Genomic DNA, 1,153,433 nt, shown 5'->3' on the forward strand with positions numbered 1-1,153,433 from the left:
AACGGAAACAGATCAACCTTAAACTTGGTACCAAATTGTCAGCTAATGGACTGAATATGTCACTTTTGGCATTCTACCATTTTATATGGCTGAAAACTGACTATAATAATCTTACTGGAATTATTTCTAGTGAAAGCTGGGATATGGAGGCAGTCCTTAGAATTTACATAAAGCCTAAAGATAATATGCAGAAGGGCTTGTTTAAATAAACTGCCCAAATCCAGGGCTTTACTTGGCAGTTTAATACTTCAGCAAACGTTTACTGAGGGTCCAGCTTGTGCTACCCAATATGTTAGTCAATGGGAATATAAAATTGGAAAAGACACATTTTGGTTGTCCAAGCCCTTACTGTCTTGTGGAGAAGGCAGATAAATAAACATATCCTATTGAACAGCATGGTAAGTTACATGATATGGGTAAGCTAGGAGTGCCCTGGAAGATAGGAAAAGCCTTCATTCCCCTCCATACTTGAGCTGAATCGGGAAGGATAAAGGAATACAAATTAGCAACTGAAAAGTGGAAGGAGAGGAGTGCATTTCAAAAGTGGGAAAGAGTTTCAGCATGAAGATACGAAGTGAATAGGCTGAGAATATCTTAATCCTCCTGAAGAGAGATGTTGCAAGATGTGAGGATGAAGAGTTTTTCAAGGACCGTTCATGATCCCTTCCAAGCCAATACCCAGTTTGTCACTGTGGACACATCTCACTCTTCAACCCCAAGAGACAGGTCTTTCTAGGAGAGTCATTTTCTTCTTGAGCCTGCTTCCCGATTTGCTAATCTAGCTGTACTCTGAGTTCCCTTTCAAAAATGTACAAAGATTATTTTAGTACTTTGGTTCCCAAGAACCACAATCTATGCATTTCTATTTATATCCACGCTTTTTAATCCAATGAAAGTATGGTAAAAGGGAGTAAAGAAAAGGCTGAAAATTAGCCTTGAGTTACTCTTCTGAATTTGGGCAGTTTATCCTTCAATTACTAAAACTCACTGAACCTGTTTCATTTTCAAGTATTTTCAAGTCATTCTTAGCATTTGTTCAAAGTAGTACTCAGTAAAAGTTGATGTTTTCACTGTGGCATGTTGGTAACATGATTTACAACCAACTCTCAAAGGGAAAAAAATCAAAAATAAGCCTTGATTTGTAATGTTTTCCATAATTATGGCATAATATTCCAACTATGACCAGCTGAACCCTGACCTCTATATTGATATCACTGAGTTCAAAGTTGATAAAAGATTTGGTGAATAAAAAAATGAATTTGCAAATAATTTTGAGTTAATGAATAAATTCACAGGCTTACCAAGAATAAAATTAACTCATAAACAAATAAAAAATGTAATTTGATTTTTCTTCTGCTAAAAATTTCATGCACCACATAAATTGTTGGATGGCAAGTTACCATTTTGCAATAAAAAAAGGTGTAAATCTTAGAAGACAAGCACAATTTGATGTTCTGTGACTATGTAGATATAGGTATCAATATACTTATTGTTGTCATCCTAATAACCATAGAAACTTCAATTCATTTGTTATATTTATACATCAATTTTATCAATGCAAAACTGGAAAATATTATCTAACACTCAGATAATGTGGAGTATTCAGCAATCTTTAAATATGGAGCACTCTAGAATCATTAAAAAGATTGGAGTTCTGGCTACCATTATATGAATAATATTATTGAACATTGGCATGTTGGCTATGATTTATCTGCTATCCAAAATATGGGGCTTAACTTTTTACAAACTTTTTTTTTGTGATATTTTATTGATACTTTAAATCCATTTGTTTTCTGTCAGATAACAACTTCACCAATAAAACATGCCAATTGTTATACATACTTTTGAATTCACAAATAAAATAATTATAATTAATTATAAACTAAACAAGATGTTTTGTTAATATTACATAATTTGTTGAAAGGCTAATCTATGGCATAGAGGAAATGGTTTACAATTTTAGAAGAGTTTACAATTTTAGAAGGAGGATCTAAATATACAATACTAACAACTAAGACTTTGATCAATAACATTTCTAAACAGCCAGTTTTGCCCAGTGGAAATATGATGTAACCCATAGATGTATTTTAAATATTTTAGCAGCCAATTTTTTTAAAATTAAAAAAGACTAGGGGAAATTAATTTTCATAATATGTTATACAATAAAGTATACCCCAAATATTATCATTTTAACATGCAATTAATGTAAACATTTAAAAATATTTACATTTTTTCTACTCAAAATTTAAAACCTGATGGGTATTTTACACTTACAGCATATTCCAATTTGATGCAAATTTGCTTTAAAAAATAATCTTTATTTAGATGTCCTGAAATTTATAGTTGAAAAGACTCACATACCCAAGCTTTTCCAATCATACTTAAAACTTTTCCCATAATAAATTTAAACACGAAATTTTCTTTTTTTATTTGCATATACACTAACAAACCTGGTTCATATTTTTTAGAAAACCTGATTTGTCTTTGAAGTTGTCTCATATTTAAAAATTCCAATAATTCTGGATCTTTGATCTAATATAGCTGGAGCACTCTACACATAAAATTATTTTTTTCTAGTTGAAGTTATTCTTTAACATATATAAAAAATTGAAAATATCTTTGCAAGGATATTAATTATTTAGTCTGCAAAATAACAACATTTCTTTGTATATTTAGAAGCCCTTTCACACAAAGCATACCAGTATGTTAATTGGATTGTCTCTTGTATGACACATGTAAGGTTAACTATTTTCAAGTTTTCAGAATTTGAATCCATTAATCTTTGATGTTATTAGGATGGTTTTATATTCTATGGAAATTTGATGGCTTTATTGAAGATGTTTCAATTTCATAAAATATCTTTTTTAGTTTTTTATCATAATTTTCTCAAAAAAATTATAACTAAAATAATTTTTTTCTTTTACCATATCTTCACCTAAAAATGCGGTGGATTTTTGTGCAACAACTCAGCCATGTTTTAGCTGGCCAAAGTTACAAGCTGATAACCTATAGTTTTAAATCATCAATATTTTTTGTTGCTCACTTTATTCTGATTTTAGACAACTAGTTTGTTAATAGTTTTTGAACGTTGGGAGAAAATCCTTCACCAAATTTTTATCTATTGCCAAAAATGTCTTTTAATATTTTCCCTTTTGTCAAATTTAACCTATTTGTTTCACACAACACACAGATCTTCTATTTTGCTCTACTGCACCAGGTTATAATTGTCTTTAATCCTGAAATGTGCAAAGTTTTCTTTCTCTCTCTCAACTTTTCTGGTAACAGTTCTAGCTTTTACATCTTCATTTGATCTTTGCATCAGAATCACTAGTTTGTTTAAAACAAAATAGCTTCCTGCACCAATTAATTATACAAGCTGAATCTATGTGTTTCCTAAGTATAGTACTAGAAATGATATATGTCCTAAACATGCTACAATGCACCAAAAATGTTTATGCAATGCAAGTTTAAAATGAGATACAGTCCAGGAAAACAATAAAATTATGTTTAACAGAGAAATTTTTTTTACAATATACTAGTTATGGTTTTCAGGAAAGATAAGATCAATGGATATATATATATATATATATATATATATATATATAAAATGTGTATAGAAGGTGTATATATATCCTATTTATAGGAGCTATATATATCTCTCTCTCTTATGTATAGTAGCTATATATATTTCATATATATAGGAGCCATATATTTATAATATATAATATATATGAGAGGAGATTTATTAGGGAGATTGGCTCATGAATTTATAGAGGCTTGGAAGTCCCATGACAGTCTGCAAACTGGAGACCCTAGATACTGGTAGTTGGCTCAGTTCAAGTCCAGAGAACCAGGGAAGCTGATGTAACTGTCTCAGTCTGAGGCCAAAGACCTGACAACCCAGGTGCCTGCTGGTGTGTGTCCTGGAATGCATAGGCTGAGCAGTTTAAGCAAATAGATCAACACATTCACCTTTGTGTTTTTCACCTCTGTTTCTTTTTTTTCTCTGCAGATCACCAGCAAATTCGACGGAACCTGTACACCTTTAGGATTTATCTTCCCAACTAGTCCTCTCCAGACTCACTTGCTCATCCCCTCTGCAAACACTATCACAGAGACACACCCAAAAATAGTGCTTTCTCAGTTTTCCAGGTATTTCTTAATTCAGCCAAGTTGACACATAAAATTAATAATCACACATTGCCTTAGTATGAAAACTTAATCAAAATAAAAAATTCAGTTGTTCCTCAGATGCACCAGTCTCATTTCAAGTCCTCAACAGCAACATCAGCTAGTGATCACTGTATTGGACAGTACAGATCCTAGAACAAACCACCCTATAGGACAGCACAGGTTTTAGAACAAACCACAAAATAGACATAGTAACATGGTATTCTAAGTTTATAAAATTTTAAACCAAGAATCTTCTTGGGTTGTTTGAACGCTATTTCACTTAAGGCATGGTAAAAACAATAGAGCTTGCAATGTATGTGCCCTAGATTCAAAGACAGACATCCTCCTCCAATGGGACGAGGATGCTCACAGTCCTTTTGCTAAAGGTATTAAAAGAATAATCATTCTAAAAAGTGTGACAGTCAAATGCGGGCAGTATCCTTTTCGAGTACCTCCTATGACAGTTCTAACTTAGGTCTACAAATATTTTCCAGGATTTATAATAAAATGATCCATTAAAATCAATACAGCACTGATTAAAATATCCTATTTATCATTTCAATTAGGTACATACATATCTATACATATGTCCCTTTTTAGGATATCTAAATACTCAATAATTAGTATACAGATTCAGTTTTTATATTTTTATTTATTATTAAAAACATTTTGTTGACAAGTGCTCACTTGAAGTAACAGCAAGTACTTCAAATAAGTATTTCGTAATTTAGGTCTTGCATATCCTGTCAAATATACCTGCAAGAAATGGTGCCCTCTTAATTCAGATCTTTGCACGCTTATAACAACAACCTTCCATTTACTAACTCTAAGTATTAGGTGTATTTGCTTCAGTCATAGTCATAACACTTTCCAAAATAGAAAAGAGGGGCTATGCTTCTTTAAAAGATAAAGAAATGAAGGACAAATGGTGAGACCAATGTGTGAACGTATGTTCTTATTTCTATGTTAGTGCTTAATCTCTGGACCACACTGTCCTTTGGGGGAAACAGCCACTGTGACTGCACACAACAAAACCTAGATCATAAAGCTTTGCAGAAAGAATCCCCACCTTTTACCCTTCATGCCTTTATAAATCCTTCAAGCCATGTTATTATAGTAAATATTTAAAAAAATTCTAATGTGTCACTGATTTGCAACTACTCTTCCCAAGTGACCTAAGGCTGTTCTGCCAATGTAGTTTACTGTGCCATAAATTGGATCATCACAATTTTACTCACATCAGATCCCAGTGGGACCAAAAACTGCAAGAAGATTGTCAAATATTTCAATTTGTCATTCTGTCACCCAAGATCCCTTTTCCCTCAGGCCCCAAATAGCTGTGTGCAATGGGATAAAATGGGTCTCAAAGAAGATAAAGTGGTAAACAGGAATCTTGATACACATCAAAACACTCTGCCACATGTAACAAAATGTTATTACCCTGAAGCAGACAAACTTATAAAAAGAGAAATATGTAATACCAAAGAGTGAAAAATAGCCTTTTATATTATGACAACATCTCTTATCTGGAAATATCCCAAGGTGCTTTTTCAAATGCGCTGTTTGAATTACTTTGCTATATTAAAATACAGGGACATATTGATTGATTTCTCAGTAGCAGAAGAATATATTTGTTTTAGAACATGTAAATTTTTTTTAAAAAATTCTTCTCCTTTAAGGTCTTCTCACCCTTTCTGTCAAGCTCTATATCCTGTCTTCCCATTCCTCCTGTATAATTGCTTCCTCTTGAAATGACTGCTTGTACGAAGTTTATGTGAGTTATTGATTACATATTGCTATCAATGTACCATCTGTTTTAAGGTCTTTTTTAATAAAGAGCAGAAACAATCTTATGTCTCAGAATGGATGGATTATTTTAAAGACATAGGAAGTGATGTAGAAGACAGGCATGTTGCTTGAAGGAGTGAAGAAGCCATGCTCGAGATGGAGTTCATGCAAGCAGGAGGTGGAGGAAAGACTCATCAAGGGGCAAGTGTGCAAGTGTCCTACAAAAGACATGAATCACCCATTTTCCCTCAGCCATTATCAGTCACTCCAGCAGATGTATATTTGTCTCTACCCTTCATTGAGTTTGTCTCCTGGTAAATTTGATTACCATCACCACCTCACATCATCTGCTTCAACTGTAGCTGAAAGTTTCTTTCCACTTCCGAAATTCATGAGAAAGAAGATATGCTTGTCCCAGCTCACCCTTTTTTTTTTTTTTTTTTTAACACAAGGCGGCCTTTTAAAATCTTGTTCATGTCTTTAGTTTCTCCGTCCTAACCATTTCCATCTATTCTCCACATACCCATAGAATGCAACTTCTATATCACAAATTTGGTCTTGTGACTTCTCTAATGAAAAATTTTCAGTGCTTTCCTCAGTGTGTTTGTGATGAATGCACTGGATGTGGCACACTGGTGCCTAGTGATGTGGTACACTAGTGCCCAGTGATGTGGTCTGATTACTACTCCAGCCCCATGCTGACCACTCACGCCTCACATCTTACTCATCAGTTGCATGCTCTACTTCATAGTCTCTGCTTTCCCTTGATTCTGGGCCTTTATGCCTGCTGCTTCCTCTAACTAAAATGCCTGACCTGCTCTTTGTACCTGAATAAGTCATACTAACTCTTGAATGTTCTTTTGATGATTTTCTTCATTGTAGTTATCATATTCTATGTTAAATGCTCATTACACTAGCCCATTTTTTCTCCTAGCCCTGCAAAATGCACTCCTTGAGTGCAGGGTTTCTATCCATCTACAACAATGCCTACCATGTGCTTGGCAAATGATAGACACCAAAAAGTGGTTGTTGAAGAAATGAAAACAAATGCATGTGCTTAAGTCTGTCTACCTAGTCTCTATTAAATCTAAACAAACTCATTGCAGAGAAACAAAATGCTGATTTATTGCTTAAGTGAAAAAATATTTACGCTTTTATCTGCATCCTAGAGTTGCTAGAAGAGTTGACTTAAATTTTTACAACAAACCTTTATTCTCATTTCTTCTATCAACATTTATTTCCTTCCTTTAATGATTGATGCATTGTACTACTTGCTATTAAAAAAAAAAGAGTTGAAAATTGCAGTTTCTTTCTTCAGACTCCAAAGGCCAGTGGGAGAGACATAATGAAAAACAACAATAAAGTGATCAACTACAATGTAGAAATATATAATGTACCAGTTATGACAGTTTAGTTAATGCTGTAGCAACAGAGCACTGAAAAAATCTCTCAGTGGCTTCTGCGCTACCTGTCTATTGCAGGTCAGTTATTATCCTGGTCTGTATCATCTTCACTTGGGTACACAAACTGATGGAATAGCCACTATCTGCATTGTCCTCCATCTCATGGTATAAGAAAAGGATCATGGAGTATTATGTTTATTCTGACTCTATAAGTTCTCGCCAAGTCTGCCTTCATGTAATTAGGCAAAGCAAGTCACAGTTTCAATTTAGTCAAGCAGGCTGGGCATGCACCATCTTCCCACAAGGATAAGCACCCCAAGGAGAAGCATCGAATATGGGTGACCTGAATCCTATCTTGACGTGTACTGAGTCTTGAAAAATGAGTTGGAATTATATAGATGGAGAAGAAAGAGCGCTATTCCTGACAAAATGCCAAAACACAAAGGCAAATGACAGCAGGACATATTATTCTGGCTAACCGAAGTATACAATGTATGGACACACATACGCCTGGGTAGATTGGAGGGGCCATGCTAAGGGTTTGGAAGTGACTGAAAATCATTAAATGAGAGGGTAATCCGGTGCACATTTTAGTAAAAATAGCTGCAGCCATTTGAAGAAGATGTTAATGGAAGTGGGAGTTAGGAGAATCTGGAAAGAATAGTGATCTGTTATAAGACAATTACAGCAACCCTGGTAAAAAAGTGTTAAGGGATGGAGATACTGTGTGAACAGAAGAGAAGAGGGCAACAAGAAAGGTCCTGTTTTCTTATGCAGCTTCAATTTTACTTGGTGCCTTATGAGTAGGTTCAAGTAATTTACCTTTGATATAATGACAAGTTTCCTATTTCAGAACATAGGAGAAGTTATTCAATTGAGATAAACTAAAGCTTTGGAAAAAAGGTCACTGTAACTTTTGTTTTTATAGCAAATTACTCTGGCTCACATGTCTGTCATATATTATCATTCTTAATTGCCCTACGCAATCATTGGATCATTTTAATCTATAATGAAACATAAGAGGCTGTAGTCTTGAAAAATAATGAGTAGAGAGATGGCCAAAATTATCTTGAAATTCTTTTCCCTAGATCTTGGATAGTAAGGTTACAGAAATAACATCTCCATTCATATGTTTAAGAGTTTTATCTAAAACAAAACGAGAAGCTACCCTAGGAAACTCTAACAAAACTTTATTGGCACCTAAATCACAAAGAGTTTGGAATTGTTTTAAGGGTTGCCATTTCTATTCTCAATCTTGTTTTGATATTCCAGGTTTCATACCTTTAGCATATCTAGGTGCTTTGATTTTTCAAAGGAAATTTAAAAATTAGAGTGGCTGTGAATAGCATTCACAGCTTCCGGGGATAATAGTTAAGAGAGTTTTAAGTACATAAATAGCTACTTTAATTGCTATATTTTAATTCAGAATCCAGAAATCTTGAATATGGCCAATGTATTAGATGTCTTTGTAAATTTTGGTAAATTAACTAATAATATACAACAGGTTTTCTTCTTCAAACCCTATAAACTAAAAACTGCCCATGCAAAATCTCTTTTAAGACATTTTCTATATCCTCTTGTATATTAGTGTGCTTTATAAAATCTCTGGATAAATTAGCATCAGGGACCAGTGTCATAAAATAATCTCTTTTTGAAGGAATAGTATCATCATCTATTCAAAAAGGTGTACAATTTTAGCTAGTTTGAAAATCTTTTGATAAATATTTTTATAGCATAACTGATATAACTAAAGTAGAGAAGTAAAAACACATATTATTTTTGTAATGTTATTAAAGCAAGTATTTGAAATATACTTTCAATTTTTAAAATGTTCTGGTTAGCCTGCTCCTTGCAAAAAGCTAAGAGTAGCTTGGTTTGGCTAATATTGCTTATCACCAAAGTGTAAAGATAGGGAGAGTAGTATGAAATGAACAAGCGAACCTGAAGGTCAAAGGAAGCAAAAAGATGAATAAAGCCAATCAGAACGAGAGTCTGATTGAGGCATTGAACTAGGAGGAATGATGAGTCAGCATGGTAAAAAATAAAGAGGCAGAGGGGCAGTCATGAGAAATCACAGGGGAAAACCTATCTTCCATGTGACGAGCATCTTTTATGCGGTGAAAATTTGACACTTTAAAATGTGAAAAGGAGATATGGTTTTTTTAAAAAAGCACTTGCTGTTCTTCTGTAGAAGCATTCAAAAAGTAATAGTTTCATTTACACAATAACTATTAAAAGAGCTAGCCAACTACAGTAAAGTGGAAAATCTAGAGTTGTTCATATTCAGTTTCTCGACCAATCTAAAATTACAAAATTAGGAACATTGCAGGACATTTCAAAACCATTATATAAAATTTAGAATCTATTGAAGAGTACAAAATAGTACAAGAAATAAAAGAAAACTCATTTAAAATTTCACCACTACAAATGCACATGTAATTGTTCAATATGGTAAGTGAAATATAATGGTTCTCTCTTACAGATACAAATAAATAATATATATATATATACACACACACAGTATACATATGTATATCCATATATAAACATACTATTTTATCTATGATAAACATTCTTGTGTATATATACATGTATTTATGTGTATATATGTGTGTGTGTGTATATAATTGTATAACTATGTGTATTAGTCCATTTCTGTATTGCTATAAAGAAATACTTGAGTCTAGGCGTGGTGGCTCATGCCTGTAATCCCAGCACTTTGGGAGGCCGAGGCGGGCATATCACGAGGTCAGGAGATCAAGACCATCCTGGCTAACACAGTGAAACCCCGTCTCAACTAATAATACAAAAGAATTAGCCAGGCGTGGTAGTAGGTGCCTGTAGTCCCAGCTCCTCAGGATGCTGAGGCAGGAGAATGGCTTGAACCCGGGAGGTGGAGCTTGCAGTGAGCTGAGATCGCGCACCACTGCACTCCAGCCTGGGTGACACAGAAAGACTCCATCTCAAAAAAAAAAAAAAAAAAAAAGAAAGAAAGAAATACCTGAGACTATATAAGGTGTAAGGAAGGGGTCCAGTTTCAATTTTCTGCATATAGCTAGCCAATTTTCCAAGCTCCATTGATTAAATAGGGAATCCTCTCCCCATTGCTTTTTTTGGTCAAGTTTGTAGAAGATCGGATGGTTGTAGACATGTGCCTTATTTCTGAGGTCTATATTCTGTTCCATTGGTCTATGTGTCTGTTTTGGTACCAGTACCATGCTGTTTTGGTTTCTGTAGTCTTGTAATATAGTTTGAAGTTGGGTAACATGATGCCTCCAACTTTGTTCTTTTTGCTGGGATTGTCTTGGCTATATGGGCTCTTTTTTGGTTCCATATGTGTTTTAAGGTAATTTTTTCTAATTTTGTGAAGAATGTCAATGGTAGTTTGATGGGAATAACATTGAATCTATAAATTACTTTGGGCAGTATGGCCATTTTTACGATATTGATTCTCCCTATCCACAAGCATGGAATATTTTTCCATTTGTTTGTGTCCTCTCTAATTTCCTTGAGCAATGGTTTGTAGTTCTTGAAGAGGTCCTTCACATCCCTTGTTAGCTGCATCCCTAGGTATTTTATTCCCTTTGCAGCAATTGTGAATGGAAGTTTGATTTGGCTCTCTGCTTGTCTATTGTTTTACAGGATGCCAAAATTAACTCAAGATGTGTTAAAGACTTAAATGTAAAACTCCAAACTATGAAAACCCTAGAAGAAAATCTAGGCAATACTATTCAGGACACAAGCATGGGAAAAGAATTCATGATAAAAACATCAGAAGCAATTGCAACAAAAGCAACAATTGACAAATGAGATCTAATTAAAGAACTTCTCTACAGCAAAAGAAATTATCATCAGAGTGAACAGATAACCTGCAGAATGGAGAAAATTTTTGCAATCTATCCATCTGACAAAGGTCTAATATCCAGAATCTCCAAGGAACTTAAACAAATTTACAGAAAAAAACAAACAACCCTACCAAAAATTGGGCAAAGGACATGAACAGACACTTCTCAAAAGAAGACATTTGTGCAGCCAACAAACATATGAAGAAAGCTTAACACAACTGACCATTAGAGAAATTAAAATCAAAATCATGATGAGATACCATCTCACAACAGTCAGAATGGTGATTATTAAAAATTCAAGAAACAACAGATGCTGGTGAGGCTGTGGAGAAATAGGAGTGCTTTTACACTGTTGGTGGGAATGTAAGTTAGTTCAACCATTGTGGAAGACAGTGTGGTAATTCCTCAAAGACCTAGAACCAGACATACCATTTGATCCAGTGATCCCATTACTGGGCATATACTCAAAGAAATATAAATTATTCTATTATAAAGACACACGCATACGTATGTTCATTGCAGCACTACTCACAATAGTAAAGATGTGGAATCAATCCAAATGCCCATCAGTGATAGACTGGATAAAGAAAATGTGGTACATATACACAATGAAATACTATGCAGCCATAAAAAGGTACAAGATTATGTCTTTGCAGGGACTTGGATGAAGCTGGAAGCCATTATCCTCAGCAAACTAACACGGGAACAGAAAACCCAACACTGCATGTTCTCATTTATAAGCGGGTGCTGAACTATGAGAATACGTGGACACAGGGAGGGGAACAACACATATTGGGGCCTGTTTGGTGGGTGGAGGGAGGGAGCACATCAGAATAAATAGCTAATGCATGTGGGGCTTAATACCTAAGTGATGGATTGATAGGTGCAGCAAACCACCATGGCACACGTTTAACTATGTAACAAAACTGCACATCCTGCACATGTATCCTGGAACTTAAAACAAAATAATATATATATACATGTATATATATATATATATGTATATATATATATATATGTGTGTGTATATATATATATATATATATATATATATATATGCACCTGACACTGGGCAATTTATAAGAAAAAAGGTTTAATTGGCTTACAGTTCTGCAGGCTGTACAGGAAGCTTAGTGGCTTCTGCTTTTCTAGACGCCTCAGGAAACTTACAATCATGGTGGCAGGCAAAGGGGGAGCAGGTACATCACATGGCAAAAGCAGGAGCAAGAGAGGGGTGAGAGGTGCCACACGTATTTAAATGGCTAGATCTCACATGAATGCACTCGCTCTCATGAGGACAGCATTAGCACCACGGGATTGGTGCTAAGCCATTCATGAGAAATCCAACCCCCTGATCCAGACAAGCACTTCCCACCAGGTACTGCTTTAAACACTGGGAATTACATTTCAACATGAAGTTTGGGCTAGGACACACATCCAAACTAAATCAATATCCATGTGTATATATTTGTATAGATCTTGTTTTATGTGTGAATAATTATATATATAGTCTATAAGTAGAAAATTTAAATGTATTCGTTTTATGTGTATATATAAATCATTTAAAAAATAATAATTATATATATAGTCTCTAAGTAGAAAATTTAAATGTATTCGTTTTATGTGTATATATAAATCATTTAAAAAATCTATATGAATATGTTATATGGTCTTTATATGTATAAAAATAGTACTCTTTACATATACAGATATATATTCATTTTATTTACTATATTGTGAACAATTATACAAGTCATCAAGTATTTTCCTCAAGTCTCCAGTTTATTGGTTGCATGATATTCCTTCTTTCGTTTGTTTGCTTGATGTGCACCAACACTAATTTACCATTTTCCTGGCATTAGGACATTCCACTTGTTTTTGGTTGTCTGTATTACAAATAGTACAATGTTGCTTATATTGTAAATAAATCTTCACAAACATTTACATGATTTTATTGATATGTATTTAAGACTTTAGATGAAGTTTACCATATTATCCTCAATTTTTTATCCCATCTTTACAGTATAGGAACATTACTATACCTGAGTCTATTGTTATCAGAGGGATGTGTATATGTATTTTGTTTTAGAAATGTAATCATTAGAATCTATTATTTATGTAATTAAGGGATATTTCTTAATTAGAATATTAGCCCTATGTGTATTTCATTGCTGCAACTCTTGGTCAAATGCGTTGGGTTTAAAAAAGGTTTACAGTATTTTGTTTCATATAAAATTAAAACAGTTGTATTATTTTAATATTTTAATATAATAATATCTACCTATCTTTATTTTAGAGTCTCTGATTTTTGAAATGTTATTAGAAGGTCTTATTTTATGTGAAGATCCTATGAGTAGTCACTTATATTTTTCCTTTAGAACTTTTATGAGTTCGTTTTAAAAATTAAGCATTAATTTTTATATTTAATAATCAAACATTTATTAATTTATTTTTTGTACTTGTGACTTAAGGTGTGAATTATATATTTTTTCCAGGAGACTTACTAATTATACTACTTGACTTATGAATTGTTGCTGTATTAATTTTATAAATCATATATATGTATGATATGTAAATAGATATAGATACATCTCTCTATATATTTAGGGACTGACTCTTGCACTCTGACAGGCTGGAGTGCAGTGGTGCAATTATAGCTCACTGCAACTTCAAAATCTCAAAATCTTGTGCTCAATCAACCCTCCTGCCTCAGCTTCCCAAAGTGCTGGGATTACATGTGTGAGCCGCTGTGTCTAACAAATACATTTTATTTTTATTTTTATGTCTTCTGGATCTTTCTAAAAATTTTGTATTGAAAGAATTACAGTATTTTCATGAGGGTAGCTTTATAGGGACATTTACTATATAATAGAGCATGTCCAAATATTTACTATTTTTTAAAAATAACATTGATTATACTCATCACTCCCAAGACACTTACTTGCAAGTGATAGGAATTCATCTTTCATTCACTTATATTAAAGAAATTAAGTTTTAATAATTTCTTTAATTATTAATAGAGCTTAAAAAGTTCTAATAGAACCTTTATTTGCTTGATTAGCTGAAATACGAATTAAAAGATGGCCCACTGTGAACGAGCTGGAAATGCCTGATCTCCCTTGGTTTAATGTAGAGGAGGGGATGCAAAGGCTTAGGGAAATTGGGATGGTAGAGTGGATTAGTCACTTTAGACCTACTTATCCCAGCTGGGAGAGTCCAGAAGATATACCCTTGACCAGTACTTTGTGAAATAGATTTGTGAGGGCAGCACCTGCATCCTTGAAGAGTTCTGTGATTGCTCTTCTCTGTATGCCAGATCTTACAGTAGGAACTGCAGTCACCCAACTACAAAATTTAAATGCAATGGGATCCCGAGGTGGCAGGGGCCAAGTGGTGGCACTCAACAATCAAAAGTAAGGTGGGTGTAGCTACCCTAATGAACAGCAGAGGCAAAGAGGCAATCAGAATAGTGTGACTCATGTAGAGCTCTGGCACTGGCTAATGAATCACAGAATTTCTAGAAGTGAAGATGTTAGGAAGCCTACATCATTCTTAATTTATGTAAGCAGAAGGCCTCCAGCTCTAGTGGACAAAAGACTAATTTAAATTATAAAAACTGAGAATCCCTGGGCGCAGAGGCTCACATCTGTAATCCCAGCAGTTTTGGAGGCCGAGGCCAGCAGATCACCTGAGGTCAGCAGTTCGAGACCAGCCTGCCCAACATGGTGAAATCCTGTCTCTACTAAAAATACAAAAAATTAGCCAGGTGTGGTGGTGGGCACCTGTAATCCCAGCTACTCGGGAGGTTGAGGCAGGAGAATCGCTTGAATCCGGGAGGCGGAGGTTGCGGTGAGCTGAGATCGCACCACTGCACTCCAGCCTGGGCAACAAGAATAAAACTCCATCTCAAAACAACAACAACAACAACAACAACAACAACACAGAGAATCATGACCCTTCAATCAGTTTTCAGATTTTAACCAGTTTACAGACACAGAACCCTTTGAATGAAGAGGAGACCAGTTCCCCTTGAGGAAGCCTCCACTATACTACCAACAATATATGCTGTTAATCTTTCTCCTATCTTTACCCAAGGAGACCTCTGGCCTTTTACCAGGGTAACTGTGCATTGAGGAAAGGGAAATGATCAGACATTTTGAGGACTCTTTAATAAATTTGCCTCTATCTATACATCAATCCTATTAGTTGTGTCCCTCTAGAGAACCCTAACACAACATTCTTACCATGCCTGATTTTTTGAGAGTTTTAATCATGAGTGGTGTTGAATTTTGTCAAATGGTTTTTCTGCATCTATTGGGACCATGTTTTGTTTTGTTTTTCTTTTTTTTTTTTTTCCCTTCTTTCTGTTAATATAGCGAAGCATATGTACTGATTTGCATGTGTTGAATCAACCTTGCATTCCTGGGATATATCCCAAAACATCATGATGATTAAACTTTTTAATATACTGTTGAATATGATTTTCTAGTATTATGTTGATATTTGCATCTATATTCATCAGTGATATTGGTCAGTAGTTTTCTTATAGTGTTCTTGTCTGATTTTGGTGTCAAGGTGATACTGGCCTCATAAGTTTGGAAGTATTTCCACTTCTTCAATTTTTGAAGGAACTTGAAATGGATTGATATTAGTTCTTTTATAAGTTTTTTGTAGAATTCATCTGTGAAACCCTAAGCTTTTCTTTGATGTAAGATTTTAAATTACTAATTCAACTTGCTTACTCATTATTGGTCTGTTCAGATTTCCAATTTATTCTTTGTTCACTCTAGGTAAGTTATATGTTTTTAGAAATTTATCTATTTCTTTTAAGTTGTCCATTTTTTCCACAGTGTCTGTTATAATCGTTAGTATTTGTGTATTATCAGTTGTAACATCTCATTTTTCATATTTTATTTTATTTGAATTTTTTTTTCTCTTTTTTTCTTAGTCTCGCTAAGGGTTTGACAATTGTGCTTAGCTTTTCAAAAAAACAATTCTAATTTCTGTTGATCTTTTCTATTGTTTTTCTAGTCTTTATTTCCACATTTTCTGCTCTGTTATTTGTTATTTTCCTCATTCTATTAATTTTGGGCTCATTTTTAAAGTTCCTTGAGGTGTAGTCTAAAGTTGTCCACTTATTTGAGGTTGTTCTTCTTTTTTGGTGTATTTATTGCTATGAACTATCCACTTAGAACTGTTTTTGATGAATTCTGTTTTGGCAGTTTGTATTTTCATTTGTCTTCAGACATTTTCTCCTTTAATTTCTTCTTTGACCCAATAGTTGTTAAATATTAAGCATATCACTTAATTTTTACTTATTTGTTAGTTTCCCATAATTTATTCACTTATTAGTTTCTAGTTTCATATAGTCTTAGAAAAGATACGTGAAATATATGATTTCAATCTTCTTAAAATTGTTAAGACTTGTTTTGTGGTCTAAATATTCTTGAGAATGTTTTATATGTACTTGAGGAAAGTGTGTTTATATGTACTTGAGGAAAATCTGTTTTCTGTTGTTAGTACAATGTTTGGTACGCCTGTGTAGGTCCATTTGATCTAAAGTGTGTTTCAAGTTCAATATTTCCTTATTGGTTTTCTGTCTGGATGACCTGTTCTGTATTGAAAATGAGGTATTGAAATCCCCAATTATAATTGTGTTCCAGTCAGTCTATGTCTCCCTTCAGATCTTTTAATGTTTGCTTTATATATTTATAAATATATAAAGATGCTATGATGTTGGGGTGTGTGTGTGTGTATATATATGTGTGTGTGTATATATGTGTGTGTATATATACACACATATATATATTTACAATTATTATGTCCTCTTGATGGATTGACTTCTTTGTCACCATATAATGACCTTTATTTTGCATTTTTGCCCTAAAGTTTATTTTATTTGAAAGAAGCAGAGCTACATTTGCTCTCTTTTTGTATCCATTTGCATAAAATATATTTTTTCCAACCCTTCACTTTCAGTCTATCACTATCCTCTAAGGTTAAGTGAGTCTTTTGTAGGCAGAATATACTTGGGTCTGTGTGTGTTTGTGTCATGGGAGTCTGTGTGAAGAGACCAGCAACAGGCTTTGTGTGAGCAAGAAGGCTGTTTATTTCACTTGGGTGAAAGTGGGCTGAGTCTGAAAAGAGAGTGAGCAAAGTGAGATGGGGTGGGGCAGTTTTATAGGATTTGAGTAGGTAGTGGAAAAGTACAGTTAAAGGTGGTTATCTCTTGCAGGCAGGGGTCACAAGGTGCAGGGTGGGAAGATCATGAGACTCATTGTCCAGGTGGGGAATGTCACAAGGTCGATTGATTAGTTAGAGTGGGGCAGGAACAAATCAGAATGGTGGAATGTCATCTTTTGTGGTTCTTCAGTTGCTCCAGGCCATCTGGATGTATACATGCAGGTCACAGGGGTTATGATGGCTTAGCTTGGGCTCAGAGGCCTGACATTTCTGTCTTCTTATATTAATAAGAAAAACAAAACAAAATAGTGGTGAAGTGTTGGGGCGCCGAAAATTTTTGGGAGTGGTATAGAGAGATAATGGGTGATGTTTCTCAGGGCTGCTTTGAGCAGGATTAGGGGCGGCGTGGGAACATAGAGTGGGAGAGATTAAACTGAAGGAAAATTTTGTGGTAAGGGGTGATATTGTGGGGTTGTTAGAAGGAGCAGTTTTGCCTGACAAAGGTCTCTTCTTCCTCCGTGGCTCCTCCACCTACATGTGTCTGCGTATGAATTGGACAGGCACATGAACACTAGTTTTCCTTACTCCCAAAAATCTGTTTGCAAATAGGACCAAACAGCTTTCTGTTCCCCTCATGACACCAATACTTCATCACTATTTTGTCTTATTTTTCTTATTAATATAAGATGACAGGAATAGGCCTCAACTTACTCGCTGCTGAAAAAGGAGGACTGTATATATTTTTAAATGAAGAGTGTTGTTTTTACCTAAGTCAATCTTGCCTGGTATATGACAACATAAAAAACTCAACGATAGAGCCCAAAAACTTGCCAACCAGGCAAATAATTATGCTAAACCTCCCTGGGCACTTTCTAATTGGATTTCCCGGCTCCTCCCAATTCTTAGTCCTCTACTACCTGTTTTTCTCCTTCTCTTATTTGGACCTTGTGCCTTCCATTTAGTTTCTCAATTCATACAAAACCGCATCCAGGCCATCACCAATCATTCTATATGACAAATACTCCTTCTAACAGCCCCACCATATCACCCCTTACCACAAAACCTTCCTTCTGTTTAATCTCTCCCACTGTAGGTTCCCACGCCGCCCCTAATCCCGCTCGAAGCAGCCCTGAGAAACATTGCCCATTATCTCTCTATACCACCTCCAAAAATTTTCAACGCCCCAACACTCCACCACTATTTTTTGTTTTTCTTATTAATATAAAAAGACAGGAATGTCAGGTCTCTGAGCCCAAGCTAAGCCATCATAACCCCTGTGACCTGCATGTATACATCCAGATGGCCTGGAGCAACTGAAGAACCACAAAAGATGGCATTCCACCATTGTGATTTGTTCCTGCCCCACTCTAACTAATCATTTGACCTTGTGACATTCCCCACCTGGACAATGAGTCTCATGATCTTCCCACCCTGCACCTTGTGACCCCTGCCCCTGCCCAAAAGAGATAACCACCTTTAACTGTACTTTTCCACTACCTACCCAAATCCTATAAAACTGCCCCACCCCTATCTCCCTTTGCTGACTCCTTTTTGGGACTCAGTACGCCTGCACCCAGGTGATTAAAAAGCTTTATTGCGCACACAAAGCCTGTTTGGTGGTCTCTTCATAAGGATGCATGTGACAGTTTGTATGAGTTTGTATATATGTTCATTTTGGCCATTCTATGTTTTTTGACAGAAGAATTTATTCCATTTACATTTAAAGTAATTACTGATAGGTAAGGAACTTACTGATGCTATTTTTAATTGTTTTCTGACAGTTTTATAAATTTTTGGTTCCTTTCCTCCTCTCTTGTTTTCTTTCTTTGTGATTTGACGGCTCCTAGTGGTATGCTTTAAATATTTTCTTTTTATCTTTTGTGTATCTATTATAGGCTTTCATTGTGTGGTTGCCTTAAGACTTATATAAAATATTTTATATTACAGTAGACTATTTTAAGTTGATAATTTTAATTGCATATACAAACTGTACACTTTTACTCCTCCTCCTCCCACATTTTGTGGTTTTGATGTCACATTTTACATCTTTTTGTAATTTACATCTCTTAACAAGTTATTGTAGCTTTAATTGTTTTTAATAGTTTTTCCTTTAACTCTTATTCTAGAAATATAACTGATTTACCTACTTCTTTTATAGTATTAGAATGTTCTGGATTTGACAATGTACTTGCTTTACCAGTGAGTCTTATACTTTTATATGTTTTCATGTTACAACTAATGTCCTCTTCCTTCAACCTGAAAAGCAACCTTTAACATTTTGTGTAGGGCTGGCCTAGTGGTGGTAAACTGTCTCAGCTTTTGTTTGTCTAAGAAAGTCTTTATTACCCATTTATTATTGAAACACAAGAATGCTTGGTATGATACTTCTGATTTTTTTTTTTTTAATTTCAGGATGTTGAATTTACTATTCTACTACCTTTTGGCCTTCAAGGTTTCTGCTGAAAAATCCTTTGATAGTCTTATGGACATTCCGTTATATGTGATAATTCATTTTCTCCTGGCTGCTTTCAACTTAGTCTAATTTTTAGTAATTTGATTATAGTATATCTTTGTGTGGATCTTTTTGGTTCATTTTATTGGTGTATTTGGGGTTCTTGTAGCTGGCTTTCTGTTTCCTTACCCAGGCTTGGAAACTTTCTGCCATTATTTCTCTGTATAATGTGTTTGTTTTTTTTGTCCTCTTATCTCTCTTTTCCCTCTGGCATGCCAATAATGCGTAAGTTGTTTTATTGGATGGTGTCTCAAAAGTCTCTTAAGCTGCCTTCATTCCTTTTTTTTTTCTTGCTCGTCACACTGGATGATTTCCAGTTACCTGTTTCAAGTTCACTGACACTTTATTCCCTCAGTCTAGTTGGCTGTTGCTCTATTGGACTTTAAGATCAGTTATATTCCTCAGTATGATTTCTCTTTGCTACTTTTTTATACTTTCTATCTTTGCTGAAGTTCTCTATTTGTTTCTGCATTGCTCTCTTGACCTTGATAGACATTTTAATGATCATTATTTTGAATTTTCTCTCAGGTGAATCACATATGTCCACTTCACTTGGGTCAGTTTCTAAAGATTTATCTTGTCCTTTGCTCAGAACATATTCCCCTATTGTTTAATTTTCCTTGATTTTCTGTGTTCGTTTCTACATATTGAATGTAGCAACTACCTCTCCTAGACTTTTCAGTTTGGGCTCACGTAGGAGAAGAATATCACCAATCCATCTGGTCAAAGATTTTAAGTTGCCCCTCTAATCTTTTTGCTTGCTCAGACTCCTGTCTCTGTTTTAGGTGGCCCCCTCCAACTTAGGATATACCATGTTCTATCAGTATCTCAGATCAGAAAAGTAGGATCTAGCTTCTTTAGATGTAGGTGATAAGGTTGGAGTCTTGGCTGTGTTCTAGTTCCTTCTATCTTCACAGTGGAGCTGAGTACGGATGTCTATCTTCAGTTCCCTGTGCACTAAGCCAGAGAGAGGGTCTGTGGCAAATGTCTGTACTCACTTTCATGCTGCACCTTTTGATCCTGGGGAGATACTGTCCAGAATACAGTCTGTTGTATATCAAACTCTTTGGTCTAGAGCCACTCAAAAATGCAAAACCCCATTGACTCCCAGAGCTTATTCATTAAGAGGACAGTCCCTTGAGTGGAAACTATAGAAGCTGTGGCACTCAGTGTACTGCCAAACACCTTCCAGGAAAAATGGTAGGTGTGAATTTATCACTGTGGTGGGCTGAAAGGACATGCCAAGCTTGGTTCCTGCTGTTATAGGGTTATTGTTTGCCAAATTACCTCTCTGATACAAGTTAGTTAGCATCCAGGCCATCAAATAGCCACTGGAATTTTGTGCTATAAGTCCCTTTCAGACTTTTCTGCACTGTTCCAAGGGGATGTAGCAACTAATAACGCTTATCTGACTGTTTAAAACCATGTCTTTGTTCTGTAATTTGGGGAAACTCACATATGCCTATTATCTTCTGTTCCCAGAGTTAGGAGGTTTAGCATGAAGTCCTTCAGAAGGTAGTTGTAAAAGTTGTGATACTCAATTCATGTCATAAATGTTTTCCAGGGAAAAACAAGAAGATGGATTTTTAAAGCCCAATTTTTGAACTGCTCCTAGGGCACAAAGGCTCTTAGAGTGCTTACATGCCTGTGTAAAACTCACTTTTTTCTGTGGCCTATATAGACATGCATACACTTTGTCCCCTCTGCTCCCAGAGCTAAGAGGCGTAGGATACAGTCCCTCAAATGGAAGCTTTAAAAGTTGGGGTGCTAGATGTATGAACTAACTCCTTCCAGGAGGGAGATTAATAAATCTTAGAATTCTTACTGGGGCAAGCAATGGGAGCAAGTTGGAGAAGTGTCAGTCTGCCTCTCAGGCTGCCAACTGGGCTAATATTTATCTACTCCTTTAAATCCCTGATACAAGACAGTTAGCAGCCAGGCCACCAAGTAGACACTACAAGAGCATATCATAAGCCTGATGTGGGGAGAGACAGAAGTCTGCATATTTTAAGCCACTTTTTGGTACTGGTCCCAGGAAGTAAAGCCCCTGGAAGCCCTCGAGCTCCTATATTAAATTATCACCTTCTTTCCCGCAGTCTAGAAAGACCCTTGCTCCTATCGTTGTTAATTAAGAGCCATATCATGGGGAACCTTAGAGTTAGGGCACTGCATATGAAGTCCAAACTCTCCTCTCCACAGGGAGAAGCCTGATAGTGGAGATTCCTTTCTTGATTGTATAGTGCCTGAGTATGTCTAAGCTTTTCCTACCCCTTTGATGTGAATGTTTTCTCAGTTGCTTGGTGCATAGGCATTTCTCAACTGGTCTGACTTTCTCTCAGAGGAAAAGGATCTATGAATAGATGTTTCTTTGGTGCATCCATACGTGGAGGAATTCAGGAACTTCCTATTTCTACCATGTTGCTGATGTCACTCTAGGCAAGCACTATCTGAGGTTTTCTTGAGATTAAATTGCCATTACGAAGTTTTGCAAGGTCGCAGAAATGATACTGTGCCTTTTTTTTTTGTAGTGCATATCAGGAGATATAGATTACAGATATGTCTTATTTCTAAGAATATTAGCTGTGATTTCATTGTTAACATGGTGTCTGCTCTGTTTATCCAATATAAAGTTACTTTATTTTTCCTATGCAATTAAAATAAGTACCTTGTGAGAGATATTCTGTGTACATATCCTTGCTTTTGTTCACTTAAAAATTGTATCCTAAAAATTACTTCATTTAACTTCAAAGAGGTCTTCCTCATTTATTTTTTCAAACCCTTGAAGTACTTCATTATGTGGATATGTTGTAGGTTAATTCCATCAATCTCCTATATATGAACATTTATATTATTTCCAATATTTTGCAATTACAGAGAATGAGTGCATATGAACTTTTGGATTTTTAAATGGTATCTTCAGGGAAGATTCTTAGAAGTGGGATTGTTGGTTAAACAGTAAGTAGATGTGTAGGTATTTGTTAGGATTGCAAAATTTACTGCCAAAAGTTGTACCACTTTGCAGTCCCACCAGCAATGTGTTGAAGTGCATGTTTTTTCACAGCCTCAATAATAGAATGTGTTTCTTTTTATAGAATTTTATATCAGGGTAGGCAATTCAAAGCCATTTTGAATCCATAAAGGCAAGAGTCAAAAAGAGGGTTCAAGAGGGCCCAGGGTCCAGGGATGTGCTGTCACATATGAAGGTTTGTATAGAAAGGCAGGAAAACACAGTTAATAAGTTAATAGGAATTAGCTGCAATCATGTCTTAAACATATTTTGAATGCTAAAATTTTATGGGAATAGACAGCCCTGTTTTTTTCTATACAGTTCATCTCTTTAAAACAAATGGAATCTGTAATCCACCATTAACCCCAGGCAAGAAAAATTTCCTGTGTTATGGAGCCATTTCTTCTTTTTGGAGAATCTCTTACTTCCCATCCACATAGATGAATTGGTCACTCTTTGGTTCTGTAATGATGATTTCACAAATTTGATGGTACCCAAACAGGGCCAATCAGGGTTAATTCTACAGTTTCTTAGATTTTTCTAGAAAAATAATGCTCTCTCTTACTACACTGGCTTAAGCTAACAGTAGGTTAACAAGAAAATACCAAGAACTGCTACAAGGCAACTTTTGTTAGCTGAAAGTAAACACAAAGCAAAGCAGAACAGGTAAAGGGGAAAGACAGTGTGTTTTAAAAGAGGGTAAATATTTAGATTAAGCTGAGACTATAGGCTGGCACACCCTGGACCTCCACTGATAAAATGCAATGTTCTCTATTTTTATTCATAGTAGTTTGAATTTGGTTTCTTTTATTTGTAGTCCAAATAATCAAATTAATAGGTTATTCTCTCAGAAATTATCTCAGCATTAGGATGACTCTTTAGTCATGTTAGAATTATAATATTTCCTTGAAATAAATAGTTCTTCTTAGGTTCAATTTCTGTTCATTAGGTTTCAAAGTATAAGACAATGTCCCTAAAACAGATGAACAGATTCTTATCTTTGAGCTGTGTAATGAATGGAAAGTATCATAGCTGTCAAGGGATGCTGAAGCATCCACGTGGGACTGGCAATTGATTTTTCCAGTGAAACAGCACTGAGACATATTTGAGTTTATCAAAGCATTTCAGAGTAGACCTCTTTAGGGTTTAGTGTGATCCACAGAGTAAATACTATCAACTATCACATTTGTCAAATCTCTACTGATGGAATTGATCATTAATACTCTTTAGTTTTTTCAAAACACACTTGCATTTTAACGAATTCTGTTTTCTGTAATACTTTTCTAACTCTCCAAACCTGAACCATTCTTACACAGCTCTCCATTAAAGTATTTCCAGAACTCAGCAACTATCAGACTTAACTTTTCGTAACTGGTTCAATTGCCAGCCCCTCTTCCCCATCTCAAGCTCTAGCTCACTGTCATCCTACTCTGCATTATGGTGTCCCTTTAGCATTACAAGCTGTTTGCTTTCTGCCTAATAATTTCATTTCTTAACAAGTGCTCAGCATCAGCTATATCTAGTGGTGGTGTTTATTGCTGTGATTTAAAAAAGAGTAAGCCATTCTCCTCATGTCTGTGAGATTGATATGCAAATTATAGCTACATTCCAACATTCCATGAGAGTGGGGTGAGTTCCATGAGTAAGGGGTGAAAGGTGTTATAACTCATGGTGAAAATACAGTGAAGGAGCAGACTAACTGTCTAAAAAGGGGTAGTAGTTCATGGGAAAGGCTTCATGGCTAACATGAGACTTGAGCGGAGTTTAATTTTTTATTTGCTTGAAAATTTTTTGCTTTCTTGCCATATCTAGTGTCAGGCCTCTGAGCCCAAGCCAGGCCATTGCATCCCCTGTGACTTGCATGTATAAGCCCAGATGGCCTGAAGTAACTGAAGAATCACAAAAGAAGTGAATATGCCCTGCCCCACCTTAACTGATGACATTCCACCACAAAAGAAGTGTAAATGGCTGGTCCTTGCCTTAAGTGATGACATTACCTTGTGAAAGTCCTTTTCCTGGCTCATCCTGGCTCAAAAAGCACCCCCACTGAGCACCTTGCGACCCCTACTCCTGCCTGCCAGAGAACAAACCCCCTTTGACTGCAATTTTCCTTTACCTGCCCAAATCCTATAAAATGGTCCCACCCTTATCTCCCTTTGCTGACTCTCTTTTTGGACTCAGCCTGCCTGCACTCAGGTGAAATAAACAGCCATGTTGCTCACACAAAGCCTGTTTGGTGGTCTCTTCACACGGACGCGCATGAAATTTGGTGCCGTGACTCGGATCGGGGGACATCCCTTGGGAGATCAATCCCCCGTCCTCCTGTTCTTTGCTCCGTGAGAAAGATCCACCTACGACCTCAGGTCCTCAGACCGACCAGCCCAAGAAACATCTCACCAATTTCAAATCCGGTAAGCGGCCTCTTTTTACTCTCTTCTGCAACCTCCCTCACTATCCCTCAACCTCTTTCTCCTTTCAATCTTGGCACCACACTTCAATCTCTCCCTTCTCTTAATTTCAATTCCTTTCATTTTCTGAGACAAAGGAGACACATTTTATCCGTGGACCCAAAACTCTGGCGCCGGTCATGGACGGGAAGGCAGACTTCCCTTGGTGTTTAATCATTGCAGGGACACCTCTCTGATTATTCACCCACATTTCAAAGGTGTCAGACCACGCAGGGACGCCTGCCTTGGTCCTTCACCCTTAGCGGCAAGTCCTGCTTTTCTGGGTTAGGGGCAAGTACCTCAACCCCTTCTCTCCTTGTCTCTACCCCTTCTCCCCTTTTCTGGGAGAGGGGCAAGTACCCATCAACCCCTTCTCCTTCACCCTTAGCGGCAAGTCCCACTTTTCTATGGGGCAAGAACCCCCAATCCCTTATTTCTGCACCCCAACCTCTTATCTCTGTGCCCCAATCCCTTATTTCTGTGCCCCAACCTTGTATCTCTGCACCCCAATCCCTTATTTCCACACCCCAACACCTTATATCCCTGTGCCCCATCCCTTATTTCTGTGCCCCAACCTCTTATCTCTATGCCCATTCCCTTATTTCCGTGCCCTGACCCCTTTTTTCCATGCCCCGACCCCTTATTTCTGTGCCCCATCCCTTATTTCCATGCCCCGACCTCTTATCTCTGCGCCTCAACCCCTTTTCCCACTTTTCTGGAAGGTAAGAACCCCCAAACCCCTTCCCTCCATTTCTCTACTCTCTCTTTTCTCTAGGCTTGCTTCCTTCACAATGGGCAACCTTCCACCCTCCATTCCTCCTTCTACTCCCTTGGCCTGTGTTCTCAAAAACTTAAAACTTCTTCAACTCACACCTGACCTAAAACCTAAATGCCTTATTTTCTTCTGCAATGCCGCTTGACCCCAATACAAACTTGACAGTAGTTCCAAATAGCCAGAAAATGGCACTTTGAATTTTTCCATCCTGCAAGATCTCAATAATTCTTGTCGTAAAATAGGCAAACGGTCTGAGCTGCCTGACATCCAGGCATTCTTTTACACATCAGTCGCTTCCTAGTCTCTGTGCCCAGTGCAATTCGTCCCAAATCTTCCTTCTTTCTCTCCCGCCTGTCCCCTCAGTACCAACCCCAAACGTCGCTGAGTCTTTCTAATCTTCCTTTTCTACAGACCCATCTGACCTCTTCCTTCCTCCCCAGGCTGCTCCTTGCCAGGCTGAGCTAGGTCCCAATTCTTCCTCAGCCTCCGCTCCTCCACCCTGTAATCTTTTTATCACCTCCGCTCCTCACACCTGGTCCGGCTTACAGTTTCGTTCCGTGACTAGCACTCCCCCTCCTGCCCAGCAATTTACTCTTAAAAAGGTGGCTGGAGCTAAAGGCATAGTCAAGGTTAATGCTCCTTTTTCTTTATCCCAAATCAGATAGCGTTTAGACTCTTTTTCATCAAATATAATAATCCAGCCCAGTTCATGGCTCGTTTGGCAGCAACCCTGAGACACTTTACAGCCCTAGACCCTAAAATGTCAAAAGGCTGTCTTATTCTCAAAATACATTTTATTACCCAATCTGCTCCTGACATTAAATAAAACTCCAAAAATTAAATTCCGGCCCTCAAACACCACAACAGGATTTAATTAACCTCGCCTTCAAGGTGTACAATAATAGAAAAAAGTTGCAATTCCTTGCCTCCACTGTGAGACAAACCCCAGCCACATCTCCAGCACACAAGAACTTCCAAACACCTGAACCACAGTGGCCAGGTGTTCCTCCAGAACCTCCTCCCACAGGATCTTGCTACACATGCTGGAAATCTGGCCACTGGGCCAAGGAATGCCCACAGCCTGGGATTCCTCCTAAGCCGCGTCCCATCTGTGTGGGACCCCAGTGAAAATCGGACTGTTCAACTCACCTGGCAGCCACTCCCACAGCCCCTGGAACTCTGGCCCAAGGCTCTCTGACTGACTCCTTCGCAGATCTTCTCGGCTTAGCGGCTGAAGACTGACACTGCCCGATCGCCTCGGAAGCCCCCTAGACCATTACGGACGCCGAGCTTCGGGTAACTCTCACAGTGGAAGATAAGCCCATCCCCTTCTTAATCAATATGGAGGCTACCCACTCCACATTACCTTCTTTTCAAGGGCCCGTTTCCCTTGCCTCCATAACTGTTGTGGGTATTGACGGCCAGGCTTCTAAACCTCTTAAAACTCCCCAACTCTGGTGCCAATTTAGACAATACTCTTTTAAGCACTCCTTTTTAGTTATCCCCACCTGCCCAGTTCCGTTATTAGGCTGAGACACTTTAACTAAATTATCTGCTTCCCTGACTATTCCTGGACTACAGCTACATCTCATTGCCGCCCTTCTTCCCAATCCAAAGCCACCTTTGCGTCCTCCTGTTGTATGCCCCCCCCACCTTAACCCACAAGTATAAGATACCTCTACTCCCTCCTTGGTGACCAATCATGCACCCCTTACCATCTCATTAAAACCTAATCACCCTTACCCCACTCAACGCCAATATCCCATCCCGCAGCACGCTTTAAAAAGATTAAAGCCTGTTATCACTCGCCTGCTACAGCATGGCCTTTTAAAGCCTATAAACTCTCCTTACAATTCCCCCATTTTACCTGTCCTAGAACCAGACAAGCCTTACAGGTTAGTTCAGGATCTGCACCTTATCAACCAAATTGTTTTGCCTATCCACCCCGTGGTGCCAAACCCATGTACTCTCCTATCCTCAATACCTGCCTCTACAACCCATTATTCTGTTCTAGATCTCAAACATGCTTTCTTTACTATTCCTTTGCACCCTTAATCCCAGCCTCTCTTCGCTTTCACTTGGACTGACCCTGACACCCATCAAGCTCAGCAAATTACCTAGGCTATACTGCCGCAAAGCTTCACAGACAGCCCCCATTACTTCAATCAAGCCCAAATTTCTTCCTCATCTGTTACCTATCTCAGCATAATTGTCATAGAAACACATGTGCTCTCCCTGCCAATCGTGTACGACTGATCTCTCAAACCCCCACACCTTCTACAAAACAACAACTCCTTTCCTTCCTAGGCATGGTTAGCATGGTCAGAATTCTTACACAAGAGCCAGGACCACACCCTGTAGCCTTTCTGTCCAAACAACTTGACCTTACTGTTTTAGCCCAGCCCTCATGTCTGCGTGCAGAGGCTGCCGCTGCTTTAATAGTTTTAGAGGCCCTCAAAATCACAAACTATGCTCAACTCACCCTCTACAGCTCTCAGTTTCCAAAATCTATTTTCTTCCTCATACCTGATGCATATACTTTCTGCTTCCCGGCTCCTTCAGCTGTACTCACTCTTTGTTGAGTCTCCCACAATTATCATTGTTCCTGGCCCGGACTTCAATCCGGCCTCCCACATTATTCCTGATACCACACCTGACCCCCATGACTGTATCTCTCTGAACCACCTGACATTCACCCCATTTCCCCATATTTCCTTCTTTCCTGTTCCTCACCCTGATCACGCTTGATTTATTGATGGCAGTTCCACCAGGCCTAATCGCCACACACCAGCAAAGGCAGGCTATGCTATAGTACAAGCCACTAGCCCGCCTCTCAGAACCTCTCATTTCCTTTCCATCGTGGAAATCTATCCTCAAGGAAATAACTTCTCAGAGTTCCATCTGCTATTCTACTACTCCTCAGGGATTATTCAGGGCCCCTCCCTTCCCTACACATCAAGCTCGAGGATTTGCCCCACCCAGGACTGGAAAATTAGCTTTACTCAACATGCCCTGAGTCAGAAAACTAAAATACCTCTTAGTCTAGGTAGATACTTTCACTGGATAGGTAGAGGCCTTTCCCACAGGGTCTGAGAAGGCCACTGCAGTCATTTCTTCCCTTCTGTCAGACATAATTCCTCAGTTTAGCCTTCCCACCTCTATACGGTCTGATAACGGACGAGCCTTTATTAGTCAAATCAGCCAAGCAGTTTTTCAGGCTCTTAGTATTCAGTGAAACCTTTATATACCTTATGGTCCTCCGTCTTCAAGAAAAGTAGAATGGACTAAAGGTCTTTTAAAAACACACCTCACCAAGCTCAGCCGCCAACTTAAAAAGGACTGGACAATACTTTTACCACTTTCCCTTCTCAGAATTCAGGCTTGTCCTCGGAATGCTACAGGGTACAGCCCATTTAAGCTCCTGTATAGACGCTCCTTTTTATTGGGCCCCAGTCTCATTCCAGACACCAGACCAACCTAGACTGGCCCCCAAAAAACTTGTCATCCCTACTATCTTCTGTCTAATCATATTCCTATTCACCATTCTCAACTACTCATACATGCCCTGCTTTTATTTACACTGCCAGTTTACACTGTTTTTCCAAGCCATCACAGCTGATATCTCCTGGTGCTATCCCCAAACTGCCACTGTTAACTCTTGAAGTAAATAAATAATCTTTGCTGGCAGGACTATGCTGAATCTCCTTAGGCACTCTCTAATCAGATGTCCTGAGTCGTCCCAATTCTTAGACATTTTATACCTGTTTTTCTCCTTCTGTTATTCCATTTAGTTTCTCAATTCATCCAAAACCGTATCCAGGCCATCACCAATCATTCTATACGACAAATGTTTCTTCTAACGTCCCCACTATATCACCCCTTACCACAAGACCTCCCTTCAGCTTAATCTCTCCCACTCTAGGTTCCCACGCCGCCCCTAATCCCGCTTGAAGCAGCCCTGAGAAACATCGCCCATTCTCTCTCCATACCACCCCCCAAAAATTTTCGCCGCCCCAACACTTCAGCACTATTTTGTTTTATTTTTCTTATTAATATAAGAAGGCAGGAATGTCAGGCATCTGAGCCCAAGCCAGGCCATCGCATCCCCTGTGACTTGCACATATAAGCCCAGATGGCCTGAAGTAACTGAAGAATCACAAAAGAAGTGAATGTGCCCTGCCCCACCTTAACTGATGACATTCCACCACAAAAGAAGTGTAAATGGCCGGTCCTTGCCTTAAGTGATGACATTACCTTGTGAAAGTCCTTTTCCTGGCTCATCCTGGCTCAAAAAGCACCCCCACTGAGCACCTTGCGACCCCTACTCCTGCCCGCCATAGAACAAACCCCCTTTGACTGTAATTTTCCTTTACCTGCCCAAATCCTATAAAATGGCCCCACCCTTATCTCCCTTTGCTGACTCTCTTTTCGGACTCAGCCTGCCTGCACCCAGATGAAATAAACAGCCATGTTGCTCACACAAAGCCCGTTTGGTGGTCTCTTCACATGGACGCGCATGAAATCTAGGGCTTCCATTTTTTTTGGTAAGAAAATGGATTAAATATTATTTTTTCATAAATTTGCCAAATGCTTTTCTCTATGAAATTACGTATCAAGATCACTTTTGCTTTGTAGTTAAGTATATTGAGGACTTCAGTTAAACACTTGCTTTTATAAAATTATTATTATTATTATTATTAGGAATAGGGTCTTACTCTGTATATCAGGCTGGAATGCAGTGGCATGATCATAGCTCACTGCAGCCTCCAAATCCTGAGTTCAAGCAATCCTCCCACCACAGCCTCCCGAGTAGTTGGGACTATAGGAACATGATATCATGCCCAGCTAATTAAAAAGAATTTTTTTTTTTTTTGTAGAAACAAGGTCTCAGTACGTTGCTCAAGTTGTGTTTTTATAAAACAATTAAAGAAGTCAGACAATTCACATTGTTATACTAGAACTATTGTTATGTAGGTTTGGTGGATTATTTACTAATAGTTTTACTATTGGTATTACTATTACTATTGGTAATTATAGGCTTTATATAAGAATATAAAATAATCAGCCGGGTACAGTGGCTCATGCCTGTAATCCCAGCACTTTGGGAGGCCGAGGCGGGTGGATCACGAGGTCAAAAGATCGAGACCATCCTGGCTAACAAGGTGAAATGCCGTCTCTACTAAAAAATACAAAAAAATTAGCCAGGCATGGTGGTGGGCACCTATAGTCCCAGCTACTCGGGAGGCTGAGGTAGGAGAATGGCATGAACCCAGGAGGCAGAGCTTGCAGTGAGCCAAGATTGCCCAACTGCACTCCAGCCTGGGTGACAGAGCGGGACTCTGTCTCAAAAAAATAAAAAATAAAAAATAAATAAATAAGAAGAATATAAAATAATCACTCGGTATTTTACTTTAACACCCAATCACTTATTTCCTCATTAATTTTATGAAGGAGTTAACTTAGAACTCAATTATATTACAGCATATGCTTTTATGATTAAGCAGGTGGTAATGCTTGGACTTCATGCTCAGTCTGTCAAAAAGAAACTTTCTCCTACAATGAGAAATTAATGTACTTTTAAGGCAACAGCAATTTGTTTATGGCCTTTTCATGCAAGGAAGACATCATTATAGGCTCCATCAATACCAGCACAACTTTGATAGAACCTTCAGCATAATTAGTTTTGAACATATTGAAATTGATAAACAACTTTCCAAGTGTAATTATATTCTATATATTTGCTCATTACATGTGTTGTGGAGGGAAGAATAAAAACTTCAATACGTTTCAAAGTAAGTTCTCTGATTATATAAAAATAAATGTTTGGGTATTTTCTTTCTCTTTATTGTATACGGGCATAGGAAACCATGTGTGTGTGTGTGTGTGTGCACGCGCGCACATGTGCTTTGGAAACTGACTCATAATTTCTAACACTTTGCAAGAAGACAGAAGTAGAAAAGAGAGGTAACAAATATAAATGAGAGGTAACAACCTTCAGCCATTTCTGAGATAGCTAGAACTTGAAGGAAAATAATGAATCAACATGTTTAACAGAAGTTTGAGGGAGTATGGCATAGCATAATCCATTATTTTGCAGCCAGTTGTAAATATCCAAGTGGAAACATTAACAACGTATACCACCATGAAACAAGATGATATTTAGTCATCCTTTTTATTTTTTTGATGAAAAGAAACACAGATGAATTGTTGGAGTGATAGAAACTTTTAAATCAAGGCCTCACCTGGTCGGCAAATCTGATGAACTATTCACTAGCCAACATGCTGCTATATGGAATTGGCAAGATAAAGGAGGGGATCAATTAAAAATAAGTTTTCACAACTTTATTTGAACTGCGTATGTCAAGTGCCATATAACTACTATCAGGATAAAACGGTGTGCTTCACATGAACCATGCTAAAGAAAGACAATTTTCTTCTTCCATTAGAGGGTGGCTAGGGCAATACTTTTGACTAAAGGTGAAAAAGAAAAAAAAAAAGGCCTACGAACATAGTTATTCAATCAAAGAACTTTGAGTTTATTTAATTTGGTAGCCATTGAATACTGCACAGGAGTTTCTGCTAAGTCTAGAGAGCATGACATTTTGGACCCAGGCCACAATTATACTAGCCATTTGTTGTTCACCTCTGGCTCTAGGGACTCAGCTATTTTCTTTTTCTCTTAAAGGGATATCACTATTCATTGAATTCCTTGCAATGCCTCTCCCCATGAAGACCTTTTGGTTAATAGCCTGCATTTTTCACAAACAGTTCCATTTATAATGGCCATTTGCTACGATATGTATGCTATTGGGGTATAGAAATTACAAAGGTCATGAAAATCCAATAGAGGTTCCCCAGATTAATTATATGTATTAATATTATCCTCTTCTCATTTGGGCACTGACAAGTGTAAAATTGACTGATGTGTTTTCTCTTCTTTAATGTGTCATTTTTATTTTCAGAAGTCAGTATTGGAGACACAAAAGACTGCATGGAGCATTACACATCCAGGTGTAGCCGCATCCATAATAATGCATGCATGAGCAATGCCCTAGGAATGCCCTTTGAAAATGATTAATAGAGATGCTATAGTTTAACTAGGTACTACAGAAAGAGCATGCAATATCTATTACATAAATTTAATTTTCATTTTGGGCTTTATTATTTGTCACTTTTTTCCTTGAGCATGAAGGATTGAAATAGACTGTGATATTTATAAATGTTTAACAGATCTTCCTTATAGCATATCCTAGACCGTGTTTTAAATGAACAGCTCTTGGAATGAAGCCCCATCAAAATCCAGGGCTAAAATCAATCTGCCTGAGGTACTACATGAACAGAGTACAGTTGTTTTGGTGAGGCATGACAATATCTTTCCTGGCATTAGAGAGGCTCGGGTTGCAGCCACCCTGGGAAGAATACAACTGAGCTGCTATATCAACTGTGTTTTCACCTTGCAAGATTCTGGATCAGATTCTGGCACAACTGTTCCTAAAATCACACTAGAGGATATGATATCCAGCTGAAACTAGTCATAAAGTCACTTCCTATTAGAGATCATTATAAAGACAACTAGAAACTATTGGCAGTAGTTTGGTACACACTGAACATTCTTCAGAGATATTTGTCAAAGTTTTCTGTATATCCTATGATTTGCAGTTCTTTTTCTTTTTAAAAAAAATATTTTATTTTAATTTCCAGGATACATATGCAGGACGTGCAGGTTTGCTACTCAGGGAAATGTGTGCCATGGTGGTTTCCTGCATCTATCAACCCATCACCTAGGTATGAAGCCCCACATGCATTAGCTATTTATCCTGATGCTCTCCCTCTCACTGCCCTTCCCTGACATGCCACAGTATGTGTTGTTCGCCTCTTTGTGTCTATGTGTTCTCACTGTTCGGCTCCCACTTAAAAGTGAGAACATGTGACGTTTGATTTTTTTGTTCCTGTGTTCATTTGCTGAGGATAATTGCTTTGCACCTTAACCTTGTCCCTGAAAAGGACATGATCTCATTCCTTTTTATGGCCGCATAGTATGCCATGGTGTATATTTACCACATTTTCGTTATCTAGTCTATCACTGATGCGTGTTTTGATTGATTCCATGTCTTTATTATTGGGAATAGTGCTGCAATGAACATATATGTGCATATGTCTTTATAATAGAATAATTTATATTTCTTTGGATATATGCTCAGTAATAGGATTGCTGGGTCAAATGGTATGTCTGGTTCTAGGTCTTTGAGGAATTGCCACACTGTCTTCCACAATGGTAGAACTAACTTACATTCCCACCAATAGTGTAAAAGTGTTCCTATTTCTCTGCAACCTCACCAACATCTGTTGTTTCTTAACTTCTTAATAATCATCATTCTGACTGGCATGAGATGGAATCTCATTGAGGTCTTGATTTGCATTTCTCTAGTGATCAGTGATGTTGAACTGTTTTTTCATGTTTGTTGGTTCAGAATTTCCTTAAATTGATAAGCAACATCAGCAAAGTCTTAGGATACAAAATCAATGTGCAGAAATCAAAAACATTCCTATACTCCAACAATAGACAAGCAGAGAGCCAAATCATGAATGAACTCCTATTCACAATTGCTACAAAGAGAATAAAGTACCCATAAATACAGCTAAAAAGGGAAATGAAGTTCTCCTTTTAGAGAACTACAAACCACTGCTCAAAGAAATCAGAGAGAACACAAACAAATGAAAAAACAGTCCATGCTCATAGATAGGAAGAATCAATATTGTGAAAATGGCCATACCATCCAAAGTAATTTATAGATTCAATGCTATTGCCATTAAATTACCATTGACATTCTTTACAGAATTAGAAAAACCACTTTAAAATTCACATGGAACCCAAAAGGAGCCCATACAGCCACGACAATCCTAAGCAAAAAGAACAAAGCTGGAGGCATGATGATGCCCGACTTCAAACTATACTGCAATTTCCCCCCTATCCAAAAAAAAAAAAAAGGTATTAGGCCTGACACGGTGGCTCACGCCTGTAATCTCAGCACTTTGGGAGGCCAAGGCGGGCAGATCACGAGGTCAGGAGATCGAGATCATCCTGGCGAAACTGGTGTAATCCTGTCTCTACTAAAAATAAGAAAATTAGCTGGGCGTGGTGACGCGTGCCTGTAATCCCAGCTACTCCGGAGGCTGGGGCAGGAGACTCGCTTGAACCTGGGGAGGTGGAGTTGCAGTGAGCTGAGATTGAGCCACTGCACTCTAGCCTGGCGACAGAGTGAGACTCGGTCTCAAAAAAGAAAAAAAAGGCGGGGCGGCGGGGGATTAAAACACAAATAAGAGTTTGCCACTAGCAAAAAAGGAAGAGATAGGTCTTGTAAAGCCATGTTGAAATTGGATGCTGGGTGAACGGCTAGGTTTCCTTACCAGCCAAGTGTCTTAGTCAGTTTGTGCTGCTATAAAGGGTGAGGGTGAGTAATTTATAAAGGAAAGAGGTTTATCTGGCTCACATTCTGCAGGCTGTACAAGAAACATGGTGCCAGCATCTCCTGGTGAGAAAGTCAGATTGCTTCTACTCATGGTGGAGAGGGAAGGAAAGAAGTGCGGGCAGAAATCACACGGCAGGGAAGAAACAAGAGAGAGGGAAGGAGGTGCCAGACTTTTTTCAACAACCACTTCTTGTCGCTCCTACAAGAATCTCACCAAGTCATTGATGAGGGATCCACCCCATGACCCAAACACCCCCAAGCATCCCCCACCACCAACACTGGAGATCAAATTTCAACATGAGACTTGACAGAGCCAAACAGACCATGTTTAAAGCATAGCACCAAGAAAGCAGTTTATTCTCACTTGCCTAGAGTAGGAGTGATTCAAGTTAAAAATGCATTTGTGGCCCTGGAACACTTCAAGTGTATTAAATGCCAAGTGTATGTGGTAATTAACGTAAAATATAATGTAATGTAACTTACTTATACTTATTAATTGACTTCTGTTTCTCCTCACTATAAATTGTCAGCATGCAGTTTTACTTCAAATAATAATCCTTCTAAGTATACCCAATAAAAAATAATACCCAGATGACTCACATGAAAACAAAAATTTATTCAAATTACCTCAAATTTTAGAAAATAAACTAAGATTGACATAGTCACCCATTGCTCTTGTAATTATGAGGTTGACACCAAATACACATTAATCAATCAAATAAAGAGTCTCAATAGTCCGAGATTCACGTGACCAACTGAACCAACCTTGTACAAAATCATTCATTTTTTTTCTTTTGCCAAACGTAACATATACACAATCTATTTTGCTATCGTTTAATTTTATAAGAAGAAAGTAAGGTCCAAATTAGAGGCTTCTTTTGGTTAATTTTTCCACAAACATGTCTTACAGTAAAGGGCATTTTCCCTTTATCTTTTAGCTATATTTCTCCAGATGATCAAATTAGTTGTGAAAAAGTATTGGTTGTTTGGAGTGAAAATGATGAGCACCGGAAACACATTATCCTAAAAGAGAGAAATGTTTAATATTTACATTTCATAGCAAGAAATATTGTACCTGGCTAAAATAAACTGAGAAGTAGTTTACCAATAATGGTCTATTGTCATACTAATATTTACTTATATGATAAAATAAGAGTTCTTAAATTTTTTACAAATGTGACATGATTTGTCACATATTTATTTATACTCCTTAGAACTATTTGAGAATGTGAAATTGTTTTGTCCATACTTCTAATAGTTCCACATCTATTTTTTCATCCCCCCAAAATAATAAATTGTTTTTAAATTACAAGAATGCTTTTTAAAAAAAATTATGTTTTTTCTTTTAAATCTAGTAAGTTCTAAATTACACTTTAATGCAACCTCTGGTAAGCTCTAAAACAGATTTATAGTCTGTAATTATTGTCTTTATTTCCACTCCAGTACTTCTACATCTTACCCCCATGGGGCTAAAAAGAATATTGAAACTTAGCACTATTTAACATACCAATTAAAAAGACACATTAAAAATTATAATTATGGCCAGGCACGGTGGCTCACGCCTGTAATCCCAGCACTTTGGGAGGCCGAGGCAGTGGATCATTTGAGGTTAGGAGTTCAAGACCAGCCTGGCCAACACGGTGAAACCCCGTCTCTACTAAACATACAAAAAATTAGCCAGGAGTGGTGACAGGCGCCTGTAATCCCAGCTACTGGGGAGGCTGAAGCAGGAGAATCACTTGAACCCGGGAGGTGGAGGTTGCAGTGAGCCGATATGGCACCACTGCACTCCAGCCTGGGCAACAAGACTGAAACTCCGCCTCAAAAAAAAAAAAAAAAAAAAAAAAAAAGAATTACAGTGAAATTACATTAAGAATTTTCTGTAAATAACCACTCTTTTGGATAAGACATTGTGGATAATCGATGTTTTGAAAAGGTTAGCCTTTAAATAGGAATTACATTTTAAGAGAGAACATTTATGAGAGCTCAAGAGCAAGTTGATATTGGACTGCATTGAGCTGATGATGTTTCTTAAGTTTGTGCTTTAGTTTCTACATTGATATCGCTGGTGACCTTTAGAGATCACCTTATTTCTCTGGACTAGCTATTTCCTAACAGAGAAAACGGGAATAACAATTTCTATATTCCCATCTTAAAAATATGATAGATCTAAAATAGTGGCTGGTTTCTTGATTTTACTTTTCTTCATTTCCCTCTTCTTAATAATAACTATTATTCAGTGCTGACTACGTGGCTAGGCATTGTTTTAAGTGCTTTCATAAGTATTAAAATTTGTAATCCTCTGCCACATGTGCTAAGGTGAGAATTAATCTCATACCTATTTCACTGATGAGAAAACTAAGCCATGGAGATGTCAAGTAACTTGCCTAAAGTCATGCAGTCCATGAATGCCAGAGCCAGGATTCAGACCTGGTAGACCGTACTGTCCGTGGCTTTTACCACTATACTTACTGTCTTTTTATTTTTTTATTGCAGCTAAATTTTTTGAGCTAGGTCTATTACTAGAATTTCCACTGAAGCACTATTATAGCCTTATGAATTAAATCCTAACACGACTATTACTTTACAAATGAAGAAAACCAGTTACAGCAAAGTTCATTATTTGCCCAATGTCGCAAAGCACTATCAGATTGAGCTCAGAGATTTGACTCCAGCAGTTGCATTTCCTGTACTGCTATACAAATACATTTCATTACACAGCAGAATTAACTTGTTTATGCTCTACTTCACTTTACAACAATTTGAGATGGCTTCAAAACATGTTACATGTTGTTTAAGAAGAAGACATTAGTTTTGGACAGTTGTTGCAAATTTAAATGTGGAAGTAGCATGACATGGTTAAATAACCAGTGGAACTGAGAGACACGGGTAAAGATACAGCACTGTCACTGTTCCATCCCAACTGCCTATAAACTGATGGCTGTGACACCTGCCCTGTCAAGAACCATACATGTGACTTCAACTCACAGTCAGTTGGCCAGAACTAGTTACATGGCCTCAATTTGACTGTGAGGAAAAAAGGAAGATATCACATGTGTCCAGAAAGAAGAGAAGAACCAGGAATGATGAGTATTAGTGATTTCTAGGATACTTTATCTCTAATATAAGAAAAAATAACAACCAAATCTTAGCCGATTGCATGAATTTAATGTATATGACATTTCATGTGTGGTACATATATTAAGTTGACATAAACCCTAGTTCATGTTTCTCTTGAAATGTACCTATTCTAAAATGAATAATTACTTAGGGAAGCCAACTAGTTAAGATACTTAGGTTTGAAGTTTATTTTTTCACTTCTTCATATGACTTTTTCTATGCCTCATAAGCTTCTATAAGTAACAAAAATAATTACATTTATTTGGTATTTACTATGTTCCGGACACCATGTATTAACTCATTTCATCCTCACACTGACTGTATGATGTGAGCACGATTTATTATGTCTATTTAGTATATGAGAGTACTATCGACTGGATCATTTGTTTGAATTAATGTGAATAAAGCTGTAAAAAGAGAAGATAATTCTGACAGCTCATCTTGAAAACTTCAGTAATACCGCTGTTGTTAACCTATTTTAAAAATCTAAAAAAAAGTTAGCATTTAGTGGATATTTACTACAGGATAAACACAGTGCTCCTGCTTTAAATTTGTGTTGCATGTAACCTGCACATAAATTCTCCAGGATAAATACGTTAAGCTACATTTGACAGATGAAAAATATAAGGCATATGGACTCCAAACCTAGGAATATATGTATTTGTATACTTAAGAATGAATGGGATATTTGATCATTAAAATATATTAAAATTGTATTCCCCAAGGATATCTTCGAAAGAGTTGAATATGGATGTGATGGTGTTTATTGGTTGTTGCAATTTTTAAAAATTTTTCCACCTACAATGGCTTACTTTGCCATTTTAAATCATGTTGAACCATAAATTCATTTATCTTAATTTTACTTGCTGAGCTTTTAACCGAGACACAGAAATTAGGTAAAGATATTAAGTAGAACAATGACAGCAGATATTCATACACAATTGAGGAGAGAAAATAATTACTATTCAAAAGGGCTATTCTGATTTGTCTTGCCCCAGGAGGGATGACATATATATTGTATACAACGAAAGCTTAAGATGTTCTCTTTGAAGTGTTCATTGACTTAGTCATTAATAAAAGTTTCATGAAGCCAAGTTATAATTCATGAAGTACTTTTAAAACACAGAATTAAACAGTTGATACCATTTTCTATAAAAATGTGTACTAGAAAGAATGAAAATGTCACCTTTCATTATGTTAACCTTAATATCAGCTATTAGGTTTAAAATAATGTCAAATAGAATAAGCTACAAGGAGCTCATATGATCATTTATTTATACCTTCATGCCACTTTAAATATTCTAGATTTTTAAATTTTCTTACTTCACCTGAGCAATGTATGATATGGTCTAGTACTTTTTATTCATCATGAACAAAAGAGAAATAAATGTGAATCAATGTACTGAATATTTCAAATTTAAAGAAAACACTGGACTAATCGTGTGTGCACACATGTGTTTGTGTGTGCATATGTGCACACTTGTGTCAGGCAGAACAAGCACATTACTTATGATGGCTGTATTCGGTGTGGCTCATTCTCCACCTTCCCCCCAGCTATTAGGAATCTCTAAAAATAGACTGTGTATGGAGCCCTTAATAATCTATTGCATATAGCCAACACCAATGCTTCATTAATTTTATATAAAACAAATCATCAAAGTGTTTGTTACAAAATGTGTATTTATTCATGCAATTCTGTAAATATGCTCTAAATAAACTGTCACTAGCCTATAAGGATCAATGCTTATGACTTACTTTTCACATCATTAGTTTCATGTAAAATAAAAATACTGTAAAAATGTATACAGAGAATAAAGTACTCTTAGCAGCTGTTTTATTAATTAGAAAATTTTTGCTAATAATTTTGATATTTTGGTTTGATAGATTTTTTCTATTAAATGATTGGCAGAAATACAGAGTTTGAATTATTGATCATTTTGATCAATATTAAAATGTTTCATGTTTATTTTAAACTTAGGTTTTTTTCCCCAATAGTATTAGGCAGAATTACCATCCCCTATATGTACAAAAATAAAGCATCATTAATTTCCATACTAGATTTTGGCATAAAAGGAACACTTGCTATTTTATTTGTATATTTCTTCTACTCATTTTCTCTAATGTTTCAATTTTCAATTTGCTGTGATTCCGAATGTCTTGTAGTTTTTGAGTTGCATGTGTGCTTTCTAAATAACACAGATGAGAAAAATAAGACACTATTATAGACTGTATTGTATGACTTTATACCTATGAATCAGATTTCAATTTAAGAAAGAACAAACTGTTGAGATACTTGGATTCTTTTTAATTAAAATATTAAGATTTTGGGTTTCTATCAAGGACTCTCGTTGGGGGTTCAACATACCTCGTTTTTTATTCAAATTAAATCTAGTAAATATCTTTCTTTGATTTATTCCAATGGAGATTATAACTATATTGCATTATGGGCTAGGAATAATGTATTGCTTGTCTTTACACTTCATAATTATTTTGTTCATTAATGAATAGTGTCTAGAATACTGTTTGATTTACAGTAGCTGTCCAATATTTATATTTTGGGGGATAAATGTATAGGTATAATTGTATTGTGTCAAAATATTTAAAATGAATTAAACGATCATGAAAAGACCTAATATACATTACAAGTAGAATTTTTATACACACACACACACACACACAAATATATATATTGTATACAAATAATTTACATAAAGTTTTATAGTGTAATCTATTTTTATTTTCTATTTGCTATTGATTTAATTGCTTTCTTGGGAGTCTCAGAGACACTTCTTTAAAAAAAGCCTAACTTCAACATTACTATATTTGTTACTTTAAATTCATTTGCTAAACCTCTGTATAGAATTTGTTTTTGTCTCTTCCCAACCAGTTATATTTATATACATTTGTTAAATAGACAAGGCTGACTACTCTTCAAAATGCTGTTGCTATAGAAATTTAGCCAAATATGTTAAGTATGACACCATAAAAATGGGTTTTAAAATACAGCCTTGACAAAAATATGATCCATTTTACAATATTATGACAAATGAAACAAAATAAACCACCACCAACAAAATTTTTTTTAACGTACATTGACAAATAATATTCAAGATTCCAAGAGCGCTAATTTTGAAATTCTAAATTTCAGGGACCTCCCCTAGCTAGTTTGTGATGCATTCATTTTAAAAATCAAGGACTCGATTGAGAAGGCTTCATGCTACTATGTGTACTCTGGAAAGACCATTGAGGAACAGTTCAATTTGGTTACAAGATTCTTTATTTTGTAAACTATACATAAACAGTAAAAAAGAAAATGCATTATACTTTATTACGTAAAGTCAACATTAAATTTTGTATTGAGTGTGTATAAATTAAATGGAAATAATTAATCAATTTTGCTTTCAATGAATTGTATACTGGGAAACCAGTTTACCCACTGTTGAAATTAAAGATACCAATACGTAACATTCAACAGGTTTTTCCATTTTTATTATGGGCACAAAACCATTGGTATGATATAGTTAAAAGTGATGGTGTGCCAAAATGTCTACACAATTAATTAACATGCTAACTTAAATACAGCGGTTAAAGTAATTTTTGCTACAGTTAAATCTTAAATGCTACTCTACACAATAATCATAAACAAGTCCACATGGCAATTATGTAACAATAGAAAAAAAGAAACAAACGTATCCCATTTTCTTCATTCCAGCAGCAATACCTTTACTGATATTAATCTGTTAATTAGGTGTGCTTATATATTGCGTAATATACTATATTGGTATGCATGCTAAAATCTTTCTATCTCTATTTTTGCAAGGCACCATACAATAAGTTCTCTAAGTTTCCACACTACTAACAAAAATAACATAATTCTAAGATTAAATGCAAACTTTTACCTAAAATGGGAAATAAAATGAAAATTAAGAATTTAAAATTTGACCTTGGGGCAAATGACAAACTTTGTAAAAATATGGTTTAAATGAATCTTTCCCTTTGTCTTCCTAATTTAAATTCTGCTCCCTAAGTTGCTGGTCAGAAAGATAAAGAAATCTAGAAAGGCAAACAAATCATGTTATTAAAGAATCTTTTAAAAAATCTGCATGAGACTGCCATCCAAATTAAAATACACATTGGGGAGAACAACTAAATTTTTAACTTTCAGAATCCATGGTTTTCCATACTTGCCATTTTGTAAAATGTCCTATTAGATCCAGAATAATTTCATAGGTAAAAACACCACTATTAATGTAAACACAATTGAGGACTCTACAATTGTCACTTTGTTTTTCTTGCCATGTGGTATCTCTCTGTTATCCTGACTCAACTAGGTCTAGCAAGATGCTACTTTGGAAATGCAATTAAAGCATGCATATTTTTCCTAAATCCTTAAGACCCAGGTCATTAAAAATTTATTTATTTTAAATTTCACTTAGAATTATCTTTCAGAAAATTAACATGTACGATCCCAAGCACTAGCTGTCATTTTGCTTATGGAAGATTTACAAAGTTTGTTCTCGTGAAAAACTTATTATAGTAGCACTTCAAAACTTTATTTTGTCTGACTAGACTGCATATGTATTTTCTTTTTGTGTAAGGAATATAAAAACTCAAAGCAAATGATTCTTATTTAAACATAAAGTTCTATAACTTTAGCTGCAATTTTTCAAATAATTATACAAAATATATGTGAGGTTTAGAATCATTTTGTTATTGGGGAAGAAGATAATTTTAAATAGGCTATCATTTTTGTAAATATTAGAAATGTAGAATTTATTGATTTCAACTGTCATCAATCAAATGTATACATCATGGTCATCACCACCATCATCATCATCCCCTTCATCTTCATCATCATCTTCAATTTCATCTTCATCATTCATAATATCGTCTTCATCATCCTCATCATCAGTCCATTCATGAAAATCGCCACTAGCAAAATCTCCGGAGATCTCAAAATCTATAGCTTAAAACAAGTGAAAGTAAACATAACCTTTATTTGACTGAATACTGTCAATTTCTGCAAGATAAAATCCTTATAAAAATTAAGAATATTTTTTAGAAAGTAATTTGTTTTCTATCTTATTTATCAAAGATAATGAAAGATCCATTTTCTGGAAAATTATCACATGTTAAAAATCTATCATTTGTTAAAATGTATGTGCTAAAAGCAGAATCATTATTGAGGTATGTTATGCAAGATTTCCAGTCCAGTAATATTGATCTCATCCCAGTTGTTATAGAAATTCATGTCAGACTGTGCATTTTGCAAAGAATTCAAAATTTCTTCTACAAGTGTGGCAGAAAAATTGCCCTACCAAAGATATTCATTTCCTAATCTCCAGAATCTATAATGTTACCTTAACATGAAAAAGTGACTTTGCAAATATGGTTAAGTAAAGGAATTTGAATTGGAGAGATTATCCTGAATTACCCAGGTGGATCCAAATTGTCACTTAGGTTCTTAAAATAAAAAAAAAAATGTTTTCCAGATAGAGTGGGAAGGAGCTATGACTACAGAAGAATGATCAGAGATGCAGTGTTGTCGGCTTAAGTTTAGAGGAAAGAGTCCATGAACCAAGGGATGAGAGCTACCTCTAAGAGGTGAAAAGGGCAAGGAAACAGATTTTCCTCTAAAGCTTCCAGAGAGGAGCACCATCCTGCTGACATCTGGATGTTGAGCTTAGTGAGACCTGTGTTGATCTTCTGAGGCACAGAAATGTAGGATAAATGTGTGTTGTTTAAGCCACTGAGTGGGAATTTGTTACTAAAGCAACAGAAAACTAATATTTTACAAAATATTTTAAAAATAACTATTAACACTTATGGAGGCAATAATGCACATACATCTTAGCACTCACTGTGTATTGACTTTTCAACTCCTCAAATGCTAGCGTGGATTTATTTTATACTCTTTCTAATATTTTATTCTTATAATTATTTGGTATCTAATTATAACAAATCCTATTGATGTAATTCAAGGTTTATAAATTGGTTGATCTCACAAGACAACACACTAAAATTCCCATCTTAACTGAAGAAAATATTTAGTTCTCCAACTTCATCTACTGTGTTAGTTATAAAATGTAAAGAAAACTCAGATGTCCACGTTCCAAAAGCAATGTTCTTGTTCACTTAAGGAACTCATCTCCATATAACTTTTATTTACAACATAAAAAAGTTATGTATCCATCATTGTCATCAATGACAACAGAATTAATTTATAATGCAACTACTTTACAGCACACATTACAAAGATGTGTTCCCTATATGTAAAATTTATGTAAGGCAGCTATTGAATCCTCTTTCTTCCTACTTAAATCTAACTGCATTGGCCAGGTCAGCAAACCGAAACTAAGCTGTTAAAAATGTTATGAACAAATGGATTCAGAGCAGGAATTTAAAGTTTAAATGAGATTACTTTTATTGTTTATCTTTTTTTAATAGTCTTAGTTTATTAGTCTAAAATTTGCTTGAAGAATACATCTAAATATTTTCTAAAATGCAAGATTAAAAAGTATTTTATTCTCATTTTTGATCATTTATATTAATTGAAACACAAAGAATTAATTCCTGGTGTGTGTGTGTGTGTGCGCGTGTGTGTGTCTACAATGAGGTGGCTTTTGTCATGAAAACTGTCTATAATACCAAGAAAATTGACACTTGCATTCTAGAAAAATGTTTTATGAAGTACAAATGGTACCACAATGGAAACTTTAAAATGCATGTATGTTATGCTCAACTAAGCGTTACATTCTATTTTAAATATATACATAAAAAATGCATGTTCCTAAAAAAGAATTAGAATATTAGCTATAATTCCCTTTAAACAGTCAAACTACATTTTCCTCACTCAAGCACAAGGAAACATGCTCATATAGCTGTAATTTATGGACTTTTACTTTAAAAAGGTTTGTATTTCTTTGGCTGGTGAACCCACATATTCCCTAAGTTACCATCTCCAGAGGTATACAGACAAAAGGGTGTCATCTGAAGACACGATAAATAGAGTTTATTGACTTGCAGTAGGATGAATGAGAAAGGTCTGCTTTAGCTGAGAGGAAAAGAAGTACCTCAACAACTTTCTGAATTTGAAGTAGGAAAGGAACTCAGCTTTTAATTAATCTCTCTAGAAAATCTAAATTATGCAATGACCACTTATTATCTATCCAAGTTTTTAACATGCTAGGAGTAAGTTTTTTTTGTCACTCCCTCCACCCTAGATATTCTACAGTCTTTGCATAGAGTAAGTCCTCATTAAATGCTTGAACAAATGAATGAGGCTCTAAAGCACTTAATTCTGTGCTTAGAAAATTATGAAATAAGTAACCCTTCTCCTTACCACAATCTGCAACACCATTTATTCTGGATCCCATGACTTCATTTCCATATCTGTCAACACACCAGCACTGTCCAACACTGCCATGACATTGTGTTGGCTTGTAGTAACCATCTTCATCACACAGGGGGATATACTGTCCTGTTGAAACAACACACAGGCATACAAACACACACATGTAGTTTATGAATAAGCTGTGCTCCTTTCTGAGAAGCACCCATTATGCATTAATGCATTAAAGACTTACACATATGGAGTGTCCACTGTATTCCAGGATAGATACCAGTGATGCCTTAGAAGAAATCAGGGAAGTCTTTTGTGTCATGGAGCTGGCCATTGCCACAATGAACTGCTTATAGTTCATGGATTCATTTCCTTTGTAAAGCAAAGTACTATCTTACTAGTTCTCACTGTGCAAAGGGTAGTGTTTCAGAGGCACAATACAGAATTAAAATCTGATTAGTGCCATGCTTATATTAAATCACCCAGACCACTTAGCATGGCAGAAGACCTGCCACCATCTGCCTTCATCGCTGCCAACTTTCTACTTTCATTTCCCCAAATGTTCATTCCTATATTCCAAGTTCTTTCCAAATCAAGCTATGTGTTTTTCCCAAATTCAATGCTGTTTTGTCTCTTTACACATTATGTCGACTAGAGTCTCTCTCCTCTCTCTTCCACTTTAAGATTTGACATAAATGTGACCCACAATTTAAAGTCTTCCTCAAAATGAAAGATTCCTGATTACTTCTTCCATTCTCTGTGTGTGTGTGTTTGTGTGTGTGTGTGTGTTGACTGTCCTTGCATACTTTCACCACTACATTGTGATATCATCTATGGTTAGAAATATTTAGGTTCTCTTCATTTTTATTGTTGTGTGAACAACATCTCAAGCCCATGGTCGAGAGGGAACACAGTCTATTGGGAATAGTAGAACAGATAGATAAATATTTTTTATTTATTTATTTATTTATTTATTTAATTTTACTCTATGGTTTTTTTTTCTTTTTTTATTATTATTATACTTGAAGTTTTAGGGTACACGTGCACAATGTGCAGGTTAGTTACATATGTATACATGTGCCATGCTGCTGTGCTGCACCCATTAACTCGTCACTTAGCATTAGGTATATCTCCTAATGCTATCCCTCCCCCCTCCCCCCACCCCACAACAGTCCCCAGAGTGTGATGTTCCCCTTCCTGTGTCCATGTGTTCTCATTGTTCAATTCCCACCTATGAGTGAGAACATGCGGTGTTTGGTTTTTTGTCCTTGCGATAGTTTACTGAGAATGATGATTTCCAATTTCATCCATGTCGCTATAAAGGACATGAACTCATCATTTTTTATGGCTGCATAGTATTCCATGGTGTATATGTGCCACATTTTCTTAATCCAGTCTATCATTGTTGGACATTTGGGTTGGTTCCAAGTCTTTGCTATTGTAAATAGTGCCACAATAAATATACGTGTGCATGTGTCTTCATAGCAGCATGATTTATAGTCCTTTGGGTATATACCCAGTAATGGGATGGCTGGGTCAAATGGTATTTCTAGTTCTAGATCCCTGAGGAATTGCCACACTGACTTCCACAATGGTTGAACTAGTTTACAGTCCCAGCAACAGTGTAAATGTGTTCCTATTTCTCCACATCCTCTCCAGCACCTGTTGTTTCCTGACTTTTTAATGATTCCCATTCTAACCGGTGTGAGATGGTATCTCATTGTGGTTTTGGTTTGCATTTCTCTGATGGCCAGTGATGGTGAGCATTTATTTATTTATTTATTTATTTTTTGAGACAGAGTCTCACTCCATCACTCAGGCTGGAGTGCAGTGGGGCGATCTCGGCTCACTACAACCTCTGCCTCCCAGGTTCAAGTGATTCTCCTACCTCAGCCTCCTGAGTGGCTGAGATTACAGGCATGCACCACCACACCAAGGTAATTTTTGTGTTTTTAGTACAGATGGGGTTTCACCATGTTGTCAAGACTGATCTCAAACTCCTGACTTCAAGTCATCCATCCACCTCAACCTCCCAGAATGCTGGGATTACAGGCATGAGCCGTCATCCCCGACTAGAGACTTCTTTTTATATCTATAAAATCTAACATACTCTATGGCACAATGCTCATGATAAACCCTTAATTAGTAATTTAAAAGTGAAGTCGTGTTTTTTAATAAGTACTCCAACACCAGAATATAAGTTCCAGGAGATAAGAATATTTTCTTTTATTTTCTGACTTTTTTTTTTTCTGTGACCAGAAGCATAATAGTTATTTGGTGAAATTTAAAAAATAAATAAATAAATGGATAAAAGACAAAACTTAGTCTTGTAACCATATAACATCATAACTTCACTATCTCAAAAAGTTTGAAAATTGTTATACGTAGATTAACTTAGTTTAAAAAACTATAATTTATTCAAAATAGCTGAACTGCTAATCTTTCAATTAGATAGACAGAATATCATTAACTTCAGAACGCTTTCTATGGATTAAAGGCCAGAAAAAATAAGGAAAAAATTCACTGTTGTCACATCTACAGCTTTTACAACTACCATTTGAATTTGACATAAACATGTTATGATGTATAGTTAGTGTGACCATAATTGATACTTTATGCCAGTAAAGTTGGTTGATGTCTGAAGTTTTAGCATAATTCTTAAGAATATTCTCTTTTCCTTTCAAAGACTGAATCTCCAAATCAGGACATGGGGCATCATACTCCTATATAACAAGTGATCAATTTCAGACGCGTACTAATACCCCACCCAAATTAGAAGAAATGCTTAAAGACTTTAGTGTTCTCTATAATAATTTTCATTTATATTATGAAAGAATAATGAAGGTAACTCTTCCCAAATGGGAACTAAGTATTTTTTTATACCTTCAAATAATAAAAACCTGTATTCTAATAGATTTTTGCTACTAATAGAATTTAAGTAGAAAATATTTTTAAGTTGAATTTCAATGGCTTTCTTTATGGTACATGGCTAAACTTTGATTTGCCAAGACAAATCTATATAAGAACTTATTATTATTATTATTATTATTATTATTATTATTATCATTATTATTTCTGAGATGGAGTCTCGCTCTGTTACCCAGGCTGGTGTACGGTGGTGCCATCTCGGCTCACTGCAACATCTTCCTCCCCGGTTCAAGCAATTCTCCTGCTTCAGGCGCCAGAGTAGCTGTGATTACAGGCACACACCACCACGCCAGGCTAATTTTTGTATTTTCAGTAGAGGTGGGGTTTTGCCATATTGGCCAGGGTGGTCTCGAACTCCTGACCTCAGGTGATCTGCCTACCTTGGCCTCCTAAAGTGTTGGGATTACAGGCGTGAGCCACTGTACCCAGCCAGAATGTATTATTTTCATTTGTGAGCTGTGGTATCTCCTGCATCTTGTAACAGGGTCAAAAGAAACATGACACATTGTAGCATTTATCATCAGTAATTTTCACACCTAAAAATGTTTTATTACAAAACATTAAACTTTTAATTTTGTACAATGGGCACTGAAACAAAGATTTGCAAGTAATGTGAAAAATCCTCTTATTTAAATGTAATATATTGTAATTACAAAGATAGTAAGTCAAAATATAAAACAGATTAATCAGATCCAGAGACATTAGAGTTATGTGCCATTAAATACACGAGTGTGTTAATATCCGTGAAAAGAAATATTGCATGTGTGCTGTCATGCTTTGAATTCTAAAATAGAAAAAGAACAGTGGCAAAACTGGTGACAACCAAATAAAGTCTGAAGCTTACTTAATAGGATTATAGCAATGCTAATTTCTTAGATATTTACAAATGTTTCATCGTTATTTGGCACATGCAAGACGTTATATTTAGTGGAAGCTGGGTGAAGAATGTTTGGAAACTATGTACCTTTGTCACTGTTTTTATAAATTTAAAACTATTCCAAAAATAGTTTATTTAAAAATTGTAAGTTTATAAGAATAAACCACTCATATGTAACAGTTTAATAATCTGTTTATATCCAAACATTCAAATATTTCAAGGCTTTGAATAAAATCTGAAATATCTATCTACTTATACATTTACTTATTAAAAGAAGGGTAGTAAAAAACACTAATGAAAAATACCAACAAGTCTATTCAAATTTCCCTGAGGTACTCAGAGCACTTTTCACCCAATTTATAAAACTACATGCTTTAAATAGCACATATACATATATATATATTTGCCATCAATTCTTAAATCTTCACCATATAATTTGAACTGAATTTTCTGCTGATGTTTTAACTTTAGCATTGCTTAAATCTTTCTTTTTACTTAATAACTTTCAAAATGAACATTATATTAGGGTAATAAAACAGACATAATATCTTTCAATAGGTAAGGTAATAAAAGTAAGTTTAATGGCTTTCAAAAAGTTCATAAATTTTGTTGCTGAAATTTAGTGCAGTCTATCTTTGTTGGATTAATATTGATTTTATGTTGCTGTTTCCCTGGGGTTATTTATGTAAGCAATAAAGCCTTCAGAAGAATGATCTATTACTCACCTAGGAGCTTCTTTACCCCTTGCCGCTTCTGAATATTGCTGAGCTCAGTCTGGCAAGGTGGGTCTGCAATGACATTAAAAATGTTACTTCAAGGATTCTAGTTAAACAAAGAAAGTGTAATTTCTATGTTATCAAACTTCACTTAGTCTTTTTGTGCCTTTGGAAGACATGTATTACATATTAATTGGTTTACTTATAAAGATACATTCATATAGGTACATACATGTGTCTATCTATCATCTATCTATCTATCTATCTATCTATCTATCTATCTATCTATCTAATATCTATCTATAGAGACAGAGAGAGCACTCATACTACTTTCCTAATTGTCAATATATCACCTTGGTTTTCCTCAGAATTCCTGGATTGGATTTTTTAAAAGTATAAAAGATACTTATATGATGAAAAATACTTCTTATCATTTACTTTTAAAAGGTCAATCAAGTCAGAAATGTAAATTCAACTAATTGACTGCTGCTGAAGCAATTAACTGATTATGTTTTCCCCTCATTTAAAAGTTTCTGTGATATAGACAAGTAACTTTGTGTTACAAAAGTAATCTAGGAAAAAGTTAATGCTTCTTTCCAGTTATGTTAAAGACCTTATTATAAATTTTAATATTGTATAATGTTAAGAGATATTAGTCTTTTTAGTTTCAGCCATATATGCAATTTAGGAACAGGATATAATATAAAATTATTTCTGATAAGCTGTTATTTTAAAAATAAGCTGAAAACATTTAAACCGATCTGGAAATAGTCTTTGCCTATTTTCAAACTCAACCACTTGAAGGAGGACGTTCGTAGAGAAATGTAAAATTCTAAATAGTCACAATATAGTTTGCCTTATATTATTACTCTTATATTTACTGTTGCCCTTCATATCTGTGAGTTCTGCATTTATAGATTCAACCAACCGCTAATTGAAAATTTTCAAAAAATAAAAATCTAGAGATGATTTAAAGTATATAAGAGGATGTGCGTACGTTATATGTCAATATTTTGCCATTTTATAGAAGGCATTTGAGTGACTTGATTTTGGTGTTCACAAGTGGTCCTGAGATCGATCCCCCTCGGATACTAAGAGATAACTGTATATAATTATATACACATATAATATGTAATATATACAGTCTTATCTGAAAGCAGTTTAGTGCATTTTATATTCATATTCTAAAAGCTTGCTGTTAATGCTTGCTATATAAAAGTGGCATTAGAAAATAGTAAAACTGCAAAATAATATACTATATCTTATTGTCCCATGGTACAACTTTTTAGGAAAAAGGCAAAGTATATTAATTTAAATGTTTTTAAAATTTTATAATACATTGAATTCAAAATATTCAATTATGAAATTTTACGTAACAAAGTGGAATAAAGAATGAGATAGGTGCTTAACATATACATTGTAGTTTAATATGTGAACTTAATCTTGCAGAATCTAAAAAAAAATTCATCTTATAGAATCTAAAATGTAAAGAAAGAGAATCATTCCAAGATGGCCAAACAGGAACAGCTCCAGTCTATAGCTCCTAGTGTGAGCGACGCAGAAGACGGGTGATTTCTGCATTTCCAACTGAGGTACTGGGTTCATCTCATTGGGACTGGTCAGAAAATGGGTGCAGCCCACAGAGTATGAGCCGAAGCAGGGCGGGACATCGCCTCACCTGGGAAGTGCAATGGGTTGGGGAATTCCCTTTCCCAGCCAAGGGAAGCCGTGATAGACGGTACCTGGAAAATTGGGACACTCCTGCCCTGATATTGCACTTTTACAACGGTCTTAGCAGATGGCACACCAGGAGACTATATCCTGCGCCTGGTTTGGTGGGTCCCACGCCCATGGAGCTTTGCTCACTGCTAGCACAGCAGTCGGAGATCCAACTGTGAGGCATCAGCGAGACTGGGGGAGGGGGGTCCACCTTTGCTAAGGCTTGACTAGGTAAACAAAGCAGCCAGGAAGCTCGATCTGGGTGGAGCCCACAGCAGCTCAAGGAGGCCTCCCTGCCTCTGTAGACTCCACCTCTGAGGGCAGGGCATAGCTGAACAAAAGGCAACAGAAACTTCTGCAGACTTAAACGTCCCTGTCTGACAGCTTTGAAGAGAGCAGTGGTTCTCCCACCCCGGAGTTTGAGATCTGAGAACAAACAGACTGCCTCCTCAAGTGGGTCCCTGACCCCCGAGTAGCCTAACTGGGAGATACCTCCCAATAGGGGCTGACTGACACCTCATACAGCCGAGTGCCCCTCTGAGATGAAGCTTCCAGAGGAAGGATCAGGCAGCAACATTTGCTGTTCTGCAATATTTACTGTTCTGCAGTCTCCACTGGTGATACCCAGGCAAACAGGGTCTGGAGTGGACCTCCAGAAAACTCCAACAAACCTGCCTCTGAGGGTCCTGACTGTTGGAAGGAAAAGCAACAATCAGAAAGGAATAGCAGTAACATCGACAAAAAGGACATCCACACCAAGACCGCATCTGTAGGTCACCATCATCAAAGACCAAAGGTAGATAAAACCAGAAAGATGGGAAGAAACCAGAGCAGAAAAGCTGAAAATTCTAAAAACCAGAGCGCCTATTCTCCTCCAAAGGAACGCAGCTCCTCACCAGCAACAGAACAAAGCTGGATGGAGAATGACTTTGACGAGTTGACAGAAGTAGGCTTCAGAAGATCAATAATAAGAAACTTTTCCAAGATAAGGGAGGATGTTCGAACCCATTGCAAGGCAGCTAAAAACTTTGAAAAAAGATTAGACAAATGGCTAACAGGAATAAACAGCATAGGGAAGACCTTAAGTGACCTGATGGAGCTGAAAACCATGGCATGAGAACTACGTGATGCGTGCATAAGCTTTAGTAGCCGATTCGATCAAGTGGAAGAAAGGGTATCAGTGATTGAAGATCAAATGAATGAAATGAAGCGAGAAGACAAGTTTAGAGAAAAAAAAAGTAAAAATAAACGAACAAAGCCTCCAAGAAATATGGGACTATGTGAAGAGACCAAATCTACATTTGATTGGTGTACGTGAAAGTGATGGGGAGAATGGAACCAAGTTGGAAAACACTCTGCACGATATTAACCAGGAGAACTTCCCCAACCTAGCAAGGTAGGCCAACATTCAAATTCAGGATATACAGAGAACACCACAAAGACATTCCTCAAGAAGAGCAACCCCAAGACACATAATTTTCATATGCACCAAGGTGGAAATGAAGGAAAAAATGTTAAGGGCAGCCAGAGAGAAAGGTCGGGTTACCCACAAAGGGAAGCCCATCAGACTAACAGCGGATCTCTCAGCAGAAACTCTATGAGCCAGAAGAGAGTGGGGGCCAATATTCAACATTCTTAAAGAAAAGTATTTTCAACCCAGTATTTCATATCCAGCCAAACTAAATTTCATAAGTGAAGGAGAAATAAAATCCTTTACAGACAAGCAAATGCTGAGGGATTTTCTCACCACCAGGCCTGCCTTATAAGAGCTCCTGAAGAAAGCACTAAACATGGAAAGGAACAACCAGTAACAGCCACTGCAAAAACATGCCAAATTGTAAAGACCATTGACACTAGGAAGAAACTGCATAAACTAATAGGCAAAATAAGCAGCTAACATCATAACGATAGGATCAAATTCACACATAACAATATTAACCTTAAATGTAAATGGGCTAAATGCCCCAGTTAAAAGACACAGACTGGCAAGTTGGATAAAGAGTCAAGACCCATCAGTGTGCTGTATTCAGGAGACCCATCTCATGTGCAGAGACACACATAGGCTCAAAATAAAGGGATGGAGGAAGATCTACTAAACAAATGTAAAACAAAAAAAGCAGGGTTGCAATCCTAGTCTCTGATAAAACAGACTTTAAACCAACAAAGATCAAAAGACAAAAAGAAGGCCATTACATAATGGTAAAGGCATGAATTCAACAAGAAGAGCTAACTATCCTAAATATATATGAACTCAATACAGGAGCACCCAGATTCATAAAGCAAGTCCTTAGAGACCTACAAAGAGACTTAGACTCCCACACAATAATAATGGGAGACTTTAACACCCTACTGTCAACATTAGACAGATCAATGACACAGAAAGTTAACAAAGATATCCAGGCCTTGAACTCAGCTCTGCACCAAGCAGACTTAATAGACATCTACAGAACTCTTCACCCCAAATCAACAGAATATACATTCTTCTCAGAAGCACATCACACTTATTCCAAAATTCACCACTTAGTTGGAAGTAAAGCACTCCTCAGCCAGCAAATGTAAAAGAACAGAGATCATAACAAACTGTCTCTCAGACCACAGTGCAATCAAATTAGAACTCAGGATTAAGAAACTCACTCAAAACCACTCAACTACATGGAAACTGAACAACCTGCTCCTTACTGGGTACATAACGAAATGAAGGCAGAAATAAAGATGTTCTTTGAAACCAATGAGAACAAAGACAGAACATACCAGAATCTCTGGGACACATTTAAAGCAGTGTGGAGAGGGAAATTTATAGCACTAAATGCCCACAAGAGAAAGCAGGAAAGATCTAAAATTGACACCCTAACATCACAATTAAAAGAACTAGAGAGGCAAGAGCAAACACATTCAAAAGCTAGCAGAAGGCAAGAAATAACTAAGATCAGAGAAGAACTGAAGGAGATAAAGACACAAAATCCCTTCAAAAAATCAATGAATCCAGGAGCTGGTTTTTTGAAAGGATCAACAAAATTGATAGACTGATAGCAAGATTAATAAAGAAGAAAAGAGAGAAGAATCAAATAGATGCAATAAAAAATGATAAAGGAGATATCACCACCGATCCCACAGAAATACAAACTACCATCAGAGAATACTGTAAACACCTTTACACAAATAAACTAGAAAATCTAGAAGAAATGCATAAATTCCTGGACACATACACCCTCCCAAGACTAAACCAGGAAGAAGTTGAATCCCTGAATAGACCAATAACAGACTCTGAAATTGAGGCAATAATTAAGAGCCTACCAACCAAAAAAAGTCCAGGACCAGATGGATTCACAGCCAAATTCTACCAGATGTACAAGGAGGAGCTGGTACCATTCCTTCTGAAACTATTCCAATCAATAGAAAAAAAGTGAATCCTCCCTAACTCATTTTATGAGGTCAACATCATCCTGATACCAAAGCCTGGCAGAGACACAGCAAACAAAGAGAATTTCAGGCCAACATCGCTGATGAACATTGATGCAAAAATCCTCAGTAAAATACTGGCAAACCGAATCCAGCAGCACATCAAAGAGCTTATCCACCATGATCAAGTTGGCTTCATCCCTGGGATGCAAGTCTGGTTCAACCTATGCAAATCAATAAACGTAATCCATCACAAAAAGAGAACCAATGACAAAAACCATATGATTATCTCAATAGTTGCAGAAAAGGCCTTTGACAAAATTCAACAGCCCTTCATGCTAAAAACTCTCAATAAACTAGCTATTGATGGGACATATCTCAAAATAATAAGAGCTATTTATGACAAACCCACAGCCAATATCATACTGAATGGCCAAAAACTGGAAGCATTCCCTTTGAAAACTGGCACAAGACAGGGATGCCTTCTCTCACTACTCCTATTCAATATATTGTTGGAAGTGCTGGCCAGGGCAATCAGGCAGGAGAAGGAAATAAAGGATATTCAATTAGGAAAAGAGGAAGTCAAATTGTCCCTGTTTGCAGATGACATGATTGTATATTTAGAAAACCCCACTGTCTCAGCCCAAAATCCCCTTAAGCTGATAAGCAACTTCAGCAAAGTCTCAGGATACAAAATCAATGTGCAAAAATCACAAGCATTCTTATACACCAATAACAGAAAAACAGAGAGCCAAATCATGAGTGAACTCCCATTCATAATTGCTTCAAAGAGAATAAAATACCTAGGAATCCAACTTATAGGAAATGTGAAGGACCTCTTCAAGGAGAACTACAAACCACTGCTCAATGAAATAAAAAAAGATACAAACAACTGGAAGTACATTCCATGCTCATGGATAGGAAGAATCAATACCATGAAAATGGCCTTACTGCCCAAGGTAATTTATAGATTCAATGCCATCCCCTTCAAGCTACCAATGACTTTCTTCATAGAATTGGAAAAAACTACTTTAAAGTTCATATGGAATCAAAAAAGAGCCTGCATTGCCAAGACAATCCTAAGCCAAAAGAACAAAGCTGGAGGCATCATGCTACCTGACTTCAAACTATACTACAAGGCTATGGTAACCAAAACAGCATGGTACTGGTACCAAAACAGAGATATAGACCAGTGGAACAGAACAGAGCCCTCAGAAATAATACCACACATCTACAACCATCTGATCTTTGACAAACCTGACAAAAACAAGAAATGGGGAAAGGATTCCCTTTTTAATAAATGGTGCTGGGAAAACTGGCTAGCCATATGTACAAAGCTGAAACTGGATGCCTTCCTTACATCATATACAAAAGTTAACTCAAGATGGATTAAAGACTTAAATGTTAGACCTAAAGCCATAAAAACCCTAGAAGAAAACCTAGGCAATACCATTCAGGACATAGGCATGGGCAAAGACTTCATGTCTAAAACACCAAAAGCAATGGCAACAAAAGCCAAAATAGACAAATGGGATCTAATTAAACTTAAGATCTTCTTCACAGCAAAAGAAACTTCCTTCAGAGTGAACAGGCAACCTACAGAATGGGAGAAAATTTTTGCAATCTATTCATCTGACAAAGGGCTAACATCCAGAATCCACAAAGAACTTGAACAAATTTATAAGAAAAAAATCAAACAACCCCATCAAAAAGTGGGTAAAGGATATGAACAGACATTTTTCAAACGAAGTCATTTATGCCACCAACAGACACAGAAAAAATGCTCATCATCACTGGCCATCAGGGAAATGCATATCAAAACCACAATGAGATACCATCTCACACCAGTTAGAATGGTGATCATTAAAAAGTCAGGAAACAACAGGTGCTGGAGAGGATGTGGAGAAATGGGAATACTTTTACACTGTTGGTGGGACTGTAGACTAGTTCAACCATTGTGGAAGGCAGTGTGGTGATTCCTCAAAGACATAGAACTAGAAATACCATTTGACCCAGCCATCCCATTACTGGGTATATACCCAAAGGATTATAAATCATGCTACTATAAAGACACATGTGCACGTATGTTTATTGCAGCACTGCTCACAATAGCAAAGACTTGGAACCAACCCAAATGTCCATCAATGATAGAATGGTTTAAGAAAATGTGGCACATATACATCTTGGAATACTATGCAGCCATAAAAAAAGATGAGTTCATGTCCTTTGTAGGGACATGGATGAAGCTGGAAACTATCATTCTGAGCAAACTATCACAAGGACAGAAAACCAAACACCACATGTTCTCACTCATAGGTGGGAATTGAACAATGAGAACACTTGGACACAGGGTTGGGAACTTCACACACAAGGGCCTATGGTGCGGTGGGGGGAGCGGGGAGGGATAGCATTAGGAGAAATACCTATTGTAAATGACGAGTTTATGGGTGCAGCACACCAACATGGCACATGTATACATATGTAACAAACCTGCACGTTGTGCACATGTACCCTAGAACTTAAAGTATGATAAAAAATAAAAAAAAATAAAAATAAAATAATAAAATGTAAAGAAAACCTGTTTTAAAATCTTGTATAATTAGTATATTGTTCTATTTCATTTTGAAATTGATCCAATTGATCCCTTTGTTATTCCTGATAATCTTCTGAGTCTCTTATATTAAAGAATTAGGAATCATATTGTATAGTTTTTTATACAGACATTTAAAATTTTATAGCTCTCCAAATATGACATTTAAGAACTAAGAGGAAAGAGTCCAGCTGAAGTTTCAATATTATATTGAAAACAGTTCTTCTAGTTGCAATTGGCTAGTTATTGTAAAGCAGAAATAGGATTTCTAATGTCTACTTGAACACCCTCGTGCATTTGAGTCTATACCTGAAAATGCACGTACATTTGATCGGAATTTTGATTAGTAACCTCAGAGAATATGTCTGCCTACCAGCGTTACAAGCTCTGTGTAAAAGAACATTTTAGAATTTCAAGAAAATCATGACTGATTGGATTGTTCAAGTATATATAATATTTGATTTTAAACTATTTTCTTATTATTTATTAGCCAGCTCTGTAAGTCTAGCCTTTAGGTATTCTTAGAGCACTTAACTGAGACTTCATCTATCATTTAAACTCACTTGCAAATAACTGATCTAGATAAAAGAATAGTAACCTAACTAATTGCATTAAAGTTTGGACAGAATCAGACTATTAGGTCTACACAGGGTAAGGACTAATAGGTCAGCTTAGGGTAGAGACATGGATTCATCTCATAAGATGAATTCCCCCAATGTGTTTGCTACCAACGAGTGTTTTAAGTTTATGCTAAATTCTTATCTTATGTGCTTAAAAACTGTATGAGAATCACAAATTAATAAAATATAAAATTTAATCAGAATTTTTTATTAACTGTTCTAAACCAGTAGGGAAGAATGAAAAAAAAATAGAAGTTAAATTTCCAGATGTTGTTTGTTTTGAATATAAAATTGTTGATTGTTCTGCATTCTGAATTTAAAAACCCAAACCCCTACATTGGAGTCATTATATTAGGAATTGGTAATTTTCAATACAACAGTAACAATGCACTTTTATTTACCCATGAAATTTTGAACTAAAGAAAATGTAATTGGGATAAATAAATTTAAAATACGTATATGTTTCCAACAGTTACTACAATACAAAGTATGTTTTCTATACTTGAAAGAAGTCATTTCTAAGAAATACTTGTTTTTAGCTGTCAAATATATATGGATAATATAGAGTCAAAACTGAAAAGAAAGTGGGCATTATGGAGGTTTGTGAATGAATCTCTAAGTTGGCAGCATATGGCTGCACAGGCTGTGTACTGCACAACTCCAACAGGGTACCATCTACCTGAATTGCACTATCAATGGTGCCCTGAAGTTTTACAACAAGGCAGCCCTCTAGCAGTTTTTTAAGTAAGCCACTGCCCTTAATCACTTTTCTTCTCCATACGTTATTGGTCACGTAGCCTCTCATAGAATGGTTATACTTTTAAAACTTTATTAGATTCATTTCATTCATAGAAATTACAAATATTCACAATTCCAAATCCTCCATATTTATTTGATTTAATAGGAAAATCATATCTTTTAAAAAGAATGAATTAATCCCCCATGCACTACACTTTGACATCTCTTCCTGTTTATTAAATGTATACATAACCTCCAATAATGTCATTAATTTTCATTTCATTCCTGAGAAAAAACCCTGCATAAACTAGTTATTGGAAAAGGACTTGTTGATGTTATTCGTACTGAATAAGACTATCCAATAAGTTGCACTGATGATTCTATGGCATTTTATATATAATTACTTTGTTATTTCTGAAAGTAGAATTACAAATATTTGAAGACAGAAATCAAGGAGTTTCATTTCAAATACCAGTTTATTCATGTACTCATTTCATAATGTGAAGTTATTGAATATGAATAAACTTCAGTCCTTAGCCATAAAATGGGAATATTTATACTTTCACAGGGCTATTTCAGTAATAATTTTATGTACACAAAAGACTAGGTGGAGCTGAATAAATGTTAGTTTTCTTTATCATTCCTTTATCTTACACAACAGCGTTTTCAATAGAATAGCAACTAATAAATGATTAACTTTTTAGAGTAAGTAAAAGTAGACATACTTTTATGAAAGCACATTCTTAACACGTAAGGTAGCTAAAATCCCAAATTGATATTCCTCCTACTCACTTTTTCAGGATTACTTAGAATAAAGAATTCTACAAATTACAACCATGTTCATTTTGTATTGCTTAATTGTCATGATTTTAGAAAATTAGCCATAGAAACAAATTTGTTTCTCAATTAAAATTATAACATTTTTTTCCCTTGGAAAACTACAAATATTTCACTTGCTTGAAATTGTACATTCCTTTTGTTGTTGTTGTTGTTGAGGTAGGGTCTCACTCTGGTACTCTGTTGCCCAGGCTGGAGTGTAGAGGTGCCATCTCAGCTCACTGCAACCTCCAACCTCCTTCTCCTGCCTCAGATCCCCAAGTAGCTAGGACTACAGGCATGTACCACCAATCCTGGCTAATTTTTGTGTTTTTTGTAGAGACAGGATCTCACCACATTGCCCACACTGCTCGGACTCCTGAGCTTAAGCAATCCACCCTCCTTGGCCTCCCAAAGTGCCAGGATTACAGGCATGAGCAACTGTGCCCAGCTGAAATTTACAAACTCATTTATTAAACTTTCAAAATTAACTTTAATTTTATAATGTGAAAGTTACTTTTTAGAAAAACATCATTATTTTCCAGTTGTTTTTCCACACTATGCAACTGTAGTCTTCATGGCAGTTTTAAGTAAGCCTAGATTAAATAACCTCTCATTCCATCCTATTTTTGAGAGCGAGAGCTCTATATATAGCAGCTATATATAGAGTAGCTATATGTGTGTATATATATATATATATATATACACACACACACACACACACACACACACACACACACACACATATATTTATAGCTACAGTAAACAAGAATTTCAGGAAAATATTCTTTTATAAGCTGGAATATTTGAAAAAATCAGCATATAAATTAATGGTGATTTTTTAATAAAATTACTTATTGAACTAAAAGAATACATAAAAACAAAGTTGTATCGTATCACTAGCATGCCTTCTCAGTTACCCTGAGAACTTTTGTAACTTCTAGCAATTAAAGTAATGAAATGTTGGCTAAGAGTTTAGCCAAACCCTTCTAAGCATTAGAGAAATTGTATAAGCTCTTTTACTAGCTTAGGTACCATTTATTAAACTATTTCTGCTATGCATTAAATGACCTCAGAGAGTAAATCTTCATATGGCTATATAAAAATTAACACTTTGGGAGAATGCTACAATTTAAATGAAACATAGATAACATAAAATTTTTCTATGGGGACCTTTAATCAATCCTGCAAATATTGCTACAAAACCTAAGAATATTCTAAGATAAAGAATTTATCGATTTCTGTAGACAAAGCATTCTGAGTTATTCAGAATATTTTAAATGTTTGTGTATAGACACCAAAAAATATGCTACCATAACACCAAAAAATAAAAATAAAAAATTAAAATAACGTTTGTCATCATAAGAAAAGAGTACATGACTACGTGTATTTTTCTGGCAGTTTAGCTGGATTTACTACTTTTTATTATTTAAATTATTTAAATGCACACTTGTCATTAATACTAGGATGTAAGTTTTTAGGAGTATTTAACTTGAAAGCACATATGTAATGTAGCCAACAATGTGTGTTTGTGTGTGTAATAAATATTTTAATACAGTAAATGTATTTTTTAAACTTTGTTTAGAGTGGTTTATTAATAGTTAAGTTACTGTACTCAACTAAAGCTTCTGTTGACTCACCACTAATCAATTTATGCATATTCATTTCATCCCTAATTACTGAACTATTACTAAATGTGGAAAAGTTATTGAGATAATAAACTACCCCATATAATGTGCTGGTTTTCCTTATCGAAGACTGGTAATCATTGATATTGTAAAGTATCTTGTTCTTTCTCTTAGTTCTCAAGAATTTAAAAAAGCATTGACAACAGCAGGCTTTACCACATTAATTCCCAGGGTATTTTCCTAAATTAACATCAACATTACACTTACCATTGTTTCTTTAGTTTCTCAAAACTTTATCATAATGTGAGTTTCTTGTTTTTTCCCCTATTCATATTTAATATAAATTATCATTCAATTGATTCCATAAGCCTGATTCCAATTTTACATTATGTTTACATTTCCTAATACAGAAAGATGCATGAAGAACTGGTGCCATTCCAACTTTTCACTTACCTCACCTCCTCCTTAGTATTAAGACACTTTTTCTGCTAGTGAATTTTATAAAAGGTAAGCTATTTTGAAAAGTTTGAAAGACTAAATCATTTTAAAATCACATGAGTAAAAATAACTTTATGGTGAATGCTCTGGTTCATTCAACTCATTTAATAAGATCACAAAATAGAACATTAAAACTCCACCGTATAGTGATAAAAAATCCATTTATTTTACATTGTGGGCAAAGCAGATAGCAAATTAATTTTAATGATTACTTTCAGTATCTAAGTTCTTAATATTTCTGTGTGCTTCTTGGTGGCTCATAATGGAAACTATAATGTAGTGGCATTAATACAAAATATTAATTACTATTTTTCATCTTATTTAGCATGTGTTGTATCTCTGGCAGAGTTATTTGTTCAACATGCTTCTTATTTGCTCTTTTATTCAACACTTGAATTACAAAAACATACACAAAATGAATGAGCATAGTGTACTGTTTTATTTTCTTAAAAAATAAGTAAAATTTGACATGCAGGTCAACTATTTGCGTCTGTAAGGGTCTCATCTTTTACCTTGCTGTCTCTGGAAGCAGTAGCACCACTCATTATTAGATATTAAACTGTCCTTGTATGTGTCACAAGAATTGAAGAATGCCTTGGTACACTGTTCATTCTTATCAAGGTAAATGCTTCTGAGCTCTGACTGGTCCAATAGCAGGTCATAGTTTGTATCAAGTCTGTTAAACATCCAGCCAAGTGAGTCCTTGCAAATTGGCAAGATGCTGGTATCGAATCCTAAAGGCAAAAAAAAGAAAATGATTAGTTAAATATGAAAGACACCATTAGCAGAAAGCAAAATAAGTCAACATAGCAGGTAGCTAGTGTAGGACATCTAATGAATAGTTAGAGAAGTAGAGCATTAAATTCATCATGAGTAGTTTGTTTCAAATTGAAGTGGATATAGTAGTATCTACATTTCAGGATAGTTGTGAGAATTAATTAACCAGAAAGCATTTGGTACTAATTAGTCATTCATTCAATGGCAGTTACTATTATAATTATATATTATTTATATTACTTTACTGATCAAGCTTCTTTGAATAAATAGTATATCATGATAAATGTCTCATTAGATATATGTAAATACTATTTTAAAACATCCTATGAACAAAAAATAAAATTTATATTTATTCACAGCACTGAAAATATGATCTTAAAAGCAGACTTTACACAAAATAAGTAATAACTTTAATAATTCCCTATATCTTGGTAGGATTATGGTGACTGTGCTATTTCACATAAACCTGTTGACCAGAGAAAGAATAATCATCATGTAATTTACACAGCCACTTGGTCTCCTGCTTACCTCAAGGAAATTTTACAAATGCAAATGTGTTATTATGAGAGGCCAGATGGTGCACTGGATAGAGCAGGTATAGAGAGATGACGGAACTGGGTTTGTATTCAAGCTACACACTACTCCACATGGGTTACCCCTGGTAAGCTGCAGACCTCACGAACCTCAGTTTCCTAAATAGCATCAGATGCAATGTCAGTGTTTTGAACTATTTTAAAAATTTGCTTTCAACAATTCTTATTTTGAGGGATTCAGTGAGCTCTCATATGTATGTTGCTTATCTAGTTGTTGTTTAATTTTCTCTTTTCTACTCATTACAAGTGAAAGTAAACTAATAACTCAGTTATTTGCATGGAAAAGAGGATGTATTGGAGACATGGGGACTTATGAAAACAGTATCAAAAAGATGTAATCTTCAACAACAGGGTTTGAAGAGTAGTTTAAACATTTCTAAGTGCAATTCTCTCAGATTTTGTAGCTAATTTTATGTTCTAGTAATACAAAATCTATTTTGATAGTTTTTTTTCTTGTTATACTTTGAATTATAAAAATAATAGAAATAAAAATGTAGACACTTAGGATTAAAAATTAAATAAGAGATTTGGGACAGGAACAGCTCCGGTCTACAGCTCCCAGCGTGAGCGACGCAGAAGACGGTGATTTCTGCATTTCCATCTGAGGTACCGGGTTCATCTCACTAGGGAGTGCCAGACAGTGGGCGCAGGCCAGTGTGTGTGCGCACCGTGCGCGAGCCGAAGCAGGGCGAGGCATTGCCTCACCTGGGAAGCGCAAGGGGTCAGGGAGTTCCCTTTCCGAGTCAAAGAAAGGGGTGACGGTCGCACCTGGAAAATCAGGTCACTCCCACCCGAATATTGCGCTTTTCAGACCGGCTTAAGAAACGGCGCACCACGAGACTATATCCCACACCTGGCTCGGAGGGTCCTACGCCCACGGAATCTCGCTGATTGCTAGCACAGCAGTCTGAGATCAAACTGCAAGGCGGCAACGAGGCTGGGGGAGGGGCGCCCGCCATTGCCCAGGCTTGCTTAGGTAAACAAAGCAGCCGGGAAGCTCGAACTGGGTGGAGCCCACCACAGCTCAAGGAGGCCTGCCTGCCTCTGTAGGCTCCACCTCTGGGGGCAGGGCACAGACAAACAAAAAGACAGCAGTAACCTCTGCAGACTTAAGTGTCCCTGTCTGACAGCTTTGAAGAGAGCAGTAGTTCTCCCAGCACGCAGATGGAGATCTGAGAACGGGCAGACAGACTGCCTCCTCAAGTGGGTCCCTGACTCCTGACCCCCGAGCAGCCTAACTGGGAGGCACCCCCCAGCAGGGGCACACTGACACCTCACACGGCAGGGTATTCCAACAGACCTGCAGCTGAGGGTCCTGTCTGTTAGAAGGAAAACTAACAACCAGAAAGGACATCTACACCGAAAACCCATCTGTACATCACCATCATCAAAGACCAAAAGTAGATAAAACCACAAAGATGGGGAAAAAACAGAACAGAAAAACTGGAAACTCTAAAACGCAGAGCGCCTCTCCTCCTCCAAAGGAATGCAGTTCCTCACCAGCAACAGAACAAAGCTGGATGGAGAATGATTTTGACGAGCTGAGAGAAGAAGGCTTCAGACGATCAAATTACTCTGAGCTACGGGAGGACATTCAAACCAAAGGCAAAGAAGTTGAAAACTTTGAAAAAAATTTAGAAGAATGTATAACTAGAATAACCAATACAGAGAAGTGCTTAAAGGAGCTGATGGAGCTGAAAACCAAGGCTCGAGAACTACGTGAAGAATGCAGAAGCCTCAGGAGCCGATGCGATCAACTGGAAGAAAGGGTATCAGCAATGGAAGATGAAATGAATGAAATGAAGCGAGAAGGGAAGTTTAGAGAAAAAAGAATAAAAAGAAATGAGCAAAGCCTCCAAGAAATATGGGACTATGTGAAAAGACCAAATCTACGTCTGATTGGTGTACCTGAAAGTGATGTGGAGAATGGAACCAAGTTGGAAAACACTCTGCAGGATATTATCCAGGAGAACTTCCCCAATCTAGCAAGGCAGGCCAACGTTCAGATTCAGGAAATACAGAGAACGCCACAAAGATACTCCTCGAGAAGAGCAACTCCAAGACACATAATTGTCAGATTCACCAAAGTTGAAATGAAGGAAAAAATGTTAAGGGCAGCCAGAGAGAAAGGTCGGGTTACCCTCAAAGGAAAGCCCATCAGACTAACAGCGGATCTCTCGGCAGAAACCCTACAAGCCAGAAGAGAGTGGGGGCCAATATTCAACATTCTTAAAGAAAAGAATTTTCAACCCAGAATTTCATATCCAGCCAAACTAAGCTTCATAAGTGAAGGAGAAATAAAATACTTTATAGACAAGCAAATGCTGAGAGATTTTGTCACCACCAGGCCTGCCCTAAAAGAGCTCCTGAAGGAAGCGCTAAACATGGAAAGGAACAACCGGTACCAGCCGCTGCAAAATCATGCCAAAATGTAAAGACCATCGAGACTAGGAAGAAACTGCATCAACTAATGAGCAAAATCACCAGCTAACATCATAATGACAGGATCAAATTCACACATAACAATATTAACTTTAAATATAAATGGACTAAATTCTGCAATTAAAAGACACAGACTGGCAAGTTGGATAAAGAGTCAAGACCCATCAGTGTGCTGTATTCAGGAAACCCATCTCACGTGCAGAGACACACATAGGCTCAAAATAAAAGGATGGAGGAAGATCTACCAAGCCAATGGAAAACAAAAAAAGGCAGGGGTTGCAATCCTAGTCTCTGATAAAACAGACTTTAAACCAACAAAGATCAAAAGAGACAAAGAAGGCCATTACATAATGGTAAAGGGATCAATTCAACAAGAGGAGCTAACTATCCTAAATATTTATGCACCCAATACAGGAGCACCCAGATTCATAAAGCAAGTCCTCAGTGACCTACAAAGAGACTTAGACTCCCACACATTAATAATGGGAGACTTTAACACCCCACTGTCAACATTAGACAGATCAACGAGACAGAAAGTCAACAAGGATACCCAGGAATTGAACTCAGCTCTGCACCAAGCAGACCTAATAGACATCTACAGAACTCTCCACCCCAAATCAACAGAATATACATTTTTTTCAGCACCACACCACACCTATTCCAAAATTGACCACATAGTTGGAAGTAAAGCTCTCCTCAGCAAATGTAAAAGAACAGAAATTATAACAAACTATCTCTCAGACCACAGTGCAATCAAACTAGAACTCAGGATTAAGAATCTCACTCAAAGCCGCTCAACTACATGGAAACTGAACAACCTGCTCCTGAATGACTACTGGGTACATAACGAAATGAACGCAGAAATAAAGATGTTCTTTGAAACCAACAAGAACAAAGACACCACATACCAGAATCTCTGGGACGCATTCAAAGCAGTGTGTAGAGGGAAATTTATAGCACTAAATGCCTACAAGAGAAAGCAGGAAAGATCCAAAATTGACACCCTAACATCACAATTAAAAGAACTAGAAAAGCAAGAGCAAACACATTCAAAAGCTAGCAGAAGGCAAGAAATAACTAAAATCAGAGCAGAACTGAAGGAAATAGAGACACAAAAAACCCTTCAAAAAATCAATGAATCCAGGAGCTGGTTTTTTGAAAGGATCAACAAAATTGATAGACCGCTAGCAAGACTAATAAAGAAAAAAAGAGAGAAGAATCAAATAGACACAATAAAAAATGATAAAGGGGATATCACCACCGATCCCACAGAAATACAAACTACCATCAGAGAATACTACAAACACCTCTACGCAAATAAACTAGAAAATCTAGAAGAAATGGATACATTCCTCGACACATACACTCTCCCAAGACTAAACCAGGAAGAAGTTGAATCTCTGAATAGACCAATAACAGGCTCTGAAATTGTGGCAATAATCAATAGTTTACCAACCAAAAAGAGTCCAGGACCAGATGGATTCACAGCCGAATTCTACCAGAGGTACATGGAGGAACTGGTACCATTCCTTCTGAAACTATTCCAATCAATAGAAAAAGAGGGAATCCTCCCTAACTCATTTTATGAGGCCAGCATCATTCTGATACCAAAGCCGGGCAGAGACACAACCAAAAAAGAGAATTTTAGACCAATATCCTTGATGAACATTGATGCAAAAATCCTCAATAAAATACTGGCAAACCGAATCCAGCAGCACATCAAAAAGCTTATCCACCATGATCAAGTGGGCTTCATCCCTGGGATGCAAGGCTGGTTCAATATACGCAAATCAATAAATGTAATCCAGCATATAAACAGAGCCAAAGACAAAAACCACATGATTATCTCAATAGATGCAGAAAAAGCCTTTGACAAAATTCAACAACCCTTCATGCTAAAAACTCTCAATAAATTAGGTATTGATGGGACGTATTTCAAAATAATAAGAGCTATCTATGACAAACCCACAGCCAATATCATACTGAATGGGCAAAAACTGGAAGCATTCCCTTTGAAAACCGGCACAAGACAGGGATGCCCTCTCTCACCGCTCCTATTCAACATAGTGTTGGAAGTTCTGGCCAGGGCAATCAGGCAGGAGAAGGAAATAAAGGGTATTCAATTAGGAAAAGAGGAAGTCAAATTGTCCCTGTTTGCAGACGACATGATTGTATATCTAGAAAACCCCATCGTCTCAGCCCAAAATCTCCTTAAGCTGATAAGCAACTTCAGCAAAGTCTCAGGATACAAAATCAATGTACAAAAATCACAAGCATTCTTATACACCAACAACAGACAAACAGAGAGCCAAATCATGGGTGAACTCCCATTCACAATTGCTTCAAAGAGAATAAAATACCTAGGAATCCAACTTACAAGGGATGTGAAGGACCTCTTCAAGGAGAACTACAAACCACTGCTCAAGGAAATAAAAGAGGAGACAAACAAATGGAAGAACATTCCATGCTCATGGGTAGGAAGAATCAATATCGTGAAAATGGCCATACTGCCCAAGGTAATTTACAGATTCAATGCCATCCCCATCAAGCTACCAATGACTTTCTTCACAGAATTGGAAAAAACTACTTTAAAGTTCATATGGAACCAAAAAAGAGCCCGCATTGCCAAGTCAATCCTAAGCCAAAAGAACAAAGCTGGAGGCATCACACTACCTGACTTCAAACTATACTACAAGGCTACAGTAACCAAAACAGCATGGTACTGGTACCAAAACAGAGATATAGATCAATGGAACAGAACAGAGCCCTCAGAAATAATGCCGCATATCTACAACTATCTGATCTTTGACAAACCTGAGAAAAACAAGCAATGGGGAAAGGATTCCCTATTTAATAAATGGTGCTGGGAAAACTGGCTAGCCATATGTAGAAAGCTGAAACTGGATCCCTTCCTTACACCTTATACAAAAATCAATTCAAGATGGATTAAAGATTTAAACGTTAAACCTAAAACCATAAAAACCCTAGAAGAAAACCTAGGCATTACCATTCAGGACATAGGCATGGGCAAGGACTTCATGTCCAAAACACCAAAAGCAATGCAACAAAAGACAAAATTGACAAATGGGATCTAATTAAACTAAAGAGCTTCTGCACAGCAAAAGAAACTACCATCAGAGTGAACAGGCAACCTACATCATGGGAGAAAATTTTCGCAACCTACTCATCTGACAAAGGGCTAATATCCAGAATCTACAATGAACTCAAACAAATTTACAAGAAAAAAACAAACAACCCCATCAAAAAGTGGGCGAAGGACATGAACAGACACTTCTCAAAAGAAGACATTTATGCAGCCAAAAAACACATGAAGAAATGCTCATCATCACTGGCCATCAGAGAAATGCAAATCAAAACCACTATGAGATATCATCTCACACCAGTTAGAATGGCAATCATTAAAAAGTCAGGAAACAACAGGTGCTGGAGAGGATGCGGAGAAATAGGAACACTTTTACACTGTTGGTGGGACTGTAAACTAGTTCAACCATTGTGGAAGTCAGTGTGGCGATTCCTCAGGGATCTAGAACTAGAAATACCATTTGACCCAGACATCCCATTACTGGGTATATACCCAAATGAGTATAAATCATGCTGCTATAAAGACACATGCACACGTATGTTTATTGCGGCACTATTCACAATAGCAAAGACTTGGACCCAACCCAAATGTCCAACAATGATAGACTGGATTAAGAAAATGTGGCACATATACACCATGGAATACTATGCAGCCATAAAAAATGATGAGTTCATATCCTTTGTAGGGACATGGATGAAATTGGAAACCATCATTCTCAGTAAACTATCGCAAGAACAAAAAACCAAACACCGCATATTCTCACTCATAGGTGGGAATTGAACAATGAGATCACATGGACACAGGAAGGGGAATATCACACTCTGGGGACTGTGGTGGGGTCGGGGGAGGGGGGAGGGATAGCATTGGGAGATATACCTAATGCTAGATGACACATTAGTGGGTGCAGCGCACCAGCATGGCACATGTATACATATGTAACTAACCTGCACAATGTGCACATGTACCCTAAAACTTAGAGTATAATAAAAAAAAAAAAAAAAAAAAAAAAAAAGAGATTTGGGGGCTTGAAAAATTTACAATTTCACAAACTTTTGGGAATTTGTTAATTTTCAGAAGATATTTAATGCTCATATCTGTGAATCACCATATTAGAAAATGGTAATACAAAGGTAAAAGAGGTATTTCTGGCATTTTCATAAAAGTATTAAAGAATTTCAGTGTTTTTGTTGTTGTTTAAATTCTCTTGTAAAATTGTTTATAGAATCAAAACAGAGTTATCTCACTCAAACAAACAGTAAACATGAATTCCTTATTTCCTATTTTCTGTGCAAGTGCTCACCTTGGTTCTGGAAATGTAAGGTTAAAAATGTAGATTAGGTCCCTATTACCTTGAAGCAAATTTTTAAAATAGTATATTTTGAGATACTGATTTAAACTATTCTAATTACCAGAAGTTGCCAAATGCCCAGGGATTACATGAATAAAGCAATGTTGGTGTGAGATTTCTGGTGTGCCCTTGATCCAAAGTATAAAAGGGTCTGCATAGAGAAACGGCCATATCATTCCAAAATGAATATCTGTTATCTACCTTATGGCTGGCAGGAAAAGAACACTGGGGAAAGAGAGTTGGGTACAGCCCAACAGATGAAAGACAAAAACTTCTCTGGGATTCAACCAATTCTGAAAGCTCAGACTCAGTTTGGAGGATGCAGAAGTAGATGAGATATGTACTACAGGGTTCTGTAAGTTGAAGGAACTGCCCAGAGAAACTGAGCAGAATACCAGGAGCTAGGAATTCACCAATTAGGGTTTTCTGTCTGGAGACTATATGCAACATTCTAACTAGAATGTCTAGAGATGAAACATACAATAAATGAAATGAAATATATGCTGGATGGTATTAAAAGCACATTGGACACTTCAGAAGAAAAAAAATCCTTGAAACTGAAGACATATGAAAGACCTTATCCAAAATAAAGCACATAGGAGAAAGAATATGAAAAAGAAAAACCAACCATGAGCCTTATTGAACTGTGGGACTATGTCACTTGCCTTAACATATCAGCAATTGAGGTCTCAGAAGAATACTCGAAGTGTGGGGTTCAGAAAATTATATGAAGAAATAATTACTTACATCTTTTTGAATTTGATAACAATTACAAATGCAGATACACAAAGTACAATTAACATCAAGTAGCAGAAAGAAAGAAAACCAAACTAAAGCATACCATAAACAAATTGGTGAAAGCCAGCATCAAAAAGAAAAAAAAAAACTTTAAAAGTAGCCAGACAAATACTGAAACAGGAGAAATTCTGCACAGAGGAACAGAGATGAGAATGGCAGCAAGCTTCTCCTCAGAGGCTATGAAGCCCAGAAGACAATGGAAAATTTCTAAAGTACTCAAACAAAGAAAAAGCCATACCTAGCAAGATTATCTTTCAAAAATTAAGCTAAAAGAAAGACCTTCTAAAAACAATGTAAAGCTGAAAGATTTCAAGAGTTACAACTCTTGAAATATAATAATGTAATAATGACAGAGAATGTAATAATACCATGACAGAGAATGTAATAATACCAGATGGAAATCTGGATCTACATATAGAAATGAAGAGGGCCAGAAATGCTACATATGTAGGTAAACATAGAAAACTTTTTTCCTTTCATTTTAAGCACTTTAAAAGCTAATGAATTGTTTAGAGCAAAAACCATAACAAAGTACTGTGGAGTGTACAACATAGGTAGAATTAAATGTATGAAACTAATAGCACAAAATGTGTGTGCTGGGGTAGGGAGGGTAGTGTACTCTGGTAAGTTTCTTACAGCATATGTAAAGTGTTAACAATATTATTTGAAGGTACATTGTGATAAGTTAATGATATATACTATAAACCCTAGAGCAAACACCAAAAAGTAAAATATAGTTAATTAACTATGTTAGTTTGGTATTGCTGCTGTAATAGATGACCACGAAATTTAATATCTTAAGTAACATCAATTCATTATTTCATAATTCTGTAAGCTGAAAGTCCAACAGAGATCTCAAAACACTAAAATCAAGGTATCTGCAGTTCCTTTCTTGGGGCCATAGCAAAGAATCTGTTTCTTTTTTCAGCGGGGTTGCTGGCAAGATTTAGTTATTTGAAGTTATAGTATTGGGGCCTTTGATGGTTTGGGGCCCTTGATGGCTACCAGTGGAGGACAATTTCCACCTAGCCACCATCCATACTTCTAGGCTTGTGGTCACTTTCCTCATCTTCAAAGCCATTTCTTCCACTTCCTTTTCCATCTCATTTCTTTTTCAATACAGGGGAGAAAAGATATCCACTTTTTTTTTATACTTTAAGTTCTAGGGTACATGTGCACAACGTGCAGGTTTGTTACATATGTATACATGTACCATGTTGGTGTGCGGCACCCATTAACTCGTCATTTACATTGGGTATATCTCCTAATGCTTTCCCTCCCCCCTCTCCCCACCCCACAACAGGCCCTGGTGTGTGATGCTCCCCTTCCTGTGTCCAAGTGTTCTCATCGTTCAATTCCCACCTATGAGTGAGAACATGCGGTGTTTGGTTTTTTGTTCTTGCGATAGTTTGCTGAGAATGATGGTTTCCACCTTCATCCATGTCCCTATAAAGGACATGAACTCATCCTTTTTTATGGCTGCCTAGTATTCCACGGTGTATATGTGCCACATTTTCTTAATCCAGTCTATATTGATGGACATTTGGGTTGGTTCCAAGTCTTTGCTATTGTGAATAGTGCTGCAATAAACATACATGTGCATGTGCCTTTATAGCAGCATGATTTATAATCCTTTGGGTATATACCCCTTAATGGGATGGCTGGGTCAAATGGTATTTCTAGTTCTATGTCTTTGAGGAATCACCACACTGTCTTCCACAATGGTTGAACTAGTTTACAGTCCCAGCAACAGTGTAAATGTGTTCCTATTTCTCCACATCCTCTCCAGCACCTGTTGTTTCCTGACTTTTTAATGATCACCATTCTAACTGGTGTGAGATGGTATCTCATTGTGGTTTTGATTTGCATTTCTCTGATGACCAGTGATGATGAGCATTTTTTCATGTGTCTGTTGGCTGCATAAATGTCTTCTTTTGAGAAGTGTCTGTTCATATCCTTTACCCACTTTTCGATGGGTTCTTTGTTTTTTTCTTGTAAATTTGTTTGAGTTCTTTGTAGATTCTGGATATTAGCCCTTTGTCAGATGAGTAGATTGCAGAAATTTTCTCCCATTCTGTAGGTTGCCTGTTCACTCTGAAGGTAGTTTCTTTTGCTGTGAAGCTCTTTAGTTTAATTAGATCCCATTTGTCTATTCTGGCTTTTGTTGCCATTGCTTTTGGTGTTTTAGACATGAAGTCCTTGCCCATGCCTATGTCCTGAATGGTATTGCCTAGGTTTTCTTCTAGGGTTTTTATCGTTTTAGGTCTAACATTTAAGTCTTTAATCCATCTTGAATTAATTTTTGTATAAGACATAAGGAAGGGATCCAGTTTCAGCTTTGTACATATGGCTAGCCAGTTTTCCCAGCACCATTTATTAAAAAGGGAATCCTTTCCCCATTTCTTGTTTTTGTCAGGTTTGTCAAAGATCAGATGGTTGTAGATGTGTGGTATTATTTCTGAGGGCTCTGTTCTGTTCCATTGGTCTATATCTCTGTTTTGGTACCAGTACCATGCTGTTTTGGTTACTGTAGCCTTGTAGTATAGTATGAAGTCAGGTAGCGTGATGCCTCCAGCTTTGTTCTTTTGGCTTAGGATTGTTTTGGCAATGTGGGCTCTTTTTTGGTTCCGTATGAACTTTAAAGTAGTTTTTTCCAATTCTGTGAAGAAAGTCATTGGTAGCTTGATGGGGATGGTATTGAATCTATAAATTACCTTGGGCAGTATGCCCATTTTTATGATATTGATTCTTCCTATCCATGAGCATGGAATGTTCTTCCATTTGTTTGTATCCTCTTTTATTTTGTTGAGCAGTGGTTTGCTGTTCTCCTTGAAGAGGTCCTTCACATCCCTTTTAAGTTGGATTCCTAGGTATTTTATTCTCTTTGAAGCAATTATGAATGGGAGTTCACTCATGATTTGGCTCTCTGTTTGCCTGTTATTGGTGTATAAGAATACTTGTGGTTTTTGCACATTGATTTTGTATCCTGAGACTTTGCTGAAGTTGCTTATCAGCTTAAGGGGATTTTGGGCTGAGATGATAGGGTTTTCTAAATATACAATCATGTCATCTGCAAACAGGGACAATTTGACTTCCTATTTTCCTAATTGAATACCCTTTATTTCTTCCTCCTGCCTGATTGCCCTGGCCTGAAATTCCAACACTATGTTGAATAGGAGTGGTGAGAGAGAGCATCCCTGTCTTGTGCCAGTTTTCAAAGGGAATGCTTCCAGTTTATGTCCATTCAGTATGATATTGGCTGTTGGTTTGTCATAAATAGATCTTAATATTTTGAGATACATCCCATCAATACCTAATTTATTGAGAGTTTTTAGCATGAAGGGCTGTCGAATTTTGTCAAAGGCCTTTGCTGCCTCTATTGAGATAATCATGTGGTTTTTGTCTTTGGTTCTGTTTATATGCTGGATTACATTTAATGATTTGCGTACGTTGAACCAGTCTTGCATCCCAGGGATGAAGCCAACTTGATCGTGGTGGATAAGCTTTTTGATGTGCTGCTGGATTCGGTTTGCCAGTATCTTATTGAGGATTTTTGCATCAATGTTCATCAGCGATATTGGTCTAAAATTCTCTTTTTTTGCTGTGTCTCTGCCAGGCTTTGGTATCACAATGATGCTGAACTCATAAAATGAGTTAGGGAGGATATCCTCTTTTTCTATTGATTGGAATAGTTTCAGAAGGAATGGTACCATCTCCTCCTTGTACCTCTGGTAGAATTTGGCTGTGAATCCATCTGGTCCTGGACTTTTTTTGGTTGGTACGCTCTTAATTATTGCCTCAATTTCGGAACCTGTTATTGGTCTATTCAGGGATTCAACTTCTTCCTTGTTTAGTCTTGGGAGAGTGTATTTGTCGAGGAATTTATCCATTTCTTCTAGATTTTCTAGTTTATTTGTGTAGAGGTGTTTATAGTATTCTTTGATGGTAGTTTGTATTTCTGTGGGATCGGTGGTGATATCCCCTTTATCATTGTTTATTGCATCTATTTGATTCTTCTCTCTTTTCTTCTTTATTACTCTGGCTAGCAGTCTATCAATTTTGTTGATCTTTTCAAAAAACCAGCTTCTGGATTCATTGATTTTTTGAAGGGTTTTTTGTGTCTCTATTTCCTTCAGTTCTGCTCTGATCTTAGTTATTTCTTGCCTTCTGCTAGCTTTTGAATGTGTTTGCTCTTGCCTCTCTAGTTCTTTTAATTGTGATGTTAGGGTGTCAATTTTAGCTCTTTCCTGCTTTCTCTTGTGGGCATTTAGTGCTATAAATTTCCCTCTCCACACTGCTTTAAATGTGTCCCAGAGATTCTGGTATGTTTTGTCTTTGTTCTCACTGGTTTCAAAGAACATCTTTATTTCTGCCTTCATTTCATTATGTACCCAGTAGTCATTCAGGAGCAGGTTGTTCAGTTTCCATGTAGTTGAGTGGTTTTGAGTGAGTTTCTTAATCCTGAGTTCTAATTTGATTGCACTGTGGTCTGAGAGACACTTTGTTATAATTTCTGTTCTTTTACATTTGCTGAGGAGTGCTTTCCTTCCAACTAAGTGGTGAATTTTGGAATAAGTGCCATGTGGTGCTGAGAAGAATGTATATTCTGTTGATTTGGGGTGAAGAGTTCCGTAGATGTCTATTAGGTCGGCTTGGTGCAGAGTTGAGTTCAATTCCTGGATATCCTTGTTAACTTTCTATGTCGTTGATCTGTCTAATGTTGACAGTAGGGTGTTAAAGTCTTCCATTATTATTGTGTGGGAGTCTAAGTCTCTTTGTAGATCTCTAAGTATTTGCTTTACGAATCTGGATGCTCCCATATTGGGTGCATACATATTTAAGATAGTTAGCTCTTTTTGTTGAATTGATGCCTTTACCATTATGTAATGGCCTTCTTTTTGTCTTTTGATCTTTGTTGGTTTAAAGTCTGTTTTATCAGAGACTAGGATTGCAAACCCTGCTTTTTTTGTTTTACATTTGTCTGGTAGATCTTCCTCCATCCCTTTATTTTGAGCCTATGTGTGTCTCTGCATGTGAGATGGGTCTCCTGAATACAGCACACTGATGGGTCTTGACTCTTTATCCAATTTGCCAGTCTGTGTCTTTTAATTCGAGCATTTAGCCCATTTACTTTTAAGATTAATATTGTTATGTGTGAAATTGATCCTGTCATTATGATGTTAGCTGTTTATTTTGCTCGTTAGTTGATGCAGTTTCTTCCTAGCCTCGATGGTCTTTACAATTTGTCATGTTTTTGCAGTGGCTGGTACCGATTGTTCCTTCCATGTTTAGTGCTTCCTTCAGGAGCTCTTGTAGGGCAGGCCTGGTGGTGAGAAAATCCCTCAGCATTTGCTTGTCTGTAAAGGATTTTATTTCTCCTTCACTTATGAAGCTAGTTTGGCTGGATATGAAATTCTGGGTTGAAAATTCTTTCCTTTAAGAATGTTGAATATTGGCCCCCACTCTCTTCTGCCTTTTAGAGCTTCTGTCAAGAGATCTGCTGTTAGTCTGATGGGTTTCCCTTTGTGGGAAACCTGACCTTTCTCTCTGGCTGCCCTTAACATTTTTTCCTTCATTTAAACTTTGATGAATCTGATAATTACGTATCTTGGAGTTGCTCTTCTTGAGGAGTATCTTTGTGGCGTTCTCTGTATTTCATGAATTTGAATGTTGGCCTGCCTTGCTAGGTTGGGGAAATTCTCCTGCATAATATCCTGCAGAGTGTTTTCCAACTTGGTTCCATTCTCCCCATCACTTTCAGGTACACCAGTCAGATGTAAATTTGGTGTTTTCACATAGTCCCATATTTGTTGGAAGCTTTGTTCATTTCTTTTTACCCTTTTTTCTCCAAGCTTCTCTTCTCACTTCATTTCATTCATTTGATCTTCCATCACTGATACTCTTTCTTCCAGTTGATCAAATCAGCTACTGAAGCTTGTGCATTCATCATGTAGTTCTCTTGCCATGGTTTTCAGCTCTATCAGGTGATTTAAGGACTTCTCTACAGTGGTTATTCTAGTTAGCCATTTGTCTAATGTTTTTTCAAGGTTTTTAGCTTCTTTTTGTTGGGTTCAAACTTCCTCCTTTAGCTCGGAGAAGTTTGAGTGTCTGAAGCCTTCTTCTCTCAACTCGTCAAAGTTATTCGCTGTCCAGCTGTCTTCTGTTGCTGGGGAGGAGCTGCGTTCCTTTGGAGGGGGAGAGGTGCTCTGATTTTTAGTATTTTCAGCTTTTCTGCTCTGTTTTTTCCCCATCTTTGTGGTTTTATCTACCTTTGGTCTTTGATGATGGTGACGTACAGATGGGGTTTTGGTGTGGATGTCCTTTCTGTTTGTTAGTTTTCTTTCTAACAGTCAGAACCCTCAGCTGCAGGTATGTTGGAGTTTGCTGGAGGTCCACTCCAGACCCTGTTTGCCTGGGTATCAGCAGCAGAGGCTGCAGAACAGTGAATATTGCTGAACAGCAAATGTTCCTGCCTGATCGTTCCTCTGGAAGCTTCGTCTCAGAGGGGTACCTGGCCATGTGAGGTGTCAGTCTGCCCCTACTTGGGGGGTGCCTCCCAGTTAGGCTACTCGGGGGTCAGGGACCCACTTGAGGAGGCAGTCTGTCCGTTCTCAGATCTCAAACTCTGTGCTGGGAGAAGCACTACTCTCTTCAAAGCTGTCAGACAGGGACATTTAAGTCTGCAGGGGTTTCTGCTGCCTTTTGTTCAGCTATGCCCTGCCCCCAGAGGTGGAGTCTACAGAGGCAGGCAGGCCTCCTTGAGCAGCAGTGGGCTCTACCCAGATGGAGCTTCCTGGCAGCTTTGTTTACCTACTCAAGCCTCAGCAATGGCAGGCGCCCCTCCCCCAGCCTTGCTGCTGTCTTGCAGTTCGATGTCAGACAGCTGTGCTAGTAACGAGTGAGGCTTCATGTGCATGGTACCCTCCGAGCCATGCACGGGATATAATCTCCTGGTGTGCCGTTCGCTAAGACCGTTGAAAAAGCACAGTATTAGGGTGAGAGTGACTCGATTTTCCAGGTGCCATCTATCACCCTTCCCTCTTCTAGGAAAGGGAATTCCCTGACCCCTTGAGCTTCCCTGGTGAGGTGATGCCTCACCCTGCTTCAGCTCACACTGGTGGGCTGCACCCACTGTCCTGCCCCCACTGTCCGATAAGCCCCAGTGAGATGAACCGGGTACCTCAGTTGGAAATGCAGAAATCACCCATCTTCTGTGTCGCTCACACTGGGAGCTACAGACTGGAGCTGTTCCTATTCGACCATCTTGGAACCAAGCCCAAGATGTCCTCTTTTAAGAATGTATGTGATTAGATAGGGCCTATCCAGATAATCCAGGATAATCTCCTTATTTAAAGGTCAGGTGATTCATAACTTTAATTCCATCTGCAATCTTAGTTCCATTTGCCATGTAATATATCAGGTCCTGAGATTAGAATGTGAACATCTTTGAGAAGTCATTATTTGCCTCCCATCTAAACCAGTTGTGGAGCTGAAATGTGAATCGTGAAAAAATATAAAACTGATATGTCTAATTGAAAATAAGGCAAGATAAGAGAAAAAGAAAATAACAGCAATAAAATAAAATAATACCAAGATGGAAGTTTTAAACACAACCGTATTGACAATCATTAAATTAATATGGTCTAACCCTTAGATAAAAAGGTAGAGATTGTCAGACCAGACAAAAATGTCAAACTCAATGCTATGCTGTCTCTAAGAGACCCGTTTTAGATATAAAGATACAGACTGGTTAAGAGTAAAATAATGGAACATTTAATCATAAAAGCTGGAGTGGCTATGTTTACGTAAGACAAATTAGACACCAGAAATTGAGTTAAAAATCTAATTTTCATTGTGGTGACATGAATGAGATTTCAGGTTAGAACTTCAGTTTCCTTTTTATGTCTATCGATCTTGTTTATAAATATTTATCATATAATACTATATATACAATGCTATATATATTATACATAGTGATTGTATGATAGATTATATAAATATAATATTATATTATATTTGTATTGTATTATATAGTGATGAAATGATAGCACTATTCAAGAGCTCTCAAAGTCACCCAATAGTAGCTATTGTTTAAAAAGTTCAGAATAAGAAAATTTTTCACCAAATTTATTTCATTTTATATTTGTAGCCTCAAAAGAATCATATTTGAAGGGTATATATATAATTTACAATACTGTAATCATTTAATATCTAACATTCTTCTCAGCATTTGTTGCTTCATCATCCTGATGACTCTTGTAACACACTTTTGTTTATTGAGATATTTAAAATATAACAAAAATATAAGCTTTCTCTATCTTTGAATTTCAAGGTAAATAGATTATCTTGAAGAATCCCCACATTGTCTAGATGTGCACATTAAGGCCTAGGTATATTAAAAACAAACAAAGCAAGGTAGTGGTAGAACACAGTTCAATGACCTGAATCTAAGTTAGGTAGTTTGACATCCTCAGTCCAAACCATTATTATTACATTTCATCAAATTGTTTTTTTAGCAAGCATGCACACCTGTATGAATTTCATTTATTTTTAGTATAAAAGATAAACTCTTAGTTCTAATGTGCCTAAATGTCATTAAATACCTGTTGCACATCATATGTTTAGAAACATTCTTTTATATTGATATATGAATTGTGGAATAAGCTTTCCTCAAATAGAGTGAGAAAAATTATTGGAAGTTTAAATATACTTTTGTTTCACACTATATTGACAAAAACAGTACTTAATAATGTATTTAAACTGTCAAGGTTGTTTACATGGTACATCATAAAATTATTTATATTAGCTGTTTTAAATTCTTCCTCCCATAGCCACTGTTATTTCCAGTAATATTTTCAGGACTTATATTTCACCTAATTATAGACCATGTTTTTATAGTTCTTAGCATGCTTGGTAAAATTGCAATGAAGAATATTCAGTCAAAACTGCCTCTAAATAAATTCCATAAAACCGAAGATTTTGAAGAAAATCACGGAAAATCAGTATATTTATGGATTATTATAAATAATCTCATTTTATTTTATAGTCAGTCTTAAAACCACATGAAGATAATGCTATATAAGGAAAGTTAAACATAAACAGTAATGATTTATTATTGATCCTTACTTTTTTCACATTTAAGATTTTAGAACTAGTGAACCAAATACTACAAATAATGCAGTAGTATGTCAAATGAACAAAAAGTACATAAAATATATGTTTAAAGTATGCAATGCTATCTGCTGTATTTCCAAAAATGCCACATTCCATATTCATTTTTTCTATTATGTTATTCTGAATGTATCTATATTGTGTCTGAATTGCAATGTGACCTCCTAAGTATATCAATGAAAACTTTTCTTTCCCTAAAAGACTCTGTGTCCAATTTCCAGGAGCATACAATTCACATAATTATAATAATGGTGAAGAAATTGCATATGAAATATTATCTAATAGCCATCTAATACAATCAAATCTGCTATTCTATCAAATTAGAAGAAAGAGAGGAAAAAAGTAAGGGAAAATTTAAATTTATAAAATTGAAATATGATATTATTGGGAAATTGATACAACAGAATATTCACAAGCAGTTTTTAGGAGTCTGAATATTACTTGAAATGAACTTTTAAATAATTCAGAAACAGTAAACTGCAGAGCTGTGCAAAAACTACTTTTAGATTGAATTCAGATTCCTAGATATGACTCTAAGTGTAGTCATCTTGAGGTTTCTTTCCTTTTTGTTTGTTTGCTTTTGAGACAGGGTCTTACTCTGTCACCCAGGCTGGATGCAGTGGTGTAATCATGGCTCATTGCAGCCTCAACCTCCTGAGCTCAAGTGATCTTCCCACCTCAGCTTCCTAAGGATAAGACAATAGGCACAAGCCACCATGCCTGGCTAATTTTTTATTTTTGTGTTTTGTAGAGACAGAGTCACTGTGTTGCCCATGCTGGTCTCGAACTACTGGCCTCAAGCAATTTGCCTGCTTTGTCCTGCCAAAGTGCTGGGACTACAGTCATGAGCCAGCATGCCTAGCTTCATCTTAAGGTTTCTGGCATTCCTTGACTTCATTAAAGTTACTTCTCAGATCATTGTTTCTATAAGGGTCTCCTCTATTCATTATGATTATTTTCACAAACTTTTGTAATAATTTTTCTAAATGGAACTGACCAGGTCTAAATCTTATAAGAAATATCATACCGGAAAATAAAGGAAAATCTTTTTAAGCAAAACCTTTGTAAGTTATCTATGTTGCAAAAGTCAAGTAATTATCATAAAGATGTTCAATATTTAAGCTAAAATTTTAATTGTTATGAGACTGTAATGAAGGTGTGAAAAAACTGATGCTTTATTTTGCAGTGTAATAAAAGTAACTGTTTCTTTTAACTTAGATGTTTGACAATCAATAATAGGATTCTAGAGTTTAAAGCTAGATCGCATTGTGTTGAAAAATTTATACCAGAGATTGTATAAGAAGATAATACTTAACTCTTAAGACATTTTACAACATTCTATTATCTTATGTATTCATTTTTTCAGTCTTCTTCTTATGTTCTTTTACTACTTAGCTCTTAAATATTGGTATTCTCAGTGTTCACTTCTCAGCTGATTTTTTTCTAGTCTACATCAGCTCTTTATGGGTGCTGATTCAATTATACTGTTTTAGCTAACATTCCATTAGCTCACAATCTTTATCTCTAATCCACCTACCTCATTTGAACTTCACATTACATGTATATAAGCATAGGCACACATACACATTTTATATTAACTAGTATATTGATCACACCATGCACATATATGCATATATTGAACAAATGGGGCTTATAGGATATAATCTAAAACCACTCTTTTTTTCTCTTATACTCTGTAAATGTGTGATTTTTGGTAAAGGTTTTCTCCTATCTCTGGAAGAAAACTCAGGAGGTCCCATAATTTGTTCATCTCAGCTTTCAGTAACAAAAAGTTGTATTGTCCTTGTAAGGTACAAATATAAGATAATTGGCATTGCAAAATGTCTAATGTTATATAATAATCACAATTCCAAATCTGATTCTTTCTTTCTGTAGCTGGATATTTTGCTGGTGCAAAGTCAGGTAAGGAGAAAATGATGTTTCCTTAATCCTTCTCTATTTTTACTTCTAACTCTCCTCCTCCATCTTTTTTATGACCACCTCCAGTTTTTACGTGGATGAATGAACGATACGTAAGAGTGGACAGGGAGTTTCTTACCAAATTGATAACTGTCTTAGGAAGACTTTGTGCTGTATGGGCCTATCAGGTTTTAAAGGCTTCATCTATTTTCATACCCCTAGATACCTTTTTGGGTCTTTCAGGGGTCTGTGGAGTAAACATACAAGCATATGTCTTGTCATATGTGATATTTTTCTCTGGCTACCACCTCTTTGTCCCTGGATATCTGTGATCCATGTTTCCACTGGAGTTTACTCTGTATTCCCAACAGCCATCTCGGGCAGAATGTACATTTGTTCTCACCTGTGGCATTCAAATCTGATCCACAGTAAATATTCTTGTATTTCTTGCCCAGACCTTTAATTTCAAAGCAGCAGCAACTTTCCTTTGACAACAAATAAGTAAGCAGATCACAGCTGCCTCTGACGACTTTTAGATTTTTCTGGTGAAATTCAGGCCACAGTCTGCTTGTCTGGGAACACATATAAAGCTGTCTGAGTGGTTCTGTTGAAATCCCTCTCACAATTTGAAGTGTAAGCACCCTCATCCCTCCTTATAGGAATGGTGGAATCATAGCATAGCTCTTTCCAAAGAAACCTTCTTCACAAATTCTGTTGCCACCTTTGCTGTCTTTACTCTTTTAGATTTTCCTTTTGGATATGTTAACAGTTTAAGTGCAACTTGCTTACATTTGCAAATACCTTCATATCATAGCAGTACCTAGACTACTGTGTGGCTGAATAACAAGGAGTCAGAAACCTTGGGAGGGACATCTTTAGAATTCTTCCTACCACAATGTCTCTAAAGAGAGATTATTTGAGCAGAAATATAAAGGAAGTGAAATTATGACTATCTGGGGGAGTGAGGGAAGGGCATTCCAGGTAGAAGGAAGAGGAAGAGTAACGGATCTATGGTCAGAGCATGATTAATGTCACTGCAGAAAAAAAATGAACCAACGTGACTGGAGTAGAGTGGATGAGGAGAAAGTGGCAGGTGACGGGGTCAGAGCATGAGTGGTCTGCTCACTCACATATGTCACAGTAAAAACTTGCCTTTTACCTAGAGATCACCCATTTTCATCTCTGCTTCTTTTTTCTCAAGGATGGCTTCCAGGTGTTTGATCTGATCCGCTGAAATAATGGACTTGACATTTACTGAGTTGAGAAAGACAGCAGAAGAGTGGGTTTGTGTGGGGTATCTGGCTTTGGGTATGTTAAGTTTGAAATGCCTGTTGAACTTTCAAGAGAAGATTGGAACACAAAGTTAAATGTAAGATTCTGGGCATCAAAGCTAGAAGTATAAATTTGAAGATCATCTGTATATGGCTGATTTTCTAAATGGGATACTGAACAAAATCTTAAAGGTAATGATTACAGCTAGAAGAAAAAGTATCAAGTCTTTGGGACTACCAACATTTAGATATCAAACAGGTGAGAAGAAATCAGGAAGGTAGACTTAGAGGGTGGCCCATGAAGTGAAAAAGGTCTATTCACTGTTGGAATCCTGAATGGCTGTGGCAATGCTTGGCAAATAGTATGAATTTAAGAATATTTTGTAAAGACTGATTAAATGAATTAAGTGCTAAGTATATGCCAAACACTGTAAAGAGTGGGGCACACGCATGAAGAATACTAAATATGGAACAGATATAAATGTGCATTCAAACAACAACAAACCCAAAGTGACAAGTGGTACAGCAGGTGCTCTAGAACAGAGAAAAAAGAAAATAGTGCAAAGTGCCCCAAATGCTCAATAAAGGATACAACACATGAGGTAAAATTTGAAAATCTAAGAAGAGTTAAACCAGTAATAGTACTTTGTGATGGAGAGAAATTTGACAGAGGGACAGAAGGAGAGGAGGAAGCAGATAAAAAACATTTTTCTGGGCTGGGCACGGTGGCTCATGACTGTAATCCCAGCACTTTGGGAGGCTAAGGCAGGTGGACCAGGAGGTCAGGAGATCGAGACTATCCTGGCCAACATGATGAAACTCCCTCTCTGCTAAAAATACAAAAATTAGCTAAGTGTGGTGGTGGGTGCCTGTAGTCCCAGCTACTCAGGAGGCTGAGGCAGGAGAATCGCTTCAACCCGGGAAGTGGATGTTGCAGTGAGCCGAGATTGCACCACTGCACTCCAGTCTGGTGACAGAGTGAGACTCCATCTCAAAACAAAAGAAAACAAAAAAACAACAAACAAACAAACAAAAAACAACAAAAACATTTTCTGCTGGGTTTCAAAGGACATTTTAAAATATGAATTGGAAGAAAATATTCAATTAACTCCTCATCTTCTTAGATAACATTGACAACTTTGGATGCTAAAAACTAAGTGAGATTACAGGTAGAGAATACAACCCAAACAGTACAAATTTATCATTATTAGCTGGCAGGTACAGCTTAACAAAGGGATCTAGGAAGGAAAATACTTAACAACACTCACTCAAGGACTAAGTTAAGGAAAAAGACCAATATCCTACGTGTCCTGATGAAAATAATGTTAGAGAAGAGAGCATTCTTTAATTGTAAAAAGAAAGAAATATAACCACCTAAACATCTGCTGGATGCAGATGCCATGACTTATGGAATACATTAACATAAAGAAATCTTCACTTAAGGGCATAGAAAATTATCAAGGAAATAAACAATAAGTAAATAATTGCATTAAAAGTAATGATTTAAAATAATTCCTTTAGGCAGAAATGCAAAGACTGAAGGACATTGAGAAAACATTTTTAACTGTGAAAAATGTGAATATTACAAACATGTTTGTAATTATTAAATGCCAGGATTCTAAAACTCAGATACATTTTGTAAATTTTGAATAGTTAGCACACAGGCCAATAATAAATGTAAGCAAACAAAACACAGGAAGAATTAAATGAACAAAAATCTTTCTCTAGAGAGTTGATAGAGGTTTTTAATATAATTCAAATTGTTTTAAATGCATATATTGATCTATCTCAATCTAAGTTATTTTTTATTTACATGAAAAGAAACAAAAACATTGAGAAACAGTATAATAAAAGCAAAATAATTGTTATTAATATTTTGTAAACATTCCCAAGTTAGGTAAAATGCAATAGGAAAACATTCTTTGTGCGAGCATGTAATGTGCCAGCATGTACATGTATACCAGAGGCAGTTATTGCAACCTAGCTGAGTCACGTACTTGATATTGGTTTGCTATTACTTAGATTCTGAGAGATTGACTGGGAGATTACATGATTAGTGAAAGAGTATAGGTTTCAAGCCCAGTGTGGTGGCTCAGGCCATTAATCCCAGCGCTTTGTGAGGCAAGGTGGCAGGATCACCCCATGTCTCTATGAAAAACAAGAAACTAAGCCAGTTGTGGTGGTATGCACCTACAGTCACAGCTACTACTGAGAAGGTTGAGGCAGGAGGATCACTTGAGCCCAGGAGTTTGGGCCTGCAATGAGCTATGATTGCACCACTGCACCCTAGCCCAGGTCACAAAGTGAGGCCTTGTCTCAAAAAAGGTATATAAATACCTAAAAGTTACATTTCTTAGACCAAAAAACCTGGGGTTAAATCCTAGCTCTACCATTTACTGTGTGACTTTGGGTTTTCCCTCTCAACCATTTCAACTAGAAAGTGAAGTAAATAATGACTATTTTGCATTGTAAGGATTACATGAAATAAGGCAAATACTTATGCTTAATTGCTGAACCCTATGGTATCAGTACTATTAATAGATTACAAATTCCAGGTCCAGACCACAGTGTGCTTATTAATACTGAAAATGCTTTTGCTTGTCCTGCTTCCTCAACCTCCCACACTCACCAATCTTTGTAATCCCTTGGAAAGCACCAGAGGCCTACAAGACATGTCATATTTTGTAAGAATTGTCAAGCAATGTCTCTTCTCTTCAAAGATATTTCAAAAAATTCTGAAAAGCAGAAGCTATCAAACATAAATATTTACAATAAAAAATTCAACATTTCCTGATTATTTATGTTATTGTAGTAAATGAGGTTATTTACTTCTACAATGTAGACACATAAGCAGTACATTTCCCAATCTTATGAACTAGTAGGCCTGTATTATCAATTTTACTTGCTTAGTCCTCAAGTAAATCAATAGCATAGCTGCGAGGAACATAAATCGAAGTAAAATCATTCAAATGAAAGCAAAATCTGGGTAAATGTGCATTTCAAAACCTATTCTGAATGACTGAATTGTCCTCACTAATGACAGTTTAATATTTTTAAAGTACTGTAATACTGTCAGATTTGGCGAGGGGAAGGGGTAAACAGCAGGTATTGAGAAGAAAAGCACCATTCTGGTCCACACAGGATTCAATACACACTACTAGGCCTTGATTATTCAAGGACAGGTAAGACAAAATTCCTCTCTTCAAACTGTCATTTTAAAAATTATTTTAGGTTCCACTTTCAGTAATTGTTGAATATGGTCTTATAGAACCAGCACTGCTGCAGATAAATAATTGAATTCTAGACTTTTTTTTTTTCTAAAGCAGGAAGGGTATGAAGAGTTAATAGAGTAGGCAGATTCTTGTAGTCTGCGTGTTGAGGAAGGAGGTTATGTGTAGTGAATTTCCAATTTTTGCTGTTTTTTAAGTTGGGGGTAGGCAGAGTTTTCATGGTGCAAGGTAGCAATAACACTGGTAGAAAAAAATGCAGACTTTTTAGCCTGGAGAATCAGAAAGTTGTGTATAGCCACTGAGGAAAGCCGAAGAAATCCGAGAAGAAAATGAGATAAATTATCACCAAAAACCACCTACCCAAAACTCGGATGATCTATCAGCCACATATGTATTCCACAGGCTTCAATCACCTCTGCTAAGACTAGAACACTGAATTGAGATTGAAGCTGGCACCCAAGAAAGTGAGTTTCCATTTTGAGACCAACAAAGTTAATCATCTGTTAAATCAATCAAGCAACACTCTCTGGGGAAAAATAATGCAATGCAGCATCACACAATTCCATATTCATAAGGTCTGGAACACCATCCTGAATTTTGAGACATGTTAAAAATCAGAAATATGGAACTCATTCTCAAAAAAAAAGTAAAGATAATCAATTAAGAATAAATTTGAGGTGATCCAGTTGTTGGGATTAGCGGATATCATTTTAAAGCAACTAAGATTGTTAAATTCAATAAGGTAAAAGAAAACATGCTTGTAATAATTGCAACAATAGAAACTAACAGTAGAGAAATATAAATTATAAGAATGAACTAAATGGAATGTAAGAATGACAGTAACAAAAAAAACCTTTTAAATTAAAACTAAATTCACAAAGGAAAAGGTAAGTAAACATGAATATAGATCAATCAAAATTATCTAATTTGAAAAAAAAGAAAAAGATTGAGAAAAAACTAAATAGAACCTCAGGGAACTGTTAGGTAATATCAAGTGCTATGACATATACATTTGAAGTTCCAGAAGAGAGAAGAGAGATAATTGTGTAAGAAAATATTTGAAGAAATAATGGCAGAAAATTTGCTTAAATGCTTACATTTACAAATTAAAGATATGCAGGACTTTCCAAGCAGAATGACACAAAGGTCATTCCTAATCATAGTCAAACTTTCAAGACCTAAAGATTAAGGCCAATTTTGAAAGCAGCAGGAAGAATATGACACATAGAGGTAAACAATAATTCAATTTGTCTGGCATCTCGTCAGAAATTTTAGAGACCAAAAATGAGTTGAATAACATCATTAAGTGAAGAAAAAAATAATTGAAAACTTTCAACCCAATAATCTCCATTCATGAAAATATTACTTAGGATTAAAGGCAAGGACTCACTGGTTTCACCTAGAATGTGAGAAGTTAAAAAGAGTATTGTTCACAAATAAACAATAAGAAAAGTCTGAGTAATTAGCAAACCACAATTTTCTTGAATCCATAAGTGAGTTTATGTCCTAGAGCAATACAGTAACCCAGAATCTAAAAAAAGACATGTGCCTCCAAGAAAGGATGGAATGTGAACACTGGCTTACTTGAGACAGATACCAAATACCATGTAAGCTAATAAGAAAAATTCAATTTATATTTTCAGTGAATTGCTAAAGGCTGAGTGTAGGCTAAAATGACAGTAAATAAACTCTGGAAACCATAAAAAAAAGAAGAATTCATAAACATTGACAGACATGACTCCAGGATCTCAGTGTGTGCTCTCAAAGAAGACTTAGGGCAAGATAAGGGACCCAAGAAACCACCTGAGAAGCAGAAGCTGCTGTGGGAAAGGTATGAACTCCCATCCACATCCATCTTCCCTACATACCTTATGGAAGAAAACCTTAAATTCCTAGGGGTAAGCCCAATATCCTGTCACTCTCTAGATATAGGTGAGGATCCCTTGCACCAAAGGAAAAGAGTTAAAAACACAGCTGTACCTGGGAAAGGATCAGGAGAATATCCTGAGTATAGACCATTAAAGAACCTCTTCCACTAAGGGGGCAATAGGATTTCTGAGAAAGTCCTACCTTTGAGATTCAGATACATAGTACCTTCCTAAAGCTGTAGCTTAACAAAAATATGAAGGAATGCTCTCACTACCAGAGCAGCAAATGTTGCTTAAGAAGTGCCAACCTTCTATCAATGGTGGAGGGGTACAATCAAGAAGGGGGACCCTCTCTGAGGCTCAGTTGCAAAGGAAAAATCAAGAAACAAGTGGAGAAAAAGGCTGTGGCAAGCCAGTCTCACGCTAAGCACAAGGCAACCCTATAGTTACTTTAAGCCTGAGATGCACTGAGGATAACAAGAAAAAAACCAAAGCCAAAATTTTTAATTATCAGAATAGACTGGCTCAACTGCCGTACTAAAAGCCATGCAAAAGAAGAGGCATCACTAATTCCAGGCACAAATGTTATTTACATCCATCTCTACTGTTCTACACAATATATCCAGTTTTAACCAAAAAGATAGAGACATGTATAAAAGGAAGAAGAAAATAAACCAACAATAAACACGGCCAAGAGACAAAGCACTTGATAGAACCAGATTAGAAATAACAGATTTAGACATAATCAGAGAAATACTTTAAAATTACAATGATTAATAAGTTAAAGGCTGTAGTATAAATGGCGAACACTTGCATTAAAACTAGAGATGGAAACTATAGGAAAGAAACAAATACAATTGTTTGGGAGGAGGAGGCAGAGGATGATAAGGAGAAAGAGAAGAAAATAAAACAGAGGAGGAGGAGGAGGAAGAGAGAAGACAAAGGAGGAAGAAGAAGAAGGTGAAAAGGAGTAGGAGGAAAACAGAACTTAATAGAGCTGTGGTTATTATCAAACAATCTAAGAGAGAAGTAATTAAAATGTCAGAAGAAGAAGAAAGAGAAAAATGGGGTCGAAGAATATTTCAATGATTAATTTAGAATTCTCCAAAATTAATGAAAGACATCAAACCACAGAGATAAGAATCTTAGAGAACACTAAACAGAATAAACACCAACCAATCAAACAAACAGATATACAAACAAAATCTAGATGCACCATCGTCAAACTGTTTAAAGAGTGATGAGGAGAAACATCTCTAAAATAGTTACATATTTCATCAGAGTAGTAAAGAAAATAGCAGATTTGTCAGCTGAAACCCACAAGCCAGAAACAGCGGCATGACAGGGGTAACATGCTGAAACAAAACAAAACAAAACACAAAGCTCTCAACCCAGTATACTTTACCCAGTGAAAATATATTTTAAAAAAGAAAAATGAATATTTTTTAAGTTTTCTGGATATATAATATCTTTACACATTTATGGGATATGTGATATTTGGATACAAATATACAACAAATAATGACCAAATCAGGGTAATTGGAGTATCTGTCATCTCAAACATTTATCACTTGTTTGTTTTGGGAACATTCCAAGTCCTCTTCTCTAGTTATTTTGAAACATATGAAACACACAATAAATTAGAGTTTACTATAGTTCCTCCACTGTACTATCAAACATGAGATCTTATTACTTTTTACTTGTTTTTGTACCCATTAACCAACATACATCACATAATGATAAAGAGTTCAACAAGAAGATACAGTAACCCTAAATGTATAATGTATCTTAAAAGAGTCTTCAGAATACCTGAGAAAAAATCTAATAGAACTGAACAGAGAAATAGACAATTACATCTGAAAACATCAACGCTGTTCTAAAAGTACTCACTAAAGTAAGTAGATAGAAAAAGAGTAAGGGTATAGATCTGAAAATCATTGTCAACAAACTTGGCATAATTTATATTGACAGAATAGTCCAACAAATAATAACAGAATACATGTTCCTTTTATGTGCAGATGGGACATATTCTGGGCCATAAAACAGACCTCAACAAATTTAAAGAACTAAAGTCATTCAAAGTCTGATACTAAAACTAACCAGAATTACAGTAGAAATCAATAACAGAAAGAAATATGAAAAAATAGGTAGCATTTAAAAAGAAAATGCAAGCATAAGAATAAACATAAATTAACTGTAAATATATTATTTTTAATTCAATAAGGGTACATAATTTATTGCCAGAATCTGAGCTCACATTAATAAATTGTAAATAGGTTTAAAGATTTAAGTGCAAAAAATATATACATTAGGAGAATATACAAATCAGTATTTTTGTGAGAAAGACTTTCTTAAAGAACATGAACTAAGAGATATTCTAAAGTCAAAATAGAAAGGATGTAGTGAGAAAATATTTGCAACACAATGAAGTGTTAAAAGGTTAAAATAAACAGTAATAATAAGCAAGCTGGCACATACTGTGCATAGTATGAGCTTATATTTGCTAAAAATAGGTCTGTTTCTGTAAGTACATATCTTTGTATGAAAATGAAGTAGATTTGGTGGGGCATGGTGGCTCACTCCTGTAGTCCCAGAACTTTGGGAGGCCGAGGTGAGTGCATCACTTGAGGTAAGGATTTCAAGACCAGTCTGGCCAACATGGCAAAACCCTGTCTCTACTGAAAATACAAAATTTAGCCAGGCATGGTGGCACATGCCTGTAATCCCAGCTACTTGGGAGGGTGAGGCAGGAGAATTGCTTGAACCTGGGAGGTGGTGGTTGCAGTGAGCTGAGATCATGCCACTGCACTCCAGCATGGGCAACAGAACGAGAGTCTGTCTAAAAAAAAAGAAAGCAGTATTGGAAAACCATATAACTCAGGCTGCTAACATTTTCTACCTCATGAAAAAAGGGAATGAATGGAGTTGGTGAAAAGATATTCTCTTAATATACCTCCACGTGTTATTTTTAAAAAATAAGCATGCATTACTTGCACAATCAAAATACAAAATATAAAAATAAAGAAAATGGAAAATATACAATGTTATATGGATTCTTCCTTGCTGTGATATGTTGAAAATCACTTAACACTCATTAATGTCTCAAAGGAATCATCATAAAATTAATGGCTTTTGTATTGGCTAGCATATGGTTCAAGGACTGCAGTCCTTGATGTTTTCTCATTAAACAACCCCAAATAATTTTTTTAAGTTATTTTACTTGTTTTTATGTATACTTTTTCTATTGGTTTTAACTATCACTTCTTGATGCTTTTAAGACACCTATTTTGCAAACATTCAAGGATTTTATGTATTACTCAACTGGCATTGGAGTAAAGTTTAACAGGAATAATGTTTATAATTGACTATAATTGACTAAATATATGTGGTAACATAAAATTTTCTGTTTTGTTTTATTTTTCTGCAGATTTCTTAACCTCTTCATTGTTTTTTTTTGGGGGGAGGTGTTGTTTCATTTTGAATAGGTTCCGATAGTTCAGATGACTGGCTAAAATTGCTTAACACCCTACATGGCTTTATTTTGAAATTAAATATTTACATTATTGAAAACAGAATGTAATAAAGTTGACAACATTTCATTCACCCAGTGAGAAATGTTAAAAAATAGCCAATGCTGATAGCAATTGCCATTGTTTGGAATAATACAGTTCCTAAAGAAAGAATAAAGGATAACCAAAAGTTTGGTTCCTAGCAGATCCAATGCAGTAATTTCTCAGGACACGATAATGTAACAAAATAATTTTACTGCAGTACATCAATCACTTAGTACTTTTATTTTATAGCAATACTTTTAAACTACATGTGATTACGTTAATTTAGCTATATATGAATCGTATAATTTCAGCAAAATTAAAATATACAAATCTTAAGACAATACCTTAGTAATACTTAAGCATATAATTAAATTTTATTATAAGGAGTTAAGAGTCCACAGAATAAAAGAGAATAAAATGCCAGATGTCTCAATAATTAGAACCAAAATAAGCAATGATATGGATCTCTCATTTTATTACTTGAAATAAGAAAATTTATCTAATCTTCTCAAATATTTTGTTTCCAAAAGATGAAGTCTCCTGCTATACCTAGAAGACTCCTAATTGCATTAAAATGTGGCATTGTTTTAAACCATCTGATTCCACATTCAGTCTTTCTCTTAATGTGAAGACAGCATGACATAAAGTGAGCAGTATCTTGGTAAGAAATTAGAATGTATTCATTTACCCTGAAGGTTTACATAATTCTATCATTTTCTCCGACTGAGGAGAACATTTGGCTTGTAGGAAAGCAGATATAAGACATTATCTTAATCTTAGTCAGACTCTGCTAATCTGGGGATTTTGCATATGATGCTAATGTCCTGATGCTCTCCAAATTGTTAAAGGGAAAATTAGTACAATGTCACTTTCAAGAATTATGTATTCTTGATTGCAGCCATATTTTTAAAAGCCTGGGTATAGTATTTCTGCTATGCAATTTTTGGAGATTTAAATAATAAAATAAAATCAAGGTATCTTGATAATAGTAAGCACAACATATTCTTATTGAATAAAACATCACCAAGCATTTTCATGCTAATGATAATAGGATGAGAGGCTAAATAGTTGCATTTCCTTCAACTTCTTATCGTAAAACATATTTTAAGATTTTTACCATCTTAGTTACTTTTCTATGATCATTCCTTTGTTTTTCAGTGATAGCTCTAAAGTAAATCCAAACAAAATATATTCAAGAAGCCTGATTTTATAAAATAAAAATTAGGTGTCGATTGTTAAAAAATAATGACAGACTGTATAAACTCCATTTTTTAAAGCTATGACATTTTTGACCATTTTGTCAACTCAAATCATTTAGCTATGAAATATTTACACTGTCCAAGATTCAAGTAAAATACAATTCTTGAGTAATGACTGTGGAATTCTTTATGCAAATGCTATAATACAATTTGGTTGATTAAAATCTCAGATTACTATCATAATGTGTTTAAGAGTTAAGTATAATTACTAAAATAGCTACTAAAAAGACTATATATTTCATTATATTTTAAATGTTAACTAATGCAAAATATATAGCAATGTTGATTTGATGGTATGTGAAGCTAGAAAATCCCCCTTTCTTTGTAGAACTATATTCCACTTTCAAGGTTCATTGACTTTTTTGAAAAAGCAAAATATCTTTCCATTTAAATTTCATTAAGCTTTTACCCTTTTAATCCAATTCTGCTATCATCAGAATCTTGCCCTTTTGGAAACTATGTTATGTAGCAAATATAAGCAAGCAGCTACAGGCTAATTTATCACTCTTCTGAAGTTAGGACATTGTCCAGGTAACAATTTGTGATTAGACTTTTTGGTTTGTTCGTTCAACAAATTGTTATTGAGTCCCTACCATATGCCAAGGCCTTTTCTAGTGCCTGCAGGTTCTACAGTGGAAAACTATTGACCTTAGAGTGCTTATATTTTATTTGGAACAGAGAGAAAATAAGCTGGTAAACATTCATATATCAGGTAGCAATATTTACTAGAAAGAATAATGAAGCAACATAAAGAGGAGGTGAATGCTCTGGGGTGCTGTTGCTATTTTAGATGGGGTGGAAGGGAAGGCACCTAGTGAGGAATGTTTGGGCAACGAGCTGGATGAAGTGAGGGAGTGAGCCATACAGATACCTGGGGGAAGAGTGTTCTAGGACAAGTAAAAGACAAATATGAAGGATGTGCCTTTACTATGAAGAATTATATTAATCAAAAATTCTACAACACTTTCTGGAAGTCACAGAGAAGTCAGCAGGCAATGGTTAGTCCCTAAGAGTAATCTGTACTCACAGTTTTTAGCAGTCTGGCTTATGATTAGGAAACAAATGAAGTTAGAGAGTATGCTACCCTTCTGCACTCAGCGTAAGGATCACTAGCTGCCATGCAGTTAGGATATAAATACTAAGAATGAGATTATGATCCTGGATCATGAGATTAGGAAAAAGAGAAAAAAATATCATGGCTTAATTTGTATTCTTACCTATTATAACACAACTGGGAAATTAAACACAAATAAAAGGTATGTGATACTCAGGGACAGAAAATAGGTTAAAGTCTAAAGACTAACTTAAATATAACAAGTAGTCAATTCTTAGATGACTTATGTCAGGTTGACCTCTAAAAACTATTGTTTTGTAGTTCCAAAATTGGTAATTTCATAAGGTTCAACTTAATATTTGTAATCATGCTCAACAATGTTTGGCAAAGCATTGGCCCTTGTCGTGGCCACTATTTCCAGCCAACTTTACTGGATTGTACCTATGGCCTTTATTGCCCTATATTTGGGGTTGGAAAAATCACGTATCTAAGACTTTGCAGGGAAACGGAGTGCTGAATTTTTAAGATTATTTAAGGAGATAAAGTATTGACAAAGAAGACACATGTTAGCATCCTTTCTGCTTTCTCCTCCTATGTGCCAAGCAGCTCAGCACCAGCTCAGATGCACCTCTTGAAGTCATTCATTAACTTTCCACTTGTATGCTAGTCTTTAAAGTTAGACCAAACAGATGTAAATATTGAGAATTAGTTTTTAAGAAACTATATATTCTATTCACACGTATTCTAATATTATAGAAAACAAGCTCTATGGTATTTCTAGATAGTAAAAATGACCATTTTAATGAACATTACGTTAATAATTTAAATGTAATTGGAGATAAAGATTCATCAAAAGACAAAGATCTAAGTCAAAGGTAATATTGTACACATTAAACAATAGATATTAGCATTTAAACATTCTTTGTACAACCAGAAAAACGTGTGATTTGGCTCTCTCTTGCATGTTTGCACATAATATCACTATTTTGACACTAAATATAAATAAGCACAAAATACTTTGTAACTAATAACTAATAAAAATAGAGATTGCTGTTAGAAGAAACAGGTGATTTGGTTAATTTTCTGATTTTAATTACTATTCAAGAATATATAGTTCTATTCACTAAGCATCAATAACAAATAATTTTAAAATTAAGTAAAATCATAAAATAAACAACATTTAATAAAAAACACAAACAAGCGTTTTTATACATTATTATGCAGGCCTACTGTGACGTTTTCTATATGAAAATGGAATGATTAGGCATAGGGTTACTAAGAATAACTCTGTTTTAAAAATTCAATTCACATAATTTTAAAAAGACTGGCGAAAATGACTGGTTTTATATTATTTAATAAAACATAGTGATGATTCTAGTGTTATCAGCATTAAATATAACATAGCTTACATTATTATTCTATTTGGATATATTTTTCCTAAATATATATAGGTATACTGATGCAATTGTTAGCATTATATCTACTAAGTGTTTGAGATTATAAAAAACATAAATTTGGCCAGGAGCAGTGGCTCATACCTGTAATCCCAGCACTTGGGGAGGCTGAGGTGGGCGGATCACCTGAGGTCAGGAGTTTGAGACTGGCCTGGCCAACATGGTGAAACCCCGTCTTCACTAAAAATACAAAAGGTTAGCTGGTGTGGTGGCACACACCAGTAATCCCAGCTATTTGTGAAGCTGAGGCAGGATAATTGCTTGAACCCAGGAGGCGGAGGTTGCAGTGAGCTGAGATGGCACCACTGCAGTCCAGCTTGGGCAACAGAGTGAGACTCCATTTAAAAAACAAACAAACAAACAAACAAAAAAACCCAGAAATCATAAATTTATTTTTAACCAAATTAAATCATGTAGATGACAAGCTTTATTTCAACAGTAATTATGTTTTTCAATAAAGCCAACTTAAAAAAATCTCCAAGAACTTTTGGCAATTTAAAATGTTAGAGGTATGTTAGATTAAGTTAGTTAATAGGTATTCCTCAATCACTATCTAATCTAACATCTACAACATTTTTAAAAAGATAAAACACAAAAGCATGCTTTGTAATTTATATACTTTTTATCTCTTATTTTTATAGTTTAGAGAAGCTGTATATACTTTGCTCTGTTAATAAACATGTTCATTCTTGCCACATTAAAATGATATACTATAAAGAAGTATATGAATATTAAAAATGTATAAAATTTATATTCATAATATCTGCTTATTTACTACAAAATGCTGACAAACCTTACAATTATCCACCTCATAATTATAGCTATAAAGTGAAAATTATTATAACAAAAAATTATAAATGATTTTCTTAGGAAAAATCATGACATAAGGCAACTTTGTAAACAAGATATACAAGACGTTTTTTTAAAAAACTATAGTGCTATCTTAATAGAAAATGACTAATCATCCTAAAAATGTGTAAAAAATGAATAAAATGTAAAAATTATAAAAGATTCATGAAAAACATTTTTTCATCATCAATGCTGGCTAATTTTTAAAAGATTTCTTATAAGATTTTTAACAATAGTATCAAATATAATACTGATGCAAACCCAAAATTTGATTTTTCTCTCTTTATTAAAATGACACAATGTTATTGGATTTTTTGTCTGCTATAAATAAGAGATTGTAAAATACATTTTTATTTGGCTTCAGTATAAAATGCCTGAAGACATTCTATATCTTATCAGAATATTTTTCTCTGCCTTATGTTGACTTAACCACATCCTTAATTATTAAAAATACAAAAACTTGCCGGGTGCGGTGGCTCACCCCTGTAATCCCACCACTTTGGGAAGCCAAGGCGGGCAGATCACCTGAGGTCAGGAGTTCAAAACCAGCCTGACCAACATGGAGAAACCCCGTCTCTACTAAAAATACAAAATAACCCGGGCGTGGTGATGCATGCCTGTAATCCCAGCTACTCGAGAGGTTAAGGTAGGAGAATCACCTGAACACTGGAGGGAGAGGTTGCAATGAGCCGAGATCACGCCATTGCACTCTAGCCTGGGCAACAAGAGCGAAACGCTGTCTCAAAAAAAGAAAAAAACCAAAACCAAAACCAAAAACAAAAACACCCCAACATTTGCTCACTGTCATATTAAAAAATCAAAACCAAACTATGGATTTTCACAAGAAAGACACTTAAATGAATATAATAAAGAAAAGCTGATCAAAGTTTTTAACAAAGATATTAAACAAATGTGATAAAATGGAATGTAGGGGTGATAACATTAATATCAGATAAGTTGAAAACTGTGCTTTTTAGTTCCCCCTATTTTTTAATGTTCAAATTCACTACTAATAAATAAAATACAAATTTAATTAACAATGAAATATAATGGCATATTCATCAGAATGGAAAAGTTAAAATGAATGGTAATATTTTTTGCTATTAGGGATGCAGGGAAAAGTTAACTCTCATGTCTTGCTGGTAAAAATGCAAAATGCCGTAAGCTTTTTACAAAGCAGTCTGGCAATATCTATTATCTTATGTAATTTAAAATGCATGCACATTTTGACTCATTGCTTCCACTGCTTGTAATCTTTCTCACAGAAATAAAAGCATAAAAATTGACTACAGTAATAACTGTCATGATGAAAATAATGAATATTATCAATAATCATTCCTAGGGCACTAATTGAGTGACTAAACTATGGTATGGGTACACAATGTAGTATATTGATTGCTTCTTTGCTTCATTCATTCATTAACTCCTTTCAGTTTTATTTAGTGAATAGTATATGTCAATCTCTATCCTAGGTTCTGGAAATACAGTGGTGAATAAAGACCTCTTACTACATTGAGTTTAAGTACTCTGGTTGGGAGAGAGACAGAGACATTTAAATAAACAAGTAGATTATCACTATATTAGATCTGATAAATGCTCTGAAGGGAAAATAAAAATAGGAGATGGGAGTCTGATATAGGAGGTCTGGTTCACAAATTAAATAAGATAGACCCAAAGAAGAATTCACCCATAGGGTGCACAGATCTGAGGAGCTGAGGGAGCCGAGGGACCCAGCCATTTCTTGTCTGTGGATTTGTCATGCCTATTCTAATGGATAACTTCCCTTTGGAAATTTTTTTCTAGCTGGTCTCTGACTCCTTCAAGCAGTATACATAATCCTGTGGCCCACTTTTTCCGATCCTGTCCAAAGATATTCAACTCTAAAGAAGTTTCTTATAATTAATCTACTACCTTTAGAGAGTCTCATGGAATTTATTGACACATGGAATTTATTGACAGAAAAAGCTAGAAAGGAAAATATTTGTGAATGTGTACAATTACCCAGGCACCTTGCTGAGTGTTGCAAATGTTCTTCATTATCTATCTCCATATCTGGAAGTGCGCATCAGTCTGAACTCAAGCTTAGGTTAAAGGAGAAATTTTAGCGCAAGCAATAAAAATGTTCATCTATGAATATTGGGAGTGGATATGAATTTTAAAAACAGGTGTGAACATGAATCTTTAAAAAATCAATATGTAAGGGTATGGAAGAAACCTTCTCCCCACTCCAGACATCTTTTCTTCATAAATACAGAGGCAAATATACTGAATCATTATTTCTATTAGGCAAGTTAAAGCTCAAAGGCATCAAAATATTTACATTTGCCAAAAAATTAACCAATAAATCCAGAGATAAGCCTGAGGAACTCTTCTATAGGAAATGAAAAATACTACAATTTCTTCATGAAATTCATAAAAAGAAATATATGGATTAGTCATTACGCATTCAAAGACAATTACTAATCTAAAAGTAATGGCTTAATTGCACTTCTGCATTAAATCATTTCACTATGTAAATTAGATTCATAACTAAAATAGATTGAAATTGTAGAAAATTCCTTAATGTGAAAAAAATAAATAAGGCATTTTAGGAATCTACAGAGGATTATCTTACTACACCATTTTGTTAGAAACTGCACTTTGAGGGTAGCAGGTGAGAGTGGATGGATCACATCAGGATAGGCGATGAATGTCACACATCTGGTTCTTCTTTGTCAGCCAAGAGATGTGGCTTGTAATTGCTACTCCTTCCCCTTTTCTTGTGTTTTGGAGCACATGCTTCAATCTTTGAAAGATTCAGCCCGTGTTTCGATATCCTTTTACATGCATTACATGATAAACACATTTTTATACAAATGAAAATAATATAAAATGAAAAGTTTATAAAATTATTCATAACAAGTACCCTATTTCAATTTGTATTTCTTATTTCCAAGGAATTAAAAAAACTTTTAGAGAATTATACTGATAATTAAAAAAAATTGTAAGAGGTATATGGCTCTTTTTTTTCCTTCTGTGTTTTACTTATTTAATTTGCAGATATCCTCTCTTGTCTACTGATCCATTTCACACAGGGTCAAAATAGAGACACCAGCAAAGTAATCTTGGAAAGGCTACCATACGGGGGAGTTCTGTTGTATTCTTTAAAAATCTAAGTACTCCAATTTTTTACCTTTACTTTCTATGTTGTTCTACTCTTTACCACCTTAATAAAACACTGAAGAATATTCCCATTGTTTCTAGTCTACTGAAAGCTAAACACCCTCTGAGGAGACATTCCCTTTTCCTCCAATAAGAGTTGTCCTAAATGCCTTATTTCCTTGCAAAATAATACAGGTGTGCTTGGAAGTAATAACGTTCTGATTTTTATTCAGTATATATGCAGTGAATAAATACTGAAATATGTGTTTTGTTCTAAGTGGTTCATTGGAAATAAAACTTCATAACAGATACAGTAGCAATGATCAAATTTAGAAATCTTACTGCTTCTCTCAGGCCTCAGCAATGTTTTTGTCTTCTTGTTTTGACTTCCACTTTCATGAAGGGCCTTGAACCAGTCCCGCAATCTGTTTGCCACTTCCCTGAACTCCAGGTCACTGCATGCTAAAAACAGAGAAACAACACAAGTCTTGAATAATATCTTAGTATAATGTTAGTGCTATTTCTCTCATTAGTCCAATAAACTGAAAGGTAAGAACGACTAAAAGAAAAAGGTGTGACTGCATTTCAGCTTTTTCAAAGTTAAATATATGCCTTAAAATAAGATGTAATATGACAAAAACATTTTACTTAATAAAGAAGTATTATTAGTGGAATTCTACTTGTGCTCTTCATTAGAATATGACACTTGGAGGATTTGTATTGATAACATCACAAAAATTGAGTCATAATATTTATGTCATAAATACTTTTTTATGCTGGGGTGATAGGTTATCAGAGAAAATAAAGGGTTGAAAATCCAAAATGATCATTATACATTTATTGTTGGCCATACCTCTTGTAAGATGTCACAATTTATAATTATTTATTCATATACTCAGTATATGTAGGAATGCACTATTATAAATATATACTGTTCCTATTTGATTTAATGCTATATATTTGTTAAGCACAGAAAAGAAACAGCTATATAACTTGTGATTAGGAAAAAACTATAAAATATTTAAGAAAGTACTATAATGTTTCTATTGGAAAAAAGATTGTACTGGCAAACTTTAACATTTGGAACTAAAGTAACTTCCTCTTTGTTTTTTAAAGATATCATTATTTATCAACAATTATATTCTTTAAAAATAGTTTATGCAATAAGCAATTAGCAGAATATGTGTGTGTGACTGGCTTAAAATATAGCATTCAAATTTAGTAATTTACTGCAAAAATATTTTGAAAATATATTTTGAAAGCCACTAATTTACATTGTTTAGAGGACGTTGTTACTGCAGACCAATCCCTTGTGCATGCTGTAAATGTGCAATTTCCTCAACTAACAAGTAATTCATGCTAATACTCATTTGTCCATTTGATTAAAAATTATGCAATTATAGTATGTTTTATTACATTTAATATATACCATATACATTATATTATATGTATCATAAATAACATAATGTAATGTAATTGGATGTAATACCATCCCAGACCATTTCCTAGCTCTAAAGTAGGGGTATCCAATATTTTGGCTTCCCTGGGCCACACTGGAAGAAGAATTGTCTTAGGCAACAAATAAAATACACTAACAGTAATGATAGCTGATGAGCTGAAAAAAACAAAATGCAAAAACATCTCATAATGTTTTAAGAAAGTTTACAAATTTGTGTTGGGTCGCATTCAAAGCTGTCCTGGGCCACATGTGGCCTGTGGGCCATGAGTTGGACAAGCTTGCTCTAAAGGAAATAAACTCCTAAATTAAAAGGAATCCCCCAGTACCTGGTATGGTGGGATGACCAAATTAGCCAATCATTGTGACATTTTAGAACACTGGAGACAAAATGAAGATCTCATAAACTTCCATGGGGGAAGGTAACTAAAATTGTTACATACAAAGAATAAGGAATCAGAAATGCCTTCCAATATTTAAATAACACTGAAAGGCAGCATAGCAACATAAAAATTATTTCATATTTCTAAGAGAAATCAGGTGGGAAAGTAAGGTAAAGAAATTTTTACATATACAGGATCTGAAAAACTAACCATCCATACAATCTTTCCCCAGGATGCTAGTACAATATGTGATACACCAGAGATTAAATCAACAAGAGGATGTCTGGGTCACAAGAACTAATGGAAGAGAGAGGTGAAGGGCATTTATAGGAAGCTGGTGAAGGATAATTACAGAGTGTGTGCTCTGTGCCCAGTGCAGAGCAAGATGGCAGTAAGATTGAGATTTCTTGGCCAGGGACAGAGCAATGTACAGAATTCATTGCCATCCTTTCATCCAGGGAAAACAATAAGCTACAGTGAAAATCAAAGAAACCATCACTTTTACTGATAAGGTCCACCATGGCTGAGGCTGAGGTGATAAGGCAAAAAAAAAAAAAAAAAAAAAAAATAGCACACTCTTGATATGAATGCTTACACTGTAGCCTGCTGTCTCTGTTTAAGCCATCTTGACATGGGTCTTCTGCTCCCCTTAAAGGGATAGGCACAAGAAAACAAAAACCTACTTGAAAAGGAGGAATTCTACATATGCATACATACTTGTGTAAGCGTCACATATCTCTAGAAGGATTTATATAAAGAAGTAACTACCAAGGGAACTGGATTAATGGAAGAAAGTGGTGTGAGAGAGTTTTATTTTTACCATTCATCTCTTTCTCCTTTTGAATTATGTACTATATAGCTGTATTAATGTTCAAAAGTCAACAAAAAATTTTTAAAATTAAAAAAACAATTACAAATGCATCTAACCCTTGACCCAGCAATTGTTTCTTTTTCTTTTTTTTTTCTTTCTTTCTTTCTTTTTTTTTTTTTTTTGAGACAGAGTTTCGCTCTTGTTGCCCATGCTGGGATGCAGAGGCACAGTCTCGGCTCACTGCAACCTCTGCCTTTCGGGTTCAAGAGATTCTCCTGCCTCAGTCTCCTGAGTAGCTGGGATTACAAGCCCCCGCCACCAGGCCCAGCTAATTTTTGTATTTTTAGTAGAGACGGGGTTTCACCATGTTAGCCAGGCTTGTCTCGAACTCCTGACCTCAGGTGATCCACCCACCTCGGCCTCCCAAAGTGCTGGAATTAAAGGCGTGAGTCACCGCGCCGGCCCGTTTCTTAAAAATGTATCGTGCAGGTATACTACATGTATACAAACACATTCATTTAAATTGCGCTATGTTGTGTATTCAGCACTTGTTTAATAGCAAGTTTGTTAACAGCATAGCACTCCATCATGTACACTATGGAGGTGAGATCTAAGAGAAGACAATGAACATTTATTGATCATATTCATCAACTCAAACACTGGAGTATCAGCTTCTTTTATAACACCATCAGCTAGTGAATTCATGTTACCTTGTCCAAATCATAGGTATTTGGTAGCACATCTGGTACTCCTAATTTAAAACAATTTCTATTATTTCAAATTAACATCTTTTCCTACCAAAAAACCGTATATCAGTAATATATCTACACAGAAATACTGTATAGTCGCATCCCAGATTCTTAGCATTTATTATTCAGAAAGGTTCATGTGTAATGAGAATTGATGGAGAGATTTCAGGAACATTTCAGTAACTTCCATAAGCCCAGGACATCTTAGCTTTGGAGTATTATTAAAAATAATACTTTACGTATAAAACTTTTGAAAACATTTTAAATAATTTTTCAATTTAATTTTCATTTGACAATAATTAACCGATTTACTTTAAAATTGGCAATAATTTATCTGAAACCATTGGCCAAAACAGGGATTCTTGCCAAATTAGAAAGTTTAAACCATACACTTTCTGAAATTAATTAAATTTGATAAATATAAAATTTAAATATTAATAAAGTTGATATATTTTATAACTAATAAATGAAGTATTTATTAATAGTAATTATCATTTTCATGTTGTATTTGAGAGTCAATAAATATTTTTTTCAGGTGTCAAACTTTTACATAATTTCTTACATTTTAATAGGCACAAAACTCTCTGCCTATTACAAAAATCTCTTAAAATGTCCCCTCATTCCCACACACTGTACTAACTGAATGTTTATGCTCCCCCAGATTCATATGTTATAACATCTAATCCACAGTCTTATGGTATTAGAAGATAGGGACTCTGGGAGGTGATTAGGCCATGAGGGCAAAGGCTTCACGATTGGCATTAGTGCTCTTTTAAAATGGAATCCACTCAGATCCTTCTCCCCTTCCACCATGTCAGAACATAGCAAGAGGAAGGCCATCTATGAACCGGGACCTGGGCTTTGATCAGATACCGAATTTGCTGGTGCTGCCCTGATCTTGCACTTCCAGTCTCCAGAATTGTGAGAAATAATTTCTGTTGTTTATAAGCCTGTGGCATTCTGTTATTCTTAGTAGACTAAATTGACTAAGACACACTATAACATACTTAAATGTAGTTATCAAGAACATGAATTTATTAAAGAATGAATATACTCATATCTGGCAATATGAGTTGTTAATTATGATTATGTTATACAATAAGGAAGCTCAGATGAAAATACAGAGGTCCAAGCAGAGGGGATGCTCTGGGAAGTTTCAAATCAGAGGCAGAGTCCGCATTTTATTGTGCATTATCTTTCAGAAAATTTTTAAGTTTTGTTCCAATAGTATATTTAACAAGCTGTCTCGTATCTCTACTAGGCTTGATTCATAAAGTTTTTTAAAGCACTTCTAAGGTCACCATTCATTTTTGCTTAATGTTAAAAAATAATACTTTATGTCACAGATGATGAAATGAAGTGGTATAGGTATTGGTGATTTAAACAAATTCAGTAAATTTAGTTCACAAAATACCAGGCATAATTTATTATTTTTTCCCTTATCAATTTTTGGTAAAGAGATTTTTCTAAGTCTGATCTATGAGGTGAAGAAATGCAACACATCATTCCTTACTCTTCATAAATAAAAAATATTTGCTACCACCACCTTCCAACAATGTAATGTTTAGGAATTTTGATGGTCTTCCTGATGGGATTGATTTGTATATAAGTGTAGTACAGTTAAAATCTGGCAGAATACAATTACTCTAAGGCAAAAAGGCTTAAGTTGGCTCCAATGTGATTATTTTCTTTCAAGATATGTCCATTACACAAAGAAAAGTCCAAAGTACATGTCTCTCAGTGTCAACTCCAATCCTCCCATTACCTAGGGCCACGATGTCCTAGAGACATGAAAATGACAATATAAGACAAAGTGCTCTGATGGCACAATGTTTATTTCAGATTGAAGAGGAGTAAGGAGGATTTATTACTTGTTGGACTCTTAATTATTCAAGTACAGATAATCATATATTCTTGAATTAACTCTATTTTTATACCTCACTGGGACAGGTACAAAAGGGAATTAATAAATATTTATAATTTAAGTGGCATGGATTTCCACCTTTCTTTTTTTTTTTTTTTTTTTTTGAGAAGGAGTCTCACTCTGTCCTCCAGGCTGGAGTGCAATGTTTCTAAGTGGCTTTTTTTTTTTTTTTAAACAAAGCTTTGATATTTGCTTTATTTGATCTTTTTTATTCAATACATGTTCAGATAAACCTGGCTACAAATATGTAAACAACAAGAAGAAATTACATAATCTCAAAGAACTCTTTTGGCTTTTTATTTATTTTTTGGTGACTTTTAGTTTATGATATCCTTCCAAGAATCTCTATTTCCTTTTCCTAGGCTGTAATCTTCCATAATGATGGTTTCCTTCTTTCATTTGAAAGGCCAATTATGAATCATCTAGTTGTTAGAAATTTTAAACTCTACTTTACTTTACATGAGTGATGGAAACATTTTAACATTTTTTATAACAGTATTAAAAACTTATTTTTTTTCTGAGTACACAGTAAGAGATGCCAATTTTGTAAATGCAGATTCTAATGTATATTAACAATAATAAAAATAAACCAGTATATTTAACACTATAATCAATAAGTAGCTACTATAAAATATTTATTGTGTATATCTGCTATGCATATTTTACATAGCTTGAATAATGTTAGATAAACAATATTTACTTTTACACCTTTTCGTTATGTTATAAAATGATAATTTTTTAGGTCATTAAAATATCTGAAAACAAAATACAGTCAAATGCTGCATAACAATGTTTCGGGCAACAAAGAACATCATATACAATGTTGCTCCCATAAGATTACAATGGAGCTGAAACATTCCTATTGTCTAATAATGTCAACACATCACTCATGTTTGTAGTGATGTTGTTGTAAACAAATATACTGTGCTGCAGTGGTAAGAAAGTCTGATATATATAATTATGTACAGTATATAATACCTGATCATTATAATAAACAACTATGCTAGTGATTTATGTATTTATTATACTCTACTTTTTATCAGTACTTTAGAGTGTAATCCTACTTACTAAGCAAAAAGTTTCCATTAAGACAGTATGCTGTGTTAAGCCCACAGAAGCCTCACACATCTCGTGTTTACTGCAGCCCTTGATTGTGTAACCTCAGTTGATTTACTCTCTTGTTTTGTTCATCACGGCCCCTAACAATGCAAAAGCCACTGCTAATTCTGCCAGTAAGAGGCCCGTTAGAGTGATTGTCATGGAGACTAAATGAAAAGTGATTAAGAACTATGAAGGTGGAAAACCAGTGATGGTTATTGCTCCCCAGGCAGGCATATTCCATTCCACCATAGCTATGATCAACAACAAGAACAAAGTGACAGAAGCTGTTAGAGAATCTGCTTCTTGGAGGCAACAAGACTAAGAAAAATTCAAGAATGGCCTATATCAGATACGGAGAAACTTCTTATGATCTGGATTAAAGAGCAGACACAGAAACACATCCCTCTTGGCACCATGATAATTATAACCAAAGCAAAATTTGTTTGCAATATTCTAAGAAAAGACAGTACCCAACTACAATGTGGAATTTACTGCTAGCTCTGGGTGGTTTAAACAATTCATGAATAGTTATTCATTATATAATGTAAAAGTGAGTGGTGAGTATGCAAGTACTGATGTGACAGCAGCAGCTGAGGAATTTTGGGAACTTCCAAAAATCAGATTGTGTAATTCCACAATCAGATAAGCTGATTGTGCAGAAAAAAAATACTTGCATGAGCAAATCTTCAATATGGATGAAAACTCCCTATTCTGGAAACAAATGCCTGAAAGAACTTTCATCCCTAAGAACGCCAATTTAATGCCAAGATTTTTTAAGGATGGGATAACAGTCTTGTTTGGGGGCAATGTTGCAGGCTACAAATTGAAACCCTTTGTGATCTGGCACAGTGAGAATTCCAGGGCTTTCAAGCCTATTATCAATAAACACACACTGCCTGTGTACTGCAGGAGCAATAGTTTATGGATGACCCAGCTCCTCTTCCAAGATGCCCGTCTGATTTGCTACGTGAGCAAAATGGAGAAGTACTGTTTGAAGAATAGCATACCTGTCAAGATTTGGCTTATTGTTGATAATGCTCCTGCACAGCCTCCTTTTATTGGTGACTTTCATCCCAATATCAAAGTGAGGATTTTTTCTTCCAAACATCACCTTTTTCATCCAACCAATGGATCAAGGAGTAACAGCAGCTTTGAAGGCCGAATACCTGAGGACATTTGCCCAGGCTATTGCTACAACCGAGGAAGACATTCGGAAGATACTGAGGCTACTCTGGAAGGATTATGCCATCTGTGACTGTATCCTGGACTTTGCTTGGGCATAGGGTGATGTTGCGAAGGAGTGTATAAATGGCATCAGGAAGAAGATACTTAAAAGGTTCATCCATGATTTCAAACAATTTTCCAAGAATAGAAGGTTGCAAAGACCAACAAGCCTGTAGTTGAGATGGCAAACAACTTTAATCTGCGTGTAGATGAGGATGACACTGAGGAGCTCCTAGAAGTCATTCCTGAGAAATTGACTAATGGGACTTGTTGGAACTGAAGCAGGAACACATAGCTAAAGAGGCAAAATAAAAGCGAACTGAGAAGAAAAAAGAAGAGGAACCCCCCGACAAGAAAGTTCACAGTGAAAGATTTAGCAGAAAGCTTTGCAGACCTCAACAAGTTCCTTAAAAAGTATGAAAATGGCCGGGCACGGTGGCTCACGCCTGTAATCCCAGCACTTTGGGAGGTCGAGGTGAGTGGATCACAAGGTCAGGAGATTGAGACCATCCTGGCTAACACGGTGAAACCCTGTCTCTACTAAACATACAAAAAAATTAGCCGGGCGTGGTGGCGGGTGCCTGTAGTCCCAGCTGCTCAGGAGGCTGAGGCAGGAGAATGGCGTGAACCCGGGAGGCGGAGCTTGCAGTGAGCCGAGATTGTGCCACTGCACTCCAGCCTGGGCGACAGAGAGAGACTCCATCTCAGAAAAAAAAAAAAAAAAAAAAAAATGAAAACATGGACCTCATGATTGTAAGGTCTTTATTAATAAAGAGGAATATTCATGGTGCATTATCTGATTACAAGCGAATTTATGATTTAAAAAAAGAAATAAACCAAGCAAACCAATATAGACATATTTCTGAAAAGAGTGACACCTCCTCAAGAAAAGCCTTGGTCAGATCCTTCAGGAGGTACTCCAGAAGAATACCAGAAGGTATTTCAGAAGGAGGCATTGTTATCGTAGGAGAAGACAGCTCTATGCCTGTCAATGCCCCTGAAGAGCTTCCAGTGGGACAAGATGTGGAGGTGGAAGACAGTGATATTGATGATCCTGACCCTATGTAGGCCTAGGCGAATGTGTGTGTTTGTGTCAGGTTTATCAAAAAAATGTTTAAAAAGTAAAAAATAAAAAATAGAAAAATATTTATAGTACAAAGATATAACAAAAGTGAAATTTGTGTACAGTGTACAATGTGCTTGCATGTTAAAGGAAATATACAGTATCAAAAAGTTAAAAAAATTAAAAGTTTATAAAGTAAAAAAGTTACAGTAGCCAAGGTTAATTTTGATTAGTGAAAGAAAATATTTTTAAATATTTAGTATAGCCCAAATATACAGTGTCTCTAGAGTCTACAGTAGTGTCTTAGGCCTTCACATTCACTCACCACTCACTCAGTGACACCCAGAGCAACTTCCCATCATGCATGCTTCATTCATGGTAAACGTCCTATATACATGTATCATTTTTAATCTTTTATACCATATTTTGACTGTACCTTTTCTATGTTAAGATATGTTCAGCTTTACGAATACTTACCATTGTGTTACAATTGCCTACAATATTTAGTACATTACCATGATGTACAGATTTGTGGCCTGGGAGCAACAGGCTATACCATATAACCTAGGTGTATAGTAAGCTACATCATGTAGATTGATTTAACTATGCTCTATGATGCTCCCACAATAACAAATGATAAAATATATTATTGATCATACTCATCAACTCAAACATGGGGGTATCAGCTTCTTTTATAACACCATCAGCTAGTGAATCATGTTACTTTGTCCAAATCATAGGTATTCGGTAGCACATCTGGTACTCCTAATTCAAAACAATTTCTATTGTTTTAAGTTACCATCTTTCCCTACCAAAAAAAGGGGAATATATTCCTGTCATCAAACAACACATGACCGTATATGGTAGATACAAAAATTCCATTATATGAATATATCATAACATGTTAAAAATTTCCACAATAAATATTGTGTCAAGAATATAGTTCCTAGTTTATGGGCTTATTAAAAAGACCTAGGATTAACTTTTATTCAACAAATTATTACTGTATCTTATTACTGTGTTTCCTTTGAAAAACCTTAAAAATTCAGTTACTGGATCAAATAATATAAATATTTAAAGACTCTCAATACATATAGACAACTCGTTTCTGTAATATACAAAATTTAAATTCCAGAAAATATTTCAAATATATTTAAAATGTGCATTGTTTTATTTATAATTTATTTATGAATAATTGAATTGTTGAGAAATGAAGTAGTATAGGTATGTAGCAATTGAAACAACTCAATGAAGGTTAGAAAAAGTTCTCCAATATAAAGTAGCATAAATGGCAGGAATTACATATTAATCTAGGACAATCTCACTAAAAATAAATGTAGAATGTGTAATCTACAGAATAGCAGACACTGCACAATGAAAGAAAGCCAGAAACAGAGAGATTCCTGAATTCCTCCCAGGAATATGTTCATGAAGCTTTAAAGTAAATGTCAGCTTCTACATTCTGTTCAATTGTGAGATATGTTTTCGACACAGAGCCAAGTCAGAAAGTTTTTCCCAAAAAATTAAAAAATATATCCATCACTGTCTTGAGGTAGACAATACATGTACAAAACACCGAGAACACATAAATTAGAGAAAAAATAAATTAGAGAATAAGCAAACATTTTCTGCCTAATAAGTAAATGATGCTGAATGCTTGCAGGTATATTTGAGTTTCTGTCTGTAAAGATCAATGAATAAAGACTTTGTGAGAAAATAAACAAGCAGAGGCTCAAGACATTAGGAAAAGATTGAAGGGACAAGAATAGCATGAATGAAGGGAAAAGGATCAGCATGTCTTTGGCCTGATGAACAGCAATTCTTTTGATCAGCTGTAATAACAGCCGTTTTGGCTGAGTGGCTTATAAAAAGAAATATATTTCTCAGAGTTTGCATACTGTGCCAAGGTGCTGGCAGATTTAGCAGGTTCAGTGTCTGGTGAAGGCCCCCTTCCTAGACGGCATTTTTTTATTGTTATGTTTTCACATGGCAGAAAGGCTAACAAGCTCCCTTGGGCCTCCTTTATAAGGGTACTAATCAAATTCACATGGGCTCAGCCTTTATGACCTAATCACCTCCCACAGGTCCCACCTCCTGGTACCATCGGCTTGGGGATTAGGATTTGAACGTAAGAATTTGAAGGGGTCACAAATGTTCAGCCCTAGCACTATTCTGGAAGGTTAGCCTGGTAAATGAAGAGGAACTGAAAATCTAAAGCAGGATATATATGTAAAATAAATATGTTCACACATATACACACACATACATATGTGTGTGTGTGTACAACTTACAACTAATTGCCTGATTTTAGAGTAAAATGCACATAAGCCTCATTCCAGGGCAGATTTGAGCAATTCTAAACGCTCTTTCTTAAAAAGTTCCGTTTAAAAATTCCTCCAGGAATTGTCATAGAGGGACAGATTTGGAGTAGAGTCTGCGGTAGTGGTGTTTCTGTTGCACAAAAGTGTAAAATCAGATAACTTGGTCTCCAATTGCTCTCTGACAAATAAAGCACACACACATGAGCACACATGCACATATATCTTCAAAAATTATTCCTTACCAAGGATTATTTCAGTCTGAGTGTGCTCTATATTAAAGCCACACTAAAATTTTTAAGTGATAAATTCTGAAAGTAAAAGCATGAGTCCTCAGCATTGCTATAAATCACGCAGTTTTATTAAAACATGAGGTACAATTTCTATAGCCATTAAAGAATATTGATGTTCACAAGTATTTCTGAAACTTTGATTCATAAATAATTTGCCTTTTGAGGACCAGCCTAAGGATGGAGTTGTTCTGTACTGAAGGCATTTTGTTCAGACATTAGAGAGTACAAGTTGAATAGATGAGTCTCCGAGCAGGCATTTGGGCAGTAGTAATACATGATTCATTATGTTCTGACAGCTGGTGGCATTTGGGGTTATAAAAAGGTCTCTCAAAAAGCAGGAGCAACTAGGGACAAGACCAAGTGAAAAAGTGGTATTCCGGGCAAACGTCTTAAAGATGACAAACTTTGTTGGAATATGTAATGTCCTGCAAAACATAGATAAATCAATGTATGTCCTGAGGATAGTGAGAGAACGAATATTAGCTTGTGCCAACACACTTTTTAATCTAAAACATTTGAATCAATATATTTGTGGCTTCAAATATCTGCTGATCTTTTCTACTAATGGAACATGACACTAAAACTTAAATTTATCTATGACATTTAATAATGCAACCAAAATGCTATTAAAATTTTATGCCTAGGGTTATTACTAATTTGTATTTCTGGAAAGAGCAGTGAGATGTTCTTATCTAATTAATCTGAATGTATACATGATTGTTCCTACTGTTTTATTAAATGCAAATTAACTGTAGAGTTGGTCAGAGAAAGAGGCCTTCTCTAACTTTAATAGCTACCCTATATTCTCAAAGAAACCACAGAACCATGCAGTAATAAATAAAACTGAAAGAAAGAAGGGTTCACTAGCAGCTTCTATGGGATGAAGGGGGTTCGAAGACTTTTTTTATTGGCAAAGGGGTGAATGCAGCATTGCACTGTGACCTTTTGCTTGGTTTGGCCCAATCCATGCTTAGGAGTAGTAGTAAGGTTTCTTAGTAAGTATAAGCTTTGTAAGACGTCAGAATTCTGGGGCTGCCATAACAAAGTACCACAGGCTGGGTGAAAGATAAATAACACAAATGTATCTTCTTACAGTCCTGGAGGGTACAGTCCAAGACCAAGGTGTCAGCAGGTTTTCTTTGTCCTGTGGTGTCTGGCTTGCAGAAGACAATCTTCTCCTCTTTGCAGGTCATGAATCAGATTGGATTAGGACCCACCCATGTGACCTCATATTACCTTATTTACCTCCTAAAGGTCCTATCACCAAATACAGTCACATTCTGAGGTAGAAGAGGTTAGGGATTCAACATATGATGCAATTCAGGCCATAACAGTAGACAAGCCCTGAGCTGGAGGCACATTATCACAATGTCACAGGATGTAATTGTTACCATCTAAAACTTGCATTGTGAACATTAAGAAGCTCTTCTTCTCAAATACATGTTTTTAGATATATTTTAAATCTTCATATACATTTAGAAATCTTTGTATGTGCTTCTTGTGGAATCTTAAATATTACATTTCCTTGACAATAATCACTCATACTTGCCTATTGCATAAAGTGATGGGAAAACCAAATGTACATGTTTCCTTTGTCCCCAAGTGCAATTGATGATGCTATGTCTAGAAACAATGCCTTTGTCTCTAGCCACCCTGAGAAAAATACACTGATTAGGCAGCCAACTCTACTACAGCATTTCCCAAGACATCCTTAAGAATTACTATTCTGTGGAGTGCTGTATGTTGTTTCATGAGGAAATGTTCCAAAGTCAAGTAAGTTTAAAAAATGCCAGAGCTGAAAATATGTTAATTTATTTAGATATTTAAGATGCTTTCAACCAATATGCATCTCCAAGATTGAGATAATATCTAGTATCACCAACACTTTCTTTTTTCATTACAACAGAACAATATTTTCTTCTGGGCAATAATATTCTATGGATATGTGTGTGTAATATATGCCCTTTATATAAATGATACTTCACAAAAGGGAAATTGAACTACACCTATTATATATTTTCATGAATACCTAATTTTCACAATAGAAGTACACTGATAATAAACAGATCTCTAAAATTATTGGATGGATGGCTGAATAAAACAATGGAAAATACAATGTTACTCTTTTTAAAAGAAACTTTCCTTGAGATTCTTCTTTTGTAGGTCTGGCAAATTGTAAATATCCAGAAAATATGTTTTATAATACATATAAAACAAACATTGCATTCTAGTGGGTTTTCTTTCCTACTTGATGGTAATTTAATGGTCACATATACCTACAATGTGTAAAAATAATAGTCTGATACGATTTGATAGATTAGGTAAAGTCATGCAGATCCATTCAGATTATTATTTTATCTGATAGACTGGCAGATTAATCTTTAATGGCAAAAGACAGACAGTAGAGGTTGCAGAAGGTTAGACAGTAATCAAAAAATGCATATTTAATCAGATGAATTCCATTCAGGAACCTGCCAAGAACTGCTTTTACTTCTGCATAATATTGATAGAAGGCATGCCTGCTATTACAATCAATTCTAGTAGCCATTAAGAAAATTACTGTGGGGTAAAAAATGAAGTCATAAGCTCAAAGGTTGGTACACTTGGCAATCATCTGACATAATAAAAACTGACTGGCTTTGCAAGAGCAAAATATGTAAGTCTGAAACAAGCAGACAAATTTTCAAGTTCATAAAATACCATAAGTACACGTGTCAGAAAATTGTTTACAATAAATACTATTTAAATAGTTTAGCCAGTTTTCTTCCACATAGTAAAAGGTCTAATCTAAAACTGCATTCAAGTGTAGTTGCTGTTTGCGGGAAAGCACAAGAAAACATTAATGAGTTTATACTCCATACACTGGATTCAAAGGTAATTAAGAGTTGTAGAAAAGTAATGTTATTTAAAAGCAATGTTGAAAAAAATGCTTAAATTATGTGATATTGTTAAAACAAGAATATTTTTCTTAATTGCCACCTCATTGCTATTTAAATTTCATGTATATAAACAATATACAAACATTTAGATGTATGTCACTTTTTAATTTGAATCCACAGATTAGAAAATGTTATTTATTAGTGTCTCAAATACTTCACATGGCTCAAGTCTTTGGCAAGGCCTCAATAATAAATTATGGAAGCTTTTTGATTACAATCAATACATAATGCTACATTTTTTATATCTTCTATTTTACAGTTTACCATAAGTGAATAATTTTGTTTTAACAAGGTCATCTCCCTGGAGATTGTTTATTTCTTTCTCAGGCAATTAACCTACAATTGATGCTTCTATTTTGCATGTTAATGAACTAAGTTATTTCTCCAACATTTTCAGTGTTATGGCAACATATAATATAGGTATTTGAGAAAGCTATTTTCAAGGCTTCTCATGAAAATATTATTTTTTATAAAATGAAATGTATTTTTAAGAAATCTTAAACACTATTTGTCCTACATATATATCAAATATGTGAATGTATTATGTAAAGCAGGTGACAACATTTTAGTAAAATTTGGAAAAACACAATTGTTTCTTTGGATTATTAGTGTTTCATACTATTAATGCATTGTCTTAAAGTATACATCCCTATAATTATGGTTCAAATATTTACAACACTAACTCAAGGAAGTTTTAGTAGTATAGTAGTCCCCCAAGTTTATTCATGCGAGATGTATTTCAAGACCCTTAGTAGATACTTGAAACCTAGGATAGTACTAAGCCTATATATACTGTGTTTTTGTATACATACCTACCTATAATAAACTTTAATTTATAAATTAGGCACAGTAAGAGATTAACAACAATAACTAATATAAAAATAAAATTATTATAATATACTCTAATAAAAGTTGTTTGAATTTGATCTTTATCTCTCGAAATATTGTATCGTATTATAACTACTCATCTATTTTAGGACTGTAACTGAAACTGCAGATAAAGGGGGAATACTTTATAGTTATATCAGATAAAAGATAAATGAGAATTCAGCCAAGCACTGTATGCTAGACCAAGAATGTATACTTTGTTGCTGAGTTTTGCAAGTAATAAGCAATCTGTAGTGAGGTGATGCAGCTGGCTTGGAGAACAGAAGCTGGACATAAAATGTTCAAAGGGTTGTATGGCTAGCTTTGGGACTGAGTGACTATGCATAAAGCCTAAAAAAAAAAAAAAAGAACAGGGTCAGTGGATTCTCAAGGTACGATGGATCATGTTATCTCATCTTCGTCACTTAAGGAGTTTCTTACATGTTTAAGTGCAGAGTGACTGATTAGCAAAGTCATGCGTGGAGCACTGAGAGCTTCACCATGCTGTTGCTATGCATGTTGTGTTGTTGTTTGTCCTGTGTTCTTTAATAAAGCAAAGCAAATGTTTATTAGTTAAAACCTGACCTGTCTCATTATTTTATTCAATGATGTGAAGTCAAGACCACTGCTGCCAGTTGAGCAGAGTGAAGGAGGCACTCAACAATACCTTTTTGATTAAACTCGTTTCTGCCAGTTGCTTTTGCCAATGCTGAAGTTTGAATAGGACACATACTATAAAAAAGAAACCAAAATTTAACGATCATCTGTTTCAACTCTTCTATTTATCAGGTAAGAAGAAAAAATTCTTACTATTTGTATTCCTTCCTAGATTATATATACTTTCCAATTCTTGATCTCAGATGGCATTTGAGTTACATAATATTTTCTCTGCTCCTAAATTTTCTTTCCATAGAAGTTCACAGTTTTCTTGAGATTTTTCTTCTCTATACTAGTTTTGATAGCATGTCAATGACATAATAACTACTTCTAATTAGGGACCATTTTATCTTTCTATGTTCTCTATTAAAAGGCTGCAAAACTTTAAATCACATTTCCAGAATCCCTGCAGCATATTTCCAGAGTAGATTTTACCTTAACAGGGACTCAAGCTATATTTGAAACACAGAAAAAGCACAGTCATAGCATTTTTATTCCTCTAGTAGGAGCAAGTAGAACTATGAGCATTGTTAGATGTGAAATTTTGCAGCTGCCCCTTTGTTTTTGTTTCTTTGTTTGTGTGATTGTTTGTTTGCTTGTTTTTTTCAAAAAGGTCACTGACCTCTAGTTGATTTAGTAGCTGATTTTGGTATCTACCATCTCTCTCCTTGCTATAGACTAAATTATTTCTCTCCCAAACACATATGTTGAAGCCCTAACTGCCAATGTGACTGTATCTGCAAATAGGGTCTCTGGGAGGTAATTAAAGTTAAATGAGGACATATAGGTGGGGCCCTAATGTGATAGGACTGTGGGTTCACACAAAGAAGAAATTCTCTCTCTCTCTCTCTCTCTCTCTGCCATGTGAGGGCACAGCAAGAAGGCTGCCATCTGCAAACCAGGAAAGGAGCCCTCACCCAAACTCCCTCATGCTGCCTTGCACTCTGATCTCAGACTTCAGCCTCTAGAACAATGAGAAAAGACACTTCTGTTGTTTGTCATCCAGCCTATGGTATTTTATTATGGCAGCCTGAGCTAACTAATATACTTCCTGAAAGCTAGTAAAAATCTGATTCTACTACTTGCCACCCTTGACTTTTGTTTCTCCAACATTTTCAGTGTTATGGCAACATATAATATTACCTTGAAATACCTAGAGTGATTCCTGCATTTCTAAGTCTTGTCTATAAAGTCCTCATCTACAAACAGAGGCAAAATTGGATGGGTTCTCATGGATTAGGAATATTTCTGTTTGATGGTGTGAAAACCTCATTATTTCTCAAATGAAGTCATTTTCCTCCCACTTGAAATCAGAATCAGTACTACGAAGACTGATTTCAATGATCTTTTAAACAAAGATCTTTTATTAGGAAATAGATATAAATTTGCTTCTTACACATCTTTGGAGTATAAAAACCAGAGTTACAAAAAAACATGATAATTAAAGTACAGTTAGATCAAATATTACATGGTTTGTAGACTCTGTCATACTTCTCTCATTAATAATGAGTTTAAACAGTAAAAAATAAATAAGTGGATATTAGAAAACTAATGTGCTCAATATATATATATTTGTTATTTATTCCATCCTCCTGCTTGCCTTCCATCCTTCATTCTTTCCTATTTTCCTTCCTTTTTTGATCCCCCTACTATTCTTATAAAGTGTCAGTGTGGACAGTTGGTCAGGAAATTCAGAAATCTCTTGTTAAACAGATTATATACTGTAGGGCCACTTCCTTTTATGGCTTAAGCCATACTATTCCAATGAATATTCCTTTTCAATTATTATTCCAAATATTTAGGTCATTCTCCTCTGTTCAGTGATTAACATCATCCTATGGCTAATGAATAAATGAAGATAATTTTAAGTATTAACAAACAATTCTGATACATATTTATGTTCATTCCATGAACTCTGACCCTAAATGAAGAGATGTTGAAATAGAATAATACTTTGAGTCAGACAGTCAATGTTTGAACTCTGGGTTCAATTTAGACAAATTATTCTTTCAGGTTTTGTTTTTGCTTCATCAATACGATAAAGCTAATGACATTTACTTTGCTATGTTGATATAATAATCAACTGACATAATATGAGATAAAGAGATAAGCAGCCCCTGATAGCTGGAGATGATTGGGCACCAATTGTGAAGCTTTGGTGTTCCTAAGTTGTTCTGGCTTCCCAGCTAAGCCATAGTGCTTCTCAGAACATCAACATCAGACAAGCCCACTCCGTGACCATGATGGAGCAAGACAAAAATTAAGTCTACTCTGTAATCATGTATGAGCACAGACAAAAACAAAAATTTCTTCGTACCATGAAATTAATCAAATATGTCTCTCCAACACCTTTCCTGACTAATATGAATAACAACCACAAATTTATCGATTACAGTTTTAGGTTTACTTCATTCCTACCCGCTTCTCCATAAAAATTATTAAGCAACCCAAACATCCAGTTATCTTCTCCTCTGCCAATATCCAATCCAGAGTCAAGCCCCACTTTGTTGAACCCTTCCCCAAATCATTTAGCACAAATCCAAATGTGTCTTGTCCTTTATTGCAGTAAGCCAATCAACCTCCCTTTGTTCAACATCATGTGTGTCCCTGATAGTCTTCAACTAGAGGAAACTGACATGTGCATAAGCCAATAAAATATAATAACATGCATAAAGCAAATAAAATATAATAACATATCACTAACATTAGTTTTATTTAATTTCCCTTTACATACCACCTAACTCGGTTAGATAAAATGTTGAATGCTAGACATTACAGAGTGTGTCCTTGTACTTTCTCAAAAACAATATTTTCAATATTTCTTTAACAGAAATATTTGCTATATGTTTTTATAGATATTTATTTTCAGATTAAGGAATTTCAATTTAATTACTAATTCCTTGAGCTTTTCATCATCAATGGGTATTGAAATTTATTAAATAATTTCAAGCATGTGATTCACAATGCATTTTTTCAGTGTTATAAACAAAACTGATTTTTTAATATTAAAACTTCCTTCAAATCCTGGAATTCATCCAGCTTTGTGGTGATGTATCATACTTTCTTAAAAATATATTCCTAGATTATCATTTTTTATTGTTAGTTTAGGGTTTTTATAACTATGGTTATGGATGAGAAGGACCTATTAATTTCCTTTATATTTTGTTACCAAATAACATTGAGCATATAAAATAAACTGGAGTGTGCCACTTTATCTTCTGTTATTGAAAGATCTGTAAACAAAATTAGTGTTTGAAAAAAATCTGGGCCTAGGTTTTTATTTGTAGAAAGCTGTAAATTTGTAACTCTACTTCTACAAATAGGATTGAATTATTTAAATTTTACATTTCTTCTTTGTTAATTTAAGTAAGATTTTTCTTCAGTATTTATCTAGTTCAACTTCATATTCAAATGTATTGACCAAAAGTTTAAAATTTTATTATATTTTTGTTTCTAATGACCCTTGTATTATCCTCTTCTCTATAAACGATTATTCATTTGTGCATTTCTTCTATTTCGCATTCCCATTATCAATTGTTTTACCTAACTTTTGTCTTTTGTAATCCTCTGAATTGTATTTTTATTTTACATTTTTATTCATTTGTCCTTTTGTCTTTATTCTTTTCTTTGTTTCTTGGGTTTAATTTGTTATTTTCTTTTAACTTCTTAAGATAGATTATTTGCTCACTGATACTCTACTCTTCTTTTTTTTTTACATCTAAAGTTTGCAGTCTAAAGATTTCTTTCTAAGCACTGTCTTAGCTTTATCCCATAAGTTATGATAACCTAGTATTTTTATTATCCTATAGTTTCATGTTTTTTTTCACTCCATTGTGATTTCTTCTTTGATCTGTACATTATTTGGTAGTATATTTCTTAATGTGTAATGATGTGGGGGATTTTAGTATCATCTTTGATATTGATTTCTAGTTTGATTGCATCATGATTAGAGACCATGGAATGATTCACATATGAGAGTGGCAAAGTTACTTGTACAGAATGCTCCTCAGAGATCAGTTAAGATAAGAGATTGGTGATTGCTAAATTTAGTAATATGGAGTGTAGTCCTAACCTTGAAGCAGTGATCCCAGGAAAATAATGGAAGAGAATTGCTATTATTTGCAATACAGTATACTTATTCATAGTGATAAAATTACCTCATTTAATTTTCAAAGCTATACTTTGTTATATCTCAATCAAATTTTAGTTTTGAAAGAAGCTTTTAGTATTTTTTTATTACTACTTGGAAACAGTATTTTAGGAAAATGTTTTCATTTTATTATTTAGATTGAGACTGCCTAGATTGGCTAATAAGGATGTTTCTTAATTTTTTCAAATTGTACAAAGATAGTAAGCCATAGTCAACTCTCAGAATTAAAGATCTGTGTTTTGCTCATTTTGTTGCATACTTTAACAAATATTTAATCGGAACATTAAAGAATCTAGAAATGTTCACTTTCAAATACTGATTAGTGTTTCCAGTCAGTATTTTCCTGTATTAATCATTTTTCTATGCAATATCTTTGATTTAACAAATTCATTGATAATTTAACTCCTGTTCTTAATGAGCTTAGGACCTCACCCAAATCATAGTAATGCACAAAATTAATCAAGTATTTATTCCATAATGATGATTTTCTATGACCCAATATATGAGATTACCATTTAATATTTGACTTACTTTCAGCTAGGTCTTCAATATTCTAACAAATGCTGTTTAATTTAAATTTAAACTATAATCGGGCTTATATGAAAAGTAAAGTTAACATAAGAATTAAAGTTAACATAAAGTAAGAAAACGCAGGCAAAATTAACACAAAGTAACTGTTCATTCACATAAAAATAAAGTGGTACATGTGATTCCTCTTAAGGGAAGTATGCAGGTGATAGAGATTCACTTAAGATAAATTTTCATACTCAGATAACAAATTCATCATAAATATTTCACTCTAAATGCAGAAAAAGATTCCAAATGAATGATATTGGATAACTTTTTAGAAATAGTGCTTCTATTTCCATTGCATTTATATTTGTATTAGTTCAACTAAAATATTTAAAATATGTCAACAGTATGATATTGGAATGAACTTTTCTACTTTGGGATATACTTCCATCAGATCATAATTCTTCACTGGGACGAATTAAATTTATTATTTAAAAGTCTTAAAGGCTATATATTTTCAAAGTTCACACATACACACATATACTCACACATGTATACATACAGAGTAACAATACATTATGATTTCTTTCAAGTTCATTGGTCACATGCTATCATCAAAGGTATGGCTTTTGGGGGGTTGGTGGGAGTTTACTCTAAAATCAATAAATATTTGCACTTTTATTTCCTCTCTCTTTAATGTAGCATAATGAATTTTCCATTCCAATGATTCCATTTCATTGCATAATTAACACAAATACTATAGTTATCATATCAGGGAAACACAGCTGCTTATTCTCACTGTTTCAGATTAATGTTCCATACACACATTCTGTCCATGATTAATGTAACATAAACCTTAAAATGATTTAAATTAAAATATATTTTCATAAAGTAAATCCGATCTCATTGTCTCTCCACAATTGAGAAGACCACTAATGGCCTGTAGGACAAAGGCTAAATAACTGCACAATCGAATAAGCAATAAATATCCAGGGAAGGTTTAGAAAGGGTCTGCAGCGTATTCTCACATAACACATCACAGTCACACCCCGAGATTCAAATCTGAAGTTAGAAATGAAAACTCAAGGATTAGGCAGGCTCTGAGGAATGTACCTGAAGTGACATCCATGCATCACTTACCTCAACTTGAAGAACAGCAACTCTAAAATTATTACATAGCAACTAGAAGTTTATTATCAAATATTTATTTGCTCAAATAATAATTCATTTCAGTGAGGAATTATTATCAGAAAAAGAAATATCCAAAAATATAATTGGGAAAAATCAGAGTAATAATTACATATTTTTATAACATAACATATGCTGCATATACAATATAATATTGTAAAATATAATTAGATATCAATTAAATTTGAGGTAAAAAAGAAAATATATATTTTATATTGCATATAGAGGAGTCTTCAGTAAGTTTATGGAAATTGCATATTATGAAAAAAACTGCATGGATTTCAAAATTCTTTTGTACCAAAATAAACTCATATTCTCAGACAGAGAAGGTATGAAAAAAAGTAAAACATAAAATACAAATAAATAAACTGATACTAATTTGTTATAACATGTCTGAATAGAATCTAATTTGAGGCACTAAGGAGGATAAGGCATTGGTTTGCAAAGAGTCCCTATCAGAGCAACTTGAATTCTGCTAAAATTGAAGCACAAAAAAACATCAAATTGATGGTAAAACTTGAGTAAAAGAATAGTGAAATTACTGATGCCTTACAAAAAGTTTACAGGAACAATATCCCCCACCTTAAAATCAGCAACTTACAAATTGATAACTTTCTGCTTTAGCAGAAAAGAACCCTGAAAATCTTCACTAGAGAGTCCTTCTTCACTATGAAAATGCTCCTGCTCATTCTTCTCATCAAACAACGGCAATTTTGTGAAAGTTTCAGTGAGAAATCGTTAGGCATCCAGCTTAGAGTCGAATTTGGCTCTTTCTGACTTCTTTTTGTTTCCTAATCTTAAAAAATCCTTAAAAGACACCTGTGATGATTAATGTTAGGTGTCAATTGGATTGGATTGAAGGATGCCTAGATGGCTGATAGGTAAAGTATTGTTTTTAGGTGTGTCCATGAGGGTGTTGCCAGAGGAGTTTGACATTTGAATCAGTAGACTGGGAGAGGAAGACCCACCCTCATTAGGTGGGTGGGAATCATCCTATAGGCTGCCAGCTCTGCTAGAACAAAGCAGGTAGGAAAAGGTGGGATAAGCTGGCTTGCTGATTCTTCTGGCTCTCAGCTTTCTCCCTTGCTGGATGTTTCCTTCTATTCCTCCTGACCTTGGACATCAGACTCCAGGTTCTTTGACCTTTGGAATCTTGGACTTACACCAGTGGTTTGTTGGGGGCTCTCAGGCCTTTGGCCACAGACTGAAGGCTGCACTGTTGGCTTCCCTATTTTTGAGGATTTGGGTGGACTGAGCCACTACTGGCTTCTTTCTTCCCCAGCTTGCAGGTGGCCTATGCTGGGACTTCGCCTTGTGATTGTGTGAGCCAATTCTCCCCAATAAACTCCCTTTCATATATATGTATATCCTATTAGTTCTGTCCCTCTAGAGAACACTGACTAATACAGCACCCACTTTTCTCTAGTTAAAAATGTAAAAAGACTGCATGGTAAATTCCCAGAGCCCCCTCAGTTATTTAGGGATGGACTCAATGATGGCTGATATCATTGCTACAAATGTGTCTTGAACCTGATGGAGCTTATGTTGGAAAACAAAATCCATATTTTTTACTTTTATCTTTTGATTCCATTTTTCCATGAACTTTTTGAAGTTCCCTTGTGTATGCATATTCATTTCTTAAAATGACTGTTAGAATGAGTATGGAAAGGCTTAATTTTAAAACTTCATGATAATTTTTTTCTTTTTCAAAACTAAGATCTAACTGATGTACAGGGAAACCCTTTCTGTATTTGGGAATTTTCCCCACATTATCAGACTGATGATACTGTGCCCATCAACTAATTAGTAAAAAAAAGACCTATGACCACAAAACTGTATAATTACAAAAAGTGAATAAAAAAATTATAATGGTATTAAATGTAGCTTAAATACTGACCATACTGACCTTATTAGTAGTGGAAAACTATACATTTATTTGATGTGATTATAAAATTCTGAATAAATTATGTCTTTCATAAAACACCTACATACATTGAATATGATCTATTAAAAAGATGTGCATATTTTTAGGATTTAACACATGTAGGGCAAGCAAGGTGGCTCACACCTGTAATACCAGAACTTCAGGAGGCCAAGGTGGGAAGATCACTTGAGGCCAGGAGTGAGCAACATAGCAAGACTCTCTCTCTACCAAAAATAACAAAAATTATCTGGGCTTGGTGGTGGGCACCTATAAGCCCAGCAACCTGGGAGGCTGAGGCAGATTACTTGAGCCCAGGAATTCCGGGTTACATGAGCTATGATGGTGCCACTGCACTCCAACCTCGGCTACAGAGCAAGACCTTCTCTCTTAAATAATAAATAAATAATAAAAAAGTGTTACCTCTACTAATAGGTTTTTATTAATCAACCCTAAGAGGCATTATCACTGTTTTAAAGATGAGGAAACTGAGACTTAGATTATGTACATAGTTAACTCAAATCTATACAGCTAGCTAAATTGCATAAAAATGTAACAAATCCTGTTATTAAAGGCTTTGCAACTCACATTGTTCTTGCTACTATGCTACTGCATTCTTATAGTTACAGAGGTTAAAAATATAACAACGTAATCTGGTAGGAACTATTTAATAATTCCTCTATTAAGATAAAGTAATTATCTAGAAAATGAATGTAAATAATTTCTGGTTTAATTGCAGTTCGTTTTGTCCTTTTCTGTCTTCTTTGGAAATGAAAGTAATTCATTTCAAATTCATTTAATGTCATTTTTATATAAAGAGCCCCTGTTTTGCTAAAAATTAAGTTATGCTTCAAAATTTTTTAGCTTTAAAAATGAATAGGCTTTGTTCACAGATTCTATTTCAACTGTGTATATGTATGTAATTTTTAGTATGTGCTGTCCTTCTAGGCTGTCTCAACCTTCTTTATATATCCTAGGTAATTGGTGCTAAATACTGCATTATTCATTCTGCTAATTCATGCCAAAATTGATTCTTATGTATGTGTACATTTTGGCCCTGAGGATTTTTAATTAATTTCATTGCCATCAAGTAGCATTTTTATAAAGCATTTTGTGTGTTTTGTAAGGATGCAATTTTGCAGTCTGCCAAATTTGTTTTGTTTTTTTTCCTTCAAGGACAAGCTTCCTCTGGAGACACATAATATCACTGTGTTGATTGGAGAGGATATTATATACAAGTCAAACACTTTATGTTAAGATGAATGCATAACTAATTTTAAATCACAGAAATTCTATGCAGTCTGACAAAATATTGAAAAGGCACATAATCTTTATTCTCTTCCAGAGCCCAAACCTAGAGAAACCACAGAAGTAAGAAACAAATATGGATAAAAACATTAAGGAAAACACTATTAAAAATCTCCTAGAAGACAGAAGGCCTCTGTGGTATGGTGTTAAGCAGAAAAACTTAGCCCAGAGGTCGAGGGCCCAGTGCAATGGGAGGGGTTTGATGCCCTTTTATCTTAACTTTGTACTGGGTGCACCATTTTATATTCTTTCCACTTTGTGTTAGAAGAATAGTGTCAAGAACATGATGAGTCTGAATGCTTACCCTACTTACACAGTAGCCTGACATCGTTTTATGAATATTGGCAGAAGGCCCAGACTCAAGGCAAGAAACCAAGGTCAGTTTATTACCCACAGCGACAGGAGCAGTCAGAGGATAATCATTTTCTTGCTGTTTCCCGAAGGTCTGATTCACAGGGCAATGTGATAAGGGCCAGATGACACAACAAGGACAGGTGATACCTGCCTGTATAGTGTGTTGCACTACAGGAAAGGAAACTTGAGCTTAGGAAACTGTATCTTTTGTAATGGGCTGTAGACAAACCTTCCCTTTTCACTGGGTGAGAAACATTACCTCTTATGTTCCAGGACATAAGCAAACCTTTTTACTCTCAAGGGAGACACTTTCATCTTCTTCTAAGGCTGTTCACCATGTAGACATCCTTGAAAAGGCATTTCAGAATGAGGGTAGACAGTGCCTTTGCTCATAATATGGGCTTAAATGTGAGGGACCCGTAGAGTATTGTATCCCAACTGATAGTAGCAGAAGTTCAGGGTCACAGAGTAATATCAAGTGAAACAAGAATCAAAATTGGGTGAAAAGTAGATTTTGTTTCATGCAAACACAATATCCACTGCTGCGTGTCCCCTGGTCAACACTTCCTCATCCTGAGTCCAGAGACATTAAATAAAGAGAAAGAGGAGCTCTAAGAAAGAATCCAATTTAAGGAATGTAAAAAGAAAAACAGGCAATTAAAATCTAAAGAAAACAAAGGTAACAACATTTATATCAAACAAAATATAATACAAGAAGAAAAATAGCTTCAAGGGCAGAGAGAGATATAATACAGATTTCAGGAGGAGGAGTGGATTAAGAAACTGTGACAGTGACTGACAGATACACACATAGTTATACAGCCCTAAAACACAAAATAAGGGCATTGAGTTAATGCATGTAATGTGTCTGGTCTTGTTCTTAACTCTTTAAAATTACCAACTTTTAAAAATAATATCAGTAACCGTATGACTTAGGTTACTATTATAATGTTCATTTTTTTAAATTAAAAAAGATTCAAAGAGTTAAATAATATGTCCAAGATTACACACTTATCACTTTTGTCAGATAACTGTTTTGAAAACAAAATAGCTAATGCTCTCACAGATGAGTGAAAATATGTCATATTTATCTTTCTGTTCCTCATCTAAGTCACTTAACATAATATTCCCCCGGCTCATTCCTGTTGCTGTGAATGACAGGATTTCATCCTTTTTTGTGGCTAAATGGTATTCCATTGTGTGTGTGTGTGTGTATTATTATGTGCCAACTAACTAAAATCAAAGAGGATCCTTTTAAATCTCTCAATATAGTGCCTATAATTATAAAGGTGTTCAATAAATGTTAGCTTTTTTATGTGATTCAAAACTCTTGTTTAGTATAATACACCAATACCTTAACTAGCATTATAGTAAAAACATTTTGATGAGTACTTATACAGTAATCTTTTAAAAAGTAGTTTCAATTTTTCTTCCCTTGGCATGATTAAGTGTAACTTACTTTCGATTTATGTAATTTTATTTGGATCACAAATTACTAGCTATACTTGCTTTCTATACAATATAAACTTAAAACATCATATCTAGTAATTTTCTCTTTTTCTCTCTCTCATTACCAATTAAAATAGGCACATACTTCACTTATCACAACTAATGGTAAAAGCTGTTGTTGAAAATTGCACCTAAGACTTGTACTTCTTTCAAAACTTCTTCTGTTAAAGTATAACTTTATATCCATACTAAACTTTATTTTAAAACATTCCAGCTTAGTTTAAGTCTTATTGCAACTACAGATAAGACTCTTAAAATGCTTTTCAATCAACAGGACTTAAAACAGAACCTTGCGAATTTTCTATTTTTATAACTGAAAGTGACTAATAAGTGAAAAATTAATAGGAACACAAGATATTTTTAAAGTCTCTAGACTTTTTAATAATTTGAGACATAAAAGTCTATTCCCACACATTGTATACTTGTGAAATTACCACTGATTTTTAGCAAATCATATAAATACTCTCCTGGTAATATTTGGACAAACAATAAAGCAAATCCAAATCCTTGCTTACCCTTGTCATTATTTTTAAATTGCACATATTAAGGAAAGAAGATCACATGATGATCTCAATAGATTCAGAAAAATCATGCAACATATCTAATACCCATTCATTCATTCTCAAGAAAAATGCTCAAAAAACTAGGAATGAGAGGGAGCTTCCTCAATCTGACAAAGGGCATCTACAAAAAATTACCTGCAACTAACATCATAATTGAAGGCATAAGGCTGAATCTTTCCCTCTAACATAAAGAACAATCCAAGATATCTGTTCTTACTACTTACAGTCAACATAGTGATGGGGCTTTCAGTCAGAGAAAGGAGGCAAAGGAAATAAACGTAAGGTATCAGGATTTAAAAAGGAGAAAGTAAAACAGTCCTCATTTACAGACAACATGATCTGTATAGAAAGTCCTAAGGAATACACATAAACATACATACAATTAATAGAACTAATAAAGGAGTTCAGTAAGGTCACAGGATACAGAACCAATATACACAAATATAATTATATATTCCTAACAATGGACAATCCAAAAAGTAATCAAGAACACAATTCCATTCACAAAAGTATCAAAATGAATGAAATAAAAATAAATTTAACATGTACACACTGAAACTACAAAAGTTGCTGTAAGAAATTAAAGATTAAATAAATTGAGAGATACCACATTCATGAATTGGAAGACTCTTTTTTTTTTTGGAGACAAGGTCTTACTGTGTCACTCAGGCTGAAGTGGCACCCTTGAACTCCTGGGTTCAAGCAATCCTCCTGCATGAGCTTTCCAAGTAGATGGGACTACAGGCATGCACCACCATGCCCAGATTAATATTTATAATTTTTCGTAGAGACAGAGTCTAGCTATATTGCCTAGGGTCATCTTGAACTCCTGGCCTCAAGTGACCTTCCTGCCTCACCCACCCCCAAATGCTGAGATTACAGGCATTAGCCACTGTGCCCAGCCTGGACAATGAATTTTTAAGATGATGATTCTCTTCAAATTCATGTACAGATGGAAGGCAATGCCTATCAAATTCTCAGGAGAGTCTTTTTCGGAAACAAGCAAGTTGACTAATTAAAACAGTGAACAGCATACTGACTATAGTTAATAACTATATATTTTGACAGTTATTTATAAAAACACATTTTATATGTTCTCATCACAAAAAAGTGATGACACAATGTATATGTTAGTATGTTTGATTTAGTCATTCCATGTACATATATCAAAACATTGTACTTCATAAATAGATAAAACTATTATTCATCAACTAAAAATAAAGTAAAAATAAACAAAGCAATGTAGTACTGGTATAGTACAACAGTAGAGGTTTATACAGATATACATTTAGATTAATGGAAGAAAATTGACAGTCTTGATATAAATCCTTACATTTAGGGTCATACAGCTGTTAAGATTTATGGTCAATTGATTTTTTTTTTACAAAGATGCCAACTCTCATACCAAACATTAACTTAAAGCGAGTGTATCCCCAACTTTAAGAGTTAAAACCTAGCACTTTGGGAGGCCGAGGTTGAGTGAATCACTTGAGCCCAAGAATTTAAGACCAGCCTGGGCAACATGGCAAAACCCCATCTCTACAAAAATGTAAAAATTAGCCAGGTGTGTTGGTGTGTACCTGTGGTTCCAGGTACTTGGGAGGCTGAGATGGGAGGATCGCTGGAGCCTGTGAGGTGGAGGCTGCAAGGAGTAGAGATCATGCCACTCTGTCTGAGTGACAGAGTAAGACCCGTCTCAAAATTTTTAAAAAAATAATTAAAACTATAAAGTGCTTCAGAAAAAAAGAAGTAAATCATTGTGACCTTTGGTTAGATGATGACGTCTTAGCTACAAAACCAAAAACACTATCGATAAATGAAAAATTGACATACCTCATAAAAACTAAAAATGTCTGCACATCAAAGTCATTATCAAGAATGTGAAAAGGTAGGTCACAGCTTGAGAGAAAGAGAAGATGTTTTCAAATGATATATCTGATAATGAACTGCCAGAAAACATAAAGAAATATTATAATTCAATAAGGAGACTTAAAATAATCCAGTTGAAATAGAAAAATCAAATTAAAAATATAAAACATTTGAATAAATATTTTATTAAAGAAGATATGCAAATTTCTGATAAGCACATGGAAAGATGCTCAACATCATTAGTCACTAGGAAAATGCAAATAAGAAATAAAGTGAAATACCACTTCACAGCTACAATTTGTTACGGAGCATACAAAGTGTTGTCACAACTGGAACTCTCATACACTGCTGGTGAAAATGTAAAATGGTGAAGACATTTTGAAAAACGGTTTGGTTTGGTAGTACCTCAAAAATTTAACTGTAAACTTGCTGTATGACTCAACAATCCCACTGTTAGAGAAATGAAAACATATGGTAACACAAGGACTTGCATGGAAATGTTCATAGCAGTATTATTGACAACAACCAAAAAGTGGAACCTATCCAATTTTCATTTCCTGGTAAATGGATAAACAAAATGTAGTATATCCATGCAATGAAATACTATGCAGCAATAAAAAGGAACAAAGTACTGAAACCTGCTACAACATAGATGAACCTCAAAAAAAGTGACACTAAGAAGAATCCAGACACCAGAGATCAGAAAGGAAAATTTATAGAGCCAGAAAGTAGATTAGTGGTTGCCAGGAGATGGAGATGGGAATTAACAATGTCTACAAATAAGCATGAGGTTTCTTTGGGGATAATGTAAATTTTCTAAAATTAGATGGTAGTAAAGTTTGCACACATTTGTAAATTTACTAAAATTAACTGTATATGTGAAACGAGTGAACTTTATGGTATATCAATTATCTAAATATAACTGTTAAAATTGCATGTGTTATTGTTTATAGGATAGATCAATTAACTATCAAATATGTGAAAAAAATATACAAATGATCGAGTAGGTATTTAAGTAGAATAGCATTTTTAAAATGCTTTCTGAAATAGAATATTCTGGAAATATTTCTGTCTTTTTTTAAACGTAATTTGATCCTAACAATAAAAATAATATTGAGGTTTGATTTTGAATTATATAATCACACTAATCATATCAGTGCTTATCTCACAATGAAGCTGCCATATTTCCCTAGTGAGAGTCTACATAGCACAGTCATGAATGGTATTTGCTCTGAAGCTTAATGCTCTGCCTTCTTATCCTTGTTTTCCCGCTGACCAACGAAATGAACTCAAACAAATTGCTTAATCTCACTGTCTCTTAATTTTCTCTCTGAAAATGTGGATCAGTATTTGTCACACAGAGTCATTATGGGAATTATAGGAGCTATCCCATGAAAACCTCTTTGAACACTCTTTGGCCATCAGAAGCCCTCGATAAATTCTGGCTATTATTTTTAAATGTCTCTGAGATTTTTCAGCCCTAAGGATGCATAGATTCACCCATAGAAGCAGTTTCATAATTTCTTTGAGAAATTTTTTGGCACTCATAGGATGTCTGATCTCTCATGCGGAGAACTGGCAGCTAAGCTGATTGTTTCTTGGATCGAATAACAGTCATTTTCAAAGGCACTATTGCACTCCGTACACTCCAAGCTGTCTTTTTCAAACAGGATTGAAATCCTGATAACAATTGGTTCCTAAAATCTTTTATTCTTGTAATTTATCATCTTTTTTTCCCCTTAAGTACATATGTCTTCTGTTCAGTCCATCTAGAAAAATGTGAGTAAGTTCTGGGCCTTTAACTCTAGAAAGTTAATATGAAAGTACAGATGTTAAGGATTTGAATTTATCTTGTTTATTAAGCAGCTTTCATTTGGTTTAATATCTTCTTTTAAAAAGTGAGAGAAGCTCACATTTTTTCTTTTGCTGTTTATGGTACAAAAACAGAAAACATTAAACTAGCAAAAAATAAGTTTATCTTGGCTAACAAGTAACCAAAAATACATACTTAGGAAGCCATATGCATATGTGACTGGAGTTGATATTCAGGAATTCAACTCATTCCTTCCCAAGAGTTCACATTATGATGAACACTCACATTCTTCTTTGGACTTTCCGAAAAGGTTTCTTATTTTGTAACACATTTAAAACCTTCATTGTGAAAATATAAACATTTCATTTTTTCAAAAACAATCTTGGGTTTTCACCAACGGAATGTGAGTCAAAGTGATAAACACTTTCAAGCTGAGACAACTGAAAACAGCTTTCCCTTTTCTCTACTATTTTCCTTTATCTTCTGACCAAATCCAGAGGACTTGATACAGGACTCTGAAGCAGAGACACTAGATAAAAAAAATTCCTGGGTGCCTGAGTCACAACATGAAAAGTTGACTGATGTATATTTTATTGGACTGCTATGTGAGAAAGAGGTAAACTTTCATTGTGTGAAGTTGCTGAGATTTAGGTATTGTCTTATTGCAATACTTAGCTTATGCTGACTGACATAAGTCATTTTATAATTTCTGTGAAAATTCTGACTCACTCTTTACCAAAACAACAACAACAATAAACACGATTTAAGGGTCAGGGAACACTGGCAGCAGCACTGTGATCCTGCAGCAAGTCACTAGAGAGAAGAATGAATTCTCACCAATATTAAAATATGAATATCCATTATTTCCTTTGTGAATATGCATTGCATCTACATCCCTGGTTTCATTTGGCCCCAACTCAATGGTGTTATGAGATAGGTGTTATATAAATGAGCCAAAGATAACTTCTATTTTTTTGCCTCTAAGTTATTGATTTCTTGATGGCAGGCTGAGACTCATTACCTCCAAAGCCCACTGGCACCACACTCAAATTTATAAACATCCCATTATTTTAGAAAATAGCCTAAGCAAGCAAGTTTTTGCCTTTAGTACCTTCCTGGTTTGCATAATCTATCAAACCTCACCCAACAGCTGTTATCGGTTAATGAGACAGGGCTTTGCAGTATTAAGTCCCTAAGCTGCTGCTTCCAGGGAGTTCTCTGACCCAGTGTCCCTTGCCCTGCTCCTGAGTGACATCACCAAGACGGGTCAGTCCCATTCCAGTGCGCCTCTACATTGATTTCCCTTCTAGATAGTGACCCCTGGGAGCCATAGCCTCTCAACTGTCTCATGCTGTGATGGATTTCTCATCTTATGCAACCTGTTCAATTGCTACCCAATAAAGCTTGTTTGTTACTAACTCTAGTGACCACATCTTTTTCCTTGATCAGCCTCAAATCCCTCGAAGTATTCTACAATACATCCAATAGATTATCCCACTTATAACTAAAAAAGTAGAGCCTTTGGAACATTGAGTTACTGAAGCCAACATTGATTGCTGCCATCCCAAAGTTGTTTCCCTTTTATTCCACTCTTACAGAGCCTAGATCTTATTCCAGAGTATTTCTTCTCTCTCTAGTATGATAATATCTGACTGATCTAAGTTAATTTGCTACTGACACATTTCTGAATGAGCATGTGATCCAGTTCTGGCCAAAGACGCAGAACACTAAGTCTGCTGGGAGCGTCTGTGAAAGGTTTCTTTGGTTAACACACAAAAAATGAAATAAAGACATGAGGAAGAATCAGCCCTATACTTTTATTGATCATTGCTGTTTCTTCCCATGATTCCTGAACTAGCAGGGGCCAGTATTTTGTTACATGTTAGCTTGAGAAGAAGACTAAAGATACAAGAATAGAAAAATAGAAAGAATCTTCACTTTTGATGACAGTGTTAACTAAATTTATCAATCCCAGGTCACCTATCACTATACATACTATGAGAGATCATCAATCCCATTATTTTTACGTAATTGACTGGAGTTCTCATATCCTTGCAGGGAAAATTACACTAATTGATACACTTTACTACAGTTGTATTGCCAGTGGGGAAAAAAGCAATTTAAACCTACTCTATGAAGATGAATACATGAAATTAGCAATATTAGTCTCCCGTAAGAATGGAATCACATTTAATTAGATGGAACTGTGGAATAATAATTTGGCCTTGAAATATTTCATTTATTCAGACATTATGTTATTCATGATAGTTTTATACTCATAAGAAATCTAAAGATTTCAAATATATATGACCCATGGAAATAAAAAGTCACTATTATGTGACAAATAAGGTACCTAAGAAAATAATCCACTTGATGAAGGTCTACGTCTCAAGTAACATTAGATTTGATCTTGCCCTAATTTTACCGTAGGTTCCAGTGTTTTTCTTTTATATTTTCTGACCTGAGAAGTAAAACTATTAAGATTCTCTTATTGTTACGTTAATTTACTACAATAATATCCTGTTATTGTATAGTTAAGTTATTTTACTGCAAATCTTATCTATACTCATCTGAAATATAACAGATGTCAAAAAACACCTTTCACAACTTAAAGGGAACAATTTTACACCGCTGGTAGGAATGTAAACTAGTACAACCACTGTGGAAAACAGTACAGAGATTCCTTAAAGAACTAAAAGTAAAACTACCAGTCAATCTAGCAATCCCACTACTGGGTATCTACCCATAGGAAAAGAAATCATTACATGAAAAAGACACCTGCACATTCATGTTTATAGCGGCACAATTCACAATTGCAAAAACATGGAACCAGTGTAAATGCCCTTCAACCAAAGTGGTATATTCAGGATGGAATATACCATAAAAAAAGTGGTATATTCAGGATGGAATATGATTCAGCCATAAAACAACAGCCTTGGCAACAACTGGATGGAGCTGGAAGCCATTATTCTAAGTGAAGTAATTCAGGAAAGGAAAATCAAATATTGTATGTTCTCACTTATAAGTGGGAGCTAAGCTATAAGGATGCAAAGGCATAAGAACAATAGAACGGACTTTGAGGACTCAGGGGGAAGGTTGGAAGGGAGGAGTGAGGAATAAAAGACTGCATATTGGGTACAGTGTACACTGCTTGGGTGACAGGTGCACCAAAATCTCAGAAATCACCACTAAATAACTTATCCATGTAACCAAAACCACCTGTTCCCCAAAAACTATTAAATTTTTTAAGAAAGACAGTAATATAGTAGAGTTGTAAGATCCAAGAGCCAAGATGTGGGTAAGGATTAGATAAGCAAAGACTGTTCATATTTCAAATAAACAAAAGCAGAACAGAGATTGTAAACATTTTTTAAAAATAACTTGCAAAAAAAGATATATTTTTCTATAGCCTACAAAGCAGACATCAATACCGAGCTGTATTTTGTACTGTGTGTTATCGTATGTCATCAATTCTAAGATGCACTTTGTTTTTCTCACTTAAGTGTTTTACAATTTGGCAATTGAAGGTGCTTTAAAAGTAAAATAAGCAACTTCTTAGCGGCATATAAAATAATGGTGCATCATCTGTTCATCTCTGAGTCAATAGAATATGATAATTTAATAGACTGTCAAATCAAAATTTATTTATTCATTCACTCATTCATTCAAATAACAAGAAAGAGCAATCATTTCAAAAAGAGAATGGCCAAACTAGTTGTTCTGACTCCACATCATGTGGTGTGGCTAACATTTTTGTGGAGAACTCTCCAAATGGATATTAAGGATAATTTCCAAGCCATGAACTTAATAGGCCAAAGAGCACGTATAATTTTACAGTCAATAAATAAAATTTTTTTTTCAATTTACATTCTAACCTTGGATTATGTGGGAATGCCCACATCCCATATTTCTGGGAGCACAGTACCTTAATATGAGTATGATTTTTGTCTTTGTGGCATTCCTTTCTTGTTCTTTTCTTTAAATCTATGTCACTCACCCCTTTGTAGTCATCTTGTGTTTTAGGTGAAGTTAGGTCTGATCCACCTCTAGCCCTCGAAGAGGGCAAATGGCCTGGACAGAGAATCAGATTGTCCAGTCTTACTTGCCTTCAGAGATCAGATAAGGAATGAGACTAAGACAAAACTGAAATAATTAGAGACCTTCTTAAAAATTTTGCTGGGCCCATTAAAAAAATAAAAACATGACTTTATTTCATTTTGCTTTGTTTGTTTATTAGTAATCTAAAGTTTAAAGGAAGTACAGACTCTGTCAGTGGTCCCTATATTCAATCAAACTTTATCTTTCCAATAGTGTTTTTCATTTTGCTTTTACTTTGCCAATATTTTCTGGAGCGTATAGCCTGAAAATTAGAATTAACTTACCTTTTGATAAAGAACCAATAGTGTCAAACTATATGAACTAATTCTAAGTGAAGTTTTCCTTGAATACTCAATCTTTGACAAGGGATTTAATTACTATATATCTCCTTCCTAAGAACCACCTCCTGCCTTTTGGAAAGGAGATAAGAAGAGGTAATTAAGAGATTTGCTGTTTACCTGAGATATGGATGTGTACAGCAGCTGGGAACACTGCCTGGCATGAGATAAGCAGCCAACGAATGGCAGTCATTACAATTGTTCATTGAGTTGAATAAAATGTAATAACATTTATTCAACACTTACTGTGCTATGGATTTGAATTCTCTAGTAGCAAGTTTTATTTTGTTTACAGCAACACAGAGCTGCCCTCAGTTACCACTAGGCTTTCCCATGGGAAAAATAAATGGCTCAGGTCAGTATTCAGAGAAAAGTACAGCAAAAACAACTATAACAGCATCATTTTAAGTGAGAAAAATATATTAGGACTGTACATTCTGGCCGGCTTGACTTGGCTGTTACTTGCTCTGATTAGCAGTAAATCTGCAGAGTTTGCTGAAACCAAGTGTGTTCCCCATACATTACAGCATTTTGCACCTGACACCCACTTCAAATCTGGGAGTGAGAATAATGGTCCTTATACATACCTTACTCATCAAGGGAAAAAAAAAAAAACTGTATGACTGAATGTAAATCATTCTAAGACCACATTATGAGGACATATGCTAAATATGCCTCATATATTACAGAGCATCTCTCTTTTTAATGAAAAACTTTTAGCAGCCCATAAATATGATTTAAATTTCTCCAAATCATTGAATCTGAATTGTTATTTAAAAGAAAATACATCAGAAAAATACTTAAGCAGCACAGCATTCAATGGTTTAATCATTTCCCCTTATTTCTTTTTTTATAATTACAAGCTTAATTAGTTTTAGTATAATATCTTCAGCTTTTCAAAATTTGTTGGTTGATATGTCCAATAGATTTCTTGTTACATATATTTTAAATACCATAGAACTAGACTGAATATTAATTCCTTATAAATGGAAAAATATAGAAAACAACTAGTCACAGTTTATACATTTAGTGCCATGATACATTATTTCTTCTACAATTTCATACTTAAATAATAAATTTTTATAACCTAAATTTTTCAAAATTTCCTTTGTATTCAATTAGAAAATTAGATTATTTTCCAAATGTAATTTAGCTTGCATTTACACATTTTTGTTTGACTATTTTCAGGGAAGAAAAATATTTATTATCAGCAATACATAGGAATTAGATAATATTGTGTAACTTATCATATTATGTGGGGAACAATTTTTCCCACTTTTTACTTTATACCCAGAGTTGTCTCACAGTTTCATATTACTTATCTCCCAAGGCACACACACTATTATTATATTATCATAGAGTTTAACCATATTTCTAAGATAAAAAGCTTCCTCCTTGACATTGTGGTGGTAGGAAAATGATTGTTTTGCATTGTGAAAATGCAGAATAAGCAGTTACCTGGGTCAATTCTTTGTTCATTTTAACACATTAAGAACAAAAATGTCTACAGAATATAGGATATCACATACACAGTGACTGTGGATATACAAATGTTACATTTCAATGAAGTAAGTATTTCTTTTGACCATGGATCTTTATTTCACTCAAGCTTTTCCAAAAAGGCTTGAATCCCCCAAGAGAAATGTATCTTGCTTTTAATAGAGAGGAATGTGCTGAGATGTAATATTTCTACTGAAAAGAACGATGATGCATCTACTGTTTCCCTATTAAAAATAATTTTATCTGAAATATTGAAAATCTTCTGTGTTTGCTTATGAGGATTTTAATTAGCCAATTTAAATGATATACATAACTGATAGTGGGTCTACCTGGTTTTTGCAAGTGGTTTCCACAAATCTTTACAGAAATGATGTAACCTCACCACATACACAGATTCAAGCACAAACACAGACATAGATTAGATTAGATACTGTTGATATAGATTATAAAGTATACATAACATATCAGATTAACATGGCTCGACACATCCAAAATGGTAGTAATTTTGTTTAACTGGAGATTACACTATGTAAAAGTTAGCAGATAAAGACTACCTTTGTAAAGAATGACAGCATTCATAACTAGCCAGGTGGCAGAAAATATTTCTACTCACTAACATGGTATTTTCTTTTGTAAATAGGGCTGAATATTTTATACATTTAGGGCAAAAAGACTATTAGAACTATTTTTCTGTTTTTTCCAACTTTCCAACTTGGAATTTTTTATTTGATTTACCACTTTTTTAATCAAGTAGAGCATGATTGCATTTTACTATTTAGTTATTTGCTAAAAATACTAAAACAATTCTAAAAGCACAAGCATTTTGGAAAGATCTTTTAACTTACTAATCGTCTCAATACAGAAATACTTTCTATGCAAATTTTTATTGAGGAAGTTTCCTGCTTGGTAGGACAGTCCATATTATTGATGCAAATTTAAATTGCTTAAACAAACAGGACTTATTGACTGTATCATCTACGTCTCAGATAGATAATATTGTCTTAGATAATATTGTGTAGCTTATCATAACACGTGGGCAAGATTTTTTCCCACTTACTGTTTTACACCAGGAGTTGTCTAATAGTATCTTATTACTTATCTCCCAAGGCACACAGATTATTATTATCATAAGATAAAAACAGATAAGATTCTAAGGAAAAAGCTTCCTCCTTGACACTGTGGTGGAATTGACTGTATCATCTATGTCTCTTGAAAATTTGTATTTGTGAGAATTTTAAGAATCTCATTTCTCTTTTATCTGGCAAGTATTTGAATTTTTAAATGCTCACCTTTCTGAACCAGCAATGTTTCACTGTCTTCAGACTAAATACCTTAATTTCTTATACCACTCTTCATTTTACGTAAGATATCTCTCAATCACCACCCTTTCTACTCTATGGTTTGCGTATCCTAATCTAGACACTCCCATTAAACAAGGTTGCCTTAATAACCTAATAGTAACTGTTGTCTCTTAATTTGCATATTGGAAACTATTATAAGTAAATTTGTTTTTTACATGAATTGCTTTCAAATCAGATCATTTATTTTGTCATTTCAGAAATGATTTTTAGGACTCTGAATATAAGTCTAAATAAATGTTTCTCTTCATTTAAAACTTGTTACTTTAAACATATTTCATAACTTATTTTAACAATTCTGAATCTCACTGTATCATTCATTAAAGGAACCATTCTTCTTCAGCTTGTATCATATTAAGATTCGACAAGTGCAGGGCGCAGTGTTTACTCCTGAAATCCTAGCACTTTGGGAGGCTGAGGCAAGAGGATCTCTTGAGGCCAGGAGTTCAACACCAGCCTGGCCAAAATGGCAAAAACCTTGTCTACCGAAAATACAAAAATTAGTGGCATATGCCTGTAATCCTAGATACTTGAAAGACTGAGGCATGAGAATTGCTTGAACCCTGGAGGTAGAGGTTGCAGTGAGCCAAGATCGTGTCACTGCACTCCAGCCTGGGCACAGAGTAAGACTTTGTCTCCCTCCCCGCCCCGCTCGAAAAAAAGATCCGACAATCATATCTTCTCGGTATTTTCCTATGTTTTTGGGAAAGTGTGATCAACAAGGTAGGACCAAGGACAGACTAACATCTAAAAAAAGCTAGAGAACTTCCTCAAGGAAGAAACTATTTAATTCTTTTGTAATTTCTTCATTGGTTTGTAAAAATGTCATTAAAAATTATCTCTAATCTTGAAATGAGGTGATGTGAGCCCTCCAGCACTTTTTTTTTCAAAATTATTTTGCCTGTTCTGTTTTGCTTTTTCATATATATTTTAGAATCAATTTTTCAACTTCTACCAAAAACATACAAACTAGCAAAATATCAAAAACAAATCTGTAGGAATTTTAATTTGTTATCGTGTAGAATCTACTGAAAAATTGGGGGAGAAATGGCATGTTAGCCATGTTGAGTCTTCAGATTTATTAACATGGTATATATATCTGAATTTGTTAAGTCATTTTTGATTTTGCTTATTAATGTTTGTAGCTTTCATTTAACATAGTAAGTTGTGTCAACACAAAGAGTTAACCTCATAAGGGGAGCTGGCATGTATTTCTTTATCTTTTATTGTCTAGCAAATTTGGGGTAGAAACTGGTATCATTTTTTGTTTTTTCTTAAATGTCTGTTAGAACCTGCCAGTGAAGATATCTGGGTCTGGAGTTTTCTTTGTGGGACAGTTTTTAATTACAAATTAAATTTTATTAAACTATATAGGATAAAAAAGATATACGGCTATTCAAGATATGAATTTCTTCTTGAGTAAGCATTAGTTATCTATGCTTTTTAAATTATTTGTCTATTTCATTTAACATATCAAATTCATTGAAATTAGTTGTTCACAACATACTCTCATTATCCTATTAAATAACATCTATGGTTATAATGGTAATATGTGTCTTCTCTTTTATTTTCTTGACCAATCTGAGTAGTCTTGTCTATTATATGGACCTATTTTTTTTTTTTTCGAAAACATCTTTCGGTATCATCAATGTTCTCCATTTTTGTTTTTTTTTTTTTAAATTTCATTTATTTCTGCTCTTCTCTTTAATATTCCCTACCCTCTGCTTGCTTTATATTTAATTTCCTCTTCTTTCTCTCAGTTCTTAAGGGAAAAGCTTTGACTGCTCGCGTGTCTTCTTTTGAGACTCATCTGTTCATGCTTTTTGTCTTCTTTTTAATGGGGTTACTTGTTTTTTGCTTGTCAAGTTCCTTATAAATTCTGAGTACTAGACCTTTGTCAGATATATAGTTTGCAAATGTTTTCTCCCATTCTGTAGGCTGTCTGATTAATCTGTTGATAGTGTCTTTTGCTGTGCAGAAGCTCTTTAGTTTAATTAGGTACCCTTTTTCAATTTTTGTTTTTGTTGTAATTGCTTTGGAGAACTTAGTCATCAATTACGTCCCAAGGCCAATGTCCAGAATGATGTTTCCCATGCTTTCTTTTAGGATTCTTAGTTTGAGGCCTTACATTTAAATCTTTAATTGATCTTGAGTTAATTTTTGTATATGGTGAAAGGTAGGAGTCCAGTTTCTTTCTTCTGAATATGGCTAGCCAGCAATGAAATGCCCAAGATCAGAGAAATGCAAAGCAAAACAATAATGAGGCACCATCCCACACCAATCAGAATGGCTATTATTAAAAAATCAAAAAAAAAACAACAGATGATGGTGAGGCTGAGGAGAAAAGAGAACATGTATACTTTGTTGGTGGGAATATAAATTAGTTCAGCTACTGTGGAAATCAGTTTGGAAATTTTCCAAAGAACTTAAAAGAGAACTAACATTCAACCCAGTAACCCCATTAGTGGTATATATTCAAAAGAAAATAAATTGTTCTACCAAAAAGACACACGTATATTCAATGCAGTACTATTCACAATAGCCAAGACATGGAATGAACCTAGAGATCCATCAATAGTGGATTAAAGAAAATGTGGTACTTACACATCATGGAATACTATGCAGTCATGAAAAAGAACAAAGTAATTTCCTTGCAGCAGCGTAGATGCAGCTAGGGGCTATTATCCTAAGCAAATTAATGCAGGAACAGAAAACCAAATAGTGCATATTCTCACTTATAAGTGGGAGGTAAATACTGGGTAAGCATGGACATAAAGATGGCAACAATAAATTCTGGGTCCTACTAGAGTGGGGTGGGAAGAAGGTGGACGAGGATTGAAAAACTAACTATTAGGTACTATACTCACTACCTGGGTGTCAGGATTGATTGTACCAAATACCTCAGCATCATGCAATATACTCATGTAATAAACCTGCACATGTACCCCTGAATCTAAAATTAAAGTTGATATCATTTTTAAAAAAGCAAACAAATATTATATACGTGTGTGTGTGTCTTTTTAATTTCACTTGTGACTACCACTTTAATCCATGGCTTATTTAGAAGTTTAATTTCCAAATATTTAATAATTTTTAGTTCAATTATATTTTTGTCAGATAATATACATCACATGATTTCAATTCTGTTGATGTTTGTTTAATGATCCAGATATGGGTTACTAGGTGACTATCATGTGTGCACTTAAAAAGAGTGTGTATTTTGCTCTTTGGGGTGATATGTTCAATAAATGTCAGTTATGTCAAGCTGGTTGATAGTATTATTCAGGTCTTCTATAAACTTATTGATTTTCTCAATTTTTGTAGTATTGGTTACTAAGAGGCAAATGTTGCAGTTTCCAGCTCTAATAGTGGGTATGTGTATTTCCTTTTGGTTCCTATCGGTTTTTGGTTCGTGTGCATTAAAATTATGTTGTTAGGTGCAAACACATTTGGCATTACATTTACACTTATAGTAATATTAATATGGTTGGATTTAAAGCTACCATGTGCTAGTTACATACTGCTCATTACATTCTATTTGCCCCACATATTCCCCATTCTTTTTTGCCTCTTTTTCTGCCTTTTGAATTAACTGAATTTTTATGATATCCTTTTTTCTCCACTAATGGCTTATTAGTTAAATCTCTTAGTCTTGCCTGGTGCACCTAGAACCTGTGGTGTGTCCTTTTTAGCATTCTTGCTTCTCCTCCCAGTGGTAGCCAAACTCTGTCTTCTATCTGTGGTTGCGTTTGGGCACATGTCATGTCACCTGCCCCCTCTTGGAGGAAAAGTGGTTCTTCTGCTCAAGAGCGGTTTGTTCCTCTGCTCAAGAGTGGTCTTGTCTTTCCTCATGTAGAGAGATTTTGCTTCTACTTCAGCTTTTGAAGGAAACTGGCTAAGACGGTTTCCAATATCTTACTCAGAGCAAAAACGTTTTCCTTCTACTCCTCCCCAAGAATCAAGAGTTTTTTTCCTGCTTTGGGGAGGAGGGGTGAGAGAAATGTGTTCCCCCAGAGACTTAACACTATTGCACACTTCTCTGGTCTTTTGCCCTGTCTCAGATATTTCTCTTGAGCACCAATGAAAGTCCACGGAAAATAACCTAGAATTGATTGCAAACTCTCTTTGTTTCTGTGGCTCCCAAGCATCTCAAACCAACTCATCTTGCTGTAATTGGGCTTTGCTAACTCACCTAAATCCCCAGCTTCTGATCGCTCATAGGTAGCCACCTTTTTCTCACACGCTTTGCCAAATCTGAAACAGCCCTGTGGCCTATCTTCATTGGAGAGTTCTTGCTTCTCTTTGAAATTCAGTTTATTTGATGGCTTTGCCACCACTGCTCTCTGATGAGCTCAAGAAGATTAAAAATTTTTAGAGTACCAGGCTTTTTCTCTATGGTCAGGTGAGAAAATTCAATTGGGAACCATTGTTCTTCTAGCGCTTTCTACTGCCAAGGAGAAGCCCAAGTCTGCTTTCTCATGTGAGTCTAATAGGACATTTTCTTTGGTATCTTTTATTCAAGTGTGTTTCACAAAATATCTGAACTGCTAAATAGTTTTGGAAATTAGATGAGAAAAAACAAACAAATTGAACAAAAATATTAGTCTAGAAAATGAATCCCGTTTCCCAAAATATATATGACCACAGAATTCTATATTTTGCTTGAGAAGTTTTTTTGAGTTAGGGATTCTAAGTAATGTTTTTCTCTCTCTCTTTCTCCCCCATCTTTTTTATCTCTCTTTTAATTAGAAAAATTTGACTATGTTTTGATCAATCTGTACTTCCACTGTACTCTGATTTCTCAATAATAGTTATATAAACAAATCTTTATTTTTTGTTTTACTATCCCAACACTTTCCTAGGTAAATTTGGATGGTTTTTACTCTTCCTGAACTAGATCTATGAAGATTTACCATTAATATGTAAAAATCTGAATTTGCAAAGTATAAACCGATTACCAATAAAAATATTTTTCTGTTATTCTACTGTGATATTTATATAAGTACTGTTAATAGTAACGATGTCTTACATTTATCTATAAAATTGTTACTCATCACAGAATAGTAAAGGTTTCTGAACTAATTGGCTATACTGACTTATACCTTAGAGTGTAAAGAACTATTATCATTGCTGAGATTATTTCTTCCTACAATTTAAACATCTATTAAATATTATAATGTTCAAAAAACTTTTGTCTATTTACAGAATTCATAAAGCCAAGAATGATTCTAGTGTCAACAATGACATCAGCATTTTGTTAGAAATATTCAAAAACAATATTTAAGTAGAAGACACCAAAGGAAACAAAACAAATCCTTTATTTTTTTAAACATCTGAAGTTATTTTTTGTGTTGTATCTTAAACTATTCAAAAAAAGGCTGAAAGGGAATAGCTAATGTGAAACTAGGCCTTCATTTTTCATACATCTGTATGAAACCTTCACTATTCCTCTTCTGTCAAACTATTTCTTAACTAATTTGTTAGTTATCTTGTATGTTGTTCTGTATTTTAGCTTCAGTGGGCTATACGTTTGTGGGTTCTAAACGTTGTTTATCCTTTGTAGACACTTTTTCTTCATCACCAGAGGAATTTCATGAGACAATATAAATATTCGTTCAAAAAATTCTGTTTTGGCCGGGCATGGTGGCTCACGCCAGCACTTTGGGAAGCCGAGGTGGGCGGATCACCTGAGATCGGGAGTTCGAGACCAGCCTGACCAACATGGAGAAACCCTGTCTCCACTAAAAATAAAAAAATTAGCATTAGCCAGATGTGGTGGTGCATGCCTGTAATTCCAGCTACTCAGGAGGCTGAGGCAGGAGAATCGCTTGAACCTGGGAAGTGGAGGTTGCAGTGAGCCAAGATCATGCCATTGCACCCCAGCCTGGGCAACAAGAGCAAAACTCTTGTCTCACACACACACACACAAAAAATTCTGTTTTACTATTGAAACCTTTGAGATGCCTTTAAAAAAGTGTATTGTTATGTTAACAATATGAATCTTAGCGGAGTACAATTTTATTATAACTTTTATCCTGGTCTTTCTGCTCTCAAGTTGTCTGTGTCTAATAAATAGATGAAGTGAGGACCCACTATATCCTGGGTACTTTAGCTAATTATAGTACCCCTTCTCAGTCTTTTGAGTTATTTTCTGAAAGCTTAAAGAACAAAACAGTGCAAGAATAATATAACAAAGATTCATGTATTAAATTCTCAACACGATTTTATCATTTTTTTCAGCTTTCTAAGAATTATTTTTAAAATAGCATATTACTAATATTTTGGTTGCCCATTCTTTTCATTTTCTTTAATGGCATAAATAAACAACTACAATGAACTTATATTAAAACTGCCACAAGGCATCGTTGTTTGTAGGGGTTGAGAGGAAATTTTGTTGTTGCTTTATTTTAGTTGAATCTACTGACATATTTTTTCTTATGTGACTTGAGATTTTTTGCCCTGTGAATTTACCTCAGTGAAGATTGTTTTTTGTGGCAGTTCCATTTCCTAGGTGGTAAAAATGGCCCCTATGGAGTGGTTTTTGTTTTTGCCTCATCTAGTGCCCTATGGATTTCTGTTGAACCTGGCACTCCATTCCTGAAAAGACTCTTTCCATCAAACCTTTAGTAACTCTCCTTTGAGTACTTTCTGACCAGGTTCGACCTTAGCCTGAGAAAGAATTCTGCTAAATCAATTTAGTGAAAATTCCCCGATCTTGGTATCTGACTACCATCTGTATCTTATTACCTCGGCCTACTTTCAGAGATAATTCTGATGAGTCAAACAAAAATTTCCCTTACTCCTGATGTTTTATCTTAGTAATTTTCCATTCATTAACTGGACCTTGCTACTTGGCTATCAATTCCCACTTGTCCATACTGTATTTGGAATTGAGTTCAATCTCGCTCCCATTGCAAGACCTCATTGCCATGGTTCCTATACCTGTTGCAATGGCACCTCTTGAATAAAGACTGCCTCACCATCTTTAATAAGTGCCCAGAGAGGACTTTCTCCTTCCTTATTACATCTATAAAAAGTTGGCAGGAGTTTTGTTCATTCTTCTTTAAAGATTGGGAAGTCTTTAAGATTCTTGGCTGATTTTAGGTGTGTAAGTTTTGGTTTTTTTCTTTCTGAGTAGTGTGAAGTTAGACACACCAGCTTTAGCCATTAAACCTTAATAGTTCAATGCCCCTGTGAATAATTTCAGAATAAGCCCACCAATACCTTCTGGACTTGAGCTCTATTTTATTTTAAGGTAGAGATGGTGTTTCACCATGTTCCCCAGGCTACTCTCAAACTCCTGGACTCCAGTGATCCTCTTGCCTCAGTCTCCCAAAATACTGGGATTAAAGGCATGAGCCACCACACCTGGCCTGTATAGCTTTTTACTGCTTGCTCTAGCCATTACATTATATATACAAAGCATCAATAGATTGCACTGATATTATCATTTCACTAGTTGTAAAGAACTATAGAAATTGTACTTCCCATTACATCACTTTACCTTCCCTTATGTGAGATATAACGTCGTAAATATTTCTTTATCCTGTGGACATTTAGAATCACGTTAGACAGTTATAATGTTTGCTTCTATCCTCAAACATAATTTAGAACACTCAATAGGAAAAGGAAAGTCAATTTTATTGACTTTTACTTTTTTGTACCATGTCCTTTCTTCCTTTCTGATGTTTCAATATTGTTTCCTTTAGCATTTTCTTTCTTTTTTCCAGACTTTCCTATAGTTATTCTTTTATGGAAGCTGTGGTTGCTACAAATTTTCTTAGGTTTCCTTCATCTGAAAATGTTTTGATGTTCCCTTAATTCTTGAAAGATATTTTCACTTGACAAAGGATTCTGGGTTGACAGTTCTTTTCTTTCATCTCATGATATATATCGTGTTGCTTTCTTCTTGCCCTCATCGTTTCTAATGTTATGTCCATTGCCAAACAAATTGTTTTTCCTTTATAGATAAATGTTGTTTTCCTCTCATTGTTTCCCAGATTCTTTCTTCATCTTTAGTTTTGCAGAAGTTTGACTTTGATTTGTCTTGGTGTGGATTTCTTTAGCTTTATCTTGTTTGGGGTTTGCTCAGCTTCTTGAATTAGTTTATGTCATTTGTCAAATGTGCCATTTTCCACTGTTATTTTCTCAAAAACTTTTTCAGCTCCACTTGGTTTTCCTTTTCTGTCAAAGACTCAAATGACATAAATGTTAGGTCTTTTGTGGTAGTCTCACAGATGCCTAAGGATCTGGGTGTTTTTGTTGTTTTTTGTTTTGGTTTATTTACTCTGTGTTGCTTAGATTGTATAATTTTATTACTCTATCTTTAAGTTCACTGATTATTTTTTCCTTTGTCTCCTACACTATGCTACTGAGTCAATCCATTGAGTTTTTTATTTTGGTTTTTATATTTTTTAATTCCAGAATTTCCGTTGGTTATTTTTTTACATTTTCCATTTCTTTGCTGAGACTTTCTATTGCTTTGCTGGGACTTTAGAAAAACTATTTGTTTCAAGTATGTTCATACTTGGTTACTGAAATATCTTTATCATTGCTACATTAAAATCCTTGTCATAGACCGGGTGTGGTGGCTCACGCCTATAACCCCAGAACTTTTGGGAGGCCGTGAGCGGATCACAAAGTCAGGAGATCGAGACTATCCTGGCTAATACAGTGAAACCCCACCTCTAATAATAATAATAATAATAAATTCAAAAAATTAGCTGGGCGTGGTGGCAGACACCTGTAATCCAGCTACCTGGGAGGCTGAGGCAGGAGAATCGCTTGAATCCGGGAGGCGGAGGTTGCAGTGAGCCGAGATTGTGCCACTGCACTCTAGCCTAGGCAACAAAGCAAGACTCCATCTTAAAAAAAAAAATCTTTGTCATATAGTTCTAACATATCTATCTTATGAGGATTAGTGTCTGTGGTTACATTTTTCATTCAGTCTGTTGTCTTCCTGGTTGTTGGAATGATGAGCAGCTTCCTACTGAAACCTAGACATTTGGGGTACTAATTTGTAAGACTCTGGATCTGATTCATAGTTCTATTTTAGTTGGCTTTTTCTGACACTGCTCTGGCAGAAGTCAGAGGGCCACCATCTCATTACTGCCAGGTGGTGTCAGAAGCCTGCTTCACTGTTTCATCACTGTTGACCCTGAGGAGTTGTGCCTCCTGGTTATGGATGAGTGAGAGGGGAGTTCTTATTCCTTAGTAGGCCACCACTCATATGGAATGTCTCATTGTTGTTGCTAAAATTACCTCCACTGACAACAGGAAGAAGGGGTCTCATTACCACTGGGTGGTAGTGAAAGTCTTGACTTTCCACTAGACTTCCTCTTATACCACTCTGTTTGGTAGTTAGATAGACATTAGCACAGGGTAAGAGAAGAGGGCAAAAAAGGCTGTCACTAAGGCAGACCATGGCCAGCCCACTTAAGGAGAGTCCCAGAACTGCCCTAACTCCACACTAATGGATGAAGTTCCTGGTAAAGTCTGTGGCCAGCACATCACGGAGAACGAAAAACTAGGGAAAATCTCTTAAAATGGCACAGGTCAAGTAACATAGAACTGTGTCCTCAAGTTCACCCTAAGCTCATTTACCATCATTATAATCAATTTACATGTGGTTTTACCTCCTGCCTGTGGGCTTTTCTTAACAAATTATGGGTATGAATGTGCACAGTTTAATTTTAGCTATATAACCATAAACTGCCAATCAAATGCCATCATCCTGTCACTCAGACACAGCCCAAACCACAACTCTTCCCCAGAAAACCCCCATAAAAGTCCCCTGGGTTTTGTAAAGAGGGGCTAATTTCACTTCGGGGAAATCTGTCCACTCTCCCTCTGAGGGTGTATTACTGTGCTTCAATAAACTTTGCTTTGAGCTTGCGTTTTAGTGTTTGCAATTCTTTGCTAACTATCACAAGAACTGAGATTGGTGGCCCAGAGCTTCAGCTCCATTGACCTCCTCAGTTAAAGGGTCTATCCCAATGCAGAATTCCCAGTAATATCTTCAGTAGGAAAAAGTAGTGGTACCTCATTATCTCCAGCGGAAGTGAAATCTAAGTTCTCCGTATGATTTGTATTGACACTTGAGTGTAGGGAGACTCATTTCCACCTAGTGGAGAGGAAAATTCCAGCTCCCTACACAGCATTTTTTCATAGTACTTTGGGACATAGTTGAGGTGCTTCACAATCACTTGAAAATGCTGAAAGTACAGGTTCCCCATTCAGCCTTCTCTGATTTGGGTGAATATCGTCTACATTATTTTTAAAATCTTATTTAGATGCAAGAGAGCAATTATTGTCTAAAGGTTTCTCTCTTCCTAGCTTTACCTGTCCTTGCCCTTTGGCTACAAAGAGAAAAGGGTTTAGTTGGACTTTTCTGTTTGTTTATCTGTGCTCATCATATCTGATGTTTCTGGGCTTTCTAGTTTTTGGGTTTTCTAGTTTGTCAGCTCCAAGTCTTGTTTATACAATGCAAATAAAATAAAATAAAATAAACCAGGGAACTCACCTATTCCTTGGTTCCTGAGGTCCCTAGCTAGTTGTCCACCTTCTCCCTACATTTCAGACTCATGATTTTCAGACACATAATTTTCAAATTTCTAGTTGCACTTAAGAGAAGGAATAGGAAAAGCTATGTCTAATTCATCTTCCCAGAAGCAAAAGTTTTTTTTTTTTTTTTTTTTTTTTTTAGATGCAGTCTCGCTCTGTCGCCCAGGCTGGAGTGCAGTGGCGCAATCTCGGGTCACTGCAAGGTCCGCCTCCCGGGTTCATGCCATTCTCCTACCTCAGCCTCCCGAGTAGCTGGTACTATAGGTGCCCGCCACCACGCCCGGCTAATTTTTTGTATTTTTCGTAGCGACGGGGTTTCACCGTGTTAGCCAGGATAGTCTCGATCTCCTGACCTCATGATCCGCCAGCCTCAGCCTCCCAAAGAGCTAGGATTACAGGCGTAAGCCCCCACGCCCGGCCCGCAGAAGTTTTTTTTTACTAATTTTAGAGTGATTCTTTGAGAGGAAAGAAGCAAGCCTAAGTGTTGTGGGTCTGAAGTTTACCTCTTCAATTATTGGAGACCGACATAAACACGCTAGAAACGTGGGTGCAAAAACGCTTTAAGGAGCTGTGGCAATTTAACTGAAGGTCAGTTATCAATTCCTAATTTCTTCAATCATTTCCATTTCTGTCTGTGGAGTTCCAGATGTTAGCCATACCAGTAGGATGTCACAGAATAAGAATAATAAGTGTAGATGCAAGCAAAAGAAAAACAATTTCACATAGACTTATAGAATTACAAATTGTCATTTTACAATAATTTTTAAAAAAATTTCTTAAAGTAAGAAAAAAAGATTATTTTACATTATGCACTGGCTTCTATTGTTAAAAAATAAGGAATCATTCTCTGCTTCTTCCAAATTTAAACCTATTTAGTTTTCTTGTACTTTCTAGCTCTTATTTTTGTGTCTGTCACTTTTCACTAGTTCTTATAAATATGGCCTTCCTTAATTTGCTTTCATTTCTTACTATGGAAAATTATAAAAATGTCCATAAATGCCCTTTTGCATACATGTTATTGCAAAGTAATATTACAAATCTTCCCCTGTGCCTGTGGAAGGCAGAATTCTAAGAACTTCTCCAACACTCCTACCTCCTGCTCTGTACAGCCTATATGATGCCTTCTTGAGTACGAGCAACATCAGTGACTATGATGAAATATTTCTCCCATTGTGTCTAAAATCGTTGGGTTCTTGGTTGCACTGACTTCAAGAATGAAGCCGTGGACCCTTGCGATGAGTGTTACAGTTTTTAAAGATGGTGTGTCTGTAGTTTGTTCCTTCTGATGTTCGGACATGTTTGGAGTTTCTTCCTTCTGGTGGGTCTGTGGTCTCGCTGGCTTCAGGAGTGAAGCTGCAGACCTTCTCAGTCAGTGTTAAGGCTCTTAAGGCGTTGCGTCGGGAATTGTTCATTCCTCCGGGTGGGTTTGTGGTCTCCCTGGCCTTAGGAGTGAAGCTGCAGACCTTTGCAGTGAGTGTTATAGCTCATAGAGGCAGTGCGGACCCAAAGAGTGAGCAGCAGCAAGATTTATTGCAAAGAACAAAAGAACAAAGCTTCCACGGTGAGGAAGAGGACTTCAGCACGTTGCTTTTGCTGGCTCTGGCAGCCTGCTTTTATTCCTTATCTGGCCCCACCCATATCCTGCTGATTGGTCCATTTTACAGAGAGCTGATTGGTCCATTTTACAGAGAGCTGATTGGTCCCTTTTGACAGGGTGCTGATTGGTGCATTTACAATCCCTAAGCTAGACACAGAGTGCTGATTGGTGCATTTACTATCCTCTAGCTAGACATAAAAGTTCTCCAAGTCTTCACCAGATTAACTAGACACAGAGCACTGATTGGTGCATTTACAAACCTTGAGCTAGACACAAGGTGCTGATTGGTGTGTTTACAAACCTTGAGCTAGACACAGAGTGCTGATTGGTGTATTTACAATCCTTAACTAGACATAAAGGTTTTCCAAGTCCCCACCAGAGTAGCTAGTTACAGAGTGCTGATTGGCACATCCACCAACCCTGAGCTAAACACAGAGTGCTGATTGGTGCATATACAATCCTGTGGCTAGACATAAAAGTTCTTCAAGTCCCCACCTGACTCAGGAGCCCAGCTGGCTTCGCCTGGTGGATCCTGTGCCAGAGCCGTGGGCGGAGCTGCCTGCCAGTCCCGCACTGCCGGCCTGCACTCCTCAGCCTTTGGGCAGTAGATGGAACCGGGTGCTGTGTAGCAGGGGATGGTGCCCATCGAGGGGGTTTGGGCTGCGGGGGACCCCACAGTCAGGCATGGCAGGCTGCAGATCCTGAGCCCTGCCCCGCGGGGAGGCAGCTGAGGCCCGGCGAGAATTCGAGCGTGTCCCCAGTGGGCCGGCGCTGCTGGGGGGCCTGGCGCACCCTCCGCAGCTGCTGGCCTGGGTGCTAAGCCCCTCACTGCCTAGGACCTGCCAGCCGCTCTGAGTGCGGGGCCCGCCAAGCCCGTGCCCACCCAGAACAAGCACTGGCCCGCGAGTTCCTCTCCCTCCACACCCCCCCGCAAACAGAGGGAGCCAGCTCCAGCCTTGGCCAGCCCAGAGGGTGGCTCCCACAGGGCAGAGGTGGGCTGAAGGGCTTCTCAAGCTTGGCCAGAGCGGACGCCGAGGCAGAGGAGGCGCTGAGAGCGAGCGACGGCCACCAGCACATTGTCCCCTCTCACCATGATTAGATTATGTTATCTGGCAAAGGTGAAGGGATCTTGCAGATGCAATTAAGTCTCTAATCAGCTGACTGTGAGTTAATCAAAAAGGACATCAGTACGTTTGGACCTCACCTAATAGTGAGTCATTTAAAAATGGTGTAGAATTAAGGGACAAGATACAGCAGCAAAAATTATCTTACTCGTCTTGAAAAAATAAGCCACCATGAATCTTGTAGTTTCAAGGAAATAAATTCTGCCAACCATCTGGGAGCTTGAAAGACAGCCCTGAGACTCCCACACGACCCTAGCCCTGGCCCATGCTTGATTGCAGCCTTGTGAGTACTCAAGCAAAGGATCCAGTTGGCTCTGAATCTACAGAAACTGTGATGTACTAAATGCAAGTTGTTTGAAGCCACTAAGTCGTAATTTGTTATGCAATAAGAAAATAATACATGTCTCTCTCTCTAGTTTGGCAATGTAACTTCCTTTGTCAATGGGATGTTGCCAAAGGTGACATGAACAGAGGCTTGAAAGCATCCTAAATAATGGGGCTTGAAACTCTGAGATCATCATGTAGAAAAGGCTGAGCTAGTTTCCTAGGTGATGAGAAACATGGCCTAGCTATCCTCATCATCCCAGATTACGTTGCGCTAATGACCAGGTATGTGAATGTGTCCATTTTAGACAATTCAGCCCCAGCCCAGCAACCAGCTAAGCATAAACGCAATGTGGGCCAACAGAGTGCGGCTGAGCCAGCCCAGACTGAAAGTGGTTCTAAGCCACTACAATTTGGGAAGTTACTTAGAAAAGCCCACTGATGTCTTGTGTTTCTTTGGGTCAAAAACAAATAAACAAAAGGTACCAGAATGGCTACCTGAGTTCAAATTCTACCACTGTCATTTACTAGTTACTCGACTTATATTAACCACTTTTCCCCCACCTTTAAATAGGGTATGATATGCCTACCTTAGAGTATTTTTGTAGTGACTACAGGAAATTGATGTAATACATGTCTTAGCACATACTTTATGTCATAGTCTATTCTATGAATCAACCTGGCTAGGCCATGGTATCCAGATGTTTGATAAAACATAATTCTAGATGGTTCTGTGAAGGCATTTTTTTAGATGCAATTAACAATTAAATCAGTAAACTCTGAGTAAAGAAATTACCCTTCATAGTGGGGTTGAGCCTCGTCCAATCAGCTGAAGACCATACAAGCAAAAGGTTGACTTCTTGCCAGCAGACCACCTTGGACTCAAACTGCAACACTTTTCTGGATGTCTTGCCTGCCAGTGTCTGTCTGTCTGTCTATCTGTCTCTTTCTTGATATATGTATAGATAAAGATAGATAGATGTAGATATAGATATACATATCTATACAGATATACATCTCTATACATATCTATATCTACATCTATATCTATATCTATCTATGTATCTATCTATCTACCTGCCTACCTACCTAGATCCTATTTGTTGTCTCTCTGGAGAACCCTGGCTAATACAGTGTATATACAATGAGTAACTATCATCATTTTTCCTGACTATAGTTGCTCAAAATATGCTGAAATAGCTCTCTGCTTAGTGATATCTGGTTCTAATCTTACCTGTCCGTGGTTTTTTCTTTGTTGATATTTGGATTGCTGAGGCAGAATACAAATGCATGTGCTGTTATCAAAGGTAAAAGATTTGTTAATAGGTGTAACCTAGTATGACAATTCACAAACATGATTGAATTTGCTATAATCTAAAATAATTATGTTAAACAATATAAAATTTTCTACTGTAACCCACATTATTCAGTAATATTGTACATTAAATAATTTATGAATCTTTGTGATATCACAGATAAGGATAAATTAGCTACAAGAAATCATATTTTATAATTCTAAAATGTTGAAATCATATAATAATTAGCAATTTATGACTGAACCATTTGCAAAAAGAACAATTGGTAAACCAAAATAAATTTTTCATTTTAATACATGTTTATTAATGTAAAAAAGTGACACTGGGCATATGAAATTTTAGCAGAAAAACCGTATGCCCTATACAACTACACTTCCTTGTACAAAAAAACTACAAATCTAATTGTGGCTTTAAATTATGTTAAATATTTCACTTTGTGCTATAACTTATAATCTTATATTTTTTCTCATATTTCAGAAAAAAAATACTTCCTGAGTACTGTTTAAGTGATTGAAGGAATTTTGAAGTAGTTTCTATTTTGTAAACAATGTCTCTAGGAGAACAAACAAACCAACTTTACCAGAGGGTAGAAAACAGGGTTGGGAGCTCAGTTTGCAAATGGCCAGAACATCTCTTTTGTAATTACCAAGCAATAGTTCAACAACTTCAAACACGTAATCTAAAAAGCCCTCTTCTGAATTTTTCCCACCAAGTTATTAACTAGGTGATTTTTAAAGCAATGGGACAAAAAATTACTTTAAGATGCAATAAAATTAGCTGTATAATGGTATGCAGTCACATGTCACTTAATTATGGGAATAGGTTATGAGAAATGCATCCTGAGGTGACTTGGTCCTTTCGTGAACATCACAGAATGCACTTACCTAAGCCTAGAGAGTATACCCTGTATGGTAAAAGCTATTGCTGCTAGGCTACGAACTTGCACAGCAAGTTTGTACTCCTGTACTGAATAGTGTAGGCAATTAAAACACAATGGTAACTATTTGTGCATCTAAACAAGTCTAAACATAAAAAAGGTAATGCTTTGAGCTAAGACTAAATGAGGGCTATAACCTCACTAGGAAATAAGAATATTTCAGCTCCATTATAATCTATGAGACCATCTTTATATATGCCATCCATCCTTGACTGAAACGTTGTTATGTGGTACCTGACTTCTTTTTGGTCTGCCAGGGATTATGGCTAAGAAGGAAAATTAGAGAAATGCTATTAATATACTAAAGGTGTAAGAATATAGCAAAAAAATGTTTAGTATGTTTCTATCATTTGCCTTTTAAGTGACAGATTCATATTTGTTCATTATGTAAAAAATACATGATATAAATGTAAGTAATATTATCATATATAATTTTAGATATTGTAGATTAATAGATTATCCTTTTTATTAATTTGGACTAATACTGTAGTCCAAACATCCTAACAGTGAATAGGAATAAATATGGTTGAAAAAATATTTGTGATTCATCCTAAGTGACAAAAAAGATGTCTAATGTTTAATATTTGAGGCACAAACCAAAACATCATTGGTCATACATTTTTGTCAGACAGTTGGTAAAATACTTTAAAGCCTGTTTTTATTTTTGGACATTAGCTCACTTTAATTCACATACCTGAAATTGGTATACTGTAATACCCTAAGTAAATAATAAGAGCTTAATACTGTAGTGTTATGTTTTATTTATATTTTAATGATTTGGGTGTAATTTCTTAGGTCTCTGGTAATTTGCAAGGCAATTTAAAAATTTTCAATAGCCTAACAGAATATTGTAGTCTTTAATGACATATTTAAGAAATGAACCAGAAGATTTAAAAAGAAAATTGATTCCTGATTTTCCAAGAAATGTACACAAAACAGTATCAACCCAGGTAAATGTTCCAAAAATGTGGTTAAATTATAAAGTACATTAAACCAAATCTATCTCACAGGAAGAAAGCCTGTGCTTAATTTTGTCAAAAAGTTGCCTTTTGACAAAAGTAAAATGCTACCCTGTGAGTAAGCAAAATAATCCCACTAGCCATCAAGAGATCTATTAAAAAGAAAAGTGAAAGAAGAAAACAAAAATCAAGCATTCATTTACATCAAAATGGAAGACTGATATGTCATCCTGTACTGCAAAAGTCTGGTCATATGATGGAGGAAATAAGACAGATGTAAGTTTCTTTTTCAAGCTAAGTGCTTTTCATTTACCAGTTGGCAGGCCATTTGGGAGGAGCTAAGCAACTTTGGAGATTCCTTTTATTTTATTATTCAGTCAGATATGTAGTATAGGGAGACTTGTTAAACATTTACTGAATTTCTGCCTTCAGGCCAATTATTTATATAAATTAAAGGTTTCTGAGGAATGCAACATATCAAGATGTTATATTTTCTAATATCATAAGGCACCTGAATACACTAAACTTGCAATTCTGAGGGAAAAAGCATTGATGCTCTGTTCAGGAATATGCAGATATTTATACCTGGACACAGTGTTGTGATGGTATGAGCAGCACTGGAGATTATGCTCATAACACATTAGTAAGCTACCTTCATGCTGTCCTAGAATTTGGAGAAAGTAGAGCATTTTTGGGTAAAATTAAGCCACAATTCAAAAGGAAAATCCTAGTTTATATATATATATATATATATATATATATATATAAGAATCATGTTTACTTTTTTTTACAGCTTGCAATGACAATTTTCAGGATTATTTTAATAATCCAACACCAGCCATCTCTGTATAGGTCAGCTTTAAAAAGACTGATTAGGCAGAAATTGCTCTATATACAATGAAATAAAACAGAAAAACAAAAGGAACATCACTAAAGTTTTGATAATTCAGATGTCAAGCACGTAATAATTCAAAGACTTCTAGTTATGCAGCCAAACTGGCAGAAGATTTGTATCATCTGCATTCTGTGAACATTTCATGAACCTACTAAAATCAAAGCTAGAAACCATCTGGCTTGTAACCCAAAATCAAATCACAATCAAGTTTCCTACAAATTACACACAATAGTTCTTAAAATTCAGAATGTTGGATGGTGGTGTTCTCATGGAAACTTCTAAAAAATTATAACAAGCCAAACTTCAGTTTTGAAGCAGTACATTATAGCTACCATAATAATTTCAGTATTTACTTGCATTAAAGTTTATAAATGCTCATATTGCAAGTTACTTACAAACTGATGGAGTACAGTAGAGCTTTGATCAATTAACTCTTCAAATGACTACAGCATAGATGTACTTTTGTTGACTAGAAAAGGGAGTCAGAAACTTTGAATTTGAGGAAAAGGGGAAAAAATACTAAAACATTTGCCTGCCGTTTACCTCTGTCAGGGTTTCCAGCATCCTTGGGGCCAATCAGTTGGCTCTAAGGCAGACAGAATTCTTTTTGCTAGAGTGATGTTTTGAAATGCTCTGAGATATAAAACACAATGTAGAGAAATGGTCAATAAGTGTCTTTTGCTGGATGTACTAGGAAAGCATTCCCTTTTGAAATCCTTGGTGAGCTGCCAGGTGCTTTGAGTGTTCCAGGTTGGATACCTCATGAAGTAAGTACTTGCCTTCAAAAACAGATGAACAAAAGTGACCCAACATTTGAACTCTTGTGTATGTACTAACAGAATATATTATATCTACATTTGCTACTCTTTGGTTCAGAGCTTAAATGTGAGGCGCTTGTGCAGGTGATCACTGATAAGATTCTGGGAGCCAACAAGCCGGCCAGTGTTTGAGGAGGGCATGTGCATAGTTCCTGGTGTAATTTCTCCCTGTATGCTACTGTTTTCCTCCTTTTTGTTACTCCCTTAGTTCCAAGTGCAATGTTGTACCCTTTCTGTACTATCACATGGATAATTTTGTTTACTACTTTATTCTAACAGGTGATGTAAACTATGTCGTTGATTGCTGTTCAATATTTACCAACACCATGGGCATCATTAGACTTCATTTTATTCAGAAACTCAAGAAATCGTGTAAGTAAAGAAGCCAACATTTTACCAACTTGTTGTTTTTTAATTTCACATGAATATATTCAGAGAATTTAGAAATACATGAATATCTAAAACACAGGCCTTGTCATTGAGACTATGGGTTGTTGAAATGAGGCATATAGTCTTTCAAGTAGGTTAGAAAAATAGTATATACAATCAATTTAAAGGGCTGATAACTAGCTGGTATCTTGATCAGTGAATTTTTTGTATTCATTCCTGTTTCTATACACATAATTTATGTGTGTGCATTTATATTTCTGTCAGTCTGTATATTACATATAAAGGAGATGGTAATTCATTTAGTAAAAATAAAAAGAAATTCAAATCTGTTCATTCTGTACTATAGTGGATTGTCTTATTTGGTTGATGCAAAAGTAATTGTGTGGTTTTTTTTTGTCATTAAAAGTAATGTAAGTAACTTGGAGTCTGCACCCCACAGGAGAGACCACTAATAATAGGCACAATTAGAGAAAAATCATTTAATACTTGTTTGGCCAGGGAAGGTTTCATAAGAGAACAAGAAATTTAAAGGCATCTATATTCATTTACTATTATAAAACATCTATTTTAATTGTGTTGAAATACACATAACATAAAATTTACCAGCATCATCATTTTTTATGCACACATTTCTGTAGAATTAAGTACATTCACATTGTTGTATAATTACAACAATGTAATTTTCGTCATGCAAAACTGCAACTCTGTACTCATTAAATAGCAACTCTCCATTCACCCTTACTTCCCCAGTTCCTGTCAACTACCATTCTACTTTCTGTCTCAATGAATTTGTGTTAGCTACCTCATGTAAGTGGAATCATAGTACCTATCTTTCTGGGACTGGCATTAGCATAATGCCCTGAGGTTCATCCATATTGTAGCATGTGCCAGAATTCTCTAACTTTTTAAAGGACTAATAATATTTCATTTATGTATATATCACATTTTGTTTATTCACTTATCTCTCAATGGACACCTGGATTGCTTCCCACCTTTTAAATAATGGAAAGAATGCTACTATGAACACAGATCTACACATTTTTCTTTGAGACTCTGCTTTCATTTTTGCAGGGGTATATCCCAGAAGTGGAATTGCTGGATCATATGGTAATTCTATTGTTAATTATTTTAGGAACTGCCATATTGTTTTCCATAGCAATTGCATCATTTTACATTCCCATCAACTGTACACAAGGGTACCAATTTCTCTGCATCTTTATCAACACTTATTATTTTCTGTTTTTTGACAGTAGGCAGTAGACATATGAATGTGTCTAAGGTGGTGTATCTCAATGTGGGTCATTTGCTATGTTTTAATAAAAAAATTTGAATGGAATAAAAGATGTCTAGAGTTAAAGTGCTATGCAATAAATTTGTGATATAATAGGGTTCTGGATTTGGAAGGACTCTGAATGTGATGCTAAGAAATTTGAATTTCGGGAGGAGCCAAGGTGGCCGAATAGGAACAGCTCCCATCTACAGCTCCCAGCGTGAGCAACGCAGAAGACAGGTGATTTCTGCATTTCCATCTGAGGTACCGGGTTCATCTCACTAGGGAGTGCCAGACAGCGGGGGCAGGTCACTGGGTGCGTGCACCGTGCGCGAGCCAAAGCAGGGCGAGGCATTGCCTCACTCGGGAAGCGCAAGGGGTCAGGGAGTTCCCTTTCGTAGTCAAAGAAAGGGGTGACAGACGGCACCTGGAAAATCGGGTCACTCCCGCCCGAATACTGCGCTTTTCCGACGGGCTTAAAAAACGGTGCAACAGGAGATTATATCCCGCACCTGGCTCGGAGGGTCCTACACCCACAGAGTCTCACTGATTGCTAGCACAGCAGTCTGAGATCAAACTGCAAGGTGGCAGCGAGGCTGGGGGAGGGGTGCCCACCATTGCCCAGGCTTGCTTAGGTAAACAAAGCAGCCAGGAAGCTCGAACTGGGTGGAGCCCACAACAGCTTAAGGAGGCCTGCCTGCCTCTGTAGGCTCCACCTCTGGGGGCAGGGCACAGACAAACGAAAAGACAGCAGTAACCTCTGCAGACTTAAATGTCCCTGTCTGACAGCTTTGAAGAGAGCAGTGGTTCTCCCAGCACGCAGCTGGAGATCTGAGAACTGGCAGACTGCCTCCTCAAGTGGGTCCCTAACCCCTGACCCCCGAGCAGCCTAACTGGGAGGCACTCCCTAGCAGGGGCAGACTGACACCTCACACGGCCGGGTACTCCAACAGACCTGCAGCTGAGGGTCCTGTCTGTTAGAAGGAAAACTAACAAACAGAAAGGATATCCACACCAAAAACCCATCTGTACATCACCATCATCAAAGACCAAAAGTAGATAAAACCACAAAGATGGGGAAAAGATAGAGCAGAAAAACTGGAAACTCTAAAAAGCAGAGCGCCTCTCCTCCTGCAAAGGAACGCAGTTCCTCACCAGCAACGGAACAAAGCTGGACGGAGAATGACTTTGACGAGCTGAGAGAAGAAGGCTTCAGATGATCAAATTACTCCGAGCTACAGGAGGAAATTCAAACCAAAGGCAAAGAAGTTGAAAACTTTGAAAAAAATTTAGAAGAATGTATAACTAGAATAACCAATACAGAGAAGTGCTTAAAGGAGCTGATGGAGTCAGGAAACAACAGGTGCTGGAGAGGATGTGGAGAAATAGGAACACTTTTACACTGTTGGTGGGACTGTAAACTAGTTCAACCATTGTGGAAGTCAGTGTGGCGATTCCTCAGGGATCTAGAACTAGAAATACCATTTGACCCAGCCATCCCATTACTGGGTATGTACCCAAAAGACTATAAATCATGCTGCTATAAAGACACATGCACACGTATGTTTATTGCGGCATTATTCACAATAGCAAAGACTTGGAACCAACCCAAATGTCCAACAATGATAGATTGGATTAAGAAAATGTGGCACATATACACCATGGAATACTATGCAGCCATAAAAAATGATGAGTTCATGTCCTTTGTAGGGACATGGATGAAATTGGAAATCATCATTCTCAGTAAACTATCGCAAGAACAAAAAACCAAACACCGCATATTCTCACTCATAGGTGGGAATTGAACAATGAGAACACATGGACACAGGAAGGGGAACATCACACTCTGGGAACTGTTGTGGGTTGTGGGGAGGGGGGAGCGATAGCATTGGGAGATATGCCTAATGCTAGATGACGAGTTAGTGGGTGCAGCACACCAGCATGGCACATGTATACATATGTAACTAACCTGCACATTGTGCACATGTACCCTAAAACTTAAAGTATAAAAATAATAATAATAATAATTAAAAAAAAGAAATTTGAATTTCTTCTCCTGGCAAAGGGGATTCCAGAGAAACCTTGAAAACTGAGGTGCTGCCATGATAGGATAGGAGGTCAGACAGGACCCATTAAACCCCCTCCATCCCTAACCACCATTAGGCTTTCTTCACTAAGAGTTAAACAGAAACGAACCCTTTGGAAAGACCTGTACCACTCCTGACACTGCCCTGCTCTACTGTGGTTTCCATAAAACAACCAACTAGCATTCTTTTCTGATAAGAGACCACCAACCATAGAGGGATTCTGTCCAGTCACAAATCCCCATCTTGTTCTTTCCTTCCTCAAAGTGTTTGTTTCTAGCTTCTGACCAGAGGCTATGCTTCCCAGGCTGTCAGTATGGCACCCTGCATGCAACAAACCTTAATGAGAAATAAACCTCCCCTTTCCAAATCTAGGAACTTCATTCTTTAGATGACAGAAGTTAGCAGAGGTTTTAAAGGAAAGAGGTATATACAGGATATGGAAACATTGTGTGGGATTGAATAAAGTAGAAGAAAGTCTCAAAACATATTATTAAAATGGTAACTGTTACATTTTATTGCTGGTATTAAAATATTAACATAACCATGAGAAAAGAAGTATATGAACTGCCTGTAAAAGTCTGAATTAGTGAGACCACCTTTGGACTAGATGTAAGCAGCTTTCAGTTTTAACCTCAGTTTCTAGGCTGGTTATTTTCTTCTTACTTTTATGATGTGATTTTTTTTCTTTTATAAAATAAAGACCTAATATCAACTCCAAAATTACAAATTCTCAAAGGAAAAAATCTAAAATTTGATGTCACATTTAAAATTGTATCCATTTAGATATTGAAATAGGTTGCTAGTATTTCTGAAAATTAAGACATATTTTTAAATTTATTCAACACAAAAAACAGTAATAGAAGAAGAACTAAAACTGGTAATAGGTGAAATTCAAAGTCAAATGTAAGATAGGTGAATAGTTATTTTATTGTAAGAATAAGTATGAAGACTTTTTTCTAAATGGTTTACATCAATTTTATAACATAAAAATGGAAATATTAAGCAGCGTAAAATTTTTCCTACATGCTGATCTCCTCTTATTTTTATAAATTATTTTCATAGAGGACCATATTTTCTTTTGAAACTGAAACAACTATTCAAGGTCACAATAACACCTTTTAATTTGGTGTTCACAAAGGCATTAAAACTCTCTCTCAATTTTTCACTCAGAAGTTTTCAAAGCATTTTACAGGATGGGTAATGAACTAAATAACAGTTGTATGGTGGGCTGGGCACAGTGACTCACTCCTGTAATCCCAGCACTCAGAGAGGCAGAGGTAGGTGGATCACTTGAGGCCAGGAGTTCCAGACCAGCCTGGCCAACATGGCAAAAAGCCATCTCTACTAAAAATACTAAACTAGCTGGGCATGGTGGCACGTGCCTGTAATCTCAGCTACTTGAGAGGCTGAGGCATGAGAATAGCTTGAACCCAGAAGGCGGAGGTTGCAGTGAGCTGAGATCACATCACTGCACTCCACCCTGGGCGACAGAGGAAGACTCTCTCTCAAAAAAAAAAAGAAAAAAAGATGGTCTCCAAAGTCGGCCATAGACAGAATCAATAACAAAATTAGCCAAAAACAAAGCACCATTTTCTACAAAATGTAAATCAGCCTTTTAAAACAATGTTAGTTTGAGCAATATGAAATTTCTGATATTCTATGATTTTTACCTACAAAAAGGCAACTTCACATAGCTCAACTCAATATATTTTGCATTTCTTAGTAGCATTCTAACCATTATAGATATATTGAACTTATACGTAAATAAACTCTCCCTCCCAAAGCAAAGAAGAGTACTGTCCTACATCAGCAAACCTTAGAATGTTAGAATTTCATTGCATTGGTGTTCATGTTTTGTGCAGATTCTTGATGTGAGAGGAGGATTCTGATATTCATTTTGTTTTCCAACAGTACTTTAACATGGTAATCTGTACACAATAAACTCTGAATAAATATGTGATTTGATTTTAAATACAAACATATTCTATTTTCAATTGTCCAAATCCTGATTTAACTAACAGATTATGTTTGGTACTGTTTGTTCAGCTTTGTTCACTGAACAGAATAATTAAGAAATACACAAATAGCTACAATAAATTGGATTCTTTGTTAAAAAACTTTGTAAAAATGTACAGCCTCATCATCAGCTATAATTCATCTCAAGATTTCTGTCAATCATATTATAGACTGTCCATAATATTTAAAATAATGTATGCTATTTTTATATAACTTAAGAATTTAATTACTGAAAAATATGTTATCAAAATTATACTGTTGACTCAATTAAGTAGGAAGGGGATTTTTGGAGGTGGAGAGAGGCTGGAGAGTTTCAGATACAGCAAAACTGTTTTCCAGTTGGAATTCTAATAGCCAAGAGGTAATTAATAAGTTAATGAGCTGTTGACAAAACTCACACACACACAAAAATACATACAATCCCTGAGCAGCTTCTAAGGGGTGAGTGCATTTTTTCTGTTGATCAAGTGCTAGGAAAGTTCTTTCTACTGTTATCACCAGGAGTATTACGTTGGGACTCAGAAACCAATACTCCAAACCGTAATGCATTGACATGCTGAACTGAAGAATCCTCAAAGTCTCTAACTGTATCCCGCCCCACTGCCTGTCTCAAAGAAGTTGATGTTCCTTTATCTGCCTAAGATCCACAACCATCCCTGCGAACAATTGTTTTCCTTTTCCTTTAAAACCAGAATGTAACCACACCAGAACAGACTTATACACTGTCAAAGAGAACAGTGAAATTTGCTGTCAGTGAATTTTCAGCAAATCTTCAGAGGGCCAAGAGAAAAGTTTCCCCCTGACCCCCCAACAATCAGCTCAGCACTTCTCACACAAATTTTTATGATCTTGACATTTCATTGAGAAATGCAACATAAATTTTTAAAACATACAGACAAAAAATAAAAAAAAATGCAGCTTAAGTTCACAGCAACCTGTGATATACAAACCAAAGAGAGCAGAGAGAAATAGCCACCTACAGAGACAAAGCGACTCTATTTTTTTCCCTAAAAGCAGCTGATCTTTATTGGTAACACAGGGTTAGCACCAGCTCCTGATTGCTCTGAAATTTTAACCAACATTTTTCCATGTAGTACAAACTGTTTCTTATTAAATTGGGTCAGCTACTCTTTATACACAGGAAAAAATATTTTCGCTGTAAAATAAATGCCTTTATTCAATATTTTGTATGCACAGGAAAAAAGAAAAAAAACAAAAAATGTGGTTCTTACTGTCTTTTCACTACTACCACTCTTATTTAACCTTACTTAATTCCTTTAACTTGTAGTTTATGCATCATGTGCCAGGAAAATCTTACATCAGAATCACTCAGAGGGTAATTAAAACACAAATTTCTGGACCCCTGTTTCTTGAGTTTCTGATTCATTAGGTGTGGGGAGGGGCCTGGAAATTTGTATTTCTAATTCTACCAAGTTTCTAACACTTTCTCAGGTGATGCTGATCCTGATTATCTGGGGAACACATTTTGACACTCTTATGGGGTAGGAGTTACAAGGGCAAGGAAGACAAATCATCTTTTCTCATCAAGTTTACATTCTAGTGGAAGACTATTGAAAAGGTTAAATGGATTAATGTAGGGGAGATTATGTTAAGTGACAGGTACAGAAAGACAAATATGGCAGGTACAGCAAGATAAGTATGGCAGACAGAAAGAAAGACAAATATGGCATGATCTCATTTATATGTGGAGTCTAAAAAAGCTGAACTCACAGAAGTAAAGAATGAAATGGTGGTTACCAGAGACTGAGGGGAGGAGGAGGAGGAGGAGGAGGAGGAAGTGGAGTGGGTAGAAATAGGGGAGAAGTTGGCCAATGGGCACAAAGTTTCCATTAGATAGGAGAAATAGTGCTGATGTTCTATTGCACAGCATGGTGACTGTAGTTAATAATAATGTTTTGTATATTTCAAAATAGCTGAGGGAATTTTGAATGGTCTTACCACAAAGAAATGATAAAATATTGAGGCTATGCTAATTAGCCCAATTTGATCATTCTGTAATGAATACATTGTACATCATATTTTACCCCATAAATATATGTAATTGTTATTTGTCATTTAAAAATCATAAAAATATATACAGTCGGCCAGGCACGGTGGCTCACAGCTGTAATCCCAGTACTTTGGGAGACCGAGGTGGGTGGATCACGAGGTCAGGAGATCAAGACAATCCTGGCCAACATGGTGAAACCCTGTCTTTACTAAAACTACAAAAATTAGCAGGGTGTGGTGACATGTGCCTGTAGACCCAGCTACTCAGGGGGCTGAGGCAGGAGAATTGCTTGAACCCGGGAGGCGGAGGTTGCATTGAGCCGAGATCTTGCCACTGCACTCCAGCCTAGGTGACAGAGCAAGGCACTTCTCAAAAAAATTATCTATCTATCTATCTATCTATCTATCTAGATATCTAGATATCTAGATATCTCTCTATATATAGATAGATATGCAATCGACTGGAAAAAAAGAGTGTCTTGCCCATTAGTAGGTCAATAAAAATTGACTGAATTGAAATCATATGTACACTAAAGCAGTATTTTTCTTTGGCAGTTTGATTTTCTAATTCTACAAAGCCATGCCTGGATTCCTACATCTGCTGCACTAACCAAATACAAGGCATCATATCATCTGAAGTCACATCTAGGCAGGATTCAAGGGTAAAATGAGTTACTCAGAGACACTGACTTCTTGTTCTGACTCTACAATGGGTAAATGATATCATATTTACATATGGAAGATAGTTTGTCTTTTAAAGTTTTAAGAATTTTAAGTGGTAGTTTCTCTCTGTTTATCCAGCTCACTCATGCAGATAGCATGGTCTTCACTCAACGGTCAACAAGAGCTGCACTGAGCTCCTCAGGGAATGTGGCCACCATATCACCGCCCAAGGCTCAGACCCCACCTCTGGCAGGAAGCTGAGCTGCATTCACACTGGTGGGTGTAGAGGCCTGTACCAAATGGGGGACACAGTTGGGCACAAGGGGGATTCTGCTGGACAGAGACCTTCAGAAATCTGCATGAGCCAGCTGGAAAGTCTTGTTGCTCCAGCTTCGGTATTTCATTTATCTAAAGTGAACTAGGCTTTCTTTTCATCCATTATGGAGGTCCCAGTGTGTCTTGGACCCAAACTTGTTCAACAAATAACTGAAGATAGGAATTTCAGAGTCATCTTCTTTCCTGCAACTGAGGTAAAACTTGGAAGAAAATTTAAAAGTTGAATTTAAATTTTCTATTATAAGTGGTTTGAATATACTAAGAAAAAAACTTTTCTGAAGATATTTCACAGATAAAATTTATGTCTTTCCAGCTCCAAATATAAAGTCATTCAAGTAACTCATTCATATGCTGAGAAAGTAGTATAGGAATTGTCTGCCAGACAGGCTAACCACAGTCCTTCAGGGATTTGTTTGTACATGGTTAGGCTTTTAGCCCTTTTGCCTTGCCAAAAAGCAGTGATCTATATTATCCTATTTTCTTATAATTGTATTCTCCTTTTCTATGTATCTTGGGGATAACATTACAATGGAATAAATTCTCCTCAACCTATAGTCCAAAAGTAAAACTAACCCTGGCCAATTCTTTTAGCCAACATTTTGAATTCTAACATTAACAAAGCTGGCTTTGTAATATAATTATGTAGAACATGGACAATATATGGTTATGTGTATTCCTGTAGTACCTAGCACAGCACTTGGGTATGAGCGATACTTGATAGATTTATTTTAATAGAATGTGATTTCTTCCATTATACTCACTGACCATTTCAGACCCAATTTAATACCACATAGATAAGAGTTAGTATCTGGCAGCATCAGGTATAAATAATTCTACTGAGAATTTGGAAGGCTCCCTATTTTCCCAAACTCCTTGTGAAATCTTATTGCTGTGAATTTCATAGGGTTCTTTGCTCTGTCTACATTCTCCATGCTTCTATCTCAATATGCAATCTTTGGTCTATGTCAAATGGTGACTCTTCTATTAAGCCCATTCTGATTTCTTCTAAACTTCAACACAATTTTGTCTCCATATTTTTATGGTACTTATTTGCCTTTACCTCATAGTATAGCATGTAAGTACAGAGTAAATAGGCTAAGACTTCTTGGGCTACAATAAATCTAGAGTTTTCCTAAACTGCATCTGCCACAGTGTCTTAACTTTCAGTAACAGATTTTTGATAAATATCAAGTAGAGGTAACTTTAAACTCCCTGCAAATATGTTGTATTTAATATCAAGCATAAAAATGTGATCATACATGTGGAATGGAGATCATTTACTAAAATTGAAAATAAAATAATTCAGAAAAATTATAAGAAGACAGAGGAGGACTATCAGCTGAGGTACTACACGAGCAAAAATGTAACAATATTTTTAAAATGAAACAAATACAAGCACATTATTTTCTTCCTGCTCACTGTTGGGCTCTTTTCATTGTGAGCAGAAATAAATTTATACACACAGACACACTCACACAATTTGCTATATGTATATACACAGTCACAAGTCACATAACATTTCAGTCAACAGCTGGCTGCATATTCAATGGTGGTCCCCTAAAATTATAGTGGAGCTGAAAAATTTGTATCCCCTGGTAATGTAATAGAGGTTGTCACATTATAGCACAATGCTTTACCTTTTTTATCTCTAGATATGTTTAAAAGCATAAATACTTACCATTGTGTTACAATTGTCTACAGTATTCAGTGCAGTTACCATGCTGTACAAGTTTGTAGCCTAGGAGCAATAGGCTATACCATATAGCCTAGATGTGCAGCAGGCTATGCCATCTAGGTTTATGTAAGTGCACTCCATGTTGTTTGCACAATGAAGAAATCACGTCCTGACCCATTTCTCAAAATATAGTTCTGTTATTAAGTATTATAAAAATATACATAAACATAGACATGTAGAAGGCCTAGACTGATATACAAATATAAAAAATAAACACTGATATTATTTCTAATAGAGGTTTATGTCTTAACCACATCTATTCTGTGGGAGCAATTCTATTAAGTCAACTTGAGTTTAAAATTGCACAAATGTATTTACTCTTCTTTAATCATCAATTACAAAGAAAACAAACTGGTCTTGGATATTTCAGCTAATATTTGACACACAATAGATACAACATATGATAAACAGTGACTATTTTTAGTGCCAGAGCATTTTTATATTTGTAATCACACACATATGCCAGTATATGAGCTTTCTTAGAAAATTCACGTGTCTTATAATCGACTGGAATAAAATTATTATTATGAATCAGATAATTCACTCAACGGGCCTTGGGAAAATAGACAAACTATAATTTTTCTTTGTAAAGAAAGATCAGAAGGGGAATGTTTTAAGGATAATTAGCATCCAGGGGGTTCCTTGTACTAAATAGGACACATCTTCAGAAATAGGGCACCACATTTGAAAATAACACTTTCCAAAGACATTCTAGGAAAATCCTACACAGTCAACAACAGCAGAAGTATCCTATATTTTATAAGTAATCTGTGAAGAGAGTTTACAAATGTATCGGTGACAAGAGCAAATATTTACCAGTATCTATCAAGAAGACCATAACCTATTTAGGTTAACCACAGTGACTAGAATTTATCTTGCCACTGGAATGTAAGAGAACGTAAGATAATCTAATACAACTGCAAGTCACTCAACTATGCAGGAATGAGTGACAGACTTTCTGTGTTCTTATGAATCAGGCGTAGCTGGTATCATATCACCTAGAGTGTTGTAAGTCAAATAAAAGAAATCTATTGACAGTGAATTTTTAGGGCTCTCTAGGGAAGATTATGCATGGAATGATCACATTAGCATTGATGCCTATTTAGCCAGGATGGTGTTGTTTGCATTAGAATCTTTTGTTTGATAAGTATCATATTGCTGATCACCTCTTACCTGGGGTAGAGACATTTTAAGTATAATTATTCAGGAAAATTTTTTATTACTGAAAAATTTAGCAGCAATAGAATTTTTTACACCACTGTGAGAAAACATGAGGGACACAGCTTTAAAACAAATTTTAAAAAGGAAGCGAGAAAGAGGAGAGAGAGCTAGAGAGACTTTAAATAGTTAATGAGACTATTATAAATGTTTAAGTGCTGCAAATAGAAATACTGAGATGCATACTTAAATTGTGTAAAATCAATGATAAAGGAGTGCAAGCAAAATCAATGATCAAGGAGTGCAAATGATGTTTGATATATCATACACACATTCAATAAAGAATCAGGAAGATAGAAGAGGCCCAGCATACATACACTTCTCAACACCACTTATTACTAAGGGTTAATAAGTAGATGATGGGAAGAGACTGGAGGTGTTTCAGAACCTCCCACTACATTCCTCACTCAGAACACAGGAAAACACACGTGTACATGCACACACAAATTCATATATATATATATGTATATATATATATGCATAAAATATAACTCCATGTTTAATTGCTTTGTAAACCTCATAGAATACTTGTTATAATGTGGGTTTGGTGATTCTCAGTCTTTACTGGGAACACTATAACGTCTGGAATAAAATTATTATTTTGGGTACCACTGCACATAAATATTTTAATGGGAAGAGCCTTAACTGTCAATTATTGGTTTTTGTTTCCTAGGCAAGTAGCTGCAGTAATTAGTTCTCCCGACTCAGAATGATAAACAATTAGGATCATCCAAAAGCCATGACTCTGATTCAATCTCCACTAGGAGAATGTCTACATATAGGCCTTTCCATATGATAAGTGCAGTAAGCAACACATTTAATTAGTTTGATTTCAAGCCACAGAATATGATCATGTAAAGGTAAATGATAAAATTAAAAACCTGGATAAGAGCCTGTCCTGAAGGCAACTGTGCAAAAGAATAAGAGTCTTTCTCTCACGTAGTTTAGGTTAAGTAGCAACCAGTCAATCTCTCTCTCTCTCTTTTTTTCTCTCTCTCCTGCCTTTCTGTATTTCTCAAAGTCTCTTACTAGCAATACTAAAAACATGTGTGCTTAGATATACTTGGATAAAAGCAAATCCCAATTTATTGAATTCCACTTCAAAATTCTAGGTCAGCACTTCTTAAAAATGGCAAAATAACCCATTTCAGTAGATGTTTAAATATAATGCCAAGAGTGCCTTGAGCAATACGTTTGTTGAAGATTAAAGTGAAATAAATTTCCTTTGTAGTGTGCAGGATCCCGATTGCCCTTCCTGTGCTATTTATGTGTGGCTCTCTCCAGCCAGGTGCTCCAATAGGCAGCACTTCCCTGAAGAACTGACCTCTGAACTCATGCTGGTCATCCACAACATACTGGGGTTCCTAAGAGCCTGATTAGACATTTCCTTTTCTGATTGGACATTTTAACTGCAATCTGTGTTGCAATGAAAACTTCAGGAAAGTCCCTACAAAGTAGAGTTTTTTGGCAGCAGCTGCAAATTTTTTCAACATTTGTCTGGTGTGGGATTCCTCTTCACACTCTTCCTTTTGCTTTTCTATATTATAATAATTTGCTTTTACATCTGTGGATCCATTAGCTCCACTTTAGCAATCCCCAGATAGTATTTTATTCCCTTTTGCCCTTCTAGAAATTTACAGTGTATCCTAGCAAATCTGAATGATGGCATTTTGTTCAATAGATATTTTGCTTAATCAAATTAAGTTTTTCCTTGGCACTTTTAGTTGGCTGTATTTTTTAGCACAGCAATTTAAATGATGCTTAAGTGTGTATAAATTCAGGAGTTCATGCAGCAAGTAGGTTCAGATTGGATCAAAAGACAGAAATAGAAGCCTAGAAAATAAGTGCAGTAATTAAATTTAGAAAAAGCAGGTGGGAAGTAGGCTTCCTACTCGATGAACTTGATATGGCTTTTGTGCCTTGGGATGTTTGAAGGTAACCAAGTTAGGAGTCTTGGAAAGAAAAAAAAATAAAAAATAGGAAGCCAGTAAAACTATGAAAAAGACTTGAATGTAGCAAATTGAATAAAAAGTAACAAAGAGGGAATGCACCTGTCAAATTCATGGGCTCATACACAAGTGACATGACATTGAGAGAGTATAAGAAAAATAACCAATTTTGGTTAAGAGTTAGTATTGCTACTAACTTTTTTATCTTACATTACAAAATAATCTAAACTTTAAACATTTTAAGTGTTCTCTTTTACAAATATTTGTCATGTTTGTTAAATACATAAATATTGGGAAAATGACTTAATCTTCCTGAGTAGCCATTAAAAAGTCAATAAAATGCTTTGTTAATACTACACAAATCATTTTATTTGATGATGCTGATTTTTCCCCTTTTCTAGCAGATAAGTCAAGTAAAAATGAAGATTGAACTAAATCCTTATCATTATTTTTCTTTCAAGAGCTTTCAACAAGCATTTACTATTTATCACATAACTTTTATGTTTACTCATTGGTTTTATTTGTATTATCATTTACAATTTGTGGTCACAAATATTATAATTTTTATATACTTAAAATTATTCCTTCAAATTCAGGAAATACAGAGAATACCACTAAGATAATCCTCAAGAAGAACAACCTGTAGACACATAATCGTCAGATTCTCCAAGTTTGAAATGAAGGAAAAAATGTTAAGGGCAGCCAGAGAGAAAGGTCAGATTACCTACAAAGTGAAGCCCATCAGACTAACAGTGGATCTCTCTGCCGAAACCCTACAAGCCAAAAGAGAGTGGGGGTCAATATTCAACATTCTTAAAGAAAACAATTTTCAACCCAGAATTTCATATCCAGCCAAACTAAGCTTCATAAGCAAAGGAGAAATAAAATCCTTTACAGACAAGCAAATGCTGAGGGATTTTGTACCACCAGGCCTGCCTTACAAGAGCTCCTGAATATGGAAAGGAGCTCTTTCCATATTCACATCCACTAAACATGGAAAGGAAAAACCACTACCAGCCACTGCAAAAACACACCAAAATACAAAGACCAATGACATTATAAAGAAATTGCATCAACGAATGTGCAAAATAACCAGATGGCATCATGATGATAGGATCAAATTCATACATAACAATATTAACCTTAAATGTAAATGGGCCAAATGCCCCAATTAAAAGATAGAGACTGGCAAATTGGATAAAGAGTCAAGACCCATCAGTGGGCTGTATTCAGGAGACTCATCTCACATTCAAAGACACACATAGACTTAAAAATAAAGTGATGGAGGAATATTTACCAAGCAAATGGAAAGCAAAAAAAAAGCAGGGGTTGCAATCCTAGTCTCTGATAAAACAGACTTTAAACCAACAAAGATCAAAAAAGACAAAGGCAGAACATAATGGTAAAGGGATCAATGCAACAAGAAGAGCTAACTATCCTAAATATATATGCATCCAATACAGGAGCACTCAGATTCATAAAGCAAGTTCTTAGAGACCTGCAAAGAGACTTAGACTCCTACACAATAATAGTGAGAGACTTTAAGACCTGACTGTCAATATTAGACAAATCAATGAGGCAGAAAATTAAGTAGGATATTCAGGATTTGAACTCAGCTCTGGACCAAGCAGAACTAATAGATATCTACAGAACTCTCCACCCCAAATCAACAGAATATACATTCTTCTCAGCACCACACAGCACATATTCTAAAATTGACCACACAATTGGAAGTAAAACACTTCTCAGCAAATGCAAAAGAATGGAAATTGTAACCGTCTCTCAGACCACAGTGCAATCAAATTAGAACTCAAGATTAAGAAATTCACTCAAAACCACACAACTACATGGAAATTGAACAACCTGCTCTTGAATGACTGCTGGGTAAATAACAAAATTAAGGCAGAAATAATGAAGTTATTTGAAACCAATGAGAACAAAGAGACAACGTACCAGAATCTCTAGGACACAGCTAAAGCAGTGTTAAGAGGGAAATTTATAGCATTAAATGCCCATATCAGAAGGCTGGAAAGATCTGAAATTGACACACTGGACATCACGGTTAAAAGAACTAGAGAAGCAAAAGCAAACAATTTCAAAAGCTAGCAGAAGACAAGAAATAGCTAAGATCAGGGAAGAACTGAAGGAGATAGAGACACGAAAAACCTTTCAAAACATCCATGAATCTAGAAGCCTGTTTTTGTAAAAGATTAACAAAATACATAGACCATTAGCAAGAATAATAAAGAAGAAAAGAGAGAAGAATCAAATAGACACAATAAAAATGATAAAGGGGAGATCACCACTGATCCCACAGAAATACAAACTACCATCAGAGAATGCTATAAACACCTCTACACAAATAAACGAGAAAATCTAGAAGAAATGAATAAATTCCTGCACACATACAACCTCCCAAGACTAAACCAGGAAGAAGTCAAATCCCTGAATAGACCAATAACAAGTTCTGAAATTGAGGCAGTAATTAATAGCCTACCAACAAAAAAAAAGCTCAGGACCAGATGGATTCACAGCCAAATTCTACCAGAGGTACAAAGAGGATCTGGTACCATTCCTTCTGAAATTCTTCCAAATGAAAGAAAAAGAGGGAGCCCTCCCTAACTTATTTTATGAGGCCAGCATCACCCTGATACCAAAACCTGGCAGACACATAACAAAAAAAGAAAATTCCAGGCCAATATCCCTGATGAATATTGACGCAAAAATCCCTAATAAAACACTGGCAAGCCAAACCCAGCAGCACATCAAAAAGCTTATCCACCACAACCAAGTCGGCTTCATCCCTAGGATGCAAGGCTGGTTCAACATACAAATCAATAAAAGTAATCTATCACATAAACAGAACCAATGACAAAAACCACATGATTATCTCAATAGATGCAGAAAAGGCCTTCGATAAAATTCAACATTCTTTCATGCTAAAAACTCTCAATAAACCAGGTATTGATGGAACATATTTCAAAATAATAAGAGCTATTTATGACAAACCTATAGCCAATATCAAATTGAATGGGCAATAGCTGGAAGAATTCCCTTTGAAACCGGCACAAGACAAAGATGCCCTCTCTCACCACTCCTATTCAACATAGTATTGGAAACTCTGGCCAGGGCAATGAGGCAAGAGAAAGAAATAAAGTTTTTCAAATATAAAGAGAGGAAGTCAAAGTGTCTCTGTTTGCAGATGACATGATTGTATATTTAGAAAACCCTACCATCTCAGGCCAAAAACTCCTTAAACTGATAAGCAACTTCAGCAAAGTCTCAGGATAGAAAACCAATGTGCAAAAATCACAAGCATTCCTATACACCAATAACAGACAAACAGAGAGCCAAATCATGAGTGAACTCCCATTCACAATTGCTACAAAGGGAATAAAATACCTAGGAATACAACTTACAAGGGACATAAAGGACCTCTTCAAGGAGAACTACAAACCACAGCTCAAGGAAATAAGAGAGGACACAAACAAATGGAAAAACATTCCATGCTCATGGATAGGAAGAATCAATATCATGAAAATGGCCATATTGCCCAAAGTGATTTACAGATTCAATGCTATCCCCATCATGCTACCATTGGCTTTCTTCACAGAATTAGAAAAAACTACTTTAAATTTCATATGGAACTAAAGAAGACCCCTTGTAGCCAAGACAGTCCTAAACAAAAGAACAAAGCTGGAGGCATCATTGCTACCTGACTTCACAGAATACTGCAAGGCTATGGTAACCAAAACAGCATGGTACTGGTACCAAGACAGATATATAGACCAATGCAACAGAACAGGGGCCTCAGAAATAACACCACACATCTACAACCATCTGATCTTCAATAAACCCTACAAAAACAAGCAATGGGGAAAGGATTCCCTATTTAATAAATGGTGCTGGGAAAACTGGCTAGCCATATGCAGAAAACAGAAACTGGACCTCTTCCTCACACCTTATACAAAAATTATCTCAAGATGGATTAAAGACTTAAGTGTAAAACCTAAAACCATAAAAACCCTAGAAGAAAACCTAGGCAATACCATTCAGGACATAGAAATGGGCAAAGACTTCATGACTAAAACCCCAAAAGCAATTGCAGCAAAAGCCAAAATTGACAAATGGGATCTAATTAAACTAAAGAGCTTCTGCACAGCAAAAGAAACTATCATCAGAGTGAACAGGCAAACTTCAGAATGGGAGAAAATGTTTTCAATCTATCTATCTGACAAATGTCTAATATCCAGAGTCTACAAGGAACTTAAACAAATTTACAAGAAAAAAGAAAATGACTCAATCAAAAAGTGGGCAAAGGATATGAACAGACACTTCTCAAAAGAGAAGTAAGATGGAGTATAGTATTAACTTATGATCAAACTAGGAGTCTGGTTGACAACTTTTATGAAAATTGAGTATTTCAAAAGGATATACTCCGGAAAGTATTATATTTCCAATCAGAAATGAGCTAATGAAATACCTGCAAATATAAATAGGTTTCTCTATTGAAAATCATTTTTAATCTTCATGAATGCATTATTACCTCATCAACTCCATATTGCATGTCCGTGTTATTTCTAGGTTGAAATACTTCAAGATAAATATAGTTAAAAACATGATCCTTAAAACAAATTATTTATCGTACACAAAACTGAGCTTCTGAATAAATATAATCATGAATACTTCAGTTCTAACTAAATTAGACCATGACTCTGGAGCTACTAAGAGCAAACAAATTGAACCTTCCTCTCTGCAAGCTTAACCTAAGTTAGAAGCCCCATATAAGAAGAGTAAAGAAGACATCTGATGAAGGCATCATTTTAATGCACAGTTTGCAGAATTGAGAGTGAAGTGATTTAGTGAGATTCTGTGGAATAACACAGTCTACAGTCTTATTTCAAATTACTGTTTCCTCTGACATTCTGGATGAATATCACAATAATAATAACTATAAAGATAATAATGATAATAATTTCTCGGATAAAGTGATGGAAGTTATTTTTATATTTTCCATCCATAAAGTTTTAATATGCATGAGAAAGAGATAGAGAAGAGTGTTCCATACTCGTGAGAAAAAGAAAATGTTATTTAAAATTATAGGATATAATGGACAGGTTTCAGTACAAATGAAGTCTGAGTTTAAGCTACTATGATTATCATAAAACAGTCACTATTATTATTTAATAAGTAATCACATGTTGAGATGAATGGTTTATAAGCATAATACACTAGAAATGAATTCCCTAATTTTGGAAAAGTTATTTGGCTAAATTTTAAATGATTATTGACTAATGAATTATATTAAATAAGTAAAAATAATTAATTACAGGTAAATTATTTAATGGTTTTAAAGATTAGGCAAATGTGTAGTATATGCTCATATAAAGGTAATATAAAATAATTATATTTAGGCATAGTTACAAAACATTAATAGTAGGCATATAAATTAGGCCATAAAAGTATTATGATGTTTTTAATCTTAAGTACCAGATACTAATTTGTGAAAGGAAAAACTGAAATTGAGAAACACATTATGTTGAAGTAAAAATATTCTTGACTGCCAACATATATATGTTCCAGAAAAAAAGTTTGTTTTAAATTTAATTTAAATTTAATTACTTTTATATGTATATAGTATATGTATATGGTACATCTACCATTTGATTTGTTGGATTAAGAAATAAATGGCATTATTTTAAAAATAAGTTTTGAGAATTTAAACTTCTTTATTTCCATTTCAGTTGTAATTTTAAGGAAATAAATTAGCTAACTGCAAACCACTATATAATTTTGAGTTTTTGTTGTTTCTTGCTACTCTAGTTACACATTCTGGAAGCAAAATTTAAAAATTACCCAGGTGCCATGGCTCACACATGTAATCGCAACAATTTGGGAGGCTGAGATGGTGAGATGGGAGGATCACATGAGACCGGGAGTTTGAAACCAGCCTGTGCAACATAGCAAGACCTTATCTCTACAAAAAAAAAGAAAAGAAAAGAAAAAAAAAAACCTAGGCATGGGGGCACAGGCCTGCAACTGTAGCTAATCAGGAGGCTGGGGTGGGAGGATTGCGTAGGCCCAGGAATAGAGGCTATGGTGAGGTATGGTTTATGATTGTGCCAGTGAACTCCACCCTGGGCAACACAGTATGACCCTGTCTCTAAAAAATTAAATCTTACAATGAGTATAAATCTTACACTGAGTGTCACCTGAACTAATTTGGAAGTATGAAGTTGAATTTTCTTAAAACCTATGTCCAGGTAATCTCAGGAGGATGACCATAGTATTCAAGTATAGATCATAAAATAAATCCAGGAAAACTCACATTTCTCTGAGAAACAGTAATCTAGCTTATGCATACTTTTATCTATTTAAACATAAGAAGAAAAGGACAACATTGTTGAAAAAGTCAAACTATATCAATATAATTTTCTTCACTTAATCCCGCGAAAATAAAACAATGGCTACATGCTATGTGTACATTTCTCAAACTACTTGGAATCAGGGCCTATTTAAATTAAACGGAATGGTCTCTGGCCAAAATTTACAAAATTTCTCTATTATCTTTTTTTTCTATGCTATGATGTACTAGCATGATTTTATGTTTAGACATTAGTGGCTTCAACGAAATTTATAGTTTTGATAATCAAGCCTAATTTTTGGAAATAAAGTTTTAAAGAACTGTATGCTAAGAAAATCAATTAAAACCAAATGTTTAGTTAGATGGGAGAACTGTTGGTGTTTTCATTAATTATTCAGAAAATTACAAAGCTGCTCCCAGGCTAATGGAGCAGAGCTCTCCATTTGACTCAACTGAGCAACCACAGACAAATGCCTGGGAGGACTCTCTGGTGCCTGATCTTGCAGGATCAGCAGGAATAGCTAAAAGGACAGTGCTGCTAATTTCACAAAATGTAAATTGCTGATATGTTGGTCTTTTCAGTTCAAGCAATCAGAGTTAAACACATGCCAAATTATATAGTCAAAAGTCTTAAAGCAGTAGGCATAAGGCCATCTAAGTAAACCAGGGAAATTAAGATCCTTGGCTCTCCCTTTTCTCTCTCAGAGCTCCAAACTAAACCCTCAAGGAGCACAGCTTTTTGGCATATTTGTGCTCTTGGTTTCCAGAAAATCTGGGTGAGAAGATAACAATACTATAACATCTACAATATTTATATGAAAGAAATGGCACCATGTCTAGTAAAAACAGTTTACACTGAGTCACAGTGCCATCTTTGTATTCAAAAGGCAACTGATAGCATTATACACCAGTACATTATGTAATTATAACCAATAGAATTCTGTGTGTGTGTGTGTGTGTGTGTGTGTGTGTGTGTGTGTGTTTGAGATTTACAGTTTTACCTCCAACATGTAAGGAGCTTCAAAGTCATTCCCATACTTATACTAAGAAAACCTGAAGAAACTGGAAAACACTGACTCTTTTGGCACCCTTCAGATAACTGATATTATAGGGCAAATCATCACACGAAATCTGGAGAGTCGGGCAATTTCATAGAGATACAGCACCTCGGATTTTTTACTTAAAGCATAAGTTGATGAATGCCATAAACAAGTAGAAACACTTAAACAGTAATTTTTATTAATTGCTGGAGGCTGAGTGTGATCCAGCTTGAAACTGAGAAGCTCCTGGGGCTACAATCAAAGGCTCACATTTTACAGTTTGTCCTCTAGGAACCCTACGATGTCCTCATGGGGAGGATCTGAGAAAGTTCTCCACATGACCCTGGAAGAAGGAAAGGAAGTGTGGCTATCATGAAATCTTCTTAGACTATTCTCACTAATGAATCCCTGGTCTTTAGGAGAAGGACTTCACCAGAGGGCAATGCTGGTCCAGTATCCCATTTCAGGGATGGGAATTCTGCTCTACTCCCATAAAAGAGGGACAGCTGAGATCAGCTTAGTTGGAACCAAAGCTATCAAAGTAATAAGTTGATAGTGGCACTATTATAGTTGAAGACTTCAACATTTATCAGTAACTGATAAAGCACAAAAAAATTAGTAAGTGTATCGGGGACCTAAAAAGTGCCACCAATCTTGTCAGTCTAATGGATATTTACAGAATACTCCATCCCAAACCCAAATTCTTCTAAAATGTGCATGGAACGTTCACCAAGACAGAATACATTCTGGGCCATAAAACACACAATAAAAATGTAATATAATAAAAACGATATTAAGTATATTCTTAGAACACAAAAGAATAAAACTAGAAATCAATAAGAGAGATAGTTGAAAAAGCCCTAAATATTTTATAATTAAACAAAATAATTCTAAGTAACCCACAAGTCAAGATGAAGTCTGAAGAAAAACTAAAAATTACTTAGAGCTAAATGAAAATACAACTCATAAAAATTTTTGAAACATAAAGAAGTGTTTAGAGGGAAATTTATTGCATTGAATAGATATGTTAGAAAAGAAGATAACCTAAGTTTCCTGATATAGTTTGACTGTGTCCCCACTCAAATCTCATCTTGAATTATAATCCCCATAATTCCCACATGTCGAGGGAGGGATGTGGTGGGAGGTGATTGGATCATGGGGATGGTACCCCCATGCTCTTCTCATGATAGTGAGTAAGTTCTCACAAGATCTGATGGTTTTATAAGCATCTGGCATTACCCCTGCTCACACTTGTCTCTCCTGCCACCATGTAAAGAAGGTCCTTGCTTCCCCTTTGCCTTCCATCATGATTGTAAGTTTCCTGAGGCCTCCCCAGCCATGTGGAATCGTGAGTCAATTGAACCTCTTTCTTGTATAAATTACCCAGTCTGAGGCATTTCTTTATAGCAGTGTGAGAATGGACTAATACAATTCCACCTCAAGAGACTAGAGAAAGAAGAAAAAATTAAATATAAACAAGTAAAAGGAAGAAAATGATAATAAAAAAACAGAAGTCAATGTAACTAAAACAATAAATCAATAAATAAAATCAATGAAACCAAAAGGTGATTCTTTGAAAAGATCAATAAAATTGAGAAGCATAGAGATGAATTAACCAAGAAATAAAAAGAGGGCAAAATTAGCAATATTGGGACAGACCAAAGGGTCGTCACTACTGCTTTCATAGACATTAAAAGGATAACAAGATAGTATTATGAACAGCTATATGCTCATAAATTTGATAATTTTAGTAAAACAAACCATGTCCTTGGCAGACTCAAACCACCAAAACTCTTTTAAGGAGCAATACATAATCTGAATAACCGTATATCTATTGTAAAAATTGAACACTTGGTTAAAACGTTGCAAACAAAGAAAAGATCTGCCAAGGTACTTCAGTGGTGAATTCTATGGAACATTTAGAAAAAAACAATTACAAATTCTGCACAAAATCTTCCAGAAATTTGAAGAGAAAGAAACACTACAAATAATATAAGACAGTCTTTGCCCTAATACTAATGCCAGATAAAGACATTACAAGAAAATTACAAACTAAAATATCTTATGATATTTTAGCAAAAAAATATTTAAAAATATTAATAAATTATTTTATATATAAAACAATATAAAAAGAGTAAGCAGTATTCCAAGAAGTAAGCCTGGTTCAGCATTAATAAATCAATGCAATGTAACATATTAGAATACCAAATAAGAAAAAAAAATTGAGCATACCAATTGAGGCAGAAAAGTAATTTAACAAAGTTTAATACCCACTCTTGACAAAACAAGGTATAAAGAAAAACTTTCTCTATCTAATAAAGGGCACACACACACACAAACACACAAACATACACACACACACACACACACATATATATATATAATCTTAAGTATTTTAATTATGACAAACTGAAAAATTTTCCCCTAAGGTTCAGAACAAGAAAAATATCCTCTCATCACTCATATTAAACAGTACAGTAAAAGTCCTAGTAGTGTAATAAGACAAGAATGAGTAATAGAATATGTAACAGAAGGTAGAAAGTATACATATAGGATATAGAGAAATAAAATTATCTTTATTCACTAACAACATTACTGGCTACATAGAAAATGCTAAAGAATCTACAAAAGTCTCCTGAAATTAATAAGCTAATTTAGCATCGTTGCAGGATATAAAGTGAGCCTCCTAAACACTAGCAATGACAAACTGAAACTCAAGACGGAAAAACAAAAACAAACTATACATATGGGTATACACATAAACTTATGTCCATACAAAAACCTGTACATGGATGTTTATAAGAGTTTTACTCACGGTTGCCAAAACTTGGAAGAAACCAAGATATCCTTCAGTATGTAAATGGATAAATACAGTGGGGCATTCAGACAAAGCAGTATTCTCCAACACCAAATAGAAATGAGCTATCAAGCCATGAAAGGACATCAAAGAAACTTAAATAAACATCACTAAGTGAAAGGAGCCAATATGAAAGGCTGCATAGTGTATGATTCTAACTATATGAATGTCTTAGTTATTTTTTTGTTGCTGTAACAGAATACCTGAGATTGGACAGTTTATTTAAACAAAGAGCTTTATTTGGCTCATGATTCTGGTGGTTGGCAAGTTCAAAATTGGGCATCTGTATCTGGTGAGGGTCTTATGCTGCTTCAATTCCTGGTGGAATGCAGAAGGGAAGGTGGCATGTGTAAAGCGATCACCTGGTGAAAAAGGAAGCAAGAAAGAGGAACAGGGGAAGGCAGAGTCTTTTTAACAACCTTCTTTCTCAAGAACTCATCCATCATGGAGAGAGGGAGAGCTCATTCACGCCTTTCGGAGGGCATTAGTCTCCATGAGGGATCTGCTGCTATGACCCATATACTTTCCACTAGCCCTCACCTCCCAACACCACCAGACTGGGAATCAAATTTCAACATGAGTTTTGGTGGGGACAAACCAAACCAAAGCAATGACATTCTGGAAAAGAAGAGTGATGAAGAAGTTAAAAAAAAAAAAAAACATCAGTGGTTTCCAGGGCTTGGAGAAGAGAGGGATGAAAAGGTAGAGCACAAAGTATTTTTATGGCAATGAACTACTTTGTATAATACCACAATGACTGATACTTGTCATTATAAATTTCTCCAAGCCCATAATATGTACAATAACAAGAGTGAACCTGAATGTAAACTATGAACTTTGGGTGATAATGATATATCAATAGCTTCATCAATTGCAGCAAATGATGCAATTGCAGTATGATGGAGGATGTTGATAATGGAAGAGGCTATACATGTGTGGATGTATGGGTTATATGTTAAATCGCTGTACCTTCTGCTCTATATTGTTGTGAACATAAACTGCGGCACAAATAAAGCCTATTTTAATGAAAATGAAAGTTTTCATTTCAAATACTTATAGGAGATATATATTGGACTTTGAGAATCATAGTGTAGATAAATTCTGATGTCCTTTCTTTAAGATTCCCTGTTACTACTAAATTAGTTTGATTCCTGACCAATAAATTCATAAACTCAACTCATTTAATTTGAACAATTATTTTCTCTACACTAGGCACTGTAGATGCTAAGAACATAGGTTGGTAGTTGGGGAAGGGTATAGAACTCAATAGAAACAAAAGGGACAGATTCTAAAGGAAAAAGAGGAAGGCAAATTGGCATCAAAGATCTCAAAAGCATGTGGGTATTCACTCAGAAGAAGGAATGGATTTGATAATAATATTGTTAAGAACAATTTCCCAAGTGTCTCTCGTGTGTACATGCACCTTGTAGTAGCTTTTGTCCCAGACTGTCATTTTGAAGATGCATGTATAGCAAATGATCTTGGGAGATTGAAGTAGTGTCGCCATGCAGGGGAGAGAACAAAATCTGTTGCTTTCCAGAATGGTAAAGATAATGTCTTTCTCTGGGGTAGAGGTTGTACAAGTTTGCTACTATCCTCTTTATAAGGATGGGGGTTACCTAAGCTTGGCGTTCCTCAGCTAATACTCAACCCCACCATGTATACAGCATTCTCCTGAGCTGAATCCCACCTGTGAGCTTGTGACCAAGGAGAATGAACGCAAGCAAGAAGTTCTTGTGAACAACAATCAGAGTCCTATATCTCTGATTTCAAAGTCTCCTGTATGCTGCCAGCATCTGTGAGATTGTGGCAGGCAGGCTTGTTAGCTTCCAAGTAGGGAAAAAGCATCAGACCCTTGAAAAATATAGGTCTTTGATAAGTAGAATTGATTATTTATATAACGTGCTAAGGACATCGTATCTGTGTATTCAATTTGATCTTCACAAATACTCAGTGGATTTTACTTTACCTACATTGTAGAAGAGGAAACTGAATTAGCATGTAATTGCTAATCTCCTCAATGTCAAACTTCAGGTCAGTGGCAGTATCACCATGTAAGCACACACATGTGTGGCCCCTACAACTGTGAGTTTAAATACAGGAATCAAGTGACTCCCTGGACACTTGGGTTTTAAATAGAAGACTTTATGATAATCAAAAGTTTTGGAAAAGTAGATTGTAGAATTGTATTTGGTACATGACGTATATGCAAAATGACAGAAATTAGGGCAGATGCAAATTTAATATCTTATTGGAAAAAGTAATCCCTAAAGTAGTAGAATTTTAATAGTAACTCTTTTGCCTGACCTAGTTAAGTAATTATGTCAATACCTTCTATTTATATAAATAGACTAGAATATCAGAAAGTTGTTCTAGTCTGCCCATATTGTAAGACATTTTTGTCTTAAACAAATAACTGTGCACCTTAGTTTGTGCTATGCTTACATATGGCTAAAATCTTTAAGAAAATTATCTCATAGAGGAGTGAGTGATCTACAAGTTTTTTAAAGGACATATAGATATATTTGTCATATTTACAATATGTAAATCACTAATGCCATATAAATATTTATGATAGGTTGGTTATTACTTTTGATAATCAGTATCACTTTTCTGCAACACTTTTGCATATTTAAAAAATAAGAAGCTGAAACTATGTATTATTAAAATATTTACTTCTAGAAAAAGTTAATAGTTCAAAAATCCCAAGTTAGTTTATATAGCCTCAGATTTTCTAGTAGGTGTGATATTTTTGTCTATATTATTAATTTTAATGGTGAAATACTTAATCATGATATTCCTTTCAGTTATTCATACATCATTTTCTATAATGTAAATAATATTATTGCTGTCTACAATATTAGAAGCTAGAAGACAAATGATCAAAGCGTTCACATACTGAGGAAATATGCTATTTTATCCGGTATTAAATTCTATTTACCATACTATTTAACAATTCTATGTTCAAAATAAAGAGTTGTCTGATATTGAAGCTCCTAAAAAGTTTACCATACCCACACCCTCTTTAAGAAAATATTAAGGCATATAGCTGTAGTGAAGAAAACCAAAGGAGACAATATAAGAAAATGGAAAATATTAAATTAGAGTAATTATGGACATAAACTAGGAGCGGAAATTACAAGTGTTACAGATGAGAATTTGTGCAGGTTTAGGACCAGACAGGACTGGACTGGATCAGAATGTAGAAAGGTCTAGAATAGACAAAGTGCCAAGTGAAGAGCAAGCGGTTTCTAGGCAGCAGAAAGCTGTGATGTTACCACATTTTCAGAAATTTGGTCAGTAATTGAAACAACTCTGAAAGAATGTAGACAGTTTACTACTCATGGCACAGCAGGTAGCAAAAGCTTCTTCTTGTTCACATGAATTCCCATTGCCCCCTCAAGTCACACAGAAGCAACAGGAGCCCAGTGGAAGGCGGAGCACACAGATCTGTGGCACAGCTGAGGAGCACGGGGCTCAGGAAAAGCACAACCTATATGGGATTGGGAGCAAACTTAACTCGCTGTTGCCTTGGAAGAAGGCATTATCTTTACTACCGCGAGAATTAAACAAATCTCCTCAGAGAAGTGAGGGGCTTTGTTATAGCCTAATTCAATAACTCCACCCACTCACTTGAAGGGAAACATTATTCCAAGAATGTTTGCTTGGGAAGGTAGTTCAAGACTTGTGGGAACACTGTGAAGAACTGCTTTCCTACATACCGCTGCGAATGTGACTGGTGTTTTCTTACAATTTGAGACTAAAGAATTTTGAAAATATGGCAATGGAATTTTTTCTTTCCTCTTGATGAAAAAGAAAGCTATTTAGAAGCTCCGTGGAAGAGAGTTAAGAAACTGAAGAAACAAAAACTTATGGCCTGGGGAAAACAATCAGCATAAAATAAATACACATAAAAGTAAAAGCAGAAAAATATCAAATATCATGTTAACTAAAATTTGGCATGATTTTAAGCAAACGATAATGTTGAATAGATGATCCATCAGGTCTTGGCATTCTAGTTTTATTGGCACAAGGATGTACAGCATTTTATAGTGGTGATGAACATGTATATAGAGCATAATATACTATATTATAGCAAAAATTATTTACAAACGATATTAATAGTATCTTTTGATTTTTAACATTTAGTATCAAACTCCAGACTAATCATGGAAGACTTGTTTTAGTTAAATATTTAAGTGTAAAAAACATAAAATATATGTAGGTGAAGGAAGTCGAGATGAATGAGCAGAACTTGTTGCAAAATTAAGGGTGCTGGTGACACTTTTCTGAACTTGATGAAACAAGAAAAAAGTTTACATTTATTGAAAGGTTAAAAATTATCAGTGAGATAACTTTAATAATAATTTATTTTCACTATGGGAAGTTTGGGGTAGAGAAATAAGATAAATATTTATTTTTCAAAATAGTAAATATTGTCTCTAATTGATACATTATCAGTGAAGGGATACACACATCAAAGTTACAATAGAAACAACCAAAAGAATGAAATACCATAGTGGTTAAAGTGGCTACCTCTAATCAATAAAACAGGATTTAAAGGGTTTGTGCAAGAACAGTTGATCTCATTATATTTTGATTTGTACTAGTTAGTATTTTACCATGTACACAAATTATTTTGTGTCAAAATATTCTCCTATAGAAACCAAAATTCTGAACCTTTCAGAGCCATTTTAGACTTACTGATTGTGATTCAAAAAGTAGATTTCTCTGCAGCTATTTTCTCTGGTATCATTGAACATTCCTTGATTATTCTTGCTTTGGGTAAATTCTGTTATTAGAGTTGAGATATTTCTTTTATGGTGTTAAAACTGCCAAATTTTAAGTAAAGAGTTCCATTACAGAAAATAAAAGCAATTAGAGCTCTCACGTTCAGAAAACATAAGCTAAATACAAATAAATATAAACGTATTATTAGGCAAATGTAACAGTATTTAAATCAAGTGCTATTAAATACTAGATCTTTGGTAGGGATAGAAGAAAAAAGAATGAAAATCTCAAAAGAACAGTAAGCAGGAGGTAAAATGTTTCCACAATCCATTTCAGAGTACACTATAATGTAAAAGTTCTCATTAACAGGTCATTTTTGTTCAGAGATAAACCATACTTTCATTCTTAGAGATGATTTGGGAAAAATATATTAAAATTCTTGAACTGATTTTTTTGTTTGTAGTAACAACTTCATTACAAGTGATTTTACATTTAACTGATGTTACTAATTATGTAAAAATAGTAGAAACAGTAATAATTTTGCCAATAAGTAGAAATTTGGTATAAATATACTTTACAAGAAATGCACAGAAAAGATTAATTAGTAATACATTAAGTAAATCATCTATTGCTACCATAGCTATCATCCTGCATCACCTTGGAAATATGAAAAATGCTACCAGGAAAGATATAAACAAAATGGCCGGGCGCGGTGGCTCATGCCTGTAATCTCAGCACTTTGGGAGGCCGAGGCAGGTGGATCACCTGAGGTCAGGAGTCGAGACCAGCCTGGCCAACATGGTGAAACCCCATCTCTACTAAAAAAAATACAAAAATTATCTGGGCGAATTGGCACATGCCTGTAATCCCAGCTATTCAGGAGGCTGAGGCAGGAGAATTGCTTGAACCCGGGTGGCGAAGGTTGCAGTGGGCCGAGATCACGCCACTGCAATCCACCCTGGGCTACAGAGCAAGACTCCATCTCAAAAAATAATTGAAACAAAGTTATAAACAACACTTCTAAGGAGAGAAAAATAAATGATGCATGTTTACTTGTTGGCATCTCAGAATGTTTATTATGTAATATTTCATGAAAATTTGGCTCCCAAATATATACACTATAAGAAGTTGGCCAAAATCATAGGCAACATAGGCCAATAAATTTTTAAAATTTTTAAAATGTATATTTTATATGTATATTTTATATGTATATTTTAAATGTATAAAATGTATATTTTAAATGTATAAAAAATCTTTAAAATGTATATTTAACTCATAGCTTGTAGTAAGTTCATTTTAAAAATACAATGTCAATTCTTTATATATCTCTGCTTGGTAAAAATAATACAAATACTCTAAGTTATTTCACACATATCACCAAAATTATATACTGTTATTGAAGGAGCACATGACCTGTGACCATAACAGAAAGAGAGACTCCAAAGGGCTGGTAAGACACTGTAATTAGGAGGCAGCAATCATCGCTTCAAAACCTTGCTTTGGTGCTTATTAGTTGTGTGACTTTAGACTGGTTACTTAACTTATCCGTGGCTCAGGTTAATCATTTGTAAAGTGAAGCAAGGATACAAATAGCATCCACATCCTAGGGCTTTGTGAGGACTAGATGAAATAAGACATTTAAATAATACATGCAGCTAAAGGAGTGTCCAGCATATACTAATAAGGGCAAAATGATATTAATCTAGCCCTTTTACTTTAAAATGGCTATGGATTTATGTTTAACAAATTTAAGAATCTTAACCAAAATTTAGAAAAGTGACAAACCTGGGGTAAAATCAGCCTGTTAATTAAAAAAAATATATATGCAGAGTGTAGATGGAGAAGGCAGAAAGACTATCTGGCAACTATTTTAAATTAAGGAAATGTCTCTTCACTTTGGAACTTCAGTTTCCTCATGTTCCCAGCTGGTTTACCAATAAGAGTTATAGCCAGGCATGATCATGATGGCTCATGCCTGTAATCCCAGCGCTTTGGGAGCCTGAGGTAAGAGGATCACTTGAGGCCAGGATTTAGAAACCAGCCTGAGCAACATACTGAGATCCTGTCTCTACAAAAATAAAAATAAAAATAAATTAGCCAGGCATGGTGGCGTGCACTTATAGTTCTAGCTACTCAGGAGGCTGAGGTGGGAGGATCACTTGAGACCAGGACTTTGAGACCAACCTGGGAAACATAGCAAGACTTTGTCTCTAAAAAAAAGTGTAAGATTTAAAAAATATGTACATATTTTGAGAACTAAATGAAATGACAAAGGCAAATTACCTTGCATATAGTAGATGCCAGATAAATGTTATTTTCACCACTTTCCCTCATATTTTACATTTGTACTGTGTTCTTTGAACTCCACTGAAACAAATTATATGTTGGGAATGGGGGATGGAAGACCAGTGGGAGAAGAAACATTTATTGAATACTGATATGGTTTGGATCTGTGTCCCAGCTCATATCTCTTGTTGGATTTTAATCTCCAATGTTGGAGGTGAGATCTGGCGGGAGGTGATTGGATCATGGGGGCAGTTTTCCCCTGGGTACTGTCCCGAGTTCTCATAAGATCTGGTTGTTTAAAAGTGTGTACCATCTCCCTCTTCTCTCTCTGCCTCCTGTTCTGGCCATGTAAGACATGCCTGCTTCCCCTTTGCCTTCTACCATGATTGTAAATTTCCTGAGGCCTCCTGAGCTGCAGAAGCCCTGATGCTTCCTGTACAGCCTGCAGAACCGTGAGCCAATTAAACCTCTTTTCTTTATAAATTACCAATCTCAGGTATTTATTTATGGAAGTGCAAGAACAGACTAATACAGATACCTACTATATATGCCAAGTAATTTGTTCACTTTATTTTATTGAACTCCTGGTAGACTGAGGTTGCTTTTTCTATAGTTACTACTGATATTCTAATAGCTGAAGTCTGTGGTCATTTCTCAGGTGTCATATTACTGAACATTCCTTCTGTAGTCAAGAGTCAAGCTCTTTATCTCTTTCAAGTCAGAATTATTCCTCAGCTTCTGGTACACTGTTCTCTCCTGTTTCTCCTTAAGTCCTCCACAGATTCTTCTTCCTTTTCTGACCCATGCATGTATAGTCTTTTCCAGAACTGAGCCACTGCTTTTCTCACTTTCTGTCCCTCAGTGGATTTTGTTCACTCTCATGATTTGATGTATTACCTGTAAATTCTCCAGCGTTTACTTTAGAAGAACCCAGACTACTTCTCTTAGATGTGTAAAGGCAAATGTGTCTATACTTGGTTTGGCCATTGACACCTTAAAAACACTGTGTCCAATATTGAACTTAACAACTTTCCCATGTCGTTTGATTCTCTAACAATTTTTCCATCTCGGTTTTATCACCATAATCTTCTCAGGAGTTATCATTAATTCTCCTCTCCTTTCCTAAAGTCAATCGACAAGGCATAACCATTTAGCTTCCTAAACATTTCTTGAATCTATCATCTGCTTCCTATCTCTAATATTTTAATCACAATCATTTCAAGCCTCAATTCTTACCAACTTCCTAACTGCTCATGCTCCTCCATTCTTGAACCATCCGGTTTAACCTTTATATATCCCTCATTAAGTATTTAAAAATCCATATATAACATTCCTCATAAATGTTGAATTCACTGAAAATCTTTGTGGACTGGTATGTTCAATAATTTGCTAAATATATTACATCTTTGTTATATTATTCCCTATCTATTCATAGACCTTTGTAATATGATTTCTAAATAATCTAATACTGAAAAGAAGTAAAAACTCAGAAAACCATACAAACTTTCAACATATACTTTTAAATTAGTTGTTATATAGAATAAAATGTAATACAATTTTACTTTTGTAATGTTTTTGAAATTAAAAAATTCACAGGCATAGTTTACATTAACATGTAAATAGAAACATCAGTCACATAATTGCATTTTTTTTCCTTTTCTTATTTAGTCACTTGCAAAATGTCTAAAGTTTGTTATTTGCAAATAACAGAAAATGATATATCCATAACAGAAATGATTTATTCCTACGATAAATTAATGTAGTAAATTGATTAATAGTAATTAACCAAGTGATTTCAAAGTATAATTACAAAATAAAAAAGCATAGAATTGTACATACAGTGTCTTTACTTCAACTAACTTACTTGTATCAAATATATTTTACAGAAAAAGAATTCATTTTTATTTATTACTTTTAATTCAATATGGCTTCATGATTTATTTTCGCTCCACAAAACATAGATAATATTTGTACTATATCTAAAATTGACAGTCTTTGAGAATTTTTTCCTATTTCTGAAATATCAAATCAACAATTTCTTTATGAGGCTCTGTAAATACTGCCTTAACTTTGCTTTCCTTTCTTATCTTGAGGCTTAAAATTATCATGAGATCCTGAAATCCTCCTAGACTTTTTTAAGCTGCTAAGTTACATAAAGAAACTATAAGCTCAAATATCATTTTAAGAGACTGTTCAGAATGTGTGATGCTAAACTTCAAATATTTCATTAATCTTCCATGCACAAAAGGATTTCACAGAAGATCTAAATACAAATCAATTGACCTTATTTATATATTTGGAAAGCTAATACGTCCTATACTAGAAGTGGAATAGCAAACATCTCCTTATTATCGTACATTATATTTAATATTGGTACAAGTAAATGCTGTTGAATATGTGGTAGATCATATTTTTTAAGATACGTACTGGGTGGAAAGGGGGATGACAGCCATGTGCATTATAGAAATAATATTTGATTTTGCACTATTATTTGTGTGCATATAATTATTATTTGTCTCCTTCCTTGTAATAAGCTTGAATGGCATGTGGTTTCTACATTAGAATTAACATGTGTAAAGCACACTTAAGCTAAGGTCAGCATGATATAAGTTAAAGTGTAGAGATAGTCTGAAAAACAGTATCACTCCCTCCAGGGTAATTTTATGTGCTTTTTCAAGAAATGTATTCATCTTAACATACAGATCTCAGGAAAAGAGTTCACAAATATCAACCTCTTAATATATCTCAACATATCCATTTTAAACCAAGAAATGCTCAGTTTCTGATTTCATCTTCTGGCCAAACCACACTGTACCATGGTGCTGTCTGGGCTTGCATCAATTGTGATTTGTCGGGACCCAGTTCAAACCTGTTAAATATTTTGACTATGACCACTGCTTTTAGGTGAGTGCTTATACTGCATTTTGTAAATAGTTGTCTTAAAAGAACATGCCATATTATGTATTGGAAAGGAGTTAAAGAAGGAATAAGTTTAAACGTCCTTTAGTGCTACAAGAATTAATACAGAGCTATTTTTCACTTTTATATCTGATAACATACAACTACATAAGCTCAAAATTCAAAATTTCTAAGTAAAATTAGTAGGGAAGTTAAAATTTAGTCCAACATCAGTTTCACAGATAATGTAAAATATTTGTGTAAAATATGAAATTCATTATTTAACACAAAAATAGTCTTCAGAGAAGACATTGAAAACTCCTCTTTCAGGTTATGTTCTGTTTTCAGACACATTAATTTAATCCAAGAATGTATTTCAAATAATCCAAATGAGTAAAACTTAATTTTTATTATAAATAATTATGCAACACTTGCCAATAAACTGACTTAATTTTATTTTTCCATGGCTCCAATTAAACAAAATTACAGAAGAACTTACCATTTATGAATACACTATATTAGTTACGGAGAAGCATGCATGTTGCAAGAGTATATTAATACACTGATGTTAATCTGTTTCTCATTGAAAATCCATTCCATAATTCAGAGGATATAAAAAAATTCCATCATACAAAATTAAACGTTAAAACTAAATTATTTGTCACTTGGAAAATGGCATACATTAATTCTTAATCAATAATACTTTTTCCTTAAATCAGTTAACTTATAATCATAGCACAATAATGAAATAAACTTTGTTTCTTGATAGGGTTCCATAGCACTCAGAGTACTGAAATGAATAATGGAAAAAATGACTGTGTCAGATTATAGAATAACTCAGTCCCATACCTTGTCATACTGTAAATAAAAATTATCAGGCTTTGCAGTTTAATATGGAAAGGAAGCTAATGATTACAAACCTATACTCATTGTCCCCACATCCATTTACAAATAATACAATCAGTCTCAGATGAGATATCTTTTGTTAAATAAACAGCTATCTTTTTGTTTATGTTGTGGTTGTTGAATGATCTCTGACCTCATACCAAAATTTCATGGGTACCAATGATCTCTGAAGTGAGAAGGACTCATTACAAATCTGTCTCAAACTTGTGTCTGGTGTGGGTCCCAATAAAGAATAAAAGCAAGCACAAGATTTTTGTACTTTATTGCTGGACCCATTGTACTTAGAAATGCGTAGCTCACATCAAGGGCCAAGGTTTGAAACAAATGTCTTTTAGTAACTCGTGACAACAGCATATGAATCATTAAAACTGCTTTCTTTTAACAGTGCCTAATTTGCATTTTAATACACACATTCTGATAGAAATTGTCAAAAATCAAGTACTAAAGAATTTAAGAAAATTTAAATAATGTCACAAAATTATAACCGCTAAAACATAAAGGAATGGGAGTACAGGCATTAACAAATGTGTCCACATGGTAGTTCACTATTATCTTTCCTGATGACCTAGATCACCTAGAAAAGCTGTTTTTAATTACAAAATATTATAATGTACATTTAGACTAGTAATTGTATCAAGAAGCAGTATATAACTACATACATGGCTACATATCCCTCTCTCTGTGTCTGGAAATATATGTTGCAATGGCTAGTAGCTATGAAAGAATGTGAAAGACTTGTCAAAGAAAATGACCTATACAGGAGATCGAGATCAACCTGGCTAACACAGTGAAACCCCGTCTCTACTAAAAATACAAAAAATTAACCGGGCGTGGTGGCTGGCACCTGTTGTCCCAGCTACTCGGGAGGCTGAGGCAGGAGGATGGCGTGAACCCGGGAGGTGGAGCTTGCAGTGAGCCAAGATAGCGCCACTGCAGTTGGCCTGGATGAAAGAGCGAGACTCCATCTCAACAACAACAACAAAAAAAAAAATGAAAAAAAAAATGACCGATAATAACTTTCAGGCTAAAGGATTGTACTGATGAGTTGTTTCAAGCTCTCAATGTACAAATATTTTGCAAAATATGCAAATACATACTATTAAGTATAGAAAAAATTAAATCTCTTCAATTTTTACCACCCAATATGATGTTAAAAGCACCAGAAATAAAATTACAAATGGCATTTAATATGTGAAAAAGTTATGTAATTTACTAGGATTCAGCAGCATTTTACAGGTATAATCTTTTGAAATGAAATAGAAATGCAAAGTTGGTTAAATTTGAGGAAATACATCCATAAATCCTAATGATTTATATATTTTATATTTTACAGTTGAAGAAATGAGACTCATAAACTTAAGTATATAGCTAAGAACCACACAGCAGTGAAGGACTGGAATTCTAAAATTTATACCCTTAATGAATAAGTTAGGCTCTCCACAGGATAACAATGCACAAACCAGAAAGAAATTCCATAAACTGGTTAAACACACACACACACACACACACACACACACTTAGTATTAAAGTCTAGTATGTAGGATAACAGAGTTATATGAATAAGGCAAAACGAGAAATATGATGTTACATGATTCTCAGCTCCCAATAAAAGAAACCTCTAGTATTTTTAAAAATGCAGATGAGGATTAGTAGGAATTACAAACCACAGGTCCAGAAAAATAAGCTAGTCCTTTTGGTTAGCATTCTATAAATCACCCAGATTACTAAATTCAGAATAATCTTAGAGGGATTCTTTTTCCTTGTCCATCATATGCAATTGGATTTAAAGCCTTGTGAATTTCATCTCAGCAATATTACCCCAATTCAATTTTTCCTGTTATTTCTTCATCTAGTATCCTTGCTGGGACTTGGTTGCCTTATTTCTAAAATAACCACCCACCCCAACTTCAAACAAACAAACAAAAAAATTGTCTCAGTAACATAATAAATTTCTCTAAGATTTACTAGAAACTGTTAACTCTTTTCAAGTAAAACTTAGAAAAACAGTTTTGGAAATGTTAACTCTTTGCTCAAGAACATAAACATTTTCATATGTTTGACTCAGATAAATTAATTCCAAAGCTTCATGTCTGGCAATGACCGATTTGCACTGTATCCTCCTTGAAAGTACTCTGTATCCTAGAAGCAAGGGATGGCTTTCTTGAAGGTGCCCAAGGCCTTTAGGATTCCACGTTCCTTTTCTACTTCCTCCTTTTTTACCCAGCTTCACCTGTTACTTTTTAAAATAGGTTATTTTCCTTCTCTATTCAGGCTTCACTGAAACTCAACAATTCAAACTACAAGGTGCATAAAGAGTATGTGTTTAAATGCATGTTGGGGTTAAAATATTCAAAATGATATAATTTGAAATGAATTAAATTTTAAGAGGTTAGATATATAAAACCATAAAACTCATAATCATAAGAAAAGTAGTTTGAACTTTGGAATACCCAGATTTGAAACAAACAGAAAATGTTAATTAAAATGATCTTTTGACTCTAACCAGTGAAATGAGTAAACCAATGGAGCACTTTAGATGTGTCATATGTCTAAAGTTTACTGTGCTTATGTACCATTGTTGTGTAGACAATTTAAGATTTGTCTAGGGTAGAAAAATCCTACTTAAAAATAAATGCTTTCTACAATATTTTTCAATGTTCTTTTTCAATGAACTTTTGTTTTGCAAGTCCTTTCTAATTCTTAGGATTGCATTTTATACACATACATAAAATCTGTAGAAAATGGTCTATTCATAGACCATGCTCACAACTATGAATCTCACATTTTCCTGGCCATAAAAATATTAGAGGCCTCTAAAAATCAGCTGAAATGTCAATATCCTTTGAATGAATTTGATCTACTTTACAAATAATACTTTTTTATTTGCAATTGAACAGTACGTTAACAAAAAAAGATGGAAGAAAAGGAGGGAATCCATTAAAGGGACTGCAAAACACTGGCCTGTGTAATACTAAATTTATGAGTTAGAAAATGAGAAAACTGTATAGCTAAGTTACTAACTGAAGGGTGTATGCTTATCTACTTATGTAAAGTCAGAATCTAGGGTTTAAAACATGGAATTTATCTGTTTTTATTTATTTAAAATACTTGAATGTATGTATTTGGACCAATTTATGCACATTTCTTAATAAGTACATTAGAGAAATAGAGAAAAACTTTATTTATTCATACTTTATGAAGAAAATCTATATTTATTAGTTTTAATGCATTTCAAGTAGATTTAAAGATTCTGATCTTAACATAGGAAAACATACTATGGTGCTAATTTGACCTTAAATATAGGAAGTCAGAAAGATTTAAGAAATATCTCATTGTTGGTAGTTTATTCCTCACTTTTTCTAGAACAGAGAAGATATTAAATAGAATTTCCTGCACTGCACAGTCTACCTAAGGCATGCTTCTAATGTAAATGACAGTTGAAAGATTAGAAATGATACTAAACTCAGTTTTATATTTCCCCTGTCTCTCAGCCTTTGGCACTGTGTAGAAATGACACTCAAAATTGACTGTACTGCTTTTCCACAGCAGGTAGCAAAATCCTGTACTTGCGTTGCCCTGACAATTTGTCAGAGGAGGATTAGTTTAAATTCTTCTTGCCTCTCTTTCTACGCACAATTGAACACAAATGATCTTTATCCCTTGATGATATGACTTTTAAAAGTTTCTTTCTTGATATATTAATATACACACTATACAGAAAATTTGACAATATGAAAAATAATTATTGTTTATTCACAAGAGATCCTCTTCTCAGATGTGCTACCTTCCATCTTTAATGCACATAGAGTTCCTTTTGCAGCTTGTGATTGGTTATCATAAATTAATACTACATCAGCAATACCTTTTCATTCAAAACAAAGTTTAAAAGCGGGAAATCTCATTGAAGTAAAGTCTTTTTCAAAGTCTGTGATACATTAGAGATATACACTTACTATGACCACATCTCAAATGTTGTTCTTAATAGCCTTCAGTGAAAAAACTGGCTCATGGATAGTGAACCTGGTAGGATTTGTTTCCCACCTGAAGTGATTTCCAAAGATAAATGTGGTCAGTTTTGTCTTCAATTTAATTGTGAAAATGTACTCCATCAGAAGTGGGAATGAGGAAGGCACAAACATCAAAGAATTTCAGTTAAAAGGAAACCACAAGTAGCTTTTTGATTATCTGGGGGCTAATTAGTATATTCAAGGTGGTACTGAAAGTCCTTATTTGGGCTGTGTTGAAGAGAGTGGATTGGAGGAGATGAGGGCTGAGGACTACAGAAGGAACCACACTGGGTAGTTAAACTTAGACTGGGGCATGTCAGCAAGGATGAGGCTTAAAGAACAGGGCTCCTGGGCAACATATATGTTGCAGTTTATACTGCTCGGGTGATGGGTGGGCCAGGATCTTACAAATCACCACTAAAGAACTTACTCATGCAGCCAAATACCACCTGTGCCCCAATAACTTATGGAAAAAAAAAAAAAAAGAAGAGAGCTCCTGAAAGGCAGCGTGGCATCTCTCTTCTACCAACTGGTGTCATTCTTCACAGGATCTAATGATTGAGCACTAATTTACCATTAATTTTCAAATCGGCTAATTTATTTTTGAATAATAAAAATAGTCTCTCTTAAAGGTAATGCTATAACATTTAGTTTTATTTTGTTTTTTCATCTTAAATATTTCTTAAAGAGTTAATACCAATATAAGTGGCATAACTGAAGTTTGGAAGTTATATCTGTAATAAAATATTTATGTGGTACTTTAATATGGAATAACAAGTATATCATGCTCAATGAAATACATAAGTTTATATTAAAGAAATTTCATACTCAATACGTTTTTCCTATTTGCATATCCATTCTTCACATTTTTTAGGAAAAAGGGCAAAAATTACTTATCCACACTAATAAGGGCATCCAATAATAATTATTAGATTAGAAGAGTTCAATAGTAATAAATTATATAACTGTTGATGACAGTGCTCTAATGCTGTAAAATATTTTTTGACTTAAGCATCTATTCTCCACACTTCCTTCTTTATCTAGAGGTGCTGAGGGCTGGAGCTAGCAGCCATGGAGACTTTTTAAAAAGGCATAAACAATATTTCAAATATAATAATGATACCATGTAAACTATAATAAATAATCTTAAGTCAAGTTATATATTATAGTACATATCTAGTTGAATGCATTTTATTTTTATTAGATAGTAAACCAATAAAAACAATGAATTAAAGACTTCATCTGGTCAAAAAAAAGTTTAACTTATAAAATTATTACACAGGAAATTATGAAACACCAGCTGTATACATGGGGTAGACATCTTTATTTAAAATGGTTAGTATTAATTGACTGAGCAGTTGCAGATCTGATCAAACCACTTAATTACTTACTACTTTATCAATAATCAGTTTTCTGCTCTAAAAGAAAAAAATGATATAAAACACATGTTTTAGACACAACTGTTTATAGAATGCATTGGTTTAGATTTCTTATATATGATGAGCACATAGGAAAGAAGTATCTAGTTATTACTATCAAAATAAATAGAAATCTAAAGAAAATCATTTCTTGCTATAATAGTTGAGGCTAACAGGAAAATATCTTCAATAAAAATATAAATGATATTGGGTATTTGTATAAAAACAAACTTCATTGTGTATTTAATGACAACATCTATTGCAAAACATTTTAGTAGAGAGTGATGAATGTAAAATTATAAATATATTTTTGTCACTTACCTCTCTTAACATTTCTGCTTGTACTGGTGGGCTTATCTGAAGGACATGGGCAATGTCCTTCACATTTGACTGAGATCTGTTTTCCTAAGACACATGCCTGATATTCTAGTTTGCACTGTATAAAAAGAGAAAAAAAAAGTAATTCAAATGCTTTAGTTATATCAGTAAAACTCAAGAAATTTTTAGAAAGAAAGGTAATTTTTGATGCATATAATTTGGAGATTTTTCCACCAGGTAATACGTCTCCAATACTAAAGTGCAATATTACACACTTATGTAGAGTATTACTACTTCGTAAAAGAGGCAGAAATGCAGTTGCTTTGGGTATCATTTTGGTGAACAGTCACTGAGAAATATAATAGGTTTAAAAGTCATTCTTAGTTTGTCAGATCTATTATATGACATGAGTAGAACATTTTAGAATCAAATGGAGAGACGCATGACATAGAGTTTGACAGTACATCTCTTGAGCTTCTCAAATATAATCTCGGTTTTTGGTTACTTAAGTAAGCATGTCTTCTCTTACTTATTGGACTCTAAGTTTTGGCTACAGAGACTCTATGCATCAGTCTTTAGCCAGTGACTTGCACAGCATCAAATGGCCCATCTTGTATCCCCCAGGCAAAGAATTGTAAAATATATATATGTAAATTGATGTGTTCATTAAATAGTTCTATAGTTACTTGTGATTTTCCACAAACATAGCACCATAGCTCAAACACACATTCATACACATAGAGAACAAACATATATATTTACATACAAAATAAACCAAATATTTATGTAGCCTTTATATAATATACTCTGTATGTATATATATTTCACATATATTTTTGGTGTGATGATGTGCTTAGTGTCTCTCTAATCCTCGTGTGCAAATGGTTTTTAGACTGAACTTCCCATAGGTCTTACATTGGAATAAATGTGCATTTGTAATAAGATATTGTCACATATCTTACGTTTCTACAAGCCCCAGAGTTTATTTCACTTGTTTTACAAAAAACAGTATAGCATGCCTCTCTTCGGTGCTTGTATGACCACAGGATTGAAAGCACTTAAGATGGTGATGACAGTGCATTTCTGATTCCACCACACAGGTAATGGAAAAAGATAAATAAGTGGTCTAGAAGAGAGGAATGCCTGAATCTAAATCTTCTGAGTACCATCTCCTAAAAGTAACATTTAGGGCTAGTTGCTCAAATGCTCTCAGCCTCAATTTTCCCATTAAAAAATCTGGGATAATGATACCTAATTTCCAGAGTTTTAAGAACCAAACAGCCAGTTTTTCCCCACGCAGTAGCTATCATGAACCAGGCTCTCGGTAAATGCTAGTAAAAGCTGAATACTCTTAAACAATCAAAAATACTATGACACATGATATTTTCATTTGTTGGCTAACTTCTTAGTTTAGTTTTACTTATATCTGGCTTGATTTTCTTTGTAAACATTACTCCTGGTAGAATTTTAAGCCTAAGTATTTTTCATTTATTTCTAGAATAATATTTTATAACTGTATATTTGACATGATTAAAAATTATACTCCCAGTTATGTGGTCAATTTTAGAAAAAGTGTGATGTGTTGCTAAGAATTTATATTCTGTTGATTTGGGGTGGAGAGTTCTACAGATGTCTATTAGGTCCGCTTGGTCCAGAGCTGAGTTCAAGTCCTGAATATCCTTGTTAATTTTCTGTCTCGTTGATCTGTCTAAGATTGACAATGAGGTGTTAAAGTCTCCCATTATTATTGTGTGGGAGTCTAAGTCTCTTTGCAGGTCTCTAAGAACTTGTTTTATGAATCGGGGTACTCCTGTATTGGGTACTCATATATTTAGGATAGTAGCTCTTCTTGTTGCATTGATCCCTTTACCACCATGTAATGCCCTTCTTTGTCATTTTTGATCTTTGTTGATTTAAAGTCTGTTTTATCAGAGATTAGGATTGCAACCCCTTCTTTTTTTGCTCTCCATTTGCTTGGTAAATCTTCCTCCATCCATCCCTTTATTTTGAGCCTATGTGTGCTCCATCTTTTAAGAGTCAATAATTATCTTCCTACTCTAAAAGAAATAGATCTTGCTAATTCTGAAGTAATATGACTTCTTTGGTGGCTACTGCCATAATTTACTCAGAGAAAATGATTTTAAAATTAAATAGGGTAGACTTTCTGGCTCCAATCGACAAATGCACCAGTGACTAATTTAATTCAGCTTTAGCTGATATCAAGAAGCACCGAATGCACCCAATAGCTAATCAGATTACTCATGTCTCTACAATATTTTTATTTTTTCTTGTCAAGTGACTCCTTAATGGACAGTTGAAATTCTTAACGAGCCCTGCAACAAATGATTAAAAATTATTAAGGACTTTGAACATGTTTATAGTAGCATATTCATCCTTTCAAGAGAACACTTTCAATGGTATTGTTATTTTTCATTATTCAATGCTTCAAAAATTGAAAAAAAAGATTTTGTCAGTAAAATCACAGTGCATTTTTAAATGTAATTTAAAAGTCCAAAATCTATTCGAAGGTAGACATAAATAGTTAAGCAATTATGAATGTTTTAATGAAAGCCAAATGAATTATAACTTCAAATTTAATATTCTGCACTGTATCTTCTGTTAACTTAATATTTCAGAACCCTGAACTTTCTCATATAATAATTCTGATTCATGACATAATTTAAGGAAAGTTCAGGAGCAACTGTGAGTGGTATAGGAGCAGACAAAGCCAAAAGTCAATATTAATTATAGCTAATATTACATTTTACCATTTGAATATATGTTTATCTCCCTTCATAGATGTGTTATACCACACTCATTTATGCTTTAAATGTAGTTTATTTAGTAGTGATTTTTAAAATATAAACAACATAAAAGCCTGGCTAATACTTGAATGAACAACAAACATACAACAACTATTAGTTTATTAATAACAGGAATCATATTTTCTGCCCAAAAGTTGATGATTCATTTTTTATATCATTAGGCACTAGGAGAATAACTTACAAGAGAATTACATAATCTTTATAAAAATTTGGTTAATTCTTCATCAAAATATGTTTCAGCTTGTAGCTTTCTTTGGCATAATTACAATTTAAAATTTCAAAGCTGTCTTTATGATTTTCATGAAATGATAAAATTATAGCTTTGCAAAAGTTACTTTATATGTGAAATGATTTCAGAATGATTCTACTCAACACCTTTTTTTCTATGCATTTCTATAAAGAATAACAGAATCAGATGTATAGCAAATATGCCCTTTGTATATAATCATATGATTTTAGCTACTTTTTATCAGAAAGCTACTTAGTTTTATTTACTTATGAATTAAAATTGGAAAAAAATTCCATGGAGAATTTTACTCAAAGAATATTAGGACATTAAAAAATGCTACTTTAAAATATTTTTTAGCTATACCCACTGATTGCATTTCTAATTAATAATGTTCAATTTACTTAATTACCACGAAGCTGAAATATTTATAAAGGTATATGTGAACTAAAATATCACATAAAGGGCATGCTCATTAGTCTATAATTACCAAAAAATGCAAATAATGTAGAGAAAGACATGATTAATGCTTTCCTGATTATCTAAGACCCCGAGTATTGAGATCACTTAAGTTACGAGTTCTTGTGAAAAGCAAGCCTGCAGAATGATTTTGACACTAGTCACGGAAAGTTATTTTACAGTCATTTGTTTAATAAGAGGATTGAAGAAAATATGATCATATTATTGGAAAAAAATGCGGCATATGAAAAAGAGCCCAACCTTCAGGGTCAGCAAACACTGCGACAGGCTGTTGTTACCAGCTTTCAAACTGATGAAATCATCATGGCCCTGCTACATGGCTTAAAGCAGAGGTTTTCAGCTGGGGATAATTTCACTCCCCCCTCAAATGTCAAAATTGACATTTGAGACAATTTTGTTTGTCACAACTGGAGGCAGAAGGGAGAGTGATTGTTTGGGCATCTACTAGTTAGAAGCCAGGAATGCTGCTAAACATCTTACAATGCAAAGGACAACCCCCCTGCCAGAACAAAGATTTATCTGGCCCCAAATGTCAACAGTGCCTAGACTGAGAAGCCTTGATTAGGCATTAGTCTACTGTAAGGCAATGAAAGGGTTAATTCAATTCTCAAGATCCCTTCCATATTTCCCTTAGGAATTTTTTCTTGGGCATTCACTAAAGTAATCCATATAAAATAACAATTCTACAAACCAACTGTCAATAACAATTCTACAAACCAACTTAATTATCTAGAGAAACCAGAAAATACAAATCAGCTAAAGCGAGAAAAGATACAGTTGACAATAGCCTACTTTCACTGAGGCACTACTATATGTCAAACACTGTGTTAAGCAGTTTAGATGTATTATTCTTTTGATCATAAAAACAAGACATATTTTTACAATAAATTTTTCAAGTGAAGTTTAGAGAGCTTATGCAACTGATAAAAAAATATAGGGCTGAAATGGGATTCAAGCACTATTTTATAGTTCTAATGTAGAACAAGTATGTAATCAGCAATAGAAATAGCAGCAATGTTATTTTCTTATGGTAGCAATACAAATTTTCATTCAAGTGAAAAACAAATCAGAAAATATGGAATGTCATGAGTCACTTTTTTATTCCCCATTTTAATCTATCTTGGACTGACTAATGTATTATATTTTTAATGCTCTAAATAGCCAATATCAAAGACATGCTTTGAACTCTCATAAACAGCATTCCTCATATTCAGCTGTAGCTAACCCTTTCCCAAGAAAACACCGTTCACTAAAGTTCTTCTGATCCCTATTGAATGGTGTTCTCCATTCAAACATAACCACAGGAGGAAATGAGGACTCCAGCCTTAAATCCATTTGTTCATTCAATCAGGATATATCATTTGCACAAAATGTCTTAATTGCAGCATACATACACACACAGGAAGTTAAACATAGTAACAACATTAAAAACCCTCTGCACCACAGTGGACACTACACCATTTTTCTCTTTGTGGAACACTCTACATTTCATCACGGAATAACACCCTGCTTCATTGGAGGAGCATTTCCTTTTCTCACCAGAAACTTGACTTCGAAAAACTTCTTTTTATATCACAAAATGTTATATTAATAATATATCATACTGGCCCCACCACAGGGAAAAAAAATCTTGTGCCATAGGGCAGGTGAGAGTCATGTTCCTGCTTTCTTAATTCAGTCAGAGGGAAGAGAGGCAAGCCCTTTGCAAGGGTAACACTAGAGATGTGAGCATAGGTGCTCCTAGGCAAACTGAAAATGAGAAATGGACCCACAGAGTCCTGAGAATATTAAAGTTCTTAATTCAAGCAGTCTCTAAGGCTCACAGATATACAAGTTAATTTTTCATTTTACCTTATACTTCAAACTTTAGGCATTCAAAATGGCATCTAGAAACTGGCAATTGTAAAGAACTAGTTGAATTTAAGCTAACTAAGCTGAGATGAGGAAGTAAGGACACGACAACCCAGGTTAGTAAGTGTGCAATCCTTGTCATGTAGTCACGAACAAGTTAAAATACTGCTCCAGTTGGTAACCAGATTAACTGACCAAGGAGAACTTCCGGGAAAAAAAGTAACAAAACCATACCTAACCCTTACCTTACTAAACCCATTCTCTCAGATGTACTATATCCTCTGGACCAGTATATCTCTAATTTTCCAAACAGGAATTATTAATACGAATATTTTATTTTTCTCCCAAAACTAAACACACCTCAAAATACTCTGCAAAAATTTCTCATTTGACACAAAGCTCACAATAGCCTGCAGTGGAATATCAGAAAATGCCAAAAAGAAAACAACTGGACACATGGATGATCCTAAACTTCAAAATGTAATAAATTTTAAAAATGGAAAGATCAAAAGGCTAGTAGGTTTATCTTATAATAATTTCATTTTATTTGTTTAATTAAACTTTGTCATTCAAATCAAAATTCTTGTTTGAATTATTCCAGATTAATGTTGCTTTCAATTAAAATAGCTTCAAGTAAAATAAAACCTATAAAAATAGGTTGTTTAATTATTGGTATGATACATATGATTAATAAAATCATTTTTACTTACTCTTAACTTACATTTTTTATTATTTACCTTAGTATATAATACGAGATTTGCCAAATAACAACTAAGAGGATTTTTCAAAGAGATACAAGTGTTGTTAAAAATAATAAAAAATAAGATGAGAATAGAAGGTCATGAGTATAGCATTTCAGAAGAAATTAACTATACAGATATAAATGAGAGTCAATTTTTTAAAAGAATGGGAGTAAGCAAGAAGGGATGCATTGTAAAAAAAGAATGCAAGTAGCGGAAAGATTCAGGGCAGAAGGTTAAGTTTAGCTAACAAAGAAAAGACTTTGAATACTTCAAAGTAGTAGATGATTTCAATGGTTACCCAAACATAAAAATACTGAAGTGTGATAGCTTGTACATACATTTCAATGTCTATGTGGTTTACATAACTAAATTGTTACATTAACTGCTTTAAAATATATAAAATGTGAAGAAATTCCTTGTTTATTATGCTTAAGAAATACCAAGGGCTTATTTTAAAATATGTACTATTTTTATAACCAAGATACATGTGAAATGATCAATGGTCACCAAACTGTTTTATGCACTGGTAGCAACAGTATATTTTGGGATTTCTAAATGAGAAAGATGGGCAAGAGCTGGTGAATTTAGCTTTGGCACAATTATACAAACACATAAAACATAGTGTTTCCTCTGTGTAAAGTCTCCCCTTGAGTAAATCTGAGGGATTAACCTAAAAAGCCATGATTTCCTGAGCCCTAAAATGCCCTCTGTTGACTCACTTCAAGAAAATGTGTACATCTGACACCAGGGCCCAGATCACACATTTGGGAAGAAGTCCTGGCAATGGTGGCATAGCGAAGAGGAAGGAACTGTTAATCAGAGCAGTTAGAACATTATTAAGAGTAAGTTTCTATAGGAAAGTGAGTATAAAAAGGAAGAAACATGAGGATAAAGTGAAACAGAGAGTGGGTTATCAATCTCAGGGGAGAACCCTACACACTTCTGTCTATTGCTTCTTAATATGGGAGTCACCAAGGGAAATTTTCACAAGGCAGCCCTGGAAGAAACAATGCTTTACTCACATCAAGAAGAGACAGAGCAAGATCGGCTTCAGTGTGTTTGTGCCCTGCCCCCACCCATGGCTAATGGACCCTCCAGCAGCTGACACAAGGCAACTGATGTGCACCTGTTTCCTGCTGCAGTAGAAGGACCCATCCTCTCTTACATGTAATCTGAAATCCAGAAAGCTTTGGGCCTGCCTGGGGGCCACCGAGGTGCATGCTTAAGCAGAACAAAGGAACACTCATTACATTTGAAACAGGAAGAGATACTCCCACACAAGGTGCTAAGCCAAGCACAGGCTGTGTGGCCTCCCTATCTCTCGGTAAGGATGTGTTCCAGGCTCATGGCCCATCTTTATGTGGATGAGTGGGGGTCAGAAGACTGCACATGAGACTGCCTTCCTCAATGCCAATCCAATGTGTCAACATTCTTTGCCGATTGCCTTTTTCCATGTTTGTAAATACTTTCTCCATGAATGAGAAACTTACATTTAGTTATATGTTCAACCAATTTTCTTAAATGTGCAATAGAATCAGTCTTACATTCTTGCTGCCTTCCTCTGTAGTATAAAAATTCTAGGAACTTTTCCAACTACATGGCCCATGTTCTTAAATACAGGTGGGTTTACCATCAGGACTATATTAGAGAGCTCAACCCTTCCCCCCTTCACCAACTGGGGGGCCCCTCTGATTTACTTTGAGCCAGGGAGGGCAGGGGAAAAGATTAACTTTTTTTTCCCCCATAGCTCCATCAATTACTAAGAGTACTAAAATCTCACTATGTGCCGTTGAGATATGACAGTTTGTCCTGGTAAAAATTGCTTTATATATCTCGAGACTATTTTATTATATACTTCCATGATTGGAACTATTGTATCAGATTTTCCAGGAGAATTAACATATTAATCATTATGTAGTAATTCTCTCCGCCATTTTCTATGGCTTTTATGTGAAAATCTAGTTTGTCTAATATTAATAGAATTGCCCTATTATTGTGTAGTGTTGGGGGACAAGTACCCGATGTATTGCTGTGCCTTGTGGGAGCAGAGACACTGGCAGCCTTTTGTTCTGTATTATCTATTCAATTTTGTTTGTTTAGGAAATATAGTTGCAAGACAGAGGTAGTGTCTCCTTCTAGAAGAGAGAGGAGGGTTTTTTTCCTGTCCAGTAAAAAAAGATAATATCTCTGCATGAGCAAAGGTTGGGTGGGATTGTTTGCAGTCTTTTAGAAAATATTGGGATTTCCTTAGCTGCAACACAAAATCAATGTGTGAAGAACATCAAACTATGCCACTGTGCATTACCCCTGCGGGACTTGTGAGCAAAGGAGAACTGACACGAACATCAAAGATTATGCTGCCCGTGCACTAAGTACAATATTCTTTGTCTCTGGCCCAGGGTATCATGTCTTCTGCCAACCTCCAAGAAATTGCAGCATCTTGCAAATGGGATAAAATTTTCAGACCCTTCACAGTTCTAGTGGTTTTTGGCAACGATGATGAGATGCTGGCTGAGAAGTGGCTTTCTGTAAGTGAAAGAACACAAGTCTCACAGACCATATTAGAAGACCTAGTAGTGAATTATATCACCCAAATCATGAACAAGGGTAGTGAAAGGCTCAACCATATTCTCTGTTATTAAAAGTTTCAAGCCTAGTCTGGGTGTCATGGCTTATGCCTGTAATCCCAGCATTTTGGGAACCCAAGGCAGGAGGAGCACTTTGAGGCCAGGAGTTTGAGACCAGTTTGGGAAACATAGTGAGATCCCATCTCTACACAAAAATAAAAATAAAAAAAAAAGTGGCTGGGCTGGTACTGTGCACCTGTAGTCCCAGCTACTCAGGAAGCTGAGGCAGGAGGATCACTGAGCCCCGGAATTCCAGGCTGCAGTGGCCTGTGATTGTATCACTGCATTCTAGCTGTGTGACAGAGAAAGACCCTCTCCCTAAAAAAGAAAAAAAAATATTTTTCATGTCTGGACAGTAGGTTTGGCTCAAACTGTTCCAATGGTGCTTTGGTTGGTTATTGCTCACTAACCTCTGGGCAGGGGGAGGAAGGGTTGTTATCTTGACAATGGGCTCAAGGTTTCTCTCTCTCCAAGTGAGACAGAAGGCCCAGTACACTCATTCACCTATACTGAAGAACTTTGCGATAGGGGGTGATACAAGCTTTTAAGACTGTGTTGGATGCAGGCACCCAACCCAAGTCACTGTTATGTCTGGTTCTGTTGGAGAAGGTGGCACTGGATTCAACTGATAATATCTGGGCAGGGTTTACACTATAAAAGGTAATAAGGAAGGTAAGCCAACGTGACCTTTCCTGTGAGGCTTTTGGGGCCAATTCAATGCATGCTATTCTTACTTCCACATCTGAATTCACATTAGGTAGTGATGTGCTATATACTTGTACTTTTTTATCTGGTAAATGGTAGAAGAGATTCTCCCTTACCATGAGTGAGCCAAGATTCATGTGTAAAGAAGTTTTCTTGTGGGAGATGGAAACCTCTTATCGTTTGCCAAAAATAGGTGTGTGTAACTTCATACAATGGTTAATTTCATGTGTAAATCTGAATGGGCTAAGGGATACCATATAGATGGTCAAACATTATTTCTGGGCATGACTATGAGGATGTTTCCAGAAGGGATGAGCATTTGAATTGGTGGACTGAGTACAGAAGACCCTCTCACCAATGTGGGTGGGCATCATCCTATTGGTTGAGGGTCTGGATAGAATAAAAAAGGCCTAGGCAGTGCAAATTGCCTCTCTCTGCTTGAGACATCTATCTTCTGCCCTCTGACATCAGCACTCATTCCACTCAGGGTTTTGGACTCACATCTGGGACTTAACCATCTGGCCCTTGACTCTCACACCTTGGGCCACGGACTGAATTATATCATCATCTTTCCTGACTTTCCTGCTTGTGGACAACAGATCTTGGTACTTGTTAGCCTCCATTACCACGTGACTCAATTCCTATAATAAATCTCCTCATATCTATCTATCTATCTATCTATCTATCTATCTATCTATCTATCTATCTATCTATCTATGTACCCTATGGGTTGTAATTCTCTGGATAACTTTAACAAACCTTAAATGCCTAAAGCTTTTCCTATGCAGATGATACCCTGTTGTTTGGCAAGTCCAAAGCCTCTATCTCCATGACTCTGACTACAGTATTATTACACCTCTGTCAGAAGAGATGGCTGATAAACTCTAACAAAGTTTGGCATCTGTTCAGTGTATTTCTTTCTTTCTTTTTTTTTTTTTTTTGAGACAGAGTCTTGCTCTGCCACCCAGGCTAGAGTGCAGTGGCATGATCTCAGCTTACTGCAACCTCTGCCTCCCAGGTTAAAGCGATTCTCCTGCCTCAGCCTCCCTCAGCCTCCTGAATAGCTGGGATTACAGGCACACGCCACCATGCCCGTCTAATTTTTGTATTTTTAGTACAGATGGGGTTTCACCATATTGGCCAGGCTAGTCTCGAACTCCTAACCTCATGACCCGCCTGCCTCAGCCTCCCAAGATGCTGGGATTACAGGCATGAGCCACTGTGCCCAGCCCCTGTTTACTATATTTCTTAGAGCTATGCAGGTGGATTTACAATGCTTATCTCTCTAACAGTGAAGAAAAACTGCTATCTCTTTGATTCTTACCACCAAAATGTAGGCCCAAAATCTTATTGCATTCTTTGGGTATTGGAGAGAGTATATTCCCCACTTAGGCATTCTCCTTGGTCCTTTACAACTCAACTAAACCAACAGACTGATTTGGAAGCCACTCAGCAAGTTGTGTCACATCTCCTACCTGTGGGACTCCACAACCCTCATGAGCACCTTGAGCTACAAACCTCTATTGAGACTTTTTCTGGTAATGCTGCCACTGTTCCAGTTTTACCAGCTGTCTCTGACAGCATCACTGTACCGTTTAAAACTAATCTGTGTCATATGTTTAGCTCTTTGGGCTATTTGCACTCTGACAACAGTGCACTTTTTATCACCTAATCTACTCAGTAATGTGTTGGCCGGCAAGGTAGTTAAGCACTTTTCATGCTCCCGACCACCCACAAGAATCTGATATTGTTGGGCATTGGGATTGGCTCTTAAAAAATAAACTCAAAAAGATTTATGTCTCTGCCTCCCTCACCTCCACATGGTTCACATATCTTAGTAAGGCAATTTGGTCCCTGAATTTTGCTGTCCCCAGAAAAGGAGCATACCCTCTCAGCTGGCTCTTAGGTAGCGAATAAGATGCAAGGAGGCTATATATACCTATTTTAAACATTGAGAATTTCTCTTTACTTTCCCTGCCAGCAACTGCAGGCTGCCCTGGTCGCTATGCCCTCCAGTTGGCAGCCTGTCCAAAGGAGGCCTTAGGGATTCAAACTCAATTGTGGATCACGCTGCTCTTTGAATCCACTGATAGTAGTATATGCAGGCCATAGTCGAAAACATAATGGGTCTCTCTTTATAAAACTTCCCTTGTCCCTCCTAATATACTCTTATGGATAAAATGTTCTTGTGTAAAGTTTAGGAGTTGATGGAAAGAAAGAAAAATTTTAGTGATCGTAATGGGACCCACTAATCTTGTGGTAATAGAAGGGGAACAACAACAGGTATTCCTGGAGAGGGAACACCTTCAACTCTGAAATAAATAGAGGGGCAAGATACATTCATGAGCTTTTGTTTTTCCATGCCACCCTGACATCTTTCCTCCCCAAGGAAATGTCCTTGTATGTCTCTCAAAGTGTTGCAAGTGTCTTAAAGTTAACTGCGTGCTGTGTCTGACTTCCCCAGACATTCCTTTTTTCCATTTCACTTAACCTTACCAGAGAAGTCTAGAAACAGGAGATGGCACCAGCTCCTGAACCTCCCATGCAAATCACCTGTCAACACCATCAGACGTCTTTCCCACCTCCCCTCTCATTCTGTGGGGTGAATGAATGCTACCAGTCTGGTTGCTAGAAAAACCAAGACAAATTAGGCACACTTCCCTCAGCTATCACTCCAAAAACAAGGAGTAGAGTCTGTTATTCTAACTGAATTGGGAAACCTGAGATCTGACAGCAGGCTGGAGAGCCATATTTGATGCACTGTCAGTCTATGTCCCCTGAACGATATAGGTCCCACCTGCAAAGTCACATCAATGGGACAACAGACTCATCATTTATAGATACCTTGCAGGAAGTTCTTTTCGTAACAGGAGGTATGCAATTAGAAAAGTTGATAATAAATGTTTCACTAACACATTTTGCGAAGTGAAGTGATCAATGACAGGACATTGTTTCTGAAAGGCATTCAGGTCAGTCACAGTCCACTGACCAGATATTTTGGATGACACAATTGTCCAGGATGCCTCTCTGTAGGTCAAGTAGTGACATCTATGCAATCACTAGTGTATCCTGCTGCACCTGACTTAATTCCACAGGCCAAGTAGAAAGCCCAAGACAAACACATAAGGCAAAAGCCACGTTGGATGTATAAGGTAGATCTGGATGATTTATGCGACGTGTCCAGGAGGTTGGTTCTGAGACTCTGGAGTGGGGGGTCGGAGACACTGCTGAGATAAATTTTGCTTGCAGGTTTTTATCATCCTCCTGCTTAGAGTTCCCTTGATGATATCCTTAATTAAAAGCTACATGAGATAAATTGAACAGATTTGGTTCAAACACCTGTTGATGGAGTGGCCTACGTAGAGGAACATTCTCTAGAAGCCAAGATATGGAAACAAAGGGCAGATACTGTTTGGAGGCAGATCTCCTGGGTTCACTCACATTTTTGCACATCATGCAATCAGAGGCACTGACAGCTTTTGTTCCGTGCACTCTTTTCAAGGATGTTTATGTAGCAAACGGACTTAGAAGGTATTTTCTTCTGAAATACTGGCTTTTGAATTTTAAAAATTTTCTTTCAATATTTTAAGTGTACATTTCCACCGTTTTCTGAATCACATTAATCTTGCTGAGATGCTTTTTGTTGGTATAATGGTACAATATTTTTGGTAGGTAATATGGCTTTTTTGTCTGGATGGACTTTACTTTGGTAATCTCTCATTTTACTGTAACGTGTCTAGACTTGGGTTTCTTCTTATTTATCTTACTTGGTATACACTGTGTTTCCTGTACTTGTGGAATCATGTATTTCATCACTTCTGGAAAGTTCTCAACTAAAATTCTCAACTAAATTCTCTTCTAATATTTTCTCTGTGTTATTACTTCTGATTACTCTCTATATTTCAGATTAAACTTTTGACTTTCTCATTCTACTCTATAGTCTATATATTCTACCTTTTTGGGTTATTTTTCAGAAATACGTATGTGTATACATGTACATAAATATATGATATATATAATATTTGCATATATTTCACACATATGTAACATGATATTTACATATATTATAGCTTATTATTCTATGTTACGTACATAATACATATACATGTACACTCACATATATATAAGTTATAGTTCATTATCTTGATTGAAGTTCATCTAATCTGCTGTTTAATCTATTGACTTAATTTTTAATTAAATAATATTTTAATTAAATGCTATTTGGCTCTTTTAAAAGCTGAGTAATTTTTTCTGAAATTATGTTTGGTAATGCTTGAATATTTCAATATCTTTTTAAATGTTTAAATGTTTCATACATTAATATATATTATACAGTTGATGTCTGTTACTAATAATTTGTCTCTAACAATTTTAGAATTTTAAGTATTTAAAATACAAATCTTGTCTTGTTCTTGCTGTTGGCATTGTTCACTCTTGCTCCTGTTAGCTTGCTTCATTTTGTTTATTAGTTTATTTGTATTGTATTAGTGTGCCCCTTTATTTATATTTATTTAATTTATATTTATTTATAAATTATTTATAATATAAATTATAAATAATTTATAATTTAATTTATTAAAAATTAATAAATATTAAAATTTATTAAATAAATTGTGAATTTGAGTTGGCAGAACAAACTCTGTGGAATCCTTAGACGTTTGAATTAATAATAGATTTCTACAGAGAAAGTATATATTGAGGCTTCCAAGTCTTGGTGTAACTTAATATATGAAATCCCTTAAATGTTCTCAGCTTTGGGCTTGCCTGACCTCTGCTCAGCTGTAGTGTAATTCAGAACACCAGACCCATGCAAGAGCAGCTCAAAAGCATCAACATTATACCATAATAATGGTATTATTACCCCATGCTACTGGAAGGACCTGTAGGTTACTTTTCAGATTTCTAGTGCCTGATGACAAATATTTCCCGCTTTCTTTTCACTGGAGGCACAGCTGTTCAGAGGGGTTGTCTAATTCATCGACGTGACTGTGCTTTCATATCGAGCCTACTCTACCATTCTTTCACAGGCCATTAATCTTAATATTTCCGGATTGTAGTTATTGACAGGTGTTTTGTTTTTTCCTGTCTCAGTTTCTGTGTTAGTGTTGTTACCTTCTAGTTTCATTTGGCTGTTTATTTGGCTTGCTTCAGATACAAAAACATACTTAATCCACTGTCAATTCACATAACAAGACTAATTTTCTTGGTAGAGTGCATTTAGGGTGGGAAGCGGTTAAAGGCCACTAAAACATACAGTGCTCATAGAGTATATCCAGTGTGATTGTGGGAAGAATATAATTTGCTCAGATACCCTAAAAATGATATGACAGTCACATTCTATTATTTTATAATTCAAATGATTATAAACTGATATAGATAGATACAATATATGGCATACTATTTTTTCTTTATCTAGAAAAATAATTGTCATATTAATTTTGAAATCATTTGTGTATTAGTTGTTGATATAAAATTAGCATGTTTAATTACATATTATGCAAAATCATTTTATTATATTATTACTTTTATATAATCTATATTTTTATTCATAGCCATATTATTAGTCCTGCTCCTTACTAGTTCTATCCCCGATGAACTAATTTAAAATCTCTCTGTTTCAAATTCTTATGTTTAAAATGGGAACAATATTAGTGTATGTTAGTGTATGTTATATATCTTATAGCATTGTTAAAATTAAGAAGTTAATGCATATAAAAATTAACGCATTAGCTTAATTGAGTCATTCATTAATACATTAATTTAGAATACTTATTAACACACATTATGCAATCATGATATGTTAATTTCTTAAAAGAATATTTTGTTTGTTGATATGAGTTGGGTGCCTCTGACAAAAAGATTACAGAACTCTTCCAAAGGTACTGTACATACACTTACTTAATTACCTAGAAACTTTTTGAGTAACTCAGCTGAAATAAATTCTAGTAACATAGTAAGGATGGCACATGCTATAGTTATCTTTACATATGAATAACATTATATTAGTTGAAATAAGCCAGACACAGGAAGATAAATACCACATGTTCTCACTCATATGTGGGATTTAAAAAATATTTTGAGCCCCTGGAAGTAGAGAGTAGAATTGGGGGTGTTAGTGTCTGAGAAGGGGAGAAAAATAGGGAGGATAAAAAGAGGTTGGTTTACAGATACACATGGATAACCTATTTACTTTTCTATAACCTTTTTGAAGAGTTGAAATATATATGGTTTCTTTATATCTCTCCCATCACCTCCTGTATTCTTTTTCCTTGGCAAAGTGATGAATAATTAATGTTACAAAGGACATCATTCAGGTAAAATTCACATGTGATAAATGCATCAGTTAAGGTCTTGCTGGGAGTTTTATTGCACAGTACAGTGCTGTGGTTAACTGTGTGTGCGCTTAACTGGGCTCTGATTCCAGCATTGTAATTCACCAGCTTTATGGCTGACATGGGCTTCCTTTTCTTTATCCCTAGTTTGTAGACATTATAAAAAAAGTCTTGTAATTTTTTTTAAAGATTAATTTACTACACATAAAATATTTAGGATATTAACTGATATTATTATACAGTTATTTTAGCAATTACTACAAATATTACTAGAACTTCTATTACCACAACTAGTATATGCCTAGTATTATTATTATCATTACACTTCTCTTAAAGAACATGTATATTTAAACATGTTCTACATAGTTTAGGATTTTTTAGATAAATGCATTCCTTATAAATACAAACTAGATGGACTGTTTATAAACTACAAGATCTCTAAGATATAAAAGTTAACATGAAAATTCCACAACTGAATATATGTGGTGTTAGTCCTTTTTTAGTATATAGTAACAAAAGATGTAGACACTGATATTATATGTTCTATTCTGTGATGGCTACAGAAAACTTAATTAACACGGGCTTAAGCACTATTAAAACTTTTCTTTTTTTACATGCAAAAATCTATAGGTAACTTCATACCTAATGTTGAAAATACTGAACACTTTTCTTATAAATTGGGACTAAGGCAAGGAGATACATTGAACATTGTAGTGGAAGTCCTAACCAAAACCTAAGGCAAGAAATAGAAAGATAAAAAAGGAAGAAATAAACCTGCATGTATTCATGGAGAAGGATATTATATGTAAAAAAATCTGGAGAGATGACAAAACATTACTAGAAATAATAAGTGAATTTAGCAAAGTGGCAATATACAAGTCAGTATAGAAAATTAACAATATAACAATATACTATCAGCAAACCATTAAAAACTGAATTAAAATTAAATTTACAATAGTACTAATAAAAAAGTACTTAACAAATTTAATAAAGGGCATTATGAAATTCTATACTGAAAATTACCAAACATTAATTAATGAAATATAACTAAATGGAGAGATATACCAAGTGTGTGGATTTGAAGATTCAGTACTGCACAATATCTAAAAAATGATTCTAGCTTGTTTTCTATAGAAATTGACAGACTGATTCTGAAATTCTTATGGAAATGCAAAGGGTAAACACCAAAGCAATATTAAAAAGGTATAACAAAGTTAGACTTTGCATCTGAATTCAAAAGTCAGCATTAAGGTACAACAAATTAGACATGTGATACAGGCTTAAGGATAAATAGTTCACTGACCATACTAAAGACAGAAACAGACCCACACTTTTAGGACCATTTCATTTTTGACAAAGACATCAAAGCAATCCAATGAAGTAAGATGCTATAAACGATTCTGCAACTGGTTGGCCACTTTTTTAAAAATTTTGTGTAGAAACGGGTTTTTGCCATGTTGCCAATGCTTGTCTTGAACTCCGAAGCTCAAGGAATTTTCCCATCTCTGCTTCTCAAAATGGTGGGATTATAGGCGTAAGCCACCATGCCTGGCCTGGTTGGCTACATAAAAAAAAAAAAAAAAAAACCTACCTTCTACTATACACAAAAACTAATCAGTATCATAGACCTAACCCTAAAAGTTAAAATTTTAAAGCTTCTAGAAGACACAGAAGATTGTTTTCTGCAACGAGTAATAATCACAGAAAATTGACAATATAGGCTTATTTATCATGCATAATATCTAAAAATATATTTTTATCATTAATCTGATATCACAGGCTCTAATTCAGTGAGAAACAACTCAATAAATTTAAAAGCCACATATTTTTATTTTTTAATTTTTTTTAGTGATTCAAATAAAGGTAGTCACCACATCATGTGTAGCAATATAGAAAAAAATGAAGGGTAATTAATTTAGAAAATGAATTTGCTTCAATTTTACATTAAAAAATTGAAATGCAATTAATAACATGGGCTCTGGACTTAGCTGAGTAACACTGGTCAAATGACTTAAATTCTCTGTGCTTCACAGTTCTCATCTATAAAGGAGGGATAACAACCAGTTAACATATTTAAAATATTTAAAGTATTTGCCAGAAAATATGGTCTACATAAATGTTTGATTTATATATATACACACACATTATACATATGCACACACACAAGTGTATATATGAGGTTATGAAAGTTAATGTAGTGAAAAGGCCATGGGTTCCCATATTGCAAGATCAAAACACAAGTTATTGTAAATGGTAGACAAAAATCAGGCACCTGTGTCTCTAACTCATTGCATTATATCTTCCCTACAGATAGACCACTGGCAACAAGCTGTGGGAAACACTGATCAGAGCATTAGGAAAAGAACTTAGTATCTAGAAATGCATGTAAAAGTAAAGGGACTGGGGTGGAGGTATCCTGGAGCAATGTACCCTGTGTTCTCTTAGAAGCCTCTATTCAAAGGCACCAGTCATTGATCAAGTCAATGAGCAATCAGGGATTTGAAAAAACAAAACAAACACACAAAAAATGAGTTCTTTTCCTACCTGTGAAGCTTCTTTGCAAGTGTCTTTTAGTTGTTTGCTTCACTGTAAGTGGCAAATTTAAGAATTCACATTTTTCCCAGTAACTGAAGACAAGAGAGGATGTATTTTGTGCTTCAGCACATGGTTCCAGGGAGTAAGGATAGCGAGTGTTGGAAACAAAATCAGTGTAAGGAGAGGAAGGCTTTTCTGACAATTAGAACACTCCTCAAATATAGAGGTTTACCTCGCAGAATATGATTTCATACCAGGGACTTTATTGCATAGACATTTGTCCTAGATGTTCTTTTAAGTTCCTTTTAAATTTGAAATTTTATGATAAATTTCATTCATATTATTTCCTTTAATGTTCAGTGCTGTAATAAGAAAGTATCCCCATAAATGATCATGATAATGTTCTGGTGCTGTAATATTGATCGAGTTGGCATACCTCAGCCAAAAATCAAACGCAACCTAAGTGGAAAAGCAAGTCAAATAGAAAGAGTGCACATCCATTTCTGACAGTGGATCTTCCAAAATCAAATGATCTCAGCTCTAAATATTCAGAGGAAAGAAGATAGAACAACTAAATACTAAAAAGTATAACATACCAAACTTCTCATGATTAGGTGTCAGAAATTATCTACCTTTCAAAATGTTCATATAGTTGCTAGAATTAATAACTATTAAGAGAAAGTAAGAACATGCCTCAAATATGGAAAAAATAAATGACAGAAAGGTTAAAACATTATAGTAGCATGTTGAAACTTAAAATAGAAAGTTTTTGAATTGTAATAAAAAAATTAGGCCTTCCCCTTTAATGCTAATGTTATTGTTCACACACACACACACACACACACACACACACACACACACCCCTACCTTTTATTTAAGTATTCAAAGGCAATAATTTGAAGGGATGCACAGTGATTCTCAGCCATGGCTACACATAAAAGTCACATGAGGAGTTTTAAAAATTCAAATTCATGGGGCCCCATTCCAAATCAATTTAAGTAGCATCTCTACAGCTGGATTTGAAAACTGCAGTCTAAAATAGGTAAGCTTTATATTTGCCTTCCTTCAAAACCATGCACACACACACACACACACACACACACACACACACAATTTTATGAACAATACTAATTTCTAAGGAATTCATGATTGTTTAGTTCAATTGCCAAGCACTGCATCACTAAATATGATAGAAAAGAGTTTAAAATCATCCACTGTTGTCCTCAGGGAATTTATATTACACATGTTCTACTCAAGTCTAAAAGGTTAATATTATTTATTGACTTGTGCTCACGGCAAATGTAACGTACACTTTACATAACAAAGTGGGAAATACATCCATGATCTAACATAAATGGTATATTGAAGAACATTCCTAGTTCTTACCGCAGCTTGACAATACAATCAAAATAGACTTTGCCTGAAGTAAAGAAATGAAGGCCTTCATCTTTTGTGTCAATTTCAAGAATGATTACCTCTCAAACAACCTTGAACAGACTAACTATATTTTTATTTTTCTGGCATTGCTGAATTTGAAAGAATTCAGAGAACACTGGTTCTTTTAAAAAGAAAGATTAAATAGGCTTCTAAAGAAAGTAAATAATTTTTCTTAACAGGAAAAAAGGCAATGTTCCAAAAATACTTTTTATGAAAATCACAAATGTCCCAAGATTTTTTCAAGTAAGCCTATTTATCCATAGTTCCTCATCTATTCATTTTTCTTTTTGTGTATGCATTTTTAAAATACTCTACTGAGGATTTCTAAAAACGCTGATTAACTTCAAAGCTTGAACTCAAATAAAATAATTATTCAAAATTGGTCACATTGCATAATGAGGTTTACCTTTTAAAATTATATCTTAGTTATATCATTTGGCTAAAGTCTTTCTTTGTGTACCTTCTGATATTCCTCTTTCCCACCACATCCCCCAGCTCCTGCACCTGACCTCACCTCCAGTTAAGATGTGCAATGAAAATATCATTTATAATCTCCTCTCTATAAAATAAGCTGAAAGTAATGAACAAACATTGTGGGTCTAAAATAGAACTTGTAGGAATATTATTTGTAGTATTAAAAAAAAACCATTTGTATCAATGCATGGGTCAACAATTCAGCAGACGAATAGGAAAGGCTTCCACAGCAAGACTGCACTTCCACACTGAATGTAGGGCCCCACATCCAAGACTCATCATATCTGGCTTCTGATTAATCTTTAACATATCAGGACTACTCAGGGGAGGATTTAAAACTTCAAGCAAGGAGCTTCATGGACCCTACTGAGCTTAGAATTTGGAGCTCATCATTATTGTTCAAATGTGTTTAAATCTGACCTGTCATAATTTGCAAGTTTATTGACAAAATTTAGTGATCCAAGAGCCAGAAGAAAGATCTTGTGATCTCTTATCTATATTCTATTTTCAACTCTCATAAGCAGATGTTGGGAACATAATAAAATGACATTTACAAGAAGGTACTGGCCTTTGTGGTCTTTGTTTTTGATCAGTAGCTAAATAGCCTAGGGCAATACTTTCTTATGAGGGGGGAACAAAAAAACACCAACATATTGAAGTCCTTAATTTGAGATTCAAATCAAATAAACTCTTAAAAAAAGATTAGTAAGGATAGTTTCACCTAAATCTTTACTGGGCTAAGAGTTCTACTTAGTTTTTCATTGTTTTATATAGCTCAGTCTCATTGCTGTCAATGCAAAAGTTTAAGATTAGGATGGATGGTTCAAAGTGGAAAAGTCATTAAGTTAAATTAGAATTAACAGAAATAAAAATGATGATTTAGGGTTATTAAAGACCCATATTCACTTGAAGCATGCTTTTTGTAATGTCTTTCTATGTAAAAAAGCATTTGTTAAAAGTGACATTTATGTAAATAAATATTAAAATAATAATTCAAATATGGATTATCTATAAGATTGGTTTTGTTGATACTACTAATAAAATTAGATGATTTATAAGCCAAGGTATCACAGTGTGCCTCACGCCCAAGGAGAACAATGAGGAAACCCCATGAAATTGAAGATATACCTGAATTAATCTACGTATAATACGTGCTTTTAGTCTTGAATGAGAATATGAGAGCTATTTCTTACATGCTAAGTAACTCTAACATCATCAATCAAGTCTTATCAAGTAGAATTCCACTTATAATTGTAACTTGGTGTCCTATGAAACTAAATTGGGAAAGGAAGGATCACCTGCTAGGAGCAACCTCAAAAGAGTCCCAAAAATGTCAGCAGAAGCCAGTAGACTTCTGTTAGCACTCTCTGGGGATGATGACACCCTAGGCACAAACATATCAGTACTTCTGGCACATATTTCCAATGTTGAGAAAGACATACTTCTACTTAGGTGGATGCCAGTAAAACTTTCCAATCTCTCTACCACTGACTCAATTTATTCAATCATCTACACTCACCAGATAAAATTAGGATTAAAATTTACTTCCTCTGTAGTTCTTCCTATCAGTTTGAATATTACAATCTGCATCCTTCATTATAAGTCAATAAATCAGCAAAATGATTTATACATCATTTCCATGTGGAATTTTATAATATGAGATAGATTCACTCTCCCTTGTACTGGCAACAGGAATTCACTAAACTTGCAAAGCCAAGGCCCTACCTATACCATGTTAAATTCACCAAGATCAAGACCATGTTGAAAGGACCCCTGACACACTCCTCTCCTAGCGATAACTCCGCTTCTATATACATCTATAAAAGTTTAGCAGGTAGACATATGACAGCTTCACTAAGGATACACAGTACTTGGCACCTAGTGTGTACTATGTATTTAGTGACTGAATTAATTAAGAGCATTGTAGTGCACTTTCCCAGATTTGTAATTGTAAAAGGCAAGTGGAAGTTTTGGGGAAATATTTGCTCAGACAGATTATGATTCATAAGCAGGTATCCACAAAACCAAAACATATAAAAGGTAGGAAAATTCTGGAAATAACTGCAGTAAGCACAATCAGATATGAACTGAAGAAAGGTTATTTATAGATTTAATGTATACTCTTTAATAAGAATATTTAAATTGTTGCTTAAAAATGTATTAATATGTTTTTGTTTTTGTTTTTTGTTTTTTGAGACAGAGTTTTGCTCTTATTGCCCAGGCTGGAGTACAATGGCGCAATCTCAGCTCACTGCAACCTCCGTCTCCCTGGTTCAAGTCATTCTTCTGCCTCAGCCTCCCGAGTAGCTGGGATTACAGATGCCCAACACCATGCCTGATGCATTTTTGTATTTTTAGTAGAGACGGGGTTTCACCATGTTGGCCAGGCTGGTCTCAAACTCCTGACTCAGGTAATCTGCCCACCTTGGCCTCACAAGTGCTGGGGTTACAGGCGTGAACCACTGCACCTGGCTTAATAGTTTAATTATAGGGTAAGCTCCTTCTAGGGACACTGCATAATATGCTACACTACCTTTCTAAAATATATATTTTTTAAATCTAAATTTTTAAATGTATGCAGTCCCTAGGGTTTCAGATAAAAGACAGTGAACCTGAACTCCTTACTTTCTGTTACATAAGCTAAGGAAATTTATCAATGTCTTATTTAGGCAAAGTTTGTAAAAATCCCAAAATATTTTAACAATATGGGACACTTAATTGGGAGGAACAACAATGTAGAAGAGAGAGCAAAGGCATTGAATCAGAGATTATATCAAATCCTAGCTTCAATGTCAACTAAATATGTGAAACTTGTCAAATTGCCTCTCTGATCCTGTTTTTTTCATCTGGTAAAGAGATTTTTGGTGGCTTAAATGAGATAATATAGGAGATAAAATATGAGATTAAAAAATAATTCTAATGACAGATTGTAGCACATTTATTGTTGTTAAAATAATATTGATCACTAAAGCTATTGTACAGCATGCTAACATTTCTGACTTCTTTCATAGTAGCAACAAAGGAAAGGTTGGCTTTGATATCTGAGGGTTCATAGCTTTAGTATTTCAAACCTTAAAAATTCTGATATAGAAAAAACAAATGCACATTGAATCATATTCCAAACCAGTGAGATTATTAATTTATTTTATAAGTTAAATGAATAATTTGAATTATCACATTGGATAAGCAATGGTTTTAATCATTTACTAATAAGTATGCATCCCTTATTTCAAACTAAACAACTGTAGGTGTCTTTACCTGAAAAGAGTAGGTATGACCATCTGAACCACAAACAGGGCTGGGATAGACCACTGGGCACTGCTTGCAGGTGGATAATATGGGACCCCTCCACTGCCTATGGTCTACTCCTGCTTCTTTCATCCTGTTAAAAAAATAAAGCAAGCATATTGAGCATATTTATTTTAAAATATACATTTATATTAGCTCATTCCTCTCCTAAACTGCCATTCCAACTCCTGAAGATACATTAGAATCAACAAACTATTCTCATTTTTAATTTATTATTTCATGCCATATTTTTCATTATAATCTTTTGATTTATATCTTAAGGCTTGCCTCTGATAAAAAAGAATATGTTCCTTAAATATATTCTGCTAGTCACATATAAATGATAGCTGTATTTCTTCATGTGAACCCTTTTGATAGACTCAGAAACAGAAGCAACACTTGCTCAGCAATAAAGAACTCACACATCTGGCACCTTCTTAAAAGCCATCCTCATGTTCCATTAGGAACAATATAAAAAAGATGACATCTAATCCACTGGGTGCCTAAAAGTAAGAGTGGCTTACTTTTAGAGAAAACAGAAATAAAGAATTACAATTTTCCAGGATTTATCAGTATTTAGAAAGCCAAATTGCTAGGTTTAGTGATAACAAATCTCCTTTTGTTGTGTAAAAGTGTCTTCAAATAGATCCATGCAGCTTTGATACAGAATAACTGGAAAAAAATCCATTCTCTTCTGCCACCTACACTTACGATTGTTTGTTTCCCCACTTTGGTTAAATTGCTTTATTCCTTTGCCTATTTGTGTGAACAATTTACACAGAGTCAGGAAAATGGCTTGAAAGTTAGAAAAAAAATTAACTGAGAGTTCATATAAACACATTTAATATTTGAAAGTCCTGTAGTAAATCAATATTCATTTATTACAACTGCTTATGGAGAGAGTAATTTGATGCCTATGTCAGGATGAGAATAGATATTTTACCAGAAACATTTTTTTTCTTTTTGCTTTTTGTTTTCTTTTCATGAATATGTCAAACCTACAAAATAGTGGTCCCAAAAGACTATCAAGACACATTTTAAGGGCTTTCATTATAAGGAAAGAAGTTTGAACTATGTGTTTCAAATTTTGCCAGAGTTTGGGTGGGCATTACACATAGATTATTTTCTGTCTCTCTCTCTCTCTCTCTCAAAGATTTTCATGAAGCCTATCATAGTTCCAAATACGTTCTCTTTATTTCAGTTTTGTACATTCTGCCAAAAGACCACATTAAAACCTTGCTTTGCTACAAAGTTCATCTTATAATAGATACAATGGGAGAAAATAAACATGCCAATTTTTCCTGAAAAACAGTTGGCACAATATCCTAGTGAGAGATAAAACAATGATTGAAAAACGTGGGCTATTCTGTAACACTTCAAGATTTATAAATTACGAAAATGTAGCAGATACAAATTAAAAAAAAAAAACCATTCTACTTGCACTGAACTTTCACTGTGTGTAATCAAACAAGACATGAAATTACGCAACAATTATTTGCTCTTCAGATACATTAGGAGAAAGTATAAGCAAGTTTGGGCTTCTAATCAGTGAAAAGTATTTTATTAGAGCAAAAGAGGATTGTAGTAAAAAAAAAATAAGACGTATATGTCCTTTATGCTTAGGTTTATATCCCATCTCCATATCTCTTCTTTACTTCATCTCATTCTCCTTTCCTAACACATATAATTTAAAAAACCCTAATGATATCTGGAAACTAAACATTGTTGTATTAATAAATTTCTCTTATAAATATAACATTTATGACTTAGAAAATCTTTCAATTTTAATTTAAAGAGTAAATATAACTAGAAGTAAATTTTTAAAAAGTTTGAAGATTTGGCTGGGCACGTTGGCTCACGCCTGTAATCCCAGTGCTGTGGGAGGCCGAGACAGGCGGATCACCTGAGGTTGGGAGTTTGAGACCAGCCTGACCAACATGGAGAAATCCCGTCTCTACTAAAAATACAAAATTAGCCAGGCATGGTGGTGCATGCCCATAATCCCCGCTACTCAGGAGGCTAAGGCAGGAGAATAGCTTGAATCCAGGAGGCGGTGGTTGCCATGAGTCAAGATCACACCACTGCACTCCAGTCTGAGCGAAACTCCGTCTCAAAAAATAAAATAAAATACAATTGAAGATTTATTAGAAATTTGTGAAATTGAAATGAGCTCTTAAAAAGTAAAATTGTAATGTACTTGTAAAATAGATTTTGAAGTAAAACAAGATTAGTTGTTCTTATTCCTTCCAGTTTTAACCATACGGAACACTAAATAAACATGTTCATATTCTTTTTTTTATTATTATTATACTTTAAGTTTTATGAGTGTATCAATAAAAATGGTACTTTTTATTTAGTTTTGATGCTGGTCAGGATTTGCTGGAGTGAAATATAATCACCAACAATATACAAATGCATTTCTCAGTCTTATTATAGGAATACAAAGTACTTCTACAAATTTATAGAAGTCCAACTCTATGTGATATCACCTGTCCACCTATATGTAATATCACTATTCATCATGGGAGAGATTTTTGCATTTCCAGACTCCTTTTATAAAAATGTATCCTAGATGATGAGTTGATAGGTGCAGCAAACCACCATGGCAGGTGTATGTGTATACCTCTGTAACAAACCTGTACATTCTGCACATGTATCCCAGGACTTAAAATAATTAAAAAAAAATGTTTCTTATGATTCATAATGTGTTTGGTTTGGCATCAGAGATTGTTCTCAGAATTAGTGTTCTTCTTAGTCATTTAAATTTTTGTTTTGTTCTTAGAAAAATTAGCCAAGTAGATGAAGATGTAACATTAAAAACTTAACACTTAATACCTGTGTATGATATATAATATGTAAACATATATAAATTATATATACACGGAAATCATCTGTTGTTGGTCGGTTTTTAATTCTATTTTGAAGGCCCCATTTAAGAGAGAGCAACGTGTTTCTAAGAGAGAAATGAAGTCACATAGTCATTGTATAGGTGAAGATGAGCAAAGCAACATGATTAGGGAAAGGTGTATTTGGCTCAGGCTATGAGAATGGTTGCCTGGCAACTGTGGCAAGAGGAATGCCCCAGGTAAGAAACTAGATCTGGGGAGAGCACAACTAGGCACATTATTCTGAATATTCTAGGTGCAGAAAAGATTAACCTTCGAGCATACATCTAATTTTTTGATACACCAAAGGTCATTTGCAGTTAGTTATCTGAAATTATTAACAAATAGGGTGATACAACTTGCTTCCACTAATGAAGTAAAAAACCTAAGCTGGCTGAAAAACTCTGAACATTTTCAGAAATTGGTCTTCCAACAGTAGCTCCACTGGAATAAACGTATGACTTTCAGACAATTATTTTTTCAAAAAAATATTCAATTCTAAAAATCTGAGTTAAAAATTTATTTAGTTTATAACTGCATCCTATACAGGGTCACAACCCTTCCCTTAAGGAATAAGAAATTGTATTTTTGAACCCAGGGAAACGAAGCAAATTGAATAACATATAATAAACTCAAGTTTTCTTTTTTTTTTCCTCAGAATCATTCGTTTCAAAGATTCCAGATTCAAGGCCCTAAGATAGTTTCATATAATTATAAATATTATTATGTTTTTAAGAGCTGGAAAATTAAACTAATAACTAAAGAGGAATTCATACTATTGCTAGCGTTCTTTTAGGTGACTCACTTCTAGGCAGTTGAATCATATTATCTTCTTACCACCTGAACTATTATCTTGTATTCATGATTTAACTTTCACTCTAGTCTTCAATATGTCTCTAGCATCAGTCTCATATGAAAGCTCAACAGTCTCATTTTCCTAATAACTATAATGTTAATTGCTGCTACATTCATTTACTCATTTATGTTCTACTTAGTTTTCTGTTTAAGTTAATCATGTTCATTTTAACAAAATAATTTGAACAAAACTTCCATGTTTCAGGATTTACACTGATTTCTGAAAGAGGGTAAATGATGTTACCAAAATGGTTAGCAAAAAAACAAAAACCACAAAAAACCCTCTCATTCTAACTTGACTTGAATTTAACATATGCCCATTTCATTAATCAGCCTTGGCAAGCCAGCCACCTCCCTCGGTCTTAATTTCTTCACTTGTGCAATGACAGGTTTCATTATTATGGATCATTTGATCTTGAGTAATCCATCAGTCTATAAATCTTTAATACAATTACTTATATGAAGATGCTTAGCAAAAGTTAGAAGCATAAATAGTGCATATTGGCCACATGTTATGATTTTAGGATTTGATTTAGTGTTAACAAGTGAAGCAAATATATCATTATGGGGTGAAGGATGAGGTTGGATGTTAAAAGAGAGAGCTAGAAATGCTGAAGTTGCAATGCTGGGCTGTCTCAAGTAGCAAATGAAAGACATGGAGGGAGCCCAGTCATATGATAACCAATGAATGAAAGGAAATAAAATGTGGCGTGGTTGTGTTAAAAGAGGCACAGTTTCCATGAAAGCTATCTACAAATAAAATAATATTTGCATTACAATGTCAAGAAACAAGAAATCATAAAAATAAATGGTATAACACATTGATTCTCTAAATAAATATTTTTCTTAAACCTTGTAGTTCTTGAATCTGATACCATATAGTAGAAAGTCTCAGTTCTTAAGGTCCTAAATATGCAAGCAGAATAAAATGCCAATTTATGCATTATATATTTAACTTAGGAGAGATATGGTTTGGCTCTGTGTCCTCACCCAAATCTCATCTTAAATTGTAATCCCCACGTGTCGAGGGAGGGATGTGGTTGGATTATGACGTAAAAAACCTAAGCTGGCTGAAAAACTCTGAACATTTTCTGAAATTGGTCTTCCGACAGTAGCTCCACTGGAGTAAATGTATGACTTTCAGAGAATTATTTTTTCAAAAAAATATTCATTTCTAAAAATCTGACTTAAAATTTATTTAGTTTATAACTGCATCCTATACAGGGTCACTGTCACTCACTTGTGATAGTGAGTGAGTTCTCATGAAATCTCATGGTTTTATAAGTGTTTGGAAGTTCCTCCTTTATTTTTCTCTTTCCTGCTCCTTCGTGAAGGAAGTGCCTTGCTTCCCCTTCCCCCATGACTGTTAAATTTCCTGAGGCCTCCCTAGCCATGTGAAACTGTGAGTCAATTAAACCTCTTTCCTTTACATATTACCCAGTCTCAGGCATTTCTTTATATCAGTGTGAAAACTAATACATACCAATATTAATTTAATTATTAACAGAAGGATTTGATTATAATCTCATAAAACAACATTCAAGTGAGAAGAGATATTCTGTGGAATATCTCAACTGATGGTGACTTAATATATTTCTTCTGCACTCAATACACCTACTATTTCACGTCCCAAATCATTTGCTTTTTAAAATTCTGCCAGAGTTGTGGTAGGATTATTTCTTCAGATATGACTGCCAAGTCATGATTTCTTCCCTATTGGTCATAACTTTTCAGGAAAGAAGGCTACTTTTATTACATTTTGCCATGGGTCTTAGCAAAGGACAGTTGCTATTAGCTGACTGCAGTAAATTATCTTTCAGTGTGAGAAAATTATATAAAAGCTGGAAAAGCCTACATGGAACTTACTAAATCTACAATGAACACTATTTACTTTAAATGATTTCTATATTGTATGTCAGGAATTTGAGCATTAAAGGAAAATATCATAAGAAATAAATTTTAAGTAAGGTATATACTCTATGAATGCAAAAAAGTATTCTGTCAGCCTCCTATCCAAATACTAACCAGGCCCAGCCCTGCTTAGCTTCCTAGATCAGAAGAGGTCAGATAGGTTCAGGGTGGTATAGAATTAGGCTGTAGACTAAAATACTTTATAAAATAAAATACTATTAACAATGTTGCTATAAAAAATGGATGTTATATAAGAAATCATTTGACATAGCTTATTCTGCAATATGAATAACAACCTGATTTGCTCTATATATTTTCAAAGGACAGAAATTCACAAAAAAACAATTTTTAAACATATTTTAAAATACAGTGGGAGAAGTAATTAATGAAAAATACCTTTAAAAATTATTCCTAAGATAAATTAACTACAATCTGATACAGTTTGCATGTTTTTTCCCTCCAAATGTCATGTTGAATTTTGATTCCCATTGTTGGAGGTGGGGCCTGGGGGAAGGTGTTTGGGTCATAGGGGTGGATCCCTCATGAGTGCTTTGGTGCCATCCTCATGGTAATGAGTGAGTCCTTGCTCTATTAGTTCTGGTGAGATCTGATTATTTAAAGAGCCTGGCCTCTCTGTCTTGATTTCTCTCTGGCCATGTGATCTCTGCACACCCCAGATCCCCTTCAAATTCTGCTATGAGTGGAAGCACTCTGGGGCTCTCACCAGAAGCAGATGCTGGCACCTTGATTCTTGTACAGCTTGGAGAACCATCAGACAAATAAACTTCTTTTCTTTATAATTAAGCCAGTCTCAGGTATTCCTTTATAGCAACATAAACTAAGACACAATCTAAAGAATGATTATAATAATAAATTTTCAATATGAACTGTGCTTATGAGGCCAACAAGTATGATGTAGAAAAGTTACCAAGAAATCAAAGCAATCAGTGATTTAAAGTACATGCTTTACAGAGCGTTTAAATTAAACATCAGGATTTAGAGTTTAAAGAGAAGTGGATAATTTATAATGAGCACCAATTTCTTTGAACAGATCCAGTTATTATCATACTTGAATAATATATGCTGTCAAGTAAATGATTTTTTAAGTGGTGGGCATATTCATAATTACTGAAGGCATCAATAAACTCTTTCAAAATTTCAATAGGCATCACGACAAATGACATGACTGCATATTTCCAATCTCCTTTTCAATCTGACCCTCAACAGTAAAATAGCTTTGAAATGTATAAAATGTAGATGATGTCAAATTCAGATTGTAGTGATCCAGGTCCATACTCTTTCCACCTACTTAATTCCACACTATTTCAATTACTAAAAACCCCTTCATTTAAAAAGGTATATTCAACTGCAAATGATCTTCATTGTATAAGATATAAAGAGTCATTACCAGGAGTTATAATGGACAAGAAATCTTTATAAACCCGTTTCCAGCAAAATGCAAGCCAACAGATTAAGAATTTATAATCTCATGTGTGACAAATTAATTACCTCATTAAAAGCTATGTATAGTTATCATCATTGAAAGAAGTGTTAGAAAGTTATTTTTTCTTTTAAATCAGTATAATATTAAAATGCATTATTTTAAGAACTAAACCAAGTATTTAAATAAATCTAAGGTTAGATTTACATGTATGCTGATAGCCTTATGTGACAGACACATATATTACATTGTTTATCATTTTAACAATCTTATACAGTGTGTATTAGCATTTAAATTGTAAGGCTAGGAAGAAGTAAATTGACGGAGCTTAATTATCAAGTCTCTGGTGCGTACAATTCATAAATATGGACTTCCAGGGTTATCCTTTCCACTGGGCCATTTATGTTTCCTACCATAAGCATACATATAAAATTTTAAACGTAATGGAAAACCACATTCCAATATTCCATAAATTTCTAGACCCGTTGATGTAATAGGTTAAAAATGACAGCATCACTACCTCAAATTTTAGTTAGAATCTTCACCACCACCAAAATACAAGGTGGTGTCTGGAGAGTATACCTCCTGGCTAATGAAATCTGAAATTTATATGGTGTGAAATAAGTAATAAAATATCATAATCTAGATTCTGAATTAGTAAAAGGATTAACTAACTAAGGTATGAATTGGTTCTATTTAATTTGTATTGACAGGTATATTTATTTTCATTCAAGATATTAATGTTCATAAGCAAAACAAGCTTTCAACCATTAACTGTGCTACTATTTTAACCTTAACTAGCTTACAGTGTCAGCACTGAGCAAAGTGTGAACTAAGATTTGAGTTCATAAAAATATGTGATTCTTAAATATCAAGGAGATTCTATATTTGGAAAAATGTATTCACATTTTAAAAATAGCAGTGACAGATATGCAGCTTAAAGCGAGAAAAATATTTTACCAAAAGAAAATGCCTAAGCGCAACATTTCCTAAAAGACATGGAAAAATATTGTTTGACTATTGAAAACACATTTTTATATATATATAAATGTCTTGATTGTGAAAAATTCTTTTAATTTTTAAAAAATTTTCTTAACAGAAGCCAATGATTTTAGCTGCTTTTAAAAATAGATCTGAAAGCTTCAGCAGAGCCATTTAACAATTAAATGCTGCATTTTATTTAAGTAAACCGTCATTAAGGACCATCCAAAGTTCAGGGAGACAAAACACAGCTTTTCCTTCATACCCTGTCTTTGTGGAAGTCATTATCATTGCCTTTCTCCTAGCTTACTGCTTTATTGGGAAAGGAAAGTTGCAGAAAGAAGAAAGAAACTACCATGTTTTGCTTGAGTCTGATTTACAGGATGAAACAAACGATTAAGTGTGAAACCTCCACTCTGCATTAGCTCTGACAGCTATATTTGAAGTACAGCAATTTGCCCAATCACATGTCTGATTTTTCAAGTTAACAAGTAATTAATAAAATTTAAAAGGCAGCCTAATATTTTATCCTATAGCATTTTTCTATCAGATTGTATTGGTTTCCTGTCCTGGAAGAGTATACTTTCAAACATGTGTTGAATTTTTTTTTTTTTTTTTTTGAGACTGAGTCTTACACTATTGCCAGGCTGGAGTGCAGTGGCACAATCTCAGCTCAACTTCTACCTCCCGGGTTCAAGCAATTCTCTTGCCTCAGCCTGCTGTAGCTGGCACTATAGGCGCACGCCACCACGCTCAGCTAATTTTTGTATTTTTTGTAGAGACAGGGGTTTCACCATGTTGGCCAGGATAGTCTCAATCTCTTGACCTTGTGATCCGCCCGCCTTGGCCTCCCAAAGTGCTGTGATTACAGGCATGAGCCACTGCACCCAGCCCGTGTTGACTCTTTATTGGTATAACCAGGAGTAGGGGCAGACTCACTAGCCAAGGAACTGTTCTCCTGGAAATTGTATCTCAATACTTTGTACTATATATTAAAGACTATAAAAAAGCCTTTCAAAAACAGTTTTATTATTGTTACTTATATATTATTACTTATAGTTACAGCTACATAAATGTTCTATGAACTGAATCAGGTACCATTAAAATTCCCATCACTATCTCTCCTAATAAATTATCATCTTCTAACCTACAAATAGTACCTATGCGCCCTTCTAGATACTGTTTAGTTATTTGCTCATAAACGTACAACGGGGGTCCCCAAAAGCCAGGCAGTGGCCCAGTAGCCGTCACCTGTTAGGAACCGGGCTGCACAGTAGGAGGTAAGCAAGCCAGCATCACCACCTGAGCACCGCCTCCTGTCAGATCAGCAGTGGCATTAGTGCAAACCCTATTGTGAACGGCGGACACGAGGGGTCTAGGTGTTGCCCTCCTTATGAGAATCTAGCATCTGATCATCTGAGGTGAAACAGTTTCATACCCAAACCATCTCCCACTCCCCTGTAAACCAGTCCTTGGTGCCAAAAAGATTGGGGACCGCTGCCCTACAAGATATTCAGGAACAATTTCACACCCTAGTGGCATCAGAGGGATAGAATCATTACATTCATGGAATTCAGAATTTATTTGTGGACAAAAAAGTAGGAGTAGCTTTTTGTAGGATTTTTCTATAGTCTAAGAAGTGATAAGGACAATATAGAGCCTATCTCATGAAGTTATATTCATCTTTGAGGTCCTGACTTTGATGCCATTGGTTTGTAAATATTTTCTAACTCCTCTTATGCTTTTATATGTCTTGTCAATTCTAACAATCACCTATATAGTCATCTTTCCTATTTAACCCAATTTATACTCACACTCCCCTAATTCTGAGTCCCTTTCATGCTCTAATGACATCTCTCATGACATTAGGAGACGTATCTGCGCCTAATACCTACTCTTTCCTTCCTTATGCTGTTTCTCTAATTCTGAAGTTTGGGAGATTATGGACCCACTTAGAGCAAAGGCCACTTTCTGTAGCCTACAAATATTTCTAACTTCTGTTGAACTCCACTTACAAGCACGCAGGAAGCAGCAGGGCAGTAAAAGATGTCATTTTAATCACAGTATGATATTGCATATAAGTTGAATTTAATCTCAGCATCCTTTGGAGTCAACATACCAAGCATTCTGACCTCTGTGCAATTTGCCCAATCAATGCCTGTTTTTCCTTTCGTTAGATCACACTTCCAGAAATACAGTTTCTAAGATTGGGGGATGTGTTAGTTTCCCATGTCTGCTGTAATAACTTACCAAAAACTTGCTGATTTAAACAACGAAATTTAATCTCTCACCGTTAGGAATCTAAAAGTCTAAAATCAGTATCTCTTGACTGAAATCAAGGTGTTGGCAGGACTACACTCTCCCAGTGGGGGGTTTCCAGGTCATAATCTGTGCTTGCTTCTTCCAGTTTCTGGTAGCTATTGACATTTCTTGGCTTATGGCTACAACTTTCTACTCCATCTTCCTATCACTTTCTCCTGTTTTTGTCTGTGTCAAAACTCCCTGTCTCTCTCTTATAAGGATACATGTGATTACATTTAGGTCTCACCCTGATAATCTAGGATAAATTCTTCCTCTGAAGATCCTTAATGTAACCATATCTTTTGGCACACATAGTAATATTCACTCTTATGCTTTATAAGATGATATTCGCAGATTATGGGAACTAAAATATGGTCATATCTTTTAGGCCATCATTTAGCTCACAACAGGGAGAATACTCAGAAAAGAGAGATTCTATTTCTCTGATAACAAAAAAGCTTCAGGAATGGAGTCCCTAGTTTGGAGAGATGTCATAATTAATTCCATGCATAAATTCACATAGACAGTATATTTTGCCCTGTCTAATCAATTCTTTCACATCTAATGGAAAAACGTATGGTCCATGATGATATTTTGGGACTCATACATTGCCCATTAGCAGCCACAAGACTGTTCCCATCTATGCTTTGTCTTAATCACAAACCACAGCCAGGTCTAACTGATTCTTCTGTCAGTAAAGACCAACTGTAGGTTCCCAAACAAAAGGTATTTAAATTCATCTAATTTCCCAGTGAATTTCAGCACAGTTTGTACTTTTTACACTTTACTGATTTTTAGACACTACATAACTGTTAAAGTTGTAAAGAGTAGAAAAAAATAGACCCCATTTTTATGCATTAAAAATTAAAAATGGCAGGCATATCAACATCCCTCATTTGACCCTAAATTTTATTAAAGCAGGGGCTAATGATAATGGGGTTTCTTTTTGTTCTTTTGCATTTAGCAGTCGTGGTCACTGGAGGAAAGCTGAAAGAAAGTAGTGGGTACAAGGCTTAGTGTCACAGAATTGGGAAAGATACAGGCTTTGTGACATCCAAGGTTGACATTAGCTTGCCCGTTAAAAGCCAGTCAGTTAGAATAAAATAAAAATAATAAACTTGCCTCTGAATTCAAACAAGTGTCTTTTTTTCCTCAATGTTATTTTATGCCATAATATAAAGGAACATCACAAAATATTTAACATAATTTCTTCCCTTTGGTAGGTTCAGCCTATCAAAGACTCTTTTCTGCCCTGTGTTTTAGAATTTTTAGCATGCTTTCCATTATTTATTTAGGAAGCAAGCATTCAGGAAATTAAAAATTTGGCTCTTCACAACTGTAAGTGAAAGAGTAATTTATAAAGGCTTTTAAAAAATACTTTAAACCTTTCAGAACACTGTTAATTTACTGCATGTTTTGGTTTGTCACATGACTTTTTAGAATAACAAGATCCATTTAATCTACGAACTCATGCTAATTTCCCCTTGAAAAATGCTCACCACAGTCTCTCTTGCCCTTCTGACAGCTTTTTTCTGACCAACTGGAGGCCATAAAATATACTACATGCTAAGAATTGTCTACACTTCCTAACTCCCTCACTAACAATGCCTGAAAGGCATAGAAAGATGACTAATGACTTATCATGTTTGCTGAACACATGGCTGGTAAGTGGAATGGCTAGGCTGAAGAAAAAGGTTAGTAGGTCCCAGGGTGTGGACTCCCATGGTTAAATTAAACCGACCTGGAAAATGCTGCCAAGGAGTTAGCCACCGTCTTCCCACCATATTGAAGGGAAGCTGAAATGGGCAACTTAATCTAGTGCAACTTGTTAGAGACTTTTGATAAAATAATAACACTTTTTTACTCTCATTTGTTTCTCTTGTTAGAAGTTTATTTGTTTTAATATTGATTTGATAAAAGTAACACTAGCATTATTTAGGATTGGGGTTCCCTGGGGTACTTTAATCACTTCCCAGCAATAGATTAAATATAACTTTGTAGTAATCTTGTCCCACAAATGTCAGTGGATATATAGAGAGATAAATATCTATGCTTATATATTACTATGGCATGGCTAGAGAAGGAAATTCTACAAGCATGCTTATAGAACAGGCAATACATAAGCAAGTAGCCATAGCTGTATTCTAATAAAACATTTGTATGAACAATGAAATTGAATTTCATATAATGTAATGTATCACTAAATATTACATTTTTGATTATTTACCCCAACTCTTTGAAAATACAAAAACCATTCTTAATTCTCAGGTCCTACATAAAAAGACTGTCAGCAAGATTTTGTACACAGGTCTAGTTTTTGACCCTGCTCTAAGAAATAGTAGAACTACAAAATAGAAGAAAAAACGTATTCCCCAAATCAACAAAAAAGAGACCTCACTGCCTGAACCTGAGAATACGCTTACTAGTTTAACGTGTGTGTAAAAAGTACATTTATATTGTGTGATACCATTGAAATTTGGGGGTAAATTTGTTATAGCATTATGATAAATAATATAGATATTTGAAGCAATCTAGACATATTAATATCTAAAATACATCTTATTTTAACACAGTCAAAAAATGAAATAATAGAAAATGATTTCTAGCCTTCTTGGTTTCTAGTGAGACATCAATTCAACCACTCCAAGGTAAATTTTTTTTTTTAAATATTTACAAACGATTCTAACTTTCAAAGCATAGAATCTCAATCTTGGACTTGAGAGTGTGAAGAAATTTTAAAAGCAAAAATACAATTCTCAACAAAATATACCTCAGAGTCAATGCTGTGCTTGTGAATTTCCCAATGTGCAAAGTGAAAGAGTTCTAAAATCCAATTTATTTTAAGAAAACTCATGGAGCCACATGAACGCATTAAGCTTATTTACCAGTTTCTGTTTGTTTAACAACTCACTTTAAACAAGTATGCAAATATATCTATGTCCCACTAGAAAATCAAATAAACTTCTTCTCTAAGTTACACACATTAATTTACACTCATATATTTACACAACCACTTGAGTGAATGATTAGTAGACAGATTTTTTCAAAGCTTAGAGAAATTTTTATAGGAAAATTATTATTTGAATAGCATAGTCATCAAGAGAAAATAAGTGATGACATAATAATCCCTTTGGTGAAGCTAAATTTTACAAGCCCTTTGACCGGAGTGAAACACAGGTGTTGAATAAATGGTAAAGCTTTACTAAATATAGAACATGAGAAAAAATTATCATTCAGTTTATGAATTATTCATTGAGTCTCATATTCAATAATTATTTGAACCCTATGGGCTCTTAGGAGTAGGTCAGCATACTCATAGCCACACAGCACAGATAGCCAAATCTGTAGAACTTCAGTTTTCTCAAATATTTGAGGAATATTATACATGTTTTTAAGAGAAAATGGCTGCCTTTGGTATTTTCTTCAGGCTATGCTATTCAGATCCCGCTTGAAATAATTCAATGGGAAGGTTTGATACCTGGGTGTTTTTTGCTGTTGTTGTTTTTGTTTTTGCTTTTTTTGTTTTTTTTGATGAGTATTTGAACTTAGTTTTTGGCTTCTTTGACAGAATTTTAAAATGTTGCCTTTATGTCCAAGCAACCCAACAGCTGGTAGGAGATGCTTTAACTTTTACCTCTTCCCTATGACACCTGACCTCCTTTTCCTCTATGTGAGACCCAGGAGAAACTAGTAATAGGTATGTATGGAATAATTATTTTTAGACAAAAATCATCCCAAGTTCTATTTTAGCAAGTTAGTAACTAATGCCCTGTTACCTCAAACTCTGCAAAAAGGACCCTCTGAAATACACTTAAAGGGACAATGGCCACATTGAACAAAGTAAAGCAAGAGAGGAGTCTGTCTCTCTCGCGTTTCAACATTTCCGTAAGGTGTGAAAGAGAAAAAATTCAGAATGACTTAATTTCAAGATTTATAATGCTTAAATCCCTGAAAAAGGGGTGTAAGGTGACTAATAGCAATGGACCCTAAATTCTCTAAAAAGTCCACATATATATATTTCAAAGCTGCAAATTATGACAGAAAACCTAATATGAAGTTAAGGTAGAAAATATGGATTTACTTGTTGGAAGACATAATACAGAATAATTTCAAATAATTTCTTCAATAATAATACTTTACAACCTGACTAGTAAAATTATCCCATTCATATGGTTTCACTCTGTATCCCCACCCAAATCTCCTCTTGAATTTTGGCTCCCATAATTCCCACGTTTTGTGGGAGGGATGCTGTGAGGGATAATTGAATCATTGGGGCGGTTTCTCCATACAGTTCCTGTGGTAGTTCATGTGGGCTCATGAGACCCGATGGTTTTATAAGGGGTTTCCACTTTTGCTTCTCTCTCATTCTCTCTTGCTGCCACCACGTAAGGAGTGCCTTTCACCTTTCGCCATGATTGTGAGGCTTTCTCAACCACGTGGAACTGTGAGTCCATTAAACCTATTTTTTCCCCACTCTCAGGTATGTCTTTATCAGCAGCATGAAAACAGATGAATACACCCATAAAGTTGTCACACTCTTCACAAAATGTAACTCAAAACGTATCACAGACCTAAATGTACAATGCAAAACTATGAGACACCTAGAATTTAACATAGAAGAAAATCTACATCACCTCGGTTTTGGAAAGTTTTTTTAGATACAACGCAAGAGGTATGATCCATGAAAGAAAGAATTGAAAAGCTGTATTTCATTACAATTAAAAATTTTTGTTTTGTGAAAGACAGCGTCAAGAGAATGATGAGGAGACAAGCCAGAGACTGGGGGAAAATATTTGCCAAAGACATATCTGATAAAAGTCTGTTATTCAAAATATGAAAATAATATAAAAAACTCAACAATAAGAAAAAAAAATGCAACTTAAAAATGAGCCAAAGACCTTGATAGACACCTCACCAAAGATGATATGCATACGGCAAATAAGCACATTGAAAGTTGATCTACAGCATATGTTATTCAGGACTCGCAAATTGAAACCATGGGATAGCACTATAAACTTATTAGAATGGCCAAAACTCAGAACGCTGACAACACCAAAAGCTGGGGATAATGTGGCACTATAGAGACTCTGATTCATTGCTGGTGGGAATGCAAAATGATACAGCAACTTTGGAAAACAGTTTGGCAGCTTCCTCTCAAACTAAACATACTCTTACCAAGGGATCCAGCAATTATACTCATTGGTATGTACACAAAAAGTTGAAAAGGTATGTCCACACAAAAGCTTGCAGACAGATGTTTATAGCAGCTTTATTCATAATTCCAAAAACTTGGAAGCAAGCAACACGTCCTTCAGTAAGTGATTGAATAAACTGTGGTATATCCAGACAATGATACATTAGTCAGCACTAAAAATAAACTTTAATGCAGTAACTGGAAGAAGCCAACCAGGAAAGGCTACCTACTGTAAGATTCTAACTATAAGAAATGCTGGAAAAGGCAAACTATGAGACACAAAAAAGATCAGTGGTTTGCCAGGGGTTATTAGGGAGGAAAGGATGAATAGGCAGATCACAGAAGACTTTTAGTGGAGTGAAACTACTCTGTATGATAGTATAATGGTAGATACATGTCATTTTAAATTTGTCCAAACCCATAGAATGTACAACACCAAGAGTCAACTCTAATGTAAACTATGGACTTTGAGGCCAGGCACGGTGGCTCACGCCTGTAATCCCAGCACTTTGGGAGGCCTAGGCGGGCGGATCGTGAGGTCAGCAGTTCGAGACAGCCTGGCCAACATGGTGAAGCCCCATCTTTACTAAAAATACAAAAATTAGCCAGGTGTGGTGGTGGGTGCCCGAAATCCCAGCTACTCAGGAGACTGAGGCAGGAGAATCGCTTGAACTCAGGAGGCAGAGTTTGTAGTGAGCTGAGACCATGCCATTGCACTCCAGCCTGGGCGATAGAGTGAGACTCTGCCTCAAAACAACAACAACAACAACAACAAAAACTATGGACTTTGAGTGATAATAATGTGTCAGTATAGGTTTATGGACTGTACCAAATGCACCACACTGGAGGAGTATGTTGATAATGGGGAGGGTTCTGCAATGTGTGGGGGCAGTAGGTACATGGGAAATCTTTGTACCCTCTGTTCAGTATTACTGTGAACCAAAACAGCTCTAAAAAAGTAAGTATTTTAAAAAGAAAGGCAGAATGTTAGCTTTAGGTTTAAAACACATAGCAGAGGTGTTCTGGTTTGAATTGATGGTTTAGTGCTCTGAGAATACTAGTTTAGGGGTAATTTCCTATTTCTTCCCACTGCAGAAGTGAGTAATTTGATGATTTTCATGCATATTCTAAATCTTCCCAGAGCTGTCAAAGTGCTTCAGAAACTGAATGTTTTGAATTTTTCCTTCTTGATTGTGCTCACAATGTAGGTGCAAATAGATTGTAGATCAATGTTATTAAACTCCTTTATTTTCAAAGTTGGGATCAGTATTTTCTCCCTAGAAGATTTCAGGGGGATTAACTCCAAAGAGCAAGATTTCAGTAGCTTAAATATCCTTATAGTGATTTTGTGAATCCTGGTAATTGTTTTCATCAGAAATCTCCCATTTTTATGCAGATTCTTCATAAATTCAAGAACCCCTTCTCCACTATCTGTTCAGTTCTTGAGTGCTTTTGGGAGGTGTTGCTTCATTTAAGTATAAAAACAAGATGTATACTACTCACCTTGCTCAACTGGAAGATACGATATCCATTAGCTATATGATTTTTCCTCTTAGCCTTTCCCCACACCCTACTTAGCTTGAATTATTAGTCTAAGATATGTAAATTATTAGTCTAATACATGTGAGAACATAATTAAAAAATTTTAAACATTTGATTATATGTATAATGTTTGCATCAATTAAAAGTTATAATAACTATCATAGCAAAATGTAGTGGTCTTTACTTAGTCTGTTAAGAACTATTCATCTAAATAATGTTTAAAAAATGACATACTTAAAGTTTCAAATGAGGAAAATGAACCATGATGTAGAGTCATTTTGTTTTGGAATACTTTCTAATAAACTTTTAGCTCTCTGACTCCTTAATTCTATATACTATTTTTATTGAATCTTTTTTCTGCTAGATATAATCGACTGACTTTGTTTATAAAAAAATGTTTTGCTAGAAGCATAACTAATCTTTGTAAAAAAAAGGAACTAGTTTTAATAAAATTACAAAGAAAACATATTTTTCCCTCAAAACATTGGAGATGAAAGGGAAGAAAAAGGGGAGTAAAGATTGAGCCATAAACACAAAGTAATACATGTTTACATATATAAAAGCTGTCAACATACCTCTTTTACTATTTGTGCTATATGTGTGTAGGTCATTTTAATCATCATTGATTATGGTAGTTTCCTCTGTCATTATAAGCAACAAGTGTATTTTTGTAGAAAGGAGCTAGTCTTATGAAACTGACATAAATCCTTTCAGTATTCTACCCTTGTTAAAAAAAAAAAGACAATGATAGTCACAGTTCAATGGACAACTCTTTAATAATTCTGCTGGCACCATAAAAATGAGAAAAAAGCAACCTTTCATGAGGACAATACATCAAAGAGAAATGACTAAAAATAAATTACTACATGATGAAAAGGTCAGACACTTAAATTACCACAGAAGGCACTTATGGAAAACATTTGCATTTCCTGTCAAGTGATCATAAGGCAAAGCATAGACAGGAAGTTAGCATGCATTATCCTATAAAACGTATGTCCATGAGATCAATTTATTTTTGTCCCAGAATATTACATTTTTAATAAGATTCCTAATATCACTTTTTAAAATTAAGTTTTAAATGTAAAACACAGTCACTTACTAGATTTGTTACTCAACATATAAATGTGTCAATTTGTCATTTGCCAAAACGGGTAAGTGGGCTATTTTAGGGGTTTCATTAATGTCTCATTCTACGTTTCTTGTAGTTATTTGCCTACACACAGAAACAATTTTCCTTTTTTTTGACAGAGTTTCACTCTGTCGCCAAGCTGGAGTGCAGTGGTGCGATCTCAGCTCACTGCAACCTCCACTTACCAGGTTCAAGCAATTCTCCTGCTTCAGCCTCCCGAGCAGCTGAGATGACAGGCGCCCGCCACCACGCCCAGCTAATTTTTGCACTTTTAGTGGAGATGGGGTTTCACCATGTTGGCCAGGCTGGTCTCAAACTCTTGACTTCAAGTGATCTGCCCACCTCGGCCTCTCAAAGTGCCGGGATTTCAGGCGTGAGCCACCGCTCCCGGCCCAGAGGCAATTTTCTATATGCATACAAACACACTACTCTAGGTGTGTGTGGGGGGTGGGGGGGCAAGAAAACCTTTGAGTTGCTTTTAGCCCTGCAATTAGAATATTGCTTTAAAACAATCCACTGGTGCACATAAAAAAACAAACTATATCACATTAGTTTACCTAATATTTAATATTATATTCTTTACATATTAATTTTGTTTATAATTTTATTCCCCTGGAATATAAGTTCCTTTTGAACAGAGATTTATGCATATCTTAATTTACTCTATGCCTATGACTAGAATACTCTGTAATACATAAGTGCTCAAAAATATTTATTTTAAAAACCGTGAATAATAGACAATAATTGGTATCTATTCTTCATCTACCTCCATTTCATTGTTTAGAGCATTCAATTTATATTTTGTGTTTATTTTCACTCTAAAGTTCATTTCCCAAGTATTGATCACTTGTGTTATGTTTTCTAATTCTGATTTTAGGACAGGGACATAGTTAAATGTTTTACATTTCTTTAGAGAGAAGGAGCGGCCAGTATCAGGATCTCAATAGGCATTAGGCAGAAAATTGTTGGGGAAATGGATGTGCCCTCTCCATTACTATTGGACCTTCCCTATTACTCTTGGTATTTTAGGTCTTTTATTCTCTTCCTTTCGTGACACTTCTCCTGTGTCCTACTTTCTACACATTTAAAGTCCATGAATATAGAAATACAGAGGAAGAAAATAAGAATTGTGATGTTTTCTAAGTATTGACAGAAACACAAATTTCAGTTATTACCATTATTGCTTTCAGAATAATGCATTTGACATGCATATTTTAAGAATACATCCCTGAACCATAGTAATAAGCCTGAAAGTATGTTAACTCATTGCATTATTTAACTTAACAATGTTCAGTAAGACCACAGTTAATGTATAAAAGAGACAGCCAAAAATGTCCCATGAGTTATTAATCAGTATTATTTTATTCTGGAAATAATGGGAAAGTATCATATCTGTTTTATCAAGAAAATTCCTAAAGTGTGTACTCTTGGATATAAATCTTCAGTCATATTACCAAAAGCCTTTTTCCTACACAAGTGGTCAGATATCCTTCACATAATATCATGCTTTTCCCTCAAATACAGACCAAGTATTTATCCTGGTAACATTAAAGCTATAAACAACAATATGATAATTAAGCCAATATAGATAATTTATCTTTGATATGAACCTTGTTATTAAACAAACTTTCTTTAAGAAAATCCAGCCACAAGTGAATTCCTTGGAAGTTGTATTATGTTTTATAATAAAATGTAATGTTGGGAGATTTTTGTTGCTAAAAATGCCAATTTGGTGAATGTCAACTGATTTGTTTCTCACTGAAACAAAATCTAGGAGAAAAAAATTTAAATTAATTGTTTAATTCAACCTCATGAGAATGTAGTCTCTTTGATCTATGGATGGATGCACAGGTAAGTAGATAGATAAATAGAGGTTAAAAAAATTCACTTGCTTAATTTATTCACTCTGCTTCTTTATCTGTGGATATTACAAAGTAAAGTGCTTTTCTGGCAAACTAAATTGATTTTAAGAACTATCTAATTGATAGGGGAAAGATTTATTGTGTGTCTAGTATCCCTCTGATTTTCATGTAACAGGTTGATTGTTGATATAATAATCAATGTAAGTAGCAATTTATACTTGTAATAAGAATCCTAGTAAGTATAAAAGCAGTGACAAATCCATGCATTAATAAATTTGCTCAGAAGGTATTTTGGGGGAATTTTTTTAATGTGATTGCCAAATTTACTCAAACTTCAAACATAAATAAATTTCATTAATACAATATTAAAATGATGATACTACAAATAACATTAAAGGAGCTCTCTGAATCCCTTTTGACTCTCTGTATGCCAAAATTAGAAGAGCTTTTTCAAATGATAATCTAATTTTGCCACTCTCTTGCTAAAAAATGATAAAATGAAATAACCAAATAACCAAAAAACTATAATTAAACTTTTAACGGCTTCCTTTTGATATTTACATAAACAAAGAAGGCCTTCACCTTACTTGGGAGCTATGGCATTGCCTGACTTCCCCACCTCTCCCCTCACTCTGCTTTTCTGGCTCTGGATGCCCAGCCATAATCTCAGCTCAAGTGCTGGTTCCACAGGGAATCCCTCCCTGAATGGTTAAATTCCTTTCAGAAAGTTATGTTTTTCCCTCACCTCTCTCTCACAGGAAATCTCAATTCTCTTTCCAAATAGGAAATTTATCATTATTATTATTATTTAACATGTATTATTAATGTTAGGAGACAATTCATGTGAATCTTCCATGTCTGCTCATCTTATAGCAAGGCACCAACTGCTCTGCTAGAAAATCTTTTCGAGGAAGAGTAAATTTGCAAAGAGACTTAGAACATAGAGATAAGGCTTTCCTCTGAGAGAAAGGGCATAATTTTTCACTGTCCTTTATAATAAATATAATGTTTCCCTCTAGAGTAAAACAGAGGGAGGCTTACTACCATTATAAAATTCTTGGTTATCTAAGTTCAGGATCTTTCTCCTGCAATGAAATCCATGGTGTGTGCAGGTATCTGGCTGGGTCCAGCCATGTTGCCCCATGGGACTAGGAACAAGAGGAGTGAATAAATATGCTGATGTTCCATGTTGCCTTCTGTTTCACAGGTAATCAGGTCCTCTATCTGTGACCCAGGAGTGTTTTACAAGCATCCATAGAATGAAAACAGGCAGATTTGTTAGATTACAGGTAGGGTAAAATCTCAAACTCTTCATAATTCTTAATAATGCATGAAAAGAGGAGGAAAAATATGAGCCATATAACAAAATACAAAGAAAACAATGGAGAAAAATGAGTTCAAAATAGTAGGGAATAGCAAGAAATTATGAAACCACATACATAAGAAAATAAAAGTCACGGCCGGGCGCAGTGGCTCACACCTGTAATCCCAGCACTTTGGGAGGCCGAGACTGGTGGATCACCAGGTCAGGAGATGGAACCATCCTGGCTAACACGGTGAAACCCCCTCTTTACTAAAAATACAAAAAAAAAAAAAAATTCGTCAGGTGTGGTGGGGGGCACCTGTAGTCCAAGCTACTCGGGAGGCTGAGGCAGCAGAATGGCGAGAACCCGGGAGGAGGAGCTTGCAGTGAGCCGAGATCGCGCCACTGCGCTTCAGCCTGGGCGACAGAGCGAGACTCCGTCTCAAAAAAAAAATGAAAGAAAAGAAAAGTCACACTTAATATCACCACCCAAAGATACCCCGTGCCAGTTGTTTGGTACATATATGTATTTAGAAATGATCTATATATGTGTTTACTTATAATAATCTATGTGATCTCTATATATGTTTATTTATAATAATAATTTATGATTATTAAAACAATGTTGTGATAAACACTCCTTTTCCATACGTCTATGAGATCTGGTCTGATTATTTCTAGCACATACATTTCTAGAAGCAAATTTTCAAATCAAAGATGAAATGCTTCCTGCTCCATTTCACTGCCTTCCAGAAAGGCAGTTTAAATGGTAATAAGTACTTTGAAGACAAACAAAGAAGCAAAAGTGGTTGTGTTGCACTTTTATATAGAAAGCTAAAAGCTGAAATGTTAACATTTGAGAAAAGAAAAAAAAAACTGAAGGAGGTGAAGGAAGAATCTATGAAAATTCCAATTAGAGGAAACTGTGAGTAAAGTCACTCTGAGAAGCAAAAAAGTCGGCTTGACCTGTTAGAGGGATAGCAAGTGGGCAGCATAACCTCAGATAAGCAAGGAGTATAAATAGTAGAAGAAAAGGTCAGAAATGTAATGGAAGCTCAGACTTACGGGGCTGTGGAGGGAGTCAATCCACCATGGGGCTTGGCCACCTGTACTTTCCCTTGGGGTATGCCAAGAACAGGCCCTGACTGTTCCTTATCCCAACTGTTTCCTGGGGTTGAATTTCCATCCAACAACCATGAGTTTGAGATAATATCTCCCTCAGCAAAGGGCAGGCTTGCTCCCACTTACAATAAAAGTGGCAAAACTCCAAGCTCGATGTTCTTCTCAATTGCAGTCCAACGGGCGAAATGGTAGCCATTTCAGCATGAGTACTGTGCCCATGGAACTTTGGGACATGGGGAACCAACACAAACATGAAGCTCTGGTTACAGCTTTTGCTTTAATAAAGTTCTAGTTTAACAAAGCCAGGAATCTCATGCTTTCTGCCAGTGTTCATGAAACAATAACAGGCTAACTTTTAGCTTGCAAGTAGGGTAAAATTTCAAAACTTCCACAGCTCTTGACAAAGTCATGTTAACCACTGTAAATGTAAAAACCATTTTGGTTTTTACCCTGAGTGATAAGAAGAATCGTTATAGAGTTTGAGCATAAGGGTTAATATGAGGAGTTTTAAAGGATCACTCTCAGCTGTGTAGACTGAAACAAAAGTACAATAAAACAAGGATGACACAAAAAGCCACATAGTTAGGAAGTAATTCCATTAACACAGGCAAGACATGACGGTGGTCTAAACAAAAGTGATAGCAGTGGAGGTGATGAGAAGTGGCTGCATTCTAATATATTTTGAAGATAGAGATAACAACATTTGCCTAAAGGTTAGATGTGGTATATAATAAAAAATGATCATGATGAATTACTAAAAGGATTGAGCTAGAATTAATTGAATTTGTATGAGAAGGTCAGGTTTGGAAAGTTCAGATTTTTCCTTCCATTTTTGGTTTCATAAGACATTTAATCATGAATTAGTATTGAGGGGTATTGAAATTTAATAAATATCTGCATCTAATGAGAAGATTATAAGTTTTATTTCTTTTATTGTATTAATTACATTGACTAGTTTTTGGATTTCAAACCAAACTGGCTTATTTTCTTAGAATACGCAATACTGAGCTGTGATGCATTATCATTTTACATAGGCTTGACTATGCTAATTTTAAAAAAGAATTTACATATGTATTCATAAGCAATATTAACATATACTTTTTAAAAAGTTCTTGTCTGATTTTAATTTAATTAATCACAATTAATTTTTAAAAGTTAAAATCCTATTAATTAGAAGTATGTATACAATATTTGTTTTTCATCATTAAATATTTAAAATAATTAATGAGGAAAACACTTATGTCTAGAGATTTCTGTTTTGAATGAGATAAGATAAATTTTTCTAGAAGTTTGTACATTTAACCAAAAGTACCAAATCTATTACAGCAAAGTGGTTGGTAATTAGCCCTTAGGATTTTTTTAATGTCTGTAGGATCTCTAGTTATCCAGTGGCACAGCTTTTCCCATATTTGATAGGAGATTTGTCTATTTTTCTTTACAGGGATAAATCTTTTTTATTAGTAATTCCCCCTAAAACCAGCTTTAGGTGAGCTGAATTTCTCTACTACGTATTTGATTTCTATTTGATTAATGATTTATCTTACATTTCTTATTTCCTTATTTCTACTTTTAGTTTTAATGACTGATTCTTATTCTACTGTCTTGAGTTAAATACTTAAAATGATAATTCTCAACTTTCTAAAAATTTTCTAACATACCAAATTTAAGGTTATATGATTCTCACTAACACGAATTTATCTATATTCCAAATGTCTTCATATTTTCATGTTTGATAATCTTATTTTCATTCAGTTTGAAATATTTTCTAACCTTAATTGTAACTTTTTCTTTGATAATGGGTTATTTACAAGAATATTCCTTGATATTCACACATTGAGAACTTATTTATTTATTTTTTAATTGATTGATTTTAGCTGAATTTCACTATGTGTAAGAACATAGTGTGAATAAATAGTTGAGATTTGCTTTACAACCCAAGTATTTGTCCTGGTCACAACAAAAGGTAGATTTTTGGTAGATACCAAAAATAAGCACTTGAGAGGCACAAGTGTTTAATGCAGCAGAAACCATAACTTCAATAAGCATCAAGTCGTGACTAGAAAATAAATGTAATACATTTCTGGAAATTTTAAAAATCAGGAAAGTAATTTTTCCCAGGATTACCATGGAGAATCTTAGAAAATGTAGCATTTGATCAAGGCTATGAATGATGTGTAAGGTGTATATATACATATACATATATATACACACACACGTATATATTATATGTTATATATAATTATAATTTATGATTATTAAAACAATGTTGTGATAAACACTCCTTTTCCATACATCTATGAGTTCTTGTCTGATTATTTCTAGCACATACATTTCTAGAAGCATATATTTATATGTTATATAATATATATTATATATTACTATATATATGGTATTTCCAGTGAAAACCATTTTCAGTAATTGTAGTTGTTCCAGTTGAGCTAAAAGAGAAATTTCTTCAAGCCAAAAAGTTGTAAGAAATACAGCTGGAGAGATAATTGGAGTTTTGATTATTAGGTAAAGATGTTTCAAGCTTATCCCTAAAGTAATGTGAGATTATATATATTTTTTCTTTTTTCTATTTTTTTTTCTTTTTTTTTTTTGAGACGGAGTGTCACTCTGTCGCCCAGGCTAGAGTTAGAGTGCAGTGGGGCGATCTCGGCTCACTGAAAGCTCCGCCTCCCGGGTTCACGCCATTCTCCTGCCTCAGCCTCCCGAGTAGCTGGGACTACAGGCACCCGCCACCACGCCCGGCTAATCTCTTTTTTTTTTTTTTTTAATATTTTTACTAGAGACAGGGTTTCACCGTGTTAGCCAGAAAGCTCTCAATCTCCTGACCACCTCGGCCTATCCACCCTATCTGCCCGCCTCAGCCTCCCAAAGTGCTGGGATTACAGTCATGAGCCACCGTGCCCAGCCATGAGTTTGTATTTTTAAGCAGAACTTTTTTAACAGATGACTAGAAGTGATTTTGAAAAATTAATGCAGTGTCATCTGAAGAATGACAGAGGGAATCCTCTCAAGTAGTTAAAGGATTGCTAAGCTATAAATTAATACAAATACAAAAGTGGAAGGCAGAGAAAAACTATGGAAGGAGCAGGTGTAAAAACCGCTTGGGAAGAGAAATTGATGTAATTTTGCCATTGATTATGTGCAAGAATGAGTTTCCTCTGAAGTTTTGATTTGGGAAATGTAAAATTATATTTCTAGAAAATGAATATGAATACAGGAAGTATACATTCATAATTACTTGAGTTAAAGACATTTTGAATTTCAGATGCTGGTGATCAATCTGGTAAAAAAAATGTTTAGTAGGTAATTGCAAACTTATAACAAACTCAGAAAAGCACATAAGTACAAAGTTTTAGAATTCATGATAAAAATGTGAAGCCATTATTTTAATTTATAGATACAAATGAAATCTCTAAGAAAAAGAATGGGGGAGAAAAGAATAAAAATATTATTTCATGCACACACAGGAGACAGGAAAAAAAGAGAAGGAAATGAAGAGAATAGAAAAAACATAATCAACATTTAGTCAGTAAATAAATACAACATAACATACTACCAGTCACACTCTAGTTAAATAAAAGAATAATCATACTATACATATATAGTAATCATATAGTGTGATACCACAGATGTTAAAGAAGAAAAGAGTTCCAAAAAAGAGGTGCTAATGTGCAAAGACAAATATATCAGTGGTTATGAATAAGAACACCAACCTTTTTTGAGAATCTACTGTTTGTCTGATTAGATATATAAAGACACACATACACACACCACACACACACACACACACACACACAGATTCTCTTTAAATCCTATGAAATGTATGAAACATGTTTATATGTTTGTACGTATTATAATCCATGTTTACAAAGTAAAGATAGAGGCTCTATACAGTTAAATGGCATGCTTGCCCTACTAGAAGCTAGTATTTGGTAGAACATAGATTCTTTCTTTTTCCAAAGTGACCCTCAGAAAGAAAGGATGGATTTTAGTAATGTAATATAATTAAAAACTAGGTGATGGAATTGATGGGAATGAAAATAGATTGCAAAAACTTACTTGGAGAATGCAGTTAAGAGTTAATATCATACCCATAACTTGGATTCATTCTTTTTTTTCATTTATTCTTTCCATACATATTTACTTATTATTTATTCTGCAAAATAAGCTATACAAGATGATGGGGATAAAAGAGTTCAGCATAAATAAAATAATAAGAACAAAGCAATAAAAACAGATATCATAAGAACTTTCTTCTTATGAAGATAACAGTAGGGTGGGAAGAATTGTGAATTTTAAAGAAGACCAAATAGATGTAAAATTGTGACTACCAAAGTACAAGGAAGGAAATCCATAGTTCTATGCAGGAAATGATACCTGAGTTGGGATCTGCAGGAAGAGAAGTTATTTGGCAAATAAAATGTGTCTATGTTTGTTACTGGGCTGGGAGGAAGAGGCTGTAGCACATATAATACATAGTAGGAGCTCATTAACTGCTAACTGGTTTCTAAATTGATCTTATCTAGTCACCTCGGTCTTGCTAAAATAGTTCGAAACCAGAGTCTTGATCATAACACTGTAAATAATAAATCACATTATCTTTTTGTTTAATAGAGGAAAAGCTGTTCCAACAAATATATTTCCAACAAAATTGGTAAACATAATTGAATTTATTTATCTTGTTTAAGGCCATTGGTACTAGAAATATAAAATTAAGAGAAACTAGAAACACATAAGGCAAAAATTCTTTAGTTGAGTTACTTTTTTCCAGGTTTTATTTGGCAATAAACAGATAACTTGATTTAATGATTCAAAAAAATAACATTTTCTGCATTACTAAAGGAAAGATATTTAAAATGGGATTAATAAAATACATGGGGAAAATGGACATGAACATGCAATGACCAAGTGTATAAGTCACGCATGGTGAGCAGTCAGACTGGTCAATGACATCTTTTCTACTATTGCTAAAACAATCTAGGAATGATTTTCAAGAGAGAAGAAATATTTGTTCTGGTGATTCAGTTATCCTTCTGACTATGATGATATAATAATATCTAGAAATTACCTTTTGAGTATGAGCCTAGATTACAACATCCTCTCTTCTCTCAAAACTACAAGGTGATTTGGCCTGAGTTTCAGCCACTACAGCCTCCCTACCGAAGTCCGCGACAGAGAAACTGACCATTCTATACAAACAGATGTGGATGCTGCATCTGAGGCAGGATAGGGAGTCAAGGAAGTGACCATGTTCTTGGGAGGCAGCAACCATGGTGACCGTACAATCAACACAATAGGCCTCAGCATTTGCACTGTAATTCAGTTCATTCAAGCAAAGCTATCTTCGGTAGAGACTTTCTCTTCTAGACAGCATGTGCATTTTGATTTTACCTGTCCTCAAACTGACCCTTTGCTCATTGTAATAATAAAAAACCCCTAGGAAGAGATTTAAGATGCTAATGAGATATGTGAAATATGAACAAGCTTGTACAGCTACTGTGTATGTGCACCCAGAACCTAAGACAGCAAAGATCAGCACTTGGGAGACTTCCTTTACAGGAGTCTTACATTCTTCATAAGGAGGTGGGAAGAGGAGTTATTAGCAAGTAAGCACTAGTTGCTACTACTAGTAAGCAACTAGTGCTTACTGGTAACTCCTCTTCCCACCTCCTTATGAAGAACGTAAGACCCTGTTAAGGAAGTTTCCCGAGTGCTGATCTTTGCTGTCTCATCCTTATGAGCAGCCCATCCTGAATTCCCTCCCTTTCAGGATGAACTGTCTATTCTGCACCTAATTTTCCAAATATTATTTTTCTTTTGCAGTAAATTACTCTATGCTGCACTTCTTTTGCTGTGCATCTCTTGTTTAAATTCTTTTAAAGCAAGAAGTCAAGAACCAAGGTGTCACATTAGCCATCAGCACAGTCACGTTTGGTCACAGTTAAAACAGATTCAGGAGGGCTGTCAGCCAGAAGCTAGGCCAATCAATTTATGCCTCCCAAGAATGTAGAAAAAAGCTGGTCAATTTCTATGGGAATTTAAAACCATAAGAAAGTAAACTTAGAATCTGTGGACAAGAGAAACAGAAAAAAATGGATCCTTTTCCGTCATGATTTTGTCCTTGGGATTAGCAAAAGTGAATTTAAGAAAGACATCTTGGTTATTAACTCCGGGATGAAACACAGAACCATTAGAAGAGAGTTTATCTCATATGTCTTGTAACTGTTTCCTTTTTTATCAATTGCAGTATTATTCCTTCCAGCTACAGTCTGAAAGCTAAAATATCTACCAAGAGGGGATTTTGTGTTTTTTTGTAATACAGTGTTGTCCTTTTAACATTTTAATATCTGTGGGTAGTTGGCCTCTAAGATGGTCCTCAGTGATCCTTGCCTCTGGTTCACACCTTTGTGTGATCCTTCCCCTTGAGTGTGAGCTAAACTCACTGACTTCCTTCTAATATACAGAAGACAATCGTGTTGAAATGTCTGTGATTAGGTTACAAGAAGACTGTGGTTGCCCTCAGTGGGTTCTCACTTTCTCTTGCTCTCTCTTGAATTACTCGCACTGAGGAGCAAGCTGCCACGGTGTGAGTAGTCCTGTAGTGAGTTCCCGGGGCATAGTAAGAACCGAGCCTTTAGGGAACCGTGTGATGAGCCTGGATGTGAATCATTCAGCCCCAGGCAGTCTTGAAATGACTCCAGCCTAGCCAAAGCTTGAAGACAACTTCATGAGAGACCTTAAGCCAAAGGCACCCAGCTAAGCTGCACTCAGACATCTGACTCATAGAAACTGAGATGAGTATTTGCTGTTTTAAGCCACTAAGTTTTCCAGTAATTTGTTATACAGAAATAAAAAAAACTGTTATAATGCCATTTGATATTTTAATACATAACTTTATAAACACTTAAATGTTACTGTATCTCCCTTAGACTTTCTAACAAAATATAACTAGACATTAAAATGTGGTTAATAAATGCACTATTTGAGTATAGGTCACTCGGTGTTTCCATTTCCATTTCTTGATTTTTTAATTTTTTTTATTTTTTAGATGGAGTCTTGCTCTGTCACTAGGCTGGAGTGCAGTAGCACAATATTGGCTCACTGAAACCTCTGCCTCCTGGGTTCAAGTGATTTTCCAGCCTCAGCCTCCCAAGTAGCTGGGACTACAGGAGCGCAACACCATACCCAGCTAATTTTTGTATTTTTAGTAGAGACGGGGTTTCATCGTGATGGCCAGGATGGTCTCGATCTCCTGACCTTGTGATCTACCTGCCTTGGCCTCCACTTAAAAAAAAAAAAAAACAAAAGTTAAAAAAAAAACACAAAAGTTAAAGCAAAGGCGACATGAACTCTGGAAATACTGAGAAATCCTTTCCCTCAAAACAACCTCCAATTTTCATAGAACACTATATATATTTCAATAAATGGATACTATTCTCTTGAGGTGAAATGCAAAGAAGAATGTAAATAAGCCAAAAACTCAAAAGCAATGGGGTAGAAAAGATTAGACTAAGAATACCCTATAGAATTTGGCATAACACTTAGAAAGTATCACAGGTGTTGATATTTGCATGATACATTCAAGAAGAATTTATAACAACTTAGCAGCTGTACTGTAAATAGTGTCTTATAAAAAGTCTATTAAGCAATAATTACTATTCAATATTCATGGCTTAATGAAAGTGACTTGTTGCAATTTTAAGTCATTTTAGAATCATCATTATGTAAAACTTTGACATGTGGAAGCTGTTTATATTAGTTAGTTTGGGAGAAAATGTGTGCATATATTCTGTCTTTTTTTCTTCCATACCAGGAAAGAAGAAAACATTGCATTCCATGTAAATAGTTTTTGTGTCATTTTAACAAAATGTTCAATAATTTCTATTTGGTTTTCTTGACAGCTTGCTCTTCAAGGGCATTACATTAACATGTGCAAGAACACACCAATTAAAAAACATTTTATAGCACACTTCAAATTCTAGTGCTGAGAATTTTTAAAAATGATAAAGTGATAATTGCTTCTGTAAAGTTTCTAAACAAATTCCAAGGTGTTTGGAGTACAGATATCTGTTTAATGTCCACCTATAGGAAAACATTGATTTCCGGCCACTCATAGCTACTGGTCATAGGCATTTCTTTGGGAGTCCCCAGGCAGTGAGAAAACACATTGAGCCATGCATATCTTCTGCAGGCATAAAGTAAGTTAAAAAGAGATATAATACTTAATATAAAAAAGAGACATAATAGTAAAAAGTCAGAATGTTTTGGAACTTAATCACATTATTTAGTGAAAGTTTACATTAAAATTTGACAAAAAGAAGACACATCATGAAAACACAGAAATGTCAGGCTAAAAACCTCAAGTAGTTGTTCAATTTTTTACAGTTCAGTGAAAATATAATGAATTGGAGGGGAAAAATGTTTAAGGAAAACTGAAAAGTACATAATGTATTTCTATTTTGCTTACATGAGATATCATTTTGAAATGTTTCAGGGTATTACTTCAAAGTATATTCTTATTTATTGTGGCTTGCTATGACAAGTACTAAAGTGGTCGTATGCTTTTCATGTAAACTCCACTTCCTTTAGTTAGATGTAACTCTTCCACATGTATACATACTTTAAAACATTATATGATACATGATAAATATATGAAATTTTATGTTAATTAAAAAAATAGGCCACGCACAGTGGCTCCTGCCTGTAATCCCAGCACTTTGGGAGGCCAAGGTGGGCAGATCACTTGAGGTCAGGAGTTCAAGACAAGCGTGGCCAACAATGGCAAAACCCCATCTCTGCTAATAATACAAAAATTAGCCGAGCATAGTGGCCCATGCCTGTAGTCCCAGCTACTCAGGAGGCTGAGGCAGGAGAATCACTTGAACCCGGGAGGCGAAGGTTACAGTGAGACGGGTTTGCGCCACTTCACTCCAGCCTGGGTGACAGAGCAAGACTGTCTCAAAAAAAATTTTTTTTGAAAAAATTAAAAAATGTTAAGAATTACAAAAAACATTCTTCAAAACAGAGAAGTGTCTCTTTTTTTTTAACCTCAAAGGGAGGGGATTGTATAGATATATGAGTATCCGTTGCTGACATGATATTCTATCATTCCCCCAATATGTCTGTATTTCTTACAACGACATATCTCCTCCATAACAACAATGCAACCATATGAATGAGGACATAAGATTGATACATCACTCCCATCTAACCCTCATTTGAGTTCTGCTCATTGTCCCGATAATGTCCTTTTTAGTAAATGAATGTAATTTAGAATCATACTTTTTGTATATAGTTGACACTTTTTTTAATGACCCCTTTAGCCTGAAACAGTTACAGTTCTTCAGTGTTCTTTTTTTCTTGAGGGAGGGGTGGATTTCATAACTTTTATTCCTTTAAACATTATAGATCAATTACATTGTAGAATGTTTCTCAGTTTGGGTTTATCTGATGTTCCTTAAAGATTAGATTGAGGTTCTGCAACTTTGGCAGGAGTATCACAGAAATTACATATTATTTTTGTCACATCTTCTTATGTGGCTCATAATTTATTTTTTCCTTTCAGAGTGACAGTAACTTCTATCACTAGATTATGGTGGTATCTTCCAGTATTCTTCACTCTAAAGTTATTCATTTCCCTCTGTGGTTCAAAAGTATTTGTGGTGGAAGTACTTTAAGACTATGTAAATATCCCATTTCTCATCAAATTTTCATTTTATTCACTCATTTATTTATATTACTGATATGATTTCCAATTGTATTCAGTGGGTTATAATTTGATACCATCATTATTATGGTGCTTGAATTCTTCCACATGTCTTGTTGCAGACCCTTCACGCTGACTTCTGTGTTCTTTTGATATACCACTATCAATCTTTGAGCACTTCTTTGCTTTCTGGAACAATAAGATGTTATTGGCTCATGTTGTTAACTTTGTTTCAGTTTAGATTCAACCATTACTGCAAGAAGCCTTGGCCTTTTTTGGTGGAGGATGATATTTAGAAACCAAGACCTATGAACCAGGTATACTCATTACAATTAGGATGTAATGACTCCCTGGCACCCTCAGTAAATAGATATAGGAAATACATTCATTTATGTACATCCATATATACATATAAATACCTATATTTGCATCTATATTCATTTTTATAACTATAGGTTTTCAAAATTATAAATCATGATGATTCTAATATAACACTTCAAGATTTATTATGACTTCCTCCCTTTCATATTTGTAACTCTGTTCTAAAACAAGAAACCAGGCTCGGATTTTCTTTCATATGTTATCTGTTAGACAGATTCCCTTGACGTAATCAGTTTCCCATATAGATTCTGCCTACAGCTTCACACTGATTTCCTTCTTGTTCCTGCCACCCATCAACATATAGCCATCACCACTTATTTTCTCACCCTCTCCTAATCAATCTGTGTCCTGTGCAGGTACCCTCCTCACTCCAATTGACCACTAATATCTCATGCTTAGATGGCATCCCTAGTTGGGCTCTGATCCTCTGCACAAGACCATCACTCAATGGGCATAGTTGACATCTCATAGTAGGAGTTCCTGGGTAAACACATCCTGCTTCTACTGTTCAGGCTCCAAAACCTCCCACAGGATCACACAGGTGTAGTTTTCCCTCCTTACCCTACATGGGAATTGATACTTCGTTCCGAGCCTTCACACCTTCTCCACCTGAGGTGAAAACCTCCCATACTCTGCTCCACTTAAAGCCTTCAGGGATTAATTGTTCAGAAGTAGTAAAAGAGGAAGAACCTCCTATTCTCTCTTAAACCCATTTCAATGAGGTGTCTGCCCTAACCACTCTGCAAAACTTCTTGCATTTTGTAAAAATATATATTTATTATTTATTGGTTAGGACCATGAATAACTACGATAACCATAGGCCCTGTTTATCTGGGACATTCTTAATTCATTTGGTTATCTCTGTTTTGCTCATAAAAATGTCCCAGTTTGGAGAGTAATAACTTACTCTCCAAACCCCCACATCTTACAATATGTTCTTGATACAGTTGCCAGAGTAATTGTCTCAAAACATAACTCAGGCCATATACTCCTTTGTTTAAGACCCTGCAATGGCTCCCCTTTCCTTTCAGAGTAAAAGCCAACGGCCTTACAAAAGTATACAATGTCTTACATAATCAGACTCTTATTTTTCAGAGCACATCTAATTCATACCCCAGGCTCAGTCTGCTCCCAGGCTCAGCCTGCTCCTGCGCGTTGGCCTTCTTGCTGTTCCATGAGCATGCTAGCATATTCCTGCTAACCTGTGCCGCCAAGTCCTTTGCTCTAGCTTTTCTTTCTGCCCAAAATACTCTTTCCCAGACAGCCAATCGATTAGCTTCTTCAGTACTTCAAATCTTGGCTTAACTATCACCTTCACAATGAAGCTTTCCCTGACCATCATCCTCGTCAGCACTGCATTCTGGCCCTGCCCTGTCTCTTTGGCATGTCGGATCCCTCTTCCCCTACTCTACATTTTGTATAGCACTTGGTCCTTTAAAAAATATCCTAGTTACTTTGTGAATACTTGTTAGTGCTTTTAGTTTTTCTCTTTACACTATAATGTAAGTACAGCATGGGCAGGAATGGTGTCTAGTTCCGTTTTCTCACAGATAGCACCTATAACAGTATCTGGCACATCGTAGATGAACAATACCATAATTGTCGAATGGATAAATGAAGGTGTTCAGTACAAAACAATCAACATCACCAATGAAAAACCCTAAAATATTTTGATTTAAGATGGACAATAATTTTGTCAATTTGTCATCTCTAAGTTAACTATACCAGGTTTACTTAAAATGTATCCTAAAATACCACTGAGCATTTTACCTGATACCCTCCCATAACGACCAAATTTTAGGCACTATTTTTTTTTAAGAAATTAGAAGTACCCATTATTTTACCATATAAAATTAACTTATTTGTGCTTCTGAAATAACAAGTCACAATTTTTTCATCTCCTATTACTTTGCATTATCTCTTACATAGAAATTATATTGCAATTATATAGTCAACCAACAGCCCCATGCTTTGTTCTAACTTTTGAATTTTGGGGCCAATGAATATATATTTATAGTTTAACATACTGAGTGTATCACCTTTTCTAATACTGCACACAGATTTTCTAAACTTTTAGAGCGTTATCATTTTCTAAAAATTCCATAGCACAAATACTGCATGATTTCCTGAATGTTCATTCATTATAACGCTGTGCAGAACTTTGTTTACTAAAGCATTTTTCCCAATAGTAGCAAAGTTTTGCATGTAACTTTTGCCACCTTTGAAAATAATTTTCCTAAGGAAACATTCTCACAAATGAGATTATTGGATCTAAGAATGTAATATGTTGCTATTCCAATTACAGTATCATTGGCAATTTAAAAAAAAGAAAAACGTAACAGTTTTTCCTGATAAAACTCACCAGCACTCATTAAATTTTTGATCCCAGTTTTGTTGCTTAAAGATTGTACTAAAACATTCTCTGTGTTACTTCTTTTATTTCTTTTACAAATTTTATTTTAAATTGACACGTCATAATTGCACGGATTCATGAGGTACAGTGGGATGTTTTGATAAATGTATATATTGTTTAATGATCAAATAAGGGTAATTAGCATGTCCAGCTCCTCACATATTTATTGGTTTTTTGTTTTCGTGGTGAGAACATTCAAATCAATTTCTTCTAGCTTTTTGAAATATACATTATTGTTAACTGTAGTCAGCCTACTGGGTATTACAACACCAGAACTTATTTCTCCCAACTAACTGTAACTTTGTACCTATTCTCTAACCTCTCCCCATTCCTTCCTTCTTACCACTTTCCCCAGCCTTTAGTAACCTATATTCTACTCTCCTATGGGCTCAACTTTTTAAAAGTTCACATATGAGTGAGAACATGTGCTATTTGTCTTTCTGTGCCTGGCTTATTTCACTTAACATAATGTCCTCCAGTTTCATCCCTGTTATTGCAAATGACAGGACGTTTTTAATGGTCGAATAGTATTCCATTGTGCATATATACCACATTTTCTTTACCCATTTATCTGTTGATGAACACCTAGATTGATTCCATATCTTGGCTATTGTGAATAGTAGTGCAATAAACATGGGAGTGCAGACATTACTTTTATTTACTGATTGCATTTCTTTTGAATATATAACCCAGTAGTAAGATTGCTGGATCATATGGTAATTCAAGTTTTATATTTTTTTGAGGAATCTCCACACTATTTTTCCATAATGGGAGTACTAATTTGTATTCCTACCAACAGTGTGTTAGAGATCCCTTTTCTTCACTTCCTCACCAACATTTTTTTTTATCTTCTGACTATTAGACAACAGCCATTATAACTGTAAAAAGATGATATCTCATTGTGGTTTTGATTTGTATTTCCTGATGATTAGTATGTTGGGCATTTTTTTCATATATCTGTTGGCCATTAATATGTCTTCTTTTAAGAAATATCTATTCAACTTGTAGAGTTTCTGCTGAGAGATCCACTGTTAGTCTGATGGGCTTCCCTTTGTGGGTAACCCGACCTTTCTCTCTGGCTGCCCTTAACATTTTTTCCTTCATTTCAACTTTGGTGAATCTGACAATTATGTGTCTTGGAGTTGCTCTTCTCGAGGAGTATCTTTGTGGCGTTCTCTGTATTTCCTGAATCTGAATGTTGGCCTGCCTTGCTAGATTGGGGAAGTTCTCCTGGATAATATCCTGCAGAGTGTTTTCCAACTTGGTTCCATTCTCCCCATCACTTTCACGTACACCAATCAGACGTAGATTTGGTCTTTTCAGATAGTCCCATATTTCTTGGAGGCTTTGTTCGTTTCTTTTTATTCTTTTTTCTCTAAACTTCCCTTCTCACTTCATTTCATTCATTTCATCTTCCATCGCTGATACCCTTTCTTCCAGTTGATCGCATCCGCTCCTGAGGCTTCTGCATTCTACACGTAGTTCTCGAGCCTTGGCTTTCAGCTCCATCAGCTCCTTTAAGCACTTCTCTGTATTGGTTATTCTAGTTATACATTCGTCTAAATTTTTTTCAAAGTTTTTAACTTCTTTGCCTTTGGTTTGAATTTCCTCCTGTAGCTTGTAGTTTGATCGTCTGAAGCCTTCTTCTCTCAACTCGTCAAAGTCATTCTCCATCCAGCTTTGTTCCATTGCTGGTGAGGAACTGCGTTCCTTTGGAGGAGGAGAGGTGCTCTGCTTTTTAGAGTTTCCAGTTTTTCTGCTCTGTTTTTTCCCCATCTTTGTGGTTTTATCTACTTTTGGTCTTTGATGATGGTGATGTACAGATGGGTTTTTAGTGTGGATGTCCTTTCTGTTCGTTAGTTTTCCTTCTAACAGACAGGACCCTTAGCTGCACGTCTGTTGGAGTTTCCTAGAGGTCCACTCCAGACCCTGTTTGCCTGGGTATCCACAGCGGTGTTTGCAGAACAGCGGTTTTTCATGAACTGCAAATGCTGCTGTCTGATCGTTCCTCTGGAAGTTTCGTCTCAGAGGAGTACCCGGCTGTGTGAAGTGTCAGTCTGCCCACTACAAGCCAGAAGAGAGTGGGGGCCAATATTCAGCATTCTTAAAGAAAAGAATTTTCAACCCAGAATTTCATATCCAGCCAAACTAAGCTTCAAAAGTGAAGGAGAAATAAAATACTTTACAGACAAGCAAATGCTGAGCAATTTTGTCACCACCAGGCCTGCCCTAAAAGAGCTCCTGAAGGAAGCACTAAACATGCAAAGGAACAATCGGTACCAGCCACTGCAAAATCATGCCAAAATGTAAAGACCATCGAGACTAGGAAGAAACTGCATCAACTAACGAGCAAAATAACCAGCTAACTTCATAATGACAGGATCAAATTCACACATAACAATATTAATTTTAAATGTAAATGGACTAAATGCTCCAATTAAAAGACACAGACTGGCAAATTGGATAAAGAGTCAAGACCCATCAGTGTGCTGTATTCAGGAAACCCATCTCATGTGCAGAGACACACATAGGCTCAAAATAAAAGAATGCAGGAAGATCTACCAAGCAAATGGAAAACAAAAAAAGGCAGGGGTTGCAATCCTAGTCTCTGATAAAACAGACTTTAAACCAACAAAGATCAAAAGAGACAAAGAAGGCCATTACATAATGGTAAAGGGATCAATTCAACAAGAAGAGCTAACTATCCTAAATACATATGCACCCAATACAGGAGCACCAGATTCATAAAGCAAGTCCTGAGTGACCTACAAAGAGACTTAGACTCCCACACATTAATAATGGGAGACTTTAACACCCCGCTGTCAACATTAGACAGATCAATGAGACAGAAAGTTAACAAGAATACCCAGGAATTGAACTCAGCTCTGCACCAAGAGGACCTAATAGACATCTAAAGAACTCTCCACCCCAAATCAACAGAATATACATTTTTTTCAGCACCACACCACACCTATTCCAAAATTGACCACATACTTGGAAGTAAAGCTCTCCTCAGCAAATGTAAAAGAACAGAGATTATAACAAACTATCTCTCAGACCACAGTGCAATCAAACTAGAACTCAGAATTAAGAATCTCACTCAAAACCGCTCAACTACATGGAAACTGAACAACCTGTTCCTGAATGACTACTGGGTACATAATGAAATGAAGGCAGAAATAAAGATGTTCTTTGAAACCAACGAGAACAAAGACACAACATACCAGAATCTCTGGGACACATTCAAAGCAGTGTGTAGAGGGAAATTTATAGCACTAAATGCCCACAAGAGAAAGCAGGAAGGATCCAAAATTGACACCCTAACATCACAATTAAAAGAACTAGAAAAGCAAGAGCAAACACATTCAAAAGCTAGCAGAAGACAAGAAATAACTAAAATCAGAGCAGAACTGAAGGAAATAGAGACACAAAAAACCCTTCAGAAAATTAATGAATCCAGGAGCTGGTTTTTTGAAAGGATCAACAAAATTGATAGACTGCTAGCAAGACTAATAAAAAAAGAGAGAAGAATCAAATAGATGCAATAAAAAATGATAAAGGGGATATCACCACCAATCCCACAGAAATACAAACTACCATCAGAGATTACTACAAACACCTCTACGCAAAAAAACTAGAAAATCTAGAAGAAATGGATAAATTCCTCGACACATACACTCTCCCAAGACTAAACCAGGAAGAAGTTGAATCTCTGAATAGACCAATAACAGGAGCTGAAATTGAGGCAAGAATCAATAGCTTACCAACAAAAAAGAGTCCAGGATCAGATGGATTCACAGCCGAATTCTACCAGAGGTACAAAGAGGAACTGGTACCATTCCTTCTGAAACTATTCCAATCAATAGAAAAAGAGGGAATCCTCCCTAACTCATTTTATGAGGCCAGCATCATCCTGATACCAAAGCTGGGCAGAGACACAACCAAAAAAGAGAATTTTAGACCAATATCCTTGATGAACATTGATGCAAAAATCCTCAATAAAATACTGGCAAACTGAATCCAGCAGCACATCAAAAAGCTTATCCACCATGATCAAGTGGGCTTCATCCCTGGGATGCAAGGCGGGTTCAATATACACAAATCAATAAATGTAATCCAGCATATAAACAGAACCAAAGACAAAAACCACATGATTATCTCAATAGATGCAGAAAAGGCCTTTGACAAAATTCAACAACACTTGATGCTAAAAACTCTCAAAAAATTAGGTATTGATGGGACATATCTCAAAATAATAAGAGCTATCTATGACAAACCCACAGCCAATATCATACTGAATGGGCAAAAACTGGAAGCATTCCCTTTGAAAACTGGCACAAGACAGGGATGCCTTCTCTCACCACTCCTATTCAACATAGTGTTGGAGATTCTGGCCAGGGCAATTAGGCAGGAGAAGGAAATAAAGGGTATTCAATTAGGAAAAGAGGTAGTCAAATTGTCCCTGTTTGCAGACGACATGATTGTGTATCTAGAAATCCCCATTGTCTCAGCCCAAAATCTCCTTAAGCTGATAAGCAACTTCAGCAAAGTCTCAGGATACAAAATCAATGTACAAAAATCACAAGCATTCTTATACACCAATAACAGACAAACAGAGAGCCAAATCGTGAGTGAACTCCCATTCACAATTGCTTCAAAGTGAATAAAATACCTAGGAATCCACCTTACAAGGGACGTGAAGGACCTCTTCAAGGAGAACTACAAACCACTGCTCAAGGAAATAAAAGAGGATACAAACGAATGGAAGAACATTCCATGCTCATGGGTAGGAAGAATCAATATCGTGAAAATGGCCATACTGCCTAAGGTAATTTATAGATTCAATGCCATCCCCATCAAGCTACAAATGGCTTTCTTCACAGAATTGGAAAAAACTACTTTAAAGTTCATATGGAACCAAAAAAGAGCCCGCATCGTCAAGGCAATCCTAAGTCAAAAGAACAAAGCTGGAGGCATCACACTACCTGACTTCAAACGATACTACAAGGCTACAGTAACCAAAACAGCATGGTACTGGTACCAAAACAGAGATATAGATTAATGGAACAGAACAGAGCCCTCAGAAATGACGCCACATATCTACAACTATCTGATCTTTGACAAACCTGAGAAAAACAAGCAATGGGGAAAGGATTCCCTATTTAATAAATGGTGCTGGGTAAACTGGCTAGCCATATGTAGAAGGCTGAAACTGGATCCCTTCCTTACACCTTATACAAAAATCAATTCAAGATGGATTAAAGACTTAAACGTTAGACCTAAAACCATAAAAACCCTAGAAGAAAACCTAGGCATTACCATTCAGGACATAGGCATGGGCAAGGACTTCATGTCTAAAAAACCAAAAGCAATGGCAACAAAAGCCAAAATTGACAAATGGGATCTAATTAAACTAAAGAGCTTCTGCACAGCAAAAGAAACTACCATCAGAGTGAACAGGCAACCTACAAAATGGGAGAAAATTTTCGCAACCTACTCTTCTGACAAAGGGCTAATATCCAGAATCTACAATGAACTCAAACAAATTTACAAGAAAAAAACAAACAACCCCATCAAAAAGTGGGCGAAGGACATGAACAGATACTTCTCAAAAGAAGACATTTATGCAGCCAGAAAACCCATGAAAAAATGCTCACCATCACTGGCCATCAGAGAAATGCAAATCAAAACCACAATGAGATACCATCTCACACCAGTTAGAATGGCGATCATTAAAAAGTCAGGAAACAACAGGTGCTGGAGAGGATGTGGAGAAATAGGAACACTTTTACACTGTTGGTGGGACTGTAAACTAGTTCAACCATTGTGGAAGTCAGTGTGGTGATTCCTCAGGGATCTAGAACTAGAAATACCATTTGACCCAGCCATCCCATTACTGGGTATATACCCAAAGGACTATAAATCATGCTGCTATGAAGACACATGCACATGTATGTTTATTGTGGCACTATTCACAATATGAAAGACTTGGAACCAACCCAAATGTCCAACAATGATAGACTGGATTAAGGAAATGTGGCACATATACACCATGGAATACTATGCAGCCACAAAAAATGATGAGTTCATGTCCTTTGTAGGGACATGGATGAAATTGGAAATCATCATTCTCAGTAAACTATCGTAAGAACAAAAAACCAAACACCGCATATTCTCACTCACAGGTGGGAATTGAACAATGAGAACACAGGGACACAGGAAGGGGAACATCACACTCTGGGGACTGTTGTGGGGTGCTGGGGAGGGGAGGGATAGCATTGGGAGATATATCTAATGCTAGATGACGAGTTAGTGGGTGCAGTGCACTAGCATGGCACATGTATACATATGTAACTAACCTGCACATTGTGCACATGTACCCTAAAACTTAAAGTATAATAAAAAAAAAGAAATATCTATTCAAGTATATTGCCCATTTTTAAATCAGGTTGTTTTCTATTGAGTTATCTGAGTTCCTTTTATAATAGGTTGGTGCAAAAATAACATTTTTGTATGTTAACCCCTTATCAGTTATATAGTTTGCAAATATATTCTCCCATTTTGTGGGCTGTCTATTCAGTCTGTTAATTGTTTCCTTGCTGTACAGAAGCTTATAGTTTGATATCATCCCATCTGTCTATTCTTGCTTTGTTGCCCATGCTTTTGAGGTCTTATTCAAAACAATTCTTGCCTATAGCAACATTATGGAAGTTTTCCCCTATGATTTTTTTTCTAGTAGTTTCATAGTTTCTGGTCTTACATTTCAGTCTTTATCCCATTTAAGTTTATTTTTGTATATATTGAGAGATGAGCATCTAATTTTATTATTCTGCATGTGGATATCCAGTTTTCCCAACACCATTTAATGAAGCAACTGTCCTTTTCCCATTGTGTGTTCTTGGCACCATTGTCAAAAATCAGTTGGCTGTATATGTGTGAATTTATTTCTGGGCTCTCTATTCTAGTCCATTGGTCTGTGTTTCTACTGAAGCATAATATACCCACCTTAAAAGGTATCCATTTTTAACTCTACAAGTCAATGGTTTTAAATAAACTTCCACCACAATCCAAATTCAATCCAATTTCTCTGTTATCACAAATGATTCTTAGTGCCTATTGGCATGAAACTCCATCCCCCACCCGCAGGTCCAGGCAGCCAATCATCTACTTTCTATCTCTGTAGATATGCCCTTCCTGAATATCCCATGTCAATTACGTCATTCAACATGTGGTCTTTTGGAGCTGTCTTCTTTCACATAGCATAACTTTCTGAGACTCATCATTGTTGACTCTTCTACTAATTCACAGCAAAAACTTACAGTATCTATTATATGTTCACAGAAATCCTTTCTAATGTTAACTCTTGGTTCAAGGTTATTTTTTTGAATCCAGGAAACTATTAAGTGAGATCACTGTTATGTAAATTCATGATTCACACAAATCATTTTTTAATTAAATAGTCTACAAACATACAAAAGCCTTTGTTAATATTTCTGGGTTAAACAGAAAAATGTATGAGTTTCTATGTCTAGGAAAATATATCAATATATTTTTAAAGAATATTGTATTGTCATAATACATATATTTATTTTAATCAAGTATTCTCACTCACTCCCTTGAGCTGACTGCTATATTACTAATTTGCCATTCCTATAGGCACTCAAAGTCCGTAACTACCACAGATTAAACAGGGCTCTATGCATTTCAGCACATGTCAGTAGCTCATCAGCATAGTTTTGAATATTTCCTAAAATATAGAAATACAAATTATAATATAAATATTATATTATATTTAATTATATTATATTATTAAATTAGTTATATTATTAAATTATATTATATTATTAAATTTAATATTATTAAATTATATTATATTATTAAATTTAATATAATTAAATTATATTAAATTTAATATAATCAAATTAGATTAAATTTAATATAATTTAATTATATTAAATTTAATTATAATATAAATTATAATATATAGAGAAATATAAATTATTAATAAAGTTTTCTTTTACAAATATATAATTTATAACTATATTTATTTCTTTCTTGCTCTAATCCAACTTGTATGTCCCTTGATACATTGTTTCTTCAGCCCTTTCAAGCAATGACTTTTATTTTTCCCTCTTAGGTGACTCACATCATGAGCTGAGGAGCAGGATAGATGTCCCTATCTCTCTTCTGTCACTTTTCCTGGAAAGCGTTCATTTTTGAATCTCACATCATCAAATTTCACCATCCTTCCTCTTTACAGTCCTCTATAGACCCCATACTGTCATTATTCTTCAATGGCTTTTGTTCCTGGTACATTGTCACTAACTCCAACAGTTCTTGGTGAGTTCAGTATCCATATAGAAGATACTTTCATTACTTTTGATAACCATGATCTTTTCCTCCACCCAAATTCAGCCACTCACTTCTATGGTTATACATTAGTTCAGGTTACATTAGTCCCTCATTATTTTGAGGGTTATGTGCCAAGCCCCCCAGTAGATGCCTGAAACCATGAATAATATTAAACCACACACATACACACACACACACACACAATTCTTTTCCTATAGATCCATATATGTGATAAAATTTGATGTATGAGTTAGGCACAGTAAGAGATAAACAACAATAATTAAAATGGAGCAATTATAGCAATATGCCAGCAACACTGTGCTTGCACTTTGGGGCCACTATGAAGTAAAATAAGGGTTACTTGAACACACCCACTGTAATACCTCAGCAGTAGATCCAATAACCAAACCAGCTACTAATTGACAAATGGGTAAGTAGCACATACAGTGCAAGAACTCTGGACAAAGGGAGCATTCACAGAGCAAGAAGGTATGAGACTTCATCACACTACCCAGAGCAGCAAGCCAGTTAACACTTATAAATTGTTTATTTCTGAAATTTTCCATTTAATATTTTTGGAATGCAGTTGAAAATGGGTAACTGAAACCACAGAAAGCAGAACCATAGGTAAGGGGAGAGTACCGTATTACCAAAAACTGTAGAATCTCCATATTCTCACATCTAAGCCCACTCCCTCTCATACCCAACGCCCTCAATTCTTCCACTTCACCAGAATCTTCTCAGTCTCCCTCACCATGCTAAGTTGAGAACCCTTCTCAACTTACCCAGTTTAGAATCCATAAGTTATTACTAAACTCACTCTCCTGCAAACATTCTCATCCTCCTTGCCTCTCGCTTACTTCATCATACACAGTGAGCAGCATCCCAACTCTTCCCTTGCACTCTTGCAGTTGTACATGTTTAAAAGAAAACACGGCCAGGCATGGTGGCTTACACCTGTAATCTGAACAACTGGGGAGGCAGAGACAAGCAGATCCCTTGAGTCCAGGATTTCGAGACCAGCCTGGCCAACATGGTGAAACTCTGTCTCTACGAAAAATACAAAAAGTTAGCTAGGCAAGGTGGCAGGTGCCTGTAGTCCCAGCTACTGGGAGGCTGAGGTGGGAGGATCACTTGAGCCTAGGAGGCAGAAGTGGCAGTGAGCCAAGATCAGCACTGCACTCCCGCATGGGTGACAGAGCCACATCCTATGTCAAAAGAGAGAATAATAAATGCAAAAACAAATCCCCCACATGATGTGAATATTTTGTCTCACTTTAAACTAATAACTAGTAAATTCAAGTGGGCCCTGAACTCATGCATTATTTTCCTGCAACACTGACTCTTCACTCTCTCAAAGTACACTTCCCTTTAGTAATAATACATCAGCCTGAACTCCTGACTTCCTCATTCCCTAAATGGGTCTCTCCTTCATTCTTCTCCATCTCACTTATTTGCAACTCCATCATTCTAGTTGCTCAAGCAAAACTCCTGGAGCCATCTTTGACTCCTCTTTATTTTCACAGTCTAAGGCAGAAGTGGTGGCTCTTTCTTCAAAATATCTTGTGTATGCATCACTTACTATAAGCTGTGACTAAGCCCTTGGGAGCCCACTTCTGGCATCAGTGTGCATTGGATGTTGGACATGGAATCAAAGGAGATTATTTTGAAGCTTTAAGGTTTAATGACTAACCTGCGGTGTTTTGGACTTGCATGGGGCCTACAGTCTCTCTTTTTTGGCCAATTTCTCCTTTTTGGAATGGGAGTATTTATCCAATGTCTATGCCCTCATTGTATCTTGGAAGTAACCAATTTGTGTTTTATTTTACAGGCTCATAGGTGGAAGAGATTAGCTTTACTCAGATGAGACTTTGGAATTTGAGTTAATGCTGGAACAGGTGAAGAATTGGGGGGTTACTGGGAAGGCACAATTGTATTTAGAAATGTGAGAAGGACATGAGATTTGGGAGAGGCCAGAGGCAGAATGATATAGTTTGGATGCATGTCCCTGCCAAAATCTCATATTGAGATGTAATCCCCTATGCTAGGGGGAGAGCCTGGTGGGAGTTGATTGGACCATGGGGGTGGATTTCTCATGAATGGTTTAACACCATCCGCCTTGATGCTGTCTTCACAATAGTGAGTGTGCTCTCTTGAGGTATGGCTGTTTAAAAGTGTATGCATCTTCCAGCTTTGCTCTCTTGATCCTGCTTTCTCCGTGTGATGAGCCTGCTCCCCCTCTGCTTTCTGCCATGATTTGAAGCTTCCTGAGGCCTCCCCAGAAGCAGACCCCACTGTGCTTCCCTTACAGTCTGCAGAACTGTGAGCCAATTAACCTTTTTTTCTTATAATTAAGCAGTCTCATGCATTTCTTTGTAGCAACGTGAGAACAAACTAATACACCTCCTTTGCCACTAATCTGGACTAAGCCATTGTCATCTCTCATCTGTTATTGCAACAGCTTCCTCACAGGTCTCCCTGACTCAAATCTTGTCCTTGACCCCTCAGTATTTTCTCAGAAAAAGCAACTAGAGTGATCCTTTTCTCCTATTACCTTAACTACATAGTAAAATATACAGAAGGTGATAAAGTTATATGGAGAATAATCAGGGTACAGGAAAATATATATCACATACAAGGAAGGGTTGAAACTTCAGGTGATTATGAAAGTCCAAATTGAGAATGCAATATTTAAGTTGAAATTTCTTTATTTTGCTATTGTCTGTCTCCTTCTACTAGAACCTAAGGTCTGTGATGGCAAGCATTTTGGTCTGTTTTGTTTACTACTGTATCACCAGAACTGAAAACTTCATTCCTTCAACAAGTGCTCCATAGGCACAGGAAAGGGATGACCAAGACAGAAAGCCTTCTCTCCTTTTTTGAACATAAAATCAGTAAACGTGTTGGGGAAGGGAAGAGAGTGACAGGCTTAAAAAATGTTATGTCTTTGATAACATTTTATATTCAATGAAAACTAGTTACAAAAAGATTAATTTTTATTTATAAAGGGTGACAAGCATCCAATTGATGCTATAAGCATAGCATTAACTACATGTTAATAATTTTAGAATGTGTGAAATGTTGTTGTTATTGCAGATGTGGGTTGCTCATTTGATATTGTGTACCAGGTTCCTCTTAAGTTAGTGAAGCAAAAAAATAGGAAAGGAAATAAGAAGTGATCAAGAAAGATGTAAGTTAGAAAATACAGCCTATGACTTTTTTCAACGAATTAGTGCTTATGAGAAAAATGAGAAAACTAGGTTAACTGGGTAGGTGAGCTAAAAGATTGAATTCTCGGCCAGGCGTGGTGGCTCATGCCTGTAATCCCAGCACTTTGGGAGGCCGAGGTAGGTGGATCACGAGATCAGGAGTTCAAGACCAGCCTGGCCAGCATAGCGAAACCCCATCTCTACTAAAAGTACAAAAATTAGCCGGGCATGGTGGCACACACCTGTATTCTCAGCTACTTGGGAGGCTGAGGCAGGAGAATTGTTGAACCCAGGAGGTGGAGGTTGCAGTGAGCTGAGATCGCACCATTGCACTCCAGCCTGGGCAACAGAGCAAGAGTTCGTCTCAAAAAAAGAAAAAAAAAAAAGACTGAATTCTCAAGGACTAGAAAGGTAAGAGAGAAACACAACTGGAAAAAATGTGAAATACTATCTTTACTTAATAATATAACCACAATTTTTAAACCTTGTAGAGCTAGAGCTGAGATAGTATTTTCTAAAGACCAGTAATACTATTAAAATTACATTGACTATTTTATGTGCACCATATATAATATATGACAAAAGAATAAAGGAAATATTCACAATAAGTAAACATAGAATTTAATTAAGGGAGTAGGCACAAAAAATTAAAATTTTTCCATTTCCTCTTTATGGTTATTTTCAAAATGAAGCACAATAAAAGCATATTAGACTAATAATTGAAACAATTTACTCTAATTAGATTTAATGATTTTTGGAGCTATTTCATAATGTTACCCCTAGAGTATAAACCTAATAACTCCCATATATATTTTTATCTTTCTGATTATGAAAGTAGTATTACTCATTGTAAAAACATTAGACAGTATGGAAATGTTTGATTTGAAAAGTAAAATCCCTTGATAACTCAAAGATACTTTTTAAAACAATTTTATTTATCTTAATTTGGAAATTGTTATACTTTAACATCAAAGCAAGGCTTTGTGCAGGCTGATATGGAGAATGCAAAGATTAAAAAAGGACAAGGAGAGTTATAGACCCTAGCAGATGGTAGGTATCACTCATATTATAGTGAAAGGCCACAATGAGGGATATAAATTTCTATGAAATATAGAAGAAGGAGAAATAACTTTAGGTGGGGAACATCATAAAAAATTCACTGAATATAAAGCACTTGGAATTTACTCTGAAGGATGGATATATGTGTCTGCTGTCTCAGAATACTCATTACCCCAGAATATAAAATAATCAATCTTAGCAGCTTTGGCAGTGAGTCTGATAGTGGAGGACAGCTACTCAAACTATGCCATACAAATAAAGGGATTTCTCAGGCATCTCAGCCTCTTCCCTGAGTGTGACAATTGGGTTTGGAATTGTTAAAACAAGAGAGGTCTCACCCAGTTTAGTGAGATAAGCTAAATCAATGCTTGGGATCAGAATGTGACAAATTGTGTTTGTACCCAGAATAGGATGAACACTGATAAGTGAAGGATGCACGAGAATATTTATGTGCAAAGAATAGCAGGAGAAAGACACTTGGCAGTGGACAGGCACAGGAGGGATCGAGTTTTAAGAAATCCCACCTGGTCAGTCTTTCAGGGAACTGGGAACTGAATAGTTGGAATGAAGTGGGATACGATGTTTTAGGAAGAATCAAGGGCTGAGGAGAATTTATCACATATTAGATAATTAGATCCAACAAAGCTTGTAGATTAGATTAGAGATGACCATTACTGTTTCTAAGGGTAAATAATCTGGCAGTTGTAGATTTAGAGTTTTACATTTATTGAACTACATGTATTCATAATGTTAACAAAATGGATAAATATGGAAAGACAGGCAAATGATATAATCATACAATAAAAGAAGAAAACATTTTAAAAAACTGTCAACCTTGGCGAAGTACAAAATAATCTAATCACATTTATACCCATGAAATTCACAGCATTTTAAAACATCAATTTTAAAAAAAACCTTTAAATACGTGAGTCTTACCCACGAAATTAAAAAAAAAAACTGCAAAATTTTAAAACATGAGTGCATAGAATACATTTGCAGCCATAGAAATGTACAAACATTTTAAGCATATAATCTAACAGAGGATATGCAGAATTGAGCACTCCCAAATTTGAGGATTGAAGTATTAATTGAAGAAAACTTCTGGAGGATAATTTAGTGGGGGGTCATAAAAATAAAATGTGTTTTTTGTTTGACCTGTTCAGCTTGTCTCTTGAATTTGGATATATATAAATTTTATAGTCATGGGCAAAGAAACCAAGATGTCATTTCCTTTTAAGAAGAAAAATTGAAAAAAAAAAAGCTTATCAAGTGTTCAGATATGATTCAAGCTTCTGGCTCAAGTTTATTCCTGAGGCCGGAATCAATTCTGCTCTTTGAGTTCTATGAGATATTCCTTAATGCTTATACAAGAAAGTCTTTCAAAACCTTCCAAAAGATAGTTTCCGGGACATTTTTTCCTTGCAATTCAAGAATCAAACAAACAAAAAAGTCAAAAACGTCAAAAATATTATTTTAATTGTTAAACTAATAAGCCCTGGAGGAAGACCAGTTGTTCAAAATCTTCTGCCTCACTTACCAGCTGCTCTAAACCTGAGCATCTTCATCAGAGAAATGAGAGTCATTATCATTCCTATTCCAGTTTCTGTGAGCATTGCAGGAGTTCAAACATCATAGCAGTGCTTTCCTTCTGGAAGCTCTAGGAAAGAATTAGTCCTTGTCTTTTCTAGCTCCCATAGGCTGCCTCCATTCCTTAGCTTGGATTCCCTGCTGTCCCCCTTCCTTCTTCAAAGAAGGCAGAGTCTTTCTCAAATCACATCACTCTGAAGCTGACTATTCTTCCTCCCTTCCCACATTTAAGGACCCTTATGATTACTATGAGCCTACTCCAATAATCCATGAAATTTAACATATCATAAGGTCAGCTGATTAGCAACCTTAATTGCTCTTTGACATGTAAGATATTCACAAGTTTGGTAATGTTGGATGTCTTTGTGAGGCCATTGTTCTGTCTACCACACTGCTTATAAGATATTTAGATGTCCTCTCAGTAATAGAAACCACAGTGTGTTAAGGTGTCACATGGCCCTTATTATGTCACCCTGGGGGTATTGGGGCCCAGGGAACTTGTAGAAACGACACTTCTCTGAGTACTGCTATTGTTGTGAGTAATAAACCATCATCTGTTTTAAACTAGAACTTTTTTCAGTGTTTGTATCGTGATATTCAGCAGCATTAGAGAACCTTCTATAGTTAACAAGAATGCCATTTGCAATGAAATATTTTAGAGAGGACAGATGTAGGAAAGGAAGAGAAAGAAGAAAGTGCTATAGTGGAAACCTATTTTCTTTGAATTTGTATCTAAATTCTAGAATATTATCTTGAAGTGCATGACACTTCAGCATTAGAAAACTACTTATGTCACCATTTTCACGACTTCCATAGACCCTACAAGGTCTCAGGGACAGAGAAGCCTAGGTAGCTGTTGAAAATGACTTATTCTATTTTTAATCAAAGAACAAATTATTTTCAAAATCTAACTATGGGAAATAGCATGGTGATGCACCAGATGAAACTTCATCAGACTCTAATAATCCCAGAATAATTTTAAAATAAGAGGCATCAGCTCATTTAATCATGAGAATGTCAACATGCAAAGACCACAACATGGTCAGTTCAAAATTTGTTGTATGTTATTTTATTTAGATCCATCATTGAATAAATGCCATTCCTTTTGTCATGCAGTCATTCACACACACTATGTTCTAGGTAGGACAATTTGCCTTCTCTTTGCTGCAGTCCAAGTTTCTCCAAGTATATGTCCTAGGAACCTGCATCATCAAATCTTAATTCCTGATTTTTTTAAGCTTCAGCTCTACTATTTCTGTCACTTGAAATCAGACCTCATAACTTTCTCCCTGATCATAAAAATTTTTGTCCTGAACTTGACTACCATTACTAAAATTAGTTAAGTAAGAGCATCTTTTTGATGTTTTTGACAGGTAGCAAAAAATCCATGTGATTTGAAAAGAGAAATAGAAATGTGAGTGAGCAATGATGTTTATTTTATTTAATGTAATGTGTTATGTGGAAATTGAGATGTTAACCTCAAAAGAATGACACAGATGCTTCTTTCGTACTCTTTATAAGAAGGTAACATTATTTTCTGTCAGTTAGAATTTTGTTCTTGAATCATCATTGTTGATAATGAAATATATTCAATGATTTAGTGTTAGCACCGTAACACTAAGAGGATTTTTGAGGCCTTCAAGCAGCCAAAAAGTCTTTGGTATTAAAATTCATTAACTTAAGCACCAGGGGATGATACTGAATAGGCAAGATTCATGTAAAACTGACACTTTATTTCTTTTTTTATTCAATTTAAAAAAACAAATTAAAATTTGCTATTAAATATTCTGCACACAAAATGTTGTTGACTTCCTTTTATGCAAAGCCTTTGGCTAACATTATTTATTTGTCAGTGGGAGGACATGAATATGAATACAGTGTTGGCATGATTTGCAACTTGTTTTTTATCCCAATGTCAGATTTTATTTTCTCCTGACTTTCAAAAGCATAAATGAGAGACAATTATTATATCAGATATTAGATATCATGAGTCAGTGGGTCAAACACCTTGATTAGTAATATTATTTAAAATATAAATTATAGTCATAATTATAGTCTCAGGATGCAAAGATTAAACTCAGGTACTCTTCCTATCTGTTTTCATAAAATCTGCACTTCCTTTCACATAATAATTAGTCCATTATCTTGTACTTTTTTATACTCTATATAAGATTGTGTACTCTGAGAGCAAACCTACTGCCTTGTGTTGAGGTGAATATATACTAGATGATCAATAAATTTTGAATGAATAAAATTAATTAAAGGATAAACAGTCCTGTATTTTAAAGGTATTATTTTCAAAATAACTTTAATTTCTCCTGAGGTATTACTTGTGAATAAACATTTCATTTCTTCCTATCAGTATTCATTATTGCATATGTTCTGAGGAGAGAGAAAAAAACTAAGTAAAAATAGGAACAAAGCTAAAGAGGAGCAGATTAACCTATGTTGCTATGGGATTTAAAAGTATTTAGACATCAGATATTTTACAGTATTCTCCTAAGTCTCAACCATATTGTTATTGATTTATATGAAATATTTTCTAGGTCCTTAGAAAAATGGTAACTCAAAATGCACACAAAATACTAATAATTTTAAACAATTAGGGAACACAGGATCTCAAGTAATGTTCTCATCACATATTTGTATTCTATTTCATCATATGGTATACAACAGGATGAGTTTGATTCCCCAAATATTTCACATCTAAATATACGTATGTAAATATATAGTTGATATTATATATAATAATATTTCTATGAGGAGATGGAGGGAAGGCACGCAAATCTACTAGGCTTGCCAAAATATTCCAGTTCTAAAAGAGAACAGGACAGGTTAAAGGAAAACAAAATAAACAGCTTGAAAAATCAAAGAACTAAAATTAAAGAAGTCAATAAATTGGACCTCTCTTTCATAAGGAAATACATTTTATTTTTTTTCTAGGATATTTTTAAGCTGTCATCAGTAATAAATATATATTAACTAAAAATAATTTGAATGCTATTATTTTGTGACTCCATGCCCAGGAATGTGAACAACTGTAAAGATGTAAAGACAAAAATACCAATCTCTCTTGTGTTGGGACTTTTCAGTGTTTACAAGGCTAATCTCTAGGCATCTGGCAATGAAGCCATTTTGAGCTCTTACACTTTTTTGAAAAAGCCCCTAATGTGTTTTAGTGGACTAATGACTGTTTATCTGGAAAACTTAGTAAAAATAGAAAGGTAATTATTTATGGAAAGAACATGCTTTTTATTATTAATTATTTGAAATACCCAAAAATTCATGCAGACTACTTAGAGTCAATATTTTACCAATTCATGTAAAATGTTAAAACTGGGTAATAGTGCATTTCCATTTGCCAACACTCAGCCTTTTGCTGTTGTTTTCATGGCTGTATTTATCTTTCTCTCTCTCTTTCTTTCCTTACCCTCTCCTTTTCTCTCTGCCTTTAGAGTTTTTGTAGTGAAAGGTCTGCTGGCAAAGAATTTTCTATTATTGTTTTTTTTTTTTTGTTTCTGAAAATCTCTTTGTTCCTTCTTCAATTTTGAAAGTTAATTTTGCAGACTCTGGTTTGGTATTTTTTTTCTTTTGGCACTTTAAATGTGTCGTTCTATTATCATCAAGCCTTCACTGTTTCTGATGACCACTTAGTCATTATTGATATCATTGTTCTCCTTTGTGGAATGTGTAATTTTTCTCTGGACATTCACTGGACTTCTCAGATCTATAACTTGTCTACTTTATCAAGTCTGAAAAATTATTGCCATTAATCAAACATTTGGTCTCTGGGTTTATTTTTTAAAGCTGCTTTAGATTCATATCAATATTGAGTAGCAGGTACAGAGATTTCTCATATACTTGCTGACTCAGCAAATGGATCTCAACACCCCTATTATCGACATCCCCACTAGAGCGGTACATTTATCATAATCAGTGAAGCCATATTGACACATTATAATCACACAAAATCTATTGTTTACATTAATATTCACTCTTGGTATACATTTCATGGGTTTTGGGTAAATGTATAATGACATGTCTTCACCATTATAGTATCACAAAGAATAGTTTCAATTCTCTAAAAATCCTCTGTGCTCCACCTTTCCATTCCTTCCTTCAGACCCTGGCAACCACTGATCTTGTTACTGACTCCATAGTTTTGCCTTTTCCAGAATGTCATATAGTTGGAATCATATAATATGTATGTAGCTTAGCTTCTTTCACTTAGTAATGTGGGTTTCAGTTTCCTCCATGTCTCTTCATAGCTGGATAGCTCATTTCTTTTTAGAGCTAATGAGTACTTCATTGTCGGATGGATCACCACTTATTCATCCATCCTTTCAGCGTTTTTTTTTTTTTCCCGTCAAGTGTTTTCTTGAAGTGACAGATTTACTTCACTCATTATTGAAAATATATGCTCCAAAAGCCCAATTCTGAATAACCATGGCTTTCTTTCAGTCATTATTTCATATAACATTGTTATTCTGTGACAAAATGTGGCCAGTTCTGTCTTCAGCTCAATCATACAAGTGCTTTCCCTTCAGACAACCATTTTACTCTATTTTGCAGCAGAATGTTTTTATGCGTCCTTCTGATTTCTTTATGCAGATAATTCAAAAGCATACTCATGAGTTGAGGCTAATAAAATTAATACATTTTACTACTTTGTCAAGGACATTCTGAAGTGAAACTGTTATTTTATACCGCAGTTTCTGAGCAGTGAAGAATAAAATGACTACAATCATCGTTTGTTGCCACTGCCTTGAATTGTGCTAAAGTATTAGAAAGTTTATTCACTGTGTTTTGGTAACATCGCTGCAAATTTTAACATAGTGGAAAAAATGCAAACACATTATTATTACAATAATAACATTATTATTTAAAAAATTTGACCTTACTGACCCTCTAGCAGAGTCTTGGGGATCCCAAGGAGTTTATAGATCACACTTTGATGACACTGTTATAGTGATAAATTAGCTCTATTTCCCAAAGACTGATTCATTTAGAGTGTCATGAGCCCCATAGATTCCAAAAAGAGGTTTCCATGTTCTGATTCATTGAAACTCTTATACCTACCAGCATCATGCAACCTCTAGGTATCCCCTGAATTCACAGCTCCCTAGGAGCTAAATTTTGCCCTAAACTTATGCATCTTCTCTATTTGGTCAAAGATGTGAGAACTACCCCATGCTGATTTATGAAGTACTTCCTCCAAGTAGTTAGTTCCCTGATCTTTATCAACCTGATCTGCAAATTTGGTCACCTCAGCAGCCCTGAATTCTAAGCTTGGAAACCAGGGTTCATCTTCTGGGTTCTACCTGTCTGCATAGTTGTCTGGCACCCGCCTAATCTGATTCCCTCTAACTCAAAGATTGAGCTGTACAGCTGGTTATCCAGTGCCTGAATATGTTTGTTTCATACATTGTGCCCATTGTTATAGTGGTTTTTGAAGGGAAGGTGATATGGTTTGGCTCTGTGTCCACCAACCCATATCTCATGTCAAATTATAATTCATAATGTTGGGGGAGGGACCTGGTGATTGGATCATGGGGGCAGATTTCCCCCTTGTTGTTCTCATGATAGTGAGTTATCATAAGATCTGGTTGTTTAAAAGTGTATAGCACTTCCTCCTTTGTTCTCTCTATTCTGCCACCATGTGAAGACATGCTTGCCTCCCCTTCAGCCTTCCACCATGATTGTAAGTTTCCTGAGGCCTCCCCAGTCAGTCCCACTGTATAGTCCATGTAACTGTAAGCCAACTAAACCTCCTTTCTTCATAAATTGCCCACTCTTGGGTAATTCTTTATTGCAGTGTGAGAATTAATACAGAAAATTGGCAAAAGGCATCTGGCAGTGCTATAAAAATAACTGAAAATGTGGAGGCAACTTTGGAACTGGGTAACAGGCAAAGGTTGGCACAATCTGAGGGGCTCAAAAAAAGACAGAAAGGTGAGGGAAAGTTTGGAACTTCCTAGAGACTTACTGAATGGTTATGACCAAAATGCTGATAGTGATGTGGGCAGTGAAGTCCAGACTGAGGTGGTCTCAGATGGAGATGAGGGACTTATTGGGAACTAGCGTAAAGATCACTCTTGCTGTGCTTTAGCAAAGAGACTGATGGCAGTGTGTCCCTCCTCTAGAGATCTGTGGAACTTTGAATTTGAGAAAGATGATTTAGGGTAGCTGGTGGAAGAAGTTTCTAAGCAGCAAAGTGTTCAAGAGGTGGCCTAGCTGCTTCCAAATGCCTATGCTCATTCACATAAACAAAGAAATGACCTGAAACTAGAGCTTATATTTTAAAAGGAAGCAGAGCATAAAAGTTTGGAAAATTTGCAGCCTGAACATGTGGTAGAAAAGAAAAACTCATTTTCTGGGTTGCAAATCAAGGTGGCAGAAATTTGCATAATTAAGAGTTGAATTTTAATAGCTGAGACAATGGAGAAAATGTCTCCAGGGCATTGCAGAGACCTTCGTGGCAGCCTCTCCCATCACAGGCCTGGAGGCCTAGGAGGAAAAAATGCTTTTTGGAGGGCATGCCCAGGACCCTGCTGCTGTGTGTAGCCTCAGAGCATGATGCCCTACATCCCAGCTGCTCCAGCTCCAGCAATGACTAAACAGACCAAGGTGCAGCTCAGGCTGTTGCTTCAGTAGTTGCAAGCCACAAGCCTTGGTGGCTTCCATGTGATGTTGGGCATGCAGGTGCACAGAAGGCAAGAATTGAAGTTTGGGAGCCTCTGCCTAGATTTCAGAGGATTTATTAAAAGGCTTGGATGTCAAGGCAGAAGTCTACTGCACAGGCAGAGGCCTCATGGAGAACCTCTACTAGGGCAGTGCACAGGGGAAATGTGGGGTTGGAACCCACACAAAGAGCTCCCACTGGGACAGTGCCTAGCGGACGTATGAGAACTGTGCCAATTCTCCAGACTTCACAATGGTACATCCACTGACAGCTTGCACCATGCACCTAGAAAAGCTGCAACACTCAACATCAGCCCATTAAAGAAGCCAAGGAGGCTGTACCCTGCAGAGCCACAGGGGTGGAGCTGCCCAAGGTCATGACAGCTCAACCCTTGCACCAGGTTGTGAGACATGGAGTAAAAGAAGATTATTTCAAGGCTTAAAGATTTAATGACTGCCCTGCTGCATTTCAAACTTGCATGGGGTCTGTAGCCCCTTTCTTTTGGCTGATTTCTCCCTTTTGGAATGGGAGTAATTACCAAATGCCTGTACCTCCATTATATCTTGGAAGTAATTAATATGTTTTTAAATTTTTAAGTTCATAGACAGAAGGGACTTGCACTGTCTCAGAAGAGACTTTGGACTTGGACATTTGAGTTAAGGCTGGAATGAGTTACGACTTTGGAGAACTGTTAGGAAGGCATGCTTGTGCTTTGAAATGTGAGAAGGACATGAGTTTTTGGAGGGGCCAGTGATGGAATGATACACTTTGGCTCTGTGCCCCCACCCAAGTCTCATGTTGAATTGTAGTTCCAAATGTTGAGAGAGGGACCTGGTGGGAGGTGACTGGATCATGGAGGTGAATTTCCTCCTCACCGTTCTTGTGGTAGTGAGTTTTCATGAGATCTAGTTGTTTAAATGTGTTTAACACTTTTAACACATTAAATGTGTTTAACACTTTTAACACATTAAATGTGTTTAAATGTGTTTAGCACTTCCCCCTTAATTCTCTCTCTTCTGCTGCCATGGGAAGATGTGTTTGCTTCCTCTTTGCCCTTCTACCATAACTGTAAGTTTCCTGAGGTCTCCCTGCCATGCCTCCTGTACAGCCTGTGGAACCATGAGCCAATTAAACCTCTTTTCTTCATATATTACCCAGTCTCAAGTAGTCATTTATAGCAGGGTGAGAATAGACTAATACAGAAGGCTAATCCAATACCAGTCATTCCATCAAAGCCTCCTTTTTTTTAGGTAATTCAACAATTGGACATACCTATAGCCATTGCCTATTATGTCTTCTAGCAGCTTTATGGGTAGTCTTAGGAAAATATGATCTTGATACTGATCTTGATAAAAATGCATTATGTTTTATTGATTTTTCTATGTCAATATACACAAAAATAATTCTTTCAATAATGACCACATGAATTTAGAAGTATTTCAGTCTATCAAATGCAAATATTTTTCTTCAGCTAATTATATCTCAAGGCTTAGAAACACACTAGTCTTTCTTTTGCCAAAATGCAATTATGAATAACTTTAATTATCAGAGGTAAAGTAGCTGTAGTCTGAGTATGCTGACTCCCCCACTTCATCATCTTACCAGATTCTGGTCTGAGGAGTTCATTGACCTTTTCCATCTACATGTAAACATTTTCTTTTTTGGTCATTTATTAGTTACACAGATCTTCACACCAGGCTGACTTACACTAGCTCCTTACCTATAATGTTCAGATTTGGGACTTTATTATGGAATGGCTACACTTCTTTGGAATTCTTTGTGACTCTAACATCAATGTACCACCACTCTTATGTTTCTTGGCATACAGACAACTATAAATTCCAAAAACAAGATTTCAAAAACAGAGTGGCTGGTAGCGGTGGCTTGTGCCTGTAATCCCAGCACTTTGGGAGGCTGAGGCGGGTGGATCACCTGAATTCAGTAGTTCAAGACCAGCTTGGCCAACATGGTGAAACTCTGTCTTTACTAAGAATACAAAAATTAGCCAGGCGAGGTAGGTGTTGCCTGTAATCCCAGCTACTTGGGAGGCTGAGGCAAGGAGAATTGCTTGAACCCAGGAGGTGGAGGCTGCAGTGAACTGAGATTGTGCCACTGCACTCCAGCCTGGGCGACAGAGCAAGACACCGTCAAAAAAGAAAAAGAAAAAAAAAAAACAGAGTAACACAGGACTTGATCACTTATAGTGTATCATAAAATTACAATTACAAAACCCCAACCCCATGAAATAGAAATATATCAAGGCCATTTGGTATATTGCCAACTCCAACTACAGTCATATGACTTATTAAATTTGATTTTTGTTACTTTTGTTTTATAAGAGACAGAGTCTTGTTATGTTGCCTAGGCTGGCCTCAAACCCCTGTACTCAAGGGATCCTCTCATCTCAGCTCCTGAGTGGCTGGGATTATAGGCGCATACCAGCATACCTGGCTTTGATTTTTTAAATTAGGAAAGACAAGTTGAAACACATCAGAAGTATAGGCATAGACGTTTTCTGGCACCCAACTTCAATGTATAATTTACATACTTCAGAAGAAAGGTCTAGAGGTGTTTGCAAGATGTGACACAGAGAAAGGTAAAAGGTTCATGAATTTTCTGACACATAAATATTTGTACATAGATTATCCCTAGGTTTTCCATCATGTAAATAATTCTGCTATTTTGTGTTTTTATTTTTCCCCCCATGTTCCAATGTGTCACATATATTTTTGTATTGTTTAGCTCCAAAAAGAGAACAGAGGTGCTTTTTTTAAAAGTGCTTGACTCTTTTAGAAGGCAAACATGGGCAAAGGCAGAAAAAAGTCTTTAAGAGGATTCGAAGATTACTTGATATTTTGTACTTACATTCATGTCTGTGGCTTTTAACATGTCTATTTCTCCCAATTACAAGCAAATATGGAGTCATATTTCTCTTTTCACAAGAAGAGAAAGTATTTTTTCAATTAATAATAAAAGATAATTTAAAGTATTTAATAAAAATAATTTTTCATCTTGATCTTCTGTGAATACCTTTTATTTGCCCAATATTCAGTATTAGATGTGAATCTAAAAGAAGCTATAAACCAAAACACTAACTGCTTAAGAATATAACTCCTCTAACTCAACGAATACTCCAATAATGCACTAAAGTAATGCATTCCCTACGTATGTATTTTCCTGAAACATACTAGACATTATTAGCTTCGGCTTACAACTAAACACAAATATTAGGGCAATTTTCACCAATGGCAAATGGAGAATTACTCTCTGTCAGATTACTACTACTACTAAGGAAACATGCCAAAATATTAAAGGCCAGTATCTTTCGAATGAAGGTACATAGCCAAGGCACAAGGTACAGTGTACTTTTGCTTTGCAAAAACACAAGTGATTCCTGCTGGCTCATGAGATGGTATGAGAGAATTATAACTGGATAGATACATAATAATTGTGCTAATCCAAGTTATATAATAATAACATTATGAAGGAAGCAGTGTTGTTCATTATCCCATTGCAAACCACTACTATAAATTCAGCCTCTGTGGTGCATCACTTCCTGTGCAAACAAACACTGATAATACAACAAGCTGGAAATTCTTCAAAACTAGCAGATTGATAGCACAAATTACTCAGCGAAAGAGAAAGCCTTCAGCAGCTTCAGAAGTGCTTGCTACATAAGCATGATTAAGTGTTTCTGTACAAAACCACAAATCACAATAATGAATCAGATGAAAATCTTCAATAAGAAACTTAAATGCACCAGCTGGCCTTCATCACTCAGCAATGTTACAATGTAAAATGATGACATTCTAAATAGCCGGGTTGGCAGCCTCAGCAGACTGTCTCAAGTTAGCTCCCTGTTTTGACAAGCACATCAAAAAGAAAAACTGACAAATCAAAAGAACATCACCCACTTTTTAAAACTCTCAGAGGGGAGAAAAAGAAACAACAAAAACAATGATTTTCACATCGATAGCTCTTAAGATTATTAAAACACATTAAAATGAAAAGTTCTATAATCCTATGTCAAATGCTTCATAACCTATTTAATAAATACTAAAATTTGCCCAGTGGTGAGTCCACATTGTTTTAAGGATGTTTATTTTAAAGCAAGCACATGCTGGTTATTTTTCTTAATTATTGATCAACAACTGACTGGAGTCAGTTATACTACAGTCTTAACAATATATTAAACTATATAAAATAATATAAAATATATAACAATAAGTAAATTACTACTAACAATATATAAAATAACTACAGGTGTGACATGTTGAAAACTGAATCAAATTACACTTGATTTTCATCACACTAAAGTAATTCAGTAGTTTGGATAAACTTGGAATAAAGTATGCCTTTCTCATTTTAAACTACAAACAATGGCTTAGGCATATTCAGATGTACATGTTGATATCGTTCGGCTCTGTTTACCCACCGAAATCTCATCTTAAACTGTAACCCGAATTGTAATCCCCAGATGTTAAGGAAGGGACTTGGTGGGAGGTGATTGGATCATGGGGGCAGTTTCTCCCATGATGTTCTTGTGATAGTGAGTGAGTTCTCATGAAATCTGTTGCTTTAAAAGCATTTGACAGTTTCCCCTGCGCCCCTCCCCACTCTCTCCCACTGCCTTGGGAAGAAGGTGCCTTCTTCCCCTTCACCTTCCACCATGATTGTAAGTTTTCTGAGGCCTCCCCAGCCATGCAAAGCTGTGAGTCAATTAAACCTCTTTTGTTTATAAATTACTCAGTCTCAGGTAGTATCTTTACTGTAGTGTGAAAGTGAATTAATACATGTTGTTATTTCCATGATGCAATATCCATATTAAGAAGTGTCTCCAAAATATACTCAATAATAGCACAGTGCAGAGTAAAGAGTTTGTTAATGGGAGAGGGCTCACCTCTTAGCTAAATAGAAAGTACTGAGTTCATTACAGGTTATTGTCGCTGAAACCAGATGAGGTTTACCAATTAAATTCTTAAACATTATCAACTAATTTAATAAAAAGAAATATAATTAGTATGAAATATAAGAAATATAAGAAGAAAGAAATATAATTAGTATGCAATGGAAATGAAAAATATTTGTCTGCTATGCCTGGATTAAATTTCATGCAAAATAAATTTGCCTTAAATACACTGTCGCTAGACAAAGTGAGTAGTTTGATCACAAGTTGATTTAATGGCCGCTAGAAAAGATAGATCCAAGACTGACAAAAGATAACCTCAATGGAAATGCAAGTTACTTTTAATTTTTTAAGGAAAATAAAACAACTTTTACCAAGAAACATTATGATACAAGACTTTGGAATACATAAATATATATACACATTTTTAAAAAAATCTTTACTTATGGAAATCAGTTGGCTATGGCTAAGATATGTATCTGATAAACAAATATTGCCTATTTATATACCTAAATTTGATAGTTCTTTAAAATATGAAGCTACTGCATGACAAATATTCATGGGTTAAAGAGTAAACTGAAAAATAACATCAATGGCAAAGTCCACCAGTTCATCTTCATGAGGTAAATTTGAAAAGTCATTTTTAAGATTCTCATGGAAGTCTAGCAATCCTTTAATAAAATTTTTAAATAGGTAAGATTACTGTGAATATTGTGAATAGCATATTATTTTTACCTCATCATGCAAAATCCTCTGACAGTAATAATCAAGTATCCACCAATGTCTACCTTTTGGTTATGAAGGATTTTTTTAAGAATATCAAGATCATAGAGTTTGGAATTGGGGACAGACATTGAAAGTTTTCAGATTTTGAAATCTATTAATACTAAAAGAACATAATAATACTTCAATAATTTTCAAATACATGTTGAATTCATTTACAGTCAAATAATCCATGCCTATGTGCATATTATTTTGCTAATCATTATAATGTTTACAAATTAATCCTCATAACAAATGTTTTTAATACCAAATAATAATCTATAATATGTATCTACCATTTCTCTCTTTTTCTTTACAACAGAATTCCTCTTTCTGTCTCTTTCTCTATATGTGTGTATACTCATTGTCTCTAATTTCTCTCCTACCAAGTTTTCTTAAACTCTCACTACACCAAAAATATTTTTGTCAAGTTTACAAATGATTTGCACATTACTAAAAGCCAAATGGTAAATTCTCAGTCCTTGATTTGATCTTTCAGTAGCATCTGATAATATTCAGTACTTGCTAAATATTTTGTCTACAGACATGGTTTTGTTATTATCATTCAGTTAGAAATCTTTGTGTTATGGTTTGAATGTTTGTTCTCTCCAAAACTTACACTGAATGTTAATCTCGAATGTAACATTATTGAAAGGTTGGGCTTTTCAGAAGTGATTAGGTCATGAGGACTCTGCCCTCATAAAGAAATTAATTCTCTCATAGATTAATCAATTAACAATTTATCATGGGTGTGGGTTAGTTATCATGAGAGTGGGTCTGAGAGTCGGTCTGTCATAAACAGCCAGTTTAGGCTGTCACCCTTTCCCTCTTGTCCTGTGATGCTTTTGTCCATGTTAGGGTACAGCATGAGGCCCTCCACAGCAGCTGACCAGATGTAGCTGCCTGATGTTTGACTTCCCGGTCTTTAGAACTGTAAAAAATACATTTCTTTTCATTATAAATTATCCAGTCTCATGTATCCAGATGTATTCAGTTACAGCAACAGAAAGCAGACTAAGACAATATGTATAATTTGGAATATAAGTCATCATGCTATACCTTTATCAAAATGCCAGATTCATGTATCTAACTACATATGTATCTTTTAAAAAATTTTTAATGTTTAATTTTTATGGGTACAGAGGTGGCATATAAATTTATGGGGGTACATGAGGTATTCGATACAGGCATACCATGTGCACTAATCACATCAGGGTTAATAGGTTATCCATCACTTCAAGCATTTATCATTTCTTTGTGTTACATTCCAGCTATAATTTTAGTTATTTTTAAATATACTATAAATTACTGTTGACTGTAGTCACCATGTTGTGCTATCAAATATTTAGATTTTATATATTCTATCTAACTGTATTTTTTGTACCCATTAACCATTCCCACTGCCCTCATCTCCTACTTCCCCACTATCCTTCCCAGCCTCTGGTAATCATCCTTCTACTCTCTATCTCTATGAGTTCAATTGTTTTACTTTTCAGCTCTCACAAATCAGTGAGAACATGTGAAGTTTGTCTTTCTGTGCCTGGCTTATTTCACTTAATGTAATGTCTTCCAGTACCATCCATGTTGTTAGAAATGACAGGATCTCAGTATTTTTTTATGGCTTACTAGTACTCTATTGTGTATATGTACCACATTTTCTTGATCTGTTCATCTGCTCATGGACCCTGAAGTTGCTTCCAAATCTTGGCTATTGTGAGTAGTGCTGCAATAAGCATGGGAGTGCAGATATCTTTTCAATAGACTTCCTTTCTTCTGGGTATATATCTAGCATGGGATGCATAGAAATCTTGATCTTAATATGCCCTGAAGTGAGGGTCTATTCAACCCCTACATACAACACTCTCCACCCACCACACACACACACACACAAAACAGCCAATTAACTAACCAAGAAAAATGTCTGTTCCTACCACTTTCTTCCCATCTTACTTTTCATCCTTTGTGTTGCTCAGATCAAACTTTTGGAGGCATCATTGACTTCTCCTCTCTAACTTGTTATCAAACGCTACTGGCTCTTCAATGTAAGTATTTCATAAGCTCAATTCTTTTTTTACTTCCTGCACTGCTATCATCCCAGCCATCAACATCTCCCACCTGAATAACTGCAATTGATTTGCATGGCCCTATGCTTGCCTATTGCAACCCAATGTCAGTATAGCCCAAGAGTTTAGGTAGAGCTTAAATGTAACTAGGGGCTTGAATTTTGTTGTTCCTGAAACTCTCAGTCTTGACTTCAACCTTAGTCCTTGATATTTGAATTTGAACCTGGATACCCAAGTGACTCAACCTACTTCCTTTCTTTATTTAGGTTCTTCCATACTCAATGCAGCCATCCCGGCTACCCTAATTAGTCCTGCAACATTCTCTCCCTTCATCCTACCAATACTCTCTGTCCTCCTTCTTTATTTTTCTCCTTAAAATTAAGTTTCTGTACCTCTAGCATAAAGAAAAGCACACGACACAAAGAATTGCTCAATAAATATTTACTTAAGTGGTGCCACAACTGATCCTATTATTTCTAGTCTCAAGAATTTAATCTAGCCATTAAATTCTAAATATTTTCACCACTTGTTTTACTCACTTTATACTTGCCATAAAAATCTCACAGATATTATATATATATAATCAAATTGTATTTATTTTATTATACCATTTGATTCTTTTTAATAATTAAATTTATTTAAAATTAAATTTTTATATGCAAAGAAACAAATTGAGAAAGATGGCGTGATAAGCACACATGGTTAATAAAAGGCAGAGCAAAAATTTAAGCCAGTCTTATTTTGAAACTTGTATTTGAAACTTTTATTGTCACAAAAAACAGAGCATCTGGTGATTCTTCTTTATGTCTTTAATGCAATTAAATGTGGATTACTTTTTGCTGTTTTTAGACACTTTACTCAAAATATATCTTCTATTAAGTCTGTCTTTTTTACATTATTAGGTTTATAATTTATTTATAATCATGTTGTATTTAATAGAGATGTACAAGTTAGAGATTGATTAACTTATTTTTAAAGGTCTTGTTTTGTAGAGTCAATTAATTCAGACTTATTTAGACTTAATCTCAGTTATGAAAATGTAGACAAAATGATGAAGACCAAAATGTATAAAGAGTTGTAAATCTTACAAATACTTTAAAATATTCATTATGATAATTATTAAGTAGGCAAGAAAGGCAAGAAAGAACTATTTATGAATGTTCATAATCATAGCATTCTCTGATAATATTGTATCTTTTCCTTGCCAATTTTTAAAATGACTGTCATTTTGAATTGCAGAAATTCCAGAAATGTTTTTCTCTGTGTTACTTTCATAGTAATGTGTAATATGGATTGATAACAAATACTTGTGTTTTCATTTGCAGAATATATATTTTCAAGGATATTTGGAGGATTTGAGTATCAGATAAGTCAGAATGAGCATTCTAGAGTAAGTCATTTAAACCTAATGCTTCTTAAATGATTGTTCCATTGATAGTGAAGCCAGAATCTGATAGTCACTAACTTTTTTTCTGGAAATCTTCCATTAGTTGGGAAGGCTGCCAAAGCTCTTCTCTTTTAAGAAGAAAGATGTAAAACAGATTTGAATCAGTATAGCATTAGATCAATTTTCTCCCTCTTGATAAAACTGCAACTGCATATGCACAAAGATTTTAGATTCCTATTAGTAACACAAGCTTCTGACCCAAGTCTAGCCATGATTCAAAGTTATTGCTACAAATCTGCTTAAAGTCTCCATTGACTCTTTGAAAACAAAGAGTGAGTCTTCTATTACAGAGGAAGCAGATATTGATTAAGGGGTTCTGATTTAGTCTGCCATTAAGTATATCATAACCATGTTTTCACTAATGTTGGGCCAAGCCCATATTAGTATTATTAGGATTGGCAATTTCACAAGTTAAAACAGTTGAGCTCTTATACTCCATAATTCTTACTTCTCTTTCCAATTCATATTTTATTTTATTTTTTCTGTTACATGAAATAATTCCTGGCACCTATTGCACTCAGGAGCCCTGATTAAGACAAACTGGGAAATGGCAAGCAGAGATTGAGTACAAGTAGGGAAAAAGGATAATGAACAGCAATCAAAGCAAGGCCTTATGAGTCAAATAGGGAGAGTAATAAAAGAACTTGAACAAGATGGTATTGGGAACAGTACAAGATCTCTATTGTTTGAACAAAATTTTAAGGTCAGAGATGAATAAAAAACACAGATGAATTTATTTTGTGCTGCTTAGTTTGGTCTGGAGTCCCTTAAAATCTCCAATACATGGAGAAAAGGAAGGAAATTAACATTTATTGTATACCCACCATGTTCTGAGCTTGGAGTGATGTACTTTATATAAATTGCCACTTGCATTAACAGTTTAAAAACAGTAATAAGGCATGCAATGTAACTCTGAAGGAGAAAGAGGAGAAGGAGGAAGAGGAGGGGGAGAAGGAGAAGAAGGAAGACGGTTTTATTTACTAAGTGTGATCTCAAAGTAACTTATTGAGTATAAATATACAACACACACATATACAAAGTGAAGATGATAGAAAATTAAGGGAAAAAGAAAATAATAAAATGCATTTGTTTGTATGTGAATAAAATATTTCTAGAAATGTTCAGAAGACATCAAAAACATTTTTATTTCCAGAAAAGGGATATGAGTGCGGAAGAGGCTGGGAAGGAGACATTTCTCTGTACATACCTTAGTATATTTTGAATCGTGAAGTATGTGAATGTATTCTTCTTCAAATTACAATAAGAACAATCATAATAATTCTGTTTTTCAAACACTTCCTATGTTCTAAGAACTGTGGTTATCTATTTATACTGCTTTTAGAAAATATAAGTTTCCTGGAAAAAAATCCCTTTCACAATTTAAGAGCCGCAGATTCACATGCATCTCTGCAGATGTCTTCTTTATTTCTGGTGAGACTGAAAAAGAGCTCCTCTTCCTACCCAGAGTAAGCCCCTATACACACATCCATATGCAGGGTGCCTCTCTTCTCATTGTCTCAAAGACTTTGCCCCTCTTTCTCCTGCACCATAAATCTCTCTTGCTTTACTGAACTCCCCGTCAATGAAAAACAGTCTCTGGTGGTAAACTCCAACCCTACAATAAACCAACATAAAACACTACAAAAACTCCTTGATTTTTAATGAGACATTTCCATTGTTTTTTCCCCAAAATCTAATTTCTAATTTCCTATTTTCCCTTCACTCCTCCATCTGTTTTGCTCTGAATACCAATTCAGATTGCCAAATTCAATGGTTATTTTTTTCTGTAATTATCTCTTTTTACTTCTGTGCAGAACAAAACAGCCAACAACCACCTTCACCTTAAAATTTTGCTTGGCTCTTGTTACACCAGATACTCCTTATCATCTTCCTACTTCACTGGTTGTTCCTTCCTGTCTCTTTTGTAGACTCTTCCTCAATGCCTAACTCTAAAGAGTTTGAATTTCCCAGGGATCTATTCTCTATTTTTGTCTTCAATCTCTCCTTAAATGTTCTCATCAATTTCCATGAGTTTTAATATTATTGATGTGTTGAAATCTATCTCCAAGCTGAGCTCTTGTGATAACTGTAACCTCCCACCCACTTTACTTCACATCTTTACTGGTTACCACATGAGCTTTTTAAATTTAACATGTTCAAAATGCAGCTCTAGATTCTTGCTCCCCTTCCCTTCAGTTCCTCAAACATGTCACATTCTTTTCTTCCTTAGGTCCTTTGCACAAGCTGTTTCCTCTGCCTCACTCTTCCTTCTGTGTTTTGCCTGATGACTTCTATTTAGTTTTCCATGTTCATGCTTTGATGGCACACCTTCAGAGACCTGACAAGTCTGCCAATTTGGATATCATACCAACTTCATTTTCATGGTGAACTTCACAGCAGTGATTTTATACTGTATTTATATGTCTATTCTTCACTTAAAGAAAAACATATTAGACTTTAGCCTGCAGGACAGCAATATGTACATCTCTTTTATTCATTAATGTATCTGGCATGCCTAGAATATCTGGCATATTGCAGATAATAAATCATTGTTGAATAAATGAATGAAGAGATACAATAATATCTTCTTTAATCTTTCTCCATTACCATTACCAAGAATTTGCTTGATTATGTCAATTGAGAGCTCACAAGTGTCACAGGATCCTTTGGGTGTCACTTTTCCAGCATGAAACCTCTGTGGCTGGTGGTATCAGCCTTTGCCCAAGTTTTGCTTGGGCCCACTGGGCTCATTCCACCCACTCAGCCTGGCAGGCTGTGCTTGGCTCATGCTAGCAGCCAAGATCCCACACCTGCCAAGGGCAAGCCAGGAGCAGAGTGGTGCAGGGTGCTTGCATGAGCAAGCGTGGGGTCCGGCCACTGTGCACAGCTAGGCAGACCAGCAGCTGCAGCAGGGTGGGCAGCTCCAGGCTCTGGCACAGGCACTGGATCCATGCAAGCCAATGGCTGGATCAGATGTACCGCAAGCAGCTTCTGCTGTAGGCACCTGTGTGAGGGGAATGTGGCAATGCCTAGAAGCTTGGAGCCACTAGAAACCACAAAGCTCCAAAGAGGGTATCACAGCCCTGCTTGGGAGGCCCCTAAATCTGGGCTCCCAGAATGACCACAGCTCTTCTCTCCTTCCTGTCACCCATAATATGGTGAGTGGGGGAGGGGGTGTGTTTCAGCCCTGTTTGTGCTAAAGCTCTTTCAGTTCCACCATTCAGCAGGTCCCAAGTTCTTGCCGCGGTCTAGGAAGAATGAGGTACATGGACAACTGGAGGGTGAGCAAGGCAGAGAAGAGCTTTATTGAGCAATAGAACTGCTCTTAGGAGACCTGAAATGGGTAGCTCCTTTCTGCAGGCAGGTCGTTCCAACAAGTGTCCAGCTTTCAGCCCAGAGGAGACCCATAGTGGGTAGCTCCTTTCCACAGGAAGGGCATTCCGTGAGTGTCCAGGTCTCGTTAGAGAGAAGACCCATGGTGGGTAGCTCCTTTCTGCATGCAGATCATCCTGATGAGCGTAGCCCTCAGCAGAGAGGAGAATGGAAGCTCCTATCCACAGGCAGGTCATCCCAACAAGTGTCCAGCTCTCAGCCAAGAGGAGAACTGGAGTGAGTAGCTCCTTTCTGCGGGCAGGAGATCCCAATGAGTGTCCAGCTCTCAGAGGGTAGGCGACCTGGAGTGGGTAGCTCCTTTCTGCAGGCATGTCATCCCGACAAGTTGAAGAGACTCTACGTGGGTAGCTCCTTCTGTAGCTGGTAGTCCTGATGTTTGTGTGAGTCTGGCTGAGTCCAGGGTTTTTATGGGCTCAGAAGGGAGGAAGTGCATGCTGATTGGTCCATGGGAGTCCACGGGCAGGCCTGGAAAAAGCAACATAATTCTCGCTCCTGTCCACCAACTTCATTCAGAACTATTCATTCAGTCTGGCTCCCGGGCTTCAGGTCATTCCTGGCTTGAAAGACGGGTTTCACCAGGCACCTGTCTGACTCCTGCCATCCATCAATCTTGTCATCCATGGCACCCTGGCAGTCTACACCAAGGGGAGCCTGCTGGCCTGCACAAGCTGGACTCAGCACCCCTGGCCTCTGTCCCATGTTGGTCAGCACCCAAACTCTGGTGGGGACTGAGGTGGGGAGGCTGGTGTGTCAGCACCACCCTCAGCTCACACACGCTCTGCAACTTTGCCCCACCACAGAGCAGATGCCAGAGTTCGGAGAGGGCAGGAAGTGGGAGCAGGCACTTCTGAGTCTGTGGGAACAGGGGGGATCCTGGGTCCCCAGAGTGCAGCAATGCCTGGATCTGGAGCTGCAGTTGGCTGGCTGCAGCTGTGCCCAGGAGCACAGCGCTCCCGCCCTGCTGAACCAGCAGGGGGCCAGGCTCTCTCACCTGTTCCTAACTCCCCTCTGGCTCCATGGAGCATGTGACCCCAGCCATGCCTCCCCTGTTGCAGCCAGTGTCTTCACAGTGGCTGCCCCAGATGGGCTGCTGCCGCCATCAGTGTAGTGGAAGATATACCATATCATCAATACAGAGTTTACTGATAATGCAAAACTGTCTTTTGATGACTTTGTATCTCTTTTATCCATCATTTACGTAGAAAAATCAGAACACATATTTTGTAATCTCACATAATAATAAACACATTAAAAATAACTCCTATAGACGTGGTGGTAGGCGCCGTAGTCCCAGCTACTTGGGAGGCTGAAGAGGGAGAATGGCGTGAACTCGGGAGATGGAGCTTGCAGTGAGCCAAGATCGCACCACTGCATTCCAGCCTGGGCAACAGAGCGAGACTCCGTCTCAGAAATAAATAAATCAAATAAATAAAAAATAAATAACTCCTATAGGTGAAAATAACATTTTAGGGTTATCCATATAAATAAAATCAAATAAATTATGAATTTTACTAAATAGAGAAAATGCAGTTTGGATTTTTTTATTATGTTTATGTTTCTATACACATTGAAAAGAACTATACCTTTGAGTCACTAAATGAATAAAGTTAAAATGAGTAGAAACATAACATGTAAAACTCAAGCCATATTTATTTTTAGACCATTTATTAAGAACACAGTGGCCCTATATTTTGAGGCCATACTTGTACTTAAATAATGCATTCCCAGGAACTAGGAGAGTAGCCAATTATAGATAAGCATAAGGGGCAATATTTGTGATTTATCAACCCCTCTTCCCTAAGTTCTTTCCTGAGGTAATTGTTCAATGAGTATAAGTGGAGATCTTGTTAGTAAGGAAGAATTGTACAACTATATTGTACAACTATATACTATACATACAACTATATACTATATAAAATGTATTTGCATTTTAATAATGCAATCATTAACTTTCAGGACTTTTTCCACGTAGTATTGAGTCTATACCCAAAGGAGGAAAACTAGACTATGGTGTAGTTGAAAAGAGACAATTTTAATGACTACTAATTTTAATCTTGCCAGTTTTTGCTTTTTTCTTCTCTGCTTGTTTCTGACACACAGCATAGCACAGGACTTCATAAAACTGAAACCTATTATTTACTTGTTTACAATTATTTTATATTTATATTTAAATGAATATTATCTTCACTCCTCCCAATCTTTTCAGACTTTAATAGTCACAGTTCTATTCTCTTCTTCTATGACCTCAACTTTGTTAGCTTCTATGTATTAGTGATAACATGTCATATTTACCTTCTTGTTCCTTGACTTTTTTCACTTAATGTAATGTCCTCTGGGCTCATCCATGTTTCTCCAAAGGGAGAGGTTAACAGAAACAAAATTACTTCTAGATAGGAGAAATAAATTCTAGTGTTCTATAGCTGCATGGGATGGCTATAGTTAATAGTTTAGCGTATATTTTTCAATAGCTAGAAGAGAGGATTTTGAATGCTCTCAACACAAAGAAATAATAAAATCTGATGTGATTAATATGTTACCATGATATATGTATAATAATGTCTTAATTAAATATAAAATAAAATATTCAAATCATAGAGCCCCTGAAAAATGTATATTGCCCCTATGTGGAATTATGTAGTTATCTCTCGATTGAATTAATGCTGACTGAAAAGCAAGACTATAGTAGCCTTCATTATTAATTTGAATTTTCTACAATGGGTAGTACCATGTCTTACAGATAGTAGGTACTTAATGAATATGTACTGAGTTGAAAATCTTTTTCCTATTTACTTCAATATAATAAAACAAGAGAAGGAAAAGACCATGCATCACGGAAATACTTGTAATACAGTGTGGCTTCTTTTAGAAAAATTGTAGAAAACCTAAAAAATAATAAAATAATATCACCTTCATCAATATGCTAATCATTCTTTAGACCATTATGTTTAAAAAGAATAATACAAATTGTTTGAAGCAACTCTCTCTTTACCTAGAGAAGGGTACTTCTTATAAATTTAACACCACAAATGCACTTAAATTCTTTTAAAATTATGCAATATTTTTTATATTTTCCTCAATAGTTTATTCATCTTTATAATGATAATTTACCAGATTAAAGAGCAAGGTTGTATGGCTTTCCAGAATCTAGTGAGAACCAAGGCGAATTAGGAATTAGGATATAAAACATCGAAAACAATACAACATCAAATATGTAATTTGATAAACCGTATAGCTTGATCTCAACAAAAGTTGACTTTTTCTTCCTCTTGTAGCTGAAAAATTTAATCAGCTTTTGAATTAGTCAAACATTAATACTTACTCTTTTAAGTGCTTTGTAATAAATTTATAAGAAAATACTGGGAGTTGTATTGTTTGTTGATATGCTCCTCCATTTAAAAAATTCGTGGCATAAGGATCAACAGGAGGGGTGCTAACAGGGTTAGATTTCTCTATATATGAGGGAGAGATTGCAGATTATCACAACAGCAGAAACTGAATAAACAGGGACAAGGTAAGAGTTCATTCTCAAGGTGCATACATGTCCTGGACGATGCATAAAATAAAATCCTCTCTTCTAAGACAGTTCAAAATTCTTGGTTTCTTCCTTTTAGCCTCTTAGCAGCAATGTTGTTTGTCTATACAATTAACTACAGACCATGAAATGTATATACAGTATCCATTTTAAAGTTTAACTTAAAAATTAATTTGTCCTCTGTAATCATTTTGTTTCATAACAATAATTCTTTAACTCCTGTCTTTAATGATCATGCTTTTAGTTCCTTACATGGTCTTTATAACCAAAGTGAGTTTGGCTTGGAAGAACACAGGGAAATTGCTGTCAAGGAGCCATTCAGAATATGGCCCCAGAAGTGTCTACATTTAAATGGTGAGATACTTTAGCTTCCAGAAGAGAAGCCCAAGGTGTAATATTCTTTATCATTGATAATTTCATTATTCTTAATGTTTCTCAGATCTTTGAATCACTACAGAAGTTGGGAAAGAAATTGACTTAAACTCTGGCTTATTTTCTTACAGGGTACCTTTGGATTGTTTGAAACCAGAACCTAAGAAATCCTCCACAATGAAAATTCAACATTGGAATAAAAATCAGAATAGAAATGTCTTTTCAAATTGACTGCAAAAATCATCAGCTGGCTATAGTTTAGACGTAATCCGTCCAAGTGAAGAGGCAACAATTCAAATCTTCCAGGCCCATTATTTTGAATATATGGAGGTTACAATGGAAATATTTGCATCAAATAACTTTATTAAAATGGATTAGCAATTTTTAGTTATAGTGCACATCTCCCTTAAAAGAAAAACTGTTCACAGAAAACATGTCACTTTGTACTCATTATCTGTTTTTAGCAAACATTCAGGACTCAATGTTGTCCTCAATGTTAGAATTTCTTAAATTGAAAAGTATCACAATAATAATCCTTGGAACCTGTTCTACAATATTACAAAGTGTCAATATGGGATGTGACTATAAAATGATAATAATGAACCACATTTTCTTGCACTCAGATGAACACTAGTATTATATAATTAGTTGGGAAGGCAAGCAATTTTGCTTTCACATTAAAAGAAATGCAAAGGCCATTTCTTGGAGTGAGGATTATTTATTCTATGAAGCTAAATGGGAAAAGTAGATAAGCAGATACTGCTTATATCTCAATAGAAAATTGCAATCATACAAATATTAGGATATCAACATTTCCAATTTGGTTTAGTACATCCAAACAAACGTAACAGATAAAGTTAAGGTGATATTATTACATTTTCTGTCTCTAGGCTCTAAGAGTTTAACATATCTTTCCCCTTTTTAGTGTGTCAAAATATATAAAATTCTGAATCACAGAAACTGTAAATTAAATAATTTCACTTCAAACTTAACTCTTCTAAATTTTCCAAATCTACAATACTATCATTTCAATAGATCTTCATGTTTAAAAAACAAAGTAAAATGCTGGAAAGCAAAACATCTCAATGTCAAATTTTATCATGTTTCACTTGTTGAAGAATTTCTTCTTTTTATGTATGTAATTATTATGTCAATCATAAGTTAAAATCATAATTAAAAACTCCTTTTTTGTCATGTTTTCCACAGGAGATTTTACTCATAGCAAGGATGCTAGCATGTTGAAGTGTTACCCATCACACCCCACTCTGACACACAGATACTTTATAAAAAGTCTCTTTCCTTAGTTGGAGAAACTGTCCTCCTTAAATTCCATACAATTGTGATGGGACTCCCAATGATATCAAATATTCTGGCTAAAGAGAAACACATATCACACAGATTGCCTTGTCACGGTGTCCCCTTAGCCTGTCTGTGGTGATTGGCTGGGAAATCTGCACCTTCTCAGGATTAGGCCCCTGTGTTTCCAAGCCATCTTACCATTTATAATTTTACAGCACACGAATGAAGAATTCCTGAATCCTGCGATGTGTATCATCACAAAAGCAGGCTCACAATTTGTGATCACTACCACCAAGTGAAGTGGGAAAACTAGGGCAGCAATAAAAGGGACTCTAATTTCCAAGAAGAGAAGTAAAATAATATATCTAGGATGATATATCAGTGACACAGCTTTAATCTAGTGATTTTACATCGCCATTTCAACAAATACCAGACTATTTGTAATGATTTATTACAGATTCACAACTTTCTTCCACAACACACACACATGCACACACACCAAAATGAGATATCCAATTCATTCTCAAGTGTTTGGTTTGACTGTCCATTCTGTACACTTGTACCCTCACCAACCCCATTGCACCACCAGAATCTTCCCCCAGGAGTTACTGCCCTCACCCTCTGACTAGCTGGACCTAGAATTTAACTGTTGCTTCTCACAGCACATGCAGTGATCCTTTGGAAAGGAAACTCATTTCTTATTTGTATCTTGACTGAAGCCCTGCCATGGTTTGCCAGTTACATTTATGATAAAATTCAAAACCTCCTTTACACAGCTTCAAAGCCCTATAAGATATGAGTGCTGCACAGTTTTGGACCTGATATCTTACTTCTCTTATGACCACACTGGCCATTTTACTGTTTTATGGGAACATGCCAAGTCCGTTTCTGCTACAAGATCTTTGCAATCTCTGTTCCCTGTGTCTGGCTCACTCTTGCCTGATATCTGAAAATGACTCATTTCTTTTCACTCAAGTAATTCTTCAAACATTATCTATAATGAGAAAGTTTCCTTAACTGCTCTGCCACCTTGCCTCTTCCCTCAGTCACCTCTATATCTGCCTTGTCATTGATCACTATCTTAAATTATATTGCGTATTGTTTGATTTCTTTACTGTCTGTCTTCCACTCCAAAATGTGAAAGTAACAAAATTAGAGGTTTTCTTTGTCCTTCTAACACCATAACCCAGGTGCCTATATGCATTACTGGCTCACAATAGATGATCAATATGTGTGTTCAATGATAAACAAGTTTTGAGTAAATGAATGCAATAGAAATCTCAAGTTATAACAAAAAACTAGACAATAAATTTGGCAACATAGAAGTTACCAATGCCCTGTGGAAAAGTAGTTTCACTGCTTTAGCTGAATAGACATTGCAAATTAATAAATAAAGTAATCACAAGTTAGAGCAGGTAAAAATTTCTATTTACAGAAGGACTACATAACTTGTTGAAAATTTTTATAATGTGTGGTAGGTGGAAAAGCAAATGGGAGGCAAGAAAATAAAAACAAAATTATTCTAAAAGATTTGCCTGCAAAGAGCAGCATAATTGCTCAATATGAATTAGAAGGAAACCAAAGGTAAAGAGAGGGTATGGAATAATTTTCTCCTCCTATGTTGTAAAAGAAGTGGAATTTTCGTATGCTTGCTTTAAAAAATATAGAAATTTGCATTTGTTCATATATGCTAAGCAATAAGCTAACAGATACAGAAAGATTAAACATATTACACAAAGCAATAATTGTTAGATCAAGGAATACAAACATAAGAAATGATGGTTCTAGAGCTGAGAACACAAGCTGATGGATTAGGGATATGCAGAAGAGGATGATGAAGGTCGTGGTTGATAACAATAATAGTAACAATAATAAAAGCAAGAATAAGAATAGAAGCCACTGTCCTGAGTGTTTCATGAGTATTAATTAAACTGATATCTGCACAAGTCAGTAAGCAAAATGTCAGAAAAGACTCTACTGGATGCTTTCTCTTTTCTCTGTGAACAAAATGCTGAATTTGCCCACTGAGAACAGAAGGGAAGATAGCAATATATACAGCTTAATGCAAATAGAGTTTTACAGTAGCATTTTATAAAAAGAGATATAAACTGATTCAGGACACAGAACAATTAGCAGAAAATGTGAATGGTCTAGTTGAGAATAAAGCATATTCATCTATAGTGATACCAAGACAGCCACATAGGTTTCAATAATAATATGTGGATTTTAGTCTTAAATATAGTAACAAATAAACAGCTGTGTGACTCTGGACAAGTCAGTTCACAGGCAACTAATAATAGAATTCATAGGCAGCAGATAATGGGAGGCTTTGAAATTGAACAGGTCTAAATTCAACTCCTAGCTATGGCAATTATTACTGGTATAGCCTTTTCAATTCACATCAACTGAGTTGCATTGTCTTAATCTGTAAAAGGACGAAAATAATAGTAACTACAAAATAAATTAATACATGTAAAATACCTACAAATTTCTTAGTAAACTCTTATCAATAAGCAGGTATTGTTATTTCTATGATTCTCAACCTAATCCTCTTCCTTATATTTTCATAATCATGATAATCCTTACCTTATATTTAGAATGCAGGATGGAATTAAATATCTCTAAAGAATTTTCCAGATCCAAAATTATTCTAGTTACAAGCAAACCCTAGATACATATCAGTCAACCGAATGCTAAAACGGAAGGAAAGAAACCTACGAAAATGATAAAGAATGTACTCTACCCCTACAGATGTATTAGCTGTTTATATTTTGTCACTAAACCAGTAGACCTGTGGGATTTCAAAGCCTCCCATTATTTGCTAACACAGTTAGTTGCCTGTTAACTGACTTGTCCAGAGTCACACAGTTGTCTATTTATTAATATATTTATGACTAAAATCTAGGTTTCTCTATCGCACACATTATTACCGAGACCTGTGTGGCTGTCTTTATATCACTACAGATGAATATACTTTACTCCTCACTTAAATAATTATGTGTTAAGTATCTGGGACCTAAGGCTTAAATTAATATAATTTATATTCTGTTTTATATAAGCCTTAATAACAGGCAAAATCCCTCTAAGTTTAGTGAAGCCCCATAGTCTAGAGTAATTTTTTATGATCATCTGGAAATTCCAGTATTTTTTGTGTCTTATGTGCTACAGCTTTTTCTGTAAGAGTAAATAAGTGTTTAAGTTTGGAAATGAATTATGTGCAATTGTTAGGGCATATCCACAGCTAGTCCCCAGGAGACAAGTTCTTCAAAACACTTACACAGTCTCCTATGCTTTTAACCAATGAAAAAGTTGATGAGATAATTACTAAGATCCCATCACACGCCTCTATTATTTTTCCACCATCAATGTAATTCTTACGTTTTTTTGGTAGTAAATTTCAAATAGATTTATTAATCAGGATAATGATAGCTACTCACACATCTAAAAAGTTCAGTGTCTTAATACAAAAGTTTATTTTTCTTTCATATAATAGGCCAATGAGGCTATTTCTTGGATGATCATTCCTATGGTGATTCTGGAAATAAATTTCATTATATCTTGTGATTATACCATCCCTTAGATCTCAGAATTATCTGCTTCCATCTTATAAGTAGAAAGGGAAGGGGGAAGCAGTCACACCCATATCTTAACCATCTGAACTCCGAAGTGATAAGCATTACTTTTGTTCTGTTTTGACAAGCAAGAAGTAATCCCATGATCTCAGAAAGATGTCAGGGCTAGTGGGAAGAGCTGCAGGAAACTAGTACCTGCCCTGGCAGGCACTTTCCAGAAACAAGTCTACCCTGTGAAAGAGGAACATCATCCTTTGTTCTATGGCTAGCTGTCTCTCTGCCCAAAACTGAATATCAATGATTACAAATTACATATTCAAAATCACAATGTGAGGACAGAAATAAATAAGAAGTAAATTGAGCTCCATATTTTGACATTAGATAGGCCCAACAGTAAAAATGTTCTTACATGTATACATATGTAACTAACCTGCATGTTGTGCACATGTACCCTAAAACTTAAAGTATAATAAAAAAATTAAAAAAAAATGTTCTTACAAATATTTTTTTAAAAATCTAAAGAAAATAGTAAAATAAAGCAAGAATTTAGGAATAGAAAGATTATTCAGGCTGAAATATAGCAGAAATGACTACTAATTTCCTAATTATTTATCTACATTAGGCAGCAACAAGAAAAAAGATTTTATACAAAGTTTAAAAATTAATATGCTCCAGCCCTTAATGTCCATTACCCAGAAATACAATTGTCTCTTTGCCAACAGTTGACTAGGAGGAGGTTTAGCTCTAATTTACCCAAAATGTTGAATTATTTAATACAAATTCAGTAACAGCAAGTTTGGATTTAATATTTAAAATGTCATGATTAAAATAAAATGAATTTATTAATGAATTCATAGCAAGCATCATCCCAATTGATCACTGGAAATCACATTATTAATAATGATAATATTAAATACTCTAAAATTTTAAGAAATATAATTGATGAACTGGAGAGAGAAATATTTAGAATAAGAAATACTCATTTAATGAAGAGATTATTAAAAACAGAAATATGTAAAGGACTAATTAAGTTCACTATAGCACCTGTCCATCAAGTACTAATTGCTTTAAAGTAATAGGTCTAAATAATAGTGAAAGTAAATAAATTATGCACATTTTGTTACAGCTTGTGGATCCAGTACTTCTTTTCCACTGTGGAGCCTCTTTTTTTAAGTCTCCTTATCTTGTGCTAAAACTATCCTCTTCTTTGAAAAAATTGCTTAAGTTCTAAAAAATGTTATCAGTATAGTCAATTTCCTTTAATTCACCACTATTTTTTACCATGATTCACCATGTTACAACTTAGAGATAATGGCTGATATGAAACCACCAACAGTATCTACATAGCCCCTCCATTATTAAAGGCACACACACATACATTTATTCCTGAAGCTGAAAAAAGATAATGTGACTTTTTGTTTTTATATTTATTTATTTATTTATTTATTTATTTATTTATTTATGTTTTGAGACAGAGTTTCCCTCTGTCACCCAGGCTGGAGTGCAATGGCACGATCTTGGCTCACTTTAACATTTGCCTCCCTGGCTCAGTGATTTCTCGTGCCTCAGCCTCCTGAGCAGCTGGGATTACAGGCATGCGCCACAACACCCTGCTAATTTTTGTATTTTTAGTAGACACAGGGTTTCACCATATTGGCCAGGCTCATCTCACACTCATGGCCTCAAGTCACCTGCCCACCTCAGCCTCCCAAAGTGCTGGGATTACAGGCATGAGCCACCAGTGCCCAGTCCATACCAATTTTAAATAAAAAATAAACTACGACAGTTGAAAACTCAAAATTACTAATATCTAAACAGTATTCTTTACTGGTAAAGGGGTGAAACAGCAGGCATCAGCATATTGTTTACAGTAGAGAAACTGACACACTCTGGAGGTTGTTTGACAATACATGTCAATATTTAAACATATTTTCTTTTTGACATAGCAATCCAACAACTACGAATTTATGGCAAAAATATTCACACACGTGTATATAAAGATACATGCTGAAGCGTGTTGTACAAAGCATGATAATAAGAAAAAGTAGAACTAACCCTAATGTCCATCAATAAAGTATTAAGTTAAGTAAATTATGGGATAGTCTTGTAATGGGTTTCTTTACAGCCATTCAAAGAAATGAGATAAAATCCATTTGCTGAATTGCAAATGTTCAAAACATGTTATGTTAAAACAAGGCACAAAAATATATATTAAAATATTCCCATTTGGAGGTAAGTGTGTTTGTGTAAATGTGTGTGTGGGTGTGTGTGTAGATAATTCCTGGAAGTGTAGGAGTGGAACTGAGTGGTCTGCGGAGGAAAGAATCAAATCTGTACTCCTTTCCATCATATGGAGTTGTTACCTTATCCACATGTTGTTTTCATAAGCGTTAAATTTTAAAAATAAAGAAGTTTTAAAATTGCTATCACTGACATCACCTATGTATAATATTTTCTACCCTTTTCTATGTAGCTAATAAACAATCATAGTTTTTCTCAGTTCTTTCAAAATAATAAAGCAATATAGAAATAGACTGAATTGGAAGAACTAGAATAATCATTATTCTTAATAGGCAGCTAGTTTCCTCTTTCTCATAGACAAAAAAATAGAGTTTTTCTTTTATATGAAAGGCACCTACTACATATTTGTGTAAATACAGCCCTTCCTGCAATTCAGAAACCTAAGTAATGTTGATTAAACTTTACTTTGAACCTGAGCATTTTAATCTTCATCTCTTAAGGATATTTGATTAAGAGATATTAAGGTCCATCCAAAATACTTCTTTAAAAGTAACCTTCATTAATATCCAATTTTTTCTCTCCAAAGGTTTATACCAGATTCTTGTCTATTTGGGGAACAAGAAACCAGGAACTATTTGAATCTTCCTTTGCTGTACTTTTTCCCCCCAATTCATACTCTTTTCCTTCTATAGGGGACATTAATGAAGCCTTAATTGGATGGCAGAGTAACAGCTTATGTGTGAAGGAATTCCTTCTGTTCACTGTTCACATTACACCATTAACTGGCCTTCATCTATTCCCTGTGTCATAGTGCACCCTTTTTGTGGCTAGCTGCTCTATTTGCCCTCTTCTACCGATCATCGATTTAAACCCCTGTTCTCACAGCTGAAATCTTGGTATACAAGATTCAGAAGTATACACGGAGGCACATTCATTACAAATCTGTTATACAGGCTTCAAAGCCAGTATATATTGCAAGCAGAACTGCGAAGGATCTCTACTCAGATCCAGAATTTCCTTCCTTCAAATGCAAGGAGGGTTCCTGCTAAGCAGAAGGAGCCTTTAGGCCCAGTGGAGAAATAAAATCTCTCTGACAGGACATGCAAGGGCTTAGCTATGCTCACTCAAAAAAAATTGACATCCCTTGAGGCGTCTAGTGCCTATGAATCCTTCTCGTGTATTTTGGAACTTCTGGTCTAAAGATCGTCTTCTCTGGTCATGGGGACATAGGCAATGCTAAAGGATGTAAAGCAGAGAATCATTAAGGGCAGCAAATTTTTTGAAATTTTAAGTACCCTAATAATCTTTAACCCACCAAAGCTATGCCCACCCTCATGCTATTTCTCTTTAAGCATCTGTCTCACATTTTCTATAACACAATGGTGGCTCATTGTTTCCACTCTCTTCCTTCTCAACTGCCAAAATCACGCCCTTCCTTTTATTTAACGTATAAGGTAATCTTAAATTTCATATCCTATGATCATGACAGGAGTAAATCAATTTTCTCAACTACTTTGTCTATGGCAACCCAACAATTCACCTGTTAGCTATTAAATATACAGTCACTATAATATTCGTGGGTTAACAAGCACTTCTAACGTGCTATGGGCACAAAGATGCAAGCATATTTAATTCTACCTTGGGTTGGGAGGGGAGACTGAATAGACCTTTCTCAATAATTAATGTTTATTGAGTGCTTTCATTGTGAAAAGTGCTTTAAGCAAATTATGTCTTTAATTCTCACAAAAACAGAGGGAGATACATAGTATAATTATCAACTCTATGTTTTAAACAAGAAAACTAAGTCTGGGATAATTTAATTTGCTCAAAGTCATTCTGGAGAAATGGAGATGGAGCCAGACTTCAAAGCTAGTCCGTCCAGCTTCAAATTACATCCATTAACCATTATGCTGAAAAGCCTTCTCAGAAACGGAGTCTGCCAGAAGAACAAAGGAACAAGTGGGCAGGACATCTCGCGAGAAAATAAAACACAGCCAGAACCAACACCCATGATCATAAAATATACAACGTGTTTAGGAAAAAATAGTAATAGCTAACCCTATCATAATGCCTATCATGGATGAAGTAGTTCTAATTGTTTTTGCACATTAAGTCATTAATCCTTAAAACTACATCGCAGAAAGTACCATTTGTATGATACCTACTTTACAGCAGAAAAATCTGAAGCACTCAGAGCTTGGGTAACCTGTCCAAGATCACATGGCTAAGAACAGTGGGGCTAAACTGTGAAGCCAGGCATTCTGTCTCTGGCCCCTTGTGCTCTGACATACATTCTGGGCTCTCTACAGAATGAATTTCCTGCTGTAAGAAATCTGCAATGTGCCATTGGGAGAAAACTACAGAGGAGGCTCTAAAGCTACCTGGGCCAGATTATAAAGGACCACGAGAAGGATTTTGGACTTTAACCAACAGGTTCCTGATTTTCAACTGGAGAGGAAATATATCCCAATAATGATAAGGTGTGTTGTGTACTTCAAAAATAAAGTCAATCCTGTGACTTATTTTCATATATGAGAAACATGCTTTCTGTTTTTGTAATGCATAACACCTAATATAAACCCTGACCAAATCACATTGACTGACTAAGATGTACAATCTAAGTAGTTGAATTTTCTGATTATAGCAGTTCTCAACTAGGGGATACTATGCTCCCTTCAGGGTGATAATAGAATAACTGGAGAACCTAAAAAGTGTATATTCAGCAAAAAAAGAATGTGGGCTAAAACATGCTGAGAAACAGTACATTAGGCAATAGGTGTAGAGAAATTTTCTTTTTGAAAATATAGGGTGGTGGTAAGATAAGTAACAATTCTACAATGCTTAGAAGAATGTCTCATTTATATAACATACTTTATAAGTAACATAAGACAATAAAGCATAATAAGAGCACAAATTCTAGAACCACAATGGCCAGGTTCAGTGTCCAAGTCTACCAATTGAATAAATTAAGTGAATTCTCTGTCTCAACTTTTATCATAGGTAAAATGGGGATAACAACTGTAAGTCATCTTACTTCCAACTATTGTAAGATTAAATGAATTACACACATATATGCATGTATGTATGTATGTGTGTGTGTGTGCATACAGATATCAAATTCCAGACATAAAGGAAACTATGAAGTTTAGTTATGATCTATCTTTTAAGAAGAGGAATCAAACAATGTTATACTAATTCACTATCCAAAGTACAATGACCATTTGTAAAAGTAATTAATTTTAAAAACTTTTGCAAACCTTCGTCATCCTAACTAAAATAAATTTATGAAAAGTTAAGTATCTATAAACATCTGTTCATATACATAAAATTGATAATTATGGAAAAAATGTATATATAAACAAGATAGGCATGATTTCAAATCTGAAATCTACACTTTGTATCTATCTATCATCTATCTATCTACCTATCTATCTAACTATACCTATCAATTATGCTTCTATAGAACTAATCTCAAGCAGAACACCCAGAAACTCTGAGCCTCAGTTATGGGCATAATAATGCTTAGTATAAAGCATTAGCATCACTGTAAAAGCTAAATCAATTTAAGGCATTTAGGAAAGAGTTTTGCATACATTAAGTGTGAAATAAATACTGGATTTAATTCTCTCTGAAGACATTATTAATACAGTCATATTCCATAGAAGTTAAATGTCTCTCAAGTATAAGAAGCATTATTTTTAAATGATTATGATAAGTTCAATTCAGTTCAGCAAACATTTGTGGAACACTATATAACTTATGCTTTGTGATTAAATCTTTCTGCTTTCAATATTTCAACAAAGGAAACACAAACGCCATAGCTATTCAATCAGTGATCATATAAATACATTTAGATCTTCTTTTAAAAATAGTCATTATAAACCATGAATTCCAAGATTGCATAGTTAAAATAGATAAATTTTAGGACTCACTTTTTTGATAATTATTTTTGATAAGTAGCATTTTACACTACTTTCATCATTTTCTATATAATGCCTTCTTAGGAGGTCAAAAGCACTTCCTTATTCTTTTTTTTCTTTTAATCCTTCAGTGTAAATGAAGTAGAAATTAACATGGCTAGTTTTGTCCTACAACTTATTCAACCTTACTCTGTCTTATTATGCCAAACCTTTTCCTTTTAATATCAGCAGCATCGATTGGTGCCAGCAACACTGATCTAGAAATAGTGTTAATTATCTGCAGCTGCACAGGCAGCAAGGGAGCATAAAACACTGGGCTTCTTGTTCACAATATACAAAAACAATGAAACAATCACCCTCAGCTGTCAGCATCTTCAGATCTTTCCCCAAGGGTAACAATATAACAAGTGGATCACATTCAAAGCTTGGGAAACCCATCATGTATTTCATATTAAAGCATCTAAATAATGGGTTATGTTACCATATTGGAAAAACATGCTGCAGCTAAAGTTCCTTCTCATTATTCATACTACTATTTTCTTTTAACTGGTAATGATAAAGGTAACAGAAAGTTAGCACAATGACAAAGATATCACCTGCTCTGAGACCAGTTCTTCACAGAAAAAGCCATTTGGAGACAATATCCAAATATATGACTTTGAACATCACATATTTGGATGGTTTACACCATCCTTTACACCGGCAGTGGTGGTCAAAACTAGACTAAAACTATGATTCACCTAATCATGTTATTTTTCTGATTTCAGAGGACAATTATTATTATTTAAAACGCTGAGGAAGGAGAAATTTACTAATTATTTCAATTATTTACAAATCCAAGTGAAGGACCTACTAGTTTCTTAAAACCAATCGTTACATCCCTCATTTCATGTTTAAATATCCTTCTTGAACAAGATAATGTGCCTTTCAGGGATATGGATGGAGCTGGTAGCCATCATCCCAGCAAACTAACACAGGAACAGAAAACCAAACACCACATGTTCTCACTTATAAGTGAGAGCTGAACGATGAGAACACATTGACACAGGGAGGGGAACAACACACACTGTGGCCTGTCGGTGGGGGTTAGGGGGAGGGAGAGCATCAAGGTAAACAGATTATGCATGCGGTGCTTAATACTTAGGCGATAGGCTGATAGGTGCAGTAAACCACCATGGGACACATTTACCTATATAACAAACCTGCACATTCTGCACATGTATCCCGGAACTTAAAATAAAATAAAATAAAATATTTAAAAATCCTCCTTTTCCTTTTATTTGATAAATCATGCATTCATTTATTCTGCCATTAAAACATACTTGTTGACTGATGCCTATACCCTTCTTAATTCATTTTCAGCAAATATACGCAAAGCACTAAGAAAATAATGTTTAAACCTAGATTATCTAGATTGACCATTTCAATTGATCAAACTATTTGTCAAAATTTTCTTCCTAAATATTTTACAAATGGCAGCTGTTTTACTAACCTCCTCAAAGAAAACATGTACTGAGCAGTAATTCAAGATCTGGGTACACAGCAGTAAATAAGACACCTTCACTGAGCTCAGTCAGTCGAAGGAGATCAATGTTAGACAAACTATTACAAATGTTGTGAGCACTGTAAGATGCGAAGGTTGAAATTCTAAAGCAATGGAGAAATGAGTGTGATATATTGTATTGGGAAGAGGAGACTGGAAAGTGTGTTTGAAAAACTGTATTCCCCTTGCAGGAAGAAACAGCGGGTTTCCTTTCTCTTTTATGAGATCTAGGGAAGAAAGAATAAGTTGTTCCTTTAAACAGAAAAAAGGTAGCAATTTGTATTCTAAACTATGCAAATGGACAAAAATTGATCAATTAAGCCGTCTTTCCCTGCTTTCTCTACCACATCCCCAAAATACACACAATCCTCAAATCTAAGATCTAGATTATTTATATTAGCCATTTTTATTGATCAAAGTGCTTGGCAAAGCTCTTCTTCCCTAAGCGTTGTATAAATAATCACTATGTACTGACATCCTCAAGGCAAATAAAGCATATCAAATATTAATCTTAAAATCAATTTGTTGGAAACTAGTGATTTATTTATTGAATAGAGCATGGATTGAATGGACATTTATAAATAGTCTCTATCAGAAATAGAACAGGACTAAATACTATTTACATAAAACATTTTGAAATTCACCCACTAAAAGCATATTAGTCTCCCCTCTGAACCCTCTCCACCACTACACCAAAGGCAAAGCTTCAGTAGTGCCCTATTAAGGATCTTTCAATTTTATATATTAAGGGACATTTGGCTATCAGTTTCTGATAGTCTTTATCATGTTAAGGAAGATTTTTGCCTGTAGTTAAGCTGTTTAATAAGTCAGAGAAGTAACGAGACAGCATAGTGGTAAAAAGCTTAGACTCTGGGGTCGATCAGTACAGATTAGAATTGAAGCTCTGAAAATTTCTAGCTTTGTAGTCTTGAGGCAGTTACTTTAACCTCTCTTAGCTTCAGTGTCCAGCAGGTGTCAAAACGAGTGTGTCTCTGCCACAGACATGATATTAACTGCGACGTCTTTGGTTGCTCTTTGACTTGGGTTCACGGGGCCAGGGGTGAAGTGGCAGGTGAATCTTTTCAAAGCTGTTAAATGTCTGCACGTGGAAATCTTTCCCAGGGTCTCTAGAACTTGTGATAAAACAGTTTTTTGCTTTTATGGGAGATAAACTGACTTAGTCTCTGTAACTTAGGTGAGAGATCATATATGAATCCCTTTTGACACCCTTCTCTTTTTTATTTCACCCCCTATATACACACATTCACATACTAATGTTTTTAAATTTGTATGATTAATTAATAGAAATGCCAAGAAATTTAGAATCCTAAGGAAATAAATAGAAAAATGAGTTTCTGGCCCAAAGCTTTGTTATCCCTCTGTAAAATTAGCATCAAAGTCAGGATTGATGGGGGATATGTTACTGATAACTGCTTCACCCATTTGTGCTTTCCCCTAGTAGGCTAACTTTACAGAATTGTGATTTCCAAGAAGTCTTTTGTTCTTTATATCACCAAACTGTTGTTTTCTTTCTCCTACTCCCTCTCTCTGTTCCACGAGTACATTATTGATATACCATGATTCTAACCCAAGTGAACACATTTTCAAACCCGCATACCTTTGTTATATCCAACTCCCTTGGTTCTAGAAATCTGCCACTATAGACTTAACATTGTGGAATAAAGACTTCTAATCCTTTTGGCATGTACAACAGGGTGTTATGTATATGTCCTCTTACATTATGAGAAACATCAATGTAACTTAAATATTTGCTGTTTCCTAGAAATGCTATTTATGTTCTTATTTTCCAATGTTATTATTCTTATTCTCTTACTGTTGGTGTGTTTAATAGAATTTATATGCAAGTACACTAAAGCCAAAAATCCAATTTTTCTCTGAGCACACACAAATAGCAAAATTTTCTTTGTTCATTTGATTTAAAAGCAATACATAAGTCCATTATCAGAGAAAGAGTATTCTCAAAAAATAACTTTAAAAATGATAAAGGAAACGAATACACCACTTGTTTCAGTCGGTTAAACAATGAATTCATGTTTGATTGTGGCGCGTTCAAATTTTTAAGACTCAGCACCAAACTACACAGGCTATTTCTAAATTACTGGTCCTTCCCAAAACAGAGCCCGTCTAACAGAAGCAGTGCTGGTTGTTATAAGATACTTGAAATCCTCCCTTCTTTTTTAGAAATTGTGAATCAGCATCCACCGAATAGATACAATGACTCCACTGGTATGAGTGACCCCTAAAGAAGGCATCCTGAGGGGTTCAAGTCCCAAGTCCCTATTTCGTGACTTTTAATCTCTTTTTATGAACATCAATCATTTTCTCTCCTCTAACTTTCTAACTCTCTCCTGAGGGAAATAAAGATGTTTGAATAGCCACAAACAAAAATATGTAGAGGGAACAAAACTAATTGTTCCTTAAACTTGAAAAAGCACAAACAACTAGATATAACATTTTAAATATCATCTTTATAAGACCTTCTTTATTTAATAATATATGCCTCAAATTCTATAATCTGTAGTAATTGTGACTGATACCAATGTTTAACCCAAGTGAATCATAATTGTATTAACTAAGCTTCTGTAACTGTTTCAATAAAACTCTGCATAAAAGATTAGCAGGCACTGCCAAATATTTATACTCTGCAGTTATTCCTGGTAAGGAGCGCTGTTCAATCAGTGGGATTAAATTTAACAATGTTTACCTGTGTGTAAGCCTCCGGTGACTAATGCAGACTGCAGTCTGAGAATCTTGAGCAATGCATACTTTATGGCGACTACATTTCATCTTTAAGCATGGATCCTTAGCTGGATCTAAAGCTAAAAAAATTGCAAAGAAAATATTAAAATAAGCTTCTGTAAAATGGAGGTATCAAATCCCATCAAACACAATTTGATCAGGTCATTTACATAATGCTTAATTGTAAACTTTCTTCACATTCTTTCTCTATTAAGAGAAACTTCTGCTTCTACCCACATAACTCAGAGTTAACAGCTAGCTGTAGTTGTCTCATCCACTCTATTCAGAAGCTAAGATGCACATATGCCTATGATCAGACAATGTGTTATCAAAATAGAAACTTTAAGACTCAAACTCTCTGTAGTTGCTACTGCCTTCTAAGCAGCAAAGGTGGTGAAATAGAGTATGTTACTGAAGTATTTTATGACAGTGGAAAACTGCAATCTATACCCTTGCTTTCCCGAGATAAATGCTGGTGGGTCAATAAAAGGGACAAAATGAACAAACAAAAATGTCAGTGGACATTAATGGATATCTTTGGCTATCCAAAAATAGTCTAGAGCTGTATTTGGAGACTGGATGAATATATCATAGTAAGAACTGAGATTCTGCATTTTCATTTTTACATCATTTGTGCATAATATTTGGACCACCATTTCTTCAAACAAACCTGTCTTGATGGCTGTCAACAAAAAGGCTATGTGAAATGTCGACGGTTTCATTTTATAACATCTTTATTTATATGTAATTCACATACTACACAATTTGGGCAGTTAAGTTTACAACCAATATTTTTCAGTATGTTTGCAATTATAAAATTATCACCACAATCAATATTAGAAGAATTTCATCACCAAAAATACCCAAACATATCGTCTTGTTATCATTATCATCCCCTATTCCCTCTCCCCTCCAACTAGTATTAGGCAACTACTCATCTAATTTCCATCTCTAGAGATTTTCCTATTCTGGACATTTTATATAAATTGAATGTTAAAATTTGTGGTGCTTTGTGACTAGCTTCTTTCACTTCGAACAATGTTTCTGAAGTTCAATCATGTTGTACCATGAATCACTACCTAATTCCTTTATATTGCTGAATATTATGCCATTTTACATATATACCACATTTTATTTATTCACTAGTAGATATGAATTTTGGTTGTTTCCACTTTTTTGGCTATTGTAAATAATACTGCTATTGGTGATCGTTCATGGTTAATCCCAGTGACACTTTGTTGTAATTTATTGTTGGGGGCAGACCAGAGGAGGAGTTGGTACAAATAAACAAAAGGCACTGAGTGTCCAGATTTGGTACATGCCAAAAGTGAGAGAAAGAAACAATGAAATATGGTAAACAAAAAATTCTAGTGCACAAAGAGAAATAAAACCAGAAAAATGTGCATTTGGAATATGCAGAAGTATTTGGAAGGGTTCCAGGCTGACCAGCGGAAATAAAATGTGGATTTGAGATAATCTTTGAGGGTAACTCAAGCTGATTCTTAAGCATATTTAGTCAATAGCCTAAATAAAGTGAATATATTTTGATAATCAATGCATTTTATTTATTTTATTATATTTTATTTTATTTTTGAGACAGAGTTTCTCTCTGACGCCCTGGCTAGAGTTCAGTGGTGCGATCTCGGCTCACTTCAACCTCCACTTCACAGGCTTAAGTGATTCTCCTGCCTCAGCCTCCCAAGTTGCTGGGACTACAGGCGCCCACCACCATGCCCAGATAATTTTTGTATTTTTAGTAGAGACGGGGTTTCACCATGTTGGCCAGGCAGCTCTTGAACTCCTGACCCGAAATGATCCACCCACCTTAGCCTCCCAAGGTGCTGGGATTACAATGGTGAGCCACTGCCCTCGGCCTGATAATCAATATAAAATACAGATATAAGCTATAATATATATGCACATATATCTTACTGATTTCAAATATATAAAGTATATTTCTGCAAAACTCTTGTTAGAGATTTTACATAACCATGAGATTTAAAATAAAGAATGTTAACACATATCATTGGTGACATTTTAACTAACAGACATTTTATATTATTCCATGCTAAAGTGGTCAAGACATTAAATGCATCTATTTGGAAGATAAATGTTTCAATTTTCTCCATACTAAGATAATTTTTTAAATAAGTAATGATTAGATTAATTATAGCTTTCCTTGTTTGGTCAGTAGCTTTAATAATGAAAATAAACTATATTAATTTTTCATTGTCTATAACATGTTAAATATACTTTGTTCACTATGCAAATGTAAATTGCTACAACATTCTTTTCAGACTATCACAGTTTGAATCATCATTAGGTAAAAAAAAGCTGTCTTCGAAATACTGCACTACAAAAGTGTATGACTTCTTGTTGGACAACATAAAAGAAAAAAACACACTATAACTTAGAAGACATTAAAAGTGTTTTGAGCTATTTCTAATGTTTAGCCTATGTTGATGTCTAATTACTAAAATCACTTTTTAAAATTCATTAAACAATTCTGCCTAACAATTAAATAATGTACTGCCTCTGTACTATATGTACATATATGTCATATACTCCTTTTGAGTATATTTAATCTTGGACTTATGTTCTGAAAAAGGAGTGTTTTCATTTTGAAATAAAACACTATAGTACATATAAAATTTTGATTAATCTAGTTACGATTCCAATGCAGACTGGTATGATTATAGCTGTTTCTTTACCTTATAAAATCTGCATTCGATAATTTCCAAAAGTTCTGTCACACAGTTTTGTCATGTATGCTCAAGAAAATGGAACTCAAAAATTGATATACAGTGAAAATAGAACAAATTTAACACATGAAAAATAATGTAATGAGTTTTACATAGGATTTTATGTAAATGACCAAATAAGAGAGGAGCAGTATTTGTCAGGAGATGGAAAATATAGGAGAAAATAAATATAAAGAATCAGATACATAGCATGTACAATAACAAAAAGACCACTTTCTGTGCATGAGATTTTAACCATCTGTATTTTTTAGTAGAACTCACATTGTTGGCAGCTTAAAAAATACAAAACATTACACACTGTAAATACAGATGCCTAAGATTTTATTCTTGAAACCACAACAATAACACAACAAATTTCTCTTGGCTGAAGTCCACGGATTAGAATCAATCCTCTGCCTTAAAGGGACCTGGCATAAATTCATCATCTCCCTCTGTTGTGTTCTTCTTTCCGTCTTGTTTTCCATTTAGCGTCTCCTCTTCTGTTCCGCATGATTGTATTTAGTTTTCTCTCCAGCAACCAGTCAAACTACCTCTAGAAAGATTTCAGCAATTGCATTTGACTTCACTTGGCTATATTCTTTTCTTCATCCTAATCTCTAATAAACTTTCTGGTCAGTGTAAACTAACCTGGGTACCTGACAAGTAAGTTTTTTTTGGTTGTGTTTCAGAAAACACCATCTGTATTTTAAACAACTGCCATATAATGTATCCTTTGAGCGTCATTACATTCGCAGTGTAGGATCTCCCTCAATCTTTTGCCAGAATACTTGTTTTTTAGTCCAGAATTTTTCCCAGTTACTTCCAGACAAAGCCCTGGGCTTCATTCACATTTGTTTTTGGTCTCACCTACCCTTGCTGCCTCAGGCATTCCCACCATTATGGGCTGGATGAGGCCTGATTCTTCCTAGTTTATGCTAGGACAGATATCGTACAAGAATTGTATCTTGTCTCCAGCAGACTCAACATTTTTGTTGGCAGAGATGTATAAATAGTTATTAATAATTAGAATACATTGTTAAGTGGAACTTACATAACAATATATAATATGCATACACAGAGAGACAGAGAGATCACATGATGGTGAATGGGAGAAAACTAGAATGAGCGACACCTTAGGTAAGTTTTACAAGAATATAGGACCCACCAAGTGCACAAAATGAAGCTCCAGTATAAGTAGATGGAATAAATAGCAAAAATGTAGAAAAAGGATGCCCTACTCATGGAATGGCAGATAGTTCAGGACCAGTGAAATATAAAATGCTCATATCGCCTGTGAGTATCGTGGAAAACACTGAACAGGGAGATGGAAGCTTCTTAGCCTTCCAGAGTTTTATCGTTTTGGTAATGTCATGGCCTGGCATGATTTTAGCTAGAAGAGTGGCATGATTATTTATTGCAGAAAGACCACACACAAGAATTTGGAGATGGTTTGAAGTGTGTGTGATTAAGACAGGGATATTAACCAGCTGTATGAGAGAGAAAGAATAAGAACCTGATCTAAGATAAATGGGTGTGAAGATGGAGAAGAGGGGATGCATTTCAAAAAGGACACTGATTCAATAGGGTCTAATTATTAATATAATAGAAGGGGGAAATTGGTCGAAATAAAAGAAATGGTGTTTGGTGGCACCACTGAACAATAAATAAGATATTTGGTGGTGAGAAAAAAAATACAGCAAGTTTAGTTGTGAGAAGTTAAGGTGATGACCTTATCTTTCATATTAGTGAAATGCCTGTGGTGACATCCAGATACTAATACTCAGCTGTCACCTAGATATTCGGATCTTGTATTCCAAGGAGAGGTTAGGGGAAAGATGTCCCTCCAGCAGTCATCTCAAAGAATGTACGTTAGAAACATAATCAGTCTTGTAATCTAGTTAGATTTTTAGGATGTTCAGCTTGATGACATATTTAAAGTAAAAAGATGGAAAACTTATTTTTATGGCCAACTCTCTTATCTTCTTCCCACAGCACATTTTTGGGCTGGAACAGAGAACGCAGGCACCATCTCCCAGGTTTTACACATACTGAGAACAGAATAATGGACAATGATTTTCTTTTTTTTCTTTATTCTTTTTTTTTGAGATGGAGTCTCACTCTGTTGCCCAGGCTGGAGTGCAGTGGTGCGATCTCAGCTCACTGCAAGCTCTGCCTCCCGGGTTCATGCCATTCTCCTGCCTCAGCCTTCCGAGTAGCTGGGACTACAGGCGCCCACCACCACGCCTGGCTAATTTTTTTTTGTATTTTTTAGTAGAGATGGGATTTCACCATGTTAGCCAGGATGGTCTCGATCCCCTGACCTCGTGATCCGCCCGCCTCGGCCTCCCAAAGGCCTGGGATTACAGGTGTGAGCCACCGCGCACAGACTGGACAATGATTTTCTTGGAGTCATCAACTTCTTGCCCATCGCCTTAATATTTTGAGAACAGGGATGCAGAAACCATTAAAAAAAAAACAGTACTCAAAATCCTTTTATATACTTTGTGCAAACCCTCTACTCTGGATGAGAAATGATTGGAAAGCTCTTAAACCTTAGAATTTCAATGTCCTTTAAAATACTGACTTACAATCACAAAACCCAAAAACCTCTGATAATTGAAAGGTCTTTGTTTTTGTTGTTGTTGTTGTCGGGGACTTGCAAATACTTGTGAAAATCTCATTTGATAAAGAAAAGGATACTGTGAATTAATGTAAATTAATTTATGATTTTAAGTCAATTTAGCATTTAGCTTCAAAAGGACTACTATTTTTAATTGCAGGGTGGTATGCTGCAGAATTATAATTTTTTTTACAGGGTATACATATAGTTGCATGCATTATATGATACACAAATCATATTGATTTTTTACAATATGAAAATTTCAAAATTCTATACACATCCGTTCTAAGCATTTGGATGGGATATTTTATGAGCATTCAATTATTGCAATTTATTCAGTATCTGCTCTGTGCCAGTATAGTTCTTTTTTGTTTATGTGTAAAATATCCTTAAAACCATTTTCTGAAACATGTTAGCATCTCAGTTTTAGATATCAGAAAATTATAGATCAAATACAATGTTTATCCTAGGATGTATAACTAGCAATTAGTAGAACCAGGTTTCAAACCCAAGCCCTTGGAATTACAAAACCTGAATAATTTGCCACTGAAGAATCCCGTTTCCTGAGCTTTCGGTGAGATTCAGAGTAGCTGAAACAATGTCCTGTGATCAGCTGACCTTTATATTCTCTATAACAGAATAAAAAGTTAAAACTTTTGCTGAAATAATATTCATATATAATATCTAGTAAGACAAGCAGAAAAGACTGTAAGATTGACTATTACCAGAGTATTTGTCTAGTTTTGATTCTGAGAGTTCATTCTTATGCTTACATATGTTACTTTCTCTCTAATAAGTCAGTTCCATATGCAATTGCTTGGAACCTAATACTGTATTCCGATAATTCGCCTACCCAGAAAATCATTCAACAATGCCTAAAAGCCATCTATTTAATCTGATCTTTACATTTCATATGAAAGCACTATCATTTTAATGCAAAATACAGACTTTTTGGGGAAACCTTTAACTATTTGATCTGTTCATTAATTTTTCACTATTTTTAAAATATTCATCATATGTTCTATTTTAATTCCGCCTCTTTTCCCAGGCATATTTCTAGCTACGGGTATTGTTTCCTCATACCTGTTGCTACTACAGCACTGCTTCTCTCACATACTCTTTATCCCTCGCAACTCAAAACTCTCAGGTGCCACTTTGCTCTTTCATCACAGCATGGCCACGTCCAAGGATTCTTTGGGTAAATATGCTGTCATTCTTTTCTATAGAGATTCCTTTCCATGGAGATGTACTTAAGGGAAGTTTTTGTTGTTGTTATCACTAGAATTCATAAGCCTGTTCTCCATCACCAGAGCCTTCTTCCAAGGAGTACATATATCCCTGCATTCACCTTGAAGCCTTATTTTTCAGTTCTCAGAAATGTGTGAATTTAATGGAGCTCAAGGAAACATTAATACCCTGGCTTCTGGCTCTATTCTTCTGTGGCTAACACAGTATATATACAGTCATCCTTTTGTATCTGTAGAGTATTGGTTCCAGGACCCCAGAGGGTACCAAAATCCGCAGATACTCAAGACCCTTATATAAAATGGTGTAGTAGTTCCAAATAATCTACACACATCCTCTTGTACAGTTTAAGTAATCCCTAGATTATTCATAATGCCTAATACAATGTAAATGCTATAAAATAGTTGGTATACTATATTTATTTTATCAGTATTTTAATTGTTATATTGCTATTTTAATTTTTTTTTCAAATATTTTTGGTCCGTGGCTGCTTGAATCCACAGATGTGGAGACTGCCTATTCTGAGGGCCAGTTGTAATCTGATTTAAGCAACATGTCAGTCCTTACTGCACTCTCCATAAAACCTTAACCATCTGGCTGCAAAGAAGTCAGTCACATTGTTCATAAAACAAGGTCATTGCCCTGTAGAAATCTAAAATGCCCTTTATTATAGCTGTAGAAAATCCTTTTCTTCTTCTGTGGCAAGAAAAGTATTGACTAGGCTTTATAACTTTAAAATGAAAAAGTTTAAATTTGTGACAAGCCTGCCTGTGTTCAATAGAACCTCTAAGAGCTTACTGATGATGCTTTTGTCAACAGCTTTTCCTCCTCTCGTGAGTGAAGGTGACAGGACAGTGTTTAATTATGAATATTACCATTGGCCACAGTCTAATGATGCTAAGGTATTAGACCTTCTAAATATCACTCTATTTCAAAATTTTATTTTGTTTCAAGAGGATTTATGAAAGAAATAAATTTTTCACATGTTTCTAAGTGTCAAAAGGAAAAAGAATAAAAGGTAATTCAGTGCTAATAAAATGTGCATAAGGTTCATGCAAATTGGTAAGGCTAAGAAGACACTTAATGAAAATAAGTTTTAAAACTATAAATATATTTATTTCTTGAGCTTGAGCAGTAGTAGCAGTCCATTAGTATTATAATAGCAAGTTTTACATCTAAAAATAACTTTTTATATACAGAGTTGAAGGTCTAAAAAAATGTACTAGATCATAAAGAATTTCAGGAAGATTAATATTCTATTGTAATGTTTTATATGTGATTCTTATACCATGTCGATCCTACTGTAATATAAATATATACTTAATTCTTATTTTCAAATATAGAATGATTAAGTCATATTAGGACATTTATAATTCTTAGCAACATTATAAACTATATTACTAGAGGTAATATTAGCATGAAGCTATAAAAATTGTAGCATAAAAGGCTATGGTAGAGGATTTGAATATGTAAGTCTTACATATTTAGGGACCATATAATGATGTTATGCAGGCTTTTTAAGAAATTCTTTCTTCAAAAATGAATTCTCATTTTAGATAGTCACATTTTTCTCTTTAACCAAGTAAACCTGTGCTTATATGCTGACTACTGTTTTCAAATGTCTTTTGTAAAATGTAGTACATGTATACCATGTAAGACTATACAGCCATAAGAAAGAATGAAATCATGTCCTTTGCCGCAACATGGATACAGCTGGAGGCCATTATTCTAAGTGAAGTAACACAGAAACAGAAAATCAAATACCACATATTCTTACTTACAAGTGGGAGCTAAACAAAGAGTACACATGGACCTAAAGATGGAAACAATAGACAGTGGGGACTCCAACAGCAAGAAGGGAGGGAAGCAGGGGAAGGACTGGAAAAACTACCTATTTAGTACTATGGTCACTATTTGAGTGATGGGTTCACTAGATGCTAAACCCCAGCATTACACAGTACATCCATGTAATAACCTGCACATGTACCCCCAGAATCCATAACAATTAAAAAGAATAATACACCCCTAAAAAATTTTAAAAAATAAAAGGTCTTCAATTACTTTTTCTTTTGTATAACTAATATGCTTCATATCATATTTACATGATAATCTATTTATCCTTCAATAATGTCTGTCCCATATCCAGAAAAATTATAATTAAAAAATATTAACAAACATCCAACAACAACAAAATAACTTAAAAAAATACTAAACCATAGGCTAGGATCTGGCAATTTTAGTATGTATCCGAGGGCATTACCTGTTCTCTTGGGTAATGCAAAGAAAATGGGAACTAGATTTGGGAACTCTTTAAAGCTTGGATTCCTGAAGAGCTCCTTCTTTAATTAAATAAGAAAGCCCAGCAACTAACCAAAATAAACATAAAATTGCAAGTGTATCCAGACACTGGTTTAAAAAATAATTACCATGAAAGGATATAAAACTCCAAGTCTTTTTCCACATTGGTGGTGAGGTTTTAATTTATATTACTTTCACGGTGTAAAAAAATTCAAGCTCATAATTTAACAAAATATTGGTGGAAACCAGTTACAAATTCTAAGGCTGTGAGAGAAACAAATGCAATTTCTGCAGCATCAGAATTTTTCACCAGCCAGTGCATACAGAACCCTCACAATACCAAAAAAAACAACAACAAAAATAACAAAATAAACATAATGAAGAGGATCACACACACAAAATTGCAAACCACACCAGGAAACAAATAATCCAATCCACTCAAAAATCCAAATTTAATCCACTCAAAAACTAGCATATCAAGAAATCAAAATATTCTTGTAAAATCAGAAAGGGACAAAATATTAAGCATGTTTATATTAATTCATGTCATAAGAGAAAATATTTGATTAAAGATATAAAATAAATATAGAAATATAAAAACAACATGATAATATGAAAAAAATTAAAACAGACTTTCTAGAAATTAAAAAGAACTAAAATTTAAAAAGTAGTTGCAGATTAACAACCCTAGCCTTCAGAGGAAATAATAGGGAGTTCTGAGTATAATTATTAAAATTTAACTACCAAAGCACATTATGCTGAAACTGCAAAGAAATAAACAATAAGTGGGTGGGGGGAGTAAATTGAAAGCAACCAAAAGGAAAAAGCAGTTTGTTTTCAGGGAACAACCACAGACTAAGAGTGAATTTACGAGTTAATGGCAAATCATGGCAAAACATGTGAAATCATATATTGCAGTGAGGAACAAATAATTATCAAATAAGAATTCCAGGCCAGACGTGGTGGCTCATACCTGTTATCCCAGCACTTTGGGAGGCTGAGGTGGGCAGATCACTTGAGCTCAAGAGTTTGAGGCTACCCTGGGCAATATGGAAAAACCCATCTCTACAAAAAGTACAAAAATTAGCTGGGTGTGGTGGCCATGCCTGTAGTCCCAGCTACTCAGAAAGCTGAGATGTGGAGAATCGCTTGAGCCCAGGAAGTTGAGGCTGCAGTAAGCCAAGGTCACGCCACTGCACTACAGTCTGGATGATACAGTGAGACTCTGTCTCAAAAAAAAAAAAAAAAAAAATCCAGACACATCCATATTATTCTTTAAGATACATTTATGAAAAATATGTTCATAAAGATACATTCATAAAAAATTATTAAATGTATATATAGCACAATTTGTACATGTTGAAAGAACAACAAAAGGATATGCTTCAACAAATAGGGGGAAAGTATACCGACGGACCCAGAAGGAATAGTGAATTGCAAGAAGCGATGATGAGCAATAAACTGATAAAATTTGATGATTTGAAATTAGTTATGTTAGTAAACACATTAATAGAAAAATGATTAATTTCCAGTGGGGGGGAGATAAAATGAGGTGAAACTCATTAAAAATAGTGAGGAAGTCGAATGTCAAAGATTTGTGACTAATGTGATCTAAAATCCCAGCACTCTTCAGAAGGGCAATGGAGCAAATTATTATATAGTTACTTTCATCCAGTTTTGCTGGTGGTGCATGTAAACATTTAAAACAAATTACTCAAAGAAGAGCAAGAGATTTCATAACTTTTAAACTAGCACAAAGTAAAATGATAAAAAGGAACTCAATTATATCAAAACTCACAATTGGTGAAACAGAAAAAAAAAGAGATAATCTTAGATTGGACTTATAAAAACCTCTTAAGGGTTCTTGAGAGCTGCACCTAAAATATAATACAAATTGAGTAAAAAATACAAAAAAAAATGCGGGAAAAGCTTACCTGGCAAGTACTAATCCAAAGGAAGGCAGTTATGGCAATATTCACATCACACAAAAATCCCCAAATCGTGGAAGGAGAGAGCTGGAAATGTCATCAGTTGATTCAGGGGTTGTTGCCTTAAGCATACCTATTCAAACAACCTCTCTAAAATACTTTCCTTTTCTATTCTGTAGTCATCATTGTTTCCATGCCCCAGTATTCCTCAACCTCTACTTTGTATTGTTACTTTCCTCCACCAAAATTCAAATCTTTGTTATTTATTACAATTTCACATTTTTCAATATGCAAATGTTAAAGTAATTTTAACAATTTTAAAATATTAACAATAACCATAACGACAACAAAAAGTTTCCCCAGGATCAATGTTGTTAAAATATAGCTTTAAATGCTATGTCCTTTCCTCAAGAATTTGAGTATGTCTTAGAATAGTAAGCCTTGAGCTTTAAGGAGATGAATACATTAGTTGGCCATATAAACATCAACTCATCAGCAAATGTGGCTTTCTAACAAATAAATACATAAAAGACCTATTGCTTTTATTGAATTCAGTCTCTTTTGGAGACCATTAACCTTGTAAATATTAATTATATTCCATCCTTCATTTAACCATCAAGAAGTTCAGAACCAAATGTGAGGTATGCTTTTTACAACTGTGCAAAATCTTTTAGGGTATACATTTTGTATAATAATCCTCTTATTGTTTTATTTTATATCTTTTTAATATTTTTGTGTGTGATTCAAATAAAAATAATTTTCTACTCTCCATTCATTCTTTTAAAAATACAGTTTATTTCACATTTAATTGAGTGACATTTTTCAAGGTTGGGATGAATAAATTAAAAAACTGAAAAAATGAGGCAACTTCTATTCAAATTGATTTTTCCAGTAATGTTTTGGGACTATGTTTTAATAATTAAAAATGAAAATCTAAAAGAAAGATGCATACAAACACAAATATCAGTGAATAAAGGTACAAGCAGTTATGTAATTCATTTAGAATGAAGTTGTCAAGTGTTAAAAATTATTGGTATTATACAGCCTCTACTAGTATATATGCAAACGTGTAACTTTCCTCATATGAGCTGGAAAAAAAAGTTGTATATGTAAAAATTCAGTTTTCCTTCCTGGGTATTATATTTTATCATCAAAATTTTGTATTGTGGCACATATATCTGCCACTATTATGGCAAACACATAAGCAAATATACCCTTCTCTTGAATTTCAATTGTAACTTAAAGTATTTAAGTTACATTTAGGTGATGTAGTTATATTAGGTGATTAAGTTATATTTAGGTGATGAGATAGCTCTTTAGCACTTGGGGAAAAAAATTAAGAAAACTAAGACTAAGTTGGACAGTTATCATGATTTAAAAGCAGATGAATAGTAAAACTCAGAGTTTAGTGGCAATTTTGGAAAAATCACAACACGAAATAATGCAATCAGTACATAGCCATCTTTCATTTGTTAAAATGTTTCTTTAAGCTTATTTGTGTGCTCTCACAAAAAATGAAGTGACCAGTAACTTTAACATGATTTTAAAATCGTTTTAATGTTTAATAATAAAGCATTAAATATGTTTTTGTTGTTCTGATAGCAGTTTCTTTCATTGTAACTCTATGCTGTAAAGCTATAGGAAGAAGTGGTTTTCTTGGGATTTTTTTAAACTTGCCAGATGTTATAATGAAAGGCTTTGCAACTGAGCAGCATAGAAAGTAGAGGTAATACTTGATAGTTAATTAGACTTTTGACAGTCAATTTTGTGGTACTAAAAGTGATTAAATACAGTGAGTCTTTGGATTGACTTTATTAGTTTCAAACCTTAATATTACTTCAGTTGTATAAAATCCATGTACTCTAACTCTGATCTCCCCATTGCAAATATGAAATGTGAAAGGCTACCTATTAGCAGATTTTGATGCATTGCAGGATTAATTTATTTTGTAATAAATAAATACCAAAATACCATAATATTTATTTCAATGATATCTTAATACATGTTTATTAAAAGCAAAAGCTACTACATTGACAAATCAAAGCTAATGAAAAATCTAAATGCTATTACAAGGCAGAAATTTATTCTACTATTGTTCTACTCTAGACAAAGGATTGAGGAAGATTTTAAAATACCATTCTCTTTGGTTTGCTACCATTTGTTTTCTTTGTCAATATATAATATTGTCTTCTAAATTTCTTAATAAAATAAATGCTAATAGGATTTCTTTTATAAAATAGATGCCTTTCAGAATATTGATCACCATATATGTTAAATACAGTGAATATTAGTATAAATAATATTATTTATAAAACTATTGTATTATAAAATATTATCATAAAATATTTTTACCGGTTTCCATTTTGTAATCTATTACATGATATATAATAAAGATGAAGATACTGAATTCTCACCCTAAGGATTTATATTTGGGATTGTCTTTCCGGTGTTAGAACTGAATATATCTATGATTTAGTTAACACAAAAAAGCTGTCTCAAATAGAATCATAAAAGAAAGCCCCTACTAATATGGCGATTTTGGCTTTGGCTTGATAAAGTAATGTTTATCGGTAGTTCCTTGATGATATCCCCTAACCATCCTAAACCTAATGTTTTAATTTGTAAATTGGAAAAACTGGGCTATTAATTCTAAAATGTAAAATAAAATATCCTATAATTGTGTGATTTAACTAGCCTGGGAGGTAGTGCATAAACACATAAGAAATATATTTAAGAATTCACATTGAGTTGAAAAGATGTGTATGTAACTTTGAATGAATGTGTGTTAGGTGCCTAGAGTATTTACAGGCACATAGAAAGCATTATATTTGGCCATTATCATTTGACTTTTGGTTGATTAGCTATGAAACCCCTATAAAATCTCTTGTAACGTGCCCTGCACTTCTACTGAGCTCCTCCTGGAGGATCTCTGGCCCACTTTGAGTAACAATCTGCCTTTCTCAGCCCTCTAGTAGGACACAGAATTTCCTCCATGCAATAAAATCCTTTTGACTCTAAACTCACCACTTCCCTAAATAAATTCTACTTTTTCTTGAGTGGGTTTTTTTTTTTTTGTCTATTTTAAGGTAAACATAATAATTTTCACATAAACTCTTTTTAAAGAATAATGAAACTAAGCCTTAAAACACACCAGGCAAGATGGCTCATGCTTGCAATCCCAGTATTTTGGGAGGAAGAGGCAGGAGGATTGCTTGAGGCCTGGAGCTCAAGACTAGCCTGGGCAACAAGGTGAGACTCCGTGACATCAAAAAATAAAATAAAATAAAAATTTAGCCGAGCATGGTGACATACACCTGTAGTCTCAGCTACTCACAAAGTTAAGGCAGAAGGATTACTTAAGTTCAGGAGTTCGAGGGTGCAGTGAGCTATGATAATACCACTATGCTCCAGCTTGGGTGACAGAGAGATATCCTGTTTTTAATTTTTTTTAAAGACTGAAACAAAGGTTTTAAGTACAGATATGTTTTCTCTGAAAGCTGTGTCAAACATTGCTATCAAAATAGCTAACACACACATGCATACACACACTCACACACACACACACACCCCTACACAAATGGTCAGGGTGGGGCTGGGCTGGCCGTTAGGATGGAGATGGTGAGAGAAATGTTCTTAAATCGGGTATCCGCATTCACAAAAATGTCTCAAACTACCCTTAAAATTACTGCATTTTATTTTAGTAAATTATACCTCAATGGAAAAGAAAATTACTCTTTTTTCTAAAATATTATTATTTTAAAAATATTTTTGTAATATAAGAATATTAAAAGCCTTTTAAATCAACTATTTCAGGACAACAAAACCATGCAATCAGAAATAAACATCAAAAATTCCACTATTAAAATTTAGATAGTATAATTCAGTTCTACCCCATTCACAGAGGGTGCTCCTCTAGAAGGTAAATACTGCTCCCTATAGATAGATAAAACTAATTTTAAAAAACCAAGTTATGACATGAAAGAAGACACAGAACTACATCTCATTTTCCCAAAACTTCATTCAAATACTGTTGGCAATGTTTATAAAAGACTTGGGTTTCACTACTGGAATCTAAATACTCTAAAAATGAAAAGAGGCTTTATATATGCCCAGACTTTTAAAACTGAGACTATTTTGTAAAACCAATAATAATACTGGCTAAAGTTACAACTTAATAGAATTTAAACCTAAGAATTATCTTTAATTTTGCATAGAAATTTTTAGAACCTAGTTTACAAATTAAAGCTTTGTAAATGTTTTTCAAATAATTTCTTCTTTCAGAAGATTGATGTTGCTTAAATAGAGCTGCAATTGCAAGAATAATAAACTATTTTAGCTAAGCAAGGTTAACAATCAACCTGGCAGGTAAATGAGCCTTATGGATCTTTCTTAGTCTTCAGTTTGTCATTTCCAATTAATATCGCTGCTTACAAAAAACAATCCGTTGGAAAGTAATGATCTGACTGTTGTTAAACGAAACTTTCATTGACTGCCATCTACTTAGGCGTGATTAGATTAAAACCCAGAAATTATCCAAGTAATTGCATCAAATGATAGAGTGGTTTCTGACACTCATAGCCCTTTCGGTAACCTTATTTTGTTAGACATGCTAATCTGTAGTTCATCCTGGTGCAAATGAAAATTCCTAATTGTTATTTACTAAAGAACTGCATCTTTAACATTGATCTATCAGATTAATAGTTTGCCATATCTGGTGAGCTAATATGCCAAAGTGCCTAATTTAAAAATCTAAAGACACTGGGAATTTTTTGTTAAAAAAAGTATTTATCCAAATATTCAAAATGTTCAAAAAGTATTTATAGTCACTTTCTTCGGGTTGTAAATTGACGATCCAATTAGGCCTGACTGAATAGTTATAGCAGAATCCAATTTTTGAAACTGACAGGAAAGCCTGTGGAATTATAATATGTGGCTTGATGATATGAAAAATAATGCAAGCAACACAAATGGCTAAGCAGTTAAGTCTGTAAGTAGTTTTTGATATTAAATATTAGAAATTTATTTTTCTGATTAAGCTATTGGAGAATAAAAAGAACATATTTTTTAAAAAACAGAACAACAATGAATCTGAAACATGAGATTCCAAAGTATTTCAGGGTTGATCAATAGTAAAAAAGGTTAAAGAGGATAAAATGCTGCTATATATTTTTGTTCAACTTTAAAACTTAGATAAAATGTTTGGAAAATTGTAAATTTCCGTTGCACAATTAACTTTTAGAATGTAAAATCTTCACTATATTGCGTATAATTTCCCCATGAAGAAAGCTGGATATGTCACTGAGAGATGCAAAAGGAACCCAGAAAATCTTTTTTTTTTTTTTCTTTTAATTGGTCTTGCTCTGTCACCAGGCTGGAGTGCAGTGGCGCGATCTCAGCTCATTGCAACATTTGCCTCCTGGGTTCAAGCGATTCTCCTGCCTCAGTCTCCTGAGTAGCTGGGATTACAGGCGTCTACCACCACACCAGGCTAATTTTTTGTATTTTTGCTAGAGATAGGGTTTCACCATATTGGCAAGGCTGGTATTGAACTCCTGACCTCAGCTGATCCACCAGCCTTGGCCTCTCAAAATGCTGAGATTACAAGGTGTGAGCCACGGCTGAACTTGCAAGTTAATTACTTTGAGATGCAAAGCTTTGGAAGTGTTTCCCAGATTTCTAACTACACCATTGCTGTCCCTACGTAAGCTATCAACAATGAGTCTGAAAGACCAAGATCATAGGATTATTCTATGGAATGGAATGGATCTCTATTAGGCTAGGGTGTAGTAAAGACAAGATTTGAAACATGCAAAGAATATAAGAGCCTTCCCATATTTTCTATCTTGGAATAAATGAGGGGAAAAATGGAGAAATAACAAGGGCAGATAGCAAAGTAATTGAACCTGGGTTCCCATTTCCCTTTCCTTGGGCTTCAGCTCAACTTTTGGGCAATGCTCGGAAGAGTGAGAGTAAAACTCCAAACAGTGGGGCAGGGGATCATCTGCACCCCTGTGTTACTGTTACCATTTGTACAGTAACACAGAGGCCATCACACAAAACCGTCCTGGGACAGTCTCAGACATGAACATATCTTAATAACCTTGGGAGGAGAGCTGCTCAGTCAAAAGGAAATCTTTGTTTGCACTTTTAAGGCCACCTCAGTTCCTACCCAGCATAGTCACTAACTTGAGAGCCACTAGGGCTTGGCATGAGACCCATTCTCCAGACTGAAGTGATCTTGTCTCCAGAGTGGAGTAGAGCCACTGGATAGATAGAGGCCATGATAGATAATTTGCAGTCTGTACTCAGCAGGGCTAAGTCTCCCCTTCACCAGCCATGCCCACCTTACACCCAGACTGACACTATCTTGGAAAGAGGAAAAGTGAATGAGGAGACAGTTAAGAGACTTAACATCCAATGCAGATACCTGAGTTAAGAACATTTCTCTCACCATCTCCATCCTCACTGCCAGCCCAGCCCCATCCTGACCGTTTGTATATGAATGTATGTGTGTGTGTGTGAGTGTGTGTATGCATGTGTGTGTTAGCTATTTTGATAGCAATGTTTGACACAGCTTTCAACACATCTGTACTTAAAACCTTTGTTTCAGTCTTTAAAAAAATTAAAAACAGGATATTGATTAAAACCCAATATTGGGTGATATTGATTAAAAACACCCAATATTGATTAGATTGAATTATTTTATTCAATTGTTATCTAATTGTTAAATTAGAGTAAGTAACAAGTCGTATTGTACATTTTTTTCTTTCTCACGAAGGGACTTATTAAGAGATTTTTCTCTTTTAGGGACTTGGGAAGAAACCAAATACTATAGACTAAGTAAAAATATTATATTTTTTCACACATTCAAGTTAAGTTTTTTATGCTGATATATAGTTATAACTTGTATAATAAATGATCTTGATTAATAGAGTACAAGTATTAATAAAAAACAATCTAATTCTTAGAAAGTGTTTGCAGTGTTCAATTTGCTCCTGATGAGTTTTGCTTTTTACACCTACTATTTCTCCTTGCACCTAATATTTCCTTTTCTCACATAAAATCTCAGGCAGTATTTTTAGTCACCTTTATATAATGAAGTGTCCAGCCTGGTTTAATCATTACATACTTTAGAATGTCTCCATATTCCATTCACTCTCCACCTGGGGTCCTACTTTAGTTTTGGAATTCTGGAGTGGGATGAGGAAAATTCTTGTCTTCTTCCCATACCCTCCACTCACTAAATATGGTTTGTGATTCTATAGCCATTCGCCCAGAATAAAAGAACAGTGGAAAAGAAAACAGGTCCTGCTGGCATCTGTGCACTCGATGACCAATGCTCAATTGTTGGTTCTTCCTCTTCCGGCATGCTACTTTTGTTTCTTTGGAGATTCTCCTTCAGAGGATATCTGACTGTGTCTTCTGGATAGGTCATTTTTCCCCTCTGGCTAGTCAATTTTTACTACCTAGCAGCCTTTGAGAATCCAATATCTTATTATCTATCCTTCAGTTGGAATGCCACCTGTCCTTCAGGTGGTCTGTTTGGTCCATTTGGAATAGCTTCATGTTGGCTTCTATCAGCAGAGTATGCAGCAAATGGAAGCACTAACTCTATCTTTGAAGGAAGATACTTTCTTTCTCAGTGAAGCCACCTCAATTTTGCCCTGCTACAAACAGAAGTAGCAATTTCCATTGATATTTATCATTAAAATATCCAGGCCAGAATCACCACTAGTTCTCAAGTCCCTCAAGATCAATGGGACACAAGTCTCTCCAAGTGAGCACAATGAAGCCATTTGAAACGATAAAAAATCAGCTGTTTCCCTTTCCCAAGAGGCAGTGGATGCACCCGACACACCACCAACTCATTATAAGTGAATATCAACCCTCCCTCTGATCAGTCTTCAATTTCTCTTGTAAAACTCAGAGCTGAGGTTCACAAAACGAGTTTCACAATCTCTTTGCACTATCCAACTAAGTGGTCTTGCATTTTGAGTTAAGCTTTCAAATCTCTGGGTCTTTGGCACCCATTTTATTGTTTGTGGCCTTTGAGGCTTCTAAATCACAGAAGAATGTAACCTATTCTGTCCTATAATTCAAAATAAAAGGCTAAATTTTTCTGATAAGCTTTAGGGTTGTGGTAAAATGATGCAAATTTATCATTTCTGTATTTTTCCACTTACGTATGATATATAAATATATACAGTTAGATATACGTGATATACATAGAGTTATAACCATATATAATTTATAGAGAATGTTAAATATACAAAATTATATATAGTATACAATATATACATATATTTCATATTTTACATGTTACTTGTTTTGTAAATACTACAAAGTATGCAGTTTTCTATTTTAAATTATTTGCATTTAGTTTTTTATCCCGAATTCTTAAATATAAAAGTAGTAAGCAATAAATCATGTATTCTTCAATTTTGTACCTGTACACATTAAAGGTATTTATTTACCAAAAATTAAAATGTGTGTTAGGGACTACTGAGCATTCTCCAAATATCACTTTTTCTTCTCCTGAACATTTCATTTTCCGACCTTCTTTTCTAAAGAATTATAACCGTGTGACTGAATTCTAATTGATAGAACATAAATAAAAGCAATGTGTACCAATTTTAGACTCATCCCATAATTATCTCTCCTTCACCATCCTCTGTGATATATTTCCACTTCAGCTGAGATGGTGCTCTCCAAGGCACTGGAAGGTCAGGTACTGAAGAGGGAAAAGCTGCATTGGCATGGGTTGCTATGAGTGACTGGAGCACAAGCCCCCCTGAACTTGGAAATACTATTGGATGTTACAGAAGTGAAACTTTAATTGAAATGAGATAACTTTGGGACCTTTTGTTACTGTAGCCTAACCAATCTCATGGAGGCAGATATTGCTATCTTGCAGTGGAGTGCCTACATAAAAGAAATCTAAAATGTGTGCATTGTCTTACTGGTCAGGTAGGAGGTAGTATGAAAATAGATACAGCAGTTTGGAAATATGGAAACCCATGCATTCAGTAATAAAACATTTTGTAAAATAGCCATATAACTTTTAAGGCAGATGAAGTGCCTATTTGGCCTCTAGGGGAAATTTCTAGAATAGCATTTGCAGTTTCCAAAGAGGGTAACATGTCTTCAAAGTTTCTCTATTGCTTATAGATTGAATGCATGCCCTTAAAAATTCATGTTGAAACTTAATCTGCATTTTGGCATATTAAAAGATGGAGTCTTTGGAGCAGTTATTAAGTCATGGGGGTGCTGCCCTCATGAATGAACTAAGGCTCTTATGTAAAGGGCTTTTGGGTGTGAGTTCACTCTCACTCTTCTGCCATGTGAGAACAGTGTTCATACGTCCCTTGTGTTCTTCCACCTTCTGCCATATGGGGGCAGAGCAAGAGGACCCTTACCAGATGCCAGTGCCTTGATCTTGTATTTCCCAGCCTCTAGATCTGTGAGAAATATGTATGTGTTCTTTATAAATTGCCAAGCCTGTGGTATTTTGTTTTAGCAACACAAAGACACATGAAAGAAGCATCATTTTTTCCATGAAATAACCATATCCTTACTTCCCATTACAAAAAAAAGAAGCTCACCTCTAATAACCACTAATACAAGCAAAACAACAATCAAAACAGCATGTTTCAAAATTGTTGGGATAAAGTTGAAGAAGATGGGTGGAGTAAGTTAAGATGCATCAGTTTCTTAGGGCCAGAACTAAAAGGTGGAAAAAGTGAATTCCAAATTCTAATTGGAAATATACTGTTAGATTCATTAAAGTACTGACTTTTCCTGAGAATGAAATTGAAGAAGCACTTGTTAAGTTGGGTTACCTATTGAAACCGATTGATAAAATATTATTATGCTGTGTCACTCATTGAATAAAAATTATAAGAATACTGGACCTTGAAAAAACTTAATCTTAAAATAAAATGCTCAGACTTTTAAAAATCAAATGTTTCTTCCAAAGATATTTACTATTTACTATAGCAAAAACATAGAAAATATTAACACAAAGTGGCTCATTAAATGTCTATTTAAGTCATCTTATATAATTTGTAAATTTTATAAATCTTATACACTTCAGAAATTTGGATGATTTTCTTTATTGTTGTCATTTCTTGCGAGTTAGTCCTGAAGTAAAAAAATTGTAAGGTAAAATAGATCTATTAAAATCTTGTGATAGCCCACCCATCAGTCCTCTCACTGGAGATATATAAACAGTGATGTGTGACTGGCTCTTATTTCTTCCCAGTCAAGTTCTCAAAAGTGGGTGTCAAAAGTTCTTATCTGGGGACTGTGGTAACTTAGGCAAGGAAGGCTAAACAGGGGAATGACAGGGATCAAGAGAGTTCCCACATCCCTACCCCTCTCTCCGGTCGATTTCCCCAGATCAGATTGATAAAACTGGCACCAACTAACTTGAGGAAATTCCTAGAATTACAGCCACTGTCCTAGTAGGTTGCACAGGAGCCAGAACGACCCATATCTATACAAAAAAAAGGTCAAACGGCCACCACCAGGTGGCGCCAAACAGCAATCCAAATCAAGATAATTTCGGATGGCACAAATGAACCCACGGAGTTCTCAAACAACCAGACACACAGACATGTCCAGATTGTTTTTTAATCTCTCAGTAATAGAAAATGTACATTTTAACTAAAGGTTTTTGGACCCCAATTCTCCTTCGGTGGGTATTAAGCTTATATAATAACAATAATAATTGCAGTACCCTAATACTACCTCTATAACTTAGTAATTCTTTTACTTGTGAGAGAATAGAAGATAAACCCTGCAAAAGTTCTGGGATGTGTCACGTTGGTAAAGTTTCTAGGAACTCTGTTAGTTTGGAGCACAGTGTGATACCCGAACGTCATTTGGATGTGCTGTTCCCATCTAGTACTGAATAACTCATAAAACTGTGTGTCTAGGTTGGGCGTGGAGCAAACAAAAGACCTGCACCAGATCCAGATTGAGAAGCAAGCAGCCAGGCTATGCGAGCCTTATGATCCAAGACCCAGTAGGAGAATATAATATAAATCTCTAGGATATTCACATGAGACACATTCCTCTTTTGCCATCAACTGTTCTGCAACTGAAAAATATTATCCAGCTTGTCCCCAAAGCCTGACCGGAGTAAACCAAGAAACCAGGCAGCCCAATTTGCCCATTATAAACTGGGTGATTTCTAATGTGTAGGAACATACCATCATTAAATAAAATGTGTATATATAAGATCAAGGCCAAGAAGTTCTGGAGAAGACAAATACACTGAGTGAGTGACTCAGATGCCCATGGTGCTGAGCCATACTGTTGTACCACTTTTCCCTCAACCCACAGGTAGGGCCTCAGATGGTGAAAAAGATACAATTGAAAGTACAGCCCAAGTTTATGGATAGGTCAGAAATGAATTCCATTGCATTATGAACCTCTTCAGAGGTAACCCTGAAACATAGTGATAAAGGTAAATCCTATTAGAGTTTAGGGCAGCATATCCCATAATGTGCTGTATGTGGGAGGCAACATGACTTAAATTACAAATAGACCCTGAGTCATGGCCAGGGTTGATATGCTGGCCAGCTGGTTATGGACATGGGAAGAACAAGACTAAATGATTGGGACAAGAAGTCAGTGAGAGAGATATGTAGATGATCCTCCAGGAATACACTCAGAGGAAGCAGATTTTTTTGTTCCACATAAATGCCACTCAGAGAGAGCTCTTAAATCTTTTATAACAGTCAGCTCTTTTTCTAGTCCCCAAGGTCTTTCCTCCAGTCTTCCCAGTTTTTGCTCAAGAAATTCATGTACACAATGATTGTGGTGACATGTATAGAGACTATGCACAGGAATTTTTTTTTTGGCTAAATGGTTTTTCACTTAGTCAATGCGAGCTAATGGTCTTCCCCTCACAAGGCTTATCTGGATACAGATGTTTGCCAAAACTGCCAAGAGCAGAGGTCATTGCTGAGGTCCCGATATGGCACAATTCTTCAGGGGGACCATTTTGCATCTTGGAATCCAAAATGCATCTCCCTGGACTAACTTTTATGAACTCAGAAAAAAAGACTTATTGATAGCCATGGGTACTGTGTCTGGTAGCCAGAGGATTCACCTGGGTGCATTCTAGTACTCAAATGTCTAATAGTACTGGTTTATTGGATATTGCAACCACCAAATAAAGATACTATAATTATATCAATCATATGGGAATTAAGACTTGGATCATCACACTAGGTTAAAAAAAAAAGAAAAGAAAAATTCAACAAGCAAAAAGTTGTTGGCAAAGAGTAAGGGGGTGGAGGTATGGGATGGATGCCAGTGTAGGAAGCTACAGTTAATTACTAACTTAGCTTTCATGACACCAGTGGTGACTTTAACAGCCGTAGTTCTTTGATGAGTTATTTTTCCCCCTTTTTCTCTGCTTCTGTACTTAAAGAGCACTGGTGGTTTGTAATGCTCCAGGCATGGTTCTGTAAAGATATGACAAAACTGAAACTCCCTTACAGCGATATGGTGAGACTACTGGGACTTTGTATGTTTCCCACGTGGAGAAATGGGCTAGAGAAAGGACAAGATTACACATGCTGGGGAGAAAAGAAAGTAAACCCTGCTGAATATCCCCCTAATGCAAAGCCAGACTGTTTTCTATCCTGCTCTACGCTGTAAGTCTGACCTCTTTAAAATTTATCATCTTGACCTCCTTGCCCTCTACAAAGTTATTGGTGGGCAGAGGCAGAAAGAAGTCAAAATGTATATTTCTCCCTTTTCTCTCCCTGCTACTCCATGTCTGCATGCCTCACCTATGCAGATGCTATTAACGGTGAATCTCTCTCCCGTGGTTACAATTTGCCTGGAGGAATTGCCTGGGTTCCCTGCATCCTGTCAGTCCTAGGAGTGGTGACAATTTTCTCTGTTGCTAGATCCTGGGTGCTTCACCATCCTTTCTTGGATCCCTTAACCTGTTCACACTTTTGCGCACAACTTCTACTCAACTCTCTTTAATTACTGATTTGTACAGTCTTTTCCCTGACGTTTTCCAGCTGAAAATGACAGATTTGCTAAAAAAATTAAAAATGAGTTTAGAAATATCATATTATTATTAATTCCAATAGTCAGAATTATTTTCAAATTTATTTTTTACTTATAGGTAAGATCAGGAGCTCAAATAGTATAAAAGGGTCACAATTAAATGTATAAATTTCTTACACGTTAACTGGTTTATAAATTTCTTCTAATAAATTCTATTAGATTATGTAAGAGATGCCCTGAGAGTTAATTTTAACCCTACAATTATATTTCTAGAAATCAACCCTGAAATAATCAGTGGGCAAGATGTAAACAAACTATATCAACTAAAATATTCTTCAATTTCAATTTGAACAAATACATTAGGATATGTGTCAGTAACCCCTCAAATAAGACATTATGCAGTCCCAAAGACATGAGAATAATACAATAGACTTTGGGGACTTGGCGGGAAGGGTGGGAGGTGGGCAAGGGATAAAAGACTACACATTGCGTGCAGTGTACACTGCTCGGGTGGTGGGTCACCAAAATCTCACAAATCACCACTAAAGAACTTACTCATGTAACCAAATGCCACCTGTACCCCAATAACCTATGGAAAAATAAAAAAAAATTTTAAAAATTTTTAAAAGAGTCCTTTAAAAAATATTGTATTTACTAATATTTTATTATTTGTGCCTCTTAAGTGCTTGAAACTGTGCTTATCTTTCTATGGTAGAAATGTAAATTATTATTTTCTTAGATTTATAGCATGTATCATAAAAAGCTATCTGGCCAGACTGGATCATTGAGGATAAGATGCAGCAGGAGAGCTATATGGATAGTCCTCTAGAAATAGATGCAGTGTGAGTAGATAATATATCTGAAAATATCTTCGTCCTTCTGGTCAAACTGGTTCTATCATTTTCTGCTCATGTTCTTTGGCCACTCTTTGATCTTTGGCAGCTGTGGACAATTCTTTGGCCACTGAATGCTTTTTTTTTTTTCCTTAGAAAAAACTGCCCATCTGCAGATGGTTTCACCCTGACTTCAAGCTTCAAATTCCCCCATTAACCAGCAGGCCAAGCCTACCAAAACTATCCATCAATGAAAACAGCCACCATGAGGCTCTCTGATGAAACTGGCAGTGTCTTAAACAAGTTGAAAGGGTAAAAATACACTATACCTGTGGCCTTAAATAAAATAACGTGTGTACAATGAGTTTCTGAAGTTTAATTACATTTTAATATGGATTTAACTTAGAAATAATATGTATAACGATATTAACCCAATTAGAGACCTGTTTGATCATCCAGGGGTTTCTCCTCCAGGTCAGGTACTTAGGTCTGTGAGAACCAAAAGCAGGATTACAGACAGCTTTAGCAACTGTCATTATCACCAAGAACTTCAGACCAAGAGTGTGTTATCCCAAACTAGTACAAACAAAATGCACCAGATATCACCCCCAAAGCATGTGTTTTTTAATTATAGTTACCTCTTTAATCATTCTTACATTTTAAAAACACTACGTAACATAAAATATAGTCATGCCTGGCTTAACAATGGGGATTTCCTCTGAGGAATGCATTGTCAGGTGATTTCATCCTTGTGCAAACATCGTAGAGTGTACTTACACAACCTAAATGGTACAGTCTACTACTCACCTAGGCTACATGGTGGAGCCTATTGCTCCTAGGCTACAAACCTGTACAGCATGTTACTGCACTGAACACTGTAGGCCCTTGTAACACAATGGTAAGAATGTGTACATCTAAACATATCTAAACATAGAAAAGGTGATTATGTCACACTGCCACGTTACCATGGCTATGACATCACTAGGTGACAGGACATTTTCAGCTCCATTGTTTTCTTATGGAACCACCATCCTATATGTGGTCTGTTGTTGATTGAAACATAATGTGGTATGTGACTGTAAATCAATTAATGTTGAATACATGCCATGCAGAGCCCTGTGTCGGGTTAACTGGCCACATACTGTAGAAAAGGGAAGAACTGCCCAGGGAATCTCCTCACTTTATGTAATTCAATAAAACTTAGTGCTGGAATTTCTTAGTTGCCATGTATGTTAGATCACTATTTCACAAGAAATTCTTCATATTAGAGGTATGGGCATCTTTACTAAGAACTACAAACAATATCTGAAAGAAAGTATTAAGGATAGTAACATAAGGAAGAAAAACACTCTGCAATTTTCTGCCTATTGGAAGTTCTCTCTGAGACAGAGAAGACGATGACTGGTGTGACACCCTTTGCCAAATAAAATCATCTGGCTTAAGCCTCTGAGCAAGAATAATAATAGCTCTAAACACACTGCAGATATCACTATATAGTAGTAATTGAATTATTAAATTTTAAATCAGCTCTTCCCTATTGTTTGAAGTCAAAATAATAAAGAACTAAAACATAAAAATTTCTACAAATTAATTGATAAAGTGAAAATAGCTTATGACAATACACTATTTTACATCTAGATATTGTATGCATTTTGAATATAATTCATCCTGTATGTTAAATTATTTTAATCTGAAAATATATCGCATTGGTTGAAAAGTAAGTTCTGGCATTTGAAGTTTTTTTTTTTTTTTTTCTCAAGCGTCTGGCTTTTATTTTTGAACTCATGTATCTTCCCCTTCCTAAAACGTGACATTTTGAGGTGACTGAAGAGGATCAGAGAATACCTTATATGATATGGTTTGTGCAGAATTTTCTATCCTTACCTCCTATCATATAATTTTCTCCCTGAACTGTAATCAAATCATTAAATCCCCAAATCTTTTCTTTCATGTTCTCTCTACCTGGAATTTGGCCACCCCCTCACCTTGATTAATTCCTAATTTATCCTTGACATTTTTTGAAATGTCATTCTTCAGGGAAGTTTTTCCCAACTCCTTCAGACAGAAAAGATCAGGTTTTCTTCTAATATGACACTGTAACACCCTGAAAAATTTCTTCACACAGTCTTCACAATTTAGAACAATATCTGCTTGTTCTAAAATGTTTCTGATTAAATTGTGCTAAATTTCTGTTTCATGTTTGCACTTTTCATCCACTTTCTCATTAATTTTGTCAATGTTTACATGTTAAAGACTATGTTGTCTGGTTCATACAACCTCATCGTACCTGATATTTTCTTGGGAAATCATTCCTTTGCTCACTAGGTAATGTCCCTTGTCTTGCATTTTGTTTGGGGATTTTCTTTGTACTATTTAATAGTATATATAATTAAGACTTCTATTATAAAATTTCTATGTTGTTTTAGTTCTTTTGATTTAAAACATAGGGGTGGGGAAATCAACCCCCATGCAGTCAAAAATCCATGTATAACTGTTGAGTCTCCCAAAACTTAACTATTAACAGCTTACTGTTGAAGCCTTACCGTTAACAGTCCATTACACATGTTTTGCATTCTTTTTCTATATTTCTACAGTAAAGTAAGCTAGAGAAAAATGTTATTAAGAAAATCATAAGGAAGAGAAAATATATTTGTTATTCATTAAGTGGAAGTGGATCATCATAAAAATCTTTCTTTATTCTCGTTGTCTTCAAGTTGAGTAAGCCGAGGAGGAGGAGGAAGGGGGTCTTGCTGTCTCAGGGGTGTCAGAGGTGGCAGAAAATTTGTGTTGAGGAAACACACAGTTCAACCCATGTTGTTCAAGAATCAACTGTACCTAAGTTTTGTTTTTTGTTTTCTTCAATGGAACAGTTGGGTTGCATGTATTTATATTCAATTGTGATCACCACATGTTTGAACTTCCTGTCCCCTTATTTTATGTTTTATTTACCATACTTCTGTTTTTCTCTTTGATATCTTCTGTTGGACTGGTAATGCTCCTTGTTCTTCTCATTTTAAAATTCTTTTTAATTGAGTAAAATTTTGTATCACTTAAGAATAAGGGGAGGCTGAGGCAGGAGGATCACTTGAAGCCAGAGGTTCAAGACTAGCCAGAGAAACAGATCAAGACCCTGTCTTTACATTTTTTTTTTTAATTCCAAGCTTGGTGGTACATGCATTGCTACTTGGGAGACTGAGGCAAGAGGATCACCTGAGCCCAGGAGATTGAGGCCGTAGTGAGCTATGATCACAATGCTGCACTCCAGCCTGTGTGACAGAGTGAAACCGGTAAAACAACAACAACAACAACAACAACAACAACAAAAGAATAATCCTGCATGTGTACTATTGAAATGAAATATAATAATAATTTAATAAAAATTTATGCTCTCTGGGCCAAGGGCCAAGTATGGAGCTACAGACTTGAGGGCCCCTTATATTGTTGTTCTGCCATTCTTGGCAGCAAGCTTGCTATTCGTGTCTATCATGATCTCTTGAGTTGCAGTTATGTATAATTTTCCAAAGTTACATATGACTTTCTCAAAAGTATTCCACTTGGACTTAGTCATATGGCCATACTTTGCTTCCAAGGAGATTGAAAAATCTCTTTATTTTGGGTAGCCATGTGCCCAACAAAATTTTGACATTCTAATACTATTCAAAAAGGATAGGAACAACATACAGTTTCTGCCATGAACACTAGATTGAAGATATTGTTTTTAAGTGGTAACATATCACACTTCATAAACTAACTTAACTCTTTGTTTCTACTAACAAATCCTGAAGTTTTCATTGCCTGTTCTCTCAAACAACACTAGGATCTTAGCAATCTTTTTTCTTCAATGCTTATTTTAAGTTCTGGGGTACATGTGCAGGATGTGCAGGTTTGTTATATAGGTAAACGAGTGCCATGGTGGTTTCCTGCACAGATGAACCCATCACCTAGGTATTAAGCCCAGCATCCATTAGCTATTCTTCCTGATGCTTTCCCTGCCCCCACAGACAGGCCCCAGTGTGTGTTGTTAACCGCCATGAGTCCATGTATTCTCATCATGCAGCTCCCACTTATAAGTGAGAACATTTGGTGTTTGGTTTTCTGTTCCTGAGTTAGTTTGCTGAGGATAACGGCTTCCAGCAATCATTAATCACACCAACTACTACTCACATCCAAGTCACTATTGATTTTTAACATTTTGGCTGAAACATTTTGGGCTTATAAAATTAGTCTCTGACCTTTTTAGAGTCATAATAAATTAAATTTACCATCTTCTGTTACCAATTTCTGATAATCTTACTAAATGTACCATTATTTTTTGCATTTTACTCTATTCCCAGGTTTTATTTTATTCTTCTTTTGAAATATACCTTTCAGATGTTTTTTAGAAGGGGACTAAGGGTGAAAATTATCTTTCTGTGTGTCTGTAATTACCATTATTTACATTTGCTTTAAGATTATAATTTAACTAAATACAGAATTGTAGATTGTAATTTACTTCCCTTCAATTTTAAAGACATGGGTCAATTTTCCTCCCATATCTATTGTTAGTAGTAAGATACATGCTGCAGGCATAATTGGCTTTCCTTTTAGATAATCAGTCTTTTCTCTCTGGCATGTTTATGATTTTTCTTTATATTTGCTGTTCTTCAATAAGGATGTAGGTATGAATTTTTTCAATCTTTTGTGACATTTGTTGCACATGTATTTTATATTCCTCTTTCAATATGGAAATTATCAATGATTACATTTTTAAATGTTTTCATGTTATTTCCATTTTCACTTAATATTAACTTCTGGAACTCATGTTAGAATGATGTTGAGTTAATCATCCTTCTATTATTCAAAATGTATTCTTTGTATTGGGCTTTATTTCTTTCTGTTTCTGTTTTACTATGTCTGTTCTTCAGAATCACATAGTATCTTAGTATTTTCTCGCTCTTCTATTGTTTCACCTATTCATAAAGATTTCTATTTTTGTTTTTAGTGTTATTTTAATGGCTCATTCTATCTATCTATCTATCTATCTATCTATCTATCTATCTATCTATCTTTCCATCCATCCATTAATCCTCAACTATCCATCCATCTAGAAAAAGAGAGCCTGAGAGAGAGAAAAGAGGCAGAGAGTAATTATTTTTAGGTTTTCAATAAAATTATTTTAGTATACACTGAATCTCATTTCATTTTTACTTGCTTTTGATTAATCTTTTGTTTTTTATACCTGTTTTTATTGTCTTTTTGAGCAAGATAAACATTATTTTTTATCAAGATCAGATTACCATATTTTGTTCAATTGCTTGTGCTGAATTTATTTCTTAGCAATTGATTTAGTTTCTTGGCTGCGAAGCACAGGTTAATTTTAGCTAGTCTGGATTGACTTCTTGTTTACCTCAAGGTATTGACTGTTGGCCAAAATAATGAAATGTATTAATTAAAGGCAAGAAAATGACATTCTGTAGCAAAGGGCCTATGAGTGTTTTGGAGGGTATGATATATTAGCCTGTTTACATTGTTTGGTTAAGGTAAATTGTTTTATGATTTGTACCTCATTTTGTTGAGGACTGGCTCAATTTCATGGTTCAGGATAGACATGTCATTTAAATAAACCTATGTGAATGTCCCCAATAAGAGACTCTACCATATAGGACATGGTTGCTGAATTCTTGCACTTAACCCCCAATAGGTAAGAATCCTACCTTACTCATGTTTTCAAACAGTAATCCTAGTTTTTAAATAAAGTTTCTAGCAAGGACACTTTTAATACCTGTTTCTCCAACAAGCTGCAGGAACTCTTGGCCATCTCTTTATGATGTCAGACTGAAGTCAAAAAGCCCATAGCCTGAACCAGGCACATTGCTCCATTTCCCGTCTGTGAGATATTTGTCATGTGTTGAGTTTTAAAATTTTTCTCTCATCATATTTCATATATAGCATCATATCTTTGAAGGATAATTGACAAATTACATTTAATGAGTAAACAACCAAAAGTTAAAATTTGGATTTAATCTTCACCTTAATGTTTAGATAAATTCATATATTTTTATATTCAGAATAATAGCTTCCAATTAATAAAAACCTGGTCTGATATTGATAGTTTTATATTTATTGAGTCTTACTGTGCCAAGGTTACTGACTCTATTAGAGGTATGAAATAAGACAAGGTAAATAGAATAACTATATTTGTTATAGCCTAAATATTATCAATTGTTTTATTATATGAGCTACTTTAGAAAAGGGATATTCACATTTACTGAGGGGGAAAAGAACAAATCTACTTGATATTATTGTCTATTACAAACACAAATATTATCCCGTTTTACTAAAATACTTTATTCCCTAACAACAACATAAGGTGTTAAAAAAGCACAGTTACTGTGATCAAATTATTTAAGAACACATTCCAATATTATTATAATGATAAATGGCTCACTTACAAGAAAAAGGCACACTGTTAAGTGAACAGGGCAGAAAAGAGAAAAATATTTGAATTACAGAGCCAAAAGTTGAAAGATGTCTGCTCGCCTACAGTGGATTAAAACATTGAGCAAAGAAAAACTAGAGACAAGACCGGGCATGAAGTAGAGTATTATGATGTAAGAATGGAGAGAGAAAATAATTAAAAATAGGGTTTATGCATCTGCCAGCAATCTTTCCCTCTCTCTGTTGAAACTCCTTTCTTTTCCTTTAGGGATCTGCCCCTCTTCATGCCAATGTGTTTGTATTCCAATGATAGACATGACACAACTTTAGTTATAAAGGAAATATTAAACTAAATGCTGCCATTCAAATTCAGTTCTTTAGGGTTTTGTATCTGGACCACGTACAGGGGTAGCAATGTTATTAATTCCTTTATTTGAAGTATCTAGAGTTCTGTTAGTCATTTCCTGTTTGTTTAACTTAGCCAGGGCTGGTTTATTTTGCTTGCATTAAAAGACCAAAATTCACATAAACTTGCCAGAGCAAGTACACCTACTTCAACAAATAAACAGAAAATCTGAATTTAGAAGAAGAGGCTGAAAAACAAATCCAAATTTACAAGCCCAAGAAATCAAAATAGCAAAAATCATTAAATAAAATCAAGATTTTAGGGCAGGATTTTGTTTTTGAGAGAGGGGTAGTATATGAAGCAAAGACAAAGAAAGTTTTCCACTTCTTACATATGATTTAATTCCTCAGTATAAAGATGCTCAGTTAATATCAATGATCATTAATATAAAGATGTTGTCAGCTAGAGCTCCAGAGGCAAAAATTGAGGTGGTAATTATTTCTAGGCATAGCAAACTGAGTATCACAAAGAAAATAAAATAAACTGAGGAATGAAGCTTGGCACCGCTCTGCTGTTGAAGAGAATGGCACATAGGGCTAGATGTTGACCAGCTTCACAGATTACAATAGTGTCAAATTTTGGTTTCTTCATCTGTAAAATCACATAATGGATTTGTGCAATTCCTAAGATCATAAAAAGTATCTTATGTCACTCTCAGCAGGTACTGTATGCTCAGTTAATGATTGCTAACTGACTCCTGAGACCTTAGTATGCAGAACATACATGTGTGTTTATGACTAAAATACCCGAGCTTTATAAAAAAAAGAAAATACTGCATTCTACTAAGATATAATTATGATTTTATTAATTATCATAGAAAAAAAGGCATAGAAGGGAAGATCTCAACTTAAATGACATTTTGACAAATACATATTCTGTATCCAATTCTAAAAATTATAAGCTGCATTTCTAATTAGGTTCTGAAAAACATACTAAAGAGCTCAATTGTCATTATCTCTTAAGATGCTAATGAGACAATGAGTACTGGTTATTTTATTATTTGGGGCCGATTTGGATTCATCTTCTTAGTTCCCTGTGAAAAACTGCTACATATAAACATGAATTCTTCAATTACGACTAATGGCTTTGTTTCTTAATTGTTCATGCTTAGCAGAGATACTCAGCAGGATTGCCCATTATTGCCACTGTGATTTAATTTAGTTCAGAGCCACTGGCAGGACATATTAGTCATAATATCATGGTATCATGACATCATCATTATCATAAACATTATTACTAAATTAGGAGTGGGAAATCACCAGTGCCGAGCATTATTATATGACTTCTTTAAACTAAAAGGAATTCTTCCCTAGTGCCAAAGTAATTCACCACTGAGCATTTTTAAGAGCTTATATTTTTAAATCAATATATTATAAATATATTTTAAATAAAGAAAGGTAGCATAATTCTGGGGTAAAACAATTTATATTTGGTCCTTTAAATAAAAATTCAATAAGTTACATTTTCATAATATAAGCAATTATTCATTATTATTATTATTATTATTATTATTATTAAGGGTTTGATATGGCCAAAGTAAAGTTCTCAAGGCTTCATTGATCTTGTTTACTTCTCACACCAGTCTTATAAGAATTTTTCCTTATCTGAAGATAGGAAAGTGAAGGTTAAATTGAATAGGCAGAAACAAACAATAATTGAAATCACTCTAGCAAATCAGTAAATACATGGCATGCAGGCCTTCACACCCCTAATCCATGGTGAACCTCAGAATGATTCTCAACACAACACTATAGTATTCCCAAAACACATGAATTAGGATGCTCAGGGAATCTTCCTTGCCTGCCTGGGCCCCAGTGTTACCAAAAATATTTATAGAAATTTAAGATGAATTTAAGGTTGCTGTTACTAGTAAATAGTCTTACTTCTCCATTAGAATTTACTAGATGAAGGCACTTCTCCATTTGAATTTACTAGATTAAGGCAGCCCTCTATAAAATTATAATACATTCTTTATTTTCTTCTAATGATCACATGTCAAATTCATAAGCTGTCTTATGTCATTAAAAGTGTTTTACTAAGCAAATTAGCAAATGTATTATATACTACTGGACTTCAGAGTCCTATCCCACAGAAATTGTATCTAACATAAGAAAATAAATATTAACAGAAATAGCCACTATCTTCTTGCAGAAATATCTTATAATAAAAAGTAACTTTCAGAAAGAATCTGACTATTGGAATTAAAAGATTTCCAGATTATCAAAACCCTCAGAATTCTTATAAATTCTATGAAGCTATTTAAATGCAGCCAATCTAGGAATAAGTGAAAAAATATTTTAATATACATACACAAAATTGTATTTACTATTTTTTCTTGTGCAAAAAAGGCATTCTGAAACAAGATATTAGACTTAGAAATTAGAGATAAAATTTGAGTCCATATACCCAAGCTGTATCAAAATAACAAAAAAAAAAGAAACTGCTGAATAACAAATTATCCTGGGTATGGGAGAGACTCAACTGATACAAGGTCGTCCCGGTATTTTTCAGTATGAGATACTGAATGTCTTTTGCTTAATAGAAAGATAGAGATAAGATTTAAAAGCACAGTTTGATACCAGCTTAACCATCTAATTAAAAACACTACCACAAAATGAAACCTACCTTGGCAGCATGGGAATGATTTCATTTTTATCAGCTCAGCAAGACTTAAGTCATGTTCTGTGATTAAAACCATAGCTCGTACATATGTACTGTCACTAGCAAACTTTTAATCCAGATAAAATATGGCCTCCAAGATCTATATCTGGTGAGAATTCCAATTTAACTTAAGCCAACAATGCTGTAGCTAGAAAAATCGTTGGAGGTTAATACATCTACATATAAAGCAATGTTAAATTCATTTGAAAGGACATAGTTATTTTAAATTAATCAACAATAATGTACTGTTCAGGGTGAAAACAAAAATAGGCAGAGTACATAAATATAAAAGTAATTTATCTCCATACAGAATTTCAAATTTTGAGACTCTTCCTGTGTTAAGCAAACATTTTGCCAACAAATACATGTGTGTTCAAGTATATTCTGAGTTATGTATTAGTTCCCAGGTTAATATCTACTCATTGATAAAACATACATCTTTATAAACCAGTTTAAACCTTTATAGGAACCTATTCAGTGTAGGTTTCAAAAACAACCAAAAAACTAGACGAGTGAGTAGCAAATAAGGGAGTAACTCTGCCAACTTAAATACTTAGGTCAACTCCAAATAGAAGAAAAACACAAACAAGGGTAAAGTTTGGGGATAAAGGTCAAAGGACAAAAAAAGCTATTTCTTCTGTAGACTGAATGACTCAAGAGACCTGATGTAGCAGTACTTTTTTGTTGTTATTGTTGCTGTCGTGAGTTTTGCTGTATGCCTTCCATTATTTCTATATGATTACCAGAACATCTCAGTGTGATCCCATATTTAGAGTGAAGGACAATACAGAAAGTGGAACAGGTTTAAATGTTAGGATAAGCAGATAATGTAATGTAAGATGTGATGAAAAAAAAAAGTATCCTAGGGTAGGAAATTGAAACCTTACGAGCCAGCTCAAGAAAAGTCCCTACAGGACCTACCTTTCCTTAAGCAGAAGGAAGTTAAACAGCTCCAAATTTAACACATCTCCATGGATTAACCATGTTCTACCCTTGTTGCAAAACCACCCCTGATCATGTCTCTCACATGTGATAGCAGGCTGCTGTCTAACCCTGAAACCCAATCTGCAATTTTCACAGTTCTGGTAATTGTTTCCCTGTCTTTTTCCCTACCCGAATCCTGGCTAGGAAACATTTCCTAGAACCCTAGCGTGAACCTATATCTATCCTTATTTAGTCAAACCTTCATTCTCATCCTAAAAGATTAGATGCCCTGTCTTTGAACATTAATACAACAGCCAGTTAAAACCTGCTAACTTATGTGCCTACTATCAGGAGTTCCACAATTACTACTTCTTCCTGATTTCTGCAACTCCATGTCATTCTGCATTAGCAATTCTGTTCCAATGTATTTCTGCCTTAACAACCCCCATTTCCCTTATCTTTTAGAAAAATTAAATTATTCACCATAGCTTAAATATCACTACAGATTACATTTGAGCTTCCGCTGAACGCAGCTCCCAATGAGATAATCCATTTTTTAACTTCATATTTTAAAGTTTTATGAAAGACCATTTAATCTATCTTGCCCAAATATATTTAAATCAGAATCTCCCTACTCATTTAGTTACCCATTGATAGAAGGAAATATTCCTAATGAGACACCCAAATTGGCTCAACTATTTTGAGCTCTGTTTGGTATGCTTTTGCGACGTGCCAAAATGTATTTCCCTGGATATTTAGAACTGATCATTTGACTTCACAGTGCCCTTATCTGCGTTTTTTCTCTGTTCTATATGAAGTAAAAAAACACCCAAAGTTTGAAAGTTTCTTCTCCTTCATGGATGTTCTTTTTTTCCTTGACCTTATTTCTTTATTTATATCCCAACTGCAGCCTTGTGCCCAGTCACAGTTTCAACCAAAAATAACTTTTAGTCCTACTGTAAGCCGGGTGCAGAAGAAATACACAAAAAAACAATTTTTAAATATTCTTGCTGACTTAGTTATTTAGGATCATTTTAGGCTGTTATTTAGTGGCCTCTGAAATAAAAGACTTCTGATAGAGTAGCTCATGCCTTTAAGATATGGTGTATTTTGACATTTAAATTTTTTAACGGAATAGTCTACTTTTAAATTCTATGTTTTTTTACTCCTCTCTGTGAAGTGCAATCCATCAAAACAAAAATGAACAGCTACTGGCTAAGCAAAGTTATAGCATCACATATTGTTTATATTATTCTATATTCTAATAAAAATAAATACGACTCTCTAGGTTTTTATGGTTTATTTTTTTTTAATATTTAGATGGCTTAGCTGTATGGATGCCCTCTAACGCTGTTATATCAACAACAAAAAAAATATTTTGGGAGATCCATATTGTTTGAAAATTTTGTAATTTTACTCTCGAGACCACATAGAGTGCTTCTCCCTGGGTGAGATTTTGGATCTAGATCCTTATCTTATTCTTACTGCCTGAAAGATCTTGACCATTATCAAGTGATAAGGTAAGTTGAAGATTTACACTTTTAAATTGTGCATTTTTTTACAAAAGAGATTGTAGAGTTGAGAATTTGAGACCATTGCTGCTCAGCTCTTCACTCACTGAGGCAATGTTGCCATCCTCAAAAGTAGGGGAGAAATTGAGGATATTTGCTTGTGCTTTATATACACTATGCAGGTAAAAGATTTTACAGGGGCCAGGCGCGGTGGCTCACACCTGGAATACCAGCAAGTTGGGAGGCCGAGACGGGTGAATCACAAGGTCAAGAGATCAAGGCCATACCGGCCAACATGGTGAAACCCTGTCTCTACTAAAAATACAAAAATTAGCCCGGCGTGGTGGGGTGTGCCTGTGGTCCCAGCTACTCAGGAGGCTGAGGCAGGAAAATCGCTTGAACCCTGGGGGCGGAGGTTGCAGTGAGCCGAGATTGCACCACTGCACTCCGGCCTGGGCGACAGAGCCAGACTTCATCTCAAAAAAGAAGAAGAAAAAAAAAAAAAAAACTATTTTACAGGAACACTGTCCACACACTAAGGATTTTTTGAAATATCTAAAAGCATCTTCAACATGACTGCCCAGATCAGCTCACTGTTTTCAGAGTTCAGGCTCCACAGGCACACTGTGAAAGTCTGAGAGCCCAGAAGGCACTTGAACTCTTCTGCATTGCTGGGGCCAAATGGAAGAGAAACAAAGAAGTCACTATAGATGAATGTGTCACCTAGAACACCTAACTTAAGTGGAGGTGGCTTTAACCTTTTAGGAAAATCTGGTTCATACCAAATATATAATTTGACATAACATAGTTTTATCAAGTATTTTCCTGAACTTGTCTGCACATCTAATTAGATAAAGTACATGTCTAGCTTTTGAGAAAGTAAAAAACTTTTTGTTGTTGTTGTTGTTGTTACTTTTGTTTTTGTTTTTAAGCACTGATATAACGACAAACCAGTCACAGAAACAGAAAGCTCTGGGACAAGTACAATTCTATACACTATCAACATGCGCAATTTTCAGGAGAAGGACAATTATCTAGCATGAGCCTAAAAGGACCAGTTTCAACGGCACATGCTATGAGACCCCAGAGACAGTAGGCTACAAAATAGTCACTGCATTCCTATAATACAGCATGATGTACCAACTTCTTATATGTGAGGAATCCCCTCTGCTCCTGTCTCAGCTCACTCAACTTCAAAAATTTTAGGATTCCTTACAACTCAGGTCCAGATACTAGTGTCTATATCATTAGGACACTTTCAGTTGGACATAAGAGAATTAAAAATGGTTTGACCAAAGAAAGAAAAGAAAGGGTAAAGAAATTTATGTTTACGGCTCACTTCAGACATGGCATACTTTCTTCATCTCTTAACATAGCATTCCTACATTTTGTGTTCTTGCCAAGGTGGCTCTGATTATCTACAAATTTATGTTATATTTTCTAGCTAATCTTGAAAAAAGAGAGCTTCTCATTCCCGTGATTCACTCCACACGTCCCAGAATCTAATAGCCTGGTTATGGTAACTATTCACTGAGAACAGGGGCAGGGAGGCTCTAATTGGTCAGATCTGTGTCACATGACCACTCCCAGGGTGCCATCCACCTATAGAGAACCTGTGGTCTAACAGTAAGAGCGTGGTGCATGTTTTGTTTATTTTTTCCAAAAAAAAAAAAAAAAAAAAAAATCAGAATGCTAAAGCCAGAAAAACAGCTGCTACTTGAGCAAAAATATTCATCCAAAATACATACACTCTATATAAAGTTACAGAATTAACTCACAAAGTAAAAGTTACAATTAATATATACTGTTGTTAATATTAAAATCAAAACTAGGCATTCATCTAGGTTTATTCTACATCAGCTCTTGCATTTATGTGATGGAATATGTTTAGCAATTATATAAATTTAAAAATTATTTTAATAAGATTAATTGTATTCATTTCCTGGTACTGCTGTAGCAAAGTACTGCAAACTAGGTAGCTTAAAAAAAACAGACATTTATTATGTCACATTTATAGAAGCTAGAAGTCTGAAATCAAGGAATCAGCAGTGCTGGGTCCTTCTTGAGGGCTCCAAGAGACGCTCTAGTCCATGCTTCTGTCCTAGCTTCCCGGGCTTCTCAGCAATCGTTGGTGTTCCTTGCTTCCCTCAGTTTAACCCCAATCTCTGCTGCTGTCATCGTGTGGCCTTGTCCTTGTGTGTCTATCTGTCTTTTCTCCTTTTCTTAGAAAGACGCCCATCATATTGGATTAAGGTCCACCTAATAACCTCATCTTAACTTGATTATATTTACAATGACTTTATTTTCAGTTAAGGTCACGTTCATAAGCACAGGAGGTTAAGACTTATGTGTATCTTCTGCGGGGACATAACTCCATCCACAACACTGATCTTACCTTACTTCATAGGTGACAATAACACTTAAAATCAATTATTAAGTGTAATAAATGTAAAAATTTTATTTCTAGAATTAACAACTAGCACATTATATATGTGTATGTGTGTGTGTATATATGTGTGTGTCTATACATATGTATTTTTTTTACAGCATTGACATCCATTTTCTTCCTAAGAAATAAAATGAGTCAAGGATAGAAATGAGTAGAGAATATTTTAATTTAAAATGAGTAGAGGATAGAAATGTATGCATTGGCTCCTACCTCCATTTACTAAATAAAAAAAAAAAAATGCTGAAAAGTTGCACTGTATACACTGTCAAAATTAAGTGAAAATTGGGACTATTTAATATTTCGGAATAAAAGGTGTTATCTGTATTTTAAATGTATAGCGAAAACATTTTAAAAATGTATGAATGTTATGTATATATACCACACAAAGTTGTATAAACAATTAAGACACCTTGAGCCTAAATGACAGCTTGAATATTCTCACCTCTCCTCTTCCTCTACCTTTTTATTATCTATCTCTTGGAATTCTTTTGGGCTTAAGCTAAATGTTAATCTGAAAATGTTGCCTTTGGCCTTGAGTTAATTAATTTTTCCAGTTTTGCAGAACGACTAAGTTGTAAAGCCCACACTCAAGTCTAGTATTATCTGATTCCAAAGCCTACAAAATTTTCTTAAGTTATGCAGCCTATGTTTCATTAAACGTCACTTAGAAACTTTAAATATACTGCCTCCTATCTTGCATTAAAATATTTTAATTTCTAAAAGTTCTGGCTTTAACTGGAAACACAAACAACCCCACTGCAGTAAGGCAATAGCTAGCTCATCTTTAATATGATGGTGAAAAGTAGCGTGTGATTATTTCAGAATATAGGATAGTGGGAAGGCACAGCACTCAGTGATAAATGACATGAGTTGTGGTCCTGGATGTACCACTTAATATAAATGACTAGCTTTATAGTTATTTCATGTAACTTTAGGCAAGTCCCTTACCTTTTTGATTAAGTGACTGTGAAGTTGGAAATAGCAAGCCTCATTATCCCAATCATATAAACATGCTGTTAGCCTCAAATTAGAATGTATAAGAAACTGCAAAATATTACAGAAGCATTTCTTAACTAATGCTTAGCTGGCCTTATGTATGGTAACAATGTGCTTCAAAATACCTTTAATGAAATACGTTGCTAACAAAGATTCCCCCAACATATTTTTGTAAATTTCTCCTGAAAGTAAAATTCATTCTTTTGTAAAGTGAAAATAGTGAAAAATCACTATTCTTTTGTAAAGAAATATAAATGTAAACTATGGCAGAATGAAATGTTATAACATGTCAATATTTACATTCAAAGATACAATTATTAATATGCCATTCAATGAATTTGTAGAAGATTAGAAAGATGAAACTTAGGGGATAAAAGAGACCTTGTAAGTTATTTTCTGCAATTATTTTCTCATTTTAAAAATCAGAAATTAAAAACCCAACAGGTTTGATTTAAATGATTTATACAAAGTTACAGTGAGTGGAAAGAATTTAGTTCATTTTCTAGTGGTAACAGCAGCTTTCTCATGAGGTCTCACTCGAAGGTGTAATGAGTGGTCATGGATAGAGCCGGGCTCACTGGCATAAATGGCCACCTTGCTCATGATTCAGAGACAGCATGTGTGAGTGGAGAATCTCAGAATCTGGAGTAAAATAAAATAGATTAAAATTCTGCTTCTTACTCTAAATAGCTGTAGGATCATGGGCAAATTATTTTTCCTCATTGAATATCACTGTCTCTCCTCTTTGTAAAAGGAGCAATAAAATAATAAACATGGCAACAGAATAAAAGCAATAAAAATGGGAGCTTGTGTGAGACTTGAGTGACATATTGGCTAGCTTCTAATGGTGTGTAGTATGTGTTCAACAAATGACAGCTAATATTATTAAATTTTGCACTTATGAAAATTATTCTCTAACAATAAACCATTATTAAACTATTAAATTAACAGAGGCTACATGATATCTTGAAAACCACAAAACTAGTATCTAGAAGATCTAAAATCTGATCTCAACTGCATTTATTAATATTTGTGTAATCTGTGCAAATCAAACCCTAAATTATTCCCAGTTTGTTCTTGTGTTAGAATTAGCAACAATCCTACTCCCCCTACAAATTTTGAAAGATTTTTCTTGTGAGGAACAAATGAAAAAATGTATGTGAAAAATACTCTGAAAATGCTCTAACAAGGGGCAAAATCACTAACAAGACAGAAGTGAAACTCGGCTTTGCTATTCTATTATACTGTAGGATGACTACAGCAAATAACAATGTATTGTATGTTTCAAGATAGATGGAAGTATTTTGAATGCTGCCACCACAAAGAAATGGTAAGTGCTTAAAGTGATGGACATGGTATTTACTCTGATTTGATCATTATACCATGTATACATGCATTAAAACATCCCACTGAACTTCATAAATATATACAATTTTATGTATTAATTACAAATAAAAATTAAATGAAAAAATGGTAAAATGTAAATTATAAATATGATTTAAAATAACTTCCTCAATAATAAGCATTGCATTAAACAATTTCATGTTTAGATTTGAATGAAATAAAAGTATATTCAAAATTCCATTTTCCCTCCTATTAGAATTTTATTTAATCCTTTCATTAGATATATCAAGTGTAGCAATAGCTATCCAAACATAACAGATAACACAATGTACAGTCATCCTTTAGCACTGGCAGAGAATTGATTCCAGGATCTCCAGAAGACACAAAAATTTGCAGATGCCCAAGTCCTTTAGTCAGGCCTCCTTATCTATGAGTTTCGAATCAGGGGATTCAACCCATATGCAGGTATTTTCTATCCATCTGTGGTTGAATCCTTGGATGTGGAACCTATGGTTAAGGAGGGCTGACTGTAACTGCTGCTTATAGAATACTGAATTAGAGGAACAGAAACAACAAATAGGATATGTTATGTAATTGTTATGTAATTGTTTTAACTTAAACTATGTCTGGATCAAATACATATGATGTGGAGTTTGTGAAACTATAAAGTTCAGAGATCCAGGCATGGAGCTAATGATGTAGTAGACAGGCCTGGTGTTCATACTTTTGTCTGTTAAAGTCCTACCTAGTTGAGTTTCATGAGTAGACTGATCAGAAAACTCTGATTTACCAAATATGTCTTAAATTTGTGTGTGGAAGAAAAGAGAAACCTGAAAAGTAATTCATATTTAGGACAGTTTTATACTTACACCACCCCCTATAAAGGAAAAACAATAAATCCCTCTTAAGGTTAAAAAGGCTTTCATTAGAACATCTTCAAAAATGATCAAGTGTTTCTGAACATGTTCACAGAATTTTTAGATAAAATAGAATAATCAACCAAGTTTACTTCCAGATGCTTTATAAGGGCTTTAGGTTGATACCTAAGGGTCAAGTAAGTCATGCCAATAAGTGGGTTAAGGGGTAGTTATTTGTGTGCCCCTGATCATTGCTATTCACTAATGTTTACTTATTACTGGCAGCAGATTATCCTGTTTTTTAAGAGATGGTGGAATTTTGGTGAGGCACACACCACTGGTTCTCTCTTCAATAGCAACCTCATCACTTTTTCTGTCTCTACAGTTTTCTCTTTTGCAGAATGTCATTTAGGTGGCATTATATAGCATGGAGACTTTTCACATTGGCTTCTCTCACTTAGTAGTCTGCATCTTTCATTCCTCTGTGGCTTGATAGCTCATTATTTCATCAGTGTTTTCTGCTTTTCTTATAGAAAGCTTGTTTATATTTGGTTAGATTTATACCTAAGTATTTCATCCTAGAGGGTACTAATGTAAATGATATTGCATTAATGTAAAATCCCATTTGTTCTGAAGTATAGGAAGGCCATTGACTTTTGTATGATAGCTCTGTATTCTGCAACCTTGTTATAATCTTTATTAATTCCAGGAGGTTTTGTTTTAGGATTTTCTACATCAATGACACCAGGGAACAAAATCAGTTTTATTTATTCCTTTTCAATCTGTATATCATTGCTTCCTTTTCTGTTTCATTGCATTAGTTAGGACTTTCGTTATAAAGTTGAAAAGCAGTGGTGAAAAGGAACATTCTTATTCCTGAAGCTTAGAGTTTCTCATAATTAGGTATGATGGTAGCTACAGGTTTTTTATAGATGTTCTTTATCAGGTTGCAGAAGTCAACCTCTATTCCTACTTTATACATAGTTTTTATCATGAATAGGTGTTGAATTTTGTTAAATGCTTTTTCTCCATCTCTTTATGTTACTATGTAATTTTTTTTCTTCTCTATATTCTTAATGTGTTGGGATAACTGGTTTTGAATTATATTGAGCCAGCCTTGCATTCCCGAGATAAACCTCACTTGATTGTAGTGCATTAATCTTATAATACATTTTTGGACTGGATTTGCCAATACTTTATTGAAGACTTTTGCACCCATGTTATGAGAGATCCTAGTCTACAGTGTTTGTTTTCTTTTCTTTGTAATGTGTTTGTCTGATTTTGATATTAGCATGATGGTGGCCTTTTAGGATGAGTTAGGAAGTATTTCCTTTGATTCTTCTATCTTCTAAAAAATTGCGGAGAATTGTTTTATTCTTCTTTAAAGGTTGATTTGAACTCACCAGTATATCCAACTGAGTTTCATATTTTTTGTTTTGACAGGTTATTAATTTTTGACTCAACATCTTTAATAGATATCAGTCTACTAAAATTGACTATTTCTTCTTTTTCAGGTTTTAGCAGATTGTGTCTTTCAAATAATTGGTCCATTTCATCTAAGTTACCAAATTTGTGGGCACAGAGTTGTTCATAATATTTACTTATTATCCTTTTAATGTTCATGAAATCTGTAGCTATTTTGTCTCTTTCACTTCTGATAATAGTAATTTGTGACCCTTCTTTTTTCTTAGCCTGGCTAGAGTTTTGTCAATTTTAATGACCTTTTCAAAGAACCAGTTTCTGGTTTTGTTGTCTATTGATTTCCTTTTTTCAATTTAATTGATTTTTACTCTATTATTTTTTTCTCCTTCTTACTTCAGACTTAAATTTCTTTTCAAGTTTACTAAGAGCCTGTAAGACTGATTTTAGATCTTTCTTATTTTCTCATGTATGCATTCAATGGTATAAACTTCTTTGTAAGCACTGCTTTCACTGCACGCCACAAACAAATTTTGATAATTTGTTTTCACTTTTATTTAATTCAAAATATTTTAAAATTTCTCTTGGTATTTCTTCTTTGACACATGTGATATCTACAAGTATGTTGCTTAATCAACACATACTTTGGAATTTTCTGGTTATCTTTCTGTTATTGATTTCAACTTTAATTCCATTATGGGCAGTCAGCAGTTATTGTATGATTTTTATTACTTTAATTTGTCCAGGTGTGTTTTATGTCACAGCATGTGTCCTATATTGGTGAATGTTCCATGTGAGCTTGAAAAGGATGTTTACTCTGCTGTTGCTGGATGAAGCAGTCTATAGATGTCAATTTTATCTGTTTCATTGATGGTGCTGTGAGTTCAACTATGTTCTTACTGATTTTCTGCCTGTTAGATCTGTGCATTTCTAGTGGAGGGATGTTGTCTCCAGTACAATAGTGAATTCAACTATTTTTCCTTGTAGTTCTCTCAGGTTTTGCCTCACATATTTTGTTCTCTTGTTAGGCATATGCAAGTTAAAGACTATCTTTTTGGAGAATCATTATGTAATGTCCCTCTTTGTCCCTGATAATTGTCTTTGTTCTCATGTCTACTTTTTCTGAAATTAATACCACTACTTCTGCTTATTTTTTATTAGTGTGAGTATGGTATATCTTTCTCTATCCATTCACTTTTAATCTATACGTAGCTTTAAATTTAAAGTCGGTTCCTTTTAAGCATATAGTTGGTTCTTGTATTTGACCCACTATGAGCGTTTCTGTCTTTCAATTGGCACATTTAGACTATTGGTATTTGAAGTAATTATTGATATAGTTGGAATAATATTTACCATATGTCTTACTGTTTTCTATTTGTTAGCTTTGTGCTTTGTTTCTATTTTCTTTCATTTTTTGCCTTTTGTGATTTTAATTGAGCATTTTTTAGGATTCTATTTTTCTCATTTCATAGAATATTTATTATACTTCTGCTTTAAGTAGTTTCTACTACTTAAATTATACCGTTTTAAGTAGTTTCCCTAGAGTTTGTGTCATGTATTTATAAGTAATCCATGTCCACTTTTAAATAATACTCTACCACTTTATGGGTAGTGCAAGTACCTTACAATAATAAAATATTTATAATTCCTTCTTTCCATAACTTTGCTGTCATTCATTTCATCTATACATAAGCATAAATAAGGACAGATATATAAGCATATCTACTTGAATACACTGTTGCTATTATAATTTTGAACAAACTACAATCTATTAAATAAACTAAAAGTAGAAAAAAAATCCATTTTACCCTCCCTTGTTCTTTTCTCAGTAACCTTCCTTTTTATGTAGATCTGAGTTTCTGAATTATATCATTTTCCTTGTCTCCGAAGAACTTCTTTTAATATTTCCTGCAAGTCATGTATGTCTACTGGCAACAAATCCCTCGATTTTCCTTGTCTGGACAACTCTTTATTTCTTTACTTTAGCAGTAAAATTTAACAGGGTACATCAGGGTATATTCTTCTAACTTGTTTTTTTTACCCCCTTTCAGCATGTTGATTTTTTGACTCTTTTTGCTTGCATGGTTTCTGAGGCAAAGCTGATGTGATTCTTGTGTTTGATTCTCTACAGGAAATGTGTTTCCCCTCTTCCTGCCTGGCTTCTTTTGAGTTTTGTTTTGTTTTTGTTTTTGCTTTATTTTCTGCAGCTTAAAAATAATATGCCTAGATGTGGGTGGTTTTCTTTTGCATTTATTCTTCTTGGTGTTCCCTGAGCTTCCTGCATCAGTGCTTGTTGTCTGACACAAATTTTGAAAAATTATGTCATTATTGTTTCAAATATTTATTCTGTTCCTTTATTATCTTTTTTTTCTTTCTGATATTCTTTTTTTTTTTTTTTTTTTTTTTTTAACAAAGTCTCACTCTGTCGCCTAAGCTGGAGTGCAGTGGTACAATCTCGGCTCACTGCAACCTCTGCCACCGGGGTTCAAGTGACTCTCCTGCCTCAGCCTCCCTAGTAGCTGGGACTACAGGTGTGCATCACCACACCCAGTTAATTTTTTATGTTTTTTAGTAGAGATGAAGTTTCACTGTGTTGGCCAGGGTGGTCTCGAACTCCTACCTCATAACCCACCCACCTCGGCCTCCCAAAGTGCTAGGATTACAGGCCTGAGCCACCACACCTGGCACCTTTCTGAGATTCTTATTTATTTTTAAAACTCAATTTATTGTAAGATAATTGTACACAATGAGCATGAAATAAACAATAGTGTTAAGAGGAAGGCTGATTATTAAAACTAGACTTGAAGTAACAAAGAAGTTGTGGGGAGACAGAAGCAAAGACTCAGAAACAGAAACAAAATGGAGAAAGAGAAATGTCTAAATTTGACTCTAGTGAAGAGTATATGATATTTATCTGCAACGGTACAGGACTTTGTAGAGGACATACGGATATAACTACATGCTAGGACTTTGACGAGCTTATGATCTCAATCAAGAAGGCATATTAACTCTCACAAAACAAAGACCAAGTGAATTCTAAGGCAGGCATTTCTGAAGATAAGTATAGTGAATTTAAAAGAGAATGCATTTACAGTCATAAGAGGTATCTTCATAGGGAAAGTAGAGCTTGAGTTTGATAGATGACATCTTGTCATAAATGTAACTGCTTGTAACATCTAACGAGTATTTTAAAAATAGGGTAACTATAAAAATAATTTGAGTAGAGAGAAGTTATACTAAGTAGAAAGTTAAAGATTTAAAAATCAGGAAAGTACTATTTTGCTTTTGACTGAAGATGTATTCTAACAACCTGATGAGGCTAGACATATAAGTTCATATTGATTGATAACTAGTCGTAAACTTTTGTTTCTTTTTGCAAAGGCCAAATTATGACTTTTAAATCATTGTATGAATTTCCCAAAATAAGCCACTAAGAAAAATGCATAATATGAATTTATGGGTTATGTTAGAATTATTGGATTGGTTGGTTTATGAAGCTTGCCAACTCACTTAACATTATTGACCTAAACTTAAGACACTATAAAAATTTAGATTCTAACTTTGGCAGTCAGACAATGATTTTTCTATAGGCATTTTAATATTTGTCTTCACTGGGGATTCCACTATCTTTACTATCTATTTTATAACAATTGAAACTAAATGAGAAGGCTAAATGGTGGTTGAAAATATGTTAAGTAACCCTAGTGCTGTGGCTCACGCCTGTAATCCCAGCACTTGGGGAGACCCAGGCCAGCAGATAACTTGAGGTCAGGAGTTTGAAACCAGCCTGGCCAACATGGCAAAAGCCCATCTCTACACAATACAAAATTTAGCCAGGTGTGGTGATGTCCACCTGTAATCCCAGTTACTTAGGAGGCTGAGCCAGGAGAATTAATTGCTTGAACAAGGGAGGCAGAGATTGCAGTGAGCCAAGATCGTGTCACTGCACTCCTGAGAGATACTTTGTATCGAAAAGAAAAGAAAATATGTTAAGTAGAACTATTCCTGAGTTCCATATATGGTTTCCTCTAGAAAGTTATAGGAAGTGTATAAAAATACTACACATTATCTTAATTAAAGCATGTAAGAGGCAATTACCTAAAATAATTATATATTAATTATATTGTCAAAAAAGATCTAGTATTCAATAGTAGAAGTAAACATGTTCAACTCATCATCTTTCTAGACATCTAAGACTATGTAAACAAGCATTAGTCTAGAGTTTACATACTAGATTGTTAGGTAATTTACAAAAATGCAAAAGAAAAAAAAGTAGTGTGTGATGTATTTCAAAAGTGAAAGTATTATACAGGTGATTTTATACTGTTCTAAAATAAGTGTCGGAAGAAACCAGACATGCCCAATATATATTATTACATAGTATTTTGTTATTCAGATGATAGGAAAACTAGAAGATCCTGACAACTGTATAAAACTGAACATACCTGGAAACTTCAACAGCTTAGGAAATAGCATTTCCTTCCATAACAAATGCCTTAGAAAAACGTATTTTCAGCTAACACATAAATTATGAAAGAATATTTCCATGGTGGAAAATGTGTAATAGAGAGAAACTTGTTTTAGTGAAGATAATTTTATGGTTTTCTAAATCTAAGGCCATATTAATTCATTTCTGATTAAGTGGAAGGATCCAGTTAGATGCAATCTCAATACAACTGGGATTGAAGAATTGAGCAGTCATAGTATATTTATTTATTCTTCATTCATTTTTATTTATCCTTGTAATTTTGGCACAATTAATTACACAATAATCATCATGACATCATGGATAAATAATGATAGATACATATGTGGGGGCAGGTATTTATGTAAAAGTGCTTGTTTACTTTGAAGAATTACTGGTGGTTGAACCATAAAAAGATAATTTATCTAGTTCTCCAATGAGAAGTGTTAACTGAAAAATCACTTAGCTTTTTTTCATATGAAAGTTAAATCTTAAACCTATGGAGATGATCAGATATGCAAAGATAGAAGCACAGCATATTCCAATGTATTTCAAGAAAAGTTAATTTTCTTTTTCTTTTTTTTTTTTTGAGACAGAGTTTTGCTCTTGTCACCCAGGCTGGAGTGCAATGGCATGATTTCAGCTCACTGCAACCTCTGCCTCCTGGGTTCAAGCATCTTTGAAGTTTTTATTGTCTTTGAGTTATTTCCCTACTTACTAACAAAAAAGGTTCAAAACTGAATTATAAAATATTTGTAAGTAAAGTGGGTACAATACTAGCAAATTTCAAATTCTTTAGGATATTTGCTTCTCCACAAAACAAAGTATACTGTCTAAAGATTGGAAGTGAAGTACAGGTTGATTACACGTGGAACTTTTAGAGGGTTTACGTGAAAGCAAACAAACACACTAGACTCGCTGGTGTCTCAATGAGGATTTTGAAATACAAACTCAGATTATATCACCTCTTTTTTATATAGACCATGAGTCAGTTTGAGGAGCAGTGCAAATAGATTTATTTTGACCTGAGAAAGGACTTTTAAATAATATTTGGTATAAAATATTCATTAGAATCAGAAAAATCATGCTCTAAAATCTAGATATTAAGTGATATATTATCAGATGAATGCTAAATCTATCTAAAAATCATTTATAAAGATCAGACATTAGAGGCAGTCAGTTTAAAACACTATATTTCTAGATTCTAAAAATTAGAATACAAGTTACAAACACCTCATATCCTCTCTTGTGGAACAATTCTATATATGATTCAACAACATATGCCAAATGATTGACCCTTTAGCTGCCTGTGTTCACCTGTGCCATTCCCACCATGTCTTCTCATGAAAAGGGTATACTCTGAGTTGAGAAATAAACCAGGTAAGCTGATTATAAATCGGTATTTCATAACAAAAGAGTAAACGTCCTTCAAAACCACAAATACAAAATTCCAAACCTCCGCTACACCACTTACTAGCTTTGTATCTACTTTTTAAGGTAGTGTAAGTGTCTTCTATAAAATACTTGACATATAGGGAGTGTGTGTTCAATGGAGGCAATGATTTTTCTTTGGGGGTTTTCTTGCTTCCCACAATTTATTCTCAAAGCCCTTTGGTACCTGCTTCTGGCACCAGATCTGAAAGGTGAATAGGTTAGTTAAAATTCTCTGACACTTTGGACTGTTTTAATAAGAACTCTTTCTACACAAAATTCTCAGTACTACTAAAGAAAATGACAGAAATGAATTATTTTGATAAGCCATTGCTAGTACCCTATGATTCTCTACTATACCTGCATAAAATAACAAATTTTGGAGTTTGAAACACAATCACATTCACAACCATTGGGATAAATTTTAATTTAAAATAATAATAATGTTGACAAGGATGAGGAAAAATTGGAACCCTGTGGATTGCTGGTGAGAATATAAAAGCATGCAGTTGCTGTCGAGAACAATATGGTTGTTTCCCAAATAAATACGATTACCATATGATCCAGCAATTCCATTTCCAGGTATATAACCAAGAGAACTGAAAGCAGAGACCCAAACATATTTAGACACACACATTCATAGAAGCACTATTCACAATAGCCAAAAGGTGGATGTAACATAAGTGTCTATGGATAGATGAACAGAGAAACAAAATGTGGGATATACATACAATAAAATATTACTCAGCCTTAAAAACTGGGAAATTCTGACACATGCTACAACATGGCTGAGCCTTGAAGACATTACACTAAGTGAAATAAGTGAACCACAAAAGGACAAAGATTGTATGATTCCACTTATAGGAGATGTCTGGAAAAGTCAAATTCAAAGAAACAGAAAGCACAATTGGGGTTGCCAAGTGCTGAGGGGAAGAGAGAAAGGAGAGTTATTGTCTAATGCATGTATAGCTTCAGTTCATACCCAATAAACTGAAGATAGTCATTAATGGGAAGATGAAAAGAGTCCTGGAGATGGATAATAACAATGATTGCAAAACGATATGAATGTACCTAATGCCCCTGAACTATATTCCTAAAAATGGTTAAAATGGTAAATTTTATCTTATATATATTTTACTGTAATTTTTTAAAAAGTAAAATAATAAACAAAAAGCCTAAGCACACACACCAAAGTGCCCAGATTAATTAAATCAAAACATTCAGGGATCAAGAGATCAATTGAATCAAAACATTCAGGGATCAAGCCTAGACAACTATACTTTTTAAATGAGTGTGAAGTAATTCTCCTGCACAGCAAGGACTGAGAATCACTTCTCTAGCCAGCAGAGGCCTCCTGGTAAAAGTATGACTTTCTATGTATGTCCAGAGTTTTTTCAATCTTAATAATTCTTCTTGTTGTGTTAGATTAACAAGGCTTCAGATTATAATATTGTTTCTTTCTTTGTTTTTTCCAAGACAAACTGTATCCAGCTTTATTAAAGATACTTTCCATAAACAATCGTGCTATTTCAGGAAGGACATGGGCAGACAATCATTAGCAGTATACAACAACTTTCAAACTCCCTTCTTCAATGGACTAGCAAAACACAGAAAACCACTGTAAAACCCAATGAAGTCTTCATCTGATGCTCTGAACAGGGAAAGTTTAGAGTGAGGGTTGACATTTCACACTTAGCATGTTGTTTAACAACTTTTCACAAGCCGACCCTGACTTTGACCTGACCCCCAATCATTGGTTATCAGGGTGTCAGGCAATCTGGACTTTGCAGTGATGCCACTGAGGTGGCGCCTGTCAAAAGAGCAGTGGTTCCATTTCTAGATTGTGTGTCTTCAGTTAAATTCTGCCATTGTCATTTCACTTCCTGAAAGTCAGGGTCGGCTTGTGAAGAATATTGTTTCTTAAATCACTGAACACCTTCTAAATTAATTTGATTAACTTCCTGCTCTATATATTTGATTACAATTTAATAACATATAAGGAAACGGAAAATAGATATAATTTGCCTTCTTGCACACCTATGTAGGCTAATGTGATATGAAGTAAATCAAGCATTATATAGTAATCTTGATTTTACCTTATGAATTAAAAACACAGACCTTTACACAGTATTTATTATTTTATGGAACATGTACCTTCATTTGGTATAGAACAAAACAATCAAAGATTTTTGGTGCTATATTTTATGGGCTATGGTGTAAAACAAATAAAACACCATCATTGTATAAAGAAGTAAGAATTGGATAATGAAATAAATTTCTCATTTAGAAGCCCTATGTAGTTCTTAGGTAATAAATCTGACATAGAATAAATGAGCATTTACTGTTGGTTTCTAGCTTGAATATAATTTCTTAGCAGGTTTTCCTCAGGGATACAAAGGACTTCTATGATCTAAGGTAGCCAATATGGATGATACAACCAATGTAGGATATATACATTGATAAGATTATTAGAAGTTGAATGTCTAAACAGGGAACTTGTCCAAAAATATTCAAAACTCCTAAATCAATTCATGTGAATTAATCAAATAAAGGCTCAGAATTTACATTTCTAAATGACTGAAATCACTTTCAGAAAATACTGTAATCATGTAATCATCCTTGCATGTTCCCTCCACTGAATTTCAATACTGGGAACACCAATTTTTCCACTAGAAAAATGCCAAAAGTCCCTAAGCTCTTAAACAAAGCAGCATTATGATACCACCATGCCCCTATTGTGAAGCATGGATCAGACCTTTCTATTGTTTCAGAATACTGTCAATAAATGTCATCTGAAAGCATAAAAAATAAATGATACTCATGTAAATAAGTAAAAATTAAAGGCATCTGGGAGACAGCCAATATTGATATTGTCTAATCTACATAAACTATTCCTTAAGAAGTGTAATAATAGTGCATTTTAAGAAGAGGAAGCTAAGTTAGGAGTGCATTTCCTCAAACACTAGTCTTTTTCAGTTTCGGAAATAATTACACCCATAATACTATGAACAGCTCTGTTCACTGAAGGGAATAAAAGCTCCAGATGAAATCTTAACAGCTTTTCCTTTGTAGCCAAATACTGATTGCAAAAGGACATATCAGGCTGTGAATGTTATTATATGTGAGACGTTTTGCAAATGGATGGAAAAAATGATGGGAGTCAGATAAAGCTCTAAGAAATGATCCTGAAGCAATAAATACAATGGATAAGTATATGGCTAAACACATGACTGCCCTTCCAAAGAGCTGGTTTTTGTTTTTTTTTCTCAAAACTGCCCCTCCCCAGACCCTCTAATTCTTGCCAGAATGCTTCCTCTAGTTATAAGTTTAGCTGCCGTGTATCTGTCTCTCATGGCTAGATTATCTGAGCTGCTTGAGTTTAGAAATGGTTTCCTCACATACCTCCTCTTTGGGAACTTTCATTGAATTATCTGCAATCTTGGCCACACGCTGTGGCTCACACAAGTAATCCCAGCACTTTGGGAGGCCGAGGGGCAGATCACTTGAGTTCAAGAGTTCGAGACCACCCTGGCCAACATGGTGAAACACTGTCTCTACTAAAAATACTAAAATTAGCCAGGTGTGGTGGAGGGTACCTGTAATCCCAGCTACTCAGGAGGCTGAGGCAGGAGAATTGCTTGAACCCAGGAGGTAGAGGTTGCAATGAGCCGAGATCAGGCCACTGCACTCCAGCCTGGGCGACAGAGTGAGACTCCATCTCAAAAATAAATAAATAAATAAACAAATAAATAAAAAAAAGAGAATTAACTGCAATCTAATGAACCAGTAGATGTTAGGCTGCCCTTCCTGAGAGGCTCTGATTTAAGAAGAAAGCACACAATGAAACCACTGAGAAAAGACAGAAGGATGCTGATCTAAGCCACAGCTACACTTCTTGCCCCTAATTCAACATCCCCAAAAACGTGGAGGAGCAGGAGAAACACATCAAAAAATGAAACGGGTTCGTTCTTATATCTCTGGATCTCTGTATATTGATCTTCTTCATTTTTAATTTATTCATAATAATTTACTGCCATGGTAGAGAACAAGTAGGGACGCTCCAAGTTCCTTTGGATAGCAAAGTTAGGAAAACCTAGAAAGCATATTTTCCTTCTAAATCTTTCACCTTAGGACACCTAGAGATTTATGATATTTATCGTGTGCTGGAGAAAATAACACTTAAATAAAAGGTGATCCTTGTAGATAGGGTACCTCAGTTCAAGCAGATTCTCTGAGCAACTGTCAAGATTCACTGCTAGGAACTTTACTGATGTATCCGTTACACACCAATATCAATTTATGACCACAAACAAGGCAGATTTAACACAGTGAATGGAAAGATGTGAATATTTATTTTTGAAAGCTACAGCATATTCATCTAAAGCATTGATTAATTGTTTAAAATCTTTATCATGCTACCACCTAGGTTCACACATGCATTTTCCCTTCAGTTTATTTATCATAGTAAATGTAGCAAACCATATACATTTTATGCCTTATTCAAGATGTATGTCCTCATCAAAACAATTTTTCAGGTAATTTCTGTCATGTCAACTCATGATTAACTGCACTAATGAAGAGAAGTAATATCACAGAAAAATCAGTGTGGAGATGCCCAGACCAATATATTGTTGGTATTGGCATGCTTTAGCTCATTTTGCAGCAGATTACCATCATCAAAATAGTTTTTACTTAAGCTCATTTGAAAACATTTTATTTCCCCAAAACTCTTACTGTTTTAGTGGTAAAACATAAAGAAACTGGAAAAATGATTGATTAAAAGAAACTTAAATGAGATGAAAAATATGTCATAGTTAAACCAAAAGGTAGATCAGGTGTACACGAACAATTAGTTGATTTTATCTAGAAGCAAATTTGCAAGTGTAAATGTGTCTGTCCAAGTGAAAATATGTAATCGATATGTTTATGTATGTATGTATGTATTGGTATGCATATATAGAAAGGAGTTTTGTGCTGAGAATTTACACCATTCATATTATAAAATATTGATTAACATTTTCATTGGTGATACCTTAATTTCTGCATGCTTTATGGTGCATTCTATGGAAATTGAAGTAAAAGATAACTTTAAATGGATATATTAATAGTTAAAACAATATAAATATCAGTATAAAAATATAATGACAATGTAAGTTTTTCTTCACTTTTTTTAGAAAACATGCAAACCTCTTATAAATGAAAAAGGGGAAAATCAACTTATAGTGATCTAATATGGATGTCCATAATTCAGTGAAAAATATGGTAAATTAAAAACTAAAAATGCTCACAAAAAGTCTTTTAAATGATTTTAAGTTCAATACATTAATAAGCTTTTGAAAATAATACTAGAGAGGGGAGCCAAGATGGCCAAATAGGAACAGCTCCGGTCTACAGCTCCCAGCGTGAGCAACGCAGAAGATGGGTGATTTCTGCATTTCCATCTGAGGTACTGGGTTCATCTCACTAGGGAGTGCCAGACAGTGGGCGCAGGACAGTGGGTGCAGCACACCGTGCGCGAGCCAAAGCAGGGTGAGGCATTGCCTCACATGGGAAGCCCAAGGGGTCAGGGAGTTCCCTTTCCTAGTCAAAGAAAGGGGTGACAGACAGCACCTGGAAAATCGGGTCACTCTCACCTGAATACTGCGCTTTTCCAACGGGCTTAAAATACGGTGCACCAGGAGATTATATCCCGCACCTGGCTCAGAGGGTCCTACGCCCACGGAGTCTCACTGATTGCTAGCACAGCAGTCTGAGATCAAACTGCAAGGCTGCAGCGAGGCTGGGGGAGGGAGCCCGCCATTGCCCAGGCTTGCTTAGATAAACAAAGCAGCCAGGAAGCTTGAACTGGGTGGAGCCCACCACAGCTCAAGGAGGCCTGCCTGCCTCTGTAGGCTCCACCTCTGGGGGCAGGGCACAGACAAACAAAAAGACAGCACTAACCTCTGCAGACTTAAATGTCCCTGTCTGACAGCTTTGAAGAGAGCAGTGGTTCTCCCAGCACGAAGCTGGAGATCTGAGAACGGGCAGACTGCCTCCTGAAGTGGGTCCCTGACAGCAGACCCCCAAGCAGCCAAACTGGGAGGCACCCCCCAGTAGGGGCAGACTGACACCTCACATGGACAGATACTCCTCTGAGACAAAACTTCCAGAGGAACGATCAGACAGCAGCATTCGCGGTTCACAAAAATCCGCTGTTCTGCAGCCACCGCTGCTGGTACCCAGGCAAACGGGGTCTGGAGTGGACCTCTAGCAAACTCCAACAGATCTGCAGCTGAGGGTCCTGCCTGTTAGAAGGAAAACTAACAAACAGAAACCCATCTGTACATCACCATCATCAAAGACCAAAAGTAGATAAAACCACAAAGATGGGGAAAAAACAGAGCAGAAAAACTGGAAACACTAAAAAGCAGAGTGCCTCTTCTCCTCCAAAGGAACGCAGCTCCTCACCAGCAATGGAACAAAGCTGGATGGAGAATGACTTTGACGAGCTGAGAGAAGAAGGCTTCAGACGATCAAACTACTCTGAGCTATGGGAGGACATTCAAACCAAAGGCAAAGAAGTTGAAAACTTTGAAAAAAATTTAGATGAATGTATAACTAGAATAACCAATACAGAGAAGTACTTAAAGGAGCTGATGGAGCTGAAAGCCAAGGCTCGAGAACTACGTGAAGAATGCAGAAGCCTCAGGAGCCAATGCGATCAACTGGAAGAAAGGGTATCAGTGATGGAAGATGAAATGAATGAAATGAAGCGAGAAGGGAAGTTTAGAGAAAAAAGAATAAAAAGAAACGAACAAAGCCTCCAAGAAATACGGGACTATGTGAAAAGACCAAATCTACGCCTGATTGCTGTACCTAAAAGTGACGGGGAGAATAGAACCAAGTTGGAAAACACTCTGCAGGATATTATCCAGGAGAACTTCCCCAATCTAGCAAGGCAGGCCAACATTCAGATTCAGGAAATACAGAGAACACCACAAAGATACTCCTCGAGAAGAGCAACTCCAAGTCACATAATTGTCAGGTTCACCAAAGTTGAAATGAAGGAAAAAATGTTAAGGGCATCCAGAGAGAAAGGTCAGGTTACCCACAAAGGGAAGCCCATCAGACTAACAGCGGATCTCTCGGCAGAAACTCTACAAGCCAGAAGAGAGTGGGGGCCAATATTCAACATTCTTAAAGAAAAGAATTTTCAACCCAGGATTTCATATCCAGCCAAACTAAGCTTCATAAGTGAAGGAGAAATAAAATACTTTACAGACAAGCAAATGCTCAGCGATTTTGTCACCACCAGGCCTGCCCTAAAAGAGCTCCTCAAGGAAGCACTAAACATGGAAAGGAACAACTGGTACCAGCCACTGCAAAATCATGCCAAATTGTAAAGACCATCGAGGCTAGGAAGAAACTGCATCAACTAACGAGCAAAATAACCAGCTAACTTCATAATGACAGGATCAAATTCACACATAACAATATTAACTTTAAATGTAAATGGACTAAATGCTCCAATTAAAAGACACAGACTGGCAAATTGGATAAAGAGTCAAGACCCATCAGTGTGCTGTATTCAGGAAACCCATCTCATGTGCAGAGACACACATAGGCTCAAAATAAAAGAATGCAGGAAGATCTACCAAGCAAATGGAAAACAAAAAAAGGCAGGGGTTGCAATCCTAGTCTCTGATAAAACAGACTTTAAACCAACAAAGATCAAAAGAGACAAAGAAGGCCATTACTTAATGGTAAAGGGATCAATTCAACAAGAAGAGCTAACTATCCTAAATATATATGCATCCAATACAGGAGCACCCAGATTCATAAAGCAAGTCCTGAGTGACGTACAAAGAGACTTAGACTCCCACACAATAATAATGGGAGCCTTTAACACCCCACTGTCAACATTAGACAGATCAACAAGACAGAAAGTTAACAAGGATACCCAGGAGTTAAACTCAGCTCTGCACCAAGAGGACCTAATAGACATCTACAGAACTCTCCACCCCAAATCAACAGAATATACATTTTTTTCAGCACCACACCACACCTATTCCAAAATTGACCACATACTTTGAAGTAAAGCTCTCCTCAGCAAATGTAAAAGATCGGAATTTTAACAAACTGTCTCTCAGACAGGGATGCCCTCTCTCACCACTCCTATTCAACATAGTGTTGGAAGTTCTGGCCAGGGCAATTAGGCAGGAGAAGGAAATAAAGGGTATTCAATTAGGAAAAGAGGAAGTCAAATTGTCCCTGTTTGCAGATGACATGATTGTATATCTAGAAAACCCCATTGTCTCAGCTGAAAATCTCCTTAAGCTGATAAGCAACTTCAGCAAAGTCTCAGGATACAAAATCAATGTACAAAAATCACAAGCATTCTTTTACACCAATAACAGGCAAACAGAAAGCCAAATCATTAGTGAACTCCCATTCATAAGTGCTTCAAAGAGAATAAAATACCTAGGAATCCAACTTACAAGGGATGTGAAGGACCTCTTCAAGGAGAACTACAAACCACTGCTCAATGAAATAAAAGAGGATACAAACAAATGGAAGAACATTCCATGCTTGTGGGTAGGAAGAATCAATATCATGAAAATGGCCATACTGCCCAAGGTAATTTATAGATTCAATGCCATCCCCATCAAGCTACCAATGACTTTCTTCACAGAATTGGAAAAAACTACTTTAAAGTTCATATGGAACCAAAAAAGAGCCCGCATCGCCAAGTCAATCCTAAGCCAAATGAACAAAGCTGGAGGCATCACTCTACCTGACTTCAAACTATACTACAAGGCTACAGTAACCAAAACAGCATGGTACTGGTACCAAAACAGAGATATAGATCAATGGAACAGAACACAGCCCTCAGAAATAACGCCATGTATCTACAACTACCTGGTCTTTGACAAACCTGAGAAAAACAAGCAATGGGGAAAGGATTCCCTACTTAATAAATGGTGCTGGGAAAACTGGCCAGCCATATGTAGAAAGCTGAAACTGGATCCCTTCCTTACACCTTATACAAAAATCAATTCAAGATGGATTAAAGACTTAAACGTTAGACCTAAAACCATAAAAACCCTAGAAGAAAACCTAGGCAATACCATTCAGGACATAGGCATGGGCAAGGACTTCATGTCTAAAACACCAAAAGCAGTGGCAACAAAAGCCAAAATTGACAAATGGGATCTAATTAAACTAAAGAGCTTCTGCACAGCAAAAGAAACTACCATCAGAGTGAACAGGCAACCTACAAAATGGGAGAAAATTTTCGCAACCTGCTCTTCTGACAAAGGGCTAATATCCAGAATCTACAAAGACCTCAAACAAATTTACAAGAAAAAAACAAACAACCCCATCAAAAAGTGGGCAAAGGACATGAACAGACACTTCTCAAAAGAAGACATTCATGCAGCCAAAAAACACATGAAAAAATGCTCACCATCACTGGCCATCAGAGAAATGCAAATCAAAACCACAATGAGATACCATCTCACACCAGTTAGAATGGCAATCATTAAAAAGTCAGGAAACAACAGGTGCTGGAGAGGATGTGGAGAAATAGGAACACTTTTACACTGTTGTTGGGACTGTAAACTAGTTCAACCATTGTGGAAGTCAGTGTGGCGATTCCTCAGGGATCTAGAACTAGAAATACCATTTGACCCAGCCATCCCATTACTGGGTATATACCCAAAGGACTATAAATCATGCTGCTATAAAGACACATGCACACCTATGTTTATTGCGGCACTATTCACAATATGAAAGACTTGGAACAAACCCAAATGTCCAACAATGATAGACTGGATTAAGAAAATGTGGCACATATACACCATGGAATACTATGCAGCCATAAAAAATGATGAGTTCATGTCCTTTATAGCGACATGGATGAAATTGGAAATCATCATTCTCAGTAAACTATCGCAAGAACAAAAAACCAAACACCGCATATTCTCACTCATAGGTGGGAATTGAACAATGCGAACACATGGACACAGGAAGGGGAACATCTCACTCTGGGACTGTTGTGGGGTGGGGGGAGTGGGGAGGGATAGCTTTAGGAGATATACCTAATGCTAAATGACGAGTTAATGGGTGCAGCACACCAGCATGGCACATGTATACATATGTAACTAACCTGCACATTGTGTACACGTACCCTAAAACTTAAAGTATAATAATAATAAAATAAAAAAAGAAAGAAAATGAAGGACTTGAACACAATGGAGTACTATTCAGCCATAAAAAGAATGATATCCTGTCATTTGCAACATGGATGGAACTGGAGGTCATTATGTTAAGTAAAATAAACCAGGCACAGAAAAAAAAAAAAGAAAAAACAAACAAAAAAGAAAATAATACTTGAAGGAAGAGTCTGTCACCAAGAAAAGCAAGAAACATACTAGAAATGAACATATCTCATGTCTTTTCTATGTAGATGATGGACACTATTTAGATGGAAATAGGATTATTTTGCTCACTCCTCAGTGTGGTCTACAACTAGGTTGGTCAATTTGACTCAAAGCGAAAAACAAATACACATATCTCAATCTAATTTTTGTTCGATTTTTATTTTTTTGATACAAAACTTTCTTACATGTTTATCAACTATATATGTTCAAGAAATCAAAACTTGAGATCAGATAGTCTAAAAAATACTGTTTTAACATATAGAAATAAAGCTTTGTTCAAGTAAATGTGCATTTTTAAAGCATAAACTTCAAAATATCATCGGGATGCCATTATTTCTTGATAGTGTTATCATATGAGTGGTAATATTGCATAGCAGTTAGGAAACAGGTTTGGGGGTTCAGACTGACTGAATGTAAATCTCCACTCTGCCACACTGTGGGAATATAACCTGAGCAGGAGCTTAACTAACTGCTTTCAATATCTTAACTTCTTCATCTACCTTGCAGGGTTATAACAACTAAATTAAGTAATATATATCAAACACTTGGAGTAGTGACTCAAAATAGGACATTCTTCATAAACATTAGCTATTATCATGTCATAAGCTTATCCCTGTCTGATAAACATAATATTTTTAAGTTAGTAGGTTAAAAACCTCTCTTAATATTAAAGCAAATCAATCTTGTATCATTAATTGTTTGGAAGACTCTCAAATAGCATTCTTTTTTTTATGAGAGATAAATTGCAATTCAACACATTGTCATGCACACATAAAGGAAAATAAAAACATCTTTATTATAACTGGATGCACCAAGTATGACAAATTCCATAGCTAACACCCATTTTACAAGGTTTGTGATTCTATCATAAAAATTCATTTCCCAAGAAAGCCAGTAAATAACATCTCTGTCTGCATGTCATTATTTTTTTATTGCCTGTGTTTTAGAGCATTGGCTTGACTTATTAGTAACAAATTCAAAATTAATTCTTTTAGAATTTTAAAATGCTGATCTCACAAACAAACACTGGATAATAGTGAAATCAAATGAAATATATAAGAAAAAAGTTGTTTTAAGAAGATATTAGATTTGAATGACTGTTTCAGACTCCATGTTAATACCAATGTTGATGATGGTCTATGTCTAGGTCCACACAGGTGGTTTCTCACTCATACAGCTTGGTTGTTGTAGCAGTCACCCCAAATATTAAGTAAAAATCTGGTAACATAGCAAAATACTCTGAGCTCCTTTAAATAACATATTGTGTCTTCATCATCTAATCACTTACTAAACACTCTTACAAAAACTTCTATTTTTAAGTCTGACTACTTCACAAAGTATTATCTTTTGCACGGTTACTATATACTCTATGTAAAGAAGAAATTTTTTTTCTACTTTGCAGAGACTACAGAAAGTTACAAAAAGAAACTTTAAAAGTAAGATACTTTTTAAATGTGAACTTTAGTAAACAAATCTCTTTAGTCATTTATGTAACTATGATTGCTTGGGGCTTGATGTGTCCATTCTCATTGCACATGTAGAAGTATTTTCATTTTCATCCCTATTTCTTGTTTTCCTTTTAAAGGTAAGTTAATCAGAATTGCAAACTGTTTGAAAGGAGGTGGGGAAGCCCTAATTTTGTATAACACGTTTCCTTTTGGGGCTTGTTAAGACCCCAGCTGAGTCTAATTACTAATTTACTAGTCTTAAAGGAAACCTTTTATTAATTGGAAAAGAGGCAAAAAAAGCCATTTGTTTTAAAAGTTTGTACAAATAAATCTATTGCCCAGTGAATGTACTTGAAAACTGGATGAAGTGACTTGTATCTACTGATAAAAATAAACCTGGTAAGGTTCAGAAGCCCAAATCAGTCATCTAAAACATGTATCTAAAAATAAAAGACATCCTGACATAATCATGATAACTAATTAGCTTACTTCTAAAAATATTATGCTGAAATGTAAGTAATTATTGCACAAATTTTTCCATTCATGTAAGCTCTTCTATTTAGTATTTTCAAGCCTAACCAGACAGTAAATATCATTTCTAAAAGTACAATGATTATGAACATGTAAAGGTTTTTATTTTAAAATAGTTAGATTCTTACCCTGATCGAAGGGTTTTCCTGGACTCCAAGTGCGGAAATAATCATCCTAAGGGGGAAAATAATGTGAATTGAGTGTATACAAGTAATTAAAACGCAAGGGTTCATATAAAATCTAAAATTAAATATGAAACACAGAAGCTGTATACAAACCTCTACTTCCTGCAATGGCAAGCAGCAAATTATAAAATAAATAAATAAAAATAAAAAAGAAACAAGAGAAAAAGAATAGTTATCAAAAAGGAACACACTGTTTTCAAGTTACAGAAATGTCTTTCAATAAACCTGTTCATTTTCATTGCAAGTCAATGGTTACTATAACAATTTAACTATTTTTGGTTGCCACTTCTCCTAAATATTACAATGCAATATTTTCAATTACAATTCAGTGCATAATATAACATGCAGATAATTACCTAAAGCTAATAAGCTATAAAGTATCTTACCAGTTTCCAATTATACAACTTCATTGTCCCCTAGTACAACAATAAGTGGAACTATTAATTTAGCAGGGAAAATACCAAGTGATTCTGCAGTGGCCCATGGAGTGTAAATATGCTTTATGCAAATCATTCTCTTGCTAATCGAATATCTAAGAAGTTCATCAAAATGCAATCTAGAGGTTGAAAAGAATGCACACCTAATTAAGTCCTGCCTAAAGTTTAATTCTTTAATATGGAAAAGAATCAATGCAATATATTTACGATATACTTAGTAAATATGACAGTACAGCACAAATGTAGGGCAACGTATACTGAAAAGAATTTTTAAAAGTAAGGCCAAATAGACTATGTCTATTTACCGTTTTTACCACTCTAAAAGCCTTATAAAATTCCTCATTAATATCATATTTTATTATAAATTAAAAAGATATCACTGTTGAAATTAACATACTGTTGTCACTATGGTAACCTGCCAAAAGAGAGTAGCACATCATGGTGAAGCTGTAACATTTCCAAGCTCTAAACTGTTAGACCCACTCAAGTCAGTTAATTGGAAAGCTACAGAAGTTACAGAATTCAAAAGGGGTCAGCAGAGATTCTTTCTCTTTGTATCAATGTAAGGGGTATAAATGCGGTTTTGCTACATGAATATCACATAGTGGTGAAGTCTCAGCTTGTAGTGTAACCATCACCTGAATAGCGTACATTGTTCCCATTAAGTAATTTCTCAGCTTTCACCCCTCACACCGTCCCACCCTTCCAAGTATCTCGTGTATTATTTCATACTCTATGTCAATGTGTACACATTATTTAGCTCCTACTTACAAGTGAGAACATGAGGTATTTGACTTTCTCTTTCTGAGTTGTTTCACTTAAAATAATGGCCTTCAGTTCCACCCACGTTGAGGCAAAAGACATAATTTCATTCCCTTTTATGGCTGAATAGTATTTCATTTCCTTTATCCAATCAACTGTTGATGGGCAGTTAGATTAAATCTAATATATTTACGGTTCTGAATAGTGCTGTGATAAACATATGAGTGCAATTATCAGTTTTATATAATGACTTATCTTCCTTTTTTGAATCTTCTTTCTAGCCTCTTTTTTAGTGTCTCCACTGTATAAGGAAGAAAATGTAGCACTGACTTCAATCATAGAAATAAATGCAATCCTTTAATTTATTTATGAAAATTTTAAATTAAGTTTCAGAAGTTTTTTTAATGTGACTAACAGTTAATCACTACCTTCTGTAATTGCACCCCACCAATTTCAAATTTTTTAAAAAATGAAACAAAAAGAAAAAAATGACATCACTGTAGTTGATATATTTATGTCCAGATAGGGTTATATTAAGAGGAGGGCAAATTATAGCAATCTATACACATAGATTTTCCACTAAATTATCTAGGATTAGATTAAGAAAGGATAATGCTACTGGATAATTAATAAACACTGATTATGTATTGTCTTTAAAATATTTTTAAATACAATTATAGCATGATACAATTCTTGGAAAATTAGACTTTCAAATTAAATTACTCCACTAAATGTCTCAAAACTTGAGCTGAGCAACGTAACATACTCATTTAATATCTTTTATTTTTAAAAATGTATCTTACTATTTGAGGATGATGACTATGATTCATTCCAAGCATGGGGAGGAATTGGGCAGCTACAGTTTTAGGCCTCTCCTGAAGCAGAACAGAAAGCTAGACATGCACACGTGAGTGATGGATTTGGAGACGGGCAAACCAGAATTTTAAGTCTGGCTCTACCACTTATTAGCTGCATCACTTTAGAAAAGATGATGGCCTAGACTATCCTCAGAGTCCTGTGATGAAAGTTGGAAAAATAATATCTACCTATTTGAGGGGGAGATATTGGGATTAGTTATCAAATGTGTAAAATGCCAGCACAGTATCTGGAATAAAGGAGGTGCTAAATCTTAATAGCTACTCATAAGGGTCAAGTTTATGTCTGTCAGTGTCTTTGGGCAACACCACGGACAAGCTGTCATTACTGCTCACCAAATCCTTTGTTTTTCTGATTTCTTACAAACAGCCATAAACTCCTCCTCCTCCTATTTTCAAATCCAATGCCCTCTCCAAAAAAAAAAAAAAAAAAAAAAAGTCAAACGCAGCAAATTTTTAAATACCTACATTTATTGCTATAGTAAATGCAAGAAGAAAAAATGTTTTTGCTGTCATCTCAGACTGTACTGACATGGTACAGCTACCAGTGGCAACACCCAAAAGGATGTGGCCAAGTTTTTATTGTTAATAGTGAGTCCATTCATGTAAACATCACAGAGCCCAAGAAGGTGGAAACCGTGTAGAACTGACATTGTTAGCACTGAAGTCAGATGATGTCAAAGCAGCATGTTTCACATAGCACATAGTGTTTGCAACACTGAACACCTGCAGAGATGAGCAGGAATTAGGGGAATGTATATTTAAAAAGAATATAATTTTAAAATCTAACCTCAACCACATTTAATGATCTTCCTTCAGAATAATATGGTCAAGCTTGGTTCGTTTGGGACCACAGCTATATAAAAATCTATAATCACAATTGTAAAACATGAACTTGGTTTTCCTGGTTATGTCAAGGGCAATCTCGAAGCCTGGCCACTGTGGGGATCAGACATATATATGATGGAAATGCAAAGTAGTCCCACTACTAACCCATTTTTAGACATATTCTTTGTGTTCTCACATCACTAGACTTGTTTTCTTTAAATTAAAACAAACAAACAAAAAAACAAAAAAATAGTTTCACCTCATTAAATCTTAGGAATTTTGCCAGGATGAGAAATAAAAGTATTTTCACATAAGTGTTCATTCAGGCGCAATTTCTTTTGTTTCAAAACATTTGTGTGAATATTGGTTGTTCTCAGGCTTCAATTTATATCCAAAATAAGCCAACCAGGGATTTAGAAAACAACTACAAGAGTTGCCCTCAATTGGAGAAATTCTGGGTTTAAACGACTGAAACCAATCCTGAATGTTTCAAGAGGCAAAGTTGGATTATTGTCACATATGTTCAAAAACTTATGGAGTGAGTTACAGACACCATTAGAATTTAATATTAAACCACTGCCTACTTCTTGTACTTACAGAAATAATAACTATAAGTTTTCCACAAAATAAAGTCTACATAAAAATTGGGTTTATGTGTTTTATTGTTTAAACTGTCTTTTTCCTTGTGGTTTTAATGTTGCATTTTTTCTCTAATTTTAAATAAAATATATGTGCACTTTATTGAGCACACCTATGTATTGTAGAGCATAGTTTCTCAGCCTTGGCATTATTGATATTTTGAGCCAGATAATTCTTCGTTGTGTTAGGGGTAGGGAGACTATTGTGTGCATTGCTCGCTATTTAGTACCATCCTCTGCTTCTACTCATGAGATACCGGTGGGGATACTACTACAAGGTGTGACAAAAGGGAAGTGTAACAAGTTATTGCCAAATATCCTCTGGAAGAAAAATTCACTCATTTGAATACAGCTGATGTAGAGTTGTTGGTAAATAAAGACAAATGAATCAAAATATCTTACAACAAAGTACTGCTACTAGTAACAGATTTTCTCCACAAATATAATATTGAAAGTATATTAAACATTCAATTTTAAATGCAGATTTTTGTGTAATATTTTATTAAGAACACTTTACAACTGTATGGGTTTTTTTCTCCAAAATATTTAATGGCTATATAATACTCTTTGGTATCGACTTACTGTCATTTATATAACTATGCTGTCATATGTCCATGCTCTATGCCTTTATATTACTTATCATATTTAGCTATAATAAATAACATACAAATATATCTGACTAAATTTCTATTTTCTTATAAATACAGAATATAACTATAAGTTCAGAAAGGTGATCAGTGTAAATAAACACCACACCCAGTATGGAGAAGCTAGTTTCCTGTTCCAATAACTGGTTACAACTAGGCTTTGTACAGGTGAGGTGGGTCGGAAGGATAAGCTTACACGGAAAGGTCAACTGTTTGGTTCATTTGTGTCCACACAGCTACATCTGTACTGATAAACTCTCCCATTGTCTGAAGGAATAATTTGGATTGGCACAGAACTAGGTCAGAGATTGCTTAAGCATCCTCACAGAGTTTGATACAGAATCAGTTGGGAATAGGAGATCTTGATGCCCAAAAGCTCCATAAATGCCTACCGATGAACATAAAAAGAGTAATACTCAGGCATTATGTTAGCCATTATTAAGCCATTTAAGTCATCCCAGTGGCTATGAAGAGTGGTTTCGGCAATAAAATCTTACTAAAATCTATGTTTAAAAAAAGTTTACAAAGCACCACACTTTTAAATATTACTAAACAGAGACACTATTGAAGTCTACTGAACACAATTTTGTTGTATATTTTCACAACTATTTTGCAATTTACGTTAACTGCTATAAAAAGATCACATCATTATAAAGTGAGACACAGAGGATAATGCTTTTGAAGACACACTTCAAATATGAAATGAATGTCAAAGTGATGATTATCAATGGTAACTATTTTTGTTACTCTATGCCCATATTCTAAGCAAATATGACAGTCCAGTTCTGGGTGGGGTATAGAATATTCTGGTCAATCTATATGAAAAGAGTTTAGCTGATAATATTCCTATAGCATTTCACTTTCTTACCTGAAGTCTGATGTCAAACTATCCAGGATTTCATATAAGACCTCTGTATAGAGTCATCCAATTGAAATACATAAAAACCAACATTAGATTCAGCTATGGTACTGCCAACTATATTTACTGACACTTTATTATTAAAATGAACATCTTAGCAATATTCTCCCTTAAAGTAATAGCATCAATGCTATACTACACCCAAAAAGGAGACAGGCTTTTACAATAGTACTGTCTTACTTTTTTCTTTTTAATTCACAGGGTCCCAATTGATGTTACATTGTTTACTCTAAGGCATTCAGAATTACATTTTATTATGTTAATACTTATTAGTTGTATTTCATTAATGTATCACTGTTTAAAATGTTTAAAATGTCATTTTTCTTCTTGTCCCCAAAATGAATACCTCACTGTTTAATGAGTGATCTTGTTCACATAACAATTGGCTCCAATTTCAATTAAATTAGGATGAAAAAATAAAAATTTAATAAAATGCTAAAAAGAATAATTATGAAGATCTAAGGATGAATTTGTCCTGGAACAAATTTTCAAATTTTAGCTTAACAGTTTCAATTAATATATTAGAATGAAAAATAAATATCAAAGAAAGCAAACAGTAAGGAATAATAGAACATCAGGGAAAAGACCAAGCTTTTAGAAGAAGAAAAGTCTAAACTTGAACCCTATATCTACCATTTACTCTGATTTCAACTCTGACTTCCAATTTTATTTTCTGAAAATTGAAACTAATAATAATGTTGTTAAGCTTTGTAAATATTAATGTATACAAACTATTAATATAGTTCTAGTTCATAATATGCCTTTAAAAATGGCACTAATTATTTTTATAGCCAGGAAAACATTCTAGTAATTGTCATCAATCATTATGCTACAAATGAATATATTTATTAAATTATATCATGTAAAAATAAAAATTTTGAATAAAATATATGGTATATTTTAGGAAGATTATAATATATGGAATAGGTGGTTAGAAAGCAGATTTTTGATCATTCCATTGTGACCCCTGACCCTTGACTTCTGATGCCAAATGCATATAAATTATGACCTTATTAATCTTCCAGTGTCATATCAGACTTATGATTTTATTTTTTTCAACTGTTCCAGTAAATATTTATTGTGCTCCAGTAGATTCTACAGAAAAAGAAAATTGAGTGGTACACAGCTTGTGACTTCAAGGAGCTCAGAATCTAATGTGAAAGCCAGATGCATTCAGAATGGACTAAGTATGTAAAGAGAAACCTATTCAAAGCATGATGGGAGCAAGAAGAGAAAACAAATAAATCTGAAATGTTGCTAGTGAGAAGTCTTCATGGTGAACCTAACTTATAAACATGTTGATATAGGACATAGGAACCCAAAAATTTAATTTCCCAAGGTATCTGAAGTATCACCTAGTTCTTCCTAGAGATAAAGAATCCAAAGCTTCTGTTGTATAGGCATAGATGATCTCCAAAGATGGCCTTTATCAATGGCTTTCCTCACTGCATATTCATCCTGCTACTTACTCATAACAAAAGATGAATTTTCATCCTCCTCCCTTTGAATAGCATATGGTTTTATGACTTGCGTGACTAATAATATGTGGCAGAATGGCTTTCAGGACATTCTCGTGCTAGTTCATGAGAAACCTTTCAGCCAACCACCATAAGAGAAACCCAAGCCACATAGAGAAGCCATTTGTCTATATCCCCAGCAGGGCTACCAGATGACATCCAAAATCAATTGCCAACCATGTGAGAGAACCATTTTGAACTTTTAACTGACTCAAAACTCAGCATCCATTTTACTGCCATCACTTTAGAGACTCAAAGTGAGAAGCAGCCAGCTAGGAAAGTCAGAACATGATATCATAAGATAAAAATAATAAACTGTGGTTTTAAGCCACTACATTTTGGGCTGGTTCGTAGCGGGCGGGTTTGTTGCAGAACAACGACTAGATGGAAGGTCTCCAGGCCATACAATTAGTCAATGGTTAAGATGAAATAAAATATACAAGATCTTGAGTCAGGTCAAGCATGTCTTTCATAACAGTGCATCTTCGGATACACAGATACAGAACCTCCAAACAATCCCTTGTTCACAGGATTTTGCTGTAATTAATCACGCAAATCCTTCCAATGTCATTCCCCTACTGAGTACCTGATGCTAAATGCTGGCTTTAGCCTTAGAAAATGGTTATGTAACCCTGTAGAAGAATCTTAGAGAAAATCCTGAGGAATCATGTAGCAACTTGGCTCTGCATATGAATGTTAATCTGTATTCCATCCATATTTCTCTGAGTTTTTCCTTCTTACCCACTGGCTTGTTTTCCCTTCTGGATTTTTCATTCATTCCCTACTGCTCATCAGTTATTCTGAATCCAAACTTACTTTCCTGACTAACTCCCCAATCTTGACCCACTGGTTTCTATTAAGTCTCGCTTGAAAGCAACAACCATCACTGTTGAATTATTTTTTCCACAAGCCAGTAAGTGGAAAAATAGGTCCTAGTCTCAAATTCCACCCAAATAGAACATAATTACAAACACAACAAAAATTACAGAAAGTATTTTGGGCCCCTAGTCTTCTCCAGGAAAGAAAAGATTGGGCCAGAAGTCCCACACTGAAAGATCCTACTTTTTCCCAAGGAGTAGGTCAACCAGCCAAATATTTATAGTTGTGGGAAGCATAAATGGCAGGGAGACCCCTGATTTTTAACCTTTCTACAACCATTTTATTTTCATTCAAATCTCCATAATCAAAGCAAAGTTTAATATGCTATTGTTCCACTTATTGACAAATACTTTGTTAATCTTTATATATCTATACAGAAATATAAATAATATAATGATTTTGTAACTCTATGCTAAGGAGTTGGGAGGGAAATTTTCTATGATTTCTGTATTACGTGATTATAATCTCCCAAACCCTCTCAAACCAAACTTTAGAATTTTCCTATTATAATTAACTTTTATTGCTTCCTGTATTTTGATAGCTTGGATAAATCATAAGGTATTGCTAGTTCTAAAGCTAAAAAATAGCAATGGCAATCTGTTTTATTCTGAAATAGGTTATATATTATGGCATATATATGATCTCATTTACACATCTCATCTTATTAGGGGAAGAATGGCTAGCATAACAGTTAAGCCAATAAATTTCACAAAAGAGGAAACTTTCCTGTGTAGAAATACTTAATACATGATTTGATCACAAAATAGATTAGGTAAAGCTTTGTCTGGGTATAAAGGAATTATCTATATGAGACAAACTATCTGCTTCAAGCCCCCAAGTGTCACATTTATTACCCAGGTAGCACTCATTTTCCATGTTGTGTCTTAGAATCCTGAAAGAATTCATTTATAACACTTTGGTGAGCCTTTTATTTTTTACAGAGCATTTTATGCCCCCTGACTTACCACAGATTAAAAACATAAATAAAATAAATAGTGTCAAAAGGACAGTGCCATTGGGACAATTCCTCATTTGTCTCTGAAAGTCTCTGAAAATTGAGGTTAGAATCCCTCTGAATATATAGAGACTGTGTACTGGTTAGTTTTAAATTGATATGCAAAACTTAAAATTCATTTATGTCAGAGAAAGACACAAAGAAATACTTTGCCTCAATAAATAAATTAAGAATCTTTTGTTTGTTTTATTATACTTTAAGTTCTAAGGTACATGTGCACAACGTGCAGGTTTGTTACATAGGTATACATGTGCCATGTTGGTTTGCTGCACCCATCAACTCGTCGTCTACATTAGGTGTTTCTCCTAATGCTATCCCTCCCCTAGCCCCCCACCCCCTGACAGGCACCGGTGTGTGATGTTCCCCACCCTGTGTTCATGTGTTCTCATTGTTCAATTCCCACCTATGAGTGAGAACATGCGGTGCTTGGTTTTCTGTCCTTCTGATAGTTTGCTGAGAATGATGGTTTCCAGTTTCATCCATGTCCCTGCAAAGGACATGAACTCATCTTGTTTTATGGCTGCATAGTATTCCATGGTGTATATGTGCCACATTTTCTTAATCCAGTTGGGTTGGTCCCAAGTCTTTGATATTGTGAATAGTGCCGCAATAAACATAGGTGTGCATGTGTCTTTATAGTAGCATGATTTATAATCCTTTGGATATATACCCAGTAATGGGATCGCTGGGTCAAATGGTATTTCTAGTTCTAGATCCCTGAGGAATAGCCACACTGTCTTCCACAATGGTTGAACTAATTTACACTCCCACCAACAGTGTAAAGGGGTTCCTATTTCTCCACATCCTCTCCAGCATCTGTTGTTTCCTGACTTTTTAATGATCGCCATTCTAACTGGTGTGAGATGGTATCTCATTGTGGTAAGAACTTTTAAATATTAAGAATTTTCATTGTAACTATAAAGACATTAACACATGTAAAAACATTTAATAAAAATAGTGGCTTGAATTTATTACTCACTCACCCTGTACCAGGAACTGTTCTGAACACTTTACTCTCAATATCTGCAAGAGGTAAGTGATTCTATCACTCCCATTGTACAGATGGGAAAGTGAAGCAAAGAGAGATTACATGATCTGCTAAAGTTTACACAACTATTTAGAAGTACTCTTGAAATTAGAACCCCAGAAGTATAGCCCCAAAGCCTTCATTTGAAACCATTCCAGCATACCACAGGTCAGCAGCCATGATGGCCTATGGGCCAGGCCCACAAGTTGTTTTTGTAAATAAAGTTTTATTAGCCACACCCCTTTTTTTTACATGTTATAACTGCTTTAGTGCTTACCACAGCAGAGTTCAGTAGTTATGACTGAGGCCATAAGGCCCGAAAAGCTTAAAATATTCAGTATCTGGTCTTTTACTACACTATCTTATACCATCCTATACTTCACCCACAAAAGAAGGCTTAAAAAAATGAGAAAGCAATATTTAATGGAATACTTCTCTATTTCCATGTAGGAAACAATAAATCTTTTGTTGAGATGGAGAAGACATTTATTGTTCTTAAAGAACATTAATTTTAAGAACGTTAATAGAATTTGCATAATTCTATTCTCAAATCTTAATGTCTCCAAATTTTCTAAGTACTTTTATTTTTTCTTTTCTGACCATCAGTATCTCATCTAGCTTTGGAGACAATCTACAGATGAATTTATCATATTTTTAGAAAAAGTAATCACGATATGTATTCTGAAGCCAAGGAAAATAAGATTATAAAAAGCTTTATGATGTACTATATAGAAAAAATTTTAGACACAGGTTGCAAATATCTATTCCACATTTTCATGATCCTCAATTTAAAATGAAAATCAAAGGCTAAATTAAGGTCAAGTGCCTCTAAGTACTAAAAATGTGCTTCTAATCCTAGAATGCTTCTTAGGTTAGTAAATCAAAACTTTAGATATTGTTTACTGCTTAAGCAAAATAACAATACCAATATTTCCATATTTATTTTGCATTCTTTGTAAAAATTTATGTTTCCATATGTGCAATAAATATTAATACATTTGTATCATATTAATAATGTAAAAATATTTATGGTATTTCCATAATTTTACATTTGATATTTATAACATTATCTTAGTGTTCATAATTCATAATTTTAAATCATCTATAATGCTAAATATTGAATATAGTTTATAAGACTGTTTAATTATATCATCAAATATAAATACATACATTTATATAACATAAAAATGTTAAATGCATGTCCGTCTGATTAAATATTTTCATATAGAGTCAACAAAAATACAGTGCTGTTCAAAATTTCAACTAAATACTGTATAAAATAAATAACGGTCATCATAAATGAAAGTAAAATAATAGTTATCTTTTTAAGAAAGTACTATCCTGAAAAATGGTGCATTCATTGTTTCATTATTGAGTCAAGAATGTATTTCTGTGCTTTTTTTCCCCTCTAGTAGCAAAAATAAGCTCTTTCATATTGTATACTGGTTAGGTATTAGGGAGGATGTATTTATAACTGAACTTTAATTATTTCCCTTTGAGTCCTTTATTGTGATTAATACCTGTGAATACCTTCTTTGAACATATCTGTTTTTAGACACAAACTGAAAGCTGTTTTGTTCCCACTGAGTTTTGATTTTTGTTTTTAAGATGCTATTTTTAATTTATTTCATTGTTGTTATTTGGTTTCTACATGTATAAATTGAGAATCTGATGCATAGTTGCTATTACCTGTAGTAACAGTGTTACATTCATAGTTCATGGCTTCTAAAATCTTTGAACTAAAATATGATTCATTCTTATCTAAAAGATTTGCTTTGTGACTATTATATCCTTTATTATCTCTTTAAAATTATATAAACATAAGACTTTCAAAACACCCTTTGCACTACTCAAAAATTTAGTATAATGTGTATATCTTGGAGTTTGTCCCAATATTTAGTTTTAGATTTCACTTTTTTCAAAACACTAAAATAATACTGCCAAATAATCAACACACTTTCTAAAAAAAAAAAAAATAGCTAGTTTACTTGAAAGCTAAAACAGAATTATAATAATCAGTAAAGGGTTATGTGGAAGATAGTAGCTAACAACAGTTCCCCAGGAATCCACTTGAGTTTGCAGTGGCAGTACGTGACTCACCCCCTTTTTCAGTAAAGATTTATCACTTGTGTATAGCTACAAAATAAATTATGCCAAAATTTAGCAGCTTAGAACAACAGACATTTATCTTACACTTTCTGAGTATCAGAAATCTGGGCATGGTTTAGTTGAACGCTGCTGCCTGCAACTCTTCCACGTGGCTGAAACTAAGGTGTCAACCAAGGCTGCCTACTCTTCTGAAGTCTTGACCAATACTTCACGTATTTGGGGGCAGGATTTGTTCCTTGCTAAGTTTTGAACTGAGGCCTTCAGTTTCTCACTGGCTCAGTTCAAGTTCCTTGCCACATGGGCCTCTCCACAGGGCAACTCACATTATGGCTTCCCCTACTGTGGGAACTCCAAGAGAGCGTGAGAGGATGGGTAATATAGAGTGTGGTCTTTTTAAAGCTGATTTCAAAATGACATCCTATCGCTATAGCATTGTTTTTGGAGAAGTGAGTCACTAGCCCAAATTTGAGCACAAAAGCATGAATACCAGAATGTAGGGATCATGGCAGCCATTTTAGAGGTTCTCTTCCACAGAGGGAGGGCGAGGAGTTGCTGGAAAATCTCTGGAAACTCTTTTTCTCATTTGACAAAACAGTACTTCAGTTTTTCTATTGTCAGGATTTTCAAAGAAAGAGAGGTCAAATCTCACTCATTTCCTTTAAAAAATTTTCATGGATACATAATAGTTATACATAGAGTACGTACAATGTTTTGATACAAATTTACAATGTGTAACGATCAAATCAGGGAAATTGAAATATCCATCACCTCAAGCATGTATCATTTTTGGTTTAGGAACATTCCATTTCCACTCTTAGTTATTTTGAAATAAACAATAAGTTACTGTTAACTAAAGTCGCCCTACTGTGCACTCATTTTGTTTAATTTCAAATTCAGTAAACTTTGTTGTGTATGCCCGTACTATTTGGCAGCACTTCTAAAGCTATTTGTCAGGAGGAACCAGTTTTATTTTTTTTTTCCAATGGATTATGGAACAAACCTTTTACAAAATACAAGAAAATTAACCACTTAAAAATTGAAATGAAAAAAAGACATGCAAAATACAAAGGCAAATTCATTGCTTTTAGAATTAATCAATATATAATTTTTCCGTCAAGTTGCTGTGAAAGCTTTTCCAATGCTGACACTCAATTTCTGCACCCATCCTACTCGGGTTACAGAGCAGCACCAATCTGTGGACCATTCTTTGAGCCACACTGATCTCTATGACATAGAGAAATGCAGTTAGAGATGTGTCTCCCAGACTTGCTGCCTCAAAGTTTGCAATTTCTGATAAAAATCTACGAATTCAACCAATAATAAAATGTCACATCTCCAAAAGGCTGTGAATATTTCAGTTAATTTGATAGCTGGGAAAAGTACACTTAAATCATTTTTGCTTATGGTAAAGGGAGATAAAAACAATAACAATATTTTGCTTTTTTCTTTCTGTGTTTTAGAAATGAAGTCTTACTGTATGCCCAGGCTGGAATTCAGTAGCATGACCACAGCTCCCTGCAACCTTGACTTCCTGGGATCAAGAAATCTTCCCACCTCAGCCTTGAAAGTAGCTAGGACTACAAGTGCACACCACCACACCTGGTCAATATTTTACTTCTATTTTGTATGTGAATTAGGATATATATGTGTTCTTCTCTCTTACATTAATCTACGCCCATCAAGCAGCTATCAACAAATGTAGCCATGGAAGATAAATATGTTTGCACATTTAAAAACTTACATTAAAATGAATCACAGCACTAACGAGAAAAGAGATACCAAGCCATTAAAATACATTGAGGGAAATATATTTTAATGTCATATTACTAAGCAAAAGAAGTTACTCTATGAAGGCTGTATACTGTATTATTCCAACTGTATGGCATTCTGGAAAAGGTAAAACTATGGAGGCATGAAAAGATCAATGGTTGCCAGGGTTTGGGTGGGGAGAAGAATGAGGCAGAGCCCAGAGGATTTGGGGAACAGGGAAACTATTTAGTGCCATACTATAATGGTGGATACATGCCATTATACTTTTGTCCAAACCAGTAGAATGAACAATATCAACAGTGAACCATAATGTAAACTATAGATTTTGGAGGCTAATGATATGTCCAGAAGGTTTAGCAATTGTAACAAAGTGTGATCACTCTGGTAGGGATGTTGATCATGGGAGACTTGAGTACTGGAGGCAGAGAGTATGTGGGAAAACTCTGTACCTTCTGCTTGCTCGATATTGCTAGGAACCTAAAACTGTTCTAAAAAAAAGAAAAGTCTATTATATTAAAAAATAAATCACAGAAAAATTTTATAACATAGCTAATATTATATAGTTTGAATTTACATCTCTAATTATAATGAACTACACACAGTAGAAGATTTTAAATAATGCTTACACTCTATGCAATGGAAACCAATGTAAAAATTATACTCTGTATGTTCACAAATATCCCTTATAATGATAATCTACAAAATAAACAATTTTAAAAAACTGTACAAACTGCCTATTTTCTTAGGTGTCCACTAATTGATTAGGCTTATGACCCACTGTGAAACTATTTTTTGCATTAGCCAATATAATAGACAATAATGTATAACAAGAAAATAAAAAAGATGTGATTTGAGCCATCAAAAGGTAAAAATTAGAAACATTTTAAATTTTATATATTCTTTTAATAACTTAGCTTGCGATTTTTACATCCTTTTAGAAACATACCAATAAATATACGTTTACTATAATTCAGTCAAGTCTGCACATGAGATTAAAATGAATATCTGGCAATCTGAGACTTATGTGTAAAACTATGCATGGAATTGAGTTGATATTTTAGACATTGCATTAAAATATGTCAATTGAGATCAAAATAAGAAGCAAAAAATTGTACAGATGAAAGGCACCAGAAGATTTCTCATTTCATTTTATATTAAGTGACTCTACATAATATATGCATCTAAAATAATGGGATTCCTTCAGTATTTATTTTATGATTTGAAAATGTCAGTTTTAAAAGGATAATAATTTCATTAAATATAGAGAGATAAGTTTTCAAAGGATAATCATTCTACATACACACACACACACACACATCAAAATTCTTTAGAGACAAATAATCCTGCATTGCCTACTATTTTGCACTAATGTTCTCTCACCCATAACAGAAAAAAAAGCTATAGCCCAAATGAAAAGTGTAGAAATGAAACTCAAGGAAATGCACAAGATGTTCTTATCTAATTGCATCTTAGCTCAAACTACCAGAACATTTTTAAGAGAACAAGATTCCCTTTAGAATAATCCTGTGTACAGAAAGACAATCTCTATATTACATGTGTTTTAAGTTAGAAAAAAAGAAAGTTGCTTCAAACATCTAAGACATAAAATTCTGCTTCCCTGTTCCTTCTTTTGAATAAAAGAAAAAGAATGATTTTCTAATGTGGCCCAATACTAATATTTAACAAATAATTCATTTTATCGATGCTCTGTACTCCTCATTTGCACCTTAATATGGCCCAAAGTTATGTAAGTTTTGAATATTATAGAAGAAAATATTACTATTGGTAACCATTGTAATGTATTTTGTATATTTAATTTCATTATTTATTGCACTTATTACCTGCAGGTGAGTCCATTCATAAATATAAGAGAGGAAAGAAAGGTGGAAGGAAAGAAGGAAGAAAAGAAAAAGGAGGCAACATGGAGAGGAAACGTGGCTTTAATTTAACAAATTATTCCTTTAACACCTTTATGCCATACCATGGTAGCCTGTAACCACTGGAAGATGAAAATGCATAAACATAGTCTCTGCTCTCATGTAATTTACATTCTATAGAGAGTCATGGTAGCAACATAATGTAGCTACGTATTAATACAAAATGTTAAACCTTCCTTAGTTTGACATGATCAGGGTCAGAATGCATGCCATGAGAGCTGTGGCTTAGGTAAGATGTTTCATGCAGAAGTACTAACAAAAAGATGGAGATGCAAGGAAGTATAAAGAAATCTAGAAACTACAGGCACTATCAGATCAGAAACTCTGTATTATCAGGTCATAATGTTTATTACCTATGTAATAGGTAAATGTATACCTATGTGTATCCAGGTCATAACTCTGTGTGTGTGTGTGTGTGTGTGTGTGTGTGTGTGTGTGTGTGTGTGTGTGTGTGTGTGTGTTTGCAGAGGGATCTGGAATGTTGGGAAGGAATGGGGACGGTAGGTAGTACAGCAAAAGGTAAGTTGTCTAAGGTGAAATAGATAGGCAAACTCATAATCAGAGTTGGTTTTGCAAGATATATATTTCTTATTTATTTCCAGATTCAAAGCAAGCCTAAGTGTTTTAAGGTTGATGTATGCATTCTGGAAAAATCAACAAATTAACATATTTTCATGAGTCCTTAATACCTAGAGAGAGTTCAGGTATTAAGTTTTCTTTGAATAATAATAATAATAATAACCCATAATCACCCTATGATGCAGGTATCATCCTTTACCTCAATTTACAGATGAGAAGAGGTTAATTTTATTATGCTTCAATTTTCTAATATTTAATTTTATTATTTAATTTCCAAGTGCAAGTAGCAATCTGCTACGGAAAATAATTTAGGAATCCTAACCTAAATTATTATTGCTTATTGATTTACTCAGCAGATACTTACAGTCGTCTTATATTGCAGCTCTAGGCAAAAGCTAAAGTGCTCCCTGTATGCCTGGAGCTTAGAGTCTGACTCTGGGGCTTTGTACTCAATACAGTTCTATATAATTTTTATAAATAGGAGAGCAGTTTTACAATCACTGGAAAGATCTCAGTTTTTCTAAATTTATTCTATTTAGATGTTTACATTTTATTCTTTGCATCTCCAAATGGCATTTGGGCAAATGAAAAAAAAAAAGTCTCTAGCATTTATAAAGGTATATGCACAGAAATCTTAGATTCATATTCAAAGATACTGTCAAATATAAGAAAACAAAACATTGAAACATCTGTGAATATCTGAAGTACATTTTTAAAACACAGAACTAAACCTTATTTCTTTCCTCTTCAAAATGTGCTAGTCTTCAAAACTTTCAAAACTATTAATGACTTTTCAAAGCTTCCCACAAAATTGTTTTGTCAGTATCCATTCATGAGGAACAACCTATATCCCTTGATAGAATCTAATTTATGCTCCTTGCTGTGTTTTCTTTGAACATTTCTGGGTTTAATTATCTGGAATAAACTGTTCCTCTTGACAAGAAATACTGTTTCTTGGTTTAATTCCATGTCTATAGAAATTTAGAATCAGCATCCAATAGAAATGGGGATAAATCTTTATAGACTAAATACACCAAGAAAATAAATGTTCATGGAACATGGTGAAAAGGGCCATTTCCTTAGTTTTCATCAGTGATTAGATGCCAAAAACACATAAGAAAGAAAAAAAAATCAAATGTAATGGTCAACTTCTCTGTGAATGTGTGATTAATAATGCCAGTCAATTGAATCTTGTAAGCAGTTCAGAATGTTGTTAATTACAGTTCAGGGAAAGCAAATTCGATATCAAACACTTTTAAGAAAAAGTAAATGGGATTTTATGGTGTTGGCAACTGTAATGTGTTTTGAGCAGTGCTGAGCTACTTCATACATTAGCATAGTTGTTTATGGACTTGGTGATATGATATTTAAAACATACTCTAATGTGGGTATTAAATTAGATCAGAAACTGTGCCTACCAGTTTCAGGGTGGGAGGCCATATGTGCTATAAAGATAAAAGGATTTAGACAGTTGAAAAAGCAGTGAGTAGAGTTTAAAATCCCTACAAAGAGGAAGTTGAGAGAATCTGCTATCTGGGGGGAGGAGGTAATCTCTCACCAAGCAGAGTTCTTGCAAAATGCATAGATGGCAAATTTGCCTTTAACAGATGTTCTCCACTCCCACCATTTTCCAAACTTGAGTACTTTTCATGGATTTTGGCCTTAGAACTCTATATGTCCCTAATATTCAACTGCTTACTCTCTAAGATAGTTCACCTTGCAGGTGAAGAGACAATTTGCCATCAGTATTGTCTGACTTATGTTCTGTTGCACTAGTGGCTGAGGAAGTGAGAAGGCATAAGAAGGTCAGTTGATACTAAGGAATGCCACTTGCAAACAAGTTTCCAATTGTCCCAACAATTAGTTATTTTGATTGATTAACTTTCCTTTTATATTGCAAACATTACCTGAGAACATACAATCAGTCATTCCTAACAAGAAATCACAGCAATCTTGAGCAGTACTGTGCTCTTATTAACGGGAATGAGCCTTTCTCTCATCTCCACCCAAAGGAAATAGAAAGGACAAAGAATCATTTAAGATCATATTCCATTTTAGGAAAGCAGAGCTCTAGGAGTGACGTCTAAACAGAGTGTTTAAAAATCTAGGGGGCACCTTGAGGAATTAGGTTAAGAGTGAGATTTAGAAGAGTAAGTGGAATGACAAAAGCAACAGAGGCCATGCAATTTTAACTCAGATTTTGATGGTAGTCATACTATCTACCTCTACCTACCCGAGATAGAAAAATAAATGGCATGTTAGATTATCTCTTGCAAGGAGGCTGGGAGGAGGCACACCCACCACAAGTCAAAAGGAGACCTTGAGATTACCATTTTCTATGCCAACTTCTTGTCTTATCTTGATGATTCTGTCCTATATTCTCTTTCTTTCTTTTTTTTTTTTTTTTTTTGAGATGGAGTTTTGCTCTTGTTGCCCAGGCTGGAGTGCAATGGCACGATCTCGTCTCACTGCAACCTCCTCCTCCTGGGTTCAAGTGATTCTCCTACCTCAGCCTCCCGAGTAGCTGGAATTACAGATGTCCTATATTCTTGATGATGATATCCTATATTCTTCAAAGAATGCTTCTTTGAAGCTCACCTGATAAATCCCTGTTTTTGCTCTTATGCTGGCTTTTGAGGCAGCATGGCATAGCAGAAAATCTAGAAATAATACAGACAGGTAAAAGTTCTAGCTCAACAACTAACTGGTGAAGGTCACTGAAAAAATTATATACTTTTAGCTTCAATTTATTCAACTGAAAAACTGTGAATAATATCACCTTTGCTGGGCTTTGAAGATATTACTACATGGAACACATAAATACACCAAGCACAATTGCTGGCATTTAACACACTTTCAGTAAATAAAGTGTTGATGTCTTCTTTTTTTACTATGAAATAATATTAAAAGGAAAAAAAGTCAGTGGCTCTCCTGTTAACATTGTAGAGAGTCAACTCTCCATTCATATACTCACTCACTCACTCATGCATATTATGTTCATGTGTAGTTAATATGAAATAAAGACAATACTGACACACAATTTAGATATTTCTGCCACAACCCCACCAAAAAGGAAAAGCAAAACCAAGGATGGAAAAATACTTTTACAACAGGATTAAGTTGTCATTAAAATCTCTGTCTGGAGAATTCAAATGGGAACTCTGTGAATGACTAACGATTCAGTAGCAACATCAGCAGGTGGAAATACCTTGGGAAAGAGAGAGGCAAGGAGGGAGCCAAAAATAGGAGAAAGTCAAGGGATGGCTAAGCAAAATCTACAGCTAATATGAAATTGTGAAGGAGAAAATATATAGATACAGAATGGATAAGGTAATAGGAGTAGGGAAAGCAGAAGTGAGTCTTATTAAGATACAGGAGGAAACCAAAAGAACTGGCCAACTTCTGTCTCATCTCCTGAATGGCATTTCATTCCAGCCTTCCTAATGTCAAGCTGTAGTACAGTTTTGTTCCTCCCATGAATTCTTCATGCATGTCTCTTATCAACACATGCATCCTCACACTCAATATCCAATACTTAGGGTACCCAAGTGAATCTCTGTTCTGACAAACCCAAATCTCACAAATACATCATCTGAGTGATAATTTTCTTTAAATACTTTGGTATGAAGAGTTTGAAGCACATGTGTGCAACTTATGTTTAAAAGGTGCTTAGCACTTGATTAATTAGCATTTGAAATCCCCTAGTCAGGAATCAATATTCATGTCATAGAAATCTGCACAAGAAAGGTAGTTAATTATGTAGTATAAGTTAGTCATATGGTTGGATAGAAAAAGTGTGAGCCTCAAACCCCTTGTGTGATCTGTTTGGTTTTATGCCAAATCTTTTACAGAAGTTGCCCAATATGACCAGAAGATCAGTTGGTTTTGCCTTTACATGGGAGTTTTGTAAACTACTGCTGGCAGGCCAAAACTGGCCATTGTCTGTTTGTAAATAAAGTTGTGTTGTAATTTGTTTACATATTGTCCGTGACTGCTTTGGGGACTTCAACAACAGAGTTTCATAGTTATGAGGAATATCTGTGGAAAGATACTCAAGGACATACGAGCAGGCAATATGACTGTTTTATGCTTGTTTACTAAAATGAAGTTGGATGAATTTAGACTAAGATTTTCTTATTCTCATGTCTTGGTGAGGTTGTGGGGTCAGGGACCTACAGCCTTCCTTGATCTTTGTTCAGTTCTTAGTTGTAACACAAATCTCAAAAGACTGCCATGTTGGAGGTTTTTCTTCCAGGAAGGAAGGAAGGAAGGGAGGGAGGGAGGGAGGGAGGGAAGGGAAGGAAGGGGCAGAGAGAGGACAGAGGGAGGGAGGGAAGACAGAGGGAGGGAAGGAAGGGAAGAGGGAGGGGTGAGAGAGTAATAAAGAGAGAGAATGGGTATGAGAGAGAGAGAAAGAGAGAGAGAGAGAAAGGCCAACCGTGATACCGGAAACTGATCTGACTTCACAGCTCAGGCCCATTGTGATTTTATAATTCTTGGGTTCACAGATAAGCCATAATGTTCTCCTGTCGGATATTAACAATCTTAAAGAACATTCATTTCAGACAACGTCGTTGTAAAAACTTCAAAATACCAAAGAGCCCCCCTCACACAATGAATGAGTGGTACTTCTTAACTAATTACAGCTTTATGGTTGCCCTAGGCTGTTCTTCCTACAGACAAGATGTATTGAGATAGCTAGTCATAGAATTGCCACAAAATTTCTGTCGACACCCAACCCAAAGCAAACCTCTACTTCCTCAGACTTTCCCTAAGATTCCTCCAACCAAGCCCAAATCCTGTGTCAGGTTGTCATCTGCTCCTACTGAGATGCCCCACAGTTCCCCACCATGTGCATTCTCTCTTGCTGCAGTGAATAACGAATTCAACTTGCTCAACTCTAAGTGTCCCTGTGGCTGGATGAAGCCCACTGACGTGGCCTTTCCTTTCCCAGTGCTTCTATCTACAATATAGCTGAGTGTACAACCTGGTATCTCCATGCAGACTGCTCCGCTGTGTGAAGGACTGTATTGTCATTTTGTTTAGACAACTAAGTATGACCTTTCATTTCAGGTTCATTTTATACTTACTTTCAGGGGCAGGCTTAGTTTAGGACTTTTGCTAGTATAATTGTCTACTTGAAATGCTGTGGTCAAACTAGGTTATATCATTCAGCAGAGTATTGAGTCTGCATGAATGATGTGAAACCCATTGATAAAATTTATATGAATTTCAGAAAGATAGGGATAACAAGAGAGGATTATAGAAACTTATACAAGTTATTAATTTTCTTTGTTCATAGTTCCTGAACATCAGTTATAACACTGAAGTCTTAGAAATTAGTTTCTTTAGCTTCAGGGCTTTTAAACCTAAATTGTTATGTTACATTTTTCTACCAAGATCACAAAATGTTAAATAATGGTACATCGCCTGGGTAGGCTAACTGAAAACTTTTTATTGATATGAAATGTCAGTAACTTGGGTGACTATTTAGCAGAAAGGTCAGGTGTTTTTCAAGGTCATGTAAAATATGGAGAATAATCCTTGGTTTGCAATGTTTGAAACTTAAGAGGATAAGCACAGTATAATAATTAGTCTCAAATTTCATGGTTTATGAGAATATGTGTTGCTAACATACATGTACAAGAGCACCTAATATTAGGTCTCTCAATTTATTATATATTAAAAGTTATTAAAAGATATAGGCCATATCATGAGAAAATGTGAACCAGAAAAAATGATATAGTTGATCATTGCCTGAATATGCTGGAAATCATAATCTCTGTCAACCTCCAAACAGGAAATGTACATAATAACATTGGTTCTACCATAAGAAACTATTGCATATTTTTTCTTTTTTTAAGTTCAGTTTCTCTGCAATATTTTCCTTTTCTGTATATTTCTCTCTTTTATATTTTTTCTTCTCTGAGAATAAGTTCACCATTGATACTCAATGTCACTGCACAGCCCCAAGGCAAATACACTGATGTCAATGGAAATCTAGATAGAACTTGCATAGTCCAGAAACATTGTCTTGACAGCTGCTTTTGCAACAGCCCTTATGTATGTGGAGTGTAGCCGAAAAGGTCATAGTGATGACTAGTACTGCCTTCGGTCTTGAAATTATTCTAAATTTCCTATCATAGGAAGTGGGAAGTCTGGGAGGGATCCACACTAAAGGAGCTTAGGTATCTGAGGTGCCCACCCTCCTAAGAGTTCAATTTACATCTTGGTGTCTTTGGTGAAAGTTAGAATGAAAGTAAATATAAACTACACATTGATTATTAATAACCATCAAGAATAATATTTTTAAGTTTCACATTAAAAGGTTAAATTAGACGACAATGTGATTTATAAATATATTAAAAATGAGAGCAATCATACATAGAAACCCATTATATAATAAAAAGTCTTGTAGGTACAAACAGCCCCTGGAAATTCAGTTTGACAGTGGGAGGCTTATTAATTGAAGAATCTGTTTTTGATCCCTTCCCTCTACTTTTGTCCAGAGGGATCCAGGGTGATGGGTTCACTTGACTGGAAGCTTATATGAGCAAACCATTTGACACAGTTAATAGTGATCTGGATAAAAACTCTAATGTCATCTAATTCAGGCAAGCAAAATGTTGGGATCAAAGGAAGTAATAACCCCAGTTCATTCCTCCCTTGTCTGATAGTTGAATCTAGAAAAAAAAAAAAAACACAAATGTCCTTTGAGGAATGACTATAGGAATTTGAGATGCTTATCTTGGAAGGGAAAAGACTTTATAGAGCAGAGAAAAAATGAAAAGAGAGAAAAAAAAATGCCCAAACAGACTTTTTTCCTTAGCTATTAAATTGCTTATCAAATTGGACTGATCTCTGGCAGGTGCCCAGAAAGGTCATATTGGTTGTTAAAAAATGAAAGTTAAATTTATTCCAGGACCTCTGTCTCCAGTTTCAATGTTCTTTCCATGACCATTTTTAAGAGGTCATGAATTTGGTGACTTTGGAATCAAACAATACTCATTTGAAATATCTGCTTCCTTCCTTTCAATGGGAGGTAATTTTTCTTTTAATGAGGGAGAGCCATGTGGCGAAATTCATCGTTTGAAAAGAGGAATCTAGCGTCATGATGGAAGATGTGTCATAGCCAAAAGAGAAGAGAATCATTCTAAATATACATTCTAGGAATGACTGGATTTTCATGCTGTGCTATACTGAGTTTCTGTAAAACTTTCCTTCATCATTTTTACTTGGGGAAATACAGTCCATTTTTATAAGGCCCTGTACAGATGGCAACTTATTTGGCAAGATGGTAAGTCCATACCACCTCAAAGTAGAAGTAATATATATTTGTATTCAGTTTAAGTTCCCAGAACAGAAATGACATCTCATTATGATATAGGTATTTATGTCAAACACAGCACATGATATATTATGGGTACTTAATAATAAACATCCATTGTTGGGATAAACTACCCAGATTACAATGGTGATGTGGGAAGAACAGAATAAGATATTTGACCTACTAGGCTATGAGAAAGTAAATTATCGGTGGAAACTTTCTTTTTACAGTTCTTCACTAATGTATTCATGGGGTTATGTTCTTTATCTGTTTCAACCATTTTTCAACAAATAAGCTTTTTAAATGTCATAAAAATAAAATTATTTGATAATAAAATAGCGAAATTTTACTTAGCTTATTGATTTTAATGTTTTCTGAAAATCTGTGGGAAATAATATACTTAACTATAATAGTTCATCAGAAGACATTAATTTTAGTCCTTGTTTTGTTATTGCAAAATGAACCACATTTTAATTACATCATAGCTTCATATAATAAAATCCATTTATTAAAGTGAGACTAACATACTGTCCACTCACTAACGATCAATAGCTCAAACACAAGAGAAGTTAAAACAAAAGGATGCTGATAGTGGAAGTTCAGATAGATCTTATTTCTGTCATCCCTTTACCTAAGAAGTAGACTAAAAAGGATCTGGCTTTGGAATCAGATGAGTCTGAACATGGTTCTGGGTTCTGCTAACTGACGGGCTCTGTGGCTTGAGGAAAGTTACCTTGAAATTTCAGATTTGTTCTGTTTACAACTGTTAAATGGGAATAATGATAATGTTTATTTCACAGCATTTTTGCTACAATCAACACTTTTATTCTTCCAAGCCCAGAGGAAGGGTCATTAAACTGTCATTGTATTTTTCCCTGTTTCAGATGAAAATATTCACTTTCTACTTCTGCTATATTATATAAATATCTACTTTACTCAACAGAGCCAAAAGCTCCCTAAAAACAACCAAGGCTCATTCTTTATATAGCCTCTACAGCCTTTAGCACAACGCACAAAACAGTTGACTGAGAAATATTTGATCATTGAATTAATGAGATTACAAATTTAAACTTTTTCAAGTATAGTATTTTTTCACCATCTTCAGAAATGGATAAGTAAAGGTAGTTTAGGGACTTGACAATGAATATTAATGAGTAGACCGCCCAGATAGCAATCATGATGCAGGAATAGCAGACTATAGTACTTGGCCTACCTGGATCTATAAGAATATAAACAAAACATATTTCTTTGAACAAAATGATCTAAATAATTTGTCGGCAAATAATTTTATTTCTTAGATAATGCTTACTCTGTACCAGGCAGTGTTTGTAGTAACTTAAAATTTTTTACTCATTTAATAATCATAACTCTATGAGGTACAGTTGTTACTATAACTTCTTTTCTATAAGTGAGAAAACTGAAACATAGCTGTTCCATAAAGAACATGCCCAAGACCACAGAGCTTATAAATTTCAGAGCCAGAATTTGAAACTAGGCAGAGAATCCTCAGTTTCTGCTTTCCTAACTATCATATTATGATGTAGAATTTCAAAACATGTGTCATCACTACTCTCTTGAAATACAGAACGCAATTATTCTGACATTTGTAACAAATATATTGACGTTACAGTAAGAACCACTGATAGAAAATTTACTTTTTCTTATACTAGTGACAACAGAGCATACTTTTCCACAAATCTTATCCCCAGAACATATCTGTTCCTTTTCCTCCTAGGTGCTTAAACAATTCTTACAACATTTCACCATAAGATAGATGTTAGGAATCGTTCAGAGTCATTTAGAACTGTTTGATGGTGAGTACATGCTATCTGAGATTGCTCCTGCAGTAAATCGCCTAAAGTTATTGAATTTATTTCAAGTTATCACATATAAAGTAAACACCATTATTGACATGGAAGATATTTCATTTCCTCATGTTTCATTTACTTCCCACATACTAGGGAGCTAAAATGGACTATCAGGATAGAATTCTGGTACACATTGTTTCAAAACATCATTTATTTATAATCTAAATAAAAGCCTTCTGCCTTTAGCTATCAGAATTGTGCTTAATAAAATCAATGATGTAGGTATAGATTTTTTTTAGCTGTTGTTTTTATGGAACCAGAAAAAGATGGTAGTAGATAAGCAAACGCTGATAACATATACCACCAATATACTGACACTAAGAGAGTTTATGAGCTGTGTCTATCAGAAATAAGAGAAATTATTCCTGAAAAAAAAAATCTTAGAAGCAAAAGTAAAGATGGCTCTTTTCTTAATTTTTCCGCAGGATGATATATAACAAGTACTATTCTAGATGCATAGGAGAAAAGTTAACATACAATAGATGCCTTCTATAACATGGATTTCTGGTTACATAGAAATTTGTTATAACATAAACTTCTGGGCTCAACCTTCAGAGGTGCAGTAAGCTGGTCTTGGGTTAAACCTCAGAATTTGCATTTCTGATAAGGTTTCAGATGATGCTGATGCCATTGTGGTCAGTACCACACTGAGAATCACTGCATTAGGGTTTTAATCTTTTCTCAGAAACCTGGTGTGCAAGGCCACCAGTCTTGAATTACTTTCTGTTTCCAAACATGGAGAAAGTGTAGGTTGTCTTGCAAATAACACCTATGAAAACTTTTTTTTTTTTTTTTTTTTTTGAGATGGAATCTCACTTGGTCACCAGGCTGGAGTGCTGTGGCATGATCTTGGTTCACTACAACCACCGCCTCCCAGGTTAGAGCAATTCTCCTGCCTCAGCCTCCCGAGTAGCTAAGACTACAGGTGTGTGCCACCATGCCCAGCTAACTTTTGTATTTTTAGTAGAGATGGGATTTCACCTCCTTGGCCAGGATGGTCTCAATCTCTTGACTTCGTGATCGGCCCTCCTGGGCCTCCCAAAGTGCTGGGATTACAGGCGTGAGCCACCATGCCTGGCTGCTCATTTTTAAGGCCAATGCAAGTATTAAAACTTTGTATACTATAAAAAAATCCATTTTATAGTAGCTAGTACCTACATTCGATGATGAATCCTACCTTGTAATTGTACTAAACAAGTTGTAAATACTTGGTTTATTTTTAGTCATTCACATATGTTCCCATACAATAAAGAACTAATCAATCATTCTTCATCATAGATGTGGTTATTGCATATGTCAAAAACCAAGCTTATTTGTTATGTTCAATAATTCATCAATTCATTAGGTCAGCATATACATATTGAAACTGCACTTAGTTATGAGGTGCTGGTATTCTATAAATGAAAAACAATAGACAAATCTGATATGTAACTTAAAATAAAGATTAAAAATAAGTTTATATATATGTGTGTGTACATATATATATAAATACATGTATTTCTACATGCCATTTGAGATAATACAACTGTTAATAAAAAAACAACAACCGACCAAACAAACAAAAACTACAAGAAAATACAGAAGACTAAGAATGTCTAGGATGTAGCAATTTCACATAGTATGTCCAGAGATGGCTTCCCAGAGGAAGTGGCATGAGTTAAGATATTCTATCTTACTCTTTAAATTTAATTTTCTAATTTTTTCCCTGAATTTTAAAAATATCAGTTTTTGCTCTGTTTTCTAATTCTTTTAGCCCGTGCACTGATATGACAATTGTACACTCTTTATTCTGTGATTGGTTACTTTTGAAAATTTATATGGCTTTTATACAAAATCTAAAGTTAAGGCCTTGACAGCTTCAGCCCAAAATACACATATCCAGTATATTGGGGAATTTTTAACCCCACAAATCAGACTTTTAAAAAAATGATATATGTTTTAAATTTATGTCAATTTTATGGGAGGTCTAATTTATGCATGTCATATTTCTCCCTTTAGATGTACACATCAGTGGGTTGTATCAAATATATACAGTCATGTAAATATCACCACAAACAAGATATAGAACAGTTCCATCACCTGAGAAAGTTCTTTCATATCCCTTTATAGTAAATCCTCTATCTTCAGGCCTTTGTGAAAACTGATCTGTTTTCTTCCCCCAGTGATTTGTCTTTTTCAAATGTTATACAAATGGAATAATGGAGTACACAGCTTTTCAATCCTTGCTCTTTCCCGTAGTATGGATTAATCCATATTGTGGTAATGTTCAGTAGTCTGGGTTTTTTTTTATTGCTGAGTAATATTCCATTGTCTGTATGTACAACAATTTGGGTATCCTTTCGGCAGCTGCACATTTGGGTAGTTTTCAGTATGGGGTAATTACGAACCAAAGTGCTATGCATATTTATAACAAGTTTTGTGTGGACATATGTTTTTATTTCTTATGCATAAATACTTATGAGTAGGACTGCTGAGTCATACGGTATGTGTAGGTTTAACTGTAAGAAACTGCCAAATTGCTTCCCAAATTGGTTGTACCATTTTACATTCCCAGGGGTAATGTGTAAAAATTACAATTGCTCTGCACCCTCATCAGCACTTGGCATTGTCTTTTTTTTTCTTTTCACCCCATTTTTTGGGTCATTCTAATAATGTATAGTGGTATTTCATTTTGGTTTTAATTTGCATTTACACAGTGACTAATGATGTTGATCAACTTTTCATGTGCTGATTGGCCATTTTTATGCCCTCTTTGGTGAAGTCTCTAAATATTTTTAGCATGTAATATTTTTAATTTCTGAGGCAACAGTAGTAGATATGGATTTATTTTTTTTTTTTGAGACAGAGTTTTGCTCTTGCTGCCTAGGCTGGATTGCAATGGCGAGATCTCGGCTCACCACAACCTCCGCCTCCCAGGTTCAAGTGATTCTCCTGCCTCAGCCTCCCAAGTAGCTGGGATTACAGGCATGCACCACCATGCCCAGCTAATTTTGTATTTTTAGTAGAGATGGGGTTTCTCCATGTTGGTCAGGCTGGTGTCAAACTCCTGGCCTCAGGTGATCCACCCACCTCGTCCTCCCAAAGTGCTGGGATTACAGGCATGAGCCACCGAGCTCAGCTGACATGAATATTTTGAAAACTATTTTACTAACCTGTTTTTTTTTTCCAAGTATAGTTGAATGGCTTAAAGAACAAAATTAACCAATATTAACTAACATTACATTGTTCCAACAAATAATGCAGATCTAAGAAATTGAGAGAGCTAAGTAGAAATCAGGACATACTGTCTTTAAAAGTTTAACAAGTAATCAAAATGATCCAATTATAATCAAATAAAAATATTTTCATTGCTATGGCTACATCCTATTAGTGCAGACTTGGCCAAATACTTAATGATAGCTAAGTACAACAGAAACATCATAGTTTAAAGCATTTCACACTGAACTACTGCAAGTTGTCCCCTAACAGCTAGCCCTGGATGCCTCTCTGACCACCTTTGGGCTTAGACACCAAATAAAAAATTATATTTCACTTATTTTAAAGGACTTTGAAATATTTAAATACCTACATGGTATAACAAAAATAGCATATTATTAACAATGAACTGATTACAAGTACTAATAACATGCTACATTATTATTTCATAATGAACTGTTCAATATATGTAGGATCAGAGATTTTGAAGATCAGCATGGAATTACGACACTACAAATTATTAATTATGTGACAAAGTTATATTCACTCTCAAAGCTTAATTTCCTCATTTGCAAATGGTGATAATATCAGCAGGTTTTTAAAAATATGTAAAATCACTCTCTAGATTATATATTGATATTTAAATGTTAATACTGTATCTCTTCATATATAATTTAAAATATGAAAATTGCTGCTCCCTCATTAGGATATAATTTATTTAATACCGTGTTGGACACAACTTTTTACATGTCATATGCAGTGTCATCATCAGAAACAAATGTGCATTCTAATGAATCCTGGAGAATAATAGAAAAGGTTTAATTTTTGTAATACTGTGGCCAAATAATGAAATCCTAAGGGATAAAGAAAGTGGAAAATCCCCATGAATCATTTCTCCCTCTACTCACTTTCTAAATCCTTATGTCCTATGAACAATAATTTATAATCTATATTTTTGCCAAATAATATTCAAAATGAAATTATGTAAGTTTTTCTTCCCCTGCAATGACAATGGTAAGGCAGTAAGTGAAAAAATGGATATTATGAATAAAAAATATCTCTGTCTTTCCTGCTGCCTTGTGAAAATAAGTGCCTGCTCCTCCTTCCACCAGGGGTTGGCTGGCAAGATGGCGGAATAGGAACAGCTCTGGTCTGTAGCTCCCAGAGAGATCAATGCAGAAGGTGGGTGATTTCTGCATTTCCAACTGAGGTACCCAGCTCATCTCACTGGGACTGGTTAGACAGTGGGTGCAGCACACAGAGGGCAAGCTGAAGTAGGGTGGGGTGTCGCCTCACCCAGGAAGCACAAGGGGTCGGGGAACTCCCTCTCCTAGCCAAGGGAAGCTGTGAGGGACTGTGCCGTGAGGAACAGTGCATTCTGACCCAGAAAACGTTAATCTCTAGTCCAAGGGATTTCCCCATTAGTATCACAAACATAAACAAATCCTCTTTGATGTGCCTTCTGGGTTGTCTCCTGATTTCCTTCTGTAACGAAGGGTCCCAACCTGCTCCCTGATCACCTCACACGCTCCTGGCAAGCATTCTTATTTTATCTTAGTGCCTTTCTTTCAGTTCTCTCTCCTCTGAATTATTGCATTGATCTGATTTGATAAAATGTATTTGAAACTTGCAGTGATTTGCTTTTGATCTTCCTTTTATTTAGGTAACTCTACATTCTTCGTAGAAATTGAGAACAATGATAACTTGGAGAATATAAATTACCAGAATATCCGAAATATGAATTTTAGACAGATCTTTCCATGTCTTGATCAGTAATTTGTAAACTTTCTATTCTGTTCTACACAGTGGCAAAGTCTATGTCCTTTTAACTTAATTTCTCCACATACTGAGGAAAATGCTGAGAAGCTGTAAAATGTCCAACAGTGAAGAATAATAGAGAAAATTTTCCATTCAAAGGCTTGAATGAAAAATTAAACAAGCTCCCAAAATTATTACACTCACCAACTCTGAAAATTTCCCTGATGCAAAATGTGTTCCACCTTGTCACTTTTTATACTTCCTATAATGTCAAATAAATAATAGCGAGTTTTTCATTTGTCTATGCATTTCATTTTTCCTTTTGCCAAATACTTTGTAAGTTCTATAAAATATTATATAATGAAAATGATAGAGAAATTCTGAATAATTTTGAATGATTAAGTGGTTAATTTTAATTCTTTTCAGTCATTTTAGTATTTTCTTATTATCAACATCACCCACTTTAATTCTTGCAACTTGGAGATGTTGCCTCCATTACAATGCACTACTGCTGTTATTTACTTTTATTTATTGCACATGCCATATTGCACCATAATTACATTGCAAATCTTAGAATCCTTTTGTTTGCTTGGGGAATTACTCAATTCCCCAATAATCAATACATATTGATAACCAATTAACAGAATATATCCCTTAATTTTATGAGTCTTTTTTTATTTTAAGTTCAGGATACATGTGCAGAACATGCAGGTTTGTTACATAGGTATACATGTGCCATGGTGGCTTGCTGTACCCATCAACCCGTCATCTACATTATGTATTTCTCCTAATGCTCTCTCTCCCCTAACCCCCCATCCCCTGACAGGCCCCGGTGCATGATGTTCCCATCCCTGTGTTCATGTGTTCTCATTGTTCAACTCCCACTTATGAGTGAGAACATATGGTGTTTGGTTTTCTGTTCCTGTGTTAGTTTGCTGAGAATGATGGTTTCCAGCTTCATCCATGTTCCTGCAAAGGACATTAACTCATCCTTTTCTAATGGCTGCATAGTATTTCATGGTGTATATGTGCCACATTTTGTTTTTCCAGTCTATTATTGATAGGCATTTGGGTTGGTTCCAAGTCTTTGCTATTGCAAACAGTGCTGCAATAAACATAAGTGTGTGTGTGTCTTTATAGTAGAACGATTTATAATCCTTTGGGTACATACCCAGTAATGGGATTGCTGGGTCAAATGGTATTTCTGGTTCTAGATCCTTGAGGAAACTCAATATGCAATCTTTGGTCTATGTCAAATGATGACTCTTCTATTAAGCCCATTCTGATTTCTTCCAAACTTATGTGCCTTTACCTCATATTATAGCATGCATGTACAGAGTAAATAGACTAAGAATTCTTGGGCTAGAATAAATCCATAGTTTTCTTAAACTGCATCTGCCACAGTGACTTAACTTTCAGTAACAGATTTTTGGTAAATATAAAATAGAGGTAAATTTAAACTCCCTGCAAATATTTTGTATTTAATATCAAGTATAATACATGTGACAATACATGTGAAAGGAGACCATTTATTAAAATTAAAAATACAATAATTCAGAAAAATTATAAGAAGACAGAGGACTATCAGCTGAGGTACTGCATGAGCAAAAATGTAAAAATATTTTTAAAATATAATATACACACATTATTTTCTTCCTGCTCACTGTTGAGCTCTTTTCATTGTATTAATAAATTTACACATACACACTAATAAACATATGTGTAAAATCACTCAACTAAATATTATCAAGTAAAAATCAACAACATATAAAATAAGTATATACCCTGGCAAAATGAAATTTATTCTGGGTATACAAGCTTGTTCAAAATTCATACATCAATCCATGTAATCCACCCATATCAAAAAGTAAAGAGAAAAAAATCTAACAATCATATCAATTAATGCTGAATAAATATTTGACAAAGCCAGCCATTATATTCATAATGTGAATTTGCTCATTATGAGCAAACTAGGAATAGAAGTCAACATTTTAACTTGATAAATAATATCCACAGGAACGCGAGAGTTAGTATTATACTTAATGATGTGAAACTAGACACTTTCCTTTTAAGATCAGAAACAAAGTAAATTATGTCTTCTCTCATTACTGTTATTAGATTCATATGTATTTTCTATATACAAGACATTGTCATAGAATAACAAAAATAATGTATTATTCGGGGTTCTCCAGAATAATGTACATAGAGAAAGACACAGAGAGAAAGAGATTATTCTAAGGAATTGGCTCACGTGATTATGGACCTTAGAAGTTCAGACCCAGAAGACCCGATGGTATTGATGCAGTTTGAGTCTGAGTGGGACAATGGTATAAGTTCCAGTCTGAATCCAAGTTTGAAGGCAGAGAAAGACCACTCTCAGCTCGAAGACAGTCAGTCAGAGGAAGGCATTCTTTCTTACTCAGCCTTTAATTCTATTCAGGTATTCAACAAACTAGATAAGGCCCACCCACATTGAGGAGGGCAATCTGCTTTACTCAGTTTATCATGCAAATGTTAATCTTATTCAGAAACACCCTAACAGACACACCTAGAATAATGATTAACCAAATATCTGGGAACCCTCTGGCCTAGTCAAGCTGACACATAAAATGAACCATCACAGATGGTTTTAATTCTTCCTTGTGAATCTACATAACTTTCACTTCTTTTTTTATTCTATTATTTTGTCTTATTGTACCAGTAGGATATTGAATAACAGTAATGTCATCAAAGATAATTCTAAATTCAATAATCTAAATTTACACCTTAGGAAAACCAGAGAAAATATTGTATTCTATTCTCTGACTAATCCTAAGGCAAGCAGTAGAAACAAATTACAAAAATTAGAGCAGAAATGAAATTCAAAATGGAAACAGTAGATAAAATTAACACCTAAATGTTATTTGAAAAATAAAATTGTAGCCATAGTAACTAAAGAGAGAGAGAAAGAAGAAGTTACCAATATCAAAATATAAGAGGAATCAATTACTACTCACCCATGGACATCAAAAGGATAATAAACAAATAGTATGAAGGACTCTGTACTCACAAAATTTATAACTTAGTCAAAATGATTCAGTTCTGTGAATGACATAAACCTCCCAAACTTGCATGAGGAAATTTAAAAATCTGAATATATATATATATATGTGCACTTATGTGTATAATTATTTTAATAATTAATGACCTTCTAAAAAGAAAGAACAAGCATGACTGTTTTATTAGTAAATGCAATGAAATAAAAATTCCTGGTACTAATAAGCAAGAATGCAAGGAAACACAGCATACAAGGATAATATACAAATGTTACTGGCTTTCTTGTATACTTTCAAGGAACAATAAGAATTTGATTCTAAAGAAAAAAAACCAATTGCAATATTATCAACCAATGGAATACTTAGGCATAAATCTAACAAAATAGCTATTGGCTTTCTATGTGCAAAACTATAAATCTCTGAAGAACACCATAAAAAGACCTGAATAAATGGAGAGATATTTCATGTACATAGATAGGAAGCTTCAATATCATTCAGATGCCAATTATTGTCATTTTTGTCTGCAGGTTCAGTGCAATCAAAATCAAAATCCCGCAAACTATATTTTAATAAACTTTATTTTAAAAGCAGTTGTTATTTTTTTCTACTGCTTACTTTAGGATTAGTCAGAGAATAGAATACAATACTTTCTCGAATTTTTCTAAGGTGTAAACTTAGATTCTTGAATTTAGAATTATCTTTGATGACATAGATATTCAGCATGATCACTTTCCCTATAAGCATTTCTTTTGCTGCATCCTACAAATTTGGGTAAGTTGTAACTTCATTTTTTAATTTAGATCTAATTATTTTTTAAACATCTTGATACTTCTCCTTTGACCCATATGTGATTTAGAAGTGTGTTCTTTAGTCCCTCAATATTTGGGGATTTTTCCAACTAACTGTCTGTTACTGATTTATAATAAATTCTGTTATACTCTGAGAACATATTTTCAATTATTTTTATTTTTTAAATGTATGATAAGTTGTGTTTTTTAGTCCAGAGTATAGTCTGTTGTCATGAGTATTCCATATGAGCTTGAGAAGAATGTGTTTTTTTGCTGTTCCTTGATGTAGTATTCTAAATATGTAAATTACATCAAGTTGATTAATACTATTGTACATTCATTTGTATTTTCATTGATTTTCTGCCTGCTTGATATATCAATTACTGAAAGAGGAAGGTTGAAATCTTCAACTATAGTAATGGATACATCTATTTCTCTTTTCAGTTCCATCAGTTTTTGCCTTACATGTTTTGACACTGTTGTGTGGTACATACATGTTTAGTATTGTTATGTCTTCTTAGAAAATTGATCTCTTTATCATTGTGTAATGCCCCCCTCTATCCCTAATAATTTTATTTATTCTGAAGGTGACTTTATCTAAAATTAATATATAGTTACTCTTATTTTATTTTCATTAGAGTTAGCATGTCATGTGTTTTTTAATTCCTTTACTTTTAACCTATCTATATATTTATATTTGAGTTTCTAGGAACCACCATATAGTTGGGCTTTGGGTTAATATCTAACATTTAAATAACTGCTTTCTATTTGTTCATGTCATTTTTCTTTAAACCTCTTGTTTTCTGCCTTCTCAGTTTTATTTGAGAACTTATATTCTCAAGTTTTGAGTATTTTATATGATTCATTTTATTACCTGTCTTGGTATATCAGTAAATCTTCTCTAGTATCTTCATTTTTTTTTCTCTTTTCTTGACATTAGGCTTCTGTTAATACTGCTCCTCAGAAAAAAATCTGTGTCTTACATTGCTTTTCACTGTAATCTACTATTATTATTCTACTGGAGTCTTATGGGTGTCATGGTAAGATGTGTGGAGTAGAAGCTATCTGCCACCTTACAATTAATTTTTTTTAATTTCAACTTTAATTTTTAATTCAAGGGGTACATGTGCAGATTTGTTATTTCTTACATTGATATATTGCATGATGCTGAGGCTTGGGGTACAATTGTTCCTGTTACCTAGGTAGTGAGCCTATTGACCCAGAAATCTCATTATTGGGTATATACCCAAAAGAAAACAAATCATTTCACCAAAAAGACATGCACACTCATGTCATCACAACACTATTCACAATAGTAAAGCCATGGAATCAATGTTGGTGATCATCAGTGGTGGAATGGAAAAAGAAAATGTGATACATATACACTATGGAATACCATGCAGCCATAGAAAAGAATCAAATCATGTCATTTGCAGCAACATGGATGCAGCTGGGGCCCATTATTCTAAGCAAATTAACACAAAAACAGCAAACTAAATAATGCATAATTAACCTTAATCTTTTAGTGTGCTTGTGTCTCTGGCCTGTGACCTTCATAAATGTGTCCCCTGTGGTATAGCTTCCTTCCTAACACCTTATCTTAGGTGTGACAGAAAACCTAGAGTATCTATTAGCGGCAGGAATGCCTTTATCCCAGACCTGTGACGCAACTCTTATAAGGTCTTTTCTACTGGAAACTAAGTCTTGTTGTGGAGAATATTCTAAGTGTTTTTAGCCATGATTACTCTTCCCCTCCACCTGCTAGAACCAAGAAGGAATCTTTCTCAGAGATTTACTATGAGAACCTGCTGGAAATTCCAGAGATGAAACACAGAATAAAGTGGGTTCTTCCTGCTAAGACTGCAGACTTATAGGGCTTGCCCAATCTCTGCCTAGTCTTCATTCACTCTCCAACAATTTTTCTTGATTAATTTTTAAATGTTCCTAGAACTTTGTGACTCAGTGGCTTCTGCTGCAGGTAAGGAGATATAAACTATCTATCTCTCCATCTAATCTATCTATTATTTATTTAAATTCCTTCTTTTTACTTTTAAAATTTTCAAAAATAATGCCCCACTTAGGAAAGTATTCCATATTTACAGAACTAATCTTGATGTACAGCTCTTATTGTCTCACAGCCTTGTTTAAAATCTTCAAAGATTCTCATCACCTACAGAACAAAGTCCAACGATTTTCCAACCTTGTTTTTTTTTCTGTTTCACATCTCTGATTCTCCCACTCAGCTTATTTTTCTGTTCCCAGCATTTTAATTAACTCGCTTTATCATCTCTTTGTTGGTGGGTTAACTCTCACTCTTTGATACTGTCTTCAACTCCAAAAACTATCTAACCTTTGATAAGCATCTTCATGCCAAATATTCCAAAAAGCCTCTCCAGATTCCCCAGAAGAAACTATGCCTTTTTTTTCAAAATGCCTGTAACATTTTATCTATCACTTTCTGATGTATGGCTCCTTATCTAACAAGCTTATGCTTATTTATCTTATGAATTATTTACTTTATTGGAATTTATGCACCTAGAAGGAAGGGATCAGCATCTAATCCATCTTCATATGCTCCAGGGCACCAAGTACAGTAAGTCTGTCACATAGGATGTGTAGAATCATTATGTAGTAAATGAATAAAAATATAATAGTTGTTTTTGATTCTTTCTCGAGATTTTTCCCATTCATTTGTATTATACTTTTTATAGTTAATATATACAATTATATTTGTGAATCTCGGTTAATGTATTAAAAGCATAAAACTGCAAGATTTTAACATTTTCTTCATTTTTTAGTAGTTTTATGATTTTAAGTTATTTATATATTTTAAAATATTGGAATTAAATATAGCAGATCTAACAGCATATATAATTCCTGATTTCCTACTGAAGTGGCTGTAAAGGCACAAAATATGAATACACAAGGAAAAATATAATGATCATTTTGATATATCAAAATAATCTTTTCTTGTTGAAAATTAGATGCACATGTGACAAATAACTTAGATCAGAGGTACGTGAAATTTAATACCTGCAAAAGTTGGAGATAATGAAAAACAAGCATATTTGACACACAAATTTCTGTAAAGGCTCAGAAATTGGTGGCATATACCCAAAGCTATACTTTATGCGTATCTTTCACGTTTACATAATAAATGCAAAGTTTCTCTTAATCATAATTTCTTCATTTCATTACTTTCTGAAACCACCAGGTACATAAGCAGTAGTTATTTAAAATTTGTTATTTTTTATACTTTTTAAAAAATTTTAAAAGAACACTGGGTTGGCATTTAATGGACTTCAGTTTGAATCATGTCTGTCACTGTCTGTAATTTTTCCTTTTCTCTGCTCAAGTTTCCCTTTTTGAATGATTAACCTATTACTTCACAGAAAAACTGATATTACTATTCAAACGCATCTTGGTAAAGCATTGAAGAGCTTTTCAAAATTGAAGTATAATTTGACACATTAATTTCTTTCTTCATGACAATTATGTACAATTTGGTCTGAGCTATCACAATAACTAACATCACTTAGGCTTCACTTTTTATTTATAATATGTTCAGAAGTTATTTATTCTCACATTTGATGTGAATTAAGCTTGGATCACTAAGACATGTCTATCCTTTTTAAAAGTAATGAATACCAAACTCTCACTATCAATTTACTTCCTATAAAATATTTTATTTCCATCAATAAATAAAGCAACCAAGGTGTAATTTGCCAAGGCCTCTTATCTCAGTAATTTCAAATGCCATGTAACATAGGCAGCTATTGTTAGACGTCCTCTCTTTCTCTGACTGACTGACCTAACCAGCTGACTCTATTCAGTAGCTGCCAGCTTTCTCTTTTCTGTTACTAAAAGTGACTCACTGCTTGCTTAGCTCAGTAATCAAAAACATCCTGAAGGTATCTCTTCCACTTTCCTTTCTGTGTCTGTCTCTGTCTCTCTCTCTCTCTCTTCTCTCTTTCTTTCTCTCTGTCTCTCTCTCTCTCTCACACACACACACCCACATTCTCTCTCTCTCACACACACACACACACAACCCTCATTCTCTCTCAGAAAATTATTTCTTATATTTATTAATCAATGTAGAGTCAATCTCACCCTCCCATCTTATCCCTTCTGCATTAAAAATATGCACAAATAATTAGGATATAAAATATCAACTGAAAAGCAATGGATTTACATAGAATAAAAATATTAAAATATTCTTAAAAGAGTTTTGATGATTCTATTTTATTGTATGCTAATTATTTAAATGTTGGTTAATTTATAAGTAGATAATCTCAGTTAAGCAAAATACCATCAATCAAATCATTATATTCCCAAATCCAATTATTCCCAAACAAGTAATCACTTGCACATTCTAGAATATATTTCTGTGAAATAGAGAGTGTTATACAAATCTTTCTAGTTTCTTATGTTTGCATAATGAGTTTCTAGGATTTAAACCCCAAATGTGTTACCATCACTCTCAAATTTCATTCAGTTATATAACACCCCTATATATATCCTGGAACCCATGCATGGTAATTCATTGAAACTCATGGTCAGTTTTGGTGAAACTTCCTACATCTTTAGTCTCGACATTCTCATTAATATTTTTCACTAATTGAAACTGGCTCTGTACTAAGGATACTGCTTTCCCTAATGTTCTCTTAAGTGGTGGCTGTTTTCTTTATTACATTCTTCCTGCAAAGGCCTAGACATGGAGTAGGTGTCCATCTGACTTCTCAAGAACTGTCACAGGGCCTGCTAGTCATTTCTAAGCTCTTTCTCCCTCCCACTTCCCCAAAATTTTATGGCTTTGGTTCTCCAAACCCTTCTTGTTGTACTCACTAACTTTCTCCCTAATTATAACCTTTTTTAGACTCGTTAGTCTCCCTACTTATTCCCTGAGACTGACTTAATGATAATTTCTCCACAACCACTCTCATCAAAATCCTTGGTAATTTCATTATCCACACTGATGACTTTCAGTCCTGGCCTCTCAGCTGCTTGTCCTCTTCTTCAATGTATGGTTCTCTACATACCTCAGAAACTCACATGATCATATTATGCTTGCTAATTACCAATAAGTGCTATGATCTATGCTTGTTAATTACCAATAAGTGCTATTTATTTAAGAACTCAATGGAAACATCCTCCTCACCAACCACTACTCCTATCTCTCCAGGTTGTTTCCTTCAATATGCTAATTCTCTAAATGCCTAAGACTCACCAGTATCTTCAATTCATAATTCTTACTCTTTTTTTTTTTTTTTTTTTTGAGACAGAGTCTTGCTCTGTCACCAGGCTGCCAGGCTGGAGTGCAGTGATGCGATCTTGGCTCACTGCAACCTCCACCTCCCAGGTTCAAGCAATTCCCCTGCCTCAGCCTCCAAAGTAGCTGGGACTACAGGTATGCACCACCATGCCAGGCTGAGTTTTTTTTTTTTAGTAGAGATGGGGTTTCACCATGTTGACCTCGTGATCTGCCCGCCTTGGGCTCCCAAAGTGCTGGGATTACAGGCATGAGCCACTGCACCTGGCCCTCTTACTTTTTTTTTTCTTTTCATTTTTTGTAGCCTAAAATCTAAATAAGCAAGAGTGTCATAACTTGGATCCTTGTGGGTTGAAATAACCACTTTATTTGTGTACCTAAGCTGAAATGAGAACAAGTGGAGACTGGGAAGAGGAAGCCTTATAAGGAGATCAGATTGAAACCTCAGGTAACAAGATAGATTACAGGTGACATCTCTTTTTTCAGCTGTTATTTGGAATGACCTCATAATAAAGCACAAAGATCAGGCCTCAGTAGACAACAACCTAAAGTTTAAATATTCTAGAGAACATTCCAGATGGGGCAGACCAACATGGCTAAATAGAAGCCTTCACCAGTTTCCTCCCTTCCCCTGCAGGAACAGCAATTTAACATCTACACAAAGAAAGCACCTTCATAAGAACCAAAAATCAGGTGAGCAATCACATTACCTGGTTTTACTTCATATCACCAAGAAGCACTGAAGATGGTAAAAAAGACAGTATTGAACTGCTTATACTACTCCTCCCCCATCCTCAAGCAGTGGCCTCCATGGCGTGGAGAATATGTGTTCTCTGGGGAGACACAGTACAGTGATTGTGGAACCCAGTGCTGCTGAACTCATTGCCCTGAACTCAGTACTGCTCTGTCATGGTGAAAATCAGAACTGGGCTAAACTCAGCCAATGCCCACACACAAAGGGAGCATTTAAACCACTCCTAGCTAGAGGAGAATTATCCATCCCAGCGGTTGAAACGTGGGTTATGTCAAACCTCGCCACCATGGCCAAATAAACTAGAAAGGCATTCTAGGCCATAAGGACTGTAATTGCTAGGCAAGTCCTAGGCTCAGAGACAGGGGATGTGGGACACCAGCCAGGACGGCTAAGGAAGTGTTTGTACTGCCCCTCCCCAACACCAGGCAATATAGCTTGCAGAAAAAAAAAAAAAAAAAAAAAAAAAGTCACTCCTTCTTTCTGCTTGAGGGGAAAAGGGGGAAGAGTAAAGAGGACTTTGTCTTACATCTTGAATATAAGCCCACCCCGTGGTAGGGACATGAGGCCCCCATTCCAGGTACTAGCTCCCAGATAACACATCAGGGAACACCCTGGGCCAGAAGGGAACCCACTCCCTGAAAGGGAAGGACCTAGTCCTGGAAGAATGAATTACCTGCTGACTAAAGAGCCCTTGGTCACTGAAGAACCAACAGCAATACCCAGGTACTACACCATGGACCTTGAGTAAGATTTTTGAGAAATGCTGGCTTCAGAGACCAGTTTGGCCACAGTGGGACAGAGCACCAAGTGGGCCCTTGGGGTCTCAGATGCTAGGCCTTAGCTCTTGGATGGTATTTCTAGGTCTGCCCTGGACCAGAGGGTGGCCCACTACCCTGAGGGGTGAATCCCAGGCCTGACAGCATTTACCATAAGCTCGCTGATGAGCCTTTTAGCCTATGGGAGCATCAGCACTAGCCTGGCAGTACTCCCTGTGTGTCTGCCAAAGTGAGAGGCTCCTCTGTCCATGGAAGGGACAGGGAAGAGTGGGAAGGACTTTGTCTTGCAGTTTCAACACCATCTTACCTTCAATAAAATAGCACACCAGGTAGATTTCTAAGGTTTCTGACTTCAGTTCCTGGCTCCCAGATGGCATCTCTGGATCTGCCTGAGGCCTGGGGAAACTCACTGCTCTGAAGGGAAGGACACAAGCCTAGCTGGCTTCACCACCTGCAGATAGTAGAGCCCTAGGACCTTGAGCAAACATAGGCAGTAGCCAGGTAGCGGTTACCATGGGCCTTTGGTGAGACTCAGTGCTGTGCTAGCTTCAATTCTGACCCAGTGCTGTCCCACTGGTTGTGGCCACAGGGTTGCTTGTGCCTCCTCATGCCCAACTCCAGGCAGGTCATCACAGAGACCCCATTTGATTGGGAGAAAATAAGGGAAGAGAACAAGTATCTTTGCCTGGTAATCCAGAGAAGATTTTGGATCTTACCCAAGACCACCAAGGCAGTACCACAATGAGTATGCAAGAATCACAGCATTACTAGGCTTTTGGTGGACCCTGATGCAGATATGGCTTAGAGCACAACACCCAAGTCCTTTCAAGTACGTAAAAAGTCTTCACAAGAACAGGTACGAACAAGCCCAATTTGTGAAGACTAAAATAAACACCTAATTCTTCAATGCCCAGACACCAACAAACGTCAACAGCCATCAAGACCATCCAGGAAAATATGACCTTACAAAACGAACTAAATAAGGCACCAAAAACCAATCCTGGAGAAATAGAGATATGTGACATTTCTGACAGAGAAATCAAAATAGCTCTTTTGAGGAAATCCAAGCAAATACAAGAGAACACAGAAGAAATTCAGAATTCTATCAGGTACATTTAATGAAGAGATCGAAGTAATTAAAAAGAAACAGCAGAAACTCTGGAGTTGAAAAAATGCAATTGCCATACTGAACAATGTATCAGAGTCTCTCAGTAACAGAACTGAGCAAGGAGAAGAAAGAATTAATGAGCTTGAAGACAGGCTATTTAAAAATAAGATGTCAGAGAAAACAAAAGAATAAAGAATAAGAATGAAGCACACCTACAAGATCTAGAAAATAGACAACAAAGGACAAATCTAAGAGTTATTGCCCTTAAAGGGGAGGTAAAGAAAAAGATAGAGGTAGAAAGTTTATTGAAAGGAATAATAACGGAGAAAATTCCCAAACCTAGGGAAAGATATCAATGTTCAAGTAAAAGAAGGTTATAGAACACCAAGCGGATTGAACCCAAAGATTATCTCAAGGCATTTAATAATGAAACTCCCAAGGGTTAAGGATAAACGATCCCAAAAGCAGCAAGCAAAAAGAAAAAAAAAAAAAGACACACAATTGGGCTCCAAAACATCTGGCAGCAGACTTTTCACTGGAAACCCTACAAACCAGGAGAGAGCAGCATGACATACTTAAAGTGCTGAAGCAAGAAAAGAAAAACAACATCAACAAACTTTTACCCTAGAATAGAATATCCAGTGAAAATATCTTTCAAATATGAAAGAGAAATAAAAGCTTTCTAAGACAAACAAAAGCTGAGGGATTTCATCAACCAGATCTATCCTACAAGAAATGCTAGAGAGTTTTTCAGTCAGAAGGAAAAAAAAATCACAGAATATTATAACACTATAATTATGATGTGTAAACTAATATTATCTTAAGTAGAAAGACTAAATGATGAACCAATCAAAAATAAGAACTACAACAACTTTCCAAGACAGAGAAGGTACAATAAGATATAAATAGAAACAAGAAAATTTTAAACAGTGGAGGAACAAAGTTAAAAGTGTAGGGTTTTATTAGTTTTCTGTTTGGTTGTTTGTTTATGCAATCAGTGTTAAGTTGTTTTCAGTTTAAAATAATCATTTATAATATAGTAATTACAAGCCTCATGATAATCTCAAATTAAAAAATTACAACAAATACACAAAAATTAAAAAAAAAAAAAAAAACGAATCATACCACCAGAAAAAATCACCTTCACTAAAAGAAAGATAGGAAGGAAGAAACCAAGGAAGAGAGACCACAAAGCAACCAGGAAAAAAAAAAATCACAAAATGGCAGGAGCAAGTCCTTATTTATCAATAATAACATTGAAATGTTAAATGGACTAAATTGAAATGTTAAATGGACTAAATTATCCAATTAAAAGATATAGAATGGCTGAATGGATTAAAAAAATTAAAAAAAGACCCAATGATCTGTTGCCTACAAGGAACATGCTTTACCTGTAAAGACACATATAGATTGAAGATAAAGGGGTGAAAAAAGATATTTCATGCCAATGGAAACCAAAAAAAGAGCAGGAGTAGTTATATAAGACAAAATAGATTGTATGACAAAAACTATAAGAAACAAAGAAGTACATCATATCATGATAAAGTGGTCAATTCAGCAAGAGGATATAACAATTGTAAATATGTAAGCAATCATTACTGGAGCACCCAGATACATAAAGCAAATATTATTAGATTAAAGAGAGAGGCCAATACAATAATAGCTGGAGAGTTTAACACCCCACTTTCAGCACTGGACAGATCTCCCAGATAGAAAATCAACAGAGAAACATCAGACTTAATCTGCATTATATAACCAATGACCTTTATAGGTATATACAGAACATTTCATCCAACAGCTTGGAAATACACATTATTCTCTTCAACACATGGATCATTCTCAAGAACAGACCATGTTAGAATAACATGTTAAAATAACATTTTAAAATATTCCAAAAAAATGAAATAATATCAAACATCTTCTCTGACCACAATGCAATAAAACTAGAAATCAATAATAAGAGGAGTCTTGGACACTATGCAAACACATGGAAATTAAACAAATATGCTCCTTAATGACCATTGTGTCAATTAAAAAGTTAAGAAGGAAATTTGAAAACTTTATTGAAACAAATGATAATTAAAACACAATATGCCAAAATCTATGGGATATAGCAAAGGCAGTACTAAGAGGAAAGTTTATAAATATAAGTGCCTACATCAAAAACTAAGAAAAATGTCAAATAAATAATGTAATGATGTATCTTAAAGAATGCATCATTTATTTAGAAAAGCAAGAGCAAACTAAACTCAAAATTGGTAGAAGAAAAAAATAATAAAGATTAAAGCAGAAAAAATGAATTGAAATAAAGAAAAAATGCAAAGGATCAATGAAACAAAAAGTTGTTTTTTTTTTTTGAAAAGATAAAATTGACAAACCTTTAGGCAGACCAATGAATTAAAAAAAAAGGGACAGAAGACCCAAGTAAATAAAATCAGAGATGAACAGGGAGCCATTACAATTGATACCACAGAAATTGAAAGGATCATTAGTGGCTACTATGAGCAAGCAAATTTATGCCAACAAATTGGAAAATCTAGGAGAAATAGATAAATTCCTAGACAATACAACCTACCAAGATTGAACAAGGAAGAAATCCAAATCCTGAACAGACCAATAACAACTAATAAAATCAAAGTCATAATAAAAAGTCCTCAATAAAATAGATGCCCAGGACCCACTGGCTTCACTGCTGAATTCTGCCAAAGATTTAAAGAACTAATGTAAATCCTACTCAAACTATTCCAATAAATAGAGGGAAAAGGAATACTTCCAAATTCATTCTACTAGGCCAGTTTTACCCTGATACCAAAACCAGACAAAGATACATAAGTAAAAGAAAACTACAAGCCAATATTCCTGATGAATATTAACACAGAAATCCTCAACAAAATATTAGCAAGCCGAATTCAACAACACATTGAAAAGATCATTAGTCATGACCAAGTGGGATTTACCCCAGTGATACAAAGGTGGCTCAACATACACAAATCAATCAATGTGTTATATCAAGAGAATGAAGGACAAAAACCATATGATCATTTCAATTGTTGCCAAAAAAAGCATTTCATAAAATCTGACATCCCTTCATGATAAAAACCTGCAAAAAATGGTGATAGAAGAAAAATACCTCAACATAATAGAATCCATGTATGACAGACCCACAGCTAGTATCATATTGAATAAAGAAAAACAGAAAGCCTTTCCTCTAAGATTGGGAACACGGTAAGGATGCCCACTGTCACCAGACAAGAGAGAGATATAAAGGACATCCAGATTGTAAGGGAAAAAGTCAAATTCCTTGTTTGCTGATGATATAACTTTATATTTGGAAAAACTTAAAGACATCACAAAAAAATAATTAGGACAAATTCGGTAAAGTTGCAGGATACAAAATCAACATACAAAAATCAGTGGCATTTCTATATGCCAACAGTGAGCAATGTGAAAAAGAAATTAAAAAGTAACCCCATTTAAAATAGCCACACATAAAATTAAATACCTAGGAATTAATTTAACAAAAGAAGTGAAAGATTCCTTCTCACAAGAGATCAATAACTAGAATGTATAAGGAATTCAAGCAACTCTATAGATAGAAATCTAATAATTTGATCAAAACATGAGAAAAGGTCTGAATAGACATTTGCCAAATGAAGACATACAAATGGCAAACAGGCATATAAAAATATGCTCAATATCATTCATCATCACAGAAATGCAAATCAAAACTATAATGAGATATCATCTCACCCCAGTTAAAATGGCTTTTATCCAAAAGATAGGTAATAACAAATGCTGGTGAGGATGTAGAGAAAAGGAAACCCCCGTACACTGTTGGTGGGAATGTAAATTACTATAACCACTATGGAGAACAGTTGGGAGGTTCCTCAAAAAACTAAAAATTGAGCTACCATTTGATCCAGCAATCCCGCTGCTAGGTACATACCCAAAAGAAAGGAAATCAGTATATAGAAGAGATATCTCCACTCTCATGTTTACTGCGTCACTATTCACAATCGCCAACATTTGGAAGCAATCTAAGTGTACATCAACAGATGAATGGATAAAGAAAATGTGGTAAATATACACAATGGCATACTATTCAGCCATAAAAAGGATGAGATTCTGTCATTTGCAACAACATGGATGGAACTAGAGGTCATTATGTTAAGTGCAATTAGCCAGGCACAGAGAGATGAAACTTCACATATTCTCACTTATTTGTGGGAGATAAAAATTAAAACAATTGAACTATGGAAAGAGAGAGTAGAAGGATGGTTACTAGATGCTGGGAAGCATAGTGGGGTGGGGGAAGCAGTGGAGATGGTTAATGGGTAAAAACAGTAGTTAGAAAGACAGGTAGAAAACAGTATTTGCTAGCACAGAACAGTAACTGTAGTCAAAAATAATTTAACTACACTTTTAAAAATAATGAAGAGTATAATTGGATTGTTTGTTACACAAAGGATACATGTTTGAGGTGATGAATACTCCATTTACTCTGATGTGATTATTTTACTTTGCATTTCTGTATCAAAATATCTCATATACCGCACAAATATATATATTTTATATTTATATTATAAATATTATATATATAAATATATAAATATTATAAATATATATTTATATATATATAAATATATACTTATATAAAAATATATATAAATATATACTTATATAAAAATATATATAAATATTATATATTTATATAAAAATATATATAAATATTATATATTTATATAAAAATATATATAAATATTATATATTTATATAAAAATATATATAAATATTATATATTTATATAAAAATATATATAAATATTATATATTTATATAAAAATATATTATATATAGTATATAATATATATTTAATATTTATTTATTATATATTTATTATTATTATAAAAATTAAGTATTAATTATTATAAATAATAATTATTAATATATTAATATATTAATATATATTAATATTATATAATAAAATAAATATATATTTATATATATATTTATATAAAATATATAAATATATATTTATATATAAATATATATATAAATATATATATGATAAATATATATTTATATTTATATACATATATAGTTATAATATATTTATATAAAATATATTTATATATTTTATATAAAATATAATATTTATATATTTTATATAAATATAACTATATATGTATATAAATATGTTACAAATATATATATTTATTATATATATATATAGTATGTACCCACAAAAATTAAAAATAAAGTTTAACTCTTCTAATACCTCTTGGTCTTACTTGTTTTACAAAGAGAAACTCTTGAAGCATACAAAAGTATATGCTAAGAACCTAAAATTGCTCTAAAAATAAAATAGAATGAAAAACAAGACCTTAAAGAAGAAAAAAGAAAACAGAGAAAAACCAAAATACTATATGAAGGAGCAATGAAAGCTTCCATTCAGAAAAAAGAAAATAAACCAAATAGTATACTCCATCATAAAATCATATCTTTCTACTGCATTTTCTATGTTCCTTACCACCCCACGCCCATGTCCTCCTTTCTCGTCTTACTAGCCTGAACTCCATTTCTTACTTTCTAGCCTTACTAGCCTGAACTTACATTTCTTTTAGACTTGTAAACACACAACTCCCTGATGCCTTCCTCTCTCTAGGGTATTTGCTTGGGTAAAGCATAATTCTTTAAGCCACATCTAACCCTCCTTGGGGTCTGAAATCACAAAGTTGCATGTAGTTGGAGGGAAGCACTCAGGCAAGAAAGCTTTGACATCGTTTGTGATCTCTCATCTCAAGTGGGAGCTTAATGGTACCCAACACCCTTTGTCCTATAATGCATTCACTTTCCCCCATTCCCCCAAGAGTATTCCACATCTTTCTTTCTTGAAGCAGAAATATCTCCTCTCCCATCTTTCCTCAGGTTATGGCCTCTTTTTCTCTATTTCTCAGAGGAAAGAAAGAAAAAGAAATAAATAAACTCTCACCACCATATGTACATTTCTTTTTAGGTGATGGAGGGGTCTGGGTACAAAAATGTCTTTACGTTTTTTAAGAAATACACACTTGCAGAAAGAATTCTCACCTCTTATCTATATGATTCCTGTCTCTGAACTTATTAGTATGAAATCCAGTGTCAGGGGTGATAAATTACAGATTCTTAATCAATGAAAGATCAATGAACCAAAGAACAAAAAGGTGATAGGGAAGAATTCATCAAAGAAAGTATGCATATCACCTTCATTTGCGTTCTATTTAATCATTTATCCATAAGACAATACCCATTGAACCCCTATTATGAGTAAGGAAGTAATAAACATTTTATGGATAAATGAATAAATACACTTAAGGGGGAAAAAATTCCAAAATAGAGCCCCAAATTCCAGGAAACTTTTAATAATATAGTTAAATATCTCTAAAAAAAATTCCTTTCAACATAAGATTAGTAACCACTAGTGAATGTTCCTAAAATGAAGATGAGTGTGTCAGTGCTAACAATGCTACCATATAATTTATTATACTGGTTGAGAGATTTTATTGTTTACTTTCTTTCATTTTTTTGAAAATATAATCATCAAGGATCTGCTACACAGTTATCACAATATTTTGGAATGACATACTAATATATTTTATTTGATAATAAGCTACTGGACACTTACAGGGCCAAAAAAAGAAATATAATTTAATATAAAATAATTGATGTGTTATTTATTTTCCCTTTTTTGAAATAAATGACATATTTTCAAATGTGGATGTATAGACTATATATTTGTATATATAGCCTATATGTATACTTTATATGAAATTATTAAATGAGGAAAAAAATTCACAACTAAAAACTGGTGAAATTTCTTAACTGAAGCAAATACCAAATGTAAACATGCAAGTAAGATCATTAAGATAGATAACAAAGCCCGCGGACTCAAGAACATATTTTGCAATTGCAGCACAATCCTAGAAAGGTTTTCATAATTTGAACAGTCACAGTGATCACTTTTTTTTTCATGAGACCTAATCCCAGCCAAACAGAATGAGGCCCTCACTGACAGGATGATCACAATTAGCCCCATCTGACCTATTCACTCTAAACAAACTATTAAAAGACATTATTCTACATAATACTTGCTTAATTTTTTAAAATAACAATTAAAAATTTTTAGGACTAATTTCTAACCAGATACTAAAAGTAAATATCTCAGCTTATCTCTAGTTAACATTAATTCATCCTAATGTGCGAATATGCAATGTCATTATCATAGTTGAGTTATGGGAAGATTGCTGACAAAGGCCAAAGCAGGTTGTAAATTTTGAAAAGCATCCTGTTGCCAGAGTTGATGACTGAATTCATAACAATAGACTATAAAAGATAGTGCCACTAGCTTAAAAGTAGCACTTTTTTTTTTTTTGAGACAAGGTCTTGCACTGTTGCCCAGGCTGGAATGCAATGACATAATCACGACTCACTGCAGCCTTGATTTCTCAGGCTCAGGTGATTCTCTCACCTCAGCCTCCCAAGTAGCTGGGACTACATGAGTGAGCCACCATGCCTGGCTGATTTTTTTCTATTTTTTGTAGAGATGAGGTGTCACTATGTTTCCCAGGCTGGTCTTGAACTCCTGGGCTCAAGCAATCCTCCTGCCCCAGCCTCCCAAAGTGCTGGGATTACAGGCATGAGCCAACACCCCCAGCCTCGAAGTAACTTTTAAGAAGCTTTAGTTTGGTGAAACATTCAACAGGAAATATACTAGCATCTTAAATCTATATATATGCTTTATCACTCTTAAAAACTATTAGCTCATAATACCTGAGTGCAATATAATTTGCTGAAAATGTCTAAATCATATGAATCCCCTAGAGGAGTGTCTTTCACAGAGGATAGAACAGTAAGTAACCATAAACACTTTAAAAATAGAGCAAAGTGTTCTAAAAATGACTCTTCTAAAATGTTACAAGTATGCAACTCCTGTCAGTTTTTTAAATATAAATTGCTTAAATAGTGTATTAAAGCATATTTATGACTAGATAGGTACTGACTTGTTATGGTTTAAGGGATTTTGTCAGGGTCTGCCTACCTACTTCATTCCCATATGAAAGAAACAATGGGTTCACTCTTTTCCTAAGTAAGATCCAGGACTCTTGCAGGAAAACATAGGGATTGAGGGGGCTGTCATGTCTCCAAAAGATTGTCATGTCTCCAACAGGAGGTGGAAAAGATGGGAAAGGGTAGGAAAACATCAAGACTTCACCATTCCTTTGTATTACTGCTTTAAAATTGTTCCATTATGGACCTGGTTTCAAATAGTTCTATGTCAGGTGAAACGCAGAAATAGGAAAGAAATGAGGTTTGGAAGAAGCCTCACAAAATTGCCTTAGAATGAAAACAGATAGAAATACCATGGGGTGTCATCAAGGAGAGACCCCATCAAAAATTTCCCTAAAATATATGCTCCAAGGACTCTGTTCAAAAGTGCTCTTTTTTAAAAAAAAAAATCATATATATTAGATGTGTTAAGTGTAAACCAAGAACTACATGAAAGTAGGCCTGTGTGCTTGTCTGTATACTTGTATAAGCATATCCAAGGACGCTGGATAACTAGATTTCCTCCCCTATCATCAGGCTATTTCAGTATCAGGTGATTTGCCTGCTTGATCATATTGATTTTGTATCTTAGCAGCAGGTAGAAAGAATCAACGTGAAAAGGTCAACATGTCAAGAGAAGAAGTGCAAATCTTAGGCCAATTGTTGTAGTATGAAAAATACTCAAAGTCAATGCCAGTGACAAACTAAAGCCAGTTGAGCTTTTTTAATCTCACTTTAGTCCAAACCACTGCATTTTAATTACTGACTAATTTCTGAAGTACATTGCTACTTAGATTCGTATTGAACAACTCTATAAATCTTTTTCTACACAGTAACCTAACATTTTGCTTTTTAATCCTGTGCTTTATGATTATACATTTATATGAGTATGCACTTGGCATGGCAGGAGGGTTCTTCTTACAATTTTTTTTTTTTTACCATTAACTATCTTTTAGGTTTTGCTCTCAATTAAACACAAGTTTGCATAAGTAAAAAGGCCACAGTTTTCAGCAAAAAACTATCCCAGCTACTCAGCCTTAAAACACCATCTAATTATCAGAATAGGAATAAGAATGGGTTTCAGTCAGTGTCTGAGCAGATAGATGGCACATTCAAAGGATTAACTGATAAAAACTTTACCTAAGGGTCTATTAAGGGAGAAGTTGGCAGGATTAAAGGAACAACCAAAGGCAGGATACATGCCAAGTTTCAAGCAACAGCAGTAAACCTCATTACCTACCCATAGGCCTACGGTACAAGAAAGAAGCAGGATGTAATGGTACCAACACCAAGAGGAAGCGGCATCTGTGGAAGATCACCCACCGCACAAGGGCTATGGACAAAGGTGAAGAGTATCTTTTTCCATGAAGAGAGGGAATGAATGTCTCAGCCTCTCTCAGCTGCAGTGCTTTGCTCCTTCATTTGCTGCTTCCCACTCTCTAAACCCAATAAGAAGCCATTCAGGAAGGGAGTGTGGCTAAAGGAGGTTATAGGACCATCTGAGGCACAGAGCAGAGAAGAAATATGCAGAGAACAAAGTTGAAACAGCCAGCTGAAAATCACCAGCGCAAAGTGAGAGAAAGAGGGGAAAACTTCCCTTTTTAATTGTATTCAAGAGATTAAAAAGTCACAGGTGAATGTTCATGCTCCAGGAATACCAGACTAGCTTATAGCAGACCAAACTCTCCTCTAAAATAAACGAGAGAGAGGTCAATTCGACAAACAAACAATGAGAAAATACACATCTATTTGAAGGCATCGGAGAGCTAGCAAGTGAGTCAGTACTTGAAGAGCCAAAATCCTGGAGAAGAGGGACTCATGGACGAAAACCTAATAGCTATGCCACTTCTCAGTAACAGGTAAAAATACCTTTTTCTAAGTTGAGAAAAAGATGCTGATAAGCTAAGTAGAAGGGCTGTGAAGAGACAGAGAACCCGAACAGAGTTTCTTCCCATTTCTTAGGACTGGGAGATGAAATTCAGGGATCCTAAGACAGCCAAGATTAAATATACGAGCTCCCTCAAGAAAGGAAAAATAAGAAGGCTTGCACGTGTCTCCTCTAATTCTCACAAATTTATAAGCAGTGCAGGTACAGAAAAAAATTATGAGGAATCCAGTATGGAGGAGTGAGCCTTTAAATGTAATTTTCAGCAGTCACAGAGTGGCAGGGAGATAAAGTGTGACAGACAAGACTTGGCAATGAATAGAGCTTCTAGTAAATTCCTGAGACTTTCACTTGAGATTTCTGAAAATAAATAACTCTGAGTAATGCAGAACAAGAAACAGACCAGGTCTTTTGGGTACTAAAACTCAGCCTTGATATGACTCAAACCCGTGTTGTGGTAAGGTGCTATGTTTCCACGTTAACCATGTGCTAAAGATAGTGTCTCATTCAGAGTTGCTACAGTGTTCATACTAAGACTCCAGCATTCATGGAAAGTTAACAGGCATAGCAAGAGACAGGACTAAGAGAAAAAAAAACAATAGAATCAGATGCACACATGAAAATTATGAGATACTATGTTAAAATAATTTAAAATAATATGCTTAGAAAATAGCAGGAAATATGTTAAATTTCACCAGGGAACTGGAGCCTATAAGAAGATTATATAGCTACGGGAAACATAATATTTGATATTGCGAACAACTAACAGATTAGATTCAACCAGAGAGTGGGAGACTGAAGTTTATGAGCCAAATCTGGCCTATTCCTTGCTTTGAGAGATATTTTTCTTTGAAATACAATTATGCCCATCTGGTTACATATTATCTGTGGCGGCTTTTATGCTAAATGTAGAGTTGTCTAGCTGTGAACCAAGGCTGTATGTCCCGCAAAGTAAAAGATATTTGCTATCTGGCCTTGTACAGAAAAAAAAAAAAAATGACACAAGAATTAGTCAAGGAAGAATATCTGATTGAAATATATTTCAGGACAAAATTTCCAGAATGAAGCACCAAAATAATATTTTAAATGAAAATAAAATTGAAGCATAAGATAAAATATTGGTCCTGGGTAACTTATGTATAATTATAATTAAAGAAAGAAGGAGAAAGTAATACTGCTGTAATACTTGAAATAATTGTTGAGGTATTTTTAAAAGTAGTGAAATGTGCTATAGATTCAAGAAATATGATTTTCATGTTGGGGAATAGAAACAAACATATAAAAACTAACCAGGCACAATAAAGCATAAGGTAAAGGGAAAATGTAAGGTAAAAGGAAAATGCAGTTGTTAGGAAGTAGGGAAATACGAGATGGTTGCCTTCAAAGGGGCAACAATGAAAATTAAGAGCTAACTATTCTCAACTCAAATTATGAAAGCCAGAAGACAGGGGAAAGTTGTTAATAACAGAAGTTAATGATTTTAAACATCTTTAAAGTCCTGAACGAAAATAGCTTCCAGAACAGAAGTCTGTATCCATACACTTCAAATTGCAGAAGAAAAATAAATATCTCTAAACAAACTAAAACAGAGAATTCATCAGCAGTGGGCTCACATCAGAAACAATTACTAAAAGTAATTCTTCAGGTAGGAGGATATGATAACAGAGAAAAGCACTAAAATTCAGTAAGCAATAAAGAGTAATGAAAAGGAAAAATATGTGGTAACCTAAATAAATATTAAGGCTTTAATAACATCTCATGGAGTACAAAATATATGTAAATAAAATGACTTATGCATGCTCTATGTCCCAGAAATTTCACTCCTATAAAAATACCCAAGAGGTATCTGTATGTGTACAGACACATACACACACCCCAAAAGGCATGAGGAAGAAAATTCCTTGCAATATTAATTTTAATGGCAAAAACCTGGAAACATAATAAGTGTAGCTCCAATTATAGTTAAGATATAGAAAATTACAAAAGATGATTGCTTCCTCTTTGAAATGAAAAATGAAAGCAAGTCAAATAAATTACAAAAGTTATATATATACTTTTGTAAATATATATACACAAAAGTATATATATATACACTTTTGTAATATATATATACACAAAAGTATATATATACACACTTTTGTATATATATACTTTTGTGTATATATATATATACACAAATATATATACGTATATGTATATATATATAAAAGTATATATATGAGTATATATACTTTTATACATATATAGTTTTGTATATATATACATATATACTATATACGTATATATATACATATATACTATATACGTATATATATACACATATATACGTATATAGTATATATGTATATATACACACATATAGTATATATACGTATATAGTATATATGTATATATACACACATATAGTATATATACATATGTATATATACACACATATAGTATATATACATATGTATATATACACATAAATACACATATAGATGTATATATATAAAAGTATATATATACTTTTATATATATACTTTTGTATATAGATATACTTTTGTATATATACATATATACTTTTGTGTGTGTGTGTGTATATATATATATATATATACTTTTGTGTATATGTATATATATATATCCCACCATAGAGAAAATTAGAGGCACTGAATTCCAGATATAGACAAATGCTTCTTGGGACAGAAATGACCAATGGTTGCCTTCAACACTGGGGCCATGGTAAATGCAAGAGAAAAACTGGAATGCTCCCAACACAAAGAAATGATGAAGGTTTGAGATGATGGATCTTTCAATTACCCAAATTTGATCATTACACATTGTATGCTTGTATCAAAAAATCACATATACCCCATAAATATGTGAAACTATTACATATCCATAAAAATTTAAAAAAGAGGAAAAGGAACATCAGCACAATATGTAACACAATTTAAACTGCCACTTGTGGGCTGGTATGAGGGAGTAGAATTCTTAAGAGCCCTAGTCACAAAATGTGTTCTGACCTGCCTACCAATTCTTTTCCACAGGACCTTGACTGAGCACCTAGGGGCCATATGAGGAAGCCTGAGTCCCGGGCAAGAGTGAGGAGAGATCTGCCCTAGAGTGCACAGAGCAGCAGAAAGCTGCAACAGGCTGGCTCAGGCAGAGCAATCAAGTGAGGGGAACCCCCCACCCACGTAGTACACAGACCTTCATGAAGAGTTATAGGCTAGAACTTGCCCAAAGCCAGGGTCGATGCCGGATTGTGGACAGAACATGCCCTGGGCTTTCAGGAAGTACAAAACAGCAAGCAACTGAGGTCTGGGGGCAGAGCAGCAGGGTGGGAAGGGCTCTCCCAGAAGGTGAAAATCCAAGGGAGGCTCTGGGGAGCAAAGTGCAATCTCCAGTTATCCTGAGAACTGATGGTTAGGCTGCAAGGAATAAAGAGATTTCTGGAAGTCAATGCACACATTCCAGGGAAAGACCTAGTCTCATTCTGCATCTTTGAAACAGAGGAGAACAAAGTCTGACTAAAATGCAACAAAGCTTAATAAGACCCAACAGACTGTGCCATGAAACCCAGCACAAATACAAATTAGGATGACTCTGACTCCACTTTGGTAGCACAGCAGAAAAACAGTGAGAGGAAATGGCACCTTCCTCAGTTTCTACTAATCTTTTACATAAAATGTTTGGTATGCAGGATTATGTGACCTATAATTAGAAGCATGAGATCCTTTTGGTCAAACCAACATATGAGCTCTGATCTCCTGCTTGAAAAGTTCTTTCAGTATTATAACACCCTCTCCTACTTGCCAGACTGTTTGAATTTTGCTAAGCAATAATGTATTGAATGTGATGTTTCTTTCTATGTGTGTATGATTATAATTAATCCAAAAAGTAAACAACCTAGATCCGGAAGTAATTTTATAGCTTATAGAACATAATGAGAATCACACATCTTATTTAGGTGCTTTCTTACTAGAGGAGCTCCATAATCACTTATAAATCCAGTGTAATTATTTCCTTACTTTTCTTTCGGTTACTGCTCCATAAGATTTCAAAGAATGCCTACCTCTAAAGTTCACTCTTAATTAAATAAATTCATCCTAATAATACCTAGAAATACCCATATTAATCTTTTTAAAAGGCAGTGACGTTATAGAGTCAGAAGGTCCTTGTGAACAGTTCATATCTTTAGAGATGGTCTCATTTATTTTGACTGTGTCTATATTTTATGATTGCTTATGTAGCATTTTCAACTTTAAAATTCATGTCAATGAATCCTTCTCAACACCAGCTGCCATCTCAGTTAAATCTTAAATAGACAAATTGCTCATATTTCATGTACAGTTATTCTTGAAGAAGCTTCATCAAAGTGGCATTATGCCCTGTTTTACAAGTATGTTATATTTTTTCTACAGGAAAAAAAAGAAAACTTGGCATTTGTTGATCAGGAAGCATAAATGCTGGCTTCTTTTGGCTATTTTGTTACTTTCTTCCTAAATACTCAGGGGTCAATAGCAAATCTATGAGAAGGGATTTCATGTAACCCATATCAACTTTCCCATTTTCATCCCCCCTTCTACTATTATCCGCTGCTGGTTTAAGCCCTTCTTACTTGTACTTTGATTATTTCAGACTCTCACTGTTCTCTCAGTGACCAATCTCAGCCCTTCCAATTTATCTACATGCCTAGAAATCTGGGCCGAATCAAGAAGTTCATCATGTTCCCAAGTACATGAAAGGTGAACCAACAGCTGTAATATACAAAAGCTAGCTCACTGCAATTTTAAGTTCTGAACTAGAAGGCGGGGTGGGGGAGGGGGGGGAACACCATTTCCTTTTCACTATGGAGAATAACAAAAATAATCTGTAATGGCAATTCTATAGTTAAATAGAAAGAAAATTCCTATTGATTATGTTGGAATGTAGGCTCTAAGAGAGGTGAAGAGCAGCATTTCAACAATCTCTCACATAGAGGGTGTGATCAGAGAGTAATCATATATACTTTGGTGAAAGGATGGAGTGAGGATATGAAATAATTCCCAATAAATACATATGAGAGCAGATGTTTTAGGATTTGACATCCCCAAGTCTTATAAAGAAATCTTTTGATGATTTTTATTATAATATCCCTTAAAAATAAGTTCTGCCAATAAATAACAGGTTACTAAAGTTTTCAGAATGAATAACAAAGGTTTATATCATCTCTTAACAAAATACTCATCTCCAAAGTAACATCTGTTGAAGTCATTTAAACCATCATGAGAAATACTTGCATTATTATGTAGCAAAAATAAACCACAAGTGAAGGGCTGAGGGATGACATCAGTCATAGACTTGTTTGTTTGATGCATATCAGAAAAACAACACATTTGAAGTATTTAAATAGAGAACGTTATGTCTATAACATAATGGGTACTCTGCTACCCACTATTTCACGTTAACATATATTTAACAATTTTCATTACCTGACTGAGCCCAGAAGACATGTGGATGTGATCTTGTGTGATCATCACTACTGTCCTGTCAAATAATCGTTTTTCTTCTTACTAATGCCCCAAAGGTTTCAACCAAAAAAGAAAAAAGGAAAGAAAGAAAGAAAAGAATAAACCCCTTTCTGATGAAAATAGCTACATTTAAAAATGGGTAAATCGCTTCCACTGAAATATTTTATGTTAAAGCAGTGTATCTCTTAAATTACATACATGGTAGATTTTATGTTTCTATAAATAAGGGTCATAAACAATGTACACATACATATCTTTGTATATTAAATGCAAGTTTCAAAATTACACCTAATTTCAAGAGGCACAATAATTATGTGGTTGACGAGTTAGACTCTGGATCCAGGGTTTCTTAGTTTAGATCCTTGCTCTATCACTTTCTAGCTATGAAGCTTTGGACAAGTTATTTAAAAACATTGTGTTTCAATTTTCTAATATATAAAGTGGAAATGACAGTATTTTATCCTAGAGGGTTGATGTGAGGATTAAATGGACTAATATATATAAATTACCTACCACCATATCTGGTACATAGTAAGGTTGTAGAAATTTTAGATATTATAATTTTAGACATTATAGTTATTATTAATACTTATGTTAAAGACCATTCATGTAAACAAGAACAATATTGATGCTTCTGGCTATCATGTTAAAGTAGTAATGACTTGACAATCTAGCATTGATTATAAAAATGCTTTGGAAAAATAAATAATTCGATTACTCAGTGTTTGTACTTAGTATTATAGTTAGTAATTTCTGTTAGCATACATTGTCAAGAAATAATGAAGAGGATTTTTTTGTTTGTCCTTGAATTTAGGATTTGTGGCTGAATTTGCTAACTGCACATTTTAACAAATATTAACCTTTGATATAATAGGAAATATGACTTTACATGATTATAACTTCATTCATTTTAACAGAAGTGCATTTTTAAAAAGTTTTTAAACATCAAAAATGGTTATCTTTGCATAAATAAAAGATTCATTTTAGAAAGGTTATTTTAAAATCTATAACCTATAGATTAAAGATCTATTCTTCCCAATGTTACCATTTAAATCAATTCCAACATTGGGTAACATCATAGTTTGAATGAAGATTAAGTCACTTACATTTATCATTACCAAATGTCTATTTTTTCAATATAAAAAAATGCCTAACTCCACTGGATTACTAGTACTCCTTATCATTCAGTGGATTTTGATAGTTATTCTGCAGACCCAGAAACCATTCAACAGCACTGAAAAGTTCAACAATCTAACCTGGGTGTTTTTTTAAATCTATTTAAAATCAATCATGAAAAAATGATAGCCATGCCTAAATCTAATATATATTTAAATAATATATAATTTATATAAATTCATAAGCAAATGATCAGAGCAGTTCCAGGATATTGACATTTAGCACACAGGACTTCTCCAGGTTAAAGAAGTTTATTCTTTTCTTGGACATGGCTCATATTTTTCCAGATCAGAGGATGGATAACAATAATAAATTCCTCATAAAAATTTCTCTTAGCCAGTTCTCATCTCTCTTCGTGTCAGCAATTCAATTGTATTTTCCCTTGAGGTTTGTGTTATAGTATTAGATGAGAGATGTCAGAATCCATTAGTACCTCATGTAGAGATTTCTTCTCTGGTTTCAAACAAAAAAAAAAAAAGTGAATGTGGATGAGATTAATTTTCCTACCTCGGAGCTAAATCAAGTGATAGGAAGCAATAGGAAGAGATAAGAGGAAAATATTGAAAGAGATAGTGGAAGGCAAAATTTTATCTGATAGAATCCCTCATATTATGTGACTGCATAACAAAATTTTATACTATTCATTTCTAATCTTGGAAAAATGTTATCAGTAGGATTCATGTTCATCTACTAGCTCCCCATTTCCTCACCCTTAGAGAACAACCACATAGCAGTGATAGCCTGCTGTTCCAAACATTTTTGTCAAAATATAATTGCTTTGAACCTCCTCGCAGCTTGGGGGCACTAAGAAGCCATCCCCTATGAAATAATAATTCAGGTAATTTCAACATATTAATACTATATTTAATAAAACTATTATAAGTGTCATACATAAAAATCATGAATAAAATGTACAATCATTCACATAATGTCAGATAACTGCAAAGAAATACAAAAAGAAACCTGTGAATTTACCCATGGCAAACCATAATTTCAAGTTTTTCATTAATAACCTTCCCTCCCTGCCTCCCTCCCTTCCTTCCTCCATCCCTCCCTCCCTCTTTTCTTTTCCTTTCTTTTCTTTTTTCTTTTCTCTTCTCTTCTCTTTTTTCTTTTTTCTTTTGTTGTCTTTTTCTTTTCTCATTCTCTCTCTCTCTCTCTTTCTCTCTCTTTCTTGAGACAGGGTCTAGAATACAGTGGTGCAAGCACATCTCACTGCAGCCTACAGATTTGGCTTCCCTGGGCTCAAGTAATCCTTCTAGCTCAGCCTGCCAAGTAGCTGGGACAGGCGTGAGCCACCATGCCTGGCTAATTTTTGATCTGTGGAGACGGGGTTTTGCCATGTTGCCCAAGCTGGTCTAGAACTCCTGAGTTCAAGTGATCCACCCACTTCAGCCTCCCATTAATAATTTTCAATTGTACATTTGTTTTGCTATTATATTGCACTATGCAATAAAAATTGTAAAGGGCCATAAGTTACCTTTGTCATCCCTATAGATAGAGAGGAAAAGTCGTTTAGGGTTACAATACCTCAGTGAACATGATACAACTAGAATGTAATGTGAAAACATTGTCACATTGTACTTGTGAAGTCATCACCCATTCTGATGAATATAATACAACACAGACATATGTTTATACATATCCGTTATTCTTCCTTCATTTCTTAGAGCTGCCATTTGAAGAGGAAGTAAATATAGTAAAGAGATATATGAATATTAATGAAATGTATAATTACTGCTAACTCATTTACAACTTCTGGAGAACACTAAATTATAAAATAAATTTTCGATATTTTCACATGAGTGGTGCTAAAGAACAATAATCAACTCAATAAAATTTACCCACCTTTGCAATCTTTACCAAACATCTTTATCTTTTATTCAAAATAATAGTAGTACCAGCCTTAAAATAACGGTAACTAGCACTAAACACTATGTTACCAAATAATTAAATAAAAAAAAATACGGAGAGTTTTCAGAGCTAAAGAGATTATTTAAAAAAATTAAACGTCATGTCCTCAGTAACACTAGTGTTGTGAAAGGGGAAAAAAAGGTAGAACAAGCAGAGGACAGAATAAAGAAAGTTAAAAAGTATCATTTTAGTCTTCAAGAAGCATAACATTGAGTGAGGCAAATAAAATTACAAGAACATAGAAAAGTTGAATAATGTTTAAAGTGATAAAGTATATTTCAATACAATGATACAAAGCAGCCTATTATAAATGATTTTTATATATGAATGATATATAAGTTAATAATAAAAAATAAATGATATCAGCAGTAGCTATATATCATTAGAAGTCCAGCATCATTTTATAAGGAAAAGTATTATAACTTAAGATTCTCTTTCACAGCTCTTCTCCTGAAGATGGTGGTGTGGCTTTCTATTTCATGGGCTGTCCAGACTAGGCACTGCAAATTTATTTTAAAAAGCATAAAATATACTGGTAGTTGTGCTAAGGTTAAAATGTGTAGATCTGCAGCGATTCAGATAATCTACACTCCTGGCTGGATTCAGTCATAGTTTACAATAGCCATTATCTGTCTGTACCAAGATGTTCCATGGTTCTAGGTTTGACTGTATACTGTTCCACCCACCTCTGCCACTCTCTGCCAGATTGACAGTCCAATTAACACATGGCGTGTCTGCAGACTACAGTACTCAGTCAGTCATATTTTCTGCTTTTCCCTGAGCCCAGAAAAGACAGCTCCAACAAGACATTTCTTTTCTTTTTTTTTTTTTTTTTTTTTAAGACTGAGTCTTCCTCTGTTACCCAGGCTGGAGTGCAATGGTGCTATCTCCACTTGCTGCAACCTCCCACCCTCCCAGGTTCAAGAAATTCTCCTGCCTCAGCCTCCCAAGTAGCTGGGACTACAGGTGCATACTGCCACGCCTGGCTAATTTTTTGTATTTTTAGTACAGACAGGGTTTCACCATGTTGGCCAGGCTGGTCTCGAACTCCTGACCTCGTGATCTGCCTGCCTCGGCCTCCCAAAGTGCTGGGATTACAGGCCTGAGCCACCACGCCCTGCCCCAAAAAGACATTCTTAATGGTATGTTTTCTTCACTAAGAATTCTGGATACCACCCCCATATATTCCTCCCACCTATTATCTTTTGTTGCTTCCTCCTAATGTTCCTGACCTGTGAATGTTGAATGGCCCAAGGCTACAGACTAGTCCTTGAATTTGTTTTCTTTTTAACCTGTCACTCCCCAGGGACTTCATCTGGTCTTATGATTAAAATATAGTCTAGATGCTGAGACTTCTTAAATTATTTCTCCAACTCAGATTCTCCCCTACACTTCAGAGATGTCTATCATCTCTATTCAATATCTCCACTCAGATATCTAATAGGAACCTCACATTCAGAATGTCTAAAACCCCTCTTATTTCTTGTTCCCCACAGCCAGCATCAGGTTTTCATGCAGTCAGATATTTTCATCTCAGTTAACAGAAAGTCTGTTCTTCTAGTTCCTCATGCCACATCTTTAATGAAATCTTTGATGCCCTTTTCTCCCCCACACCCTCCATTTGGTCAGCTGTACCTTCAAAATATATCCTGTCAACAGCGTAACCCATTTACCATCGTCTCTCATCTAAATGATGCAACAGCTTTCTATTAAGTTTGCCTTATCTTTTTTTTTTCTTGAGACTTTCAGTTGATTTTCTACAAATTAAACTGAATGCCTCTTTTGAAACATAAATTGAATTATGTCATCAGATAGAAGCCCTCAATTGTCTTCACAGTTCCTCTGTGGAATAGCCATAATACTTACCATGACTCTAAATATACGGTCCCTTTATCACACTGACCTCATCTTTTAAAACTGTCTTCTCCTTCACTTACCTCCAATTGTATTCTCCCCTTGCTATAGCACAATAAGGTCTTGCGGTCTTGGCTCTCATTGGGCCTCTGCTTGAATGTCCTCCCTCGGCCCAATATCTGCATGGCTGCTTTCCTTGCTTATTTCAGTGTTTAATTCTAAAGTCACTATCTTAGTGAAGTCTTTTCTTGTCATGCTATCTTAAAGTTTACTTATCACTTAAAATTTAGTTTCGTCCCTTGCTTACTATATTTTTTCCATAGTACTAATTAAGAAATTATATATTTCCATGTATTTATCCTTCTTATGGGGTAGCTCCTCCATTAGAAGGTTCTTTGTATGAGCACAGAGATTTTTTATTTATTTATTTATTTATTTATTTATTTATTTATTTTTATTTATTTTTATTTTTTGGCTGGGGTAGAGGACTGCTGTTCACTCTTGGTAGAATCTAGAAAAGTGCCAGGCATATAGCACTCTGTAAACGTTTATTGAATACCTTGATTAGAGATCTTAACAAGTATATTAGTTAGGACTCAGATTGCTGAAACAAAAGACAAAAATAAAACGGTGCTTAAAAAAAAAAAACACCCCCGGCCGGGCGCGGTGGCTCACGCCTGTAATCCCAGCACTTTGGGAGGCTGAAGCGGGCGGATCATGAGGTCAGGAGATTGAGACCATCCTGGCTAACACGGCGAAACCCTGTCTCTACTAAAAATATAAAAAAATTCGCCGGGCGTGTTGGCGGGCGCCTGTAGTCCCAAGCTACTCGGGAGGCTGAGGGAGGAGAATGGCGTGAACCCGGGAGGCGGAGCTTGCAATGAGCCAAGATCGCGCCACTGGACTCCAGCCCCGGCAGCAGAGGGAGACTCCGTCTCAAAAAAATAAATAAATAAAAATTAAAAACCCTCCATTTCTTTCTTTCATGTAGGAGATCACTCAGAGGATGCAGAAATAGTAGTTCAGTTTGACAGTGTTGGTGACTGATGCTGTTTCTGATTGCTCTATCACCTTCAACATCTTGGCTTCATTTCATGTTCTAAGATGATCCCACAATTATTATTTCCGATTTACAGTTGCAAGGAAGAAAGGAAAAGGGAAATGGAGGGCATGACCTCCTTTCTCTTCAAGAGCACAATCCAGAAGTTACACACTTTATTTTTACTCATATCCTATTGGCAATAACAGGTACAAAATACACCTAACCACAACAGAGGCTTGAAAATATATACTTATTCTAGGTTACTATACACCCAGCTTAAAAAAGAAAAGAGTGAAAATTGTTATTGGATTAAAAGAGGCAACAGTCTGCCCAAACTCTTAACTCCTAACCCTACATCAAGCACAATGTTTGACACCTACGGTAAGGTCAGTCAGTCCACAGTCTGACTGGACAAGTCTGTGAAGACCTCACAATAAGTTCATTGTAGGCCGGGCGCTGTGGCTCACACATGTAATCCCAGCACTTTGGGAGGCCAAGGTGGGTGGATCACCTGAGGTCAGGAGTTCGAGACCAGCCTGGCCAACTTGGCAAAACCCCGTCTCTACTAAAAATACAAAAAAATAGCTGGGCGTGATGGTGCACACCTGAAATCCTGGCTACTTGGGAGGCTGAGGCAGGATAATTGCTTGACCCCAGGAGGCAGAGGTTTCAGTGAGCCGATATCATGCTATTGCACTCTAGCCTGGGCAACAAGAGTCAAACTCTGTCAAAAAAACAAACAAAAAAAGTTCATTGCCAACATATTGATAAGCTTATATACCTATGAATTTCCAACCCCTGCAATACAAAAAAAAAAAATCCTTAAAATAGACAATGGTCTTCTTCTCAGGCCCACTATACCTGAGCTCACCTAAGTGTGCCAGCCTTTTATCCTTACAATCAAGTCCTAATTAGCACACAACTTATCCTTTTAGAAAACCACATACGCAGTAACACCAGCAAAATCTGTTTAATTTTATTTTATCTGTTCCAGGCATTTCAACCCTACTTCAACTTCCATTTCAGCCTCTGGTTCCTCTTCCACCCCTCACTTTTCCCTACTCACAAAATCTCATACTGTTGCTGGTAGAAAACAAAACCAAAGAAACCTGCCCTGTGCCTGGGCCTATGTATTCCCCCTCTCTCTTCTTCTGGCAACTTTACCATCATACTGCAAAGTACAGCCAGGACGTGTCCTGGTGATGAATGGCTCGGACCATTATGGACCAGCAATAGAATAGACAATTGGGTGAGGAGAATTGATTGACTGATTGATTGATATTTTAGAAGGGAAAATTAAGCTTAAAAGGAGATATGTTATAAAGGTTTCCAATAAAGTATTTATGAACAATAGTAGTAAGATTTGACTCAAAATCAAGTATTAGTACTTTATTTTGCCTCATATGTGTCAACAGATACTAATTTGCTTTGACAAATACAGGATACCAAAAACACACACACATACACAATCAAGTCGAACTGATTTCTTCTGTACTTAGTTGTATTGCCAAGACTACTTTCTTATATTACAGAAAAAAACTACTTTTTTATATTACAGAAAAAAAAATAAGCCACCTAAAAGGTTGTTGGGGAAAAGATTGTTGGAAATTTTCTTTTTTTTTTTTTGGAGATGGAGTCTCACTCTGTCGCCCAGGCTGAAGTGCAATGGCATGATCTCGGCTCACTGCAACCTCTGGTTCCCGGGTTCAAGCAATTCTCCTGCCTCAGCCTCCCAGGTAGCTGGGATTACAGGCGCCTGCCACCACGCCCAGCTAATTTTTGTATTTTTAGTAGAGACAGGGTTCCACCGTGTTGGCCAGGCTGGTCTTGAGCTCCTGACCTCAGGAGATCCACTCACCTCGGCCTCCGAAAGTGCTGGGGTTACAGGCGTGAGCCACCATGCACAGCCTGGAAAATTTCTTAATTGGTAACCAATTATTCATTTATAGAAGTGGACAAAAATAGAGTGATGATAAATAGCAAAGATCTGAAAAAGTTGAGAAGAAAATAAATTCTCCTAAACTTCTTCAAACTTTGGTTTCCCATTATAGAAGAGGTATAACGAAATTATCAAAATAAATTACCATACACTTGTGACAACAGTCAGAGGAAGACCTTTGAAACAGCATTAGACGTTTAATAGCTCCCTTGGTGCTCTGGACACTGGGCCTCTCTCACTTCCCAAAAGAACTTGCAGAATCAATTATCACCTTCCTCTCCAATAATTAATTACCTCTTTCCTTCTTGTTCTTCAAACTCTCTCTTTACTAGATCTTTGCTTTCAGCAGATAAAATTGTTCAAGCTTCTTTTCCATGCATAAATTGCAAAATTGTTTAGATAGACCTTCTCACTTTTTCCCCGAATACTCAAGCACATTGAAAAACTCTTTCCTTACACCTCCTCTCATTCATTCCTAAGCCCAAAACCACCTTGCTTCTACCAAGACCACTTCACCAAACTCTTCCCAAAGTTAGTTCTTTTATTGCCAAACAAAGGCTTTTTACCCTTCATCTTACTGGACCTCTCTGTAACATCTAACACTGTAGATCACTTACCTCTCTTCTTAGTTTTCTCCACATGAATTTTGGGTACACCACCATTTATTACTTTGTGCAAAAAAAGTAGTGGTCCTCATCTTCTTCTCAATATTTATCTCCCTGTCTCTTACTTGTGCCTACTGCCCATTCCCGTATAGCATATGGAGGTGTTCATATACTGTGGCCCAGAGAAGACAAACAGTGTTCAACCATTTGGCTTCCCTGGGCCACATCTGAAGAAGAAGAATTGTCTTGGGCCACACATAAAATACACTAACACTAATGATAGCTGATGAGCTAAACAAAAGGTCTGTGCAACATTTTCGTGATACCTGCCACCACAGATAAGCAAAAAAGTTCTCATTCAAAGGGTTGGAAACTAGTATTGCCATTTGTTCTCCTCCTAATCACCCCTCTACATGAAGGAATTTAAAGTCCACTCTGCCTGCTCAGTTTGTCTCTTCTGTTAGGTTTACCAAGAACATCCATTCCCAACAGTCTCCCTCGTGGCCCACCCTGAATGGAGGATTCCAGGGTGATGGATGGGGTTTATTGTATTATTGTGGGCACCTGGGCCATTTCCAAACCCTACCAGACTGTGGAGTGAAATGCATTGATGAGAAATGACCCTGAGAGTGTACTGTGTTCCTGCTCTATACCCTTGATTCAGGGGCTGCTGGCCACTGACAACATCTCCTAAGACAAACACACCAGGAGAGGTACAAGACTGAGAATGACACAGAGTAGTGGTTCTCAACGTACTGCCTTTGAGACATGTAAAAGCATAATCAGCATCACCCACAAAGACTTCAGAAATGCAGATTCTCAAGTCCTGCCCCAGATCTACTGAATAAGTAACTGTGAAGATAGGGCTCAGCAAACTGCATTTTAAGCATCCCATTACATGAATCAGATGGAGGTCCAAGTTTGAGAAATACGGCTGTAGAGTATCAGATACCTGGCTTAAGTGCCAATGTGCTAGCTCTGGACTTACTAAAAACAGCCCTGGGGAATATTACTGGCAACACACTCTTATCTGGTGCCCTGTCTCCAGAATCATCTATTTACTGAGGCAGGCACAGGACACTGGAGTTTCTCCTTGCTAGTGTTCTATTTCATCTGTTTCATCCCATTCTGTTTAGTGCTTGAGCAATCTCTTTCTTGTATACTTTTGGTCTATTCCTTTTGTAATTTCAGACATTCTGTTTCTTTCTTTTTTTTTCAGATATAATATTTCTTCATTTCCTTGTCACTCCAAATACAATGATATTTTTAAAAATATTATAGTTAAAGCACAAACTGCTATGTAGAATCATAAAACATGTAGTCAGCAAATGCACTTAAACCTATGGACTTGAGAATACGTAAATTTAGAAGCTTGTATTTCACAGTGAAAGAACCTAGATAAAAAATAAAATATAAATTTGTCATAATGGAAGGAGAAAAACTGTCAGTTTTGAAACTGCATAAAAGGGTGAGATATATATTATTTAAAGTTGCACTAAAATTTCTTATGCTCAACTTGCACAGTTTTTGATTTAATCTCCACAGTGAAAATCTGGAAGCTATCTTGTCATGAGAGGGTGTTTTGGTGACATCTATATTTAACACTCTAAGGCAAAAACATATTTCCAATTATGTTTTCCAAAAATAAGGTTAATTAAAAAAATTTTTTTTGAGATAGGATCTTGCTCTGTCACCCAGGCTGGAGTGCAGTGGCATAATCATAGCTTACTGCAGCCTTCAATTCCTGGGCTCAAGCCGTCTTCCCCGCTCAGCTTCTCAGTTTTGTAGAGAGAGGTTTTCATTATGTTGCCCAACCTGGTCTCAAACTCCCAGCCTCAAGCAATCCTCCTGCCTCAGCCTCCCAAAACACTGGGATTACAGGCTTGAGCCACTGTACCCAGGCAAATCAAATATTTTAAAAATAATAGATTGTTTTAATTTTTAATTATCAAAGTTAAATATATTTAAATTAGACATAAAAATTTGGAGTTTTTTTATTTACTGGAAAAAAGCATATTTTACATAACTAGTGGGTAATATATGGAATATAAGAATAAGAGGCAAAGTCAATATAGAGAAAACAAAGAAGTCAAGCCATTAGATATAATGCCTAAAAATTTCTGATGGCTCATACTCATTACCCATATTTTAACCTAATATGTCATTTGTGAAAGTTAAAATAAAAAATACTATTTAATTTAGATGTTTTTGTACTTAATATAAACATCTTTCCACCAGCAGTTTGCAACTAAACACATTCATCTGTGTAAAATCAATATAATTATCAAAAAATGGCAGTTAAAAAAAACCCAGTCCAAGTAAGACAGTTAGACATTTACAAGGTATGACTAACAATTTCTCCACTAGAAATGCTACATAAAATCAGTTTTGTCTTACAGTCAATCAGAATATAAGAATTACAAGCAAAGGACTGAATCACAAAATACTGTATTATAAACCATGTCACTAGAAAAATTTAGATTAAAATATGCTTCAAGATACTAAAATATGATCTTTACTTAAAAGATGTCTTAATTCCAGAGGGAAATATTACTAATAAATAGCTTAGAGATGTCATTCATATCTATTTTTGTTAAGCAATTATATTGATGTTAGGTAGAGTTCAAGACTCTAGACCAAATGGTGATCAAAAATTAACAAACCTTAATAGACCTGATATTCTAAATGTATATTAGTTGAATAAATCTAAGGTTCAAGGTTTTTAAAAATATTACTAAATTAATTGTACAAACACACCGAGACATGAACAAGATCTCATGGTGAGTGACATAGCCAGGATTACTTTATTTTCATTGTCCATAGCTAAAGTTTTGCCACTTTCTCTATCACATTAAGAATTAAATTATTAAAAATAAACTTTTTAAAAATGAACTCAACCAAAGATAAAATGTGCTACACTATGACATCAAAAACTAGGAGTAGGACTGGGCATGGTGGCTGACACCTAGAATCCCAGCATTTTGGGAGGCTGAGACGGTGAATCAACTGAGATCAGGAGTTCAAGACCAGCCTGGCCAACATGGTGAAACCCCATCTCTACTAAAAATACAAAAATTAGCTGGGTGTGAAATTAGCTGGCTGTGGTGGCACACACCTGTAATCCCAGCTACTTGGGAGGCTGAGGCAGGAGAATCACTTGAACCTGGGAGGCGGAGATTGCAGTGGGCTGAGATCACGCCATTGCACTCCAGCCTGGGCGACAGAGCAAGACTCCGTCCCCCACAAAAAAAACCAAAACCAAACAACAACAACAAAAACCTGGGAGTATACAGATAACAGTCCTAATCCCTTCACTTCTCTGTTAACTGTAGACCATTCTGTTTTAAAGTCTTTGTGTATGGTTTTCTCAATCATTTTCACCATGCCACTATTTTCATTTGAAAGCAATTTAAACATTTTCAAAAGCTTGAATAGAATTTTTTTAACGCTGCAAGAGAAATTATGAGAAACAGAACAAACCAACCCATGAAGTATAAGTACTATGAATCTCAAAACCTAAGAAAAATCTGTTCCATATTTGTATTTCTATAATATTTTAGGACATTTGTAAGTATATGGTTGTTTCCCTGGAAAGTTTTAGTGAAGCCCAGGTATTTATATTTGAATGTTACTTTTTTATCTAGCATCTCTCCAAGAAAATTTGTAAAGACTGAGAAACAAATACCAACACCAATAAATAATCACCTACCTCCCTTATTAAGTATTCTTTTAAAGACACATTTCATGTGAATTTTTAAAAAAGTTTTGTATTTTTCACCTAGGATAAATGATGTCATATCCACTCTATCCCTTCTCTTAAAAATCATTTGAATTCAACCAATACAAACACAAGATATTTATAAATTTACTTTGCTTAAATCATCAATAGCAGAACTACAGTCAACTCTTTTTAATGCTATAGAAAATCATTCAACTTCTAAAACATTTCATATCAGAGACCAAGCATTTATCTTTCAATTGTTATCACAGAAGACAAGCCAAATATCATAAATGACAAATCATGTCTCTAGAGATGAAAGTTCTGTGTATTTTTTTAAAGACATGTCTTAGCATGTTAAGGTCTTTAAGATTATACAGTTACAGTTTATGAAATAGATAACTATCAAAAGTTATTTATTTTAATCTCCTTTAAAAAGTCCTTAGCCTTTGAAGGATATTTCTGAACTTTGAAATTTAGAGACTATATTGCTTTCATTTGGCTACTGTAACAAATTACCAAAGGCTAGGTGGCTTGAAACTAGAGATGTATTCTTATTCAGTAGTGGAGGCCAGAAGCCACAAATCAAAGCCTTGGCAGAAGCTAGGGGAACAAATCCATTCTTTACCTCTCTCTTAGCTTCGGATAGCTGCCCGTAAACCCTGGCATTCCTTGGCTTGTGACCACTTCACTCCAATCTCTGCCTCCATCTACACACTTTCTCCTTCTTCTGCATGTGTCTCATCTGTGTGTCTCTTATATATACACACATGCCATTGGATTTGGATAATCAAGGATGGCCTCCTCTTCTCAAGGTCCTTAATGTCATCTGCTAAAATCCTTTCTTCCAATCAAGATAACATTCCCAGGTTTGAGGGATTTGACATGGATGTATCTTTTTGGGGACTACCATTCAATCCACTGCAGAGACTAAATATTATCATTATATAAACATTTTCATTATTGCCTATAGTAGGCAAAATAATGGCCTCTGAAATATGTCCACATCCTAATTCCAGGAATATGTTATATTACAATGCAAATGGGTTTTTCCAAACTGGTTAAATTAAGGATCTTGAGATAGACAGAGTATTTGGATTATTCAGGTGGGCCCAATGTAATCAGGAGGATCATTTTAGGAGGAAGGCTGGAGGGTCAGCATGAAAGATGTAAGGATGGCAGCAGAGGTCAGAGTGATGGAACTTGGATCCAAGGGATGCCAGCAGCACCTAGAAACTGGACAAGGCAAGGAAGAGGTTTCTCCTGCAGGTCCCCAGATGTAACACAGCACTTGAGTTTAGCCTCATCAGACCAGCTGTAGACTTCTGCTTCCGGAACTGTAACATAATAAATTTGTGCTGTTTGAAGCCACGACATTTGAGGCAATATGTTGCAGAGCAATAGGAAATGAATGCACTGTCCAGCATTCTTTTGTAAAGCAGATATCCAGTAGTAGATGTCTTACAGAACAGAGCCTGATTACTGTGGTCAGATAGATAGCTGGGGCTGCCTAACAGAGAAAAGTGAAGTAAAATCTATTTTATTTTTAATCACACGAGTTATCTTACTTAACTTGGGTTTAATTCTAACATAATTAGTAATTAGAAGCTTGTTTTGTTTTCCCTTGGCTTCTAAATGATGCCTGTGATTCATGCTGCAAGAGGACATGTAATGAATGGACACAGCATTTCATGGGACATTCTCAGAAGTCCTTCCCCTATTAGTAAGGTTGTGTCCAAAATTTTCTATCTCTGTTTAAAACTACAAAATAAATTGCTATAAAAATCACTTGAGAGTATTAGGCAGCTAATAAATTTCAAACAGAATCTGTTGTTCTTCAAAATAAGCACAGTCAACTACTACAAAAATTAATATGTTGGTGTAGGCATGCTATATTTATTATGCTTTGCCTTATAACTTTCATAACTTTTACACCTTTTTCTTTTTTTTTTTTTTTTTTTTTTTTGAGACAGAGTCTTGCTCTGTTGCCCAGGCTGAAGTGCAGTGGCATGATCTTGGCTCACTGCAACCTCCGCTTCCTTGGTTCAAGTGATTCTCCTGTCTCAGCCTCCTGAGTAGCTGGGACTACAGGTGTGCGTCACTGAGCCTGGCTAGTTTTTTTTTGTATTTTTTGTAGAGATAGGGTTTCGCCATTTTGGCCAGGCTGGTCTTGAACTCCTGACTACAGGCGATCTGCCTGCCTCAGTCTCCCAAAATGCTGGGATTACAGGTGTGAGCCATCGCACGTGGCGCTTGATGACTTGTACACCTTTTATTTAAATTTTCCTGAAGGAAAAACTAGATATTTGGGAGTGGAAGCGTTGTTACTGGAGGGCAAATGGCAAGGAGTACTGATATTAATAAACTTGTTTCTCAATTTAATTTTTATTTGCTATTATTTTTCAATTTTGTTACATTTTAATAGCATGAAAACTGTCTGGGTAGTTATTCATATTATGGCTTTACCAAATATGATTGTCACTTTAAGAATTTCTAAAACTTAAAGTATAATAATAATAAAAAAAGAATTTCTGCTGGTTTAATTTATGCATCACAAACTTTAATTTTCTTTCTAAAGTTGTGTTCTGAAGGTTATCAAAAGTATTCAAAGGACTTCAAAAGTCGTATTTACCATTACTCAGAATATTCTATTATGTTGTTGCATACAGTCCTTCAGTTGTTATTATATTCCCCACATTGCTCCATTATAGGAGATTTCCTTAAAAGTCATGTAAAAAGATATAACTATGTAGCATATTTACCTTCCTAGCTTGGATTATTTCTCAGTTTCATTAATAAAATGAACAGTCAATAAGACTGTTTTCTTAGTGCATTGGTCAGCATTATTCAATACCTTATTCCCAGTTCTATTTAGAGTTTCCAGATCCATAAAGTGAAAAAGATTGATCCCAACACTGATCTTGACTTTTTAGTTCAAGTAGAACTTAAGAAAATACTTTTAAGATGCTGTTGGCTCAAACACATATAAATATAAATATATATATAAAATATGTGTTTAATATATTAAATATTACATCAATAATTACATATTTATATATAATTAGTGACTGATTTAAATTTTCCTGAACATAATATTATGTCTAGATGAAAAGTGAAAAGACCATTTGTCTTGTCATTTATCTTCAAAGTCTGAAAATGCATACATAGAAAATGTCCTGTTTTAAGCCTTTATATCTACTAGCATTCAAAATATACAAAAGATTTGGAAAGTTTTAAGAGATGACAATGTTCAATTTTTAAAACGTAGCACACATGGGAGGAAGAAAGTAATTCCCAGTCTTACCATTTTTAATAGAAAGTGCATAGATCTAAAAGAATAATTTGGGATTGTCATCAGGGGAAGACAATAATTTTAATTAGATTCAATCACAAGTAGTTGTAATCTTTCTCACTGTTCAGCATCTCACTGGAGTGAGTTCACCTGTCTTAGCAGCCTATGAACACTCTGACCACCAGTGTACTATATGAGTCATATTGGAAGTGTACTGGAAATTCATGGCAGATCAAAAACCCAGAACATATACAATGTCTCACCATTTTTTTCAACCTAGATATATTATTTATTGTCCTATATAAAACGTGTGTGTGTGTGTGTGTGTGTGTGTGTGTGTGTGTGTAAAATTGTTAGGCTGTTTTAATTCACCAGAAACTAAAACAAAAGTTTTAGTGATTGACTGCTGAATAAAGCACTTGTCAATGGAATGATTGAAGGAAAACACATTCATTCTCCAGTGTACATAATGCTGCTATAGGTGTCATTCCACTTCCGATTTGATCTGTTAATGAGCTAAAAAGGCAACCATATCCTTTCAATGTCCTATGAAGAATAGACCATTTTTTAAAAGTACATGTGAAAACCCTCCTAAAGCAACAAACAGTGAAGGGATACAAAGAATATCCCACCTTTTAGCTAATGTCCAAATATGCTTATTTTCATTTTTTTTTCCCTCTAAGGCAGTGGTTCTCAAAGTGTGAACTCCAAGACAAGCAGTGCCAGCATCACCTGGAATCTTGTTGAAAATGCAAATCTCTAGCCCCACCCCAAATCAGGAGGTTCAGAAACTGGTGGTGCAACCCAGGAATTTGTAAGGCCTCAATGTAATTCTCATGTAAGCTAAAGTTGAGAACCACTGTTCTATGGCCATCTAGGAACAGAGGATACTTAAGTGTGTGTGAGTGTGTGTGTGTGGTGAAGATATGACGCAAAGATTAAAAATAGTTTATTTTCTAGTTGTGAGATTATGAATGCTTTGAAATTTTTTCTTAATACCTTTTTTTGGGCTGTGTACAACAATAACATATATTTCTGTAAAAAGAACAACATAAATATGACAATAAAAGTACTCAAGTGGTCAACAGTGAAAGTGAAACCTATTGTCATATCAAAGATTCTATATATTTCAGACAAGTTTTGAAACACTTATTTTAACCACCAGTATTCTCTATTTGCAACAATAAAGATCTATCAGTCAAAATATTGTCAAATGATTTTGCTGATTATTGTTGCAGTTTATTTTTTATGAATCTTTGGTATTTCTGGCCCATTTCGAATTGCTGGAGAGGACCTAAATTACAAGAAATCTGAGAAATATTTCATTTTATAATTTTTTAAAATACCAGACATGAGTGTTTACTCATATTAACAAAATTTTCAAATGCTGAGGGAGTGTTAAGCAATGGAATGTATACAGAATGGCATTTAAGAACACTGGGGAGTTTCCATTAGAATATGAGTTCCAGGACAGTAGAAATTTTCATGAACCATATTAATGTTAGATTTCCAGTGCTGAGAAGATGGCTTAGTGAGTGGTCAGTAGTTGTTTGACGAAAGAATGACCTTGATTAAGTCATTTAATCCTGTGGCACCTCAGTTCTCTCACCCATAAAATTAACATCTTTGATTATGGAAAAATCCAGCATTATAATTCTGGGGTAATAGCTACCCCAAATAGCCTTGCCAAATACTAAATATAGGTAATTCTTATGTAAAATATTGTATTGGTCCTAAATGCAGCCTCTTATTTCCCTTTCTCTTCCTTATGTGAGTGCTTCTCTAAAGCAAATATGGACTGAGCAGAGAGAAAAATTGCATCACCTCTGAAATATCTTGAGGCGATACCCAAATAAATAAGTAGATAAATTGCTAATAAAAATGCTCAGTGAAAACAAAAATCATAAATACAGTCATTTTTTCCTGAGTGTTTCTCATCCATGGGATCTAGTGGAAAATAAAGAAATAATAGAACCTGAGTTAATCAAATATCATATAAAATAGGTGTGGTTACATTTCAAACTTAGTTTTTCATCTTTTAAAAAATTCAATATGGAGGAGGATAGAATAAATTTTAAAATCCATTATTTTTATTTAAAAATTGAAAACCCTATTACTTTTATTGATTAATTCTTTGGACAAAATTTGATTTTTCCATATATGCTGTTTAAAATCTAAAATACAATTTTAATTTATCTCAGTTATCAACTTTACAACACTTTAGCCTGACCTCATTCCTATATATCATTGATTCTTTCATAAAGGGGTATCACTTTTTATGTATTTTCTGACTATACAACTAACTCCTGCCCATTGTAGGTAATAGGCAAAATACAGAAAAAGGACAGGAGATAAAAGTTTTTAAAACACCAAATCACAAAAATATTTACTAAAATACTTGGGCTTAAGTATGTTTATTTTTCATACTGTTACATTTTAAAATATGCCTAAATTCTGATGCAAAAAAAATCTAATACATGTATATGTATTCAAATGTATTCAACTGTTCTAACATGACTCTTCTATTGGTTTTAAGCCAAGGTAATCCTTCTCTATTAGGAGTAATAAAAATCAAATACTCATATTTTTCTATTAAGATATTTATGATGCCACATTTTAATATCTAACATTTTAAATAATCTTAAATTTATTTTAGTGTTGGTTTTGACTCTAATAGTATTTCAAATTTATATTTTCTTTAATGACCAATTATCTGAGCACCATTTTATTAAAAAGTCACTTTTTATTGAGTGATGTTAGATAACTAGAATCCAAGCACCTTTCAGATCATTTCTTTATTTTTCATAGTATCTACAGACATAACAGGATCAGACATGATAAAGGAAGAAGGTTCTAGAATAGGGTATCATGAAAACCTTAAAAACATTAGGTTTTAACTTCAGACCATCTCTATTGTCTCTACTATTTTTCCTTCAATGTTTAGTCCTATTTACTGAATTTTTGTCACTGAAAAAGGTTATTCTTATTATTTCATAATTGTTTGTATACATATATAGTATCATTTATTGAAGATTTATATTGTCATTGAGAGAGACATATACAGAGACTTTTAGAGGTGAATGAAAAACAATAATTAGATACAGGATTGCATTTCTCTCTTCTTCCAGCCTTGGAAGAAGGAAGAGCTGCTTACACTTCATAGCCTAGAATTACTCTGTTCATTTCCCACCTACTTTAAGTGTTTAAACAGAAAATCTATCTTTTGGATCCTGTAAATAAAAATATAAATAAGCCCATATCAAGAATGCATAAGATTGGGAGAAAGGAGAAGTGAGAGCTTGCTCCTTGCTGCAGTCCCACTGATAAGAAAGAGTTGTCTTAAGAGAAAGCCAATTTGCTTTGGAAAAGATACCCTAAAAAATGTCATTGTGTTTTCAAAAAAGAAAAGAACAAATGCAAAAGTGGATAAAAGGAAATATACTAGAGGGAAGCTCTTATTTGAGATATTTTTATCTTCTAAACATTTACAGGAATCATTTGAAAAGGAAAAAATCATAAGACTAGAATAAATTAATGCAATTCCATCATCTTCAATTAATATGATTTATCATTAAAGTAATTCATTAAAATTTTAACAACAATAAAATGTTAAACACAGCAGTGTCAAAAACTTTGTTGGAAGATAAGGACCATGAAAAATTTCACTTAATAGGATCAATTTGACAAGACCTTATTACTAGGTTACTTTTCTCTGTGATATGAAGGGACTCTAGCCAAAGCCCTTCAATTCTACAACCATGTTTCATCTGTAAGCCCATATAATAGATTCATTTAGTCGGTGATCCATTTAAAACCATGTAAGAAAGCAGATAAGAAGCTGAGCATATAAATGTGATATATAACTGCATCAAGCAACTTTTCAGAAGGCACTTAGAAAATAATTTATGTGCCCATCACTGAATGTTATTTACTCAGCTGAAACATATAAATTAATGAACTACACTAGAAAAAGAAATATACAAAAAAAATGTTAAATGTGTTTATAAATATGGCCCAAATTTCTGTGAGAAATAATAATTCTGGTAGAAACCATGGAAAGTAATTCTGGAAAAACCATATTTAAAATTATTGCCAATCTGAATGTTATGCTAGTATGAAATAGAAACACATGAACTAATAGAGCTGACATGTTGGGTAATAATTAATAGTCAATTTCTTGATATATTTTCAATATATAAAAGTGCTTTTATTTCTCTTTAAATGTAAAATTGGAGGATGTGGCTATGAGAATTTTCCAAACAAAATGATTGAGTTTTGTTAACACAATCAGCAATGGCTCATATTTTCACAAGAATTTTATTTGTCAAAATTTCAGTTATTTCCCTGAATTTCATTTTACAAAACCATTTCCATTCAAGGTAAAAAGAAACTTAAATAACATCTCCATTAGAGCTTATATCTTTCATCTCTCAGATTAGTACTCTAACTTAGCTGTGGTAATTACCTTACTCTAGCCAATTTTTGTTTTACAAAAGGCTCTGTGACTCAGTTGTCCCCATGTAACCCAATTCTGCACCACAGTCTTCTGGGAAAAGTTTTATACTTCCACCAAGAAGTAGGCAGCCCCTCTTACCCTCCTGGACATTACTGTACCTGAATATGATACCTGAACGAGTTTGCCAATATGACGTAGTCAAGTCTGCAGTAGAAGTTGTCATACAGAATGGCAGAATGTAGACGTTCAAAGAATCCGGCTGCTCAGTCTCATAATTAAGTAGCTGAATGCACCGGATGGAGCCATCTTACCTTTGATTTCCTTCTGTGAGATGATGCATTAGTTTACTTTTAAATTTGAATTTGGTTTTCAGTTGCTTGTAGCACAAAGCACACTGGATAATAGTGAATGAGTGTATATGCTCCATCAACTCCATTTAAGACAAGAAATCTTGCAGAACATATTGTTGGTAACAGTTGTAAATATTCTGGAAGATTACTGGAAAATGTTATACATATTTATCTTAATAGACATAGCTTATACCTAAACAGTGTTATGATGTGCATAGCTTCACTGCACTTAAAGTAATCCATAGCAAATAACATCATGACTCATTCAATTAGATCCTCTTTTTCCCAATACTGTATAGTTATACTAGGTGACAGGGAACTTATCTGCCTGAAGAAAGTTTCTTCCAAATAATTGTGACCCTTTCCTTAGGAATCTCATCCATTAACCAGGAAACATTAAGCACTGGAGAAAAGACTAAAAGTTGTCACCACAACCAGACAGATTGTGTATCTATTCTCCTGATGATAGTTTCAAGAAATTATCTGGGAGATTTTATCAATAAAATGAGAAAACCTTTGTTCACAGTGAAGCTCCACCCCTCAATTTCCTGCCACCTCCCCCAGAGTTCAGAAAAACTTTGTCTCAGCCCACGGTCTGTTCTTTGGGCTTATTTATTTTCCCTGAAAATTGTTTGCTACCCCTCACAGTTGCCTCCATCCCCTATCGTTCTCTCTGCTTTAAAGAGGGTGCTATTTAAGCATCAACAATCTAGTCCTTAAGTTTCAGATAGAGGGATTCCCATGTTCATGTGCACATTGATAAACATATATACCTTTTTTCTTGTTAATCTATTTACTGTCAGTTCATTTCAGCAGATTCTAGCCTTCAGAGGGGGAGGAAAAATTCTCTTGGCCCCTGCAATCCCATCAGGCTGACCCCAGAGGAGTTGGCCTCCTGAGAAGCTCTATGGAAAACAGTTTTAGCTCCTTGCTTAAGGTGATAAGTCCTGATCAGCTAACAGATTTGGACTTCAGCCCCAATTACACCAGGAGAAGGATGGATATTTTATACTTTTCCATACCAAAATGCCAATATGGCAAATCTGGAAGCTCATATGAGATGTTGTACAGTCATAAAAAAAAGGTTTTGGACCTCAGCCTCCTAATTTTTCCAGACGTCCTAGTGCTCGTCTGTCACCAACAGGGTTGACTTGAAAGGCTTTAAATAGAGCAACTGTTCCACAACACCACATTTCTAGTTTATCCTAATCTCTAATCACAATAGGGGAGGACCTAGTGCTTTTCCAACCATTACATTTAAAAGCCCCACAGCTCTAAAATCAGGGTCCCTCTCCAAAATCTGGTGTCCAATTCAGCCTTAGAATGCAGTCATAAATGGGAATCTCAAAACTTGCTTTTATTCTGCCACTGTGTTTTCCCCAATGGCAGCTGATCCAATAGGTCTGCTGTGTGTGTGCTTGTCCATCTGTCTTTGCTTGCACAACACAGGTGGCAGATACATTTTATTACACCTCCAGAAAGTAGAGCAAAAAGATAGCAATGGAAAATAGGAAAGAAAAGATCAGTAAATTAGAGGGCAAATCCAGAAGTCCAATTTCTGAATAAAAGTACAGGATACATTCCACTGAGATAACAGAAGGCAACAAATTATAAACTAAATAATCATAATTGAAGTATATCAGTTCCCAAATTTAAAAGGGCTACCTAGAACCCAGCACAACAGATTGAAAACTCTAAGACAAAATATTGTAATTAGAACAAAGAAAAAATCTAACTGTCTTTCAGCAAGCAAATAAGCTTATTTGCAAAGGAAAGAAATCAAATGGCCTGGGCTTTCTCAACAGCAACACTGGAAGGAAGATGTCAATGGACCAATGGCTTCTAAAGGAAAATTATTTCCAATTTAGAGTTTTTTACCCTGCCAAAATCTAGAATATACTTTATTGACACATCAATTAAGTATGTGAGAAGAGTAAAGCATTTTTAGACATGAAAAGTCTCCAAACTTTTGTGTTTAACAGACTCTTCTTCAGGGGACTGCTGGAAGAGGTCCCCAAGCAATATGAGCAAGTAAATAGCAGCCACAAAATAGAGAAAACTGAAGACCCAGTCAAAAGAATAGTCAAGGATGTCTCTAAAATGGTGGTGAGATGAGAACCCAGGCTGGCAACCACACTAAGGCATAATAGGTTGATGCAGTAAGATTCAATCAGCAGGCATGCCATCATCATGCTTTTATGGTAATGAAACTACTGGAAGCTATTCTTTCCTATTAAAGTAGTAAATCAAAAAAGAGGCAGCCACGAGAAAAAAAAATCCATCAATATAAATAAGCAAATGAAATATAATATACTGACAAAGAATGTCTTAGAATGAGAGTCACATGACAGCAACAAAGATAGAAAGGGTATAGTTATTTTAGGAGGAATGCTTTGAACAAACAAACGGAAGAAAATAATGTGAATAAAGAAATCACACCTTCTGTTGACCTCATTGAAAACCGAACTAAAGTTTTATTGGAAGGTGTGAGGAAAAGTAGCAATAGATGCAAAGGAGATTAAGCCGATGAAAACTAATTGCCTAATTATTAATTTTAGGAAATAGATTAAGAATGGAAAATGGATCAGAGCACACAATAATGCTCAAAAATGAACAATAGGGACAAAGGTATACTAATATAAATTCTTTTTTAATATTTTTGATTTAGTGAAAATATTAGCTAAATAAATTGGAGGATGGAGCAAGGCAACAAACGTGTGGATGCAACAAAACAACCAGGTCCTCATGATGATAAAAGGAAGTCAATACATAATATTATGCCACTAGCTGAAGAATTAATAGTTAGCAACTTTCCCATGTATTTAGAAATATAGAGATGTGTAAAAGCCAGAATAATGGTTTAAAAATAGATCATGGTTGCATCAAAGGAGGGGAAATAGAGACAGAGACTTATTTTATTTTATTATGTCCTTTGAGCACTATTCAAGTCTTTAAAACTGTGTGCATACGCTACTCAGATAACTTAACAATTAATGCATAAAAGTAAACAAATACATCGGTTCTGTCCAATAGACCACACATCCCTCCCACATTCCTACTGAATCATAGGCAAACTGAAAGAGGTGCCAAATATACTTTTGTCCTTCAGGTATCTTCAGGTAACTTGTAAAGTGGAAAGATTTTGGGTTATGGATTCAGAGAAACATGGATTTCAATTTCACCTCCTGAATTTCTGATTTGTCACCTATCTCCAAGTGTGATAATATTTTTTATTACAAATTAAATAATACAAAAGTTAAGCTCTTAACACATACCTAGCAAACAGTAAGTGATCATTATTTTTAGTTCCCTCTCATCCTGGATAACATAATGCAGGCAGTAGAAAAGCCAACTACTGTATTTTCTTGATTCAAACATACATACCTTTCACTTTGCTGAGTTGAGGATAATCAACGGTGTCTTAAAACTGGCAGCTGCCATTTTTTTACATTTTTTATCCCTGAAATTGGGCTGGTTTATAATAGCATCTTATACAAAAAATACGGTTTAAAAAATCAAAAACTAAAAGCACTAATTTTCCAAATGGAAAACCCTGAGTTCAGGCACTGCTCACCACCTCACTGCTCCAAAAGACAAAACTTCAATGTGAAACAGGCCAAATACTTTAAATAAACATTTAGCTTATATGTAAAATTCTATTAATGAATGAGGTACTTAGCCAACAAAATAATAGACATGAACAAGGATTGGAAAGTGGCATGAGAGTTAACATGGGGCCAGCCAGATGGGTGAGAGAGCAGAGGGTTTAAAAGTCACTGAAGATATTTATCCATAATTTATTCACATAACTAATACTACACAGCACATGTTATGCTCCAGGCATGGAAGAAGTCACCAGAATACAACTGAGTCAAACGAGTACATGCTCTTCAGAACATTATTTGCTACTACTTGCTTCATATATTTTTTCCTCTTTCTAGCCTTCCCCTTTTCCTATTTTGTTCTTTTCCTCTTCTCTTGGTGATATCTATAAGCTCAACTTAAAAGTCTATGGAACTATCATAAACAGTCTATTTTCTCTACTGTTTTCTACAAATAAGCTGCTAAAAGCACCCTAACAATTATCTTTGTGCTTTATTAGAAATAACTTCTCAACTATACTAAAAATATCCATTATTTATAATGTACAGTCAATTACCCAAACATAAGAAAATATGCTGTGTAAAATTATGCACTAATTTCTTAAAATAATTTCAAGTGCTTAATGTCTACTTGAAAAAAACATAGCCGCTCAATGCTGTTTACATTTCATACATTTATTTGCTCAGTTTGCAAGTTTTTAATAAGCATCTACTATTAGCCAGGCATAGACCTAGGTTTTGGGCTTAACAAGCACTCCATAAAATATAAAAGCAGAGGAAAAAGAATATTAGTGAAGAGCATCAGATAGTGATAGGTAATAAATGATATGGAGAAGGGAGAAAGTAGGAAAGATAAATAAGAGAAAAGTGGAAGCTTGTGATTTTAAACAGGACAGGTCCCACTGAAAGAAATGTGAAGGACAGAGCCATGCAGATATCTAGGAAAAAAAAAAAAACCTTAGGGAAAAGGAAACACAAGTGCAATTAATCTTGATGTGGAAGCAACATATCACATGTTTGAAAACAGGAAGCTGGAGAAGAGAGTGGAAAAGAGGTCAGAGTTAAGCAGAAAGCCAGAGAGCAGACAGTTGCTGAGCAAAGACCCTAATGAGACAGAGAACCATTGGAGGGTTTAACATAGCATTGTCACAGGCATCTCAAAATTAATAGTGTTGATAAAAGCTCATTTTATTTTCAGAAGGACCACTCGAAATGCTGTTCAGAAAAAAAAAACTGTAACACAGCAAATTGGGAGATATTAAATTAATCCCAGAGATACATGATAATATATCCAGGATGGTCATGCTGGAGTTGGGGAGAAACTGATTCTGGATTTATTTGAAATACAGTCAACATGATTTACTGATAGATTGAATATGCACCATTAAAGAGTGAAGTCAAGGATTATTTTGTTTGTTTCATTTGAATAAAGTAAAAGAAGAGGATTGCCATTTACTGACTTGGGAGACTGTGGAAGAAGTAGCTGGGCAGGCAGGAAGACCAGTATTTCTGCTTTGGACATATGAACTTGAAGAAACCTATTGCATAATCAAGTGGAAGTACCATTAAGCTGTTAGATATATTAGTAGTGATATCTGAAGTTATAAACATGGGAAGCATATAATGTTTTTTAAGCCATGGGGCTGAACAGGTTCGGCTGATCAGGGTCACCAAGGAAATTTATGAAAAATGAGTTGTCATGAGTAAGGCTGTGTGTCACCCTAATTTAAAGGCCAAGGAAATGAAAAGGAACCAAGAAAAATATCTGAGATGGAGACGCCAGTGAAGTCTGAGAAAAATCAAGAGTGTGGTTTCTCAGAAGCCAACTGAAGAGGGTATTTCAATGTAGAAAGAAAGATCTGGGGGCCAATATTCAACACTCTTAAAGAAAAGAATTTTCAATCCAGAATTTCATATCCAGCCAAACTAAGCTTCATAAGCAAAGGAGAAATAAAATCCTTTACAGACAAGCAAATGCTGAGAGATTTTTGTCACCACCAGGCATGCCTTACAAGAGCTCCTGAAGGAAGCACTACACATGGAAAGGGACAACCAGTACCAGCCATTGCAAAAACATACCAAATTATAAAGACCATAGATGCTATGAAGAAACTGCATCAGCTAATGGGCAAAATAATCAACTAGCATCACAATGGCAGGATCAAATTCACACATAACAATATTAACCTTAAATGTAAACAGGCTAAATTCTCCAATTAAAAGACACAGACTGGTAAATTGGATAAAGGGTCAAGACCTATCAGTGTGCTTTATTCAGGAGACCCATCTCATGTGCAAACATACACAGAGGCTCAAAATAAAGGGATGGAGGAATATTTACCAAGCAAATGGAAAGCAAAAAAAAGCAGGGGTTGCAACCCTAGTCTCTGATAAAACAGACTTTAAACCAGCAAAGATCAAAAGAGACAAAGAAGGGCATTAAATAATGGTAAAGGGATCAACGCAACAAGAAGAGGTAATTTTTGTAAATATATATGCACCCAATACATGAGAACGCAGATTCATAAAGCAAGTTCTTAGAGACCTACAAAGAGACTTAGACTCCCACACAAGAACTGTGGGAGACTTTAACGCCTCACTGTCAATATTAGACAGATCAACGAGACAGAAAATTAACAAGGATATCCAGGAGTTGAACTCAGCTTTGGACCAAGCGGACCTAATAGACATCTACAGAACTCTCCACCCCAAATCAACAGAATATACATTCTTCTCAGCACCACATCGCACTTATTCTAAAATTGACCACATCATTGGAAATAAAACACTTCTCAGCAAATGCGAAAGAACGGAAATAATAACAAACTGTCTCTCAGACCACAGTGCAATCAAATTAGAACTCAGGATTAAGAAACTCACTCAAAACTGCACAAACACATGGAAACTGAACAACCTGCACCTGAATGACTACTGGGTAAATAATGAAATTAAGAAGAAAAAAAGTTGTTCTTTAAAACCAATGAGAACAAAGACACAACGTACCAGAATTTCTGGGACACATTTAAAGCAGTGTGGAGAGGGAAATTTATAGCACTAAATGCCCACAAGAGAAAGCAGGAAAGATCTAAAACTGACACCCTAACATCACACTTAAAAGAACTAGAGAAGCAAGAGCAAGCAAATTTAAAAGCTAGCAGAAGACAAGAAATAACTAAGATCAGACCGGAACTAAAGGAGATAGAGACACGAAAAACCCTTCAAAAAATCAATGAATCCAGGAGTTGGTTTTTTGAAGAGATCAAAAAAATTGATAGACCACTAACCAGACTAATAAAGAAGAAAAGAGAGAAGAATCAAATAGATGCAATAAAAAATGATAAAGGGGATATCACCACTGATTCCACAGAAATACAAACTACCATCAGAGAATATTATAATACCTCTATGCAAATAAATTAGAAAATCTATAAGAAATGGATAAGTTCATGGACACATACACCCTCCCAAGACTAAACCAGGAGGAAGTCAAATCCCTGAATAGACCAACAAGTTCTGAAATTGAGGCAGCAATTAATAGCCTCCCAACCAAAAAAAGTCCAGGACCAGTTGGACTCACAGCCAAATTATACCAGAGGTACTCCATTGTGCAAGACAGTGTGGTGATTCCTCAGGGATCGAGAACTAGAAATACCATTTGACCCAGCAATCCCATTAATGGGTATATACCCAAAGGATTATATATCATTCTGCTATAAAGACACATGCACACGTATGTTTATTATGACACTGTTCGCAATAATGAAGACTTGGAACCAATCCAAATGCCCATCAATGATAAACTGGATAAAGAAAATGTGGCACATATGCACCATGGAATACTATTCAGCCATAAAAAGGATGAGTTCATGTCCTTTTCAGGGACATAGATGAAGCTGGAAACCATTATTCTCAGCAAACTATCACAAGAAGAGAAAACCAAACACTGCATGTTCTCACTCATAAGTGAGACTGGAACAGTGAGAACACATGGACACAGGGTGGGGAACATCACACACCAGGGCCCGTCCGGAGGGTGGGGACTGGGGAAGGGATAACATTAGGAGAAATATCTAATGTAGGTGACGGGTGGATGGGTGCAGCAAACCTCCATGGCACGTGTATACCTATGAAACAAACCTGCACATTCTGCACATGTACCCCAGCACTTAAAGTATAATAAAAAGAAAGAAAGAAAGAAAGATCAACTGAAAAATACTGCCGATAAAACAATAAATTGAGATCCAAAAAATGACCTCTGTAACCAGCAGTTCACTGGTGATTTTGAAATTAGGAGTTCCACTGCAATGATGGAGATATGGCCTCATTTCCATATTTCATCACTCTCAACAGTGTTCTTGAGAACCGGTGAATTTGTCTTCCAGGGGATCTTTGCCAATATCACGAGACATTTTTGATTGTCACAATTTAGGTGTTTGGGGAGTTGCTACTGGCATCTAGTGGGTAGAGACCAGAGATGCCACTAATGTCCTAATACAAAGAGGAGAGCCTCTACTTCACAACAAAGAATTATTCAGCCAAATATGTCAGTGGTGGTGAGACTGAAAAACCCTTCTATAAAATAACTTTCTATTATCATCTGGTCAGAGATGATAATAGACTCTGAGAAATAAAGACTCTCAGAGTTCACAAATGAGGCATAGTGGCTTAAGTATTATAAAATACTATAACTAATTGGCTTCAACCAATCGTGTTAAACTTTTACTCTACTACCACTTACCTGTTTAGTCATCATTAAAAGGAGGGCAATATAATTATTTCTGTAAAAGTAAGTCATTCTCTAACTACAGATTTCTGTTATAACTGATATCTCTCTAAGCTTCCTATAAATATAACCGTGTATAGTCTTCACATATATACCTTCATGTGTATACATAAACCAATAGCCCTTAGGGACATATGCAATTTTTTAAATTTAATTTCAGATTTTGAAATTATTTAACAAATTGTTTTTTCTTTGAATATAGTGCCTTCCTTGAAACCAAAACTGAATAAATTAATTTCATAAAGTTATTCATACATATTAAAAATAATTTGCAAGGCAAAGTGAACAAGGTGAATACATTTGTTCTGAAAAGCTAAAAAAAATTTGGAACATTATTTTAGAATCAAACAACATCTAAATAAAATTAAGATGTGCTACATAATAGACTGAATATTTTGTTTCACTTTGAAGGATGTATTAATTTGAGTAATTCTTTTGAATATCTATCATATAAAAAAGGAAAATTTGGACATGTCTCTTGAACTAAATTCACTGAGCATTAATAATGCATATAGGAAATTAAATCAAAAAGAACTCTAAGCCATGTGACCACAAGAGCAATATCTGCTTTTGGTCTAAAGGATATTTGAAAGCAATTACAATAGTATATCATTCAGTTCTCTCAGTAGTTCTCAATTAATTCTTCTACATAGCAAATATATATGGTCTACTATGATAAAATTTCCTATGTACTGAGAAAACAACAGCAAATAAGGCATAATCTTTGTTCTCATGCTGATTTACTTACTCATGATTGACTTACTCATTTTATTTTTTTTCCCTAAGCAATCCCTATTTGCTATACAGAAGGGTGCTTCTGGCTAAAAACTGTTCATTTGCAAACAATTAAAGATTCCTGTGAAGTCTTCATGAGGGAAATACCTGCCAAAAGAAGTATGCCAATGGGATACTATAAACTGATATACCCTGGGCTACAATTATGCTTTGAAGAAAATATAGATTCTCCTGTTGCTTGATATTGCTCATAATTTCATAATTTTACACTGTTAATTTATACACTAATATTTTGAAATCAAGTCAAAATCTAAATGTTGATTGGGCCTATTAGTGTTTGCACATGAACACATGGCTATTACTATTGCATGACATTGCTTTCTCTCATTTTGGAGTCTTAAGGTCTATATATCAGGATTTCTTTAAGCTGTTAACAAAATATCAAATGTTATTATTATTAATGTATGAGTTCCTTAATTGTAGAGAACGTTCCACATTTGAGAGATATATATGCACTATATATATGGTGTGTATATATATATGTATATATATATATATACACACACATATACTAAAAGTATAGATGCAGAGATGTGAGTTTGAATTTGAACTCAGCCACTTACTTGCTTTGTGACATTGGGCAGGTTACTTCTCTAAGCTTCAGGTAATTCATTTAAATGGCTGTCATGAGGATGAAATTGGGTGATTTGGGGGAAAGCATCTGACTGACAATAACTGTTCAATAAACAGCTGAATTGTTCTCTTGATGTGTAACTAATTTTATTTTTCAAAGAGACACCTACGCAGTAGATATTCCATAACTGTTCAAAGTAATGCATGAGTGGAATAAGGGCTTTTAATCTGTTTTCCTACAGCATTTAGAGCCCTGAAATGCTATCCTTGAATCTGGCAATAAAGACCCTATTAAATTTTTTTACAGAGAATTATTAGAAGCATGGTTAGTCTGAAGGTCAGTGTGTAGACTATAAAGACTACTGATGGTTTTTTTTTAATGTAAAAATGAATACTTTAAATACTAGAGGAGTTTGGCAGAAAAGTTACTGAAGAAATAGATATATTTAGGTGAAAAAGAAAGAACAGATGTAGATTTTCAAAGGAAATCTTACGTACAACCAGGAAAGGTAGGGAAAGGCGAGGTTGAAATCAGAAGTGATCAGAGGAAGAGATATCCTGAAAGAGGGTGGAAAGAGTGGAAGACACAGCCAAATATTAAACTGTCTGGGGAGTGCAAACCAGCTTAGACCGTACTGAAAAATAAATGCCTAAATATAGTAGGAAAATAGAAAACCCGTAGACTTATGATTGTGATAAATCACTATAGTGGTATGTGTGTAATGGGAGATGAATATTTGATATTACTGAAGAAGTAAGGACATTATGTTTGATCCACAAAGTGAGAGAGTAAGGCTGCAAGGGGTTATCTGATTGCGTCAGCGTGAATATACTGACTTAGTGTTTGCAGAGGTAGAGTTTTCCTAAGTAGTCTTAAGGATGGCAGCTGATACCCACGGTCAATATTGGGCAATTCATTGTATCAACACAATCAAGTAATCCAGAGAGTCACCAATATGAATGCCCAAATTACTGTGAATGATAAGCATGTCCTTTATTTTAAAAATATTTATGATCAGAGTATAAAATTTAAGAGCATTGATTGCCTTATTTACCTTTTTGATTGAGGCAGTTGAAGACAATATTGCATCTGAGCCCATCATCTGGTGAAGCATGACACATGTTGATGTTTACTGAGTTGGTTCTCAAATTGCGCTGCAAATTAGAATCTGTTGACAGTTTTTTAGATATGTCGATGCCCAGGCCACACCCAAGATGAGCTAAATTAGAGTCTCTGGGGTAGGCCTCAGACATCAACAACTTTTAGTCCTTTTGGGGTGATTGCAACGCGTAGTCGAGTTAAAATTCATTACTCTAAATTGAAGAAATGACGCTCTAAGGTTTTGCATAGCATCCTCACTTTGGATAGGATGACATAGGCTAGCAAGAGCTAAAGACAGAGGGTGCGGCAGCACTTGGTGCAAGCCTGCCAACAACCCCAAAGGCTGCTCAGGCTAACTTTTTGTTGTTAGTGTTTTCTCACTTTCCACATTCCTTTTTTTTCTTTTTTTTTTTTTTTTTGAGACGGAGTCTCGCTCTGTTGCCCAGGCTGGAGTGCAGTGGCATGATCTCGACTCACTGCAAGCTCCGCCTCCCAGGTTCACGCCATTCTCCTGCCTCAGCCTCAGGAGTAGGTGGGACTACAGGCACCCGCCACCACGCCTGGCTAATTTTTTTGTATTTTTAGTAGAGACGGGGTTTCACTATGTTAGCCAGGATGGTCTCGATCTCCTGACCTCGTGATCCGCCCGTCTCGGCCTCCCATAGTGCTGGGATTACAGGCGTGAGCCACCACGCCCAGCCTCACTTTCCACGTTCTTAATTTCAATGTCATAGAAGGATAAAGAGAAAAAGAAGGGAGGGAATTAAAGTGTGAAATAAAATCTTAAATATCTTTCCTCTAACTGTGAAAATATTGTCATATTCAGCAGCTGTATGGTTTCATTGCTATGCTCTGCTAAGTAAGCCATCTCACAGCTAATGACTTACTGCATTTTTAGTGTCACACTGGCTTTCAGTACTAGACAGTAGAGACGGGCCCTATCAACAAACCTCTTTTGTTCATAGAAAACACAACAATGAGTCTCTGGAATTTTTACTTAAAATTTAAAATATGTAATGAAGCCCCAAGGCAAATTAATAAAGAGAAACAACAACAGTTCTAAAAAGTGAGATAAGGTATTTTGAGATACAAATATAAGTAGCTTACATCATTGTAAAAAATAACACCGTGCGTCCTAAAGTGGCCATTAGTTATGGGAACATCCATACATAATTTTACAACTTAAGATTCCAAGCTGAAGTATACCGTTAATACAAATGTTCCAGAACACTGTGGAACAGTTGTTAGATGACTCAAAGTTTCAGTGTACACAGATCAGATAATCCACCAATAACTACACAAGGATGAAGAGAGCCGCAAAATGATTAAGGATAGAAACATTTTAGGAGAACATAACCAATGCTGATATTTTACATATATAACAACGAACCATGGAGTAGTTTCTCAGCTTACTCAGGGTAGAGAATATAACTAATCCAGACAGTCGAGTAGCATCACTGAACACTCATTTTCCTGACAGTTCATAACAGATATCTGACACATCTGTGTGATAAAAGCAACACCTGAACACTTTAAATAATCATCTAAGCTTGGACTAAACTGAAATTTCAACTTTTTAAATAATCACTGTGCACTTAAATAGAAGTAAAATGTAATTATGAGTGCTTGTTGATGGCTGAGAGCAGAATTTCCCATTTCAAGAGGATAAATCATATTTCTAAAAAGTAGGAAAAGTTCAACAAAACAAATAAATGAAGCATCACATGCTTCCAAAGTAGTAATCCACTCTAATATCTATCTTAATATATTGACCAGAGTATTTATCAAAATATGTTTTTTAAAATTTGCTCCAAATATACTGAGAAAAAAATTAATTTTTTTCTTAAGATGAAATGTTTTGTTTGTTTAGCCTATCTATTTATTTGTTTAGCATGCACGAAAGTGAACTTATCTATTTGGATATTTTAACAATTACCCAATGTAAAGAAATCCAATCATATCTATCATTTATTGATTAATAATAGTGTTAGATGCTATGCTAAGCTCTTTAAAGGTGTTTAATTTTATTCTAACAACACCATGAGAGAGATACTATTTTTGCCATTCTACAGATGATAAAACTGAGGTTCAGTAAGGTGAGATAACTTGCCTAAGGTTACCACCACATATGGTTAGTATGTGTGATTGGGCTTTGACTGAATTACAGATCATCTGCAGATCATCTAATGCTCTTTGCCCTCCATGAGGCTATCTTCCTGACATGCACTTAGCGATCACTCTCAAAAAACAAAAACAAAACAAAGCAAAAAACCATGGGAATAAATGGGGTGCCCATGGGACAGTAAAGCAGAGCAGCTTTTGGCATCAATTCTAGACTTTCTTTCTTAGAAAACTGTTAGATTATATAAATCAAAGAGGATTGCTTTATAGGATTGCTGTCCCATATGTGACTATTTGAACCTAAATCAAAATAATTAAAATTAAATTAAATTTTAAAACTTCAGCTCCTCAGAAACTCGTGCCACATTCCCAGTGATCCATAACCACACAGCACTAGTGGCTACAGTATTGGATAATGCAAATATAGATCATTTTTATTACCATAGAAAGTTTTACTGGACAACACTCTATATCATTACCTTAAAAATCTTAAGAGACAGAAAGTCGTATATTTCACTTTGTGGCTTTAAATTTTAGCAGTATTTTTCCTAGCATGTTAGATGTCTATTAAACACAGTGAATACTGCACTAGCGTTCAAATGACACATAGCATCAAAACACAAGGAGTTTTTAAGTCATCAACTAACAAAGACAATTATATTACTTAGTGATATTCTGATTACAAGTGACAGTAACTGACTTCAAATTAGTTTAAGCGGGGAAAAATGACAAGACATAGGTAGATTTCAGGGAAAAACTAGGCTTTAATCACTGTCAGAGCCTTCCTTTCCATACTCCTCTCTGCTTTCTCTACATACCTGTTTCACTCTCATTTCTGCCTCAAGCCCCCAATACTAGTTTTTGCTCTCTCTGTTAAGGATCACGTACAATATTTATCACATATTTAGTTTTTCTGTTATATTTTGATAAATTTTAATAAAAATGGGGTCCTTTACAATCCCAAGTATGTTATTATGTTCCTATAGAAATATTATTCCAAGAAGGGGTTCATAGACTTCACGTAAGTGATCCTTGTCACACACACATACACACACATGCACGCGTGCACACACACACACAATGTTTATGAACACTGCATCTAGAAAGAGAGTAAGATTATATTCCCTCCAGCCTCATCTCCAAAATTCCCAGAAAAGGGTTTGAGCAGCTCAATTTTGGTGCCTGTTTTGGGACCAGGATTACGGTCCTAGGGACACTCAGAGGCCCCAGCGCAAAGCATACATGCAGAATGAGTGTGGTCAGCAACCGAGAAAAAATGAGGTTATTTTTCCAATATGAGAGGGTTAGGGGAAGGAAAAATAATAGCTGGCTGCAATGCTAAAAGATTATTTTAGTTCTCAGTTCCTATGCAGCTGTCATAGATTTAAACAACTGAGCTAAAGAAAGAAATTACCTCAATAGAAATGGGAGGAAAGAAGTTTCTTCAACATTCATTTCCGGTACAATCCTCCCATAACCTGTTGAGAAATCCCCCCTGCCTATGATTACTTGGGATTCAACAAAAATTGAAAATTTCTATCATTTCTGTGATCCTCTTGTAAATCAATCTTCACATTACAGAATGACTACAGATTTTCAGGGCATCATTACAGTATGTCATCTTTATTGGAGTCCATGGTTGAGAAATAGAAGCCCTGTAGAATAGCATCTCCAAAATCGGATCACAGGAACTTTACATGAAATTGCTAGCATCTAGCAAAGTAGTGACAATAATGCTGCACTTTCCAATCTCTCCTGCTTCCTTGGTGCTTGGTAATTGTGATGATGAGAGGAAAAACAGTATTCAATTATCCTAATGTTTTGCCTTGAAATTATTTTAACCTAATACCTGTGTTAAATCATTCATCCAAGTAAGTTTTTATTGCCCTCATAACAGGAAGTTATATAGTATATCTAGTAATGTATTATAAATGTATCATAATTTATTCAAAAATTTTGTGATTATCCACTGTTTTTTTTTAAGGCGGAGTCTTGCTCTGTTGAAGACTAGAGTGCAGTGGTGCAATCTTGGCTCACTGCAATCTCCACCTCCCGGCTTAAAGCAATTCTCTTGTCTTAGCCTCCTGAGTCCCTGGGATTACAGGCACTCCGCCACCACGCCCAGCTAATATTTTCTATTTTTGTTAGAGATGGGGTTTCACCATCTTGGACAGGCTGGTCTTGAACTCCTGACCTCAAGTGATCCACCCGCCTCGGCCTCCCAAAGAGCTGGGATTACAGGCATAAACCACCACGCCCAGCATATCTGCTAATATCTACTATTTTTAAATCCAGAAAATGGAACCAAACAATATTCCCAAGTTAAAACTAAAGTTATGATAAATATATGAAAGAAAGAAAACAACACATGAGATACAGTAAAATTGCCGTGTAAAGCAGCTCAAAATCTAATATTTTTCAACTCATTAAAGATTGAACACACTTTTAATTCACTTGAGTTTTAAAACTTTCACAGAATAAATTTGAAATCACTGGGCAGAGAGTATTAAATGTGGACTTTGTTAACAGGAAAACATAGAAAGGCTTGAAAGGGTCAAAGAAGTTAAATGAAAATAGCAGGGAGAAAAATATTGACTGCAATATTTGAAGACATAATGCAGCTGTATCTAATAGAAATACTATCCGAGCCACATATGAAATTTAAAATCTAGTAGTCAAAGGGGAGGGAGAGCATTAGGACAAATACCTAATGCATGCAGAGCTTGAAACTCAGATGACAAGTTGATAGGTGCAGCAAACCACCATGCATATGTATACCTTCGTAACAAAACTTCATGTTCAGCACATGTATCTGAGAACTTAAAGTAAAATTTAACAAAAAATTTAAAAAGTAAAAAAAAAAGTTGTTCTAGCAGCCACATAGAAAAGTTAAAACAAAACAGATAAACTTTAACAATATGCTTGACTTAATACAATTCAAAATAGTATCATAACATTTAGTCAATATGAGTTGAGATATTTTACATTATTTTTAACGCTAAGTCTTCACAATTGTGTGTTCTGTTTTACATATACAGCAAAATCTTAACTTGTGCTATCCACATTCCAAGTACTTCATAGTGACTCTATGGGCCAGTGCAGATATAGAGATATAGTTAATGGGAATAAGGGTGCAATGATGATAATTCTGTTTCATAACTCTTTCAACTTCAATCCATAAAAACGCAGGGATGCAGTAACTTAGAACGCTTCCAGATCACCTCCCAATTATGTTGTAACAACTGAAGAAATGTCTGCACACATATGTACACATGCAAAACTTAATCTATCTGCACCATGAGCAATGATTCGAGCATGAGTGTTAATCTTTCAGTGCTTTAGTCCCCTTTTTGTAGTTCAGGCATGTGAAAAGATAAACAACAGCTACTCCATGGACAAAAACTACAAGACATAAATGAGTTTTCTTTTAATTATAAAGGATGTGAAATACAGGATTTACTTAAAAGTAAAAACATAAAGCAAAGAATTAGAAAAAGAAATTCTGTAACTTACTGATGTGTGCATAATTTCCCTATTTTATGTAAAACAGCCTCTTCAAAATGAGCCCTAAAGCATGATCAGCTATGCCAATCCCATGGTAAGCATTGACAGCATCCAGAGCTTCCCATCCAAAACATCTGGAGCTGAAAATGGAATTATTAAGACTCTTCCACAATTCAAGAATGGAAATTACAGGGCAAGATTTAAAGAAAGACAATTACTTAAACTGGAATTAGGCCAAACAATGGATTTCTACCAAAGGGCTCATTGAAAATATTCTGTAATTTTTATCAAATATCATGATACTGAAACCTGATCTGAAATTCTGACAGTAAATGCTGGATCTCTTGCATTAAGTTTTACTTGCAAAATCTGTCAGTGCATTATTCTGGGAGGGGTAGTGGAAGTACAGAAAATATAATATTCAGAACAACTCCTTCAAAACCTATGGTTTTGCCCAAGTTCTGCTTTAACAATCTATGAAACAGATTATGAATTAAAAAAATAGTAGAAGAAGAAAGCGGGAGAAAATTCAAAATTATAAAGCTTAGTTTGTTAGCTATTATATTTTTGAGAACAACCAGCTCTACAAAGATTGTAAGGTTTATCTCCCAAGCTCTGACATGGTCTAAGTATAGTATTATCTCATGACTTCGGAAAGATAAGAATTTAAAAGGTGAAGCATATAATAATTTAAAGCAATTTACAATTTTTTTGGTTTAAATGTTACTCATGCAAAGCAATAAAACAACACTTGCATAAAACTATTAGAAATTTTCTTGACCAACTATATATAAAATTTTTAAATCTAAATAACCTTGTAGATTGATCAACAGAAAAAAATGAGGTGGGGGTAGTTGGGGTGGGAGTTTCTGACATTAAAAACATCTGGAAAAATGTCACATATTATATTTCTTCTGTGAGACATTTACCAAGCATTTTCAGATAGGAAAGGTTTTTTTTAAAAAAAAAAACACAATAAATCATTGTTTAAAACTTTTTTTTTAACTTTTTAATGTAACAGTAAACATATTACCAATCCAGAGTTCTAAAAAGCACACTTCTGGAAATGCTAGTGCAATTTTTATTATTGTTTAAACACACACACACACACAGACACACCCCCAAACGTAGTTTTGGTTTCTCAGATATTTCTCCCCATCTTTGGAAATCTGCCACCCCTTCTGCCTGTATTTCTTTTGTGCCACATCAATTCCACTTCACTGAAAGTAATGAAAGTAATAGGGTTTGCAACGAGCCCTATATGCAAGTCATTGTGGATTTTTGTTTTGATAATAATCCAGAGGTCTTTATATTATTTTCAATTTTTATTTTTAAATGGCAAATATGTTTGAGTGCTATATAGATCAAGTGTAAAAACAACTATATCCTTACAGCATTTTACTTACTAATATTAACATAGATATTTGAGGCTGAAGATGATTGTTTATAGTCTGAGGAGGATAGAGAAAATAAATATACATGTAAAAGAATACAAATCTAAGCCTACTCAGTTGTAGTTTACAGTAATTTTAATCTCTAACCTTAAATGAGATGTTTTTTAAAAAATATAGAAATAGGATATACACTATAGTCTTTGGTAATAAGTCACAGAGATAATATAGTCCTCATGTCATCACCCCCAAGAATGGTCTCTGCTGCGGTTTTAAACATAATTATTTAAACAATAATTGAAAAATATATTAAAATGTCATGCCTGGCCATCAAATGTGAATACATATACACATTTGTATGAAATGCAGTGGGTGTCATCACCAACTTGTCAGCAACAATCTATCACACATCTTGTTTTTATTCTGAAGTACAGTAGAGTTTTGTCAGGATTTGTTATTATACACAAAAGATCATTCTCCTTACCAGAACACCATTCTCTCTAGAACCAAGTAAATAACCTTTGAGAGTTTCTAAGATGTGAACTAGCCCTTAAGTGGTTTTCTTTCAGAGTGTGATGTGTAATAGTTATTAGTAAAAGCCTAAGATTATTACAGTTTTCACATAGTTCAATTCAAAGAAACTCTATTTACTTGAAATAGTGTAGGAGAAATAAAATGGGTAACAAAATCAAATCCACACATATTATCTAAACTTTTTACCTGAACTTATAATTGAAATCTTTATAATAGATATCACTTGGGATCTTTAAAGAAATGTAACTGAGGTAAATGTTCATCAAAATATTTTTATTTTGTTTATTGTCTGTTTTTTCCATGGAAAGATCTCAGTAACAGTAAAATACCTACTCATGCAAACTAGAAGGAAGGCAGAGCTAGTTAACCAGAAAAGTGTTCATACATACATAGTTAGAACAAAAATTTCAAAAGCAAACATCTTACTTGAGCTCAATCCTCAAACATATACAATGATATATGTTAGCAAAAGCACAGGAACTAGCAAGAACAGAGGTTTAATTATCCATCTGTCCTTGGTGTGAATCCTTTATAATCTGAGGTAAGTTGTTTAACCTAATTAAGCTTTTATTTTCTCATCTAAAAAGTAATAACTATCTCGCATAACTACTATAAGTATTAAAAGAAAAAATGTCTTTTTAACATTTATCCCAATGGTACCATGGTGATTATTACTATAATAATTAATATATGATTGTGATAGGGTTCAAAACAACTACCCAAAATATGGCATCTTGGAACCTGAGAAAATATCAGAAGCAGAAGTTTCTCTCTTACTTTCCATTTGCCCTTCTCTCATAAAGCAGGTCATAATATCCTCATTCCTGAGATGCCCTCCCTATAACCGGAGGAAAGGAACATCCTTCTCTTAGAAGACACAGAGAGGACCTGGTACCATTCCTTCTGAAACTATTCCAATCAATAGAAAAAGAAGGAATCCTCCCTAACTCATTTTATGAGGCCAGCATCATCCTGATACCAAAGCCGGGCAGAGACACAACCAAAAAAGAGAATTTTAGACCAATATCCCTGATGAACATTGATGCAAAAATTCTCAATAAAATAATGGCAAACTGAATCCAGCAGCACATCAAAAAGCTTATCCACCATGATCAACTGGGCTTCATCCCTGGGATGCAAGGCTGATTCAACATACGCAAATCAATAAATGTAATCCAGCATATAAACAGAACTAAAGACAAAAACCACATGATTATCTCAATAGATGCAGAAAAGGCCTTCAATAAAATTCAACATCCCTTCATGCTAAAAACTCTCAATAAATTAGGTATTGATGAGATGTATCTCAAAATAATAAGAGCTATCTATGACAAACCTACAGCCAATATCATACTGAATGGGCAAAAACTGGAAGCATTCCCTTTGAAAACTGGCACAAGACAGGGATGCCCTCTCTCACCACTCCTATTCAACATATTGTTGGAAGTTCTGGCCAGGGCAATTAGGCAGGAGAAGGAAATAAAGGGTATTCAATTAGGAAAAGAGGAAGTCAAATTGTCCCTGTTTGCAGATGACATGATTGTATATTTAGAAAACCCCATTGTCTCAGCCCAAAATCTCCTTAAGCTGATGAGCAACTTCAGCAAAGTCTCAGGATACAAAATCAATGTACAAAAATCACAAGCATTCTTATACACCAATAACGGACAAACAGAGAGCCAAACCATGAGTGAACTCCCATTCACAATTGCTTCAAAGAGAAGAAAATACCTAGGAATCCAACTTAAAAGGGATGTGAAGGACCTCTTCAAGGAGAACTACAAACCACTGCTCAATGAAATAAAAGAGGATACAAACAAATGGAAGAACATTCCATGCTCATGGGTAGGAAGAATCAATATCGTGAAGATGGCCATACTGCCCAAGGTAATTTATAGATTCAATGCCATCCCCATCAAGCTACCAATGACTTTCTTCACAGAATTGGAAAAAACTACTTTAAAGTTCATATGGAACCAAAAAAGAGCCCGCATCGCCAAGTAATCCTAAGCCAAAAGAACAAAGCTGGAGGCATCACTCTACCTGACTTCAAACTATACTACAAGGCTACAGTAACCAAAACAGCATGATACTGGTACCAAAGCAGAGATATAGACCAATGGAACAGAACAGAGCCCTCAGAAATAATGCCACATAGCTACAACTATCTGATCTTTGACAAACCTGACAAAAACAAGAAATGGGAAAGGACTCCCTATTTAATAAATGGTGCTGGGCAAACTGGCTAGCCATATGTAGAAAGCTGAAACTGCATCCCTTCCTTACACCTTATACAAAAATTAATTCGAGATGGATTGATTAAAGACTTAAATGTTAGACCTAAAACCATAAAAATCCTAGAAGAAAACCTAGGCAATACCATTCAGGACATAGGCATGGGCAAGGACTTCATGTCTAAAACACCAAAAGCCATGGCAACAAAAGACAAAATTGACAAATGGGATCTAATTAAACTAAAGAGCTTCTGCACAGCAAAAGAAACTACCACAGAGTGAACAGGCAACCTACAGAATGGGAGATAATTTTTGCAATCCACTCATCTGACAAAGGGCTAATATCCCGAATCTACAAAGAACTCAAACAAATTTACAAGAAAAAAACAACCCCATTAACAAGTGGGCGAAGGATATGAACAGACACTTCTCAAAAGAAGACATTTATGCAGCCAAAAGACACATGAGAAAATGCTCATCATCACTGGCCATCAGAGAAATGCAAATCAAATCCACAATGAGATACCATCTCACACCAGTTAGAATGGCAATCATTAAAAAGTCAGGAAACAACAGGTGCTGGAGAGGATGTGGAGAAATAAGAACACTTCGACACTGTTGGTGGGACTGTAAACTAGTTCAACCATTGTGGAAGTCAGTGTGGCAATTCCTCAGGGATCTAGAACTAGAAATACCATTTGACCCAGCCATCCCATTACTGGGTATATACCCAAAGGATTATAAACCATGCTGCTATAAAGGCACACGCTCACGTATGGTTATTGCGGCACTATTCACAATAGCAAAGACTTGGAACCAACCCAAATGTGCAACAATGATAGACTGGATTAAGAAAATGTGGCACATATACACCATGGAATACTATGCAGCCACAAAAAATGATGAGTTCATGTCCTTTGTAGGGACATGGATGAAGCTGGAAACCATCATTCTCAGCAAACTACCACAAGGACAAAAAACCAAACACTGCATGTTCTCACTCATAGGTGGGAATTGAACAATGAGAACACATGGACACAGGAAGGGGAACATCACACACGGGGGACTGTTGTGGGGTGGGGGGAGGGGGAAGGGATAGCATTAGGAGATATACGTAATGTTAAATGACGAGTTAATAGGTGCAGCACACCAACAAGGCACATGTATACATATGTAACAAACCTGCACGTTGTGCACATGTACCCTAAAACTTAAAGTATAATAATAAAAAAAAAGAAGACACAGAGAAGGCTCTGGACAAACAGGTCTTGCTAAACCACTCCCCACCTATTTATGAACATTAGGTCATACCCTTTTGTCTAATCACACTTCTCCCTGACTAACCACCTCTTCACCAAACCTAGCACAAAAAAATACACCAGTTTATCTGTTTCTCTGATGTCTTTATTTAGGAAAGCTTTTGTGTTACACTAAACTTAAATAAATCTGTGTGCATTACTTTGGTTAATCTGCCTTTGTTATAGGAGACTTAGCCCCAGACTTAGCAATGGGTGAGGAAAATATTCTCCTCCCTACCCTGGGCATTATTTTAAGCACTATCTATGAATTATCTCATTTAACACTTGAACAACACTCTTTCAAATCTGTGCTGTCCAATACAGTTGACACTAGCCCCATGTACTTACTTAAGTTTAAATTATCAAAAGTAAAATTTAGTTTTTCACTTCAACTGGCACATGTGCCCGATGACTGCTGTGTTAGACAGCACAGAATATAGACAATGCCATCACCACAGAAAGGCCCACTGGACAGTGCTGCTCGAAGGTATACATTATTACCTATCACCTTTTAATACTACAGAAGAGGAAAGAGAGTTACTGAAAGTGCTGCAGCTGGGATATAATTATGGCGGTCTGCCTCCACTGCATAATTCTGCCTCCCCTATCATGGCAAATGTTCAGCAAATGCCAATTGTATTTACTCTCGACTTTTTTTTATATGATTTTAAATATGAGGGTAATTTTTACCACCAAATATGAAGACGTGCAGTGTTCATACAATAATCATACTAAATTAAGTTTAGTATGCAAAATTATAGTGGAAAAATTAAACTTTGGAAGAGATTACAGGTGAACTCAGCAGTGGCAATGACAGCTTATTTTCATTCTCTGGGTGGTTAGTTTTTTTATTTATAATTACTAAATACAATATAAATATCAACTTATACGTCATCCATGTTTTATGACACATATTTGATACTAAAACCTGTTTGAATTATATTAAAGTGTTATTTAAAATTTTTCTTAGCTTTTATTATAATTTTTATTTACATACAATTTTGTACTACTTGAATGCAACAATTAAAACATAGGTTTTTTTGTTGGGGGATTTTTTTTTTTTTTTTTTGCCAAACCTAAATTTTAGGTAATCCTCATCATGTTAAATATGAGAAAATGTCACTACATGAACGTGTGTTCCTTTTTTAAAACATTTATTTTTTACATGAAAATTTTATTTAATTTTTAATTTTTATGGGTACATAGTAGGTGTATATGTTTATGGAGTACATGCTATATTTTGACTTAGGCATACAGCATGTAATAATCACATCTGGGGAAACGGGGTACCCATCACCTCAAGTACTTACCATTTCTTGTGTTATAAACCACTTATACTCTTATTTCTAAATGTACAATAAATTATAATTGACTATAGTTGGCCTGTTGTGCTATCAAACACTAGATTTTATTCATCTAACTATGTTTTTGTAGCCATTAACTCTCCCCACTTTCCCCACCCCTCCCCACTACCCTTCCCAACCTCTGGTAACCATCATTCTGCTGCCTATCTCCATGAGTTCAATTGTTTTAATTTTAAGCTCCTACAAATAATTAAGAACATGTGAAGCTTATCTTTCCATGCCTGACTTATTTCACTTAACATAATGTCCTCCAGTTTCATTCAGAACATGTGTTCTTTATACCAGATTTTCCTAATCAGCAAATTAGCTGATAATCACTCAAGTGAACAATGAATATGATTCAAGTTAGTATGATCCAGAAAAAAATCCTGACCTTAAATGTGAAGATAAATTATGTCTTTGGACAAGAGTTATGATGTTTTTATGTGATATAACTGGTTTTATAGCTTATCAATTATAGTCTATTAGAAGAAAAGTCTTCATTTACTCCATAAAATCTAGACATGTGAGGAAATCTTGGAAATTTTATTTGAGGACCTGGAATAAAAAATACAATCCTAGGATTTAAGGTTAAAATTTCCAGATCTCATTTTCTTTAAAATACTAAACCCAGAAAAAACAAAACTATTCAGACTTGTCCAGACAAGAACTAACAAAGCTTCAGTTGGGAATAGGAAGTTGTGATCAATGTAATTTGATAATAAATTAATTCTAACTCCAATTTATTCATTTTTGTATCACTCAAAATAAGTAACATTCTAGCTAAGAAAATATTTCAGCATATTCACATATATACCATAATCATGTGAGGTTTTATGATTAATGTGATTATATTACTCTGAAATTTAAAAGTATTTATTTGTTCTAAGTCAGTATACATGAATTTGATATAAACATGAATTCAAAAAAATTAATGAGATTATATGGGATTTATTAGGATCACAAATTCTTTTTTTTAATTTTACTTTAAGTTCAGGATACATGTGCAGAATGTGCAGGTTTGTTACATAGGTATACATGTGCCATGGTGGTTTGCTGCACCTATCAACCTGTCATCTAGGTTTTAAGCCCCACATGCATTAGGTATTTGTCCTAATGCTCTCCCCCATCTTTCCCCCAACCCCCACACAGGCCCCGGTGTGTGATGTTCCCCTCCCTGTGTCCATGTCTTCCCATTATTAAACTCCCACTTATGAGTGAGAACCTTCAGTGTTTGGTTTTCTGTTCCTGTGTTAGTTTGCTGAGAATGACGGCTTCCAGTACATCCATGTTCTTTCAAGGTCATTATCTTATCCTTTTTTATGGCTACACAGTATTCCATGGTGTATATGTGCCACATTTTCTGTATCCAGTCTATCATTGATGGGCATTTGAATTGGTTTCAAATCTTTTCTGGTGTAAATAATGCTGCAATAAACATAAGTGTGCATGTGTCTTTATAGTAGAATGATTTATAATCCTTTGGGTATATATCCAGTAATGGGAATGCTGGGTCAAATGATATATCTGGTTCTAGATCAGTGAGGAGTCTTCACACTGTGTTCCACAATGGTTGAACTAATTTACACTCCCACCAACAGTGTAAAAGTGTTCATATTTCTCCACAAATTCGCCAGCATCTATTGTTTTCTGACTTTTTCCTAAACAATACCATTCAGGACATAGGCATGGGCAAAGACTTCATGACTAAATCACTAAAAACAATTGCAACAAAAGCCAAAATTGACAAATGGGATCTAATTAAACTAAAGAGCTTCTGCACAGCAAAAGAAACCAGCATCAGAGTGAACAGGCAACCTACAGAATGGGAGAAAATTTTTTCAATCTACTCATCTGACAAAGATGTAATATCCAGAATCTACAAGGATCTTAAATAAATGTACAAGAAAAAAACAACCCCATCAAAAAGTGGGCAAAGGATATAAACAGACACTTCTCAAAATAAGACATTTATGCAGCCAACAAATATATGAAAAAAAGCTTATCATCACTGGTCATTAGAGAAATGCAAATCAAAACCACAGTGAGATGCCATCTCACACCAGTCAGAATGGCGATTATTAAAAGTCAGGATCACCAATTCTAAACAAGAAACAAGGTAAAACCTAACCTCTTTCAATGTTAAATTTGGTTCAATTCCTAGAAATTAGAAACAATACCTGAAAGCATACATGTACTGAAAAATATACATAAACCAAAAATATAATGGTTAAAACTATATATAAATGCCATAAGGAATGACTTTCAAATGGAGCATGTAGTGTGAGAGAGGCCTGTTGAGCACACACCAAACTATTATAGATCACACAATATTGCAGTTGCATATAAGAGGGAGTTATCAGAGATTCAAGAAAAATCCAAATGTAAATTGATAGATATGACATCACCCTGAGAGGACATATGTGAACTAAAGAAATATAATCTATTTGGAATGGGTTAAGAAAATCTTTATTCTTAAAAAAAAGAAAATCTTTATTTATGAAACTGACTTATGAAATTTTATATGGTTTAAATAACATCTTAATGAAAAGGCAATAAACTCTAAGATGGATGACAAGTTACTGCTCAAAATAGAGGATTATAGACAACAATGAGAAATTCATAACCCACATGCAATGAAATTCTATAGCAAAAATTTGGAAAATTACTACTGTTATAAAACTTGTATTTTATCAAATCCAATATAGCTATTTCCTTTGATATTGTAGAGAACTAGAAATTTTACACTATTTTAATATTCCCTGGACAAAACTAGAACATTGCAGAAAAAAAATCTTTTTAAAAATAAGAAGTCAGTACCTAACATTCCAAGAAATTAAAACATAACTGAATGTTCCACAGAATCCAGTAGGCACAATTCTTTTCAACTGTACCTCAAGGCTACATACATTTTTTTTTCTTACTTCCTGAAGTAGTTGACAGCCTACAACCCTCTCTTTTTGTACTGTACTAAAAGGTAAACTGATCTGTCAGTGACACTGTACTACAATCTATCTCTCAAGAGCAGGAAAATGTTGAATTTCTTACTAGACTGTCAAGAGTTCGTGTGCTCTTGCTGTTAAGAGTTTTCTGTATTTTTATAACTCTGGTTATAAAAGCACCTGTAAGGCTTTTCAGCAATTAGTTTCCTGGGGACTGGTTAATAGTGTCCTGTCAGACAGCTAATATTTATGACAATGGAAGGTAAATGGTCTGTTGAAATGTGGCCCACCAATCATTAATTTCACTCCTTAGCGGGAGAATAGCACTTTACATATTTCTTTTGAAAACTGTTAAAAATGTATGCATGGGATTTTGAAAATGGCAATGGTTTTAAAATACCAAGGAGCCTTTTTGTATCATGATTCTGTAGCGGAATAAAATATTAAGCCAAACTATTCTGAGTATTTCTCAAAGATTTTAGTCTTAAGAAAGAAACTGAGTCTTTTCATAACGAATTACACTTATAGTGGAGTTCCATGCCCTAAATATTTTTAAAGAACCAGGAATAAATTAACTTTCTGTATATTTCTAGGAGTTTATAGGACACTTCCAACTCAAATGTCCTCATATGATGTTTCATTTTATTTTATTTTTATTCTTGCTGGGGCAAGCTGAACTCCTTATGTAACTTTCCTGTCTTTCCCGATGCAAATTTCACCTTGACATTTTGTACTCTTTTCTATATCTTTCTTAAGAATGATGCATTTTGATTACAAAGAATGAGATCATCAATAATCCAAGAAACAAGCATACAAAAAATCATATTCACAGTATTGATATTTGAATTTTTAAAAAATAGTTTCAAATGGAGGAGGATGTAAGGAGTGTAATTCCTTTGCCATTGTGAAAGCTAAGATTGCGTTTTGGTGAGAATGGAGGTATTTTTACCAAGATTCCTCTTTCACCAACTGCCTTTGGCAATTCCTAATTATAAGACATGATTTAAAAGTTGGTATTTCTTTCTGCAAGTGCCTTGCAATTTGGTGTAATTACCTTGAGTCAAACTCCATCTGCCTATTAAAATACTTTCAGAAAACTGTAAATAAATCATCAAAGTGTATGGTATTTCTCACTATTATGAAGATAAGAGCATGAAGGAAAATTAGTTAGTATCTTTTGTGAAACAATTCATCCTAAGAAGTACAAAACCCCACTTTCTGTGATAGAGGATCTGTATAGTGAGAAGGTACACCAGGATTAAATTGAGTCAAATGTAGACAGGGAACATTTGCTCCAGTATCAAGTAGTTGAGAAGACCTTTTTTAGTTTATCAATATATACTTATAATTCTGTATATGTATTAATAAATATGTTACTGCAGGCATTGAAAATTCAGGGGACTGTTCATATCGGTACCTTTAACATATGTATGAATAGTAGTGATATGGTTTGGCTGTGACCCCACCCAAATCTCAGCTTGAATTGTAATAACCCCCAAATGCCAAGGTTAGGGCCAGGTGGAGAAAACTGAATCATGGGGGTGATTTCCCCCCATACTGTTCTCATGGTAGTGAATAAGTCTCATGAGATCTGATGGTTTTATAAATGGGAGTTCCCCTGCACAAGCTCTCTTGCCTGCTGCCATGTAAGATGTGACTTTGCTCCTCATTCATCTTCAGCCATGATTGTGAGGCTTCCCCAGCCATGTGGACCTGTGAGTCCATTAAACCTCTTTCCTTTATAAATTACCCAGTCTTGGGTATGCCTTTACTAGCAGCAGGAGAAAGAACTTAATACAGTAAATTGGTACTGGTAGAGTGCGGTGCTGCTGTAAATATACCCAAAAATGTGGAAGCAACTTTGGAACTGGGTAACAGGCAGAAGTTGGAACTGTTTGGAGGGCTCACAAGAAGATAGGAAAATCTAGGAAAGTTTGGAACTTCCTAGAGACTTGGAGGGCTCAGAAGGCAGGAAGATGTGGCAAAGTTTGGAACTTCTTAGAGACTTGCTGAATGGCTTTGGCCAAAATGCTGATAGTGATATGGACAATAAGGTCCAGGCTGAGGTGGTCTCAGATGGAGACGAGGAACTTTTTGGGAACTAGAGTAAATGTCACTCTGTCTATGAGAAGAGACTGGCAGCATTTTGCCCCTACCCTAGAGATCTGTGGAACTTTGAACTTGAGAGAGATGATCTGAAATTGGAACTTAGGTTTAAAGGAGAAGCAGGGCATACAAGTTTGGAAAATTTGCAGCCTGACAATGCAGTAGAAAATAAAAACCCATTTTCTGGGGAGAAATTCCAGCAGTTGCAGAAATTTGCGTAAGTAACAAGGAGCCAAATGTTAATCACCAAGACAATGGGAATAATGTCTTGGCAGAGCATGGCACAGACCTTCACAGCAGCCCCTCCCGCCACAGGCCCAGAGGCATAGGAGAAAAAAAATGGTCTTGTGGGGCAGGCACACAGCCCTGCTTCTATGTGTAGCCTAGGGACTTGGTGTCCTAAGTCCCAGCTACTTTAGCTATGGCTAAAAGGATCCAAGGTACACATTGGGCCATGGCTTTACAGAGTGCAAGCCCCAAGCCTTGGCAGCTTCCATGAGGTGTTGAGCCTGCAGATGCACAGAGGTCAAGAATGAGGTTTGGAAACCTCTGCCTAGATTTCAGAGGATGTATGGAAATGCCTGGATGCCCACGAAGAAGTTTGCTGCAGGGGCAGGACCCTCATGGTGAACCTCTACTAGGGCAGTGCAGAAGGGAAATGTGGGGTTGAAGCCCCACTGGGGCACTGCCTAGTGCAGATGTGAGAAGATGGCCACTATCCTCCAGAACCCAGAATAGTGGATCCACTGACAGCTTGCAATGTGTGCTTGGAAAAGCCATGGACATTCAATGCCAGACTGTGAAAGCAGCTAAGAGGGAGCTGTACCCTGCAAAGCCACAGGGATGGAGCTGTCCAAGTCTGTGTGTGCCTACCTCTTGCATCAGCATGACCTGGATGTGTGACACGAAGTCAAAGGAGATCATTTTGGAGCTTTAAGAATCGACTGCCCTGTTGGATTTCAGACTTGCATGGGGCCTGTAGCTAATTCTTCCATTTGGAGTTGGTGTATTTATCCAATGCCTATACCTCCATTGTATCTGGGAAGTAACTAACTTGATTTTGATTTTACAGGCTATTAGGAGGAAGGGACTCGCATTGTCTCAGATGAGAATTTGGACTGTGGACTTTTGAATTAATGCTGAAATTAGTTTAGAATTTAGGGGACTGTTGGAAGGCAGAATTGATCTTGAAATGTGAGGACATGAGATTTTTGAGGGTCCAGGGGAGGAATAAATATGGTTTAGCTGTGTCCCCACCCAAATCTAACCTTGAATTGTAATAATCCCCAAGTGTCAAGGTGGAGCCAGGTGGCAATAAATGAATCATGAGGTGGTTTTCCCCCATACTATTCTCGTGGTAATGAATGAGTCTCACAAGATCTGATGGTTTTATAAATGGGAGTTCCTCTGCACAAGCTCTCTTGCCTGCCACCATGTAAGATGTGACTTTGCTTTTCATTCTCCTTCTGCCATGATTGTGAGGCCTCTTCAGCCATGTGGGACTGTGAGTCCATTAAACCTCTTTCTTTTATACATTACACAGTCTCAAGTATCTCTTTATTAGCAGCTGAGAATGGACTAATACAAACAGTATATTTAATAATGGTAGAATAGTATTAACATTGCTGAAATTCAATTCAAAAGACTAGTCATTTCTTATGTTTATGACCAGGGTCACCATTTAGGAAAGTTACTGTTTCACTATTGTACATACAAATAAGGGATGTGTATTTGATTTGTTCTATATAAAATGCTAGAAGAAAAAGTAACTTGAACTTTATCTACTCTAAGACAGTTTTTGAATGTCCGATACCTTTAAGCAACTCAACTTAAAAGCGCTAAAAATGCACCAGGTGCTGACAGTACATAGAGGCAATCCATCATTCATTGAATAATATTTGCTATATGGCCATCATCAACTATACACTTTTCTAAGCAGAGATAATGATGAGAGCTAACATTTATTGAGCAATTTGAATGGGAAAGGCACTAATCTAGATACTTTACTTGTATTAACTCATTAAATCCCCATGACAATTCTCTAATCATTCCAGTTTTACTAACGAGAAGACCAAAGCACACACGAGTCATAATATCCTGCCAAAGTCACACAGCTGGAAAGTGGCAGAACTTATCTTTGAATCCAGCAATTCAGCTTTGAGCCCAAGATTTAAGCTGTTAGTCTCTATCAAGTTTTTAAGTTTACCTTTTCTTAAGAAAACTTGATAAAGAAAATAAACAATTGTTGAAAACCTGAAAACACTTCAGAAAGAACATCATGTTTCAGAATGTGGAGGTGTTAGAGCCCCAAGGTGGAGAAGAGTCAGAGTTCAAGTGTTTCAACTTTTCAAAATTCAAACTTCAGATTATTCTATTTACTGACAGTACAGTGGTCCCTGACTTACAGCTGAAAAAAATCAAGTCAGTTCTAAGGGCTCATGATTTCAAAAGAAAAGCAAATGGGGTGAGGAGAAGAGGATGGAACAATGGGGAGAAATTTGCAAGCAACAAAGAAGCAGAAATTATCAAGAGGAGAGTAACTTTCAAGTATTTCGCCTTACCTATATTAAGAACAGATGATTGAAAGACTAAAGCACCCAATCCCCCAAGTTTTTCAGTTAAAACACATTTGCTATGAATAAAAATTTGACTTACTAAAGCAATAAATGAGGAAAGAAGGGCTTATTTATTTGACAAATTATTTATTTTGATTATTCAAACTAACCAGCTGCACATTAAAGGTGTAGAATGTGCACAGGTTGATAAGAACTGAAATTATGCAGTTTTGTTTGGTCACATCCAATAAAAGGTATAAGGTATTCAGTTCATCATTAGAAATTTAATATAATTCAGACATTTCCAAATACAAAGCAGGTTAGCTTCCAAGAGTGTGTGTTTAAGTACTTGTCTACAGCATGTAACCCATTTCCCAATGGGGAAAAATGTACAAAAGGTGCTTAAGTTCTCATGCTAATAATCAATTGCTTAATCAGGCCTTATTTTAGCTGAAATATTAATATTTACAATCATTAGATAATAATATAATGTACTCATTAACCAAATGACCAAATTTTATATTTCCTCTTAAATGTTCGTTTGAGAAAACAATATAGACTTAATTAGAAGAAAATTACGAGGCAGGTGAGACAATCCAAAACAAACCCTAGGGAAGTAAGAATATTTTGAAAGTTAATGATACTATATTTTGATTATATCTAACTTTGCATTAAAATCTATGGCATAATTTTCCTTAACATAAAGGAATTTCTGTCTTATTAGGCATCACTATCATGATTTCATCTATTTATATTCTCTTGTACATGGGACGAGACAGGAATAAATAGAAAGATAAAAAGTAAATTTAAAAAAAAAGAAAAGAAAAAGAAGAAGATTACCACCCCCCACTCCCCCCATAATGAAAAAAGCAATAGAAAAGGCTGAAGTACAGGAACAGGACTAAAGAGGATACTGCATAAAGGTAAAAAGATATGGAAGGAGATGAACTTAACTGGGTTTTAAGAAATGAAAGAAGCTAATGGGAAGGACAGCAAAAGTCAGCTGCTTCTGGCGAGTCTCTAGGCAGAGCAGTCTGTGCAGGCCAGCCTGGAATCTCTCAGCAGTGGGCACTCAAGACAGGCACCAAGAGACTGACAGAGACAGCCAGACATAGCAAGGGCCAGGGTACAACATTTGCTGTGCCTACAAATCCAGTATTGCTGATGCCAAATCAGAACCAAAGTTCATAATCAAAATTTCTTCACAAAGTCATTTTTACAAACTTCATTGACTTAATATCTCTCTTTACACTGGGACTATACCAATTTTTAGTTTCGCAGTTTGGAAGTAAATAATCAAATACCATTTTTCATACCCAACAGAGAGTCATTCATTTTCTAAAACAGCACATAATGAAGGCAAAAGCTGCCCAATCCAATGTTTATGTATATAAACTGACAACCAACCATTCATATTTATTAAAATAGGATTCCTAATAATTATTTCTTCCTTTTGATAGTTCACATTAGTATATATAGATATAAATGAAAGCATATTTCCTAAAATACATAAGCAACTTCAAACTAGTTTTCCTTAATTTGTCCAAATGAGTTAAATCAGTTAGTTTTTATTATACTCAAGTTATATCTAGGGACATATTTTTTATAAATTGGTTGTGACTTATAATAAACATTTTTCATAGAGAATATCTACATATATGTGTGCATATGTATGTATACATCTATATATGTGTGTGTGTGTATATGTATATGTGTTTATGTATATATGCAAGTATTTCATTTTGGAAAGACATATCTGGTTGACAATTCACCAAAGGTTTCAGGGAATTTGGAAGACTTCAGAGTTTATGCTTTTTCAAGAGCACATTACTTTAAATAATATTTCAGGTAGAAATTATTTTAAAATCTTAGAAAATTGATCACAGAAATAAATCCTCCTCTTATTTCTCTTTCATATTCTCTATATTAATTAGGCTGGAAATGTATAGAGCCATATGCCAATCAAATGTTTTCATTTCATCTCTATCATTCATTAGCACGAGGCATTTGCAGTCCAGGACAGTAGTCCATGTTTATGTTTCACTTGCCTTGAGTTATGTTTTTACGACTTCCCACTTTCATTCTTCAGGATGAAAGGCGAGAAATGGATACCCGTAAGCACTTTGTTTATCAATGCAGAAGTGGCACTTTATTTGATGTTGCAACACAAAGTGAAATATCTCTGTATTTTTACTTTTCATTATTTTCTGCTCCTTCTACTACAGTGAGTACAATCACCTTTATTACAGATTCTCAATATATATGTAAATTGCCTGCACAATATTGCCTTCCATATTTTTAAGTTCCTTTGAATTTTGTAACTTTTCTTTCTCGTAGTTTGAGGCTGTATTTCCAACTACTTGGTAAATTTACGGAAAGAAGTGTTAGTCTTTTTCCCCACTATATCTATCTAACCAGTGCTCTGAATCTGAAGGATGTTTATTACATCCTGCTAGTAAATTTCTTCATATGGCCTTCTAAAATTATTTCATAGTGACAATGACAAGAAAAATGTGTTATAATACAAAGAATATTCCAACTCCTCTCCCCAGTCATTTCTTTACTGGCTTGAGCTTTCTTTTCTTAATCGAACAGGCGTATTTGAGTGCCTACTGAGTAATGGGTACTGTGCTTAATGCTGGGGTTTCAAACAATAACCAACTTTGACTTCAAGAATCTCAGAGTACAGTGAGAAAAACTGACAAAAAAGAAGGAGGAGGATGACTAGCAAGACTAGGAGGAGAGGAAGAAGAAATTAGTGATTGTAGCCTTATGTGGTCATTGCTGAAACAGAGAATCCCTGGATTCATAGGGCCCTATAGGCCTGAGGGTTTCAGGAAATGCTTCATTGATGGAGTTTTAACTGGGAGAAAGCAAAGATAGACCAGACATTCCAGGCAGAGGAATAGCTAGAGCAAAGGTAACATGCAACATAATTCATTCCAAGTTAAGTTCTTTGCTACATTTTCCTCAAGATTTTCAATATTTGGTTACCATTGTTTTTTAATAGCTTCAGAAATGAAACAATAACATTTTATTCCTTACTTATTTATGCAAGAACACATGGAATATCCATCCAAATAAAACATACAACTATATAATATTAATGTAAACAGCAGTCATAAGATATTATATTAGTGTATGATTTGTCCAGTACAAGAAATATTGGAACTCATAAAGCAAATAGCAATTTTATTAAAAAATTTTTAAAATCATACTGTATTTTTTAAAGGATAATAAAATATATACGATTTAAAAATACATTATCTTTCTTATAAAAATGCATTTTAAGGGTACATTTTATGTTTCAGGGAAAGAAGATATAAGCAAAATTACTAGTTATACATACACTACAGATTATACTCTAAAATTTTGAAAAAAAAAAAATTACTCCACTAAACAGAGGTGACCAAAAATATATAGGGATTTACAGTTCCCCGGGTTGAAACAAGGAGGAGGCAGTTGATGAAGTGCAGCATTCAGAGAAGTTTTAAAGGACCAGTCAGGTCAAACACTAGGTAGCAGGTACTGGCTTGGAATCAAGAGATGAGCCTAGAGCCTATCGGATGAGAATGAAGGCTCTAGAAGCCAATAAAGATAGGACATCTTGAAAGGTGGCTAAAGCAAACGAGAGGCCTTGAGGAAAAACTGCTTCAGATAAAAGGTTATAGAGTGGGACCTTGGGGGCTCCATAAATAAGCTTTAAAAGTTCTTCAAATTGTTTGAAAATTATGCAAACTTAAGTGCGCGTGCACACGCACACAAACACACATACACACAGGCATGCACACAAACTCTTCTCATGAGAAACTAATCTTTTTTTTTTCTTTTGTAATATACATTCTCAAAGGAGTCCTTGAAGTTTTACGCCCCACTGATCCAGGACAAATCTAATGAAAGTCAGATTTTTGTTAATTATGATTTGGTTTCCTTCTTCTGTAGTAGGATACAGCTGCCACGTGCTATGTTAGACAAGCTATTTTACCTACTACCTGCAGAATTATCGGGGATGCTCAAAATGATGTAGTAACCGCATACTTATGGGGACCTCATGGGAAAACATGAGTGACTTATAGAACTTCTGATGCCACTAAAGGAAATTCTCTATAATTATAAAAGGGAGTTGTTTTTAGAACTGCTAAATTGCCATTTCCCATAATTGAGGTTGTATCCCAGTGGTAGAATCAATGATACTACTTCTTATTAAACCAATAAGTCATGGTCCCTCTGCAATACAGCACATTCCCAATTATGGTGTCCTTTAAAAGAATCACCTTTGTCAAATCAAAGTTACGACTAAAATAATCCTTAGATACTTTTTGTTTCTGAGAATATAGTCATTGCTCTAAAATTTTAGGATTTGCTTTAAAGGCACAAAACAATGATTATGGATTTTTTGTTTCCTTCAAAATTTAAACGTTGAAAGCCTAAGCCCCAGTACTTCAGAGTGTGACCTTATTTGAAGCCAGGATCTTTACAGATGTAATCAAGTTAAAGTGAATTCATTAGAGTGGGCCTATATACAATATGACTGGCGTCCTTATAATACGGGGAAACTTGAACACAGAAACATGCACAGAGGTGGAGATGCTGTGGAGGCTTGGGAAAGACAGGCATCTATGAGCTAAACAGAGGCCCGGAACAGATCCTTCCCTCAGAGTCCTTAGGAAATACCAGCCCTGTTCACACCTTGATCTTGGACTTCTAACTTTCAGAACTGTGAGAAAATAGATTTATGCTATTTATGCCACTCTGGTACTGTGTTATTTCAGCCCCAGCAAACTAATACAATACTATCAATAATAATAAAAAATCTGTTTAGTGTATTGTATTAATTTCCTATTGCTGCTGTAACAACTTACCACACACAATGATTTAACCCATGCAAATTAATATCATCTATTTCCAGAAGTCAGAAGTCTCACTGGACTAAAATCAAGGTGTAATCAGGGCTGCATTCCTTCTGGAGGTGCTATAGAATGCTATCCTTGCTTTTTTTAGTTTCTAGAGGTTGTCTGCATTCCTTGGTTCATGGCCCAGTCATTCTGACCTTTACTTCTGTGACTTAATCTCTTTATCTGACTCTGACCCTCCTGCCTCCCTTTTATCATGACCCTTGTGATTACATTGGGCCACAAGAAAATTCAGGATAATCTTCCAGTCTCAAATACTTAATCACATCTGCCAAATCCCTTTTGCTATGTAAAGTAATATATGCAGATTACAGGGATCAGGGCATGACCATCTTTGGGGAACCATTTTTCTACCTATCACAGATATATTGAGTGATTAGCACACGGAAGCAACCAGCTAAGCACGTTACCTTAAGTTCTCACCAACTACTTCATCTTCATCTTCCCAACCACTTTATAATGTACATTCTATTAGCATGCCCATTTTTACCTGAGAATTTCAAATTGTATGTTTTTCTAATGAATTGCTCTAGTCTAAATCTTCCTAAATTATATAATTAAATGCCATTTTTTTTGTTGTCAATGTATCTTCACAGTATGTATATTAAACTAATTTTTTGCATAAAGACAAGTGCTTCCATCTCTTTCAGTTCTTGGGTATCAATTCGCTATATCCCATTCAGTCTAGTCTACTAAACACGGAGCAGCAGCACCTAGATAATGAGTGTGATATAAAGAAAGGGATTGGAACTGGACAGGGTAGAAATAAGACTGTTCATAACATGGCAGGGAAATCCTCAGCATTTGCAAGCATGTAGTAAGAACTGCTCCATATGGAGACAAGGCCAAGTGGTTCACGGGGGCAGAGAGAGACCTGTCAAACGTTGCAAACATAGCTACTCAGCACAAAAGCACAGCATGAGATCACAGCAGTACTAAGTGCAAGGACTATGTTTGTTCAACTCTATGTCCACAGCGTTGTTGATTGCTGAGCAAATCAGTTGATGAAGATGACAGACAGGGCTATTTTTTCAAGATAGCCCCAATTTTATCATTAACAAGGCAGTATTCCACTAACCTCTACCAAATAGGTGAAAAGTGTGTGCCAAGTTCAAGAAACTAGAAGGGCAATTATTTGACGAGGAACTAGTTATCATGGGCTCTTCCTGACATGAGCAGACAACTGAGTTATTGATCCGTGGCCTGAGTAACCTGAGAGCAGGGGTATGGTAGAGGATGGCAATTCTTCAGGAGAAGAACCCAGAAGAGCACAGATCAAAAGGCCCAGGAAGAAGGGACAGAGGGACAACTAACAGCACTTTTTTTTTTCCAGTCAGTTACGTTCTGAGCACTTTCCACACACTAATTAATTTTATCATCATGAAAACCTTATAAGGAAGATGCCACTATTATCATCACCACTGACATGCCTTCCAAGCAAGGACCACAAAGGGAACGCCTATAGTTCCATGAGTTGGATTTAATACTTGTGGCAGTGAGGGATGTACGTGGAGAATCATGGGGCACCTCAGAGAGTGATTGGAAGGACTTATTATGGGATTCAGGCTTAGGCAAGATGATTTTGGAAGAGAGCTCCAGAAGGCAGACTGGACTGGGTACTGTGAAGGGACAGGAATAAGTCTATGATTAGGTATATTAATAAATGTTTTCTAAATGGAGGGCAGACTATAATAAAGCTAACAAAGCAGCAATCACTCATATCAGCAGACATTTTGTGGTTTTTACACTGACCTTTTTCTTTTATCTGCACTTAGTCAACATTGTCAACTTGCCTGTCTTTATCTTTACACAGGTCCAGAATCATCTTGTCTGATGTTGATGTTCTGTGAGATTTCTTTATGTCTCATAGGAGAACACCAAGGCTTTGCTGTGATTGTCAGTCCAGCTCCTACCAATACTAAGACCTAGCTGTAAGATTTCAAGTTCTTTTTCCAAATATCAGGGCTGCTTTCCTCTTTTTCTGTCTCTGAATTATCTATAGAGAAGCAGAGGCTCAGGAAGTTTCAATAACTCACCAAAGGTCACTCAGCTATGTGCAAAGCAGGAACTGAACCCAGGTAATTGAGTTCCAGATTCTAAGTCTTTGGCCATTGTGCTGTATTATCAGCAGCCAGCAGCAGCTGTAGTGACAAACATAATGCCACATTTCCCAGCCCAGAGCTCACCACAAAGATCTTCTAAGAGGTATGATGCTGTGAATGCTTTCACAGGATTCAATTTCTGTGACTGTAAACTTCTATTTTTAAAACTACTCTGCCTGAACGAGTGCCAATGGTGAGGGTTTCACTTCTCAACATTTACATTCAACCCTTTGCCATTGTTTAAATAATTTAACATTCTTCCATATAAATAACAATTTTCACTTAGGCAGACTCTTACTATACATTGAGCATTACCCCAAGATGAAAAAGCCTCCTAAGTGAAAATCACTAAGGCAATTTAAAATACTGTTGTCCATGAAATTACCTTTAATCAAGTCACCAAACTTCCCCATTTGTCTCACTGAAAGTTCCAATTTCACCTCCTTCCTAACATTTTATGTTAACAATTGGAATACGTTTGTAATATATGCTCTTTGTTTGACCAACATATATTAATTGTTACATAACTTAATCCTATAGACATTTTTAACATTTAGAGACTCATGATGTGAGAAAAAATTTCAATAACTTTTTAGTTTTATTCAAAGAGATATGATAATAACATACTGAGCAAAAGATTTTCAAAAATTCATTGTGTAATTTAGGGAATTCGTACAATTTAAGAAAGGGGATAAAAACCATGATTTCATAAAAATAAAAGATGATGTAAATACAAAATACATACATAATTAAAATAAAATACATGGTATTATAAAATGGTATATTTTTATATCCTGTTAGGTGCTTAAAGAGAATTGTTTAATTGGTTTTAAAATGACAATTTTTATAAGATGTTTGAAATTATGTCATATCAAATTAAATTTGATGAAAAACTTTCAATGTCAATTTAAAAATTTTGCAAGCAGTTATTTCTTTTCCAGAATTATTTTTGGGATTTCCTGAGTAAACTTTTGTAAAGATGACTGACTTGTAACACTGCTATTTGCACGAAACAGTTTATTTTTATCAGAGTCCTGGAAGAGTCTGCCAAATGGAACTCAAGGTGGCTAGGGTAAGATTTACACTGGATATAGGCCCTGATTAGATATTATGTTTCATTCCATTGTTACAAAACTGCATTTTCCTTAGTTTCTTCCTTATTGGCCAACGTAGAAACTTTCTAGGATGAAAGTCTCCATTTTTATGCGTCTATGCTAGCCACAGCCAATGAGCCAGACTCTCTGCTGCAGAGCCTGTGTCCCGCTCAAAGTCTTTAAAACAAAACAAAAAATACCATAGACAATGCTTACAAATGTCCCAGGGCAGGCACATGCACATAAATCTACTTATTAATCTACTTCCCATTCTTTCCCTGAGCAGTTTTGGTTCCACAAAACTCTTTGAGTTGCTAACATAATTTCCCACAGGAAATATATTTTATAATCAAGTAACTTTTATTCATTCATAGATGTTCTATTTTCTTTATCTAATTTATTATGTATGGGTTTCTTACAATCTTAATATAAAAATTTAATGAACAGCCATGACAATCTATATTGATTTTTACCTGCTATACTTTAACCTTCTAAAGAAGTAGACTTTGCACATTTTGTTTTATGCATGTCAGAATGATACCGCATTATATTAATAAAGATCTTTTCATTCACGGTATGTAAGAGGCAGGGGTCTCAGCTATGTCAGAACTGAATTTTAGGCATGTCTCTTAGGAGAACTAAGAAGAAATCTTTCACCTTACACTTAAAATTTGTGTCTATTGATGGACTTGGAGGCTTGTGAGTTTTCTAGAATAAAACTCAAAATATAATGGTGAGAATTAAGTAACTCACAGAATGGCAAATATGCCAGGATTAGTACAGGATGGACAGAGGAGCAAGGTTAATGCCCCAAAGAAGTTATACTGCAAGAAGGGAATGTGGCTTTCCAGGGAGGGACTCCATTTCAGTGAAAGGGGTGTAGTTTACAAGCTGGACTCAATGACAGAGCCTGAGGGTCTGAGAGAAGTAGTACTTTTAAGTAAAATTGGGCACTGTTGTTTCAAATGAACTCAGCCTTCCTTGGGAGCACCTTGATAGAGAAGAGCCAAGTAAAATACGGAAAAACAGTAACCACTCAGGGTCTTAAAAAAACCCTGCTCTGGAATGCTTCTGACATAGACATCAGAGGAGGAGGACATATGCCAAGGAGACTGTGAGGTAGAATTGAGGATGATTCCACTCATACAAAGTTGTACTTAGCAGCAGGAACACCTGAACATTGAGGAATGCCCCCAAAAGCAGCGGCTGTCATGGTCAGGACAGAACAGGGACATCACCATGTGAGCAGCAGCCTGAGAGTGAGTGTTAAGCCACAATCACGAGCTCAAGTTTCATTACCCGTGAGGAGAAAGGATAAAATTAAGAGAACCTTGAAAGAGAGGTTACGTTTCTATAAATATGTAAATAGGTTCTAATAAGCAAGAAATACTGAGGTCTATAAGGTGGTCTCATTTTTATGCACACAATGATGAATCACAGTGATATTGCAGCATTTATATTTTAGAATCAATAACCTGGTTGGTGGTTCATTCTGTGCCTGGCCTATTTATATTTTATAGCCACCAGAAAAATAGCTAAGATTATGACTATGAGTCCAATAATCCAGGTACTTAAGAAAGGCTAGATTTAAATCAGGAAGACATGGCCAAACATTTTTAGAATAAGAACGTCCATGTAAGAGAAAATATTTTGTTTTTAAAAGCATATGTTACAGACAAATTTTCAGCCCGATGAGGTGATAATAAGTAGATATGGAACCATTACATAAAATTTAAAAATATAGAAGTCATTTACATTAAAATTAAAATTATTTGGGTGTTATTTAAATGTTTACATTAATTTGGACTATATTGAATAGGACCAATCCATGGCACTGATTCATAATTATTAATTAAAGAGGACCTCAGCTAGATCCACTGCTTTACATATAACCTATAGGTTAATGACTTCCAAATGTATACCTCTGTTCCCATTTTTTCCTTAATCCTCCAGACTCTGAAATCTATATCCCTACTGACCTTAAACTTAACATTCTCCCTAAAAACCTCCTGAATTTCTCTGTGAACATCCTCCTTGAGTAATCTTCCCCATCTTGTTACAAGGCAACTCTATTCTTAAAATGCACAGGACAAAAAGCCTTGAGTCATCCCTGACTCCTCTCTCCAAGGATTCATTAGCAAATTCTGTGACCTCCTCCTTCAAAATATATCTCCAGTCCGACCCCTTCTTACTATCTCTGTTGCTACAGGTTATCTTCTGAAACTGTTGGAAGAATTTTCTAACTTGCCTCCATGTTTCTACCTTTGTTCTATTCTCCAGATAATTTGATCAAGTTATTGCTTGTTTAAAACCTTCCAATAACTCTTTATCTGTCTAAAGTTATGATTGTTAGTCTTGGCCTAAAAAGTTGTTTTATGATCTTCCTCCTTACTACCACTCTGACTTTATCTTCTGTATTTCCCCTCCGCTTCCTTCATTCCAGTCATAAAGACTTCCTTGGTGTAACTCAAATTCCCATACTCCCAACCCAGGATGTTTTCACTTGCTTTGTCTTCTAACTGGAAAGCTCTTTAATTAAATAAACATATGATTCTTACCTACCTTTTGTTCCAAGCTATACTCAGTAGTTGCATTTGCAGAGAGGTCTTTTTTGACCACCCAATACATGAAGACATGTTTGCTTCTTCTCACTAATTTTATCTGCTATATTTTTCTTCATTTCAATAGTCACCCAAGTAATACACATTTTTGTTCCTATGTGTCTTCTACCACTGAAATGTAAGTACCATGAAGTCCCCTGTAGTATCCCCACCCAGCACATGTGATAAGATGCTCAATAAGGTGTTCAGTAAGATGCCCAATATGATGCTATTGGATAAATTAAATAATAGCAGAAAAATTAGAACTTCATGATTTTTTAAGCTACTGTCTTTTAATCTATCCTTTAATGACTTTCTAAATAACTCATTGTAGAGAGTTACAATTTGTAAAATTCTAGCAATTTTTCTGTTTACAACAAAATATTAGAGAATGCATACTGCCTAATCTGGCAACTTTTTTTTCCCTTGGTTATCAAGTTTTAAATAATGCTTAGTTTTCTAGCCCTCAAAGTACAACCACAGACTGCAATATCTGTCTAGTTTTCCAGCAGAAAAGAAAGTATGCATACTTAGCCAGAACTAACATGATCCCCCCCAATCTGATTCCACCTAACCCTTTCACATTTATATATGAATAAAAGGATTCTAGAAGGAATTCCTTAAAGACAAAAGAAAGACAAAAAAAAAAAAAAATCTACTCCTGAGTCTTATGCTCAAAGAAAGATATTTGGAAGAAGTCAGAAGTCAATGGAAAAAAAAAATATGCAATCATAAAAACATACCTGACAAGTGTTCGCAAAGCAGTTTTCATGTTCTTTTTTTTTTTCAAGACAAGTCTTGCTGTATTGCCCAGGCTGGAGTGTAGTGGTGCAATCTTAGCTTACTGCAACCCCTGCCTCCTGGGTTCAAGCGATTCTCCTGCCTCAGCCTCCTGAGTAGGTAGGATGGCCCGCGCGCCACTATGCCTGGCCAATTTTTGTATTTTTAGTGGAGACAGGGTTTCACCATATTAGTTAAGCTGGTCTTGAATTCCTCACCTCATGATCTGCCCGCCTCAGCCTCCCAAAGTGCTGGGATTACAGGCGTGAGCCACTGTGCCCGTCCCATTTTCTTTCTTACTTATCTTTTGGCAGATTGTAACACTGACTTCAATCTTTTACATGTCTTTGTACTCATATCCTGTCCATGGCATCATCATTGACAAAGCAGGTGCCTATCCCTTAACTTTGCATCCTGCCATGTGATTTGCTTTGAAGGCAGAAATGGCAGTGTGTCCATTATGAGCACAGAGTTGAAGAGACTGTGCAAGTTCCTGATTGTTCTTATTTCTTGAGCATTACAATGATTACAGCAGGCCCTCCTGGTCCTAAGACAGTTAGAGAATATGGAACAGAGCAACTCCAACTAACCCACAGAACTGCAGTAACAAGCAGAGACTCCCAGCCAGAAAACCCTAATGAAAACATTCAGCCCAGCCCAGTCCAGCCCAGCCCAGCCCAACTGCAGACATCTGAAGGATAATAAATGATCATTGTTTTAAGCCACTGAGTTTTTAGGTAGCTTATTATGCACATCATAAAACCAATATAATCTTCTTTCCAAAATATCTTTTACACTTACTTAAAAGATTTTTTTCATAAGTCAGAAATAAAAAGTTCAAGTACAAAAATAAAAAATGACTTCTAGTCAGAATTTAGGTTGAAATACTCAGCATGAAAAAAAATGACACCTCTTTAAAACAAAATGCATAGAAGGAATTTCTAATGAATTATCTTCTTAAAGACATATGAATAAAATGTGATACTGAAGTGCTTTCATGATAAAAAAAGAGTCTGAACAAAACAAAATAGGAATAAAGAGAATAAAAGCCTTGTGATATTCATTGATGTTAGCATTTTACTATTGCAAAAAGAATCTTAGGGTACAATAGCCACATAAAATTATAGTTTGCCTAAAAGAAACAAATTCCCGGAATAATAAAAGCTATCCTTTGAAAAATAGAATGAAGAGAAGCCTACAATTTATCAGACTGTAAATAAGAGATTGTCTAAAAGACTATGAGAACAATGACAGCAAATAGTCTTCAGCCATGAGAGCTTACCAGAATCAACCTAACATTACCCTCAGGGCCCATTAAAGGAAGATGTAGAAGAAATATCTAGACATAGAAACTTTTATTAGAGATGGTCATAAAACATTGATTGAAAAACCTTTTTGAATATCATACCAGGATCATTTATTTGAAGCCCAAATGGTTCATGAGTTACCAAGATGCTAATAAATCAAAATGGTTGTGAAGGTAATTTGTTTAACTTCCCATTTGTTCTTGTTAAATGTATATACACTGAAAGAAATTGTTCTCTTTATGTGCACATTGAACATATTTCTTAAAAATGAGGCTTCAATATTGAGGGACTTTGAAATTAATCCCCTTTCACTCTTATGCCTATTTCCCCAAAAGAATCATCATACATGTATCTGGGCATTAACTATTTCTTTAGTCTGACAAGAGAATATATCACTAAATTTAATCAAGAAACAGCCAATTCAGTTTTAGGTGGCATGTTTCAACTCACAGGAATTCAGAAGGCAAATAGCATGGACACTTGGTTATGTATGTCTTAAATGCTCCTAATTCACTATATATCATTCTTTCCCATGATAATTGGTACTCTGTCGTATCCAGCAAAAAACTCATTTATGCAAGATTTAGTAGGAGATAACATTTACTGAGCATTCACACTGAGCCAGGTACCACTGCAGGAAGGCACTTTACCAGAATTAATTCCTTTAAGTCTCATCACTAAACTATAAAATAGATTATATTGTCATCTCCATTTTATAGGTTAGAGAAGTAAGGAATAGATTTGCTAACCTGAGATGGAACCAGTATACTATTCCAGGAAGACTGATTCTCTTAGCCATTATATCACAACTTTTAAAAACTGGAAAATAAAACACTTATCACCAGCTTTCCTCTGAGTATAAGAACAGTCTGATTTTAAAATACCTTTAAAATTTCTTAATTTGGAAGCTGAGACTCTGAAAGAATTAGCTATCTGTAGTATTCTAGGGAAGAAAACAAAATCATCATTAACTTCCTTTAAATATGAAATGGAAGGCAATTGGTGTTGAAGAGTGAGCTGGGGTAAGTCTAGTAGTAGTGAAGGAAGTAGAAATTGTTGTTAAGAACAGAGATGTCTGATATTCAATTGTAAGTTGTTTGAATATGTAATGTAAAACCCCCTGCCCCTCCCTATTTCAAACAAACAAGTTGGTTACCTTTTATCTGCCTTGTATGAATTATATTTTGTTCGCATTATGTGTTGTGGATGGTTGGAAATCAAGAGTCTGGGTTCTACCTCTGTGTTAATAGATTAAATTAACTGGGTGAAAGCAAAACATAAAATGTGGTAGTAATCATAACAATCTTAGGTTCTTAAACATTCACAGAAATCTTTAAAAATTTTTAAGGCATTGGACTCTCATCAGGGCATGGAATATGGGGGGATTAGGAATCACTTTTAACTAAATATTAAAACAGTGATTAAACCCAGTTGACATTATGTCACGCATTTATCTTTTACTGTAATATTCCCACCATTGATAAATTGGCAGCCATCTTATCCTGACCTCCAATGTTACCCATACTTCCAAGAGCAGGTGCCTCATCCTGTGCCTACACACTTAACAGTCAGTGAAGATTTCTGTCTGTTCTTTAATCTTAACTTTTTTTTCTCATTCCTCTGCCTTCTTCCCTTTCTTTTTTCTTTCTCCACCAGAGAACCAACCCTAAATCATCCAAAGCTCTGCCATGGCCATAAGTCAAGTTTCCCTGTATAAATGCCATCTGCTGTGTGGGTTCTACTCCCACAAATAATTGAGCTGATTAGGAAAATACAGTCGTCGGTGAAGTCATATCTATGACAAGAAACATGAAAAACCAGAAAGACTGGAGTTCACTATATTTTAGCATAAACAAATAGTGTGGGAGGGGCATTCCTCTCTAGTAACAGCTGCCCTTCTACAAAAATTAGAAGGTAGATCCTGACAATACAATGATAGGATTTTTTTTGAACCAACGAGTTTCTAAAATAAAAATGCAAATATTATTTCATTTCTTTCCTTCACCCTTATCCCAGATTCTGATAACCTACATACTTTGACAACTACTGTATTACAGAAAGGGGACAGTAAAATGCTTTGTACTATTTCCAAACTGCATATGTACCCTCAAATATAACATATGCCCAATAGTCCTACAATTTGCTGAGATTTATTTTACAACAGAGCTCTAAAGATATAAAAGTAGATGATATTGATATTGGAAAGAGGACAGAGATGGAAGAATAATTTAGAAGACTCCCATAGTATGTAGAGTTTCTCTTTAGAATGAATGTTTTTCAGAAAAACAAAATCAAATTCAACAATTAATTATAAAATATTATACCTGGATATTACAACTCAACTAGAAACCTAAGTGCAAAATTAGAATAAGATTCAAAATACAAAGAGAAAAATCTAAAAAAATTATTTTACATTTAAAAATACATATTCCAGCTTTACATTTTTCTCATTTCATAAATACTTGTTCACATTTAAAACAAATCTCTAGGCCGGGCGTGGTGTTTCACGCCTGTTAATCCCAGCACTTTGGGAGGCCGAGGTGGGCAGATCACGAGGTCAGGAATTTGAGACCAGCCTGGCCAACATGGTGAAACCCCATCTCTACTGAAAATACAAAAATTAGCTGAGCGTGGTGGTGGGCGCCTGTAATCCCAGCTACTTGGGAAGCTGAGGCAGGAGAATCATTTGAACCCAGGAGGCGGAGGTTGCAGTGAGCCGAGATCATGCCATTGCACTCCAGTCTGGACAACAAGAGCAAAACTCTGTCTCAAAAACAAAAAACAAACAACAACAACAAAAAAAACAGAAAACAAATCTCTATTCAAGACAGTAGTCCAGCAAGGTGCAGTGGCTCATGCCTGTAATCACAGTATTTTGGGAGGCTGAGGCAGGTGGATAATCTGAGGTCAGGAGTTCAAGACCAGACTGGCCAACATGGTGAAACCCCATCTCTACTAAAAATACAAAAATTAGCTGGGCGTGGTGGCACATGCCTGCAGTCCTACCTGCTTGGGAGGCTGAGGCAGGAGAATCGCTGGAACCCGGGAGGCAGAGGCTGCAGTGAGCCGAGATCGTGCCACTGCACTCCAGCCTGGGTGACAGAGCAAGACTCTGTGCCTCAAAAAAAAAAAAAAAAAAAGACAGTAGTCCACTTGCTATATAAGATATCTCACTAAGAAGCCAGAAATTATAATTTTAGATTAATTTTATATTGGTTAATTTTAAAAACATATACAGTTAATAGAGTTGCAAGGATCATATTCCCCTAAAGCATCAGACATGTACCATCTCATTTTTCATGGTGACCTTACAATTCTTTCAGGATGTCATGCTGCAACTTCTGTTTCATCTTTTACGTTTCATTCACACAAAACTTTGCCTCTTGTTTCTAGAAGCAACTTTAGGGTTCCAGTTTTTTTTTTTTTTTCCACTCTCAATGACAATTTGCCAGGATGATCTCCCTCATTGTACTCTTTCTTCCTATTTATCAGCAAGAATTAATTTTCAGACTACTCTTTCTTACATTTTTTTCTCATTTTATCACTACCCTAATTATGAACCCAACATGGTCTCTACTTTCTCCATGATATAACACCCTACACATTACAATTTTTTCTCCCTCATTTATAACCATCCACTTTTGATTCCACAAGTTCTTTAATAAATGAACTACTGCTGGGCATTAGAGGTATTTCTTGCCCCAGTCTTTTTTTGCTATTGTAAAGTGCTATGATTAATCTTTTTATGCTGTTTAATTTTTTTTCTTGGTCACTAAGACACTATAAATACTATTATATTAATTTTTCACTTAAAATCTTTTGATTAGGAACTTCCATTTTTATATATATCTTATGATTAATAATTTTAGAAAAATGAACTCCTTTATTATCAAATGATTCCTCAATTAAAATGAGTATGAGTTATGTGCAGTGCTACTTTAGTAAACATTATTCTGACACCATTAATTACAGAGGACATTTGCTATGCAAAGCCATGAAGGACACTTTATTGTGCCTTAGATAATGTACAAATATGAAGTGGATGTGGGCTGCCATGCAAGGGTAAGGGGAAGAAAAAAGACTGCCCACTCTACCCTGAACTGAGTGGGAGACAGAGGTTGTTTGTCACCAGATGAGTGATAGGAATACTGAGAAATCTGCAGTTCTGAGTTTCATAAAAGAGTCTGCTGCTAAAAGTTGAGGATAGAGAAAGAATATTGAGAAAAATCCCACGATAATCCAGATAGTGCAAAGTAGTGGAGGTTCACGACTGAAAGAATTTGAAGACTCATGCACGAAAGGTATATATGGCAGCAATCAAACCCGAACTCAGCTAAACAGCCCGCTGTATTGATTATGACTCCCACACCAAAGACCTGACGAGAAAGAGAGAGGTCCCTTTTGGGGAGTAAATATTACTTAACTCACTTTCTATTGTTCCTTTATACATTTACTCACAAAATCAGGCATTCTATAAAAAATTACAGAGCATACAAAAGAGGAAAAGAGGTCACTACTGATAAATGAAATAGTGAACAGAATAGAACTAGAAATAGCCCAGATACTGGAACGATAAGAAAAAAGGTCTTTAAAATTTATCATTAATATGTTACGATATAACAGAAAAAAGTGGACAATAGATGAAAGATGGGGAACTTTAAGAGCACAATGACAGTAATAAGATTAAAATAATTAAAATGCCAAAATAAAAAGCCTAAAATCAATAAACATGGAAAGTGGAGATAAATTTGAGCCCCAAATAAGCGAAAAAATAAATAAGAAAAGAGCAGAAAAAAACAAAAACCAGTCAAAGCAACCTGGTTCTTTGAAAATATCATTGTACTTGTTAAACATCCACCAGATTTATTTTTCAAAAGCCACAGTTGCTAATATAAAGAAAGCCAGAGGGAGCATTACTATAGATCTTATGACATTAAATTGATAATAAGGGAATATTAGAACTATTTGCCAATAAATGCAACAGTTTAAATGAAATTGACAAAATGATTAAAAGATGCCAACTTCCAAAGTTCAGACAAGAAAAGAGGTAACCTGAATAGCCCTAGATATATTAAAGAAATTGAATTTGCATTTAAAATTCTTCTCACAGAGAAAACTCCAGGCTTCACTGTTGAAGTCCGTCAAACATTTCAGAATGAATAGTAACAACCCTACAGAAATTCTTCTCAAATAAAGAAAAGAAGGAAGCATTTTCCAAGTCATTTTATGAAGTTAACCTCACCCCAAAATCAAAACTACACACATTACAAGAAAACTACAGATGAGTATTCTCATGAGTCTAGACAAAGGGCAAAAAATAAAAAACCTTTACAAATGTTAGCAAATAACACCCAACAATATATAATAAGAAAAGTACACTAGACAAAGTCAAATTTGAAGTTCACTTAAATATGCAAAATGTTCAAGACTGCTTCAACATTAAAAATCAATTAATATACCATATCATATTTAGAAATAGTTTGTCAGCTCATTACAAATGCAATTAATAATATACTTACCATATGAGCCAATAATGCCATTCATAAGTATTTAACCAAGAAACAAGCTGATTTTATAAACTTTTAAAGGCATTCATCAGTCCAAAAAAAATTTATTATTTTTTTCCAGCTTTATTGAGGTACAATAAATAAAAATTGTATGTTTCAAGGTGTACAATGTGATTATTACATACACATTGTGAAATCTGATATGCCAAAACCAAGTTAATTAACACATCCCTCATATCTCAAATAGCTACCATTGTGTGTGTGTGTGGTGATTACACTTAAGATCTACTGTCTAAAAACACTCAAGTATATAATACAGTATTATTAACTACAGTCACACTCACACACTGTACATTAAATCCCCAGAACTTTTTCATCTCATAATTGAAAGTTTGTATCCTTGACCAACATCTCATTTCTTCCACCACCTAGTCTCTGCCAAATGCTGTTCTACTCTCTGCTTTTACGAGTTCAACTTTTTAAGATTCTGTATATAAGTGATATCCTACAATATTTGTCTTTCTGAGTTTGGCTTACTTTACTTAGTATAGGTGAAATCTGTCCTCCAGTTTCATTCATGTTGTCACCTATGAAAATATTTCCTCTTTTTGGCTGAATAATATTCCATTGTACATATATATCACTTTTTATTAATTCACGAAGGACACTTAGATTGTTTTCATATTTCATCTATTGTGAATAATGCTGCAATAAATATGCAGATACAGATATCTCTTCAACATATTGATTTTATTTCCTTTGGAAATATACTCAGAGCAAGATTGCTAGGTTGTATTGTAACTCTGTTTTTAATTTTTTGTGGGAACTCTATACTACTTGCCATGATGGCTGTATTAATTTCCAGTTCCACCAACAGTGTATAAGGCTTCCCTTTTTGACACCCTCACCAACATTCATCTCTGATCTTTTTGGTAATACCTTTTGTAGCCAAGTAAGGTGATATCTCTTTGTGATTTTGATTTGCACTTTCCTGATTATTAGTGATGTTGAGCATCTTTTCACATACCTATTGGACATTCATATATCTTCTTTGGAAAAAAAGTCTATTCATGTCATTTGACTCTTTTTGAATTGTATTTTATTTGTTTTGGCATATTGAGTTGCATGCATTCTTTACATATTTTTGGATGTTAAGCCCTTATCTGATTTATGGTTCACAAATAGTTTACATAGGTTGCCTTTTCATTTTCTTGATTATTTGCTTTGCGATGAAGAAGCTTTTTATTCTGATGTAGTCTCACTTGTTTATTTTTGCTTTTGTTGCCTGTGCTTTTGGTATCATATCCAAAAGATCATTGCCAAAACAAATGTCAAGGAGCCTTGTTCATATGTTTGTTTTCTAGGGGTTTGACTGTTTCAGATTTTACTTTTACGTCTTTAATCCATTTTAAGTTAAATTTTGTGTATGATATAAGATAAGGGTCCAATTTCATTCTGTTTCATTTGTATATCAAGTTTTACTACTACCATTTATAGTAGAGAATATCCAATATCCTTTTCTCATTTTGTATTCTTGACCCCTTTGACAAAGGTTAGTCTACCATTAAGTGCATTAATTGACTTCTGATCTCTTTATTCTGCTCTATTGGTCTAAGTGTCTGTTTTTATGCCAGAACATACTGTTTCGATTACTATAGCTTTGCTTTGTAGTATATTTTGAAATCAGGAAGTGTAAGGCTTCCAGCTTTGTTCTTCTTTCTAATCACTATTTTGGCTATTCAGGGTCTTTTGTGGTTTCATACACAGTATAGGATTGTTTTTTTATTTTCTATTTCTGTGAAAAATGTCATTGGAAATTTTACAAGGATTGCATTAAATCTATAATTAACATTGATTGTATGGATATTTTAAATTTTTTTATTATTGAACAAAAATTGAACAAAATGCACAAAGCAAGAAAAGAATGAAGCAAAAAAAGCACAGATTTATTGAAATGAAATTACCCTCAGTATAGTGGGAGTGGGCTCAAGCAAGTGGCTCAAGAGCCAATTGTATGGACATTTTAACAACATTAAAATCTTCCAATCTACGAATATATCCATGGATTATCTTTTCATTTATTTGTGTCTTTTTCAAATTCTTTCATCAATATCTTAGTTTTCAGTGTATGGATTTTTCAATTCCTTGGTTAAATTTATTACTAGGCATTTTATTCTTTTTGATGCTAATGTAAATTGGATTGTTTGCTTTCTTTTTCAGATACTTGGTAGTAGATTGAAATGCAAATAATTTTTTATATTGCTTTGTATGATACAATTCTACTGAATTCATGTCTTAGTTCTGACAGTTTTTTTTTGTGAAGTCTTTATAAGTTTCTACATATAAGATTATATCATCTGCAAACAAGGACAATTTAAATTCTTCAGTTCATATTTGAAAGTTTTACATTTCTTTTTCTTGTCTAATGCTCTGGCTAAGACTTCCAGTAATATGTTGATAGAAGTGATAAAAGTGGTGATCCTCTCTTGTTCTTGATCTTAGGAAAAAAACCTTCAGTTTTCACCATTTAATATAAGGTTGGCCACAAGCTTCTCATATATGTTCTTCATTAAGTTGAAGTACATTCCTTCTTTACCTAATTTTTTTGCGAGTTTTTATCATAAAAGTATATTGAATTTTTCCAAATAGTCTTTCTCCATTTATTGAGATGATCATTTGATTTTTACCATTCATTCTGTTAATGTCATATATCACACTTAATGATTGTTTTATGTTGAACAATTTTTGCATTCCAAAGATAAATCTTATTTGTTCATAGTATATGGTCCTTTTCATTCACTGTTGAATTTGGTTTGATAGTATTTTTTGAATATTTTGACATTTAAATTCTTCAGGGATATTGGCTTATAATTTTCTTTTATTGTAATTTCCTCTTCTGGCTTTGGTATTACGCCTCATAATATTCCAACCCGATAATATGAATTTGGAAGTGTTCTCTCCAAACTTTTTTTGGCAGAGTTTGAAATGAATTGGAATGAAGTCTTTTTTACATGCTTAGTGTAATTCACCTCAGGAAGCCATCTGTTCCTGGGCTTTTATTTGTTGAGAGACTTTTTTATTAATGTGTCAATCTTCACCCTTGTTATTGGCTTGTTTAAATTTTCTATTTCTTCTTAATTCGTTGTTGGTAGGTTGTATGTTTCTAAAAATTTATCTATTTTATTTAAGAAAAACGCTCTTACCTTTACCATTATTTTCTGTTGCCTCCCTAGTTTGTGTCTCATTTATTTCTGTTATAACTTGTACTGTTTCTTTCCTTCTGTTAGCTTTTAACTTAGTGTCTTTTTTCTGACATCTCAAGATGTACAGTTATTTGTTTGAAATTATTTTTTTTCGACGTAGGTATTTATCACTATAAGCTTTCCTCTTTGAACTTATTCTGCTGCCTCCCGTAACTTTTGATACGTTGTGTTTCAATTTTCATTTGTTTCAAGATACTTTTTTATTTCTCTCTTGATTTCTTCTTTGACCCATTGGTTGTTCAGGTATGTCTTGTTTAATTTCCTTATATTTGTGCATTTCCCAATGTTCTGTTGTTATTGATTTCCAGTTTTATACTATTGTGGTAGAATACGACACTTGAAATAATCTTCTTAAATTTGTCAGCACTTATTTTTTGACCCAACGTATGATCTATCTTGGAAAATGTTCTGTGTGAGCTTGAGAAGAATGTGTATTCTGCTGCTGCTGGGTGAAGTCTTCGTTATGTGTCTGTTGGGTCCATTCATTTACATTTAAAGTTATTACTAATTTGCAAGGACTTACTTTGCCATTTTGTTGTTTTCTGGTTGTTCTATAGTACCTTTGTCCCTTTCTTTCTCTCTTGCTGTCTCTTATTTAACTTGTTGATTTTCTTTGTAGTATTACGGTTTTATTCCTTTCCCTTTATATTTTACATATCTGTTCGAGGTTTGTGCTTTGTTAGTACCATGAGGTTTACATAAAATACCTTTGTTATAATATAGTAGTCTATTTCAAAATTATAACTAACTTCAATGGCATAAAAACCCCACACATTTACTTTCCTCCTCCACATACATTTTATATTATTGAGGTAATACTTTACACATTTTTATATCATGCACCAATTAATAAATTATCATAGCTATAGTTAGTTTAATACTTTTGCCTTTTAACTTTTTAATAAAGTTAAAAGTGATTTATGCAGCACCATTTATACATCACCATTACAGTATCAGAATATCCCAATTTCACTATATATTTGTCTTTATCAGTGAGCTCAGTTTTACCATATATAGTATTCTTAATTGGCAGTTATTTTTGTTTCAACACTTTAAATATACTAATCCATTCCCTTCAGGCCTGCAATGTTTCTGCTGAGAAACCCAAAGATAATCTTATGAGAGTTCTCTTATAGGTGACAAACCACTTCCCTCATGCTGCTTTTAATTTTTTCTCTGTCTGACTTTTGACCATTTGATTATAACATATCTCATGGTTATTTTCTTTAGATTGACTTTGCATGGGGTTTTTTGAGTTTCACAAATCTAGATGTCCATATCTCAAGATTTGGGATGTTTCAGCCATTGTTTAAATATGCTTTCTACCACTTTCTCCCTCTCTTCTCGTTCTGAAAATTACATAATGTGTATATTAATTTGCTTTTTGGTATCCGATAGGTCCAGTATGTTTTCTACACTGTTTTGCATTCTCTATTGATTGTTCCTCTGCTTTCTTCACTCTTTTTCATTTTCTGTTCAGTTGGTTCCTTTGTTTGTCTCACTTTAAACACCCTGTTTTTGAGTTCACTGATTCTTTTATTTGCATTACTAAGGCAGGTTTTAAAATTCTCTATGAATATTTCACTTCTGTCATTGTATTTTTCAATTCTAGAATTTATGTTTGGTTCTTTCTTACACTTTCTATTTTTGTATGAGACTTCTTATTTTGTTCAACTTCTCATGTTTGTGTTCTTGATTTTGTTTAGTTGCCTACATGCATTCTCTTGCATCTCATTGAGATGAAAGATTCTTTAAGATGAATTTCTTTAAATCAGGCAGCTTATAGATCTCCATTTCTTTCAGGCATGCTACTAGAGCTTTATTAGTTTACTTGTGTGGTGTCATGTTTTACTTGTGTGGTGTCATTAGTTTCCTTGTGATCCACGTAGCCTTTCACTGGTGTCTGTGCATCTGAAGGAGTTAATGTCTCTCCGAGTGTGCAGACTAGTTTCAGCAGGTAAAGACCTTTTCCTGTTTTAGTGCCTTGGCTGATATGACTGCCATTAGGAATGTAGCTTATTAGTATTGAAACCAGGTCACAGTATTGCTGCATGGTCCAATATCAGGTCCCTGGCTGGCAGGCCTGTTTCAGGGACTTAGGTAGTTGTGGATCCTGTCTGTTCCCTGAGAAGACTGGATTGTCTCCAGGACCTTGGCCAGTAGGGCTAGTGCTGGGACAAGGATACACCACTTCAGGCTCCACAGTAGGGTCCAAAGACATGGGGACTGTTACCATGGCTTGGATGGATATGGCTCCCACTAGGTATCTGGGAGGTCTCCCATTCGGTCCCTGTAAAGATACCTGTGTTGGCAGTACTAGCCCCTAAATCACAGCTGAGGGGGTCTGAAACTGAGTCAGGCCTGCTTCAGGGTCCAGAGCTGATACTGAGGTCTGCAGGCCTACCTCTAGTGACATGGATGGGCGTGAGTCCTGCTGGGTTCCAGGGTGGGCAGTACTGCCCCAGAGCATGAGTAAGCAGAGTTGCAGACAGGTTACTTGGCTGCTTCAGGATCTGCAGTCAGACCAAGGGACATAGATGGGTGTCTCACCCATTGGGTACTTGGGCAGGCAAGATTGTTCTCAGACTGTAGCTGAGAGGAGCTGGAGCCAAAGTACAGAGCTGCTTCAAGTGAGTCTCTCTTTGGGTTACCCCTTGTCCCATTTTCAGACCATGACTAAGAGGGACTGAGGATGAGTTACAAGGCCATTTCAAGATCCAAAGTCAGACTAGCGTAAGCATGCCTGCCTGCAGGGTCACCATGGATGTGTTCCCAAGAAGGTAATTAGGAGTGCAGAACTGTTGAGAGAGGCTAGAACCAAGTTACAGGTCATTTCAGGATCTGCTCTGGGACCAGGTTAGTGGGCCTGCATCTGAGGGCATAGACAGGCATGTCAATGTGTGAGTCCCTAGCTGGGCAGGACCTCTCCTAGACTGGGACTGAGACAGGCTAGAGCCAAGTTCAGATCTGTTTTAGTATTTACTGTGGAACCAAGGTCAGCAGGCCTATTACCCAAAGTGTGGGTGTGTATGACTCTTTTCAGGTCCCTTGGTAGATGACGCTGGAGGTAGGACCAAGGCTAAAACGCATTGCAGATGTGTTCACAGGAGGATGGGATTGTTCTGTGTCTGTGGCAGGGACCATGGTCAAGGAAGCTCTGCCACCTGGGTGCAGACCTTCCTTCTCAAAATGGCTCTCAGAGACACGCTGGGGTGTCACAACCGAATACCTGAGTCCCAAAACTTTTACAAAGGTACTTTTATTTGTGAATGGCTGCCAAGTTACTATTGCTGGGGGAAATACCCAGTGGGGAGCCTCCTATTCTGTCGTATTGCTGATGTCACTCTCAAAGAAATTTTAGATTACCATAATCCTCTTCTCCATATTTAATTTAGTGTATATTCTATCAGTTCTTTTGTAATGCATTTATATCTACTGATTTTTAAGAAAAAATTGTATCATACAGAGCATACTCTGTGTATACTCAGAATGCTTGCAAAGAGTATATACTTTGCAACCAATTTGTATTCATTTAAAAATATACCAAAAGCTACTATATCGTGTTTAATGCCTAGCACCCTGGTATATAAATATACCAAAATATTCCTCTTATGTTGTACTTGCTTGTATTTTGGGGTTTTATTTTCATTTTCATTATTTCATTAAACTACACAGAACTGCCAACATTAACACGTTTGTTGTATTAGTTATCTATTGCCATGTAACACATTATCCACAAATATAAGAGCTTAAAACAACACTCATTCATTAATCTCACACTATCCATGTGTCAGTAGTCTGGACACAAACTTCACTAGGTCCTTAAATCAGGGTTTCAAATGGCTGTAATCAAGGTGTCAACCAGCTGCATTCTTTTCTTTCTTTCTTTCTTTTTTTTTTACATTTAGAGTGCCTTACTGAATTTATTGATTCCGTAAGTTTACATCATCTGTTTACAAGATGAATCATCTGTCTGAAATGGTGGCTGAGTGTAGCTGCAGACCTCATATTTTGTGCAGCTGCATTCTTTTCTAGAGTTCAGGGTTCTCTTCTGAGCTTTGATGTTTGTTGACAAAAATTAATTTCTTTGCTATTGTAGGAGTGAATACCTCATTTTTTATATTATCAGGGTCCACTCTTGACTCCTAGGAGCCACTCACAGTTGTCAGATGGTCCTCACACAGGCCCTCTCATATACTGGCAGCTTGCTTTCTCAAGGCCAGCAGGACAATCTTTTCCCACAGTCTGCCTAAATGGAATTTTATATACTATGGCATTATCATAGTATATATGATTTATTTTTGCCATATAACATTATCTTTGCCATATAACAGAAGCTAATCATGGGAATGACCTTCTATTACCTTTATCAAGGTTTATTGTTGAGAAGCATATCACAGTTTCCACCTACACTTAAGGGTAGAAGTTAATACAAAGGTGTGAGGGTGTGACTCATTGAGGGTTACCTTAGGGTGCATCTACCAGGCTTGGGTCAACTCTGGGTAGCCATGATAATTTACCCAACCTTGAATTTCTAGCCTTGGGATGGATTATTACACACATTTTTGTTAAAGCTTTCATGGGTGCTTTCAATTTGCCTTTATCAGAGGTCAAATTAAGTTTCAAATCTACCTAAATGCAGAATTGTGCACAGTTGTATAAATTCACCAATTTCAATAATATAGATTAAGGAGTACCTTCTCAGCTACTCAAAAATGATACTAAATGCAAAACAGACAAGTTAAACATCTATAAAAGTAGAAATTATTTTAAATTTACACATTTTAATTCATGACGTGAAATTTAGGCTATTACTTATAAGGTAGATGAAATTAGAACAAAAGTGAAAATAAACTAATGGAAATTTAAGTGTGAGAAATCTATAGTTCATTAATTCTAAATTTGTACATAAATGCTCAAAAGTTAAGTTTCCTTAATATTATTTTAAGATTGTACTCGAATGTCTTCATTGCCTTCAACCAGAAAAAAAAAAAATCCCACAAAAGTGGGAATAAACTTGTGAAATTTAAAGTTAAAATAATTAAGAAACTGGACAAAAATCAGGTTTGCCCCAATTAGCTATTTCCACTTCCACGCTCATCTGATGTTATGTTTTAAGTTTGTGTTCAAAAAATAAGCATGAAAAATGAAGTGAATCCCCAATGGCCTTTGCAAGAAAGTATTTTGATCCTTACAAAAAACATTATTTTCTTCATTACCATTTATAAAGGACAGATCCAAACTGTGTAAGGCAAGCCTGCAGAAGACACCTCATTCTCTCCGATTCCAAAAGGGCCAACCAATGTGTGGCTTTGCAACATTCTTGACAACAATTCCACTAAGTTGCTGATGTCGCTTGTCTCACTAAAGAGTGTGCCTTCTATTCTTTTGTGTTTGGTCCATCTTTATGATATATAAAAAATCTATGTCCATGGCTGTATTTAATTCCCTAAAACAGAATATAGCTGGAATCAGATTATACATATTTTTAGCCAACCATAGTAATATGGGTCTTGAAAATATATTTTCCTCTTGAAAATAAGAATGTCAAAATGGAGCTACGATGAATGAGATCCATTTGGTGTTATTAATACTATCATAAACTTCTTGTTGCTTAGTATCAAAAAAAATTAAAGTCTTTCTGTGGAGGTTCCTGTCACAACCCCCAAAGCCAGACTAGAATATCTGGAATGGCTATGGCCCTGCTAGATGACATCCCTATGTGATAGTTTGGTTATAGATGTCTCAGAGCTTTCTGGAGGAAAATAGTGAACTCCCACCTTGTTGAAGTTATAGCTTCTCTAAAAAGTAAGAGTTAATGAATCCCATGTCTACGCAAATATGCCCACACATACATCTAAAATGACCAAATGTCAATTAGATGTAGAAGTACCAAAATCTGCATTTGGTTGATACAAGGCCAGTATATACAATCTACAATTGGGATATTGCTCATAATAATTTAAAAAATTAGGAAAGAACATACTTTTTTGTTAGTTTTTATTTGTGTTTTTCTTTTATTTTGTAACGCTGTTTCAGATCTCTTAGTGTCCATGCTTTGAATCCTACCTCATCTCTTTGCCCAGCTCAGTTTCTGAGAACGATAGTTCAAATCTGATAACAGATTTCAGCTCACTCAAGGGCAGACTTTTACAGCAACCTACTTAGGTTACAAAATTAAACTCAATAAATTTGTCTCTAATGTAATAGATTGGAGCAAAAGTAATAGATTTAAATCCTATTTAATCAGACCTATAATATATGATTCTTAAGTTTATTTATTAATTTAAGAAGCTCCAGAAAACATATTAGGTAGTAGCTAAAAACACCCATCATTTTTTATGGAAAATATCCCATTATTCATATTGCATTGGCCATAAGTATATTTTTGTGTACATAATAAAGTGATCACTATTTGTATAGACTCATCAGAAAAACAAATCAGAAAAGTAAAAATTGCATTCAAGTTACTTGAAAGCAGCACAGCACTGATTGATGCCTGAAATTTCTAATACATAAAGTCACAGAAATCATTGTTAGTATAAAAAATTTCAAGGAAGTATATTAGTTATGATCCTCAATATGCTAAATATTTGTTTGTGTGTGTGTGTGTGTGTGTGTGTGTGTGTGTGTGTATTTAGTAGATGTAGTGTTCCCCAGACACCTCTTCAGGTATCTGATTCCCCAGCTGTGAGGTGTGTTAGCTGCTGATGGCTTATAGGTGAGATATTCTCCAGGTATTGCCTTCTGCCAATGGCAGCTGCCTAACCCAAAGGTACACTCCATCCCTGGGTTACCCATATTCAAATACTAGTCAATGTGCAAGAACAAAGACTGGCCCCTTGCCTCAAGAGATTGAATTCTTAAGAGCCATTTTAGCTCCACAGTTCTTCATGTGATTGGTTATGACAGCTGCTGTGAATTCATTCTAGGTCAGCTTCTTCCTCTACTCAGTTCTCTCGCCTTGTCCTCTCACAGATGTTTGCAAGAATAGCCCCCAGGAAAACTCTTCCATTCAAATCTGAAAGCTGGTTTTCTGTGAAACCCAACTTATAATGTGTGAAATAAATAATAATAATAATAATAATAATAATAATAATAATAATAATAACTTTAAGTGCCAATACAAGTATCTATGATTATCTCTGGGTAATGAAATCATAGAAAAATTTTTCTGCACTTTCCTGTACTTATCATATGTACTATTCTAAACTCTGAGCATCTTTACAAATTTGGAAAAAATAATCCTTCTTTAGAAAAATTCTACAAATAAATAAAAAAATATGTAATTACTAAAAATGAAAAAAACCCATGAATAATATGTAATCTATTTAATAGTGAATGTTTGACTGAGAAAACAGAAGACATAATAGTTGCTTTGAAATGTTGGCATAATTACTATATAGACAAGAAAGTACTTTTTTAAATTTCTGAATTTCTCCAGAAGGGAAACTCAGCAGCAGCATATGAAATTTGTTCCATAGATATTACTAAAAATACAATCAGGTATTTTTCAATAATCACTGCTTGCAGGAAAATTCAGGATACAAAAGATAAAATATGAAGGGGATTCATTTACTTGATGGATTGAAATCCTGCTTAAACAGATGATCAGCTTAGATATTTCTATGTATTCAAAGAAACACAACAGCATCTACTGTTAAACACATATGACTAGTGTAGAAATTAAAATCTAGTCTATTTCACTGACACAGGTACAATACTATTAAAAAATATACCCTTTATGTTGTTTAAGGATGGCACATTAGATTTCATTAACTAAATTTACAGGTTGAAATTACAAAGTACGGCAAGGAGTACTATACTGAAAAAGCAATGGGCTCCATCAGCCACTAGATACACCATAAAGTGCTCTCAGCAAACAATTTTTTCGTACATTTCAAACCTAAGCATTTTACTCTAATAACATACATATAATATTACAACTGATAACAGCTATGAATAGGAAAGTCATCAGATAATGAGCAGATACTAAGGAGCAAGAGAAGGTCAAATGAAGTAAACTGCCTCCCCAGAGTTGCTGATTTCACCATCAACAGGGCTCCCACAAGATTAACTATCAATTTCTAACCTTGGAAGTTGAGAAAACAAGTTGGAAATTCTGTTGAGTTATAACACGTCACTTTATTGTAAATGTAGGAGAGTAAAACACTATTTATTGTATTAAAAACAAAAGTACCTGGAAATTTTGGTTGGCAAAGAAAGAAAGTGTATCCTTTTGGTATGGCATTCTTTATAGCAATTCATCCCAAACACATCTCTTCAGCAGAAGCCACCCACTGTTGTGTATGCGGGCACACCAGCTATGATTAAACAACTTAATTTTACCTCTTGCTGCATAGGTTATTAAAGCTTCTCATCACACTTTAAAACAATTGAGCTGAGTAAAATTTCTTCCTTAAGATACTGGCAATTTCTCTTTGGTGGCATGATGGATAGAAAAACAGGGACAGAGATGGAAAGAAAAGAGAGATAATTTAAGTTCTAAGAGAAAAGTCAAGAGAAGAAAAATAAACATGCATTCCTTTAAGAATTAGGTAAGAACATAAAAAATTTGAAAATCAAAGCTATACTGTATTATCTCTTTTCAACAGTAGTAACAACTATGATTACTGTACATTCTTATAAAATTATGATGGATTAAAACTTATTTGAAATAATGATGATGATTGATGATAATATTTTCCTCAGTCATTAAAAGAAATAATGTAGAATACATAATCCACATCCCAAAATTCTACAAAATATATGAGAATTGGGAAGACAAAAATATGGAGGCTATGAGCTCAGAAGCTGTCATATCATCCTTAATATATCTAATGCACTTCTTAAATTGAAATCCTATTTATTATTATTGGAAATAAATATCTCAAAATAAATGCATGCCTGCTTTTGCAAGAGTAATACTGTCTAATTAATAAAATGCTTGTATAAATTTATGTAATTATCAAGGTGCAAATATATATTCCCACATAAATATATGCATATTAAAAACACATTTACTGAATTATAGCAGAAGAAGAAATCACCTTTTTTTTTTTCTTCTTTAATGACTACTAATGTGGGACAATTTCTAAACCAAACATTGCATCTGGTAGTTCTGTGATGTATCTAAAGTTAGCAGTATTGTAGGAGAATGAAATTTAAACTAATGTATCTTCTAAGGATCCTAACTAAAGAAATTTAGAGTTATACCTGCAGACCTTTCTAGAATAAACCAAACTGATGGTATGATTTATGTATGACTTCTTTTGGAGCAAATTTTTCAGTTTTATATATTGTTATCATAAACTCAAGAAAATATAATTACTGTTCTTCACCTTTGTTCACCTTCATGACATTTAATTTATAGACCAGAATTTATTGATTGTTTGGTCAACTGAATACACTTAGGCTTCAAAAATTAAGTGTAATTTATTAAATAACAGTATAGAAAATGTTGTTTTATAATTTTAAAACCACTGTTAGTACTACCTGCTTCACCTACTCCAAATATAAGTGTTTGGATTAAGTGTTAAACTTCACTCTTAGATGCCATGTCCTGCCTGCACACTTGAAACAATGTAATTTTCATCAAATTTTGTTCCAATTATGCAGTTCTATATCAGCAGTCTCATAGCAGCAACTGCAATCTATTATTTATGCAAATCACATAGGAATTTTGATTAAAGTAGTATATACAGAATCACTTTATAGTCTTTATAAAGGTTTATATAGACATGAGAGAAAGAAAAAATAGATTGTCTACATGACAGTTTATGCAAAGTGTATAAAATATAGTCAGCTTTGTGAAAGTGACCATTTTAACTAGTTAGCAGGTATCATTAAAACACACTTGCTATACCTGGGATTGGGGCATTTGGGATTACCACATGCATCCTAGCATTTATGCCACAACCACTTTAAATAACCCAATTGTTACTATTTGCAATGAAATTAACTGTTATAATTCTCCCTCTGATTTTTTAATACTTCTATTACAAACCATGTTGCCAATCTCAACTGTGAAGGGTAGAGATATGACTGCATCACCTTCCACCCATGAAATAAGGATCTCTTTATACTTTTGATAAATGAACTGTTCCCAAAATAAACTTATGTGTATTCAATAAAAAAAAAAACTATGGAGATTGCTTTTTTTCCCCTATTCATGCATTCTTAGCTCAAAACCAGATGTCAGCAATATTAAGATGTAGATAAAGGGGAATACTAAACCATTTGGCCTATATTTAAAGATATTTAATAGTAATTTTTTCTCTCCACTTAAGCATTCTTTTGTCATTTTTATGTTTCTTTTATTTGGTTTTTTAAAAAGTAAATATTATAAAATAATAATCATGTTCTTTTGATATTTGTATTGATGCATACACAATTAAAACCTGATTATTCCTAATGTGTGAATAAATTATAAAATATTTAATTAGATGAAGTCATGACTTGACACTCCAAAATTCTTTTCAGCTATTAATGAATTTCTGTATTTTGTGTTTACTGTTATAATGTGAAAATATTACTTACTGATTTTTTTAGTAAGGCTTATGAGTAGTATTACTACAGTAATATAAGGTCATGAAAAATTGTATGTATTAGAAATCCAATGTTAAAGAAGCAAACCACTTCCATTTTGTATAATAGCTTCTACATAAACTTTCTAGGGATTTTTTTAGTAAATAAGCAAACATCTTACCTATATACATATTTTAAGTTACATTATTTAATTGTGGTAGAGACTTTTGGATGCCATTACAGCAGACTTTCCCAAATATCTTCTTTTCTGTTAAAGTGCTAAAAATAGCAAGTATTAATACTCCTTGAAACCAAGGCAAAGAATGTATGACCCAATATTTGTCACTGAAACCTGAGATGAGACTGCTTAGGAGATCACAGAAAAGATATTTCTATCTGATTAAAAAAAAAAAAAGACAGAAAAGAAAGGTAAAGCAATGAGGAACCGTCCTCCCTGCATTTGGATGTGGCTTTCTGGGAATGTAATGCCTTGAAGCTACAACAGCCAATTACGACCTTGTAGAAAAAACTATGAATGACAATCTTGCTGAAGATGTGGAGTAAAAATAAAGAAAAAGAGTGTAGCCCTTGAAAAATTCCCTGAGAAATGAAATAACCAATCCTGTCACAGCTCTACACATATGAGATAAAAAATATTCTTATAGTTCAAACCACTTTTAGCTGCATTGCCTAATACTTGCAGCTGGAAATATTCTAAATGATACACTACTATTTAAGGCAAGGACTGTTTCCCTGTAAAATTTCTAAAATAATATATTCTAACATTTCTGTAGCAGAAACTGCTTGTTTTCATTTAATACCCATTCTTTCCTTGTGATAGTTATAGAACCTCTAGTTTTAGATGTACACACAGCTATAAGATTTGGCTTCCTGATCCCTTTGTAACTATGTGAACGCATATCACTAAATCCTAGCAAAACAGGTATGAGTGAAATTGTTGTATACAACTTCCTAGGTTGAGCCCTGCAAAGTAATCCTGCCCTTCCTCCTTTCCTCCCCTTCCCAATGGCTGGAATATAGATGTCGTGGCACAAGGAGGGTGGCTATCATAAACCACTGGATAGAAACTCTCTGGATACAAGGGTGAAACAAAACAACAAAGAAAAAACTTGTATCCTCCTGTATTAGTCTGTTCTCACACTGCTACGAAGAAATAGCCGAGACTGAATAATTTATAAAGAAAAGAGGTTTAATTGACTCACGTTCCACACATAGCTGGGGAGGCCTCAGGAAACTTACAAGCATGGCGGAAGGCACCTTTTCACAGGGCAGCAGGAGAGAGAATGAGTGCCACCAGGGGAAATGCTAGACACTTATAAAACCATCAGATCTCATGAGCACTCATCCACTATCATGAGAACACCGTGGGGGGACCACCCCATGATCTAATCACCTTCCACAAGGTCCCTCACCCAACATGTGGGGATTACAATTCGGATTACTATTCAAGATGAGATTTGGATGGAGACACAGAGCCAGACCATGTCACCCCCACACTGTGCCATTATCAGAACTCTCTTTGGTTAATTAGGCTTGAGTTGTTACATGAGAAAAAAATCATCTTCTAACCTTTTAAAGTCACTGTTTTTTTTCGGGGTGGGGGGCGACGGGTCTTTGTTATAGGAACAGCCTTTGTCCTAATGAAAATCATATTTATTTATTTATTAGAAATCGGGTCTTGCTCTGTCACCCCATACTTGAGTGTAGTGTTACTACCACAGTTCACTGCACCTTTCGACTCCTGGGATCAAGCAATCCTCCTCCCTCAGCCTCCTAGGTAGCTATGTCTATGGGTGTTGGGGGTCGTGCACAGTACCATCACCAGCTATTTTTTTTTTTGGTAGAGAAGGTGTCTTTCTATGTTGCCCAAGCTGGCCTTGAACTCCTGGCTTCCCACCACCGTGCCCCAATGGGCTGGGATTACAGGCATGAACACTCCATGCCTGACTGAAAAAAAAAATACATATATATATATTTTATATATATATAATATATATTATATATTATAGATATTTTATATCTATAATATATATTATATATTATATATTTTATATCTATAATACATATTATATATTATATATATTTTATATCTATAATATATATTATATATATTTTATATCTATAATATATATTATATATTTTATATATATAATATATATTATATATTATATATATAATATATATATTATATATTTTATATATATAATATATATATTTTATATATAATATATTATATATTAAATATATAATATATAATATATAATATAATATATATTATATAAATATATAGAATTTATTTTATATATAATATATAATATATAATATATATTATATAATATATATTATATATATTATTATATAATATATATTATATAATATATAATATATATTATATATATAATATAATATAAAATATATTTTCTATAATATATATAAAATATCTATATATATTTTCCTGAGACGGAGTCACTCTGTCACCCAGGCTGGAGTGCAATGGCATGATCTCAACTCACTGCAACTTCTGTCCCCGGGGTTTAAGCAATTCTCCTGCCTCAGCCTCCGGAGTAGCTGGGATTACAGGCGCGCCACCATGCCTGGCTAATTTATGCATTTTTAGTAGAGACGGGTTTTCACATGTTGGCCAGCCTGGTCTTGGAACTCCTGACCTCATGATCTGCCCACCTCAGCCTTCCAAAGTGCTGGGATTACAGGCATAAGCCACCGCATCCAGCCCCAAAATAATTTTTAAATAGGAAAACTGCTTAGGTTTTTATTTTGAGTTTAAATTTGTTGAAATAGTTTAGAAAATAATCTTGATTTTTCAATTTAGTTAATGTAACTACCTGTACATTCCTATTACATTCCTATAATTTTAGATTTTTTAAAGAAGTATGTTTATGAACTTTGGGAGGACGGGGAGGGTGGATCACTTGAGGTCAGGAGTTCGAGACCAGCCTAGCTAATGTGGTGAAATTCCATCTCTAGTAAAAATACAAAAATTAGCTGAGCATGGTGGTATGCACCTGTAATCCCAGCTACCTGGGAGGCTGAGGTAGGAGAATCACTTGAACCCGGGAGTCGGGGGTTGCAGTGAGCTGAGATCTTGCCATTGCACTCCAGCCTGAGCGACAGAAGTGAAACTCCATCTTGAAAAATAAAAAAAAATAAGTATGTTTATGTATGTTGCATACACAAATTGAACCCTTAAATCCTGAAGAGAAAATAACATATATGTGTATAAATATATATATCTGCAAACAAAATTTAATGAATTATTCTTATTAAATGACAGCTGATTCAAAATATATAAGAATTACATTAAAAAATAAAACTATTATGTTGTTTAAAAAGTTCATCAGCAAGAATGACTTGTGGCACTTTTCTCAACAAATATATGTTTGCTTTGGTAGCTAATGAGTCTTGAGGAAAACTAAATATTTACAGTGAAATATGAGCTATTCAGTTCAAATGAAATATTATATCAACTGAACACAATAAAACTCCATCTTAAGACTCAAGTAATTCTGTTAACAGATACCAATTTTTTTTTCTTTTTTCTTTTGTTTTGTGATGGTCCTGGACTTGGAGATTTTTAGTGTAATGAAAAACTTATGTTGCTGAAAATTATCAAAACTAAATGACTAAGAGGCCAGCTGCCAATTTGAAAGTAGTCCATAGAAAAAAAATCTGTTATAGGATACAAAGTTACAACTAGATAGGAGAATAGGTTCTAGTGTTCTATAGCACTGTAGGATGACTATAGCTAGAAGGACATGGAATGTTCCCAACACAAAAAAAACGATAAATGTTTGAGATGATGGATATGCTAATTACCCTGATCTTATCACTATGTATTGTATGTATTTAAACAATACTGTGTACCCTATAAACGTGCACAACTATTACGTGTCAACTATAAAAATTAAATTAAATTTTATAAAAATAAACTATGGATTTTGTCTATAAGTTGTTTTTATTTATTTGAAATAAAATTACCTGAGAATGCATAGGTAATAAGTATTGACAGATGTGTTGATTTACTGTTTATATAATATTGTGATTTATTTAAACTCTTTGACAATAAACTATTACTTTGACAAAATAAACACCTGCTTATAGAGGTAAATGAACATTCCAATACTACGACTCTCAGAGTCCTACCATTATGACTTTAGAAAGATTTATTTTAGAAAGATTATATATTAACAGAATACTGTCTAACTTTCTAATAAAAAAACTAAAAAAAATGTAGGAAATAAAAATAATATTTTCAATTACTACATCATATGTCATGTATTTGGTGTAAAATCACTATAGCTTTATATTTTTAAAACATGAATCTTTAACTATTTTAAACAATGAATAGCATAATTTAAAACAATGTTGTTTATTCATTTATTACCTACAAACCCACCATCTGTAGCCCTATTTAAAATATTTCTTCTAATATCTCATTTTAAATCTTGTGAAGCATGTTAGACAATTTTTGAATAATAGTTAATACAAATGTAAACCTATTTCAATAAGTTAATATGCAATTATAAGTTTTGGATCACTCATTTTCTGAACTACATAAGGAGATATACCTAATGCTAAATGACGAGTTAATGGGTGCAGCACACCAGCATGGCACATGTATACATATGGTAACTAATCTGCACATTGTGCACATGCACCCTAAAACTTAAAGTATAATAATAAAAAAAAAAAATTCAGTTTCAGATTGTCTCTGCTAACCAAGAATTGAGCCGCAATGCTTTTCATTACATGACAACGCATTTTAATGCTAAGCCAAGGAAGCCTGTTGTGTAAATGGCCTTCTGAGCTTCTCAGGTACTTGATACTCTTACTCAGGGCTCCATCTGATTTGAAGACCACCCCTACTCCCAGATTCCTAAGTATTTGGCAAACACTTTCTCATTCCTCAATACTGTGCCAATGAAACCTCTTCTATAAGAAATTTTCCAACTGAAAAGATGAAGGTAGTTCCCTTAAAATATTTGTCTTTGAATCACCATTGCCGAAAAGTGGGAAAAAAAAACTGGTCGGGGGCAATTTCTTAGAGATTTATTGAATGATAAGTAAAATTAAAATGGTATAATAACAACAACAGAGGTAACATTTGTTTCAATTATTTGTAGTTTGCTATTTTATTCATAGTTGTTCCCTCTGTGAGCAGAGATATAATAGGAAATGTAGTTGGTTTATTTTATTTTGGAGCATTATTTCTCTCCAAATAGTTACAGACTCAAGTCGCTTACTTTTAGGAAAATTCTTTGTAATTTAGGAAATCAGTAGAGAACACTGACTAAGATCTTTGGCTTCAGAGTCAAACAGGCCAAATCTAAGACTTACTAGCTATGTTATCTTGGGCAAACATCTTCAATTCTCATTCTAATATTCCAAATTTAACTGGTCTTTATTTTTTTTCATTTCTATTCCATTACTCCTTGTTGAACTAAGCACATTTTTGATAACATATTTACCACCTGATGATAGTAAGCTGAATGACATTTGATTTAGATTTTTGTTTATACATGTAGATCTGCTAAAAATATGAGAAAATATTTCTGTAAATTTAGCATGATTTTATCTGTGAAAAGGAATAGTGATTATTTTGTTAATATTTAGCAAGGAAACTTTCCTATAAAAGTTACAACTAATGAGAATCTTAAAACAATATCTTGATAAGGAAAACATTAAAATCCTGTTAACAGCTTAGAGTTATATTTGTTTGCAATCACTCTTTTCAAAAATTACATATGCTAGTTAACTATTTATTTGTATTTGCACATAGATCACTAATAGTGAAATATCTTTTTTGTCATTTTAATCTACAAATGAAGTGGATGAATATATTATAATTCAATTATTGTCTTGTTTGCTGTACAACAATCACAACTACTAGAGTCACCACTAAAGACAGAAGGGCATCTGCAATTTAGTTTCAATAAGCCAAGAGAAAGGTAAAATGGCTTTTGTTAACATTGTGCTTCTCGGACTGGGGTTCCTGTATTGGGTGCCATGATATGGAATGTTCCATGTTACTGGAAATGTAGTGGTTTCTCCTGAACTCCCAATATATCAGTTTTCTAAGTAATATTTGAAAATATTATTTTTAAATTGAAGCAAATATGTTTTTTGATTCTTAAACTAGGTTTTGATGGATGAGTAGAATTTTTCACTAGTACTAGAATGGAACAAAATGCAAAAGGCCTATAAATTTTAAATAAAAATGATATTTCAAAGATATTTCACAATGCTAACACTGAAGAATTTTTCAATCTGATATGGTATGGAAATGAATCATGTTTTCTGTGTTTGGAGGCTAGAAGAAAATCTTTCATGTCTTTGTACGTCCTATGTTCAAAAAATCCCCACTTTCCTTAAAGAGCTCCTGTTGCCCTATCTAGAATACACATTTTCCTCAGTTCTCATTTTCTCACTTAAATAGCCAGATTATAAAATGTGGATGGATGCACCAGCCATTACATAGAAGATCAATAATTGTGTACTGCATTACCTGAGAATGCAGGAGCATGTGCTTAGAACACTAGCAAATTGGGGACACTCAGACAACTGGGGACACTCAGACAGTTACAATATACAAAAAAAATTTTTAAACCTTAGTGAATTTTGTATTTATAGTTTTTCTAAAATAATGCAAAGTAGACATCATGGGAAAAAAAGCAGAACTTAATGGGAATTCCTTATACTAATTTCTCACTCTGCTTTCTATTTTGAATCAAATATAGGGCAGTGAAGGGGGACATCACAAGTTGTTCAGGTAGCAACAACTGCAAAAGTCTTCCTCTGACTTTGTGGATATCCATCAAAATCTGTCAAGGAGGCAATTGTAGGAGCACTCCTTTGTTTATGAAAATCATCAGCTTAGCAGGTTTTGGAAATAACTTCAGATCCTAGTCCTAACAATTTTCAGTCTCCTCTGTCTTGACTCTCTATCATTCACAATTTGTTTACGCACATTTAATTTCTTATACCTATGGAACATGCCACGTACTTTTATACCTCTATAACTTTGCATGTGTAGATCCCTGTCAGGTATGCTTTCTTCCACCTGTTCAAAGAACAAACTCTGCTCATTCATCAAAACACAGATTGAGTGTCATGGACTCTGTGAGGCCTTCATTGAATCACCTCCCACTACAGATGTAATTTGCATGTACTTATCTGACTTCCATTGTCACAGTGCATTGAATCATTATTCAACATGTCAATCTTTTCAACTATCACAAGGATTCTTCAGGGAGGAGATGGTACGTCTTGGGTAGTGGGCTAAAAGTGGCACACATGATTATTTAAAAACAAAGAGGTCTTTTCCTCTTTACTGACATGCTTTCAATCTCAATGATTATTTAATATAAATTCTATAAATATTAAAAGATAAATGTGTGTATTTAGCAAAGAAGGACTTTAACTTTATATAGATGAAGAATGTTTGTTTTTGAAATGATATATTTTAGCAATTTATTTTCTAAAGTGTTTTCTCATACATTTGATTGCCTGATATTCATAATAATCCTCTCATTTCCTGAAAAAACAAATATCATTCTCATTTTTAAAGGCTGAGTCATACAAATATATGACTAGCTCGAGAGCAAAATAGGTAAGTGCAGAAGGCTCTCTCTCTCTGTGTATCTCTCTCTATATATATGCAAACACATTTTTAATTTAATATCTGATCACATATTTCAGTTATTGCATAGACACTTCTGATTTACTGGAAAATGATAGATCCTGCATATTTTGGAAAACATGCTTAATCTAAATGTGGTTTAATTGCTAAACAATGAACGATTTTTTAAAGTTCAACTTAAGTTATAAATTATGTAATTGATAATGACAGAAAAAATGATTAACATATGTTATGTACTTAATATACATAGTTGCATCAGCATGACCTGGATGTGAGACATAGGGTTAAAGGAGATCATTTTGGAGCTTTAAGATTTGACTGCCCCTTGGATTTCGGACTTGCGTGCGGCCTGTAGCCCCTTTGTTTTGGCCAATTTCTCCCATTTGGAATGCGTGTATTTACCCAATCCCTGTACCCCTGTTGTATCTAGGAAGTAACTAACTTGCATTTGATTTTACAGGCTCATAGGAGGAAGGGAACTTGCTTGTCTTAGATGAGACTTTGGACGGTAGAGTTTTGAGTTAATGCTGATATGAGTTAACACTCTGGGGGACTGCAGGGAAGGCACGATTGGTTTTGAAACGTAAGGACAAGAGATTTGGAAGGGGCCAGGGGCGGAATGACATGGTTTGGCTGTGTCCCCACCTAAATCTCATCTTGAATTCCCATGTGATGTGGGAGGGACCCTCTATGAGGTAATTGAATCATGGGGGCAGGTCTTTCCTATGCTGTTCTCGTGATAGTGTATAAGTTTCATGAGATCTGATGGTTTTAAAAAGGGAAGTTTCCATGCACAAACTCTCTTCTCTTGTCTGCCACCATGTGAGACATGCCTTTCACCTTCTGCCATGATTGTGAGGTCTCTCAGCCACATGGAACTCTAAGTTCATTAAACCTCTTTCTTTTGTTAATTGCCCAGTCTCGGGTATGTATTTATCAGCAGCATGAAAAAGGACTAATACATGTACATATTGGAACATAGTAAATATGGTACTTTTCATTTTAACAACAGACAAAAGCATACTTTTAATCAATTGTTTTAGTGAAGCAATTTTCCTTTGCTGAGCTATGCAGATATAAAACAGAAACTTCAAGACCTATTTGCATTACTATTTACCAAATTGTTCAAATTGCTATACAATGGACAGTGTAAACATACTGACTCCAGCATCATTAGGCAAATCTCTGACCACTATTATCTGTTTGTCTGCTTATTCTGGCTTTCTGGAAAATAATGACAATAATACCTACAATACAGGGTTGTTATTAATATAAACAAACACATAATAAATGACAAAACCAGTTCTAATATATGCCTTTACTCCAAGGCACTACACTCTGTGTTGTGTTCATTTTAGATTTTTCAGTACAGTTTTGTTTTGTTTATTTGACTTTTTAAAAAAGATTTACTTTTTTTTTTTTGAAACAGAGTTTCTTTCACTCTTGTTGCCCAGGCTGGAGTACAATGGTGTGATCTCGGCTCACAGCAACCTCCGCCTTCCAGTTGCAAGAGAATTTCCTGTCTCAGTCTCCTGAGTACCTGGGATTACAGGCGCCCAGCACCATGCCTGGCTACTTTTTGTATTTTTTGTAGAGCCGGGGTTTCATCATGTTGGCCAGGACTGGTCTTGAACTCCTGACCTCATGATCCACCCGCCTCGGCCTCCCAAAGTGCTGGGATTACAGGCGGGAGCCACGGCGCCCAGCCAAAGATTTATTCTTATACCTCTGAATATAGACAGAAATCTGGACTCAAGAAAATTTTGATGATTTTAACCTAAACCATATTTTTCTATTCCTATTGCTTTGATAATAGCACAAGTTGTATCTGTCTCAGTAAACTTTAATGTAATTCAGAGAACCAACAGCCAAGGGACACATTTCTCCACCCACTACATCATAATAGAGAACAGAAATCACATTCAATTCAAAATACATTTAGAGTCATTTCAAAATTGATAAAGTACATTTTTCCAATTTGCTTACATAATGTCACTAGAAAATTATACTCTAGGGTATTAGAAACAGTGTGGTCAAGGTATTTTAGAAAATTAGAGTGATTTTTGAATATTTTTCAAGCTACATGACAAAATACAAAACAAATGAAACATAGAGCATTTGTCCACGTGCCTTTAAGAATTACCTTAGAACATTTGGTTTGGCCACTACCCCGTCTGTAGTGAAGATGCTGGAGCACAATCTACATCTAAGCATTTTCCAGACGTTTATTTACAGAAATGTTAATACTGCCACTGGCAGCATGTGATTGAATCGTTTAAGTTTAGCATAGATGGCCTGGTGTCAGCCTATGCTAATTGATGGCAAAGTAAATGGCAAAGTTGCTTTTCTAGGCCTCAGTTCCTTGCTAGGGAAAATCAACTTAATGTTTTATTTTTGTCCATGGAATAAAACTGTTTACATGTGCAATTTCTTCCTGTGTTTGTGCAAAAACAGATGCAATTCTGTGTTACGTGGAGCCAGAATGCCACAGAGATAGGTCACAGTTTATTCAAAATTGTAACTATTTTTAAATCTTTTCTGCTATTTGATGATATTAAATATTCTTGCTTTTTTCATGTCACAAATTGCATTAATGATAACATTATAAAAAAGGTTATGTGATATTATAAAATTAACTCTCCCCATAAGTGAGAAAACTTTAATATTTAACAAGAAAATTTTCTTTTATTTTGGTGGTCTTTCATTTTGTCTTTTTGCCAATATCATCTGCTACTTTATGGATAAAATGGAGCTAGAGTTTGAAACATAAACACTATTACCAGAAATATTCATTTAAATATAATGGAGGAAATAGAAATCTCTTTTTCCTCCATGATCAATTTCAACACCAATTATAAGTCAAAACATCAAGGCTTCAATATAAATACATTCAACTACCTTGCATTACCAGTGTTTGATGATGAAATCCTAAAAGATGACATATGGTGAATCTTGAATCTTTAGAAATTTTACAAAAGAGCACAAAATATATAACATATCAGATCACAATACCAATAAGCAGTCACCATAAAAAATTGTAAACGTCAAGGTGGCATTTCATCACACAGATGACTTAATCTATTGTACTGTCACAAGACTGCTTGATTTAAATATTTGTCTTTTTTATTATGATGAAAATTGAAACACTATAATCCTGTACTATAAAATGCTATGGTAATATTCAAGCAATTGGAGTACATGATTTGATACCAAATTACGTTCTCAAAGGCCTCATTTCTGCTTTTGATTTTATGAGTGTAGATGCAAAGATGCAACCTTTATTATATTGGTTGAGGATGTCTTCCAAGATGTAAATTTAGAAAAGGTTTTAAGAATATAGCAAAGCATACCATCATGAAACCACCCAATAGGTAGCAGTTGTAATGGTTTCAGAATTGTATTTGTTGTTACTACTGTTTTTATGTAGTTTAAAGAATAAAATACCTATAAAAATATTTGTCGTTATCTTTTTTAAGTAACTATATAGCATAGATTATAAACCCCACTTGTCTCTCATTAGTATTTTAGATTCTCCAGAGTTGAATGCATAACACTATAACATTATCAGCAAATAGAAAAAAACAGTTTAGCGAGAAATTATGATTTCAATTTTGTTTGGGGTACTAAAAACACTGTCATTTTTAAAATTCATGACTACAACTTCACATTACTTAATATACATTAGATTATTTGTCTTCTCAATAACAATCATTTGGTTTTTCCCAAGTGATTGTTCTTACCATTTTTATTATAAAATCAGGTTTAAAAGTTATCTTAAAATAGATGCTTTTCCAGGAAAAATAAAGTCTATAAATTTCACTTTTCTGTAATTTTACACACAGAGAATGAATCTTAGGGTGAATCTTAGAATGAATCATTTGAGTCTTAATAGCATTTCACCAGTGTTTCTTCTTACCTAAAATGTTTCTCATTTTTAGAAAGTTTGAGTTCAGACAAGATGCAGTGAGAACCCTTTCTCTAGGTTTGAAAGCTTACCTTGGGGCACCTAATTTATGTGATGACTTACAGCAGAAACCCAGCAGCCTACTGTTGACATTTTCATAGATCAGGAGTTGGCTGCTTGGAAGAGCAAAAACATGTTGCATATGCCATGGCAAACCCTCGATAATATACATATATATATTTACTGTATATATATTTACTATATATATATTTACTGTAGTTCAAACATGATAGTAAAAAGTTACAGTGTTCTTGTAAAGTAAATGAGAGTTTAAATGCAAAAATCAAAATTTAGGAAAGACTGTCTAGAAATTAAAAATGAATATGTGCTCCGTAACTACCAGGATCAATAGAAAATTTCTACAGAAGAAATAAGATAAAATGTTGTATTATCAACTAATAATATTAACCTGGGTTGGGGTATTTATACTAACTACTAACTCCTATACTTGATCTGCAAAGAATAGGTTTCAGTTTGCTTCACTTACCCATATTTGAATGTTTTATGACTATTCCTTCTGCACTCCTGGAGTGCAAGGTACAGAACTCTTAAGAAACACGGCTCTTTCCACTGCTGACACCGCCTTTCAAAAAGTGCTTCAGGGACTCATGAAAAAGACAGGTTGCATGTGACTATAGTAATCATGGAAGAGGTCATGGAAAAAGGAAAACATAAAAATAAGTCATGAAAAATGAGAATGAGATACGTAACAGGACAAAGGCCGCCTTTTCTAGATGAAAAACTCACTGTGAGGAAGACACAAAAAAAGAAAGAGCAGTGAATGTGGCGTGAAGATAGGTGATACCTGATTTGTGTGAAGAATGCATGAAAGAGGAAACAAGGATCCGAAAGCAAATATGGTTTGGAGGCAGGTAGTGAAGAGATTTTGGATTTGGGAATAGGAAATGTGGATGTTGTTTGGTGTTGATGTTTGAATAGAAAGCTTCTGGTAAGACCTGTCTATCATCAGGAACATCCTGGCTGCCTGTGAAAGAGCTCACACTGCAGTATTACCTTGATGAATTTCCCACCATCCATGATTTGGCCTTCAGCCCTAAAGCCTCAGAAACCTTGTTCTGTCAGCAGAAAACATGTTTCAGGAAGACTGGTACATTTGCTCCCTGAGGCTGAGCTGCATTAAAATCAGAAATTTGCTGGGTGAGCATGGAATTGAAGAAAGGAAAATTTTTGACCTGTACATGTTGTAGAGCATTAGAGTAATGTTAGAAATGACCACTGTCTTTCCTTAGTACTGGCAAATGTTGCCTGGGTAAATGATTTTTCTGTGTCTCACTTCAGACTTCTTCTGATGAACAGCCACCCTCCAAGTATATGTTACAATATTTGAAGAGTCTCCAGTAGACTTAGGAATCACATGATCTCCCTCTAACGTGACTATACATATATATGAACTGATCCATTATGTGGAGTTTGCGGTTTATCCCACCGAAAAAAATACCGTTTACAGATTTTTGGAAGGCAACTTACAGTTGCAGCTATATACAATCCTGTTCTGTAATACATTAAAAGATGAATAGAAGATTTTAAACAGAAGAACAAGATCAGAACTATGATTTGGGAAAAAAAATAATTGATCAAAAAAGTATTATTGGTGCTTGCAGGCAGGGAGAAGCCTGAAAACATGAAGGTTATCTACAAGACTAGCCTAAGGGATGGATAATGAGGATCTGGCCCAAAGAAGGGTGAACAGTCTTGGATTTGAAAAATACTGCAGAGAAGACCCTGACAGGATATGCAAGCGATTTGATTGGGAACGCTGAGGAGGAAGACAAGAGTCCAAGATATCATCAATAATAAACTTCCTGTAATTGCAAGGTCATTTAAATTTTTTTTGCACAGCTTTAAGAGTTGTGTTCTGTAGAAATGATGGCATTGCACAGCTCACTTTTACCTACGTTTTAAATAATCACAGCTGAGAACTGTGAATTCTCTGAATATTATACACAATTTTTTGTATATCTAAGTATTTTCTGAAAAAGTAACCATAGATATCCTCAAATTCTGAGTTTCTGCGCCCCAAAATAATTAAGGATTTTTGGCCCAGAAGATTAGCTTTGGAAAAGCATCAGTTTAATACATGTAGAAACACTTTATTATGTTGCAAAAGTAAACACTCATAACTGAATGACAATAGTACAGAGAAATCCTAAAATAAATATAAATAAGATCAGAGACTAGAGATAAACTACATTGCCAAACTAAACACATGTACAAATTGCCTTATCCAATGGCTTTGTTAAAGAACAAAAAACAATTTGTTAAACACGGTGAAAAAAAATTTATGTGGCTACTTTATTTGCCTTTTATTAATGAATGTAAACTTTAAAAAGAATTAAACAAAAGTTTGTTAAATAATAATTTGAATATCCTTAACAAGTTGGACAATTTTATTTACAAGGTTATTTCAGTTAAAAATTGTAATACAGTTGACCCTCTGTATCCATGAATTTCACGTCCATGCATTCAACCAACCACAGGCTGAAAATACCGAGGAAAAAAAGAATGGATGGTTGCCTCTCTACTGAACATGTACAGATGTTTTTTTTTGTTGTTTCTTGGTATTTTTTCCTAAAAAATACAGTAAAGCAACTATTTACATAGCATTTATATTGTATAAGGTATTATAAGTACTCTAGAGGTAATTTAAAGTGTATTGGAGAATGAGTGTAGGTTACATGCAAATACTACATTGTGTTATATAAGGGACTTGAGGATCCATGGATTTTGGTATCTCTCCTGGTGGGGGTGTCCTGGAACCAATTCCCCATGGATACTGAGAGAAGACTGTATATGAAAATATTTCAAAAACCTAAAAAATATGCTACTGCAAATTCGTATAACATACAAAATTCTATTAATATGTCCTTTACACAGCTTATTTTGATTATTAGGTGAGTTAGCCAATATTTATTTAAGAAAGAAACTTGGTGGTGGATAATATAACATGTGCCCAACTTAAAACTCAATCTGAAATACATATTTTCACATACTAAATGGCTATACATGATATAAATATTGCAACATTGCTATAAAAATTACTATGGATTTTTTATTAGGCCATCTAGGAGGAAGTTATTTAAATATACAGTTTCATTAAAGTAAAAAAAAAAAGTTAAACCCACAAACCAAAGGGTTTTAGCAAACAACAAACACAAATCAGAAACATCACAGTATAGTCCAAAAATAAAAAGGTGAAAATTAAGTTATGAAAGTCCAATAACTAAGAACAAACTTTTTTTAATTACAATTCCTAAATCACGCAACTACCTACCACTTACAAGAACTACTGCTACAAGAACAAGCTTTCTTATGTTTCTAACATGGCACATTTCTGAATAGCACTTAAAAGCTATTCAGGGGCACACAGGCTGAACAATTAGAAGTCAGGGAACTGCCCTTAGCTAAAAAATAATCGTGTGTTAATAGCAAAGTAAGTGTCTGAGATCCCCAGTAAACATTAACTTGGCCTCAGATGATGTTTTGACGTTTTACTTGACTTCTGATCCTAGTTCAAGAGTAGCAACTAGCACCAGGGGTGCTTTTGTCACCTTTGAGGCTGATGCCAAAGATCCTCTAGAACCTACACATTAGAGCAAACAGCATATTCAATAAAGAGGCACTCCTCCCAAGAATAAACATAAGACTTCTTGTAGCAAAGCCAGGTAGCTTTCAGTGACTCAAAGCAAACAAAGCAGTTCTGAAATTAGATGTCCAGATCTCATTCACTGACCTAAAAACTGCCTATGCTTCTCAAACTTATTCAAAACTTGGTTCATGGTATACATTTAAAAAGTTTTTAATATATTTTAGTCCCTAAAAACAAATGTGGGATATTTTTTCCTATCTTGACCACTAATTTGTTATCTGAATTAAACATGTCATTCCCCATAGACCACCTTCCCATTTTAAAAAATTTTTATCTAGAAAAATATGTAAACGAAAGACAAAAAAACTTTAAATTCTGAAATAAACAATTTTAAATGACAATAACATTAGCAAAGAAAGTTAGCATATTTAATCAAAAAGAAATTCCAAGGATAATGTACTAAGTGTGTGGTCTATGTACGAATGCTCCTTTGCCTAGAGTTACTTTCAAATTTCACAGCTTCCAAACTAGCACTTCCCTAGTTATCAGTGTGGAGTGTGCCTTTAATTCACAGTTTCAGTAAGTACAATAGTTCTTAAAACTATAAAGTGTATAACATCTCAACTCCAAAAAAATATATTTTATGTCAAGGAAAAATGTCTCAGGTAATACTAGGTTAATGCTGTTGATACAATGTTCTAGAAAAGTTTTGCCTCAGGGATTGTTCATTTTAGATGAATCTGACTGCCTCAGGGACATCCGAGGAGAATATCAGATGTTGCCAAGGGCACCTCAGGCAGCCTTACTGGAAGACTAGGAGGTTGTCTATAATTTCACACTATACTGTATGCCATGAAAGGCTATAAATATTGTCTTGATATTCTAAAACCGATTCTCAGCAGATGCTAATACCATGTGCCAAGGCAATTAGCAAGCTCGTATTTCAGAGTATCTTGCCTATTGTACCCTATGTAAATATTTTGAAAGTCACAAAGTAGTTTGGTAATAGAAAAGCAAAAGTGAGCTGTGATTAACGGACTATCAAATTACTATTTTTAGGAGGTATATCTAATGTTTTACCAGTATTCAGGCGCACAATGTCTTGCAATGTTTTACATATCAGAAGACAATTAATTAGATTGAGTTTTGGCATTTTTGGTTCCTTTCTCATTCCTGTTAAATGAGCTTTTACTTATGCTAAGAATAAAGAACTCACAAAATTATCTAGAACACTCAACATAAAGATTTCAAGTTGACTGAAAGATTTATTTTAATTTTCGTTACAGAATATTCCATATAACCATTTATTTCACATACTTAGTATAAAATTTGGCATTAAGTTCTCTGTAATTTAAAAATAAATTACAGAAATCATTGAATTTTAATTTACTCAAATTTATATTTTCTTCAGTGTAGCAGCAAATTAATTTTGCTTTTTTGCTAAAATCTCCAAAACAGAACCCATGTTCAGTGTTATTGTTCATAATATCTTAAATGAAATTCTAGACGTAGAGGACTTCAAAATATATGTAGACAACAAAATATTCTTAAAAACTTACATATATTCCAACCTATCTTATATATGATAGGATTTCATTTTTTTAAGTCAATAACATTACATCTCTCTTTGATATTCAACATGGAAAACAGAAAACTATGTTTTCTACTAGGACAGAGATTGCTTGGTTTTCTCAGAACCCAGTCAACAATGGTTACATTTATGTTGTATTACAAATGATATGTATGTTGATTACGTATGATAGTAAGTTGTGAATCCTAGAATTTAATTAAAGAAAATAATTCCTTTTTCCATTTTACATAATTTGATAATAGGAAGAAGTCAAATTCTCTTCAGCCAAGAAAAGGAGGGGGTGGTGGCACAACTGTAGAAATTAAAAATTAGGCACAGTAACACTTAAAAAACAGCTTCTGAAGATGTTAAACTTCTAATCCAAACAACAGATACTGTAAGAACTTTTTTTTTTTTTTTTTTGAGACAGGATCTCACTGTGCCATCCAGGCTGCAGTGCAGTGGTGTGATCACGGCTCACTGCAGCCTCTACCTCCTGGATCAAGCAATCCTCCCACCTCAGCCTCTTGAATAGCTGGGACAATAGGCATGTGCCACCACACACAGCTAATTTTTTTTTTTTTTTCATTTTTGCTGAGATGAGGTCTGGCTTTTTTGCTCAGGCTGGTCTCAAACTCCTGGCCACAAGTCATCCTCCCACCTTGGCCTCTGGAAGTTCTGGAATTAACAGGCGTGAGCCATCCCACCCAGCCTAGTATTTCTTTTAACAGCTATTTCTGACCACATAAGATATTCAGACCTGCACTTTGATATCAAAAAAGGTCAGTAATAAAAATGCCAGTAATATGCTGTTGCCAAATATAGTACCTCTGTAGGGATAAACATTACTATTTGAACAGTATGTGATTTGAAACTACTGACATTTGTAAGACTAATGAAGGACAGGCAACTAGAAGTTTCCTACTGCAGCTTCAAGATATACTGATCAAATTATAGCAAGATCATGGTGATTCTGTATAAAGGACAATAAATTCTAATACAAATTGCAAACCTTAATCAATTCCTTGGTCTAGCAGGTAAGAAAATAGACAGTCAATGTGACCGTTTAAAAGGACCAACTTTATGTCAAAAGATAGAAAACCAAGCCAGGCACAATGTGACACACCTGTAACGCCAACACTCTGGGAGGCTGAGGCGGGAGGATGGCTTGAGCCTAAGAGTTTGAGACCAGCCTAGGCAACAAAGTGAAACCCCAGTCTCTACAAAAAATTAAAAAAAAAAAAATTAGCCACACATGGTGGTACATGCCTGTAGTCCCAGCTACTTGAGAAGCGAAAGTGGGAGGATCACTTGAGCCCAGGAGTTTCCCGCTGCAGTGAGCTATGATGACACCACTGCACTGAAGCCTGGGCAACAGAGCAAATTGCTGTCTCTTAAAAAATAAATAATATAATATAATACAACAAAAAAAGCAATTTGAGCTGTCTGTAGTAACTGTTTTAAAGTGGTCAACTGTTAATTTTAAAAAAACATGGTCTTTAGAGTTAGAAAGTCGTTTCAAACTTCACTGATTTTGAGCAGGTTGATTAAGCTTGCTGATACTGAGTCACTTTATTTGTGAAAGAAGATTAATAATCTCTACTTTTATGATTGTTAAAAGATTTTACCAAAAAGGAAAACATGTAACCCAATTAAAAATGGGTAAAGGACTTGAGCAGACATTTCTTCAGAAATGCTGTACAAGTGGCTAACAATTATATGAAAATATGCTCAACATTTCTAATCATTAGGGCAATGCAAATCAAAACCACAATATCAACTCACATCCATTCAGATGGCTACTAACAACAACAACAACAAAATGTAAATTAACAAGTGTTAGCAAGGGTGCAAAAAAATTGGAACCCTTATCCATTGTGAGTAGGACTGTAAAACAGCGTAACCACCACGGAAAACAGTATGGCAGTTCCTAAAAAAATTAAAAACAAAATTATCAGATGACCCAGCAATTCCACTTCTGAGTATATATCCAAATAACTGAAAGCAGGATCTTGAAGAAATATTTGCATACCTATGTTCATAGCAGCATTATTTACAATAGCAAAGAGGTAGAAGTAACCCAAGGTTTTTTATTGACAGATAAGTGGACAAATGTAAAATATACATACAATGGAATATTATTCAGTCTTTTAAGAAAAAGGAAACCCTGTCACATGCCACAACATGGATGAAACTTGAGGATGTTATGCTAACAAAAGCCAGTCACAAATAGACAAATACTGTTGTTCCACCTATATATCTAAAGTAGTCAAATTCGTAGAAACAAAAAGTAGAATGGTTGTTACCAGGGGCTGCAGGAAGGGCAAAATGGGATGTGGTTAAATGAGTATAAAGTTTCAGTTCTGCAATGAAAAAGTTCTGGAGACTGGTTGCAAAACAATGTGAATATACTTGACACTACTGAATTATACACTTAAAAATGGCTAATATAGTAAATTTTATGTCGTGCTTTTTACAATTAAAAATTATATAGATTTATATATAAACATATATATTACATATGAATATATGAATATATAATATATAACATGTATGTTATAGATTCATATATGAATATATAATATATATACATGTTATAGATTCATATATGAATATATAATATATACACATATGTTATATATTTATATATAAACATAGATATATATTATATATTCATATATAAATATATAAACATAGATATATATTTATATATGAATATATAAACATATAAACATAGATATATATTGATATATGAATATATAAATATATAAACATAGATATATATTGATATATGAATATATAAATATATAAACATAGATATATATTGATATATGAATATATAAATATATAAACATAGATATATATTGATATGTGAATATATAAATATATAAACATAGATATATATTGATATATGAATATATAAATATATAAACATAGATATGTTTATATATGAATATATAAATATGTAAACATATAATATATATTATACATATTTTATATGAATATATATTATATTTTATATATGAATATATATTTTATATATGAATATATAATATATTATATTTTATATATGAATATATATTTTATATATGAATATATATTTTATATATGAATATATATTTTATATATGAATATATAATATATATTTTATATATGAATATATATTTTATATATGAATATATATTTTATATATGAATATATAATATATATTTTATATATGAATAATGTATATTTTATATGTGAATATATAATATATAATATATTTTATATTCATTTATAAATATATGTATATATTCATTTATAAATATGTATTTATATATTCATTTATAAATATGAATAATCATATATAAGCATATATATTTATATATGTTTATGTATATTATGTTTATATATAAATATATATTTATAGAGGGAGATATTATATTATATATAGAGAGAGATATATATTAAAGTGGGATAATATATTTAAAGTGCCTAGCATATAACACAGACCCAAAACAGCATTAACAGATGAAGAAGCATTACTCTTCTGTGTTTAAGGACAAAGTCTTTAGAGCCAAAATTCTACTACTGGAGAGAGCCCTGACTGATACTAGCTGTGTGATCTTGGCCCTGAGTTTCCTCAGCTGCACAATGGATTAACAGTTGCACATTCCATATGGGGATATTACTAATTAATACATTTTTAAAAACTAGTCAGGCACAGTGAATCATGCCTGTAATCCCAGCACTTGAGGAGGCCAAGGTAGGAAGATCACTTGAGCCTAGGAGTTCGAGACCAGCTTGGGCAATATAGCCAGTCCTTATTCCTAAAAAATTAAATTAAAAGTGAACTTATAATACTCCTTGCATGTGATATGCTGTATTAAAGTGCTTGTTATTATTATATTATTATCAATTTCTAGACAAGGAAGAGTCTGTCGTATTTTTATTATAAAATTTTTAGTACTTACCTCATTTGATATTTTGGGTGAGTGCATTTTTACCATCATCATTCTCTACAGCCATAGTGAGTCAAATTTTGAGTACCCTATTCATATATAAAATACAGACTATTTGTGGATTTAACTTATTTTTAAAAGTAATTTGGTTAGAAAACAGCCATTAATTAAATTAAAAGATTTTAAAATTATTTCCATCAAATATCTAATAAAGTTGTATTTATAAATTCTGACATCATAGTTTTCTAACACATATTTTTTCATTTTTATTATCTTTGTCATCTTGCTTACTATATACATGTTTAGTGCACTATTAAAGACATTGTGTTTAAACTTAATTACCATAGTTAGCTGGAATTTTCAGAGAATAAAATAGGACAAAAAGAGGAATCCATGAAAAAATAGTATGGAAAAGTTAAAATAGAGTTTATTTGTCCTTGCATATTCAAAAATGTAGATAAAGATGTGGGATATTTTACTGATGAAATGCTATAACAATCTGAAAATAGAAACATTAACATATAGTTCATTCTAAATCCACATAAAAAAGCTTAAGAGAATGCTGTGGAAAAAGAAGCAATTTTTGTATATGCCACTCGTTATTTGATTGTTTAAAATAGCCATGTATACCAAATGTAAGTTTTTTCCTAATTAATTTCCTAATCAACAGTAAACCAAGCTACCAAATGTTCAAACTTAACAAAAAAGATATATAATACAGATAAATGCAATAAAAAAGTACTTAAACTTTGTTGTTTTTTTTTAAGACTGAGTCTTGCTCTATTGCCAGGCTGGAGTGCAGGCACATGATCTCAGCTCACTGCAACCTCTGACTCCCTGGTTCAAGCGATTCTCTTGCCTCAGCCTCCCGAGTAGCGAGTAGCTGGGATTACAGGCACGTGCCACCACACTCAGCTAATTTTTGTGTATTTAGGAGAGATGGGATTTCACCATGTTGGCCAGGATGGTCTCGATCTGCTGACCTCAAGATCTGCCCACCTTGGCCTCCCAAAGTGCTGGGATTACAGGCATGAGCCACCACACCCATCCAAAACTTTCTTTTCTATACTGAAATAGCATAATTTAAATAATCAATAACTATTCTAATCAAACAGTTATGAAAACAGAATACTGAATTTAATTATCTCTGTTTTACAACAAGAGTGATAATATGGCTTAAAAGTTTCCAAAATATACAAGCCACATATAAAAACAGGAAGAATCTACCTCACACAGATTAAGATTATTATTATTTATTCAACATGATGCTTTTAAAACCAATAAATGAACTAATGAAATATAATAGTGCTATTTCTGAAGGAGGGAATAAAAATTTTTATTAGGCCATTATTCTTAATTTACAAATAGAAAAATCTGCAATATATATTTGGAGGTGGGAGACAACATTTCTGATTCAGACCATTATTTCCTCGATAAAGGAAACAGCTTGTGAGCAGAAAATCGAAGGCCAGATGACTTCTGGTGGAAGAATATTAGGGAAAGCATCAATCCTTTGGGAGAAATGACATGACTGCAAGGGAAAAATAACTTTATGAAGACTTTTTACCTACCCTTTTACCTTACATATTTGTATACTATATTATTACTATTATTAAATTAATTATGTGTAACATATTAAGCAAAATTATATAATCATCCCTTGTAATATAATCATGCCATGAATATATATGAAAAATGATAAATAAATAGGAACGTTTTTCTGTAGCAAGTATGAAGATGGAAAAACTCAAGGATCTCTCCAAAAAACAAAACCTGATAGACAGTGCAACTCACCATCTCTGTTTATGATTCAGTTAAGAAGTTCAGGCATTCTAATTGCCAGTAATCTCGCATGTTAAGAAAAAAAAAAATCTAAAGAGTAAAGCCTGTATGGGAATTCTGGCAAATCTGATTTGCTGCAGTTTTTATTTCCTAACTGTCCCAGAGATACTAGAACCAAAAAGATTGTTTTCTTTGCTTTCAAGCCTAAGAGCTGCATGAACCTGGCAAGGGTGTCACTTCTAGTATTATTTCAGCAAAATGTTGTTAGTGGTACTTTCCTTTTTCTGCATCGGAGGAAATACACCAGTAACAGCAAGAAAATATCCTGTTCTTTAACTAAGAGATGTGAGAAGTAAATTCTGATTCTTGCCCACCAATCACCATTAATGCCTTAACACAAGGAATTCCATTCCTATGACCAAAGCTCTACAGCTCAAAAAGATTTCACAGAAGTCATGCTAAATGATTTCACTAAAGGAAAACAGCATTGGTAAGTAGATTCAGTCTCTCCTTAACATGGTAGCTTTTTGGACACTCTGCTTTGGTTTTGACCTTCAAAATTTCCTTTTAGAAATTAGCACTCTACTACTTACTACCAAACTCCTACATCTAGAACAGTAGGTACTAGGTGTCATAGTTTTGGCCCAGCAAGCACTACTCAAGCATGTCCATCATGGCTAAGAGGATACTGGGATAATATGGAATTTGGAAGAAAGATTGATTAGGGAGGCAAACAACTGACAGGCAATGATAAAAAACATTCCCATCAGAGGACACGGGGATGGAGACTGAGAATATTTTCAATAGATATTTAGATGATTGAAAGAGCATAACCAGATACCGTAGTTACCAACATTTTCTCCGAGTATTGAGTATCGCTTGCTTTCTTTTAGTGCTGATCATTCCCATTAAAGATTAAATTTCCCAGTATCCCTTGTAGCTGGGTGTTGACATGTAACCAAGTTCAGGCCTGTGGGATACAAGTAGAAGTAATGTGTGATGACTTTCAGGTGAATTCTAGGACAAGGTGATTGTCCTAGATTTTCTCTTAAACGCCTCCTGTTAGATAGGAAATGGCCATTAATAGAGAAGCTTGCTTGAGGGAGTAACCCTGAAAGCCCAGGCCTGGACACCCGTTTCTTGATGGTCTCATGCTTGCAAAAGAGAATTCTATCGTTACTCGGGTACTCTGATTCAGGGTCTCCTTTCTGCAGGAACTTAACCTCTCTCTAACCAACGCATTGGCAGTTGTAAGTGAGGTGGAAGAGAAAGAAATAAATCTGAACTGTCAGTAAAGTATCTGGATTTACCTATATAACCATTAATTGAAGTTCAGTAGTTGAAGAAGAAAGGGAAGATGCTAGTGCTTGATATTACCTATTAGGCAGCAAAAATATTTAAAGATGTTAGAGCAACACAATTATGTTGTTGAAGAGGAACTGTGGAAAAAAGAATTGAACTAATTGGCCAAGGGAGCACCATGATGCATGTCATTGTCATCTGCTGTTGACCATTCTAAAACTGGACACGACAGCTTAGACACGGCATTTCTATTTTGGCAAGTTTTGGAACTTATAGGACTAAAGTGGTTCAATACTTATAACTTTATATTTTATAAAAATTGAATTTTTATTTAAATTACAAAACTGGGCTTGAGGTGGCCAGAAATTGAACTGGCCAATAAAAGACAACACAGCTCTAAAAAACCTTTAGGTAAGGATTTTTCAATTGGCAATGTATTTTGAATATAATGTCACCTCATTTAGTAAGTATTTTCTAGTGATAACTCTGAGACAATTATTGTGGTAATGCTAGGTGAGTTGTAGGATCATGGAGAGGAAGGGAGACTACAATCTGTAGCTGTAGGGAGTTCACAGTCTAATGGGGTGTCCAAATCTGTAAACTAGAAGAGGTAGAAAGAATAGAAAAGATGAAATGATTTTCATAAATGAAAAAAGACATATAAATACTCCAGGAGCTTACAGGACTTGGATAGTATTTACAGAAGTCAAAGATCAGCCTTTAAAAATAAGTACATAAAATGAAATAAAATTATGACCCAGATCATGAAAACTAAAGTTGTGTGAGAACATAAAATGTCACTCTGAGTCACAATCATAAGATCTAAAAGCATCCAACCCCAAAGTCTTACTGTCAGAGTAGCAACATAAATGCTCTATAGTGGTACACGATGTTCCTTTTGTATATCTAGATAAAAAGTTTAAATATATAATCCCAAGCAAGCTGACTAGCTGTAAGAAACAGAAAAGCACACTGTGTCCACACATGTAACAGTAAATGAAATCATCTCAAGTTATAAGATGCAGAAAACCTAACCAGGAAAAGAAAAGAAATAAATAAAGAAACCTAACATGTCTTAACATTTTGGGGGTGGCTAGATGGATGTTGGCTTTCTACTCAACATGTTATGTGTAATAACTATACACATATCTGGTGCATACAAAAAACCTATAGCACAATATATAATTGCCTCTGTTTTCAGATTAATCTGTTGTCAACTTGACATACACACATAACACATATATGTAGATATACATTTATGCAAGAATCTACGCACATAAATACATATAAACATATACAACATACATAGAGTAATTTGTTTCTCTTACTTACACTTTTACACTTAGTTACACTTTTCTAGTCATTGACTGGAAGTTATGAAAGCTAGAGGGTTAAAAGTATTGCTTGCTTCTCTTTAATTTCTGTTAGGATAAACACATAGAAAATCGAGTAAAGTTTTGTGATCAATTCATACCTCCTGACAGAGTCTGATAATGTGATACCAGCTCTAGCTAAGATTCCCTTCAGAAACAAGCAGATCAGTGGACATTCTCTGACCTGCCTTCCTTCGTCATGTGATAACCTGATGACAAAACCAAACTTAAATCCTGACTGGCAAGCAGGATAGTGGTTGTAGTAGCAGGTTTAAAAAATAGGAGTGTGGAGTTTGTGCTGTGATCACGGCTTAACTAGGATCCTGATGACAAAAACAAGAGTCAGGATGCTGCCAGAGCCTAGCCCTTTGCTGCTGTGGTTACTCACTGGTCCCAGAATCATCAAAGATTGCCTATTGCTTCTCTTAAGAGGTCAGTTGCCTCTCTCCATTAAATCTCCCCATGATTTAAACAATATGAATAATAGTCCAATAAAAATATTACTGCATGCTACAGTCTTCACCAGCTCTGATCTGCAAATATATACACTATATTCACAAGCTTTTAAGAACTAAACCCAGTGCCTGTAATCACCAAAAAAGCAAAAGAAAGAGAGAAAAACACTCATGATAATGCACTCAATTAACTGTGAAGAATTCCCAAGAAATGCCTATGTTCTCAACTACAGTGAAATATAGGTAATTATTACCACAGTTACAAATGTTGTTTCATAGTGAGAAACACTGAAAATGTACATTTTCATAAGAATTGGATATCCATTATTGAGAAAGCATTCTTAAACAGAGAGAACAGTAGTTCACTTTATTAAATATATCCAAATTACAAATAAATCTTTAATTTTATTTTTGATACATATTGTTGAAAAGTATAATAGCACAACTTTGTTGCCAGAAAGGAGGATCCCTCAATGCTAAGAGTATGCCTGTAACTCAAGAAATATAATCAAGGCACATCATAAACCTAAACAAAGTACTGAGAGAGCATTCCTTAAAGATTCTCATTGTTTGAATTTTAATGGCCTGTAGAGCCATAGAATACTTTATTTGGAGTAGACATAGAAACAAATTGTTGTATTTACTTTCTAACAACAGTAGAAGTTGATAGACCCTCGAGAATCTTTACCCCTCTGTAGCCCACTAAGTTCCAGGAAATATCCCACACCATCATCCATTATCTCTTAAATAATCTGTGCACTTAAGAACCTCACCTTAGATGAAAAAGGCAAATAAAAAGAAAAAACAAATTAAGAATGTTCTGCTTACTATTCAACACCCACAAATCAGATATTTTTTAAAAGTCAACTTATAATTTGAGTGCCTCTGAGACATGTCAGCCTGTATTTTACATTTTCTCAATATTCTACATGTTCTTTAGCTTACATTAAGGTTAAATCTGTAAAGTTAAACTGTAGAACTTTATTATTACGTTAAATATACCCAAAGGATATTAAACATCACTTAAGGAATAAATGTAAACTGAAGTTGATTATGGTTTCTATAACACTAGTGGTCACCATTCCTTAAAACAAAAAGTTCAGAATGAGCCCCAGGTATTTTTATTGAAAAACAAATTTAATTTAATCTAGAACTATTTGAATTTCCATTAAAGGGTACAATCCTGTTTTTATTATATGAGTTACTTAAAAATTAGCATGGCCATCATTCCTCTTTTTTCTAAGTTTTTATTATATTGATTCCAAAATACAATATTTGAGGGCTTCTCATATTTTATCTTTTTTTGTCATTCCTAATTAATTTATGTATTTCAGTGAAATCAATAATAGATAATTTTGATAATGTTATTATACCATGCATTACTAAGTAATTCATTGGTTCCAAATTCCATACTCATTTATTACATGATAAAGGGTATGGTTTAATTAAACTATAAAATATAAATATTTGAAATATGCAATACATAAGCCACTCGAGCTAATAATTCAGTTTCCTCATAACGATGCTGATTTCCAATTCTCCTAATATATTCACAAGAATGGGATGAATGAATCCTTTACTCCTGCTCTGGGAGAAAGTAATGGTACCCCACAATTTTCCCACTGAGGAATCTTGTGTACTTAATTTTATCACTAGTCAACAGAGCCCCCCACCAAAAAAAAAAAAAAAAAAAACCAGCATGTAACCAGTATATCTACTGAATATATACCACTGTTGAGGGAGTTCTTATTTTATTTTATTTCAAAATCACATAATTATAACCTAAGTAAAGCATGCTGGTTCTATCTACTGTACTTATGTTTAAATGTGTTGACTTTTCTGTATCTTTAGATTAAGTGAAACTTGTATGCTTTCCTAAGACATAGATATTAAAATCCTTATCAGAATTTTTATACTAATAACCAAATAAATTAATAATTTTCAAAACAGTGAAAGCTCTTTATGTCTATAACATTAAGCATCGTACACTCCAAGCGTCCTTCAAAAGGACAACAAAGGTAACAAACTTTATTCAACAGACATTGCTAGCATAGAGCAGTCAAAAATACTTGAGGTTTCTCCTGTGTTAACACCTACTCATTGCAAGCTTGTTTCTCCTGTGTTAATACCTATTCACTGTAAGCTTGTCTTTGCTTTCATTGCTTCTTTAGCATTTATATTGAGGAAATCAAGAAAATGAGCCTCAACGGCAGTAGTTTTTATGCTCACCTACTCTCTCGTAACTCTATCCATGCTCTTTGTTCCTAAAGCTTTATTGTAAATCAATTATATTTACATACGTATATTACAAATATATAAAGAGTAACATTTATTTTTAAAATTATTCAATTAAAATATAATGCTAAATTGTATTTTTAAATATTATTTAAGATACTTTTAAAATGTATTTCAAAAGAAAGAACAGTTCAAACTTTCATTAAGGAGTCACTTGTTAAACAGTGCTGATTATGTAAAACAGTCACTTCGGAAGAAAAAATAATCATAAGGATTAATCCAAGCAATAATTATGCTGATGCTTTCCAAGGCTTTTGTATAAATAAAATTAATTATATTTTATGGGAAAAAAGCACAAAAGTACTTCAGTTAAATTGTTTCTCAAATAAGAGGTTCAGAATTCCATGTTTCTTTGCCCTCATATAAAGTGAGTACATAAATCATTATTTGAGATATGAATGCTCATGCAGAACATTTAAAGGTAGATTCATGCAGTATAGTATTATTTCAAGTAATGCCTTATCGCCATGTGCTTCCAGCTGAAAACCAACTGAAAAATAACATCCTGAGAGCTACAGAAAAGATTATTAAGCTAATGATTCCCCAAAAGGGAAAGAATATACATAAATAGCAGTGGGGTGGATGGTCTAGATAAGGATTATATATTATGCATTCTGAATTATTATTTGAGAAACCACACTGTCAGCATACCTTTCATCATGTTAATAATAAGCAACAGGTGGTTCAAGGGTAAAAAATGATGGCATTTATCCGCTCCATTCCCTCCAGAAGTCATCTTTGCAAAAACATAACTGTCTTACTAAAATGGTAATACTAAAACCTGATGAAAGTTTTTCAAATAAATCAATATTTATTTTTAGGTGTTGCATATACTTCAAAACAGATATTTGCATAAAATGTATCAGTAAATCCTTTTTAAAATTTATGTACAATTTTGATGGACTTTTTCCTTGAGATCCTAGAATAACTGAGAATGATATAGCAATAAAATCTCCATCTCTATAGAAATTGACTCCATAAATTCTAGCATATTTAGCTCTATAGTAGGCAACTCAGCTTGTCTCAATAGTTTAAGTCAAACACATTCACAAACTGTCCAAGTCCCTCAATAATTTAATAAAGTAATTTGAATAAAATAAGAGAATACTAAGTTATTCAAAATTTAAAATACATTTTAGAGAAGAAAGCTTTTATCTCTGCTCTCATTGAAGATAGTAATACTCTTACAATTCTCCCAGCGAGGAATCTTGTGTAGTTGATTTTATTAAAAAAAAAAAAAACCCAAAACAAATAGAAAACAGCATGCAACCAGTATTACCTACTAAATATATCCCATTGTTGGGAGGTCTTTCAAAAATTCATTTCTAGAAGATTTTAAAGCAGCCATTAAATAATGAAATGTCATAATGTCAAACACTGTTCAAATACTGATGAAGTGTTCAATTTTCGTTTTTGTTTTTGATTTTGCCAAATGAGGGCATGATAAACAAATTTTCTTTAGGTTTAGGAATATCTCACTCGCTATCCTTTTTGCTTGTACTCAATATTGGTGTAAACTTAAAACAAATATGCAACGGGTATGCTTTTATAAGGGCATTTATTTAGCAATAAAATGATGCTTAAGCTTTGTTCATGAAGTATGTAGGCAAGGTTCTCCATTAAATATTCTCAATCAAATGGCTAAACCTAATTTTAAAGTAAAAATTTGTGTTTCTTCAGGAATCCCTCTGCTAGATTTGGCTTGTCAGCTACTTCATGGAGAGGCTGAGAGAATGGGTTAGAGGAGGCAGGATGAAAGCTAGCCTAGGCTCCCTTTTATTTTCCTAAATGGTGACTGAGTCGGAGCTGATGAAAGAAGTTAACTCATCTCCACGTAGTGCACTGCAGATGGACTCCACGAGAAATTCTCTCAAATGTCACGGTAAGGATTGGCAATGTGTCTAGGAACCACTCTCGCTCCAGTTCAGGCCTTCCGCGTTTTAAAGGGTGGGCTAGGGGCGGTATTCAGCCAACAGGGCGGCCTCCTCACTGGGACAACCAAATTCAAGGCTTCCAGTTGTATCGTGCTCTGTACGTGAGCAGCTCTTACTGGGCTCCATTCAGATCAGGTGAGGAAAATAAAAATGACTGGCAAGCCATGGCCACTAGCTTCAAGTGTGGAAACCTGGCTCCCTCTTAATAACCCTTTTGAAAACTCCCCAGGGGAGTCTATGGTTTAACTCTTTTATCGCTGTCACCTGCAATCCTCCCGCCCTCGCAACCTCTTCCCGCAGAGTTCAAGGCAGTGATTCATTTTGGAATAAAATATAATCAAATGCATTGCAAAGATGTTCTAGATTAAAGTCATGTCGAAGCACAAATCTGATCGACAATTTTATGTAAGCGGGAGCGTTCAACGAGTCCTTACTGGTGCCGCCAAACATCCTCCCACCCTTGGAGAGCGGGCATTTATAAATCTTACATCTTCCTACCTCCTCCCTCAAATTCCTTAATGGACCATTAGTGACAGGATCGATCCTAGTTACTTTAGTAGCGATACATCGCAAAGGCACATCTGCTGTGTTTACCAGTGCCAGAAACACCATTCAAAAGTTGAGAGGTTAGAGCCAGCACTTTGTAACCTTTGTGGGCCGGGAGGGGGCACAGGGGAGAGCAGGGTGGGGGAGGAAGAGTGTGAACCTGGTGAGACCTGAACTCCTGTGCATCCAAGAAACAAGCCCTTGAACCAGCTGGGAGGGGGCAGCGGAACTGTGAACTTCTCCAGCAGCCCTGCGCCGCCGCGTTTCCCTAAACCCCTCTCCTCAGAAAACGGAGCCCACTCCCCACCCACATCCGGCGGCCGCGGCCCCCGCCTCGGAGCAGCGCGCGCGTGTGCCCGGGGATGTGGGTGCGCGGAACTTACGTCTCGGAATTTGTTCCACTGTCCGACTTCCTTGTCATACTGAGAGATTGTGGTGAGCCATTGTTTATCATCCAGAAAATTACCGCCGTCCGACCGCCCCCCGGCTGCAGCCACCGCCGCGGCAGCTGCGAGAGACTGACTGCACCAAGCGGCTGCACACACACACAGTACGGCTGACACCTTGAGCATCTGGGAGAGGAGACACAACGGGGGGTGGGGGGGCATGTCAGTGTCAAATAAGGGGTACGAAGCCAGGAGCGACCCTGGAAAACATGCATTAGCAACGACGAGGGTAGAGGGAGGAGGAGACAAGCAGAGGCAAGCGTGTCCCCTCCCCGCAGGCTTTACCCCCAAAAGCCGGGCACTCACACACACGCAGACCCAGAGGAGGAGAGGTGGGTATAAGGAAGCAAGCCCCAGCCGCAGCAGCCCGAGCGGGCACAAAACCGCTTCCTGGCACATCACCTTGTTGTGAGCCAGCACTGTGCTCGCAGCTCCTGCTGGAAATGCAGCCCTGCTCTGCCAACTCGCTGCTTTCTGGAGCTGCTGCACGCGCCGCCGTCTCGAGCCGTCCACTCAGCTCCCTGCGCCCGGCGCGCTCCCCCCATCTCCACCCTCCCTTCGCGCGCGGATCTCCAGCTTACTCCCCTCCGTTCCCCCTCCCTCCCCGACCTCCGTTTTTTTCCTCTTCCACCTCCTCCTATCCCACCTTCCTCTCGCTGGATCCCAGCTACAGTTGGCTCCGGATAGGACGCTTGGCTGGAGCCAGAGGACGAGGTAGCTCCTAGCCTAGGAATCCTTATCTGCTTTGTAACCTCTCCCCTCCAGAAGAGGTTCTCATGTTCGCGAGACAGCCTGCTCATTCTCTGCTCCTGGATTTAACACAAAGTGTACTATCTCTCGCAGTTGCCTCTGCTCCACAATTTCCAGGGTTGTCAGGCAGACGTGAGAAACAAGATCTGAGGAAAACTTTATGCATTAATAAATAAGAATACCTGGACTTCCTACCCTGTAAAGCTCCTGAACTCAGCTCCTCCCTAAAGAAAGGCCATCTATCCACAAGGTCTTGGGAGATCTGTTTAATTTCAGAAAATTTAAAGTTTGCTGTGAGCTTCTGGATTACTACCGACAGCAAACTTTCATGTTAAAGGTTGCAGTTTCTTTTTTTCTTTTCCTTTGTGTGTGTGTGTGTGTGTGTGTGTGTGTGTGTGTGTTTTGTTTTGAGAGACAGAAGCATAACGAGGTAGGGCGTTTGAGAACACCTATATCTCCTACATACTGTAGCTGCATTTTTCCCTTTATAAAAACTCCCTGGCAGCTTTATTTTAGAACGTAGAACCTGAATCGGAAACTTTAAAAGCCTACTGTCTCCCTCCTGCAAAATAAGACAGTTTTGAAGCCCGAACACCAATTTTGTATTCCAAACTTCCATTTATGACAAAATATTTGGCTTTCCATGTCGTTTCTACATATTCTAAATAAACTGGAAGGAAATCAGTAATTAGCCCCTTGTAGAGAAAATCTGATACAGAGAATCTCTCATATTTAGAGAATTTAGGTGAAGTGAATATTACACATAAATCAAGAAATGTCTGCAAGCCAATAGACTGCAATAACATTATGAATCTCTATTTGAATTATTAGAGATTTCAGCCAAAACTACATCTCCCAAAGCTACGACCTTTGAACATTTCTTGTAGCCTCCAAAACTTCAGAAGCTATTCGAATAGCAGCAGTACACATTTTCCATATCAATCTCGTCTAACATTTTGCAATCTATATTAACAAAACGACCAAACTCAATGTTTAATGTTAATTTCCTTTTTTAATGTAATATTTCAAAATAAATGTATAATATGTATGGTAGGAAATATAAGTGTAATATTTATATAGGAAAGAAATTTCTATTACTATTTTTAACTCAGAAAAAGATGTTTTTCTCAATTCCCCCCATTTCTACAGTGATGAATGCAATTAGTGGAGAAAAACACGGAACATACTACTGCAATTCATGGGAGCCCTGATTGACACGAACAAATGTCAGAAAACTTTAAGAATATAGATGTGTGCTAATTCTTCAAAGATATTTATTTTTGCCTGTTCACAGAGGGTTATTACCATGTAGTTTACATATTTAAATTCTTGTTTAGTAAATTTATTAAGACAATAGTAGGTGGTCCATTCTCCACTATCACCTTTTCCTGACCCCTGGTCCTTTGACCTCCCACACTCTCATCCTTAGCTCTCTTCCTCAAAATTTGAAGAAATACTTTATTATTAATAAGAATATCTCATCATGTTTTAAAACCTCATTATTTCTAAATTTAAGTCTAATAGGGAAAGCACAGAAATTGTTTCTTACAAGAAACTGATACTTGGCAGAAGTCAGTAATTCTAAAAGTAAAAATGACCTTCTAACCTTTGTAACTTACCTTTTAAAAAGATAGTTGTTATTAGCTACAAAATACTTGATGAGGAATAATGCTCTAACACTCATCCCCTTCAGCATCTGCTATACATTTTAGCTCAATAACTGGCACCATCTAAGGCCAACATGGTCACCTTTAGATTTATGGAAGCACATATATTTATGTTTATACAGCATTTCCCCCCCAAATACGTCTATTTTGTGGCTGACTCTCCAATGTTCAGAGCATGTTTTCACATCTAGCTTTCACTGGCAGCTTCCCATACTGCAGCTCCACAGGGACGTCTCCAAGTTGTGAAATTTGTTGAAAACAAACAATGACAGTTGAATTCATCTTGGGAGAAATGCCTTTGATAGGGTTTTAAACTACAGATCTGAAGATAGAGTAGGATTTACTAGCAAATTGCAAGTTTAAAATTCTAAAGTCAAAAGAGGCAGAGTGAGCCTGTCTACAGTGTATTTGTGTTGGCCTGGTGTGGTCCAGTCACCTGACTGCTCCTACAGCTCCTTAAGCTTCTCTTTCCAAGCCATTGCCATTGTCTAGGCTAAGTGGGCATGTTGGTAGTGAGAGTCAAAGTCTAGTAGGTGTGATGTTGTGATGTTATTAATCACAGGGAAAGGTTTCTATCAGTTTCTCTATATATCAATATTTTGGTCCTCAAACAGCCTGCTTTCAAGGTTTAAATAATCCTAGGAGAATTCACACTTCAGTTAACACCTTGGTTATCAGTTATCACCTCAGTGGGGATTCATTGAAAGCTTGCTGAGAGCAAAACACAGCAGAGAATAATAAGGGAAGAGTATTAGGTGGGCAGTAAGATATTGGAAGAGAGTAGTCAGGAGCCTTGTATGTCAAGGTAGGTGAGTAGACAAGAAATACTTCACTGACTGCTTCCCAGATAGATGGAGAGCCAGTCTAAAAAACTGGAGAAGCCAAAAACGCAGAAAGTGGGGTGCAGCATATGAGGTGGGTAAAGTGAGACGCTGGTGCCAGGGCTGGGACTTGATTTTATTTTTCAGATCATGCTTTACAAAATTGGAACTCAGAGCAAGACACAGGGCTTCAGATTCCCAGCCCCTTTGTTGTCATTCTGCCACCTGATGCAGAAACATAGTTTAGATACATTATGAAAAGCCAATGCTGAGGCCACTGCTAGATTGAACTTTGCTTTCATATTTGTGTATTTGTCCCTTTAGTTGTTCTTTCTCTCTAAACGTTCAGTAAATCAGTCCACAAATATCTATCATGAAAGATGTAAGGAACATTTTTGATAGGTATTATTTTAATTAAATGTATTTCTTCTGAAGGTTTCCTTACCCTCATTTTCAGACATGACACAGCTCTAGAAATAAAAATGCTAAGCATATATAATGACAGCTGGTCCATTTCTAACCGCCTTTGAGGTTGGATCCATGACCTTCATATAACTCCATTTATTTAAATGCGTGCACAACGTGCACACACACACACACGGTGTGGTCTTTCATAGGTTATTTTTTTCCCCAACAACTATAAAAGCATGCTACTCCATTATCTGTAACCAACATGAGGATATGCAGGAAAGGTCCAATTTATTGCACATCTTCCATGTGCCACACACAGAGCCAGGCAATTTACATGCATGATACCTTTTAGCCTTCACTGCCTAAGATCCTATAGCTACTAAGTGCAAAGGAAAGTTCTGGAGAATGATCAAGCTACTTTGTTTCTAGATATTTTTTCTCTATGTAGAAATATCTCTGAATCATCTTCTGTTTATGCTCTTTAATTCTTCTGCCCCCATATCTTTCCTTCTCCACCTGTTGCATATTTATTTATCTATCTCTATTTCAGTAAGAGCTAGGACTCATCTATAATTAAAGGCAGGAAAAGAGAGAATGGCTACTTCAGGGAGCTTGCTAAGCTAGGCAGAAGCAGCTCCACTTGTATAATGAGCACCTTAGTCCCTGACTCAAATGATGACCCTGTCCACTGGAATCTTTCATCTCAGCAGCATCAAGCCAGTAGCCCAGCAGGCAATCCGACTGGTTGGCTGAGAAGAGAATTAACCAAGACTGCCTCTCTCTCCTTATTGCAAAAGTGTTTGCCAATCAAGCAAGTGTTGTTTGTCTTCCCTGTAGGAATACATGCTTCCCATTACCTTCCCAGCTGGTGGAAGGTAAGGAGACATGTGCATTAAGGGATTTCCAAGTGTCTGACTTCACCCAAAGCTGTAGTTTAATGATATATGAGTTAACCTAAAAACAAAATTTGGCCATTTCTGAAATATTTCATTATAAGGCTAGGGAAACAATACCTGATATATAAAAGTCAACCATCTAGAATGGTGCCTTATACCAAATCCATCTTTGAGTTTAAATTAAGCATATAAAAGAGGAAAAAAAATGAAGGAAAACCCTGGGTATTAAAAACTCAGGAGTAAATTAAAGACGTCATAAAATGATGTCAAGAAGGAACACTCTATGTCTTCATTTTGGAATTGTGTTTACTGAAGTCTTGTAAGTCTTAAAAATCGTGTGTTCTTAATTTAATAGAAAGTAGCACCATTACTAGTATGTGCATTGAGGATATCAAAAACAAACAAAACCAGAATGGAATTTCTAGAATAGGATGTTAACAGACTTTTGTTGTTGTTCGTTTGTTTCTTTGTTTTTAGAGATGAACCCACTGAAGCAAACTTGGAAGATATTAGGTACCTAATTTGATAAACAGGACCTCTTGTGATTTAACTTAATCTAAAACATTCAGTAGATAAACAGACTTTAACAGCTGTAGTAGATATTGGAAACTCATTAGTCAGTTCAATTACTATAATTCTTAAAAAGGTATTTTTCAACATTTAAACCATAGGGTGAAACTGACTGAATTAACTGATTACTAAGGAGATGATAGGAAAATGGCCAATAAGGCAATTAAAGTTTGTGTTTTCTTTAAATTGAGATATATGTTTTGACTTTGTAAAATAAAGACTTTCTGAAAAGTTCAATGAGCATTAATTATAAATATTTAAATTTTCCTGAGGGCTATGAGACACTGACACAAAAAAGGATAAAATAAAATGTTTAAGAATATTTTAAAAATAATTTCACTCTATGCCCATGCACAGAAAGACACACATTCTTATATTAAGACTATTAAATTTAAAAATTTGCATGTGAAAAAGGTTTCTAAAAACACCTCGGTTCTTGAGATTTATACCAATGTGTTTTTAAAATTTTGTTAAACCTGCATATTTATTAATGATCTTAATATAAAAATATATGGGGAGCCAGTTTATTCTTTGACTCAGAATTCTACTTGGCTGAGTAAGGTATATTGTTCTAAAATGGCTATAGAGTTTCTATAGTCAAGATCTACAAAGAACCTTCTATGTTTATCTTTGTAAGTTGTTGTTTGTTTATTTTTAGCTGACCAGTGCAAAACGGGCATTATATATCATTCGCTGTTAAATTACCATGGGTTAGCTATTTTCAGAGGATAAAAACTATCCCAAGTGCTATTGCAAATTCATGCCACTTATTTCTGTCCTCTTGGGTAAATGGAGAGTTCCCTTAATGTGAGGCAGTCATACTAAGAAGGAGTATAAGGTTAAGATTACTGTCCATACATACCATGCCAAGCATCCCGTTTTCTACAAGATAAATGAAAGTAAGGAAAGGAATAGGATGTTAACAGGCTTTAACAGGCATTAGTTTAATTTTAGTTTAAAAATTAAACTAAAATGTGAAACAATTTTTAAATATGTTTATTGATTGTTCTCTAAATGTTATACAATAAGCTTCAAACTAGGGATAAAAAATGTGGCTAAGTTGAAACATGATCTCTCACACTCTTGTGAGCAAAAACACATAATTTAATAATTTAATTAGAGTACAATGAGTGAAGATAGATAATATATGGAGCAGGTTTCTTCCTGAATTAATGAGGGCACTGAAATCTGAATGTATTGTCCTATAGAAATAAAAAGTTGACAGGTAGGCTTGACCTCAGACAAACAGCTCAAACAAAGCTGGTGAGCTTCTCCATCATGTGCCAGTTCAATCAGTGGACTTTATAACATGAAACTTCAACCTTCCAAATTCAGGTGCCTTAAACAATGGCATAGCACTTACAAATCTCACATTATGGAAAAGGGAGAGATTCTTTTCCTAAAATTCATTCACAAGAAAAGAAGAGTTCCTCCACCTTGGAAGCTTTAACAGTTCTGACCTTGTATCATATTGGTTTTCATCTGGTTACATGTCCAACCCTAAAATAATCCCTGGTGGCAAAGATGATGAGAAGTGGACAGTGATAACCCAACACTCAAGCAGTGATAGGAAACAGTCTCTACCAAATCTTTGATTTGTAAGTCTGAGAGGGACTAGTTCTTCAAAGAACAGAAGATTAGAGCACTGTTTCACCAATGGCAGGATCAAAGATGGCAAATGTAACCGATTTCTACCAGAGACTTGCAGGGGATACTGTGGGAGCAAAGAAAGGGGTCATTTAAGAGACAAGATGTGAACCTTGAAAAATAAGCCTTAATAGTCAGAAAAAGAGTGGTAAAAATAACATGTCTTGTGGAGGGAAGAAGGTAGATAAAATCAGAGAGATGTGAAATGACATGATGTTCACAATAATGTTTTTCCTTATCTAAAATGTTAATATATAGACACAAATAGAGTGTATAACACTAAGTGAAAAGTTGAAGCGAAAAAATATCTCTCTTAAAATAATGTTTTTGAAGTGTTTTTCAATCTAATATGCCTCACTTAGCTGCCTGGAAAGCTTTCTAGTGCTCATTGATGCTCAGAGAATTCCCCTGTGAATCAAGCAAATTCTTGTCTTACTTTTTAGAACATAAATACACATGGGATAGCACAGATCAATAATGCAAACTCCTCTTTTGTTTTTTTTAATAAGTAAAATATTTTTGCTCTTACAATTTTTTAAACAGGCAACAATAATTTAAAAGTTTACTCTTCTAATCAAGCTCTGGGTTGCAATCAACAATGACACAGCTCAATTTAGCTCGGGTTGTACTGTGAATTGAGGTATTTTTTCTTGACTTTTTAAAGGAGTTTTTAATAACAAATTTAATTTTTTACTTGGTATAGGAACTATTCAGATTATATATTTCATCTTGGCTTGGTAGTGGGTGGATTTAGAGGAACTGATTCATTTCTCCCAAGTCTTTGAACTTACGAGTGTAAAGTTATTTGTACCATTCTCTTCACATGTTTCTTGTGGCTGCATGATCTGTAGTAATAGCGCCCGTTTTATTACCAATATTGGTGATTTGTTTCTTCATTCCACTTTTGTTGGTCTTGCTAGAGTTTTATGATTTTTTTTAATTTTTTGATAAATTAACTTTTTGTTTTATTGATTTTCTCTGTTAGTACATTGGTGCAAAAGTGACTGCAGTTTTTCCCATTACCTTTAATGACATTTAATGACAAAAACCTCAATTTCTTTTGCATCAACCTAACATATTCCTGGTTTCAATTTTATTAATTAAAAAAATCTTTATTATTTTCTTCCTTCTGCTTGTCTGGGTTATTTTGCTCCCTTTTTCTTAATGTCTTAAGGTAGGAAATTAGGTTATTAATTTTGGAATTTTCTTTTTTCCTAATTATAAGCATTTTGTGGAAGAAATTTCCCTCTCTGCACTGCTTTAGTTTCACCTCACATATTTTTATGTATTTTGTGTTCATTTTTATTCGGTTCAATGTATTTTTGGTTTTCTTTCAGAATTCTTCTTTGACATAGGTTATTTAGAAATGTGTTGTTTAATTTCCAAATGTTTGGAGATTTTTATATTTTTTATTATTAATTTCTAGTTTTTTCCAAATGGTCAGAGAACACATTCTGTATGATTCAATTCTTTTAAATTGGTTGAGATTTATTTTATGGCCAAAGATCTTAGTTATTTTAGACAAGAAAATATACATACTTAACTTCTCATATTGAGGTTTTACCTCTTTGAACAAAACTTAAAAGACCTTACCTTCATTTGTTACCTGGAATATTTTCTCTACATACATGAGGCAACACATTTAAATGGCATTATAATTTTTGCTTCAACCATCAAATATGATTTAACTTATAAGAACAGTATTATTTTATTTACCCTACTTTTTACCCATTTTAATGTTCTTATTTCCTTTAGGAAGTTCTAAGACTATTTTTGGTTATCATTTTCTTTTTCTTTAGAAAACTTCCTTTAGCCATACTTCAAAGGTAGGTTTGCTAGTGATTCTTGTTTTCAGTTTTCTTTCATCTGAGACTGTCTCTATTTCTTCTTCATTCCTGAATGATAGTTTCACCAGATAGATAATTCATGGTTGACAGTACTTTTATTTTAGCACTTGGAAAATGATGCAACCTTTTCTTTTATGCCCCATGGTTTCTGTTTCATATGTGAAATCCACTGTTATGTGAATTGTTATTCTCTATGTAACACAATCTCTCTCTCCAGACAATTTCAAGATGTTTTGCTTTATTCTTAGTTTTCAGAAGCTTAGAATGTGTGGGGGGTATATTTATTTGGTGTTAATTCATCTCTTGAATTAGTAGGTCTGTGTCTCACCATATTTGGGGAGTATTTGCCCATTATTTTTTTCCAAGTACTTTGCCAGCATTTTTTTCTGAGTCCTCTTCTTTGACTCCAATAAATAAATGTTAGTTCTTTTGTTATTGGTTCACAGCTCACTGAGATTCCGTACTTTTTTAATAAATTCAATTGATGTGTTTACTGATTTTCAAGTTCACAGATTCTATGCCCGGTCAACTTTACCCTACCACTTAGTGAGGTTTTTATTTCAGTTATTATATTTTCCAGTTCTATAATTTCCATATTTCCACCTGGTTCTTTTTTTTTTTTTTTTTTTGGCGGAGTCTCGCTCTGTCGCCCAGGCTGGAGTGCAGTGGCGTGATCTTGGCTCACTGCAAGCTCCGCCTCCCGGCTTCACGCCATTCTCCTGCCTCAGTCTCCCAAGTAGCTGGGACTACAGGCGCCCGCCACCAGGCCCGGCTAATTTTTTTGTATTTTTTAGTAGAGATGGGGTTTCGCTGTGTTAGCCAAGATGGTCTCGATCTCCTGACCTCGTGATCCACCCGCCTCAGCCTCCCAAAGTGCTGGAATTACAGGCGTGAGCCACCGCGCCTGGCTGTTCTTTTTATATTTTTCTATTTGCTTGCTAATATTTCTTATTTTTTTCATTTTTAAAGAGAATTTGTAACTGCTTGTTGAAGCAGCATTTTAATGCTTCAATAATCTTTGTCAGCTAACTCAAACAACTGATTTCACCTTAGTACTAATGTGTGTCAATTGCCTTTCTCAATTTGGATATTCTGTTATGACTGGATTCTATTTCATCTTTTTTTTTTAAGTATGTACCCCTTATTGAATTATATAACCAGAGTTAGGTGGGTAAGTTCAGCTTTCCAACTGGGTCCTGCCAACCCTACTGCTGGCAAAAGTGGAACAATATATTGCCTTTGGAAGATGCTTGAGATGGACATTCAGCTACTGCCAACATCTTCCCAGCAAAAGTGGGATACCTCCTTGCCTTTGAGTTGGGGAGCAAGGCAGGGAACTGAGCTCCCTACTTAGCCACAGTGGCATCTGGGAGGTGGGAATTAGAAGAGTGACCCACACCTCTTTGTTGCTTAGCATGAGGGGAAAACCTCAACTACTCTGGAGCCACCTGACATTAAAGGATGGGATGGAGGCAGAAATGCCAACTAGCTTTTACTCCCAATACCTCAGTCACCCTTGTTAATAACTGGTGAGTATGGAAGTTTGACTCCTCAGTGGACTCCAGTAACACTAATAACTGGGAAAAAATGGAGTGCTGATTTTCTGGGACTCACACTGCCTTATTCAATCTCTCAATGACTAGTAAGGGTGGAGGCTCAGCTCTGCCTCCCTGGTTCACGCCATTCTCCTGCTTCAGCCTCCCGAGTAGCTGAGACTACAGGCGCCCACCACCAAGCCCGGCTAATTTTTTATATTTTTTACTAGAGACGGGGTTTCACTGTATTAGCCAGGATGGTCTCGATCTCCTGACCTCGTGATCTGCCTGCCTCGGCCTCCCAAAGTGCTGGGATTACAGGTGCCCCTGTATAAAATTGCAGTTTATTCACTGACATTTGGCTGGAGTAGAGTGGTTATTGCCAAAAACAGGTTTCACTGTAAGGCTACCCTTTTCCAAGTCCTTTGCTAAAGAAAACCAGATTTTTTTCTGAGGATTTTTGTCTGTTCCCCTTGCCACTTCCAGGTTGGAGCCTTCTGCGTTACCTTGTCTGGGATATACGGATAAGAATAAGGAGCCCAGTGAACTCACCTCCCTGTTGTTTCTCAACTCTTGAGGTCCCTAAGCAGTTCATTTCCTTCTTTCCAGCCTTTCAGAGTCTTCCTATACTGATTTTTTGAATTGTGTTCAGGGTTTTTTTTTCTGCTGTAAGAAGGAGATTTTGGGTAAAATGGGATACTCCGTCGTTTTCACCAAAACCAGGAATCTCTTGACTGTTTTTTGTTTGTTTGTTTTGATGTGTTTTGTAGAGTCAGGGTCTTACTCTGTTTCCCAGGCTGGAGTGCAGTGGTGCAACCATAGCCTCCATCTCTTCTCTTCACCTCACCAGCGGCTCACACACCCCCATCATCCCAGCACAAGTACAGCCTCGAACGCCTGGGCTCAAGTGATCCTCCTACCTCAACATCCCAAGTAGCTGGGACTACAGGTGCCCATCACCACGCATGGCTAAGTTTTTTGTTGTTGTTGTTGTTGCTGTTGTTGTTGTTTTCCATAGAGATGGTGGTCTCACTCTGTTTTGAGCTCTTGACCTCAAGCAATCCTTCCAACTTGCCCACTCATAGTACCAGGATTGCGGACATTAGCCACTGCACCTGGACATTCTTGACTGCTTTTAAATAACTAATTCATTGGCTCTACCCTGATATCTGCTTTCACCATCCCTCTGAAACAGAACTCTAAAGTTTAGCTGGTAATAAAAGACGATAGTTCTCAGTCTTCTTTGTAGCTGAGGGAGCAACATAGTTCTAGCCAATTAAGTTTAAATAGAATTCATTAATTCTCTCTTGAAATGTCTTTACAAGGTAAGGGTAGTACCAGTTTTCTTCTTCCCACTTCTGGGATAAAGGCCTAGATGGCTAGAACTCTACCAACATCTTGTCATCTCTATAATGCAAGTCAATTATTGAAGATGTCAGAAAAACATGATAGGAACATGAGTCCCTGATGATATTGGGTAACCATTTCAGATAGAAAGAAATAAACTCAGCTGGGTGCGGTGGCTCACGCCTGTAATCCTAACATTTTGGGAGGCCAAGGACTTTGGATCACCTGAGGTCAGGAGTTTGAGACCAGCCTGGCTAACATGATGAAACCCTGTCACTACTAAAAATACAAAAATTAGCCGGGCATGGTGGCGAGCGCCTGTAATCCCAGCTACTCAGGAGGCTGAGGCAGGAGAATCGCTTTAATCCAGTAGGCGGAGGTTGCAGTGAGCTGAGATCATGCCATTGCACTACATCCTGGGCAACAAGAGTGAAACTCCATCAAAAAAAAAAAGCAAGAAAGAAACTCGTAAAAGTGGGATATTTTTAAAACGTGTCTGCAAATACTTTGAACTTAGTGACACATGTCTTACACATCAAACATGGCAGGAATAATGCTATGTGACTTCTGAGGCTGGGTAATAAAAAATAATAATTTTCACCTGGCTCTCTGTGTGTGTTTCTTTATCATATTGCTTGCTCTAGAAAAGCTAGCCACCGTGTTGTAATAACACTCAAGAGACAGGAATAGAAAAGATCTGAGACTATTCACAAATAGCTGCTACCAGCCAGCCAGACACCTGAGTGAGCCCCCCTGAGAAGCACATCTTCCATGCACAGTTAAGATTTTAAATGACAGTAGCTCTGGTCAAAATTTTGACTGCAACCTTATGAGGGCCTCTGAACTGGAACTGACCAGTCAACTGCTCCTCCTGAATTCCTGACCCACAGAAACTATGAGAAGTGATAAATACTTACTGGGTTTTTTGTTTTGTTTTGTTGAGACGGAGTCTTGCTCTTGTCACCCAGGCTGGAGTGTGATGGCATGATCTCAGCTCACTGCAACCACCGCCTCCCGGGTTCAAGTGATTTGCCTGCCTCAGCCTCCTGAGTAGGTGGGATTACAGGCAGCTGCCACTACACCCAGCTAATTTTTGTATTTTTAGTAGAGACAGGGTTTTGCCATGTTGGCCAGGCTGGTCTCGAACTCCTGACCTCGTGATCCACCCGTGTCGGCCTCCCAAAGTGCCAGGATTACAGGCGCAAGCCATTGTGACCCACCTAATACTTAGTGTTTTAAACCACTAAGTTTTGGAGATAATTGTTTTATGCAGCAATAGATAAGTAATACAAAGTCTATCATGGTAGGTCACTTATTTTGTGGGGTGTGTGTGTGTGTGTGTGTGGCATGTTGTAATAGGCATCTGAACTCAATCGGGACTGAGGGACTTAATCAAAGGAGGGGATGAAAACACTGCAAGGAGCACTAGGATGTAATTGGGCTTCAAAAGTAATGATCTGAGGCTTGACAGCCACCATGACTATGCCACATCTTTCAGTTCCTCTACACATCAACCTAATTTTCTTTAACCGTAGGCAACATTCTCCACATCGTTGAATGATATGGGGCCATCAATACTACCATGTACTATATCCATTCTCAGGGAGGGGCTAAGTCTTTCCTATTAAAAAGAAGATAGGTTACATATTCCAATTAAACAACTAAAAAAGGAAGATATCTGAGGAGGGTGGGATTAGACATTTCCTGTAAAATGAGATGGAGAAATGTGTGACACACAGTCCCATTTAAGTCATTTACACATGCTGTTTTACAGTTTCCTAAGGCAAGCTTTTTTGGTTCATTCTTCTTCATGAACTACCTCCTTGCACAAGACAACATATCTTTTTTTCTTTTTCTTTTTTCTCTTTTTTGAGACAGAGTCTCGCTCTGTCACCCAGGCTGGAGTGCAATGCCGCGATCTCGGCTCACTGCAACTGCTGCCTCCCGGGTTCAAGTGATTCTCCTGACTCAGCTGCCCAAGTAGGGATTACAGGCCCCTGCCACTATACCTGGCTAATTTTTGTATTTTTAGTAGAAATGGGGTTTTACCGTGTTAGTCAGGCTGGTCTCGAACTCCTGACCTCAGGTGATCTGCTCGCCTTGGCTTCCCAAAATGCTGGGATTACAGGCTTGAGCCCATGCTTGGCTAACATATTTTTTTCTAACTTTAGGATAAGGATTAAGAGATTTGTAAGTCATAGAAAGAGATGTGTCTATTCAACCTAAATAGCCCTTCCTCTAGGAAGCCTTCCTTGACTCCCTTGATCTTGACTGGCTACTCTCTGCTCTCTCTGTTTTTCTCTGTGCATATCTATGTTCTAGTACTTATTAAAACAGTGCCCTAAAATGTTGTCCGTTTGTTATATTCCCACTATGCTGTATATTCCTGTAGGAGGAGAGCTTGTTTAATGAGCTCTGCATGCCTTGGGCCCAAAATAGGTGTTCAACATAATGAGTGAGCAAATCTGTGACTAGAGGTAAGAGAGACTGAATTAAATTTTGAAAAGGTTATCTTATTGATTACATCATATATAGTTTTCCTTTTTAATACTTTTTGACTCTGCCCTAGTTCTTCACCTAATATGAGTAGACATGAAAAAAAATCTCAGTCTTTTGGTCACTCTCTTTCTACAGAATCCAGACAGCTGAGGTTAAACAGAACATGCTTAATAAAAAGATTTGCGGAAACTCATGAAGTATCCAGGAGAGCCAGAAAAGCATTCTTGAAGACTAAACTTTTGAAAACACTGACCTATCCAGAACCATTCCTGTGAAGATTCTATCACTCTATTCACTTCCACCATCATTACCAGAAAAATGTGTTCTGAGTTACGCATGCTGTATGACATTGTTGGAATGTAATAGTGTCTGATCCATAGAGCGTAACTTCAACAAGACTGTATAAGCAAGCTTCTGACTTCTGTCTTGGATAGGCAGGACCTGTAAGAAAGTTCCTTAAACAGAAGATTCTTCAAAAGATATCACAAAATATAGCAAATATCCACCACAGTTAGAAGAATCCAAAAATACTGCCTTAGAGATTACATTCAGAGTGATGATTTGACAAATTTTCAGTCATTGCATAACGTCGGGTAGTAGCTGGAGAAATACTTGGTATGAGAAATATCTGTAAGGAAATTTCTGGCTCAGTTGAATGGATAACAACAAATGGAAAGTATCTTCTAATCTGGAACTTCTGAATCTATACAGTTTTTAATCTGCCTAGGCATCTTATTAGAATATCTCAGCCTCAAAGAAGTAATTCATCCACCAACTCTACTAACCTTTTTTGTTAGAACTTCTTTTAGTGATGGTGACAAACCCCAAAGACAAACCAGTATATAGTATCTATCTGCACGGGCACAGAGACAGAGACACATGCATAAACTCAAACTAACACTTGATTTTCTTAGTCAAACAAATTTCATTTTGGTATCTGGTCCAGGGAAAAATTTTAAATACCAAGGTGAAAACTAATTTCATATTATTTACAATAGTGACTTGATCCTAGTAACTTGGTAAGCTTTGCCTTCTATTTTGTGTCGCTTTTCTGAAAAAGGGAAAAATAATTCCTCATGAAATTATGAGACTTACTGTTAACTATTCAAATTGGAAGATTTATATAGACAAATTCTAAAAATAGGAGTTGGAAAGGAATAGGCCATAAAATAAAGGAAATACTTCAGTTTTTGAAGTGGAGTTTGTAGAGACAGGACACAAGTCCAGCCTCATTATTTTATGAACAAAGAAGCTGAAGGCCACAGAATAAATGTTATCACAAACTATAAAGTTAGTAAGCAATACAATTCCTCAGGTAGCACATTTTCCTAAACATGGTGTAATAGAAGAAGGATAGCAGACTGTAGTCAAACCTGGGGGATCAAACATAGGCATTTATCTCTGGCTCCTTAGGAAACTTCTAAAATGATAAAACAATACAAATGTTATAAACGACATAGACAAAAAGAGCAGGAGAAGAGATGACAGAAAACTGTAGGGGTCAACACTATTTGTAAATCAATTAAATGATAGGGCTGGAGTATCACTGCAGGGCCTTTTGATTTTACAGGCTATGAACACTCCATTACATTAGATGTTTTACTGTAAATAACCCTCATGTAAGAGGACTTTTGTTCTCAGTTGTCTGCTTATGTGTAAAAGTCAACACCTACTTGGCACTCTTTCCCTCTTTATAACTAGAGAATTAGACCAACTAAACAAAGGATTTTCAAATTAGAAGTACATAAATACATTTTATTTTAGTCACACTAACACAAAGCACAAAAACTCATATACACCCAGACACAAGTTTCACAAAAACAACTCACCCTTACTACATTGATAACAATGTTCTCATTGCCTTGATATTTTCTATATTGTTATTTCCAACTGTGCTCATTTGGTTAAAGGAGTGTAACCAACAGATGTATTTCATAGCTCACTAATGAGCTTGACATGAAACTTGATGTAGCTGGAATTACAGGTAGGGACCACCACGCCAGGCTAATTTTTGTATTTTGAGTAGAGACAGGGCTTTACCATGTTGGACAGGCTGGTCTTGAATTCCTGACCTCAAGTGATCTGCCTGCCTCAGCCTCCCAATGCAAGCTAAATCATTCTACGTACATAGCACTGTATGAACAATACTCCCATTTCTCTCACTTCTTAATCTTTTTGAGCCGTTTGTTAATTTTACCTTTCACTTCCATATCTCTCCATTATACATTTGTTACTACTCTTTATTTTTCTGTTGTTAGGTATTCCTTTATTGATTCTCCTGGCCTCCTTCTCTTCTCTACACCTTACCTGTGGCCCACACACCTGCATCATCCCAGCACCAGTGTATTATCACTTCGATAATACATACATATGGCTTTTACCTTCATCTCATGAAGTAAATGCTTTTCCGAGTTGAACCATGTAATAAGTTGTAACTGCTTTTCCTTTCTTGCAAATTTTTTACTGTTGATGTTATTTTCTTTTTAGATCTTTTCAATTTTTAACGTTTTAGCTTTTTACCAATTCTCTAAATCCTCTCCAACAATGACAGAGAAAACAGTTTTGCCAGCTTTTCTCTTTTGGAGGAAATCTAATTCAGAGCCATTGGACTGCTCCCACCTGGACGGTTTGTCTTTGTCTCTAGGTTTGGCACACAGTTGTCCTCCTGGGATTGACCTTCACTGTCACCTTGCTGAGTTCTGATGCCTTTCTTCTGCCACAGACCTCCCATCCCCATACCTGACACCATCCTCTTTCTCAGAATTTGCCCTTGTTTGGTGGAATACACCATCTAGTAGGTCCCCTTATGAGTGTGCTAAGGGAAGTAAAAATCTTCATTAACAATATCTTATTAGTGATTTTTATCTCAACTTTCTTGGTTCCCCTTTTCTAGAATTCCTTTAATTTGTGTTTTTAACCTCTTGAACTTTTCAAAAAAAAAGTCTTCGGCCCACTTTTATGTGTCTGTTCACATTTTCTCCACTCTCAGAGAAAATAATTCCCCTTTTCTCTTCAAAGGCAATTCCTGAATATTATGTTGAGATATGCCTTTCTGATATACATATATATATATATATATGTGAACACATATATGTTCAAGAGCTCTTTGTTTCCTCTGACAGTCCCCGATTTTACTGTACTCTGTTCTTGATTGATGGTTGCAATATTTTTGCCAATTTTTCCGAGGATGCTAATTATAGTTTTTGAATTGTTTTTAAAATCTGCACAAACTTTGTTTCCTCCATGTTACTTTCTTCTGTTTATCTACTTTCTATGTTTTATTTCAGATGCTTCCTCATATTTCAGATAACTATTTCTTTTAACTCATATACTGGCTGAATATTTTGACTGTATAATGGGGCTTATATATTCTGAGTATTAACTCAGGGAGATCTGATTTGGTAATATGCTTCTTAAGTGAATTTTCAGCCAATCCTCTTTATTTTAACTCTCTCTTCACTTACACATGAAGAAGTAACTGGGTGCCACTTGTTCTGTAGTCTTCTGGGGATGGTGCAGTGTTATTATGGTTTAATTTGCTTCCCTGTTTACCTTCTAAGGACTCTGTGTTTTGGGGTCACTTATTATTTTCTCTCGACATCTAATGTTCATCATCGGCATTTTGTAGCTGATGTAACCTGCTCTGTTCTTCCCTTGTTCATTTATGCACCTTTAAAAATCTATTTATCTTTATTTTAGTGTGGTTTTAAGAGAGGGTCAAAGTTAATAAATGTATTCTATTTTCCGTGTTTCCTGAAGTCTTCTTTTAATATGAAATCATTTTTAATAAAATAAAATATTTGGGGAGTTTCAGAATGAATCATGTCCCTATTTTTAGATTAGTTCCAACCTATTCATTAGTTTATGAGGAGAAAAATGATTTATAATTCTCCAGAAATTATTATGAAACTATTGATGTTTCAAGATGGAAACACTGGAGATGAGATTTCAGTTTAGTTTTACAAATTAAAAAGCTCACATAGAAGGTCAGTGTTGTCCATCAGAGCCACGTGAGTATTATGAGCCCTGAGTTAAGCTTACCTTTCTCACCTTAAAACAAGACAATATATTCATATTAAATATTTCAGTGGTAAAATGAGTCTTCCTGAAACATTTAATAGAACATCCTTTGCCATTGGGAGAATCTTCCTCTTTTGAAATCCATTGTAAAATGCCTCTTATCTTACTATAGGGAAAAGGAAATCACATTGAGAATTTGAATATTAATAATCAATTAAAATGACATCACAATACTACTATAAGTTTAGAAAATAGGTTCTACTGAGTGAATTCTTCAGGCAGATATTATTCACTGCCACTGCTGTCTGGTAAGCTTTGCAACATTTTTATCAGCCTCACAAATAACTCTCTTGCTCTGTCATACTGGCCTCATCAAACTTCTTTTACATATTGACTTAGATGACAATCAACTCAAAGTAGTCCTTTGAGTTCACATATTTTGATCAACAGATAATAGTTCATTAAATTAAAACAAAACAGAAGAAAACTGTATTTGCTTCAAGGGATAAAAGAAATAGAAGAACAATGAGTAGGGAATATAGAAGCTATGTATGAAGGATTATTTCCAAAGACAAAGTGATACATATCTACTACATAAAAATTCATAATATGTCAATACGATGCAGAACATTTCACACTCTCAAATGTTGTAGGTGAGTATAAATGAATCCACTGGTAAATTCAGACTGGAAATGTTCAAGTATAATAGGAGTTTGGGGGTTTGTGCTTCTGAAGAGAGAAAATGGGTCTTTCATAGGCATAGTATTACTGATCACAGTTACACTAAGTATATTAATTTAATCTCAAGACTTATGAATGGGAGAAGCTTTTGAACACACTTAATGTTGCTTCAAATATTTAATAATAATTATATTTCAGTATGGTGGTTTTTAAAATATATGTCTGCCCCTAAAATTTTCCAGGTCTGGGGCCAGAGTACATACAGAGGTCTACATATCATATGTCTAAACATTTTGAAATTATTAATTAAGTTATCCTAAGCTGTATCTGCATTGTTATTCATAATCTGCTTCCTGTGGATTTTCCTGATGATGTCAAGACTAAAAGAGACATACTCAACTCTGTGTTCCCCAGCCACTACCTACTGAACTCTCTCGTTGCAAATTGAAGGTTTACCTATATTACTCAATATTAAAATAGTAAAAACTAAAGGAACTAAAGAAACCATTCTTTTCAAATTACAAAAATCATGAACAAAGATTACATAATTAAAAAGAGAAACTAAATGAAGAAGCAAGGAAGTTTTGAAAATAAAACAATATATAATACTAAAATTAGAACACAGGCTTAAGGCCAACTAAATTGATTATGAAATACATGTTAAATGCAATTAATTCACTTTGTAAGAAAAGATTATCAGATTTGATCAATAGCTAAGCTTCAAATTGACTATATCAATAAATTGTCAAAAAGAAAGAGTGATTCAAAAGGTTGAAATTAAAATGTGAATAAAACCAGGTATATACAAGGAAAAGAAAGCATGGGTTGATATACTAATATCACATAAGATCAAATTCAATAGAGAATTGTTTTTTTAAAGTTATATAACCTAACAAGGCTGTATAGCTATGTATAGCTTGATGGGAATATTTAATGTTAATGAAGTCACTGTTAGAAATATGCAAATAATTACAACAAATCATATTAAATATGTAAACTAAAGAGTAAAGGCAGTATGTGGGAAATCAGTAGAACTTTAATAATACTAAAATATTAGTTCTTTTTTCTTAGCCCATGGCCAATCAGGAAGGAAAAATATAAGGTTATAAAAGAGATGAATAATAAAATTTTTAACAGCTGACAAAACATATATCAACTAGAATGAAGCTTGACCGAATACATTATAGAAACCCAAATTAAGATTGTCCTTATCTAGCTAGCATAATAGCACATAATAGAATTCCATACATAAGCATGTCTCTTAAGGTAGTGTCACATTAATCGGAAACTGGAAATTCTTCCAGTTCTCTGAACCATCCCAAGGTAGTGGCCTTCATGTTATCCCAGATGACTGTTGGACATGCAGATATCATACTCAAACAATAGAATTGAAGAGGGAGCAAAGAAAGGTATAATAAGGGTATATTTTTCAATATACATTGAATCTGTATGGTCATTGGTCATTGGTCAAAACTTAAGCATTGGCCCACATCCACCTGCAAGCAAAGCTGAGGAATGTAGTCTTCTAGCTTTAGCAATGTGCTCAGCAAAACCCAAGATGGTTTTTACTAAGACAGGGAGAATAGATATTGGATTGTATCTATCTACATATGATCAACTATCCTTTGAGTATCTATATGTCCATGTGTTCTTCCATGCTTGCATATACTCAGTCCTTCATAAATGAGCCAAATTTTTGTTCCATCAGCTTAAATTTGTGTTTTCTGAGCAGTGGGCCATCCTCTCCATCAATATAAGATATAGCTACTGATATCCTAGCAATCAAATAATAGACATGATATCTTCCATCTGTACATCCAATGTACAATGATGGATGAGTAACAGAATAACCAAATAAAAATTCCCAGTTGTAAAAGGAAAGCACAGAACTTATTGGTCAATAGCTGCCAGCACTTGAGCTTTTTCCTAAAGGATTAACTGATTTGATTATTCAATATATCTATTTCTATCTCCTCTCTGAGAGAAAATGTCTTGTTGTCTTGCAAGGTTCTTTCCTTTGACAGATTTTTTATTGTCATTTATCTTCCCTAGCCCACTTTAGGGCAGATATTGGTACTGGAAAAGGCCAGGGGACCAGAGGAATGATTTAGGGGCTGGCCACCACAGGCTGCTTGTTGCCATCCAGATGAGGAGTACTTAAGTCTTTAATTAATTTTGAGTTGATTTTTGTTTATGATATAAGGTAGGGTCTCAGTTTCATTTTTGTATATGTGGATATCTTGTTTTTCCAATATCATTTGTTGAACAGATTATTCTTTTGCCATTGTGTATTCTTGGACCTCTTTTCAAGGATCTGTTGACTATATATATGTGGGTTTATTGCTGGGCTCTCTATTCTGTTCTGTTGGTCAAAATTTTGCACCACAAAGGAAACAATCAGCAAAATGAAAAGGCAACCTACAATATTCACAAACTGTATATATAATAAGGAGTTGAATTCTAAAATGTTTAAAGAATTTCTACAAGTCAATAGCAAAAACTCAAAAAAAAAAAAAAAAGAATGGCCAACGGACTTGAGCAGACATTTCTTCAAAGAAGACATCAAATAGCCAACATGAATATGAAAAAGTGCTCAATATCATTAATTTTCAGAGAAATGCATATCAAAACTATAATCAGATGTCACATCACACCTGTTAGGATGTCCGTTGTAAAAGAACAAAGATAAGTTTGCAGGAGTTTGTGGAAAATTGAAACTCTGTTTATGCACTGTTGATGGGAACATAAAATCGTGGATCATCTACAAAAAAAAAATAGTATGTACTTTCCTCAAAAACAATCTCACATAATTCAGCCACATAATTCAGCAATCTCACTTCTGGGTATACATCCAGAAGAACTGACATCAGGATTTTAAGGCGATATCTGCACTCTCATGTTCACAGCAGCATTATTCACAATAGTCAAGACATGGAAACAGTACCAGTCTATTAATGGATAAATAAAGAAAATGTGGCATATACACATAATGGAAAAACATTCAGTCTTAAAAAAAGAAGGAAATCTTGTCATTTGTTACAATGTGGATAAGCCTAGAGGACAGTATGGAAGGAGAAACAAACCAGGGACAGAAAGAAAAATAGATAGCATGATTCCACTTACATGAGGTATCTATAATGCTCGAACTAGTAGAAGCAGAAAATACAATTGTGGTTTACAAGGACTGTGAGAGGGGAGAATGGGGAGTTCTTCCATGGGTATAAATAAAAGAGAAAGAGAGAGACAAAGATATGATTAACCTTAAATGTACAACTTTGAAAAGTACACATTTTTATAATGAATGAATGAAGCGATTATCTCATAAAAACTTATAAAGAACCAAAAAAGAACAAAAGAAACCCAGGAAAGCCCGTTGAAACTATAAAGCAATATAAAAATATTAATTTAAAAAAACGGAATTGATAAATAACTTTAGAAATGTTTGGGTAAACATGGAAAACATCTAGGTAACCTAATCTAGGAATACAAACAAGAATAATGCTCCAAAGTTGGCCTCTGACTATATAAATAGTCGCATATTCTGAAGAAAACATGTTAGTAATACAAATATCTTTAGCCCCTTTGTAGGCAAATAAATTTAAAGAATTTAGAAGAAACTAATGATTTTCCATAAAAATATAAATCACCATTACTGACCACAAAAAGATAAAAAAAGTTATAATCTATACTAAAAGTGCTAACTGGCACAAATGAAATTGAAAAAAATGGCCTGGTAGGGGTTGTTACATGGATTAATTTTCCTCAAATTTTCTAGAAGCAGATAATTATACAGTTAAATAAGTATTTGAAAGTTAAAGAATGGAATCTTGTGGGTGCCAGCATAACACTGATTTAAAAATCTAATACCTCACTCATCATATCAGAGTACATCTTGGGTGTATCAAACATTTAAATTATAGAAACAGAATCTTTAAAAAATGTTTATTGACTTTGTAATCTTAGAATGGGGAACACATTGTTTAGCATAACCAAAGTCCAGAAAGCAAAAACATCAAAATAGTTAAATTTGATAACATTAAAAGAAAATAATTTTTAGGCAAAACAAATTAAGCATCCAAAACAATAGCAAAAACTGAGAGAAAATATATTTGATACACACAACATAGGATCAATTCATTTATTATGCAAAAAAATAAGAAAATGTTTTACAATTCAATGGAAAAAAGATTAAATTGATAGGTACAGAATAGAAAACATCTAATTTAAGTGAGTTTAAAAAATTTACTTAGTGCATCATATGTTAAACAGAAAATAAATATTATCATGCTTTAAGCATTCAATGGATGTTAGCTAAATCTATGGACAAAAGATGGGGGTATTTTTTAAAGAGTTCCTTTAACATATATAAGACATACTATAAACTGCTCAGTAACTCAAGAAAGAGGGAGAAAATTAGTTTATCTACATACTTAGTAGATACTACATACTACATACTTTGTATGTAGATACATACATATGTAGATACATACTACATAGTTTATCTCAACTAACAAGTCTTCTTTACCAAGTTTCTGTACCATTTTAGAATTTTCTTCGTATAAACATTTACTTTTTTCTTATATTTTGGAAATGTATGGTATTGTTGTTCAGGGTAATGCTACTGTTATTGTTAATCCTGTTTCAAATATTGTTTCTAATTGATTGTTGATGGCTGTAGTAAATCAAATAAGTTAATTGTAAATAATGACAGTTATTTCTTCGTCATTTGATAAAGTTATGTCCTTGTAGTTTACATGACTTTTTCATGATGTTTATGTATTTAAATTGGGTAGGATCTCTAATAAAATACTAAGTAATACTGGTGAAAGGAGATTTTGGTGTTTTTTCCTCTATTATGTAATGATAATTTATCTGTTGTCTTTTTACATTTTTGCTGTTATAACAGAATACCTTGGACTGGTAGTTTAAGAATGGCAGAAAATTTGTTTCTCAGATTTCTTGAGACTTGGATGTCCAAGATCAAGGTGCTGGCAGGTTTGCTTCTCTGGTGAGGGTTGCATCCTCCAGAGGGAAGAAACACTGTTCCTCGTGGAGAAAGCTAGAAGGGCAACAAAACAAGCTAGGAGAATACTGCATGAAGCCTCGTTTATAGAGTCTTAATCCCATTCATGAGGGATAAACCCCTCAGGGTCTATTCACTTCTAAAAATATTATGACATTAGCAACACCTAAATTTTGAAGAGGACATATTCATATGTCAGTGAGGACGTATAGTACTCACTATTTCTTCATTAAATATAATGATTGTTGTAGATAACTGATTTTTATGTTGACATGGTTTTCCATCTAAATACAACAATTTTCACATATTTTTATCAAAAGCTTTTTAACTTCACATGATTCTCCGTCTTGTCCCCCAAGTTTTCATGTGGCAAATTAAACAGACTTCTTATCACATGGGGATAAACCATGATCAGTTATGATTTATTAATGTGTTATTTAATTTTATTTTCTAATATTTTAGGTTTAGATTTTATTTTCACAAGGGAGATTTCTCTCCGGGATTTTCATGTTTAGAATTCAAGTCAGAATCCTCCTTCACGTGTATCAAACAAATCAATAAGAAAAAAACAAATAATCCCATAAAAAAGTGGGCAAATTCCATGAACAGGCATTTCTCAAAAGAAGATATACAAATAGACAACAAATGTATGAAAAAAATGTTCAGTATCACTAATCATCAGGGAGATGCAAATTAAAACCACAGTGAGATACTACCTTACTCCTCTAAGAATGGCCATTATTAAAAATAATTAAAAAAAAGATGTTGGCATGGATGTGGTGAAAAAGGAACCCTTAAACATTGCTGATGGAAATGTAAATTAGTACAACCTCTGTGAAAAACAGTATGGAGATTCCTTAAAGAATTAAATCTACCATTCAATCCAGCAGTCACACTACTGGGTATCTATATAAAGGAAAAAATATCATTATATGAAAAAGATACATGTACATGTATGTTTATTGCAGCCCAATTCACAATTGCAAGATATGGAACCAAATTAGGTGGTCATTGATCAACAAATGGATAAAGAAAATGTGGTATACATACATCACGGAATACTACTCAGCCATAAGAAGGAATTAAATAATGTTTTTTACAGTAACTTGGATGGAGCTAGAGGCCATTATTCTAAGTGAAGTAACTCAGGAATGAAAAACCAAACACGGTATGTTCTCACTTATAAGTGGGAGCTAAGCTGTGACTACGCAAAGACATGCAGAATGATGTAGTGAACTCTGGAGACTTAGAAGGGGGAGGGTGGGAGAGCAGCGGGGGACAAAAAGCTACATATTGGTAAAATCTCAGAGCTACCACTATATAATTAATCCATGTAACCTAGAACCACTGGTACCCCAAAAGCTACTGAAATTTAAAAAATATTAAATAAGAATTCTCCTTCACTTGCAGACTGAATATGGAAATATGTTTGTTTTGTACCATGTTCTTACATAAACTGGTAGAAAACTTGTAGTGCCCATTGTTGAGGCAGATTAAATGGAAGTAATTCATAATATTATTTTGGTTTGTTTTTATTCAGGTGGTAGATTTCAGAATACCTTTTATGAGTTTTGATCAATTCAAGCTTCTAATTCATGAAATTACATTTCCCAAGAAATTTATGCATTTTTCTAGTCATTTGCATTTATCTAACTCTAGATGTACAAAATATGCTTCTAGAATGTTTGTATTCTAAATATATATTTCAGTCTTTTTCTGTGTTTCTCATTTTGTTCCTCAGTTCTTTTTCATTTGTGATCATATGTTCCAGAGGTTTATTGATCCATTCTTCTTTTTCTTGTATATTTGGTTTTATTTATTTTATTCTTGTGGGTTTTTGGAAATAATTTTGTGTTTTTTAAAGTTATTTTTGTTTTCTAATAAAATTATTCTATTTTGTTTTGATTTCTAGTGCATGCTCTTAAGGCTAAAATTTTCCCTCTATTTACTATTTTGAGCGCATCACACAATTTTTTACATATAATGATATGTTGTCATTTAATCCTTAATAATTTTTAATTTTTATTGTTTATTCTTCAAAGAGTTATCTAGGTGTATGCATTTTTAAACATGCCAGTAGACTATTTACTTGAACATATATGTTCTTTAAGTACTGACTCATATTACATAGATTGTGGCTTGAAAACACTTACTTCAAATTTTGGATGGGATTTTCTTTGTGGCCTACTACACTATCATATTCTGTGAATGTTCAATGTTCATTTGAAAGTAATAGATTATTTCTGTTAATTACAGTCGTATGTGTATATCTCTACAGATATATTATATATGATCATGTTTGAAAATTTTCTTATCCAAAACCTTGCATCCTTGCTTGTGTTTTACTAAGCCATCTGTTGTTTTCTGAGAGTTGTGATACTGAGAAATTGTGATTTTTGTCAATTTCTTATTAAATTTCTATCAGGTTTGTTCCATATGTAAAATCTATGATGAGTTTTGCATAATATTTATGTTTCAGATTCTAGCCCCAATTGTACCATCAACTTTTGAGCTCAAAACTAAATCAAGAGTTTATTTCCTCAATGTCCCTTAGCAATAAAACAACAGGTGAAACCAGATGACTTCTAAGGGTCCCGCCAAATCTATCATTCTTTGACTTTAATTTATAATGAATTTAAGGCACCTTTGAGAACCATTTTTTCACAATAATTTTTTTCTCTATTACTGTAAAAATTAAGGAAATGCATGAAACCTAAGGATCAAAATATTGTTCCTTGTGGTGAGGAAACTTTCCTTTCCCACCTGAACTGAACTTAAATACCAGCATAGAAGGAAAGCTTGTAGAATTGGCATCTTCTCTCTGTGAGACTGGGTTCAGGTCTCCAGAAACTGCATGAGATATATCACCCGTTACAGTAAGAATTAGTCTTCCCCAAAAGACACTGGAATTGAATTTTTCACCTTCCCAATACATTATTAATATTTTTCATAGCATTACAGTCTTGAACATATAATTTTAAATGATTTCATAGTATTACTTTATATGACTGTACTATCTTGAAATTAACTAATACCCATTGTTATATCTTTGCATTGTTACAAATATTTTCTACATCAACATAACTAAATCGAACTTTCATGGTTTTTTATCCCAGGTAAAACTAAAAAGGTTCTGGAACAATTTTTTACAATTATTAGCAATCATCCTGTAGCAATCTATTTTTATGCCAGCTGTTGCTCTTAATTTAATTGCTTTAACCAGAGCAACCTAATAAGCAGCTCATTGATAGAAATACGATTATCATAGAATGCTTAGCAATTCTTAAAGTTGTCTTGTGGGATCGATTTAATTTCTGCAAGTAGAAAGCTTCAACCATGTCACGACCTTCTCATGTGTGCGTTTGTTGCTAGAAACATGATGAAGTTTAGTAATTTATCTTCAAAAGACATGAAATCAACATAAATAGACTATTTTTGGTATACTGTACTGTTTATGTACAATGACAACTAAAGAGTATGAATATTTCAGAACTTAGATTTATTTTAAAACCTCATACAATATATTTCAAGATTTAACATGTTTAGCAAAAAAAGTGAAGAAAATATCTACTTAGACTAAAAGAAAGTATTGCAAAAAAACCAACAAGAAAAACCTAATAAAAGTTGGGAACATAGGCCCAGCCCTATGAACTATGTTTTAACAACCAAAAGCACATCAGAAAACAAAAAAAAATTTAAAATGTTTGTTGTTCTGAGTATTTCTAAAACATTATATCTCATTTATTCAGTAAATCACCTTTGTGATTTCATGATTATTCTCACTATTTTGATAAACATTTTTTGAGAGTAACACAAATATACTTGACAAAAGCAAATGTGATTGACCATTCAAACTGCCTAAATGCTGAATTATTTTATGGTCAACCTGATTATCTTAGGAAATTAACTATTTACCCATTTCTCATTTGTCCTGAGAATACTCTGTCTCTAATCCTATATCACATACATTTCTGTTACATTAGGATTAGAGACCAGTTTTGTTTTTAGAGAACTCCAAGAACAGTTTTTATGTCTTATTTTCACATGGAAAATCAGTCACATTTTCTTCAGCCTCAAAGAGCATGTTTATGTAAAATTAAATAAGCGCTGGCAGTGAGTTCCACTTTTTTTTCTAAACAGAAAATGGGTTCATAAGACAAATACTTTCTTGTAATCAATACTACATTTAAAAATAAAAGCTATACTTTTCGGTCTGACACCTCATGTTAAATTTAATAATAAAATACAAATTAGAGGTAAAGATAAAGTGTGTAAAAATATCTTTAGCTTTCCAGGGGATTCTGTTTTAACATCGCAAGCAGAAACATTCACGTGTCTCTTAGACCTAAAACCATAAAAACCCTAGAAGAAAACCTAGGCATTACCATTCAGGACATAGGCATGGGCAAGGACTTCATGTCTAAAACACCAAAAGCAATGGCAACAAAAGCCAAAATTGACAAATGGGATCTAATTAAACTAAAGAGCTTCTGCACAGCAAAAGAAACTACCATCAGAGTGAACGGGCAACCTACAAAATGGGAGAAAATTTTTGCAACCTACTCATCTGACAAAGGGCTAATATCCAGAATCTACAATGAACCCAAACAAATTTACAAAAAAAAAAAAAAAACAAACAACCCCATCAAAAAGTGGGCAAAGGATATGAACAGACACTTCTCAAAAGAAGACATTTATGCAGCCAAAAAACACATGAAAAAATGCTCACCATCCCTGGCCATCAGAAAAATGCAAATCAAAACCACAATGAGATACCATCTCACACCAGTTAGAATGGCAATCATTAAAAAGTCAGGAAACAACAGGTGCTGGAGAGGATGTGGAGAAATAGGAACACTTTTACACTATTGGTGGGACTGTAAACTAGTTCAACCATTGTGGAAGACAGTGTGGCGATTCCTCAGGGATCTAGAACTAGAAATACCATTTGACCCAGCCATTCCATCACTGGGTATATACCCAAAGGACTATAAATCATGCTGCTATAAAGACACATGCACACGTATGTTTATTGCGGCATTATTCACAATAGCAAAGACTTGGAACCAACCCAAATGTGCAACAATGATAGACTGGATTAAGAAAATGTGGCACATATACACCATGGAATACTATGCAGCCATAAAAAGTGATGAGTTCATGTCCTTTGTAGGGACATGGATGAAATTGGAAATCATCATTCTCAGTAAACTATCGCAAGGACAAAAAACCAAACACTGCATGTTCTCACTCATAGGTGGTAATTGAACAATGAGAACACATGGACACAGGAAGGGGAACATCACACTCTGGGGACTGTTGTGGGGTTGGGGGAGGGGGGAGGGATAGCATTAGGAGGTATACCTAATGCTAAATAACGAGTTAATGGGTGCAGTACACCAGCATGGCACATGTATACATATGTAACTAACCTGCACATTGTGCACATGTACCCTAAAACTTAAAGTATAATAATAATAAAATAAAATAAAAATTCTACAGTCACTTTGAAAACCACACACACACACACACACACACACACACACACACACACACAGCTTCTATCATGGCCGGGCACGGTGGCTCAAGCTTGTAATCCCAACACTTTGGGAGGGTGAGGTGGGTGGATAACGAGGTCAGGAGTTGAAGACCAGCCTGGCCAACATGGTGAAACCCCATCTCTACTAAAAATACAAAAAAAAAAAAAAATTAGCCAGGCATGGTGGCGGGCGCCTGTAATCCCAGCTACTCGGGGGGCTGAGGCAGAGAATTGCTTGAACCCGGGAGGCGGAGGTCACAGTGAGCTGTAATCATGCCACTGCACTCTAGAAGACTGTCTCAAAAAAAAATAAAAATAAAAAAAGCTTCAATCATTTGTTGCTATGTTTATTCTGGAGAAATTTCCTTTACATATTGAATATTCCATGAACTTACCACATTTTGTAGGTATAGTTCAAAATTATCTAGAATATCACTAACTGGCTATATGCTATGTCAACAATAGCAACAACATCAAAATTTCATCAAAGACCTGAATTTTCCATTTTAAGTCCAGAGAGGTAAAGCTGCCTTGAAATTTCAGAAAAAAATCATGACTCATTGGTGGTTGCCCTTTCTTCTTTCTTTTCATCATACTTTTTCAATTATGACTCTGCTCTTGCAATTTAAATTTTTAAACCCTTTTTTAAAATTCAACTCATTACAGACCGGCTTAAATCCTTACCACTTTACTAAAAATAGTAGCCTAGGTTTCACATTGTTTCCCACTGTCTATAAGCTACTTTATCTTTCTGCAGCACTTGACACAACAAAACCTACTCATTCTTGGCTTACATAAAACCAATCCATTCTGTTCCTTCTCAGCTCCTACTGAATCCTTCGCTCTCTCTTTTTCTGGCTTGTCAACTTGTTCTTTTTTTTTTTTTTTTGCCTTGAGACAGAGTCTTCCTCTGCCACCCAGGCTGGAGTGCAGTGTTGCGATCTTGGCTCACTGCAACCTCTGTCTCCCAGGTCCAAGCGATTCTTGGATTACAGACATGCATCACCATGCCTGGCTAATTTTTGTATTTTTAGAAGGGATGGGGTTTCGCCATGTTGGCCAGGCTGGTCTTGAACTCCTGGCCTTAAGTGATCTGCCTGACTGGGCCTCCTAAAGTGCTAGGAGTACAGGCGTGAGCCACCACGCCCAGCCTTCAACTTAATCTTAAATGTTAATATTTCTTAGATTTCTAAGGTAGACTATTATTTTTTTTCTCTATGTAGATTTACATTCATTTCTTATTGGATCTTAGATATATTCACTGCTTTTATGTTTCTTCACCTGAATAACAAATGTGACCTACATAGCCTATATCAAACTGAAATCGTTGTTTTATTTTGAATCTTTTCTTCAGTATTTTTCCTGAATAAATATCTTTGAAGAGCTTTAAAGTTAACAGAAAAACTGAGCAGAAAGTACAGAAAGTTTTCATATATTCCCTCCCCAATACTCACCAATTTCCCCTATTGACATTTTTCATCAGTGTGGTACATTTGTTACAATTGATGGGCTGATATTGATGTATTACTATTAACTAAAGTCCCTAGTTTACATTGGGATTCATTCTTTGTGTTGTACCTTTTGCGGGTTTTGAAAAATGTATAATAACATGTATCTGCCGTTACAGTATCATATGAGATAATTTCACACCCTCAAAAATGCCCTGAGGTATATCTATTCATCCCTCCTTCCCTCCTCTAAAAACCCTGGCAACCACTGATCTTTTTTACTGTTGTCATAGTTTTGCCTTTTCGGAACATCACATAAGTGGAATCATACAGTCTGCAGTCTTTTCAGGTTGGCTTCTTTCATAGCAATATGCATTTAAGATTCTTTCAAGTTTTCTGTAGCTTAATAATTCATTTTCCTGTCTTGCAGAATAATATTCAATTGTCTTCATATACCACAATTCATATATCCATTCACCTATTCAAGGACTTCTTGGTTGCTTCCAGGTTTTAGCAATTATGAATAAAGCTGCTATAAATATTTCAGTGCAGGCTTTTAATGTGGACATTACTTTTCAACTCATTTGGGTAAATATCAGAGTGTGATTGCTTGATCACATAGTAAAAATATGTTTGGCTTAGTAAGGAACTGCCAAACTATCTTCCAAAGTGGCTATACCGGTTTACATTCCCGCAAGCCATAAACGAGAGTTGCTGTTGCTACACAACCTCACCAGCATTTGCTGTCATTGGTGTTTTATATTTTAGTCATTCTGAAAGATGTGTAGTGGTATTCCATTGTTCTTTTTATTTGCAATTCCCTAATGACATACGACATGGACCATCACTTCATATGCTTATATGCAATCCGTATATATTCTTGGTGAGGTGTCTATTCAGATCTCTTTTGCCCATTTTTTTAGGTTGTTTCTCTTTTTATTGTTGAATTTAAAGGATTTTGTGTATATTTTAGATAGTTCTCTGTTATCAGATATGTGTTTGGTCAATATTTTCTTCCAGTCTCTGGCTTTTTTCATTCTCTTAACAGTGTTTTGGCAGGGCAGAAGTTTTAAAATTTCAATGAAATTCAACTTATCAATTTTTTTTTCATGGACCATGCTTTCAATGTTATATGTAAGAATTCATTGCCAAACCCAAGATCCTTCTAGGTATTAAATTAAGTTTAGTTGAAAGCTAACTTCTTACATATTTTAAGTGCAGCCGAAGATCTCTGTGTACATAGAAAGTATAACCTAACTGGATGTGTAAACAGACTGTAACCTTCTCTTGTGCCAATCACCAAGCTTCGGCCAGTCAGTGGCAGTCAACTGTTCAAACCATGTTAAATAAGGCAAATACTGTGCTAGAACTAATCTGGTTATTTCTGTACCTCACTTCCATTTTCTGTGCCTTCCTTTCCTTTTTCTGTCTGTAAATCTTCTTTGACAACATGGCAGTGCTAGTCTACCTCATCCCATTTTGGTTTGGAGGCTGCCCGATTTTCCAATCATTCTTTGCTCAGTTAAACTCTGTTAACTTTAATTTGTCAAAAATTTTCCTTTAACATAAGAGTTTTATAGTTTTGCATTTTACCTTTAGGTCTACAATTCATTTTCAGTTCATTTTTTGTGAAAAGTATAAAATCTGTCACTTTTTTACATATGGATGTCCAGTTGTTCCAGCGTCATTGACTGCAAAGACTATCTCTTCTGCATTCAATTGCCCTTGCTCCATTGTAAAAGACCAGTTAACTATATTTGTGTGGTCAATTTCTTAGTTATCTATTTGTACCATTGATCTATTTGCCTATTCTTTCACCAACACCACACTGTAATTATTACTGAAGCTTTAGAGTAAGTTTTGAAGTCTGACAATGTCAGCCTTCATTATTTTTGGCTATTACTTTGGCTATTCTTGGTCTGTTGCCCTTCAATGTTTTTTTCTAACAATGACATCAAAGTACCTCCATTCTTAATTTTCTCCTCTTTGTCTTCACCCACCAACATTGACATCACGCTCTTGTGAACCCAATCATCTCTTCTGAAATTGTATAAAATCTGCTCTCTTACATGTCATCACACTGTCTTCATTCAAACCCGTACCTTTTACCTGTAATAAGTCATCCTTCGTGCTACTCTTGGTATCAGTCTCTTCCCTTTGTAGTTTACCTCTGCTACCTTCAAAGATGTCATATATTTACAAATTGAGGTAATGTTTGCCTCAATTAGCAAAATTAAATAAAATTCAGATACTATGAAATATTTAATGAGTTTTAATAAATACATACTTAATCTAGTCATGATCTATTCAAATGAATAGATTCGTTTGGCTTTTCTTTAACTTCATATAAGTGAATTCACACAGTACATACTCTTTTATGACCAGCTTTTTGCTCAGCATAATATTTCTGAAATTTATTCATGTTGTCCCATTTTAAAGTAGGTTACTCATTTTTATTACTAAGTAGTATTCCACTGTATGCATATGTCACAATATGTTTGTCTACTCTGCCATTAATGGACATTTGGATTGAATACAATTTTTGGCTATTATACTACTGTAAAATAATACTAGTGTAAAATTCTTGTGCAATTTAAATATATATTTTTAAATATATATATTTAAATATATATAATAAATGTGTGTGTGTATATATATATATACACATTTCTCTTGAGTTAATAAGTAGGAATAAAATTCCTGGGTCATAGGGTAAGTTTATTTGTTTAACACTATAAAAAAAGCTGCTGAACACTTTCCTAATGTGATGTACATTTTACACTCCCACAAGTGTTTGAGTGCACCAGTGACTCCCATATTCTTGTCAACTTTTCATGTCATTAGTCCTTTTAGTTTTTGAAATCTGGTGGGTGTTTAATGGTATTTCGTTGTTGCTGTCAGAATGACAATTTAAAAATTAAACGAGTCCATACCGTCTCTTCTTTCAACACCTCTGGTGAGTTGGTAGCTTCCTGCTGCTTTAAAAAAGAAAGTCCCTCTCCTCAACATCACAAAAGGATCTTTCACAGTGCTCCTAGAACATATCGTGTCATGGGATTATACTTCCAGTCCCATCTTTGTCTATTTTCTTACTCTTATTCTTCTGTTCTTAATGCAAGGATTAAGCATTCCTTGAATATTCGGTGCCTTCTCCTATCTCTGTGCTTTGTTGTATGCTGATTCCTCCCTATTGGAGGCCACTTGTTTTCTACTCTCTGGGAAAATAATTTTTCTTCGACCAGCTCAGATGCCCCCTTTCTCTGGAAACTTCCTCTATTTCTCTATGCAATGCTAGTAGATACTTCTTCTCCATGTTCCCAGGAAATACTGTATGTTGTTCCCATGTTTCTATTTTAGCCTTTATACTTTATTTTAATTAATTTTTAATGCCAATATCTTCACCGGATGACAGCAATGTCCCTAAAACCAAAGTGTCAGAGGCGTGTGAACCAGAGCAACTCCATCTTTAATAGGGGCTGGGTAAAATGAGGCTGAAACCTACTGGGCAGCATTCCCAGACGATTAGGCATTCTGGGTCACAGGATGATGTAGGAGGTCAGCACAAAATACAGGTCATAAAGAACTTGCTGATAAAATAGATTGCAGTAAAGAAGCTGCCGAAAACCCACCAAAACCAACATGGCCAAGAAAGTGACCTCTGGTCGTCCTTGTTGCTATACTCCCACTAGGGCCCTGGCAGTTTACAAATGTCATGGCAACATCAGGAAGTTACCCTATATAGTCTAAAAAGGGGTGGCATGAATAATCCACCCATTGTTTAGCATATCATCAAGAAATAGCCATAAAAATATGCAACCAGCAGCCTTCGGGGATGCTCTGTCTATGGAGGAGACATTCTTTTATTCCTCTACTTTCTTAATAAACTTGCTTTCACTTTACTCTATGGAATCACCCTCAATTCTTGCATGAGATCCAAGAACCCTTTCTTGGGGTCTGGTTCGGGACCCCTTCCCTGTAACAAGAGTATATGAATAATTTAACATTGTACCCTAAGCTTCAGAATAGTAACTATCAGTCAAGACCTATTTATTAAAAGAAAGAATAACATGTTTGCCATCTTCTTTAGTCTTCAGTATGGGAAGAATGTCCCTGTGTTTCACAGAGAAGGGAGAACAAAACATTGTCTTTAAAGGAATGATTTTTGAGTTTTTGCTCTATATTTAATATCCCCCAAAATCCATTCTCCAAAAACATCCTAATTTATGATTAAATTCTATGTGTTTGCCATAAATTTCAACCGAAATTTATTAATGGAAACATGACTTTAGATATTTTAATTGAGCCACCTGAGTAAAAGAATTGGTAATCATATATTAAATTATACCTTTAAGATCTTTGGCTTTTTCATATATTACTTATGTTCAATAAGTTATTTATGTAAGTATTGGTTTAAGGGAATTTACAATATTTAACTAACAAACTTCCTAGTGTTTCTTGAAAATTTTAACCAAGCTAATTTTTCTAATAAAATGTCATAGAAAATTAATTTATTCTTAACCTCTATAAAGGTTAATGAGTAAAGGATAAATAAAATGCACTTAAATCAATACTTTGATGGAGTGTCAAAAAACCTGATAATTCAATACGAGCTGATTCCATGGGTTGACTAAATCTCCTACCACCTTTTCCTTACCGGCGTGGCCTGCCTATCAAACTGCCAGATATTAACTTTTGATCTAGTGGCCTGGTCTTGACCAATGAGATATGAGAGTCTGAAGAAGACTGTCTGGAGAAGACATTCCTCCCGAAAAAAAAAAAAAAGAGATGCATGAATACAGTTCTCATCAAACTGTCTCACCAATCTGCCCCTAAATTGGGACACTGGTGCTCTAAGAATGTGTCCTCTATGAGCCATTTTACAATTATGAACTGGAAGACAAAAAGCCAATGCACCGTGAATGTCTAGCTCACCACCCTCATCTGTGAGAACTTCTACGCACAGAAATAAGCCTCTAACTGGAGATCTATAAGACATATTTTGGCCCTGGTTCATAACTGACTATAACCCTGACTCAAGCTGGAACAGTCAGATTCTGTCCCACAGAAATTAGGAAATGGCACTGAAGAATTCCTGCCAGTCTGGGCTGAACACCACAATGAAACTACAAATGCAGAGTTTGATGCTGAGGATGCCAATTCTATAAAAGTAGGTCATCAGAAAAAAAGAACACATTAAATAGATACACAAATCCTTACCCTGCTCTAATTTTGTCCTAGTGCTCATTTACTTCTAATATCATATACTTTATTCAACATTATGTTTATTGCTTATTGTTTGTCTCCTACAACTAGAAACTTATTTCCATGTTTGTCAGGATTTTTTTTTCCTATCCATGTGCACCAAGTGCTAAGAACAGTGCCTTAGCCCTTCTATTAAAGAGAAGGTGTTCAATAAATAATTTTCAAAAAAATGAATCACTATTAGTTTCAAGTTGGACTCATTTTAAAATAACAGATTTATGCCACAGAATATGTAATTTTGCTATAAGTTTATTGTTCAATTTTTAGGTAGTCCAACAAATTCAAAAGTATTTTGGTCTAAACTGAACAACCTGCTCCTGAATGACTACTGGGTACATAAAGAAATGAAGGCAGAAATAAAGATGTTCTTTGAAACCAACAAGAACAAAGACACAACATACCAGAATCTCTGGGACACATTCAAAGCAGTGTGTAGAGGGAAATTTATAGCACCAAATGCCCACAAGAGAAAGCAGGAAAGATCCAAAATTGACATCCTAACATCACAATTAAAAGTACTAGAAAAGCAAGAGCAAACACATTCAAAAGCTAGCAGAAGGCAAGAAACAACTAAAATCAGAGCAGAACTGAAGGAAATAGAGACACAAAAAACCCTTCAGGAAATTAATGAATCCAGGAGCTGGTTTTTTGAAAGGATCAACAAAATCGATAGACCACTAGCAAGACTAATAAAGAAGAAAAGAGAGAAGAATCAAACAGACGCAATAAAAAATGATAAAGGGGATATCACCACCAATCCAACAGAAATACAAACTACCATCAGAGAATACTACAAACACCTCTACGCAAATCAACTAGAAAATCTAGAAGAAATGGATAAATTCCTCGACACATACACCCTCCCAAGACTAAACCAGGAAGAAGTTGACTCTCTGAATAGACCAATACAGGCTCTGAAATTGAGGCAATAATCAATAGCTTACCAACAAAAAAGAGTCCAGGACCAGACGGATTCACAGCCGAATTCTACCAGAGGTACAAGGAGGAACTAGTACCATTCCTTCTGAAACTATTCCAATCAACAGAAAAAGGGGGAATCCTCCCTAACTCATTTCATGAGGCCAGCATCATCCTGATACAAAAGCCAGGCAGAGACACAACCAAAAAAGAGAATTTTAGACCAATATCCTTGATGAACATTGATGCAAAAATCCTCAATAAAATACCAGCAAACCAAATCCAGCAGCACATCAAAAAGCTTATCCACCATGATCAAGTGGGCTTCATCCCTGGGATGCAAGGCTAGTTCAACATATGAAAATCAATAAACGTAATCCAGCATATAAACAGAACCAAAGACAAAAACCACATGATTATCTCAATAGATGCAGAAAAGGCCTTTGACAAAATTCAACAACCTTCATGCTAAAAACTCTCAATAAATTAGGTATTGATGGGACGTATTTCAAAATAATAAGAGCTAACTATGACAAACCCACAGCCAATATCATACTGAATGGTCAAAAACTGGAAGCATTCCCTTTGAAAACTGGCATGAGACAGGGATGCCTTCTCTTACCACTCCTATTCAACATATTGTTGGAAGTTCTGGCCAGGGCAATTAGGCAGGAGAAGGAAATAAAGGGTATTCAATTAGGAAAAGAGGAAGTCAAATTGTCCCTGTTTGCAGATGACATGATTGTATATCTAGAAAACCCCATTGTCTCAGCCCAAAATCTCCTTAAGCTGATAAGCAACTTCAGCAAAGTCTCAGGATATAAAATCAATGTACAAAAATCACAAGCATTCCTATACAACAATAACGGACAAACAGAGAGCCAAATCATGAGTGAACTCCCATTCACAATTGCTTCAAAGAGAATAAAATACCTAGGAATCCAACTTACAACGGATGTGAAGGACCTCTTCAAGGAGAACTACAAACCACTGCTCAAGGAAATAAAAGAGGATACAAAGAAATGGAAGAACATTCCATGCTCATGGGTAGGAAGAATCAATATCATGAAAATGGCCATACTGCCCAAGGTTTACAGATTCAATGCCATCCCATCAAGCTACCAATGACTTTCTTCACAGAATTGGAAAAAACTACTTTAAAGTTCATACGGAACCAAAAAAGAACCCGCATCGCCAAGTCAATCCTAAGCCAAAAGAACAAAGCTGGAGGCATCACTCTACCTGACTTCAAACTATGCTACAAGTCTACAGTCACCAAAACAGCTTGGTACTGGTACCAAAACAGAGATATAGATCAATGGAACAGAACAGAGCCCTCAGAAATAATGTCGCATATCTACAACTATCGGATATTTGACAAACCTGAGAAAAACAAGCAATGGGGAAAGGATTCCCTATTTAATAAATGGTGCTGGGAAAACTGGCTAGCCATATGTAGAAAGCTGAAACTGGATCCCTTCCTTACACCTTATACAAAAATTAATTCAAGATGGATTAAAGAGTTAAACGTTAGACCTAAAACCATAAAAACCCTAGAAGAAAACCTAGGCATTACCATTCAGGACATAGGCATGGGCAAGGACTTCATGTCTAAAACACCAAAAGCAATGGCAACAAAAGCCAAAATAGACAAATGTGATCTAATTAAACTAAAGAGCTTCTGCACAGCAAAAGAAACTATCTTCAGAGTCAACAGGCAACCTACAAAATGGGAGAAAATTTTCGCAACCTACTCATCTGACAAAGGGCTAATATCCAGAATCTACAATGAACTCAAACAAGTTTACAAGAAAAAAACAAACAACCCCATCAAAAAGTGGGCGAAGGACATGAACAGACACTTCTCAAAAGAAGACATTTATGCAGCCAAAAAACATGAAAAAATGCTCACCATCACTGGCCATCAGAGAAATGCAAATCAAAACCACAATGAGATACCATCTCACACCAGTTAGAATGGCAATCATTAAAAAGTCAGGAAACAACAGGTATTGGAGAGGATGTGGAGAAATAAGATCACTTTTACACTGTTGGTGGGACTGTAAACTAGTTCAACCATTGTGGAAGTCAGTGTGGCGATTCCTCAGGGATCTAGAACTAGAAATACCATTTGACCCAGCCATCCCATTACTGGGTATATACCCAAAGGACTATAAATCATGCTGCTATAAAGACACATGCACACGTATGTTTATTGCGGCATTATTCACAATAGCAAAGACTTGGAACCAACCAAAATGTCCAACAATGATAGACTGGATTAAGAAAATGTGGCACATATACACCATGGAATACTATGCATCCATAAAAAATGATGAGTTCATGTCCTTTGTAGGGACATGGATGAAATTGGAAATCATCATTCTCAGTAAACTATGGCAAGAACAAAAAACCAAACACCGCATGTTTTCACTCATAGGTGGGAATTAAACAATGAGAACACATGGACACAGGAAGGGGAACATCACACTCTGGGGACTGTCGTGGGGTGGGGGGAGGGGGGAGGTATAGCAATAGGAGATATACCTAATACTAAATGACGAGTTTATGGGTGCAGCACACCAGCATGGCACATGTATACATATGTAACTAACCTGCACATTGTGCACATGTACCCTAAAACTTAAAGCATAATAATAATAAAATAAAATTTAAAAAATGAGTTTCAATAAAGGGTATAATTCTGATTAGAAATGAAATGGAGCAATCTGATGGATTTAGAATTTATTTAAAATGTACAGGTCAAGAATCTAACTGAATTCTAAGTTTGGATATTCAAATTTGCTCATAATTGACAAAACAAATAAAAAATACTAAGTAAAAAAACAAAATTGCAGTGTCATTTTGATGTTAGATTGCTCGTTGTTTCCATGAGTGGAGTAAGCAGAAAGCAGTGTGTACTTACAACACATCAGAAACCAAACCAATACTTACCAATAGTGGCCATGTAGCTTAGAGTGTTATGTAACTTAAAAGTTAAATTTGACAGAAAATGCATAGAGACCACATTAGTGGGAAAATAAAAAGCCTTGACTTTTCCCCTAAATGCATCTGTAATTTGTGATTCAGTCACACTGAGTCTTTTTGCAACTAATCAGGATAACAACCACCCAAAAAATTTAAAAATATATATATATTTATATATACACAAAGAAGATACCATATTTCTTGACTTAATAAGCATAATTTTAATCTTGATTAAGCATAATCCCTTAAGCTGTTTCTTTTATACTATTTGGGCTGGAATTTTAATCTTTAATCTCTGAATACTGAAAGGAAGAATAGACATCTGAGCATGATAAATTGACTAAGGTCAAGTCTGCTAATAAATAACTGTGGGAATTTGGAAAAGTCACTAAGCATCAAAACCAAAACCATTAAGTCATATTTCACAGAAATGTATCTACTTTTTGTTGAGTTTCATTAAGAAAACTGTTTTATGTTATATTTCCTTTTAGTCCTTTCAATGTCAGAAGTAACTCTGAGGAAGCAGATGTTGTTGCCAATGCCAATTTGAAAGAGCAGACCATAATAGCGCAAGTCAAATGCTTTACAGCTTATTTAAAGCTTTCATAGAGATGACTCTACTTTATCCAAACAACAAACCAGTGAGGAGTAGGAAAGTTATTTTTACTAAACCATGTCATAGCTTAGAAATCTGAGGCTTATAAGGCTCAAGTAGCTTGTACAAATTTACAAAATACAGTATACTCAAGAAAATATGGTAACTATGAAAAGAACATAACTTTCTCCCAATGCAACAGCTTAAATTAGCAGGAAGCTCAACTCCCATTGCTTCCTCTTATTGTGCTGCTCTCTCCTCTATTTTAAAGTCCACAGAGCAGGCAAAACAATTTTCCTAAAATATATATTTTGCTGCTTCCTTCTTTAAGACTCTGACAGATCGCCATTACAACTGGAGTACAAACTGGGATGCCTAATTCCTTCCCACACGGCCCTCTGGTAATGTGCCTGCCAACTTTCCCTCCCACCCCGTTGTCTCTTCTCTCTCTTTTTCATTAGCTACACACTAACTTCCCTGCTTCCAATATGTGATGCTCCTAACAGTCTCAATGCCTTTCCACTTTTTTTTTAGGATCCTCTTCCATCAGATCTTTTCATGACTGTCTTCATTACAACATAAATTTTGTAGCTTAACTATGACTTCAACATAGGATCTTCCATGACCTCTGGTCCAAGCAGTTCTGCCCCATGGCTAAGTGCCAACTATGACTTCAATATAGGATCTTCCATGACCTCTGGTCCAAGCAGGTCTGCCCCGTGGCTAAATGCCATATTACCTTGTTGGGTTTCTTTAAGGAATCTACATACCTAAGATTATTTTATTTACTTTGTGTATATTCATATTATACCCCCATTTACCTCAAATGGAAAATCAGTAACAGATAGCAGAGATTTTCTTTTGTTCTCTGCTATATTTTTACAATTTACAATGCAGAGTAAGTGGTCAATAAGTATGAGTTACTGATGAAAACAGAAATGAAACCAACCTCCCTTAATCTTATTCCACCACCTAGATATGAGTCTATATCTTTCATTTTATTGTCTCTACTCTCTCACTCCCTATTCACCACTCTATTCAAAACAATCTGGCTTTTGCCCATACCACAGTGCTGCAACTATTTCTCAAGGTCCAAATAACATTGTGTCTTCCTCCTGACATCTCTGTGGCAGTTTTCACAGTTTACTACACTTTTCTTTACGACTCTATCCTCCTTTGGATTTTTATAATACATGTGAAAAGTTTCCATATCTTAACACATGCCATTTCATCTTCCTAGACAGTTTCATGACACCTGCATACTTTCAAACCTCAATTCTTCTTTAAAATGCCTCCGAAGGCCCCAATTTCTCTGGGCAATTTTTGTTATGATTTTATCATATAACTAACCAAAAGGATATTATATACCAATGGGATATTATACAGCAATTAAACATGTTGCCAAAGATCTTAAAAGAACATGAGGCATTTTATGTGGAGAAATGAAATAAATACATAAAAAACAACAGCAACAACATAAAATTGTTAATAGTGTGATCAAAAATTGATCAAAATTAAAATGAAGATAAAACTAATAAAACAAAAAAGATAATATTGTGTAAGCATGATGATAATAATATAATAATATTTGTTTTTTGTTTTTTTTTGTTTGTTTTTCTTTTTCTCTCTTTTTTTTTATTATACTTTAAGTTTTAGGGTACATGTGCACATTGTGCAGGTTAGTTACATATGTATACATGTGCCATGCTGGTGCGCTGCACCCACTAACTCGTCATCTAGCATTAGGTATATCTCCCAATGCTATCCCTCCCCCCTCCCCCCACCCCACCACAGTCCCCAGACTGTGATATTCCCCTTCCTGTGTCCATGTGATCTCATTGTTCAATTCCCACCTATGAGTGAGAATATGCGGTGTTTGGTTTTTTGTTCTTGTGATAGTTTACTGAGAATGATGATTTCCAGTTTCATCCATGTCCCTACAAAGGACATGAACTCATCATTTTTTATGGCTGCATAGTATTCCATGGTGTATATGTGCCACATTTTCTTAATCCAGTCTATCATTGTTGGACATTTGGGTTGGCTCCAAGTCTTTGCTATTGTGAATAATGCCGCAATAAACATACGTGTGCATGTGTCTTTATAGCAGCATGATTTATAGTCCTTTGGGTATATACCCAGTAATGGGATGGCTGGGTCAAATGGTATTTCCAGTTCTAGATCCCTGAGGAATCGCCACACTGACTTCCACAATGGTTGAACTAGTTTACAGTCCCACCAATAGTGTAAAAGTGTTCCTATTTCTCCACATCCTCTCCAGCACCTGTTGTTTCCTGACTTTTTAATGATTGCCATTCTAACTGGTGTGAGATGGTATCTCATTGTGGTTTTGATTTGCATTTCTCTGATGGCCAGGGATGGTGAGCATTTTTTCATGTGTTTTTTGGCTGCATAAATGTCTTCTTTTGAGAAGTGTCTGTTCATGTCCTTTGCCCACTTTTTGATGGGGTTGTTTGTTTTTTTCTTGTAAATTTGTTTGAGTTCATTGTAGATTCTGGATATTAGCCCTTTGTCAGATGAGTAGGTTGCGAAAATTTTCTCCCATTTTGTAGGTTGCCCGTTCACTCTGATGGTAGTTTCTTTTGCTGTGCAGAAGCTCTTTAGTTTAATTAGATCCTATTTGTCAATTTTGGCTTCTGTTGCCATTGCTTTTGGTATTTTAGACATGAAGTCCTTGCCCATGCCTATGTCCTGAATGGTAATGCCTAGGTTTTCTTCTAGGGTTTTTATGGTTTTAGATCTAACGTTTAACTCTTTAATCCATCTTGAATTGATTTTTGTATAAGGTGTAAGGAAGGGATCCAGTTTCAGCTTTCTACATATGGCTAGCCAGTTTTCCCAGCACCATTTATTAAATAGGGAATCCTTTCCCCATTGCTTGTTTTTCTCAGGTTTGTCAAAGATCAGATAGTTGTAGATATGTGGCGTTATTTCTGAGGGCTCTGTTCTGTTCCATTGATCTATATCTCTGTTTTGGTACCAGTACCATGTTGTTTTGGTTACTGTAGACTTGTAGTATAGTTTGAAGTCAGGTAGTGTGATGCCTCCAGCTTTGTTCTTTTGGCTTAGGATTGACTTGGCGATGCGGGCTCTTTTTAGGTTCCATATGAACTTTAAAGTAGTTTTTTCCAATTCTGTGAAGAAAGTCATTGGTAGCTTGATGGGGATGGCATTGAATCTGTAAATTACCTTGGGCAGTATGGCCATTTTCACGATATTGATTCTTCCTACCCATGAGCATGGAATGTTCTTCCATTTGTTTGTATCCTCTTTTATTTCATTGAGCAGTGGTTTGCAGTTCTCCTTGAAGAGGTCCTTCACATCCGTTGTAAGTTGGATTCCTAGGTATTTTATTCTCTTTGAAGCAATTGTGAATGGGAGTTCACTCATGATTTGGCTCTCTGTCTGTTGTTGGTGTATAAGAATGCTTGTGATTTTTGTACATTGATTTTGTATCCTGAGACCTTGCTGAAGTTGCTTATCAGCTTAAGGAGATTTTGGGCTGAGACAATGGGGTTTTCTAGATACACAATCATGTCGTCTGCAAACAGGGACAATTTGACTTCCTCTTTTCCTAATGGAATACCCTTTATTTCCTTCTCCTGCCTAATTGCCCTGGCCAGAACTTCCAACACTATGTTGAATAGGAGTGGTGAGAGAGGGCATCCCTGTCTTGTGCCAGTTTTCAAAGGGAATGCTTCCAGTTTTTGACCATTCAGTATGATATTGGCTGTGGGTTTGTCATAGTTAGCTCTTATTATTTTGAAATACGTCCCATCAATACCTAATTTATTGAGAGTTTTTAGCATGAAGGTTGTTGAATTTTGTCAAAGGCCTTTTCTGCATCTATTGAGATAATCATGTGGTTTTTGTCTTTGGTCCTGTTTATATGCTGGATTACATTTATTGATTTGCGTATATTGAACCAGCCTTGCATCCCAGGGATGAAGCCCACTTGATCATAGTGGATAAGCTTTTTGATGTGCTGCTGGATTCGGTTTGCCAGTATTTTATTGAGGATTTTTGCATCAATGTTCATCAAGGATATTGGTCTAAAATTCTCTTTTTTGGTTGTGTCTCTGCCTGGCTTTGGTATCAGGATGATGCTGGCTTCATAAAATGAGTTAGGGAGGATTCCCTCTTTTTCTATTGATTGGAATAGTTTCAGAAGGAATGATACCAGTTCCTCCTTCTACCTCTGGTAGAATTCGGCTGTGAATCCATCTGGTCCTGGACTGTTTTTGGTTGGTAAGCTATTGATTATTGCCACAATTTCAGCTCCTGTTATTGGTCTATTCAGAGATTCAACTTCTTCCTGGTTTAGTCTTGGGAGAGTGTATGTGTCCAGGAAATTATCCATTTCTTCTAGATTTTCTAGTTTATTTGCGTAGAGGTGTTTGTATTATTCCCTGATGGTAGTTTGTATTTCTGTGGGATCGGTGGTGATATCCCCTTTATCATTTTTTATTGCGTCTATTTGATTCTTCTCTCTTTTTTTCTTTATTAGTCTTGCTAGCGGTCTATCAATTTTGTTGATCCTTTCCAAAAACCAGCTCCTGCATTCATTAATTTTTTGAAGTGTTTTTTGTGTCTCTATTTCCTTCAGTTCTGCTCTGATTTTAGTTATTTCTTGCCTTCTGCTAGCTTTTGAATGTGTTTGCTCTTGCTTTTCTAGTTCTTTTAATTGTGATGTTAGGGTGTCAATTTTGGATCTTTCCTGCTTTCTCTTGTGGGCATGTAGTGCTATAAATTTCCCTCTACACACTGCTTTGAATGTGTCCCAGAGATTCTGGTATGTTGTGTCTTTGTTCTCATTGGTTTCAAAGAACATCTTTATTTCTGGCTTCATTTCGTTATGTACCCAGTAGTCATTCAGGAGCAGGTTGTTCAGTTTCCATGTAGTTGAGTGGTTTTGAGTGAGATTCTTAATCCTGAGTTCTAGTTTGATTGCAGTGTGGTCTGAGAGATAGTTTGTTATAGTTTCTGTTCTTTTACATTTGCTGAGGAGAGCTTTACTTCCAAGTATGTGGTCAATTTTGGAATAGGTGTGGTGTGCTGCTGAAAAAAATGTATATTCTGTTGATTTGGTGTGGAGAGTTCTGTAGATGTCTATTAGGTCTGCTTGGTGCAGAGCTGAGTTCAATTCCTCGGTATCCTTGTTGACTTTCTGTCTCGTTGATCTGTCTAATGTTGAAAGTGGGGTGTTAAAGTCTCCCATTTTTAATGTGTGGGAGTCTAAGTCTCTTTGTAGGTCACTCAGGACTTGCTTTATGAATCTTGGTGCTCTTGTATTGGGTGCATATAAATTTAGGATAGTTAGCTCTTCTTTTTGAATTGATCCCTTTACCATTATGTAATGGCCTTCTTTGTCTGTTTTGATCTTTGTTGGTTTAAAGTCTGTTTTATCAGAGACTAGGATTGCAACCCCTGCCTTTTTTTGTTTTCCATTTGCTTGGTAGATCTTCCTCCATCCTTTTATTTTGAGCCTATTTTTGTCTCTGCATGTGAGATGGGTTTCCTGAATACAGCACACTGATGGGTCTTGACTCTTTATCCAATTTGCCCGTCTGTGTCTTTTAATTGGAACATTTAGTCCATTTACATTTAAAGTTAATATTGTTATGTGTGAATTTGATCCTGTCATTATGATGTTAGCTGGTTATTTTGCTCATTAGTTGATGCAGTTTATTCCTAGTGTCTATGGTCTTTACATTTTGGCATGATTTTGCAGTGGCTGGTACCGGTTGTTCCTTTCCATGTTTAGTGCTTCCTTCAGGAGCTCTTGTAAGGCAGGCCTGGTGGTGACAGTATCGCTCAGTATTTGCTTGTCTGTAAAGTATTTTATTCCTCCTTCACTTATGAAGCTTAGTTTGGCTGGATATGAAATTCTGGGTTGAAAATTCTTTTCTTTAAGAATGTTGAATATTGGCCCCCACTCTCTTCTGGCTTGTAGGGTTTCTGCCGAGAGATCCACTGTTAGTCTGATGGGCTTCCCTTTGAGGGTAACCCGACCTTTCTCTCTGGCTGCCCTTAACATTTTTTCCTTCATTTCAACTTTGGTGAATCTGACAATTACGTGTCTTGGAGTTGCTCTTCTCGAGGAGTATCTTTGTGGCGTTCTCTGTATTTCCTGAATCTGAACGTTGACCTGCCTTGCTAGATTGGGGAAGTTCTCCTGGATAATATCCTGCAGAGTGTTTTCCAACTTGGTTCCATTCTCCCCATCACTTTCAGGTACACCAATCAGACGTAGATTTGGTCTTTTCACATAGTCCCATATTTCTTGGAGGCTTTGCTCATTTCTTTTTATTCTTTTTTCTCTAGACTTCCCTTCTCGCTTCATTTCATTCATTTCATCTTCCATCGCTGATACCCTTTCTTCCAGTTGATCGCATCGGCTCCTGAGGCTTCTGCATTCTTCACGTAGTTCTTGAGCCTTGGTTTTCAGCTCCATCAGCTCCTTTAAGCACTTCTCTGTATTGGTTATTCTAGTTATACATTCTTCTAAATTTTTTTCGAAGTTTTCAACTTCTTTGCCTTTGGTTTGAATGTCCTCCCGTAGCTCAGAGTAATTTGATCGTCTGAAGCCTTCTTCTCTCAGCTCGTCAAAGTCATTCTCCATCCAGCTTTGTTCCGTTGCTGGTGAGGAACTGCATTCCTTTGGAGGAGGAGAGGCGCTCTGCTTTTTAGAGTTTCCAGTTTTTCTGCTCTGTTTTTTCCCCATCTTTGTGGTTTTATCTACTTTTGGTCTTCGATGATGATGATGTACAGATGGGTTTTTGGTGTGGATGTCCTTTCTGTTTGTTAGTTTTCCTTCTAACAGAGAGGACCCTCAGCTGCAGGTCTGTTGGAGTACCCGGCCGTGTGAGGTGTCAGTCTGCCCCTGCTAGGGGTGCCTCCCAGTTAGGCTGCTCGGGGGTCAGGGGTCAGGGACCCACTTGAGGAGGCAGTCTGCCTGTTCTCAGATCTCCAGCTTCGTGCTGGGAGAACCACTGCTCTCTTCGAAGCTGTCAGACAGGGATATTTAAGTCTGCAGAGGTTACTGCTGTCTTTTTGTTTGTCTGTGCCCTGCCCCCAGAGGTGGAGCCTACAGAGGCAGGCAGGCCTCCTTGAGCTGTGGTGGGCTCCACCCAGTTTGAGCTTCAGGGCTGCTTTGTTTACCTAAGCAAGCCTGGGCAATGGGGGCGCCCCTCCCCCAGCCTCGCTGCCACCTTGCAGTTTGATCTCAGACTGCTGTGCTAGCAATCCGCGAGACTCCGTGGGCGTAGGACCCTCTGAGCCAGGTGCGGGATATAATCTTGTGGTGCATCGTTTTTTAAGCCTGTCGGAATAGCGCAGTATTCGGGTGGGAGTGACCTGATTTTCCAGGTGCCGTCCGTCACCCCTTTCTTTGACTCAGAAAGGGAACTCCCTGACCCCTTGCGCTTCCCAAGTGAGGCAATGCCTCGCCCTGCTTCAGCTCGCGCAAGGTGCGCGCACCCACTGACCTGAGCCCACTGTCTGGCACTCCCTAGTGAGATGAACCCTGTACCTCAGACGGAAATGCAGAAATCACCTGTCTTCTGCGTCGCTCACGCTGGGAGCTGTAGACCAGAGCTGTTCCTATTCGGCCATCTTGGCTCCTCCCTCCTAGTATTTGTTATTATTTTCTAGGGTTTAATATTTTTATAATGCATATTATGAGTGAAAGGGAAAATTAGCCACATATTTTAATTTAAAGAAAGATGATGAGTCATTTAGTTTTATAAAAGGTGTTGGAAGAGAAAGCATTCAGCTGGTGATTACATTTATTGGCATAAAAATCTAGCCTGACTCAACCCATCACTAAATTCTGGGTGAATCATTAAGTAAAAAACAAACACAGGAAACAGAAACACAGCATTTTCCTACTAGTATGTCTAAAAAATATTCTTGGAAATATTGCAGATAACTGATGTGAAAAAATTACTAGGCAATTATATTGTATAAAAAATAAAGTAGAGAAGGATAAAGTCAAAGACAGTTTGTAGGAAGAATTAGTAAAGGAAAAACTGAAAGAAGGAGGAAGGAAGAAAAGGAAGAAAAAGAGAAAATGATACCTCAGACTCACATTTTGATATATTACAGAAAGACTATGCGGTCATACACATTGTCTTTTCTCAGTGTGATTTGTCATTCCTGGTGTATGTGCATTACTCAGAATTTCAGGTCTGAGTCAATAGAGTATATCTTGAAAAACAATAGGTGTTTTTGAATGAAACAAATTAAATTTGTTTTTGAATGAAAAAGAGATTTTTCATGGCTCTAGCATTTAAACACTTCTCCAGTCATATCTATTTTCTTTTTTTACCATCTCTCCTTAAAGGATATTATCATATTTTTTCAAAACCCACGACAGTTTTGACCGTGATGTAGACATATACCATGACAATATTAAGAAAATATGTTGACAGAGAACTTGGACTTTCTTTTTTAGGGGTGCAGTTTTCTTTAAAACATCCATGTGATTAGAGTCCATTGTATTTTAATACAAGCAAATTGTGATAAACATAGTTTTTTTTCAAGTATCTATAGCTTTAAAATTTAAGATATTTCTAAAGCTTCAGACTAATGGTCAACTACACAGAAAACATATTTTCTGGTAGTTCTTACATTGTGGGAAATCACTGGGATTTCAACTAGAAAACTTAAATTCCAATTCAAAGCTTGTGACTAAAACCAGCTGTGAGCTTTTGACATATGGTTTGGCTTCTGTGAACAAGAAGCTAATGAAATATTGTTGAAATTGAATGATTAAACCCAATGTAAAAATGAGTGCCCAATGTAATCATTAATAGTAACATTTTCTTAAATTACACAGGCCATTTTAAAAATCAATATAATAAAAATTCATACATAGAACCACAACCAACATATGATTATATGTGGCATAAATATAAATTCTAAAAGGCAAATCTTAGTATAATGAGAAGAAATTCTAAAATCCCCACCCTGATGGCTTAGAACGGTGACTGTCATTTCTCTAGCGTTGGTTCAACAGTATTTATTTTCAAAAGTCACATAACTTTGCTGGAATGTTAACTTAGGTCCTGCAAATTTCTTAAATATATTTTAATATAAATGATTATTATATATTGCTTTGTAAAATTTCACATAGGGTTATTGCAATCTTAGGACATATCATCATGTAACTTGACATTTAAGAACTCCATGAATAAGTAGTTTGTCTTCCTCTACTAACTGTTCTGATTCTTAATTACTTGAAGGATGAGCAAACGATTGCTTATTATATGAGGCATAACTATTATTAAAGATCATTATTAGAACCATAGATATTAGAAATAGAAAGGACTTAAAAGTTAATAAAGTTTTTCTCATTTTGCAATGAAAAAAATGAGAACCTCAGGGGTTAATAGATAGACGCATAGTTGTACAACTAATGAAATGGCAGAGCCAGAAGTATATCTAACTTTTAAAAAAAAATTTTTACTTTAAGTCCCGAGATACACGTGCACAATGTGCAGGTTTGTTACATAGACATACGTGTGCCATGGTGGTTTGCTGCCAGTATTCACTATTGACCCATCCTCTGAGTTCCTGCCCCTGGCTCTCCACCCCCCAACATGCCCTGATGTGTGTTGTTCCCCTCCCTGTGTCCTTGTGTTCTCATTGTTTAACTTCCACTTATGAGTGAGAACATGTGGTGCTTGGTTTTCTGTTCCTGTGTTGGTTTGCTGAGGATGATGGCTTCCAGCTTCATCCATGACCCTGCAAAGGGCATGATCTCATTCCTTTGTATAGCTGCATAGTATTCCATGATGTATATGTACCATATATTTTTATCCAGTCTATCATAGATGGACATTTGGGTTAATTAAATGTCTTAGCTATTGTGAATAGTGCTGCAATAAACATATGTGTGCATATGTCTTTATAATAGAATGATTTATGATCCTTTGGGTGTATACCCAGTAATGGGATTGCTGGGACAAATGGTGTTTCTGGTTCTAGATCCTTCAGGAATCACCATACTGTCTTCCACAGTGGTTGAACTAATTTACATTCCCACCAACAGTGGAAAAGCATTTCTATTTCTCTACAGCCTCAACAGCATCTATAGTTTCTTGACGTTTTAATAATTGCCGTTCTAACTGGCATGAGGTAGTTTCTCATTGTGGTTTTGGTTTGCATTTTTCTAATGATCAGTGATGTTGAGCTTTTTTTCATATGTTTTTTGGCCGCATAAATGTCTTCTTTTGAGAAGTGTCTGTTTAAATCCTTTACCCAATTGCGATGGGGTTGTTTGTTTTTTTCTTGCAAATTTGTTCAAGTTCTTTGTAAATTCTGGATATAAGACCTGTGACAGATGGGTAGATTGCAAACATTTTCTCCTATTCTGTAAGTTGCCTGTTCACTCTGATGCTAGTTTCTTTTGCTGTGCGGAAGCTCTTTAGTTTCATTAGATCCCATATGTCAATTTTGGCTTTCATTGCAATTGCTTTTGACATTTTTGTCATGAAGTCTTTGCCCATGCCTATGTCCTGAATGGTATTGCTTACGTTTTCTTCTTGGGTTTTAATGGTTTTGGGTTTTACATTTAAGTCTTTAATCCATCTTGAGTTAACTTTTGTATAAGGTGTAAGGAAGGGGTCCAGTTTCTGTTTTCTGCATATTGCTAGCCAGTTGTCCCAGCACCATTTATTGAAGAGGAGATCCTTTTCCCGTTGCTTGTTTTTGTCAGGTTTGTTGAAGATCAGATGGTTGTAGATGTGTGGTGTTATTTCTGAGGCCTCTGTTCTGTTTGTCTGTATGCCTGTTTGGCACCAGCACCATGCTGTTTTGATTACTGTAGCCTTGTAGTATAGTTTGAAATCAGGTAGCATGATGCCCCCAGCTTTGTTCTTTTTGCTTAGGATTGTCTTGGCTATATGGGGTCCTTTTTGATTCCATATAAAATTTAAAGTAGTTTTTTTCTAATTCTATGAAGAATGTGAATGGTAGTTTGATGGGAATAGCATTGAATCTGTAAATTACTTTGGGCAGTATGGCCATTTTCACAGTATTGATTCTTCCTATGCATGAGGATGGAATGTTTTTCCATTTGTTTGTGTTCTCTCTTATTTCCTTGAGCAGTGGTTTGTAGTTCTCCTTGAAGAGATCCTTCACATCCCTTGTTAGCTGTATTCCTAGGTATTTTATTCTCTTTGTAGCAACTGTGAATGGAAGTTCACTTATGATTTGGTTCTCTTTAGTCTGTTCTTGGTGTATAGGAATGCTTGTGATTTTTGCACATTGACTTTCTATCTTGAGGTTTTGCTAAAGTTGCTTATCAGCTTAAGGAGTTTTGGGGCTGAAAATCATGGGGTTTTCTAAATATAGAATCATGTCATCTGCAAATCGAGGCAATTTGACTTCCTCTCTTCCAATTTGAATACACTTTATTTCTTACTCATGCCTGATTGCCCTGGCCAGAACTTCCAATACTATGTTGAATAGGAGTGATGAGAGAGGGCATCTTTGTCTTACGCCAGTTTCAAAGGGAATGCTTCCAGCTTTTTCCCATTTAATATGATATTGGCTGTGGGTTTGTCATAAATGGCTCTTATTATTTTGAGCTACATTTCATCAATACCTAGTTTATTGAGAGTTTTTAATTTGAAGCAATGTTGAATTTTATCACAGGTCTTTTCTGCATCTATTGAGATGATCATGTGGTTTTTGTCTTTGGTTCTGTTTATGTGATGGATTATATTGCTTTGCGTATGTTGAACCAGCCTTGCACGCCAGGGATGAAGCTGACTTGATTGTGGTGGATAAGCTTTTTGATGTGCTGCTGTATTTGGTTTGCCAGTATTTTACTGAGGATTTTAGGATCGATATTCATCAGAGATATTGGCCTGAAATGTTCTGTTTTTGTTCTGTGTCTGACAGGTTTTGGTATCAGAAAAATGCTGGCTTCATAAAATGAGTTAAGGAGGAGTCCCTCATTTTCAATTGTTTGAAATAGTTTCAGAAGGAATGGTACCAGCTCCTCTTTGTACCTCAGGTAGAATTCAGCTGTGAAGCTGTCTGGTCCTGGGCTTTTTTTGGTTGATAGGCTATTAATTAATGTCTCAATTTCAGAACTTGTTATTGGTCTATTCAGGGATTCGACTTCTTCCTGGTTTAGTCTTGGGAAGGTGTATTTGTCCAGGAATTTATCCATTTCTTCTAGATTTTCTAGTTGACTTGCATAGAAGTAATTTTAATATTCTCTGATGGAAGTTTGCATTTCTGTGGGGTCAATGGTGACATCCCCTTCATCAATTTTTATTGTGTCTATTTGAATCTTCTCTCTTTTCTTCTTTATTAGACTTGCTAGTGGTGTATTTATTTTATTTTATTTTATTTATTTATTTTGAGATGGAGGCTTGCTCTGTCGCCCAGGCTGGAGTGCAGTGGCGCGATCTTGGCTCACTGCAAGCTCCACCTCCCGGGTTCACGCCATTCTCCTGCCTCAGCCTCTCAAGTAGCTGGGACTACAGGCACCCACCACCACATCCAGCTAATTTTTTGTATTTTTAGTAGAGACGGGGTTTCACTGTGTTAGCCAGGATATTCTCGATCTCCTGACCTTGTGATCTGCCCGCCTTGGCTTTCCAAAGTGCTGGGATTACCGGCGTGAGCCACCGCCCCTGGCCTATTTTGTTAATTTTTTCAAAAAAACAGCTCCTGGATTCATTGATTTTTTTGAAGGTTTTTTTGGGTCTCTAAAGCCTTCAAGTTTGTTCTGATCTTAATTTTTGCTTTCTGCTAGCTTTTGGATTAGTTTGCTCTTGCTTCTCTAGCTCTTTTAATTGTGATGTTAGGTTGTCAATTCGAGGTATTTCTAGCTTTCTTATGTGGGCAATTAGTGCTATACATTTCCCTCTTAACACTGCTTTAGCTGTGTCCCAGATATTCTGGTACACTGTCTTTTTGTTCTCATTGGTTTCAAAGAACGTCTTGATTTCTGCCTTAATTTCATTATTTTTTCAGGAGTCATTCAGGAGCAGATGTTCAATTTTCATGTAATTGTGTGGTTTTGAGTAAGTTTCTTAATCTTGGGTTCTGATTTGATTGCACTGTGTTCTGAGAGTGTTTGTTATAATTTCAGTTATTTTGCATTTGCTGAGAAGTATTTTACTTCCAATTATGTGGTCAATTTTAGAGTAAGTGCCATGTGGTGCTTAGAAGAATGTATATTCTATTGATTTTTGGTGGAGAGTTCTGTAGATGTCTATTAGGTCCACCTGATCCAGAGCTGAGTTCAAGTCCTGGATATCCTTGTTAATTTTCTGTTTCACTGATCTGTCTAATATTGACAATGGGGTGTTAAAGTTTCCCACTATTATTGTCTGGGAGTCTAAGTCTCTTTGTAGGTGTCTAAGAACTTGTGTTATGAATCTGGGTGCTCCTATATTGGATGCATATATATTTAGGATAGTTAGCTCTTCTTGTTGAATTGATCCCTATACTGTTATGTAATGCCTTTCTTTGTCTTTTGTGGTTCAAAGTCTGTTTTTTTCAAAGACTAGCTTTGCAACCCCTGCTTTTTTTTTTTTTTTTTTTTTTTTTTTTTTTTTTTTTTTTTTGCTTTCCATTTGCTTGGTAAATTTTCCTCCATCCCTTTATTTTGAGTCAATGTGTGTCTTTGCATGTGAGATGGGTCTCCTGAATAGAGCACACCGATGGATTTTTTGACTTTTTATCCAATTTGCCAGTCTGTGTCTTTTCATTGGGACATTTAGCCCATTTACATTTAAGATTAATACTGTTATGTGTGAATCTGATCCTGTCATCATGATGCCATCTCGTTATTTTGTGCATAGTTGACGCAGTTTCTTCATAGTGTCATTGGTCTTTATATTTTGGTGTGTTTTTGCAGTGGCTGGTACCGGTTTTTCCTTTCCATATTTAGTGCTTCCTTTAGGAGCTCTTGCAAGGCAGGCCTGGTGGTGATGAAATCCCTCAGCATTTGCTTCTCTGGAAAGGATTTTATTTCTCCTTTGCTTATGAAGCTTAGTTTGGCTGGATATGAAATTCTGAGTTGAAAATTCTTTTCTTTAAGAATATTGAATATTGGCCCCCTAATCTCTTCTGGCTTGTAGGGTTTCTGCTGAGAAGTCTGCTGTTACTCTGATGGGCTTCCCTTTGTAGGTGACCTGGCTTTTCTCTCTGGCTGCCCTTAGCATTTTTTCCTTCACTTCAACCTTGGAGAATTTGATGAATATGTGTCTTGGGGTTGATCTTCTTGTGGAGCATCTTAGTGATGTTCTCTGTATTTCTTCAATTTGCATGTTCCCCTGTCTTGCTAGGTTGGGGAAGTTCTCCTGGATAGCATTCTGAAGTGTGCTTTCCAGCTTGTTTCTGTTCTCCTCGTCTCCTTCAGGTACTCCAATCAATCTTAGGTTCGGTCTTTTTACATAGATCCATATTTCTTGAAGGCTTTGTTCATTCCTTTTCATTATGTTTTCTTTAATATTGTCTTCGGATCTTATTTCAGCAAGGTAGTCTGCATACACTTATGGCCTTTCTTTCGCTTGGTTGATTCAGCTACAGATACTTGTGTAAGCTTCACAGAGTTCTCGTGCTGTGTTTTTCAGCTGCATCAGGTCATTTATGTTCCTCTCTAAACTGGTTATTCCAGTTAGCAGCTCTAACCTTTTATCAAAGTTCTTAGCTTCTTTGCATTGGGTTAGAACATGCTCCTTTAGCTCAGCAGAGTTTTTTATTACCTATCTTCTGAAGCCTACTTCTGTCAATTCGTCCATCTCATCCTCTGTCCAGTTCTGTGCCCTTGCTGGAGGGTCATTGCTATCATTTGGAGGAGAAGAGGCATTCTGGCCTTTTGGGTTTTCAGCATGTTTTTTGTTGATTCTTTCTCATCTTCATGACTTTGTCTAGTTTTGATCTTTGAGGCTGCTGACCCTTGGATGGGGCTTTTGTGGGGACTTTTTCTTTTTGTTGTTGTTGATGCTGTTGTTGCTTTCTGTATGTTTGTTTATCTTTCAATGGTTAGGTCCCTTTTCTGTAGAGCTGCTGTGGTTTGCTGGGTTTTCTCTTCAGGCCCTATTCATCTGATTTGCTCCCACGCCTGTAGATGTCACTCAAGAAGGTGCCTCCCTTGACTGGGGGGTGGGAGCTCTTCTGCCCTCTGTGACTCTCAGGTGGGCCATGGCACCACATTGCTCTTCCTTCCTTTCCATGGATCATACCAGCCGCCTAGTCAGTTCTGATGAGAAAACCTGGATAGCTTGGTTGTTGGGGCAAGATTCACATGCTATTATGGTTCTTTTTGATGGAAGCCTCTGATCGCCGCTCCTTCTTGTCAGCCATCTTGCCCCACCTACCTTTTCTAACTACTAAGGATTCTTTTTACTTCTCCTAGAACTTTTTAACTACTCTAAGCTCTTCTCTAGATATTATAGGTAGCTTCCTTGGAAACATGATTATATTTATTATTCATAATTCTTTCATTGATTGGCTTAACTTTCATTTAAATCATTCATTTGAAACAATTGAAATCTAATGAAATCATCCTAAATTAAAATGGTAATACCACATCAATAAATTTGTCATTTATTGTTCATCTTGGAATACTCTTAGCCTCTTCACATAAAACGTGTTAAAATTAAAATTGTAAGAGTTATTATCTATTTTTCATTTTTATTTATGATTATTAATAAGAGGAATAGATTATCTTATGACTTAGCATAATGTTGGCTTTATACTCATGTGAAACACTTAGTTTATTACTACTCCTACTACCTCATATTTCTAGTCCTAATGTTGTCATAACGGTAAAAACTCTATCTGGTTCATCCTCAAATATCATTACCATCTCTGAAACACTCCAGATAACATTTGCACCATATAAAGAGAACAATACAATTTCATTTTAAAGTAAAATATATTATGCATTCCTGCTAAAATGTTTAAATCATGTAAAATTCATGGAATGTTAAATGTTTACTAGCTGACCAAACAAACATTGCAAATGGAAAACTCATTAATATATTTCTAAGTATAAGCAGAAAAAAATGTCATTTCCATACATTCTAAAACTTTTATTCTCAATGGAAATATTTTCTCATTCTCAAGAGAAAATTATTTTTGTAGTACAATTTTAAAGGGAGTTCAATTATTTAACCTTTGTGCTGCAATTGTTAGTGAATTGAGATTTTTTTTTATGGACACAGTAACATGTGAGGAATATTCTAAATTTATCATTAAAAATAGTATTTTGTATATATCAATAGAACTACTGTTATGAAAAAAAAAAACACTTAAAAAAAGTCACACACTGAAATCTTACCATTTTTCCTGGTGTATTTAGTAAAAGAGTGCCCCCTTGTGATTTCTGAATACTTATACAACAGTGAGGTCTACTAATCCTGGGGAAAAATTTTTAATTAAGAAAAAAAGGCTCCTCTCATCCTTAAAATACAACCAACACTTTATTTTTGCACATGAAACTATTTTAAGTTTAAATTTATTTTACTGGAAGTAGAAAAAATTTATTTCATGGAGATTTATCAGAAAGCAGTTTTAAGAAAACCACTAAACATTCTAGGACGCCAGCTCACAGAATGCATATACTGCTGCTGTTTTCCATTTTTATGCCCACGTAGGTGGCTCTCTAGAGACAGAACACTGTTTCTAGAGAATAAAGCTGCTGAGCTTACATTGATTGGAATTTTCCTGACAGTGCAGCATAATTCTGACATGTTTTGTGCTTATTCTTCATTATGAACCTAGGACACAATACATAGGGCCATATGTTCCTCTGAGTCCTCAATGGAACTCCCAGGGATACCAGCAGGCAGTTGTGTAGATCCAAGAAACAGCAAAGCTCATATTGAGACTGGGAGTGTCATGACTTTGGGAGCTTTGGCTCATGCATATCTGAAACACTGGAGAACATTCGATATACCATTAACTGAATGTGGTACCAATGAGAAATTATGAAATTAAGTTAATGGAAGACTGGGGATTTAATATAAAATTACTAGGCTAATTTTACCACTGTTTACACTCAGTCAATAATTTATTAGCAATGTAGCTAATTAAGGTTGCAGAGTATCATACTTCTCTGGAAGGACAAAAAATATTTATATGTAATAGAATAGCTTAGTTTGAAATAACTTTTGACTCTCCATTTCTAACCATGAAAAAAAAATCTCTCAATTTAGTTAGCCAAAAAATAATATTGAAGGACAAAATAATGGTTTGGTAGAATAAAAGGGTGATTGATAGATCGGGGAGGCAAAAAAGAATATTAGCTTTTCCAGTTAAAGCCAATTTGTCAAAAGTAGACCAACTTTTTTAGGCTACTTGTAATAAAAGTTGAAAATATAAACAACTATATGAATGTTAGATATTTTTCAGATTATTCAAATTTCACAGTCATCAAAAAATAGAACTTGTAGATGAAAGTACAAGAAAAAGAAATCCGTTTCCTGTGAACATTTCCCTAGACCTGAGTTTCTCAACAGAGGTGGAGCAGTTTTACTCCCTGGGACATTTGGCATTCTCTGAAGACATTTTTGATTGTCACAATAAGGTGGACGTGTTCCTGGCATCTACTGAGTAGAGGCCATAAATGTTGCTAACCATCCTAGAATGCACAGAATAGTTCCCAATAACAAAGAATTTTCTGGTCCAAATAGGTAGACTTAGAATTTTAGATTTTAATAACCTATAAGGCCTTACCTTGCTAGATTTTGTATGCTCCTTTGCATAATTCTTCATTTGAAATCAGGCTGACAGTGGAAGTTTGTGATAGGAAGAACTTGGCTTACAAATATTACCATTCCTTTTTTACTTAAAAACATTTCTACCAATGTGTAAAATATCCTACAACAGATATTTTTCTTAAAAAACTGTGTAAAGGAAAATTATTAATGAATATGTAGAATCCAAGGTTTATCACTCTCTCAGTACTCCATCCCAGTCTCCCACCCTGACCTTCAGATATTCGGGATGGGGTCCAGAAATCTACATTTAAATAATATACCCAGGTGATTATCCCACAGGTGTTTGTAGACTACATTTTGAAAAATGCTACGCAGATTCCCCTGAAGATTCTCATCAGTAAAATATTCCTTTATCTTTACACAAAATTATTTTACAAATTCCAGTGCTCAATATGGGGCATATTTAAACTTGTTTTCTTGTTTCTCTCCCTGGCAGAGAAAAGTCTACAAACCAGCTTTACCTTAAGTAGAGAAACATGGAGGGAGAGAAGGCAGGGAGATAAAAATAGATTTAAAAACTAGGTATCTGATTACATGTAAGGAAATAGAATACTTTGTTTTTGTTGTGTATTTTTAATGATCAAAGTTTCTGAGAGTTTGGAACAGAATGCAAGACAACATTGGAAATCATAGACCAAGGGGTGACTTTGAGTACCTTCTAAGTGTTAGAGAAAATTTTAATATATTTTTAAATTAGCCATTAATTATTCCTATTTTTAGTTTTCTAGCATAAAACAAAATAAGACAAACCCACCTAGTCCCTATACTCAATCATTAAAAATGAAATTGTAGAATTTACTTGCAAATCTCTAATGAATAAGCCACATTTTTGTTATTTCACAGGGCATGCTATCAAAATGACCAGTAACATATCTATGAAATACTAATGTCATTCATTCAATCTCAAAGCATGCAATTTAGACATCATAAATACAACCACGATAATTTAAAAACAACACTAACAGAGCTGTGTACAACTTTGAGGGGAAAGTGACTACCTAAATGATGCAAACAATTTACCTTGAGTGTTTTCTCAATTGAATCAAGCTTTACAGTTAACCAAATAAGAATCCATTTAGAGATTTGCATTAATCAGCATGAGAAATCTTGAAACAATGCCATTATAAAGGAATTTAGCCTTCAGAGCTTACTATATAATTTAAGATTCCATCTGACAAATGTATTAAACTGAACCAAAATGCAAATCCCTAGAATTCTAATCAACTTGGAGGAAAATTACTACTAAGTCTACCCATTTTGCTAACAGAATTATATATATATTTTAAAAGTCTCTATATTATGTATTCTTAGAGAGATCAGTCATCATTAAATAAAAAATGAATTCTTTGTAGACAGAAATTTGGACAATCTAGCTTTAACATTCTAGAACATATAGTTATCAAACCATTAATCAATTATTATACACTGGCTAAGAATACATTTTTCTATGTATAAGTGAAACTTAAAATTGATAACATGATCTTAAATACTATTGATTTTATATACGCTTCCCCAAATTATAGTCTACTTACTTAACAGCTGTCTGTTAGCCATGCCTAAATACTAAAGTTTAATTGGTTTGTATAAATTTATTATAAGGAATAAGGGGAAAATGTGACAGAGGATTGAGCTTTAAAAAATGAATAATAGCTTTTAGTCCTTTGCATTTCACTTTCTGGCTTGCATTTAATCAATATGTATATTGTTGAATAATTTTATATTGTTTAATATTTGAAAAGTTTTATATAAATATGATTCAGAAAAGAAGTGTAATGATTAATTTTGTGTTAACTTGGCTGGGCCACGGTGCCTAGATATGTGGCCCAGATATGTGGCCAAACATTATTCTTGGTGTTTCAGTGGGCATGTTTTTGGATGAGATTAACATTGAAATCAGTAGACTTTGAATAAAGCAGACTGTGAATAAAGCAGATTGCCCACTGCAGTGTGGATGAGCCTCATCCTGTCAGTTGAAGGCCGGAAGAGGACAAAGCACTAACTTCTCCCACCCCATTCCCCACACCGAGCAAGAGGGAATTCGGCCAGCGGATGTCTTTAGGATTCCAACTGCAACATTGGCCCTTCCCTGTGTCTCCACCCTGCAGGCCCAACCTGTAAATTTTGGATGTCCCATTTACCATAATTACGTGGGCTGATTTCTTAAAATCATCTCTTTCTCTATATATGCACATCCAACTGGTTTCGTTTCTTTGAAGAAGTTTGACTAATACAAAGAGATGTGAATTTATAAAAAAATTATGCCATCTAAAAATAATAGAGTTTTCACATTTTTGTTTTGTCTTTTTGCTTTAAAAATACTGAAATAAAACACATATAGAAGGAAAGTAGGCAAATATAAATACATGTGAAACCCATTGAATTATCTCAAAGAGAATATCTGTGTAACCACTACCTAACACAAGAATTTAAATTTTTTAATGTATAAGAAGAATCCTTCCTATCTTTACCCATCAACTCTTCCCTTACTCTCCCTCAAAAAATTTCTGGTTTCTAACACTAGAGTAACACTAGAGTTTAGTTTTGCTTCTAAAACTTTATATAAATGCAAATATACATATATTTATACTTTTATGTCTGTCTTTATTCATCCAGCCATATGTTGTTGATGCAGGATTTTTGCTCCTTAGTTCAGCTAAATCCGGTTCTTGTCTCACAAGCTGGAAAAATTAGCCACGCGGACACATTGAAGGGTGAGAAGGACAGAATTTAATAAGCAAATGGAAGGCTCTCAGCAAAGAGGGGTCCTGCAAACAGGTTTGCACCTCACAATTGAATACCAGGGCTCCCACACAGGAGCTGAAGAGGCCAGGCTCCTCCTTCCTAGCATAAGCCATGAATTCTTGGTGGGCCCACCCCATGCTTCCAGTGTGCATGCGGGCCCTTCGTTTGAGCCACTCCACATTGATTTATTTCCCTTATTGTGCATGGGTTAAGGGATGAAATTTTTCACCGTGGGCATGTTTAGGTCAGCCCCCTATAAACAATGATCTGGGTGGGTCAGGGGTTCTCTGAGACCCTTCCCTATCTGCCTAGGCATTTAGCTGCCTCCTGCCTCTATCATTGTGACAGTTATCCATGTTGGTGTGTTTAAGGTAATATTATTCATTTCATTGCTCTAGTATTAAATTGCATAAATAAATAAAAATTTATTTGTTCACCATTGGATTATTGATAGGCATTTAGATTTTTATTAGGTATTGGCTATTACAAATTATATGTCTATGTTTGTGTGTGTGTATGTGTGTACTCAATATAAATGTGTCTGTGTCTGTTTATGTGTATATGTGTATGTGTAAATTTACCTTGTTTTCTCAATTGAATCAAGCTTAACAGGTCAACAATACATACACACACATACATAGACACAGACACATTTATATTGAGTACAAACATACAAGTAGTTTTTCTGGTTAGTAAGATATATGCATATTCAACATTATTAGGTAATTCCAGTAGTTCTGTAGAAATTTAAACTTTTTATCACCTGTATATATAAAAGATCAGTTTTTCCATTTCCTCAGCTACATTTGTTACATCATTCATTTAGACACTGGTGAAAGTATGTGTTGTATCTTATTTTTAATTTGCATTACTTTTAATTTCCATTTCACTGATGTCAGATCAAATAGACCACCTTTTTACATATGTATTGACTATTTGCATATCTTATGATACGCCTGCTTGAGTTCTTGGCCATACCTGATTTTGTGCTTTTTTTCCCTAGTAGAAATTCTTTTCAGTCTTTGTAACTTTTATTTCATTTGCTTGTTTAATTCACTGGCTAGAACCAGTACAACATTTAAAAGAAAAAAGGATATTGACATCTTCCACCGAATCTCTGATGTTTCTTTCAATATTTCACTATTTATCATCATTTGCTGTAAATATTTTGTAGATAGTTGTTTTTTCTTTTTTGTTTTGTTTTTTTCAGATGGAGTCTTGCTCTGTCACCCAGGCTGGAGTGCAATGGCATAATCTGGGCTCACAGCAGCCTCCACCTCCCTGTTCAAGTGATTCTCCTGCCTCAGCCTCCCTAGTAGCTGGGATTATCTCAAAGAGATCCCATCATGCCCAGCTAATTTTTGTATTTTTAGTAGAGATGGGATTTCACCATGTTGACCAGGCTGGTCTCAAACTCCTGACCTCAAGTGATCCACCCACCTTGGCCTCCCAAAGTGCTGGGATTACAGGGTTGAGCCACCATGCCCAGCCTATAGATACTCTTTAACAGATTAAGGAAGTTTGTTTCACTTATATCTACTTTATATGGGTATTTATCATTAATTATTATTCTAATTATTTTTTGAGATGGAGTTTCACTCTTGTTGCCCAGGCTAGAGTGCAATGGCACGATCTCGGCTCACTGCAACCTGTGCCTCCTGGGTTCAAGTGATTCTCCTGCCTCAGCCTCCCGAGTAGCTGGGTTTACAGGCATGCAACACCATGCCTGGCTAATTTTTTCAATTTTTAGTATACATGGGGTTTCCCCATGTTGGTCAGGCTGGTCTCAAACTCAGATCACAGGTGATCCGCCCGCCTCGGCCTCCCAAAATGCTGTGATTACAGGCATGAGCCACTGTGCCCGGCCTATCATTAATTAATTTTTATTTATTACTGCAGCTACAGAGATGATATGATTTTTCTGTTTTATTTAGTGGAAATACATTAATTGATTTTTTTAAAGGTTAACTCTGCATTCCTGAGTTAAATACAACTTAATTATAAAATATTATTCATTTTCATCTCAATGGATTTGGTTTGCAAATATTATTTCAGATTTTTGCTTTTATGTTCATGAGAATAACCAGTTTTCTCTTCTCTTAATGGCCTCCTATTTTTAAAATGAGGTTTAATGATTTGCAAGAGAAAAGGCTGAGGAAGTCTCTCTTTTGCTAGTTCCTGGAAAAGTTATATTTCCTCCTTAGTTATTAGGTAGAATTCATTGCTGAATCCATTATGGCATGGAATTTTTCTTTGTGTTAAGGTATTTAATTTTTGTTTTTAATTACAGATACAATTTCCTTAATAGGTATAGGCTATTCAGATTCTCTATTTTATCTTATCTCCAAAGCTTAAATTTTTCTCAGGTTTTGACTATTTCATCTAAATCATCAAATTCATTAGCATAAAGCTACTTATATCTTTTTAATCTGTAAGATGTATATAAATGTCACTTTTTTGTTAGCTGTATACATTATTATTATTATTATTTATGCTTCCTTTTTTTCTTGGTCACTATGTTGGTTAGTCTTTTCAAAGAATGAACATCTATCTTTGTTAAAACACACAAACATATTTACACACACATATATTTCAATGGAAATTTGCTATCACTTTGATTATTTCGTTATCTGATTATTTCATTTTCATCTTTGTATAATTTTGTATTGGACAGTGCTGTTTTAGACAATGCAAGACCTTAACCACTTGAAGTCCACTTATGCCATCCTGACTTATACGGGTCTTTATTTATGTGTTTTAACTTCTCTATATTTTAAACCTGAAACAAGTAAAAGCATATATACTCAGTAATTTGATATAAAGTTGCCTTTAAACATTCATTCTGGCAGCCACTCACCTGTTGCAGTGATTTACTACACTGCAGAAATTGTAATATTCCATTTGGAGACTCAACAGAATCTGGATGCAACCAATATTTGTGATATCATATATGAAAATAATCTTTGGGACACAGGTAAAATAATATACTCTGGTTCTTAGAATCATTTATAGATATAAAGTATTATAAAATGTGTAATATATTATATAGATATAATAAATAGTATATAAAATGTTAGGTGTAATGTTGCACACCTATAATCCTAGCTACTCAGGAGGCTGATGTGGGAGAATTGTTTGATCCCAGGAATTCAAGACCAGCCTGGGCAACATAGTGAGACCCCATCTCATTAAGTAATAATAATTTTAAATATGTGTATATATAAAATATTGCTTTAGATTTTTGTAATAAAGATTGTATATAAAATGATGCTTTTTAAGATTTCTTGCTTTCTATATGAAAATCACATAAAATTCAATTCAAATATAATTCAAGCTTTTCAAATGTATCAGGTATCTGACTTAGAAAATAAAATACTGGAAAACACATTGCTCCTGCACTTATCACAAGAAAAAGCTATATAATTTATAAAAGCAATACTATTTTGAATCAGTGAAAGACCTGGATGAAGAATAACTCACAAGTCTATATGCTAAAGAAAGATAAGTGCCTCCAAGGAACATAGCATAGGGTAGGTGTTGGGTACCATAAATGCTATTAAGAAGAATAGCATTGTCATCTAAAAATTCTTATCAAATTGTTAAAAGCCAAGTGTAGGTGAGTCTGAGAACACAGAATCCCTGGAAAATGCAGACACAAAGAGAACTTATTATATTCACTGGTACGCTCTTCCCCATAGAAATCTTTGGGTGCTCAAAATAAAGACTGCAGCCAGGGTAAGAGATAAAACAAATAAAAAAAGTGTCCCTGATAGTACATGGACCACAGGAGCAACAGCCATTCTGGAAAAGCAAGAAACTTCAGCCGGATCCTCCTACCTTATAGAACAAAACCTTAAATGTTTTGGAATTAGAAGATCAAAACTTCGCTCTCAGGGCACAAGTGAAGATCTGCTGCTGGGAGAAGAAAATCAAAAACAGTAAAACAAACAAAAATCTTCTACTTCTGGGGAAGGGGAAGGAAACTATTCTTGGTGCAGAACATTGGAAAGAAAGCAAAGAAGAAGGAATATCAGGATCATTGGGAAGGCCCATCTCCTGAAACCAGGGAAACACCACATAGCTAGGATTGGGGACCCAGAAAGCAGAGAATACTTTTTTCCCCACCATCTCCTCCCACCGCTAGGCTAACAAATAATGGTAGTCTACTGCTGGAGAAGAAGTTAGAGCCTGGACAGAAAGAGAAGCTTTGAGGCACAGCAACAAAGGGAAGACCAAAAATTGAAAGTAGAGAAGATATTTTAAAAAAAAACTTATCTGCAAACCAGTCCATATAATTAATCTCTCAAGTGTTTTAATGATAAAGGTGGGCAACAAGCATGAATAATAGGACGTTTTGGCTGATAGATAAGAACTATAAGAAGCAAACAGAAATTCTAAAAAAGAAAAAAATAGTAACAGAGATAAGGAATACCTTCTATATGTTCATTATTGCATAGCTGAGGAAAGAATCAGTGAACTTTGAAGACACATCTATGCAGACCACCCAAACTGAAAGACATACAGAAAAAAGGAAGGAAGGAAGGACAGAAGGAAGAAAAGGAACAAAGTATGCAAGAGCTGTGGGAAAATATTAAATGGCCTAACATACATATTATTGGGATTTAAGAAAGAGACAACAGAGTGACAGTGACCAAAGAAATATTTTGACAAGAAAAGGACTAACCAGGTCGGGTGCGGTGGTTTACACCTATAATCCCAGCACTTTGGGAGGCCAAGAGGGAGTGGATCACTTGAGCTTAGGAGTTCAAGACCAGCCAGGTCAACATGGTGAAATCCCATCTCTGTTAAAAATACAAAAAATTAGCTGGGTGTGGTGGTGCACTCCTGTAATCCCAGGTACTCGGGAGGCTGAGACAGGAGAATTGCTTGAACTCCGTGGGCGGAGGTTGCAGTAAGCAGAAATTGTGCCACTGCACTCCAGGCTGGGAGATGGAGTGAGACTCCATCTCGAAACAAACAAACAAATGACTAATTTTCAAAACTAATGACAATCATTATACGGACGTTCTGACAAGTGCAGAGAAAACAAAGCAGGATAAACTAGAGAAACGAAACACAACAAAAAACTGGACATATTATAGTCAAAATGCTGAAAGCAAAGATAAAGAGATAAAGAGAAACTCTTGAAAGCAGCCAGAGGAGGGAAAAACGCAACATATAAGGAACAAGAGTTACAGGATACTTCTTGTCAGAAAGTATGTATACAAGAAAATAGACTGCCCTCATCAACCTGATAAAATTAAAATTTAAGTCATCTCTAAATCATATAGTCAGTGAAAATATTTTTTTGACAATAAAGAAAAAGTGAAGATATCTTTTAGACAGACTGGGAGAATTCTTTGCTAGTAGGTTTTCACCAGAAGAAATAGTAACGAAAATTCCACAGATAGAACAAATTTGTCACTAGGCAGAGACATAGATCTGTGCATACACAAAAGAGAACATGGATTTGAATAAACACAGATAAAGTCATTTTTCTTCATGTAAATAGTTTAAAAGAGAACTGGCTGTCTAAAGGAAAACAGCAGCAATGAATTTCATAAAAATAACAGCACAGAAATGGAAGAGAGGTATTGGGGCTCCATTTTTGTAAGTTACTAACACTACACATATAACAGCATAATAGTATTGAAGGTAGTCGGTTATAACTGAAGAAGTATATTGTAAAATCAGGACAGCTGCTTAAAAATAAGAAAAAAGCTGTAAATAGTAATCCAATTATGCAGATAAATTTTACTGGAATGGAATACTAATATCAGTCAAAGCAGATTTAACAATTTCCAAGAGCAGAGATATTACCTAATAAAAAATTGTTAAGGGTAGAGATATTACATAATGTTTAAAACTTCAAAATGTGAAGCAAAATCAGTTAAGGATGATAGGACAATGGATACATCACGATACAGTTGGAGACTTCAACAATCTTTCTCAAGAACTGATTGAAAAAATAAACAGAAAACTAATAACTATAAGAAGACTTGAACAACACTATCAACCAACTTGACCTAATTGACATTTATGGAACACTCATATGCATTTATGGAATACTCAAGAGAATGTACTTTCTTTTAAATGCATATGAAAGTAATCACCAACATAGAGGATATGTGAGGCCAGAAAAAAACTTTACAAATTTAAAGAACTGAAATTATATAATGTATATTTCTTAATTATAATGCAATCAAGTGTCAAAAATTAATAACAGAAAATATGGAAAATTCTAAAATAATTAGAAATTTAAACAATACGTTACTCATAGTTGCATCCAAGAGAAAATCATAAGGGAAATAAGAAAATATTTTAATGGAAAGGACATTAAAAAAATGGAAACAGATACGTAAAGCAAGACAAGAGAACAGTACACAATTAGTTGCTTAAATTAGGACATAGAATGCTTACGATTTTGTCTTCCATCTAAAGAAAATAAAAACAAAAACGATCGAAATTGTTGAGAGACAATTTGCCATGGATTTCTTGGTATTTTTGAAGAGTCTAAGCCTTGGGAGACAAGGTTACTGCAAGGATCTTTGCTTGATACACTTGAAAGCTAGAGATAGTGTCTCTGTGATGATAAGGAACTTGGGAAAGACTTGGAGACATGAAGCTGTCTTACTCCCCTCCCTGGAGACCCTGTGTTCTTTGTCCCAAGTGGTGTTTCCTTGGTGCTCTGCATTCTCCCTTCTCTTAGGAGCAGTAGTCCCAAGAGGAGACCTAGACCACTGGATACCCCTCAGTTCTCCGGATCCCCCAGCCCTGTGTGGCAGAGGCTAGGGAATGTCTGCAGGGGCTCTGGTGATGTAGAGACACAAGGGCTCAGATTCTCTGTGCAGGACGCAGTCCCCGCAATGGCTGTGCCCCCAGTTTGGCACCTGCCACTGCCTCTTGGGTCGGGAGGAAGGGCCAGAGATTCTGTGGGAGTTGGTGGTCTGGTGTAATGTTCTTAAGAAGTTCCAAAATTGCTACCCACACCACTGTTTGGGTTCATGAGGGAAGAGGAGCTTTCCAACAGTTTGGATACCTGAGGTCAGCTGCAGGGGCGAGGAGAGACGAAGCACTCTCACCTGCCCTTTCTGCCAGATGACAAGTTCCTCGGGGATCCTAACCAGATCCTCTTGCTTGTGCTTTTACTATGCCCCAGGTTCATCCCATGAGGCTCTGCTAGGCTCCAGCACTTTCCCCTTCATGCTCTGTTCGAGTTATGAATAACTATGTGCAAGAACCAACTTTGGTTCTTCTTTCTGAGAACTGGCATCTGACATCTCTAGACAGCCATTTTCTGGGTGGTATTTATTCCAACCTGGTTCAGCAGTTGAAGATCCATCAATATAATTCAACAGACTGAAGAAGAAAAATACTTGAAGAAAAAATATTTGATAAACTTCAACAAATAGTCATGATAAAATGTCAGCTATATACAAAAAGGAGAAAAATTCCTCAATCTGGTAAAAGATCAGCAACAGCAGCAGAAACTACCACTACTACAATCAACATTATACTTAATGATTAAATTCAGAGTAAGTTCTCTCCTGAGATCAGAAGCATATTAACAGCCCTCACTCCCACCACTTTTACAGAATACTGTATTTGAAGTCCTAGCCAGTGCAAGACCACACAAAAGAGAAAAAAAAATGAAAGGAAGAAATAAAACTAGTTTATTTACTGATGACACTGTCTACATACAAAGTCCAAAAGAACTACTATAAAACTTCTAGAACTAAGTGAGTTTAGAAATTTCATAAGATATAATGTTAAAATTCAGGAAAAGATCGTTGTGGTTTTTCTTTATTGACAATGAACAACTGGACATTTGAATTTTAAAAAACCTTATAATTCATAATAGTATCAAATCCATAAAATAGGTATAAATCTAATAACTATATTCAACATCTGTATATTGAAAATTGTACAATCCATTGATGAAGAAAAACAAGAGAATCTAATAAATCGGAGATAATTTGTAGTCACAAATTGAAGAAATCAATATTATTAAGATTTTAATTTTCACCAAACTAAAGATTAATGCAATTCAATCAAAATCTCAAAATCTCCTAAGGAAATTTTATAGAAACTAACAGCTAATTCTAAAATGTATATAGAAAAGCAAAAAAAAACTATTATAGCCAAAAAAGTCGACATAAGACAACAAAATTGAAAAACTCACACTATTTAATTTCAGTAATTTTTGAAAAGCTATGCTAATCAAGACAGTGTGGTATAGGCTAAGAGAATGCAACATATGTCCCACAGGTCAAGTTCTGCTCATAGTCTCTATTTGTATGAACTGTGAGCCTATTTTTCACAAATTTTGGTGTTTTTTTTTTGAGATGGACTCTCCCTCTGTCCACCAGGCTGGAGTGCAGTGGCGCGATCTTGGCTCACTGCAAGCTCCGCCTCCCGCGTTCAAGCCATTCTCCTGCCTCAGCCTCCCGAGTAGAGTAGCTGGACTACAGGCGCCCGCCACCACGCCTGGATAATTTTTTTTGTATTTTTGGTAGAGACGGGGTTTCACCCTGTTATCCAGGATGGTCTCGATCTCCTGACTTCGTGCTCAGCCCGCCTCGGCCTCCCAAAGTGCTGGGATTACAGGCATGAGCCACCCATGCCTGGCCTTTTACAAGTATTTTTAAAGATTAGGAAAGTAAAAATACAAAGAAAAATATGAGACTTGGAAAGTCTAAAACATGTACTATTTGGCCCTTTACTGAAAAAAAAAAAAATCTGGTGACTTGTGGTATAGGCAAAAGAATAGATATATAGATCATTGGAAATAAAAAGAGGATCCTGGAATAGATATGTATGTCATTAGTTGTTTGCAAACAATGGTGCAAAGCCAATTCAATGCATTAAGCGTAGTTATTTTTTTTTTCTGCAAATGCTGCTGGATCAACTGGCTATCCATGTGCAAAAACATGAAACTTAATCAACACTACACAGCAGATACAAAATCAAAATCAAAATTCACTATAGACTGAAATTTAAACCCCCAAACTATAAAATTTATAAAATAAAATATATTTAAAAAACTATTGTTACCTTAGTTTAAGTATTACCTTGATAAAATATCAAAAAAAAATCATAAGAAAAAATGACAAATTGGATATTGAAAGACATTGTTTAGAGATTAGGGAGGCCAAACGCAACATAGAAGAAAATATTCGCAAATCATTTATCTGGTAAAAGACATATTTATTGAATACCTCAAAAATGATCAAAAGTAAATTATAATAGTAACTAACTAGAAATAAATAGACAAAAGATTGAACGGGTAGTTTATCAAAGAACACGTGCACATGAGAAATTAGTCCAACAAAAAAAGCTCAACATCATTAGTCATTAGGGAAATACAAAATGAAACCCACTGAGTTTACTTTATATGCCATTTAGAATGCTTAAAATTAAAATCTGACAATACCAAATGCTGGTGGGAATGCAGTATAACTAGAACATGTTTTGCTGGTGTGAATGCAAAGTTGTGGGCATTTTGGAGAACACTTCAGTGGAAGTTACTTAGCAGTCACTGGTGCTAAATGATCAGCAATCACAGAATGAAGTCTTTTACATCCGCACTATTACATCAGGATAGATAGTAAGGTAGGTAGGTTAGGTAGGTTAGGTAGGTAAGTAGGTAGGTAGGTAGGTAGGTAGAGAGAGAGAGAGAGAGAGAGAGAGATCTTTATGATGTTTGGGTTAAATAAGTATAACCTTATCATGATCTAAAATCGTTTTATATATAAATAGTCAAGAAAATGTCTATGCAGGTTGATATGAAATTCAGTTTTCATATATACTGTATTTAAACTGATTATCTGTTAGACTTACATTTGCACTTCATTTTGTGAGAATCAAAGAAGCCTTAATATTTTATTTAAACATATAAATTCCTAAGCAAGGTTTTTTCTTAAGAATTGGGTCAGCATAATTATTGTTTGAATTAAAGATGAGCATTTAGGCTATCAGTTAGTGCCAAAATAGGTTTAATGGTCTTTCTGTATGTGAAAAAAATCTCCATTCTCTTCTGAAATCAATACTTCCCAAAAATCGTGAAATAACTTGTGTAGTCTCCTCAGAGTTATAAATAATATTGAAATGGTACAACTAGTATATGAAAGAAACTGTAGGGTTGATCTTGTACCACAGTAGCTTCAAATTTCAGATTTTCTGATGTTTGACTTACAGAGAAGAGATTTGTATTTCTTTTTAAACACAGACTTAGCCTGGCTTCTGTGGCCCATGGAACATTTTATTTTTGAATTCTATTTTGAGTAAAAGACATATGCCAGTATATTGGATTTCATGTTTTCAAGGACATAACATTTTTTAAGTCTTGTTTATAGTGTTCTCCAGCAGTTTTGTGAAATGTAGTGTTTCATTTCTGGGTCACTGGTTGAAACTGGGATCATTAATGAAGTAACTGTTAAGGCCTACCTGAGAAAAATCCTTCAATCAAACATATGTTGTATTGAATGGAAGAAAGCAGAGGACTGACACAGGTCAGCGTCACCCCAGTGAATGCCCATTGGTAACACCATCATTCCTCTCATTTGTCCCACTGCAGCCAGCAAAGCTTTTGCTGTCTCTTTATGTCACATACATCATCTACCCAGCTTTTTTATACAAAAGGAATATTTGTTTGAAATAGATATTGTGTCTCATTTTCTTATGAAATTTAGTTTTATGTTACTCTTTTTGCAGAATGAAAGTATAAACTTAATATAAATAACAGTGTTTGGGAGAAAGGTTAATGAAGCTATGAAGCCTAACAATAAGAAGACAAAAAACCATTTATAATGTCAGGTTAATATTATTTTTTAAGTTCTTTGTATTTATATGCTAGAAGAGTGTAAAGAGAAAAATGAAAAATTAATCACTGAAGTGTGTACTGAAGAGTAATGTTGGCATGAAAAGACTTACTCGATTTTTTCCATATATGTTTGGATATTGAGGATGATTTATATGGGTTATAGATTACTAATGGCTTAGAGGTTAACATTACATCAAGCCAGTTTGTTTGTTTATTTATTTATTTATTTATTTATTCTCTCTCTCTCTGTCTCTTTCTCTCTATAAAATCAAATGTACTTTATACTCATCTTATCCAAATAAATACTTGCTTTTGCTTCACACTTACCTTCTGTTCTCATAAAAAAACAAATGAGACAAAAAGAACCTCTGCTTAATAGTAGGTCACTTCTCTAAAAGTCTAGTTATAGAAAAGCCTATGGGTGTAGAAAACGATGGTTAAGAGCTAACAGAACATTAGCTCAACTTATTCAAAGATTTTTAAGCCACTAGGAAGAGAAGTTTACTATCTATGGAGAAATAGGAAAGCAACAGTTCCTTAAGAATAGATTCTTCATGACATCATCGATTATAAAATGAATATAGGAATGAATGGCCTGCATGTTTTATTATGTTAAATATGCAGTGAAATTCTAGAGAATATCTTAAACTGTAAACTGACAAAGATTATATTAAAATATATTTTACTCAGTTAAAAATTATAAAATGTTGAAATAAATTTTTATATAAGCTCTTCTCTTTTTGTAAAAGTTTTCTAAAACATATATATACTCATATATACATACATACATATATGTATACATATATATGTGTGTGTGTGTGTGTGTGTATATATAGTTTGACTTGGTTGAGATGTTTTAGAAAAAGGAAAAAAAGTCTACTTACTTCAACAATTGAGAACCATAGTTTAGTAAAGTGCTTTACATATTAATTTAAGAAAAGGCCATCAACGTGGCAATTTTTCTTATCACGCATCTCACAATTAGCAGCTAGAATTTATTTACTAGATCATAACATTTAAAATGCAAATATATTGATGTGAATGCTACAATTAGAAATTGTTTGATTTCAGGTATATATATTTTGTCCTGAATCTTAAGTTATGGATTTCATATCATGAGCCTTCATTACTAATTATTCAGTGTACTTGCTGCTCAAAATAAACATTTGTCAAGCAGAATAAAGGGCACATGGTTAAGGGTAAATACTTGTTATCTTTTCTTATTTCCTTCAGAAGTTGCCTATAGTTTTGTAGTGGAAATGTAACGTGTAGAGCCTTCTGCTGGTTTCCATTTTCCTCTCTTGGACTTTCTGTTCTTGTTTTCATAAATATTTTCATAAATATTTTTAATGTGATGTTCTTGAAAATAAGAAGGAATAAAAAATCTTCTGATTATGAAGAACTGATCAGTTGAGAGGAATTTTAGAGCAATTACTTGAAAAGTGTTGGATTTTGCTTTCTGAACTATGATTGAAGCATTATCTTCTTCTAGCTTTACATATTTTAAATTGAAATATGAAAATCATTCCCAGTTTATTGAATTTTAACAGTATTATTCTGATATATATATATGTGTATATATATATATATATATAGTTTGGCTAGGTTATAACTTAGAAAATAAAGTTACTCAAAGTATAGGTCAAGAGCTCAATAACATGTCATAAAGCAACAACTTCATGAGCTTATGAAGTAATGCTACAGATAAGCAGCAATATGTAGAAAGGGCACAAAGGAATAAATGTGCCCTTAACTATACTTTTCTCCCCTTCATTTCAAAGCAGAAGTACAAGAAGGAATACCTAAAGTTTACAATTCAGACTGTTTTCTATCTGATTTTATAATATTATCCTTTCTCAAAAAACAATTGTATATTTTCTTTCAGACCCTAGCTTCCCAATTATATTTAACAAAAATAATGGCAAATATATATTTTCATAGATGGGCCTCTCTGAGGACCCTGAATAGATCTAGGAACATAATCTGCCTTACTCAGCCTCTGGATCATTTGCAGTTAAACAACTGCATAAAAAGGGTGCATGCCTCCATTAACCAGGCACTCTGTGTTTTCTGAAATTACATTTTGCCACTTAAAATTTTGTAAAGCCAATGTTCAATAACACTGTCTCCAGAATATCAGAAATGAGCACTTTCAGTGAATCCTCAGTTACACTGAAAAGGTCTTAGATTTTTTTCATGCCAACTAAGTATATCCTTTCAAATCTTAACCACTGTAATTGACACATCAGGCTCTCATATAGTCACTGTTATTAACCAATAGCTTATTTTAGGAAGATAATATTTGTACTCAATGTCAACTCACTGTTTATAAATCAGAATGTTTAATGCCCGCTAAATGGAAATTCCTTGAGGACAGCAAACATATTTCCTTTTTGTCTTTCTTTCCTTTTGTCCTTTCCCTTTCTGTTCACATAGAGTAGGTACTGGATTAATATTGGAAACCAAGAAAAAATAAATCAAAGAATGAATAAGTGAATTCTGTTCCATAACATTTGATCTTCCCTAAGCCCAAACAGTTTGCTTGTAACTGTTCCCAGTTTAAACCAATCCTTGTTATAGTAGTGAGAAATTCACATCCTTCTAGCTATACTTATATCACTGTATATTCTTCATGAGCACACTGAGGGATTATTATAAATCAGTTATCCCTTGAACAATTGTTTTCTGTAAAGCGAGCCCTCAATATCTAAAACAAAACAAAACAAAAGCTGTGCTTGCCTGCTTGACTAAAATTAATTAAATGTACTTGCCTTATTCACCAAAATGTTCATTGAGATCTGTGTTCACAATGGTTGGGAGGCAAGGGAGAGGCTGCATTTGAGATTCCTTATTTGGTTTTCTCTCTTCTACTCTCCCATGTTGTCTTACTCTGTGTTTATTCTCCTTGTTTTCATGATGGATAATTCAGGGAGGGCTAGGTATCAAACAGATAACATTCATTGCTATGAAACTTTTTGCATTACTCATAGCATTCATCATTTTTTACTTATATGTTATTATTTACTTCCTGGCATTAATATTTAAAAAGGAATTTGCTAGAATGTATTATTACTACTGGTCACTGTTATCTATGCAAACAGCTGCTACAGCTTGATGGGGAAAGAAAACACAAAGGTTATCTATCATGACCTTGCCACACACATATAGGTGGTTTACTTCATCATTGTCACTCCTGAGGGTGACTACTGTGACAGAAACTGCTTACCTAAGAGATTTTCTAACAGCATGGCATTTAGCGAATTCTGCACTCCAACTGTATAACGAGAATAGTAGCATTCATAACCCTTTGTAATCCTAAAAAGAATATCAAGGAACCAAAGACATCCACAAAGGAAGAAGAGCTTCTAAAAACAAGAAATGAAAACTGAAGAAAAATCTACAGTAGCAGTTCACTGAGCACTACCTTGAGTAAATACAAAATACAAAATCTAATACTATAAAATAATTGAATGACAATTTTTTTATATTTACCGTACCAAGCAGTTTATTTTAAAAATCAGGAAAATATCTAGGAATAAAGCTAACAAAATGTAATATATAAGACAGTTTATTTTAAAAAATTTAAATTTTACTGCTTATTTCAAGAAATTAAATAATATCTTAAGAAATGTAATAATATGTTAATAGAAAGACTCAGTGTTGTAAAAATATCAACTCTATAGAGTCAATGTAATTTCAATCAGAATATCAGTTGGAATGTGAGTGTGTTTATGTGTATGTAAATTGATAAGCTAATTCTAACATTTATACAAAAATGCAAATGTCCAGGAAACATCAAGGCATTCTTGAAGAATAAAATTGAAAGATTGATATTGCCATCTATCAAAGCAATAATAATTAAACATCATAGTCTTGGCACAAAGATAAAAAATAGATCAGTAAAAAAATAGATTTGAAAAGGAGTTCTACGTATATACAGACACCAGATGATTGATAAAGGTGACACCACGGCACAATATAGAAAATATACTCTTTTCACAAATGACTTTTTTTGAGGTATTTGCATTTTTAAAAACAATATTGACTGTTTCCACACACCATTCAGAAAACAAGTTATGCGTGAATTGCTGGTCTAAATGTAAAAGGTAAATGATAAAGTCCATGGAAGACATTATGGGAAGACAATTTCATGACCTGGAGTATACTTTTTAACAGAATATAAAACAATGCAAACCATAAGGAAAGAAAACTGTTTTAATTGACTTACATTATTGTGAAGAATGTCTGTTCAAAAGACACAAGAAAGTAAATGAAATGAAAACCACAGAATGGGGGAAGATATTTGCAATACATATATCTGGTAACAGACTCATACTCAGAATATATAGAGAAGTAACACAAATCTTAGATAAAAAGAAATACCTGTAGAAAAATAGGCCAATGATTTATATAGGACACTTTATAAAATGGAATATGTAACTGTTCAGTAAATATATTTAAAATGCCTATTTTTTTGTTTTTTTAATTTTTTTCTCAGAAATGCCAATTCTGAATAAAATACTCACATTTATTTGTCATCAAGGATACATAAATTAAAATCACCACCAGAAATAGCTAAAATACTAGCCTCTGACAATTTCAAGCGTTGGTGAGACTATGGAGCAACCAGAACTCTCTAATAATGTTAGTGGGAATATAAATGGTACAACCACTTTGGAAAGCTGCCACTATCTGCTAAAACCAAACATATGCATAATTTTGACCGAGTAACTCCTCCTCTAGTTATAAAGTACATACTCAGTAGATATGCATTGTGTACACACACACACACACACCACTCACTAAGTGTATAAGAATATTAATAGCAGCATAATTAGTAACACAAAATCTAGAAGCTTTCCAAATGTCTATCAAATGTCCATCAAGAGTTGATTGGATACATAAATTGTGGTATACTCAGAAAGTAAACTATTATATGTAATAAAAATAAAGATGCTTCAACTATACAAAAGATATAAATAAATATTATAAATCTGAGCAGGAGAAAGACATTAAAGAGTAAATACTGTATTAGTTCATTTATATAACATGCAAAAGCCGGCTGTTAGAAATTAGGATAGACCAATTATCACCTCAGGAGAGGAGTTTTTAAACCAGTTCAAGGGAGTCTTCTGTGGTGATGAAGATATTTGATTTCTGGATCTTGGTGCTGGTTACACATATTGGTTTATTTATTATAAATTCATCAAACTATATATGCATGAATTTATACTCTTTTTATGTATGTATGTTATACATCAAATTTTTTTAGTTTTTTCCCCCTAGATGGCAGATTGAAGGCTTTGTTTTCATGCCTCACCCACTTAGAAAGAGCAAAATAGTGTGTAGAGATTCATACTGTGAATTTTTATCCAAGAAGGAACACAGGAGCTTGATTAAAAAAAAAATGTGACCTCGTGATCCACCTGCTTTGGCCTCCCAAAGTGCTGGGATTACAGGCGTGAGCCACCGCGCCCGGCCAGAAACTTTACATACTTTTAAAGGAGCTGTGGGCAACAGCCCAGGCTGCGGCCCTGCCAAAAAACTGTCAGTCTTCAGCGTGTGGAAAGGGAGAGAGACTTTCTCTGTGGTGTATATTTCCACTGAGAAGCTGGGCAATCCAGGCCTCAGGGAGTCTCCTGGACCCTACCCAGTTCTGGATCTGACTTGGTGTCAGAATTAAAATTAAAAGAAAAATATAATCATCTCAATACATGCAGAAAAGGCATTTACTGCCATTCAGCACCCCTTCGTGATAAAAACTCTCATCAAATTAGGCATAGAAAAAGCATACCTCAAAATAAGAAGAGACATAAGTAAGAAACTCACAGCTAATGTCATACTGAAGAGGGAAAAGCTAAAAGCATTTCCCCTAAGAACTGGAACAAGACAAGGATGCCCTCTCTCATCAGTCCTATGTAACATAGTATTGGAAATCTTAGCCAGAGCAATTGGCAAGATTAAAAGAAGAAAATACAGCCACATTGGAAATGAGGAAGTCAAATTATTTCTATTTGCTGATAATATGAACTTATACCTACAAAATCTGGAAGACTTCTCCAAAAGACTCCTAAATTTGGTTAATGAATTCAGCAATGTTTCAGAATACAAAATACATGTACAAAATCAGTAGCATTTTTATAGACCAATAATAATCAAGCTGAGAACCAAATCAAGAAGTAACCACTATTTATCATTACTACACAAAATAAAATACCCAGAAATACATTTAATCAAGGAGGTGAAAGATTTCTACAAGGAAAACTATAAAACACTGATGAAACAAATTATAGATGACACAAACAAATGAAAAAACATCCCATGCTCATGGATTGAAAGAAACAATATCATTAAAATGAACATACTGTCCAAAGCAATCTAGACAAGTAATGCAAATCCTATCAAAATACCAATGTCAATTTTCACAGAATTAGCAAAAACAATCCCAACATTAATATGAAGCCAAAAAAGTCCAAATAACCAAAGCAATACTAAGAAAAAGGAACAAAGCTGGAAGCGCTACATTATCAGACTTCAAATGATATTACAAGGCAATGGTAAGCAAAGCAGTATCTCACTGGTATAAAAATACACATACAGATCAATGAAACAGAATAGAGAATCCAGAAATAAAGCCACATACCTACAGCCAATTGACCTTTGAAAAAGTTGACAAAAACATACACTTTGGAAAGGACAAACTATTCTATAAATGGCGCTCTAAGAATTGGACAGCCATATCCAGAAGAATGAAACTGGGCCAATATCGCCTACCATATACAAAATTAACTCAAGATGGGTTAAAGACAAATTAAGACCTGAAATTACAAAATGTTTCATAGAAAAAACTATAAAAATTCTTTATAGGAAAAACTCTTCTTTATATTGGCCTAGACAAAATATCAATAACTAAAACTTCAAATGCAAATGCAACAATAAAAAAAATGAACAACTCAGGCCTGGCGTGGTGGCTCATGCCTATAATCCCAACACTCTGGGAGGCTGAAGCAGGCAGATCACTTGAGGTCAGGATATTAAGACCAGCCTGGCCAACATGGCAAAACTCTGTCTCTACTAAAAAAATACAAAATTAGCCAGGCATGGTGGCCTGTGCCTATAATCCCAGCTACTCGGGAGGCTGAGGCAGGAGAATCGCTTGAACCAGGGAGGTGGAGTTTGCAGTGAGCCAAGATCTTGTCACTGCACTCCAGTCTGGGCAACAGAGTGAGACTCCATCTCAAAAACAAAACAAAACAACCCCCAACACCAAAAATGGACAAATGGGACTCAAACTAAAAATCTTCTGCACGGCAAAAGAAATAATCAACGGAGTGAACAGACAACCTACAGAATGGAAGAAAATATTTCTAAAATATGCATCTGACAAAGGACTGATATCCAGAATCTACAAGGACCTCAAACAACTCAACAAGAGAAAAACAAATAATCCCATTTAAAAGTGGGCAAGGGATATGAAGGCACAGTTTCCAAAAGAAGACATACAAATGGCCAACAAGCATTTGAAAAATGCTCACCATCACTTATCACTAGAGAAATGCAAAATAAAACCACAATAATATAACATCTTAGACCAGTTATAATAGCTATTATTAAAAAGCTAAAAATAATACAGGTTGGCAAAAATGTGGCAGAAAGGGTACACTTACACACTGCTGGGAACATAAATTAGTATAAAATATATGGAAAACAGCATGGAGATTTCTAAAGGAGCTAAATGTAGAACTACAGTTCAATGCAGCAATCCCACTACTGGGTGTCTACCCGAAAGAAATCATTATATCAAAAACATACTTTTACGCATATGTTTATTGCAGCACTATTTGCAGTAACAAACATATGAAATCAACCTAAGTGTCCATCAACAGATGATTGAATAAATAAAATGTTATATATATAAAACATATTATTATATATAACGTTATATATAATATTATATATATAATGTTATATGTAATATAATATATAACATTATATAAAACTATATATATTATCTATAACATTATATATAGTATGACATAACATATAATATAATATGATATATATAATATCAAATACTGCATGTTAGCACTTATAGGCGGAAACTAAATAATGGGTACATATCAACATGGAGACTGGAATAATAAACAATGGAGTCTTGAAAAGGTAGGAGGTTGGGAGAGGGGTGAGGAATGAGAAATTACTGAGTTGGTACAATGTATACTATTTGGATGATGGATACACTAAAAACCCAGACTTTACCCCTACAGGAAATATCCATGTATCAAAACTGCACTTGTATCCCCTAAACCTATAAAAACAAATTAAAGGCCAGGCACGGTGGCTCACGCCTGTAATCCCAGCACTTTGGGAGGCCGAGGCGGGGGGATCACGAGGTCAGGAGATCCAGACCATCCTGGCTAACACGGTGAAACCCCGTCTCTACTAAAAATACAAAAAATTAGCCAGGCGCGGTAGCCGGCGCCTGTAGTCCCAGCTACTCAGGAGGCTGAGGCTGGAGAATGGCGTGAACCCGGGAGGCGGAGCTTGCAGTGAGCCGAGATCGCGCCACTGCACTCCAGCCTGGGCGACAGAGCGAGACTCCTCTCAAAAAAAAAAAAAAAAAAAAAAAAAAAAAAAAAAAAAAAAATTAAAAATAAAATACAATGAAAGGTAATGACACTAAAATAAAGATTTGGAAAATTTTCCTAAGGCTTATTAACATGTAATTTTTAAAAATGTACATATGTTGATTTAGAAAAATGCATATTGTATGAAGTGAACCATAGCTACATGAAGTAAACTAAGTGGTGACAGTAGTCGGTGTGAATTGAAATATTCCTTGGGATATACAGATACTTCTCTAATATGTGAGAGGTTCTGCAGATTTGGTGTGTGCCGAAGTGTTATTATGCTTCCTGTTTCACCTCTTGGCCCTTTCCTCTACCCTATTTCTATTAATGATACCACTCTTTCTCCATTCAGCATCATTGACCCTCTGTCCTCTTTTTTTTTTTTTTTTTTTTTTTTTTTTGAGATGGAGTCTCGCTCTGTCGCCCCAGGCTGCTCGATCTCCGCTCATTGCAAGCTCCGCCTCCTGGGTTCAGGCCATTCTCCTGCCTCAGCCTCCCGTGTAGCTGGGACTACAGGCGCCCGCCACCATGCCCGGTTAATTTTTTGTATTTTTAGTAGAGACGGGGTTTCATCGTGTTAGCCAGGATGGTCTCGATCTCCTGACCTCGTGATCTGCCCACCTCGGCCTCCCAAAGTTCTAGGATTATAGGCGTGAGCCACCGCGCCCAGCCTCTGTCCTCTTTTTGAATATGATAGTACATTATTGAACTGCCTTCATTTTTAGTCATTTAGTTGCTGAGTTCTGTTAACTGTACCTTGTGATGTCTTTGACTACCCTTATGCCACTACCACCATTCCTAGTACTATTGTCTTGCCGCACACTCTCATTGGAATAGGCTCTTATTTTGTCTTGAACACTACTGCCAGATTATGTTTTATGAAGCATAGGTTAAATCATATCACCTCTCTAAATAAAATAAAGTAGACGTTTTTGATTATTACCTTTTGTTAGCAAAACTGTAATCAATTTGAACCATTTTCTGTATCCTAAGCAAGCTTCTTACTTTCCCATCTCTGTTTTCTCTGTGCTTGTTTTTTTATCTAGAAGATTATTCATAACGTAACTTATTCATATTTACTAATAACCATTTAACTTAATTTCTATACTTCATGATTTGTATTTATCAACCAGAATCACTATCACAACTTCATGTTCTTTCCACTCACTTTGCAGCAATTTTCTTCTTTATGACTTATAATTCATTCTGCCTTTTTCTGCTACTTGCATATTTATCCCTACTCTTCCTCTAGATGGGCATGTATTACAAGATAAGAAAGGATTTCCAATTTTTAAAATGTAAATCTAGATTTCCCTTGTTTGAACTCATACATACTTCACCAGATATCTCTGATTCTCTGGACTAGATATTTCAAGTTCATTTGTTTTTCTTTTTTAAATAAATTTTAGGTTCAGGGGTACATGTGCAGGTTTGTTATAAGGTAAATTGTGTATCATGGGTGTTGGGTGCACAGATAATTTTGTTGCACAGGTGATAAGCATGGGACCCGATAGGTAGTTTTCTGATCCTCAGCCTCCTTCCCACCTCAACCCTCAAGTAGGCCCTGGTGTCTGTTGCTTCCTTGTTTATATCCACACGTACTCAATGTTTAGCTCCTACTTACAAGTGAGAACATGCAGTGTTTGGGTTTCTGTTCCTGTGTTAGTTTACTTGGGTCAGTGGCCTCCAGCTCCATCCATATTGCTGCAAAGAATGTGATCTTTTTCCTTTTTCTGGCTGCATAGTATTCCATGGTGTATATGTACCACATTTTCTTTATCCAGTCCACTGTTGATGGGCATTTAAGTTGATTCCATGTCTTTGTTATTGTGAATAGTGCTGCAATGAACATAGGCATGCATGTATCTTTATTGTAGAATGATTTATATTCCTTTGGGTATATACCTAATAATGGGATTACTGGGTCGAATAGTAGTTGTGAGCTCTTTGAGAAACCACCCAACTGCTTTCCACAATGGCTGAATTAATTTACACTCCCATCAGCAGTGTATAAGCATTCCCTTTTCTTCACAACCTCATCTGCATCTGTTATGTTTTGACTTTTTAATAATAGCCATTTTGACTGATGTAACATGGTATCTCATCATAGTTTTGATTTGTATTTCTCTAATGATTAGTGATGTTGAGCACTTTTTAATATACTTGTTGGCCGTGTATTTCTTTCTGTTTAATATTTTCTGTTGTTACTTGCCTTCTTGTTACTCAACAGTTTTTCAATCTTCTCAGTATGTTATTTTCCTTTACAATAAATGCTTCCAACTGAATGCCATACTTTGACTCTATGTTGAATTGCATTAAGAACTGCTGGGCTGGGCACGGTCACTCACGCCTGTAATCCCAGCACTTTGGGAAGCCAAGGTGGGTGGATCACCTGAGGTCTGGAGTTCAAGAACAGCCTGGCCAAAATGATGAAACTCCTGTCTCTATTAAAAATACAAAAAATTGGCCGGGTGTGGTGGCAGGTGCCTGTAATCCCAGCTACTCAGGAGGCTGAAGCAGGAGAATTGCTTGAACTCAGGAGGCAGAGGCTGCAGTGAGCCGAGATCGTGCCATTGCACTCCAGCCTGGGCAACAAGAGTGAAACTCCGTCTTAAAAAAATAAAAATAAAATAAAAAATAACTGCGGAAATGTTACCTTTGTCCTGTGAACCTTACTATTAATAAAATCGTTAACTTTATCATTTTATAAATAGGCTATTTTGATCCCTAAGTAATAATTACAAGATAGTTCTTCATCCATGTGAAGATAATAGACATATATTATCCCTTTCCTTGTTAAATAGATTTTTGTCTAATCTTTAAAAAGAGACTTATACAAAGATAAACATGTCTCTACTCATTGAGCTAAAGTCTAGTCTAGCAGTCATTTTCAACCTTGCTGCCATTGATTCCATCATTCAACATATTAGCTATTATTTCAAATTTAATATTGTGATATACTTGCATTTTCTATCTTGATCTAAGTACTTGATTAAACTATAGATTAAGATAGGGCCAAATACAGAGCCCTTGATTTCAGTTTTTTTATTGTCATTAGGTAACGTCTTTTTAATAAATCTATGACTACCAACCCTCAAATATTCATAATAGCTATTTATTTTTAGGGAAAACCTTACCAGCAAATTTAATATAGTATGTTTATACAAAATGTCTACATTTTTTTTATTCAAAAACCCTAAAGAAAAAGAAGTAATTTTCTTTATAGCTTGAATGAATGATATTTAGAATCTAGTTATACTTTATTCACTAGTTAACCTTACAAACTATCTAAATAATTTAATACAAATTAAAACAATATAAATATGTGACTGATATAAATCTTAGCAATTATACCTGGCCTTTACAATTTTTTTCTTTGAAAAAGCATGGTATTTGCCTATCTTAAATCTTCTGTCAAAGCTCTCATTTCCATGATTCTTCAAATACTAGTGGTATCTAGACCTGAAGTCACTTTTGCAAAATTTGCACCTCAATCTAACTCATCTCAGCTAGAGACCTGATTTATTTGAAGACTTGTGGTGAACTCTTACCAACTCCTCCTTAACCGTGAGTTGTACTTCCAAAACTATTGTTTTATTCTTTCAGGTTGAAGATTATCTTCATAATTAGAAAAATATAGAAACTAAATAGAAAAGCACACTTTTTCCTTCTCTGCCATCTCTTAACATACAGATTATCCACTAGACTTATCCATTTCTTAATTTTCTTTTATGTTTCAAGCAGAACTCAGAAAAAATGTTGTGCTTAGTTCCTGGTGTTTCATATACTAAACTTAATAATTCTGAAAAATAATTTTGATATTTTGATTTTGTCTTATTTCTAGTGTTTCCATCATACTTTGTTCTTTCAAAGTGTATACTTTCATCAAACAACCCAACTGCTTTCTTTAAATACACACATACACACACACTCACACACACACCCATATTTTTAATTGTGATTTTGTTTATTCAAAATTTAGACATTTTGTTATTCTACAACTTTTTTAGTGATCACATTTCCTTTAAAGAAATGTGCAAACATTAAATATTCTTTACATTTTGAAATTCCGTTTTTTAACGTTTACTTCAATGATCAAATTTATTGGTACAGACTCAAGAAATATGATCAGAATCAAGTTTATGACCTTGTGTGACACCCGGGGTTGGAAGACATGGATGGCCTGTACACTGAATGTCTTCTGAGGAAGAGATTTATTTATTTCCTTACAGCCACTTTTCCAAGTAATTGGAATATATCAAAGAACATGACAGACAAGTTCCTGCTCTCATGCAACTTAGATTTAGATGCCCTAAGGCAACCATATGATGAAGGTTTCACAGAGTAGAGTGTTTCAGTAGTAACTTATTTCTTTAGAATTTAACAGAGAAGCATCCTTCCCAACCAAGCAATTTATTGATATTGATCAATTATTTTATGTAGTATATTTCAAGGTATGTCCTGAACTATTAATCAAATGCCATGTGAGTGTTTTAATTAAATATAAAAATTAACTAGCTTTCCAAATAATATTATAATTCAGATAAAGGGATTTTTTTAGAGCCATTTGCTCATATTTAGATCCAATTGAATAAAATTCCCATGCCACTTAAATCACACGTCACCAAACAAATTTTCGTAGAAATGTTGCTAACAAGTTTAGTTCTCTGGGATGCCTCAAAGATAATTTAATTATATATGAATTCAAAAGAATAGCAAAGGTAAACATAATTAAGAGAGAAAATATTCACTGTGGATAGTTTTGGGTCAACTATGGAACATTATTTATAAAATGAATAAATATTTGTATAACGACATGCATTGAAGTATTAAATAATTTATTATCCCTATTGATTTATTTCACATAAGTGGTAGATATTGACGAGTTAGTTATTAACAGTTTTGAATCCTTTTGCTCTTCTCGGGAGATTGAGGCTTCTGTAAACTGAGATATAGAAATTAAGAGAGATCAGGCAGAATAAAATATTCTCAAATGAATGAGTATAGGCTTTTAGTTTTCAAGTGCCTTTGCAACACATAAAGCTTTCCAAATTAGGAAATTATGCAAGCATGCATATGTCATGCATCCTTTAACATAAATGTAACCAGAATGATTTGATTTGTATTGAAATATTATTAAAATTTGTTTAAAATTATCTGAGGCAATTTATTGCTCTAATAGTTTTAAGATCCTATTTGTTAAAATATACTTCTTCTGAGGAATTAATTTAATTTTCAACCTAATAGTTCATTTCATTAATTACTTTATCTTCAAAACTGAAGTTCTTTTGTAAACATGCTGATAAGATCGTGTTCAGAAGCTCAGACTAGTTTGTGGACAATAATTCCTATCATACTTTATAAACTGAGTTATTACCACATTTACGTTTAAAATATTAAAACACAGTGCTTCAGTGCTAATTTTCATAAAACAGAATAAAACTAGTTTTTATTGATCCTTTGTTAATAGTTTTCAATTTTTATGTTTTGTATTTTTTAAGCCCTTATAAAGTACTGTAAGCACATTTATAAAAAGTCAGACATCTTTTATATTCTTCAGATTAGCCTCAGAAACTTCCACAATCTTTCTGAAGAAATATTTGTCATCAGAAGTTACTAAGTTTTAAACTTTTTTTTTTTCCGGTAAAATCATAGTTACTATTTCATTTAAGGGTTTTTAGTTTTGTTTTGTTTCTCCTATTGATTGATTTAATGTAGTGATTTCCAATCACATACTGTTATGATAGTCTTATTAAAGTATAAATTAAAAAAATATAAATCACAATGTAAACTAGAAATAGCAAATTTGTAAAAGACATAGTAGTCATAGTGTATATAAAATGTTACATTGTTACTGGAACTTGAGAGTGATTAATGTGGCTTTTGTTTTCATTTGTATGGCTTTGTTTAAATTTCATATTACAATTTTTGTTTAATAACTATTTAACCTTTTGAAATATATATTTGACAAGTAAAATTATTTTACTGGCAATTTATAAACTAGACTATTTTGGGTTTGAACAAGTATATTTTTTTCATAAATTTGTATGTAATTATGCAAACAAGTACACATAGTTTTAAAAAAGTTGCTAATGCCTTTTAGACAGAACTCTCAATTTATTATAGTTCCTTTTAATTTACAAATGTTTTACATGAAGTATATTACTTTATTCTCCCAAAAGCCTCATGTATATCTTCTTCTTGTAGGTTTTACAAAGGTAGGAGAACCTTAGGACTAATTATCGCATAGTAAAGCTTTTCTCGGGTTTCATTATTCCCACTCAGTCCAATGCTGCTTATTCTATATAACACTGTTCTTCTATATATGAAATTTAAAAAGGTTGGTGAGTGACCACAGTCTTGTAATATATTGGAGGATGACGTAGAAACCCTAAGTGATTTGGGTACTATATTTGCTTACTAAATTCAGCTCTGAGCTCTCCGAAATGAATCAGTGTAATATAATGTATCACGTCTTTTTTATTATCTATAAAAGTCAGTTAAAAACAAATATTTATCATAGAGATGGACTCTCTATATTGCCCCGGCTTGTCTCAAACTCCCGGCCTCAAGTGATCCTCCCTTCATGGCCTCCAAAAGCACTGGGATTTCAGGTGTGAGCCACCGCACATGTTGCCCCCCAAGAAAAATTTCTAAACATCAAGAAATATTCCTTATATTAATACATTTCTGATGTTAAACCATCCAAATAATTTTTTGAGAGATTTTTATATTAAGATAATTAATAAACAATATTAATATTTTTGATAACAAGTTTGTAAGGAATGTAAAAATGTACACAAAACTATTTTTGGGATATCTATACCATAGCACACGCAAAATAGATATATGAAAAGAGTCAGAGGTGAAAGTTACAAATGGACTCAACATTTCCTTATCAGCAAGGCTAACATTACTCTTCATGATGCTGCTTATTCAATCATCAGGAGCAAGACTAGAGATGCGATCTTGCTATGGTGACATCTTTTAAGACAAGTCAGCCACTTGGTTGTATGATGACATCACACCTTTCTACTCTGGAGGAGTGGATAGTCTTTACTGGAATTAATACCTATGCTGGATGTGGATTTGTCTTTCCTTACTGCAATGCCACTTTTCTCATCACTACCCAAGTGATCTTACCGAATGATCAATTTATTGCAAGATATTTCACAAGGGATTTGTTCGAGACAATTTTGTGAACCCCACTGATCTTCCTAGTTAATGAATTACCCTGATGCAATGAAATAGAACACTGAAATAGATTACTTAATATTCAGCTAAGAAGCCAATGTTGAGTGCACCTGTCAGGGTGCACTATCCTTGAGGATGTAGCATTTACCTTTAACCAATGACACATATTCTGAGCTCACCCAACAGTTAGAATGCAGGTCTGTGAACATGGCTCTGATGGATTAGTGTTCTAGGAGGAAAGCTGTCATTTTCCCACTAGGGTCTATAGTTGCATTCCCCAGTAGATGGTCTTGACACTTTTTTTTGTTTTTAAATTTTATTTTATTTTAAGGTCCGGGATATATGTGCAGAATGTGCAGGTTTGTTACATAGGTAAACGTGTGCCATGGTGGTTTGCTGCAACTATCAACCCATCACCTAGGTATTAAGCCCCATGTGCATTAGCTATTTGCCCCTATGCTCTCCCTTCCCCTGCCCTGCCCCCACGACAGGCCCCAGTGTTTGTTGTTCCCCTCCTTGTGTCCATGTGTTTTCATTATTCAGCTTCCATTTATGAGTGAGAACGTGCGGTGTTTGGTTTTCTGTTCCTGTGTTAGTTTTCTGAGGATGATGGCTTCCAGCTTCATTCATGTCCCTGCAGAAGACATGATCTCATTCCATTTTGTGGCTGCATAGTATTCCACGGTGTATATGTACCATATTTTCTTTATCCAGTCTATCACTGATGGGCATTTGGGTTGATTCCATGTCTTTGCTATTGTGAATAGTGCTGCAATAAACATATGTGTGCATGTATCTTTATAATAGAATGATTTATAATCCTTTGGATATATACCCAGTAATGGGATTGCTGGGTCAAATGATATTTCTGGTTCTAGATCCTAGAGGAATCACCACACTGTCTTCCGCAATGGTTGAACTTATTTACATTCCCACCAACAGTGTAAAATCATTTCTATTTCTCCACAGCCTCGCCAGCATCTTTTGTTTCTTGACTTTTTAATAATTGCCATGCTGACTGGTATGAGATGGTGTCTCATTGTCGTTTTGATTTGCATTTCTCTAATGATCAGTGATGTTGAGCTTTTTTTCATGTTTGTTGGCCACGTAAATATCTTCTTTTGAAGAGTGTCTGTTCATGTCCTTTGCCCACTTTTTGATTGAATAGGACTGGCCAAGTATTTTAAGTCTTTCAGTTCGGGTTTGTTTGATGCTTTCTTAGTATTTGATTGAGATTATTATTTTTGGCATGAATGTCACAAAAGTAAGGATTCTCTAATTTCATCATATCTGACAGCACATATAATGTCGCTATGTCTTGTTATTTATGTTAAACTAAATCATTTGTAGAAGGTGGTGTTTGCTAAAGTTTCCCACCATAAACATTTTCCTTTAGCAACTAGTAAATATCTTTGTGGAGGTACTAAAAGATTACACAAATATCTTAGTTTCTCTTCGGTGTTTATCCACTAATTTTAGCATCCATTATCAAACCTTGACAATGCAACAATTATTACTGTGCTATTTTAAAAGCACAGTAATAATTGTTGCATTGTCAAGATTTTCCAATTTCTTGCATTCTTTCTGCATTTATTAGTTTGAATTCTTCTGTAAAAAAGCTATCTCTTCTCCCATATATGTTTTTCCACTAATTATTTATATTTATAGGGATATGTTATCTTAATGCATTATAATAATATTATTTATCTTATTGCTCAAATTGTTGCAGTTTTGGGCATTGGGGAATCTGTTAGATTAACACCCTGAGTTTTTTAACATGACTCACACTTTTTAAAAATAAACTTATAATTTTAGTACAATTTTTAATTTGTAGGAAAATTATGTAGGTACAACATTTTTCCCATTACTAACCTCTTACTTAACTGTGGGTAAATGTGTTACAATGAATGAATCAATATTGATACATTTTATTATTAACTAAGTATATACTGTGTTAAGTTTTTTCTTAATGTCCTTTTTCTGTCCCAGAGTCCTACTGAGGGGAATGCGTTATATTTAGTAGGCATGAATCCTTAGGCTTCTGGTGGCTGTGATCCTGACTGTTTGAAGGAATCCTGGTCAGGTTTTTTTAAATGTCCCTTTTTTGAAATTTGTATGATTTTATTTTTCTCATGATTAGGACTGTGTTTGGAAGTTTTGGGAGGAAGAACACAGAGGTAAAGTGCCATCTTACCATATCAAGGGTACCAACTATCAATGTGACTTTTCACTGTTGCTGTTAACCTTGATCACTTGGCTGATTGTGTTTGTCCGATCCGCCCATGCCAAAGTCACTCTTCCTTCACCCCCCTTTCCAAATTGTACTTTTTGGAGAGAATTTACTGTAAACAATCCACACTTAAAGAGTTGGGAGTTATATTCCACCTTCTTGAGAGAGGATCATTTACATAAGTTCCTTGGAATGCACAGATGTTTCATGTCTTCCTTCTTTATTCAATCATTCACTTTTATCAGTAAAGAGTAAGAAACTCTTGAATATTTATTTTATATTTTGCTTTATAATCTAATACTACTTTATTTTATTGCTCAAGTTGTTCCTGCTTTGGCCAGTGGCAGTTCTTTCAGTTGACTCCTGTATGCCTTTGACATACTCCCGTCACTGTGTGTTGTGTGCGTGTGTGTGTTTGAGCACTTCCTTGCTTTCTGACACTCCAAGATGTTTCACATGCATCATCTTCTACATTTCTTTTCCAGTTCTAGAATCAGCTGTTTCTCCAGAGTGCCTACCAAATGCATTCTCTTGCCTGTGTCCTTCACAGCTTTCTCTGGGGGTATAGCTTTCCTCTTCCCCCTATGCGAGACTGGAAGGCTGCAGGGTCTCGGAGTCAGAGAAATGTTCTTTCCTCAGGCGGGATTAGGCTCTGGTAGAACATCTTTCTCTGCGGGTAGGTCTTTGTTATAAAGAATGTTCTGGAGTATCTCACAGGGGTTATTCTTTCCCTCTCTTTGTCAGAGCCACACGGGGATCTTTTCTGCTTTTCACTGTAAGAACCTGGCACAGTTTCTAGAAGTAAAACCTATGAAATTGGGTTCTCCAACACTGCAGACCCCAGTAATTTCTCATTCTCATACCAGTCCACACTCAGCTTCTAACAATGTGGGTGTTTCTCCCTGTTTACTGCTCTGGCAGCATCTGCACCAGGTAAGCAGGTCTTAGTCCATGTGACTATGGATTTGCCTATTTCTCCAGATTTCAGATTGGTTGTTTGCCCTACAACCTCGATTTTCTCAAAAAAAAATCATTGATTTTTCTTTTGCTAAGGTTTTCCTTATTGCGAGAGCAAGAGTGATGACTTCAAAGCTGTTTAAATGCTGGCCCAAATCCAAGGGTACTGATTCACCTTTTATTGGGCACTCTTTGATTTTTGCCTTTGCAAATGTGGTTGCATCCATATTGTAATTTTTTCATGTTGGTTATTTTAATTTTCAACTTTAAAATTTTTATTTCAGACTTTTTAAATAGGTGCTGTTAATCTATTTGCATTCCATGTTTGTTAAGTCATTGTGATCATTTATTTCTAAGTTATCACATATACTTCAATTCCTTGAACATATATATAATAGTTGAATAAAATGTTTCCTGTTAGACCTAACTTAGCCCAATTTGCATCAGTTTGTACTGATAATATTTTATCCTGATTATTGGTCATATTTTTTGAATGTTTCTAGGATTTTTTGTTTTTGGAAAATGGATATTTTATGTTTTATAGTACATATTTTAGTAATACCTGATTCTGATTGTTTTACCCCATGATTTAGCTGAATCTGTCTCAGTGTGAGCAGCCACTATGACTCTCCACAGTTTTGCTAAATCCTATTTTTATTTTTTAGCCTGACTGAGATCTTTTGTGTCACTGCATAGCTTAGTGGTCAGCTAATAATTTGGGAAGGGGTTCTACTCAAATACTTCAATTCTATAAAGCATGTACCCTTTGCTGGTGTATTTATGTGTAGTTTGGGGAGTGCATTCAAAGTTCAGCCAGTTTTTAAGTCCGCCTTGACTTATACTTTCATCCAGGACTTCACAGTTCCTCTCTCTAGATGCATAAAGTTTTCTAGTCAGAAAGAGCTATTGGCAGCTTATCTTAGCCCTGCTATGGCTCTCTTATTTCCAGGATCTCTGTTAAAATTTTGACTGGACCACTATTTGCCTCCTCACACCAGCAGAGTGGTGTGTTTTCCACATTTATTTCCTATTGCATTTGCTTCTTGCTTAAAAATTACATCAGCCATTCATTTTGCCCTGTCTCCAGAATCATGTCTACACTGCAGTTCAGAAGCTGTTGGTTTTCCTCCTAAGTCCTGCTCTAATAAAACATCCACTCTGAATGAGCTGTAATGACTAAAATGGTAGCAGCCATGAGCAAAAAGGCCTACTGCCTTCTCTTTATCTCCAAAACTTTTATCAATTTTTCATGAATAAATGCTACTCCATGACTTACTTTGTCTTTCATCAATTTCTAGAACCCTGAGGAATGGTTGTTTTTGATAATTTTCTTCTATTTATTCAATTTCATGCTTGGTATTTGGAGAGAGAATTCTCAGTCTCTTCATACGTTTCTATGTGTTGCAATAGCCCGAAGTTACCGCCTAGTTATCTGTTTTTGGGTATTAAATCTGACTGGAAACCCTGAACATGAGGATAGAAATGGTAAACTGCTGCCTTCCTTGCAGAGTTTTCTATCTGGGCATTGATTTTTCTTACCGAACTAGTCAGATTCCTCAAGAAGGCCCATGCAATTTCCTCTGGAGAGTGAACTAGAAGAAGATAACTTTGATGATTTTGCATCCAGAGTATAATGTGTAAATACTCTTCCTGTCTTTAATTTGGTATTCTTTAGCTCACATATGACTATTGCTTTCTAGTTTACGGGCACAAACTTGGAAATTTTTTAGCAAAAATTGGGAATGAAATAGATTTTAAAAAATTCTAAATGTATGCCGATGTTGAAGGCATTAAAAGAGCAGATATTATCTACTCAGGTCTAGAAAATATGCTGGATGATAACACACCACTGTGTAATGCGAAATTCCTCAAAGATAAATAAATCTGATGTCATATTATTATTAAATTTATGTTAATACATGAAGTCAACTAAAATACATTATGTAATATGTAAAATTCAGATGATAAGCTTTCTATAGAATTACACTAAATAAATTTTTGAAGATAATCTTTAGCCAACTTAAAACTGAATAAAGGATAAGAAATTTAAGATAGGGAAATTGTTGAACAATCGTTTTGGGAAGCTTCTTATACTCAAGCCTCAAATTAAGAAACTTATGTAAAAACAGCACTTTGGGAAGCTGAGGTGGGTGGATCACCTGAGGTCAAGAGTTCCAGAACAGCCTGGCCAACATAGTGAAACCCCATCTCTACTAAAAATACAAAAAAAAAAAAAAAAAAAAAAAAAAAAGATAGAAATTAGCCAGGTGTGGTGGTTGGCGCCTGTAAACCCAGCTACTTGGGACGCTGAGGTAGGACAATCGCTTGATTGTCCGGGGAGGCGGAGTTTGCAGTGAACCGAGATCAAGCCATTGCACTCCAGCTTGGGCAACAAGAGCGAAACTCCATCAAAAAAAAAAAAAAAAAAAAAGAGCTGGGCGCAGTGGCCCACACCTGTAATCCTGGCACTTTGGGAGGCCGAGGCAGGCAGATTACCTGAGGTTAGGAATTCAAGACCAGCCTGCTGGCCAACATAGTGAAACCCCGTCTCTACTCAAAATACAAAAAATTAGCTGGGTGTGGTGGCTCACGCCTGTAATCCCAGCTACTTGGGAGACTGAGGCAGGAGAATCACTTGAGCCTGGGAGACGGAGGTTGCAGTGAGCCAAGATCGCGCCAGTGCACTTCTGCCTGGGCTACAGAGTCAGACATCATCTCAAAAAAAAAAAAAAAAAAAAAAAAAAAAAAAAAAAAAAAAAAGGAAACCTAATTGCATGATCTGTGGTCAGACGTCTTGGTCTAAGCCATTCTGTAACCCAATTTCTTCATTTCATGGTATCATGACATCAGTTGCATTAACTTCATTTCACATTTCTTAAGGAATCTTTGCCAGATTTACTGGTCATAAAATAGTTTCATGTTCTGTTCTACTTATTCCTTGCAAATATTGCTAAAATAGTTTTACTTTTAGAACACCCTGCTGGGAAAAATAACAAAGTATCTCTGACAAAACCAGAAAGCAGCAGAATGACAGCATGGAGTAATAGTAAGTAACTATGCTCCAGAGTAGGAGTATTTCAAACCCTGGTTTCACATTCTGGCCTGACACTTACTGTCAGGGTACCTTAGATTTTGTGGTATTTCTCATGTTCTATCTTTACAAACGAATGCAGGACCTAGTATAATAGGCATTCCAAAATTAATGCATTAAAAAAATGGAGATTATGTAACTACTTTATGCCTATCTTCACTCGTAGACAGAAAATAAAATATTATATATTATTTTATATAATAAGTTATTATTAAACTGAAACACACACACACACAGGAACTGGCAATGTCCAGACTGGAGTATGTCTTCATTAAATGTTAGATGCTATTATTTGTTTAAGTGTTTGCATTGTTATTAAAAAACCTAAGAAGTTATTTTCTCCAGCATTAAAATTCACATCAATATGTCTTTTAAATTTAGAAATACTATGAAATAGTCATTTGGAGCTGCTTTGAATATACCTCTTTCCTTTAATCATGCTTTATCTTGCACCCATGCCTGTTTCTTTTAATAAATTGTGCTTATAAAGGTACATATAGTGTATAATTCAATAAAAACAAGCATAGAAAAATTATAATGACATGCAGAAAAAGGTTAATAATAGTTGTGTGTAAGGGGATTCTGGGTGTTTTCATAAAAAATTATTGCACTGAAATTTTTCAAAATGTTTGTGATGATCAATTGTTACTTTTATAATCAGCAGAAACTATGTATAAAGTAGTAATACAGAATTGTTTATACACTATAAGGAAATGTAAAAATATGTAAAGCAAATACACCAAATATTAACAATTTGAAACATGAATTAAAGACCTACAGATAATTTTGCTTCTAACATTCTGCAATTTCTAGTATGATTTGATATTTCCTTCATAATAAAAAAAACTTAGCTTTAAAAAGCAACATGTAGGAATTTTATATAAAGTGATTAGGTAAGTGAGAGGACTTCAGATGGACAGAATGATATGACAGTTTGTTATATTTAGAAAAAGAGGAATTTGGAGGTAAAAAAAAAAGTAAGAAAGGAGAGGTTGTGGAAAGCAGGAATGGATGGTTTTACAAAGAATCTTTGAGACAACTAAAGGTAGCTGAGGAAACACATTAAGAGCCTTCTTCTTGTATTCATATTGGCATAGACAAATTTAATGAGAGTAAATGGGTTGAGTTAGGTCAGTTTCCTGGATTGTCTTTTTGTTTGCAGTTATTACAGACACGTTTAGGATAATATATTATCAATATTGGTCTTGGGGAGGGCATTTTTAAAGAATGATCATTAAAAGGCCAGAATACACAGGGCACATTGGCTTATGTCTGCAATCCCAGCACTTTGAGAAACCAAGGTGGGTGGATCACTTGAGGTTCAGGAGATTGAGACCAGCCTGACCAACATGGTGAAACCCCATCTCTACCAAAAAATGCAAAAATTAGCTGGGAGTGGTGGCACATGCTTGTAGTTCTAGCTAATCTGGAGACTGAGGTGGGAGAATCACTTGAACCCGGGAGGAGGAGGTTGTAGTGAGCCGAGATTGTACCACACTGCACTCCAGCCTGGGTGACAGATTGGTATCCTGTCTAAAACAAACAAACAACAACAACAACAAAAAAACCAGCTAGCATCCAAGATCTATAAACTTTACAAAAACATAGAAAATTTTCTGAGACTTAAACATACATATATATGCATATGCATACATACAAACAGAAATAAGTACAAAATATACTATTTTAGATTATGAAGTTAAAAGATTTAAATTAGTGAAAATGTAATAAATGCATGCACTAATAAACTGTAAATCAATATATTGAAAAAATAAATTTATATCACAGAACAAAATAATTTACTTAACACAATTTTAATATATACACTTTTTAAAGATTTCCAGAAAACTGTTTAAAGCAAGATATTCCTGGGTTTAATATATTTGACTTGATGTGGAGAGACATTTCAAAAGTTTTGGTGCCTAAAGTCTGCAAATTTTTAAAAATAGTCCTTCCAGATTTGCAGCCCAGTTTTCTGGTATCAATTATCAAAGTTTCCATGAATGAATGACACTGCAATGAGCACAAAAGGAGGTAACAACAACTGGGCTTAAAGGCAGCGACATCCACAACTGCATGCTCTCCAGTTGAGCCCTCCCATAAGTATTAATTATTTTGTCTGGGAAAATGGAGCCCTTAGGTGTGGGGTTCAGAGAAGGTCCATTTTTTTTTCACTTGCTGTATAAATGAAGAATAGTGTTGCTGTACTTAGTTTGTAGGATCTCAGGGAATAAGAGATACAGTACACTTATGAAGCAAATTTAAGTCAATATTTTCTGAATGCAGGAAAAATGAGTCTCCCTGCAGACAATAGAAAGAACTTTTGGGCACAGGTAGGGGAATGTTACCCTCTCAGGAAGTGGAGGATGATTAAAAGAGATTTATTTCTCAAGTACTGTGGAAGTTTCACGAAGATGTAGAAATTAAGTAGGCTAATGATGAAATTTGGCAAACCAATAAATGAATTTAAAATAGATAACTCAAACCAACAAAGTCAAAATTATATATATATATATATATATATATATGTATACAAGTGTGTAAATATGTGTTCATAGGTCATGTTTCATGAGTGAAGGAGGATTATTCTTCAGGATTTAATTCCTGTGACTATAACGAAGGTTGTTAATGAGTGGCAAGGCTTTAGTGTATTACTCCAACAAAAGCTGATATCTTACTTCACTTATTGTAATGATTACTTTTTATCATCAACTTATGCACTTAAAATTGTTGTTGGTCTTGTTATATTTAGAGATAATCATGTATATAGTGAATGCAGAGTGGCACTCTTCCATTATGCGAAACTATACAAGTTGTGACCTAATTTATCTCATAATGGGTATGTACTCAAATTCCACATGGCTTAATTATAGCCAGTTGTCCGTGGTAAGTGTTCCAGCAGTGCCTATCTGCAGTTGAGTGAGGAGTACTACTCCAATTAGTTTGTCTATTCTTCTAATATTCTGCATACCATTATTTCTATGCCTTTCACATATTTTAGCCTACTAAGATCAAACTTTCAAGCCTTTGAATTTCCTAACATTAAACATTGTAGTTTATTTCAGGATGACACAGTCATTGGTATAGAAGAGTAGGAAGAAGGAAGTCAACAGAGTAATTTGGAAAATAAGCAATTTTTAGAATTAGAAAACTATTTAGATATAGTCACATGCCTCTTGAAGATTGGTTAGATATGGAGGACTCTGAAAGGGAAAGATTAATAAAAAAGTTTTCCAAACTCAAATCTCTTGTTTTTATTTTTTGGTTTGTTTTTTAGCTCAACGTCTCCAATTAATCATTTACTTTTTCTTTTTTAATAATGTTGTGTTATTTACTACAGAAGCTGTGTAATTTATCTCTGATGTTAGTATTACTTTTGCTTGATACGTTTTATCAAAATGTTCATTTTAAAAATTAAACAAATAGTTATTGAGTAATACAGGTGAACGTACATACGTTTTGTCGTTTGGTACACAAACACATACAAAGATGTCATGTTCTTTGAATTCTGACTCCTGAGCTTACAATATCCTTTATGGTACCATTTTGGCTCTGCTCTTTTGATCTTGAGTGAATGATTTTTTTAAATCTACTCTCATCATTGGACATTGCTCCCTTTTTGTAGTAGTCTCAATTTCCTATCATCTCCAGTTGTCATGGTAAGAATAGCAAAATTGCCTTGTTCATTTATTTTTCATATATTACCAATGTGATTTTTAATCAATGTCTACTTCTTCAGCTTTAAGTCACAAGATGACTGAAGTGTTGAATATTAAGAAACAATGTTATACTTTCTGGGAGATAGTAATGGTCTATTTTGTGGGGTTTGGGATACACTGTTGACTGTATTTGTCAAAAGCTCAATGAGTGTGCAGTTAAGTATGTACATTTAATTGCCTCTGAGTTTTGCAGCAAAAGGAGAAAATTGTAAACAAACATGGATGGCTAGATACTGATATGCATGCCAAGATACTCAAAGAAGGATATTGATACTTGTAGTTTATGTTGAAATGCATAAAAGTAAGATGTATTAATGGATAGTTACCACTAGTGCATTAATGTATAGTATTACATGCAATATACCATACACTGTATTAATGTATATTTAGAAAGTAGTAAAGGCAGAATTCAAATCCAACTTTTGTAATCCTTAAATCTATATTCTGTCATGCTTTTATGCTCCCACCTTAAACTCTCCTTTTCCTACTTATACCAATTAGGACCAGCATGAAAGTAAAATATTTGTAAGAAAGTTTTTAATTCTTTTTTTGTCTCATGTTTTCTGTTAATAATATTAACTTAGAATTGTATTAATATGTAATTTATTTCACCCTTAAAAGCTTGCTTTTTTTTTCTTTTCTTTTCTTTTTTTTTTTTTTTTTTTTTTGAGATGGAGTCTTGCTCTGTCACCCAGGCTGGAGTGCAGTGGCACAATCTCAGCTCACTGCAACCTCCGCCTCTTGGGTTCAAGCAATTCTCCTGCCACAGCCTCCCGAGTAGCCTGGGCGCCACCACGCCCAGCTGATTTTTGCATTTTTAATAGAGACGGGTTTTCACCATGTTGGCCAGGCTGGTCTCAAACTCCCGACCTCAGGTGATCTGCCCACCTCAGCCTCCTAAAGTGCTGAGATTACAAGTGTGAGCCACCAAGCCCAGCCTGGCATTTGTTTTTTTTTTATGTCAGGTGTCCATGCTATTACAGTCAGTTCTTAATGCATGATTTGGAGCACTGAAATTGAAACATGATTTAGTCATTAAAACTGAGTAGTCACTTTTTCATCTTTCCTTATCTTTATTATCTATATAGTAATAAATATGAATGTAGAATTTGTGACTGAGATGTGAGGTCAGATATTTAACCATATTTTCTCATAAACTTCCTTGGCAGAGATATTAAGCATACCTTCTAAAGAAATCACATTACTAAAATGTTTATATAGCAGCCAAAGATATATTTTATATCAATCTTTAATACACCATTTGTTTGTTTTCAAGTCTGGAAGTAGATCTATCATTTAGCTAGAGACAGCTGTTCACAGAACTGTCATTCTTTATGGTGTTCATACATTTTCTAAAGAGAGAACTTTTTTTTTATTTCTTTCTTTTAGAACTATGTTAAGTCACACAAAATGAAACAAATTTTAAAACATGATTTCCCAATGAATTATCACATTCTCTATGACTTAATTTGTCTTGACAATTTTTGTAATGGCAATACAGTATTTTTTCTGACAAGTACAATTAGGTTTGGTGAAGCATACTTATTTCGTGTTTCTGAGAAAGCAACTCAGCTCAAATAGAGAAATCTCTGTGACAGAATGGACAGGACAAAAGAGAGAGATGATACATTTAAGTAAATTAATGTTGAACTAGGATTCATAAAACATAAAACAAAGTCATAAACCACTATTATAAAAGTTTAATCAATAACCTGCTTAAAGTAGAATAGATTGCATAATGCTTATGAGCCTTTTAGACTCAGAGTTGAGAGAGACAGAAAATCAGATTTTTTCTTCATCATCATAAATAATATTAAATAATTTTCATAACTCAAGCATATGATCAGTTATGGGACAATTATAGCACTCTTTCCAAATTAAGTAAGATATTTTGATAATAAATCCATATATGTTTATTTCTAGAGAGATGCCTAAATAATAATTTAGATATTTAGGCAGTTATAAAAATGGTACCTTATCTCCGCAATAGAGTACATGTGTCCCTCTGAAGGTCTGGGAGTGATTAAGACTACTCAAAATTATTTAAATCCTGGAGATATCATGGATTGATTTTACTAACCACACAATCAGACACTGGAGATATCTTATTGTCAATGTTGTTATAACTTGGCAGTGCTTTAATTTCCAGCATATTCTTAAATTTTAGAACCTTCTGAGATTACCTCTCTTTTGGAGGCACATTGCCTCACTGACTACAGGACTGATGACTGCTAACTCATTATGGGAAATTTAGTTCCCAGCTATTTCAGAAGATTCTCTAGAAGCAAGATTATTTATAATCTCTTTATAATCTCCTTGTGGCTTACATTACTTCTTGTTTTAACCAATAGACTTTAGCTTCACTCCAATCACTTTTGGAAAGTGTATATTACAGTCCTTTATCATAGCAAACTCCAAGTGCTCCCTGATCCATTCTTCCCCAAATGCCATCACAAATACCATTCATTATTGTCTAGTCACAGCTCATACAAGACTAACATGAAATTTTTTTGTTTAATGCAGTTTTGCCAAAAGGAATGATAGCATAGCAGATATAAATTAAAAATGTCATGTAGCTGTTGGTTTTGTGAACAGTTTTGTATACTAAGTTATTTTATTTGTTTATTTTAATTGACAGATAAGTTTGTATTTTTTTTTTTTTTACCATCTTTTGGTATCCTGTCCTCTCATTAGAACATCACCTCCAGGCTCATAACTTGTTATTGGGGCCTGTTTTTCCTTACCTAAGAGAAAGGCCCTGTAACAATACAGCTTCCTTGTTTTTTTTTTGGACAGGTACAATTAGGTTCAGTGTAACACACATAGTTCATTTTTCTGTGAAAGAAACTTTTTACTTGATCCCAGCCTGAAATCTGAATTTCCTATATAGGGACAGATGTCCCAGAATCACTTGACTTTCCAGGCCCTAGAATTGAAACTACCTTTGCAAAAATTATAACAGTGAGTATATTATGAGAAAGAGATCTGGTCTAACCAACCTCCATCTTACCTTTAACTTTCAAACCTTCGTGAGTCATTCCTGAGCTTGGGCCCTTTAACTTTGGGAGAAAGTTAGTTTATAGTTTAAATGATCATAGCCTTTCCCCAAAACTCCACTGCCCCGTGAAGCTAATGAGACCACTAGGATAGAGGAGTCTGAATCCCGCTAAGGCATAGACCTAAAGATTACCAGCTATTATTCTAGAGGTCACAAAATTTGGAATTTCCCCCATTACTCCTGCAGACAACGTCACTGTTGTAGAACCAAAGATTGGCCTTTTGAGATTTCTTTTCAGATTTTTGCATTTCTGAAGATGATGACTCCACCTGGACCTGCCAACTTGTCCTGTGTCCCCACTCAGAAGTAGATTCAACATGCACAAAGACCATTTTCCACACTCCTATAATTGCACCCCCAGCCAGTCAGTAACACCTATTTCATAGTCATCCCCTTTCCCCCAAACTATCCTGGAAAAACCCTAGCCTCAGAATTTTCAGAGGAGCTGATTTGAATCATAATAAAAGTCTGGTCTCCTGTTCAGTCCCCTGTGCATGAATTGAACTCTTTCTCTATTGCAATTCACCTGTCTTGATAAATTAGCTCTATCTGGGCAGCGGGCAAAATGAACCTATTGGGCAGTTGCAGTATCATTTGAAACTAATGCTCTACCAGCCTGTCATCCCTATTCCTAATTCATGTTTGGAGACTCTAACTTTCCAAGGTCAGCTTTTGTTACCGGCAGTGAATACGTACAGGTCTGTAGCAACCTCCATTCTTGTCACCTCAGAAGAAAGAATTTGACTGAGGGGCATAAGGCAGAAGGAGAGACTGAGGCAAGTTTTAGTGCAGGAGTGAAAGGAAGTAAAATACACTTGGAAGAGAGCTAAGCAGGTGACTTGAGAGATCAGGTGCGTGGTTTGACCTTTTGACTTGGGGTTTTATACACTGGCGTATTTCCAGAGTCTTGCATTTCTTTTGCCCTGATTCTTCCCTTGCGGTGGACTGTCTGCATGTGCAGTGGCCCGCTAGCACATGGGAGGAGGGCATGCACAGTGTGTTTACAGAAGTTGTACGCATGCTCTCTTGAGGCATTCTTCCCTCACCAGTCTAGCATACCAGTTAAACTCCACCATTTTGCCTCTTAATGTGCACGTTTGAACCCCCTCCTGAGATCTTATTGGGAAGCTGCTGATCATCAGTTTCAGGTCTTTTTTTTAATCTACTGGGATACTGCCTTTCCCTTGCAATGGCTATGACCAATTATTACTTTAGAGTGACAGTTAATAACTGCCTGACCATCACTGGATGGTCACCTGACACTCCTTGTGTGTGCAAGGGGGAGCCCTCTCCTGCCCTGCTCATACCTGTCTTGCTACCCACTGTTAACATTTTAATTCCTATCCATTCTACTTTATCCTGACATCTCCTCTTATCCCTGCACTCCTTTCTGTTGTCCTCCTCTTACTATGGACCCACATAATATCCGACCAAGTTCATTTTAGGAATAGCAATCCCCTTCTCTTAGTCATCACTTCTGTTGACCTAATTCAGGCCCACATCATTTCTTACCTGTTCTCTTTCAAAACCTTCTACTCACTGGTCTCCCTTTCTCTCTCTCTATCCTGCCATTTAATTGTTACATTGTATTCAAAGTTATCTTTCTAAATCACGTGTCTTATTATGCAACTACCTGACAAAACAATTTCAATTGTCTATAATATAAAGTCAAAAATCCTAATTATGATATTTTCAACAAAACCCTTAAAATTAGTTCATTTTTACCTTTCTCACCTAGCACTTTCTACCATGCACCTATAATTCAAGGTTTCAGGTTTGCTGAATTTTCCAAATATGCCATGCCCAGAATGCTTCTTATGCTTTCTCTTTTTTATCTGCTTTATTAGCTTCCATCTATATTTTGTGAATGAGACCAAATTGTACTACCTTTTTGAAGTATTCCTGAATTGCTTTATGAAATATTAATTACCTTCTTTGTTATACATTCTCAATATTTTTTAGAGATATCAACCAGAAGAATTATTACAAATAATTAGATTGTAATTGTTAAAAAACATTCTCTTCCAATATCATGGGAGAGGATTTGGTGTGCATCCCTCTTTATATTTTAGGCGCTTAGCAAAGCATGCAGTACTTTGTGGTCAACACATAAATTATTTGTTAATTTGAAAAGATAATGTAATCGTATTAAAGTTATCAACATTTTAAACTCTAAATATAGATATTTAGTCTTCTGATATAAGTTTACAAGAATGAGCAGGAGGTGAGGTGTGGAGACTTAGGCATCAGGAATATGGACTATGAAAAATTGCAGAATGATTCATATTAAGTACTTTTATGATGACTGATGTCCTAGAGGAAAATTTTTATCAAGCTCCTTCTAAAATTTCATTTAAAACACTTAGCAATGCTTCCCCACCCCCATGCCCACTCCCAGCCTTGACACACACTGGCTGCATTTTAGCCTGGATGGATTTTCTCTTTCCCAATCACAAAAGTCTTTCCATTTAAGGACTGCCAGTGCTGCAGCCAGAGTGAGGGGTCATCCAGTCTCAGTTCTTAACTTTATTTGGTTTAAAAATGTATTCCCTCAGTCTTAGATGACTCTATATCTATAACCTTACCTGGGAGGGTTATAAATTCCTATGGTACAAAGTGGGATCCTTTTCCAGGCCCATAACAGAAACAAGCCGTGATTTGGGGGATAATGTTACTTTTCTTGCTTATTGTGCTATAACTAGAAATAGCCACTCAGACATTGTTTTCTAAACTCTCTAATACAAAAGTAACTCTACCTTATTCTACAGCAATGCACTTGCCCTCCCAAAATCTCACTTTATGTATTTAATCGTGCATTTAAGTATATAGTGCAAGCAAGAAAAGATGTGCTTTTCTTTCCTGCAAAGAGCTTAAAAGTTAGAGATATTGAGAGCTGCAAAGCATAGGAAGAGATTATTCCTGCTTGACTGTAAATGTGTACTAAAAAGAAAAATGAAAATGTATATTGGTGTAAGAGCATGGTAAATCTTGACAGACAGACAAAGGAGTTGGTATCAGTAAGATGAGCAACTAAAGTTACTGATGATTGAAAAAGTTTATGAAGACAATGAGGGCAAAGCCTGCATTCTGAGATTAGAGAAGTTAATATTAATGATGGTGTTGATGAGAAAGAGTCAGAGAAGTAAAATGGTAGCTTAATTTCTGTGCTGTGCTGAAAATTATGGGTTAAAGGGTAGTGAAGGCCATGAAGTAGTCAAAGAATGAAAACTGGTGTCATGTTTAGGGAATTGCAAACTGAAAGAAAGATTATTGGTAATTCAGCACTTTCAGTAAAATGTGGGAACAAAAATTTTATCTATCATTACAATTGAAAAATACAAGATTGAAACATAGGAGAGTCTACATATTTAGAAGAAATCTTTTCCTTCTTTTTCCTTGGTCATGATCCAACCACGGTGGAGAATTATGAATCTTCTAAGAAGATGGCAATAATCCTAAGTGTTTTTCAACACCTTTTGTCTCTTCATAAGAATTTATCCGCTGTTGCCTTTGATAGTCTTGGCTTTTACCTTGAACTTCCTTATTTGATATGACAGCCTTGAAATTCTCTCTGCTGGCATACAGGTTAAAATCACATGAGATTTCCAACTGGTATGCTTCATGCAATGTGAACCACTGACTCTTCTGTCCTTGCTCCTGGCTTGCCTTCTGTCTTTTCTCATCCTAACCTGTTCCAACTTTAATTTGGCTTTCTCCAAATTGAGCTAATTTCTATTTAAAAAGGTTAAATTAGTGATGTATAAGTGGGTGGATATGAAGCAACTGTATGAAGCACTAACTGTAACCCTAAGGTGCTTTTAAATAATATCTCAGTGTTAAAATGGCAGGAGAACATGCAGACTGAGCATAATGGAAGGGAAATGTTTAAAGAAAATTTTATGAGTAGTTACGACCTGAGTTGATATGAAGAACTCCCTGGAAACATGTTTGTGGTAAATACAATGCAAAATAAAAATATTAGAGTGTTTCCCTTATAGCTCATATTTCACAAAAACCTTTCAATTCATGGAGCCGTCCTGTGAACATTTACTGCAAAGAAAAAAAGATGTTTTAAAAATTCTTAGTAGCATACGATGGAAAAAGAGATGAGACTGACTTTCAGGCTCCTTTCCACAGGCTTCCAACAGACACTTATGAAAAAGGTTGGTGGCAGGGCATAAGACTAGAAGCCCCATTGACAGAGCAGGTGTCTAAGAGATGAGGCTTGTTCACAGGAGCAAAGATCTGCCCTACTGCAACTCACCCTTCTTTCATAAGAATACAAAGCCTTAGGCCACTAGGAGGGGCCATTAAGCCTTCTTGGCTATGGGGTTGAGGTGAAAATTTATTGTTTCCAGGGAAGACATAGAAACAAAATCTGTCCACCTCTGAGAAAAGAGTAGGAAACATTTCTGGCTTTAGGATACCGACAATTTATACTTTGCTTCTGGAGGAGATGTACAAGTAAATACCCTGTGCCTGGTAGGAAAACCAATGTATAATTTCTTGTTGCTCCTGCAACAAATTACCACAAACATGGTGGTCTAAAACAACACACGTATATTACCTCACCCATCTGGATCTCAGAAGTACAAAACAGATCTCACCAGACTAAAACTAAAGTGTCAGAAGTTTCATTGTTTCCAGAGCTCTAGAGGAGAACCCATTTCCTTTCCTTCTCCAGCTTCCAAAACCTGCCTGTTTTTCTTAGCACATGTTCCCGTTCCAATTGTTGATTAAGTTGTATTGTTTTGTTTTGTTTTTATCTGTGTTACCTGACCCTTTTCCTGCCTCCTTATTTGACTGTTAAGGACTGTTGTGATTATATCAGACTCACCTGACTAATTTGAGATATTATTTTATTTTAATATCCACTGATTAGGCCGGGCACGGTGGCTCATGCCTGTAATCCCAGGACTTTGGGAGGCCAAGGTGGGTGGATCACGAGGTCAGGAGATTGAGACTAGCCTGGCTAACATGGTGAGACCCCATCTCTACTAAAAATACAAAAATTAGCTGGGCGTAGTGGCGCGTGCCTGTAATCCCAGCTACTTGAGAGGCTGAGGTAGGACAATCGTTTGAACCAGGGAGTCGGGGGTTGCAGTGAGCCGAGATTATGCCACTGCACTCCAGCAGCCTGGCGACAGAGCAAGGCTCCGTCTAAATAAAAAAAAGAAACAAAAAAGATCTGCTGACTAGCAGACTCATACTGGAAGCATCTAGATACAGCTGAGGAAAGAATGAGCATACTTAAGTATGTCAATAGAGATTGCACAAATTAAAACATAAGGAAAAAAAAAACACAAACCAGAATAGAGCATCCAGTAATCGTGACACAGTATCAAGCAATGCTACAGAAAAGAAACATGTGTTCCAGAAGAAGAAAAGAGAGAGATTTGGGTAGAAGAATTATTAGAAGTGTTACTGGCTTAGAACTTGCTGAATTTTTTGAAAGATAACATGCCACCCATGCAAGAAGCCCAGAGATCCTAAGCAGGAAACACACACAGGCTCACACACACACATGGAAGCCACACCTATACACATCACAAACTCCTGAAGAACAAAAATAAAAAGAACTACTGATAGTCAGGCAAAGGTTAAAGAAACATCCCATATATAACCACAAATGTAAGAATTCCACAAGGATTCTCATTAGAAGCTGTGCAGGCCTGAAGACAACGAAGTGATCTCTTTAAAGTATGAGGGAAATCATAACTGTCATCCCAGATTTTAATAGCATAAAAGAGACTTTTTCAGAAAAACCATAGTGAATAAAGAGAGCGATTAGAAAATCTGCACTACATGAAATGTTAAAGGAGGTTTGTCATGCAAAAGGATAGTGACACGTGAGGAAAATTAGGATCTACAGAAAGAAATGAACTACTTTAAAAATGGTATATATGAGGTAAATATGGAAGACTTTTTCTTATTTTAATCACCATAAATGATAATTGATGCTCTGTAAGCTAAAGTAATTCTAATGTATTGTGGGCTTTATAACAAAAAACAGAATGAGAATACATAGTAACAATAATAGCACAAAGTGTAAGAGGGGTATAATAGAACTGCAGACAGGCAGGACACGGTGGCGTGTGCCTATAATCCCAGCTATTCAGAAGGCTGAGGTGACAGGATCACTTGAGCACAGGAGGTCGAGGCTGCAGTGAGCTATAAATGGGCTGCTGTACTCCAGCCTGGGTGACAGAATGAGACCCTGTCTAAAATAAAGAACTATACAAATAGTCCTGACTAGTTTGATTGACAATATTTTTACTTTATGATGGTGCAAAAGTGATATGCATTCAGTAGAAACTGTACTTCAAATTTTTTTCTCAGGCTAGCAATATGAAGTCTGATATTCTCTTACGATGCTAGGCAAGGGCAGTGAGGCGCAGCTCCCAGTCAGCCCCACGATGAAGAGAGTAAGCAGCCATGCCGTACAGTGCACTGTGTTGCTGGATGATTCGGTCCAACCGTAGGCAAATGTAAGTGTTCTGAGCATGTTTTCAGTAGGCCAGCCTAAGCTATAATGTGCAATAGGTGACATGTATTAAATAAATTTGTAACTTACGATTAGTTTTTCTGAATGTAACCCCAATGTAAATCGAGAATCATCTGTACACTATGCATGAAACTCTGTAACATTATGTGATGACAGCATATGAAAAAATACACTTATTTTAAATAGAAATAGAACATCTAAAATCTTAAAAGCAATATCTAATAAGTCATCAGTAGAGATAGAATTATAAACAAGAATCAACCCAAAAGAAGGAAGAAAAAATACATATAGAAAACAAAAATACAGTATCTTTAAACTCAACAACAATGAAAAATCACTGTGAATATGAATTTTTTTAACACTAAAGTTGCAGACTGTCATACTGGATAAGAGGAAATTTCCAAATATATATTTTCTACAAGACACACGCTTTAAATATAATGACATAAATTTAAGTTAAACGGATGAAAAAATACCATTATATTAATATCAGAGAGTACATTTCAGAACAAGAAAAATTACAAATGTTTGTAAAGAAGGGTATTACATAATAATAAAGGATTTAATTTATGAACACCTAATGATTCTAAATGCATGTTCACATACTATGAGGGCTTCAAAATACAAAGGAGGAATAGAAAAAGCTGCAATTAAATAGTTGGAGAATTTTGAGATCTATGAAAACCCATCATTCTACTTGATCTAGTTTAATTTATTATGATTATTATTAAAGATGGTGTTTCTCAGTGTTTCCCAGGCTGGTCTCAAACTCCTTGGCTCAAGTGATCCTCACACCTCAGCCTCCCAAAGCGTTGGGATTACTGGCATGAGCCACCAAGTCTGGCTGACCTACCTGACATTTAGAGGACATGCTATAACTGCAGAATACACATTTCGTCAATGTGGATCTCAGCATCTACTAGAAGAAACTATCAGTCTTTTGGACAGATAACACACACAGTCACTAACCTGTCTCCTTTCTGAATATGCAGGCAACTTTTCGTTTTCCTTGAGAGTATAAGACAGTATCTAAATTACTGACCAGGAGCATGGGATCAACCTTCAATATGATGTAGAAGACAAGAGATGCACGAGTAAACAAGAAATAAACAAAAGAGGGAGATAAGAAGTGACACAGGAAAAACCAAAGAAGGCTCTCAGTGTCTGATGATCCTTGCATGAATCCTCTCATCTCCACCTAAATGATGTACCAGTGGTTTTCTGAATGTGACTTCTATTTTCTGCTTTGTATTAGTCTGTCCTCACACTGCTATAAAGAAATACTGAAACTGGGTAGTTTATAAAGAAAAGAGATTTAATTGACTCACAGTTCCATAGCTAGACAGGGGGCATGGCTGGGGAGGCCTCAGGGAACTTGCAATCATGGCAGTAGGGGGAAGGGGAAGCAAGCACATCTCCACTTGGCACAGAAGAGAGAGAGAGAGTGAAGGGGAAGTGCCATGCACTTTTAAACCATCAGATCTCAAGAGAATTCACTCACTGTTATGAGAATAGCAAGGGAGAAATCTGCCCCCTTGATCCAGTCACCTCCCTCTAGATCTCTCGCTCAGCACTGGGAATTAAAATTCAATGTGAGATTTGGGTGGGGACACAGAACAAAACCATATCAGCTTCCATACTGGTTCCATTTATCATTTTATCTTGTCTAAATTTAATATATTCCTCAAGTGGTAATTCAAACTTTTTAAAAAAAGGATTTCAGCTTTTATTTTAGATTCAGAGGGTACATATGCAGGTTTGTTACATGAGAATTTTGCAGGTGGAATGAATATATTGTATGCAGAATTCTCATCATCTAGGTAGTGAGTGTAGTACCCAAGAGTTAGGTTTTCAACACTTACCCACCTCCTTCTTTCCTCTCATAGGAGTCTCCAATGTCTACTGTTGCCATCTTTATGTTCGTGAGTATCCAATATTGAACTCTCACTTATAAGTGAGGACATGTAGTATTTTGTTCACCTTTCCTGTGTTAATATGCTTAGGATAATGGCCTATAGCTCCATTCATTTTGCTGCAAATGACATGATTTTATTCTTTTTTAAGACTGTATAGTATTCCATGATGTATATGTACCACATTTTCTTTATTGAATCTAATGTTGTTTGACACCTGGGATAAATCTGTATCTATGGTGAATAGTGCTACAATGAACATACTAGTGCAGGTGTCTTTTTCATAGAATGATTTATTATATTTGGATATATAGCCAGTAGTGGGATTTCTGGGTTGAACGGTAGTTCTGTTTTAAGTTCTTTTTTTTTTTTTTTTCATTATTATACTTTAAGTTTTAGGGTACATGTGCACAATGTGCAGGTTAGTTTCATATGTATACAAGTGCCATGCTGGTGCGCTGCACCCACTAACTCGTCATCTAGCATTAGGTATATCTCCCAATGCTATTCCCTCCCCACTCCCCACAACCCACAACAGTCCCCAGAGTGTGATGTTCCCCTTCCTGTGTCCATGTGTTCTCATTGTTCAATTCCCACCTATGACTGAGAATATGCGGTGTTTGGTTTTTGTTCCTGCAATAGTTTACTGAGAATGATGATTTCCAGTTTCATCCATGTCCCTACAAAGGACATGAACTCATCATTTTTTATGGCTGCATAGTATTCCATGGTGTATACGTGCCACATTTTCTTAATCCAGTCTATCATTGTTGGACATTAGGGTTGGTTCCAAGTCTTTGCTATTGCAAATAGTGCCACAATAAACATACGTGTGCATGTGTCTTTATCACAGCATAATTTATAGTCCTTTGGGTATATACCCAGTAATGGGATGGCTGGGTCAAATGGTATTTCTAGTTTTAGATCCCTGAGGAATCGCCACACTGACTTCCACAGTGGTTGAACTAGTTTACAGTCCCACCAACAGTGTAAAAGTGTTCCTATTTCTCCACATCCTCTCCAGCACCTGTTGTTTCCTGACTTTTTAATGATTGCCATTCTAACTGGTGTGAGATGGTATCTCATTGTGGTTTTGATTTGCATTTCTCTGATGGCCAGTGATGGTGAGCATTTTTTCATGTGTTTTTTGGCTGCATAAATGTCTTCTTTTGAGAAGTGTCTGTTCATGTCCTTTGCCCACTTTTTGATGGGGTTGTTTGTTTCTTGTAAATTTGTTTGAGTTCATTGTAGATTCTGCATATTAGCCCTTTGTCAGATGAGTAAGTTGCGAAAATTTTCTCCCATTTTGTAGGTTGCCTGTTCACTCTGATGGTAGTTTCTTTTTCTGTGCAGAAGCTCTTTAGTTTAATTAGATCCCATTTGTCAATTTTTGCTTTTATTGCCATTGCTTTTGGTGTTTTAGACATGAAGTCCTTGCCCATGCCTATGTCCTGAATGGTATTGCCTAGGTTTTCTTCTAGGGTTTTTATGGTTTTAGGTCTAATGTTTAAGTCTTTAATCCATCTTGAATTGATTTTTGTATAAGGTGTAAGAAAGGGATCCAGTTTCAGCTTTCTACATATGGCTAGCCAGTTTTCCCAGCACCATTTATTAAATAGGGAATCCTTTCCCCATTGCTTGTTTTTCTCAGGTTTGTCAAAGATCAGATAGTTGTAGATATGCGGCATTATTTCTGAGGGCCCTGTTCTGTTCCATTGATCTATATCTCTGTTTTGGTACCAGTGCCATGCTGTTTTGGTTACTGTAGCCTTGTAGTATAGTTTGAAGTCAGGTAGCGTCATGCCTCCAGCTTTGTTCTTTTTGGCTTAGGATTGACTTGGCGATGCAGGCTCTTTTTTGGTTCCATATGAACTTTAAAGTAGTTTTTTCCAATTCTGTGAAGAAAGTCATTGGTAGCTTGATGGGGATGGCATTGAATCTGTAAATTACCTTGGGCAGTATGGCCATTTTCACGATATTGATTCTTCCTACCCATGAGCATGGAATGTTCTTCCATTTGTTTGTATCCTCTTTTATTTCCTTGAGCAGTGGTTTGTAGTTCTCCTTGAAGAGGTCCTTCACATCCCTTGTAAGTTGGATTCCTAGGTATTTTATTCTCTTTGAAGCAATTGTGAATGGGAGTTCACTCATGATTTGGCTCTCTGTTTGTCTGTTGTTGGTGTAGAAGAATGCTTGTGATTTTTGTACATTGATTTTGTATCTTGAGACTTTGCTGAAGTTGCTTATCAGCTTAAGGAGATTTTGGGCTGAGACAATGGGGTTTTCTACATATAAAATCATGTCGTCTGCAAACAGGGACAATTTGACTTCCTCTTTTCCTAATTGAATACCCTTTATTTCCTTCTCCTGCCTAATTGCCCTGGCCAGAACTTCCAACACTATGTTGAATAGGAGTGATGAGAGAGGGCATCCCTGTCTTGTGCCAGTTTTCAAGGGGAATGCTTCCAGTTTTTGCCCATTCAGTATGATATGGCTGTGGGTTTGTCATAGATAGCTCTTATTATTTTGAAATACATCCCATCAATACCTAATTTATTGAGAGTTTTTAGCATGAAGGGTTGTTAAATTTTGTCAAAGGCCTTTTCTGCGTCTATTGAGATAATCATGTGGTTTTTGTCTTTGGTTCTGTTTATATGCTGGATTACATTTATTGATTTGTGTATATTGAACCAGCCTTGCATCCCAGGGATGAAGCCCACTTGATCATGGTGGATAAGCTTTTTGATGTGCTGCTGGATTTGATTTGCCAGTATTTTATTGAGGATTTTTGCATCAATGTTCATCAAGTATGTTGGTCTAAAATTCTCTTTTTTGGTTGTGTCTCTGCCCGGCTTTGGTATCAGGATGATGCTGGCCTCATAAAATGAGTTAGGGAGGATTCCCTCTTTTTCTATTGATTGGAATAGTTTCAGAAGGAATGGTACCGGTTCCTCCTTGTACCTCTGGTAGAATTCGGCTGTGAATCCATCTGGTCCTGGACTCTTTTTGGTTGGTAAGCTATTGATTATTGCCACAATTTCAGATCCTGTTATTGGTCTATTCAGAGATTCAACTTCTTCCTGGTTTAGACTTGGGAGAGTGTATGTGTCGAGGAATTTATCCATTTCTTCTAGATTTTCTAGTTTATTTGCATAGAGGTGTTTGTAGTATTCTCTGATGGTAGTTTGTATTTCTGTGGGATTGGTGGTGATATCCCCTTTATCATTTTTTATTGCGTCTATTTGATTCTTCTCTCTTTTTTTCTTTATTAGTCTTGCTAGCGGTCTATCAATTTTGTTGATCCTTTCAAAAAACCAGCTGCTGGATTCATTAATTTTTGAAGGGTTTTTTGTGTCTCTATTTCCTTCAGTTCTGCTCTGATTTTAGTTATTTCTTGCCTTCTGCTAGCTTTTGAATGTGTTTGCTCTTGCTCTTCTAGTTCTTTTAATTGTGATGTTAGGGTGTCAATTTTGGATCTTTCCTGCTTTCTCTTGTGGGCATGTAGTGCTATAAATTTCCCTGTACACACTGCGTTGAATGTGTCCCAGAGATTCTGGTATGTTGTGTCTTTGTTCTCATTGGTTTCAAAGAACATCTTTATTTCTGCCTTCATTTCTTTATGTACCCAGTAGTCATTCAGGAGCAGGTTGTTCAGTTTCCATGTAGTTGAGCGGTTTTGAGTGAGATTCTTAATCCTGAGTTCTAGTTTGATTGCACTGTGGTCTGAGAGATAGTTTGTTATAATTGCTATTCTTTTACATTTGCTGAGGAGAGCTTTACTTCCAAGTATGTGGTCAATTTTGGAATAGGTGTGGTGTGGTGCTGAAAAAAATATATATTCTGTTGATTTGGGATGGAGAGTTCTGTAGATGTCTATTAGGTCTGCTTGGTGCAGAGCTGAGTTCAATTCCTGGGTATCCTTGTTGACCTTCTGTCTCGTTGAACTGTCTAATGTTGACAGTGGGGTGTTAAAGTCTCCCATTATTAATGTGTGGGAGTCTAAGTCTCTTTGTAGGTCACTCAGGACTTGCTTTATGAATCTGGGCGCTCCTGTATTGGGTGCATATATATTTAGGATAGTTAGCTCTTCTTGTTGAATTGATCCCTTTACCATTATGTAATGGCCTTCTTTGTCTGTTTTGATCTTTGTTGGTTTAAAGTCTGTTTTATCAGAGACTAGGATTGCAACCCCTGCCTTTTTTTGTTTTCCATTTGCTTAGTAGATCTTCCTCCATCCCTTTATTTTGAGCCTATGTGTGTCTCTGCATGTGAGATGGGTTTCCTGAATACAGCACACTGATGGGTCTTGACTCTTTAGCCAATTTGCCAGTCTGTGTCTTTTAATTGGAGCATTTAGTCCATTTACATTTAAAGTTAATATTGTTATGTGTGAATTTGATCCTGTCATTATGATGTTAGCTGGTTATTTTGCTCGTTAGCTGATGCAGTTTCTTCCTAGTCTCAATGGTCTTTACATTTTGGCATGATTTTGCAGTGGCTGGTACCAGTTGTTCCTTTCCATGTTTAGTGCTTCCTTCAGGAGCTCTTTTAGGGCAGGCCTGGTGGTGACAAAATCTCTCAGCATTTGCTTGTCTGTAAAGTATTTTATTTCTCCTTCACTTATGAAGCTTAGTTTGGCTGGATATGAAATTCTGGGTTGAAAATTCTTTTCTTTAAGAATGTTGAATATTGGCCCCCACTCTCTTCTGGCTTGTAGAGTTTCTGCCGAGAGATCCGCTGTTAGTCTGATGGGCTTCCCTTTGAGGGTAACCCGACCTTTCTCTCTGGCTGCCCTTAACATTTTTTCCTTCATTTGAACTTTGGTGAATCTGACAATTATGTGTCTTGGAGTTGCTCTTCTCGAGGAGTATCTTTGTGGCATTCTCTGTATTTCCTGAATCTGAACGTTGGCCTGCCTTGCTAGATTGGGGAAGTTCTCCTGGATAATATCCTGCAGAGTGTTTTCCAACTTGGTTCCATTCTCCCCATCACTTTCAGGTACACCAATCAGACGTAGATTTGGTCTTTTCACATAGTCCCATATTTCTTGGAGGCTTTGCTCGTTTCTTTTTATTCTTTTTTCTCTAAACTTCCCTTCTCGCTTCATTTCATTCATTTCATCTTCCATCGCTGATACCCTTTCTTCCAGTTGATCGCATCGGCTCCTGAGGCTTCTGCATTCTTCACGTACTTCTCGAGCCTTGGTTTTCAGCTCCATCAGCTCCTTTAAGCACTTCTCTGTATTGGTTATTCTGGTTATACATTCTTTTAAATTTTTTCCAAAGTTTTCAACTTCTTTGCCTTTGGTTTGAATGTCCTCCCTTAGCTCGGAGTAATTCGATCGTCTGAAGCCTTCTTCTCTCAGCTCATCAAAGTCATTCTCCGTCCAGCTTTGTTCTGTTGCTGGTGAGGAACTGCGTTCCTTTGGAGGAGGAGAGGCACTCTGCTTTTTAGAGTTTCCAGTTTTTCTGCTCTGTTTTTTCCCCATCTTTGTGGTTTTATCTACTTTTGGTCTTTGATGATGGTCTTTGATGATGATGATGATGGTGATGATGGGGTTTTTGGTGTGGATGTCCTTTCTGTTTGTTACTTTTCCTTCTAACAGACAGGACCCTCAGCTGCAGGTCTGTTGGAGTACCAGGCCGTGTGAGGTGTCAGTCTACCCCTGCTAGGGGGTGCCTCCCAGTTAGGCTGCTTGGGGGTCAGGGGTCAGGGACCCACTTGAGGAGGCAGTCTGCCAGTTCTCAGATCTCCAGCTGCGTGCTGGGAGAACCACTGCTCTCTTCAAAGCTGTCAGACAGGGACATTTAAGTCTGCAGAGGTTACTGCTGTCTTTTTGTTTGTCTGTGCCCTGCCCCCAGAGGTGGAGCCTACAGAGGCAGGCAGGCCTCCTTGAGCTGTGGTGGGCTCCACCCAGTTCGAGCTTCCCCGCTGCTTTGTTTACCTAAGGAAGCCTGGGCAATGGTGGGCGCCCCTCCACCAGTCTGGCTGCTGCCTTGCAGTTTGATCTCAGGCTGCTGTGCTAGCAATCAGCGAGACTCTGTGGGTGTAGGACCCTCCGAGCCAGGTGCGGGACACAATCTCCTGGTGCGCCGTTTTTTAAGCCCATCAGAAAAGCGCAGTATTTGGGTGGGAGTGACCCGATCTTCCAGGTGCCCTCTGTCACCCCTTTCTTTGACTAGGAAAGGGAACTCCCTGACCCCCTGCGCTTCCCGAGTCAGGCAATGCCTCGCCCTGCTTCAGCTCGCGCACGGTGCGTGCACCCACTGACCTGCGCCCACTGTCTGGCACTCCCTATGGAGATGAACCCGGTACCTCAGATGGAAATGCAGAAATCACCCGTCTTCTGCATCGCTCACGCTGGGAGCTGTAGATCGGAGCTGCTCCTATTCAGCCATCTTGGCTCCTCACCTGTTTTAAGTTCTTTGATAACTTTCCAAACTGCTTTTCACAGTGGCTGAACTAATTTACATTCCTACCAACAGTGTATCAGCATTCCCTTTTCTCTGCAACCTCACCAACATCTGTTATTTTTTGACTTTTTAACAAAAGCCATTCTGACTGGTGTGAGATAGTATCTCATTGTGGTTTTGATTTGCCTTTCTGTGATGATTAGTGATGTTGAGCATTTTTTTTCATGTGATTGATTGCTGGTCACTTGTATGTTGTCTTTTGATAAGTGTCTGTTGTAATGTCTTTTGCCCACTTTTTAATAGGGCTATTTGTGTTTTGCTTGTTGAATGTTTAAGTTCCTGATAGATTCTGGATATTAGATCTTTGCCATACCCATAGTTTGTGAATATTTTATCCCATTCTGTAGGTTGTTTACTCTGTTGATAGTTTTGTGGGTTTTCTTTTTTTGCTGTGAAGAAGCTCTTTAGTTTAATTAGGCCCACTTGCCAATTTTCATTTTTGTTGCAACTGCTTTTGAGGATTTAGTCATAAATTCTTTCCCAAGACCAATGTCCAGAATAGTGTTTACTAGGTTTCCTTCTGGGAGTCTGATAGTTTGAAGTCTTACATTTAATTTTTTAACTCAACTTGAATTAATTTTTGTATATGGTGAAAGGGAAGGGTCCACTTTAATTCTTCTGCCTGTGGATAGCCAACTGTCTCAGCATTATCTATTGAATAGGGAGTCCTTTCTCCATTGCTTATTTTAGTTGACTTTGTCAAACATCAGATGGCTGTAGGTGTGCAATTTTATTTCTGGGTTCGCTATTCTGTTTCAGTTGTCTGTGTGTCTGTTTTTGTACCAGCACCACACTGTTTTGGTTACTATAGCATTATAGTACAGCTTGAAGTCGGGTAATTTGATGCCTCTGGTTTTGTTCTTTTTGCTTAGGATTGCTTTGGCTAGTTGGGCTCTTGTTTAAGTCCCAAGTAAATTTTAGCATAGTTTTTCTTTTTATTAATTCTGTGAAAAATTACACTGATAGTTTGATAGGAATAGCTCTCAATCTATAGATTGCTTTGGGCATTGTGGGCACTTTGAAAATATTGATTCCTTGAATCCATGAGCATGGGCTGTTTTTCCATTTGTTTGTGTCATCTATGATTTTTTGCAGCAGTTTTTGTAGCTTTCCTTGTAGAGTTTTTTTCACCTTCTTGGTTAGATGCATTCCTAAGTTTATTTTTTCTTTTCTTCTTTTTTTTTCCGGCTGATATAAATGGGATTGGATTCTTGATTTGGCTCTCAGCTTGAACATTATTGGTGTATAAACTTTTATATTTTGAAGAAGACATTCTTGAACAAAAATATGGAAGGAAACTTAATGTCTGATATACTGCAGGTACTTAGCAATATCAATTAGTAATTTTAGTTTACTATTGATATTGATAATAACCTCAAAGTGTTAAGTGCCTCGTGAACAAGAAATGAGAAAGTGTTTTGAAATTATGTAGGCATTTTCAAAATTATATTGCTATCATTAGCCTTTATGTTGTTTTTATTTCCTGAAATATTTAATTTGCATATTTATTTGCTCTCTAATTCATATAGCACTTTTTCAAAATACAGAGTAATGCAAAAACAATTACGAACAATGTAAGCGAACATTCGTTATAGTATATTTGTAAATGCTACAATTAGAAAAGAGAATTTAGGTAATACTTTCCAAATATTGTTATAACACTATCACTTTCTTTAAGCATTTCCATATGTTAAGCCTTATTATATACCTTTCTCATGCATTAAGCTTAATGAAAACAGGCCTCTTTAATAGAGTGAACTAAAGGATAATTTTTATATTTTTTCTAATCTATTTTAATTTTATTAATGTAATTATTTTTCAAAGCTTCATCAATGTAGGCTAAATTCAAAGATTGTTACTGTATTTGTGTATTTTTTACCTTTATTTACAGTTAAATATTATAAAAATTGTACAACAGATAAGCTAATCATGGGCAAAAACACTGAAAAGAACTTATTATAATCTTTGACTTTAATTTTTTTTATATTTTTTGAGACGGTCTCACTCTGTTGCCCAGGCTACAGTGCAGTGGTGCAATCTTGGCTTAATGCAACCTCCGCCTCCCAGGTTCAAGCAATTCTCCCACCTCAGCTTCCTGAGTAGATGGGATTACAGGTGCCTGCCACCACATCCGGCTAATTTTTGTATTTTTGTAGAGACAGGGTTTTACCATGTTGGCCAGGCTGATCTCGAGCTCCTAACCTCCGTGATCCACACGCCTCGGCCTCCCAAAGTGCTGGGATTACAGGCGTGAGCCACCGTGCTAGGCCAATCTTTGATTTTAATGATACACTTGAGATAATAAAAAAGATTAAAAAAAACCTAGTTAATATTTTTGCCATATTTTGTTCTCATTTAAAAATAAATGGAAGCTAAAAAATGTCAACCATCTTAAGAAAAATTTATAATTTTATGGCAAAAGAAAAAAAAAACGTTTAATGTGGAAGGCTAAAACAAGAAGTTAGATTGAAGACACATACATCATCTTTTTTTTTTTTTTTTTTTAGACGGAGTCTCGCTCTTTCACCCAGGCCAGAGTGCAGTGGCGCGCTATCTTGGCTCACTGCAAGTTCTGCCTCTCGGGTTCACGCCATTCTCCTGTCTCAGACTCCCGAGTAGCTGGGACTACAGGCACCCACCACTGCGCCTGGCTAATTTTTTGTATTTTCAGTAGAGACGGGGTTTCACCATGTTAGCCAGTATGGTCTCGATCTCCTGACCTTGTGATCCACCCACCTCGGCCTCCCACATATATCTTTTAAAACCCCTTAAAAGATGAAAAAAAATAAGTAATAGAGTGTGCCACTTTCATTTGAAATAATTCTTAGAAAAGAACAAGCAGAAATCTGATTGATAACTCAGAGAAAGAAATAACTAACACAAATAACAGCCATAAATATGCAGAATAAAAGAATGCAAAGGTAAACAGAAGTTAGCACATACAAATATAAAAATGCAATCGGAATTCTCGAATATTTTCTAGAATAACAGCACCGTAAGTGAGAGGCAACAAAACACACTAAACTGAAGAAGTAACATAGTAGAAACAGAATTTATGAAAACAAACAGACAAAAAGAAGATTTTAGTATAAGTAAAATTACTGTTCTAGACATTCCTACATCCATAAATTGTGACACTTGATATGAAGAAAAAAATCCTATAAATTAAGAAGTTAAATTGTCTTAAACGGGATATTGTAAAGATATAGTAGTACAGTTGCCTCCATCATCCACAGTTTCACTTTCTGTGGTTTCAGTTACTTGTGGTCAATGGACATCCAAATCCAGTAAGTGAAAAATTATAGTTTATGAGTTTTAAATTGCATGCTGTTCTGAGTCACATAATAAAATCTTGTTGCCATCCCACTCTGTCCTTCCCGGGTGATGGAGCCTTCCTTTGTCCAGTGTATCCATCCTATATACACTTCCTGCTAGTTAGTCCCTTCGTAGCCACCTCATTATCCGATCAAAAAGACATAGTATTTATAGGGTTGAGCACTATCTGAGCTTTCAAGCATCCACTGGGGGACTTGGATCATTTGGCCTATGGATAAAAGAAAACTATTATGTATCTGATTTAATAATTGAAGGATTAAAGAAATGCAAGGTGCAAGATAATAGTACAAAAAGAAAAATGATGTAAATATTAAAGAAAAGAGAAAAACGTTTGGAGCACAAATCTACCAGTTTAATAGATAAAATAATCTTTGTTATAATCATAATCATAAAAAGGTTTGTCTCAAGTTCAAATAAAGACAAAAATCTTAAAACTAAAAAGACCTTATTGACTAACACATCAAATTAAAAAAAAAAAGACAGAGGAAAAGTACAGATAAGGTAAGAAATAATGATTTGTAGTTTCTGTTTCTACACTGATTTCACTTATCATTTTGGCTCTTCTAAATCTAATGTATTCTTCAAAATGCAATAGAGGAACTTTACAAAAATCACAGGAAAATATCTTTTCCATATAATGACTTATTTTCCTCTGGGTAGATACAGGTGATGGGTGCACCAAAATCTCCGAAATCATCACCAAGAACTTATTCATGTAGCCAAACACTAACTGTTCCCCAAAAAACTATTGAAATAAAAAATAAATGTATATACAATGTATATAAATGTATAATTAAAAGTATATGGCATGGTCTTAGAATAGAATACCAGAAGCTACTAAAATTTACAATTGCAAATTATAAATATTTATATTGATTGATACTGTACAATATTTACCACTCAATCAGGTAAAGAAGAATGTTGAAAAGCAATAATCAGGTAAGATCTGATGTTTGTTAGGCAAATATTTTAAAGTGTATTTATGCCTGGAAAAGAAGCCCAGAAGAATAAACACCAGAAGTAGCCAATATTTAGCTATTCAGAGGAGTGGGGTAAATGATGAGTGGGTTGGTTTTTTAAAAAAATTATCTGTATTTTCATAGCACCACTGCACTCCAGCCTGGGTGACAGAGCGAGACTCCGTCTCAAAAAAAAAAAAAAAAAAAAAAATTATCTCTATTTTCTAAATGTTCTACAACGAAAGTGAATTATTTTTGTAATAAAGAAAATATATCACTTGAAAAAAATCACAAGAAAGTATATTCTACAACTGTAGACATATACATTCAAAACCTAGGTGAAATTAATAAATCTCTAAGAAAATAGTGTTTACCAAAATTGATTACAGTAGAAAGAGAATGATTAAAGATATTAATTTTCATACATAGCTATACAAATTATCAACATTTTAACCACGGAGGTGATATATTACGGAGTATTGAATGGTGAGGAAATACCAGTTCTGGATGAATTCTTAGAGGACTTCGGCCAGATTTTCTTTTTTAATTTAAAAATAGTTTTTGTTAAAAATGCTAATGATTGGCCAGGCCCGGTGGCTCACGCCTGTAATCCCAGCACTTTGGGAGGCCGAGGCAGGCGGATCACGAGGTCAGGAGATCGAGACCATTCTGGCTAATACGGTGAAATGCTGTCTCTACTAAAAATACAAAAATTAGCCGGGTGTGGTGGCACACACCTGTAATCCCAGCTCAGGAGGCTGAGGCAAGAGAATTGCTTGAACCCGGGAGATGAGGTTGCAGTGAGCTGAGATCACATCACTGCACACCAGCCTGGGCGACAGAGCAAGACTCCATCTAAAAAAAAAAAGAAAAAAGAAAAAGCTAATGATGGTCTGGGACTTCAGTGAGTCACAATCTTTTTGCTGGTGGAGGTTCTTGCCTAGATGTTGATGGCTACTGACTGATCAGGGTGGTGGTAGCTGAAAGCTAGGATGGCTGTGGCTATTTTTTAAAATAAAACAATAATGAAGTTTGCTCTATCACTTGACTCTTCCTTTCCCAAAAGACTGACTATAGCTTGTAATGCTATTTGACAGCATTTTACTCACAGTAGAAACTCTTTCAAAGTTTAAGTCAATTCTGTCAAACCCTGGTAGTTACTCAGCAGTTAAGTTTACAAAATATTCTAAATCCTTTGTTGTCATTGCAACGATGTTCACAGCATCTTCACCATAAATAGATTTCATTCCATCCCAAGAAACCACTTTCTTGGCTCATGCCTAAGCAGCAATTCCTTATTCATTCAAGTTTGATCATGAAATTGCAGCAATTCAGTCACATCTTCTGGCTTCACTTCTAATTCTAGTTCTCTTGCTGTTTCCACCCCATCTGCAGGTACTTCCTCCACTGAAGGCTTGCATCCCTCAAAGCCATTCATGAAGGTTGAAATCAACTTCCTCCAAACTCCTGTTAATGTTGATATTTTGACATTTTATTATGGAAGCCATAAATCATTAATGGTTTTAATGGCATCTAGGATGATTGTATGCTTTCCAGAAGATTTTCAATTTACTTTGTCTCTATCGAATTTTTAAAGATATAAAATTTAAATGTTATATGTACTATTCCAGATCTCTGAAAAAGATTTAAAATTTTAAATTATTTTTATGAAACAAGTATATTGATGATAAAAGCTAGTAAAATCTGGAGAAAATATCAACTAAACAATATAACTTATGAATAATGATGAAAATATCCTGAATAAAATACTAGCAATGTTAATCTGAAGTTATTGTGTGCAGTATTCATTACATGCATTTAGATTAAGTTGTTCAAAAGTACTGATCAATTTTTCATATATTTATTATTTTTGAACTGCTTAGTCCATCATTTAGTAAGAGGCTAAATTCTCCAGCAATGATTGTAGATATGACTATCGCTTTAGTTCCCATCATGGTAACTTCATAAATGTAAAAGCTCTGTTATTATATGCATACAAATTATTGATTGTTATGTCTTCCTGATATATTAGCCCTTTTACTGCATGACATAGGTCTCTATATCTATGGCCTGTCTATCATGTGAACACTCCTTGTCTTGAAGTCTGTTTTGTTTATTTTAATATAGGCACACAATCTCTCTTGTATATTTTTTGCGTGGTACATTTTACCCTTCTCTTTACTTTCAAATTCTTCATATTTTTATAGTTAAAATGTCTCTTGTGAATAGCATAGAAATGAGTCTTTCTTTTTAATCTAGTCCAACAACTTGGCCTATTAATTATAGCTTTCTTGCCTTCTTTTGGATTAACCTAGTAATTTTTCATATTTGGTTTTATATACTTTATTGGCTTTTTAGATACATACTGTTGCTTTAAATTTAATGTGAGCTGAATGGATTACAATGTGCATCATTAACTTATATCACATCGAGTTTTAAATTAATATTATACTACTTTACATACAATTCAAGAAACTTAAAAATGTATAACTGATTTTAACATCCACCATTTATATAAATCATACATCTCTGTAATTGCATATATAAACTGATATATAAACAATGTACATATATAAATATATACTTTTATATATCAGTGTTCATATATATAAGTATATACTGATATATGTATCAGTTTGTACATATATACAGCTGTGTGTATATATATACATATACATAACTTCTGTGTTTGTTATAAATCCCGTAATATACAGGATTTGTATAGGATGAAAAGTTAAACCACTTATAATAATGATAAGAAAAAAATGTTCTTGGTATTTATGCATTTTTTTCTTTTCTATTGATATTAAAGTTTCCACCATAATTTTGAAGACTCTTCATCATTAATTCTTCAAATGTTTATTTATTCTGTTCTTTCATTTCTTTTCTCATGGGAATCCAATTACAAAAATATCAAATCATATGTTATACTTCCAATTGTCTATATTGATATCAGTATTGATAGCTGTATGTCTCTAATATATATTTTGAGTTAGCTTATCCCTCCTTTTTTAGTTTTATGTATTGTATATTTTGGTTCTGAAATTTCCACTTGCTTCTCTTTCACAGTTTCTGTTTCTCTCCTGAGATTACCCACCTGTTCACCCATTCAGTCAATATTTTCCTATAAATCTTTTAAATAATGATAACAGCTAAAGTCATTGTATAATTATAAAGATGTCAGTTCATCAAGAAGTTATACGTATTATAAACACATTATATATGTATCTATAAGAGCATCTAAATATATAAATAAAATATTAATAGATCAGAAGAAAGAGACTACAATATAATAATAATAGTGGACTTCAATACTCCACTTTCAGCAATGAACAGATCATCGAGACAGAAAATCCATAAAGACCTATTGGACCTGAACTACACTTTAAGCTAAATGGACCTAATAGATGTATGCAGAACACTTTATCCAATAGCAGCAGAATATACAGTCTTCTCAAGCACATTATCTAGGATAAATAATATGTTAGGCCACAAAATAAGTCTTAAACTTTTTAGAAGATTGAAATCATGTCAAGTATACTCCCCAACCAAACTGAAATCATGTCAAGTATCCTTCCCAGCCAAAATGGTAAATACTATAAATCAATAATAGTAGGAATTTTAGAAAATTCACAATTATGTTGACCTTAAACAACATTCTTCTTAAAAACCAATTAAAGAAAAAATTAAAAAGAAAATAATTTTTTGAGACAAATGAAAATAGAAAACACAACTTATCAAAACTTATGAGACACAGCAAAAGCAGTTTAAAAGGGAAGTTTATAGAAGTAAACTTAATAATAATAGAAATAACTTAATGTTATTAGGTTATTTAATAACTTAATGAAATAACTTAATGTGCAATCTACTGTTGATGGTGCCATATACTCATGTAACAAACCTGCATGCACATGAAACCCTTGTTTCAAAAATAAAATTTGAAATTGTTAAAAATAAACTAAAATAAAATAAAAAGAAAAGAGAATGTAAAAACAACTTCAGAAAACTAGAAAAAGAAACAAAGCTCAAAGCTAGTTCAAGGAAAGAAATGAGAAGAATCAGAGCAGAAATAAATGGAAGATAGAAAAATAATAGAAAAAAATAGAAATTTAGTTTGCTTTTGAAAAGATGACATCAACAAACCTTTATCTAGACTAACAAAAAAGAAGACTCAGAAATAAATAAAATAAAAAATGAAAGAGAAGACATTAAAACTGGTATCTCAGAAATACAAAGGATCATAAGAGACAAATACTATGAACAACTATATTCCAATAAATGTGATAACCTAGGGGAAAAGGAAAATTTTTTAGATGTATACCTAGACTAAATCATGAGGAAATAGAAAATCTGAACAGACCAATAAATAAGGAGATTGAATCAGTAACAAAAAGTCTCCTATCAAAGAAAAGCCCAGGACCTGTTGGCTTCACTGCTGAATTCTACCAAACATTTAAAAAACTAATAGAAATTCTTCCACAAAAATGAAGGTGGGAGAAAACTTTCAGACATACTTTATGAGACCAGTATTATCTTGATACCAAAGCCAAGCAGAGACACACGCACACAAAAGAAAATTATAGACCAATGTCCTTCATGAACATAGCTGCAAAAATCTCCAGCAAAATACTAGCAAACCAAATTCAACAGTACATTAAAATAATCACACACCAACAGCATATCTGAGATGCAAAGATAGTTCAATATAGGCAAATAAATAAATGTGATACAGCATATTAACGGAATGAAGGAAAAACTCATGCTATCATTTCAATAGATACAGAGAAGGCATTTAACCAAATTCAACATTCTTTCATGGTAAAAACTCTCAACAAATTAGGTATAGATGGAATATACTTTAGCACAATATAGGTCATATATGATAAACCATAGCCAACATCGTAATCAACAGTAAAAAGTTGAAAGCTTTTCCATTAAGAATAGGAACAAGACAAAGATGCCTATCCTTACCACTTTATTCAACATAGTGCTGGAAGCTCTTAGCCAGAGCAATTGACAAGACAAAGAAAAAAGCACCCCCATTGAAAAGGAAGAAGTGAAATTGTCTCTGTTCATTGATAACATGATTTTACATGTAGAAAACCCTAAAGACTCCACCAAAAACTTGTTAGAAATAATAAACGAATTAAGTAAAGTTGCATGGTATGAAATCAACACACAATAGAACTTATCTTGCTTTTCTAGCCTGTCTCCTCTCCTAGTATGTAAGCTCCTGACAGTAGAGATTTTTGTCTGTTTTATTTACTTTTGTATATCCAGTGCCTAAAAGAATGTCTGACACATAGTGTCCAATAAAATTTTGTTGAAAGGATTATTATTCATAAATATATACACACACAACTGAAAAGTTTAGTATATTCTTATACAACTTTGAGACATTTAGAAAACAATACAGTGTATTATGCCAAAAGAAAATATATATGCCAGCATTTATATAAATGCATATGCTGTACATGTGCCTACATATTCTGTTTATATGTTTACATATAATTTAAAATCATCAAAAGTATTTGAAATGTCCTTTGCTTTGTCAATGCAAAAGTCACTATTCTAAAGGATTCGTGGGTTAAAACAACTGTTGATTCATGGACAGATTGGTGCTTAGAAGAAAAAGCATATCCTGAAATGCATTTGTTAATAGAAAAATTAATAAATACAGAAAATTTGAAAATAAAGTAGCTACTTCAGCACTAGACTGTAAATAAAGAGCAAGAAAGAGCATGGATGATGTTAGACTGCAGACGTATTACTTTCTGTTTTACCAGGCCTGTTCTCAGAGAAGGGAAAGAATAAGCTCGCTCTCAAGAACTGAGTCAAAGGTGAGGGCTCTACAAGTCCTTAAGATTCTTCAGCTTTTCAGAGCCTGGGGATGCTCTCTAAGAAAGGCTGTCGCATTCCCTCTTGTGAGTGCTCAATCCTGTTGACCTTCAGGGGACACAAGGAGCAGGAAGTGAACTTTGCTGTTGAGCAAGAAGCTGTTAGTCTGATGCTGGTTAGAAGGATGCTGCCCCAGGTAGGTCCAGCAGAGGCGCCTGCTCCCCACACTTTAGGCAGACTGAGGGTTCACCAGTTTATAGACTTGTGTTGTTTAAAAGCAAAAACTGTTTTTCTAATTTTCTGAAAATATGAATGACAAAATTTGTTGTTATTAGAGAACACAAAAGTGGCCATTGTGAAACACAATTGTAATCTGAAAAAGGAAAATTACTACTCAAAGAATGAATTGAGAGAAAGAGAAAGTTGCATATGCTTGGTGGTTTCTTTACAAATAGATCTGAAGTTACTTTAATAAATAAATGATACGAATTCTTAAGAATATGCATATAAAACATATGCATAACTGTTCAACTGCTTCTTCAAAAATTCTACAAAGATGACTACCAAGATTATAAAATTTAAAAGTTAATAGACAAATGGAATATCGAACTGATCATTGCTTACCTCTAAATTTTTAATCAAGGAATTCAATTGAAAATAATATTTCACAACTTAGAATAAAGAAATAATACAGGAAAAGCAAAAAGCAAACAAAAGTAAAATAACTCCTGCCTCGCCCTATAAGGATAAAGTTTAAAACTAAAAAAAAAAAGTGGTGAGAGACTGAAAAAAGGTCCAATAGGAACTTGGGAAGGGTAAAAGGAAAGATACAGAGAAGCAATTATTAAACATAATAAAGAAAATGTACTGAACTTAGCAATATTCAATCTACAAATTCATTGGTACCAATGAACTATATTTAATGAATGTATGTACCACCCTAGATTTATCTTTATGAAAGTACTGATTGCTAAGGATACTGTGAAAAAACCTTACATATTTCCAGACAGAAAGTACAAGTTTCTCATTACAGACACCAGTGTTGGAATTAACATCAATATTACACCAACAATGAAAATAAAACACATTACACATTATATAAAAAAATCCAAAAATTAATTTAATTAAAATTACCATCCAATTATTGAAAATTCTCTAAATAAGAATAGAAGAAAACTAATAGAATAAGGGCCCTCCAAATCAATAGTAAAATGTTTAAAGCATTTCCAATGAATGGTCAGTATTACCAGTAAATAGGAAGTATTGATCACAGACAGGAATCTGTAGTAGCAGAAGATGGCATCAATATTAGAGAAAGAATTAAGTTAGTAACTTCAGGAGAAGCAGTAGAGATATGACTTGGTGTTCTGCATGGGGAATCAGAGCAAGATAGACTATTGCTTGGGTTTATTCCCACACTACTCTTACCTTGGAGGTATGAGCGCCAATGTGGTGTGGTTGGTGGCAGAGAAAGCATACACACGTAGTCAAGATCACCAATGCTGGCAATGTCATTTGAAGGTTCTAGTTAATGACATAGAAGGATGTGTCGTGAATGAGAAAATGAAAAGAAGAGCAAACTCTCTCACTGCAATCTGATGCCATACTTAGAATAAAGAGGCTCTTCTAAAAACAACTATGATACGGTAAAATGGCCGAGCAATAGAAATTCATGGTAATCAAAATATCTTTTTCTCCATTTACTAGCTATAAGACTTAAAGTAGAATTTAAAAAAAAAAAACTCTTTTGCAGTAGTAAGAATCATTTTCTTTGATAACAAGCTATCCAAATGTAAGAAAAACCAATAATTTTGTGTTGGCCGGATTTCTACTTTGCATCCACCTCTGTTCTTGTTCTATCAAACTTGGTCTGTGCACATGTATTCTCCACTTCTCTCTCCATCAGATTCTCTTCCTAACAATCAAAGACTCATAGAAAAGGCCTTTCACAGTCCAGACACTTGCTTTTAGGGAAATCTGTTATTCTGAGATCTGAAAAATATTTAACTTTCTTCTTCATCCCTTATCTTGGCATAAATTTCACATTTTGCCACATACTCTTTGTCATTTATAGTTGAGGTTCATTACTGTTTCTTCATTAATTTCCACTTTAAAAAATGGTTTATTTGCATTTCAATGTGGGAAAGCTATAAAGAAATTATTGTGGGCCCTTTGCTTTTATTGTGAAGTTAATGTCTAACTCATATATGTTATAAAATGTAAAAGAATGATGGGTTTCTTTTAGTTCTGTATTTATCTTTGGAAGACTTCAGGTTCATTTGATTGCTTGATTAATAAGAAATAAATTATGTAATAAGCCCTATGATCTTATCACTTTCATTTAGTATTAAATGCCCAGTACCCAGTACCTATTCTTACCACTTCTATTCCATTCTCTTACCAGTCAAGAGATACTATAATTTTAGTTGTGCAAATGGGGCACTTTACATACAAAGACATAGATAAAACTTAAAAAAATAAAATATCTGTATTAATATCAGACAAAGTAGAAGTCTTCACAAGGAGTATCACAGGATGAAGGACATTTTGTAATGATGAAGAGGTTGATTGATCAAAAAGACATAGCAAACTACCTCTTTAATATACCTATTTAATAATGTTTCAAAAATACAGCAAAAACTGTCAGAAGTGAAAATAAATAGATAAATTCCAATTACAGTTGGTGGTTTAATAGTTCTCTTGCAGTAATTGAAACAATATGTAGGAAAAAAATAGTAAGAATACAAAATACTAAAACAGCAGTACTGATTTACTTGCCCTAACTGATAAATTTACAGTAGTTACATCCATCTAGAAGCTCATTGCCAAAATCTCTACTTCTATTTCAGGCCCTGAAAGATTCCTGGGAAGCATTGAAATCATCTTTATCAAACACATTTGGAATTCACATTACTGAATCTCAGCTGACACTTCATTGCTATTTGGAAATATTGTATTCAACCTTTATTTATTCTACATCTCATTCTTCAGATAACAATGTGCTACTTTCCACTTTCCACACACATATGCTTAATTAATTTTGTCTATCCAAAAATTACAGAAGCATAAAAGGCATTTTGTTTACAATATGTATTAATGTTTATATTTGTTATAAAAACAAATTGAAGCAATAAAGTTTAGTTACTGTTTAAAGCATATCCAAGGTAATCATCCCACTTAAAATTAAAAGTACTGCAGGTAATTGAACATTAATATTTTCTCTTTTTTTAAATGACACGTCTATTCTAAACAGTCTCAGAAAATGTTTCCAAACTTGTGTCAGGTTTTTCTTTACTGTTGCCATAATCAACAGGTCCCGTTGCCTTTATTTTCTATTTAATTGCTTCTGCTTATTGAACATTATATTAATCTTCCTAAACTGATATTTTTATAATTTTATTCCTCAGCTGCTCTCAATGCCTGAGTTCAACTATTTTAGGTCCACTTTCCACTTATCTTTTGAGCTTTTTCTGCCTTTTCCTCCCAAAACAACTGTATGTACCAATAAAATTATTCTGGACAACCCCTGGATGTTTTAATCATGTTTTTCCCTGAATTTTGGCTACTTTTGCTTGCCTGTTTTCAGGTTAAAATACATTTTAGCACTGTGTAATGGAAAGTAGATAGGTCTTGGGGTCAATACCTGGGTACAGATATGAACTTTGCAAATAGATAGCAGTGCGAACCATGGCTATTAACTTAAACTGTCTGAGCCTCAGTCAATGGAATTTTGGTAACTAAGTTGTATAAAATGTGTTGGGTGCCAGGCACATAGCACATGTCAGTTAGTGATACTCTCTTCTTCCTCAACCTCTCCAAATCTATAGTCTTAGCTCAGATTCCATCTCTGTCAAGAAAACTTCCTTGAGCCATGGGCTCTGGTTTACTTTCTCTTTTAATCTGTTATTATTTATTACACTTCCTTTACATGTACATCTTGGAGCCTTCTGTTTTTCCTTAGCGTTGAGAGGTCTTCTTATGTATGTTAAATACATTAATTAGATTATAAACTACTGAAGTTCTTTTATCCCCACTGGTATCTGAAAAAACACCTTCAACTCTATAATTTTTTTTGTTTGTTTGTTTTTTGTTTTTGTGAGTTTTATAGCTCTTAAAGGCGGTGCAGACCCAAAGAGTGAGCAGCAGCAAGATTTATTGCGAAGAGCGAAAGAACAAAGCTTCCACAGTGGGGAAGGGGACCCAAGCGGTTTGCCCTATAATGTTATTTTTAATTGATTTAAACTTTTTCATCATTATTTTATTCCACTTATTTTATTTTTGTTGTTTTTACTCACAAGTTTAAGTGGAAAAAAATCAAAGCATATTTTAGAGAGATACAATGAAAAAACATTCCAGTGTGATTCTAAAGTAAGGAATGCAAATCTCAGGGTTACAATGGTTTATTTTAAAATCTTTCACTGCAACAATATGTAATTGTGCTAATCGATACTGTATATTTCATGAATAATAAAGAATGGATTTTTCCTCTTTTTGTGCTGTGCTTGAACAGACTGACTTTTTTTCTGATGAATTATGTTATACATTCTATTTTACTATGCAAGATAGTTGCCCTTAATTTAAATATGATACTAAAAATAATTTAAATGATTTCATAAACTTTTTGCCTATATATTTCCCCTAACAAGGCAAGCATTTCAATGTGCTCTCATATTTCTTTTATCTCTCCATTTTTCTTCTTTAAGTAATACTACATAAAATTTAAGGTAATATTTACAATTTTTTAATATGAGTCAATATTTTGTTTATAACATAAACAAATGGACTTAACATTTCTTTAGAACAACAATTATTATTATCATTATATTTAATTACACTTATTTCCCACATGCCTTGCAACACATTCTAGATTTATTTATTTACTTACTTTCATGCTTCTTGCAAAAGAGGTTTCAATGTCTGCTTTGATGTGGTAATCTTTTTGAAACCCCATATACCTGAAAATACTATTATGCTTTCATACTTATATGATAATTTAGATGGATATAAAATTTTAGTGTCCAATTTTTCCCTTCATTTTCCAAAATGTCACTCTAATGGCTTCTGCAACCAAAGTTGCAACTAATTCCGATGCCAACCTAGTTCTTATTCCTTCCTTAGTAATCTTATTCTCCTGTTAAGCTCCTAACATTTTACCTTTGTATTTAACCATGTTAGATTTATTATAAGTCTTGGTGTGAGTTTTCCCTGATCCCTCCTGTGTGGCTCATTTATGCTCTTTCCATCTGGGAACTTGAAAAAGTCTTTTGATCTGGGAAATTTATTTCAATTTTTCTTCATATATGTATTAATCTCTGACTTAGTTTCTATTTTTGTAAGACTCTTGTTTTCATGCTTCTATGAATTCTACTTCTGTCCTCCATGTTGCTTAGATTTATTTCACATACATTCTTTATTTCTACTTTTATTTTGGATGCTGAGAGAATTCCTCAATCTGTTCTTCCAATTCCCCAATTAATTACTTAGCTATTTCAACTTTACTGTTCTCCATCAGATACTTGAACTATTATACAATTTTTATATCTAATGCTTTTACCCAGCCATTTATTATCATTTCTTGTGTTGTTCCTTAATTCTTTATATATATTTTCACTTTCTTAAAATTATTTTCTTTCAGTAACTCTGTTTCAGGTAGCATATGTTGTGCAGTTTGTTGTTTTTATCTTGAGAGGTCTTGTTATTTTGTCCTGTGAGTACATGTTTTTTTTTTAAATTTTATTATTATGAAACTTTAAGTTTTAGGGTACATGTGCACAACGTGCAGTTTTGTTGGTTGCCAACTACTCTGTCTGGTCACTTGTGTTGAAGAAGAGTGAAAAAGACGGGTTCAGTATCCATCCTTAGGAGTTAAGGAGAAGTTAGGACATAAATCCGGTAGAATTAAGCACCAAACTTTACAGAATTACTATTGACCACTTTCATTTCCTGTTACTTTGTCAAACAACACTTCTGGTTAGGATTTTCCTTTTAAATGCTTCGGTAGCATCAATATTTGAAGGAGCTTAACTCCACCTGCTCAAATGATTTAACTGAAAGGCATACACGTATAAATATTGTAGGCCAGTGGGTCAATTCAGACTTGTTTTCACCAACTCCTTACATTGCAGTTGGCCTTTGGAGACAGGATTCTGACTGCTTCTTACCATATACCATCCTCTATCCTACCCTTCCTTCCCTCTGCTCTCATCATATTTGCCTATATTTTGTTCACTCCGCACAGCATACTCAGCCTCATATCAAGTTCTTTGTACTCATTCTCTTTTCTGCTTAAAACACGATTCTTCCAAATTTTGCATGATTGTCTTATGCTCAGACATCTTCTCAAAAAGACCTCTACTGTTGCACTGGCTAAAGCCACACCCCAATACCCGCAATCTTCTCTTATGCATCCAAAATCTTCTTCTCATTGGCACCAAAAATATTCCTTCTTACATACTTCATGTGCATTTATTTTCTGCACCCTCTGAAAAAAAATATAGATCATGATTTGAGGGCAGAGACTCAGTGTGCCTTACTCACTATTATATTTTTGGCATCTACAATACATAGTTTGACATATGGTACATTTTAATAAATATATTTTGATTGACTTACCAAACACTTTAAAGATTCTAGCTTGGATCACTGAAGAAATTTTGATGTTATTTTCTGTGCTGGATCTTAAAAGGTAAGATTATATGAAATAGAATAGATTTTTAAAAATAGGCCCATAAAATTTTACTGCTTTGACACTGAGTGTAGGATAAGTACTCAATATTAAAGAGTGCATCTATCTAAAAATATAATTTCCATAGGGGGGTGTGTGTGTGTGTGTGTGTGTTTATGATAGGAGTGATATCATGATTTGAAATAATATCATGAATTAGTAGGAGAGTTTCTATAACTTTACAGAGTTTAGCCAAATTTGTTTGTGTTCTAAATTCCAGAAGATATTTCCAGCCTAACGTTTTCACACCCAACTGTGATGCAGAATTGTTATCATACAATCACAATCTATCATCCCAGAGACAATTAGAGACCTGGTGATTTCAAGTCTAAGGTGTGCTCTAGGATTGATGCTAAGGCAGTCTCCAGGGAAACTAAAGGTTGGTGATCAGTATAACTGAACACTCTCTTGAAAAAAGAAAACCTGCAACTTTAGGCACAGGGGTCATATCCACGGCTTTCAATTTTACAGAAGGCACTTATTACCAGTGCTTAAAGAATGAGCATTTTTCCCACTTGCTGTTTTATCTTGATTTACTTTTTTCTCAACATTTACATTCATGATTTGCATCTACCTTTCCTGACTGCCAGTATAAGCATTGGCTTCCTTAAATTTCCACTTCATAGGGTAAAGACAATTTCCATGTAATGCTGTCCTACAGGTACATGCATCTCAAGCTACTAGGAACATAGTTAGAATCAGTCAATAAGTCAACAGCCTGCTCCAGCAATTTGTATTGTTCTACAGATAGAAGGCAAATGCAATTTTCATCATTTTATAGAAAGAAGCAAGGCGGTAGAAGAAGCCTTAGTAGAAGATATTTTCTGAGCGTACTCCTTAGCTTTTGATTTGTCACATTTCTAGAACCCTAGGACCTAGAAACTTGTGCAATTAGTTGGCTGACAACCAGCAACGATTCTGTTGCTAGTAGTAATTGATAAACTGCTGGAGGGCTCTTTTGGAAAAATCCTGGATCTTCGTTTCTGATGTTCAATTAGGCAGGCTATAAGAGCAGCTGATGTGCTTTTTCTTCCCAGATTAAATTACTATCTTAATAGAGAATGTTTGAAGCCAAAATCACTTGAATATTTGGGATAATAGACTTTTGCAAAAATGAAATTGTTTCCAATATTGAGTACAATGAGAAATTTTCTGATTATAAAAAAACATACCTTGCTGGAGGATTATTCAATCCTCATATTATATATTGCTCTCTTCTTGAGAATCCTCACATATGCCCAGGTGACAACGATGTTGAAGCTATGACATAATTACTGCATTATAAATTAGGGTTAAAAACCAAAAAGAGAATTAAGGCGAAATATCTATTATCTGTATTATTATTTTGATGTATTTAGCATTAGTTTAGATGAGCATTGTTTAAAGTATTTTTAAGTAGAATGTTTTCAGTCATAACTGTCAACAATAAAGTGTAATAAGTGATACAAAGCTAGTGTTATTAAGTGGTAACTGTTTTAAAATTATTTTTCTCTGTTTAAAATCAATTGCAGTAATAGAAATGACATGATTTTTGGCTACTTGGGAGCATGTTGTAATCTTCCCAAGTGAACAGATCATCATCACTCCTCCAAAGAAATACCCAAAGGAGAAACATTAGCTTCATTTACCCTGTCATGGCCTTAAACCTTTTGAACATTATCTTTAAGTCCTCGATTATTATTTTCTGTTTAGCAGTGGAATGTAAACAAACCTCATCATTTTTTAAAAGTCTCACACTAGGCTTTTTCATAACACATTAACTATAATAAGCAGAAGAGGCGGGGTGCTAACTGCTATAGTGGTTCGATCCATTTGCTAAATGATGAGAACATCAGTAGTTCATAAGAATTAGCTGCTAAAACATTTAAAGTCAGACAAACCAAGCCCGGCAATGCAGATAGTAATCTTTTGTGTGTACTAGTTGGCATTCAGACACTTTCTTTTCAGTATGAAATTTAAATTCATTTTGCTTCTTGCAGCAGTTTATATGATCAAAGATGGCAGATGTATAATGTGTCTAGTCTGATTGTTCAAGGTACTGGTCAGGCCCAGCAGACAGTATGCAGATGTCTCGTACTTAGTGAAAATCAGTCCTACAAATTGTAAAATGCACATTGAGTGTCATCTGCTGAGAAGAACCAATTATACAAAAGAAACTGAAATAGCATAAATATCAAAATATGAAATAATTATTGGAATAGAGGACAATTCACTCCTAAGTTTGTATCATGTTATCTGAGTCCAGTTCTTACATTGCTGATGTCTCAAAGTTTTATGTCACCAAACCATTGAATATAGCAGTGGAATTTTTTTTCTTATTTAATGTATTGCTTTAATACCTGATGTATACTTACATATTCATAAAAAAGTAATTTTAATTATTTTTCTAAAAATCTCATTTTAAAATATTTAAGTGGGCTCCTGAAGCATAAGTAACAATAACAAATGATAAGGTTTTTAAGCACTTAACAATTTTTAAGTCAGAATACTAATAAATATACACAACATGATCGATATTAGTAACTGTGACAGGCAGTGCTTAATTAAGTAAACTGATTGTTGGAGTTACGAGACTGTGTCCTAAAAAATTAAGACAATCATTGCTTCACTAGCTTTAATATTTAAAAAAAGTGGTGTTAACTGAGATGAATATATTGCCAGTTATAATAAGATGAAGAGGAGATTTTTAATCTGCAAAATCAAAGGGAAAATTCCTACATAGCTGCACCATACTGAAAATTTGTTTTGGCAAATGATTCTTTAATGGCTCAAATTCAGCGCCGATCTTATAAAACAACCTTAATACACACAAGGAAGTGAATAGCTGAAATCCTAAAATCCTTAAATCATCAATGTTTCAGACTAAATGATTTTGCTCAGGCTAAATCCACATAGAGTTCTTTATTTTTCATAAGTCCCAACTGTAATCCTTCATTAAAATTTTGATTGAGTCCTAAAGATATAAACCTCTGTTAGACAAACTTTTCCACTAACAATTTTTGCTACGAGTACAATTAATTTCCATCTCTTTTTGTACATTGGCAGTATAACTAAAGGGAACATCTTGAAATTGGTTTTACCACTATATAATTATGCATTTTCCCTAACTTTCTAATGAGAGATATGTTATTAATAATATCACCTTCCAGCATAATTTTGCCTTTCATCTGACTTAAAAATTTCTCCAATTAAATTTTTATAATATCAAGAAAAATTTGAGACAGAAACAATTTAATTTTACTATCTATTAAGCACAGCTTCCAGGAATGAAAACTATCATGTATATCACAAAGAGTACAGCTTCAACTCCAAGAATTTTAGAGTGATTGTATCCTTCCTCAATAAAGAAATGTTACCTATTCCCTATAGGAAACTGGCTGAGGAAAATGGAGTTCCAAGTTCACATAAAGTAAGACAGATACAGGCATTGGGTTTGATTTTATTTTATTGGAAGGCACTAGGTAATTATTTAATCATATTCCAAAATACATGAAGACAAATATTGACTTACTCTTACTGTTTGCAATCTTGACCTTTAGTTAACATAGAGAAAGAGTGACTTAAGTCAGGAATGCAAAACACAGAGGTGGCCATGGCCATGGCACCCATAGGTTTTGTTCAAGGTTACAAACATCGCTTTCTCTTTTCTTTCTTTTTGTACAGTAATGATTTTAAGTGAAAAAAAATCTTTTCTGCATTAAAAATAGGCAGTTTTTACCCTTTGCTCTTGTGGGAAGTGGACCAGCTCCTCACCGCCCCCTAACAAGGTCCTGGAGTTCCTTCTGTTAGATTCTGCTGGTAGGTAAGCATTCTAGAGGGAGACTGAAAAGTAGGAAGAAGGGAGATGTGACTTTCTTCCTGTTTTCTAGGAAACAGCAGCAGCACTGGGCTCCAGTCGCCAACTTCTGCTGTCATTTTTTGCACCAGCTGCAAGAAGCTTCCTTTCACAGGTCTGATCAAGAGTCCATTAGGATGGCTCCTCTGAGCCTGGAGATTCTTGGAATACTAACTCTTCCCTTTTGTTTCTTGAGTCCTAGAGAGAGTAACTGCTTTCTGTCATCTTTAAACTCTGGATTATCTGATTTTTGCCTTTCAGTAATGTAATAAGCAATTTCCTGTATTGAATTTATGTTTCAAGTACTTATTGCAATTTTCAGTTTCCTTGAATGGAACCGATTGGGAAGCCATTGAATGGAATTAAGCAAGATACTGACACTATTAGACTTGTGGTCTGGAGTAATTACGTCAGTTGCATTACAAAGAAGAGATTGCAGAAAGCAAGGGTATAGATATGATTGTTAGCAGTTTGGAAACTATTTTAATAGATCAGAAAAGACTGTGGCTAGGATTATTGTGATAGTAATGGAAAAATTAGATGGATTCAAGATGTAGGACATAATATTGGTAGGATTTGGTAATGAATCAAATATGGAGAATTAGAGAGTAGAGTAAAAGAAAAACAAGTGACAGGATTGTATATGATACCATTTGCTGAGATAATTATTACTGGATATTGATGAAGTTTGGAAATAAGATCACAGGTTCACTATTGAAATAATAGAATTTGGATTGCCTATGAGTCATCCTAGAAGACATATCCAGTAATAAGATGTGTTGTGAGTCTTGTGCTAATACTAGAAAAGGTCTGGGCTAGGGCTGTACATTTATGTAAGTGTGTTTATAGGTAAGATGTTGACACCATGTGTCTAATGAAGAGTAAACAGAATGAAGATATCTACCATCAAAGCTTGAGGAACTTCGGCATTTAATGACCTAGTAACCAAGGAAAAAACTTCAAAGGAGATAAAGAAGTATGTCAAGTGCTAAGAGGAAAACAAACATGTTACTGTGTCAGAAGAGATAATGAAAGGAAACACTTAGATAAGGAGTAATAACCAATATTTTCAATGGCTGATGAGATTTAAAACAATAAGCTTAGCTATTTTGAATTAGTTTGAAGTGGGAAATTAAGGATAGGGAGAGTTTCTAAATGGTAAGGAAAGCCCCATTCTGTTTCCAAAGAAATTATGAATGCAACACTTACCTTTAGCATCTGGTTAGTATTTCTGTATTTTAAATATTTTTAAAGCAAAGAAAATAATTAAAATTATTTGCGGCATCTTTCTAACCACAGCTGCTCTTCTTTCAACCTTTAACTTGTCTTTGTCTTTCTCCAAGAGACAATTTTAATCAACAAATTATACAAGGATCTCAGTGTCTGATAACAGGTACATGCTGTATACATTTGGTGATGGTATTGATAACTGCATTTCACAATTCCCATTTCACAGAGTCAGAAATAAACTGTTCCTTACTCAAATCATAAGAAATCATGACCAAGAAGATAATCTGTTTCTCTAGGAAAATGGCATTTTGAATATTGGAATTCCTGCCCCTTAAATAAGAACAAAGCTTATTATTATCATAAAACTTGAACAGTCCATTAGCTCCAACTCATAATCTCCCATTCTGCAGCCCTACCCTAAAAAAATTCAGCTGATAATGATTCTCAGTGAGCACAGACATTATGAAAATACATTATTACTGAGTAAATTTCTATTGCAATTTTGTCCACAATTACCACCTTATTGAAAATCTATGATGTAGTGCTTTATGGTCTGAAGCCTGACAATTAAACTGAAACAATATTCATTGATTTTTAAGGCTCTCAATACCCGGAACACAGGTTATTAATAATGAAAAAAGTGACTTCTTAGGCAAATGAACCAGCGATTTGGCAATGGTTTTGCTAATTTCTCTCTGAAACACATTTCCTAGAGGATTTAAAGAATGTTATTTGGTTACTAATTAGCTAATATACATAACTCTTCGATCTGGCATTAAGTGGGTCAGGATTTTAAGTGTACTTTGTAAGGCTTTAATAATTGTACCTGTGAATAGTGCTATTGAGCCATCATGGAAGGATATGAGCTTTGAATTGCTTTTCAAGGGGTAGGGTGGATTTGTAACATAGTTGGTGTCTATATCTTTATACCTATGAAATGAAATCAGACAAAATGTTCTGGCTCTGCTGCTCAGCTCACTAGCTGGGCAAGTTGTTTAACCTGTCTATATCTCACTTTCCTATTGGTGAAATGGGAATCTAAGCAATACCTATCTTATTTGGGCATTGTGAATGTGAAATATTCACAATGAATGGATGAAATATATTCATCCTCTCATCCATTCATTCAACCAATATTTTTGTGGTGTCCACTTGGTCAAGGATGATTTTCTGTTCATTGAAATTATGGCATTGAACAAAGAAAACAGTGATCATTGTCATGACTCATATAATAAGGAGAAAAAAATTAAAAAAGAAAATGAAGTTGCCAAGTGGTATAACTGATAGGAAGAAAAACAAAGGAAGATAAGGGAAAAGAGAGTATATGGTGGGAGGGCAGTCAGTGGAGGCATTTCTGAGGAGGTGATATTTAGCAGAAGCATTTACGAAGATAGGGAGCAAGCCACAAAAACGTATGACGGGAAGCGTTCCAGGTTGAATGAACAGCAGTATAAAAGTTCCTTTTCAGACCCTGACTGAACCAGAGAAAGACCATGAACCTCTTTCCACTGTGGATTTTCAACGTATCTCATAAGAAAGAAATATCCGGCGGGGCGCAGTGGCTCACGCCTGTAATCCCAGCACTTTGGGAGGCCGAGGTGAGCAGATCACGAGGTCAGGAGATCGAGACCATCCTGGCTAACACGGTGAAACCCCGTCTCTACTAAAAATACAAAAAAAAATTAGCCGGGCGTGGTGGCGGGCGCCTGTAGTCCCAGACACTCGGGAGGGAGGCTGAGGCAGGAGAATGGCATGAACCCGGGAGGCCGAGCTTGCTGTGAGCCAAGATCGCACCACTGCACTCCAGCCTGGGCAACAGAGCAAGACACCATCTAAAAAAAAAAAGTTCTTTTTCTCTGAAGCACATTTTCCAAATACTACATGTTGCTTTTTGTTACTCATCATTATTACCCATACGGCTTTTAACTCATTCACAAAAATATGGAGCCCTCAACATGTGCTGTTTGTCCACGAAAGCCCTGCTCTTCGTCTTCTTGCATGTGGGGCAAAGCTCCTCCGATATACAGGTATAAATCAGAACAGGTAAGAACAGGTGATGTTCTTAATCACTTGCTACTTGCCAGGCCCTGAGCTGAGCACTTTTATGTCCATTATCTCATTTGAATCTACATACAAGCATATGAGAGGGCTTCTATACGATTCTCATTTCACGGCAGATGAAGCAAAGACAACAGAGAATAAGAAACTAAACCACTATCTCATAGCTACTAGCAGAGACTGAATTTGAATTTAAGCAAGTGCAGGTGTAATATTGAATCTATTCTCAAAGTGTGTGTGTGGACGTTTGTATCCACCACTGTAGTTGTGGAGAACAGGGAATATGCAATCCAAAACCACAGGCAATCCTGATAATAATTTTTCTGTAGTAAAAATATCCACGAAGTGTAGGAGACTGTGTTTTATTGACTTATAGTCAACTCTTGATTTTTTCATAGCAGAACGTTAAAGTAAATAATTGAAACTAGCATAAAATTCAAGTCCTTTATATTGATTTAACACTTCAGTTAATTTGTGTTACTATCATCATTATTTATTGATTTCACTAGTATAAAATTAGCTTTTTAAACATTTCAGAACACATTTACTGACCCTTTAAGACTACGTATAATAAGAGAAAAAGACAATGTAGGACTCAGAAGTATCTTCTTGTTTTACGTATTTCACAGTGTTGAGAAGAAATTATAAAAGCTACAACTCTTTCAATTGTGAAGTAGAAAACCTTGCCACTCCATATTGGCCAAAATGATGTATTTGACTCCTGTTCTGGATATTTCTGTGATACCTTTATTTAAAGGTGCTCCAAGGATTTAGTTTATTTGCATTCTTAAAAATTATAGATTGTACTTTTAGATATTTTCGTTTGTGGCAATCATTCTTCTACTTAATGATAATAGATAACTCTTATTAGACAAAAATCACTTGAACAATCAAAATGAGTCATACATTTGAAAGGAGAAATTACTATGGTAATTGTTAAGTAATCCATGTTAATTCATAAATAATTATATTGCACTTTTTTGAGGGTCATAGACTGATTCAGAAGGTGATGTCAAATTGCAGTTTCAAACATATTCATTTTTGCCATGGTCTTGTAGTTTTTAATCCCTTCTTTTCATCCATGAACATTGATGATTACTGTTCTCTTAATAAAACATAAAGTTATTTAGTGAAAAATCACCAAGTTCTTGTGCAGTTAAGTTGGAATAAATTTAATTTGCTAGTTTTTAGAAATTCCCCTTTCTACTGACAATTTATTTTCACCTTATTTAATGGAATTTGTTTTACAGTAGTGCTTTTCATTTAGGAAGCTTGTTATATTTGCAAGTGGTTAAGACAGTAGGTCTTATGTGTTTTTTACCATCACAATTAAAAATTCGAAGTTTAAAGAAAAGAAACAATTAGAAACACATGCAACTGAGGTCAGTTCTATAAAATTAACTTTGAAATAAAAAGGGGCTCTCTCTCTCTATATATATTTTTTACACATACATATATATTTATGAATAGTTTATATATCTATGTATAACCAAACACACACACACATATATACATTTATATATATATATATATATATTCTGTTTACAGAGATTCTAATATGCAATTGTGCAAAGGGAAATGTTTTTGAGGCTAGCATATTGTTGATGGGGCAATTGTGGTGAAATTATCAGAAAATTAATGGAAATCTGTTCTGTAATATAGAATAGACTTGAACTGGGTTATATAGTCTGCTTGTCCCGCTTCCACACACCCCCACCCCGGCCCCTGCAAATCTGTATATCCAGAACCTATGAATATTACCTTATTTGGAAACAGGGGCTTTCCAGATGAATAAGGTTAAGATGAGGTCATATTAAATTAGGGGGACCTCTAATTAAATAACTGATGTCTTATAGGAAAAGAGAGATTTGGATACAGACAGAAATGGGGGAAAATGCCATGTGAAGACAAAGGCAGAGCCTAGAGTATTGCCTTTATAAGGCTCAGGATGTCAAAGATTGCTGCCAGTTACCAGAGGTGAGGAAAGAGGCACGTAACAGATTTTCCTTCAGAGCCTCCAGAAGGAATCAACCCTGACAACACCTGCATTTTGAACATCTGGCCTCCAGAACTGTGAGAGAATAAATTTCTGTTGTTTTAAGCCATTGTTTTTGTGGTGTTTTGTTATGATATCCCTGGTATCCCTAGGAAACTAACACAACATACTTTTACCTTTTTTTTTTTTTTTTTTTGAGACAGAGTTTCACTCTTGTTACCCAGGCTGGAGTGCAATGGTGCAATCTCAGCTCACTGCAACCTCTGCCTCCCAGGTTCAAGCGATTCTCCTGCCTCAGCCTCCCAAGTAGCTGGAATTACAGGCGTGCACCACCACACCTGGCTAATTTTTTGTATTTTTAGTACATATGGGGTTTCACTATGTTAGCCACACTGGTCTCAAACTCCTGACCTCAGGTGATCCACTCGCCTCTGCCTGCCAAAGTGCTGGGATTTATAGGCATGAGCCACCGTGCCCAGCCACTTCTACCTTTTTACATGTGGACCTTAAACCTAAACTTTCTGATGACTCACTGTCAATTTATACTCATGAATCACAATTATTTTATTGCATAATTAATTATAACAGAACACATTATCTATGTTTTAACTCTTTTGTTTCTGTGTCTGTTCATAGTCTATCAGTGGACACTTCTAAAATCAATGATTTTTTCTACTCTAAATAGCCTTCTATTTCTGCCATGCTTATGGTCTGAGAAAGTGTATCTGGTTGATTAGAATGGGTGTTAAGATATAATAAACTAACTCTTTAAAAGGATAACAGGTAACGCACATTATGTGATTTCTTGTCACTTATATTGGATGACCACAAGCTTTTAAATTTATGTCTGTACAAAGTTTTGTTCATGAAAGTGAAAATTACCTTATTTCAGTAAATGTTTTTGAATTATGAATAATACACTAAGTTCAGAGGCTTCCAAGTAAATCATTACAATATATATTTTTGATTATATAGTTTTCTATTTATAATATCACTTTTTTTCAGATGGAGCAAATTAAGCCCTAAAGAATAGGTCATCATTTATTAATAAGGATAGTGCCTTGCCTTTTTCAAAGTTTTGAAATAAAATATGATATAAACAATTTAATACAGAGTGAAATTTTGAGGTTTGTATTTTTCCTGATTTGGCCTGGACAAATTTTACCTGGTAAATTCCAAGAAGTTTAATAATGCAGTATGTGGTCCTTATCAAAATTTTAAAATGTTTCCATTCTGGAGATATTGTCAATATCTAGTGTTATAATTTGGTGATAATCGCCTTTCATTTGGTTGATACTTTAGAACTGTTATCTGAAATTATAGTAGATAAATCATGAACAAAATTGTGCATGTCTAAAGATATGGAAAATAAAGATGGACAGATGTTACTGCTAACTATTACTTAGAACAGAGTCAATTCCTTTGTTTCTCACAGATTTTCCAATGCCATATCTTATACTTATGTTTTCATTTTTCTATATGTATTTTCATGTGATAATGTTCAACCTTGTAGATAATTATAAGACTATAGGTTCTTGTTGGGCTCGGTGGCTCATGCCTGTAATCCCAGCACTTTGGGAGGCCAAGGCAGGCGGATCACCTGAAGTCAGGAGTTTGAGGTCAATCTGACCAACATGGAGAAACCCTATCTCTACTAAAAATACAAAATTAGCCAGGCATGGTGGTGCATGCCTGTAATCCTACCTACTGGGGAGGCTGAGGCAGGAGAATTGCTTGAACCCAGGAGAGGAGGTTGCAGTGAGCCGAGATCACGCCATTGCACTCCAGCCTGGGCAACAAGAGCGAAACTCCATCTCAAAAAAAAAAAAAGAAAAAAAATCAAGTTAATATCTGTCATATTTGCTTAACTTTTAATGAATTTATTGTGGGTATCTCAGACTACTTGAAAAGCTTAATATCTATGCTGTACACTATTATTTATTTTAGTCACTTGGTAAATTTAGGTTGAATTTCCCAAGCCATAAAAAAAATGAAAATCCAGACTTTTCCTTTCTTTACAAAAAAAACTTAAAAATAAGAAGCAATATGTTTATTAATGTTATAAATTTTTTAACTTTCAATTTTTAAAAAATCAATGACATTTTAAAACATTACAATGTCTCACTTAAAATTTTTAAAAATGCGCTCTGCAATAACTGCTTGATTCTGGGAGATGGAGAAGCGGCATGGGGGGCAAAGGAAGCTTTTCACTGTCCTTGCCATTGTTTCTCAGTCTATTAAGTTGATATTGGGAAACATATAAACATCTGGAGCTTTTGTGTGTGGAAATCAGTCCCACATTACAGTTCCACACTGTATGTGATGAATCTATTCAGTCTCTTTGCCAAACAGTACTGCACATTCTAAGATATTGTAGGGAACTATACCACAGAAAACAAGACCCATGTGCACAAAACTTAAAAATACGTAAAAAGAAAAATTATTCATTGCTCAGCAAATAAAATCTAAGAATGAAGAGTTATACATAGTAAAAAAATAAGCTTTCTAAATTTTTAATTTAAAAGTTGGTATTCATTTCTTCCATCATGATGGGACCTTGATTTACTTGTTGATCAAATGTGCTAGTTAACTTTGTAGAGTTTAAATCAAATTACCTATTAAAGCTAGTTTCTTGGATGGTAACATGTATGGTATGCCAAAAAAATTAGAAATAAAATGAGACAAATTTAAATGATTTTAACACATAACTATTAGACAAAATTTATCCTTCCACACACATTTGTAAGACTTGTTTCCAGGTATTTGGAAGTAACTTCGGAAATTTGACTTGAAATGAATACATATTCATTTTTTCATCTTAAGAAGTCTTTAGACATTACATATGCTTCAGCAGGAGCCTAATGGATGAATTAGATCTCTCAAAGCTAAGTTATAAGGAAATCTTTATCAGCAATGTCCCATGCAGAAGTAGAATGCTAGATATTATAATTAAGTACATCCCCAATCCTCCATGAATTGGCAGATTATATAAGATTCACAATCGCTCTCATTCAACAAACTGAATATCAATACATTGATGTTGCATTCACCTTCTCTAAATAGAATGAATTTCTGACACACAAAAAAGTTGGAATGAACATTGAGGAAAATGAATTTAAACCTAAGGTGGGTGAAGGGTTTATAAGAAAACCCCTAGCAATTTTAAATGTGTTCATTTCTCCAGGTCTGAGGACTTGTCAGGGAATAAAGACATTTCACCATGGAGACCACTGGCAGGGGCTCTGTGTGAGCCACTGAAGACGGAGAGGTGCTGGGAGATGCCTACTCTGATCCTCTGAAAGGGAAAGCAGGTGCCTTTTGTAAACTACATGTCTGTGACCTTGACATCAATTCCCCAAATGATTCTAAATCCAATTATTAAACGAATGATTTGTGAGCCCCTAGGAGAGGAAGGCGTAATCATTAAGACCCACCATGGGCACACTAAGTACAATTCATGCCACACTAACCTCATTTATTTTTCAGGCAGGGTTGATGGACTAGCAGATCAGGGAAAATAGACATGCATATCAGTGGAATGCAAATATCTAAAGGAAAGAACCATGACAGATCTGGTGGCCTGGGGGTTTCATTTTTCTGATATTTGGGGAGTTTAGCAGGAATTTGGCTCAGGAACACTCAGTTAGCTCAGAGATAGATTGGGTGATGACAGCCTTGAGTGCCAGAGGCTCTCTTTCCTAATAAAGCCATCTCTTTGACTGGCTAGAGTGTTGCCATTGCTACATAATGGTACAGAGGGTCGTCCCATTTTCCTATCAATATTGATAGTACTGGGCAAGGTGGAGTGGGGTGGGGGTTGTTACTGGAATGCTGATTATGGTGTAACCTCGGCTGTCTAGCTCTGCCTAGCCTAATCTGTAGGACCAGTGTTCCAGAATTGTGTACACACTGTGACTTGGCTACTTTTAATATTTATTTAAGAAAAAATTCTAATGCATATTAACACCAGATCTAGAGATATGTGGCCATAATACCTTTGCAGGGAACAGAACTTCAGAAGAGTTAGGATAAAATCAGCTTGTTAAATGTCTATTATATATACACGAGTAATCTCAGTTCTTTTATGTGTTTATTTCTCCCAGTAACTGCTTTTTTGTCTTTCCCACTGCATGCTTAGGTCCTTAACAACACTTTATTTTCTGGCTCTGCAACTGTTTTGTCACTTGGTTTACTAGAATAGCAGAATTTTAACGTTTAAGCCTCAGACTTATTCCTTTCTAACTTTGGTTTCACGTTTAATTCAAAAATGATCTCACTCCTTTCCCCAGAGCAGACCACCAAAGTATGTACAGCTGCTTAAAGTAGGGGAAGGCAGGTGTGGTCAGACCCCAAAGTCTTGGCTCCTTCTTCATTTTCTAGGCTTAGGAGCCTTTGAGGTTAAGGATAGAGATGAGAAGTGGGAGATTTCTTTCTATTTAGGTATTTATTTATTTAGAGACGGAGTCTTGCTCTGTCACCCAGGCTGGAGTGCAGTGGTGCGATCTCGGCTCACTGCAAGCTCCGCCTCCCGGGTTCACGCCATTCTCCTGCCTCAGCCTCCCGAGTAGCTGGGACTACAGGCGCCCGCCACCACGCCCGGCTAATTTTGTTTTTGTATTTCTAGTAGAGACTGGGTTTCACCGTGTTAGCCAGGATGATCTCGATCTCCTGACCTCGTGATCTGCCCGCCTCGGCCTCCCAAAGTGCTGGGGTTACAGGCGTGAGCCACGGCGCCCCGCTGGATATTTCTTTCTTATGTGATACACAGTTGCAAAGAGGTTCATAGTCTTTCTCTGGTTCAGTCAGCGTCTGTGTAATGTCAGTGGCTCTGATTATGCTGTAGTCTTTGCGAATTGGTGTGCCTGAGTTTCTTGAATTAAGAATCAATTTTGTCTTTGCCTTTTCTAGCTTGAGAACACCACTTCCCAAGGAGGGTTTCCATGTATCCCTTTGTTCTCTTCAGGTATGGATGCCTCATCCTTTCTCCAGGACAGGCTTAGCAATCACCCGGCTTTGTAGTTGCCTGTGGAGATGTGCTGCTCCTGTCCCACCTCCATCCTCTGCGTTCCTCGTGAGAAAGCCACAAGAATGGCAGACCATCTTTTCATATGACCTGAGGTGGCTGGAAACTGGAATGCCATGGAGCTCTTCAAGGAGGGATTAGCGGGGACCAGAGAGATTGTGTTACCTGCCTTCAGGAATCTCTAGACTGGAAGGTGGCACTGGGTTCCATGCTCATTTGTGCCCCTAAAATTCAGAGATCACTTGTTAAGCATCCCACTCTTCTTCACTCACATGTGGGATGGGTACAGAAAGCAACAAACCAGCACTCTCTTAGGCTCCTACAATGCTCTCCCATGAACTCTGTGGGAGCTCATGGGAATGCATAAGAACTGCATTCTTATGGTGGCAATTGGGTAGATCTATAAGTTCTGCCTATCAGTATCCTCCATCAGAAGAATGAGATAGCACTCTTTCACTCGGAGGATGATCTTTTGAAATCTCTCTCACTTCTCTTGAAGAAGGGGAAAGCACCTTCCCTCCCTCCCCCATGAGGAAGTGGGAGAATAACCTCGCACAATATTGCATACTTCATCTACAGGCTGACAACCACCTAGCTTCTCACTCCTCTTTATTGACTTGGTGAGGGTGGGATGTCAATGGGTTGTAGAGAGTTCTGGCTCCCGTATGGCACTGACTGGCTCTAAATGCAACCTGTTTTGTGATACCTCTCTGAAGTTCAGCTACCTTGCCTTTAGACGTGATCTCCAGGAAAATGTAACAAAATTTTTTCTCTCTCTCTCATCAAGTGGTTGGGCTTCCCCTCAACTCTCACACCAATAAAAGGACTATATTGAGCCTCTCCTGAGAAGTGTAGATCCCATTTGGCTGACTGGCTCTCTTGTTTCTTTATTATTTGTTCTTCTGGCATCCAGCATTGCAGATTACATTTAACAAGTAATTGAGAACTTGTGCTTTTAAGAAACACTGTGAAGACGTGTGGTTGTATCAATATTTTATGAAAGATTTGGAGAAAAAACACCAATCCTGGATTGGAAAAAATATGGACAGAAAAGAAAGAAATAAATGAATCAAGCACTAGAGAAAGAGAATGAAAATTTATAGAGTCAGAGCTATTTTAATTAATGTAATATAATAATAAAGAAGATATTTTCTCCAAATCCATTTTGTTTCTGAAATATTGGAGGTACATGGAGGAGAGGTAATATTAGGATCTTTAAAAATGAACCAGTTCCAAAGGATATTATTTCAAAACTATTGCCAAACACTGTTTCCAATAGATTTTCAAGCAAAGAGAAAGATTATGAATTTTGAAAATGTCATATGCCCTTTATTAGTGTCAAAGCGAGTTATCTGAATACTGTATGGATATTGTAATAACTGTTCAGATGAATGGCCATTTGATGGAGTCAGGATAAACAATGTTATAATAAATTGTTATGATTACTATTATATTTCAAATATTTATTGATGTTTACGGGGAAATACATTTTCTAAAATACCCTAAGGGTGAATAATATGATGAATCAAATTAGCTGATGTTGATTTGCATATGTGGAGGGGGCTTCTGACCTGTATTTAATGTACTTATAAAAACCAAAACCTGTGACTTTAAAGAATCATTTATAGATATATTTTGAGAGAGATTATATAAATAAGAGTCAAAACCATATTAAAACTGTAAGATAAAATTATGATTCTCATAGCAAGTGAGGGGTACAGAGTTGCTTACACTAGACACAGCCCCTTGGCCATATTAAAAGCTGACAAACACCTTCTTTTGATTTGGTTGACACCCGGACCTTTTCTCCAATGGTAGAGGCTGGCAATGAGGATTGGAATTATTGTCGATGATATATGAAAAGCAACATTTTGCATAAATATACAAATTTAGGCATCAAAATTTAATGTATGAAGTTTAGGTTGTATGAATGTCAAGTATTTGAAAGCCAGGGACATTTCCCCTAAAAAGTTAATTGTAATTTAAAACACAGTAGGTGATTTCACTCTCAAAATATATTTCTTTTGGTTTCTAATGTCTTATAGTCTTACTTCTTCCTAAACATTGCCATTCAAACACTTTTTCTTGCAATTTTCCAATATTCCTTGATATTTATCTTTTTAAGTCATTTCCATTAGTGTCTATTTTTTTTTTTTTTCAGACGAAGTCTCGCTCCTGTCCCCCAGGCTGGAGCGCAATAGTGCGATCTCAGCTCACTGCAACCTCTGCTCCCGGGTTCAAGCAATTCTCCTGCCTCAGCCTCCCGAGTAGCTGGGATTACAGGCTCCTGCCACCAGCTGGCTAATTTTTGTATTTTAGGTAGAGATGGGGTTTCACCATGCTGGCCAGGCTGGTCTCGAACTCCTGACCTCAGGTGATCCGCTCACCTCGGCCTCCCAAAGTGCTGGGATTATAGGTGTGAGCCACAATAGTGTCTATTTCTTAATCACCCCCCACAAGTTGATCAATCTTTGGGCCATACTATATAATAAATAGATTTTAACAAGAACATTTTGAGATGGTTACAGGTCACTTTTCTTAACTTTATGTTACCAGTCAAAGTAACAACAGACTTTTTGCCACCGTTTTTCACAAACATTGATAGAGGCACTTGCGATGTAAAAATATTACCCTCTCTTTCTCATGTGTAGTTAAAGATTTACTTTTGTAGACAATTTAAACGTGATCTATTCCACAGTGTTGAAGAAGAGCCTCTTCCACAGATGTACTGTCTCCACATAGGACTAAAGAGACCCTCCAGCCGGTTACTATGTGTTTGCTACCTTTGGGAGCTCTTATTAGTTAGCTGTCATCACTAAAAATTCAAAGCACAGGATCAGAGAAGCAGTCATGCATGTTTTTTGCCCATTTGTGGCTGTACACAGTTGTGGAGAAATGGGATTATGTGCCTTTAAGAGCAATCAACTTCAGTTCCTTTAACAGCTGTACATTTTGATCAAAGGATTATGTTAGGAGGGTTTTTTTTCTTCTATAGCTTTTATTCAGGGAAATGAGGTTAGTTGAAAAAGTAGTTTAAAAGAAACAACTTAATAAGCATATGGAATCACATAGAAAAATACAGTGACTAATGGGTGAACTTGAAGCCTTCATTAACATCTAACTACAGATTTATTGCAAGCATAGAATGAACAAGACTGAACTGACATTGGTCATGCTTGCCAGCTTAGTTAATTAATTAATTTACCTAGGGGCTCGAATATATTTAAAATCACACTATTCTTGGTGACAAAGTATTATTTTTGGCCAGGCAGTAATCCTTGTGCGTTGGGAGGCTGAGGCAAGAGGACTGCACAAGGCCAGGAGTTTGAGAACAGCCTGGGAAACATAGCAAGACTTCCATCTCTACAACATTTTTTTTTAATTAGCTGGCCGTGGTGGCATGTGCCAGTAGTTCCAGCTACTCAGGAGGCTGAGACAGGAAAATCACTTGAGCCTAGGGTTAGAGTGTAGAGTGAGCCCTGATCATACCACTGCACTATAGCCTGGGCAACAGAGCAAGACCCCATATCTAAAAATACATAAATAAATAAATAATTTTAAAAAAGTATAATAATACTTTTAAAAACAGTATTATAGAAATCTTACATAACAGACTGGTTATGATATAAGAAACTATAGGCTTACACATTAATTAGAAATCTGTAGATTTATGCCTCATGAGCTATAATCAGTTCAGAGCTGAAAAGTTTTTTAAAGAATAGAAAGAGGTTAAAAAAAAGGATAAATATTATTCTTCACTACAGTTTATTACTAGCTTTCTGTCTAACTAGTAAGAACTAGAACCTACACAGAAATGTTAAAAATATATATTCATACACAATTCAATACAAATATCCACGTATATCTGTTCTGTTTATTTTCTCCGCACCAAAAGATATGGCTTCCTAAGAGCCTCAAATTGTCATGAAGCAGAATCTTTTTATTTTTCATAAAAAATTAATTTATTCTTAAGAAAGTTCTAGGGATACCAAATAGTAAGGTATTAATGAAAACAACTTTATCCCTAGCCAAAATTCCAAGTCACACGCTGAAAAAAAAAAAAAAAAAAATCTGCAACTCCAGAAAAAGAGGTCAGGAGTGACAGTATTTATGTGGAAAAAAACTTCGAAAGTTACAATCAATTTCTAACTGTTCAAATTACTATAGGAGACCTATGACATAAATTATTATAAACCTGAGAAAATTGGCTCTGCATATCAAGCCATAATTCACAGCATTTCATAACATTTCCATTTAAAATGCTAGATAAGCTATTCTACTTGATAACATAGAAATTAACCTGTGCAAATACCTTCACATACTGCAAAGTACAGTAAAATCTATAGCAAATATCATGTCATAAAATCTAAATGCATAACATACACTCAACACCATTAAAACTCCAAGTAAAAACTCCAATTAAAAATAAAGTGTTATTTATATCAAAAGATAAATATTTTCGTGTGAGAAGAAATTTTTATCAATATACTTACAAAGAAGCATAACAATAAAAGCTTCAGTCTTCATTCAATCTCTTTAATTAAAATTTGGACATACCAATAATAAAGTCTTCCTAAAACATCTATTTATAATTGGAAACTTTCCACTGAACCTCGGGCAAGGAGAATTAATATGTAATTTTGTTTAGTTATATTAATGTTTGTCTGGAAAAGTTGGTATAAACTAAGAAATGAAGTCAAGATCTCATTCAATATTGGTTTACTATTGGCACTGAATGAGAATGACCGAAGAAAGAAACTACATGAAGATTTGAGAGAAACTGTGAATTCAGAATTAGAAGGCAAAGTTCATAATTATATGCACTCCAGACAATATGCTACCATTTTCCCAAAATATGGCCTCCCTCAGAATGAAGCCAACAAAATGGTGGAATAGAAGTTTTCTGCTATCATCTCCCCACATTGTACTGATTTTGACATCCACCCACCAGACAAAAGTACTCTTGTGGGAGTTCAAGAGTTCAGTTGAGAAGTTCCAGTAATGTAGGAGTAAAAACATCTTAGAATAGACACAAAGAAAGGGGTAAAACTTTCACCTTACTCATGGCACCCAAAGGGCACACAGCTCAGTGCCAAGAGAGACCCCCTTGGCCAATGATTCCTCCCACAGGTGAAACTGAGAGTGTAATGAGCAATTCCCCTGCTTTCCCACATCTTTCTCACCCCACCAAGAACACTGAAGGGATCAGCATGGCTGAGTGGCTGGGGGAGGCAATAAGCAGGGAAGAGATGTTTGGATGCCAACAGTCAGGGCTTTGAACTTAACAAAAACATGTATCCCAGTAACCACTATGCAGACTCCATCAGCCCCCACACCCTCCCCACCCCAAGGAGCTACCTGGGATGCCTCACCTGAGAAACTCCCAACTGACCTATAGGCACTCCTAATGCTCTCTGCACCTCACCCCCATCCCCCATTGTAATTGGCTTACTGAAATCAACCCCCAGACAGTGAGGGCAAGTCTTTGCAGCTGGCTCACTATTCATTGATTAAACTTTTGTATTCTATTTACATGTTATTTATTATTATTATTATTATTATTATTATTATTATTATTAAGACAAAGTGTGTTCTTTCATCCCAGGCTGGAATATAATGGTACAATCACAGCGTTCTGTAACCTCCAACTCCCAGACTCAAGTAATCCTCCAGCATCAGCCTCCCAATTAGCTGGGACTACAAGCATATACCACCACACCTGGCTAATGTTTTGATTTTTTGTAGAGATCGGAGAATCTCGCTATGTTGCTCAGGCTACTCTTGAACTCCTGGACTCAAGTGATCCTCCCATCTTGTCCTCCCAAAATGTTGGGAATACAGGTGTGAGCCACTGTGCCCAGAACACTGTACTAGAAATTTTTTTAATCCCTGTATGTTAAAGATGATACATACACTACCTCTCAGCTTCTTTCTCCTTTCTAGTTCTAGCTATTAATATTTATGTAATAAAAACTCCAGTAGCATTCATAACACTTACATTCTCCCCTTTAATCATAATAGATATAATACTCAGCATCAGTCTGCAATATTTAGTCCCATACAAGCCTTGATTGGCTAAAACTCATCCTGTCATAACTTTTGAAGAAAGGTTTATTGGCACCGATGTTTGAAAATGTTTGGTGTTGCCTTTGTACTCTAATCCCAGTCTACCTGACTGTAACATTCTTAGTTATAACTTTCATTTCCCCAGAAATCTATGGACATTCTTACTCTGGCTTCTAAAAGCAAATATTGCTCGAAAGTATGAACCATGAAGCAGATAACGTTTCTCCTTATACACAACCAGTTCTTTCTACCTGGGTAAACAAAGAACTCTTTATCTTTGAAGTCTAGACATTTTAGTGAAATACTGTTTTTTACATTATGTTTACCTTTTTCTTACATATAGTATATGTTTTAATCTTCAGATTCAAGAAATTTACTCTTTACAATATGGCAGTTTAATATTTTTTAATTCAATAATTTAATTAGCTTCAGTCCCATCTAATTGGGAGGCTGAGGCTGGAGGAGTACTTGAGCCCAGGAGTTGGAGGTTACAGCACGCTATGATTACCACTATACTTCAGCCTGGGGTGAAAGAACAAAACCTTGTCTCAAAAATAATAATAAATACAATTTAATTTTTAATTTTTAACTTTTATTTCTAAGCTATGTTTTCTCATGTTTTTTTCTTCCTGCTGTCTCTCCAACTCTTCTGTGAAACCACAATGTGAATAACAGACCTTTGTGTTCTTTTTTATACAAGTAATTGCTTCATTTAAAAAATTATAGTGAAATATATGATTAAACATTTTTCTCTGCTGTATACTAACATTTTCTGGTGAATGTCCTTCTGCTGCTTGCTTTTTCTCTCCTCTCTTCTTTGCTTCTGTGTTATCTGTGTTTGTATAGATACTGGCTCCTTTTGATTACAAATGGGTTCATTCTTCTTCGAACTGCTATTTTTTTAGTCAGTAGAGGAGATGCAGCCATTGAGGGCCATTTACTTACAGAAAAAAAGGAGTAAAAGGAATCCCCTGGCATCTCTCTCTTCTCATCTTCTAATCTTCCAGAAGTGTTTATTGGCTGAACCGGCTAAGATTAGTTGGAATAAAACCCCTAGAACTGAGCTTTTGGTAGTCATCTCCCACTATATGGAATAAAGAAAAAAAAAAAAAGGCTGTTGGATGAATTGAGTGGCAAACTCATATTCTTCTTCCTGTACATCCGTTCCAACTCAAGACTCCTTTCATCATTTCATCCTGGATACAACTCAAAGAGCTATAGTCCTTTTGCTTTCAATCAGAAATACCTGGCTAAACAAAGATAAGACTCGTGGTTTATAGGAAGGAGAGATGGAAATTACCATTTTATCTTTGAAATTTAGTAAAGACTGCAAAGAATTTTCCTTAGTGATGTGAGTAACATATCTTCTGCAGCACAGAGGGCTTGCTGGAGTGTTCAATGCATGCTCTGAAGCTAAAAATTACCCATGGCTCATCCATCTTTCTCCTTATTAATCCTATGAAATCACCAAGGTTAACATTGAAAGGTCTTTTTCACTCCAGGCCTGTGCTCCTGTACTAGACCTCTAGCCTCATCCCCTCTAAAGGAAGAAGAGTCCTCTTTTTCCTTCATATATATTTCCATCCTCTTGCTGGATGGAAACAAATAAAAATATATATCTCATATATATCTAGCTCATATATGTATCTCATATATATGATATATGTGATATATAGATATATGATATATATATCATATATATAATAGATATATATCATATATATCATAGATATATAGATATATATATCTCATAGATATATAGATATATATATCTCATAGATATATATATCATAGATATATATATCATAGATATCTATATATCATAGATATCATAGATATATATATATCTCAGACCCACATGCAAGAGGATGGAAAGACAGAAGGGTAAGACAGCCTTCTTGGAAATAAGAATAGATGCTCTCAGCCAGACACGGTGGCTCATGCCTGTAATCCCAGCATTTTGGGAGGCCGAGGCGGGCGGATTACGAGACTATCCTGGCTAACATGGTGAAACCCTGTCTCTACTAAAAATACAAAAAATTAGCTGGGCGTTGTGGCGCGTCCCTGTAGTCCCAGCTACTCGGTAGGTGGAGGCAAGATAATCGCTTGAACCCGGGAGGCAGAGGTTGCAGTGAGCCGAGATCGCGCCACTGCACTCCAGCCTGGGCAACAGAACGAGACTCCATCTCACAAAACAAAACAAAACAAAACAAAACAAAACAAAACAAAACAAAACAAAACAGAATAGATGCACTCTAGTTTCCACAGGGAAAGGAGGGATGCCTCTCTTGGTGTCATCTCTTAAACAGAGCCATTCCATTGCTTCTTTAAACAGAGCCATTCCAAGTGCTGAGGCTGAGTAGAAGCAACTTGAGTTTTATTTTTCTGTGACATTCATCAGCCAAGGAAAGGGGCCCAGCAAACCTCAGTGAGGTTCAAATTAAGTAAGAAGACCTTACTGTAATCAAAGATACTTTGCCTATTACCTGATTTTTAAGAGTTTAGGGTCTGAAGAATTCATACTACAGGTATTTATATTCTAAACTTTTCTGCAAGTTACTTAGCGTATCTGAGTTTCAGATGCCTCATTTTGAAATGGGAATAACGATAAGAACAAGAGTATAGGATTGATTTGATGATTAACTCAGATTAGTAAATAAGATCATAAAAATATAGCACCTAGGTGTTGTTATGATGATCACCATTATTGTTTTGCTGGTACATGCGAACACGTATGTGCATATGTGCATGCATGCTGACCAGGGGAGCCTGAATGTTTCTCTTGTGACTAGATTTTAGTCAGGCTTCTTCCTGACTCTATGCTCTGACCTTTTTTTTTCTTGGAGCACTTACCTTAGAAAACTTATAATTGTAAATTCTTTCTCCGCCCCTTTGAAATGTAAATCTTGAAAAAAAAAAAACTTGCCAATTTTACAACCCAGGGCTGTCAAGAACCTGGGAGTCATCCCTTTGAAATGTAATTATCAAGCAAGATAGTGCCCCTGTCTCCCAGGCTGTGCGGTTGAGTAGGAGTCTAACTTTTTCTGTAGTTATAACAGAGATGGCCTTTGATCTTCCCTTTCTGCACTCTAGCTTTTTAAAATTCTTGCCCTTTGTTTCAGTGGCGTTGAGTGCAGACAGCTGTGGCCTCTCTCCACTATTGCAATAGCTTGAAAAAGTCTTCCCTGCCTAACTTTGGAGCAACTTTTGCTTTCACAGTGCTATGAGATGAACAAGGATTTTTAAACATATTTTCTAAATCTCATAGTGTATAAGGATTAACAACTCAGATAACACAGCTACTTGCGTATAGACAATTTTGCACTAACGTGAATTACAGAAATTGATGAATAACAGTGTTTTGTTTGCTATTTCACATTAGCCTGTAGTCTGACACTTATCTTTAGTATGATTTTATGTTCTAAATGTTTTAGTAATTTTCATTTAAATAAAAGAGACAACCTATGAAACATTGATTTAAATTTTTTTTCATTTTCTTTTCCCTAAATAAATACGCAGGTCTTTATGCCTGCAGTAACATGTTTTAAAACCTTTCATCATTTGTACTCTCCCCCGGATATTTTATTATGAAGGTAATATTAAGTATCATCTGAGGTGTATTGTTTTAGTTTTCATATGAATTCTGTGTTCTGGAAATATTCATTTTGATTTAAAAGACTATTTAAAAACTCATAGTTACCTGTAATTTGACATCTATGGAGAATAAGCATAAGTTAAGAGTTAATGTTGTATTTACTATTTTAGTCTATAGTCTTAAATCAACTTAAATATTAACATTTGAAAGCAAAACCTCTTTCATATATTATGAATCAAAACTAATTACCTTATTGCATGCTACCCTGTTAAACAGAGGTACAAATTAATTTGATAATTAAATTGTGAAATAAAATATCTAGAGAAACTTTATAGACAAATTAGATAAAAGGCAGCCCTAACATGTAATCTTGACCATTTTTCCTGTAATTCTAAAATCAGATGGACCTCTCGGGCCAATTTTCCTAAACATTGAGGGGAGAATTTTTTTTTTTTTTTTTTTTTTTGAGAGGGAGTCTCGCTCTGTCGCCCAGGCTGGAGTGCAGTGGCATGAGGGGAGAACATTTTTAATCCTTCTAGATACCCATGTCCCTATTATTTTTCAACTTTTGTTTCTCAAGAGTCTTTCTTAAGCTCAATTTGCTGCTATTTCCCCATATCCTCATATCACTGAAGCAAGAAAAAACTGGATGTCATTGTTTTAGCACTTAAAATTGCCTCTGAGCCTCTTTTCTCTTGGCTAATGACTTTATAGTCTATTTTAGCAAAGAAAGAGAAAATGTAAAAATGAGAGAGTTATCATATTCCCTTATCATAAGATAGCAGTGGTAATATACACAGGAATATTCTTTTCATGGTAAGGACCAAAATTGCCTCATCATATTCAAGACAAATGATAATAGACAGCATTTGAGTAATTTTTTCTTGAATATATTGAAATTTCAAAGAATATATAAATTCAAATCTATGGAATATTATCATAATGATATTATTTTAGTTCAGTAGTATTCTAAAAATGGATTATGGTTTCATTTCTACCTTTTTATTATTATCAAACATGTTTATTCTAATATATTCAGACAATTTTTGGAATATGGTTTTGAAACTCTATATCATTTCTCATAAATTTTATTTTACAATTACTTTAACGTGTTAATGATATCTATTATTTTCTCTAGGAGCATTTTTTGTTAAATGCATTGTCAAAAATTTATGGATGCTTTTCTAAAAGTGTACTTTGTAAAAATTAAAAACTACCTGTACAGTTAACATTATCATTTATAAAAGTAATAAAAAGAAAAAGAAGTAAAATGCACATCATATCCAGATAAAGCTATGGTATACTTCCTAACATCTATCAACATGTGTGATACCATTAGAAGAAAATATATTCTATATTTTATGTAGAATTAAGGGAAAATTACTATTAAATAACTCATTGAACAAATTAATTTAGCCTAATACTAAGTTTATTGATTTAAATGTTTCTTGGCAGTACACTGGTTTAAAAACTAAAAACTTTTTAGCTGCAATTTTTAAAGTAAATATTTGGTTAAAAATAAAGTATGAAGTATGCAATTAAATGAAAAAATGGCTGTATTCTTTGTGAAAAATATCCCTGATATAGAGTTTTAAATCAGAAAAATCCAAGGAATTTAAAGCCTCAGAAGAACTTGCAACCCTAAGATATCAAAGTTCTTAAATTATTTTTGCTACTGAGTTTATGATGCTCATTTATTTTCATAAAATGCTCTAATGCTCAACAGAAAACATGAAGTGCCTTAAGAACAAACCGGAGGGAACTGATATAGAACGCTGGGTTGTTGGCTTTGGACAAGAATATGCAAGGGATGGGAAGCAAATAAAGAGAAAGCAGTATCATAGCAAACAGGAGAAAGAGAGATGGGTATAAATGCCAGTGAGGGACTGTGCACTACAGAAATAAATTTAAATTGATATTCATGTGTTAGCCTTGAGAAGTTTTTATCCTAAAAATATTTTTAGACATAATCATATGTAGTTCTGAAAATAACTGAACAATTCACTTTGATGAATGCAAATTTTCGAAATGTTTTGGATTTTTCCCTTAACCATAACTCTAAAACTAAGAAACTATGCATGCCTTATAAAACATGAGAAAATTATATGATTATTGATAATTATCTGACAAATATTTTCAATTAGGAAAATAACAAAAATTTATTTGAAATAAAAGCTAAACTTAAACTGATCAACAATTTAAAAGATTATTTTTGATTCAATATGTAACACTTTGTTTATCTTTTCATATTAAAATATATATTTTAAACTCCAAATATAAGTTAGCTTAGAATTTTAGGACCAGAAGTAACATGGAATTTTAGAGCCAGAAGTCCTCTCCTTTGTCATCTAGATAAGTGACAGATTTTCTGTATAAGTGATGTTAGAAATATCAAGCCACCAACCCAAGTTAATACAATACACTAATAGCAGAGGTAGGACTAAAATCAAGATATTTCTTATCCTTTAAAGATTCATATTTTTTCAATGTTCCATAATATCTCGTATCCAAGTCCAGGAATTATATTTCAGGTGTAGAATCAATTTTACGGTTGTGAAAATCAAGACCAATAAAAGTATTTTAATTTCATCAGTGCACAACCCAACTTCACCTCTGGCCCGGGTTATGGAAATAGTCTCATAACTTGTCTCCTTGCTCATCAAACACCACACGGCACAATCTGTCCTGAATTCAGCACACAAAAACTGATCTTTTCCAAATATAAATCAGATCACATCTGTCATCTTCTTGGAATTCTCCAACGTTCTCATCACATTTGGAATAAAATATAAACTTCATGTCATAGCCTACGAAGTGCTATATAATCTGGTCTTTGCCTAACTCTGTGACCTCACCTACCGTAAGTGCAGCATCAGAGAACACTGATGTAGCTCCCACCCTGTTCCGAGGCCTTCAGATGTATTAATTGTTCCATACTCCTGTTAATTCTATAAGACAAGAATGCTATTAGTCCCAACTAACAGATTAAACAAGAGAGTTCAGAGGGGCTAAATAAATTGCCCGGCATTATGTAATAGCGGAGCCAGGATTTAACTGAAGCCTTCTGGCTCCAGGCAGTGCTCTTAATGCCGTGCTAAACTCTAGCTCTTTTCTTTGCTTCTCTTGCTGCAACGAGTGTCTCTGATTTCTTCAGTACTCAAAATGACTCTCATCTGGGCTTTTTGGATGGTTTTTCGCCTTGCCTATAATGCTATTCTCCAAGACTTCACATGCCTTGGTTTTACACAGTTTTCAAATGTACGTTCGAATATTATTTTTTTTACCATAGATTTTATCACCTAAATATTCTGTGTCTCTGGCAACCCATACACTACTGCTAACCTGGGTCCTAATTACTAATTCACTAATGCTTTGCTTTGATTTTTTTCTTTCTTTTAGCCCTTAGTATTTCCTGAAATTGAATTACAGTCATGTGCAGCATAACATTTTGGCAAATGTTGGACCACATATACCATGATAATCCCATAAAGTTATAATAACATGTTTTCAATGTGTTTTTTCTATTTAGATATGTTTAAATACACAAACATATACATTGTCTTACAATTGCCTGCAGTATTCAGTGCAGTAACCTGCCATTGGCTGTATCATATACCCTAGATGTGTAGCAGGAGCCATTGGCTGTATCATATACCCTAGATGTGTAGTAGGAGCCATTGGCTATATCATATACCCTAGATGTGTAGCAGGAGCCATTGGCTGTATCATATACCCTAGATGTGTAGTAGGAGCCATTGGCTATATCATATACCCTAGATGTGTAGTAGGAGCCATTGGCTATATCATATACCCTAGATGTGTAGTAGGAGCCATTGGCTATATCATATACCCTAGGTGTGTAGCAGGAGCCATTGGCTATATCATATACCCTAGATGTGTAGCAGGAGCCATTGGCTATATCATATACCCTAGATGTGTAGCAGGAGCCATTGGCTATATCATATACCCTAGATGTGTAGCAGGAGCCATTGGCTGTATCATATACCTTAGATGTGTAGCAGGAGCCATTGGCTGTATCATATACCCTAGATGTGTAGTAGGAGCCATTGGCTATACCATATACTCTAGATGTGTAGTAGGAGCCATTGGCTATATCATATACCCTAGGTGTGTAGTAGGAGCCATTGGCTATATCATATACCCTAGATGTGTAGTAGGAGCCATTGGCTATATCATATACCCTAGGTGTGTAGTAGGAGCAATTGGCTACATCGTATACCCTAGATGTGTAGCAGGAGCAATTGGCTATATCATATACCTTAGATGTGTAGCAGGAGCCATTGGCAGTATCATATACCCTAGATGTGTAGTAGGAGCCATTGGCTATATCATATACCCTAGGTGTGTAGTAGGAGCAATTGGCTATATCATATACCCTAGGTATGTAGTAGGAGCCATTGGCTGTATCATATACCCTAGGTGTGTAGTAGGAGCCATTGGCTATATCATATACCCTAAGTGTGTAGTAGGCTATACCATGTAGGTTTGTGTAAGTGCATTCTAGGATGTTCACACAAAGACAAAATCAACTAACAACACATTTTTCAGAACACATCCCTGTCACTAAGTGACACAAGACTCTATTTGTTTCCTCCTTTATACAATTATTCTTTATAACCCTTACTGCAATGTATTTTAAGGAGAGTAAAGATTTTCTTTTCCAATTCATTATGTATTTCTTATGTCTAAAACTGTTATAAGAGATACTGAATAAATATATTTGAATTAATTTATTTTCTTATATTTCAGAACAACTTCTGAAAAAACATTTTAGATGCTTTAAAAATTGACATAGGATAATGCAGAATTATTATTTTGGAATTGTATAATGCTTTATTGTAATTATATTTGTCCATTCACCCATAGCTAATTAATTATTGGCTTATCATAAAATTTAATTTACTGTCTAGATTTTCAGAAAATTAGCCCTATGTTCCTTCACGCTATGTTGTTTTCTAGTTTTACTCATAGACGCCATACAAAAAATAACAACATACAGATAAAAGAGTGTTTCTGTTATTAATACAGGATTGTTTTGTCCTAAACATGATACTTTTTTAGAAGGGACTTCATATGCATTTATTATTGATTTAGTATAGATAGAAAAACTGTTAAAAATGAAATAATTTCAACATTTGATTACAGTTAGGGAATTGAATATGGGAAGAATGAAAAACATACAAAAAATAAATAGCGTGTTTTTCAGTACTCTGAGTCTTAAATATAGAAACTCAATAGGTCTAATGAAACCTTGTATTACAGTGTAACAGATTATCCTGGAGCTTTGAGACTATGGAAGAGAAAATAAAATCTATGAAGAGTTTCTCTGTTTGAAAACACCATCTGTGATTTGAAATTGCATTTCAGCACCATAGCTTAAGGTTCTATCATTTTAGTATATTTATAGATTCAGTATCTATAAACCAACATATCAAGGATAGATAATAAGTAAACTGAAATTACTCTAAAACAGGAAGGTAAATATAATCTTACTGTTCTCACTGTGACTTTGTGAAATGGAAATCAAGATTGGAAAATGGCAATGTGCTACAGGTATTCCATAATCAAAAGAAATATACTTCTGAAGAGGAAAGGCAGAGTACAAAATGTAGTTCTTGAAAGCACATAGTTTCATGGAAATGTATGAATGTGAAGGTAGAAGTTTACTGAAAACCAAAGAAGAATAAGACTGAAATGATATCAGTAAGGAAACATACTATGTACATTCACATAGTGAAAAAGATGGTTTTGATAGAACACAATATTTTATGAAAGTACTTCAAATAGCCAGCTCTATCCAGTATTCATTTGCTTAAAATATAGTGTCCAAGAAACTCCCGAATTATTTGGTTCATAAATTCTTCTCTAATAAACCAAAATAACAAGTTGGGGTAACTTCTACTTTATACATTATTCTGTCCTAACAAAAAAGGAAAGTGTGTGTGTGTGTGTGTGTGTGTGTGTGTGTGTGTGTGTGTGTATGTGTATGTGTAGTGGAAGTGACAGGCCCCTTGGAAAAATGCAGCATTATCAGGTTATAGTTTTGGAAAATCATAGATGAAAACAGTAGACATTTTAAGACATATACCCTATATAATGCTCAGCAAATTTTTTTAAAGGAAGAGGATGATTGAAAAGTTCAGAAAAAAGACTGCTGTTAAGCATTCCTCAAATTGGATTCTACAGTACACACATTTATGAGAAAATTTCAGAAAACAACATATAGTTTCTTCCTCTCACAAACTGCATTATATCATTAGCTAGTAGATGGTCATTCTAGTATCTACAGTTAGATAATAAACCACTACAAAATCCAAAGATTATAACAATGACATTTACTTTGCTTGTGAATCTTCATGAAAGGTTTGATAGGGCTTACTTGGCATCAGCTGGGGCTGGGCAAAGGCTGGATGCTGGAATCACCTGCACCTTCAATTGACTGTATTTCTTATAGTTCATCTGTTTGTCAGCTGCTACCTCAGCTTGAGGTGCTGCCAGAACACCAACATATGGACTTTCTATGTGGCTGCTTGGCCTTTGCACAGCGTGGTGGTTGTATTTCAAGAATAAGCATCCTGCTAGTAGAAAGGGAGCTGGAGGAAGCTGCGTGGCCTTTTTATGACTTAGCACAGTCTCGACAGCAGCACTTCCACCTACTAGCACTGGTTAAAATCGAGTTGCTAAGACCATCCTGTATTCAATGGGGAGAGAATTGGACTCCTTTTGGTAAAAAGACTACCAAAGAATATGAGATGTGCTTTGAAGCTATCACAGACACTCTGAAATTTTTAAAACAGGGCAATCTTTTTTGCATTATCTGATTATTTTGCCAGTAGTATTTTTATCAGATAATGTTTATTAATATCTTATAAGGATATTATTTTAGAAAAATGAGAGAAGTTATTCTAAAGGAAAAAATACTTCCTGCAAGAACATAGCATTAGTCTGAGTTTCCTTGAGTAGTGACTTAATGAATGAGATTAGAGTAGCCTGAAATGCATTCCCAGGAAAAGGTTAGTCACACCAAAACTTAAAATACCTTACCACTCTAATAACAAACAAACAACCTTCATCTTTTCCTTTTACCCTTTTACGTTGGTACTCCTTCATCTTTATGCAGTTAGCAAACCTTTAATAAGGTTCAGCAACAGGAACACACACACACCAGGAGCACTGTGATCTTTAAACAGAAAATGACATTTATTGGGTAAAACTGATAACCAGAGAAGCTTTAAATCACTCATAGGTCTTCCATTCTTTCATTATTCCATAAATAGATATATTTAGGTATAATCTGTCTAGATTGAACACACCATGCAAAGGACGACAGAAGAGATAAATTGCACTGGTAACATTTCATATCGTTATAGAAAAAGAAAAAAAGGCACATATACATTTATATGTCACTAGTTGTTAAATATTTTAAAATGTAATAAATAGGATAGGATGCTTACCACAAAGTGCTTATCAACTCTCGCAGGCAGAGGAAGTTGCTTCCTCTTTTGTACTTCAATTGTATGTTGAATAAATTTCCCATATCTTCAGAGACTTTTCCTTATCCACTCTTATTCCTATCTTTATCTTCAAATTCTATACTGGCTTTAAAATAAACCTAAATGTATTTCAAGACTATCATTTCTTTTTTTTTCTTTTCTTTTTTTTATTATTATTATACTTTAAGTTTTAGGGTACATGTGCACAATGTGCAGGTTAGTTACATATGTATACATGTGCCATGCTGGTGTGCTGCACCCATTAACTCGTCATTTAGCATTATGTATATCTTCTAATGCTATCCCTTCCCCTTCCCCCACCCCACAACAGTCCCCAGAGTGTGATGTTCCCCTTCCTGTGTCCATGTGTTCTCATTGTTCAATTCCCATCTGAGTGAGAACATGCGGTGTTTGGTTTTTTGTCCTTGAGATAGTTTACTGAGAATGATGATTTCCAATTTCATCCATGTCCCTACAAAGGACATGAGCTCATCATTTTTTATGGCTGCATAGTATTCCATGGTGTATATGTGCCACATTTTCTTAATCCAGTCTATCATTGTTGGACATTTGGGTTGGTTCCAAGTCTTTGCTATTGTGAATAGTGCCACAATAAACATACGTGTGCATGTGTCTTTATAGCAGCATGACTTATAGTCCTTTGGGTATATACCCAGTAATGGGATGGCTGGGTCAAATGGTATTTCTAGTTCTAGATCCCTGAGGAATCGCCACACTGACTTCCGCAGTGGTTGAACTAGTTTACAGTCCCACCAACAGTGTAAAAGTGTTCCTATTTCTCCACATCCTCTCCAGCACCTGTTGTTTCCTGACTTTTGAATGATTGCCATTCTAACTGGTGTGAGATGGTATCTCACTGTGGTTTTGATTTGCATTTCTCTGATGGCCAGTGATGATGAGCATTTTTTCATGTGTCTTTTGGCTGCATAAATGTCTTCTTTTGAGAAGTGTCTGTTCATATCCTTTGCCCACTTTTTGATGGGGTTGTTTTTTTCTTGTAAATTTGAGTTCATTGTAGATTCTGGATATTAGCCCTTTGTCAGATGAGTAGGTTGCAAAAATTTTCTCCCATTTTGTAGGTTGCCTGTTCACTCTGATGGTAGTTTCTTTTGCTGTGCAGAAGCTCTTTAGTTTAATTAGATCCTATTTGTCAATTTTGGCTTCTGTTGCCATTGCTTTTGGTGTTTTAGACATGACGTCCTTGCCCATGCCTATGTCCTGAATGGTAATGCCTAGGTTTTCTTCTAGGGTTTTTATGGTTTTAGGTCTAATGCTTAAGTCTTTAATCCATCTTGAATTAATTTTTGTATAAGGTGTAAGGAAGGGATCCAGTTTCAGCTTTCTACATAAGGCTAGCCAGTTTTCCCAGCACCATTTATTAAATTATCATTTCTTTAATAAAAGAAATATCGAAAATACACATTTCCTGCTTCCCATTAGGCCCATTGTGTTTAAAAAGAAATGCATATTTTGTGGCTCTATGTCCTTTTGTTAGATTCACTACAATCTTAAATTTTAATTCACTGCCCCATTGGAACTCCTCCTTTTGGTCACTAAAAATGTCCTACTTGGGAAATGCAGTGTCAGCTTTTAAGGTTTTTATCACCTGTCTTTTCTGTTACATTAGACACTTTCCTTCTTCTTTCCTGTGCTCTATTAATATTTAGCTATCTCTAATCTCCCAATCTAAACATAGTATCTCCAAAATCTGTGCCATTTCCACATTTAATGTTTTATGAAATTATATTTTCATGCTCCCATTTTTTCCAGGAATAGCTCCTGAAAACTAGAAGTCTTTCTTAATACCTCCTTTCTCTTACCATTTCCTACCAGTTCCCATGTATGATCAATTCTTCATCTATGCTCTCTCTTAAATTGTTTTTCTCATTGCTACCTCTTTATGAAGTAGAAAATCACTATTCCCTGGATTATTACAACTATTTCCCAAATCACCCATTTTTCTATGTAGCTCCCTCTAAACTATTTATCCCACTGCTACTAGAGTAAAAATATGTATTTGTTTAAAATCACCTACCTTCTGTAGCTACACTGATCACTCTACAGTTTCTAGAACTCCACAATCCCCTTTTCTTCTATGCTATTTTGCATGCTGCTTCATCTACTTGTATCACTTTTTATCCTCTTCTTAGCTTGATAAAATCTCTGTCCTTGATGACCTGGCTTAGAAGTGACATTCCCTGAGAATTATTCCTTACACCACTCCCTTCTCTCTTGCTATGATACACTAAGAATATCCTTCCATCTTATCTTGAGATATTTCAGTTATTTTATAGATTCCTTGAAACAGAATGGTTTTTTACTTTTCCAATCATAGAACTTGTATCATAGTCCACACATTAAATATACCTGCCATATTTCAGTGTAATTATTTTCTCACGACTCTGCCTCTATTAATAAAATGTAATGTATAAGGATCATGTTTTATTTGTTTCTTTGTTTATAGTCCTGGTGCCTGAAACATAGTATGTACCTTATAAACATATGTTGAATGAAACAAGTAGAGAGGCAACATCTTGGAGACTACCCAGTTCTAAAGATAATGCCATTAACAACATTTCTTAAAATCCAAATGTTGATAGATAAAATCAAGAGGGAGTTAGCATACAATTAGCTCTATAAACATGCAAAACAGTGTTCTTTTTCTTTTTTTCTTTTTAAAGATGGAGTCTTACTTTGTTGCTCATGTTGCAGTGCAGGGGCTCAATCACACTACTGATCAGTGTGCGAATTTTGACCTAGTCTATTTCTGATCTGGGCCAATTCACTACTCCTTATGCAACCTGGTGGTCTCCTGCTCCCAGGAGGACATTATATTGATGCCAAGGACAACCTGATGAGCACAGGGCACTACAGCCCAGAACTTCTCCATTCAAGTGATCCTCCCACCTCAGCCTCCCAAGTAGCTTGGACTACAGGTACAAAACATGTGCTTGTAGTTCTTCGAGAAAATATCAATTATTTTTATTTCTAAGTACACCTTGTCTTGTTGCTTAACTTTTTAAATATTGCTTTTGAAGTTCCACAGTGGATTTATGGAAATTGCAAGAAATGTATGGTCTGGTTTTCGCTCACTTAAGAAATCTCTTTGTAATGCTGTGTCAAAAAGAATGAAAGAGAGCAAACAAGTCAATGTAAATTGAATAAATTTTAGAAAAAGTAAAGCAGAATTGCTGTATTTCCACTTAGGAATATTTGCTTGTAAAACTACTGTAGATAAACATACTTATAGCAATAAATAAAATGCTTAAACTAAAGCTTGCTAGCATGTTTTAAGCACCACAATGAACACACTATTTCACAACTTAGAATAGGTCTATTAATAAAAACATTTTCTATTATTAAAATGGCATACCATTTTATTAAAAAAGGTGTTTTATATTGTTGCCCACATAGAAAGAAAGAAAGCGTAAATCTTTCAAATGGAACTCTTGAGTTCCATAGTGGTTGCCTTAATCTCGTATCTCTATGCTCCAAATCAACATTTAATAAATCTGAAAATTTATTATAGCTTTACAAAATAAATTCCTATCACACCTAAAATCTGGTACAAACTTAAGAGCACAAAACAGAAAAATCAGTCCAAGAGGGCAGAGCTTTTCCTGTGTTGTATTTCCAAATATGTCCCCACAGCCTGGAACAGTGCATGGCAGATACTACGCACACAATAAACATTTATGGAATTGAAAATGCTTGTTTGAATAGAAAGTAATATTTAAATTGGGAACCATCTAATCACCATTGTCAAGGAGGAAATATAGCTATATATGTGGATTATGCATTTCCCTTCCTATTATCTCTAAAATGCTCATATTTCCATTGATACCATATTTACATTCATCCAGAGGAAAGTAAATGTGGGACTTTTCTTACGTAAATTCATTCATAGGGACTGTGAAATGGGCCACATTATCAGTCTGTCACAAGAGGGACTGAGAAGATACACTTAATAAATAACACTTAATTTTTAATAACAAAAAAAATTTTCTCAGACATCATAGATTTTTTTCTCACTCACAAAGAGATGTGATGTAAGTGAATATTTGCAAAGAATGAGACTTAGTTAATTAGTTAGCTACAAATACATATGCTCATGTCATATTAGTGATGCCCTGCCTCTATTTGAGATTTGGAAAGCTCATTCTGATAAAAATTAATGGGGTCTAAGGATAGCCCTTCATTGTGCACAAAGCATGCTATTATTGTGTCTATATTTACTCCTTTGTGTCCTTAGCTGTGAATATGCATTCCTAAAACAAGAACATCAGAAGCAATGGCTTCCCTTGGTACACTAGACTTCCAGTTCTGTGAAAGCCCCGAGCATGCAGCTCTGCAGCCCTTTGCCTTAACTCTTCCTTCTGGAATGTCTTTTTCTTTTAATATTCATTCAGCCAGCCCCCTTTATTTAGAGTCAAATGTCAGATCCTTGAAGAGCCTTTTGCTAACTAACAAATCCCTCCCCTTCCAGTGCTTCATTTTTCTGCACAGCACTAATTGCTAACTGCTATGCCTACATAAATATATATGTATTCATGTGTTTCTTTTACTCTGTAACATTAGAATGTGAGCTCCAGGAAGGTAGAAACTATTTCTGTTATTTTTTTATTGCTATATCCTGCATAGTTACTAGCACATAGTAGATGCTTAACACATATTTTAAAAATAAGATAATAAATGAATAGGCAATGGAGTGAAGGTTTGCCTGTGGGGAAATTGGTGGGACATATTTTATTAATAAAGGAAATGGGTAAGTTTTCCTCAAGTTCAAAAGGACTTTTAAGAAACAGCATTGTGTAAGATCCTATCCCAGCCAGAAGCAGATAACTGCCCAGTTTCTCTGTGTATCTTTACGGAGGTTACATGAAGTAGTATGTCTTGAAAGGGTCCTTTCCAGGTAAGTGAGAAATAGCAATGAAATTGAAAGCCCCACAACTGACTGAATGGAACCCCTTTTGGCCAAGGGGACCCCAGAGTAAACTTGAAAACTGAGTTTTTGGTCAGGACAGACAGAAGGTCAGACACACCTTGCTTAGTTATACTCCCTACTTCCCTAACAGTCATTATTAAGCTCTCTTCCCTAAAGGCTATACAGAAACCAGCCCTTACAAAAAAACTCCACCAATGATATCAACCAACCGACTAACACTGCCCTCTCTTTTGCTGTTTGGACACAACAATTGACCAACGTTTTTCCTGAGAAGAAACCACCAACCACAGAGTGGTTCTGGCCAGTCTACCTGGAACCCATGAAAGAGGATGAAGCTCCATCGCGCATGCGCACATTTCTCCCATTACAAATATTTGTGGCTCTTCTTATAGCTTATTTAGTATGCATAGTCAGCCCTACTGCTCAGCATAAATTCGTAATCCCCTTTCCTCTTCCTCAAACTGCTTTGCGCTTCTGACTGGAGGCTGTGCTCCCCAACACATCAGATTGGCCACCCTGCAGGCCGCAACCCTTTATGAGAAGTAAAAGTCTCCTTTCCAAATATATGAACCTTGTCATTCTTCAGTTGCCATGAAGAACTGTGAATAATTTATCCAAAAGCCCCCTGCCAAAACCTGTCTTCCATTGGTCAACGTTCCCATTGGGCATCGCTATACTACAGCTTTGTGCTTTGTATCAAAACCTCTCCAGATTGTCACCGGGAAATGTAGATTCTCTGTGAGTCTACTCTGGCCAATGCTAACTGCCATGGTCTCACCTTGTCAATTAGCACCACAAATATGAGGTTTCGCTACCTGTAGCAATAATGGTGGCAGCAGCAGTGACATGGTTGGTTGGCCGTGTTGAACTTGCTCAGAAATAATAACACAAAATGTTTAGGTTCTTATTAGGTTTAGATTAGAATACATGGACACAGGAAGGGGAACATCACACTACAGGGCCCGTTGTGGGGTGGGGGGCGGGGGGAGGGATAGCATTAGGAGATACACCTAATGTTACATGACGAGTTAATGGGTGCAGCACACCAACATGGTACATGTATACATATGTAACTAACCTGCACGTTGTGCACATGTACCCTAAAACTTAAAGTATAATAAAAAAAAAGAAAAAAAGGAATATAAAATATATACACACATTAAAAAAAAGAATTTTGAAAGTAAAAAAAAAAATAATATAACTTGTCCACATTACAGCCCCTCCTCATGCTCAATTACACACCAGAGTAAGTGCTGAATAAAATATTCTGCAAATGCGAGTTAGCAATCTAACCCCATGTAAATGATACAGCTTTATTTTGAGTCACATAATTATGGTATGCAATCCAAGGGTTCTTAACAGGTTATCATATTTGATCATCTAAATCTCTTAGCTAATTTAGATGAGACAGGCATTTAAGTTAAAAGCTGATGAGGGTTAGTCATTAAAGATCCATTTTGTATATTCACCTTAGGAAATTACTTTTGCCTATTAAGGCGATATTCTCTCTTTGTAACCTAAGATTGGCTCTTGATAAAAGAGGCAATAAATGATTAATAGCTAAATATTTTGGAATGCATTTGGCAAGTGTAATTATAATTGTTTGTTTGAAACAGAGGTGTTGTTAATTACCTCTAATAACAGACATGGGTTAAGTAGTGGTGACCCCATTCACCATATACCAACCAAACACCCTTACTTTTAGTTGTTTAATTATTAATGCTGATAAAATATAAGCTGCATTGTGATAGAAAAATGTGTCTATTTTATCCACCTGCTATATATTAAGTGCTTAAAATATTTCTTATGGTTACTGCCTAGATACGGGTGGCTGAAGTAAATGCCCCTCTCCTACACAATTTAACAATCTAAATAATTTGTCTATCTTCAATTCTGTATTCAAGTTTTTTGTGCAAATGCACCTTATCTTATACATAAATGCACCCTTATGCAAATCATCTTATCTTACTTGAATATGTGTGTGTGTTTACTGTCCTTCTCTCTCTCTACATATACACCCACATATATTCATGTACATACACATCTATATCTTATCTATTTTATATATTAATATATATCATATGTGTATGTATATATATTATGTATATATGGGTGGTACATACACACAAATCTCTCTCTTGGGTTCCACCAATAGGAATAAATTATTATTTGATACCTGCACTGTGGAGTCATTAATATTGAGATTCCTCTATCATCACCCAAATGGCCTTCTTCAAATTTATCCATTTCAATCTTGGATGTTTTTAGTATAAACACACTAGGTTGATTAAAGACAAACTAATGCCTGGCAGTGACAAAATGTGAGTGGTACAATAGGAGTTATATTATACAAACAAACATAAATTAGATTATAAATAAATGTAAGAAGATTAAGCAGGACCCTTAATTTCCTTCCATCTCTTCATTGCTGATCATACCTAAATACAGACTGGAAAAACGTCTTTGGAAATATTTGGGCTCTGAACGCTGACAGAACTGGGTTTGAAATGTAGAATGCCATTTACTGGTAGTGAAATGTTAACAAATCATGCAGCTGTAGTTTGCTCATCTCCAAAACAGAGGTATCTATGAGACTACATCTTCAGGGATACATGGGATCAGATAAAGCAAATCACATGATATGTAGTAGGCATGTTACATGTATTATATCATTACATCCTCAAAATGAAAGATATATAGTACCATTGAGCTATTTATATGTAATCTATTTTGCAATTTAATTATTTCTTTTGCCATTTTCGCTTTGTGAAATCCTGAGCCATTTTCTTCTCCTAAATTTACCATCCTTCTGCAGATAAAGAATATGAGGATTCTGATGTATTTCTATGGCTGGGAGAAGTGGATCTATATACACAAATATGTTAAATGAGACTTTTCCTGTTGTTTTAAAGTTTGGACAGAAATGCCATCACCTAAATAGGACTAGATAAAATATTTGGAATCTGGTTTGTGACCCTTAGTTTATTACCTGACTGAGGAACATAAATGAGATTTGTTAGAAAGTTGTGGAGATTGGAGATGGTGAATTTATTTTATTGGAATTGCCAGTTTGCTTTTGAAGATAAACCTATATCACCTAAAGCTCTGTGAGAGAATGTTCAAGATAACCATTTGTAGACTTTGGCATGGGTGCTTTGGAGACTAAATAGCTCAGGAAATAATATCTGGCTCAACTCAAATGGCTAGCTTTGTATCTACTTTGGGACAGAAGATCTAAAAAATGATTCTTAAGGATTCAGTGGGCTGGAGATAAACCCTGCAAAATGTGGTCGATTATAAGGCTTTTTGAAAAGGACTCTTCATTAAGACAGCCTTGTTTCTAGAGGCAAGGTGATATCACCAGAACAGTATTGGCATATATATTGAGATGCAGAGACCCTTGTAGAGGCTATAAACATCACTTAGAAGAAAAAGTATCTGAAGCATACTGAAATGGGGTGGTTTCAAACTGCTTCATGTGATATAGAGAAGAAATAGATCATGCACTTTTCTACCTACTGACTCCTCGGGTGAAGTCAGACCAAGCTGCAGTAGAGAGAATGTACAAAGCTGAGAGTGTAAGATTTTTATTTTACACAGATCCAGATGTCTTAATGCCTGAAAAAATATATATGTTTATATACATTTATATATTTATATAAATATTAATATTTATTTATTTATAAGTTTTATTATTTATAAATATATAAATATGTACATTTAATATATAAATATATTCATATACTTATATGCTTATATAAATATTAATATTTATTGATATACTTATATATAAATATATAAATATATAAATATATAAATATATAAATATATATTTATATATTAAATATATAAATATATATTTATATATTAAATATATTTATTTCTATATACATTTATATATAAATGTATAAATATATAAATATATATTTATATATACATTTATATATAAATTTATAAATATATATTTATATATTAAATATATGTATTTATATATACATGTATATATTTGTATAGAAATATATATTTATATATAAATATATAAATGTATAAATATATATTTATATATAAATATATAAATGTATAAATATATATTTATACATATAAATATATAAATGTATAAATATATATTTATACATATAAATATATACTACATAGTAAATAAATTTATACATATATATTTATATATTAAGTATATATTTATATATAAAATATATAAATATATATTTATATATAAAATATATAAATATATATTTATATATTTGTACATTTATATATAAATGTCTTTCATGAAAGCAAAATAAACATGTGAAAGTTGATGAAGGAAGTAGTCTACAGAGCTGAGTAAAGATATTTACCTTTTTGTACTCTAATGAATACAATTCATTTAATAGACATTCTCATAAATGTAGGTGCCTTGTAATATTTGAGTCGAGCACATTGATTTACTTGTGCTCTCTCCCCTTTGGAAATTGACTGAGCATTCCTCAGATGCACTAGGAATTCATGAACCTGCTGTTGAGAAGGTACCGTAAACATGAATTACCATCTGTGTTAGACACAAATACCACCCACATCCCTTTTTAATTAAGGACTTTCTGCCCACCTATGACAAGTACAGTCAGTGGATAGTTTAGCTCAACCAAAGAGAACTAATCAATACCACACCTTTCCCACAGAATCCTGAATCTTGAGGTGGTGGTAAAAAGGCCCAACTATTTTGGCCTAACATGGAGCAATCTTTTGAACAATACTTATGCTAGAACTCTCTATTAGGTAGACTAAAGCTTTTTCAGGTCTACATCATTATTCAGCTTTGTCTTCTACTTAATCCTGCTAACTTCACCTACTTTACACAGGTATTAATCCTTAACATCATGCACCAAAATATGTCCCAACACCTGCTTCTGGAGAACCCAGCTGCAACGATGTATATAACATGGGATTTTAGAACTGGATTATTCATTTCCTCACTGCCAGTGAGGACCCAAATAATGATGGCAGATAAAGTACAGATTGACACTTTCAAACACATTCACCAATGTGACTGTAGACTACTGCAAGCTCAGTCCAATAGTGGCCTTAATTGCAGCTGCTATTACAGTTGTAGTGCTTTTGTCACAGCAGTCTTATATGACCCCAGGTATATGGTATGCAGCCACTGATTTGGTGAATAAATCGTTTCCTATCCCAATCAGAAACATAACATAATATAGTCCAAGGAAGTACAGACCATCTTGACATCCTGCAGAGCATCACATCAATACATTACAATGATGAGATCATATTGTTTGGACCAGATGGGCAAGAGGTAACTAGCACCATGGAGGCATTGGTAAGATGCACGTGTTCTGGAGGGTGAGCACAGATTCTGGTCTGGATATTCTACAGATTCATGTTCTGGATTCATCCATAAAATTTTAGGAGTCCAAGAGTTCAGGGGTCAGGGGCATGCCTGTGTGTGGTCTCTAAAGTAAAGGCTAATTATTACATTTTGCCCCTCCTACCCCCAGAAAATCTCATTGCCTGATGAGCCTCTTTGGGTTCTGAATTCAGCATATTTCATACTTAGCGATACTTCTCTGGCCCAATTACTGAACAATATGAAAAGCTGTCAGTGTTGAGTGGATAACAAAGCAAGAAAGAACGCCATAGCTGGCATAGGGCTATGTTATAAGAAGCCCTGCTACATGAGCCATATGAATCAGCAGACGCTTATAGTGTTGGAAGTGGTTAAAGAGATTTATTTTATAAAGAGAAAAGTTGGTCTCCTTTTAACATCTAGAACCTTAACCATACCAAAGAAAATACTGGATTGTTTTTTGACCTGAAGCTTATATATATCATGTTTTACAAGATGCCTGGCAAGTGGGGAGAATTCTAAATGTTAAAACATTGACAGGGAACATATACACTATCAGTCAGCCTATAGACCTACTCACCTAAGAAGTTTATGAGATTGGACAGATGGTGGTCCAAAACAGAGCAGCCCTAGATATAACACTGGCCTTTTGAATTTGTATACATGCCATCTTAGAAGAAGACTACTGTATATAGCTATACTCTTTTCTGATTTTTAATATTACTTAGCAGATTTGGGAATAAAATGAAGACATTGTGAAATTAGGTATTTGGCTAATACCCATGTATCTAATTCTGAGAGTTCATATTGGGGATAGAATATGTTCTCTAGGCTTAATCTTAACACTTTTGGTTCTTGACTTAGAATTACATAGCAAACAAACCAGAATCCTTCTGTTAATATTTATTTTTACTGTGGTGTTTAAAGGTATAATCTTCAGACTTATAAATCCATCAGATGATACAACAATCACCTACCCCAAAGAAGAGAAAATCTTGATATATACGTTAATTGAAACCAGTGCCACCATAAGCCTGATATTCAAGCATGACTCTTCAAATAGTGATACACACCAGGATTGATTATGTCCTCAGACTGTAATGGTCAATCTTCCAGGAATGGTTGAACAATGAAAACAATGAGGAGACTGTGACCTGAGAAAATGTCTTTAAATATGACTTAAATAATAATAGGCCATGTGTGCCAATATTATTTAGTTGCGTCTTCCAGGAAAACTTTGCAAGGGAAATATGAGACTAAGTCAGTAAATAACTATCATGTTCTCTTCAGGAAATCCCTACAGATTACTTTATCAAAGGCTATAGAGGGTTTATCTAGGCAAACTGCTTACTTAATAAGCAACAAGCTCACTTTAAGCCGCTTGATTTGCTGTGTCATTTCTAAATTATTATATCACAAATGAACCCCACTTCACAACAGTTCACCATTGTGAAAATATATCATGAAGCCACTGAAGCTCAGACCTCAAAGTCCGATAAATATTCCATATCTGAATATTTATCTGAAGAGGAATAGTGTTTCCTCTTCTGAAACACTAAGTAGTCTGTCAAGAGGGTATTTTTTCTTACTGCAATGAGTTAAATAATCTTAGTTTTGCTTTAATAACAGACAATATTTCAGAGAATTCAACAATACAATCAATTGACTAGGAATGGGTTTTGACACATTCTATGTCAGAGTTCTTTATGATAAATTTAGTTTGATTAAATATGTCAGGCTTTATTTGTTCCCTGCAACAAACAAAACGTAAAATTCAGAGTGCTAACCAGTATCTATGTTGTAATGTGTGCCATAGAACACAGAATAAGCCAATCTAAACTCATAAAAAATGTGTGATGAGCACTCAAGATATGCAGATGAGAGTTGAAAAGAGAATCTTCTACACTATACCAGATACCTCATTTTCTAATCTTGGCTATATAGATAGATAGATATTCTAACTTGGCAATATACCATATATATATTCTCCCATGCATATATATTCTACCTTGGGTCATTTAAAGTTTCATATTTTGCTTATAATAGTTTCAGTAGGAATTTGCTCACTATAACACATGGAATCTTAACAAATAGGCAGGTGTAGATCACAGAGAGCTTTGACAATCATGTTAAAATATTTGAACTTTTTCTGAAAAACAATTAATAAGCCAAAAATTGACAGAATTTGTACTTTAAAAGATCACATTCTTTTATCAGTGTGTGATAGATTAGAAGAGAAGAAGATTAGACACAGAGAAGTTCACTAGCCGTCTATTATAATAGTTCAAAGAAAAGATCTTGGATGTCTTGGAATAGGATATGTTAGTGGAATTAGAGATACATAGACAAGTTTAAAGGTGTTTTGGAAAGTGAACTAAAAAGCTTGGTGTTTATTTATATGGACTGGGTATTGTAGGTTAGAGGAAAATAAGGGTCAGGAGTGATTCTAAAGTTTCTGTTTGAGGCAAATAAATGATTGTTCCATTGGCCAAAATCGAATATTAAATGAGGAGCAAATTTTGCAAGTTGGGTAGGAGAGGGCTCTGGAAAGTAATGAGGTCAATGGTGAACATACTGAATGCATTACCTATAAGACAGCCAGACAAAATTTCTAGTAGCAGGTTGGATATACTGATTTGAACGTTTTAAATGGATGACTGTAGGTGCAAACTGAAGTCATAAGCATTACCCTACTAATTGAACCAAGGAAATTGATAAGGTCACTGAGAGTAGAAACATCCGAAAAGAAAAGCCTAGGGCTAAGGCAGAGATCTTTATTAATAAAATATTTAAAGACAGAGAAAAGGTGTTTTAATATAGTGAAAGTGAAGCAATGGCTAGATAAATAGAAACAATTCATAAGTGTGTATACTATGGAAGTCTAGGATAACTTTGGTAAGAGTATTTTGGACAAGAGATAATGTAAAACAATGCGGAGGATCAAGAAATGAGACTGAAATGAGTCTCATTTACACATATGTGATTAGTGTGATGTGGAAACCAGCAATGAGAGTCTAACAGAAAAATTTCTGGATACGTAAAGAAATATATTTAAACGATCTAATGCATGTATATAGAAAATGTACCAAGTTTTTGATAACTCAGAATCTCAACTAATAATACAAAACATTTCTATTCTGTTTCTTCTGTTTCGTCCTCTTTTTACTTAAATGAGACACATTTAAGGTATGCAGAGACATTTCTTTGTTGTTAGAATAAGAAGCATATAGATGTTCACTTCTATGGTAGCTGTCTTTATTCTGCCACATATGTGCCGTCCTTACCCTCAAAAACAATACTGGAAATACACAGACATCAGAAACTTGAATATTAGGCAGAGAAGAAAGAGAAGAAGAAAGAAAAAAGTAAGGAGAGAGAAAGAAAAAGAAAACAGAAAATGAGGGGAGAAAAAAGAAGAGAGCAGAGGAGAGAACAGAAGAGAAAAGAAAGAACAATTTTAAAGAAGAAAAGAAAATAACTATATTATTTTGACAATTTTCTGTTCTTAGGCCAGTAGTTTTCTTTTTTGAACCATTTTCTTGACCTTTTCATCAACTCTGATGGAGAAGCTACAGTCATTACAAATCAAAATGAAAGTTAAAACAAGACACTCAAATACTGTGACTAGTGTGTTGCTTTTTCTGTTCTTGTTCTCTAACATTTAATTTTTAAAAGATTATTTCAGAATCTTTCCTTTATATTTGTGATTTAGAAAACAGTCTGTAAAAGCAAAAGTGAACGTCAATGAACTGAGATTACCTAAATGGTGTATTTTGAAAAGTCCATTGAAGCATGATCTTATCTCTGTATCTATTTTCACGTTAACTATCTCAAATGGAGTATTTTGTTCATTTGCTCTTCTTGAGACAACTGTTAATGAACATATGGAAAATACGATTTATATTTCTTGAAGTAAACGAATGTTTCAAGTAGCCACCTTCTTGAGGAGATTAGTAACAGACATTGGAATTTACTAGCTCCAGGTAACTTGCTACACCTAATCACAAAGCACTCCTGACTACCTGTTGTACTGCCCTGGAATACCTTAGTAGACGGTGAAGCACGCAAGAGGGGAAAAGAAATTTTCATTTGGTGCCGAGGAAATAACTCTATAGCACATTTGAGATGAGATCTAGAAATTTCCTTCCTGCAGTTGGTTCACTCAGATTTAGCAAAAGGAGTGGAACAGCAGCAAACATGCTCTAGAATGTAGAGTTTAAGGGAAGAAAACAGAGCCTCTATTGAAAAGTTAAAAATAAAGATTTCTTACTTTAAGCAAATTTTTCACAACTTGCTATAGTTGAGAATTAATATAATTATCAGTTTTACTAAAGAAAGCTTTGCAGCAATTACACTTAATTTCCATATAATGAGAATAAAATAATTTAGCACATGACTCAGAAGCAAATCAACAGGACCTCTAGAAGTAATTTCAGACTAGATTACATTACTGATGTTAGTTATAGATTTCTGCAATACTCTTTGACAGAAAAACAAAATACATACAAACACCTCTCTTTATGAATTGTCATTTGTTTAGTCAAATATACACAGTTTCACTTCAGACAAAAGTTCAGTACACAGTTTCACTTCAGACAAAAGTTCAGGCATTTTTAAGTAAATTATTATCTTTTTAAAATTTTCATTAAATCCTAAGTAATAAAGACTATCCATATATTATTCAGAATTGGGGGGGGGGGTTGTCATAATCTTGAGTCTGCTGTCCGGCATAAGAAAAAAGCTGGTCATAGTGGTTGTAGTTCCCCTGACCAATTGTTTTTCACAATTACTTCTTTCCATCTGGTATTGTATGCCACAGATAACTAGTCTTAAAATCAACTAGCTCTGACTGTTACTACTAGAAAATAGCTCTAAAATTTAGGAAGGTATTTGAATGCAATATAAAGTACCATTTTGTAATATACTTAAAGTTATAAAACACTGAAAATTAGAAACTCAAGAATAGCTTATCACAAATAGCTTAGAAGAGTAGGTAAGACAAAGCTAGATTAGCACAAAGATATACAAATAAAGCATTTAAACAACAACGACGACAATAACAAAAAGGTTCATACATGTATTGCTACCTAATTTAAAATAAAGCCCACTGCGATTCAGTGGGGGAAAAGATGGCCTTTCAAAAATGAATGATGTTTAAATCATTGGATAACAATATGAAAAAAGTGAAACTTGACTTCCACATCACATAATAAATAAATTAAATCAGAAAAGAATGAGAGACCAAATGTAAAAGGGTAAACAATAAAGCTTCTAGGGGATAGGGAATATATCCATGATCCTGGAGTAAGCAAAGATTTCATAAACAATGCACAAAACTATAAAATGCATTAATCCTAAAGCAAAAGATTGGCAGGGGTCTTAATTAAAATTAAGAATTTGTATTAAAAAGGCATGATAAAAAGAATGACAAGCCATAATTTGGGAAAATAGTTTTATAATTAATATATATAATAAAGAACACGTGTAGAATATTTAAAGAAATCTACAAGCAAATATGAAAAAAATACAATTCAATTAAAAAACAAAATTGACAAAGACTTAAAAACACAATTCAGTTAAGCATATAAAAAGTTGCTCAGTCTTATTAATTACCAGGGAAATACATATAAAAATTACAATGATATATCATTACATAGTTGAAAAATGGTTTGACATTATCTGCTATTGCTAAGCAGCTGCCAACCTGTTAAATCAGCAAATTCCACTATTAAGTATAGTGAATCTATATCCAATATCCAAACCATGGTAGTTTTGTTCATGATATGAATAAATCAGATGAAAACTTAAGCTCACAAATAACCACATGAATATGCTACTATGATATATTCATGCAAGCAAACGTCATGCAGTGATTTTTTTTAAATACAAGAAAAGATGCACATAATAACATGGCTAAATTTCATATATATAATGATGAGCAAAGAAAGCCAGACACAAAATAGTGTACTTTATATGCCTATATTTACAAAATGATTAAAAAGAGAAAAAACTAACCAATGAGTGATAGAAGTCAGAATTGTAGTTGCCTCAGGTTGGGAAAAGTGGGGGATTAAAGGTGAAGGGGAATAACAGAGCCATCTGGAAACAGTTTATTCAACTGTTTTTATCAAACCCTGTTAGATTGCTAGACCACACAGTACAAAGTTATTCCCTGTAGTCCAAACAGAAGCTACAAAAGTGCAGTGGGTTATTGTGATTCAAAATGTACATAAAATGATGACTACAAATTTCTTCTACTACAGTGTAACTTCTATAACATAGACTTCTTTGTAGACAAAACTTCAAGGTTTTATCTCACACAAGCCCCAGCACAATGATCTGCACTTCAAGGACACGATCAGTATTCTAAATTTACTTAATTAATGGATGTTAGAATTTTAAACTGCATCTTTATCACGTATATATCCTTGTCAAGAAGGACAATGTCATTATCTTTACTAACATATGAAGGAAAACCAATAAGCTTCTACACAGCTCTTTTTAAAACTTTGGATATTTGTGGATAACTATGTAAAATCAGTATGTGGGAATATAAGTATAAAATTAAAAATAAGTGTCCCAAAGTATTTTGTGGATAAAGATATGGATGAAAAATCAGTAGACGTGAAGGGTATGACATTCTTGATGTTCAATGTAGATGTAGTATTATGATACACATAAAAATGCTCTTGGCCTACAATTGCCCCCTTCTTTATTTCTATATATGATTTGCTGTATTTTGACTTATTATAAGAGTACTCACACTATTAGTTTAGGAGAGAGATTAATTTTAAAACATTTGGTGTTTTCCTTAATCAAACAAATTTTATCCTTTGGAAATATATTGCCCAGAATAAAATTTCTACCCAAGATTTAGTAAGGGATGGAATTCATAGTGACAAAGATTTGGGGGAAAAAGTCCTCAGCGCATCTTTCCCATATCATTGGTTAAGTCTTTTTAATGAAAAACTATGAATTTAAATGAGACAGTTTAATAGATGCAAATTAAGATAATGGAAATTAAAAGTGTAAGTTAGAAGAACATTGTTTTCACAGGTGCTAAAATAGCAAAGGTTATTAAAGAAGTTCCCTGGAATTACACTACAGACGAAGGGTTGCTAAATTATTCCTATAGACACTAATACATCAAAGCACATTTTCATAAAATTTAAATAAAGCCAGTCTTTTTTGAATATAAAATGTTAAATTCCTCTTAAACCTAACAAAACTCAGAATTTTATTAATTTTATGCTATAAATGTATTAGAAAAATGGAATAATTAGACATTTATTCCAAATTCTGAACAGTAAAATTATGCAATTAGCATCTCCTATTATTTACACTCACTTCCTTTTCCTTTCTTGGCTGTTAATTTAAGATGTTATGTTAGTATTTTTTTTTTAATTTTTAGAATTGAGACCCTAAAGTTAGAGTCATAAAATTATATCATGTAAACAAAAAATTAATGCATAAGGCAGAGATGACAAGAGTGACACATCGCTGCTTATGACTATGAAATTTATTTCTGTTCGTAATTACGTGAATCAGCAATTTTATTAGCGAGTTTTCTTTCCCAGTTGCAATTCAGCAATGTGCATGGGAATTCAAGGTCTTCACCTTAATGTGACAACACTCACTAAGTGAGGAAGATCCTTGTTTTTAATGTAAAATTCACATTAAATATATTTTAACTTTAAAATCTAATATTTCAAATTAGAAGCTTAAAATCAAATAGATTAAATAAATTGCTGAACATTTCTGTGATCTGGCACATACTAAATGTTAATCCCTATAATTAATATCTAGCTTTTTCATTTACTAACAAGCTGTGGGTGTGAATTAGTTTTTCGGGAATTCACCATTTCATCATTTTAATGCTATTAAATTATTGTCAGCATACTTAAAACATTTTGAATATTTTAAAGTAAAATGATGAAGAAAGGTTAGTATTCTCTCAAGGAAGTTGTCATAATAATTTGATAATTTTAGTGCAAACAAAAAAATAGCAGCAGTCATATAAGGAATAAATATTATTTATACATAAATTATCTTCCGTGCTTTCTATCTGTGCTCCTTTAAATAGAGTTATATTGGAACATGGCAACACCCATTAGCTTACATATTGTTTATGACTGCTTTCATGCTGTAATGTCAGAGCTCAGTAGCAGCAATAGAAATGATAAAACTTGCAAAGCCAGTACTATTTACTCTCTGGCCATTTACAGAAAAAGTTTGCTAATCCCTACTCCATAGACTCATACAAGAAGGATCATAATTCAACACCTCATCTTTTATTATAGGAGTTATGAAGAAATTATTTCAGGTAGATAGAGAGGATAAGGGGTCCTTGGTAAGGTTTTATTTTCTTTTAAAGCAGCTCCAGAAACATTTCTTTTCTAGCAGAAAAATGATTTGAAGGGCCAGGCCAGCAAGCTTTGGTATACAAATGCCAGCCTTTAGAAACTGGGTCCATCCAATATGGCGATTCCCGCCTTCTTCTCATCACCATGTGTGCCAAGCATCATGGCCGCCCCCAGATATCTCCATGTGTGCACGTGTGTACAACATCATAGCACCCTGAATTTGCATATTAAAAGGCTAGGGCCAGAGGGCCAGTATTTTTGCAGGCATATGAATGACATACCTTGTCAATCCAATCCCCTGGGCCCTGTGTAAATCAGACACTGCCTCCTCCAGCCTCCTAATATAACCAACTGTTTTCTGCCACAGGTAGGGTTTCCTCTCTCGGCTTGGAGCCCCCCTTTTAGCAGCCACGGCAGGCAAGCCCACAGGGAATAGATCTGCAGAGATAAAACAGGTTCCAGAGGAGCAATCTGAGACAGCTATTGAATTTCCCAACCCTTCCAGTCTCCCTACAATAGTACCATCAGCTTCTCCAGCTCCACCATCTCCAGTATATCCTACTCTCCCCTCTTCACTCTTACCTCTGCAGGAAATGCCTGATAGAAATGGTGCCATGAGAGTTCAAGTTCCCTTCTCATTATAAGACCTTAAGCAAATAAAGGGAGACTTATGCTGATTTTCTGATGACCCCATTAGGTATATAGAAATTTTCCAAAATTTAACTCAGATGTTTGACTCCACAAGGTGGGATGTTATGTTGCTGCTAAGTCAGACCCTCACTGCAGCTGAAAAGGAGGCCGTTCTGAAGGCAGCAGAAAAATGCAGAGACAAGAAACATGCCTCCCATAGCAGATCAAGGGGAAAAGGGGATAGGGAAGGTGAGGAAGAAGTGGAAACTCCATTTCCACTAGTAAGGGAAGCAGTTCCAGTAGACAACCTGGATTGAAACTCCGATAACCCAAGAGATGAATGGAAAAGGAAGCACTTTTTAAGGTACATATAGGGGGCCTCCAGAAAACCAGGGACCAACCTCTCAATTACTCTAAACTGTCCATGATAGACCAAAGACCAGATGAGAATCTCACAGCCTTTATGGAAAAGCTGAGAGAGGTACACACCTCTTTATCCCCTGATTCAGTTGAGAACAGCTCATCCTGAAGGACAAGTTTATTACATAGGCAGCTCCTGATATTAGAAGGAAACTACTAAAGCAAGCTGTAGGACCAGAGAGCAGTGCAGAAAACCTCCTGAGAATAGCCTCTTTGGTCTTTTACAATAGGGATCTAGAAGAGGTCCAAGGCAAGGAGAGGAAATACAAGAGAAGGACAGAGGCTTTAGTGGCAGTGTTGCAAGCTTGCAAAGTCCAGGATCCCTGAGATTCATCCGCTAGCTGTTATTGATGTGGCAAGTCAGGGCATTCTAAGAAGGAATGTCCAGGCAGCAAGACAAAGCCACCTTGGCCCTGTCCAGCCTGTGGCAGAAACCACTGGAGATGGATCTGCCCCTGGAGGCAGAGTTCACTGGGTGAAGAATCAGTCTCACAAATGGTCCAGCAGGACTGACAGGTCCTGGGGCTCAAACCCCTGGCTCAGGCTGCCATTACAGCACAGGAACCTTGGGTGATTCTGGAGACTGAAGGAGGGAAGGCAGATCTTCTGGATACTGAAGCCAGTGTCTCTCTCCTCCTCTCTAATCCAGGGCTCCCCTCTTCCCATAGCATGACCGATAGGGGTGTCTCAGGAAAAACTCTAACCCGATACTTTGCTCAATGCCTTAGTTGCAGATGGGGGACGTACTATCTACACATGCCTTGTAAATCATGCCTGAAAGTCCCCCTCCTTTACTAGGCAGAGGAGCATCCTTATGCCTAGTGGGGACCAGCATCCTTATAGCCTCAGGACAAATGGTTTATCTCCCCCTGATGGAAGCTAACATTAATCCAGAAATGTAGGCAACTCAAGAATAGGTCTAGCTGTAACTGCTAGGCCAGTCCAAACCTATTTTAAATATCCCACTACTTTTCTAACCAGAAACAGTATCTCCTGAGGCCAGAGGCTAGGAAAGGGCTAAAAACCATTATTAATAACCTAAAGATGCATGGTCTCCTCAAACTCTGTAATAGCCCCTTGCAACACCCAATATTAGGAGTGCAGAAACCCAATGGGGAATGGAGATAGTTCAGGACCTCTGCCTTATTAAAGAAGCTGTAGTTCCAATCCATCCAGTGGTGCCTAATCCCTAGACCCTGTTAACTCAAATACCTGAGGGAACTAAATGGCTTACAGTCCTAGATTTAAAGGATGCCTTTTTCTGCATAAGATTACATCTAGACTCTCATACCTGTTTGCATTCAAAGATGCCTCTGGCAAGACCGCGCAGTTAACATGGATGGTGCTGCCTCAGGGATTTTGAGATAGTCCTCACCTGTTTGGACAGGCACTGTCAAAAGACTTCTCTGAGTTATCTCATCCCCAAGTTAGGCTCTTGCAGTATATTGATGATGTTCTGCTCTGTGCCCCAACTAAGGAAGCTTCTCAGAAAGGCCCTAACGCTCTTCTCAACTTCTTAGCTAACAGAGGATATAAGTTTCAAAACCCAAGGCCCAGCTTTGGAAAACCTCAGTGAAGTGCCTAGGCTTAGTGCCATCTAAGGGGACCAGAGCATTAGGGGAAGAAAGCATTAAGCCTATTTCTTCCTTTCCTCTCCCCAAAACCCTCAAGCAACTAAGAGGATTTTGTAGACAATGGATATCTGGGTATGGTGAAATAGCTTATCCATTATACAACCTCATAAAAGAAACTCAGAGAGTTAAAACTAATCTTTTAACCTGGGAATCTGAAGCACAAAAGGCCTTTAACCAGCTAAAACAAGGCTTGCTTAAGGCACCAGCTCTCAGCCTCCCTGTAGGGAAGGCCTTCAATCTGTATGTATCAGAAAAGAAGGGAATGGCTCCGGGAGTCTCAACACAGACCCAAGGACCAGATCAACAGCCAGTGGGTTACCTAAGTAAGGAACTAGATTTGGTGGCTACAGGATAGCTAGCATGCTTCCAAGTCATTGCCTCAGTGGCTCTGCTGATCCAGAAGCCTCCAAATTAACCCTAGGAAATGATTTAACTGTTTACACCCCACACAATGTGGCAGGACTATTGCACTATAGGGGGAGCCTTTGGCTAACAGAGAGCCAACTCCTTAACTATCAGGCCCTGCTGTTAGAGGGTTCCCACATCCAGTTAAAGACTTGTTCTCACCTAAATCCAGGCAATTTCCTCCCCAAGGAAACTGGGGAACCTGAGCATAAGTGTGAACAAGTCACAGTACAGACCTATGCAGCCAGGGAAGATCTCAGGGAAACTCCACCAGACAATCCAGACTGGACCCTCTTCACAGATGTGAGCTGTTTTGCAGAACAAGGGATCCGTAAGGCAGGATACACTGTAGTCACTCTAAATGACGTCATTGAAAGTGCATCTCTCCCTCCAGGCACAAGCGCTCAATTAGCTGAGCTAATAGCTCTTACAAGAGCAATTGAATTAAGCAAAGGAAAGGCAGCTAACATTTACACTGACTCCAAGTATACTTTCCTGGTTCTCCATAATCATGCTGCCATTTGGAAGGAAAGACATTTTCTTACCACCAATGAGTCTCCTATAAAATATCACCTGGAAATTAATAGGTTATTATCCTCAGTATTCCTTCCACAAGAGATAGCAGTGATGCATTGTAAGGGCATCAAAAGGGAACAGATTAGGCAGCTGAAGAACATAGATTAGCTGATCAGGCAGCTAAGTCAGCGGCAAGGAAGCCTCAAAACATCAATACACTTCAAACCCCTCTAGTCTTGGAGGGCTCCATAACAGAAACTAAACCTCAATACTGCCCTATAGAAATAGAATGGGCCACTTCTTGAGGGTATACATTTCAGCCCTCAGGATGGTTATAGTCAGAGGATGGCAAACTCCACTTGCCAGCCTCCAGCCAATGGAAAGCCCTTAAAAATCCTTCACCAAACTTTTCACTTGGGAAAGGATAAAACTTATCAGTATGCCCAGAGATTGTTTTCAGGAGAGAACTTACTAAAAACAGTCAAGTAAGTTGTTAACGCTTGTAAAGTCTGTTTTAAAAATAATCCCCTGAACAGGCAACTCCTTCCTCCTCAAACCCAAAAAATAGGAAGTCATCTGGAGGAAGACTGGTAGATAGACCTCACCCATGTGTCAAGGACAAAGGGTATTAAATGCCTGGTGGTATGGGTAGTTACCTCCACTAACTGGGTAGAAGCATTTTCATGCCATATAGAAAAAGTCTCTGAGGTAATAAAAGTGTTAGTTAATGAAATAACTCCCTGCCTTGGTCTACCTAAGTACCTTTGAAGTGACAATGGGCCCTCGTTTAAGGCAGCTGTCCCACAAGGGGTCTCAAAAGCACTAGGCGTAGAATATCATTGCCATTGTGCTTGGAGACCCCAATCCTCAGGAAAGGTAGATAAAACTAATGATATTATCAAGAGACACCTCAGAAAATTATCGCAAGTAAATCACCTTCCTTGGGTCACTCTTCTTCCCATGGTCTTACTATGAATAAGAAACACCCCTTCAAAATTAGGTCTTAGCCCTTTTGAGTTGCTGAACAGATGGCCTTTCTTTACCAATGATTTTCTATTAGATCGGGAAACCTCTGAGCTAGTTAAGCATGTAACCTCTCTGGCTCCCTTCCAACAGGAATTGGCACAATTAGTGAAAGCCAATTTCCCGGAAATTGGACAACCTCTATTTAACCCATGAGATATAGTACTGGTAAAGGCTCTCTCTTCTCTCTCTCCCTCCCTAAGCTCAAGCTGGGAAGGGCCTTACACTGTTCTTCTTTCAACCCCCTCAGCAATATAAGTTACAGGAATTGACTCTTGCATACATCACACTCAAGTCAAAGCCTGGAGAGCTGAGGGAGTAACCCCTGGCAGCCCAGAGGAATGTCCTGAATATCAATGTGGTGAAATAGGAGATCTTAAGCTGAAAATCACACACAAAAAATAAGCAATTGAGTGAGAACTACTTATCTTACTCAGTCTCACTCCTACCTCACCAAATACTTTTTGTCATTTCTACCTCTCCTTTTGAGCCAAATATTAGAACTTCTTTTAGATGGAAATTATGTACTATGCCATCCTTGCGGGAATTGCTATCCTCACTCTATTTGCAGTGGGACTATATACTGTAGCACCCTCAGTGTGGAATATTAGAAAGAGAATCTCAATTACTATAGCATTTTGCTTAATTATTATCCTCATAGTAGTAATAACTGTTACTAACAAGAAGTAAACATGAGCATTTTGCTATCACTAAGTCTGTTAGGACTTTTTATACAACTTAGTAATACATCACACCATTTAGCTCCTACAATATCTGCCATGGCCCATTCGTACAATAAGACTAATTGTTGAGTTTCTCCTAAGTGGTTTGCTCAGTTCAATGACATTAAGGAACCTTACAATGACCTGGATCTCACCATCTTAGGATTCCCTTTGTTGGCTTTCCCTTTAACCCTTAAAGACTTATCAGGCATAAATTGGGCAAGGTATGGGAGCACTTACAATTAGGTGACTAATTCCCCTCAGAGAACACTGGGCCCCCAAGTGCCAAATAACACTCTCCCCAAAGATAAACTTCACACCCTTAGGCTGGGGAAAGTTGACAAAGTAATAGCAAACACCTCCCTCGGCTTCAAAAGCAGTGGGAAGGACCATACGTGGGAGATCTCAGATATTGTAACATCACACTTGTAATTGCTGATAGTTCAAAGATTTGGGGAGGAGAGCGCAAAAAGCGTAATATAAAAGGATCAGAAGCCCTAGAGGGGGCTTTCAGAATCTAGCTTCTCCTCCTGGTTGGAAGTCCCAATGGGAATGGCATGCTCTAAATAACCACCTTGACTATAATGTAAAGAATAACACATGGGCCTTTCCAAACATTCCCCCCGATAGAATTCCAGACTCTTGTATGATGTTTGCTAATAGTAGCAGGTTACAGATCTATAGGCAAACTGGAGACATCTGGACTAAGAGCCCTTGCCACAAGGATGATCATCTAAGATATTGGCCAGCGCATATGATGTCTCTAATGTTTTGAAACTCCATTTGTCAAGTGGATCCTTCTCACTTGGTATGTCAAATTCCAAACAGCATCGTAAATGACTATCTTAAATATTTGATTTCCTTATCCCAAGGATGCCCCTATTGTATGTAAAGAGGGGAAACTTCTAAGATATGAAGAAAATTTGCTGGTGTCTCTCACAAGCCACAACTTAAAACCGTCCCTTCAAGGAACAGGGCTAGATTTCCTTTGTGGCTCCTGGATACGCTTAATTATCCAAAGGCATTGGAAGGGAACTTGTACTATAGTAGTAGTAGCTCTTGACTTATTATTTTTAAATTCTACCGAGATGGCAGCATCATCTGTGGACATCCCTAACGTAGGATCTTTTCTAGAAACTGCACTATCTCAAACACGCTGGACAAAGAAATCTATCATTTCCATGCCCTCATATGGAGATTTAACTGAAAGGCAGACTGGAGAGGGCATGCAAATGACAGTCCCATCTTGAAAAACCATAGATGGGAAATTCTATAGCCAAGGTCTATTCTGGTTTACGGGCATCCCTCTCCTTGAAAGATCAGTACTTAATATACCTATTATGATGCATTGAGGTTGGAAGTCAACTGTAAGGGCCATAGAGGCAAAATAACAATCTATAGATCCTTTAGTCTCAGTAGTAGCACAAAATAGATGGCGGGTCATGGATGTCCTTACAGCTGAAGTAGGAGGCACCTGTGCACTTTTAAATAAAATGCACTGCTTCTAGATTAACACCCCTAGTAAAGTAGGGGAAAATCTACAGGTACTTAAAGATGGCATCAAAATTATTGACAGGCTAAGAGAAAATGCAGGCTTCAGCCCCAGGTGGCTACAATCCCTCTTTAATGAATTCCAGTCTTCTTTATGGAATTGGTTAGCTCCTTTTTTAAGCCCCTTCTTGCTTATATGTCTTGTATTAATATTTGGAGCTTGTATACACAATACTATAACTTGAATTGTTTCCTCTTGCATAGAAGCAAAATCAAATTCCAAATGGTGCTGCAAACCAAACGATGCATGGACACTCCATTCTTCCAAGGACTCTTAGATCGACCCCAGGAGGAACCCTAGCTTCTGTCCCCACTCTACGCCCCTTTCCAGAAGAAGTATCCAGAAAGAGGTGTCGCCCAAAACCCCCTAATAGCAGTTAGGGTGACATCTTCTCAGGGGGCAGTATTATAGGAGTTATTAAGAAGTTATTTTAGGCAGATAGAGAGAATAAGGGGTCCTTGGTAAGGCCTTTTTTTCTTTTAAAGCAGCTCGAGAAACTTTTCTTTTCTAGCAGAAAAAGGGCTTGAAGGGCTAGGCAGGCAAGCTTTGATATGCAAATGCTGGCCATTAGAAATTGGGTCCATCCAATATGGCAATTCCCACCTTTTTCCTCTGACAACATGTGTGCCAAGCATCATGGCCACCCCCAGATACTTCCACGTGTGTAAAATATCACGACACTGTGCATTTGCATATTAAAATGTTACAGTGAGAGGAACAGTTTTTTCGTGGGTTACGTGAATGACATTCCTTGTCAAACCAATCCCCTGGGCCCTAGGTAAATCAGACACTTCTTCCTCCAGCCTCCTAATATAACCAACTGTTTTCTGTCACACTCACAGTTTGTTCTGTCAGCTTGGAGCTCCCCTCCCTCTGTCTAATACAGGGGAACTTCTTCCTTCTTTCCTGCCTATTAAACTCTCTGCTCCCTAAAACCACTCCACGTATGTCTATGTAGTTTTACCTGAATTGGCTCAAGGTAAAGGACACTGGTGTTCCTCCAGTCATTAGAGCCATATCATGTTCATTTGTTACATATTCCAGAGGTCTGGAATCCTGGCAGCTGGAAACCTAGCAACCCCCACAGACACTTGAGCTGGAAAGGAAGACTGCTTAGAGAGGCAGTAGGGTCAGGACTGCAGCCCGTGCAGAGCCCAGCAGGTTTGGTGCAGGAACATATGCAGTGGAGCATGGCCAGAGATGCCCATCCCCCAAGGCTCACCATGGTCCTCTGGAAGACTTTAGCCGCAGGAGGATGTTGGAGCAAGACAGAGCAGAGCAGTCTTGCCAGTGAGATGGGGCCAGTTTGGTCTTGGTGCCCCATGTCTGCTGGCCACTCCCAGGACCCCAGCCTGGCCATGTCCACTTGCCATGCAGTCTCTGATGCCCAACCAGGGTGCATCCCAGAGGCCCACATCATAGCTCCTTCACTGGAAGACCACGCCTGACCATCAGCGCTCCAGCAGAATGGCACCCACTGATAGCATCAGCCCACCTGCACCCTCCCCCAGCACCGCTTTGTCAGCATGCACTCACTCACAGCCACCCCTCCTCTGCTTTGCCTTGAGCTTGTGTGTGGGCAGACATTGCTTCCTTCCCCTTGCAAGGGCAGTGTGTGCCCATGCCCCCTGCTACACCACTACTGCTGGCATGAGTGTACTCCATCCCCCTCCACCACCACTGCACCACTGGTGTGAACACATGCCCAGATAGATGCCAGCGATTTTGCCCACTCTCTGTGCGGCCATCACTGCTGGCACCAACAAGCACACAGACATCAACAACACTGTCCCCCACCCTGAGCAACAACCACTACTGCTGCAAAAGCACACACAAAGGAAAGCCAGCATCCTCAGGTGAACCAGTGTCCTGCATCCTCTGCTGCTGCCTCCACCGGCATCAGCATGTACATGAAGGCCACAGCCCCTTCCCAACTGGTACCCCAGCCCAGCCAACACACATGCACCCTGCGGTACTGCCACTGCTCCTCTCACACATGAATGAGCACAGACCTCATTGCTACTGCCCCAATGATGTTTTTTGGTCAGCACCACCCATCAGAGTGTTGTGGCCAGTGGTCTGAAAATACTTTGACCCCCCTAACACATCAGGATCATAACCTCCAGGGTTCAAAGAACAAAGCTGGGGCCCTAATAATAGAGTTAGAGCATGCAGCCCAGAAGTGCGGAGCTGAGCCTTGGCTGCCTAAAATCATATAAAATTGAAGCCAGTCCACTATAACTACCTCTTGCCACGATCAAACCATTAAGGGCATAAAAAAAGATAAAATCAAAAGAACCCATTTAAAGGATGCAAGGTTGGTTCAACACATGCAAATCAATAAATGTGATTTATCACATAAACAGATGTAAAGACAAAAACCACATCATCATCTCAATAGATGCAGAAAAGACTTTCAATAAAACTAAACATCACTTCAGGTTAGAAACCCTCAACAAACTAGGCATTGAAGGAATATACTTCAAAATGGTAAGAAGTATAACATCTGTGCCATCTATAACAAGCCCACAGCCAACATCAGACAAATGGGCAAAAGCTGGAACCATTCCCATTAAAAACCAGCACAAGACAAGGATACTCTCTCCCACAACTCCTATTTAACATAGTACTGAAAGTCCTAGCCAGAGCATTCAGGCAAGAGAAAGAAATAAAGGTATCCAACTAGGAAAAGAAGAAGTCAAACTATCCATGTTTGCAGATGAAATGATTCTATACCTAGAAAACCCCACGGTCTCAGTCCCGAAACTCCTTGATCTGATAAAGAACTTCAGCAAAGTTTCAGGATACAGAATCAGTGTAGAAAAATCAACAGCTTTTCTTCATGCCAATAACGTCTAAGCTGGCAGCCAAATCAGGAATGCAACTCCATTTACAATAGTCATAAAAAGAATAAAATACTCGAGAATACAGCTAACCAGGAGGTGAAAGCTGTCTTCAATGAAAACTACAAAACATGCTCAAAGAAATCAAAGCCGACACAAACAAATAGAAAAACATTCCATTCTCATGGATAGGAAGAATCAACTTTGTTAAAATGGCCATACTGCTCAGAGAAATATACAGCTTCAATGCTATTCCTATCAAACTATCAATGACATTCATTATTCACAGAGTTAGAAAAGGCCACTTTAGGCTGGACGTGGTGGCTCCTGCCTTTAATCCCAGCACTTTGGGAGGCCGAGAAGGGCGGATCATGAGGTCAGGAGTTCGAGACCAGCCTGACCAACAGGGTGAAACCCCCGTCTCTACTAAAAATACAAAAATTAGCTGGGCATGATGGTAGGTGCCTGTAATCCCAGCTACTCAGGAGGCTGAGGCAAAATAATCGTTTGAACCTGGGAGGGGGAGGTTGCAGTGAGCCAAGATCATGTCATTGCACTCCAGCCTGGGCCATGAGACTCCGTCTCAAAAAAAAAAAAAAAAAAAAAAGACCATTTTAAAATTTATATGGAACCAAAAATGAAAGTCAAAATAGCCAAAGCAATCATAAGTAAAAAGAACAAAGCTGGCCAGGTGTGGTGGCAAACACCTGTAATCCCAGCACTTTGGGAGGCCGAGGCAGGTGGATCATGAGGTCAGGAGATTGAGACCATCCTGGGTAACACAGTGAAACCCTGTCTCTACTAAAAAATATAGAAAAATTGGCCGAGCTTGGTGGCGTGCGCCTGTGGTCCCAGCTACTCTGGAGGCTGAGGCAGGAGAATGGTGTGACAAATATGACAAAGACAAATATGACAGAATATGAACAAGGATATAACCAAGAAAACTAAGTAACTTTATTTAAAGATATTATATAACATTTGAATTAATGGGGACCTAACTCATGTTCTTAGATAGGAAGACCAAATATCAAACTGTGTCAATTTTCTAATTGACCACTAGATTGAATGCAATACCAATTTAATATCTCTCAGCAATAATTTCCTTTTATAGAATTTGTCAAGCTGATTCTAAAATATATGTGGAAAGAGCAAAGGTCTAAGATGTTCCAAGTTTTGTTACATACATCAGTGGCCCTGAAATCACTTTTGTTAAAATGGTTCTTTAATATGCATCAGAATTACCCGGAGTTGGAGAATAAGTTTTTAAGCATAGATTTCTGGACTCCAACCTGAGTGTTTCTCAGTCTGGAATGGAGCCTGAGAATTTGTATTTCTGACAAGTTCCCAGGTTACGCTAATGGTGCTGGTCTAGACTACCCTTTTTGAACAAATGCTATATAAGTGTACTGACTGTATGTATTTGTAGAACTTCCATTACTTTCATTGTAGCATAATGATAAAAATCCTAGACTCATGAGAAAGACACAGGGATTCTGATGTTTAATGTGCCAGTTACTCTCAATGTACTATAGGCTCTCAGCTTGCTCATCTGTGAAATAAATAGATTGGGTAAAATGACCTTTCTTCATGTTGAATTCTTGGTATCACTTTATAACCACGACCTTGGTCACACAGTAAAATGTAGTTTGATTATATATCAATGCACAAAAATGGGTTGGCTATTATTGTCCCTTTTGGTTTGTTTCTATTTCAATGTAGATCAATCTGTTTTTAGGTAGGTAGTATGTACTATTGGAAATCTAGCTACAATCAGAGGTTAAGATGTTTCTAAAGGTACCATGATTTACTGCAAAAACTATTTCCTGTTGAAATTTCAGGGAATAAAAAAATTCCCTAAAACATATCTAGAATGTCTAATAGACATAAAAGAAAATACCTTAAAAACTTCAGCCCACTCTTTACTTATTTACTACATTAGAATTCCTAGCGCACCCAAACCATGCCTGAAAGCAGGTTTTGCTCCTGCTTTCTCAATAGACTCACAATCCCTTGGGACCATTTCCCTCTCAGTGAGCTACATCTCAATCAGTAGACAATTCACCGAGGAGACTCAGTTTGAATTCTTGCTTCATCTAGTCACACTCAATTGAACATAGAGGCCTGTGATCATTAAAGGCCGCCACTTTCTCCTGACAGTTTCATGGAAGCGATCCAGAGCTACTCAGTCCCTGAATTTCATATTCCCTTGAAATTGGAGCTGCACAGTGTAGAGCGGTGTGACCTTTTCCTGTAGGCATTTTTCCTCTCTGCAGATTTAAAGGTATATATGCACATTAGAGAAATTTCACAAAGGACAATCACATAATAAAATGTGATAGGAAAGGTCATAATATACACCAGATAGTAATTTAATTCAGATAAGGAACTCTGCTGTATATATTACTAAATATATGGGATTTCAGAGGCACTTATTTTTTCTGTGATGATTTAAGTAGCCATATCACCTAAATGTTCAAACTGGTTCTTATTGAAGTAAATATACACTCCAGGTTTTTTGTTTGTTTTTCTTTTTTGAGGAGGTAGAGAATCAGGTTAATTTATAATTTGCTTGATAATTCTCAATTGATTTCCAACTGTGGCTCATCCTACATATTTCAAATTACATATTTTTATTTTTTTCATCCTTTTATGTATTATGGCTGTGTTAGTCTGTTTTGTGCTGCAGTGACACAGGCTGGCTAATTTATAATGAATAGAAATTTATTTGGCTAACAGTTCTGGGGGCTGGAAAGTGCAAAATTGAGGGGCCGCTTCCTGGGAGGATTTCCTTGGTGCATGATCGCATGGCAGAAGGCAGGAAGGTAGGAGGCCATGTGAGCAAGATAGCAAAAGAGGCCAAACTCATTTTTATGAAAAATTCACTCTTGTGATAGTAAACCCACTCCCTCAATAATGACATTAATGAATTCATGAAGGCAGAGCCCTTATGACCTGACCACTTCTTAAAGGTCCCACCTCTCGACACTGATACATTGGGAATAAAGTTTCCAACATCTGAACTTTGGGGGACACATTCAAACTTCAGCAATATGCTTGACTATTTCTTAAAATGTTAAATATTCACCATTACTAAATCCTTGCCAGTGACATAATTAGGTACTCCCTTAAATAATTCTTCTGGCACAAGAATATTATTATGTAAGAAAAGCAGCAACCTACTAAATACAGTAAAGTTCCTTCTTGTACAGTTTTGTATCTTTGAAGACTGTAAAGCCAGTGCATTTGTAAAAATTGTTTTTCATACCACTGAGAGGTAAAGTTGAAGAAAAGATGTAGATGTTGTGTCTGTCATTGGAAGGATATTTAAGAGAAATTAGAAGGCTAAACACTTTATCCTTCCCTAATTCAACAAATAATGTCTCACTTACGATTGTTTCCTTGCATAAATGGGAGAAAGTGGGTACATGCATTTGCATACAGATTTCCTGTGCTGAAAGAAAAGGAAAACATTAAAAGGAAGAGAAAGAAAAGGAAAACCTTAAAAGGAAGAGAAAGAAAAAGAAACACAGGCCTGCCACCTTTAACACCTGCTCGTGAATACAGGATGCTTACTCCAGGCAAAGTCAGTAAAGGAAGTAGTGGGTTAGAACTTCGTGTTGTCTTTATTAAGATAATAATTTTAAGTCCAATCTCCCTCTGTAGGATGGGACTGACCATAATGTCTAACTAATATATATGTAGTAACACTGATGAAAGCAAACTCTGCATGCATATGAAGGAATATGGAACATGTAGCCCATAGCTTAGCTGAAGAAACTGTAGCAAAACACAAACTATATGTTGAAAAAGTCTCTTGAGAAGTTAATGATTTCTTACAATTCAAATTTTGTAAAATGTAACACAAAGAAAACATTTAGTGAATACCAGCTTTACATATCATGGGTCTAAATCAAATAAAAAGAGGTAAAATTAGAGAAAAAGCAGTTGCAATCTGATGCTATGTGAGCCAGGTCCTTAGAGAGACAGAGTACTTAAGCAAGTTTCACAAACTGGTATAGGAATTGCATGAATATAACTAGGTATTATAACTGACCTACATCCATAAATTGAGTTGTAAATACATTTTAGTTCTACTTTTATGAATATACAAAGTCTATACTCTAACATGGCTATACTAGGATCCTGCTTCCTGGTATAATCTACTGGCTGAATCAGATTCATCTGGGCAATATTATAGATTCCTATTGCATACCCAGAACCCACTTCATCCAAATCTCCAGGAGTGGAATACAGAATCTGCTAAATACAAGTTTAGCAGTTTCCCCAGGGTGAAACAAGCTAAAGGTCACTCTGAGAGGAAGGGCCAATGACAGTAGGCTGTAGCTAAAGGTAATGACATGCAAAAATTGCTTCTATACTGCAGGCAAAAAACAGGCTGAGAGTATGTCTGATCCATCATGGCTCTGTGATGACCTTCAAAACATCATATCAGGATGGATAACTCCAGTTCTTCAACCACATTCTTTTGTTTGTGTGACTTGATTATTTTTTTCTGGTGCTTTGAAAACATCATACACTAACATTATCCCTGTAGATGCTATTTATACTGGGAGATAAATTGAGGTTTTATTCATTAGCAGAAGAAATAGCAACCCTGAAAGAAAAGGCAAGAAATGTGACAGTAGTCATAATATTTACTACTCATGTGACATTTTTTCAGCTTACAAACCAGTTTTTCAAACAATTGTGAATTAATGCTGACAACAACCTTATGAGGTTAAAGAACTAGTTTACTGTGTGGGTTGTTGAACTGGGACTCAAGTTCTATGACTTATTATATCAGAAATATAATTGGTATCCCTAAGCCATCTATCATAAATATAGAAAATTATTTTGATTGACTATAAATGCAAATTGACCAAAGAAGCTCTTTTATAAAAGAAAAACTATATAATGGTATATTTACTCAATATGCTAACCTTAAAAATATAGTATTACTAGTTTCTGCAGCTTTAGCACATATTAATATATTAATTAGTCCTTCAGGAATAAGCACAGATGAAGAAAAAACATATATCCAGGTATTCTGAGCACCGAAGCACTCAGATTTAGCCCAAATGGAAAATAAAATTATGTATATATGCTGTTAAAGACTGAAAATAAATAACACGTTCACAGTAAGAAAAAGAATAAAGAAAATGATATAGAATTTAAGTTGGTTTAAAGTCAGAAAGTAGATGTAAGTGACTGATTTTCATTTTCGTACTATCATCATGAATATTCTTTTGCAAGAGTCTCTCATCCTGAAGCAGTTAGCATGAGCAAAAAAGGAGTGTGGATGCTTTTCCACTGCTTTTCTTGGACTGTATGTAAAGTCATCAAGACTACAATTTTCTGTCAAACTCACAGGCCGAGTAGTGTAATTGAAAGAATGCTAGGCCAGGAGTCAGACAGATTATATTCTATTTATGTTTCTGCTACAAATAGGCTAGAGCATGTATGTAATCCAATGGAATTCAGCTTTATAACTTGCAAAATGATAGAGTTGAACAAAGTTATCGCTAAATGTTCTTATAAATATTAACATATTTTGAAACTATAGAGCCAAGCCGACTGAGGGTTACAGCAGATCAATACTTATAAATCTATCTGTACTGCTTACATACAAATTGTGTGAAAACATGCTAAGCCTTCCAGTTCCCATCCACGGCTGTGGTAAGTCCAGCAATGGCCCCTCCAAGGTATCCACATCCTACCCATGGAACCTATTTATTTATTAGTTTACATGCTAACTGGAGATTTACAGATGATTTAATTAAGGATTTCAAGATGAGGGGATTGTCCTGGATCAGAGTTAGGAAAGACATGTTACAATGGATACTAAAGTCAGGGTGATGGGGCCAGGAGCCAAGGAATGCAGGCTGACTCTAGAAAATAGAAAAAGCAAGGAAGAGAGTCACCCCTGGAGACTCCACAGAGGACACAAGCATTGACCATGACTCTGTAAGACTCATTTCAGACTTCTGACCTTCAGAACTGTAAGATAATAAATGTTTTTTTTTTTTTTTGCTTTAATGGATTAAATTTGTAGGAATTTGTTACAACAGTAAAGTGAAACTAATACAAGAGAGCTATGAGGAAGCTCCATTTGAGATGGAAGCTTGTCAGTTTTAAAACATATCTGTAAAATCTTTGAGATTCTTTCCACTGAGAAGGGTATCTATGTCATCTTCTCTTATATTGGTACTAAAATCTGTGTTTATTTATACTAAGAAAATACAGAGGAAGTGATGCTACATGCAGTCTGAGTCTAGGTCATAGAAGACAATTAGCTATAACTCTGTTTTGTGCTGTTATAAGTCAACCTGGAGCCTTTAGCTGTCATATAAGAATTCCCATTACCCCAAGGTCATAATGCCTTGAAGAAGACTTCACACAGAGATGAGCAGCAACTCCGGTCACCTGCACAGCTGAGCTTCCAGCCAACAGCCATGCAAGCAAGCTATTTTTGATGACAGCACAGTCCAGCCTTCACATGACTGGAGCTCCAGCCAACAAATGGCTGAAACTGCAAGAGAGATCCTAAGCAAGAACTGTTCGCATGAGCCATCTCCAAATTCCTGACCCACAAAATCTTGAAGTATATTAAGATGGCAGTTGTTTTAAGCCATTAAATTAGGGGTAATAATGCGGAGATTCACCAATAATCTTCCAATAACATCTTTATCACTAAATATTAGTTGCACATCAACAGTTATATTTCAGTTTTAAAGACTCTATTACTAATTTTTGCATATTTAACTGCCAGGAGTCAAACATTGGTGACTTCTAAATCAACAGCTCAAGCTTCTATTCTCTGTGTTAGTCCCACATAGATAACAGGCTTCAAATGAGGCCTCAAAGTAAGCATGTTTAAAAATTGAATGCTCCCCTAGATCAGTCCTGCTACAGAGACTCTTTATACGGTATTTTCTATTTTTGTGAAAGACACTATTAGCTAACCAATTGCCAAAACATAAAGTCTGGGCATCATATCCAATGCCTTTCTCTTTTCCTTCACAATTAATCTGTCACTAAATCGAGCTATTCTTGCCTTCACAATTCTCAACTGAATCTCATTTTCTCAACTGTTATTACCATGGCTTTCACTTGAACTTTAACATTTTCTACTTGGACTAACTAAATGACTTTCTAAGTATTTTCCTTCTCCTTTTTCCAACTTGGCCACTATAATTATCTTCCTAATTTGTCAACCTACTTGTTTCCCGATAATCCCTTCAATGATTTACATCATCTATTGCTAATAAAAATGTAACAATTTGCAATTCTGTTCTGATCTAATCTAGTTTACTCAAATTTGCCAACTTTCACAGAAATTCAGAGAATGAAATGGCTACATAGCTGTCATAAACCTTGAAGAATACGTTGTTCTTTCACTCACCTATGTGTCCCAGCAGGTATTATAGTGTTTGAAATATCTGTGGTTGTCTGAAACACTGAAGAGTGATGATGGCAGCCTACAATAGAGAATTAGAGAATGACACTAAAATTTCAAGCCTAACTTTTCCCTCTCTAGAAAGCAATTCCCTTGGCAAATCAGCTGTTTGGATTTTTACCAGAATCTGATAGAAGATGAATGTATGACTCTTAGATGCCATTTAACCATATGCCCAGAGCTATCCATCACAAATCAGGTAGGTAGAGGTGACTGTAGCCTCAGAATCAAAAATACATGGGAGCATTCCATCATGAGGCATGCGAGTATTCATGAATCTGCATACATACAATCTAGCTAGAATACATTGCTCAAGGCCCAAGTAAGTTTCAGGGTAAAAATTTATTGATATTTCCTGTGATTCAGTTACAGATCTGGTACAGTGCTTCTCTCAGTATGCCCATAGGTCTTTGTAGGAAGTTTTGGCTGTCAGTTAAATGAGTAGAAAAAAATAATTGGGCCTATTTTACAGAAAGTCCTGCATGATATGCATGGATGAATTGAAAATGGTCTACTCCTATATTACAATCCCATTTGAGATATTCATAAACAACACTAGAGAAGGTGAATCTTCTATGTGGAAAATTTTTGAAACACCTTGTTTTCCCCTTTTCCTGAAAACAGAGATGTAAAGAACCAATGGTTATCCTGATAACCGAAGACTTGGAAAGACAAATACAAAGACTGATAAAGTGGGGGAAATGGAGTGAGTTCTCCTTTCTGAATAGGCTAAATTAATGTCTGTGTCACAGAGGGATGCTTACTAAAGGGCCCTTACCTCAGAGGAGGCTCTTTATAATCCAAATAACTTTTCTATGTACTTCAGACAACCTACTTTCTAGGCACCTCACAGCATGTTTGATCTTGGGAATGGAATGGATAGAGTGGTAGGAATACCTTATAGCCCTCCAATATAGCCATACTTCAGCTGAACTAGCCTAATACCAGATGTTAATTATACTAGATTCCTTCTAGCAAGCAAAAGGTAGTAATTTATCTTCAATTAAATTAATACATTCTGAGTTTGTATTTACTTCTATGTCAATTATGCCACTTCCAGACCTATACACTCAACTTTCTGAATGACCTATGCTTTATTGTAGGAGTCTAAGCAGAAATGCTTCTGAATGAGGAAATCACATCACAGTGAAATGTAAGATAATGAGATAATAGCTATGATGTTCTTCAGCATTACCAATGAACCCTAACATCCAGAAGCATCTGGCCTTATAGAATGGAGGAATGGCTTATTGAAATACAGGTTGGCATCCTCTAGGAGATAACAGTTTGTGAATTTGAGGTATTGTCCTAGCACATTCTCTGGAAATGTAGAACCCACAGGTCTAGGAATCAAATAGCCAGCCAATGGAATATGACCCTCCTAAGTTTAATCTTAGTAAGAGGGATACAAAGTCTAAAATTCCATTTTTTATGATCATAATTTGAATTCCATTGTACAAAACTCCTTCAATGATATATGGGCTCTATATCTTCCATTTGTTGACTTTTTTTTCTTTTCTAAATTTTAAATCCATGCTCAAACAATAGTTTTTAAAACTCACCATGCTTTAATTAAAAAATAAAATAAAATGATTAATAAGGATGATGATAAAGGGTGGACTCTACTGTGTCTCACTGGCTGATACTTACTGCCATCTCTATTCTTCTAAGTTATCCCTTATATGTGAAGTCTGAAAACCACAGTGCCAAGACTTCCTTAACATCAATTTTCAGTTAGATTCTGTGCTTTGGAGGCAATTGTGGAAAATATGGGAGACGAAAAGAAAAGCAATGCCACTATGCTGCTGTCAGCATGTCTGTGGGCATTGGAAGACAGCAGATATAAACCTTTATCTGTGGCTTGCAGGCATTCCCCTGAAAAGAGTGTACCTTGAATCTGCAGTTGGCTAATTTTATTGGTGATGGTTACCTTGTCATCACTACAATTTAGGAATTCCTGAAAACCTTCATAAACTTTTTATCCCACCTTATCAGTGATTTTAAAATTCTATTTAATTCCCAGTGTATCTTTTCACTCAGAATAACTAGAGTAGCTTCTATTTTCATAATTTAACTAATAAAATGCTAAATAAAATCTATTAAGTAGATGGATACTGAACTGACTGAACAGGACACCTACCTATACAAGAATTCCCTGATGGAATAACTGGGTTATCATTTCACAGATATCAAGATTCTGCTAGACAATAGCAAACTTCCAGCCAAGCTCACTTTCCTTTGGCATAAGGTCAGTAACTTCATGACCAAGCACACAGGTGTTTATCATTCTGGTGCATGAGATACTGAAATGCTCTCAGGCTGGGCTCCAGAAGAAGCAGGTGTTCCTCAGTTTAGACTCAAGTGTTTTGTTTTTTGTGTGTGTGTGAGCAACATGGCTGTTTATTTCACCTGGGTGCAGGCCGGCTGAGTCCGAAAAGAGAGTCAGTGAAGGGAGATAGGGGTGGGGCCGTTTTATAGGATTTGGGAAGGTAATGGAAAATTACAGTCAAAGGGGGTTGTTCTCTGGTGGGCAGGGGCAGGGGTCACAAGGTGCTTAGTGGGGGAGCTTCTGAGCCAGAAGAAGGAAATCCACAGGATTAATCACTCAGTTAAGGTGGGGCAGGAACAAATCACAATGGTGGAATGTCACCAGTTAAGGTGGGGCAGGGCCTTTTCACTTTTGTGATTCTTCAGTTACTTCAGGCCATCTGGGCTTATATGTGCAAGTCACAGGGGATGCGATGGCTTGGCTTGGGCTCAGAGGCCTGACATTCCTGCCTTCTTATATTAATAAGAAAAATAAAACAAAATAGTGTTGAAGTGTTGGGGCAGTGAACATTTTTGGGGGTGTTATGGAGAGAAAATGGGCGATGTTTCTCAGGGCTGCTTCAAGCGGGATTGGGGCGGTGAGGGAACCTAGAGTGGGAGAGATTAAGCTGAAGGAAGATTTTGTGGTAAGGGGTGATATTGTGGGGTTGTTAGAAGAAACATTTGTAGTGTAGAATGATTGGTGATGGCCTGGATACGGTTTTGCATGAATTGAAAAACTAAATGGAATAAGAGAAGGAGAAAAACAGGTATAAAAGGTCTAAGAATTGGGAGGACCTAGGACATCTGTTTAGAGAGTGCCTAAGGAGATTCAGCATAGTCCTGCCAGCAAAGATTATTTATTTACTTCAAGAGTTTAGAGTGGCAGTTTGGGGATAGCACCAGGAGATATCAGCTGTGATGTCTTGGAGAAACAGTGTAAACTGGCAGTATAAACAAGAGCAGGGCATGTATGAGTAGTTGAGAATGGTGAATAGGAGTATGACTAGACAAAAGATAGTAGGGATGACAAGTTTTTTTTGGGGCACAGTCTAAGTTGGTCTGGTGTTGAATGAGACTGGGGCCCAATAAAAAGGAGCGTCTATACAGGAGCTTAAATGGGCTCCTATACACCTTGTAGCATTCTGAGGACAGGCCTGAATTCTGAGAAGCGAAAGTGTTAAAAGTATTGTCCAGTCCTTTTTAAGTTGGTGGCTGAGCTTGGTGAGGTGTGTTTTTAAAAGACCTTTAGTCCGTTCTACTTTTCTTGAGGATGGAGGAAAGGTTTCACTGAATACTAAGAGCCTGAAAAACTGCTTGGCTGATTTGACTAAAAAAGGCTGGTCTGTTATCAGACTTTATAGAGGTGGGAAGGCTAAACTGAGGAATTATGTCTGACAGAAGGGAAGAAATGACTGTGGTGGCCTTCTCAGACCCTGTAGGAAAGGCTTTTACTTATTCAGTGAAAGTGTCTATTTAGCTTGATGTGTAGGGAAGGGAGGGGGCCTGAATAATCCCTGAGGAGTAGTAGAATAGCAGATGGAACACTGAGAAGTTATTTCCTTGAGGATAGATTTCCACGATGGAAAGGAAATGAGAGGTTCTGAAAGGCGGGCTAGTGGCTTGTACTATAGCATAGCCTGCCTTTGCTGGTGTGTGGCGATTAGGCCTGGTGGAACTGCCATCAATAAATCAAGCATGATCAGGGTGAGGAACAGGAAAGAAGGAAATATGGGGAAATGGGGTGAATATCAGGTGGATCAGAGAGATACAGTCATGGGGGTCAGGTGTGGTATCAGGAATAATGTGGGAGGCCAGACTGAAGTCCCAGCCAGGAACAATGGTAATTGTGGGACTTAAAGAGTGAGTACAGCTGAAGGAGCCAGGAAGCAGAAAGTATATGCGTCAGGTGTGAGGAAGAAAATAGATTTTGGAAGTTATGAGAACTGTAGAGAGTGAGTTGAGCATAGTTTGTGATTTTGAGGGCCTCTAAAAGTATTAAAGCAGCGGCAGCCGCTGCACGAAGACATGAGGGCTAGGAGAAGGTGCTTGGGTTTGAGAGATCAGTCAGACATGATTGGCAGGGAAAGCACGTGTGTTTTTATGAGAATTATGCCGAGATAGGTAACAGATGAGGAAGAAGTTTGGGCTTGATTGAAGTAATGGGGGCTGTCTGTGAAGCTTTGCAGCAGTACAGCCTAGGTAATTTGCTGAGCTTGATGGGTGTCAGGGTCAGTCCAAGTGAAAGCGAAGAGAGGCTGGGATTAAGGGTGCAAAGGAATAGTAAAGAAAGCATGTTTGAGATCTAGAACAGAATAATGGGTTGTAGAGGCTGGTATTGAGGATAGGAGAGTATATGGTTTTGGCACCATGGGGTGGATAGGCAAAACAATTTTGTTGATAAGGCACAGATCCTGAACTAACTTGTAAGGCTTGTCTGGTTTTAGGACAGGTAAAATGGGGGAATTGTAAGGAGATTTTATAAGCTTTAAAAGGCCATGCTGTAGCAGGCGAGTGATAACAGGCTTTAATCTTTTTAAAGCGTGCTGCGGGATGGGATATTGGCATTGAGTGGGGTAAGGGTGATTAGGTTTTAATGAGACAGTAAGGGGTGCATGATCGGTTGCCAAGGAGGGAGTAGAGGTATCTTGTGGGTTAAGGTGAGGGGATACAAGAGGAGGATGCAAAGGAGGCTTTGGACTGGGAAGAAGGGCAGCAATGAGATATAGTTGTAGTCCAGGAATAGTCAGAGAAGCAAATAATTTAGTTAAAGTGTCTCAGCCTAATAAGGGAACTGGGCAGGTGGGGATAACTAAAACGGAGTGCTTAAAAGAGTATTGTCTAAGTTGGCACCAGAGTTGGGGAGTTTTAAGAGGTTTAGAAGCCTGGCCGTCAATACCCACAACAGTTATGGAGGCAAGGGAAACAGGCCCTTGAAAAGAAGGTAATATGGAGTGGGTAGCCTCCGTATTGATTAAGAAGGGGACGGGCTTACCTTCCACTGTGAGAGTTACCCAAAGCTCGGCGTCTGTGATGGTCTAGGGGGCTTCCGAGGCGATCGGGCAGTGTCAGTCTTCAGCCGCTAAGCCGAGAAGATCTGGGAAGGAGTCAGTCAGAGAGCCTTGGGCCAGAGTTCCAGGGGCTGTGGGAGTGGCTGCCAGGTGAGTTGAACAGTCCGATTTTCAGTAGGGTCCCACACAGATGGGATGCGACTTAGGAGGAATCCCGGGCTGCGGGCATTCCTTGGCCCAGTGGCCAGATTTCTGGCAAGCGTAGCAAGCTCCTGTGGGAGGAGGTTCTGGAGGAACACCTGGCCGCTGTGGTTCAGGCGTTTGGAAGTTCTTGTGTGCTGGAGATGTGGCTGGGGTTTGTCTCACAGTGGAGGCAAGGAATTGCAACTTTTTTCTATTATTGTACACCTTGAAGGCGAGGTTAATTAAATCCTGTTGTGGGGTTTGAGGGCCGGAATTTAATTTTTGGAGTTTTATTTAATGTCGGGAGCAGATTGGGTAATAAAATGTATTTTGAGAATAAGACACCCTTTTGACTTTTTAGGGTCTAGGGCTGTAAAGTGTCTCAGGGTTGCTGCCAAAGAAGTCATGAACTGGGCTGAATTTTTATATTTGATGAAAAAGAGCCTAAATGCTATCTGATTTGGGATAAAGAAAAAGGAGCATTAACCTTGACTATGCCTTTGGCTCCAGCCACCTTTTTAAGAGTAAATTGCTGGGCAGGTGGGGGAGGGCTAGTCACGGAAGGAAACTGTAAGCCGGACCAGGTGTGAGGAGGGGAGGTGATAAAAAGATTATAGGGTGGAGGAGCAGAGGCTGAGGAAGAATTGGGACCTAGCTCGGCCTGGTGAGGAGCAGCCTGGGGAGGAAGGGAGAGGTCAGATGGGTCTGTAGAAAAGGAAGGTTAGAAAGACTCAGCAACGCTTGGGGTTGGTACTGAGGGGACAGGCGGGAGGGAAAGAAGGAAGATTTGGGACAAGTTGCACTGGGCACAGAGACTAGGAAGGGACTGATGTGTAAAAGAATGCCTGGATGTCAGGCACCTCAGACCATTTGCCCATTTTACGACAAGAATTATTTAGATCTTGTAGGATGGAAAAATTGAAAGTGCCGTTTTCCTGCTATTTGGAACTACTGTCGAGTTTGTATTGGGGTCAAGCGGCATTGCAGAAGAAAATAAGACATTTAGGTTTTAGGTCAGGTGTGAGTAGAAGAGGTTTTAAGTTTTTGAGAACACAGGCTAAGGGAGAAGAAGGAGGAATGGAAGGTGGAAGCTTGCCCATAGTGAAGGAGGCAAGTCCAGAGAAAAGAGTAGAGACACTGAGAAGGGGTGGGGGGTTCTTGCCCTCCAGAAAAGCAGAGAAGGGGTTGGGGCATGGAAATAAGGGATTGGGGTACAAAGATAAGAGGTCAGGGTGTGGAAATAAGGGATTGGGGCGCAGAGATAAGAGGTTGGGGTGCGGAAATAAGCGATTGGGGGTTCTTGCTCCCTAGGAAAGCGGGACTTGCCGCTAAGGGTGAAGGAGAAGGGGTTGAGAGGTACTTGCCCCTGCCCCAGAAAAACAGAGAAGGGGTAGAGACAAGGAGAGAAGGGGTTGAGGGGTACTTGCCCCTTCCCCAGAAAAGCGGGACTTGCCGCTAAGGGTGAAGGACCAAGGCAGGCGTCCCTGCGTGGTCTGACATCCTTGAAACGTGAGTGTGTAATCAGGCATCCCTGCAATGATTAAACACCAAGGGAAGGCTGCCTTCCCAGTCCGTGACCGGCGCCAGAGTTTTGGGTCCACGGATAAAACGTGTCTCCTTTGTCTCTACCAGAAAATGAAAGGAATTGAAATTAGGAGAAGGGAGAGATTGAAGAGTGGAAAGGAGAAAGTGGTTGAGGGACAGTGAGAGAGGTTGGAGAAGAGAGTAAGAAGAGGCCGCTTACCTGATTTAAAATTGGTGAGATGTTCCTTGGGCTGGTCGGTCTGAGGATCTGAGGTCTTAGGTGGATCTTTCTCACTGAGCAAATAACAGGAGGACAGGGGATTGATCTCCCAAGGGAGGTCCTCCAATCCGAGTCATGGCACCAAATTTCATGCGCGTCCGTGTGAAGAGACCACCAAACAGGTTTTGTGTGAGCAACATGGCTGTTTATTTCACCGGGGTGCAGGCAGGCTGAGTCTGAAAAGAGAGTCAGCCTGGACTCAAGTGTTTTAAAGTAAAATGAGTAATGGCATTTTCCCAACATTCAGGAGAAAATACATAGACTTTTTTCTACATAAAGTATCCTCATATAATTAATCTAAATTCTGTAGTATTTTCTAGAAAGGAAACACTGGTAGAATTTTAAAAAATACTAACAATATAAACACAACTTTACAAACGGCAATAATCCTTAGTTATAGTTTTTGTTTGCAAAGATGTGAATGGATAAAATTGAGGGGATACAATTTCAATTGTTTATAGGTCATTAAAATTTAAAACAAATCAGATAGCATATTTCAAACAATATTAGCTTAAAAGTAGATGAATTATGGACACTCAAACAGTGGTACATCCACACAATGGAGTATTACTCATCAATAATAAAGATCTTAAATGAAAATTTAATAAATTTTACTAAAACCGTTGTGAGAACAATGAAGGCCTGAGATTTTACCCTATATAAAAGTTAACACATTCGTCTGCCATAGTTTATAGATGCTGGTTGAAGACATAAGACTCCTGAGTCCAAGATGAAGGGTAAATATTACACATAGTAATAGCAGTAATCAGAGTATCAGCATGTTTGTATCTGTTTTCTGAGCCCTAATCCATGTTAAGAAGGCCAAATATAACCTGCATGCACAGAGTATTGGCCAGATATAACCTGCATGCATAGAGTATTGGCCACATACAACCTGCAAGCACAGAGTATTGTGTTACAGAATAGGAACATTGAGTTTAGAAAACAAAAATTAAAAATTGACAGTGTGTCCAACTTTTGCTCTTAATGATGAGATTAACTTTATTATCTTGGGTGTTGAGCCTGTCCATTCTTTGCTCTAGAGGGAGACACACTACCTTCCAAAGCTATTCACTACACAAAAATTGAAAAGACTCTGGAACAGAGTATGTTAGTCCCTTACACATAAGTTACATAAAAATATGAAAGATCCATAAATCATTGTCTCTAATCAATTTCAAAATAACAATATTGATACTAATGAAAACACTAATAGAATCCTAAAAGTAATAGTTTTTGAAATCCTAACCTAGGCAAGTTTTACCACCCTTTATTTATGAAAACTTAAGGTATAATTGTAAAATGGATTATATTTTGCCCAGAAGAAAAAAATTCCATTAATATGTTGCACTTGCACCATTAGATTTTGTCACTAGAGATACAGAAGAAATGTAATAATAAATTCCTACTGTGGTGTGGAGGAAAAACTTCAGACTAGAATCTTGTGTAGGCAGCTTCTAAATTACACTTAAATGATTCCCACTTCTTGATGTTAAACTTAGGTTGTATCATTTATTACAAATAGACTGTGGTGATGAGAAGTGATGAAATGTCACTTCCGAGATTAAATTACAGAAAGAGGAATCTGTCTTGGGATGCTCTCTTTTCCTCCCCTGGCCATTTGTTCTAAGGGAAGCCAGCTGCTGTGTCATGAGCCAACATGTTGTCAGGTCCATATGGTAGAGAGGTTTCTGGATAACTACAAGTGAGAAATTGAGGTTCTCAGTTCAACAGCTCACAAGTAACTAAATCCTTCCAACAGCAAGGTGAGTGTCCTTAGAAACAGATACTCTCCCAGAAAAGCCTTCAGATGAGAACACAGCTCAATCAATACTTTCATTGCCAGCCTTGTAAGAAACCTTGAAACAGAACCAGCTGGCTAAGGGACACTTGGATTCCTGACCCAGTGAAGTTATGAGATAATCATTTTAGGAATTTGTTTGTTTGTTTGTAAGATGCTAGGTTTGTTTGGATAAGATGCTAGGTTTGTTTGTAAGATGCTAGGTTAGGTTGGGAATTTGTTTATTTGTTTATAAGATGCTAGGTTTATAAGATGCTACACTTGTTTGTTTGTAAGATGCTAGGTTATAGGGTAATTTGTTATGCAGCAGTGGGTAACTGCGATGGTTGATATTGAGTGTCAACTTGATTGGATTGAAGGATGCAAAGTTTTGTTCCTGGGTGTGTCTGTGAGGGTGTTGCCAAAGAAGATTAACATTTCAGTCATTGGAATTTGAGAGGCAGACACACCCTCAATCTGGGTGGGCAACATCTAATCAGCTGCCAGTGCAGCTAGAATAAAGCAGGCAGAAGTTGGAAGGACTTGACTTGCTGAGTATTCAGGCCTCCATCTTTCTCCCTTGCTGGATCCTTCCTGCCCTTGGACATCAGACTCCAAGTTCTTCAGCTTTTGGACTCTTGGACTTACACCAGTGGTTTGCCAGGGGTTCTCTGACCTTTTGCCACAGACTGAAGGCTGCACCATTGTCTTCCCTACTTCTGAGGTCCCTACTTTTGAGGACTGGCTTCCTTGCTCCCTAGCTTGCAGATGGCCTACTGTGGGACTTCACCTTGCGATCCTGTGAGTCAATATTCCTTAATAAACCCTCCTTCATATGTACATCAATCCTATTAGTTCTGTCCCTCTAGAGAAACCTGACTAATACAGTAACTAATCATAATATTAGTACTGAAAGATTGGGTTCTACTGTAGCAAATACCTGAATGTGGTAGTGGCTTTGGAACTGAGCAGTGAGTGGGTGATGTCTGGAAGGATTTTGTGAAGTGTATTAGAAAAAGCCTATATTGCCTTCAGCAGACTGTAGAATTTTGCACATTGAGGACAGTGTCATTGAGGCCACATAAGGAGGTAAAATATGTATTATTGGAAACTGCAGGAAGGCAAATCTGCTTTATGTAGTGCCAAAAAGATTAGCAATGTGACTGCCTGCACTACAGTGTGAAGTAGAAAATGTGCCTAATTACTTGAAAGATCTAACTAAGGAGATTTCTAAGGAAAGTGTTGAATGTGACATGTGATTTCTTGTGCTGATTAGAGTAAAATGTGAAAATAGGAAGATAAGTTGAGGGAAGAACTGGAAAATGGAACGGAGTCAAGTCTTGAGGGTTTTGAAAATTCTCAACCTTTCCAAATGACAATCATGCCAAAATTAAGAATTGGCTTCGGAGCAAATATTGAATCTGGGGCATTGCCAGAAATACATGCTCTAAAGATGAATCTGGGGATGTGACTGCAAATGTGTTTGTTAAGATGACAGAAAGACCAAAGGTGGTGCCAAATCAAAGATTCTCTAAGGAGATTAAGGGGGTGCTCCACAGATCCTCTCAATTTAAAAAATTGGTCATCTAGGAAGCTTAAGGTTGTTATCCCTCAGCAGTCTCAACAGGAGCCCGAGGTGGAGAAAAGCTTATTATAGAAACTTGTAGCTGTGGCTTTTGAAATCTAAATGGATAATTCTTACAAAAAAATCACAGAAGAGCCACCACGATTTTGAGATTACATCCACAGAAACTATGATATCTTTTACTAAAAGGAACAGAAACAGTATAAATTGTAAAGAGGTCATTGGACCCACAAAATCCTACTGAAATTCTACTAAAATTTGGAGGCGGGCTGACAAAACTACTCATCTGCAAACCCATGCTACTTTTCATGGGTGGCTTAGGGTAGGGGAAGCATCCCCCAAAGAGCAGAAGCCAGATCCCAAAGTGCAGAGCCTAGGACCATGGAGAACTATTTGCACCCTTGAAATCTAATGAATACATTTTCAGCATTTGCCAGGCTGGAATTCAGAATTACTATAAATCAATGATTCATTTGTGCCTCTCGTTGATCCCTCTACTTTTTGAACAGAGATGAACAAATATTCTACACCTACCCAAACTTTATATTGATATGTTGGAGACAAATTACTTGTCTCCTTAGTTTCATAGGTCTGAAGATAAAGAAGAACTGCATTCTAGAAACTGTATATAAGAAACTGTGCCCTGGCAGCCTCATCCCACTAGGGACTGATTTAGGTCATGAGATCCTAGACTTTGAGCTAATATTGTGATGGGATGAGACTGCTGGGGACCTTCAAATAAGGTGAGGATATTTTGCCTGCAGAAGGGATACAAGTTTTTGGAATCATAGAATACAAAGTGGTACACAGAAAGAAATAATTAATATAGGCCTATAAGACCTAAGTTAACATTTAGGTTTTGACTTTTACTAACTAAGATATTTAAAAATATATATTTACCATATCCAAGAGTAGTCATCCTTAGTATTATATTTATTATATGTGATGCTTAATAATTATTTGCTGGCAGTGATGCTGTAGCAATACTCCATGGAAGTCAATTTTAATTTGCGACTCTACTTTTCTCCTTTCACTTCATCATATATCCTCAGTTTATTTCTATTAGATGCCCTGGATTCGATTTTATAAATCTCGTTAGTAATTGATGTATTCTCTTTTCTCTCTTTAATATTACCAGGATGACTTCTGAGTACTCAGTGGACAAATATCAGAGCAATTCATACTCTTTTGAAAAACTCTAAATTATCCATTTAGATCTCAAAAATTCTTTTGCGATCCAGGCTCAAATGCAAATATTCATTTATTAATGAATGTTTTCTTTTAAAGAAAACCTACTGCTAGTAAGTTATATTACAGTGAACATTAAAATACAAAAAAGACATGAAGTGTAATGCTTTAGAGTTTAATCAAATTTTAAAATACCTCACATTATTATGAGATTAGCAGATTTTCAAAATAACTATAAATTCTCACTAATGTTGTTAAACAAGTTTTGCCATTCAGTGAGTATGTATTTCTAAGTGAGAGATCAAATCTAAATCAAAGACAAGTTCAAAGATTTTGTGAGAAGGGTTTATTCAATGCTATTAAAAAAGATATTGTTTTGTTGAGTTCTCAAGTTTTCTTATTATATCAAGCTTCTTAATAAGAAAATCATTTATATATTACTTGAGATGTATCATTTATATATTACTTGATTTCCTTATATGCATAGAATAAATACACAAATATTTGTATATTTGACCAAAACCAAAACTATTTCTATGACAAATTACTTTTGAATACATGGTTCTTTTCAAACATTACCAACCATCTTCTCCCAAATGTGAATATTTGATTTTTTTGCTTCTTCTAACTAGTACTTCCCATAGATCCAGGCTCAATAAATAATTCTCTTGGAGAACTTTATTTTTTTCCCCAAAACAATTAATCTCGAAGATAAACATAATTCAACAGAAAAAGAGGAAAATAATAATATTGTGTTAAATATTTGTAAGATGTGAGCATTTTCAGGGGTTCTCACAGAGTTCTTGTAAACTGCTACAGGTCACCAACTTCCATACAATCACATTCTGCTGCTACTGTCCCAGTGTAGTGATATATTTATTTTTTATTTGTTATTTGCCTCTGTTTTACAGTTTTACCTTTTCCATCTTATTGTGATTGTAGATTGGTCAGAATATGTGAGTATGTACATAGGACCAGAGCTCAAAATAATGGTTTGATGGTTGAAGGCTTCCATAATACTTAGGTGGACACTGGGCTTTTCAGAAACTAGATAATGTTTCATGAACTGCTATGGGGTTCACACATTTCTTTCATTACTTCTTGAGAAACCGCAACTTTGATAATATAACTTAGATGAAAGTTTGATAATCTCCAATCATCTCACACTTACGTCTTTCACTGCTCCTTGGAAATCTCAGGTCAATATTATTTAATATCATTTTTATTAATATGATCTATCAGTTGTTCAGCAATTCTCCATTGATACCTACCCTGCATCAGGAATGGATTTGGTGGCTAGGGATAGAGCAGTGAACAGAAGATGGGCAGGGTGATAATTTCTTACCAGTCTTTTAAGTTTCCTTAAGTAATTGAGAAAAAAACTTAAATTTTGTAATTCAGAAAAAAACTTAAATTTTGATTGTGATGAGAATTGTTATAGTTGAGACTAGATACATAAAACATATACATATATATTCAAAAACACATGCACACATATACATTTATGCATACATATACTTGTTATGTTTAATCTCCAGATTTCAGTTTGTTTTATGGAAGTGAGTTAAAATTTTGATAATCTCCAATCACCTCAAGGCTAAATATGAAGGCTGTGGTAGTATTTTTTATTTTCTTGCTCCATATTACTGGCTGAGTAGATGGGGATACTCTTTAGCATTTTATTTTTTTCTGCATGTAAGTGACAGAGAATTTCATTTTGACATTATTTGGATGTTTTAACATTAAATGACTTTTCAGGAAAGTAAATTCATCCTTTGTTGTGGGTATACAGTTGGAAGATGATAGGAGTTTTTTTAGATCCAGCTGTTGACTAGATGAAGTAGGCAAAGTTCATTATTCCTTGTAGCAATTTTTGTGCACATATGCAATCTTTGTGTCTCCTTACCAATGTCTGTCCTCCTCTTTATTGTACAAGGAATAATGCTTTATCTGTGTCGCCTAATTTCTTAGAACTCACCTTGAAATGTGTAATAAATGTTTTGTGGATAACTTTATTAAGCTAAGATAAAAGCTTTCTAAAATTTTGTCTATTCAGGATTATATTGATTAAAAATGATAGAATCTGAACCCAAACAAGTTTAAATAAAGTGTGGAATTAATTTCCTCAGGAAATCTAAGCAAGTTTCAAAAAAAACCAAAACAAAACCCCACAGGAAATGTAGGAACAATTAGAACCAGGTACATGAACTCCATGAGGACTTCTCTTTTCCCTCCTTTTTGTTGCCTGTTAGTTTCTATTTTTGTCTTTTATTTTGCCTGAGACAGAAAACTCTAGTACTCTTTTTTTAAGCATTGAATGACATGTGGCCACTAATATTTCTTATGTTTTCTGACTTCAAACTTGAGCTCCAAAGTGAGATTGAGTAACTTCCTCGTAGTCTAAATGTAAAAACACAAAATCTAAGACTTAGACAGTTGTGGCATAGGCCCGACACAACCTGGAACCAATAATTGCTTATGGTGAGTGGGCAGGTGGTATTGTAATAACAGAAAGAGACCCTGGTAATCACATAATCATAGGAAAATATTTGGCAATCAGATGAGGATATGTTTGTGTGCGTGGAGTGCAGGGGGCTTCCAATGAAATTATTCTCCAAACCTGCACATTGGGCACATGTATCCTAAAACTTAAAGTATAATAATAAAAGAAATTATTCTCAAAGCAATTCAGTATACATCACCACCAACTAATTCCTATTTTGTGCTTCAATCTTTAAATAATGGATCTTCAATTTATCCTGAGATATATCCTGTATGAATTATAATCTTAACACTTGCTACTTTTAAAATTGTATGCAGTACTTCAATCCATGAATTGCAAGCTACAATATTTCCATGGTTAAATACTTGCATTGTCCAATAGAGGCAGAAAATATGTATAGCAAGCAAATAGACAGAAATTTGACTCCAGCTCCCTCTCTTATTCCATGAGTTTAGGAAAATTACTTATGCTCTTCTATATAATGGGGAAAATAAAGGTAATACCTATTTTGGTTATTATGAAAATTAAATGAGATAAGGCCAGTAAAGCAGGATTATTTTGAACTTTAAATGAGATTAGTTCAACTGCCTTATGCATTTTTACCTTTTAAATATAGGCAAAAGGTAATTAATTGTTCTTCAAGGAACTACATCCTCTCTTTTAACATTGAGGTAGTTTTTCACATCATTTAGAAAAGTGTTAAACAGATATTACATATAACTATAATTGGGTACTTGGCTATTTGGTTTCAATAAGGAAAATATATAACTCCCAGATACAAGTTTAAGATTTTTAGGGCTAAATTGCACATTATTCAAACCAAATTTTGAGCAAAAATATCGCTTCAATTTATTGAATAACATTAGCAGTAAAGTATTGCCATTCTTCAGCCTGAATCTGTAAATTAATTTAGAAAGAATTGTTGAAATAATATTTTCTCTGTTACTATAATTACCAGTGTGTTGACTTGAAGATGTATTTCCAAGAATCTACAGTTTTCTCGTATTTAATTTTGCTCCCAACCACAAGCAGTTTTGCACCCTGTTGAAGATGACAGGAGACATCTCCATAGTCAATGGTTTTCTGGCTTCATGTAAGATTAATTTTGTAGCCATTTCTTTTCAGCTTTCAATATAATTTCTGAGGAAAGTTAACTATATATCTAACATCAGTCACATATTTCTGAAAAAGAAACCCTTTCACTCTAACACCAGGTTATTCTTTTACTCTCCCATTTTGTTTATATTTCAAATAATCAGTTACCAAGTATCTTTTATTTTATGTTGAAAATAAACTTATGTCTGCCTTCCGATTCCAGAGCAAAGTGACTTAAAAACAACAGAAAGCACTTCTAGCTTACAGATCGATGGTTCACTGTGATTGCTAGGCTCTACTTGCCTCTACTCTGTGTGTGTTTTCTTTTTAGAACCCAGGCTAAGGAGACAACTATTCCTGGAGACATACTATTCTCACTTCAGAAGACAAGGAAACAACCAACAAGCTAGATCACACAATTACATTTAAAACCTCTGCTTGAACATAGCATAATTCAAATCCAATTATCTTTTATTGGTCCAAATATGTCACATGGCCAAGCCTAACAATGAATACAGAAATATAATTGGCCTAGAGAGAGATACTTCACTTTTTATTGCGAAGAGGGTGGATGGATAATTCTTTTATTGGGTAGTGAATATTTGGGTAGTGAATATTTATTGGGTAGGAATATTTGGGAGCAAAAATGCAATCACCTGTTTCTCTCTCTCTTTTTACTAATACTCCCTTCAGATTTCTCTTTCCAAAGCAAATACTATTGTGTTGCTTTTATGCATAAAATTCTGTTTTGTCTCCAGGTGGCTTGCAGGTAATCTAGGCTTCCTAATGTTACACACAGGATCCTTACAGAATCTGCTCCCTAACATGCCAACAGCCTCATACTTGCCATTCTATCTTTGTTTTTCAAGGGGGATAGTATCCTGAAAGTTGAATGAAGAAGAGATTTCAAAGGACCAATGAAATGAGCCAAATACTGCTGATAGATAAAGCGTGGTGAGACTTGGCCATTTGCCTTTGATTTAAAAATATGAAAGTAATTTGGGATTCGGAAGAAAACAGTTTTGTTGGAATAACAAAGGCAAAAACTTGAGTGGAGTGGATTCAAAAATAATCGAAGACTAACATTGAAAACAGGGATCAGGGAATCAGAGGAACAGTGAGGTGACTTGAAGCATATGTGGGGTCCAGAGAAGTTTTTTGTTTCTTTGTTTCTTTTTAATATGAGAGAAAATGAAGTTCTGACTGTATGTTGATTTGAATAATCCAGTGAAGAGGAAAAAGTTAATGATGTGTAAAGTATACAAGAGACTCAAAGCAATATTCCTGAGTAAGCAGGAAAAATGAGAGCTAGGGCACGATGGAGTCTGGCCTTAGATGGCTAGGAACACGTGGTGTTACTTGAGGCAGACCTAAAAAAATAGATATGATTGTACGAATATTCCTTCACTTTGAATTAATATTGTTAGTGAATAAGCAAGAAAGTTTATAAGCTGAGAGTGAGGATCATGGAAGAAGCACTGTGGGTCTGAAGACAGAGGGCAACATAGGAAATCATTATATAATAGAATAAGAGACTGACTGGATAGAGATACATGAAACAACCTATAGGCTGTCACAGGCTTATTCACAGGTACATCAATATTTAGAGCTATTGACAGGCATATAGATTTGACTCTGTGATTTTATATATATATGTATATATATATACACACACATATATATATTTATACATATTAACTTCCAATACTGCCCACACTTCATGTATGTGTATATATATGCCCGCACTTCATATATATATATCCATATATTCATATATATGATATATATATCCATATATTCATATATATGATATATATATCCATATATTCATATATATGATATATATATCCATATATTCATATATATGATATATATATCCATATATTCATATATATGATATATATATCCATATATTCATATATATGATATATATATCCATATATTCATATATATGATATATATCCATATATTATATATATGATATATATATCCATATATTCATATATATGGATATATATATCCATATATCATATATATGATATATATATCCATATATTCACATATATGGATATATATCCATATATTCACATATATGGATATATATCCATATATTCACATATATGGATATATATCCATATATTCACATATATGGATATATATCCATATATTCACATATATGATATATATATCCATATATTCACATATATGATATATATATCATATATTCACATATATGATATATATATCATATATTCACATATATGATATATATATCATATATTCACATATATGATATATATCATATATTCACATATATGATATATATATCATATATTCACATATATGATATATATATCATATATTCACATATATGATATATATATCATATATTCACATATATGATATATATATCATATATTCACATATATGATATATATATCATATATTCACATATATGATATCATATATTCATATATATGATATCATATATTCATATATATGATATCATATATATGATATATATATCATATATTCATATATATGATATATATATCATATATTCATATATTCATATATATATACACACACATATATGAAGTGCTTTAGGTATTTTTACCTTTTAAAAATAGGGAAAAGGCAATTAATTTAATTGTTCTTCAATGAGCTACATCCCCTCTTCTAATATTTCAATGAGCTACATCCCCTCTTCTAATATTGAAGTAGTTTTTCACATCACTTAGAAAAGTGTTAAACATATATTCCATATAACTATAGTTATATATATATATATATATATATATATATATATATATGAAGTGTGGGCAGTATTGGAAGTTAATCCATTATTAAGCATGATACAGTTAAACTGGCTCAAGGATATTATATTGTAAAGTGACAGAAGCTTATAATTAGTAAAATTTAGAAGTGTAAATTTGCATTTGGTCCCTGGTATCACCCTGACTGCCCAGCAGACATGGTACACATCTCCTTTTCGCATGCTGTGCCTTTCTTTTCATTACACTATTGTTCACTGTGGAAAACCAGGGTTTCCTTGACAGGTAAGCAGAGCTAGAACTTAAATGGAAGATGTAAGGTAACCAGAGCGCATCCTATGGCTGATGGGAAGCAATGATGCTTCCAAAGATTTCTGGTATGTTAAAATGGGCAAGTGATACAGCTTGCGGGTGGCAAAGTAGACATGTGTTAAGAATAAAAAGCAAAAATTTTAGCCCCTGAAGCAAGATAAACTTTTTAAGCAAACTAAGACCACAATGATCTAGAAAAGAGAAGATGGCATAACTTACACTTATTGGAAAGTATAAAATCTCAATTTTTATTAAAGGCAATACTCTATATTAGTGAAACAAGTGTATGAGAATTCTGTACAAAAAATAATGTTCAGTAAACAAAAGACTATTGGAATTTTTTAAATTGCCCTAAGAGACTTCAAACCTAAAATTTGTTATTTTTGAAGGTTCAGAACATACGCACTTTCTTTTATACAGTTTTGTGTATATATGTGTGTGTGATGCAGACAATGGGTATAATAATGAGGAATGGTATTTAAAATATACCTGCATTTTATGCTTAGCCTTACACTCAAGCCTATACCCCAAATCATTAAATCTGTCATTTTAAATGCCTATGAAGGCAGATTCACTTTGCCCTAGAGGCAGAAATTATAGAATTTCCCTTGATCAACTACCCAAAGAGATAATGGAGAAATATGTCAACATACAAAAGAGATGAGTGGTATATTATTCTAATCATTCTACTTTTGGCCAAATTAACTTCCCACTTTTGTGTTCAATTTTTATGCCAACAAATATTACAAGTAGAAGCAGCCAGTGTCAGATTTACCATGTTGCCTGAAATCTACCTTGTAGCTGATGTCGTAACTATCTCCTTGTTTACCAGTAAGCTTATGAATTACAAATTTGGGCTACCATATAGCTATAAATCATTTTGAGTGATAGCCTTCCGGTTTGCGACAAACTATTAATCTGAACCAAGGAAATGGTTGAGTAGCTAGCCTGGGGTGAGCAGATCTGTTTATTCTTCACCATATGTTTAACAGCCTCTAAACTTGCTTTCTTGGCTACATTCCAAGGCTGTCTGGGACTCATTAAGGCTCACACAGCAAGCTACAAAAGTTTCTATAGGTCACTGACCCTGCAGTTAAGCACCACTAATGATAATTTTGTTTTTTTGGTCATTAGTAATAAGTCATCAATTGTTAAAAAGATGTGGTTGAGATTATGCTTATTTTTATCAACTCATAAATTCAAAAATTCAAAGCTTTAATGTCTATAGGGAATGAGGACGAACTAAGGGATAGCTTCCCCCCTAACCTTTAGTGGCTGAGGCATGAGAAAAGACTTTTTCTATTATTCTGCTGATTTTTTTTTTTTTTCAAGACTTGGTCTCACTCTGCCACCCAGGCTGGAGTAGAGTGGCACGATCATGGCTCACTAAAACCTTGATCTCTTCGGGCTTAAATGATCTTCCCAACTTAGATTCCTAAGTAGCTGGTATCACAGGTGCACCCTACCATGCCCAGCTTTTCTTTCTTTCTTTCTTTCTTTTTTTTTTCAGAGACAGGGTTTCATTATGTTGCCCAGGCTGGTCTAAAACTCCTGGGCTCAAGCGATCCTCCCACCTTAGCCTCCCAAAGTGCTGGGATTACAGCTGTGAGCTACTATGTCTGGCCTCTGCTGAACTTGTTAACAAGATTTATTATCAATATTTAATGAATATCATTTTCCTTAATGTTTGCTGATATGTCCATTCAATGGGTTAATAGATCTAAATCCTAACCACAGCATTTTGTTATTGTTATTTTTTGTTTATTTCTTTAAACCAGGTTGTCACTTATTCATCAATTTTTGAAAACATCTGAGTTGTATTTCTAATTGCTCATCACACGTAACTTTAGTTTATGGCATTAAACATAATTTCCATGACAAAGGACACACATTTTAAAACATTTACTTTAATATTTACATTTTATATAGGTTGAACCTTTGAGCTATTATCAGAGGTTCTTATGGATCAATTTGTACATGAAATTGTAAAACTTCAAGGGAAAACATTTTTCTGTAACTATACACAAAGCATGCTCACCTTCAGATTATTTATATATACTAGTATAAAAGCAAACTGGGAAGTGATTGATGATGCTGCCAAATTCTCTCTGAGCCTACAAGATATAGATGGTACCTTTAAAATTGGCAAAAAAAACTAATTAATCTTGCATGAGATGTAAACCCTTTCTCCTTAACCTGATAACAGTATGTAACAGTAGGAAACCCACAATCTTCATGATAAGAGAACCCAAGTTTGAAGGATGTGTATACAAATATTCAAACAACAATAAAATTACTTTTTTCTCTACCATAAAAAAGAACAGAAATCATACCCTGTCATTCTCTGAGGTGTTTTCGAAGTACTCGGCAGCAGGCTTTTTAAGTACTGTAGTTGATCATAAAAATCACAGATCAAGTTAAGAAGCGTTGTGTGTGTTTGTCTTTTTAAGTTGTTTCCTTTATCAACTTGACACCTAAAGCCTATGGTGCTTAAATTGATGTTTACTTGAACTGCTGCTGAGCAATCCTTCTTCTACCCTCTAGGGAATGAGCAACATCTTTTAAAGCTTCTTGAGAAGCTAATGTGTCTTCTCCAGTCTAAATCATGTCCCTTAGCTTTAGTCATGCTATTAGTAAAAGATCATTTTTTTCATGGTAAAATCATGACACTCATAGAGATCATTAAATATAAAATAGACATGTGTTAAGGATTTCGTTTAACTCATCAATTAATGAGGGGAACAGTGAGGTGTTACAACTGGTTCTGAGAAGAGTTCATAAAACCACACGTGTACTAGGTACTCTGGAATGCTGAACTGAATTTACAAATAGATGCAAAATTGGTCAATATCCACAGGGAATAATCAATTGCATTTCAGTGGACAGAGTTTATTTGCATATTTATAGGCAAAATCATTTGCAATAGGATCTTTTTTTATAGTTTAATGGATTTGAAAAATAGCTCAGATAAAATGGAAGGCAAAGATAGCTATTAATAGAAAATAGCCTACTCAGTAATTGTTTTAGCCCACTGCAAAGCTGTTCACAAATTTCCTGATTCTATGAAATATGCAAGGGAGATACTGATGAACAACTTGCAATGTCATGGCTTACAAAAATGTTAGATGAAATTTATGCTTCCAATAAAAATATCTTAATCTAATTAAGTGTTGAAGATATTTTTACAGAACTTTACTTCTTATATTTATAACACAAGAATTAAATGACTTATATTACAGATTATGGGTATAGCTTGTATTTGCTGCAACCTACATAAACAATTTTTGACAGAGGATATTCTCAAAAACTTAATATCATTGTTTGAATTTGGTCATAGCTGCAATTGAAAATTTCCACATTAAATAATTTATAGACAATGATTTGGCAAGAACATGCATGAGAGCTTGATATCTTTGCTGTTTTCTGAAATTGTTCAATAATATTCTAGAGTAACTAGAGAACCTGATTCATATCATGTTAGAAATTTGCATCCTTAGGGGAAAACAGTTTAATTCCATTCATATTGTTTCCCGTTATTTATTGTATGTGCACACACATGTGTGCATTTGCACAGACTTTGAGGTGAATTTCCTAACCATTCCTGTCTCTTTTCTTGCAGGCATGCGTGCGCGCGCACACACACACCCTCTTTCTCTCTTTCTCTCTCTCTCTCTCAATCTGTTAGTCTGAACATCGATTGGTTTGTTTTTATAACGGCTGATTGGGCACCCCACTTATTGAAAAAGTCAATCATATTTCTCTAGTCATATTTAATGGCTTTTCATCTCTGATCCACTTTTCACCTTTCTTACTCTGTCTTCTACCCAAAGAGGCTAACCTGGTTTACAATGAAAGTCTTGGTTTCTATGCCCCGCGTCTTCTATTTCAAATCCCAGTGAGATACACAGTGGGAGATTGGAGGGAAGGGGAAAATGAGGTCAGGGTTTTATTGCTCTAGCTCTTTCTCTGCTAAGTCAGTCAAGCTTCCTGCGTCTTTGGACCAAAGGTTACTGCTTCTCTCAAGGCAATCTTCTCTACAAGTCTCTCTCTCTCTCTCTCTCTCTCTCTCTCTCTCTCTCTCTCTCTCTCTCTCTCTCTCTCTCTTTCTCTCTCTCTGCTTTGTGTTCTGGTACCTGCCTCTTCTTTTGATTACCTCTGGCTCTTGCAGTAACAGCTTTTCTGCTATATACCCATCTATACCATTATAAATCTTTGTTTTATTGATAAATCATCTTCGAATAATCTAAATATGGGTGACCTATGTTTTCTGTTGGACTCCTGAGTGATATTATTTATAAATATGCTTTTATCTTCTGAATTATGTGGCTAGCCAGAGGAGTGGAAGTTCCCAAGATTTTAATCTGGCTTCATAAGAAAGTAGAGGCTCTTTCAAACCTTCAAGCTTGACCAGGGGGTCAGCAACATCATCTGTAAAGAATTAAAGAGTAAATGTTTTAGGCTTTGTAGACCACGCTAATACCAGCCATAGATAATAAGGAAACAAAGACATAGATGTGTTCCAATAAAATTTATTTATAAAACAAGGGAGTGGTGGTGGTGGTGGTGGCGGCGGCGGCGGCGGCGGCGGTGGTGATGGTGGCAGTGGTGGTGGTGGTGGTGATGGTGGTGGTGGTGGTGATTTTAGCCTTTGGCAAAAGTTTGTTGACCCTCGACTAGACCATAAAATGCAAACTAGGTTTACAAGAGCTCCACCTCTGTGGGTGTGTCTTACAAACACTATTATTAACAAAGCAGTATTTTGTTTTAGTTTATGCTTTAGCATTTTTATTTTTTGAGAATTTTTTTATAATTTTATCTATTAGACATTGTCTGAATATGACATTACTCAGACATTTCTAATATTTTGCATGACTTTTTTTCAGTTTTGAGTCTCATAATGCAATTCCATTCTGAAGCAAAGTCCTGAGTATGCTAATATAAAAAGTAAAATTTATAAGATTTTTTAAAAATTGTATTAAATTGATGCTCTGCTAAGATAGTATCCTGTTCTGCAGTGAAATACTTTCCTTCACAGACAATTATATAAGGACCTAGGCTACTAACAAATAAGTTCACCTATTCAGATTCATTACTTCTTTTCAAATTTCTGATAAATTTCTGTATTCCACGACTTCATTTATACATTATGTCTAGAATAAGACATTGTAGTTTGGATTCTCCCTCTTGCCAATTCTTTTCCCTTCACTTTTCACAAGTGGTGTTCCTTGCTGCCTGTGAAGAGTCTCAGAGACATTTTCTCAGGTTACCTGACAGTCTCATTAATTGACTTTTTCAACATAAGTAAATATAAATGTGTACAACTTATACAGTAGAATAGTTTGTCATATTTGTCTGTTACAACAAGAGTTAAGATAATGAGGTTTTACTTTACTTTCACTTACTTCTTCTTCTATATTCTTCCTTTCTGTATATAGGTTCGAGTTTCTGACCATGTTATTTTTCTTCTCTAACTTATTTGTTATTTCCTTCTCTAACTTCTCTCACTTATTTATTTTCCGATGTTCTTCCTTTCTTTTTGTAGGTGCAAGTTTCTGACCATGTTATCTTCCCTCTCTAACTTTAACATTTCTTTCAAGTCAATTCTACTGCGCACAAACTATTCTTGATTTTTGTTTGTTTAAGATAGTCTATTACTCCTCCACCTTAGAAGGACAATTTCACAGGGTACAGAACTGTAGGTGAGTGATTTTTTTTTTCTGTCAACACTAAATATTTCATTCTACTCTCTTCTTGCTTGCATGATTTCTGAGGAGAAATTTGATGTAATTCTTATCCTTGGTCTTCTATAGGTAGGGAGTCCCCCAAACCACCACCTCTAGCTTTTTTTCAATATTTAATCTTTATCATTGATTTTCTGAAGTTTGAATATATAATATGCTTAGGTGTATTTTTTAAAGTATTTATCCTGTTTAGAATTCTCTGAGATTCCTGGGTTTGTGGTTTGGTGTCTGACATTAACAGATGGTAATTCTCCATCACTATAGCTTTAAATATTTATTCTATTCCTTTCTTCTTGTTTTTTTTTAATTCCCATTACATGTATATTACGTTTTTTCTAGTCATCCCATAGTTCTTGAATCTTTGTTCTGGGATTTTTTATTTTCAGTTTTTTTTTTCACTTTGCTTTTCAAATTTGGAAGTTTCTATTAAGATATCCTCAAGCTCGGTTGGGCCCAGTCTACTGAGCCATCAAAGGCATCCTCTATTCCTGTTACAGTGTTTTTGATTTCTAGCATTTTATTTTATTTTATTCTTAGATTTTCCATCTCTCTGCTTACCTAGCCCATTGTTCTTGCATGTGTCTCCTTTATCTGTTAAAGCCCTTGGCAAATTTTAAAATTTTCTAGTCTGATAATTCCAACATCCCTGCCTTGTCTGGTTCTGATGCTTGCTCTTTGTCTTCAAACTGTGTTATTTGCCTTTTAACATAACTTGCAATTTTTTTCTTGGTAGTTGGGCATGATGTACTGTAATTGATGGTAAAGTGTGGAGTTAGGGTGAATTCTATAGTTCTATGATTTTCAGTCTTTCAGTGACCCTGTGCTTCTGTCTTGTGAACTTTAAAACTCTGTTACCCAGAATGGATGGGGCTAGAGATGGCTGAAGTTGAATACTTCTCTTCACACAGATCATTTAGGCCCTGAAAACTCCCCAACAGTTTAGGCTGGGTTAAATTAACTTTGCTTGAGTTCAGGCTGTTGAGAACAGAATGCTTTGACATATTTCAAGTGTTACTTCTCCCCTCTCCCACCAGAAGTATGAGAGGATGTTTTTCTCCAACATTCAGTGTGAGAACCTGTTTGAACTGTTAAAGGTAAAATTCACAAAAGCATAGGGTCCCCCTTATGACTGGGTTCTATGGGAATGTTTAACTCTCAGACTTGTCTACTCTAAGCCTCCAGGAATTTATCAATTGCAATGCAGGTTTTCCTACCCCAGAAGTTGTCCCCACGGAGGTTTCCACTATAGTTTTCATTTTTGTTTATTTTTACCTTGTAAGTTGTGATTCTCTGTGTGTATCCGTCTATCTCTCCAATTTTGCAGGCAGCAATTTGCCCTGTGGCCTCATTTCTCTGACAGATCTAAGAAAGGTTGCTGGTTTTTCAGTTTGTTCTGCTTTTTACTTGTTAGGATGGAGTGTGGACTTCTGAACTCCTTATATGCCAGGCTGGAAACACAACATCTCATCAGTGCTTTTTACCATTATGACTTTTTCTGTATTGCTTGTTTAATATGATCAATTTTTAAAAAGAGACAATACTGTATCAATAGCTGTATTTCAGTGTCTTCATAAGTTTCCTAAAAATAATTTCTCAGATTTCCTTTATAACAAGTGTCTTTTGTTACATTTCAACAACTTAGAGAATTAGGTTTTGTACACATTAGGTTTTGAAAGGATAACCTCAAAGCAATTGCTGCATTTTAGAAACTTAGAGCCAAGGACAAACAATACTTTTTATTCATTAATTTAACATCTTTAAGGGAGCTATGCTTTTTTCCTGTGTTATGGACCTCTTCAAACTCCCTTTGCTGTCCTGGATTTACAGTTACAAGTCTGACCCAATTCATTCATAATAGCATGTATTTTTCAATTAAACATGTCCAGACTTCAGATTATAAGAAACATTACTCCTCATACACTTAAAATGTTTTCAATTCTTTTTTTTTTTTTTTTTTTTTTTTGGACAGAGTCTCACTCTATCACCCAGGCTGGAGTGCAATGGTGCAGTCTGGGCTCACTGCAACCTCTGCCTCCCAGGTTCAAGTGATCCTCCTGCCTCAGCCTCCCGAGTAGCTGGGACTACAGGCATGCACCACCACACCCGGCTAATTTTTGTATTTTTAGTAGAGACGGGGTTTCACTATGTTGGCCAGGCTGGTCTTGAACTCCTGACCTCGTGATCCGCCCACCTCAGTCTCCCAAAGTGCTGGGATTACAGGCGTGAGCCACCACACCCTGCCTCAAATTTTCTTATCTTGTGCTGATTTATACATACTTTTAACTGCAATTGGCTCATGTGGGAAACAAACATACAGACCCACCAGGACCTTCCCATACTATAATGCACTTATATGAAAATGGAAGTGCTATTGCCACAAAAAGTCACCAAGTACAAAGAAAGACTCATTGTAATTTGTCTGCTAGGCAATTGAGTCACCTACTTGGTCCTCTGTCTTATATACAACACCATTGTATGCTCTGTCACCCAGGCCTAAACCCTTCTATCACACATGTATTCTTTAAAAAATATTTTTAGAGTTACAATGTATCAGGGTCTGGGGATAAACTAATGAACAAACTGAAATAGTAACTTTCTTATTACACTAATAGTCTATTGAGGAAGGCAATGTTAATCAAGGGTGAAATTTGATTATATTGAATAATAAGTGCTACTTTTTGAGTTCTATATGGGCAGTAACAGGAGCACTTAAGAAGTTTTTCTGGAATTGGTTATATGTACATTAATATATCAGAATGAATTGTTTCTACCAAGGTAAAAGTGATAAGTGAGTGTCAAGAAGAGGCAAAACCTTGGCAAATTGGGAAGTGACAGTGGTTCATTATAGTTGGAGCCGAGTGTGTAAGTGTAGGAGTGAGGCTGAAAAGGTAAGAGTACCCACATGGCGCACATATATAGTATATATAGATACTATATATATAGTAGATCTACTATATATATATTCTACTATGTATATATACATACTATATATATATATACTATATATAGTAGATCTATTATATATATATTCTACTATATATATACACACACACATAGTAATTATATATATATAATTACCATTCTACTATATATATAATTACAAATAAAAGCCCTGCACAAAATACATAAAACAATAATTAAAAGACACTGAAAGAGGAATAAAAAGATGAGAAAATGAGTATCCCTACAAGACCAAACCTTTTTGGCTAAATTTGCCTTATTCCAGAAGAATACCATTCAAAATGCTAAACCCTTCTGTCTTCCCACTGACTGTTATGACCGTGTAGACTATCAACAAAGCCTTGCCAACCATTTCCACCCAGCAATCATGAGTCAGTCCTCTCCTTATTCCTACAGGCACTGCAGAGAGCCCTTGGAGTGAAGCCCCATTGGCTTTCTCAGCCTCATGCTAACTGAATGACAACAAACACACAGCTCCCCATCTCTCCCAGTTAAAGACTTGGAGAAGGATTACAGAGAGGTGTGAGCTGGAGAAAAGAATTCTTTGAATCTACGTATGAAGTGCTGTTAAAATTTTTGAAGGGCCATGTATAAAACCAATCAGACATGACAGAGCAAAAACACTAAACCATTTTATGAAATAACACCAACCTCTCAGATTCACCTCTGAGTAGCACACAAGTGAAGCAGACCAGAATTGCTTGCAAATATTTTGAAAACTAAATTGATATTCAAACCATAGCCCATGAAAGTGAGCGAGAATGTGCATTCTCATCCTAACAGGTTGACTGCTTGCTAAAGTAGAAGATTTAAATAGGAACCCACATCTCACAACTTAATACCCACAATGTTCAGGACATAATTCAAAATAGTTTTGCTAACAAGACCAGAAAAATCTTAGTTTTCAATGAGGAAAGAAAATCAACAATTACCAACACCGAGATAGCATAATGTTGGAATTATCTGACATATATTTTAAATCAGGTATCATAAAAATGTTCCAACAAACAATTATGAACATTCCTAAAACAAATGGAAAAATATAAAGTCCAAACAAAGAAATAGACAAAATAATAAAGAACCAAATAGAAATTTTAGAATTTCATCAAGCAATGACGGAACTAAAAACTGAACAAATGTGTTAGTGCAATGAATATGAAAGAGAAAATAATTAGCACATTTGAAGATAGAACAATAGAAAATATCCAGTCTTCATAAAAGACATGAAAATGATTTTTAAAACATGAACAGAGCCTCAAACACCTGTGGGACAATAGATATGATCTATAATTCTTGTCATTTGAGCCCAAGAAGAAGAGGGCATGATAAAGAATTAAAAAAAAACTAATGTGAAGAAATAAAACAATGGCATAAAACTTCCCCAATTAAAAAAAAAGATGTAAACCTAAAGATTCAAGTAATTGAACAATATCCAAACATGGCAAACAGAGAAATTCATATCAAGACATAGCAGAGTCAAATTTTTGAATACTAAAGGCCAAGAAAAAGTTTTGAAAGGAACCAAAGAGAACAACAGATACATTATGTATAGAGGGATAACTAATCAAAATGTAACAGATTTCTCATTAAAACTGTCCAGAAAAAAAGAGGGAAACTACGTTTTGGAAACAAAACTTCTCAGTTGAGAATTTATACCTGAGGATGGAAGGTGAAAAAGACATATTCTCGATGAAAAAGAAAAGATTTATCCATGACTTGCAGATTTGCTCTAAAATAATGGATAAAGACATTTCTTCAAACAGAAGGGACATGATAAGGGGAGGACACACGGAACATCAGGAACAAGGAAAGAGCAAAAGAAAGGGATGATATTAGATAAAGAAAATGAGCTATTCTCCCCTAGTGTTTTTAAAATCATATTTGATGGTGAAAGCAAATATTATAAACTTTGTTTAATATTTCAATGTATGTAGGAGTAATATTTCAGACCACTGTATCACAAACAGAAAAAGTCAAAGGTCCTAACTGTTGGTGAATAGTCTGCATGCCACTTGAATAATAAAATGTTGATTCTAGTAGACTATGATACATTACTTATGTACATTGTAATCCCTAGAGAGACTACTAAAAAAAACACAGAGATATACTCAAAAACACTACGCATAAATCAAAGTGGAATACTAAAAAATGGTGAAGTAACCTACAAGAAAGCAGGAAAGGAGAAATAGAAGATTAAAAAACAGAGGGAAAGAACAAAGAACAAATAATAAAATGACAATATCAGATATAAATAATTGCATTAAACTAACTAGTCTAAACCAACCAGTTAAAATAATATAAAATAAGTTAAAATAATATAAAATAATTTTATTATTATTTTATTCCAACTTTTGCTGGAATGACACAGGATATAGCACCAGCCCTATTGTTATTTTTCTTATTATATTAATAAAGACTGACAATATTTTAAATACAAGACAGAGATAAATTTCTTATACCAATGTCACTAAACAAGTTTGAACTCCTTGCTGAATTCACAAGGTTATTTATACTCCAAATTTAATTTTGAAGGCCCATCAGATGATTTTTCATGAGACTTTCATTTTGTTGAAAGCAAAGATTGGAAACTACTTGATTGCAAAAGTTGGTTACTTATAAATGAGAAACATTTACACACACATTCAATATCAGTATTTGTAAATGCCCTTCTGTATGGTACCACAGAAGTGTAACAACCTTCGACAATATGTCACAGGAAGATTCCAGATATGCTTTCCATTTTTAAGTGTGAAATAAAGGCAGTTACAAAAAGGGAGATGGGAAAAGATAATTTCTTCAAGGTCTTCACCATAGGTGATTTTCTGTGCGGATTTTAAAAGAAATAATGCATATGAAAGGTAAAGATCTAGAAATTGGTTTCCTTAAAACAGTGATTTATTAATGTCCTAAACTTAATTTTTTCTGAACATTCTGTGTAATTGTATGCTTTTATGCTTTATTTTAGAAACTTCCTTAAATTTAAATACAATCTAATGTAAAGCATTTTATATTTATGTACAAATAAGTAATTTTCATAACCTGTTTACACTTACCTGCATTGTATTTATATTTTGTATTGTATTACGCATTGTTGTGGCTTTTTTCCAGCATCTTGCACAGTATCGTATCAAATATATACTTATAGAATAAATGAACTTAGAAATAGGAAGGTAGTAACCCAGCCAAAAAATATCCTTTTATCTCAGTAGGTATATTTCTATAGAAGAAGGTGAACGCTAAGAGCAAAGTCTCTGGAGACATGTGCATACGGATTTGATCTTCATCTTCCTACACTAGGTATGCTACATATGCTTCTTTCAGATTTGGGATTTAGGTGAAATTAGGACAGTCTTATTTATCTACAAGATTACAATAAGAATTAAATGAGACAATGCAAACGCCCTGCAATTTGTAAATCTTCAAAAATCAATTTATTGTTATCATAATTATGATTAATACTAAAATTTGTGATGTGACACATTCCATATGACTGTTAGCATATATATATACACACACATATATATACACACATATATGTGTATATACACATGTGTGTGTGTGTGTGTGTGTATATATATATATATATATACTTCCTATGCTGTAGATGATAATGCAGAAAATAGTCTGATATGTACTTTGTTGAAGTTTCTCTTAACAGTGAAATCATTCATTGCTGGGGAGGAGGAATTAGCTTAACTGTATCACATTAAAAGGGAGAACAAAAAAATAAGAGAGAGGAAGAAAAAGAGAAAAATGAAGACATATAAGCAGGAGACTGACTGTGGGAAAGTTTAAGTAAAATCAAATATGTAAGATGGAATGGGAAGTAAAAGTAGTATATAAAAATAGTAAAATGATAATGACATTAACATTTGTAAATTTTGTGACTTTTAACATGCATTCTCATCTATTGTCTAATGGAGTTTCTTACCAAGTTTGTGAATAGATAGGAAAGAAAAGTGATTTGTTCACATACAAGAGAGCTAGGGTTAGAAGATAGAGATTTTGAACTCTTTAAAATGGTATTTAAGTATCAAGGAACAAATGTTGGCCTATTCTCTTCCTTTAGTAGGAATAAATCCTGGACAAATGAGGAGTGAATACTTGTAAACCATGCCGGCCATCTTTTTGCCCCTTACTCTCAATATGCAATTATCATGTCTTAATGTATCCTTCAATATTCTTTCTGCCTCGTCACACCCATTGCCACTGCCCTTATTATTTTTAACTGGAGTACTGTAAACACTTCCTAATTAGGTTTTACTCCCTGGTTCTTGGCTCCTTCAGAACATCTTCCTCATTCCCAATAGACTGATCTTGCTAAAATAGCAATGTAAGGGTCCTATTCTTTCAATCAGTACTCATCACATTCAGTCTAAAATACAAACTCCTTGGCATGACATATAGGAGCCTTCTTGATCACAAACCATTTTCTCATAGATATCCTTTGCTCAAGTAATAGAGAATGTATTAAAAGCCTTGGAATAGCCCATGTTTTGTAAACTATATGCCTTCACACAAACTATTTCCTCTCTTTGAAATGCTTTCTCTGCCTCCTCTGACTAGCTCTTCTGGGTGCCTCAAGCTTCAGCTCAGCTATTATCTTGCCTAGAAACTCTCTAAAGAACTTTTCTCCTGCGCTACCTCCCTGGTCCAGGGTGTGTCCCACAACCCTCATAATACATCATGATCGTGGGTCTTATTCGGTTTATTTTATTAGTTCTTTCATTCTTGCAATAAATAATTATGACTGCTTTCTATATTTAAAATACTGTTCCGAGTTTAGAATACAACAATAAACCAGTCAACATTTTATCTTACAAAACTTACAATAAGACAGGGGGTTAAAAACAACTAAACAATTTCAGAACCATATGATACTCTTATAAATGAGCAGTACAGTGTTGATTTGATTTTTCTACAGTCTTGTGTATACTTAGCAAAGATCTTATTACTGGAGCTCATTTGGAAGCAGGAACTGCAGCTCCATCACTATATTTTCTTGCCAATATCACTATATTCATATTGATGGAGGCTGATACATGTTTGTGGAGCTAATAAATACATATGCATTGTTTTAAAAATATGATCTTCTAAAAGATTATATAACTACTGTCAATCTATTCTTACGATTAATAATGTTTATTCTTAAAATATCATCTTCACATTAGGTTTGAATGTATACTTCTATGTGAGAGAATTTTCTCTTGTGTTTTCAGAGAAAAATGGCAAGTCCCTCTATATATTTGGAGGCTATCGTAAGGTTTCTAATGACTTGAATTCGGTAGGTTGATCCACTAGGGTCTGACATGCAGTAACATCCCTCCTCTCATCCCCAGCATTCTGCTCCTCCCTATTCTGTTTCAGCTCCACTGGCCTAGTTCCTACCTCAGCTCTCCAGCATTTACAGATGCATCTGCCAGCAACACTCTTTCTCTAGATATTAAATGCACAGGTTTCTTTGCTCCTCAGATAAGCCTTCCTTAAAAATAGTGCCCTCACCACATTCTCTTTATTCCTATAACCTGACACATTTTTCTCCATGACACTTGAATGTAAGCTCCATGAATACAGACACGTTCTCTTCTTTGATGTTGAATCACCGTGGACCAGCCCATATTCTCAATTATCATTTGTTGAATGTAATGTTGACAATGCAACTCCAAGGAAGTACAACTGGAGAAGAGAGATTTGGCAGATACTGAGGGACTGAGAAAGTGAGAGGATACATCAAGAAATATAGAAGAGTCAGAAATTCTATTCTTGGGACAGGAACATGACACCTGAAATCACTGGTATTTAATAATCTTTGATTGAAATATACAGTTGTCCTCTGGAGACATTAAGAGATGAATTAATATATGATCCTCTGTAAGGAAGCTGCCTTCTCTCTTTATACTGCCTCCCAGGCTTGTGGCATTAGTCCCACAGAGACTGGGTAAATTTAAGTACACACATTTGGACTTCTTTTCCCTGGATTAAATCATCTCTAGTCTATCATTTTCCATCATCATTCATATTTTTTAAATATTCCTTTCAAATTGTTATCATTTTTAAAAAATTCAAATTTTTCATATTGAATTTAAGGCATTTGGCAACATGAATTTTTGAAACTTTTGGTCAGGATTTGACAAAAAAAGACTCATAGAATATAAATGCATATCTGTCATGTATATAAGAAATCTAGAACTTTTCATGCCTTGGAGTTTTGAGTCATTATGAAATTAGTAGATAATAGATAATGCTAGGTTTATCATGTTTGGGGATTCAGTGGATCACATTGGATCATTAAATATCATGTTTTGAATATAATAGAATAATGATAAAAGAACAAGCTATGTATTTTGTTCTAATAACCTTGAATGTTTTTCATTATGTAAGAAAGTCACTTAATGGTATGCCTTTCATGATTTCACATTTGTATTTAATTCTTCATAAACAATTTAACCTAGTTCTGGAGTTGAAAGACTTGTAATAATTTAAGCTTAATTTTGAGTTTCTAAATTAATACATGTTATTTGATTTCATTTTTTTGCAAATGTGAGACATGAAAATGAAAATTTGAATTCTGCAAACTCAAAAGAATTTTCTAGCTTAACTTCTGTTTTTGAAGAGTAGTTTCAATTTTCAACAGTCTGATAGATTTGATTGTTGGTATCGCTTGTCATATTCCCTCTCTGTTTATCAGTTCACTAAAACCAATATAGAAAGTGCTATTAATATCCCTCTTCTTATCTTCTTGCCAACTATCCATGAAAAGCATCAATCAAGTAATTCCTGTATGAAGGATTTATCAATGCTGCAGTGACTTGTAATTGAAGGCATGTGGCTTCTGTGAATTCATATATTTAAGTTGTGCTTGCTAAATGTCACAGAATAGGAGGTTATCATATAAGGAAATTTAAACTAAGAACCTAATTAATCATTCAAATTAAGTGCATAATGTTAAGAAAAGAGTTTTCTTGCATCATCTATTTCTAGGAACAAGAAAAATATAACTTCATCATTCACATGAACAGGTCCAGCTTTTCTCTTTGTCCTCCAGTGGCCTTATACATAAAGAGTAAAGTAGTTAAAAACAGCAGTCAGAGATTCTGATGAGTCTAGACATATTAAAGGAAGAGCTGGCACCTAATGATAAAAAAAAGATTGAATTTTATTAAGTCATCAAGTTCTATGTTTTAGAATTCCACATCAAGGTGAAAATTAGAGAAGAAATAAATATTGAATAAAACAGTTTGCCCTGATTCTGGATACATCATTACAGGTTTATGACTTGCAGTGCTTTTCAAATGAAGGGATGTGAGTTCTTCAGAACACTTCACGTTGTGATACTCTTAATGAGCTAGCCCATCTTTATTTCTTATTCCCTCTACAGTAGCCCTGTATTCTTTTCCATTATTGATACTAATTTGAGGGAAAATGTAATGAATTTCTTAGTTAAAAATTCTTTAGGTCGGGTGCGGGCACTTTGGGAGGCCAAGGCAGGCAGATCACCAGAGGTCGGGAGTTTGAGACCAGCCTGACAAACATGGAGAAACCCCGTCTCTACTAAAAATACAAAATTAACCCGGTGTGGTGGCGCATGCCTATAATCCCAGCTATTTGGGAGACTGAGGTGGGAGAATTGCTTGAACCCAGAAGGCAGAGGTTGTGGTGAGCTGAGATCACGCCATTGCACTCTAGCCTGGGCAAGAAGAGCAAAACTCCGTCTCAAAAAAATAAATAAATAACTAAAAATAAAAATAAAAACTTTAATTGAAAATATTTACACTTACTTAAAAACAAATTTACATAGCATTTCCTCCGTGTAATGCTATATCTAGCATTATATATATCTAGATATTGGCAGATTCAACATCTAGATTCTCCTTGCTTCTTTTTTCTGTCATCTATCTATCTATCTATCTATCTATCTATCTATCTATCTATCTATCTATGTATTTACCTACATATCTATCCTAATTTTTGGATGTGCCAAGGGTCAGGGATGCCAGGGAGCCTCAGAGGGAAAGCATCTTCCATACTGAAATACTAGAAATTCAGCAAGCAGTGAGCAGTACAACAGCTTAGACATTTCAGGCTTCCACACTTCCTTAAAGTTGAAAACTTTAAGGAAATTGGTTTTTCTGTGTTCACAATGGAGCTTTACTAGGTACTTGCTTTTTAGCTGTATTGGCCATGACTGAATTTCATGTGGACTTATATTAAGGAGAAAATTTTTATGTGGAAAACCTCAATGCATTTCTCAGGCTATCAAAATTAATTGAATATGGTCAATGAATACCAATACATGGGAATCATTGTACATGTTCCAGTGGATAAAGAAAATATTTTTGAAACTTCAATATCACTTGACAAGAAATCTGTTTAAATAAAAACATTACAAGTACAGAATGATGGAAGAAATACGTTGTTTTTCTTGATTAAGAACATCTACAGTCTTTCATAGAATACCCACAGGAAGCTCAGAAACATAATGGGAAAAGTGCAAAATCTATTGAATGCTTTATTGGCTCAGTTATTCTCTGAATCACAGTAGATATAAATACTCTCCTTGGCCTTAGGGCTGCCTTCAAAAATGCTTGTCTATATCAACTTAGATTGCAAAATAAATAAATAAGTAAAGTGTCAGGAACTGTGTTAAACTACTGCAGGCAGAGATTGAAAAATGGTGCAATAATATTCTAAGAAGTTGACCAAGATCAGAGCTGTTAAGAGGGAGTGACAGGTGGTGTATGCATCCCCAGGCCCTGACTCACTAAATTCTAAATGGCACTTACTCTACCTAGACTAATAATCACAGCAGTCATGTTGTACCAGACACTTCTTGTATTTCTCATCTGTGGTTTCTGTTAAGGATAAGACATTTTAAGAACCTCATAAAGAAGTGAAAATTATTAATTTGTACTTTGTCATGGATTCTAAATCCTATATTAATGTAAAACTGTTGCATGAAATATAATTTGTCCATGTACCCTGAGCTTATAAACATTAAGATGTTATCATACGGTGGTGTAATCTTTGTCTCTGTGTATGTCTGTGTCTCTGCTGAAGTTTCAGCTGTTTGAGAGCCAGGGGCATGTATTTCCATTTCTGTGTCCTTAGCACCTAACACATCATAAATACAGTACATGATGAGTGAATAAAAAGAACAACTAGACAGGTGGACGATGTTAATGATACAAAATAAACATTTTTTTTCTGGAATTTCATAGGGGAATATATACTGTAGCTCTCTCCTTGACAAAGGATATTTCAGAACTCAGTGAGGTTTCAAATGTAATTCTGAAGACATAACCTTGTTTTGACATGCTTACCAAGCCATAAGCTGCTGGGATTGCAATTTTAAAATGGATGAAATAAGGAAACCTGACATGAGTAAGCTGAGGTTGGGGATGAATGTACTCTAACAGAAAAACAGATGTAGGAGACTTCTTTAATTTTAATTGTTTTAAGATTTGGAGAGTATTTCTGGAGATTGAAAAGAAAAAAATGTAGGGGTTTCATCTACATATTTATAGCATAACTAGTTAATTACAGAAAATGAGAATAGGAGGATCTGTGTAATCTTGAATTATTTCCAAAAAGTTCAATGAATCAAATTACTGGGATATTTTCATAGGAAAAATGTACCCCTTTCTTAGGAAAAAAAAAATGCCAGTTTTCCTGGAAGCCTATGAGTCTATTATCAACAGATTCCTTGCCTATTCCAATGTGGACTCATTCTTCAAAGTCTGTAATTCGCAAATCAATTACATCAGTGCTGGGTCTTAGGGGCAGAAAGAGCTCTTAATCCTAGCCTTTCCCTCTCTCTACCTATGCTTGTAGATCACATGGTGGAAGATTTTCCTATTGCAACAACCCTACATCTCCCTATTTCAACAGTTTTCCTCCCCTCATTGTAATAATCCCTTTGATTAAAATATCTTTTCCTATGCCCAGGTTTATTGTTGTTTGATGACACAATATATTTTGTAGGTAAATAAACTGTGGGAATAAAATATACACACTAAATATGAGAACTATACTTGCCAGGACCTAGAATGTCTATCAGAAAGGTATTTCAGTTACAGGTTTTTGGAAAGCAGGGCAGAATATAACATATAAAGAGTCTGGTAATATTTAATATTGCACCATCAATCAGCAGAGAGTGTATGGACAGAAGGCAGGTGAAACAGTACAGAGTCATTAGATTTATCTGAAGAAAGTTTTTTAACTATATAATTTTGTGTCATATCCCCCCAGACTACAACTCCAGACTTACATATGCTCCCCTAGAAATTTGTTTGTCTCATTTAAAATCTTCAAATATTCCTTCTCCTGAACAACTCCTGCTTTGATTCGGGAGGCTGGTGGAAGGCTCCCAGGAGAGGCCCCACTCAGGGCAGTGGGAGCTGGGCATCTGGTTTTGTCCTTGGTGAAAACCTTGGTGAGAAAACGAGCTGGTTGAAATAGGAAAGTGGAATAGTGACTAGGGAAGATATTATGCAGGATTTACTTATTCATGATTAAGTATATCTGGTAAAATTGTAACAATGCTTCTATTGTCAGACATTATTTGTGAGAAACAGATCTATAAATCTCTCTCATAGCCATTAAGAGGGAAAGTAAAATTTTCATTTTTACAAAAAATCCATGGCAACCATTAAACTACGTTTCCAAAGAAATATATATTTTATGTCATTAAGACACTTACATTGTTTACATAAGTTTAACATACTCTTTCCGCTCACAATATAACCGATTCCTAACTATAATACATTGTATTACATAATCTGTTGATATAAAAGTTTAATTCCCAAAGTAGAAAAAGGTCTATGCAAAACAAAACTTCATATTTTGACTTCTTGCATTTAAATGGAAAGTTATTTTAGTTTTTTGGTAAAAGAATTATTTGACACTTCTTAATAGTTTTAAGTATTTATGAATTGTTTACAATGAAGCAGTGAATGAATTATTCTATTGAGCCCATATTTTGAATAAAGTATATAATTAAGTGGAGGGAGTGAAAGTAACAACAGATAAGAAACTATCTAAATTGGAATTTTTGTTTTACAGAAATACTTTACAGCAAGGCAAATTGTACAATATGTGGAAATAATTATAGGAGTGCCCACAAATTGCAGATTAAAGTTAAGATCACTTCCTAACATTTTCTCTGATAAGTACATCACCACAGCTATTCTTGGATTTATTCATAATGTTTAAATATAGACTTCCATGTTCTCATGGAGGTTGGCTTGTACTCATTTCTGCTTTTCATTTTACAATACTATATGCCATATTATTTCTAAAAGGAAGAAAAATCTGTTTATTAGGAAATAATTATATTAGCAGATCTTAATCTCCAAACTTCCAATTAACTAGTTGGACAAATGGAAAGAAAATATTAATATGTCAATGACTTCATATACATTTTTATTTTCTGTATCATTATTAACCCAAACTGCTTCTAAATTTTTATCTTGTGTTCCCAGGGATAGATTCAAATTGTTAGAAAATCACATATTTTAATCTGATTACTGGAGTATATTTCTGATGCACCTTCGATTGTTAGCTCAGGTCAATATTAGTTACACCAGAGGAGTTGTGCAACAGCCAGTTCCTACAGAGTAAAAATTTCACGCTCTCTTGAAAATTCTCATCAGCAGAGTAACATTTTCATATGCTACTGAAAATTGCCATAGTTTATTTAATAAATTAGCTAAACAAAGGAAAGAATATATACAATTCTCATGACTGAAATATTCGGAGTTAGTTTAGGTAAGGCTTGTACTGGGGACTCAAATAATACCAGAATTTTTTCACATAATATTCAGGTAGAAGAAATATATCCCTTATAGTTATTAGGAAGCAGAAATTGTCCTCTAATAAATAAATTGGTATTGTAGGGAAAATAAAGATTTGTTTTCCTCACTGATTGCAAGGTTTATAACTGAGATGCCTGTAACAAAAAACAGATGAATAAAAGAAAAGCATGTAAATTTATTTAATATAAGTTTTGCACCAAATGAGAGCCTTCAGAAATGAAAACCAAAAGAAATGGGGAAATCTGTTATTTGTATGGACAGTTGTGCAGAAGTATGATTGGAGAACAAAAGAGTACCATCTAATGATAATAAACTGGAAGGATCGGGGGGTTAGCAAAATCTATATATATATTTTTTTTTCCAGATTTTTCCTGACATCTCTATATCTTTATTCCTCCAAGTATAGGGAAGATTCTTCTGGAATGATGTTTCTGTGACCTACTGTAGAGAAAATTTAGATAATCCTTTTATGGTATTCTTTAGTGGATAATAAGAGAGTCAGAGAGATCTACCTGCTTCTGCTGTTTTCCCAAATGCTAAGGTGCCATATTTTGGGGTAGTATGTCCTAACACTCATCATTCCCATCTGAAAATGCATTGGTGAATTGTCTCATAAGTTAATAAACCAGTCTTTCAGTCCCAGAATTAGGTTGGTCCAAACGGTTTAAGTTGTATCTCATTTCAGAAGGCAGTGTTGCTGCTTCCACTAAAGTTATGACTGTATGGTGTAATCAATCAGGAATTTAAGAGACATTTACATGAAAACAACAGAAAGACACAGGCTAGAACAACGAATAAACTCAATTTTGAGTCTAGAGGAGATCTGGTAGAGATGATTTCTACATGCTAGCTTAAAGCATCTTCAAATGGAGGGTAGGCAGTGACAATCTGAAAGATTTTCCTTGTTTGTAGTCTGCATAAGGTGCCCCAGTAAACTTTTGGAGTATCCCACATAGCAACAGGCATAAAGCCCGTCTGTATTTAAGCAGTTGTGATGACTTTTCTGAAGTCTATGTCAAGCTGTCCAGCTTTAGTTTGCGGGTATTCAGGAAAAGGAGAGTTTTAATATTTGGTGATACCAAGTGAGAAGAGTAGAAGAAAAATTGGAAACATTAGTTTGGAGAGTTATAGTCAGATATTGGATAATCTGGTTCAGGTTTTGTAATACAACCTCAAAAACAATGAATAGGGCTAGAATCTAATAACAAGTGTACCACATATTTTTTTTTCTGAATCATATTTTTTCTTTCTACAGTTACCTCTATTTCTACCAAAGATGATCAAAGTAAGACTAATTTGTTTGCAAAAGTTTTTGTTTTCTTAAACATGGTCTGATTATTTATACAAGTAAGGCAAGTATTAGTACTGTCATTGAGTATATAGTCTCTTTTTAAGTCTCCTTTGCTGAAAATTTTAATAAGGAATCTCAGATTAGACATTTGAAAGTCTCTGAATGCTAGGAAACCAAGCTAAGGGCTCGTCATCAGACTTTGCCTGTAATACCTACATATTTAAGTGAATATAACTCTTATCAATATGCAGAAAATATATCAAGATTCCTGGGCCTATTAGGAAGTGACATCCCTTACTCATCACTAAGGCAACCATGTACAAGAACCATATATGGGAATCGTGTGTAGGATATAAAGCCAATTACTCCCTCCAGCCCCAAACTATAATAACCAAAGGCTTTCATTTGCTCTACAAAGTCAACCTTAGTTTCTGAAAGTTGTCTGGTAATATCTGAAAATATGATATTCCAGTCAAAATCTTGGTAATTTATTACCAGTGCTTCAAATTGTGTCCTGTTACAGAAACAGATTCTTATTTAATTCGTGCAAATACCTATATTACCATAAAAATAAGAATACTAAGTTTCCAAATTATAGAGCGATAAGGCAGTAAAAAAAAGTAATTGTTTTATCTTTGTTTATTAAAAAAATACTAAATTGTGTAAGCTATAGATAGCTTAAGAGTAGGAATTGTTTTCTTAAATTTGGAAAACAAAACATTAAAGAAGCAGCAATGCTTCAAATAAAAGATCATAAAAATGACTTCAGTTCATTCAGTCCTATGTAATTAATTATTGATCTGTTTAATTTTGATTGGTGATTGTATAAACCCATCAGTTTCTTTAATGGATTTCTAAATATTTTTACTGAATCCAATGGTGTGAACTTAAACTTATAAGAAACCTATATTTTGAAGTACTTATCAGAGTCTATTTCATGAATCTCCTTGAAGAAAAACCAGTGTTGGACTTTTACTGGTTGCAAATATTTGCAGAGAAGAATCAAAGTAAAACAATAACTGTAGAAAAGAGCTAAAATAATCACTGTTATGGATCTAATGAGAATTTATTATAATAATGATGCAATTGACAAGAAAATTTGGTTATTTCTGTGGGATACAACATTTTAACATAAATAAAATTATAACTGATAACATTATAAAAGACATAACAAAATTCTAAAAATTTCATAAAAGTTCTGAAACACACAAAATGTTGGTCAAAGTATCCATAATTATATATAAATACATCTCAAGACATCTATTGTGTAGCAAGGTGACTATAGTTAATCAAGATGTATTTTTGAAAAATGTAATGAGAGTGGACATTACGTGCTCTGACCACAAAAAAAAAAAAAGTATGTGAGATAATGCTTAGGGCTTAGATGGGCAACATAACAGATAATTCAAGGAAACTGGATGAATGACTGAAGATGACAAAAGGAGGAAGGAGGACCAGAAGCAAATAAAAGAATCTTACAGAAGCCAGTTTGAGGGGATTTTAATCTTCCCAAAGAGGGCAATGATGTTCTACATTATGTTTAGCAAAAATCTTTCCAACAAGAAAGGAAACAAACAGAAAGAGCAGAATATATGGTTAGCAGGGTTTCAAAAAGAGTGATTTCTGGTGACGAGTAAGTACCCATAGGAGAAGCATGACCCATTGGAGAGAATAGAGGACTGAATAGTATCCTTGATATATTCTTAGTACCAGCTGTCAACCACGCTGACTTCTGATCATAGAGATCTTTAAAACAAATAATAAAAAAACCCTTCCTAGCAATGTTGAACTCACTTTTTCTTATTTAAAAAAATCAAAGATATCTATCAAGTGACTCAAAACCAAACACAGTAAGCCTTTTATGACTTAACTATGAATGCAAGAAACATCTTCAAAAAGAATGCAAAAAGATGCAACCTTCTCAAGATCCAGAACCACAACAGAAACAAGCTGAAAGACCTTCGCTGTCAAAAGAATACCTTTGTTGTAAAATAACAAAGGTTGAAATGACAAAATCCCCTGGAAGACTGGGACCTCTTACTATAAACTTCCCTGACAGCTGGCATGACTGATCAAAGAGAGTGCTTGGGCTACCAGCCTCTTGGACTGGCTGCCTAAAGCAAGCTGACACTTGCACCACCCAGCTGACAGAGACAGACAGAATATTCTCAGTGGTTACAAAGCCAACTTCTCTCAGAACACAAAATAAGATAACAGGAAATAGACAGCTGTCCTTGGGAGGGAAAGGATCAATAACAAATGGGTACCAAAAGATTAAATTTACACAAGCATTACAATCCAAAATTTTTTTTTTCTGTTAATCTAAATTTTGAAAGGAAGAAACAGAAGAAATGTTTACCTTTGTCTCTTGACCAGGAACTATAGAGATGCAGGTGAACTGACTAGTAAGAATGTTCACCTTTCACCAGCTTTTTGCCAGCTGTTTATGAATCTCATTCACAGGCTCCAGTGTAAGTGGGGTGTCTCAGCCACCCAGCATTGGGTGCCAGAAACAGTAGGGTTGAACACATTTTTTCCTCACTCATCACAAGATTTATGTTGAGACTCTTATGACAAAAGACAGATTAACAAAAGAAAAACATATATATTAACTTAAACTGAGTTTTACATGACATTGAGCCTTCAGAAACAAAGACCCAAAGCAATGGAGAAATCTGTGTATTTTTATGGACAGCTGTGCAGGAGTATGACTGTAGGATAAAAAAAGGATGATGCAATGGTAATAAACTTGGAGAAACTTAGAAAGAGCTGTTTAGATTTTTTTATTTTTCATTTTTGGTATCTCTGCATCTTCATTCATTTCCTCCAGTCATAGGGAGAAGACCTGGGAGGCCATGGTCTCATCTGGGATGAGAGTTTTATTACCTACTTTAGAATTTAAAAAGAATTCTTATGGCCTTCTTCAGGGGACAATGGTGAGAGAAGATCAGAGAGGCCTTTTCCTACTCCTGCTATCTTCTGAAATGCCACAGTGCCATATTGTGGGGTAGTGTGTCCTGAATCCCATCCATATGAAAATTATCATGTTGAATTGTGACTGTGTTGGCATTCAACTAGATAATTTCTTTTATTTTTTTCTTATTTATTTATTTTTTTCATACACTCTTTCTTAAGCCTGGCCTGGGTTTAAGGTCTTGAACTGGGAATCTACTACAGGCTAATGTCACATACTTATTCTTTACCACCTCCTGTCCTCACATCTCTGAGTAGGTGGCAAGAATGAAATCATGAAAGATACAATGTGAACAGGAGATAATGCAAGGTCTAGCAACTGGGTACATTGAGAGTGTTAAGATTTGCTAAGAGTGAGACATATAATAGAGGAGACAAAAATGTTAGCATCAGCATATTAGGATTTCAACGATAAAACATTATTGTCACCATTCTGCGGAGTGTCAATCCCACTTGTTAATATGCAATCTCCCTACAGTTGATACAGAGACTATGCAAAATTGATTCAGAGGAACCTCATTATGAACTGAGCACTATTATCAAATGTGTCTTGAGAGTATTTTTCCTGGCAGCATCTGATGCTTTTGAAAACTTAATAGATTTAATATGGCATCCTCTTCTATTAGTATCATTCACATTTTGAGAAATTAATTTTCTTATGTTGCCTCTCACAGATGAGTTATGAAGTAATGATGAGTTATGTAGTGATAAATTCAAAGGCAGATATTTGAGAGGATAAAATGCTTGAGAATAAAATGACTTCTTTATCTCTGGAAATACATCTTCATGTTTTCTCTTACTTTTCTCTACAAAATAGCAAGATAAGTTTTCATAGCAAACTAAAGAGTGAATAAAGGTTACGACACATAAGAACAATAGAAACACACTTTCATTATAATTTAATATTCATTTATTTTCTATTTTGATTTTACAAAATGATATAATAATGTTGGAGAGTGCCCATTTTAAGAAAATACAGACTGCAAAAGTAATTCTTAGACTTAGTTATTCGAAAATAATAAAACAATGCTTTATTTGAGGGTAAGAACAAAAAAACTCAAGCAAATTGAACAGAAGAGTGCTATAAGATTATCTGATTTATTTGGGTGAAGAGAGGTGAAAGGATAGTTGATGCTGTTATAATGTAAAAGAAAATAATTTTCCAGTTGGGTAATAATCCATACATTTCACATCAACTTACAAAATCCAGCTTTTCTGTTATGCTTAATAAATATCTGACAAACATGTTTGAAACTCATGAATTAGAAAATTAAGTCTCTCTAGGTATATATGTAAAGACTCAAAGAATAATAAATATATATTACATAGCCTGTGTCAAAAAATATTAACTTACCAAGTTATATTTATGGCCTATACCTCCCTGTCTAGGAAGAAGTTATAATTTAGGGAAGTTCCCTTTATAACTAAGATTTAATACTTATGTAAGAATGCATTATAATTACAAAGAAAGGAGGCAGAACTAGCAGGAAAATAAGGTCAGTTTAGAAAAATTTAAAAGAAAAATAATGTTGATTTTATTTTGGCTCTTTGGAGTTTTAGGAAGTCAGAAATATATTAGTTTATGAAAAGAAGTTTTGGGACTAGAGAAAAATGTATTAAGGGAAGCTCTACATGAAAGAATGTTAGAGTGAGATATTCTAAGTCAAATCCAGAGAAAAATACATCTGTGAGACTGGAGGTTAGCTGTCTGTAAGCTAACTGTGATGCTTGAAGAAGAGGGACATAAACTAAAAACATATACTATCAAACAGGATCTCTATAGTGAAAGGAAATAAAAGAGTCTTATTTTAGTCAGTGCTCAAACCCTCTATATTCCTGTGGTTCTTTTAACCTGACTGCCTGCAGTAACTTACCGTCTGACTCATGAGGCATCCCATTCCAAGTAACCCTGAAAGGGGATATAACTCAATTAAAAAATTAAAAATCAACCTTGGGGACAAAAAGCAGAACCAACCATTGGAAATATTGGCCTTTTATGCTTTAGTTTAGAACAATTTTGAATTTGAGATAGGTTTGTAAAATATACAAAAACACTATCACAGGAGGCAGAACAAGATGGCTCAATAGAATCCCTCAGCAAACCTTCTTTCTGTAGGAACACTAAACTGAACAACCACCCACACAAGAAAGTGTCTTTTTCGGAACAACAACAAAAAATCATGTGAGTGATCACAGAATCCAGTTGTAACATAACAAGCAAGACTGCATTTAAGAGTTGAAGAGGGTAGGAAAGATAGTCTTGCATTGCCTACTCCACTCCTCCCCCAACCCCAGGCAGCACAGTGTGGACAGAAAATCTTTGTTGAGCTTTCTTGAGTAAGCTCAAAAAATGTGCTTGGGGAGGGAGAGCAAAGTGACTGTGGGACTCTGCACTGGGACTCAGTGCTGCCCCGTCACAGTGGTACACACATTGGACAGAATTCGGCTGGTGCCCATAGAGGGAGTATTTAGACCAGTCTTGGGCCAGAGGAACATCCTCCATCCCAGAAGAAGAAATCTGAGTCCAGGCCAGCTTCACTATCAGCTGACACAAATGGCCTGGGACCCCCTCAAATAAATTTGAGTGGCAGTCAGGCCATAGAGACGGCAGTCCTTGGGCGAGTCCTGGTGCTGTGCTGATCTCAGAGGCAGTGGGCTAGGGATGCAACTCAGTGAGATGCTAGCTGTGGTGGCCAAAGGATTGCCTGCATCACCCTTCCCCCGGGTCCAGAAAGTCCAGTACAGGGAGAGACTCCTTCCACTTGGGAAAAGGCAAGAGAAGAAAACAGAGGGCTTTGTCTTGCAACTTGGGTATGAGCTCAGTTGTAAAGCACCAACAGATTCCTGAAAGTCCCAGTTTTAGGCCTTTGCACTTGGATGGCATTCCTAGATTCACCTTGCTCCGGAAGGAAATCTGCTATATTGATAGGCAGGCTTAGTCCTGGTAGGATCAACTACCTGTTAACTAAAGTAGCCTTGGGCCTTGAATAAACATCAGAAGTAGCCAGGCAGTAGCCACTGCAGACATTAGGTCAGTGCCAGTACTATGCTGTTCTGGAAGGTCACGGGCTTTTAAATGCCAGGCTGTGAAAGAACCCAAGAAGGGAGGCTATACCCTGCAAAGCCACAGGGATGAAGCTGCCCAAGGCTGTGGGAGCCCACCTCTTACACCAACATGACCTGGATGTGAGACATGGTGTCAAAAGTGATCATTTTGGAGTTTTAAGTTTCAATTACCATCGTATTGGATTTGGGACTTGCATGGGGTCTTTAGCCCCCTTGTTTTGGCCAATTTCTGCCATTTGAAATGGGTATATTTACCCAATGCCTGTACCCCCATTGTATCTAGGAAGTAAGTAAATTGTTTTTGATTTTACAGGCTCATAGGAGGAAGGAACATGCCTTGTCTCAGATGAGACTTTTGACTTGGACCTTTGGGTTAATGCTGGAATGAGCTAAGACTTTGTGGGACTGTTGTAAAGGCATGATTGTGTTTTGAAATGTGAGGACATAAGATTTTGGAGGGGCCAGGGGCAGATTGACACGGTTTGGCTGTGTCTCTGCCCAAATCTCACCTTGAATTGTAGTTCCCATAATCCCCAATGTGTCCTGGGAGGGACCCGCAGGGAAGTGATTGGATCATGAGGCCTATTTCCACCATGCTGTTCTTGTGATACTGAGTGAGTTCTCACAAGATCTGATGGTTTTGTAAGTGTCTGGCTTTTCCCCTGCTGGTACTTCTCTCTCCAGACACCTTGTGAAGAAGGATGTGTTTGCTTCCTCCTGCACATGATTGTAAGTTTCCTGAGGCCTCCCCAGTCATGCAGAACTGTGAGTCAATTAAACCTCTTTTCTTTATAAATTTCCCAGTCTTGTTTTTTGTTTTTTTTTTTTTTGTTTTTAGATATAGCACTGTGAGAACAGACTAATACACTCTCATAATTGAAAAGGGGAGTGTTTGGTTAGGTTGTTCTCTTCTGTATTTTTCACAATTATACATTGTGTAAAGTATCACGTAAATAGTTGTGATGTTAAAAAGGTAATTTAAAGAGACAGCAACAAGAGAAGTATATTAAGATGCTTTTGCCATATAAGTGCCATGATTAATATTAAGGGGAGGATAAATTTAGTTCTGCTCCTTCCACTTAGATAACCTGTCAGAGAATGAAATGATACTTAGAAGGTTTTGCTCAATAATATTATTATGGTTTATTTTTCAAGATTTTTTGCCAGTGCTTTCTGTTGCTAAGGGTTAGAGTTATGCAGTAAATGGATATTTGCTTAGTAGAATTATTAATGAATATTTGCACATATTATAGTATTCCTAGAGCTGAATCTGTTGTAGGGATAAGAAATTCTTGAATTGTTCTGCATAACAAAGTGTGAGAAATTGTTCACTTCAAAGAAACTAGACAAGGGGTCGAGGAGGCTTAAGATGGGAGGATGAGTCCTCTAAAAAAATGATATCTCTTATTATTATTAAATTGCATGCCTGGTCCTAAAATTCACTGCAAGGCCCTTACATTTTCATAAAATGTCTGTAGCATACAACTACTTTTTATGAAGAATTGTTTCTCCTTGCAAAAACAAAATCCTTTTGTAAGGAAAATCAAAATAAAATAAAAGAGTCTTTGTTTCTTGTTTTTTGTCCTTATGGAGGGGAAAGGCAAGACCAGCCTTCAATGATGAGCCAAGAATCTTGTCACATATTCATTAGAAGCAGATGATCAGAAAATACCAGTGATATTCGAGTGGGAAGGAAAGTCACATTTTCCTTCTTTGAAATTCTAACATTAAAATTAAAGGTGACTACTGTCTTGGTTATGCATGCAAACATCCCCTTTCAGTATACATAATTACTCCTAGAAAAGGAAGAAAGATAAAGGGTATATATAACTAATATTTACTAGTTCATTACATGGCGAATCAACTTGCCAGAACTACCCACACCTGTACCAGGTGTCAAATTAATAAATCTAGACTTAGTAAGGGAAGAATTTTAGTGGAGAGGATTATTGCAAGGTGGCAGTTGGAGGGGACTCTTGCAATAGGAAAAAATACAATGATCTGTTAGTGTCTAAAGGTTTAGTCAAAAAGTGGTCTGTTTTATAGACATGCTAGAACTGATGTAAAGAAGTAGGATGGAAGAATGGTATGGATTTGATAGTAAATCAAAATTTTTTTATTTTGTTGACAGCCTATTTTTTGTGAGGGGCCCTTGAGGTTGTTAAAGAGAGGGTATACACTGCCTCAGGCTGAGGGTGGGCCCAACTTCAGGGGCTTGAGGGAAGGAGAGAAGCTTAAGCGAAGTTTTGTTTCCATTGATCAGTGGGTACTGAAGAAACATACCTCTCTTGATAATTTCTCCTCGGGCTTCTTCTAAACTCTCTGCTCAAGTAGTCCTCAACTTTTGGACTTCCCTGTTCATGTCTGCGTTGTCTGATTTCAACAAGAATCCTGCTAGAACAGTTTAACCACAATTCCTTATTCTCAATATCTAATCACCCTTGATATCTGATTGAGTTTCTCATACTCCACCAACCCCCAGTTGATGTCTGATCACCCCGATCATCCTGGCTTGCCTTCAGCAAGAATCACGCTAGGTCAGTTTGGCCAGATTCTCCCTTATCCCTGATGTTTCCTTTTAGTAATGTTTCTGCCACTGACCTCAACTTTGCTTCTTGTCTATAAATTACCACTTGACCATGCTTTATTTGGAGTTGAGCTCAATTTCTCTCCCATTGTAAAACCTCATTGCAGTGATGATCCCTACACTTATTGCAACAATCCCCCTTGAATGAAGTCTTCCTTACCATATATAATAAGTATCATGGATAATTTCCTTTTTCTTTAACAGTACAAAACAGTTTAGCTAATCATTTATAAGTCAAGAATGAGGATTTGAAAGTTCTGTGCCTGGCCTTGTCCTAGGTAAGCAAAGGGTGCACAAGTGTTGTCTAAGTCATATAAAAAAGAGAGAAAATTCCATACAGTAAGTTGTTCCCTGGAATACAAAAGGGAGCAGAAAAAGAAAGAATTCCTTTAACTTTCCCTGTTTTCTAGGAGCACAAGGCTCAGGTAAAATTCAGTTTGTCAAAGGATAACTCCTTCTCTAACAATAAGTCCAGATATAAGAAATTCTATCTATAAGCAATAGTTATTATATAAATAATTAATTTTCATGAACAGAATGTAAATTCATAGATTTACATGATGCATATAATACAAATATTAATACTGTTGCTAATGCAAGCTAAATTACATCTAGTGATTACAATGAACCAGACACTGCATTAACTATATTGAATGGACTGTCTAATTATTTCTCACAATTTTATGAGGAATTTAGTATTTATACATCATTTTACAGGACAAAACACAGAAACAAAAGTGAGAACTTAAGACAATTGCCTAAGGCATCAGTGTAGTTAAACGACAGATGAATTTATTGTTGAAGTGTTTCCCCCTTTTCTTGCTTTAAAATATGGGGGAAACAAAGGTGGTTTTTCTACTGTGACTCACCCCTTAACATCACTGATACCACATGTGCACGGGAGGTATTGTTCCCACACACTAAGCAACATTCCAGTGGATACCAATTGGGCTTCCTAAAGTCAATTTAATTCAGACAGGATCTACTGAAGATAGCATCAGATCCCACAGGTTGAGGACCCAGTCCTGTAAGACTGCCCCGACTCCCAAGCTTCAGATACAAATTAGAATAGGTTGTCACCTATACTTCTGACTGACTGACCAGTTACAAATTGGGGATATCTACCTCCTACTTGGGTTAGATGAATTTGATAGAGTAGCTCACAGAACTCAGAAAAACAATTAACTTACTGGTTTATTAATAAAAGATAAAAATAAATGATACAGAGGAACAGCCAGATGAAAAGACGCACAAGGTGAGGCCTGGAACGGTCCTGAGTGCAAGAGCTTCTCTACCCAGGGAGTTGAGGTGTGCCAACCTCCTAGCATACTCATGTATTTGCAGACCTGGAAGCTCTCTGAACCCCATATTTCAGGGCTTTTTTTTTTTTTTTTTTGAGACGGAGTCTCACTGTCGCCCAGGTTGGAGTGCAGTGGCGCCATCTTGGCTCACTGCAGGCTCTGCCCCCTGGGGTTCACGCCATTCTCCTGCCTCAGCCTCCCGAGTAGCTGGGACTACAGGTGCCCGTCACCACGCCCGGGTAATTTTTTTTTTTTTTTGTATTTTTAGTAGAGACTGGGTTTCACCGTATTAGCCAGGATGGTCTCCATCTCCTGACCTCGTGATCCGCCCGCCTTGGCCTCCCAAAGTGCTGGGATTACAGGCGTGAGCCACAAGCTTCATCCTGTAGGTATGGTTAATTATTTATTATAGTTACCATTCCTCTTTAATTTCTGGAGAATGGGGAATGGGGCTGAAAGCTCCAAGCTTCTAATTATGGGTTGGTCTTTCTAGTGACCAGTCCCTATCCAGGAGCCCACAAAGTGTGGCCTAATTAGAACAACAGACACTCCTATCACCCAGGAAATTCCAAAGAATATAAGAGCTATGTGCCAGAAACTGGGGTCAAAGATCAAATATTAGAACAGAAGACTCTCTTATCACCCCTATTGACAAGGATAGTGTTAGCAGTGATGAATCCATAGCAGTCTGCAGCAACCTCAATTCTTACCTCCTCAGAAGAAATAATTTGACCAAGGAGCACGAGGCAGAGGAAGAGACTGAGGTAAGCTTTAGAGCAGGAGTGAAAATGTACTAAAAAGTTTAGAGCAGAAAAGAAAGAAAGTAAAATACACTTGGAAGAGGGCAAAGTGGGTGACTTGGAAGAGGGCAAAGTGGGTGACTTGAGAGATCAAGTGAGCTGTTTGACCTTTGACGTGGGGTTTTAAATGTTGGCATGCTTCCAAGCGGTTCTGGCTCTTCTCCCCGATTCTTCCCTTGGCGTGGGATGTCCACATGTCCAGTGGCCTGCCAGCACTTTAGAGGGGCTGCATGTGCAGTATGTTTACAGAAATTATGCACATGTTCACTTGAGGGGTTCTTCCCTTACCAGTCAAGTGTTTCTAGAGGAAGGTCATATACCAGCTAAACTCTGCCATTTTGCTTTTTATTCTGCATGTGTGAGCCTATTGACTCAACTCCTGAGATCTTATCAGAAAGCTGCTTATCACCAACTTTACGTGTTTTGTCTCTATCGGGAGACCTGCCGTTCCCTGGCGCCAGGTGAATCCAATTATTATTTTAGATAGACAGCTTAACAACCTTGATGGTCGCCTGATATTCCTGGTAGTGGGTGCGGTTACTCTCCTGCCCTGCCAATGTCTGCCTGACTACCTATGATAACAATATCAGGAGGTGTCTCAGGAACAGGGACAAAGACCAAAGATTGAAACAAAATATTTTCCTAGCACCCTAAAAGCGCAGGAATTATAACCATTTTTAAAAGCCCTGTGTCAGGGACAGGGGAAGAGACCAATATGTATGTTTCTTATTATTTTTACATTGGTAGTCAAGCTGTTTTCAGCCATTACATTGAGCTCTCATCAATTCCTTCATCAAGTTTGAGGTATGTGACAGATTCATATGCCCAGAGGCTGAAGAAGAACTAAGCAGAGCGAATTATGACTATGACTCTACCTTATGTGAGGAAATTAAAAATATTTAATATTTTTCTTTCTATGCTCCTAGGCTGGGGCCCATATATCAAACAGGTAGATAACACGTTAACAAGAGGAAAACCACTTTTATTAAGTATGCATGGGAATTCTCAAAGAATGTGGTTGTCAAGGAGGTGGCTAGATGATATCTGTGGATATACCATCTTAGACTAAACAAAGGAAAAGGGGTCTCAGACTTCCAGGTCGGGGAGGGGAGTAATGGGAAGGCGAAGGGAGACGTGTGGTAAAAAAGTGTTGTCTTATTATGCAGATAAGAATCTCTCAGGTGATAAGAGTTTTCTCAGACACTAGCTCTCTTCTTGGTATGGAGATAACTGTATAAATGGAAATTTTATTTGTAAATGAAAATTTCCTTAACAAAAGGGGACATTTGTATTCTATTTTTGGGCAGTTAGGAGGAGATAAAGAGTTTTTCTCGCATCCACTAGTCTTCATGTCCTTTAGCTCAAAATAATCTGTATGCTAAAGAGACATATTTTGGAATGGAATATTCTGATACCCTTCACTGATGTTCTGGGGTTCAAATGGAGATAAAATCAATTTGGACCAAATTCCTTTTTTTTTTAATAGATGTGACCAATTATAAAGGTATAGATAAAGATTTTTAAAGACGAAGGTATTAGGCATGACTTTCACTTTTTTTTAAAAGAAGTCAGGATCTCTTAAAAATTAATTTTAAAAAGTTTGTAATAATCGATACTGATGATTTCTTAGGTAAATTTAGAATATCATATGATGACAAATGACATTTGATTGGTGTATTGAAGTTATTGTGTCAATGGTTTAATATATGCCACTATAAATTTATCTTTACATAATTCATTTAAGTAATTGAATGAGAAAAACAGTATTGCTGCACATGAATAATTCAATAATAAAAATAGAAAATTCATATACAGTAGTTAATAACATAACTAAATAATAAGTAATACAATCAAGTAAACTTTTTCTTCTAGATGTTTGTCTATAATTCTGCTTTACAAGCCATGTGTCAAATTCAGTAAATCTAAACTAATTATTTACATTAATATCTTAGTTGAAGACGATAATTAGCTTATGTATGGAGGATAAATTCAGGGATATTTCACATTCAAAAAGTTAGTTTAGGGTTTTACTTCTTCTGTAAAATGAGCCCATTGTTATTAAATTCAACTTTGTATCCCTTGTATATGAAATATAACAAGAAAACACGGTCATTTTATTAGAATAAAATCAAATATGTAATCAGGAAAATAGATTAGTGAACATTTTACAGTAAAAATCACTGGTTACCTTGGAATATTAAAAATCATCACATTGTCAGTATCTGTAAATAAAATATTAGAAATTATAACAAGATCTTAGTGTAATTTTTTAATAGATGTCTGTGTCTGTGTGCTATATTATGTATAATGAATTAGCAAACCCAAGTAAAACTTAGATATGGGCAGAAGCCATACTAATTTGCATATCAAATTAAGGTTTGATGAGAAAGGAACAGATGATGACTGTTTTTCTGTTTTGATTTTAAGTGTTTGTAAGTGTGAGATTCTATGTACTCCTTTTTTGTGCTTATTTGCAATGGATTTAAACTCAGAATTAAATCATCTAATGAAAGAAAAATAAAGCCTAATTTTTAAATATGCCAACCTGTTTATGCAATATAAATATTCAACATGGATAATTTGGGCCAAAATACTGGTATTTGAGGAAATATAACCTAGAAATTCCTTTTACCTTGAGCTTAGAATGTATTCATTTTATTTAGTTCTGTGGCTCAAAATCAACACATTAATTCATTTGCTTCAATCAATATTTGTTGAGCTTCTACTCTATACCACAACACAATATTGTATGCTAGAGAATCTTATGAAAAACAAATAGAGAGCAATATCTTACTGTTTATTGGGCATTCCATATATTGTTATGAATGTGTAAATTGTGGATGGTTGGATAGATGAAGGGATAAATGGATGAGCTGAAGTCTCAACCAAATAGGTTTTTATGACTTCCATGATAGGTGTGACATACAGTTTTTGCTTGTAGTGACAGCATCTTCTACCATCAGCAATGGACCTCTGCATTCTTTTCATAGGTCTTATCCCTTAGCACACACTTAAATCTCCTATAAATTATAATCCTTCAGTAATAATTAGATAACAATTTGCTTATTCACATCTTGATTTATTCTTTAAATCTTTATCAACTACCTACCCTGTTCCAGGAATTTTGCTGAGCTTTGGAATCCATGTCATTATGGATCATTTCATTTAGTAAAGTAACGCAGACTTTGGGCAAATAATTTGAAGTATGAAGAATATAAAAAGTATTTTTGGGGAACTACAAAAGCTCAAATAACCTTGAGGGGAATAAAATGAGACCTGAAAAAAAAAGTTGGAGTTAGCTAGAGGACACTGGGGTTATAAGTAGATGTTGGGGTGGTGATCACTGTTGGAAGAGCTTTCCTTTCCAAGAACACCAAATATGAAAGGTCAAAAGGTAGGACCTGAAAGCAGGTTAGCATATGTATAGTAATGAGAACAATGGAGAAGTGGTAGAGAAAAAGGTTGGAAGTCCTTGCCCATGCCTATTTCCTGAATGGTATTGCCTAGGTTTTCTTCTAGGGTTTTATGGTTTTAGGTCTAACATTTAAGTCTTTAATTCATCTTGACTTAATTTTTGTATAAGGTGTAAGGAAGGGATCCAGTTTCAGCTTTCTACATATGGCTAGCCAGTTTTCCGAGCACCATTTATTAAACAGGGACCCCTTTTCCCACTTCTTGTTTTTGTCAGGTTTTTCAAAGATCAGATGGTTGTAGATGTGTGGTATTATTTCCAAGGGCTCTGTTCTGTTCCATTGGTCTATATCTCTGTTTTGGTACTAGTACCATGCTGTTTTGGTTACTGTAGCCTTGTAGTATAGTTTGAAGTCAGGTATCGTGATGCCTCCAGCTTTGTTCTTTTGGCTTAGGATTATCTTGGCAATGAGGGCTATTTTTTGGTTCCATATGAACTTCAAAGTAGTTTTTTCCAATTCTGTGAAGAAAGTCATTGGTAGCTTGATGGGGATGGCATTGAATCTATAAATTACCTTAGGCAGTATGGCCATTTTCACAATATTGATTCTTCCTATCCATGAGCATGGAATGTTCTTCCATTTGTTTGTGTCCTCTTTTATTTTGTTGAGCAGTGGTTTGTAGTTCTCCTTGAAGAGGTCCTTCACATCCCTTGTAAGTTGGATTCCTAGGTATTTTATTCTCTTTGAAGCAATTGTGAATGGGAGTTCACTCACGATTTGGCTCTCTGTTTGTCTGTTCTTGGTGTATAGGAATGCTTGTGATTTTTGCACATGTATCCTGAGATTTTGCTGAAGTTGCTTATCAGCTTAAGGAGATTTTGGGCTGAGACAATGGGGTTTTCTAAATATACAGTCATGTCCTCTGCAAACAGGGACAATTTGACTTCCTCTTTTCCTAACTGAATACTCTTTATTTCTTTCTCCTGCCTGATTGCCCTGGCCAGAATTTCAACACTATGTTGAATAAGAATGGTGAGAGAGGGCATCCCTGTCATGTGCCAGTTTTCAAAGGGAATGCTTCCAGTTTTTGCTGATTCAGTATGATATTGGCTGTGGGTTTGTCATAAATAGCTCTTATTATTTTGAGATACATCCCATCAATACCTAGTTTATTGAGAGTTTTTAGCATGAAGGGCTGTTGAATTTTGTTGAAGGCCTTTTCTGCATCTATTGAGATAATCATGTGGTTTTTGTCTTTGGTTCTGTTTATATGATGGATTACTTTTATTGATTTGTGTATGTTGAACCAGCCTTGCATCCCAGGGATGAAGCCAACTTTATCATGGTGGATAAGCTTTTTGATGTGCTGCTGTATTTGGTTTGCCAATATTTTATTGAGGATTTTTGCATTGATGTTCATCAGGGATATTGGTCTAAAATTCTCTTTTTTTGTTGTTGTGTCTCTGCCAGGCTTTGGTATCAGGATAATGCTGGCCTCATAAAATAGTTAGGGAGGATTCCCTCTTTTTCTGTTGATTGGAATAGTTTCAGAAGAAATAGTACCATAAGCATGGGCAAGGACTTCATGACTAAAACACCAAAAGCAATGGCAACAAAAGCCAAGATTGATAAATGGTATCTAATTAAACTAAAGAGCTTCTGCACAGCTAAGGCAACTACCATCAGAGTGAACAGGCAACCTACAGAATGCGAGAAAATTTTCACAATCTACCCATCTGACAAAGGGCTAATATCCAGAATCTACGAAGAACTTAAACAAATTTACAAGAAAAAAATCAAACAACCCATCAAAAAGTGGGTGAAGGTTATGAACAGACACTTCTCAAAAGAAGACATTTATGCAGCCAACAGACACATGCAAAAATGCTCATCATCACTGGCCATCAGAGAAATGCAAATCAAAACCACAATGATATACCATCTCACACCAGTTAGAATGGTGATCATTAAAAAGTCAGGAAACAGGTGCTGGAGAGGATGTGGAGAAATAGGAACACTTTTACATTGCTAGTGGGACTGTAAACTAGTCCAACCATTGTGGAAGAGAATGTGGTGATTCCTCAAGGATCTAGGACTAGAAATACCATTTGACCCAGCCATCCCATTACTGAGTATATAACCAAAGGATTATAAATCATACTGCTATCAAGACACATGCACACATATATTTATTGTGGCACTATTCACAATAGTAAAGACTTGGATCCAACCCAAAAGTCCATCAATGATAGACTGGATTAAGAAAATGTGGCACATATACACCATGGAATACTATGAAGCCATAAAAAAGGATGAGTTCATGTCCTTTCTAGGGACATGGATGAAGCTGGAAACCATCATTCTGAGCAAACTATCGCAAGGACGGAAAACCAAACACTGCATGTTTTACTCATAGGTGGGAATTGAACAATGAGAACACTTGGACACAGGGTGGGGAACATCACACACCAGGGCCTGTCATGGGGTGAGGAGAGGGGGGAGGGATAGCATTAGGAGATATACCTAATGTAAATGACGAGTTAATGGGTGCAGCATACCAACATGGCACATGTATACATATGTAACAAACCTGCATGTTGTGCACGATGTACCCTAGAACTTAAAGTATAATAACAAAAAAAAAAAAAAGAAAAAGGTTAGAAAGGTAGGCTAAGATCAGATCACAAGAAGCCCCTAACTCTGCCACCTCTTCTAACATGGAAGCTTGATGAATGTTCCATGAAAAAAACAACTATACATTTTGTTTAATAATTTACTATTATCTCCTCCTGGAGTACGAATCGATTTATTTTAGGTAGGCATATCACAAGCATTCCATAAATATCTGTCAATTCAGAAATAAAAAAAGATATTATTCAATCTGTACAATAAAATTTAGATTAGAATAATTATAATAATTAAACATATAAAATTTAAACATATGTTTAAAATAATTCAACACATATAATTTAAACATATGTTTAAAATAATTAAACATATATATCTAAAAAGACTTATTGACATCTGTTTTCTGCTTAGGTTCAGCAATCTCCTTTCACCTATAAATTTGTTGTGTTGCCATAATAACACTTTATGGAATAAAAATATTTATCTTATTCTCTGATATGTTTCATAAGCTACTTAAAATATCCCTACATATTTTCTTTATTATATTTATAATTTATTTAGCAAACTCATTGCTCCTATTCACTTCCAATTTCAAGTGAAAAGTTATTTTCCTGAGACAGTCTCCCTTCCATATTTTAAAGCTTTCAGTACAATTTGTTGCTCTCTATCACCAAACCAATATATGTTCCACCTTTTAAACGCTAAATTTAATCTGTGTCTAAATGTTTTATATAAATTAATAACAATATGCAGCATTGTACTTGTTTTCACAATTATTTTTATTTAAGATTGTAGAAACACTTGTACCATTGTAGAAGTAGTAATAGGCTGCAATAGTTTCCTGGTTTCAAATGTTTTTAAAAATTATGTTTTTAACCTGTGATTTCTTAGTGCCTGAATGATCCCCAAGATATTGTTTGTGAAACACTAAAGGTTCGTATGTGCACTCATTTTATAGACAACAGAGAAAGTTACCATATCTTTTATCACATTCTCTAACAGGTCTGTCATCTTTTACAAAAAGGTTAAGAACCACTGTTGTAAATAAATAGGTTTTCCTCTAAGGTTTCATAAATGCACAAAACTTTGCTTTAGAAAATTGACTTTTTTCTCTCATGAGTTCTTGAAGCTAATTTCTCACTACGACTGAAGGAAAGCAAGATGAGGTTGAACCAGTGAACCAACTTGCAGATTTGGAAGGACTGGCTATTGTATTGCTTTGGTAATATACAGAACCATTCACCCCTTTGGTTTCTAATTAATATTATGTGCCAACTCGGTCAGAGAATAATGATCTTTAACCAGATGTTTTTAGTCAAATGACTTGCATCAGGTTATCTGTATTCCCCATTGGGCCATAACAACAAGAATGTCATTAGTAATTACCTGTCAAGTCCACTTAGCACAGTCTTAAATAATTACCACATTATCACTTTTGCAGAACTGTCTCTGTAGTGACTGAATAACCACTGCTTTGTACTTTCAGTGTGTTCCTCTGGTTCCTCTTCCTTCTCTGGATTCTTTATACCACTCATTTTTGTTGTTGTTTTCTTTTTTTACAGAAAGCTGGGCACCCTGCTACTACCCCTTTTTGAAAAGACTCTTGGAACCTTTTAAAAACTACATAGAGGTCCCATTAACCAGATGCTTTCTGCCATCTGTATGTAGAAAGTGAGTTTGAATAACGAATATAAGAAGAGAACAAAGAGCACTTTTGCTTCTTTCATACTTCTGGGGTGCACAGTCTTGACCTGTGTAGAGACAAAGTGGAGGAAATTAGGCATATTATCTATAATATAGCATAAATACATGCTAATTTTATTTCCAAATCATTATATCTTTGTAGGCTTTCAGCTGTTTTAAGTTTTTTTGTAGACAAAAATTACCTGTTAGCATTTAGGATCCGAAAATCTGCAGTCCTGATGGCCTGGTTTGAGGTGGCTTATTATGAACTCTATTTTTTGGAAAAGATTCTGCAAGGCAAAGAAGTTGTGGCACATCTCCATTTGCCAAGATGTTCCAGCTGCTACTTATAAAGCTAAATATTAAATAGAGTTGTTTGAATTCCTTATCACAATTAAAATACGTGGCTATGAGAAGGAAAAGACATGTAACATAAAATCAAGTCATAGAAAATCAGATGTGTTTAGGGTGGTATCTTACCCCAGTTAGGATGACTATTATTAAAAAGACAAAAACTAACAAGTTTTGGTGAAAAAGGAAACTCTTATACACTGTTGGTAGAATGTACACTAGCACAGCCATTATGGAAAACATTATGGAGTTTCCTCAAAAAATTACAAATAGAACAACCATGTGATCCAACAATCCTACTACTGGGCATTTATCCAAAGGAAAGGAAATCAGTATATCAAAGTGACATCTGCATTTCCATTATCGCAGCATTTTTCACAATAGGAAGATATGGAATCAACATAGGTGTCCAACAACAGATGAACGGATTAGGAATATGTGGTATATACATACAATAGAACACTCTTCAGCCACAAAAAAGAATAAAATCTTGTCATTCAAGGCAACATGGATGAAATTGGAGGGCATTATGTTAAGTGCAATAAGCTGGGAACAGAAAGAAAACAGCACACATTCTCACTCCTATGTGGAAACTAAAAAAAGTTGGTCTTCAGAGTAAAAGGTAGAATGGAGAAGGCTAGAGGCTGGGAAGGAGAGGAATAAGGAGAGATTTGCTAAAAGGCACAAAATTACAGCTAGATAGGTAGAATAAATTCTACTGTTTCATAGCACTGTAGGATGACTGCAGTTAACAATAATATATTATATATTTTCAAATAGCTAGGAAGAGGATATTGAATATTCCCAACACAAAGAAATGATAAATGTTAAGATAATGGCTATTCTAATTACCCTGATCTGATCACTACACATTATATCTATTGAAACATTACAATGTACCCCATGAATATGTACAATTATTATTTGCCAAATTTTTAAAATAAAACAAATCAAGTCAGTAATTATGTGATGGTCTGCATCAATGATAATCCAACTTCATGTGCTCGCAACAGAACTTCCCTTTTCTTCAGATATAAACTTTTTTTAAGTTTGAAGGATTAAAAATAAAAGATACCAAAATAATATAACATGAAGTATATAATGTGATGTAATATATAATAATACACCCTCAAATAATTTTGCCTTTTATTACACTTTCTTTTTAAAAAATAGAATCATCCTATTTCTGCTTTTCCTTTTTAATAAATTTATTTTTAAAATAAATTTTAGATTTACAGAAAAATTGAGAGAATAGTACAGAGAATTTTCGTAAACACTACATCAAGTTTTCCCTATTATTAACACCTAATATTGGTATGGTACATTTATTGCAATTAATGAATCAATGTTGATATAATATTATTAACTAGAGTCCATAATTTTATTCAAATTTCTTTAGTTTTTATCTAATGTCCTATTTCTTTTCCAGTATCCCTTCCAGAAAACTACATTTTATTTAGTTGTCATATGACTTTAGGCTGTGAGAATTTATTGGACTTTCCTATCTTCCTTCCTTCCTTCCATTCTTCCTCCCTCCCTCCCTCCCTCCCTCCCTTCCTCCCTTCCTTCCTTCCTTTTTTTATTAGACAAGAGGTCTTGCTCTGTCACCCAGGCTAGAATGCAGTGGATCACAATTTACTGTGGCCTCAACCTCTTGGGTTCAAGAGATTATCTCATCTCAGCCTCCCAAGTAGCCAGGACTGCAGGCACATGCCACCACACACTACTAATTTTATTGTATTATTATTATAATGTTTTAGAGACAGGCTCTCTCCATGTTACCTAGGCTGGTCTCAAACTCCTGGCCTCAAGTGATCCTTTCACCTCAGTCTCCCAAAGTGCTATGACTACAGGTGTGAGTCTGTCTTCCCAGCCAGACTTTCCTATTTCTAAAGGTCATCGTAATTTTGAGGAGTAGTGGTCAGGTATTTTGCAAAATGTCCCTCTGTTGATTAGAATGAAATAAATACTATATAAAATGGGGGTACAGGTGTTGGATAGACATTCACATTCAAAATGGGAGAAATTAGCCAAAACAAAGGGGAAGGGACACAGGCCCCACGCAAGTCTAAAATCTAGCAGGGTAGTCATTAGAATCTTATGTCTCCAAAATAATCTCTTTTGACTCCATGTGTTGCGGGAAGTCAGGGACCCCAAACAGAGGGACCGGCTGAAGCCACGGTGGAAGAACGTGAATTGTGAAGATTTCATGGACATTTATTATTTCCCCAAATTAATACTTTTATAATTTCTTAAGCCTGTCTTTACTGTAATCTCTGAACATAAATTGTGAAGATTTCTTGGACACTTATAGCTTCCCCAGTCAATACCCTTGTGATTTCCTATGCCTGTCTTTACCTTAATCTCTTAATCCCATCATCTTCGCAAGCTGAGGAGGATGTATGTCGCCTCAGGACCCTGTGATGATTGCGTTAACTGCACAAATTGTTTGTAGAGCATGTGTGTTTGAACAATATGAAATCTGGGCTCCTTGAAAAAAGAATAGGATAACAGCAATGTTCAGGGAACAAGAGAGATAACCTTAAACTCTGACTGCCGGTGAGCCGGGTGGAACAGAGCCATATTTCTCTTCTTTCAAAAGCCAGTGGGAAAAATATTGCTGAATTCTTTTTCTCAGCAAGGAACATCCCTGAGAAAGAGAATGTGTCCCTGAGGGTAGGCCTCTGAAATGGCCGCTTTGGGAGCGGCTGTCTTTTATGGTCGCAGGGGTGGGATGAAATAAGCCCGTCTCCCGTAGCGCTCCCAGGCTTACTAGGATGAGGAAATTCCCGCCTAATAAATTTTGGTCAGACCGGTTGTCTGCTCTCAAACCCTGTCTCCTAAGATGTTATCAATGACAATGCATGCCCGAAACTTCATTAGCAATTTTAATTTCACCCCATTCCTGTGGTCCCGTGATCTCGCCCTGCCTCCATTTGCCTTGTGATATTCTATTACCTTGTGAAGCACTGATATTCTATTGTCTTGTGAAGCATGTGATCTCTGTGACCCACACCCTATTCACACACTCCCTCCCCTTTTGAAAATCACTAATAAAAACTTCCTGGTTTTGCAGCTTGGGAGGAATCACGGAACCTGCCGGCATGTGATGTCTCCCCCAGACACCCAGCTTTAAAATTTCTCTCTTTTGTACTCTGTCCTTTTATTTCTCAGACCGGCTGACACTTAGGGAAAATAGAAAAGAATCTATGTGAAATATTGGGGGTGAATTTCGCCTGATATACATGTCTCATATCCAGGTCACACTGATGCAAGATGTGGGCTCCCAAAGCCTTGGGCAGCTTCACTCCTGTGGCTTTGCAGGGCACAGTTCCCACACTGCTCTCATGGGCTTGTGTTGGGTGCCTGTGGCTTTTCCAGGTGCATGGTACAAGCTGTCAGTGAATCTACCATTTTGGGGTCTGGAGGATGGTGGCCCTCTTCTCACAGCTCCACTAGGCAGTGCCCCAGTTGGGGCAACAACTCCACATTTCCTTTTTGCACTGCCATAGCAGAAGTTCTCCATAACGGCTCTGCCTCTTGCAGCAGACTTCTGCCTGGACATTCAGGCATTTCCATACATCCTCTGAAATCTAGGCAGAAATTCCCAAACCTCAATTCTTGACTTCTGTGCACCAGCAGGCCCAACACCATATGGAAGCCACGAATGCTTGGGGCTTGTACCCTGTGAAGCAATGGCCTGAGCTGAACTTTAGCCCCTTTTAGCCATAACTAGAAATGGAGCATCTAGGACACAGGGCACCAAGTCCTGAGGCTGCACACTGCAGCAGGGCCCTGGGCTTGGCCCACAGAACTATTTTTTCTTCTTAGGCCTATGGGATGTGATAGGACGGGCTGCCACCTAGATCTCTGACATCCCCTGGATACATTTTCCCCATTGTCTTGGTGATTAACATTTGATCCTGGTTACTTATGCAAATTTCTGCAGCTAGCTAGAAATTTTCCCCCCAAAATGAACTTTTTCTTTTCTGTTGTATTATCAGGCTGAAAATTTTCCTAACTTTGGTGCTCTGCTTCCCTTTTAAACATATGTTCTAATTTCAGATTATCTCTCTCAAATTCAGAGTTCCACAGATCTCTAGGTCAAGGCAAAATGCCACCCTTCACTTTGCTAAAGCATAGCAAGAGTGATCTTTGCTCCAGTTCCCAAGAAGTTTCTCATCTCCATCTGAGACCACCTCAGCCTGGACTTCATTGTCCACATCATTAACAGCATTTTGGTCAAAACCATTCAACAAGTTTCAAGGAAGTTCCAATCTTTCCTACATCTTCCTGTCTTCTTCTGAGCCCTCCAAACTGTTCCAACATCTGCCAGTTACCTAGTTCCAAAGTTGCTTTCACATTTTCAGGTTATCTTTTATACAGTACCCCACTACCTCAGTACTAATTCACTGTATTAATCCATTTTCACACTGCTGTAAAGAATTTCTCTGAGACTGAGTAATTTATAAAGGAAAGTGGATAAATTGAGTTCTGCATGACTTGCAAGGCCTCAGGAAACTTACAGTCATGGCAGAAGGAGAAGCAGGCATCTTCTTCACAAGGCAGCAGGAGAGAGAATAAAGGAGGAACTTCCAAACACTTATATAAAATAATCATGAGTTCTCATGAGAACTCACTCAATATCACAAGAACAGCATGGAGGAAACAGCCCCCATGATCCAACTACCTCCCTCCCTTGACATGTGGAGATTACAGGTCCTTTGCTTGGCATGTGGGAATTACAATTTGAGATGACATTTGGTTGGGGACTGAGAGCCAAGCCATAACAGTATGTATTGATGGATATTTGTTTTATATTTGGGGTAATAGTCATTTATTATTTGGTTGCTCCTATTATTCAAACTTCAGTCAGTTTTTCAGTTGTCTTTTGTGTCCCTTTTATATAAACTCATTACTATAGTTCTTCTTCCCTCTTTTCCTTCTTTCTTCCTTCTCACTTCTTTACTTTTTGGCACTACAAGATGATTCTTTCTTCTTTTATATAAATCTAGTGCCAGTCTTAGAATCAACCATTTCTCCAAGTAGCTTCAATTCTACTTTCTTCATTCACCAATTTATATTTAAGGCAAAAATACTCAACAATTTACTCGTGTAGATAAAATTTGTTTTTACTGTTGTGTAGTATGCTATTTTATAAATAGGTGATATTTTATGTGTTTCTTTTTCTTGTAGTGTTTGGGATATCGACTAATGTTTATGAGAGACACAATTTTGACTATTCTTGAAAATGAGATTTTGAGTACATGTGACTTTTTGAGTACACATTCTCCAACTTATAAATCTAGAAGATAAATTATTGAGTCAGGAAGTGTGACCATTTTTAATCCTACTAGAAAGTATCTCATTAGATGGTAGAAAGGTTATGCTAATGTACCCTCCTATTGGCAGTTCTAAGACTTCATCATTATAAATCCTTGGAATTTATAGACTTTTTGTTTCAACCTGACATGTAAAAAGTGTCTCTTTTTATTTCATTTTGCAATTCCCTAATTCTGGTTATTAAGCATCTAGGCATACATATTTTAACAATTCCCACTTTCCTTCTGTAAAATTGCTCATTCATTTTCTTAGCAACTTTATTTCAACTGGCTGTTCTTGATATATATATGATACATTTAAATATACATATTTGTATTATATAAACATGCATAAATATACATATATGTATGTGTATGTACAGAATATATACTAATATATATTTCGTATATATCATTTGTATCATATATATGATATAAACATACATATATATGTGCAGAATATGTAGATATATTAAAATACATGTTTATATATATTTTTATATATATAAACATACATATCTGTTAGTGTACATATTGTAAAAATATTTTTTCTGTTGTTTACTTATGTTTTACTTTGTAGCACTTTTGTAAAATGTTAAGTTCTATATAGTTAAATTTAATAAATAACTTTCTTCATGGAATATGACTTTATTTTCCTTGCAAGGGAGAAAAAATGAGCTTAGCAATTATTTCCTATACCATGAATGTCATAAAAATTTTCTAGATTTCTAGTAAGAGTTCAAGGCTTTGTTTTTTAAAATGCAGATATTTAAAATATCTAGAACTTATTATGTGTGAAATGAGTATTTAATTACTTTTTTTAGTTTAATTTTTTAGTTTAATTACTTTTTTTACTTTTTATTTAAAATTTGTCCTTTCCTTACTTATTTGCATGCTGATTCTGCACATATAAATTCCCATATACATATTTATCTGTTTAGAAACTCTTTGTCATGCTACATACATATATTTGTCTATTGTTTTAATATAGCAATTTTATCATACTAATTTTATTATAGCTTTACAATAATTTCTGAATACTGACAGATTTTGTACCCTCCAATTATCATCCCTTTTCCTAGCACTTCCCTTTATTTTTTATAATTAATTTACTAGTATTATTAAATTATAAGTTTGCATATAGATTAGAACTGCCACTTATGCAGTTATATTAATTAATTAATTAATTTTTTTAACTTTTAAGTTCAAGGGCACATGTGCAGGTTGGTTACACATGTGAACTTGGGTCATGTAGGTTTGTTGTACAGATTATTTCATCATCCAGGTAGTAAGCCTAGTACCCATTAGTTACTTTTTCTGATGTCTCTCTCCTCCCACCATCCACTCCCCAATAGGCCCCAGGATGCATTGTTTCTCTCTATGTGTACATATGCTCTCATCAGTTAGCTTCCTCTTATAAGTGAGAACATGCAGTATATGGTTGTCTGATCTTGTGTTAGTTTGCTAAGGATAATGACCTCCAGCTCCATCCATGTCCTGCAAAAAAAATGATCTTTTTTTATGGCTGCATAGTATTCCATGGTATATATGTACTACATTTTCTTTATCCAGTCTATCATTGACGAGAACTGTATTAGAGCATTTTCACATTGCTGATAAAGACATACCCAAGAATGGGAAGAAAAATATGTTTAATTGGACATACAGTTCCAGATGGCTGGGGAGGCCTCAGAATCATGGCAGGAGATGAAATGCACTTCTTATATGGTGACGGCAAGAGAAAATGAGGAAGATGCAAAAGCAGAAACCCCTGATAAAACCATCAGATCTCATGAGATTTAGTTACTACCATGAGAACAATATGGGGGAAACTGCACCCATGGTTCAAATTATCTCCCACCAGGTCCCTCCCACAACACGTGGGAATTGCGGGAGTATAATTCAAGATGAGATTTGGGTGGGGACACAGAGCCAATCATATCATTCTGCCCCTGGCCCCTCCAAATCTCATGTCCTCATATTTCAAAACCAGTCATGCCCTCCCAACATTCCCCCAAAGTCTTGACTAATTTCAGCAATAACCCAAAAGTCCACAATCCAAAGTTTCATCTGAGACAAGGCAAGTCCCTTCTGCCTATGAGCCTGTAAAATCAAAAGCAAGCTAGTTACTTCCTAGATGCAATGGGGGTACAGGTATTGGGTAAATACAACCATTCCAAATGGGAGAAATTGGCCAAAACAAGGCCCATGCAAGTCCAAAATCTAGCAATGCAGTCAAATTTTAAAGCTCCAAAATGATCTTCTTTGACTCCATGTCTCACATCCAGGTCACGCTGATGCAAGAAGTAGGTTTTCATAGTCTTGGGCAGCTCTGCCCCTGTGGCTTTGCAGAGTATAGCCCCCCTCCTGGCTGCTTTCGTGACTGGCATTGAGTGTCTGAGGCTTTTCCAGGCATACAATGCAAGCTGTCGATGGATCTACCATTCTTGGGTATGGAGGATGGTGGCCCTCTTCTCACAGCTCCACTAGGCAGTGCCCCAGTAGGGACTCAGTGTGGGGCTCCAACCCCACATGTCATTTGCACACTGCCCTAGCAGAGGTTCTCCATGAAGTCCCCACCCCTGCAGCAAACTTCTGCCTGGGCATCCAGTCATTTCCACACATCTTCTGAAATCTAGGTGGAGCTTCCCAAACCTCAATTCTTGATTTCTGTGCACTCACAGGCTCAACACCAAATGGAAGCTGTCAAGGTTTGGGGCTTGCATCCTCTGTAAACATGGGCTGAGCTGTACTTTGGCCTCTTTTAGCAATGGCTGGAGTGGCTGGCACGCAGGGCATCAAGTCCACAGGCTACACACAGCACAAGGACACTGGTCCCAGCCAACAAAATCATTTTTTCCTCCTAGGCTTCTGGGTCTGTGATGGAAGGGGCTGCCTTGAAGACCTATGGCATGGCCTGGAGACATTTTCCTCATTGTCTTCAGAATTAACATTTGGCTCCTTGTTAGTCGTGCAAATTTCTGTAGCCAGCTTGACTTTTCTCCTCAAAAAAAGTTTTTTTCTTTTCTATTGCATCATCAGGCTGCAAATTTTCCAAACTTCTATGCTGTTTTCCTTTTAAAATGGAATGCTTTTAACAGCACCCAAGTCACCTCTTGAATGCTTTGCCATTTAGATTTTTTTTTTTCCATCACATGCCCTAAGTCATGTCTCAAATACAAAATTTCACAACTGTCTAGGACAAGGGCAAAATGCCATCAGCCTTTTTGTTAAAACATAACAAGAGTCACCTTTGCTTCAGTCCCCAGCAATTTCCTCATCCCATCTGAGACCACCTCAGCCTGGACCTTATTTTTCATATCACTATAAGCATTTTTGTCAAAGCCATTCAACAAGTCTCTAGGAGGTTCTAAATTTTCCCACATTTTCCTGTCTTATTCTGCACTCTCCAAACTGTTCCAACCTCTGCCTGTTACCCAGTTCCAAAGTCGTTTCCACATTTTCAGGTATCTTTTCATCAGTGCCCCACTCTACTGGTACCAATTTACTGTATTAGTCCATTTTCACACTGCTGATACCCGAGACTGGAAAGAAAAAGAGGTTTAATTAGACTTACAGTTCCACATGACTGGGGGGGTTGCCTCAGAATCTTGATGGGAGGTAAAAGGCACTTCTTACATGGTGGCAGCAAGAGAAAATGAGGAAGATGCAAAAGCAGAAAACCCTGATAAAATCATCGGATCTTGTGAGATTTATTCACTACCACGAGAACAGTATGGACAAAACCATCCCCATGATTCAAGTTATCTCTCACCAGGTCTCTCCCACAACACGTGGGAATTATGGACGTAAAATTCAAGATGAGATTTGGGCAGGGACACAGCCAAACCATATCAGGAATTTAGGTTGATTCCACATTTTTGTGAATAGTGCTGTAATGGACATTTGCATGCATGTTTATAATAGAATGATTTATATACCTTTGTTTGTGTAACCAGTAATGAGATTGCTGGGTCAAATAGTATTTCTGCCTTTAGGACTTTGAGGAATTGCCACACTGTCTTCCACAGTGTATGAACTAATTTACACTCCCACCAACAGTGTATAAGCATTCCTTTCTCTCCATGCAGCACCTGTTATTTTTTGACTTTTTAATAGTAGCCACTCTGACTGGTGTGAAATGGTATCTCATCATGATTTTGATTTTATTTCTCTAATGATCAGTGATGTTGAGCTTGTTTTCATATGTTTGTTGGCTGCATGTATGCCTTCTTTTGAAAAGTGTCTGTTCATGTCCCTTGCTAACTTTTTAATTTGAGTGTTTGTTTTCTTTTTGTACATTTAAGTTCTTTACATGCTGTGGATATTAGACATTTATCAGATGCATACTTTGCAAAATTTTTCTCCCATCATGTAGGCTGTCTGTTTACTCTGTTGATAGTTTCTTTTGCTGTGCAGAAGCTCTTTGGTTTAAATTGATTCCATTTGTAAATTTTTGGTTTTGTTGCCATTGATTTTGGCATTATCTTCATGAATCTTTGCCCATACCTATGTCCTGAATGATACTGTCAAGGTTGTCTCCCAGAGTTTTTATAATATGGGGTTTTATTTTAGGCCTTTAATCCATCTTGAGTAAATTTTTGTATATGGTGTAAGGAAAAGTTTCAGTTTCAATCTTCTGCATATGACCACCAGTTATCCCCGTATGATTTACTGAATAGGGAGGGAATCCTTTCACCATTGCTTGTTTTTGTCAGGTTTGTCATAGAATAGATAGTTTTAGGTGTGGGGTCTTATTTCTGGGTTCTCTATTTTATTTCATTGGTCTATGTGCATGTTTTTGTACCAGTACCATGCTGTTTGTTTACTGTAGCCCTGTAGTATAGTTTGAAGTTGGGTAGCATGATGCCTCCAGCTGTGTTTTCTTTGCCTGAGATTATCTTGATTATTCAGGCTTTTTGGTTTCTTGTTGATTTTAAAATAGTTTTGTTCTGTTCCTTCAATACCTAGCTTATTGAGAGTTTTTAACATGAAGGGATGTTGAATTTTCTCAAAGGCCTTTTCTGTGTCCATTGAGGTAATCATGTAGTTTTTGTTTTTATTCCTCTTTATGTAATGAATCATATTTATTGATTTGCATATGTTGAACCAACCTTGCATCCCAGGAATAAAGCCTTCTTGATCATGGTGGATAAGCTTTTTGATGTTCTGCTGCATTTTGTTTGTCAGTATTTTGTTGAGGATTTTTGCACTGATGTTAATTAAAGATATGGCTTGGCATTTTCTTTTTTTGTTCCATCTCTGCTAGGTTTTGATATTAGAATGGTGCTGACCTCATACAATGTGTTTGGCAGGAGTCCCTCCTCATAATTTTTTTTGGAGTAGTTTCAGTAGGAATGGTGCCACCTCTTCTTTGTACATCTGGCAGAATTCAGCTGTGAATCTATCTGGTCCTGGGCTTTATTTGGTTGGTAGGCCATTTGTTACTGCCTCAATTTCAGAGCTTGTTATTAGTCTATTCAGGGTTTCAATTTTTTTCTGGCTCAGACTTGGAAGGGTGTATATTCTCAGGGATTTATTCATTTCTTCTAGATTTTCTAGGTTATATGCATAGAGGTGTTCATTATATTCTCTGATTGTTGATTGCATTTTTGTAGGGTCAGTGCTAATATCCCCCTTGTCAATTCTGATGGTGTTTGACTCTTCTCTTTTTTATTTTTCTAGCTAGTGGTCTATCCATTTTTTTTTTTTTCTCTCTCAGAAAACCAGTTCCTGGATTCATTGATCTTTTGAATGGATTTCATGTCCTCATCTCCGGATATGGTTTGGCTGTGTCACCACACAAATCTCCCTTGAATTGTAAAAGTCCCCATGTGTCAACGGTGGGGCCAGGTGGAGATAATTGAATCATGGGGGCAGATTCTTCTATACTGTTCTAGTGGTACTGAATAAGTCTCATGAGATCTGATGGTTTTATAAATGAGAATTCCCCTGCAAAATCTCTTTCCTGCTGCCATGTAAAATGTGACTTTGCTCCTCATTCACCTTCTGCCATGATTGTGAGGCCTTCCCAGGCACGTGGAACTGTGAGTCAGTTAAACCTCTTTCCTTAATAAATTACCCAGTCTTGTTATGTCTTTATTAGCAGTGTGAGAACAAACTAATAGATCTCCTTCAGTTCAGCTCTGATTTTGGTTATTTCCTGTCTTTTGCTAGTTTTGGGATTTGTTCCCTCTTCTTCTCTAGTTCTTTCAGTTGTAATGTTAGATTGTTAACTTGAGATCTTTCTAACTTTTGTTGGCATTTAGTGCTATGAATTCTCCTCTTAACACTGCCTTAGCTGTGTTCCAGAGGTTCTAGTATGTTGTTTCTTTTTTCTCATTAGCTTCAAAGAACTTCTTGATGTCTGCCTTAATTTCATTATCTATCTAAAAGTCACTCAGGAGCAGATTATTCAATTTCCATGTTAGTGTATGGTTTTGAGTGAATTTCTTCATCTTGATTTCTAACTTGATTGCACTTTGGTTTTGCATTTGCTGAGGAATGTTTTACTTTCAATTATTTGGTTGATTTTAGAGTATGCCATGTTTTGATGAGATTTGTATTTTGTTTTTTGCTTTGTGGAGAATTCCACAGATATCATCAGGTCCATTTGATCCGGTGCTGAGTTCAGGTCCTGAATATCTTTGTTAACATTCTGTCTTAATGATCTGTCTAATAGTGTCAGTGGTGGTATTAAAGTCTTCCACTATTATTGTGTGGCAGTCTAAGTCTCCTTGAAGGTCTCTAAGAGCTTGCTTTATTAATATGAGTGCTCCTGTGTTGGATGCACATATATTTAGAATAGTTAGATGTTTTTGTTGAATTGAACTCTTTACAATTATGTAATGCCCTTCTTTGTCTTTTATGTTCTTTGTGGGTTTAAAGTCTGATTTGTCCAAAACTAGGATTGCAATCCATGCTTTAACCTATTTTCCATTTGCTTGTTAGATTTTTCTCCATCCCTTTATTGTGAGTCTATGTGTGTCATTCCATGTGAGATAGCTCTTTTGAAGACAACGTGCCAATGAGTATTGGTTCTTTATCCAGCTTGACACTCTGTGTCTTTTAATTGGGGCATTTAGCCCATTTTTGTTTAATGTTAATATTGATATGTGTGGATTTGATCCTGTCATCATGATGTTAGCTGATTGTTTTGTAGACTTGCTTATGTGGTTGCTTTATAGTGTCACTGGTTTGTGTATTTTAATATGTTTTTATAGTGGCAGGTAATGGTCTTTTATTTCCATATTTAGTGCTTTCTTCAGGAACTCTTATAAGGCAGATCTAGTGGTAACAAATTTCCTCAGCATTTGCTTGTCTGAAAAATATCTTTTTCTTCTTTGCTTATGAAGCTTTGTTTGGCTGGACATGGTATTTTGGGTTAGAATTTCTTTTCTTTAAGAATATTGAATATTGGCCCCCAATCTCTTCTGGCTTACAGTGCTTCAGCTGAGAGGTCCACTGTTAGTCTGATGGACTTTTCTATGTAGGTTACCTGACCTTTCTCTCTAGCTACCTTTAATATTTTTTTCTTTTACTTCAACCTTGGAGAATCTAATAATCATGTTTATTGATGATAATCCTTTTCTGAAGTATCTTACCAGAATTATCTGCATTTTCTGAATTTGAGTGTGGGCCTCTCTAGTAAGGTTGGGGAAGTTCTCATGAATAATATACTGAAATATCTTTTCCAAGTTGTTCCTTTCTCCCCATCTTTTTCAAGTACACCCATCAGTCATAGATTAGGTCCTTTTACATAATCCCATATTTCTCAGAGGTTTTGTTAATTCCCTTTTATTCTTTTTTCTCTATTCTTGTCTGTCTTGTTTCAGAAAGTCAGTCTTCAAGTTCTGAGTTTCTTTTCTCCACTTAGTCTATTCTGCTGTTAATATTTGTGATTGCATTATGAAATTCTTGTAATGTATTTTTCATCTATATCAGATCAATTATGTTCTTCTCTATACTGTCTAGTTTGTCTGTCAGGTCCTCCATTTTTTTGTCATGATTTTTAGCTTCCTTGCATTGGGTTACAACGTACTCCTATAGCTCAATGAACATTATTCTTTATATTCTATTTCTTTCTTTTCAGTTATCTCAGCCTTAGCCCAGTTCCAAACCCTTGTTGGAGAGGTAATATGGTCATTTGGAGGCAAAAAGGCACTCTGGCTTTTCGAGTTTTTCATCTTTGTGGGCTTTTCTACCTTCAATCTTTGAGTTTGCTTACCTTCAAAGGGTTGTCTTTTAATCCTTTTGATGACCTGGAGGGTTTGATTGGGGTATAACGTGGATTCATCAAACTGGCTTCCTTTCTGGGAGATTTTACTGGGCCAGCGCTCAGCTCCCAACTCCTAAACTGCATACTCTTATGTTGGGGCCTGACTTTGTTCTCTGGCTGGTCGAGGTTTGGAGACCACTGCAATAGTGGGGGCTGAGGTGCAGCAGCTACAACAGAGTGCTAGTAGATACAGGGGTGCCTGCCTCCCTGCAGGTGTTTACGGCAGTGGCTCAGGTCAGGTAGCTGTGGGGCAAGCCAGGGTGGGTGGCCCTGCTGGAGAATGTGTGCACTGTCGCACTGGAGGTGGTGTTGGATTGGTGTGGGGTGCTGGCCAGTGCATGTCTTGGTGTGTTCTCTGTGCCCACGAACAGAAGTGATCACTCAGGGTGTGGGAGGATCTTCTGTTCTTTGCTTGGTTTTAGTTCAATGGTGGGGCACAGGCATGGGTGAGGTTGGCTGGGTCTGTGCCCACAAAGGTTCCATCTACAATGGTGTCAGCAAGGGTTGGGTGGGGAGCATACTGTACACCCACATGCTGGTAGGGCAAGTAAAGCAAAACCTGCCTGTGTAGACATGTGTCAGCAAAGTGATGTGGGAAATGGAGTGGGCTGGGGAAGCTGCAATATGGAGAGGGAAAGTGCAGGTTGGTGTGCAGCCATAGAAACCACCTCATTGGAGCCCTCCACTGGTCAGGTATGGTTTGCTGGTGCAGAAGCTATGGTGTGAAACCCCAGGCACCAGAGACTGCTGTGTAAGCAGGTGTGGCCAGAATGATTCCCTGGGAGAAACCAGAAGACCAAGGAGTGCTCCGGTCATACCAGCCCCATGTGATGTGCAAGAATGCCCTGCAGAGATCAGGTCTGACTATTCCCCTAGGGCTAAAGTCTTTTTTGGGAGCAAATCTAGCCTAGAGGGATAGCCTGGATACATTCCACTACAAACACTCCTTCACCAAACCCTCTGGGCTCCACATCAGGTGGCTTGCTGCCTCACCACTTCTCTAAGCAGTTTTTTCTGCCACCTCAAGTGTTCATGAGTGGTTGAGGCGTCCCCTCCTGCATGATTCCAGAGGCCTGTGGCAGCAGCAGGTTACTCCTTGCCAGTTCAGTTCACCCATTCCCCTGGAGCTGTTGCAGCTCAAAAATGAGTCCCAGTGTATGGTAGCCCATGTGGGGTTCCCAGCTTTCTCCCCCTTCAGCCTAGCTTCTGTGTCTTCCCTCCATCCACTCTCAATGCCTTCCCTCTGAAGATTTATTAACAGCATACCAGTCATCTCACTCCCTCCATGGGAGCTGTTCCACTTGTTTCCATCTACTCGGCCATCTTGCCCTCCCCAACTACTTATGAAATTTGAGTGGAAATATTGTTCTTATAATATTGCTTTGTGCTAGTTTGCTTTTGTTTCATAACAAAGTACCACTAACTTGGTAGCTGAAAACAACGTCCATTCATTAGCTCACAATTCATAGGTCAGAAACCCAGCATGGCATAATGTATGGCATCAGGGCATTTCAAAGGCTGAAATCAAGGTGTTGTGTGGACTGATTTCTGATCTAAATTCTCTGGTGAAAAATCCACTTTCAAGTTTATGCTTCTTGTTGGAAGAATTAAGTTCCTAGATATTGTTGTACTGAGGTACCCATTTTCTTGCTGGCTGTCAGCTGGAAACTGCCCTGAGCTCCTAGTGGCCGACTGCCATTCCTTGCCATATATTCCCCATTATCTTCAAGCCAGTAATGGCACATCAAATCCTTTTCATGCTTCAGATTTCTGAGTTATTGTTTTTTTTTTTTTTTTTTTTTTTTTTTTTTGAGATGGAGTCTGGCTCTGTCACCCAGGCTGGAGTACAGTGGTGCAATCTCGGATCACTGCAAGCTCCGCCTCCTGAGTTCACTCCATTCTCCTGCCTCAGCCTCCCGAGTAGCTGGGACTACAGGCACCCGCCACTACGCACCTCTAATTTTTCTATGTTTGGTAGAGACTGGGTTTCACCGTGTTAGCCAGGATGGTCTCGATCTCCTGACCTCGTGATCCGCCCACCTCAGCCTCCCAAAGTGCTGGGATTACAGGCCAGTTCTTGTTTTTGACCTCATGTGGCCTCATGTGATTAGTCCATTTAGATAATAACCCTATTTAAGGTTATTAAGGTTGGAAACCTCATGTGATTAGCCAATTTCATGAGGCTAATGAAATAGGACCTTAATTTCATCTGCAAAATTTCTTTACATCATGAAATCTAATCTCATTGGAATTAGTGTAATTCAAGTACATGTTTCCACACTGTGGTCTCCAAGATATTTCAAGTCAACTGCCCTAGGACTTCAGGAGTCTAGAGTATCTAATTATTTGTGTTGAACTGGAGACTCAACTATAGAAGCAAGAGGAGTGAATTCACACACACACACACACACACACACACACCACTGAAACCTTAGAGCAGTGGTCCTCAACCCCCACTGGTCCATGGCCTGTTAGGAACTGGGCAACACACCAGGAGGTGAGTGGTGGGCAAGCAAGCATTACCACCTAAGCTCTGCCTCCTGTCAGATTAGCAGTGGCCTTAGATTATTTCAGGAGTGTGGACCCTATTGTGAATGGTGCATGCGATGGATCTAGGTTGTGTGCTCCTTATGAGATGGAACAGCTTCATCCTGAAACTATCTCCCTCACACATAGACCATCCATGGAAAAACTGTCATCCATGAAGCAGGTCCCAGGTGCCAAGAAGTTTGGGGACCTCTGCCTTAGAGGGATGACTCAGTTATCTACTGGGATTAGTAGATATCATCTAAACAGCTTAGGACTAGTCTGTTGACACCACTTACAAAACACAAGGGCAATACAACTCTGGAGAATTTACCTCAGAAAGCATTTGTGCTGACCCTGCATTTGCCACTCACTGGTAGGACTGGAGGTTCCACTGGGACACTTAAACCACACACGCCCTGAATAAGGTCATCCTTTGCAAGAATTTCTCTCTCTCTCTCTCTCTGTCTCTCTCTCTCTCTCTCTCTCTCTCTCTCTGCAATCTCTTGGGGGCCCAGAAGTAGAGAAATGGCAGAAGTTTAAGTAGTAGAAATATATGAATGATCTCACTTTTCCTATTTTCTTCCAATTTCATTGTCTCAGGCATTTGGAAATACTAGATTCTATTGTTTGTCAAAAGGTAGATGACATCAACTTGAAGGTGCTGCTTTCTCCTGACTTTCTACGGTGGCCCCAGTGTGAAGCAATACTTGATACTCCTACCCTGTCTCAACTCAGATATTCTGACTCACAGATATTATGCTGGCTGTCATTACTTTTGTGTGGGTACAAAATAAATAAACTTGAACTACCACAGGACCACGTGGGTGAAGAATGTGACTACTAGTTCTGAGTAATTGCTAAGGTGATCACCCAGGTATGAGACAGAAGGTATGATGCTTCTAGAAATAAATGTTTCCCAGAGAAAGGAGAGGCAGGGAATGAGAGTTGTACATATTAACAGTCTTTCATTTGGATCCTTCCAGGAAGACTGTCATCCAGATTGCTCTGGATTTGTTGTGCATGCTCATAGAGGCTGAGTTTTTCCATTAATACTTCATGATGCTATATTTTCATTAGGTACTAAATAAGGCAAGGGAGAACTGTACTCATTTCAATACCTTTTAAAATGCAACCTTACTTTAAGATCCTACCAACCTCCTGGCACGTTCCATCAGGCCATACTGCCGTTTCCGTGAAACAAACCGGTGCCAAAAATAGACTTCAGATCTCCAGAGTTAGCATGCCATGTTGAACACATCTCTCATCATAGAGAATGGCAATAATTTTCTAGATTTTGGAGAAGGTTTGAGAGATTTTCTCAGACCTTCATCACACAGCCACTCCAAGTTATCTGGGCCCCACTTCCAAGTTTTCATGACTACCCTCTGGCCATGATGTAAAAACAAACAAACAAAAAAACTTCCTGTGGAATAGTAGTGATAGTACTACATGGTATCAGACATGGTATTATTCCATATTATTGAGAGAGTTTCAGGTATTATTGATGACCATTTTTTCCTAGGCAGCAACCAATTATTCCTGCTGTGTCTTCTTGAGGAAGTCAGCAACTAGCCTTGCATATCCAATGGGCTGAGATGATAGGTAATGCTGACAAAGTGGGCTGTGATGCACAGAGATCACCAGTTCAAAGGGTGACAGACTATAAGGTAACCATTAATCCGTCCAAAACAACTCCCTTGCAAACTAGCCTTGGTGAAAGTGGTCTGGTCTCTTGCAGAAGAGAATAATTTGTGAACTCAAACTTTTTCTATAAAAATATGCAAAAAACAAGTATGGTAGGCTATCAAACCTGGTAGAATGCTGATGTGGCTCATCAGGACTGGAAGCTATTTGTCTATGTTGTTATCATACAGCTGCAACTGTAATACTTGGGCTGTAATCCCAGGGAACTCCAGGAAAGGAGCTAATGTTATCCCAGCAATGACTGCTGAAGTTGGGGAACAGGGATGGAAGTCAAGGTTTCTCCATATTCTACAGCTGTGAGCAAAAAGCTTCTAGCCTGTACCAAGCTTGGTCAGGCTAGGGTTTACCCTGTCTTATTCATAATCATGCAGTTTATAAAACCTCACAGTCCAAGAAAGAGCCAATGTCTCTCTCTTAAATTCTGACACACAGCCCTGATAAATCCTGACAGATTCTAATTTTATTGTATTGCCCTCATAAAACAGGATCTTATAATCTATATCCTTGGTATTTTTTTGAGTGAAGTAGGGAAAATCATACCCCAGCTGCTCCTTCTGTTTTGAAAGTTTCCTCATGCTATTAGGGTCATTCACTCTTATTTGCTTAAGAAATATGCTGATTTCATTTATGATTTTTCATCTATTTTCAAATAACAATGCTTCTTGTTTTTTTTTACACTGCCTTTGTCAAATGTCAATTTTAATGTCCTAATAGGTTATTAAAATCATTTGAATAGATGTCCCAATTTTTTCAAAGTCTAGAAAAATCTGCAGAAGAAAGAAACTATTCATGTTCGTATTTTTGCTCAAACCATCTAAAAACATTACTTAGGACTCATGACATTATGTTAAATTATAATTTTAATTTATAAATTAATTATTATCTTTTTAAATTTTGGTAATTAATTTCTTTCTAATAAAGCATTCATCTCTTTTCAAAATTAGCTCATATTTCTTCAAAATGTTTTGATATACTCTTTAAAAATCTCTTCTAAATGCAAATTTTGTCAGTTTTCCAATTTTAATCATTGTTTACTTATGATTTTTTGATGAGTCTATCCAGATATGGGTCTATTTTATTTGTATTTCAAAATAATTAGCATTTAATTGTATTGATCACTTCTTTCTTTCTTGTTTTATTAATATTTACTTTTACCCTTAGTTGTGCTTTCTGCCATATTTTTTAGTTTACTGAGTAATTTGAAAATTTTTCTAGCTTCTTTTGAATAGTTCATTTATTTTCATATAACTGGATTAATGATTAATGCTTTCAAGGTTATAAATTTTCCCCTAAATATTACTTGAATTGCATCCTACATGTTTTTAGTAGGTAACACTTCTGTTGATTTTCAAGTCTACACACTTGGTAATTTCAATTACGTTTTCTTTTTTAATTCAAGAGTTGGCCAGAAGTGATTAATTTTTACTTTTGCTGTCTTCTGGCTTTAATTTCTAATTTTATTGCATGTGATCATAGAACAGAATCTTATTACCTGTATCTTTGGCAATTTTTTGTCTTTATCTGTAGTCTTATATTGAGTAAATTCAAATTTAATAATTAATAGAGGCTAAAAAGGAATGTTTATTCAATTTGGGGGAGGTGTTCAGATTTTATACACGTATTCAAAGTTTGTGAATTACCTTGTTTATATATTTGCCAATACAGCTAATTTTTTTCTTTTGTCTGTCAAATTTAGAGTAAAACATGTTAAATATGTTTCACTGTGATAAATAATTGGTTAATTTAGCATCAAAAGTTTTTGATGTTTGTTACATATTTACAATCATGTTGTTAAGATTTATTCAGTGAGCCTGGGAACTTTTCTAAAAACTACATATTCCTGGACCCTGAAACCTAGACTGACTGAAGAAGAGATTCAGAGTGTTGAGGTTACATGTCTGTATTTTCGTAAGTTTCTAAGTTAAGGAATTTAGGACCTAGTTATTGCAGTTTTTTAAAAACTTTCTGTCTAGATGGCCTCATTTATACCTATGATGCTAAAAATGATAATATTCACAGATACATATTCCAATTTAAATGTTTACTTTGTATTCCAGATATGCTACAATCTTGACATGTCACCTTGGATGTTTCACAAGAATTTCAGATTTAAAATGACCAAAATTGAACTCCTGATATTTATTATCCCTAATATTTACAATCTTCCACATGTCAGCAAAGAGAAATTATAGGTACCCAGTTGCTCAAAAGAGAATCCTTAGATTCCTGCTTCATTTTTCAGTTTCCTTTTCCTACCTTTACCCACCTCAAGAATAAGTACCACTGTTTATTTCTCCAAAATTTGGGTCATATTTGTCCACTTGTCTTTATTCACAGTTCCATCACACTAGCCCAAATCACAACCATTCTTTTTTTGGATTGTTGTGATCATTTCAGATTGTTCTCCAAAATTCTGAAAAATATTTATAAGGTAAATTTTTACATTTTTAGTTTTTTATATATAAATCTTCAATAAATTTCCATTACAATTTAAATAAAACCTAAACCTTTATCACCTAATTCCTACATGATCCGGCCCCTAATTATCTGTGTGTTGTCATGACGCTCTACTGTTACCTTGCTTTCTCTTCCTTCCTAAGATTCAACCATACAGGTCTCTTTATCCTTCTGTTTCTACTCTTGAAGCCAAGGGCTAGTACCTCCACTGGAATTTCTTTGTGCTTATCATAACCTTCATCTTTTGCAATTTCTAGTGCCCAAGCCCCATGTATCTACTTCATATTCAGTTTAATGCTGTTTCTTCATGCAAACCTTCCCTCTCCATCACTACTTCGGTTCTATTTAATGATACTATAGCACCCTGAAAATCTCCTTCATGAACGTTCTTGCACTTATAATTTCAATACCTACAATGCAGAAGGGCAAGGAAGCTCGTTGTCTAATTCAATACTCTATTACCAATGTACAGCAGAGTGCCTGGCACAGAGTAGGAATATAAATAAATAAGTGAATAAATAAATAAATAAAGCAAGCAATAATTAGAGTTTTGTTTGATGGATTCTTTGAAACTTATAAGGAAAGAATACAGAGTTTTGAGGATAGTAGAAAAGTCCAATGTCACAGTAGGCAAAACTGTTGAACTTCTTATCAGTAACATAAAATGTACTTACCTACACTGTGAGTATTTATGTGTGTATATGATACAGTATTATATGCATGTATGTATATACATATACATATATACATACATGTTTCAAATATGTCAAAATATTCATCTTGTATAATATATAAATGTACATACATACATCTATTGTGACCTATTGCATGTGTGTCTGTGTACAGAGACAGAACAGAAAGACAGAAGCAGATTATATACCTACATACGTGTATTACATACCTATATCCATGTATGCAGGTATGTAGATGAAAGAGAGGGAGGAGAAATTAGCAAAAGACAAAATTATTTCCCTATATGGATTTTATAAATTTAAAACTACCAAGAGATAAAATCACTATGTATATCTTTGATTTTCCCCTGAAACAAAAATTTACAAGTATAGTTATTAGACCAAAAGATGGCAACATGCTGATATGTATTGACAAATTGTCTTTCTGTAAGTTTTAACATTATGCATCATGCATTAACAATATATGATTGGACCAGTAATGAATACTATGCATTTTAATTTTCACTTTGAAAGATCATTACTAAATGAGTATTTTAAAACATGCTACTCTACTCTTGCTTTAACTTTTATTTATTCGATGAATTGAAGGTTGAATATAGTTTAACATTCATTGGAGATCCCTACTTCTTTTGAGATTTTCTTTCACCCTGTCTACTCTTTTCTACTTTTGTGTGTTTATTGTTTCTTAATATTTAAAAATTCTTCATCTACTAAGGTTATTTATAAACTTTGTTTCCCATGTGTAGATATTTTCTTTTATATATAAAATCTATTAGTTCTTTACAATGTACTTCTTTATGTTAAAGGTTAGAATGAGCATCCCTAGTTCAAGAATAAATATTTATATTTTTTCTAATTCTTTTAGTATTCATTTATTTTGCAGTAATTTTCCTTTTACATCTAATTTTTTAATACTGAAAAACTATGAGAAATTCTATTAAAACTAAGAATTTCAATTTTAGTATGAGTTAGCCTAAAGAGTTATTATTTTCATTCAAAATATTTTAAGAAAATAATGATGTCTCAGGGAGATCTGTGCTCTTGAACCATACCAAGGAAAAATAAGGTGGCATTGAGGATATAGTCAGCTTAAAGATTCACCTTAAAGTTGATCATACTAAGCAGAGAATCTCTAGATGTGAAGGTGGATTTATTACACCCATATCTCTGAACAACTGCCTACATTCTTCTTCAGCTTATCTCTTTCATTATTAAAATACATTTCTTAGCTTATCACTTGCTTTTAGATAGTAGGCAGTTGAACAAAATCAAAGAAACATTGAGTTATTTGTTTGTAAATGGAAAGGAGATGCACAGCTATTTTGAAATGTGATAAAAGTCACTTTAATATTCAAAGGCTAAAATGGATAATTCATAAATCCTCCAGATGTCTTTGGGTTAAGCTTTATTTTAACTTTGTTCCTAGAGAATCTGGAGTTTAAAGATGCAATTTACAATTTCTAAAAATGTATATAATGCAGATAATTGTTATATTAATCTTCTAATAAAATTTTATAGTTAACTTTCCTCTCTCTCTCTTATGACCCCTTTATTTGCCAAATCTTCACAAGGCTATGAATTATTGTGACTGCCTTATCCAAAATAATACATTCAGTTTATCTGGTAAAAGCAGATGCTAAAGATAGATTCAGTAATTATCACATAAAATGGAGCTATACATATGTATGACTTTATCAGGTAATACCAGGTACTGAATATTTATCCCTCAAGCCACAATGGCTTCATATTATAAATTTATGATTTCTTGGTATCCACTATACAGAATGCTTCTAGCATTCAAATGGGCAAATCCTGCCTCTCTCTTTTTTTGAGGGTTATAGTGAATATTTAAATATATATGTGTTGGTACATATATGTTTATATCTACGCTTATGTTACTTTTGGTCTGTAAACTACAATTACTCAGAGGTTGATGATCGTGTATGAGAAAAAGAAAGGAAGCAAAAGGCTCTCTAAAACTATATAAAATTTAAGATGTTCCTTCCAAAGAATCATTTGTGTCTGGAGGTTAACAAACAGGCAAAATAAAATCTGAATAGAGGCACATAGCACCTCTACATAAAATAAGAATGCTTGGCAGTGACCTTGAGGCATAGCATTTTAAATATGTCATGCATTTTTCTTTAAGGGGATCAATGTAGGTAAAATTTGTAGAATCTCATATAAAACCTGCTAAGGTTTCTTTCTAATTACAAAGGACAAAATAGGTTTTATCCTTTAGAAAGAAGTTTTTTTTGTTTGTTTGTTTGTTTGTTTGTTTTTTGACACAAGTACAGGTGCTTCTGCCTCATTTTGGAAAGTACTCTATAAGGAATGGCTATTCCTATGGTACAGAAGGGAACTTAGAAATAACTCAAGGCAAGAGATTTTCACAGTGTCAAAGCATTCTTTGTATTGCCTGGGTGAATTTCCAGGTACCATTAGCTAAAGCGAAGATGGTTATTACTCTCTTTTTTTTTTCTGTCCTAAGGTGACACCCTTATTCTTGGCTTTCAGATGATGACCTAATTTCCTATTTCATGGAGAAAGCTGAAAAAAACAGAAATCAGCTCCAACAAGCTGTCGCCCAGCTCATCCAAACCCCACCTACTCTGTGCCGCTACGCTCCACCCTGTCACTCAGGAACTTCAGCCTCACTCCCTTCTGCCCACTCAAGCGACTCTGGCCTCCATCTCCTGCATCAAGGTTTTCCTTTCTCATAACTCCTATCAAATTATTGTTATTTTTTCCATCTTAAAATATCCGTTTGACCCTATTTCTACCACCTCTTTCTTTTTCTCCTTCCCTTTACAGAAAATTCTGAATTATTCATTTCTATTATTTCCCAATTCCCTCATTGCATTCTCTCCTGAAGCCACCGTGGTGCCTTACAAGCTTCACCTTTTTTTTTTTTTCTGCATCTGAGCAAGCTGATAAGAAAGCCTGCATGCTATGTTCTTTGGCACCAATGGGAGTTTCACACCTTTGGAAGTCTAGGAAGTGTCAACCTAGCCCCACCTCTTAGCCATAATGTTTCCCCCACCGACTCTCTTTTCTCAGCTCTCAAGCCACTTTGGATCAGTTTGATAACCACATTATAGGAATAATAAAGCTTTTCAGACTCTCTTGGCATATGTGTGGTGTATTAGGACATCACACTCCCTGTGTTACTCTGACCCCTCTAACTGCTCCTTTTTCACTCTCCTGTGTTGATTCCTCCTCATTGCCTTCATCCTTAACAAGTGAATGACCCAGGCAGGGCTCAGTTCTGGAGTCACTTCTCTTTTCTCTTTATCTTCACTTCATCATGGTCTTATTCAGACATATAAAAAGTTTTTGTGCTGATGACTCTTAAATTGTTTTCATTATCTCAAATCTCTTCCCTAATAGTTAGATTTATAGATTCAACTATGTGTTCCATATCTGCTATGTACTGTCATGTGTCACGTACCAATGGGGATAGATTCTGAGAAATGCCTTCTCAGGTAATTTTATCATTGTGTAAACATCACAGAGCATACTTACACAAACCTAGATTGTATGGCCTATTACATACCTGGGCTACAAACCTGTAACACATGGTACTGTTCTGAAAATTGTTGGAAATTGTAACGCAATGGTAATTATTTGTGTAGCTAAACACAGAAAAGGTACAATAAAATGTGGTATAAAAGAAAAAAAGTGGTACATCTGGATAGGACCATACCATGAACGAAGCTTGCAGGACTGGGAGTAGCTCTGGGTGAATCTGTGAGTGAGTGTGGTGAGTGAAGGTGAAGGCCTAGGACATTACTGTACACTAGTATAGGCTTTATAAGCACCGTACACTTAGGCTACACTGAATTTATTTAATAAATTTTCTTTCATTTTTAGTAAATTAAACTTCGCTTATTGTAAGTTTTTTACTGTATAAAGTTTTTATAAATAATTGTTGACTTTTATAACCTTTAGCTTAAAACATAAACACATTGTACAGCTGTACAGAAATATTGTCTCTTTATATCCTTATTCTATAAGCTTTTTCTATTTTTTAAAATTTTATTTTCTGATTTTTTACTTTTTAAATTTTTCTGTTAAAAACTAAGACACAGGCCAGAGGCGGTGGCCTGTAATCCTAGCACTTTGAGAAGCCAAGGCAGGCAGATCACCTGAGGTCGGGAGTTTGAGACCAGCCTGACCAACATGGAGAAACCCCGTCTCTACTAAAAAATAAAAAATTAGCCAGACATGGTGGTGCATGCCTGTAATCCCAGCTACTTGGGAGGCTGAGGCAGGAGAATCGCCTGAACCTGGGAGGCGGAGGTTGCAGTGAGTCTAGATAGCACCACTGCACTCCAGCCTGGGTGACAAGAGTGAAACTCTGTCTCAAAAAAACAAAAAACAAAACAACAACAACAACAAAACTAAAACACAAACACATACATTAGCCTAGGCCTATATGAGATCAGGATCATCAATATCACTGCCTTCCACCTCCACATCCTGTTCTACTGGAAGGTCTTTTGGAACAATAACAGGCATAGAACTGTCATCTCCTACGATAACAATACCCTCCTCTGGTATACCTCCTGAATGACCTGCCTGAGGCTTTTTATAGTTAACTTTTTTTTTTAATGAGTAGAAGAAGGACACTCTAAAATAATGATAAACAGTACAGTGTAGTAAATACATAAACCAGCAATATAGTCATTTATCATCATTATTAAGTATATAAACTGTGTGTAATTGAATGTGCTATGTTTTTGCTATATTTTTATATAACTGGCAGTGAAGAATTATTTACACCCACCTCACTGCAAAACTGTGAGTAATGCTTCTGCCATAATGTTAAGAAGACTCTGAAGCTCATAGGCAATAGGAATTTTGCAGCTCCATTATAATTGTATGCGACCACCATCGTATATATGGTTTGTTGTTGACTGAAACATGGTTAGGCCTTGTTAGATGTCATTAGGTGGTACATGATGGTATCTCATCAAGTCTCATGGCTTCAAATGCTATTAATAAGCTAAAGCTTCTCAGGCTTACATGTTCAAGTTGAACCTCTATCCTGTACTCTAAACTCTGCCATCCCCACCTAATAGATGCCTTAAGGATAACATGTTAAAAACTGAATTTTTTATTATTTCCTCAAATATGCTCCTTCATAGTCTTCTTGATATCTGCAGATGACAATTCCAGCTTTCCAGTTGCTCAGACCGAAACATTGGTAAATCTTTTTAAGTTCTTGCTTTTTCTCATGCCCCACTTCAATCAACCAGTAAACCTTTTCAGCTGTTCCTTCAAATTATAGGGTTTGCATAAAACCTGAAGCCTTTCAAATTTAGACAGGCCACTTCAAGAAACAAAATCAAAAATTTTGAAAATAAAATTGGGCATAAATGTGAATATATATTTATAACAGAAATCACAATATAATACAAAATTTGGATAGCTGATAAATGGCAAAAAATTATAAAATACAAAATAAAATAATGTTTTGTTATGTAATTACATGACATATCTTTATAGCATTTCTCCCTATAAATTCTAACTTCATGCTCTTGAATACTTTCTCCTATGATGATTCTTAAAATATTCTTAAAGAGAAGAAAAAGACATTTAATGTCTTCATAACAGTTGATTGAAAATTTAAAATTATTTTTATTTTGGAAATAAAATTTGTGAAATTTCAGCTTTACAACTTACTTTTGGCGATGCAATACAAGTATTAAGTTTATTGGATTGCTTATATTCTAGAAAAGTCTTTGGAATTTGGAATAATCTTTACATATTTTCCTTCATACATGACAACATTTCAAGGCATCTCAATTTTCATGTAGGGATACTTTAGGTATCTTTTGAATGGATAATATTTATTACATTACCCAGTTTGTCATTGATGCCTATATTTCAGTGGTTAGTTATGAATTTTAAGTTATTTTCATTGATGCATTTCATGATAATGCATAAAATATGAGACTTCAAACACAGTTGAACTTACTATTTGTAATAACACTGTAAGTTGCTGACCTATAACCACAGGAATTGTGGTAAATTCTGTTTCATGCTCTTCTCATCAAAATATTTTAAAAATTAAGCTGTTTATAGTTTTGTATGAAGAATTATCAAATGCTTCTGACAGGCAGGAACTTCTGTTTTGGCTAGATATTAATCAGAACAAAAATCTGCACTTAAAAATTTACACATCTCATATTTGGAAGAGTTTCCCACAGGCTAATTTCTGGCCCAAAAGTTGTTTCTCCTTTGTATTCCGTCCTCCATCTCCTCAACTTTTTATTCACTGCCCCCCATGCATGCACGCTAGCAGCCATAAGACATTCATTTCAAGATACAGGCCTTCTTTGGAAGGAGCCTGTGCAGGGGAGTGTCCCAAAGCTAAAGTTCCATTAGCTTCACAGTTACTTTGCGTCTGTGTGTTTTATCAATCCAGACTCTCTCCGTGTCACCCCACTGCTGCCGTCATAAGGCATGCCACAGTCATCTTACTAAATAGCTTACTCTCTGGTCTTCTTGATTTTGTTCTTTTCCATTCTACATTCTATCACTGTGCAGCAGAGAAAATGATCCTACTAAAACCATCTTGGCTTGTGGTGCTCCCATGCTCTATCACATTATGGCTTACCATCTCACTAATCGTAAAAGGCAGTCTATACCCATAAGGTCCTGACATAGCTGACTGCTGGTTACCTCTGTGCTCCTATCCCCTATTCCTATCACTTCCTTACTTTACATGAGTCTCCTTGCTAGTTCTCTAACACGGCCAGGCACACTCCTGCCTCCATGTCTGTACACTTGGTGTCCTGCCTGCCTGTCTCTCTCACTTCACTGTTTCACTTCTTTCATGGCTCCATTCTGCCACCTTCTCATGGAGTACTTCCTATTGACCTTTATAACCTAATTACCGTCCTACCCTTTCCCTGTTTTATCTTTCTCTTTAACAATGATCACTATTCAACAAGCACATATTGCACTTATTTAGCTTATTGTTTTATTTATAGTTAACTTACAATTCACCTATTAGCTTGGTCACTCATTATTCTATTTTCTGTTTTCTTCACAAAAAAATATGCTCCATAAGGACCATGAGTTTTGTTTCATTTTTATCCTGAAACAGCAAAATATCAGAAGATGCAATTTAAATTCTAGCTCGTGTCTAAATCACAAAATACTTGCATTATATTGCTGCTAACTATGACCTGAAAGTAATGTGCTAACCCAAAGGCAGTAAGCAGAATTGAATTTGCCTGAGGAATTATAAATAAATACTCTCATTTTCTATTAAAGCTGGTAAAGAAAACACCTTTGACAAAATGTGCATTTTCAAAATAGCTCTATGTTAAATAGTCAAGGTCAAAATAAAATCTACATAAGGATTTATACCATAATATTTACAGTATAAACACTGCCTCTACTTCTCAACCACCTCTTCATTTAATACTTTCTATAACATGTTTATTGCTTGGTTTAGTCATTCAGAATCCTACTTATATATTAAGCCCAAATTTCTAGTCTGTTTTCATGAAAGTCTTTCCCTAACACAATAGGATGATATTTTTTTTCCTGTGTAAGAACCAATTATTATACTTAGGCAGTTTTACTTGTTTGGTATTGGTTTAATCAGCTTTAATGAATTTTGAATGTATTTTATGTTATTTTTGTGATGTCTTACTAAGATGTAAAAAGAAAACATTGGAAGGTAATGATAAAAATGTCTGCAGGATAAGAAACCATGTTACTTGGGAATAACTGTTATATATTAAATTATTTCAATCTCTGGAAGTGTTTTATCTGAGGCATCTTAGTTTTACAGCACACAAATGATTAATCATGCTAGTTCTAATAGGATCCTGACTTCCTGTAGTCACAGCCTACCTCCTGTGCTATAAGGAAAGTGGAATATTCAACTTAAACAATTAAAGGGCAACCTTATGAAAACCATTGGCATATTTTTGTGCAACCATTTGATGTTTCAAGAAAGCTAAATGGCTTAAACTTGTTTTTGTAGATGCTACATTTTCAATATTATAATATTATACTTATTAGAAATACAGCAATGAGAACTGTGTCAGCCATACAATTGCTGTTCAATAAATGTCTGTTGATTATGAATTAAATGAAAAAAATCAGAGAATGAATGAGTTGCCATTACCTTCAAAATTTTATTCTTTATGTTCACTCAGCCATCATAACAATTGTCATATTGTCATCAATATTTAGGACTGTTACTAAGGTGAATGGGCAGCCCTTGTAGGGCTTCAATAACATTTTTATTATCTTGATATTTTTCTCTTCCCATTCTCTTTCATTTTAAAAAAATAGTTGAACTATACCATTATTGGTATAGTATATAGCCAGTGCATACTACAGTACATAAATATATTTTTTCACTCTTATTATCCATTTAGTCTTAAAGTCTGCAATTAGCTATATCTTTAATGCTCATCACCAATGCTTATGTTAGTATTTCTGGTAACTTTTTAGGGAAGTCATAGGAACAAAAATTCCTGACTTCTTTAATGTTCATAAATTTGGAAGTTAATGAAAAAATGTTTCCAGGACAAGAAACCATGTTACTTGGGAATAAGTTTTATATATTAAATCATTTCAATGTCTGGAAATGTTTTATCTGAGGTATCTTAGTTTTACAACAGACAAATGATTACAATAGGCAAATGCACGTGTGCTTTTACACTTAAATTTCATTTTTTTTCCTGGATATAAAACTCCTTAAATTAAATTTCCTCTCACCAAGTTTCTTAAGTATGTTACTTTTTTCTTCTGCTGACATAAGCCGTTCTGTGGAAAAGTGTTATAACAATCTAATTTTAATTTTCCTAATAAGTCACCCTATTTTCTTCCTACATGACAAAGGTTTCTTTTCTTTAAAGTTAAATAACATTACTTAAGTATGTTTTGCTGTTGGTCATTCTGGATCAATATTATTAGTATGTGAATGCGTTTTTAATATGCGGTTACAAATCATTTATGATATCTATTTAGAAAAACTTTTAATTATATTTAATATTTATATCTGTTCTCTTGCTTTGGTTTTCTTTTTCAAGGATTTATAATAAGTCAGATATACTTTGTTTAGGTTTAATATTTAACACTTTTGCTTAATTATTCATTGCCTATTTTATTTGTTTAATCCATTTCAACTTCTATTTCTCTTAAGGAATTAACTGTTGCGTGTATTTCTTCTTGTGTTGCTTCTACTATAGTCTTCATTTCTGTAATAACTTTTTTCTTTATTTCTTATTCTTTCTGAGTTCTTTTAAAAATAAATTTAAACAATTTTTGTAGGTACAAAATAGGTGTATATATTTATGGGGTACATGAGATGTTTTGATACAAGGAATAACATCATTATAAGCACAAAATGAGGAATGGGGTATCCATCCCATCAAACATTTATCCTTTGAATTAAAAATAATCCAATTATACTTTTTAAGTTATTTTAAAATGTATAATTGAATTATTATCTATTGTAATCACCTCATTGTGATAGCAAATATTAGGTTTTATTATTTCTTTCTATTTTTTGTAACCATTCCCACCTCCACCCCGCCCCCCAACTATCCTTCCCAGCCTCTGGTAATCATTTTCTGTTCTCTATGTTTACAATTTCAATTGTTTTGATTTTTTAGATCCCAGAAATTAGTGAGAACATGTAATGTTTGTCTTTCTGTGTCTGGCTTATTTCACTTAACATAATGATCTACAGTTCCATCCATGTTGTTGCAAACGACTGGATCTCATTCTATCTTTTATGACTGAATAGTACGCCATTGTGTATATGTACCACATTTTCTTTATTCATTCATCTGTTGATGGACACTTAGTTGCTTCCAAACAGCAGCTATTGCAAACGGTGCTGCAGCAAACATAGGAGTGCAAATATCTCTTTGATGCTAATTTCTTTTCTTTTGGTTATATATCCAGCAGTGGGATTGCTGGATCATATGGTAGCTCAATTTTTAGTTTTTTGAGGAACCTTCAAACTGTTCTCCATAGTGATTGTACTAATTTACACTCCTACCATAAGTGTACAAGGGTTCCCTCTTCTCCACATCCTTGCCAGCATTTGTTATTACCTGTCTTTTGGATATATGCCATTTTAACTGGGGTTAGATGTTATTTCATTGTCGTTTTCTTTGCATTTCTCTGATGATCAAAGATATTGACCACCTTTTCATATACTTGTTTACCATTTATATGTCTTCTTTTGAGAAATGTCTACTCAAATCTTCGTCTAATTTTCTGATTGGATTATTAGACTTTTTTCCTATACAGTTGTTTGAACTCCTTATATATTCTGGTTATTAATCCCTTGTCAGATGAATAGTTTGCAAATATTTTCTCTCATTCTGTGGGTTGTCTTTTCACTTTGTTGATTGTATCCTTCACTGCGCAGAAGATTTTTAACTTGATGTAATCCAGTTTGTCCAGTTTTGCTCTGGTTGCCTGTGCTTGTGGATATTGCTCAAGAAATCTTTGTCTGGAACAATGACCTGGAGATTTTCCCCAGTGTTGTTTTTTTTTTTTCTTGTAGTAGTTCCATAGTTTGAGGTCTTAGATTTCAGTTTTAATCCATTTTTATTTGGTTTTTGTATGTGGTGATAGATGAGGGTCTAGTTTCACTCTTCCCAGCGCCATTTATTGAAGAGACTACCTTTTCCCCAGTGTAAGTTCTTAGAACTATGTCAAAAGTGCTGGTGTTTTGTTGAGAATTTTGGGTCAATATTTATTAGAAATATTGGACTGTGGTTTTCTTTTTTTTTTTTTTTTGATGTGTCTTTGTCTTGTTTAGATACGAGGGTAAGTAATACTGGCCTTGTAGAATGATTTTGGAAGTGTTACCTCATCTATTTTTTCAGAGCAGTTTGAGTGAGATTGATATTAATTCTTCTTTAGTGGTTTGGTAGAATTCAACACTAACGCCATCAGGTGTCTGGGTTTTCTTTAGTAGGAGACTTTTTATTATAGCTTCAATAATGTTACTTGTTGTTGGTCTATTCAGGTTTTGGATTTCTTGAGATTCTATCTTGATAGGTTGTATGTATCTAAGAATATGTCAATATCTTCTAGATTTTTCAGTGTATTGGCATGTAGTTGCTCACAGTAGCCACTAATGATCCTTCTAATTTCTGTCGTATCAGTTGTAATGTCTCCTTTTTCACTTCTAATTTTATTTATTTGAATTTTCACTCTTTTTTTCTTGGTCTGGCTAAAGGATTGCCAATTTTGTTTAACTTTTCAAAAAAACAATTTTTTTGTTTTATTGATCTTTTGTAATTTATTTTATTTTAATTTCATTCATTTCTGGTCTGACCTTTATTATTTTCTTCTACTAATTTTGGGTTTTCTAGTTCTTTGAGATGCATCATTGGACTTTTTGTTTGAAGTTTTTCCTCTTTTTTGATATAGACATTTATAGCTATACATTTACTTCTACTTACTGTTTTGCTGTATCCCATAGGTTTTGGTATGTTGTTTTTCCCTTATCATTTGTTTCAAGAAATTTTGCCATTTCCTTCTTAATTTATTTATACTGATCATTCAACAGCACATTGTTTAACTTCCATGTATTTTTATAGTTTATAAAATTCCTCGTTATTAATTTTAGTTTTATTCCATTGTGGTCAGAAAAGATGCTTTATATTGTTTCAGTTTTTTTTTAATGTTTTAAGACTTGTTTTGTCACCTAATATATAGTCTATCCTTCAGAACCATCCTTGTGCTGGGGAAAAGAATATGTATTCTGCACCTCTTGGATGAAATGTCCTGTAAATATTAGATCATTTGGTCTATAGTGCAGATTAAGTCTGACGTGGAAGATCCGTTAAATGCTGAAAGTGGGGTGTTAAAGTCTCCAGCTATTATTGTATTGGGGCCTATCTCTCTCTTTAGGTCTAATAATATTTGCTTTATATATCTTGGTGCACCAGTGTTGGGTACATATATATTTTTACAATTGTTATAGCCTCTCACTGAATTGACTCCTTTATCATTATATAGTGGCCTGTTTGTCTCTTCCTAGAGTTTTGATTTTGAAATCTATTTTGTCTGATGAAAGTATGGCAAATCCTGCTCTTTTCCAATTCCATTGGTATGAAGTATCTTTTTCCATTCCTTTATTTTTAGTCTGTGTATGTCTTTCTAGGTGAAGTGTGTTTCTTGTAGGCAACAAATTAATTGCATTTATTGAGTGCTGTGTTTCCTCCACACAGCTATTTGGAATTCTCTGTCTAAAAGGTCATGTATCTCTCTATCTCAAGGATTGGTTTCCTGGTGCCTTATAAAATTCACTTGGTGAAGTCACGTTTTCCTGAATTGTTGCTGATGCTAGTAGATAGTCGTTGGTGTCTGGGCATGAAAGAGTTAGATATTTATTGTAGTCTTTATTGTATCAGTCCTTCTTGGGAAGGCTTTTCAGATAATTATATGGACTTGGGTGTTGTGATCTAAGCTGTATCTGCTTTAGGGGCATCCCAAGGCAAATAATGCTGTGGTCCTTGTAGAATTGTAGAGGTACCATCTTGATGGTCTTGGACCTGATCCAGGAGAATTCTCTGGATTACCAGGAAGAGACTCTTGTTCTCTTCCCTTACTTTTTCCCCAAAGAGTCAAACCTGAAGCCAGAATGGCACTGGGTCTTGCCCAAGGCCTTCTGTAACCACTCCTTGGCTACTACCTAGGTTCACTCAAGGTCCCGAGGCTCTACAATCAGCAGGTGGCAAAGCCAGCCAGGTCTGTGAGTCAAAGACTAGAGTGAAAAACCTTAGAAGTTTGCCTGGGATTCTATTGTATTGTGGCTTAGCTGGTACTGAAACCAAAAGATGGAGTCTTAACCACTATTCTCTCTCATTTCCAAAGGCAGAGGAACCTCACCTCATAGGCACTGCCTATGAGGAGTACTGCCTACGAGGAGTACTGCCAGACTACCGCTGGTGTTCCCTTAATGCCTAAGGTCTCTTAAGTTGGCTTGTCGTGAATGCTGCTTAGCGTGGGACTCACCCTTCAGAGCAGTGGACTCCGCTCTGGCCCAAGGCAGGTCCAGACATGCCATCCAAAATTATGTCCTGGAGTCAAGGACTCTAAGAGCCTGGTTGGTGCTCTATGGCTCTGTGGCTGTTCTAGTACTTAAGGTGCAAGACAAAGTCCCCTTAATTTTCCCTCTGCTCTTTTCAAGTAGAAATTTTGCCCCATACCCACCACAGCTGGCAATGTGCTGAGTCACACCAGAGGCCAACAACTCTCAGAGACTCACCCAAGACCCTCAGTGTGGTACCTGGGCACTGCTGCTGGTTATTCAGGGCCCACAGGCTCTTCAGTGAGCAGGTGATGAATGCTGCCAGGACTGGGTCCTTTCCTTCAAGGTAGCAGGTTCCCTTCTGTCCCATGGTATGGCTAGAAATGTTGTCTGCAAGATAGATCCTGGGATGAGGTCTTCAAACCTCCAACCAGTTCCCTGTCTTGCTGTGGCTGAACTGGTATCCTAGATGCAAGACAAAGTCTTCCCCACGCTTCCTTCTCTCCTCCTCAAGCAGAAGGAAGGGGACTTTTTTAAAGCCTCAAGTTGTGCAGCCTGGGGTTAAAGAAGTGGTGATGCCAGCACTCCCTTGGCTGCCCCAGCTAGTGTCTCAGTATTTTGCATGCCCCTCAGTCCACTGTCTCTGGGCCTACTAGCATTAGGATTCACCTAAGAGTTGCAGTCCTTATGTCCTAGACTGCCTTTCGAGTTTACTTGGAGTCACAGAGTGCTGTAGCCTTTGGTGGAGAGGTTTGCAGGCACTTGAGTTTCGACAGCTGGGACTGGTGAGTCCCTTATGGCTCGGGCTGATTTATAAGTCCTCTCTCCCTGGGCAGGTGTCAGCTGAGTTTGGTCTGATTTTCCTTTCTGCTTTAACAGGACAGCACTGGGTTCAATGCCTCACAGATGTTCTGTTCTGCCTTGCCCAATGCCAGAGACGTTTTCCTCACCATGCTGCTGTTGCCAGGGTTTGGGGGATTGGCATTGATGAGTCAGGACTGTTTTTTTCGATTTTAGGCTCTTATGAAGGTGTATTTTTCTGTGTAGATAGTTGTTAACTTGGTGTCTTTGTCGGAGCTTTCTATTCTGGCATCTTGCTCTGCCTCCTTTCTTTCTGAGTTCTTTTAACTCTGAGTTATTTTATTCTGTATAATTTTTTGAGGTTACATATTATTATTTTCATATTGGCTAATTTCAAAAGAGTAAACCATGTTTTTATATATTTTGTTGGTGTGGTTTATGGCATAATTTCATGGTGAAAAAGGATGTTATTCTGCTCCTTATTATACTTTTTTTAAAACTTTTGCATAAGATTTGAACTTTTCCAGTTCTTTGTTTATTTCGATATGAAATTTGCATTTCCAAACTTTCAGGAATTATGAATTAGGCAGAAAATGTTGTACAAAAGTCAAATAATCTAATTCCATAGAAGTTTTATTTGTTGTCTCTGTTTAACGGTTCAAAATAAGTAGCTTGCACTTTTGAGAAGTGCCAATTCTGTTTTCCTCTTTCACTTATCTTAATATCTGCATTCTTCCTTTAACTCTACTGTTCTTGACCTCAAAGTTGACTCAGTTTCCAGCAGTTTCTGCTTTTTGTGCAAACTTATGCAAAAAAAATAATCCCGGTTGGTCAGTTTCAAGAGTTTTTATGTGACAACTCCAGCCTTTGTAGAACTTGCCTTGGAGCATGTGGACTATTAGTTTCAGCTTCTGATTACAAATTGACCACATGCTCTCCAGTGTATACGTGGCAATTTTGGGAATTTTTCTGTTCTTAGATTTACTGGAAGCTCTACTGACTCTCTATGCTGTCCTCTTTCACTGACTCAGATCGTATGCAGGTCTTCTCTTTTTTAGTTGTTTGCTGCTATTTGCATATCTGGTACTAGAGAAGTAACTTGTTATGTACTTTTGTTGTCAATATTGTCCATGGATTTTTGTCTTTCCTATTCTATTGCTATCTATGTTTTGTGAGAGGTTCCAGAAAAGCTATTTAAAAAAAGCCATCACCACAATTTTGAAGAATCAAAATAGGCAAAACTTTGAAAAAGTATAAATACAAATAAATTACTTCACACACATTGTCTTACAATAATATTGTTACGAAAAGTGCTCTGGATGGAGACAAACATCATATTTGTAAATTCTATATATTTCAATGCAAATAAATAGAATTGTCAATGGTCTCCACTAAGCAGAGTTCGTTATCAGCTTACCAGTTATTCCAGTACATGAGAATATTTATCTCATTTAAAAATAGCATTACAAAGAGAAGCTTCAGTTAAAATGATTAGCAATTTTAAACTAATTAAGCATAAAATGGAAATTTGAAGAAAACTAGAAGTAACATTATTTAAAGAAAAATAAACTCTACTGGAAAAAATATCCTAATTTTATAGTGGATATTACTTGTCCATTGCTTTAAGTATGGCTAGGAAACTGATTAAAGTATATGTGAATCAATAATGGGGTAATATTTCTCATATACTATTTTTAATATTCAGAGAATCAACATTACATTTAAAATTTTTGCCTGGATATAAAATAATAATACTACATTTAGGTATAAAAAACTGTTTAGAGGTCTATCAATATAATGAATCCTATTTGTTGATTAATAAGCAAGTGTTTCAAGTAATCATATAATTTTGAATAGTTTGAGTGTTCCCTTTCTTCTTAAAAGCGTCTTCATTTGGAAGATAACTTATATGATTCCAGCCGTAATTAACAACAAAAAACTAGTAGGATTAACAGATTAAAGACCGCAGTAAAATGAAGTATACTGAAATGGGATTATTAGGAATTAAAAATATAGAAGTATGGTCAGAGGAGAAGTTGCCGGAGTTGAGATTTTGATATTTTGAGATTTTGATTTTTGTGCAGTTATTCATAACAGCTATGACTTGGTTACAATCATGCAAATAAGTGAGCTTACATATGATGGAGAAGAGATTTTAAAAGTAAGAAAGTCAACAGACTCAAAACCTAGGATGTTGTATTGATGCTCATAGGAAGAGCCCTCGCCATAAAACATGTCTAATATTTTTAAGGAATGATAAGTAACACAAATTGTGTACAAAGCTTGTAGATTATAGTCTGATGACATATACTTCATTGGAGGTTATTTATTCTCTTGAAATGCACACATTTATCAAACAGGAAAGTTAGATAAATTTTCCATATCAATTATTATTGAACTACATATGATTTGGAGGCTGTAAAAGGCAGAAGGTAAAAGAGAATGATGTTGCCACAAGACACACCTAGCCTGAGATGAGGAAATGCAACAGAAAAACTTCCAGCCATGAGAATAAGTAGAAAGAACCAGAAAAAACTAGATTTAGAAAACTCTCTCTCAAATTGAGTATACAGTGCAGGTACCCGATTTTATTTGGGTGCTTGGTTTTTAAGATTTCCTCATAAAGAGTAGCCCTTTATTTGCATGTATTGATCAGTTACTATTTGCTAAAACTTTACATTTATTAATTAACTCATAATAATTTAGTAAAATAAATAATTGGATTACCATTTTATAGGAGAACTAAAGTTTAGAGTAATTGTGAATTTTTTCCAATGTCACGTAGCTAGTAGAAGTTAGAACCTGGGTTAAAATTTATCACTGTTATATATTAGAGAGTGATTTATTGTAATTATGTCATGCTGACTATTCTTATTCACTTTGCTTTTAAAATTTAATTTAATCATTTTAATTAAAGTATTTCTAAGCGTACTTACACAATCTTTTATAGTCTCCTTCCCTGGGATGTATGGACCAGCAATATGAACTCAATAGATTAAAATATTAGTGATGTCATCAGAGGTGACACTTGCCCCAAAATAAAAAATACTCATCAGTTATTCATTAAATAGTTATAAGAGAATATTGATTGATACTAATTTTGAATCATAAAAATTAAATGACATTTTATAAATACATATCACATAAGATAAAATAGTCTAGGTATTGTGTGGGTAAAAATGTAACATTTCAAATTTGCACAGACAAAATTGTTCTAAGCTGAATGGTGGAGACAAGAAAGGGGCACGAAAAAAGGAAACAAAAATATAGCAACGTATTATTGTTACAGAATTTGTATATGTAAAATATGTGTAATATTAAAATACAGATAAAATATAAATATCTATATTCAGTATCCTATGTTAATTCTATATGTAAAATAGAAAAGTGTATAGTGAATGAAAATATACACAAATGCATTCATAATGAGCCCCATCACTTATCCCAAGGGATTATGATTAATTGAAAACTATAATAAATACAACTCTACAAAATTGGAATGGGCTGTTTTTGGAAATTAGCTATGTACTCATCACTGAATTTGACTTCCAAGTATACTATTTAATGGACAGTCACAGATAAATGTGAAATATGTGACTCTATAGATGTGATTTTTGTATGTCCAATTGTATTTTTCCAAATGATTTGTTTTGAATCTTTTGAAGATGTGTTACTCATCCTCATTTAACTGACTACTAATGACACAAGTGATGTTCACTGTAAAGGTACTTTTAAATGCCAGCTCTTAAGATCAGTCTTAACTCCTATAGCATTTGCACAATATGGTACTGATATATGGCAGTTGAGAATTCTGAACATGTTGGGGGCTGTCTGACAAGCAAGTGATAAAAGCGTGGAGAAGGTGATTGAGCAAAGGGAAAAAGAAAAAAGAATGGGAAGTAGATGATTTTAAGGCCTGATGAGCTTTTTCACAAAATTTCTTGAAGTTCTCCTGAGACGGGAGAAGTATTCAGCCCACTCTAACTGAAGAAAGGATTCTTCAAAATTATGGCCTTAGCCCAGGCAGTTAGACTATATTAACTCTTCTATGTGTCATAAATGCATAAGGAAAGACTTCACATAGACCCTCTCCCCTTTTTGATCTGACCTTTTGCTACATTTTTCTATCAATCATTTTGAAGGTCAAATTCCCCTGAAAAAAGCCTAGATTCATATTTTGTAGATGAATTGTAATCTTCCCTGTAAATCATCTCTCATTTCTTCAAAATTAAATATCTGTTTATCATCTACATAAATACATAATTCACAATTTAAATTGAAGTTCTAAATCTCAGATGCTTTATGGAAACAGAATAAAAGACACACTTATCTTTATTCATCTCATTTTAAACTCATTATCACTAGCATGATATAGCCCCTCAGTTCTGCTGGAAACAACTGTCCTGACTTTCTCGGGTCCATTCATCTCCCACTTTCTCAAATGATGACTTTACCTCTATTCCCTTAACCTAAGTATTGCTTCCTGTTTCATGGAGAAAATATAAATAACATTTACAGAGAAACTCCAAATGTCCTTAACATTACATTTATCAGCCTATATATGGAATCATATTACTAACTTTATCTTCTATTACTAAAGATAAACTATTCCTGCTCCTTCCTAAGGTCATACTTTCCAGCTATACCCTAGATCTCATGCTCTATAGGATCATCAAGGACATTGCTCCAAAAACTCTTCCCCTTTCTCACCCATTATGTAGTTCTCCTTTTTTTGTTGATTTATTCCAAAAGTTTATGTTTTTGTTTCCTAGGGATATCATAACAAAGTACCAACACTGGGTGGCTTCAATGAAAAAATTTATTTTCTCACAGCTTTGGAGGCTAGAAATCTGAGAGTAAGTTGTTGGCAGTTTTGTTGTAAGACATCTCTCCTTGGTGTGTAGATAGCAGCCTTCTTCCTGTGTCACCATTTTCTCTCTGCACATGTACATGTCTGTGCCCAAATTTCCTTTTTGGAGATGTAGTCTCACTCTTGTCACCTGGGCTGGAGTGCAATGGAGAGATATCTTGGCTCACTGTAACCTCCACCTCCCAGGTTCCAGCAATTCTCCTGCCTCAGCCTCCCGAGTAGCTGAGATTTCAGGTGCCTACCACCACGCTCAGCTAATTTTTGTATTTTTAGTAGAGACAGGGTTTCACTATATTGGCCAGGCTGTTCTCGCACTCCTAACCTCAGGTTATCCATCCACCTCGGCCTCCCACATTGCTGGGATTACAGGCATGAGCCGCCGTGCCTGGCCCCAAATTTCTTTTTCTTACAGACATAAGTCATATTTGCATTGGGTTAGGGCCAGTCCTAATGATCTCATTTTAACCTCTTTAAAGATCACATCTCCAAATACAGTCACATTTTGTGGAGACTTTAGAACTGAGGTACTGGGGGCTAGGATTTCAAAATATAAATTTTGGTGGGGACAATATTAAGTCCGTAGCAGTATACAAATATGCTATTATTTTTTCTCTGTCTGATGCTTCTTTACTTTCCTTCCCTTTTCAGCAAACTCCTCGAAATGTTTCTCTACTTGCCATCATCATTTTCTCTCCTCTCTTTCTCAGGTGAACCTACTCCAAGGCTTTATCCCTACAACTCAACATAAACTGTGTTTTCAAGGTTACCCATGACCTCTACTTTGGAAAATATATAATAATTTTTCATACTTTATCCTGATGACCTATTTATTAATTTACTAGGTATGCCCTAACAAAGTACCAATGACTAGGTGGCTTAAAAAACAGAAATTTATATCATTTCCATAATGCAAATTACAGTCACTGTCTTCCAAAGCCCCCAATCATGGCATCAACCTTGAAGACCATGATCGAGTACTGTGAATTAGGCCTGGGTCCAGGTGAAGCTCATTATGTGCAGTTTCTCATGCACAACAGCTCAAATGCAGCATCTTTGGATACTGAGAAAGTGATATAAAATGATAAGTTATCCATCTTACTGTCCAGATCCAACATAATGCTGAGATAGAAATTTAACAACCATTAAAAAGAGGGAAAAAGAGAAAACATAGCAGCCACAAATCTGTAGCCAATTTGAAATCCACCGAGGAACATGTCATCACATTCCTCTATTCCAGGGAAAAGTCACAAATAGTTTCTCTCCCAGAAAGAATGGAAGAAGGTACCCAGTACATCCATGGTTCTCTCTGCCACTTGGCTCTGTCCTCCAAGTGGTACTTCCTTTTTTATGAGAAGTGTCCTCTGTTTGCAATTGATTAGATCTTTAGTCTCCCTATCTCTGTTTAAAGAGTTCCAGGACCAGGGGCTTTTTAAAATTTTGAACTTTCTCAATATCTTTTAGTGTAAGCTGTCAGCACTTTCATACATACATTCTCTTAAAGTTTCTGTGAGTTTCTTATAAATCTTATAAGTGTTCATCCCATACTCCAAAAACCATATTAATAATTTTTCAACATTAGTTTTTCTTTACTTTAGCTAAAATGCTATGGGATAATGGCCATGCAATTGTTTTGTAGAGTGGCATACTAGGCAAACTTTAAAATATTTCTAAGATCATGGCAGAGGGTTTCATAATTAAATCCCTGATTTGATGTTTACACTGAGGCCATTTCATACTTGGAGAGTGTTTAGTGATTGAAGAAACTGGATATTTGAGACTGTTTTATTTTATGCCCCAACAATTCTTTGTTTTCCTATATGGTCATGCACCACATAATGATGTTTTAGTCACCACATATACATATACCATGGTGGTTTCCAAAGATTATAATGGCACTGAAAAATTCTTATGGCCTTGTGGCTTCACAGACATCATAGTTCTACATGTCACTTGTATGTTTATGATGATGCTGGTGGAAACAAATCTACTGCACTGCCAGTCATATTTAAGTATAGTACATATAATTATGAACAGTATGTAATACTTGATAATGATGATAAATGACCATGTTACTTGTTTGTGTATTTACTATACATTTTATCATTATCTTAAAGTGTAATCCTACTTATAAATATGTCAACGTGAAACAGTCTCAGGCAGGTCCTTCAGGAGGTATTCCAGAAGAAGGCATTTTTATCATAGGAGATGACAGCTCTGTGTGTTTTACTGCCTCTGAAGACCTTTAAGTGGGACAGGATGTGGAAGTGGAAGGTGATGACATTAGTGATGCTGACTCTGTGTAGGCCTAGGCTAATGGGTGTCTTCATGTCTTAATTTTTAACAGATAAGCTTAAAAAGTAAAAAATGACCAAATTTTTAAAAATGGAAAAAAGCTTACAGAGTAAGGATATAAAGAAAGAAGATATCTTTGTATAGCTGTACAGTGTGTTCATGTTTTATGCTAAGTGTTATGAAAATGTTTAAAAAAGGTTTTTAAAAAGTGCATAAAGTAAAAACAGTTACAAGTTGAGTTTAATTTGTCAATGAAGAAAGAAATTTTTAAAAATAAATTCAGTGTAGCCTAAGTGTACAGTGTTTATAAAGTCTGCAGTGGTGTACACTCATGTCCTAGGCCTTCACATTCACTTAGCCCTCACTCATTGACTCACTCAGAACAACTTGCAGTCTTGCAAGCACCATTCATGGTAAGTGCCTTATACAGGTGTATCATTATTTATCTTTTATAACATATTTTCACTGTACCTTTTCTACGTTTAGATACAAACACCATTGTGTTTCAATTGCCTAGAGTATTGAGTACAGTAACATGCTGTACATGTTTGTAGCCTAGGAGCAACAGGCTATACCATATAGCCCAGATGTGTAGTAGGCTACACCATGTAGGTCTGTGTAAGCACACAATAAGGTTTCTGTAAGTGTGCAACACAATCACCTAATGACATTTCTCAGTATGTATCCCCATTGTTACGTGACCCATTACTGTATTCACTAGCAAGGGAATTGTTGGTCATATGGTAATTCTGTGTTTAACTTTTCATTTGTTTTCCACCTTGGCTCCCCTGCTGTGCGTTCCCAGTAGCAATGTTTAACAGTTATAATAGCTCCACATACTTGACACTAGTTATTTTCTTTATATGTAAATAACTATGTATCTGCATGTTAGTAGATGGGAAGTGGTATCTCATTGTGGTTTTGATTTGTATTTCTCTAATGGCTTATCTTTTCATTTATTTATTCGCCAGTTCTGTATCTTCTAAGGAGACATGTCTATTTAGATATTTTTCCCATTTTAAAACTTGGTTATTTGCTTTTTATTGTTAATTTGTAAGAGTATTTTATATATTCCAGTACTAGTCCCTTATCAGAAATATGATCTGGAAATATTTTCTCCCATCCTGTGGGTTGAGTTTTAGCTTTCTTGGTGTCCTGTGATGCTCAATTTTTTTTTTTTTTTTTGAGACTGAGTCTTACTCTGTCGCCCAGGTTGGAGTGCAGTGGTGTGATCTCTGCTCACTGCAACCTCCACCTCCTGGGTTCAAGCGATTCTCCTGCCACAGACTCCCAAATAGCTGGGACTACAGGCACATGCCACCATGCCTGGCTAATTTTCTTGTATTTGTAATAGAGACAGGGTTTCACCATATTGGCCAGGCTGGTCTTGAACTCCTGACCTCATGATCCTCCTGCCTCAGCCTCCGAAAGTGCTGGGATTACAGGCATGAGCCACCGTGCCCGGCCAAGTTATAATTTTCTACTGAGCACCATTGTCACTCCTTCTTATACATCTTTTGTATGTTGTGCTTTGGTTTTTCTTTATTTCTAAGTATTTTCACACACACACACACACAAACACGTATATATATATATATATATATATATATACAGAAGCACATATATATGTATATACACACAAATATATTCTTAAACTTTAAAGAATCTATAAGGAACTTAAACAATTCAATGAGTAAAAAATAAATAACTCCATTAAAGATTGGGCAAAAAACATAAACAGATTTGTCTCAAAAGAAAATATACAAGTGGCCAAGAGACATGAAAAAATGCTCAGTATCACTAATCAGCAGAGAAATGTAAATCAAAACCACAAAATGACATTCTTATGCCACTCGAAATGGCTATTAATAAAGTCAAACATAATAGATGCTCGCAAGGCTGTGATGAGAAGGGAATGGTGGGAAGGCAAATTAGTTCAGCCACTGTGGAAAGCAGTTTGGAGATTTCTCAAAGAGCTTAAAACAGAGCTACAATTCAATTTAGCAACCCCATTACTGGGTATATACCCAAAGAAAAATAAATCAGTCTACCAAAAGGACACATACCCTCATATGTTCATTGAAGCACAATTCACCATAGCAAAGACATGGAATCAAACTAGGTGACCATCGATGGTGGACTGGATAAAGAAAACTTGGTGCATATGCACCATGGAATACTACGTAGCCACAGAAAGAATAAAATCATTTACTTTACAGCAACATTGATGGAGCTGGAGTTCATTATTCTAAGCATTTTCTAATTTGTTTGTGGGACCTATGATTATTTTAAAACGTGTTTTTTAATTTTCACATATTTCTGAATTTTCCAAATTTCTTTCTGTTAATTTATAATTTTTTTCAATTGTGGTTAGGAAATAAACTTTTAATAATTATAATATTTTAAAATTTATTGCAACTTGTTTCTAGCCTTAAAAACGTTCTAACTTGGAGAATGTTCAATGTACACTTTAGAGAAATGTGTATTTTGCTTTTTGGGGGATAGATTATTAGGTATATATCTACTAAGTCTAGTTCATATTTAATAATATTCAAGTCTTCTATTTTCTTGCTTTTCTTCATTCTAATTCTTCCTTCCATTACTGAAAGAAGGGTATTGAAGTCTCAAACTATTTTTGTTAAATGGTGTTTTTCCCTTCATTTCTATCAGTTTTTACTTTTTGTATATTGGGACTCTATTGTTAGCTGCATATATGTTTATAATTGTTACATATTCTTAATGGATTGACTGTATCATCATATGATGCCCTTCTTTTTCTCTAGTAACAATTTTATATTAAAGTTCATTATATATAATTTTAACATAAGCAGACCTTTTCTATTTAAATGGAATATCTTTTTTTATTCTTTTAATTTCAATTTATTTGTGTCTTTGGATCTAAATGAGTTTCTTGTAGACAGCATAAAATAGATCTTTTGAAAAATCCATTCTACCAAGCTACGTATTTTTATTGGAAAATTTAATTGTTTACAGTTAATGCAATTTCTTTAAAAAGACTTATTTATGCTATTGCACTCTTTCTTGTCTCTGTATCTTCTCTCCTTTGGTTTCTTGTTCTTCTTACTGCATTTTTTGTATTAAATATTTTCTAGTGTATAAGTTTTAATTTCCCTGTCATTGCTTTTTCTATAAATTTTGAGTTATTTTCCTAGTGGTTTTGTTGTGTATTACAAATAACACCTTAATTTATAACAATCTGGCTTGGATTAGTAACAATTTCCATAATACAAAAATTTTACTCCCATATAGATCTGTCCCTTCTTGGTGCTGGTATCATCACAATTCATCTTTGTACATTGTGTGGCCAACAAAGACTTATAATTATTGCATTATACAGTTAGTTTTTAATTTAGGTGAAATAAAAAGGAATTATAACACATATATATTTATTCAGTGTTTTCTATTTACCTATGTAGTTTCTTTTACTTTGTTATTTATTCCTTCATTCAGATTTGAGTTAACGTCTACTGTCCTTGCATTTCAACCTAAGAACTCCCTTTAGAATTTGTTGTAGGGCATCATTCAAAAAAAATACTTGCAGGCGCATGTCTATAGCAGCACAATTCACAACTGCAAAATCGTGGAACCAACCCAAATGCCCAGCAATCAACGAGTGGATAAAGAAACTGTGATATATATATATATATATACATATATATATATATGTATATATATATATATGATGCAATACTACTCAGCCATAAAAAGGAATGAAATAACAGCATTTGCAATGATCTGGATGAGATTGGAGACTATTATTCTAAGTGAAGTAACGCAGGAATGGAAAACCAAACATCGTATGTTCTCACTGATATGATATGTGGGAGCTAAACTAAGGGGGTGCAAAGGCAAAAGAATGATACAATGTGTGACACACATCTACAACCATCTGATCTTTGACAAACCTTACAAAAGCAATAGGAAAAGGATTCCCTGTTTAATAAATGGTGTTGGGAAAACTGGCTAGCCATATGCAGAAAACTGAAACTGGACCCCTTCCTTACACCTTATACAAAAATTAACTCAAGATGGATTGAAGACTTAAATGTAAGACCTAAAACCATAAAAACCCTAAAAGAAAACCTAGGCAATATCATTCAGGACATAAGCATGGGCAAAGACTTCATGACTAAAACACCAAAAGCAATGGCAACAAAAGCCAAAATTGACAAATGGAATCTAATTAAACAAAGAGCTTCTGCACAGCAAAAGAAACTATCATCAGAGTGAACAGGCAACCTACAGAATGGGAGAAAATGTTTGCAATCTATCTATCTGATAAAGGGATAATATCCAGAATCTACAAGGAACTTAAACAAATTTACAAGAAAAAAATAACCGCATCAAAAAGTGGGCAAAGGATATGAACAGACACTTCTCAAAAGAAAACATTTATGCAGCCAACAAACTTATGAAAGAAAGCTCATCATCACTGGTCATTGGAAAAATGCAAATCAAAACCACAATGAGATCCCATCTCATGCCAGTTAGAATGGCAATCATTAAAAAGTCAGGAAACAACGGATGCTGGAGAGAAAGTGGAGAAATAGGAATGCTTTCTCACTGTTGGTGGGAGTATAAATTAGTTCAACCTTTATGGAAGACAGTGTGGTGATTCCTCAAGGATCTAGAACCAGAAATATCATTTGACCCAGTAATCCCATTACTGGGTATATACCCAAAGGATTATAAATCCTTCTGCTCTAGAGACACATGCACACATATGTTTATTGCAGCACTGTTTATGATAGCAAAGCACACGTATGTTTATTGCAGCACTGTTCACGATAGCAAAGACTTGGAACCAACCCAAATGTTCATAAGTGATAGACTTGATAAATAAAATGTGGCATATATACACCATGGAATACTATGTAGCCATAAAAAAGGATGAATTCTTGTCCTTTGCAGGGACGTGGATGAAGGTCAAAAACATCATTCTCAGTAAACTAACACAGGAACAGAAAACCATATGCTGCATGTTCTCACTCATAAGTTGGAGTTGAACAATGAGAACACATGGACACAGGGAGGGGAACATCACACACTGGGGCCTGTTGGGGGTAGGAGGCTAGAAGAGGGATAGCATTTGGAGAAATACCTAATGTAGATGACAGGTTGATGGGTGCAGCAAACCACCATGGCAGTGTATACCTATGTAATAAACCTGCATGTTCTTCACGTGTATCCCAGAACTTAAAGTATAATAATAAAAAAAAAGAAAGCCAACACGTCATCTCTAAATAAAAAGCATTAAGTAGCATTGAAAAAAAATGATACAGTGGACTTTGGGAACTTGGGGGAAGAGTGGGGGGGGGGCGAGGGATAAAGGACAACAACAAATACAGTGCAGTGTATACTGCTCAGGTGATGGGTGCACCAAAATCTCACAAATCATCACTAAAGAACTTACTCATGTAGACAAACACCGACTGTACCCCAATAACTTATGGAAAAATAAAATTAAAAAAATAAAAAAATTAAATAAAAAAAAGAATTTGTTGTAACGAAATGCAATCTGTACCCCGATAACTTATGGAAAAATAAAACTAAAAAAAAGAATTTGTTGTATGGCAGATATGCTAGTGATAAACTCTGTTTTTATCTAGGAATGTTTTGATTTTTCCTTCATTTTTGAAGAATGGTTTTGCCAGATATAGAATTCTTCCGTGACTCTTTTCTTTTACTACTTTAAATATTTCATCCCACTACCTCTATGTTTTCTGACATGAAATTAGTTGTTAATCTCATTGAAGATCCTTTGTATGTGATGATTATCTTTTCATGCTGCTTTCAAGATGTTTTCAATGTATTTGGCTTTTGAAAGTCTAATTATGATGTATCTAGTTATATATTTCTTTGAATTTATTCTGCTATGAGTACATTGAGCATTTTGATGTGTAGATTAACATTTTTCATCAAATTATGATTATCTTTAGTCATTATTTCTTCAAATTTCTTTCTGTCCCTTTTTCTCTCTCCTCCTGGGATTTTCATTATGAATGAATTGGTACAGAAGTCTCCAAGACTTTCTTCAGTTTTTTTTTTTGTTTTTTTTTTCTTTTTCATTCTCTGGTGTTTTGTTTTTTTTTTCTGTTCCTCAGTCTGGATAATCTCAATTGATCTACTTTCAGTTTTGCTGATTCTTTATTCTGTCTGCTTGAGTCTGCTATTGAGCCCCCTCTATATAATTTTTCATATCAGTTATTATACTTTTCAACTTCTTAATTCCTATGTAAATTTTTAATTATTTAAATATCATTATTAATATTCTATATTTTTTGAGACAGTGTTCCAATTTGTCTTTCTCTTTAGACATTGTTTCCTTAGCTCATTAAAAATGTTTAAAATAGCTGAGTTAAAGTTTTTGTCTTGAAAATCTAAGTTCTGGGCTTCCCCTTGGACAGTTCTATTTACTACTTTTTTCTTCCTCAATATGGGCAATAATTTCTTATTTCTTTGCATGTTCAGTCTTTTTGGTTGGGGACTGGATATTTTGAATATTATAATTTAGCAACTCTGGAAATTACATCCTCTGAAGAGTTTTTCAAATTACTCATAGACATCTCATTTCCCAGACTTTCCTCCCAAGTTTTAAGTTAGTCTGTCGTGTGGCTCAATTGTTTTCTAACCACACACAGAAACAATTAAAATATTTGCCTATACATGCTTTAAACATATGCATCCTTTCATTTCCTTTTAGGTGGCAGCTTTAGCGCTGGGCAAGTTCTGAGTCAGGTGAAATAAAGATAAGCCCTTTGAGCCAGTCTTCCAAGGAACCAACACACAGATGAAAAAAAAAAAAATTACACTTGCTCGTTAATGAGGTCCAATCTTCTCCTATGGTACTGGAAATGTGAGCTGCTACTTCCAATACTACCAGTTGAACAGTGGGAGATGAGCATGGGGGTAGTTAAAATGCCACACATTTCACTGTTCTTATCAAGATTCAGTTGTTTTTCTTAAGCAAGCACTGGTTGTTGCAAACCTTTGGTTAATTTTCCGTGCTCCCCAAAATTTGTACTGACAGCTTTTCCCAGTATTTAATTTAATTGCCTATTTTGAAGGGATACAATTTTAGTTTCTTATTCCACTACTTTCCTGAAGACTATACTTTTCTTTTTCAATTCCTAACTTTTACATTAGTTTAAAAGTGATTATACCTTTCTTAGTTAATGGCGTCTGAGCAGTCTATAGACATTTTTTAAAAAGCATATTAAGGCTGAGCACAGTGGCTCACGCCTGTAATCCCAGCACTTTGGGAGGCCAAGGCAGGCAGATCACGAGATCAGGAGATCGAAACCATCCTGATAGCGACAGAGCTAGACTCCGTCTCAAAAAGAAAAAAAAATACATCTATATATCAAATATTAATGTACTATATTTTAACTAAGCTGATCTAAAGCTCCCTCTTTTTTAAGTTCTTAAAATTAAATTTAATTTTCACTCTTGAAACATTTGTGTATAGTATCTTTAAAGATCCAAGACTTCTAGTCCTGTGCATTTTTATCAAAAGTTTTTAGAAAAAAAAAGTTATAGAATTTTTCGGCAGTGTGGTGGCTCACGCCTGTAATCCTAGCACTTTGGGAGGCCTAGGTGGGTGGATCATGAGGTCAGGAGATCGAGACTATCCTGGCTAACATGTTGAAGCCCCGCCTCTACTAAAAGTACAAAAAAATTAGCCGGGCGTGGTGGCGGGCGCCTGTAGTCCCAGGTACTCGGGAGGCTGAGGCACGAGAATGGCCTGAACCCGGGAGGCGGAGCTTGCAGTGAGCTGAGATTGCGCCACTGCACTCCAGCCTGGGCGACAAAGCGAGACTCTGTCTCAAAAAAAAAAAAAATTATAGAATTTTTCTTTGCTAGTCCTTTTATGCTCAATGTAACAATAAAATAGACATAAGTATCAGCATATTAAAATGATTAAAAATAACAGGAGTATTAATTATATTCTGCCATCGCTGAAGTATAATACATGTAATAATAAGTATAGTACACACGTGGATAAGAAACAACAAGAAAATTACAACAGAGATAAGCCAGGCATGAAGAATGAAGAGTAATAGATTAATCATACATTGAAATTACTGGTTTAAGAGAGAGGAAACATTTTGCTGGCAGATATTGTAAGATGGATGATTTCTAATTTGATACTAAAATGAATAAAAATATTACATTTCAAGTGTGGTTGATGTAAGCATGGTTACTCATGAGTGGGAAGATAAGTAACTCTTGTAATAAAGAGGTAACCATATAGAATTATAATATTTGCAATCCCCCTGGGGGTAGTATTTTAAACAGAAAAAAATAACAAATTTATTGCATTAAAAATCACTCTAAAAAGTTAATACCTTTATTCCTGCTATCAGGAGCAGAAAGAATGAATATGTATGGCTAGGCACTATTGAATACCCTGTTTAAATGAATGTAGCAAATCATTTAAATGCTCCAGGGTTTTCTTTTTCTTACCAAAAATCATCTAGGTACATAGGCAATTTAATTATGTCAGCTCAAGCAGTGTGCATTTTTATATCATAAAAAGAATAATTTAGAGTGTATATTTTTATAAAATCACCTTTTTATTTTTAGGGAAAGCAACATGACAGTATGATTTTAGACTCTTCTGTTCAAACTTGCTCTAAGTTGGTTAGATAGTAAAATATTACCTACATGATTAACACAAAACCTATAGGATTGTATTAGTCACCATGTATCAAAAAATAAAAGAAATGTAAAATTATTTATGCAAACAGAATAATGAAATACTGAACACATACACCAATAAGATCTTGTTAAGATCCCAGTGGGCGCAGAATTGAAATACAGACTTTAACAGAAATGTATTACTTCCTACAAAATGTGTTTTTAAAATATTTTCCTAAGAAAGCCTCCTTGGGAAAGATCTTTAAATAAGTACTTGTACTTAAAAAATGCTTATAAATAAGGATATAAACATTGTATCCTGGGAGAAAAAAAAAGTTATGTTAAAATGAACAACTGAATGCTCTGCCTTCCAAATAATAACAGATATAATATGGAGAAGACCTTATGAATCTCGAATGAAACAAGCTCTGCTCAAGTGTGTGTTTTTCCCATGCATTATAGTCAGGGAAAGGAGAAGCCTTGTTGCTGCTCTTCAGTGCCTGGCAGCCAGGTTGGGGGTGATGGGTATGCTACATACCCCTCATGCCTCTCACCAGCTTCTGGGTTATTTGCAGAAATAAGTCCCTAAATTTTAAATTATGCTGATATTTATTATGTTAAAATATTGACAAAATAAATATTTTAAATAATCATCTGGTTTGTTTTGTGTGATTGATTAAAAACACAACATTTTCTTGGTCATTGAAAAGTAGATACTTACCAATTATGATTTATAACAAGAGTATATTATAGTATATTCCATTTATTTTTAATATTTGATCATATGACATATCATTAATATCTAATTAATTTTTATTTTTTATAGATTTAGGAGGTATAATGGCATTTTTGTTACATAGATATATTGCATAGTGGTGAAGCCATTACATAAAGAGTGTACCTTGTACCCATTAGGAAATTTCTCATCTCTCACCTGCTGCCTACTTTCAAAACCTTTCAAATTCTCCAGTATCTATTATTCCACACTCGATGTCCATGTGTACACATTATTCAGCTACCACTTATCAGAGAACATTTGCTATTTGTCTTTCTGTTTCTGAGTCATTTCACTTGTGATAATGGCCTCCAGATGTATTCCTGTTGCCACAAAAGACATGATTTCATTCTTTTCTATGACTAAGTAGTATTCTATGGTATATTTGTACCACATTGTCTTTATCCAATCATCTGATCATGAACACTTAGGTTGATTCCATATCTTTGGTATTGTAAAGAATGCTATGATAAACATACAAGTGTAGGTATCTCTTTGATGTAATGATTTCTGTTCCTTTGGGTAGATACCCAATAGTGAGATTACTAGATCAAATAGTAATTCTATGCTTAGTTCTTTGAGAAATTGCCATACTGTTTTCCATACTGGCTGTACTAATTTGCATCCCACCAACAGTGTATAAGCATCCTTTTTTCTCCGTATCCTCACCAACATCTATTATTCTTGACTTTTTAATAATAGCCATTCTGACTGCATAAGATGGTGTCTCGTTTTGATTTTGATTTGCATTTATTTGATGTTTAGTGAAGTTGAGCATTTTTTAATATGCTTATTGGCCATTTGTAGGTCTTCTTTTGAAAAAATGTCTGTTCATATCCTTTGCCCACTTTTTAATGGGGTTATTTGTTTTTGTTGCTGTTGTTGAGTTGCTTAAGTCCCTTGTAAATTCTAGATATTAACCCTTTGTCATATGCATAGTTTGCAAATATTTTCTCTTATTCTTAGCTTGTCTGATCACTGTTGATTATTTATTTTGTTGTGAAGAAGCTTTGTAGTTAAATTAAGTACCATTTGTCTATTTTAGTTTTTGTTGCATTTGCTTTTGAGGGCTTAGTCATTAACTCTTTGCCTGGGCCAAGGTCCAGAAGAGTTTTTTCTAGGTTTTCTTCTAGTATTTTTATAGCTTCAGGTTTTGGTAATACATTTAAGACTCTAACTCATCTTGAGTTAACTTTCGTATATGGTAAGTGATAGGGTCCAGTTTCATTCTTCTGCATATTGCTCACCAATTTTTCCATCACTATTTTTTAAGCAGGGTGTCCTTTCCCCAAAGTGTATTTTTATTGGCTTTGTCAAAGATCAGTTGGCTGTAGGTGTGTGGCTTTGTTTCTTGGTTTTCTATTCTGTCCTGTTGATCAATGCATCAATTTTCATACAAGTGCCATGCTGTTTTCTTACTGTAGGCTTGTATTATAATTTGAAGTCAGGTAATATGATGCCTCCAGGTTTGTTTCTTTTGCTCAGGATTGCTTTGGCTGTTTGGGCTTTGTTGTTGTTGTTCCATGTGAATTTTTGGATTGCTCTTTCTAATTCTGTGAAAAATGATATTGGTGTTTTGATAGGAATTGCATTGAATCTGTAGATTGCTTTGGGTAGAATGGTCATTTTGACATTATTCATTCTTCCAATCTATGAGTATGAAAAGTTTTTCATTTGTTTATGTCATCTACAATTTATTTCACCAGTGCTTTGTAATTTTCCTTGTAGATATTTTTCACCTCCTTCCATTAATTGTATTCTTAAGTATTTTATTTATTTGTTTGTTTTGTCATATTTATAAATAAAATTGTCTTCTTGATTTGGCTCTCAACTGGCTTGTTATTGGTGTATAGAAATGCTACTAATGTTTTTACATTGATTTTGTATCCTGAAATTTTAGTGAATTTTTAATCAAATCTAGGAGTCTTTTGGAAGAGTCTTTAGGGTTTTCTAGGAATAAGATCACATCATCAGTCAGCAGATAATTTGGCTGCCTTTTTTCCTGTTTGGATCCCTTTTCTCTATTTCTCTTGTCTGATTTATTTGGTGAGGACTTCCAGTAACACGTTGAATAGGAGTGGTGAGAGTGGACATCCTTGTCTTGTTCCAGTTATTGAGGGAAATGCTTTCAACTTTTGCCCATTCAATATGATGTTGGCTGTGAGTTTGTAAGAAATGGCTGCTATTATTTTTAATTTCTTGAATACTTTTATCATGAAGGGATACTATTTTTTTTTTTTACTTTAAGTTCCAGGATACCTGTGCAGTTTGTGAAGATTTGTTATGTAGCTATACATGTGCCATGGTGGTTTGCTGCACTTATCAGCCTGTCATCTAGGTTTTAAGCCCAGCATGCATTAAGTATTTGCCTTAATGCTCTCTCTCCCCTTGCCCCCCAAACCCCAACAGGCCCCAGTGTGTATTGTTCCCATCCCTGTACCCATGTGTTTTCATTGTTCAACTCCCATGTATGAGTGAGAACATGTGGTATTTGGTTTTCTGTTACTGTGTTAGTTTGCTGAGAATCATGGCTTCCAGCTTCATCCATGTCCCTTCAAAGGACATGGTCTCATTCTTTTTTATGACTGCATAGTATTCCATGGTGTATATGTGCCACATTTTCTTTATCCAGTCTATCATTGATGGACATTTGGGTTGGTTCCAATTCTTTGCTATTGTAAAATAGTGCTGTAAAAAGCATACTTGTGCATATTTCTTCGTAGTAGAATAATTTATAATCCTTTGAGTATATAACCAGTAATGGGATTGCTGGGTCAAATGGTATTTCTGGTTCTAGGTCCCTGAGGAATCGCCATACTGTCTCCCACAATGGTCAAGGTAATTTACACTCCCACCAACAATGTAAAAGTGTTCCTATTTCTCCACAGCCTTGCCAGCATCTATTGTTTCCTGACTTTTTAATAATCACCATTCTGACTGGCGTGAAGTACCTCAGTTGGAAATGCAGAAATCACCCACCTTCTGCACTGATCTCGCTGGGAGCTGGAGACCAGAGCTGTTTCTCGTTGCCCATTTTGCCCCCTCCACTGGGATGCTACATTTTTAATACTTTTTCTGCATCTATTGAAATTATTACATGGTTTTTGTTTTTAATTATGTGGTGAATCACATTTATTGATTTACATATGTTGAATTATTCTTAGATCCCTGAAATAAGACACATTTGATCATAGGGTATTATGTTTTCAATGTGCTGTTGAATTCAGTTTGATAGTATTTTGTAGAGGACATTTCCATCTCTGTTCATCAGGAATGTTGGTCTATGGTTTGCATTTTTTTTCGTTGCCTCCTTGCCAGCCTTGATATCTGGGTGATACTGGCTTCATAATATGAGTCAGGGAGGTTTCCCTTCTTTTTAATTTTTTGGAGCCATTTCAGCAGAATTGATACCAGCTCTTTGTACATCTGGTAAAATTCAGCTATGATTCCATCTGGTCGGGGGCTTTTTATCAGTGTTGTTGGGAGATTTTTTGTTTGATTCAATGTTACTGATTATTGTTAATCCAATCAGCATTTCTATTTTTTTCTGTTTCAGTACTGGGAGGTTGTGTCTTTCCAGAAATTTATTTGTTTCCTCCAGGTTTTCTATTTTGTGGTTGTATAGTTGTTCAGACTTTAAGCCTTGACATTGGTAATAGTATTTCCTAAGAATGAAAATCCTTTCCTTTGGTTTGAAAATATGAGAATCTAATGTGGGCTGAAATAAGACTCTAAGGAAAGTAATCAAGTGAATCCACTAAAGGATGGTGATAAAGATTAGCAAAATAATATACTAAATACTCAAAACAATTTTTATTATTTACATTTATTAATCACATTCACACACTATTACTTTTATCCCTGAAGTCATATTTCTTGGATAAATTTTTGCCTTATACTTTAAAAATTCTAATTGTATTCAAACTTTTATATTAGTGATAAACTATTTTTGAGCAATTATATTTTTAATGTTATATTGAGAAAAATAATTTTGTCAACTTGCATAAACGAAAAGAAGTAAAAATTATAAAAATATAGGCTAAGTTTGATTACATAGTTAATGCTAGTTTTAATTTTAATTTTAATTTTTTCAAGTGTCTTTTTCTTTAAATGTGTTTATTTGATTTAACAAGTTCAAACAAATTTTATATTATACCTTATTACCTCCTGAATAATTATCAGTATCAGAAGCACATTACAACTAAAATCCTGTTTTAAATGCACAAATAAAATCTGAACTACATAGACATAAAATATACTCTTAAATATTTAAAAATTTGAAATCACCCCTATTGTATGCATTTTTATCAGAAAATTTAGCATGAAAGTATTTAAAACATGGATTCATATAAAAAAAACCCAGAATTTTTTAAAGTAGAAGACAATGACAAGGAGGTTAATATTAACAATATTATTTGAACATTGATTATAGATAAGGTACTATTCTGGAAGTTTTTGATGAAATCATAATAAGCTATGTACTTTGTGCTCATGGAGCTTACTGCCTGGGAAAGCTGGAAATTCAAAAGGAGCAAACATGTTTTCTCCTTAAAAATATTTCAAATGTTTGAAGCCCAGCTTCCTGGACAATCCACTTTTGTTTTCTTGCTTTTTTAGCTTGAGGAATGTAAGTGAGACTTTTCTCCTGCAATAAGACATCACAATTGTTTTTATACTTTGGAAAGTTTATTAGCATTGAGAATTTATGTGGCAAATAAATCACATTTTTCCTCCTTAATTCAGAACCACTGAGAAATATGGCACACAAAAAGGCAGAGACCCAAATGCTAATTTATTAGTAATACAGATTGAGAATATGGCTATTTTTCTATGGGCAGGTGGGCTTGCTCATAACCACTCCTGCATAGCCTTGTCCATGGGTGGAAACTATCTTGCAGCAAATGCTAGGAAATGGAGTAGTAGAGGATGCTTTAACAGCCAGTCTGAGTCTAAAATGCAGACGGAAAAGGGTAAAGGGTAAACACAAACAGAAAAGGAAAAGTTCAATGTTTCCCTCCCAAACTCACCAGTAAGGTATTTCACTCTTTCCTGGGGTTACAGAGAGGGAGTGAGGTAGTACAGAAGGTAGAATGTTTGTCACGTATTTTTTTTTATGGCTGGTAATTGAAAAATAATTCTCTTGTATAGAAATAGTATAAGTGAAGATTAAAACCTATCACACCTGTACAGTTACTCTGTCAATATATTGGAACCCTATTAGAATGTTTCATCCTTTTTCATTCATTGGTTGCCATTATATAGGTACAACTGCTACAGTCCAACTTTCATTTGAAAAAAAAATTATCATAACTTTTATACTCACCTATTAGAAAATGTGAACTTTTACTTGGAGCCCAGATCAAAGTGGTTGCATAGCAGAGTATGTAACAAATCATAGTTTCTATCACAGTGAGACAGAAATCATTTTATGAATGTCAGGGTGCCAAATTTTGATATTGTTTTACAGCTAATGTTTAACATAGAAGATTTCATATTTTTTATTCCTATTGTGAGAACTACAGTTTAAATCAAAGAGTGTAAACATAACATTTATCTATTTTTCAACAAACATTACTGATAATTGTTTCTTTTGTGTAAAGGAACACAAATCTTCTTGTCACTGAATTGTATAAATCATCTTCCAGTCTGGTGAGAGTCTATTATTAGTGCATCCAATGAAGAAAGCATCTTGCTTTAGTCAAAGAATTATAGAAACTTGGAATTTTGGAAGGACATTAAGGATCATTTCATCTAAATCCTGCATTTTACTAATGAGGTCCAGATGTCTAGACAAGTCAGTTGATTTTCACAAGGTTAGATTTAAATTCATAATAGGCTAAGACTAGAACTCCATTTTCCTTGCTCATTTGTTCACTGTCAAGGCTATAGTTCAGACTGTTCTTTCTCTACGTGGTTCCAATATACACAAATTTGTTATCACAGTTTAGGTACATGACACCAATCGCTAACAACATGGTTCCATTTTCACTTTCCACGGTCTATGAAGTGTGAGTATTTGCATAAAGTGCAAAATTCACTGTCAGCCCTTTCATCCACTAATCAGTAAATAAATAGCAAATGAGCACCATAGTCGGGGGATGGACTTTCAAAGTCTGGCAGTGATTGTTCCTGCGGATCTCTTATCTAATGCATTCACAGATAGCAAAGTACATAGTTGTGTTGCCTCCTTTATCACTGGTAACCCCAGTGATAAATCCATGTGGCATTTTACAAGAAAAAAAAAAGTATAATCAAGGGAGAGAATGGTCCAACAAAGACAAAAGTGCAGCAAAGGAAAAGAAAAACACAAGAATGCTGGAAGTGAAATTGATTATGATTAGGAGATTCAAAAATGGCAATAGCAAAGCGATGCTAGGAGGAAACCTGGGTCTGTGTGAAATTGTGGTACAGACCACATTGAAAATGTACAATGAATAAAACAAACAAAGTAACATCTCTTTAACATATTTTATTTTATTCGCTCTAGGAACAAAAAGTTGTGTATGGTCAAAGTGGAGTGTTTACTTCTTGTGTTAGGTGGAATACACTTCCCAAAATGTCAATGTCCTAAGCTTTGCAACCTGTGAACATGTTACTTTACATGGCAGAAGGTACTTTGCAGATGTAATTTAATTACAAACCTTGAGTTAGAGAGTATATCCTGAATTATCCAGCTGGGCCTAATGTAATCACAAGGTTTTTATAGGAGGAAGACAGAAGGTGACAGTCAAAGAAAGCTTAACAAGGTGAGTGCATCTTATCGTATATGATCTTACAAATGAATAACCTTCCACAGCAAGCTTAGAGGGAAATGTGACTATGGAAGAATGGTCAGAAAGATGCAATGTTACTAGCTTTGAAGATAAAGGGGTAGAGTATGAGCCAAGGTGTATCAGCAGCCTCTAGGAGCTGAAATAGGACAAGAAACAGATTCTTCTCTCCTAGAGCATCCAGAAAGGAACCCAGTCCTGCACACAACTTGATTTTAACCCACTGAGACCTGTGTCAGGCTTTTAACTCACAAAAGTGTAAAGATGATAAGTTTGTATTGTTCTAAGCCTCCACATTTTTGGTAATATGTTACTGCAGCAACATAAAACTAATCCATTTGCTCTTTGAATTGTACATATCATGGCTGACACTTTTATTATATGGTGAAAATAACTTTGCAGAATCTAAATAGAATGTCAGTGGAGCTACAGAATGAATAGCTTACTAGGGAATGTTGACACTGCTGCCATTCCAGTTCCAAGAACTTAGTGAAGGCAGACTTATTTACAGAAATGAGGAAAGTGTGAGAGGATGGAGATGCCCAAGAGGAAGTGATCAGCAAAATCACACTAGAGAAACTCTCAGACATATTTTATGACATTAAAAGCTCCAGGAATGAGAAATATCAGGGGCATATCTACTCTTAAGAAGAAAGAAGTATGAGAATTCACCAAGACATAGAAATATTATGAATAAGTTATGTGATGAGAAGGTAACACTATTCAAACTACTTGTGATAAGTCTTTTACAAAGAAATATAATATTTAATTCTCCATATCTAATACTTTAAATCACAATATTCCAAACAAATACTAGTTTCACTGCATGTTTCATTTCCATATACAGTTGTAGTTGACAGAGAGTTTTAAAATTTTTGACATATTTGCAAAAGTAATGGAGCAACCATATGTTCCATAACACTCCTACTATTATTATTGATAATTATGACCATTTGGCACAGTCCTAGCTTGCATGATCCTTTTGAAGGTCTTGCATTACCATGCAAAGCAAGAGCTGCCTGTATATGATTGTGTGAATATAACACAATTGGATTTTCTGTTTGCTTCTTCGTGGACACGTGGGTTGTTAATAGCATTGCTGTGATCTCGCTTCTACATATATTTTAGTGAACAAATGTGTACATTTTTATTCATATATACTAGAAGGTGAATTGTCATGATAGAAGATATATGAATTTTTAGATTTAGTACAAACTGCCAGGTAAAACCTTCCAAAGGAGTTGTATTAACATTTACAAATTTATATTAATATTTTTATTAGTCCATTTTCACACTGCTGATAAAGACATGCCCGAGATTGGGCGATTTACAAAAGAAAGAGGTTTAATTGGACTTACAGTTCCACGCGGCTGGGGAGGCCTCAAAGTCATGGTGTAAGGTGAAAAGCAGGTCTCACATGGTGGCAGACAACAGAAGAGAAACTGTGCCGGGAACCTTCCCTTTTTAAAACCATCAGATCTCATGAGACTTATCTCTCTATTATGAGAACAGAACAGCACAGGAAAGACCTGCCCCCATGATCCAATTACCTCCCACTGGTCCCTCCCACAACATGTAGAAATTCAAGATGAGATTTTGGTGGGGAAACAGCCTAACCATATCAATATTATAAAAATATGCTAATATTATATGATATTATCACTGTATATAAGTATATAAACTTTTATTTATGTAAGTTGACATTACTTCACCTTAATTCCAAAATTTGGCATTGTTAGCCTTATTTTTTTACCATTTAGTGGAGAATATAGGTATATTTATCATTGCAGTTTAAATTTGCATTCACCTGGAGATTCAATCCCATTTTCTTTGCCTTTTGACTATTTCGTTTTCTATTTAGTCATCTTTCAATTTATTTATTTGTGGGAGTTTTAAAATATGTTATAGTTCTTTATATTGCCTAACTCTTTTATAATCTATGAATTGTTATTCATACGATATTTTTTCTACTTCATTTCTTGCTTTCTCCCTTACCAAAGGATATCCTTTGATGAATAGAAGTTTTAAGCTTGTATGCAATCAACATTTTAATCTATTTTTTTGCCAAGTGCCTTTTTAAGTTAATAAACTTTTTTTCACCCAAAGTAATAATGGCATCCTTAAAGGTATTCTCTTATTTTTTTAGTGGAAGTGTTATAGCAGATTTTTTTTTTCAGATTTACATCTACAATTCCTCTTGAAATAATGTTTGTATATGTGGTAGTGTGATGGTAAAAATTATTTTTGTTTTTTCCATGTGTACATTCAATTTTTCCACTAACATTTGTTCAAAAGACCATCTTTTCCCAACTGATGTGCCAATTTCTCTCTTGAGTTATTCTATCCTCTGATCCCTCTTCTCTTCACACTATGACTACCCACACACTCCTTCTGTAAATCTTCTTTTTCATTGTCCTGTAAGGTTTTAGGCTTGCCTATTTTACTTAATCTGCAACAGAAGCCTCATGGTTAGGCAAAATAAGCTTAGTAAATATACATTACTAAGTAAACGCCTTATACTTAGCAGAGCTTAATTTTGTTCTTAGAAGCAGATCCTGAGATCTCAAACCATTGAGAAAATATGGAGAAGGGAGATCTTTATTCTTACATGGGGGAAATAGGAGATATTTTTAAGAGAAATAGGGAGTGAGGTGAGGCTGGAAAGTCAGGTGGAATTTTAACAGGCAGATAAGAAACCAGCAATTTCAGAAGAGGGAGTAACTTGAGTACAAGCAGAAGGTGATAAAGCTGTTTATGGGAGAGAGAAAAAAATGGGTGTGACAAAACCATGAGGGAATGTGCATTTTAGGATGTGTGTGTGAGTGTATATGTGAGAGAGAATGTGTGTGTGCATATGTGTGCATGCGAGAGACAGTGTGTGCCTGTGTGTGTGTATTTGTGTGCATGTGTTTGTTTGGGTTGAGTGCTAGGTTATAAATCTAAGAGGACAACATATTACCAAGTTCTGAAACTGAGAAAATATGCTTTGGAGTGAATACAGAAAAAAGTACATTGAGGTATGGGAAGAAAATATTAGGTGTTTTGATCTAAATATGACATTGAATGTTAGTAGTGTTCAATATTTGTTTTAGCCAGCGGCATCTTCCATCTTTCATAAGTCAATGAGAGGACTCAAGGTTTCCTGAGAGAAGGATGAGGGTCACATGAGGCAGAGGAATTGTCAGTGGCTCTTGGATTTCTGGCTTTGTTTCTGGTTAGTGTCATAATTTAATAAAGATGTACTTGGTTAAAGTGAATTTATAAATTTTGTTGTCTAGTTTTAGCTGAATTAATGTTTGCAAAAAAGGCACATGGTGAAAATTATCACTGTAAAGAAATGAAAGATGGAAAGTACTGGCAATCATGAAAGTTAAGGCAAACAAAAAGACAAGGGTATAGAGTTACCCTTTCATACCTAAGAGCAGCTCTTTTCAGATATTTATGACGTATGTCAATTATAATCTATTTACCTTTGTGAGTAAAATATAAAAATATGTCATCTAGAAGATTATTAAAAATATGAGTTACTTTCTCTGTTTTTAACAGTTAAACTTTCCCTGCTTTTGTTCTGTGAGAGATTAGCTAAAAATACTATGTCATCATGATCAGCTTACTTTAAAATTAAGCATCCGAAGTCTGAAGGCAAACATTTTTGTTTTTTTGGTGCATTTAGTCATGCAATAGTTAATCCAAAACTTTATAATGTGTACTAAAGTGAATAACCAATGCTTAAGAGCCTCAATTTTCTGCTTTAAAAAACACGATTGAGAAAAAGGAATTCTCACTGTGAGAAAAATGGCTGAAATGTGAAATGATAATCAGAAAACAGTATTACAACAAATTAAATAAATTTATTGTTAGTATATTTTAACCAGAAGACATTAAGAATATAGTTGCATATTTGAAAAATCAAAGATCAGAAACATTAATACTGAATGGGAAGACTTTAGATAAACTCAATGAAAGCATGTGTATATATGTGTTCATGTATGTGTATACATATATGTATGCATGCTTTCATTCAATATGCTGTCATTCAGTGCACATACATATGCTTGTATGTGTATATATGTATATGTATATGTATGTGTATATACATATACATACATGCATGCGCACACACACACACACATACTCACAAATTGTAGCTGCCTCATTCCTTTAAATGGCTGAAAATCATGTCCATGATTCACATAACAAGTTTAGTTTTGCTGAATATTTATGGTATTTTCAACTTTTTATTATCTGTATTAGGAACAGGCCTTATAGTTACTCTACATTGAAACATCTGTGACTAGCAAATTTGTCTAATCAAGCAAAGTATTAGCAAGTCTTTCATTGTCAGATATTTGCTATGTATTCTGATGTCAGCTTTATGAATAAGAAAGTGATATTTCACTCCCTACTTGCTGGATCTGTCCCTCTGTTATTAAATTATTTTGTAATCAGGCAGGAAGCTAGGGTTACTTATTAGCTATTTAAACTTCAGCATGTGATACACTGAGCAGATACATTGAGAAAGAGAAAGGAAGTGAAATTTGATGCTCAAAATAACAGTTGGAAAACACAGCCCTGGTGAGGACTTGATTAGGTGACTTCAGCCATGAGTAAAATAGGCCATTTAAGATTTGACTTTGAAAAGTTAGTTGAGTTTATGGTGGCTTTATCACGGGTGAGATGGTGCTTTTGGAAAAGGTAGGTAGGTATGTTTCTAACAGCTGAGTCTTAATGAATACAGAGAAGTCAATGGAAAGTTTATCAAACTGGTACATGGCTTGATGCCTTTGTAAGTGGCCTGGTGTGGCTTATGTTCATGACACAATACAGGTTGGCCTGGAGGTGCAGGTGGGGCAAGGACACTAACAGCGCATTAAAAGTGATACCAAAAGCACACTGGAAGAGAGATTTCTACTTAAATTGAAGTCTCATGTCAAAAATGAAACAACATTTTAGTAATATTTTTTAAACCGTTACTGATGTTTTTCAGCAAGGTCTTCAAAATAACTAAGTTCTACGTGGTAACCCCAAGAGCACCAGAATATGAAGTTGTATCCTTGAATTGTTAGTGCCATGTTTTATTTATTTATTTTTATTTTACTACTTAAATTTCTTTTTTTTAACATTTTTCTAAATTTAATTTTTAAATATTTTGTTTATTTTATTTTATTGAGACAGAGTCTAGCTCTGTCACCCAGGCTGGAATGCAGTGGCACAATCTTGGCTACTGCAACCTTCACCTCCCAGGTTGAAGCAATTCTCCTGCCTCAGCCTCCCTAGTAGCTGGGATTACAGGTATGTGCCACCATGTCTGGCTAATTTTTTGTTTGTATTTTTAGTAGAGATGGGGTTTCGCCATGTTGGCCAGGCTGGTCTCTAACTCCTGACCTCTTGTGATCTGCCCACCTTAGCCTCCCAAAGTGTTGGGATTACAGGCGTGAGCCACTGTGCCCAGCCAATTTTTTCTTATTTTAAAAATTTGTTAGTGCCATGTTTAGAAAGGCTGTGACAAAATGGCTACGCAAAGTCCTGTTATATTGCACTCAGATAGAAAGGAAAAAAGCAGAGGGTCTTATATTTGGGCTCATTTATGAGGTTTTACTGTCTGTACTTTTTCTATGTCATTATAATTTATTTCATGAATATTACTGAATACGTGTTTGCAATAGTGAGGTGGGATTATGCAAAATATGTCCAAACTCTCTTAAGTACACCACTGATATACACATATATTTATACATTCACATCCTATATAATATTTAATCGTCATAGAAAGCATATTGTACACTAACCTATTCCTTTTTGTTATGTCTTAACATTTTTAACAAAGCTGCTAAGTACCCTGGATGATTGCCAGACAATTCCTTGGTTGACTATTTGATAGCTCTGAGTTAAATGCTAAGCTGTGAATGCAGTAAGTGGTAAATTGACTTGATATTACCAGATGGAGTTTTGCAATTGAGGTTGTTTAGTTCCCATCTTCTCTATGAAATAATAGAATTGAATTGATTCCTACGGAGTTTATCTAGAGAGCTTCAAGTGTCATTCCTTCCACTGTAAGACTGAATAAGCAGCTGTTATGGGCTACCTGTATGAGCAAGCCTGTAGGACAAACTTTAATGAGTTAACATCCTTATGCATTGTTCAAGCCAATATGGATCTTTTCTTCACATTCAGATCAATCTTTTTTCTACACTTTAGCACATGATAGCCTTTGTAATTAGTGCATATAGCATATAATATTTTAGCACACAGTTAATGAGTCCCTTCCCTTAGTTGAATCCTACCAAGATTTTATGAATTTTGGCTGCCAAAGTTAGAACATCAGGTTGAATTTGGTTTAGATTTACTGAAACTCCACTGAAGCACATCGAAAGAAATTTAACATAGACTAGATTTAATTTCAAGAAGGATGTAAATGCATCCTCAGATAGAAAAACTTTATTATTAGGACTCTTACCTCCCTCCTTGCCATACCAAATGGAGCTTAATGAAGAACAGGATGACAACCCACAGGTCTCAGGAAACTTTGTTTTTACATAATAGATTCCTAATCAGACAGAGATAATACCTTAATGGATAAAATTAAATAAAATGAGTAGTAGTACACCTGCCTGTACATTTATTCTTCACTAACATTTGCTTCATGTTTATTTTTCAAAACATCAGTGACTACATCACATATTTTATTTGTATTACATGACCCTTCTCCTCACAATTATTTTGGAAAGGCATATGCATATTGCATTTTGTTAGCTCACTTCTAAGAACACAGTTCTCCTGAGGCCAATGTTACTGTTTCAATTTAGTATTGGCATTATTTTATATGTCCAAACTTGGCCCAGGTGAGCAAGCAAATTTTTTGTATATAAGCCAATGCATGTTCAAAATGCAAATTATGTATTTGAACATAAAGGTATTTATATATATAATATAGTATATAATATATAATATAATATACACACATATATAATATTTATGTTTATTAGTATATGAAAGATAGTTATTACAGGTTACAATCATATTTCCTATGTAAGTTTATCTTTTTTTTTTTTTTTTGAGACAAGGTCTCACTCAGTCACCTAGGCTGGGGTGCAGTGGCACAATCACAGCCCAACGTAGCCTCGACTTCCTGGGCTCAGGTGATCCTCCCACCTCAGCTTCCTTAGTAGCTAGGACTATAGGTGCCTGCCACTATGCCTGGCCAATTTTTGTAGAGATGGGGTTTCAGCTTGTTTCCAAGGCGAGTCTCAAACTCCTGGGCTTAAGCAATCCACCCACCTCAGCCTCCCAAAATTTTGGCATTACAGACATGAGCCACTGTGCCCAGCCTATGTAGGTTTATCTTTCCAGATACCTAGAGAACACTTAATATATAAGCAGTATATGTTTTTTGAAAGACTAGTTGTCTGAAGTGTGGATGCATTTACTCGTCTTTATAATATTTGAATTGCCTCAATCAATTTTTTTATGTCCTCAATTCCTTTTTTAATTTTTATTTTTATTTTATTTTTCCATAAGTTATTGCGGTACAGGTGGTATTTGGTTACCTGAGTAAGTTTTTAGTGGTGATTTGTGAGATTTTGGTGCACCCATCCCCTAAGCAGTATACACTGCACCACATTCATAGTATTTTATCCCTTGACCCCTCCCAGTCTTTCCCCCAAGTCCCCAAATTCCACTGTATCATTCTTATGCCTTTGCGTCCTCATAGCTTAGCTCCCACATATCAATGAGAATATATGACGTTTGGTTTTCCATTCTTGAGTTACTTCACTTAGAATAATAGTCTCCAGTCAAATCCAGGTCACTGCAAATTATATTAATACATTCCCTTTTATGGCTGAGTAGTATTCCATCACATATATATATATACCGGTTTCTTTATCCACTCCTTGATTGATGGGCATTTGGGTTGGTTCCATGATTTTGCAATTGTGAATTGTGCTGCTATAAACATGCATGTGCAAGTATCTTTTTTGAATAATGACTTCTTTTCCTCTGGGTAGATACCCAGTAGTGGGATTGCTGGATCAAATGGTAGTTCTACTTTTAGTTTTTGAAGAATCTTCACACGGTTTTCCATAGAAGCTGTACTACTTTACATTTCTGCCAGCAGTGTATAAGTGTTCCCTGATCACTGCATCCATGCCAACAACCGCTGTTTTTTTTATTTTTTTTTATTATGGCCATTCTTGAAGGAGTAAGGTGGTATCACATTGCGGTTTTGATTTGCGTTTCCCTGATCATTAGTGATGTTGAGCATTTTTTCATATGTATGTTAGCCATTTGTATATTTTCTTTTGAGACTTGTTTATTAATGTCCTTAGCCCACTCTTTCATGGGATTGTTTGTTTTTTTTTTTTTTCTTACTGATTTGTTTGAGTTTGTTGTAGATTCTGGATTAGTCCTTTGTCAGATGTATAGAGGTGAAGATTTTCTCCCACTCTGTGGGTTGTCTGTTGACTGTTCCTTTTGCTGTGCAAAAGCTCTTTAGTTTCATTGCATCCAAGATATTTATCTTTGTTTTTATTGCATTTGCTTTTGGGTTCTTAGTCAAGAAATCCTTGTGTAAGCCAATGTCTAGAAGGGTTTTTTTCCAATGTTATCTTCCAGAATTTTTACAATATCAGGTCTTAGGTTTAAGTTCTTCTTGAGCTGATTTTTGTATACGGTGAGAGATGAAGATCCAGTTTCATTCTCCTGCATGTGGCTAGCCAATTATCCCAGCACCATTTGTTGAAAAAGGTGTCTTTTCCCCACTTTATGATTTTGTTTTCTTTGTTGAAGATCAGTTGGCTGTAAGTATGTGGGTTTATTTCTGGGTTCTCTATTCTATTCCATTGGTCTATGTGCCTATTTTTATACCAGTACCATGCTGATTTGGTGACTATGGCCTTATAGTATAGTTTGAAATCAGGTAGTGTGATGCCTCTAGATTTATTCTGTTTGCTTAGCCTTGCTTTGTCTATGTGGGCTCTTTTGTGGTTCAATATGAATTTTAGAATTATTTCTAACAATTTTGTTGCAATTGTTTTTGGCATCTTTGTCATGAAATCTTTGCCGGTGCCCATGTCATGAACAGTATTGCCTAGGTTGTCTTCCAGGGTTTTTATAGTTTTGGGTTCTACATTTACATTTAAGTCTTTAATCCATCTTGTGTTGATTTCTGTATGTGGTGTAAGGAAAAGGTCCAGTTTCAGCCTTCTGTATATGTCTAGCCAATTATGTCAGCACAATTATTGAACAGGGAATCCTTCCCCCACTCCTTGTTTTTCTCAGGTTTATCAAAGATCAGATAGTTGTAGGTATATGGCCTTATTCTGGTCCATTATTATATGTGTCTGTTCTTGTACTGGTACCATGTTGTTTTGGTTACTGTAGCTTTGTACTATAGTTACAAAGTACTTTGTACTATAGTACTGTAGCTTTGTACTATAGCTGGGGTAACGTGATGCCTCCAGCTTTGTTCTTTCTGCTTAGGATTGCCTCGGCTTTTCAGGCTCTTTTTTGGTTCCATGTGAATTTTGAAATAGTTTTTTCTAGTTCTGTGAAGAATGCCAATGATCATTTAATAGGTATAGCATTGAATCTATAAATTGCTTTGGGCACTATGGCTATTTTAATGATATTGATTCTTTCTATATATGAGCATGGAATATTTTTTCATTTGTTTGTGTCATCTCTGAATTATTTGAGTGGTATTTTGTAGTTCTCCTTGTAAAGATCTTTCACCTACCGTGTTAGCTGTATTTCTAGGAATTCTGTTTTTTTGTTTGTGGCAGTTGTGAATGGGAGTTTGTTTCTGATTTGGCTCTCAGCTTGACTTTTGGTAGTATATAGTATTGCTAGTGATTTTTGAACATTTATTCTGTATCCTGAGACTTTGCTGAAGTTGTTTATCAGCTTAAGAAGCTTTTGGGCTGAAACAATGGGGTTTTCTATATATAGGATCATAACATCTGCAAGCAGAGATAGTTTGACTTCCTTTCTTCTTATTTGGATTTCCTTTATTTCTTTCTCTTGCTTCCAATACTATTAGAAGTGGTAAGAGAAGGCATTGTTGTCTTGGGCCTGTTTTCAAGAGGAATGCTTCCAGCTTTTGGCCATTTTGTATGATGTGGGTTTGTCATCAATGGCTCTTATTATTTTGGGGTATGTTCCTTCAATTTTAGTTCATTGAGAGTTGTGAACACGAATGAGTATTGAAATTTATCAAAAGCCTTTTCTGCATCTATTAAGATAATCACGTGGTTTTGTCTTTAGTTCTGTTCATGTGATGAATCACCTTTATTGATTTGTGTAGGTTGAACCAACCTTGCATTCCAGGGATAAAGCCTACTTGATTATGGTGAATAAGCTTTTTGATGTGCTACTGGATTCAGTTTGCCAGTGTTTTGCTGAGGATCTTTGCATTCATGTTCATCAAGGATATTGGCTGAAATTTCCTTTTTGTGTGTGTGTCTCTGCCAAGTTTTGGTATCAGAATGATGCTGTCATCATAGAACAATCTGGGAGGGAGTCAGAATAATCTGGGAGGGAGTCCTTTATCCTCAATTTTTTGAAATAGTTTCAGTAGTTACCAGCTCTTCTTTGTACATCTGGTAGAATTCAGCTGTGAATTTGTCTGGTACTGGGCTTTTCTTATGGAAGGCTGTTTATTACTGCCTCAATTACAGAGCTTGCTATTGGTCTGTTCAGGGATTCAATTTCTCCCAGGTTCAGTATTGGGAGACTGTATGTGTTCAGGAATGTACCCCTTTTTTCTAGATTTTCTAGTTTATGTGCATAGAGCTGCTTCTAATATTCTCCAATGATTGTTTATATTTCTGTGGGGTTAGTGGTAATATCCCCCTTGTCATTTCTGATTGTGATTATTTGAATCTTCTCTCTTTTCTTTTTTATTGATCTAGCTACCTTTTTTTTTTTTTTCAAAAAATCAGCTACTGGATTCTTTGATTTTTTGAATTATTTTTCATGTCTTAATCTCCTTCAGTTCAGCTCCAATTTTGGTTATTTATTGTCTTCTGCTAGCTTTGGGATTTGATTGCCTTTGGTTCTCTAGTTCTTTTAGTTGCAATGTTAGGTTGTTCACTTGAGATCTTTCTAACTTTTTCAAGTGGGCATTTAGTGCTATGAATTCCCCTTTTAACTCTGCCTTAGCTGTGTCCCAGAGATTCTAGCATATTGTTTCTTTTATCTCATTAGTTTCAAAGAACTTTTTTCTCATTAGTTTCAAAGAGCTTCCTGATTTCTGCCTTTATTCCATTATTTACCAAAAAGTTATTGAAGAGAATGTTATTCAATTTTCATGTTAAGTGTATGATTTTGAGTGAATTTCTTCATCTTGATTTCTAATTTGATTGCACTGTGGTCTGGCATTTTCTGAGGAGTGTTCTACTTTCAATTATTGTATTGATTTTAGAGTATGTGCCATGATTTGATGAGAGGAATATATATTCCATTGTTTCCTGGTAGAGAGTTCTATATATTATCTATCAGGTTTATTTGATCCAGTGCTAAGTTCAGGTCCTGAATATCTTTGTTAACTTTCTGTCTTAATGATCTGTTTAATATTGTCAGTGGTTGTATAAAAGTCTCCCACTATTATTGTGTGAGATTCTAAGTCTCCTTGAAGGTCTCTAAAAACTTGCTTTGTGAATCTGAGTGCTCCTGTGTTGGATGCACATAAATTTAGGACAGTTAGATCTTCATATTGAATTGAACCCTTTACCATTATTTAATGCCCTCCTTTGTCTTTTATGGTCTTTGTTGGTTTAAAGTCTGATTTGTCAGAACTAGGATTGCAACCCCTGCTTTATTCTATTTTCCATTTGTTAGATTTTTCTCAATCCCTTTATTTTGAGTCTATGTGTGTTACTGCCTGTGAAATGGGTCTCTTGAAGACAGGATGCCAATGGGTCTTGGTCCTTTATTCAGCTTGCCATTCTGTGTCTTTTAATTGAGGCATTTAGCCCATTTTAATGTTAGTATTTATATGTGCAGATTTGATCCTGTCATCATGATGTTAGCTGGTTATTTTGCAGACTTGTTTATGTGGTTACTTTATAGTGTCACTGGTCTGTGTACTGCAGTGTGTTTTTGTAGTGGGGGGGGTAATGGTCTTTCCCTTCCATATTTAGTGCTTCCTTCAGTAGTTCTTTTAAGGCACATCTGGTGGTAACAAATTTCCTCAGCATTTGCTTTTCTGAAAACGACCTTATTTCTCCTTTGCTTATGAAGCTTAATTTGGCTGGATATAAAATTATGGGTTGGAAATTATTTTCTTGAAGAATGTTGAATATTGGCACCCAATTTTTCTGGCTTGTAGGTGTCAGCTGAGAGGTTTACCGTCAGTCTGTGGGGCTTCCCTTTGTAGGTGTAGGTTATATATTTCTTTATAGAATTCCAAATATTGGTGGCATTTTTTTCTTCAGTTTAATATATAAAATAGAGAATTTTAATGAAATCTTGAGAAATAGTGAATATTCATGAAAAGATTTAACATTGTTTTATCTGTGCCATATGTATAATTTGTTTTACCTTTATTTCCAGTAGCACACACCTACCCACACAAACCCTACTAAAAACTGTCTATTAGAGTAGTGTCTATCCTACTAGTTTATAAACCAAAGTCTTTTTTCCCAATGTTTTTTATCCCCCCAAAGGTTATTAATGATAATGCTCCTTTCTAAGAGAATAAAAAACTATAAAGTTGGCTTTTATTTAATTGTAATTTAAGATTTGATCTGTTCATTGAGTTCTTGGGAAATATATGCCTTATAGGGGAAAAAATGGTAAAGTAGTAATTTATATTTTTACATCTAGACTCAATTATGTACCGAAATAATAACACTGGACCAATCATCTAACTTTCCAAAACTCAACATTCTCATTTGTAGTATAATTTAAAATGACACCTACCTCAAAACATTTTATCAAATTTATATGGCATAGTATCTAAAACATTCCCTTATATATGATATACTGATATTGATCCAATATCAGTTGAGTATTTATTTTAATCACTGAAAAGGTAATTGTACCAAGGTAGACATTTGAAAAATTAGAGAAAAGTTGTAACAAAATGTTTGCTAAGGTTGCAATGACTGGCTATGTAACCATGGACATTTTAGACCTCAGTATACTTATCTGTAAATAGAGATATAATAAAAATTAATAGAGCTATAGTTAGGATTAAATGAGATAATATGTCCAAAACTCCTATCACAGGTATTGACACACTGTAAGCATTCAATACAGTTAAACTATTATTATTTTGTTTTATAAACTGTGGCTGTTAAGACTGTGCTCTCTGTCAGCCAACAGATAAAAGCAATATTGAAAATTCAAGAATGTTGTTGTGGTGACCATAAACCTGCTAGTTACTATATTTATATATGTTATTATGTTCCTTAACACCATTTTTCTGCTCAGTATAAGACATCAGCATATAGAGGCAGCTCTAATGTCATTGTAATCTGAGTAATTTAATAGTATTTGAAAAAGCATATAAATCTCACAAACATATAATAAATGCTCCTTAATATTAAAAAATGGTCTACACTGTGTCGTTGTTCTAAGAAGAGTTTGGTTATATTATCTTCAGTCATTCTGCAACCACTTTAATTAGGCTAACATCATTGTCCAACAGCTTGCTAAGAGGGCCTATGATTCTACAATAACTTGGTACTTAGGGACTTAAAAGAAATCTAAGTATGTCTTAATTTAGCATATCAAGGTGACATGCTTGCCAAGTGCTTTGAAACAATTATTAATTTAAGTATTTTAAGTATTCTCTCTGAAATATAATTTAAAATTTTGATTTGAAGAAAGTATTTGATAATGGAGAAATATTAATATGCCCCTTTACACTTGCCTCTGATATATCAATAATATAATTAAAATTACTAAATTTAATTGCTAAAAGGGGATAAATATTTTAGTTTCTTTATCAACTGGAATTTTCCTAGGATATCCTAAAATTCTTAATATGGTGAAATAGTAATCAATAAACAGTAATTTAATATTTTCAATTTGATTTATGGAATTGTATTTTTATTCAGAATATAGAGGTACTTGAAGAAATTAAGATATGTTTCCTTTTGGCAGTGAAATGAAAATGATGATAAAATTAGTTATCATTTAAGTTCTTTATTGCTTTTTAGAAATATATTTTTTCTGTTTTTGTAAAAGTTTAGACATAAGCTATATACATATTTTGAAAAGCTGATTTTAAGAAATGCCAATTAGAAAATGATATTAAATGTCAGAAAGAGCCAAATTATCACATTAATACAAATATTGATGCAAAAATCCTCAATAAAATACTGATAAACTGAATCCAGTAGCACATCAAAAAGCTTATCTACCACAATCAAGTTTCGTTCATCCCCAGGATGCGAGGTTGGTATAACATACACAAATCAATAAATGTGGTTCATCACATAAACAGAAGTAAAACCAAAAACCACATGATTATCTCAATAGACATAGAAAAGGCCTTCAATAAAATTCAACACCCCTACATGTGAAAAACTCTCAATAAACGAGGTATTGAAGGAACATACCTCAAAATAATAAGAGCAACTTATGACAAACCCAAAGCCGGTATCATACTGAATGGGAAAAAGCTGGAAGCATTCCCCTTGAAAACCAGCACAATACAAGAATGCCCTTTCTCACCACTCCTATTCAAAATACTGTTGGAAGTACTGACCAGGGCAATCAGGCAAGAGATAGATAGAAATAAAGGCATTCGAGTAGGAAGAGAGGAAGTGAAATTGTCTTTGTTTGCACATAACTTAATCCTATATAGAGCAAATTCCACTGTCTCAGCCCAAAAGCTTCTTAAGCTGATAAACCACTTCAGCAAAGGCTCAGGATACAAAACCAATGTGCAAAAATCATACACATTCCTATACACCAACAACAGACAAGAAAAGAGCCAAATCATGAATGAACACCCATTCACAATTGCTAGAAAGAGAGTAAAATACGTAGGAATACAGCTGACAAGGGAAGTGAAGGACCTCTTCCAGGAGAACTACAAGCTACTGCTCAAGGAAATCAGAGAGGACACAAACAACGGAAAAACATTCTATGCTCATGGTCAGGAAGAATCAATATTATGAAAATGGCCATCCTGCTCAAAGTAATTTATAGATTTAATGCTATTTACATTAAACTACCTTTGACATTCTTCACAGAACTAGAAAAAACTATAACTTATATGAAACCACAAAAGAGCCTCTGTAGCCAAGACTAAGCAAAAAGAACAAAGCTGGAGGCATCATGCTGCCAGACTTCAAACTACACTACAAAGCTAAAGTAACCAAAATAGCAAGGTACTGGTAGAAAAAAAACAGACACATAGACCAATGTAACAGAATGGAGAATTTATAAATAAGACTGCACATCTATAACCATATGATCTTTGACAACTCTGACAAAAACAAGCAACAGAGAAAGGATTCCCTATTCAATAAATGATTCTGGCATAACTGGTTAGCTATAAGCAGAAAATCGAAGTGGACCCTTTCCTTACACCTTATACAAAAATTAACTCAAGATGGATTAAAGAAAAATGTAAAACCCAAAATTATAAAAATCCTAGAATGAAATCTAGGCAATACCATTCAGGACATAGGCACAGGCAAAGATTTTATGACAAAAAATGCCAAAGCAATGGCAACAAAAGCAAAAAATGACTAATGAGACCTAGTTAAACTTAACAGCTTCTGCACAGCAAAAGAAACTATCAATCATCAGAGTGAACAAACAACCTACAGAATGGGATAAAATTTTTGCAATCCATCCATCTGACAAAGGCCTAGGGTCTACAAGGTACTTAAACAAATTTATAAGAAAAAGAAAAAAAAACTGCATATAAAAGTGGGAAAATGATTTTAACAGACACTTCTCAAAAGAAAACATTTACGTGGCCAAGAAACTTATAAAAATTCAGCATCAGTGATCACTAGAGAAATGCAAATCAAAACCACAATGAGATATCATCTCATGCCAGTTCAGAATGTGATTATTAAAAAGTCAAGAAAAAACACATGCTGACAAGGTTGCAGAAAAATAGGAATGCTTTTACACTGTTGGTGGGAATGTAAATTAGGTCAACCATTGTGGAAGACAGTGTGGTGAATCCTTAAAAATCTAGAACTAGAAATACCATGTGACCCAGCAATCCCACTACTGAGTATGTACCCAAAGGAATATAAATCATTCTATTATAAAGATACATGCATGTGTATGTTCATTGCAGCACTATTCATGATAGCAAAGGCATGGAACCAACCAAAATGCCCATCACTGATAGACTGCATAAAGAAAATGTGGTATATTTACACCACGGAATACTATGCAGCCATACAAAGGAACAAGTTCATTTCTTTGCGAGGACATAGATGGAGCTGTCAGCCCTTATCCTTAGCAAACTAACACAGAAACAGAAAACCAAACACCACATGTTCTCACTTATAGGTGGGGGTTGAACACTGAGAACACATGGACACAGGGAGGGAAACAACACACACTGGGGTCTGTTGGGGGATGTTAGAGGAGGGAGAGCATCAGGAAAACCAGTTAATGCATGCTGGGCTTAATACCTAGGTGATGGGTTGATAGATGCAGCAACCACCATGGCACAGGTTTACCTATGTAACAAACCTGCACATCTTGCACATGTACCCTGGAACTAAAAAAAATAAATAAAACAGCAACAACAATGATTGATAGCAACAATAAGCCAATAGTATTTACTGAAAAACATGTTTAATTAATAAAAGTCCAGTAAAATTTTTTGAAAGATGATTAATATTAAAAAAAAGTTCTAAATACCAATAACAATTAGATGGTATTAAGAAAAACAGGTTATATTTGGGGTGTATAACTAGAAATCAATTTGACAAGGCATGGTAAGCCATATACAGAGAAATTGTGACACTACTGAAAGTCAGTAAAGCAGATTAATAAATGTAGACATATACTATTGTTTGGAAAAACTTAAATGCCTTTAGGATATCAGTTCTTTTCAATTTAATTTACAATGAAATGCCACTTTATTTAGAATCCAAACTAGCTTTTTACAGATTTGACAAGCCAACTTTAATATTCATGGGAAAATAAAAGACCAACTTGTAACAGTAGGGGCTTTGGAGAAGAGGAAAAAGTGAGCATCTATAAGACATTAAGATGACTATAAGGAGATAATATATGAAGCAGTAGGTTATTGATCTTGGAAACAAAACAGTAAGCCTATGGTTTGTCAAACATGTTGGGAAGATTAGTATATTACAAATGACTTTACAGATAAATAATGGCAAGATGGATTAACAAAAAAAATTTGAACTTTACCTCCATCCATGAACCAAAAAATTGGGGTATGTACATTAACTAAATATGAAAAACAAAATGATACATACTTAGAAGAAAATATGGGTAAAACAATTCATTATACAAAAACAGGATAAGGCCAGGCATGGTGGCTCACACCTGAAATCCCAGCAATTTGGGAGGCCTATTGCTTGAGTCCCGAAGTTCAATCCCAGCCTGGGTAACATAGTGAGATCCCATCTCTACAAAAAAATATAAAAAGTTAGCCAGGTGTGGTGGTGTTCACTTGCAGTCCCAACTACCTGGGACTAAAGCAGGAAGATTGTTTGAGTATGAGAGGTGGAGGCCGCAGTAAGCCATAATCATGCCACTGCACTCTAGCCTTGGTGACAGACACCTTATTTAAAAAAAAAAAAAATTAGATGAGATTTTCTAAACATGTCATTATAAAAGAGGAGAAATAGTTATTCTAAATAAAGCATGTTAAAAAGTCTCTATACCATAAGACAAACATGAATCAATGAAAAAGACAATCCATAGATAGGGTAATTAGATATTTGTAAAAAAAAATGCATCACTGACAAAAGATTAGAATCTAGAGTATATAATGAGCTTTTAGAAATCTATAAGAAAAAGAAGAATCCCCTACAAGAACAGCCAAAACACTTAGAAGGCACACACACAGCCAATTAACAAACTAATGATGCACAAACATAACTGGAATCAGGGGAATGAAATTTAAAACATTGAGATACCATTTCCTACATTCATTTTTGGCCAAAAAATATCTATCACCAGATATTTCTGTAAATTAACAAGCATAATGTTTTCTTAATTTGGTTGTTTAGTTCATCAATTTAATTTTTCTGCTTTTCTGTGGGTGGAGGAAACAGGATATCACTTTGTCAACCACACTGGAGTGCAGTAGTGGACTCATAGCTCACTGCAGCCTCAACCTCCTGGACTAAAGCAGTCCTCCCACCGTGGCCTCCTGAACAGCTGAGACAACAGGCATGCACCACCACGCCTGGCTAATTCTTTCTAATTTTTCTGTAGAGATGGGTTTCATTTTGTGGCCCAGGTTGTCTCAAACTCCTGGCTTCAAGTGATCTTCCTGCCTTGGCTTCCCAAAGTGCTGTGAGGCCAAAGTGTTGAAACATGTTGGGACTTTTGCCTTTTCTAAAACTCTTGGATACATCACTATCCTCATAAAGCCACTATGCATTGCATGTATAATGCCTACCCCCATCTGAAACCTGCTCTACTTTTAGGCTCCCTTATTCCTTAAAAGTTATTGTTCACCCAAATATCAAGGCCTCAATCCAGTGTCATCACTGACTCTTCTCTTCCATATTGGCCAAATCTGTTGGAACTACATTTAAAACAAATCCTATTTCAAACATTTCTCACCACCTCCAGTTCTGCCCACTTATTGCTCACGGCTACTACCTCTTTTCTAAATTGATACAAAGATCTACTAATTGCTTTCATTCCTGCCCCACTCTTTGAAATGTCAAGTAGTTCTTTCCACTCACGTGTTGAAAACCCTTTAGTAGACTATGATGGATGACAGGTCTCTAAAAAGATTAGTCCTAGTTCATTCCTATCAATCTCATTGTCGATGCTCTGTCCCCACACACCATGCTACATCATCTCATCCTTGTTATTTCTTGACCAAGCCAAGCTCACTCCACAGCATGACTTTGTACTTGCTGCACAGCTATGTTCTCCTTCCTATCTGCATGCTTTTGCCACTCATATGGTTAGGTCTCTGCACAAATGTCAGTTCCTCAGAGTTTTTCTCTACCCCTGTCACTCTTAACTGTTAATCTGTTTTTGTTTCTTTTCCATAGTTCCTCATTACAACTGAAATTTTATATATATATATATATATATATATATTTTTTTTTTTTACTAATAGTTTGTGTGTTGTCTCTTTTCCCTGATAAAATTTAAGCCTCTCAGGAGCAAAGACTTCATCTTTTTTATGGTTGTGTCCTCTGTGAGTAGAAGATTGCCTAATGCCTGCTAAATATTTGTTATATATTTTTATATAATAAATAAATATTGCTCAATTTAGATAGTAATAATGAAGTGGCAGACAATTGACTCTTATGGAATTAAGGAAAACATTGGCAAATTTAAGTCATATTTTATTTTATAGATTTTTGCCAGGAAAAAAAGATTATTAAAATAATCCTATCTCGAAAAGCAGCTTTTTAACTTCAGTTTGCAAATTTCAAGCTGAGTTAAATCTATATTGGTATTGCTGCTGTGTTTGATGGGACTTTCAACCAATTTTGAGCACCACTGATTCATAGTGTAGTTTAACTAAATTGTAGGAAGCAAAATACAGTTGTTTTGTGCATAACCAATGTATTCCTTGGCAGTAATTCATCTGCACTAGGCAAAGCCACCTACTGCTTCAAGAGCACAACCATTTCTTTCTATTACTGTAATCACATTATTCCAGAGCTTGGCAGTGATGGATAAGCATATCAAAAGATTGAGAATTTTGCATAATGGTGATGTTGTGGACCATTCAAATTGCCTTTCAAATAGCCAACTGTCTTTTTCCAATAGGAACTTGTAATTTCGTACTGGTCAGGGAAAAATAAGAATAGTGAGGTCTATTTTCTGCATAAATCAATGTGTTATTTTAAAATAAGAGTACTAACTAATCAATTTATTCCAGATTTATTAAGTAAACAAATTTATAGGTTGAGTTAAGTCTCTAGCCAAGAATCATAACTTCTAATTACATCCCCATTACAGGGTTAAAAGTGAATTATTTTTATATTACTATTGTTTTAGAAATCCAGTGCATGATAACAATACATCTAAAATGTTACATGAAAAAGGCTGACACTGATGAATAATGGAGCAAAAGATGGGAATACTAATGAGCTCCATGGGCTATTTCCAAGCCAGTGAAGCCCAGGACTGGTCATAATCCCTGGCTAAATAACCCTGAACTACTATCTTCCATATTTATCCCAATCCTTACATTCTTAAATAGATTAAATCAGGAAAAGTGGAACAACATGACAACCTTGAAAGATAAAACATCATAAGTCCCTGTCTCTCTCTCACTCTCTCTCTCTCTCTCTCTCTCTCTCTCTCACACACACACACACACACACACACACACACTCATATATAGTATTATCAGTTTGTATGTCAGTTAGTCCCATATATTTGTCTTGGTGATGAAGGAAGATGATAAATATTAGGAAGACAACTATAGCAGAGCAAGGGGATAGCAACTAGAGGTGGAGGTGTTAAAAGGCCTTATTAAGAAGGTGAGCCTGTGTAGTGATCTGAATAAAGTGAGATAACCAGCCATGTAGATAATGTTAAAAACCAGCCCAAAGGAACAGCAGCTGCCAAGGCCCTAAGCTGGGAATATTCCTGCTGTGTTCAGGGAACATCAAGGAAGACAAAGTCATCTAATGAATAAAAAGGAAGATCGGTAAAAGGCAAAGTCAGAGAGGTAATCATGGCATAGTCACATTGTGGCAATGATAAGGGCTTTGATTTCTCCTTTGAGTATCATGGGAAGCCATTAGAAGGAGTGGCATAATCTAGTTTATGTTTTAACATTTACATTTTGTCTTCTATGTAATAAATATTTTGAAGTGGATATGGGCAGAAGATTATCTAACCTAGAGTGTCTTCCAGTTGCCTAGGAATGAGAAAATTGTTACTTGACCAATACAGTGATTGTGGAGATGGTGAGAAATACAGATAATCCCTGACTTATGTTAGTTCACTTATGATTTTCCAACTTTACAATGATGTGAAAGTGATGCATTCAGTAGAAACGACACTCTGATTATTCATTCTGTTTATTATTTTCAATACAGTATTCAATAAACTACATGGGATATTCAGCACTTCATTATAATAATGGGCTTGGTGTTAGATGATTTTGCCCAACAGTAAGAGAATGTAAGCGTTCTAAGCATCTTTAAATTTAGCAGGGCTAAGTAAGCTATACTGTTCAGTAGCTTCGGTGAATAAAGTGCAGTTTTTGGCTTATGTTATTTTCAGCTTATGATGGGTTTATTAGGACATAATCCATCATAAGTTCAGGTATATCTGTAGTTCAAATCTGGATAAATTTTTAAGGGAGAATAAAGAAGATTTTAGTGGGATTTGTTGATAAGCTTTCATTATTTTAAGATGACTTTTTTCAACTATAGAATGATTATGGATAGTAATATTTATTATACTTTTTTTAAGTTTATGTTGTATGTATTTGGACCTTTGAATCTTCACATTTTATTACATAATCAATTTATGAGACTGGCAGTCCAAACACTGTGGCCTATAATTTTATTTCTAAGAAAACTGGAGGACCACATAGTAGTTAAAAAAAAAAAAACTAGATATTGCAATGATCAGCTATCAAAACAAGCCACCTGTTTTCTCTCCAAAAACCCTCATTTTTAGATAGGTTAACTAATCTGTACTTAGCAGGTGTTAATTAATGGAAGCAAAATGACTTTTATTACAGAATATGGAACTTATTAGAATAGTTTAAACCCTTGTTTGTGTTCTTTCTAAACTTATAACATGACTTTGAATCAGAATGTATACATGTATGTACACTGTGCATACCTCAACTCTGTGCTAAATCCAAAATTCTTAAAATCATCATCACTTGAAAAAAAAATAAAAATTTAGCATGGAATAATTGCAATAAAACCAAAACAGTATTACTGAATCTTGAAATAAGGGCAGCCTTATAAACTTTTATTCTTCCATTGTTTCTCTTCTCAGACTCACTCCACACCCTGCTTTCTAGCTCAGTCCTTGTGAGAACTTATGATTATAATTTTTTATATACTGACTATTGTCTGGATCTTTCATTGGATTTTATCAACCGTATCTGAATAACTTCCAGAAATAGATGATCTTTTCTTACCTGGAATATTTTGCACCATGTTATAAAGTCTGTTTTTCCTCCCATCACAATGCACAGGTGGCATCTACACTGCCTGTGTCTCTGTGAGCCTCACAGTCATTGAATTCACACTTCAGTGAATTCCCCGAGAGGATGGTGTCCACACAGTGGCCATTTGCTTAGTACCTCAGGAAAATTTTGATGGTACTATAATTCTTGAAAATTTTTCTTGGCCCCAGTAGCTTCAGATTATTTGAAATGAAAAGATTAATTGGGAAATACAAAAAGATAAAAGTGGCACAAGGAAAAGAAAGGAGAGAAGCATACCATAAAGAATATTGGTGACATGAGCACAGAAGTGTACCTCTCTATCCAGCTGTGTGGTTTATTTTCTAACTTCTGGTTAGAACATGTAATGAACAATGACTCTTGCTTTCATAGGTTGTTCTCTAATGTATTTTCATTGTTATGTTAATAATATCATTACAAAATATTAAATGTCACTATAAATTGCCTTCCTTTGGATTGTGTTCAACAGGAGTTTGGTAGCCAGCACAATTAACTCCCAGAGATATTCATGCCTATTTCTTGGAGACTGTAGAAATCGTTAGTCAGTCCTGTAAGAAACCAAATTCTGCCGACAACCTAAAGGAACAGGGAGTAGAGCCTCCCCTAAGACATCCAGAAAAAAGAAAAAAAAAAAAACAGCCCTGCTGAAACTTCGGTTTTAGCCCAACGAGAACCATATTGGACCTCAGTTCTACAGAACTGTAAGGTAATAAATTTCAGGTGTTTTAGACCACCAAGTTTGTGGTAATGTGTCACAGCAGCAACAGAAAACTAATTCAAGGAGTGACTTTCTTTGTTGCCCACTCTATCCATGCCACTAGTGAAATAATAAGTGTAAGATATATTCTGGAGGTGAGAATCAACTTGACAGAAATTTTGAGTTACATAACTGCCATCATGGGGCACTCAATGACTGGGCCTACGAGATAGAGATGTTTTTATGAAGCTTAGAGGCCTATACATTTGGAGAAATAATCAGAGATCAGATGGCAATTTTTTTTGTGCTTCTGACTTTAGAAGCTCTGCTATTTGCCTCATGAACTGAAAATGCAGAAATAGTTACTTAGAGTACCTGTGGGTTCAGTAAAAGTTTCTTCATGTCCTCCAATATAGATCGTAAATAATAAAGGACATCTTAAATGAAAATTTAAAGAATGCACCGTATTTCCCCAGAAATTCAGCTTTACCTATAACTTGTTTTTAAATAAACAGTTGAATATTAAAAATGAGTGCTGATGAGAGTCTACCACCAACAGCTTTCCTAGGCATTGGTGTGTTTTTCTGAAATTTGGTTGCTTTTTTCCTGATCCCCAGCTTAGATCATCTTACATTTCATTGGTATACGTGATTTCTTTACCCTTCAGACTGCAACAAGGCTGAATCAAATTTTAGGTCTTAATTCTTGGGCATTCAGCTAGGCATAGAATCTGTCTTCCAGATCTCAGGAACTGGTAGTTGAAGGTTTAAATGTCCTACCCTTCTACTTCTCGGTCACCACCTGAGAACCCAGCCTTCACGATTCTCTTTTCCATCTTGATTACTTAGAAGCAAGCTATTAATGAGCCACCATCTAACCATATTCCCTGATGGAGTTGTGCTGGGATTCACTCAGGATGGTGGCAGAAATTTTAAAGGGAAAGTTATAGAGAATAGTCACAAACCTTTTTGGAAGGTCAAAAGGTTACATAGCTTGTAATAATTGAACGGGCTGAAGGCAGCTGGTTCTTACCCTAGAGTGTTAGGTCATAAGGGAAATACGAGGGACAATAGAGGCTTCCCCAGTTAAGTCTGTTTACCCTACCTCCTTTAACTAACCTTTGAGCCAGATGGCCCTCTCATGGGGGAGGTCGACCTAGGATATTGCCCCCTAAAGGCTTTTACTTTAAACCGTGGTAGCTGAGCTTCAATCATTCATAGAAATATCCTCTTAACCATGTTAATTATCCACAAATGTGTTTACTCAGAGCTTCTGTTGTTTATTCTTTACTAAATAAATGCCTGGAGTGCGAGCTGCTCAGGGCCGGCCACAGTGACAAATCTCTCTTGGTGTGCAGGCGGTCAGACACTCAGCTGGACTAGCAAAATGGAATATCTGCATGTCAGTGTACGTTTTATTCATCCGCTATTTTGGTCAGGGTCTGCAGACAGACCCCCACAGCTAATGTCCTCTTGTGAAGAGCAATACCTCACAGATGGAAATGGAAATGCTAGTCATCCCTTTAAGTAGAATATTATTCATTCTTATCTCGGAAGGCAAAAGATTTCCTGCTTTTCATCCCAATGAAGTGAGTAGGGAGAAAATAATTTCTATTCACAAATCCCCAAATGCTTGGGAAGGCCATCCTTTCACTGGTCAGACTTTGGAGTTATCAGAATTATACTTAAATTGATGGAGGGTAGACACTTGCCTCTAATTACTGCCGTGTTACATAACTCTAATATAAGCATAGCATGGGAGTGTAAATCTGACAGTGATTTCAGAAATTTCCCTAGGAAGTGAGGGAAATGATAGGACTTAAAAGCTTCAAAGACAGAAAAGGGAGTAAGGAATTCAGAGAGAGAAGAACTTAAATAAAGCAATGGATGTGGGAGCGTGCAGGGTGTTTGCAGGAACAATGAGAACACGGGTGTGTTCGTTTCTAGGTACAGGGCATGTAGCAGTGGTAAAAGAGGTGAAGGCTGAAAAAGAAAGTGAATTTGTACAACACTTGATTTCTGTCTTGGGCAAATCAACATTCAATGGCCACACGTGAGTGACATTTTAAATCAAATGTTTTCTATAAAAAGATATTGGTTAGTAGATTACTATTAACATTAAAGTTAGAACAGATGAAGACTCATTTAATATATAAATCATAGAAAACTCTTAACTAATATGACCAACTCCTTTTCAATGCTCAGAGTGCATTGATCCTACTGCTTTGCTCAATTGATTGTTCTCATTTAGAAAGTTCATGAAGCACGGACACCAATTCACTTAAATGCATGTGCTGAGTCTTGTCACTTGGGATTTTATTTCTTGAGATTGATGCTCAGAGTATTAGAAAAACTTATTATTGGCTTCTATAATGCAGTTTTGTTTTTCAAAATAATAAATTAGCATTAATTTAGGGTTGTGACAAGCTTAATCTGCTGCAAAAGCCAGGTCATACATTACATTTAAATGATTATTTACCTCATTCCTTCATTGCTGTGGTTGACATTTGTTTTCATTCAGAATATTTGAGTCATTTTCTCAGTCATTGATTATTGTAAGTGATATTGTTTTAAACCCACATTACTATGATTTTAATACTATGTGGTTTATTCTATCATGAATTTTAAGTGCTAACCTAAATGGAACTAACCACTCTCATGTATGTCTGATTAGTTTAAATAAACATGTTTACTTAGAAGAAGATAAGCAAATTCTAAAAATTGTCTCTAGAAGAATCATTTCAAAGCCTCTGTAACACATTTTACTTTGATATTAAATGAAAATACAGGACAGTTTTTGTCATGTGTGAGATATCACAAATGATATTTATTTCTAGTTTTATGCCTTAGATAATCCACCCAAGTTTAAAAGTTGAGAGTAAAATTATTGTATTGTGGTGATTTACTGCAAAAAAGGATTTGTGTCACCTTTGGGCATCTCAGATTGATAGAGTCTTGAGCAGAGTTACTGAAAGATCCTGCGCTATTGTAGTGTGACTTTTATGGACACATTTCAATAATTTTTGAATTATCTAATCAGCTTTCATGAATCAACCAGATTAAGGATTCTTTAACACCTGGCACTTAAAAAGCACAAGGAAAATCTTTATGTTGGGTGCTAGATTAAAAGAATATTGAAATGGAAATCATTGTCCAGTTTTCTTTACTCATTACTGCTGGCCTCTGAAAACAATAGCTTCTTCTCAGAAGGAATGTGCCTACGGCACATTGATGGCAATGGTGTCTGCTCCAGAACAAGGTTGAGTTCTGAGAGTGCCTGGCAAGCAGGAGAAGGACTTCTCTGGATTTCATTCTCTGGGGTAGATGCAGTACTACCCATAATAACCCTGCTCTACGATTATATAGCAGCAATCTGAGTTATGTGCACCTGTTAGAGTTTTATTGCTGATTATAAAACCACCTTCTAAGGAGGACCAAAACAAGACAACAATCGTCCATGAATGACAAAAGTTTCAGGGCAGCCATAGCCAAAGACACAATTGACAAGGAAACTTGTTACTTCCGTGGCACACAATAATTTAATATAAACAATTATAATTATTACTGATAACGGACACTGAACCATATCAGAATTTTAGTAGTTTCCCATAATTTTGGAACACATACCAATAACATATTTATACAAATACAGCCCAAAGAAAACCAAATGCTATTTCATATTTGACAATGCTTCGTGTATAATTTTTATAGAAAATAAGCCAAATATTTCATTTTTGGACTTTAGGGCACCTAATATCTTAAAGGACTAATTAGGTGAGAAAAAGACATAATTTATAATTTGATTTTGGAAAGTTTGTCAAATATCAAAGGTTTAAAACACTTGATATCACAAAGTAGGATCACAGGTTACTGTAAAATAAGTTATTCATTTAACCAAAGTGATAACCCAAGGATTTCAAAAAAAGGTGAAAACCTTCATTATTTGAGAAAGGATACTTAATTTTCCAAACAATAAGCACTAATAAAAACAGCATAAAACCAATTAAATTTGTTTTCCAAAATTTTATAAACAATCTATAAAATTGTAATCTTGACCATAAGATATAACTTCCATAAGCCTTTTATAACCTTTATAGCCTTTATTAAGGAATCAGTTAATGCTTCAAGAAAACCTTGTTAATCTGACACAGGGGCTCATTTGCTGGTTTTGCATCAGTGTGCCTTTGACATTAATGGTTAATTTATAGAGAAACTTTAACTTATTTTATCTCTCAAAATCAGTCCTTACAGTCTCACATGCCCACAACTCTTCCGTGATAGTCCCTGGGCCTTAAAGAGTTGAATAGCTTTAATTTCTGGCCTTATGTCTCAGGAATGCAGTTTATTTTTATTGATCTCTTCTACAGAGCCTGAAGATGAGGCTTTAATTCCTGTCAGGGTTTAAGATTTAGCAGGGCTTAGTGTACTTTTTAGATGCAGGAGTCCAAGCCTTGTAACTTAACGTCACAAGGACTTTAAAAGCACATACAGAAAGATACACACATGTAATAACTTTAATTAAAAATTTTTAATTTTTTTCTAAGGAAACCCAAACTGAATAATAATGGGATAGGAATTATTTTGATAAAACTTAAAAAACTGTTAGGCTAGTTACCAAAAGGCAAAAGAAAAGACCTTTGCCGTGCACAGAACATTATGTTGGAAAATAATTTCCTTTAGACCTTTAAGGAAACACTGTTAGCATCAGGTCACAACAAATAGAACTTGAGGGGAAAAAAAACTTATATAAGCTGAAAATGAGTTAAAGGAGAGTGTTACTATTTTGTGCCTTTTAAAGGGGAAGAGGAAACCAAACTGCAAGATGCAAATAAAAGGTGAAATTTTGGTTAAAAAATTAATATCTCTTATAATTTATTAAGAGTAAATCAATCCCTTAAGAAAATTCTATTCTTCTAATCAATTCTTTAGTGTATAAGCGTTTTTTTCTTTACATCAAACGTAATCTCTAGAAAGAACATGATGATTCCCCTTTAATTGTAGACAGCATGATCAAATAAAAGTGTTTTTGTTTGTTTGTTAGTTTTTAATAACCTCTTATCATGACTTACACAGACCATTCATGACAAGCTTGGACTTGGACTTTTTGGTTTGTCCTGAACATCCCTCTTTCTTAAACAACCAGTCATTTTATTCTAGGACTAACTTTACCATACAAGATTTTTTCTTATATAAAATTATATCTCTTGAAGCTTTCTTACAAAAAAAAAAAACCCTCTTTATTTCTATTCTTTCATTGCTCTTATTTCCTGGTTCCTTTTCCTTTGTTTTATACCTAATCTTTAAATAAGCTTTGAATGTTAAAATAGTTGTTCACATTTTTAAAAAGGATACTTTTTTATAAAAGAATGTTTTCCTATATTTTATTGGAAAATACCTAAAAATGAAATTTCTATTATTTAATTTAATACAACTTTAGATTCTAAATTATGACAAATTTGTCTACAAGTATTATCCCATTACATTTACCTAATTATTTTATTTTAATCACTTACCTAGATTATATTGAAAACTGTGATAGTCATTATTTAAAATTCTGAAACTCACCATTGCGAAATTCTGAGACAATGAAAAAGATATGACCTAACTGACCCGATTTTGCTTCTAACCTCCATTCTGTCCTTGTACATTCCTGGTGTAGACTGAACTAACTTTGGGAGGAAAATAGTTTATAGTTTAGCTTTGAAACAAAGATGCTAACAGTCCCTTCCCAAAACAAACCTTACTGCCTGTGCACTAGACTGCCAAAAGCTGCAAGATTAGAAGTTATGGTAATCTTACTGAATTAAAGATGTAGCTATTTTTATTAAACCAATATCAATATCTTATTTATTAAAGATTACACAAGCAAAGATCATTGTGTCTTGGGCTGGGTTTATAGTTTTGTAACCACTATGCCATTTTGACACCTCATAATATTTAGCAGGGATAAGTATAAAATTTTTTGATTAATAAATGCAAACAAAAATGTATGCTGACAATTCTGAAGACATTTCTAAACTATTATAATTTACCAATTATTTTAAAGCTAGCTTATTTATTAAAGATTTTATTTGTTACATAAACTTGAAAAATAATTTGACTAGTCTTTCTTTTTTCCTGATAAAGTATCAGACTCAAACACTTATTTTCTTAAGCCAATTATTTAGAGCTCTTTTATATAGTTTCAGTAGTGAAACATTGTGTACACAACACATAAATGCATAGCTGTATTAGGCATGCCAATGGAAGTACAACTTATAGTTCATAAAGACTTTTTTTCCTATCTTAGATTTTCAGATTCTTGATAATGTGTTTCACAAACCTATGCAGTTGTCAGCTAAATATCCTTAAACTTGCATATTAAAGAAAACTCAGGTGAAATTTAAATAGCAATATTTACATCATAAGGTGTAGAGAAACTCTGTTGGTGCTAGACGGAGATTAAAGATGGATGCCAAATCACATAATATTATAGAAATCAGTCATAGGATTGTATAAGGAGACCAATTTATTTAGATAGGGACTACCTATCTTTTAACTGGACTTCTGAACTCTGGGAAGAGCCCACACTGAATCCTGGATCTTGAATAAGGGAGAATTAGGATAGACCACATGATGTTTTTACAGTGCACTTAAAACAATATTTTTTTAGACAAAGAGATTTTTAAGTGTCTAATCTACACTCTTCCTTAAAAATGCGAGAGTAGCCTCTGTGGCATTAACTATTTTAGTCAAGAAATCAGGTGACACAATGCAAAAGCAAGCAGTTTAAGAGCTCAGACAAACTTGTCTGTTTACGCTTTTGGGATTCTATAAGGAAAAACAGAGTTTCTCCCCAAAAGGGAACTGGTGCCTTCTCTATTTTCTTTAAGGAACTCCAGGCAGTTATAAACTATTTTAGGTCCATCATGCAGCAGAGGGTGCAAGAGAAAGGAGAGACAGCAGAAGTCAACAAAGAAAACAGAATTCAGTCAACAGAGAAGAAAAATACTTTTGCTTAAAAAAAAAAGACAAGGTCCTAGGAGAGAGAAAAAATACAACAACATGAAGGCCTTTTACATACAAACACATACACATACACAGACGTTAGCTTTTAATTAAGCTGACTTTTAACCATTTGAGCTCCTTTTTAAAAAATTATTTTTAAATCTCATTACCATATTTCAGCTAGGACAAATTGTTTCTATTTCAGAAGGAGCAAGTATCAAATCAGAATGGGCTTGATTTTGGAACCAAACCCAGACTGTTGTGGTAGAAAAAAAGAAGGCAGAACTTTAGCTATTGAACTGCAGCATGGGAGCGACTGCCATTGCTCTTTCAGTTTGACTTGGCTAGCAAAAAGAGGCCTTGCTGAAAGGTGACAACGTGCTGGCGGCCCTCACTCGCTCTCAGCGCTTCCTCGGCCTCCGCGTCCACTCTGGCCATGCTTGAGGAGCCCTTCAGCGCCACTGCACTGTAGGGGCCCCTCTCTGAGCTGGCCAAGGCAGGAGCCAGCTCCCTCTGCTTGCAGGGAGGTGTGGAGGGAGAGGCCCAGGCAGGAACCGCGGCTGCACCTGCACTCACGGGCCAGGGCGAGTTCTGGGTGGGTGTGGGATCAGCGGGCCCCGCACTCAGAGTGGCTGGCTGCCACTGCCGGCCCCGGGCAGTGAGGGGCTTAGCACCTGGGCCAGCAGCTGTGGAGGGGGCACCGGGTCCCCCAGTACTGCCAGCCGCCCGCGCCACACTCAAATTTTCACTGGGCCTCAGCTGCCTCCTTGCAGGGCAGGGCCTGGGACCTGCAGCCTGCCATGCCCAAGTCCCCAGTCATGGTGGGCTCCTGCACGGCCCAGGCCTCCCTGAGGGGCGCCACCCCCTGCTCCGTGGTGCCCAGTCCCATTGACCGCCCAGGGGCTGGGGAGTGTGGGCGTGCAGCGTGGGACTGGTGGGCAGCTCCTCCCACGGCCCTGGCACAGGATCCACTGGGCAAAGCCAGCTGAGGTCCTGAGTCAAGTGGGGACTTGGAGAACTTTTATGTCTAGCTGCAGGACTCTGTGTCTAGCTTGGGGTTTGTGGACGCACCAATCAGCACTCTGTATCTAGCTAATCTGGTGGGGACTTGGAGAACTTTTGTCTAGCTAAAGGATTGTAAATGCACCAATCAGCACTCTGTGTCTAGCTCAAGGTTTGTAAATACACCAATCAGCACCCTGTCAAAATGGACCAATCAGCTCTCTGTAAAATGGACCAATCAGCAGGCTGTGGGTGGGGCCGGATAAGGGAATAAAAGCAGGCTGCCTAAGCCAGCAGGGGCAACCTGTGTGGGTCCCCTTCCACACTGTGGAAGGTTTGTTCTTTTGCTCTTCGCAATAAGTCTTGCTGCTGCTGACTCGTTGGGTCCGCACTGCCTTTATGAGCTGTTAACGCTCACTGTGAAGGTGTGAGACCATGAACCCACTGGGAGGAATGAACAACTCCAGATGGGAAGAACAAACAACTCCAGACGCACCGCCTTAAGAGCTGTAACACTCACCACGAAGGTCTGCAGCTTCACTCCTAAAGGCAGTGAGACCACGAACCCACCACAAGGAAGAAACTCCGAACACATCCGAACACCAGAAGGAAAAAACACCAGAAATACCATCTTTGAGAACTGTAACACTCACTGCAAGGGTCCGTGGCTTCATTCTTGAAGTCAGTGAGACCATGAACCCACCAATTCCGGACACATTGCTAGGTGAATAAAGCCTCTTTCGTAGTAAAAATCAAAATTTTTTCCTTTTGCTGGTCATTTTTCTCCCCAACCACACCACCTTTGTGTGTGTGTTTGTGAGAATTTAGCCACTTTGGAGGCCTTGTTTCCCATAATTTGGAACTTTCCAACTCAAATAAAGTTGTTCAAATCCAATGGGAAAAAGACCGAGGAAACAACAAATACAAAAACAACAACAACCAAAAAACAGTTCAGCAAAACAAACGATCACATAACTTTTATGATTACTGAGTACTCTAATGGTAAGGAGAAATTAAGACCAGCTGGTGGTTAAGCTTTACCCAAGGGAGTTCAGTTACTTACCTAGGGATATGTCTCAGGCTGAAGACCACACTGTACCATCCTAGAAGCAGGGGGAAAAAAAAAAAAAATCAAACATGTCTTTCCTGCTGTGGAAAATGATAGAATGGTAACTTCATAATGGAGTTATTTGCCTTCCATCGTTATGGAAGCAGGAAATCTTGCCTTTCTCGTTGAAAGTAAGTAAAATTCCAAAAAAGGGGGAGTTGTATGGCAAAATGAACTTTAGACCTCAACCAGATTTTGGGAGATCAGGGATTCTCTGGAGGGTGTGCTCCCAGACCTCAGCAAATTTTCCTATTTGAGCCATAAAGTTAGCTCATCTGGTACCAAGCACGGAAAGGAAATTATTTGTCAAAGGTCAGGTGTATCTCCACTCAGAACCCCATTGCAGTTACCAAAAGGTGAACCCCAAATATCTGAGAGAGGTCTCAGCTATTTTAGAAAGTTTATTTTGCCAAGGTTGAGAGTGCATGCTTGTGACATAGCTTCAGGAAGTCGTGATGACATGTGCCCAAAGTGGTCAGGGCACAGTTTGGTTTTATACATTTTAGGGGGACATGAGACATTAATCAATATATATAAGATGTACATTGGTTCTGTCCAGAAAGGTGGGAAAAGTTAAGCAGGGAGAGGGCTTCCATGTCACAGGCCGGTGAGAGACAAATGGTTGCATTCTTTTGGGTTTCTGATTAGCCTCTCCAAAGGAGGCAATCAGATATGCATTTACCTCAGTGAGCAGAGGGATGACTTAGAATAAAATGGGAGGCAAGTTTGCCCTAAATAGTTCCCAGCTTGACTTTTCCCTTAAGTCTAGTGATTTGGGGGCCCCAAGATTTCCAAGATTTATTTTCCTTTCACATATATTATACCCTGTGAATTATAAGAATTTTCTCTTTTTATTTAGGGCCCTGAGTCTCCACCAAGCTATATCAACAATTAGACGTATAATATCAATTGAATACTAGTAAATATTTAATATTAATATATTATTCAATATAGTGTTAATTTTGGAATTCTTATAAATGTATACATCGATACCATTCCATATTAATACCAATATACATATTAATATGGCAATTATTAAAATCCAATTACTACACTCTTCACTAACAATATAATACTTGGTATTTGGAGAGCAATCTCCACATTTTCACCCTGATTGATTATATTTACCTCCATGTCTTTGAATCACACCTTCAGAGTGAAAACTTTAAAATAGATGCTTCTAGATAATACCATTCCTCTGTGCTTCAGGCTAATCTATCCAATTACCGAAGTGACTTGTCCATTTTAGTACTACGTTACATATACTTCTAAAATTATCATTAGTAAAATTGACCTCCATCCCTTTCCAAAACTGCTCCACTGCCATAAATGGTACCCTTCTCACTAAATTGTACCAGTTGTTCATTCTAGAAGCTGGAAATCTAGGACCATCCTTGATTCCTCCTTTCCTGAAGTCCCTTACATCTGATCTTGTCAGTAAATCTACCTCAAGACCACATTTCAAATTCATCTCCTTCTTTCCACACCACTTCCACCACCCTAATCTAAGCAAGCATCACCTCACACCTGGACTTCTGTGTCAAACTGCTAACTCATCTCTCTGTTACCACTCTTGCCTAGAAACATGGCAGGGCATAGGAAATGTTTTATTATTTTATTTTTCCCAAGTAGTCTTGTTTGGGCCTAGTTTTTTCACAATCCAGTGATATACAACAATTTCTTGTTGTGTAGTATAGGCATTGTCAAGGTAAAAGAGAAAAGACAAATTGAACTAACATCTCAAATAGCCAAACAATTTCAAAAAGAGAATTTGCTAGGAAACCACTGACCACAGTAAACCATGCCCAATGCCAGGTTCCCTATTTGTAAAACCAAGATGTTGGATTAGACCACTTGAAAATCTGCATCATCATTTCAAAAATCATATATTTCAACCTTTTAAATATTCCTCTTGGCTCTTTTCCTCCTATTACTGCTGTATTAATGGCAGAATCATATCGTCATCCCATTATGAATTGAATTCTCATAACTCTGTAATTTTTTCCTCAGATTTTGATGATTTTTTAAACTCAGTGTCATCTCTTACATCTAATATATAGAATAGATATTATCTACACAAAATAAAGAACAGAAAAAATGTAACCTCCGTAAGTTTCCCTACTTTCTCAAAAAAAAAAAAAAACTGCAATTCAAAGAATCTTATAACTAAATAAAACATCTTGACTTTTAAATGAGGCAATTTAACTAAATCATTTAAAATAAATCAGCACAATTCAAAATGCATTTTTGTACTGCTGATGTTATAGATTGATATAAGTTCATAAAATGTTATGATGAAAGTTATTTAAATCATAAAATGTCACAGATACTTCTCAGATTATGAGAGAATAGTTCATCAACATATAATATGCCAAAACTGTGAGAAATACAATAACCTGATATAAGGAAATCGCTGATGATTTTTCTGATAATACAATGGTACAGTATCAGTGTAATGAATTACTTTACCATTGTCATGGATACTGAATTATTTATATCTAATATACTTAGTTACACATAAGTGAAAATGGAAAAGATCCCAAATGGTTGTTGTGTAAATTTTCATTGAAAATTGGTATAAAACTACATTTTCAAGGATGTCTAAATACTAGAAAAAATTGTATTATTTGTCATGAAACCATAGTATTTTTGAAGTGTCTCTAGGTTTCTAAGTTAGAATTAAATAAGAGCACTATTTTTAGGTATAATTAAAAATTATCTCTCTCAATGTCTATCTAAATATCAGTATATAAACATACATATATAGCTACTCCAGGTGTACTTTTAAAAATTGTACAGCAAAATTGTAACAATTATTGTCATTGCTAATTCTTCTGTTCTAAGCCCCAAATTGGCACTAATGGCCTCTACTCCTAAAAGATTCTAGACATACAACTTGAGATTTGCAAGACAGTCACATCCCTGATGTCAGTTACTCAATGTGAAATGCCATTTTTTTCCCCCTCATGTTTAGGAAAGTGAAAAGAAATACCTTTCAAAACATTCATAGCATAGGTTTTGTCTGTGTCTATTGTGATGTCAAGTTGAAAAGGAAATAATCATGAAAATGCAGGAAATAAAAATTTAAAAATAAGTTATCTTTCTCAGTGTTATTTAAAAATTTTAATCACTTTTTGCGATCACATTAATGAGAGTGAAAATGAGTTTCAATTTTGAAAATTTTTCTAGGTTTCTTTTGCACTGACAAATGTGTTTACTGATCTTCATTTGTGTTGATTTCTCATACTTTTTGTGTTTTACTCCAGTATAAAAAAATCATATGTGACTGAGTGCGGTAGCTCTCACCTGTAATCCCAGTACTTTAATAAGCCGATGAAGGAGGATCGCTTGAGCCCAAGGGTTCAAGACCAGCTGGGCAATAGTAAGACCCTATTTCTCCAGAAGATAAAAATAAATAAATAAAAATTAGCTAGGAACAGTGGCATGCACCTGTAATCCCAGCTACTCGGGAGGCTGAGGTTGCAGGATCGCTTGAGCCTGGGAGATGAAGGCTGCAGTGAGCCATGATCATGCCACTGCACTTCAGCCTAGGTGAAAGAGCAAAACCCTGTGTCAAAACCAAAATAAAACAAAACAAAAAGATCCTATACTATAGTATGATACAGTAATGATTAGAATTCACATACATGTATACATTTTTTTCTTTCCTGATTTATAATTTATTAAAAAGGATTTAAGATTGTACAAGGAATACATTCAAGAAAATGTGATGTAGTGCTCAAGAACGTGAGCTCTGAGGCAGCATTATTATCTGACTCCACTTTATCTGACTCCATTTCATAATAACTGTTTGGCTTTTTACCATTTTTTTATCTTCTCTGTGCCCCAGCTTCCTAATTTGCACATGGGAGATAACACTACCATAAAAAGCATGTAGAAGAACTCCAAGCTCTACAAGAGCCCAATAAATGTACCTATTTTGTTATATAATGTTAAAAATGGATAATCTTAGTAATCCATTTACATTTATATTTGTATTTTTTGTTTTAGGACACACTATAGAATAAAAAAAGAAAGAAACATTAAAAAATAACAGATTCCATAATATACCTCTCTCTGATAATCTGTCTTCATTTGATAGAAACACAATTTTAAGTATTTGAATAAAAATATTTACCCGAGGTAGGTAATGTAAAATCTATCTGATATATTTAAGTGATAAGATCATGAATAATTAATGTTTAATAGCTAATATTTTGCTGAGTGTTTTTTAGACGCCAATCGCTTGCCTAAGGATTTCACATATTATCTATGTATATGGCATTATAATTTATTGGAGGTGCTTTTATCATAATTTTTCAGATGAGAAAACTGAGGCATGGAAAGTTTGGGGAATCTGCTCAAGGTTACTCACATAGTAGGGGACGAATGTCAGTATAAAAGCTTAGTCACTGTGACTCAAGAACTAACAACCTTCGCTCCTCTAATGTGCCATCTCCCAGTAACAGTGACTAATACAGTTGTGAGGGTATCACCCTCTGTTTAATACTAAAGATTTAAGGAAAAGTTATCCCATATCAAAATATTTGTATCTTGAGAAGATATTTGAGAAGACCATCACAAAGCTGTGGATTCTTAACGGTTAGACTCTAAAGCAATGAGGTGAATTGCTTTTTAGAGATTTTAAAGTAATGAGATTAATATTTTTTTAAAAAGATAGATAACCTAAACATGTAAATGCATGTTATAGTTTTAAAAACTAAGAAATAATAATATTTTTCAAGTAATTCTGCCATATTTGAAAACATTTTGGGAAACTGGTATTTGAGATTGCATCAGAGATACTTTCTGAGCAAATAATGAACATGGGTCACAATATTTTCTTTTTCTTTTTTCTTTTCTTTTTTTTTTTTTTTTTGAGACAGTCTTGCTCTGTCACCCAGGCTGGAGTGCAGTGGCGCAATCTCGACTCACTGCAAGCTCCGCCTCCCAGGTTCACGCCATTCTCCTGCCTCAGCCTACCCGGTAGCTGGGAATACAGGCGCCCGCCACCAAGCCCGGCTAATTTTTTTTTGTATTTTTAGTAGAGATGGGGTTTCACCATGTTATCCAGGATGGTCTCGATCTCCTGACCTTGGGATCACAATATTTTCAAATCCTATACTGGCTCGTGTTTTATAGAATAGTATTACACACTTTGTTCTCTGTGATTACACATCAGACTTAAATCTGAGTGACATCTTTTATCTTTTCACACACACCCACATACACACACATACATGCATGTGCAACAAAATTGCCTGCAAATGACCTGGATTTGACATCAAGGTTATTTAAATGTGGGATGACAATGGTTCCAGACAAGAAGTATTAGAAACATTTTTCCTTATTCATATAGTAGGTGAGGCTAACAATCCTGGAAATCACATATAAAACAAATACAAGAAGACTCTGAAAGCTAGTGAGAAGTTAGGCTGCTAGGGACCTTTGGAACCAAGGAATGACACTACAATAACTTGCCTAAATTTCCTTTTCAGATTTATTTATCTCAGGCTTAGTGCTGGAGAAGTCAACAACCTAGAAATGCCAAGGAACACAAGTTAAAAAGCTGATGAAAAGCCTGCTCTCTCCAGCTTAATGACCAAGAAAGGGGCAGCCAAGAAAAACATAAGGCTTTTAGACAACAACCACCCTATTCCATGGAATACCACTGTTGCAGTCCCACTCCCACTCCTGTAAGCAAAAGCTGAGTGGAGAACCTAGACTTCCACCTTTCATCTTCACCAGGCCGTAACAAGACACTGTTAAAGACAAAATAATATTTAATAACACTTGTTAACGCATGGTTGGGAAGACTGTATTCAGGATCATTACATGATCCCATTGCATGGACAAGCCAAGGAGTAGAGCAGGGTCAGTGGATGGAAAATTACTAAGAGGAAACATGAGGTGTAAGAAGGATTCTGGCCAAACCAACCTAACAGGGCTTACATCACTTAGAGAATAGTGGAGGATGAGGGACTGGATCAGACATCAAAGATGATCAGATATTAAGGATAGAGGTTTTTGCTAGCAAAATGTAGATTTTTGCTAAAACTATATTTTAAAGGAAGTGCACATATGGACTTAGGAGAAGGTTCAGGAGCCTGAATAAATTGTAGTGAAGCAGAGAATCTTGTCAACACGCCAAACTCCCTAGCATCTTTGTGTAGATGCCAGAAAAGGATGAGTGTAAATTGGGATCCAGGACCCTTAACCCTGCTGGGCAGTAATTAGCCTCTCCTTTGTTGATGGAAAATATGTGGGAAACCTAGATTTTACCTCATCAAATACTAACAAAGCAGCCTTCCCTCTCCCCATTGGGGGTGTCAAAGGAGGCATAGAAGAGATTCAGGATTCCTATCACCACACAGCATAATGAACCTGCACCCTATTATTTCGGCAGTGGTAACATAGGGAGCTATAATGAGACCTCCCTCCTCCTCCCAGTAAGGATAGTATCAGTGGAGGTCTAGTGTGGAGCCTGAAATACCAGCCATAATAAGGCACTCCTTCTTTGCTGTCAAAGGAGGTTGAGTGAGGAACCTGGACTTTAATCTCCACCTGGTAATAAAAAGGAGGGTTCCTTTCTCTTGCTGATGCAGTATCCTAGACCTGCTAAAAGACAAGATTTACATAAGACCCAGCTTTTCATAACATCCCAAAAGTCCAGAATACAATGAAAAATTACTCATCATACTATGAGGCAGGACAATACTAAAATGACAGATGGCAATAAACAGATGCTAGCACTGAGATAGCACAGGTGCTAGAATGATCTAAAAAGAATGTTAAAGCAGCTGGCATACTTAAATTTGCAATTATGAACATATCTGAAGCAAATAAAAACATCAAAAATCTCAGCAAAAAATACAAAGTCTCAGAAAAGAAATAGAAGATATAAATAAGAAGAAAATGAACATTTTAGAACTGAAAAATATAGTACTCAAATTAAAAATCTGAAAGAATGTGCCTTATAGCGGAATGAAGAGGGCAATGGAAAGAACAAGTGAACTCAAAGACAAAACAACAGAAAACAGCCAACTTGAGAGAAAACAGACTTTAAAAAGAAATAGGCAGAACTTCAGCAAATGGAAATTCTCAAAAGATTTAACATTTTTATCACTTAAGTCTCAGAAGGAGAGAAGGAAGAGGATGGTGTTGAAAATTTCCCAACCTTGTAAAAAAGACCAAAACCTACATATTCAAGAAGCTGAACAAACACAAACAGGATAAACAAAGAAATCCTCATCAAGATTTATTATAATTAAACTTCAGAAAACTAATGACAAAGAAAAAAATCTTGAAAGCAGTAAGAGAGAAACTTCACTTTACCCATGAAAGCGGGGGTGGGCAATTTAAATAACAGTCAATTTTTAGTCAAAAATCATGAAAACCTGAAGGAAGTGATATCAAATTTTTCAAGTGCTAAAAGAAAAAAGGGCAATCCAGAATTCTGTATCTAGAAAAGATACCCTATAGGATGAAAAAAAAAAAAATACATTCTCAGATAAATTAAGAGTAGGGAATTTGTGACTGGAGGATCTACCCTAAACAAATAGCTAAAGGAAGTTTTGAAACAAGCAGAAACTGATCTTTAAAAACTTGGAAAATCAGAAAAGAAGAAAGAAGAATATAGGAAAGAAAAAAACTGTGGGTAAATATAAACCGCCAGATAAAACCACAAAAGACCCAAAATAGCCAAAGTAATCCTGAGCAAAAAGAACAGAGCTGGAGGCATCACAGATCTCAAATATACTACAAAGCTATACTAAATTACAACAGCATAGTATTGGCAAGAAAACAGACATACAGATCAATGAACACAATAGAGAGCTCAGAAATAGATCTATAAAATTACGATAAACTGATCTTTGACATAGATGTCAAGAACACACAATGAGCAAATAACAGTCTCTCTAGTAAGTAGTGTTGGGATAATTAGATATCCACATGCAAAAACAATGATATTGGATACACCTCACACTGTATATAAAAATTCAACTCAAAGTGAATTGAAGACTTAAATGTTAAACCTGAAACAGTAAAACTACAAGAAGAAAACAGAGGGGAAAACCTTCCTGTCATTGGTCTAGGCAATGACTTTTTTGCTATCAGCCTAAAAGCATAGGCAACAAAAGCATAAACCAACAAATGGGATTGCATTAAACTAAAAAGCTTATGGGAAGCAAAGAAAATAATCAACAGAGTGAAGAGACAACCTGTAGAACAGAAGAAAGAATTTGCGAACTATACATTTGGTAAGGAGTTAATATCCAAAACATATAAGGAGCTCAAGCAATTTAATAGTGAAAAAAAGCCCAACATTAAAAATGGTCAAAGAATCAAAATAGATATTTCTCAAAGGAAGACATCTAAATGGCCAGAAAATATATGAAAAAAATGTTCAACATCACTAATCATCTGGGAAATGCAAATTAAAACCACAGTGAGGTATCACCCCATACTTGTTGGAATGATTATTATCAAAAAGAAAAAAGAAAACAAATATTAGCAGGAACATGGAGAAAAAGAGAATGCTTATACACTATTGGTTGGAATGTAAATTAGTAGAGCCATCACCAAAAACACTATGAAGGTTTCTCAAAAAATTAAAAATATAACTACCACGTGATCCGCAATTCTTCTCTAGGTATATATCCAAAGGAAATGAAATTACTATGTTCAAGAAATATCTGCACTTCCATATTTACTGCAACACTGTCCACAATAGCAAAGCTATAAAAATAACCTAAGTTTTCATCAATGGTTGAATGTATTAATAAATGTGGCATATATATATATATGCCACTTATTTATATAAAATACAAGCCTATTTAACCATTAAAAAAATTCTTATTTGCAACAACATGGCTGAAACTGAAGGATATTATACTAACTGAAATAAGCCAGGAACAGAAAGACATATACTGCATGATCTCACTTATATGTGGAATCTAAAAAAGTTGAACTCATAGAAGTAGAGAGCAGAATAGTGATTTCTAGGGTCTCAGAAGAGACAGGAGGAGATCAAATAATACAATATATTGAACTTTAAAATAAGAAAATAAAAAGAAAAAAAATAGAGAGTAGATCCAGTAGTATGCTGTAGTGGTAAATATTTAACAACAGGTTAAATAATCCAGAGGTGGGAAACATTGATTTACAGGGTTTGCCAATTTCTATGATATGCCAATTTTAAGCTACCTATGTGGAGTATCAGCAAACACGGAACTATGAAAAGATGTGCATAATTGCCTCTTGAGATGGTGCCATTAGCTCCAGCCCACCACTGGGTAGACACTGAAAGCAATACTAAAATAATGCTTTAGCAAACAGCAATATTACTAGAATTGCAACATAATTGTTTTTCATGTGTACCATTTATTTTTGATAAATTTTTTATTAAAATCATTTCTATTATTTCATATTTACTTCAGACAGAAATCCATTTGAGAAAGTAGTAGATCAATGCCTGCAACAAATGCACACGTAACACATCTAAACTATGTCAGCCATTTGGGTTCCTGATATACTTCACAGAAGGAACATAACTGGCAAATAAGCTGACAAACATGCCTCAGGTTGGACTTCAGGTCTTCTTTTTCCTGCCAGATAATATACGCAACCAAAGAGCTTGGAAAGAGGCACAGTTGGGGAACTTGTCTATTCTTTGTCAAAATTTGTTATAATTTTCATCACTGAATAACCAGAATAAAGCTTGGTGCTAGTATCTTTTTCAATCTGGAAGAGAAAAATTATGTTGACTGAAGTATCTCCCATTATCACCAAGATGATCATATAAACTGAAATGTAATGACTGTGTATGGATCATAAGTTACAATAATCAGAGTGTAAGTGTTATTACTGACTATGTAATTTAACTGGGTCAATTCTCAGCTTGTAAGAGCAGCTGGGCATCATCATCAGTTGAGAAAATAAAAGTACCATCATAGAAATCTACAGAACAACTACTAGACTGAGAATCACAGTGCAGAAATTGCAGCTTATCAAGAAGAAAGATACGGCCGGGCGCGGTGGCTCACGTCTGTAATCCCAGCACTTTGGGAGGCCAAGGCGGGCAGATCACGAGGTCAGGAGATCGAGACCATCCTGGCTAACATGGCAAAACCCCATCTCTGTTAAAAATACAAAAAAAAAATTAGCAGAGCGTGGTGGCGGGTGCCTGTAGTCCCAGCTACTCAAGAGGCTGAGGCAGAAGAATGGCGTGAATCCGGGAGGTGGAGCTGGCAGTGAGCTGAGATCGCGCCACTGCACTCCAGCCTGGGCAACAGAGCAAGACTCCGTCTTGAAAAAAAAAGAAGAAGAAGAAGAAAGAAGAAGGAGAAGGAGAAGAAGAAGAAGAAAGAAAGATACAACCCTCTTTCTCTCCTTCCCTCCCTCTTTCTCAACACACACATACACACACACAAACACAAAATCATTAAAGAGATGTAGTCAGAGATCTTATATCATAGAAATTGTTTAAAATTTTGCAGAGAGGGGTATCATGTCTGAATGCATTAGTTGCATTCAGAAATAACGAGTTAGGCTTTTTGAACTCAAGTGAAGAATTCAGAATAAGTGTTCAGTCTTCTACATCTCTTCCAAAATAATATCTAGACTCATTTCCTGTATGAAAGTTAATGATCTGGAATTATGCCCTATTTATATGATTTATAATGCAGCCTTTTTTTCTAAAATATTGTTATTAATTTTCAGAACATGTGCCAGAAATGTCTCTTTCCAAATTCACATTTCTGTAATAAATCTGAAAATATTTGCCCCAACATATTATAAACTTACTTTTAACCTCTTAAATTCTTATATTAAAATATTCTAGGTTCGAATTTATTTACAATTCACTACAAGATTAACACATAGTAGATTTTCCTTTCATTGTTAGCTTACGTATATATAGTACAACTTTGATTTATGCAAAAATATACTCAATATTGGATTTGTAATAATAATTTTAATTTTAATGTGATCAATTTAAAGTCAATATACCTGTACTACTTGGGCTCGGAATTTTTTTTTTAATTTTTGATATATTTACTAAATTTAATTTATTTCTAAGAAGCAATATAAATGCTACAATCTTACAATATATCTTTCTAATTCTATTATTCTACATTATTCATTATTAAAGAATATTTTTTCTTCTTACATGGAAGACCTAGATCTTATTCCTTATGCACTGATTGACTTCCCAGCTCATTGGCCTCTGCATCTCCAAGGGAGGGTTCTTAGTTCATTGTGCTATTCTACTCCCTGAGCATAATTCTGTATCAATGTTCTCCATTGCTCTTGGATCAGACTTCTGTGCCCTTTCATCTAAAAAGCAAATTATCGTGATAAACTATGCACAATGACAGATTTCCTATCTGAGGACCAAGGTGTCAGAGTAGGACAGGGATCAGCAAACCATGGAAGACCCCTGTCACAACAGGAAACACATAGCTCTCAAAGCCTAAAATTTTACATCCTGGCTCTTTACAGAAAAAAATTTACTAACCCATGCAAAACACTCGATTTTTTTTGTTGTTGTTACATAGAAAAAGTTATCTAACATAAAGAAACATGGATAAATTATTTTACTGGGAGTGGGAAGTTATTCTAATTATGATTAAGAGTTCAGAGAATGTAAGGTAAGTGAGTGGTAATTTTGACGAAATAAAAATCAAAATGTTTTGCATGAAAAATGATAATAAATGAGAAAAATATTTTTTCAAGTGATATCACTGATAAAGAGTTAATATCTCCAATATGTAGACTCCAAAAATAAAGAAGGAAAAGACCAATACATTCTAAGCAAGAAAAACAGCAAAAGATATAAATAAAGAAACGTTTATTATTGCACATAAAAATTATCAACCTTGCATATAATTAAATAAACGCAAATTAAAACTGCACTGAAATATGATGTCTTACCTATCAAATTACCCATTTGTCCCTATACTCTTCTAGGGTTTTGGCTAATACCCTTGGTAGGTTCTCAGCCAACAAATACTGTGAACCACCAGCCTCAAGATCACTCTAGCCTTCAACATCTTGTATTCTAGCTAAGAGCCCAGGTATTAAGAAAAGGGACAAGCTACCCTACTGTCACCTCTCAACTTTCTGTCCCATACAATCCAAGAGCATAATACTATAGGTCAAGTATCGCTTATCTGAAACACTTTGGACCAAAAGTGTTTCAGATTTTGAATTTTTTTCAGATTTTGAAATAATTGCATATACATAGTGAGATATATTGGGGATGGAACCTAAGTCTAAACATATCATTTATTTTTTATAGACATCATACACACATAGACTTAAAGTAATTGTATATGCTATATTTAATAACTGTGTACACAAAACGAAGTTTGTGTCCACTGAACCATCAGAAAGCAAAGGTATCCCTATTTTAGTCACCCATGTGGACAATTTGTAGTTGTTGGACATCATCATCATTCCTGACTTGTAGTTTATAAGCTACTCATAAGCAATCATTTGCCTGCACGTATTCACACATAAGTACTATAAGTAAAAATAATGACACACTATTAGTAAAGTGAAAAATTCAGCAGCACAGCAGCAGCACCAGAACCCCTGTACCAGCTGGTAGACAACAGCCATAACCATCAACAGCAGGTTTGCAGTTCCCACCTACAATCCTGTGTTTTGATTAAAAGGTTGTCGTACACTGCATGTTAATTGTTTTAGGTGATAAGAAATATCGGCAGCAGTTGAGGAAAAAGAAAGTGTGTCCCCTAGGGATAAGAAGGCATTCTATCAGATGGCTTTTTAAAATGTGTCTTTTAGAGTCGTCTGCCTCATTAACAATGGTATTTGTCTTAGAAGTCTCTCTCTGATTTCATAAACTGACATGGTTTCTTGTCCTATCATACATACATACTGCTCTAGTGCTTCGTAAGCACATCACACATTTTTTTGCCATGTCATCTATAGGCACTTTTCCTGCAGTGTTAATGACATCATCTTCATAGTTGTGTGCCTGCATTCTGACTGTGACCCATCGCATGAGGTTAGGTGTGGAGTTTTCCACTTGTGGAGTCATGTCAGTGTTCAAAAAGTTCTGGGTTTTGGAGCATTTTGAATTACAGATTTTTGGATTTAGGGATGCTCAAACTATAACAGTTTTACACCAATAAATTTCTAGTACTTTTTTATGAAGTCATAGTAATTGGATATTATATTTCCAAAAGTATATCAAGAAAAATCTTGAGGTAAAAACTTTAAAAAATAAATTAATATAGGCACCTAAAATATAAGTACCATATTCTGAATTAGGCTAAAATAGTATTTCCACATAGCAACAATTTTCTAGTGGAACATAAATTATACACCACTGTAAATGATACATCACTAGAATCTGATGCTATAAAGGCAATATCTTAAAATATGGGAAAATAAAGATGAAAGTAATCCTAAAGATTATCTTCCTTTAGATTTCTTATTTTACTTAACAGTAAAATAAGAAACAGTAAATGTGAAAAAAATTTCTAAAAAATCCTCCTGCTTTTTTATAGTAGTTTTTAAATGAAAGCAATATTATCCTGTATAATTGATATTAAATTTTTTTATAGAAACAGTCACCTAGGCAACAAAACCCCATAAAATAATATAACAATTTGGGATATGTTTTTCATCTTTCTTCTTAAGAATAAGCCAAGAAAAATAGTTTTTGATTTTAAGATGTTAGTGGGGTCATTGTTAGAATAATATGATTTAGAAAATAATAACACATATATTTAATAGAAATAAGCTTCTGAAAGAAGGGAAGATGCATTTCAAAACATTCCGTCTTTGTAGATGGAAAGTCTTGGATAACCACGATGTGAAACAAACCAATGCTAGAAATTTAATTCTTCAGCATGGAGGAAGATCATAAGGATACAAATATAAGCAAGATACCTACTTTTGCACGGTGATAAACACAATTCTCAATAACGCATAAAATGTCATAATGGAGTTATAGTATTATTTATAATTAAAACAGGAGCATGGAAATTATGTTGTTTATTTATAAAAGAAAATGATAAATTATAATATATACAGGAAAGTTTACTTTTCTTACTCAGCTCAAACTAAGTCAGCAGAGATCAGGATCTTGATAACATTACTTATATGACCTTCAGATGTCTGGCTGCCCTCTTGGTTGATGGGGTAACTGGGCCACATGTTTGCAGATTACTCAGGTTAGCCTGTCTTTTTTTCACATGGTGGTGGTCTAAGACTTTCTAATATCATCAAGTTGACAAGTCGTAATATGCATGTACTCTACAAATCTCTGCTCCTGTCCCAGTGGTAATGCATCATTGGCCAAAGCAAGTCGTATGGCCAACCCAGAGCCATCATTATGTCTTTCTGGGAGGTCAAAATTTGTAGTCAATTTTACAACCCACAACAGCTCAGTTTTTGGCTACATATATTTATACTTCTCCTGTAAGCAAAGTAACCCAACACAAAATAACTCAAAATAAATTCCATGCTCCTGTAGGCAACATTCCCCAACACGGGACTCTCTCATTTAATCAAATATGGCATGAGAGTTGCAATCTGGATGCATATGAGGATGCTCTTGATGTGGAGGCCTATGGGTAAGTGACCTTTTATAACATACTCAACAGGCTAGACAGGCACGGGAACACCTGATATGCATTCTTATTCAGATAGAAGAACAAAGGGAGTCACATAGTCACTGGCCACAGCAATTCCAAAGTCTTGCTAGGAAAATATTGCCAGGGCTCTCTATACTGGGGACAGGAAATATTCTATGAGTATGGCCTAGCGATAATCCCTGGAAATAGGCCCCCGTCCACTAACCTTTTTACATCCCTCAGAATATTTTCCAGTGTCATATTTTTCTGTTCCTTGGGAGTGCCTCTCTATTTAAATGTTCACCACTGCCCATGATTTAGCTTTTTGTATTTTGTTCTCTCCCTTCTGAGATATACTTCATATTTCATAAGGCATAGACCATCTTGGCAACTGTGGTAAATTAAAGAAGGCAGTAAATTCTTTGCCACCTTTCCCACCTATTTGCTTTCTTCTGGAATTTGTGCTGGCCCTTGGGACTAGATTTGATTAATAGAGTGTGGCAGAAGAGATGTTTAACCCTGGGCATGGGCTGTAAGACATACACAGCTTCTGCTTTTTTCCTACATAGTACAATCCCTCTCAGAAATCAGATGCCATGTAAGAAGTCCAACTATACTGAGATAACCTGTAAGGAAGGCCAAGTTAACCATATAGAGATAGAGGCCACTGTAGGAGCGAGGTGCCAGACATGTAGGGAAAGCTTTATTGGATCTTTCAGGCCACTACAGCTTCCTGCTGAATGCAATCAAATGAATGACCCCAGTTAACAGAACATACAGCAGACTAAACATCCAGCTAACCCAGTCCTAAGTCTTGACCCACAAAATCAAGGGTTAATTAGAGTAAATTAAGTTTGAGCAATTCATTGCATAGAAATAGATAACAACAAGAACAGCAGCAAAAAAAATGGGTAGCATTCTCAATATGCTTGCTGCTTATGAAAAGTTAGAGGCCTAGAAACTTCTTTTTAAAGAATTATATTCTTTTGTATGCCAAGATTGTGATAATTTAATTAGCACAATTCTTTAAAAGCTTTATCCCCTGTCTATGAATATGATCTAGGTGCATGTTTATTGCTTCAAGGCGAAATCTGTGATTCTTTTGAAGACAGGTGGTGCTCTAAGACTTTCTCTACAAGAGATGTATCAATCTTCAGTAGGAAAAAACACACATACAATTCTGAGAAGCCCTCTTCTTTAGTTGAAGGGTCTTAGGCACTAACTTAAATCTAATAGAAATTTTTAAAAAGATCTTGAAATTTTTTCTGCACCCCTAGACCTTGTTTTACTTTTTGTTTGGGGAGATTTTTACTGACCAAAGACTCTGAAGATAACAAACAGATTCATTTGTTAACTCGGTGCTTCTCTATTTCCTCTAAATTCTGCTTGCAAACTGAATAGTTTATTCTTTAGCTCATCTCTTTTTGTATCTTTTCATAGACAGCTAAAATAGATCAATTGATACTTCATATATTTATTTGGCCTAGAAATCATCTTTCCAAAGTGGCTAAGTTTATTGGTCAATTTTATATCTTTCCTGTTACTGTACTTGACAGCTGCATTTTTCTGCAACTACAAATACAGTCACCAAACTGCTGTAATAATTTATGTATTATTATTCTTCGCTCTTTCTAAATGGTTAGTATATCATTTTGTTTTGCTACACTAACAGTTTTCCAGACACTTTTTTCTGCCTCATCCAACTTTCTCATCCCCAAATCAGTGTTGTTTTATGTTTTTATTATGACAGTGCCTGATTTCTAAGTACTAACTTCTTTAGCAGTCAAGAAAGCAGGAATACTATGAGCATTATAGAGATACAGTACACAGTAAAGGAATTAACCTTGAAAAATGATGACTGAAGCTGAGGAAGTAAAGTTTTGGAAGCGGAAATCCAAGAGTCACTACTGAATTCAACTGAAATACTCACAAAGGTGGACATGTCAGAGTTTGCAAGCTAATAATGCAAGAAGTCAAGCATACCCAGTTACAAAAGTGGGGCAACAGAAGGGGAATTCATGGAGATGTCTATGTGCCTTTGTAGCTTCTGCTTACAAGTTTCAAAACCCAGTATCTGGTGGTGGGTATGAGACTGCTTCATCCAACAGGATTAACACATGGAGCAGAGGAGAATTAAGAAAATCCACTGGGCACCTCTTTGTCTGTACATAACCATATGTGACTATGACAAGTTTGCAGGAGCAATTGTTGTTCCATCTGCTCTTCTGGATCTTGCCTTAGTTTCTCTTTTGACCAATAATAATCGACTCCAGGTGAGGAGATTCTGGAGAAAGCATAGCCCTTGTTTCAATCACGTTAAAAGCACAATCCAACACAGACTCGTATGGCTCCATTTTTAATGTTTGGATCTCCTATCCATTCAGAATATATTTTGGGGTATGATGTGAGGTATTGGGTACATTTTATATTTTGATGTAAATATGTACTAGAAAGTATTTATTTTGACCACAAATTTTAGATGCTATTGATATATTATGTATAGTATGGTATATCACATATACCGTATTTTCATTATTTGGGGATTATTTTATATTTTTCCATTGGCCCATCCTCTATTTATAAGGCAGTGTTACAATGTCTTAATTGTAGAATTTTATTGTTTGTTTTAATATCTAATAGGACGAGCTTCTACTTTCAAACACACACACACAGCTGCTCTTTGAATCAAGAATTTGTATTCATGCTACTAGATTCCTGGACAGAGCTCTTCAGCACCACACACACTATCTATAATCTGACCACGAAGATCCAGACTTGGAGCAAACTGACAAAAGAAGATCTGATCTCTGTATCTCAAACACCAACAAGGTGTTCAGGAGAAAAATGAAATAGAGAAAAAGAACTAGAAATAAAATTTCAGTTATTATTTAGCTTAATGAGTGCCTGTCAATCCAAAAAAAAAAAAAGCATTGATCAGATTTAAGGGACGTATATAAGACTGATGTCCCTCAGTAAATTCTAGCTCTTTTAACTTTGACTGAAATATTGAGTGGGCACTTAACTCCATTGAGCATAGAAGATGAGTTTCAGAAATAAAGTAGATGATGCTTGTGCTACATCATTTAATAAAACTAAATCAGACTACGTCAATTTGTTGGTGGCTTTAACAACATACTAATATAGTAAAGCACAGACCACATTGAAATGAAATAAACTCATATATTACCACTAAGAAATACATATTTTCTTGGACTCTAAGTATTTCTTCCCTCTGAAACCACTGAACTAATTTAGTCTTTAGTATAAGACTAAACAAGCATGTCTACTCAGAGATGACTCTACTAGAATTCTCTTTCTGTTGAATGTGAGTACATATGATTCTAGGAATAAATTTTTTAAAAAAGTGATAAAAAATATGGAAAATAAATCTCTCTAAACCCAACACAAACTCCAAGGTTTTCTCAGCTCTTCTGGAGTTTCTATTCTTGCTCCCCTTTCCTGTACATGTGGACCTTATTCAATCTAGTGATTAAAGCACATACATGTGACTACCATCTAGGTTTTTCACTGTGATATTACTTCCTAATATTGCAGAATCTTCCCAACATGAATTTGAACCATCTTAATCTCAGAGTTGTCTTCAGAACTTTGGACATGACTGTCATGTCCCCAAATCAGATTTTCTGGAAACACTGTGAACTTTATAATTAAGTCCAATGTTGGCAAGACCCCTGTTTTCCATCTAACAGTTTAAAATATATTCTCTGCCCTCACTTTCAAAACTGTTTGAAGTACATAAAACATTGCTGAATGTTCTCCGTAATATTTTTGTTTCCCATTTCAAAACAACTATTTCCCAGTTTTTGTAAAATTGTTCATTTCTTAGCTCCTCCTTAGCCTTTATTTAATCCATACACTCTTAAATCTTTGCTTGGATCAATAAGATTCAATACCAAATGAAAATAGCCTTCATCCTGGCCAACATAGTGAAACCCCATCTCTACTAAAAATACAAAAATTTAGCCGGGCATAGTGGCGGGTGCCTGTAATCCCAGCTACTAGGGAGGTTGAAGCAGGAGAACTGCTTGAACCTGGGAGGCGGAGGTTGCAGTGAGCTGAGATTGCGCCATTGCACTCCAGCCAGGGTGACAGAACGAGACACCATCTCAAAAAAAAAAAAAACAAAAAAAAAAAGCAGCCTTATGTTTATTTTCCAGCCTAATATTTTAATGCCTCTCTGAGATACATGTACTTCAGAAAAAGTTGAAGCCATTTTTCTAAGCTTCTAATTTCCTATTTTGAGTAACCTGAGGATCAAGAAAAACTGTAGGAAACCTGTTTTCTTAATTCCCTCCATTACCTTCTTCCTTTCTTCCATGTAATCTAAGTTGTTTTTGGTAGAACTTTAAAAATTTATGTAATGAAAATGATTTCATGAATTTTGGACACCGTGAAGAACTTGGACATGACCAAAGTTCATCAGAAAAGTTTAGGCATGAACTCAATATTAGCTTCCCAAATAAGAGAATATTAAACCGAACACTGATTCCATGTCATGAATATTTCTCTCTATGTGGAATATGCTGACTCACTCAGTCAGATTCTATCTAATAAAGTCCAGGAGGATGCTGCCTGCGTGTATAAGCATGTTGGCAACTTAAAGCTACTGTGTAAGCAGAATTATTTTGAAAGGTAATTATATTCATTGACAGCCTAAACAGGACATAGAGTCATGCCAGGTAGAAAATATTGCATTATTAAACATCTGCAGCAAGAACTACATGAGAGACATCAATTGTACTTGACTCATAGTATCCTCAGGAGTCTGGGTTTTGGTATCTTTGGTTTGATTTTGATGTCATATAGGGAATGAATGTTACTTATAACTTGGGCCATTTTTGGAATCCTTGATTAAGGCAGTCCAACAAAATATGCAGCAGCAATTATGTTAACATTTAACATGTTTTCATTATAACAGATTGTAAAACACCAAAATGTCCTCAAGTATATTTATAGATACATGTAACTCTAGGTTCAACTGTGTGTGTGTGCGTGTGTGTGTGTGTGTTCTTAGCAAGTCGAAACTTCAAATAAGTAAATAGGGAGGCAATTATTTATTGGATTTCTAGAATATAGACCAAAGAGCTAATATTATTGCACTTAGATAATATGGATTTTTGAAAAGAATAACCTTAGAGGAATAGCCTGAATATTTTACTCCAATTTTAAGGCAAATGAATGTTAAATCTCAACTAAATACCCCACACATGCACAATCAGGTCTCTGAAAAGATAAGGATAACATAATTAAACCACAATTCTCAAAATTGGCATACCCTTTATTTAAACTAATGATGGTTTAATTCTAATGTAGTAAATATTAACCATTTTTTTTGTGAAACAACACATTTTATCAAAGTAATAGTCATTTTATTAGTTTGCTTAGCTATTGCAAAGTTGCATATACATTAAAACCAGAATTCTAGCTCTAGAGTGACTCTAGGATACTTTCAAAAAGGTTGTTCATTTCGCAATGCCATTTAAATTTCAACAGCTAGATTTGAGCATTTGGTATTTTTAGAGAGCAACGGTCATGAAAATTCTAAAAGCTTAAAAGAGAACATACCAATTACAATTCTAAAGTTATTTCTAACATGTCTCCTACTTCGTTATTTTTGCCCTCAGCAAGCAAAAAATAATGATGTACAAAGAATATCTCAGAAAATTAATATATAGCCTTCTTAAATAATTTTCAGTGCATTTGGCATTTTATTTTATATTAAATTTATTCTAAAATCATCTAATGCTTATTTTTTATCCCATTTTGTAGCCATAATACTATTTTTACCCAATAGTTGTCATATTAACAGCACAATAATATGAATAACATCATGCTAATGTCATTAATTGAGAGGAGGTATCTGTGAGCATTTGGGGACTAGGATGGAAGGAGTTTTGTAGGAGAAAATGAAGACCTTGTCCTTAGACATGTTAGGTTTTTGATGCTTAGTTGAACGTAGCAAACCAACTTCCTTTACAAAAAACAAATCAATGAGGTAATCTCTAGTTCTTTTCATCATTCATCTCTGCTGAAATAATTCCTTCTCAGTGATGTGACTTCATTACTCTCTCTTATCTTTATTTTCATCATAGCAATTAACACTATCTGAAATTACATCACTTACTTATCTACTTATTTTTGGTTGCCTCTCACTGGAATACAGTCTCCATGAAGATAATCTATTTTGTCTTCTGCTATATTCTCAGAATATAGAATAGTATTTGAGACATAGTAAGCATGCAATAAATATTTGTTGAATAGATAATGATTAGATGAATTTCAGATATTACTTCAATTACCTCTGGCAATTTGTTTGCAGGACACCAAATCTAGAGTTTGCTGGTAAGTCCAATCAGCTCTTAAACAGAACATAGCTATTGCTTTAATAGTTTGTTGCTTGGGATATATATACATATCTAACATATATATGTGTATATATATGTGTGTGTGTGTGTGTGTGTGTGTGTGTATATATATATATAGTAGAAAAAGGGCCACAGATAATAAGTTTTATTCTTTTATCACTTTGAGATAGGTTCAATGATTAGTTCTCTGTACTTTAATAGTAACATTCAACAGTAAACAAGCACTCTCAGGGGAAAGAGATACTTCTCACAGGTATTTAGTAAGCATAATATATCCTATTTTTGCCATGTGTATACATTGTGTCACAGAAAAGATGACTGCAAATTTTAGTTTTGCTTACTTAATAAAATAGACAATCATAAAACTTTGTATTTAATTTACCTCTCAATGAGAAAGAATAAACTATATGTGGCATGATGAGTTATTAGAAAGTATCAGGCTTATAAGTGGGAATTTAACTCACTTTGCCATACCTTCCATAATCATGCCTATATGTATACAAAAGGTCTCAGATTGTTGTCCAGCTGAAAAATTACAAAAGTGCTTAATCCACAGAGCAAAAAAAAAACTATGACCATTTTAGTAATAGTTTTGTAGTCATGCTGTATTGTTTCAGGAAAAATGACAAGAAGAAAAAGGTTTGTACATGTTCAATACTGGCAAAATCATTCATTTTCCTTTTGTTAAGGTCACAAATGGTGAATATCAAAAGAGGATATAATAAAACCATAAGAAATACAAATTCTTACAAATGTCTAAATATTCCCCATTTACTCCAGGGACTTGATAGTTATCTTAAAGACAGAATAGTTTAAGCCAGTTAGTTGGACTATAGACATTGTTCTTGTCTACTCCAATAGTTCTTAGCTTTTTGGCACTCAAAATAATGTCTCTCAATATCTGTGTGGGGTTGGTTTCAAAACCCCCATGATTACCAAAATCTACAGATGCTCAAGTTTCTTATATAAAATGATGTAGTATTTGCATATGACTTACCCACATTTTTCCACATACTTTAATCGTTAGATTAATTTTAATATCTAATACAATGTAAATTCTATAAAATAGCTGTTATGCTATATTGTTTAAGAAACAATGATAAGAAAAAAAGACTATACATGTTTAGCACTGGCAGAACCATGCTTTTTCCATTTTTTTCCTTTTATATTCTCCAAAAATTATAGTTTATTCTTTCTTATTAAGAGGCAAATGGAATGGGCAAATATTTTCAATCCACAGTTGGTTGAATCCATGGATGCGGAACCCATTGATAGGGAGGTCTGACTGTATATATTTTACAAAGATGTTTGACTCAAGTATAACACACACACATACACACACACACAATATACACACATGTACATATATTCTACTACAAATGTTCACGCACACATGTTCAGTATATAGAACCATGTATGTTTACATATGTATAACCCTGTGTACCACCATATGAAAGAAGATATAGGGCATTTTTTAGTATCACAGAATGATCCTTTATGTTCCTACCCAACAGACACCATCATCCACATACTGTGATTACTACTAGTCTTATTTCTCACATAGTAAAAATTTCATTTGTTTTTGAGCTTCATATTAATATAAATACAATAATAAAGTATATACATTAAAAAAACAGGTCTATGCAGGTATAATTTACATATAGTAAATCATCCTTTAAAGGTATACAGTTATGATTTTCACACACAGTCATGTAATCACCACCACAGATAAATAAGATATAAAGCATTTCACTGACCACCACAGTTCCCTCATTTGACTTTATAGGCAATACCCCTCCCTAAAATTCAAGTTCTAAAAAACACTGGCCTGTTGTTTACTCCTATGAGTTTGACTTTTCAAAATATATAAATGAAATCATATTATGTATAGCCTTTGAATCTCATAAGTCATGTGTGATTCATCCCAGTTGGTTGTATCAGTATTCTGTTTCTTTTTGTTAATGAGTAGCATTTAATTCTATGGATGCACCACAGTTTATCCTTTCACCATAGTTGATATACATTTGGATTCTCATTTTGGGTGATTATGAATAAAACATCTGCAGATATTCACCTACAGAATTGCATGGTGATGTATACTTTCATTTCTCTTGAGTTAAAACCTAGAAGAGAGCTTGTTAGGTCGTGTGGTAAATACATGTGCAATATATATGTGTAAATAAAAGACTGTTCTCTGAAGCAATAGACTTTTTTGCATTTTGCATCAATGATGCTTGATAAAGTTGCCCTTCATCTTCACCAGTATATAATAGTATACAATTGTAGTTTCAATTTTACTTTTCCAAATGAGTAGCGATGTTCAGGGGCATTTTACATCCTTAACTTCTATCTTTATATATTACTTAATAAAGTATCTGTTCAAATTTTTTATTGATTTTAATTGAACTGTTTGTCTTAGTGAGGTGTATGTTATCAATTAAGGGTGCTATAACAAATATAACACAAACCGCTTGACTTAAACAACAAATCATTTATTTCCCAGTGTCAAGGCTCGAGAGTTTCAAGATCAAAGTACTAGCAGATATAATCAATGTATGGTGAGGACTCACTTCCTGGTTTGCAGGTGGCCATCTGCTCTTTGCCTCCTTATATGGTGGCAAGGAGGGAGGGGGAGAGCGCATGCTGGAGGGAGGGGGAGACCACATCCTCATATGGTGGCAAGGAGGCCAGGGGGACAGAGAGAGAGAGAGAGAGAGAAGCCCCTCCTATGAGGGCATTAATCTTATTCACAAAGCTCAATGCTTACGACCTGTTTACCTTCCAAAGGCCCCACCTCCTAATGCCATCACATTGGTTAGGGTTTTAACAAATAAATTTTGGGGATACACACACATTCAGCCCATAATTTGTGATAGTTCTTTGTATATTCTGAATACAAATCCTTTCTCAGATATGCATTTTTTCGTTTTCTTACGTTTCAAAAATGAAACTTGAGATCAAGTGTAATAAATATTTTTTAAAATTTATATTGTGTTTTGGTGTGCTAAGAAAGCTTCAGTTTTCCCAAGGTCTCAATAAGTTTTGCAATGTGTTTTCTGGAAATTTTCGTATTTTAGTTTAGTTCTAGTTTTAAATCAATGATACAGTTCATGTTAATATGGAACTTGACACAAAGTTTGATTGAGTTTTATTTATTTTACTTGTAGGTGCCCAATTTTTTAGTGCCAATTTCCTTTAAAAAATCCTATCCCCATTAAATTCCTTTAGCAAATTTGTTAAAAATCAATTGAATTTTTTTAACTCTATTTTTACTTTTTATTATTTTTTACTCTCTACTCTGGCCATTGGTCTGTGTGTCTTTCTTTTGCCTTCATTTTTTAAAGCATTTTCACTGGCATTTTTGTTGATAAAATTTTGTTTTTCATTAACCACCTCAAAATGTCAGTTAAATGACACTCCGTTGTTTTCTGGCTTGCTTAATTTTGATGAGAAATTCTATAATTCTTATCTTTGTTCTTCTATATGAGATCTATCTTTTTTCTGTCTTCAAGATTGTTTTTTTGTATTTGATTTCCAGCAATTGGACCATGTCTAGAATTTTTTGTTATTAATGCTTTTGCTGTTGTTGCATTTGTTTCTTTTGAAACGATCTGTATTTTTTCAGTTTGATGTATTTTATGTATGATTCTTTTGAAAATTGTTTGCGGTTATCTATCCAAATATTCTGCTACCTTCCCTCTTTTTTTCTGTATCTTGAGTTACGCATATGTTAGATTTTTTGATATTATCCCACAGCTCTTGTTTGTTCTATCCTTTTTCTTTATGTTTTAAGCCCTTTTTGGTTGTGTTCTATTTTCTTATTTTTCAATTTTGGTAATTTCTATTAACATGTCTTCAATTTCATCCATTATTTTCTTAACTGTCTTAAGTTCATTTATGAGCCCAGATAAATAATTATTCTTCATACTTTGCTAAATTTTATAATTTTCATTTTATACTTTCTTTTTTTTCTCTCTCTCTTTTTTATGAGATGGAGTCTCGCTCTGTCACCCAGGCTGGAGTGCAATGGTGCAATCTCTGCTCACTGCAACCTCCACCTCCCAGGCTCAAGTGATTCTTCTGCCTCAGCCTCCTGAGTAGCTGAGATTACAGGTATGAGCCACCACCACCACACCCAGCTAATTTTTATATTTTTAGTAGAGATGGGGATTTGCCATGTTGGCCAGGCTGGTTTCGAACTCCTGACCTCAGAGGATCCACCCACCTCAGCCTCCCAAAGTGCTGGGATTCTGTACAGGCATGAGCCACAGCACGAAGCCTTTTTTTGGGGGGGATGGGGTCTCACTCTAGCCCAAGCTGGAGTGCAGTTGCACGATCTTGGCTCACTGCAAGCTCCGCCTCTGGGGCTCAAATGATTCTCATGCCTCAGCCTCCCAAGTAGCTGGGACTATAGGTGTGCATCACCACATCCAGCTAATTTTTTGTATTTTAGTAGAGACGGGGTTTCACCATGTTGCCCAGGGTGGTCTCAAACTCCTGAGCTCAGGCAATCCACCGGCCTTAGCCTCCCAAAGTGCTGGGATTATAGGCATGAGCCACTGCGCCCAGCCAATACTTTCTTATAATTTCCATTTATCCTCTAAAATTTTCCCATCTGTTTATGGATGTTGTCCCCTTTAACATATTAGTCATTGTTATTTTAAAATACTTTGTCAAATAATTTCAGCACCTCGGTCATCTCTGTGTCTTGTTATATCTATTGTTTTTATCCTCATTATTTTTAAGCCTATTTTGTGTGTGCGTTTAAATTTTTTATTAAATCCTGGATATTAGGTGTAGAACTGTAGAAACTGAAGTAAATCATATTAACACCTGAAAATAGGTACATTTCTTCTCTCAGACATTCACCTTGGTGGTTTGGGTGAATCTAGTCAGGACTTTGCAGGGGTGATATTTTGTTGTTGCTGTGCTTAACTCCTGCTGTCGTATGGTAGATACATATGTAATATATATAGCTGCCATTACTTTGAGTTTGAAGTGAAAGCAGGGATGCTGGAATATTTTTCTTAGTGTTTTACACTCAGCTTTTGCTTCTATTTGCATGTCTTTAACATAAAGGGAGTTTCCCTGTATGCTCTTGCCCCTCTGAAAACAATATGCTTTTATTACTTGCTACTTGATGATTATTAGGCTGGTGTTAGGTGGCCAACATGGTTGTTCCTTGTTTTAGTCAAGCCATAGTCTTAGGGCTTGAGAATGCCATTTATTTATTGTCCCTCTCCTGATCCCTGTGGTAGATAAATGCTACCCCTTATCTGTGCCAGATCTTGTATATGAGGGAGTTTCTTGCATCTCCCATATTAGTAGAAGATTTTTAATGGTACTGGTATAAGGTCCAGGCAGGGCACAGTGGCTCATGCCTGTAATCCTAGCACTTTGGGAGGCTGAGGTGGGTGGATCATCTGAGGTCATGAGTTCGAGACCAGCCTGACCGACATGGAGAAACCCCATCTCTACTAAAAATACAAAAGTAGCCGGGCATGGTGCCACACACCTGTAATCCCAGCTACTCAGGAGGCTGAGGCAGGAGAATCACTTGAACTTGGGAGGTGTGGAGGTTGTGGTGAGCCAAGATCATGCCATTGCCCTCCAGCCTGGGCAACAAGAGCAAAACTCCATCTCAAAAAAAAAAAAAAAGATATTGGGTCCAGGATTGTTTCCTATTTTGCTTTCTTTTTGGTCTATACTTCTGCTAGCCACGGTCAATCTTTTCCTATGTTCTGAGGGTGAGACGGCTTGCTGTCAGTTTCCCAGCATTTTAAGCCTTTTGCTCTGTATGAGAGTAGGGTCTAGGCAGGTGGCTGAGGTTTTTGTGCCCTTCAACCATCAGCTTCCAGTTATCTATTTTACACCAGGACCATAGACAGAAGTTCTCTCTGGTCTCCTGTACACCTGCCAGTCTTTCTACTGAGCACCTTACAGTTTCATAGAAAAGAATCCATAGGTGAATGTGAAGTCTCCTTGTGTGGGGGGCTTTGTTACATTTTTTATTTTCATCTCTATTAATATCCTGAATGTGAGCAGATGAGCTCTTGGATCTGAGACAAGTTTCTTGTTAGCCAGCTTATAGTAAATAATAAGTGTGCCAGTCCCTCTTTCCATAGACATTACCCTTTGTGCAATGAGATAAAAGCAAGAGGGGAAACTCTCCTGCATTACTAGTCAAACACCCCATAGGCAAGGGGTAAAGAACAATGGACTCTCTCAATTTATAGGTGATAAGAGACACAGGTCCCCTTCTCCTCCACAAAAGAAAGAATACAATAATATAAAAACTTTTGCTCCTTAAAATTAAATGGAAATCATCCTGAATCCTCACTCTTACTTTTACAAGGTAAAGACATCTTTCTATGGGCCAGTTAACCCCAAGAATCTCTGGCTTCTACAACCTACAGCCATCTATAAAGTCTTGCTTTTAGTATTTGAAATGTGAATATTGATAACTACATTAATATCTATATAGGAAGAGAGCATTCCAAGTTTCCTGGCACCTTAGGAATTCGCCTAGGAAACTGATCCAGGCTGTAATCATTTGGCTGCATCTGGAAAATAAGATAAGTTTTATTATCCTTTTAGATCGGAGCAACAAACTAGAAAATGGCTACTGATCTAACTCTAATAGTGTGTGAAGAGTAAAATGTTCCCAGGGGAAGTGAAAGCAAGTATTCTCTATTTTTCTATTGTATACAGTTCTTTTCCTGTCTCAGGAAAGGAGGGCTTTTTTAGGATCACTAAGATTTCCAGAGAAGTTTTATTTCTCCACAGGCTCCCATGGGTTCCACATTGTTGCAAGTAGCGCATACCTGGCCTTTAACATTTTTTTTTCAATTTTCAATCATGTTTTCTTACCCACTTTTTGGACAGCTGGCGCCTTCTATGTGGTCTGCCACAGATACGTCAGTCAACATCCATCATTTCTCCTTGAAAATACCTGTCCTTCTTTAGAATTTAGGCTACTTAGCTCTGTAAACCTGGTTCTCTGATGGGTTCAGTCAAAGTTATTATTTTGTACTGTACCCAGATTTTCTCACTGTTAGATCTGGAAGTTACACTGCTAGCTTCCTGTATCCTAGATGAAAACAGAACACATATTATTTATTCTTTGATGTCTAGTTTCTTTTACTCAGCCCTATGCTTGCAAAATGTGTCTATGTTGTTTTACCTTGTAGAAGTCTATTCTTTTCTACTGCTAGTAGTATTCTGCTGTATGAACATTCTATAATTTAGTTATACATTCTCCAGTTGATGAACATTTAGATAGTATCCAATTTGGCTTTATGATGAACAAAGCACTATGAACATTTTTATGCAGATGTTTTTGTAGAAGCACACTCATAAATTTTGGAGTGATACTGCCTTAACTTACATAGATATATATTTAACTTTAGTGGGTAAACTAAACAGATTTAAGAAGTGACTAGCAATCTGCACCACCATAGCAAACTATGAGAATGTTTGATCCTTCACACCCTTGACAACGTTGATATTATTGGTGTTTTCAATGTTAATATTACTCAGTAATAATTGTGAATATTCTCAATTTGACCTTCTGTATTGAGCATAGAATTTAACACTTGGATAAAATTTTGCTCCAGTTTACAATATTTAGTTATTTATCTTTTTCACTCTTTAAACGAATCAATATCAGGATTGAGAGAGCACATTGAGGATATTAGTCAACCTGGTTTCTTTTAATGCTTATTTGTTTTAAAGGTGAGGAAATGTTTGAAATAACAGAATAATATAGAAAACAGAATTTGCAGACTACCTCTGGGTTGCAACTGTTTCTTCATTACTATGGATATAATATAGGAATTATATTTATATTTATGAGTAAGAGTGTAGTTTATGTCATTAAATAACTCTTCCCAAATGATACATACATTTTGACTTAGAGAGAGCTATTCAGAATATCTGTATAAATATTCTCCAGCTCCTATCAAATTATTTACATCATTGATTTCACAATTCTGTCTGCATACAGTTGAAAGTCTTTCAAAAATCAATGCATCAACGTTGCACCAACATACTTTTCTAGAAAGCAGACATAAATTGACTAGCTTTCCCTTGTTAATGGATTTGTCATGTAACTAAGCTATTAGTTTGTGCTTATGTCTGACAGTTACCTTGTTATCAGGCCAAGAGTAATGTGCTAATATTTGAATTTAGTCATATGCAATGATTTTTGATGACTTTATAGCCAATGCTAAGGTACAGAGAAAGGAAGAAAATGCTTTGCTTTAGTTTAGAAGTTGGTACACAGACCCACTATAATGTTATATTTAATAAGAGAAAAAGTCAGATTTTCCCCCAGAAAAGGGGAATCAGTCTCTAAGTTGAGGTATGTTTGGGTGTTTTCTTCACATTATCAACAGCAAGCTGTCTTTCATGTCTAGGATTCACCAGACAAATGATAAATGTCTGATACTCAGTGAATTTGACATTTGGCATGAGAAAAATAGAGGTCTTTAGGCCTTATTTTAGTTCCCAGAATTGAAAGAGCATGCACAACCATATCCGTCTCCTGGATTAACCATAGCTTGTTATTAACTAACAGTGAAAGATGAAATATTAGATATGTTCTGAGGAGTCAAATAAAGTACACGACATGAAAACAAAAAACAATAAGGCATGTTAGAACACATCTCTTTTCAAGCCTCATCCCATATTCTATCACTATAAGAAAGAATTTCCTGCTTTCCAAACTAACAGTGCTTAGTGAAGAGAACATTGTATGTCCCATGTAAAAAGTAAACCTAGCAAACAAAAGTTACCTCTTAAGACCCTGAGTGTATGGATATCACCCTGTTCAAGGAAAGGCAAAATGTGAATATATTTTGTCATAGTTCCTGCTGTGTTAACAGGTAATCTTGTGCTACTGCAGGCAAAGTTCACTCTCTATTTTACAGTTTTCCCAGAGGCTTTCAAATCTAATTAATCACTTATCTATTTAAGCGATACATGTGGTCTGTTCAGAGAAAGAGAGAATAAGTATAACATTTGTCTTTGAAACAATTAAGAAAAAAATACAGTTGAAAAATTAACACAAAATGCAGTAGACAACATAACTTTGGGTTATAACATGGTACTCAGGGTCAGTGTTTAGAATATCAATTATTATTGAACAGAAAATATTTAATACTACTGCATAATAATGATTATGATCAAGACAATGCCCAGTAACAGATGACACAGAATATATTTTCACTCTTATTCACTAGTGTGTCTGTAAAAATGTGGTAGTATGGGAAACAAAAAGACAACCTATAATTCACATACAAGTACCAACGTTATATAATTTAATTTACTAAAACATAAACTAGAAAATAAGTAACCTGGGATAGATTCATGGCAACAGTGAACTGAAAGGGATGCCTTCAGAAAGGGCATCAGTGAATAGCAGATTGTTTTAGCATAAAACAATTGTTTTATTTCTAGCTAATGGGACTGTTCTGAGTGATTGGATAGTGATGAACAAGACAGACAAATCTCTGTTTTCCTGGAGTTCACTTTCTGTAACAGGGAAGATGTATAGTAAATAAGCAAAAAAGAAAATACCATATAATCAGGGCGGAGACAAAGTATTTCAGATCCAGCTGAGAAGTGAGAAAAATGTGGATGTCGTGCTGGATATCAGAAATACTTTTGAAGTTAAATTGACAGGATTTGTTATAGAGATGCAAATTTATATAAACCTTGGATATGAAATATGGTAGTCTGTGCATATTACATAGACATAAATATACAGACATTTTTGAGAGCTTAATTTCATGTTGTTTTTACAAATTACTATTTCATTCCTTCCCAGGCCTACAGAGGGATAAAACATGTGTTACAACCTATGTGGCCCTTTGAATCTCCTTAAGTGTTCTGATGATTGCTTTACTTGACTTCTCAAACACATTTAATATATTATTCTAATAAAAGCCTTGATCTTTGTGATCATAATGAATACAGAGTAGAGAGTTTTGTTTATGAAATATTGTAATAAGGAAAATACGAGATAAAGCATTCTTTGATGCCCAGCCTGTTCAAATTCACAAAATTAGCCATCATAAATTCTCTGCTGATTTTCCAGCAATGCCAGAATACTTTCTTTTTAAAAAACCAACTAGGGGAACATATAATAATCTGAGCAGTGATCAGCATACCAACACATCTTTCTCTCGTAGTATTGATCACCTCATCATCTACCTCTGCCTCCTTCCTGTCCCTTTCACTCATTCTTCTCTTCATATGTCTCTGTTCCCTTTTGTGCGTATGTGTGGTGTGTGTGTGTGTGTGTGTGTGTGTCTTTTTGGCTCCCTCTTCCATTTCTATCTCTTCTTTTACATCTCTCTCTTTATTCCTCAATTTCTCTATTTCCCATCATGCTTTCCTACAACTCCCATCTCTCACCTACTATGTCCTCCATATGTGGATCTTTGTAAATGCTCCTCTCCTTAAATGGCCAATAGCCTTAGCTATATTAATTAATAAAGAACAGACATATGAGCCAAGCTACAGTGATAATACCCCGATATACTGGTCCTAGTGTACATGCATGCATACACTCCCATGACCATAGATTTCTGCTCAAGGTAACTGATTGGCATTCCAGGAAGGTCTGAACTGATCACAATCTTATAGGCCATAGAACGATGACTTTTCTGTTTACTGCAGAGAAGCTCATAGTGCTCTGTCAGCACCATCATGGCATACATTATATCATTTTAGCACTCTTATATTTTCTTCAACTCAGTCTGATGCAGCAACCTGCCCCCATATTGCTCAGAGTCCAGTCAGATAGTCTCATGCCTCTCACTGTGCACACCTCATTTATGCCATCCATTCCATGCTTACTCACTACTAAGGTTCAATACACCGCAGGACCTTCTCAGAACCCATGATATAGCCCACCTTATCAGATTAATGACATTTTCAGCTTCCAGCCAGCAAATAAATACTGCCACTGGCCAATTTTTCCTCGCTGACTCACTGTGCAGTTTATGGCATGTGTGGTGAATGCTGCTGCTACTCTTGCACTGATCCAGCCTTTCCAGGAGCTGCCTTCAGAGGCCAGGGAATAAAACCTGGAAGAGTGGGGATAGTTAATATCCAATGGGGTAAACGTTGACTCATGAGAGATAGGAGATGGAAAGGAGCTGGTGAATAAATTCTCTTCCACTTCTAGTAATTATTCTGAGGTCCTATGTTTTCATAAAGTCTTGTTTGAGAAATGCTGCTTGATGAGAAATCAGCTGTATTTTATGATGATGCTTTTGCCAGTTTGGTCATTTGCCTTTCTTTCTTTCTTCCCATGCTGCCTTTTCCTTCACTATTATTTTTCTGGGTTTGCAAGCCCCCTAAAATGTTTGTTTCAGATTTGGTCTTCCCGGGAAATAATACTAGAAATTCTTTCCAAAGTTGCAATTACTAATCTCTATGGTGGCCATAAAACCAAGTCAGGCCACTTGAAGTCCAGCCACACTATTTTTTTATTGATATATAATATTTATACATATGTATGTGATACATGTGATTTTTTTGTTATAGGCATAGAATGTGTAATGGTTCAAGTCAGGGCATTTAGGGTATCCATCACCTTGAGTATTTATCATTTATGTGTGTTAAACACATTTCAAGTCTTTGAAATATGCAATACTTTCTTGTTTACTATAGTCTCCCTACTCTGCTATTTAACATTAAAATGTACCTTTTCTATCTAACTTTATGTTTCTACCCATTATCCAACATCTCTTAATTCCCTCCCACCTCTCTTAATCTCTTAATTCCCTCCCAACCCACATTCTTCCTAGTCTCTGGTATTTTTTTATTTTTTTTTTGGATTTTTAGTAGAGACCGGGTTTCACTGTGTTAGCTAGGATGGTCTCGATCTCCAGACCTTGTGATCCACCCGCCTCAGCCTCCCACAGTGCTGGATTACAGGCGTAAGCCACCGCACCCGGCTGTCTCTGGTATCTTTTACTCCACCCTCTATATTCATGAGATGAACTTTCTTCACTCTTACATATAATAAGAATATTAAATATTTTTCTTTCTGTTTCTGGTTGATTTCACTCAACACAATAACCTCCAGTTCTATACATGCTGCTGCAAATGACAGAATTTGCTTGTTTTATTATGGCTAAATAGCATTCCATTGTGTATATATACCACATTTTCCTTATTCATTTATCTATTGCAGGGCACTTAGGTTCATTTTATATATTTGCTATTGTGAATAGTGCTGTAATAAACATAAAATTGCAAGTAACCCTTTGATATACTGATTTCCTTTCCTTTGGATAAATAACCAGTAGTGAGATTGCTGGATCATATTGTTCTATTTTTGGTTCTTTAAAAAAATCTCCATCCTGTTTTCCATAGTGGCTGTGCCAGTTTACATTTCTATCAATAGTGTATACAAGTTCCTTTTTCTCTGTATCCTCTCCAGCATCCTTTATTTTTTGTCTTTTTAGTATCAGCCATTAGAAAACAGACATTCTAAGTGGAGTAAGATGATACATAATTGTGGTTTTGGTCTGCATTTTCTTGATGATTAATACTTTTGAGCATTTTGTATATACTTCTTGACAATTTATATATATTCTTTTGAGAAATGTCTATTTATATCCTTCGCTCACTTTTTGTGGAATTATTTGTTTTTTTTTTCATTGTTGAGTTGTTCAAGTTCCTTGTATAGTCTAGATTTAGTCCCTTGTTGGATGAATAATTTTTGGTTCTAGAGAAATACTAAAATTGTTTTTTTCAATTTCTGGGAAAAAGATGTTGGTGTTTAGAAAGGCATTGCATCAAATTTTTAGATTGCTTTGGATAGTATTTTTCTTTTAACAATATTGATTTTTCCAATCCGTAAGCATGAGATGCCTTTCCATTTGTTTGTGTGTTCTTCAAATTTTTTCATCAGCATTATGTAGTTTTGCTTTTGTAGAGGTCTTTTATCACCTTGATTCAATTTATTTCTCATTTTTTGTAGCTATTGTAAATGTCTTCTTGATTTATTCTTAGCTGGCTGATTATCTTCTTGATTTCTTTCTCAGGTAGTTCATTAATGGTGTGTAGAAATGATACTGATTTTTATATATAGGTCTTGTATCCTGCAACTTTACTATATTTATTCATCAGATTGAGCTATTTTGGTGAAGTCTTTAGGTTTTCCTAGGTAGAAGATCATGTTGTCTCTAGAGAGGGGGTAATTTGACTTCCTCTTTTCCAGTTTGGATTCCTTTTATTTCTTTTTCTTGCCTGATTGCTCTGGCTAGAATTTCCAGTACTTTGTTGACTAGGAGCAGTAGATGTGTGCACCCTTGTTGTACTCCAATTCTTAAAGGAAAGGCTTTCAACTTTTCCTCACTCTGTATAAGGTTAGCTGTGGGTTGTCATATATGGCCTTTATTAGTTTCCTTTTATGTCTAGTTTGTTGAGAGTTTTTATTATGAAAGGATGCTGAATTTCATCAAATGCTTTTTCTGTGTCTACTAAGATGACCATGTGGGTTTTGTCCTTCATTCTGTTTATGTGATATACCACATTTATTAATTTACATATGTTGAATCAGCCTTGCATACCTGGTATAAATATCAAGTATGATGATGGCTGTTTTTGGTCTGATGTTGGATTTTGTTTGCTACTATTTTGTTGAGAATTTTTGTGTCTATGTTCATCAGGGATAGTGACCTGTAGTTTTCTTTGTTGTTACACCTTGTCTGGTCTTGGCATCATGGTAATGCTGGCCTCATAGAATGAGTATGGTGAATTGCTCCTCTTTAATTTACTGAAATAGTTTGAGGTGAATTGGTATTAGTTGTTTTTTTGCACTTGGTAGAATTAGGAGTGAAGTCATCGAACCTGGGCTTTTCTTTGTTAGGAGACTTTTAATTACTATTTCAATCTCATTATTCATTATTGTTCTGCTCAGGTTTTGTATTTCTTCCTGATTCAATCTTAGTAGTTTGTATGTGTCCAGTAATTCATCCATTTCCTTTAGATTTTGCAATTTGCTAGTGCATAGTTGTTCAAAATAGTCTCATAATCTTTTGTGTTTCTGTTGTTGTAATGTCTCCTTGGTCAATTCTAAGTTTGCTTCTTTGGGTCTTCTCTCTTTTCTTGTTAGTTAGTCTAGCTAGTGGCCTATCAATTTTGCCTATCTTTTCAAAAAAAAAAAACAAATTTCATTTTATTGATTTTTTTTTGTTTTTGTAGTCTCTGTGATATGATTTTGCTGTGTCCCCACCCAAATCTCACCTTGAATTGTAATAATCCCCATGTATCAAGGGTGGGGTCAGGTGGACATAATTGAATCATGGGGGTAGTTTCCCCCATACCACTTATTCTCGTGGTAGTGAATAAGTCTCACGAGGTCTGATGGTTTTATAAATGGGAGTTCCCCTGCACAAGCTCACTTGCCTGCCGCCCTATATGATGTGACTCTGCTTCTCCTTTGCTTTCCTTCATGATTATGAGGTCTCCCCAGCTGTGTAGAACTGTGAGTCCATTAAATCTTTTTACTTTATAAATTACCCAGTTTAGGGTATGTCTTTATTATCAATGTGAGAACAGACTAATGCACTTTATATCATTTAGTTCTGCTCTGATTTTATTATTTCTTTCCTTCTACTAGTTTTGGTTTTGGTTTGTTTTGTTTTTGCATTTCTTGTTCTTGAGATACATTGTCAGATTTTTTATTTGAAATCTCTTTGCTTTTTTGATGGGGTTGTTTATTCCTATAAACTTTCCTCTTAACACTGCTTTCACTGTATCCTGTAAGTTTCAGTGTGCTGTGTTTTGATTTTCATTTGTTTAAAAAAATTTCATTTCTGTTTTAATTTCTTTATTGATTCAATGTTCACTCAGGAACATATTGTTTAATTTCCATGTATTTTTACAGTTTGCAAAGTTCTTCTCAGTATTGATTTCTAGTTTTATTCCATTGCTGTTCAAGAAAATACTTGATATGATTTTGATTTTTTAAAAATTTGTTGAGATTTGTTTTGTAGCCTAAGGTATGGTCTATCCTGGAGGATATTTCATCTGCAGATGAGAAGAAGGTATATTCTGCAGTTATTGGATGAAATGTTCTGTATATGTCTGTTGGATCCATTTGGCCTAAATCCAGTTTAAATCAAATGTTTCTTTGTTGATATTCTTTCTAGATGATATGTCTAATGCTGCAAGGTGTTAAAGTCTCCCATATGATTTATTTTTGGTTGTGAACAGTGTCAGTGGTGTCATGATTTCCTCATAGGCTTGGATATGGTTGTTAGTGGAGTCTCTGGTAAGGCTTTACTGGACTTAGGGATGCCAGGTGGGCCATTTCTCAAGCCCCAGTGGTGACAGTGGTGGGCCAAATGTACCTCTCTTTGGGACCCCAGGTAGTGTATGCAGGCTCCTGTATTAGTGGATTCAGGGAGGTTAATTCTTAGGATCCCAGATGGCCAGAGTGACCATGGTCAGTTGGATAGGTGGGCAGGTTCTTGGGCCCCTGGGCATGGGCGATGGTAGTAGCTGTGGTTGAACAACCTTCTAGGTCACAGGTAGCACTCGCTAATGATAGCTGTGGCTATGATGGGCTTGGTGAGCCAGTTCCCAGGTGCTCAGGTGGCATATGCTATTGGTTGCCAGCAGTGGTGTTGGCAGCAACCTGGGGGTCCCATCTTCAGGTCTCTGGGAGAATGATAGCTGTAGCTATGAATGGCTTGGTGAGCCAGTCTCCAGGTACTCAGGTGGCACATTCTATTGGGTGCCAGCAGTGGTGTTGGCAGCAAGCTGAGTGGTCACATCTTCAGATCGCTGGGAGATGCTAGTGGTGCTACGCTGGGTAGGCTGTTCCCTACTCTCCTGGGTGGCATTCTTGAGCCTGGGTGGGGGGTTTGTGCCAAGCCAGGTGGACCTACGCTTAGGCTGCCTAGTGGTGCAAATAAGCATAGGCTGTAGTAGGTAGGATAAGGCAATACCTAGTAATGTGTATGAGAGCCTGACCTCAGGGTGCCTGCAATTGTGCAGTGGATCTGCTGTTTGGAAAGGTAGGATTGCTGTCAGAGGGAGCAGGCCCAGGTAGGTAGATGACTTCTAGGTCCCAGGGAGCAAGTACTTTGGACCTCAGCAGGAGTAGCCACAGCAGTGTGAAGGGAGAGACTGTTCTCGGGGTGAATGCAGGGGCACAGGGTCCTGCTGCTGGTGAAGGCAGAGTTGCTGTCAGCCTTCACAAGCAGGCAACCCTCAGTCTCTGGAGAGCACAGGCTGTGATTCCCTTTGTTCTCGGGGAAGCTACCACAGCATGATGCACCACCCTTTCCCCAGGCATAAGACTCTGTGTGGGTTACAATGCTGGGGACCCTGCCACGCTGTCTGATCTAGCTGACATTGAGCCAATGCAATTCTCTAGGTACATCCACATTATTTTTCAAACATGGGCTGGTGGAAGAAGAGGTTGTGAGCTAATACAGTCTCTTAGAGAAAGATGGTGATAAAGTCATAATAAATGTTCAGAATTAAACCATGAAATAAACAAATATGGGGGGGGGGGCACAGGCATGTGATTATTTTGGTTTCTGTCTTCCTAAGACTTAGTTACTTAGCTGTACTCTCTGTTTTGTTTGCTATCCCAGATTTCCACCAACAGATCTACCATTTAGCTTAGGCTAGTTTAATTAGATATCAGACACTTGCAAACAAATGTCTTGAGTTGTAGCCAAATTCATAAGATTCCATTATGTGTCCTTCTTTTCAACTAGTCTTTCAAAGGCCATGTTTTGACTTATGTCATCCCACAGCTATTAGGTCTGACTATTTTAGCTTCACTTTCTGCCATATGAATCTCTGTTTTTCCTCACTCTGATGTTTTGGATGACATTTATCTTTTTTTTCTTCTAAATCTCAGGTTAAATTTTGGAAAATGAAAAAAAGGAAAGTTAATAGATTTGAAGGTGAGTGAGCATCAACAGCAGTAAAATTCTGTTAAATTATATGCTATTTCTAAAAAAATGTAGAACCCCATAGAAGGCAAAAGAAAAAAAATGAAAGGATAGAAAATGTATTTTGAAAGTGAACACATTTAAAATTTGATCTGAATTTGAAATTCTTCAGTTATTAGCTGGAATTGGACCAATTTCTTATCATCTCTGAGCTTCAGTTTCACCAGAATATAGTAAAGATTGAGTTAAGACATTAAGTGTATTAGTTCATTTTCACACTACTGATAAAGACATACCCTAGACTGGGCAATTTATACAGGAAAGAGGTTTAACGGAGTTATAGTTCCACTTGGCTGGGGAGGCCTCGCAATCATGGCATAAGGTGAAAGGCTCATCTCACAGGGTGGCAGACAAGAGAAGAGAGCTTGTGCACGGAACCCCCCGCTTATATAACTATTAGATCTTGTGAGACTTATTCACTATTATGAGAACAGCATGGAAAACACCTGCCCCCATGATTCAGTTACCTCCCACCAGGTCCCTCCCACAACACGTGGGAATTCAAGATGAGATTTGGGTGGGGACACAGACAAACTGTATCACTAAGATACTACGTAAACTGTGTAATAATTCCTGAAACATAATATACACTCTCAGCAATTTATGAACTTTATATTTGGGAGATTTAAGTAATCTATGCAAAATGCTAAATTGTGTCCTTTCTCATGATGTTAATGAATTAGCATATTTGCCTTTTTTTTGAGTAAATTTTGAATGTATCATCACAAAAAAATTAGTGAGGTGATAGATATGTATTGATTGATTTACTCACTCCACTTATATATGGATAAACATCTAAACATCACATTGTACACCATAAACATATATAAGTATTCTTTGTCAATTAAAACAATATTAACATAAAAGATTTGCCTTTTAATTGTTTCTCCAAAACTTTTTCTAATTTTTTATTTTATTTTTCTTGGAGACAGAGTCTCACTTTGTCACCCAGGCTGGAGTACAGTGGCCTGATGAATCCCAGGTTCAAGTGATTTTCATGCCTCAGCTATCGGAGTAGCTGGGATTGCAGGCGTGCACCACTACCTCCCTCACCCCTCGGCTAACTTTTGTATTTTTAGTAGAGACTGGATTTCACCATGTTGGCCAGGCTTGTCTCAAACTCCTGAGCTCAAGTGATCCACCTGCCTCGGCTTCCCAAAGTGCTTGGATTACAGGCATGAGCCATGGTGCCCAGCCATTTTTTCTAATTTCAAATATTAAAACATACATATTATAGATATATATATAAGCACACACACATATATATATGCCAACTTCCCAGATAATTCTACTCATCCTTTATACTTTCTGCAAATATCGAATCTCTAATATTACCTCGTTTGTGCATTTTTACGGTGGTTTTTGCAATACTGCATGCTAACTAACAATGATTGACAAGCAAGCTACGTATCTGAAGTAGGTATTTTGCCATTTCCAGAATGTGAGGGTTCCCTTCTTTTCCAATATCACATTTACCAGTTTGTTAACCACTCAGGTGTTTATGCAGAGCACTATGCAGTTTTTCTTTTGGCTGGGTGTATCTCACTATCTCACTTGCCTCCGTGACTCATTCCACAGCACTGTAGTCCTGTTAATTCTTAAATTCTGTTCTATGTTTGTGGAGTCACACTGAATTTGCCAGAGGAATTTTGTTAAGGATGTTTCTATGGAGAGAAGAGTACCTCAGTTTCCTTCCCAGATGTGTACGGTATCTTTCAAAGGCCCTGACCGGGACTAGGATGCTAAGACGCTGACCAGGGAGCCGCTCTAGGCTGCCCTCTGGTGGGCAGACTGGAGCTAAGGACACTGAAAGAAGTCCAATCAGACTGAAATTGTATCACTTCAGCAAGCAGAGAAGAAAATTCAGGCATTCATGAGCTTACCATAGCCAGAGCCTGGTCTATAGATTTCGCTCAGCAAAGGTCCCAGGAAGCAGGCCTGAAAGCCACTGGAGGAGGGGGGCCGCACCTGAAATCTCATTTGCAGCTGTTACGGACCCTGTCATTCCCTTACCTGTCAATGGGCAGGTAAGAATAGGGAGTTTATTTGAATGAATTTCCAAGGCACTAGTAAGACAAAGAGATGATAAAAGTTTCCTTTAGAATACCTATAGTGATGACCAAAAAAATGCCTCACATCACCGTGAGCTGTAGAGGGGACAGAAAAAGATGTTACTACCGGAACATGAAACCCAGCATCAAAATTCAAGTGAAAATTTACTGCAGGAGAAATAGAGTGCTTACAAGTAAACAGAAGTCGTCATCAGTTGCCAGTTCAAATTCCAAAAAAACACCTACTGTCAAATATCTAGTATCCATGAAGTTAATGAAAACAGTGTGATTCATATGGCATGGACTTTTGGTACCAAATATTTGAAGTCTTTATTTTGGAACTGAGTGGAGAGTAAATTCCATCTGAGTGTACTTTACAGCAACACCACCAAGAGAATTCTGCATTCTTATCTAAACTTTGAGACATCAGAAAGTAGTAGATAAATTATATTTGAAAATAACTAACTGCTAACTGAATTTTTAACTTGCATTTTTACAACATGAATGTAAAAATGCAAGTTTAAAAATTATGTACCTGATACATATCTAGATGTAGATGAAAAAAATCTGGCCTAGTTTAATTGTTATTATAGCCACTATTTCTATGATCAACTGTTAACTACAAACTTTCACCTAATTTTCTTTTAAGAACATATATTATTTTTCATAGTTTATTTCCTAACATTCACATCAAAGAAGAGAAAACAATTATACATAGCATCAGGGAGTGATCAGATATAATTTGTTCAACAATGGGACCTGGCTACCTGCCTGTAGAAGAGCAGATGGAATTCTACAAATGACTTTCACTGTAGGGTCCCTTGACACACATTATGAGCCAAATAAATAGTGTGACACCCAATCCAATGAGTATCCCTGAACACTACTGATGTACACTTTTATGAGGATACAAATTGCACACTGATGAGCAATACCTGGTATGTGGAAACCTCGTTTAGACCACTGGCCACTTAGACACCTGTGTCCTGAAAGCACAAATTACCTTGTAACTGCTATTGGAAAAGCTACTGCCTACATTTTAAGTAGAATTGATTCACAAAAGTACAAAACAGTCTCATTTCAAGTTATCTATCTGTGTACAATTTAAGAAGTTTAAATCCTAAGTGTTTTAGGACAAAATCCTCATTTTTTTATTTTAGCAATTTTAAATGCACAGACCATGTACTTTGCTAACTGTAAATCTAGGTAGGCATTGAGACGACTATTCAGGGTATAGTTAGCACACAGTAGTTGATGACAAAACTAGATCTTCCTGTAGCTAGGACCTGATAAAAGTTTCAGGCTCTTGATTTTTGGAATTACCAGGAGAGGTTTACTAATAAAGAATTGTAGCTCTGGGTAATTGTTAGAGCCTGGGATTGATGGTCATCAGGAAAGAGCGTAAAGCTTGATAACAGTTGGTTAATTTGATTTGAAGAAGTTGTTGAAACAGCATGCAAATGTTCTTAATAAACCCAAGTATAGAGCTAGAAATAACATTATATTGCTGTTTTTTTCTCCTAATTTATTTCTCACATACTAATGACAGATCATAACTAAAATATGATTTAGTGCAGTAGAAGAACGTATAGTCAGGCTTTGTAGAGAAAATATTCACAGTTATATTACTAGATATGCAGACAGGTAAAAATTCATGGAAAGATAGTTACTTCTCTGTTTCTCAATCTTAGACCCTAATACTTTCTCCCATCATTCATAACAGATTATTTATTTTTAATTCACAGAGAATACAAAACCCACGAGACCAGAACTTTCAAAATTTGCTACTGACACAAATCTAAAATATTTAAAAAATATTTTAATTGTGGTAAAATGCACATAAACACATTTGCCATCTTTCCCATTTTTAAGTGTATATTTTAGTAATGTTAGTATTTTTACATTATTGATAAAGCCTCACCACCATCCAACTCCAGAATCCTTTGCATTTCAGAAAACTGAAACTCAGTACCCATTGAACAGTAATTCCAGCAATATGTCCATAACTCATGATTTGCCTTTCCTTATATTTCAATAGAAGAAAAGTTTTTGCTCCTGTCCCAGCCAATAACTTCACCAATTCTCTGTACCTCATTTCTTCTCACCTAAACAAAGGCACGTTTTCTATAACTTTTCCATTTTTTTCTGCCCTACCTTCTCATTTTTAATTTTTTTTAATTATTTTGCATTGTCAAATTCTGTCTAACTCCATGCATAATGCTACTAATTAGCTACCTTGGTCATCTAAAAATTTCTTCCATAGTCACCTTATGTATCACTCAACATTCTTCTTTCCCCTGTGACACATTTCCTAAATAGAATTCTTTTCACTTCAAATCTATTTTTTTCTCAACTCCAATTAGCTTCATACTTCACTCCTATCAAACTTACCCCTCCTCATTCTATATAAACAATTTTCTTTAAGGTCAACAACATCTACCTTTTGCTAAATTCAATGGTTAGTTCTCTTTCTTCTTCCTTCACTGCTCTGTGTCAGATGCTACAGTAAACCACACATTTTGCTCTATGAAATATTTTTCTCTTTATGCATCTGCAATACCATACTCTTCTTGGTGCTTTATTAGATGCTTCTTCTTAATCTCATTGCTGGCTGTTTATTCCTTTCACAAACTCTTATTGTCAAAGTTCCCCAACTCTAACTCTTTTCATCAGTGATATTTTTATGCCTCAGATTATGTGCCTGCCACTGAATCCCAAACCTTTATGTTCAGTTCTAACCTCTTCTCTGGGCTCCAGTTTTATATTCAACTGTGCACTCACCAACTCCACCTTGATCCCAAAACGTAACAAATTCAAAGCAGACTTGATGATTCATCCGCCACTGTTCAATTACTGTCCCTTAGTTTCCTTTATTTCCATTTATGGCACCATTAGCTACCCAGTGGCTTAGGCCATTAATTCAGAACTCATCTTGGAAACTTTCTTCCCCCTCACATCCCATATCCAATCCATCAGCAAATCCTCTGGTATCACCTCCAAAATGTGTTTTGGAACCTAGAGGTTTCCACCATTACCACTGATAAAACCCTTGTCCAATTATCTGTAGATGGTGGTGATGATTGTACAACATTGTGAATTTAATTGATGTCACTGCAATGTGTACTTAAAAATATTTAAAATGCAAAGTTTATGTTATACATCTCTTTCACCCGGACGATGGCATGATCTTCCCAACTTGCCTCCCTGGTTTGTTCTTGTCTTTCTATGATGCATTCTCTCTGTAGCAGCGAATTTAAACACTTTAAAATGTAAGTTAGATATGTCAGTCCCTGTTTCAGATATCTCAATAGTTTCTCATTGCTTTGAAAATAAAATGGAAATTTCTTACCTGTTCTACAATGCCCTACATGTTCCTATCTTGGCCTAAATGTCCTACCTCATCTTTTACAACTCACATTCCACTCACTCTGTTCTACTTGTACTGGCCCATTTGCCGCGTCGTGAATACACCAGGCTGGTTCCATGCTTGAGGCTTTAGCAGTCGCGGCTTCTGCTCTAAATATATTTATCTATCTCATAGAGTGTTTTCTTTTCAAAATCCCCTTTTAAAGATATTGAATTTTAACCTTTCTTTTTATTTTCAATACAACTTAGAACAACTTCTAAAATATTTATTTTAGTCATGTCTCTCTTGTCAATTATTTCTCTGACTCAAATATAATCTAGGAAACTATAAAAATATTTTCTTTTGAAGATGGTCCCAATGGAAATTCAATGTATTAGATGATATGGGTTCGTTAAACCTTCTTTATATTATCAGATCCAAATGCCAGTGCCTGATAGCTGTGTCTTCATATATCACTGACAGAACTAAGTGCTTTGTCACAAACTTACATATTTTTTTCCAAGCAGTACTTTGTGATTTCTAAAATACACAAGAGCTATTTTTATTTTTATGACAGATATTAGCTAAGTATTCATATTCCTTTTGATGTTCCATCATAAAAATTATAAAACATATAATTTAACTTAGTGGAATATCTTTATATCTTATATATAAAAGATACATCTTTATAAGATATATATAAAAAGATATATCTTTACATCTTTTAGAAAACACAAAACAAAATCTGAGACAGTTTTTCTACCAGTAAAACCTAAATAATGTTTTTTCAGTCCTACCAAAAATTGTAAATTGTTTCCTTTGTTAAAGTTTATTCCTCATGCAATAAAGAGAATATTAAAAAGTAATATATTTTAACAATTATAAACTAGTTTAAACACAAAATAAATGGAAGATGGGAATTATATATAAGTTTATATATATATATATTTGTTTATATTACATATATAAATATAATTTGTTTGTTTGTTTGCCAGGCTGGTCTCGAACTCCTGGTCTCAAGTGATCCGCCCACCTCAGCCCCACAAAGTGCTGGGATTACAGGTGTGAGCCACTGTGCCCAGCAGTGGAAGATGAGGTGTAAAATATCAAAATCCCAATGCACAATATAGTAGAAAATATATTAGTTACAAACTGAAAAAAATGGTTTTCAGAAACAATAAATTCTACTTATTTTTGGAACATTTATTTAGATTTAGTCATATTAAATGTAAACACTTTTTCTCATAGATAATTATTTCTTTAAATACTATTTCCTTAGCTAAGAAGAATAAAAATAAACTGAAAGTAACATATTAACCACTCTATAATCTATTTTCAAGGGAGTAATAAAGACTTTGTAATCATTAAAAATAGAGAGAAATATTGAACTCTACTGCATCTTATTAAGAAAAACACCTTTCATATATTAAGTAGGTCTAATCCTTTGACTCTTTGGTTGGTCATAATGTTTATATAAATTCTAGGAAATGATTTCTGCATATTTATTCGCAGAATGAAAAGTTTAATTTCTTCATACCACCCTCCCCAGAAAAATTTAGAAAGGACAATGCAGTAACATAAGCCTGAATTTTAACAGGTCTTTTTGGTAGTAAGTAGTGCACACAATTTTCATGTATAGCTGCTCCAGTTTGCTTTTCCAGATTTCTAAGAGAATTTAGAGCTTCTTTGAAACCTGCAGTATGTTACTGCTGTGTAATATCTTGATTGATTTTCTGCTTAAATTGGGCATACGTGCAGTATGTTGACAATCAGAAAAAGCAAGGTGGGTGAATGTGATTCTCAGCACCTCCACACAAAACCCTGTGGAGTTCAGATGATACACCAAATTCAGGATCCTACTGGGCACACTTGGATTCATAGATTTAATTCTCCAGCACTGACAAAAAAAAAAAAAAAGATTTTTTTCTCCATTTAGTGGTTGCTCTTATTGGCCCATGAAGAAAGACCTACATTGATTTATACATTGTGTACGTGTTAGGCACTAAATGTGTGGGGGCAATCAACACTTCAAGGACTTACTTTTGTAAATTATATAAATTAGTCTTTCATTATTGAGGGCTTAAAAGACAATAGGGACGGCAGGGCACAGTGGCCCATCCCTATAGTACTGGGAAGTGAGATGAGAGGATCCCTTGAGCCCAGAAGTTGGAGTCTAGCCTGGGCAATGTAGTGAGACCCTGTCTCTAAACCAAAAAAAATAAAAAAGAAGAAGAGAGAGAGAGAGGGAGAAATAGATAAAGGGACAACAGGGAGCTTTTTACCTTCTAAGAATTCTTGCCATTCTTGCCACATGTCTAAATATAGTCTGTTTGAACTGATGAATGCTTTTCCGAAAAATAATGCATGCCAATTTGTTTGAAAGGTAATGTCTATTCTCATGATTGTATTGATCTTTGACATGGCTTCAACTGGTAAAATATGAATAAACCAGTAACTTGCTTTCCAAGTAGAGTTTGCTCTTTACAGAATGGAATTATCCTTTCCCCAATACTGATGAAACTTATTTAAATGATAAATGAGCAATGAAGGCTGCTGATCAGAAGGTTCCTGCTCACTGGAGATATTATGAGGGCTGATATTTTAGACCCTGCCTAATTCATTCTGAACACTCAACCAGGCATGTCTGTCCATAAAATTGACTTAGAAAGTAGATTTGCTGAGTTAACCAATGTAATATGAAATATTTCCTAATTGCTTACATTCTGTGTGTCTGTGTGCAGGGGGGTTAAATATGAAAAAAAAAATCATAATATATCTAACTACAGAGTTAAGAGGAACAGTTCTTAGCGTTTCTAGTCACAAAGTAGAATTTAATCATTAGTATCGGCAGGCTGCCTGCCACTCATGCTCAGCACATACTGTCAAGGTATATTTTCTCAGACTTTCATATTTATTTGCTTGTCATGATTGTTTTGATATTCAGCTGACAAACTATGCCAAATGACTGACATGAGCAAATGCCAGGGAATATCAGGAGTGAAATAAGACAACAATTGAGTATATTATCATTTTAATGGTCTGTCTCACCCTGCTGAGGGTTGTGATTTTGTTCTGTTCCTAACTGTCATGCTTGATTAACTAGATCCTGCTTTAGGTGTGTGATGTTTCAAGTTATACTCAGTCCTCTCTATTTAGCAAAATGCAGTTTCTGTGATCACAAAAACACTGAACTTCACTTACCTTTCATTCTCTATCTCCAGTATTAAAGAGGGCTGATGTGAATACAGCCCCTTTAATTAAAGAGGGGATATGTGAAACAAACTCTAATTTGATGAAATTTGAGAAGTTATTTTTTTCATAACGTGTATTAATTAGGGAAATAGCACATTTAAAGCTGTTCATAAACTGGAATTGTTTTCAAATAGTACACAGAAAGATATATTATTTGATGTCATCAGAATAGAATGGGATCGTATTAGAATAAAATTTTCAGATAAGTGAAGCATAAATCATCAGGCAATGTGACATTAAAAATAGTGATTGTATATTTAGAAAACCCCATTGTCTCAGCCCCAAATCTCCTTAAGCTGATAAGCAACTTCAGCAAAGTCTCAGGATACAAAATCAATGTGCAAAAATCACAAGTACCCCTATACACCAATAACAGACAAATAGAGAGCCAAATCATGAGTGAACTCCCATTCACAATTGCTACAAAGAGAATGAAATACCTAGGAATCCAATTTACAAGGGATGTGAAGGACCTCTTCAAGGAGAACTACAAACCACTGCTCAATGAAATAAAGGAAGACACAAACAAATGGAAGAACATTCCATGCTCATGGATGAGAAGAATCAATGTAGTGAAAATGGCCATGCTGCCTAAAGTAATTTATAGATTCAATGCTATCCCCATCCAGCTACCAATGACTTTCTTCACAGAATTAGAAAAAACTACTTTAAATTTCATATGGAACCAAAAAAGAGCCCTCATAGCCAAGACAATTCTAAGCAAGAAGAACAAAGTTGGAGGCATCATGCTACCTGACTTCAAACTACACTACAAGGCTACAGTAACCAAAACAGCACGGTACGGGTACCAAAACAGATATATGGACCAATGGAACAGAACAGAGCCCTCAGAAATAATACCACACATTTACAACCATCTGATCTATGACAAACCTGACAAAAACAAACAATGGGGAAAGGATTCCCTATTTAATAAATGATGCTGGGAATACTGGCTAGTCATATATAGAAAGCTGAAACTGGATCACTTCCTTACACATTATACAAAAATTAACTCAAGATGGATTAAAGACTTAAATGTAAGACCTAAAACCATAAAAACCCTAGAAGAAAACCTAGGCAATACCATTCAGGACATAGGCATGGGCAAAGACTTCATGCCTAAAACAGGAAAAGCAATGGCAACAACAGCCAAAATTGACAAATGGGATCTAATTAAACTAAAGAGCTTCTTCACAGCAAAAGAAACTATCAGCAGAGTGAAAAGGCAACCTACAGAATGGGAGAAAATGTTTGCAATCTATCCATCTGACAAAGGGCTAATATCCAGAATCTACAAAGGGCTTAAACAAATTTTCAAGAAAAAAACAAACAACCCCATCAAAAAATGGGTAAAGGATATGAACAGGCACTTCTCAAAAGAAGACATTTATGCAGCCAACAAACTTATGAAAAAGTGCTCATCATCACTGGTCATTAGAGAAATGGAAGTCAAAACCACAATGAGATACCATCTCACGCCAGTTAGAATGATGATCATTAAAAAGTCAGGAATCAACAGATGCTGGAGAGGATGTGGAGAAATAGGAACGCTTTTACGCTGTTTGTGGGAGTGTAAATTACTTCAACCATTGTGGAAGAGAGTGCAGGGATTCCTTAAGGATCTAGAACTAGAAATACCATTTGACCCAGCAATCCCATTACTGGGTATACACCCAAAGGTTTATAAATCATTCTACTATAAAGAAACATGCACATGTATGTTAATTGCAGCACTGTTCACAATAGCAAAGACTTGGAACCAACACAAATGCCCATCAATGATAGACTGGATAAAGAAAATGTGGCACATATACACCATGGAATACTGTGCAGCCATAAAAAAGGATGAGTTCATGTCCTTTGCAGGGACGTGGATGAAACTGGAAACCATCGTTCTCAGCAAAGTAACACAAGAAGAGAAAAACCAAACACCACATGTTCTCACTCATAAGTGAGAGTTGAACAATGAGAACACGTGGACACAGGGAGGGGAACATCACATACTGGGGCCTGTTGGGGGGGTGGGAGGCTCGGGGAGGGATAGCATTAGGAGAAATACCTAATGTAAATGATGAGTTGATGGATGCAGCAAACCAACATGGCACATGTATACATATGTAACAAACCTGCACGTTCTGCACATGTACCCCAGAACTTAAAGTATAATAATAAAAAATATTGTTTGTTAGTTCTTGTGTTTTTCAGCTCCATCAGGCAGAAATAAGACTGCACATTTACAACCATCTGATATTCGACAAACCTGACAAAAATAAGCAATGGGGAAAGGATTTCCTGTTCAATAAATGGTGCTGGGAGGACTGGCTAGCCGTATGCAGAAAATTGAAACTTCCTTAAATCTTCTGCAAAAATGAACTCGAGATTAAAAACTTAAGTGTAAAACCGCAATTTATAAAAACCCTAGAAGAAAATACAGGCAATCCTTCTCAGGACATAGGCACGGGCAAAGATTTTATGATGAAAACAGCAAACGCAATTGCAATAGAAGCAAAAATTGACAAATGGGATCTAATTAAACCAAAGAGCTTCTGCACAGCAGAAGACACTATCAACAGAGTGAAGAGACAACGTACAGAATGGGAGAAAATGTTTGCAATCTGTCCATCTGACAAAGGTCTAATATCAAGAATTTACAAGGAACTTCAACAAATTTATAAGAAAAAAACAACCTCATTAAAAAGTGGGCAAAGGACTTGAACAGACACTTCTCAAAAGAAGACTTTTTTTCTGGCCAAAGAACATATGAAAAAAAGCTCAAAATCACTGATCATTAGAGAAATGCAAATCAAAACCGCAATGAGATACCATCTCCTGACAGTCAGATGGTGATTACTAAAAAGTTAAGAAACATCAGATGCTGGTAAGGCTGTGGAGAAATAGGAATGTTGGTGAGGATGTAAATTAGTTCAACCATGTGGAAGACAGTGTGGCGATTCCTCAAAGACCTAGAAACAGAAATACCACTTGACCCAGGAATCCCATTACTAAGTACATACCTAAAGGAATAGAAATTATATTGTAAAGACACAGGCATGCATATGTTCATCACAGCACTATTCACAATAGCAGTCACATGGAATAAGCCCAAATGTCCATAAATGATAGACTGGATAAAGAAAATGTGGTACATATACTCCATAGAATATTATGCAGTCATGAAAAAGAATGAGACAATGTCTTTGCAGGAACATGGATAGACCTGGAAGCCATTATCCTCAGCAAACTAACATAGGAACAGAAAACCGAACACCTCATGTTCTCACTTATAAGTGGGAGGTGAACAATGAGAACACAGGGATGCAGGGAGGGGAACAACATACACTGGGGCTTGTCAGGGGTGGGTGTGGAGGGGGAGGGATACGATCAGAAAAAAATAATTAATTCATGCTGGGCTTGATACCTAGGTGATGTATTGATAGGTGCAGCAAACCACCATGGCACACATTTACCTATGTAGCAAACCTGCACATCCTACACATGTACCGCAAACTTAAAGTAAAATAAATAATAATTTAAAAAAAAATAGATCTAAACATGTCTATTCCTTTATTCTTAAACTGCAAAAACAAAATGCAATTTTGACAAATTCCTGAGACCTTAAAATGTTTACTTTTTTACTTTGAGCTGTTAAATTTTACATCTACTTTAATTTGGCTTTTAGTCTTGTCTTTAATGGTACCTGAGGTTTTCTATTTTGCCCTCCCTAAACTGATATGTAACTTCTAGAATAAACTAAAAGGAAATATGCATTTGCGTGATAAAGAAAACTAAGCCCTAGTGATAAAACAAATACAGGTGTGTGTGAGTGTGTGTGTGTGTGTGTGTGTGTGTGTTTGGGGGACTTTGGATAGCTATTTCTGTTTCTGAGATCCTGCCTCGGCTGACTTTTGGGTTTTTTGGCTGTGTTTGAAAGGTAGTGTTTGCCTGAAGGCATACTTCCTAATAAGTGGGATATTATTATTACAAAGTTTGCTTTTTATTTCTCAAATAATTTCCTAAATAAGAAACAAGACACAGTAAAGATACACAATAGTTCTCATAGGTTTAGATACCGGGGTTGCAAATCAAAATATTGCCTGCAGTAATAGCAAAGATATTCCCTCTCTTTACATTTAAAATTCATGAAGTGACAGAAAAATTAAATAGCACCATAAATCAAATAATATATAAACATAGTTTAAACCCACACTCTGACTTTATAAGTCTTTTAAAGTTTAAGTGATTTTATAATAGCTGATTTTTGGCAAAGTTATTTCAAAGTGGCAGTTTAATATATAACTTGGAAAAAAAGTGAAAAACTGAATCCATAGGAGTTTGGGGAGACTATAGATCAGTGCAGACTCAAGTTATTTGGACATGTTTGGGGTTTCAAATATATATGTACATGACAATCACTTGGGCACTTGTTTAAAATGCAGATTCTTTTATAGCTCAATAGGTCTTAGACTCTGGAATGTAAATTTTAATGGCTACTACAGGCTTTTCTAATGTAGGCTATTCTTAGACCACACTTTTAAAAACTTGGTTAAGCTACTTACTATAGAAATACAGTCCACCTATTGGTGGCACCAGCTTGTTGGAAATTCTGAATCTCAGGCTCAACACCAGAGTCTGTAAAATCCTCAGCTGATTCATAAGCATAGTAAAGCACTGGTTGTAGCCTACTATTTACGAAGTCAAATAACTTTGTAAGTAACTTTTAAAGTAACTCTGAAATCTATATTAAGGGCACAAAATATATTTAGATCCGGGAAGTGAAGAACTTTACATTAATCATAGGGACATGCTGGGACTTTAGGTGTTTGTGTCACTACAAATACTGGAAGAAATGCCAAACACAAATCCTACTGTTTGTAGGTCTCCTGATGCTCAGGGAAATGTTTAAGATGTGAGTTCTGGCAATGGGAACTTTCACTCTTTGACTGGAAATAGTGATGTCTCAATAGTGTTTGTAGGGCCAGGCATGGTGGCTCACGCATGTAATGCCAGCACTTTGGGAGGCTGAAGCAGGCAGATCACCTGAGGTCAGGAGTTCGAGACCAGCCTGGCCAACATGGTGAAACCCTGTGTCTACTAAAAATACAAATTTTAGCCAAGCGTGGTGGTGGGCGCCTGTAATCCCAGCTACTTGGGAGGCAGAGGCAGGAGCATCGCTTGAACCCAGGAGCCAGAGGTTGCAGTGAGCCTAGATCATGCCACTGCACTCCAGCCTGGGTGACAGAGAAAGACTCTGTCCCGCGCCCCCCAAAAATAGTGTTTGTAACTTATTAATTCCCTTTGAAGAAATTATTATGGCTCTTATATATGGGAAAGGATATTACTTAATGCAGGTAACTGCACTTTGCTTTCTTTTTAAAAGATGGCAGTTAATTTTTTAATTAGTAAACTTTATTTTTTAAGAGCAACTCTAGTGTTACAACAACATTGAGTGGAGAGTACTAAGAGTTTCTGGGTATCCCCTCTCCCCACACATGCAACCTCCTCCACTATCAACGCCTCATGCACAGTGGTATATCTGTTACAGTCAATGAACATTCATTGACACATCATCACCCAAAGATCAAAATTTTCATTAGGGTTCACTTTTGATGTTGCACATTATACGGGTTTTGAAAATGTATAATGACATGTATGCATCATGGTGGTAACATACAAGATATTTTCAATGGCCAAAATATAATCCGTATGCTGCCTATTCATCCTTCTTTCCCCACTGACTCCTGGCAACCACTGATATTTGCACAGTCTCCATTGTTTTGCCTTTTCCTGTATGTCGCGTATTGGGAAGCAAACAGTATGTAGCTTTTGCAGAATGACTTCTTTCACTTAGTAATATGAATTACAGTTTCCTCCAAGTCTTTTCATGCCTTGATAGCTCATTTCTTTTTAGCATTAAATAATATTCAATTGTCTGAGTGTACTAATTTATTTATCTATTCACCTACCAAAGGATAACTTGGTTTCCCTTAAGTATTAACAATTATAATGAATGCTACTACAAATATCTATGTGCAGCTTTTTTTGTGTGTGTGGGTATAGTTTTCAATTATTAATTTGGGTAAATATCTAAGAATATAATTTCTGGATCATATTGTAAGAGTATGTTTAATTTCGTAAGTAATTGCCAAAGGGTCTTATAAAGTGGTTGTACCATTTTGCAATCCCACAGGCAATAAATAAGAGTTTCTATTGCTCCACATCCTCATTAGAATTTGGAGTTATCAGTGTTTTAAATTTTGGCCATTCTAATAGGCTTGTAGTAGTAACTCATTGTTGTTTTAATTTGCAATTCCATAATGACATTTATACATTGTTGGATTCAACTTACTAAAATTTTGTTGAGAATTTCTGCAACTATATTTATGAGAGATGTTATGGCATAGTTCTTTTTTTCTTATAATATACTTGTCTACTTTTGGTACGAAAGTAATGATGACCTCAGAGAATGACTTAGAAAAAGTTATCAGTGCCTGTATCTTCTGAAAGAGATTGTAGAGAATCGGTAGAATTTATTCCTTAAATATTTGGTAGAATTCATCAGTAAGCCCACCTGGGCTTGGTGCTTTCTTTTTTGGAAGGTTGTTGATTTTTTATTCAATTTCTTTAATAGATAAAGGCCTGTTCAGATTGTCTACTTCTCCTGTGAGTTTTGGCAGAGTTTATTTCAAGGAATTGGTACATTTGATTAAAGTTATCAAATTTGTAAGCATAATATTGTTCATAAGAGTCTTTCATTGTTGTTTTAAAGTCCATGGTATTGCAATGATTTCCTTTCTTTTATTTATTATATTAGTAATTTGTGTCCCCTTTCTTTTTTTCTTGGTTAGCCTAGCTAGAGGCTAAATGAGTTTATTCACCTTTTCAAAGATCCAGCTTTTGGTTATTGATTTTCTCTGTTTATTTCCTTGTTTCATTTTCACTTATTTATGCTGTATTTTTCTTATTTATCTTCTTTTGCTGACTTTGAATTTACTTTCTCTCTCAAGTTTTCTAATGTGCAAGCTCAGATTGTTGATTTTTAGATCTTTTTTCTTTTGTAGTATATTCTTTTGTTGCATCCCACAAATTTTGATGTTGTATTTTCATTTTCATTATTTCAAAATATTTAAAATTTGTTCTTGAAATTTCTTCTTTAACCCACGTGTTATTTAGAAGTCTATTGTTTAATCTTCAAGTATTTAGGGGGATTTTCCAGCTCTCTTTCAGTTATTAATTTTTAACTTAATTCCACTCTGGTGTAAGAGCAGATATTGTATGATTTTTATACTTTTACATTTGTTAAAGTGTGTTTCATGGCCCAGAATGTCCTCTATTTTGGTGAATGTTATGTGCGAGCTTGAAAAAAAAATTATAATCTGCTATTGTTGGATAAAGTAGTTGTCAGTTATATCCAGCTGAATGATGAGCTCAACGATGTTCTCACTGATTTTCTGTTTGCTGGCTCTGTGCATGTCTGATAGAGGAGTGTTAAAGTCTCCAACTGTAATAGTGAACTTTTCTATTTATCGTGCAGTTCTGTTTTGCCTCATGTATTCTGGCACTCTCTTTTCAAGCACATATACATATGAATATATCTCTCTCCATCCCTTTGCCTTTCAATGTATAGGTAGCTTTATATTTAAAGTGAGTTGCTTCTACTCAACATATAGTTGAGTCTTGCTGTTTTGATCCATTCAGACAGTCTCTAAGTGGTATATTCAGGTCATTAATGTTTAAAGTGATTATTGATATAATTTGATTATCATCTACCACATTTGTTAGTTTTCTATTTGGTGTCACTGCTCTTTGTTTACATTTTTTGCACAGTATCTCTACCTTTTGTGATTTTAATTGAGAATTTTATATGATTATATTTTTCTCCTTTCTAAGCATAACAATTACACTTCCTTTTTCACTGTATCCCTAGAGTTTACAGTATATATTTGCAACTAACCCAAGTCTACTTTCAAATAATGCTCTATGGCTTCATGGGTAGTAAAAGAACTTTATATCAGAAAAAAAATTCTAATTACTCCCCCCTCATCCCTTGTATCATTATTGTCATATATTTCACTAAGTTATTTATATATATATATTACATATTATATATATTAAACATTTATGTATATGCATGTGTATGTATGTATTTAAGCCTACATAATTCAATACATTATTATTACTGTTTTAACAATTATTTATTAGATCAAATAAGACTAAGGAAATTATGTTTTTATTTTACCTTCACATTTTCCTTCTCTGTTGCTCCTTTCTTTATGCAGACCCACGTTTTTGACCTATATCATTTTCCTTCTCTCTGAAAAAGCTTTTTTCTGCTTAATTTGTTATAATTTTTTATTAATAATATTTTCAATTGACAAATGATAATCAGAAATATGTAAGGGTTACAATGTGATGTTTTGATATAAACAGTGTGGAATGAGTAAATCAGCTAATTAACATATCCATCATCTCTCTTACCCATTTTTTTTTTTTGTGGTGAATTATTTGAAATTTACTCAGCTATTTTGAAATATATAATACATTATTATAAACCATAGTCAACATTACTGTGCAATAGTTCTCAAAAACCAATTTCTCCTGTCTAACTAAAACTTTTTACCCCTGGAAAATATCTTTTCATTTCCTCCTCCTTCTCCAGTCTCTGGGAACCACCATTCTACTCTCTACTTCTATGAATTTAACTTTTTTATTTGCCTTTCTCTGCATGGCTTATTTCATGTAACACAATGCCTTCCAGCTCTATCAAAGAACGTCTTTCAACATTTTTTCTAAAGCAAGTCTACTGCCAACAAACTCTCTTTTTAAAAAAAATTTTGTCCAACAAAGTCTTTATTTTTCCTTTGCTTTTGAAGGATAATTTTGCTGGGTACAGAATTTTAGTTTGGTGGTTTCTCTATCTTAAAGATTCAATTATTTAACTCCACTCTCTTCTTGCTGGCATGGTTTCTGATGGGTCAAATATAATCTTACCTTAACTCTGCTATACACAAGTTGTTTCTTTTCTCTGTCTTCTTTCCATATTTTTTATTTGTCATTAACTTTCTGAAGTTTTAATATGATATACATAGGTATAGTTTTTTTCATTTTTGTTTTTGTCATTTATCCTGCTTTATATTCTCTGAGCTCCTGGGCTTGTGGTTTGGAGTTTGGCATTAATTTGAGAAAATTCTCAGTCATCCTTGTTTCAAACATTTCTCCCATTCTGCATAGGTTATAGCTTTTGTAGTTGTACCACGTTCATAGATAATCTGGTTTTATTTATGCAGTGTTTTTTTACTGTGCCTTTTAGTTTTTGAAGTTTCTCGTCATACCCTGAAGTCAGATATTCTTTCTTAAGCATGTCTTCTCTACTAATGAGCCCATCAAAGGCAATGTTTATTTTTATACTGTTTTTGATATCTAGCATTTCTTTTATATTCTTTCTTAGAATTTCCACGTCTTTGTTTATATTTTTTTTGTATGTTATCATTTTATCCAATAAATCCCTCAGCACACTATTCATAGTTGATTTAAATTCCTGGTCATTAAATTGAACATGCCTGCTTTATCTGAGTATTCTAATGCTTGTTCAGTCTCCTCACATTATGTTTTTTGTCTCTTTGTAATTTTTGCATGACAAGTGGACATAACGTACTGGTAAAATAAGGTGCAGAAAATAGGCCTGTATAGTTTGTTTTCATGCTGCTGATAAAGACATACCCAGGAATGGGAATAAGAAGAGGTTTAATTGGACTTACAGTTCCACATGGCTGGAAGGCCTCAGATTCATGGCGGGAAGCAAAAGACACTTCTTACCTGTCTATGGCAAGAGAAAATGAGAGAGAAGCAAAAGCGGAAACCCCTTTTAAACCCACCAGCTCTTCTGAGACTTATTCACTATCACGAGAATAGCATGGGGAAGACCAGGCCCCATGATTCAATTACCTCTCCCTGGGTCCCTCCTGCAACACATGGCAATTCTGGGAGACACAATTCAAGTTGAGATTTGGGTGGGGACACAGTCAAACCATACCAAGGCCTTTAGTAATGAAGTGGTGAGGTGTGGGCAGAGGAAAGTATTCTATAGTCCTGTGATTTGATCTCTGGGCATATGATATCATTTTTGGCTTTTTTTTTTTTTTTTTTTGAGATGGAGTTTTACTCTTGTTGCCCAGGCTGGAGTGCAATGGTGCAATCTTGGCTCACCATAACTTATGCCTCCCAGGTTAAAGCAATTCTCCTGACTCAGCCTCCCAAGTAGCTGGGATTACAGGCATGCACCACCACACCTGGCTAATTTTGTATTTTTAGTAGAGACAGGATTTCTCCACGTTGGTCAGGCTGGTTTCGAACTCCCGACCTCAGGTGATCCGCCTGCCTCGGCCTCCAAAAGTGCTGGGATTACAGGCGTGAGCCACCATGCTGAGCCAAATTTTTGGCTTTTAAGAGACATTAAAACAAAATATTCTTTTATGACTGGTGCTCTCTCTCTCTCTCTCTCTCTCTCTCTCTATATATATATATATATATTTATATAAAACATAGGATGTATATTTTGGTATTACTGGTAACTTAATTTTTGAAAATGGTAAGAAAACCTTAAATTAAAAATTTTATTTCCTCAAAGCATCTATTATTATATACTTCAGTCTAATACTTTACTTATCACTTACTAATGCCTGATGCTTAAAAACAAATCTCTGAAATAAAAACAAAATATATGGTAAATGTGAATAAAATATTCTCACAAAAATGTATTTTTACTAATAAAAATAAGGAATAAATGAAACAGGCGCAAATTTTATTTAAGTTGCTTTTAGGAACACTTTGATTTCTTCAAAATCCTGAAAAAGCAATTAATTTTACAACTGGATTTTTAATACCAAGTTTATATTGAGATGTGAATTAATTTTTGTGTGTGGCTTCTTACTAGGTTCAAAAATACCTCAAAATTATAGGGATCTATCATTCAGTATCATGAAGACAAAGAACAAAGAACAAATGTTCTATGAAGTTGAACACTTCTGTAGGTATATTTCAATACACAGACTAGGAGACATAATAGATTTTTTTTCTGTATTTTAATCTAATGTTTGGTAAAAAAATAAAGACTAAAAATCCAGTATTGTACTAATAATTAAGATTCAAAATGAGTGGAAAATATATGTATTTTTATAAAATAATATTTTTTTCAATTATGCAAACAATGTACACTTATTATAAACATTTGGAAATTTTTCAGGTATAAGGAAGAAAATGACTATTACCTATAAAAGTGATTCCACTATGATAGAGGAAAAGTTCTATGCTCATGGGTAACTAGGAATTCTTTTCTCTTGATGGGGTGTAGCAGGGCTGTGTGTTGTGGGAAGTGAGCTTATGATTCACCAAGCCTTCGAAAGCAGAATAGGAACAACTCACTAGAAGGTCATATAAAAGACCTTCAGAAGAGGAAAGTATCCTCAGGATATTATTTTGCCATCACGCAGAAATCCTGGCTACAATTTGCCTACATGGAGTATTGATTACATAGCAAACCTTGGGGCAATATTCTTTGTCTAATTCATACACCTTCACTTAACCAAAGAGAAAAGATTGAGAACTTAAGTATTTTTTTCTGAGATTATAAACGTGCAAATAGCATATACAACATGTAAATGCAGGTTGCTATGATTCTAAAGACCATCATTCAAAAAAGACACTATTTCCTTCACATGTCAGGGCAAGCATTAAAAATTGTCTTATACTTACATGTCTCTTTCCCTACCTCCTGAGATCTCTACTAAACTACTGAGAAAAAAACAAACACCTAGAAACAAAATCTTGGAGATGAAATATAATTTATTTAAATATCTTACTAATAGTTTTGGGTAACTGAATGGGAGGAAGGTTACCAACTGGTAGTTAAACTTTGTTGTATATTTTAAAAATAATAACAATTAAGAGCAATATGAAGATGGAGAACTGAGGAGTTTAGATAAGGAAAAGCAACATAGAAGGTTGAGGTTCTAATGGTTAAAATGACCAAAGAGCTTTCTAAGAATAGACATGTTGAATCATCTATTTTACGTAAGTGAATTCATATCTCTGTATTGCTTGAGCTCTGAAAACTGATCTGGGCCACTATAGCCCCTCTCCATCAGGAGTCAGCTGATTTTGTTCAAAATATCTAATGTATTTATAACTAGACTTTCTGGGAGTAGATGGGAAAAGTGTAGGAGTCTGAATTTCTGAATGACCTCTTTAACCACCCCCACCATCACTAAACTAGATTAGAACACAATATGAATAGGAAATAATTGTTAGTTGGGCTAAGCCACTGATATTTTAGAGTTGTGTGTTAGAGCAGTTAGCTTATCTAATACTGCTGTTTATTATTCAACTCAAACACAAAAATGTTCTAAATAGAATTATTCATTTCTATATGCCAAATTTACTGTCTCTGAATGTTCCCATCTTATTAAACAGAACTATCAATCTTCCAGGTTTCCCAGCCTTAAAGCTGAAATAAGTTTTTACTCTTTTCTATTATTCATATGTTTAATACAGTCTGTGAATAAACCCTTCCTGAAATTATTTCAATTCTGATTGTTTCTTACTACTTCCACTTTTAGTTTATTCTACCACTGACTCTTGCCTGGTTGTTCATAATAGCTTACTAACTCTTCTCCCTGTTTCACTTCCTGTGCCCCTATAGTCTATTCTCAACAGCAACCAGAACAATGAGTTTTAAATATATACGTGATTATCTCAGTTTGGCTCATGGCTGTAATCCCAGCACTTTGGGATTACTTGAGGCTGGATCACTTGAGGTCAGAAGTTCAAGACTGACCTGGCCAATATAGCGAAACTCCATCTCTACTAAAAATGCAAAATTAGCTGAGTGTGGTGCCAGGTGCCTGTAGTCCCAGCTACTTGGGAGGCTGAGGCAGGGGAATCCCTTGAACTCAGGAGGCAGAGGTTGTAGTGAGCTGAGATCGTGCCACTGTACTCCAGCCTATGCAACAGAGCAAGACTCTATCAAAAACAAAACAAAACAAAACAAACAAACAAATAAACAAACAAAACCTTCCAAAGACTCCCTAACATAGTTAGAATAAAGTTCTAAATCCTAGAAGTTTCTGCATGACCTGACCTTTTGCCACCTCTCTCTCTGTGACTCTTGCTCACATACGCTACATTTGTTACAGGGCCTTCCTTGCTTTCCTGGAACATTCTGTCTGAAATACTTTCTGTGACCCATATGGTTTCTCTCTTCATGACATTCGGATCACTGCTCAATGGGTGCACTCTCAAGATAATCTTTTCTTACTCCCACTAAGAGGGGAATCATTTATCTCCCCCTTACTCTGCCTTGTTTGTTCTTCACTGCTTATATAATTATTTGCTATTATATTGTGTTTTTACTTAATGCCATTAATATATGATAAGTTTCCTGTTCAATATCCCTAGTGCTCATAAGAATAGGCATTTATTTGTTGAGTGAGGGAATAGGGTGGCAAATTAAATCAATTGCCCCACATAAGTCAGAAAATCTTACTCTTCTATTAATCCTGCAACTTTTATGGAGGGCATCTGCACATGCAAAGCAGTGGAAGATTTGACAAATCCTGAGATTTATTAGAGAGCTTCTCTAACCACAGATAATTCAAAATCTAACTAGGTAATATGACAATATTTAAATTCTGTTAAGAATTAAAAATGTATATAGGTCAAGAAGAAAAATAATTCATACATTGGGGCAGTAGATGATTAACTGTTTTAATTGTTCCATTAAGTATGCACTATATAATTGCCATAATAGTTTAAGGGAGGAACAAAGTATTTCAATTTGAGGTGTTAAAGGAAGATTTTATAGTGAAATTGTAACTGAAAAAAAAAAAAAACCTGAGAATGAGAAATAGATATTTACACAAAACAAACTCCAGGCATTTTTTCCCCAACTACTTTACTGAAATTAACAAAACTCCAAGTTAAGCTGGGTCACAATTTCAAATCAAAATCAAATTAATGATTTCATGTATTCTTTTTGCCTTCTAGTCTTTGTATATATACAGTGTTTGCATATTTACCGTATTGTCATAGATAGAAGCTTATATTTCTTTTCTGTTAACATATACCATATATATTTTCTTCCTCATTTTTTTAACAGGTTTTATTCTCCACACTGCAACCCTTTCTACAACAAAATAGGTTAGAAGCCTGGCATGCATCTTTCCACACCATGCTTCATGTTCATATAATTATGTACAAACATAAAAGGAATTATCTTCTTGTTGCTGTTCACTTTAGAAAGTAGGATCACACTCCAAGTATCTTCATATCTTTATTTTATCATTTCAAATATATTATAAAAATATTTTAGTTACTGATCTATGTATTTTATAGCAGCAAAATATTTTATTCTGCCAAATCACAATTTAGTCAACTATGCCTCAATCTTAAAAATTCAGATAATTTCCAATTTGGTTTTTTAAAATATTGCCATACCATTGCATATCTGGCATTATAAATTGGTGTTTTTATTTTATGCAATAATCGAGTCAAAATAAGTTTGTGTGTAACTAGATAAGTGAGATTTTTCTTTTGTGTTGATGTTTGACTGAGCTCCCAATATTGAAAAATTGTAGTTGATAAGTGCATTTATTTGCTTCAGAGAGTATGTAGGCATTTTCAGACATCCCCTCCAGGGCCTGTCAAAAGATAACAAAACTCCAGTGCTGTGATAATCACTCCATCATTCTAAAATTTTCAATATGAGAAGAAAGCTAAAAATTTTACAGTTTGAAGGAGTCTTGGCAAGGGTGAGGAGTATTGTGAGTTTACCTCTTCCATTCCATGCTTCATGGATCACTGTTTTCCACTAAGCCAAACAAGGAACTTCCTAGTTGAGTGGAGCCCTCAGGAAGGGGAAAATCGGCCTCTTGGCAGCTGGCTTCTTCCTGTTTGGCAGAACCATATACGCCCACCGTGGTGTGGCCACTGAAATAAAATGTGATGATGATGATTCTTGGGAGAACTTGCAAAGAATTTCTGGGAGTTGTAGGGAATATGCCACGATAGAGAATAGTGCCTGGTGCCTGGGCCTGTCCTCTGGTGGGGAATTTTGAAAGTAGGAGGCTAGCGGGAACAATCTGGATAAAGGGTGATAGGTAATAATGTAAGCCTACACCAGTACAGTTTCACATGTCTTAAATGTGTGAAATCAAGGAATATATAGACACTAAAGTGCCAAATGAGTCTGAGCTATTTCAAAACTAACCTTCTGGGAGGAAAGATCCCAATAGTGGTAAGCAGTAGAGTGTAAATCTAGGAACAAATCTATGCTCAAAGAGGGCATCACCTAACATTTGTTGTGTACAAATACCACAGGTCACCAGGAGGACCCATGGATACATTTTCCTAGAAGGCAAGCATTTGAATACCTGCCATGCAAAAGGTATCAAAGGCTGAATTGCAAAGCACCGGTGATATAAAACTGTACCCACTTTTCTCTAACATTCCTCTTGCCCATCTTTCCTAGGTAAGAGAGCAGAAGGAGAGAGTGGAGAGGGAGAAAAGATAAATGCATAGACCATGCCTCCTTTCTTCATAGCAGTCCACATAACAGAGAGTCAGGACTGATCTGGGAAATGTTCCCAAACTGATGAAAGATGGAGGTTGTAAATTGGACTTGACTTTGTTATCTGAAAAAGAGTTGTAGTTTTCTTATAATTCAAGGTTACTAAAAGACTTTAACATCTTTCTAAAATATCAACAAGCAAGGAATGATGATCTAAGCAAATATGTATGAAGATAATGATGGAAGAAATAGACAGCTGTTTATAGTTTTTGCCCCATCCAGTAATGACTTTAATTATTTTTTATTCATACACTTAAATATGTATGTATATGTGTGTATAGGTACATGCATATGTATGTATATACACAAACATACATATGTGTATACAGGTATTCAGCTCCTTAACATCAAGAGCTTCATCACATATACACACATGTGCAAACACACACTTATACACACATATTATTAGTGTTATTGCCAGACTAATTTCCAAAATATCCTATTAATAACATGTAACAGCAATTTTTTTTTAGTGCATATTCACAGAACCAGACATTACCTCTTTATTTTCTTTTTCAAAAATGTCTGCTAGCAAGGTAGGTGAAATTAGGGCCTCTTTATTCATTTCACTATTTTTATTGTCTACTAGCAAAGTTGAGAATCATCTTACATGTTTTTTATTTTAAGTTGTTTTGAGTTTCTCATCTGAGGACTATTTATTCCTGTTAGGTGATTTTTTTATATTGAATTGTTTTCTTCTTAATATAAATTTGTAGGAACTCTTTTTGGAGAATAACTCAATATGCTATATGATGTAAAAATCCTAATCTATTTTATGTCTTTGTTAATGAAAATTTTGTCAGGCAAAACATTTATATTTTTTGTAGTATAATACTTCTACTTTGTTTTTTGTTTTTTGTTAAAAAACATAAAGGTTAATATATATTTGACTATTATTATATAATATATATAAATATATGAGATATAGAATTATATATTTAATATTTGCTAAATTTTCTATTTTTTCATATCCAAATTATACCCTGAAATTAATTTTGTTTTATATGAGATATTTTTGATTTTGTCAGCTCCTAGACTCAAGACTGTCCTTCTTCACTGTTTATTCCTCCACCATGAATCTATTGCCTTTCAGCTGAACTAATTATTCCAGTTTTCTGTTTGTTTGTTTATTACACAGTTCTTTCTTGTGTATTTTTATCAACCTTAACCTCCTGTGTCTTCTTGTCACTCTGACATGTGAATGAGATCTTATGCTTGAATGGGGTTTTGAATTAGTCTTGTTTTTCTATGGTAGATAGAAGGTGTTTAACTGTCTCAGTGTTGTATGTTGTAAATAAAAGACAATGCTTTTTTGCTCTTTGTAAATAATTTGTATATCTGCATTGAAACTTTAAGGTTTCATCTTCATCTTTTTTTATTTCAAAGTGAATAATTTTTACCCGAATTACTTAATGCACTTCTTTTATCATTAAACTCTTCTTAGACTAATAAAACTTCTTTTTTTATATTATTGGCCCTCCCTTTTCTTTACTCTCTCCCACCTATTATTTCTCCTGTAATTGAATTGAAATTGTATACAGGTTTGATCTTCTTAATGTATTCTCCATTTTTAGAACTCTCTTTTCTAATTTCAATCACTTTGTAGTTTCATTTTGTATTGTGATGTATTTCTCTCACTGATCTTCCAGACAGATCTTATTTTTCTGAGATGATTAGTAGTTTCTTGTTAGAAGTGAGGTAAGAGATTTTATCACATCTTTCTCTATGGTATGTTGAAAAATTATTTTACATTTTTCTTTTCTTTAGTGTCTTTACCCATGAAGATGTCTGTCTATTATGCATCTCTGTGATGTTTCCCAAGTCTTAGGAATCCAAAATTAAACTTCAGCTTCTTCCTCTATGCTCCTTACATGCTACTAGTTGATTAGTTGGTTCTTGAATAGTACCTCAAAAAAAGAAAACAAATTCTGTTCCACTTCCTTTGTAGCCCTTATCATTGGGTCATAGGAAGTATTCACACATCAGCCTCATTTATTGTACAGCCACACTTCTCCTTTTCTTCCTTAAACATGCCCTAGGTAAATATGTTAGGCTCCTTTGAGACTCGAGACACCAAAGTTAGTGGGAGGCAGACTCCTCCTTTGTGTGGTAGGAAATCTCTGTGCTCCCAAGCTTTCCTAGGCAATAGATTGATGATGGAGGGCCTGGAAACAATTGGGAACTAGTTCAGGTTGACTCCTGTTTTCCTTTGACGTACCCCTGTCATTTTACCTTTTGAACATTTCCTTACACTCTGGCACTCAGACTCTCACAGATTCTGAGAACATGGAAGTCTAAACTACTGCACTATAGCACTCCTATAGTTAGTTTGCTGTAGTTTCTTTGAGGTCAGTAGAATAAAGCAAACCTTCCTAGAACTATGTGTTACTCTTTACTGAAAAGTTTTCACAGATTTCTCAGGGTCAGATTCCCTCTGGGAACCTAGAGAGATTACTGCTCTCTTGACTTCTACCAGTCAAAGAGGAGGTCAAAATCCTGTATTTTCTTTTCTCCTGTGGAAGTCTGATCTGTGGTGTTTCAAGAGATTTTTAGGCAGAGTGTGGGAACAATAGTTTAGACCTCCACATGCTCAGAATCTGTAAGATTCTGAGTGCCAGAGTGAAATGTTCAAAAGATAAAATGACAGGAGTACGTCAAAGGAAAACAGGAGTCGAGCCGAAACAGCTCCCAAAGGCTAAAAGTGGAACAATCTGAGCAAAAGCCTTAGATTGGGATTACAACCTACGTCGTAAAATAAATATCCTGAGTACCTACTGATATAAACAAGTGACTGCATTAACAAATAAATGGAGAGAAGAGGCATCTCTCCTGCAGAAAAATTCCAAATAATTCATTTAAATACTCCCCACTCAAAAAGGTGGTGCCTATCTCTCTACTCCTTAAATTAGGGTTGTACTTGGTAACTTGCTTCTGAAGACTAAAGTATGAAACAGGAGAAACAAGTAATTTCAAAAGAGGTTAGGAAATTGATGTGGAGGTCAGAGTGGAAGCAGGTGTAAGAGGTTCCAGCCTGGCTGCCAAAGTGTTTGAATTCATCTGCAAGCTCTGCCTGCCCTTAGCTATTGCAGGAAGCGTGGTGAACTCTGCCATATATAATGTGGATGCTGAACACAGAGTTGTCATCTTCGACCTGTTCCATGGAGTACAGGACACTGTGGTAGGAGAAGGGACTCACTTTCTCTCCTCATGGATACAGAAAGAAACCAGGTATCTTTGACTGCGGCTCTCGACCATGCAATGTGCCATTCATCACTGGTAGCAAAGTAGAGAGAATGTCAGCATCTCTGCGCATCCTCTTCCCACCTGTCACAGGCCAGCTTCTTCACATCCTTACCAGCGCTGGAGAGGACTGTGATGAGCACGTGCTGTGGTCCATATGATTCAATTATCTCCCACTGGGTTCCTCCCACAATGCATGGGAATTATGGGAGCTACAATTCAATATGAGATCTGGGCGGGGACAGAGCCAACCCATATCACTATCTTTGCAACTTTTCTGTAAATCTAAAACAATTGAATTTTTTAAAAATACGTATTTAAAAGAAAATATCACTTTTCACAAAGAACAAATGGGACAGAATAATGAAATATAGAATAGATTTTCCTTAAACTAAAAAAAGACATGTACATCTGATTTGAAAGATTCATTGTCATTTTAGCCAAAAGTTTGAAATGAAATCAACCACTATACTGTAAAGGTTTCATTTTTATTTTATTTTAAAAAGTAATAGTTACTTTAAAACTTCTTGGGATTAAAAAAGTATATCTGAGAATGAATAATAATTAAATTAGTTTTCCCATTGTAGTAATAAAAATATTAATAAAAGCATTAATGAGAGTGTTAATGACAACAATAATAATAATAGCTAGCAGCATTTTTTTTCATTCATTAAAAAACCTATATCAGGCAATTTCTTTTTGCCAAGTATAATTTCAGGCACTACGGCTTTAATAGTTAATGAAATAGACAAATATCTCTGTGTGCGGCTTTAATAGTTAATGAAATAAGACAAATAGCTCTGTCCATACGAAGCTTATATTTTGCTGAAATATTTACATAATGCTTACTATGTTCCAAGTATTCTCCTACTTACCATACATATATATGCATTACATATATTGACTCATTTAATCCTTTTAAATTGCTCTAAGATTTGGCACTACTTTTATTCTAAATTTATAATTGAAGCAAATGAGTTATAATAAGTTTAAGAAATTTGAACAGGGTCACAGAGCTTTAATTGTAACTAAGTTTCAAATCCAAACAGCCTGACTCTGTAGATCATGGTTTTAGCCTCTAGACTCCCCTCATGCATTTCGTTTCTCCCTGTTAGGTTGTTCCTCTCCTACTATCACCTCATGCTGATATATGATGGTGGCATATGGCTACTTCAGTGGTGAGGACACTGAAGCCTAGCAAGGTCACGTGTTCCAGGGTCTCACTGATGCCCGGGAACAAGGGAGAGAAGAGATTTGAGGAGCAGTGGTCACAACTCCAGAGGATTACATCTAATAAAATGTTTTATTTGTGAAGGCAATGAGAGACCTTCACAGCAGATGCAAAGATCCAGCAAAAAGATAGGCTGAAGAGCACTGGCCAGCTATGGGAAAATAAAAATTCCAACAGGGAACTGCCTGCAGTTTCTGCCTCCAGCTTCATGTTCAGAAGTGGGACCCATAGATTATTTGGCTAGAACAACATTCTTCACATAAACACTAACGAAAAAGTACTCAACTTATGGGTCCAGTGAAAATAAGAATGTAAAAGTAAGTAAATCAGAGGAAAATGCATTGCAAGTAAATACCTTATTTTAAATAACAGTGGGCTAAAATAGTGTGTAGCATATTGTAAAGCTAACTTGTAAATTTCAACACTATTTTTGAAAGAAAGGATATATGATGTAAGAACAATAATGTAACAATATACTGGTAAGAAATGTCACATTATCCTAATTAAGACCAAAAGGTGTGTGAGTTAGCAGAAGAGATAAAAGTAATAATATTTTGAACTCTATTAGGTAAAGAAAAATGAAAATATTCCATTTTATTCTTTACTTGACTAACTTCTGAAATAGAGACCATAAAAAGTATTTTAAACATTTATATTTACCATATTAGTAGCAAAAATCAAAAACAAATAAATATGTTCTAGAAGAATTGATGAAAGATAAGAAAACGTAATCAATATGGCAAAAGTCAAAAACAAACTACAAAGGTAGTAAAACTAAAAGAACAAAATATTAGGAAAAAATGTGAAAATACAGAGCACTAAACAAATTCATCTATTTGAAAATCAAAGATTCTCAGACGTGTTTTAAAAAATCCAATTATAGGCCGGGCATGGTGGCTCACACCTGTAATACCAGCACTTTGGGAGGCTGAAGTGAGTGGATCACGAGATCAAGAGATCAAAACCATCCTGGCCAACATGGTGAAATCCCATCTCTACTAAAAATATAAAAATTAGCTGGGTGTGGTGGCACGTGCCTGTAGTCCCAGCCCCCGGGAGGCTGAGGCAGGAGAATCGCTTGAACCCAGGAGGCAGAGGTTGCAGTGAGCTGAGATCACGCCACTGCACTCCAGCCTGGTGACAGAGCGAGACTGCCTCCAAAAAAAAAAAAAAAAATCCAATTATAATTTGTACACTAAAAAATATCTATGAGATAATTTTACACAAATGAATAAATGCAATTATAAAGAAATCAGGGTTTCTGATTTTTAAAAAATTACACAAATTAGAAATGAATTAGGAAGAAAACATCAAAAATTGACAAGGACTATTATTTCCAATGAAAATATAACTATTTAAAGCTACTCTTTTGAATTACTATGCATTAAAATGATTATTCTCATCATTGACTATAGAAGTGTAGTAAATTTTGAAATATTACTGATATATTAAGTAAAAAAAGCTTATTACAAGGCAGTGTGATCTCAATTTCAAATATTTTACATTGAGTACAATTTTTATAAGCACATATTAAATAATCTTTGTTGAGCTGGAGATGATTTTTATTGCTTTGTGTGTCTATGTATTTTTACAACTTTCATCTATGTTGATGCATTAAACCAGAAAAACAATTAAATTAATTTTTTTATTGTTTGGATTAGCAAATGTGATTCAGAAAGTCATTCTACATGCTTTAACTACAATAGTGGAGGTTGAAATAAAGGATATACTGGTGGAAGAAGGTATGAATAACCCAGTGTTTTAGTTTTATTCTTTTGTCTACTCCAAAATTCCAAGTCTTAATTTACCTAAATATAATGTTCTTTTAAACAGATGTTTCTAGCTTGTCAGGGAAATAAATTTGTGTTTATGTGGATCAATTGCACTGTGTAGCTGATAGGATGAACTCTGCTTTTGAGGAATTAAATAGTAAAAAAGTTGGAGATAAAATAGTTTACTTAATTATTCTTTGTTTTAAAAATAAGCTGATATTTATTTTACATTATTTACTCTTATATCTACAAAAGTGATCTTACTGAGAAAGGAGCTACACTCTTTGCTAAGAGGTTAACACTCATCAGGACACCCTGGCTATGGAGAGGAGCTACCCTCTACGGGTCTCCTCCAAGCTGTTCTATTGCTCCATAAAGCTCCTCTTCATCTTGCTCACCGTCAACTTGTCTGTGTACCTCATTCTTCCTGGTCACAGGACAAGAACTTGGGAACCACTGAAAGGTGGGGCTAAAAGAGCTTTAACATAATTGGGGCTGGAACACACCCCTTGCCCTCCATATTACAGTCAACAAGAAGGAGAGAAGAATGAAGGAGAGAAGAGCTGCAGCCCTTCAGGGACCCCAACCTAGGAGGTCCCTGAGCCAGGGTTGTGACACCCTCTTTAGGGGGCTGCAGTTCCTGGTGTCTCCGAGATTCTGGGCAAAACTGCATTCCCCACATTCCCTGGTGTCAGCTGTGGAAGCTGCTTATGGTATGCCTGGTCCAGCCACAGTATCACAGGGAGCTAGTGCCTGTGCCAGCATGGAGCTGCCCACCCCACCACAGCTGGCATGCCTGGTTGTGCACAGTGGCTGCACCCCATGCTCTCTCACACACCCCTTGCTGCCACATGCATGGCTGGCCCTTGGCAGGCACGGGATCCAGGACAGTAGCATGAGCCAAATGCAGCCGGCCAGGCCTGGTGGGCGAAAGGAGCCCAGTGAGCCAGAGCAAAACTCAGGCAGAGGTGCCACTGGCCACAGAGGTTTCTGGCTGGCAAAGCAACATGCAAGGATCTCATAACAAAATTACACATAAATGCCACTTAAGCAACTTTTAACCCTTCTTTTTTTTTCTTTTTGTTAACAAACTAAGGGGAAATGGAGAACAAGCAAGAGAAGATAGAATGTTTCTTTCTTGGAGAGTTCCCTCAGGTTCTCTCTAATGAAAAATTGCAGAAATTTAACTCAGGAGTAAGCTAGGAAGACATGGAACTTTGGACCAAATATCAGCTAGGAGAAGAGGAGAACTCACAAATTATTTTGCTAATAATGGCCAGTTTTTGAGATGGAGGCTGTGAAAATCTAAGAATGTGGATTGATAAGTTTGGAAATAACTGAATACATATAAATAAATTGTAAATAAAGTTATGGACTTCAGTTGGTATGCAATGCCAGATGATAATACAATTAACTAACGAATTAGCAAATAGGATAATATGTTAATATGTTATATCTCTACATTCTGGTCTTGTTCTCCAGGCTTTGGAGACCTAACATGATGTCCTACTTTGTATATATGAAGTAAATATGTATAATAGGTGACCGTGACATTGTATTCCAGCAATCTCTTGGTCCTGCCCTTTTTTTCTATCCTATTTTAATACATATAACCATAGCTTAATCTTATTTAGACTTTATTTGTTCTACTAAGTAATACTTTGTGAGAGTGGTCTGATCTCTAGAATATTTGTGTTTATTATTAAAACTAATTTCTATTTCTTGTTTCTCCAAGTATATGTGTCTGTTTTTCTACCCTTTTATGTTATTTGCATTCAAAACATTTCTAGGTCAGTTTCATAGATTTCTTAACATCAAGTTATATTTCAAACACTGGAAACATAATAATCTTCCAATCTGGAAAGTACTAGAAGTCATAATATATTCTTTTAAACAATTTTCATTCAGATCAGAAACAAGATTATTTCACTTTGCTGTTCTAAAGTCGTAATTTGAGTCCCATACAAAGTGTTTTATATTTTAACTCATAAACATATATAGAAATTTTTGAGTCATAACTATTATTTGACAGTAGCTTTCCTACTCATGATTAAATGTTGTTACATATGGTCCTTTTATTTTATTGGTGAGATGTATCTAAGTATTCAATACTAATTCTTAGCTATTTATGATATTTACACTACAATCACTACTACGATCTTTGATTTGCTAGTCAGTTTCCATTATTTAGGATGTGAGTATCGATCCTTTAGAATTTTCTTTGTTGTTTCATTGTTTGTACATTTTCCCCACTCTAAGTCATTTGTAGTAAATGCTATGTTGTATTTCTTCATCAAGGCTGTAGTATTGTGCAGTGTGGAGTCACGGTTCAGAAGTGCGTATGAGGCTCCCTTCTATTAAAAAATAAAAGAAACCTAATAAAGGATGCAAAGATTGAAAAATCTATGACATCGAAAGTCCAAGTGGTATTGCTTCTAGATGCCTCTCAGATTCCTCCCAAATTTTTCAGGGACTTTTCTTAAGGTAATGTTAACACAGTTGCTCTTAACTTATGTATTTTGAAGACTCATAATGATCAAACTTATCATTATTACTCTTAGAAATTACTGCAGACCCATTTAAACCTATTCTTCACTGTAATTAAAAGAACTTTAAATGAGCCCTGGCCTACTTTCACAGTTTATGTTTGCATCCTGCCTTTAAACACTGTTTGCCTCATAAAAAGTCAGCATCTATTTGTTTGTTATTCTACAATACATCCTCTAATTTATTATACCCCCTTGAGAGTTATGAGTGGTCTTCCCTAAGTATTTTGTTTCTGTGATTCATAGAGCAGTTAACCTTTAAAATTTTCTACACAGAGTCTATACCAAGCTATTTCGATATATCTACATTTGTTCAAACACTTCAATCTCCCCAGAAATAGTTTAAGATGAACTCGTGTTAATAGCATTCTAAGTTCATGCATGAAAAAATCACATCTTTTTATTAAGAGTTTTAATAGTCACATCTTTTATAAAGTTATATCTAGTCACATATTTTTAAATTTCATAGTCACATCTTTTTATAGTTACCTACTAGTATCAGCAATCGTATACATCTCTAGGTATGTGCTATGGTTTGAATATGTCCCCCTTCGAAATTCAGGTGCTGCCAATGTGATAATATTAAGAGGTGAAGGCTTTAAGACATGATTAGGCCATGTGAACTGCCCCCTTGCAAATGTGATTGAGACCCTTATAAAAGAAGTTTAACTCCATATTTAGCTCTCTTGCTCTTCCATGTTCAATATGTGAGGATACAACATTTGTTCCTGCTGTTGAACAAAATAAGACGGCTCTCACCTGACCACAAAATGCTGGCAGCTCGGTCTTGGACTTCCCAGCCTCCAGAATTGTAAGAAAATAAATTTCTCTTCTTAATAAATGAGTTTCAAGTATTCTGTTGTAGCAGAACAAATGTACTAAAACACAATGCATGATATAATAGTGTCAACTACGGTCTTTGTCATTATTCAAGCCTGGGTTTGAAGTCAGGCTTCAGCTCATGGCTTAACGACTCTAAACCTTAATTTTATAAGCTGTATGATGGAGCCAATAATGCCAACCCACATGTTTGTAATGCCAATTAAACTAGATTACAGAAGGGAAAAGCTAACATTATACTCAACACATCTTAGGCACTCAATAAATGATAATTCCATCTTCTTTCTCCCTTATTTCCAACCATTTTTTCACTTCCTAAGGCTGCATTAGTGATCACTTCATGAAAAATCATATATTTTGAATCATATTACTTTATTCAGAAATGCCTTGTATTCCTGGGGTTTCTGCTTAGGACATTGTATCAGATTTACAACTTTAGAACAGCATAGTGAAACCATTAGAAATGGTTTCCATGTCTGGCTACCTTCTGCTGCCACATAGCTCAAGAGACTGAACATTGGTTTGGGTATAAAATTTTTAAGGTTTTTGGTTCTAATAAACAACATGTTCCTAGGAAAATATGTTAAAAATAATTTACAGGGTTGGCCAATATGGCAGACTAGAATCAGTTACTGTGTGCCACTGTCACAGAAAGGAACAGGAGGGGTGAGTAAATACAGTACCTTCAACTGAAATATCCAGGAACATACATTGGGACTAATCAAGAAAATGACTCGACCCACAAAGAATGGAGAAAAGCAAAGCAGGGCAATAGCTCACCCAAGAGCAACATGGAGCGAGGAGAACCTCCCCAACCCGGAAAAGCAGTGAGGAAATGTGAGACATGAGAACCCACACTTCTCCCATGGATCTTTGCAACCCTCGGGTCAGGAGATTCCCTCATAAACCCGCTTCACCAGGGCCTTCAGTCTGACACATAGAGCTACATGGAGTCTCAGCAGAGCAGCCGTTCAGGCACGCATGGAGACCCAGATACCTGGGCTTCCTGGCAAAAGCAGCTGCAACTCTGGCAAAGCAGGAGTTGGCAAAGCAGGCAAAGACCCCTGTGCATACCCTTAGGAAAGAGGCTGGATCCAGGGGACTGAGCAGCAACAGTTTGCAGGCCCCACTTCCACATTACCTCACAGATAAGATCTGCTGGCTTGGAGCTCCAACCTTCCACCAACAGCAGCATTACACCTCTCTGAAACAGAGCTCCCAGAAAGAGGGGTGGGCCACTATATTTTCTGTTTGGGTGACTTAGCCATTCCAGCCTTTGGGCTTTGGAGAGTCCGGGATGACCAGGGACTGGAGCAGACCCCCAGCATAGTACCGCTGCTCTATAAAAACGTGGACAGACAACCTTTTTACAAATATAGGAAACATAGTGGACCCACATGCCCAGGCAAGAGCCTATCAACTAACCAATAAGCATAAGTGTCACTTAAAGGGTCACACTCCAAACTTTCAACACCAAAAATATCTCGCTAACATGCCCCACTGTGAAACCAAAGACAATAAGTCAGTTTCAGATAAAGACTCTACACAAATCCTCAGCCCTGTGAAAACATCCAGAAAAGAATCTATTGACAATACTCAATCTACACTGCAGTTAGAGAAATACCCACACACAGAAATGAGAAAGAACCAATGCAAGAACTCTAGTAACTCACATGGCCAGAGTGTCTTATGTCCTCCAAATGACTCCACCAGTTCTCCAAAAAGAGTTCTTAACCAGGCTGAGCAGACTGAAATAACAGAAATATAATTCAGAATATGGATAGGAAGGAAAATCCTTGAGATTCAGGAGAATGGCAAAACCCAATCCAAGGAAATTAAGAACCACAATAAAATGATATAGGAGCTGAAGCATGAAATAGTCGGTGTCAAAAAGAACCTAACAGATCTCACAGAGCTGAAAAACACAACACAAGAATTTCACAATGTAATCACAAGTGTTAACAACAGAATAGACCAAGCTGAGGAAAGAATCTCAGAACTTGAAGACGGGCTCTCTGAAATAAGACTGTCAGACAAAAGTAAAGAAAAAATAATAAAAAGGAACAGACAAACCTCCAAGAAGTATGGGATTATGTAAAAAGGCCAAATTTACAAATCATTGGCATCCCTGAAAGGGAGGGGGAGAAAACAAACAACTGGGAAAATGTATTTCAGGATATCCTGCATGATAACATTCCCAACATTGCTAGAGAGGCCAAGAGTCAAATTCAGGAAATACAGAGAACCCCTAAAAGATTCTATGAAAGATGATCATCCCTAAGACACATAAGCATCAGATTTTCCAAGGTCAAAACAAAAGAAAGAATATCAAATGCTCTTGATTTGTTTGCTAATATTTTCTTAAGGAGTTCTTAATTTATATTTTTAAAAGGAATATTGGTCTTTAATATTCTAATATTCTTTTTTTTTTTTTTTTTTTTTCAGATGGAGTCTCACTGTCATCCAGGCTGCAGTGCAGTGCCATGATCTCAGCTCACTGCAACCACTGCCTCCCAAGTTCAAGTGATTCTCCTGCCTCAGCCTCCTAAGTAGCTGGGACTACAGGTGTGTGCCACCATGCCCAGCTGATTTTTTATATTTTTAGTAGAGATAGGTTTCACCACGTTAGCCAGGATGATCTTGATCTCCTGACCTCATGATCTGCCTGCCTCAGCTTCCCAAAGTGCTGGGATTATAGGTGTGAGCCACCACGCCTCGCTGGTCTTTAATATTCTTATGATACTTTTATCTGTCTTTGGTATCATGATAATTTTGGCCTCATAGCATTAGTTTGGAATAGTTCTCTTCAACTTTTGTGGAAGAGTTTAAGAAATAGCAGTGTTAATTATTTAAATGTTTGGTAGAATTTACTGATGAAATTATCTAGTCCGGAACATACATTTTATGAGAGATTTTTGATGACTTCTTAATTCCTTTACTTGGTTTTTTGATATATTTTCTATTTCTTCTTCTGTTATTTTAAATAATTTGCATGTTTCAAGGGATTTTTTCACTTCTTCTAGGTTATATAATGTGTCAACCTTCATAGTCTTCCCTTACAATCCTCTGCATCTTTATAAGTTCAGTAGTAACGTTCCTGTTTTCATTTCTGATTTTAGTTACGTGCATATTCTCTAATTCTTCATTGTCATCGTAGCCAAAACTTTGTCAATTTTGTCAGTCTTTACGAAGAACCAAATTTTGGTTTCATTAATTTTCTTTATTTCTCTGTTCTCTAACCTTTATCTTTCCCTTTCTTCCGCTAGTGTTGGTTTCAGTGTGCTTTTATTCCCTAGATTTTTAAGGTATAAATTATGTTATTAATTTGATAGCTTTCTTTTCAAATGTAGGAATTTATAGCTATAAATTTCTCTATGAGCAAAGCTTGCACTGCAACCCATAAATTCTGAGGTGTTGTGTTTTCATTTTCATTCATTCTGAATATATTAGTATTTCACACATGCTTTCTTCTTTCATACATTGATTGTATGAGTGTATAAATATCCACATATTTTTTCCAGATTTTCTCCTGTTATTTATTTTAAAGATTGTCACTTTGTGGTCAGAGAAGATACATTACATGATGTCTACCTTTTAAAATGTATACAGACTTGTTTTTTATCTAATGTATGGTTTACTGCAGAGCATACACCATGAGTGCTTGAGAAGAAAATAGACTCAAATAGAGATCAGAGTTTCACAATAATCACTTGAGATAATTTTTGCCATACAATTGTTACCTACATGTGGAGACAGATTCCTAGCACTTCCTGCTTCCACCATATTATCTGATATCACTGTTGACATATTAGTCCATTTTCACACTGCTGATAAAGACATACCCGAGACTGAGCAATTTACAAAGGAAAGAGATTTAATGGAGAACTCACAGTTCCACATGGCTGGGGAAGCCTCACAATCATTGCAGAAGGCAAGGAGGAGCAAGTCACATCTTATGTGGATGGTGGCAGGCAAAGAGAGACCATGTGAAGGGAAATCCCATTTTTAAAGCCATCAGATTTCCTGAGACTTATTCACTGTCACAAGAACAGCATGGAAACGGCTGCCCCCATGATCCAATTACCTCCCACCGAGTCCCCCTCCCACAACACGTGGGAATTCAAGATGAGATTTGGGTGGGGACACACCCAAACCATATCATTTCACCCCAGGGCCCTCCCAAGTCTCATGTACTCGTATTTTGAAACCAGTTATGCCTTCCCAAATGTCTCCCAAGGTCTTAACTCATTTCAGCATTAACTCAAAAATCCACAAAGTCTCATCCAAGACAAGGCAAGTCCTTTCTGCATATGAGACTGTAAAATCAAAAACAAGTTAGTTACTTCCTAGATACAATGAAGATACAGGCATTGGGTAAATACAGCCATTCCAAATGGGAAAAATTGGCCATAACAAAGGGGCTACAAGCCCCATGCAAGTCTGAAATACAGCAAAGCAGTCAAATCTTAAAGCTCCAAAATGATCTCCTTTGATTCCATTTCTCACATCCAGGTCACGCTGATGCAAGAGGTGGGTTCCCATGGCCTTGGGAATCTCTATCTCTCTGGTTTTGCAGGGTACAGCCTCCCTCCTGGCTGTTTCATGGGCTAGCATTGAGTGTCTGTGGCTTTTCCAGGTGCACGGTGTAAACTGTCAGTGGATCTACCTTTCTGGGGTCCAGAGGATGGTGGCCCTCTTCTCACAGCTGCACTAGGCAGTACCCCAGTAGTGACTCTGTATGGGGGCTCTGACCCCACATTTCCTTTCTGCACTGCCCTAGCAGAGGTTCTCCATCAAGGCCCCACCCCTGCAGCAAACTTCTGCCTGGGCATCCAGACATTTCCATACATCCTATGAAATCTAGATGGAGGTTCCCAAACCTCAGTTCTTGACTTCTGTGCACTTACAGGCTCAACACCACTTGGAAGCTGCCAAGGTTTGGGGCTTGCATCCTCTGAAGTCACAGCTCGAGCTCTACATTGGCCCCTTTCAGCCATGGCTAGAGTGGCTGGGATGCAGGACATCAAGTCCATAGGTTGCACACTGCCCTGGGACCCTGGGCCAGCCCATGAAACCCCTTTTTCCTGCTAGACCTCTGGGCCTGTGATGGGAGGGGCTGCTGTGAAGTCCTCTGGCATGCACAGAAGACATTTTCCCCTATTGTCTTGGGGATTAACATTCAGCTCCTTGTTACTTATGCAAATATCTGCAACTGGCTTGAATTTTTCCTCAGAAAATGGGATTTTCTTTCTTATCACATTGTCAGGCTGCAAATTTTCCAAACTTTTATGTTCTCCTTCCTTTGTAAAACTGAGTGCCTTTAACAGCACCAAAGTCACATCTTGAATACTCTGCTGCTTAGAAATTTCTTTTGCCAGATACCCTAAATCATCTCTCTCAAGTTCAAAATTCCACAAAGCTCTAGGGCAGAGGCAAAATGCACCCAGAGTCTTTGCTAAAACATAACAAAAGTCACCTTTGCTCCTATTCCCAGAAAGTTCCTCATTTCCATCAGAGACCAGCTCAGCCTGGGCTTTATTGTTCATATTGCTATCAGCATTTTGGGCAAAGCCATTTAGCAAGTCTCTGGGAAGTTCCAAACTTTCTCACATTTTCCTGTCTTCTTCTGACCCCTCCAAACTGTTCCAACCTCTGCCTGTTACCCAGTTCCAAAGTCACTTCCACATTTTCAGACATCCTTTCAGTAGCGCCCCGCTCTACTGGTACTAATTTACTGTATTAGTCTATTTTCAGGCTGCTGATAAAGACACACCTGAGACTGTGCAATTTACAAAGGAAAGAGGTTTAGTGGAGAACTCACAGTTCCACATGACTGGGGAAGCCTCACAATCATGGCAGAAGGCAAGGAGGAGCAAGTCACATCTTACGTGGATGGCAGCAGGCAAAGAGAGAGCTTGTGTAGGGAAATTTCCATTTTTAAAACCATCAGATCTCCTGGGACTTATTCACTATCAGGAGAACAGCATGGGAAAGACCTGCCCCCATGATTCAATTGCCTCCCAGCAGGTAATAGTCATCTAGGTAGAGAAAATGCTGTCTACAATCTGGAAGAACACTTAATTTATAAAATATACTGGAATGTTTGCTCACATTGTCCCTTTATTTCATATAAATGTAATCAACTTGGAGGACTTTAATAATGTGCCCAGATTAATAGGACAAGTTGGTGGTTAAATATGTTAAAGATAAATTGCTAGAACATCTCCTCATTTCACAAATAAAATAAACTGAGTCTCAAATAGTATGTAGCTTAAATCCCAGGTAGTATTCCAGCTCATTTTCAGAAAATAAAAATGAATTTTGGAAAAATGCAGCAACTTATTTTACTTTATTATTATAATTACATAATTGCTCATATTTTATATCAAACAGTCTAAGATGAAAAGGAGCTGCTAAAATGAATGTTTGCATGTTTTTGAAAGAAAATTTACTTTAGTAGATACTAAATATTTATAAACATTAGGCTAAATGTAATTTTAAATTCTGATAGTTTGCAGTAACATATTTTTACCTCATGGAATTATAAAACCTTAAAATACTGCAGTTTTCTGCAAGGATATTTTTAAAATCTTTAAAGAACCATATGTAATGTGATGATGAAGTTGCCATGGAAATTAGGTATTAAAAACAACAAGTTATCTATTATGTATTCATAATGCTTACATAATTACATGTACATTTTATTTCCATGTTTTTAGCTTTAGATTTGTTTTTCAGAAACAATTATGTGTTTCTGTACAACTGATAAGCAGAAGTTATATATAAGAAAAAAATTATATTCCATGGGCAAGGAAAAATGAAATTTTCTGAAAACTTAGTTTCAGCAAAAAGTAAAAACAATTAGTATTTGTAGTTATATTTTATTAATAAAAACTTTTTTGTATATTGCTTCTTTACATGAACTGAAGTACTTTCATAGCTATTTTTCTAATACCAAAATCTACCAAATAAGAAAATCATTGCTTTATCTTTTACCGTAGCAATAGATAATTATTTCTATGTACATGTGCTAACACAATAAAACATTCCTGGCTTATTACATCGTAAGGGGTCCTAATCTGGTCCAAAAATATGCTTTGTCCTACCATAAAATACCTAGTACAACATATATATTAGCATATTAAATATCTTAATATTTATACTTACACAATATATTTAAATTATATCAAGTTATTCTATAAATAGGTGGCAGAAAAAAATTGGTAAGAAAAAATGTTTTGGGTTACTGAAATCTGTGATGATGACTCATTGATCACTGTAATAAAATTAATAAGCCAGCTACTAAAATGTTACTTGACCTGAGTAACAGAATGTACCCCGGTTTAGATGATCTGAGTCACCACAATAGAAATTAATGAGGTCTCACTCATTTGTTAAATCTCAGCCCATTCACAGATTAGAACTGTTTCAAGATAAAGCCAAGTCCCTCTGTTTAAGCTCCTGTAGTACTTTGAAAAGTATACACCTGGGGATAGCCTCCTTCAACAAATGGAACTGTGGAAATGTTCTAGGGTGACAAATTCTATTTGAAAAAATAGAATATCCCCAAATAAGAGATTAATAGACCCTGGATCTGAATTTACATGGGCTAAGTTTGAGTACCACTAGAACACTCATGATATTAATCCTTAAAAGTCTTTAGATATATTAATAATGGGCCTTAATTTAAAATGCAGTTATCACATAATATTCTAAATAGCTACCCTAGTATCATTAATTATTCCATTCATTTATATTTTTAAAATAAAACCATGCATGCAAGTATAGCCTCCAAATAGAATCAAAAGTTTATATTTTACTAACAAGAATTCATAGTATTAGTTCTACCAAAATACATAATTTCAATACAAAAAGTATGGTTTCTGGCTTTTGCATGGAATGCAGAAATCTGCAGAGAACTCCTCACCCTCCTGAACAATAATAATAAAAAAAGAACAGAATGTAAAGGCTATCTGGCTGCGACATCTGTCACCTCATTGATCGCCAGGGTTGACACGGCTGATCTGGCTGGCTAGGTAGGTGTCCCCTTTCTCCCTCACCGCAGCTTCAGGAGGGATGCTCCTGGAGCTGTGCTGCCCTGCTAGAACCTCAAAACAAGCTCTCAAGAAAAAAAAAAAAAAAAAAACATAATTCTCAAAAGTATAACTTTTGTGAACACATCAGAGAGTAGATGTTATAGGACAGCTGGGTATAAAATAGAAGGAATGACAGTTATTCTCAGGGTGAGCCAGGATGAACACTGGCTCAGCCCTGGTAGGAGGAGGAGGACTTGGCTACCATACAACCAGAAGGAAGATTTCAGAACACACGTACACACACACACACACACACACACATATGGTGGCCATACGTATGTGTATATGTGTGTATATGTGTATATATGTATATATGTATATAAGTGTGTGTATTTATATGCATATATGTATATATGTGTATATAATGTATATACATATATGTGTATATAATGCACATACATATATGTGTATATAATGTATATATAATAGATATATGTATATATGTATATAAATGTATACATAATAGATATATGTATATATGTACATATATAATAGATTGCTACCAATCAGATTTCAGAACATATATGTGTGTATATATGTCAATATATGTATATATATTATATATGTGTACATGTGTATGTGTGTGTGTGTGTGTGTGTGTGTGTGTGTGTAAATTGCTACTGGCCAAATGGTGGCTAACATGTGAGTAGGGAACCCCTAGGGTCATAAACACAAGGGAGTTTGAACTCTTTGGCTTTTCTGCCCAGACCTTGTCAAGAAAGACTGGAAACAGAGCAATGCCTTTAAAATTATGAGAATAAATTATTTTCAACAGAAAGGCATACTTTAAGTGAAGCAAACTATAATTAAAATTAACCAGGCAGAAAAGCTACTTTGGACATGACTAAATGCACCTCCCCAGAACCTTAAGAAGCAACTGGAGAAAGTGTTTCGTTAAAATGGAGGAATAGTCCAAGAATCTGAAAGACAAGTGTCCAGGTAACAGAAGATCCGACAAAGGAGAGAAGAAAAAGACATTCCTAGGACAGCCTAGAGACCAATCATTATAGAGAAGAGCAGAAGGACAGTGCATTCCTAGGACACATGCCACATGCACAAAAGTAAAACTGATTTTCATATTTAAAGGAGATTCATGGCTTAAGAGTTTGGGAGCAAATTAGTGATAAGTACTTACAAAGTAAGCAAATAATGTTTTAAAGAAATTATTGGCCAGGCGCGGTGGCTCATGCCTGTAATCCCAGCACTATGGGAGGCCAAGGCGGGTGGCTTACGAGGTCAGGAGTTTGAGACCAGCTTGACCAACACAGTGAAAACCCATCTCTACTAAAAATACCAAACAAATTAGCCGGGCATGGTGGTGCATCCTGTAATCCCAGCTACTCCGGAGGCTGAGGCAGGAGAATTGCTTAAACCCAGGAGGTGGAAGTTGCAGTGAGCTGTGATTGCACCACTGCACTCTAGCCTGGTCGACAGAGCGAGACTCCATCTCGGAAAAAAAAAAAAAAAAAGAAATTATTAACAGCAGGGGGAAAATATGTCATAGAACATTTAGTTATGAAATATATTATGGCTCAGTTAAAAACAATATGAGAATATAAACAAAGAAAACTGATTTAATCAAAAATTGTATTAGTCCTATGATTTTGAGATTAATGACCAGAAGTGTGTGTGTATGTCTGTGTAATAAATGCTGTGATATAAATGGGTGAAACACCCATTTTCCCATTAAAAATATAACATATGAAATGTATATATCGAGAAATATCAATATAAGCAGGTATTTAGAAGAACAAAAGTAAATACCATGATAAATAAGTAACGTAATTGAAAATAATTTATTGGAAAATATAATTTGTTGTGAAGAGAAGTGTCAGAGATAAACACTGCCAGACACTAAGTAAAGTGGCAAGAACAGATTTTAATCAGTAATATCCTATTGCAATAAGGAAAGGAATCCAGCATGAACGGAACTCAGCTTTGAATTGTATAGAGGTGACTGGTTGTATTAAAGGGAGATAAGGGAATCGGAAGTGAAAAATTACAAAATGCAGGAAGGGGTGTTTGGTCCATGTGAAACTCATCTGGGTTTGTGAACTGGGACATACAGAATTCAGGCTCTATGCTCTCACAGGGGCTGGAAGACAGGGGCCTATGTTCAGGGGATGGCTGAAACAAACAGTGAATTCTTTTGGCAGCCTTGAGATTTGTTGTTGTTGTTTTCAGTCAGGCACTTTAAGAGGGGGCCACTGTCATCCTAGGGATGTGGCTTTGAGCTTAGAAATAGTATCAGTGTGTGTTCAAGTCTTTCTAGACCAAAGTTGACAAGTCTATTCAAGAACCAGGCTCAGAGGAGTCTGGCTAGAGTGAAATCAGGGAGAATCTTTGTCAAAGGTGAAGAAGCAGATGCTGTTTTGTTTTTATTAGCATTCTAATACTATCTAGATTTATAATTGTACACATGTAGTTTTAATACAAATTAAATTCAAGAAATCAGTAAGAAAAGTGAAGCTTTTCACCATAAGACATGGAAAGAACAAAAAAGAAAAAAAAAGCGAAGCTTTTGATGCACTCAAAAGTTTGAAAGTATGGTCAAATGTTAGGAGTAAGAGACCTTATCTTCTGTTCAACTCCCATTATTTCACATTTACCGCCCATCTCTCCTAGCCCCAATCTATGAGCAGTTGCAAGCTTAATTGAGCAGAATCTGAGATATTAAGAGATCTTATCTTGAATAGAAGTTCAACTCCCATTATTTCACATTTACTTTCCATCTCTACTAGCCCCAATCTATGAGAAGTTGCAAGTTTAATTGAGCAGAATCTGAGATATTGATTGCACCCTGTTTTACTAGTGGTCATAGGCACCGAGAACTAAGAATCTGTTCCTCCAATTTTATTTTACTTTATACTCCAATGTTATAAACACTTGGGCAAGACCAGACAAGGGTTGTTCCCTGAGTGTCTGAGACAGGCTCTCAAAATTTTTCTATGTTGACAGTTCGGTTTATGGACAGCTCCAGAGTTTCTAAGGGGTCTGAATATGAAGCCACTCTTAAGTGCTTACAATTTAGGTTCTTTTTTCGTTTTTAAATGCCTTAAAGTTGGTGAGTATTAAATATTTTCACTGTTGTTCTTTGGAACTCCATTCTGCCATTGTTATTTGCATACATAGCTCTCTTAAGAAAAAATCCCAGAGACCTGGAGAAGTGAACACATCTTTTAGGCAGCAATACCCATCTTGAACCCATATACATGGCCATTATCTGTAGTGGGATGTCAGCCTCAGGAACTGATCTGTTTTTATATTTTCTTCTGTGGCATAAAGCTGAGAAAATTCTTACTTATACAGATAATGCTAAAAATGATACTAATCTCTCTCTCTCTGACTCTCTCTGGGTCTCTATTTCTTTCTGTCTCAGTTTCCCTTCTTCCCAGTTCTCTTCACACTTTCAAAAGACACTTCAACCCAATACATTTGGAAGTTTGAAGAATAATGGTTAAGTTTTTATTTTTGAAATATACTAGAATCCTTAGCTCCCAAATAATGGCTGCTATTTATTTTTTCACCAATTGAGTGTTAGGTGAGAAGAATACTTAGCTTTTAATATTAAAACTACTATATGATTTAATCGTCAGGTAATGTGTTATTTTGCAACTGTGTATTTTGCTTTGATGACATCAAGAACAATAGAGTAGATTCATGTGCCTAAAATTTATGTAAGTATGTTACATGTACATTGACAACAGTATGCTTTCTTGTACAATTTTCACTGAGCAGATTTGCAGGTCTGATTTTTTAAAAGGAAAATTTTCACATCTCTACTTCCAAAATCAAGGACACACTTGTAAAAAACGTATGCACTAGGTTGCCTTTACGCTGCAGTCTATCCTATAGGCTTATATGTATGTGTGTGTTCTTCTCCAATTCGTTAATTAACTTATGTAAGTATTAGTTGATGTAGTTCAATTTCATCTGAAATGCAGAAAAACATGTGAAATGCTTGATGCACTTCTGTCACAGTCTGTTTTATGAGGACCCAGTTTAAAATCACTAAGCTAGTCCTACTGCCAGATTGAACTTTGATATTAAAAAACTACATAAGAGAGAATACATTTAAGGAGAGCTGTGATCTATATTTTACTTCACCTTTCATTTTAAAATATGTAGCTTTTCCTTAATTTTTTCAAGATTCTTACCAGATTTTACCTTTATTTCAGGCTGCCCCAAAACATAAAAATTTCATAATTATATTATTCCCTCTCCCAGGAAAGCAAATTATCCAAAATGAACATAATACTACTTTTTCATGGCACATGTCAAAATTAAAGCAATACATGTAAAATCAGACACTCTATGAAATGATAATCTTTTGTTGAAATTCCCATTTGGAAGAAGCAGGGAGATAGAGAGAGGCATAAGTATTATTTTCTAAAAGATGTGTTTGGTTGAAAGGCTCAATTGGGAGTGAGCTCGCAGGTTTCATTGCCTTCTTCTTTCCTATAATGTATGCTTACATGTCACTTTTCAAATGACTGTAACCTATGTACATACACATACACATAGATGTATATATATGTGTGTGTATATATATATGCATGCACATATGTGCATGTGTGTATATATATATATATGTGTGTGTGTGTATGTGTATATATGTATGTATAAGTTGCCAGGCAGGGAGCAATTAGCATTAACAGTTCTTTAGTAAATTTGCCTGCCCACTCTACAAGTTAACTAATTAGGCTATTTTTTAGAATGCATAAATGAATGTAATTGAGTGTTCAGGATTAAGAAGACATAATTATTTTCAACGAAGAAGCAACAGAACACACCATAAAGGTGGGTGGGTGATCTCATGAGTTTTCAGGCTTCAGAAGACATAATTATTTTCAATCAAGAAGCAACAGAACACTCCATAAAGATGGATGGGAGATCTCATAGTTAACATAGTTTAAAGGTTAAGAGGACCAGGTGTCTCAAAGTGAAACTGGGAAGAAATTGAAAAACAGGTAAGATGAAGTCAAAAAGAGAAAAACAGTTTGTGCAGAAAAAATGGAAGTTACAATAAAATCTTTATAAGGCCAAAATTATAGAGCTTAATATAGATGAGAAGGCAAATATCAGTTTCAAATACTTTAAAATGGTAATGATATGCATATGTACATTTCAGTTATGTCAGACTTAGAGAGTTCTAGAAATATTTCCCACAAATTTCAGAATATGTGTTAACATATCTAAATTCTAGCAAGTATGGAATGGACAGATTTGTGGACCTGGATATGTTAATAATTTTAAAAAGTAAAAACAAAACAAAAATCTCTTAACACAGGCAAGTGTAGAAATCACCATAAATTTGACAGATTTTTTTTTTTTTTTGTAAGTCAAGAGTCCAGCTAGACCCTCTGAAAAAATTTTAGGTAGCAGGCATTAAACTGATAATTTCTTAAGTATGTATATTAATGTTGTTTGCAGAACTACTTCAAAACATAGCAATGTATTAGGCTGATTTATTTTATATATTATAAAATAATGTATTAAAATTATGCAAAATATGTGGCATCCAGGCATCAACAAGAGAAGCAAAATCAGGGGGAGATTATATTTTTATAAAGAGTTATATATTGTTTTATTCCAAGGTTTTTTACTCATACAATTATTGGGAGCAAATCTGAATTTTAAAAGTCACATGGTCAGGAAGGAAGGATCAGAGGCAGGATGGAATTCCATGGCCACAGGATGAAGGGGTGGCTCATGGATGAAATTTGTTTTCTCGACCTCAGGGACGTACAGTTCAATAGGATCAGGAGTGTTTCTGAACTGAGAAATATGAGCAAAATTTCTGTATGACACCTCTAGGTTTAGCACACAAAAACCTCCCTCACAATTTTTTCTGGAAACAAGTAAGAATCTTAAAGTATTTTAGAAAGGAAGCAGTAAAATTTTCCTTTTTCAAAAACAGCAGAACTTTTATATAGAAAATCGCAAGGAATCTAGAAACATCTCTTTGAACTAATGTGTTATTTTAGCAAGGGTGTTGAATTACAATCAATTTTAAAAAGCAAATGGGGTAAAAGGCTTAGATCCTGTTAAAAAGCCAATATGCAAACACCAAAAATAAAAAGCTCAATGCATTAGTTCACAGGATAATGCATACTAAAGCCGTAATGACCACTTTAATGACAAACATGACCAAATGTTGGTAAGGGACACTCAAATCCCACTCCTCTAATTGTTTGAAAATGTATAATAAATTGCTGTTAATTATAGTTGCCCCTTAGTGCTGTAGAACATTAGAACTTATTAGAACTCATTCCTCCTATTTAGCTGTACTTTTATATCCATTAACCAATATTTGACCATCCCTCCCTACCACCCCCATATTTCTCCACCTCTAGTAACCATTATTCTATTCTCTACTTCCTTGAGATCAACTTTTTTTAAGCTTCCTTATATGAGTGAGAACAGGCAGTATTTATTTTTCTGTTCCTGGCTTGTATCACTTCACATAGTGTTCTCCAAGCTCATCCATTTTTGCCACAAATAACAGAATTTTATTCTTTTTTATGACTAAATCGTATTCCACTGTGTATATATACATTTTCTTTATCAATTTCATCTATTCATCTGTTAATGGACACTTACGTTGATTCCATATCTTGACTATATTGAATAGTGTTGCAATATATATCTCTGAGTGTCTGTACATGATGCACACCTCCAGTATTCGAAATGATGCAAATGTGAAATACATAGCATAGGGAATTGGTACGATATGTGAAGGCCCAGAACTTGTGCATGATTTAATCATTTGTCAGGGAATATTTCTTGCATCTTTCATCTACGTTTTCACTTCTATGATTTTCAAAACACTCATTGCACTTTTATTTGGAGAGTGTTTGTTTTCTACAAATTTCGCAAGTACATGCTGTCCGTGTGAAAGTCTGGTTATTGCTGGACCATTGCAATTAAATGATTTTCTGCTTTCAGGGCATCAATAACAATTGGGTTTTAAATTATTATCTTTCACCATTAAGTAGCCTCATACACTTAACTTATCACAGCCTTTTTATGAAGAAACAATTTCACCAATCTCTTCCATTGTGTTGCAAATAATAGAATAAGAAGAAATATTTGGCTTCCCTAATACCAAATCTGTATTAGTCAAGATTCTCCAGAGAGACAGAAACAAAAAAGATATATGTATAGATACAGGTGGAGGAATTTATTAGGAGAATTGGCCCATGTGATGATGATGCCTAAGTCCCGTGATAGGCCATCTGCAAGCTGGGGTCCCTGGGATGCTGATAGCCAAGTCTGAAGCCCTCAGATACAGGAATGTCGATAGTATAACTCTCACCCCAAGGGAGAAAGCCTTGGGATCTGGAGGGTTGTTTGTGCAAGTTCTGGAGTCCAAAGGCTGGCAAGTCTGGAGTTCTGATGTCCAAAGTAGCAGAAGTAGAGTGTGTCCCAGCCCTCAGAGAGAGAATAATTTGCCTTCTGTATTCATTCTCCTCGGACCCCCATCTGATTAGAAGATGCCCATCAACGCTGAGGGCAGATCTTCCCCACCTCGTCCACTCAGACTCACACACTCTGAGGTGTCTACCCTCGAAACACCTTCACAGACACGCATGTAATAATGCTTTACCATGTTTCTGGGTATTCCTTAATCCAGTCAAGTTGACACTTAAAATTAATTCCACAAGTCCACCCCTTGTCAACTTGGCACCCATACACATATTTTAAAACCATACTTAATTTCCACATAAAGACAATAACAAGGTAATATTTCTGCCTAACACCATGTACCTAAACTAATGCAACTACCCTGTATACAAATGAAAACCCATTAGTCCCTTCCCCCACATTTTGGCATTCAGGATTTCAACCTTCATCTGTCAAGACTGTGATTTTCAGGAGTTTAAACATTAAGAACTTCGGACTTTAGGGATTTTCATGTTTCTGGATTTCAACATTAAGGGATTATGGTGTTCAGAATTGTCCTTCTCACGAGGCAACACATGAATAAATGTATCTGATTTTTACCCCTCTACTGGGATTACTTTGTGGCATTTTCTTCACTGTTTAAATGAGTTCTCCTGAGAGATTGAGCTTCCACTGCCAAGTGGCAACAGGATTAGCAAAACACCTTTCACTGGCTTTTTTTCCTTTGCTTTTAACCCCCTTACTTTTTTTTGTTTGTTTGTTTTTTTGACACAGTCTTACTGTCTGTTGCCCAGGATGGAATGCAGTGGTGCGATCTCAGCTCACTGCAACCTCTACCTACCAGGTTCAAGCAATTCTCCTGCCTCAGCCTCCTGAGTAGCTGGGATTAGAGGCGCCCACCACCATGCCCAACTAATTTTTGTATTTTTAGTAGAGACAGGGTTTCACCATGTTGGCCAGGATGGTCTCGATCTCTTGACCTCGTGATCCACCCGCCTTGGCCTCCCAAAGCCACCGAGCCTGGCCCCTTACTTTCTTATTTATGTTTACTCCAAAATAAGCTATATCTGCATGCAATTTTTTATCCCAGAGTCTGCCTCTGTAGTGACCCCAACTCAGGCAGCACATATTTCTTACATCTTTACCAACATGTCATACTAGAAGATGGTAATGTAAACATCATTAGCTAATTGTGAAACATTAGAGAAAAATTTAATTTGAGATGTACCTCTGGTCTTGCTAAGTGGAGAATTATTCCAAAAGGAGGTAATACTCTGGACTTTAAACAATGTAGTTTATTTATATGTCTAATGAGCACATAAATGCATTATTCAGATGTCTCAGAATTTAAACTGAAATTGAACTTTTTTTTCCAGGCTCTACCAGGCAATGGTTTATATGTAACTAAAATTTGTCTCTTCAATAGTTAATATTTCAAACAGAAAACTTTATTTCCTAACTTGATCGTAAGAATATATAAGTGCTCAAAAATTTGAACAAATTCTTGAGAATATTCAGTCCAATATAATATATTATCTGGTTTGGCCATATAAACTTTCTAGAGGTTGAACCAGAAAAACTCGGAAAATGTCTTCTCCCATGAATGCCACCCTTTGGTTTGCTGATTCTGTGTTCATTATTCTCATGTACTAATAGCTAACGATGGCCTCCTCAACTGAACCAAGAATTAGCTGTAGCCAATTTAATGATTGCATAAAAATTAAGAAAATTAATTAGGTGGTGCTGATAGACACAAGGCAGGGACAGCAACCTCCTTTCAATTTCATATACACTTGCAAATGGCAAGATTTACTAGCCAGTGACATATTTTTCTTTAAATAATTATAGGGTTAAGATTTGGGAGGATTTGGATTTCATCTGATTTGTAGTTGATAAACCTGGAGCAGATTGTTGGAACTGTAGTCATTAAGAGCACATGTTCTGAAGAGAATTGCTGAGTTTCACTCGCAGGTGAAATTTCTGCTTTTCACCTTTACTATCTTGGGAAATGTATTTACCTTATGATAACCCATTTTTTAATCATTGAGTTGTGTAAGGATTAAAGAAAATGTTAACTACTAATTATTTAAAATAATACCTTATTTCTGCAGGGTGGGCCAGCAGTCTGGAAATTCAGGGAAGACCCAATCTTGCAGGATTTTAAGGTCAGTCTTTGTTCCATCCAGGCCTTCAACTGATTAGATGAGGCCCACTCACTTTAGGGAGGGCCATCTGCTTTACTCAAAGTCCACTGATTTAAACATTAATCTCATCCAAAAACATCCTTAAAGAAACCCAGAATAATGCTTGACTTCACATCTCTGCTCAGCCAAATTGACACAAAATTAATCATCACAACCACTTATATTCATGTTGTTGAAACTGCAAGGAAGGCAGAGCCTGATGCACACATTATAATAGCTGTGATTTTATTGAGTGTGTTCCCCATGTCATTTAAGCTTCATGAAACAGATTTTTCTCTTTTTTATCTTTTCTATATTTCCAGTGCCTATCACATATGACATGTTCAATAAAATAAAAATATTTTTACTAAAATAAATAAATAACTGGAAATAAAAAAGCACCTGACTATAGTGAATTCTTATAATTTTATGTTGCTTTCATATCCATTTCAAATACAACTTTAACTATCTCATACCAGAAGCAAGGCTCAGTCACCCTTGACACACTTTCCAGTTCTATACCACACCCAATAGCTCAAGCCAGTGGCCAGGGCTAAGAAATTAGAGGCATCTCTCCCACCTAGCAGACTGGGTTCTCTGTATTCCCATCACTCACTTTAAATGGAACATTCAGCCAGCCCTCAAATGTAAAGTGACCCACGCTCTGACCCTTATCTATACTGCTGATTGCCATGGGACTCTTTCTGTCTCTGCCTGACTCTTCATTCTTGCCTTGTGTGACCTGTGGCAGAGGAGTGTCCTTCTGACTAAATATGCCCCCCTTGCCCAGGATCTGTAAGTAAAAACCTTTGAACTTGCTTCCTATTGTGATGGTATATTGAATTCACAGCTTTTTTCTGAAGAACCAGGGGCTAGCCTAGGTGGAGTGTTTCCTGGATGTGAGGTGGATGGGCAGACAAGGTCAGGGTCCTCATGCCAGAGCTTGGTCAGGTAGGCATAAACTGGGTCAGACAAAAGCCACAAGGTGTCTGCCAGTATAAACAAGTTTTAGGTGTGAGGGTCACCTGGCCATAGTCATGTATCAGGAAACTAACCATAAGGCCATCTGCGAAGTAAAAGGAGTATCCCAGGAAAGCATACTATAAACACTCAAGTCCAACACCCCTTCATTTGCCCTTAGAGCAGGGTTGCTGGCTTCTTTGGAACTAGAACTGCAATTTGGCTGGGAGCTTTTGAAACACTAACATATAGTACCGTTTAATATTTCAACATTGAATGACACAAAATTTTAAAAGAGAGATAAAATAACATATCTAAAAGTGTGCACAGTTATAAAGAAAATTACTAGCTATATTTATATTTAGCAGTGATAGAAGAGATATTTTAGTAATTATAAAATTTGCCAAAAAATATCTACACTGAAGTAGGGCTTAGCAAATGCTTAATAATAATTTCAGTACTATTTGAAAACATTCCCAAGATCTTCTTAAAATAATTAAGTAAAAATAAGCTCAAGGCGAATTAAAATAGATAAAATTAATGACTCATATGAAGAAAGTAAAGTTTTAAATTTACCAAACTTGTTGTTTATACATCCTTTTAAATGTCATAATGAAAACTGTTTCAGTCCATTTAGGCTGCTATAATAAAATACCATAAACTGCATGGTTTATAAACAACAGAAATTTATTTCTTACAGTTCTATAGGCTGGCATGTCTAAGGTCAAGGAGCAGGCAGATTTGGTGTATGGTAAGGGCCTGCTTCCTGGTTCATAGAAGGGTACCTTCTTGCTGTGTCCTCATACAGTGGAAGCAGCAAGGCAGCTCTCTGAGGCCTTTTTTCTTTTTAAATAACGGCACTAATTCCATTCATGTGGGCTTAGCTTTCCTAATCAAATCACCGCCCAAAGGCTCCAGCTCCTAATACCATCACATTGGTGATTAGATTTCAACATCTGAATTTTGGGAGGACATAAAAACATTCAGACCATAGCAATAATTATCTTTTGAATTTTATTTAGACATATTTTGAGTTGGGATTCTATTTGTCCTACTTAGTCCAGAGGAGCTTGTTAATTGCATGTGAAAGACTAAAGAGAGTGAGAATTCTAGGGTGATTTCCATGTTTCTTGTTGGGCAGCTAGTTGAATGTAATGACACTGACAATACAGGGAATGCAGATGTTGCAAGAAAGAAAATGCATTCAGGTTTTCACTTGTTGAAGGTAAAATACTTTTAAAGATAGCCAAATTGAAAAAGTCCATCTGGCTGTTAAATAAATGTTCAAAAATTGTTGTATAGCATTTAATTAAATAAATATCAAAGCTATTCCAAAATAATGGAATAGAAGTTCTAGAAATGAAAGGATTTACAGCAAAAAAAAGTGTTGGAATGCACTGGATGCAATAAATCCCCCTTAGGTCCAGAAGTCATGCCAGCATACTAAAGGCACTGAGAAAACCGGGATTAAAATAATCATATGTGGGCCAAGCATAGTGGCTTATGCTTGTATATTTGTCACTTTGAGAGGATTGCTTGACCCAGGAATTCAAGAGCCTGGGCAACACAGGAAGATCTCTTTATTTACCAAAAAAAAAAAAAAAAAAATAGCTGATTGTGGTGGTGGGCACCTGTGGTTCCAGCAACTTGGGAGGCTGAGGTGAGAGGATCACTTGAGCTTGTGAGGTCCAGGCTGCAGTGCGCCATGATCATGCCACTGCACTCCAGCTTGGGTGACAGAGTGAGACATTATCTTAAAAACTAATAATAAAACAACACCTATTTGTGGGGTTACACAAGTTATATTGTTATGTTTAACTTATGAAATAAGAACTTGACCAAACCAAAGTGGATTTAACTTTATGGGACAGTTTCATTTTGTAATTTTAATATAAGCCATGAGAGCAATAAAAAAAAAAATGTTTTACTACTGCCTGCCTATTCCCTTCTCAAGACAATACTACCAAACAGGCATATTTCATAATCATCATTTCAGTCCTTGGCTTATGAGAGCTCTTCTTCATGTATTCAAGACTATGGAGACCTCCCATCCTCACTGCAACTCTTTGAAGGTTAATCAAAATGTGCAAAATGTGTATTTTTCACAACCTAAATTCAGCTTCATATAGGGAGGTGTGTGGCCTTTTTAATAACCTCTCTTTGGACAAAATTACTATCAAAGTTCATTCCTCACTGGAAGCCTGTTAAATGAGCAGGTGCAGTATTGTTCTTTAGCAGCAAGATTGAAGATCCAGCAGCACAACAGTACAAAATTTATGGTCTAAGATTTCTCACAGAAATTATGCAAACATTGCCTGCTCCCTTTATATCTGCAAAGTGAAATCTAGTTTCTTAGAGTGGTGCACACAGAATTTTATGGCATTTAGTTTGGAAAAAAAAAATGAACAGTCACAATTCATTACTTTCTAACTTTTCCTGAGACAGAATACAAACTTCATGAAATATATTGTGTCAAACTCCTTCAGTCCTATGAAGGGAAGTTTGGACAAGTGTTTTCTGGTATAAATCCACCCTATTTTCATCATAAAATATATTTAGTCAACAACTTTAATGGACATTACCTTTCTTTGTTTTATAGTTATGATTCGGGAATGTCAAATAATAGAAAGTCTGAGTGAGGGCTATGATTTGAATGTGTTCCCTCCAAGACTCAGATGTTGAAACCTAATCACCAAGGTGATGTTATTGGAAGTTGGAGTCTCTGGGAGGTAATTGGCTCATGAGGGCTCTGCCTTCATGAATTGTATTAGGACTCCCATAAAAGGACTTGGTGGGGAGAGTCTGTCCCCTTTTACTCTTTCCACTTCTGCCATGTAAGGACATAGAGTTCACCCCCTTCAGAGTATATAGCATCAGAATTTCATCTTGAAAGCAGAAAGCAACCTGCATCTTGGACCTCCCAGCTTCCAGAACCGTGAGATAATAAATTCCTGTTCTATCCCAGTCTGTGATATTTTGTTACAGCAGCACAAATAGACTACACCATTCAGCTAGAGTTTAACCTTTTAAATATCAGTGCTATAGGATTCATTTATATGCTTCATTGAAATATTAAAAACTGATAAGGCATAAATTGTATTAAAATGGACTACACTATAAATAATTTTTAACTGTCTAGGAAAAATGAGAACCAAGCATATTTATTTTCTGTTCATGTTGTTTGACCTTCAGAGAGTCTATTGAGCTTATGAATTCTTCAGCAATAATTTAACTATAAACTCCTTTTCCTAAGTTTAGAAAATGTTTTGCATGAGATTTGAAAATATAACACCTTAAACCGCATATTTACTATCATTAGGATTGAAAATATTCCACAGATATAAAGACAGGGAAAGTAAGGAAAGTGTGAAGCTGATTTTAGGGCTGGGTTGATGTGAACATAACACCAAGAGTAGAAAATAAATTTGAAAAATATGAAAGTTTATAAAATTTGTAAGAGTTCCCAAGAAATGAATAAGCTTTTTTTTTTTTTTTTTTTTGAGACGGAGTTTCCCTCTGTCGCCCAGGCTGGAGTGCAGTGGCGCAATCTCGACTCACTGCAAGCTCCGCTTCCCGGGTTCACGCCATTCTCCTGCCTCAGCCTCCCGTGTAGCTGGGACTACAGGCGCGCGCCACCATGCCCAGCTAATTTTTGTATTTTTAGTAGAGACGGGGTTTCACCGTGTTAGCCAGGATGGTCTCGATCTCCTGACCTCGTGATCCGCCCGTCTCGGCCTCCCAAAGTGCTGGGATTACAGGCGTGAGCCACTGCGCCCGGCCTGAATAAGCTTTTAATGCTCAACTGAATTCATAAAATGGAAAAGCAATGCTCAGGCCATACATATGGAGCAGTAGCAGATTTCACCATTGATTTCATGTGGTCCAAAAGATTTATTGAAATCATGACAGATATCTGGGCATGAAAAATAGGGAGTGATACACCAAAGCATAGCTTCAGATAACTTGCAACAAAAGGTATGAAGTTATATTAGAATATTCCACACTGATATTTAATAAAGGGAAATGTAGAGCTTAATCTTTGTTTTTCTCAATTCCACAGTTTAGGAGCTCAATACTATGGAAATATATTAAAAACAATGGGAGATACAGGTTTCTCTCAAAAGTAAGATATTAAAAAAATGCAAACATAGTTTTTAAATATTTCGTCAAAATCAAAAGAAAAATAAAACCATCTTCATTGGACAAAAGCAATCATAATAAAGAATTTGGTTTTTATAAGCTATTTCAGTCTTTATGTAATGCATTTTAAAGTAGAAACCAAAACCCCCATATTTTATTATATTGAAAAATATAATAAAATATGTGAATTAAGATGCATTTGTTTGGATGTCCATTAAAACATTTTATAATAGCACATTTGCAAACATTTTTTAACATTTGTTGTCTGAAGTACAACAGAAGGATACTGAAATATAGAATAAAATGGTCAAACAATGTAATATTCAGTCAAAAAAAGCTTCAAATGAGTTTCAAGGATCAGAAAAGTTCTCTTTTCATAAAGTTCCAAAGCCACATAAAGACCCGTGTACATGGTGCCATTCATACAAATTAGCGCATCTGTAATACATCAGAAGTTGGCAAAAATTTTCTATACAGACCCAGATAACAAATATTTTAGACTTTGTGGTCATGTGCTATCTGTTGTATATAATCAATTTTGCAACTTTACCATTGTAGTGTGAAAGCAGCCTTAGAAAATGCATAGAAAGTACATGTGGCTGAGTTTCAATGTTTTATTTACAAAAACAGGTGATAAATTAGTGTGGCCCTTGGTCTGTAGTTTGCTAAACATTTGCTGTATGCATGAATGCTATTTGAGAGGGTAAAATGATATATGACTTAGGTCAAAATTGGCACCAAAATACAAATGAAAATAAGACACTACCTTATCCTTAATATTACGCTTGCACCCCACCCCTCCCAAGTATGGTTCTCCCAAGCAAGCCAAATCAGAACAGGAGACAAATTTCAGATGAAATCTCTTCCTTCTCTTCAACTACCACTCCATATAATGCTAATGAATGGTAAGGAGAAAACGATATGGAAAATGCTCATTCTGTTATTGAATACTAAAAAAGAAATCAAAGAATGCTTTCTAAATGACTGCAAACTTATTTCATCTTTCAGTGTGGGAGCTGCAACAGGAGTAAGTTGGAACCTTGAAAACATCCTTAAGGAAAAACTATACATGAAAGGGATTCCTTTATGAAAGACTTAGCAAGTGGGTGAAGTATGAAAGCATGACACCAAAAGCTGAAGTTGGGGATTGGGAGAGGAATAGACAGGTATAAAATCCCTACAATAGAAAACTTATATATTTCACATTGGATTTATTTAGTCAGTATATTTTTCATGATTGATGACAAATTAACAATTCAATCTATCCTAGGTAAAGAATGACTTTCCTCATGTACATTTCTAAACAACAAGATGCAGAGATCATACATTAGCTCAAGTGAGAACTGAAACCAAGGGCTGAGATGCGCCAGAATTTATTTTCTTTATACCACCTTTCCACTGCTTTCGTGCATATCTGCTTCATTCTTTTATGCCAACTTTTCCATGATACTAGAATCATGTTTGGCAGTTTCTCTGCAGTACTTATCTTCAGCCACACATCTTTACTCACGTGACCAGCCTTGTGGGTACAGACAGAAGAATTATAACTCTGATATCCACATACCATCACTTAATTGGATAGAAGGAGAAACAGTTCTATTAAAAAGGGATATTGCTTCCTTGAGTTGGAGGGAATCTTGGCAGAGAAAATGAAATCATTAGCACTTTAATATATTCAAAATTGTAATTGTTAAATAACAAACAAATATGCAACTGGGAAAAAATGTATACACATTTCACAAAACAGCGTATCTGTATACCCTGTAATTGGAAAGTGTATTTAAAAAGGTCATTGATAAAAAATAAATGGGAAAAAATTTTTTTTACAATGACACATCAACATGTCAACTGAACAAATGTACACAACTCAGTGGAGCTAGGTGAGAATTTTGGTAGGTTTATAAAATTGGGTCAACATCTTAGTGAGCCACTTAAAAATTGTATCAAGAAATGTTATGATACAGATACCTTTAAATTTTGTAATCAGGTGTATGTACCTTCTAAACTCTTTAAGAAATAGCTCACAACAGATAACTTCATAGCTACCATCTGCTCCTCCCCAACCTTTCCCCTTTCCTCTCAATTTCTTCATACATATGAAATTGACCTCTCACTTGGTTTTATGTCAACATTGACTTGCTTTTATTTATAAATTCATCATTCATTAAAGATAAAGATAACACTCTTGCATGAATCTGAGCTTAATATAAATGAGAACATATTAGAAGTATATTTTGAAACCTGCTTTATTTCTCTAAGCTTTTTGTAGATTTCCACGTGCACATGTGCACGCACGTGTGTGCACACACATAAACACTGGTGTTTTAGGGAGAAGGATGGTGTTCATTCCTTGTCACTACCAGGTAGTAGTCCATTCAGTGAATATAATTCAAACTATCCAGTCTCTTGTAAATCAGTATTTGGTTCTTTTCTACTTTTGTGCTGTTTGAAATAATTATGCTATAAATATATTGCATATGGCTGATAGTATGCCCGCGAAAGATTTTCTTTAGGGAATAGAAATGAATTTCCTACATTATGAAGTATAGATGGCTTTAAATTCAGATAATGAAAAATTTGTTTTGCAATGTGATTATACCAATTTGCACTTTTATCAGAGACATTTTCCCATTGGTCTACCGTCTTGCCACCATTTTGGTGTTTTCAGAAATTTCCTATATTTATTTTAATTTAAGGGAGTGAAGAAAGATAAAAGTTGTCTTCTTCTGGTTATCTGATATCCTGGGAGTTATCTTTGCTTGTGTTTATTGGCATTTATGCCTTCTCTAATAAAAGCTTCCCCATTCCCATTTCTTCTGTTGCCCTGCTTATCTTTTGATTTGTAAGAGGCTTAGCATTTTCTAGACATAAATATGTTGTTGGCTATCTGTGACAAACTCTTCCCAAGTTTTTGTGGTTGTATTCATTTGTTTTGTGATATCTTTTGATCTCCAGAAGTTCTTAGATTTAATGAAGTGAGATTTATTGGTGTTAGACTTTGTCGTTGAGTATTTGGTGTGTAAGACATCATTCCATACCATGAGATCATGAAGACATCCTAATTTTTTTCTAAAATTTAAATAATGTTTTTAAATTTAAATCTAAATTCTCTCTAGAATTGATGTTGTATATGGCAGCAGTCCCAATCCTTTTTGACATCAGGGACTGCTTTCGTGGAAGATAATTTTTCACAGAGAGGTTTTGGGTGGGATGGTTTGGGGATGATTCAAACGCATTACATTTACTGTGCACTTTATTTCTATTATTATTACATTGTAATATATAATGAAATAATTATACAACTCACTATAATGTAGAATTAGTGGGAGCCCTGAACTTGTTTTCATGCAACTAGATTATCCCATCTGGAGGTAATGGGAGACAGTGACAGGTCATCAGGCATTAGATTTTCATAAGGAGTGTGCAACCTAGACCCCCTGCACGTGTGGTTCACAATACAGTTTGTGCTCGTTTGACAATCTAATGCCACTACTGATCTGACAGGAGGCGGAGCTCAGGAGGTAATGCAAGTGATGGGGAGTGGCTGTAAATACAAATGAAGCTTCGCTTGCTCGCCCACCACTCAGCTCCTGCTTCTCTGTGGCATGGCCTACTTCTTAACAGGCCTGGGACCTACCCTGGCCTGTGATATACCTACCCTGGTATATGCAGGTTTGAAGTAAAAACATAATTTTATCTCAATAACAAATTATTGTAGTAAAACTTACTAAATAATTGATCCTTTCACCATTCTTCTATGGCATCATCTGTGATATAAGGTGTTATAATTGTTCCTTACCTGCATGGCCCTATTTCTCTACTGCCCACTTTTTTCTCCCTCTGTTATATTTTTTCTGTTTTACTTAAATACCACACTGTATTCAATACAATAGCTTTCTAAAAGTCATAATATTGGGGGGAAGTCACATTTCTTCAATTTTGCTACTTTGGGATTATTCTAAGTTTTCACTACCGTACTTTTCACACCAAATAAATTTAGTGAGCTGGTTAAATTTTACATACCACAACAGGTTGGGATTTTAATAAAATGTAATCAAAACCAGAAGCTCAATTTGAGGAATATTGGCAAATTTAAATATTGACATGACTTATCTCTTCACATGTTATATCTCTCCATTCTTCAGGTTTTCTTTAATGTTGATACACTGAGACTTTCAACTCTACATATATGAACTCATTTTAAGGCACAGACTCTGCCAGTAGTGTGCCAAAGTGTGTAAACATATGTGTTCATATGGAAAATGGATAGATAGGCAAGTAGATAACTAGATAGCCAGAGAGATAAACAGTTCTCCATGACAGTGAGTTTTTAATAGCTACAAATTAGAAACAACCTATATGTTTAAGAAGAGTAAAATAGTTCAATAAAAACTATGATTCTTGCTGATAATAAATTATGTGGAAATTAAAATCACGTTTCTGAAGCATACATAAAGCTAGGAAAAAAATTAATAATTATATTTAAGTAAACAATTTTAAAATTACATGTATATAAATTTACATGTGTGTCTATATGTTTACATAAATATGCATTCATAAATATATATATTATAATCACCTCTTTAGAATTTAAATACAATTGAACATGAATATACTAAGTTATAACTCATTTTTATGTTGAATTGAGTCCCCCCACCAAATTCCTGTTGAAGTCCTAATTCCCCAGTAGCTAAGAATATGAGTTTATTTGAAAATAAGGTCTTTACAGAGCTAATCAAGTTAAAATAAGATCGTTAGGATCAGCCCTAATCCAATAAGACTGGTGCCTTTATAAAAAGGGAAAATTTGGAGACAGACATGCACACAGGGAGAACCCATGTGAAGATTAGAGTTATGTTGTCATAAACTAAGGTATTACTAGTAGAAGAGGGGCCTGGAACAGATTCACCCTCACCACACTCAGAAGGAACCAACCCTGTCAACACCTTGATTTGGGGCTTCTACACTCCAGAACTGTGGGAAATAAAGTTCTATTTAAACCACCCAATCTGTGGTACTTAGTTATGGCAGTCCTAATAGACAATACACCAGTCAACAGGCGACCTCTGCTGCTGACGTGCATATGTGGTTTCTACATGTATTAATCTGTTTTCACAGTGCTAAGAAAGGTATATCCAAGACTGGGCAATTTACAAAACAAAGAGGTTTAATAAACTTACAGTTCCATGTGACTGAGGAGGCCTCACAATCATGGCGGAAGGCGAAGAGGAACAAGTCACATTTTACGTGGATGGCGGCAGGCAAAAAGAGCTGGTGTAAGGAAACTCTCATTTTTAAAACTATCAGATCTTGTGAGATTCATTCACTATCATGAGAACAGCGCAGGAAAGACCCGCCCCCATAATTCAAACACTTTCCACCAGATTCCTCCCGCCACATGTGGGAACTGTGGAGTTACAATTCAAGATGAGATTTCGGTGGGGACACAGCCAAACCATATCACTACACTTCTCAATTCATCTGTGAGTCTTTGATAGCATATTTGTAAAAGTAAAAATGTAAAATACTTAAAAGCCCGAACACTTCAAGTATTAATTTTATTTCATAGGAGAATAGTTTTTTTCTTTTTAATAAAAGGTAAATAAAGGCTCAAAGGAGTTTTAATAAGATTTTGCTTGTATATAGACTTAGGTGACAGTATCAATAGAGATGGAGGGATTGTGAAATATTGAATATAGGAAGCTGCAGTGAACAGTGGCCCAGAAGCACCCAGTGGCCAGCAGCCTCTCCCTGCAGAGTATTTCCAGTGATCAGCTTTCCCAAGCACCCTAGAGGGCAGATTTCAGGTAGTTTCCAGCAACAGAGCATCACAGCAACTTTGCCATTTATTGAGCCACAGCTGTTCCCTCCCTGACAAGTGGGACTCTTCCATTCAAGTGCCATCTCAGACCTAGGGAGAGTGGCTGTCCTTTATATCCACTATTTCTATATTCTTTAGAATTATATTTCTTTCTTACTCAACTAATCCCTCCTTACTTTGATCCTATATGTTAGAGCTGTGAATAATTCTATTAAACTTTCTATGTTCAAATTCCTTCATGGCTTTTCTCTCCCAGCATCTGAGTCAACTTATGCTGGATACTCATTTTTTTACTCATATTTTAAACAGACACAAAAGTCAAGGAAAATTTTCTTCTGAAAATCACTCCCTGCCCATGTCATGACAAATGCTGCACTGCTGGTCATATCACCTATAAGGTGTACAGTGTCTTAGTTCAGGCTGTTATAAGAAATTACCATAGACTGGGTGTCTCATAAACCAAAAAATGAAATTTTATTTCTCACAGCTCAGGAAGTTAGAATTTGAGATCAGAGTGCCCAAGCCAGCACTATCTGGGTTCTGGGGAGAGTCCTCTTCTGGGTTGCAGAGGACAACTTCCCATTGTATCCTGACACAGCAGAAAGTGAGAGAGCTCTCCAGAGTTCCTTTTACATAGGCATCAGTCATACTCATGGGCCTCCACATTCATGAAATAATAACCTCCCAAAGGCTCGACCTCTTAATACCATCGCACTGGAGGATAAGATTTCAATACACGAATTTTGGGGAAACACAAACATTCAGTCCTTTGCAGACAGCAAAATGTTTCAGCTTTTCAGAGAGACAGTAAACGAATCCTCAATCTATTAAGTGCTTGCATTATGATCTTCAAAGTAATTCTTTGTGGTTTTTTTTTTTAGCTCTACGTAGCTTTTAAATCTCCAATAATATATTTTCAATTGCTTTCTCTAAAAATAACACATAAATTGCTGAGAAAATCAAACTGTGAGTAATCAAGCAGTTGTCACCATAATTTAGTTTCACCAACTTTAAAAATGATGGCATCTTGGCCTTGAACTTGGGGATCACTTGTTAGGATGACAAAGACCACCAGTGCTTTGAAGTCTATACTTCAACAAACGCTGCTATGAGCAGTAAAAATGAGAAAGCATTGAAGATAGAAATGTCCAAGGCACGACCTTCAAAATTAGAAAGGCTTTGATAAAGGGATGAAGAGTAATAGTTTGGAACTAGTGATGATTAGCCAGAAGAATGCAGTAACAAGCCTCTTGGGTTATAAGATATGGGAGGATAACCAATTGCTTTGGAGCTACCTGTAAGAGAAGCAATGTTGGCAGCTAAGTTTCAGTTACATCTTGCAGAACAAAATTCTGTAAAAAAATATCAGGATGACAGGCAAATTAACTTATATTGAGACTGAAAGTGGGAAACATTGGTGTATTGAAAATGCAAAAAAAAACAATAAATGAATAAGAAAAACAGATGCTTGATCATTTTATATGGGATATTTGCTTTTCTCTTTTTCACTAAATTTAGGTTGGAATTGGTTTCTTCCCTACCTATTCCACCACAGTCAACATTTGGCTCTTGCTTTGATCACAGTTACTTTCTCTCTGGCCCCTCTACCTCCAGGTTTAACTCCATCAATCCCTCTCTCCTAAGAGCAAATAATAATATATATTAAATGTAAACGTGGTTATTTCACTCTCCTAGTTGCCCTTTTTCCAGTTCTTTACCACCTTCATTAATAAGTGAAAGACACCAAGGATTAAGAGGACTTCTATGATCATTCCTTCTTTCCCTGTCCACTGTCCTTTCTCATGAAATGTACAGAGCATCCCATCTAATGCATGATGTTTCATACCTTTAGTTGTGGCTCATGCTGCTTCTTCAGTCATCAGGGAGGTGTTTGTTGGCAATGAAAGTTTGCCATACTATATGGCATAGGAGAATGGCATAGGAGAAAGACAACTTATTTAAAATTATATTTTTAAATGCTGTGAGATATATTATTTAAATCTGCAAATAAGTGTGAAAATAGATGGAGACTATAATTACTTCTTAGAAAACTATGATTCTGCCTTTGCTCCAGCAACTAGTATCATCTGTCTAAATTTAAATCAGCCACCTTACCTTTTCTTAATGCCAGTTTCCACAAATATAAGTTGGAAATAATACTTTAATATGCATTTGCCAGAGTAATTAAGATAATTGTATAGAGGAAAGCACGTTCAGAAGTTAAATATAAGTTTAAAACTTAGGGAACAATAGCAGCAGTGTGACAGATAGTTGTGAAGTCACAGTTTTTATTTCTTTGTTAGTCAGGGTTCTCTTTTATTTTTTATTTACGTATTACTCTGAAATGCAATAATCCCAAAAGAGTTGCATAAAGTAGACAAAGAATGTATTTTCGTCTTTCTTTTAGGTCATTTCTCAATATACTTTGCTGTCATATTTAGAATTTTCTTAAGAGGCCAGGAAATAACTTCCATATATCTACAAGCTTTCTAAGGGTCAATCATCTTGCTCTTCAGAGTTTTAGTAGCCTGACATTTATCAATGTGGACAACCAAGAGAAAGACTTTCACACAGAGTCACATTACACAAATAGATACAAATGCCAATGGTGGGGGACAGCCTGAATGATACTGTTGAGCATTCCTGACACCGTGTTCTGCCAGCAAATTAGCTTCCTTGAGAACATGGAAATTCACACACAGATTGATGCAGTGCAATGTTTTAAAAGCGAATATTCTCAGTTGTGGCACAGGACACCAACATTGAAAAGAGAAATGTCCAATGTGTTTTGTGTAACTTTGATGATTTGGCAACCTTATACCTGAAATTTTCCATTCACTGAATGCTAAAATTAAATGGCATATTCTTGAGAGCCAAAACAATGCTTCTGAAAAAAACTCATATTTATAATGTGAACAAACCATTAAATATATTAAACTTAAGCAGAGCTGGCAAAAAGAAACAAAGGGCATAGAATTTATTTACATAAAATGAATTTTTAAAATTTCCCTAAGAGGACAAATGAGATATTACTGCTTTTGATGTTCTGATAATTTCACATCAAAGTTTCAAAACTGCACATTTGTAAATCACAGATGAGGATAGTTTAGGAATCTTGCATCAGCTATATGGTTCCATTTCTCTGTGTAGAAATAACTACTGTCATAGGTCAGAAATCTCAGTGTTCTGAGAGTCTTTTGAAGAAGCAAGTAGCTTATCCTGCATTTGGAATCAGACAAGTATGACAATAGTTACTTGAATTAATCATAACAAAATATTTTATACACTTCTATTTATTTGCACCAAAATTATTTCTTGCTAGGCATCTTTTAAAAAGATAATATATCACTTTCTTTTCATTAATTTTTGTAAAATGAACTAATTTCATCCTAGAAATGCATTTACTGGTATCAAGTTCATTATTCATTATTCATTTAAGTATGTCTTAGTAATCCTGGGAATCTAAAAGCCCATTCCCAAACATCCACATTTAAAAATATATATATTTCTAATATTAGTTTTCAAGGCTAAATCATGTAAATTCAAGGATTTTGTTTCTGCACTAATTTCTAATGTTACAAAAAGCATAATTTACTTTACTGCCATTGTGGGTCTTTGCTATCTCAAAGTAAAAATAAAATTGTTGGCTATAGGGTGCCATTTATACATAGAATACAAAGAGTGAAATGTAAAACTATTACAAAGCTAAAGGGGAAAAAATATTAGTTCTAATGGACTTTTGATTGACAATTGCAATATTATTGCTTTACATTTTCCTTCTGAAATAAGTGCTACTTTCTCAATAGGACACATGCATAGCTGTGAGCAATAACAGTAATATTATACCCAATAATTATTTGACACAAGTTCCCTGACTAGCAGAACTGAATTTTGGTTTCTAATATTACTTATGTATGCTAATATGATTTAAATTGCAGAAAACTGAAAAACAGTTGATTTAATGCCTTTAGAAAAACTGTATTAATGTCATAGAATGGATTATTCCCATGTTCTAAAAATCTCATACTTTGGGTGTTTATGTGCTGAATAGATTTTAAGAGGTAACTATTTAAACACAACATTTTAAGCTAAAAATTTAAGACATACTTTCTATATCTATAAAATACAATCACTCACATTTTGCTGATTTTGTATTCAAAATGAGGAATTGGGGAATTCATTCTATTTGAAAATAAATTTATTTTGTATACTCTACTCATAGCTGACATTTTCCATCTTAAAATATCAACCTTAAATCAACGCTTATTAAATATTTATTAAAAACTTGTCTAGTTTATCCTTTAAACACAATTTTCCTGAATTATATGAGTAAGGGGGAAAAAAACTGCTTTGTTTTATATAGGCCTCCGGAGTAAATCACAAAATCTCCCTTGACAGCTCTTCCTGGGATTTAATAACGCTACTCGCAGGAAAGTCTTACCTAGATTATGTATAAGCCCTTCATGCTCCAGCCTACACATTTGTCCCCTGGTTGTATCCTCTGCAGAGAACAGAAACAGCTGGCCACCAGCCTATCTGATAATACCCTTCCAGTACTTGAATTTCATTGCTAAATTTCTTCGTGGTCAATAAAAGAATCTATTTGTAAAAGTTCCCTGTTGGAGCCTCTTAGGCTGCCCAATGTTATTAAAATAAAATGTCCTGTACATACAGCAGAATATATGCTTCGTTTCAAGACATGAATGAAAGGCTGTGTTTTTACTATAGTTAAGAAAGCTTGTTAGATATGCCCATTAATTTTACTTTAAAAGTAATAACTTCTCATTTCTTTCTTTTTTTTTTTTTTTTTTTTGAGACGGAGTTTCGCTCTGTCTCCCAGGCTAGAGTGCAGTGGCAGGATGTGGGCTCACTGCAAGCTCCGCCTCCCGGGTTCAGGCCATTCTCCTGCCTCAGCCTCAGGGAGCTGGGACTACAGGCTCCCGTCACCACGCCCAGCTAATTTTTTTGTGTGTTTTTTAGTAGAGACGGGGTTTCACCGTGTTAGCCAGGATGGTCTAGATTTCCTGACCTAATGATCCGCCCGCCTCGGTCTTTGTTAACTGTGTTTGCTCCCTCCGCATCAACCACTTTTCCTTTCTCTTTTTGTATCAATTACGTGTTTCCTTGAGAATTCCCTCCTTCCCCTTCTCAGCCACATCTTTTGGGTCAGGTGAACTCCATTATAAGCTGGAGTTCTCAAGTCAATTACTAAATTTCACTCTCTATTGTCTCACCCTAACACGATGACCATAACTAATTGATAAAAATTTGACCTCATGCCCCACTTCAGGCTAGTGACACACGAGTGTATGTTTGCCTGGGGCTTTCGTAAAAAGAGTGCTTTATCCCTCTCTTCTAATAGGACCAGAACAGATGCTCTCTTTCCTGAAACAGATGTAGTAGAGTCCTTCACTATTGCTACTAGGAGAGCAGCCACTCTGGAAATGAAGTTGATAAAGAGAGGGCAGAGCCCGGAAGAAAGTATTAGGAATCTCTTGATAGAACTGTTCTTAAATTCAGGCCAGCTGCTGAACTCTTCTGTTTTATTAATATATACATATATAGCTTTATTTATATAAATTATGCATGCATTTATATTTCTATTTCTTCAGGCTAAGTGGTGCAGTTTTCTGTAACTTGAAAAAAAGATTATTAATTCATAAAATTTTCTGGTTAAACTTTTCTGTTTCTAAAAATGTGATTGGCTAACAAGACCTACATAATAAATTTTTGAGGGGATGACATTTAAAATGTATGTATTCTTAAGATTAACTTCTCACTAATAGTACTCATTATTACTAGTGAAGACTTCTTTTATTCTAGCCACAAAAAATCCTAAAAATACAAATAATTATGATTGACTTCTTCAAAAGAACAAACTTTAATCTCCCAAATATGCCAATCTCAAATTACTGAATGTGCTAAAGATCTTTGTATGATTAGATGCAAATAAGGAAGCAATTAAGTCATTATTAATTAGTACTAATGAGCATGTTATTCAGGCTTATGTCTCAAGTAAAGAAAATAAGTGACAAATCCATGAGGAAGGGTGACTACAGGGACAGAATCATAAGGACCTGTGAGATCGCAGTGCAGCGTGGTGTGAACACCTTTACAACACAGCTTCCCAAATTCTCTCCATGGCAAGGATACCCCTGTCAAAATCACTGGCTATTTCACGTCCTTTTTAGGAAAAAAAATGAGTCAAATGTACATGTTTCTAATTTAATGCATTCTTCGTATCACTTTATACTTATTTGTTCTTGTTCTCTCGAAAGGGTCCTACTATATCTAAAAATATTTTGAATTGTTTTCCCTAACTTTTCCATTTATATAACAATTCTTTGTCCCAGGAGTATTCTTTTGCTCTAAGCACTGTCTACCCCAACTTCAGCTTCCATTTTCTTTGTAAAGCCTAGAGATATTTTCATGTTTTAACCTCTCTCAAGTCTTCCCACACACCCATCCACTACCAATACACACATATATACCACATCTTTGCAACCATTAAAATAATGTTCCATACCCCTGGAACTAGCCAGTCTGTTGATGGACTTACTAACCAGCATTCATGTGATTCCCTTTATTTCATATATTACTAATGTGAATCATTCATACATTTATTTATTTATTTAGCAAATATTTCTCATCTCCTTTGTTATAAGCAGTGTTTTTGGCATCTCAATTGCAAACAAACCTCAAGTAGTTTATAGCCCAATGGCTTTGTTAAAACTTAATTAGTTTATACTACATGGAAACATTCTGAAGAGGTTTTGATGTGTTATGTAAAATTAGGTTATGTGATCCTTGAACTGCAGTGATAATATCTTTATTTCACTTGCATCCTTACGGCAAAATCTAGAGGTCTATTAGAAAAACAGTCAGGAAAGGAAGGCATCTGAATATAACTTGTGGTTGAATTTACAGTTGCTTTAAAAATGCTACATAAGAAACATCATCATGTTGCATAATGGGAGTCATGCTTTTTAGCTTGACTTTTAAGCAATAAGTTGTAACAGTGGAATTGTTCCTGCAAGAAAGTGTTCCATCCCATTGACTTATCTTCCCAAGAGATGGTTTTCATCTTTAAAATGGAGACAGCAACATAAACATGTTTTCATGGTAGATAAAGAGAAACTTAAATAGTATATCAAACTTACTTGATCATAATTTTCACCTGGTATGTTTGTAGGTAATAGAGAGTCACCAAGCACCCTACTTGATTATTATGACCAAACTCATTTTGGAAATATTACACTGGAGAATCACAGTAAGATTGACCAGATAAGACCTGACTTCCATCAGTGTTTTACTGAATTGATCAACTGGAAATCTACCTTTAAAAGTAGAAATCATATCTTTCAAGATTCTCCCACCTTTTACATTTCTGTAGCTCCATTTTAAAAATGAATGTGAAATAATATGCCTTGCTGTGCACCTTAAGTCATAATTGATTCCCATGTAAGAGAAAATCCAAGATACCAAATACTGCTTTATAGACAGAACTTAATTTTTTTTGTTACTTTTATTTCAGGTTCAGGGATACAAGTGCAGATTTGTTATACAGGTAAACTTGTGTCATGGGGTTAGTCGTACAGATTATTTCATCACCCAGATACTAAGCCTAGTAACCAATAGTTATTTTTTCTGATCCTCTCCCTCCTCCCAACCTCACCCTCAAGTAGGCCCCAGTGTCTGCTGTTACCCTCTTTGGGTCAATGTGTTCTCATCATTTACCTCCCACTTATAAGTGAGAACATGTGGTATTTGATTTTCTGTTCTTGTGTTAGTTTGCTAAGGAGAATGGCCTCCAATTCCAACCATGTTCTTGCAAAAGACATATTCTCATCCTTTTTTATGGCTGCATAGTTTTTCATGGTGTGCAAGTACCACATTTTCTTTATCCACTCTGTCATTGGTGGGCATTTAGATTGATTTCATGTCTTTGCTATTGTGAAAAATGCTGCAATGAACATCCACATGCATGTGTCTTTAGGGTAGAATAATTTATACTCCTTTAGCTAATGGGATCACTGGGTTGAATGGTAGTTCTGTTTTTAGCCCTTTGAGGAATTGTCACACTGTGTTCCACAGCGGATGAACTGATATACACCCCCACCAGCAGTGTATAAGTGTTACCTTTTCTCTACAGCCTCACCAGCATCCGTTATTTTTTAACTTTCTGAAAATAGTCATTCTGACTGGTGTGAGATGGCATCTCATTGAGGTTTTGTTTTGTGTTTATCTAACGGCCAGTGATAGTAAGCTTTTTTTTTTTTTTTTGTATGCTTCTTGGCCGCATGTCTGTTTTCTTCTGAAAAGTGTCTGTTCGTGTCATTTGTCCACTTTTTAATGTGGTAGTTTTTCTCTTGTAAACTCATTTATAAGTTCCTTATGGATGCTGAGTATTAGACTTTTGTCAAATGCGTCATTTGCAAATATTATCTCCCATCTTATAGGTTGTCTGTTTATTCTGTTGATAGTTTCTTTTGCTGTGCAGAAGCTCTTAAGTTTAATTAGATTATACTTGTCAATTTTTTTTTTATTACTGTAGCTCTGTAGTACAGTTTGAAGTTGGGTAACATGATGCCTGCAGCTTGGTTTTTGTTTTGTTTTGTTTTGTTTTTTTGCTTAGGATTGCCTTGGCTATTTGGGCTCTTTTTGGTTCCATGTAAATTAAAAAAAATTTTTTTTCTAGTTCTCTGAAGGATGTCATTGGTAGTTTTATAGGAATAGCATTGAATCTGTTAATTGTTTTTGGGATAATGGCCATTTTAATGATATTGATTTTTCCTATCCATGAGCATGGAATATTTTTCCATTTGTTTGTGTCATCTCTAATTCCTTTGCATAGTGTTTTGTAATTTCATTGTAGAAATATTTCACCTCCCTGGTTTAGCTGAATTTCTAATTGCACAATCTGAGATAGAAATGATTTTAGTCCTTATCCTCAGTGCATTTGAAAAAGCACCCATTGACTTTTTTGTTATACTTTCTGGACTCAAATATCTTTTGTAATTATGTTTCTTGAGAGTATTTTTCACATTATCTTATCAAGCTCCTACACATACCAATATTCCCAGTTTTCATAATATACATTTTCATAAATATCTTACATTAATATTAACCTAGTGTGTCTCACTGTGCTCTTATTCTGTGGACCCAAGTTTTTATTATCTGACACATTTCCACTTGTTTCTACATTCTACAGGGTACAAGTTCTTATTTTTAAAATTAAGGCTACTTGAAATTTTTATGATCTTCTACTATTCTATGTCCAGGGCTGTGCTTTTCTATCTATGGTAGAACTTTCACTTTCTCTCTTGACCCTGGGTTCAACAGTTCCTTCTGAACTTCTTGGGAAATTTTGACAAATACTTCAGTAAAACAAAATATGAAAATACATATCATCATTTCCATAGCCAAATTAAATTTTTAATTTTTTCTACATAGTAGCTAAAAATAGGTCTGTATAATATCAGTATCATGTCTCATTCTTTCATATTTCTCCTATTGTTAAGTTTCACTCTATCAGTGAATAATAACTGGCTCTATTTTATTTTAATTCTTATGTGCTAACTACTTCTATTTTCCTGATACCTTGACTTTTAGTTTATTTGGAAGAACTTGTTCTCTACTGTGAACAAAAATTATATGTGATAGATTTACTTTGAAAATGTTAACCGGATATTATAATTTTGTTAAATAAATTTTATGATATACTTTGAAGATTGATGATAAATAATTCAAATGCCTCTAATTTTCTCAATTTTCTCACATAAATGGAGCTAGTTTTTCAGGTTATGTAATATATGGAAAGCATTTTTTAACACTTTCCACAATGCAGGCACTCAAGAAGTGTTAAATATAATCATTGAATGAACTAGTCTTTGGTTTACAAAAATGAGCAACCATTACCCTTTTCAACAAACATGTTTTAAGTGTGCAATGATAGCAAGACATTGAGACATTGGGAAGGTGATACACTAAGTGTTCAGAGTTTGTAATATAATCCATACAAAAGGCAAGGAGTGATTCAAGGTGCAGACTCTATTTGTTTCTTATTTAGTGTCTCTATAGACTTTCATTTTGTTATTTGTATTAGGCCGTTCTTGTGTTGCTATGAAGAAAGGCTGGGTAATTTACAAAGAAAAGAGGTTTAATTGGCTTACGGATGTGAAGGCTATGCAGAAAGCATAGCACCAGGCATCTGCTTGGCTTCTGATGAGGCCTCAGGAAGCTTAGGACCATGGCAGAAGGCAAAGGCAGAAATGGCATGTCACATGACCAAAGCAGGCACAAAAGAGAGAGAGGGTGTATGTTGAAGAGGGTGTATGTTGAGGGGGAGGTGTCACATACTTTTAAATGACCAAATCTCACGAGAACTCACTATCGTGAAGACAACACCAACTCATGAAGGATCTGCCCTCAGGATTCAAACATCTCCCACCAGGGACCCTTGCAGCACTGGGCGTTTCAATTCAACATGAGATTTGGGTGGAAACAAAACTATATCATTATTTAACTTACGCACACTAACCATTGTTCTTCATCAGATATGCTAAAGAATCCAGACTTGTGATATTTTTTCCACGTAGACATCAAGACCTAAACCCACTGCCAGCCGATGTCTACTATATATTCCAGACCATGAATTCCACGCCATTTTTTTCTGATAGCTTTGTAGTGAATTTTGATTCCTATGAAATCAAGAAAAGGAAAAATCTGAATCTCTTTTCATTGAGGATAATCGCCTCCTCCTGAGGCATTCGTGATCCTCCATCTGGGGGATTTGTGGTGATCCATGTGAGAGGCAGGCAGGAAGTGCAAAAAAAGCTGTGTTCCCAGGGGTAGCTGTCAGCCAATGTGAAGTGAGAGTGAGGATACATATATGTCTGCTTTCTTATCCCTTTCTTGAGACCAATTCTGAGCCAGGTTCGACATAATCTCCCAGGTCTTGCAGGATGACATTGCTAGTTGTTCATGGTAATAACTGGATCGATAACACCCTTTTGTCATTTTTCGAACTTCTCTATTTTACCTCCCACATAGATTCCTGGAACTCAAATCCTTGCTTATGGTTTGCTTCTGGGAGGTGCCCAGGCCAAGGTAATTAATACTAAATTGGTATATAGTAGAGACACTGTGATTTCTGGGCAGCACTGAAGTGGCTCTGTTGCAGTTAAAGAATATGACTTTATAATGGCATCGATTTGTAAAGACACATTGAAGAATTTTCATTTTAAATTTGATGTCAATAGCTAAACTGAGTAGTACATTTTTTGTGTTCACGTGTCTCTTATGTGATTATAAACCTTCCCTTTATATTTTAGGTGAGATTAACTCAAATATTATTAACTGAGATGCTATTTGTAAAAGGCCAATCAAAAATTTTAACAATTATAGAAATATACACTTAAAACATTTATGCTCTATTATTTTATGATTATGGTTAGCTTATTTCCTTCTTATGCCAACTTAGAAAATGCATGTATTGGCCGGACGTGGTGGCTCACGCCTGTAATCCCAGCACTTTGGGAGGCCGAGGCGGGCGGATCACGAGGTCAGGAGATCGCGACCACAGTGTAACTCCGTCTCTACTAAAAATACAAAAAATTAGCCAGGCGCCGTGGCAGGCGCCTGTAGTCCCAGCTACTCAGGAGGCTGAGGCAGGAGAATGGCGTGAACCCGGGAGGAAGAGCTTGCAGTGAGCCGAGATTGCGCCACTGCACTCCAGCCTGGGTGACAGAGCAAGACTCTGTCTCAAAAAAAAAAAAAAAAAAAAAAAAAAAATGCATGTATTGATGAAGGAAGTACAAGCATAACAACCTTGATCATATTTTATTTTATTTTATTTTTTTGCATTTTACATTTAAATGTTATACACTGATTTACTATGTGGTCTTAAATTCATTTTTGCTTTTAGAAGTTGAGATACATATATTGTTCAAATTTAAAAAGTTAATTTTTTTCAACATTTCAACGATGCATTGTGGCAAATTAAAATTTTGCAGAAATGTATGTATTCTTGGATGAGACAGAAAAATATTGTGGAGGCTGCTTCTCTGAAAAATTAAATTTAAAATCAATTTTAAAATATTTTATTGGTTATGTGGCCTTACGACCAGTTAACCTGATTGTTCTTCATTATGGTGCTGTCTGAATTGACTTTTACTTTAGAATGATCTAATTCTACATATTTACATGATTAAAAAAAACCTCATAAACAGTGCATTCTGAATTAAATTTTTGAGTGTAAGTGTTGCATGCTAAGTACAATTTGTTGAGTAATAAATCAAAACGTTGAGTCTGGAAGTATTATGATGCCAGTGTGGGGTCCAGTAGATTTATATCTGAATCATTGCCAGGTGCCAAAAATTGCCTCTCACATAAAGTTGATTATTCCAAAATATCTAATTTTATTCTTGATTGATTTCTTTCTGTTACCTCCATGCCCCATCCATTAGCAGATTCCAATGACTGTATATCCCAAGTGTATCGTGAATCTGTTTACCTATTTCCATTGCAGGTTCTACCCTCCTAGTGAGAATTACAGTCTTCTTCTGATAAGACAATAGCTTCACAATTTTTCATATTGCCTTTATCAATCATCTATTCTCTATTCATGTATTCTCTATAGAGCAGTTTGAATGTCACCTTTTCAAAGTCTTCAGTGGATTTTTATCACACTTAGACGCAAATGCAATGGCCTTCCCTCAGATTACAATGCCTTAAATGATCTGTTCCATCCTGACCTGGGCAATCTTTTCTTGTACTTCTCTTGGGCTTACCTATTACATGCCAGTCACTTCGTTTTTCTTGCTATTCTGTGAATTCACCTTGTTTGTTTCTGCCTTAAAGCCTTTCCTCCTGGTATTTCCTCTTCCTGTAATGTTTTTTTCTTTTCTTGACATACATCATCTGTCTTACCATTCAGATATCAAATGCTACCTCCTAAAACAAGATTTATTTCTTGACCTCTGAATCCAAAGTAGCCACCAAAGTAGTCACTCTCTAATATATCACCTAATTTTGTTGTCCTGTGTATTACTTATTATCACATGATAATTTTCTTATTACTTGTTTAATAGGTTTTTTTTTTTGTTTCTATTCACCAACCAGAATATGCTACGCTCCATGAAGGAAGGGAACTAGCCTGTCTTCCTCATTATTGTGCTGTCAGTGTCTAAAACCATGTGTAAATTAGGGAAGAAAGTCAGTACAAATACTGAGAGTAAAGTAAATACAGTTTAAAACTGCTTCCTTTTTGTGCATAAATATGGATATTTTCCAGTATATTTTATGTAATTAAAGTCTAATAAAATATGAGAGTTGAAATATGAACATGCTTCCATGGGAATAGTTTAAAATATCTCAGATTTAAACAACATAAAGCATAATAAAGACTTTGCTATTACCATGCGTTTTAAAAGGCAGATTACATCTTGGATTTGTATAAATGTGTTACTTAAGAATCTTCAGCTCTTAAGGAAACATTATTGAAAAGTACAGAATTTTAAAAAAATAATTAGAAACAACTGCTGTTCCCCCATTGCTTTTAATCTTAAAGATTCTTTATCGTTGTCCCTTGGGAAAAAAAGTTTGTATTTTCAGACATAAAAGAACTTTCAAAGCATCATTTTTTTTCATCTGTTATAGTATTAAGGTAGGTTTCGCTTGATTTGAAAAGTCACAGTGCTGTTCTTCTACTTATTAATAATATTTAGATTATCAAGGCATCTGCTCAAGCAACAGAATTCTCAAAATACTCACTAGTAGCCCTGAGTCCATTAGCATTTTTTCGATGACATGAGCAAGTTCCAGTCACTGACAAGTAGAATTATGATTCCATCAGAGAGTAGATGTGTTGACAGTGTTGTTAGCAGGGTTCAGAAACAGGACATTGTCCAAGGAAGTGCTCCATTTTGAAAATGCCCCTCTTCTATAAGGAAATCCTAGAGTTGATGTACAGTGTGTAGATAATGAAAAAAAATCTCTCCAAATTATAGGTCAGAAGTGTAGTTCAAGGTATAAAAGGAAACATGCCCTTGACAGCTATTTCTAATTTAGAAGGACGTCTTTTCAGAACAAGCAACAATTTAAAGAAACCATAATATTTTATTAGTGAAAACATTTGGACAATATGTAGGCAAGTAGCTAATACTGGTAAAGATTGGTGATATTTTAATTTTATTATTTTAAGTAATTAAATTATACTTTGTGGAGTTCAAAGCACAATTGAGTGGTTGTAGCCAAAAATATTTCTAGCATTTAATTCACATGAATTTTGGGATCATCCCACTGTTGTGAGAGCAAGAGAAGTGTATGATTACAGAAGGATTCAGCCCACTAATTGGTATTTATGAATGCTTTATGATTCAAAATGATAAACCATCTGTGAAATTCAACAATTCAGAACACTTATAAATGTTTTTTTCTTCCTTGTGACACGAGCTTTTGGTAGATGCTTTCTATTAGTCGTGATTTTACTCTCGGGCTTCCTGTTTGTTCAGTTTTTCGCAGCTCCATTCGGGGATGGAGACAAGCTGTATGATTTATCTAAAAGTCAATTTGCAACCTTACCCATGAGCATCCTCTACCTACACATATACATATACACAAACTCCCTTACACACCCATGTCTGTGGTAGAATATTACCATTGGGAGACAGGATATCGAATAGCAATTTCCTGAAATAATTATAATTTGCCCAAACTATAGATGCAAATAGGAAACGTAGATCACTACTATTCACATTTGAAGATTGAGATTTCAAATACAGAAGGGACCACAATAGTGTGGTAGGAGTTATTAAGAAATTGTTTTAGGCAGATAGAGAGGAAAAGGGGTCCTTGGGAAGTTTTCATTTTTTAAAGCATCTCAGGAAAATTTTCTTGTAAAGCCCTGGCTCTTAGAGCCAGGCCAGCAACCTTGAATATGCAAATACCAGCCATTAGAAATTGGGTCCACCCATCATGGCGATTTCCACGGGCTTCTAGCCCTTGCCCCACATGTTCCTGGCAACGCGGCCATCCCCACGTGTGTAGAATATCTTAGTGCCCAGGCTGGAGTGCAGTGGCATAATCTCAGCACATTGCAACCTCCGCCTCCCGGGTTCAAGCGATTCTCCTGCCTCAGCCTCCCGAGTAGCTGCGATTACCGACACGTGCCACCACCCCTGGCTAATTTTTGTATTATTAGTAGAGAAGGGGACTCAGCATGTTGGCCAGGCTGATCTCAAACTTCTGACCTCAGATGATCTGCCTGCCTCGGTCTACCAAAGTACTGGGATTACAGGTGTGAGCCACTGCACCCGGTCTATTTCTGTAAGAATTCTTTCATTGAGCCTTAACCCTCTAAGTTAGCTCTCTCTTAGAAATATAATTATCCACCTGGAATTGTGAAGTAAATGAATATGTGTGTATGTATGTATGTGTGTGTGTAAATATGAATGTTTAAGATATACATACCATGGCAAATTTTGATTTAATCTACTCTTATTCATTGCAACCTGTATACCCCTTGTCAGACTCACCACTTTTTAGTGTCTGATTCAGATGCTTTACACTTTTTAGTTTTAATACGAGGATAAACAATGTTAGTCAAATAGATACAGATATAGAAAACAGAAATACAAAGTCTCTGTGAGTGAGAGTCAGATACATAAGTGTGCGATAAGAACAAAAGAATACAAAGACTTCAGATGAGCAAATATAAACTATGTTACCTAAAGATAATTCAGCAGACTACGCTCCTATATACATTTGCACAGTTTGTGCTAGTCCCACCCCCACCCCCACCTCAAATACTAATTATTTTCACTTCTTCCATTTTTTTTATTGTATACAAAAATGGTCAACCAAATGTGTGGTTTCATGATCTGTGTAGTGTTAAAAAAATATGTGAAGGGTGATAGGGAAACCCTGCTTATCTTTTTGACATTTTACTCTCACCTATTTATACTCTTGACGAAACTGAGTGTCAGAGAGGTAAAAATATTTACCCAAAGTTATACAACTTGTAAATGGCAAAGCCAGAATTTCCTCCAGTCCTTTTATGTCACCACAGAGGATCCCTGCTCCCCACTGATCACATGGTAGAAACTTGATAAACATCTGTTAGTTTACATGAAGATAGAGGAGACATAAAAGTGGTTTCATCTACTTGTGAAATAATGTTTACATGTAGCTATCCCTAAATAATTTTGCTAAAAAATGTTAACATGTAGCTATTACCTTTTGTGAAGGAAATCACAGTGATATCTTTCAAATATTGTATTATAAATCTTAAGGGAAGAGGCAATACACATTAACATCCTCATCTTTCAGATGGCTAAGCTGAAGCATCTTTCTCAAGGGCAATCTAATTGCCTCTCCAAGATAAGCTGCTGAGCCTGGGACTTTCACTGTTGTTGTCTAAGCTGGGTCTCTTCTATGCCACTTTCAGTGCTGTTTTATGTACTGTGAATCTATAGCCTGATTTTCTATTTACTAGGTTCATATAAAATCAATATTTATTTTATGTAGCGCCCTGTACTTCAAAAGATCCAAGGTCAATCAATATGTAGGATTCATTCCGTAAGAAGAGTAATTAGATAGCCCCTCAAACATTGCAGTTACTGCAAATTTGAAAGCTGTAAGTTGTCTGAATCAAAGGAAAAGTCACCTAGCTTATACTAGCACCTTTCTGAAATACAACGAAAGATGCTTTTATGTATGGCTAAACAGTGGCAATAAAGAAAAACAGAGTTGCTGAAAAGATCCCAGTTTTGACTTTGTTTTTTTTTTTAATGTGATTCTAGGTGAACAGAAAATATAAACAAAGAATATCTAAAATAATCACTCAAAATTACTTGAGATAACCAATGGATGTAATGTCAAAGGTTGTTGGAAGTGAAGTTGTGAAATAGAATGTTAATTTTTATTTAGCTTTTTGAATGTAGGATTCTTAGAATATAATTTGATAAAGCTAATATTTACATTGACAAATGAACCGAGGGATCATTAATGCATTTTGTAAGGAATACATCTGAGAACAGATAAGACATTACAATAATAACTGACTCAAATTGAGGGAATTACTAAAGAAATTGTAGCCTTGGCATGAAGCAGATGACACACTGAGGATATCACTGCTTCATACTCTAAGACAAATATTTCAGCTTCTACCCTTGGAGGGATACAGCCCTTCCTTCATTGGTTTCATATTTTCCTGAACAAACTACCATCAGATTATCAGCCTCTGATCTAGTCCTTCTACCTTGTCAGCTGCAAAGATATTTCCTTTCTAACATCTGCCCCTCTGGATCTCTAGAACTTGACATTGCCCGTGTTCTATGTTTTACTTCCTAACCCTTTCTTTTCTGATTTCCTGTATATGTATTCCTTGCATTTATATTCTGAAATCAGAAATTGTAATTTCTAATTTCTAAGGATTTACAACATTTTCTTCAAAATCATGTGATCCAACCATTTTTTGGGATTCCATGTTTTCAGATTTTAGAAAGGCTATAGGATATATAGGCTATTAGTATTGAAATCAAACAAATTATATATAGAAAAGTAGGATTATATGAGTAGAATGAATAAAGAATGGTAAGTAGCCCCAAGTCAATTCAGGTCAAGTTTTGCTGACAACTGACAACTTAGTTCAGATCAGGTTTGTTCTCAAACGTTTTTGGATTTTAAGTGGAAATAACAGATGATGAGTGTCTGAATAAATGGCTATACAATGGATAGCACTGCAGATTATTTTATTTCAATTATTGTCTTATCCATAACTGTTTTGTCCCAACCTCAGTCATTTATCCCCTTGGCTTTCCCACAGCTATGATATTTGGTTGACTGTTACAAAATGCTAAGAAAAATCACAAGAAGAAATTACGAGGAAAACTATCCAGGAACAAAGTCCTCTAACAATGGAAAAGACCTCAGTTCCAAGTTATAATACCCCACAGTATAGGGGAGACAGTGTAGAAATACTTAAGGAAGTAGTAACTGCTATGTGTCCTCCAAAGTTTAATTATTCCTGAATAGATTCACTAGATTTTACCTGAAGGGTAAATTCATCAACTCACTCAAAATCGTTTCCTTGACTGTCTATTGTATAGAAATCAGTGTGCCCCTTACTTTGTGGAATTAGTATGAGAGTTAAATACTATAATGCAGAATTTCATAAAATAAAAGTTATGAAGTTTTAGCAGTTGTAGGTGACAGATATCTCTTCTAATTTGGAAGATATGGGAAAGTTAACATGGATAGAAAGGTAAACATTTAAAGCATATCTTATTGAATTTGAGAAAAGAATAATCAAGTCCTTCTACCTTGTCAGATGTAATTATTTATTGCCTTGATGAAGGCAAGGAAATGCTTTATTAGAAACCTGTAACTGGCCAGCATTCAGAGTAGGAGAAGAAAAAAGGATATATATATGATTTTAGATGAAAAATAATAATAATTAGAGGCGCTTAAGTCATGTCTTTGTAACATGGGTAACTTGCCTAATTTGATATTAGTTTAGTTACCTTAAGTTATTCAATGAAAAAATAACAATAAAAGTGGTTACAAAAATAAAGTTTATAATAAACAGCAACAATAAAAGATTGATTATGACACACAAAATTTTGGCACTTAAAAATAAAATGTGCTAGTTCCACTTCCAGTATTAATGAATTTACATTCTTCAGCTCAAACTTTTATCTGAAAACATCTGGAAAAAGTATCTGTGAAGACATTGGATTATTATCAACAAAGAGAGAGGGTTGGTAGCACAAGGGTGGTAGAGAAAAGAGAAGCCTAGAAATGTCAGCCCAGAATGTAGTACTTTTTTTTTTCTTTTTCTGGAAGCTAACTTTGAAAGCTGTGTGTAAGAAGATGAGCAGAACACCCTTGAAATCCATAGCACTGTGCCATGGATTTCAGGGGTGTTCAAAGATCATGAGTCTTGTTTATATCCCAGGCACTTATCTGAGATCCCAAATGTCTATACCTTAAAATAAACCATTTACCAACCATGACAAATCCCAGGTTTATAGCATTTCAGACCCTGATTAGAATAAGTTTATCTTAGCTGGTAAGAGCTACAAGCCTAGCTGCCTGAAAGAAAAAAAAAATGTACACTCTCTCTAGGGAAATATAATATTATAATTGATTTTAAATATAAAATGCATGACATTGAATCAAAAGTAACTGGACATACAGAAAGTCAAATTTTTATAGAAAACCAAAAGAAAGAAAGAAAAAGATTAGAGAAAAAGATATGAGATGTGAATAATGGAGTTATTACTCATGGGCTTTAGTATATTTAATATTAGCATATTTAATATTAAAGATGTGAAAGAAAGAACCTAATGAATATCTTCAGCAGATACTAAGCAAAAATGAAGAGAGAATTTATAAAGTCAAACTAGAAGAAAATACCCAGAATGAAGCATGGAGAAGCAAAATATTAAAAGTACAGGGAAAAAAAGCACATTAGATACTAAGAAAAGGTTTTATATATATATATATATATAATCTCGAATTCTCAGAAGAAAGGAAGAATAAAACAGTATTATTATATGAAGAGTTAATAAAATAAACACAATTTACGAACAGAAACCAAAATAAAGCTAGTGTAGCTGTCCTGGTGACAGACGAAAGTTTCAAAAGTAGAACAATTACTAGAGTGGGAGATATTCAATACCATAAAATGTGAAATTCATAAAAATGATATAATTCTAAATGTGAATGTCTCTGATAACATAGTCTCACAATCTATTTTAACCAAAATCAGCAGAGGTAAATAGAGAAATATGAATATATTCATGAACTTGATAGGAACATTTTAACATAAACAGAAATCCAATAACTATATAAAAGATTTGAACATCAGAATTATCAAACTTGATCTTATTAACATACAAAGCACACGGTACCCAAAAGCTACAGAACCCATTTTTAAAAAGTTTTCATTGACTATTTTTCCAGAATGATCATATGCTTGTTCATAAAACAGATTTTAACAAATCTCAAAATATTTTAAGCTATACAGAGAACATTCACTGACTACCATTGAACTGAGCTAGAAAATAGCAACTAAATGATAACTGAAAAATCCCCAAGTATTTGAAGATTCAATAATATGCTTTTACTTAATAAATACAGAACAAGCAGAAGAAAATATTGCAATGTAAATGGGAGAATAAGTTGTACTACCTGATAATACAAATTATCTCTCTCTTTGTGTGTATGTGTGTATGAATTGCATATATACACATATATATGGCATGAAGCTCAACTAATATCATTCTTATTTATTGATTTATCTATACATTTATATGTATGATTAAAAAAGGGTAAAATCAATGGGATAAAATAAATATGAAATAGATTTTAAAACAAAAACAATTCACTTGCCACAAGTAGGGTATGACAATAAAAATGGAGAAAAGTTAAAATCTTATGAAAATCATTTATATTTTTATTACTAAATTTGACAAATACTTATGGACATCTTCTATGTACCAGACACTTTTCTAGAGTCAGATGCAGGGATGGGAGATATAGTAGTGAACAAAACAGACAAAAATTTGTTATTGAGGTGAAGTGAGGTCAGGTTACCTGCATGAACTGTCTACTGCAGCAATGTCTGGAGCACTGGTAGGCAAGAGGATGAAAAGCAGGACAAAGGGTGTCTAATACATAGGGTACCAAGACTTGGCTTTTTTTCCAAGGTACTTAGAAGGAGAGAGCATAGAAAAAATATTTTACAGAGATTTGCAGAACTGATTCCTCAATTCACATCTTTGAATGAAAGAGTTCTGAAAAATTCAATTTCACAGATCCTTAGTGACTCGTACAATTTTATCCTTTTATTATTTGAACATTCTGAACATGAGACTATAGATAGCAAGAGTATTGGAGATTTTTTAAAGTACAGATATTAAACTCAAGCTGTGCATGTGGATTGAGTCTAGAGGACCTGAATGTCATCCTAATTCCTAAACGCATTTCAGAAATGCCTGGAGTTCAACAGAATTAGAGTTGAAAATAAAAACAGATTATTGGTGAACATATGAGTATGCTTTCAGAGAAATTACGTAGACTGTGAACCGTATGAGCCATTATTTATGTTGTTAAGTCTGATTTTTGGTAGCTAATCTAATTTACTGTCCGAATCATAAATAACTTTCCCGGTCATGACAGTGATCTTTCAAAAGGAAAATTTTGAGCTGAAAATGAACTGTGACCTAATAAAAGACAGTATTTCTAGAATTATGGAAGTAAACATATGACTTTCAATGCTATGCTCTTCTGTACTTTGTGGCTAAACACTGAAGAAGTTTGGATTTAACTATGTAAGAATGTGTTATTTTTTTAAGTAAATTCTGTAATTAGAGATGTAATTCAGATTCAGAATTAAATATGCTTCTCACTGAATCTTCTTCATGACTCTAAAAGAAAGTCTCATTGGTCCAAGAACAGTATTCTCATTTAGTTGACAAAAATCTAGAAGTGATGTTACTGTATCCATAACTGTACATATAAAGAAGAATAAAAGGTAAAATACAACTTTATTAAAATACTAAATTAAAATTATTTTAGCTGGATTTATTTACTGATTGCTAACAAGTTAGCCACAGTCACCTATGAAAAGTATCTTATGTCCCTCACGCTCACATTTGTAGCAATTTATTCCATGAATTATTTTAGTCTAAATAAATTGATAGCTGAATCAATCTATTCTTTGTTAAACATTTTAATCTGAGTATATAAAAGCAGACAGTGAAATAGCAAAGTTTAAACTGATGATGTGTTTTTCCAGGTAGTGAAATGCCAAGATGATAATGATGAACTATAGGGCAATATTTTAATATTCACTGTGGTCTGGAAAATGGCAGATGAACTTCAGTGTAGATAAGAAAGTTTGAAAAATAACCTAAACTAAATGTACAAGGACACAGACCCTGAACTCTTAGTTACAACTATAAACACACACACACACACACACACACACACACACACACATACACACAGAGATTTAAAAATCACTGCAAATTATCGTTGGAAAATATTAATCCAATTTTTTGTTGTAGAGAGATCAAGATGATACCACAGGTAAGTGAAATTTATTGAAGTAAGATGTAATTATTTTATTTTCCCTATACATGCAGGAATCTAGGATGTTTTTATACATAAACTATGATGAATTGTAGCCAGTCCTCAAACTTGAAAGAAAGCTGTTGAAGACCTAGAGAAAGAAGAATAATTCTGAAGCATCTGGGAAATACTATTTTAAGCAAATCTTGAACAGTAAATTGATTAGCATATTTCTTTTTAAAAAGATGAAATAATTAAGGATTATAAAATTCCAAAGGATATGAATAAAGTGAATATGGTATTATCCTCTGGATTCTGGGGAACGAGAAATAAAAAATACTACAATGTGTTGAGAGTTGTTTAAGATCAACTAAAAACTATATAAAATACATCACAGGTAGTAACAAGATTTTTTAAATGCTGATAAAGACTAAAAATATACAAAGGCATGGGAAAATTTTGATGAACGTATATATAATGACAATTCACCTCTTTAGGGGAAAAAATGACATGATTGAATCATGGGTTAGACAATAGGCCAAGTTGCATACAGTTTATTAGTAGAAACAATAAAATAATCAAATAATTCAAATAATACCAATCCAGGCTTATAGATGTAATGCTACATGTAGAGACTGGTGGTGTGGTGTCTTGCATGTCTGTGTGTGTGTGTGTGTGTGTGTGTGTGTGTGTGTGTGTGTGTGTGTGTGTATGAGGAGGAGAATACTGAAGCTACCACAAGGATATAGCAACCAAATTGAATCTCAACAAATATTTAGGAGGCAAAGGAGCAAGAAGGAAGAAGAGAGTAGAGTTTCTAAGGCAGGAAGTTGAGAGGAAATAATGTTATATAAAGGAACTGCAACAATGTCACTAGGAGTTGCAACACTAAGTCTTAGGTATTAAGAGTAAGAGATGAGACTAGAGACATAAACAGGCACTCTTTTGCCATGTTATGAACTTGGTCTGGATCTGAAGGGGAAAGAAGGGCTTTTGAAGAACACAGAATGATGGGCTATGAGATAGGGTTTGACAATTATCTTTGTCTTTTACCATTCTTATCTTTGCCTAAGTTAAAACCAGTAGCATAAAAATGAATTTATCCATTGAAATATTTTTTAATGGTGACTAAGAGACAAATGTTCAAAAGCATATAGATAAGAGGATTATTTCAAACTCATATCACAAACTTTAAAAATTATTTCTTGAAAGCAATACGATTAGGATTAAAGTAAAAATAACATTGAAAGTTGACATGAAATTTCCTTTCCGATGATAGGGGAAAGGTATTTAAGACATTTGTAAAGGGCATGATAGAAAACTCACTTATCAACATCCCTAGGTTTGTGGGGACAGGAACTACAAGGATGATTAAACAATGCATTGATTTAGATGGCTCTAATGTGGATACCTATTTACCTGCCAAGCAACAAGAGTAGTAGCAGGATTTATAAACACTGACATCACGCCTTGCCACTTTTTTTCTTAGACACAGGTCATTAATACTGGCATGATTTTGTTCTGATATGAAATAGAAGAAAATCATCCAAGATCTAGAGGCTATGGTAGATGTCAAAGTGATGGAGAATAATCTCTAAAAGTCATTTTTATACATTTGGACAAATGGCAGAAAATGTGACCAAGGAGGGAAAGATATATTTGTCCCCATTTCACAAAACACAGGGGATAATTCCACTTCTAATGAAAGTGGGTAAAACATCTCAAAGTTGAACTGGAACTGAAAACTAAAGAACTTCTGTCTTCTAACTTTAGCAGAGAATGTGACTCAGTTTTTAATAAATATCGGTACAAAATATTATGAGACAAAATATCCTTACCAGGATGGATAATTTTCAGATTACTTTCCACACCACCTTTCCCTTGCCCCCAATTCTACCCTAAGCTTTGTCAGGAAGACAAAAGAATGAATCTTCACTACCATGTACTCACCTGTTCAAGCCCAGTTTAAATTCTATGGGGTAAGAATTTTTACAATGCTTATAGAGTTAGACGGAGAAAGATGAAGAGAGAAAGGAAAGGGCAATGAAACATAACCATTTAGAAAAGATCATCCTAAGATAAGTAAAGAGAAAAAAAAATCATTTGTGGGATTTATGCAATCTTTTCTCAATGATAAGAAAAAAAATCAACATAAAATGAAAGAAATACAGACATGATACAGTCTTTATAAAGATAGGTTTTTAAAAACTTTTGGTGTATAAGAATGCTTGTGATTTTTGTACATTGATTTTGTATCCTGAGACTTTGCTGAAGTTGCTTATCAGCTTAAGGAGATTTTGGGCTGAGACAATGGGGATTTCTAGATATACAATCATGTCGTCTGCAAACAGGGACAATTTGACTTCCTCTTTTCCTAATCGAATACCCTTTATTTCCTTCTCCTGCCTAATTGCCCTGACCAGAACTTCCAACACTATGTTGAATAGGAGTGGTGAGAGAGGGCATCCCTGTCTTGTGCCAGTTTTCAAAGGGAATGCTTCCAGTTTTTGCCCATTCAGTATGATATTGGCTGTGGGTTTGTCATACATAGCTCTTGTTATTTTGAGATATGTCCCATCACTACCTAATTTATTGAGGGTTTTTAGCATGAAGTGTTGTTGAATTTTGTCAAAGGCCTTTTCTGCATCTATTGAGATAATCATGTGGTTTTTGTCTTTGGCTCTGTTTATATGCTGGACTACATTTATTGATTTGCGTATATTGAACCAGCCTTGCATCCCAGGGATGAAGCCTACTTGATCATGGTGGATAAGCTTTTTGATGTGCTGCTGGATTCAGTTTGCCAGTATTTTATTGAGGATTTTTGCATCAATGTTCATTAAGGATATTGGTCTAAAATTCTCTTTTTTGGTTGTGTCTCTGCCAAGCTTTGGTATCAGGATGATGCTGGCCTCATAAAATGAGTTAGGGAGGATTCCCTCTTTTTCTATTGATTGGAATAGTTTCAGAAGGAATGGTACCAGTTCCTCCTTGTACCTCTTATAGAATTTGGCTGTGAATCCATCTGGTCCTGGACTCTTTTTGGTTGGTAAGCTACTGATTATTGCAGACAAACAGAGAGCCAAATCATGAGTGAACTCCCATTCACAATTGCTTCAAAGAGAATAAAATACCTAGGAATCCAACTTACAAGGGACGTGAAGGACCTCTTCAAGGAGAACAACAAACCACTGCTCAATGAAATTAAAGAGGATAAAAACGAATGGAAGAACATTCCATGCTCATGGGTAGGAAGAATCAATATCGTGAAAATGGCCATACTGCCCAAGGTAATTTGTAGATTCAATGCCATCCCCATCAAGCTACCAATGACTTTCTTCACAGAATTGGAAAAAACTACTTTAAAGTTCATATGGAACCAAAAAAGAGCCGGCATCGCCAAGTCAATCCTAAGCCAAAAGAACAAAGCTGGAGGCATCACGCTACCTGACTTCAAACTATACAAGGCTACAGTAACCAAAACAGCATGGTACTGGTACCATAACAGAGATATAGATCAATGGAACAGAACAGAGCCCTCAGAAATAACGCCGCATATCTACAACTATCTGATCTTTGACAAACCTGAGAAAAACAAGCAATGGGGAAAGGATTCCCTATTTAATAAATGGTGCTGGGAAAACTGGCTAGTCATATGTAGAAAGCTGAAACTGGATCCCTTCCTTACACCTTATACAAAAATCAATTCAAGATGCATTAAAGACTTAAACATTAGATCTAAAACCATAAAAACCCTAGAAGAAAACCTAGGCATTACCATTCAGGACATAGGCATGGGCAAGGACTTCATGTCTAAAACACCAAAAGCAATGGCAACAAAAGCCAAAATTGACAAATGGGATCTAATTAAACTAAAGAGCTTCTGCACAGCAAAAGAAACTACCATCAGAGTGAACAGGCAACCTACAAAATACGAGAAAATTTTCGCAACCTACTCATCTGACAAAGGGCTAATATCCAGAATCTACAATGAACTCAAACAAATTTACAAGAAAAAAACAAACAACCCCATCAAAAAGTGGGCAAAGGACATGAACAGACACCTCTCAAAGGAAGACATTTATGCAGCCAAAAAACACATGAAAAAATGCTCACCATCACTGGCCGTCAGAGAAATGCAAATCAAAACCACAATGAGATACCATCTCACACCAGTTAGAATGGCAATCATTAAAAAGTCAGGAAACAACAGGTGCTGGAGAGGACGTGGAGAAATAGGAACACTTTTACAGTGTTGGTGGGACTGTAAACTAGTTCAACCATTGTGGAAGTCAGTGTGGCGATTCCTCAGGGATCTAGAACTAGAAATACCATTTGACCCAGCCATCCCATTACTGGGTATATACCCAAAGGACTATAAATCGTGCTGCTATAAAGACACATGCACACGTATGTTTATTGCAGCATTATTCACAATAGCAAAGACTTGGAACCAACCCAAATGTCCAGCAATGATAGACTGGATTAAGAAAATGTGGCACATATACACCATGGAATACTATGCAGCCATAAAAAATGATGAGTTCATGTCCTTTGTAGAGACATGGATGAAATTGGAAATCATCATTCTCAGTAAACTATCGCAAGAACAAAAAACCAAACACCGCATATTCTCACTCATAGGTGGGAACTGAACAATGAGAACACATGGACACAGGAAGGGGAACATCACACTCTGGAGTCTGTTGTGGGGAGGGGGGAGGGGGGAGGGATAGCATTGGGAGATATACCTAATGCTAGATGATGAGTTAGTGCGTGCAGTGCACCAGCATGGCACATGTATACATATGTAACCTGCACATTGTGCACATGTACCCTAAAACTTAAAGTATAATAAAAAAAAAATCACTTGCCAATTTAATAAACATGCTGTTACCTTGAATTAATAATAATGGCAGCAGCCATATTTTATATAAACAGTATTTTATATAAAGCTTTTAACTGCACTACATGTTTAATTCCATACTATGAATATATATATGTATAAAATATTCTTTCTACTACATCAAATATTTTCTACCACTACCCTGATGAGAAAGGCATCATCTTCATTTTGTATAGTGGAATAAAGAGGATCAAAGGGGCTAAATGATGTGCTCCCATTCCTTCTTCTCTTAAAGCTATTCTCTCTCTGACCCTGTAGTCCTCATGCAGCCATGTTCACTGACCCAACCTAAAATGAGCAGCCCTCAGATAATTGGGTCAGGAAAAACTTTCTGTGGAGTCATTTCACTCTTAAAATAGTCTATATATGCTGAAATAGTTCGATATTATATAAAGTAAAAAGTCTGAGTCATGGGGCAAGATTTTACAAAACCATTTGCTTCTTGTAAAAGAAACACATGCACGTACACACACACACACTCGCACATTCTACTGCCTTTATAGTAGTACCACTACTCTACTGAAACAAAAACGAGAAATCAGACTTAAGAAGTGTGAATAAAGTAGGAAGATCATTCTTCCCTGATTTTCAGTCTCTTTTCCAGCAGTATTTACCAAGAGGACTGTGAAAGTATGCGTCCTGCGAGCCCACACGGATGTAACAAATAAGAAACCAGGTGAATACATAGCCAAGAAAGCAAGTGATTTAAAATAATATTCATCATCTAATGTCAAGTGAAGCCATTGGGAAAACTTAAACATTTTTAACACTTTAGAATCTTTACCAAATCTCACCACTGAGTCCCAGTTTGCTCAGCTAATGAATGTTTTTGTGCCCTCAGTGTGGAAAGTGTATAAAGCCCTCTGTTGTCTCTCATTAAAATATCTATAAAATGTACTGCAGATGCCCCTGAAATGAGGCTCATTTAACTGATCCTTTTATAAGATTTATGACATCAGAGTCACATACCCAATTCCAGCTGGTTAAGGAAGTTTTATAGAAGCAGAACTAGAAGAAAATGGAACTGAGACGTGGCTATAAATACGGTGTGCAGCGACAAGTCTTTCAGAGTGTTTATTAAATGAAAAATGGTTTTTTCACCCTGACTGCTGTATTTCATCAGAGGCCCCTGAGCTCTCTGTCAATACCCTTTCACACATATAATGAACACAGGGTAGGCACTCGAACCAGCAAAGGCACCTTAGCCTCAATGATTCCTTCTCCTTAAAACTTGGTGGGAAACTATGAATCAATAATATATTCGTAGTAGGAGAGAGGGTTTTACTAGTGATAATCACCTTGATCTTTAACTGCATAGAGGAGAAAAGAGAAAGAAAAGAAAGTTTATAAGATCCATGACCCATTCAACTCTGAGTCCAACCTGGTTGGATGATTTGTTATGACCCAATTTATTGTTTCTCCTCTAAAGCCAGTCACAATAAAGAGCCCTTATTCTAAAGCTACTCAGTTTGTGGTGTTCTTTGAGCCTCCTTTTTGGAAGTTGCTTAACAGAAGTGCATTGTGTTTTGTACTCTGAAAATTTTGTTTTAAGATTTTCACATAATAAAAGATTTGAGCATTATTCAAGCCCTTTAAAGAGATAATAGTGTTATATTAAGTGTCGCTTGGACCATTAAAGTTTTTTAACACTTTTTGCAATATTTATGGTTCACCTTTTACATCGCAGGTTTTATGACCTCAATCTTTTCATTCTGTGTTTTAAATTTCCTGCAAATATTTGCAATTAGAAGCTAAATACCATTTAAAAGTCAGAATTAGTATGATAAAGAATACAATTGATTTCTTATTCACATTTCCATGTCCAAATCAACATTGATATCTGGTGCTTGAATTTTTGTTCACCTCTTCTTTTTGAGTATCATGCAACTATCTATATGCATACTTTTCTCAGCACAGAGCAATGAGTTCCAACACTGTTCTTGCCATATATGTTAGTGCTGTTGTAATGTAAATAATAACAGTTGTAACTTGATGAAGAAAATGGAGTGGACCTATGTTGCGCTTGTTTAGCTCCGAAATACATTCCTGAGCAATAATTAATCAGTAATAAACAAATTATTTTTTGTTTGTTTGTTTGTTTGTTTTTTGAGACAGAGTCTCGTTCTGTCACCTAGACTGGAATGCAGTGGCATAATCTCGGCCCACTGCAACCTCCGCCTCCCGGGTTCCAGCGATTCTCCTGCCTCAGCCTCACGAGTAGCTGGGCCTATAGGCGTGTGCCACCATGCCCGGCTAATTTTTTGTATTTTTAATATAGACAAGTTTCACCGTGTTAGCCAGGATGGTCTCAATCTCCTGACCTCATGATCTGCCCACCTTAGCTTCCCGAAGTGCTGGGATTACAGGCGTGAGCCACTGCGCCCAGTCTATAAACAGATCCTTTTAAGGAATCATAGAATATTTGAGCTGAAAATCTTAGGAGTCGTATTTGTTTCCCAGGGCTGCTATAACAAAGTACTGCAAATCAGGTAGCTTAAAAAGAGCAGAAGTGTATTGTCTCACAGTTGTGGAGGCTAGAAGTCCAAAATTGAGGTGTCTGCAGGTAATGTGCCTTCTGAATTCTTTTAGGGAAAATTCTTTCATGCCTTTTCCTAGCTTCAGGTGGTTCACTGCAATTCCTGAGGTTCTTGGATTGCAGCTACTACACTTTAATCTCTGTCCCATCCTCACCTGCCATTCATGTGTACATCTCTCTGTGTCTTTTTTCCTCTACTTACAAGGACACCAGTCATATCAGATTAAGGGTCCACTCTCCTCTAGTATGACCCCATCATAAGTAATTACATCTGCAACCACCTTGCCTCCAAATAATAAAATTACATTTTGAGGTGTACATTAAATGCCCCTGTACATATCTTATGAAAGTTAAGACTTCCGTATATCTTTTCCAGGAACACAATTTAACCCTTAACAAAAGTCATCTATCAAACCACTTCCTTCAAGGATAAGAAACTAATTTATGTCGGAAAAAAGTTTTATAAATTAAGAATTTATGCATGTTATTTTATTTGTCCCTAGTAAGGCAAAATGTGACCTAAAAGAAGATGAAGAACATATATATTCATTAATCTCTTGATATTTTTAGGTTTTTTTGTTGTTGTTACTATGCCAGAATTATGAGACAAGCTCCTAGGAGCCCTTCTTTCTATTTCTAACAGATGGAACTGTACAGCAATTCTATCTCTTAGAGAAAATAAAATAAAAGCAGTGGTTCAACAGAAAAGCAAGAAGACCAAGGTTATTGGTTAAACGTAAAAGGCTCCAATGAATACAAAAGCAATGAGTCACTCATAGTCCATCATGTACTTAGAGATGAACCATCAAAAAAATGTGTAGGTCACTTCATGCTGACTTTGTTGTCAGCATGAGCTGTTGTCCCTCTAGAAGCAGGCTGGATAGTTTTAATGCCTTTGAGATCTGTGAAAACACAATCTGATTTGGTTGATCAGTGCTTGGATCTACAACTCAGGCAATAATTGTCACACTAGCCTTTGTCTTCCTTTTCTTTAAGACTTTGTTCCCTCAGTAGTAAACTAGGCATTTGAGCAGTTCTTTATTAACTATTTTAGACCACCAGAAAATCCTTTAATTACAAAGGAACATTTTCATATACTTGTCTTATTAGATGCTCAGAGTTTGTAGGAACAAATTTAATAATACACACCACAGAGGTAGCATTTAAAAACTAGCATAAGCTTGCACAACAAATCAGAAAATAGCCTATTCTTGGGATGTATTACTGAGGAAATCATGTTGTCATTGGTTCCAGTCTAAGGCTTTCAGATAAAATCTTATGCCTGAAAGGAAAGCATGCAAGCTGTGGCAATTTATTTTAATACCTTACTCCACATAATAGAAGATAACGATGATAACAGGTAGAAGACTATTTTCTCCAAATAGGACTGTTGGCCAAAGTAGGCATTGGCCTGCTAAAGTCACACCTGCTGACTGTCTTCAGTGAATGACATTGGTGTCCTAAAATAAACAACTTAAAGTTCAATGTAATTTTGAAATAATTTAACTCCTAAAAATAATATTAGCAATTGGGGGCATTATGGACCCTTGGAGGAATCTGATGAAAACTGAACACTCTTCACCAAAAATGGTGCATGTCACAGTCATATAAAAGCTTGCATAACATTTCAGGGTCTAAATGGGCTGCCTGTTTTATACCCCTTCTTTTAGGTGATGTTTCTATATTATTAGAAGATACACTGTGGAACAAAATATGATCATAAGAAGAAGTATCATTTTGAGGAATTTGACATAGCACATAACTACTTCCACTGGAAACCATGTTGAGGAATCTGGGCTCCTTTCAAAGTTAAATTTCTCTGTGATAACCTTGCTATGCTTTTGAAAATTACCCTAAGGACCAGGTATAACACTTAGTGACTTAATATGCATGTCTTATTTATGTAAGCCTTTAAAAGCAAGTATTGAGTGGAATAACTTTTCTTTTTTTAACCAGCCTGAAATTGCCTTATCTGTAAAAAAAAAATTTCAGTTGATATAGTAAACAATCATTTTAGTGCAAATATTTGTCCTGGATTTCCTATTTTTCTTAGTTGCTTACTATATAGCATAAAAGCAGAGGTTCAAAAGAAAAGCATGAGGACAAAATTTATTGGTTGAATGTATAAGGCTTCAATTAATACAATAGCACTGAGTCATTCATAGTCCATCACACATTTAAAGATGAACCATCAGAAAAATATGTAGATCTTTTCATGCTGACTTTAAGCTGTGGTCCCTCCAGAAGCACGCTAGATAGTTTTAATACCTCTGAGATCTGTGAAAACACAATCTGATTTGTTCCCCACTGAACAAATTTGGTTTAGTTCATCACTGCTTGGATCTACAACTCAGGCAAAGATTGTCACACTAGCCTTTTGTCTTACTACAGTAAACACAATGTATGTCCATTTTGCCACATGTTTTAGAGAGAGATTAGACTATTTGGTAAATATATGACAGGATTCAAGATGAAATGTATATCTTTCCATTTAAGCTAAAAAATATGTATGCAATAAACTAGGTCATGCAAACCATGTAGGATTCTGCTAAGCATTCATTGCTTGAGATGTAAGAAAACTCAAGTACTGTTAAGAGAGGAAGGAAGGTAGGAAAGATGGTAGGAATAAAGGAAGGAAGGAAGGAAGAAAGGAAGGAGGGAGGGATGGAGGGAGGGAGAGATAAAGGAAAGAAGGAAGAAAGGAAGGAAGGAAGAAACGAAGGAAGGAGAGAAAACCTTACTAAAGTATTAGAAATTAATTGACTATGCAGTTTGATATGAATTCTGAAAAATATTTTTTTTCCAGGTAGTATTTATATTGTATGCAAAGAGTGTGAAGCACTCTTAATTCTTTGAAAATGCATGCTATCTCTTGCCTCTAGATTGTTACCATATTTGCATCAGTTTTTCCTGTTCTCTTTGCCTTGTACACTTTCTCATGCATCAAATTCAAGGTTTGATGCACATTCGCTGGGTTTTCACTGCACACATCCAACCCACAAGCCTGAAGACAGGCTCTGTCTCGCTTGTTCCCATTGTTCCCATCATGACACATGTAACCAATGCTTGAAAAGAAGCATATTGAATAAGTGAATACATAAATAAATGAAGGAATGAATGTATTAATATACGGAGTAACCCATTTCTCTTCTCCGTAATCATGCGACACTATAGTGAATTCCTAGTTGTTTTCAGGTGGTTTCAATTTTTATTTCTATTTCCACTAAATTATCTTCCTCACTTCTGCGATTTTTCATCTTGATTTTCATTCTCAAATTTAGAAGGTTTTTAAATGTATACATGAATCTATATTTCAAATATCTTTTCAAAAGGCAAAATTAATCAAATTATTATCATACCTAAAACTTTATAGAGCCCACTTTAGTCATTTGCTTATAATTCTAAAGCATGATGATGTGTATGTCTCTACAGGTTTGAAAATCATTCTAGATCCAAGATACTCTTGTACTTATTCAATAATCATGTATTAAATGCCAAGTATGTGTTTTCTTTAAAAAGGACCATAACAATAGCTATGAAACAACAATGTGATAAATGTAATGTAAAAAATACCCAGAATACTATGGAAGCACAAACAGGATATAGATCACTTCATTAGCTTATCTGGAAGCTAAAATTCTCCCAAGCTCACAATTCAATATTTTCTTCATGTGAAAGTGCAAAGTAATACACCAAAATGTTGCATTCTTATCTGCCTCATCCATGATTATATCCTTGTATAATCAATATATATTAGGTATTTGGAGGGCAGTACTGATTTATTCAAGACAATAGGGTAGTAACTTTAGGGCCCTGTTACAGTGGGGTCGCTACTTAAATCTATGCTATAAAGGTAGCCAGTCCTAAGATATCTAACACATCATGCCATGAGTGTGCAAAAATGCACAGAAGGAACTGAATTTTCAGAACAGTAGTTTTTCAGCCCAGAAACTATTTCTCCTTTAATCAAGAAAATGAACATTGCTGTTTACACCCCTAAATCACTCTTTGGTTATTCTTCTACTTTTAAAAAATGTAGTGTCAACCCCAGCTTCCTATTATTTTATATAAATTGGCAATTTTACATTACTCTTGAACGGTGCATTTCGCTATCACTCCTTATTTTTGTTGTTCTGCCTACTGTATCCCTGTTCATCATTGCTCTCCAGATGATGTCTAGGAGGAAATGGCATTCTGTTGGCCTATTAATATTGAGCTTTGTTCTTTCGTACATGGCTGATTTTTTCCTACCTCTATTTCTCTGTTTTAATAGCGTTTATAACCAATAGAATTAGGTTCCTAACTTAAATTGGATATTATGAAGCACAAGGTATTACATGAGTAATGAACATTTCTCCTGCAGAAATTAGAGAGCATCCACAGACACCTTGTGGGCCATCATTAAATCAAAGGAAGGGACCCTCTGTGAAATGAGCACTGGCTGTGCATTGACAGCCTATGATCCCCTTAACCTGTCAGCTTTCATTACTCTACAGAAGATGAAAAATTACTTTGAATGGCAAGATGAGTGTGGCGATATTGTGTTTGTGGATTCACGCATTCCAGAAATTGAAACTGATATTTTCCTCTGCACAGTGCTGAACAGAGAGCATCATTGTTCACCTTTGGTCCATCCAAAGTTCAAATGAACCATGACTTATGAGATATTTTATTTCCAGGACACCACCACATAAATACATAAGGCAAGCTGTATTGATAAAGCCAGGGTCTATCTTAGGTAGTGTCTACCTCATACTGTGGCACAAGGAGATTGTTATGGGGTTAGGCTGGGTGAAATTCTCTTCCAAAAAAGTTAGAAATGTATCATTAAATAAATGTATCTTTATTTAACAATTTCTCAGAGTCTGAGGAAATAATGCTAAAACATATTGAAACTACCTATTTGTAGATGTATACCTTATCTAAAGTTATATTGGATCCATGAGTTTTTCTTGATTTAATTTGTAAACCTTTTTCAATTTACATTAAAAACTACCTCTGTGAAGCTTTCAGAGATTCTCCAGTATCCCAGTTTTTGATTTTAAAAATGAAGGTACAATCTATTTCTTTTATAGTATTATACAGTTTAATCATGTAGCTTTCCAGCTATTTAACTTTTCCAGTAATTTTAAATTTTAATGATTAGAACTCAGAGAATTTTAAAAATATTTTCATTTAGCTTAAGTGTTTATCTCTGGCTTACTGGAGGCTCCATAAGCCTTGCTTGTGTTAAAGCAAAGAGGGCTCTAATGCACACAATAGATGATGCACCGTGGATTTGTTACAGGAGAGCTTACTTTTGTCTTTAGGCCAAGCTTGTTCAACCCATGGCCCACAGTCCACATGTGGCCCAGGACGGCTTTGAACATGGCCCAACACAAATTCGTAAACTTTCTTAAAAGACTATGAGTTTTTGTTTTTTTTTGTTAGCTCAACAGCTCTTGATAGTGTTTGTGTATTTTATGTGTGGCCCAAGACAATTCTTCTTCTTCCCATGTGACCCAGAGAAGCCAAAAGATTGGACACCCATGCTTTAGGCTACAGCTGTTGTTATCTTTTAGAAAACTAGTTATTTACACATCTCTTTCTCATATCATATTATAACATTATAGTTTATTATCTTATAAGTTGGGTTAATAATATGAAATACATTTCTTTTTATTTAATATTTCTTTCTCAGAAGACCTTTGTACTTCAACTTAAAACAGGCATTATAATAATTTTTGTTTTTGGCATTCAGAGGATTGTTAACTTTTCAGATGATTTGTTTTCTGATATTTAAGTATAATTTATTGTCCAATGACTTCTGGAAGTATGGATACATTCTATTCATATGTTCATTTACCAAGATCTCAATAGCAGGTGCCATGGGCCAAGACAAAACTCACCATAGTGTTCCCCTTGAAAGTTTACAGAGGCCGGGTGCAGTGACTCACACCTGTAATACCGGCACTTTGGGAGGGCAAGGTGGGCAGATCATAAGGTCAGGAGATCGAGACCGTCCTGGCCAACATGGTGAAACCCGTCTCTACTAAAAATACACAAATTAGCTGGGCGTGGTAGGGCGCGCCTGTAGTCCCAGCTACTCGGGAGACTGAGGCAGGAGAATCGCTTGAAACCGGAGGGTGGAGCTTGCAGTGAGCTGAGATCACACCACTGCACTCCAGCCTGGCCGACAGAGTGAGACTCCATCTCAATACAAAATAAATAAATAAATAGCTACTGTTTTGCTAGGGAGTGTTTGGTAGTTTTCATAGGTAAGAGGCCACCAAACGAAGGCATTTTCTTAAAACACAAACACAATGACACAGCAATAAAATGTAATAATTTCCAGGACTGTGGTATACTTACAGATAAAAATGCATCACTGATGCTTTACGTGTGTCTAACTATAATAGACCAACTATTAGAGCATCCACATTAATAGACAATTACTGGTAGTAATGGATAAGAGATCGAAAGGAACACTGATCAGTCTAAGATTCATTAGTCTATGAAAGTTTGTAAATTTGCCAGAGGTATTAAATATCTGCTAGAGGTCTTCTCTGCTGATGATGTTGAGTATTATTGTGAAGTCAATGAGAAGAGTCTAGAACCCTCCACATAATTTCCATCATATAAAGTTTTGATCCAGAAGACACAATATAATTTTAAAAGTTGATGTAAACAGGTTTGTATGTAAAGTCTTCCTATGGAGAGAAAGTAAGGTCCCCCCAAATTTTTCACTACTTTCTTTTTGATATTAGTATATTAGTCAAACCACATAACTTTGGAAATGTCTTTTTTTTTTTTTTTTTTGAGACAGAGTCTCGCTCTGTCACCCTGGCTGGAGTCCAGTGGCGCGATCTCAGCTCACTGCAAGCTCTGCCTCCTGGGTTCACGCCATTCTCCTGCCTCAGCCTCCTGAGTAGCTGGGACTACAGGCACCCGCCACCACGCCCGGCTAATTTTTTTTATATTTTTAGTAGAGACGGGGTTTCACCGTGTTAGCCAGGATGGTCTTGATCTCCTGACCTCATGATCCGCCTGCCTTGGCCTACCAAAATGCTGGGGTTACAGGAGTGAGCCACTGTGCCTGGCCGAAACGTCTTTTGTATTTTAACGACTACAATGAAGATTGAAAAATATAATAAATATTATAAAATATTCCTCTTTTACACTTTCTATTATAAATGGTAAATTTAAGTTCTTATTAACTAGGGATATTCTGAATGATACAATAGCTGACTGAGAGGGTAGAAAGAATACATTGCTACAAAGGGAAACCACAGGCAAAATTTCTTGTATCTGGTTGATATAGCTTGGGTGTTTGTCCCCTCCAAATCTCATGTTGAAGTTTGATTCCCAGTGTTGGAGGTGGGGCCTGTGGGAGGTGCTTGGATCATGAAAGCAGATCCCTCATGAATGTCTTAGTGCCATCCCCTTGATGATGAATGAGTTCACTTGAGATCTTGTTTAAAAGTGAGTGGCACCGCCCTGCTGGCTCCCTTCCTTTGGCCCTCACCGTGTGATGTGCCTGCTCCCACTTCACCTTCCACCATGACTGTGAGCTTCCTGAGGCCTCCCCAGAAGTTGAGCAAATGCAAACACCATGCTTCCTGTACAGCCTGCAGGAACATGAGCTAATTAAACCTCTTTTCTTTATAAATGGCCCACCCTCAGGTATTTCTTTATAGCAAAACAAAAACAGCCTAACAAACTGGTTGAACAAAACTTGAGTGCTTTGAGAAATTTCACCTTGAATTTGTTATATTACTGTTCTTTTAAAATTTGATGAAAATATTTTAACAAAAATATAATTATTAGAAAATATTATGTCTTAAATATCAGGTGGTCTCAAGAGGACTTACTAAGCATGAATCGGGTACTTGTTAGTCTGAACCTAAAATAACAGTAAGGCTATTTCTTAAATATTTTGCCATGCTTTCAGCCTTCTGAATTTTTGCTCAGAGTCTAAGCCTTAGACTCTTATGTTCTAACTCACCTCTGTGAATTCATACTTGCCTCATCCCGAGTGCAACTTCTGCCCCTTGTGCTTAAAGTAATCTTCATGTCCTTACCATTTTAGAAATCCTTCAGTAGCTCACAACCAGGAGCTTAATGACCTTCCTAAGCTCCTTAGCATGATAGGTCAGTGTCCTGGATTTCTTTTCAATTTTGTCTCCCACCTAGACCTCTTACTTAGGCAATCTGAACCATAATGACAGTATTTTCCCAATACTACATATTCTTTCATACTTTCAAAATTTTGAACATTGTTTTCTCTCTGCCTAGAGTGCCCTTCATCTACATTGTAATTCTGGTAATTTATTCTTCAATATTAAAATTGAGCTCCAGTTCCTTTCCTCTAGGAAGTCTTTTCTGTCTTGTCTCAGCAAGGGCAAATGTCTTCTCCTCTGTTCTCTTTAAGTAAATCATTTAATCTTTATTTTGGTATTTACAGGAGAGCTGTGGTTCTTTAGTTTATATGCTCTTTTTCATGCAGGACTGTGGACCCTGTGGGCCCCTCTGTTGTAAGGCTGTGAGCTATTCATATTCTCATTTTTAATGAGTCATATGTCTGGTACCCAGAAGATATTTGAATTTATATTTGAGGAATGAATAAGTCATTAGTAAGTGTTTGATATTGGACTGTGGTGTCATTTCTTTTTATTCCGACACTCCCGTTTTCCTCTTCATTGATGGTTCCTGTGTGAGTGTGTGGCCCTCCCCCACTGCCCTGCCCTCAGTTACCTTAGTGGTCATTGTTCAGGAAGAAGGCACAAATTCTTCCACTGGATTTTAGAATGCAATCACGTAAAAGGGTAAGAAATTCAATCAAACTGCTACACAGTTTGTCAGGAAAAGAAATTAACAACCATGGCACATTTTCCTGAGTTTTATTTATGTTCTGGAAAATGGTTTCCTCCTGACCTAACCATGACTGAAAAGAAACATTGTTTCTTAAAATGTCACCAATAAATTTAACAGAGTGATATTAAGTATTTTATAGGAGAAGCCCTGGCCAATACAAGCAAGAGTTCATCTGGTGTGAGTTACATATTTTTTCTGAACTTAATTCTTTCTAAAAATATAAAAACTTATTATTTGGGAACAGCCAATATGTTTGCTATATAAAGAATCTTAAGTCCAAGCTGTGTCACTTCCATTAAGGATTGAAGAACAGGAAAGGAGACAGTTTCGATCTCCCAAGCCCTTTCACTAAGATCATTTCTACAGAGTTGAATTGAAAGTACTTTCTACTGAGATCCCAGATGGATCTATTATTGGAATATTAATGTCATATGGATTGTCTCAGTTTTGGCATCATGATAAGCTTTCTTTATATCACAATTCAGTTGATTTATGTCCTAATCACCCTGTGGCAGGGCCATTATTAAGTGGATGCAGGAATGTGATACAGTTCAGCTCAAGTTAACCTTGCTTCACAATAGTGACATGAGTTAATTTAATTCCTGTCACCAGACTCCGCAAGGGGTATATTGCACATTACCTCTCGTTATTGCAGCTGCGAGTCATTATCTCCAAATCGCCCTTCGTAAAACCTATATGTGTCCCTTCTTACACGTGTCCCATACAGTGAGAGAGAGGCTGCATAATCAAATATCCATAAAGAAATATACCATAACAATCAACCTCATAGGAAGTTCATGACAAATATATAAAATGTTTAGATGTTTAGTTCCAGTAAAATGATGCCAGGTCCATAAACTGTCCCAAGCTCTCTGAAATACCTGAGCAAAAACCTATGGAAACATTAACAGTAATCTCAATTGCAATAAGGACAAAGGAGGGCAGTGAAACTGTTGCAAGAACAGGCAAAATTCCTGTAAGCATGATTCCTATCATATATCTGAATAATGAGACTAGATTGCCATTCATAGTACAGATATAATTTTAGTTTCCCAGAAGTAAAAAGGAAGGCTTCTTTTATCATTCATACTCTGCTTTATGTTGAAGAGATGCCAAATCTCTACCAAAAAGAAAATGAAGCAGTCTTCCTTCTACTGTGTTGATGTTTCTATTTTTTAGGAACATATGTATGTGTCTAGTGTGTGTGTGTGTGTGAGAGAGAGAGAGATTTCCTAATATAAAGCAATAAAATTTCCCGTGGGCCATGTTAAGACATAAACAAATACAGACATGTACTTGGGCAAGGCGGTAGCGCTTAAGACCAATTTTCTTTTTTCCCCCATTCTTCTTGGATCTGCACGTCACATCCTGGAGGTTATTTATACAAAAATCATCACTATTAATCCTCAGCCTAAACCATTTATTTAGTATGTGGTATGCATTTTACCTTACTGTCCACTGTTTTTCTTCTAGACCAGTTTTCAGAGTGCTAAGGTTTCTAATTTTTTTTCTTCTTTGACACAATTTTTACTGAGTAGGAAATGTCATGTATTAATCATTTTAAAATATTGAAATAAATATGTGAGTAAATCAAGCGATCAGCCTCTACTCAGTCCACAACTCCCTGTTATTCCAATTGGCTTAATCTTCCCATTTTTTCCAGCACTAGAGTCTAGTTCTACCTTGGTCCTGCTCATCTCTTTCTCTCTCTCTCTCGCTCTCTCTTTGGGCAGGACTCTTTCCTTCTGAAAATAAATTTTGGTTGGAGGTTTATGAGATCTGCTCCTGAAAGATTTTCTTGACTCTGCTGATATTTTCCCATAGCGTTATCCAATTTTTATATTTAATCTTTCTTCCTGGATCTGGCTTTGTAAGCATTTACACATAATTCGAACTTTTTGAGTTTTCTCCATGTCTGAGTTTCCTGAAAACCAACTTGTAGAGTTTTTAATGTCTCCTTGTTATTATTATTAGTCTTTTTGCTATTTCTACTAAAAGAAATAATTCAGAAATACATTGTTTCTATATCTCCAAAGGAACTAGAAATTCCTGATTTTTTTTTTTAAGAACACAGAACGGCACCACCTTAGACCTGGGCAAGCTAGACCTTTACTCTGAATCCTGTGGCTCGGGGTCTGCCATCTTTCCACTTTAGAGTGCTTTCCTGCAGGCAAGTCCTTCTCCAGTGCTAGGAACATATTGGGACCTGCCTAGGTCTGTGTTTCTCTTTCTCCTATTTCATGTGTGCCCTGGCCCTCTATCCTATATGTGAGATTGACCAGATGCCCCCAAAGAGCTGTAGAACTTGCACCTGAATTATCCTAGTGAGGTAATGCTTTTGCAAGATTGCTGAGGTTGGATCTTCAGATAAATGCTGACATGCTCCTTCAAGTGAGTGTGGGCTGAGTTCAGGATCCTAGACAACAGAAGCTACACCACTGGTGCTTGGACATGAGCTACATATGTGTTCTAACCATGATATCACCTATGGTCTTTATCATCCAAAGGTGGTAGAGGTGGTGGCAGTGTAACCGGCAAAAGGGTCTGCATGCTCGCCACTTATAAAAAGAAACCGAGATGACAAGACTGAGATGTGATTAAAAAGAGAGTGAAATTTTATTATCCATGCCAGCAGAGGGAGGAGTGGGTGCAATTCTTATCAAAAATTTCCACTCTTCAATTTGTGGAGGAAACCCAGGAGTTTTAAAAGAGAGGGTTTGAAGTTCAGACGAGGCAAGGGGGCTAGGATGTGTCAGGTGATGTGACCCACTCCGATGGCTTGTCTTGAATTATTGTTTCATTTGGTAATGGGACTAGCACCATTGCAGCTGGAGGTGCCTGGTCCATACAAGGAGCCAGCCCCAGAAGCTTCTAAGAAAATATATGATCAGATAAGTGAGCATGGTGTGTGCCTAACAAGCATGTAGGTAAATAGGTGTGCATAAGCATAGAATGGGAAAAGAAAGGGAGTGGAAGCTCACAGTACATTTCAAGGCTGTATTTCTAGATGAAAGGAAACATATGGAGTTTGTCTCAAAGTTATGTCTTGAGATTGGGGAGAAAGAAGGAAAGAAAACAAAAGTTTTAAAATGCAGTTTGAAGCCAAGCTGCTTCATTACAGCAGGTGTTCTCTATCTGCCCCCACTTCTGGCACTCAGGGTTACTCAATTCCCCCCACAATGGGCTCCCTGCCACATGTTAAGTAGTCCTTAGGGATGGCCACATCTATCTTTTTCAAGAGTCTTGAGACCATTGTTTCATAATGCCAATAGGCCCTTCCTATCAGTATTGTCTTTTGCATTCAATCAATATGGTGAGGTGAAGCTTTCCCAGTTCAGTCTAAATTTGTAACAAACCTCAGCTTATGGGAATGTTGCCTTACATGCTTATGGGAATGTTGCCCTCTCCACCAGCATGGCCTTTGCCATTCCTTCCCTACTGATGGTGCATAGAAGTCAGGTGTGAAGGCAACATCAAAGGAAATCATATTCTACCATGCATTCATTCTGACTTAAAGACATCACAAGATAACTTAGTTGGAAAATGTGTTATTCTACATTTATACTATACAATTCTGACTGGTAAATTTAACAAGAAAATGAACATTTGTTCAAAGTTTTCTCCAAATAGTGAATAACACTTGGGTTGGTGATCATCATCAATGAAGCAAATAACAACCTTTGAGAAAGTCATTCAAAGCCAGTATTCACTTTTGGCATGATTGATGATGCAGTCTTGCAATTAATTGCAGAACCAGAATTAAATATATGATATCAAGGAACTGAAGAGGAGAAGATCTATTTTGCTTTAATACATTATGGAGCCATGGCATTATGAGTAATAACAGCATTGCTATCTTTTTCTCATAGTGGAACATATTAAATTAGCTGGGAATGGCACATTTTAAATAAAAATATGAAGAGATGGTTTCTGAACCTGAAAGGAAGGGTTGACTTTTGGGTTTACAAATATACAGCACATGCACTGATTGGAAAATAAACAAATTTTTAAGTTCCTCTTCAGTCCACATTACTCTAAATATTCATCATTAAGTCACTATTCACTCACAGTAACCCACGAATTTTATAATGCACATTTAATCAATTTTTACGTAGAGAGGAAAAGCACAAAAGCTTTTGTCAGAGGCCCTACATACCCTAAAGATGGCCTTGAGGCAGCATGCTGAATGTCTGTCTTTTCATTTCTATTCTCATTCCTCACTATATCTCAATATTTAAATTAGTTGTACTTAAATTCATGAAAAATAGATGGGCAACAATTGATGTCTCTGTATAAGGATGTGATTGGAGAGTGAGGTGGTTGGTATGGGAAGTGTCGCCTGCATCTGATCATGTTGGGTCTGGAAATACTATATATCATTTAGAAAGTTGATTAAAGTACTTTAGGAAGTTAATATAGGTGACCTCATAACATGTAGGCGGTTAAAAGAAGGTTAGCTTTAGGGAATGATGTGTGTCCTTTTGAAGAGGTGAAAAAGATTCTGAAGATAGAATCCAATATAAAGGCATACCTCACAAAACATGTAGGGTGAAATAATCAATTATGGAATTTCAATTAATTATTCTATTGAATTCCTAAGGATAATATTTTATGGGTTAAAGGATCTGAGTAAAAAATTATGATATAGAAATATTTTCAAATGAGTATTTTGAATAATTTCCAATTAAAAAAATAACTAAATCAACATAAGTGTCAATTTGGTTATTAACCAAGTACAAATCAAATCTATTCTTAAACAGAAAAAGTCTAATGTTACTTATAAATTTAATCTACCAATAACTTGAATATAAATCTAGAATTTAATTGGAGAGGATATATTGAAAGCAAAATCAATGTGTAATACATTTCTTGTTTAATATGTGAATGTTTAAAATAAGCTATTATTTTCTAACTGATAATTTAACAAGTACAGGTTAATATTGTTAAGCTTCATTCTTATGAATCATAAACAAAAATAAAGAAAAGAATATAATGAATTGCAATGAAAACACACTGAGTAAAAAATTCAATGTACAGATTATTCAATTTTTATCCGAGTATACTGATATATAAAAAATGCATACAGGGCATAAATTTAAATATTACCAATTATTTTTCTTGGATAGTAAAAAATAAATTATTTTATTTTGGATTTTGGATTTTAAAATGTTCTTAAATAAGCTTTATAATTTATAATCATAATTAGCATATGTTATTTTTAAAATTTAGATCTATCATCATAATTTAAAGATGAGTTTACTATAAAGAGTTTTCTCCCATAGTAGAGAGTTTCAAGGCCTAATTTTTGGACCAAACTAACAGTCATAAATATTTCACTGATATAGAAACTGGAAGTGAAAGACATCAGCTTCTAAGAACATTTACAAAACCAAAATCCAAAGTTCTTTGACATAGGATGTTAGCCATTGTTTGAAATTGTTGCTTATATATATATATATTTTTTTTACCATAATATATGTTCATATTGCAGACAATTGCCTTTTCACAGTTTAAATCATTTTAGCCAGCATTTTAATTAATGACTCTGCTGCACATACATTCTCTTTCACAATATGTGTTTCATAACACCGTTATGATCGGGGTGCAAAAATAGAGCCTATTAACTCTCACAGAACTTATGGAGTTTTTCCTATTAAAGGACTCTTGTAAATCGTGCAAGCAACTAGATCTACAGGTAGATATGACAAAATAGGTATTGTAATCAATATTTTGACTTGATGATTAGCAAGCAAATACTGGAGACTGAAGCCGTATTTAAGCAAATTATAGCATTCAATTAAAATAAAAAAACATTTTTAACATAACTTATAATGGCTTTTATTGAGTAGTCAGTTTCATGTGCAGTTCTAGGCTCTTTTTTGGTCGTTACATTTAACCCTTGAAAATGCAGTGTGTATTGTAATCTCTGTTTTATAGATAAGGAAACTAAAGTTCAATGTGGTCACAAAAATTGAACAAATCCCATAGATAACAAATGTCAGACCTGGGAGCTTATCTGGCTCTAAAATATATTATCTTGGCCAATGCTATAACTATCATAAAACTCACTGATTTAAAAAAAAAAAGCAAAGACTAGAGAAGGCAGTATCACATTGCAGAACACACACATATAGAGTTCCTTTTTGCAAGAGAAATTTATGAAATAGAGAACATAACAAAAATAATTTTCAGGGATAAATTGTGTTTTGAAAAAATGAATGAAGATATGGTCTATTTAAAAATCCAGAAGTACAGTGGAGAAGGTAAAACCCTTACTGTTACTGTTCCTATAATTCAAATATTTGGAATGAGTTAGGAAAGAAAGTACCTATTACAATTTATAAAGCTATTCAAATATTTAATGAGCACTGTTGTTCAAGATATTCCGTTAGGCAGTTTCTCTCTCTCTCTCTCTCTCTCTCTCTCTGTCTCTCTCTGTCTGTCTCTCTCTGTCTCTCTCCCTCTCTCCTGCATGTGTGTGTGTGTGTGTGTGTGTGTGTGCATGTGTGTGTGTTGAAAGAGGTAGAGGGCAGAATGGTGTCCTCACGATCTTGATTAGACAGCAGAACTTTCAGAAATATTTCAAAGATAAAATTTATGGACTTCCCTCAAGTATGTTATTAGACTATAAACTATTTTATTGGAGGCCAATATTCATACGCATAAGTCATCTTAATGAAGTATAGATTATTGATCTTAAACATGTTAGTTACTTGATACTGAGGATGGATTTCTGAAACTGTAGCTTCATACTGAATGCTCTAATTTTAAGGAGGTCCTCTAAAACTGCTTTTATGACAATAAAAAATTTCCCACCAGTATGAAGATATCTGAAGTTTTAAGAACTTCAGAATGTCAACTCAGATATTACCAAGGAAACTGAAGGACTTTTATGTCAAACATCAGCATTTTCCTTCTACCTCCTTGTTTTACTTGAACCTCATTCTTCCCTGAAATCAGTTTCTCAGCCAACACTTTCCTGATTGTAATCTCCCATCCCCTTGAACCCAGTAGCAGAAGGTGGGCTCAGTATTGTCCTCACTCACCAATGTCCTTCTCAGAATATTCAACATTCACAGAAACAAAATTAAAATCAAAAGACCATGAGGAAACTTCTGTTACTTTAAGCTAAACCAATCAGTCATACAACAATACGACCAGCTGCTTGTTAGCATCTACTATCTGGCAATTATTCCCTATCATTCTCATTCACAGATTTTCCTTCCACCTTAAATCTTGCCATAATTGGAGGTATTTTTTGCAGGTATGATGTATTCAATCTTTTACCCTCTCAATTTTGTGCTAAAACTCCAATAATATTCACTTCCATTATACTCAAACCAAGCACTTTCATATTCATAGAAGTTATCTTTTCTATATCTAAACAAATAAAAATATCAAAAGCACACCATTGCTTTATTTTTATTAAATTATTCAGCAGCTCCTTCTCTCTTTTTTTCTAGGTGAATGTCTTTAAACAATGGTCACTATTGTGGCTAAGTCTTTTCACTCATCTTCCAAACTATGCACGGTGGTTTCTGCCACTCTCATGCCACTGAATTTGTCTCATCAAGGTCATCAGTGGCATAAAACATTAAATTCACACTCTGAGTTGTCTTTCCTGATAGCCACCAAACTTACTACGTACCCGACTGATATGGTTTGGCTGAATTGCCACCCAAATCTCATCTTGAATTCCCACGTGTTGTGGGAGGGACCCAGTGGGAGGTAACTGAATCATGGGAGCAGGTCTTTCCCATGCTGTTCTTATGATAATGAATAAGTCTCATGATATCTGATTTTTTTTTTTGACGGAATCTTGCTTTGTCAACCAGGCTAGAATGCAGTACTGCAATCTCAGCTCACTGCAACATCTGCCTCCAGGTTGAAATGAATTCTCTTGCCTCAGCCTCCAAGTAGCTGCAATTACAGGTGCCTGGCATGACACCCAGCTAATTTTTGTATTTTTAGTACAGACAAGGTGTCACCATTTTGGCCAGTCTGGTCTTGAACTCCTGACCTGGGGTGATCCACCCACCTCAGCCTCCCAAAGTGCTGGGATTACAGGTGTGGACCACTAGGCCTGGCTGAGATCTGATGGTTTTTAAAAGAGTAGTTCCCCTGCACAAACTCTCTCTCTTTGCCTACTGCTATCCATGTAAGACATGACTTGCTCCTCCTTACCTTCCACCATGATTGTGAGGCCTCTCCAGCCATGTGGAAATGTAAGTCCATTAAACCTCTTTCTTTTGTAAATTGCCCAATCTTGGATATGTCTTTATCAGCAGTGTAAAATGGACTAATACAATAAATTGGTACCAGGAGTAGGGTGCTAATGAAAAGATACCTGAAAATGTGGAAGCAACTTTGGTACTAGGTTACAGGCAGAAGTTGGAACAGTTTGAAAGGCTCAGAAGAAGGCAGGAAAATGTGGAAAAGTTTGTAACTTCCTAGAGAGTTGTTGAATGGCTTTTACCAAAATGCTGATAATGATATGGACAATGAAATACAGGCTGAGGTGGTCTCAGAATGAAGGTGAGGAACTGGACCAAAGGTGACTCTTGTTATGTTTTAGCAATGAGATGGGCAGCATTTTGCCCTTGCCCTGGAAATTTGTGAAACGTTGAACTTGAGAGAGATGATTGAAGATATCTGGCGGAAGAAATTTCTAAGCAGCAAAGCATTCCAGAAGTGACTTGGATGCTGTTAAAGGCATTCAGTTTTAAAAGGGAAACCGATCATAAAAGTTTGGTAAATTTGCAGCCTGACAATGAGATAGGAAAGAAAATCCCATTTTCTGAGGAGAAATTCAAGCCTGCTACAGATATTTGCATAAGTAATGAAGAGCTGAATGTTTACCACCAAGACAATGGGAAAACGTCTCCAGGGCATGTCAGAGACCTTTGTGGCAGCCCCTCCTATCACAGGCCCAGAGGCCTAGGAGGAAAAAATGGTTTTGTCAGCTGGGGCCAGGTCTCTCTGCTATGTACAGTCTAGGGGCTTGGTGCCCTGCATTCCAGCCTCTCCAGCCATCACTAAAGGGGTCCAAAGTACAGCTAGGGCCATAGACTCAGAGAGTGCAAGCCCCAAGTCTTGGCAGCTTCCACATGGTGTTGAGCCTGCGGGTACACAAAAGTCAAGAATTGAGGTTTGGGAACCTCCGCATAGGTTTCAGAGGATGTATGGCAATGTCTGGATGTACAAGCAGAAGTTTGCTGCAGAGGCAGGCACTCATGAAGAACCTCTGCTAGGGCAGTGCAGAAGGGAAATGTTGGGTGGGAGTCCCCACACAGAGTGCCTACTGGGACACAGCCCTAGTGGAGCTGTGAGAAGAGGCCCACAATCCTCCAGACCCCAGAATGGTAGGTCCACCCACAGCTTGTACTGTGTGCCTGGAAAAGCTGCAGACACTCAACACCTGCAGCCAGGAGGCAGGTTCGAACCCTGCAAAGCCACAGGGGTGGAGCTGCCCTAGACCATGGGAACCACCTCTTGCATCAGCATGACGTAGATGAGAAACACGGAGTCAAAGGAGATGATTTTGGAGTTTTAAGATTTGAATGCCCCATTGGATTTTGGACTTGCATGGGCCCTGGAGCCCCTTTATTGTGGCTAATTTCTCCCATTTGGAATGGCTGTATTTACCCAATGCCTATACCCCATTGTATCTAGGAAGTAACTAACTTGCTTTGGATTTTACAGGCTCATAGTCAGAAGGGACTTGCATTGTCTCAGATAAGACGTTGGACTGTGGACATTTGAATTAATGCTGAAATGAGTTAAGATTTTGTGGGACAGTTGCAAAGGCATCATTGGTTTTGAAATGTGAGGACATGAATTTTGGGAGGGGCCGGGGGCAGAATGATATGGTTTGGCTGTGTCACCACCCAAACCTCATCTTGAATTCCCACATGTTGTGAGAAGGACTCGGTGGGAGGTAATCGAATCATGGGGGCAGGTCTTTCCTGTGCTGTTCTTTTGATAGTAAATGAGTCTCACAAGGAGTTCCCATGCACAAGCTCTCTCTCTTTGCCTACTGCCATCCATGTAAGACACAACTTGCTCTTCCTTGCCTTCCACCATGATTGTGAGGCCTCTCCAGCCACGTGGAAATGTAAGTCCATTAAATCTCTTTATTTTGTAAATTGCCCAATCTTTGGATATGTCTTTATCAGCAGCATGAAAATGGGCTAATACACCGATCTATGTGATCCCACAGAAATTCAAAAAAGATTACAATAGAAAAACAACAATAATGGCCCTGGACTCAGGTAGCTGAAACACTAATAGAAAAGAGAAATGAGAAAACAGTGAAAATACAACAGTAAAATACTAAGAACTTAAATAAATAAGTGGTCCTCAAACTGTGGTCCCCAGACCAGTAATGTCAGCATCAACTGGGAACTTGTTAGAGGTATAAATCCTGAGGCTGTATCGCAGATATCCTGAACCAGAATCTCTGGGGGAGTGAATTTAGAAATCTGTATTTTAAGAATCTCTAAACATTATTCTGATGCACATAAATTTATCAACCACTTATATAAGTGTGTGTGTCAGTGTGAAAATCTATCTATTCATACATATTTTTATTTGTAGGCGTGTGTGTACATTTTTATTTTATTTTATTTTTTTTCCTGGTCGTTCCTACCCTAGTGTGTGCATATGTGTGTGTGTGCATGTGTGTTTGAGACAGAGTCTCTCTCTGTCACCCAGGCTGGGGTGCAGTGGTGTGATCTCTGCTCACTGCAACCTCTGCCTCCTGGGTCAAGCAATTCTCCTGTCTCAGGCTCCTGAGTAACTGGGACTACAAGTGTGTGCCACCACATCTGGCTAATTTTTGTATTTTTAGTAGAGACAGGGTTTTACCATATTGGCCAGGCTGTCCTCGAGCTCCTGAACTCAAATGATCTACCCACCTCAGCCTCCCAAAGTGCTGGGATTACAGGCATGAGCCACTGTGCCCAGCCTTTTTTAAGCAACTTTCTGTGAAATAAAATGACAGAGAATCTGCATTTAAAAGTAACTTTATCGAAGGCTTTCAGGAGAAGGTCTTGTTTAAACATAGACCTAAAACCAAGGGTACCGTTCTATGCAATTATTGGGGGACATTATGGGAAGAAAAAAGAGCAATGTGCAAAGACATAAGAAAAATGCTTCAAGGAACTGAAAAAGGCACTGAGTCTAAAACATACTGATCAAATGGGAAAATAACATAAGATTTTAAACAGGCAGGGCAGAACATCTATGACCTTGAAGGCCAAGGGAAAAGGTTTTGTTTTATTTTAAGTGTGATTGGAAGTGATTGGAAAGTTCTAAATAGAGCAATCCCTTCATTTTTTTCACTTCTAAGAAGTTACTACTACTGCTTTGAGAAAATAAATTGTAAGAGACACAAGTGAAAGTTGAGAGGCAGGACAGAAGACTGTAGTGGACTGGGGGAAAGATGATGCTGGGCATGGCCATGGCCATGTGACTGTGAAGACAGAGAGATATTCACAGCTTTGTAGATTGGAAGGAAGGGGTTAGAAGGTGTGGTGAAGAAAAAATATTGATAAAGACTCCTGGGTTTCTCATGTGAGAAATGAAAAACCTTAAAACAGTCATTCATGTTTAGGTCTTAAATTTGTCGGTAATTTATTTGAGAGTATGGCATATGGTAGAACAATAATTTGTTTTATATAGCACTCTAATGTTACCAAACCTTTATTGAAAAGCCCATTATCCCTATTGATTGGAGATGATGCCACCTATGTTTGGTATTGAGTTCTGAAACAGGTATGAAGAGTCTTTCTCTGCTATCAATATATTTCTTTATTTCTGTGCCAGTATGATACTGTTTTAAATAATCTAACAAACAATTTTTTCTTGAGGCATAGTATGTATTCTTTGTTTCTTTATACCCCCACAAAAAAAGCAGCTTAGCTATTTTACCATACCATCTTTAAAATCAGTTAATGGAATCATTTTAGGATTTTTTTCATAGAAATTTTAGAAGAAGTTAATCCAGTTTCACACAAAAAAAATCCTGTTGGAAAGTTGAAACAAATATTAATTACCAATGGACAGACTATTTTTGGAGATGCGTATCTTTATATATTTAACTGTTGTCTAAAAAAATGGTATATCAGCCCCTGACCCATGTCCTCTCTTATGCCTTTTAAGAAAATTGTATACTTTTCTCTATCATAACTTACAGTGGACAATGTAGCCCTCCACTCCCCTCCCCTTTCTTTCACTTTTTTTTTGTTTTACATTCCTATTTGTGCACATAACAATCACCCTGTCCTCCTTTGTGCACTATTGCTTCTAACAGCCAAGACCTGTTGCGCTTTTTCTGGAAGGCTCATGCTAAGGTTTCAGGAGTCTCTTTGCCTTTATGCAAAATGTTGGACATCCCTGGGAATTCATATGTGTGCCTTTCCCTTCCTTGAGTCTTCTGCAGCCATTTACCAATGAAGCAGGAAGAGAAAAGTAAGAGAATCTATCTCACTTGCTTCAGAGCAGGGCAACTTTGAAGTGCAACTTACATGGCATCCTTTTCCAGCGTGGCCAGATGAAGCTCTTGGGTTTGAGACTTTGCTTGGCTCTTCACTCTGGTTTGTCCTTCTCTCTCCTTCCCTGTCATGCCTCCCTCCCTCAGTTATAAACTTCCCCTGGAAGCTCTTTCTGAGTAGATCACTTGCACATGAAATCTTATCAAACGTCTCCTCCTGGGGAACTCACTGTAAGAGAGTTGATAGCCAGAAGTGGCTCTGGACAGCCGACTCTAACTGTTGGGTTCTTGTTTTGGATCAGCAGTCAGCCACATGGCAACAAGGAGCCCATGTTGGTGGTAAGCAGAGTGGGGATATAACTGATCACACTGTAGCATTATAATTGCAAAGGTTTTCATCTGTAATGATTTTCCAGGATTTGGGGTTGGGTATAGGTGGGAAAGCATGTATGCCCATATGATAATACTAGGAATTGGTAAATATGAGAAATAACCATTATAAGGATTATATGGTTTTGACATGGTATAAGTGTAGTCTGCTGTTGCTCACTACAAATTCTTTCACTCACACTTATTTTGCAGTTTCAGCATCATCTGCCTTCAAACTATGCTGAGGGTATTGATCCTAGTACAGATTATTTTTCCCTTCAGGTTTGTTTGTTTTTGTCTTAGTTTCATGAGGAGATGTTGAGAGGTAGTTTGAGCAACTACTGTCTTCAGTTACAATGAGGTTTCATAGGTTTTTATAGATACCTTTATTCAGATTAATAAAGTTCCTTTCTAGTCCTATTTTCTATGAGCCTTTCTTTAAGTTTTGCTGAAATTTGTCAAGTAATTACTTTCTGAATCCATAAAATCATAATATGGTTTTTCTTATTAATAAATCTCTTAATCCAAAGAAATGCAGTTGTCTGTCTATCCTTCTATATCTGGGATACAGGTGCCACACTATGATGTATTTCAATGCAATGTTAGTTTAGATGTATTAATTATTGGTTTAATATTCTGTGTGTATAATAATTCATACAGAGATATGAATATTCATATATGTGTACAAATGTATTTTCATATAATGTCTTTTAGGGGGTGAATTATATTCCCCAAAATTTATATGTTGAAACCCTAATCCCCAATACTTCAAAATGTGACTGTATTTGAAGATATGGTCTTTAAAGAGGTGACTATGATAGATGAGGTCATTAAGGTGGGTCCTAATCCAATATGACTGTTGCCCTTATAAAAAAACGTGAAGACCATACAAAGGCACAGAGGAAGATAGTCATAGGCCAAAGAGAGAAACCTCAGAAGAAATCAGCCCTGTTGACACCTTGACCTGGGACCTCTAATCTCTAGAACTGTGAGGAAATTAATTTCTGTTGTTTAAGCAATTCAGCCTATGAAACTTGGTTATGGCAGCCCTAGCAAACTAATAGAGTGCCCCTGTCTAGAGGTCATCTTTCTTTTCCTTTCCTAATTGTCATAACAATATCTGAGATAAGAAATATCTATTCCTTGGAAATCTTTTAAAAAATTGTTTTTAAATCATTATCTTTTCATACATTGGTATAAGCATGTGTGTGCAGGTGTATTTGTTGGAGACACAGCCTGGTTTTAACTACTGTTTCATTATGTTCATATTGACTAGTTATTTTTGCTTTGATTTGCAGATTTCGTGTTTTTCTATCAAAGTTTTAATCTCTAGTAATTGCTCTAGTACTAAAATACAGCTCTTGATTCTACTTTTGTCATATCTAATTGTTTCTAATATTATTTAATGATTCCCTAATTTTTGTTGTTATTACTATTTTGTTAAGTACTTCCAAGAGTTTTTCGCTTGTTTTCATTTTCTTTCTTTGGTTTTTAGTTTTCTCAGAAAACAAGCTCTTGGTTTTATTACCTCCGTTTTCTATTTTATTTATCTCTGCCTCTATCTTCGTTTCATTTCTTATATTATTTTAGATTTTAATTTTTTAGCGATGTTAATGTTTTTCTGAATTCATGAACTCGATGCTTTAGTAAGTAATTTATAAATTTACTTGTTTCCCAAAAAATTGTTTTCCAAATATAGTTAAGTCCACATTTTTTTCTCTCATTATCATTGTGGCTATAATTTACAAATTATAAGATGCTTTGATTGTTATTCGGCTCTAACTTTTTGTTCTTTAGTTAACAGATTGGAAGTCTGTGAAATTCCATTTGGAATTTTCAACTATAAGTCGCTCTTCAGTTTCCAGAACTTTTTGTTTGTTTTTATTATCTTCTAAGTTTTTATTTTTATAAAAATGTGTTTCTCTGATTTCCTTATATTTTTGCACTGTAGTCACAGAAGTGACAGAACTTAGATCGAGACATTCCTTTCTTTGTAGCCTAAAATATGGTCAAGAAGAAATCGTTCCAGAGATTCTGTTAATGAGTGCATATTCCCAGATACTAATTTCTATACATAATTGAAGTAAACTTTTTATTTGTGAATCTTACAGATATGAAATTTACTAATAATGTGTCTAGGAACATAATTTTTATTTGTGGCATTATAGATTGTACTCTATAGAAATGCTATATTAAATAGCACAATGTTAAACTATCACTATTTAAGCACCCTTGAAATTGCACAATTATATTTATTATCTTACTGTGAATCATATATTATATTACATGGTATTGTGGTATTGTACTGCTATATACTTTTTCTTTTTTGAAACATAGCCTCACTCTGTTGCTCAGGCAGGAGTGCAGTGGCGTGATCTCGGCTCACTGCAACCTCAGCCTCCCACGTTCAAGCAATTCTCATGCCTCAGCCTCCTGAGTAGCTGGAATTACAGGTGTGCACCACCATGCCTAGCTAAATTTTTTGGATTTTAATAGATACAAGGTTTCCCCATGATGGCCAGCCTGGTCTCAAACTCCTCATCTCAAGTGATTCACCCACCTTGGCTTCCCAAACTACTGAGATTATAGGCATGAGCTGGCCCATACTTTTCTTTTAATTTTGACTTTAAACTCATCCTTAGCAGGAATTATTTGCTTTAGAGTTCAGCTCATACCTAGCCTTCCTATGGATTAGTTTTTGTTTGCTCTGCTGGGCTCTTATAGAGTTTACTGGTCCTGAATCATTTTTAATATTATTTTACTGGCCTGGGATTTCTGTATGACACAGATAGTTTTCCTTTGGATACATGTGCAATAGTGTCTAGGGTTCTAGTTTTGTTGCTGGTGACTGTATTTCTACTGACAGACTTGGCTTAATTCTGACCATGGCTCTGAGTTGACAGACATCATTCAGTCTGTGTTGGTCCCCTGCTTCTCTCATGCAGCTCACATCAAGGTCTCCTACACATGGTCCCTGAATGGAGGATCATTTCCTTCAATAAGCATTAGATCTACACATTCTTTAATGCCTCTCTATATTTCTGGTTCCCCAGTTAGTTGTGTGGCCTATTGTTCTTGATTCCTTAATTGATTTGAACACACAAATAGTTTCATCTTGCTCTTGATCTCTATATTGTGTGTGTGTGTGACTGTTGTGAGGAGGAAGGTGGATTCAGAGAGCAATGGTTACAGCATTTGATCAGTCTAACTCCTGACCCAAAGTCTTGGATTGAGGTTTATTAATTGTCTAAATACTTATAGGTTTTGAATCCGTGGGTGACAGGATCCATACATTTCTTGGATTTCTACTTCCAGCATATTGACCAAAGCACAGATGCTTACTGAAGGAATGAGTATTTGAGTATATTTGTGTAGTCTTTCTTCCAAAAACATAGACATGCAAGGAATATTCACACTTCTTTTCCTGACGTTTACTGACAAAAGTTAAAAACGCAAGCATATTTTAATGATAATATACTAAGATGGAAGCAATAAAGGGAAAATATTCAAGAAATAATAAATAAAGTACCTAAAGTCAAATTTGATTTCAAGATTCATAGCAACTGTCAGGTATACATCTCAGTAAAAGAGAAATGTTAATTTTATTATGTAAGTGTTTGCATTCATTGTTTTACATCCAGCAGGAAGATATGGTACCACATGAGTTAAGGACTCAGACCCAAAAGTCATTTATATACACAAGTATTAATTTAAAATATACACACACAGAGTTTAGAAGAAAATTTACCAAAAATTATTATAATTTAATATAAAAAAGAAAGAAGTTGTCTATATTCTGTTGAATGGGTTGTCCCACATGTTACAGTCACAAGAATTGTGAGTTAGAGTGCTGCAAATTATCTACAACCTTTACCACCCAAGACTGGACTGGTTGTGGTTTAGCAATCTCTTCTTCCCGTTAGTGAAAGTAGAGAGGTGGAAAGTACATTTTATCAATTTATTATTATCATTTCTTATAGGTTTTAGAGCAAAATGATCAATAAATATTTACTTTGTAGTTATAAGGCTTTTTGTTAAGCATTATGAAGTATTTATGGAACAGTATGAGATACAGCCTATGTCTTCAAGAAATAAGAAAGAACTCTGCACTCATTTACACAGAGACTAGCTACAATACAAACATTATTAGGAACAAGTGGACATGTGGAAAGATAAGAGTTTTATAAGACTGTGATAAACAGAAGCATTTTGTGATGAGTCACTTCTAACCATATTCATCATGTATTTATTGAACTATCTATTCTGTCTTAGCCCCAGACTTACAGAGATTACTAACGCAAAATTCCTCAATTTTACAAGTATATAATATAGTAGGGTGAGAGAATTTAGCTTCATGAGTTCTATGAAATGTGGCAGGATTTATAATGTTCAAATTTCTGAGAAGAAGAAGAAACGTGGTCAAGACTGTATGAATATAAGAGATGGAGTAGCTAGCAAATGTTTATATAGGTTAAATTCACTGAACAGTATGTTGAAATAACACAAAATTTAAAGTGTGTATGCATCAGACACGCTAAAACAGGGATATTCAAAGGTAATGTGTTTGTTTGATTTTGACACATAAGCAGAGATATCTACATACTAGCAAAAGTCTAAAACCAGACCTCTTGGGAAATTCAATAGTTTAGATGGGATAAATAGTCTGATGAAAAATGTGGATCCTTAAGCCTTGAGAGAGGCAGCATTGACCCCTGTAATTGGTTTGCAAGATACCCACAGCAAATTCTGTATCCTACAGATCTAAGTTGCCAAAGCTTGTTTTTTTGGTGGGGTTTTTTTTGTTTTTTTGGTTTCCTTTTTTTCTTTTTAAACAGATATAAACTCCTTCTCCTTTACACTGAATTTTGATTAGCTGGGCTTTATCTAGAGTTATGGCATACACTCAGATTGATCATTGTCTAAATTTCTACATTGAAAAAAAATCTATGTCAACAGTCTGAAATAGTGAAGACATTTGGACATGTTTTATGAAAGGTTTGAAATTATATTTTATTCAAAAATTTGAAAAAATCACCAAATACACCAAAGGCACACTTGAGCCCCACAGTGAACTCAGAAGCTCATTGGCAGTCTCTCTGAACCATGGGAATTCTGATTAGATAGCATCTTTTGGGTAATATTATTTCCCAATATGAAAGTGAAACTTGCGATTTGAGGGTTGGATCAGAAAGCACATCAATTTTATATGGTAAATGTAAAATATCATTAATTGGATATTTAACCTTTGCCCACACTAATCCATCCCAGTAACCCACCTCAACTTCTTTTTCTTCATCCACATCAATTCCTTATTAGCATAGGTGAAACAGACCACTACCTTTGTCAAAGAAAGTTTCATACTCTAAATTATGTTTCAATGTTAGGTATGTTAGCCTAAAACATAATAAACACAAAATTTGTCTTTTTTTATAATATGTATATAAACAAGAAAGAGGGACGTCAGGCATTCCACCCACTATTTTAGCAGGCTCCTATGACGTAGTGGTATGATTCCTTCTTGTTGCCTGTTGTCACTCACCAGTCTGTTCCAGGATCTGAGACCTTATAGGCTATAAATAAATGTTTGTTGATTCTTATTGCAAATTGCAAGTTAGTTAAAACAATTAACTATTAATTAGTTTATAATTGATAGATACTGAATTATGTGTATGAGATCTAATTTTATGCATTTACCATTAGTTTAAAAATATGCATTAGGATATATTAATGAAATCAAACTTTCAAAAGTATTGTTAACAATACTTTTCACAATATTTTAAAATCTAAAATAATTTTATATATTTTTAATGTGAACATTTAAAAATAAAATATAATATTTACTTTTGATATTATTATTAAATGTGAGGCTGCTTATTTTCACTTAACTAATGTTTACTGATTATAAATTAACCTAATTTTTCCCAACTCATGTTTCATTTTTACATTCTCAACCATTTATTGTTCTCCAAACATACTCCGAGATGTTCCACGTTAGTTATTTTGCTTATATACTTTCTCAGAATTGGTATGCCACCCAACTAAAGCATATCTATCAATGCAAATCTATCCATCCTAAGACAAATCAGAAATTCCTGCTTCTTCATAAAATTATTTCTGATTTATTGACTAAAATTTGATGTCTCATTTCACTAAATCCCCACTGAACTGAATTTATATTTCTTCTCATTATCTACTTATATACAGTCATGTCAACATGGCTGATTTTCATTTTATGGCTTCATCAGCCTGCAAGATTCTTGAGAGAAATAACTCTGTTAGTAACATTTGTCCTCCCTGCATCTAGCACCACATTGACTTGTGTATCAGAGACAGTTAATAACATATGTACTTATTTATCCCTAGCTTTGTTTCAAATTGTATTTGAGAAATAGTTCACCAAATTTCTTAGCTTAATTAAACTTAATTGAGAATAAAGTTATCAGATGTAATAATCTGTTCTCTGGGAAAAATTGTAATTGCTTTTACAAATGCTCTAAAAATTAAACATGTTTTTCAGTTATGTTTTAATAGACATACTTCTGACCCAAAATATGACAGTTTTTTCTTCTTTTAAATAAACAAAAATTTATACCTTTTAGCTGAAGATTTGCTTGATATGTACAAACACTTTCTTGACACGTATGCTGTAAAGGTTCATAAAAATAAAATCCAACCCTCTACAGCTCATGCTAGTTAAACACTATAATTAAAATTCCAGAGAGCACCAACGGAAGTAAAAGCAATTGTTAGCTATTCTGTTTGAACATTATGGAAGAAATAGTTACTGCAAATAAAGCAGGCAAATTGACTATTTGGCAGACTAGTCTAGGATAGTTACATACCAAATTGCAACAAGCATCAATGTATTACAATTGTGTCAATGATGTCATTCGAATAGCAATAGATATATTTTTTTTTGCAGAAATAGGTAGATTTTGTTGTTTTTAGTAAGTATTTTAAAGAACATTTGTGCTTCCACAGAGAAAGGCTGTTTTTACCAGAAGCTAGCTAGAGGATGTAGTCAGGTGTGTCCAGTTTAATGAGGCTGTCCGTGCATATTACATCTTGCGTCAAATAAAGAAAATAATAATTTAATGTGTTAGTTATGTGATAACAGTCTGGTAACAGAAATGACAGCAGTAGTTGAATGTATTTGAAATTGTAAACACATGGCCACAATTATGTAATTAGTATACATTTATTCTAGGTTTGTGAATTCGAGAAACCAGTATGAAACCATTTGCATGATTAAATGTTTTGAAAAGTTCTATTCCTAAGATTTGTTTTAGCCATGACCATGAGAAGAAATAACATCTAGATCTAACCATAACAGACCCCATATTGGGTCTCCATGTGGATCTTCTTGCAAACAATCCAGAGCTCTTATATGATTAAGTGCATTGATTATATATGGATATTCTACTCCCTGTTGGAATCCTCCCTCTATGTAGCACTTACCCATCCCTGATCCTGTCCACACTCAGAGTCCTATTATTCTCCCCAGTCATCACCACCATCAGCTTTCAGTAGGGGATGTCTATACTCTTTGAAATAGTTCTTATGCTATTCGATTATAAGGACATGAAGAATCATTATGCAGAACTATTATTTTAAATATTAAAGTGTTTTCTTTAGGAAATATCTATATAATGATGATGAGGATGTTGTGATATAAAATGACAGATATGTCATTCTATGGGAGTAGTGTTAAATTATTTAGATTTTTAGATTATCTCAGAAACAAGAAAGTATCTTCTATAAGTGACCTAGGCATCATCAGATCTCTATCTGTATTTGTCTATTTAATCTGCTTGATTTAACTGACTAGGATCAAAAGATGCTAGCTTTCAGGGTCTCTATACTAACAAAGCCAAACATCTAAAGCAAAATGGAATCAAAAAATCATTTTAAAAGGAAAATAACGAAGCCAGATTTTCATGTAGATAAATGCAGCACATGGTGATTATTTTTCTCATTTAACAAAGCTGCTTTGTAATGAGAAAGAATTCCCATTATTTCCAAAAGAATATTCCTAATAGCAATCAAGCTTGCCACCCTGCTTCAAATGGGGACTCAGGCGGCCCATCTATATTTGGTCCAGTGCATTATCTATGAATAGGGAAAAGCTGTGCAGGTAATTTATATGTTATGTATACCCCAGGTTATGTGCCTATCACCCATATGAAGCTCAGTGCTGTTGTGGCAAGCATTGAATGAAGAATGGAATACCATTTTATATTCTTTCCAGTTTCTGCTTTGTGTCAGCCTTACTTGACAATCATCTTTCCATGCTTATGTTTGCCTAAGTTCTTGCAATGCCGCTTAAACCTGTTTATTCATTTTACCCCTAGGAACACAATTGACAGACAGAAAGAAAAAAACAAAAAGATTTAAGTATGTCTAAAATTTTGAGAAATACCATAGCTTCCTTCTACATCAAACATACCAAAAGGTACGGAGAATCAAATTTTTGTCCTGTTACTCTACGAAATATAATTATTATTAAGGAAAATTTAAATGTGTATTTCAGTATTCTAATCCAGAATAATGTCACCAAAATATAATCTCTATAACAAAACACACTTTTCAACATGCTGTGATTATAAATCTGAAATTCTGAAATTCTAATGCATAAAACTATTTTAAAGGATTACAAGCCATAAAAGAAAATTACCAATTTTAAAGTGAAGAATTCTTAATAGCAGCAACTTCATGATGTCTCCTTTTGAACATTTCAAAATATTTAAGGGCATTTTCATCCTAGGGAAATGTTTCTAAAACTATTCAATTGGTCTTGTAAATTTAGACACTAATGAATACTCAGGTGAAATGTGTTTTTTTTTTTTCTATCATTAAGAAATGTGATGACTTTAGACCACATAAACAACAGGAGTGGCAGACAAGTTATCTTCCTAACTTCAAATTTTATATTTCTGATTCTATAATAGTAATAGCTCAAATAATTAAGTATGTGTGTATATATATAAATATGTATATGTGGATGTGTATATATTTATATATAATAATGGGAACATATTTTAATATAAAAAATTTAAATATAAGCAATTTGCTGTTTCCTCAAGGATCATCGTGTATAAAAATGGAAGGCACAAAAAGTTTGTTGCACTTGATATCCAGCAGAGAAATATTGAAATAAATCAAAGAATAGAAATCCCCTATTTCTATTCTTATTTTGGTGATGTCTTCTCTTTATTGAAGCTAACTCCATGTCAGAAATTTTATCTAAGTTTCCTAAAAATTACCATTACAGTTCTACGTAGTGGACAATATCATTATTTTTTATAGATGAGAAATAATGTTCCCATAATTCTACAGCAAATAAGTGGCAGAGTCTGGGATGTAATATAGATTTTTCTGACAATAAAGCTCACCTTCTTTTATCCTTGCACATTACTTCTCTGCTAACTTTGCCAGCAAGGATAAAAGACTCTTCTAGCACCACAACTAATCACCTACAATCCATACCTGATAATTAAACAAAATTCTCTCTTTACTATAAGCTCTCTTGTGAGTGAAGTGTCATAGTCACTGGTTTCTCTTCAGAGCTTGTTATAGTATCTATCACAGAATATTTAATAATTTTGAAAAAGCAAACAAATAGTTTCATTCATTCTGTGTAAACTCCATAGGAATTAGTTAATTCTCTGCAAAATTCTAATTTTAATGAGAAATTTAGAAGTATGATGAGAATTAACATCCCTAATTTTTAATGCAATAAGGAAGAAAAAGGTAATTAACATTCTTAAGGCAAAGCTATACACTCAAGGTAAAGCTATTAACTGATACACTCAAAATAACATTTCAGAGGTTTTGCATCGCTGGACAGGATAGAAGAAGAGACAAAGGGATGAGTGATTACTGTGATTTGTCAGTAAAATATTTGTTTTACTGTCGTATTTTATCCTCTACTCTTCCTTCTGTTTTTTTCTAGATCTACCAATCTAGATAGTGCATACAGGACACCCATTCAAATGCAAGGCAATACAAGCCAATCTTTAGATTATCAGCTTTGGATTTATATTATTACTACAGTATACAGGACTGTTGGTTTACGATAGTTTGTCTTTGGTGTCCTCTTTCTAAATCCTATGTCCCTTTCTGTAGGATTTTGTCTAACATGCCTTTCCACGTGATATGCTGCCAGAAAGACATTTTATCTCCCTTGGTGAACCGATCAAAAGCTTAGACTCAAAAATGCTGAAATTGCTTCGTTTATCTGTCAGGACATTCAAACCTCTCTAAGGCCAGAAGCCAAAAGAGGGTTTGAAAGGGAAAATGGTGTCAGAAATAGATCAACTTGACAGGATTTGCGACATTAAATCTCTCAGTTGCTGCAGAAAGGTCTAGAGTCTGTGAACCCCACTTAGTATCGTAGCAGAAAGCACTAGAAAATGCACATGGTGAAAGCAAACTGTGAGAAAACCAATCTATTTTGTCACTGAAAATCAATCATGTATCTCTTGCTTTTATGTCTTACACACATTTGTTCATAAATCACATGTGATTAATTGAGCCATGCAACCATATAAGGAAGGGGTTTTGCAAAAATCTGGCCACTGGTTGCAGGGTCACCACCCTTCTTCCAGTTTCCATCCAACTACTTTAAATGTCTTTGTATCATCACATGTGGGCAGCTGCGAAGTGATCATCAAATGAGGCCTTCCAATCAGAGTACAGGATTGCAGAGGAAGGGAGCCCTCACGAAATCACTCCACATCTAACCTCAGAGCCTCATTGAACTCCTCCATTTAATATATTTACTTAATAATAATCAAATACTGCTTATGCACAACACTCTTCTCAAATATTTTATATCTCCCCTCTCAAAGAAGCCTATTTTAACATGAGTGTAATCTTTCCAAGAGAACTAATTTATTACATGTATAAAAATAGTTTAATTTGCATATTACTTCAATAATTTCTATTTGAAAAGGTGAATTCATCACATTCTGGGATTTTTTGGTGGAAAAATATGTTATAAAATATTAAATATTTTAATAGAAATTAGACTTTTCAGATTTTCTTTTTAGTCAATTTTAAGTTGCAATTATTAAGAAATTTATTTCTTCCAATGTTACTGATTTAAATATTTTCAAAATAGACTTATTATTTTATTTTTATTTTTAAATTTTTATATTTAAAAATTAAATTAACACCAAGTAATTGAACATATTTATGAGGTACATAGGAATGTTATCATACATATTATGTACAGTTATCAGATCAGGGAAATCAACATGCCCAATATCACAAATATTTTTTATTTTTTGGGGTGTTAGGAACATTCAATATCCTCCCTCTAGCTACATGAAACTATATAATATATAGTCATTCTACAGTGCTATGAAACACTAGAGCTTAATCCTTCTATCTAGCTATAATTGCGTGTCATTTTAATGCCTTAGGTCTGCCATGATATTTTTTGCTTTGCTACGCATAATAGTAATACATATTTTCTATCTTTATTTTCTGTGAACAGATTTACTAGATTTCTTTTGTTTTAAAATGTTTAATTTTTCCTCATTCTAGCTTTGTCTTTACTGATTTTATTATATGGTTTTTATTTCATCATGGCTTTTTTGTTAATATTTTCTTTTTCTGTTTTTGAGGGGATGCATATGACATTCCTTTTCTACTTCCTTGAAATATGGTCTTAGAGAATTGAGATTCATACTTCTCTTCATATATGTATATTTCATATATATGGAAGCTGGTAAATGAAGTATATATATACTTCATATATATATACTTCTCTTCAAATACAGATATATTTATCTATATGTGTGTGTGTATATATATATATATGGCTCTGTAAAAACTTAAATAAAATAGTATTCTGATATGTAATTCAGTAATACTAAAATTTTCAAGAATTTAGCCAGACTTTTGAAAGCATTTGTTGGGGGTTTTAAAAGGTAAACATTGAAGAGCTTATTTCAGTATTTTGATGTTATTTCTACAGTAAAGGATTAGGGTACAAAGGTATTTTGTAAATATTTTTCAACATAAAGATATATTTAATATATACTGCCTTGTATCTGTAAGAATAAAAACTTAATTTCTCAACTGATTTTTACCATTTAAATGACATTTGTCCATTTACATTTTTGAAATAAATATACATGAAATTTGTATACATGAAGATAGAAGTTCATATTTAATCTTCTGATACTTTGTCCCTGAATTAATCAGCCCATTTATTATTTCAAAATGTTGGAATTAAATCTGAAATATCACTGACACCGTTCCTTTGAGAGAGACCATCAAAGCATTATAGGCATTATTAAAAACTGTGGGACAGTTAAATAGGGAGGTGGCAAATATTTCAGCAAGCAACTGTAACCAGAAGAGTTAAAATGTATGCTGATATTCAATTTATTTCTTTTTCTTCTCAATCACTTGCTGATGTAAATTGCCTGCCACATCACTTCTCATGCTACTCAGTAGTTAAAGATTTGTGGCCTGGCACAGTGGCTCACACCTGTAATCCGAATGCTCTGGGAGGCCAAGGCAGGAGGATTACTTAAGCCTAGTATTTAGAGACCAGCCTGGGAAACATAGGAGAATAGGGTCTTTATAAAAAATTTTTTAAAAGTTTCTGGGCATTATGGCACTGGCCTGTAGTTCCAGCTACTCAGGAGGCTGAGGTGGGAGGATCACTTGTGCCTGAGATGCTGATGCTGCAGTGAGCCATGATTGCCCCATTGCATTCCAGCCTGGATGACCATTTATCTTTTTTTTCACCTAAGTTATAAATACTATTTGGTGATTATTGTGATTTAGTTTTTGCATTTTATAACCTATTATAGTAAAATGCACTGCTGTGATATTTGTTGATATTCTTTACATTTAAGGTTTTAGCAACGTATTCAAATGAAAATTGTTAAATGAAATTTGCTCTTTGTTTGCTAGCTTATAATGTTCTTTCTTATATTCAGAATTAGATTAACTCTTCATATATTTAGTACTTTAATTTTTCTATAATCTTAAATATATTACACAATTAATTGCCATGAAACATAGATTTACGACATCAGCTAAATGTGAATCTGTTCTTAAGCAAATTACTAATAATGGATTGAGTTTGTGATTTTCAGGGAAAACGGATTCCTTTACACATAGTAGTAACATTGGAATTTTGGAGGTCTCTATGACAGGAAAAACTACTGCAATTCCATTCCTTAAAATAATATTGCCTGCAATATATGCAAATAATTGAAAATTTTTCCAAAGGGTGACATGGTCCCAGCAAGCCTGGTGTGTACTCCTTAGCTTGTGTTCTCCAGAAAACAGAGTCTGAAGCAAAGCCTTATCTGTTACATCTGTATTAGGAAACACAATCTCAGTAGTGAGGGAAAAGAGTTATGAGGTAGAAAAGGAGAGAGCCAATGCAATACCAAAGGGATGGGAGTTGTTTAATCCCAGACAAGTACGTGTAAGAATCCATATGATGTATTGCATATCAGATACATCTGCCAGAGTGGAGGTGTGGATGATGGTGAGGAAGAAGAAAGAATGCTACTCTGTATTTCTGGATTACATGTGCTTTTCTTATCTGGTGAGTATGCAGTGTTTCATGCCTTGGTAAGAGCAAAAAATTTTTTTTTAAAGATTTGGATAAAATAAGTGCTTTTTATAAGAATGAAACTAGGACTATGCAGTGTGCTAACCTAAAACTATCAAGGCCCTTGCAGGGATGACTGCTTCAGTAGAGAATGACTATAGCAGAACAAGTTGTAGGCATGAGGTTGGGGTCAGGCAAGAGTCACTTGTCTCTTTTGCAAAATTTAAGGGTGCATTGAAAACTCAATAATAGAGATAAATAGCATTTAACATGATACTTAAAAAATAAAATTAATGCAAAATCAGTAAATATAATATAGTTTAAACTAAAGACAAGCTGTTATTTGTTAGATTAACTACTTTGAGTCATGCAAAAAAAAAAAAAAAAGCCAAAAAGCAGTAGTTTGCAATGATCCAACATTTCCTGACCAATGCAGTCATCAGGATTTTTGCAGGGTAATTTGAAGAGGGTTGAAAATTGCCTACAAACAGATGAGGTAATTTGAGGCTTGACATAAAGTCTTTTTTTTTTTTAATTGTAGAGCTCTCAGTAACTTTTGCCATTTGGTTGAAAATAAAGAAAAATATTTTGATAAGTATCTATATGACTGCACATTTTTCCTTTTGTCTCAGATTCCAATATGACTCTACCTGGCCTGAACAAAAAAAAAAATGGTCTAGTGACAGGTGAGAACAATGAGATCTGAGGTGCTGCACATAAACTGTCTATAGCCCAACATGTCCACCTAATGTTTATCAGACCATCATGGCATCACTTTCTGTCGTTTGAAGTACAAAAGTAATACAACTCTTTCTCTGTGGCACGTACTATCTCAAATTACTTTAGAAATGATTCACTGTTGTGTTTTGTCATCTAAGAGTATTTGAGAAAATGTCTACTCTTACATGCTTTCATCCAGGAAAATCTTAACTTGAATATAAAGATAAATTATCCTATACTTGATTTAAAGCACAGGTGTTTCCCTGTCACCTTTTGTTCTGTCATACCTACATCAGCTGTCTTTAAGTTATCTTCTTTGAAGCCCATGAAAAAATAAAAATGTACAGATGATGTTGTATTGCTTTGATTCTGTCACATATGCCTATGTTTTCTTCTCAGATAGTTTTACATTATCAGATAAGAAAACCTTGAAATTAAGTAAGCGTAGTAAAGGATGTGAAATATGACTTCCCTCTTTTCTACAGGTTTCAACAGCCTGAACCAAGAAATAAACAATGAATGCCATTTACCTATACATCCTAGAGTTAACTCTGAACAAGTTCCAATACTATTAAGCTGCTGTTTAATAAATAGCCTTATGAAAGATTATACATGAGAGGAGAGAGAGTGGAGAGTGACAACATCTTTAGACAGAGCTGACTGAGGGCTATGGCACGCCCTTTCTACTCCCTTTGGGGAGAAAAAAGGAGGATGCAGGCTGACCTCCAGCCAAGTGTGCCAGGTATAAATGTATTGCCAAATCCATCCTTATTTGCCTAGTCTTGTGATAACTGAGCTGGGCCCTGCAGATATTCCTTCTTTGCCAGATTGCATAATGAAAGCATTTTCAATGAAAGGTGCTGGATGAACACTGTATGAAGAAGACAATTTTCTTACTGTTTAAAAGAGTTTGCTTGCTTGCTTGTTTTCCTTCTGTCTCTTACGGCACAATGAAAATGTTACCTCATCAGCAAGTGGGGTCTCATCAATGGGTGGCTTCCCTGACAGTGCTATGCAAGAGACCCAGTGGTACAAACCCCCCATCTGGTTTTGCCATTATCTTAGCAGGTGAATCCTAGTCAATACAGATGACACTCCCATCAGAGAGCTTCATAGTCCCTCTTGCTGGCACAAGATTCCTAGTGAGTGTCTCTTGTATTACAGTGAAAAGCTGCCCAGTGTGTTTCCTTCCCACTGTCCCTGGTTTATGGCACCTCAACAAAGTTCTCCACCATGAGTGGGCTCCAAGCGCGCATTCTTCAAGTTCTGAATATATTTTCCATGATGGGATCTTTCTTCTATATTTGTTCTGTAAGCCCTAGAGTTGGTGGATGCTTCTTATATCAGCTATACCTATAACTTTTACAGTTCTGTTTATCTTAATAGGTAATCCCCTGCTACTAATTTCTTGAATAAAAATTCTCCTTCACATTATCAGTGTAGTTTCTGCCTGCTGACTGATGTACAAAGCACATAATACTTTAGGAAAACATCCTTGATTACTCTGTTCTATATTCTCTTGAATCAATCACTTCCTAGCATAATAGATAATTTGCTTATGATGTGGTCATGGATAGCTGCAGTTTAGAACCTCTTTTTCTTTTTCTTTTTTCTCTGTCTTTATCAAATCCTTGCAATAGGGACTGGTTCTACTGCATTAAGTATGTATCCTAAATCACATGGCTTTTTCCTGTGTGTTTTACTTGCTTCACTTTCTTTGGGGAGACCTAGAATAATTTTTGTTCACTCTGTTCTGCTTCCATATAATTGCATCTCTTCCAACAGATGCTTTTGTTTATCATGATATATGAAGACGATTGCAACTAGCAAATATTTTTCCACTTCTGCCTACCCCGAGGAGACATTAGTGAGGTGGGCTAGCAGTATCATTACAATGTTGAATAGGAGTGGTGAAAACAGACATCTTTGTCTTGATCCCAGTGTTAGGGAGAAAGCATTCAGTCTTATTATTAAGTTTGATGTGAGCTACAAGTTTTCATAGATGCATTTTATCAGTTTGAGTAAGTTTCCAAAGTATTATTAGTCTGTTGAGAGATTTTTGTTGTTGATGTTATTTGTGGTTTTTAATTATGAAGTACTATTAAATTTTGTCCAAAGCTTTCTACCTATTTAGATCATCATATGGATTTTTGTTCTTTATCTTTGGATATGCTGAATCACATCAATTGATTTTCAAAGGCTCAACTTGTCTTCTTTGGATAAACCCTACTTGATCACCATGTATTATCTTTCTTATGTATTTCATATATATTAAAATTTTCTTAATGACACTTCCCTTTACATTACTGAGTGATACTGTTTTCTTGGTATTTGTTTCTTTGGTTTTACTATCTGGATAATGCTGACTTCATAAATTGAACTGGTGATTTTTTTCTCCTCCTCCAGCTATTGAAATTTTTTGTCAGAAATTAACATTAGTTTTGTCTTAATTATTTGATTATATCACCAGTGAAGCCATCTTGATCTCAGACTTACTTATGAAAAGTTTTTTAGAATTATTCATTGACACATTTTACCTTATATAAGACAAAACAAAAGGGACTTTCTATACAGTAATTTAGTCCAAATGAATACATAAAAAACACCAACAAAAATGCTTACATAGATAGAGTATAAATGTATTTTTCTTTGTAATTCTTTTCCTACATCATTGAAATAAAAACTGCATAAAGAAATAATTACAAAACATTGTTTATGTGTTTATATGTATATATAAATATATTAGACATAAATTATATGTATTATATATAAATATATAAAAATGCAACTTGTATGACAATAATAGCACTAAGTAGTGGAAAGAAAATAGAGCTAAATAGGAGTAAAATTTTTTAGTAATATTGGAATGAATTTGGTATTAATCTGAAGTAGGTTGTTATAAATTAAGTTGTAAATTTTAATCCCCAGAATGAGCTTTAAGAAATTAACTCAAAAAACAGGTAGTAAAAGAAATAACAAGGGAATTAAAATGGCTCACTACAGAATACTTAATGCAGATGAAAGAAATAATGGAAGAAAAGAAAAATAAAATAAGAAAAACATAGAAATAAACCAAAATAAATCCTACCTTAATAAATAAAATAAATCCTATCTTAACAGTAATTACAGTGGATGTCAATGGAATAAACACCCATCAAAAGGCAGAGACTGCAGAATGTAGGGAAAGAAAACAGGATCCAACTATACTCTATCTACAAGAAACACTTTAGTCTCAAAAAAAACACTACCAATATATTTTAAAGCATTAAAATAATACAGAGTATTTGCTTTTACCATAATGAATTAAAATAAAAATCAACAAAAAGAAGATGATTTGTAAATTCATGAATATGTGCAAATTAAACAACACCATCCTAAATAATCAATGGGCCATATAAAAAGGTCAAAAGAGGAATTATAAATACTTTTGACATGTGATCCAAATCCAGGAGCATATAAAAATAATTAAATACCATGTCCAAGTAGGATTTGTTCCCAGGTTACAAACTTGGTTCAACAAGTGAAAATCAATCAAATACAGCAAGTAAAATAAAGGACATCAATCACATGATAAACTCTACAGATACTGGAAAAGCATTTGACAAAATCCAACATCCTTATATGATGAAAACTCTCAACAAGCTAAAAACAAAAGAACTTTCTAAACTTAAAAAATGTTATCTATTTTAAAAACAGCTAAAATCATACTTAAAGAAGAAAGACTGAAAACTTTTTCCCTGAGACCATGATTGAGACAAAGATGTTGACTGTTAACATTTCTTTCACCATTGCAAAATGGAGAAACTAGGCAAAACCATGAAAGACATATAAAGTGAAAAAGAAAAAGCAACCTATCTCTACTTTTGGGTGATAGAATTATTTATATTAAAATTTTTTTTAAATATCCACCAAAGAAAACCCTAATGGAAATAATAAACAAGTTAAGCATAGTACAGGATACAAAATCATTATGCAAAGGTCACTATCATTTCCATACACTAGAAATAAACAATCTGAAAAGGAATTCAAGACCAGAGGCCAACATGGTGAAATCCCGTCTCTACTAAAAATACAAAAATTAGCCAGGCGTGATGGTGCACACCTGTAGTCCAAGATACTTGGGAGGCTGAGGCAGGAGAATCGCTTGAACCTAGGAGGTGGAGGTTACAGTGAGATGAGATCACAGCATTGTACTCCAGCCTGAGCTACAGAGTGATACTCTGTCTCAAAAAAAAAAAAAAAATAGAATATTTACAATAAAATCAAAGAGGTAAAATACTTAAGAATAAAGTTATCAAAAAAGGTGTAGAACTTATACATTAAGAACTGCAAAATATTATTAAAATTAATTAAAGATGACCTAAGTAAGTGAAATGATATCCCATTTTCTTGGGTTGGGAGACTCAATACTGCTAAGACAACAATAGTCTCTGAAATGGTCTATAGATTCTGTGCAATCTCTATCACATTTGTAGTACCATCTTGTGTAGAAACTGAAAAGAAAGCTAGTCCTAAAATTCATATGAAAATGCAAAAAACCAGGAAGAGCCAAAACAATCATGAAAAGGAAGAAAAAGCTAAAAGACTCACACTTCTGATTTCAAAACTTACCACAAAACTACAGTAATCAAAAGTATTGGGCACTGCCAAAAAGACAGAGATAGAGACCAATGGCATTTAGAGTCCAAAAACAAACTCGTACATTCATGGTCATTTTTATGATAACAAAATTTTGACAAGAGCATCAAGACAATTCAATAAGAAAAGATAGACTTTAACAAATGGTGCTTAGAAAACTAGATATCCTCACGCAAAAAAATGAAATCAGACCCCTACCAACACAAAAAAATAAAATGTAATAGCTAAATCTATACACGTCTTAGAAAAAAAATAGGAATGTATTTTTATAACCTTGGATTTAGCAGTTGTTCCTTAGATATCCCCAAAAGCACAAGGGGAAAAAGAAAAACAGATTATTTAGACTTCATCAAATTTAAAATCTTCTGTGCTTCAAAGGAAATCATCAATAAAATAAAAGTACAATCCACAGAGTAGGAGAAAATGTTTACAAATCATATATCTGCTCTGGTGGTAGTTTCTTTTGCTGTGCGGAAGCACATGAAAAATGCTCATCATCACTGGCCATCAGAGAAATGCAATTCAAAACCACAATGAGATACCATCTCACACCAGTTAGAATGGAGATCATTAAAAAGTCAGGAAACAACAGGTGCTGGGGAGGATGTGGAGAAATAGGAACACTTTTACACTGCTGGTGGGAGTGTAAACTAGTTCAACCATTGTGGAAGTCAGTGTGGTGATTCCTCAGGGATCTAGAACTAGAAATGCCATCTGACCCAGCAATCCCATTACTGGGTATATACCCAAAGGATTATAAATCATGCTGCTATAAAGACACATGCACAGGTATGTTTATTGTGGCACTATTCACAATAGCAAAGACTTGGAACCAAGCCAAATGTCCAACAATGATAGACTGGATTAAGAAAATGTGGCACATATACACCATGGAATACTATGCAGCATGAAAAAGATGAGTTCATGTCCTTTGTAGGGACATGGATGAAGCTGGAAACCATCATTCTCAGCAAACTATCGCAAGGACAAAAAACCAAACACCGCATGTTCTCACTCATAGGTGGGAATTGAACAATGAGAACACTTGGACACAGGAAGGGGAACATCACACACTGGGGCCTGTTGTGGGGTGGGGGGAGGGGGGAGGGATGGCATTAGGAGATATACCTAATGTTAAATGACGAGTTAATTGGTGCAGCACACCAACATGGCACATGTATACATATGTAACAAACCGGAACATTGTGCGCATGTACCCTAAAACTTAAAGTATAATAAAAAACAAACAAACAAAAAACAAATCATATATCTAATAAGGTATTAGTATCCATCATATATTTAAAAACCCCTTACAACTCAGCAATAAAAAGACAAACTCAATTTAAAAATTGGTCATAGGGTATAAATAAGAATTTCTCCAATAAGGGTACAAATTGTCAATAGGCACATGAAAAGATGCTCAACATTACTAGTCATTAGGAAAATGCAAGTTAAAAATCACAATGAGACATCATTTCACATCCACTAGGTTGCTCATAAATTTTTTTTAAAAGGCAATAACAAGTGTTATAGAGATGTGGAGAAATTAAAACTCTCATACATTGCTAGTAGGAATGTAAATGATGCAGCCACTTTGGAAAATTCCTCAAAAAGCTAAACATAGAGTTATCATATAATAGGCCATTCTATTTGTAGGTATATAACGAAGAAAATTGAACACATTTACATTTAAAATGTTGTAAATTAATATTTATAATATTCCTTATAATATCCCCAAAGTGGAAATAACCTAAATGTCCACAACTGATAAATGGATAAACATGTTGCATAACCATTTGATAAATTATTCATCCATGCAAAAAGAATGATACAGGTTACAAAATGAATGAAACTTGAAAGCATTATGCTAAATGAAAGAAGCCTGATACAAAAGGCCACATATTATAAAACTTAATTTATATGAAATGTCCAGAAGAAACGAGTTTATAGAGATTGAAAGTAGATTTATGTTCTTCGGAGTTGGGGAGAGGACAGAATGGGGAATGATTACTAATATAGGGTTCTTTCTATCCTTTCCTCCTACCTTCCTTCATTTTCTTCCTCTGATCCACAATATTTGTTTAGAACTTAAAATTTACCAGGTATTCATTTTGTAAGGTATTGAGAATACAGTGGTAAAAAATACATTGTCTTCAGGTTTGAGAAACTTAGAGCCTAATAAAGGAGTAACTTCTATTAACCTTGGCCTTGGTAATTTATCATCAGCCTGAAAAGCCCCTTAGAAATGAATCAACTAAATATTGAATTGCATAATGATTCTCTACTTTTCTAGTTATTTGCTACCGCAATAATTTAAATATCTGCACCCTCCACAAACATTGTGTGCCAATAAGTCTTTTAGCTTCTAGATTGGACCTTTATTTATATACCAATCTATTCAAAATTATTGAGCACCCAATATAATTTAGGCTCTATGACAGACATTGGGTGAATGATACTGGTCTGTAGAAATTATGCAAAGCATAGGATGTAGAAAGTTAAAGAAATATATACCATCAAAAATGTATGCTATGCACACAAATATCTCACCAAAACAAAAACCATGCCATACTATAAAAAAGTATTGATGAATTATGATTTAAGAGCTAATTTTCACCTTAGTAGTTGAGTACCATTATTTTATTATCTGATATCTATATTACCACTGTGAAAGCCTGCAATCAGTAAAAATATTCACTTGCAGATATAAAAATCTCTACACAACTCTCTACCCAAAAATAAGATAATATACATTCTACTCATCGCCACATGGCAAATACTCTAAAATTGACCACATAATTGGACATAAAATAAACCTCAGCATATGCAAAAGAATCAAAATTATATTAATACCAAACACACGCTCGGACAATAGCACAATAAAAAAAATCAAGACTAAAAACAAAGTACTCAAAACCAGGCAATTACATAGAAATATTAAACAACAGACTCCTAAATGCCTTTGGGGTGAATAATGATATTAAGACAGACATCAGGAAGTTATTTGATACTAATGAGAATAAAAATATACCTTACCAGAATCTCTGGGATACATCTGAGGCAGTTTTTAGAGGGAAATTCTTAGCACTAAATTCCCACTTAGAAAAGTTAGGAAGATCTCAAATTAACAATCTAACATCATACTGAAAGAATTGGAGAAATAAGAGCAAATCAAACCTAAAGCTAGCAGAAGACAGGGAATAATCAAAATCAGAGATGAACTGAAGGAAACTGAGACCTGAAAATCCACTCAAAAGATCAACAAATCCAAAAGTTAGTTTTTCAAAATAATAATAAGATAGACCACTAGCTAGACTAATGAAGAAAAGACAGAAGATCCAGAAAAACACAATTAGAAATGACAAAAATAATGTTACCACTGACCCCACAGAAATAAAAATAGCCATCAGAAACTACTGTGAACAACTCTACACAAACAAACTAGAAAACCTGGTAGAGATGTATGAATTCCTGGACACATACACTCTAACAAGACTGAACTAGGAAGCAACTGAGTCTCTGAACACACCAATAACAAGCTCTGAAACTAAATCAGAAATAAATAACCAACCAACCAAAAAAGCCCAGGACCAAAGAGATTGAAAGCTGAATTCTACTAGATGTACTTTAGAAGAGCTAGAAACATTCCTGGTGAAATTATTCCAAAAAATTGAGAAGGAGGGACCCGTTCCCAACTCATTCTGTGGGGCCAACATCATCCTGATACCAAAAGCTGGCACGGACACAACAATAGCAACAACAAAATCTTCAGGCCAATATTTTTGATGAATATTGATGCAAAAATCCTTAACAAAATACTGGTAAACCAAATCCAGCAGCACTTCAAAAAGCTGAATTGTCCACGATCAAGTAGGTTTCATTCCTGGGATGCAAAGTTGGTTCAACATACGCAAATTAATAAATGTGAATCATCACATAAAAGAGCTAAAGAAAAAAGCCACATGCCTACCCCAATAGATGGAGACATGGCTTTTGATAAAATTTAACATCACTTTATGTTAAAAACTATGAAAGAACATAGCTCAAAATAATAAGAGCCGTCTATGACAAACCCACAGCCAACATCATACTGAATGGGAAAATGCCAGAAGCATTCCCCCTAAAAACTGGCACAAATAAGGATTCCTTCTCTCAACACTCCTATTCAACAAAGTATCAGGAGTCCTGAGCACGGCAATTAGGCAAGAGAAAGAAATAAAGCATTTAAAAGGGAAGAAAGAAAGTCAAATGATTCCTGTTTGCAGACGACATGATCCTATATCTCATGTCGTCTCATGAGAAAACAACATAGTCTCAGCCCAAAAGCTCCTTCAGCTGGCAAACAACTTCAGAAAAATTTCAGGATAAAAAATTAATCTACAAAAGTTACTAGAATTCCTATACACCAACAGCAGTCAAGCTGAGAGCCAAATGAAGAAAGCAATTTCATTCACAATTGCCACACAAAGAATAAAGTACCAAAGAATACAGCTAAGCAGGGAAGCAGAAGATCTCTATAACGAGAATTACAAAACACTGCCGAAATAAATCAGAGATGACCCAAGCAAATGGAAACACATTCTATATTCATGGATAGGAAGAATCAATATTATTAAAATGAACATACTGCCTAAAGCAATTTATAGATTCAGTGCTATTTCCATCAAACTACCAATGACATTCTTCACAGAACTAGGAAAAACTATTTTAAAATTTACATGCAATGAAAAAGAGCCAAAATAGCCAAGACAATCCTAAGCAAGAAGAACAAAGCTGGAGACATCACACCACCAACATCAAACTATACTACAGGGCTACGGTAACCAAAACAGCATGACACTGGTACAAAAATAGACACATAGACCAAAGGAACAGAATAAAGAGCCCAGAAATAATGCTGCATACCTATAGCCATCTGATCTTTAACAAAGCTGAAAAAACAAATAATGGGATAGGATTCCCTATGCAATAAATGGTGATGGAACAACTGGCTAGCCTTATGCAGAAGACTGAAACCAGGTCCTTTCCTCACACCATATACAAAAATCAACTCAAGATGGATTAAAGACTTAAATGTAAAACCCAAAACTATAAAAACCCTGAAAGATAACCTAGGCAATCGCATCCTAGACATAGAAATAGGCAAAGATTTTATGACAAAGTTACCAAAAGCAATCACAGAAAAAGCAAAAATTGAGAAATGGGATCTAATTAAACTTAAGAGCTTCTGCACAGCAAAAGAAATTATCAACAGAGTAAACAGACAAACTACAGAATGGGAGAACATTTTTGCAAACTATGCATCTGACAAAGGTCTTATATTCAGCATCTATATGGAATGTAAACAAATCTATAAGAAAAATCAAACAAACAACCCCCTTAAAGAGAGGGCATAGATCATGAACAGACATTTCAAAAGAAGACATACGTGTGGCCAAAAAACATAAGAAAAAAGCTCAATGTCATTGATCATTAGAGAAATGTAAATCAAAACCACAATAAGAAACCATTTTACACCAGTCAGAATGGCTACTATTAAAGTCAAAGAATAACAGATACTGGTGTGGTTGCAGAGAAAAAGGAACATTTACACAGTATTAGTGGGAATGTAAATTAGTTCAAATGTTGTGGAAAGCAGTATGGTAATTCCTCAAAGAGCTAAAAACAGAACTACCATTTGACCCAACAATCCCATTACTGGGCATTTACCCAGAGGACTATAAATCATTCTATTACAAAGACAAATGCATGTGAATGTTCTTTGCACAATAGTGAACGCATGGAATCAACCTGAATGCCCATCACATATACACCATGGAATACTATGCAGCCATAAAAATATAACAAGATCAGGTCTTTTGTGGGAACATGGGTGGAGCTGAAGGTCGTTATCCCTAGCAAACTAACATGGGAACAGAAAACAAAATACCACATCTTCTTACTTATAAGTGGAAGTAAAATAAGAACTCATGAACACAAAGAAGAGAAAAACAGACACCCAGACCTCCTTGAAGGTGGAGATTGGGAGGGGGAGAGGATCAGAAAAAAAAAAATTCTACTGGGTACTAGGCTTAGTACCAGGGTGACAAAATAATCTGTACAACAAACCCCCTTGACACAAGTTAACCTATATAAGAAAACTGCATGTGTACCCCCAAACAACATAAAAGTTAAAAAAAAAAAAACCTCATTTCTGCAAATCCACATAGTTACGTAATTCAGAATATAGAGGGCAGTATCTGAACTCCGATTATTCAGCTTTCTTTTAATAAAATGAGAATAAAGTAGGCATGAGAATGACATTCTGAGAAATGAAATGGTACATATTATTTTATGGTATTTTGGAGAATTTATCATATGCACTCTTTTATGAGTTAATTATAAACTGAAGCAGTCATCACATTGTATAGAAAATGTAAACTAGTAATAGAACAGCTATTTACTCACAAGCACTATTTTCCCATTTACAAATACAGTGTATAACAATTTTCTGTTCTTTCCCATGTGAAGAAATTGTTTATAGTCCTAAACAATCTCTTTTCTGAAAGAGATTTAATTAAGAGTAGAGTAGTTTTATAAAGACAATCAGAATTGCGCTATTATTTGTATAAATAGTTAAGAACTAATGTAAAGGATGCTTCCTGCATAGTTTGGATAATGAGAAAATAAGTCAAGCTCTAAAAGGTTCTACAATGTTACGATTTATTCTGTTAAGCACAACTCTAAAAGTTGTACAGAACCAAAATAACCCAGGTCATTAAAAAGCATATTAAATTATTTTATAGAAATATATATGAAAACCATAGAAGAAATAATTTTATAGTAAATATAGGAAACCTATAATCACCATCTAAAAGTAGATATTACATATAATATATAACAACTTTAATTCACTTGTGCAAAATTTGTTTTTTATGTATTTCTGGCACTTTTAAAAAGGAATTTCAAGTAAACAAAAAAGGTGACTTATCACCGTGTCCACATAGATGGGTTCTAATCAGCAAGTATAATTTCTGTTTATTCCATTACTTTCTCTGCCATCCAATTTTCCCTGGAGAGTTCTCTCTTTTTGAGCTTGATATATATGACCAAACATCTGTTGGTCATATCCAAAACTGAACTGAAAAGATAAATCTAGATACAGGTTGAGTATCCCTTATTAAAAATGCATGAGAACAGAAATGTTTTGGGTTTTAGAATTTTTTTCAGATTTTGGTATATTTGAATATACATAACAAGATAATTTGGAAACGAGATCCAAGTTTAAACACAAATTTATTTATGTTTAATATATACCATACACACACAGCCTTGTGGTAATGTTATATAACATTTTAAATAATTTTCTGCATGAAACACAGTTTGGACTATATTTTGACTGCAACCCAACACATGAGTTCAGGTATGGAATTTTCACTAATGGTATCAGGTTGGCACTCAAAAAGTGTCATATTTTAGAGCATATTCAAACTTAAATTTTTGGAGTAGGGATGTTCAACCTGTGTAGATATTTTTATTTTCTAGGTCAAAGGAAAAAATTAATCAAAGGATAATACATTTCAACACAGAGACTGGATCATCTATTTTCAATGAGCTGATTTTTAAAATTTGTCAGAAAATATGCATGTTCAATGGGAAAAAAATCAAAGCAGAAAGACAAATAATTCATAAAAATAAAATGCAAGTTGCTAAAAATAGTGATATAAATACCAAGATATATTTAATTGATCAAATTGTTCAATATTAAAAGTAATAGCATTCGGGGTTGGAAAGGATACAAACAAGCCTCCTCAGATAATATATTCCTGTTGAGAGTATAAATTGATACAATATTTTAGAGGAAATTTAACAACAAAAGTAATCAAAAGCCTTAACACTTTATGTACCCTATGCCTGAGCAATGTCCTCTAAGAACTTATGGGGGAGGAAAAAATACAGAGATGGGCAAATAATTTGCCTAGGGTGCTCATTCCATTGGGCTCGAATCCTGATTTGATCTCACATGAGAAATAAGGGATATAGATTTAACTTCAACAGTAATCAAGCTATAATATTGATAGATGCTCTAGAGATGAACAAGAATATTGAAAGGTCTTATTTTGAAAATAAATTGGACTAATACTTGAGAAATTTCTGTATTGAATAACCAAATAAAAGGGTGGTGAATATGTGATATAAAAGGAATAGTCAAGTACTTGGAGAACATACAATCACAGAGATAAGAGAACATTTCAGAAAGAACAGTCAACTATCTCCAATCTGACAAGGAGAGTGAGGACTAAAAGATGTCCTGTCCATTCGATTTATGATATTAAAGCTATGAGAGAACTTAGCAACAACTTGTTTGTTCAGCTACTCCCAGTAAAAATATTCTTTCTTCATGGGCTGGGCTCTGTGGCTCACGCCTGTAATCCCAGCACTTTGGGAGGCCAAAACGGGTGGATCACCTGAGGTTAGGAGTTCGAGACCAGCCTAGTCAACATGGTGAAACCCCATCTCTACTAAAAATATAAAAATTAGCCAGGCATGGTGGCACATGCCTGTAATCCCGGCTATGTGGGAGGCTGAGGCAGGAGAATCGCTTGAACCCGGGAAACAGAAGTTGCCGTGAGCCAAGATTATGCCATTGCACTCCAGTCTGGGTGACAAGAGCAAAACTTCATCTAAAAAAAAAAAAAATTCTTCATGGACACTGGTCTTTTTCATTATTTTCCTTTTACAATAAATTTAACTATTTTTATTCCAAATCAATTTATTTCCAACATAGGCCTTTTAATATTAATTTAGAGTTATAGTATGAGAGTCAATCACCATGGTTTGGAAGGGGCAATAGATGTTTCTTCATTCTGAAACATATGGGCATCGGTGGGATTGCTCACCTAAAGTGTGATGTCAATACCAAACCCCTGAGCTTATCCAACCCCTCAACCCATTTTACCCAGTCTTACTCATCTCAAATAATTGAAACCCCTTTCAGTTCTTCAGGCCAAAAAAATGCCGTCATATTTCCCTCATTTATTTTGCATGGTACATCCAAAATGTCAGCAAATCCTGGAGACTCTATTTCCAAAGGTATACAGAATCTGATTTTGTATTACTCCTTACTGCTGACATTTGTTCCAAATCAGTGTCTCCTCACACCTGAATTATTGAAGTAGCCTACTAATTTTTCACCCTGCATCCACCTACCTTCCCCACACTTTGTTCTTAACTCAAGAGCCATCTCTATACATTTTAAATTAGTACTCGTTACTTCTTGGCTTAAATCTCTCTAATGATGTCTGTTCTAACAAAGAGTATTACACAGCATTCTTACAATGACCCTCATTATCTCTCTAACCTCATCTCCTTCTACTTCCCCTCCACTCAGCTAGCTTCACTGACAGCCTTGCTGATAATGGAGCATCCCAGGATGCATCCTTCCTCAAAGACTTTGCAGAGGATTGTTCTGTTATTTCTTGGTAACACTATACTTTCTTTACATGTTTTCTCACACCCTTCTCATTGAGACAGTCCCTGTCCACCCTACTTACCATGCTATTGTCCATCCCAGACCCAGCTTTTCCTATTCTTTCTTCACTTTTTGTTTTCAATAAAACACCATTATCTAAAGTCCTATACCTTACCTATTTCTATATTCCTCACGCACAGAATAGCATTGATGCACAATAGTTGCAAAATTAATATTTCATGAGTGAATGAATCAAATATCCACTGAAATATTCATCATGTTTGGCCCCAATGAAATGTCTCATGTTGCTTTCTGCCTGTCTTCTTCCCATTCAGAGGTATTTTCTCTCCTCTCTGTTACCCTGGGAGGCAGAAATTATTCTGCTGTTTCCCACTTGTCATGGAAATTTTAGCGAGAGTCAGAGACCTGTTACTCAGCTTATACTATATGCCCATTCTTTTAATAGGGTTTTGCAATCCTTCCTCTTGCTCTTTTTGACCCTGAAAAATATGTGACGTATTGTTACTTCGATGGAGGTTTGACTTAAAAAAAAAAAATAGGATGCAGATTATTTCTTTCCAGGACTCTACAATATCGCTTCCACTCTGGGTTTTTGCCCATATGCCCTCATTTTGAGAAAAATATTTTTTGATTCAATTTTTTCTTTTTTTCTCAAGCAAGCAAACAAGCAAACAATCTATAGTTGTCCCCATACTTCTCATCTCCCTTATTTTTCTACGCCCCATACACAACAACAACAAAATTTAAAAGCAAAACAAACACCTAATTGCTAGCTGTGCTTTTAGCCGCAAATTACATTGCAAAATTTTGTAAACTAAATTGGAGTGCATGGTCTATTTTATAGACTTCTGGGGCTTCTTTTGCCCTCAACTCAGATAAAATTTTATATGTTATTATTTAGGTTAAAAAAAAAAAGACCATTGCAATGCTCATTCAATCAATGTCAAAAAAAAAAAAACTGGAGCCTAGGAAATGCTGTTAAAAGCCCATTTGACCCTGATGCCTAGCATGGAGTCGTCCAGCGGAATCTTTAATCTTGACTGTCCTTTGGTAAGGAGCAATTGGGAGGAACAGGGAAGAGGTTGGGTGGAGGGTGGTGAGACGGTTGTTCACAGATTACTCCTCAAGCCATGTGGAAGGCAGGAGAGAACACAGACCCAGAGAGCTAACTCAATGATCAGGCCGCATGAGGAAATGAATGAGAAATTGAGTCATATGTCATATTTACAGAACTTTCAATGAAAAGTGACTCTAAGACTGGCTTTAAAAATTGCCAGATTAGAAAACTGTCTCTGAATTTACTAAGACACTAAGTATGTTGTGGGAGAATAAATAATAGCGTGAAATTAAGGAGGTCATACCACCTTTCCCTAAACTTTGAAATGGAACAGATTTCGCCTTAAAATGTCTCTCCTTTCATTGCATTTCTTAGGGAACATTTATTGTTTTTCTTTGATTTAGGAGTCAGGGGCCTATAATTATTCAGCGGATTTTATGCAAATCTTACTTGCAATTTAAAATTATTTCAATTACACAAAACATATATACCACATTTAGTATCCTTTCCTATCCATTATTGTCCCTTGGCTTCCCCTCTTTGTCTTCCCACAAATGCAGTCACTGACACAAGAAATTCAGTGTGATTAGTTAATTGGGAATAGAGTTCAGTAAACCTTGCTAGGGGAGTAGAAAAGTGAGACAAAAGAAAGGAAACCAGAGGGGTATAGTATCAGGAAAGTTATCAACTGTGAGCAGAGGAGTACCCTGATCTCACTGACGAATTCTAGGAGACAGCATAGACAACATTCCTCAGAATTATTCCCATGAAGGGCAAAAGAGTGAGATATTTAAATGTCACATCCTCGTCCATCACAGTTTGAGAACTTCTTCCATAGGTGTTAATTCTAAGGCATTTATAGCTTACTTCCCTGGAACTGAGTCTGCTCCTGCAGTCAAGGAGAAGCCCCGAAGCAGGGAATTGCAGTGACTGCAGGAAACATTGGCGTGAAGGCAAGTATTGACTGACCATGGGTGAATCCCAACAATCTGCAGCTGTATTTCGTTTACAGAATGGAATAGTAATTTTGTTTGGCTTCATTTGCTCTATTTCACACTTACTCTGTAAACTTGCTTAGCTATTTTCTTTTTTGCTGATTTTGTATTGATTTTGTCATCTTTTAAAAAACTCTCTACACCTCCTGATGCCATTCAGAATTTCTGTAGACTATTATTCTTGATTTTACCTTTATCAGAAAATCTGTTGGAGTAGCTGGCTATACAAACATAAGGCTTCCAATTAGAAAGAGCAATGGATTCGGGAAGGTTATCCATTTGGATTTTGTAGATTTTTCTTCCATCATTAAGCTACTACTGTCAACTCTCAGTTATAATTACATTCCATCTTAAAGCAGACTGACTGCAAAGAGCAAACCAAGCACACCATTCTAGTCTCTAAGGGAACCATTCGGATAGGGTGTAATTCATTTGTGTAAGCATTACCATATGTTCTCACATATTGTGGATTTTAGTCTCATGCCATTTACACTGTGGACCTTTCAATAAAAGTGATAGCTGTTACTGAAGTGCTCAGTGTGTGAACTGGCTTGCAGGGATATTCTAAGGATGGTTTCTCTCACCAATATTATGAGTTAGATAACTTAGATAGAGGCTGGCAATTTAAATTAATAAAACATTATACGTTTTTAGGTGATGGGAAAATAAGACATGGTAGGAGAATATTTCTGAAGTTGAAAGAATTCTTTTTTCCAGTAAGCCTTTTGCACTCCTATGAAATAATTTAAACAGTGGCCGCTAACCTTTTTGGAATCAGGGACCAGTTTTGTGGAAGACAAATTTTCCACAGACCAGTGGGGAGGGGGAATTGTTTAGGGATGATTCAAGAACATATATTTATTGTGCATTTTATTTGTATTATTACATTGTAATATATCATGAAATAATTATACAACTCACCATAATGTAGAATCACTGGGAGCCCTGAATTCGTTTTCCTGCAACTAAGCAGTCCCATCTGGGGGTGATAGGAGACAGTGACAGATCATCAGGCATTAGATTTTCAAAAGGAGAGCACAACCTAGATCCCTCACATGCGTAGTTCACAATAAGGTTTGCACTTCTGTGAGAATCTAATGCTGCCACTGATCTGACAGGAGGCAGAGCACAAGCAATCAAGCCGTAATGCAAGTGATGGGGAGCAACTGTAAATACAGATGAAGCTTCCCTGGCTCACCAGCCACTCACCTCCTGCTGTGTGGCCCAGTTCCTAACAGGCCAGGGATCAGTACTGATCCATGGTCCAGGTGTTGAGGACCCCTGATTTAAACAACTAAAAAATCTACCCCAGTAAATCATAGCTAAGCAAGAGTAAGAGGAAAAGATTGATGCTCAAGACAATAAATTCCAGTCCAATTTGATCTCTCTTTTTTCTTAACAAAGTGTTGACGTATACAAGTATGTGAACATGTGCAGTTATCAGAAAAAAGGAAAACATACTGAAACAAATTTAATAAATTAAAAGTAGATGACTTTCATGTTGATATTTTAAATCAAATTTATAGAGGTATAATCTATATACAAGTTGTATCTAATTTGACAGTACAATTCTGTGAGTGATCACAGATGTTATATGGATAACTATCACCTCAAATTCTTAGATATAAGATCCCTTATGGCCATTGGAAGTCAGTACAGCATTTCTTATCAGCCCATCTGATTTCTGTCACTAGAATCAGGTCTGATTTCTACTGGTATAATATTTTTTGGCTAATTCTTGAACTACATGTAGGAGGAATTATAATATTGTACCTTTTGTGTCTCACTCGTTTTGCTCAGCATGTTTTAAGATTCATTCCTGTGACTGTATCAGAAGTATATGTATTTGTATTGCTGAATAGTACTCTATTTCATTAGAAAATCAGTTTATTTGAGCTATTTCTAGTTTTGGGGTAGCATAAATACAGCTTCTATGAATATTCCGACTGTATGTCTGTTTGTGGATATATATTTTCATCTTTTGTAGCTAAATTCCTAGGAGTGGAATTGATGGATCATATGGTGAACGCTTTAAGAAACTGCCAAATTCCAGAGGTTGCAGTGAGCCAAGAACATGCACTGTACTCCAGCCTGGGCAACAGAGTGAGGCTCCAGCTCAAAATAAATAAATAAATAAATAAATAAATAAATAAATAAATAAAAACCCTGCCAAACTCTTTCAGTATAGTTGTACCATATTATAATCCTACCAGACAAGGATGAGGATTTCACCTACTCCACTTCATCATTTCCATCATCAGTGATGTTAACTTTAGTCATTGCAGTGGTTATAAAGTGAAAACTCATTTTTGTTTTTATTTTTATTTCCATGGTAAATATAATTCTGGGCATTTTTTTGCATGTGCACTGATCACTTGTTTAATTTCTTTGTTAATTTTCTATTAGAAAATGTGTCTTTTGTTTCTTTCTTTATTGACCTCATAACCTGCAAATGGTAAAATTTTCTTTTTCATTCAGTTTTTTTAGATTTGAAAACATTTTCTTTAAAAACATCATGTCATCTGTGAATAATAACAGAAGTATTTTCTACTTTCTAATCTGTAGGCGTTTTAAAAATTTTCTCTGCCTTATTGCACTGATCAAGACATTGAGTGAAATATTGAATAAAAATGGTGAGGGAATATCTTGCGTTGTTCCCAGTATTAGGAAGAAAATATTGTGTTTCATTATTATTTTTATATGAACCACAGGCTTATTATAAATGGCTTTGTCAAAGTTCTATTGCTAATTTTCCAAGGATATTTATTATCAATAAGTACTCAATTTTGTTCAACTAATTTTTTTCATCTCTTAATAATCATAATAGTTCTTCTTTTAGTACATTAAGTGATTTTTTCCTAGTACTTTGAAGATGTCCCTGCATTGTCCTCTAGCTTTCATATTTTTTAAAATAAATATCTGCTATAATTCTTATATATTTTTTCTTTTTGTGGATTATGTCTCTTTTCTCTGGTTGCCTTAAAGATTGTTTACCTTTGGTGTCCAGCAGTTTGATGAGGATGTATACAGGTGTATTTACTTATTTATCCAGGTAGGTGTTCTTTGAGATCTTTTGATCTGTAATTTAATTTCTTTTATACTGATATAGTTTGGATATTTGTCACACCAAATTTCATGTTGAAATTGATCCCCAGTGTTGGAAGAGGGACTGGGTGGGTGGTGTTTGAGTCATGGGGGCAGATACCTTATGAATTTCTTGGTTCCACCCTTACAATAATGAGTGAGTTCTTGCTCTGTTACAAGGAGAGCTGACTCTTTAAAAAGCCTGCCATCGCCTCCCTCCTCTCTCTTACTCCCTGTCTCAGCATGTGACACAGCTGCTCCCCGTTTGCCTTCTACCATGAGTAAAAGCTTTCTGAGGCCTCACCAGAAGCAGGTGCTGGTGCCATGCTTTTTGACAGCCTGCAGAACCATAAGTAAAATAAACCTCTTTTCTGTATAAATTACCCAGCCTCAGGTATTTCTTTATAGAAATTCAGAATGAACTAATACACATACTGTTTTGCAACCATTACCTTTTCAAATTTTTTTCCTTGAGTTTTCACTTTCTCTGTTTTTCTAAACTCCTCTGGGACTCCAATTATATGCATTTTGGACTAGTTGACATTGTCAGTATTTCCCTACAGTTTTTAGAAGCTCAATTCTGGTTTTTGTTTGTTTTTGTTGGCATGTTTGTTTGCTTGTTTTCTTTTTTTTTTTTTTTTGCTCTTTTATTTCAGTTTGAATGATTTTATTGACCCATGTTCAATTTCATTGATTCTTCCTTCAGCTGTATAGAGTCTATTAATGAGACTCAAAAACTTTCTATCTCTGATATTGTGTTTTATATTTCCAGCATTTTCCCTTGATTCTTGCTGCTGAAATTTCTCATTTCATGCATATTTTCTATCTTCTCCATAAGAGTCTTTCACATATTAATCATAGTTGTTATAAAATCCTTATCTGATCATTTCCAAATCTGGGCCATCATGTGCCTGATTCTGTTGATTGCTTTATTTCTAAGCAACAGACCATCGTTTTCTTCATGTTGTTGTTTTTGCTGTTGTTTTTAGATGTGTCCAAAAGTTTTGGATCAAACGCCATATATGGTATCTACAGTAAAGGTAAAATGCATTATAACTAAAAATAGCAATGCTTCTGCTTTTGGGTCAATATTGTAGGGAGTTAGGATTTGAACTGGCTTTGAATTTTGTTCATGCTGTGGTTACCATCAGTCCACCACAAGCTTCAAATTTCTCTAGCATTTGGTCACTGTTGCCTGTGCTCAGGATGGGCACCCTTCAATCTGGATGCTGTAGGATATTCTTGGTTCCCTTTCAGTTTTCAGCTAACCTATGCTTGTGCTGCAGAATAGATATTTCTCCACATCCTTGCCCCAGCCCACGATGGCTACATAATTTGCAGAGACCTGTTTTTAAAAAGAAGGAGGGAAAGTGCCTAAGTAGTAAATGTTTGATTGTTACTCAGTACTAGGCTCATGGTGAGAGAAGATTCTCTAGTGTTCTGGTCCAGCCTCAGTCTTAGGCCCGCTGTGGGCATCTGGGCCTAAAAGTGGGACTTTCTCTACCCCTGCTTTCTTTTGCAGCCAAGCATTGCTGTGTATCTGTGGTTAGATTAGATGGAAGTTTTTCATTACTTTTCCCGTGGTAGTAGACCTCTGCTGAGTTTTGTAGATTGATATTGTTGGTTGCTCTTACCTTTATTCTTTCTTGTCTTCTTTTATTTTTACTCATGTTGGGTTTATTTACTCTTTCTTTTCTACCTTCTAGAGAGGAAAACAGTGATCATTGATTTTTAAAGTTTCTCATTTGGTAATATAGACATTCAAAATATGTAAATTTGCCCTACATACTGATTAAATTTTCAATGGACATATACTCAAATTTTTAAATATTACATATTAATTAGTGTTCCATTTAAAATATCTGATTTCTCTTTTCATACATGTCTTCTTTGACTGAAATTGTGCTAGTTGACTTCCCTATACTTTGGAATTTTTCTAGATAAACTTTTTATTGATTTATAATTTAATTACACTGTGTTCAAGAACCTAATCTGTAAGATTTCAAGGTTACAAATTAGCTGAGAATTATTTTAGGGCACAACAAACATTTGGTCTACATTGGAGAACATTCTATGTGGGAAAAAATATGTTTTATTTGTGTGCAAAATATCTCTCAATCAGGGCTGTCTACAGAATTTTTAGGGCCTAATAAAAATAAAAATGCAAAACTCCTTATTCAAAAGGAAGGTATCACACACTGGGGCCTGTTGTGGGGTGGGGGGAGGGGGGAGGGATAGCATTAGGAGATATACCCAATGTAAATGATGAGTTAATGGGTGCAGCGCACCAACATGGCACATGTATACATATGTAACAAACCTGCACGTTGTGCACATGTACCCTAGAACTTAAAGTATAATACAAATATATATATTAAAAAAGAAAAGTACCATGAAAGTGCTAATATATAAAGTTTCTTTCTTTTGGGAAAGAAAGACCTGTCATGATTTGTTTTGTTGTTGTTGTTGTTTTCACTATGCCCTTTCCTATGAAATTATGGGATGCATATGTCTAACTCTCCACCTTTGTCCAGGTACTCGGCAAGGGCAAAGAGAGACAACTGATGCTTGGGAGGTGCAGGGAGAAAGGGAGATTAAGTAGGACTGGGGCACCAAAGCTGGGGAAATAGATGGCTGGGAACCTATTCCATAGGGGCAGACAAATGGCAGGAAGTGGGACCAAGTGAAAGATAAGGCTCCAAACCCTGATGTATGTTTCATTGTCCTATTGGACTTCACTTAAAAATGCACAAATTCAAATGTAAAAATATTTTTCTCTTTGGCCAAGACTATAATATACAGATTTCATATATTCAATTTAAAGGGTACTTAATGTCAATTATTGAAATAAGTTTGGCATTATAGGAAGGATAAAATTAAAGACAAGTTTGTCTATATTCTGGCTGGATTAGAATGGTGTGGGATCTAATGTATGTTGTTAATGTTGTTTTGAATTGCTTGATAGTTTTATTTTGTTTTGCTTAACCCTTTAAATATAGTAGCTTGTAAGATCTCTTATAAGATCTATAAGAACTTTTGCAAATGCTGTATTTACATAGTTTTTTAACCTGGTTACTTTTTCTCAAAAATTCTTTGATCTCAATGAAATTTTTACAATAACTTCTTTATTATTTTTCAGTAATAAATGCATTATTAATGAAAAATAAAGTTGAAAGTATAAAGTGCTCAGATACAGAATCAGTTAAGTCTCTCTTTTTCATTGGTCTATGTCAAAATCATGTCACTTACTATTATGAGTTATGTAACTAATTAAGTTCTGCCAACTTAAAGTAGACTTTTGTTTCCTAGGACATTAATTACATTTCTCATTGTTTAGAATTCCAAAAATGCAATAGTGTTTACTCTGTCCCCAATTACCTATTTTAATAATGTATTCAACTATTCTTTATGTTCAATATTTTATATAGTAGCAAAACAATACAAATTCTCATCCTTTAATTTCAAGATAAATTTATTTTAAAAGTGTTGTGATTTTTTATGCCTTTGCTCAATTGTGAAACCACCACAAAAGTTGTTTCAGAAGCTTCTAGATAAAAAAAGTTTAACCTTTCTGGAAAATATTAGCTATCTCTGCCTTCTAGGTCGGGATCTTTATTACATGTTTTCTGAATTCTTCTAATTCTCTAGAAAATTTCTCATATTCTTCCTTTCTATGCTCGTGCTTGTTTATTTAAAAATTTTAAGGAGCTTCTGATTGTTTGCATCATTGTTCTTACATCAGAACTTCTCATTTTACAATATGTCTTCAATGTTGACAGTGTAAGATTCCAGGAAGTCCTGGGGAAATATTTTGACTCTGTTACAATCATCTTTAATTTTCAAGCCTTTTGGAATCTTAAATTCATTTCTCCTCTGTCAAAATGCATTCATCCTGGGTAAAGATTGTCGTTTTGCTTGCCTGTAATCATCCTCATGGCAGACACAATAAAGATGTTGCTGACATCAATAGGATTAGGCAAAGAACTCAAACTTGTCAAGATACTTCATGTTTGGTATTTGGCTCTCACTTTTATAAACTTAAATAGGCTCACTATATGCTGGATGGATTTGCGATTGTCCAAAAGGAATGATTATATGTGCTTAATCAGAATTTCCAAAAAAAAAAAAAGCAACAACAAAAAAACCTTCTACAAATCCAGATGATTCTGTAGTAGTAAAACACACACACACACACACACACACACACACACACACACACACACACACACAACCCCCCACAGCTGTAAGTCATATTTTCAAATTTGATTGCAGCCAATATTGGAATTTAAATGGGTCCATGTAATTAAAGTTTTCATTGATTTGATTCTCTTGTGAAGCTCCTTAACATTGAACAAGCCTTTCAGGTGGTTCTATATCTTAGGCATATGGAACACAGCCTCTACCACAAAAAGGGGAAATGAACTAGATTAGTATTCAGTATAGGTGAATCGGATAGAAATTCTAGCCCTTTATAAGAAACAGTTATCAGAACATATGGTACTCTTTTTATTCACCAGGCCTTTTTCGGGGAAGGTAACATTGCATGAGGTTCTCTCTTCTAGTTCATTGGAAATGATTTTATTACCCCAAATAGAAAGATACTTACTGACTAATCTGTGCCAAATGCATACCAGCAGGAAGTCAATTGAATGTGGTTTAATAAAAGCCAATAAAGGCTGCTGCTGCTTCATCAAATAAGCACATAGTATTTTTAGAATAAAAAGTATTCTGAGTTATTCAGAATATTCATGTTAAACTCAATTTTAGAAGAATTAAATTTTAAAAATAGTGATTCCAAAGTAACTATTATGTGTATAAAATAGATTAAAGAAAATTAGTAGGATTTTTGCATCTATGTCTATCAGAGATGTTAGCCTGAAATTTTTCTTGTACTACCCTTGTCTGTCTTGGGTATCAGGATAATGGTGACCTTGTGAAATTAATTTATAAGTATTCTCTTCTCTTCCATTTCCTGAGTTTGATAAGGTATTGTATTGCTTCATAAAATGTTTGGTGGAATTCAGCTATAATGCCATCTCACGTCTGGGGTTTTCCTTTGATGAGAGATTTTTATTATTGATTTAATTTCCTTACTCATTTTTGGTCAGTTCGGATTTTCTATTTCTTCATAATTCTGTCTTGGTAAGTTTTATGCTTCTAGGAATTTATTCGTTTCTTTCAAAACAAGACATACAAATTACCAGCAGATATAAGAACAGGTGCTCAACGTCAGTAATCATTAGGGAAACGTAAATCAAACCCACAATGTGACATCATCTCATAACTGTTAGGATTATTGTACCCAAAAAGATAAGAGATAACAAGTATTGACAAGACTGTAGAAAAAAAAAGAAAATCTTGGTAGTTATGGTAGTTCCAGTTTTAAATTTGGGGAACCTTCATACTATTTTTCATAATGGCTGTGTAAGAAGGTAAGTTAGCATAGCCATTGTGAAAAACAGTATGAAGGTTCCTCAACTTTAAAAACAGAACTACCATATCATCCAGCAATTCAACTAGTGGGCATACATTCAAATAAAATGAAATTAGTACATCAAAGAGGTATCTGCAGGCCCATGGTTATTGCAGCATTATTCACAACAGTCAAGATGTGGGATCAACTTGTATCAATCAACAGCTGAAGGGGCAAAGAAAATGTGGTGCACACACAATGAAATATATTCAGACTTGAAAAAGAAGGAAATCCTGTCATTTGTGACAACATAGATAAACCTGGAAGGACATTAGGCTAAGTAAAATAAGTCCAGCACAAAAAGACAAATCCTGCATCATCTCACTTGTATATGGAATCTAAGGAAGTCAAATTCATAGAAGTAGGGGATAGAATGCTGGTTTCCAGAGGCTGGGCTGGAAAGAGAGGAAAGTTGTTTCATGGGTGTAAAGTTTCAATTTTGCAAGGTGAAAAGGTTTTGGAGATCTATTGCAAAACAAGGCAAAGATACTTAGGACTACTGAACTTACACTTAAAAACAGATGCTAAAATTTATGTTTTTATGATAATTCAATTAAAAATAAAAGTAAATGCTTTATTACACTATTTTCAAAACTTTTGTTAACTGAAAAAAGATTCATTCAGAAATATCTTGTTCTTATCGATGTTCTATTTTGTTACTAAATTGAATCTAACAATGTAATAATTAATGAAAAGCTTCCTTAGTTATGAAAATATGTAGGATGTGCTATATATTCAACAAAGTATTTTTCCCAAAATAAAATCTCATCATGAAAATTTGTTTACTGAAGTGCTGCAAATAGATTTTAAAATTGTAAAAATGCATTCTCTAGGGATTTTATTTTATTTTTATGTATTTATTTTTTTCAGATAGGGTCTCTCTCTATTGCCCAGGCTAGATTCCAGTGTCATGATCATAGCTCACTATGACCTCAGACTCCAGGGCTCAAGTAAGCCTCTTGAGTCAACTTCCCAAGTAGCTGACTACAGACATATGCTACCTAGTCCAGCTAATCTGTTTATTTATTTATTTATTTAGTAGGCACAGAGTCTCCCTAATTTGCCAGGGCTGATCTTGAGCTCCTGGCCTCAAGAGATCTTCATGCCTGGCCTCCCAAAATGCTGGGATTACAGGTGTAAGCCAGAAATTTTAAAACAAGTAGAAATAGCAAAAAAGAGACAAAGAATCCTCCAATTAAACAAGGGGGTATAATGTAATTATAAACCAAGAAAAAAAATATAAGGTTGGAGGTAAGTAAAACAATATTAGAAAAGGTACATTTAATTGTATCATTGATCTTGCAATGCTTAGATACTACATTAAAAATCATGTCATGTAGAGTAGCAGTGATAAAGCAAAATACCTGATATGTAAATCTTTGAGAAAAAAACAAATTTGTATTAGAAAGTATGTGTATTGCCACTTTTTTCTATTCAGAAAAGTTAAGTCATAATGAGCAGCAGTAACAGAGCCATATGATTTCTACATCTTTTTTTTTAGGAAAACCAATAGAAGGGCTAATTTCTTCCAAGTGAACACACAAACTGTATCTGCATGTCAAGTTCTCGCTATGATTAAATCATTCATAGACAGGAAAACCTGGCAGCTAAACAAAGTTTTATTTAAGACATCAAAATTGTGATCCCCTTAACCAAACAGATCAAACAGATGACTTAAGAGTGCATCATCACCATCACACACATGTTGTCCATATGCATCTTAGGGCACGCCTGATGAATTTCAAGACAGTAAGTCTACATGTTTTATTTGCGTGGTGAGGAAATATATAACCTAATGAATGTTAGTAAAAACACAACTTACTCTGCAATTTATGAGAGGGTAAGAACATTATGCAATAATCTCTTTCAATATTAATTTGTAGTTTATTGTTCATCATGTTTCTTTGCACCAATATAGCTACATATTATATTTCTTTATTATTTTTTAAGATAAATCTATGAAAGTTTTATGTCAAAATCCCATAAGCCATAGTCAGTTGTTTATCATTCCAGATTTTCTTCTTTATCTACTTTTTTATATCTGTCATGTGGACATAGGTCTTTTTGTATGTATGTATGTATGGATGGATGGATGGATGGATGGATGGATAAATGATAGATGAGATAGATAGATTCTTATAGAGATATTTCATATTTTAAATAATTAAATTTTATAATATTTATTATATTTTTTCCTAGTTCTTTATATATTCATATCACCAATGCATTATCTTCCTTCTGTTTTCCCATTAGTTTCGCTGCTCTAAAGTCAGATGTATAAAGGCTATGCAAAAACAATTCCATGGGGTGTATATCACTTAAAATCCTACAATTCTAGGTAAAGTTAGCACTGCTTTGAATTACTTTTAGTGACTTTGGATGCAAGTCAATGTGTATCAGAAATAATGGTATAAGACATTTTTAAATTACAACATCCATCATGTTCCTATTTTCTACCAAGAATCCTGAGAAATATCTAATGAAATTTCAACATAGAAAAATCTTGATCCTAATTGATCAATAAAAGGTCATAGTATCTAATACGTGGATCTTTATTATGGTACACTTCAGCACGCTCTCTCTATATTTGTGTGATTCTAATTTATTTCATTTCTCTATTTTAAGGGAAATGAGTTGAATAATTTTTATTATTATGAATCAATCGCAATGCATTTATCCAAATAGACAAATTTATTATGTCATCTTTCAGAAGTGTGTTGAATATAATGTGGTGATTTTAATGTCATTCCTTGAATTTCACTTCCTGGGCCACAAATACTAATACTCACGTGTTTTTTAGCAAGACATATTATGTATAATTAGTGACTTTGATATATGTATGAATTTTAACGTGATTTAAGTGAGGGTAAAAACAGCAAACATAACTAAAATTGTCATTATTATTATTGACTTTCTCAAAGACAAAAACATAATATTGAAAAAAGGCCTTCAAATTAAATTTTATTTGCACTACGAATGATATAAGAGAAGTATTCTACTATTGTTTATAGTTTTGAATAAGATAACAATTGCCTTGAAAGATGAAGTCCTATCTTGATATTGTAGAAATAATTCATGGAAAAGAGAATGTAAATAAAATACTTTAATATTTTTATTTAGTGATTCTGTATATGCCCTTGACTTAGCAACGAATATTTATAGAGAAGTAGTCATATGACCTCAATTTTTAAAATTATTCCAAATATGTCTCATGTCAAATTAAGAAAAATATCGTTTCAATATTGTCGTTGTATTAACTCATCAGGTATTTTTCACACATTCTATTCTTTGTTCCTTATGTGACTCTACACCTTTTTTTTATTATTATCCTTTAAATTCTAGGGTACATGTGCACAACATGCAGGTTTGTTACATATGTATACATGCGCCATGTTGCTGTGCTGCACCCTTTAACTCGTCATTTACATTAGGTATATCTCCTAATGCTATCCTTCCCCCTTCCCCCTACCCCACGACAGGCCCGTACTGTCTTCCACAATGGTCGAACTAGTTTACGGTCCCACCAACAGTGTAAAAGCGCTCCTATTTCTCCACATCCTCTCCAGCACCTGTTGTTTCCTGACTTTTTAATGATCACCATTCTAACTGGTGTGAGATTTTATCTCATTGTGGTTTTAATTTGCATTTCTCTGATGGCAAGTGCTGATGAACATTTTTTCATGCATCTGTTGGCTGCATAAATGTCTTCTTTTGAGAAGTGTCTGTTCATATCCTTCACCCACTTTTGGATGGGGTTGTTTGATTTTTTTCTTATAAATTTGTTTAAGTTCTTTGTAGATTCTGGATATTAGCCCTTTGTCAAATGGGTAGATTGCAAAAATTTTCTCCCATTCTGTAGGTTGAATATTCACTCTGATGATAGTTTCTTTTGCTGTGCAGAAGCTCTTTAGCTTAACTAGATCCCATTTGTCAATTTTGGCTTTTGTTGCCATTGCTTTTGGTGTTTTAATCATGAAGTCCTTGCCCATGCCTATGTCCTGAATGGTATTGCCTAGTTTTCTTCTAGGGTTTTTATGGTTTTAGGTCTAACATTTAATCCATCTTGAATTAATTTTTGTATAAGGTGTAAGGAGGGGATCCAGTTTCAGCTTTCTACATATGGCTAGCCAGTTTTCCCAGCACCATTTATTAAATAGGGAATCCTTTTCCCGTTTCTCATTTTCTTCAGGTTTGTCAAAGATCAGATGGTTGTAGACATGTATTATTATTTCTGAGGGCTCTGTTCTGTTCCATTGGTCTCTCTCTGTCTGTCTCTCTCTCTCTCTCTCTCTCTCTCTCTCTCTCTCTCTCTCTATATATATATATATATATATATATATATACACATATATATATATATATATGTGTATATATATGTTTTGGTACAAGTACCATGCTGTTTTGGTTACTGTAGCCTTGTAGTATAGTTTGAAGTCAGGTAGCATGATGCCTCCATCTTTGTTCTTTTGGCTTAGGACTGTCTTGGCAATGCGGGCTCTTTTTTGGTTCCATATGAACTTTAAAGTAGTTTTTTCCAATTCTGTGAAGAAAGTCATTGGTAGCTTGATGGGGATGGCATTAAATCTATAAATTACCTTGGGCAGTATGGCCATTTTCACGATATTGATTCTTCCTGTCCGTGAGCATGGAATGTTCTTCCATTTGTTTGTGTCATCTTTTATTTCATTGGGCAGTGGTTTGTAGTTCTCCTTGAAGAGGATCTTCCCAGATTAGACTAAAGGTTAGAGTAACATAGATGTTAGTCACTTATTGGAAGCAAGGAAAAGATTTTAAGAGGTGTTAAGTTACCAGTAGCATCTTACAGAAAGGCAAGTACAACCAGGAGAAAGATAATTCCAGTGAGTTTTGATTTTTAAAAGAGGTGTTGGTAATCAATTTAAGCATATTCAAAGGATTCATCATAGGCATAAGAGAGAAAGTAAGTGAAGATAATATAGACCATTCATTCAAGAACCTTGTAGGGAATGACAGAGGAAAGTACAGTTTTGTTTTGATGAAGTTTAATATTAATGCAATGTTTGATGTGTTTTCTTTCCATTTTTGAGATAAAGGTGAGCACTTATATTAACAAATCAATAAGTAGATATTACATTATTTAAGATACTATAGATAGGCAATATAATAAACTGAACAGGATATACAAAGAAGAAAAAGGAATATAATAAAAACAAATGGTAATAAAGTTTCCAAGATGAAATTAGTGTCAGGAAAATAACAAAAGAGATATTATTATATGTATACTACTATATGTATTATAGTAGCACGCTGGAATGATTATGTACATTTTGTTCTTCAATATTAATTTTGCTCTCCCAATTTTCAACCCAGAAACTCATCACATTTATAACTACCTAGCAAAATCTCATATTAGATATGAGAAAACAAAGACTCAGATGTTTGATTGATCTCTTCAAATCACCTGGAAAGGCAAATCTAAAATAGAAAAGCCAAGGCACCTTAGAAGAGTTGGCATTTTCATCTTATCTGTTGTTTGCCCGTCTTAGTATTCTGATAGCCTCGAGCTAATCTACAGCAGGACCATCTCACATGCCCCAGGCTTCACAATCAGGATTGCACCTCCTTGTGGTTACGAAGTACTTTATCTGGGGAGAGAGATTATTGGGGACAGGGCTTCAGAGTCACGTGGTTAATTTTGCTGACTGTCTATGTGTTTTGAAATTTAGGTTGATAAACTCATTTTCTGCAGGAGGGTCTTACCTCCCCTCGTTTCTCCTCCCCTACCTACATCTCTTCTCCTGTCCTCTCTTTAATCCCTGTTCCTCCACCATTTCTAAAAGATGAAATGATCTATTGATTCAGCCCCTTCATAAAACCTGAAATTATTAATATTTTCACATACATTTGAAATTGGCCTATACATTTATTCGCTAGTACTGAATAATAGTGAATAATATAATTTTGAAGTCAACCTAATAATAGACTCATAAAATAATTTCTGATTGTGATTCTCTGCCTGTAACATGCCCTGCTAAGGTCCCTGCCTCCCGGTGTCCATGCCCTCATATGAGCCTCTTCTGAGTGTGGGCTGATTTGTTAACTCATATCTAACTAATAGACGATGACAATACTGATGGGCTGTCAATTCCAAGATTATGCTACAGAAAGATTCTGGCTTCTGTTTTGGTTGCCTTCTCTGTCTCTCTGTCTCACTTTCACTTTCTCTCTGTGTTTCTCTCCTCGTTTTAATGATGGTTTATCTATCGTCTTAGCCTTTAGAAATTCACCAGCTGTTATTTTGTAAAATATCTCTATTGCTTTGGTTATTCATCTCATGGATTTTTGTATATTTGTTATTTCTTTGTCCTGTTCTATTTCGTTTTTTTTTTTTACTGTAGTTTTTTTAGTTCACCACATATCTTGTTTTTTATTATAAATGAGTTAATTCAAATCTTCATCGTTTCTTAAATACTCTTAATTATATGTCTTTACACACAGAAACACAGAAACACACAGTTATCTCACAAACTAAAATTATTGTCATGTATCAAAACTTTTATCTTATTCATGAATACTTATTTAACTTGTTATACAATTGTAGATTGTCAGTTGGTTTGAAATATTTTACCATTGCTTCATGACATTGGCCAATTGGAACAAATCCTGTTATTCATCCAGTTCTTATTTCTTTGTAGGTAAACTCTTACATTTGCAGCTACAAATTTATTGCATAGGAAAAATTTGGCTATATATGTGTGTATACATACATACATACATATATATTATAATTATATATAAATTGTATATACTTCTGTAAAGTATAAAAATAAATATTTATAAATCGACCAACCAAAATAAGTAATGGAAAATTACCAGTGCCATTAAAGGTCTCTCATTATCTGTATTTGGTCACATATTCTTCACTTACTGAGGTATAACAACTATCCTGAATATGAATATCCTGAATATTATCATTCCCATGCTTTTATGTATATTTTAACATACATGTTTTAATTGCTGAAATATGCATATGCATGTATACATTCCAGAAATGTGTGAACAGTAGTTTCTGCTTTAACAGTTATTCTAATGTAGTATTCTACAAATTGCTTTTTTTAAAAAAAAAAAAATTATACTTTAAGTCCTGGGATACATGTGCAGAACATGCAGGTTTGTTACATAGGTATTCATTTGCCATGGTGGTTTGCTGCACCCATCAACCCATCATCTACATTAGGTATTTCTCCTAATGCTATCCCTCCCCTAGGCCTGAACCCCCGACAGGTCCTGTATGTGATGTTCCCCTCCCTGTGTCCCTGTGTTCTCATTGTTCAACTCCCACTTATAAGTGAGAACACGTGGTGTTTGGTTTTCTGTTCCTGTGTTAGGTTGTTGAGAATGATGGTTTCCAGCTTTGTCCATGTCTCTGCAAAGGACATGAAATCATCCATTTTTATGGCTGCATAGTATTCCATGGTGTATATGTGCCACATTTTCTTTATCCAGTCTATCATTGATGGGCATTTGGGTTGGTTCCAAGTCTTTGCTATTGTGAACAGTGCTGCAATAAACATACATGTGCATATGTCTTTATAGTAAAATGATTTATAATCCTTTGGGTGTATACCCAGTAATGGGATTGCTGGATCAAATGGCATTTCTGATTCTAGATCCTTGAGGAATCCCCACACTGTCTTCCACAATGGTTGAACTAATTTACACTCCCACCAACACTGTAAAAGCATTCCTATTTCTCCACATCCTCTCAAGCATCTGTTGTTTCCTGACATTTTAATGATCACCACTCAAAATGGCATGAGATGGTATCTCCTTGTGGTTTTGATTTGCATTTCTCTAATGACCAGTGATGATGAGCTTTCTTTCCTATGTTTGTTGGTTGCATAAATGTGTTCTTTTGAGTAGTGTCTGTTCATATCCTTCAACCACTTTTTGATGTATTGTTGGTTTTTTTCTTGTAAATTTGTTTAAGTTCCTTGTAGATTCTGGATATTAGCCCTTTGTCAGATGGATAGATTGCAAACATTTTCTCCCATTCTGTAACTTGCCTGTTCACTCTGATGATAGTTTCTTTTGCTGGGCAGAAGCTCTTTTGTTTAATTAGATCCCATTTGTCTATTTTGACTTTTGTTGCCATTGCTTTTGGTGTTTTAGTCATTAAGTCTTTGCCCATGCCTTTGTGCTGAATGGTACTGCCTAGGTTTTCTTCTAGAGTTTTTATGGTTTTAGGTCTTACATTTAAGTCTTTAATCCATCTTGACTTAATTTTTGTATAAGGTGTAAGGAAGTGGTCCAGTTTCAGTTTTCTGCATATGGCTAGCCAGTTTTCCCAGCATCATTTATTAAATAGGGTTTCCTTTCCCTATTGCCTGTTGTTGTCACTTTTGTCAAAGATCAGATGGTTGTAGATGTTTGGCATTATTTCCGAGGCCTCTGTTCTGTTCCATTGGTCTATATATATGTTTTGGTACCAGTAACATGCTGTTTTGGTTACTATAGCCTTGTAGTATAGTTTGAAGTTAGGTAGCATGATGCCTCCAGCTTTGTTCTTTTTGCTTAGGATTGTCTTGGCTATACAGCTCTTTTTTGGTTCCATATGAAATTTAAAGTAGTTTTTTCTAATTCTGTGAAGAAAATCAAAGGTAGCTTGATAGGGATAGCACTGACTGTATAAATTACTTTAGGCAGCATGGCCATTTTCACAATATTGATTATTCCCATCCTTGAGCATGGAACGTTTTTCCATTTGTTTGTGTCCTCTCTTATTTCCTTGAGCAGTGGTTTGTAGTTCTGCTTGAAGAGGTCCTTCACATCCCTTGTAAGTTGGATTCCTAGGTATTTTATTCTCTTGGTAGCAATTGTGAATGGGAGTTCACTCCTGATTTGGCTCTCTGTCTATTACTGGTGTATAGGAATGTTTGTGATTTTTGCACAAGCAAAATGTATATACATATATACATCCCTGAAATTTATGGATAGTAGTTTCTGCTTTATTTAACAGTTGTTCTAATGTACTATTCTACAAGTTGCTTTTTTAAAGTCAATATTATATTTTAAGGATGTATTCATATTAATGCATACAGTTATAAGCCATTACTTTTCATTACAGTGATTCTTTCATATCATGTGTATATCAGTTATTATTAACCATTCACCTGAGAGAGAACATATGGGTGTGTATTTCATTATTATCAACAATAGCAGTACAGACATTTTTTAACGTCTCCATGTTCTCCTCTGTACAATTCTCTTTAGTTAGTAAACTCTAGAGAGGAATTGCTAGGGCATAAAGTTTTAACAGTTTCATGACGCTTCCTTTCTTCCTTTCAAGTCACTTGTCTTATTCAAGAGAGTATAATCTTTTCCTTTCCTTTGTTCTTCTTAATACATTTCAGAATAACTTCATCAAGTTCCATGGAATTCCTATTGGGATTACAGTTAGAACTTCATTAAATATGCTGTTCTATTTAGGAAAAAAATAACATCCTCATTTTACTAATTTCTCCTTTCCTTAGGGAAGATAGAATACGTATATTTTTTCATTGATTTAGATCACCCTACAGTATGTACCGAAAGGCATACTCCAAGTTGTTTATACCACTACTCCATTGAAGACACAAATCTCCTTTCAAACAGCTTGAAAATTCCATGATTACATTCAGTAATTTGTAAAGCAAGACCTGAGTTCTTCCCTCTAGAAGACAATCTTAAAAAAGCAGAAAGGACATATTATTATAGATTTAGGATTCAGACTGGCTCTACCACTGATTGCTGAGGCACCCAGAAGAGTATCTGTTTGATCATTCTTGCCAATTTTACCTCAAATAAGCCCAAATGATGATGATGGGGAATTTCAGCCTAAATGCCCATCTTTCTCTGGGTCGTTATAGAAAGCAGTTAGTCAGCAGCAATGTCTTAATTAAATTCTATGATGACTGGATATATATGACGCTGCTGAACTTTCACAGCACATTGAGAGCAGTCCAGTGTCAAAGATATAATTATTTTGTGGTACTAAGTGACTATTCAAGAGTAAAGTGCTCTCTAGATTTTTGAGATATTGTCAGTTCAGATTTCCCTGAAAATGCATTTCAATTGGAAACTTCCCAACTACTTCTTAAATACTCTCCACAATTTTACAAGTTGACCATATACTATCAGATGGCAGATTTCCTTTAATGCATTTATTTCCCCAGTTACTTTTCAAGTATGTTCATTTTTCTCTAGTCTCGTATTTAGCTCTTTACCTTGCTGTGCCAAAATATTGCAAATCGTCTCCAGAATGTCTATGTCTGTGAACTTCTTCAAGCTCAGAGGAAAATCTAGTAATTGCAAAGACCAAGAAAGAAATATCAAATGTTCTCTCTACTTTGAATCACTTTAGTGCTAAGGGTAGAGGAATTACCTGTCATGTAACTCTAAATTAAATTTACTGGAAAAAAACAGCAATGACTTTCATTTTCTCCTTGTGATCAACTTGTTCATGTTGTCCTCAAAATTTTATGTATTTTCTTTGTATCTGGCCTTTTAATTATATTAACGGAATTACATTTTCACCTTCTTTGCCAATTCATCTTTTCTCTTTATTTAAATACATAATGCTATATTACATATAATAATTATATATGTATTATTTTTAATAATATACATATATAATTATATATACTCATATAATATTTAACAATTAAGTGTGCTTAGCATTATTGGCAATTGATTCCATAATAGTAAAAACAAGATTACAGATTATCTCAAGATTAATATTGTTGCTCTAAAAAGGTTTTCCTCTGAATAAGAATGCTTTTTCCTATTAAAGAAAAGTCATTTTAATATTCTAAATGTATTCTCAATATCTTATAAATATATTTTAATTATAACTCTAATTATTTGATACTTATTTGTGAAAATCCACTGAAAAGGAAATGGAAATATAGTAACAAGGAACAGATTGTAAATTGAAAACAGTTTAAGCCTAATACAGAATCAACAGAATTCTGACGGGCAAAGTACTTTTGCTAATGTATTGATTAATGTTTTTCAGCTGTTGGCATTCCTCAGTGCATATGGGTAGACACAGATCTCTTGTCACCAGAGGCAGATGGAATAGCAGGAGGTCACTTCACCTGCTGCTCATAACTGTCAGTACTTGGCTTTTGGGCTGCCAGGCTACTCCAAAGGTTTGTGAGGGCCTAGAAATAGCGTTTCAAGCTGTGATTGGGATGGCCTGTTTTTTTTCTAACAGCAACTACTTCTATGTGTATATGAGATAAAAGAGGTAAGCTCTTTCAGTTCTCTTTAAAACCATGAAGATTTGCTCCTTATTGCAGGACTAGCACCCCTTCTTCATTCCCTGTCTCATCATTTCCCCAGCCTACCCCTCCACATCCATTTTATAATAAAAATTAAACAAAGAAATGTAATGCTTTCCACTGATTTTTTCAGGCAGGCCTCAGTAACGTAAAGCAAACTACATTCTATGTTGGCCAAAAAGAAACAGTCTATGCAGAATAGGGAAAGCTAATAATAAATTGAAACCTGATAAGTAGGAAAGAAAACAGTTAAGAAAGGAAACACATAAGATCCTTAAGCTCACTGCCGGTGCATGATCAGCAGTAGGGTGTTAGAGTAAGATAGAAGATTGAGACAAGAAAGAAAAAAGAGAAAAATACATCTCCTTTATGGCTTTTGCAATGGATTGAGTAAATAAGCCAAATGATGATGGCAAATATGAAATCTACAGCAACTACTAGTGATACTGCTGACCACAAGTGAAGGCAGGCTCCTTCAATTGAATAATGTAACAGCAGGAGCTCTCTAGAAAGGATTCATGACAAAAATAGCAACAGTATATTTATTATGAATACCATAGACTGCCTGAAATAGGAAGAAACCTTTTAGGAGAGACTAAAAATTCCCTGGGTCCTCATTACTGCAGTCAACATAAAGAAGAGAGGAAAAATGGATGAATACTTCTTTCCATTTGAATGAAGAATGAGGATTAAAAAAACCCCACAGAGTGGCTTAATCGAACTTTGCTTTTTAAGCATGTTTACTATTAATCAAACCTAAAAGCCCACTGTGAAAAGCATTGCACTTTTACCCTTAATTAATGATGCCATGTTTACTTTCATTTAGGAATGTCCCCACATGTTACTGCAGGTTTGTCAGAGCCATTTGAGATCTAGCAAGCATTTGATAGAGGAATATAGAAATATAAAGCTGTTAAAGATCTTAGTTATATTATAGTTCACTCCATTTATTTGATAGATGAAAATAGAGTCCAATAGGAGTAATCAATTTTCACAAATCCACTCTAATGAGTAAATGAGCAAAATTTGTAGGGCTACTGATTCCAAACCATTGTGACTCCCAGACTGCTTTTATTTATTTGCATGTTTCATAATTAACTTTGAATCTAATGTTCTAGGAACATTGTTTTTAAATTAATGCCTTTTAGTTTGGATTTCCCAACATAAATTTTAAATATAATTTTTGTCCCTCCTTTCAAGATTTTCAGGCCAAGGAGTGGTACCTAAAGAGTGTGGTTTATTGGACACCTGAGCTGTGGTGACCAGCACACTATTGGGAACACCTAAGATCTATTTCTATCCCAGTTGTTTCTCCTACTGTTTTGAACTTTCCTAAGTTTTTTTTTTGAAACTATTTACTCTTTGATAATAAAAGAGAAATAAGTGAGTTATTTGAGTTAAAAAGTGTGTGGCTATCAAAATGAACATGATATAGGCTAAGACTGGTGTGAGGTAAATAAGTGTGTGTGTTTCAAAGCATAGAAAGCTATCCAATGACTTACAAACTCTTTTTCTCAAGCACATGGGTATACCCTACTGCTATACACAATTACTGAATTACAAACCACTGCATTTAGATAGTAGGGAGAACTGATGGAGGAAGAAAATATAAATACGAATATTAACCTCAGAAATAGATGTAGCGTAATTTTTACGCTTCACCATGGTGACTTGAATTTCTCTCCTAAGTTACTGATAAATATAGATTTCTTTAATCAGGCTTCTCCTAAGGCGTTAATTACACTTTTCCTAAATTATTTTCTAAGTCTTTAACAACTCACAGAGTTTTAACAGTAGAGCTAAAGTGGCATTTCTTTAATTAGATTTATATTACATACATTTGTTTTTCTAAACAGGAAAAAGTGTGGTTTTTTTTAATAGTTTATAACTTACCTATGTTTATTCACTTCAATTAGTGTATACGGATATACCCATGGTTTCTGTTCTAGAGAAGTTAAATGAGATGTGTTTGCTTTACCTTTGTTAAATAACAATGTAATCAAAAATAGAATACTTTTACAGCTAGATCTGGCATTCAGCAAAATGACAAGGTCTGGAAAGTAGGCATCATGTTTTTCCATTCCTCCATCTTCTCCCAGGTGTTCAGTGCCCTCTCATGGCTCAATATTTCAGCAACGAGAGGTCACTTTTCCAAGCAATCCTCCATATTTCAAACCTTTTCTACTTCTTACTATTAATACATTTTATCTTTGCTATGCCTTCCAAATTTTAGAGCTACAGGGCACTTAAATTCAGTCTAGTTTTGTCATTTAAGCAATAGAGAAATTTATTTAAATTTCTCTATTATTTATTTAAGCATTTTAAATTTAAATTTATTTATGTAAGCAATTTATTTATTTATTTAACAAATAAATAAATTATTTATTTAATTATTTATTTAACAAATAAATTATTTAATTATTTAACAAATAAATTATTTAATTATTTAACAAATAAATTATTTAATTATTTAACAAATAAATTATTTAATTATTTAACAAATAAATTATTTAATTATTTAACAAATAAATTATTTAATTATTTAACAAATAAATAAATTATTTAATTATTTAACAAATAAATAAATCATTTAATTATTTAACAAATAAATCATTTAATTATTTAACAAATAAATCATTTAATTATTTAACAAATAAATCATTTAATTATTTAACAAATAAATTATTTATTTAATTATTTAACAAATAAATTATTTATTTAATTATTTAACAAATAAATTATTTATTAATTATTTAACAAATAAATTATTTATTAATTATTTAATTAACAAATAAATTATTTATTAATTATTTAATTAATAAATAAATTATTTATTTAATTATTTAATAAATAATTAAGCAAATTATTTAAGCAATTTAAATTTAAATTTCTCTATTATTTATTTAAGCAATAAAAATTATTGCTTAAATTTACACATTTAAGCAATAGAGAAGCAGGGAAGTGTAGTGACTCCCCTAAGGCAATGCAATAGGCAATGGCAGTACTGGGACTATCTCAAGTTGCATTGTGACTTGTCCATTTCAGGTATTAAGAAATCTGAGTAAAACACTCTGCCAAAGAGTTGCTGATGATATTGGCAATTCCAGACAGTGACAAAATGTGGGGCTGATCATTTGGAACAAGAAAACTTTCTCACATGTCTACCATGAGACAATAGAGTTAGCTGTGTTTTTTCCATAGTAATGACCAGTCACTTCACACTGATTTAAGGAAAGAATGTGAAACGCATATGGTATTATATTTTCATCTGGCACCGGTGAGATTTTTACTTGTCACATATAACCTACATTCCATCCAGTAAAAGTGAGAAGCTGAATCTGGAGAAAGTTATTAAAGTTACCACGATATTCAGGTTCCAGTTTTTATTTTCCTCAAATAATTAATATTGATTATTTTCTGTTTCAATATATACAAAATTACTGGAAAAAAGGAATTATTAATGTTGACTTGATTAGTACCTTAAAAAAGCAGACAGATCTGGACTAAATCATACTTAAATATTCCTAATTCTCATTGCTATTGCTACTACTAATATGAAAGAATTTATTTTTATTTTTGAAATAAACTTCAAACTGGTAGATAATTTTTTTCTAATTTGTATAAGTATTTTTACAAAGATATGCATTAATAGTCAACTTTGAAAAACTATTTCAAAAATTAGAATACTGATATCTGATTTATTTAAAGTTTTAGTCTTCTTTATTTGGAGAAATATACTGGTTTAGCAAAATCACTCGATAGTTTTACTGCCAATACAAATTAAATTGTTAGTCATGCTTTCAGGAAATAATATTTCTTTGAAATTCTTTGACTATTTTGTCTACTGCATGAACCACTCTTCTGTTGACCATATTTTCATAGCATTCTATGCTATTTTGTTCCAATAGAATTTCAGTTTGAGCAAAACATTTTCAATCTCAGCTGTTGGCATCTGTATTGTTGAAAATTTGAGAAATACACCAAGTAAAGAGAGATGAATTACTGATAAGCTTTTCACTTAAATTTTTGCTCTGTAGTTAACATTACAATAACTCAGCTCTAATGACAAATTTCTATTCTGTATGATTTTAACCTAAGAAGAAAAGGTGAAACAGAAGAAGTCAAGGTGGAAAACCAGGTATAATTCTGTGTTGAATATTAAAACACATCGGTAAACACTACACTCAAGAACAGAAGTGTAGAGATAAGCATGTCACATGAACACTTCAAGAAGTTACTATTAATATTGATTGGATTTTCCTCAGGCTGGAATACATTTTGCCTATCAGAAAGTAACAACTGCATAAATTTTACTCAGTAAGAAAGCTTTTCTTAAAGTAATCATCTGTGCATTTCTGTGTTCATTGTATGTATACACATATATACACATAAATACACATATATCCTCATGCATATGTATATACACATATACAACATGTAAAAGCACACAAAGTACTTGTACATATACACACAGGGCTAAAACATTAAACATTATATAAAATAAGGATAAAAGTTAAAAGCATGCTTCCCCAATTGCTCCCACCAACCATAAGCCTACCATCCAAGAAAATAATTGTTTCCTGTGAATACTTTGAGAATGTATATATGTGTGTCAGTGCTGAAAATAATTTATAGAAATTGACCTGACCTGAGGCTCCCAAATAATAGCTACCAAACACTCCTACACTCCCGATTAAAACCACCTTTGAAAAACTTACAAAATAACAGTCTAAAACAATTTATCTGCTTTTCTCACTTTTCTAAAAAAAGCAAAACTCTAGAATGTTTTAAGTGGGATTGTACTAGGCTTAAAGAATAGAATTTTTGGACCAGCCTCTCAGGTTGCTGAAAGACCTAATCCTGTCAGCATGACCTCTCTCTACTTCAGGCCTAGAGAAAAGTTGTAATGGGATCATCTGAGAAGATGGCATAAGTCTCCAGGAGCTTGGAAAACTGACGGATCGGAAGACTAAGTTTGGTGAGTTTCTCTATCCAAGCAGATAAGGGTGCTGCCACGGGTTGGCACGCACTTCTTGAGCAGAGGATGACAGTGTTTCTTCAGACCACATACAAGCTTCCTGCAAGAGAATACTTTTGTAAAACTATCTTAGATCCTACCTAAGAGGGCTGCGTGTTAGCCGAAAGAATGTGGAGGTGTCTGCACAAAGCTTATACAGATAGAATCATAACCAACCAACTAGAAGAGATACAATAATTGCCACCAAGATGCTGAAATGAGCATTTTTTAAATCTGTCAAATGCAGAAAATAGCAACACTAGTCCACTGAAATACTAATTAAAGAAGAACTTTCCTACTCTGATTTACCGCATGGTAGGGATGTCAATAAATAATAAGTGATGAAAGCTTATGTTCTGGACCAATCTGGGTGTACTCTGTGCCATGGACATTAAAATGCCGTGTCTGTGCTCAGACACATATAGTCATTATTTTGAAGTTCCAGAGAAACCATCACATTGCACATTTTCCTGACACAGCAATTTTTTTTTTTTTTTTTTTTTTTTTTTTTTTTGAGATGGAGTCTCGCTCTGTCGCCCAAGCTGGAGTGCAGTGGCGCGATCTCACTGCAAACTCCACCTGCCGGGTTCACGCCATTGTCCTGCCTCAGCCTCCCGAGTAGCTGGGACTACAGGCACCCACCACCATGCCCAGCTAATTTTTTTTGTATTTTTAGTAGAGACGGGGTTTCACCGTGTTAGCCAGGATGGTCTCATCTCCTGACCTCATGATCTGCCTGCCTCGGCCTCCCAAAGTGCTGGGATTACAGGCGTGAGCCACCGCGCCCGGCCCCCTGACACAGCAATTCTTATCAGCTTTTTTTATATTACACTTCTTCAATTTGTGTTCTTTAGTTACATTCCAGAGGGCTGGTGTCTATGCCAAAGTAGGTCATTAATTTGTCCAGGGCGTAGTAAGACATATTGAACACAGGCAATTCCTTAGGCACTCATTAAGATACAAAAAGTTCACATATTCTCCTAATGCCATATGGTGGGAACCTGCTGAACCTAACTAGTCTTATTAATGCCCTCTCTCTCTCTCTTTGCCCTGCCATTCTGAACTATTCCAGTTAGCTCTTTACATTCGGAATTCTCTAAGCTAATAGTCAATATTATCAATGCCTTTGGAAGTCATCAAAACTCAAAGAGACCTTTGTCAAGCTCTCACTACTCTCTGTCTCTGTGGGACTGGAGTAAGCCTTAACTGGAGTTGTAATACAACTCAACAGTTTTCAGCTAGGAAATCAACTTTCATTTCCTCATAATTATAAGTATCCTAAATTTTATGAATTCTTCTCTTAAAATCCTCCTACCTTTTCTTCAGATAAAATCAGCATTTTGATTCTCAAAGTTATATAAGATGTAATGAAGTAAAATACTCAGGCCAATAACAAACAATTTCAATTTTTTTTGAATTTCTAACATTTTCATAAACACTGGAAAATGGTGATGGGTTTAAACACCAGAAATTCTCTTCACCACCCTCGATTCCTTAGAAGAGATAATTAGCAGTGTTCTGTGATTTCTTCTTAGAACCTATGTGGGATTATTAGGTCCACTGTGGTTTTATTTTATTCTATTTTGTCTTTTATAAGTTGAGGAGTAGCTGTGCAGATTTGTTATATAGGTAAACTCCTGTCATGGTGGTTTGTTGTACAGATTATTTTGTCACACAGGTGTTAAACCTAGTACCCATTAGTTATTTTCCCTGATCCTCTTCCTCCTCCCTCCCTTAAACTTCCAGTAGGCCCCAGTGTGTGTTGTTCCCTTCTATGTGTCCAAGTGATCTTATCATTTAGCTCCCACTTATAAGTGAGAACGTATGGTATTGGGTTTTCTGTTCCTGCACTAGTTTGCTAAGGATAATGGTTTCCAACTCCATTCAAGTTTCTGCAAAGGACATTATCTTGTTTTTTTATAGATGCATAATATTCCATGGTTTATATGTACCACATTTTCTTTACGCAGTCTACCACTGATGAGCATTTACGTTGATTCCCTGTCTTTGCTGTTGTGAAGAGTGCCACAGTGAACATAGACATGCATGTGCCTTTATGATAGAATGATTTGTATTCCTTTGGGTATATTCTTGTAAAGGGATTGCAGAGTCAAATGTTAGTTCTGTTTTTAGGTCTCTGAGAAATCGCCACACTGTTTTCCACAATGGGTGAACTAATTTATACTCCCACCAACAGTGTATATGTGTTCCTTTTTCTCTGCAACCTTGCCAGCATCTGTTATTTTTTTTTACTTCTTAATAATAGCCTGACTGGTGTGAGATGGTATCTCATTGTGGTTTTGATTTGCATTTCTGTAATGATTAATGATGTTGAGCTTTTTTTCATATGCTTTTTGGTCACATATATGTCTTCTTTTGATAAGTGTCTGTTCATGTCCTTTGCCCTCCTTTTAATGGAATTGTTTTTTTCTTGAAAATTTGTTTAAGCTACTTATAAGTTCTGAATATTAGACCTTTGTCAGATGCATAGTTTGCAAAAATTTTCTTCCATTCTCTAGGTTGTCTGGTTGTCTGTTCATGCTGATGATACTTTCTTTGTCTGTACAGAAGCTCTTTAGTTTAATTAGATCCCATTTGTCAATTTTTGCTTTTGTTGTAATTGCTTTCATTGTCTTCAACATAAAATTTTTGCCCTTTCCTATGTCCAGAATGGTGTTGCCTAGGTTGTCTACTAAGGTTTTTATAGTTTCGGGTTTTACATTTAGGTCTTTAATCCATCTTGAGTTAATTTTTGTATATACTGAAGGCATGGGTCTGGTTTCAATCTTCTGCATATGTCTAGTCATTTATCCCCAGACCCATTTATTGAATAAGGAATCCATTCCCCCATTGCTTGTTTTGTCAACTTTGTCAAAGATCAGATGGTTGTAGGTGTGCGGCCTTATTTCCTTGCTCTCTATTTTGTTCCATTGGTGTATGTATCTGTTTTTGTACCAGTACCATGCTGTTTTGGTTAGTGTAGCCCTGTAGTATAGTTTAAAGTCAGGTAGCATGATGCTTCCAGCCTTGTTATTTTTGCTTAGAATTGCCTTGGCTTTCAGCTGGGCATGGTGGCTCATGCCTGTAATCCAAGCACTTTGGGAGGCCATAGCGGGTGGATCACAAGGTCAAGAGATCAAGACCATCCTGGCCAACATGGTGAAACCCCATCTCTACTAAAAATACAAAAATTAGCTGGGTGTGGTGGTGTGTGCCTGTCGTCCCAGCTACTTGAAAGGCTGAGGCAGGAGAATTGCTTGAACCCAGGAGGCAGTGGTTGCAATGAGCCGAGATCGCACCATTGCACTCCAGCCTGGCACCAGAGTAAGACTCCATCTCAAAAAAAAAAAGAAAAAAGAAAAAAGAAAAAAAGAAAAGAATTGTCTTGGCTATTTTGGGTCATTTGGATTCTATATAAATTTTAAAATAATTTTTTCTAGTTCTATGGAGAATGTCATTGGTAGTTTGATAGGACTAGCATTGACTCTATACATTGCTTTGGGCAGTATGGCCATTTTAACAATACTGATTCCTACTATCCATGAGCAATGAATGTTTTTCCATTTGTTTGTGTCATCTCCGATTACTCTGAGCAGTATTTTGTAATTTTCATTGTAAAGATCCTCCACCTTCCTGGTTAGTTGTATTCCTAGGTATTTTATTCTTCTTGTGACAATTTTGAATGGGATTGCATTTCCGATTTGACTCTCGGCTTGACTCTTGTTGGTGAATGGGAATCCTAGTGATTTCCTTTTGTTGATTTTGTATCCCGAGACTTCACTGAAGTCCTTTATCAGCTAAACGTTTATTTCTTTCTCTTGCTTGATTGCTCTGTCCAGGACTTCCAATACTATGTTGAACAGAAGTGGTGAGAGAGGACATCTTTGTCTTATACTGGTTTTCAAGTGGAATTATTTCAGCTTTTCCCCATTCAGTACAATGTTTGCCTGTTCAGTTTCACATTGACTGTGGGCCCACTGTTTTTAGCTGTAAGACTTCAGATGGATTGCTAGAATACCCATACTGGGGCTGTTGCACATTTTTTTTTACATTTTTATAGCTGTTAATAAGGCATTTGTTATCCTGTAGAAAGAAAGCATTTATTGATAAGGATTTAATAATCACTGAAATACACCAGTCACTTTTTTAGTTCCAAGAATACAGCAGATATCAAGAAGACCAAATTGTTTTTATAGGGCTGCATTCACTTATTCATTAATTTATTACATTCCATAGGCAATAAGTGATAAATCAAATTATGGAACATGATTGTTTTAGATATACAGTGGGGTAAATTAAACAGGGTGATATGAGACAAACAATGACTAGGGTGGTCTTGGAAGATAGTATCAAAATCCAAATAACAAGAAGGACCATTTGAGCATTTAGGGACAGCAAGTGCAAAGGCCTTAAAGCAGAATGTTTAGTGTGTTTGAGAGCACGACTAAAGTAAAGTGAGCATTGGCTTTGATGAGAGGGTTAAAGGGTTAACAGTCTCCTGAAGGAGGCTACGTACATACTTAGTGGTGTAATTGAGGCCTAAGCCAGAATAAACCCTACATTCTAATGTAGCTAGAAATGTGATCAGTTTCACATAGTTGAATAAACCTGAAAGAGTAGTTTCGTGAGATTTCTAATATGTATCCAAGGAAGTAGCTTAGTTTAATAAGGCTTAGTCCCAAAGTCATGCCATAAGGAAGGCTAACTCCAAGCTTGGAGATAACACTAAGCTTTTATGGTTAGTAATGTATCATATTGATGTGAAGAAATTGTGCAAAATTCCTCTGTGTTCTGGGAATGACTGGGAAAATGGCAGTATAGTTCCATGCTCACCAAATTGTGGTGATACGTTTATTGACAAATGAGCAAAATTCTATTTATGAACATATCAGAAAGTAGGGTCTGGGCTCTTGGCACAATCATGAAGGGATTTTAGGAACTGATACGATGTGACACCATAGGGTAACTTCTTAAATGATCAGGATACATAGATAGATAGATTAGATAGATAGATAGATAGATAGATAGATAGATAGATAGATAGATAGCATCATTGTGGGAAAATGAGTACATCAAGGAGTACACCCTCTGTATAGCTATTGTTCTAAGTGTTGAACATGCATTCACATGATTAATTTTAAGAGTGACCCAACGAGTTACTTACAGTCCTAACCTTACCTAAAGTTGCATAGCAAATAGGTGGTGGAGCTGGAAATTAGACCTTTGAGACAAGGTCTGGCTCTACTGCCCAGGCTGGAGTGTAGTAGTGTGATCTCTATGCATGCAAATTTTGCCACCAGGGCTCAAGCCATCCTCCCACCTCAGCTTCCCGAGTAGGTGGGTCTACAGGCTCACACCACCACATCTGGCACATTTTTGTATTTTTTGTATACAGGGTATTTTGCCATGTTGCCCAGGCTGGTCTCAAACTCCTGGGCTCAAGTGATCCACCCGCCTTGGCCTCTCAAAGTGCTGGGATTACAGGTGTGAGCCACCGCACCCAGTAAGGGTCCTTGTTCTTAACCATTATATTGTACTGCCTCTCACATAGGGTGTGAAGCATGAGTGTGTACCAAACCTCAACCTCATATTGATATATAGATCTCTGCATTAAACTTCAAATAAAGAAATAATAATGCCCTGGTAAAATAAATACAAACAAAATTATAAACAAGATAAGGTATTCTCCTTTGAAGACAGTATTAGATTTGAAAGATCAAAATACATTTTGAAATTTACATCATCATAATGTAGATCATACAATATATTTCTGGCAGTTCTCCACTTTGCCATATTTGGGCTTGATTTGGAGTTCATGGGCTTTTCTCTTTGCTTAATACATTTCTACTCACACTTTCTACTGGTAGCTCATTACTGGTGAGCTCCATGTTTCCCTTCAGCCCCCAGTACAGAGCTCACATCTTTCAGGAAGCCTTTTCCAGATACTACAGCCTTGGCTGGGTATCCTGCTTATGTGCTCTGAAGAATTTCATTTATTAATATAATTTTGGAGCAAAATATATATATCTTTAGTAGAAAATTCCTAAGCATATACAACTCAGTGCTTTTGGAGGGTAGTGTAGGAAGTGTATTATATATACATATATATATGCACACAGACAAACAAATACACACACAAGAGACATATATATATACAATATATACTGTATTCATAAACAAAGTGACAATAAATTACTAAAGGTGTTAGTGATATCAGAGTTTCAGCTTTTACTTTTTGAAGCCATAAGGGAGAACAACAGTTTCCCATAAAATGCACCTGAGCTCACCAGGTACCATCACCAGTGTAAAACACGAAACCACTATAAAGCCTGCTTTTTTTGTTAGTCTTTTCTAACATGTATTGCATCAGAATAGTTTGAAGGAATATAGGAATGATAAGGTTAACACAAATTATATGTAGATTAGAAAATAATTGAGTATGAAAATGTAAAAATGAAACTATCTATTTCCTCGGAATTTTGGCTTGCAACCTTGTTCAGGCTGATCAACCATCCAAATAGTTCTCCCTTGAGAGTTCTCTGCTAACCGGAGGCCTAAAATATAAGAAGCTAAAAGTCTCCACTGATTGGATATTTTTGTGGATAATTATTCTATACCATTTAATTTTTTTCTCAAGTTTGTATCCTTGGCTCTGTGGCTTAAGATTTAATTTTAATACTATTTTTAAATGGCAGTGGCTATTTTATCATGCCCTGTGACTTTCTTTCTTTTATAAAATAAATAAGTACGTATTAGGAACATTTAGATTAGTTAGCTTTTTTCTGGTTTCATGTAGTTTTGTGTTTATCAGATCATTTCATGATCATGTAAACACTGGGGAGAGTATTAATTATTTTGTTAGAAGGGTAAATAGCATACATTGAAAGCTAAACTGGGAAACAGAAAGTACCTTTATGAAGAATGAAGGCAGAAATTTCAGCCAAATTAGGATGCATGAAATGTGGAAAATTACTGTTTGAATGTTTATCTGAGGAGTAATATAACTGTTCTCAGGAATACCTGTTTTGGATGATTTATAGTTTTTGACTTGCTTTTGATCTTCATAATTATATTTTCAATTTAAGGGTAATTTACTTATACCTACATGGGACAATGTTAATAGAAATGTACAATTGCATTGTTAAATCAGCAATTTAAACACACCAGCTCCCTGTTTTAAATGCATAGCCTTGATGACTGTAAATGTTTTGTTCATAATTACTGCCCTCATAATTCATATAGGCTGAAAGTGTAGTGAATTTGTGGAAACCACAGTAGCTAATAATACCATTCCTGCAACATCACTAAATTAAATCTCCAAAGGCAATTTTAATGTAGGACCAAAAATCTCTACTTGGAAACTAGAAATTCTGCAATGTTATATAACTTGCTTGGTTTATAGCATTTCAAACATCAGCAATTATGCATTCAATGTGTAATTCTCTAATTCAGGCAATTATCCTCATTCGAATAAGTGGGCATAGAAATGTAAAAATCACTAAGATTGGACAATTTTCAATTATTAAACTTCTTTGCATGAAGACTAACTGCTGGTTGAGAAAAACACATTTACCTAACTCTCTTGTAAGATGTTCCGTGTCGCTAAATTCACAGGTTGGAATTTTGGAGCTGAAACATTTGTAAAGCATATACTTAAACCGTATAAACATTCTGGGGTACACTGTGAGAAAGTTAAACTGTCTTACCACAAAAGAAACCTATGCAGCAGCTACCTATGTAATATTTGTGTGATCTGGGGGCCAAGAAGCAGATGGGAAGTGGTTCCCAGAGCACCTCTGCAGCTGGAATGCCACGTGGCAACTATGGGAGAATCTATGCTTTCCTGAAGAGCTCCATGCCCAGCGTCCTGGAATTAGGGTCTGCATTAGACCCAGTGAACATCCTGAAAACATGAAAAGCCAATGGACTGTGTACATTTCCCCTCTAGGAGATTTCGTTTCTCTCAGGGGATAATGATGAGTGGATCCTGCAGTTTTCCTTCTCTATCAACGGGGTGGTAAGGCAGGCAACAGTCCGCTCAAGGCAAAGTGAGGGAGAGAACAAAAGGGCACACCTGTACCAGTCCCTCCATCCCACAGCCTGTCTTTGTCAAATCAAACCCATACTTGCTGGTGTGTTACTCAGGAAGATGACTTCTTTAAGACTCACCTAGAAATTCATAGGAAGGAAGGAAGGAAGAGAGTATAGGAACAAATCCATTTGAAACAAAGTCAAATAACTTAAGAAAGTTAAAGAAAATGAATGTTGGAAACTAAATGGGCTAAAATGATCTTTCAGATTTCTAAATTTAAAATAAATTGCTCAAGTCTGGGACTTCTAAACCTCTAGACTAGGCCTTCTTATACTAGGAATAAATACACAGAAAAGACTGGTGCAAAAGACAGAATCCGAAAAGATTATTCAAGAGATTTAATGAGGACACTATATACAGAGGGCATTGATAATGGTGTTGAGAGGCTCCAGAGACTAGCAACAGTGAGAGGACATTAGCAACCTAAGCCTTAACGGGGAGAACTAGGGCAACCCCACCTCCACCAGAATGATAGTGTCTATGTAATGAATTCATATGTGTCAAAAATAATAATGAGTTTCTAGATTTTTTTTTTTTTTTAGTTTAAAGCAAAAGAGACTACTAAGGAAATACAGCAATATTGGCAGATGGCTTCTGCCTAATTCAAACCTTGTTTCTATTACTATAGGAAAACTACATTGAGTGCTCCATAAAATCATGTTCAAACTTTTTTGGCACAAAAGCAAACAAAACATAAAACAGTATGTGGTCAGAAAAATAAAAGAGCTACAATGCTTTGGGGACCCAGAATATAAGTAAATGGGGAAAGTATGGAAGGCATTGCAGATAAATTTTTGATCCGTACTTTGCAACAAGAGTAGAAATTTAACTTAAAAAGATAAATAGAAGTAATGGGAAGGGTGGCTTGGAAATGTTGAAGATATTTGAGAACAGTTAGCAAATTGGAGTGTTCCATGTACTTATTTAGAACTGGTGATCCAGAGGACAATTTTCTAATAAACTAATTAAATTAATCCTAGCTTGGACCCTGTCTGGTGTATCTTTATTTTGATTTTTCACTCCACTATACTATCAAGGACTTTCTGTATATCTTGATTACCAAGTGAGTGAAGAACAGGAGAGCTATAAAAATGTTAATATTCATATTAATAATAGTTTATATTTTTATATTAGCTTTCAAAGAAAACCACAAAGTATTTCTTCACATTTGGGTGACTGCGCATGATGTAAATGAACCTCAGCACTGTCTGACAGTAAATGTAAAATGTGTTACTTTATCAAAAACTCCATTTTTTGTTTTTTTAGCTCTTTAGAATAGTTCACTAAAACTCAGTATATCAGCTAATCTCTAAAATGATCCTAGCAGAACTTCAGCTGCATGAGTAAATATTTTCCTGGCAGCTGGTATTACATTATGAACAAATGCTTTACATTCATTCATTCTAATTGCATCCATTCCCCCCAATCAATCAATGAAGCTTTAACTATACAGTTGATGATTTTCTTTCTGTTTGTCAGGGAACTTAATAAAAACTCTACATTCTGAAGCTATCAGCCCAACTGACCATCGTGATGAATGAAGTTTCTTTTAAATAAAAGTATATTATTGCCAGAGAAGAGATTCATAAAAATCAGATGTATTAAGAGTTCATCCCTGAAGGACAGGTTCATACATCTTTCTCTCTCTGAAAGACCAGGGAGTTCTAAACTTTCTAGGAAACCATGGTGGCTCTATGCTACCAGAAAACAAATGCTGCAAAGTAGAGCATATGGCCTAGCATAGGAAATTCATTTTTATTTTTTTACACGCCCTTAGATCACTTTTAGGGCCAAATTTTGCTCTGGGATACTTAATTCTCATTGAATTCAAGGGCTGCTGCCTGCTGTGAGGTAAATGTGACTATAATTTTTAGAAAGTTTTATTTCTAAAACAGAAAATAGCTCAAAGAACTCAAGAATGATCTTCTATGTAAACTAAAACGGTAATATAAATTCCAGGGACACGTTTTCTAGTTCTCGGGCTTTGATTCATTTTAGCTTATATTTGAAAAATAGGAAACAGGTGATTATCTGGACAGATTCGCGCTTTCACATTTTGTTTGATCTTTCCAGTGAAAGGAAGTCAATTGTTTTATTTTCTAAAAGAGATAATTGCCATAATTATGTACCTGTTGTGTAGAAATTACCAGAAAAGACAATACTCAATTGATAAACTCCTCAATATGATTTCATAAACTCACGAGTGCCACAGGTTCTGTCTGTGCATCTGGAAACATGACGAATAGGCAGAATGGGGTATTGTACAATCTATCAGGCTTTGGAGTGCTGTGATAAATGAATCTATTAACACATAATGTTCCCATTTACTCTAGAATTATCTTCAGACTGAATTATAGACTAAATTTATCCTCATTAACCCTCCATACAGCAGCTTATAAAATAATATTACTCACCATAACATTAATTACTAGAAATATCAATTAGAAAGATGTGAAGCCATTCAGATTTTGAGGGGCAAATTTTCTAAAGAGAGATCACACTTAATTATATATGCTCAACATGCAGGCTCTCTCCATCAAATCTAAGACTGAACTCCATATCTTTTTTTGTCTTTTATTCCAGAGACTTACAGAATTAAAAATCTTTACTTACCAAAGACTTCTTACCAAATGGACCAATTATTGAGACAAGTTGATTGAAACTCTAATTGCATTAGGTCCTTTATTTTTATTACCCATCAACAGTAAATTAATGATTTGGAGACGCTTAGACACAAAACTTCATTTCTCCAGCATGTGAACTTGGGCCAATTACCTACCCTCTTCTTTCTTTAATTGCCTCATATATAAAACTGTGGTAATAATGGCATCAACCCCAAAGAATTGTTGCAAGCTTTAAATGAAGGAATATGGTAATATGTAAAGTGCCTAGAACAAAGCCTGGTGAATAATAGGTATTCAGTTGAAAGATTCATTTCATTTTCATAAATCATACAGATTTTAATAAAGACATATTTAGCCTTTTTATAATTCTTCCATAGATTGGTGTTTATCTTTGTATATATACATGCAATGTTCAGCATTGGTTGTTGCTGTGTCTACTGACTCCATTTAGGGAGCTTGTGACATGCTTTTATAAATAACTTGTAGAAACATGGAGACTGGGCCATGCACCGTGGCTCATGCCTGTAATCCCAGCACTTTGGGAGGCCTAGGTGGGCAGATCACGAGGTCAGAAGATCGAGACCATCCTGGCCAACATGGTGAAACCCTGTCTCTACTAAAAATACAAAAATTAGCTGGGCATGGTGGCACGTGCATGTAACACCAGCTACTTGGGAGGCCGAGGCAGGAGTATCACTTGAATGAGGGAGTCGGAGGTTGCAGTGAGCCAAGATCAGGCCACTGCACTCCAGCCTGGCAACAGAGTGAGACTACATCTCAAAAAAAAAAAAAAAAAAAGAAAAAAGAAAAAAAGAAACATGGAGACTGAGGCAAGGGATACCCCAAGGGACAATAGCAAATCTCCATTAAAGCTGTAAATAGAACACTAGAGTTTTATCTTCCAGTCCAGTGCTCACACTAATAGGATAGACTTTGCTCCCTCTTCCATGGGAACATTCTAAGTTTTCTTTAAAGTGAATATACTCTTCACAGGCTTAGAATTGCCTGTAATTGTTCACATGGGGACTCTCAGCAAAGATGTGGTAAAGGTTCCATCTGCATGGCTTCATTTCAAGGGCCTAAAGCTTTGTGCCTCCTCAGAAATAGAGCTGCCAAAAGAGCTGCCAAAAACAATTTTGCTTCCAGTGTCGCTTGCAAAACTTCAAACTGGATTCTTATTTTTCGTTACTGTCGAAAATTAATAAAATGTCATGTTTCTTTCTTGGTGGATAAAATTGGAAAAGCTGCTGTAAGAACACTTTGTTCATAGATATGCTCGTCAGATTATACAAATTATGTAAAGTGATAATATTAACCTTTCCCTCAGCCCTGTGCTTGTGGAAAATAATGATGATTAAGAAATAACCCCATCATTTTGTGCTCCCCAAACAGCTTTATTGCAAAGAAAGAAAGAACCACCCTTCCCCATATAACTTCGATAAAATTCATGGAGCCCTCTTTGAAACCCATGTCAAGGTCAGATACAGACTCTCCAAATTTCCCTTCTTTGTCTCATGAAAGATTAGCTGACTCTTTGTACAGACTGACTAATCTGGACAAAATACCTGCTGCCTTAACTTGACCAAATTTTAATTAAGCTTTTTTCTTCCCCCACAGCCCTGAACTTTGACTCCCTCTCTGCCAAAGCCAGCATTAGCATGAAGTGTGGAATAACCCTCCCTTAAGAGATCCTCCCCTCCCTTCAGAGAACATTTCCTGCTCAAATGTCAGATCACTTTGCCCTCTCAACCCACTCACCCATACCCAGTTTCTTTTCCTTATTTACTCCTGCCTATAAAAGAACATTTCTTTCTGCTTGACCCTTGTAAAGTTCATAGATCTTATGGTCAGAGGAGTCTCTCCACTGCCATTGTTCCCATCACCTACAGCAATAAATTGTTCCCTCCTTTATTGCAATAATCCTTTTGAAAAAGTGTCTCTGTGCCTAAGTCCAGATTTGCTTTTATTTGACATAGGGCACATAATGAAAACATAAAGATGAGGGTTAAAATGAATTTTGCCCATATCTAAGATGTGAAAGTAGAACTCTTTCGGTCTCAGTTTTCAAATAACTTGAAAACTACAGAATATGTATCTACACCACTATTCAAGACTTTCAAAGCAGAGAGCAGAAGACCAGTTTTACAACCCCTGATACCCAAATCTGGCTAATAAAGAAGATCATGAAGGCATAGGAAGCAGAGAGTAATGATGGAAAAAAACAAATATATATATATATATATATTTTGGTGAGAATCGTTAGTGTTCCGTGTGTCTCACTCCTTGCCCTTCAACCCACCTGTGTGCATGCACACATATACAACATGTAATCTAGGAAGTGGGATTTAAATAAGAGTATTAGATAACATTGGCATGTGACTCCTACAGTACAAACACATATATGCCTGAATCCCATCTGAGTAATATAAAGGATAAGAAATTAGATTGCAAGCTGCTTATTCAAGGGCTTATACAAGGGATGAAATTAAAGTGGTTTCATCAGGAGATCTGCACTCCCAAAGTCTGTAAAGCAAGAGATGCAGTTGTGTTTACCACTAACCAGATGTGGGCCATAGGAAAAAGACATGCCCAGAGTCGCCTCAGGATCTGTTCAAGAAAAATGAGGGTAAACGAATCTCAAAAAAGGAAAGCTGGGGTTATCTCCTAATGTCTAGAGGCAGAGAAAAGACAAAGTTAAGAGTCAGAGAATAATACATTACCCCATTAAATAAATTGCTCTGACATGTCTCAGCAACTGGGGAGGATCTAGAGAATTCAGATCTCAATAGAGTGCTCAAATATCTGTCTGATTAGAAAACATGTCACATACTTAAAACATATCAGTCAAGTAAGAACTACACTGTCCCTCTTATGTCTTTTTCTTTCCAATACAATGTACCCACAGAGTTAACCAGGTAAAGGAGGTAAGGAAACATTGTGAGCTAATACAATTATGTGAGTGCTCTGGCTAGTTAATCCTATAGTTTATACCTGCTTTTTATTCATATTTGACTAGGCTATTTTGCAAGCAGAGATAAAAGTTAACTCGTTGAAAACTGACAGTAACACAAATAATTTCCGTCTATAGAAATAAAAATTGTGCCTGGTGGAACGCAGTTTACATTGATATTGAATATTGACTAGTTTTGGAAGTTTTTCATTGGTTTGTAAATTTATTTTAGTATCTCAACAAGAATACAATCAATTATTTCTAAGATTACAGATATATTTAACATAGGCATCCCTAATTTTAGTCATTTTGGGTGATTTCTCTTAATTATAAATGGTGTTACTTGAATCTAACATTATAGATAAATTAAATTTGATGATATCATGTGTTTGGAAGATAATATGTGTTTTAGTTTGTGTGGAGAGACAGAAGACAACTTTACTCCAGATACTTTTTGTTTTCTAAACAGAATAGGCCAGGTGTTGTGGCTCTCCCTGCAATACTAGTACGTTGGGAGGCCAAGGCAGGTGGATCACTTGAGCGCAGGAGGTCAAGACCACCCTGGGCAATATGGTGAGACCATTATCTTGAAAGAAAGAAGAGAGAGAGAGAGAGAAGAAAGAAAGAAAGAAAGAAAGAAAGAAAGAAAGAGGAAGGAAGGAAGGAAAAGAAAGAAAGAAAAAAGAAAGAAAAAGAAAGAAAGAAACAAAGAAAGAAAAAAGAAAAGAAAGAAAGGAAGAACAGAGAGAGAGGGAGGGAGGGAGGGAGGAGGGAGGGAAGGGGAAAGAAAGAAAGATTACTTTGCAGGTCATCTTCTGCTTAAAAAGAAAAGTGACAATCATTACTCTTCCTGGCTGCAACTACTGTTTGTATACATGCAAAATGATGGGAATACAGGCTCCATAAAGACACTCAAAATGCATCTTATTCTCCAGTAAGTGCCAGGTCGAATGAAACTCCAACATAGCTACTTATTAATAGCTTCTAGAATCCAAATCTCACTATCAGGCCACATCCAATATGTAACATTTGCTTGCAAATTTGTGGAGACAAAAGATAGTAAGATATATATGATCAAGGCAATTGAGAAAGTCAGTTTATAGCTTGGGCTACCTTGCATAATGGTTTTATTTTCTAAAATACATTAAGGCTTTATTTATTACATTCCAAGATTATCTTTCACTGCCTCTTAATGTTGCAGTGCCCAAAACTTAATTTGTGCAATGTCTTACCCAAAAGAGCACATTATTGAGAATAGCTTTCCCTATGCTTTTTTTTAGGAGAAGAATTTATCTTACTTTCACATTTATATATGATAACATCTAGTATAAGAACAAGAAAAAAAATCTTAAAAATATAAGTGAGTGACTTACTAGGGAACTTTTTAAAATTTTTTAAATAATTTATTAGAGTAATATTACATATTTCTAGTAATAAAGTCTAGCCTGGTGATGATAAATTGCAGAAGGAACTCACATATTTCTCCTGGTGAAGTCAAAAAAATAACAAATGTCCAAATTTTAAGTAATATAGCCAGAGGAAAAAAAATCCAATTTTTACATATAAAATATTGACATGCTATATAAATTGATATCCTATATAGCTATAAGGAAAACAGCAAAAAATAGTGAAAGAAATATTTTTGGCAATATTGTGTGACTTCAGATGAAAGATCAACAAAATAATAAGACACAGCAAAAAGTAAATACGCAGACTAACTTGGTGTTAGTGACAACTTGACTCATTTATCATTTAGCATTTATTTTATTAGCAACTATTAATTCAATTCCCTGAAGGCACTAAGGATCCCACAGTGAGCGGAATAGATTAAAAATCCCATCCCTAACTGAGTGTACATTATTTTGGGGGGAGATAGTCAATATACAGGTTTCTATTGGTTATTTTGAAACAAATCACAGACATAATTATATCCAAGAATACTTAACAAGCATCTCTAAAATATAAGGATTTATGTTAACATAACCACAAGATCATTATTATAACTTTAAAAATCTTTAAAAATAATCCTTTAATATCAAATATCTAGTAAGTATTAACACATCCTGCTTTTTTAAAACATTGTTGAATAAGGATTCAAATAAGTCTCACATATTATATTTGCTGATATGTCTTTTAGGTGTATACACACACACAAATACATATAGTCTACATCCTTTTTTTCTTTTGAAATTTCAGTACTGAATTCTGAATCATTACTGTGTGGTAGAGTACAAGAGAGAATGCAAATTTCGAAGTCCCTGTTGTGAAATTGACAAGCCCCTCATCAATCCTCCGTGGATAAAAAAGCCAGACCCGTAAAAACAGTATGATTTCTAATCTTTCTGTTTCTAGATATGAAAGTAAAGGATTGAGCAACCTGAGTACTTAGTAATTAACAGCATCTACCAAAGTGAGTGTCTTGTATGGTTATTTACCAAGAAACTCTTTAGACCTGATTACAAGTTACAGAAATTATTAATCGAAGTCATAAAGTTCTGTACCATAATACAGCACTGACAAAGTGTTTCATTGCAATACAAACAAAAATAGAATAGAAAAGCATGTTAACATTTTACTGTCTTTCCTGTCTTTGTGTCATCCCCAGTGTTTTAGTACGGAAAACCACAACAAAGACCAGAGATTCACCTTGCATAGGTGTAGACTGCCCAGAGTTTAGGGAGAAGTAGAATCAAGTGTGCTATTTATTTCCAAAGCCATTATAAAGTATTGTAATTTTTAAAACTTTGATGTTTAAAAATATACTCTCATATTAGAATCTTGTGTTTATCTACCATTGCAGATCGAGTTTTTACAATACTAATTTACACTGTGTTTCTATTGGATTATTGTCTCTCAAAGACTGGTGACATGTAAGAGACTCAGACTGAAAAGAAAAATTCCAGAAATTCAGATAAAATAATGAATAATGAAACATTGTTAAGGAAATATAAGAAGACAGAAAAATTATGTATGTTACATCTGCAAATGTCACAATTGCTGAGTAAAGATATTTTTACAGATTTTAATAGCCTGGAATGATAGGAGAATAAAATAATATAAAATTTAACAAAAATGAATCTGAAGACCCTCCATATGGATTAAAGAAAAGGTAATCACAAGAAAAGAGAAAAGCAAATAAGGAGTTGCTTTAGCAGACACCTTTGCTGCCTTGTGTCACCCTCCTTCTGCTTACCTCTGACATGAGCTGCAGCCGCAATGCAAAGTTGCCTGTGAGTTCAGACTTTTTGTGTGCTAGTGGGGTCAGCCCCCATTCAAACCTATCAGAAAGTGAGGGGAGTTCATTTTCAGAGGTTCTGATGCATGGAGGCCCCACTATCTAGAGCAGTAAATCTAATTGTGCACTTATGAAAGCTTTTCCTCCTTTCCTGTCTTTTTCTGCCCTGTCATCCTGCTCCCTGGATCACATTCGAAATAAACTACCCACACTCAAGTCTTTCTGCCTGGCCCTGCTTCCAGAAAAACACACACTAAGGTACTGATTCAAGTAAAAAAGCCCTCCAGATTTCAGCTGAAGAGAAGCAGTGCTAGAACACAATTGCTTTTAAAAAAAAAAAAAAAGTCAAAACAAAGCTTATATTACCCTAACATAAATATAGAGATCAGAATGAGGTGGGGATGTTAACTGTCCTCTAGAGTCCTAGGGTGACAGAGAAACTAGAAAATCAAGCTCTGTTTTTGAAAACCTTCTTTAACGTGTTTTACTCATGATTGAAGTGTATTTGGATTATTTGACAATGAAATAAAGGAAAATAACTGTTCTCCTTCACTCTTTAACACTTTGTTGTACTAATAATGAATTTAGGAAGCAAAACAATTAGCCAAATTGTTGTTCACTTATTTTCAGAAATAGCAAATACCAATGTTAATATTGCCATTTTTTATCAGAATTTAAAGATGAACTAAGCTTGTTTTAGTGGATCCATTGAACTATCACCATCATAACCCCTCTCAAAAACCTTTTCTTTTTGTTTAATAATAGAAGTTAGATAATTGCTAACTGCTGCCTTTAGTATGACTAAACCAACTTAATGGGCCAGTCTTTCATTGTGTTGGATCAGAAATCTATAGCTTCAGTCAATTATTTCTCTAAGCTTTTTATCAGGTCCAAATTTTCTTCCTGGGGAATATTTTGAACTTGCCTTTTATTGAAGTAGTTCCCTGTGAATAGATCTTCTTCAGGGAAGAGGCTGCTATCCTGATTACAGTTGACCCTTACAGGTTTCAACTGTGAGGGTCTACTTACAAGTGACTTTTTTTTCAACCAAATACAAATAGAAAAAACATTATTAGCAGATGTGAAACCCAGGTATGTAGAGGGCCAACTTTTCAACTTTTCATAGCTGTGGGTTCCTCAGGATCTACAAAGGGACTTGAGTATGCATGAATTTGGGTCCTGAAACAAATCCCGTATCTATACCTAGGGAGGACTGTCTTTAAATTGTACATTTATATCAAGGGTGACTCCAGCCAACGGATGTCTGAGGAAACCCTTTAAATTAATTTCATAGAATACCTAGATACTTTGACTTCAGGCACTAAGCCTTAACTTTTGATCCAAGCTATCTATTATGTAGGTCCTGACAGCATCAAGATGACTGTGGTAAGACTTTTAAAATAACACTAACCAACAAGAAAAATTCCAACAATTCACTGGTCAGGGGAATATATCTAACATCACACCCTCTTATTCATTCAAAAAAGCTTTGAGGGTTTAATATGTATCTATGTTCTAGACTGAGATAATCTTGTCTTTCTTAAAACATCCATTCTAGTACCAGAGATAAATATTAAACAATCATACAAATACATGATTATGAATTGAGATGTAGACTTTCAAGGAAATACAGTGTCCTAGAAAAACACATTGAGAAAGTCTTTAGCTACTCTTGGAAGACTGTGAAGGCTAAACAAAAAAGTCATGTTTAAGTAGACTAAGTCAGAGTGCAACAGATGAGGCTGACTGCACAGAATCTCTGTGCTGCCCAAGGCTGAGAAACCTGGGTTGTGAGAAACCTTGGTAAACTTTGTCTTTCTTTATGGAGCTAGAGGGGAGCATCTTCTTTAATACCATTATTTTTGAAACTTGTATTTTCTTGTGACTGTTTAGAAATGTCAATACTTAAGTTTTTCTCCCTGAAATCATGTTTATTTTTCTCTCTTTCTCTTTAACCATGTTTAGAGTTAGGATTTGAATCAGTCTTAAAGAAAAAAGCAACAACAACATTGCTTTTAAAAAGTTTTCTATGATAATAAATATGGGAAATTTTCTTATAGTCAAGAAACAGATGAAATATTCCTTTTACATAACTTTTTAGGAGATGTCTACATGTCATTTCTTATTCCCAAGATGATTTAGAGATAATTTAAATATCTAAATCTGTTATGTTTCTTCAGCTGGGCTCTCTCCTCTTCCTGAACAAAGGTGAATTATAGATTTCGGTCTGATGATTGGCTTAATTGGATTTTGTACATGAGAATCAAAAACTTCCTCTTGATGATTTTCCTACGCCTTTGACTTTAAGGTTCTATCTTTGGTCCTTTTCCCTTATTAGAATATAGCTCTAAATAAATCATTGCCCACCTGTCAATGATTCTCCAGACCTTCCACCCACCACCTCCAGAGTTGTCAGGGCAGGGAGCTTATTTTATAAATGCAGTTGTATCTCAAATGCACTTAAACTTGAACAAGTTCCTTTCCCAGACTTGCTCTGTCAGTAAATGCAGGCCTCATCATCCTCCTTTAGTGTTTCCACCGTATAAAATTTATCACCAAATCCTGTTTCTATTTTACCTCTTATCTCCTGCATCTCTCTTTCCTTCATTGTTTTACTAGCTTTACCTTAGTCCAAGTTACTGTCATTTCTTAACAACAACCAATTAATTACTTTCCCTAAATCTTGTCTGGCCCCTATCCAATCTGTTCTTCAAATTGTAGCCACAGTGATCATTTCAAAACTGAGATTTGATTAGTTTAATTCTTGCCAAGTTTAACATCAATGAATGGTGTAACATTGCTCTTAAGGTAAAGACCCAAATCCTCAACGTGGCTTACAAGTCGCGAGGAGAAAATTTCTCTTCCCCTTTCTCATTGCACCACGGTCAGACAGACCCTTTTCCAGTTCTTCCCCTCTTTTCAGAGCCCTTTTATGAGGCTGTTCCCACTGCCTGGAATGCCACTCCCCTCTCCATTCCCTTCACCTGGTTTAGCCTTCACTGTCGTGGTTACCATCTGAGCCTCATGCCCGCAGAGCGAACCACCCCGAGCTCAACTCAGGGCCAGTTTCCTTGGTGTATTCTCACACACCATTGTATTCATTTTCTATAAAGTGCTTCGGTTGGCCTAGTTAGTAAGTAAACATTCAACAATGTAATTGTTTTATTAGTGTGTTTCCCCTTACATTAATGAAAACTCCGTCAATTAGGGACAAGTTGCACTGTTAATCAGTAGTATTGCCCTAATGCCTTGCACAGTGTTTGGCCCATGCTGTAAGCTCAGTAAATACCTGTTCAATATACTAATTCACTCACGTTTTCTCCAAAAAACTTCTCAATTAACAATAGGTACTCATATCTGTCCTATACATAACAGAATAATTTCAGAAATCCTGGCTAATGGAGTAAAGAATTAAAGCCTCCTCTCTCTTCTAATATGAGCACTGTCTGACCTGTACCCCACAGCTGAGAGCTATGTTCGATGCTGTCAAGGTGGGCAGAGGGCAAGCGGAGACTTTTTCCTGCATGTTGTTATTCATGAATCTAGATTTAGGATAATAATAATGTCACTCCATAGTCTCCCTTCATTTTGCCAAGTGAAACAAATCAACTGAGAATCGGCTTACAACATGCGGGTAAAGTTTTTAACCATGTAAATAGAATGAATTTCAGGAAAATAAACTTCTAAAATTGCAAATAGTGTTTTAAAAATGAAATAAACAAAGCTTCTAAAAGGTAAATAAATGTAAACAAACATAGCAGTTATCTCTTTAGAATTATTGAAAGGTCACTCATCTAAACCGTGTAAGTGTCAAGTTCACCTAAACCTAAATTATATAGAACATAGAAAGTAACTGTAAATTAAGCAGTGTAAGAAAAATCAATCCAGTATAAAGAAGTATTTAGAAAATCATATAATTAGGTTGGGAAAAGCTCAGAAAAGATAAAAAATAAAATCAGTTGCAATTTGTAGGATATATTTAAGATAAAATAAATAATTTTAATTATGTGATACTGAAATGATTAAACAGTACTGTCTTTTCTAAAGGGTATGGGAACTGATGACAGAGTCTGGTTAAAGGCAGAGGCTTTTATTCTTTTTTTGGCTTTTGTCTTCAAATTCAAGAGTAATCAGTTAACCAGAACAAATGTCTGCTAAGATAGAAGAAAAAAAAAGAAAACTCAATATTATACAGGCAGAAATAAAAGGCACAAAAATTATTTAAGGAAATAGTGATTTCTTTCATGGAGCCCTTTTCCATGAGAAAGATTGTTCATAACATATAGAATATGAAAGATATTCTGAATTACTGGCATTAAGGAGCATGGTAATTATTCTTTTAAGAAACAAAGAATGAAAACAAAACAATAGCAACAAGGACAATAAAACCTTCATAGAATAAAACAAAAACTCTGTTGTTTTAAAGTTCTGAAAATTGCTGTCCAAGAAAGTCTGACTCTCCCAACCAAGGTCACATTATATTTCTGTCAACTTAACTTTGATAAGTAAAGGTTTCTGTTTTCTGATTCATCAGAGAAAAAGTCAGATTCAATTTTGCTTGTGATAAATATAGATCTGGAATGTCTGTGCATTTAAGCTATTAAATACTAGGCAACTATAGTATTTGGATATTGAATGGGTTTGGCTTATTACACAGAGTGCTTTTACAATCAGCAGACCCATAAAACAAATTCCTAAAGCTTCTATAATTGCATTTTGAATTATTCTCTAGCTTTCATTTTCAAATCAGTTACTTAATATTTTCCTAATGATTTAATTATCATTTCATGTATTTAAGATATTTTAATAAGGTCCAATTATGTGCTGAACATTGTACTAGAATCTTATCAAAGTAGATTTCAGTAAAGATGAGTCAGTATTTTAAGCCATGTTTGGATTTTGTGATTATACAAAATTATTTGCACTTAAACTGACAGATTGAAAAATTAAGGTTTACAAATACATATATTTGTAATACATATAATTGGCCAGTTCTCTTCTGTAATATGAAAGAATTAGATCATCACTGGGGTCCTTCTATGTGATTATATATCCTGACAATTTTAAATTTATTCAGATAGCCTCCATTTCCAGAAATGCCTTGGCATAGAAATCTGTTCATCAATCCTCCCCATTCTTAAAAGCTGACTATAAATCCACATTACTCACGGAAACTACTCTCACTAGAAACTCCCTCCCCTGCTGAAATGTCACTTAAACTTTAGTTCTGCTTCTCTTGTTGCATATGTTTCTATTATATAGCTTAAGTGCATGCATAGACTCTTTGCCTTTGAGGTCAGCATTTCTTCATTAGCTTGTACTGTATGAAATGACATTTGGGATTCTTACTAAATTTATACAGAATTTTTTTAATCAGGTATGATTTGTTTCTATATTTTGCCTCAGACATTTGTTTCAACTGTAGTCAAACATTACTTCTACATTTACTTTTGAATTTTTAACACACTATAGTTTCTGTCTATTTACTTCCATTAATAACTTATTGCATTAACCAATCTTCTGGCATTACCATAGACCAGAATTCTGTCAAATTGTAACTAGTCTTTTTATGTTGCTGTTTTTTTTGGGATTTGATTGAAATCTTTTCTGAAATGTTATGAAAATGTAAACCTTATCAAGAAACTTAATTTACATGTACACTAATTTCTCTTATAATTTTATGAAAAGAAAATACTGAGGTAAAATTACCTGCTCTTTGAAAAGCCCTCATTGTGTATGAACTCAGTGATGTGCCTAAATCTTCAGATCAGGAACAGCGACTACTATCCCACGGTCTTGGTGATGATCACAGAAAGCTGTATAGAGATCATGTTCTTTTTCCTTCCTCATCTTCTTTCTTAAAAAGTATTTCCTCTTTGGCCAGGCGCGGTGGCTTACACCTGTAATCCCAGCACTTTGGGAGGCCAAGGCGGGCAGATCACGAGGTCAGGAGATCGAGACCATCCTGGCTAACACAGTGAAACCCTGTCTCTACTAAAAATACAAAAAATTAACCGGGCATGGTGGCAGGCACCTGTAGTCCCAGCTACTCTGGAGGCTGAGGCAGGAGAATGGCATGAACCCGGGAGGCAGAGCTTGCAGCAAGCCGAGATTGTGCCACTGCACTCCAGCCTGGGCAACAGAGCAAGGCTCCGTCAAAAACAAAAAAAAAAAATTGTTTCCTTTTTGTTTCGAGAACTTCCTTAAGCCATGCATGCTTTCAGGGTTACTTTGTTGGTGACAAATACTCTTCATTTCTTTTACATATGAATGTCTTGATTTCCCCCTTTATTATTAAAAAAACATTTTGAATATAGAATTCTTGCTTGAGAAAAATTGAAAATTACTGCATGATTTTCTTCTGGCCTCCGTCATTTCTGATGAGGAATCAAATGTCATAATTGTTTTTCTTTAGAGGTAAAGTGGCTTCTCTCTCCCTGTTTTCCAGATTTTGTTTTTAGTTTTCACAAGTTTGACTATGATGCATCTCAGTGTAGATTTACTTTGGGTTAACTATTTTTGGAATTCAGTAGTTTTTTAAGCCTGCAGGTTTATATCTTTTGCCAGTTTGGGGACATTTTCAGCCACTTTTTCTTCAAGGATGTTTTATTCCTGACCTCTTTCTCCTCTTATTTGGAAACTCTGATGATACCAATGTTATACTTTTTGTTACAGTAAAGCAGGTCCCTAATACTCTGCTTTTTTTTTTAAGTCTATTTTCTCTCTGTTTTTCAGATTAGGTAATTTCTATTGTTGTCTTTCAGTTTACTAATATTATCTTCTGTCTCTTCTATTCTGCCATCAAACTCATCCATTGAGTTTTTAATTTAGGTTGGTTTATTCCAGATCTAAAATTTTCATCTTGTTCTTTTTATTTCTTTGCTCAGACTCCATTTATCTGCTAAGAATCTGTTTTTTCATTTGTTTCTAGTGTATTTGCAATTACAAGGTGGAGCATTTTTATGATGGCTGCTTTCAAATATTTGTCAGATAATTTTAACATCTCTTGCATATGAGTTTTGGCCATTATTGATTGCATCTTTTCGTTGAGTTTAAGATCTTCTTTTTTGATGTGGCAAGAAATTTTCTACTGCAATCCGGACATGCCGGGTTTATGTTATGATACTCCAGATCATATTTAAATGTATTTTAGCTGGCTTCCTCTAACAATGCCTCAGCAAGGGAAGGTTGGGGTCGGTGGGGCGGTTGCCACTTTGTTTTTGCCAACTGGGTGCGTAAGCCCAGATTCCTGACTCAGATGTTTGTAGCACCTTAGGTAGTAGGGAGGGGTCCTCATTACTGCTCATTGGTGGTGGGAGTTTTGGCTCTCTACTATGCCTCAATTGATACTTACTTGACTGGAAGAGGCAGCAATGCCTCATTATTGCTCCCCATATGGTCTTTACTGACACTTCAAAAGGATGTCCTCATTACCCCTGGGAAAGAGTGAAAGTCCTGATTCTTCATTAGCCCTGTTTAGCCACCACATCAGTTTGGAGGGTGAAAATGGCCCTCTGCCAGGTTGGGGTAGAAGTCTGTGCTCCAATTTGGTTCTCATTGACACTGTAGTTTGTGTTGAGGAGGGTTGTCATTACTACTTGGGAGAGATTAAAGCCCTGGCTTCCTTCTTTACCTTCTATGACACCATCCTGGGAGTGCTTTATTATAGCCTGAGTAGGTGAAAGTCTAGGCTCCCTGCTTTGCCTTTTCTTGCATGCATGGAAGTTGGCCCACTGTTTTTCTGTACTGTTGGGATGGAGTAGGGTGGCTATTATCTAAAAAAGTTCTACCTTGCTATGCCCCTTTACAGGACAATTGGCTAAAGAAAGCAGGCTTTGTTGATGGGGATGGTATTTGCCTCTTAAATTCATTGATGTTTCTGGGTTGCTGGCTTCTTTAGCTTCAAGTCTGGTATATATGAGGCAAAAAACAAACAAACAACAACAAAAAGAGAATACAAAAAACTCACTGCCATGTCATTTCTTAGATCTCAAGTTCCCTAGCCAGACTGTCATCTTCTCTATGCCTTGCAGAGTGTTCATATATTTGTTTTATATATAATACCCAGGGCTATTTAGTGTGTAGAATGAAGAAGAGCACACATACTCTAGCTTCCCAGAAGCAGAACTTCTTTTACTTACTGCTAACTAGAACAAACAGACAATTATAAAATTTGTAGTCATTTTACAGGCACAATAGCATAGGATCTTATAACTACTATTTCTGTTGTAAGTTTTAATTCTGCAAAATACAAATTAATGTTACATTAAGCCAAAAAATAAAAGTCTGCTGGTACCTGGTGCTCAGAAACAGCCTGTCTAATAATCATCTGATAAAAAGTTTTTCTGTGTGCATGGTTTTCACTTTTATTGTCTATAGGCTTTAATTTTAATTTTAATTTTTTATGAAAAAAAAACAACACTGAGGTACTTTTACCACTTTCTGCATCACTTGGGCATTTTACTAGGTTACCAATACATCTCAGTAATTACTCACAGCAATTAAGTAATCTTATCCACAACTTTCCTTGGCTCCTCTGATGTACTTTGTTTATCTTAGAAGACCAAAATTAAATTAAAACAACTTTGTATTAGCTTTTACTACATTTACTTCTCTTGAATCACAATGCTCTCTAGCCTTGCAATAGACTTCTAACTGCATCTAAGCTCTTCTTCCCATTCTATCCTGGGCAAGCAGTCAGAACAATGTCCCCAGTGTTCTGCTTTCATTGTACTTCTTCTGTGCAGAAATGTTTGAGGACTTATTACTTTAAAATACATTCAGGCCGGGCATGGTGGCTCATGCTTCTAATTCCAGCACTTTGGGAGGCCAAGGTGGGCAGGTTATCTGAGCTCAGGAGTTTGAGATCATCCAGCCAACATGATGAAACCTTGTCTCTACAAAAAATTAGCTGGGCACAGTGGCACACACATGTAGTCCCAGCTACTCAGGAGGCTGAGGCATGAGAATCACTTGAACTTGAGAGGTGGAGGTTGCAGTGAGCAGAAATGCCACTGCATTCCAGCATGGGCTACAGAATGAGACTCCTTCTCCAAAAAATAAAAAATAAATAAAATTAAAAAAAAATTCAAACCATTTAGCCTAGTTTAAAAAGACCTTATTCTAATTTTACCTCTTGACATGTTCAATCTGCTATACAAAATTGCTTTTTCTACAAAAATAGCTGGCTTATTGCTTTGATATTCTGTTGCATGCTTTTGATTACCAGATTTTTCTCTATCAAAGGATTCTCCACCAATTTTTTTAACTATGTAGATGTATATTAAATAATTTAATTCCAACTCTATAGCATAGCATGTTGTGGGAGTTCCTATATTCACAACGGTTATCCTTTAAAAAGGCAATCACATTTTCTCCTCTCTCGTGTATGTGGCAATAGATAGTTTATGTAAAACAAGCTTATATAATTTATCCTTCTTATTACTAAAATAATGATTTATAAAACACATAGTTATTCACTGTATTTTATTCAATCTTGAAAGACAACATCATTTTTAGGACTATATGTAATTTAATTGTATGCATTTACCAACTTTCACTTTTTATGTTTTTGTTATTTTAAAAAAATACCATATATTACTTCTACCATTATATGTATGCCACTTTGATTATAATTTCTCCACTTGTCCTATTAGGAGGTATAGTCTATTTCTCCAGCCCCATAACTTCAGTTGTTTTGGAGAATTTATTTCATCTAGGACTTTGAGAAAACTTGCAGTTTATGCTCTCCAATTTGTGTAATTCTGTGACTGTCATATATTAAAAAAAAAAATGTTTCTCTTTCTCTCAATGATCTTTTGGCTCTATCTTCTGGTTCTATAACTCTCTCTTCCCTGTGTCTAATCAACTATTAAATACATCCATTATGTTCTACATTTTAATTTTTTTGCATTTTAGTTTTATAATTTTTCTTTGATTTTTTCCTACGTGCCAATTTTCCACTAAAATCCAAAGTCTTCTTTATAATATATTTAAATATATTTGATATAGTTATACTTTATTATATACATACACAATAATCTGTATCTCTTATATAGACATGATTATATTTCAGCATGCATGTAACAATGAATCTGTATCTCTATGGGTCTCTTTCTACAACGTTTTTTCTCTTGATTTTTGATCACTTTTGATTTCTCCTAGTGGCCTTGATTATTTTATTACTGAAACCCAGAAATTATATAGAAATATTTTTAAATAATATGAAGAGGAATTTTATTTTTTTCTTTAGAATAGATTTCTTTGGCCCTGTCAGGCATTTGGGAGCATTAACATTTCTGATTATTCTTAATCTAATGAAGGGTTAAAGTGATTAGAAATTTGTCTTCTGCCTCTACAAGAACTTGTCTATTGATGCTATACCTTTAATAATATGGTATCGTCTCAGAGATCTAGCCCAAACCTACTTTTGTCATTCCCACTCCCATATAATCTCTCTCCCTTTCTCACCCCTACTCTGTCTCTCTCTCACACACACACACACACACACACACACACGCAAGTCCTTTCCATTTTGTATCTTTCTTACTCTTTGAGTCTATTTACAGGTTATCTCTGGTCAGCTTCTCACCTCACAATCTTCTCAGTCACGTTCTGTGGCATTGCCACGTGAATTTAGGGAAAAAGAGACCCAGAAGCCAGATTCACATTTCTGAGCTTTCTTCTTCTCTTGAATATTGCTCCCAGATATCGTCACTCCTTAGGAACCCTACAAGTTCTTCAAACAAAAGTTTTTTTTGTTTGGTTCCTATTTTCATGTCATTCTTCATAAGTAGATGGATCCCAGATGACCTAGTTAATGACTACCCAAAATGAAAATTCCTAATGATTTAATTTGTTCTGCTTGTTAGAATGTTTACAGACATTTCTCTATAATATTGTGTGGGTATACATGTTAATGAGTGGTTGTTTTTAATTTTAGTTTTAGGAACCACATTTGTAATTATAACTTTATATATTATTCCACTATTTATTTAGACATTTCTGATTTCTTACTATGTAAAATGATAGACTATATTTACCTCCTCCCATCTCCCATAATTACTATCCAATATCTGATTTTTTTAGATTGTATATTTTCAGTATTTTCTAATTATCTCTTTAGTATATGAATATTGGTTTATTTTATATATCTAGCTCATATGATATATTTTTACGTTTGACTAAAAAGGATGAAAAACTAAATGTTGTGCTTATATTTTCACTGATTTTTTTTTATCCTTACCTCACACATTTTCTTAGGTACTAAATTATTTATTATCAAGAACTGTATTTAAATTACGTTTCTGTGACATCAAAGGAAGCAGGCCACAAAACTGCCCTCACTTCTGACTTGAATTGCAAGTTCAGAGGTCCACATGACCACCACCCTTGGGTCAAAAGCTATTTGGAATGATTCACAGAACTGACTTAAAGCTATTATACTCACCATTATAATTTATTACAGGTAAAGGATAAGATTAAAATCAGCCTAAGGGAGGGCAATGGCCACAGTCCAGGAAGTTTCCAAACATTTCCAGTTGTCGTCTCCCCATGGAGTCATGAACAATGTTACTTTTCTGTCATTGATGTATGACAATTCACATGGAGTATTTTCAACCAGGGAAGCTTAGCCAAGCCTTGCTATCCAGAATCTTCACTGGGGTTCAATCACATAAACCTGATTGACCGACTGTGTGTTGGACCTCAGTCTCAAGCCCCTCTGGAGGTCTACTGATACTCCAAGACTCAGAGCAGCCCCCACCCTAAATCTTGAACACTGTCTATCCATGTGGCCCAAAGCTCCCAGGTTAAAAAAAGGAAAAATCTCTTTTATCCTGCATGACATTCCAACGGCTTAGAGATTATCTCCCAAAAACAGAGAGTAAAGGCCAGACCTTTTTTTGGATAAGATTACATTTCTTACTACGCAGTTTCCAAAGCATAACCCCAACATTTGTTTTCGTACCAAAGTCTGTTAATTTTTAGTCCTTTTGCAGTAGAGTTTCCACTATTTGCTATAGCTTATTCGGCAACATATTATTATCTAATAGTTTCTTTAAGGAAATGTAATTGAAATTATTTTTCCTGAATCTATTTTTTGTTAATTAGTTTTCTTGCCTTATACTTGAATGATACTCTGGCTAGGTATATACTTCTCGCATCAGTTTTTTAATTCATATCATAGGCAAGGCTCATTGCTTTCTAGTGTTAAATGTTGCTGTAAAAAATCTATTTCCTCTTGATAGATGATTTTTCTTTACCTAGTTTCTTCATACATTTTTTTCTTTAAGTTTTGTGTCTAGCAAATTTACTAGAACAGATATTAGGGTTAATGATACTTTACCAATGTTTTTCTTGTAATCATTCAATTTGTAGACATAAGTCTTCTTTCATTATTCAAACATTTTTAAAAATTATATTCAATATTTAAATTTTCTTAAATAGGGAGACCAGCTATTAAGTCTATGAACTCCATTTTGATTGTCTTTGTCAATTATAGTCTCAAAATTCCTTTTTATCTTTTGTTTATTTCCTTTGTATTTCTTTGGGTTGTATTTTGCTCTCATTTCAGTTTTCACTACAGCTTCCTGAGTTTATGCATTTGACACTTATTTTTGTCATGTTTTTATTTTAGTACTTTTCTTTCTAATGTTCTGATAAATAATCTGTGAGCTTCTTTTGTTCTTGTTTGATAAAGGCAATTGTATTACATTTTTTGAGAAAAATTTAAATAAATATGTTTGGTCACACTCTTTATCTGTTTCATAGCAAATTTTGCCACCAGTTTTCCTCCTGTTGCCATTTGTTTTCTTCTACTGCCATTTATTTTTCATACATTTGTCATTATCTTTTTAGGGAACATGTGAATATTATTTATTATTGAATAATGTATATTCTTGCTGGACCAACTATCTTCAAGAGGTTCCTGTCTGTAAAAGGATAAGGATCCTAGTCCAAGATTAACTAGACTTCTTTTCATGTCACTGTGTGTGTGTGTGTGTGCATGTGTGTGTGTGTGCACGCACATGCACATTAGATATTGTTGGCTTTTCTTTTCAGCCATTCAAGACCAGCCTCACAGGGATGTTACTCACAAGAACTCTTTCCTCTCTCCTCCTCTACTTACTTTCTTCATTTACAATTATGGATTTTCTGTCCAATTTCACACTGAACTGTGCCTTCCAGTTTCTTTTTAACTTTATGTCGACTGAAGTACACAAAACTTCCTGATGCTAGCCCCATTTCCATGTTCTTAACGTTCTCAAAAATGGATTTTTGGTTTTACTCATCAGAAGTTTCAATTCTAGGGCACTGGCAGTGCTCCACTGTCTTGTGTTCAGTAGTGTATCTTAAATCTTCCCAGTACCCTGGGGGACATGCCCATAATCCCAACAGTAAATCGTTTCTATTTTAACTTTATAATGAGATGAGTTGTCAAGAATGCACACATCCATTTAATAATAAACATATAGCACATGCCCATAACTCCAAGAGTTTCCCCATACTTCCTTGCTGTCACTGCAGCCCTTTTCACTTAACTCCAGGTCCAGCACAGATGCTAATCTGCTTTCTGTCATTATAGATTTATTTGGACCATTTTAGAATTTACAATGTGTCAATAGTAGACGTTATTCTAAGGATACCTTAAACCTACCAACCAGTCTACCACTTGCATTCTCATTTGTCTGAACTCAAAGGGCTCCACACACTGTATGAGTTCTAAGAATTATCCAGTTTACAGTCCCCTGGTATCTGTTTGCTCTTTGTTCAACCTTATGGATTTTCACCTTATGGTTGCAAAATGGACTATCATTATCCTTAGCATCCTTTCTTAAAGAGCTTCTTATTGTTTTTCACTAAGTAACCCCCTTCTTCTCTGTTATACTATCTAGTTAATTCTAATATCTTAGCTTTCTTAAACTCTGATCTTTGCTTTTTTAACTCATGAAAACTGCAACATTCTACTTTGGTTTTTCCTTCCATTGGAGCATATGAGAATGTGCCCCTAGGCAGAAGTATGATAAGTTATAAAGCTCTCCTCATTTGTTTCTTTTCTAAGGGATTGTAGATTATGCCCAACAGTTGTCAAAAATCTGTAAACACCTATATTTTTTTCTGCTTTCTAGTTGTCTATGCAGTAAGGCAAGTTACCCAGTCATGACTGGAAACTGGAACATGCCTTATATTTGTAAGTATAAGTAGTTGAATACTTAAATGTGAAACAATGTTTATAAAATCATTAGCAAATCTAAAATAAAATTAAATGTGAGAAAATTTTATATGAGTATGCATTTGATATGGTTTAACCCTGTGTCCCTACCCAAATCTCATGTTGAATTGTGATGCAAAGTGTTGGAGGTGGAGCCCGGTGGGAGGTGATTGGATCATAGGGATGGTTTCTAATGGCTTAGCACCATCCCCTTAGTACTGTCTCATGATAGAGTTCTCACAAGATCTGGTTGTTTAAAGTGTATAGCACCTCCCCCTTCACTGTCTTCCTCCTGCTCCAGCTGTGTGAGACATTCAGGCTTCCCCGTTGCCCTCTGTCATGATTGTAAGTTTCCTGAGGCTATCCCCGGCCAAGCTTCCTGTACAACCTGCATAATCATGAGCCAGCTAAGCCTCTTTTCTCTATAAATTACCCAATCTCCGGTAATTTTTATAGCATTATGAGAAAGGACTGATACAGCAGTCAATAACGTGTCAGCTTGTGACAGATTGTATGTTTTACCGTTTACTACCTTATAAATTAATTTGCATGGGGAGGACTCAAGAAATACTTATTGGGACAAAATAAAAATAATTGACCTTAATGACGCAAACATCAAAAATATTGTTTATTTACGCAATAAAATTTTATTGGTAATTGGCTAAAATATGTTGGTTTATATTTTCTTACATTCTGCCTCATCTTAATTGACAGCACATGACTAACTTTGCTTTTGTAAAAGACATTTGAAAACTTTACAATCAAACATTTAGTGTGTTTTCTTGAATAAGAGCTCAAATTTTAGCTTGTTTAAACATTTTAAGAATTTTTTAAATTTTTTTACTGCCAAAATGTAAAAAAGCTATGACTATATGAGTATACAGCTTCTTTATTAAAACATTTTAAAAAGACAAGTTTGAATACACCCAAAGCAAAGTGAATCTTCATTTTTCTCTTGCTCACATGAAAGAATATTGAATCTTGGTGGGCTGACATTACAGCATCTTTTGTTTCCCAAATTAATTAGGTTTTAATGATTTCTTTTGAACAACTTTGTTGTCACACAGTCAAAGGTTTCACTAATATTTTGCCTCAAATTCCTTCTTGTCTCCAAATATTATTTTCTGATATAGATGTTTTTAATGTAGGTTGCTTTATTTACCTCATTTGGATACTTAGTTCTCCCATACAAAAGTCTCTGCCAGCTTAAAAAGCATTTGCTCTGTTTCACAAAAGTAGTGTTTAATGCAACTTATGTTGATAGTTTTATAACACTAACCCAGCAGAAATAGTGCTAATTTAGTATGGTTAAATTTAATTTGGAGTAAGTGCTCAAGATTGATTCCAAACCTGTTGTAACAGGTGCTTAAAAATAGAATTTTTTAAAAAAGCACAAGCCCTAAAACAAAAGACATTACCTTTTAGTTTCAGGTTATTTCCAATGTAAACATTAGATTGAGCATTTTTATTGTAAAGTTAATTTTGTGCCACAAACACACATCATGAAACAAAGGGAATTCCACTGAGATAACATTTTCAAAAAACCATAAATGCTTATATAGCATTCTGAGGTGTCTTTTATCTATAGGTGTAAATGCTAATTTGTTAAAACTGACAAAAAGAATTAAAGGCAACTTTACATGATAAATGAATAAATGAAATGCTAAATTGATGGAAATGTTGCATTCTTTAAATGTCAACATGTGTTGTTGAATTCAGTGTCCTCATACTGTTCTGTATTTCACTCTGATAGAATGGTATTTGCTGGAATAACCTTCAGATTTGTGGAAAGGTTCAAAAATATTAAATTATTTTTTCAATGCGTTAGATATAAAATTCCCAGAACACTGTCTTGCCAGGGCAGATAGTTCAATTCAGAGCTAAGTACTAAAATTTCTCATCTAATGAAAGGTCTTGTTTTATTCTTAGAAGCTCAGTTCATAAGTGTCATTTTTTTAATTAATTGGAATTTTTATCCATATAACTAAAGAAGTAATATATGGGAGACAATATTTGTCTCATATGTCTAACACATGGTTGCTTATGACAGTGGCACTAATAATTGGCTTATAATTCCATAATTATTAAAATGGACTATCAATAGTTCACCCATGTTAGCATTACATATCTAGCAATCCTGTGACATATAAAATACACAGGACCTATGTAGTAGATTTTAAAAGCCCACTCACATAGAAAGAGAGCATAAACCACAGGTTTTTATGGGATTCAAAATCAACACTGAGAAGTAAAAACGTGTGGATCAAAATAGCTATAAACAGATGTGAGATTGTGGCTGTCCATACATAATAGTAGTTTTACAAAGAAATACTTACTCAACATTAAAAAAATTTATAAAGAAGAAAGTTACTGAGCTAATAGCTTCATGCTTCAAAGCAAAGAGAATTACTTCATAGTGAGAAATATGAAAAAAAAGAAGGACATAACATGAAACCAAGTACTTTGACAGAAAACAACATAAAATATAAATGTGGCAATATGGAAAAGATAACTTATGAAATCAGGAGAAGATGGGATAGAAACCTATGAAAATCACCCTTTCTATATTCTATATTTCAATAGTTTAAACCATCTTGTTTCCACTGCTGCAAGATTTTTTATTATTTACAATGTGATGGAAAAGTAATTATTCCCTACTGTTTTATTATGTAGCTGGACATCCTCTTGCACACCCTACTTGTCCTCTCTCTTTCTCCTGTCTTACACCTTCTGAGAGACATGATTGATTCATCGGAGTGAAGATTTTCAGAGGAGCTAAACAAATGTAACTCAACCCCTTCCTTCCATCCCTCTCATTCCCTCCCCTCATTTTCTCCCTTTTAAGATCTACCAGTCTGCAGAGATTAGTGCTTTGGGCTACCGTTGGCCAGACAAGAAAACTTACTGATAAAGGAAAAATTCCTGGGAAAATTGATCTAAATTTGATGGATGTGAGGCCAGTGCTATGTTATCTTTGTGTCTTTGTGTGTAACCCTTTACTTTAAAGTGGGAAACATCAGAGGCTTGATTCTTTTTATTTTTGTTTTTGAGACTGAGTTGTGTTTTTTTGTTTGTTTGTTTGCTCTGTTGCCCAGGCTGGAGTGCAGTGGCAACATCTCGGCTCACTGCAACCTCCACCTCCAGGATTCAAACGATTCTCCAGCCTCAGCCTCCCAAGTAACTGGGATTGCTGGTGCCCGCTACCACACCTAGCTAATTTTTGTATTTTCAGTAGAGATAAGGTTTCACCATGTTGGTCAGGCTGGTCTCATGCTCTTGACCTCAGGTGATCCACCTGCCTTGGCCTCCCAAAGTGCTAGGATTACAGGCGTGAGCCACCAAGCCCGGCCCAGAGGCTTTGACTGATACAAATTTCTGTCCAAACTACACCCATTCTAGTGTGATACAGCCAAGGCTACAACTGCAGAAAGAACCCCAACTCTTATATAGATCTTAGGATTTTTCTTGCTGAATTCAGCAAAAGAGAAAATGATATGGGACAAATTTTCAATTTAAATTTCTTGGAATATTAACTCAAAAGAGCAGGAGAATTAAAATGTAAACTTTAATTTCTTTAGATTTTGAGTTACAAAGCAATCTAAATGTAGGATACTAACTCCCTCCATAAGAAGCTTACAGCCGGAGAAGATAGGTAATCAAATATAGGGAATCTAATTATTGGCAACATTTTTTTAGGGTAGCTTTACATCATTTTTAACTTTATTTCAAAATCTCTAGTTGGCTATGTTGAACGATGAGGCTGCTAATAAATTGAGACCAGCATTTTAGTAGGTAGTGACTTTTGACATATAGTACAAAACACCTGTAGAATATAGTATAATAAATATAACATTATACCATTATAACTCATTGCAGAGTTTTCTAGGCTCAAAACCAATCTTGTCCAGAGTTTCATGTTATATTATGCTCCTCTTCAGGTTTCTTCCTGTGAAATAACCCCTTTTGGTTTAGAGCAACACGGAGCTATAGTATTAGGGAAATATAATGAAAAATACAATATTCTCCCAGTCATGAAAACCTCTCCACAAAGTATAGAAGAAAAAGTTTCATAATTGAGTAAACATTAAGCCAGAATGTGAGCCTTATCACAAGCAATTTGCTAAGAGATTTCAAGAACAGAAAGAAATCTCGCTCTTTTCTATAGCCGAGTAGAACAACCCATCACACATGTTTTCAAGATAGACAATAAAGAGTCGTCAAGTAAGATGAGTTGACGGCACCATTTGTCATCAAGATGACATTGGGGCAATCATCTGGGTTAACTAATTGAATTTATTGGGAAACAAAACTTCTCAAATTTTTGGGACAGGATATAGTTTTACAATCTGGGGCAAGCTGCTCATAGAAGTTAGTCTCCTACCCTTCCACAGAAACTGGAAGATGGGGGTGCTATCTCCCTCAATATTTAAATGTTAAAAACATTCCTGGGTCACAAAGCTGACAAAAGGCCCTTCTTGTCTTCTACAGGATTTATATCCATACATACATTTTAAAGAGAGGAAAAAGTCTTACAAGTTTTCTAAGGTAAATGCTATGGAGAAAAAGAAGGTGAGAGGAATCACTCTCTTATCTTTCGTAGGGAGATTAGCCTCTTATTCTTAATATGTATCTATTTTTAGTAATTTTCTTCTGTATAATTCTTTCCAACTCTTAAACAATCGTTCCCTAAGAAAATTGCTGTAACATAGGGACACTCACAACTCAAATCCTTTTGTAGGTATTTCGTTCCACAGATTTTTACTTTTGGGGTTAGATTTTAAATCTTGTAATACTTATGGTAATTCCCTCTCTCTGGGTGAATGGGGTTAGAAAAACATAATACGTGACAGTGGCTCCAGGAGGCTCAGCAAAACAGCAAGCAAGCATTAGTTGGTGTGCAGGAGCAACGTCAAGGTAAGAGCAGTACCTCACTGATAAACTGGTATTCTGCTATGAGGGATAGCTTACTCCTAGTTGGCGAGACTAATTTTTTAAGCATAATAGATAAAGAATATAACAAGATGGGACCTATTGGGAGGAAATGCTTTGTCACTGTATCTGACATTTCCTTTCACATACATGTCTCTATTGAGTCCTCTCTCATTACCCCCTAGAGAGGAAGTAACTTATTTAATTGCAGAGTGTTGTAATGCAACACTCTGAATCCTGTGAGCATACATGATTCATCTCTTTCCTCATTTTCACTTTGGATAAAACTGCTTCCAGGAACTGTGTGCTTCTGTCTGTTCTCGGCTGAGTGATAAGTTACACTTAGTTATAAAGTATCTACCCTCACTCCCAAAACAATTGTAGTCTAATGACTGTCTTGTAAATCTGCCTAATCCTTGGGTTCACCATTAGGAAACTCATTGAGTTAAGCTACCACACTCAACCAAGCTTTTGCTGCTAAAAATGCAGATTTTATTAAAAATGCAGATCTGCTTGACCACTACATTTCCCTCAGTTGCTTTTGACTTCAAAGGAGAAAGAAAAGAAAAACAGTGCATTTCTAAAGCACCAATAAATACTAGTATTGGTAAGTACCAGAATAGGCATAATGTAACTTGATTTCATATAAATCTGTTAAACATTTATAGTGGTCTCTGTTTTGCAATTGAGAAAACAGTTTCAAAAAGCGTAAGAAAATTATCTGAGGCTTTGTATCTGATAAATGCTTTTCTGACTCCAAAGACCACAATTTTTTAAATGTTACTATTATTTGAGCCATATTTCAAGGAATGTTTTATTCTTTCCTAATAACTCCTCAAGTGGAATTCTCTATTTCTTTTTTGAAACTACATAGTTCTTAGCTTCCTTTTTAGTACTATCTATACCATTATGACTTTTGCTTAAGTAACGTGTTCAGTCATGAGATTCTGTAAACCACCACCTTTTCTGAAACTCCAACAGCAGTCAACTATACTTGCATAATGCTATACACCTGGTAGGTGGAGAAAAACATGGTCATAAAATTAAATTCTTCCAAATCAAGACTAAGTCAGCCAGAATGCAACAAAGCTTGACTATCAGACCAAGAGTTATGCTAACGTCCTTAATGATTATCAAATTGTTTAGAATAAAACCTCTTACAGCATGATTGACAATCCACCAATCTAAGGAGACACACAGCAGTGTCATAAAGTTATATCTTACCAATTTGAAAATGTTTTTCTATAATATTTGGAGGCACATACTGAATTTTGAGATTGTTTTCTGCAAATAATCTATGTTCTGAAATACTATATAATTTGATGGAAATATAATAGTAAGACAAATGAAACTGATGAGGGAATATATATGATTTCTGAAATAGCATATGGTATAGAAAACCAACACTGCCTTTTTATGTGAGTCACAAAGGCCTGAATCTCTGATGCCGTGGACATTGGCATTTTACTTACTCAACATGGAGGAATAAAAGAAACTATCATTCTTGTGCATGAACCTCATGTGAAGTATTATGATAGACATTTTAAGTACTTTAACTTCTTTGATAATCTCAACAAACTTGAGACTTATCAACATGAAAGATAAACACTACCTCACTTACAGATGAGGAAATTGAAGGAAAAAATAAATGTAGTAATTTTTCAAACTTCATATACTATTGAATGGCTGAGCCCAAATGAAAGCTAAATCTGACTTACTCCAGAAATTTTTTTATTGCAGATTATATCAGAAATATTGCATTCACTTATTCATTCTTGTAAATAAGACAAATTTGGGTCCTATTATGATGGAATTCAAAGTTTAAATATTTTTAAAATAAATACTTAAAAGTTATTTTATAAACAACCTTATACTTACAATTATGAAGAGTATTTAAACATGTAGAAATTATGAGAGGACACAATCCAGTATACTAACAAAGTTCCCATTTAAATTGATATAAGAAAATTAGAGTCAACAAGATGAAGTTAAACAGTTGGGAAAAAAATAAAGACAGCATTTCCGGAAGAGGAAAATTATATGTGATTGTCCAGATATATGAGGGAGTTTGGTAAGTTATTTTAATGGAAGGTCTGCCATGCTAGAGAATAGGGAGAGAGCAAACAATCCTTGGGTCTCTGCGGTTTTAAATGAAGGATATTTATTTCTCACACTCTACATATATTGGTGTGTCCTCCATCCTCTAGATCATTAGTAATAAAAGTGACAAATTTTATATTTTGTGGTTTTCTAAAAAATGTTGCCTGAAAGTGACAAGGATCTCATTTCATAGTACAAAGAAAGGTATGTGGCCATACCTAATTTATGAGAACAAAGACGTATAACTCTAAAATGTGCTAAGAAGGAATACTCACAAAGTGAATAAATGGGAATGCATGACTAGGGGAAAAGAATAACATGAAGTGAAGCTGGAGTTTTAGTGATGGAACAGGCTACCCTTTGCTTTGCAGGTACTGGCTTACCTTGGATATATTGCAGGTTTCCTTCCAGACCACCACAACACAGAAAATATGGCAACAAACATGTATTTGCACTGTGTGTGTGTGTGTGTGTGTGTGTGCATGCATGCACGCATACGTATGCAATACATTGGCATAATGGATTCTACAGCTCAAAACTAGGAATATCTTTGTGGCTCATAGGCTTTTATGCAGTAGAACGAGTCTTTAGGATTCTACACTGACAGCATCATTTTCCCAAAAGGAATCAGCCAGTTAAATTATTTCATGACTCAAATAAATGTTGGGACTGGAATTGGCCTGGAGTCTAAATTAGTTGGTTGTATACCACCTTTCTTTCTACATGATTAGTTAAGCCAGACTTGAGTTCTTTTGGATATATATGATACATAAATACAAAGTGGGATGATAAAGTAATGAATTTAGCTTTTATTTTAATTAATCATAATAAACATCAGTTTACCTGGAATCCACCAAGCACTGTGCTCAGAGTTTAGCATGTGAGGAAGACTAATTTGTATTTCTTGCTCCCTAGTACCTATCAGTTTAGTGACTTTGCCTTGTGAGATGCTAAATGGCTCTAAGGACGATTACAAGATACTACGGCAATGTTCACAGGCACTGGGGCTCAGTGGAGGCACTCAGAGCTGGAATGTTTGGATTCACACCCCTACTCTACCACCTATCAACTGCGAATTTTGGCCAGTCCTTCTGTGCTTTAGTATGCCTGGGTAAAATACAGGTACAGGAGTGCCTTGGAGATACTTGGGATTTAGTTCCAGATCACAGCAAAAAAAAAAAAATATTGCAATAAAGCAAGTCACACAATTGTTTTGGTTTCCCAGTATGTATAAAAGTCACAAAAGTTTATTAAGTGTGCAATAGCATTATGTCTAACAAATATACATACCTTAATTTAAAATAATTCATTACTAAAATATGATACCACAGGGACATGAAATGAGTATGTACTGTTGGGAAAATGGCACTGATTGACTGGCTTGATGAGAGGTTGCCACAAACCTTTAATTTGTTAAAAATGCCAGATCTGCAAAGTACAATAAAGTGAAACACAATAACATGAGGTATGCCTGTACTGTTTTAGCAATATAATGTTATCAAATTTTCATTTTAGGAGATGATTTTGGCTTCTTATATGAACAGACTGTTGGGGAATAGAAATAGAATCAAGGAGGCCAGTTAGGAGCCTACTATAAAGATAATTTGGAAAGATGATGTAGGGAAATGTAAACTTTCCCTCTGAAGGTCTCATCATTGAGTTTACTGAAATAAACTACAGATTAAAAGGAGAAAAGACACACAAATATATTAACATGCAAGTGCATGGGAATCCCACAAAGTAAGAAACTCAAAGAGCCAGATTATTGAAGCTTAAAACCCTTTTCTAAGGCAAAAGAAAGTGGAGAACATACGCAATTTTTGAAAAAGAGTAAATAATTTTTAGAGGAAATGAATAGGCTGGAAGAACAGACAATGGCTTGAGACAAAGCTCCCCTTGGCTCCAGAGGAGCTAGTAAGGAGTTATGGTAACAAGGTGAGGGGTGGAATTGCACTTCAAAGTTTGTCTCATTATGCAGACAAATTCTCAGGTAACAGCATTCAGAAGAATAGATAAAAAGTCTGTTCAGGCAGGCAGGATGATGATCTTTGGCTCTTTTTTCAGTGATTAATCTTTCCTGGTTCATGCAATTTCAGACCATGGAGTGAAGACAATTGTGTTTCTTTTGGAAGAATTTCCCTCAGTCAGATAAGGGAACTTCAGAGTCCTTCCTTATACTGAAGGGAGAACCAAAGAAAGGTCAGAAACATCTTTATTCTGAGGCATCTTGTAAGGTTTTCCAATTTCTTTTAATTCAAAGTGTTCTGCATGCCAATATGCCATACTTTGGGGTATGATTTTCTGAGCCCCAACAAGGATGTTAAATAACAGTGAAATGAGAAAAGTGAGCAGATAAGTAATCTCATTAGAGAGCAAGTAGAGTATTATAATTTATTGATTATGGATTAGGAATGAGAGACAGAAATGTCAATGTTCGTCTAAGTCTCCATCATGAATTATTAATTAAATGGTCATGATATATTTCTTAGATGGGCAATATGAATGTATTAATAGATGAAAGTTTATAGGGATTAATTGAGAATTGAGAGTCAAACCTGTTTAATGTGAAGTTTTTCAAGAGACATCAAAATGAAGGTATTAAGTAAATAGCCAGGTCTATATGTCTAAAAGGGAGCTTACAAGAAAGATCTATGGTAGATATGTGGATATAAAAGTTGTTTGCATATATGGTATTTTCAACCATAAATAAAGAGAAATTCTTATTTAGACAAAAATTGTAGAGGAGGAGAAGTGCCAAAAGCAAACACCTTTGGCAATCCAACACAGAAAGGTCAATTTGATAAGAAAGAGCCAGCAAAGAATATTAAGAGGCAATCAAAGAAGGAGCACGAGAACCTACAGAAAATTCTGTCCCATTTCTCCACCCTAGGCATCAAATTTTAGAAGTCTCATGTTAACCCACGAATTGAAATCTGAACAATTATTTAGGGAAAGTTGATAATTCAACTATCTCTTTACATTCCACCTTGTGATACTTTTAAGAAAAGGCAGGCAGTGGCATGTGTGTTTTGAAAGAAAGTGGGGGAAGAGAGAAACAAGCGATACTGAACGGAAGATAAAAATGCTAGATTTCCCTTCTGCAATTCTCTACTCTATCTTAGTAATACATTCACATACAATCCCATACAAGTGTATATTATTATTTTTGCTAATCTTTTGCACGCATTAACTGAAATGGAAGGGTTAAATATATTCAGTGCTCTTTGCGTTGCTCTCAGGGCTTAGATATAACACAATTTACAAAATCTAACTGAAAAAGGGAAAGATATGAAAATATTAAATGCTCTAATGGTTACCTTCCTAAGGCTTTGTGGGTGTTGTCGGCAAGATAACAGAAGAAGTATGATAGTTAAGAGTTATATTTTAAATTCTATAAAATACATCCATGGTATAGAATAAAAACTACTTAAGTTATCATTGAATTTATTTTGATGTAAAGCTAACACTGTGCCTAGAAGAGGGGTTGGTGTTATTTATTATTCTCTTTTCCAGACCTAGAATGAGGAGAGATGAAATTTAATTTAATATCACCAGTAGAAACCTGGCTATGGATCAATATCTGGTGACAGCCTTGTATTCCTCATACTTTACAGACTGTATTAGTTCTTTCATAAAAAACATAGTGATTCACTGTGTGTTCAAAAAGATTAAAGGCAGTACAATTAGAATTATATTGTGCAATAATGCCTTACATCAGAGCATTGATGCACACAGACCAAGAAAGGATAATCTTTTATGTCATCAGTTACTGTGTACCCCAAATAGATTCTCAGCATTTACTGTACAGTTACTCTTTCATTCCCAAACAATTACCAGTAAGAAGTAGCAAGTAAGATTTCCAATTTCACTACATGCCATACCTTGAACTATATAGGGCTGGTAAACCAGCTTGCTAGTTTTTGCTGGCTTTAATTTTTCAGAAATTAAACTGCTCCTTTGTTTGCAATATTACACAAAGTGTACTTGAGCACATCTTATTTGTTGGTATTAAACAGGTCAGCACGTTTCCTAGGGAAGAGCAAATTTTGATGTTTGTCTTTTTCCCTGTGCTGCATTCTGCATTGGTCAATGAGTAAGGGAAAATTACTGGGCTCTTCAGTAGGTTTCTAAAAAATACTAATGATCGTGTGTGTGTGTGTGTGTGTGTGTGTGTATGAGATCTGTTTATAACCATTAGTGTCACCACTGAGGCATAGTTCCTCTCTTTGTTAGTGGAGAATATATTCATATTCTTGAGAATGCATTCATATTAAATTAGTTTAAGGTAGTTTTTGTTTTTGCTTTTTAAATAAGTTGAGAAGTATGTAGTTCAAGGTAGGTAAGGAGAGCCATGATGCAGATCAGACACATCTGCTATGCATATGTTGCTTTCGCCTTTAAACTCACAGGAAGACTACTCCAATTTTGCAGCTATATCTGTATGAAAAGTTTGAAGAAGTGGGTAAAGGGAAGAACAAGAAGCAAATGGTGGATGTCTGATGTCTGTTGAGTGTTTCTTTTTAAAAAAAATCTGATGTCCAATTCCAGAGTTGGTGGATTAAGCAATTCAGAGCATGCTTATACCTGCGGACAAGAAATGACAGTAGTATTAAAAAAAATAATTAAAAAAGACTTTTGCTTGAAAAATTGAGAACTGAAAAGACAGAAAAGAATTATAAGGACAAGATATAAGAGAATTAAGAAACTCAGTGAAGACAGTTGGCTTTGGGGGACCACTTTTGCCCAGAAGCATCAGCAAAGACAGGCATCAGCTGAGAAGCTTACCAGCGCTGGGACTGGATTGACAAATACTTGAGTTCAGGGCGCATCAGGGGAAAAGGCATTGTCATTGTCCATTTTGTGCTGCTATCACATAATAACACAGATGCAGCAATTTATAAAGAACAGAAATTTATTTCTCACAGTTCTGGAGACTGGAAAGTCCAAGATCAAGCTGCCAGCATCTAATCTGGGCCTTCTGGCTGCAATGGCAGAAGGCAAGGGGGCAAGCAGAGAGAGAGAAAAGGGAACCTTTTATCACAAACACACTCCCACAATAATGGCACTGATCTATTCTTGATGCTGAAGCCCTCCTGGGCTAATCACCTCTTAAAGGTCTCACTTCTAAGTAGTATTACAATGGCAATCAAATTTCAACTCGATATTGTTTTTCTTTTGAGATGTGTCTCAATTTGTTGCCCAGGCTGGAGTGCAGAGGCCTGATCTTGGCTCATCACAACCTCCACCTCCTGGGTTCAAGCGATTCTCTGTCTCAGCCTCCCGAGTAGCTCGGACTACAGGCATGTGCCAACACACCTGGCAAATTTTTTTATTTTTAGTAGAGACAGGGTTTCACCATATTTGTCAGGCTGGTCTCTAACTCCTGACCTCAGATGATCCACTCACCTCGGCCTCCCAAACTACTGGGATTACAGGCATGAGCCACCCCGCCCGGCCTCAACTCGAGTTCTGAAGAGGACAAACATTCAAATCATAGCAGGCACTAAAAAGCCCCTAGGACTTTGGATTTGAATCCCAAGTGGTTATTTCATAGGAATAAGGGAAGTCTTTGGAAGGACTAGCTCCAGTAGAAATTTAAACTCAGCTTCCAGGCATCTCAGAGTCTAATTAAATTAAATGAGCCGGATTCATTCTTTACAACCAGTTTAGTTGGGTGTGGCCATAGACCTTGCTTTTAACAAAGAAACACAAGTAAAAATGTTGTCTATCTTTCTAGGCAGAAATTTACATAGTCAGTACAGGGCTTGCTTCCTTTGTGTGCTAATTTCATGGGACTAGCAACATTGCAAATAGTGTTTGCATGTTCAGCTGCCACCAAGTGAGGACCTTAGAGCAAAAGCTTCAGTCATACCACAATGGATATGTAGATGTGTTGTTTTAAGCCACTGAGATTTGAAGGTAATCTTAGTGTTTCAGTTAGGATATTATTTCAAGATTTCTGTGGATTTCAAAATTTTTATAATAAATTTTTTAAAATGTAATTCCAGAAATCCAACCAAGAAAGTTCCACCTTATATTTTATTGGCTATTCAAGCTTGGTGTAGGAGCATGGAGGGGATTTTGACTTAGATAATGTAGGGGTGAAAGAGTAATATCTTCTCGTCACCCATAGCGCTGCCACCCTAATACCAAAAGATAGATTAATGTGAGAAAAATATTTAAATTCATTTAATGTAAGTTTTATGTGACATGAGAGCCTTCAGGAATGAAGGCAGGGAAAACTATATTCCTATTCTTAGGTTTGATGACGAGTGGACAGTCATACAGAAGTATGACTGGACAAAATAGGGTACCATCAAATGGCAATAAACTGGAGGAAACTTAGCAAGGCCTATTTGTTCATATTCTTCTCCATCTCTTTGTCTCTTCATTCCTTTCCTCCAGGTATAACGAGGGCACTGCTGGAATGAAGGTATTATGGTCTACTTTAGAGGAAGGTCAGAGAATTATCTTATGGCCTGCTTCAAGGGCAAAAGCTAGAAAAAGGTCAGAGAAACCACCCTGCTTCTGCTATTTTCTCATATGCCAAGATGCTCTATTTTGGAGTAGTAGGTCCTAAACCCTGTCAGTACATTGCCACCTTAAGCAAAATCAGAGTTGTTCTTAGTAATGAGTAAGGGAGGGCAGACATAGATTAGCAACTAACAGCACCTGTCAGTACCACTCTTTTAGCTAACCAATTTTCACATGTAATCTTCTTTCCATAAAAGAGACAGCCTCACCCCTTGTCAAATAGTATGACTCCAAAATCTCGTTCTGCTTCAGTGTCTACCTTAAAGCACAGGATTTTAAGGTTATGACAAATCCTCTCCATCTGAAGCCATTAGTTGTAGTTCATCATGATACAAAGATCTATAAACTAAAAATTATCTGCTGATATCATAGCTAATGTACACTACTGGAAAACAGCACCCACGATATAAAACAAAATTTTTCAAAAAAGTAAACACATAATGAGAAACATACAATAATTGTAAAAAATGCAAACAGCAAATACTGCAAGGCAGAAATAGTGAAGGCTTGCTGCCATATAGTGGCATCAATTCCTGGATTATGTAATTCAACAGTCCTCGGTTCTGTTCCCTGGAATAATTCCCCTTGTCCATTGGTCTCACATCCCAGTACTGATTGCTAAGTAGATATTAGTCTTTATATTTCATGGCACTAACTCAGATGGGAATCTGGAAACATGCATTTTCTGGGTGTACAAGAACTTCCATAGTTCACTGCCTATGAGTATAAACTAGAGGAATTGGGAATATGACTAGCTAGACCTGAGTTTTCTTTGCCAATGCAGACCCCTGCAGTTAAATTGACTCTCAGCTTCTTGGTTTATATTCATGTGGACAAACCAGTAATAACAATTTCAGCTTTTACATTTTGACCAACCCCATCCCTTAACTTACATAGGAATCATGACCCAAAAGAGAGGTGAAAAAAATCTGGGAGAAAATTATTCAAATGAACTATAATAAAGGGAGACTAAACACACCAGATTTAAAACATATTATAAAGCCTCAGTAATCAAATCAAAATGGTAGTGATTTACGAATAGGCAGCTAAATGAAATAGAATTGAATACAAAGTCCAGAAGCAGAAACAAATACCTAGTGAAACTTAGTATATGATAAATATAGGACCTCAATACAGTGGGTGTAGAGACGTATGTTTTCATAAACAGTGAAGGGCAACTAGGCAGTGATTTATAAAAGTTAATGGTAAATCCATACCTGATTGTGCATCAGAATAGGTCCAAATGTATCAAATACTTAAATGTAAAAACGTGAAACTACTCAATTAAAGCACCAAGATTCCTTTGTAAATGTGGGGCAGGGAGGTTTTTGCAGGCAATATTCCAAATCTGAGAGCTGTTAAAAGACACACTGATAAATTCAATTACATTAAAAAAGAAATGAAAATGAGGAAAATACCTAAGGCAGGACAAGAAAGATCAATGACAAAATAAACCTATTGACCTTGGAGGGAAATATTTGAAATGCTTATCATAAAAGTATGTTTACTAATATGAAAGAGCTCTTAAAAATTGAGGAAAAATAGAAAAGTTAAACAGAAAAATGGGCAAACCTCGTGAACAAACATTTTATATTAAAACAAAAAAACCTTATGAGTGACACTGAAACATGTGTAAAAAATGCTTAATGGAACTTGCGATAAATGAAACATGCAGCTCCACTGGGATGCCACGTTACACTCTAGGATATTGGCAAATATCCAAAAATTTGACAAAGTACTCATTTAATGACTCTATAGAGAAGTAGACTTTCTCACACATTGCTGATGGGGGATTCAAAATGGGACAACTTCACATAGAGAACAATTTTGCATCATCTGACAAAATTACAAAAGCATTTATACATTTACTTAGCAATTTCCCTTCTAGCCAGGAATCTAGCCAGCAGATATATCTGCACACCTGAAAAATAATGTATGCAAAAATTCCATTCTGTGTGATTGCTTGTAATAGCCAAACATGAAAACAACTAGAGTGCCCATCAATAGAAAATGGTTAAATAACAATTGCATATCCTGTTATGTCTAATTGTTCATTAATCCTGTAGCTCCCTGGGGCTTTTTCTCAAACAATTTTCTCTTTTCACACTTCGTTTTCTCTCAGGATGTGATTCATTCTCAGTTTTTTCATTTATTTCTATTTGCTGACATTTCTCAAATTCTCGTCTGTGCCTCAGGTTTCTCTTTCTGAAGTCTAGGCCTGTATGTCCAATTATCCATTTGACATCTTCACTTAGATTAAAGGTGGCATCTCATACTGATGTGTTCAAAACTGAACCCGTTTTCTAGCCAAACACCATCCCCTGTCCATTTAACCTGTTTTTTTCCCCTCTGCCTACAATATCTTCAATTCACAGGGATCCTCCTTAACTCGCAATTTTCTCTACACCTCTACCAATTCAGTTTCAAAACCTTCTTAATCCAGTATACTTATCATCTATTAAGACAATTTTCTTTTCAAAATTACCATCATCCTAGACCTAGACACCATAGTATTCACATTTACTGCTTCCGCATGCTCTTAACTGTTCCCTTTGTATCCTTCTTTGATCCTTTATGATTCCTTTTAAAAAAAATTACCAAAATATGCATAATTGACAATATATGATTTATATACTAAATAATATACTTATAGAATAACGTACATGATTAATGCAATATATATATAATATACAGTGATATACAATACAAACAATAGTGTATAATAATATTCAAATCTATGGTTATGATTTTCCTGGTTGAAACCCTTTCATCATTTTCCAGTATTCTTAAAATTCCAAAATAATGCATGGCTATACCTAATTTGGAATTTTTCTTATCATTCGAGTATCATGTTGCACAACTTGTTTTTTTCTTGTTGGTTTTTCCACCTTTTCCCTGTATCTCAAACATATTGTGCTCGCTCTCATTTTAGAAATGCATATAAACGCAGTTGTCGCTACCTGAAATATGCCTTTTCCATCTTTGCACCATCAACTTTTCTTCTTTTGTGGCTATGCTGACTAATCCAGTTTCCCTGCATCCTCACCATTATTTACTGTTATAGATATTTTCTATTTTGATTTTTCTTATAGAAGCATAGTGGTATTTCATTGTAGTTTTAATTTGCATTGACGTAAGAGCTAAAGATGGTGAACAGCTGTTCATATGCTTATTATGCTATCCTATAAATTTAGAAACACAGAAGAAATAGATCAATCCCTCAAAAACTATAAAGGACCAGCCAACCACATTCAACCAAGATGACATAGGAAATCTGACTACTCCTATAATATTTACATAACTCAAATTTGTAATTAAAAAGTTCCCAACACAGAAATCTCCAGGCACAAACTACTTCAGTGAAGAATTCTACCAAACATTTAACAAATAATTTACAACAATTTTACACAGTATTTTGTGGAAAATAGAACAGAATGGAGAATTTCCCAAATCATTTATTGAGGCTGGAGTTACCCTGGTATCAAAACCAAAAATAGTACCAAAAAAAAAAAAACCTGAAGAACAATGAACTTAATTCTCACAAAATTAAAGCACAAAATTTCTCAACTAAATATTAGTTTATGGTTTTTTGTTGGTGAGTAATTTTTTTATGAGTACACCATAGTTTGTCAACGTCTTCCCCTGTTGGTGAACATTTGGGTTGTTTCTTGGTTATTTCTAGACTTTAGCTATTACAAGTAATAGCCAAAGCTATTATTCAGCTGTGCCTACTCATGTACACATCTTTCTATGGATGTAGTTTTTATTTTTCTTGGGTAAATGTTAAGGAGTGAAATGACTTGAACATAAGCTGGAGGTATATTTTGGTTGTCAAGAAATAGAAAAACAGTTTTCCAAAGTGCTTGTGTTTCTTTAAATTCCCACCAATACTGTGTGAGGTTTCTAATTCCTACACATCCTCACTATTACATGGTGTAACCAAACCTTTTAGTGTTAGACATTCAAGTAAGTATGTAGCAGTATCTCATTACAGATTGATGTCGTATTTCCCTCATGAGTAATGGTTTTGGTCATATTTTCATGTTCTTATTTATTATCTTAAGACCTACATCTTAACACTTAGGTCTTGCCTTTTTATCCAATCTGACAATCTCTGCCTTTCAATAAGAGTATTTAGATCATGTTTTCTGTCTTTCATGTGTTTATTATCTTATTATGTGCCTTTGTTTTTGGATTGAGAAATTTGTATGATTCCATTTCATTTCCTTTATGAGCCGATTAGCCTTTCTGTATATGTCTGTTTTGTTCACATTTTGATTGCCATAAGAGTTATAGTATACATCTTTAAGTTAGCAGTCTACTTTAAAGTGATATTGTACTATTTCAATATCACTGGCATCAATGTACTGGGTTCTAGCCTCTGGAGTAGCTAGAACCACAGGCGTGCAACACAACACCCAGCTAATTTTTAAATTATCTGTAGAAATGAGTTCTCACTCTGTACCTGGGCTGGTCTAAAACTCCTGAGCTCAAATAATCCTCCTACCTTGGCCTCCCTCAAATTCTTTTATGAAAAAAATATACTGAAGAGATAAGAATTTCCTTTTAATTAATAAATATACTTGCATTTAATCAATGTGCATGACACTATTAATTTTCTAAAAGAAGTTATTAGTAAATTGTAATGCAAGATCTCTCTGAGAAAATAGAATGCCAAGCTGATATTTATTACCAAGAAAATAAATACATATGCTGCATATATTAGGCTTTGTTCCACAGATAGAAAAATTCTATCATACCTGGAAACTGCAGATAAGATGCTCTGGGATCATCCTGAGCTAAGTTGATTTTGACTAACTCAAACCAAAACATAGGTTTTGTTCATCTTTCAGTGCCTGTGCTAATATTTCTAACTTTTGGCCTGGGCTTCTTGTTTTCTTTTTTCTTCTTGAAGTGGTAAAAGAGATCCAGATTTCGTTACTGGCATGTCTAAACTAGCTTTCATTCTCAATGGCCATATATCTTTTTCCCTGATGTTGTAATGCTTTTGCATCTCAATGTAAGAATAAAAATCATTTTATGTATTTCTCTCCTGCTTGTCAGGATTTCAAATGCATAGGTTATATCTTGCAAGGGACAATGTATATAACAGAACTAAACAAATAAAATGAAAACAGTTTCTGAGATTAAAAACAAGGTAATGGAAGCCTAACAAATAACAAAGAGCTAGCATTGTATGTTTAAAGATTTTTAGGAAAATTGAGTTTTTTATTTTGTTTACAAACTTGGGTTAACAATTATTATAAATCTGAGTAATCTATCTAGCGATGAATCTTGCTTTTAAGTACTGTGGTCAGCAAGGTGTCTGAATACTCTTAGATCATTCTGAACCAATTTGGTATTAAATAACTCAAGCATAAATGTGGATTTTATTAATCCCTCAGTGTCTGTGCTTATATTTCTATATCCAAGTCCCCAGAACAAAGTAAGATATTGCAAAACCCAAGAATTCCCAAGTTCCCAGCACCTCCTGCTCTGCTGAATACCCTGAAGTTTCAAGCTTCTCACCAGTCCTTACTTTTATGCCACTGAGATCCAGGCTGCTGGGGTTCTTATTTTTTCCTTTAGATAGTCTATGTCTAGCCTCACTCACTTGTTTTAGTTAAGCTAAATCTATTTATTGTAACAGATAAATTCCAATATTTCCGTGGCATGATACAGTTTTTTCGTTATACATTTATATCAAGTTCATCAGGTAGCAGGGGAGGACTCTGATCTGTACAGTCATTTGGATGCCCATCCTGACAGGGACCCGTCCAGTGTCAAAATGCAGTATCCTGCGCCAAAAGATACGGATGAGAGAAAAACTATAATATTGTGTAGATGTTAATAGGCCAAAAGTACTAATATAACTAAAAGTACCAATATTACTTTAGCTAGCATTCCATGAGCCAGAACTCAGTTATTAATACTACACCAAATGTAGACTAGCCTGTGCTCAGGAGAAGGAAATGGTTTGATGAACAGTGGGCAGTACTGGCTACTGCATTTATATGCGATGTGGAGTCAACACCCAAGGCCCAGTACTTACATATCTCCATGGAACAAAGCACCATCTAGATATTTGGTGTAGATAACAGTAAGAAAGCACTTAAGCTTTAGAGTCAGAGGCACCCAGATTTAAGTCCTAGCTGTGACTTGAAGTGTATCTTTTGAAAATTCTATGTTGAAGGCCTAACACCTATTCCCTCAGAATATGATTCCATTTGGTGCTAGGGCCTTTAATGAAGTAATTAGGTAAAGTGATGCTATGTGGGTGGTCTGAAATCTAATATGACTGATGTCCTTATGAGAGAGGATTAGGACACAGACACATGGAGGAAGACCATGTGAAGATACTGAAAGAAAACTGCCAACCATAAGCCAACAAGAGAGGTTTCAAAAGAAACCAACTCTGCCGCCAAGTTGATCTCAGACTTCTAGGCTCCAGAACTGTGAGGAGAAAAAAAAAAATGTTGTTTAATCTACCCAGTCTGTGTTACACTGTTTTGGCAACCGTAGAAAACTAATACGGTTCAACTCCAAATACGTTTTCATGCTAAATTTGTATTTATTTTTGAGACAGGATCTCGCTCTGTTACCCAGGCTGGAGTGCAGTGGCATGATCTCAGCTCACTGCAACTTCTGCCTCCGAGGTACAAGTGATCCTCCCACTTCAGCCTTCTGAGTAGCTGGTGACTACTCAGCTGGTGACTACAGGTGGATGCCACCATACTCAGCTAATTATTTAAAATTGTCTGTAGAGACAAGGTTTCCCTATATTGCCCAGGCTGGTCCTGAACTCCTGGGCTCAAGCGATGCTCTCGCATCAGCCTCCCAAAGTGCTGGGATTACAAGCATGAGCCTCCATATCCAGCAGATTTGAATATTTAAACTGCCAAGTAAATTGCTTACTATATGGAAATCACTCAATAATTGACAGTTTTTTCTACGTCAATTCATACATGAATATCTTATTGAAGTTTTGTGATTTACTTTAAAAATTTCTGACAATGAAAATAAATCATTTTTATTTAAAGTAAATGGTTAGAATCTCAAAACAAAGGAACAAAAGCTTTGGTGATGTTCAATCTTAAAAATCCTAATAAAATTTATTTTAGTTATAAATGGCTAAAATGTACTGACTTCTTAATGAATGCCAGTAGCCTTTTTCATGTTATCTAACTGAACTCTCTCAGTTATATAACTCTCTATAGGGGTTTTCTTATTGCCAGAATATAACTTTATGCCAAGACCAACTACAGCCCAGGACACCTAAGTCACTGACTTTTGTTTCATTCAGTCTCTCAAAACAGATTTATAAAAGTGTTGAGATTTTATACAAATTACTTGAAAACAGTGAGCAGATGGGCACAAATCCAGTATCTAAAGCAATTTAGAGAGGCAAGGAGTAAGTAAATTGTTCTGGAGAACAAGAGGGGAAAAGATTTTTGAAAGATCTAATAGGATCCATTATTACAGGCAGTTGCTATTGGTATAGTATCTTGAGAGACAGGGAGTCTTGCTCTGCCAACAGGATGTGCTCTTTCACATCTACTGTTTTGTTCAGCCATCTATGAATAGGCAATTCCTTGTATTGTTTAATCACTATAAAAGAATATGTATCCTATGCCAGTGATTATTGTTCTTTAGCAACCATTGTCACACTTATGACACCTACACAGTTATTACGTTCACTTTACAGATGAGAAAACAGAGAAAGAGGGTTTAAATGACTTGGACAGAGTTACACAGTTGGTAACTCGTAGAGACAAGCCTGAATTCAAGCATTCAGTCCTGCATGTTCTTAAGTATTGTGCAATGCTGATGTTCAAGGTAGGCAGTAGTATAATCCACAGAGCTAGAGCAAGAGCTTATACAGGTAAAATAGAAAGAAAGAGGGTGAGAGATAAAGAAAAATCATATATACAAAATACATTCATAAATTCATACCTACATTCATATGTAAGTCTTTGAAGAGACTACTATGAGACTATACTTGTCTAGAATATCACTAGTTGTGAATCATACATTAAAAATTACGGCCGGGTAAGGTGGCTCATGCCTGTAATCCCAGCACTTTGGGAGGCCAAGGCGGGTGGATCACCTGAGGTCGGGAGTTCAAGACCAGCCTGACAAACATGGAGAAACCCCATCTCTACTAAAAATATAAAATTTGCCCGGCATGGTGGCACATGCCTGTAATCCCAGTTACTTGAGAGGCTGAGCGAGAAGAGTCACTTGAACCCGGGAGGCAGAGGACACAGTGAGGCCCCATTGTACTTCAGGCGGAGGCCCCATTGTACTTCAGACTGGGCAATAAGAGTGAAACTTCATCTCAGAAAAAAAAAAAAAAAGGAATTAAAACCTGAGGTAGCAAAATGTTAAAGAACAGTCATGGAAAAACATGTAAAATTTAATGATTTCTGTCCTATCATCATACTTGTATAATATAAATTGTATAGGCAAAGTACTTAGCTAGATTCACACAAAAATTGGAGTACGGTAAATTTGGACATAAATAGAATGCTAAGGATAAGGTAATTTGGGGAAAGGCCCTTATTTCTTCTTTTCAATCTTCCTGTTGGTGTAAATATACACCTTTGGCAAGTACACACAATCATTTGGGAAACACACCCAAGTAAACAGGATACTTGCTTTTGCCCACATCTCTCTGAGGAGGTCAGGTGTATTCCTAACTCTTTACATTTAGTATATCTTTTGTTTACTGTTTGTTTGTTTTTAGTTACCAGCTGCTGATAATCTAAAAACATGATGGTAGTAATGTTTAAAGGACACTCTGAATATCATCAGATGTAAGTACATTCAGGACACATCAAATGTTTTCAGACATAAATATCTATGTTTTAGAAAAATTGAGAATTATTCAGAAGATACATTTCCCTATCCCTATGAGATACTGATAACTGTGTTTCCTAAATTTTTAAGAGAGAGTTTGGGAAGTTGGGAGGTGATGGAGGAGATGATTTAGGTGATTGAAGAGATGCTGCTCAAAGGATACAAAATTTCAGTTAAACAGGGAAAACAAGCTCAAGAGATTTGCTGTACACCACGGTATCCACAGTTAATAACAATGAATTGTAAACTTTAAAATTGTTAAGTAGATTTTAAGAACTCTCACCATAAGTAAATGATAAGCATGTGAGGTAATGCATATGCTAATTAGCTTAATTTAGCCATTGAACAATGGATACACATTTCAAACATTATGATTTACACCATAAATATAGACAATTCTTATTTGTCAATTGAAAAATAAATAAGAAGAAAAAAATTCAAAAAAAAGAAGAGTATGACGTTCACAGATTTAAATATATTAGAACATCTCTTTCATGTGTTAGTCAATAGTTAAGGCGATTTTTCTTGAGTCCTTAGGCAGGTAAACAAAAACACAACCGTTTATTTGCCAGAGTGTACTATAATATTTCATCTAGATATTTTTCATCCTTATAAGTGAATATTTCATTAGGAACATGGACTAGACAAAGATAAAAAAAATTTGAGATAAAATTTGTGGCATATAGTGTTTAAAAGCAGCATGCTTTTCATTCTGTTCTCTGTATGTTAAAAAAGACACAAATTCTGTGTTTTATTATTATTATTATTTTCTTTTTGGGACAGAGTCCTGTGCTGTAACCCAGGCTGGAGTGCAGTGGCATGATCTCAGCTCACAGCAACTTCTGCCTCCCAGGTTCAAGCAATTCTCCTGCCTCAGTCTCCAGAGTAACTGGGATTACAGGCATGCACCACCATGCCTGGCTAATTTTGTATTTTTAGTAGAGACGGGATTTCACCATGTTAGTCAGGCTGGTCTTGAACCTCTGACCTCAGGTGATTCACCCTCCTTGGCCTCCCAAAGTGCTGGGATTACAGGCATGAGCCTCCACACCCGGCCCATATTCTGTACTTTTGTAAATGCAGA

At 35.2% G+C, this 1,153,433-nt stretch overlaps 1 protein-coding gene and 4 pseudogenes across 12 annotated transcripts, besides 10 other annotated features; 2 read left to right on the plus strand and 3 right to left on the minus strand.

Moving 5' to 3' along the window:
• Positions 24,181-25,025: an enhancer, noted in NCBI's record as "OCT4-NANOG-H3K27ac hESC enhancer chr4:167636733-167637577 (GRCh37/hg19 assembly coordinates)". NCBI's record gives its function as "activates a minimal SCP1, AML or CMV promoter by ChIP-STARR-seq in naive and primed H9 embryonic stem cells {active_cell/tissue: H9 hESC(naive and primed)}" and the evidence as "EXISTENCE:reporter gene assay evidence [ECO:0000049][PMID:30033119]".
• Positions 25,026-25,869: an enhancer, noted in NCBI's record as "OCT4-NANOG-H3K27ac hESC enhancer chr4:167637578-167638421 (GRCh37/hg19 assembly coordinates)". NCBI's record gives its function as "activates a minimal SCP1, AML or CMV promoter by ChIP-STARR-seq in naive H9 embryonic stem cells {active_cell/tissue: H9 hESC(naive)}" and the evidence as "EXISTENCE:reporter gene assay evidence [ECO:0000049][PMID:30033119]".
• Positions 30,068-30,948: an enhancer, noted in NCBI's record as "OCT4-NANOG-H3K27ac hESC enhancer chr4:167642620-167643500 (GRCh37/hg19 assembly coordinates)". NCBI's record gives its function as "activates a minimal SCP1, AML or CMV promoter by ChIP-STARR-seq in naive and primed H9 embryonic stem cells {active_cell/tissue: H9 hESC(naive and primed)}" and the evidence as "EXISTENCE:reporter gene assay evidence [ECO:0000049][PMID:30033119]".
• SPOCK3 (SPARC (osteonectin), cwcv and kazal like domains proteoglycan 3) lies at positions 41,983-543,544 on the minus strand. Of its 12 annotated transcripts, none has more exons than XM_011532018.2 (12): positions 543,293-543,396; positions 542,584-542,772; positions 391,837-391,845; positions 371,091-371,136; positions 308,948-309,062; positions 221,219-221,342; positions 197,729-197,843; positions 100,769-100,888; positions 63,107-63,328; positions 50,596-50,658; positions 46,066-46,203; positions 41,983-43,689 (listed from the first exon to the last, which is right to left on the minus strand). In XM_011532018.2, exons 2-12 carry the CDS (start codon positions 542,770-542,772, stop codon positions 43,520-43,522), a joined length of 1,311 nt encoding a protein of 436 aa, XP_011530320.1. In that variant the 5' UTR covers positions 543,293-543,396; the 3' UTR covers positions 41,983-43,519. The 12 variants fall into 12 exon arrangements, with proteins under 12 accessions (XP_011530320.1, NP_058646.2, NP_001191281.1 ...); NM_016950.3 differs by lacking the exon at positions 543,293-543,396 and adding an exon at positions 543,049-543,093; NM_001204352.2 differs by lacking the exons at positions 391,837-391,845; positions 543,293-543,396 and adding exons at positions 428,393-428,473; positions 543,049-543,093.
• Positions 148,249-148,548: an enhancer, noted in NCBI's record as "active region_22122". NCBI's record gives its function as "activates an Ori minimal core promoter by ATAC-STARR-seq in GM12878 lymphoblastoid cells {active_cell/tissue: GM12878}" and the evidence as "EXISTENCE:reporter gene assay evidence [ECO:0000049][PMID:35858748]".
• Positions 184,431-184,932: an enhancer, noted in NCBI's record as "NANOG hESC enhancer chr4:167796983-167797484 (GRCh37/hg19 assembly coordinates)". NCBI's record gives its function as "activates a minimal SCP1, AML or CMV promoter by ChIP-STARR-seq in naive H9 embryonic stem cells {active_cell/tissue: H9 hESC(naive)}" and the evidence as "EXISTENCE:reporter gene assay evidence [ECO:0000049][PMID:30033119]".
• RNA5SP171 (RNA, 5S ribosomal pseudogene 171) lies at positions 226,963-227,077 on the minus strand (annotated as a pseudogene).
• Positions 250,394-250,443: a silencer, noted in NCBI's record as "silent region_15787". NCBI's record gives its function as "represses an Ori minimal core promoter by ATAC-STARR-seq in GM12878 lymphoblastoid cells {active_cell/tissue: GM12878}" and the evidence as "EXISTENCE:reporter gene assay evidence [ECO:0000049][PMID:35858748]".
• Positions 689,661-689,810: an enhancer, noted in NCBI's record as "active region_22123". NCBI's record gives its function as "activates an Ori minimal core promoter by ATAC-STARR-seq in GM12878 lymphoblastoid cells {active_cell/tissue: GM12878}" and the evidence as "EXISTENCE:reporter gene assay evidence [ECO:0000049][PMID:35858748]".
• On the minus strand, positions 709,094-709,361 carry RN7SL776P (RNA, 7SL, cytoplasmic 776, pseudogene; annotated as a pseudogene).
• Positions 896,039-897,238: an enhancer, noted in NCBI's record as "MED14-independent group 3 enhancer chr4:168508591-168509790 (GRCh37/hg19 assembly coordinates)". NCBI's record gives its function as "activates an origin of replication core promoter dependent on BRD2, BRD4, P300/CBP and CDK7 cofactors, and independent of MED14, by STARR-seq in HCT116 cells {active_cell/tissue: HCT116}" and the evidence as "EXISTENCE:reporter gene assay evidence [ECO:0000049][PMID:35650434]".
• Positions 916,113-916,282: an enhancer, noted in NCBI's record as "experimental_76084 CRE fragment used in MPRA reporter constructs". NCBI's record gives its function as "activates a minimal promoter by MPRAs in K562 erythroleukemia cells, with activity observed for both the introgressed and non-introgressed 4:168528750 variant alleles {active_cell/tissue: K562}" and the evidence as "EXISTENCE:reporter gene assay evidence [ECO:0000049][PMID:34662402]".
• Positions 934,482-934,651: an enhancer, noted in NCBI's record as "experimental_76088 CRE fragment used in MPRA reporter constructs". NCBI's record gives its function as "activates a minimal promoter by MPRAs in K562 erythroleukemia cells, with activity observed for both the introgressed and non-introgressed 4:168547119 variant alleles {active_cell/tissue: K562}" and the evidence as "EXISTENCE:reporter gene assay evidence [ECO:0000049][PMID:34662402]".
• Positions 956,975-957,394, plus strand: PHB1P14 (PHB1 pseudogene 14; annotated as a pseudogene).
• RN7SKP188 (RN7SK pseudogene 188) lies at positions 971,585-971,901 on the plus strand (annotated as a pseudogene).

Source organism: Homo sapiens, chromosome 4 (genome assembly GCF_000001405.40).
Source record: "Homo sapiens chromosome 4, GRCh38.p14 Primary Assembly".
Classification (NCBI taxonomy): Eukaryota; Metazoa; Chordata; class Mammalia; order Primates; family Hominidae; genus Homo; species Homo sapiens.

Coding starts and splice junctions, on each gene's coding strand:
- SPOCK3 (XM_011532018.2), bottom strand. CDS start 542,772: ATGCTCAAGGTGTCAGCCGTACTGTGTGTGTGTGCAGCCGCTTGGTGC. Junction 100,889..197,728: donor AAGCAGAAATGTTAAGAGAG/GTAAGTGACAAA, acceptor CTCTGTTTTTAG/CATGCAGTGACCTGGAGTTC. Junction 46,204..50,595: donor AGGGGTAAAGAAGCTCCTAG/GTGAGTAATAGA, acceptor TTGTTTCAACAG/GACAGTATATCCCCCTGTGT.